Source organism: Symphalangus syndactylus, chromosome 6 (genome assembly GCF_028878055.3).
Source record: "Symphalangus syndactylus isolate Jambi chromosome 6, NHGRI_mSymSyn1-v2.1_pri, whole genome shotgun sequence".
NCBI lineage: Eukaryota > Metazoa > Chordata > Mammalia > Primates > Hylobatidae > Symphalangus > Symphalangus syndactylus.
In genome coordinates this window covers 85,060,106-86,213,538 of record NC_072428.2, presented here as the reverse complement: position 1 = coordinate 86,213,538, position 1,153,433 = coordinate 85,060,106, and the positions used below count along the sequence as shown (strand labels likewise).

Here is a 1,153,433-nt window from a genome sequence, read left to right as displayed (position 1 = left end):
CCTAATGCTCTCAATATAGGGAAGAATTTGTTAACATTCAAAAACACAAAACATTAAAAAATATATTTAAAAAAGACCCTTCTGTTCTACTAGTAAACCTAATTTTTGACTTCTTGAACTGATGGTCATTACATGGGTACATTCACCTTGATATAATTTATTTGCACTTAAGATTTGTTCATTTTTAAAATATATACTTTAGTTGAAAGTTACATTTAAAAATCCTTGTTGACAAAAAAATTAATTACAAAATTCAAAGCAAAGTCACATTCCTCAAGAAGCTATATTCAACATATTCAATTAATAAAAGCTTCAAAATGACATCAAAGAACTGCAAAAAATAAAAAATATATACAAAATAAAAGTTGCTCCTGGAAATTATTGAATGGCCAATAAGCCTATAAAATGATATTTATTTTCAATAACAACTAGGATAATACAAAATATAAAGCAGTTTCACTTCACATTTAAAACATCTGGGTAAAAATTACAATTGTTTACCACCAATTGTTAGTGAGCATAAGGAAAAATAGACAGAAAACTGCTATTTCTAGTCAACAACCATTGTTGTGAACATTTAACAATGTAGAGTGAAGTCGCTACAGCTGCATAGGTGTGAGATCCAGCTGTCGGGGCAGTGTTCACGTAGATTAAAATGTAAGCTGTGCCCCCTGGAGTTGTGTTTGTGGCAGTCCTACATATATATACCTCAAATCAAAAGACATCACAGTTATACTCTATATAATCATTTAAAAAAATCACATGAGCACAAATTTCAAAAAAGTTAATACAGCATTTTATTAGAAAAATTTAATGTATATCATTAGAGAACTGATAAAAAATTGACTAATACTTGTTCACAATGTGAGCTAGCATATAACAACGAAAAAGAATGAACAAAAGAATCTCAGCATATATCCATAGGGAGATCTCAAAAATAATTTTGAGTGAAAAAGCAAATTGTAAAATTCCTACAAAGTGTAAAATACAATATAATATATATTTATGAAAATATGTATTTGCATAGACGATATAAACATAATAGAAAGATAAAGATACATTTAAGACAGTGATTTCTCTTTAAAAAGGAAGGAAAGACATTGAGTGAGAAGAAGTCTTTCAACTGAATGTAAAGTATTTGTTATTGAACAAATATTTGAATCAAACATGGCAATACTTAGCATGTGTTACATTGGAGGGGTGAGGACATGGGTATTTCATATTGTTCTTTGTACTTTTTTACTTTGGAGTATTTCATAATTAAATTACAAATGTATAAAGTTGGAAGTGCTCAATTATAATGTTTTTTACTGAAGGCCAAGCAAGATGAAGATGTGACATTGACCAGTAGCTTTGGACAAGAGCTTGATTTTCAAACTTTAGTGTCCATCATAAACACCTGTAGGACATGCTAGAACACAGATTGCTGGGACCTGGAATTTTTATTAAATAAGCCTAAAAAGATCTCTAGAATGTGCATTTGAACAAGGTCCTCGATGATATTGCTGCTGATCTGTGGACCACACTAAAGAACTACGGGTATAAGTTACAGGTGAACATTGATTAGAGCCTTTTCAGATGGGTTAGTTGAAGAGAAAATATATGGGTAATAATGAACACATTTTTCTGGTAAAACTATCAAAAAATAATGTAATGAAGGTAGAAGGTAATGAAGATAGAAAACCGTGTGGTCATTTCCTTAAATAGAATAGATTTGGAATGTTAGAATCAGAATTCACTTAAGATATTAAAAAGTACAGATACTTACAAATTATACCAATTGCTTAATGTTTGATATGAAATATTACCAAACTGATTTGGATGAATTTTATTGGATCATAATTTGTCCAAAAGGTATTTTGAAATACAGCATAGCACACATATGTGTATATATACATATATATGCATAAATGTATACATGCATATATTTAGAAATTTATATTAGTTTTCAAAATTAAACTGGTATTTGCTATTTTGGAAACTAATACTAAATTGATATTTGATAAGCAATTTAAACAGTCTTTTAAACTGAGACTCAAATTTCAATATCATATTGGTTTCAAATGCTAAAAGAATTTAAGACTTACTTGCATTTAGCTAAATAACTCTCTGTGTTATCTGTATCCTTTGGGGATTAAACATGAATTAGAATTATTCATGGATTTCCATGAAAATCCATTAACGGAAATATAGCCCAGAGAGATTCTCTTACATCTGACATTGCTTAATATGCTCACAGTATTAAATGGATACTCTACAACTAAGGATTAATTCATTATATAGAAGTCACATATGTGAATCTCTCTCTTTTTAATATTATTCTCATGCTTAAAATCTGTCATAATAAAATTAAATAGAATCTATATACCTGTTGATTCCTTTTTAATTGGAATTACAAGGTAATTCTTTAAAGTGACCTTTTGTTAATGAACATTTTTTATCTCTAAAAATTTAGGTTAAGAAGTTACGGTTACTTCTCTTTATCCTTCACAGGTTAAGTCTTCTTACATTATCAAAGAGGCAGTAACTACACAGCCTGAATCTGGTGCCATAGCTATAATTGGCAAAGTGTCAAAATTATCTTGGAGAACTTGTTAAAAATACAGATTTTTAGGTCATATCTCTTTTTCTTATCAATTATAATTCACTGTATGTTGGGAAGGGTCCAGAAGTGTGATTTTCACTCCCATGATCTGCCTACAGAGGAAGCTCAGGGCACCAAGGCACCTTAGGGAAAATGGCAGATGTTTCAAGGAGTCCCTAACCTACACCAAGGGCTCACACTATTTTTCTATTTTTTTCTAATTGCTGAGGTCACGAGAAATACTCACTTTTGCTGATTCTGGAACCTAACATCTTTCCAGCCATGGAAAAAGAAAAATACCTGAGAAGTAAGTGTGACTTGAAAATATTTAACATCAAGCATGACAACACCTGCCCTCATGAAAAATAGTTTTGCCTGTATGTTCCAGCTGTTAACTTTCTTTGAGAAAAGAGTTAAATACGCCTTCTTCCTTTGCCTAAGGCAATACACCTGCATGAACTTTTGTTACCAAAGTGTTGTATCTCTCATGCTTCTAATCTCTTGACAGTTTCACTACTATCATTGCCCCTTCAGGTTTAGTTAGGACACGGCTGATATTCGGCTCTCCTTGTAAACTCTACCAGCTTTAACAGTTTGGGCTTTTCAGGACAAAAGGATGCAAGAAGAAAATGATTACATGGTTCAAAAATGGAATTTTCACTGACTTCTTATTTTAAACATAAGCCTGGAGTAAGCCAAAAGTGTGAGTGCACCTGTGTGGGACTTTCACTCTATGCACATCACAATTCTTCTTATTGTATCATTGTTTTAAAATAATCTGGGTATGTGTTTGTATTCTGTGCTAGTCAAAGACTCCTTAAAATTACAGGATATCTTCAACATTAGAAAGAACAAAGGCAGATTCATCATAAGATTATTATATAATATTTATTGAATGCTTGCTAATATTTTATTTAGCAAACAATTATATAGCACATACTGTGGGCACTTTACAAATGGACTCTCACCTAAACCTTCAGAACAGTCCAATGAGGCAGGTACTATGCTGCTTTATGTGAGTTCAGTTGTTTCTCTCAGCAGTTACCTAAGAAGTAGATTAATATTGTTCCTATTTTATAAACGTAGAGAGGGAAGTTTATATTAATGGTATTAGAATCCATTCCGCTTCTGACCTGCTCTGATTATTTACTTATATATGTGGTCTATATAAATGGTGGAAATTACAATGCAAAGGGATACTAGAACCATATTGGCCCTAGGCAATGAGCTAGGCATACAAAGTTAGGATATTTGTTGAGAGAATGCTTAATGTATCAGAAGAAGAACGACTTGTACTATTAAGCAAAAATTTTACAGATGTATGCCAGCACTGCCCTTTTCTCTGCCTTGGAAATAATGTGGTTTCCTTTTTAACCATGGCATTGTCCTTTGATCTAGCTAGGGAGCCTGGGAACAAAAAAATAAAAAAACACCAGGGAGGAATTCAGCACCTTCACTGGCTGTGTTTGTGTAAACACACAGGAGAAAAACACACCATCAATCAAGGAAAACAGCCCCAGATAAACATGTAACCTGAGGAATATTTTATCTCTTTTAAGTTTATTGACATGAATATTTGTATGTTTGTGCTGCCTCCACAGGTTTGTGATATGACAAAGCCCAGAGCATTCAACTAACTGGAGGGCATCTCCTCACCCCGATTAGGTTGCTATTGTTCTCTGACGCAGCTGACATTTCTAAATGAGTTTTTGTTGGATTAATTATCTTCATACATTGAGACCTTATTGTTCAGTTCTGAGGGCTTTTGTTCAAAAGTTTAAACATAAATAAATAATGTGTCTCCAATTACTGCACTAGAATTGAAGAAATATCCTGAGGGAAGAGTAAAGTAAACTTTATTCTTGAATGCTCTCCCTCTCTACCCCCACCGCCTCTTTTTAAGTTAATCAAAACTTCCATGAATATTATTTCCTATTTTGGAATAAATTATTTTTCCAAAGCAAAATTTGAGAACCAACATTGCAGGCATCTTCATGTGGCATTTTCACTCTCTTTTCAAAATAAATAATGCCTGTACTTTACTGCAGTATTTTAGAGTTTAGTAAAGAGCATAAAGATTATTAGGTAAAATTCCTTTTAATAGCCATATTTTGAGATTTGTTTTCTATGTGTAAGACCAGCTTTCATGGTGATGACTAATTCTCTCTAGTATCCATATCCCCAACTAGCAGAGCATTAGAACATATAAGAAACAAGATTGGCCAGGCGCGATGGCTCACGCCGATAAACCAGCACTTTGGGAGGCCGAGGCGGGCGGATCATGAGGTCAGGAGATCGAGACCATCCTAGCTAACACGGTGAAACCCCGTCTCTACTAAAAACAAACAAACAAACAAAAAAAACAGAAAATATTAGCCGGGCGTGGTGGCGGGCGCCTGTAGTCCCAGCTACTCGGAGAGGCTGAGGCAGGAGAATGGCGTGAACCTGGGAGGCGGAGCTTGCAGTGAACCGAGATTGCGCCACTGCACTCCAGCCTGGGTGACAGAGCAAGACTCCGTCTCAAAAAAAGAAAAAAAGAAACAAGATTTACCACCCTTGACTGTCCACTTTGTATTATAACTTCTTAAATCACTCTATTCATTGTAGCCTCTGCAGTTAAGGGAGTGTGAGGTAAAACAGAGGAAATGAGGTTATTCAGGTTGCCTAAGAACATCTAAGGGTAAATTTGGAAATGATTTTCAAGCACACAGAGACTGTGATCTCTATCTCCCCTGAGGTTAGAAAAGGAAAGAGAAGCCTTAAACCACAGCCTGAGGATTATGTTGGATATATAATCATGGCAGATCAGAAGCGAAAAAGTCTGTAAAATCATCTAGTGTAAACCCTTCTCTTTTCAGAGAGGAGAAAACTGAAACCCACAGAGGGAGGGTCAGTGTGTAAGGTTACATTGTAGATGTTGGAACGAGAATCTGTAGATGGACTTTGCTTAAAGTCTGTGTCTCCTGTCAGAGAAGGTAGTTTGATCTGTGGATGGATTACTGAGAGAGGATGAGTTTTCCTTTTGAGAGTGACAAGATGTTACAAACAATCCAAGGAACAAGTTATCACCTTAATTTTTCCAAGAATCAGCAAAGAACATTTTAAATATTTTTACATGGTCACATTAAAGGTCACATTTCTCCCTGGGTATGAAAATTTGTTTGGATTATTTAATCATTTAGGAAATAGCTTGATCACAGTGTCATATACTGTGCTAAGGAGAACAATATAGTGAATCTGTCCTAAGAAACATGTCGCTTAGTGCAATGACTCCCAAATAATGATACATGGATAGGTGCATGCTTACTTGTGAAAACATTTTAAAAGCCTGGAAAGATAATGTGTTTCATAAAACTAAATTTTTGTCTTTTAAAAAATATGTCATTCTTACCTTTTAAGAATTAAAATATCATTCATTTCATTTATGAAATGATGTTGAGTAAATCTGATATTAGGATTTAAAAAAAATTGCCCTTATTAAAGAAAAAATACTGCTCTATGAAATTTTTAAATCTGGTCTAGTGTGAAAAGACAATTATAATACTGAAAAATAAGCAGTGGTAGAGGTTCCGGCATTGTGGAAGAACACAGGAACATAGTATCAGATCCATCCACTTTTGACAGAAAACAAAACGATATTATGTAAAAGGGCAGTTGGACTCTATCTTATTTAAGTTCTAGGCAAGAGGATGTATGAAGAGAAGCAGCATATGACCCTTTTAATAAAGAGATTTTTGCGGAATAATTGCACAGTAAGTCCATGATTGTATTGGCGACAAGACAGGCTGAAAAATGTACTCTTTGAGCTAGGCATCTAAACATTAGGATTAGTTCTTAAGAATCAATACAAAATACATAATAGGAGGCAATCTTAGTCTTTACTTTAAAATTAAGCAGTGACCCAATTGTGGGAATGAGAGAAAATGCCTATTAGGCTGCTGCATATGTAGGCTGAGAATATTATCTAAAATGAAGATGAGAAACGGGTGAAAAAATGTGTTCCAGGAAGTATTTAGCTAGGACCTGATATCCTCATGTAGAAATAATAATTAAATCTAGTTGTAAGAAAATAAGATGAAAAAAGGTGAGAGATAAATAGAGTTTGGATTACAGATGGCTTTGTAAATTATATCAAGGGTTTTAGAACTTTTTTTTTTAATGGCTTTGGGTATTCATTAAAGGTTTTAGCCAAGTGTGTACTGTGATCTGTTTATGATTTAGAGATAATTTCAGCAGCTTTATAGAAAATGAATTGAAAGGAGTTTAAGACTGGACTCAGAGCAACATGTATTAGACTTTTGCAATAATTCAAATAAGATTTGTCTTCTAAGAGAATAGTGGTAATGGAGTTGGATTGATGTGAGTGGAGCCAAGATATTTAGACAATTGATTTAGTATGTCATAATGAATGATTAGATATAATGGAAAAAAGGAGAGAGGATTGAAAGGTAACACCCTAGTTTTTGTGTTAGATAACTAGGTGCATAGTAGAATAACTCCCTGAAGGAATATAAACAGATTTGTAGGGAAAATTCACTTCATTTTGGACCTACTAAATTTTAGACACCTGCTAGGTAGCCAAGTGAGTATCTCTGGGAGACTATTGTATGTGTTCATCTGGGGCCCAGAATAAGTATTTGTGTTGGGATTGTAGTTTGTCTCTTATCACATGTAGGTACTAGTTGATACCTTGGAGTAGATGATAGTGTGTGCAAAGTAGAAACTGAATGGAGACTGGAACAGAATCCTGAGAAACAACCAATAAAAAAGATGTCTAAAATGGTAATAAAGAAGAATTACCTTGAGTTTACAAAGAAAACTAGCAGACTAAAATATGACATATGACAGAAACAAGAAAATTAGCATTTTAAGAACTAAGTCAGTTCATTGCTTTTACTGCTATGCTGTGGAAATAAGATACAAAGTTCAAACTATCGACTTCACCAAGCAACATTTGGTGATTTGGCAAGCGTAGTTCTCGTAGAGTGTTGTGGTGGAATTCTAACTACAATGGTAATGGGTATGGAAGTGTGGGGAGTGTGGAGACAGGTCTTTCAAGAAGTGTTGTGAAAAGAAAAGCGGAAACATAATGTATAATGACAGTGGCAGAGGCATGGAGTTGAGAGAGGGATTTGGAAGAACTACTAGAAAGAGAGATTGAAATTACAGGAGAAGAATAGTAAACAAAGCAACATTTCTAGAGAAGTGAGAGGAGATAAAATCCAAAGTAAAGGTAGAAGTCTGCTTCTTAGTGAGAAAAAGGGATATCTTTTCTAGTTTAATAAGAAGAAAGAGAAAAACCATTGGATTAAATTCAGATAAACTTGTCATTTGGGGAAGAGTATTGAGAAATTTCTCCTATCATGCTCCCACATTCTTCTCAAAGAAGAGGGTAAGTTTGTGAGATAAAAGGCTTATAACAGAAAAAGTATTTCAGGTACATTTTTTCCTCACACTTTTTATCATGCTATCAGTTGAGATTACATTCACTTGAAAGTTACAGATACCTGGTTGGATTAATGAAATAGAGATTTGTTTTTTTCATGTGTGAAGAGTGACAAGGGTAGAACTTCCAGTACTGGTATTGCTGCTCTTGGAAGTCAACAAATCGTTCTCCACCATCCTTTGCAGATGATTTTTCCTTCTTCTGGTCCAAGATAGCTGTCCAGCATCAGAATAGGCAAAAAAAAAAAAAAAAAAAAGAAAAAGAAAAAGGAAAAAAGGGAAAAGAGATTTAGGGGAATCTATCTTTTTTTTTTTTTTTTTTTTTTTTTTTTTTTTTGAGATGGAGTCTTGCTGTGTCACCCAGGCTGGAGTGCAATGGTGTGATCTTGGCTCACTGCAACCTCCTCCCGGGTTCAAGTGATTCTCCCACCTCAGCCTCCTGAGTAGCTGGGACTACAGGCATGCACCACCATGCCCAGCTAATTTTTGTATTTTTAGTAGAAACGGGGTTTCACCAGGTTGGCCAGGCTTGTCTCAAAGTCCTGACCTCAGGTGATCCACCCACCTCGGCCTCCCAAAGTGCTGGGATTACAGGCGTGAGCCACAGCACCCAGCCTGGAATCTATCATTTTTATCCGTGCTCACTTCTGCTACAAATAAGACTGGGGTTCTGTTAGATTGTGGCAACAAGCAGTAAGAGAGTCTTGTCAGTTATTTAATTTTAAAGTACAATATTTTGAGCGTGGATGAGAGAAAAGGAATGGGGAATGGCAGGAGCTAGCAAAGAAAGTTTACGTATTATTATTATCAGACACTATTAAATTATTTTATTGGAAGTAACTTTTTACTTTTTGTGTTTTTTTTTTCTAAAAAAAACGGAAATATGATTTTTTCCAAGTAAGGGTAGACTATCGAATGCTTCATATTCCACGCATAAAAGAGTTTGAAAATTCAGTTTTGTGTGATTTGGGGTGAAATAAATGTTAGTTCTGGTAGCATTCATAAATTCTCCTTCCTGCTGATGTCTCTTAAAATAAACTGTTAACGTCAGTGTTAATGAGTAGAGGAGTTCCTATTTATTTCCTAGCCTGCACTGAAACAACTGTAGACAATTTCAGAAATCAAAGAATTTCAGTTTAAAACATTACTTCCGAATAATAGAACATAAGTTGATGTAATAAAAAAAAGTCTGTGTGACATATATCTATACATCATAAATTAACAAAAGAAGTAAAGTTTATTTTGTAAGCTAAAATACCCAATTTACTTATAAACAATAAACCAGGAAAGATATTTTCTAAAACTTTACTCTTTAATTATAAAGGCAAAGATTGAACTATGCTTGCCCATAGGCAAAAATGGAATATTCTTTTTTTTTTTTTTTTTTTTTTTTGAGACGGAGTCTCGCTCTGTCGCCCAGGCTACGGTGCAGTGGTGCCATCTCAGCTCACTGCAAGCTCCGCCTCCTGGGTTCACGTAATTCTCCTGCCTCAGCCTCCTGAGTAGCTGGGACTACAGGCACCTACCACCATGCCCGGCTAATTTTTTTGTGTTTTTAGTAGAGACGGGGTTTCACCGCGTTAGCCAGGATGGTCTCGATCTCCTGACCCCGTGATCCGCCTGCTTCGGCCTCCCAAAGTGCTGAGATTACAGGCGTGAGCCACTGCGCCCTGCCGGAATATTCTTTAGACAAGTTGGTGTAACGTTTTACACAAATGTGTGATTTGGGGTGAAATAAATGTTAGTTTTGGTAGCGTTCATAATTTCTCCTTCCTGCTGATGTCTCTTAAAACAAATAGACTGTAAACACAACATCAGTGTTAATGAGTAGAGGAGTTCCTATTTATTTTCACCCTTACAATTAATTTTATGTTCAGATTATATAAAAGGTGTCACTAGTAAATGTCCGAGAAATAAAATACTGATTTTACAGTAGAATGCTTTTCAACTTTGAAGAATTAGGGTTAGGTTTCATATCTAAACAGTGATGAGATCTCTGTTTTTCAGACTTGAAATATGCATATAAATCTTCAATATTTGAGGAACTGTTTAAGTTGCATAACCTTTTAAATTTTATAACTGGAATATGTAATCAAGCCAATCTTCAAATTTTCAACATGCTTATAATCCTATCTAGAGTTATTTAAATTTAGATGCTAACTATTGAGGCCATGCATGGTGGCTCATGCCTGTAATCCCAGCACTTTGAGAGGCCAAGGTGGGTGGATCACCTGAAATCAGGAGTTCGAGACCAGCCTGGCCAACATGGTGAAACCCTGTCTCTACTAATAATACAAAAATTAGCCAGGCGTGGTGGCACGTGCCTGTAACTCCAGCTACTCTGGAGGCTGAGGCAGGGGAGGAATCGCTTGAACCTGGGAGGTGGAGGTTGCAGTGAGCCTAGATCACACCATTGCACTGCAGCCTGGGCAACAACAGCAAAACTTCATCTCAAAAAATAATAAAAAACCAACATAAACAACTATCCATTGGATTTTCCATTTTATGATTGACCGTCTAGATGTGTCTAAATTCCATTTTTATTTTGCTTTGTTTTATTTAATTTTTGTTTGTTTTTAAATTACAATCCGATGTAATCGCAAGTAGGTAACCTAAATTTATTTTAGTGGGATCGCCATATTAAAGTACCTTGATGTAGATATTCGCACTCCATTTTAGCATTAATTGTGTATATTTTATTTAGTCCCAAGAACACTAGTACATTATTTTCTCTTTCAATTTAAGGTAAGTATATATAAACAGGTGTCATCGCTTATGGCATGTATGTGTGTGGGAGGTAAGGGGAGGGAGGGAGGGAGTTTCTCCTCTTATGTTTTGCATTCCATAGTTTTACTATAATACATTGACAATACTGTGTGGCAAGTCTCCAAAATCCAACTTCGATCTCATTTTGTGGGTCATCCAAATTACTCAGAAGGACAAAAACAACAGTGAACAATGAGTCATTTTATTTATAAAAAACTCTGCCTTTGTTTTTAGAACATAGTGGACCTCGTCTTTCCTGCTTAGAAGACAACTGCAGTTTGTAAGTTAGATCTGTGTTTTGTTTCTTCTGTACAATCTAAAAGTTTACAAGTTAATGTCACATGGAAAATCCAGTTTATAATAAAGTTACATGATGTTCATTAATTGTGAAGTGAATAAAATGAATTTCTTAGTAGCAAATTTTGGAGGACAAAAATATATCAAAATATAAGGTTTAATAGACAAATTTCCCCAACATAACTGCTTATTTTCTTTAAGGATGATCTTTTTATAATTTCATTATCTGGTAAACAGTTTGCCTTTGAAAAGTCAAATTTTTGTATAACAGCATACAGAAAATGAAGAACAATATTTAATAGGTAATATATTTACAGAGTTCAAAAATAGTAAACTGTTAAAGAGCTGTACATTGAAAATTCCCCAATTCGTCTGTTTTCTATCTGTATGTTATACACCTCACTCCTATCCGTAACTTCTATTGTTAATTCTTATACATAATTCTTGTTTTTGTCCTTCCTATACATAATTCTTATTTTTGTCCTTCCTTTCTTTAAGCATACACAAATGAACACAAGTATGTATTTTTAATACTCACTTTTTTACATAAAATGTAACATGCATGTTTTGAACACTCATTTTTACACCTTTACAATATATCACGGAGGTCTTTCAGCATCAGTCTCTTCATGGAACTTAATAAAAAGACACTTTTACTGGAGAGGAGTGAAGTTAGAATAACCTCAGAGGCATACATAGCTATAGTACTTAAATCATAAACCCCAGGGCAATAAAATTATGTATTATCTTTGAAATTAAAAAAAGGTAAAATAACAGTAGATTTCACTGATCTATAGTTTTATCACAAAATTTAACATCAATATTAATTCTCCCTAACCAATGATAAATTTATATTTCAAGTGTTATTTTAATTGCACAATAAGTCTAATTAAAAAAGCAGGTAACATTCTCTATTATTTTAAGGAAATTATTTCATATAAAGTAAGATAATGAGAAGGGTCTGTATAGGTACATCATACAGAGTGGGAATCTCTGAACAACTAAAACTAAAATGGGGGGTTACTAAAGTCTAAATATGTTCCCCTCAATTGATGTGTTGGAAGCTTAATCACCAGTGCAACAGTGTGGCAAGGTAGGGCCTGATGGGAGGTGTTTAGGTCATGGAGGCTTCAACCTCATGAATAGATTAATACAGCCATAAAAAGGGCTGGCAGGAGTGGATTCCCTCTCTTCTGCTTTTTGGCCATGTAAGGATACAGCCATTCCTCTTCTCTGGTGGATGTAGTAACAAGGCATCATCTTGGAGCAAGAGATCGAACCTTCTGGTGCCTTGACCTTGGACTTCACACCCTCTAGAACTGTGAGAAATAAATTTATTTTCCTTGTAAGTTACTCTGTCTTTGGTATTCTGTTATAGCTGCACAAAAATTTCAGGAGAAAGAATGAAACTAAATATGGATTAGACCTTTTCAAATATGGATTAGAAACTTTTCAAATTGAAAGAGATAAGCCATTTGAAAGGCCAAATTAAATTAAGACTAAATTAAGATTTAAAAATAACATTTTTATTGTAATATATCAAATTTTAAATTATAGAGGAAAATTATTTACTCAATGATTTTTACTCTAAATGAAGTATTCACTCTAAGAGATGTTATCTTTTTATATATGTATATATATATTTAATTTTTTAATTTTGGTGGTCATGAGGAAAGACTGCTAAAAAATCTTTAGCTTCAAAAGGGAAAAGGACTTACTAAAAATGTTAAAAATAGACTTAGCATGAGACCCAGCAGTTTCAATCATAGGTATATACTTAAAATATTTGAAAACAGGTTCTCAAAAAAAAAAAAATACTTGTACACTCATGTTCATAGCAGCTCTATGAACAATAGCCAAAAGGTGGGAAAAGCCCAAATATTCATCAATGGATAAATGCTTAAACAAATTATGGTACATACATACAATAAAATATTATTCAGCCATAAAAATAAATGTTTATGCAGATACAACAGTGGAAGAACTTCACAAACATTAAGATAAATGAAAGACGTCACACAAAAAAAGGTCACATTATGATTCCATTGATATGACATGTCTGGATAAGGTAAATTCATAGAGACAGAATACAGATTGGTGATTGTCAGAGGCTAAGGGGAGGGGATAAGAGGGAGAAACTGCTTAATGGATACAGAGTTTTATTTTGAAGTGACGAAAATATTTTAAATCTAGATAGATGTGATTGTACAACATTGCATATGTCCTAAATACCACCAAATTGTCCTTCCTGAAATGGTTAACTTTATGTTTTATAAATTTCATCTCAATACATTTAAAAAAATCAATTCTAGAGTCATGGCCAGATGCAAAATAAAACTTATTGAAATTTTTTTTTTCTATTTTCTCTTATTTATTGTAAGCAAAATAACAGGCAACTTAATAAGCAATCTATACGGCTTTATATATTGTCAGGATTTTTTCTTGGGGAGCTATTCCTACCCTGTTTAAAATAACATACTTTACCAATAAGTTGCATAAATACGAATAATATATTTGCAGCAAGATGCTTTTGATTTTAGTACAGTGTATTTTCTCATTTAATATCATGAATATTAGCATTTGACAAATAATGTTAATTTGTAGAGGAAATGCCTTGACTACAGCACATATTCCTATGTGTTTACAAGATGGGTTTTATAACAGTTATGAGAATATTCTTTCATTAAATTTTATATATATGTAATATTTTTAAGTGATATCTGTATTAGTCTGTTTTCACACCACTAATAAAGACATACCTGAGACTGGGCAATTTACAAAAGAGAGAAGTCTAATGAACTTACAGTTCCACATGGCTGGGGAGGCCTCACAATCATGGTGGAAGGCAAGGTGGAACAAGTCACATCTTACATGGATGGCAACAGGCAAAGAGAGAGAGCTTGTGCAAGGGAATTCCTCTTTATAAAACCCTCAGATCTCATGAGACTTATTCACTATCATGAGAACAGCATGAGAAAGACCCACTCCCATGATTCAATTACCTCCAACTGGGTCCCTCCCTTGACACATGGGAATTGTGGGAGTTACAATTCAAGATGAGATTTCAGTGGAGACACAGCCAAACCCTATCAGTATCCTATTTGCATTCATGGAAGGGGAGGAGGAAATAATGGCTTTTAACCTTCTATACACCTGCCATAGTAGCTCCATTTTCACATCTCTGGCCACAAGAATTTTTATGCGAATATCATCTTTTTCCAATTATTAATATTTTCCTAAGCCATTTTTCTTTCATTTTAATAAATTCAGTAAATCTCTTAAAAAAAAAAAAAGAGAAGAAGCCACGCATGATGACTCATGTCTACAATTCCAGTACTTTGGGATGACAAGGCAGGAGGATCACATGAGCCCAGGAGTTCAAAACTAGCATGGGCAACATAGTGAGACCCAATTTCTACAAAATATTTTTAAAAATTAGCCAGGTGTGGTGGTGCTCACCTGTGGTTCTAGTTACCTGGGAGGATCAGACAGGAGGATGGCTTGAGCCCAGGAGTTGGAGGCTGTAGTGAGCCATGTTCTTGCCACTGCATTCCCGCCTGGGTGACAGAATGAGATCCCATCTCTAAAAAGAGTGGATAATAAATCACTTAATTACTAAAGTTACTAAAATCACTGAGTCTAACAATGGTAAACCTCACATTTTATTTTGTAAATTTGGATAAAAGTTTGCTATAGAGATTTACTTATTAAAATTATATACTAGAAATTAAAGTAGATAATTTGGAAAACAAACATGTTGGGAGAGCTGGAAAATAGCTGTCTTTTTCTGTACTCTGGGTGTAAAAGAAGGTTGATGATTTGGGCATTGTGGAGTTTACTTGGTTTCCAACTTAATGTGTGTTGACATTGATGCCCTCCCACAATGTAGAGGACTTTAAATACAAAGCTATAATTTGGATGTCATGTGGTTCAGAGATCTGAAGAAAAATCAGGTTTTACCTCACAAATCCTTAAACTGTAAGGGATTCTGAGAATTCTTATTTTTCATGTCCAGGGAATATAATCAAGCTTAGTTTCTGGGTCTGAATTTTAAAATCTCATATGCGAAGTAAATATTCTTCATAAGAATCAGTTAGGACACGTAAGCTGAGAGAATTTTGTCCAAATTCAGCAACGTTGAATGTCAGGTTCAACGTTTAACATTGAACTAGCTGAGCATGAAAATATACATATATATATTTTGTTTTGTTTTCCTGTAAAGTCTAATACAGGTAAGAAAGTGGTTTGTTGAATGAAGTATTTACTTTGCAAAGTAAATGGTAATTTTTGGCCAAATTTTTCCTTTTAAAAAAAAATTTATGGGCAGATGCCGTGGCTCACACCTCTAATCTTAGCACTTTGGGAGGCCGAGGCAGGTGGATCACTTGAAGTTGGGAGTTCGAGACCAGCCTGGCCAACATGGTGAAACCCCATCTCTACTAAAAATACAAAAATTAGCCGGGTGTAGTGGTGGGTGCCTATAATCCTAGCAACTCGGGAGGCTGAGGCAGGAGAATCGCTTGAACCTGGGAGGCGGAGGTTGCAGTGAGCCGAGATCACGTCAATGTGCTCCAGCCTGAGTTACAGAGTGAGACTCCGTCTCAAAAAAAAAAAAAAAAATTATTTAATCAGCTCATATGGCTTTCTGACTACAAAATGGCATGGATTTTATGTTTATTAGAATAGTTGGTGTATTATTCTAATGTATATACCATGCACAAATTTTATACATACTTAGCTTATATTCTTATGAAAATAGTGTGCACTGTGGAGATAATTTCATTAAGATAAGACTATTGTCATCCCTTTGTGTCTAGAAAAATTTCATGCTATTATTAACCTGTGCTTAAATTTCTATATAGCTTATCTTGACCACAAAAATCTCATTTTATAATTTGTTAATCAACATTGAGTTTTAATTTTTGTTTTAAAATTTTACTTTAAGTTCTGGGATACATGTGCAGAAAGTGCAGGTTTGTTATATAGGTATACATGTGCCATGGTGGTTTGCTGTGCCTATCAGCCCATCATCTTGGTTTTAAGCCCCGCAGGCATTAGGTATTTGTCCTAATGCTCTCCTTCCTCTTGCCCACCTCCCCCAACAGGACCCGGTGTGTGATGTTACCCTCCCTGTTAAGAAGTTCAGTCTTATCTGAAGGTAAAATTCTAGGGATACTGTGTTTATTTATTTATTTTATAATTGTTATTTTTTTTTAGAGACAGAGTCTCACTCTCTCCCCCAGGCTGGAGTGCAGTGGCGTGATCATAGCTCACTGCAATCTCAAACTCCTGGGCTGAAGCGATCCTCTCACCTCAGCCTCCAGAGTAGCTGAAACTACAAGCATGTGCCATCATGTCCAGCTAACTTTACTTTTTATGTAGAAAGGAGGTCTCACTATGCTGCCCAGACTAGTCTTGAACTCCCTGGCCTCAAGCATCCTTCTGCCTTGGCTTCCCAAAATGCTGGGATTACAAGTGTGAGCCACCATGCCAGGCCGTGATACTGTATTTAAACAGGGACTTCTACAGGCTATTGTCACTTAACTGCAAATGAAAAGGGAAGGCAAAGGAGGGAGGGAGGTAGAGAGACAGAGAAATCATAAATATAAATAATTCAAGCACACAGTTTCTCAACCTTAGTATGCTTCTTTTCTCTTACATTGCAGTCTCAGATTTTCCAGCAGACAGTTCTAATCAGAGCACTAAAACCAAATTCTCATGTGTATAATTAAGTTCTATCTATTTTAAATGCCTCTTATGTTGTGGGACCTGACCTGGTCAATGATGTTAGGCTTTCATTTCAGAGGCAAGTCTATTTTCTAAAATGACTTGGAAGTCTGGCCAAGCCATGCAAGCCTTGTTGCTTTTTTGAGGACAACGAAATAAAGCAAAACCAAAAACCTGACAAATAAGAACAACTCAATATAGGCTGTTTTCCTAGAATGATGAGTGTGCTGAATTACAGGACTCATTTTCAAGGAGGAAATCCTGAACAGCATCATCCAATAATAAATATAAAAGTGCAGTGAAGACTATTTGATGAAATGTCTGTATGCTTGCATCAAGTTTTCACAAAGATGTAAACAAAATTTCATAAGTCACATTTCATCTCAGTGTGTTGTGTAACTAGCTGGTATATGCAATTCACTACATCTATTTAAAATGTTTTACTCTTTGCTGTGAGTTAATTTTGCCTCCTATCATATACCACTGTGTTGCTCATGTATTCTTCATGAATTTGTATTCATTACCACCTTTGGTTGCTAAAAGTTGAGGCAAACCAGCATTTCAGCTCACCAATCATGGTCATTATCAATTAGTGCAAGACTGCCCTTGGTTCACTTTACCTTACTTCATTTCATTCATAAGAGAGATAATTTCATTCATAAGAGAGAGAGATCTCATTCATAAGACAGAGATCATTTACCTCAATGATCCCTCTCTTATTCCACTTCCTACATAGGCATTTTCTTTCATATGTTTGCTGTATGTCCTTACACATTTATTATTAGAAAATATGCAGTAATTTCTCTCTCTCTCTCTCTCTCTCTCTCTCTCTCTCCTTTTATTTTTTTAGAGATGTGGTCTTGTTATGTTGCCCAGGCTGGTCTTGAACTCCTAGCCTCAAGAAATACTCTGACTTCAGCCTCTGAAAGTGCTGGGATTACAAGCATTAGCCATTTTTACCTGGCCTGTCCCTTTAACATTTCCATATTTATTTTACTGCTTTATTCATTGAATGCTGTTTTTGAGGTATATTTATGTTTCTGTCATGTATTTAGTTCCTTATACAGCACTTTTTCCTAGTGGGCAACTAACTGTGTTTTACTTTTTCATTTTCCCAATGAATTCCTCTAAGTGCTTCCAACTCCCACAACAATAAACATTGCCTTGAAAAACTTATTGTACAGTCCCCCTGTGAAATCATATGAGAATTTTGCTATCATTTTGCTAGCTCTTAATGTGTTCATCATATATAGTTCGGAATTGCAACAGAACGATGACTGCTATGTATTTCTCTTTCTCCCATTTTTGTGAAGAGGAGCAATTATTGTGACTCTGCTGACCTTGCTCCACTAGGGTATACCGGCAGCATGGGAGGCAGATGGCTTGTAGTTTGTATTTCTCTGGATGGAGAGGAGACGCATCTGGACTTGGTATAGAGACTATCACACATTGTCCAGAGTTACTACGCTTCTAGCTTGATGCTCTGACCAGATGAGACTTTGGGACTGAATGTAGTTTGGCTGAAGGAGGGAGAGTGAGCCAAATGACCAGAAGAGCAAACTGTGGTTACCATTAATTCTGCTCATGAAATGTCTCTGAGTCTCTGCCTTTTGGTCAAATGATAGTGTGGTATCATGTGACAGAGGGGATATCCATCAATTCTGGCTCAACTATAGAACTGTTAGTGTGAGATCTTCCATAATGCTCTTTTTGTCTGTCACAATAACCAGCAATATTACAGATGTAGTTCTCTGTCAGTCTATGTGCAGATATGAGGATCATACCCGGAAAGCCCTCCGCAAGACCCATCATGCGCGTGTAGTATAAGAATAAATCTGTGTTGGTTTAAGTCACTGAGATTTTGAAAATATTTGTTACCAGAGCATAACCCTGCTTGTAACTCATAGGATATGGATACTTAAAGAGGGATCACTGGGTCTTTAGGCATCTGCATATAATTTTGATAAGTTCTTCCAAGAGTACTCTAAATTCTTGATAACACTTGTCTATTATCATCTGTCTAAAATTTGCCATTCTTTAATATGTAAGGGGCAAACATTTTCTGTATTTTCTATTAGGTTGATTCTTAAATACTAAATAGTTTTTAATTTTGTGAATGTATCTTTGCTTTTATTATAATCTCACATTTGCTATTGCTAGTGTAGAGGTGAGTTATTAGTTTTCATAAGTTGGTCTAGTATTGGTGAATATTTCTGGGCATTCTTACTAATTATTTATGGGGGGGTTGTTTCTGTGTAGGTGACCATGCAACAATGACAGTATTATATCTCCCTTCCAATCTATAAACCTGCCATTTTCTTGTCTTGCAATATTAATGAGAAACTCTAATACCATGCTAAACAAATAGCATGGTTACTCAGATCCTGAATTTAATGACTCCCATTTTTTTTTAAATTAAAGTAATAGTTGCTGTTATTTAAGGTAGTTGCCTTGTATTTCTATATTCCATATAATATATATATATATATATATATATATATATATATTTTTTTTTTTTTTTTTTTTTTTTTTTTTGAGACGAAGTCTCACTCTTGTCCCCCAGGCTGGAGTGTGATGGCACGATCTCAGCTCACTGCAACCTCTGCCTCCCGGGTTCAAGCAATTCTCCTGCCTCAGCCCCCCGAGTAGCTGGAATTACAGGTGCCTGCCACCATGCCTGGCTAATTTTTGTATTTTAATTAGAGACGGGGTTTCACCATGTTGGCCAGGCTGGTCTAGAACTCCTGACCTCAGGTGATTTGGCCACCTCAGCCTCCCAAAGTGGTGGGATTACAGGAGTGAGCCACCACGCCCGGCCATTCCTAATATATTTTTAAGCATAAACAGGTGTGGAAGTTTATCAACTGCTTTCCCCCTGCCATTTAATCTTTTAATGTACTCGATTATATCAAATGTTTTAAAAATATTTTTATTTATGGGATAAGCCCTACTTGAAGATAATACATTGTTTTTAATACACTGTTTTACTTAGCTAGTATTTTATTAAGGATTTCTGTATTATGTTTATGAACGAAATTTACCCACCACTTTCTTATGTTTTTAAATAGTTGTGGAATCAGAATTAAATTGGGCCAGGTGCAGTGGCTCACGCCTGTAATCCCAGCACTTTGGGATGCCTGAGGATCACCTGAAGTCAGGAGTTCAAGACCGGCTTGACCAACGAGGCGAAACCACGTCTCTACTAAAAATACAAAAATTAGCTGGGCGTAGTGGTGCAGGCCTGTAATCCCAGCCATTTGCAGGACTGAGGCCAGAGAATTGCTTGAGCCCGGGAGGTGGAGGCTGCAGTGAGCTGAGATCATGCTATTGCACCCCAGCCTGGGTGAGGGAGCGAGAATTAAATTAGACCAAAAGACTATGTTGAATAGCTTTTTTATCCTTTCTGTTTTTCATAATATCATGAATATATTGAAGATCATTTATTCATTAAATGTTTGATAAATGTCATTGGAAAACTGGGGCTTTGGAAAGCTTTTTATAGGTAGATGTTGATTTCTCTTTCCATGTTTTTTAAGACACTGGTCTACTCAATTTTCTTATTTCTTTTTGTGCCGATACTGAACTTATGTTTTCTAGGACCTTATCTACATTATCTAGATTATGGAATTTATTGGCAGATACAGTTGGCCTTTGAACAACACAGGTTTGAGCAGTGCAGGTCCACTTACATGTGAGTTTTCTCAATAAATGCAGTTGGCTCTTTGTATTGGTGCATTCCCAGTTTGCAACCAAATGCAGATCAACAGTAATCACAGAAAGCTAAACCCACCTGTGTGAAGGGCCAATTTTTCCTGTCCTAGTTTTCTGCAGAGCAGACTGTGGGACTTGAGTATGTGTGGATTTTGGCATCTGTGTGGGTCCTGGAACCAATACTCCATGGAAACCTATGAATGTTTGTAATCACTTTTATGTCTTTGAGCATTTTAATTTTTATTATCTAGAGATATTCTCCCTTTTGTAATGTAGCTTGTATTTTTTGATCATCTGCCTTTTCATTTTGATCATTATTGCTGTATATTGTATGTTTTATCTAGTTTTTCAAAGACTTTTGTCATCTCTGTGTGTTGTGCTCCTTTTTTGTGCTCCCTTTTTTAGCCATTTCCTTTTACATTGTTTCTATGACTCTATTTTTATTACTTTCCTTCATAACTTCTTAATTTGAATGCCTAAGAGGTTTTGTTTGTTTTGAGTTTTCTGTTTTCTGACATAAACTTTCATTTTTATTTTTTTTTCCAACTTTAATTTTAGGTTCAGGGGGTAACATGTGCAGGTTTGTTACAAGGCTAAATTGTGTGTCTTAGGGATATGGTTTACAGATTATTTCTTCCCCCAGGTAATAGCATAGTACCTGATGAGTAGTTTTTTGATCCTCACCCTCCTCTTACCCTCCACCCTCAAGTAGGCCTTGGTGTCTAATGCTCCTTTCTTTGTGTTCATGTGTACTCAATGTTTAGCTCCTGCTTTTAAGTGATGCAGTATTTGGTTTTCTATTCCTGCGTAAATTCTCTTAAGATAATAGCCTCCAGCTCCAGCACTATACATGTTACTGCAAAGGACATCATTTTGATCTTTTTTAACTTTTATGATTATAAATTTCACTCCGAGGATTTATATTTATTTAGTTATGTTCTACAATCTCGAGATACAGTTTTTTCTTGACTTATTTTTTTGACGGAGTCTTGCTCTGTTGCCTTGGCTCACTGCAACCTCCACCTCCCGGGTTCAAGTGATTCTCCTGCCTCAGTCTCCAGAGTAGCTGGGATTACAGGTGTGTGCCGCCACGCCCAAATAATTTTTGTGTTTTTAGTAGAGATGGGGTTTCACCATCTTGGCTAGGCTGGTTTCCAACTCTTGACCTCAAATGATCCACCAACCTCAGCCTCCCAAGGTGGTGGGATTTCAGGCATGAGCCACCACAGCAGGCCACTTGGCCATTTTTAGATAAGTATTTTGAATATTATAATTTTCTTTCCTGTAGTTTCCTTTTTAACTGAAAATATATTAGCAGTACTTTATTTTATAATATAATTTAAAAACTATATTAAAATTTATTTTACAAGTATTTATTGAGTGTTTAGTATGTCTAGAATTGGGGAACTTGGTGCACAAAGCAAGCTAATAAATACCAATTTCGTAATACCTATATTCAAATGAGGAAGACAGAAAATAATAAATATCATTATTAAGTTATATAGTATGTTATATGGTGATGAGTGCTACAGAGCAATACAGAGCTGAGAAAGGGTGATTATCAATTGAGGATAAGGCCAGGTGCAGTGGCTCACACCTGTAATCCCAGCACCTTGGAAGGCTGAGGTGGGAGAATCACCTGAGGTCAGGAGTTTGAGACCAGCACTCCAGACTGGGTGACAAAACAAGACTCCATCAAAAAAAAAAAAAAGACAAAGAAAGCTTTCAATTTTAAAGGGAATAGACAAAGTTTAGCCTCATCGAGAAAATAATGTCTGAGCAGACTGAACTTCAAGGAGTGGAATAGAAAGGAGACCCATGGGGGCAGGAATAGAGTGAGGAATAGGGAGAGTTCCTTTTCTATTCCATGACATGGTGGTTGAAATCACCTGACAAGAGGAAGTAAGTGAAGTACTGAGATTGCATGGTGTTTTTTTTTTTTTTTTTTTTGATGGAGTCTTGCTCTGTCACCCAGGCTGGAGTGCAGTGGTGTGATCTCAGCTCATTGCAACCTCTGCCTCCCACGTTCAAACGATTCTCCTGCCTCAGCGTCCTGAGTAGCTGGGACTACAGGCACTCACCACCACGCCTGGCTAATTTTTGTATATACTTTATTTTTTATTTTTTTATTTTTATTTTTTAGTAGGGATGGGGTTTCGCCATGTTGGCCAGGCTGGTCTCAAACTCCTGACTGTAGGTGATCCTCCCACCTCAGCCTCCCAAAGTGCTGGGATTACAGGTGTGAGCCACTGTGCCCAGCTGAGAATGCATGTTTTTAGGAAAACTTTGAAGGTTTGAAATAGTTATTGTAGACAATGAAGAAGGAGGTGACTAGGAACCCCCACATGCATTTCTGTACAGGGTTGAGGGGGAAGCTTGGCTTGAAGTCCACGGGCATCTAGCAAAATCTTTTGACACGTGAAATTTTTCCAAAATAGTGAGTATCTCAAAAAGCATACAACTGGACATCATTAATTGGAGTTTTCCCAGGTGGATGAGGGGAAAGAATAAAGAGGCAATCATTGGCAAGAGATTAAATGAGTTTTTCAATTCGGTTTTATAGAAATTAGTAGTTCTTTGTAGGGAGGCAGAGAATTGTTAGATAATGGAGAAGTCACCTGAAAAATTAAAACATGATATAGGCATGTATGCACATCTGTGAGGTTTTTTTCTGCTAGAGTAAGAAACCCTTTTGCTTCTATTTGTGATGGTGCAGGACTGCATAGTCGGCAAAGGTGACTTAGCAAATAAGTCACTAGGAAGAAATAGGAGTCTCTATTATATTCCTTTGAGGAAAAAGAGGTCTTCTGACTAGTGACTGGTATTTTTGATCTTCAAGGAGTAGCAACCCATTTTGTTGTTGTTGCTAAGAATAGGGTTCAATATGGCTTTTCCAATGGATCATAAAATCCCATCATTCTAGTATAGCACCAGAATGAACTTTTAGGTAGGTCTTTACAGCCTAACAAGGAGACAGAAAGAACACAAATAAAGAGATAGTGGGCTTGGGAAAGAAAAAAGAGAAAGAGCACTGGATGTAGGGAATATGAAGGACTACTGGATCTCTTTTCTGAAAGTGGTCCCATAGGTGTGGCAGAGGGCTAGAGCCCAGGAACTGTGCTAGATCAGATGATTGTCCCCAGGTCTGCAGACAAATCTGTAAGCCAGGTGCTCTATCATTTGAGTAGAAATATGGCCTACCTGCTGTCTTCCTGCCTGCTAGTGCCCAGAAGGTTGAACGTTCTGTCTTAACTCTGAAACGTCACATGCTATGTTGTAATCACATTAGATCACCTACCTGAAATCTTCTAAGATATTATCTCTAAAAGACCATTGTATTAGTTTCTTCTCACGCTGCTAATAAAGACATACCTGAGACTGGGTAATTTATAAAGGAAAGAGGTTTAATGGACTCCCAGTTCCATCTAGCTGGGGAGCCCTCACAATCATGGCAGAAGGCAAAAGAGAAGCAAAGGCACATCTTACATGGTGGCAGGCAAGAGAGCTTGTGTAGGGGAACTCCCCTTTATAAAACCATCAGATCTTATGAGTCTTATTCACTATCATGAGAACAGCATGGGAGAAACCTGGCCACATGATTCAGTTACCTGTCACTGGGTCCCTTCCATGACATGTGGAAATTATGGGAGCTACAGTTCAAGATGAGATTTGGATGGGGACACAGCCAAACCATATCAACCATTAAATACCATTAGTTTCCGTGCTTGTATAGTATATAGATTGAAAAGATCACATCAATATCATGTTGTTTTGGGGATTTTCTCCACTTTTTTGGACCAATAGGTTGAAATATGCCAAAGTTGAAAATGATTAAGCAACTATTTTATTTGGGAAATATGAACTATTAGGTTGTTATGTGAAATACAAAGGAATGTATCTCTTATGTATATGCATAGTTTATTTTTCTTGCTATATCGTACTTACATATGTTAAATACTGCATTGGAGAAAATTCATGCACATGTTTAAATAAAGTAATTCAATACAATAGTCTCAGAAATAAGTATTAATATAGACATTTAATCTTTCAAAATTTATCAATCTTCAACTGTGGATAAGTTAATCATTTGCAGCTGTCACAGGTTGACTTCCACTTCCACTTCAATAGCTACTGTAGTTAAGTTCAACATATGGACTCATAACTTAAAGAATGTTCTTACATAAAGGGCGTTTATGATAAAAAAAATTAAAGCCAAACAGATCAGGCATAAGCTCCAGCACTTGCAGAATTCATTACTCTAGTTTCACAATTTTTAAGTGTTATGATATCATTCAGATTAGTGTTTTAAAGTTATCATTTTTCACTCTTGCAGAAAGAATACCTGTATAATAGGTCTTTCATAAAGTTTGCACTTCTTTCACATAGTCTATTTTTCTGTGTGTGCCGCCAGAATCACTCAAGAAAACTTAAACCTTATTCTCTTACATATACAATAGGACTTGTTGTTGGGTTGTGCTCCTTGGTAAAATACACGATTTCTAGTTTATCTGTTTACTTTATATTTTATATATTAAGGTTTATTTATGGCACATTTTATTTTATTCGCTTAGCAGAAGACTATTTCACACATAGTTCACTTCACTTTTAATCACCTATATTTAGGATCGATTTGTATAGAAACTAATTTTCTGAAACAGAGCAATTATGATTAAGAGTCTCATGCCAGTTACTGATGCTAGTTATTAGTGCTATGATTTAATGTATTTTATTTATATTGTCATTTAAAAATATTGCAGTCATGCAGGCAAATTGTTGATTATTTGTCAAATAAGCACCTAAATGTAATCTTGAGCAGATGTAACATATGCAAAGACATCAAATGATCTCTAAAATAAATCCAAATCCCTTCTATTAAGATACAGCTGTCCTAATGATTTTTGAATTCCCTTTCCTAGAATGCTATAATTGAGATGAAAACTGACATAATTTTAACATGTTCCAATTCTAAAATACAAATTTCCCATTAAATGCAATAATCACTCAGAAATCTAACTAATTAATTCCATCTACTTTGGAATAAAATATCAGGTTTTTTTTTTTTCCTTAAAAAGTCTTATGTAGTACTTTGAATACTATGGTGTTAAAGTGTTAAAATATCTTTAAATTCCTTCATCTTTACATTTGTGAAAAGATACAAAATATTGAAACAAATAGTAGATTGCTTATTCAGCTTTGACTTTATTAATTTGTGATCCAGAATTTTATAGTTTAATTTGTAAATCTTTAATGGGGAAAATGGGAAACCCAGACTTTTCCTGGCATTGATTGAAGTGGACATCATTCTAGTCTCTAAAGAACATATAAAATTACCTTTGGTGTTTTGATCTCAAACACAAAATAGTATTGTACATAATCATTGTGTTGATTCATTTCTTATTTGGGGCTTATTACATGTGCTTTGAGAAAGTATGTTGTTGAAAATGTTTTATACTTATTTACTATAGTGTAAAAAAATTGGTAGGCTTTAGATTAGATTCATTCAAACCCTTCTAAATGGTAATATTCTCGGATTTCAGAGAGTGGTGCTCCTAAATGGAATCTTACTCAATGCATTGAGCAGCAGTGTTTACAATGCCTCAGAAATGAGAATCTGACTGTTCCAAGGGAGACGATCACTGCCATGAAGCTGGTTTTTTTTTTTTTTTTTTTTTTTTTTTTTTTTTTTTTTTTTTTTTTTTTTTGAGACAGAGTTTCGCTCTTGTCACCCAGGCTGGAGTGCAATGGCTCAATCTCGGCTCACTGCAACCTCCACCTCTCAGGTTCAATCCATTCTCCTGCCTCAGCCTCCTGAGTAGCTGGGATTACAGGCACCCGCCACCATGCCGAGCTAATTTTTGTATTTTTAGTAGAGATGGGGTTTCACCATGTTGGGCAGGCTGGTCTCGAACACCTGACCTCAAGTGATCCACCCACCTCGGCCTCCCAAGTTGCTGGGATTACAGGAGTGAGCCGTTGCGCCCGGCGAAGCTGATTCTTTTTTAGCACTGCTAATTTATACAGGCCTTGGTATAAAAAGGTACAGCTGCCAAATCCTTGATCCTCTTATGCTTGCCTACATCAAACTCCATCATCACCAAATTAATATGAAATCCCTAGTAATAACACTCATCTTACAGATTTTTTCTATATGGTAATAGACATAGGGAATTATATTCATTTTCTAGTGCTAGCATAACAAGTTTTTATAAACTGTGTGGTTTAGAACAACTGAAATGTATTCCCTCAAAGTTCAGGAGGTCAGAAGCCCCAAACTAAGATGTCAGCAAGGTTGATTCTTCTGGAGACTCCAAGGGAGAAACTGCGCGGTGCCACTCTCTTAGCTTCTGGTGGCCACCAGCACTTAGCGTAGCTTGGCTTGTGGACTCATCTCTGTCTCAAAGGTCACATCACGTTCTCTCTGTGTCCTTGTGTGCCCCTTTTTGTCTCTTGCAAAGACACTTTCATTGGAGTTAGGGCATATCTTAATCTAGTATGCTGTCATTTGCATCCTTACCTTAATTATATCGCAAAAATCCTATTTGCAGATAAGATCACATTCTGAGGTCCTGGGTGGATATACATTTATGGGAGGGACACTATTCATCCCACTATAGGTATGGAAAAATACGTTGTCCTTGGTAAATACTATTGGGAAATAAGACCCTCTATTTCTAGGTGTCAAGAATATCTAAAACTTTAACTTTTACTATGGATCAAGCATTACCCATTAATGTATTAACTCATTTGATACTCAGAAAACTCCATGAATTAAGTACTGTCTGTTGCCTTCTCCATTTACAGATGGAAAAACTGAAGCACAGAAGGGTTGAAAATGTTTTGACAGTTATTATAGCTGTTAAATGGCAGAGCTACATTTAAATCCAAATATTCTAACACAGAGCTCATGCACTTAACCACTATCATATTCCCAATAAGGAAACAGGACGGGGAAGAAAGGAAAAGCAAACAAACCAACGGTTTGAAGGACTAATATGCCTAGGTGCATGTGTTAGGTAATCTAACTTTAATAATAGACCACTTTTGTAGGTCTTATCAGTATTCCTTATTTTCCTGAATTAAAAAATGATGGTTAAGGAATAGGAATTTTCTCAAGGTTCCATAGCTAGTAACATCCAAGTCCTGTTGCGGCTGCTTTCAAAGCTCACTCTGATTCATCATATGTTATTTTCCTTGTTCCAGGAATGATGGGTTTTAACAACCTTCTCAGAATTTATATGTATATTTCTAGATCAATTAATTTCCCAATTCTCAATGGTGATTTGCTGTGGAATTATTAGAAGTATAAACGTTATTTCCCTTCAAATTTATGAATGATTTAAACATATTTTTTAAAATGTATCTGGTTGTTAAATATCCTACAGAAAATATTATAATGTAATACCACTACTCATAAGTGAGAAATAATTAATATTTTATAGATTGTAGGAAAATACAAATTAATAGAATTAAATGATTTGGAAAAAAATAAATATGTTTCAAATTGGATTATTATGTTACTGTAGCTTTCAAGTATTTAAAATATTTCTAAGGCAAGAAGATATGCATGCTTCAATTATAAGATTTAAAAGTAATGATTTAATTTTGCAGCAGTGTAGAAATGAACATACATTTGGGCCAATTTCTAGTCTCATTCCCATGAACTTAAAATTGGAAATAAGTGCTCATAGATATTTCCGGATTGACTATTTTAGAAACCACATGGAAGTTCTGGAAGGTGAAAAATCTGACTTTTTATAATGAGATTTCATCAGGGAACACTGTCAAATAAAAAATATTCAGCAATATTTTTCTTATAATCTCATGTACCTCATAATTTATAAGAAAAAACTCTATTTTTAAAATTAGTCTGACAAGTTTTTTTCTTACCATGTATTTTATATATAACTGGTATCATTACCACACAGCATATTATGCTATGCATTCTTGGCATTAAAAGACTTTTTATATACTTTGTAGAGAATGACATATTAATAGAAGTGGTGCAATTAATTTGAAGAAATAGCCATTAATTTTGGCTGGAAAAGTTTTTTTTTTTTTTTTTTTTGAGACGGAGTCTCGCTGTGTCGCCCAGGCTCGCTCGGCCTCCCGGGTTCACGCCATTCTCCTGCCTCAGCCTCCCAAGTAGCTGGGACTACAGGTGCCTGCCACCGCGCCTGGCTAATTTTTTTTGTATTTTTAGTAGAGACGGGGTTTCACCGTGGTCTCGATCTCCTAACCTCGTGATCCACCCGCCTCCGCCTCCCAAAGTGGCTGGAAAATTTTTAAAGACTCATGCCAATCACTATAAAATGAAATAAATAAAAATAACAATTTTATTGAAGTTGCAAGAAAGCAAAGTAGAATGGTATATTTATAGTCTCTAGTTTGGACATTTGTAAAATAGTGGAAGTTTGTGTCATATTCTCTTTTTTTTTTTTTTTTTTTTTGAGACAGAGTCTCACTCTGTCGCCCAGGCTGGAGTGCAGTGGCGCGATCTCGGCTCACTGCAAGCTCCGCCTCCCAGGTTCACGCCATTCTCCTGCCTCAGCCTCCTGAGTAGCTGGGACTACAGGCGCCCGCCACTGCGCCCGGCTAATTTTTAGTAGAGACGGGGTTTCACCGTGGTCTCGATCTCCTGACCTCGTGATCCGCCCGCCTCGGCCTCCCAGAGTGCTGGGATTACAGGCTTGAGCCACCGCGCCCGGCCGTGTCATATTCTCTTGAACAAAAAAATACACTTTGTCATTTATTCAATTTGAGATTCAAATGAAATGCTAAAGGTACACACACTATTGTAGTCATTTATGGTAATATTAGAACCGCTGAAAGCCTTTAGGAGAAATTTCTATATACATCATAATTTATTCACTGAAAAGACCCTGATACAATTACAATTCTTCTTCATCTCATGCAATTTAAACTGTCATTTACCATTTCCGAGGGAGAACATTAACACTCTTCAGTAGGAACTAGTGACAAATAGGTAATGGGAAATATACATGGAAAACTTTTCTCAGTGTCACATCAAATAATCATTTATTAATTACTTCAGAATATTTACACCTACTTGTGACAGGTTTTTGCCAGGCAATGGAGGCTCATTGTTTAGTGGAAAAAAGGCACAGTTCCTGCCTGACAGCAGGCATATGGTCACGCAAGGTTAAAAACACGTGGGAGTAGTATTCAAACATTTTTGTTGCCCAAGGATAGCATAAACAAGAAGAGCTAAATAAATAATTCATGGATATGCCAAAGAAAATCCTTTGGCATTTGACTTAGTATGTTACACTAGGCTGTGGGAATGGCTTTTTTTTTCTTTGAGGGTCGAATGAGTGTGTGCATCATAGATCAAGACTATTGCCTTTTAAAAAAAATGTGCATGTTAAAATAAATCAATAATTTAGGGTAGAATATTTGCCTTGCATTATTTTTATCTCCACAATCTTGCTCACTCTGGGTCTACTGACTGCAGATGTACAATTCATACACTATTACACAACCACGTGCAATGTACTGAATACTCCCCCTGACATCCTTCCTTATTAATAATTCACATCAATACTTTAAGAGGCAAGTCTACATTTTAATCCATCTTAGCATCTATCGAAATTCATCTCATGCCTGCATTTCTGTAGCAATCATTTCCTGTACCAATCTTTTGGTTCAAGAGAGGGACTTGCAGTGATGCCTACTATCGGCTCTCTGGAGACAAATTGCTTGGAACAAAAGCTGAGTCTTACTTTGCTGAGTGTTACCTTAAGCAAATAAGATAGATCTTGGTTTCCTGGGAAGAGTAGGTAAGATGAATATTCAGCTCAATGCCTAGAACATTAAAAAGTGTTTAGTAAGCAGCATTTTCTCCTACATTTTATTGCCTATTTTTCTTTCCCTTTTAAATTATGTTGTTTCCATATTTATCCAATAATTCCAAGAAAATTATTTTAAAAAGCCAATAGTGTTAAAAGATTTATGATAACCAGAATAAAACTAGTTCTTTTCTGCCCTCATTCCAACTCACCTACCTCATTCCTCTCACCATTCAGATCACCATTGTGATCTTTGTGACCTATGGCACATATTTGAAAAATTTGGCCAATACAACAGTGAAATCTTTGTCCATAAAACAATGCAGGAATCTCTCATTAATACAAACTGAATCACAACATATGGTCAATATATAACAATATATAATATTTGTAATGAAATAAACCAAAATATAATAAAATCAATAGGTGAAGTGAAACATTTTAAATAACTCTTACCATAGTATCAAAGGTACTATGTAAAGTTCCTACTAATAAAAACAATTTCTCACTTTCCTAAAAAAAAAAAAAAAAAATCATGTTAGAGTTTAAAAATGTGATTGGAATTTTTATTAAGGAGCTCTGGAGCTAACAAAGCCCATCGGAGTTGTTCCAAGTTGGGCTAAGTTTGTGAATTTTCCCACCCCCATATATGGGATGATTGATATACCCCATATCAATCAGTCATTGGATATAGGCAGCTGTGGAAGGAACATAACATTGGGTGAGGTGGTCTGCTGCCGCTGAGGCAATGCTGAAGGACCTGGCAGCTGCACTCAGTCCCCTGATAGCACTCTGCAGCTCTGATAGGTCCCTCTTTGAAAAGAGATACAAGCCAAGCTTCTCTTTGTCTTTTGGGGTAGCTTATGTAATCTTTAAAGAACATTATATTGGTTCAAGAAACACTTTCAGACAATGAGAAATACCTTGGCAAGATCAATTGAACATTTAAGAAGAAATTATTGACAGATAAGTTAATGGATTTTATTCTATGGAAATGTGCTTGTTATTTTTGAGGTCATTATTTGATTTGGGATGCAGATCTTAAAATGAATGACTGTTTTCTACATTATGGCTAGAAATAAATACACCTTGGAAGCCTAGTGATTTGGATTTTTAAACGAATTTAAGAAATTTGTGCGATAAAAAATGAGATTGAGTGTCTGTCTTGACTTCAAGGAATGAATTTTAATTCTAGTTTTTGTTAAATGGTCACTCAAGATTTATAGTTCAACAATTCTTCCACAAGGCCAGCAAAGGCTATTTTGGAGTTCTGTTTCTGCTATTTTCCAAAGGATATTGGAAGGCTTATAGCTACAATCAACTGTATTTTTTTTTTTTTTGGTTCAGTGAATTTGAGACCCATTAATCGTATGATTTTAAAACCAGAATTGAGAATTAAAGAACCTGAAATGAAGTTTGCAAAATGGTGGTCCATGAGCAAAAGCTCTCTGCTGACAAGTTTTGTTTTTCCCACTTATATTCACATACATTATAAATTACTTGCTGTTAAGTTGAATTAGTTGCTCTTCTCCACTCTGGGGAAGAATTATATTTTCCCAACCAAGACATTAGTGTCGGCCATATGACTGTTTTGTCATGTGAAATGTTATTGACATATTTTGGCTTTAACAACCACTGGATACTTTGCCATATTCTCTTTTCTCTGACGCAACTCAGTCAGCCTGGAGTGACTATGACACGGAGCACACAAGCAGCAGAGCTGCAGGTAACCTGTGATAGCCATGTAGGATGGACAAGAAATACATTTTGTTGCTGTAAGCCATTACAATTTTCAAATTGTTTGTTATTACAGCATTATCTCATCTATTCATATGGACTTGCCAACATTTAAAACATGAGAACTATAGCTTCTGGTCTAATGAGAATATCTGATTATTTCACTATTGGATTGTGGTTACTTCTTCAAGTAAGCAGTGTATTCTCTTGTTTGCCAAGGTGCCCACATAGCTTTTAGCTACATATCTGTACCCTATAGAAAAGTGTATTTGCAGCTCTGACCTAAGACTTCCCTTGTCAATTGAACTATTCTATATAAACGTGAATTTAATCTGTATGTGTGCATACAAACACACGTATACACATACACTTAGTCATCACAATATTACTTGAAACTCTCGAAAATTTCTATTAACATTAGAAATAAAAAAATCATGTCTATCACCATTACTATTTAACATTTTATTGGAAATATTAGCCAATTTGCAAAAGAAATAAAAGGATTTTGAGTCAAAATTATTAAAGTTTCCAGGAATGCAACTGTCTGCAAATAAGTTCCAAAAGATTTAGTTATATAACTATTAAACTAGTTATATAGTTTTATATATATATGACAGAGATAACTAATGTCTTATAGAAAGAAATATACCAAAACCCATAGTTTTCTAATCTATTCACATAAATAGTAATACAATATAATAAAAAATAAATTTACAAGAGGAAATATTATGGAGTTCCTTGAAAAATTAAAAGACATTCTCATCAACTAGTTTACATATTTAGTACAACTTTAACCTAAATTCAAACATTATTTTAGAAAATATGATAAAATTATTCTAAAATTCTGCTGGCATACTACTGAGACAATAAAAATGCAGTAACGGCCAGGAAAATTGTGGAGAAATAAAAAATAATGCCATTATAACATATCAAAAAGTTAAAATAATCAAAATAAGTGTGGTAATATATTAAAAGACAGAAAACAGTGAAACAAAAAGGGAGACTCCTGAAAGTGACAGAATTTAGTATGTGTTGCAGATGGGAATTTTTAGAAAATGGGTGAAATTAGTAAGTGTAGTATGATTTTATAAATCTGTAGTTACCTGAGGAAGAAACCATAAAGGTTAGACTGAAATACATAAAGTAAGAAAAATATAAAATTATCAAAATTCTATGACAAAAACATCATAAACACAATTAAAAGAAACATCATAATCTGAAAAAAAGTTTACATAAAAAGTTCATATTTTCAAAGTAAAGAAAGTTCTTATAAATCTATTTTAAAATGCACAGTGCAAAAGAAAAGAGACAACACGAATAATTGCAGTAGTCAAGAATCTTTCTGCATTGACATAAAAAAACCCAATACAAATTAGCTTGAATAGAAAGGGGGCATATTTGTTCATTTAACTGGAAAACCTATGTATAGCTGGATTCAACCGTTTAAGCTATGATATCTGAACTTTTTCTCCATCCCTTAATTCTGTTTTCCTATATGTTGGCTTCATCTTCAGACAAGGTCATTTGCCATGGTGGCAAAGAGACTTCTGGCAGTATACATCCCCCCACCTTTTTTAAAGCTATTCCAAAAGGAAAAGGGCTTTCCATCAGCAAAACATAAAGTAAGCTCTAATTTGCTCTGGTTGGGCCATGTGCCAATCATGGATTAATCACAGAAGTAAAAGATGAGTTCTCTGGACACAGGGAGGGGAGCAAGACACACCAGGGCCTGTCGGGGACAGAGGGCAAGGGGAGGGAGAACATTAGGACAAATGCTAATGCATGTGGGGCTTAAAAACTAGATGGCAGGTTGATAGGTACAGCAAACCACCATGGCACATGTATACCTATGTAACAAACCTGCACATTCTGCACATGTATTCTGGAACTTAAAAAAAAAAAGATGAGTTCTCTGATTGATCAAGCATTGGTAACATGAATCCTTGTATGTGGCATCAGTTCACCCAAGCCAAGTGGCCTGAATGAGCCAGGAAGTCTGACTAATCAAAGAAAATACTCAAAGGATTATAAATCATGCTTACTATAAAGACACATGCACATGTATGTTTATTGTGGCACTATTCACAATAGCAAAGACATGGAACCAACCCAAATGTTCATCAATGATAGACCTGATTAAGAAAATGTGGCACATATACACCATGGAATACTATACAGCCATAAAAAACGATGAGTTCATGTCCTTTGCAGGGACATGGATGAAGCTGGAAACCATCATTCTAAGCAAACTATCACAAGGACAGAAAACCAAACACTGCATGTTCTCACTCATAGGTGAGAATTGAACAATGAGAATACTTGGACACAGGGCAGGAAACATCACACACCTGGGCCTGTCAGGGGGTGGGGGGCTGGGGAAAGGATAGTATTAGGAGAAATACCTAATGTAAATGACGAGTTGATGGGTGCAGCAAACCGTTATGGCACATGTATACCTACGTAACAAACGTGCACATTGTGCACATTTTGCAAATGTACCCTAGAACTTATAGTATTAAAAAAATGTTATCTAGTTCATTGGAAAACAATGGAATATTTCTAATTCAGTACATCAATCTACAGTGCCTCTAATTATTAGAGTTCTACATTATTTTTAGTCAATTTATTTAATGTTTTCTCTCTCATCAAAGCTTTCCTGTCTGCAACAACATAGCTTAAGTATCCGTCATTCTGCAGAACCTTAAAATATTGAATAAAACAATTATTTCTCAAAAAAAAAAATGCAAGTTCTGTTACCAGAAAAGTGAAGGCTAGGCCAGATGACAAAGGACCAGTCCAAGTATGAAAATGAACAAGCATGACAATTTAGTTGATTTTTTTTTCATTTTGATCTATAGTAGAAATAGAAAAAAACTCGATTAAAAATCTGTATTAAAAATAATGAAAGAAGCTCCTTAATGCCCCCATAGTTCCTTGCTGAAGCATACTTGAAGTTTTGTATACAGATGCTCCTAGGCTTATGATGAGATTATGTCACAACAAACACACACTCTATGAAAGATACAGTGAGTCAAAAATGCATGTAATACACCTATCTACTGAACATCATAGCTAGCCTAACCTACCTTAAACACTCATACTATGCTACAGTTGGGTAAAATCACCTGACAACACAGTATACTCTCCAAAGTATACAGTGTACGCTCCAAATCACTTGGCTGACTGGCCCAGCATCACCAGAAAGCATCCTATTGCTTTCTGCCGATAGCTATTGCCTTCACATCATGGTAGTTTGAAAATCATTAAGTAGTACCATTGTAAGTCAGCGATCGTTTGTATGATGCTTCATGTGTGGCAATCTGCCAGTCAGAAGGAGTGAATTTCAGGTCCACTGCCAAATGTATACTATTAGCCTGGTGAAGGAAACACATGAGCATCTGGATTCTAACTGCTAGTGTATAAGGGAATTCTTGCTGCCTTACAATTGCATACTCTGTGCTCTATTTCTTATTGTGTCCCTAGACTATTCTAAAGATGGACTGGACCTGGGCATTAAATGCATGTTATTTAATGTATAGCAAGAGAGAGAAGTAACGAAGAAAAAAACTATAAATAGATGAAAGATGGTCACATGAAACAGTAATAAAATAATTGTGAATTAATGAAATGCTGAAGTATTTTTCCCTTATCAGGTTGCAGTGGTTTCAAAATTTATGCGTTCTAATTGGGTGAGAATGTAGAGAAATAGTCTCCCATATACTGTTCAAGATATTTTAAACTGGTGATATTTCTACAAGGCAATTAGCCATGAATTTATCAAAGTTTTAAAAGTAGTTTTTCCTCAAAACATTAATATTTATTTCACTAAAATATTGCTGTTTACTCTTGGAAAATGTATATTTATAGAAATGTATGTATATAAATGTGTGAATGTTTTAAATGTAAAATGTTTCAGTAATTATTAATTGATGGGAAAAATTAAAAATGTGTGTATATATATATATATATATATATACACACACACACACACACATATATATATACATATAACATTTGGTTAATCTACACTACATTTCCATGACAGAAATGCTACTATTTTCTTAAGTTTGAATCTAAGTATTGCAAATTTTGATTGTAGATATTTAGAGGTCATTTAAGAGAAAAAGTGCTTACCTCTAATTTTACTTAGACTTTTCCTTTCTAAAAGGGATTGGATTTTTGTACTCATAAAATGCATATGTCATTAGTCAATTACCCTCAACATACTTTTAGAAGGGCTACATTATCAAAATTTTAAAGATGTACACTAAAAGGAGTGTATTGTTAGTAGACTTCACATTTTGAAAAAAAGAGCATCTGGGTAATATAACATGGCCTCGTTTATAAATTTATGAGGTGATATTGGAAATATAGTTCATGTTCTGAACCCTAAAATGCTAAAATCACATAGATTTTAATGAAACACATGTATTATATAATATAGTCCATGTATATTATTTGGTACCCACATAATAAGCCTCATATCACTGCTTTTTTCCCACTATATTGAAAAAGGCAAATGTAAATTACATTAACAGCTATTATGGAAATGCTAACTCACAAACCCATAACATTATATAAACACTATGCTAACAGTTCATTTGGCATAAAAATTTTGACAATTAAATGCAGATGATAGCTTAACTTCAGGATAATCAATGAACGGAGACAAATCAGAAACCAAAAAATTAACAGATGCACATAAAATATTCTTTTAGCAGATATTTAAAACTAAAAAGTTGTAAATTTGAGATGAACATTTTCTTTAAAATTGAAGTAAAATCTATATTGGTTTCTATCAAGTGAAGTTTTCCCATTAATTTTTCCAAAACAGAGTGAGCCTGAGAATCTTATGAATCTACATTACATTTTTTTTTTCTTTTTTTTCCTGAAACCTAAAAAGAAAAAAAAGTCCCTTTTGTTTCTAGAAGGCTGGGGCATATCATATCAATTTTAGTCTAAATTACTTATGAAATAATCATTTTTTTTCCAGTCCACGTTTTGGAGACCAGATTATCATTAACCTGGGATAAATGGAGTTTGGAGAATTTTCCTCACTGCACAAATACTGAAATTTTGATCTTCAGATTTAGTTATGATTGTAGGATATGCTGTTATTCCCTGAACAGTCAGGAGGAAATTGTTGGACTGGGTTATTTTTCTAGATGCTGCTTCTAAGTATTAGTCTGCTTCACCTGGTTAATGACCCCGGCATTAACATAACGTTTCCAAATACCACTGCCCATGCCAAGCAAACATGCTTCCCCACCTATTGCTCTCTTCGATCAAAAGCCTACATTTCATTCATTGTTCATTATTCTCTCACATAGTTATGTCTTATTTCAGAGGGTCAGTTGAAGTCCTTTCATTATGGGCCAAATTGTTTCTTTAAAAATTTTTTTGAAGCCATTGGAATTAGCATGTCATCCACTTTTGAATGAAAAACTGAAATAATGTCTACGTTCCAATTTCTAATTCAGGTCCACATGAGACGCCTACTTAAAAAATTATCCTCATTTTTAAAGGCATTATACAGAGTAGGTACAGTGAAGTCCTTGACTGAGAAGCCTCCCATGTAGAACAGTGATTTTTAACCACTATTATTGCTTCTATGCTCCTTCCAAATATAACAGATACTCCTCCTTCTCCATGTTTCCACGTCCTCTAGGGAAGGGCATCTTGGAAATGCCAGGATTACTAGGAAACTGGAGTAGGGCGTATCTGATCATCTACTAATGGTGATATTTATGAAATACTTCTTATTCCCTGGCACTTTGTTAAGCACTTTACATAAACATTGTGTCTTTTAATAAATACAATGCACAAAACAATCTCTTAATGTGAGCACTAATATGAAATCTATTTTTCTAGGAAACTGAGTCTTAGCAAAATTAATTCACCCATGTTGAAAATTAGTGCCTGGTTGGGTCATAATTCATGCTCACAACTGTCTCCAGAGCCACTGCTCTTATCCACTGTATTTCTTCCCTTTGACAGTAACAATATTCTGTGTTCTTGTTGATGCATACAGTGCTATGGAAGAATAGAACAGGGAACCATTTTTTTTCTAAAACAGTGCAGAATAAATTATATATTTAAAAAAGAAAATAATCTTATTTGTGTCATTCACCATGCATCAATTGTTTCCTAATAGCAATGGGATTTGAACGGAATCTTAGGATACTTAGAAATTTAACATATGGAAAAAAAGCCACGGTATTTCAAGATAAAGTTATGCCATGAGGAAAGATGCAGGCATGATTGATGAAGCATAATAGCCGCTGAAGGTAGAAAAATAAATTTTGTTTGTAGTGGGTCATTGTGGTTATTGATTTTTGCTTGCTCTGTCTTTATGAACTTTAGCACTTCACATACGGTGTGGGAGGATGATATATTCACAAATAAAAATTACAATGCAGTTTAATAAGTCTAGAATAAGTGTGCCTAAAATACAAACATGATTACCAAGGTAAGAGGCATTAACTTTTCTTGGTAGGGCAATGTATTGGGTTTTTTTAAATGTGAGGATATTAGAATATTTTTATGTAGAATACAAGGAAAAAGTCTTTCCAAACAGTGGTAACATGAACAAAGACATAATAGTTTGAAGTAAGATTTTAGATGGAGAGAATGCCTAAAATTATCTTATATATTCAGACCATGTGGCATGGTGAGAGAAGACGACTGTCAGATAGGTAGAGTTCTGAGAAACCTGGTGTTCGAGGAAATAGCATCAGATTTGTTTTAGGAAGTGTGGCAGTGTGGAGTTTGTGAAGTGAGAGAGATGTAGAGCAGAGAATCCAATTAGTGGAAGATTAATACAGTAACACAGACTTGAGATAGTGAATCTACCATTAGGAATGGGATTGGAAATATGTGATGCAAAAGTGAGTAAGAGGTACATGGACATGTGATGGGTCATAGGAAGAGAGATTGTTAGGTTATTGGACGACATAAAGGATGAGATGTATAGGAACAGGGTAAGCATCCAGGGTCCTCTTGAAGGGATGTACCCATGGACAGCTCCGGGGAATCTTGTGGGAGTGTGGTAGCCAACTAGTGAGCACTGTGCCTCCCTTGTGCTGAGGCCCATACTATTGCTCTTCCCGCTGGTGTTGAGAGCGCACCTCCCGTCACCTGCAGTTAGCACATTGCTTGCTGACTCTTCAGCATAAGTGAATGCTCTTGAGCATAAGTACATTTTCCAAGACTTTGCTTCATCGTCACTAGAGTTACCCTCATGTAGCCCATCCTTATATTGTTTCAAGACAGTCACAATCCCCAGAAAAATCAGAAGATGAATCCTGGACCCCCCAAATGTATGAAAAGGAAGGCTTGTTTTCAACATCCCACCCAAGTATTATTAAATAAAATCAGTTTGAGTATTTGTCCCTGAACCAAGATAGTGGAGAAGCACTCCTCTATTGAATTCAAATAGGAATGAATCTATTTTGTTTTTAAAAAGGAGAGGATAATAACTCTGTATAGTTTTAATGAAGAACCATTGATACAATATATATGAAAGCAAAGATACTTTGAAGAATTACACTTAGATTTTTGTTATTATCACTCATTTGACAATTATAATCCATGTATTTCTTTTGCTACATTATCTCCAATTAAACTGAAAAGATTTCAGAATGATAGTTAATTTGTGAATTATGCTGAATTATACGTCTTTGTTTCCTATAAGCCTTTTTCATACTGCCTTATATTGTGGGGTTCTCAGTTTGTATTTGTTGACTCGTCATAGGAAACCTTTAAATGTGTTTGGTGGCGAAATATCTTGGAACTTAATATTAAGGAAAATGTGAAGGAAAACTTTTTTAACTGTCACTACTATAAATACTGAGTCATATTATAAAATGTTCAAAGAAAGTCTCTTTGACATTGCCAAAGAAATAAATACAGTGTTAACATAAAATAATTTCTGGTTTCTGAAGAATGACACCTAATTTTAAAATCAAGTTCTAAGTTAAAAGTTAACTTGTTTTAAATTTCTTTCTTGATTAGTCTAAGAGACACCACTTACTGGTAAAGCAAGGGTTCATAAATGGTTTGATCTCATCTCATTGCATTAATTAGAAGGAGGTAGAAGATAATTTTTACAGTTTACTTCAAAACATTTAAAAAGCTCATCAGAAGTCAATTTTCCATTTTTATGAAGAATAAGACAGAAAGAGACATGGATTCAAAATTCCAAGCCCAATGTCTTTTATATAACTAATGATGTGATTTGACTTTGAATGCAATTTAGACTACAAATTTAGTTCTCTACTAATCATTAGTCTTCATTTAAAATATTCTAATTGTGCCTGGGAGAGAAACATGATATAACTGCTTTTTTTCTTTTTCACATACACACATGTGTACCCCCCCAACACACACACACACACAATGCCTAAAAATTCCTATTCATAAAGGGGGAGAATGGAAGACACACAGTAGATCTCTGCTCATTGCAATTCTGAAATCTGACTGGCAAGACATTGTCAACGTCTCCAACCTTGAGCATGGAATGTGTATTAAACTGTCTTAACCTCTATTTCATTTCCTGTATTAAGCCCTAATTCATTTTCCTGTATTAAGCTGTAATTCATTTCCCTAGAAGGAATTATTTCACCCATTTTTCTTCATGGCTCCTCGATCCACCACCCATTTGTAAATTCATTCTAGTCCTTTTTTCTCTTTGGCCACATCTTAAATAAGTGTTAGAGAGAATACCTTCCTCTGAGCTGTGGAATATTCAGGCTGTGCTTCATGCTGGTGGGAAATTGGATTCTCAAGGTTGTTACTATTTACTTACTTGTTTGACAACAAAATTGTCTCAAATCAGGAGAGCTGCTGATTTGTTTCATTCTAATTTTACATGTACCAGTAATCACATACTCAGAGTTCTTTTCCAGATGTGGTTCTCAAATTTCTCTATTTCATTGCTTTTCACCAACTTGCTTACCTGTTACTTTAACAGTAAACACCTATTTGGAAAAATGAGTGGGAAACCATGCCTAAGCTTATTAGTTTCAGCTTTGATTTATTACATTTATTTGAGGCATTTCACTGGATCTTGTTCAATCCTTTTAAAAGTCTGTCGCCAACTGCTAGGAGTCTACAAGCAGCTAGCTTTCCTAACTCTGGAAGGCACAGAATTCAGAACTCTGTTCCCTTTTATTTCAGCTTGCAAAATGGCCACTTTGTTCTTAAACTGACCTCCTCCTTTTGATGGTAGTATTTTGTTAAAGTAGTCCGTAATGTTCAAAATATATTAATTCAGTATAAATATACTAATATACTAATTATACTATTATATTTTTCCAACTACATCCCCTAAAGTTTCCAGATGAATAGGAAATAGGAATAGGAATTGTCTGCTTTCAAGTTACTTATGCAAAAGTTTTATCAAATGTTTGCTTTTGCAAAATATGGTTCATCATCTTTCTAAATTTCACTGTAAGGTTTCAAACTGTCCTTTTCCTGTTCACTAAACATATAATATATGTTTTATGTCTTTGTTACAGCTATAGCTCTCATATAATATTGATTTATGAATTAGGATAAGTTATGCGATGGTTAAAAATAAAGCATGAAATCCTAGTGGCTTAGTAACAACAATATTTATTTCTTGCTCTTGTCAAGATTGTATTGGTCTAGTGTGTATTGGAATTGACACTCTTTGGCAATTGTCGTGGACTGCATGTTCGTGCCCCCTTGCCAAACCCAAACGTTGAAATGCTAACCTCCAATGTGATGGCAAGGCCTTTGGGAAGTGATTGGGTCGTGAGAAAGGAGCCCTCATGAATGGGATTCATGTCTTTATAAAAAGAGGCCAGAAAGCTAGCTCATTCCTTTTCTACCATGTGAGGATACAATGAGAAGTGGGTAGTTTACAACCTGGAGGCAGGTCCTTTCTATAATCCAATGATGTTGGCACCATGATCTCAGATTTCCAGCATCCAGAACTATGATAAATTAATTTTTGTTGATTTTAAGTAACTCAGTCTGTGATATTTTGTTATAGTAGCCTAAACTGATTTAGACAGCAGTTTACCTTCAAGCAAGTACTCAGAAATTCAGTCTCTTTTCAGGTTACAATCCTGGTAATTTAAACTTGTGGCTCCTAAAAAGGATCAAAAAGGGACCCTGGAGACAGACCAGAAAGTACATATATTATTGTCACTCACTTCCATTGATCAGAAGCAAGAAATCTACTCAATCCAGCTGCAAGAATTTGGAGTCATTCTGTGTTTCCCAAAAGAAGAATTTGAGGAACATCTAGGCAGTATGTGGAATATTATCTCCTGCTGTTATTTTTTTCAAAAATATGAAAAGGATCGCAATATATAGTGTGACAAACGCTTATTAAAGATTATCTAATTAATTAAAAAGACCATCCATCTTCACCTCTCACAAACTGTCATTGAAATAATATCACTCTTCCAATTTCCTAAAAATAAAACAACTTTTCCATTATTCCTAGTGACATCAATTTTCATTTTGTGTACTGCACTCTTTCAGCATATCATTATGAACACTTACTTGGCCTTATTGCTTAACAAATTATCTTGCATTTGGGGAAAGAAGATTTCACCTTACTTCTGTAAAACTTCAGAGTTTGCAAGTGGGAAAATTCCTAGGAAAAATGCATGCCTGTTTAAGAATAGATTCCTTAACCCTTAGCTCCTTTTTCTTCATTACAGGGAATAAATAATTTTATAGTGACAGTAATCATTAATTGTTTTGATTTGCCATGACCAAAGCAAGTGCTGGACAGCATTCAGTCCCCAAGGTTTTGAGTAATATGGGAGTATCCTTTGGAAATGATTGCTAGATTTAGTTTGTCTTACTCCCACTAGAGTCTGAGGTCTGGGAAATGCCAGGGATTGAGTCACCAATCAGTCATCATTATAATTTTGAGATCTGAATCTTTGTTACTCCCATAGGACAGTAAAGGTCACCTGTAGAGTATGAATCCTCGTAACTGCAAGTCTGTAAATTACCTTTAGTGTAGGGCCTTAGAGATATTGATGGAAATGGGAGCATCAGTCTGGTTCTAAATCTGTTCAAACTTTCTGGTTTCTGTTGCATATTCTAATTACGATTCAAACTTCTGTATTTTGGCTTGTGGAATGGAATTCCCAAGAATTTCTCAGTTTTCTGGTAGCAATTACTCAATACCAGCAATCCCAAAGTAAGTAAGTCTGCTTACTTGCAAGATCCCAGGTAGATATCTAGGGAATCAGGACTCTCTTGGTGGCACAGGGCAGATCTACCCTAATCTTGATTGCACTGAACTCTTCTCTTTCCAAAGGACTCTTATTTCATTGCTTACTCCTGAGATTGGTGTAAATACATAAACGTGTTTGTGTGTATATATATGTATGTGCGTATGTATGTGCATGTGTGTGTGTACACCATTTTTTCAACAGATTGAAAACCATAGTAAAAGGGTACACTCAACTTTGGTCTCAAATGATTACTTAATCTTAGGCCCTAAATTCCAGAAGATTACTCCCAAACTGTAATAATTATAAACCAAAGAGCTTCTGTGTTTTTCTCAACATGATTAAAAAAACTCCAAAAAATAAATGATTACCAACAAGTATAAATTTTACTGACATTTCTTTTAAAAAATAATAAAGGGAAAGGCCATACCAGTCTGGGCTGGGCCTAAGACAACAATTGCAGACACATTAAGTTTTTCGATGCATGATTAGATGCTTATCAAAAATGAGAAATGATAGGGTTTTTATTTTTCTTATTTTTAAGTGGAAGATTTTATTATTATCATTTTTACTATTTTCACTTCTGGCTTTTTAACTTTTAACTCATGTTACATACTTTAATACATCATTTTACAGTGCAGGTATATGAGACCTGTATTCTGAGACTATGAAAGCTTTTAAACCTAGCTTTACTAGAGATCATAATATACTTAGTGATCTAGAATGTTTCATAAAAATAAAACTCCATATACTTTTATGTTTGCAAAATGCATAGAATTTTTGCAAATTCAATTATGTGCATCAATCTATCTTCTAAGAATTCCTTATCTTGTTAATATAGCAGTCCCTTAGCCTCTGTAGGGGATTGAGTCCAGTACACTTGTGGATACCAAATTTGCAGATACTCAAGTCCCTTACAGAAAAAGGCTTACCATTTGCATATAACCTATGCACTTCCTCTGTGTACTTTTAGTCATCTCTAGATTACTTATAATATCTAACACAGGCGGGTGCGGTGGCTCACACCTGTAATCCCAGCACTTTGGGAGGCCAAGGTGGGCAGATCGTGAGGTCAGGAGTTCAAGACCAGCCTGATCAACATGGTGAAACCCCATCTCTACTAAACATACAAAAATTAGCCAGGCGTGGTGGTGTGTGCCTGTAATCCCAGCTACTCAGGAGGCTGAGGCAGGAGAATTGGTTGAACTCAGGAGGCAGAGGTTGCAGCGAGCCAAAATCGCGCCACTGCACTCCAGCCTGAGTGACAGAGTGAGACTCTGTTTCAAATAATAATAATAATTAATAATAATACCTAATACAATGCCTACACATCACATCATTCAAATGGATTCAGTGAAGTACTCGGTGACAGCAAATTAAAGTATTGTTTTCTGGAACTTAGTGTAATTTTTTTTTTAATATTTTCTATCTGCAGTTGGGTTGAACGCATGAACATGAAACCCACAGATATGGAGGGCCGACTGTATCTGTCTACCCTTCCAGATTTCAAAAAAATAGTGCTGGAGTATCACCATATTTATGGACTATGAAGCCTTTCTGCATCTATGAATGGAATAGTCAATATCAATAGTATGCCATTAAATAAGACCTCCTTCCACACCAATGAACTTAACATTGGCTTCTCTTTAATGCTAGTAAATCAAAACAAAATGAAAGTGATTTTCAACGTTTATATCTTTTTAAAAAATTTTTTAATTTTTTAAATTTTTTTTTATTTTTTATTATACTTTAGGTTTTAGGGTACATGTGCATAATGTGCAGGTTTGTTACATATGTATCCATGTGCCATGTTGTTTTGCTGCACCCATTAACTCGTCATTTAGCATAAGGTATATCTCCTAATGCTGTCCCTCCCCCCTCCCCCCACCCCACAACAGTCCCTGGAGTGTGATGTTCCCCTTCCTGTGTCCATGGGTTCTCATTGTTCAATTCCCACCTATGAGTGAGAACATGTGGTGTTTGGTTTTTTGTCCTTGTGATAGTTTACTGAGAATGATGTTTTCCAGTTTCATCCATGTCCCTACAAAGGACATGAACTCATCATTTTTTATGGCTGCATAGTATTCCATGGTGTATATGTGCCACATTTTCTTAATCCAGTCTATCGTTGTTGGACATTTGGATTGGTTCCAAGTCTTTGCTATTGTGAATAGTGCCGCAATAAACATATGCATGCATGTGTCTTTATAGCAGCATGATTTATAGTCCTTTGGGTATATACCCAGTAATGGGATGGCTGGGTCAAATGGTATTTCTAGTTCTAGATCCCTGAGGAATCGCCACACTGACTTCCACAATGGTTGAACTAGTTTACAGTCCCACCAACAGTGTAAAAGTGTTCCTATTTCTCCACATCCTCTCCAGCACCTGTTGTTTCCTGACTTTTTAATGATGGCCATTCTAACTGGTGTGAGATAGTATCTCACTGTGGTTTTGATTTGCATTTCTCTGATGGCTAGTGATGATGAGCATTTTTTCATGTGTTTTTTGGCTGCATAAATGTCTTCTTTTGAGAAGTGTCTGTTCATGTCCTTCGCCCACTTGTTGATGGGGTTGTTTGTTTTTTTCTTGTAAATTTGTTTGAGTTCATTGTAGATTCTAGATATTAGCCCTTTGTCGGATGAGTAGGTTGCAAAAATTTTCTCCCATTCTGTAGGTTTCCTGTTCACTCTGATGGTAGTTTCTTTTGCTGTGCAGAAGCTCTTTAGTTTAATTAGATCCCATTTGTCAATTTTGGCTTTTGTTCAACGTTTATATCTGTTGCACATTTCTAAGAATACTGATGTCAAAAGCAACATATTTCCTAGAGAAATATCTTTTACTGGGCAAATGTGGGCATGGCATAAGAGTCTATGTTAATATTATTCTTTCAAGTGTTTTTTTTTTGTTTTATTATTATACTTTAAGTTTTAGGGTACATGTGCACAATGTGCAGGTTTGTTACATATGTATCCATGTGCCATGTTGGTGTGCCACAGCCATTAACTGGTCATTTAGCATTAGGTATATCTCCTAATGCTGTCCCTCCCCCCTCCCCCCACCCCACAACAGTCCCCGGAGTGTGATGTTCCCCTTCCTGTGTTTTTAACATATATAAACATGACCTTTTATTGACTCATTTAAGACTCCTAGTGGAAATCTTATAGAACATGTTACAATAACTGATCTTTAGGGATTCAAGTTGGTAATTACTCAACTAAATAAAGTGATTGCTTTTCTAATCTGCTCTTGTAATGTTTAGTTAATATGTTCAGAACAAAGCACATAGTGACACTATTTCTTGTTTCCTTTTTCTTATGAGACTCATAGGACTATCAGTGAATTCCAACAGAGCTATTATAAACTGGACCTTATAAATGCATTATGTTTGAAGTTCTGTGCAAATATCACAAATGTGAAGCAGAGAAAACATTTTAAAATATTATTCTAATATTTCAATAGGCAGAGCAATCTTTAAATACTCTGAGAAAGAGCATGTTTCCTCCATGATTTTAAAAGTATAATGGAAAGCTATGCTTCCCCAATAGGCCAAGAAAGCATAAAATACTCCATTTGGAAACAAAACCATCACAGATACTCTTCTTGCCTATCTGACAGAGAGACACATACTGGAGACTTCAGGTATGAGTACAGAGTGCATATTTCTTTTAATGAATATTCTGGAAATATATCCTCCCTGTCACTGAAGATCCAATATCAAAGTAAAGTTACAAGTTGGGTGAAGCTAAAGAGTTTTGGCTCACATAGCTAAAGTAGAAGTACCCCATAGGGAGGCTGTGAACGTATTCTGACACTCGTTCAGAGGTACAGAAAATAAAATAAAAAGTTTGCTTTGGTAAACTCCAGACATATGGTGACAGAGATAAAACAATATTAGCTTGGTGCAAAATTAATTACTTTTTTTGCCATTACTTTTAATTAAAAAGTAATGAAAAGTAATGGCAAAACCACATTTACTTTTGCAGCAACCTAATAGCAAGCACAGGTAAATATCTATAATTTGACTCCCGAGACAGAGGCATTCACTCAGGATTACTCTGGAAAATCTGGAAAGTTACTATCAGTGTATTCTTTCTCAGTACTACTGGCTGTGGGAGCCTGACTGTCATGTTTCCAGGGCTTTGGGCTCTCTTCTCATATGTGTTTTCATAAGAAATCTCATTTACTCATGTGATTCTTATTACTACATATAAACTCATGGGTTGCAACCTTTCCCACTCTCTGAACTCCAGACTACGCCTTTTTATTGGTGTCTCACAGTACTTCAAAATGAATATGCCTAAAACTGAATTCCTTGTCTTCATGTCTTCATCTTATTAAACACCCCACCACTTGTTCAGCATTCAGCTTTCGGCGTCTTTTATACTACTTAACTAAGGGTAGCAGAGCCATGCATACAGTCACTTATGTACAAATCCTGGAAATAAATTAATGAAGAAAAAAGTCCAAGACTGTAGAATTTTTAAAAAGTGATTGTTTTGGTGTGTGATAAAGATACATTGTATTTATATAAAAGGTGTTCAAAATTTATGGACAGTGCAGAGATTCTAAGATATATGAGACAATCTGTTGACAAATATTAAACTAATGCACTTTAATCCCCACCAAAAACCTGTTTTGGGAAGTTCTCACCCTAATATAAATTCCAATGTTTGCCTCTCCAAAGCAAGGGCTGATGGGCAGTTGACCTCCTTGGCGAGACAGGACTTTAAGCCAGGCTTCTATCTTCAGATAGGATTTTCTAAAGCCTTTCTCTTTTCTTTTAGCATGTGAAGAATCAAGCCCGGAGGGTTCAACTCAAAACTTTCTCCCTTAGTATGGAAAATATACAATTCAGTTTAAGGCTTTCTGTTCTATATTGGCAGGTGGTTATAAAGTGCTTGAAGAAGCCCATTCTGATCACAGAGATTGGTGCAGAAAATAGGAGTGAGACAGAGATGAAGAGAAATATTTAGTATTCACATGCATGCAGCCAAAGTTTGTTCTCTGGGTGTTTATGGGAATATAGTATAAGGTCTAAGATTAAGAACCAGTATTATGTGTGCTTAACATTTGGGGAAAACTGAGAGGGACTTGAATGACCTAACCTTAAGTTGCCTTTCCCACTCCGCTCCTGTGGATAAGGTCCTGTAGCCAAACAACCCTCCTTATCGCAAGGACCAGGCATAGTTCCTGCTTATTTCTGAGTATCTGGCTTCAGTCTTCCTGCCAGATCACCAAATTATTCAAATAAAGCAATCGCACTCTCCCACTGGAGTCTGGTGGCACCTCACCCTCTTGATATTACAAAGCCTGCCTCCCATGACCACTCACAACACCCCCTGTGGCCCTGTGTGGTGTGTAGGATCCTTTTCCCCCAGGCTATGAATATGTGGAACTAATAACCTGCTGTCAATCTCGCCTAGTCAGTTTTGGATATTGTGTATTCAGCCATTCCCATAATCTTAGGAGGATCTCTCATGTACCAAAAGGATGAAGAAGATGGTGGTGGCAGGGCATGGTGGCTCACGCCTAGTAGATCACCAGGTCAGGAATTCGAGACCAGCCTGGCCAATACGGTGAAACGCTGTTTCTTCTAAAAATACAAAAATTAGCTGGGCGTGGTGGTGCACGCCTGTAGTCCCAGCTGCTCGGGAGGCTGAGCCAGGAGAATTGCTTGAACTCGGAAGGTGGAGGTTGCAGTGAGCCAAGATTGGACCACTGCACTCCAGCCTGGGTGATGGAGCAAGACTCCATCTAAAAAAAAAAAAAAAAAAAATATGGTGGTATATTATATATGTCTGGGAATTCCACAAGAATACAGAGTCCTCCCTGTTTTTATTTAGGGTTTTGGAAAGATAATCCTGCACCAAGGAGAAACAAAACATATTAGAGTGAAGTTGGTGGTAAAGTGTGGTGAAACATGAAATCCCTAGGTGACATGCAAGGAAACAAAAGTTCCTCTGCTACCCAATGCCTTGCCCATAGTACAGTTTCAGTATTTAGTACTTATTGATTTAATAATTGAAATACTATATGACATGCTCTAAATAGAAAGGAAAGGAAATGACCAATGTTGCAGATTTAGGAGTTGAATTAGGAGAAAAGACCATAATGGAACGGCTAAAGACAAAAATCAAAGAATCACATGGAGGTTGGTGTTCCGTGATTCACAGGCAAAACCACGTTGGAATGCACTTCTCTACCCTTTTCAGTAACTCACAATACGGTTACTTCCTTTTTTTCCTCAATCTAAAATTCTTTTCTCTTTCTGATATTATCATTGGGAACATAACAAACTTTGCGAGAGGAAAGGAGGCAAAATACTTCTTTGAAAGTATCTCTCTGACTATCTTTAAGGTCTTTCCTTCCCCCTCTTCTCGTCTCTTTACCAACAGCCATGGAAAGCCATTTAGTTGGATTGGTCTTTATCCTCATTTTGCCTGATGGCATTTGTTGGAAACTTTTTTGGTGGGGGTGGGGAGTGTTAATTTTATATTATTATGTGTAAGTTATTGTTCACTATCCACTTTAAATATAATTAGATAACACTTTTTTAAAAGCCAATTCCACCTTTGCTAACTCTTTTTTGTTTTTTTTTTTTTTTGAGACAGGTTCTCACTATGTTGTTCTGGCTGGCCTTGAACTGCTGAGCTCAAAGAATCTCCTCAACTCAGCCTCCAGAGTAACTGGGCCTGCAGGTTTGTCCCACCAGGCCTGGCCTGCTTTGCTAACTTTTAATGTGCTATCAATTCTAGAGAAGTATTACTATATAACAAAATTTAATAATAAATATAGCTTTAAATTTTATTCATCAGAATTTTGAGCATGGTAAGTGTATAGTTATTTTCATATGAATTTAAATATTAGATCATGGAGGAAGGATAAGATCAGGAGAAATAACTAATGGGTACGAGGATTAATACCTGGGTGACAAAATAATCTGTATGGCAAACCCTTGTGACCTGAGTTTACTTATATAACAAACCAATACATGTACCCAAGAACTTAAAATAAAAGTGAAAAAAAGTTAAATCTTTATAAAAATTGGGTGGGGTCAAATTGACAAGAATTTCATAACTATTTTAATATTTTTATAATCTAGGCTATATAATTTTCTAGACTATCCATGGAAGTAAAAGGAATGTCTACTTTTTTTTTTTTTGAGATAGAGTTTTGCTATTGTTGCCCAGACTGAAGTGATCACACAGTGATGTGATCTCGGCTCACTGCAACCTCTGCAGCCAGGGTTGAAACGATTCTCCTGCCTCAGCCTCCCAAATAGCTGGGATTACAGGCACCTGCCACCACACCCAGGTAATTTTTATTTTATTATTATTATTATTATTTTTTTAGTAGAGACCGGGATTCACCATGTTGGCCAGGCTGGTCTCGGACTCCTGAACTCAAGTGATCCACCTGCCTCGGCCCCCCAAAGTGCTGGGATTACAGGCGTGAGCCACTGTGCCTGGCCCCTACATTTCTTAACTTATGTATAGAGAAAAAAATCCTTCAAGCACGACACAGCACACACTCCTGCTGACAAAGTAGATATTTAATTCTCGATCATTTACCAAATTTTTAAATCAAAGTCAGCATTATTTATCCACCTCTTATTAAAGAATTTAGTGTTTGATGAAAATTTGGGGCAATAATTATATTTCTACATATATTATGAAATAAATTCAATGAATATCATTTGTTTTCTCATCAAAAAATGTCAAAATTAGCGTTTTTCTTCGAATAAACTGAAAACAAATGGTTACAGATCCTACCATAACCACATGAGACTGTTTTTTGTACGTATAGTGTTATCCTTTGAGATCCCTAAGTTTCTACAAACCATGTCATATGTACATCAGTGTGTTCTGAAAGGAAACGAAATTAAAAAAAAAAATCCATGGAGTATCTAACTATGCTTCATGTTGAACAATCAGTTAGTACAGTATGTAATTTTTAAAACAGTTGAGTACTTTTCTTAAAAATGTTAACTTTTGAAATTATTATATGTGGAGCCATTTTCAAGCAGAAGCTGACCTTGGCAATTCTCATATGGCCCTGCCCTTGTCTGATTTTTTTAAAAATATAATAGTTATTTTCTTTTTTTTTTTTTTTAATTTTTGAGACAGGGTCTCACTCTATCACCCAGACTGGAGTGCAGTAACACAATCACAGCTCACTGCAACCATGATCTCCTGCACAATCGATCCTCCCGCCTCAGATTCCTGAGTAGCTGCAACTACAGGTGTACGCCACAACATCTGGCTAATTTTTGTATTTTTTATTTATTTGTTTATTTATTTTTTTTTATTTTTTTTTGAGACAGAGTCTCGCTCTGTCGCCCAGGCTGGAGTGCAGTCGCACGATCTCGGCTCACTGCAAGCTCCGCCTCCCAGGTTCACGCCATTCTCCTGCCTCAGCCTCTCCGAGTAGCTGGGACTACAGGCGCCCACCACCACGCCCGGCTAATTTTTTTGTATTTTTTTTAGTAGAGACGGGGTTTCACCGCGGTCTCGATCTCCTGACCTCGTGATCCGCCCGCCTCGGCCTCCCAAAGTGCTGGGCCTACAAGCGTGAGCCACCGCGCCTGGCCTAATTTTTGTATTTTTTAGTAGAGACCAGGTTTTACCATGTTGCCAAGGCTGGTCTCAAGCTCCCGGGCTTAAGTGATCCTCCCACCTCTGCTTTCCAAACTGTTGGATTACAGGTGTGAGCCACCATGCCTGGCCTATAGTAGTTATTTTAGTACCTGTCTAATTCTTTGCAAGCAGGGAATTTTTTATTTGCAAGCAGGGGTTTGTATTCATATTTATTTTCCTGTGCTATGTAATACTCTTCTTGACACACAGTAGCTTCTCAATAAATATTTGTTTGTATTGAATTTGGTTTATCGACATTGCAAGTTTGAAGTTATGATATTTCCAGTTTTCTGTTTCTCATATTGTAGGGGAAACAGAATGGGACTCTCACATTTATCACAATAATCAAGGGACTAATCAACTCTTGTTGCTAAGGGATAACACCTGCTGGACAGACTGGTTAGCTTAAAAATGGAACCAAATATTTTTACAGATATTTTATCTTATGTTTAATAGGAGGATATATATAGAGAAGGCTACTCGCTTTTAGATAATATGTCTTAATAGCACATCACTGTCCTTTTTATGTGATTAATATTAAAATATAAACTGTCATTTTGTACATTATATCGACAGACTCATCAGACTTTTAAAGATTAGTTTATTTTGATATTTGTAGAAAAAATGGAGTCTAGTAGACATTTTCATATTTCAAGTTTTAATTAATTGCTAAGTGCTTTACTTATGAATTTTATAAATATTTTAACTGTTTTATAAATTTTTTAATATGTCATAAAAATTGATTTTTTAAATCTTGACGCTCACATGGTTATTATTTAGATTAAATCAATATTTTTGTTTTTTATATCTAGTGCATATTTTAAAAATATAATTATTCTTGCTACTCCTTTTTTTTTTTTTTTTTTTGAGACGGAGTCTCACTCTGTCACCCAGGCTGGAGTGCAGTGGCGCAATCTCGGCTCACTGCAAGCTCCGCCTCCTGGGTTCATGCCATTCTCCTGCCTCAGCCTCTCCGAGTAGCTGGGACTACAGGCGCCCGCCACCACGCCCGGCTAATTTTTTGTATTTTTAGTAGAGACGGGGTTTCACCGTGGTCTCGATCTCCTGACCTCGTGATCCACCCGCCTCGGCCTCCCAAAGTGCTGGGATTACAAGAGTGAGCCACTGTGCCCAGCCGCTACTCCTTTTTTAAATTCTGATTTTACTAAATACAATATATTTAAATTATATTTAAATCAGGTAAAAAGGTACCTCAAAGTATGGATGGAAGAAACTGAAAACTTTTAGAACACTAAATTAATTGCATATTTATTTGTGACAACAACTGTCTATAATATCATTGGTAGGCATAAAGAATGTCACTAGGGCCTTCCCCCAATGCAGGCCAGAATGACTAATAACTCCCATAAGAAAATGTTTCTGAAAATAATAATTCACTTCTGCAAGGAGCAAAAGTAAAGAAAAACTAAGACTGTATATTCTTGTCTATTTAATTGCCTTTTTTTCTCTTTTTAAGAAGTAGCTGTAAAATCGTGAGTGAGTTTAAGACAACAAGCTAATTTAAGAAGGAAAAAAAAGGCACTTGGATTGAAATACCTTGAAATACCTTGAATCCCCACCAAAAATTTTATTATTTACATTCTTTTTCCTTATTTGGTGACCTTCGGATTTAACTATTATAGTAAAATCCTACAAAAATGGGAAAGTAGCAACAGGAAATTACTACTAAAATCCTTTAAAAGGTAATAGAACCTCTCTCACTTTTTTTTAAAACGTGCAGTATTGTTTGATTTTTCTCATAGCTTTTCTGTTGGTTCTGTGAGGAGTGCTTTTTTTTTTTCCTTCTTCCTTCCCCTTCTTTTTCTTTCATGCTCAAAAGCAGTGTAGCATATGCCAATTTCCACTCCACCTGCCTTCCTACCTGTGGTGATATCAGCCTCCAAGGCTATAGTTGCTTCCATGAACTGTGCTTAGACTGCAGAGACATCGTCTCAGAAGTGCTGATGCCATATTCCATCACTCCTGAAAATACCAGAGAGTTATACTACCACCTTGTGCCATGAGTTTCACCCAGCAAGTTAAGTGAAAGGAACTTTTTGAGATGTTTTTATTTTTTCTTTGATTTCATCTATGCTTAGCCACCAATCAAGAACATGCCATGAAGACTGGACAAGAGGAAATTCTGAGCAGCAGATAAAATTCTTCCACTCACACTAGCCCATGTCCATGGCTTTTTGTTGGGGGTTAGTCTTCCTTCCTGTAGGATAAGTAGACGTTCATAGGAAGCCCAACATTTCTTCTTGCAGACTGAATCCTGGTGGACCCCATGATCACCCTTTGGAGGGTGCTGCGGTGTCTGACTCCTGTGATGGTTAATTTTGTCTGCCAAGTTGGTACAGCTGCTATAAGTAAAATTGTTTAACTTCTGCAGCTAGTAGAATAGAGTGTTTGAAAATGATGTAAATTATCATAAATTTAATGAGTCTTTCTTGATTTTGACTCAATTTGCCTACTGCTCTCTCAAATCAAGATATTCTTTTCCTTTCTCTTGCTCATAACACTTCAGCAAATACACAAGGAGTACCAGACAGTGCCATACAGCTCCACACAGATATCTACTAATCCTCGAAAGTCGTAACTAGCACCGGCATTCTTTCATATTGTTTTAGAAGCAGAAAACCTCAGATCTGTGCAAGGAAATGCAAACATTACTGGACCAGTAGAAATCTAAGTGATGGAAACTCACAATTTTAACATCTGAAATGAGAAAAATCATGGGTCAAGATGGAGGTGGGATGAAGAGTGACCATTTTCTACAGGCAGTTTGATGTTCTAATGAAGATTAATACAAAAAGTATTCATAGTGTGTAGCATACAGGGAACAATGAGAAAAGATCATCTATACTGTCTTTCATGAAGATAATCTTTTACAGTCATTTAATTATTTCAACTTGATACTATTTTCTGAATTGAGAAGCATTGAAAATTTATGTGAAACAGACTGTATTTTTTCTAGTTCATATTATCTATCTGTCTGAAAAAACTACCAAACACTATTTTCTGAAATGATTTATACAAATAGATGTATATACAGTCTTCTTTTAGTGTTTATAAAGTTCTGATTAAAGAATACCTTTTCTTACGTAGGTACCTGGACATAGAACTTAACTAAAAATTATAATCATACATTTTTATGCACTAAATAGCCTAAACAAGAAGTTTATTTCCAGTGCCCCATGCTAAATTACTACAGTAAACTAACACTTGTTAATGAATTCATATGTTCAATTTTTCTTTCAATGTTTTCAAGTTACTGGGGGTGATGGATATTTATGACTATAAATAATTTATCACATTGATATTAAATATTGTTTATGTTACCAAAAATGTAATTTATAATTTCTTACAAAAATTTATTTATAATTACCTACTCACTTTCTTAGAATACTGAATACTGGTTATAAAAGATCTTTTGTCTACTGAAAGGAAACAAATTCAGTATTTACGATAGTATACATTCATGTATGTGAAGACAACACTAAGTGAAGGTGAGAGGATCCAGATTTGGAAAAGCTGAGACAAAGCTGAGTTGTTGTATGTAAGAAATGGAGCAATGTATAGAGATGATTGGTGTGGGATGGTTACTGGACAGAGAAGACTAGAGTCAGTGACCCTGGTGTGGACAGAGGAAAAAAGGGTGGTGGGGTGCTCAGACAGAGGCTGCAATAGAGGATCCCAGAAAGAGAGGTAAAAGGAGACGTTTGGGGGAGGTAAAATGATGTCCATGTGTTGTGTTAAATACCCATTTTATAATTAATGCTTATATAGCACTTATTGTATGCCAGGCCCTATCCAAAGATTTCACATATATTTAGTCATTTTAGTCAGTAGGTGTCAGTCACAATAAACCTATGAGATAGGTAAATTATTTCCATTTTATGGATGAGAAAACTGAGGAGGATGAGGCCAAGGTCACTCAGCAAATAAGCTGAAGAGGCAGGAGTCCAACTTGAGTTCTAGAATTGGCAGGGCTGACCTCGATGCTATTTTGGGTTTGCTTTTGGGAAAAGAAGAAAACTGTGATGTCCTGTTACAGTGCTGGCACATGATGGAAATAGAGGCTGTTTTCTCACCCCAACCATATCTTGGTGTCAAGTACATAATAATACAAAAGAAAGATTCATAGGGCTGCATGCGGTGGCTCACGCCTGTAATCCCAGCACTTTGGGAGGCCGAGGCGGGCGGATCACAAGGTCAGGAGATTGAGACCACAGTGAAACCTCGTCTCTACTAAAAATACAAAAAATTAGCTGGGCGCAGTGGTAGGTGCCTGTAGTCCCAGCTACTCGGGAGGCTGAGGCAGGAGAATGGCGTGAACCCGGGAGGCGGAGCTTGCAGTGAGCCGAGATCGCACCACTGCACTCCAGCCTGGGCAACAGAGCGAGACTCTGTCTCAAAAAAAAAAAAAAAAAAAAAAAAGATTCATAGATGAGCTCTTTGTGTTATACTTAAGAAGTTTAATTCTGTGCCAAATGGCTTGCTGTAACCTAAAAGAAAAAAAGCATTGTTTTTTCTAAATTAACTCTAAACTTGCTTTTGGTTTTATTATGTGATGCCTTGAAAAACTCATAGTGTCTCTTAAACATGCACAGATCTGAGCAGACACCACTTTTAGAGAGAGTCGATTTCAATGTAGAATTAAGATCTGATTCTGCTTGTTGTGTTCCTTTTTATTATTAAATAAGGTTATAGTGGGCCATAAATACATTGGAAACTAATTGGTTTTAGTATCAATTAATTGCTACAATATTTATTTATAATCCATTGCTTTTTTAAGTTTGATCCTTGTGATAGAAATCTGAGATTTTTTTCTTTTATTAAATATTAAACCATAATTAGTTAAGTTTAGTCCACAAACATGTGCTTACCTATACTTCTTGCTTTCCCTGGAGGTAATAAAAACAAATTATAGTCAATTACCTACAATCATTTCTTTCACAAATAAATATCAGAATGTCGAGGCTATGCCCACAGATACTTATTCTGAAAAATTGCTCTCCTAAAAAAATAAAAGTATACGGTAGGATTTGACAGGTTCTAGGGGCTAAGATTCCCGCAATCATTTTTATGTTATTTTTCCTTTTATCATTCTTTCTTCGTCTTCTTTTCTTTTAACTCCCTGGCTAAATATGATATGATTTAGAAAAGTTAATTTATTCTCTTAGGAGACAAACTCTTTCAATACCAATCTGAAGTTCAGTGTCACTCAGTACTGACTAGCACAGGGGAAGGAACTCACTGGGAACACCGTTTTATAAGAAGCTGACTGCTGAATGGAGCTTATGTAATCGGATGGCAGATGTTGTAAGTAAATCATTGGGATGTCTACTCTCAGCCACCTGAGTATTTTTCAGTTGCCACTGAATAGCCATAGATTAATGGAGTGCTGAAAAGTCTGTCGACAATGTCACATGCCTGGAGTGACCAGGCTTTCATCTTTTCTTAGATAAACAAAATAAAGATCAATCATAATATGATTAGCAGTTTAAAGAGACTGCTTTATTTTTTAACTTGAAAAGTAAATGGGTTCTATCCATGTCGAACTTTGTAATGAAAATATCCTATATCCCATAAAAATTTGTTAGCTGTCAGTCTCTTTGTTCAAAATAACAGTTAAATAACAAAGATCTATAAAATGAATTATTTCTTAAAAAGTCAGATTAGTTGCTCAAACTAAATGCATGTGTTGTGTAAGAAAGCAATATATATCTGCAAAATTTAAGCTCTGCTTATAAAAAATAAAGTGTAAAATACAAGCTCTGTTTATAAATTAAAATGACACAGTCCATTCTGTTGATGTTTTTACTTATTCAATGCTCTAAGGGCTTTAGTTGTATTTCCATTATCCAACAGAAAGCACTCCAGGCCTTAGGTGTATTTCCATTATACAACAGAAAGAAATGACATTCTTCCACCTTCTTATGACTATTAGGAGTTTGTTTTCAGTTTTTATAGCTCAAGACACACCTGTGCTGCTACTCATATAAGTTTAATATATTACAGTCATAAAATGCCTCTGATGGTTGGAATTTGGTTCCCAAGAGATTATCTAAATACTAAGTTTCAGAATTTGTTTAGCAGAGGTTGCTGCTGCTCCTTCAGCACCACTCTGCTTGTCCTCTGCTGTTAGCCCCTAGACTTGTTCTAGTGGGATTAGCCTCAAAGGCCCAATAATGACATTAAATTATAGGCCCAGGAGCAGAAAACTGTTTCAGCCATCAAATTTACTTAATATTGGCCTTGCCTCTGTTTAGTGTTATGCTACTCTTGAAGGCTGCCCTACCAATGAGCAATTCCCCCAGAGCCGGGAAGAAATGTCTACTCTTTGGTTAAAAAAAGTCTTTCTATGTTATTTTGTAGTTCTAGTTTCTGCACTGTTATTTGCCCTGGCACAGACCTTCCTTTCAACTCCCTGAAGCACTTCACTTATACATTTCTTACAGCATTTCTCTTACCTTGTCTTGCATTATAGTTACATTTTTACTTATGTTACTGAATTATTAAGTGTTAAGATCATACAGAGAAAACAACATCTCTCACTCTTCTCTCTAACTTTTTGAATACTCATCCCAGAGCATGAATTAAATGTTTGTAACTTTCATTTGACTCTTGCTTTGGTGGCTGAGTGTAATTTTGAGAATTTCCATTTTCAGGTATTCATTCTTTTTGTTGTTCTAACTACATAATTTTTTCTTTTCTTTCTTGATTTTCCCTTTTGCAAAATGATTACCTAATTTCAAGCCTAGTATTTTGTAAAACAGCCTGTTCTAAAAGGTTGTTCTAATGTCCTTCCCAACAGTTTTGTAATAAGCGTGGCTATGTGTCATTGGACAAAGTAAGGAAAATAATGCAGGTTTAATTGAAAAGCAGAATCCAGACGCCTCACAAAAGATGACGAATGAGGGATTCTTCAGTTATGAGGAAGCAAACAGGAGTAGAATTAGCTCCAGAAAGAAGGATCTTGCTGTAGTAGAAAGTTAAGAAGGTTCTGGACATTAATTTGGCTTCCACTTACTAAATAAAGCATAGCAAGTTTAAATATGCCCTCTTTCTCATTTATGAAATGTATGTAGTAATATGTGCCTTAAAAAGTTGCTATAAGGATTAAATCTGATAATATTCATTCAACCCATTTACTGGTGGCTTTATCACATGGCAGGCTTTGGTCAGTGGTTCATTGTCTGAACCGTCTTGATCAGTTATGGGCCAAAAAGTTTCAAATGATATAAGGTCACAGATGATAGTGCAGAAGGGTTACTATCGTAGAGGACCCATAGATCAGAGAACTGAAAATGCTTATCTTGTTTAAAAAATTGCTTAAAGAGCAAGTACTATCTCTGGTCAATATGTATTCATTCTGAAAAAGACTTTTATACTAATTGGGGATTTCCAAAATAGAGCTACAAGAGTGGGACTTGATGTGGTATATGTGTATTGTGGATATTGCAGAAAGAGAATGTCAGAAAAATGAATGCAGAAATGCCTTTCCAACACGATTTTCTGTGATTATACATATACACACATATAATTTACTCTGCATTTTTTTTCCAACAGCAGCAATCTTCCAACTCTTCATACACTAACTGGATGTCCAGCAATTCAATTCAATTCTGACACTAATTATCCAGAATTAGCATAAACTTCACGGGTTAAGGACTCAGTCCCACAAGACTACTCCCAATTCAGATGACAAAGGCAAGTCACAGTCTCCTGTACTTTTGACAAACTGCTTATAAACCAGGGATTCCCATGATCCCATTCTCAGGTTCAACGATTTGTTAGAATAGCTCACAGAACTTAGGAAGGCACTTTACTATTACTGATTTATTGTAAAGGATACAACTCAAGAGCAACCAAATAAAAGAAGTCCATAGGGCAAAACATGCCAGGAGATGTGTGAAGCTTCCATGTCTTCTTTGGGCACACTACCTCCCAGTACCTTGTGTTCATCAATCTAGAAGCTCTCCAAGCCCCGTTGTTTAGGAGTTTTTATAGAAGTTTCATCATGTAGGCATGATTGACTGTTAACTCAATTGCCAGCCCCTCTTTCCTCCTTGGACATTGCAGGGAACGGGGCTAAAAGTTCCAAGTCTCTAATAGAGGTTCAGTCTTTCTAGTGACCATTCAACCCACTTACTGGTGGCTCTATCACATGGCAGGCTTTGGTCAATGGTTCATTATCTGAACCATTGCGATCAGTTATGGGTCAAATATGGGTTCAGCTGATATAGGGTTAGGCCATGCTGAAGTTATAGAGGGATTTGACAACAGTTGGTTCATTAGAACAAAATACTCTTCTATCACCCAGGAAGTTCCACAGGACTTAGGAGCATTATCTCAGGAACCTGACACATAAACAAAATGTATATTTCTTATTATGTCACACCTGCACACATGCACACACACACACACACACATGCATGCATATGTTGTTGTTGGAACAGGTATAACAATACAAATGTGATTGGTACTCATCTTGAATTACAAAGAATAAGAATGTCTAGTCGGATTCATCAGTGAAGAGGTAGAAAAAAGGAAAATTCTTGAGAATTGTACACAGGCACATGTGAAGATCTGAGCTGAAGATAAAATTTGGGAGTAATCATTATATAGATGTAATTTTAAATGATGAGACTTACTGAGATAATTAAGGGAATTAATTCATGTAAAAAATTGAAGATCCAGGAAGTGAGGTCTAGGACATCCCAGCTTTATTTATTTTTTTTAATTTTATTTATTTATTTATTTTTTTAATTATTATACTTTAGATTTTAGGGTACATGTGCACAATGTGCAGGTTTGTTACATATGTATCCATGTGCCATGTTGTTTTGCTGCACCCATTAACTCATTATTTAGCATTAGGTATATCTCCTAATGCTGTCCCCCCCCAAACCCACAACAGTCCCCGGACTGTGATGTTCCCCTTCCTGTGTCCATGTGTTCTCATTGTTCAATTCCCACCTATGAGTGAGAACATGTGGTGTTTGGTTTTTTGTCCTTGCGATAGTTTACTGAGAATGATGTTTTCCAGTTTCATCCATGTCCCTACAAAGGACATGAACTCATCATTTTTTATGGCTGCATAGTATTCCATGGTGTATATGTGCCACATTTTCTTAATCCAGTCTATCGTTGCTGGACATTTGGGTTGGCTCCAAGTCTTTGCTATTGTGAATAGTGCCCCAATAAACATACGTGTGCATGTGTCTTTATAACGGCATGATTTATAATCCTTTGGGTATATACCCAGTAATGGGATGGCTGGGTCAAATGGTATTTCTAGTTCTAGATCCCTGAGGAATCGCCACACTGACTTCCACGATGGTTGAACTAGTTAACAGTCCCACCAACAGTGTAAAAGTGTTCCTATTTCTCCACATCCTCTCCAGCACCTGTTGTTTCCTGACTTTTGAATGATGGCCATTCAAACTGGTGTGAGATGATATCTCACTGTGGTTTTGATTTACATTTCTCTGATGGCCAGTGATGATGAGCATTTCTTCATGTGTTTTTTGGCTGCATAAATGTCTTCTTTTGAGAAGTGTCTGTTCATGTCCTTTGCCCACTTTTTGATGGGGTTGTTTGTTTTTTTCTTGTAAATTTGTTTGAGTTCATTGTAGATTCTAGATATTAGCCCTTTGTCAGATGAGTAGGTTGCAAAAATTTTCTCCCATTCTGTAGGTTGCCTGTTCACTCTGATGGTAGTTTCTTTTGCTGTGCAGAAGCTCTTTAGTTTAATTAGATCCCATTTGTCAATTTTGGCTTTTGTTGCCATTGCTTTTGGTGTTTTAGACATGAAGTCCTTGCCCACGCATATGTCCTGAATTGTATTGCCTAGGTTTGCTTGTAGGGTTTTAATGGTTTTAGTCTAACATTTAAGTCTTTAATCCATCTTGAATTAATTTTTGTATAAGGTGTAAGGAAGGGATCCAGTTTCAGCTTTCTACATATGGCTAGCCAGTTTTCCCAGCACCATTTATTAAATAGGGAATCCTTTCCCCATTTCTTGTTTTTGTCAGGTTTGTCAAAGATCAGATAGTTGTACATATGCAGCATTATTTCTGAGGGCTCTGTTCTGTTCCATTGATCTATGTCTCTGTTGTAGTAACAGTACCATGCTGTTTTGGTTACTGTAGCCTTGTAGTATAGTTTGAAGTCAGGTAGCGTGATGCTTCCAGCTTTGTTCTTTTGGCTTCGGATTGACTTGGTGATGTGGGCTCCTTTTTGGTTCCATATGAACTTTAAAGTAGTTTTTTCCAATTCTGTGAAGAAAGTCATTGGTAGCTTGATGGGGATGGCATTGAATCTATAAATTGCCTTGGGCAGTATGGCCATTTTCACGATATTGATTCTTCCAACCCATGACCATGGAATGTTCTTCCATTTGTTTGTATCCTCTTTTATTTCATTGAGCAGTGGTTTGTAGTTCTCCTTGAAGAGTTCCCTCACATCCCTTGTAAGTTGGATTCCTAGGTATTTTATTCTCTTTGAAGCAATTGTGAATGGGAGTTCACTCATGATTTGGCTCTCTGTTTGTCTGTGATTGGTGTACAAGAATGCTTGTGATTTTTGTACATTGATTTTGTATCCTGAGACTTTGCTGAATTTGCTAATCAGCTTAAGGAGATTTTGGGCTGAGACAATGGGGTTTTCTAGATATACAATCATGTCATCTGCAAACAGGGGCAATTTGACTTCCTCTTTTCCTAATTGAATACCCTTTATTTCCTTCTCCTGCCTGATTGCCCTGGCCAGAACTTCCAACACTATGTTGAATAGGAGTGGTGAGAGAGGGCATCCCTGTCTTGTGCCAGTTTTCAAAGGGAATGCTTCCAGTTTCTGCCCATTCAGTATGATATTGGCTGTGGGTTTGTCATAGATAGCTCTTATTATTTTCAGATACATCCCATCAATACCTAATTTATTGAGAGTTTTTAGCATGAAGGGTTGTTGAATTTTGTCAAAGACCTTTTCTGCATCTATTGAGATAATCATGTGGTTTTTGTCTTTGGTTCAGTTTATATGCTGGATTACATTTATTGATTTGCATATGTTGAACCAGCCTTGCATCCCAGGGATGAAGCCCACTTGATCATGGTGGATAAGCTTTTTGAAGTGCTGCTGGATTCGGTTTGCCAGTATTTTATTGAGGATTCTTGCATCAATGTTCATCAAGGATATTGGTCTAAAATTCTCTTTTTTGGTTATGTCTCTGCCAGGCTTTGGTATCAGGACGATGCTGGCCTCATAAAATGTGTTAGGGAGGATTCCCTCTTTTTCTATCGATTGGAATAGTTTCAGAAGGAATGTTACCAGTTCCTCCTTGTACCTCTGGTAGAATTCAGCTGTGAATCCATCAGGTCCTGGACTCCTTTTGGTTGGTAAGCTATTGATTATTGCCACAATTTCAGAACCTGTTATTGGTCTATTCAGAGATTCAACTTCTTCCTGGTTTAGTCTTGGGAGGGTGTATTTGTCGAGGAATTTATCCATTTCTTCTAGATTTTCTAGTTTATTTGCATAGAGGTGTTTGTAGTATTCTCTGATGGTAGATTGTATTTCTGTGGGATCGGTGGTGATATCCCCTTTTACATTTTTTATTGCATCTATTTGATTCTTCTCTCTTTTCTTCTTTATTAGTCTTGCTAGCGATCTACCAATTTTGTTGATCTTTTCAAAAAACCAGCTCCTGGATTCATTAATTTTTTGAAGGGTTTTTTGTGTCTCTATTTCCTTCAGTTCTGCTCTGATTTTGGTTATTTCTAGCCTTCTGCTAGCTTTTGAATGTGTTTGCTCTTGCTTTTCTAGTTCTTTTAATTGTGATGTTAGGGTGTCAATTTTGGATATTTCCTGCTTTCTCTTGTGAGCACTTAGTGCTATGAATTTCCCTCTACACACTGCTTTGAATGTGTCCCAGAGATTCTGGTATGTTGTGTCTTTGTTCTCGTTGGTTTCAAAGAACATCTTTATTTCTGCCTTCATTTCATTATGTACCCAATAGTCATTCAGGAGCAGGTTGTTCAGTTTCCATGTAGTTGAGCAGTTTTGAGTGAGTTTCTTAATCCTGAGTTCGAGTTTGATTGCACTGTGGTCTGAGAGACAGTTTGTTATAATTTCTGTTCTTTTACATTTGCTGAGGAGAGCTTTACTTCCAACTATGTGGTCAATTTTGGAATAGGTGTGGTGTGGTGCTGAAAAAAATGTATATTCTGTTGATTTGGGGTGGAGTGTTCTGTAGATGTCTATTAGGTCCACTTTGTGCAGAGCTGAGTTCAATTCCTGGATATCCTTGTTAACTTTCTGTCTCGTTGATCTGTCTAATGTTGACAGTGGGATGTTAAAATCTCCCATTATTATTGTGTGGGAGTTTAAGTCCCTTTGTAGGTCACTCAGGTCTTGCTTTATGAATCTGGGTGCTCCTGTATTGGGTGCATATATATTTAGGATAGTTAGTTCTTCTTGTTGAATTGATCCCTTTACCATTATGTAATGGCCTTCTTTGTCTCTTTTGATCTTTGTTGGTTTAAAGTCTATTTTATCAGAGACTAGGATTGCAACCCCTGCCTTTTTTTGTTTTCCATTTGCTTGATAGATCTTCCTCCATCCTTTTATTTTGAGTCTATGTGTGTCTCTGCACGTGAGATGGTTTTCCTGAATACAGCACACTGATGGGTCTTGACTCCTTATCCAGTTTGCCAGTCTGTGTCTTTTAATTGGAGCATTTAGCCCATTTACATTTAAAGTTAATATTGTTATGTGTGAATTTGATCCTGTCATTATGATGATAGTTGGTTATTTTGCTCATTAGTTGATGCAGTTTCTTCCTAGCATCGATGGTCTTTACAATTTGGCATGTTTTTGCAGTGGCTGGTACCGGTTGTTCCTTTCCATGTTTAGTGCTTCCTTCAGGAGCTCTTTTAGGGCAGGCCTGGTGGTGACAAAATCACTCAGCATTTGCTTGTCTGTAAAGTATTTTATTTCTCCTTCACTTATGAAGCTTAGTTTGGCTGGATATGAAATTCTGGGTTGAAAATTCTTTTCTTTAAGAATGTTGAATATTGGCCCCCACTCTCTTCTGGCTTGTAGAGTTTCTGCCGAGATATCAGCTGTTAGTCTGATGGGCTTCCCTTTGTGGGTAACCCGACCTTTCTCTCTGGCTGCCCTTAACATTTTTTCCTTCATTTCAACTTTGGTGAATCTGACAATTATGTGTCTTGGAGTTGCTCTTCTCGAGGAGTATCTTTGTGGCATTCTCTGTATTTCCTGAATCTGAATGTTGGCCTCCCTTGCTAGATTGGGGAAGTTCTCCTGGATAATATCTTGCAGAGTGTTTTCCAACTTGGTTCCATTCTCCCCGTCACTTTCAGGTACACCAATCAGGCGTAGGTTTGGTCTTTTCACATAGTCCCATATTTCTTGGAGGCTTTGTTCATTTCTTTTTATTCTTTTTTCTCTAAACTTCCCTTCTTGTTTCATTTCATTCATTTCATCTTCCATCACTGATACCCTTTCTTCCAGTTGATCGCATCGGCTACCGAGGCTTCTGCAATCTTCTTGTAGTTCTCGATACTTGGCTTTCAGCTCCATCAACTCCTTTAAGCCCTTCTCTGCACTGGTTATTCTAGTTATCCATTCTTCTAATTTTTTTTCAAAGTTTTTAACTTCTTTGCTATTGTTTTGAATTTCCTCCCGTAGCTCGGAGAAGTTTGATTGTCTGAAGCCTTCTTCTCTCAACTCATCAAATTCATTCTCCATCCCGCTTTGCTCCATTGCTGGTGAGGAACTGCGTTCCTTTGGAGGAGGAGAGGTCCTCTGCTTTTTAGAGTTTCCTGTTTTTCTGCTCTGTTTTTTCCCCATCTTTGTTGTTTTATCTACTTTTGGTCTTTGATGATGGTGATGTACAGATGGGGTTTTTGTGTGGATGTCCTTTCCGTTTGTTAGTTTTCCTTCTACCAGACAGGACCCTCAGCTGCAGGTCTGTTGGAGTTTGCTAGAGGTCCACTCCAGACCCTGTTTGGCTGGGTGTCAGCAGGGGTGGCTGCAGAACAGCATATTTTCGTGAGACCGCAAATTCAGCTGTCTGATAGTTCCTCTGGAAGTTTTGTCTCAGAGGAGTACCTGGCCGAGTGAGGTGTCAGTCTGTCCCTACTAGGGGATGCCTCCCAGTTAGGCTGCTCAGGGGTGAGGGACCCACTTTAGGAGGCAGTCTGTCCGTTCTCAGATCTCCAGCTGTGTGCTGGGAGAACCACTACTCTCTTCAAAGCTGTCAGTCAGACAGGGACATTTAAGTCTGTGGAGGTTCCTGTTGACTTTTTGTTTGCCTGTGCCCTGCCCCCAGAGGTGGAGCATAGAGAGGCAGGCAGGCCTCCTTGAGCCGTGGTGGGCTCCACCCAGTTCGAGCTTCCTGGCTGCTTTGTTTACCTAAGCAAGCCTGGGCAATGGCGGGTGCCCCTCCCCCAGCCTCGCTGCTGCCTTGCAGTTTGATCTCAGACTGCTGTGCTAGCGGTCAGTGAGACTCCATGGGCATAGGACCCTCCGAGCCAGGTGCGGGACACAATCTCCTGTTGTGCCATTTTCCAGGCCTGCTGGAAAAGCGCAGTATTAGGGTGGGACTGACCCGATTTTCCAGGTGCTGTCTGTTACCCCTTTCTTTGACTAGGAAAGGGAACTCCCTGACCCCTTGCACTTCCTGAGTGAGGCAATGCCTCGCCCTGCTTCGGCTCGCGCACAGTGCACTGCATCGACTGTCCTGCACCCACTGTTTGGCACTCCCTAGTGAGATGAACCTGGTACCTCAAATGGAAATGCGGAAATCACCTGTCTTCTGTGTTGCTCAGGCTGGGAGCTGTAGACCGGAGCTGTTCCTATTCGGCCATCTTGGCTCCACCGCTTCCTATTCGGCCATCTTGGCTCCACCACCCAGCTTTAAAGAGGATCAGGAACTAGCAAAGGTAAAGACTGGCCAATAGAAACCAAAAAATGTGAATGATTGTATTTTCCTAAATGACTGCAACATTTCTCATTCCACTTGCTCTTCTTACAATGTAACTTTGACACTCATTCCGTGAAGGGGTGAGTCTCTGTTTTCTGCTCTTATACTTGGCAGGGGCTTTGTGGCTGCTCTAAGCAATAGTGTCAGTGGAAGTGATGTTGTGACTTCTGAGGTTAGGTTATAAAAAGGATACAGCTTCTACCAGGCTTCCTCATTTGGGTATGCTTACTGTGGTGAAGTCGGCAACGATAGGGAGGTTGAGGAAGCTCAAACTAGCCCATGTGGAAAAACTTCATGGAGAAACCCATATATAGAGGAACTGAGTTTCCAGGTCAACAGCCAGCATCAACCTTGCAAGTGATTTTTGCTCACAGCACTTTCATTTGCGGTTTCAGACATTTCAGAGTACAACAAAGCCACCTCTGCTGTGCTCTCTCTGAATTCCTGACCCATAGCATCCATAGATGTAATAAATGATTGTTTTACAGCTCTAAGCTTTGGAGTAATTTGTTACCAGTCATAGTAACTGGTACCACAAGTTGGCCATAAGGAGATGCTACCCAGACATCTTAAATTAAAAAAAATTTATGTAAATTAAAAACTTAACTTACACAGAACACAGGATGTGTAGCAATTCTGAATAGTTATTAGTTAATCACTGTTGCAATATTTCTTGAGATCCAAGGAAGGGAAGGAGGCTAACATTAGTAGTTTTCTATTCATTCATTTATTGAATCAACATTGATTAATTCATTCAATATACAAACATACATACACATACACAGATATATATATGTATATATAATATATACATAAATACACACATATCATTGCATGTCTCTAGGCACTTGGGATATTAACAGAGGACAAAACAGACAAAACTATCTGTTCTCATACATGGTGCCCCGGACTAGAAACAGGGAGTAGAAAACAAACAGGTAATATGGAATTTGTCAGATGGATAAAAGTCCTAAGGAAAAAAGTAAAACAAGAAAGAGAAATGAGGATTGCAATGACAGGAGAAAGCGGTAGAGGGTCGTGACGTTAAATAAAGTAGTTAGGGGAAGCCTCTATGAGAGGGCAAACTTTGCAGGGAAAGAGGAAGCCTTGTGTATATCTGTAGGTGGAGAAGATGTGTTCTAGGCACATGGAATGACAATTGAAAAGGTTGAGGGCTGGAACAGGGTGAGCAAAAGGCAGAATAGCAATATATGAAGTCAGAGAGGCAAGGCAGGGCACAGGCAGAAGATGGATGGTTAATAAGTATTAGGCTTTTCTGGGTCTTCTGTATATGCTTTCTTCTTTTCTTTCTCTCTCACTGTTTATCATTTTATACTCTGAGTAACCTGGGATTTATTTGAAGGGTTTTGAGGAGAGTAGCATGGTCTGACTTACATTTTAACATGCCAATTTGGCTGCTGTGTTGAGAATAGATTTGGGTGGAGGGGAGGCAGGAGGAATGTGGAAGAAAGAAGGATCAGTTTGGAGGCTGTTGTGATAATCCGAGGTGCAGCTGATTTTACCTCAGACCAGACAGGCAGCAGTGGAGGTAATGAGAAATGGTTTATGTTTTGAGTGTATTCCAAATTATCTGCACTGGATTAAGTGGGGAATGCGACTAAAAGAGAAGAATCGAATATGATTTCCAACTGTCCTGAACAATGAGAAATATAGAAGCCTACTTATAAGATGAGGAAGACTGTAGGAAAAATAGATTGTGGAGAAAAATATCAGGAATTCATTTCTGGACAAGTTTAACATGCCAATTAGACATTCAAATGGAAAATGGAACAGTCAGAAGTAAGAGTTTAGAAATCAATGGAAAGATCTGAGCTGAAGATAAAATTTGGGAGTAATCAATATATACATGTAATTTTAAAACCATGAGACTTACTGAGATAATTAAGGGAATTAATACATGTAAAAAATTGAAGATCCAGGGAGTGAGGTCTAGGACATTCCAGCTTTAATGAAGATCAGGAACCAGCAAAGGTGAAGACTGGCCAATAGAAACCAAAAAAGTGAAATTCACCAGGGAATTGAAGAAATTGTTGCAAACAAGAGGAGTGATCAACTGTGACAAATGTTTCTGACAGGTGAAGTAAGTTGAAGACTGAGATGGACCATCGGATTTAGTAATGTAGAATCATAACTGACTTTGACAGATGCACTTTTGGTGAGGTTGTGGGGTTTATAGATTAATGGACCTGGGTTAGAGGGAACCTAATAAGTGAGATTAGAAAGAGTAAATGTATTAATAGAAGAATTTGTCCTAAAAGGGGGATTTAAAAGTAGTTTAGCTGGCAGGGAAAATGGAGTTAGAAAGTTTTGATTGTTTTTAAAGATGAGAGAAATAATAGCATATTTGTATACTGAAGATTTTATAATGATAACCTAGTAGATCCAGTAGAAAGGGAGATACAGAAAACATAGGCAATAGAGAAAAGAATTCTAGACCCATGTCCCTGAAGATGGAAAAGCAAAAGGTCCATCATAGACATAAATGGGATTTGTCCTTAGATAGAGATACAGATGGTTGGTCTATGGAGATGGTAGAAAGACAGAGTTAGATGGATGCCAACAGAAAAGGGGTGGATTAGGGATTAAGAGCCTATAGACCTTCCCTTCCTCTGGTTCAACTTTCTCAGTGAGGGAAGCAAGATCTTCATCTGAGAATGGGAATGGGAAGGTGGCACAAGAATTTGTGTAACATAAGTGGATGATTTAATGAACTAAAAAAATGTAGCAGAATTACCGGGCAGGAAAAGGGCCCTCTCTAGGTTGGTAGTCACAAATTTAAAGTGAGATAATTCACCATTATGTAAATTTATTTACTATAATTCTTGATTGTGTGTTTTTCTACAGCCATGTTCAGCTGTGCAGGAACAGCCATGGAGAAAGAAAAGGGTTATATTTAACCAGGCACTTGACTTTTTCCAAACAAGGATGGTAGAACATAAGAAGTGATAGAGTTACAGATTTTCACAAGGAAAGGATTACAATGATTGCCACAGGATTCAAATTGGATTAAATGGCCAGAGAAGCCTTGAAGGGGGCTGAGGGAAATTAAAATAGTAGTAGTATCAATGAGTTGAAGACATCAGTACTTTTGCAGTCAGGAAATCAGAAGAGAACTGGAAAGAGGTAGTGATCAGCGCTGGGGAATGTTTATTATTAAAACTATGGAAAGTGTACCTCTACTGGCAATAAAAGGCCTAAGTCACTATCATGGAAATAAGTGGCTAAGGTAGAATGCAGGAAGAGGTCATTGGAGGAGAAGAGTTGAAGGAACTCCAAAGCCAAAGAACTAAAAGCTTAACCTGCCTGGGTATTAAAACCATCCAGAAATGTAACAGGAGTCATTTTGGCCTGAGTGATGGTAAGCCAGGAATAAAAATCTTCAAGTAATGAGTTATGGTATCCAAGAAGTCACTAGTTTCTAAGGTTCCAGAAAAGAGGTTTGAGTGTTTTTGTATGAAAAGAGAAATTTTTTGTGTGTCTGGGGACAGGGTTGGGGGTAGGGTTCAACAAGTGTGAGAGATAAGCGGAAAGAAAAGGAAAGAGGTTGCAGGTCAAGTGCTGTGTGATGGAAGGGCCAAGAGAACACCCCCACCTGTGGGTTGGCCAACAAGTGTTTCGAAGAACCTAAGTGTCTGATTTGCCTGTGGCTTGCTATCCACTGAATTCTGTGACCGTGTCTCTTATGCTCACCTTTGAAGTAATGTCAACTAGACTCACAAATGTTTTGTGCATATTTTTTAAAAATGTTAATATTATTTTGTGGAATTTTATGAAGTTACTCTCTTCCACATTTTTATCATCAGAGGAGTGAGTAGAGACTAACAGAAAGATGGAAGCGGCCAGGTGAGGTGGCTCACACCTGTAATCCCAGCACTTTGGAATGCCAAGGTGGATGGATCACGAGGTCAGGAGTTCGAGACTAGTCTGCCCAACATGGTGAAATCCCATCTCTATTAAAAAATAAAAAAATTAGCCAGATGTGGTGGCGGATGCCTGTAGTCCCCGCTACTCGGGAGGCTGAGGCAGGAGAATTGCTTTAACCTGGGAGGCAGAGTTTGCAGTGAGCCGAGATCGCACCACTGCACCCCAGCCTGGGTGACAGAGCAAGACTCTGTCTTGGAAAAAATAAATAAATAATAAGATGGAAGAAAGAGGCAGAGGAGGCCAAGAGAATGTAAACCTCCTATAAATTCAGATAAAGTTTGGGGAGTGCTTTGGAGATCCCCAGGTTGCAAATTTGGTGGGCTGTAAGAGGGGAGTTTTAGTCAAGTTTCCTTTACTGTATTAGGAAGCTAGGAGCAGATGTGCCCACCTATCTTTGCTCTATATCTGTATATGCGGTATCCATGTTATAATTTACCTACAGCAGTGTTTTTCAGCTTTCTAAAAAACATTGTCTCCCTGTGAAACCTTTGTGCACAATTTTTTCCTAATTACCGCCACTCTATGAAATTGTAACACCACTGATATAAGGTACAACTGTTTGTGCACTGGGATTTTTTGGAAGGCCGCAGACCATTGTAGGATCTAAGATTTTTCACTCTACCCAAGAACCAATTTTGCCCCTTTGAAGGTGATATTGGTTCCAATGAGCAGTAGAATGTAGGGATATAAATATCTATATGCTGAATTTTTCAGTCTAGTGTTCTTTTTACTAAAATTATATTATCTTGCTCAAGGTAAACTTACTGATTTCTAGAAATATTTATTTTTGGAAAAATGATCTGTCACCTTTCTCAAATCCTGTGCTACAATGCCTTTTTTTTTTCTTCATACCTATGTTCAGTAAGGATTTCCCAGTAGATTTTTCCAAGCAATTTAAGTCCTTATTAGTGTGGCTGATTCATGAACACTTAAGCAGGTTTCCACTTTCCTTGGGGGTCTGGGCACATGTTAAATGGTTTTGTATCATCATGGACTAATCCTTAGTAATAAAACATGATCCCAGAACAGCTGCTTAAATGACTTGGCCTCCTGGTACACATTTCAATTTTTTTAGAACCATAAATCTACAATCATTGGTAGCAAACATTCTCTCCACTCACACCAGATGTGGGTGGAGGAATAGGATGGGGATGAAGAAACTAAAGGTAAATAAAATAATTGTATATTTTTGGTCTTTTGTACAACTTGGATTTCCAAATTCCATGTTCGATGTATCTTACCATACCCCCTTGGTGTCATGAGTTAAGGTAGAAATTTCTATCTGAATGTCATAGCTTACCTTTTATTTTACCAAGTACAGTGACATTGTGCTATATAACCTTACACATTTCTCAGTGTGTGTGTGTGTATAACAGATACAAATATGTTGAGTATATATATATGTGTATATAGATATATATATGTATACATTACAGCTACAAATACACATTTGGAGCTAGAATGTCTACTAATACATACATGTTTAAAATGTTTATACACATGTATGTGTCTATCTATCTATCTATCATCTATCATCTGTCTATCTATCTATAATGTATTAGTTGGCTTAGTCAGCTAGGGCTGCCATAACCAAATACCACACACTAAGTGGCTTAAACAACAGTAATTTATTTTCTCACAGTTTTGAAGGCTGGAAGTCTGAGATTAAGGTGTTGCCAGGTTTGGTGTCACTGGAGGCCTGTCTCCTTGACTAGGAGAGGCACCTTCTCACTATGTCATCACGTGGTCTTTTCTCTGCATGCGTGCATTCCTGGTGTCTCTGTCTCTTTTTGCAAGGACACCAGTCATATTGGCATAGGGACCCACACTAATAACCTCATTTAACCTTAGTTTCCCTCTTAGAGGCTTTCTCGAAACACAGTCACATTGGGGCTTAGTGGTTTAGCATATCAATATTGGGAGGGTACATGGCAGTCCATAACATTTATTTATTTATTTGTTAATTTGTTTGTTTATTTAAGACAATAGCACTTTTAGTGACTATGAGTTTGGTTACAGATGTATCCAATATAGTGACCCTAAAAATGGCAATACAGTAACTTCATACACAGGAACCATGATATCAGTTTGTATCGGGAATGTGCATCTAATTTATAATATGACTTATATTACTAGAGCCATTAGAAAGATGATGCAGTGATATGTACTTAGTAGTTGTCATGTAATTATTATGATTATTTCCAAGACTAGTGATCTCTAAGACAAGGGTAGTTTTTTCCTGACGTAGGCATAGGTCTTAGGAATAAAAGAGGAGGGTGAGAATTGACCAGCTATGCACCTTCTTCTTTAATCTATTGCTTAGCTTCTGCTTAATGAATATTGATGACAACTATACATTTTTCTTGATATGAGCAGGACAATTGAAGTTTAGGAAGCACTATAACTATTTTGGCACTTGAATTTATTTTTCTTTTTAAAAATCAGTATATCCAAAGTAAATAATCTACCCTTCCCCCTGTCTAAAACATTAAATACTTAAAGAAAATATCTGCATGACAGCAATATAAAGTGTTAAGCCAATCCAGATGTTTAGATCTCTTTATATTGGATTTGACTTAAACTAAAACTTCAGTAGCATAAATTTGGCCTCAAACCATAGCTATACATACCATTATATATTGTCCCCCAATTTTGTTTTTACAAAATGGCATCACATTACAAGACATTAAAGGGCAATTTGCCTGTTTTCCCCTGTAAACAACATATTGTACCCATTTGCTTTTCAGGTCAATTTTTTACAGATCTAACTAGTTTTATAAATGTAATAGCTACATAACATGGATATTGTATAATTTATTCAATTTCCCTAATAGTGGTCATTACTGTTTCTAGTTTTTGTCACTCTAAATAATGCTGCAATAAGTACTATTATAATATAGTCTAATTTACTGTTATATTTATTTGTGAAGGTCAGAGCCTTAGAAGTAGGACTGCTTTTTCAAAGCATATGTGTACTTGACAGTTTATTGGAACTGCCAAATATTTTTAGAAAAATCTTTCCACAAACTTCATATACATACACTTACCTCAGCATATTTTTAAGATCATCAGTTTCTTACACCTAATCAACACTTGGTATCATCAATTGTTTTAAATTTGTCCATCTAATTAATAAAAAGTGGTATCAGGTCATGTTGGCATTTTTATTTCCTTGGATTGGATATTATTTCATAGATTTATTGTTCATTTTTACTTTTCTGCTCAGCCTGTTTATTATGAAATCTATTATCCCACTAAATTTAAATGCAGCTTTTATTACACAGTAAATGCATACATATATACATATTTGGAATTGTTTATACACTCTATTCTGTCCCACAAATTCATTTGTGGTGTTCTGGATATGTATGTACATGTGTCTGTCCAATTCTTTTGATCATAGTAACCCAATAGCATAATTTAATGCTTATGATTTAGTACCCTATAATAAAATAGGTTTCCACTGCCAAAATGTAAGAAAAAAGTAATTATCTCATCTGGAAGATTTATTAAAAGTATGGTCATATTATAGCCTTAATTCCTTAGGTACTTACTTTGATGCTCGAGGTCTTCAATGAGGGTAATACGCTCAGGATAAATGGGAAACTCCTTTCCTTCAGTATTTAATATGGTGGTATTGTCAAAACTGCTGCACTTAATTTTACAAATACAATGTTATAAAATGCAATACAAAATAGGTTCATTTAAGCTAAAATATCTTTCGATTATGACAATACATTTCTGCTTAAAAATTTAAATACATTTGTTTAAAACAAATATGTGTATGGCAAAATAAACTTTGAAAATCAAAGATCCATTTCAGCCTAACAGAAAAAGAAGCATTCTTCCTTTCCTATAGAGAGCAGCTGTCATGTTAGAGGCATCTCGTTCTGTTGGGGAATTTGATGATGGCTTTAAAAACCTTGAAGTTTCCAGAGCAATTTAAATATGATCTTTAATGACTTTGGAGTGGATTAGCCCTTGACCTTTCTGTTCCCATGGTATTTTTCTCATCTAGCTTTGACATATGTAAAAGAAAATTGTGCTCTTCAGATCACTTTGAAACTTCCAATTATGTCAAGAGGCTTAACTTGATTTTTGATTGACTTATAATGGCAAGAACTGATCTCCGGAGGGGGTAACAGATGCAAATCAGTGTTCTTTAGGACTCTATTTTGCCAGCTGTAATTTTCTTAATACTAAAAGGAGACATTTAAAAATAATAAATTTGTGATGTGATTTATGTTTATGTAATTTTGGAAAAAAAATATAATTGATTTCCCAAAGAGTGCAAATTAGATTCTTTGGTATGATTGTTGTTCCTATATTATTTCTCATCATTTCCCATTTGCTTTTAAAATCCATATAGAAGGTAATATTTTCATATGAACTTAATCTGGGATAATGTAATAATAAGGTTAAAACCCACTTTCCAAATTGAGTAACTGACAAGAGGAAGCTCTTATAAGCAGAGCTTCAGATACAACTAGAAGAGAGGGTAAACAGATATCTGTATAGAAAGCAAGATGAGATATAGAAGAAGTAGAAAATCTTAAGGTGGTTAAAAGAAACAGCAAAATGACCACTAAAATAGTCTATGCTTTCAGTACAATAATGTCTGTTTTATATAAACATTGCTGTACAGGAAAAAGAGCATTTTACAGAACAGGTAAACTTTAAAAATTAACTTTATAACTTAATTATTTATGTAAATCTATATAGAACAAGAGTCCAGACTAGGAAAAAATAGATAATTCACATTAAGAATGTGGAATTTGAAGGTATTGATGAATAGAATATTTCTGTTCAAATTTATAACTCTCGAATATGATTCTAAATGAATTATTGTAAATGAAGTACAAATGAAAAGAGAGACATTGTCATTCCTGGGAATGAGAAAATTAGATGAAAAAATAAAACCTTTTTTTTAACCAAGTAATAGTCTACCAGCCACGATGTAGTTTTCGTTTTAATTATTGTGTCTTAGTAATATATACCCTTATCTCATTTACAAGATTTACAGTGAAGGTGTTAGACCAGCGCATGGCAATTTGTTTTAGTTAAATTTGTGCATTCATTTAATTTCTTTACAAATTCTTGTTTTTGAAGATAATAAGTGTCATGGGTTGAATTGTGTCTGCAAAAATTCATATGGTGAAGTGCGAACCACAAATATTAATAGAATGTGACCTTATTTGGAAATGAGGTCATTGCAGATGTAATTAAGTTAAGATGAGGTCACACTAGAGTAGAGTGGGCCTCTAATTCAGTATGACTGGTGTCCTGATAAAAGAATGCCATGTGAGGAGAAAGACATACACAGGGAGAATTCTGTGTAGAGATGAAGGCAGAGATTGGGGTGATGTTTCTACAAACCAAGGAACACCAGAAATTGCTAGCAAGCCCCCAGAAGCTAGGGGAGAGGTATGGTATTTGTTCTTCCTCACAGCTCCATGAAAAAAGACAAGGGTGATACCTCGATCTTGGACTTCCAGCTGTCAGAACTGCAAGACAACACATTTCTAGTGTTTACGCAGCTCAGTTTGTAATACTTCGTAACAGCAGATCTAACAAATGAATATAATGAACATCCATTAATCCTTCTAATTTTTTGTGATGAAGTTAAAACTAATAGAATGGAAATAAATAATGACAAATAAACGATAGACATAGAACAGAGAAAGCATGAGTTGTAGTGCCAGCATGAGGGGCAAAGATTAGTAAAACGGAAAATTCAAGTGAAAATTTACCAATATATTTGCAAAAATAGAAAATTAAGCAACTACATGTACTAAATAAGGATCAATGTTATGATCACAATACCTTTGTTCCTGGGCCAATAATTAAAATTGCGTTGATTCTACAAATGGAAAGGTACCATTTCTTACTCTGCTAGTATAATATATAGTTCTTCAGTTCATCCATAATCTGTCTACCTATCTTCAGCTACTCTATTTATTTATTTACTGGTAACAATAAATTCTGCTAAAATTAGCTGTATTTAATATGTTGGATATTGAATACTGATATATTACTTCAGCCTAAGACTTTAGGCTCACAAATAATTAAAGTGTTATGAATAGAGTTCTTTCACCCTGCTAATTTTTCCGTTGGAAGGAAAGAAGGAAGAAAGGAAGGAAGGAAAGAACTTAAGATCTTTTGAAAAATAACTAAAATTTGTTTGAGACCTTTTGGGAAAGGAATAAAATTTAAAAATTATATTCCCAAAGGATCCCCAAAGCATTTTTAAATAAAGCTAAATTTTGAAATTTTTATTGGATTTAGCTAGCTGTGTTCAGATATCAAGGTAGGGGCTGAAACAGTTGCTTCAATTTTCCCAGAGTTGGGGAGAAAAAAAACCTGGAGAGCTAAAAGTTAATACAACTAAACAGTTTATTTAGATTACATCATTACTTTATTAATAATGCCCAAAAGATAGAACCTCCCTCTATATGTCACGCAATGATTACAAAAGTCTCCCACAGGCCAGCTTATACACTGAAATGTTAAGCATCTCTTTTTGCTACTCAAGTTTCTTAGATATATAGCAAGATATAGTATTATACAAGACATATACTTCCACTCAGAAAAGCATGTCTTATTGAACATTACTGTATTATTTATAAATATATTTTAGTTTTATAAAAACGAAGGACAAAAGTATACAAAAACAGCAAAAATATTGAAGTAGCATTTTACCTAAATTAAAGTATACCACATTATGTTTACCTTGAAACTCTTAAGGCTTCACCAAAGAAAGTCAAATAAAATCATACATGTGAAATGAAGTCAAAGCTCTATTTTTGTGTGATTTTGAGCAAATAAAATAATTCTTAGCTTTTTTGGAGAGAAATATTGGGTGGAATGAGTAGTCTGCTGTGCTTTTCTTTTTGATTTTATGGAATTTTTAAAATTACTATTCTATTTGAACTGTTGTTGGAGGAAGTAATGCTGAATTTGTGAGAAGTTTGTTGATTTCAAGGAATATATTTTCTTTCTATAAAACAGGGGTAACCCTTCCCTAACTTAGTGGATGAGGTTGCTATGATGACTCTTAAAATAATGCATACGGTGTTTCTGTGTATGTGTCAAGCCCTATACCAAAACAAGGGATTATTATTTTATATGAAGACGTCTCCAACTGACTAAGTACACTAGGTTTTTCTTTTTCTCTGAATTATGCTTGTACTCTCAGCGACACACACGTTTGTTCATGTTTGAATCCTTTCATTTATTTAACACAGTCAAATTTCAATCTTTAAAAGACTTTTATTTACATTTTTAGAAGATTTATTTGAGCAACATAGAAAACATGACAGAACACTTCACAAGTCACTTTTCACAATAAAATAGGTAATAATAACATATTTTGTAAGCATAAACATACACTCTAATAATGACAGACATGTGAGTATAACATTTATGAGCAGATGAACAGTACTCATAAAAAGATCCAAAAGCAAAATGTATAAACACATATCACTATGGTTGGTAATTGTGTGCAACCAACTTTATAATTGTAGTCGTCTGAAGTATTGTGACAGACAACCTAAATCTTCTTTTTTTCAACTTTAATTTTAGATTCAGGAGGTACGTGTATAGGTTTTTTTTTTTTTTAACCTGGCTATATTGTGTGATGGTGAAGTTTGAGGTACAAATGATCTCATCACCCAGGTACTGAGCATAGTACCCAACAGTTAGTTTTTCAATCCTTGCCCCTTTCTTTGCCTCCTCCCTCTAGCAAACCCCAGTGTATTTTTGCTATCTGTATGTGCTTGAGTACCCAATGTTTAGCTCCCACTTATAAGTGAGGACATGTTGTATTTGCTTTTTCTATTCCTGTCTTAATTCGTTAATGGCCTCCAGTTGCTTCCATGTTGCTACAAAGGATATCAATTCATTCTCTTCTGTGGGTGTGTAGTATTCCATGGTGCATATGTACCATTTTTTAAATCCAATCCACCACTGATGGGCACCTAGGATGATTCCATGTTTTTGGTATTGTGAATAGTGCTGTGACGGACACATGAGTGCATGTGTCTTTTTGGTACTGTAAGTTTTTCAACTTGGTTTTTCCTTTTAAATGTTGTTGTGCCTATTATATGTTCTCTGTGTGTCCTTATAAGGACAGAAAATAAATTTCTATTTTATGTATGTACATGTAAAAATATTATTGTATACGTAATTTAATGTAAATATATGTAGAAGAATATTTATATTACCCAATTTCTTGTTCTTTGCCTATTCTTTTGGTTCAGTATGTACAATTTTTTCTTTCCTTATCCACTTAAAGCTTCTACTCATGTTTTTCACTTGCTTCAAATGTCATTTTTTAGAATTTGCCACATTTATTTAAATACTTCTCTTTCCTCCTAAATTATAATTTCCTGAAAGGCAGGAAGTTATACGATTTCTTTTCCTCTTTATTTTTTATTTTATTTTATTTTATTTTATTTTTATTTTTATTATTATACTTTAGGTTTTAGGGTACATGTGCACAATGTGCAGGATTGTTACATATGTATCCATGTGCCATGTTGATTTCCTGCACCCATTAACTCGTCATTTAGCATTAGGTATATCTCCTAATGCTGTCCCTCCCCCCTGCCCCCACCCCACAACAGTCCCCAGAGCGTGATGTTCCCCTTCCTGTGTCCATGAGTTCTCATTGTTCAATTCCCACCTATGAGTGAGAACATGCGGTGTTTGGTTTTTTGGCCTTGTGATAGTTTACTGAGAATGATGTTTTCCAATTTCATCCATGTCCCTACAAAGGACATGAACTCATTTTATGGCTGCATAGTATTCCATGGTGTATATGTGCCACATTTTCTTAATCCAGTCTATCGTTGTTGGACATTTGGGTTGGTTCCAACTCTTTGCTATTGTGAATAGTGCCACAATACACATACATGTGCATGTGTCTTTATAGCAGCATGATTTATAGTCCTTTGGGTATATACCCAGTAATGGGATGGCTGGGTCAAATGGTATTTCTAGTTCTAGCTCCCTGAGGAATCGCCACACTGACTTCCACAATGGTTGAACTAGTTTACAGTCCCACCAACAGTGTAAAAGTGTTCCTATTTCTCCACATCCTCTCCAGCACCTGTTGTTTCCAGATTTTTTAATGATCTCCATTCTAACTGGTGTGAGATGGTATCTCACTGTGGTTTTGATTTGCATTTCTCTGATGGCCAGTGATGATGAGCATTTTTTCATGTTTTTTTTGGCTGCATAAATGTCTTCTTTTGAGAAGTGTCTGTTCATGTCCTCTGCCCACTTTTTGATAGGGTTGTTTGTTTTTTTCTTGTATGTAAATTTGTTTGAGTTCATTGTAGATTCTGGATATTAGCTGTTTCTCAGATGAGTAGGTTGCAAAAATTTTCTCCCATTCTGTAGGTTGCCTGTTCACTCTGATGGTAGTTTCTTTTGCTGTGCAGAAGCTCTTTAGTTTAATTAGATCCCATTTATCAATTTTGGCTTTTGTTGCCATTGCTTTTGGTGTTTTAGACATGAAGTCCTTGCCCACGCCTATGTCCTGAATGGTATTGCCTAGGTTTTCTTGTAGGATTTTAATGGTTTTAGGTCTAACATATAAGTCTTTAATCCATCTTGAATTAATTTTTTATAAGGTGTAAGGAAGGGATCCAGTTTCAGCTTTCTACATATGGCTAGCCAGTTTTCCCAGCACCATTTATTAAATAGGGAATCCTTTCCCCATTTCTTGTTTTTGTCAGGTTTGTCAAAGATCAGATAGTTGTAGCTATGCGGCATCATTTCTGAGGGCTCTGTTCTGTTCCATTGATCTATGTCTCTGTTGTGGTACCAGTACCATGCTGTTTTGGCTACTGTAGCCTTGTAGTATAGTTTAAAGTCAGGTAGCGTGATGCCTCCAGCTTTGTTCTTTTGGCTTAGGATTGACTTGGAGATGCGGGCTCTTTTTTGGTTCCATATGAACTTTAAAGTAGCTTTTTCCAATTCTGTGAAGAAAGTCACTGGTAGCTTGATGGGGATGGCATTGAATCTATAAATTACCTTGGGCAGTATGGCCATTTTCACGATATTGATTCTTCCAACCCATGAGCATGGAATGCTCTTCCATTTGTTTGTATCCTCTTTTATTTCATTGAGCAGTGGTTTGTAGTTCTCCTTGAAGAGGTCCTTCACATCCCTTGTAAGTTGGATTCCTAGGTATTTTATTCTCTTTGAAGCAATTGTGAATGGGAGTTCACTCATGATTTGGCTCTCTGTTTGTCTGTTATTGGTGTACAAGAATGCTTGTGATTTTTGTACATTAATTTTGTATCCTGAGACTTTGCTGAAGTTGCTAATCAGCTTAAGGAGATTTTGGGCTGAGACAATGGGGTTTTCTAGATATACAATCATATCATCTGCAAACAGGGACAATTTGACTTCCTCTTTTCCTAATTGAATGCCCTTTATTTCCTTCTCCTGCCTGATTGCTCTGGCCAGAACTTCCAGCACTATGTTGAATAGGAGAGGTGAGAGAGGGCATCCCTGCCTTGTGCCAGTTTTCAGAGGGAATGCTTCCAGTTTTTGCCCATTGAGTATGATATTGGCTGTGGGTTTGTCATAGATAGCTCTTATTATTTTGAGATACGTCCCATCAATACCTAATTTATTGAGAGTTTTTAGCATGAAGGGTTGTTGAATTTTGTCAAAGGCCTTTTCTGCATCTATTGAGATAATCATGTGGTTTTTGTCTTTGGTTCTGTTTATATGCTGGATTACATTTATTGATTTGCGTATGTTGAACCAGCCTTGCATCCCAGGGATGAAGCCCACTTGATCATGGTGGATAAGCTTTTTGATGTGCTGCTGGATTCGGTTTGCCAGTATTTTATTGAGGATTTTTGCATCAATGTTCATCAAGGATATTGGTCTGAAATTCTCTTTTTTGGTTATGTCTCTGCCAGGTTTTGGTATCAGGACGATGCTGAAGAAACTATCATCAGAGTGAACAGACAACCTACAGAATGGGAGAAAATTTTTGCAACCTACTCATCTGACAAAGGGCTAATATCCAGAATCTACAATGAACTCAAACAAATTTACAAGAAAAAAACAACCCCATCAAAAAGTGGGCAGAGGACATGAACAGACACTTCTCAAAAGAAGACATTTATGCAGCCAAAAAACACATGAGGAAATGCTCCTCATCACTGGCCATCAGAGAAATGCAAATCAAAACCACAGTGAGATACCATCTCACACCAGTTAGAATGGCCATCGTTAAAAAATCTGGAAACAACAGGTGCTGGAGAGGATGTGGAGAAATAGGAACACTTTTACACTGTTGGTGGGACTGTAAACTAGTTCAACCATTGTGGAAGTCAGTGTGGCGATTCCTCAGGGATCTCGAACTAGAAATACCATTTGACCCAGCCATCCCATTACTGGGTATATACCCAAAGGACTATAAATCATGCTGCTATAAAGACACATGCACACGTATGTTTATTGCGGCACTATTCACAATAGCAAAGAGTTGGAACCAACCCAAATGTCCAACAACGATAGACTGGATTAAGAAAATGTGGCACATATACACCATGGAATACTATGCAGCCATAAAAAATGATGAGTTCGTGTCCTTTGTAGGGACATGGATGAAACTGGAAAACATCATTCTCAGTAAACTATCGCAAGGACAAAAAACCAAACACCGCATGTTCTCACTCATAGGTGGGAATTGAACAATGAGAACTCATGGACACAGGAAGGGGAACATCACGCTCCGGGGACTGTTGTGGGGTGGGGGGAGGGGGGAGGGACAGCATTAGGAGATACACCTAATGCTAAATGACGAGTTAATGGGTGCAGGAAATCAACATGGCACATGGATACATATGTAACAAATCTGCACATTGTGCACATGTACCCTAAAACCCTAAAGTATAATAAAAAAAAAAAAGAAAAAAAGAAAGACAATATTACAACAAATTTAGTTATAGATCTAATGTGTTTTTATTCATGAATGACAGATGGGAGCAGCCTCTATTCTACAAAATTGAATAAGAGCAACCAAAGGGCGAGGCAGAACAGTGAGTTTTGTAGGGTGGAAACAAGAAAAACGAATAAAAAAGAGAGTGATCAGTTAACATCAGGTTAGTTCAAGTTATTTTTTTTTAAAGGTGAAAGTAGAGGGGTCTTCCTTATTACACTAATTCAGGTAGACTGGAGTCTTGTTTTTAGGAAAAACTGGTCTGTTTTAGGATCTATCTGTTTCCTTAAAGTTTGATCATGTGGCATTTAGTAAGAATGACACCATTTTGGTTTCATCTGTTCTGTTGAGTCCTAGTGCAGGAACTCAGTTGAAAACAATGGACCTACAACATGCTACATAATTTATTTATTGGTTTTGTTTGATTTTATAAGTTATTTTTAATAAATGTATGTACTGAATTTTTCACCAGTACGTTTCAAGTGCCTAATGTGGTGCCTCACATAGAGTTGATGCTAAATTTATTTATACATAAATGAATAAATGAATGAGCATATTTTATACATTTTGTATGTGGCCATAGGAATTGCACTGATCAACTCTAAAGTATAGCAACAAAGAGAGTCATGCAATTATAATAGGATTCTTTAATTTTTGAGCCAACATTTTTAGTGTGTTTTTCTCGTGTAATGTTTTGATATGTGTAAATGTTATGTACATTTGAAGCAACATTTGTATTTTCTTTCAGATAGCTATTTTATGTTTTTTTATGATCTTATTCTCTATGCCTGAAATTATTATTAATGCTTAGACAGTAGTAAGAGATAATATGCAATCTGTTACATTATGCTTCCAGCTTGACAGTTTTTTCAGCTCTGAGATTTGCAGTCCTGTACACATTTTGATTTCTTTAAATGACACATTCAACCATTTTTGTCTTTACTCTTTCATATAAAAACTTAAAAATAATTGTCTTAAATTTAAATCTTTTTAAAACTATAAAACTGCTATATCTTTGAAACAAAACCCTAGGTCTTATTTTGATGTGGGTGTGAATAAATATTATACTGATCTCTTCCAGCCTGATGATGAATCTGTAATATGCTCTTATCCCAGCAACTGTTATCACTTTATAACAGATTGGCTATCATATAAATTGGATAATTCCTTAGTCATGATTTTAAATATAATATTTTCTGAAAATCCTGGGTAATCTTGGGTATAAACTGGATAATTTCTTAGTCATCATTTAAAATGTAATCTTTTCTTGGATCTGATTAAAATGTACTTCTGTCAGATATTTATTGTGTGAAAGGAAAACTAATTATAAAAGGGACATTTACAGACAATTTATAAAAGGGGCATTTTATAAACCATTTATAAAAAGGGGAAGTAAGGAGGATGATTTGGTTTGGCTCTGTGTCCCCACTCAAATCCCATGTTGAATTGTGATCCCCATGTGTCAGGGGAGGGGCCTGGTGGGAGGTGATTGAGTCACGGGGCACACTGCCCCCTTGCTGTTCTTGTGATAAGAGTTCTCATGAGATCTGGTTGTTTGTTAAGTGTGTGGCACTTCCTCCTTTTCTCTCTTTCTCCTGCTCCCTTATGAAGATGTGCCTTGCTTCCCAACTGTATCTTCTGCCATTATTGTACATTTTCTGAGGTCTCCTCAGCCGTGTGGTACTGTGAGTTAATTAAACCTCTTTTCTTCTTGAATTACCCAGGCTCAGGTAGTTCTTTATAGCAATGTGAGAACAAACTAATAAAGAGGATTTCACAACTGCTTTCTGGTAATCCACTTTCTACTTATTTAAAATTAGTAGAATTCATAAAATTTATTTTTTGGTGTAGTATGATTTTAGAAGACTCCTGAATAGTTGTTAAAATAATGAATAAATAATGTGTCTTTTTTCTTATGATGTTGTCATTGGTTATTTCAGGTACATATATTAAGAAATAAAACAATTCATTATTTTTATTTTAGAACAGACAAGTAGACAACTCTGATCCCTTAAATTAGGTGAATTGTATATATTTTTCCTCTGATACTAATCCATGCTAACTTTTTCAAATGGAATTGATACAGCTGGCTTTCTGATATCCCTCTAACTTAACTATAAACACTCAAATATATAGTCATTGAATACACTTAAAGAGTAAATACATTGATTCATCTACCATAGGTGCTCAAAATTATTATGTAAGTTAATACATGGTGTTTTATAATTCATATGTGGTAAACCATAAAAAAAAAATACTTGACATAATGCCGAAAACCTAACAGAAAACACCGCACACATAAATAGATGTACAGTCCAAATTTTCCCAAGATATGCTGAATATGATATGAAAGACCAAAATAGATGCCCCTTTACCAACTAAGACAGGTCCTATGGTTAAGAAAACTCAAGTTACCTATAGGTTGAGGGTTCAGGTCTTGGCTGGCATGGTAACTTCCTAAATTCCTATAACTACAAGAAAGAAAAGCTTTCTTGCTCAACTCCCTAACAAGAGAAGCTATCAGATACCCCCAACTCTGACTAAGAACCCAGACTACTAAAACTCTAATTGGACAGAGGACCTACCTTGTGCTCTTTTCTGATAAGCAACTGCAGACCTTAAGACTGTTCAGTCAGCTTATAGAGACCGTGCACAAATGGTCTTTGTGTACTATAGTTCACCTTTTGACCTAAAGAGCCAAATTCCACCCCACTGTAATGCTAAAACCCCACCCCTAGGTGAACAAGGGATGTTTATGTTACATATATGTTTGCACATTTGCAGGACCCCATCGTAAACATGTATAGCTTTCCCCCAAGCATGCTGAATATGTATGACTTTATTGTCTGATATAGGCCCTGTGAGGCATAAAACCCAATCTTCCCTTTCCCTCTTCAAAGAGGAAACACCTTCAGCCCATGGTGGAGACTTTCTTTTCCCAGATTGCAAACTATTATCACCAACAAAGCTCTCCTTTCTACTATTTAGCCATCCTGGTCGTCTTTTGGACAACATGAGTGATGGAAGCCTTATACAAAAGAGCACAAACTGAATGATTCTAATTAGAGGTAGTTTTATAACAGGCAAAATTAATCTATGGTGAGGGAAAATCAGAATAGTGTTTCTGTACTATGAAGTGCAGGCAAAGATGGAGTGGGAAGGGGCATGAGGGAACTTATCCAATGAATGACTATGTTTAAAAGCTATTTATATTACATAGTTGTATGCATTTGTCAAAACTTGTAGAAGGATATAATTAACATTTGTGCATTTAATTGTATATAAATTTTACCTAAAAAAGAACTATAAACAAACATTGAAAATTTTAGTTAACAATATGCATGCTAAAATGTTTATGCTGTCGTGATAGTTCATTTTATGTGTCAACTTGACTGGATTAAGTAATACGTAGAGAGCTGATAAAGCAGTGTTTTTGGGTGTGTCTATGAGGGTGTTTCCAGAGGAGATTAGCGTGTTAGTCATAGGTGGGGAAGATTGCTCTCAATGTGGCCATTTGGTCAGCTGGCGGCCTGGATAGATCAAGCAGGCAAAAAAAAAAAGGCAAAAATTCTTGTCTGTCTCATCTGGAGCTGGACATACTTCTTTTGTCCATGGACATCAGAACTCCAGCCTCTCTGGCCTTTGGACTCCGGGACTTGGACCAGTGGCCCCCTGGGCTCTCATGTCTTTAACCTCAGACTGAGAGTTATACCATCGGCTTTCCAGGTTCTGAGGCTTGTGACTTGAACTGAGCCACAACTGGCATCTGGGTCTCCAGCGTGCAGATGGTCTAGAGTGGGAACTTCTCAGCCTCCATAATCACATGAGCTAATTCTCCTTATAAATTCCCTCTCTCTCTCTCTTTCTGTATCCCATTTTTTCAGTCCCTCTGGAGAATCTTGACTAACACAGGTGTTTACTGTAACCTTTTTTAAACTGACATAAATGTTTGTACATTTTTATAATAAAAAAGGAAAATATTCCTGAGAAAGTGTGGATATTAATATTTCAAATTGTTTTCTCAAAGATTTTTTAGTGAAAGTATGCTTTCCTTATTTTAAATATTTGCAAAATCATATTATTAAAGATTGTAGAAAATTCTATACAAGAGTAGAATCTGATTATATAATTTCAGTTTAGTTATATTTTATATTGAGCTTCTTTAATCTCAATTTGTTAAGCGAATTGATTTGGGATCTTGACTAACATAAAAGAAAAAAATTGCTACAGAGAAAAAATAATTATATTTCTAAAAAAGTTATATTTGTGACTTCTTTATGCCAGAATACTACTGTTAACATATACATTCCTAAAATTTGGTATCTTGAACAAAGTATTTTATAGAATCCATGATTTTCATGTAAGTAGCTGGCTTACAAGTAGAATTCTATTGAATCTCAGGTAAATATTTGCGTACCAATTATGTAAATAGAAAACACTAAATATGAATTTGTTCTGACAGGTCTGACTTGATGCCTTGGCCGCAGTCAAAAAGAATGCATTCGGCTGGGCACGGTGGCTCACGCCTGTAATCCCAACACTTTGGGAGGCTGAGGTGGGCAGATCACGAGGTCAGGAGATCGAGACCATCCTGGCTAACACGGTGAAATCCCGTCTCTACTAAAAATACAAAAAATTAGCCGGGCGTGGTGGCAGGTGCCTGTAGTCCCAGCTACTCGGGAGGCTGAGGCAGGAGAATGGCATGAACCTGGGAGGTGGAGCTTGCAGTGAGCCAAGATGGCGCCACTGCACTCCAGCCTGGGCAAGAGAGCGAGACTCCATCTCAAAAAAAAAAAAAAATGCACTCTATTAAGTTATTGCTTTTTTGCTGGCTTGTTAAAAAGCCAAGGGAAGCATAACTGGACTTATAATCAACTAATCATTTTCCTTTAGAGTGGAAGCAGCATGAACATCAGTAAACTAATGAGTGGGCCTAGGATGATGAGATCGTCAATTTTATGTGTCAACTTGGTTAGGCTATGGTGTCCAGTTATCTGGTCAAATATCAGTCTAGATGTTGTTATGAAAGTATTTTTTAAGACATGATTAACATTTGAATCAGTAGACTTTCCGAGTAAAGCAGATTACACTCCATAATGTCTGTGGGCCTCATCCAATCAGTTGAAGGCTTTAAGAGAAAAGACTGAGGCCACTAGGAGGAAGAATTTTGCTTCTAGACTGTCTTTGTTTTCAAGACTGCAACATAAACTCTTGTTGCAATGTTGGACTTGCAAAATTGGTTGGAATTTTTAATTTTTTTTGAATTTTTTGTAAAAACAAAAACAAAAACAAAAAAATGGGATACATGTGCAGAATGTGCAGGTTTGTTCCACAGGTATACGTATGCCATGGTGGTTTCCTGCACCTGTTGACCTGTCCTCCAAGTTCCCTCCCTTCACCCCCTACCCCCCCAACAGGCCCTGGTGTGTGTTTTTCCCCTCTCTGCGTCCATGTTTTCTCAATATTCAACTCTCATTTATGAGTGAGAACATGTGGTATTTGGTTTTCTGTTCCTATGTTAGTTTGCTGAGGATGATGGCTTCCAGCTTCATCCATGTCCCTGCAAAGGACATGATCTCATTCCTTTTTATGGCTGCACAGTAGTATTCCATGATGTGTATGTACCACAATTTGTTTATCCAGTCTATCACTGATGGACATTTGGGTTGATTCTTTCCTATTGTAAATAATGCTGCAATAAATATACGTGTGCATGTGTCTTTTTCTCTCATCCCTTTTTCTATTATCACAACTCTGCTTTTGACTTCCATCAGCTTTCACCTAGGTTATTTTAGTAGTCATTCTTCCTCTGCCTTTATTCTAGGCTTAAGTCTATCCTCACAGAGCAATGTTGTTTCTCTTATTACTCAGACCTTAGTCACTTTTCTTTTACTACTTATCAGCAGTATTCTATTTCTGTATCCTATGAAGTAGAAATCTTTAGTATGTAATTTTCAACTGAACTAGAAGATAATTTTACCAATTTGTGTTCTAAGTGGCAGCCTAGTATAGAATTAAAGGATGTGGGCTTTGGAATAAGGAAAGAATTTCAATGCTGGCTTTCACTTTTTTGCCTCATCTAAATTAACTGGGTAGGATTCAAAATTTCTGTGTTTCAATTTTCTCATCTCTAAACTACAGATAACAAAAGTCTCTGTACCTCATGCTGTTGAGAGATCTACATTAGGTAATGAGATAGTGAATATAAGGTGCTTATTTCCTATAGTTCTTGAAACACGTAAGCATTCAAGAAAGGCCAGCAGTGATTAAGTTAAATGTATTATTTAATTGGAAATATAGAAAAGGGTATAACCTTATAGAGTAGTTCAACTTTGACCAATTTAAATGTGTGCTTTTATAAGAAGCAACTTCCTTAAGTATGGATATTTACCTTTCTTGGTAACATCTTTAGATGAACAAATATCTGAAATATTTTCCCTATAAACTGATTTTCAAATGATTTGTAACTCACTTCTAATATTCTTACTAGTAACAATAGACTTTAAAAGGTGAAAACGTGTAGTGAATAATTATACTTACTTCTGGTTGAGTCATCCAACAAAATACTAGGTAATTTTATTTATTGTGATGACTTAATAATCAGAAAATATGTCTTTGACTTTGTCATTATATTTATTGAGCATGGACTTTTAAGTAGTTGTTTGAGGACAGTATTTGCATTTATAAAAGGTGATTTTGGTCCTTTTCATGTAAAGTTCTTTTAGGTACACAAAATGCATATAGTTATATGGTTATAAAAATGATCTAAAAAACTATTTTGAAAAACAATCAGGCAATATTCCCTTCCTTCTGTTCCTGAATTTTATTCATTTAGAAACATCAGAATTAAATAACATTGGGTATTAATTTTAGTTAAGAATAATGTTAAAAAATAGGGACAAAATTTATGAAATTAAGTCTGGAACACTTTTATGTAACAGAAAATGCATTTAAATTTGAATTGTGTTACTTGATGTCAAAAATTCTTTTAATTTGACAATGCTATGAAAAACTAGGTGATTCCAAAAAGTAAAATACAGTTGTCCCTCTGTATTCCTGAGGTATCAGTTCCATAACTCAGCCTAGATACCAAAATCCATAGATGGTCAAATTCCTTACATAAAATGGTGCAGTATTTTCATAAAACCTATGCATATCCTCCCATATACTTTAAATCATCCTTAGATTATTTATGATACCTAATAAAATGTAAATGTTGTGTAAATAGTTGTTATGCTATATTGTTTAGGGAATAATGACAAGAAAAAAAGTCTGTGCATGTCCAGTACAGATGCAACCATCCTTTGTTGTTTTTTTTTCACATATTTTTGATCTGCCATTGGTTGAATACATGGATGTGGAACCCAGGGATACAGAAAGTCAACTGAATCCAGTATTCTATAATTAAATATTGGTTTGTTATGGATTCATATTTTAAGAAAATTACACTTCGTTTTCTAACGTGTGTTAATAGCAGTAAGTCACTAATATGTTATAGTTTTTTAATCGCTCGGCATTACTAAAATAAACCAAGTTTATTCATGAACAAACTTCATCTCAATATCTAATTATTTATAGTAAATGAAAATGCATTTTAAAATATGTTGATAGTATAGTTATAAATAACAGTACACTAAGAGTTGTTAATAAATGTTAATTTAAATCTTATCTCTGACATCTCAGATTATTTCATCTAGTTAGCAATTCTGACCTTGTAAAAGCTTTCCAACTATAAAGTTATTGGCCACTTTATTCTATTACTTGCTGTCCTTAAGGTCTTTCATAATTGATGGTTCTGTGTTCTACACAGTATCTAAATTTCATGTTAATTATATACATCGTAAGAAAGCAGATTATCTACAATTTGATGAAGAATTATCTTTCACTTGGGAACAATATCCATAAGCTTTATATACATTAAGTTAATTCAGAATCATATGGTGAGAGGAATTTTTGTTAAATTTCATACTTGTCTCTTTGTATCTCAGAGTGATTTATCAAAGATCACAGCAGCCGATCTACTTAAAATGTTTATTATATTTATATTATACCAGACATTTTACTAGAAGAAAGATCATTTGATTGGTAATTTTTTATTTCCTTGAAAAATGCGAGTAGTGCACCTTTTCATAAATAGTAGGTTGGTGAAGTAATTGTGGTTTTTGCCATTACTTTCAATATTTTATTTATTTATTTTTTAATATTTTTAGTGTGAAAAATCACCAAACTTATAAGTTAAGAATTTCTAAGCAGTGGAAAACATCAATAAGTTACATTCTATATTTTAATATGGGGATAAAATTATGATAAGTAACTATCGTTATCTTATTTATTTATTTATTTTTTGTTGAGACAAAGTTTCACTCTGCCATCCAGGCTGGAGTGCAGTCCTGGAATCTTGGCTCACTGCAACCTCCGCCTCCCAAGTTCAAGAGATCCTCCCACCTCAGCTTCCCAAGTAGCTGGGACTAAAGGCATGCGCCACCATGCCTGGCTAATTTTTGTATTTTGTATATATATATATATACATTTTTTTTTTTTTTTTTTTAGAAGAGATGGGGGTTTCGCCATGTTGGCCAGGCTGGTCTTGAACTCCTGACCTCAAGTGACCTGCCTGCCTTGGCCTCCCAAAGTGCTAGGATTTCTGGCATGAGCCACTGCATCTGGCACAATTACTGTTATTTTTAAGAAATCTAATTCTGTTGCAACATTTAAAGGAATATATTAAAAATGATAGGTTTTAAATTATTATATTTTTAATGCTAAGTAATCACTGAGTTTGCTTCATACAAAATACATTCTGACAATCACCAATAAGTCTTCAAATAACCAGGAAGGTAGAAGCCTACATGGATTAAAATCATGGGGTTTATCAGTATCACTCAATGTTCCCATGTACCAAGTCTGCACATGTACCCCCTATATCTAAAATAAAAGTTGAAATTTAAGAAATAAAAACATGGGGTTTAGAGTCAGACTAACTGGCTTTCTTCAGTTATTGTGTGACCTCTGGCAAGTCTCTTAATATTCCAGAGCCTAATTTTCCTCATTTGTAATGTAGGCGTAGAAAAGCATACCTCCTCATAAGGTGTTCTCAGTTAAATAAGGTATTGTGTTAAGTGTCCAAGACAGTAATCACTCAGTAAACGTGAGTTTCTTCTCCCTATTATTTGACTAAAAAGAAAAAGCAAAAAATAAAAATTTAAAAAGCAACAGGAAGACAAATCACTGAGTATAAGCAATTTTGGATTATTTTATATTCAGTAATACTCCAAACGGAAACTTTATTTCCTATACAACCAAATTTTAATGGTGTTCTTTTCCTGGAACAAGCAAATTCAATTCACTTTGAACAATTCACTTGTTCACAAACAATTAAAATAAGTGCTTAAGCTAATTATTTTGCCTCCAGGCTGAGACTTCCAGGGTATGGCTGGCATATCTCATTATGTAGTTTGTTTCTCCAGTTTTCCCTTTCTAGAAACCACACATCCACAAAACCTATATGTGGTATTCTTATTCAGGCCTGAATTGTATTGGTTCATCTTTTCTCCGCAATTTCTATAACATTCATCATACAAAATGTGGAAGGAGAGCACAGTTCTATCATTATCAATTAGCATTTATATCCTTGGTGTTTTGGAGGTATTAAGTATTGGGTTTTTATTATATACAAAATACATTTGTCTACACTGTTCTGATTTTTGTAGTGTTGAAAAGTTTTAACAATGCGTTTTTAAGCTAAGAGATGCCTTCCTCAAAATCCACCTTCAGGCTCTCTACTCCATCTTGAAGTTAAACTGCAAACAATATTAATGCTCATAAAACAGTAGGCAACGAGGACTCCCACCTCTGCAGTGAGTAGGGGCTCAAACCAGTCCAGGTGCTCTGAACAACTAATTGTATGTGGCTTCCGTAGTGGTCCCAAGTTACCATTTGCTGAATGAACTGAAGCTTTCCCATTATGTCAGCAAGCATTATGTCTGCCTAGGCAATATGAATGAGCTTTCTGTCCTGCTGTCCTGGTTTGCATTTTGGTTTCTTCTCTGAGACTGAGGTCCAGATCATTATCTAATGTGTTCAGACTCTTGAAATCCTACCAAGTTCACCTAAAATCTGATATAGCTTGGATGTTTGTTTCTATGCACATTTCACGTTGAATTGTAATCAGCAATGCTGGAGATGGGGCCTGGTGAGAAGTGTTTGGGTGATGGGGGTGGATCCCTTGTGGCTTGGTGCTGTCTTCAAGATAGTGAGTTCTTTTGAGATCTGGTCGTTTAAAAGTGTGTGGCACCTCCCTCATCCACTCTCTTGCTCCTGCTTTTGTCATGTGACATGCCCGCTCCTCCTTCGTCTTCCACCATGATTGTAAGCTTCCTGAGACCCTCATCAGAAGTGGAGCAGATGTTGGTGCCATACTTGTACAGCCTGCAGAACTGTGAGCCAGTTAAACCTCTTCTCTTTATTATTTTCTCAGTCTCAGATATTTATAGCAATGTAAGCATGGCCTAATATCATACAAAGTCCTAATCCCCAAAGTTGGATTTCCCTCATCGTTTTACTTCTACCCTGCCTGGTGTTCCTTTCAAAAATAGACTACTTGCTGTACTATTATCCTGCCTCTGAGCATCTTGCTACTTATAAATGCCAGCTGCCAAACTATATCCAACAGAGAAATCATTTATCAGGGTCAAGTCTGTTTCCCTATGACTTAGAGCACTGGTTCTTGAATTTGGCTGTACATTGGAATCACCCAGGAAGGTTTATAAACTCTTGATGTCTGGTCTCAGACTCAGACGTTCTCATTAATTTGATATGCACTGTAGCATGCACAGTGGAATATTTTTTATTATACTTGAAGTTCTGGGGTACATGTGCGGAACGTGCAGGTTTGTTACGTAGGTATACACGTGCCATGGTGGTTTGCTGCACCCATCAACCTGTCACCTACGTTAGGTATTTCTCCTAATGCTATCCTTCCCCTACCCCCCCATACCTGGCCAGGCCACGATGTGTGATGTTCCCCTCCCTGTGTCCATGGGTTCTCATTGTTCAACTCCCACACGGTGGAATTTTTAAAAGCTCAGCAGGTGATTCTCATTGGCAGTCAAGACTGAGAACCACGGATTGACTGTGGTAACTCCAGGCCTCCCCTGATGCCTGCCCTAACCGAAGTTATTTCACTATGCCTTAACTACACCTTTTCCTCTTCTACCTACATTTTCTTCTGCCTTTCTTGGAGATCCCGATTGTCTTTGTAGCTGAGTTTATTTGAGTAGTGACAATAGAATTCTGAGGTGTGTGTTGTTGTTGCTGTTATTTTCGTTTGTTTTTGGTAGATTAATTTGTTTTTGAAAGGTTAGATAAATGGCAGAAAGAATCGAATTATTTCAAAGAAGTTGTGACTGACATTTTACTGCTGCTTTTGAGCCAGAAATGAAAAAAAAAAAAAATTCTACCAATTGACAAGTCAAGGACATATAGAGATAAATTTTGGGTTCATTACATTAGCAGTCACCAAAGTAATGTGGAGGAAAGTGTGCAAGATGGTCTGTTGGCATATCAAAAACTATTTGAAATTCTATTTATGTGATTGTTTTGGTAGAAAAATAGAAAAAAATGAAGCTTTAACAATCCATACAGCACATGAATTAATACTGGTGCTCTCGCTTAGTCCTTCATTTACTTGATCACTTGCCTTACAAGTTATGTGAGAAGAAAGCTCTGCAATGGATTATAGCTTTTGTGTGTACAGGTAAATAGGTGTCAATCTGATATGTAACATTATGGAAAATACTCTCACAAGATGCAAATCGCTTAATACCAATCTCTTAGTTCACTGTAGGTTGAAAACTATAGGCTGAAAATGTTAAAAGATAAGAGAATAAAATTATTCTAATTTTGGCTTGTGTAAAAACTATTATGGAAATAACTCCATAATTCAATTTTTATCATTATTTTCATTTAATAATAGCAAAATAGTGAGCAAACTAGGAAATTTTTTAATAGCTGAATTTCTTTCTTGTCACTCAAAAATTATTATTGTGAATTATTTATTGAATACCAATAAATTAATAAATGACTGTTACTTTTGTAAGCATTTTATACACTATCTCAGCATACACATTTGATCCCCAAATATAAAAAGAATCTTTTTTAGTTGAGCACTCTCAACATTTTTGTGAGGTATCCACCTTTCAAGATGAACCCAGAAATTCCTGCCTCCTGGAATTCATGTCCTTTTGTAGTCCCATTTCACTTGTACCAGAGTTGGTCAGGTAACCAGTAGCTCATTGTGGAAATGATGGTATGTCATTTCCATGTTTAGGTTATAAAAGATTGTAGTAGCCAGGCATGGTGGCACATGCTTGTAGTCCCAGCTACTAGGGAGGCTGAGGCAGGAGGATTACTTGAGCCCAGGAGTTCCAGGCTACAGTGAGCCATGGTAGCACCAACACACTCCCAGCCTGAGCACTCTCTCCTATTTCTCGTTCTTTCTCAGATCACTTACATGGGAGGAAGCCAGTTTCTATGTTGTGAGTTGCCCTGTGGACTTATGGAAAGGTCCATGTGGCCAGAAACTGAGGAAGACCTTTAGCCAACAGTCAGAGAGGAATTGAGCCTCTTATTTCAACAGATGGTAAGAAACTGAGGCCTGCCAACAACCACAAGAATGAGCTTGGAAGCTGATCCTTTAGCCTCAGGTAAGCCTTGAAATAATTGCAGCTCAAAAAGACAGGCAGCTGGATTGCAACCTCATGAGAGACCCTGAAGTCTATCTTAACATAATTGCTGGCTTTTCTTTTTTTTTTAAGAAAAATAAAGTGAAAATATATATTAAAAACTTTAAGGAAAATTAATACTTTTATTTCTTGCTCTATATGTCTTTTTTTTTTTTTTTTGCTCAGCTGTATTGGATGTCACATGATTTGGGATCTACTTGATTTGGAAAAGTCACCTAATGTAGTGTTGCTTCTTCCTCTTTTATAAGATGGGACTTATCATGATTATTCTTTACTGAATACTGGCTATTTACTAAGCACCTATCTTATCTTCACAAGAGCCTTTTTGGATCTTGATTATTATCCCCACTTTTTATGTTAAGAAACTGAGGTTTAGTGATTGTTTATCAATATGTGGCTAGTAGGTTGAGATTAAACTCACCTGAGTCTAGCTCCAAATTTCTGTTACAACATACAACTTTCCTTGTTATGCATTTTCTTACTGAGATTTCAAGTGTTTTATTAAGAAAATTGGGCTTTTGAATCAAATTTTGCATTTTCCAAGAATAGAATCCATACTCTCCAGAAGAGGAGAGTGGATGCCTCACTGAAAAAAAAAAAGAGAAAAATAAGAAAATATCAGCCAGATTTTTTAGTGACTAAATCCAAAGTTGACTAAGGTCAAGAAACATCTTGTACTTTTATCTCAGTTGCAATACTTTCTACAAACGTGGTGACTTTTTTCCTAATAATATATAAATGTGGATAGAGGTGTGGAGATTTTCTTCTTTCAGCATGAGAAGGCACATTAATGTCTCTCACATCTACATTATCCCTTAATGTTCATTTTTCACAGCAGCAGGTCTTCGTAGAACAATCACATGGTTGGAGTCAGTCAAATGTGGCTTTGAATCAACAAGTTGGTTATTCTCCCTGAAACTCAATTTCCTCATTTACAAAGTGGAGCTAGTAATGCCAGCATTCGAGATCATTTTGTAGATTAAATGGACATTAAAAAAATAGTAGTGTGTAGAATTAGTAAATATTATGGGTTCACAATTCCGAAATCCAAGTACTTTGAAAATAATAGGTGTGAGTGATATGGGGTAAATAATATGTTTTTCTCTGCAGGCGTTTTGATGAGTTTCATTATGAATTATAGTCCCAGAGTCCAGAGGAAATATGTCACGAGATATGGCATATGCACCATTTAACTGTTTAAAATATTAAAAATCCTTAATTCCAAAAGAAATTTGGCCTAAAAGTTCTGGGAAAAGTATATGGACATATTATTTTTATTATTAATATTGTTAATTAAAATATGGATTAAAACTTCTATGTAAAATAAGAACTTTTATACTTAGTGATAGTATTCATTAAGTTTTACAGTGAACGCTCAAGATTTATATCACAACACTGTGGCTTGAAGTGACAAAATTATCTTCACAAGTGGCAATCGGTAAAATTAATATGACCTTTTGAAAGCTGAAGAAACTGAATTATGAAAGACATATGTAATTTACGTAAAATTAAATTAAAAATTAAGATCGCAGTTGAGATTTGAAATCTTTAATTTACTTTCTTTGTGTTTAGCTCTCTGATTAAGCATCTTTTATTTTCAGCTCAAGTACTTTTGGAAATGATCAGCTTTGCAAAACAATCTTATTGGCAACAACAACAAAAAAAATAGCAGCCTGTATTTCTAAACATATTTTTTCAGATTAAAACAAACTAAAATTTTGCGAGCAATTTTTGCATATAACCTTTATATTTTCCATTTGTTTATATGAATTTGCTCAAGCAGAAATTTTGAAAATACATTATAAGAATATGTGTGATATGTAAGAAAACATGAACACACACGTGAATCTATGTATCTATGCTTGTTAGCCATCTAGTGGCTTTGAAATAAAATTAACAACAAAAGTAGAAATTACTATGTTATCTTAATTAGTACTATGGAATATTTATTGTTTAAATTATATAGCGTGTTCTTAGTTCTCAAACACAATCATTTTGATAAATTTTGAAGTCAAGTTTTATTTACCAAATCCTGCTTTCAGTTTTTTATGAACTCTGCCTGGTCCACTCCTCACTTTCGATTGGCATGAGCAAAGTTTGAAGCACTTGTCTTTTTAATTTATTTTCACTCCTTATGGGCATCTATGCCAGTGGTACACAAAAGTATTGTCCTTTTGTTTGTTAGAAGACTAGCCTTTCTTGCCACAGGATTGCTACAGAATCAAAGAGCCTAAGGCCTTTTTTGTTTCAGTATAAGAGGAATGTAAAATGCAGTCATCATTTGGAGTTTATGTAGTCTCCAATTATCAGACTTCTTCATATAAGAAATCACTTCTCATTTTATAGAGTATCCTATGCACTATGCAACTTCATGTGTTTTATAACATCAAACAGTGAAAGATAAATTAAAATATCAAATGTAAAGAGTGTTTGGATTATTTTCCATTTTGGAATGCTTACTCTTTTGTTGAGTTATTATTAGCCTTGCCTACTTAAGGCCTGTGTAAACTTTTTTATTACCTATTTTGTGGTTTGCTAGATTTTGTGCGAGTGTGTGTGTGTGTTTTTTATAACTTGGTAGGCTTCTTTACATAGAGATGGAAGGAGCTAGAGATACCATGTGATTTATTTAATTTCCTTCAAAGTTTGCCATTCTTTACAGTCGCTGAGTAGCTGTATTAATGTCTATGAAAATGCTGTATTAACACTATGCCACGTGTGTTGAGATGATATAATCTCATTTATTGATGAAATTAATGTATCTTTATATTTAAATAAAGTAGAAAAATATGTGGCAAAATTTTTGTATTTACTACTGAAAGCCAATCTAACAAAAATTATTGTTTTATCATTTCTAACTAGCTTCATAAACTATAGCTGAAGAGGTGTTTATTTCTAAGTTTTTGTTTATTTTCAGCCATTATTTTTGCAAATTCCTAAGGACTAATTACATGTCCAGTCGGGGCATTGCGAACAATTCTCAATCCGTTGAGGAGGGCTCTGGGTCATATTCTTTTTGGGTAGCATTGGTGTGATCAGCTCTGTTTGAACCACATCTCTGCACTTCTACATCTTAACAAGGGAACACAAACTAGGTTCGATTGTAAAAAATTAGATTCTGGAAAAAAAAAACCACTAAAACATTTCCTATTTTGTTCTAACAATTACTATGTATGGGGGGACTCTCTATTTCATTTGCTAATTTTATACTTTATTATCTTCACCCACTGACTTTGGACTCTGCCTCAGAATTATAGTTTTATTAAGTAAGGCAACAGAACTCAACATTTGTTACAGCAAGTTAATGTTGAGTAATAAGTGTTATATTCTTATACATTTTCTAAATGTGCATTTATCAATGTATAGGATTTGTTTACTTCTTCAAATTTTGAGTCATAATATATTCATTTTCTTGGGGTAGCAGCCTAGTATAGAAAGATGTTCCTTGATGATTATTCCAGAATAGAAAGACAATATGTCTTGTATCTTGATAATGTTGTTTTCTTTTTTGTTATTTTCTGAGATGTTACTAGATTAACGATACTAGTTGGAAAACAGATGTTTCATTGTTAAAGTGAAATGAACAGGTGCCTTTCATGAGTAAAATAAAAGGGCTTTCTTTAACATCCTTGTGGATATGATCCTTATTATTTCTTTTTTAAATTACATAATGGGAATGTTAATCTTTATATCTCAGTTAAATTGGTTTTAACTACCTAACACATTTCAAAGTTGGAAAACCTTAACTACTTCTATTAGGAATTTTGTGTTTAAATTACTTAATCCTTTTTACACAGAATTTGCATGTCATTTCTTGAAAGAATACTGCCTGTGAGTTAATTACATGAATTAGATATTTGTGTTCATGGTTTCTTGGCATTCAATCAAATATTTGGCTAGAAGTATTTTGAGGTTTTAGAAAAAAATACATGGGATATAAATTTAAAATATAATGCCTCCATTCAGATAGGGAAGTGCATGGCAAACTCTTACTTTTGCAGATGAACAATAGGATTTAGGACATCAGAATCCTATCCAGAAAAAATAAATAAAAATGTAGAAAGTAATCCTCTTGGATGGTTTCCCCTGCTTCTGTCAAAACGTGAGGCCCTTTATCTAATTACAGGAGCAGAAAAGAATATAGAAGAGAAAAATCTGCAATAAATTCAGAATGTTGTGACAGAAGAGAAATAAAATTTCTATCCACTTGAAAAAAATTGCCACAATTTGAGACATAATTTACTCACTAATTATAGCCAGTTGAAATTACTGGTGACATACTGATTGGCAGAAGGCACATTTACAAGGTGTTCAATGCTATGCACTCCCTCTGAGCTAATTAAACCACCTTCAGACTTTAGCCATGGGCTCCATTTTCAGCAGAAGGATAGATCCAGGCCTCTGTATCTTTTCATTACTCGATGCTCAAATACCTGACTGCAAAGCTGAGCATTGAGATTGACTAGAGTTGGCAGCACCTGTTAAACGTTTCTCACATCTTCTCTCATTTCATAATAGTTTCAGAAATTCTAAGTGTTAGAGTGACATTTGGTGACAGACCATCAGTGCTGTCATCTGGGCATTAAAAAAAATCAACTGATTATTGACTTTAATTAGTTTGTTATTCCTACTCTAATATTAACTGTAATTTGGAATTTAGGAAAAGAGATGGCACCAAACCCTGTTAGTATCCGTCTGTTTTTCTCCTTGGTGAATTTAGTTGTTGATAGCAGTTTTATTATTATAAATATAACATAACTTAAAATGCATGGAAACTATGTGTAATTTAATATAATTATTATTATTTTGCTGATGCCTTGAATAGAAACTTTCATGTTAGATGACATAGTGTTTTTATTTGGGAATCTGAAGACAGTCCCTTAAAAAGGATGCTTGTACAATATTTGGTATTTCTTAGAAAATGTAAAGTAGGAGTACGTAGCATAGAGATGTGTCCACTGAAACAATTTTAGATTTAGACATACCTTAGTTTGAATTCCATTTCTTTCACTTACCAGACAAGCAAATTAATCTGTTTCAATTTCCTTGTCTTTAAAATGGGAACAAAATGTTAGAGGTTGGTTTTGAGGACACATTAGTTGCTATATAGTGCTTACTTCAGTGGCTAGCACATAGTAAGTACTCAATAAGGTTTTTTTTTTTTTTTTTTGAGACAGAGCCTGTGTTACTCAGGCTGGAGTGCAATGGTGTGGTCTCAGGTCACTGCAACCTCCGCCTCCCGGGTTCAAGTGATTCTCCTGCCTCAGCCTCCTGACTAGCTGGGATTACAGGCACCCATTACCATGCTTGGCTAATATTTGTGTTTTTAGTAGAGACGGGGTTTCACCATGTTGGCCAGGTTGGTCTCGAACTCCTGATCTTGTGATCTGACCACCTTGGCCTCTCAAGGTGCTACTATTACAGGCGTGAGCCACTGCTCCCGGCCTCAATAAGGGTTTTTAATGCAATAATGTGATGATATTAAATGTGGTGTAAGCAAATTATACATTCATGATTATAATTATATAATTACATAACAAAGTAATATACTATGTAATATTAAAATGTATATTAAAATATGTCATGATTGCGTTCATTTAAAAGATAATTACAATGTATACTTTATAGTACAATATAATATACTATTAATATATACCATAGTAGTAATACAATATAAAATCATATACAGTATATTTTATATATTAAAGTTGAGTCATTAAAATACAATAATATATACTTAATTGTTATTAGTGAGATTAAATAAATGAGGAAAAGCTGTAAAGTAATATTATTTATCTGATTAGTTTTCTCAATAAATTATATATTTTAAGCTTGTTACATACTAAATACCACATTAATTCAGTGAGTAAAATTAAATTTAACTATTTATCTTTAACTGTTGGGGACCTACATAAGAAATAGGCTATTCAAAATTTAGAGGAACAAAATAAAGTATGTTTTGGAACATTTTTCCTTTAAGCTGAAACTCACGTAAGTCCCAAATGGCCTCCACATAAGTCCCAAATGGCCTCCAGTCTACAATGTCCTCCACAAACCTAGACTCGATGTAGAATGGCAGTTTGTTCTGAGAATGCTAACAGTAATTGTGAACTTAACTTCTCAGAATTGGGGCAAGAAAGTGCAGTTACCATAAGAACAGATGTTCTTTAAGGTGATTTCTATTCTGTGAATCAGAAATTTCCCTTTTCAGCGTTATTCTCTCAATTTATTTCAGCCTTGTCCTTAAACTAGTTTTTAATACTGATTTCATCTTTTCATCTTTTTTTTTTCTTTTCTCTAAACTCAAAAACAAAACTTTAAGCTGGGTACCAAGGTAGTTTCTAATACTGATTTCATCTTTTTTTTTTTTTTTTAACTTTTCTCTAAACTCAAAAACAAAACTTTAAGTTGGGTACCAAACTAGTTTCTAATACTGATTTCATTTTTTTTTTTTTTTTTTTTGTTACTCTTCTCTAAACTCAAAAACAAAACTTTAAGTTGGGTACCAAATACTTCAATATTAAGTAGAGCTGAAATGTGAAGCATTAACCATGAATAAAATAAGACTGTGTTGATCTGAGTTGGCATTGTTTTACTGGTTTGTTGTATTTCTTGGGGGACATTTTCACAAATCTTAGCTTTTGACATGATCGTCTGATCTTTATTGGAAAAAGTTTATATTAGAAATGGAAGAAAATAGAATGTTTTATTCAGAATTTTAAGTAAATGTATAATTTCCTTTTAATTTCTAGTCTAAAAATAGCTTCTCAAAAACAAATTTCTTAAAAAATACAATAGTGATCAAATAGGTATCTGATATTATGGCCTATGATCTAGTTGGCAACTCTTTAACGTGGCTGCTCAGTCTCTATGCCATAGTTTATTGTAAAATGTAGCTTCTTACCTTCAGGAAAATAAGAAAATATTAAAAGGCTACTCCCATGACACTATCACATTCTTGACCGTTACAAGTACCCCCTAAATTTAGATTTAGTCAGAAAAGTGAAAATAGGTAGTTGAAACCATGTGATTAGATGAGATCTCTGCATGAATTAAGGTTTAAAAAGATGAAATTATATTCAAGGAAGAATATTAAGAAATCGCTGAATGTTAAGAATGTCTGTATAAGGAGAGTGTCAGCAATGGGAGAAATTCCACGTAGTTACAAAGCTCTTATCTGGGAGTAGTCTTTAGCATTTTGGCCTGTGCTGTGTCCATGGTAGTGGATCTATCCTACTCAGCCAAAGGAAAGATCATCAGCATAATCAGCAAAGTAGAGAAAGAAACCTCATATTTTCAACAAAGATCAAATGACAGTAATACCAAGCAATGTATACGCCAAAGATTATGCTAAAGAGTCTATGATGTTTGTCATTCAATAAGAAAAATATTTTTCCAAAGTATTGTTTTTAACATTTATATCCTGTAGAATCTATCTTGTAGCAGTCTCTCCCCATCTTCAAACATCTCTAACATGTTGCTCATTAAGGAACAACACTCTTCAAAGTAATAGCATCAGAATACAAATGTAGCATCATTAATATGAATTATCAGTATAAGGTTAAGGTCACTAAAAAGTTAAATATTGCTTAAAAAGTATGTATGTTTTGAGTGTTTGTGAAGTATTAAAAACATAAGCTATATATATATCATATAAATAAGATACATAAAATGACAAAAAAAAACTGTATCACGTAAGTAAGTTAAAACCTTCCAAGCTGTGTAAAAATTTAGAGAATCAATGTGTATTCCAGTTGGGAAATTCCTAAATATACAAAAAAAATAAGCCATCTTACTTTTGGGGTTTTCCAGAGAAACAGATCAATAAGATATAAATAGATAAATAAAAGGACATATATTGTAGGAATTGGCTCTCATATTATTATGAGGTGGAGAAGTCCCACAGTACATTTTATGCAAGCTAGAAACTCAGGAAAGCGGTTGCTTAATTCAGTCCTAGTTTGAAGGCCTGAGAACCAGGAGCTCAAGAAGAGAAAGAGAATTTGCCTTTTTTCTGCCCTTTTTCTACTATCTGGGCCCTTTAAAGATGGATGATGCCTACCCACATTGTTAAAGGTGGATCTTCTTCACTCAGTCTGTTGATTCACATGCTAATCTCTTCTGGAAACACCCTCACAAACACGAACAAAAATAATGTTTTACCAGCCATCTGGGCATCTCTTAACTTTACAGTCAAGTTGACACATAAAATTAACCATCACGGTTACTACAGTTACTATTACAGAAAAATATTTTAATATAGAAATAACTTTTTTTCTTTCACTATTAGGAAATAAAGAGCTAAATAAACACTAAAGAAAAAAGATATGAGAAGGTGGACGCACAGAAGAGTAGATTTATCTATTGTTTTCTCTTCCTGGAAATAACTGACTCACTTGTAATTTTAAATGGATTACTTGTTGGTGACCCCCTTTTAATAATAGGAAGCAATTGTCATAAAATAAAACTAAGTTACAATATGTTGCAATTTTAAAAATTATAACATGTTCATTAAAATACAAAAAGATGAAGATCTATATGGATCTAGATCATCAGGAAGTGTTGGTCAAGATTTTTTGTTGTTGTTGTTGTGGTGAGGTTCTGGGATTTGCCAACACAAATATTCTGAGGAGTTAGAAGATGCATCCTTAAATGGAGAAGGAAGAATGCAGCAGAACTGGAAAGCATTGTATCTAAGGCCCTTTTATTTAACCAGCTATCACAGGGTAATCTTCTTATCTTACTGTAGCATGTGAGCTCTTCTACTAGGAGGTCAGCTGCCACTGATCATACAACATGAAGATTTCAGGCTGATTGTCAAAGTGAATTTTAAAATAAAAAATAATAAAATCACCTCTTCAGGGTTTGATTACCATGAACTCCAATACCTCAGACAATCAATAAAGGCACACGCACACATGAACACACACACAAAATTAGGAAACTTTCAAATATAAAGGCAAAACTTGGATGATCCCAAGAAACCATTCTAGTTTTAGAGCAATACAATATCATGTTCGTAAAGATACTCTAAAACAACAATTAACTAAGTAATTATATTTCAGAAAAGGGCCACAACAAAATGCAAAGAAAAAAACCATAATTCAGATACCTAAAAATTACAGCAAAGAAACCAGACAGTTCTCTGCTTGTGATAATAATGAAATACACTTTATTTTGTACATTGTGATATTCATTAATTTTATTGCATTATATTTACCACACTATACAATATGATTATATTACAATCTTCTTTTTATTTCATTTTTTTGCTTCTTTAATTAAATTTTTAGCTGCTGGGTCACAGGAAACACTAGTATATTCCTTTGTATTTCACAGATGAGTTTAACTCCAGCTATACATGCCAGTACCAAATATATGTCCATTGAATACAACAGCCATAATATGGCTTATTAAGCTATATCTTACAGAAGAAATTAAACAAATACATTTCCCTGATAAAGAAGAAAAAATTTGCATAATTTATTTTAGTAACCAGGGGAGTTTTGTATAAACTAATCAGACAACTTAGGTAACTACAGTTGTTTACATAGCAACAGGTGAGAATGTTTATTTCTAGACAAATATGGCTGAAAATATCTATTTTAATAATAGATTATAATGCCAGTTCTATATGTTAACATTTATATTAAATACTTTATAATAAATATCAACAAAGTTTGCCAAACTTTTAGCAGCATCAAATCATGATGACAATAATTTTTTTTTCAAGGCTCTTTGAAGAGTAAGCATGGCTAATTACACCCTCAAGAATTTTTAACTGATACGAGTCATTATGATAATTTGACAGATAGAAAAATAAAAAGTACAAAAGAGGTACAATAACTCCTGATGTCACCATAGAGGCACTGAAAATACAGAGAATAACATTAGGCCTTTAAATACTGTTTACCATATAAGCAAACTCACATTACCCTTGACAAATGTCTCCTAAAAACTAATCTAATTATTTTTAAATGTTATATGATGAGATTTGTGAATTTTTATTGACTTTGATGAGTACCCCTCACTATTCTATTTCAGCTTTTATGGGAGCTTGAATATTTCAGCTTTAATTTTCTAACACTATTATTTGTGACTGGAAAGCATGGACGATGCTTGTGTTGATCACCTCCAGATCTCCATTAACTAGGATGGTGCCCAGGACACTACAAAACTCAACATACATTCATAGACTTCATATACATTAGCTTCAGTTCCCTGACCCTAACTTTCAAGAAGACTTTTTAAATATTAGTACTATCATTTTCAGTAATATTTTATCTACATGATTTTTAAATTCAGTAGAGCCTAATTCCGTAAGGATTGTCCATGTTTTTGCTGGTACTCTTCTTCCAGCGCTGCTTCTCTGATTCAGCAACTAGTTTTAGATGTTAAGTGCTTAATACAAAATAGGAATAGAAGTTAAGTAAATAAATATTAACTTCAAAGTAATTCATATGTCTCCGTTTCTCTTAGTGTAACAAAATCTTTAATAAAAAGCAGTTGAAGTCTTCTTTTAAATGTGATATGGTTCTTATTCTGTTACTAGAGATGTTTAAAGATTGTATTTTATTATTAACTGAAATGTGCTTATAAGCAAAACATTTTTCTAAATCTACCATAATCAGTAGGGATAAGGATTTTGTAAAGCTGATGTGGCAGTGTCTTATGTCCTCACAAAGTGATCTCACCTCTGCCACGAAAATACATAAATGTACCCTGGAAAGAAAGTCTACTCAGTGTTTCCATGTTATCACAAATAATTTGTTCAGTGTTTACAGTTATTAACACCACTGAAATAGCTGAGGACTAATTAGCTCAGTTTGAAAATGTAAATTCTGTAAGCTTGACACCCATTTTAGAAATTGAATTTTTGTCATCAATAAACTTCCTAGGGATAAGGTACAAAAATGAATTGAACATTTTCCAGGGCACACCTCTAAGTTAGTTATATGATATATTTTCCATTGGTGGAGTTTTGCTTGACTTGCATCACAATCCCTTTTGATAGGATCCCTGTAGCATCAATTAGCATAGTGTGCACCTCGTGTCATTTCAGCTGCCTGCAATATTTAAAAAATAATTTTAAAAGATTAGCACCCTCAAATAAGAAAGGCAGTATAATGTACTGTCTGAAAGAGTGGATTCTGAAATCAGAATACTTGGGCTTAAATCTGCCTCAACCGTGTGTTACCTTGCATAGTGTGTTACCTAATGGCCATTTGCCTCTGTTTTCTTATCTGTAAAATGGAGCCAGTAATAGTATTTGAGTCATTCTGAAGAGTAAATACAAATGAAAGTGTTTAGCCTGGTACATATTAGGTGCTTGATATGGTTTGTCTCTGTGTCGCTACCAAAATCTCATCTTGGATTGTAGTCCCCACGTGTCAAGGGAGGAAGCTGATGGGAGGTGACTGGATTATGGGGGTGGTTTCCCTGATGCTGTTCTCATGATAGTGAGTGAGTCTCACAAGATCTGATGATTTTTTTTCTTTTTTAGATGGAGTCTCGCTCTGTCGCCCAGGCTAGAGTGCAACAGCACAATCTCAGCTCACTGCAACCTACACCTCCAGTGTTCAAGCGATTCTCCTGCCTCAGCCTCCCAAGTAGCTGAGATTACAGGCACTTGCCACCACTCCCGGCTACTTTTTGTATTTTTAGTAGAGATGGGGTTTCACCATTTTGACCAGGCTGGTCTCCAACTCCTGACCTCAGGTGATCTGCCTGTCTAGGCCTCCCAAAGTTCTGGGATTACAGTCATGAGCCACCACGTCCAACACGATGGTTTTAAAAGTGGCAGTTTTTTCTGTGCTTGCACTTCACTTCTCTTGCTTGCAGTCGTGTAAGACGTGCCTGCTTCCTCTTCCGCCATGATTGTAAGTTTCCTGAGGCCTCCCCAGCCACGCAGAACGGTGAGTCAATTAAACTCTTTTTTTTTATAAATTACTCATACTTGGGTATTTATAACAGTGTGAAAATGGATTAATACAGTGCTCAATAAATATTAACTTGTTCTGATGATTAATATAATAATTAATGATGACTCCAATGTACGACATGTATTCATAGATGCTTTCAGTAATCTGGCCTCTCAGTTTGCTGAATACTTCTTCTCTGGTAATCTTGTCCTCAAACGTCTTTCAGACACACTTATAGCGGTACTGAAGTGTTTAATATGGTAAACACATGTGACTATTCTTAATGTAAATGAACAAAATTAAATAAAATTAGAATTTTGTTCCTCAGTTGCACTAGCCACATTTCAAATGCTCATTAACCAGTTGTGGCTAGTAACTATTATATTGGACAGCACAAATACAGAGCATTTCTATTACAACAGAGAATTTTATAGAATAGCACTGCTGTAGACCTTGCATTCAATAATGTTTACTGCTTCCTATCTCAATTCGATGCATTATACTCTTATCATCACTTCCTATCTTTAAGCTCACTTTCTTTTACAATGACTTCAACTAAGTTTTGACTTTATCATTTCCTCTAATTCATCAGTTCTCAAACTTTTTAGTCTCATAAACTCTACACTCCTAAAATTACTGAGGATGCCTAAAAGTTTTTATTTGTGTGAGTAACATCTTTGTTATTTGTTATATTATAAATTTAAAGTGAAAAATTAAAAATAATTTATATGTTAATTAAAATAGCAAAAATAAATTAGTTATATGTTAACAAGAACAACCCATTTTAACATAAAATTTTACATTTGGGAGATTGTTATATTTTCCAAAGCAAAAGCAAATTTAGAGAAAACAGTATTAGCATTGTTTCATATTTTGCAAATCTCTTTAATGTCTGGTTTAAAAGATGGCAGCTGGATTCTCATATTTTCTTTTGCATTAAATCTATTGTGATATCACCCACTATGAGCTGTAAAACTCCACTGCAAAGTCAACAGCAATAAGAGTGACAAAGGCAAATAATATCTTAGTAGTATTATGAAAACTTTGATCTTCTGGATCTCTTGAAAGGATCTTTGAGAACCTCATGACTATACATTGAGGACTACTATTCTAGATCTGACTCTCTTTCAATGTCCTTCACTCCCTCAGATTGTCTGTCCACTTTCTACCCAGCTTAAATACTTTCTCATACATAAAATTAATTTCCTTACATATAATTTTTTGGCATGCCAGCTTGAGAAAGTCACAACCATGGTTAAAAGCTACTTTGTCCTATTCCACAACTGCATCTGCGCAGATGGAAGCAGGAAAAAAGATCACACAAGAATGTGGTCTTATCTCATTTAATGTCCTCTCAGTATTGTGAGGCAGTGATGCTATGCATCACAGACTGTCTATCCCTTACTTTCATCTTTTGCCTCTAACCCCCTATATCTCTTCCCTGTGGTCACTCTCAATGACCGATCTCCCTGAGAAAAGCAAGCATTTAGGAGAGAACTTCCACAGACTCTTTCCATCTTCTATAGATGCTTCCAGCACCTATTTGTTGGTGCGTGATCTCTGATTCTATCCATTACTGTGAAAGAACACTCTGCAGGCATGACTAATCCATCAATTCATGGGAGCATAGTTCCTTTCTTCCTTCATCTAAGCAAGAACCTCTCTCTACGATTTATTTTCTTTCCTCTTTACACTACCAGTGTTTTCTTTTTATCAGATCATTCCCATTATCATATAAACAAACTATTGTTTTCCAATTTAAAAACATATCTTCTTTTGACCCAACTTATAGGAGCTACCATCCCATTTATTAAAAAAAAATTCCAAAAGTCACTTGGAATTACAAAAGTCATTTGGAAGCCCTATTTCAAATACCCCTCTCCAATTCATTTTTAAACACATTCTAATCAAGCTTTCATCCCTGCCTTCCTCAGAATCTGCTTCTGTCAATTTCACCACCAGGTTGATAAAATCTAATGATTTATTTCTGGTTCTCACCTTAATTGTCTTATCAAATTATTTAATATGGTTGATCACCTTTCCTCCTTTGATATACACGTGTTCCTGGGTGTATTAGTCCGTATTCACACTGCTGATAAAGACATACCCAAGATTGGGTGATTTATAAAGAAAAAGAGGTTTCATAAACTCACAGTTCCATGTGGCTGGGGAGGCCTCACAACCATGGTGGAAGGCGAAAGGCATGTCTTACATGGTGGCAAGCAAGAGATAATGAGAGCCAAGTGAAAGGGAAAACTCCTTATAAAACCATCAGATCTCATGAGACTTATTCACTACCACAAGAACAGTATAGGGGAAACCACTCCCATGATTCAATTATCTCCCACCAAGTCCCTCCCACTACACATGGGAATTATGTGACCCACAATTCAAGATGAGATTTGGGTGGGGACACAGCCAAATCATATCTCTAGGCTTCCAGGACATAACTCTCCTATATGCTTTCCTCAGCTTCTGCCATCCTTCTTAGTTTTGGCATACCTAAAGTCCCTTTCTCTTCTCTATGTATACTTGTTGTTTTGTCGACCTCATCCAGGTTTTAATATCACCTCTATACTGCTAACTTCTAAATTAAATTAGAATCCTCAATCCAAAACTTTCCTCCGAACACCAGATTGTATAGCCATATGCCCCCTTGACAGTTTCACTTAGTTGTCAACTCAATATCTTTAATGTGTTCCAAATGAATTACTGATCTCCATTCACAGACTTTCCCATCTCAGTTGATAGGAAATCCACTCTTGACAATGCTCAGACCATAGGCTTTAGAATTAATAGTACCCTTTCTTTTTATCCCTCACCCAGTCTATTATAAAATCCTAGTGACTCTACTAAAACGTGGCTAGTGAGATTGAGGAACTGAATTTTAAATTCTATTTCATTTTAATCAATTTAAATTTAATATTCACCTATAGCTAGTGGTTAAGCATTGGGTAGCACATGCCTAGACTGACCACTAAAATAATAAAGATTAAATCACTATTTGGAAAAAAATAGTTGATAATAGTTTTCAGTACATCCAAAAGAAAGTAGGATAGAAAAGAAGAAATAATATAGACCAGTCAGGACGAAGAGAAAGCAAACAATATTCTTGCATTCTACATTTACTGGTACATTATTTTTGTCTAAAGTAGTGCCTGGCACATTGTAAGCGTTCAGTAGGTATTGAGTAGATACTACTATTAGCTTTTTAAGCCTCCTGTTATTAAACCAAAGATAAAGATTTTGTATGTTTTTGTGTGAATTCTGTTTTATTCTTAATATTTAATCCCTAAAATCAATATTTTATGTCACAACTTAAAAAAAATACCATTATCTTTACACAACGATTATAAAAATGTAAGTTTTTGGTTGCTTAAAGCCCCATGGTAAGTGTCTTCCTAACATACAGTTCTTTGCACTATATTAAAATGTCACCTACATGTAAAAGTGCTTTACTGCTGATGTTTGGAATGGTAGATACATTCAATGAGACAGATAATGTCCTCTCAATAGTTGCACAGAGTCTAAGTTTCTTTATTTAGATGACTCTAGACTCTGGATAGATTATAGATAAACATATTTTCTCCAACAAAAATATCGTTAGTGAAATTTATGTTTTTCATTATTTTGCTAATAAACTTATTACTATTACTTAGAAGAAGTTGTTTCCTGATTTTTCATGGCTTGAGCATGATAAATTTTATTTTAAGGGATTCATACCAAGATAAATGTCATATGCCAAAAAATACCTTTATTGCTTTCAAAACTTAAAAGTCTGTTGACCACCTAAAAGAAAAATTGACAATAACCTAAGAAAGATTCTGTCGTTTCATTCATTAACATAATTAACTCATGGAAATGCTTTTCTTCCTTATGTGCAAGCATTAAGAACTTATTTATATGGGCACATTTACAAATGTCAGGACTATTGAATGGCACAATGTGTATCTTTTACCAAAATAAAAAAATCCTTAATAACAGTTTATAAAGATTCATTGTACAGAGTACATACAGTAATATATATATATAATTTATTAAAGTGTATTTTTTTGTTATGACTTTAAATCAAGCTTAGATTTCCCTTACTATTTCTCACTAAAATTGAATGCTTAAAATCCAGTATTCTGTTGGGAAAACACCTAAAATTAGTATGTTAAAATTCAGCATATTTTCCCAGCAAATTCTGGGAAAAAATATAGTAGAGATACTTTATATATTTTTAAATCTTTTGTAAGGCCTACTCTATTGGGCATCTGGAAAAATGAGAATTCTTCTTGTTATATTAACAATTTATTAGTCTTAATTACAAAATCCCAGTGTGTGTGTGTGTTTATGTATATTACACATATCTATCTCTCTATTTATCTCTCTTTTTCTAACTCTCCTGCAAAATCCACTTTGTAAAGTTAAAAATTCAATCCATGACCTACTTTTTTTATTATATTCAACATCAGATTCACAATTCTGTGAAACAAAATGTAGAATATTCCTCATTGGAGAATAGAAAAATAGAAACCATTTCTCTTGACTTAAATAAATGTAAAGCTCCTTGTAAGTCTCAATGTGGATCAGATCGTCTGAGCTGTAAATTATCCTAAGAAAATAAAGTTAATGTCTGTTGAAACTGAATCATGTTTTACTTTACAACTTGCTTAACTTATTCCTCACATGAGACAAATAAGCAGTCTATTCTCACCTCTTGTTCCTTTATGACATTTTTAAGGATTATTTTTAAAATTCTAATATGTACAAGTTCATAGAAAATTTCACCTTGTCAACCTTATGACATTCAATTCCTGTTTAATGTTTAAAAATTCTTGATGCTTAGCCATAATCTACTGTAATTAATTTCATTCCATTTCTAGAAGAAAATAGGAATAAAAATAACAGCTTCTTCAGTCATGAACAGTAGGAATTTCTGGAATTTGTTGATGTGATGGTGTTGCCAGGCTGACCTAACAATTATAAAGTAGAGTCTTTGCTTATATTGGAGCCTAATCCAGGCAGGTGTAACTCCACTCCCATCCACACGTGTTCATCTACTCACTCTTAAGAAATGCGTCATTTTGGCCTTGTTTAGATTTATATGCATATGCTTCAAAAATAAATTTTAGAGCTCGAATATAACTTTGTTCTTTATAGAAACAAATGAATGTGATGTTAAAATAAGGTTTCACTGAATGACATATACTCATAAGCCTCAGTAGGAATTTACCCAAAATATCAGTATAAATTTTATAAAATATTAGGCTCCTACAACACAGCAAATTAAGTAAACTTAGACTAAAATTTCATATTGTAACCAACATTGACCGAAGCAAATGAGAATAGTCAAGGTGCGTTGGTTAAAACACATCTGCAATTTCACATTCAGCTTTAGATGTCACTTCTAAAGTTCTGTGTACAAATTAGAATTAATTAGAAAACAGTGACAGGGAAAACGAAGTGACTCCAAATGAAATCAATTTATGTATTATTTATATACCTTTCTTCTGTTTTGTCCTAAAATTGTTTTGAGGTAGCTTATACAGATACATGTTAGAGGTAGAAATTCAGATAGAATGAAGAATCAAGAGCAAGAGAAAAACAAAAATGTGCAATGCTTATGTAGTAATGTAAGTTTTAACAACTCCATACAGTATTGTGGATACATGATCTTATTCTAGAGTTTCCTGGCATCCACTTAGAAAACATGATTAAGGACCTGACTCATGTTGTCCTAAAAATAAAATGAAATGCACACAAATTACTGAGGCTCTGTGTTCTGGCCCTAGGCCTGAAAGCAATTATTCACATGGCTCTTTATATTGGGAACACTGAGTAATGTAGAAACAGCGTCCTCAATAACATCCTCTGATAAATAAAATAAGAAGTTCCATATGTTGAGTATGGTGTCTCACAGAATAAGCTCGAGACAAAATACTCTGTGTAAAGAAATCCTCCAAGGAGGTAAAACCATATGATATAAATGCAGTAATTTCTGCACTTTTAACTTAATTGAGATAAAACCTAACTATCAAAACATGGTAGACTTGAGACCAAGTCACCAGGGATTTTGAGGAAACTTTGACGGTGGAGGTAGTGGAGGCAACGGCAAGCTTGTTCAGCACAGCGCTTTTACTGAACAAGCTTGGGGCAGGTGCCCGGGATTTCAACTGTCTATGCAACTTCAGTGAATAATGGAACCCCTCTGTGCTTGTTTGCTTCTTTGTAAAACAGAGATGATGACCATATTTCTATTTCATATAACTGTTGTAAGGACTGAATGCATAAATACAAGTCCAGTCTCAGGAAAAGGGGTCTGGCACATATCAATTGTACAATAAGCCTTAGCTATTACTTTTATCTTTAAATTGAAAGGGGTTAATATAGTACACAAATGAGGATAAGGATTGATTTGTTCCACTCTAAGCAGTGGAAATAGGATCAATTCAGTCGTCCCTCATTCACGGACTTGGTATTTTGGCTTCCCTTATTCGTTAAAATTTATTTATAACCTCAAAATCAATAGTCGAGGAGTTTTGTGGTCATTTGTGGACATGTGCGGAGCAGGAGAAGATTTGAATTACCCTGTAAGAGTCGCCCAGTTCTCAACTGAGAGTAACAAAGTGATGCTCTGCCTTCTTGTTTCAGCTCTCTCACGACAGAATCCTTTTCATATTCCAGTTACTGTGACACTTTCCACACTTTTGTGCTTTTTCTTGGTGATTTTGCTGTTTAAAATGGCCCCTGAGAGTAGTCTGGAAGTGCTGGGTAGTGTCCCTAAGTGCAAGAAGGCTGTGATGTGCCTTTGGAAAGAAGAGCACAGGGAAGAAGGCAAAAAGAATGAAAGTGAGGCGATCGGAGTCAGGAGGTTGAGCTGCTTCAAGAGTTAGTGTGTCTGTAGTTGTGATGTTGAAACATACAATGAATGACCATTTATGCCTGATTCTGTAAAGAGGAAGCAAGCGAGATTCATGTTCAAGGCGTGAATCTAATAGCTGCGAAAAAAATTAAGACAATTATAGAAAACGAGTGTCATTTCTTCAGAGTAAAAATAATGGGGAATTATACAATATTTAAGATTAACACTTGGATTTTATTTATTTTTAAAGTTTGACCAGAACTCTTGCTAGCTGTTGTTGTTGTTTTCATGCTTATCTGACTTCTCAAGTATGTGTATTTATGTCTGTCATGGCAACTTGAATTTACCTAATTTTACATACAGTATCTACAATATGACAAACATCTACGTAACAAGGTCTTCATCAATGAGTTTCTATTTTGTTTAAGAGAACCTGTCATATTTGGCATAGTCATAAAGTCAAACTAAGTTTATTGAGCTTGCTGTAAAACACTTTCTTCTATACTCAGCACTGGTTCTGTTGAGAAGAAAGAATTACCAAATTATATAAATATTGTAGCTCTGCATCTGGTTATATATTCCTAATATCTATTCTCAGCCTAAACAATGCATGCCCACAGATGAGGAGGAGGTTTGCTCAGCCTGTTGTACCTACTTTCTCTACACCTCTGGTCAGGTGGCTTATGGAGAAATCACTGATGCATTTTTTTATAACTCACAATTCCTATGTGGTTGCAAAATTGTTTTCCCAGACTGGCCTGCAGTGGCTTGCCATGAAATGGAATGTTAACAAACAGTAATTGAGGGTCCAGGGTAGGAGAGGCACCTTTTCCCTCTGTGTGTGAGAAGTACATTTACTGGAGTTCCAAGGAAATGTGGACTCACTGTTTACAGCTATTTCTCAAAATTGATTTTTTTTTTCTCTTCTGGCTTTGTAAAAAAAAAAAAAAAGCACATACTTTCGTGGAAACTAATTCATCTCAACTTTGAATCAAGTCTAGTTACTTTTTAATACAAATGTAACAATCATTTAATACAAATGTAATATTCATAGGAGTTAGGAAGCAGAATAATAAAATGTACACATTTTAATTTCATCACTGAACTTTGGACCTAGAATATTGCTAATCTTTTAAAACTGCTTGTGTAAACTTCCCTCTTCCATGCAGTTTTCTCACCACTGATCATTTTCTTTCTTCCTTTTTAAATTTTTATTAAATGATTCTGTTACTTTATTTATGTATACACACCATGTATTTGCCATTACGTTATAGAAATGAGCATGTGCATTCTTCACAACCAAGTGATTCTACTCTTGAATAGATGTGCCAAGATACAGGTACTTAGGTGTTGTAATAGCTAAGGCAGGAGACAACTCACATGTTCTCCAAGAAGACAATATATAAACATACTGTGGGATAGAATATATATACATATATTCATATTCATATCTATGAATATATTATAGATATGAATATATTATAGATATGAATATATATATTCATATTCATATATATTCATATATATTCATATATATGAATATATTATATATGAATATATATATTCATAGATATGAATATATATTCATATTCATATCTATGCATATATTCATAGATATGAATATATATATTCATATCTGTGAATATATATATTCATATCTGTGAATATATATATATTCATATATAGAAAGAGTTAGATTTTGTTTGGTTTTGAGTTCAATAAAGATGTTATCTTGTTGTTTATAATTCATATCTTTCCACAAACATATTTCTAATATTATTCTGTGTTGTTACAAATAGCTATAGTTTATTTAATCCCACTCAATAATTTCAATAATGGCTGTATAATATTCCATCATTTCTATCCCACAATTTGTTCATGTGTTGTCTTCTTGGAGGACATGTGAGTTGTTTCCTGCTTTAGCTACTACAACAACTAAGTGCCTGTATCTTGGCACATCTATTCAAGAGTAGAATCACTTGGTTGTCAGTTGGGAACATCAGGTATCTTAATGTTTGACAATTTCCTGGGAATAAAAGGAACTAGTGACTCATTGCAGTCTCAATTTATACATGTCTGACCGTTATCGTGGGTGAGTAATTTTCCTATGTTTAAGAGTTTTATTGTTTCTTCCTCATTGAAATGCTTATTCCTGATTTGTTTAAATGTGAGCTTTATTTTTCAGAGCATTTATAGTTTCACAGTAAAATTGAGCACAAGGTAAGAGATTTCCCAGTTCCTACACACATGCACAACCTCCCCGCTATCAACATCCTGGCCGTTCGTCAATTTTGTACTGTTCTCTAGCGATTGGCATGATTTTTTTTTTTCTGGACAGTCATCTATTTTCTAGTTTCTGGCTTGTCGTTTCACTGTTTTATGGTGTTTTTTGAAAACCATAACAATTAAAATTCTTAATTCAGGTGTGTAGCTTATCAATCCTTTCTTTTATGGCTCACATTTTTCTGTTTTATTTGTAAAAGTGTATTCCACACAAAAGGCCATGAGGATATCTTCTTACACATTCCTACAAAAGTTTTTCTAGTTTTTCCTTTCACATGTAACACTTTAATTCATCTAAAATGAATTTTTTGTACAATAATATAAGGCTCTAATAGAAGACTTTTTCTATAGTGACGTATAGTCCGTTTAATTAGTATATTAAATTCTCCCACTCAAAGTAGTAGGGCTTTAATAACTTTAATTCTGATCATCTCTTTCTTACGTATGTGCTATAATGTTGCCACAATTTTATTTCTGTCCTTATTTTCAAATCTACATATTAGACACTTTATATACAGATGTTTCATTTATTTATGTGCATAATTTTCAATTTCTTTGCTTTCCATTCTAGCATCTCAAATCTTCATGTTTCGTTTTAATATTTTTTTTTGTAAAGATCATATGAGATGCTATAGGTTATTTCAAAGTGTTTGTTTTCATACTGAGTGAAATGGGGGAGACTTTGGCAGTTTTGGGTAAAGATGAAATGGTCTTACATAAGACTTAAAAGGTTCACACTGGTTGCTCTGTTGTAATAGAGGTACAAATAGAGGTAAGTTGGAAATCAGGAAGGAGGCTATTGTATTATCCAGGAGAGAAATGATGGGAGCTTAAATAAAGTTGGTAAGAGCACAGGGAGGAGTGAATATATTTCAAAGTAGAAGCTATAGGATTAAAATATTATTTTACTATGTTCTTAAAATACCTTTATATAATAAGATATAAAAATAATACCCAAAACCAGTTGGAGAAAAAAATGTAATATTCAACAAATATGTATAGGCTTTCTTTTGGCAGAAAAATATATAGTGGAAAAATTTTTTGCTTTTTCTTTTATTTAGCTGTCCAGAAACTGTAGTCATTCATCATCTCGTGCTCCCAGTCTAACCTATTGTTTTTCTATTGATAATTCTGCTTTATTTTTAAACATATTGTGTTATATTTAATTATAAAATCTGCTTTGAATCATTTTATATTATGGATTGTTTGTTAAATAGCCTTTAGTACTCTGATGTCTTGAAAATTTAATATGTTAGGATGTGACTATGGTTTTTATCATGCCCATGGACTTAAGATTTCACATGTAACTTTAGTTGCTGGGCAAAACTATCTGCCTTGAATAGAAACAATGATAACAATGTGTTTCTGGAATAAATGTGGGTATATTCAGTTTTGGAAAATAGGGAGTTTCCATAGGGAGGTGATTGGATTGGTAAAGGAAAGAAGATAACAGCTTAAGAATAGATCAGCAAGAAGGATAACATTATGACCCGAGTTAAAGTATTCAAACAAAGACACTTCAGTTCCTAAGCTAAGAGAGATTTAAAAAATTAACTCTTGCTATAAACAAGAAGAATGTGATGGTAGTTATACACTGTGTTTGCAAGAGTAGGTTGAATTGCCAGGAGGTGAAATTGAGGTAAAGCATCAACTTTTTCATTCTTTTTAGATTTTTAAAAAGTTTCATTGTTTCTATTAATACTGAGATAGAACATTGTGAACTCTGTGAGCTTAGTTTTAAAATGTAGAGATCCCACATCTTCAAAATCAACCCAATACTAGATAATCATCCATACTTTCAGCACTGGAAACAATAGGAAACCATTTACCAAGACTGTTCTGAAAATGTGGAGTGGGAAGTATCAAATTAGCTGTTAATTCTTAACCAGTGGCTGAGTGAAGAGCTGTAAGGGCAGAAGAGAATGTCACAGGGGTAGAAACAGAATCTTAAGAGCAAGTGAACACAGGTGTAAGGTGAATCTGGTGGCTAATACCAAGTAGCAAAATCAGGAGGGACTGGAAGGGACAAGTGCCATATCATATATATGAGTCAATGATGGAAGTCAAATAATCAAAATGAGTCAGATATTATTACATAACTACAGGCACACAGATATTCAAAGTAAGGGTCCAGGATATTGAACCAAGTGGAAGCCATGGAAAGCTGAAGGTCTATACAATCAAATGTTTTTTTGCTGGCAGATAGGTAGTGTGCTTTGGTTGCCTCTCATTCTTGATTGCAGGTGTTTCTATCTCTGGATTTCAAAATTTCAAGACTTTTGTCTTACACAAGAGTGTGCCAAGTGTAGCTCAAAAATGCTAAATGCCTTGCACATTATAGGTGCTCAATAAATGTTTATTTAATTAAATATTTATTTAATTTAGTTATAGTATAGCATACAAATGAGTTGCACGCTCTCACATAACCAAATAAGAAACATGTGTTATTGCCCAATAGATATTTTATGGGAGGGAAGAAAAAAGAAAGGCAAAAGGAAAGAAAGAGATGTAGAAGAAGAAGGAGAAAGAGGCAGGCAGGAAGGAAGGCAGGCAATAAGAGACTTACATTTTCTAAGTCCGATGTGACAATATTATTCAACAAAGTTTTTACATGGCTTCAAAGAAGATATAAAATATAATTCTGTGGCTGTGAATGTTATAATTTAAAAAGGAATAATTATAATTAATAAAAAAGTAATATTAATAAAAGTAATTATAATTAATAAATTAAAAATGTTATAATTTAAAAATTTTTCAGGATGGAATGCTTTTTGTGGATGAATAGATGGGAGGATAACATGACAACAATTATTTTCAATCCCCAGCTGGAATACATCTATAGAATAATGAGGAAACATGTAGCAGGGTCAGGGAAATCTAAACACCAGTGAAATATACATATATATAATGAGGCAATGTAAGTGTGAATGACTCTTCATATTTCATTTAAAGCAGGTTCACTGTGCACTAGTTACCAATTTGTCTGAGTTTAGTGAGATAGAATACCTACCTACACAACAAATTACATGAGCAGAGTCATTGCTTACAGTTAGTCAGGAAGGGGCAACAGAAGCTTAAGATTCATTGCCAGCTGAGTTCCCCCAAGACCCAGAAAAGTTGCCCAAGGGGGGATGGAATCTTACCTTCATGGTCCCCACACGAACTGCAGCTGAGAGACCCCAGAAGGCAGCCAATCCTGAGCTTTATGCACTGGGGTTGCATGAACCACGGGGGAAAAGCCTTGTAATAAATCCTTTTCTAGAGGGAGGCTGGAACAGAGCATGAGGTATTCCACTGAGGTTCTATCTTAGTATGTTGTATTTCCAGAACATTCTACAATTTTTCGTGAGAACAGGAGAGAAGAGGGAGAACTGGATTGGTTCAAGGCCACCTGGAGGAATTTCCAATGTCTCATGATATAAATTCAAAATTAACTATGCTTAAAAATTGAAATCATCATAAGGCTAGAAGATGAGATGAAAAAATATGTAATCATTAAAATGGAAAGACTTGTTTATGAACCAAAATCCAATTACCACAACAGAAAATATTAATCAAGTATAATTGCATATAAACTCAAACCATGAACAAGAAGAACAACTAAACATAAACTAGTAGATCTAAAGAAGACCCAAGAGAACTACATGGCCCAGTGACCAGAGACCAGAGAAATTTGGATGATTTAGCATATCTAAACGTAGACAGGTAGCAAAGACCAGGTGGAAAATTGTGCTTCCTTTTTTTTTTTTTTTTTTTAGAGACAAAGTCTTGGTCTGTCACTCAAGCTGGAGTGCAGTGGCACAGTCATAGCTCACTGCAGCCTCTAACACCTGGGTGCAAGCAATTCTCCCACATCAGCCTCCCAAGTAGCTGGGATTACAGGCATGTACTGCTACACCTGGCTATTTATTTATTTGTTTGTTTGTTTGTTTGTTTATTTATTTATTTAGGAGAGACGGGGCCTTAATATGTTTCTCAAGCTGGTCTTGAGTTCTTGGCCTCAACCAATCCTCTTGCTTTGGCCTCCCAAAGTGTTGGGATCACAGGGGTGAGTCACTGTGCCTGGGTGTGCTTTCTACTAGGTGCCAGTCAAAAATATGCCCACAAAGATGGGCAGTGTATTAGCCTCCTAGAAGTTAGACTTAAAGCTAGAAATTTGAGGAAGAAAATGCCTGAATTGATCAAGATATCCTAATTTAACTGAGTTAGGCTAAAAGGATTAAGTTTTTGCTCTCAGATAGAATGGGGAATCAATAGTAAATTAAATCTAGCTTTTAATTTTTTTTACATAAGAAACAACATGAATAGCAAAAAGCACCATAAAGAAGGCCAGAATGCAAAAATAGATTACTTAATTTTAGTATATAAAAATTATAATTGTTGCAAATATACTATTATTATATTTGATACAAAGATACAAAACACTGAGAAAAAGCATTTGCAATTGTAGCACAGGAAAAGACCAATCTCCTTAATGTATTTCAGGAGCTCCTAAAAATCAATAAGAATCAGCATGAAAGCTCTTGAAAATCAATAAGAATAAAGACATTCAACCCCCACTTCTCAAAATATAGCCAGAGACTAAACATGGAAAAGGACTTATGAAAATTCACCCAGCCTTATTATATAAATTAAATTCTAATGCCAGTATTTAGCAACACATTTTGTTAATGAATCTGTGGGGAGATAGGTGTTCTCAGATATTTCTGGTGGAAGTGTAATAGGACTTTACAAACACGTTGGACAATTAAAATTATAAATGTATAATAATTTGACCTAGAATTTCATTCTCGAAATTTATTTGCATGTGTGTGAAATGAATATGCTTGCTGCTTTATAATGCAGCATTGTTTATAATAGCATATAACAGGGAGCAATTCCATATCCATTAATGAAAGACCAATGAAATGGAATATGGCATATCAATAAAATGTAACAGTATGAAGCTATGTAAAAAGTCTGAATAAATGTTTTAGGTACTAATATGGAAAAGTTTCTCATGTGAAAATTGTACTACATACCTACCTATACATTTTACATATTTGAACATGTAGATGTATCACCTATTCAATTGCATTTTTAAAAATTAGAGGTTATTATATAATAGCTCTCATATAAAACCAATGAAAATTAGAGAAGTATTCTCTTATTTGAAGATCAGTGAAATAATATGTTTGTTCAATACCTCTTCATTACAAAAAAAATTCCTGCAAATTAAAAAATATTGTGGCACCATTTTTCATCTATCAGAAATGGAAAAATTCAAAATTTGACAATCCACAATGCTGGTGAGGCTGTGAGGAAATGGATACTCTTGTACATAGCCGGTCTGCCAACTCTGCAGCTTTATTCCTACCAATTTTATTTTTTTCTATCAGAGACTATCTCATACTGTAATAGATGAAAATATCAGCTACTTTCTTTCCCAGAAAACACTGCAGCTAACATATGAGCATGGAAACTGGTACAAATAGAACCTAACAGGATAGCTGAGACTCCCTTTTATGTTTTTTTTTTTTTTTTTTTTTTTTTCTAATAGAAAGGAACACACAGAAGGAGACTATTTCTCACTCCATAGGATGCTTTTGATGGTAGGACTGTAGCAACCATATTGGACCATACTGGGACAAGTTAAAAATGCCTTGCATTTCAATTTTGTATTATATGAAATGGTGTGTCTGTAACTTTCAGCCACTTTTAGCTGTCTGATCTGTTATTCGCAGCTGTAAGCATTCTAACTGCTACACAAATTAATCAGAAAGTAGATCAAATGTAAGAAATGGAGCAACTTCAAGTAATTATTATAACTTTTTCACAGGTTAAAAGTAGAAATATAGAGAAATATAAGGATAGAGAAAGATTGCAGGGAGTAAACATCTCTATTTTCTGTAGATGTGTTTTGCCTAGCTTTAGCAATGATATCTTTACTTGTGTGGTTTATGTACATATGGTTTTAATATTTAATCACATGAAATTTGTGGGCATAACAAATGTTGATATAGTTTACTGAAAGAATGCAGAATTCAAGAAAATCACTTCTCAATGAACGATGATGATACTGAGGTGAGTCTCTTTTATATCTTTGTTGATTTTATTTCTTTCAGATGTCAGCACCTCTTTGGGGTTTGGACTCTTAAAAATCGTGATCATTCAGAATAGAATCATACTACTGGTATCTCCTAAGTTATTCAGTGATCAGCTATTGACTTATGAAAATTAAATCCGTCTATGAAACTCCTACAAGATTATTACTCCCTTATTACTACTACCTAGCAAACACAATTTGTTTTTAGGTTTTCAAGTCTATACTTTAAGGTAATATCAGAGTATTTTTTCTCCAAATGAAGTCATATGAACAAGTGGTGGATTGCTAAGGAATTTGTACATAACAAACACATTAATGGAATTTACAAAGAGAAATATAGGTTAAGATTTCTATTAACAATGACAGAATCAATTCAAATCAAAGAGCTGGTTGAGATTATTAACTTACTAGACTATAAATAACTCTAATTTTTTGCTTATATACAGAAGTATATGTTTATTCTCATTTTCAATGAAAGCATTCAGATGCTACTGAAATTGAGAAATTATACCTAAACCAATATCCAATAAACACTATAAAATTTTAAATTTAGGAGATCTAAAGCCTTACTGATTTCATTATTTTGCTAGTACATCTATGTAAATATCATTTTTCTTATATAAACTTATTTTTATACTTACTATGTTGTTATAAATTTCTCCCAAACCTTATAAAATCTAGATGAAATTGCAACTATTCTACTTGCAAGAGAAATGGCATCTAAGAAGTTATAAATCCTCTGCCAGGCTCAGATATAAATCCAGGCAGTTATAAATCCTCTGGCTCACACCTATAATCCCTGCACTTTGGGAGGCTGAGGTGGGTGGATGCCTGATGTCAGAAGATCGAGACCAGCCTGACCAACATGGTGAAACCCCAACTCTACAAAAAATACTAAAATTAGCCTGGCGTGGTGGTGGGTGCCTGTAATCCCAGCTACTTGGGAGGCTGAGGCAGGAGAATCACTTGAACTTGGGAGGCAGAGGTTGCAGAGAGCTGAGATGGTGCCACTGCACTCCAGCCTGGGCAACAGAGTGAGACTCCATCTCAAAACAAAACAAAACAAAAACCAATAATAATAATAATAACAAATCCTCAAAAGTATTTAGGATTTTATTTTGCAGAAATGCATGATTATGTAATATAGAATTTAGTGACTAATAAACACTTGTTAAACATTAAATTCTAAGTTAGCTATTCAAAATGTTTTACTCTATTGTTTATAATGATTTGTCTCCTTTTCTTAAGTATTTTAACTAGTGTGAAATGTATATTGCATCTTCAGCTGGAATAGGAATAAATATGTATAGCAAGCTTGGTTGATTTTCTATGACTTAAGGAAACTGAAATTACACGTTGTTTCCAGGAGTCATCTGAGGATGACAGACATGTTATGAAAGGAAGAAGAAAACAACTAGGGCACAGGAAGAGAGAGCTGAGATTACCTGAGCAATGCATGGTCATATCTGAGGGGGAAAAATAACATAGAAGAATAATGTAGATTCCTTTGAATAATTCTTGGTAATACTGGGGGTGGTGGCCCCCATATTTCATTACATGTCACAGAGCAAAATTTCCTGAAAAAACTCTTGAACATGTCTTACTTATTACAGCTTTTATTTTCTAAAGCAGGTGACATTCATCTTGTTCTCATTCTATTCCTGTCCCCAAGGATTTTTCCTTAGTCTTCGTCTACTGAACATTCCTTTCTTTCCCCTCTCATCCTCTCCTTATTTTTGCTTTTCTATCCTGGGAAGGAAAAAATGGCTCAGCCATGAGTCCAATTTAGACAATGTATTTCTTTTAACGTGGCTCTTGAAAGAGTGTGTACACTTCTTGGGGGATAGGGGAAAATCTCAATGCTTCCTGCTATGTATGTCTTATATATGTCTGAATTATAAGACATGTAAGATACATGTCTTATACATGTCTAATCTATATTGCATGCATACTATGTACCTAACACTGATCTGACAATGATAATTCACAGATACCTACACATACACATGTAAATACATACATGTACATACACACACACACATATATATAATTTCTCAACTAAATTTCTGATTGGCCTATCATTTTATCCATGAATGCTCATGCGCAAGCACAGATTACATGTTTTTCTGTTTGAGGCTGCTTTCCTCTCAAGGATGTTTTGATGAGATATTAAAGTAATTTTGTTGATATTCCACTTGACCATAACCTTCCCACTCACCATATTCTTTTGCCTTCTGTGAGTTTCAACTTGTTTCTGCCTCTTGGACCTTATTGTGGCTCACTTAGGTAAGCCTCCAAAAAGAGTTGAATGCAAAGGTAAAGAATTCCAGAAACGATTTGTTTGAATACCCTTCAAATAAGCTCCTTGCCTCATTCCCAGCTACTCTCATTTTGTGAAGTCCTGTCCATATTCATGATGAGCCTAGTGCCATGTCCTTTCTGTGTGGCTGCATGCCTGCCCAGATAAACTTTCCACCCATGTAAACATATACTGGCTTTAAAATCCTAACGGAGGAAAAAGTCAAAGTTGGTTTTCCAAAACTCTTTCCATTCTTTTTTCAAATTTAACAACGTTTACATAAAAATTTTATATATTTGCTATGTAAAACATGAGGGGTTGAAGCATGTATATACTTGTGGAATGACTAGATCTGGTTAATTAACATATTCATTAACTCGTATATTTATTTTGTGGTGGAAGGAGATCCTGTCAGTTGTGACATTATGGATGAACCCAGAGGACATCATGTTAAATGAAAGAGGCCAGACACAGATAGACAAATATCACATGATCTCACTTATAAGTGGAATATTGAAAAGTTGAACTCATAGAAGCAGAAAGTAGAATGGTGGTTACTGAAGCCCAGGTACAGGATGTCTTGGGGAGATACTGGTCAAAGGATACAAAATTTTAATTAGGTGACAGAAGTAAGTTCAAGTGATCTATTGTACAACATACTGACTACAGTTAATCACATTTATTTTTACTTATGTTCCTCTTTGTTTAAACATAAAACATTCCCTTTTGTCCTATTCTTAGCAATAATAAGGAATAATACATCCTATTTCAATTGTTTCTCTTTTATCTGAAGATCATCAATGTTCATTTTCTGTGTCCTATTTGATTTTATCCCAAACCCTTTCTGTCATTTTAAGGGACAGACTAAGATGTAACTAGCTGCATTTCAGTGTATTCTTGTAATGTGACTTATTGTCTTTCATTTCAAGTTTGCCTACATTTTAGAAGATAAATATCACAGACATTTTTACATCTAATTTTAAGCCACTACTGGTATTCACAAGCATTTAACCAAATCTTTTAACTCATTCTGAAACACCGGCTCCCTTCAGGTATCTTTAAGGAATGTGTGTTCCTAGGCTCTTTCTTTCACCTCCTTATACAAAGCAGTCTTGTGTTCAGGACTAGCAGGGCACCTTAATAGAATAAAGCTTTGTTTCATTTAACCAACAACAACAATAGGCTTCCTCAATGCCAACAGGTGTTTTGCTTCTTCTTTTTTTTTATTTTAAATCACTCATCTACTCCAATTAGCAACATTAGGAAAATATGATATATACTATTTTTGGACTCTAAACTTCTTTATAAGTAAGTCTTTATGGTTCCAGTAGTTCATAGAATAACCATAAAGAAACCTCTTTTATTTACCTGACAAATAATTTTTAAGTAAATTTGCGCAGAGACGTGCATAATTACGGTATTCCTATCATAAGGACTGGTAATACTGCTAATGAGTATAACAATATTCAGCTCTTTCTAATCATTAGCACTAATGGCACTTGAATGGCACGTGCATCTCAGTATGCAAAGCTGCTCAAATGAGTATCATTTTCTGGCAAAATTGCTTAGAGTAAGTCAGCTTCCTTTCCCAAATAACTTTCTTTTAGTGTTAAGGAGGAAAGAACTCATTTGTAGTCATGGAGCATTCCCTGCCAAGTCATTTCCATTTTCTCAAGGTAGAAAAAGGCCCTTAAAACACCATTATGGGTAATGATAGACAAGCAACAACAGAACCATGTCTCAGGCCCATGGGAGTATGGGAAAGAGAGTATCAAAAAAATCAGGAATCATTTAAAACAGCTTTATTTGTGCAATATATATATATGATTATATATATATATACATGTATAAATATATATATGTTTATGTATATATGTATCATGAAGAACATTTTGGATCTAAGTTTGTTCTTTTTACAGTTGGCTGCATGGTTTCCCAATATCAGTTATTCAAGATTCAGTTGTAACTATAATCACCTTAGTCTACTTTTGGAGTTTCTGGTGTCTTACATTGCTCTATTTATTCACATGTCTGTTGGCATAGTTTTGATTATTTAGGCATTATAATATATTTTTATATCTGCTAAATTAGTCTACCCTTTTTGTCCTTCTTTGTCAGCTCACACTCCTCCCCATCTCCCACTACATTATTTTTCTAACGTGAAATTTAGGTCATTAAATAAGGTGATATGAATATTATATATATGTATTAAAATGGATCATTAAATATTTACTTAAAAATCAGTGGATTTCTCTATAATAGTTTCTTCCTCTTTTCTTATGATATGTACTGAATGTTTATGCCCTTTTAAAACTCATATGTTGAACCTAATTCCCAGTGTGATAGTATTTAGACGTGCAACCTTGGAGAGGTAATTAGGACGTGAAGGTAAATCTTGCACAAATGGGATTAGTGTCCTTATGAAAAATGATATCTCTCTTAGTCATGTGAGGAGACAGCAAGAAGGAGGCCTTCTGCAAACCAGGAAGAGGACCCTCACTAGGAATCAAATAAGCTGGAACCTTGATCTTGGATTTCCCAACTTCCAAAAGTGTGAGAAATAATTTTCTCACACTTCTATGCCTTTTAAGTAGCAGTCTGCGATGACTAAGACACTTACCATATGTTATAGTTTATAGGAGGTTTTTACTTTATGTAACCATTTTTTACTTTTAAAAAGGAAAAAAATGCTGAATTTTAGTTGATACATACTGAAGTCATAGAAGCATGAAATTCATTCTGTCATCACGATTTAGAAAAAACATATTTTTGACATTTTTTCTTCTTCTCCTTATATTTTATGTATCTCATCTCAATTCAGAAAACCTAGAATAATTTAAGTAAAAAAAAATACAATTAATTTTTGGTTCCTCTCCAAGGTTTAATGCTTCACAACAAGCCTCTTGAAAATGGAGTTCTCAGTATTTACCATTATAGGGAATATTTGCTAGTTGTGCAGTGCAATAGCTGAGACTCAATAAACGTGCACTGAGTTGATTTATTAGCATCACCAGGTATTTAGAATGTCTTGCCAAACTTTAGCTTGCCAAGCCACTATCTTATCATTTGAAAATTGTCTCACATGAGTTTTGATTTCACTTCCAGATGTGATATAAAAGAACTCTCAATTTCTTCAACCATGTCCCGCCCTTTCATCAGAGATTTTGAGATGGTTCTCCTTCAGCCATGTACATACTCTTAAAATGCATAATGATTCTGTGTTGAAGGGCATCTCTGAAACATTTTATTATCTATTAATTTTATTTTTTAGGGTAATAAAGTAATCTAACAATGTCTGTAAATTATTATAAACCCTCAGAAAGCAGAGACTTGATGTAACAGTAGAATTTTATACTTTATTGTCATATACAGTCAGAAAATCAATGAATAATTTTATGTGACTTTGAAGATTAATATTATTGTAAAGTTAGTTTTCTTTTCTGATCTACTGCCTGTTTAGTGTTTTTTGCTTATGATATACTCAAATTTTAAGCTAAGTATAGAATGTTATGGTATTATTGACCACTAATATGGAGTTGTATAAAAAACTTGAATTAATTTCCCATGTACATTTTCCTTAATTTTTAAATGTATGTGTAACTTAAAGGAAATATTCTAAAACCCACATGGTTTCATTCATTTCTATTTTAATTGTGAAAATGTTCACTCAAAGAACTCTTTGAAGTTCAAGTATATTTTTAATAGCCCATTACAGCCTTTTTATCTTAAAACTAGGATTGCATTTTGCCAAGAATAAACAAAGACAAACACCTCAAGGTTATGGTTCAGCTAGAAATTCCAAAGTATCATGTTATCCTCCATGTGTTCTAAACTTAAAAATTCAAAATAAAGCCTCCTTTCCCTAGCACCAACTGTTAATGGACAGTTGGAATATGGTAAGTGTCCCCTTTTCTTGACTCTATTCATTGACTTTGAGATATCAAATGCGTGATTTGCCTATTTATCAATACTATTTTGTATCAGGGACATTATAATCAATTACTACAAAACAGTCCAACATTTTATTTTGTATACTGACTTAACTGAGGAGAATATGATTTTTTGCTTATTTTAATATACAGCTAATGATGCCTGTTCAAAACTGTCATTTTTATGCTATACATTTTTTAAGTTTAATTTCCATAATATTAAGCTCCAAAGATAAAGAGAGAAAAATCCACTCCAGTAGAAAGGACAGTAAATAAATAGAAAATGTTAAAGATCTAATAGAGTTGAAGAACCTTTTGTAACAAAGCATGACATTTTTAAAAATGATAGATATTTGAAAAATTAATTGCCAATACATCATCAATACATTCGATAAGATACAACATATATATTCATATTTCATTTTCCATTGCTTAATCTATTACCCATACTCTCATTCCTGTACCTCATGAAGATATTTCATTATTTTCCTCTAAATTAGTCCTAAAAGGGCAATGTTAGCACCAGAGCTTGCATGGGTGTGGTTTTTCCTTAGGAGAAATGCACTATATGGCTAGATGTATTGATAGTTAGATGTTATGCCCTCAGCATGTTGAAATGTCAATGTTGTGATAACCATTTCAACTATTCGGTTATGAAGATAGTATAGAAGAGGATAGTATAGAAATAAAATGATATGTTCAAGTTGTTATCCATGGTCATGACAAGCAAATATACATAAAATATGCTCAATGTGAGTACATCTGACAAAAAATTGGGAGACAATGTGAATAGAAAAATCTATTACTTTTTAGGTAATAATAGGTTTGCAACATTACATTATAGCCACAGAATTATGTAATAGATGGAGAACATCAATCATAAACCCTCTATCCTATCTACAAATTTTTAGCAAGAAATTTTTATTCTTCTTGATACTATATGCCCAAGGCTTATAATAAAATTTGGCAACCCTTACCAATGAATATTGGTGGAAAATTTAGTAAGTGAATGTGGCAGACCTCTTATGTAGCATTTTATCATCTACATTTTTCTTTAATGATTTTGAGATAGTCCATTTTATAAGCTGTGCAAAATTGTAATTAGGAAGTGGTACTAATAATGGCAGCTTTTCTAATTATTTTCCTTTATAAGGATGACAAAAATGGTATGCTTTGAAAATAAGTCTAATTTTCTGAAATGTAAAGTAATTATTCTTTCACATATAAAATATGTCTTATTATATAATCCTACATGTATTATCAGAGAAATGGTAAATTATACTATAATATATATTGAGTTTTCTATTAAGTAAAACACAATTGAATGTCTTTTAGCTGATACACCTTTCTTCCCTTCCTGAGTGTAAAATATAACATCTTTATTTTTATTTACAATTTTGTATTTAGTTTCCTCTCTAATATTTTTAGCCTTTCATAATTTATTTTGCAGGGTGTCTTTTTTCCAAGGTAACATAGCAGGGCCTGGCTACCCTACAGAAAGCATTTTTTACGTAGTTAGGAAGTTCCATCAAGTATGGGTTTGACCATACGATGAAAATAGTCCTCCACTTGCACTAGCAGGGTTTTTTTTCCAGAATTTTCTTATCTGTATATTTCTAGTGTACTTGGGCAAAGAGGTGTGAGTAGGGCAAGCGTGTTGCACTGTCTGTGAAACTCTTCTATTAAGCAAAGAAAAAAAATGACTCTGCTGTGAACACTAGTACATATTGGAACTTTCTCAACTACTAACCACCTAGCAGTTTAATGACTGCAGAAGATAGTCCATATGACATTTTGAACTGACAGTCCCAAAGTAGGCTGATTGTCTGATATAAATGGAATGATGTAATCCATCTCAAGATTGAAAGAATGAGACGCAGGCTCATTGTCTGCTATTGAATCAGTTGGAGGATGCTGTATGGAGGTCACTGATTCCTTTGCCATAGTAGTTTCAGCCAATCATAGGGACAAAATCCTGACAAAATTATGTTGAAGTGAGAAGGATTGTAGAGAAAGTGTAGGTGAGTATAGATACATGTTGGGATAAGATTTTCTATAAAGGCTACAGGGAAATGGGCAGAGAAAATGATCCTGTGGGGAATTAATTTTTATGTTTTACAATGTAATCTCTTAGAGTGTATTTATATTTTTATGAAAATGAGCCAGTAGGAAAAATAATGATTTAGGTAAGAGAGAGTGTGTGATTACAGAAACAAAGTCTGGTATGCTAGAGGAGATGAGATACAGTGCAAAGGTAGAGGGAATAGCCACTCATAACAGAGGGAAATTGCATTCCTTAAAGGAGCAGGGAAGTTTGAGCTCCTAGGATCAAGTCCAAAATCCTGATCAACTAGAAGACTTCAAATTATCTTGCCATTATCTTCAGCCTTATGTGTCCTATTCTTTCTTTCACAGTCTCCTCTGCAAAAATGGTAGCCTTCTCTTGGTTCTTTCTATAGTCCCTCTTTGTTCTTCCATCTCAAAATGTACACACACATTATTCTCACTACCTGGACCAGTCTCTCATCCAATTCTACCTCTTTTCTACCCCTTTCTGTTTGTTCAGTTAATGGCAACTTGTGTTTTAAGACTAGACTTAAATATTATTTTCTGAGTGATACCTTTCCGATCCCTAAAGTAGGCTGTGAGCTTTAGTTATGCACATAAATGGCATCCTGTGTTAGCCTACAACATTCATCTCACCCACACTTATTTGCTCTTCTTTCTGCATTGTCAGCTCCATGCGGATAGAGATTGTTTTCCCTTATGACATTTCTGTATCCTATAACAGTTGATATATGATAGATTCTTAAAAATTTTACAGATTGACTGACCATACTTCCTAATTAAATGAAATTCTATCTTTAGTTTTTTTTAGCCTTTAAATCCCTATAGCTCTTTGAAATATGAATTTAGTATAGAGGAAGCTATTACACTGAGGTCTACTGACACTACAATTCAGGTGAGTAAGAAATCACTTAGTAGAAAGCAGGGCAAGGTGGGGATGAAACATGGGCTGTATAAGCTCCATAGTAATTGAAGGGATCAGTAAATATCTAAAGTATCAGCTAAGGATTCAGCATGAAATTGACTTTAATGGAGGGAATAAAGTCACCCTGTTCTCTACAGAAAAAAATACAAATTTCCCCACACTCTGTTTTCAATTCAGTAAAAATAACACTGGTCTTTTCTTTTTTGTTAGCCTGATCATGCTTCAGGCTTATGGCCAGTTTAGAGAAGTTGATTACTGTCAAATATGGTTTGGCAATAGCATTTTCCAGCTTGCTCCCATCAACTGAGTATCTGCTTTATATTTTTTTTTCCAAATTTGTTTTTAGCAGTTGAATGCCAACCAATTTTCCAATGTAAATGTTGTTTTTGTTTTCATTCTGTATTTCTGACATAGCTACCTTTTTCAAATTGTCCTTGAGGAATCATTAAGTGTTCAGTCTATATTTTGTGTATATGACAAATATTTATTGAGAATTTATTGCATTATAGGCATTGTTCTTAGTGGACAGAGTATACATGGCATTTACACCTGACTCAAATTGGTATACAACTAATTACAGAATATAATAGGAGGTGATTGGAACTATTGGAAGATTTTAAGTGGTGTGCTTTTAGGGTACAAATCAAGACATAATAAACTGTCTTGAGAGAACTGAAGAGAACTTATAGAAAACTTTTGATTGGGGCCAATGCTAAAAGTAGTAACTCAACAACATATTCAAGTAGAAATGAAGGTATGATTACCAGCACAGAGGTATCAAGTGTGTTTGGATAAGTGACTTCTCTGGTGTGACAGGAATACTGTGTATCTGGATGAAGAAGAGTAAGGACATGAAGCAAGAAAAGGAAGTTAGAGCCAAATTTCACAGGACGTTGAATGGTTTCTAAAACTTAAAATTTTATTCTGTATGTGATATAGTGTAATTCAGACCTAACTTTTGAAATATAACTAATGTGCATAATTGCTTCAAAATTTGGGAAAGAAGGAGCCCAGTTAGAAAGCAAGAGAGAAAGAGGGCCTGAATTTTGGAGAAAAGAAACTCCCATCCATTTATCAAACTCCTACTGGGTGCCTGGCGATGAGCTGAATGCTTCATAGAAAGTCTGAGCTAAAACTTTCAACACTTTTACGAAGCGGGCATTTGTACTGAGAAGAGCAAGTAATAATAATAGCAATATTTATGTGCTTATTTCTAAGTGCTCTTCATGAATTTTAACTCACTGAATCCTCTCAACAACCCGAATGGAGTCCCGGAGAGAATAACTTACATAAAGTTACATGGTTTGCAAGTGGCAGAACTAGGATACAGATTCAAGGAGCACAGCTCCAGGGCCCTTTCCTTTAACTCTATGTGTTACTGCAGATAAAGAGTCAACATACTGGGCATAAGGCTATTGTTCTTTGTGGGTTAACAGCGGACATCACAGAATCATATGAGATAATGGCAGGAGACGGAGTGGAAAGAGAAATTATGAATCAGGTACTGAGTTCTCTTAAAGTGATTTTTACTTTTGTTACGAATTTGAAAAATAAAATTAGATAACAATATCCAGCATCGTGAGTTAGTAAAGAACATGAACTCTGAAGAGAGAATTCCTGGATTGAGTTCTGGCTTTGCCAGTTGCTGTGTAACCTTCAGGAAGTTAATGAAGTATAACACTTCTTTTCCTATTTTCTTGTATGCATTATTGGTGATATCAAGTATTGGTAAAGTACTTAGAACAATGTCTTCAGTGTACCCAAATTAACACTATATAAATGTTAAATACAGTGAAAATAAAATGTCAACTTAAATCTTAATTATAGCAACTTCAATTTTGTTAGCTAAAAATCTTAATTTAGGGCAAAAGAATAAAAAGTCTGTATTTATGTACAGGCTCCATTAATTTATGACCTGAGGGGGAGTATATCTACATCTAAGAAAATAAATGGGTCATCCAACAAGGGTACTTTTGCTGCTTGTTTGGTTCTGAACTGGTGACTGAACTTCCTGCCTGTCTAAGAGGTTCGATGGAAGTAACTATTCTATAGAAGCGGCTTATTTTCTAGCACAGTAACAGGCATCTGGTGATTTTCTGCAACCATCTTTCATAAGACGAGCTAAATTTTTACTGGATTGGATGTTGAGATTTTATTATACCTATGTAAGTGTGTCTCTTTTTCTTTCTTTTTTTGTCTTACTTAAATGTGACTGCCTAGAGTAGTAGAAGGTTTTGTGAGAAGTGGAAAATTTATTAATTTTTATTTTATAAAATTCCTGAGTTTTTCCTTATTTCAGCATGTTCGGAGAAATACCTATGTGTATGAAATAGCCTGATAGGTTTTAAGTGGAATTTTTGTTCCAGAGATTTTCCCTTATGACTTTGATTCAATGAAATCAGCATCATAATGTCTAAGATCTTAATAACTAATATCAAAATAAGCATATTTCATGGTAAATGCTTGCATTATATTTTAGCAAAACATATATTTTTAGAATCTATTGCAAAAACTAGTACCAATACACTAGATCAAGTATGAAATAATCCTTATTCTGTGTAGAATGTGGTGAAATTTACTAGGGCAGAGCTTGCATGTTTATTTTCACTTATTTGGAATTGTCTTCAATATTATAGATATTTTATTCTTCCCAATGCATTTATCTTCCAAAATAGAGCAGGCTTTGGATTGGCAAATAAATCAGAAAAGAAAACCTTGTGTGAGTCCAGCGAAGTGCTAAAGCAGCTTATAATAGCCCTGAAAGGATGAGGGAAAGGGCGTTTAAAAATCCTCTGGGGATATTTGACAAGCAGCTTCCTTTCATGCTAGAGAAAACTGCTTATATACCTGGGTTTTTTTCTCACATTAGTTTCTGGGTCATGACTCCATCTAACATAAGCTGCTTATGCTTAGCAATTTCCAATTTCCTCTTCAAGGATAAAAACATTATATTTGAACACACATATAGGTTAATAAAAATTCCCTATGCCTTTTATTTAGCAAACAAGATCATATATTAGGCAGAGATAGGATAATAGTTTTAAAATATCCAAAACATAAAGTATTATTCTGATTTGCAATCACCCTTTACAACTAAATCTTAGTGTGAATTGTCACATTGTCTACCATTTAATTAAACCATATTATTTATAGTGAATGAAGTCAATTATTTTTCCATAAATCTTGATATCTTTTTAAAATATTATTTTTTGATAGACTTTTTTTAAACATTCAGTTGTAAGAAAAGCAACATCTGAGAGATAGCTTTTTACTTTTTATTTTATTTATTTTATTTTATTATTTGAGACGGAGTCACTCTGTTGCCCAGGCTGGAGTGGAATGGCAGGATCTCGGCTCACTGCAACCTTTGCCTCCCGGGTTCAAGCGATTCTCCTGCCTCCACCTCTTGAGTAGCCGGGAGTACACGAACGCACCAGCATGCCAGGCTAATTTTTTGTATTTTTAGTAAAGACGGGGTTTCACCATGTTAGCCAAGATGATCTGGATCTTCTCATCTCCTGATCCGCCCGCCTCGGCCTCCAAAGTGCTGGGATTAACAGGCGTAAGCCACCGCACCTGGCCCAGTCTTTACCGTTCTAAGGCGGTTGAATATCAAAGTAGTCCCCGGATTAGAAAAAAAAAAAAAAAAAAAAAAAAAAGCGCTTGGTGGATGAGGCTGCAAACAACAAAAGCTGAGAGAGAGCAAAATTACCTAAGAGAGAACATAGCTCAGGAGGACTCAGCCCAAGATGGTGTTGGAGAAACTCCAAGAAGATTCAAGTCTACAGTCAGAATAAAGGTATTTAAGAGATGTAGCAACTGCTTTGAGGGGTGAAATGTTAGGCAAAACTGATGGTTTAAAAGGATTTTAAAGAAGCTTTGTTTTATATGTGTTCTTTCTCCTCTGTTTTATGAAATCTTCAGAAAAATCTTTATTCCCCCTTAATGTTAAAGTCTTTATTTACCAGTTATAGGTGTATATTTTTTCTCTCATTTGCTTACTAAGGTATTATTTAAAACAATACTATTTATTTATTTTAAGTGTACAGTTTGGTGAATGTAGTTAAGTTATATAATTGTGCAACCATCACCACAAGTGAAAGAGTACGTCACTCTAAAAAGTTTTCTCCTGCGCCTTTCCACCCCATACCCTTCTCTAACCATGGCCCGAGGTCACCGCTGATTCACTTTGTCACTATAATTTGCCTTTTTGAGAATTTCATGTAAATGGGGCATATAGTACATAACCTTAGCACAGGGCTTTTCTATCTTTTAACTACTGACTTTTTCTCTGTGTTTTCCTGTCTTCATCATTGATTTTTACATTTGTATTTATTGTTTCCTTACTTTTGTTTGCATTGTGTTCTAGATTTCTTTAATGTTTAAACTTAGCAACTGAAATGTTTAAGTAATAATGGAAGTAAGCCTAATGAATTTACTTTGAGCTATAATTCTGTGCATTTTCTTTGCATTTTTTTTGTTGTTGTTCGTTTGACAAGAAACTAAGATCTGTGCAATTTTAAATGGAGTATAAGTAACAGTTTTCTGTAGTTCTTTAACTGGGAGTAGCTTTTTGTGATATTGTTAATCATGTGTGGTGTGAATAGGTTTTCATCAAACGCCAAAGAAAAGAAAACCTATGGTGGATGCTGTGTTTACCACTGGGCTTTTCCTTCCGGACCAAAGCTATCATTTCCCCAGCTGCCAGGACTTTTGGCATTGCACTCCTACGTGGAAATTACCTGTGGTCAGGTGCAGCTGCCTCACTTAAACCTAAATACTTTTTTCTGGGACAACCCATAATCAATGATATGAGTCATGAGATAATTATACATGTAGGGAGAGAAAAGGTTAATGATACTTCTTTACCTGAAATGGGGATGGTACTGAAGAACCATGCTAGCCCCAGAGTTCCCCATGGGCTCAGCTGAAGCACTGTAACTGCATTGTAATTCAACTTTTTTCCTTGCCCAGTCCTGCTTTCTTCAGAGCCTTATAGGTGTTGAATAGAGTGTGCTCCCTAATAAATACCCCATACACAAATACCCATCTCAAATTTTATTTCCAGAAAATCTGACCTAAAAGAGCTGGTGCCATGTGTGGCTCTAGGAAACAAACTCTAAAATGCCAATTGGGGATTGAATCACCTACCAGCCAGATGATAACAAAGACCCTATCTCTGATTATCAGTAGTGTATGGGTAGCTCTTGATACTCTGTAGTGATGCAATTATGAAAACTCTCACCTGTGGTAAGTGGGATGGGATACCTGTGGAAGCAATGTATGGGCTAATGAAATTTCTCAAGCCTTTGAGAGATATGGGGAAAGTACCAAGTACTACAAAATTAAATGGTTGTTGGAAGCTATGGATGTGTTAGAGAAACAAACTAAAGGCTGAATGTCAATGATTGCCAATTTAAGGTGAAATGTGAAAGTCAGAATGTTTCTTTGGCTCTCTGTAAAGAGACTTATATTTTGGTTAACAAAGAGTTCTTCCATAATATGAGATTTAATAGCCTGGCAGGGACCCCATGAGACAATGCTCACATACTACTATGATTGCATTTGGAAGTATAGAAAAAGTGATGGGCTAAGCTAAATATAGAAGAAGGGTTCAAAAAGCCCAATGAGGTGTGCATGCTGGAATGGCTATATTAAGTAAGGTTTAAAAAAATCTACCAGTCTATGTTCCACGGGAGGGCCAAAAGGACACTCCATTTTTCAAAGAAATATGTTAGCGAGAGGAAATCAGTATCACTGAGAAGCTCAGCAGTGGTTGCTCTCTGTAGGCCAGGTTCAAAATAGAAAATGCTGATTAGGAACAGGGCTCCCTGAAAGTAATAATGACCCTGAGATAATAGAGGCCAGCTGGCAACATTTAACCATCAGAATTCAGGTGGGAGCAATTACCATAATAGGTTGAAAGGTCTGAATGGCAGTCCATGATTCTGCCCTGTGGAGAACTATTGAAAAAAGAGAACAGTGTTCCCAGGCACAAGATAGTGGGAAAGCAAACTTGAATACTGCGTCAACTATACAGTCAGAATATATCAAAGATGGAAGATGAGGAGGCTGAAGGCAGTCTTTCCAATAAAATGTCACATTCTTATGCCTAGTTCTGAGACTTGAGCCAGCTCTAAAACTGGAATTCACAAGTCCCCATAGGAAGGATCCACAACACCATTGCAAGTGTAAACAGCAATGATAGCCCCGGTGGTTTTCTAAATAAACTTATGACTATTTACTTGGAAACTATGTATAGAGAAGAGGGAAGTAAGAACTTTGGATATAGGACACAAGGTCTGAGTGTATACAGATAACCCAGATCTCAATGTCATCATGGTGCCACTATTAATTAAGGTAGACATGTATAGGAACTTAGTAATAAACTAAATCCTGACCAAGGTCTGGCTTACAGCGTTTTCGCTAGGTCCGCAGATCCACCAAGTGTATTTTTTTTCTTTCTTGTTCCTGAATTTCCCAGATGTTCTGGAAAAACAGAGCGAAGGGTAATCTTTTGAAGGTAGAGATATAAGACCAGCTTTGAGAAGATACCCTGCAAGGATGGGGCACAATTCTCCATGAGAACATGGTATATATTCTATATTAACGAACATTAATGTATACTATTTATTTCAAATAGTAAAATGTATGGGCCCTGGAACCAAAGGACAGAAGTAGCATCACTCCCAGTGACCCAGTTGGGAATCTGTATTCCTCACTCCGTCAATTTTAGGTTCTGTGGGCTTAGAGCAACTGGAGATGATTTTGCATCCCCCAACCCCCTTCCCTCAAGGTACATTTGGCAATGTCTGTAGACATTTTTGGTTGTCACTACTCAAGAGTGATACTGGAAACTAGTGGCTAGAGGCCAGGGAGGCTGCTAAATGTCCTGCGATGTACTAGAGGGCCCACAGCAAAGAGTTACCCAGATTAAAATGCCAGTAGTGCCAAAGTTGGGAAAACCTGATCTGGAGAACACGCTTTCCAGAGGGGAATATGCTCTCACCAGGGGGCAGAGTAAGAGTTTAATTGAACTTTAAGCTATAGTTGCCATCCAATCACTTCAGAATCCTGAGCCCAAAATAATGCATGTAAGTGAAATGATCAACATCCCAGATGGTGTAATTGGTCCTCATCATTAGGAGGCAGTAGGGAAGCTGTCATATCACAGGACAGGGAGGCTCACCCGTAATACTCAGGTGACACAGTGCACCATTAGTTTTGCACTCTCTTGACCAATTTTGATAATAAGTGAAAAAGTGCAGTAGCCATGGCTTGATGCGGGCATAGTGCCTGGGAGCTCAGGGGCATCTCACCAGGTATGCCACATAGAGAAATAGAGGTTCTGTCCATGGGCATGAAGAATCAAAAGGAAGGATATGATGAGTTTTTAGATAAAGAATCAAAAGGAAGGATATGAAGAGTTTTTAGATAAGCTGCATCAACAGAGATTATGATCTGTTCCACTCACCTTCAACTTTTAAGTTTCCTGAGGAAATGAGAAAGCAGAATTTTGCAAAAGTAGTTCCCAGATGGGTTGAACTTACAGTAAGAAGCAAATGGATCTGAGTGGGTGGTAATAGATCTTTTGGTGCACTGTTCATTCAGGACCAAAGTACTTATTCTGCCAGCAGAGAGGCCTTTGGTTGCTGAGATCTCAGAGCTTTATCCCCTCCCAGGAATCCCCCTCACTCATTAATGCAGGAGTGAGAGTTTCCTCTCTGTCAGATTACTCTCAGAGCAAACTATGGGGCAGGTGACCTCTCTTTTGCTATTGCATTACAATTGCATTTGGTCTCTACTACCCAATCCTGCTTTCCTCATATCCTTAGAAGTGTTGTTCCCAAGTGCACACTTTACTATATGTCTGCATAAAAATTTTCATCACAGAGTCTGCTTGCAGGACCCCAAACTTAATCAGAATCAATGAAACAATTCTAACAAGTTGAGATGATGAAAGCATTGTCCTGAAAATCCACATATAAGAGGTATATCTAAAAATTATTTGCTAGATGAAATAGAAACATTTTGAAACCCTTTTTATTAACAATGAATTTTCTGTAAAAATTTTAGTAAGCTGGACAGAGAATTAATGAAATAAAAACAGAATGGAAATCAACTAAAAAAGCAATAGCAAAATCCGTAATATTAATAATACTGAAAGCAAAATTCAACTGCTCTATGCTTAATTGTTGATATCAGTAACTAATGTCAGAAGCTTTGAAAGAAAATAAAACAGGAAGAGATAAGTTTTGTGAGAGAAGATTAAAGATACATGGATAGAATGTGGACACCAAACCACAAATTCTGAGTAACCACAAGAAGATGATCATAATTTTACTTTTAAAATTTGTACAAAAAAATTACTAGAAGATTATGGCTACAAATTAGTGATGAGATGATAGGATTATACCTTTTGTTTTTTCATACTCTCACTTAATAAAATGATATGGAGTAATAGTGAAATGAAAATATTAGTTTATTTTTCAAATTCAAATAGTACTTTGTGTATAAACTATTACACTAATATAATAGTATACAAATAATACTATTTGTATTCAAACAGTACTTGTATATATATTAATAACATGAGGAATAACAGTCTTGCACCAGATATATTTTAAAATAAGCAAAACTGCAAGTACAAAGGAAAAAGAGGAAGGTCTAATTAACACTGCCTAGTGTTAAGATATAATAAAAAGGAACTGGCTGGTTTGTAGTGTAATTTTGACACCACTGGTACTCTCTGTTGGCAAATATTGGAAGAAAATCAGTGAGTAGCAGTTTTCCGTGAGGGGCTAAACAGGGAGCCCAGAACACAACAAAGCCACTGCATCACATGCAGTGATCGGTGATTCAGTGGATGAGTACACTCTCCTGATATGGGCACATGAGGAGTCAACTGTGAGTTTGCTCACCCAGGAAACAGATTCCCCCAGGGGAACAGAGAAAAATCTATGGATAGGGTGTGAGTTGTCTTGGGCTATGAACCTTCAGGACAGGCTTAATAAGTTTAGACTTGCCTTTGCCTTGGCTATCATGCTAGGCTGTCACAGTCCTTGGGGAGAAGGAAGAGAAAGATGGATTTATATGAACTGTTATTTTAAACTGACAACAAAGTAAGCAAACAAAACAACAATTAAAAACAAAAGGGTAGAGAAAGTCACAAAGCATTTTCTACATGCAAATTGAAAAGTAATATTGGTCCAAAGAATAAAATGAAAAGGAAACAATAAACTAGGAACACTGTTTGCATTAAATTTCACAGAGCATGGTTTGAGGGTCTGCTCTGGGTCAGTCAAACCCATGTTAAACTCTCATCTCAATTTAAACTAAGAGTGTGGCTTTGGGCAGGTATATCAGCTTCTCCACGTCTCTGTGTCCTTGTCTGTAGAATAGAGATAATGTGTTGATATCATGGTCTTATTGTGAGAATTAAATATAATGAAAACTGTAAAGGTCTTGGCACAATCCCTGGCCCGTATGTATTATTGTTACTATTATTAAAATAAATGAATACAGATAAACACAAGGATATATATATATATCTTTATATATATATATACACACACACATTAGGGTATGAAAAATAATTTTAAACATAGAAATTCACATGGTTAATATGTATTAAAATGTTGAATATCAGTAGTAAAAGATATGCAATTTAATACTCCTAACTTTTCCTACCAAGTTAGTAAAGTTCAAAAACTGATGGCACAATTTAAATTGCTGCCTCACTGTTAGCAAGGATGAAGTAAAAGAGACATTTCTCTATGGTCCTGCTAGAATTATAAATTGGTGCAACCTCTTTACAACTCTGTTTGACTGTTTAATAATAGCCGTAAAATAATTTGATCAAGTATTTCATCTATTAGAATATACTTTAAAGAATTAAAAAATTAGACCAAGATTGATGCATAAAGGTATTTTTTTTTCTTTTTTTTTTTTTTTATTATACTTTAGGGTTTTAGGGTACATGTGCACAATGTGCGGGTTTGTTACATATGTATCCATGTGCCATGTTGATTTCCTGCACCCATTAACTCGTCATTTAGCATTAGGTGTATCTCCTAATGCTGTCCCTCCCCCCTCCCCCTACCCCACAACAGTCCCCGGAGCGTGATGTTCCCCTTCCTGTGTCCATGAGTTCTCATTGTTCAATTCCCACCTATGAGTGAGAACATGTGGTGTTTGGTTTTTTGTCCTTGCGATAGTTTACTGAGAATGATGTTTTCCAGTTTCATCCATGTCCCTACAAAGGACACGAACTCATCATTTTTATGGCTGCATAGTATTCCATGGTGTATATGTGCCACATTTTCTTAATCCAGTCTAGCGTTGTTGGACATTTGGGTTGGTTCCAACTCTTTGCTATTGTGAATAGTGCCGCAATAAACATACGTGTGCATGTGTCTTTATAGCAGCATGATTTATAATCCTTTGGGTATATACCCAGTAATGGGATGGCTGGGTCAAATGGTATTTCTAGTTCTAGATCCCTGAGGAATCGCCACACTGACTTCCACAATGGTTGAACTAGTTTACAGGTATTTATTACAGTATCATAGGATATTTGAAAAATGTCAGAAACAAATTATCAGTATTACAGATACTGGTTTTTTGTTCGCTTGTTTTGTTTTGCCAGTCTCAGTTTTTAATCGTGGCAGGGCCTCACACACGCGTGCACGCGTACACACACACACACACACAGGCTTCAGATCTTGTTGAAAGCTGCGGTGTCGACACCCTACACATGCTACTCAAACTTGGTGACCTCCTCTTCCAGCAAGTCTGTCCCCACCTTGTCATCCCCTGCCACACACTGAATCTGCAGCTTCCAGATAGCGTAGCCCACGGGCACCAGCTTGGAGCCCGCAGACCACTCCGTCCAGCTAGATGGAGCACACACAGGCCTTCAGCTGGGCCATGTCCGTCTCATCATCCCAAGGCTTGACGTCCCGCAGGATGGAGGACTGGGCCACCAGCGCCGGCTTCTTAACCTTCTTCTCTGCGTACTGCCGCAGCCACTCCTCCCGCAGCCGCACTGCCTCCTTGCCCTCCTCCTCACTGTCGCTGCTAAACAGGTCAATGTCATCGTCCTCGTCGTCCTCTGCTGGTGTGGCAGGCTTCTTGGCCGGGGGTTCCACTTGGCGCGTGGAGGACACGTGCTGGGTCTGCGGGGCTGTGGCTTGGAGACGGCCTGCTGCAGCTCCTGCACCACGCCTCGCAGGCCCTGGTTCTGCACTTCCAGGCTGGTGCTCCGGACGTCGAGCCACTGGGGCAACTGGAGGTCCCGGGGCCTGAGCTCTGGCGGGAGGCGCTGGCCACAGTCCTGTTTAACTGCTCCTAGAATTTCCTTTCTGCATCGTCATGTTTGAATTTGTCGAACCAGATCTTCTCATGTACTAGGCAGTTTGTAGCCGTTTTTCTGACGCCAGCCAAGGACGCGGCAACCAGAGAGGAGGAATAGGCGGGCGCGTGACGCCTGAGGAAAGGGCCAGTATTACAGATATTGTTAATCGAATTGGAAGCCCTCTATATAATGGACTATGACAAGTTTTCATTTACATTAAGAAATTGTGCATGATGGAATTAGCTGCTCTGGGAACTGCCTCAGATCCTAAGCCTGTTCTTAGATGCTATGAAAACACAGAAATGGTTAGAGGTGGGGAAGGACACTTTCAGCCCATCTCTATCATCACAGTGTCCATTGGCTTCTGGAGGCTTGCTCTGAGAAATGCCCTATCTTAGATTAAGAGAATGGCTGAGGGAAAAGGTGTTTTCTGAGTAAGTACTGAATTCTCAGGCAGGCCACTATTTTAGAAGCCTAATTCTGAAGAGTTCTTAATTAGACCAGCTTCTCCCAACGTTTAAGGGGAAAATTAGATATGGGAATAGTTCATTAGAAACTGGACATTGTGGCTTAACCTCTTGAGCCTCTTTACATTGTGTTTCGTAGTTCGTGGTTCATCGCTTTGCTAGCCATCAGACTTAACAGAGGAATTTTTAAAACAGTAGGTTTGTGTGGAGATTCTGATTTAGTAGGTGAGGTACAGAGCCCAAGAATCTGGGTTGTAAGCCAATTTTCTGGTTCCATTCTTTAATAAGCATAGAATCTAGAGCTTGAAAAGGCAGCATGAGTATCACTGTTTGAAAATTAGAATTTCAGGTCACAGCCCAGCCCTTCTAAAACAGAATTTGCATTTTAGTAAGATCCCCAAGTATTTTGTACAAACATTAAAATTGAGAAGCACTATTGCATTAAGTTTGATAAACAATCAGGTTTGTTAACTGATGTGGAAGTTCAGGGAAAGCGTGAGAGTAAGACATCATTGTTTAATATGAGTTGGTTGCACTTACCTCAAAAGTATTTGGTCTGTTAACTGTTTTATCGGAGTGACTAACATATAATTAAATTTCAAGGACTGTTTACAAAACAAAAAAATCTTACATGGAATGAAACTGTTTCATAATAGAGCAATAACTATTGTACATAATTATTTTCTATAGGATATTTATGACCATGATTAGTATGGAAAACGTCAAGATACCCACAGAGCTATGAGAATGAACTAGAATAGAGAAGCTAAGTTACAACACTAACACAAACTACTAGGACATAACTCGAAGCAATGTGTCTTAGTTTTGCTATATTTGGCAGTAGTAGTAGCAACAAAATAAAGGTAGCTGGAGGCTCCTTGTACCACACAAATTTGAAAAGACCAAGAAGCCAAGAGTAACAGACTTTGAGTCTTCAACAATTTATCCCTTTATGGTCTATGCATGTTTATACACTGTTCAAAGGAGCATTTGTCATGCATCCCAAAATTGTACCAAAACAAACTCCATTTTCTACTACAAACAAACAATAAGCAAAAGAAACAGTATGATGGAATCAGTTTTTAAAATCATTTCAATAGAAACAAAATATTGTTATTGCATGATCAAAGCTTGGCATCTTTCAGGAGAATAATTAGTACAGCCAGTCCAGATCTGATAATAATGTCATAAAATCTGACAAATCACAGCTGGAATCCTCCTAGAAGAATGAGGAGAGAGGCTAAGAATCAAATGCTTAAAGATTTTGTTTGCACCATGAAAGGGTTTAGAAATGCAGCTCAGCTGAATTTGGAGTCAATAATTCTTTATTTATATAAAGTGTTCTTGTATTCAAGTTTCTTAATCACTGCTGTCATATGATTGATTTACACAGAGATAATATAATGTTGATTTGATTCTTTACCTCACACCAAAGAATATGCCTTTCTCTAAAGGCAAAGACTATAAATGAATTGTGTGTCCCATTCCTTTATTATTTTATGAGACCAAATTTATTTTAAGCTTCTGAAGAAGCTGCCTTCCTCTGCTTGGCTGGATTCATAGCCATCATTGCAAGTGTTGTGAGAGACTTAAGGAATCATGTTGCCAGCACATTGGCAGAAGATGAGGAACAGAGAAACATGGAAAATATTTTTCAAGAAATTACTTCACCCTAGAAGAAGAGACAAATAGAGACATAGCATGGCTGATTAAGGGATGGTGTAAGTACCACTGTGTACACCATCTATTTTTATACATTTATTAATCACGAGCAAGAAAAACTTCCAAAACATAAACAGTAAAGCAAAGATTTTAGATATGAAATAGTGGCATTAATGTCAAACAGATAAATGAGAAATAGACAATTACAGTAACAATAATTTCATGTTACTTAAAGCCTAACTTTTGAGAGGTTATGCTGTTTTTACAGGAAAGTTATGGCAGCACAGAAAATTGTGGATTTAATTCAGCATAATTTATGATCAGAAACTACTGTGGAATTTTTTTGTTCTAAATTTCTGTAGGGTTTATATAGTTTTAGGTGGATTCCCCTCTGCAGTAACATCAAATATATTTTATTAGTTATACCAACTACCACAGCCTACAGAGAAGCTTGGATATACATACTAAAATAAAATACCCTCTAAAAATATTTGCATAATTTTAGATGCTTTCAAATTATAACTCTACCAGAGATTTTTGGGGTGCCTGCTTTGCTAATTTTTTTTTCCAAGAACCACTGAGTAAAGCTCTGAATTCAGAGAATTTGGTCTCCATTTCATGGCTTTTTGCTTGAGGATTAGACATCTGGTCCAATCAGAGCCAATTAAATTCCTCTAGTTTCTAGTTTACATTTATTTGGTATTACAAGTTGCATCTGGCTGTAATGGCTCTTAAATGTGGAGAGTACCTGGTTTTTGGAGTGCTTCGGTTGCAAAAAAGAGACCAAAGAAGATTTCCAGTGAAAATATAGCTGGAATATGTCATGCACGTGGTTCAATTAGAGCTCCCAAATTCCTGGTTGAGGAATACTCTCCCTTAAGGTCACTGCTAGTGCCACAGCCTTGGCTGCAGGGTCATAAACCCTTTAGAGGTTCCACAGTACTCAATTCCATCATTTAAAAGAAGGTAACAACAACAAAACTAACAAACTATCTTTGTATTGTCGGATTCGTCCCTAAGATTCAAAGTCCCTGTTATGATTTAATTACATATATCATATTTTGAAAAGGAGCACATATATGTAATGTTTTAAATAACTGCTGAGTTGCTCACAGTCTAAACCATATTTTATTATTGCAGTATTTGACGGTCTATTTTAATCATTACATTTATTGCATAATTGTTTATTTCATAATCTAGCATATTATCTTTGCAAATATCTAACTTATGCAATAAATATAATGGTTAAAATAAACTGTCTTAAATACTTCTTCAATGATAAAACATGATTTAGACTGTGAGAGTCAACCCAGCAGTTATTTAAACTCAACTGTTCCAACTTTTCAAAGACTGATCATACTCAGAATATAATCTGAAGTTCTGTATGCGTTTTGCAAGGTCCTATGATCAGACACCTGGATGTCTTTCCAATTGTATTTTCTGACATGTTTCCCCTTGCTCAGATGCGTTGGCAATACCAGGTCACCTGCTATTTTTTAATCACATTAAGCGGCTCTATACTTGGGTCCTTGCTATTGACTGTTCCTGGGACTTTGGTCCCTTGAATAGTCAAATGCTTTCATTCAAGTTTCTCCTTAAATGAAATTTCATCATTAAGTCCTTTCCTAACAGTTCTGTTTATATTAGCATCCCATCTCCATCATTCTCTACCATCTCTCCATCATTCTTTACTTACCTTAATTAATTTTTTCTCTGACTTCTTACAACTTGACATCTTACATACTCAGTTTTGGATTCTTGCCCCAGCACCACACACACACACACATATGCACGTGCGCGTATGCACACACACACACACACACACGCACACACACTGTCCACACTGACAGGAATGTAATTGCATTAGTCCGTTCTCACGCTGCTATAAAAAAACTGTCCAAGACTGGGTAATTTATAAAGGAAACAGGTTTGATTGACTCACAAATCTGCAGGTCTGGGGAGGCCTCAGGAAACTTACAATCATGGCAGAAGGGAAAGGAGAAGCAGGCACCTTCTTAACAGGCTGGCAGGATGGGGTGAGTGCAAGCAGGGGAAATGGCAGATGTTTATAACACCATCAAATCTCATGAGAACTCACTCACTATCACAACAGCATGAGAATAACTGTCCCCATGATTCAATTACCTCCCACCAGATCCCTCCCACGACACATGGGGATTATGGGAAGGAACTACAATTCAAGATGAGATTTGGGTGGGGACACAGTCAAACCATGTCAGTAATGTAAACTCCAATTTAAGGATTCTTTTTTTCATTGTAATATTCCATACACTTTTAAGGATGACTAAATTATGGTATGCACTCAATAAATATGGGTTGAATGAACTAGCAATATGGCAATAGATTACTACAGATGATTTTTTTTCAGGAGGTAATACTCAGGAACTTTCAGCATCCATGTTTCTTGACATTCCAAATCCTTAATTTTACAGTTGAAGAACCTAATGGTAAGAATAATGAATACTGTGCAGCTGGGAGACTGAATGCCTTGATTCTATTTTATGTTTTCAGGTGGGTTTTCTTTTAGATGATAAATCATTTTTAATCCACATATAATGCATATATTTAGAAAAACTACTTATAAATATATAAGTAATTGGCCCTCATCTCTAGGCCTTGTGGTATTTGACTTGTAAATTAGGGTGTAGGGTCATTAAAGATGAAAATAATTTTTTATTGTATTTAGTATCTTTGTATTATCAGAATGTAGCCCCAGTAAAAATACAGAGCAAGATAGTTACTCTAGAAAAAAATCTTGTATGTTGAGAAAATTTGTGTTGCAAAATTTTATCAATTGTCAATGAATGAAAAACTTGAAAAGTTGAAGAATATAAAGAGATTTTGGATAGATGACTTTCAGATATCTTAAAATCTATTTGTGGATGTAAGATATGTATAGGCAAAGGAATTACAGTGCAAGGTAAGAATATGACAAACTAATGGTAGAAGAAACAAGTTAAACTTTGATCGAAGAAGATAGCTTAGAGTCAGGAAAGTCTTTATAGAGGAGGGACAATAGCACCTATATTGGTAATAAAATATGAACATTTTCCTAGATTACCCAAATGAAAAACAATTTAATAAATTAATAGCATATTAATTATTTGAACCTGAAATAGAAAAACAGAATACATAATATGATTAAAGCTTTGTAACCCAACCAAGGTTATATGTAAAACTCTAGGTGACCAATTGGCTACCACAAAAGACGTTATAATTCCTATTTACTCCAGACATAAAGAGTTACTGCTGGAACAGCTTCTTTTCCTTTGAAAAGGAACACATACCTTTAATGTTTTAAATACCTGCTGAGCTGACTATAGCTCACAAGTATAGATAATGTTTATCTTCCTAATGAGCCCAGAAAAGTGATGACATATCAAAATAAAGTGAACAAACAGCCCTTTTTAATGCTTACAATAGTGAATGGGTCTGAGCAATTTGCATTCCAGATCAAACTGAAAAGGAAACTAATCAAAAGCGCCATGGACCAGTGACACAATATGATTTCAGATTTGATCCTTGTTATTCAAAGAATCTGAAAGTCTGTTCGTGTCAAGCTGTATTGCTTTATCTATTTTATTAAAGTCCTTAATGATCATGTGAATAGGGCAGTTGTTTGAGGGACCTGCTTTATTATATATCTACCCGAATCTATTTGCTGTATCATTTCTATGCACATTTTTGTTGTCATCATTTAGAAATGCTGTATTTCTTTTGTCTCTCTTTCCTCTTCTTTGCTCCAGACTTTCCTTTGCTCTAACCATATGCACATTGGAACACAGGCACACACGTACACAGCACAGCAATAGATGCACAAATGACAATTACTTCATTATCCTTATAATTGAAACTAGCCTAAGGTAAGGCTCAGGCTAACCAGTGAGAATCTCTGTAGATACTGAACATAAAGCTTTTCATTGAAATATGAAAAGTTAAAAATGAAATCAAGTGAAGTGGTCTCTGCACACTTCCCTTCACGTTACAAAAAGGGACTCCAAATGAGTAATTTTTACATGAAAGGAATTTTTTTCTTGTCCTTCTTTTACTGTCTCTAATATAATCTTTAATAAATCTGGCTAATATCCCAAAGAACAGACAGTTCAAGAAAATAAACAAGTAGAGCCGGGAGAGAGTAAATCTCTAACAAAGAAATGAGAGATTAAATAAACTTAAATAAAAAGGGAAATGTATAGTAGACTTTTGCCACTTGAAATAGTAAATATCAGTGATATGAAAAATTTGATGTAACTGAATATCTGATTCCCTCACCTATGTGAACAAGTAAGTCATTACTGCATATAACTTTTTATTCCACTGATAAAATGTCCAACTCTTTCTGAAACTTATCCTTTGCTTACTTCTCATTTATAACCCTATGACATGGTTGGAAGTTTTATGACAGATTTTACAATAAAAACTTAAGGAAAGATACGAAGTATTTCCTTGAAAGATAATATAAAAAAATAGAGCTTGTGTCATTAAATTAATATTTAAAAATTATATTCTAATTATCTTATTACAATTAAATTTCATGTTCTAAAATAAAAACTCTAGGTGATTACCATACTTAATTTAAATTAAAAATTGATACTTTATGATAAAAATTTATCTCAGGATTTGTACCCACGGAAAATCTATTGCCTTTATCCTTGAGACAGCAGTTTCCTGCTTTCTCAAAGAAAGACCTTAACATTAATGGATTTCATATGTTGGGTCCTTTCCTGTATGTACACAAGCAGTTAGATGTCCATTTTCCAAAACTATGAAATTATTTCAGTGAGTCTTAGACCATCCCAGAACTAATATTACTCTTTTTCTGACTTTTTTTAAGAAGACTTTGTTGAGATGCATAGGAAGAAGGAAGTCTATTTCTATAGACTCAGTTGAAATTTGAAGCTTTAAAGAAGCAAAATCAATTTCCATCAAATAGAAATAACTTTTGATGACTCTGAGGGGATTTTTTTTGTGTATGTGTGCAAGGAGCAGGATAATTCTAGGGAAAGTTTCAGATTGTGTTAGGAATATCTTCTGGTATTATTCTAACTGTGTTCCCCACATTCAGAAACATTTCTTAAAGATGTTGGCACTGGAAGTAGCAGTGGGATAGGAGTGGAAGTGAGAAAGGAAACCTTGGACTATGAATCTTGCTTCAATGAGAAGAGATCCATTTTATGAACTTCCAATTTTAAGCTTTCCTGTTTTCACTCAAAAATATGTGTCCATTTTGGACCTCTAGAAAGCAGATGCGGATATGGAATTTGGAGTGTAAGATATTGCTTGTGGGAAATATCTGTGAAGGACAGAGGTGAGAATGAGCAAGCATACATGGAATAGAATAACCTTAGTCCTTAGAGAAGTAAATGCCAAAGTGGGAATAAAAATATCCAGATTTCATGTAAGAAACTTGTATGAAAGGAAATAGGAGGCCAAAGAAGGCTTGTATGGCCATAAAACCATGGCACAAGTCTGATTCTAAAGAAAAGAAAAGGAGGGTTGGATGGGAGCCTCTCAGACAGCTGTCTAATCTTTTTTTTTTTTTTTTGAAGAATGATTTTATTATATGTTTATATGTAACATCTTATTTTCTAGTGGATACAATGACCAAGTGCAGGTGCTTTAATGAAATCGAAATAAAGGATTCTTGTTGATGAACAGAAATCATTTTAAGACTTTGGAAGTGCATATTACTTAATTTTCATACCTAAGAGGATAAGAATTGCTTATAAAATCAAAATTTATAAGAGATAAACTATGGAATATTATAAAAGAATTATTGCTATATAAAAATACGTTAAAAGAGATTATTTTCTTCTTTTTTTTCATCTCTCAGTAAGTGACACTCTGGCTCAATATTTTTTTTTTATTTTTTATTTTATTATCATTATACTTTAAGTTTTAGGGTACATGTGCACAACCTGCAGGTTTGTTACATATGTATACATGTGCCATGTTGGTGGGCTGCACCCATTAACTCGTCATTTAGCATTGGGTATATCTCCTAATGCTATCCCTCCCCCCTGCCCCCACCCCACAACAGTCCCCGGAGTGTGATGTTCCCCTTCCTGTGTCCATGTGTTCTCATTGTTCAATTCCCACCTATGAGTGAGAACATGTGGTGTTTGGTTTTTTGTCCTTGTGATAGTTTACTGAGAATGATGGTATACAGTTTCATCCATGTCCCTACAAAGGACATGAACTCATCATTTTTTATGGCTGCATAGTATTCCATGGTGTATATGTGCCACATTTTCTTAATCCAGTCTATTGTTGTTGGACATTTGGGTTGGTTCCAAGTTTTTGCTATTGTGAATAGTGCCGCAGTAAACATAAGTGTGCATGTGTCTTTATAGCAGCATGATTTATAGTCCTTTGGGTATATACCCAGTAATGGGATGGCTGGGTCAAATGGTATTTCTAGTTCTAGATCCCTGAGGAATCGCCACACTGACTTCCACAATGGTTGAACTAGTTTACAGTCCCACCAACAGTGAAAAAGTGTTCCTATTTCTCCACATCCTCTCCAGCACCTGTTGTTTCCTGACTTTTTAATGATGGCCATTCTAACTGGTGTGAGATGGTATCTCATTGTGGTTTTGATTTGCATTTCTCTGATGGCCAGTGATGATGAGCATTTTTTCATGTGTGTTTTGGCTGCATAAATGTCTTCTTTGGAGAAGTGTCTGTTCATGTCCTTTGCCCACTTTTTGATAGGGTTGTTTTTTTCTTGTAAATTTGTTTGAGTTCATTGTAGATTCTGGATATTAGCCCTTTTTCAGATGAGTAGGTTGTGAAAATTTTCTCCCATTTTGTAGGTTGCCTGTTCACTCTGATGGTAGTTTCTTTTGCTGTGCAGAAGGTCTTTAGTTTAATTAGATCCCATTTGTCAATTTTGGCTTTTGTTGCCATTGCTTTTGGTGTTTTAGACATGAAGTCCTTGCCCATGCCTATGTCCTGAATGGTAATGCCTAGGTTTTCTTCTAGGGTTTTTATGGTTTTAGGTCTAACATGTAAGTCTTTAATCCATCTTGAATTAATTTTTGTATAAGGTGTAAGGAAGGGATCCAGTTTCAGCTTTCTATATATGGCTAGCCAGTTTTCCCAGCACCATTTATTAAATAGGGAATCCTTTCCCCATTGCTTGTTTTTGTCAGGTTTGTCAAAGATCAGATAGTTGTACATATGCGGCATTATTTCTGAGGGCTCTGTCATGTTCCATTGATCTATGTCTCTGTTGTAGTACCAGTACCATGCTGTTTTGGTTACTGTAGCCTTGTAGTATAGTTTGAAGTCAGGTAGCATGATGCCTCCAGCTTTGTTCTTTTGGCTTAGGATTGACTTGGTGATGTGGGCTCTTTTTGGGTTCCATATGAACTTTAAAGTAGTTTTTTCCAATTCTGTGAAGAAAGTCATTGGTAGCTTGATGAGGATGGCATTGAATCTATAAATTACCTTGGGCAGTATGGCCATTTTCACGAAATTGATTCTTCCTACCCATGAGCATGGAATGTTCTTCCATTTGTTTGTATCCTCTTTTATTTCATTGAGCAGTGGTTTGTAGTTCTCCTTGAAGAGGTCTTTCACATCCCTTGTAAGTTGGATTCCTAGGTATTTTATTCTCTTTGAAGCAATTGTGAATGGGAGTTCACTCATGATTTGGCTCTCTGTTTGTCTGTTATTGGTGTATAAGAACGCTTGTGATTTTTGCACATTGATTTTGTATGCTGAGACTTTGCTGAAGTTGCTTATCTGCTTAAGGAGATTTTGGGCTGAGACAATGGGGTTTTCTAGATATACAGTCATGTCATCTGCAAACAGGGACAATTTGACTTCCTCTTTTCCTAATTGAATACCCTTTATTTCCTTCTCCTGCCTAATTGCCCTGGCCAGAACTTCCAACACTATGTTGAATAGGAGTGGTGAGAGAGGGCATCCCTGTCTTGTGCCAGTTTTCAAAGGGAACGCTTACAGTTTCTGCCCATTCAGTATGATATTGGCTGTGGGTTTGTCATACATAGCTTTTATTATTTTGAGATATGTTCCATCAATACCTAATTTGTTGAGAGTTTTTAGCATGAAGGGTTGTTGAATTTTGTTAAAGGCCTTTTCTGCATCTATTGAGATAATCATGTGGTTTTTGTCTTTGGTTCTGTTTATATGCTGGATTACATTTATTGATTTGCATATGTTGAACCAGCCTTGCATCCCAGGGATGAAGCGCACTTGATCATGTTGGATAAGCTTTTTGATGTGCTGCTGGATTCGGTTTGCCAGTATTTTATTGAGGATTTTTGCATCAATGTTCATCAAGGATATTGGTCTAAAATTCTCTTTTTTTGTTGTGTCTCTGCCAGGCTTTGGTATCAGGATGATGCTGGCCTCATAAAATGAGTTAGGGAGGATTCCCTCTTTTTCTATTGATTGGAATAGTTTCAGAAGGAATGGTACCAGTTCCTCCTTATACCTCTGGTAGAATTCGGCTGTGAATCCATCAGGTCCTGGACTCTCTGGTTGGTAAGCTATTGATTATTGCCACAATTTCAGAGCCTGTTATTGGTCTATTCAGAGATTCAGCTTCTTCCTGGTTTAGTCTTGGGAGGGTGTATGTATCGAGGAATTTATCCATTTCTTCTAGATTTTCTAGTTTATTTGCATAGAGGTGTTTGTAGTATTATCTGATGGTAGTTTGTATTCCTGTGGGATTGGTGGTGATATCCCCTTTATCATTTTTTATTGTGTCTATTTGATTCTTCTCTCTTTTCTTCTTTATTAGTCTTGCTAGTGGTCTATCAATTTTGTTGATCTTTTCAAAAAACCAGCTCCTGGATTCATTAATTTTTTGAAGGGATTTTTGTGTCTCTATTTCCTTCAGTTCTGCTCTGATTTTAGTTATTTCTAGCCTTCTGCTAGCTTTTGAATGTGTTTGCTCTTGCTTTTCTAGTTCTTTTAATTGTGATGTTAGGGTGTCAATTTTGGATCTTTACTGCTTTCTCTTGTGGGCATTTAGTGCTATGAATTTCCCTCTACACACTGCTTTGAATGTGTCCCAGAGATTCTGGTATGTTGTGTCTTTGTTCTTGTTGGTTTCAAAGAACATCTTTATTTCTGCCTTCAGTTCGTTATGTACCCAGTATTCATTCAGGAGCAGGTTGTTCAGTTTCCATGTAGTTGAGCGGTTTTGAGTGAGTTTCTTCATCCTGAGTTCTAGTTTGATTGCACTGTGGTCTGAGAGAGTTTGTTATAATTTCTGTTCTTTTACATTTGCTGAGGAGAGCTTTACTTCCAACTATGTGGTCAGTTTTGGAATAGGTGTGGTGTGGTGCTGAAAAAAATGTATATTCTGTTGATTTTGGGTGGAGAGTTCTGTAGATGTCTATTAGGTCTGCTTGGTGCAGAGCTGAGTTCAATTCCTGCGTATCCTTGATAGCTTTCTGTCTCGTTGATCTGTCTAGTGTTGACAGTGGGGTGTTAAAGTGTCCCATTATTATTGTGTGGGAGTCTAAGTCTCTTTGTAGGTCACTCAGGACTTGCTTTATGAATCTGGGTGCTCCTGTGTTGGGTGCATATATATTTAGGATAGTTAGCTCTTCTTGTTGAATTGATCCCTTTACCATTATGTCATGGCCTTCTTTGTCTCTTTTGATCTTTGTTGGTTTAAAGTCTATTTTATCAGAGACCGGGACTGCAACCCCTGCCTTTTTTTGTTTTCCATTTGCTTGGTAGATCTTCCTCCATCCTTTTATTTTGAGCCTATGTGTGTCTCTGCACACGAGATGGGTTTCCTGAATACAGCACACTGATGGGTCTTGACTCTTTATCCAATTTGCCAGTCTGTGTCTTTTAATTGGAGCATTTAGTCCATTTACATTTAAAGTTAATGTTGTTATGTATAAATTTGATCCTGTCATTATGATGTTAGCTGGCTATTTTGCTCATTGGTTGATGCAGTTTCTTCCTAGCCTCGATGATCTTTACAATTTGGCATGATTTTGCAGTGGCTGGTACTGGTTGTTCCTTTCTGTGTTTAGTGCTTCCTTCAGGAGCTCTTTTATGGCAGGCCTGGTGTTGACAAAATCTCTCAGCATTTGCTTGTCTGTAAAGTATTTTATTTCTCCTTCACTTATGAAGCTTAGTTTGGCTGGATATGAAATTCTGGGTTGAAAATTCTTTTCTTTAAGAATGTTGAATATTGGCCCCCACTCTCTTCTGGCTTGTAGAGTTTCTGCTGAGAGATCTGCTGTTAGTCTGATGGGCTTCCCTTTGTGGGTAATCCGACCTTTCTCTCTGGCTGCTCTTAACATTTTTTCCTTCATTTCAACTTTGGTGAATCTGACAATTATGTGTCTTGGAGTTGCTCTTCTCGAGGGGTATCTTTGTGGCATCCTCCGTATTTTCTGAATCTGAATGTTGGCCTGCCTTGCTAGATTGGGGAAGTTCTCCTGGATAAGATCCTGCAGAGTGTTTTCCATCTTGGTTCCATTCTCCCCGTCACTTTCAAGTACACCAATCAGATGTAGATTTGTTCTTTTCACATAGTCCCATATTTCTTGGGGGCTTTGTTCGTTTCTTTTTATTCTTTTTTCTCTAAACTTCCCTTCTCACTTCATTTCATTCATTTCATCTTCCATCACTGATACCCTTTCTTCCAGTTGATCGCATCAGCTCCTGAGGCATCTGCATTCTTCACATAGTTCTCGAGCCTTGCCTTTCAGCTCCATCAGCTCCTTTAAGCACTTCTCTGTGTTGGTTATTCTAGTTATACATTCGTCTGAATTTTTTTCAAAGTTTTTAACTTCTTTGCCTTTGCTTTGAATTTCCTCCCATAGCTCAGAGTAGTTTGATCGTCTGAAGCCTTCTTCTCTCAATTCATCAAAGTCATTCTCCGTCCAGCTTTGTTCCATTGCTAGTGAAGAACTGCATTGCTTTGGAGGAGGAGAGGTGCTCTCTTTTTTAGAATTTCCAGTTTTTCTGCTCTGTTTTTTCCCCATCTTTGTGGTTTTATCTACTTTTGCTCTTTGATGATGGTGATGTACAGATGGGTTTTTGGTGTGGATGTCCTTTCTGTTTGTTAGTTTCCCTTCTAACAGATAGGACCCTGAGCTGCAGGTCTGTTGGAGTTTGCTAGAGGTCCACTCCAGACCCTGTTTGCCTGGGTCTCAGCAGCGGAGGCTGCAGAACAGTGGATTTTCATGAAGCACGAATGCTGCTGCCTGATCGTTCCTCTGGAAGTTTTGTCTCAGAGGAGTACCCGGTCTGAGGTGTCAGTCTGAGGTGTCAGTCTGCCCCTACCTGGGGGTGCCTCCCAGTTAGGCTGCTCGGGTTCAGGGGTCAGGGACCCACTTGAGGAGGCAGTCTGCCCATTCTCAGATCTCTAGCTGCTGCTGGGAGAACCACTACTCTCTTCAAAGCTGTCAGACAGGGACATTTAAGTCTGCAGAGGTTACTGCTGTCTTTTTGTTTGTCTGTGCCCTGCCCCCAGAGGTGAAGCCTACAGACGCAGGCAGGCCTCTTTGAGCTGTGGTGGGCTCCACCCAGTTGGAGCTTCCCGACTGCTTTGTTTACCTAAGCAAGCCTGGGCAATGGCGGGCGCCCCTCCCCCAGCCTTGCTGCCACTTTGCAGTTTGATCGCAGACTTCTGTGCTAGCAATCAGTGAGACTCTGTGGGCATAGGACCCTCTGAGCCAGGTGCAGCATATAATCTCTTCGTGTGCCGTTTTTTAAGCCCATCGGAAAAGCGCAGTATTAGGGTGGAAGTGACTTGATTCTCCAGGTGCCATCTGTCACCCCTTTCTTTGACTAGGAAAGGGAACTCCCTGACCCCTTGCACTTCCCAAGTGAGGCAATGCCTCGCCCTGCCTCAGCTCGCACACGGTGCACTGCACCCGCTGTCTTCACTGTCTTGCACCCACTGTCTGGCACTCCCTAGTGATATGAACCTGGTACCTCAGATGGAAATGCAGAAATCATCCGTCTTCTGTGTTGCTCACGCTGGGAGCTGTAGACCAGAGCTGTTCCTATTCGGCCATCTTGCTGTCTAATCTTATAGAGGATCAGCAAGACCTTTCAAAGAATTCTCAAGTTAAGGTTGGCCTTCCAAAGATTCCCATGTCTACCAGGAATAGGGCTGCCTTAGCATCCTTGCTACACTCAGTCCTTTGCAGGGAGCATCGCATGGATAATGGAGTCTAATTACAAACTTGGGCAATGGATGTCTCATCACAAACTTGGCAATTGATGAGAGCTAAATGATGATAACTCATGGACATAAAGAGGGGAATAACAGACACTGGGGCCTTGAGAATGGAGGGTGGGTGGAGGAAGAAGGTCAGAAAAAATTACTATTAAGTACTAAGATTAGTATCTGGGTGAGGAAATAATCTGTACAAAAAAAACCGTGTAACACAAATTTACCTGTATAACAAACCTGCACATGTACCCCTGAACCTGAAATGAAAGCTCAAAAAAAAAAAAAAAAAAAGAAAGATCTTCCTTGAAGAAAGACCTGAGTGGTACACCTTCGTGGCTGCCATAGGATTTCATAGAAAAAACAAGTTTGAAAATGACTTATCTAGTAAATCTCTCATTTTACAGCTTATAAAATTTAGCAACTAAATGAAATGACTTTCTAAAATCACAGTTACTTGTTATGCAGACAAGATTGAAACCAAGATATCTTTATCCTCTACTCAGAATTATTTTTACCATACTTGCGGGCTTTTCCAATATTTACTTATGCAATAAAACCAATTCTGTGGATTTTTGTTATTCTCACCATCAAAGCCTTTAAATAATTACAGGATGAAGAGATATCACAATTTGGACTTGCATTCTAATTAAATTTTTATTTCCCTTCTTTACACATTTTGAAATTGTTAATGAAATTCTCAATCAGACTTTACCTTATAGTCAAGTGTTAAGGATAACATTTTTCAATTAATTTTTAAAAATCAACTGCCATTGATTTGCAAATGAAGAAATAAAGCCATGGTCAGGGGCAAATTGCCTTGTCTGTCTGAACAGCGAGAGACTATGCAGGATGGTGTAACTTATCTAACCAAGAGAGCATCAAAATAAAATATACATGATTTCTTTGCATGTGGTTATTTTCATGCATTTAAAGATGGTTCTGTTGACAAGATTTCTTGCTTTTTGTTAACAACAAGGAAGTCATAAAAATCAAACTGCTGTATGCAGTGGCTCATGCCTATAATTAGCAATTTGGGAGGCCAAAGATGGAGGATTGCTTGAGCCCAGGACTTAGAGACCCCATTCACTACAAAATATACAAATAATTAGCCAGGAGTGCTGGTGTGTGCCTGTAGTCCTAGCTACTGGGGAGGCTGAGGTAGGAGGATCACCTGAGCCTGGGGATGTCGAAGTTGCAGTGAGCCATGATCTCTCCACTGCACTCTAGACTGAATGACATAGTGAGACCTGTATATTTAAAAAAGTAATAATAACTCATTTATCATTCATTGAATAGTACGTGCTCTTAAAACCCTGCTTCTGTAATTTTTAAATTATGACTTTATAGAAGTACTTTATGGTACTTGTTTTTTTGACACTCAAGACAAATAAATGTGATGAATGTTAAACGTTTCATAAAACAAATTTAATAAATAAAGTTAAATGAAAAAGGTAGATTTTAGTGCTGTTATTTCTGTGATATTGGGTCTCTCTAAGAAGTTATAGATTAAGGTTTTTCATATTTTCACCTGTTCTCTTAACTTTTTGAATTGTTGAATAGTATATATGTTATTCATTTCTTAACTTTGCTCTTATGTGTATTCTAGAATAATATTTATAATTTATTGCCAATATAGAAATTATATGAGGACTTCTATGAGGGCTTCTGACTGCATGTTTAGTAATGTCTTTTTCCTCATTGTTTCAGAAGAAAATAGAATGAAACAGACAACAACATAAAATGACACATTAGCTGTATCAGAACTGATTTTTAAAAATCACAATTATATTTTATATTTTAAATTATATTTGATACACAGCTGTGAAATTTGTGGTATTTTTGTATTTTATTTTTAATTGGCACATAATTGTATGGGGTACAATGTGATACATTGTATAATGATCAAATCAGGACATTTAACAAATTGGTCACCTCAAATATTTATCATTTCTTTGTGATAAGAACATTCAGAATTCTCTCTTCTAGCTATTTTAGATTATATAATAAATATTGTTAACTATATTCACCCTGCTGTATAATAGAACACCAGAATGTATACTGTATCAATTGTAACATTGTACCCATTGACCAACCTCTTCTTATCCACTGCCTCCCACCCATCCCAGATTCTGGTAAGGGCTATTCTGTTCTTTACTTCTATGAGACCAACTTTTCTAGATTCCAAATATGTGTGTGATCATGCAGTATTTGTCTTTCTGTGTCTGGCTTATTTCACTTCACATAATGTTCTCCAGGTTCATCCATGTTGTCCCAAGTGATGGGATTTCATTTTTTATTGCTGAATAGCAATAAAATGTGGTATATATACCACAATGGCATATATATAATTTCACTGTGTATATATACCACATTTTCTTTATTCATTCATCTGTTGATAGGCATTTAGGTTGATTTCACTTCTTGGCTATGCTGCAATGAACATGGAAGTGTCGATACTGCGTGACATGCTGATTTCATTTCCTTTAAGTAAATACCTTGTAGTGGAATTGCTGGACCATATGGTAGTTCTATTTTTAATTTTTTTGAGGAAACTCCATGCTATTTTCCAAATGGTAAAAAAAACAATTTTATAAGAGATTATGTATAATGTTTTTTCTTTTGTGAGTTTTGGCTTTACATTCCAAATCATCAAATAGTAACTTTTAATAAAATACTGCGAGCTGTGTTACACATTATAGCTTTACAAAAGAATTTAAGACTCTCTTTTGGTGCACTAAAGGATTAGTCACGATGATCTCAGATCTAACGTGAATTTAGATATCATTCAACACAGTTTATTCCCTGCACATTCCTTTAGAAAATATCCAATAAATTAGCAACCACTTGGGTCAGAAACAACACTTATTGTTAAAGAACACCTTCATTATGTTGACTGTGCCTGTCCGATCTATTGGTCTTATTTATTCTTTGTGAAGCAATTCAAAATTTTTTCATCCCTTTTTCCACATCATAGAACTTGAATATTGAAGAGAATTCCCGTTTCTCTACACTTTTGTCTAAATGTATGCTAATATACCTTTTCTTTTAAATTAAATATCTTGCTTCTGTGGCTTTAAATTCATCCTGAATTTCATTAAGAGCCTAAATAAAGCACATTTGTAAGAATTGGTAGGAGTTTTTATTTCCTTGACTTCTTTACAAACCAAGAATCTTGATGAGAGTCAAAAGAGGTTGGGGAGGTGAGGAGGGGATGGGAATTTAGCTTCTCCAAATCCTTTAGAATCCAGAGAGAAATCTCTGGAGAAATTGCAGTAGAGAAGGCATAGAAGGATAAGCTTTAAAAGTAACAGAATCTGATAATTAGATTTATTTGGGTCATCTCCTTACTATCATCATAATCTACTTTCTCATTTAGTGTTATTACACATCAGGTGAAATAATGAGAACACTTCTGTAGTGAACAAACTGAAAGTCTGTTAAAAAGTGAGAAATTTAAAAAAACAGAAAAAGTCGTTAATTTGTAGCTATTTAAAAAATTAGTTAATATTTGTGCATGTACGCATCCTAGTTTCTATTACGTAAATTTAGAATGCATTATGTAAAGCTTATATAATAGTGAATGGGATTTTACAATTCTAAATGAAAGGTAAAACTAAAACTAGAGTTTTTTCTTTTTAATGTAAATGTTTTACTTATTTTAAATAATATGATGAGACATGTCTAAGTACTACAGAAATTAAATTTAAACTAGCAAATATGAAATCATCTAAAACCCAAGATGTACTTTCAATCATGTTCTCATAACATCCCTTTACAAGATGACTTTTTAAAGTTGTCTTCTAGGAAGCAAATGCATTTGGTTTCAATTGCACAGAAACTTCTGGTGGAGTTATACACATCATTTGCAAACATCTCCATGCACAGAGGCACAATATGGTATTTTACCAAAGTGTATATTGTACATACTGCTCTCAATTTTGTTTTCTGTATGCATGTGTCTTCTCTTGGTGGTATTATTTTAAATCAGTTCATGTGATGATACTGCTATTTGGCACTTCATTCTAGTTAACTGTTAACATTAATTTATATATTTTATTTCACAAAAGTGAAATATTTGCTATGTTATTCTAGGGCCATTATTATTTATACACATTTTACAAATCTCACCAGAACAGCAAGCAACAAAGAAATGCTCAATATGAAGCAAAATTATTTTCTGTATTCTAGCTTTCTACTTTTGTATGCAAAATCACTTCATTCAAAATAACAACTTTGTGCCAAATAAAGTACTGGCCAAGCATCATGGCTCATGCCTGTAATCCCACCACATTGGGAGGCCAAGGCAGGCAGATCACTTGAGGCCAGGAGTTCGAGACCAGCCTGGTCAACATTGTGAAACCCTCTCTCTACTAGAAATATAACAATTAGCCAGGTGTGATGGTGCACACCTGTAATACCAGCTACTCAGGAGGCTGAGGAACAAGAATCGCTTGAGCCTGGGAGGCAGAGGTTGCAGTGAGTCGAGATCATGCCACTGTATTCCAGCCTAAGCAACAGAGTGAGGCTCTGTCAAAAAAAAAAAAAAAAAAAAAAAAAAAAAAAAAAAAAAAAAAAAAAAAGGCTGGGCGCGGTGGCTCAAGCCTGTAATCCCAGTACTTTGGGAGGCCGAGGCGGGCGGATCACGAGGTCAGGAGATCGAGACCATGGTGAAACCGCGTCTCTACTAAAAATACAAAAAATTAGCTGGGCGCAGTGGCGGGCGCCTGTAGTCCCAGCTACTCGAGAGGCTGAGGCGGGAGAATGGCGTGAACCCGGGAGGCAGAGCTTGCAGTGAGTCGAGATTGCGCCACTGCACTCCAGCCTGGGCGACAGAGCAAGACTCCATCTTAAAAAAATAAAAAAAAAAAGTAAAATACTGAAGATTAAAAATGTATATAATGCATTTACTTCTATAGCTGAGCCATGCCATCTATTGTTTTTGTTTTGCTAGATTCCTTCTTAATTTTTTTTCTGAAAATAGTACTCTAGTGAGGCCCCAATCACTAAACTCGATCCCCAATTTTAGAAGTATCCCCAATTTTAACTAAGGCTTGGCCAATAAAAAAGTTTCTTATCGTTCAAACCACAATGATTGACACAGGAATCTGATAAAACCTTGAGCTTTTATACAAAAACATTGAGAAAGAGAAAACATCTTGACTACCTGTGCTGATGTAAGCCTGGATCTGTCAGAGGTCATAGGCTTCAGTGGTATGAAGTAAGTCACAAGGGGGAATGAGTCCAACTTATCGGGTGAGGTTTAGGAGAGAGACAGATGACTGAGAACCTAAAGACATGATTTAAGCTTGGGATTCCCAACTAAAAACACCAGTAAATCCCCTTTTATTGCTTTACCGAGGTTGACTTAATTTCTCTATTTCACAACTTGCAGTGTCTTCACAAATACAGGGTGCAATAATGTAATAGCCTGCAAAGAAGAGTAATGTGCAGTAACTTATTCTAGTGGAAATTAAAGCGTCTAGTAAAATTATAATAAACAGTGACATGTGACATTTTGGTAAAAAAAAAAAATTGACAAGGCAAACCAATGAGAAAGAAGATACTGCATGGAAAAGGGCCTGTGTGTGTTAATTCTAGTTAATTCTCGTGTGAGTGTGTGTGTATATGTTTGTATGGGTATGTACTGACACCTGATGGGGGCAAGGGGAGTGGGATTGCTACATACCCTTAGAGGATCTGTTGAATATCCACCAAATAGTGCTAATGTATTTGTCATTTGGGAAAAAAATTCAAGTCATACACTTACTCAATATGCTATGTGTATGTACATTTACATACTAGATGTCTGTCTACTTGCCAAATTTACATGCTAAAAAGTTATAACAGATGGTGAATAAGTGTCTAAAATTAGATAAATTATTAATGACTTTAGAGATATGAAGGGCATGTTATTCTTAGAAACAATGAAAATAACAAAAATAAATGCATTTTAATATATAAATATTATATTCTATAAATCAGAAAACAAAAATAGTGAATATTACTAAGCAAGAGATAAGACAACTAAAGAAATACAAACAACTAATAACTGTATATAAATATACAGTGTTACCGATAATAAAAAAATATGTCAAATTACAAAAAATTAAAACGAAAAATATATAGTGTGATTAGAAGATAGCATGTTGGCACACACCTATAGTTCCAGCTACTCAGGAGGATGAGGAGGGAGAATTGGTTGAAACCAAGAGTTCAAGGCTGCAGTTCACTATATTTATGCCACTGCACTGCAGCCTGGGTGACATAGTCATATCCAATCTCAAAATAAAATAAAATAAAATAAAATAGAAAATGGCAAAACAGGTAACTTAACAAACACAATTCTGATAAAAGCTTAATTTTGCATCCTTTCTGCAAGAAACTCTGCCCATCTGAGTAAAACTTTTTATATTTTATGGGCTTTTAATGACGCTTCTATGAGTTCTCCTAAAACATGTACTTTTATAATTGTTTTTGCATAGTTATTTAAAATAAGAGAATGTAACTATAATCTTAGTCCTAAAATAGTTAATTCAATTATGTTACCTTCACACAAAGATTTTGAAGCCAATTATTTTTTTAAACACAGATAAATGTAATGTGCAAAAGTAAAGAAAATAAAGTCCCAGCCAGAGCAATCAGGCAAGAGGGAAAAAAAAGTCACCCAAATATGAAAAGAAGAAGACAAACTATCTCTCTTCATTGATCATATTATTTTATACCTAGAAAACCCTAAGGACTCTGCCAAATGGCAACTAGAACTGATAAATGATTTTAGTAAGTTTTCAGGATACTAAATCAATGTAAAAATATCATTAATACTTCTATACACCAATAACATTTAGGTTGAGAGTCAAATCAAGAATGTAGTCTCATTTACAACAGCCACCAATAAAAACGGAAACCAAAAACAAAAACCTAGGACAACTTCTAACCAAAAAGGTGAAATATCACTACAAAGAAAACTACATAACGCTTCTGACAGAAATCAGAGATGAGACACACACACACACACACACACACAAATAAATAAATGAGAAAACATTCCATGCTTATGGATTCAAAGTATCAATGTCATTAAAATGGCCATAATGGCCAAAATAATTTGCAAATTCAATACTACTACTGTCAACCTACCAACATCATTCTTCAACAAATTAAAAAAAGAAAAACTATTCTAAACTTATAGAACCAAAAAAGAACCTGAAGAGCCAAAACTATCCTAAGTAAAAAGAATAAAGCTGGAGGCACCACAGTACTTGACTTCAAACTACACTCTAAGGCTACAGTAACCAAAACAGCATGACACTGGAAAAAAAAAAAAAAAAAGAAAAAAGCAAACACACTGACCAATGGAACAGAATAGAAATCTCAGAAATAAAGCTACATAACTACAACTGTTTTATCTTTGACAAGGCCAGCAAAAAGTCTCATTGAGGATAACTGGTTCCAGGATAACTGGCTAGCCATGTGCCCTTCCTTATACCGTAACTCAAGATGGATTAAAGACTTAAACGTAAAACCCAAAACTGTAAAAACATCAACCTTGGCAAAAAATTTTTGGCTAAATCCCCAAAAGCAATTGCAACAAAACCAAAAATTGACAAGTGGAACTTAAACTAAAGATCTTCTGCACAGCAAAAGAACTCTAAATAGACTAAACGGACAACGTACAGAATGAGAGAAAACATTCACAAACTTTGCACCCAAGAAAGGTCTCATGTTGAAAATCTATAAGGAACTTACACAAATCTACAAGAATAAACAAATACTCCCATTAAAATTGGGCAAGAGACATGAACAGATATATCTCAAAAGAAGACATGCAAACATCCAACAAACATGAGAAATGAGATCAGAGAAATGCAAATCAAAACCACAATGAGACACCATCTCACACCAGTCAGTGTGGCCATAATCCTAAGCCAATTAGTGCAGGAACAGAAAACCAAATATTGCACATTCTCCTTATAAGTGGGAGCTAAACACTGAGCATGGATGGATCTAAACATGGGAAAAATAGACACTGTAGACTCCTACAGGGAGGAAGGGGAGGTGTGAGTGGGGTGAAAAGCTACCTAATGGGTACTATAGTCACTACTGGGGTGCAATATACTTACATAACAAACCTGCACATGTGTCCCCTGTATCCAAAATAAAAATTTAAATTGAAAAAAAGAAAATGGAGAGCATGGAACAAAGCGATATGCTATTGTTATTATTTTGTCAAAGAAAGAAGGAAAAAGGGAGAAGGAAAGAAGGTAGTCAGAAAGAGGGGAGTGAAGGTTTTTCAGAAAATAATTTAAAAAATACTAATTTTTGAAGTGGGGGATGATTACAAGGGATTCACCAGAAAATTAGAATACCTTGGGAAAATTCCTCTAGAAAACAATTAAGAATTTTATTATAACTACTTTTTATTACAGGGATAGAAATACAGTTTCTTATGTGTATATGGAACTGCAACATTCTCAAATACTTGCAGGCATTATTAGGAAGACAGAGTATGAAATCTTTCTACTCATTATTTTAACGGCAACTTTATTTGTCCTACATGGCAAGCCTAGCATGTCATTAAAAATTGAACTTTAAAATAATGAGTAATAGTGGTTGAAAATTGACTGGTAATATTGCAAACAGTTTACAAAAGATGAAAGGATAAAAGGAACTCCTCAATCCCCAAACTACTAAAAAGTCAAATTTCCAAAGCTTTGAAGAAACAGTAGTATAAAGGAACACATGCACAAACTATTTTAAAATATTCTTACATACTTTCACATAAATATATTTAATGTCTAATACATTTCTAGAGATTATGGTTTGACAAAAAAAATAAACAAGGAAGGGACTTTCCTGCCTTTCAATTTTCTTGGATTTGAGCAGAAGGAATGGCAGAGTTTCCTGCTGCTGATTTCACGTATTTCCTCCTCCTATATGTAACTTTTTACTCTCAATCTTTATACTGTGGAACAACTTAAAGCAATTTGAGAAGGCATATGAAAGTTAAAAATCATAAAATGTTAAGTTATCTCCTAAAAGTGTTTAGAATTTTTATGCTAAGCACAAAACAATGCCTGGCAATTTAAAGACAATCTCAACAAATTATACTATGTTAGACAGCCTCTAAAATGGCCCCAGTAATCCACGCCTTGTAGTATTCACAGCCCTGTGCAATTCTCTTCCCTTGAGTTACTTGCTTCTAACCAACAGAATATGGCAATGATGATGGGATGTCACTTATGTGATTATGTTTCTAAAGATTGTGACTTTCAGCAGGCTAGCCATCTCTATTGTTTTCATGGCTTGCATATTGTGATGAAGTAACCTGTCCTGTTGAAAACTGAGGGCAGCCTCCAGCATATAGCCAGGGAGGAATTGAGACCCTCAGTCCAGCACCCTTACAGGAACTGAATACTGCATGAAACCGCAGAGGAAAATGACATTGGAGCCTTCAGATATGACTGCAGACACCACGCCCATATCATTTTTAAAATTGATATATAATGGTTGTACATTACAATTGGGTTTACATGTGATGTTCTGATACTTGAATACAATGTGTATTTTCAAATCAGGATAATTGAGACATTCATCACTCCAAATATTAATTTTTCTGTAGGAAAGATCACAAATATTCTCTTATAGCTATTTTGAAACATACAATAAATACAACAATTTTTTAAGAGATAGGCAGTGTAAAATATGTATACTGTGACATCAAAAATTCAGGATGGGTTGAGGGGAGAAGGGAATTAATGGGCACAGGTGTTTTTTTGTTGGTTTGTTTCCTTTTTTTTTTGTGACCTCACATTTTAATTTCTGTTTTATGGGAAATCATAAAATATAAGATAAGTCATGCCTAGGTTATTGATCCACAGAAACTGTGAGATAATGAATGTGTATTGTTTTAAGCTGCTAAATTAGGGGATAATTTGTTATGGAACAATCAGTAACTAATATACAAAAGCTACTTTCATCATGATGAATTCAAATGCAGAATTAGTGGGGCTAATGAACGTATTTATAGTATTACCTAATGTTAACAAGTGTGTCGAAATACTGAGTTCCAATTGCTTCCATATACTTTAAACAAGTGGAATTTACTGTTTCATAAATGTAACTTACCCAGTTTCATCTATTACTACTGAACTCAAAGAGGAAGAGGAAAGAAATCAAAAGTGAGAGGAATTTTTTTCCAGAATAAAGAGCACTGTACTTATATAATGGGATCGTAGCATTTGGCTAATCATAAATAAGATAATATCCAAAATGTTCCATATCCCTAAAGAGCATTCCCATATATATTGTATTTATTCTGTTTTTACCGTAAATATTTATTGACCACTCACTTTTTATCAGAAATTGTTATAGGTATGTGAACCACAGTGGTAAGCAGTATGTTTTATTTTTCTTACCTTCAGCTATAACCTTAGAGGTTGTAGGTCAATGCAAACTTGAACTCTTGTTCCCTAAATCCACATCCACCACCATCCCTCTGACCATGTGTCCTGTAAGATTTGATCCTTAATGGCTTGAGTTTTAATTTATTACTAAAACTATAGTTAGATATTCATGTATGTTCTTTTAATACTGTTTATCTATAATATTTATTATTAATGAGAGACCATTTCTCTCTTTGTACAGTGTGCCTGCATCAGATAGCTATTCCTCTGGTAAAATGTCTATAGCATCTTCACTGTCACTTATCAAAAATGTTAACTTTTATGTGCATAAAAAGTATTTAATGAAATAAGTAATTTCAGTGCTCAATGTTTTATGATGTTTATAAAACCAAGATATATTCATGAATATAAATTTCAAATTGGTATACACACATATACGTGTATAATGTATTAAATAAATATGGGTGTAGGGCAAAATAAATGTTCAAATATGCGGCCATTTCCCATCTAAATAATGTAATTCAAATGTGATAAGGCAAGAAAGTGAAATTTCCTCCTCATAAAATATATTCCTGATGATTCATATTTCTGTAGCTAGAGCAGACCATGCCATCTGGTATACAAAGTGAATGCTACCACGAACAGTGGGACAACAAACTCAGGAGCCCAGAAACTCATGATTTCAGAATTCAACAGATTTCACTGATACTTATTTGAAGACATTGAAAGTTACAAAAGAATCCTGTGTTTTTTTTTTTTTTTCAGGTAAGGAGTGGAAGGCTATATCTCTCTGTGATAACAAAGGCATAGTGATATTTGTTACTAATCCTTTTCCTTCTCGCTACTCCATCTCACCCCACACGTGGAAATTTATATTCCAAAACCTTGTGCACTAATAAGGTATCTCAGTTATTTGTTCAAGTGATCATCCAGAAACATATCGTCAAATAAAATGCTAGAAACAGTAGAAATAAATTGAACAAAAATAGCGCTTGATCTTTTTGAAGAGAAAATCATAAAAGCAACTAACGACCAAAGGAAGCAGACATCACTGAGAACATCTTATAAGTGTGTGGAAAAAGCCCAGATATAAGTGCTTGGTGTCAATATGATTAATATGTGTAACAAAAGGCTAAGGGACAATAAAAGCTTAATAACAGAATCACATTAACATTCACAGCCTAAATTCAAATCTATGCTTCATTTTTATCCTCTTCCAAACCCAGTTTCACTTCATTGTGAAAACAGGTAATTTTAGTATGCATCTCAAAGGATTATTGTGAATATTACATTAAACAATATAAATAAAACAAAAAGGATAGTTCCTATCACATAGTAAGAACATTAACATTGGAGAATGTTTAATACTGAAAAAGATAACTACAAGAAAGTGCTACATTGAGCTGGAATGACAGCAGTATTAAGTTCACTCTGATTCAATCTTCCACCATTTGTACAGTCTAATTCATTGCCCAGACCCTAGTCTCATAGTCACACCAAATTTCAGGGAGACTGTGAAATGTAATCAAGGTTTAGTTACAAAAAGGAAGAGAAGAATGTATGTTGGAATATGCAACTGTCACTCTCTGACACAAACGTGTTGCCATTTAAGTATAAATTTGAACTGAACCCATTGCTCATTAATAATTATATACTAAATATTCAGCTACTTCTGGAATCTTAATAGCTGATGACTAACTGTAGCATCATGACATATTCCCCTAAAGTTTTCCTTTTGCACTCTTGATCATAACTTAAATAAGGCTGAAATAAGGCAGACACCTGTCTGTTCCACTATCCCCCAATTTTCTCTTTTTTTAATTTTTTAAAATTTTTATTTTTATTTTAAGTTCTGGGGCACATGTGCAGAGTGTGCAGGTTTGTTACATAGGTAAACAAGTGCCCTGGTGATTTGCTGCAACTATCAACCCATCACCTAGGTATTAAGCCCAGCATGCATCAGCTATTTTTCCTAATACTCTCCCTCCCCCCACCCTACCCCCCAACAGGCCTCAGGGTATATTGTTCCTCTCCCTATGTCCATGTGTCATTGTTCAGCTCCCACTTATAAGTGAGAACATATGGTGTTTGGTTTTCTGTTTCTTTGTTAATTTGCTGAGGATAGTGGCTTCCAGCTCCATCCATGTCCCTGCAAAGAACATCATCTTGTTCCTTTTCATGGCTGCACAGTATTCCATAGTATATATGTACCACATTTTTTTAATCCAGTCTATCATTGATGGGTATTTGGGTTGAGTCCATGTCTTTGCTATTGTGAATAGTACTGCAATGAATATACACATGCATGCATCTTTGTAATAGAATGATTTATATTCCTTTGGGTATATATCCATTAATGAGATATATTAATGACCTTTGGGGAATTGCCACACCATTTTCACAATGGTTAAACTAATTTACATTCCCACCAACACTGTAAAAGTATTCCTATTTCTCCGCATCTATTGTTTCTTGACTTTTTAATAATTGGCATTCTGACTAGTGTGAGATGGTATCTCATTGTAGTTTTGATTTGCGTTTCTCTAATGATCAGTGATTGATATAATTTGGCTCTGTGTTCCCACCCAAATCTCATCGTGTAGCTCCCATAATTCCCATGTGTTGTGGGAGGGACCCAGTGGGAGATGACTGAATTAATGGGGCAAGTCTTTCCTGTGCTTTTGTGATAGTGAGTGGGTCTCACGAGATCTAATGGTTTTAAAAACAGGAGTTGCTCTGCACAAACTCTTTTTTTGCCTGCTGCCTTGCATGTAAGATGTGATTTGCTCCTCCTTGCTTTCTGCCCCGATTGCGAGGCCCTCCCTGCCCATGTGGAACTGTAATAATAAGAAAGAGTAATAAACCTCTTTCTTTTGTAAAGTGCCCAGGCTTGGGTATGTCTTTATCAGCAGCATGAAAACAGACTAATAGAGTGATGCTGAACTTTTTTTCTTACGTTTGTTGGCCACATGAATGTCTTTTGAGAAGTGTCTGTTCATGTTCTTTGCCTACTTTTTAATGGAGTCATTTGTTTTTTCTTGTAAATTTGTTTTAGTTCTTTGTAGATTTTGGATATTAGATCTTTGTCAGATGGATAGATTGCAAAAATTTTCTCCCATTCTGTAGGTTGCCTGTTTGCCCTGATGATAGTTTCTTCTGCTGTGTAGAAGCTCTTTAGTTTAATTGGATTCCATTTATCAACTTTTGCTTTTGTTGCAATTGCTTTTGGTGATTTAGTCATGAAATCTTGCCTGTGCCTATATGTTGAATGATTGCCTAGATTTTCTTCTAGCGTTTTTAGACTGAAACAGGAAGAAGTTGAATCCCCGAATAGACCAATAACAAGTTCTGAAATTGAGGTAGTAATAAATAACCTACCAACCAAAAAAAGCCCAGGACCAGATGGATTTACAGTTGAATTCTACCAGAAATACAAAGAGGAGCTAATACCCTTTCTTCTGAAACTATTCCAAATGATGGAAAAGGAGGGACTCCTCCCTAACTCATTCTATGAAGCTAGCATCATCCTGATGCCAAAACCTAACAGAGCTACAACAAAAAAAGAAAACTTCAGACCAATATTCCTGATGAAAATCGATGCAAAAATTCTCAATAGAATACTGGCAAACTGAATACAGCAGTATATCAAAAAGCTTGTCCCACAATCAAGTTGGCTTCATCCATGGGATGCAAGACTGATTTAACACACACAGATCAATAAATGCAATTCATCACACAAATAGATCTAAAGACGAAAACTCATGATTATCTCAATAAATGCAGAAAAGGCCTTCGATAAAATTCAACCTCCCTTCATGTTAAAAACACTCAATAAACTAAGTATTGAAGGAACATACCTCAAAATAATAAGAGCCATTTATGACAAACCCAGAGCCAATATCAACCTGAATGGGCAAAAGCTGTAAGCATTCTCTTTGAAAACCAGCACAAGACAAGGATGTCCTCTATATTAGTCAGGGTTCTCTAGAGGGACAGAAATAATAGGATGGATATAAAGAGGAGTTTATTCGGGAGTATTGACTCACAGGATCACAAGGTACAGTCCCATAATAGGCTGTCTGCAAGCTGAGGAGCAAGAAAGCCAGTCCGAGTCCCAAAGCTGAAGAACTTGGATTCTGATGTTTGAGCTCAGGAAGCACCCAGCATGGGAGAAAGATGTAGGTTGCAGGCTAAGCCAGTCTAGTCTTTTCAGTTTCTTCTGCCTGATTTTATTCTGGCCATGCTGGCAGCTGATTAGATGGTGCCCACCCAGATTAAGGGTGGGTCTGCCTTTCCCAGTTCACTGACTCAAATGTTAATCTCCTTTGGCAACACCCTCACAGACACACCCAGGGGCAATTATCTTGCATTCTTCAATCCAATCAAGTTGACACTCAATTAACCATCACACCTCACTACTCCTATTCAAAATAGTATTGGAAGTTCTGGTCAAGGAAATCAGGCAAGAGAAAGAAATAAAGGGTATTCAAATAAGAAGAGAAGAAGTCAAATTGTCACTGTTTGCAGATGACATGATCCCATATCTAGAAAACCCCATCATCCCAGCCCAAAAGCTTCTTAAGCTGATAAGTAACTTCAGCAAAGTCTCAGGATATCCCCCAATTTTCATCACAAAACACATATACAATCTGCCTTATAATCTAAAGGGAAATAAAGCAAGACTTAGTAGAGAGAGTCGAGAAGTTCACTTCTGAAGTACAGAAAATCTCTAAATTTCTTTCAGCACTCTATAAACTTATTATACATTTTTCTATAAGAATAGCCTTTTTCCTTTGATTGCAGGAAGCATGCCAATCTCCAAATGTCTGTCATATATGCTTCTGGTTAGGAAAAGTTTTCTAAAAAAGTTTTTTTTATTTGTTTTTTGTTGTTTGTTTTTGCTTGTTTTTAAAAAAGGAGACACAAAATAAGAGTTGGGATGAGGGACAGGGAGAGAATGTAGAGAAGGAAGAAATGAATGTGAAGGTGAAGAACACATTCCCACACTTCTCAAGTCTACCTAGGGGTAGCGGACCCTGTGATACCCTCTTTCAAGGAAGCTGCCACTTGCTGTGCCCTGTGTTATAAGGTTGAGTTGCACTTGGAATGCTTGCTTTTAGGAGCTCCTTTGCTTTTTGAGCTTCTATCTAGGTCTGTGTTTGTTGTTTTCCCTGAAGAAATACTTTCTCGGCCGGGCGTGGTGGCTCACACCTGTAATCCCAGCACTTTGGGAGGCCCTGGCAGGTGGATCACGAGGTCAGGAGATAAAGACCATCCTGGCTAACATGGTGAAACTCTGTCTCTACTAAAAATACAAAAAGAAATTAGCCAGGCGTGGTGGCGGGCACCTGTAGTCCCAGCTCCTTGGGAGGCTGAGGCAGGAGAGTGGCATGAACCCGGGAGGCGGAGCTTTCAGTGAGCAGAGATGGCACCACTGCACTCCAGCCTGGGCGACAGAGCAAGACTCCAACTCCAAAAAAAAAAAAAAGGAAAAAGAAAAAGAAAAGAAAAGACCTTTCTCCATGTTCTCTATGTGGTAAAATCTTACTAATCCTCTGAAATACAGTTCGATTTTGGTAGTTATGCCACTCCCATTTATCTGTCCTAAAGCACATGCATATATCGTTGCTACTCATCACCTAGGAGCTTATTAGAAATGCAGATGTTCAGATACATTAATCAGCATCACAAGTGACAGAATCTTCAGATGATTTGTATGTACATTAGACTTTAAGAAGTATTAGTTCCTATTGCCAATCATTTCAATCATTTTATATTTTAAAAATTTATGTACACAGAATATCTGTAATTTTAATGTGAGCAACTATAGGTAAAATATTATAATTTATTTATATTTGAATCAACAGCTTTTAACATTGTATTTGTTCAGTAAGTATACTATGAATAAGTGAAAATAATTTGAAAAGTACCTGTAGCCAAAAAAAAAAAATTACTCAAGAAATGTAAATTTCGAATGTTGATCAATAATTATTACAAATGCTGTTATTAACTATATTCACCATTCTGCTCTCTGCTTCTATGAGTTCAATTTTTTATATTCCACATGTAAGGGAGAACATTTGCCTTTCTGAGTTTGGCTCATTTCACTTAGCATAATGTCTCCAATTCCATCTATGTTGTTGTAAATAACATAATTTCTTCTTCTTTTCAGGCTGAATAGTATTCTACTGTGGATATATACCACATTTTCTTTATCCATTATTTCACTGATGGATAAAACTTAGGTTGATTCTTTAATTGTACATTTCAATATTGCTAAGAAAGTGTATCTCAAATGTTCTCATCACAAAATGTCAAATATTTTGGGTGATAGTTAAGTTGCTTAGCTTGATTTAATACTACATTACACATTGTATTCAAATAACATAATATCACTTTTTACCCCATAAACATATATAATGATAATTTGTCAATATGTAATTTTAAAAGTTAAATATATACTAAAAATAGATAACTAATGATTATATTTTATTAAAATTTTCAAAGCAACTAGTAGTAATATTATTTTTCTTACATTGCTGGTGAACAGAACAAAATGCCACATTATACCCCAATATACACAACTATTATTTGTCAATTTTAAAAAAAAAATTTATTCATCTTAATATATTTATGTAACTTGGAAAATGATATTTTTTGACTTCTCCAGGACAGAACTTGAGAAAAGGAAAACTCTTTGCTAAAAGAACAATTGAGTCATAATTAAGATGTTTATTTCAAAGCCTTCCTTTGTATATGCAGAAAGACATCACTAAGAGTATCATACTTTAGAAATTTTTCTACTATCTTGTTCTTTTAGGCCTGAAAAAGGACACTAAACATAACTCTAAAAAATGAATTAATAATTTTTTGGGAAAAGAGGCAGCTTGTAAGTTATAAGACATCTATTTGCTTCTTTTTCATTTTGTATTAAAATTACATTGTCTTTAAAAATTAATATTTTTTCTCTTGGAAAGGGTGTATGTAAATGTGTGTGTGTGTGTGTGTGTGTGTGTTTGGTTGAACAACTACACTGTGGATGCCTGTAATAATAAATGGGTATGTCTGCATCTCCCATTGGGAGGGAGATCTTTAAATAAAACTGTTTTGAAGGGCTCAAGCCCTTGCTGTACTTTATGGGGTGACTAAGAGCAGCCAGATACCCTAGACTTTGACATTCTGTTTTTCAAACATTATTATGCATGTTTTGTGGAACTCCAGCTCTGGTGTTAGTTTTAAAGGAATATCTCAGAATTAGGGAAATGCACTACCCATGAAATAATGGACTGATTGATGGGCATGGGGTAAGACCAATTCCTCTTGGAAGGAGACTTCTAATTGCGGAGTGAAGAGCAGAATGCTAGAGCTGAAGAGTATGAGGCATGCAGCAGGGAGTCAGCAGTAACAATGCCCATTGAGAGAGTTTAACTTCCCCTTAATCCAGGCACTGCCAACTCAGGTGCCTCCCAGGTGAGGCAGGCAACAGAAATGAATCTAGCTGCCAGGTGGAAGGGTGTCTGCATGTTCAGTGTGAGTGGTAGAAAAATGAGAAAGCACATTTTTGGTTTCAGTGGGTGGCTTAGTTTGCTTGGCTGCTACAACGAATGCCAGAGACAGGGAGGCTGAAACAATAGAAATAGATTTCTCACAGTTCTGGAGACTGGGAAGTCCAAGATTAAGGTCCAAGCCGGTAGAAGATTCAGTTCCTGGTGAGGGCCCATTTCCTGGCTTGTAGGCAGCAACCTTCTTGCTGTGTGCTCACATGGCCTTTTCTCAGGGCAACCACATGAAGAGAGAGGAAGAAAGAGAGACAGATCTTTCTGTTATTCTGTTCTTAAAAGTGCATTATTCCATCCTGAGTGGTCTACACTCATGATCTCATCTTAACCTAATTACCTCCCAAAGGCTTCACATCCAAATACCATTTCAATGGGAGTTAGGACTTCAAAGTATGAATTTCAGGGAGAACATTAAGCATTCAGTCCATAACAGGAGAAATCCATCATTCAGCTCCAGCCTAATGTTGCCACCCACACACATCTACCAGCCGCATGCTCTCTGATAATTATTTTACAAAAATAGTAGAAATCTGGATTTTCCTGTAAATTATATCAAAATAACAGCACATTTTCCAGATCAGCTATATCTCGTAATGGCTGGTTTGTAACCTCCTTTTTGGAGTATGCAAAATGTCTTCTTTCATTAGATGTCAACTTTAAGCTTTCTCCTCTTTTTGGTAATTCTCTTTGAAAAGCAAAGCAAGGATTGAAACAACTAAGTACAGGGGAAATATAGATGATTCGCTATCAACTGGTTTTCCACTATCTGCTGAGTAGCCAACATCTCATTAAATTGGTTGCCTCTAGGAGTTTCAAGGTCTGGGATCACTGTGGAGTGGCAGTAAATAAAAAGGCCTATGGCTTGAAGAATTGATGTTAAAGTGGCTTCTCAAAGGGGTTATGAGTAAAAGGTCCTCTTTCTCACTCTATGTTAACTAGGCAAAGATAGACCTTGGACAGGAGTGGAGGCTGGATGAAGTAGAGGACAGCATTATATTTATGACCTATAGAGGCCTGATTGTCCTCTTACAAATATGAATCCAAACTTCAAAAAGATAATTCAGTGCTCCAAGTAGATTTTATTTGCTTCCTCTTGTAAAAAAAGTTACTTTTATTTTACAGAAAAAAAATGTATGAGGTTTTAATGTCAGGCTGGAGGAAAATTTCAAATTAGTGGTTACGAAAATCAGCAAACAGGGATAATTAAGATACATGTATGAATCATGAACCTTATGGTTTTGAATTGTATATGATAATTCCATTTCCAAAAAAATACTTTCACATCCTGTGGACATTTTCCAAAGGGAAATTTTCTTGTAGATATTTAAAAATATATTACTTATAAATTTTTAGATGGAATATTTAATTTTGGTGAGTAATCCCTGCTGCTAATGATTTTTAGGGTTATTATCATATTGAAAGTTAGAATTACCTAAGTAATAATACAAATCCCCAAAACAGAAAATATAATTATTAGTATCTAATATGCCTTTTTGCTATTTATAATTTTAGAAAGGTAAATTATTTAGAAAGGTAAATTTTAGAGAGGTAAATTTAGAAAGATTAATTTCTCTGAGAATTTATTATAACCAAAAGTTTCAATTAAGATAATGGAAACAAAAAACCCTAATTAAATAAAAGTTTTTCATATATTCAAAATAAGCCAAGATGCAGAAGCAGGAAATCATACGTTTTGAGGTGTACTTTTAAAAGGTTGAGTATTACCAGGTAAAAGGTAGCTTGTCTCATAAAATCAGCAGTTACTTTACATTCTATAATTGGCTATTTTAAGAATTGTATGTGTATGTATGTGCGTATACGTGTATATATATATATGTGTGTGTATATATATATATATATGTATATATATATATATGATGGCCTAAATCACATATCAAAATATAAATTTGATATGAAAACAAGTCAATTTTTCATTCTAATTTTTATTATAAATCACTACCACTTAAACATAGAATTAAATGTAGATTTTGAAAGATCAACTAACATTTAAATTTTTAAACTCAATAGCACAATAGTACTGTGATTTGATTTAAATTATCTTGAAAAATAACCACTGTGAAATTCTAAAGTGTGTTCAATATAGATGATGCATGTGGGCTTTACATATAAGTGGAACCAACTTTGTCTTCTGGGGAAATTGCAACAACTAATGTTACATTTTAAGCAGGACTAGCATTCTCTAATGTTATGTACCCATGCAGGATGTATGTGAGTGTATGTTTTGTCCTGCATTGGAGTTTTTGTTCTCTTTGGGATTCTGATCCAAGCCCTTATTCTCTGTGTTTGACATATGTTCACACACAGGAGTGGAGCATGCTGGGGAAGTCATCTGCTTACACTGAAAAGAAAATATCCTCTGTATTAAGCCCGCAATCAAAAGAATAAATCCAGTAACTGTTGAAAATTCCTTTAAATTTAATAATCATTAATAAGAAATTTCCCAAATTTACTCAATAAAAATAACAATAATATTTTCTCCTTTCACCTACTTATGATTTAATGTTATTTGCTATTTTAAAGTTTGAAATTTACTAAAAATTAAAATATCTCAAAATGTTAGAATTTGTAGTTTATGTCTTATAATCACACATCAATTTTTGTGGCTCTTGAAAAAATGATGTAGGGAATATGTTACCTATTTCAAAAATATACTTCTAAAAGTAGAAAATAACATTTGTAAATAAACTTAATTCATATATCAAAAAGGTAAAGTCACTTTTGAACTTTGATTTCACATCTCATTATAATAAATATAAAAGTAATTCTCAAAAATAAGTTTGTCAAACTCAGTAATTTATAGAGTTCATCATTATAATGTAACTGATAGATTGTACACATTATATAGATGATAATTTGTTGTGCGTGTGCAAACTTTGCCCTGATATCTAGCATTCCCCCAACAACACCTCAAAATTTGAAAATGGGCCGGGCGCGGTGGCTCACGCCTGTAATCCCAGCACTTTGGGAGGCCGAGGCGGGCGGATCACGAGGTCAGGAGATTGAGACCATCCTGGCTAACACGGTGAAACCCCGTCTCTACTAAAAATACAAAAAATTAGCCGGGCGAGGTGGCAGGCGCCTGTAGTACCAGCTACGCGGGAGGCTGAGGCAGGAGAATGGCGTGAACCCCCGGGGGGGGCGGAGCCTGCAGTGAGCCCAGATGGCGCCACTGCACTCCAGCCTGGGTGAAAGAGCGAGACTCCGTCTCAAAAAAGAAAAAAGAAATTTGAAAATGTTCAGTCTTTCATCACCGATGTCAGATCTTCTGCTGAGCATGATAACATCAATGAATTCTCTTAATGTGCTATTATTCTCTGCTTTTCTCCCTTCTGGCTTGTAAGAAACAGGTATGCAGATGCAGAAACACACTCAAAATTTCTAATAACCATTGGTACGTAACCAATGATCCAAGTAATAAGGCTTGAAATTGCTGCTGAGTAAATCCATGCATTGTTTTTTATTGAAAAGAAATGTGAACACTGTAGTATTCTGAGATGGAGTGAATAATAGAAAAATATTTAAAATGTCTGAATTATTACCTTATCAAAATAATATTTAAATCTTTTTTTTCTAGTAACATAACACTGGGGATCAAATAATCTGAGATTTAGGATGAAATGTATAAATACTGGTTGAAAATTTTACTTTTTGATTCAATTTCTAATTCACTCCTCTATGTAAATTATATATTCATCGTGATTTAAATTTTATTTTTATATAGAAGTAGAGGATGTGTGTATATTGTGTGAATGAAGGATATGTATATATATATATATATGCAGAATTGGTCATAGGCTATTAGGCTATTTAAGTGCATTTAACTTTACACATTTCATTTAATGTATATTAAATATTAGGGTATTTATACACTTTAAATTTCCATGTTCTTCATACTGTATTAGTAAAGGTCATTTTGAAAAATTACGGTGGGTTCTACAGTCCACAATGAAAGCTCAAATTTGTTCTTATGAACCGTGAATGTTGTTGTAAACCATCCAAATTTCAGAAAAATACCGATTATTTCTGAATAAAAATCCGAATATAGATGCTTATGGTGAGATTGAGCCTGGATTGCCCTCAATTAAGGACAATTGCGTTTTTTTGTTGTTTTCATTTTACATGTCGTATTGGTACATGGTACATGTACTAATGGTTTTCCAAAGTCCATGTTTTTGGTATCTTATATAATAAATTAATTGTCGGCCGGGCACGCTGGCTCATGCCTGTAATCCCAGCACTTTGGGAGGCCAAGGTGGGCGGATCACGAGGTCAGGAGATCGAGACCATCCTGGCCAACATGGTGAAAACCCATCTCTACTAAAAATATAAAAATTAGCTGGGTGTGGTGGCAGGCACCTGTAATCCCAGCACTTTGGGAGGCCGAGGCGGGCAGATCACGAGGTCAGGAGGTCGAGACCATTTTGGCTAACGCAGTGAAACCCCATCTCTACGAAAAATACAAAAAAATTAGCCGAGCGTGGTGGTGGGTGCCTGTAGTCTCAGTTACTCGGGAAGCTGAGGCAGGAGAATGGTGTGAACCTGGGAGGTGGAGGTTGCAGTGAGCTGAGATGGCGCCACTGCACTCCAGCCTGGGTGACAGAGTGAGACTCTGTCTCAAAAAAAAAAAAAAAAAAAAGTAAATAAAAAAGAAAAGAAACAGAAATTAATTGTCTAACACAAAGCCCTGAAGATATTCTCCTATGTTTTCTTAAAGAATATGTAATTTTTAACTTTCACATTTTCATTATGATATGAGGTAGAAATCTTTTTTTTAAATGGATAACTAATTGTTCTCCCATCATTTATTGAAAAGACCATCATTTCTTTTCTAATTGCAATAGTGCCTTTGTCATAAATCAAGCACCCATCCTTGCACAAATATCCACCCAGCTGTCTTAATTGTTGCTTTAGTATATGTGTTGAAATATGGCTAAGTTCTGCTTTTTTAATTTTCATTTTGAAGTCCGTATTGCCTAATCTAGGTCCTTTGTATTTCTGCATGGTTTTAGAGAGTTTTTCCATTTCCACAAGAAGAAAGCATACTGCGATTTGCATTGTTTTTTCATTGAAGATGTAGATCAATTTGGAAGCACAAGATTGAGTTTTCCAATCCATAAGCAGGAAAATATCTTTATTTACTTATTTTTTAAATTATCTCAGCAATGATCTATCACATTCCTCTCAAAAAGATCTAACACATTTGATTTTTTGATGATGTTATAATTTTTTTTTAATTCTAGTTGACTGTTGACCAGGCATTCAGCAACCTATCTAAATTCACTTTTTATTATTTGTATTTTTATTTTTTGACAAACTCAACAATGCATACTTTATTTCTTTGGTTCTTTTTATTATTATTTCAATAGGGTTTCGGGGAACAGTTGGTGTTTGGTTACATGACTAAGTTTTTTAGTGGCGATTTCTGAGATTTTGATGCACCCGTTGTCCGAGCAGAGTACACAGTATCCAATGTGTATTATTTTATCCCTCAACTCCTTCCCAAACTTTCCCCAGATTCCCCAAAGTCCATTGTATTATTCTTATGCCTTTGCATACTCATAGTTTATCTTCCACTTATGAGTGAGAACATATGATGTTTGGTTTTCCATTCCTGAGTTACTTCACTTAGAATAATGGTCTCCAATTCCATCCAAGTTGCTGAGTAAATTCACTTTTTAATACTAATATTTTTATGTATGTATGTATGTATTTATTTATTTATTTACTGAGACAGAGTTTCACTCTTGTCACCCAGGCTGGAGGGCAGTGCTGCAATCTTGGCTTACTGTAGCCTCCGCCTCCCAGGTTCAAGCGATTCTCTTGCCTCAGCCTCCTGAGTAGCTCGCCTGCCACCACACCTGACTAATTTTTGTATTTTTAGTAGAGACAAGGTTTTGCCATGTTGGCCAGGTTGGTCTCGAACTCCTGGCCTCAGATGATACACCTGCCTTGGCCTGGGATTACAGGCATGAGCCACTGCGCCTGGCCAATACTAGTATTTTTATAGAGTCTTTCGATTGTTGTAGACATACGATGAAAATGATGTTCCTTCCTTTCAATCTTTATAGGTTTACTTATTTTCTTTTTATGGCATTGGATAGGCCCTTTGGTAAAAACTGAAAAGAAGTGATGAGAGTAGATATAATTGTCTGTTTTTCAACTTTAAAAAGAAAGAATTACATATTTCACCTTTTAGAATTATATTAGCTATAGATTTTCTGGTAGATGGCCCTTGATGATTAAATCAATTAAGTTTTTTAATGTCTAGTTTTTTGAGAATATTTATTATAAATATTTGTTGAATTTCATCAAATACCTCTTCTGCTTCTGGAGATGGTCACATATTTTTAACCCCTATTGTTAATGTGGTAATTTATATTGATTGTCTTCGTAATTATAATTAATTTCAAATTTATAAAACAACTCCCTCTGGGACATGGTGAGATATATGTATAATGTGAATATTTTGTTTTTGATTGTTGTTTCTATGTACATGAGAAACGTTACAAATTCCCATTCTTGTAAAGTTCATATCTCACATTGGTATGGTGATTATGCTAGATGCAAGAATGAACTGGGAATTATTTCTTCCTTTCTATTCTCTAGTTTTATAAAACTTATATATTCCTTTAACACTTAGAGAAATTTATCATTGAAGACATATGAGCCTAGACTTTTCTGTATGGGAAGATTTTAAATTATGATTTTAATATTTACAAAGTTATTTCCTAGGTTATAATTTTTATATTTTATCTTCAAGCATAAGTCAGGTTTGGAGCAATAATATGGAATAAGTGTTTAGAAGTGAAACTCAGGCAAATATAAGAACTCCTCAGGTAGTGTGGGAAGGGTATCACTTCATACAGAAATTCAATTAACTAATGTTAGAAGAAATGGAAGGGTGGTGTGGGTTACTTATAAGTTCCATTTAAAATGAGCATGAATTATAATTTAAAAACAGTACACTTTTGTTGAGAAACAGAAAATGTTATGAAATGTTAATAGATTTGAGAAGTATGAGGAAGTTTTTGGTTTATTTTGTGAGATTATTTTTATATCTAAATGTAATTCTCTAAATTCTCCTGTGCCAAAAACCATAATTGTCTATATGTTTTCCTTTCTCACTTCTGTTGATGCACCTCAACAACCTACATATTTCAGAAAGCAGAATGAATTGCTTTGCATTTGGTTTTAATTATGTCCCCTGACTGGCTCAAGTATGTCTGAAAATTAAGGATTTCTCTTTTGAAATAATTGTAACAATTTGTTTAATATCAAAGACATCTAACATAAGTTTGCTTGATTTTTCTTTATAAGAATTCATGCCCTTCTAATTTAAGCTGGCATGAGTGAGAGACAGAGAGAAAAGCATATTTATTCTTTATTTATTGAGTTCCAAATTTTTACCAGGGTCATTGATGAAATCTTTCCATATGCCACTACACAAAATGTTTATTTTAAATTATGTATCTTCCCTGTATATGGTGATATTAACCATCACTTTCCAAAATTAAAGAAAGTAAAGGACAAAAAATAGAGTAATTAATTATATTTGTTTCACTTTCCCCAAAATATGATTAGCCCTTAAGAATATAAAAACATTATTAATAGGACTTGATAAAAAATGATCACAATTATAAACTTCAAAATCAAGCTTTTTTTTCTACTTTTTATATTGCATAATATGGAAAACAGGTTTACAATGCTTACTCTTGAGTTATTCATTTATTGAACAATTTTTTATTAAGCATCTACTATAGTAGGTACTGCATTACGTGTTGATGAACTGAGGATGAGTAAATGGCTAATTAATTATTCTTTGTACTAAAGTAACGTTAGATGCTTATCTTCACAGAGTGTAATTTTTGATTGAGTACAGAATCCTAAATTTTGTATTTTACTATTTAACCTATTAGGAGAATAAAGAATTCTCTTAATAAGAAGAATAATGTTTTAAATATTTTTTGTCTGACACTAGGATTTTTATTGCAATTTAATACAAATACTTCATTATGTACATCATTAAATTATGAGACTAATTTATTTTGTATTTAGTGTTCATTAAGTAGAATATTTTACAAAAATAGTTTTAATAAAAGATTCATCATCTCAACTTAGTAGATAACATTTTACATTTTGCTTAAAACTCTTAACCTGAGTATAGCATAACCCTTAGCAAATGTTAGCAAGTTATTATCAAGTTTTAAAACATATTTAAATGTTGAATTTTTTTCCTATACTTCAAAATTTCACCCCACTAAATTATAAGCTACTTTTATACTGGAAATGTATTTTATTTTCCATTGAATTCCTGACACCAAGCTGAGGTTAGGCATTCAATAAATGTTAATTGAATGAGTTTTAAAGTTTTATAATATCTTTTTCTTATGGAAATAAAAGACAAATTATCATTATTTTGTAGTGTAGACTGAAATGGGCTAAAGTCATCAATCTAAAAACATATTCAACTTTGAAAAAACATAATGGGACATATTTTAATAAAATAACCTGCATACATTTGTATTTAATTACAGTGTGAGTTTTCTCTATTGGGAACACTGAAAATCCCCCAGTTATCTCATCTTTTACTTTCTAGTTATTCTTCTGATCAGAAGCCCAAGGTCATGCTGTGACACCTTCCAGGTTTCAGCTACTGAACAAGGAGACCTGGTTTAGAAAACATCTCAGCAGAGTTAACACCAAAGGGAGCCAATTCTAAGCTTGCCTATTTGTAATAAAAGTCTTACTTGGAGCAAGACATTTTCATTTCTCACTCTTCCTTAGTTAAATATAAAGTCAAACAATCTTCTAACTAGAAAATGGAGATTGCCACACTACTCTTATTTTTTTCTACTCAAGGCAATTTAAATTTCAAGGATTCACGACTCATTTAGGCAAAGACCAGGTAGGGACTTTCAGTGTAGAAAACCCCACACTGAATTTGAGGAATGGAAATACGTAGAAACTGGTCTCACAGACTGGAAAGCTGTCAGGAATTGAACTTAATCTATGTCTTTCAGAGATGACACGTCTCCCATTTGTCTTTGCTTTTGTGCTATACTTTCCTATTTCTGTAAGCAGAATGGCCTTTTCTGTTTCTTTATTGCCATTACATAACTCAAAGCTAAGAGCTATAATCCCAAAGTATATCATTGCTTGACATCCATAATTAGTTGACCATATTCTGTGTTCTTGATTTTTTTAATTTTAATTTTATTTTTATTTTAGAGTAAGAGGGGTACAAATGCTTGTTTGTTACACAGATATATTGCATACTGGTGAGGCTGGACTTCTAGTGTACCCATTACCCAATAGTGAACACTGTATCTAATAGGTGATTTTTTAACCCTTGCTCCCCTCCCAGTTTTTCCTCATTTGCAATCCCCATTTTCTGTTCTTTCCATCTGTATGTGCATATGTACCCATTGCTTAACTCCCACTTATAAGTGAGAACATATGGTATTTGGGTTTTGTTTCTGAATTAGTTCACTTAGGTTAATGACCTTCAGCTCCATCCATGTTGTTGCAAAGGACATAATTTTATTATTTTTCATGGCTGCATAGTATTCCATGGTCTGTCTGTCTATCTATCTATCTGTCTATCTATCTATCTATCTATCTATCTATCTATCTATCTATCTATCTATCATCTAACCATCTGTATGTATGTGTATCTATCTATATGTATTTGTATATGTACTATATATGTATACCACATTTGCTTTATCCAGTGAACCATTTATGGACACTTAGATTGGTTTCATGACTTTGTTATTGTGACTATCTTTTTAATATAATGATTTCTTTTCCTTTGGATATATACCTAGTAGTGGGATTCCTGGGTCAAATTTTTAGTTCTTTGAGAAATCTCCGTATTGTTTTCCATAGAGGTTGAACTAATTTTTATTCCCACCAAAGATGTAGAAACATTCCCTTTTCTCCACATCCATGCCAACATCTGCCACTTGCTTTCTAATAATAGCCATTCTGACTGGTGTAAAATGACATCTTACTGTGCTTTTGATTTGCATTTCTCTGATGATTAGTGATGCTGAGCATTTTTCAGGTGTTTGTTGGCCACTTGTATTTCTTGAGAAATGTCTTTTCATGTCTTTTGCCCAGTTTTTAGTGGGGTTATTTGTTTTTTCCTTGTTGAGTTTTTTTAGTTCCTTGTAGATTCTGGATATTGGTTCTTTTTCAGATGCATAATTTGCAAATATAGTCTTCTAGATTATAGGTTGTCTATTCACTATGTTGCTTATTTCTTTTGGTGTGCAGAAACTTTAGTTTAAGTCCCATTTGTTTATTTTCAGTTTTGTTGCATTTGCTTTTGGGGTTTTTTCATAAATTCTTTGCCTAAGACAACGTCCAGAAGAGTTTTCCCTAGGTTTTCATCTAGGACTTTTGTAGCTTCAGGTCTTACATTTAAGTCTGTTATCCATGTTAATTTTAGAGTATGGTAAGTGATAGGGAACCAGCTTCATTCTTCCACACATTGGCATAGAAGACAATTTTCTCATCACCATTTATCGAATAGGGTATCCTTTCCCATTGCTTATTTTTGTAGTCTCTGTTGAAGATCACTTGGTTGTAGATATGTGGACTTATATCTGTGTTCTATACACTGTTCCATTGATCTATGTGTCCCTTTTTGTACCAGTACCATCCTGTTTTAATTAGTTTAGCCTTGTAGTATAATTTGAATTTGAACAGAGTGATGCCTCCAGAATTGTTCTTTTTGATTAGGATTGCTTTGGCTACTCAAGGTGTTTTTGGTTCCATATGAACTTTAGGTTTATTTTTTCCTGACTGTAAAAAGTTATGTTGGTAATTTGATAGGAATTGTGTTGAATTTGTAAACTTCTTTGGGCAGTGTGGTCATTTTAACAATATCTTTTCTTACAATCCATGAGTATGGAATGGTTTTCCATGTGTTTGTGTCATCTATGATTTCTTTCAGCAGTGCTTTATAGTTCTCCTTTAGAGATCTTTCATCTCCTTGGTTAAATATATACCTAAGTATTTTAATTTTTGGGTGACTATTGTGCTTGAAATTCTTGACAGAAATAAGCTTATTGGCTCAGTTCAGCCCATGCATCCCTCCCTCCACCTGTGGGTTGTATGTGTATCCTAATGTAACCAGTCATGTTCAGGGCTGTGGATTAATGTGGTAACAGATATAAATATTTACACTCTCATCTAGAAAAGACACTCTAAACCCAGAAGCTCTAGATGTGGTAGATGCTGCGGAATGAGCTGTGAATGAGGTAGGTAAATACACTAACATGACGGGTAAAATACTGTATGAATTTAAAGAGAGCAGTTGCCCATGTTTACTGCCTAATGGAATGTAAGTCTGTTTCCTTTCTTTTTGCGTTTTTCTTCTGTTGCTCTGTTTAGAAGCTTTTCGAGATAGGCAACTTTAGCACAACTTTTAAGTGGTTTGGAAATTACTGTTTTTGTTTCTATTATCTGCCTGGACGGTTTCTTTTTCCTTACTCTTCCTTTTTTCCATTCTCAAATACCTGAACCCTACATAATATTGAGATAAAATAATTAAGAAATAATTTAAAAAGCATTTTAAGATGTAATATTTCTAAGTGCTTAGTTAATATGTATACTCTTATCACCAAAATGTTGACAATGATCTTACAAATGGAGGCAGTATAGCATAGTGACCAACAGTTCAGACTTTGGAGTTAGACCATTTGGTTTCTTATATAACTTTTATGATGTCGTACAATATGCTGAATGCATTTAATTTATTATATATACTAGTCATGAACTATCACTGTCAGTACTACTAGTATTATTATTAATACTCTCATTACTTCTATAACTAGTATTATTACTACTAGTCAATTGTCTTTGAAGCTTGTTAGTTCCTTAGAGTTTGCACATTAATGAAACATAATTAATTGTACTCTTGTGGCTTTTCCAACAAGAAGAAGATTTACTATTTTAATCTGAGCCTCATCGATAACCTTCTGTCAACTTTAACTTACTGAATATTTGTTTATTGGGGAAATTGTATCTTCTGAAGAGAGATGCAGACAGAAACACTTACTTCTTTTTTTTTTTTTATACTTTAGGTTTTAAAGTACATGTGCACAATGTGCAGGTTTGTTACATATGTATCCATGTGCCATGTTGGTTTGCTGCACCCATTAACTCGTCATTTAGCATTAGGTATATCTCCTAATGCTGTCCCTCCCCCTCCCCCCACCCCACACCAGTCCCCGGAGTTTGATGTTCCCCTTCCTGTGTCCATGAGTTCTCATTGTTCAATTCCCAACTATGAGTGAGAACATGTGGTGTTTGGTTTTTTATCCTTGCGATAGTTTACTGAGAATGATGTTTTCCAGTTTCATCCATGTCCCTACAAAGGACATGAACTCATCATTTTTTATGGCTGCATAGTATTCCATGGTGTATATGTGCCACATTTTCTTAATCCAGTCTATCGTTGTTGGACATTTGGGTTGGTTCCAAGTCTTTGCTATTGTGAATAGTGCCGCAATAAACATACGTGTGCATGTGTCTTTATAGCAGCATGATTTATAGTCCTTTGGGTATATACCCAGTAATGAGATGGCTGGGTCAAATGGTATTTCTAGTTCCAGATCCCTGAGGAATCGCCACACTGACTTCCACAATGGTTGAACTAGTTTACAGTCCCACCAACAGTGTAAAAGTGTACCTATTTCTCCACATCCTCTCCAGCACCTGTTGTTTCCTGACTTTTTAATGATGGCCATTCTAACTGGTGTGAGATGGTATCTCATTGTGGTTTTGATTTGCATTTCTCTGATGGCCAGTGATGATGAGCATTTTTTCATGTGTTTTTCAGCTGCATAAATGTCTTCTTTTGAGAAGTGTTGGTTCATGTCCTTTGCCCACTTTTTGATGGGGTTGTTTGTTTTTTTCTTGTAAATTTGAGTTCATTGTAGATACTGGATATTAGCCCTTTGTCAGATGAGTAGGTTGCAAAAATTTTCTCCCATTTTGTAGGTTGCCTGTTCACTATGATGGTAGTTTCTTTTGCTGTGCAGAAGGTCTTTAGTTTAATTAGATCCCATTTGTCAATTTTGGCTTTTGTTGCCATTGCTTTTGGTGTTTTAGACATGAAGTCCTTGCCCATGCCTGTGTCCTGAATGGTATTGCCTAGGTTTTCTTCTAGGGTTTTTATGGTTTTAGGTGTAACATTTAAGTCTTTAATCCATCTTGAATTAATTTTTGTATAAGGTGTAAGGAAGGGATCCAGTTTCAGCTTTCTACATATGGCTAGCCAGTTTTCACAGCACCATTTATTAAATAGGGAATCCTTTCCCCATTTCTTGTTTTTGTCAGGTTTGTCAAAGATCAGATAGTTGTAGATATGTGGCATTATTTCTGAGGGCTCTGTTCTGTTCCATTGATCTGTGTCTCTGTTGTGGTACCAGTACCATGCTGTTTTTGGTTACTGTAGCCTTGTAGTATAGTTTGAAGTCAGGTAGCGTGATGCCTCCAGCTTTGTTCTTTTGGCTTAGGATTGACTTGGCGATGCGGGCTCTTTTTTGCTTCCATATGAACTTTAAAGTAGTTTTTTCCAATTCTGTGAAGAAAGTCATTGGTAGCTTGATGGGGATGGCATTGAATCTATAAATTACCTTGGGCAGTATGGTCATTTTCACGATATTGATTCTTCCTACCCATGAGTATGGAATGTTCTTCCATTTGTTTGTATCCTCTTTTATTTCATTGAGTAGTAGTTTGTAGTTCTCCTTGAAGAGGTCCTTCACATTTCTTGTAAGTTGGATTCCTAGGTATTTTATTCTCTTTGAAGCAATTGTGAATGGGAGTTCACTCATGATTTGGCTGTTTGTCTGTGATTGGTGTACAACAATGCTTGTGATTTTTGTACATTGATTTTGTGTCCTGAGACTTTGCTGAAGTTGCTAATCAGCTTAGGGAGATTTTGGGCTGAGACAATGGGGTTTTCTAGATATACAATCATGTCATCTGCAAACAGGGACAATTTCACTTCCTCTTTTCCTAATTGAATACCCTTTATTTCCTTCTCCTGCCTGATTGCTCTGGCCAGAACTTCCAACACTATGTTGAATAGGAGTGGTGAGAGAGGGCATCCCTGTCTTGTGCCAGTTTTCAAAGGGAATGCTTCCAGGTTTGCCCATTCAGTATGATATTGGCTGTGGGTTTGTCATAGATAGCTCTTATTATTTTGAGATATGTCCCATCAATACCTAATTTATTGTGAGTTTTTAGCATGAAGGGTTGTTGAATTTTGTCAAAGGCCTTTTCTGCATCTATTGAGATAATCATGTGGTTTTTGTCCTTGGTTCTGTTTATATGCTGGATTACATTTATTGATTTGCATATGTTGAACCAGCCTTGCATCCCAGGGATGAAGCCCACTTGATCATGGTGTATAAGCTTTTTGATGTGCTGCTGGATTCGGTTTGCCGTATTTTATTGAGGATTTTTGCATCAATGTTCATCAAGGATATTGGTCTGAAATTCTCTTTTTTGGTTGTGTCTCTGCCAGGCTTTGGTATCAGGATGATGCGGGCCTCATAAAATGAGTTAGGGAGGATTCCCTCTTTTTCTATTGATTGGAATAGTTTCAGAAGAAATGGTACCAGTTCCTCCTTGTACCTCTGGTAGAATTTGGCTGTGGATCCATCAGGTCCTGGACTCTGTTTGGTTGGCAAGCTATTGATTATTGTCACAATTTCAGAACCTGTTATTGGTCTATTCAGAGATTCAACTTCTTCCTGATTTAGCCTTGGGAGGGTGTATTTGTCGAGGAATTTATCCATTTCTTCTAGATTTTCTAGTTTATTTGCATAGAGGTGTTTGTATTATTCTCTGATGGTAGATTTTATTTCTGTGGAATCGGTGGTGATAACCCCTTTTTCATTTTTTATTGCATCTATTTGATTCTTCTCTCTTTTCTTCTTTATTAGTCTTGCTAGCAGTCTATCAATTTTGTTGATCTTTTCAAAAAACCAGCTCCTGGATTCATTAATTTTTTGAAGGGTTTCTTGTGTCTCTATTTCCTTCAGTTCCGCTCTGATTTTAGTTATTTCTTGCCTTCTGCTAGCTTTTGCATGTGTTTGCTCTTGCTTTTCTAGTTCTTTTAATTGTGATGTTAGGGTGTCAATTTTGGATCTTTCCTGCTTTCTCTTGTGGGCATTTAGTGCTATGAATTTCCCTCTACACACTGCTTTGAATGTGTCCCAGAGATTCTGGTATGTTGTGTCTTTGTTCTCGCTGGTTTCAAAGAACATCTTTATTTCTGCCTTCATTTCATTATGAACCCAGTAGTCATTCAGGAGCAGGTTGTTCAGTTTCCATGTAGTTGAGTGGTTTTTGAGTGAGTTTCTTAATCCTGAGTTCTAGTTTGATTGCACTGTGGTCTGAGAGACAGTTTGTTATAATTTGTGTTCTTTTACATTTGCTGAGGAGAGCTTTACTTCCAACTATGTGGTCAATTTTGGAATAGGTGAGGTGTGGTGCTGAAAAAAATGTATATCCTGTTAATTTGGGGTGGAGAGTTTTGTAGATGTCTATTAGGTCCACTTTGTGCAGAGCTGAGTTCAATTCCTGGATATCCTTGTTAACTTTCTGTCTCGTTGATCTGTCTAATGTTGACAGTGGGTTGTTAAAGTGTCCCATTATTATTGTGTGGGAGTTTAAGTCCCTTTGTAGGTCACTCAGGACTTGCTTTATGAATCTGGGTGCTCCTGTGTTGGGTGCATATATATTTAGGATAGTTAGCTCTTTTTGTTGACTTGATCCCTTTACCATTATGTAATGGCCTTCTTTGTCTCTTTTGATCTTTGTTGGTTTAAAGTCTATTTTATCAGAGACTAGGATTGCAACCCCTGCCTTTTTTTGTTTTCCATTTGCTTGATAGATCTTCCTCCATCCCTTTATTTTGAGTCTATGTGTGTCTCTGCACGTGAGATGGGTTTCCTGAATACAGCACACTGATGGGTCTTGACTCCTTATCCAGTTTGCCAGTCTGTGTCTGTTAATTGGAGCATTTAGTCCATTTTCATTTAAAGTTAATATTGTTATGTGTGAATTTGATCCTGTCATTATGATGTTAGCTGGTTATTTTGTTCATTAGAGTATGCGGTTTCTTCCTAGCCTCAATGATCTTTACAATTTGGCATAATTTTGCAATGGCTGGTACCAGTTGTTCCTTTCCATGTTTAGTGCTTCCTTCAGGAGCTCTGGTAGGGCAGGCCTAGTGGTGACAAAATCTCTCAGCATTTGCTTGTCTGTAAAATATTTTATTTCTCCTTCATTTATGAAGCTTAGTTTGGTGAGATATGAAATTCTGGGTTGAAAATTCTTTTCTTTAAGAATGTTGAATATTGGCCCCCACTCTCTTCTGGCTTGTAGAGTTTCTGCCGAGAGATCAGCTGTTAGTCTGATGGGCTTTCCTTTGTGGGTAACCCGACCTTTCTCTCTGGCTGCTCTTAACATTTTTTCCTTCATTTCAACTTTGGTGAAGCTGACAATTATGTGTCTTAGAGTTGCTCTTCTCGAGGAGTATCTTTGTGGCGTTCTCTGTATTTCCTGAATCTGAATGTTGACCTGCCTTGCTAGATTGGGGAAGTTCTCCTGGATAAAATCTTGCAGAGTGTTTTCCAACTTGGTTCCATTCTCCCCTTCACTTTCAGGTACACCAATCAGATGTAGATTTGGTCTTTTCACATTGTCCCATATTTCTTGGAGGCTTTGTTCATATCTTTTTATTCTTTTTTCTCTAAACTTCCCTTCTCACTTCATTTCATTCATTTCATCTTCCATCACTGAAACCCTTTCTTCCAGTTGATCGCATCTGCTACTGAGGCTTCTGCAATCTTCACATAGTTCTCAAAACTTGGCTTTCAGCTCCATCAGCTCCTTTAAGCCCTTCTCTGCATTGATTATTCTAGTTATCCATTCGTCTAAGTTTTTTTTCAAAGTTTTTAACTTCCTTGCCACGTTTTGAATTTCCTCCCGTAGCTCAGAGTAGTTTGATCGTCTGAAGCCTTCTTCTCTCAACTCATCAAAGTCATTCTCCGTCCAGCTTTGTTCCGTTGCTGGTGAGGGACTGCATTCCTTTGGAGGAGGAGAGGTGCTCTGCCTTTTAGAGTTTCCAGTTTTTCTGCTCTGTTTTTTCCCCATCTTTGTGGTTTTATCTACTTTTGGTCTTTGATGATGGTGATGTACAGATGGGGTTTTGGTGTGGATGTCCTTTCTGTTTGTTAGTTTTCCTTCTACCAGACAGGACCCTCAGCTGCAGGTCTGTTGGAGTTTGCTAGAGGTCCACTCCAGACCCTGTTTGGCTGGGTGTCAGCAGCGGTGGCTGCAGAACAGCGGATTTTCATGAGACCGCAAATTCAGCTGTCTGATAGTTCCTCTGGAAGTTTTGTCTCAGAGGAGTACCTGGCCGAGTGAGGTGTCAGTCTGTCCCTACTGGGGGGTGCCTCCCATTTAGGCTGCTCAGGGGTCAGGGACCCACGTTAGGTGGCAGTCTGCCCGTTGTCAGATCTCCAGCTGCGTGCTGGGAGAACCACTGCTCTCTTCAAAGGTGTCAGACAGGGACATTTAAGTCTGCAGAGGTTCCTGCTGACTTTTTGTTTTTCTGTGCCCTGCCCCCAGAGGTGGAGCCTACAGAGGCAGGCAAGCCTCCTTGAGCTGTGGTGGGCTCCACCCAGTTCGAGCTTCCTGGCTGCTTTGTTTACCTAAGCAAGCCTGGGCAATGGTGGGCGCCCCTCCCCCAGCCTCGCTGCCACCTTGCAGTTTGATCTCAGACTGCTGTGCTAGCAGTCAGCCAGAATCTCTGGGCATAGGACCCTCCGAGCCAGGTGCGCGACACAATCTCCTGGTGTGCCGTTTTCCAAGCCCATTGGAAAAGCGCAGTATTGGGGTGGGATTGACCTGATTTTCCAGGTGCTGTCTGTTACCCCTTTCTTTGACTACGAAAGGGAACTACCTGACCGCTTGCGCTTCCCGAGTGTGGCAATGCCTTGCCCTGTTTCGGCTCGTGCACAGTGCGCTGCACCAACTGTCCTGCATCGTTTGGCACTCCCTAGTGAGATGAACGTGGTACCTCAAATGGAAATGTAGAAATCACCTGTTTTCCGTGTTGCTCAGGCTGGGAGCTGTAGACCGGAGCTGTTCCTATTCGGCCATCTTGGCTCCACCCCCCAGAAACACTTATTTCTTTATCATATGAAAGTTGTCATTTTTCAGGGCTGCATAATTGCCCTTTAAAATCTTCTCTTCTCATGCTCCACTCTAACCTTGATTGGCACTTTAGAGTACTACTAGATTTTTTAAAGACAAGGAATTTTATTTTCTAGGTTTTACTTTTTATAGCTTTTACTTTTATTTAAATTGTCTTGTTTTCAATGATCTTGTATAAGAAGAATAAAAACCAATAGACTATTTAACATTTCATTTCAGTGAAAATTCTATGCTTTTGCTGATGAATGTTTTACTGTAGTCAAGGAAATGAAGCTTCTTAATGGGCAGCCTTCTGCTATAAATTTTGCTATTATAGGTCAATGTGCATACTAGTTTCTGCATCTTAATGTACCTACCATATTATTAGAGGAAAAAAGTAGAAAAAGAGGATATAAGACTATGTTGAGAAAGAAAGCACACATCAATTTCTTTACAAAACCTTACAGAAAATAGTTGCCTATTTCATAAGAGAAGTGATCATGAGTAAAATATAACTCAAACATGCACATAAATTATAAAGGCAGAACAGCCTTTTTCATTGAGATAATTCACACTGTGGCAACCCTTGATTTGCCACACATCTTGGCACTATGTAAATACTTCTATCATAAGTACAAATCAAGAGGAAGGTCTTTTTTAGATTAGTGGTAAATTTGAGAACACGTGGTGGCTCAATTGCTGGAAAAGAACATTCTCTGGTGCCTTCAATTTTATTTCTGAGAATGGCAATCTTAATACCCACTCACTGAAGCCTTTCCAGGAAAGACTTCTTGAGCATGGCAGCTGGTTTGAAGACATCAAGACATGTAAATGCTTTGGCTGGTCATCCTCAGGAGGAGGATTATGAAACAAATGTATGGGAAAACTTGCGTTTACATGTAACAATTGTAATTCATGTGGACATGGTAGAGATTAGATTTTTCTTTCTCCTTTTTAAAAGCCTAATGATATTTAACTGAAACAACACTGTGTTGCTACAAATAGGTAAAATAAAATTACATCAGTTATAAACATTTGAAACCAAATAGAGGCTTTTTAAAATCCTAACTAAATAATCTTGTATGTTCTCGGTTTGTTTGTTTGATCTTTCTCTCTCTCTTTTTCTTTTTGCTTCTTTCACCAGTAAGACTTGTATTCTGACAAATAGCAAGATTATTGAATATATTGTTGAAGTTACTGAATTAAGTGTTTTGCCCAAAAATAAAAATGAAAACCCAAATCTAGCTGTATTTTTGTTATTTCTGGTTTTGAAGTAGAAATCAAGTTTTGTGGCCGGGCGCGGTGGCTCATGCTTGTAATCCCAGCACTTTGGGAGGCCGAGGCGGGCGGATCGCGAGGTCAGGAGATCGAGACCACGGTGAAACCCCATCTCTACTAAAAATACAAAAAATTAGCCGGGCGTGGTGGCGGGCGCCTGTAGTCCCAGCTACTCAGAGAGTCTGAGGCAGGAGAATGGCGTGAACCCGGGAGGTGGAGCTTGCAGTGAGTCGAGATCGCGCCACTGCACTCCAGCCTGGGTGACAGAGCGAGACTCCGTCTCAAAAAAAAAAAAAAAAAAAAAAAAAAAGAAATCAAGTTTTGTGTTGGAATTGAGTGATTTAAAAACTAATTAGTTGTCTTGATGTCATTGGTTTATTATAAATTACATACTTGTGGCAGGACTGGGCTCACTATACAATAATTTAAAGAGAAATGATAGCTACATAAACTTACTATAATCTGTAAAAAGAGAATTAAATAGCATGTAATTCAACTACATTCATTTGGTCTTCAACTTACTTAAAAAGAAAAGGACATCATACTACCATTTACACTGCTATTCCTGATAGCATATTTCAGACTTTAATTTTTCAGGTTGTTATCAGATAGGAGCTAACATGAACTTGGGACTCATTGGACCAGAAACAGATAGCTAAAAAGAAGAGATATTTTCAAAATCGGGAAATCAAGTTACTAATTCATTGATTCATTTATTCAATGTGTCTTGAGAAAACACTTTGCTAAGTTTTTCTGGGTATTGAGGTTGAGAAAAAGACAAAACAATATACCTTTCTGTAAGCTATTTGAATTATAGATGAAGGAATAATTATTTACATGATTAATATAACTTTATTAACATAAAATTAATGCAGAAATGGATGTGTAAAGACGAGATGGAGTCAACATTTTTAGTAATGAACTGAACCAAAAAGTAGTATCCCCTGTTCTACGTTGCTGTTACAGTATGAGTCTCTATAAAATCTCATTTTAGGCACACAACTAGAAAGAATGCCAGATGGCGGGGTGATTTTTACATCCCATCTCAGGGTCAAAGTTGATGGCCAGATGTAACAGATCTGGAGAAAAGAGTCTAAGCCAGATGGAAAGGGCAGTTTAAACATACACACAAACATAGACACTCTGTATTTTTAAAAGACTAGAAGTCTGCTATTTCTTTAGTAAGTCATAATCATATGTGTATTTTCTAAGTACAATTTTTAAAAGTTAAAGATATTAATATTAAGAAAGCAACTAGTTGTAGACTTACATTGAAAGAAATTATATAACTTGATTTGTTTTGAAAATGTTGTAATATACTAACTTGATATTCAGCCAAGTGATACTGACAGTAAGTCTTGATGTGTTGGCATCTATGACCATGAATCAAACATCTTATTATATTACAATTTTCAGAACAGTTTTCCTCCAAATTCCCATCTCATTTTATCTCTCATAAGGCGACTTAGTCCTTGATTTGCTCTCGGTCTCTTGTGTAAACATGCTTTTCTTAGGTCTATATATCTTTTATTTCCCACTTCTTGTACCAGGCATTCAAGTCAAAACCCTCTGCAATATCCATTCCTCTGCAAGACGTGGTCAGGATATTTGAAGAGCCCTCTGGAAATAAAATAATGAGATCTTAATGACAATTCACATACTTTGAATTCATTAATGGGGTATAAGAAAGTTAAGGAAATCTTCAGGGGCAAACAAAACAAAACGATAAACAAAAGCAACAATAAAAAAAGTGAGCTGAAGGCCGGGTGCGCTGGCTCACGCCTGAAATCCCAGCACTTTGGGAGACCAAGGCAGGCAGATCATGAGGTCAGGAGTTCGAGACCAACCTGACCAACATGGTGAAACCCTGTCTGTACTAAAAATACAAAAATTAGCCAGGCATGGTGATGCATGCCTGTAACCCCAGCTACTCAGGAGGCTGAGGCAGGAGAATCACTTGAACTCAGGAGGCAGAGGTTGCTGTAAGCCAAGGTAGCACCACTGCACTCTAGCCTGGGCAACACAGCAAGAGTCCACCTCAAAAACAAACAAAACAAATGGTGAACTGAAACTAAAATGAGTAAAGACGTTTTTGAATGAATGTTTACATCAATGTATCTGCAATAAGAAATTTCTGTGAGGTATGTTTTTTAAAAATTGGAAATGACCAGAGAAGGAGAACAGTTACAAGAAAGAATAACGAACAAAGAAACAAGTAAATTAAAATGTGTATTGTCTATATAAAATAATAGTATAGTCTAATTTATAGAGTTAAGGAAAAACAGATAAATAGTGGGAGAAATCAAAATTGAAAAAAATCTAAGGACCTTGTATTGTTTGGTAGGGGATGAAGACACTGAATAACTTTAGAAAAATGTTAAGTTAAATATATACATAAGTGATACAATTTCCAAATATTTTTATTCAAAGGGAAAAGATGAAAAAGAAAAAAGGCAGTCATGCCAAAAAAGTAAAATATAAAAAATTTGAAACTTAAGAAAAAACACATTCAAAATGCAAAATAAAAATGGTAGAAATGAATCCTTTGTGTCAGTTGTTGTAATCAATGTATCAGGTTGGTGAAAAAGTAATTGTGGTGTAGTATACATAGAGCAGGATTTTACATCATTATCCTATTATCCCTAATATTGGGCTGCTGCAAAAGTAATTGCAGTGTTTGCCATACTTTTATGGCAAAATGTGCAATTACTTTTGCACCAACCTAATAAATAGGCCAAATTTGACAGGTAGAAAACAGAGGTCATCAGGTGGGATAATGATGTAAAATCCTGCTTTGTGTATACTGTCTGTATATAGATAATATAAAGATGCAGAAAGATATTCAGTGATAAAATTATGTAGTTATTATCCAACTCCAGAATATAGGACACTCTAACAACTATTCACAAGTCTATGGTATGAAAATGGTGCTGGAAGTGAAGGAGAGAGATCAGTTCAAGAGTAAAATGTATGCCTTTTTGCCATTTGTATCTGTATTACATTATATAAGTTTTTTAAAAAATTACGCTATCCTGACCCAGTTGGGAGATCCCAACTAGAGGTCAGCCAGTTCCCTTCCTGAGCAGCTGAATAAGTCCTTACTCCTATCCATTTTCCTTATCAGATTCACACACTTTAGTCAGATACCAGACAATGAGAGACAGCCCCTATGCCCCAGATCTCACAAAATTATTCAACTTAGTCAATCCACAGGGAACAGAGAAACCTAGCTAACTCTGCTTGCCATAAGTAAACTGCCTTTTACAGCTTTAGCTTACTGTTACTCTATCCAAAGTGCAACTCCCAAAGTGGGTCTGCCTGGCAGCCTTCTCTCATTTGGAGCTGTAAGTAACAGAAAAGTTTTGCCTTTCATCTATTCAAGTATTACTATGTTATGGCTCTCCATCAAAAAGATCTTTAAATCTTATAAAACACATAACAACTGTTTAAGTGTGTTTTGTGTTGCCATAACAGAACACCACAGACTGGGTAATTTATAAACAATAGAAACTCTGGAGGCTGTAAAGTCCAAGAACAAGGGGATCACATTTGCTGAAGGCCTTCTTGCTGTGTCATAACATGGCAAAAGGCATCACATGGTGAGAAAATGCACAAGTGAGCAAGAGGGGGCTGAATTTGCTTTTACAACAAACCTACTCACACGATAACTAACCTACTCCTCTGATAATGACATTAATCCATTCATGAGGGCTCTACTCTCATAACCTCACACCTCTTAAAGGTGCCACCTCCCAACACTGTTGCATCAAGAGTTAAGTTTCCAACACATGAACTTCAGGGGTCATATTTAAACCATATCTACAATGCTAACCTTAGAGCTATGGGCATCCACATAAAATAATTAATTCAACATGCATATTCAGGACTCCAAGTAGGAGGCGTTTTGTAGAATTTGGGAACAAAAGACCTTCGTAATGAAAAAGCCTTAACGTGATTGCTCTGGAACAAACAAAGAAAATGTAGCCAGCTACTATTTGTAACTAGCTTTTTAACTTCTTAAAAGAAGCAATCATACCTTATTCCTCATGTGTATGCCTAGCATAATATGAACTTAAAAACAAATACCAATCAGTTGAGTTCAGAAAATATTATATCTTTTTTTTTTAGATTGGGCATTATGGGAGATACCTTTTAGTGTTTCACTATTTTTGTGTGAATGATTTAGTCCAATCTAATTATATTAAGGTAGGCTTAATAGACCCTGAGGTCAAATAACATAGACAATCATTACATTGAGTTCAGACATAAATAGTATTTTGTCATTTTAAACTAAGCTGGCTACAACTAATGTTATTTTTCCGCAGTCTCCAGCATCTGCTGAACTTACTCTATAGGTTGTATTGTCCTTACATTTTGGCAGAAACGTTAAGAGGGAACATATTTTCCTTACTGCCCCTCACACCCTTTGACTGGAAGGTTCCACTACTTTATTTGGACATTTTCCATTATACTTCTTATAGCATCCATATGCTAGCTTTTTGTGCCTATTAATGTTTTCTTTACTCTGGGCACCTTTCCAAACACACTACTTTGAAATATGGAACTTCTTATTTAGTTATATAGCCAATATCTAAAAAACCTCAACTAAGAAAAGATTTCCACCAGCATTTTCGAAGGTGCTGTTAAGATCAATCAATGCAGCCACTCAGTGAGTGTGGAAAAGAGTCTTATATCAGCTCAGGAAATCCACACCATTAAAGCCTCTACCAAACAGAACATATCAGAAGACACAGCATACAAACCACTATAAGGAAAAACTGTAGCCAAACTCAGCAGCAACAGATATAGAATAAATGCACTTATTGACTAACTTCCTTCTGAGGCTGTATTTGTGTTTCTACTTATTGGGTGCAGATTATATTTTCCTGCCAACAGTAAATGCTGTTGATTTAATACATGTGACAGCTCTACACCACATTGTAGCCCCATGAATGCTGGGATGGAATAGAAACATAGACTTCTTTTTCTAAGATACAGAAGGTAACCCACAGAATACACAGATACTTTTGCTCAAGAGAGGCTCATGGCTAAGAGGAACTTGTATATTGTCTTTGAAAAAAAATACAGACATGAAGTAAAAATACATTTTGGATGGGGATAAGCAACGTTGCTTCTTTTCCAGATGTCTGCCTAATTTCCTTGCCAGAAATTTCAAAGATGTGTATAAAATTTTCCTTAAAAATATGCTTACCAACGTTCTGTGAAAGAAAAAGCAAGGCACGTAATGACTTCATCATCTCAGAATGAATCATAATGGACCAGATACTGCATCGTTACTGAGAAAATATGAGTCCAGAGAAAGCAGAGATCAGGGCTCTGGCTACTGGCAGAGCCATGCTGGCTAGCATGAACAGAGGCTTTTGATCCAATTGTAAATTTTCTCCTTTGTGATGGTGAGATTCCATCTCCAGCATTTAGGAGGTAAACATTTTAAAGTAACTGGTAACATCACTCGAAAATCAAATCCCAGAGATGCTGGCTGGAAGCCGAAGAGTTACCCCCGATGTATAAGAAAGTGGTTGCAGCATATAATTAGGTTAATGCTGGACTAGACTTGCTTTTGATGAGTTGGCAACTGTCATGACCGCCTTGCTTTAAGTGGGCTGGTGCCTGGAAGGAAACTATACCTATGGGACTTAGCAGGAGACAAACACCAGAAAGCAATTGAAAAGCTGGAATTCCACAACCTTTTAAATAATGGAATCACAGAACAGAAAGGTCATCTGTTCGGGTTCCTGACATTACATGCGTTTTAAGTTTGAAAGATAAAATTTGATCCAGTCTTCATTTATGTCTCCAAAAGGAGACTCCACCATCTTCTTTGGTAAAGGTTTTAAGGTATAATATATCAAAAACTTCTTCCATATGACTTTTCAAACTCTCTTTGTTGTAGTTAAGTCTCAGTACACTTTTTTCTCATAATATCTTTTTACATACACATATGTGATTCCTTCATATTAACTGTTCCAATATCTGTACATTTTTATTAGTCACGTTCCATACTGTGAAACTGTTAATTTTTCAATGGTTTAAAACTGATTATAATTCCCTTAAAAAAATATTTGATCCAATTCTGATTAACATGGAAAATGTTACACTCTGGTTCTTGGATTTTCTATTAAAGTCTGATTACTTACAAAAATAGCATGTTTGTGGTTATTTGATACTTTAATTGAAAGATACTATGAGGGACACTAAATACACAGTTTGCCCAATGCTAAATGGTTAAATTACTTAAAATCAAATTTGGATGAAAGTGAGAATTAAAAATATCAATATATAGAGTGAATTTCTGGTATATAAGAAAAAAATGCTGGTTTTATATAAAACAAAACAAAATTATTACTCAATTTTATTTTGAAATATATAGAGTTACATGTATATTTAAAGTTTTACACTTTATTGCAGGAGCAAAAACTTTTCAAAAATGTTAACTGCTGTAATGTCCCACCCAGAGTTATATAATAATACTAAAAATACGAAATACATCACTTTCCAACAGCACATTTAATAGAACAGATGATTTTTTTGTGCTCTGTGGAATATAATACAGGGAAATGTTTTTCAGTAACATGTCTTCCAGAAGGAATTTTTAAACCAAAGACTGAAGCTTGAGAAAAATCTCAAGAATACATTATGAAGTTTGAAAATGATTGGCAAAGTATAGCATTCATTTTGACCAGTTTTTTGTTTATAGAAAATGTTAGCCTCTCCTAAGCGAATTAATGCAGGAGCAGAAAACCAAATAATGCATGTTCTGAGTTATAAGGGGGGGCTAAACACTGAGTACACATGGACATAAAGGTGGAAACAGTAGGCACTGTGGACTACTAGATGGGGGAAGATGGGAAGGGATCACCCACTGGGTACTATGCTCACTACCTAAGTGATGAGTCGTTTGTACCCCAGACCTCTGTGACACACAATTTACCCTTGTAACAAACCTGCGCATGTACCCCTTGAACCTAAACTAAAAGTTGAGAAAAATGTTAGCCTCCATAGACAGAAAATTATGAGAAATTTTCCACTTTAATTATTCTCGTAAGTACATGATTCTGAACTTCAATGAGAAAGAACAAAAATTTTGTGGGTACATACTTTGTTCTTGCATTTTTTTGTTCCTTTAAACATTGTATTATTAATCCTGTTGCAAACCAAGTTGACTTGTCAACAATTTTATGTATATCACTTTAGAGTTTGTCCTCCTACTGGATTTTTATGTCTATATTGATATTTTTCTTTTAATTTATCATGAGGGAAATAATTACCAGATAGTTTTAAAGGTGTTTTTTTTTTTTCTTGCAATGATCATGGCCTAAATGAAGTGAAATAACAAAATATTAAGACTTAATGAAAATTAAATACTGTGTAATGTTATAAATTTTAGAATTCAAAACAATTCTACAAAGATTAAAAGTACTAGATACTTAGTTTTTACAGTTTTGTTTTAATATTATTTATGTTATTATAAAAATCTCCCCCCAGGCCAGGCTCAATGGCTCACGCCTGTAATCCCAGCACTTTGGGAGGCCGAGGCAAGTGGATCACGAGGTCAGGAGATCGAGACCATCCTGGCTAACATGGTGAAACCCTGTCTCCACTAAAAAAAAAATACAAAAAATTAGCCAGGCGTTGTGGCGGGCTACAGCCCCAGCTATCGGGAGGCTGAGGCAGGAGAATGGCGTGAACCCAGGAGGCGGAGCTTGCAGTAAGCCGAGATGGCGCTACTGCACTCCAGCCTGGGCGACAGAGTGAGACTCCGTCTCAAAAAAAAAAAAAAAAAATCTACCCGGGTGCCGTGGTATATGTCTGTAATCCCAACTATTCAGGATCCTAAGTTAGGAGGATTGCTTGAGGCCAGGAGTTCAAGGCAGCAGTAGCTATGATTGCACTATTGTGCTCCAGCCTGGGTGGCAGGGGCAGGGCGGGTCCCTAAGGGAGTCTCTCTCTCTTTCTCTCTGTCTCTCTCTCCTGCTCTCTCTTTCTCTCTCTCTCTCTCTATATATATATATAATCCTTTCTAATTGTAAATAAATTATATATAATTAATATATAATTGTATATTTATATATTATTTATATCTATATTTTATATATTATATAAATTATATGTTTATATTATGAAAAGGATATACTTTTCTTAAAATTTCTGTGGCCAAGCTAATATATTTTGTCTTTTAAATTTTTATGGTTTCTTATCTTTTTGAAACATACAATTATATTTATGCATATGGTAGTGTCTTTCACAATCATGATGAGTTATTGTAGCATTTCACATGTTCAGCTATAAAGTATGCTCATATATGTATGTGTTCAGAAAAAACATCTTGAAATAAGGTATTCTCAAATTCTAGCCACATTTAATGAATCATTCCGGGGCTATATGTTAGTCTCTACCAGGCACTTGTACATCCTTTGATGTACAATTTTTTTAAATGAAATAATGTCCCTGCCTGGGTGTGTGTGTGTGTATATTTCATCTTTTCCTTTTTAATTAAAATATAATTTAGTCATTTAAACAATACAATTCACTCATTTAAATTGTAAAATTCCTCAGATTTTAGTATATTCAGAGTTGTGCAGTCATCACCACAATCAATTTTAGAACAATTCATTACTCCTAAAAGAAACTTGACGTGCATTAACAGAGTCTCGATTTCCTCTCAACCGTCTCAGCCCTAGGCTGCTGTATTTTCTGTTTCTATAGCTTTGCCTATTCTAGACATTTCATATAAATGCGGTCATACAATATATGATATTTTGTGAGTGATTTATTTCACTAAGCATAACGCTTTCAGGGCTTTTCTATATTATAACATGCTTCAGTGCTTTACTCTTTTATCTTGCTGAATAATATTCCATTGTATGGAATATTGCATGTTATTCAGTCATCAGTTGGAGGATATTTGCATTGTTTTCACTTTTTGGCTATTATGAGTAATGCTACTATTAATATAAATATTCATGTCAAAGTTTTTGTGTGGACGCCTGTTTTATTTCTCTTAGGTATATACCTAGAAAGGGAATTGGTGAGTCATAGGGAAATTCTATGTATGACATTTTGAATAACTGCCAGATTGTTATTCACAGCAGCTGTACCCTTTTACACTCTCAGCGGCAATGTACAAGTGTTCCCATTTCTCCATACCCTCAAGACTTGCTATCGTATGTCTTTTTGCTTATAGCCCTCATAGTGGGTTTTAAGTGGTATCTCATCATTTTGTGTGTGTGTTTTCCTGTAAACTGATGGCCAATCATGTCGAGCATATTTTCATGTACTTAATGGCCATTTATTTATCTTCTTTGGAGAAATGTCTAAATGTATCCTTTCTTCATTTTTAAATTTGGTTTTTGTCTTTTGGTTATTGTGCTATGTGAGGGCTTTTTTATAAATTTTGAATACAAGCACCATATCAGATATATAATTTGTGAGTATTTTCTACCATTCTGTGTTTTCTTTCCACTTCCTTTGTAAGATCCCTTGATGTACAATTTTTTTAAATTTTGAGAAAATACCTTCTCTTATTTCTTATCCCTTGTGCTTTTAATGTCTTATGTAAGCAACCTTTGCCTATTCCAAAGTCTCAAAAATTTATTCCTACATTTTCATTTAAGAGTTTTACAGTTTAACGCTTACATTTCAGTCTATGATTCATGTTGAGATAGTTTTGCGTATGGTATGATGAAGGCATTCAACCAATTGTTTTACATGTGGATGTCCAATGTCCCAATGCCATATTTTGAAAAGACAATTTTTCTGTTGAATTGTCTTGGCACTGTTGTTGAAAATCAATTGACTGTTAGTGTAGTTGTTTATTTCTAGACTCTAAAACAGATTTCATTGTTCTCTATGTCTAGTCTTATGCCAGTATCACACTGATTACTGTAGCTTTGTAGTAAGCTTTGAAATTAGGAAGTGTGAGTCTTACAACTTTGCATCTCTTTTTCGTAATTATTTGGCTCTTCTGGGTCCCTTGCAGTTCCATGTGAATTTTAGGATCAACCTGCCAATTTCTATAAAGAAGGCAGCTGGGATTCTGATATGAGTAGCTCGCTCACCCTGGGAGTGTCAAGAGGACACAACATTCACTAAAACTTTGAGGAATAGATTTGTGAGGGCAGCCCCGGTATCCATGGAGAACTCTGTGGGCATTCTTCTCTGTAGGTCAGAAATTGTATTGGAATCTGCTGCCCTGAACTGGAAGTATTAAATGCAATGGGGATAATCAGATCCCATGGTGGCAGAGTCCAAGTGGTGTCACTTAATTGCAAAAGAAAGTGATTGTGCTTACTGTAAAGAACAGCAGAGTCAAAGCAGATCAGAATAATCTGTCCCTATAAGTGAAATAGATGAGCATTCTATTAAATTCTCACTCGATCTTTATAGATAAAATAGTTCTAGGTCAAGTAAATAGAAGTCTAATTTCACTTATGAAAGCATAGTTACAGCTTCTTGATCAATTCCCAGACTTGAGTCAGTTTACAGACCTGAAACTCTTTGAATGAAGGGGCGATCAGGTCACCTTGAAGAAAAACCTGGATACACTGCCAAAAATTCATACTGTTACTCTTTCATCAGTTTTCTGCCAAGGAACCTGTAGACTTTTACTAGGATGACTCTGCATTGGGAAAAGAAAATAATCAGACTTTTGGTGTATTATTGGACACTGGCTCAAATTAACACTAATTTTAGAAGACCCAAAACTTTACTACGATCCACTCACCAGTCTTACTAGGGGCTTGGGGAGGACCAGTGATCAAAGGAGTTTTAGCATAGGTCTGTCTTACAGTGGGTCCAGTGAGTCTGTAGATACATCCTCTGGTAATTTTTCAGTTCTGAAATGGATAATAGGAATATATCCTATATTCCTCAGCAACTGGAAGAATCACCACATTTGTTTGCTGACCTGCAAAGTATGGGCTATTATGGTGAGAAACTCCAAGTGGAAGCCACTAGGAGTTGCTGTACCTAGGAAAATAGTAAATGAAAAATAATACTGTATTCCTGGAGAAATTACAGAGATGAGTGCCATTATCAGACAGTTGACAGGTGCAGGGTGGTGATTCTCATCATACTACTATTCAACTCACCTATTTGGCCTATGCAGAAGACAAATGGATTTTGGAGTATGACCATAGGTTATTGCAAATTTACCTAGGCAGTGACTCTAATTACAGCTTTTGTACCAGATGTGGTTTCATTGCTTGAGAAAATTAACCCATCTTCTAGCACCTAGTATGCAACTATTGATCCAGCAATATTTTCTTCTCAATGTCTGCTAGTGAAGACCACTAGAGCAGTTTGCATTCAGGTGGCAGGGCAAGCAATGTACCTGTACTACATTAGGGGTGTATCAGTTCTCTAGTTCTAAATTGTAATTTAGTTCAGAGGGATCTTGACCACCTTCCCCCCAATCCCAAACACAAGATATCACACGAGTCTATTAAATTGATAATATTCTGCTGATTTCGGCCTAGTGAGCACTAAGCAGCAGCTACTCAAGACTAGGTAAGGCATTTTATGTCAGGGGTGGGAAATAAATTGAACAAAATTTCAGGGATCTTCTACCTCAGTGAAATTCTTAGAAGTCCAATGATGTGGGGTGTATAAAGATATCCCTTATATAGTAAAGGATAAGTTGTTGCACCTGGCCCATCCCACAATCAGAAAAGAGTCACAATGCTTAACGGGCCTCTTTGGATTTTAGAGACAACATATTTCTCATGTGAATGTGCTACTCCGGCCCATGTATGAATAATACAAAAGGTGCAAGTTTTGAATAGTCCCCAGAACTAGAGAAGGCTCTGCAACAGTTCTAGGTTGCTGTGGAAACTCTTCTGCCTCCTGGGCCATATGATTGAGCAGATCCAGTGGTGCTTGAAGTGTTAATGGAAGATAGAGATGCTGTTTGGAAACTTCAAGAGGGCTCTCTAGATGAATCAAAGCATAGACCCTTAGGATTGTGGAGCAGCGCCCTAGCCTCCTCTCTGTGGATAACTGTTTTTTTGAGATACAACTTTTGACTTACTTTTGTGCCTAAGAAGAGGGCAGAACCACAGGCAGACTTGATGTGTGTGTGCACACATATATGTGTATATCCTGAGAACCTTCTGTTATGCAGCCTCCACTGACCCCAAGAAGACCATGTTTGCTTCACTAGAGCATAACTCAAATAGAAATGTACTAGACCAAATCTTTGAAAAATAGACCAGAAAGAATGTACAGTTTTAGGCTAAAATACTGAAAAGCATTTAAGTTATATATTTTTAGGCAAAATGTATTTGCCTACAGTCACCAAGACGAAAATGATGATCTTCAAATAATGGAAACTCTATAGAAGATAACAAATTAATTACTGAATATGATTTAATGTTTCGTGATTACTTGGAAAGCATCAAAATGAAAAAAGTAATCAATCTGAAAACCCTTAAGGCGAATTAAAATAATGAAAATATGTACAGAGTAACAATGAAGCAAATAAATAAACTAGAAACCACTTTTTATTCATAGCTATAGATTTTACATCATATGACAAATGCCAATCACTGGCAATTGCTTTGTCTTGCTGTTGCAATAAAAACCTTCAGAGTCAGAGTGATTTTTAAAAAATGTTTTAGCAACAGAAAAGCAGTTCTATGTTACTTTATTTAACACAGCATGATTGTAACCTTCCTTTGGATTTTCAGTCTGCTGTAAGCCAATGTTATTTTTAAGAGCTGCAAAAATTCCATAAAAACATCAGTAAATACACAGAGTATGTGCAACAAGCAGCAATTAACCTCAATGTCATTAAAGAAAAAGCTACCTCCGTGGTACCAGATACTGCTTTGGTATTTTGCCATAATTACAATTTTCCTCTTTGGTTCTTCTTAAACACTCTTAATAATTTAGGTTTTCCTCTAAAAAGAAAGTCAGTTCTTATTGTAAAGCTATGAATATACTTTTGAAGATTTGAAAGCGAAACCAGAACTTAAGCAAAATGCAAAAGTTCATTTAAAAGTTGATAAAGCTTAAGTGCATTATTTTTATTGTAATTAGGAAAGATGGTTAAAAATATTTAATGAAACTAGAGAGAAATTACAGATTATTGACTTGGCTATTTCTGAAGGATACTTTCTTCTGTCATTTAAAATTTATTAAAAAACAGAAAGTTCAGATAAAGCTGAAATATAAAACAAAGTGATACACAATTACAATAGGAGAAATCATTCTCATATCCAGTAGTGAATTGTAACAAAAAATTAGATAAATACTGAAAGTAGTAACTTAAGAAATAGAGATAAATTTTGAGTGTAACATACCAGGGCCTGTTGGGGGGTGGGGGGTGAGTGGAGGGAACTTAAAGGACGGGTCCATAGGTGCAGCAAACCACCATGGCACACGTATACCTATGGAACAAACCTGCACGTTCTGCATGTGTATCCTGTTTTGTTTTGTTTTTTTTTTTTTTAGAAGAAATAAAGAAAAAATTAAAATAAAAAATAAATAAAAATCTTCCCTGTCAAAATTTTGAGTGTAAGTGTTGAATAGCTTCTTTCATTGTATGATAATCAAGTTACTGAAGAGCAATGAATCATATGAACACATCTGAAAATACTGATGGTAAAAATAATATAAAACCCACAATGCACTGCTACAATAAGAATAGGAAATATTCAAGAAGCTGTGATATTCTATGAAATACAGTATTATGATTTATGCAGAGAAGTAACTTCATAGATCCTTTCCCCAATTTGATAACAATCCTAAGAACTTCATGATATTATCTAAGTCATGAGGCAGAAATATTTTCTAAGCTATTAATAACTTAGACATTTTTATTATCTCTATAGAAAATGCTATTACAAATTGTTGTATAATTAAGAGGTAATGAAAAAGTATACAGGTAAAAATGAAAGAAAAAATGTATTATTAAGGTGTATCAGTCAATTAATAAAACTTTTTTATTTTATAATGTTTGTGTCATTTGTAGTTTAAAAAGATGGTTTATTTGTTGTCATTTCATTTCTCATTCTAAATCAATATTTGCTTTCCTTTTTAAGTTTATACATAGTTTATATATAATTTTGTGGGGTTTTTTAGTGAGGGTTTTTACAAATTGTATAATCTTCAGGTTCTATGGAACCTGAGTCTTCACTACTGATGAGGTCAAATTCCTATATCATAAACTTAGAGCATTCTATTGAGAGTAAACAAGACTTTACTGTATGATATTTTGATTTGATATTTATCAAATCAAATATGATTTGATGAATTCTAAGCAGTTTTTTCCTTTCATTAATATACAAAAGATATTTTTAATTCTACTTTTTTTAGTTTTTTTCTCTAAGTGCAATAGTAATAAAAGATTATTTTTCTAACTTATTAATATAAGCTGGATTCCTTCTCTGCTTTTCAGTATGTTGGTACCTCTGTGTGATATGAAACTATCAGAGAAACCTTTTTAACCAAAGATTATGAAATAAATTATTTGTCAGGTTTAAATAATCTGTCCAGCCCTGTCACTGATAAGACTATTTATTAAGTCAATAGAAATGTTACTCACAGTGTTTTTCAATATAAGTAATATTAAAACCTATTTTATCCTTTCAAAGGAAAGGAGTGTCATCTTTACATTTCCAATGTCATAATATGTATTTACAAAATAATCTGTATAATTACACATTATATATGAAAAAATATGTTATCGTATATACCTAGAGTACTAGAAAATGCTTAACTTCCACACGTCTCACTACTATTCTTTTGCAAATATTTGTTGAATGCACATTCTTTTAAAAATCAAAAACATGGGATTAGTTATCTCCTATATTTATTTCTGTCACCAGAGTAAAATACCAAACTTTGTAAATTTGTTGTTCACTTCAAGCAATATCCATTTATTATCTCTCAATTTCATTGGGCCAGAAGTCTAGGCACCATGCAGCTTGGCTGCTTCTCTGCTCTGCGTTGCAGAAGGAACACATCAAGTTGTTGGCAAGACTATTCTTTCATGGAGGATCTAGTGACAAATCCATTCCCAAACTAATTCAGTTTGTTGTCAGAATTCAGTTTGAGTGGCATTGTTTTATATTTTAGCAAGTTTCTATAATATCTGGCAGTAAAAAAGAGCAAGATTCTCCTGTCATCTGTCACATTGCACAGAGAAGGGTGCCTCTGAAAAACTCCACTGTACACCTATGAATGAATGAAGGTGAAAAGGCAAATGATGCATTCGTATTATTAATATATTTTTGACCTTATGAATCCACTGAATGGACTTGGGGTTCCCAAAGGGTCCACAGAAAACACATTGAGACCCACTTTTCTAGTGGAAAAACAGATTAAAAGATTATTTACTGGAGTGACAAGTGAGGAAAAGGGTCATACAAAGTGTTCATTTGTAACTAAGTCTCTAGCTTGTCATGCTATAGAGAGCATCATTCTCAACGTTAAGTTGTCCTTCCCAAGCCAGAGCATAAGAGGAAAGGACAATAATAAATTCCAACATGTATTTTAATTTACTTTAGAATGAATTTAAGAATAAGTAGTTGTGTGAGAAAATGTATCAAGATTTTCTATATCCTTGATCTCTAACAAATTATTCTTGTATTTTTTTGACCTGTAGTTGGAGAGGCCGATGCTCTTAGGTTTTCAAACTATCATTTAGAACCAACTGCTCCTCACTAAAACTCATCATAGCAGGAGCTAGGTTTTCTACTAGCAGCTGGTTTAAGTTGCCACCTTCCTTCTACTTATAATAAATTGTCAATAATTTTGTTTATTTATTTGTTTTTCAACTTTTATTTTTATTTCAGGAGTACATGTGCAAGTTTGTTATATATTAGGTTGGTCCAAAATTAATTGCAGTCTTTGCCATTAAAAATAATGGAAAAATGACAATTACTTTTGCACCAACCTAATAGGTAAACTCATGTCAAGGGGGTTTGTTGTACAGATTATTTCATCACCCAGGTGCTACGTCTAGTGCTCAACAGTATAGGTTTTTTGCTCCACCCTTTCCTCCCACCCTCCATCCTCAAGTAAGTGCCAGTGTCTGTTTCCATGTGTTCTCATCATTTAGCTCCCACTTATAAGTGATAACGTGCAGTAATTTGTTTTCTGTTCCTGTGTTAGTTTGCTAAGGATAATGGCCTCCAGTTCCATCCATGTTCCCACAAAAGACATAATCTCATTATTTTTATGGCTGCGTAGTATTCCATGGTGTATATGCACTACATTTTCTTTATACAATCCATCACTGTTGGGCATTTGGGTGGATTCCTCGTCTTTGCTTCTGTGAATAGTGCTGCAATGGACCCGTGCACATGTATCTCTATAGTAGAATGATTTCTATTCCTCTGATATATACCCAGTAGTGGGATTGCTGGATTGAATGGTAGTTCTGTTTTTAGGTCTTTGAGGAATTGCCACACTGCTTTTCACAATGATTGAACTAATTTATACTCCCAGTAACAGTGTATAAGTGTTCCTTTTTCTCTGCAACCTGGCCAGTGTCTCTTATTTTTTGACATTTTAGTAATAGCCAATGTGACTGATATGAGATGGTATCTCATTGTACTTTTGATTTGCATCTTTCTAACAATCAGTGATATTGAGCTTTTTTTCATATGCTTCTTGGCCGCATGAATAATTTGTTTTAAAAAGCTTATAACCATTTCTCTTTTTCTCTACAAAAACAAAGGAAATACTGAGCAGCTGTATTAGTCCATTCTTATGCTGCTATAAAGATCCTACCTGAGACTGGGTAACTTATACGCAAAGGAAGTTTAATTGACTGACAGTTCTGCAAGGCTGAGGAGGCCTCAGGAAACTTATAATCATGGCAAAAGGAGAAGCAGGCACCTTCTACACAATGTGGCAGGAGAAAGTGTGAGTGTGTGAAAGAGGAACTGACAAATACTTATAAAATCATCAGATCTTGTGAGAACTCACTCACTATCATGAGAACAACATGGGGAAAACTGCCCCCATAATCCAATTCCCTCCACCAGGTCCCTCCCTTGACATATGGGGATTACAGGGATTACAATTAAAGATGAGATTTGGGTGGGGACACAGCCAAACCATGTCAGCAGCTGAACATAATCTTTTAGTGGGTGTGTACTTAAAATAATTTTCTCCATGATTGCTGACAAACTGCTCTCTGGCCTCAGCTCTTTTATTCAGAGTCCTGTTAGAGTATTTAATTCCTGAATATGATTACTTTAATCCTGAGGGGAAAAATGAATAAATGAATGTAATGTTCATATACATTTCATTCATTGGAATGACATTTTTTCATTCACATTACTAGTTGTTAGGCCCTATAATTCACAATTTCTTTTATCTTCACCTATAACAAATGGCCCTGTGAATTATTTGTTTACCTGATGTAACACCAGATTTCTCTAGTTTATTAGCTGGTTTATAAACCAGAAAATTAAGAGTTGTCAGCCGGGCACGGTGGCTCAAGCCTGTAATCCCAGCACTTTGGGAGGCCGAGGCGGGCGGATCACGAGGTCAGGAGATCGACAGGAGATCGAGACCATCCTGGCTAACACGGTGAAACCCCGTCTCTACTAAAAATACAAAAAATTAGCCGGGCGAGGTGGCAGGCGCCTGTAGTCCCAGCTACGCGGGAGGCTGAGGCAGGAGAATGGCGTGAACCCCGGGGGGCGGAGCCTGCAGTGAGCCGAGATCGCGCCACTGCACTCCAGCCTGGGTGACAGAGCGAGACTCCGTCTCAAAAAAAAAAAAAAAAAAAAAAAAAAAAAGGAAGAATTGTCTAGCATGCTTTGTGAATCATTTTAAAAAGTTGATGCTTTTAGAGCAGATGGGAAAAGAGCAACAGATTAGGAAATGTGCACAGAGATACAGCATGTGATGTTGGGCAAAATATGTTTCAAAAATAAAATCAGTTATGCTTTTGGTGTAATAATAAGCTCTTTCCCCATTCATTTTCATTGATTTGTCAGTTATTTGGTTATTTATTAACAGCTCTTGATCTTGGATGCTGGGTCAGGCACTGGGCTGGGCACTGAGAATACATTTGTCAAAACACATACAGTCAGGCCTTGGTAAGTTCACCTTAATCAAGGGCATTTCAAGCTGGTAGCATGCAGCCTAAATCCAGCCTAGAGACATCCAAAACAGTGTGCTTTGTTTTTGTTTTTGATTGTTTTATCACTTAACAAGTTTTATCACTGCCCATAAGCCACAGGTAACTGGCTTCTAAGCCATACTCTAGTTAGCGAAGCAAGCACACCACAGAAAAGGTAGTTTCCTTGAGATGCTTTCATTGTACTGAGGAAGGTGGGCAAACACAAAATTCGTTGGGAAAGGCACTGTAATTTTGTGAGATCATTGTCAAGGGAGATGCTAATTCTTTGGTGGGAGAACGAGTTGGAGAAGATTTTATAGAGGTACCATTTGAGCTAGAATTGTAGCATTTTTGAAAGGCACAAAAGCATCTTCTGAGCAAGGGCTGAGAAACACTGCAGATCATGGTATATTTGGGAGAGTACCAATTATTATAATAAAAGTGGATTTTAGCCTGCACAGGAGGCTGAATAATGGGAAGTGGCCAGATATAAAAGTGAGGGGACTATAGCTTGGAATAATGTCAGTGGATGCAAGGCTATGAAAAAGATGCTAAGAAAAAATGTAAATAGAGAAGTGGTTTCAGATTTGAGCTTCAAGTCAAATAGATCCATGGGTGATTAATATTATGCAATGTAGAAATCAACATCCTGAATATTCCAATAACATTGAAAACTCTTCTACTTAGAGGAAAGACACATAAAGAAAATATAGAACTTGATTTGGTTATAAAGTGTGTTAGTCCACAGCATTAACTACCCAATACAATATGCCCATTGTCAAGCATTAAGCATGAAGAAGGACTGAGAATTATCTATGTTCAGTTTCTTTCTTTTTTTTTCTGAGATGGAGTCTCGCTCTGTCGCCCAGGCTGGAGTGCAATGGCGCAATCTCGGCTCACTGCAAGCTCCGCCTCCCGGGTTCACGCCATTCTCCTGCCTCAGCCTCCCAAGGAGCTGGGACTACAGGCGCCCGCCACCGTACCTGGCTAATTTCTTTTTGTATTTTTAGTAGAGACGGAGTTTCACCGTGTTAGCTAGGATGGTCTCGATCTCCTAACCTCGTGATCCGCCCGCCTCGGCCTCTCAAAGTGCTGGGATTACAGGAGTGAGCCACTGAGCCCGGCCCTGTTCAGTTTCAGTATTACAACCTAACTGCTCATTTGTCTACATAGCTTTTGCTTGAGCAGGAAACTCAGCTATTTAGATTCGGTATACTTTAAAATATTATCACCATTAGGCCTGACCCCGTATGTAGAATCTCCAAATTCCTTAATACAAATACTTTGCATTAAGCTATGTAAGTAAAGTCTCCTACTAAAGGCATATATATGGCACATCATAGAGATAACATAGTGATCTTTTAGATAATGTTTCCAGGATGTAGAATATTTTATAACATTATTATTATTATTATTATTGAGATGAAGTCTCACTCTGTTGCCAGGCTGGAGTGCAGTGGCATGATCTCAGCTCGCGGCAACCCCTGACTCCTGGGTTCAAGCGATTCACCTGCTTCAGCCTCCTGAATAGCTGGGATTACAGGCGCTTGCCACCATGCTTGGCTAATTTTTTTTGTATTTTTAGTAGAGACAGGGTTTCATCATGTTGGCCAAGCTGGTCTCTCACTCCTGACCTCAAGTGATCCACCCACCTCCACCTCCCAAAGTGCTGGGATTACAGGTATGAGCCACAGTGCCCAGCCATAAAAGTATTTAAGTAGTCACTTAGAAAGGCTTTGAGAGTTTGTGGCATTCTTTAAGGATAGATACATATTAAAAATTTAAAATTTGAAATGGATATACATTATTAAAAATTCAAACTAACACTGTTACTCATTTTCACATAAATTGTTTTTAATTAACCATAAAAATTTGTTATAAAGAAGCTTTCTTTAAATCAATTTTTGGCTACCAACAAAATGAAACTCCAAGTTTGTTGCTGTTTGATAATCAAACTAATGGCTGAATATATTTCTGAAATGTTATAAAATGATGTGTAGCTGTTTGTCATTCTATTTTCTTCTCCTACCTGGGAATATGAATGACCTGTTTTTAGACTCTCTTGCAGTAAGATGTTGCCTGTAAATAACTCCTGGCCACAGAATGGCAGTGAAATGATACATGCAACTCAGACCATCTGTGTGATTACATTTCCATCTACAAGCTGGATTTTGACGCCCAAGTTCACCTGAGAGAGCATGAGTTGAAAGTACTACAGCTTCCATAATCTGAGACCCTTTAGGGCTTCCAGGAAAATATGTCCCTTCTCTACTCCTCCCCACTCCTCATCAGCTACACTTCATTAAACTTTACATGGACTAAAGTAAACAAACAAGCAAACAAACACATTTTTATTATGATATGCTACTGAGATTTCAGGAGTTACCTCTTCTAGCAGCTTTCCTTACCCTGCCTTGAACTACTTGTAAAAAACGCTAGAATTGTGGATGTGTTTAGGAGATTGAAGTTGCCCAGGAACAATTTGTAAGCAGCATGTTAAGTCTAACTTTGGGACTAACTTTGACAAGTTCAGGGAATATCGATGATGGAGGCAGTGGGATCTTGTAGGATCTGGAAAAACTTTTTGTTTTCCCCATTGCTCATCTAACTGATAGGATTAGGGAATTCACATGAGTTTTATTTATTTTCTTGTAGTGGAGAGGAGGACTCTGAATTATTATGCATTTGTGAATCCCTCCTACTGGTAATACGGTGGGTTTCCTTTTCTTTGTTGTTTTGCGAAAACTGAAAAATTACTCTGTAAAATTTTAGGTGTGTTGTGTATAGGAATTAGTATTCCAAAATGTCCCTCCAGGTTCTCTTTCTGATTTGAGATTCTAATTTTACACAGTCACGTGTCTTGAATGTTTTAAAAAAGGAACAGCAACAAAGACAACCACCTTTAGTTCACAAAATGTAAATTAAAAGATTAACACTTCCTAGAAATACCGGCATAAATGGCATTTAATAATTAAAGCAAGTTTCCTCTCACTGTTCTCTATCTGATTCCTGTTTGTTCTCTCCATTTTATACACTAAATATGGACTTATTTTAATTGTTTTCTTTTAAAAATTTGTCTTATTCTCACCATAATGCACATCAGAAGAGGCCTTGTACCCTTTTTTATTTTATTCACAGTTGTGTCCTGGGACTTAACCAGAGCAACCGAAGCATAGTAGAAAATTAATAAATATTTGTTAAACACATTAACACACCAGAAAGTATTTTCTTAATATTTGCCACTAGAGGGCATTTTTCTTCTGTCTTAAAATTCTAGTTCTTAAAAGAAAAAGCCTTTTTTTTAAAGCTGAAGGTACTGAGTACCACTTTATTAACTTGTAAAGATAAAATATTTCAACCGTCTCGTTATAAAAGGCATATATTCTTTATGGCACATATTAGCTTAAAATACATAAACATTCATATTCTACAGTAACATCAGCTCAAATTTAAAACATTGCTCTAATATATTCAGGCTTTAAAATTTAGATTAATATATCAGTATTTTAACACATAGACATACACACATATAGGATTATGTAAAATATTTCAATGATGTAAAATAGACATGATGGCCAAACACTATATATTTTGTAGCATTTTAGTTATCTAAAAGCATAATATGAATTTGATAAGAGAGAAGGAGATTTTGATGAAGTTAAAGAATAAAGCCTTTTTCTATAGAAGAGGACAAAACAAAATCACATGGTCACAACACGGCTGTCTTTCAGCTTGAATTGCTGTTTGGGTTTCTCTGGAAGCAGGAGATGGAGTTCCTGCAAAGTGTTCACCAGGGAATACTATTGGGGTCATCCCATGCGGACAGGAGGGTAAGAAAGCAGGACTGGGCCAAGACAAAGGCCAAACTCAAGGTAAGAAGTTGAAGTTGACAGGAATCAACCCTCCAAGAAGTTCTGGAGCTACAATGGCACTTCAGAGGAGTGCCAAATTAAGTCAAACTGGATGGTTTTTATATTCCTGACCCCAGCAGTCATCAGATGTGGGTGGACAGGGGAACTGGAGCACTCAGCTTGCTGCACCTGAGGAATCTCTGAAGAAGCCTGCAACTGAAGTGTGAAGCAGGGAGTCCTTGGAAAGGAGCTCTGGGAAGGGCCTGGCTACAACTATCACAAATTGTGAAAAATTTATGGGAAACGAGGGTTAGGTGGGGGCTGTGGAACTGGCAAGTATATTTAGAAACAGTACATATTGTAGATGGAATAGAATTATTTCAATGTAATAATTTTTTAACGCATGGATGTTTAAATGACATTATTAAAAATTAAAGGTCAGAAATTGAGAAAAAAGTGTAACGTGTCCATGCATAAATGAGGTTTTAAGCAGAAGACGTTATGAAGATAATTTAACATTAATAAAACAATTTTATAATTTTGTTATATTTTTGATATATGCTTGCTCTAATTTAAATGTTAATATTAATGTCCTTGAGTAGAGAACATGGTTTTTTTTTTTTGAGACGGAGTCGCACTTTGTCACCCAGGCTGGAGGGCAGTGGCGCGATTTCGGCTCACTGCAAGCTCCGCCTCCCAGGTACGCCATTCTCCTGCCTCCGCCTCCAGAGTAGCTGGGACTACAGGCGCCCGCCAACATGCCCGGATAATTTTTTTTTTTTGTATTTTTAGTAGAGACGGGGTTTCACCGTGTTAGCCAGGATGATCTCGATCTCCTGACCTCGTGATCTGCCCGCCTCGGCCTCCCAAAGTGCTGGGATTACATGCGTGAGCCACCGCGCCCGGCCAAGAACATGTTTTAACCATCAAGAATTTCCACACTACTTAATAGCTAATTTACCTGAAGGAATTTACAATAAAATATAAATAAATAGTTAGGAAATGAAACAAAAAGACCCTTTCTTCACAGTAAAATTAACTTTACTGTTAATGTTCTCTGTCAAAATACATCCCTTTGTCCTCCTTCTTCCCTTTTCATCCCACTTTACTTTTTAGAGTGCATTTTTACTTCATTTTATGCAACTGGAAGTGGAGTAATATCTTGATGAGGAAATGATATTTTTAGCTATTCTGTAATTCAGCTTCAAAGAAATGAAAATTCTTTGAGCAATAATTTTCTTTCAGAAGAGATTCAAAGCCTTCTGTATGTGCTCAATGTTGTTAACCAGCAGATGGCACTCTTGCTCCTCGGCAGTGAACCTGGAGGCTTTGAAACTTGTCAGGAGTGTGGGTCAAATATCTTCCTTTGAAAGAAGTATAATAAAGAAGGTGCCTTCAGCCTGTATATCTGAACCAATAGAGATTCTTTATGTGCAGGTGCAACTAATCCTTTCAAGATGTAATGAAGCTCAATAAATCTTCTTGCAATATCTTCACTGGTCTTTCAGGCTGATTCTGCTTTTTGTGAGAAGAAAAGTGCAGAACAGCTCAGCACAATACTGTATGTTTAAGCAATAAGGAGACTGACCCATTGTCTCATGTCAAGCTGCCTGGGACGCAATTTCCTTTTTCCTGTTCTCAAAATTAGCTGATGAGAGCAAGTTCCCTAGGTGAGCATAAGTTCCTCATATATTTTTTTTCTTTCTTTCCTGAAGTAGGTGGCCAAAAAACTACACCTTCACTAGCTGTTATTCTCCATTTTATGTGCTGGGAAATTCACTTGAGCTCAAGAAGTTATTTTTCATATCTCCATCACTGCTTCTTATTAATAAAACAAAGTACTTACCTGTTATTCGTTTTCCTTTTAGCCATTTCATAAATTCTGAAACTACCCATTGGAAATATTCAGCACTCTTATTAACATGATCAATAGCATGCAAGTTTGGTGGTTTTTTTGTACAGGTAAATTATTGTTTGTTTACTTAGTTATATCACAAAAGATAACAAACCTTTTGGACAGCATATTCAGTACCAATCATTTCATGTCAGCATTTTTTCTGCCATTTTTTAGGAAATCTCAAATTCTCAGATGTAGTTAGCTAAGAATATTATTGCTAACTGGCTATGTCTATAAGAAATAGTATAAATGATAATGAAATAGGACTTTACATTACTTTTAGTTCAAGAAAATTACAATATCAGTAATATCAATTGATAAGCTATGAGTCTTAGCCCTTCATCACACTCTGTTTGGAAAACCAGCAGTTGCTTCTGAGAGTTGATGAAAAACAAAATGAGAGGAAGGCTGCAATTACTCATGTGACAATTACTTGTATTTGGTGTTGGCGTCATACTCCCTTAATATTCTTCCATTTTTCTACTGTCATTGTATTGATACTAAAACATGCTGCCAAAGACAGGATTAAGAGCTCTGGAAATAGTATGTTGAGCTTACTCCAAGCCATTCCTCTTTATGACTGTATGCTAGTGATAAAGACAGGAGACAGAAATACTGGGTAGAAGAGGGCAGTTCCCCAGCAAAGGCCCCACCCTCAAGCCTGGAAACCCGTGGCCCTAAATGAGAACAGGTATTCCTATTTTCCTGCCCAAAAAGTTGCCTTTTGGCCTGCTATGCCCCCTATCCTGTACCCATATAAAGTCCACATCCCAGGCTCCAGAAGCGGCCAAGCAGATGAAAAGTGCAAATGCAGGACATTTCGAAGGAGAGAAGAGAAGGAGTGTCTGAATGCCGAGAGGAGTTCGTCTGGGGACTATTGGAAAGGAGGTTGGCCACTGGACAGCCAAACTCCAGGGGAAGATCATCTCCCCACTCCATTCCCCTCCCAACTCCCCATCCATTCTGTGGAGAGCCACCTCCACCACTCACTAAAACCCCAGCTTTCACCCTTCTAGTCTGTGTGCGACCTGATTCTTCCTGGATGCTGGACAGGACCTGGGTGCCAAGAGGATTCACTGAGTTGTCTAACACTTAAGCCATCTGTGGATGGCAAGGCTAAAAGAGCGCACTGTAACTCACGCCCACTTGGGCTTCAGGAGGGTCAAACATCCACTCCTAGATGCTGCCATGGGGCTGGAGCCCAAAAGCGCTCCCCTTGGTTCCTGCACCTGCCCGTCTGCGTGCTCACCCTCCCGTAAAGGGTTTGAGCTTGTTCAAACAGAGAGCCACACCCCTGTGGCAAGTCCTGTGAAGGGTGGTCAAGGAACTCTCCCAACTCACTAGTAAACTGAAAAGCCAACAACACAAAATACATTTTCCAGGTAGAAATCAGAGAGAATTTTTTAAATGTTAAATACTGAGTCCACTTCTTGCTTATTTTCAAATTTTCACACATTTTCAAATTGGATTTAGAATTAAAATCTGTATAAATTCCTATGTTACATGAATCTTGAATTCCTTTCTCATCTGTCTCCTACCCTTCTATCCTTAGTCCACTGAGCTTTAGCCTCATTTTGATTCCTTAAATTTGCCACACTTAGGAGTTTTGTTGCCATTTCTTCTATTTTGAGCATTCTTCCTGTTTTTCTTTTTTGTGGCTAGCTCTTTATTTTCATGTGAACCCCAGAATCAATCTCATTCATTGATTTTCTATTATCTAATTATCTTCCTAATTCTTTACCTCCAATGGATCACTGCTGTATTAGTGCTGCCATAACAAATTACCACAAACTAGGTGGTTTACAACAACAGAAATTTATTCTCTCACAGTTTTAGAGGCCAAAAGTCTGAAAGCCATGTGCTGAGAGGGCCATGCTCTGTACAAAGGATCTAGAAGTGAATTCTTCCTGGATTCTTCTGGTTTCTGGTGGCTCCTGGCATTTTTCACCTTTTGGAAGCATAACTAATTCTGCCTCCCTCCAAGCTCACGTGGCCTCTTCTTTAGTGTGCCTCTCTGCGTCCTCTCCTTTTCTGGTAAGGACACCAGTCATTCAATTCAGGGCCTACCCCAATCCAGTATGACCTCTGCAAAAACCCTACTTCCAAATAAGGTCACATTCTGAGGTTTGGGTAGACATGGATTATGGAGGGACACTATTCAACCCACTGTAGTCATTATTTGATATTTTTCTTGATTTATGTATTGTATACTTAATTGTTATCCTTACTTCATCCATGACAACCACCCTGAGACAAGAAACATTATCTACATGCTTATGTGCTATACTGATATATAAGAGAAATTTAACAAATCTTTTTTCTTTTTAATGAAGTGATGGTTCCAATAATCATAGCCTGAAGCTCTCAAACATTTGAATCATATAACTAATTCCTTTTGTCCTGATTTCACGCTAAATAGAAACCTCCCATTGTATGCTTTTCTATCTCATTCACAGTTATGTTTATCATTGCAAATTAGTAAATTATCATTCTGCTTTCCACATTGAATTTTGTACCCTAGATTCAGCATCTCTGAGTACATAAGCTTGGGAAATCTGGCAGATCAGATATCTGAGCATGTGAGGACTAGATAATGGGCATTGTTGAATACAAGATTATTCTACTTTGTGTGGCTTTTTAAACATTAATTTTTAGAATATTTCCTGGAGATACCCTAAACTTATTGAAGCCGCTCTTTATTCAAGTAATAGGCAATAGGCAATGGCAACAGAGGAGAACCAGCAGAGGATAAAGATAATACCATAAATCCTAGAATGCTCTTTCAATTTTATAATAGGCATCATAAATTCAAGCTCTTCCTCTCCTCTATGAGAGTGTGTGTGTGTGTTAAATTCTTGTTATTGATATCCTATCACAGAAGGTTGCATCCTTGGCGGGATATAAATGTCACTTGAGAAGCTTTTAGAAATCCTGATCCTCCAGCAGCACCCTGAACCAATTTTATCATAACACCTAAGGGTGAGACTCAACACTTTTTCAGCACTAAAGTTGAGTTCTCAACACTTTTATTCTTTAAAAATATTTGGCAAATAAAAAATTGAATGTATTCAAAGCCAACGTAAACCTACATATACATTGTCTACCAATCTCCACGGTCAAATTAATTAACATATCCATCACCACAGATAGTTCCGTTTTTAAACAGATTCCCATGCAAAAACTATCTGTTGATAATCACTGTTCATCTAATCTGTTTTCTCTAGTTCAGGTTCTCCTGTTTTATTTTTAATCTTTCCTGGGGCAGATACTTTTAGGGTGTCTTGTGATTCTGTTGAAGTGTTCTTATTGGTAGTTCAGCTTCTCTTTCAGGCGTTTGGTTATTTTAGCTCAGTAAGTCTGTCTGGGGTGGAACACTCAAACTGCGGCTGGCCCTTTTACTACCCACAGTTTTCAGTGATTCTAGCAGACGGGCAAGATTAGCCTTAGATAGAGGCTAACCTGTTCTTCTTTCTTTCATTTTTTCTCAAGCATTCTCAGCTGCCTATGGCCTCATCTTCTGTCTCCGTCCATGGAGTTCTAGCTGGAGACAAACATGAATGCTATAGATTGTACTGGTGGAGAAGTGTGTGTGGTGTGAGACGGCAGAGGAATAGGAAACGGGCTTGGGCTAACAGACTGTTCCTTTTGTGATACCCCAGTTAATTCTAATGTGCGTGCTCCAGCCTCCTCCCACTGCAGGCCTCTGCCATGGAATTTCTGTGGCTTTGCTCCTATCCAGTTTTAAAAATCACACTCTTCCAAAAGTTTGATGAGCTGACTTTCTTCTGCATGATCAAAGTTTTTCCCTTTCCAGTCTATTGGGAATAACTCTGTTTTGATCTTCAGAAACTTTACTTACCACTTCTGAGCATTACCCTACATCTATGCAATGTTTAAAAACATAATTCTTAAAAAATATTTAGTTCTAGGGTTTAATATGAGTGAAGGCGACTGTGGCTTGTCCTCAGTGTGCCTTTTTGTTCAATGCTATGGTGCAATATCAAGTTTTCTACACTTGATACTATACTACGTGTATGTATACACTCACACCCATTTGTCATTCATACTCAAATACAGCACTCTCATTTTAAAATATGTGTTAAAGTCTGACATGTTTCTAATAGTAATGTAATTACAAATCAACCAATTAAACACTGATTGAGTACCTACTACTATGTGTCTTCAACTGTGCTTGCAGCAACAGACATAAAGACAAATCAGATATGTCATTTTTTTCCCAAAAAGCTCACCATCTGAGTTAAGATGCCAGTCAAATTAAAATGTAAAGTATATGCTGTATGGGTATGTAAAACAGAAAGTGCTGGAACAGAGACATATGGGAAGCTTTTCTGAAGATAACAAAAGATAAGTAAAATGGCCTATGCCTTTGAAGGATCAAAATTCAGTATCTGTCATTACTTTTCTGGTTTGTGTGAATTGTCAGTGTCCTTTGCGTTCTTCACCTGAGTTCAGGGAATTTTACTGGGAGGATAGTGGTGCTTTTGTTAAGGCCTCATAATTGGAGTCATCTGACTTCCTATGGTCATGGTTATCTGAGCACTAGAAGCCTCTGTTAGTTTTCCGTTCTTTATACACTTTGACATTGCCTATTTGTCTTGTGAGCTGTGTTAAATTTTTGCTTAAAATGTGTCACTCTCTCTTAGCTCAGTGTCAGACTGACCTGCCTGCTACCATTGTTTCTCTGGTGACTAATCTACATGGCAAGTGCATTTCGTCAATGGTGTTATTGTGTTCTTTTTGCCTGGGGTCACTATATTTGATTTTAGAAAATATCATTTTATTGCTGTTTTTCATACACATTTATCCCATAATAGTTTGAGTAAACTATGTCAATTTATTGGCATTAAAGTGGCTTTTCTTTATCCAGATCTTATTGGAGAAACTTGTGTTCTTTCATGACTAAAATCTTCTGAGAAAAATACATTTTCAAAAATTGTTACAACTTAATTGTATGAAAGTGTTAAGTGGAGGTTTCCTTTTTAATATCGGTTATTTTGATATATTGCATTAGCTGGTGACTGTGAAAAATAGAGAAATTACTCTACATAACATCATTGCAGACTGATGTGTTTTATGACATTTCATATATCTTTCTAAAAATTGTAGTTGATAAACAACAATCAATCCTGATATTATTTTCTGCAATTTTGCACAAATGTTTCAATATTCCTTTGTTTTCCTATTTCATTTTTGCATTTAATATTCTATAAACTTGCTCAGGGCAATAAAAATATTGTATTAATTGGAAAGTACTGACAAATTTGAGGAACTATTGAGAAGTTGTGAATTAAAATATTTACATTGCTAGTTTAACTGCAGGGTCAGCTTTTGCCCAAGTATTTTGGTAGTGGATATCTTTATTATGTGGCTAATTGCAGATACATAACTAGCTGACATTCAGAGTTGAGTTGGTTGGCAGTAAGTAAGAAGCCCAGTCTATTTTATATTTTTCTTTTTAGAGATGTGAGTCTCACTATGTTGCCCAAGCTGGACTCGAACTCCTGGACTCTAGAAAACCTCCAGCCCCAGACTCCCGAGTAGCTGGGACTACAGACATTCATGCCCAATAGAAGCCCACTCTGTTTTAAATGTAATACGTTTTAAATACTTTGGGAAATAATTCACCATTGTTAAAACATAATTTTGTTATATCCTAATGGGAAAGTCTTTTCCTCAATTTTGATTTGACTCTTTTTAAAGTTATTCCTTATTTTTAAAATATTAGGTGCTATAATAATATGTAATTAAGATTAATAGTCTCTCATTTTAAAAGTAGAGGAATTAAAGTTTTTATAAATGTACCTCTCATTTGAAACCACAGTCATTTGGAGAATTCATACAATATCAGTTTTCTCAGTTAACAAAGAATTTGGGAGAATCAATCCAAGTAAGAAAATATAATATTCAACTCCACTGGGATTTCAGAGTTAAGAGATAGTGGTAGAAAAGAGGTGTTGTTAAGAGAATGTTCCTGAATAAGTAGATTGTCTACGTTTTTCCATGTTATTCTGTCCCACTTACTCATTTAGTTTTATATTACTTCCTTTCCCCTATTAACTAGATTTCTCCTTAATCGCCTATGAGAAAGCTAAGAAAGAAAAGCATTTTCTCATGATATTGTTTCTAACAAGGAAGGCCTTGGAGGCTAAAGAAATATTTTTTAGGTGAAGGTTTATTTATTCAATATTTGCAGATGTACTCATTCACTTGTTAATTTTGGTTCTCCATCGGTGAAATATATTATAATTTTGTGATTTATGGTACCTACTTACCTTTTAATAAAAATAGGTGAATTTAAGCAAATGAACTAAACTCATGTATGGAATCTACATATGTCAAACACTTTGACTCTATTCATGTAATTACGACCTCAAATAGCATTAGTTAAGTTTTGCCAACTGACACTGATGGAAACTATCATAGATTTACAATGCATCATTTTTTTCTTTTCCTGAAGGTTTTTCATTTGAAGAAGGACAGATGTTGAGATTCAAACTGAGTGGGACCAGTTCTCAATTAAGTGGTTTCCACTTGATTATATGTTCATGGTATAATATTTGCAAGTGCAAGTTCTTACATGGTTGGGTTAGTTAGCTAAATTTTATGTTATGATAAGATACAGAGGAGTTCGTCTCGTATTAAAGGATTTCTGTGTGTTATGACAGGTTAGAGTACATGCACATTTTCTGGAACATTAGAGGTTCTCAATATTTGTTGACTGAATAAAGTAAGGTGTGTATTATCATCAAAATTTAATTATTAACAATGATAAAAGGAGATGATTATAGCACAAATAGTGGAAATATCAAATTATATAATAATCAGTTTTAGTACTTATAACACATTTTATCCTCTTACTTGATACATCTGCCATTCTGGGTACTTTCACCACTTCAGTTTGTATATTGAAGCCACTTTGAAAAGACTAATTTTCAGCCACAGCTGCAGAACGGCTTGACTATTTTAGCCTGCACACTAATACTGACCTATTACTCATTTTATAAAGCTATCGCCATCACTTGTCAGACTCATTCAAATCATTAGCTGAAATAGCTTACTCCTTTATGTCTTTTGATTCTGATTGATTGTGAATTGTCGATTGTGAATTTCACGACTGTTGAAAGTGAAGAAGGAATAAGATGTCTTTATTCCATCCTTGATTCACTCAGGTGCAGCCATCCCCACTTAGCTGTATCTAACCACCTACCAGAACATCACTAACTCCATGTCTTTAATTTTTCTAACACTTACGATGTGTTGTGCATAAGTTTGTGTTGAAGTGAAGTGATGCTTTCCATGATTTACTATGTGGTAGGAAGTGTGATTTACACATTTAGTACATTGTGTTTTTAAAATCTTTACAGAAACACTGTAGATAACTCTTTTTATTCCCATTTAGCAAAGATGATAAGTAGCTTGTTAGTAAGTAGCAAGGACAGGCTATATCTTTCATTCAAAAAATAACTGTTAAGCACTTACTATGTATAAAGCACTTTGCTTAATGCTAAAGAAAACTGTGGGAAAAACAGATATGCTAGATATATATTTGTTTAATGTTTTATTGTGGGTTTCGCACACTGAACTGTAAAAGCCTTTAGTGTAGGAATTTTGCCTTTTTCTCTTTCACTACTAAATCTTCAGCACTTAGAAACATTTTTAACATAGAGTAGTAGCCCTCATAAAACATTACTGAATGAATGAATCAATGAATGACCAAAATATGTTCTCTTGGAGTGTGACATATTGGTCAGAGGTCTAGACGGGACATTATCTGCAGAAGCAATTCCTTGCACAGGATTCCAAATTCAACTTAAAAATGAGAGGCAATAATTACAATGTATTTTCTATGCTCATTATCTAACCTCATCAATTGAGTTTTGTCAAAGATTAGATAGATTTAAGATTCTGTCAAATTTTTCCAAAATGCAAAAGGAAGAAGGCAAAAAATCAAATAAGGAAAGGAGATTTCACCACTGAAAGTAGGACTTTTAACAGTTGGAAATAACTTCAGTGCGATTTATAAAAAGCTTTTACTTCATGCAAGGAAATCACACAGGAGTAGGTCCCCAGGGAAAATGTCAGGTGCAGGTGCCTAAAATCATGGAGCTTTTAAATTTCTATACTCATTTGGAATCCTGTAATGTTACATTCTTTAAGATAATGATGCATGGAGATGCCTTTCAATTGAAAAATAAAATGTCAAAAACAAAAGCTGCCACGAAATTCAGACAGACATTTTATGATGTGAAAATAGCCTTTGCAAAACCCCCAGATGCTCATATCCTGAGAGGTCTTTACTTGAAAAGTTGACAGACTGTTGATATTTTCCCCTAACGCAAACCCACTCTGAAGACTGAACTCTTCCCAAAGTATATTTTAAAAAGTGAACACACAATTAAAAGTTATGCATTGTATCAGCACAATGTGAAAGAAATGAATAATCTAAACTCCTAGGATCTTTCTACATAAAAGCCAAATAATAATAAAGAAGGGGTTAATAGGAACCAAGTCATAGAAGCTACTAGTAGCAAATTGAAAAGCAGAGAGTTACCAGTATAAAACGTTTGTTCTGGAAATATAAAAAATATTTACACATAAACAAATTTATATAAAAAGTACATTTGTATAAATATTTCAATTATCATAGAGAAAATTTATGTTAACTTCCTACATCATAGAGACAGTGCCATTTAGTATGATCAGCACTGTAAGAGACATTAATCCAGCTGGGCATGGTGGCTCACACCTGTAATCCCAGCACTTTTGGAGGCCCAAGTGGGTGGATCACCTGAGACCAGGAGTTCGAGACAAACCTGGTCAATGTGGTGAAACCCTGTCTCTATTAAAAATACAAAAATTAGCTGGGCATGGTGGCATGCACCTGTAATCCCAGCTATTCAGGAGTGTGAGGCAGGAGAATCACTTGAACCCAGGGGGCAGAGGTTGCAGTGAGCCAAGATCATGCCATTGTACTCCAGCCTGGGCGACAGAGCAAGACTCGGTCTTGAAAAGAAAAAAAAAAGAGACATTAATCCTAGTGTCAAAGCCTTCGACTACGTGCCCATTTCTCTGTGAAATAGGGCTAAGAAGGCTGGATGTACCTGACAGAAGAAAGCAGCTCTTGAATTACTTCTGAAGCTTTTTAATTTAACTATATGTCTGTGAATTGTTGTAGCATGTAAACCTCTTTTTTAAAGATGCTCATCACTTTCTACTATATATTTCAGCATCAACTATCTTATCTCAACTAACAGGTTGTAACCCCCAGAAGTCAGGGTTGTATTTCCTATGCTGAACACACAGTAAGGATTTGATAAATAATTTTTGTCCAGCAAGTAAATGAGATATATCAATATATTTTGGTCTTTCTGAGCCCATTGGCAGTCCTTTCCTCATGCATGTTTGATTAATTTTTTTTATTTTATTTTATTTTTTTTTTGAGACGGAGTCTTGCTCTGTCCCCCAGGCTAGAGTGCAGTGGCACGGTCTCGGCTCACTGCAAGCTCCGCCTCCCGGGTTCACGCCATTCTCCTGCCTCAGCCTCCCGAGTAGCTGGGACTACAGGCACCCGCCAACACGCCCGGCTAATTTTTTTTTTTTTTTTTTTTGGTATTTTTAGTAGAGACGGGGTTTCACCGTGTTAGCCAGGATGGTCTCGATCTCCTGACCTTGTGATCCGCCCGCCTCGGCCTCCCAAAGTGCTGGGATTACAGGCTTGAGCCACCGCGCCTGGCCGTTTGATTCATTTTTACATACTCTAAGCACGTGACAGATGATTGCCTATCATATGCACCTGTTTCTGATTAATAAATCTCTAAATAAATCATCAGATTATGATGATAGTATGGATGTATTATAGGAGACAGCATGATATTTTTAAAAAGTAAACTCCAGCACTTTGGGAGGCCGAGGCGGGTGGATCACGAGGTCAGGAGATCGAGACTATCCTGGCTAACACGGTGAAACTCCATCTCTACTAAAAATACAAAAAATTAGCCGGGCATGGTGGCGGGCGCCTGTAGTCCCAGCTACTCAGGAGGCTGAGGCAGGAGAATGGGGTAAGCCCGGGAGACGGAGGTTGCAGTGAGCCGAGATTGCGCCACTGCACTCTAGCCTGGGGGACAGAGCAAGACTCCGTCTCAAAACAAACAAACTGGTGAACTCAGATTCTAACAATAGTACAAGTGCCTGGGTATCCACAATTATGAGCAGTGATGAACAGGTAGGTCTCTCGTGGAAGGAGAGACTGAAGTAAAGTAAATTTTGCAGGAAAGCAGAAGAGGCAGTAATGTGGTTAATGAGATTTGGGGAAGATCCTTCCTATTCCGGAAATACTTCCCTGTTAGTGTATTACGTTGTAATTCAGGCCGTTTAACATTCCATCATTTACAGCAATTATTTTATGTATGTTATGATGCACAACCTGGAAAATTGTTAGAATCACATTTGAAATCTGTTTGGAACAGTCCTGTGATACTTGTTGCATATCCCAAGGGACTTCCTTGGTTCACCTTCTTTCCTCTGTAATCTATGGAAGGTTTTGAGGAAGAACTTGAAAAAAAAGCTTCTCCTTAAAAAAAAAAAAAAAAAAAAAAAAAAAAAAAAAAAAAAAAATCACTCTAGGAAGAGAATGAGAACAATTGCATTTGGGCACTGTCACCTGAGACAGAAAAAAGTCTGATGCAAAAATCTTCATCTTGCCTGAAATCTCTTCGGGTTGAGTTTAAGTTGAAAATTCTTAAAAGAAATGATTAAGGACATTTAAAAATGTGTGTCGGCTTATTACTACTATTGTTCAATTGTGTGGATCAAACCAGGAACCAGAATATGTAAGACGTAGGAAGGCCAGGGTAGTAGAGGAACTGGAATGGCACCATCGAGTGGCACAAGGAACTGCTGTGGCTTCCGAGCACAGGGGTCTGATGCTGGGTATGTGAGTATCAGCTAAGGCAGGCTCTTAGCTGGGTCTAAAAAAGCAGCAGGAACTGAAGGTGGGTAGTAGCAGGGTCCAAGACAGAACTTGAAAGTCAAGAATTGTAGGAGGAACATACAACTATGAGATGTATATGACATTTTATTTCTCCAAGTTCTCCTTGAGTTTTGTGGGAAAGATGGAAGTTTTGCGTTTCTTACCACTGAAATGTACATCCCTAGTGAAGGAGAAGTTACAATCCATTTTATAAGCCAAAGATGTGTAAAATGCAAAGATGAGGAAGGTGAATGGCTGCTTGCATCATAAGAAGTGTTGCTTTCCAACAGCAATTTTAGCTTTGAATATAAGAATCGTACAAGTGACTTGTTTTTAAATATGAATACATAGATAGGGCTATAATGTGGACATGTTTAAATTAGTTCAAACACACACACACACACACACACAGAGTACATAGGTAAAACAACCCAAGATTTGAGAATCTGTGTTTCCAGCTAAATTAGCTACTCCCTGAACCAACCATTAAGTCATGCCTTTTTTCGGATTAACCCAAACCCCAAAATTATCTTTTCTGTAGCTTCACTGTAGCTATTATCTTGAAAATTCAGATTTCTAAAAGGAAGAACGGTAAAGTTAGTTATCCTTCCATCTTTTCTCCCACTGATCTTCTTACTTCCACTTTTGGGTCATTACTCTGAACGCTCAATCATCTGTAGCTCTTTTGCTTTGACCTGGAGAGACATTCCTCCTCTCTAGAAGTGGTCACAGTGCTCCTGTTCCCACCCTCTGACCTGGCTATGTACTTTGTGGTTCTCTCTTCAGCCCCAAAGAGAAAAGGATGCAGATTCTCCCGGAAAGCGTAGTTCTTCTTCCATGCTGAACAATTTTCCGCCATTTCTCACTAATTAAAACCTTGCCCGTTTTACATAACATTTATGTCATGAGCTACTGGCCCCTACCCTATGGTGGTCAGCACAGGATTTGAGTGGAAGGCATGTGGATTCTCTACCGCATCTGGCCAAGAAAACAGTTCCTAAAGGATCTTGGTCCTAAGTAACTTCCCATAAATATGTGTCAGGACAACACATTTATCAATGCATACCTAAGAGTGGACTGTTTGCTATCACTGGAGATTTGGATTGTAGGATTCTTTGGCACTGGGCTTTGCGTCTAATGATATAGCTGTTAATGCTATATGAAATTTTTATTAAAGGGCTACCTCTTTAGGATAAAAATATAAAAGTATAACTTTTACCATCACATTAAGAAGCCTAACACATAATGATACAGATGAAATGGTTATGTTTTATGAGAGAGATAGTAAACTAGCACTTCTTTGTTAGTGACTTAATTCTGTCCTGTAACAACTGCTCAGTTAGTGCACCGTATCTTCTTTAGAAACTTTCCCGCACCTTACTTTGCCCCCTGATTCCCATTCCCATTGCTCCCAATTTATCCCTTCTCTCCAACAAAAATTTAGGGGCTTATGTTACACATTAGCAAATCAGCAGTATTTTAAGATGATTTACAGAGAGCTTAAGATAAAACTGTACTTTTCAAACTCCATAGCTGGAACCTCCCTTGAGCTTTAATTTAAAGTCCCTGCTTCCTGAAATCTCATTGACATAAAACATTCAGGACTTCAGTTCTAAATGATTTTGTGGAAGTGATTTTTAATAGGCACATAATACTGCTGTTATTTAATAAACTATTTTCATACAAATAATAGTATAGGCACGTTTTTTTAACTTTTCTTAAGGACAGACATTCTATTTGACAGAATGTATGGATCTGTGACAACTGACAGTCCGAAAAGTTCACAGCCTTACACACATAGTGTCTGCTGCTTTGACGTGCAACAGTGAGTACAACACAAAAAAATTATTTCACTCCGTCATGACCCTACTTGAATTTTTCAGGACAGATTATTGGGTGATTTTAACATTATTGCAAAATTTTAATTGTACAATTAATGGTAGACATTGATAAGGGCGGTGAACGGGTAAACTTGCTGAAACCTTTGTAAATATCCTGTGGTAGTTAAACAATGCACACATGGATTTTATTTATGATGATTTTCAATAACCCTGAACTTGGGATCAGTTGGTTTAGTGTAAAAAGCAGTAGTAGACCACCCAGTATGAATTGAAAAATAAATCTTAAAAATATATGGCATGTATGCATGAATGCATTGTTAACGTTGGTTGTATTTTTAAATATTGGCTCTATATATTATTGGGTTTCAGTGGCACCAAAATTTTCTAAGGAAATAGCCTCTGATTACTGTTTTTGCTAAAGTTGCATATTTTAGTTTAAAAGGTCTTTCAGTGGGTAACTTGAGTATTTCTATTTATAGGAAGTATTTAAGTTACTATATTTCCTTCATAGAATACAAATACTATGAAAATTACTGGAAAAAATTTTTGAGAAATCAAACAACTCTCACTGCCGCCAAACTTCATGAAGCCCAATACTGTAATAATTCAGAAAAATGTATACTTTCATTACACTGAAAGCCTAAAAGAAATGAGAAGATAACATTATCTGTAAAGTATTACCATTACATTGCAATGCACTGACTCTCCGAAGGATGTTATTTGTCAGCTGGATAAAAATATTTCTGTAGTTGAGGTGTTGCATATTCTTTTTTTATCAATTTTTTTAATAAGGGATGCCTTACTTTTGAAAAGCTAAATAGGGGCCAGGTGTAGTGGCTCATGCCTATAATCCCAACACTTTGGGAGGCCGAGGCCAGCCGATCACTTGAGTGAAGGAGTTAGAGACCAGCCTGGCCAACATGGTGAAACCCCATCTCTACAAAAACTACAAAAATGAGCTGGGCATGTGGTGGCATTGTCTGTAGTTCCAGCTACTCGTGAGGCTGAGATGGGAGGATCACCAGAGCCCGGGGAGGTTGAGGCTGCAGTCAGCCATGATGGCGCCACTGCACTCCAGCCTGGGTGAGAGACCCTGTCTCAATAATAGTAATAATAATAAGAAGAAGAACAAGGAGAAGAAGAAGAAAATCAGAATAGTAGAAATAGTAGAAATAGAAATTCTCCTACCTCCAATTTACCCTATATCATTGCTGAGTAAATATTACTTAGAACACAAATACTTTCTAATGACTTTCATCACAACAACTCTGAAATATTTAATATTTTCATCAGCACACTAAGTAATTTTAACCTGATGTTTTAGGGCCCTTACATCTTAGTATCTGATCCTCACCCCTAAGGCCAGCAAACCTTGGAAGCAGGTAAGCCTTCTTAGAACTCAGACAGGAGAAAGCCCGAGTGGAGCCACTGAGCCAGTGAAATCTTGACAAATCATTGGGCAAGAACACTCCAAATTTGTGCCCCTGAAAGAGTGAGATAGAAATTTATATGAATCACTCAGTTAAGCAGTGGTTTCCAACCTTTTGGCATCAGGGACTGGTTTTGTGGAAGACAATTTTTCCACAGACGGGGGTGTTGGGAATGATTTTGGGATGAAACTCTTCCACCTCAGATCATCAGGCATTAGTTAGGTTCCGATAAGGAGCGCCCAACCTGGATCCCTGGCATCCACAGTTCTCAGTAGGGTCCGTGCTCCTATGAGAATCCAATGCCACCACTAATCTGACAGGAGATGGAGCTCGGGTGGTAATGCTGGCTCCTCCACCACTCACCTCCTACTGTGCGGCCCATTCCTAACAGGCCATGGACTGGCACCACACTGTGGCCTGGGAGTTAAAAGCACTGGGCTCAAGCACTGTTGTGCACACAAATCACCTGCGAATTGACTAAAATGTTGATTTTGATTATGTAGGTCTCGTGTGGGTCTTTTGTATCCGTATTTCTCATGAACTCCCAGGTGATAGAGATGTCCATATTCCACACTTTGATCACATGTTTTGAGTATGCTGGACTTAGTGGATGGTTACCCATGTTAGACAATCTAAAGAGAGATCAATAGCACATAAGATTAGGATCTGCATAAGGATAAAAAAGGAACAAGACAGTAACCCAAGCATTTGCACTGTTAATAAAAGAGATGATATCTTTGTTCTTTTTATGCTGTTACTTCCTTTTAAAACCAATGCATTTTCTTTCCTTGCTTTTTTGAGCCCCTATTCTCTCTTTCAACCCTCCCAGCATTGAGATTTTTCTGGCTCATTATGTCTTCATTTTCTAAAGTTTTTGAGCACTTTCCAATTCAATCTCTTAATATTGTATTAAATATTTTAGCATCATATGATTAATAAATGAAAGTTGAGTGTATAAACTGAACTGTGTTGTATTCAATGAAAGACATTTAAACATAGGACGACTGCTAAGAAGCACTCAGAAACTTAGATATGCCTAGAACTAGATATGTATAAATGGTGCATCTGTACTCAATGCATAAAAGAAATCTTAGTTCAAATTTTATCTGAAAATTATCCTCAGTGCTATCTACCATGACTATATTTATACGCACTTAGTATAGCCTAATGAGTTTTTTAATTCTCTTTTGAGTTATGGACAGTATAAAATATTTGTGTACAGGCCTTACCCTTTTTCTCCCTTCCAGATTGTCTAAACTCTAATGTATACAAATTGTCTTTTCTGGGGGCCAGCCCAAATGGTCTCTTAAAGTTACTATGAACAAAATGATTGTACTTCAAAGCCTGCACTTTTGTTTCATCTTTTTGTGCTGCTTTTTATCAATTTCCAAGATAGTTAAAGCTTAAAGACGACAATACTTCAAACAAAAGCAATTATTTAAAAAAGATTACCAAATAATTAAAGCCAATCAGTGTTCACACTTTTGAAACTTTTATCCTTTCCTACCAGACCTTGAAGTCCATCAGATTTTGCTGAGGCCTTCATATTAGTGAACATCTGGATCATGTCATAGTTTGGTTTTATTTTTGCCTAACAGTTTCTTTGTGGATTTGCCTCCCACAACACATATGGTTTATTTCTTATGTTTATCCCTAGCTTGGCAGGGTTTTGAGGTGTCACGTCTCTTTTCATCTCTACTTTTTAAAGGGAATTATTTTGCATAAATTATCATCTTTTTAGGTGTGAATTATGGTAGTGGTCTTTTCATGTGTTCTTTAGAGACTATGAATAAATGCCTCTGCTTACATTTTCTTCCTGCGAATTATATATTATTACAATACATAGAATTTTTTCAACAATATATATTTTTTAAGTTTGATTTTATTTTTGAAAGTTCATCAGCACTTGCAATTGCTTAAACTGTGTCTCGAACCTTTTCATATATGAAAACACACTTAATATCATATAGTTTATTTCATTGAGTCTATATAAAAATAATCATTTTGTCTTCTGGAAGATATTTTATTAGATAATGCATAGAAAACTATCTCCTTTTTGAGCTGGAAAATGCTAACTTTGAAAACCGTATATTGAAAGAATTAAACAGGTGATTACTTAGTAAAAAATAATTAGCCAGGCGCGGTGGCTCACACCTGTAATCCCTGCACTTTGGGAGGCCGAGGCAGGTGGATCACGAGGTCAGGAGATCGAGACCATCCTGGCTAACATGGTGAAACCCCATCTCTACTAAAAATACAAAAAATTAGCCGGGCGTGGTGGCGGGCGCCTGTAGTCCCAGCTACTCGGGAGTCTGAGGCAGGAGAATGGCATGAACCTGGGAGGCGGAGCTTGCAGTGAGCCAAGATCTTGCCACTGCACTCCAACCTGGGCAACAGAGCGAGACTCCATCTCAAAAAAAAAAAAAAAAAAAAAAAAATTGACTAATGTACTCTAAAATGCATTCTTAGAGATCATGATGGCAGACAGTAGCCCCAAAATTAGGAATTAAAAGTTAACGTGGTTGGAAATTAAGATAAAAGTGCTGGTATCTTAATGTAGTGTTTTTTTAGTGGATAAAAAGTCAAACATCTGTTATCTTTGATTAGGGGTCATTTAGAATTTCTTTTGCAAATTTTTATGGGCAAAGGTAAGATGTAGAAGAGTGCTCACATGAAAGACATGGCTAAGGGAGATTATTGCTATTTTTTACAACTACTACTTTAAAATGGGAAGCAAGAGAAATTAATGACAGAAAGTAGAGGGCTAAAGATCTACAGAAGGTGGTAATAGATACAATCAAAAACATTTTACTTGGAAATGAGAAAGAACATCATGTTCTCATTATCAGGACGGAAATCAAGAAAAGTGAGTAAATATTAGTGTTAGGAGTAAACATTATATGTCAATGTTAACTATTACCCCAATTCTGTGAATACATTTTCTATCATTTATCTCATATAGATGGAAGAACTGATATAGTAAAATCTTATACATGAGAGAACTGAGGCCCCGAGAAGTAAAAATAAATCAATACTCAAAGACACCACTAAGTACATGAGTATAGCAGGTGTTCAACCCAGGTTTGCAAGTCTCCAAAACCTGTTTTTAACTGTGCTGCTGATTTCCTATTTGATTGTCTCTCCTGTCTTAGTGAAAGAGATGTTCCCTTATTTCTAGGTCAACTCATTCACCATTCTCTTCTTCATCTTCTAAGAGTCTTTGACATCCTTTTTCTCTCTTTCTATACAGCATGGCATCTTAAATTATATTTACAATAACTAGTTATCTTTCTGGAAACACAGGTAGTCGTAAATCATACTTGAATTAGAACTTTATGTCTACCGCTTTTGATCATGTGAATTGAGCAGTTATTCAACCACTCTGTACTTCAGTTTCTTTATTGAAATAATAAGGATAAAATAGGATTTTTTGAGTTGTTATAATTAAAGTAATACAAATAAAGCACTTGATAAAACAGTATGTTATAAACACTTGATATTACTACTATCATTACTAATATGACTACTACGACTATTACTATATCCCTTGTATGACACATCATGTTAAATGTTGTGTTTCCCTCTCTTCAATAGATTGTGAGTTTCTCAAAGTCAAAGGCTAATTCTCACTCACCATAGAAAATCCAAGTACAGTATGTTGTGCCAGATCCTTAGGCTGTGTGTCCTACTTCATATGAAAAGGCCCACGTGATATCATAAAAATATTTAGACGATAATATCTAAAAACACAATTAATATAAAAATACATAGTGAATATAATATCTAAAAACACAATGAATATAAAAAATATAACGTTACTATCACCAGGCAGTAACTTTAGCACTTTAGGATGTATTAATGCTTCTATACTTCTGCTTATGTTTTTATTTAATATTATATTATTGAATTAAAATTAATACAGTGCCATGTATTACAAAGAGTTTCTGCTTTGGGCTTATTGATATAAATTTTATAAATTATATAAATATTTCCTTCTAGAAGTTCAAGAATATTACTTCTCAGTAATGAATATAGAGCTTCCTGATATGACATAATTTTTAGAAACGTTGTCTCAGGACCAAGAGGAACTTAGAAGAAGAAGACCAGTATGGTCACAGTTGCAAATTACATTCCAATCTTCACTGAGGGGAAGAGGACATGCTACCTTTTGAATGATAAGCGATTTTGCCATCTAGAGTACTTGTTGATTTTTTGTTTGTTTTTGTTTTGGATTCTAGAGGGGTCAGGAAGTTAAAGAAGAAACCTAAACAATGTAATGTTTCTAAAGTTAATGACTACATAATTGTTTTAATCAAAATAGAATAATCCTAGGATAAGTATTCTCTTATGTTTTGAGTAAGTATTTAAAGAATTCAATAAACTCCTTGACAGTATTCTTTTCCATATGGATAACAGATTATTTTTGTGGTGCTGTCTAATATTCACTGGGTAATAATTTAAACCACTTTTGAAGCCAAATACAATAAAAATAATTTCAACAGGCATGCTATTAGGGTCAAAAGTTCTGCAAGGAAGAAAATGAGCAATGATTCTGAAATTGGTAGATGGCAACAATGCAAATTGGATACTTAGCTAGACCATTATTCATCAGTATCTAAATTTAAATGGAATATATTGAATGGCATATAAAGACCCAGACTTAAACTGAGTTTTTCACATTTATCAGCAATTTAAAATACTGCATGAGTAAAATACAAATATTTGAGGGCTAATAAAACTATCAATCTTTTTTGAAGGACGAAAATCCCTGAAAATTGTGGTGTATTTAAAAAATTCCTGAAGTGGCTGTTTGATTTTAGATGAAAACTTTGTCTAAAAATGTTTAAGCTTCTCTGGAATTAGTTATCAACAAAACATTAAGAACTGAGCTACACAAATGACATGGATTTTTTACAAATGTATTTACTTGAGATCTAATGCTTCAGTGAGATTTACAAAGAGAGAAGACGGAAGTTGAGACTTCAAATTACCTGAATTGTGATGACATGAACACATCTATAAAAACTTTTGCTTAGGTCCTATATAAATAAACATTGTATATACAAGTATAGTGTTTAGATTAAAAGAAATAAAATCCATTCTTTTGTTATATGAGAAAAAACATGACAGATTAATACAACGGTGGTGTGGGATTGACATATTCAAGATGAAGGTGGGTCTCATTTTTTAAAAAACTTTTTTGGTTTGTTTGTTTAAAATAATAGGAGTCTGCCTATCAACTACATGTGCTGACCACACCTGCAGCATTGCTTGGCCATGAATTAATCCATCTAAGGTATGCCTTGAACAAACGCAGACTTCATATTTTAATGCTATCTTTGCTGAAGTCTTGTTTGTGAGCCACCTTGCTTTTTAGCAAGGCAATGTTGGAACTCGTTGCTGAGTATAATGCTAGTTGAGTGAGGTAAGGCTGTAGGTAGGTGAAATATAACAGAAACTTTCATTTGAACTGAGAGCATAGAGGAGTCTCTGATGAAGTTAGCTTCTTCTAAATATTTATTTGTAGAATTCAGAGTTTCAGCTGACCTGTGGTTGTTTGAACTAGGGAAGAGATTATGAAATACAGATGAGTTTGAAGACGGTTGTGGGAACACTGCCTAGTGCTATGACTTTAGCTGAGTAAAGATAAATGAAGTGAACATTAAGAAGGAAGGTAAAGAGATTGTGGGGTGGAAGTGTAGGAGGCTGAATGCATGACATGACAGTCTATGCCAAGGATGAGAATGTGGGGTACAAACAGAGGACAATAAATCAAAACCCAGGAAAAAGCCAATGCACCATTTTGACTCATAGTAGTGGGACATTTAACTTTTCTTTATGAAACCTGTGTTTTATCTGTTTGAATACTTGTTCTCAGAAAAAGGACTTTTTTTCACACCTCTCCTCCTTTCCCCTTATTTCTTCTACTCACATTGCCATTTCTTTTCTTCATCTAGGCATATCTGACTGATTCACAGCTGGAAAGTCACTTATTCTCTGAAGCACCCCATGATCTCTCTCCACAGGTTAATTCCTCCCTTTTTTTTCCTTTGATCCATACCACTCTTATTGTGAGCTTGTATTTGGCAATTGTCATATCGTAACTTGGTTCTTTTCAACAGTGATTTATTGGGCTCCCTCTTTGTGCCAGGCATCATGCTAGACACTGGGGACAGAGATCAATTAGATACAAATCCTGCCCTCAAGGAGCTCACAGTCTAGAAATGGAGATGGAAACATAAACAAATAAATCACACACTGGGGTAGTGTGACAATAAAAGGTATATACAAGGCACAGGTTTAGCATACAGAAGGTCCCTAGCTTGAACTAGGGATGGGAGGATTAGGAAAGACTTGCTGGATTAGATGATGATAAGTCATCTCGCTCTGTTTCCTTAATTTCATTGTGAGCTCTTTGAGAACAAGGGTTATGTCTTATTCACTTTAGTGTCCTCATCACCTAACATAATACCTAGCACATTGCAGATAGTCAAGATCTATCAGTGGAATTTACTTGAACATGTAGGAAGCTGGTTCTAAAAGTGAAAGTGTCTAGAGGCCCAGTTTTTTAATATTCAAAATCATCTTTTTGTTTGGTTTGGTTCCATCTTTGCCTCTGCCTGTGTGTGCCTCCATGTTTGAAATGATAACAAAGCTGTTTTCCTTGGTTACATTGATTGCGAAACTGTCCTTACTATATGGGCTGCCACATATGCTGATTTTATTCTTTCATTTAGATATTTTCTTAATTTATTAACTTGAAAAAATATGTTCATTTAATTAACTAGTTTAAGAATATTTTTAGAGATGAAACAAACTAATGAGATTTTACAGATTTTTGAAAAATAACGTTTTCTTCTTTATGGAAACATGTATTTGTAAACATTAACAGTGACTTCAAATAATTATTACAAATCAAGTTAAAAGTATAGATGTCTTTGGTGTTAGACCAGTTTAACATGTTATTACACGATGCAGGGATGTTGAATCCTATTTAAGTCTGTCTTTGAAACCATGAAACCTGATACAGTTTCATTAAATTGAATGGAAATTGTGTTTTAAAATGAGCTAATAAAACAAAGATTTTAACATATTATACTAACGGCTCCATATTAATAAAATGCTTGTCTGTGACCTTTAAGATAAGCAATTTCAGTAACAGTCATCTGACATCTTTGTGGATCCTGAATAAAACCAAACTGATTACGAAAATGACACATTATAAAAATTTATCTCTACATTTCCCTTTTAGGTATGACATTAAAAAGAACAATATTTAATTTAAAGGGTATAAAAATTCACATCATCACCATAAATATAGAATCCAGTTTACAGATGACTACAATGAAGAAATCTGTTAGCTAATTATGTAGCAACCTGACTCTGGTTCTCAACATTTTATAAGCTTATGTTCCTTAACACCATATGTTATAGGGAACAGTAAAGACATCTGAATTCAAATATTTTGAAGAAATGTGTATTTAGCAAGTGAATACATGCTAAAAGGAATAATTTACAGCAGCAGTTTCATTACACTTTTCTCTCCAGTTTTTCTAGTTCCCATCTGAAATGCAATGATAAGTACAGATATGGAACATATTTCCTACCTGGCAAAAAACATGTTTATTGAACGGGCACGCATCTTCCGCCCTTAAATAGTACATAAACCACCTTGTTACCTGCGTGGGAAAATCTTGCATTTTAGGATGATGTTGAATACATTGAAATGGAGTACCTATAGAAAGTTTTATTTTACACTGTTCTTCCTCTTTTTCTCCCAAATCATTTACATCTTTTTTTTGCCTAACGTGTAAGTAGCAAAAATATTAAACACATACCGTTGAAAATTACTAAATAATACATAAAATGAAGTGTGCATTTACATGCATTTACATTTTACATTTGATATCAACTGGGCCATAATGTCTCTGCTGTGATGCATCTTTTTCATACTTTAAGACTGCTGTTGTAATTTTTGTAAGGTCACATGAGTCTCTCAAAGAGTTTCATCTCTGATGATTCATGCATATGACAAAGTCTATTTAAAGCTGAATTATTTAATGGGCCAATAATTCATTTTCGTGCAAACTGCCCCCTCTCAATACACATGGGCAGAGATTATGACTGTAATGAGTTATCTGCAAGTTATATCTACAATTCTCTTTGAAAACTTAGACCTGATGGTATCTAAAGACATGCCTGTAGATTTGTTTGTGTAACTTTTAATTGAAGTCGAGACTCTTTTCTATTGTCACTTCATAACGCTAAACAAAATGCATTCAAATTCTGAAAGGCTTCTATAAATTTATCATATAATCTCTATCCCTTCAAATCCTTTATTTTTGAGGATGAATAATAAGATATTTCTGCTATTGCAAATAAATTTATTTCAGCTGCAAATTTAGAATGAAACAACACTGAATGTTAGTACAGTTTAGATACTTTATGAAAATAAAAGAATGATCTATTTTTTGGAGCACTCTTTGTTCTTCGACTTATATTTCAAACACTATTTTCTGTACAGTGGTGTGTCCTTCAAATAATTTAACAATTCAGCTTCCATTTGAGGATATACAGTACTTCCAAAAGCAACACCGTATTAGTCAATGGAGCCTAAAATTGAATGTAGATTTTTTTAGGCTTTTGTTTGAAACAAGTGGCAACAACTTGTTTATTCAAGGCAATCATTAAAACTGAAACATGAGCTTCCATCTGTGAAATATTTCAGCTGATAGGAAATAAAAATTCACTGTAGTCTGAGGTGAGAAATTGATGCTGAGTTAATTAGAATCCAAAGACAGCTAGAGTTAGAATTTCAATGTTGCTTCATTAATTACTAATGAGATGTTTTCTTTGCATTTTTGTGCATGATGAGGAACCTGGGGGAGGAGTCCTGAATAGGTGAGTGCAGTGCAAAAGAAACCACAGTATAATGCTGAAAGTTTCAAATATCTCGAAGTCAGTGATTCTCAATGAATCGTCTTAGGACAATGAAGGAAGCAAATCTTGAATTTTAGTCTTTTACCTTATTTTGTAAGTTGTTGCAGGAAACAAAGAGTTTTACATTGTTTAAATGTGGGTTGCATCCTGGAAAATACTTTGTAGAAAAGTCCCTCCCATTGACACGAAAAGTGTCATGTGTTTCTTGTACAAATAGTTGTCTTAAATAAGGAAAGGTAAGAGGCACCTGATACAGATGTAAATGATTGGAAACTTTGCCTTTAATATGTTGCTCTGAATAGTTATTAATCTCTCTCTCTTAAAAAAATTGACACGATATAATTCTTAGTAGAATCGTAAGAGAGATCTTCGTCTCAAATATCATGCAGGGATTCAAGCACAGAATTAAGACACATTTTCTATTAACAGTAATATTAAGACAATGCTTATTATTTTCATGAAATATGCAGTTCCTTTTCCCTTCATGGATTCATTATAGTAAAATGCACTTAAAAATCAATTTGTTTCTTCCTTTTTTCCTGCTTAAATGTTCTGTTTTTTTTTTCTAAGAACATTATGCAAGTAAAAATTAATTTAGATAATGCTTAAAGAAGGGGAGGTATGAACAGCTTCCATTTGTTTGATTTTCTCAGAGAAATAAAGCATAATTTATATCCTGGTTTTAGAGATTCACTCTTAATGATGTATATGTGTTTCTAGAACAATGTCATCTATCCCTCTTATAGAATTGAAAATAAAATGTCCAAAGAAAGCAGCACACCATTGGAATTTTTAAAACAAAAACTATATAGCACAATAATTGTAAGACAAATCCTACTCTAGCTTAGAAAACCACTAATTTTTACTGCATATTTTTCATGGTACATTTAAATTATAGTTTTAATAAAATACATCTTTAGATCAAAGCTGAAAGAAGACATCAGTAGTAGATCAGTGTATTCCATTTTTCTTCTGGATGATGGATGGCTTATGTTTTCTTTTTTTTTTTTTTAATATTTCCACAGAACATTTCATTCAGTATCGTTTTACTCATTTTACTCCTCAAGTACATACAAACATGAGGGCCGGTAGACAAAATATATCCTTGAATCCAACCACGTTTTGGAATATTCATCAGCTTAGTAAATCCATGCAGTTCATTTTAAACTTTTAGTTCAATACAATGGCTTTGCTGATGCAGTTTTTCTCCTTTAGATGGCAATATGGCAAATGACATTTTTATTTCTCAGGTAAAGAAGAAAGACAAACCTGTACAGTGAAATCTCATAGGAAACAAGTCTGCTAAAGTGAACATCTGCATTCACCTGTGTTCTCTGTTAGGTGTTGGTATTAGGAAAAAAAGCCTATTAGGAAAGTTACTCATGGATTTAATTTATAATTGGTGGAACTCAGCTGAATTTCCCACCATTGTAAACATCCACATAATGCCATGAAAAAAGTTCATGTATATTGCATTTTTTTTTTCCAGTTATTGTCTAGGCAAGTTTCTACTTGTTTGAGGTTTCTAGAGGTAATGCAGCTCAGACACTCCTGGGTGCCCTCTCAAATTCGTGGGTCCTCCTGTTTCTACCTTTCTTATTTTCCTGTAAGTGCTTCCATTTGTTACTGTTCCCTGGAGTATGTCCTGGCCTTTGTCGACGTTGTTTTCGGTCCCTTTTCCAAACTTGTTCACAGAACTCATCCATCGTGTTGAGATTGGGGTGGTTGATGAGCTGCATGAAGTCTCTGTACCAGACCTTCTGGCTAGGTGTCATGCTATTGGACATTTCTTTGGTCTTAGAGCCATCTCCATCATCATCTTTATGAAGAAGTTCTTCCAGATGCTCTGTGTCAATGACTTCCAGGGTCACCTTAAGAAGAGTTTGTATGAACCCATGTTCCACCGCATGGCAGAGGTAATTGCCTGAATCCTTCTGTTGTAGACTACGCAGCAGAAGGCCTTGATCTGTCCTGATGATATGATCATCCACTCTGATCTAGCAGGTTAAAAAAAAAGGCAGTGTAAAATATACATATTTTAAAGAAATATAAGCTCTGAAAATCTGTGTCTGTAAAACCTTAGATTATGTGTTGAGGCACATTTTAACAGTTAATAAAATTTTTAATTTAAGAGAAGTGATAGCATTTTCCCATTAGGAGAATTATAATATCTGTCAGTTGTTTTTAAGATGTATTGGAAAGTATTGGTTATATTACTGTTTTAATAGAATTTCTTATAATAATTTAAAATATTCAAGGTAACTGGAGGAAAGAGCAAAGATACTTTATACATTTGAAAGTAGGTATATAAATATAGGATAAAGTTAACATTAAATATTGAAATTAGAACTACAGAACCATGATACTAGAAAGATATGGGGCATTAGAATGAATTTATAATAAGATTTCCAAAAATGAAATTTAAAAAAATAGAAGTTGAACAAGCAGAAAATTTCATGCTTACTAATTATTTCATTTAGTTGGTCTTGAATGAGAATATATATGAGACCATATTTTTGAATATTTGTAACCTCATTTTTATTTTGAATACAGTTTACAAGAGAGGCCTCAAGAAGCCTCACCTGGTAATGCATAAAATCAATCTTGCATTTTATGATGGGATTATGTAGTTTTAAGACTAATTAAAATGTCAAAAGATAATGGAAGAGTTTTTACCTCTGACATCATATTATGTTTGTGAAATTGTCTGCATACAATACATTTTATTAATCAACTCAATAGTCTGTTTATACTTATTTAAGGCTGTTAAAAAGTTTTAAAGGCTCAGAGTGCTCACTAAGATTTTCTGTATACAATTCTTTACTGTTATGGAGTTATAAATGGATCAAATGAGCAGGGAGATCTGCCTCATCCTGCATCAATAGTTGATATCAGAGCTTATAGTGCAGCCTTAAATCCATCACCCTACATCTACCACTATCTTTTCCCAACCTCCCTTCCCCATTTAAGGAGGAAGGTAATGGATAAAGAAAAACAGATTTTGATAACATAATTAATTGAACAAAATTTAAAATTAGCAGGAGGTTTTGTTTATTTGTGCACAAATATAAATAATACAATTTCTTTGTAGATAAACACAGTAAGAAATAAGAGGAGTCTAATATGGGCAGAAACTCTTACCAGGTTACCTATGTTTCTCTAATTCATAGTACAAAGTCTGTCACATCATCAGTCTGCACTAAATACTTGTTTAATGAATGAGTGATTGATTGGTTCAGAAGAGGATAAGCATTCTCAGTGCTTTTTCATTCCTCAAGTGAAAAATACAAGGATTATTTAACAGTATATCTTAGATATAAATGATCCAGTCAGTTTCATTCCTGTACCTCTTCTTTTCGTTCTTCATTTCGCCTCTGGAATTGCCAATAGACCAGCGCTCTCTGTGACTTCGGACTGCATTCCAAAAATGTGCTACTATTCTCTACACCATAGATGATTCGCTCTTCAGGGCTGTGGCCGTGGTGATTATCTGGCCAGTGATGAGAAAATGAAATGAGAAAATATTAGAGAAGTAATTTCAACTTTCCAAAGTTTTTATTTGGAAATTCAGGAGACAAGTTATTGCCAAGTTGGAAGTTGTTTCACATTGATTGAGGATGACAGAAATGTCAATGATGTAAGGTTTCAGAGCCCAAATGCCTACCTAAATTGACTAATCATTTTGGTATGGGTTATATAAAACATAGACGGAGATTTGTCTACCAGAAAATGGCATTACATTTACAAAATCAGTCGTGTGTAGCATAACTATACGTCTTTTTATGTCATGATAAATACTCTACAGGAAATTATTTTCACTGCAAAACTCCGTGCTGTGCTTGGACTAATGGGGCCAGTTTGTATTATATTATTCTGTAACACAAAAAGTTATTGGAATAAGTTTTTGGAGACAAGGATGTATTTCAGAGAAATTATTTTGCCTGTGTGTTTATTTTTTATCTGTAAAATTAAATTTGCCAACTGATATTTATCTAGCAATTTACAGAAAGTAGAGTGCAGGAAGTTTATACTATCCACCAATAATTCCTAAATAATCTACAAGTTTGTTCTGAAGATCAATTGGTGTGAAAAGTTAGGGATGGCTTTGAAAAACAGATGCATAGTTATAATGCAATGTGGTTTCAATTGTTCTTATTTTAAAATGACACATCTTTTATTATTTTCTGGAATTAGGCTATGGAATAAGGCAAAAGTACATAAAAAAATGCAGCAAAAAGAAAACCTGTTTCCTGATTAAGTTTCTATTATTTTACCCTTTATGTAACCTCCTCCAATGTGGTAAATGAAACACAGTTCAGATCAAAAGTACAACACAGGGAGTCCAGGTAAAACTCATTTAGAGAACAAAACTCCTTCTTATCTTGCATAATCCTGTTTCCATTATGACATCCTGTACAATCTGAAACTCATTAAATTAATTTAGAAAATAATAAATATGTTTTACATGCACAGAAAGCTGACAGTGTAGACAGATGAAAAATTTTTGCTCTCTACTTCAAACTCAGCTAGATTTTTAATTTAAAAAATGTTTTCCCCTTTTTTTGTCATCACTTTGACAGTTTTACTCTTGTCCTAATCAACTGAATACTTTTGACTGTCATAGCTGATATGATTTGCTCTCATTAGGTTTAAAGCCTTCAAAAATGCTACTCCCATGCAATCCCTGTACAAGGCCTGTGTCTATCATCTCCTACTCTCATCATACCCTACCTACTTCATTCCACCTTCTACCTTCAATTGCTGTCTCCAGGGGTGTCAACCTCAGTGCCTGTTTCTCAAATGCCCTAGGTGTGAAACAAGACTCTTCCAATATTGGGAACTATCTGTCTCTTATTGAAAAGATCAATGCCCTGAAAATAGGAAAATAAATCAGAAATGATTGCAATGTAAAGAAATAATATTTAACTGATTCCAAGTCATATTTTGAAAAACATTGGATATGCATATCTTCATGTGCCAATATCTACATTGTATATATAGGCTGTTTTTTTTTCCCCTCTGAGATTATTAGTGCGTCTTGAATTGAATGCATATGGAACATATTGCTATACTTGTTTGTAAGATAGCTGCTTCCTGGGATACAGGTGAATTTAATTGCTATGGCCAACAGGGGCTTGAAAATCTGTAATTCAGGAGCTACCTGAATAATTAGAATGCATTGTCACAGAAGTTAATGCTATTTACATTGAATGCATTTTTTTTCTAACTGTTCCGTGGTTTAAACTTTTTTGTATTTTTGTGTGTGTGTGTGTGTGTGTATTTTTAGTAGAGACAGGGTTTCGCCATTTTAGCCAGAATGGTCTCGATCTCCTGACCTCGTGATCCGCCCCCCTCGGCCTCCCAAAGTGCTGGGATTACAGGCGTGAGCCACCACACCCGGCTACCAATGGGTACATTAAAAAAAAATCACTTATTGTCTTCTTTCTAACTAATTTAATCATTCTAGTTGGTCCACAGAGATAATTTTCTGGTAATCTTTCTTGTAGTTCTAGGTAACTGCTCAGCTTTCATTTCCTTTCTCAACAGCCATGTCTCCTAGGTCTATTTTCCCAGGTAGAAATTTATAATTGTAACTGACTTGTCTCTTGCATAATCTGCTAAAGCTACTAAAGAAAACTATGGTATAAGTTATTACTCTCAAACATAGAACTTCATATAAATCCTTCAATACATTAATTGACTCAGATAAGAGGAGCCACGTAACTAGTATAATGGAAAATAAGTGTTTCAATACCAATGTAACACCAATGGGTGTATAGATAGATAGATAGATAGATAGATAGATAGATAGATAGATAGATTAGATAGATAGATAGATAGATAGATATTTTTTTTTTTCTTTTCAGACGGAGTCTTACTCTGTGGTGCGATCTCGGCTCACTGCAAGCTCCGCCTCCCGGGTTCACGCCATTCTCCTGCCTCAGCCTCCCAAGCAGCTGGGACTACAGGCACCTGCCACCACGCCCAGCTAGTTTTTTGTATTTTTAATAGAGACAGGGTCTCAACGTGTTAGCCAGGATGGTCTCGATCTCCTGACCTCGTGATCCGCCCCCCTCGGCCTCCCAAAGTGCTGGGATTACAGGCGTGAGCCACTGCGCCCGGCCACCAATGGGTACATTTAAAAAAAATCACTTAGTTGTCTTCTTTCTAACTAAGTTAATCATTCTAGTTGGTCCACAGAGATAATTTTCTGGTAATCTTTCTTGTAGTTCTAGGTAACTGCTCAGCTTTCATTTCCTCTTCAAGACATCCTCTGGCGGTGGCAAGCTTTTTCCAATGTACCAGAAAACATATAAAAATAGTTCTTTCAATAGAAAATATTTTCTTATATTAAAAAAGTATTTCATTTGATCTGCTACTTCTTCATAGTGGAATATAGACTATAGACTATAGTCTTATAGACTATAAGATGGTGTTTGATTTAGCAATTATGATAACAAATTGTTTTTAGTTTAATATAGTAATATTTCACGCTCTTCAAGAAACATTCTGATATTCAGGTACTTTCTCATCTAAATAAGGCAACAACCACAATTGGTTAATTTGGTTTATGAGCTTGGTGCCCTTAGTAAGTTTGCTTTGATAACTACTCTTGCCAGTACCTCAAAGTCTCATTATTTCCCAAGTTTAGCCTTTCTTTCCCCTTTTTGTCCAACAAAAAGAAACAGAATCATCCAGCTAGTGATCGGTGAGGCTAAAAGCCCTGTCATGTTAACTATCAATCACGATCAAGATACAGTGATACTATTGTATTTCTTTGTTTTAAGATTCTCCTATTTTATGTTTTGTTAGGTTCTGTTGCGATCAGCAATAATTATTAAAAGTAATTTTTTTTGAGATGGAGTTTCCCTCTTGTTGCCTAGGCTGGAGTGCAATGGTGTGATCTCGGCTCACGGCAACCTCCGCCTCCCAGGTTAAAGCGATTCTCCTTCCTCAGACTCCCTAGTAGCTGAGATTACAGGCATGTGCCACCATGCCCAGCTAATTTTGTATTTTTAGTAGAGACGGGGTTTCTCCATGTTGGTCAGGCTGGTCTCGAACTCCTGACCTCAGGTAATCCACCTGCCTCGGCCTCCCAAAGTGCTGGGATTACAGGCATGAGCCACCGCGCCCGGCCAAAAGTAAATTTTTATTGGATACAGTTATTTCTATTAAGTCTTCTGCCCCAGGATGTTTCTACCATCAGCAACTTCTGACTTAGGAACAGAACTTTTATTTAAAATGGCCTCAGCCAAGCACCCATTTGGGTGTTCAGAAGTAAAAAATTTTCTGTTAAGGGTGTTCAGAAGTAAAAAATTTTCTGTTAATTTCCCCTAACCTGACATCTTATAAACAGATACCTAATCAATATTTTAAAATAATAATTAGAAGGCATTCAATAAATATCCTTTCCATTTCCTGACTGTTCTACTGCAACAACTTGCATAAATTTTGTACAAAATAGGAAACATTAGAAATCCATTAATAATATGTTCTATCTCCCTCCAGCCCCCTTCTCTCCCCAGCTCCAGAAAAAAGTACAAACAGAAATAATATTTCGGTTCCTATCTTATAACCTTATTAAGTTCTTCACTTTTTCTTGGGATGTCAAACATACTATCAATTTTGCTGGGCATGGTGGCTCACGCCTGTAATCCCAGCACTTTGGAAGGCCAAGGTGGACGGATCACTTGAGGTCTAGGGTTCAAGACCAGCCTGGCCGACATGGTGAAACCCCATTTCTACAAAAATACAAAAAAATTAGCCGGGCATAATGGCAGGTACCTACAATCCCAGCTACTCTGGAGGCTGAGGCAGGAGAAGGGCTTGAACCCAGGAAGCAGAGGTTGCAGTGAGCCAAGATCGCCCCATTGCACTCTAGCCTGGGTGATAGAGCAAGACTCAGTCTCAAAAAAAAAAAAACAAAAAAAAAAAACCATTTTAAAAATTTTGTTTTGTTTATAATTGACACATACTATATGTACATATTTATAGGGTACAGTGTGATGTTTCCATCCATGTATACATTGTATAATGATCAAATCAGGGTAATTACATTTATCGTTTCTTTGTGGTGACATGTAAAATCCTCTAGCTATTTTGAAATATATACTACTTTATTATTTGCTATAGTCCCCCTACTGCATGCTACCAATTTGATTCTTCATTAAAGCAAACAGCCATACATATAAATGGCAGTACAGTATAGCTGTACCCTAGGTACTTTTCAGAGAGTGTAATATTTAATTCATGGTTACCCAATATAAACAAAAACTCAACTGAGGAAATATTGATGAGTACATATTTTCTGAAAGATATGAAATCTTATATATTGAGGATAAGAGTGATATAAAATCTTCTTCTTGATTAAACCAGTTGATCTGAGCAGTTTACAAGGAACACACCATGCTAATCACATCAGACAATTGATTTTATTAAATTGGTTTTGGCAGGGTGTTCCCACCCTATGCTGAGTGAGACCTTTGCCAATTCTCCCTTATTCACTGTATTGATGTCACCATATTTTTGATATGATATTGATTGCATTGCAGTGTTTATGTTTACCTTTGGGAAATTTTTCTTTCTGGTTTTACTTTCTAGAAATTATTGAGATTCTCGTGAACAACAGATTCTTTTATTTTTAAATGAACTTTGTGATCATACTTCCATCTACATTGACTGAAAAAAAGCAGTTAGACAAACGTATGTCTTACCCTTATAACTTCCCGGAAAATATTCTTGCTGCATGTCGCATATCCGTCTTTGTTCTCTCTCAGTCTACTTGCTCTATGTGTGTGACATTGTTGTTATTTTTACCTTATCTTTATTTTTACCAAACAATTGCAACTCATCTTTTATATATTAGATAGGTCATTTAGCAATTTTAGACAGTGAATATTTTTATAACCCTTTTCTTTCTTTGTTTCGTTTTCTTTTTTTTTTTTTTGGAGAGTCTCACTCTCTCACCCAGGCTGGGGTGCAGTGGCACGATCTCGGCTCACTGCAACCTCTGCCTCCCAGGTTCAAGCAATTCTCCTGCCTTAGTCTCCAGAGTAGCTGGGATTACGGGTGCTTGCCACCACATCTGGCTAATTTTTATATTTTTAGTAGAGATAGGGTTTTACCATGTTGGCCAGGCTGGTCTCGAACACCTGATCTCAGGTGATCCTCCTGCCTCAGCCTCCCAAGGTGCTGGGATTACAGGCATGAGCCACTGCACCAGGCTTTTATAACCCTTTCTATTGTTCTTAAAATATACTTGTACAAAAATCTCAGCACAATATCTGGGCACAGCAATAGTCATACACATGTCAGGTGACATCATTATTATTGCTGTTATGATAGTTTCAACTGCTAATTAAATCTTAAAATCCTTTATTGAGAATCCAAATGAAGACAAATTACACTCTTCAGTGTGATTCCTACTCCCCTACAGCCATCAAAGAAAATATTCTCTTTTATATTGCCAAAAAATAATCTCTTTTTAGTTATCTCCTTAGAGTATGTGTAGTTATATTTGTTACAATTATTTTTAATCTGGTTGATTCCCCTCGTCCACCACACTGTGTATTCGTAATCCTAAATGCTTAGCTGATGTTTGCTAAATGGCAAATCCAGGTAACACATTGAATTTAAAACCTGAAATCCCATGTAACTTTGACATCCTCAAGACATAGAGTTATCATAATTATATAAAAGAAATGAATAAAAGTTTAATCAATCAAAAAGGAAATAGGGTTTATAACCCTGATTATGATGGAATACTTTATTGAACTGCTGGAGGATGTAAGCATTTCAAATATTCTAAATTTGTTAAGTTTAATAATGTTATAAAAATTGACTTGAGGGTGGGAGATAATGATGACTAATCATGTCTATTCCAAAATCAAAAATTCCAAATAGGGAATAATAAGAAGAGAAAGAGAGCTGAGAAGTATATGAGTATCTTCTCACATCTCCAAGGATACCTATGTCACTAAAGGATGTCATGTAATAGATAATTTATAATTTTGTGGGCTTCCGGAAAGAAAGCAATCTCACTTTAAATCATTTTTAAATAAATTTCACACTTAGAAAGCAACTGTTTTGAATACAAACTTTTGTCATGAAAATTGCTAGTAGAAAAGAAGGGTATCCTTGTTAAATTGGCATAATGATTCCCCATGGGTTCAACCATCTGAATGGTTAGAACAAAATAATTGAGAGCAACACAACATGAAAATTATTTTAAAAGCACCACAGTGTGTTTGGATAACACAATGTTTCAATATGTTGCAGCTGTTAATGACAAGAAATAATGTTTTTAAGGAAGCAATCTTCAATTAATCATTTCCTCTTTTAGTGCGATAATTTATGAAAATGAAATGAAGCTAATAAACCAGAAAGAATGGGAGGAAAGAAAATAGTTAAATAAATTGCTTCCTTTTGTAACAACAAAAAAGTCATGATATCCATCATTTGACCAGAAATATCATGTTGCTAAAGGCCTTATTTAGCATTTGATTCTCTTCCAATATAGCAGAAACAGAAGGCATCACATTTCAGCTTTCTATTTATTCACTCTCCATTTTAACCCCATAAATGTCTCGCAAGATTGAAATGTTAATAATGCAGCCATCTTAGGAAATTTGATGTTATGTAGAGAAGACAGAGATGGATGAGGTTGTGAACCATATTCAATTTTGATTTGTTATCAATTTTGATGTTCTGCTTTATTATAAGTTTAATTTGTAAATAATAAATGTAAAACTAAAACATAATTTAGGAGATGGGTAAATGAATGCCAATTATTTTACATATTTAGGTTATTTAGCAAATACAGTTAGTTGCTGTACCACATAAAGAGAAATAAAATTCCCGTTGCTTTCATTATAATTTTAGTATTTCTCTCAATAATACTCAGTGTCAAGGTCAAGAACAGGAGGAAAGGAAATGTTGCCCATAAACTCTTGGTGACACAGAATACTGTAGCAATGCCTAACTTAAAGTATAAACAGTATTACTTAGATTTTTCTCATTGGATTCTACGTGATTTTCTGCAGAAATACAATAGATGCTCTATCAGTAGAAAAGACTAATTTAACTTCAAGTGGCTGGAAAACATTTCAAAGATGAGTTAATATCTCTTGAAAAGACAAACTATTTAAAAATCTGTAAAATGAAACCAAAAAATTCATTCATTCTTAACATTCTTGTGTATTTTGAACCTGAGTGTTAAGATGGCTAACAGACAGGCGTTGTGTTTCATGCCTGTAACCCCAGCACTTTGGGAGACTGATGAGGGTGGATCACCTGAGGTCAGGAGTTCGAGACCAGCCTGACCAACATGATCAAACTCCATCTCCACTAAAAAAAGGAAAATACAAAATTAGCCAGGCATGGTAGTGCATGCCTGTAATCCCAGCTACTTGAGAGGCTGAAGCAGGAGAATTGCCTGAACCCGGGAGGCAGAGGTTGCATTTTGCAGAGATCGTGCTATTGCACTCCAGCTTGGGCAATAAGAGCAAAACTCCATCAAACAAACAATTTAATAATATCATATATTGTAGTGCAAATAAAACAATGTCTACAGTATATACTGAAGTATATAAAGTGATTTTGTTTACTTTTTGAGGTAGTGCCTAGTACAATGTTTTTCCAATGTCTAGTATGAGATTTTCACCAATAGATTCTATATAAATATTCAATGTGTGTTTGCAGGCATGTATGTGTACATGTACCAATAAATGAATGCATGAATGTGTAGTTAAGAACATGTATGTGTGCTTAACCCATTTACTAGAAATAGGATCAATAAATATGAAGTTAGTGGATGTAACTTGCCAAGTACAAAAAGACAATGAAACCTTAAAGAAAATTTAAACTTGTAATTTTTCAACTGGCTAAAATTTTAATTTTAAACTACTTTGTTTTATGCCTTAAATTAAGATGTCTTTGGTGCTGAGAAGTAATTATTAATCAGGATAGCATTTAGAATTTTACAGTTTAAGTAGTTTCTAATCTTTCCTGATCCATAGATTCCTGAATATTTGAACTTAAAATTGACTAGTCTGCGTGTGTATGTGTGTGTACATATATAAGTGTGTGTCTGTATATGTGTATATATGTGTATGGACGTATATATATATATATACACACAAGTATATATATACACATATACATAGATATAGGTATGAATATATATACAAATGGTTAAACAGTCATAGGGCCAATATATTTTATTATTCATAAATGTTTTTTGGGGTAGAGTCACCAGTATCTTACTTTCAGAGATGATTAATTTGAAATATGATAATAAAATTTATGTGTTAAGAAGTTAACTTTGAAGCCACTTGAATAGTTACGTTGAACACTGTACTTGATATCTTGTGATGCCATGGGTAATATGCTTAGTATAGGGCAGGCTGAAACTCATTTACTTAAAAACCAATACCAATATAAAGATATTTACTGTAATATTTAGTTTATATTGAACATCTGGTATGTTTTATTTTCATGATTTTATAGCAAATGCATTACAAAAGAAAGCACAAATAATCTCTATGCCAGAGCAAAATTACCATAGGAATGTTTACTTTAAAAAATCAGGAAACATGGACTTTAATGTTTCATTTACTTTTCCCCAAGAGATATGATGGGAGATGGAAAACACCCATTTGCTGAAGCAGAAACCTTCCATAAACAATAATGAAAATACCATCCTGTATTTTAATGATATGTGATCCTTATAACTTTTGGAATAAAAAAATGCAGCAAGCTTTTAAAAAATCTCAGTTTGTAACAGTTAAATTGTAGGTGTATGAACAGGTGATCTCTGATGACATACTTAAAGACTTCAATGGAGAATAATGATATGCAAGCTATTTCAAACCTCTTATTCATGTTATCTGTGCATTTGCCTTGCACACATATAATATGAATAATTAGACTTTTTTCCTAAGCAGAAGACAAGTATCATGATGACTGATTATCTCCAGTGAAAATATTCAAAAGGGGTTTATAAAAATCATAGAAGGTAATACTGCAAGTATTTGATTCTAAGATGCACACTTCTTTATACTTTAATATCTCTGATATCAGAATGTGTCTTAAAATTGTTCTTGATCTGAGCTGAAGTTGCTTTCTTCTAGGAGAAATTCTTTCTTACTTCTGCCAGACATGTGGGATCCTACTGATATGATACCTCTTTAAATTAAGTCTCTGTCTGAAATTTGGGTCCATTCTGTTTATGTGAATTCAGAAAGTAAATCTTCATAAATACCACCTTGTAGTTCAGTAGTATTTTTTAATCTCTTTCTAACCAGACATGATTATGATTGAAACAGAAAATTTTCCTTGCTACTATCATCTGAATAAGAGTTTATTTCTCCTTTAGTCTAGTCCTGAGTCATTTGGTGTCCCAGTTTGATGCTGGGATCATCTAATAAACTGACCATCTTCAGCAGTTTTTTTTTTTTCTTAAAAGTACATAAAGAATGGTGTATTTTATATTATGTCATCTGAGACTTGATGAAATTTGATAATTTATTAAAGGTAGGGATTATTTTTAAGGCTGACATCATGCTCATCTATCAAATATTGAGACCTCTTGGGGCTAAATGCTCAGATTCATCACTGGAAGAGGCTAAGGCACAGACTATAATAGCACTGCTACAAAATACTAAATTTACAGTTCTGCAGATCATAAAGATGGCATTGCCAAAGACATTTTATAAAATTTTGGAATGATTCTGATGCCAACCAAGATATAAATTGAGATGGACAGTTGTGGAGATAAGAAGATTGAATTCTGTGGACATGTTACTGTGAGATGCCAAGAAGGTAATGTGTGCATGCAAAACTGTTAGAAAGTGAAATTCAATGATGCCATTCAACTAGAAGATAGGACATAAAATATTTCAAAGATTCAGAAACCTAACATGATTGATGGTACAGTTAAAAAAAAAAAATTGGTGTCGTTTTTTTTTTTTCCTTTCTGGACATGTAAATCATAATATGGCCCACTCTTAGTGAGAAAGAAAGTGGGAAGTAGTTTATAGGTAAATTGCCTTCGTCAGTCATTTTCTTGAGTACAAAGTCAGATGAGCTCCAATTTTGTACACAGCAATTATTTTAGGGAAGGGAACAGATTGGAAACAACCTGAGATTTCTCTTTAGCTTCCTGTATGAGGTGTGAGTGGGAAGACAAGAGTTGCCAGCACACATATATTAAGATTTGATACTAAAATCTCCCTTAGGTGACCAGCCACCAGCGACAGAGGAGCGTATCCTGGGATCAAGAGGAGGTGTAGCTGGATTTTTCTGTTTCACCTGGCCTAGTTCACCACTTGGAAGGGAGCAGAGTGCCAAGTGAGTGTTAAATGTTTCATCTAAAGTGAAATTTCTTCCACCTTAATTCTGAGTTACTTTGTATATAGTCTATTAAAACCTCTGGATGTGTAAACTATAGAGTGTTACAGAATATGTTTACCATTACAGCTGGAACTGATCATCCTGAAGCGTACAATTCGGCTTCATGTTGCTTACCAGCTTTCTGTGAAAACATCTCATATTTTTATGCTTCCACATGAGCACATATATTTTATTCAATGTGAGAATTAATATTAGCAAGACAACATACATAATTTAATAAGGCTGGGCTCCGGATTTTTGCCTATTTTACTTTCAAATACTGACGTCAACTATTCCAAAATAATCACTGATTCCTAATGGTAAGACTCAGCCTGGCCAAATGGGAATGCCTGCCTTAGTTTCCAAATATTTGAAATTTAGTGTAATCTAAAGTGTATATGGTTTATATATGGTTTATGTGTGGTCATTATCAAAACAAGCAGACAAGGGGAAAAGAGGCATTCAAAAAGGAATATTTTATTGCTGCAGGGCTTGTTGGGCTAGTTTACCCTTTCCTCTCAGATATCACAAACATCTAGAGTTGTTTACCACAACCCTCCCCCAAAAGACCCTGTAACATTGAACAGTAGCAATTTCTCTTCTCTCTCCAGTATGCATTCTGATGTAAGAATCAGGAGAGAAATTTATTTACACTCACTTTACTTCTTACTTCTTATAGCTAAGCCATTCCATATGCCAAATTTTAATAGTCTTTAACCACTCTAATGTTATCAAAATACATCTTTAATATCTGAAACACTCTCCAAACCCCAGTCATTCAATGGTTAACAATATTTATGTATCCACAGTCTTACTTTTCATAAAAATTCCTTTGGTCAGTTTTTCCCCATATATATTTACACTCATAACTCTAGCATGAATATAATTTTGAAATACTAACTGAATCTATAAAGGGATCACTAAACAAATGAATATGCCATTAAGATTATATATGCATATAATCTCTAAAAATTTTCAAAACACAGCATAGTGTCCTACACATGATGGCATATAATCAATATATATTATTTAATTAATTCATAATGATGTTTCCTAAGAGAGATCTTATTTTTGAATATAATGGTGTTAATAATAACAATGTATGACATAAGGTATTTTTTACAAAAATCAATAAGTGCTATTAGTTCAAACCTCTACTGAAAAACAAAAGTAATAAGTATCTAGATTATAACTTGAAATTTTTAGATCAGTCATTCAACAAATATTTGTTACCTACAATACTCATAATGTTGTATCGATATAAACCTAGAAATATGCAACGAGCAAAATAATGTTTCATTTTGACATGGAGATTAAAGTCTGATTGGTTCAGTCACATTCTCTTGATTCTTTTACTTCCAATAATTATCATTAACTCTCCACATATAGGCAAATAGATTATTTAGTGTAATGAATTAATATTTCAAAATACTACATTGCTGGAATGGTGCTGATCATAATTCAGTATTTTTCCATGAAATAGATTAATGAAAGACTAGCAAATATTTTAGGATTCGATTGAAATATGCTATTTGAAAAAATTTAAAGGAGAGAGTTCAATAAATGCACCATGCTAATGCAGGGACAGTCATAACATTTACTCCAGTTTTGTGGTCTCTTTCTTATTTATAGTAAAGATAATCACAGATAGGAAAGTCCCTGGTGAGAAAATTTGCAAGCAAAGTGGTTCCGAAACACTGGCTTCATTCATGGTTACCCGTCTCCTGGTAGTAGGATTCCCCAAACAATCCCGTGAGCATTTGTAAATCAAATACCAGCCCGTCCAGCTTATGCCAAAGGGGGATCTGAATCGTAGAAAGTAAGTTTTGGAATGTATGCTGGGGTTCTATGTGTGGTAATGTTTTATTAAAATCCATAAACATGAATATTCCACACATAAAATTAGTAAATCAAAGAAAAGTCAACTGATAAATATTAACTACTTTTAGAATGGCATCAAAAAAATGAATAGAATAATTATGTTAAGTGACAATGTTTACGTTATACATTTCAGCCATTTTTAACTTTCATTAGCAGTATTGTCATTGATAAGTTTCCCCAGCAGAGGGAAGCATAACCTCATTATTATTTCCATAATACTATGGCTTAATGTTTGAATTATGGAAAGTGGGGCATCACTACAATTTTACTCCATTTTAAGTGAAGGTTGGTTGATGTTTCTGCATTTACTAAGCAACTTTGACATTAAATAGGCTTTGACATCTTTTAGGAAGCAAAAAATGAATTTGGTACAAAATGCCCAGTGTAAGGGAATACCCTACTAGTAATTCAGTGTAAAGATATCCACATTATCTTCTGCTTGACTAGGATACCCAATAATGATATATTAGGTTTATATCATGAGCATATAAATGAATCATTTGTAAGGCATATTTTAAGACTGTAGTTTTTTCTTTGGTATATTTTAATGTACATTTCCATTGCCTACTCATCTCAGGTTGCTACTATATACAAAATGAAGTACTTAAACATGGCTTCTTAAAACACCAAAAGCAATGGCAACAAAAGCCAAAATCGACAAATGGGATCTCATTAAACTAAAGAGCTTCTGCACAGCAAAAGAAACTATCATCAGAGTGAACAGGCAACCTACACAATGGGAGAAAATTTTTGCAACCTACTCATCTGACAAAGGGCTAATATCCAGAATCTACAATGAACTCAAACAAATTTACAAGAAAAAAACAAACAACCCCATCAAAAAGTGGGCAGAGGACATGAACAGACACTTCTCAAAAGAAGACATTTATGCAGCCAAAAAACACATGAAGAAATGCTCATCATCACTGGCCATCAGAGAAATGCAAATCAAAACCACAGTGAGATACCATCTCACACCAGTTAGAATGGCCATCATTAAAAAATCAGGAAACAACAGGTGCTGGAGAGGATGTGGAGAAATAGGAACACTTTTACACTGTTGGTGGGACTGTAAACTAGTTCAACCATTGTGGAAGTCAGTGTGGCGATTCCTCAGGGATCTAGAACTAGAAATACCATTTGACCCAGCCATCCCATTACTGGGTATATACCCAAAGGACTATAAATCATCCTGCTATAAAGACACATGCACACGTATGTTTATTGCGGCACTATTCACAATAGCAAAGAGTTGGAACCAACCCAAATGTCCAACAACGCTAGACTGGATTAAGAAAATGTGGCACATATACACCATGGAATACTATGCAGCCATAAAAAATGATGAGTTCGTGTCCTTTGTAGGGACATGGATGAAACTGGAAAACATCATTCTCAGTAAACTATCACAAGGACAAAAAACCAAACACCGCATGTTCTCACTCATAGGTGGGAATTGAACAATGAGAACTCATGGACACAGGAAGGGGAACATCACGCTCCGGGGACTGTTGTGGGGTGGGGGGAGGGGGGAGGGACAGCATTAGGAGATACACCTAATGCTAAGTGACGAGTTAGTTAATGGGTGCAGGAAATCAACATGGCACATGGATACATATGTAACAAACCTGCACATTGTGCACATGTACCCTAAAACCCTAAAGTATAATAAAAAAAAAAAAAAAGTTGAGCTTTAAACCTTGTAAGCATCTAAAATTTTGAATTTATCATCATAATAAAACATAATTTATGATAATAAAATATAATTCAGTGCCTTGTGTTCTTTAGGATTTTCTTTCTGCAAGATTTTATTTCTCTTCGGCTGCATTTCTTTCAGTATTCTGAGAGAGATGCATACATTGCATGCATATGTGTGAATATGCATTATTATGATTTTAGCCTGGTCTTAGCAGGTTGAAAGATGAAAAATGTGACTTACCATGGTGTAAGTCTGAACAGTGAGTCAGTGGGTCTCCATTTCTTATATCTTGTCGTCTTGTGCGTCTGAAACAATTACATTTAAAAGGTGTTATTGTATCCTTATTTTTCCCTTCTAGGAATTTGTCATAAGAATGAAGAGAAATAATATATATATATATATATATCATAGACGCTAGTAACTTACAGGAACAGATGAATGTACATCTACAAGATTTTTTTAAGAAACAAACAGTTCATTATACCTTTAAGAGCAGTCTCTAAGATGATCAAAATGGGAAACAAGATCCAAATTTACTAACAACATGTTAAAAGTCTTTAAAATAGTGATAACAGAGAATTCATGGCTTTTTCACTACCAGATGTCAGTCAATAACAATCTAATATCTAGAAACTCAAGGCCTAACTAACTTCTGTGGGAAAAGCACAAAATTTAAAATAATAATCCATTTTTTCAATAAAGGGTATTAAACTTTTTTCTGATTATTAATGAAGGAATAAGCTTGAAAACTATAATTTACATGAATGTTCTCTTTCTCTAAATGCTTATACATAATTCTTTAAATAGACTTTTGCTAAATTTTATAATATTAAGACTAGAAATTCTATTTTTAAGCTAGTTTTAAAATTTCTTTTCTTGGTTGTTATATCAACCTATCCTTTTTTCTTTTTTTTTGAGACAGAATCTTGCTCTGTTGCCCAGGCTGGAGTGCAGTGGCACAATCTCGGCTCACTGCAATCTCTGCCTCCTGGGTTCACGCCATTCTCCTGCCTCAACCTCCTGAGTAGCTGGGACTACAGGCACCCGCCGCCACACCCGGCTAATTTTTTGTATTTTTAGTGGAGACGGGGTTTCACAGTGTTAGCCAGGATGGTCTCGATCTCCTGAACTCGTGATCCGCCCTCGGCCTCCCAAAGTGCTGGGATTACAGGCGTGAGCCACTGCGCCTGGCCATATCAACCTATTCTTTATTAAAACAGTTTATTTTATGATCATACGGCTATGATTGCAAACCAATTTACCTGTGAAGTGAATAAAAGCAACAATAAATGTTGAACTTAAGAGCAAGGCCTCCTCTTGCCAGAGGAATGAGAGAGAATAAATGAACTTACATTTAAGAGAAAGGCAAAGTTTGCTTTATAAAAATCAAACGATTTCTTCTACATTCTACCCCCAGATCACATGTGAGCTGCAGCACGTTGTGGGTATCCTTTTTCTACATTTTGCTAATGGTTGCCTGGGAAGGAGGAGGTAGGCTCTAGTCATTGTGGTGCAACAAAGATGTGAAGTTCCAGGAAGAGGCTAAAAATGGAGACTGGCTATGTGTAACAGACTGGAAAAGATTGGGGGACACTTGCCCAACTGTTTGCTGCTGCTATTTTAATGGGTATTGTCTTGCTGCAAAATTAGTTACCATCCCTAAAAAGAGCTCTCACAAAGGCCATTGAGAATTGCGAATATGGAATTTGTTACTGTATTCATAAATTTAGAAGTCTAAAGTATTTATAAATTTCTATTTGTAGAATTAGTGAAACTGTCAAACAGATGTTGCACATTTCAAAATTGAGCCAACAAGAGAACTTGTGAAACACGAACTACAAAGCATTTGGGAAGGCATTTTTCACTGCCATTTAAGCTTTTGAAAAATGCCATCACAAAGAATATAAATCATGAGGCTTCTAAACATCCTTTTTAAAGACAGCGTGTCACTCATGAAATTGGATTAAGTAAAATCTGTAAGGCATAACAAAAATGTGCTAATGAAAATTCCTTCAATCTTGAATTGTAGGTATACAATAAATACTTTTCAAATATGTAATAACATATAGGTTTTAACTTATTATAGATGTGTTGATGATTTTTTTATCTCTTATTAAGAAAAGCTTAAAATTCAAATAGGTTACTAAATTAGATAATATTATAAACTTTCACATGAAGAAGAAATAATATTTTAGTTCAAACACGAATTCCACTTTTTTTTTTTTTTTTTCGAGACAGAGTCTTGCTCTGTCACCCAGGCTGGAGTGCAGTGATGCAATCTCAGCTCAGTGCAACCTCTGCCTCCTGGGTTCAAGCAATTCTTCTGCCTCAGCCTCCCAAATAGCTGGAATTACAGGCTCCCGCCACCACACATGGCTAATTGTTGTATTTTTAGTAGAGATGGGATTTCACCATGCTGGCCAGGCTGGTCTGAAACTCCTGACATCGTGACCCGCCCGCCTTGGCCTCCCAAAGTGCTGGGATTACAAGTGTGAGCCACGGCGTCGGGCTGAATTCCACATTTGTAAGTAAGATAAAAGCCACCTAGAGTTAAATGTTTTTGAGAAGCATTAACTTTTAATCTTAAAAAATTTAATTTTATTGCTGTAAAGACTGCATATTGCTATTCCTTAAATTACCTACGGTTTCTTTAATGAACAGACATTATCTCCACAATAAGTTTTATTTTAAATTTGAAATTTCAACAAAATGAATGGTTATATAAAAGTAATACAAACATGTTACCTGAATTCTGAATGTTGAAGGTTTAATAATTATATCTCTTATATGATATAATACTGCATATACATTTAATATTATTAACAGGATACTGTGTTTTAATCCTTTGGACTGCTTATATAACACACTAAATTGTAGATGATTTTACACTCGGTCAATATCTAAAGTGTGTAATCAAAAGATTTAAGTAAGCATTAGGGCCATTTCTTTGCTCAAATATTTTACCAAATATTCAAACTGATACAAATGTTGTAGGACATAGCTATGAAAATCTACATTCATAGCTTCTTTGAAAAAAAATAGCTATAATAAACAATAAAGAAATCAAATTATATTGCTTCTAAAATGCAGAGGTTTCATAAAGCTGGTTTCCACTTTTTGTTTCAATAGGTTGATATACATGCTGTTAATCTTTGGGCTGATATTAACAAGTATTGTATGTTAATTTCATCCACTATTCTCATTTCCTAAACCCTGCTAAATATTGATAGAGAAAGACATCCTTCAGTGAGTAGTAAAGGATATGTTTTTCAAAGGGCTATTTTGTCAAATGAGGAAAGAGTTATCTTAGCAACTTTTATTCAAGCATGTCCAAAAAAATACTTTTAAGTATTATCAAGAGTATGTTTAAGAGATATATATGTATATATATGCCGGTGCGGCGGCACATGACTGTAATCCCTCTCAAAGGCCAAGGCGGGAGGATCACGAGGTCAGGAGATCGAGACCATCCTGGCCAACATGGTAAAACCCTGTCTCTACTAAAAATACAAAAATTAGCTGGGCGTGGTGGTGCATGCCTGTAGTCCCAGCTACTCAGGAGGGTGAGACAGGAGAATCACTTGAACCTGGGAGGCAGAGGTTGCAGTGGGCCGAGATTGTGCCACTGCACTCCAGCCTGGTGACAGAGCCAGACTCCATCTAAAAAAAATACAATAAAAAAAAATATATATACACACACACATATATACATATATATACACATACATATATATTGCATATGCACAGATAGATATTACATGGTTTTATGTTTCAAGTTCAAACAATGCAAATGCAAGGTGATGCTATAATAATATGATAACACTTAAATTTTCTTGAAACAAATAGACATATTTTGGGATGTTAATCAAAATTACATATATCACATATTAAAATGTAATATTTTCAAAACTAGAAATAAATTCTTCTAGACTTTTTATAATTAGGCCCCTGTGTACTACCTAAGACTCTAAAGGAAAATAAATTCCTTTCTCTGATCATTTTCTCTTCATCCAGAGACATAAATTGTCTTATTAAAGTTTAAAAAATGAGACAGAATGTTGCTGGATAGAAATAGAAGAACATGTTTGGAAAACAGAGTATTTTGGTCTAAAGGGACAAGATTCAGTCTAGATTCTGTTCATGACTTTCTCTGTGACTTTTTTTCTGATTGTTTTAACTATTTGAAGAGAAGAGAAAAAACAAAACAAAACAATCCCCTCCATCTGCTCCCAAATCTTTTTATTCATTAGAAAAATTTGATGCACTTATTTGAAGAAAGCTATTTCAAACTTGGAATCAGATAGGATAACTAGCAAACATTTCATTTATTTTGAATATTTTTCCTACCTCTTTGCAGTGGGAAAATAGCGAGAACATGCAGAACCATCCCAAGCACAGTAAGGGTCTCGGGCGAGGCAACACTCAGCACAGGCTTTCCCGTAAATATCACACCGGTGTAAAGGGAGCTGGGCAACCCCAGCCGTTGAACCAATATATAGTTGTTGCTGTGGAAAGAGTTTACTGCTGTGACAAAAACTATCTTGTCTTTCAAATCTCTTTTTCTCTTAAAAAAGAGTTTATTTATATATAACTTCTCAGAGATAAATTAAGGGTTAAAAAAAATCATCCCTTTATTGATAATTTCTTTAAAGGCCTTCTAGACAAGATGGCAGTTTAAAATGGAGCAAGAGCAAGTTCTAAATATTTGACTGAAACAAGTGTCTTTTATTAAGTGTAAAACAAAGGGAAGATGAAGACAGTAATACACCAACCAATGTAATGTTCAAAGCTACAAGTTTTGTTCTTTGCAAGTTTGCTTTTTTACCTTTACTGTTTATAATACTCATATACCAAAATGTCTTTATTACCATGTATTCCAGATCGGCCAGAGGCAGGAACCATTGCTTCTGACTTCTCAGTACCCTATTGTATTGCCTGTGATGGAGTGTGCCCTTTCCTATGATAGGAGAAGGGGCAAAATTTTGGTGCTTACATTTGAAAAAACTTTGGGCTCAACACCAAGAACTGTCTTGCCGTTGCATTACCTCCAGGAAGATTACTTTTAAAAAGACTACTAAATTACTACCCTTCAAAACATCTTTGAAAAGAGGAACTAAGTACACTCTGGTGCAGTCTGCCAAACCAAAAGCTGAGGTGTTGTGGAAAAAGCATAGGGTTGAGCATGAAGGTACCTGGATTCTAGGTCTCGCTGCCCATTAACACCCTGTGTGATCTTGAGCTATTCATATAATTTTTCTAAGAATTAACTTCCTTATTAAAATGAGCATGTTTAACAGTTCTTTAAAGTATGCATTCAGATAAACATTCTACAATGCATTTGTTCTCAATGAAATTGGTGTTATTGAAAGAGCCAGAATATGGAAGATTAAAAAAATTGTTTTTCTACTAATTCAGGATTTCAGTACAACTTTTAAAATGCCTTTAACAAAGTTGAGCCAATGTAGCATATTAGCTGCAAATTTATTTAAACACAAAATGAAATAAAATTATTTTGCAATTTCTCCACATTTACTGTTATTGGCAACATAGCTCTCTTTTCTTGCACTAGAGGATTCAATAATTATAGTAAGCCTTAAGTAAAATTTACATAAATACTGAAACATGTCATGTTTTCATACATTGAAAAGACATCAAAAGTGTATTTTAGTTTCTCTAGTATATAAATAAAAGTTTTAGAAAAGTCAGTCTCTGAACAATGATATGCTTTTTTAATACTACACATTTTCTAATAGTTAACAATGAATATAAATGAAATTGCATTTCCAAAGGCTTCCATGTATAAACTGCATGTATAAATAACCAGATAAATTGAATGCAGACTGAAGTACCTATAAGAATCTAAGAAAATATTAAGGTTATAAGGAGTGTTTACATAGAAAATAGTTCTCTGCTTAAATCTCACCAACTAACTTATACCTTATTACAAGCAAAGTAAATAAGAGGAAATGTAATACAATAAAATCTAAACCATTGTGGAAACATTTATCTTCATTAATATTATATTATTATTTCATTTCACTAAATGGAAAAAATGAAATTATAGCATATATTACTAAGTGCTCAATTTTTTGCTATATTCAACTTTTATTATAGTATTGAATTTTGCTATAAACCAGGACAAATTAAGAAATGATAGTTAAATTCTTTGGGAAAAATAGATTAAGTATTGTTAAGCTTTCCTTCCCCCTTTCTCTTTCTTTCTCTTTATTTTCTTTTTTTCTTTCTTTCCTTCTTTCTTTCTCTCTCTCTTCTTTCTTTTCTTTTTCTTTCACAGCCTCCTTTTTTAAAATGAACTTAGACACTATTGAATGTAAGCAATTTCAATATATGGATGTGTCAATCCATATATTGTGTTTGCAACTATTTTGAAAAGCTGCTCATCAAGTTAGTCCTACAATCAAAAGATCTCTATGTTTGGCCAATAACTTCTAAGAAGCATGAGCAAAATGTATATTTATAGATTTTTTTAAGAATATGACATTTAAGTAGGAAAAGTGTTATTACCTAAGTAACAATATCTAATTATGTCATATTCCTTTAGGGGAAAAACAGAGAAATAGTATGTGGAAAGAATAGCAAACCAAAATATGGCAGCTGAAATTATTATGATGAAAACCTAAAGTGTAATAAAATGCCAAAAGTAGCTATAAATCAATGTCATGTTCATTTTACCATAATTTTGCAGTATTATTAATGAAGTGCAAAAATAATTATGCTATCCAAATGAAATATAGGGTAAGCCTTTAGGCACCATTAAGCAGAATCCAGTCACTAGTAAGTAACCTGATGTGCTTTTTCTGCCCAGTTTAACATCACTACAGGCTTTCTCACTATCCTCCTTAACAAAGTGTGGGGTATAGCAGGAGATGGGTTCATTTATCCAGAAAATTACTTGCAACACTACTTGTCCCTCTTGAAACTACTATCTCACTTTAAAAATGCCCATAAGCATGAATGAAATTGCGTCATATCTGAACAAAATCAAATCATTTCTTCCAGTAATGGAGAATAAAGGAAAAAGACACTTTCTTCCCTCATGGTATTTTAAATTGATAGATTGTTTTTCTTTGTCAGTAAAATGTTGGATTAATATGTAATTTTTAAAGTAGCTTTAAAAATGTAAAACAGAAAGAAATGGTTTACAAAAATAGACATGGAGTTAGTGTAATTAAGACTGGCAATGAGGCCTAGCAGAGAATAAATAAATAATTTTAAAAATCATTACAGGAAAGAATATCCCAGTCTAACTTCCATCCTGGAAATCCCCAGATTTCTTTGCCAACTTCTAACAATTTTTAGATTACAAGAACAGGTGAACACATACTTATGCAGTGTAAGATAACAGTATCAGGTCAATCATATCTGCACTCTGGGTTGCTCTAAATATCTTGGAGATTATCAGTCTATTTTGATATATCTGTGTGGGGAAAGGATACAAACTGAATATTACTGGCAGAGTAATTTAGTGTCTTGTTCAAGGGATAAAGTATGGTCAGAGAGAAAACATGTAAACAGTTCAGAAATAAGTTTTGCCAAATGATTCTCATTTTACAATTTTGTATGTAAGTTTTTACTCCAGTAAGTGAGGCATACCCTACTTCATTCTGGATTTTTCTGCTTCTTTTTCTGCCTTTTTTTTTTTTTTGAAGTTACCATTGATATACTGGACAGAAGAAAGTCTAGGTAACATTTATAGAGAAAATATAATTTATTAGACATTAAAACTATATTTGTTTACACATATTACACAGTATTTAGAAGCAATTGACTTTTCTGAAGTGTCTTGCCAAAGCATTCATTTGATGTGAATAGAAAGACTATTAACATGCTGCCCTTAACCTTTGAATTCATGAAGTTTTAGTACTTATTTGGCAGTGATCTATTTTTTTGTTTTCCTTTGATATTTAGCCAAAGTTAAACACACATTTTGTTTTCTCTAGCATACAATACTACTGGAAAAGTAAAATTAACTTTTAAGTCAAGGTCCTCCAAACACATATAGCCAATGAATAATTTTACTAGCCTCTAAAAATGCATTTTTGTTTATATTTGCAAGGTAAGAATAAATTATAATTTTTTTTAATATCCTGAAATATCACAATGCTATTTCAGGGTATACACATATATACATAATCAGAAAAGATGAAAATTATTATTGAGTATTGAGTAAATTATATTAAAATGACCAAAATACACTGTATGTAAAAATTTATAACAAATAATGATCCAGAAAATATGTTTATAGAACACAGATGAGATTGATCAAAAACATGAGGGCAATGAAAACTATCTTCAGTTTCTAATCTACTAGCTTATTGTAAGAATGATATTTATTTTCTCCTGTATTTTTGTATAATTGCTAACAAATCCGTGAAATTTGATAAATAAAGATATATCTATTTGAAACACAAGAATTAACAAAATATTGGATATCCAATGGTAATACATAATGATAGTACCTGCTTAGTGGAAAGCTCCATTGCTGAAATAGCAGTCGGTTCCTAAAGGAGAAAAAGAAATATGTGAGGTGTTTGGTCAATTAGAACAGCCAGGTATTAGTTAATTAACTCAAGGCACTGCCATTAGTTTTGAGAGAGAGAGAACTTCAGTTTCCACGAGAAGCAATGTGATTGGGAAATAAGACACATAAAGAAACTGCATAGATAAGGGTCAAATATGTGGAGCAGGGAATAAGATTGTGTCAATGTCATACAGTCTACATACCTGTAGTTGATCAAGTTGGGGTTATTGCTTGCTACAATATAAGGGAAAACATGAGCCTGCACAGTGAGAGGGTGTTGGAAAAAACACGCTTTGGACTTGTGTTAGGTGATTGGGGGAGGGCTCAAAGAAGTAGAGCTTTGTTCTACATTGGATGTGGTCAAAAAGCAGGGGTAATTCTATGGTTAAGTATCTTCAGAAATCATTTGGGAGGGAAGAACATAGTAAGGCTAAAGCTATGACTGGCGAAAAAGTAGCAATAACACGTGATAAGCAGGGTAGGGGATATATGGTCATTTTTGTGGTTTGGACAATGTTCATGTTTTTGTCTGTGTTTGGACATGATTACAAAATGGTTTTGCTTTTATCTTGATTCATCATGGTCTCAGAGTGGTCTTTTCTGATGTTGGTATTTTGTGAAAATTGTTCTGTTCAACTGGAGAACGCTGCCTTAGCTGAGAGTGCCAGCCTCATTCCTAACAATACCAATGACAGCTGATGAGAGTGGGCCACTTTCCAGCTGACAAGGACTACAAGAGCTCAGGTGGGATGAGATTACTTCATTATTATGAAAAACACAGTTTCATGTGCGAGGACCTACACTCAGGTCTTTGCCAGAGAATATAATCTCTTTAATGTCTATTAACAGGTTAACATAGAGAAGTAATAACTAGGTAAGTAACACTCACCAATGCACTTCATTAAGTGTTCTATCTGGGGCTTATCACGAATGCGTATAGGCTTGCATAAATAAATTGTGTTCTTTGATGTAGGCAGACTACCAAAGCCTACATAACTGAACACATGAGTTTACATCCTTTAGGTTCACGGTCAATGAACTGTGCTGCAGGCTGTATCTTTCATTCAAGACAAACATGATGAGAAGACAAAGACTGCTTGTGGGTTTCTCAGGGGTCTGATAAGAAAGGGGCTTAGGTGGAACGAAGGATCTTAAAAGACCTCACTGTGTAGGTGACTGAAGCTACTAAATTAAGTGTGAAGAGTTGGACTCTGGAGCCAACGTGCCTGGACTCAAATTATGATTCAAATCTGGCCAGAAATGCAGTACTAGGCAAAGTGTGTAAACTTTTTGTAATTCAGTTTTCTCATTTGAAAGTTAGATGGTACCTCTTATAGGGTTGGTGAGAAGACTGAATGAATTAATACATGTAAAACACATTACAAATGTGCTTGGTATACAGTGTTTATTCAAATCTCTCCTCCCTCTCTTCCTCTCTCATCTCTCTCTTTCACACACACACACACACACCCCCACCTGCACACACACATACACTTCCATCTCATTTCCTTGCTTTGGTTTTTATCTTTAGTGCTTATTACTGGTTATATACATGTATATTTATGCACATATTATCTAATAAATATATTAATAATATACCTTAATAATCAATAAATTTTATATAGATACATGTAATTTATTTTTTGTCCTGTGAGTTTCTTCACACGTCCCAAAGCAGAATCTGAGATAAAATCTTGTTAGCAGGTTTGGGGCAAGAGTAAAAAATTGAGGATTGAGAAGAAGGTGGAAAAAATCAATTAAAAAGTGTATTATGGAAGTCAATACTGAGAAAAAAAATCTGAGGATAGTTGACAATGACTCTCCAAATTGTCCACTGAGGTTTGTACCAAGAAAAGTACTTATTCATTCCATTCCTTTTTGGATGCTCTCAAGGGGTTAAATCTCCCACAGCCCCAGCTGTGACTCTTGCTTGTCTTTTGGCCTGCTGGGGCATAAAGAAAAAGATTCCTCATAGGAATCAGAAGTGAGGTGAAAGGATGTGAGGAGGCAGCTGAGGCATCTCACGTGTCTTTCCAATTGCCTGTCCCCCTCAATTTGGGACAGAGATTTTGGCTGTTTATTTCACAGCCATAGCCCTAGCACCTGGAATTAGGCCTGGTATTTACAAGTTCTTAATACATATTTGCATGAATGAATAAATGAATGAACGAATTCTTTACCAATGTTCCTCTTTCTCTCCTCTCTTCAACTTACCCCACTGTACTCTCTTTCTTCCATTTAATTTAAGATAAAGATAGCCCTCTTATTAAGTCTTTCTTTGTTTCTTATAGCTTAACTGGAATTTCTTCAAAAATAATTTAGAATAGTCTACACTCACTGCTTTTGCTTGCTCATCTTTCATCCAATGCCTTCCCTGCTCAACCCACTGAGTCTAGCTTTTATTCTAGAGAGGTGGCCTACTATTTTCAGAAGCAGAAATCACCAATGAACTGTGTATTGCTGATAGGACACTTTTCTGTATCCATAACTATTATTAGACTTTGTTTTATATGTTACTATTGACCACTCATTTTTTCTTGACTGCTTCCTCTAATAAACTCCATTATGTCTTGGAATTCTTTATTAATTATTCCTTAATGACCTTTATCACAGTCTTCTTCTCATCCTCCAGCCACTCCTAACATATTTACCATTCCTTACCTACTCCTTTCTACTCTCCTTTGGATGCTATTTTTCTTCCTTAGTAAGCTCTTGTGGTTTTTTTGTTGTTGTTTGTTTGTTTTTTGAGAGGGAGTCTTGCTCTGTCGTCCAGGCTGGAGTGCAGTGGCGTGATCTCAGCTCACTGCAAGCTCTGCCCCCCGGGTTCATGCCATTCTCCTGCCTCAGCCTCCCAAGTAGCTGGGACTACAGGCGCCCGCCACCAAGCCTGGCTAATTTTTTTGTATTTTTAGTAGAGAGGGGGTTTCACCGTGTGTTAGCCAGGATGGTCTCAATCTCCTGACCTCGTGATCTGCCCACTTCGACCTCCCAACTCTTGTGGTTTTAATTACTATGTGCTGTAGAACTGCAAATCTCTACTTCAAACCGTGATGGCTGAGCTGAGAACAGGATTTTCATAACAAATTTAAGACAATCTAGGCCAGGCGCGGTGGCTCACGCTTGTAATCTCAGCACTTTGGGAGGCCGAGGCGGGAGGATCACGAGGTCAGGAGATCGAGACCACGGTGAAACCCCGTCTCTACTAAAAAAAATATAAAAAAATTAGCCGGGCATGTTGGCGGGCACCTGTAGTCCCAGCTACTTGGAGAGGCTGAGGCAGGAGAATGGCGTGAACCTGGGAGGTGGAGCTTGCAGTGAGCCGAGATCGCGCCACTGCACTCCAGCCTGCGTGACAGAGCAAGACTCTATCTCAAAAAAAAAAAAAAAAAAAACAAATTTAAGACAATCTGCCTGAGACACAAATGAAACAAATGATTTAGGAGGTACATTAATGTAATGGTATAATTTAGAGATTTTCCATAGTTTCCAATTTTTATAGCTTAAATGAATTATATTAATTAAATATAATTTTACACAAAAATTATCAATCATAAAGACAATTATGATGAAAGGAATGTCTAACAACTTTTTCTATGCAGAGATATAATCTTTAGAATTTAGTAGCCACAAATCTCAAAAACTAAGAGCACAACACATCATGGATATTCAGCTTTTTTTTTTAGATGGAGTCTCGCTGTCCCCCAGGCTGGAGTGCAGTGGTGCGATCTTGGCTCACTGCAGGCTCCGCCCCCCGGATATTCAGCTTTAAAAAAAAAAGTTGAAGACTGTATTTAGGTTTGTACAACACTGGAATCAATGACCAAAACAAATTTTAGAAGAGTAAGGAAAATTTTCCAGAGATATTTCTTTCATTCCAACAATTTCACATGAAAAATAGTTAGGTGGTTATTAAGGAGCTTATTTCATGAAGGTTTTTATGACAAAGTTTACAATCAAAATTCAAAGAAAGTGTTTCTTAGGCAGAGAAAGATTACCAGCTAATGTAATTGAAGTGAAATTAGCTAGCTCTAAATAATTTCAAAAATGAAGCTGATTAATATTTATAATTTCATGTTCCTTAATAATACAAAAAAAATCTATAAGGTAGATAAAAATTATTTCATATATGAATGGTGAAACATAAACCCTAGTACATAACAGACTCCACTGTGTCATATTAAGATTTTAACATTCTTAAGATCCTAGAATCCATTAATTAAAGGAAACTTATTTATTATTTAGACCAGGAAATTAATAACAGTTTGGAATAAAATGCACTATATGCTGCCTGTGGTTGAATATTAATAGACAATATATTAAGATGACATTCATTTAAATAAGCTATGGGGATTTTTTCTGAGAAATAGCGGGTAGTGAATATGACTTCCATTTAAAACAGATATAGCTTCATAAGCATGTTTTCATGAAACTGGTTTCAACTGCATTTAATTGGTGTTCGAGTAAAAATAAAATTAAAACTTAGCATCTTTTCAAGGCTTTCTATGTTCCAATTTACAATTTTTTTCAGATATTTTAAACTAGTCCTTATTAAACTTTCTCACTTGCAAAGCTTTTCAACCTGCTGATCCCAGGAGATTCTGACATAGCCTATTGGATGCTCAACACAAGGACACTTTTTTAGAATGAGTTTATAGACTAGGTTAGGAAAGTATCAATTATGTTTTCATTTGAACAAAAATTAAACTCATTTGTCTGCTCAGCTGTTCATGGAATATTGCATAAATTGGGTTTAAAATGCATGTGTTATCAACGTAACTGCCTTACAATTCCTTACATTCAATAGAACTATAAATAAAGCCCACTGTCCTAAGAGCACTGCAACTTGTTGTAGCATTTCAGTCTCAAAACTAAACCCTCTTTGATTGTACTGGAAAGAAAATCCCAAACTGACTAGTTAAACTAAAAATCAGCGTAAGTTAGGCTTTTATATCTTTTATTTTTATAAAACAAAGTATATGTATGGAATTTTCAAGCATTTTAAAAAGAGATTTTCATTTGTTTAACTAGTTAACAATAGCTACCATTTACTAGTAATCTTTTTTTTTTTTTTTTTTTTTTTGAGATGGAGTCTCCCCCTGTCACCCAGGCTGGAGTGCAGTGGTGTGATCTCAGCTCACTGAAACCTCCATCTCCCAGGTTCAAGTGATTCTCCTGCCTCAGCCTCCTGAGTAGCTGGGATTACAGGCATGCGCCACCACTCCAGGCTAATTTTTGTATTTTTAGTAGAGACGGGGTTTCACCACGTTAGTCAGGCTGGTCTCAAACTCCTGACTTTGTGATCCACCTACCTGGGCCTCCCAAAGTGCTGGGATTAGAGGCGTGAGCCACCACGCCCAGCCTTTACTAGTAACCTTAATTTTAAACCAAAACACTTTTTAAAAGTATTTATAATCACAGTCTTTACTGTGAGAAGAAGAAATTGAGGCTCAATTGACTTTAACTAACGTGTTCAGAATCACATAATAAATACAATTGAAGTTCAGGTTTATGATTGCAAATCATTTTTGGAATTAGGCTTGTTTCTTAGTACTTTAATGTCAAATTTGGGGTATTTTATAGCAAATCAAAGTCATTTCTAGAGTCCTATACCAATGCCAGTTTTATTTCACCTCTTATTACCTATTAAAAATTTTACTCTAAAATGAAACTTTTTATTACTAAGGAATATTTTTCTTTCTATACTCTGATTGAGATTTGATTTCACCCCAAATAAAAGTATATTGGATGTAACTGAAACCACTGGAATGTGTATGATTAGTCAGGGTGTTTTCCTGAAACCAACCTCAAGATAGAAATGGGTGTAGCACTGGTTTTAATTCATGTATTTATATGAGGTTTGATTATTCATTCTGTCAAGGACACATAATGAACATGGCCTCATGAAGATGATAATATGGTAAAATTAACTGGTTGGGTAACATTAAATGTCTTTAATAAAATCCAAGAATATCAGATACTACCATGACCCTAAATCTTCACCTTTTCTATTTACCTTGTCAAACTATCCCTGACCTTTTTTATAGTATTTTATTTTAAATGGATTGACTTACATGGCTCGAATAGAAACAAACTGTAAAATTTCTCTGCTTATTTCACTGTATATAGCTATGGCTTTAATGTGTTGTGGGTTTTTTTTCCCTTCCCACTGTAAAATTAAACAAAGTTTGACAGTGAAATATTCCAATTGCTAGACCACAATACATGTATGAACTTTGCCTGATAGAATAGAATGTTGAAAGTAAATATTTCTCTAAACTCTGCCCAAATATGTTTTGTCTACTTGAGTGCCAAAGAAATAATAATGACAATAATGCATAGCAGAGAATATGGAAGAGAATTGAAATAGTTTTCTATCAAAGGAATATTGTTCACGCACAATCTTTTTCCAAAATTGTAAAGTCCTAAACAAGCATTTCCATGCCAGCACAATATTATTTATTTACATTTAATTGTTACAGATCGATAATGAAACGTTTTCTTTTTTTTTTTTTTTTTTTTTGAGATGGAATCTCCATCACCAGGGCTGGAGTGCAGTGGCGCGATCTTGGCTCACTGCAACCTCCGTCTCCCTGGTTCAAGTGATTATCGTGCCTCAGTCTCCTGAGGAGCTGGGATTACAGGCACCCGCCACTACACCCAGGTAATTTTTTGCATTTTTAGTAGAGACAGGGTTTCACCATCTTGGCCAGGCTGGTCTCAAACTCCTGACCTCGTGATTCACCCACCTCAGCCTCCTAAAGTGCTGGAATTACAGGCATGAGCCACTGCACAATATCTTAAATGCTACACAAATGTCATCTAATAGCTATCACAGGTATAAGTCGGTTATGTATTTCTCTGGAAACCGCAAAATGCTAAAAAAAAAACATCTAATAGATATTAAGTACTCTTACCATCATGTATAGGTTGATGACAGAGATACATTCTGAGAAATGCATCATTACGTGATTTTGTCATTGTGCGAAAAATCATAAAGTACACTTACCTACTACCTAGGCTAGATGATACAGTCTGTTGGTCCTAGGATAAGAACCTGTATAGCATGCTACTATACTGACTATTTTAGGCAATCATAACACAATAGTAAGTATTTGTGTATCTAAACATAGAAAAGGTACAATAAAAGTATGGTAGACAATGGAATAGAACAGAGCCCTCAGAATTGATGCCGCATAGCTACAACTATCTGATCTTCGACAAACCTGACAAAAACAAGAAATGGGGAAAGGATTCCCTATTTAATAAATGGTGCTGGGAAAACTGGCTAGCCATATGTAGAAAGCTGCAACTGGATCCCTTCCTTACACCTTATACAAAAATTAATTCAAGATGGATTAAAGACTTATATGTTAGACCTAAAACCATTAAAATCCTACAAGAAAACCTAGGCAATACCATTGAGGACATAGGCGTGGGCAAGGACTTCATGTCTAAAACACCAAAAGCAATGGCAACAAAAGCCAAAATCGACAAATGGGATCTCATTAAACTAAAGAGCTTCTGCACAGCAAAAGAAACTACCATCAGAGTGAACAGACAACCTACAGAATGGGAGAAAATTTTTGCAACCTACTCATCTGACAAAGGGCTAATATCCAGAATCTACAATGAACTCAAACAAATTTACAAGAAAAAAACAACCCCATCAAAAAGTGGGCAGAGGACATGAACAGACACTTCTCAAAAGAAGACATTTATGCAGCCAAAAAACACATGAAGAAATGCTCATCATCCCTGGCCATCAGAGAAATGCAAATCAAAACCACAGTGAGATACCATCTCACACCAGTTAGAATGGCCATCATTAAAAAATCTGGAAACAACAGGTGCTGGAGAGGATGTGGAGAAATAGGAACACTTTTACACTGTTGGTGGGACTGTAAACTAGTTCAACCATTGTGGAAGTCAGTGTGGTGATTCCTCAGGGATCTAGAACTAGAAATACCATTTGACCCAGCCATCCCATTACTGGGTATATACCCAAAGGACTATAAATCATGCTGCTATAAAGACACATGCACACGTATGTTTATTGCGGCACTATTCACAATAGCAAAGAGTTGGAACCAACCCAAATGTCCAAAAACGATAGACTGGATTAAGAAAATGTGGCACATATACACCATGGAATACTATGCAGCCATAAAAAATGATGAGTTCGTGTCCTTTGTAGGGACATGGATGAAACTGGAAAACATCATTCTCAGTAAACTATTGCAAGGACAAAAAACCAAACACCGCATGTTCTCACTCATAGGTGGGAATTGAACAATGAGAACTCATGGACACAGGAAGGGGAACATCACACTCTGGGGACTGTTGTGGGGTAGGGGGAGGGGGGAGGGACAGCATTAGGAGATACACCTAATGCTAAATGACGAGTTAATGGGTGCAGGAAATCAACATGGCACATGGATACATATGTAACAAACCTGCACATTGTGCACATGTACCCTAAAACCCTAAAGTATAATAAAAAAAAAAAGTATGGTAGAAAAGATTTTTAAATGGTACACCTGTGTAGGGCATTTATCATGAATGGAGCTTGCAGGACTGGCCGTTGCTTTGGTCAAGTCAGTGAGTGCTGAGTGAATGTGAAGGCCTAGGACATTGCTATACACTACTGCAGACATTATAGTCACCATACACTTTGGCTACACTAAATTTTTTTAAAGTATTTTTCTTTCTTCAGCAATACATTAATGTTAGCTTTCTGTAAATATTTTACAATATAAACTATTGAATTTTTAAAACTTTTTGATGCTTTTGTAAAAACACTTAGCTTAACACACATATTGTACACCTGTCCCAACATGTTTTCTTTCCTTACATTCTTGTACTATAAATTATTATTATATTTAAAATTTATTATTATTTTACTTTTTAAACTCCTTTTGTTAAAAATGAAGACACAAACACATACACTAGCCTAGGCCTACACAGGGTAAGGATCATCAATATCTGTGTCTTTCACCTCCATATCTTGTCCTACTGGAAGGACTTCAGGGTCAATAGCACATATATTTGATATCTCTGTATTATAGGAGATAACACACTATCTTCTACGATAACAATGCTACCTTCTGGAATACCTCCTGAAGGATCTGCCAGAGGATGTTTTATAAGTAATTTTTTATAAGTAGAAGGAGCACAATATAAAATAACAACAGAAAGTAAAGTATTGAAAATGTTAGGCAATAGGAAATTTTAGGCCCATTATAATCTTACGGGACCACTGTCATATGTGGGATTTATTCTTGTCCATAATGTTGTTATGCAGCGCATGACTATACTCGCAAGATTGTTGGTTTCCAAAGTCTCATAATTTTGTTAAAAGTCATTTAGCAGGTCAGTTTAAATTAACATCTTTTTAAATTAAAATTCTTATTAATGTACTAAACAACATAGCTAAGATGTGAAATATAAACTTAAAATCCCTGGAGATATAAATAATAAAAATTCACGAAAACACAATATCACTGCAAAATTATGCACATTCTAATTCATAATATCAGAAAATAATTAAATAATAAAAAAGAACCCTATTTTTATAATGTCATGATATGATACAATTCTACAAAGTAAAACGTAGAATGTATTAATAGAAATTTATTAATAGAAAATTAAGTCCTAGAAACTGAGATGGATAACACATCAGAGTCTTTGCGCTGCATGAAGTCACAGACCATTTTTATAGTGTTCATCTCTGTATCACCAGAATTTAGCATTGTGCCAGGACTCTCATATCTACTAATATACATTTCTTTACAGTGGAAAATAGTTAATGAACCCTGTTTTAAAAATGTATTATAACTGAAAGGAAATATGCAAAGGGACTATGACAAATGCAAAAGTAAGAGATTCTGGAAATTAGAAAGTCTTAAGATAACAATATTTTAGTGTCTCCTGTAACTTCATTTGCAACAGTAGTGGCAAAATTAGTCTCCAAATATATGTTGGTAAAGATTTTCTACTGGAGAATAATATGGTGCAGAATCAGGATGATAACTTGTGACTGTTCCTAGGTTATCTTTCTCATACTTGGGCACCTCACTTTAAGCATGGTCTCCTTGAGGAAGGCCTTAAATTCTTTAATTTCTTGTATTTCATTTTTTCATCAATACTAATGCATTCAGTAATTTAATAAATGTTGGTTTCAAAGACATTTTAGATTTTGGAGATACAACAATAAAGACAAGACAGCAATTTATATATCCACCCCTGAGTGCCCGTATAGTTTTCTAAATCTAAACATACTCTATAGTGGCCAACAGAGTCCATTTGGATAGTTGTTAGCTGTTGTTGTTTTTAATTTCTAGGATAAAGTACCAATGTGTTTGTTCATTGGAGTAATCTGTGGGACATGGTGATTGATAAGGATTAGTCATCACTCTATACCAGACTGATAAATTAGATCACATTGATACTTTAGCATACAAATTATTTTAAACAAATAAGGCTAATGTGCCTGATTTTAAAAATCCTAATAGAATTATGATTGTTTTATTATTTTGAAGACTTAAACCAAGGATTAGTAGGAAAGGCTACTGGGAATGTAGCTCATTTTCAGTTTAGTTGAACTAAAATAATAAAATTATATTAACAATGACATTTTGAGCTAAGTGCCTGTTACTGTCTTTGATGCATTACCTATAGTGTTTCTAATTCTTCCAGTGTCCTGGTGAAATAGGTATTATGCTCATTGTTTTACTGATGGTTTAAGTGTTCCAAATGGATTTGTCATGTAGATATGACTGTAGAGCCTAAACCCTTTCCAGTAGAACATTGTGTGGTTTGTTATCACAAAACATCTATGCTACAGTTCACCAGTTGTTTCAATGTTAATTATAATGCCAATTGAATGAATATATATTAGGAGCTTTCCATATTATACCTCATTTTTTCTTTAAAATACTGTTGAAGAGTGAGGAATAACATTGTATATAGGTATGAAATTGTTGGGGTAAGACATCTTGGGAAAACTGCTTACCATTAAAATATAGAATCAACTGAAAATTTGAATCCAGCACATTCATTTTATAGGTAAACTACCACAGACACCTGAAGACTAAATGAGATCATTTGAAGTTGTCAGACTACATGCAATATTTTCTCATTTTTCTGTCTACCAACTTCTTCTAATACACGTTTTTTTTTTTTTTTTTTTTGCAGTTATAAATGTTTCAATAGATGTTTGCTCTATTCTTTTATCAAAAAATTCAAATAACATTTACAGGCATGTATTTTTCTGTCATATGTCATTAATCATTTCAAGGTGTGCTTCAATTTAAACTATTTCTATTAGCTGACTTCCCAAAAGGAACAACAGACACGTGGTATATGTTAGACTACTTTAGTTCTCCTCTTTCCCTTCACCCCATGTCCTGCTGCTTCCACCCAACCCCCCTCTCACCCGTACCCTCGTTCCTCCAACCCTATACAAACCCCTTGGGCCATCTGTGATTCAGGATAAAGGGACAAATACATGTAGATTTCTTAAGCATGCAGACTAGGAATCTATAACAAATTTACTGTCAGTGATATAAACCTCTCAAATTTTCTTTTGCTAACAAACGATTTCCTTAAGAAAATATAAAATAATTCATACATAAGCTAAAAATTGACTGAAATGTCTTCACTATTCTGTCATTCCGAATATATTTCCTTTAGTACATTCATGGAAGTTACATATCATTTCAGTTATACTATCATGTGTAAAATAGATTTTAGGAGTGGGGACGAGTTTGTTCATTGAGGTAACTTAAATAATATAAAATGTAAATAATATATTTTATCATTGAGAAAACAAAATATGAGCCAAAAATATATTTCTTTACATTTTTAGATTTAACTAGCTTTGAAAGTTTCAAGGTTTATTTTGACTAGTGTCTGGCTTTCTAATTGACAAGCTAATTAGAAGGGTATGTATGCTAGACTACTTGTCCATACCAAGTTCACTGTGCAGCTGTCCTGGGGGAAAGACGTACAACTGAACTTGTTGACACTTGAAATTAAGCAGCACTCACCCGAAAAACTGTCATTTCTTCCAGCAGAACCTCTTCTAAATCATACCAAGTCTCCTTAGGAATTGAAACTACTTTAAGAACGGTCCCAACATCTTTGAAAGAAAGTGGGGAGAAGACCACAAGTTAAGTAGATCTGAACAGAGTTTAGTGTTAATGAATAAAATATGTATTTGTCAGACAAAGAACTTTGATATCAGTCTTCCTTTTAATTTATTTTTTGGTCAAAACATGAGTAAAATATATATTCAAATGCATTGCATGCAATTAGACAAAGTATAAACTATAAAGACAACCTTGGAATATAAAAGATTGAATTTTTAGAAATATATTTAGCCTTGAAGGTTTTATCATGAGACTGCATACATTTTTAAAAATATAATAATTATTACAGAGATTGCCTGGGTTGGATCAATTCTTTTCATTATTTCTAAAAATATCTCCTTAATTGCCTGGTGTCTCAGAAACAAAACCTAAAAATAATGTCAGTTTGTCATGACAGGTTCTTCCACTTTTATTACAAAATCAGGGTACTACTATGAAGACTAAATATAAATGAAAAATGCAAGGAATGTTGTCAAGCAAGGGAAGTAGTCAGAGCTTCAGAGCCCTGGCTGCTCTTCTTGTCATCTAAAAGTCTTTAGTACTTAGAAGTTCCTAATGGTGGCTTAATGGCCATTATGTGATGAATGACAATAACCCGATTTCTCAAAGTAAACACCTAGGATTACTTATTACTGTGGTTTTTCAAAAATGCACACTTTCGTTAATCTATTTTAGTGCATTAAGGAAATTTAACAATCAGAAGCCAAAAGCATAAAAATATTGAATACATTTTATAGAGTTTTCAAACCTTGTTTTTCTCATTTGCATTGTTAAAAGAGACAACTTGTTTTAATGACAAGAGTTGTCACTCTTACTCTAAGTTGGGCTTAAAAGTTATTAATTTTCCAGTATTACAGATATGTTCCTATTCCTTGATGGAATGAGGAACGGGGGCTTATTAAATTCAAAAATTTTACTCTTCAACCTTCTAGTTCTGACTAAACTTGATCAAATCTAGTTAGCCTCAATTGGTTCCTTTTAATCAAGTTCAACAAAGTTGTTGTGAAGAAAATCTTGTCAACAAAGAATGAATTATATGAGAAAAATAATTCATCGATAACTGTTTTTGGAGAACCAACATGATATGTTATATGAGATCAAGAAAGGTTGCTAATTTATCCCTTGTAAAGTTAAACCAAACAAAGTACACTTTTAAGAAGATCCTTCTATATTTATAGTACCTTAAACTACTCGTAACACTAAAGATTAAAGGTAAATTAGGTTAATCTACTCAGTGCTTCAGATCATGTCTCCGGTACCCAAACACAACTTTATCTCTTTTCCAGATCAAGTTTTACTGAGCAGTATTTCAAACAATTTCACACAAATTGAATCAGATTACTCAACTAGGATCAATATACTATGATGTGCAACTTAGTTAAAAGATAAAATTACTGTAATCAGTTTACTTTGCTGACAGATGACCCTGGTCTGTACTGACCGATAGCCATCCACATCATCAGACATTCAACACACTCATGAAATTGGTGCCTTTAAAGACAGCTTGCGTCCAAGAGGAATTAAAAGCTCATGATTAAGTTTATTTCGTCAAATACCCGGAAGCAAGCTTTGTTGCTTTGACGGTGAGTGAGAGACTTCTTAATACATTTAAGCCAGAGGTGAAGAAAAAGGCAAGTGTGACATGACTGAACAAACTTAATTCCTCTGCAAAGAAATTCAACTATAATTTGATGTTAAATGATAAACTAATATTTATCCGAGAGAAATACTATTTCTTATATGTTCTAAGGATATTTATAACCAGAAATTGATACTTGTAATTCATTGACTTTTATGAAACCCTGGGTCTGCTTGGGATTCTTTTATTTGGTAGAGAAACTCTCTCTCATAAAAGTAGACTTTAATATATTGCTCAGAATCTGACACTGTTACACCTGATAACATAAGTATTTCACAATTTTGTTATAAAACTTTAAGTCTTTAAAGCAGTTACTATATGGTTGCCATTCCCCTGTAGTTAATGCAATTTTTTTTTCTGTTTCTCACTAAGGGAAAATAAATGTTATTATACAAGGTTTCAGTGGAGCACTCACTCTGTTTCCCATTGATTTATGTCAGTTAACAGTGTTAATGGAGACTAGAAATTTATTACCTTGGAATCTGACCCTAAGTAGCAAGTATCAGATTTGTAACTGGGACTTTCAAAAATAATATTACTATTAAAAAGAGCAGGGAAAAAATAAAATATCATAATAACAATGGAATTCATTCTGAAAATATACCTGAAAAAGTCTGTTTCTAATTCTGGAATTAGTAAAAGTGAATTGTTAAATGTCCATAGAAATGTATCTAAGAATTACTTGAATCAATTATGTTGTTTTTCTAATGAATTTTTTTCTTTTCATTGTATGAAGAAACACTGAAAAAATTTTATTGCTGACATTTATTTACTAGAGGATGTTCGCCTTATCGTAATTTTAAAGTTCAGATAATTTTGCAATAATATTCTGGAACTATTATTGAATATCTTGGGAATTTAAGGCAGGATTTGAGTAATATATCTTTGTTCTAAAAAGCCACTGGCCAGAAAAGTTATGATGCATTTATAAACATTGATTGCTTACCTAATCATTAGCTTTACCTGATTAAACTTATCAACTTTTCACTGAAAAAGGAATTTATTTTAAATTAGTATGTCTCAACTTGTCAGAAAACATAATAAATATGTAATGGAAGAATATTCACATTATTTAGTCGTTTATTAAAACTGAATTATACCTTGAAAGTAACTATAGAAACTGGCCTCAGTTCTTAGTGTACATTTGACCCTTGAACAACATGGGTTTGAACTGTGTGGGTCCACTTATATACAAATTTTCATCTGCTCCTACCACCCTTGGGAGAGCAATGCCAACTCTTACGCTTCCTTCTCTTTAGCCTACTCAACAGGAAGACAAGGGTGATCCAGTTCCACTTAATGAACATTAAATGTATTTTCTCTTCCCTATAATTTTCAGAACACTTCCTTTTCTCTAGCTTGTTTTATTGTAGGAATATAATATCTAATACATATGGCATACAACGTATGAAGCTAATCAACTGTTTATCTTATAGGTAAGGCTTCTAGTCAACAGTAGGTTATTAGTAGTTAAGTTTTGGGGAAATCAAAAGTTACATGTGGATTTTCAATTGCACAGAGGGTTGGCATTCCAACCCCTGAGATGTTCAAAGATCAACTTTACTTAATCAGTTAAACATAGTGTTCTGGAAAAAAGTTTACAGCTGAAATTAAACAATTTACCTGTTCCGATAAACATAACATCATACTGTCCATCTTCTGCATCCACTCGGTCTACGACAATTTGTGTAAATTGATAATTTACATCCGTTTTGATCACTATCGGGCGATTGTTCATAGGAAACACTGGATTGTACATGGCTGGATGACTTCTTGCAAAAGTTATAACATCATCAGGAAGGTCCTTTGTAGAGTCAAAACCACCAAATGTTTTGCTGGGACACTATTAAGATAAAGAGAAGATTATCTTTTGATTAAAATCTAATAAACATAATTATAAATTATACAATAACACATGGCCTCAATGGTTCTACTTAAAATAGTAGTGCAGGCCAGGTATGGTAGCTCACACCTCTAATCCTAGCACTTTGAGAGGCCGATGCGGGTGGATCACTTGAGGCCAGGAGTTCCAGACCAGCCTGGCCCAACATGGTGAAACCCCATCTCTACTAAAAATACAAAAATTAGCTGGGTGTGATGGTGCACGCCTGTAGTCCCAGCTACTTGGGAAGCTGAGGCAGGAGAATTGCTTGAACCCGGGAGGCGGAGGTTGCAGTGAACTGAGATCACGCCACTGCACTGCAGCCTAAGCAATAGAACAATAATCTGTCTCAAAAATAAAGAGTAGTGCAATATATAGTATATATTTCCCAAATACATCTTAATTCTCAGGGAGATTTAGTTATGTCACTAATTCTTAGGCAAAATTACAAATGCATGTAATGAATTCAATGAACTTGAGAAGTTTGGTACCTCTATTAGTGCCACAAGCGTGAGTGTTATTAGTAAAATAAGTGAAGTATTTGACATAATGAATGGAATATACTACAACTAAATGCAATTAATCTTTGGATTAGAGACGCTCAGAATAATTTTATTGAATACATTTAATTTTTTACTATGGCATCATGCTAAAATACAAATTCTCTTTTCAAACTGAAAAACATAAACTATTCTTTATTGTTTTGTTTCTAACATAATGCTAAAAAAGTACCATCAAGATATGTAATAAATAAAATAATCCCAGAGTTAAGGAGAAGTGTTATTCAAAGTGTTTAGCAACCTGCATTGCACAAAAAGTGACCAATCAGAATGCACATCATGACCAAGCAGAAGAGATAATGGCCCCAGCAGCCAGAAAGATGCACGGTTTTGCACTGGCATAAACTCATCTCTGGATGTAAACACCCTATGTAAGACAATACAACAAAAATGACAAAGTAAGATTTCACCGTCTCCTTTCACTATATTTATTGATGCCGTGCAAGCATTTATAGAGTACAATATCTCCAATCTCTTGCTTTTAGTCTTACACTTAAATAATTTCTACCATTTAATGTAAAAGCTTGGAAGCTAAAATGTAATTATGAGAGATTCTTGATCTTACAAGAAGCTTAGAATGAGAAATCAATTGTCTTTGCCACTAGCTTGAAAAATATTAATAATTCATGAGACATAAAATGAATGTGTTTTGAAATGGGAGGAGTATATATAAATACACACATATATGTCTATGTATATGTATATACATACACAATAATACAACAATAAACAGTTAAGGAATGTAAGGTTGTATTTCTTGTTTTGTATGTAAATTATAAAATTAAGGTTATAGAAATATCAAATATTTATGTAAAAACCTGGAGGACACAATAAAATGTATTTTCATGAGACTGAAAATTATTTCTGCACTTCTCTACTACCATGTAAAAATAGTTTGCAAAAATTTAGAAATGTGTGATCAAAAATTAAGATGAGATTTAATAATTTTAGATTTATATCTTATACTGAATTTAAGCACTGACATCTGTAAAGAACATGTTTTTAAATGTGAAATTTCATTCAGTCATGGAAAATCTTTGTCTTGCTTTAATTTATAATCTTGAAATCCTTTTTTCTACATTACAGTATACATTTAATATCTGTCTGTAGCTGCATTGTTTTTTGACCTTTGGCAGAAATATATTCATTTCACATTTTAAACACCTAAGCTACTTACAGTTCCCGGCCGTGGATAGGGGACTCTTCCTTGATAAGGCACCCATTGATAGTTGGGTCCATCCCTGTGGGCATATGGACCAAGGAACACCCTTCTCACATCACTCATGCTATACATACACACAGCTGATCCCTTGAAAATGTTACTGAACAAGACAGCAAGAATAAAAACAGATGTTCATCTTTATACAGTGGTAAGAGAAATATTGATACTGAGTTCTTACATTTTAGATATTATTTATTAAAATATGAATATAAATTCTTAGCAATAATGTTTGGGATTTTTCTAGTCACATGTATGCATTTAACAATACACAAAAGAACAAAAAATTTGATTTCTTAAAAATAGAAGGCATAGGTGAAAATGGCTTTATTACTCATGGAATAGATGCCTTCATATGAAACATAGAGTACTAAATTTTGATAGGAAAAACAAATACATATAAACTATAAATGCATATGTAATTTTAATATCATGGGGAAATGTTTAAAAATGTTGGTTAAGTCTCAAGCATTATTACTGAAACCAGGAAACTTTTAAATTAGCAAGAATGTTTAAGAACTCACTTTGTAGGCTGAAACTAGTACAAAAAATAGTGTCAAATGATGTGCCACATTATATTATTTTTAAATTCCCAAAAGTATTAGATCAAGCAGGAAGTTGATTCTTGTGAAGACACTTAAAATCAGCTCTTTCTAACACAGAAAATAATTACGTTAGTAGCTATTTCACTCAGTTAAAGTGGAGAATTACAGCAATTATATTCATCATTTCACTAAACAAAAATTTTGTTTGCTAAACAAAAAAATCAGATAGACTGGAAGTAAGCCACTGAATTGCCACAATTTTCCGTTTTATGGCCGGGCGCAGTGGCTCAAGCCTGTAATCCCAGCACTTTGGGAGGCCAAGGCAGGCGGATCACAAGGTCAGAAGATCGAGACCATCCTGGCTAACACGGTGAAACCCCGTCTCTACTAAAAATACAAAAAAATTAGCCAGGTGTGGTGGCAGGCGCCTGTAGTCCCAGCTACTCAGGAGGCCGAGGAAGGAGAATGGTGTGAGCCCGGGAGGCAGAGCTTGCAGGGAGCCGAGATCGCACCACTGCACTCCAGCCTGGGAGACAGAGAAAGACTCCGTCTCAAAAAAAAAAAAAAAAAAAATTTCCATTTTATTAGGCTTATAGAAATGTGGCTTGAGTAATGTATTTATACAAAGATATTAAACAGTTATGCACATTTAAAATATAGAATGCTTGTCTTTTAACCAAACTTTCCCCCTTGAAAATTACATATAAATCAGACCAAATGAACAACATGTGCTTGCAACAGTTTATTATTGGAAACTACTGCATATAGACAGCGTTTCAGAGACTGCAAGCTTCATGAGGGAAGAGACCATGCCTGGCTTCTTTTCGGCTACATCAATTACATATCACATGGCATTTCAGAGAGTAAACCTCAATAAATTCTTATAGAATTTAATAACATTTTCATAGCAGAACAAATAGCAAATTAGTGCATACTTCATACAGCACACTTTGTAATGTTTGGGTTATCTATCCTCTTTCCATTGTTCTTTACTTTGCTTATCTTTGATTAAATCAGCTATCATTGAAATACTTAAGGAGTATGATATGTAGTTATTAAGACTCACTCACATACAAATATCCATTCTATTGACATAAAGAGGTGAAATTATTTTATCTCTAGATCTCAAAAGGTGGTCCCTAGACAAACAACATGGGCATCACCTGGGTACTTATTTGAACTGCATATTCTTAGGTCCCATTTAATTTCTATTGAGTCAGAAACTCTGGAGGCAAGGCCTAGGAATCTGAATTTTATCATGCTCTCTAGGAGATTCTGATGCACACTCAAATTTGAGCCACTGCACTAAGCAATGAGGAAACAGAAGAAATTGATTCATATTTGTGTGAGTCTCTCAAGTTCTATAGCTTAGTCATTCTGTTTTTTTTTCCAAAGGGAAGAAATATTATTTAGGTATGCAGAACTGCAAATAGTTTTAGGAATATGGATTTCTTAATTTTTATGTGATTTTTAAAAATTATTGAGTAAAAACGTCCAAGCAATTTGTAATGGCTTTAATAGTTACAGAATAAAACAGTGTTGGACATCGCAGTTAATCATTTTCTGTACTATCAAAGTTACCTGCAGTACTTTTCCTGACTTTTGATTTTAAATTATTTTTCTTTTAACATTTCATCCATGTCCCAATGCATATCCTTCTTTATATGCATGTAAATGTACATGTGCTTCTTTCAACAACCCCAGGTAATGTGAACTTTTTACCGAATGTAATAGTCTGGAGGGAAATAATCTCTGTTTAATTGACAGCAACAGACTTAGGGAGGATGAGAAATAGAAAAGGGAGAAGGATGAGGAAAGAGGGAAGGAGGCAAGAGGAAGAGAAAGAGAGGAAGTAGAAGGGGAAGGAAGAAGGGAAGGAGCCAGTGGAGAAAGAGCAGGAAAAGCAGGGCAGGGATAAAAGGACAAGGAAATTAAGTTTGAGTTTGACACTGGTTACAAAAAAAACAAAAACAAACAAAAAAAAAACCCAGATATAATGCTGTAATGCTAAAGGTTTTTGTTTGTTTTTATTATGTGCTATAATGCTGAAGATTTTTGTTTGTTTTTATTATGTCTTTTTATGTGGTTATAATGTAACCCTAGTGCTGTAATCCTGAAGGTTTTTGTTTATTTTGTGTCTTTTTACACGATTATTTTAAAATCTGGGTTACAAGGTAGATAATAAAAAACTAAATGGAGTCTCAGAAAAAAAAAGTAGATTTTTTTACAAAGAGAATCTATTTACTGACTTAAAAAACTTTAAAACTATTTACACTACGTAATTAATCTTCAATTGTTGTATTAATAATTTTTCACACAATCTTAGCTAAAAGGTTGAGAAGTGATGATTGTATTAATAATTTTTTAAATTACCTAAAAGCAATTAAAACATTTCTTTTGTAAACAATCAACTTTCTCCAGACATATACATTTCTAGTTTAGTTCTAGGGTTAAAGGCTTAAAGACCACAGGAAAGTGTAGCAAATATCCCATCTGTGGAATAGACATACTGGGAAGAACCATGGACTGTTTTGACATTTCTAGATGTATTTTGTCCCCAGATTCCCATGCTAATCATCTGGTCAAAGATAGGACTTTCAGTGGAATTGCCGATGGGCTTTTCTCTTATCTAATTCATTAGCAATTGACTAAAGTGACAGAGAGATCAAGAGATAGAGAATTGTTTCCATTATATTTTCAACAAATTTTAGATTAATTTTTCCATCCTTAATTTATATCCCTACAAACTCTTCCCAAAACTCAGACTTCCATCTCTATAATATTTTACATTATATTCAAAGGTTTAAAGTCAAAGATATGCATAAGATGACATAAACATTTCAAACTGTTTCACCATTACACATTCACATCATTACAATGATGATTTTTTTCTAAAATTGATTTAAAAAACAAACATCTACATAGATCATAACTTCTTTCAGTCACCCAAGAATACACAATAGCTCAAAGGTTAAAGCAAAACGTGTCTTTCAAAAATATACTTTCGCAAATTATGAGTACTTGGATACCACCTAAATAACATGAAGTTTCTATAAGGTAGTTAAAATGTTATTTACCTGGAAGTCGTAAACACTCCATATACAATTGGATTTTTAGGATCTTTAAAGTTCATTAGGAATACATCCTCTGTTTAAAAACAAAATTGGAGAAAGTTGCTTTTTTATGGAATGGCAAAGTCTGAACAAATATTCTCTATACATAAACACTAGCTTCTTACGCAGTTCATCAAAATGAGTGTCAATGCCATTTGGACCTGGCACTGAGCAAATCAGACGAGCTTTGAGGAATGTTGTCCATTTATTCACCAGACTTCTGTGCCCTCCAAAGTCATTCTGAAAGAAGGGAACACCAGTGTTAGGCACTGTTAATGAAAATGATAATTTCAAGTATTTCTATTTTCTTCATATCTTCAAACATAAAATAGTTTCTCATGTTTTAAAAGTTCTTAATCATTTTAAATGACCAGATATAGGTAACTATCACTTATTGTTACATTTGTGGTCAAATCATTCCCTCAAGCTTTTTTGAATTTTTAAGAGATATTTACTGTGAGTAGTCCCTTTATTTATTCAAGGGATTACTTATAAAGTCAATTCATGTTCATGTACAGATCAATGGATAAAGAAATTGCGGTCCATTTACATAATGGTCTACAATTCAGCCTTAAAAAAAAGGAAATCAATTAGATAAGAGGAAGAAGCAGTTTTTTCTTTGAGATATGTTGCACAACGTGGTATCATAAATAATAATGTATTATACATTTCAAAATCACAGTAAGAGAGTAAATTTCAAATGCTCTCACCACAAAAAATAAGCATTTGAGGTGATGGGTGTTTTAATCAGTTGATTTAATTATTCCACATTATATTCATAAATCATAACATTGCTTTGTACTCTTAAATTTATATAATCATAATTGTCAATTTACAGTTTAAAAATAAAAATCAAGAAGAAGGAAATCTTGTCATTTGAGACAACATGAATAAACCGGGGGACATTATGTTAACAGAAATAAGACAAGCACGGAAAGACAAATATCACATGACCTCACTTATATGTGGAATATAAGAAGCTGAACTCACAGATGCAGAGAGTAGAATGGTGGTTACCAGGGACTTTGGGGGAGGGATGAAGAGATTTGGTCCAAGATGTAAAATTTCACTTAGGAGAAATAAGTTTAAGAGATCTATTGTACAACACCATGACTTTAATTAATAACAATGAATTATATTATTGAAAATTGTGAAAAGAGATTTTAAGTCTTCTCACCACGAAGAATTATAAGTATGTGAGATAATGCATATTAATTGGCATGATCTAGCCATTTCACAATGCATACACATTTTAAAATATCATATTGCACACAGTAAGTATATACAATTTTTATTGTCTATTAAAACAAATGATAGAATCTTTAAAAATCACTTAACCTTCCTTTCTACTCTGCAATGAATGGATTCGTTTTGTTTTGGTATAATGCTCTCTCTCCTACCTACTATGTGTTGAGATCTTACCTACATAGGCTGGTTCACAGCCAGAGCTTGTACACAGTAGGCATTCAGTGAGCATTTAACAAATGGATGATAAATATACGCCTTAAATACCCATAGAAAAATAGATAGCAAACAAAAGCATGCTAGCATCAAATACTTTATAAGCTGAAGGAGTTGAAGCAATTTATATTTTACAAACAGCACTTTGAGAAAATATTTGAATAACCCTTAATAAAGGAAACTCATTCCAGAGAAAACATTTTGAAAGTCTTCTCACCTTGAAGAAAACTGATTTAACCTAAGCATAGTAATCAATTCTATTATTGAGGTATGTGTTTACTAGAAACTATAGTTTTCAAAAATGATATTTATGTACATATATTGAGAGAACATGTTCCTTTAAAGTAAAATTGATTTCTATTTTGTTTATATACTTTTATACACCTTAAAGATTTTTTTTTAAGCCTTGAAACTAGTGCTTTTAAATATGATATGTATTTTGTGGAGAAAAAAGTCTCATCTACTTCACATGTTATTTGTATGTTTTCAAGTATTGAAAACTTTTAATTTTTCAGTAATTGAATATACTAGAGATAATAATTAGATCATATTGGGGTAACAGGTCACACATAGAAATAAACAGATTTTTTAAATTTCAGGATGCTTTCTTCAAAAGATAGAATTAAATTTTAAGACAATCATTGAATGTGGCCTTATGATTTTCTTTATTTGAAGGGTGCTTCAATATATACTAACAGTTAACTTTTTCATATTGCATGAATACTGCACTATGTACCATAGAGGGAAACAAATGGAACTATTATATTTTCACACTGATGATACTAATTAATGTGTGTTTATTGAGCAATGTTTATTCTATGTATCTAACAGTATAATGCAATATTACATTTGACATTATGCCACACAAGAAGTGAAATACCTCAGATAGGTAAAGCTCACAGCTTCAAAACTGTGTTTGTGTGTGTGTGTATATGTGTACATAGGATGCTACAATCAGTTTGTAAAAACGAGCTTTCATGTTTTTCTTTCTTAAATGAATACTTCACAACTTCCAACAACAAATATTTATTCAAAACTTACAAGGTAGGTGGGGTGCAGTGGTTCACACCTTTAATCCCAGCACTTTGGGAGGCCGAGGGGGGGCTGATCACCTGAGATCAGGAGTTCAAGACCAGCCTGGCCAACGTGGTGAAACCCCGTCTCTACTAAAAATACAAAACTTAGCTAGGCATGATGGCAGGTGCCTGTAATCCCAGCTACTTGGGAGGCTAAGGTGGGAGAATCATTTGAACCAGGGAGGCGGAGTTTGCAGTGAGCTGACATTGCATCACTGCACTCCAGCCTAGGGGACAGAGCAAGACTCTGTCTCAAAACAAAACAAAAACTAAAAAACTTACAAGGTATAGAGAACTGTGCTAGGACTGAAACAACATAAATTATCTTCTCCAAGGTAAAATAAAATCATTTTGTTACTCTAGAATTTCAAACAGATATTATGTAATGTAATTGTGAAATAATGCCAGTTACCTCACAACCTGTACCTGCATATTTGACTGCGAAGAGTTACTCATAACCAACTATAATATTCAATCATTATTTACCATTTATTTGTTACATCAGTCAAGCTTTAGCTATAATTTTTATTGTATATGCACACAGGTAGGAAATTTTAAAAAGCAAAGCTGTTATGGGAAAATGACATCCTTCTCATTTTTTTTTCTTTACCTCACCTTGCATATCTGACCTATTCTAGCATGAGTAGCTTTTCCAGAGTGTTCTCCATCTATCGCATTTTCACGGAAGAAAAAGTATACTTTGTCATCTTCAGGATTGTCACTCTCTGAGATGAGGTGGGCACTAATGAACTTTGGATCTGAGAGACAAATTATAGCATATATATTAATTCACAGCTTAATAAATACCATTCTGAACAGTCCATTTTTACTTTTTCTTAACTCTTAATTGATATATTTCAAGAAACGTATCTTTCCTTTGTTCATTTTGTAGGTACATATTAACTGTTCTTCATGAATTATAAAGTATCTTACAAAATACCTTATATCTCTAGAAAAATTTATTTATTTTGTTCTGAAGGTTAGGAGTAGGTGCAGAAAAAAGTCTTTAGGGTGATCATACATTGCAGATGCATTACTGGATATTAAAATATTTTGCAAACTATACTATCAAATATTACTTATTGCTGTTACCATAGTTATTCTTTCTTTTAAGCATAAGAATTTAAATCAAAATACTAATTGGTCTAATTGAGTTTTCAGCAAAGACTGGGTGGGCAGGGAAAAGTGAAATCCATATAAAACAAAATAAATCCTCTCCTGTCATTCCCCTTTCCTGTAAATGGCAGTGTCATTCCACTAGATACACAGGAAAAAACCCTGGCCACCCTTGAATTCTCCCTTTCTCTCATACCCAACATTCTATCTATCAGCATATCCCTATTTATCACCATTTCTTACCACATTCTTCAATATCACCTTCCTTCAGGAAACTATTGCCAATCTGAATTATTAAAATAGATTGCTAACTAGTTTCTTAGTTTCTACCTTACCAACCTTTGTCTCCACACGACAGCCAGAATGAACCTCTGCTGTCTCACTCCTTCTCCAAACTCTCCAATATCTTAATTGGATTTATTGTCTGGTATGATACATCTCCCAAACTATTTATTGATTAATCTATCCATTTATCTATCTAATCTTCCTTGCTTATTGTCTGTCTCCCCCGCCACCCAATGAAATATACATTTCATGAGAATAAGGATTTGTCGTATTTTTTTTGATATGGTGAACCTAGAGCTTAAAACGTGATAGGCAGTCATGAATATCTGTGCAATGAGAAAAGAAAAGAAAAATGGTGAAGGGAGAGGACTGTCTAGGTTATGCAGAATGTATATCAGCAATACTTAGAGCTCCACTTCAAAAAGTACTTTTGAATGTTCTTGGGTCGATATGCCTGTGCCTCTCAAACTATATAAAATATGTAATAGATTCATAGGTTTAAGACGCTATGTGCGACGAAGCTAAGTGTACCTCACTGAAGGCACTTAGGATACTGCAGACAATTATATTCTTACAATAATCTACCTTTATCCCTTAGTGTATTATTTTATCCAGGTAACAATGAAATATACACGTACAGGTCAGCACCATTCTTAAGAGACCAGGAAGAGATCAGAACTTGAAACTAGCTTTATCCACATATAATCCAAGTTATTTAGTCCTGATCTTCACACCTGTGAATAATCATCATTATCATGTGTCCTATGCTTGTAACCTTTTAACATTTGCTCTGGGACCATGCATTCAAGTATATTTCACAAGGCCACACTTTACTATCCTTTTCAGGGAAATTATACAGATTCTGGAAATAACATGAAACATATGAAATATTACCTGTTCATATTTAAAGCTCAGTGTGCCAGTGAACAAGAATAGGACAATAGTAGTTTTAAAGTAGAATTGCTTAGCACCAGCTTTTTAAAAAGATCCGTACAATAATGCAATACTCTAACCTGGATAACTGTTGCAAAGCTTTCTTTTGTTCAAAAATTTCTACTTGTTTATATTCATACATATATATATGTAAATATGCATATATGAGGAGTATGTATTCTCATGATGAATGGTGAGCAGAATAATTAATGTGACATGTTAGGAATTACTGTCACAAACTAAAGAATTACTATCACATTGGTAAAGTTAGGCTCCAGAAATGTGTGCGTGTGTGTGTTTGTGTGTGAGCACAGATGTAACAGAAACCTGGCCCGGCGCGGTGGCTCACGCCTGCCATCCCTGCACTTTGGGAGGCTGAGGTGGGTGGATCACAAGGTCAGGAGATCGAGACCATCCTGGCTAACACGGTGAAACCCCGTCTCTACTAAAAATACAAAAAATTAGCGGAGCGTGGTGGTGGGCTTCTGTAGTCCCAGCTACTTGGGAGGCTGAGGCAGGAGAATGGCATGAACTCGGGAGGCGAAGCTTGCAGTGAGCCGAGATTGTGCCACTGCATTCCAGCCTGGGCAACAGAGCGAGACTCCGTCTCAAAAAAAAAAAAAAAAAAAAAAAAAAAAAAAAAAAAAAAAAAAGAAACCTGTGTGTGCAGTGATTTAATTTAGTCACTTGTAGCTTCTGTGTCCTTTAACAAGACTCTTCCCTCTCTGAGCTCAGATGCATAATTTTCAAATTATGTTTATTTCAAACCGAGTTACTTCAGACTGAGACCTATTCAGCTTGTCTGTCATAAATAGTTCATACAAAAACAAATATTTTAAGCCTAAGACATGTGAAACAAATTTGTAAAATGTTAACAAATATACTATATTAACATCGTTATGATGATACTGAAAGGAAGCCTCCATCACATGGTAAGTTTGAGGATATTATAACCCAAATGCAGAATAAAAATGAAAACAATCATACATTCTTCTGCTTTAATCCTGGAACAATGGAGGGAGAAGTTGGTCTACTATTACCTCCCAAATTAGTGTAGTTGTTCATACAAACACTTGAATAACTTAAAGAACTCTAAGTAATTAAATTCAGTTGCCTGTTATTAGATCATAAATATGTGCAAGACACCATGTAGAAAAGAGAATCCATAATATATAATCCTTGTTCTCAGAAAGCCACAGTCTAACAAAAGCCATGTTAAAAGCATGAAAATGACAACAAAGTAAACAATATTTTACATGTATAGATTCTTATGTTCTTTTGGTGTTTGGGCATGAGTGAACGTGTCATTGAGCACTGCACTGACCTCTCTAAAATATGTGAGGCTAATTATTATCTTACAAATGTGGACACTAGTGGGAAATAACTCAAGCAAATTATCAAGTATATTCATTGCTGAAAGGACCTTCAATCTTAGTGTCTTCTTCAGTATATGATAACTACAGATGTGGGGATTTTTGCATGTGAATTAATAATCTCATCTAGTTTCAGGTACAGCCAAAAAATAGAAGTATGCACAGAAAATGAAAACCAAATTCATTAACACAGAAAATGAGAATATCCAAGAAAAACACTGTCAATTTAACATAACTTGTGTTCAAGAAATTTAGGTTATATCTCAGACTTGAAAAACAATCATTCTCATTTCCAAATAAAACAGGCCTTGATTTTGGCTGATCTAACAATTTAAAAGTAGCCATTCTTCTAATGTTTCACATTTAGAAAATCTGCTTTTTGGTCAAAACCTCTGCTCACCACACATTTTCTACTTCTTGAGTCCCACAAACGTTGCCTTCCCCTTCCTTGTTATGTTTTGTCCTCTTAGCCCTCTCTCTTATTCTCTAAGTGTATTCATCCTCTCGCCGATGAATCACCTCTTTATTCAATCCAAACCTTCAAATCAGTCATTCCAACTGTCTTCCCTATTATCTAGGATTTCTTGGCTGCTGGAATCTCCACTGTACCAGCTTTATAAATCCCCAGATTTTTTTCCCTTTGTCCTTACACTTAAGCAAGGGTTTAAAACCCCATGTACTCATAGTAAATATATCTGCTATAAATTGAAGCTATTTTTCCTAAACAAGAACCCTAGTGCTGCTAAGAAATTGTTTTATTTTCTTCTAAGATCACTATAGATTTATTATCAGCAACTGTTTTAAAGCACCCTGCTCTTCCTCAAATCGACAAATACACATCTTTAATTTATTCTCTCAAGATGGTGGTGTTACCTGCTGTACTGATAGGACCAAAGCCATTTAGTAATAACTCCCTCCTTTTCCTTCCTTCACCTCCGAATTTCTCTTCCTTTCAGGGAAGAATGATCTTTTCTCATTTTTAAGTCTAAGGTCTCTCATTGTGTGCTCTCAATCCAATATTCTACAAACTATTGCTCAAATAACTTTATTCTTCATGCAATCACTTACCATTTATATTTTCATTTATAAAATAAGTGTTAAGCACCTACTGTATACTCTGGATTGTGGAAGATTAGGGCATATTAAGGTAAAATGTTTTTTGTCTACATTGTAGTTATTCTCTTCAAGGGAATTCTGATAATTAAACTGAACAATTGTTAAACTGCACAGAAAGAACAAAAATAAGAGCTTAGAAAAAAATGCCATGGGAGATAGGGCATTGAAGGAATACACCAGAAAGAATCTGCATAAGTCTTAGTCAGAAGATATGACATATACTTCAAGATCTGAAGAATAACCAGAAACATCTCAGGTGAAGGAATGCATTTGCAAAATCACAGAAACAACGGAGAAAGTTGTACACATAGACGGTAGTCAAGAAAAAGGGAGGTGGTCAGAAATGATGACAGAAAGTTAAGCAGAGACCAGAATATGCAGGAAGTCATGTTCAGAAATATATCTGGCCTACTGGCTCTGGACAAAGCCACTGAAGTGTTCTAGACCTAGTAATGACATTGTCAGGAGTATATTTTCAGAGGATCACTCTGGCTGCTGCAGAGAAAAACAAAACAAACAAACAAACAAAAAACAACAACAAAAAACAATTGCAGTGAGGCCAAAATGAAGGCAGGAAGACCAGTTTGGTGGCTGGTCTTCCAGACAAATGAGAAAGGACAGTGACCTGGATATGGATGGGGTAGTGAGGATAGAGAAAGGAGACATGCAGAGGTCAATTGAAAATAGAATTGATGAATTATGCTCATTAATAATATGTCGAATGTAAGAAATAGTGAGAAAAATCATAAAAAAGAAACTTCTGATTTGAATAATTGCTTGTAGAGGAGTTACTAAGAGAGCATGTGAGCAAGGGAAGATTTGAGAGATGGAAGGAGGACAAGCTCTGTTTAGTGCGTCTTTAGAGTGAGAGCCTTGTGAAGACCCACAGGTCATGAATAAAAAAGCTTAGGAAGGAAATGTGAACTAGAGTTGAAGTTATCTGAAACTGAGCCAATGGAGTGATTAGGAGTGTACAGAGTAAAAAGAAAAAAAAAAAGAGAGAGGAGAGAACCTAAGACCTGGAGAAAGGTGAGGAAACGTAGAAAGGATTCTCACAAGTGGGGAGTTGCAGAAAGGAAGGAAGGTGATATAGTTCTTCCTTAGATTTTTATTCTTTCCCTTTTTAATGACTCTCTTTAAATACAAATATGTATTTTAAAATTTTTTTATCCTGAAAATAAATTCCCACAGACGCTGTATGCTGTAGAGTCTCATAATTCCTTGCATTCATTCATTAAACCAGAGGACTTTTTCAATGGGTACACATATATCCTGCCGTTTTGCATGCTTCACTACTATTGTATTGATAATCAACCGGAACTATCAAGTAAAAAAATAGATTTGTATACTTATCCTGCTTTAGTTGTCTTAAGACATTGGCACAATACAATTTCACATGTTTCTAATATTTCCATTGCTTTTTCTGGCTTCTTTTGGCTTTTCTGACTCTGAACCTGAATTGTAAGCTATCTAAACTTCACTATTTCATTCATGACTTCTCTTTCCCTTTTTCTAAATTTTTATATATATTCTTAAATTTTTCTTTAGGCGTCCTTTATTTTCTTTTACTTCTATAAATGAAGTCATCACCTAGTGTTTCTTTCACTATTTCAATATTGTTAATGATTTTTTTCTTTTATTTTTTTTTTGAGATGGAGTCTCACTCTGTTGCCCAGGCTGGAGTGCACTGGCATGATATAGGCCCACTGCAACCTCCACCACCCAGGTTCAAGTGATTCTCCTGCCTCAGCCTCCCAAGTAGTTGGGATTACAGGCGATGCCACCACACCTAGCTGATTTTTGTATTTTTAGTAGAGATAGGGTTTCACCATGTTGACAAGGCTGGTCTTGAACTCCTAACCCCAGGTGATCCACCTACCTTGGCTTCCCAAAGTGCTGGATTACAGGCGTGAGCCACTGTGCCCGGCTGTTAATGATCTTATATTTACTTATTTCCCTTCGAGAACTTATATATTTTTATAGCTTCGACTTCATCAAGCTATGTCAACTTTCCTATTTCTTTTTTTAGACCCAATGCTGCATTTCAAAATTCTGGATAAAAATTTCTATCTAGATATCTCACTAAAACTTTAATTTATCATACTTATTTCTTAATTTTATAAGAAATATCTTAAGTAATTTCTTAAGTTTATAAGTTTCTTACTTACAAACTTTCCTCTTGAAACTGCTTCTGCTCCTACCTTTTTCATTTTGGTAAATCTCATCAAAATAAAATGTTATTTTACCTTAAAATTTTCCATCTCTTGCAGGACTTCTTTTTCAGTGCTCTAAATTTAATACCACAAGTATTTATATGGTTTTCATTTTCTTTTCTTGTTTTATAATCTTAATGTTGCCAGTATAATTCGTGTCATTATTTTACAGTAATATTTTAGAATAATATAACTGGTCTTCCACCTGCATTATCTATTTCCTCTAAGCCCCCCATACAGTGTACAAAAATAAATATGAATGCATTTATACATTTTCCAGAAGAGATTTCAGGTTTCATAGATTTGAGAAATTAACACAATTTAAGACATACAAACCAAAAAGACAAAACTGATGTACTGACGTTACTCTGTCAGGACAAAGGCTGAAAGTATCTACCACATGGATCAATATATATACCTGAGGTAGGTCACGATTTTGGCTCCCAAGTTTTTTAGCACGATAGGGAAATAGAAAACCCTGTTACATTATTCACAGTGTTCCTAATATGCATTAACTAACCTTGATATATATTTCCACCAGAACTGACCACAGACTCTCATTAGGAATCCTTTAATTAAACTGTTTATCATTCTACAACACCTTATCTACTATCTTTATAAACTTGTTGTTCATATGACATGGAAAGAATATTTGCTTCTACTTATTTTATAACATTTAATTCTTTTTATAATATCTGCATTTTCATATTTGTCTTAGGCATTTGTCCTATATTTCTCCCTCTCTCGCCTTCAGCTTCTATATATAACAATGTTTTCCAGTAAGCTTATTTTTAATCTTTCCCACTGCAACTATCCACATGTAGGCCCTTATCTGTTCTCTCCTGGCAGTCACATTCACTCTGTTTTTTCCCTGCCTCCGGCCTTACCATCTCCAAACCACGTTGTATGGTCTATTGCCTTTTAACACACAAACCTTTCCCTGGCATCTGGTGCATATTCCACAATTAGAATCTATAAAACTCTATCTTAATCACTTGTTTCCCTCCATCTTCTTGTAAACTAATATCCCTATTTTTTTCTTTTTCTTTCTTGCTAAGCATAAATCCTGAAACAGTGCATAATTCCCAAATGACTCAATGAATGAATTAATACATAAATGAATCTCTGGAACTAAAAATGGGTAGGTTCTTTTGAAAGAAGGAATTACATTTTCTTGTTTTTTGGCATGGTTTACAAGTTTTTTGGATGAGTCGAGCTCATCATAGACTGGAAAATGTTTAGGTTGTCAGTTAAAGAAATGCTTACACATGCTTCTTTAAATTTGCTACTATTTCTGCAAGATATTATACAATGGCAGGTTTTCAAAATGCTTTTTTGAAATTTTATGAATGTTCTTTTAACCTAGAAGAAGCTGTTCTTTTCTTTGCATTAGATAATTAATGCATTAAAATTTTCTATTTGCAATTCTTCAGAATTAGATTTTGTCAATAGGATTAAAATAATAGAAAACATGTCTCTCCATTTTATGTAGCTAAGAACAATGCGTATGTTGGAGATCAGAGATTCCCATTGTCCTGTGAAACTACAAGAAATTCAATAACTTGCCTTGTCATCAAAAACTCCCTACGGAAAAGGTTTACCAATATCTATTCAGATTGACCTACTTTATTAATTCCCCTTGGTAACCTAAGAAAGTTCATGATATTCACAAAGGAAGCAATTCTATGTCTAGTCACTCCCATTAAATGACAAGCAGAAATGAAAAACTCAGATCAAATAATTAGATTTTCTTTTTAAACCTGTGTCCTGTGGCCCATTAAAGTAGAGAATACCTATTTTCAGCCTGCAGATAGAAATTATTGATTTCAATGCGGCCACTGAAACTAATTGACACAAATACAGATCTTTAATAATGTATACAGCGACGCTATCTTTCCACATGAAAATGTTATCTACTCTGTTCACAAAATGCCATCTAACAATAGTGTAAGAAAATATTTTTGAAATTAATTTGAAAAGATTTCTTGCTTTGTGAAGCAGAAAGTCATTGTGAATGTATATTAAAAGCTGAACATCAAAAGGAAGTGGCAATATCCATTTTAGCAAGATGAAAGTGCACTAATCTCACTGCCATAAAACTGCAGTGTAAACACTATGAAAGGTAAATAGAATTGAGAAGGATTCTTGCATCTGCATAGCTTAAGTGGTATGCCTTTGGGGAAGAAACTTTGTATTTGCAGATACCACGGCAATTTTGCAATGTCCTCAGCACATAGTGGAAGCTGAACAAACAATCACATTTACTAATCTTGGGCCAATGCTATCATGTGAAGCATGGAATCTTTAGTCATGATAACAGCAATAAACGCTGAGTAAATACACCACTCTTCACTCTTTCCCCTTTATCTCCTTTACTACTCCCTTGACATTCTTCCATACCTCATCCCACAGATGGCATTTCTTGCAAAATTCACGTTTGGGCACCACCTGCCACTTGTAACAGTACCACTCTGTTGAAATATTTTTAGCAGCTGCAAATTAAACTGTCCTTCAGGTGCAATCTTACACTTAATGAAAATGACACCTTGGCACAGGACACGCAGCTGCACTTATGATTCATTTGGCAGCTTGAGCTTATTTAAATAATGAATGCATTTTGCTGCTCTCAGCATTAGAATCAGACTGAATGTCTAGTACAGCAACATTTTGACCAGCATTTGGCTGGACTTATCCCTTCCACCAACAAGCCCCCCAAAGGACAAGAACAAAAATATTTTTTCTGAGAATGAATCAAAAGTACAGAATGATTAATTAAGGCATTTGGGGTATCTGTAAATTTAAAAGTTGGGATACATATTGGTTTTCTAGGACATAAATTATATAAATTTCATTTGTAAAAAGGGTGGAATTAATATTTATAAACTCTCTCGCACAAGTGCTGCAAGGCCTAGTTAATTTCACACCATGAACCACTCAGCCAGTCCTGTTGTAAAACACAGCAGAGGGTGCCGAGCAGGGAAGGAGGAACATACAACCCCACTGCAAAAAATGACAGAAATCCCCTCTGAATCAATAGGAACATCATCTATGAAAGGAAAAAACAAAGCTTTAAAATGTAGATAGTGCCGGGCGCGGTGGCTCACGCCTGTAATCCCAGCACTTTGGGAGGCCGAGGCTGGTGGATCACGAGGTCAGGAGATCGATACCATCCTGGCTAACATGGTGAAACCCTGTCTCTACTAAAAATACAAAAAAATTAGCCGGGCGTGGTGGTGGGACCTGTAGTCCCAGCTACTTGGGAGGCTGAGGCAGGAGAATGGCGTGAACCCGGGAGGCGGAGCTTGCAGTGAGCCGAGATTGTGACACTGCACTCCAGCCTGGGCGACAGAGGGAGACTCTATCTCAAAAAAAAAAAAAAATTTAGATAGTTCACAGAAATATACATACACATTCTTTTCTTCACACTTTAAAGGAGGTCCCACTGACATTATAACTATGAAGGAAAACTCTTTCAGAAAGCAACATAAAAAGAAGCAAGTTGGGAGGTGGAGCCAAGATGGCCGAATAGGAACAGCTCCGGTCTACAGCTCCCAGCCTGAGCGACGCAGAAGACGGGGGATTTCTGCATTTCCATCTGAGGTACCGGGTTCATCTCACTAGGGAGTGCCAAACAGTGGGTGCAGGACAGTTGGTGCAGAGCACCGTGTGCAAGCCGAAGCAGGGTGAAGCATTGCCTCACTTGGGAAGTGCAAGGGGTCAGGGAGTTCCCTTTCCTAGTCAAAGAAAGGGGTAAGAGACGCACCTGGAAAATCGGGTCACTCCCACCCTAATACTGCGCTTTTCCAACGGGCTTGGAAAATGGCACACCAGGAGATTGTGTCCTGCACCTGGCTCGGAGGGTCCTACGCCCATGGAGTCTCGCTGATTGCTAGCACAGCAGTCTGAGATCAAACTGCAAGGAGGCAGCGACGCTGGGAGAGGGGCGCCTGCCATTGCCCAGGCTTGATTAGGTAAACAAAGCAGCCAGGAAGCTCGAACTAGGTGGAGCCCACCACAGCTCAAGGAGGCCTGCCTGCCTCTGTAGGCTCCACCTCTGGGGGCAGCGCACAGACAAACAAAAAGACAGCAGTAACCTCTGCAGACTTAAATGTCCCTGTCTGACAGCTTTGAAGAGAGCAGTGGTTCTGCCAGCACACAGTTGGAAATCTGAGAATGGGCAGACTGCCTCCTAAAGTGGGCCCCTGACCGCTGAGCAGCCTAACTGGGAGGCACTCCCCAGTAGGGACAGACTGACACTTCACTCGGCCGGGTACTCCTCTGAGACAAAACTTCCAGAGGAACTATCAGACAGCTGAATTTGCAGTCTCACGAAAATCTGCTGTTCTGCAGCCACCGCTGCTGACACCCAGCAAAACAGGGTCTGGAGTGGACTTCTAGCAAACTCCAACAGACCTGCAGCTGAGGGTCCTGTCTGGTAGAAGGAAAACCAACAAACAGAAAGGACACCCACACCAAAAACCATCTGTACATCACCATCATCAAAGACCAAAAGTAGAAAAACCTACAAAAATGGGGAGAAAACAGAGCAGAAAAACTGGAAACTCTAAAAAGCAGAGCACCTCTCCTCCTCCAAAGGAACGCAGTTCCTCACCAGCAACGGAACAAAGCTGGACGGAGAATGACTTTGACGAGTTGAGAGAAGAAGGCTTCAGACGATCATACTACTTCGAGCTACGGGAGGAAATTCAAACCAATGGCAAAGAAGTTAAAAGCTTTGAAAAAAAAAACAGATGAATGTATAACTAAAATAACCAATGCAGAGAAGGGCTTAAAGGAGCTGATGGAGCTGAAAGCCAAGTTTCCAGAACTACGTAAAGATTGCAGAAGCCTCGGCAGCCGATGGGATCAACTGGAAGAAAGGGTATCAGTGATGGAACATGAAATGAATGAAATGAAGTGAGAAGGGAAGTTTAGAGAAAAAAGAATAAAAAGAAACAAACAAAGCCTCCAAGAAATATGGGACTATGTGAAAAGACCAAACCTACGCCTGATTGGTGTACCTGAAAATGACGAGGAAAATGGAACCAAGTTGGAAAACACTCTGCAAGATATTATCCAGGAGAACTTCCCCAATCTAGCAAGGCAGGCCAACATTCAGATTCAGAAAATACAGAGAACGCCACAAAGATACTCCTCGAGAAGAGCAACTCCAAGACACATAATTGTCAGATTCACCAAAGTTGAAATGAAGGAAAAAATGTTAAGGGCGGCCAGAGAGAAAGGTCAGGTTACCCACAAAGGGAAGCTCATCAAACTAACAGCTGATCTCTTGGCAGAAACTCCACAAGCCAGAAGAGAGTGGGGGCCGATATTCAACATTCTTAAAGAATTTTCAACCCAGAATTTCATATCCAGCCAAACTAAGCTTCACAAGTGAAGGAGAAATAAAGTACTTTACAGACAAGCAAATGCTGAGTGATTTTGTCACCACCAGGCCTGCCCTAAAAGAGCTCCTGAAGGAAGCACTAAACATGGAAAGGAACAACCGGTACCAGCCACTGCAAAAACATGCCAAACTGTAAAGACCATCGAGGCTACGAAGAAACTGCTTCAACTAATGAGCAAAATAACCAACTAACATCACAATGACAGGATCAAATTCACACATAACAATATTAACTTTAAATGTAAATGGGCTGAATGCTCCAGTGAAAAGACACAGACTGGCAAATTGGATAAGGAGTCAAGACCCATCAGTGTGCTATATTCAGGAAACCCATCTCACATGCAGAGACACACATAGACTCAAAATAAAGGGATGGAGGAAGATCTATCAAGCAAATGGAAAACAAAGGCAGGGGTTGCAATCCTAGTCTCTGATAAAATAGACTTTAAACCAACAAAGATCAAAAGAGACAAAGAAGGCCATTACATAATGGTAAAGGGATCAATTCAACAAGAAGAGCTAACTATCCTAAATATATATGCACCCAATAAAGGAGCACCCAGATTCATAAAGCAAGTCCTCAGTGACCTACAAAGGGACTTAAACTCCCACACAATAATAATGGGACACTTTAACACCCCACTGTCAACATTAGACAGATCAACCAGACAGAAAGTTAACAAGGATACCCAGGAATTGAACTCAGCTCTGCACCAAGCAGACCTAATAGACATCTACAGAACTCTCCACCCAAAATCAACAGAATATACATTTTTTTCAGCACCACACCACACCTATTCCAAAACTGACCACATAGTTGGAAGTAAAGCTCTCCTCAGCAAATGTAAAAGAACAGAAATTATAACAAACTGTCTCTCAGACCACAGTGCAATCAAACTAGAACTCAGGATTAAGAAACTCACTCAAAACCACTCAACTACATGGAAACTGAACAACCTGCTCCTGAATGACTACTGGGTACATAATGAAATGAAGGCAGAAATAAAGATGTTCTTTGAAACCATTGAGAACAAAGATACAACATACCAGAATCTCTGGGACACGTTCAAAGCAGTGTGTAGAGGGAAATTTATAGCACTAAATGCCCACAAGAGAAAGCAGGAAAGATCCAAAATTGAAACCCTAACATCACAATTAAAAGAACTAGAAAAGCAAGAGCAAACACATTCAAAAGCTAGCAGAAGGCAAGAAATAACTAAAATCAGAGCAGAACTGAAGGAAATAGAGACACAAAAAACCCTTCAAAAAATTAATGAATCCAGGAGCTGGTTTTTCGAAAAGATCAACAAAATTGACAGACTGCTAGCAAGACTAATAAAGAAAAGAGAGAAGAATCAAATAGATGCAATAAAAAATGATAAAGGGGATATAACCACTGATCCCACAGAAATACAATCTACCATCAGAGACTACTACAAACACCTCTACGCAAATACATTAGAAAATCTAGAAGAAATGGATAAATTCCTCCACAAATACACCCTCCCAAGACTAAACCAAGAAGTTGAATCTCTGAATAGACCAATAACAGGCTCTGAAATTGTGGCAATAATCAATAGCTTACCAACCAAAAAAGAGTCCAGGACCTCATGGATTCACAGCCAAATTCTACCAGAGGTACAAGGAGGAACTGGTACCATTCCTTCTGAAACTATTCCAATCGATGGAAAAAGAGGGAATCCTCCCTAACACATTTTATGAGGCCAGCATCATCCTGATACCAAAGCCTGGCAGAGACACAACCAAAAAAGAGAATTTCAGACCAATATCCTTGATGAACATTGATGCAATGTTCAGGATGTAAACAATGTTCAGGATATAAAGGATACAAAATGTACAAAAATCACAAGCCTTCTTGTACACCAATCACAGACCGAGAACCAAATCATGAGTGAACTCCCATTCACAATTGCTTCAAAGAGAATAAAATACCTAGGAATCCAACTTACAAGGGATGTGAAGGACCTCTTCAAGGAGAACTACAAACCACTGATCAATGAAATAAAAGAGTATACAAACAAATGGAAGAACATTCCATACTCATGGGTTGGAAGAATCAATATTGTGAAAATGGCCATACTGCCCAAGGTAATTTATAGATTCAATGCCATCCCCATCAAGCTACCAATGACTTTCTTCACAGAATTGGAAAAAACTACTTTAAAGTTCATATGGAACCAAAAAAGGGCCCGCATCACCAAGTCAATCCTAAGCCAAAAGAACAAAGCTAGAGGCATCACGCTACCTGACTTCAAACTATACTACAAGGCTACAGTAACCAAAACAGCATAGTACTGGTACCACAACAGAGACAGAGATCAATGGAATGGAACAGAGTCCTCAGAAATAATGCCACATATCTACAACTATCTGATCTTTGACAAACCTGACAAAAACAAGAAATGGGAAAAGGATTTCCTATTTAATAAATGGTGCTGGGAAAACTGACTAGCCATATGTAGAAAGCTGAAACTGGATCCCTTCCTTACACCTTATACAAAAATTAATTCAAGATAGATTAAAGACTTACATGTTAGACCTAAAACCATAAAAACTCTAAAAGAAAACCCAGACAATACCATTCAGGACGTAGGCGTGGGCAAGGACTTCATGTCTAAAACACCAAAAGCAATGGCAACAAAAGCCAAAATTGACAAATGGGATCTAATTAAACTAAAGAGCTTCTGCACAGCAAAAGAAACTGCCATCAGAGTGAACAGGCAACCTACAAAATGGGAGAAAATTTTTGCCACCTACTCATCTGACAAAGGGCTAATATCCAGAATCTACAATGAACTCAAACAAATTTACAAGAAAAAAACAACCCCATCAAAAAGTGGGCAAAGGACATGAACAGACACTTCTCAAAAGAAGACATTTATGCAGCCAAAACACACATGAAAAAATGCTCATCATCACTGGCCATCAGAGAAATGCAAATCAAAACCACAATGAGATACCATCTCACACCAGTTAGAATGGCAATCATTAAAAAGTCAGGAAACAACAGGTGCTGGAGAGGATGTGGAGAAACAGGAACACTTTTACACTGTTGGTGGGACTGTAAACTAGCTCAACCATTGTGGAAGTCATTATGGCGATTCCTTAGGGATCTAGAACTAGAAATACCATTTGACCCAGCCATCTCATTACTCTGTATATACCCAAAGGACTATAAATCATGCTGCTATAAAGTCACATGCACACGTATGTTTATTGCGGCACTATTCACAATAGCAAAGACTTGGAACCAATCCAAATGTCCAACAACGATAGACTGGATTAAGAAAATGTGGTACATATACACCATGGAATACTATGCAGCCTTAAAAAATGATGAGTTCATGTCCTTTGTAGGGACATGGATGAAACTGGAAACCATCATTCTGAGTAAACTATCTCAAGGACAAAAAATCAAACACTGCATGTTCTCACTCATAGGTGGGAATTGAATGATGAGAACACATCGACACAGGAAGGGGAACATCACACTCCGGGGACTGTTGTGGGGTGGGGGGAGGGGGGAGGGACAGCATTAGGAGATATACCTAATGCTAAATGACGAGTTAATGGGTGCAGTACACCAACATGGCACATGGTTACATATGTAACAAACCTGCACATTGTGCACGTGTACCCTAAAACTTACAGTATAATAAGAATAATAAAAAAAAAGAAGCAAGTTTTTCCTTCACTGTACTTATATAAAAACTGTTCTGTGATAGGATTAAGAGAAAATGGGTAGAAATTAGGCTAACCCCAGTCACTAGATTTGTTACTTCAAAAATATCAAGTTGGCCGGGTGCGGTGGCTCACGCCTGTAATCCCAGCACCATGGGGAGGCCGAGGCGGCTGAATCAATAGAGGCCAGTACGTTGAGACCAGCCTGGTCAACATTATGAAACCTCGTCTCTAAAAATACAAAAAAAATTAGACAGGTATGGTGGCACACACCTATAATCCCAGCTACTTGGGAGGCTGAGGCACGAGAATTGCTTGAACCCAGGAGGCGGAGGTTGCTTTGTGCTGAGATCGCACCACTGCACTCTAGCCTGGGCAACAGAGGAGACTGTCCCTCCACACCCCACACCCCCCACAATAAAAGAAAAAAGAAAAAAATATCAACTAGCCTCAGTTACTTTACTATCAGAAAGTACATATCTTTGAGGAGTGTTGGGAGAATTAATTAGGGAATACATATACATCTATCTATCTGCCAATGACAAGCATATTATTGGTCTTCAAAATTGCTAGCTGTTATTATTTTACAACATAGTTTTTAAAACTTTGTGAAATATTGTATAAAAATATATGTTTAAAAGTTAACGGTAACATAAGATCAGGCACAGTGGCTCATGTCTGTAATCCCAGCACTTTAGGAGGCCGAGGCAGGCGGATCACTTGAGGTGAGGAGTTCGAGACCAGCCTGGCCAATATGGTGAAACTCCGTCTCTGCTAAAACACAAAAAGTAGCCAGGCATGGTGGTGGGCGCCTGTGGACCCAGTTACTTGGGAGGCTGAGGCAAGAGAATCTCTTGAACTCAGGAGGTGGAGGTTGCAGTGAGCCAAGATGGTGCCACTGCACTCCAGCCTGGGTGACAAAGTGAGACTCTGTCTTTAAATGAATGAATGAATGAATGAATGAATGAATAAATAAATAAATATAAATAATGGTAACATAAACTTAGATTACCAGTGGAAGCAAGTTGATAGCTGATAAGGATTCTAAAAACCTGTTAAAGACAACTAAGATGAACAAAGACTAATTATAAATTATGTAAATTATAAAACTATATTAATATTTCCAATATCACAGCCTCAGGCTTCAAAATATTTACAAAGAAACTAGCTTGGAAATTGGTAATGGGGAATAATTATGACCAGATGACTGCCAGCACACCAGGATGGCAGCCACAGTGACTGGTTTCTTTCCTTTTAAGCTATGCCACAACATACAGAAAACAAAAGCCCCAAAGAATCAATAGACCATGAATGGGAACTTTCAGCACATTAAGAATGCAGGGAATGCAACATAAGGTCATCTCACATTCTTAGCTAACAGCCTAAGCAGAGGAGATATATCATTTTTGGCTGTGGAATAGAAAAACTTCTGGCTGCCAAGGAACAGGCCTGGAAAAACTTCTGATGCTAGCTGGCTAGGAAACTGTGAATAGCCTTTGGGATAGTTTAACCCCAAGAAAAGTTCAAGATAAGTCACATCAGGAGAGAGAGAAGGGCTGATTAGAATGAAAGATAAACACAGAAGGCAAGTGAAAATAATAGGTACTGTTTATTGCACCTTTTCCTTCTGTACTATCTGCATTATCTAATCCACACATACCCCAGAAAGAAATCCTGGGATTAAGACCCAGCGAATGTTCAAGGTACAAACTAGTAACTGGCAGAGCCAGGGCATAACAAGAGCCGAGTTCCTTCTACTGTCTCAAGCTACATGGAGTGTTTGCACCTATGTAATTTGCAATATGTCTCTAAGTTGCACGTACTTCTACACTATTTGGTTATTTGATTTACTATTTTAATATACTTTTTAATCATTAATCAAGAGAATAGTGGGAAAGCTTGCTACCTTCTACCACTACAAAATGAGGCTATTTGAACTAAATGCTCATAACCAAAAGCAATGGTTCGTAGTTTTCCTCATAAAGGCAAATGACCGAAGAAGAAGTGAAAGGCTTTGGGATATTGGACTTACAAGCATAAATACATGAAGTCATCATGAACATCATTGTGGTGTGGAGTGCCCTCAACTCTGTATCTTAAGGCAAATTAGGTACCTTCTATCTCTTATTCAACCCTGCCTTTGAGGGGAAAATGTTTTTCCACTTTCATCTTTTCAGTTTTATCTCCCATATCTATTTAACTGGCAATTACTACCAATTCTCTACTAATAATTTTTAGAATATTTTTCCCTTATTTATTTGTTTTCTATTTAAAGTCTTCTCATCTCTCTCCTAAAGTATTGATGTGACCTCTCGAATGAGTCCCCTACTTTGAACTACCATGCAACCCAGCAAAACCATTACTAGGTATATACCAAGAGGAATATAAATCATTGTACCATAAAGACACATGCACACGAATGTTTTTTTGTAGCACTGTTCACAATAGCAAAGACATGGAATCAACCTAAATGCCCATCAATGACAGACTGAATTAAAAAATGTAATTAGTACATGTACACCATGGAATACTATGCAGCCATAAAAAAGAATGAGATCGTGTCTTTTGTAGGAACATGGATGGGGCCAGAGGCTCTTATCCTTAGCAAACTAACACAGGAACAGAAAACCAAACACTGCATGTTCTCACTTATAAGAGGCAGCTAAATGGTAACCACTTATGAACACAAAGAAGGGAACAACAGACACTGGACTCTACTTGAGGGTGGAGGGTCGGAAAAGGGAGAGGAGCAGAAAAAAATAACTATTGGGTACTAGGCTCAATACCTGAGTGATGAAATAATCTGTACAACAAATCCCTGTGACACGAGTTTGCCTATACAGCTAACCTTCACATGTACCCCCAAACCTAAAACAAAAGTTAAAAAAAAGAAACTGCAAGCAAAATTATGTGTGTGTACCTATAAAAAATGGACCACTGCTTTAAATAATCTTCTTCCAAATCAATATTTTACAATATTTACAAGGTATATCTCTAAATATACACAATTTTTAATGGTTTTTCATTGACCAAGCAAATTCAGATGCCTTTAAAAGACATGCAATGTCTCTGCTACCTAGCCCCTGGATATACCGAATTCTAGGCTTGCTCCCAGTTGAATTTCCTTGTATCCTCCTATCTTACCACTTGGGATTCCCACAACTTTTATTCTTACTTTATTCATGACAATTCCTTTAACAAGAATCATGACAATTTTTCAAGACCATTTTCAAATATATTTCACAAGTCCTTTCTCTAAATTTGTCAGGTGGAAATTTCTCTTCTGCATTTTTATAATACAGTATTTTGTTTGATTTTCAATGAGTTACGGGCCAACCAGCACTAGTTTATTCTTTAGAGCAATACAAATCTGGGTTTCTATTTCACTAAGTTGTTTGTTTGTTTGTTTTTAGTTAGAGTTTGCCATTCATGTTTGAATCCTCTGTAGTTCCTAACAATGTATTACACTTTAGGATACTTGGTTACTCGAACTCAAACAGACACTATTATATATACTTACATAATTGGCGTATGGTTTATAAACTGCCTTCATGGAGATGATGGCAGTGTTAAGAAGCTGTCACAGTATCCAGTTTAGCTCCACCACTTAGTTACTGTGTGACCATGAGCAAGTTAACATCTCTGTCTTGAGTTCTCACTCATAAAGTGAGAATTTGGAGACATTATAAAGATAATAGAGCTCATACACCTGGACTTAGAACAACATACTATTGTGAAATATCTATCTTTATTGTTATCCCATGGTTGATTACTTCTGCTTCATTATTAAGAAATGTGTTTACCACCAAAAATCATTTTCTAAAAGTGTGTCATTGACGTCATCAAAATACAAGTATTCTTTCTGCAAATTGAAGTGGAAGACATATCATTATTAATCACGTAAGAAGGGTGTACTGATGTCCGAAGCTACTTTGCCTTAATAAAAAGAAAGATGATTGATGAATGGAGAGAGGAGTGATTGGAGAGATACATGATACATTGTAGTAAGTTGTAAATTTATAGAATCTAGGTGGAAGACAAAGGTTTATAGCTGTAAAATTATTTTAACTTTCCTGTATTTGAAATTTTTCATATCAAAATATTAGAAAAATACTTTTATGCTTCCCAAAAATAAAAAAGTAGCATTTGTTTTTAACATTCAGCAAAGGTGAACTTAGATGAATATAAGGATTAAGGCAAAACTAAGAAAATACAATATGTAAATACAATAATTATAATGGGTGATAAATGATATCATTTAGTTTCTTTTACTAGTACTGTCATTATCCTAATGGTTCACACTTATCCTTAAACTGGAACAAAATCAACAAAGTATGTTGTTTTTACTTAAACATTATGGTCTTTAACATTTTATAATTCAATGGAAAATTTTTTATAATGTAACTGGCTATATGCTATAGAATTACTTTTGAAAATTAAATGCATGATAAAGTTTGTTTGTTTTATTTATTTATTTAGAGATGCAGTCTCACTCTGTTGCCCAGGCTGGAGTGCAGTGGCACGATCTCAGCTGACTGAAACCTCTGCCACCGGGGTTCACGTGATTCTCCTGCCTCAGCCTCCCGAGTAGCTGGGACTACAGGCATGTGCCATCACCTCCTGCTAATTTTTATTTTTATTTTTTTGTATTTTTAGTAGAGACGGGGTTTCTTTTTTTTTTTTTTTTTCTTTTTTTTTTTGAGACGGAGTCTCGCTCTGTCGCCCAGGCTGGAGTGCAGTGGCGCGATCTCCGTTCACTGCAAGCTCCGCCTCCCGGGTTCACGCCATTCTCCCACCTCAGCCTCCCGAGTAGCTGGGACTACAGGCGCCCGCCACCTCGCCCGGCTAATTTTTTGTATTTTTAGTAGAGATGGGGTTTCACCGTGGTCTCGATCTCCTGACCTCGTGATCCGCCCGCCTCGGCCTCCCAAAGTGCTGGGATTACAAGCGTGAGCCACCGTGCCCGGCTGAGATGGGGTTTCACCATGTCAGCCAGGATGGTCTCAATCTCCTGACCTCATGATCTGCCCACCTCGGCCTCCCAAAGTGCTGGGATTACAGATGAGAGCCACTGCGCCTGACTATAAGGTTTATTTTCTAAGACAATTAATTGTGTCACCTTTCAACTTTGTATTTCTATATTATTGATTGATTGATTCCCATCCTGATATCTTAGAATAACTTTTCTACCATGGTGAATGAATGCCTCAAATTGAATTGCAGGAATATAGTGCTGAGCACAAAACATGTTTCAAGGAAAGTGCTGGGCATATTAATCTAATTTAGACTAAATGGATATATCAAAGTTTATATAACTTTTTTGTTATTTTATATCATGATTTGATAATTATTATCTACTAAATTGTGACCTATGCTTAAACTCTTTTATCTTGTAAGTATGTGGTGTTTTCTAATGACTGTTTAAGAGACAATTCTTCAATATTTCAATGTGGAATGACATAATTATGAGCCTTTAAAAAAGATTTTTACAGTGCTTTTTGTCCATTGCAGATTGCGAAAGTTGCATATAGTATCTTGTTATTTACAAGTTCACTACAAATAATGATTTAGAGGTTTGTATCTTATAATGTTAAATATGGATTTGAAGGATTTCAATGTGTTTTGATTAATCTAGCTACTTTAACTATAATGTTTATAGGCATTTCTATAATATTTGGTTATTTATTCCCTCTTAACTGCAGGAAGCTGCCATATTTACAGATGCTTCTTTGCATTAGGTCTTCGATAAATAAATTCATAGTGTAAATGTATTCATCCATCATCATCAACTGTCCTTTCATAATTTACATTATGCTTTTGAATTACATTAGGTATAAACCTAGTGTGTGATTAGATTAGATGCTCTTGTCATTTGAGAATATCTGATATAATTTGATTCAGTAAATAATCTCTAGGAGCAATTTTTTTTATTATCTCGTAAGGTTACACATTTGTACACATATCCCTTCCACATACACACACACACAATTTTAGAAAGCAGTAATTTGGATATTGACCTTGATTACATTTAAAGACATGAAGACAAAACAGATGTTTTTAATGAGTTTCTATAAAATTGAAAAGATTTGGAGGAAAAAATGATTATCTTTTTACATTGTCAACGCAAGACATGTCAATATAAAAGAAAATTAAGTGGAATATAAATAAAAACACACTTCTCTTTAAAAACAAAATTATCCTCTCAGTGTGGCTCATGTTCAAGAAGTAATTAAAACATTTTTCTACAATGCAATTAAAAACAACTTTTGAACTTGGATGAAGTCAACCAAGGCAGCAAACCTTCATATCCTACAGCGAAATAATATAGAACTTTCTATTTAGAAAGCCTTTGCTCTGTCATAGCAAGTAATTTATATGATTTTACTTAATCAATGACTTCACACTAAAACCTTCTCTTTAAAGGGAAAATTGGTAGTGATTCAAGAAACATGGTATTTCCTAACCTACCTCATTTTTAAATTAGAGCACGTTTTTCTTCCCTTTGCCAGGAAGTTCATCAAGTTTTTAGACAGTATGCTTACTCTGCTTTATTAAATGAGATGAAACAAGTACATTTAAGTGTGTGTGATTTATTTTTTTAAAAGTTTCAGTGCTTCAGCAGGAGCTAAAAAAAAATTGAACACACCAAAAAGATATAGTACAGGCATGATTAAAATCTCTCTGAGAAAGAAGAAAAATATACCAATTCTTCCTTTCAACTCTTTCTGCAATCCACAGTCATATCTCACTCATTGGTTATGTTTAAAATAAGGAGTCTAGATAAGTTTAAGATGCATCTCATATACACATATATGTTTTTCAAAGAACAATTATAATAACAGATTCCTTGAATAATGTATTTTTATCCATTAAGAACTTTAATTGGGATTCAACCCTTTCTTCATTATGTTAAGAACATTTTCTTCTTCTCCTAGCTAACATATTTAAATTCATCAGAAAAACAATGATTTTATCTAATTTTTAACACTGTACTGGGGAAAGCACGTATTTCATTTTAAATAATAAGTTAATGAACTGAGCTAAGAAAATTCTTTAATAGGATTGTATAATTTTATTTGGAATATTTGGATATTCACAAATATATTTGCTTCTAGTTTTACTTTTTAATCCAGTTTTTTTTTTTTTTTTTTTTTTGAGATGGAATCTTGCTCTGTCACCAGGCTGGAGTGCAGTGGTGCCATCTCGGCTCACTACAACCTCCGCCTCACGGATTCAAGCAATTCTCATGCCTGAGCCTCCGGAGTAGCTGGGACTACAGGTGTGTGCCACCATGCCTCGCTAGTTTTTTGTATTCTAGTAGAGACAAGGTTTCACCATATTGGCCAGGATGGTCTCGATCTGCTGACCTTGTGATCCACCTGCCTCGGCCTCCCAAATTGCTGGGATTACAGGTGTAAGCCACCGTATCTGGCCCTGTCCAGTATTTTTATTGGTGATATTACAACCTCATGTAAGTTGGATGACTTGAAAGTCTTTTTCATCTTTGTCTATGCTCTAAAACGTTTTTTAAAGGTTTCATATAATTTTCTTACCCACATATTCTATACATGAGTCAAAGATAAACTGATTGACAATAAACATGGTCAAAAACCAAACAAACAAAACCACTAAGCAATGGAAAAACAAAAGCAAATACGTAATAATAACAATGTTTTTTGTATTAAAGTGTCCTGGCCGGGTGCGGTAGCTCATGCCTGTAATCCCAGCACTTTGGGAGGCTGAGGTGAGTGGATCACCTGAGGTCGGGAGTTCGAGACTAGCCTGACCAACATGGAGAAACCCCGTCTCTACTAAAAATACAAAAAAATCAGCCGGGTGTGGTGGTGCATGCCTGTAATCTCAGCTACTCGGGAGGCTGAGGCAGGAGAACTGCTTGAACCTAGGAGGTGGAGGTTGTGGTTAGCTGAGATTGCAGCATTGCACTCCAGCCTGGGCAACAAGAGTGAAACTCCATCTCAAAAAAACAAAAAATAAAGTGTCCTAAAATACAAGCAGATACTTAATTTATGCTTACTTTCTTTCCTCTGAAAAATAGGTCAGAATCTACAGATAAAAACATTGGTATTTGTGAATTCCAGTAACTGCTTTATTCAAAATAAAAAAAATTGTCAAATAATCATAAAACTTACTTTGTCAAAAATTGTTGAATACAAAACATTTACACAGTGAAATAAAAAGTTAATTTTATGCAAAATGGAGAAAGTTTGTTTTGATGGCCACCTGTTTCCTAGGGCATGCTAGGAGTTCAAGTGCTCATTAGAGGATGGCATTGGCAGCGTGGCTTGTCCTCCAAGTTGCCCCTGATTAGTCCCTAGGGGTCTAGTGAAAGGGAGATATCGTCTATAAGAATGTGGCCTGATTCTTAAAATAAAATAATGAGTTAGGGACCAGGAAAGATTTAGGTCAATTTTTATTTGACACAGACCATGGCAACTTTTTAATAATATGAATGTGATTATAGATAGAACCTAATTATACTGATTGCTACACAAGAGGAGCTTCAGCACTTCTATTATTTCATGGTCAAAAAATGTTCTCAAAAACACCAGAAATTCAGGATCTCTACAAAGAAGAATAACATGTTTAACTGCAATATAATTAGCAGTTTCTATGGCTTTTGTTCATAAGAGACAATAATAGTTTTGATTCTTGAAAATGCCTAATTATATGAAGAAGGAAATTCAAGGCAGAAAAGCAGATAATTTATAGCATAATTTTCTAAGTAATTAGAATTCGTGCAAAACAATTCTTATCACACATTCTGTTTAATCTGAAAGATCTTATTATCCTTTAAGAAATAAGAATTCAAATTTAACATTAACTACCATGTTTTTTGAACTTTTCTAATCATAATATACTGAAAATAAATAATTATTATTTATTTGTTTAGTATCCTATCTTGGTGAACTAAATAGTACAAAAGTTGTTATATTTACATGAATTTGAAGAGTTCTTTTTATATTGGGGAAGTGATATTTTATTTCTATAAATCATATCACATAGCTATAATTTAAAGTTTAAGGTTATGACATAAAATTTAAAGTTGTAACATAAGTTGTATAATTTGTGGTTTCATATTTGAGTTTTAAGTTGTTTTGCACTAAAAATCTTCCTTGTTTTTCTTTACTGAGAGCTTCTGACAAAAAGATGTTTACAGGCAAAAAAATTGCAAATTACTACATATCGTAAATACTATTGGCTGATTTATAACTCTATTTATTATTTAAAATACACCATTAGTCTTTGTGTGGTTCCAGTTAAAGACAGTTAATTCATAATAACCTCTTCTGAAAACAACTGTTTTAAACCACTGTACTTTGAGACTTTTCTTGAAACCCAAAAGTCACGACCTCTACTACATATTTTTAAAATTCTTAATATGTAATTATGGAAAATTTTTAGGCTATCATAAAGAGCATTTTTTTTAAAAAAAGAAAAATTTAAAAGCAAAAATTTGTAATAGTGCTAGCAGCTGTATTAATCTGACACTGTCTCAGTGAAATGGTTCGAGCAGTGTTAGATGGGCTTTCATTGTTGCTTGAAAATCCAACGTACCTGTTCAAAGAATACACTTAGCCTATGTTTTTATCTTCTCAGCTAAAATGGAATAAGCCACTAATTTGAGATGGACAAAGAATTTAGCCCTCTTAAATCGCCAAATTTGAATTAGATCACAAATGAGCAGTAAAATTGAATCTAAATAATAACACATCTGCCCTGTCATACACATTATTTTGTGCTAAAAGTAGGAATATAAAATAATCTATTCAGGTAGAAGGGAACAAAAACCACTTTTATGTCACTTCCAATAATCAAAAGTATAATATACTTTGGTAGTTGAGTCCTTCTCAAATTTTAATGTGGGCTCTTGATAGGTACAGATTCTCATTCAATAGAACTGGGTGGGCCCTAAGAATCCACATTTTGAACAAGATCCCATGGATGCACATCCTTTTAGTTCAAGGGCCACACACATAGTAGCAAGGGTCTATACAAGCTAAGTTTTCACTGATTTTAACTATGTATAAATAACACAAATCTTTGGTTTGTGAACTACGGTATGATAGAATCCTTCAACTTTGGCAATTTTTTGTTTTTATTTTATTTTATTTTTTCCTAGGCAGAGTTTCACTCTGTCATCTAGGCTGGAGTTCCCTGGCGTGATCTCAGCTCACTGTCACTTTCACTTCCCAGGTTCAAGTGATTCTCCTGCCTCAGCCTCCCAAGTAGCTGGGACCATAGGCACATATTACCACACCTGGCTGATTTTCGTATTTTTAGTAGAGACAGGGTCTCATCATGTTGGCTAGGCTGGTCTCGAACCACTGATCTCAAGGGATCCGCCTGCCTCGGCCTCCCAAATTACTGAGATTACAGGCATGAGCCACTGCGCCTGGCCTGGTATGCTCTTTTATCTTATCTTGGAACAGTATATATCTGACTCGACAAACATTCCTTACATATAAATATTTTGCAAATTGCAGAAATATGTAAATTTTTAACATGATAAAATTAATTTCATAAAATTAACGGTAAAATTAATCTCAGTTATCACTAAATATCAGTTTACAACTAACTTTTTGCAGATTACTTAATTTGATTATCTACAGTTTGGAAGTGATCTTGTAGATAGCACTTTGAAGATAATAAAATACAATACAAATATAGGCTCTCTGTTGTTCATGATTATTTCAAATATTTACTTCTGTAAGACTGCCAATTTTTCAAATATTGCTTTTAATGATAAACTTTCAAATACTCAGTGTAATAACACCAATGTCACGACACCTACAATTTGGTGGGTACAGTTCTAAATTGCTGCTTATGACTATAATGAAGTATTATTGGTCTTTGTTCAGTGCAGGCAGTCCATTAATCCTATTTCCTGTTTTTTTGTTTGTTTGTTTGTTTTTTTTCCCTGGAGTGCTCATATGGAGTTGTTTGTGTAGGTACCTCATCAAGACTCGTAAAGGTTTTTCTAAACTAATCTGATACATCCAACTTTCTTTTGAATAAGCACATGGTTCCTCTCATTTTATTTTATTAGCACAGTTTCCAATATCTTTATAAATTAAATTTAAGTTAGGTTTACTTTCTAGTGGAACTACTATTTTCTACCTTTTCTCATAAAATAACTATTAGAAAAGACCTAGAGTCATTATTCCTGGACAATGCTGAGTTTTCTATAATTAGATATTAATTAGAATAAAATTATTAGACCATCTATAAGACATGTTACACATATATTTATTAGTTAAAAACAACAAAGAAAATATATTTCCCCATCTTTTGAAAAATACGCCTCCAGATCTTACTGAGACCAATGAAAATGCTCAGAGATTTTATGTAAATAGAAAGGCAATTTAAAAAATATGCCAACAAACACAATTTACACATTTATAGAGTAAAAACCAAAGAAATTGGGAAATGACTGCGTTTTATTTCTTTAATCATAAAATAGGAAGGCAGTAAAATTACTGGTATGTAAAAATTCTCTAGCAAATAACGTGTTAAATATTTATTGTCCATATTGTAAGAATATTATGTTTTTCATTAAGATAAAAAAATTACTTAAGAAAATTTTTCAGACCATGTATTTTTTAAGTTCCTATTTATTCATTCCTTTAAATAATCAAAGAAAAAAATCTTAAAGCGAAACAAAACCCCTTACCTCTGAGAAAAATGTCTGGATCAAGAACCATGATTATTCCTATTAATTAACATTTTACGTGTGGCTTTTAAAGTGAAGAGACTAGCTGAAGAGACCTTATTTTACTGTGATGATAGTCCAGGGTGTCAGTTATCAAGCTTCTACTGAATAGAAAAGAATACTGTTTCTGGTTTCTCCCCACTCTCTGATTACTTCTTTCTAAACACCAATCTATTTTTCATCTCATTATTTTTTCTATGATTCCTGTTCACAATTTACTTATAGTTAGGGACATTTGTCACTGAGATAACATAATTTAAAAATCTACAATCATATAATCTAGAAATAATATACAGTTTTTCTGGTTCCAACTGATTCCCGTCCTTTTCTTCAAAACTTAAAACAATAATTTCCAATTTCTTGTTGTTTTGGACTCTCTTGTACACATGCTTTCTAAGAGAAGACTGGATATATTTAGACAAAGGAATGCCTGGCTCATAAGTTGTCATGTCCTGCTTTCATTTTATAGTGAAATCTCCAGTCTGTAGTTGTGATACTAGATTGAGAGCCTGAAAATCAATGGGATCCAAAAATTTGTTTAATCTAAAGGAAGATGGATAGTAACTCCTCCCTTACTCTATGGGTTAAACGATGGTTTTGAGCTATAAAGACATTTTGGAAATATATGAATATGATCCTATAGATGTATTAAGACTTCTAGGGTTTTTCATTAGATAAAAAGTACTATAGTTTTATCCTGGAAGCCAGGGTTTTCACTTAATTTTGTTTCTTATAACAGTTCCTTGAACCTAGTGGATGCTATTTGCATGTAAAAAAAATGGAAGTTACCAAAGTATATATTGGTAGCTACCAAATGTAGTTCATACACTTTGTTATTATCAGTGATTCTAGGAGGACTTATATCAGTAGCAGGGAAATGAGAAGAGAATAACATTCTGTGTAACTGGGGTGATTTAGAAACCTAAATTTTCTACAGGTAAATAGAAACATTGTTGAATGAGAAGAGAAGAGACCAGACTTGAGAATATAAAAATATTTACTGAAAATCAAAATTTTAAAAAGAAACAAATTGATAAACAGTAACTGAAATGAATAGTTTTATCTCTGTAGGAAAATACCTAGTCTTAACTTCTCATTAATAATGTAGCTATTTTACCTCTATCATATTATATTACATAGTATCTTAATTGTTTTTAGGGACAACCATATGGTCAGATATAAAATGGTAATCTGAGTATTCTTAGGAATTAATATATGTTCCAGTAACATTTTTTAATGTTTTGAGCCTATAAAAAAGTCCTTAAGTATGTATCACCTGTAACTTGCATTATAAAATTGAGAGTTAAGCCTTTGGATAGGAGACTTTATGGTAAAGTTTTGGGATATTTATTTCAGTTTGTTGATGTCATTGATTTTATTAAGATGATACACGTTTTTATAATCAAGTAATGACAAAAATCTCATCAGGAAATTATTATTAACCATTAGGAATTATTTTCTTTTTTCCCTTTCTTCCTTCCTCTCCTTCAACATTCTTTGCAAATTCCTTCCAAACAGCTAAGTTTTTTTTTCTTTTTTTCAATTTTGTTTTATCTTAAGGATTACCTATTTTCCTACCCTAGAGAATATGTAATAATTCCAATTAAACAATGAGAATAGCAACACCAGTTTTCCATAAATACCCTTACAAATGTATGGGAAAGCTCTCTGTGATCTCAAAGCCCCGGCATCTTTTGTTTATTTGTTGTTGTTGTTGTTTGAGACATGGTCTGGCTCTGTCACCTAGGCTCGAGTGCAGTGGCATGATCATGGCTCACTGCAGCCTTGACCTCCCAGGATCAGGTGATCCTCCCACCTCAGCCTCCCAAGTAACTGGGACTACAGGTGCATGCCACCATTCCTGCCTAATTTTTAAATTATTTGTAGAGATTATTATTTGGATTTATAATAATTCAGACAAATTTGTAAACACATTGAAAAGTTACATTTTTGATGAGTGTCTTATGCTATTAGCCTATGTTAAATCCAACAATAATTAAAATTTAGCAAATCTTCAAGCAAAGTAATAAAAACCATACTTCTAATGACAAAACCGCACTCATATTAGTTTATAAAATTACTACTAGAAACAAATTATGATTCATTTTAAAAGTATATTTTTGAATAGATTTTTAAAATAATAACAGTAACAAATATATAACGGTATACAACTTAAAATGCAAAATGTATGTGATAATAAGAAAGTACCATAGGAAACTGATATATGGCTGAGAACAAGGACTTTGATATTCTCTTGTCTAATTTCTTTAGTCACGTAGTAACCCATATATTTCTACCTTGAAAATGTTTAAGGCCATCTACATACACATCTTCCTTACCAGTATTATTGGGGAAACATTTTTAAAGACCCTTTACCTGAATAATATTTTTAGTTGATATATGAAGCTTAGAACATTTTTCATGCCTTTTTGTCATGTGTAAGTAACTTAGCAATAGGATGTCACTAATATGAGAAAAATGCTTTTTCTTTTTATGGAAGCAGAGTCGATTTATTTTCATCAAAATGAGCAGACACCATTAGGCAAGAATTCCTGTATGTATAGATTCAGTCTAAGGAAAGGACATAGATCACTATCATTTCATCTGGTCTTGTTTTCCCTACACCACTTTGATTGCTATCCTAGAAATATGTGGCTGCACAGTTTAATGAGACTGTGCATTTTACTACATTTTTAGCAACTCGGTATATTTATGTATTTTAATTGTTCCATTCATTAAAATTCTTACACAATATTAGGGCAACATCAATTGAATTTTTTTATTTTTGTAGTAGTTATTTTTCCAAATGCATCACATAAATTAATTCATAGGTGATTCTCATAGCAATCAAATGAGAGAGAAACTGCAGTTATTCTCATTTGAAAAGGAGAAATTGATCACAGAGAGCTTACACTAGATCACAAAGAGATCTCTTTACAGTTGCCGAAGTCAGACAGTAGGTCTCCAGAAACTCCATGCTGTTAACAATAATCCCAAAGATTATAGTTGATGACCCCTCATGAAAAATTTAAATGTTAAACTGTGATGTAGCAGGAGAGTCATAAATGCAGTTAATGTCTTCTTAACCATTTTATTGAAAAACATTTAATGGAGAATTAACCTAATTATTTAAGTTTATTAAGTTATAAGTATTGTACTTACTAGAGATAAATTAACACGTACAGAAACACATTTCATTACAATTTAGCCTTGGCTATTGTCTATAATTTCATTGTTTCATCTTCTAATTTTGTAAAACACAATGTGCTTTATGATTTTAATACTAAAGCTAAAACTACTACTAGAAACACATTACATATTCATGATGTACTAATTTCCCCATATAATGATAGTAGCTATCAATTAAAACATAACCAAATAGCTTGACAACATTTTAAGGAAGACAAGCATAAATTTCAGAGTTGTTTGTTGTATCAATTTACTAAATGTGTATTGTCTACTTTGCATAGAGGTGTATATAGGTAACAGTAGCAGCAATCAGTTAACATGAGCATTTACTATATTATCAGATATTGTTCTAATTGCCCTATATACACTGTCTCATGCATTCTCAGAAAAACAGTATGAGATATTACTATTAACCCTTTCTTACAAACCATAAATGTGTGGCAAATATAAATAACTTAAATGACTCCCAAAGTCACGTAAGTAACAAATGGAGGACCTGGGATACAAACTGAGGCAGATTAACTTTAGGGCCCATGAAGAGATTAATTGGTTTCTTATTTTATATTTCTTAGGGTAAGAGGCTGGATGTTAGGCCCTGTGATAACTACAAACATATATCTATCTGGTCTTGGGGTTCAAAGGTGGAAACACTTAAAATCCCGTGGGCAAATGGTAAGGCTATATGAAAAAGATAGCAAATTTGAGGGCCACCAGCTCTATTTGATTTGAGTATGGTAGAGTTTCATATTGGAGAGGTCACTTAGGATTACATGATAAAAGACTTGACAGGCAGCAGAATCTGGATTCAATTTGCTTGTAAATTGAGAGACATAAATGATTTTTGAATGGGAGAGTATTGTGATAGTAATCAGTGCTGTATTTAGGGAGAAATCTATCAGTTATATCTAAAAATAAATGTATATATGGCTTAAAGTGTTATGCAATCTTATAAAATTAAGTATAATCAATAACTTTATTAAAAAAAATTTTAATAAAAAAATTGCATCCAGAATTTGTGCTAAGCCTGCAGACACAATTTCTAGGTATAATTATCTATACTTATATTTGTAAAAATAAATATGAGAAAATATATTCTCATAAGTCAACATTTCCCTCTGTCTCAGTATTCATTTTTTAGGGCATCTGAGAATTATATCTTATATAATAGTAGAGTAGATATATGAACACATATTTTATCAACATGGAAAGGCAGGTTATTTTGGAACTTTAAAAAATTTAAATATTGTATGACCTTTTGAGATATTGCCATTAATATCTTCCACTGTGAAAGTTTCTGAAATCTTCTATTCTGAAAGTATTTGCATCAAACCTACACTGAATATTTCATAATACTGTAAACCCATTCCTTTCACTCAGAGTGATTAGGGTATAACAAGTGGCTTTTTTTTTTTTTTTTCTGGTCAAAACTATCCATGCCATTAAAATTCAATGGCATTGCTTCCCATCATTCAGCTTGATCTGGGTAAAATCCTTTAATTCCCCAGCCCCTGCTGTTGGGGAGCTCTAGGCTCATCACACTTAACCTCTGCCTGGGCTTCTCAGAATAGAATTTGTTTCACCCCATTCATAGCTTCAATAGTTGAGCAAGCCACACGCAAGTGCACACTGGTCTTTTACCCTGAGCACACTAATCTGATTGTTTTTCCACTCTACAAACTCTGGGTCAACAATCAAGCTGCCGCCAGAAACTAATTAATTTGCAAACAGGCTTCTGTTTTCACAGAGGGAAAGCTTTTGAGAGCCATGTCAGGGAGGCCAGTCACACCATGGTTACATGCATTGTCATGGCATCCACTTCTCTTGGTAAATCTCTTGCTTGATGTCACTGCACACAGGAACCCAGATTACCCAGTCAGCAGTAAATCCCTATTGAGGCCCACCAAGCTTTGAATGTAGTGACTCTAGAAGAGGAAATTGGTATAGACAGGCTGTGTATTCATTAAACTGATGGTGAGACAAGAGAGAAAAAAATAAAAAAACAAGAGGAAAAAGGAAGCTGCCTTTGATATAAAGAATTGTCCAATATATTGTCTCATGTTTTGATCAACTTTCATTTAAAAAGCAGGATTACCTTGAGAAAATATAATAATGCTTCTAAATCTTAGATTTCTACTCTCATCAGCTGTTAATTTCAAATTAAGAAATTCAAAATTTTCTGCCTATATGCCACATCTGAGAGTTGTACATTTTAGCCCAACATTAAAAAAAATTCAAATGGCAAATTTGAACAATTTTATTCAGGTCGCTTTTCTTAGAAGCCTGGAAAAAATAAAACCAGTTTTCAAATATATTGCCATTAATGAGTTAATTTTTATTCCAAAGCTTTATTCATATTTCCTCATTAGTAATTTCAAAAAACTCGCTAAAAGTCATTATGTTCCTTAGACAAAAAGTGACAGAGAAAGTATGTCCTTGATAAAGGATATCAAGTGATGGTATATTTTGGTAACTTTTAGCTCTTTATGAAAAAAAGATGTATGTAGTGATTTGATTAAATGTATTATTATTTAGAGAGTAGAATAATTTCATGGTATATATTTATTGTTTAAAAAGATACATTTATAATGGCTGTGTATTATTTGTTAGGATGAAAATGTTTCTGAGTAATAGATTCCTGAGAAAACAAAACTTAACTACTAAGTTGTGTTTAGGTATAGACATAACTATTATTCTAAAGTTTCTATATTCAAATTTTCAGCATAATTTCAAGAAAATAACCTTAAGTATTCTCATTTTATTTCTGTGACTTTATACATTGATACTCCAGAATTGCTTGCTAATGCATACACTACTTACTCATAGAATACATAATTGAAACGTTTTAAAATACTGCATTCTTGTTTTCTTCTTTCATTGACTATAAAAACTAAGAGGAACTTTGTTGTTGCCGTTGTTTTAACTGAATGATCACTCAGCTTCTCTAACACTCATCTGCTCAAATAACCATAAAACAGGCTTATAGAGGGCTTTTTCCCCAAAGGTCAGCAAAATATTACTAACTTGCTTAAGCCAAAGAAATAATCAAAAATGGCATAATCGTAAGTCTGACATTATGCAAAACTAGATGATCTGTTTTAGTTATTAAAGAAAATGCAATTGGATACTCGGACGTTTTTTATGTCTCCAAAGATAGTAAGATTGAAATAGTGTATAAAAAGAGCTGTACAAGTGATTTGAGATCGGGTATCTGGTAACGTGTAATGTTAACTTGTGTATTCATAGTTTATTTGCAGTCATATGTTTCGTCACTGGGTCTAGTTTTCTAAAAGCGCATGTTGTGGAGAAATTTGAATCTTAAGAGAGTACGAAATATCCTAGTACATGACCACAGAGGAAGCTATGCTGATTCCAATAAGGGCAGGCCATCAGGGTATGAATATTACAAGTGAGAGGAAGTGGAGTGATGACTTGCATACCATTTCAATTACAGAAAAAGAGCAAGTGAGTTAGTCTATCTACAGGCACGATCCTTTTAGGAAATTCCACTAAAAGAAAACAGGTCTTTCTGAAATGAGTGGGAAGGCGTCACACTCCAGGCATTGTAATTTGGTCTGTTTGTGTTTCCCAGGCCTTGGGATCCATGTGGTTTCATATATTAAACCCGACTTTGGCTGCCCTTTCACCCTGACTCAAATATAATCACTCACAGAGTGAGTCAGGCCAAGCTTCCTAAGCGTGCTCCACCCAAAAGAAGTGGGATAAAGGATACCCAGATAATTAGCATTTATTAAGTGCTTACTACGTACCAAGAACTTGCTCAGTGCTTTTTATACATTATTATGTGATCATTTTTCCACAACAACTATAGGAGATAGGTAGTACCTCTGTTCATTTTATTAATGCAAGGGCCAAAGTAAAGTGAAACCCTGCCTCATTCTAAACATAGTCTTTCTTCCAAATCATATATCATCCCACTATTACTCCAAGACATAAACAATATTGGAAAACAGTCTCCATCAAATAAGAAAAATAAATGTGGGCTAGTAATCTAACTGCTCTAATGAATGGTTAATATGGACAATAATTAGGTAGTAGTATTTTCATACTAAGGGTTAAGATATCATTATGATAACAGCAGCATAAACTTATTTGTTTCCTTACTATAAATATACACAAAACAATTCTACTTTATTTCCACATTAAGCTGAAATTGGAATTGAAATTTGAAATCGTATAATACTGACAGAATTTATGTAGTACAAGAAAAAAATACTGGATTTTGGTACATCATGCCAAACCCCTAGCAGTATATTTTCTGAAATAAAAAATTGTTATAACATTTAGAAACTCTAAATTAGGGTTTATCGCAACTAATGAAGATGTTTTAAGAACGTTATTACATGTTAAAACGTAAAATACACAACAGATTCCATTGTCTGAAGTTTCTTAATCTGAAAGTGTTATTCATTCCTAAATTTTCCTGCTAAAACTGAATTTAAACATTTATTGGCATTATCATATGAAAGTAGTGAAATTCCATTTTAAAAAATCAAGATATTTCAAGTTCCAATTTTAGACAACTGTTTTGTTGTTTGCTTTTCCTTACCAGGAACAAAAATTATAAGTCATCTAAAATAGGTGAACTGATTCTTCCAAAAGAGTTGAACTGATTTGAGAAAAATAAAGTCCTATGGTGAAATTAATTTTAATAATCCTGAAGACCCTTAAAAAACACTTTGCAAAGCAATGTGTTAATTCTGGAACATGAATGATTGTGTAGTCTATGCTGATGCCTCAAAACTCATTTATTTTATGCATGAATGTGTAAATATTAGGTTTTCAATTTTATTCTGTAATGGTATTTAATTTCACTAGGCTTGTGATTCAGAGTCCCTTGGTTCTATCCCAAACATATCTGTATCTTCCATCTTGCAGCAGTTCTGCTTTTTGCACCCTGTCAGATGTAACCTTTGTGCTAATTTGGAAAAATCAGTTCTCACGTTTAGTGCTGAGAGACTGATAACTGAATTCTCAAATGAACTACACATTTTCAGAGATGAAGTACAGAGCTGTGGACAATGACTGTGTTTTCCCACAGTGTAAATTCTTCAGACTCAGCTGTCAACATGTGAGTGTGCAGCATAAAAGCAGCTTTAACTTGATGACTTTTTTTCTCCAAGGCCATAAAAATGAAATGGATACTATACTCTCCTTTATGTTATTCCATCTTCTAGTGAGATTTTGTTTCTCGTGGACAGAGAAAGCCTGTATGCCCTTTAGGGTACTTAGTAGATCAAAGTCTTCTTTCTAAATAGAAAAAGAAACATTTTCCCTCCCACACAAATATTTCAGTTTGCGAACTAACCAGATAGCAATGTTGAGGTTTTTTTCCTACTAATTTTGCCTCTGCACACATCCTAGGTCTAATAATTTATATTGGATACTCTAGAATATTCTCCTGGGTTTTTGGAGTTCTGCATATGCTCTTCTCTTCATCTCAGCACCTTTTCATTTCCCTGGTGAGGCATCACATTTCTCACATGGTCACCCAGGTACCGTGAGACCCCATCTACCCCTGGTGGCAGAGGAACATTTGACTACATGTCTAATCTCCTTTGATTACCACAGTGTTTGTATGCAATCATCAATTATGTTAGGCATCATTAGCATTTTAAACAATGAAGAAGTGATGCCAAATTTAGAGAAAACTTGGGAGAGCAAGAAATAAGGGAAGCTAAGAGAAGAGATTTAAAAAGAATGGGCTAGTTAATGGTAAATACTGCAGGAGACATTGTCAAAGTAGAGATTAATAAAAAGTAATAGAAAATCATTAGTGTCCTTTGGAGGAATAATTTCATGGAAGTAATTATTGGATGAATGCCAGGTTTAAAGTAATGGTAGTGAAACATTGAGGAAACAAGTCCTAACCAGGCTATGAACTTAGATATATTGGGACTTTGTGGCATACCATGAGAGAACAGTTTTGCATGAGATAAGTAAGATTTCAGCTTGGGGGAAGAAATCAGTGCTGAAAAAGGGATAAAGATAGCAAAGGATATGTAAATTGGCTAAATTAACCAAAGAACATCAATGCCATTAAAAGCCAAGGCTGAAGGGTCAAATGTGGAGGCAGGGAGCGTGTCTTTGTCACTACTACATGGAAAATTATAGGACATTCAGAAATGCTGTCACAGGAGGGAAGAGATGCTGATTGAGGTAATTTGAGGTATGTTTTATGTTTTGAGTAGTCACTTTGAAGTATAGGATCGATCAGAACAAAGGTTGTCACACAACTCATGGTCTCTTGGAATTTCAATGAGGTCTAGAGGTAGACCTGTGACTTTTCTCTAATAACTAATGGAAGACAAAAGGGATGAACTAAATTTTGGGGTTCCTGGAATAAGGCAGGGAAACCAAGTGTGGCAGAAGTTCATAGAATGAGATATTCAGTCATCTTACTGAGAACATGACTATAAACCATAAGCCTCTTTCTTATTAATGAATTATGTAAAACCAGGAAAAATTTCATGCTTCATTCTTATGAATGAGTTATGTACAAGCAGGAAAAAATTCATGGAGGGATAATTGGAGATTGGGTGGCTTTATTTTTTAAGATTGAAGGTAGGTATAAATATAGATAATTAAGTAACGATAAAAACAACCATGATTAATATAGTAGGGACCTTTATAAAAATTTTTGGTGAATTTGTAAATGACTAACCAAAAAAAAAAAAAAAAAGAACTCTAGGTAGAAGGATATAAAAGAATTGCTTAGTTAAAATTTTGAATAAGAGTAGTATTTATTTATTTTAGGTATATGCATTTTGTACATTTTCTGCTATGCCAAAATTATTTTCTATACTAAAAAGAAAAGAGAGTAATAGTAATAAATAATAATAAGCATCTACTTGATCAAGTAGTTAAGTCAGTGCCTGAAGTTCAGAAAACCGGGTTTCTGTTCTAAACATTCTTGTACTAGATTAGATAATAATCCTAACCTATAAAATGGGAGAGGGGTTTTAGGATGATTAAGATTAAATGTGAATCAAATGAAATTATGATTTAAAAGACCTTTGAAATTTTGAAAAGACTATTAATATGTTATTCACACTGCAATAACATTCAATTTTTGACATTCACTAGTATATAAGATGATGTTTTCAAGGAAACAATAAGAGATGTAAAGGAAAAAAAAACTACTACACTGTAAGATTTGTTGTGGTGTCCCCATAAGACAGAATTGGTAAGTCATCTTATCTTTTTCCATTTCCTCCCTTCCGTAGCTCCGATCCAGATCTTTCTTTCCGTAGCTAACTACTGAGAAACTTCAACGTTGGCACTAAATGAATCTTTTCCTGAATATTTAATCTCTCTTTTCTTTCTTTGCCAAACTTTCTCACACCCACCATCATGAGGTCACCACCATTAGCTTAACTGCACAATAAATTTCAAGTAATATTGCATGTACTGTAAAAGAGTTCTCCAGTAACTTAATATAGTTACACATGTTACATGTCTATGTTCTTTCATAAACCACCTACCATTGAGCCACCTGGAATCATGCTGCTCTGTCCTGATTGGGTGGTGGTGCCCAAGAGTTCGGAAGATAGCAAAGTCTCGCCCCATAAAATCAGCTGCAGTTCCAGAGTATAATTCTCCATCTGTGTTGTGACAAAACCACATACACATTCTTTAATTCAATTAAGGCAAAAACAAAACAAAACAAACAAACAAAATGCAAGTTTCATGTTGTGACCATGCTAAGAAGAAAACTGAAATGCTCTCTGCATCATTATGCAGTTACTTATTTTTTATCCTTATTGAAGGATATGTCCTTATTGAAGGAAGTATTTTGTCAAATACTTATTCAATGATTTAGTGTATGACTACTTATCTAGTACTAAGAAAATCTGAATAAAGTCTGATTCAGTGAATCTTGCTAAAACATAAAATTTTATTATTTTCTACTATGACCACTGACAAACGCACAAAATGGAAACTACATTTATCATATCACTTGCTTTTATATGTGTAAAGTTACTATGGTTCTAATATCCTTATAACGTAGGTAAGGTATCATTATAAAATCTTATTCATAGCTTTTATTCTAATGGCAATTAGATCTTTTATAGACTTCTTTCTCAGTGGGATCTGAATTAATGAGATTTTGCTATGATTTAGAACTAACTAATATTTTTCTTGCCAGAATTCTTTTCTTACTTTTTTTTTTTAATACATCTAGTGGGAGAAGTGTTTTTATTTGTTATAAGCTATCAACCAGTCCAAAAATAAGTCAACCACATGGCCTCATATATAGCAGAAATGTGTTTTAAGAGGAAGGAATTTTGACAAACCCAGATCATATTCACTCCAATGCAAGATTCCATCACTTTTTGACTCATTACTACTTAAATTGAATTAACTCTAGGTCAGAGTTTAATAATGGAGGAATCATAACCAGACGGTAAAGAATAGAAGGGAAAAGACAAGAGGGGGGTAAAAGAGAAGTTAATATTTACGGAATTTCCCTCTGTGTTTGTCAGGCAGTTGGCACTGGCTTGACACTTTCAAGTTATCTCATTTAGTTCTATTAACAATCTCATAATGTAAATAATGTTATCCCTATTTTACAGCTCGAGAAACTCAAGGTTGCTCAGCTAATGGCAAGTCAAGGTGAAGGTTCAAACTCAGGTCTGTTTAATCCCAAGCCTTCTACCCTAAACCATACCACCTTTCAATAAACCAAAGTTTGTAAAAATTACTCTTTCTTTCTTGGAAACAGAAAGGACCTTGTATTATCTCTTCCAGAAAACATGTAATTGTCTTTCTACATACAGTGAATTATTGGAAAACAAAACAACAAAAGTTATACAATTTCCTTCAAATAATCCATGACAATTACAGTATATCTTAATATTATCTTGTTGATCGAATAGGTTAATGTTTATTTGTTGATTTGGAAAATATGCAGATAATAAAGAGGGCAAAGATAAATTATAACTTAAGCATTTGTGTAACATTACCATATGTTCACATACCTAATTCTTACTTGCAAAGAAGGGCTTTGCAATGTAAAATTGATATTCATAGTGGCCCAAACCAAAGCAATTCCTTTGGTAGAACCTTTGTCTCGCTTATATGTCTGAATAGACTTGACTTTGGAGACCCTCCAGAACAGTGGAGAATAGCTACACAGAGAAAGTCACTGAGCAACATAAACATATTATTACTCCAAACATCCATAGATATGAATCTTATCTTGAAAACTGAGTTTAAAAATTTGATCTTTCATTTTGGATTGTTGTGACTCAAGATAAATAAAAATGATGGTTAGATAATATATTGAATATAAATTATTAGTAAGTGAATTGTTCTCGCAAGTCATCCTAAATTGTCACAGCATGGTGTCTTTGGGATTCAAAAGCACTTTATACTCTCTTCACTTAAATATCAAGTGTAAATCTGACTTGCTCTCACTAAAATATGCCTTTATTTTTAGAAATAGCCCTTTTCTGAAAATGCAAAAATGTTATGATAATCTATGTATAAATTTCAAAGCCACCTTGAAATACATAAATGCCTATTGTCTCCTTAATATTAACCAATATTCAAGCACCTTGACATTTTTATTAAGGGTAATATCTAATTTTTTCCCAAAATATTAGCAAATAGATTATGTATTTTTAAACATCAGGTGAATAGTTATTGGTCTGAGTGAATAAGAGGGTCTCAGTTAAAAGTGTATTGTCAAAACATCATAAAACGGTCATGCAAATTTCAAACATTTTCTTTTTTTTTTTTTTTTTTTTTTTTTCCTTTTTACTTCTTTTTTTTTTTTTTTATTATACTTTAGGGTTTTAGGGTACATGTGCACAATGTGCAGTTTTGTTACATATGTATCCATGTGCCATGTTGATTTCCTGCACCCATTAACTCGTCATTTAGCATTATCAAACATTTTCATGATGGAACACCTGTGAGAAGATACCTTGTCTCTTCTTTCCTTAAAAAAATCAAAAAAATTAAATTACTGGTTGAACCTCTTTGCCTCTAAACCAGTTAAAAAACTAAAAATAGAATAATTTAAAAAATGAAAACTGAGCAATTTAATATCAAGATTCAGTCAGACCATGCCAACAGGAAGTTTAATAGGAAATATTAGAGTAAATAATGTAATTAATCAATCATTCTTGTCATTTAGCTTTCTTTAGGGTAAGAAAATCCATAATTATGATGTTTATTATATTTAAAGTCTATTCAAGAAGCAGTTGAAATAGTAAAATCAACAACTAAAACCTATTACTTGGATAGAAAAGGTGTTTGTCTCTCTCTTGCATTTGGTTGTTTTATAACATTTTTTATCCAACCTCATATTAGAAAGACAAAAATCAATGCAAATTAATGTAAAGGCAGAAATAATATTTTATTTCTCTGTTCACAAAAGGTAAGAAGGTCCTTCAGAAAAAGTAGAAGAGGTATTCAGTAAAAGAGCTACTCCATTTATCACTAAAGGAGAATTAAACAAGTGACTTATAAACCAAAATAAGTATGTAGTTTAGGCACCAGTTGCCTCCAGCTATAGGAAATTACCTCCCATATGAATATTATTTTTGGCAAGAGTTAGATGATTTTATTGAACTGGAGGGTACCAGATGATTAAGTGGCCATGAAGGGCACATTCCCATCTTGTCCATGCTCAATGTCAGTAACTGTTTAGTTGCACCAGGCCTTAGATCAGATTTCCTGGTGAGAGTTCTATGGGGAGTCTTATCAATGATGATTGCTCTAGATAAGGTATGACATCTTTGCTGTTTTGCCCAAAAACATAGGCAGTAGTATATTCTACCTTCTCTTATTTCTCATTAAGCAGAAATGTAATATCAACCCAGAGTATATGCCATTTAATAAACTTGAACATTTACATTCTGTGGCTTTGTGAAATAACTAAAGATATCTGACTATAAGAAATTTACAGGCTGACTCTCTTTTCAGACTCAGCCCGCCTGTACCCAGGTGAAATAAACAACCATGTTGCTCACACAAAGCCTGTTTGGTTGTCTCTTCACACAGATGCGCATGAAATTCGGTGCCGTGACTCAGAGCGGGGGACCTCCCTTGGGAGATCAATCCCCTGTCCTCCTGTTCTTTGCTCCATGAGAAAGATCCACCTACGACCTCAGATTCCTCAGACCGACCAGCCCAAGAAACATCTCACCAATTTAAAATCCAGTAAGTGGCCTCTTTTTACTCTCTTCTCCAACCTCCCTCACTATCCCTCTCTTTCTCTTTCAATCTTGGTGCCACACTTCAATCTCTCCCTTCTTTTAATTTCAATTCCTTTCATTTTCTGGTAGAGACAAAGGAGACAGTTTTTATCTGTGGACCCAAAACTCCGGTGCCAGTCACAGACTGGGAAGGCAGCCTTCCCTTGGTGTTTAATCATTGCAGGGATGCCTCTCTGATTATTCACCCACGTTTCGGAGGTGTCAGACCATGCAAGGACACCTGCCTTGGTCCTTCACCCTTAGCGGCAAGTCCCACTTTTCTGGGGAAGGGGCAAGTACCCCAACCCCTTCTCTCTGTGTCTCTACCCCTTCTCCGCCTTTCTGGGGGGCAAGAAACCCCCAACCCCTTCTCCTTCACCCTGAGCAGCAAGTCCCACTTTTCTAGAGGATGGGCAAGTACCCCAACCTCATATCTCTGCGCCCCAATCCCTTATTTCCACACCCCAACCTCTTATATCTCTGCGCCCCAATCCCTTATTTCTGCACCCCAACCTATCTCTGCACCCCAATCCCTTATTTCCATGCCCCAATCTCTTATATCTCTATGCCCCAATCCCTTATTTCCACGCCCCGACCTCTTATCTCTGCGCACCAACCCCTTATATCCGTGCCCCAACCGCTTTCCTGCTTTTCTGGAAGATAAGAACCCCCGAACCCCTTCCCTCTGTGTCTCTACTCTCTCTTTTCTCTAGGCTTGCTTCCTTCACTGTGGGCAAACTTCCACTCTCTATTCCTCCTCCTTCTCCCTTAGCCGTGTTCTCAAAAACTTAAAACCTCTTCAACTCACACCTGACCTAAAACTTAAATGCCTTATTTTCTTCTGCAACGCTGCTTGACCCCAATACAAACTCGATAGTAGTTCCAAATAGCCAGAAAACGGCACTTTCAATTTTTCCATCCTGCAAGATCTAAATAATTCTTGTCGTAAAATGGGCAAACGGTCTGAGGTGTCTGACGTCCAGGCATTCTTTTACACATCGGCCCCTTCCTAGTCTCTGTGCCCAATGAAGCTCGTCCCAAATCTTCCTTCTTTCTCCCTCCTTCCTGTCCCCTCAGTCCCAACCCCAAGCGTCGCTGAGTCTTTCTAATCTTCCTTTTCTATAGACCCATCTGACCTCTCCCCTCCTCACCAGGCCGAGCTAGGTCCCAATTCTTCCTCAGCGTCTGCTCCTCCACCCTATAATCCTTTTATCACCTCCTCTCCTCACACCGGGTCTGGCTTACAGTTTTGTTCTGTGACTAGCCCTCCCCCACCTGCCCAGCAATTTACTCTTAAAAAGGTGGCTAGAGCTAAAGGCATAGTTAAGGTTAATGCTCCTTTTTCTTTATCCCAAATCAGATAGCGTTTAGGCTCTTTTTCAAATATAAAAATCCAGCCCAGTTCATGACTCGTTTGGCAGCAACCCTGAGAACTTTACAGCCCTAGACCCTAAAAGGTCAAAAGGCCGTCTTATTCTCAAAATACATTTTATTACCCAATCTGCTCCCGACATTAAATAAAACTCCAAAAATTAAATTCCGGCCCTGAAACCCTACAACAGGATTTAATTAACCTTGCCTTCAAGGTGTACAATAATAGAAAAAAGTTGCAATTCCTTGCCTCCACTGTGAAACAAACCCCAGCCACATCTCCAGCACACAAGAACTTCCAAACGTCTGAACCGCAGTGGCCAGGCGCTTGTCCAGAACCTCCTCCCCCAGGAGCTTGCTACAAGTGCCAGAAATCTGACCACCAGGCCAAGGATTGCCTGCAGCCCAGGATTCCTCCTAAGCCATGTCCCATCTGTGCAGGACCTCTATGGAAATCGGACTGTTCAACTCACCTGGCAGCCACTGCCAGAGCCCCTGGAACTCTGGCCCAAGGCTCTCTGACTGACTCCTTCTCAGCTTAGCGGCTGAAGACTGACGCTGCCCGATCACCTCAGAAGCCCAGTAGACCATCACCGACGCCGAGCTTCCGGTAACTCTCACAGTAGAAGGTAAGTCCGTCCCCTTAGTCAAAACGGAGGCTACCCACTCCACATTACTTTCTTTTCAAGGGCCTGTTTCCCTTGCCTCCATAACTGTTGTGGGTATTGACAGCCAGGCTTCTAAACCCCTGAAAACTCCCCCACTCTGGTGCCAATTTGGACAACACTCTTTTGTGCACTCTTTTTTATTTATCCCCACCTGCCCAGTTCCCTCATTAGGCCGAGATATTTTAACTAAATTATCTGCTTCCCTGACTATTCCTGGACTACAGCCGCATCTCATTGCCGCCCTCCTCCCCAACCCAAAGCCTCCTTCACGTCTTCCTCTCGTATCCCCCCACCTTAACCCACAAGTATGGGACATCTCTACTCCTTCCCTGGCAACCGATCACATACCCGTTACCATCCCATTAAAACCTAATCACCCTTACCCCGCTCAACGCCAATATCCCATCCCACAGCACGCTTTAAAAGGATTAAAGCCTGTTATCACTCGTCTGCCACAGCATGGGCTTCTAAAACCTATAACTCTCCTTACAATTCCCCTGTTTTACCTGTCCAAAAACTGGACAAGTCTTACAGATTAGTTCAGGATCTGCGCCTTATCAACCAAATTGTTTTGCCTATCCATCCTGTGGTGCCCAACCCATCCACTCTTTTGTCCTCAATACCTTCCTCCACAACTCACTATTCCGTTCTCGATCTTAAAGATGCTTTTTTCACTATTCCCCTGCACCCCTCGTCCCAGCCTCTCTTTGCTTTCACTTAGACTGACCCTGACACCCATTAGGCTCAGCAAATTACCTGGGCTGTACTGCTGCAAGGCTTCACAGACAGCTCCCATTACTTCAGTCAAGCCCAAATTTTATCCTCATCTGTTACCTATCTCAGCATAATTCTCATAAAAACACACGTGCTCTCCCTGCTGATCGTGTCCAATTAATCTCCCAAACCTCAATCCCTTACAAAACAACAACTCTTTTCCTTCCTAGGCATGGTTAGTGCGGTCAGAATTCTTACACAAGAGCCAGGACTGCACCCTGTAGCCTTTTTGTCCAAACAACTTGACCTTACTGTTTTAGCCTAGCCCTTATGTCTGTGTGCAGCGGCTGCCACTGTTTTAATACTTTTAGAGGCCCAAAAAATCACAAACTATGCTCAACTCACTCTCTACAGCTCTCATAATTTCCAAAATCTGTTTTCTTACTCACACCTGATACATATACTTTCTGCTCCCTGGCTCCTTCAGCTGTACTCACTCTTCGTTAAGTCTCCACAATTACCATTGTTCCTGCCCCGGACTTCAATCTGGCCTCCCACATTATTCCAGATACCACACCTGACCCTCATGACTACATCTCTCTGATCCACCTGACGTTCACCCCATTTCCCCACATTTCCTTCTTCCCTGTTTCTCACCCTGATCACACTTAGTTTATTGATGGCAGTTCCACCAGGCCTAATCGCCACACACCAGCAAAGGCAGGCTATGCTATAGTACAAGCCACTAGCCCCCCTCTTAGAACCTCTCATTTCCTTTCCATCGTGGAAATCTATCCTCAAAGAAATAACTTCTCAGTGTTCCATCTGCTATTCTACTACTCCTCATGGATTATTCAGGCCCCCTCCCTTCCCTACACACCAAGCTCAAGGATTTGCCCCCACCCAGGACCAGCAAATTAGCTTTACTCAACATGCTCCGAGTAAGATAACTAAAATACCTCTTAGTCTAGGTAGACACTTTCACTGGATAAGTAGAGTCCTTTCCTACAGGGTCTGAGAAGGCCACCGCAGTCACTTCTTCCCTTCTGTCAGACATAATTCCTCAGTTTAGCCTTCTCACCTCTATACAGTCTGATAACTGACCAGCCTTTATTAGTCAAATCAGCCAAGCATTTTTTCAGGCTCTTAGTATTCAGTGACAGACTAATGGTCTATTAAAAACACACCTCACCAAGCTCAGCCACCAACTTAAAAAGGACTGGACAATACTTTTACCACTTTCACTTCTCAGAATTCAGGCCTGTCCTCCGAATGCTACAAGGTACAGCCCATTTAAGCTCCTTTATAGATGCTCCTTTTTATTAGGCCCCAGTCTCATTCCAGACACTGTACCAACTTAGAATGTGCCCGAAAAAATCTTGTCATCCCTACTATTTTCTGTCTAGTCATACTCCTATTCTCTATTCTCAACTACTCACACATGCCCTGCTCTTGTTTACACTGCCGGTTTACACTGTTTCTCCAAGCCATCACAGCTGATATCTCCTCGTGCTATCCCCAAACTGCCACTCTTAGCTCTTGAAGTAAATAAATAATCTTTGCTGGCAGGACTATGCTGAATCTCCTTAGGCACTCTCTAATCAGATGTCCTAGATCCTCCCAATTCTTAGACCTTTAATACCTGTTTTTCTCCTTCTCTTATTCCATTTAGTTTCTCAATTCATCCAAAACCCTATGCAGGCCATCATCAATCATTCTATACGACAAATGTTTCTTCTAACATCCCCACAATGTCACCCCTTACCACAAAATCTTCCTTCAGCTTAATCTCTCCCACTCAAGGTTCCCACGCCACCCCTAATCCCGCTCGAAGCAGCCCTGAGAAAGATCGCCCATTCTCTCTCTCCATACCACCCCCCAAAAATTTTTGCCGCCCCAACACTTCAACACTATTTTATTTTTCTTATTAATATAAGAAGGCAGGAATGTCAGGCCTCTGAGCCCAAGCCAAGCCATCGCATCCTCTGTGACTTGCACGTATACGCCCAGATGTCCTGAAGTAACTGAAGAATCACAAAAGAAGTGAAAAGGCCCTGCCGTGCCTTAACTGATGACATTCCACCACAAAAGAAGTGTAAATGGCTGGTCCTTGCCTTAAGTGATGACATTACCTTGTGAAAGTCCTTTTCCTGGCTCATCCTGGCTCAAAAAGCTCCCCCACTGAGCACCTAGCGACCCCCACTCCTGCCCGCCAGAGAGCAAACCCCCTTTGACTGTAATTTTCCTTTACCTACCCAAATCCTATAAAACGGCCCCACCCCTATCTCCCTTCCCTGACTCTCTTTTCAGACTCAGCCGGCCTGCACTCAGGTGAAATAAACAGCCATGTTGCTCAAATAAAAAAAAAAGAAAAAGAAAAAAATTTACAGTACCTCCGTTGGCTTATTTTGGAGAACGGATATATTTTTTAAAAACTTCTTTTGTGGTTTCTAGGCCACTTATGAAGTTATCAAATTATATGTTGATTCTTAAGCATAGTGTTAATTTGACAATTTTCTGATCCTAATATGTCTTATTGAAAATCTGAAGTAGTGTATTAGTTAAATGTTATTCTGCAATTATTCAAGTGGCATGATAACTGAGATACATACTTTAGAGCTGTTCGCACATACTAAGCCAATTGTGAAAGAAATAAACATTTGTCCAATTTTATTAAATTGATGGTAGAATCATATATCTAGAAATTATTATCTACATTAAAAGGTGGTTGTGAATACTATACCCTACAAGATCTTTAAGCCTCTCTAAAAAAATACCACATGGGCAGTTTAACATTTCAAAAATAATATATTGAACTAAGACAAATTTGTGCTGACAAATGTAAACTATCATCCAGAAACTGTCAAACACAAAAGTTGCTCTTTGAGTATACGACCATTCTTTCTTAACTGGAAGCTTTCTTAACTCTCTTCACAGGAGAGCATACTTTACTGAGATGAACAAAAACAGTTTTGTGAACTGCATTTCTATTATGGCTTAGTTGCCTGAGAAGTATGTATTAAAAACAAAAGTTCATATATACTCTAGACTTTCTGCTCAAAACTCAAAATGAAGTAAAAATGTGGCTTAGATCAGTGAATGTATTGGGTTACAATTCCTAAGAAGGGTGTGGTGAGGAGAAACAGAAGGTGGAAACAAAACCACATTTCCTGATGAAATTGCAGCATTACTAACACAGGTGAAAAGTGTGACATGGATGTGAGCAAAATATCAAACAAATTTAAACACCAAGCCATTATGTTGTTAACACCTTAAGTAAATTCCACTCACAGAGTACCAAAGAAATTAGAAACAGAAGGGGGAAGAAAAAAAAAGAAAATATCCCCTCTATCTCTCACACACAGACACACACACACACACACACACACACACACACACACACGCAGAGCACGGATGAAATCCATGGATGAAAGAAAAATTTTACACTATTATATTTATTGGGCACATTCTCTATATCAATAAATATAATATGTTGGCTTCATTACTTATGTTGTTCTTTTAAAATTAAAAATTTTCAACAGTTTCTATGTCTACATGGTATAAAATTGAAAATGTAAAATTTATAAGGTACCAAATCTCCCTCCCAGCCTTTCTACAGGCAACTACTGCTGCAAGTTTGCTTATTTTATCTTTGCATATATTCCAGAATTACACAAGCACTGAAAATAATAGTATGCTATTACATTGTCTCATTTCTCACAACACACTAGTGAAAGTAATACTGCCATACCATTTCATGTACAAGGAAACTGAGGCTCAGAGAGCTTCAAATAATTTTTTCAATTGTATCTGATTAACTTAGAGAGTTCCTTATTTGCTCTAATATCAAGTGAGAGCATTTTGTAATGTCAAATTATGCTCTTTCCTGAGACAAGATAGCATTTTGACTTGAGGATATAACCTTAGCTAAAAGTCTCAGACCTTTGAAATAGGTCTCAATAATACCTCTTAGGGATGGAATATTTCTAAATTATTAGTGCTTCATTGCCCGGAGAAGATTTCAATGAAAAAATAAAATTGCTCTCAAGTTGACTACTCTTTCACATCATGAAAATGTGAGATAGTACTTAATTAGTGTTGGAAAATACTGAGGCTTATCCTTGTGCTATGTTCACACCTGGCATTTATTATTAGCAAGTGAGTAATTGCTATCTTTGATAAAAGATTTTTTAAAAATATTCATAAAAAAAATTTGCAGGTGGATGAAATAAGAAAGAGTAAAAACAAATAAGGCCAGGCGCTGTGGCTCACACCTGTAATCCCAGCACTTTGGGAGGCTGAGGTGGGTGGATCACCTGAGGTCAGAAGTTCGAGACCAGCCTGACCAACATGGTGAAACCTTGTCTCTCCTAAAAATACAAAAATTAGCCAGGCCTGATGGCACATGCCTGTAGTCTAACCTACTTAGGAGGCTGAGGCAGGAGAATTGCTTGAACCCGGGAGACGGAGGTTGCAGTTAGCTGAGATCATGCCACTGCACTCCAGCCTGGGTGACAGAGCAAGAAAAAAATAAATAAATAAATAAATAAATAAAGACTAGAGCAAATTCATCTTGACAAAATGATCACTTTTAAAGGAGATTGCAAAATTAACTTTACTATGTTGGTTTGAAAAACTTAGGACATGTTCTTGGATTTGAGGACTTCATTCAGTAGCTTTGCATTGCTCAAGAGAGAATCCATATTCTCAACAGTCCTCAGCTTAAAAACCCATGGCATTTTGGAAAGAAGTCATATTAAACCTTGCTAGTTTTTGTAAACTAAAAATTTTAAGCTGTCATCTGGTTTTAAAGTTTACTACTGTTTGAAACTACTTCTTTCCTAGTGGGATTGGTGGTATAAAAAATATTTGCTGCCAAGATCCATCTAGCCAGTTTACAGATGGTTTGAGCCCAACCTGAAATTTTATCTCCCAGTATTGGGGAAGGAAGAAGCCTGGAACCACCTTAAAATTTCTATCTTATTTGTACCAATGAGGAAGGTGTATCCAAAAGCTTTTGGGAACATAGGTTTTCCCAATGGCCATTTTCTGAGATACAAAGTACAACCTGTATATTTCTGAGACAGCTGTTACCCTTGTATGTAAAAGAGTTTGGGAAGTGCTGTAGAAAATATTTATGTTAAAAAGCTCCATTAAACTAGTGAGCATTCTTTTCAGAGCAGTATGAGAGAAAATGCCAATGAAAACCCAACAAGGGGAACTAAATGTACCATAAGAGGAAGAATTTATAGCACAGTTATAAAGCAAGCAAATAACTTCAACACAGAGAGTTTCCGCTCTTGAATTAAAATGGCGTTTCAGGTATTTTGAAGGATTTTGCCAGGTATAACATGGCCTGTTTCTTTTTCTGTATCTTGCTATTCAATGAATTCAGAAGTTAATTTATTTGGTCTTGTCAATAAGCACTACATACCTCTGAAAATTACTAAATTATTTTACCATATTGGATAGGTTAGGTCTGCACTTCCATCTGAAAGTTCTTTTTCTGAAACACCTATTGTTCTTTCTAGCCACGTCCTCTTCTTGACTCACTGAACTTTGCTCATTCTCTCTGCCTTTTCATAAACCTACATAACTTTTTCAAAGATACTCAAATATAAAACTAAAACTGTGGAGTTTCATTTTCTTTGTGGACTTTGGGTGGTTGCATACCATATGAACTATGTAATACCTACTTGTCATCATTCTTTCTCAGCGGAATATTAAAATAAATAATCAAGCAAGCCCCTATTGAGAAACATACCATGAAGTAAAGCTGCTTTGGGCACACTTGAGCATACTGCTTTTTAAGGAATATCTATCCTTTTTTCAGTGTGCAATTTGAATAAGCATAGGCTGTAAGTTCATACAAAATATGACTCCTACCCTTTGTTTAAAACAACGTTCAAATTTCAGCATGTATTTTTGAGGAAGCCATCCACAAATAATCACTAGGCCAACCGTGAATAGGAAAATTATAAGTGTGCTGGTATGCTGCCTTCCTTCAGGTCTTAAACTTTTGTTAAAATGCTGCATAAATGCATGAAATGGACTGAAAGTGTTCACATTTGAAAAGCAACAGAGGAGATAATTCATGCCACAATGGATTTCTTCTTAATAGAATAAGGATCAGTGAAACATGGTGATAAAAGAAAACACTAGAAAATACAGAAAAAATGTATATATATCTTCATGGTTAATATGGCAGTCAATATGACTAGAATTTATTTTTCTGAGTAGAAAAAAATTATAAGAAGAGAAACATGGAAAATTTTATAAACTTATGACACATCAGATAACCTAAATTTAATTTTTTAATCAAGATTTATTATTTAAAATTTAATTAGAAATTTTAGATTTGAAAAGTTTCATTTTGTTGTGCTATTAAATAATTCTTTTGCATATTGCATAGAAAAGGAAAACAAAAGGTACATAATTTCTACACAATTATGTAGAAAAATATGTTCAAGAACAGAATCATGACCCAGAGTTTTTTATGTTTTAGGTTGTTGGTATGCTCAAAATTTACAAAATAAAAAAGAAAGAAAAAAATGATAAAAGAAAGAGAAAATAAAAAATTTAAAAATTGCTTCATGATTTGCCACTTTTTGTTTGTGTATTTAGTTAACTCCAGTCCAGAGGTAGTTAAGAGTCTGGAAAAAATTCTTTATTTTTCAATACAGACTAAAGTTTTATCTTATTTGTATCTACTTCTATTATTTTGAACTATAAGAATTCCCCACTTATCAGCAATGCTTAATGAAAAGAGGAGAAAACTAGAAAAGACGATGGTTACAGAAAAAGGTAGAGGACGTCACATCAAATATTTTGTTAGATTTTCCAAAAAAGAAGAGCTAATTTCATAAAAGGTGAATATAGAATGTATCTTCCCTTAGCCTGTATATGTAATATGATATTAGGATGAGCCAGCACAAGGTAACACAATGGGTCTCTGCCAACTATACCAAGTGGGGATGCATAGTAATTGAGAGGCCATTTTAAGATCCTATTCCATTTCCATTAAAAAGAATCAGACTAGTTGGTACAATAAGCAAAATAGCATTTAGTGTTTCTTCTTCATTTTCAAACATTTGAATATATCACAACTAATGTCCTTCTAAAACAATTATTATTTCATAATGGAAAATCTTGGTAGATAAAAAAGAACATGCAACCTGTTTGTTATCTATAGAAAACTCACTATTTGATTGTTGACTACGCACCTATTAAAAGGGATGCTGTCAGCAGCTTAGGGTCATATGGACTCTTCCCACGGCCGTTTTCAAAATGTGAGTTCTCCAGCTTAAAAATATTGTCCTGTAGATTTAAAAAAGAAAGAGAAAAGGGTTTCCTTTATATATAAAAAGGAGTGTTTTCAACACATCAGTTAATCAGAGAGATGTCAAGTATTCATGTCCAACACAAGAGTTATTTTTATTTGTTCAAACTTCTGAGATGGCAAAATAAATCAAGTGTATTGAAAATAGGTAATACTAGCCAAATATCTACTTAGTTTAATGATATTTAGTAGCAGTTAGCACTTTGCAAGTAATAATGTGTAAATGAACTATAAAGAACAGGATGTGTCATGATAAGAGGAGAGTGATTATTTTATCACACAGGTATGTTAAAATCTATCATAATGGCTTTTGAGGAAAGAATGTTAAACTTAAATAAAATGACTCATTTCCTTCCTTTGTAGAAAAGAAAAATAGCAATTCATTATGTTAGTTGTCTAGAATAAATTACACAATCTTGTCTGTATGTACTTTCCGGAAGACATGCTAAATAGCCATCAAATTTATTTTCCCCACTATGTCCTTTGTGCATCTTTGGTGGCTACATGCTTCTTGTGTATTTTTAAGTTACATCAGCAGCAGGTGAAGTGCCTGAAATGCTTCATTCACTTCTCTAAGAGGGAAATATCCCAGGTTAGGAGAGCAGTGTGCCTGGAGGTGGTGTCATTGGAGTAACAAGCACATTATTACCACAGGAAAGCCTGCTCTGTTGGGTCCCTAAGTACTCAGAAACAGGAATGAATTTTTGACTACCTATAAAAAATATACACATGTCTCAAGGTAGAATATGTGCAGGAAAGCATGACATCAAAAATCTCGAAAAGGAGATAACGAATTCATGCTTGAGACCCTGTTGTCAGAATGTGTCTACCTACAGCACTCTATATGTGACAGTGGAGTAAATCTGGGGACATTTCTGAGCATTCTTTTAAGAACCAAGTGCTCTGGGAATTAATTAGATAAGAATATGTATGCTTTTTCCAGTAGCACATTAAGTTGTCCACAGACTGAAATAAAATAGCTTTTTATTTTTTGGCAATTTCTCTACTATTCACATAAAAGTATTTTCTACCATCTTGGTATAGTAAATGGTGTCCATTTTATGATCAATAAGGATCAATTTGTTTAACATTTAATATTTCTGATGGAACTAATGGCAGGGTTTCAAATTATTACTCTTAAAACTCATTTGAATTAAGGACGAAAGTTAAAAAAAAGGAAGAAATTCCAAGTGTTCTGTTTTTATTACTGTGAATGAGAATTACCAATTCTATTCTTCTTTCTTTGCATTTATTCTGTATTTGGCAATTAGCTGTCCTGTACCAATGATATTTCTTTAGCTTAGTTCTAAAATCTATACTGTGAAATAATTTATGGGCTTTCACAGACCTGTACTAAATTATAGTGGAAAAAGCAATGAGCCAGGCACCAGGCTTAGCTCTGGTTTTCTGGTCACTGTTTCATATCTGTAAGCCTCTGGTCCTAAAATATCAGCACATATAAGGATATTTAACCTCACAAGTTAATTGGGAGGGTTAAATAATTTATTTAAAACATTTTAAAAGCAGCAAAATTTTAAAGATGCTATTTATTTCTATTCTATTAATAATGTTAGTATTACCAGTATAGCAAAATAATATGGAAATTAACACAGGTTATTGCCACTATTTTCAACTTTCCTAACATAATGTCAAAGAAATATTACATTGAGACATTTATATAAATCACTAAATTCCAAACTTTTTCACAAATATGAATTTATCATAGGCATTTAAATATTAAAATTATATGAAATGACATATTTTATTTAAAAACTTAGAAGAATCATTAAAGAAATACCCAGATATATGTGTATTTTGGTGAGAAATTAGGAAATAGTAAAAAGGAAACATAATAAAAGACCTATACTCTATTGTCACAATTCATACAAAATATTAAAATTCGTATATATGACTATATGTTACAGATTAAAAGAAGCAGCAGAACGAAGAGGTAGTGTGGTAGAAATTATTGTTATAAATATTGTTATATTTTCTTGTACTCAATAAGACATTTTACACTACTGATACATACAGATGCTCTATCTCCTCAAAGCATAAGATACTTTATGTCTGGGATCATATGTCCAAGTTAATCACACAATGCCAAGGTAGATGAGAAGTGCTTCCAATTTCATGCAGTATTTGATTTACAAGGTAAAGGATTAGACCTCATAGGAAGAGAGGTTAAGCATGTCAGTTATGGTTCAAGAGAAGATGAAAAACTATCCTTCGTCATGGTGTCAGGTAATGTGTTCAAAGCTGGCATCCCTTTCCTTTCCTCTTCTTTGTTCAACCCTATAAATAAATACTAAGTTAGTCACCTCTTTTACTGATACATAATATGTTTCCTTTTAATGGAACTCCTACCCAAGTTTCTGGGAATCTACTATGTAAATCTTCTATATTCTTACACAATTCCATAGAGAATAAATTGAATTTCCTTTCCAGTCTAGTGAGATGGGGATCTGAAATAAATATAATTTGATTTTTGGATAGGGAGATAAAATGACATTTCTTACACATGTTTGTAGTGTAAAATTCATGCCCATTACATGTAATAATGGGCTTTAAGGATGTTGAAATCAGGCAGAACTGGGTGTTATCTCTGGCTGTGCCTTTTATTGGCTCTGTGCCTCAAGCAAGTTACTACACCCTTCTGAAACTCAGACTCCTGTAATAAGCAGATAAGAAAATCTCATAGTTGAAGTGAAGAATTCTTGTTATAATGTCTACAAAATACTTAGTATGCCCTTGAAACAGATTTATTAATTTCCCTTAACCATTGTTTATAGTTGTTACAGTAAACTTATTCTGTTCCACTATGATCAAAATATCTTATGTCACAGTAGAAATGCCAGCCTATATTTTTATCAGACAAAATTATAAAGCATGTTTGAAATATCTGTAAATATTTTGACCTTTCACAATGCATTGAAAATTCTTTCTTATAGGTAGATGAGAAGATATTTGAAAAGGTTTCATGAAAAATCATTTAAATTAGAAAAAGTACATTATTTTTCTAATATGAGACATTCTTTCAAAAGGAATATAACTGCCAATTCATTAAAATATTTTGTTAAAAATCTCTAAAAGTTACAACATTATTACATAGAATGCATGTGAAAATCATCAATTAAAACAATGTTCTCTTTAATATATCTGATAAATTTAACGTCATTGATATAAAGAGACACTAATATTGCTGTTTCTGTTATCTAATGAGCAAGACCTTAATTTAGATGTGTGAAGGTATTGAATTATCATGAACGAACAGTGTTAATATAATTGCATATTAACACCCTATGTTATCATATGAAAAATATCACATAGACCACTATCTGGCTTTACTTGGAAGGACTTTCAAAATCTGATTGCTACCCAGTGGATTTCTGTTTTGGAAGAGTGTAAAATAGATCGCATATGCAAGTAATAAGACTGAAAATCCTAAGACCAATGTACACAATTAAACTGCATAACTTAAATGTCTTACATGGGCTGAAAGAGTTTTCACTGTAGAAATACATGTATAAAACTTTAGCTACACGGATTCTAATTGCTTTAGCAGATGCTATGAGCATATCATATAAGTTATTGTGCTATATTTTATTACATGATTGCATCAGTTTTCAACGACTGTTTTTAGCTTTCAAGACCACTCTCTCCCCTTTGTCTTTTGGATTTCCTGAATGTTATTAGACTGTGGTGAGGTAAAGCATTAGAGAAAATAATAACTGTGCTAATGTCTAATCCAAAGTCTTATAAATTATAAACCATTGGTGACTTCATGGCAATAAATTTCCTAAATCTCAATCTTGTCCAAGTCATAAATTTAGGTAACAAAGTTGTAATCTTAGTTGTTGTGTTTAATGATTAAAACGTAAATGATGTTTGTAACAGAAAAAGAAAGGAAAGGAAACCTTTATATATGTGATAAGATGAATATTTTAGGTGGGAAACTGCATAAAATTATGCAAAAACTAATAGTTGGATGGTATTGAAAGAATGTATATTATTTTTCAAATGGCATTTTCTGCCTTTTTGTTTCTCGCAAAAGACACTTTGTATACCAGTTATGCTAAATTATTGAATATTCCCCTGGTCATGCCATCCTTTTCTCATCTCTGCCTGAGACCCCTTCCTTCTGCTCTCACTCATCCTCAGTCCCCAGCCTGAGGGTGACCTTCTTTTCCTTTGAGATTAAATTCAAAAGTCACTTCCTGGAAGTCTTCAGAGATTCCTGCTGATATAATTAGTTAGTCTTCCTTTGCACATACTTGAATTAACAATAGTATACAGGCAATAACTATATGGGGTGAAACTACTGGCTTCAGCAAATAAAGAGTGTAATAAGATCTCAAAGGAAATATTGTGACATATTGCACTTTGACCAAAAGAGATCCTTCTGCAGATCAAATTTATCCATAATTTACTTTTCCTTAAAAGGCAACTTTAGATATACACTGTGCAATACTACAGTCACACGTTGCATGTAGTTATTTAATTTAAACTAATCAAAAGGAAAAACTCCATTCGTCAGCTTCATGAGTCACATTTCAAGATGTTAATAGTCACATACGGCTAGTGCTTCCATAATGGAAAAAGGCAAACGTAGAACATTTCCACTGAACGACACGTGTCCAAATTCTGAATCCTATGCCCTTAACAGCACACAATATAGAGTCAGCAGTCAGAGGATCTCCAGGAAGAGAAATTTTGACACCAGATCACAATCATAGTAGAAAAAGTCCATGAGATCTACAAGGAGGGATCACACTGAAAACATTAGTTTAGTTTTTGGGTTAATTCTTTTTTAGGCCAGGAGTTACGCGAAGTGGTATTTAATGGCAGGACAGATGAACAAATACTCACTCTATTTTTCCTGTATGTCATTCTTCATGTACTTGGAGTCACTTTTCCCTAATCTAAGCAGGTACAAATTTTACCTATTATGTAAAGATTAGGACATGATACACAGTACATTAAATGTCCATTTATTTTCTCCAGCAGAGAAAAATGTTTTCTCTCTGGAACTTGCATAGCAATCTATCCATATCTTTCTTCTGTTATTTTCTTTAAACTTCAAACTTGATATTCGGTGATGCATGTATTCCTTTTTTTTATTAGTTTTTTTAAATGTAAGGGACAAATCTAACTATATTTCTTTCAAACATAAATATAGAGCTTTGCACTGAGTTAAAGCTCATAAAAGAATCAGTGAATGAGTGAAAAAATTAGTAACTGGTTGGAAGAGACTGTGGAAAAACTACATACAGGGAGTAGCAAAGACACATCCCAGGAACTAATAATTTCACCTTCAGGAGCTGATAAGTTAAGGATCTGACACAGATGTGAACACAATTGTGTAGGAGATGTTAGCCTACAAAATTCAAACATTACCAAGTTTTAAAGTGAATTTTGGGAAACATGATACTCTTTAACGTCTTGGTGGTATGTGTGTTATTATTAATATATTATTGATGCTTACAGACTTCAAATATTAGTCTACTTTTGTTATAAAAGATTAAAAAATAAAACCTATAGTTTAAAGTCCCTTTATCTTTATAATCTTGTTCCTCCTTAATTTTCACTGGGCCTTGTAATTCTTCACCTGATTTTTATATTAAGCTTATCAATAAATATTACCCCTCTCAAAAGGGTCAGCCTCACTGATAGGCAAAATTATCAGATTATTTCTTGGTGGAACATAAACTTATTTCTGATTAATGTAATGTCTCTCCTGTGTATCCCATCATTCCAGTAGTTTCTTTCCTGACTGTTTTTGCTCAATAGGAATTACTGCAGGCAGCTCTGGGACGTAGGCAAGCAGAGAAGGAAACTGGAGAAGCTGCTTGGGTTTGTGAAATGTAATTTTCTGTTTACAGAAATATATAATTTATTTTTGATATGTTCACCATTGTATTTATTTTCGAGACTTTATTAATTTATGTAAGTCTTTGAAGCACTAATATAAATATTAATGATTCAGTAGATACATGTTAAGCTGTTACTATGTAAGGTTAATATAGGTATTTGGAATATGGAGGTGAAAGATCTAGTTGTGAATCTCAAGGAGTATACCACTAAAGTATACCAAAAATTATATAAGAATAATACATTACAGACACTATTACAGTTTATAAATTATTTGTTAGCTATTTTCATTTAACATTTAAGTGTTAACATTGCCTTAAAACTTCAGGTATATATGATTTCACTTAATCTTCATGGCAACCATACTATTATTATAATATCTGCTTTGCAGACGACAAAATTGAGACATTCTGCATATAACATCAAATCACAAAGCTAATAATGGAGGGAATAAGAATTAGATTACATCTTTTTCCAAAAACATGGTTTTAACCACTATATAAAAATGCAAGATTCACAAACATAATATCATTTACACTAAATAACACACTAAAGTAGTAGAAACAATTTTATTTTAGTATATTTATAATACACTAAAACTATTTTATTTTAGAGTATTCATAACACACTAAAATAGTAGAAACTGGAAACCATCGGAGTTCAGTGTGAGTCAAGTGAATGTTCTGTTTTAGTATATAAATAATAGCTTTATTTGATTGAGTCCTTCAAAATATATTTTGTAGAAAGACGTGTGTATATGGGTGTGGGTGTGTGTGTCTGTGTGGACTGGATGTGAGTGTAGGAGGCCAGTAGAATCCAGAGAGAGAGGGCAGAGGAAAGCAGGGAGACAGATTATTCTATCTAGAGAAAATAGCACCAGCAAAATTTCCAAAGAAAATAAATATAATTCATACTTGAAGAATAACATAAAGTTGAGTTTGAACAATGAGGAATATATACATATATTAAAAGATGAAGCTGGAAAATAAATGTGGGGACCAAACTGTGGAGAGTTTTCTATGCCAAAATAAGCAATTTAGTCTGTATTCAGAAGGTGCCAGTGACACAGTGATAATTTTAGTTGCAGAACAATAGCATCAAAGAGGTGCAATACGATGATGAATCTGACAGGGATGATTTAGAGACACAAAAGCCTGGTAGCAGGCAAAGAACGATTTGCCATAGCTTGGGAAGGGAAGAATTAGGTCTTTTTATGCATTATGGCTGTTTACAGGAATTTTAAGTGTTGTATGCTGCAACTTGGTCAAGTCACTTAGTTTCTTTAACTCATGTTTCTCAACATCTGTTGCATCAGAATCCTCTTTGATGTTCCAACAAAGCTATGGCTTAAAAAAAGCTAAAAAAAAGCTAAAAAAAAAAATGAAACAAATCATACATATGTTTTATCAGCAATCTTAAAAATTTATGGACTTTATGTAGTCATGGTAAGGCAAAAGTCTTTCCACTTCTAACACATTGTAATTTTAAGGTCATATCACTCTGAACATCTACATTTACATCTGCTTTTATTCTTTGTCTCCATCCTTGTAAATAAATACAGAGATTATCCAGATTCTTAAAATCTCTTTTCCTTTGCACTGCCTACATACTATTATATGGAATTCACTTATTTTTATAAATTAAATTATTGAACCTCAGCCCTCATTCTTCTGCTAATCAAACTGCTTAAACTTGGTTTCCTGGCCTGTATGAAATTTCCTTACTTTCCATAGTTATTTCAAAATTGCAAGCTATTAAGAGTCCTTGGATCTTCAAAAGAATATGAAAGCAATTACTAATTATAAGCTTCATAAAATTAGCCTGTCAGAAGTAGTTATTTAACAATATACATTGTGGGAAGATGCAAAGAAATGTAACCCTGATCTCTGTCACTAAGTGATGAGGAATTTAAAATATAAACTCACATGAAAAAAGAAAGTATAATTTTCTGCCTTGTTTATAATGTATTAACCCTACCTTAGATTTAACTATGATTTACAGCCATATTCCATTAGAATTTCACCTTTCCCTTCAATAAAGCAAACAATAAATTGCTGCAAATAAGTTACTATTATTAATTGAAAGGAGAACTTCAGTGAAAGATAAAAGTTTAAGGAAGACGTGTACCTATAAGGAAATTTAGGTCTGAGTATATTAACTTTTTTATATTAATTGTTTTGAGTAGTTTTAGATGTATAATAATTATAATATTTAGTTTTAAATCTAAAATGTAGTTGTTAACTAAAATATTTTGAATCATTAATTATTGTTATTATGCTTACTCAAATAACAACCACTATTTTTTCAAAAACTCTACACTTTAGGAAAAAAATCTCAGCAACTACAACTACAAAGCAACTATAACTGTTTAATAATTGTTCTGACAAAAATGCATTTTACATATTTAATGGTAAAATTATTCCAGTTATATAAATATAGTCCAGTTTAATATTCATGTATAATCCGTATGATTGATCTTTAGTTATATCTAGACTAGAATTCTTTTTACTGATTAAAGCCTCTGTTTCTAGAGAATCTCTACTAGAATCTAAAATAGAAGGAAAGATAATATTTATTACTGAGCTAGACAACATTCCCAGAAAGTTTATCTACAGACTGAATCCAAGTAGGAATGCTTTCCCTCTGCCCTCATTGACTTCAACTTTTTTTTTTTTTTTTTTTGAGACGGAGTTTTGCTGTTGCCCAGGCTGAAGTGCAATAATGTGATCTTGGCTCACTGTAACCTCCACCTCCCGGGTTCAAGTGATTCTCCTGCCTCAGCCTCCCGAGTAGCTGGGATTACAGGCACCTGCCACCATGCCAGGCTAATTTTTTGTGTTTTTAGTAGAGCCGGCCAAGTTGGTCTTGAACTCCTGACCTCAGGTGATCCACCCACCTTGGCCTCCCACAGTGCTGGGATTACAGGCATGAGCCACTGCGCTTGGCCTTTTTTTTTTTTTTTTTTTTTGAGACAGAGTCTAGCTCTGTCACCAAGGCTGGAGTGCAGTGGTGCAGTCTTGGCTCACTGCAAACTTTGCCTCCTAGATTCAAGTGATTCTGCTGCCTCAGCCTCCCAAGTAGCTGGGATTACAGGCATGTGCCATTGCCCCACTAATTTTTGTAGTTTCAGTAGAGAAGGTGTTTCACCATATTGGCCAGGCTGGTCTCGAACTCTTAGCCTCAAGTGATCTGCCCACCTCAGCCTCTCAAAGTGCTGGGATTACAGGAAGGAGCCACTGTGCCTGGCCATTGACTTTGACTTCTATTGTATCCATTCAAGCACTTCTCTATTGTAGCAGAAATCTTATCTTTGATATTGGTCTCCAGGCATTATATGGCTTTTCTGTGACTAAGAATTTCCCCATTACTTTACCTTCAAGGTGCATGTAGTAAAAATATTATGGTTTATCGATTATGAAATCTAGATTCTGTGCCTCATTGTAAAATTATTGATTGCATATTCTAAAAGAAGTTTTAAAAATATCTTTGAAGGCCGGGCGCGGTGGCTCACGCTTGTAATCCCAGCACTTTGGGAGGCCGAGGCGGGCAGATCATGAGGTCAGGAGATCGAGACCACGGTGAAACCCCATCTCTACTAAAAAATACAAAAAATTAGCCGGGCGTGGTGACGGGCGCCTGTAGTCCCAGCTACTCAGAGAGGCTGAGGCAGGAGAATGGCGTGAACCCGAGAGGCGGAGCTTGCAATGAGCCGAGATTGCGCCACTGCACTCCAGCCTGGGCGACAGAGCGAGACTCCGACTCAAAAAAAAAAAAAAAAAAAAAAAAAATCTTTGAAGTGTCAATATTCTTATCTATGAAATGGAAATCCTCTACCGATTCCAGGATTAAATGAAATAAAAATGTGTATTAACATAAGGAAGCATATGTAAAACCTATAGAAATTTAGTTAATTATAATTTATTACCACAGATACACTTATGGTACACTTATGGTATATCTTTGTTATGATAGATAGCATGTGAATAATTCATTTTCTAGGATAATTATTGCTAATAACTGTTAGTCAGCTATTAGCCAAGAACAATCTTTTAAGTGCTTTGTAGGTATTTACTTTTTTATCCTCATAATGCCCCTTGAAATACATGGTGTGATTGTTCCACTTTTGTAGATAAAGTAGCAAAGAGACAGAAACAAAGTAAAGTAACGATTAATTTCACACAGCTGGTTTGTAGCAAAACCACATAACCTATTTCCAGAAACAGTAGTTAGTGGAGAGATCATAAAAACCTGATTTTTTTTTGTACTTGATTTACTCAACTATGCTACTTTATTGATACACTTCAGACATAAAGAGCTGTTATACCATATATACTGTCTCTTAATATGCCTTTGCAGTTCCTGTAGTTCAAGCATATATTAGATCCCGAAGTCACCTGAACTGAATTGACCATGACAGATACTGGTGTATTTAACATGGTCTTCATGTTATACTATTAACATAGTAAAGGTAAATAGAATGAATTAACATATTTTCTACTTCATTTGCAAAAATATATAAAGTCACCTTGTTTCTAAGTTTGTGAAAAGTTAGTATCATGTTACCCATTCCCATTCTAATAACAATATGTACATGCACAGAGCCCTTAGAGTTGGATTAAATAGGATTTGCCCTCTTAAATTTAAGGGACCTGAATTCATCTGGGTTCCCCCAAAAAACTTTGGGGCCATAATTCATCTGCTTTTTGTCATCATTAAAATTAATGGTAGAAACCAAGGAAAACAGAAAGCATGTGTGTTCAGACTTCATGTAGATTATCTTTTTAATAGGAGCTTAATTTGAGTTTATGCAGATATCATATGCCTGCCATGGTATAATTATTCAGCTTTGAATGCCTGTTAACTCCCTGGATATATAACAATGAAAGGGAAAATTCTATCTTGGCTAGAATGAGAAAGTCCAGAACATGAACAATTTACTCTACAACATTTTGCCCCAGTGAGACCTGGTAAAGTAAGCTGAGTCAGAAAGCAAATCAATGGTCTACAAAAAGTAAAGTAATAGAACAATTGACTTGATTTCTCCATATGTGCATTTTAAGTCTTCTATATTCAAAACACCGTTATTTTTATTTGTGATCTCATAATTTCTTAAAGCATCAATGTTTTTAGTTCCAAATTGTGAAAGTAAAGCTATTTTTTTTTACCACTTCTTTTTATAAACGTGTTTGTCAAATCCATGATTAGATATCACTGGGAAATTTTATCAACCTAAATGTAAATATGTCAACAGAAAGGAGCATATGTCCTGTAAAAAGAATTGGTATCTAGTCATATGGTTTCTTTACATTTCAAAATTTTTTTCAGAGATGCCATCTGGGAAGTGACGAGGCCAAAGGGATTAACATTTTATTTATACCAAACTTTGTTTCAGCAAAGACTTGTCATTCAAGTGCTGTCATAATGGTATGATGTAACTATATGATTTTCTTTTAGCAAATTAGTGAAGACTTCAAAAATAATTGTTATTTTGACAAAGTTATTCTGGGAAAGAGACAATTCTGTCAATTCTTAGCGATAATGCACATTTTAGAGAATAATTTGGGAATTTGGAAGATCCTTAAAAATGTCCATAAAATTTAACTTGATTATTTTACTGTAAATGTATCTTTATGAAAAGAAAAGAAAAAAAATCAAAGCAAGAAGTTCATCATGGTGAACTCAGTATTTAAGATATTGAAAAATTTTAATGCCAGTTGGGGGAATGGCAAAGTATTGCCTAGCTATGTAATTGATTATGAGATAGGTGTTAAAAATAGATGTTTAATAACTCTACTATTTCATTGTGGAAGCAACATGAAATGTTGTGACAACTATTTAAGATATGTGGAGAAACACTTTGAAGAAAATGCATTAAAATATTAAGTCTTTAACATATGGAATTTGGGAATTTATTCTATTTTATAAATGTTTTTCTCTATTTTAAGTACTTTTTACAATGACCATACAAGACATGTATTACAATAAGTAGGATCCCTGTATCCCATTATGTAAGTCCTTAAACTGACAGTGCATGGAGTGAATCTAGCCCAGAGACATGCTTTATTTACTTGACACAGAGTTGTGAAATCTTGAATTTGAAGGCCTTTTCATGAAACCTAAGGGCTTTTCAAGGGAGAATTTAGTGTTTCAATTACTCCCTATTATTTTGCATTTTAAAAAAATCTATTACTATGTTTCTATATTTTTTATATCACCTGCATGAGCACTGTAGACATTTGAGTTTGCAACCCCTCTAAACCATTGTAACTCATTTGATCTCCAAAACTATACTGCATTTATCTTCTAAATACTTGCCATTCTTTAGCTTTACTTCAAATAGCGAAGTTTTCAGAGGGTTGTGGTCTTGCTCTCCTATCTCATGGTGGAGGTACTATATAGTTTAGCAATTAATCATGGTTGGACAAGGAAGTTAATGGAAACTTCAAAGTGATTTGAAACTCTAGTTTAATTGTCATAGTATCATAAATCCCCATAGCTTTTCACTCATTGCTTTATTATTATATATATGTAATTATGTAATATATATGTACCCACATACTGCTATTTAACAGTATGTCTCTGTTTTATTTAGAAAAAGAAAACCCTGACTGTTTCAAATATTTATGTCTAAATTAAGTGTTGAATTGTAGGGATATATATTTAATGATTGCAAAATAGAGGCAGGGCGGTTCTTAGTTATGTAGATATTAAGTGACTTCTTTTGCTATCAACTTAATCACCATAGAGATTCTCTGTATTACCAGTTGAATAGACTTTTAGGTCATTATTTATAATCCACTATAATTAATACTTGAATTATTTATAAATAATTTCTCTCACTGGTAAAAATTTTTGTCTAGAGATCAAGACATCTTTGCATCAAATAAACAATAATTACATTATCTAGAATGAATCAGGCATTTAATTTGTTCTTTTAACTACAATGTTTGATGTTAAAAATTATACTGTAGGCTTAAAATTACCATTCATATTTATTGGACATTTATCATTCCAAATTATATTTTCATTTGGAGAAAACATATTAAATCTTTATTATAAATTATTTTGAGTAGTTGAAATTTTGATTAATATCTGACTCAGCTTAAAATTTGCAACTTATAATTCTTTAAAAAATATACTTTACTCTCTGTGATTAAGAACTTTTAAAGTTTACATGTGGGGACAATATTAACACATACAAAAATATGAAAATAGTAAAAATAATTAATTACTGTAAGCTATGACATAGACTCCAACATAATTTGTGTTACATTTGTTCAAATTAAAACAATGCAAGAGGTTTAAATAAGTTGAAGAAAGAATGCACATAATTCATATCTATATATGAGATCACTGCATATATATGTAATACATGTTTATTATCTATGTAGCTAGATCTAGATATGGATCTATCTTTAGAAGAATGATCCAACCTGAAGAATGGACTGATGGGGGCATGATAGGCAAGAAAAATTGGACAAATTTATGTTTTCTAGCTGTCTAGGCACTATTGAATTAAAAAAACTGGAAAAAATTTCCCAAGCTTGTAGGGCCGGGCGCGGTGGCTCACGCCTGTAATCCCAGCACTTTGGAAGGCCAAGGAGGGTGGATCACGAGGTCAGGAGACTGAAACCACCCTGGCGAACACGGTGAAACCCCGTCTCTACTAAAAATACAAAAAAATTATCCGGGCGTGTTGGTGGGTGCTTGTAGTCCCAGCTACTCGGGAGGTTGAGGCAGGAGAATGGCATGAACCCGGGAGGCGGAGCTTGCAGTGAGCCTAGATCGCGCCACTGCACTGTACGCCTGGGCGACAAAGCGAGACTCCGTCTCTTAAAAAAAAAAAAAAAAAAGATTCCCCAAACTTGTGTGTTATCAATGTCGATGAATAATACAAACAATCATAGCCTCTAAAAACTATGCAAGCAAATAAATAAACTGAATGGAAATATGCAGATATTAAAACATTACTTTGGACTTATTACATCCATATATGCACATGTACATACAAATGTACAAATAGATTCTATATATATTTTATCTCATATATTTAAGTAACAAATATGCATATGACTTAATGTTACATGTTATATTTATAATCTCTTACCTATGCTCTTTTGTTTACAAATATTTAAACGTCTAGATACACACAAAACTACAATGTATATTTTTGAAGTTAAGAATAAACATTTAATTATCAGATTAACTAGAAGTTTCCCTGTTTTAATTTTAATTTCTGCTCTCCTCCTTATTTTTATTTTTATTTTTTATAACACTACAGGGAACAAGGTTAAGGGGGGTTTGCCCCAAAGTGGTAGAAGAAAAGGACTTAAAAATGAATTTTACCTTTTGAGTACCTTCTCTGTCTGACTCACGGTTTTGCTTTAATGTCGTTCTCTTCTAAGTTGTATCATCCTAGTGATCTATTGTATTGACATGTCCTTGAGTACACAGAAGCAAGAGGTATATGATTTTGAAAGAGAACATATTATATGTGTTTCATTCATTTCCAATTGTAAACTATCTGAGCTATGTTCTATCTACAGAGCTACACGGCAAGAATGAGCAGCAGGAAGTGGGAAGTGGAAAGTCGAAAGAACTTAATTTGCTATTAACAGATCATAAGAAAGGAGTGCAAAAGACAATGAAAAAGGCATTGGATACATTGTGAAGTAGTAACTCCTGAGAAGTTAAGGTAATTTCTAATATTATAATTCCAGAAATTCTTTATTACTAAATAAAACAAAAGCTACTTGGAAAATAAATATATTTTAAGTCATCTTTATTTATGATCATGTATAAAGACACTATTCCTTACTTTAAAAAGAAAAGGTTATATTTTGTTAAACTTGAAATAATTTAGTCCCAAGGTCCTTTTAAAGGGTTGGTTAAGAAAAACCTAGAAGCATGTTGAATTGGAATATCTACAAGCAAAGTCAAAGATGCTATTAGCTTTCGAGTTCAAATAATATATATAAATTACTGCTATTATTCAAACTCAAAAACAGTCAGTAGAAAAACTACATTTTGGCTTTGGCAAAATTAAAATATTGCAGATGTCATCCTCTCAGAGCCATCATCTACACCTAAAAATGCACATATTCAAATCTTGTCTCCTTTTTACAGGGTCACTTAAATAATGTATGATGACAATTGATAGTGATATTCTTACCTGTATTATAATAATTATAATAAAAATAGAAGTTTCATTCTTTAAATTTTATGTCAGAATTTGAGTCATTGGACATTTGTCTTCACAGTAATAAATAACAACATTTTAAAAACTTAGATTGTCAAAATGTAAACAAGGCCCGAATTTGATTGAAAACTGATTAAAATTTTTTGGTAAATAAACCAATGTATGATAAGATTTCCTATCTTTAAATTTATATTAAAGGGCATTAAATGATGGGCATCTGATATGAGATGGTTTATTTGTACATATGCACACATACACACACACACATATATTTGTACTTTACTATATACTATTATTATATCGAATACTAATTTGAAACCATATTTCTTTTTTATTTTTTCTTTTTAATTATTGTGGATACATAATAGTTGTACACATTATGGGGTAAATATGATGTTTTGATGCAAGTACACAATGTGTAATGATAAATCAGGGTAATTGGGATATCTATCACCTTAGGCATTCATCATTTTTTTGTGTGTTAGGAACACTCCAATTCTACCCTATCAGTTGTTTTGAAATATACAAACTAAAGTCCTCCTATTGCGCTATCCATCACTAAATCTTCTTCCTTTTACTTAATTGTATTTTTGTTCCCATTAACCATTCCCTCTTCATATCTACCTCCCGACTATTCTTCCTAGCCTCTGGTAACCATCACCAGATTTCTTTTAAAATTTGCTATATAATTGTATATCAATTCAAATAATACCAAAATAATGACTGACTCAGATAAGTAATAACCATGACTTTTAAGTAATACTTTTTTATCTTAACATTTTATATAATCCATCCAAATATATAAAAACACTAAAGTTCAGAGAAATTAAGTGACTATTCAATATCAAGATTCAAAGTTTTCAAATCTTTCCAACTAAATAATTTGGCTCTTTCATGGTAACCTCTGTGGGTTACTGTTATATTTATTATAATTTCATAGTTAATTATATAAAAGGCATGATTCCATTCACAATAACAGCTAAATCTCAAGTGTCACTACTAATTATATTATGTTTCTTTTTGCTGACCTGTTTCAAGTCCAAATTTCTGCTTGGCTGAGCATCACTGATCACACAAGCAGTGGCCAAAAGTAGGTCTAAAAAGCACTAATCATCTCGGTGCAATTTCAGCTGGTCATATGTGTTTAATGCCTTTTGATTTTTGAGTTTAATATGGAAGAACCATTTATAATATTTCTACAGTTCTCTATTCTTTTCAAGTTGCTAAGAATTATTTATTTACTTATTTTCCTAATAATGCTTTCAAAAAACTGATTATAAAGGCCAGTGACTACCTGGCTATTGTTTTTACTTTGTCTTTGAAATTATTTTGAATGGTCAAATAGTTATAACAAAAAATCATATTTATATTTTATTTGAAAGTAATTATAAAATTAGCAGGGGTGATAAAAATTACACAGTAGGAAAAATATGTCTAACTAGTGAATTGTAATTCTATTCAAGTAGTATTACAAATTTTCATTCAGAAACGTTTGAAAATATAAAGGAGACCTGTCAGTTTGTTCGACAGAGACTGTAAATTGAGAATAAATGTAAAAAAAAAAAAAATAGGTAAAATCATTTACAGTGTAATCTGGTCACTCCAATATTCCATAACATAAATCATAAAATAATTCCTATTCTGTTTTGTTTAGAATGCCTAATGGCTAATTTGAAATTGCAAGTATTTGGGGGGAAAACGAATATAGTATATTAAATGGTTAGCAAAATAAATGTGGTTATTCTATATGACATAAAAAATTCTTTTAAAAAACGCAAAGCACTTTTTTATAGAGCTTCTTATTTTGTGGTTTTAAAAAATCAGCATTCCTGGAATTTGACCTTAATTTCCCATCATTTAAATGTATGTTCCCTGATATGATATGTATTGGAAAGCTAGCTCTTGTTTATTTGAAGACACTGAAATATTGCTGATTCCAAGATAGTATGTGTAGGAAAAAATGGAAAACTTAGCTTTGCAGTTGATTACTAAAGAGCCACAACAATACCTATTTGCCTAAAATATCCTGTTGCTTAAGTCAAAATCTCTGACCCTGAACAAAATAAGGTAGGGATCTAATCACAATGGTAAGAGAATTATTTTTTTTCTTTATACATACATTTAGAAAGGGATCTCTTTCAAATAAAGAGGACATCTATGTAATGTAATACCTACCAAAGCGGATTTCTCAAGGAATGTTAAGAATAAGGGTCAAACATAAACATGTGTCAATATTAGTGAGGGTGGATGCTTCACTTGGAATGAGATTTTTTTTTTTTCTAACTGCATCAATGGACTGCATTGAAGTTTAGGAGGAGCAAAGGGAGGATGAGTGGGGGTGTCATAGGAAATGAGAACATAGATGTAGGAGGATATCGTATTACACAGGGATTTGAAACTGACCATAAAATCGTAGACACTATTCTGGGAGAAAAAAAAAAAGTAAACTAGTGGGCTGGATGAGAGCAGTGAGTAAACACATATGAAAGTGAAAAACTGTAGTAAGACCAGGAGAAGAGAAATAATGATAGGAACTGAACTGAGGAATATCCTGAATCATACACTAAACTGTGGCACAACTGTAAATTTAAATTTTTTTTTTTTTGCAAATAAAAATGTCTATTGACATTTAACACGGAAAAAATGATTAGAAACATGGAATTAATTTGTTGAACTATTTATATCATAAAATTAATTTCCTCTAAAACACGCTTTATTTTATCCTAATTTTTTGGTATCTTTCTTAACCTTTTAAAGTAAATGAAGGCAGCATTCTCCTCTAAACTTTTCTATCTTCCTTTTCCTTTTAAAAATAAATGAAGCAAAATGGAAAAGATGCATATGCATGGGTTGTCAGAAAGAAAAGTCTTGTTGTTAGTCAGAAGCTCTGACATACCCTCTTTTTTGGAAGAGGGATGTACAACTGAACCTTAAATATATTGTCAACCCAGACTGTTTGGCTCCCACAATTTTCTTTTCGCCATTGTTGGACACGTTGTAAGAGTTTCAGCTTCCAAAGATATGTAGCCACACAGAATCAGGGAAGGGGCCAGAATAATGCTATTTTTCTTGCTCTTCTTCCCCTGTTGCTATTTTTTTTTTTTTTTTTTTTTGAGACGGAGTCTCGCTGTCGCCCAGGCTGGAGTGCAGTGGCGCAATCTCGGCTCACTGCAAGCTCCGCCTCCCGGGTTCATGCCATTCTCCTGCCTCAGCCTCTCCGAGTAGCTGGGACCACAGGCGGCCGCCACCACGCCCGGCTAATTTTTTGTATTTTTAGTAGAGACGGGGTTTCACCGTGGTCTCGATCTCCTGACCTCGTGATCCGCCGGCCTCGGCCTCCCAAAGTGCTGGGATTACAAGCGTGAGCCACCGCGCCCCGCCCCTGTTGCTATTATAAATTCTCTATGAGTGCTCTGTGTGATAAAGTCACAGAGCCAGAGCATATATGTCAAAGGCAGAAAGCCTGCTGCTGATGTGGCTACTACAATCACTACTACTGCTGTCAACCTTTGCCAGCACTCTCCCTGGTACATGCATTAAACCACAGCAGCACAAATTGAGAACACAGGAAGATGCTGGGTCCTATGCTGGTTCCTACAACAGTCTCTAGAATTAGCATACCTGGCTTTGAGTCCAGAATCTGCTGCTCTGTAGTTGTGTAATCATGACCTTAATCTCCTTAAGGCTGTTTGTTCCTATGTGATGATAACATATACACTCTTTGCTATTATTATTTTTAATATTTCATATTATATTATATTTATATATAATATATATTATATATAATGTATATTAATATATTATATTTATGTATAATATATAATGTATATTAATATATTATATTTATATATAATATATAATGTATATTATGTTATATTTATATAATACATAATGTATATTAATATATTATATTTATATATAATACATAATGTATATTAATATATTATATTATATATAATACATAATGTATATTAGTATATTATATTTATATATAATATATAATGTATATTAATATATTTATATATGATACATAATGTATATTAATATATTTTATTTATATATAATATATAATGTATATTAATATATTGATATATTGATATATATTAATATATTGATATATTGATATATATTAATATATTGATATATTGATATATATTAATATATTAATATATTGATATATAAATATATTATATTTATATATAATATATAATGTATATTAATATATTAATATATAAATATATTATATTTATATAATATAATATATTATATATTTATATATAATATATTAATATTATCTATATCTATATAATATCTATAGCTAATATATATTATCTAGATATTATATAGATATATTTATAGATAATATATATTAATATATTATATTTATAGATAATATAGATTAATATATTTATAGATAATATAGATTAACATATTATATTTATGGATAATATAGATTAATATATTTATAATCCTCACAATCCTCACAAAAATAAAGAAAATAACTTGTGCTCAAGAGGGCACAACTCACATATATATGTATATATATGGAACATATATATGTATACATATATATGTGTATATATGTATTTTTTTTTCCACACTCACCGTTCAAGTATTGGCTGTGATTACATAAACTAGATTTTTGCCCAGTTTTCTGATAGACTTCTTTGGTGCTCTATCCTTCTTTATCCAATTACTTCATCACATACTCCACTAAACTTTATAATGCATGTTTTCATCATGTTAAGTAGCTACTCAGTAATTCTCAGCAGCTCTCTCTTTTCATATACGTGATTTTCTTTCAGGAGTCTTCATAATTTGGCTTAATCTGGATCATCAAATTTGTCTTTCTACTATTTCGTAATATTCAAAATGATTTGTAAAGAACATTCTCTTTATTATGCAACAAAGATGGTACATTTGCTATTAATTTTGTCTTTTTTGTTGTATTATTCTTAATGAAAATATTTACGTTGTTGCATCCATTTATCCAAATCTTTCCAGGCCATTATCAGTAGCTTATCATAGTTACTGTATTAAGAGGTTAGTACTCACAAGGATCTGAGTTCAAATCAAAGCTCTGTGATTCCTTAGAAAGTGTGATTTTGTGTTATTTAACATTTTAATTCTCATTTTTCTCATATAAAATGCAAAAAGTCCCATCTGCCTGTTTAGAATGTTATAGGAATTACACAAAACTTAATTGGCATAGTGTGTAGACATGGAGTCATTCATTTCTACAGTATTTGTTGTGATCATACTTCATGCCAGGGGCTAGGGTTCTACAGCTGGATAAGACAGATCCAGCATTAGTCCTCTGGTGCTTACTGTATTGTAGGGAAGATCGGCATTAAACATAAGCTTTCACAATATTCATGTAATTTTAATGAACATTCCTACAAGGATAATATCATATGAAAATAGATGATGCTGATTTAACTTGGTTGAGGACTGGAAATGAAATAGAGATGGCTTCCCTAGCGGACATCTAAGTAGAGATGTGGGGGACTAAACAGAAGTTATGCCAAAATGTGTTTCAGTGTAACTCAATGTGCAGTAGTTGATTATTGTTATATTGGCATTGCTGTTACTACTACCTTCTTGAATCCTTTTCTGAACACTTCATTCCCATGAACTTCTGTTCTCTGAAAACCTATTGCACAGCATTTTATTCTTTTACTATTGTTGGCCTTCCTCTGTGTTTTTGCATTTTGTTTTACTCTTATTCCACTTTGCCTTGCAGTGTTCTTCTCATTTGCTGAAATGATCCTATTCTTGTTTTGACTCTTTTTGGAACTAGCTCAAATACTCTTAGGCACAATTAAATATCCCTGTTTTCGGGATCTCGTAGCACTTTGTAAGTAACTGTATTATACCAGTCATTGCTCTATGTTACATTTATTTTTCCCCCAAATATGTAGTTCTGAGGGCGGGAAACATGTTAAATTTATCTTTTCATTATAAATCCACATGTTGTCATCACAAAATGAGAACAAAAAAGTGTTTATTGAAAGTATGCTTGCCAGGCGCAGTGGCTCATGCCTGTAATCCCAGCACTGTGGGAGGCTGAGGCGGGCGGATCACAAGGTCGGGAGATCGAGACCATCCTGGCTAACACGGTGAAACCCCATCTCTACTAAAAATACAAAAATTAGCTGGGCATGGTGGCGGGTGCCTGTAGTCCCAACTACTCGGGAAGCTGTGGCAGGAGAATCGCTTGAACCTGAGAGGCAGAGGTTGCAGTGAGCCAAGATCGCACCATTGCACTCCAGCCCGGGCTACACAGTGAGACTCCGTTTCCAAAAAAAAAAAAAAGGAAAGTATGCTTGACAGCTATGCTAGTTTTATGTCTCTAAGTAAATTCTAAAAGTTACTTAAGGGGAAGATTCCTGTCTTAATTCAATTTTATTTATCATTATCATAATATTGTAAAAATGGTATTATGTGTGTGTCTATATGCTGGTTGATTGGGAATACATTTTTGACATCTATTTAAATATGATAGAATCATTAATTAACATTTGACAATAAAATTTGACATATTCAGAAAACAATATGAAATGCATGATTCTATTTATTTTTCCACCTTCCTGCCTAACATTAAAACTACAAAAATAGGCCGGGCGCGGTGGCTCACGCTTGTAATCCCAGCACTTTGGGAGGCCGAGGCGGGCGGATCATGAGGTCAGGAGATCCAGACCACGGTGAAACCCCGTCTCTACTAAAAATACAAAAAATTAGCCGGGCGTGGTGGCGGGCGCCTGTAGTCCCAGCTACTCGGAGAGGCTGAGGCAGGAAAATGGCGTGAACCCGGGAGGCGGAGCTTGCAGTGAGCCGAGATCGCGCCACTGCACTCCAGCCTGGGCGGCAGAGCGAGACTCCGTCTCAAAAAAAAAAAAAAGACTACAAGAATATAAAATAGTAGTTGGAGAATTTAAAAATGCATAGGGTGCAATTTGATCTAGTTGATGTTTAAGTTACTTGCAACAATGATTAATACATGAAAGTATTCCTTTGTGAGTGAGAAGGCTCCTTTGTTGCTCAGGATGTTCTTTCATGTTAATATTTTTTTTTCAGGATTTTAAACAGTGAGGGAGGGGGTTTTATTTGTTCAAAAAAGCAAAGTTATTTTCTTAACTTTTTAGAGCTTACAGTAAGAGTAAAAAAAAAAAAGGCATTGAAGTAATAATTCTCCTAAGACACAATAATGAGTCAATTTAGAGCTGTTAGGAAGAAGAATGCCATTTGGTGAAAACGTATATGTAAACACTCATCTTGAGCACTACTTTGCAGCATATTGTCAGAGGAGTAGTGCAAAATACTTCCCTTTAAAGAAGAATAGAAATCTCAAAATCTCAGTTTAGCCATAACCGTTCTGTTTAGTAGTCTGTTTGCAGGAGAATATATGCTGTTGTATACGCACATATAATGCAACTAGTATAACTGGCACTGATTTTGCCATTTTTAAAATGAATGAAGTCCTATGCAAATACAAATACGTCAACAAGAGTAAGAATTTTCAACTACATAGGTAACAATCTACAAAATTTGTCAATTATTACCATATGGATAAATATCGTATGGTAAATGTTATTTCATAGATAAAAAACAAGGAGTGTTAAAATTATTGATTTTAATGTAATTATGGGTTTGGAGTCAACCATATAACAGTCTGTAGCCTTCAGTTATTTGACTGAAAACATACACATCTAAATTACATAAATTTATGCTATAATTGCAAATTGTCTAAACATCTAATAAAAAATATAGTCATTCCTTCAAAGCGATTACTAGTATTTGGATAGTAAATCATTATAGGGCTTCTTTTATAAATTGATTGCTTTTTTATAATTATACAATTCTAAAGGATTTTTATCTATATACACATTTGGTAAATATATGTATACAGATAAACAACTTACAGACACGTACTGTGTATCACTTTATATACCTAGATTTATTAACTGAAAAGGAAGGCTTTTGTGCTATCAGGCTAAATTTTAAAGGTTATGAACTCTGCTGAAGATGCAATATTGATTTGTAAACTTGATACATTTAATAACTACATAGAGACTAAAGTAGGACATTTACAAAATTCATTCTTAGAAAAATATGTTTTAAAATATTATTATCATATGATGGATGATTTGAAGTTAGATCTATTTTGTTATAGAAAATAAATTTGAAAAATTATGCTCATGAAAATTTTAAAGATTTCGAAGTTTAATCCCATATAGTCTCTGAGTAACAAAATAAGACAAAATATTATACAAGATAGTTTTCATTTTTTATGTTGCAGTGGAGGAGTAATTTTATGCAGTCCCCAGATTTAAAGTTTGATTTGGAAAGAAGTTGGTAAGAACTTTTGAGTAAAACTATGTGGATTTAGGTACTAGGTAAGTGAGTTTTAATATTACATAGGAAAGATCAGCATGTGTATTTAATAAAAAGATGAGAACTTGTCAATGAGAGAACTAATGACTGCTAGATACACTCCCTCCTTTCTATTTCTGAAACCTCTTTATGTATTGAGCCTAAAATAATGGACAGGCAATACAATGTTTGCAGACGATTTGTCTAAAACTGTGCAAGAATAGCCTACTACATGGGAATAGCATGTTCTCTCTGCAAGAAGGAAAGAGTCAACCTAAATGCAAAGAAAACGAAACACAAGACCCACGTTGAACAAATAATGCAAACAAGCATTAAAGCTTATGTGTGGAAGAAATGAAAATAAATAAAAGGGGGAACCAAATGTATGCTTTTAACTAAGAAATTTTCTTTCTTTTAAAAACAAGAATATTATTTAATATTGATAATTTTAAAGTCATAATTATGTTGACACTGGTATCTATATTTATTTATTGAAATTAATAAATATTATCAAGTATGTAAAATATTCCAGATACTACATTGTAGAAAATTGTGTAGGTTGGCCGGGCGTAGTGGCTCATGCCTGTAATCCTAGCACTTTGAGAGGCCGAGGCAGGTGGATCTCTTGAGGCCAGGAGTTCGAGACCAGCCTAGCCAACATGGTGAAATTCCATCTCTGCTAAAAATACAAAAATTAGCCAGGGTGGTGGCTCATGCTTGTAATCCCAGCTACTCAGGAGGCTGAGGCCAGAGAATCACTTGAACCCAGGAGGCGGAGTTTGCAGTGAGCTGAAATCACGAGATCATGCCATTTAACTGTAGCCTAAGGAACAGAGTGAGACTCCAACTTGAAAGAAAGAAAGTAAGAAAGAAAGAGAAAGAAAGAAAGAAGAAAGAAAAGAAGGAAGGAAGGAAGGAAAGAAAGAAAGAAGGAAAGAAAGAAAGAAAGAAAGAGAGAGAATGGAAGGAAGGAAGGAGAAAGGGAGGGAGAGAGAGAGAGAAAGGAAGGAAGGAAGGAAGCAAGGAAAGGAAGGAAGGAAATTGTGTAGGTTAATATAAAGAATATTCTTTTACACAAAATATTTTATATTTCACATCTAACATAAAAAGTAAACGCCAAACTAAAATAGCACACACCTTATCAGGGCATGCTGGGTTAAGAATGTGGGTGGAGATTCAGAATGATAAATATTTACTGTCACAATCAGAAGCTATTCAGCTGAGTGCTTTACTAGTTTACCTACATTTGATCACAGTATTCCTTTGAGATAAAACAATATAATTAAAATTCGGTCTAACACTGTGGATAATCCAAAGTGGTTCCTAAAAATTCAATCAGGATTTGAGAAAACTGCTTTAATTTAGCTCCAATTTTTAGAAAATATCTTCATACTTTTCTCAAGATGAATATCCAGAAACTTAATGATGTATTAATAACCATGAGTGAAGAGTTTAAATAGAGTCATTTTGATGATAATGTTCTTTTTCTAACCTGCAAAGCATAGAATTCTGAGATGCTGTATTTAGAATCTAAATCAGTAAGTTATGAACAGATGAAATTCCATAATATTAAAATGTTATATTTTTTCCTAATAGATATGCAGGTTGTATTTTTATATAAGTCTACACACTACACTAAATTCTGAATTCTAGGCAGAGTACCCTAAGAATACTCCATTAGTATCAGAGTATCAGAATACTCTGGAGTATTAATTAATCAATGTTATACATGTGCCAAATGAATACATGCTGTTCACATAGAGTTTTTAAAAGGCATTTTTTTAAACGCTCCCTCTAAACCTTCTCAACCTTTGAAATACCTGATTGTTAAGCAGGTTATGTCATATACTGCCAGTTGAAATCTTGATGGAGGAAGATAAAAGGCAATTTTTTACCCAAATAAAATTTACCATTATCCTCAGAGAGCTTTAATTTGAAACTCAAACAGTGGAGCATAGTTTTCTTGTAGTGCCACTTTCAGTGATTATCTTTTGAATGTCCACGTGTACATACGAATGCCTTTGTTTCTACTTGTCTCCTTTGCACTGTCACTTTAAAACTCCCACTTCCTTCCAGTGTGGGGAAGAAAGCTGCCGCTGAACATCACAACACTTTTCATATTTATTGCTTCCTGTGTGTCAGTTTCCAGGAATAAAATGTAAACTTTAACATAAACATGCTTTTTTCAATGTGATAAATGAGTGAAAAGATCTCCACAAAACTTTTGTGTCATACCTAATTCAGAATATCGAAGTTTGCAGACAAAGAATTTCTACTCTATTTTAAGCAAAGGGCATGAAATAAAAGTTAACAGATATTATCATCTGACAAATTCCAGTATTAGCCAGATTGGTTTTACCAAAATAGATCTTGAGGTATATTTCTTACTTCTTCCTTCCCTCCATGCCTCTTTCTTCCCTCCTTTAATTCTGAATGTACATAACCTCCAACTATTTCTTTGCTAACTTACTACATAAGGACTCTAACAGAAAATAACTTTTACTTGCACTTCTGTGTAAATGTTATTATGAAGAATTCATTTAAATTTATTTTCTGTTAGGTCATAGGTATACAAGGGATAAGACAATTGTATAATACCAACCAAAAAAAATCAAATGTTTTAAAATTACAGGATAATATTTGTTAATCAATATAGATTATTCCTGACATATATTTGATGTATGTCAAATATAGAAAATGACTCGTATTGAAATATGGAGATACTACACTTTATTTTTGAGAGACTCCTTTGGTGTTATTTATCTAAGAATTCAAACTGGCTGGGGACATTTCTTTCATGTTCTAATTCTAATTTGCACCATGTAACTTTTTGCACAAGATAAACACAAAAATAACTAACATTTGAGAGATGAAGAAATGGTCTTCAACAGTTCAGAGAGTTTATGTGATGTGACTCCTACATGCAGATATATATCCTACTTCAAAGTCTTTAAGTACTATTACAGCACTTACCACAATATGTGTATGTCACAATATGTGTATGTATTTACTCATCTGACTTTTTGCTGTGTTGCCATGAGAGCATATATAATGGTAGACTACAATACAAGTCAGTGGAACTTGTTCTGAAGAAGTAATGCATGAATTGAGATCAGAAGGATGAGATGGATTTATTAAAGCAAATATCCAAGAGAAGATCTATCCATGCAACAAAAACAATAAATGCAGTGTCCTAGGAGAAGAGATGAGGAATGAAAAGGAACTGAAAGAACAAGACATACAATGTAGTATATATATATATATACACATTATAAAATACTATGCAGGCTTAAAAAGGAATGAGATCATGTTCTTTGCAGGGACATGACTGGAGCTGGAAGCCATAATCCTCAGCAAACTAACACAGGAACAGAAAACCAGACACTGCATGTTCTCATTTATAAGTGGGAGTTGAACAATGAGAATACATGGACACAGGGAGGGGAACAACACACATTGGTGCCTTTGGGGAGTTGGAAGGAGAGCATCAGGAAAAATAGCGAATGCACGCTGGGCTTAATACTTAGGTGATAGGTGCAGCAAACCACCATGGCACATGTTTACCATGTAACAAACCTGCACATGCATCCTAGAACTTAAAAAAAAAAAAAAAGAAAAAGAAAGGATGCCAAGGTGGGAGGCACCAGGAACCAAAGCCCAATTTCTACAATTGCTAGGAAAAAAGGTAGGCAAAGGAATGTCTGTAAACAGAGGCTACCAGGCTACCATTTGCCTTTTTTGAAGTTTGTTCTGGCTTTGATGTGGAAGTCTGACTGCATAGGGTAAGTCAGGCCAGCGAGGGGAGACGTGGAGAGAGTGGGATTTCAATTAAGATTGTTATTTCATGAAAAGGAACCATATGCCTTGGTGACGTTTACACTTCTGGTCTGCTGCCCAGGAGAAAAGTCCACTTAGTTCATTACATACAGGCACCATCTTTGAGGCAAACGTCCTTCTTTCTATATTTTTAAATTACTTTCTCCCTACATCTAAGATCTTAAGTTTTTGCCTTTTTTTTTTTTTTTGCCCATGTTATACTTTCACTGATCTTAAACAGACTCTGCTTTCCTGAACTTAAAGTACATATATTTTCAATGCTTTCTTTTTACCTTATTATTTTAAAGAAATTAAGGCCAATTCAAGGTTAAGGCTCCGCTGGCATTATTTTATCTATTTGTATTCTAGAGCATTCATATGCATATAACGATGGGTGTTCTTATGAAAGAATGTCGCATATGTGCATGTCATCTGCTAGATATAAGATTGGGAACTGCAGTTATGGCATTCAAAATCTTGGAAAATCCTATGTTACATGATAGTGGAATCTATGTTTCTAACATCATAATATGACACCAATTCTAAAATTAAAAAAAACCACCACTGCTAACAACTAAAACATACTTTGCAACACAAAAACTCACAAACCTGAAAGTACATCAAATTTATTAATTGCCCATTGAAATATTTTTGCTTTGAGTATTTGCTGTAGTTGAGAGATGGACAATGCCCAGGTAAATATATCTGTATATAGAACGGATCCACTTCAAAGGAATCACCTTTCCCACAGCAGACATTTATTTCCTTAAGTGGAAAACTGATAGAAGCCTACATTTACAGATATATATCCAAGCAGTCTAACATTAATTATATTGTTTATATAACACCTTCATAGTATTGTCTAAGATGTTGTCACCCACCATGAGTAAACATACACACACACACACACGCACAAACACAATATATAGTGTATATAGGTAATTTATTTATAATTTATATAAATAAATATACTGTGGATCTCTCTATATATTGCATCATATATATTGCATTATATATAATATATATTGCATTATATATAAATATGTTTATATATATTATTATATAGCATATATAGCATTATATGTATATAATGCATTTATATATTGCATATAATGCATTTATATATGCATTTATATATTGCATATAATGCATTTATATATTGTATTTATATAATGTATTTATATATGTATATAATGCATTTATATATTGTATATAATGCATTTATATATTGCATTATATATATTGCATTTTATATATATATATTCCCATTGAAAACATTTGTACGGATTTTTACCTACTTTAAACATAAATCTAACTGCATTTATTTCAATATTTTTTTCTATGTCAGACTTTATCTCTTTGGACTAGTAAGGTCTGAGGCTATAAATAACTTGGGTTATGCATTTTGTCTGTTTTTTTCATGCCCTATGTCTTATGTCAACTAGTCTCCATTCTGTTCACTAAGCCTTTATTGTAACAGATGTTGTTTTTTTTTTCTTTTCCTCTTTCATGTTATCCATGGGAGATCAAAGCATTTAGTCATTTTTGTCCACTGAATGCAGAGGTGTGTGTGTGTGAAATTTTGCATGATTCCTGTGTTCAGGTTGCTTCTCTAATGTTTCCAATTATTTTGTTTGATAATGTTTGATATGTGCTGACTGCTTCAACCGATAGAAATCATCTTAAATCCAACTACTTTTATGAGAATAAAAGTTCCTAAAGTATTGAAGCAATATTAAGATTTTGTCTACTTTGATGAGGCAGTTGATTCATTTTCAATAAGTAATACTATTTTTATAAAAGATATCATAAACATTTTCCCTGAAATTACATAATATAGTTTATAATTAGACAATTTATGCATGAAGAGGTAAAAGACAACTATATCTTAACAATAATTATTGAATGTTACTAATAAGCATTCAATTTATTTTAATTTTTGAATACAAAACGTTATAAACATCTTGAGGTACATGGAAAATTGTGGCTTTCATTCCCTTTTAAACATTTGGCAGTGAGAGTGAAGGCAATGTAACATAATGGAAAAGACTGAATTAGCTGTCAAGAGAATTGAGCTTAACTTCAGCTCTTACCACTAAGCAGCCAAGAGATTTAAAGATACTTTTTAACTAATTCGAGTTTAAATTTTCTATATTATAATGTGAAGGATAGGAACTAGAGAAGCTGTACGGTAACTGAAAGCTATAGTATTTTATAAACATATTTTTTAGGAAGAATTTCACGGAAATTTTGGCCACAGCTTTTCTTTGGACATGTGTTTTTCTCAAAGTAAAATACCATATATTGTTGAGTTTTGTGTTCAGTATAGCATTAAGCATAAGTAGTTATGAGTATATAAAAATTTCCAAATGAGTTTTTTTGCACTAAAATATTCCAGATGAAAATTATTTTCTTAGAAGCATTAGTTGAAAATAACTTCATTTTTGTCTTAGGATATTATTAAATTTTTTAGACTTCTCTAAATACAAGGTAGAAAAGTGAATAGGATAAAATTTTTTGTCATTTATGTGTCAAACACATAATTTCATTTTGTCTTTTCATTTCACCTCAAGCTGATTTTAATTCACAGACAGGAAATTACTGATTGCCTCTGACGCACCTTATAAAGCTGGTACACAAGTCACTTCTATTTTTCTGGATTTTCATATGATAAAAATTGAGATATTTTCCTTACATTTGCTTACACATACATTTTTCCCATTCTTCTGTTAGATAAATTATTATACATTTCTAGAAAATAAAATATGTTTACATATGTCTAAGATACTGTGCAATTTTAACATGAATTTTAAAATGTTTCCATATTGCAGTTAGAAAAGTTTGATCTGGTGTCAAGGTAGTACCTAGGAATGCTATCTAGCATGACAAGAATAAGGATTCTTAAGGGCAAAGGTTACAATTGTCCCCAAGATTGAGGCCAGCAAAGGGCAAGTCAATGTGGGACACCAAGCATCCATCTGTTCCAGGTGAAGCAATTTAAATATGAGGTAAGACAGTTATTAAATGCCAACAAAAGATAAATCAGAAGACGAATTTGCCAGGAGAAAAGCACTTAAAAGGATCTTGAACCCTGGCACGTATACAAAACCGCATTTGCAACACAAGAAAAATACAGACTTTTAAGCCTCTGTATAAAGATTTGTGCTAATCTCAAGTGAGGAAACTGATTGAAACAGAAAGTAGTTTAATATCTGTTCATCAGTAATCTGTGTTCTTTAATGTACATGCATAGTGAATAGATAAGTATTTTTTAATCACAACAAACATACAGGGGCATAAAAATGCTGGTTTAAGAGACTGGTTTAATGTCATTTCAGTGGCAGCGAAAGGCACACAATGAATCAGTGGCAGACTTGCGAATTGATTTTAGATCCCATTAGACTCGCTTTTTAACTGCTCAGCAATTCCTGGGATTGCTTTCAGGGACCAAAGATACACAATGGAATTAAAATGGCAGACTGGAACATAAAGATAAAATGAAAATGGAAAGTAGTCAATGGATGTGGTTTGATTTCTGATAATTTGAAAAAATATTCTTTTTCATCTATAAAGGTATAAATCTTAAAGCTGTATTTGGGTAGTATTGCCAAATATTCTATCATTTTTACAGAAGTAGATTTTAAATTACTAAAGAATAATACCAAAATATGCAAGGATAAAAATAATTGCATTCAATGAAAGTTGAATACCTATGGCATTCGATTTTTTCGCGCAATGATTAAAGGATGAACCTTCACATAAAGATATATTTCTCCAAATACATTTGTTCCTGCTGGAATTTCCAAAGATTCATAAGTACAAAATTAGAGCAAAACATAGCCTTTGGAAAAAAAAAAGTAATATTTCAATATTCTTACAGCTAGGGATAGCTTGAAAAGGCCCATTTACATTAGAAATAATAGAGTATGACCATCTTCTGATATTTAATAATAATTTATGCTATATAAAATTAAGTATTTGCTGATTCTTAGAGTATAATTGGTTGATAATATACTGGTATTCAGACTTTTCTGTGTATTTGAAATATTACATGATCAAAATATTAGGAAAAAGTAAAAGGACATGCTTCATTGCTAAACTTACTTTGAGAGTTGGAAAACATTTATTTTTATTTTTATTTTAAGTACTCTATTTCAAAATATTTTTTATTAATGCTACAAATCCTAACTTTTTCCTTTCGGTAAAAAATATAGCTATATTTTTCTTTGATTGTAAAACAAGTTACTGCTCTTCTTCTTGTCCAGGTAGAAGTAAGAGTAGGTGGGTTTTATTTATCTTTGCTCAATCCCTAGAATTTCTACAGAGAGAATTAGTGGTAACAGAATAACTGTTTTGTGGGGTATCCTAGCACTAGTTTTATTAAAACACAACTCCCAGTTTATATTATTACCATAATCTTTTAAAGGACTCTGTGAGTTTGCCACTGCCAAGGAATTTTACCAAGGTGACATACACTATTTCAGCATGAAGAATTTAATGCTACTTTCAAGAAGGTTCTTGATAATGCAAATTGTATTGGATTTAACTTGAAATTCAAAGTTTTGAGTGTTTAGAACTAAGTATTAATAAGCACATCATATAGCATAATCTCAATGGGGTATAATATTGATGCCATTAGAAAGGCCATTTGTTATGATGGGTATGAGGACAGATGATTTACTGGCTGTGTGATGTTATGTAACATGTTGAACCTCCCTGAGCCTTAGTTTCCTCAACTGAGAAACAGAGATAATGCTTCTTTCACAGAATTATTAAAATTAAATTATAATTTTGATAAAGCTATCAACCACGCCAACAATAATAGCCTCTAATAGTAATGAAAGTAATAACAACAATCATGGGCAATAGTTATAGCAGAAGATAAATTGAATAGAATAACCAGAGATTAATTAGGAATTGCATTTTCATTAAAAATTCACATAATTATTATAAGCTATAATGTAGTAAAGAAGTATAAATAAAGCATGGCTTAGTGATTCTTGATGTTAAAATTTACTGTTTCTAAGTGTTATATATTAAATCTTGTTTCTTTCTGTTTAGTTGCTTTTTGTTTTTTGAATTTTTTTTAAAGAAAAGTGCATTTGAATTACTTTCACATATACATTCCCCAAAATGCATTTTCTTTATTTACGAGTATGGAGAACTCTCCTTTGTGATATGCTATCAATGCAAAATTCACATAACTTTGCCTATAGTAGCTTAATGTTTTATGCACAAAATAAATGCAGCTTAACGCAGCTGATTTATAAGCTCAGGAGTTAAAATTAAATGTTTATGAACCACAATATGCTATAAAACAAGTTTGACTAATTCACAAAAGAATCGTAAACCCTTTTTTTTAATGAGGAGTTTAAACAGTGTCATCACCTCAGTTATATTTCGTCTAATGGCTTATGAGATCTATTATTTAGATATCTTGATGTTTTCATTTGAGAATTGTAATTTTACGCAGCATCTTTCACTCAGTATCAGAATAGGGTCTTATGTCACTACTGAACTTTTGCTATAGCCTCAAAAGAGGATGTTATGTATATGTCTATTAATTTTTCTCCCATATTTATGCCAGAAATATGTTTCAAAGTGAATCATGGCAATAGTGGTTTTGTCTGGCTGAAAACTTGCATGGTTCTTGACTAGCTTCCCTAAACTGAACTTGATCCTAACTTTCTCATCTCCTTTTTTTGAAAAGCAGTAAACTCTTTGCACACTAGGCTATTTGCCATTTCCCTGTTGGACTACAATCATTTATGTTTTTCTCCTTCCATTCTCTGTTTCTATAGCCTATCTTCCAAATCTATCAATATCTCATCCATTTCCAAATTCCAGTTCGAATAAGATGGCCTTTGTTTAGCTCATCAAGTGTTCCCTTATTTACACTCATCACTTTGTCCAAACGAGGTGTGCACTAAGTATTTCTGAAGTGTAAATCCAGGAGAAAAAAATCACTCTGACATAGTCCTCTAAACCAGAACTAATCATTTTACTTTTCTTCTCCTATTGTATGGTGCTGGAATTTCCTTTTAAAGATGCAGGTTCTGGATTCAGACATGAACTACTGAATAGCATGTTTGCCTCGGGTCTATTACAAAACAATCACGAAAAACCTTACTTTTCTCATTAGTAAAATTAGGATACTGAGAGTAGCTACCTCATCAGATTTTGTGATAATTAAGTAAAGTAATACTTTTAAAGTACAGGATATATATTCACCATTCAATCAATATTAGTTATTGGGAGTATGATTTGTACTATTGCAGATGTCTTTACCAACACTGAAGTTAGATTTTTGTTTCTATGTGAGCCCTTTGAGGGAAGATATTTGTGTTTGTATTCCTTACAATTAATATTAGAAAATTAAGAAAAATTATTCCTAGGTTTTTATTAAAGCCATTCTTATCACTACTGAATCATTCATGTGAATACAAATTGCTTCCAAGGTCTTCTGGGCATTGTTAATTGCAGTTGAGCAGTATTGTAGCCTCAAATCTGAAGAAACATAGATATGAATGTTAAGCCTCCATTATTTTCTAGTACTCTCTCAGATATATCTAATAAAACCTTTATTGCAGAAGGTTTGCTCATGATGCTTTTCTTTTTCACCTCAGTGCTGTTCTCATTACCTCATGCTGATTCTCATCCATGTCCCTGCTATTTCTATTTCCCCAGCTCTCATCCTGTAGGAGAATCATGGTGCAATGCTGAGATTGAACACAAAGATACAGCTAACTAATCAGACTGCTTCCCCATGGTACCCTATGATGTCATTTTTTTTTCTTTACAGTGCAATTGCATTTATATCAGTACAAACACATCTTAGCAATTTAGATTATGATATATCTTCTGACTTGTTATAATTGCATGTGTATGCTTTTACAGCAAGACTGTTAGATCCATAAGGTTAGGTCCTTTCCATATAAAAAGCTTTCATGAAATATCATGGATAACAAGAGGGGTTCCATAACTTTGGATACAAACAAAGCTATGACATCATTATCCTCCTTTTCACTGTTCCAGAGTAATGGTTATTAATTTTATCTTCTCTTGGAAACAAGGATTCTCTCCACATATTTGTATATTGGTGAATGTCAACTGACATTACGCAATATTTGAAGCTTTCACCATAAAATGATCTGAAAATTTACCATTATGTTAAAACCACTGTGCAACTATAACACAATGGTTTTCTCCTCCCACTCTCTTGAAGTTCAATTGTGCAACATGTCAGGTTTGCTGGGTTATACTCCAGTTAGTTCTAACCGCTAGATTTCATTCAGTTTTGGTGACAATGATGTTTTTAAGGGGGTAAATGTAAAACAGTTTAAATAATATTATCATAAGCAACAATATTGGATTTCAACTATCAGATATTAATTTTTACGCAAATGCTCATGTAGGTATGATGATCACCTGTCATTCTGAATTCTATCTTTGCTTTACCTTGTAGGACTGAGCTGTCCTATATGGGAGCTACTAGCCAAATGAAACTATTGAACATGTGAAATGAGACTAGCCTAAATTTAGTTGAGCTATAAGTCTCATAAAAACTCTAAATTTCAAAGGCAGTACAAAAATAATGTCAAAGTTATTAATAATTTTATATTGATTATATATTTAAATAATATTTTTGATACATTTAGTTAAAATAAATATATTACAAATAATCTCACCTGTGGTTATTTTTATTCCTTTTAATATAGCTACTAGAAAAACTAAAATTACATATGCAGCTAGCATTATACTGCCTTTGAACAGGGGTGTTCTAGAAAACCCTAACTTTGGTAGACTCTAATGGAAATTACAAAAATGAAGTTTTAAACAAGGGTGCTAGTCTAAGCCCTATCACCAATAAACTGTGTGAATTTGTGTTAGTGATATCAACTCATATGACTTATTTCAAGATGCTAATTTAGGATAAAAGTGTGACTATAAAAGTGTGCTTTTCTACTTATCTGCCTTAAGAGAGTTTCTTGACTTATTTTTTACAAATCATGGTAATGTTTCTATTATGAAATATGAGTTTTGGTCCTTTTTTTAAACCACAAGCTATCTGGCTTTGGCTGTGGAAGACAATGATCTACACGTACTAACTGGATGAGACATTAATCCAGTAAGGAAAGCAGCAGTATTAAAGCTATGCAGACCAAATGTGCTAAGTCTGGAGCAGCAGAGAGCCATCGGGACCCATAGACCAGGGCTATAAAATTAGGGCAAGGAGAGTATCCTCTGGTGTGAACACAGAGAAGGAGATTGCATTATCTCTCTCTCTTTTTTTTTTTTTTTAACAGAGTCTCACTCTTGTTGCCCAGTAGTGTGATCTTGGCTCACCGCAACCTCTGCCTCCCAGGTTCAAGCAAGTAATTCTCCTGCCTCAGCCACCAGAGTAGCTGGGATTACAGATGCCCGCCACCACACCTGGCTATTTTTTGTATTTTTAGTAGAGATAGAGTTTCACCATGTTGGTCAGGCTGGTTTCGAACTCCTGACCTCAAATGATCTGCCCACCTCAGCTTCCCAAAGTGCTGGGATTACAGGCGTGAGTCACTGTGCCCGGCCTACACTATTTTTTTAAAAACACTTGTAAGGTGTCTCTAGCATTCAGTCAGAGTTACCACATATTGTATGGTGGTTTTTTTGACAGTAACTAAGTATATGCTCTTTATATTTAAAATTAAGTACCAACAAAATTGGAAAAGAAATCCAATTAAAATTAGTTATAGCAATGCAACATGACAATGACATTGCTATGTATACTGAAAAGTAAATACAATTTTGCAGTGTGAACATAGTCCTAGTATCCAGAAGCTACAGTCATTACGGTTGGCAAATACACTTTCATGTGCTCTGGGATGATTTAATTCTCTCACCATTTTTCTCTATTTCAACCACAGCAAAATCTTCCTTCATACCATGCACTCTGGCCTTACTTTGGCCCTTAGTTGGCAGAATATAGCATTTGCATATCGAGTCAGGCTTTGTTTCTTTCTTATTAGCCCAATACAATTAAAGGAGCATTTTTGGCATTTAAATAATCATAAGCTTCAAGCAAATGAGGGCACTAAAATTTTAAATTAAAAAAAATTATGACTGTGGGATAGCCATCCAAATAATTAGAATGTGCTTATATCATTTTTTCACATTATTATCAGAATAAATCATCACAGTTAAAAACAAGACTGAGAGATAACTCACTGATGTCCATTTATTAGAAACACATTGCAAGAGGGGATGAAGGTATTCTGATTTCAGGAAATTCAGTCTAAGTTTGTTATGCTACTTTTCTTATATTTAAAAAAAAATAACAAATTTACTCCTTGTTTCTCATCTGCAGATTCAAGTTGTGTTTCCATTCTTAAACTTTGGTTTTAAAATGAAGTTATTTACACAAGGAGACAAAGAGGTAAAAAGTGAAAATAAAAATAAAACATAGAACTAGAGTTGAGAGGTAAAAGAAGGATCATGAAGCCTGGAGAATGAAAGAGAAGATGAAAAAGTACCAAACAGGTGAACAGGCAATGGGATTTAGTGTTATTCTTCATGTTTTTGTAAATTTAATATTTATAACAAATAAATGGAAGCTTTTATGAATAGAAATTTCCTCTTAAAGTCGATTATATGGGAAATATGTGTAAGGGAATCAATAAAAAGAGGACCCATATATGAGAAAGAGTAAGTAGGAGATAAATAACTCCAGTGACTGTCTCAGCCCAGTAAATGTAAGAGCTTTGATCTGAACTAGGTATTAGTATACAAGGAATAGGAAAACATGTTTATGGTTAATATTAACTGTATACGATGTAGTCCTTATCTGCATTGATTTCTGGTGAATAAAGAAGTCATTTAAAAATCAGATACTAGGCCAGGCGCGGTGGCTCACGCTTGTAATCCCAGCACTTTGGGAGGCCGAGGCGGGCGGATCACGAGGTCAGGAGATCGAGACCACGGTGAAACCCCATCTCTACTAAAAAATACAAAAAATTAGCCAGGTGTGGTGGTGGGCGCCTGTAGTCCCAGCTACTCGGAGAGGCTGAGGCAGGAGAATGGCGTGAACCCAGGAGGCAGAGCTTGCAGTGAGCCGAGATTGCGCCACTGCACTCCAGCCTGGGCAACAGAGCGAGACTCCGTTTCAAAAAAAAAAAAAAAGAAAATCAGATACTATAGTGCTCACTTCGGCAGCACACATACTAAAAAATAAAGTACTATAGATACTATATTATTTTAATAGGTGATTGGGAATGGCATTATTGTACCAATATGGCCTTATAAAAACTGTTTAAATTTGTCCAAATACTTTACCTGGCAATAGGTATGCTATATGTGCTAAAACACAAAACTAAATATCCTTCAAGGCAAGAATTTAATGCTAACATTTCCATTTCTATCTGTCACTGTTTTTAGGGGAAAAAAAGCTGTCAAGTATTATCAGTAAAAACCTTTACAATTGAACATACAAGAGGTACAGGATAAATGAATGTTAGTCTCATAACTATTGTGTTTATATATCAAATATTCAGGGAAATCAAGTCAAAATATAAAATGCTCAGTTGAAATGTTTTAATTAAGGGTGTGAAGGATGTTCATTTGGATTTTGGTATCTATTTTTTTTAGCACTTTGAAATTTTTTTATTGTTTCAAATTATGACTTAGGTCACTTTACTCCCTCACTTAAGCACTAGTTCTATTAATTTTGAGAAATAGTCTTACTGATAGTATTTAGAATTTATAACTTTAACAGTCCAAGCAAAAATACACTAGTGAGTTGTTATCTCAGAATTTATTAACTGCAAAGCTTCTCCTCAAGTACAAAGAGCAGATCATTTTAAAATTTAATTTTGAATATAAATGATGGTACTTTATTAAGCATAGTAACTTGTACAAGTCTATCTTCCAACATGATTCAAGTATTGAAAGATTAGGAAAGAAAAACCTAGAAACCACTATGGACTTAACTCTAATCACATTTGGCTCAGGTCCGTAGTGCAAATGAGGGATACGCTGCATCTGATGGAGACAATGAACAGTTGAGTTGCCAATGAATCTCGACTTTTCTCACTGAGGCTAGCATGCTACAAAATAAATATAGACTCCAATGTAAGATCTCAGACAGACAATCCACCTACCCAAAAGCAACTCCTTGTTGTTTTCCCAAGATATCTGAATTTCTCAGCTCCAGTACCAACTCGTAGAAATAAACTTGCTCTTCATTGGACTACATAGTATAATAAATTGAAAGAAGAAACTCAACTAGAATGGGTTAGATTAGATGTATAAATTAGTCGACAGAGCATTACCTAGTACTTAAATAACATTTTGGACTGGGGGACTGTTACTAAGAGGATTGATTCAAAGTTTTGCATCAGAGCACACTCCTATTTCTAGTGGAAGGAAAGAACCAGACAAAACATTTTATTTCATATATAGATATATTGGTTGTCATTGTGGAAATGACCTTAGAGATAGCCATTAAGCCTCATTGCATTTCTTAATGTCCCTTTGGTTCTATCATAAATCTCAATCACGACATTATGAGAGTATTTATGGAGTTAATACAATTCAGCTCTCATCTGGGCCTGCCTTATTTTTTTATTTTTTATTTTATTTTTTTTAGATTTCCTGCCAGTAAGTAGAAAAGACCCATTGGAATTTGAGAAAACATCCTGAGATGTCTTCGAAAATCTGTACTTCTCCTAAATTCATACTTTGTTTTATTAACAGATGTAAATTTGAAGGGGAAATACCATATACTGTAAGCCATTTGGGAATATTCTGCCTCTCAAGGATGACTCACGTTTTTCATTTCAATGGCATTGATGCTGAGAGCTTAAACTCCAAACTCATCTGTACTCCAACTCTAAATCATTTTTTCCATGAACTCTGCAAGCATTTTATGATAAACACACACATGTGTATGACGTATGTGACCTCACTGGCAGTTTTCTGCAGTGTCAAGTGTTATTGGAAGATACCCAAGAATTGATTGACACATATCTTACAGAACTGGAGTTAATTAATAGGTCTACCAATTCCCAAATGGACCACAGGAAAGAGAAAATCTGTTTAAGACAGCAATCAATGACATACTGTGTGTAGTCAGGAGGCATTCATGATACAGCTAAAGTAGATTTTGGAATACGCTATTCAGGAGTGTAAATACAGTCAGGTGACACATAACACTTTGGTTAATGATGAATGGCATGTAGGATGGTAAGCCCCTAGGATTATAATGGATCTAAAAAATTCTTATTGCATAGTGACCTCATAGCCATTGGAAAGCCTTGTCTCTGTTTACATATGTTTAGATGAACAAATACTTATTATTATGCTACATATTGCCTACAATATTTAGTACAGTAACATGCTGTACAGGTTTATAGCCTTAGGAACAATAGGCTCCACCATATAGCCTAGGTATATAGTAGGCTATCCCATCTAGGTTGGTGTAAGTACACTGTATGATTTTTGCACAACAGTAAAATAGCCTAAGGACATATTTCTCAGATTCTCTGTTGTTAAATGACGCATGACTGTATTGCTATTAAAATGCCTGAAGAGTAAAAGAGGTCTATTTTCATAACTAGAAGATGAAACTGAAGGTTATTTTGCAAACGGTTGTATTATTACTTTAAAGGAACTATTAATTTCCTCCTATAAGATCCAAAGCTATTAAATAAGGAAGTAAGCCCTGATTTCCTTCAAAGTGATGTTTTTACTTCTGGGACATTCTGCCATATAAGATGATAAGTCTATAATGTCATTTTCTGACAATGGAGTTTCAACATTCTTGAAAACCGAATGTAAGATGATAAGTTGTTTTAAAGGAAGAACACTGCAAAGAAAAAACTGAATGTTTAAATTTCCACAAAAGTCTTAATAAAAGCAACAAATGATGTCTTTTTTTCTGTGATAAAATTATTTATAATATGTCTAGACAAAATTTTAAAAGGAGATTCGTCTTTCATTATTTCACATTGCATGGGGCAGGTAATAGCAAAGTACACACACAACATCTAAACTAGAATTTAGGAGAAAAATAGGTCCTTTATCTGAAAAGTTGTCCTTGAGAACAAAAGTTGATATATTCAAACTCTATGAGAGTTTATGAACTCTAAGCCAATAATTCTGGCCTCTGTTTCAATTGCTATTTTATTTCTCACTCTCCCGATCTTTCTATTACTGTCTTCTCCTGATAGTATGAAGTATACACTGTCTCTTTTTTTCAACTTCACCAACAGCGTAACAGTTTAAATCCAAAGGTAGTGTTTCAAGTATAATATAGATGAATTTAAAGCAGATTCTCTCTTAAGGCAGCTTAAGCATTGAAAATTAAATTTAATGTAATCTAGACAAGCTATATTGATAATATCTTTTCCAGAATTTCATAGATTGACTGTCTAGACTGCTTCAAATTCCCCAGGTAATTGCATAATCATCTTACTTCTGATCCCCTAAAGAGTCTGGAACAGTATTTCACAATCTATAGTTATCATGCAAATCAAAATCACTGAGCTTCTGAAGGAGGACCTCTCTCAAAGGCTGTGAGTTTCAGAGTCTCAGGAAAATACTTGCATTTCAATCTCCCACCTCAGAATGCTCAGACGGGAAGCTTTATATATTGGCTATTTGGGTAGAGGAAATCCTGGTAAATGGCCTGGCTCCAGAACCTGTACCTCTTCATTTCCCCAGCTGCCCACCCATAGAGCAGCAATGAGTAGTTGATGAGTGGAAGAGGAAATAGACTGTTAACTCTATTAAAATCTCAACTTCAAAAATCAACATTTCAGGAAAATGATAAAAATGCAAGAATAGCTTATGGCATTTTAATTTAAATGACCATCAACATCGTGTAAGCCTCACATTTAAAAAGGGGAAGTTAAGAGAGGTGCAGAATCACCCGGCAGCCATGAGAACCCAGTGCCATAATTTACAATCTCTGATGAAGTGAGAAACATTTAAGAGGGCAAAGTGACAATTGCTAGCAAGCAAAACAGCAACACAGCTTTTAGGCTGTGATGCAGATTTAAAATGTAAAAATACAAAATGCAAGGTATAGTCTTGCATTTTAAAATATTTATAGTTTCTAATATTAATTGACTTTTTTCAGCCACCATTATCCATTAGACAATGTTTAACTTTCACAACTGTATGAGGTACAGACCATTTTCCTTACAAATTTCTAGCTTAGAAACTTAGATACAGAGGAGGTAAATAATTTGCACCAGATTAAGCAGCTAGTACCAAGCTGAGGTTGAATGCAAGTCCTGCAGTCTGAGGCTAGAGGATATGCTTTTAACAATGATGGGATTAAAATTCCTTGAGTTTCTACAGGGGAAAAAAAAAAAAAGGCAATGGGTCATACTGTGCTAGGAGCAGTGGAAGGCAGTTAGAGGTAATAAGTCAACCTTGCATTTAAAATATACATACACTGAGAATCAAAAGATTGTTTTTAGTTTGTGTTGCATGTTATGAGGCAGAGTCTCAGAGAAGTTAAATAATATTTCCAGTGCTCCACAGCTAGTAAGTTGTAGAGCAAGATCTGAAGCTAGATGTGACACCAAAGTCCAGGTCCTTTCTGCTAATTTGTGCTAAAGGTTCAGCATTCCTGCTGGGCACGGTGGCTCACGCCTGTAATCCGAGCACTTTGGGAGGCTGAGGTGGGTGGATTGCCTGAGCTCAGGAGTTCGAGACCAGCCTGAGCAACATGGTGAAACCCTGTCTCTACTAAAATACAAAAAAATAGCCGGGCATGTCGGCTTGCACCTGTGATCCCAGCTACTTGGGAGGTTGAGACAGGAGAATTGCTTGAACCTGGGAGGCAGAGGTTGCAGTGAGCCGAGATTGTGCCACTGCACTCTAGCCTGGGCAACAGAGTAAGACTCCATACTCACACACACACACACACAAAGGTCAGCATTTCTGATTCCATTGCCAATCATGTAGAGCATAATTCCTGACGCATGTAAAAAGTGCAATATCATGCGGAGGGAGTTCTCTAGAGCTACCTTCAGAATATAGAAAAGTGAGACAATCACCTTGGGCCCAAGTTTTAGGACAACTGATGTATTACAATAGGAACTGGTTGAGAAGACAGCAGAAAGACAGTGACTAAATCAGGTGCTAAAACAAATTACGTGTACAAAGTCTCCAGCACCATGTGCATAAATTTATCCCTAATTTAATCAATGTAGAACAAGCAACTTCACTAGAGTTGCCTGTCCTAAAGTTACTTTTTACTTAAAATTCTTCAGTCTGTCAGCATAAATACTATACATATGGATTTATAAAAAAGAGAAGAAGGAAGGATGTGGTTGGGGAAATAGGATGATGAGGAGTGACTGGCAACTGGTGAGATCTTGGGAATGTGTCTTCCCTGGTTCATCAAGAAGAAAAAATAATTGTGTTTAGTCTGGAAACCGCATAATCGCTAAAGGTGCTTTCTTATACAAAGAAGATATAACACAAACTGTTTTGATTTCTAATTCATTTGAGTCAAAAGACATATTTGTATCACTTTGGGACACTTTATGAAATTTAGGGAGAGAGTCTAAAATTTAAGTTATAAAGAACTACCAGGTCAATTTTATTTTATCTTTAGGATATCAGAAATATTTCAAGAATAAGTCCTTTATTTGTTGAGTATTTCTGAATTCCAGTTTTGAAGAAAATTCTGTCACCAATGATTTTCTCACAACGTGAACACTTTTGTTCCTCTTAGGATTTTGTGCCAAAAATTACAAGAGGGTTTATAATTGAAGGCTATTGATAAGCCAAATTCACCAAACTGCTTTCAACGTTAGCAACTTTTTCTTTATCTTGATGTTTACTTAAATGTACATAATTTCCTCACTAAAACATCTTTACAAGGAGTAGACAGATTTTCTTAAAAAACGTATTTTTTTTCTTTTCCATACCACCAAATTAACAACCAAAAATACACAATCAAATCTTAGCCAAGCAAGAATACAAATGTGAATAATGTGAGTCAAACTTGAGATCAGATCATTGTGCAAATGTATGGTATCCTATCTTAATCCCTAGGCAGAAGAAAACAACTGGGTGGCAGACACTTCTGGCTGAGGACGGAAATGGAGGAGAAGGCTGGCAATATACAAATGAAGGAGAAAACACCACACATTCAGCCTGCTGACATCTGCTGCACATGCAAAATGGATTGGACTCTGTAATCCAGGGTGAAAACAAATGCTTTCTTCCTTCCTTCCTCCTGCTCCCTAGTTTTCGTTGAGTGATGTTCTCATTCTTTTTGCATTCACAGATTAAAATTAATAACAGCATCTGAATTTGAAGTAGGTCCCACTGAATAGTGAACCAGAAGCAAAATGAACTGAAGAAATTAGTAATGAAGCATTTTGAATAGAAAGGGGTCATGGACAAATACAATTTTTTAAAAGCCAGCTTTACCTCAGGATGATGTCCAATTTCAATGTAGGTGCAAATTGGATGAAAAGCCCCCGTTCCACAGGCGTACAAGTGAGTCTGATTATATGCCTTAAGTACCTTGATGAAATTAGCACATTCTTTCTGTAAGACAAAAGGAAAACCAAAGAGTTTCAGCAATCAGCATGACTGAGGTATCCTCTAGGGTGCTAGGCATGCTCGAACAGATTTGTCTTTTTTTTTTTTTTTTTTTTTTTGGCATCCCTTTCACAACATCTTAAGGACTTATTTATTATTCTATTGTTTTGCTTATATTATAATATGCATTAAAATATAGAGTTTTTTACTCTGGTGAGAACAATTATTTTATGCCCTTCCATCAGTCTTTCATTAAAACTACTTTTAAGTTATTTATACAAAAGTGGAAAAAAAATTTAGACAATCAATAATCACAGGTGATTTTTCCAGAAATGAGGAGAGCACCAAATTACTTGATTAACTAATGAATTAATCAAACAAAATGATGGCGAAAATTTACTTGCAAAAATCAGTTTTCAGTTCCATTTTAGGAAAAGAAAACAAAAACATAATATAATATGACCCTCTAATAAACATAAAGTTTAAACATCATTAGTAACCCATTTTGGAAATATCCAAATGAGTATTCACATGGTAAATAATAAAAACCGCATTCAAAATGATTTTGTTAAAAGCTATAGACTTTCTTATCTACTTTTTTTTCTATAAACATTTGGAATTAAGAACCAAATATGTAACTATAAATGCAGTTAAGGATCAAGCGTGGACAACAGTACAAGCAAGGCAGGCACACATGACAGGACTGGGTTGTTCCTGGCACTTCTAAGTGTGTCACACTCCCAAAGTCATTCTCTATGACTTGCTACTTTTCAAGCGAAAGCTCAGAGTGCTTTATGTAGTCAGTTGGAGCTTACAACTGAGGTGGTAAAATTATTTGAGTACATTTCCAAATGACAACTGTATTCTATATTTGAGGCTGATTATTTTTATCTTAATTCCATTGCCCCCATAAAATAAGGATCAGGCAACCAAATTTAAGCAGATTAATTGATATTTAAATTCAAACGATTGCTGTCTATTATCACTTATTTTTCTAGGATGAAACTTGATGATGACCCTAAAATACATTGCCCTAAACATGAGTGTGGCCTATTTAAAGTAAAATTCGAAAGTTTCTAGTTATGACTCCTCTCTCATGCTTTCCTAACACATGCTGAGTACTTTGGGGGTAACTAAAATAAACATAATTTCTTCCACTGTTTTGCTACACAGATCCTAAGTCTTTCTTTTGTCTGGTAAGACATTACAATGTATAAAATTACTCTCTGAAATAAATTGATCTTGCAAGTTGTTATGAGGAAAAATTTCCTAGCTTAAAAGGTATGTGGATCTCATCCATGTTTCACTTTAAATAGGGTACCTCTCAGGTAAAACTATGAAACAGATATAACTTAACTTCCACTACTCTTAGCAACAAGCTCTCCATTCTGTAAGAGTCTCTCCTCTTTCCCCAAGAGAATAGGGCATGAAGGTTTGGGCAGAGGAAAGAGGTTGTAGAAAGGGAAACATCTGATAAACTCATTTACAAACCAGGCATTCATGAGCCTTTCCCAAAGGATTTATTTGTGTTCTTAAAAAAAATTCAGTCATTTGCAAAGAAGCCATTTTCAGGAAAATGTTTACTTTGAAACACGTAGGTGGCCACATACTCTGCCTTTATATAAAGATAATCATCTCTGATTGTGGGCTCAATATTATAGTATTCAAGATTAGAAATAACCAGTTCCAGCACCATATGCTGAAACCAGGAAATTGGCTGTGTACATATTGGTAAGCAAACAGATATTCTAATAAATAATAGTGGTAGACCCAGATGGATGTCTTTTTCATTCTAGAAAAGAACAGGATTTCAGTTTGCATGCCATGCCTTTAAAGATATGCAGGCAATTTTTTCCACAAACCCCAATTTTTTAGTCCTATCAGTATCACCTAAGTGCCTCCTTAGAAATATGACAGTGAACTTACTTCTCCATAATAAAAAAGGAAAAACATATTTTACCAGTAAGAAGACTTGTGAACAAAACAAACATTCATGTCACCTCTGCAACTGTTATGAATCATAATGTCACAGAATTTGTGGGCTCTTTATCTCTTATAGATTGAATCACTGATTAGCAATTTATAGTGACTACATCTGTCCTTCCAAGGAAACTAGCAGATTGTAATTAATGACTGAAAAACTCTCAGGGTTCTCGCTAACTATGATATTGGGCTCCATTGAATATCATAATTTTAATTTGTTCTCTATTAACTACTAAAGAGGAACCACTATAATATGACAATTCCCCTACAGAGCTGTTGGAACAAAATCAATCACAGGACCATAGCTGTGAAACCTGGCAAAGGGTTCTACCTAGAATGCTGATAACAGGAATCTGTCTGTGTTACAAAGCAACTAGACCCACCCTATTGGCCTAAGGCCTGGAATGATTCCCTTCATTTCCCCCACTGAACTCTCCCAGTTGGCAGCAGGTTGTACTGTTACCATGTCCTGGGGGCAAGCTCAATATTATTTTGGAAGTGAAGGTTGATGCAAATAGAATGGAGAGAAATTTCTTGGGCTTAGAGGATATAAAGATGCTTGAAATGAAACAAAGGAATGGAAGGAAATACTTTCAAATTTGGTTAAAAATAGCTGAGAGGAGACTCATCAGAAACAATGGAGGAGGAAAGTGCATTAAAAGAACTGGACAGAGAAGAAGCAAAAACTTGACAGAGACATTGTTAGTAAGGATTTGTTCTTAACAGAAAACCTACATAAAAGAGTATCAATCCTGTCATTCATTTGCCTTCGTTCTCTAGCTTGTTGCTGCCAAGGTTTTCGAGTGTTCCAAAACAGGATATTCATTTTATTTGGAAGCAGCTCGGACATTCCTCTAAAAAAGAAGGAAGCGTGGCAGAAAAAGGAAACACACTTCACACATTTCTGCTCTAGGGAGACAGAAGAAGAGTGTTTCTGACCTTTTCTTGAACGATGACGATTCTTAAAACTCAGAATGTAATGTACTTTTTGGCCTTAAACTACTGCATTGCTTTGCTCAGCACTGGAGGATTTACAATGTAATAAAGAGAGTGGAATCAGTTCAAAATGAATTCATTTTTCAAGCCTTGATCCTTTTTGGAATTTAAGTTGATGAACACAGACAAGTTTAGCAACAAGTTGGCAGTTGGCTTCCCAAGAGTCAGGCAACCATATTGACCTCTTATTTTACTGAAATGTTCTCCAGAACAACAGTGTTATAGATTGTTAGTTAGAAATAAAAGTAAGGGTAGTTATAAAACAGTAAAATCCAAGGCCACACCTGAGGAGTAATGATTCATCACCCTTAGTGACAAACCACTTACCCTTATTTTTTTAAGGGCCTCTTGTCTTTTCAGATCAAATGGATAGAGGAATTATGTATAAAGATATTACCTGGAGAAATAAATCCCCTAGAAAAAGATACAGGAGCCAAAAGCACAGTGATTCAAAAACAAACATTGCAGATATGAAGCACTGATTAGACTGTGTTACACAGACTTCTCCTGGACGGTTACAAAAATAAAGTCCATCCATCTGTCAAAACAACTGCTCCATGCATGAAAATTAAAACAGAATTGAGGTGTTTTTAACTAACTTCCGATAATTATACTTTCTACAAAAGAATATGATTTACCTCCAATTCCAATTACCTCCTTGCATGTTCTTAAATTCTGGATGGAGCAGTTAAATTTTACTCTAAGCAAGCGAAGAGAAAAGGAGAGAAGACTTGTGAACATGAACAATCTCTATTCAAATATATTCAGTTCATGATTAAATCAAACAACTTGTTCTGGCTCAACTATAAATCAGTCCAAAATGAATGGGTAGCATATAACATTGACTCAGGTCAGTGAGAATTCATGTAAAAAGAAGAAAAAATAATGCTTCTATCCCATCGATAGTTTATGTAGAAATATTTTGGTGCATAATCTAGCAGCTGGGAAAGCAAAGGAAACCTTTTCCTATCATGATGGGTGGATACATTTCTGCCTGAAAACCCATTAATAAGCTTAATTCCTGAAGTTAATCTGTTGACTTTCTTTTTCTCTGGTCAATTTATTTGGCAAGCTAGCTGAATACTGGAATCTTCGTGCCAAAGCAGTAATCCATGAGATTGTTCCTGTCACTCACTTTATCCCTTCCCCTGTTTAAGCTTTTCCGCACTTATCTGGCAATAATGTTTAGTCTTTTTTTTTTTTCTTTTAACATTGTGCTATTACAGCTGTAATCCGATCATCCATAATTGTGTCTAATACTCCACTATTCACTAAAGGAGGTTAGAAATCTCTTCTCCAAAGAGGCTTATCTAATAAAACTAAAATATAAACCATGTTATAATTATAATATTAGCCTTCTAATGTTGAATTTGTGACTTGGAATTTTTCAACATTCGTCTTTTTAAGTAATGAGTAGACAGTTCTGTCCATTTTGGGAGGCATTTTTACCTTCAGTATTTAGAATATGCCATAATAAAACGAATTGAATTTTCCACATCAATGCTTTTATATTTTTTAGAGATTTGAAATAATTCTGACTCAACTAACACAACAAAGTTACCATTATTATATAGCCAGTTATTTTGGTATGTAAGCATATTCATATTAATTGAACTATATCACCATTAAACCTATGATAACTGAAAAACAACTTTTAAAGTGGCTTGAATTATATGATTAAACTAAATGAAGACTCTCTGTACAAGGATCCCAAATTATTTTACTTAAATGCTCATTGCAGTTAAGTGCCCAATTTGACTGCTCTTTCCCCTCCAGATTGACTATTTGTTTTGAAGTTCTAGAAATATTGGTCAAGAGTCTATAAACATTTTTCTTTCAAATTACTTGAAACCTTCAAACATGTTCAAAATGATTATATACATAGGCACTATAGACCATGCTATTAGCAAAAGCTGACCGCTGTGATTTTCTTTTATTTAAAGGAGTTCAAAAAATTCACTTTGAAATTCTGTGTGGACCATAGAAGCTTATGATATCTATTTTTAGGCTTATGTTTTCTTTTATATTATACTATCACTCTGATTCATCAGGATGTGTGCCATTCATTTGCATGATTTGATTGTGGTCCATTATATGTACCTAGCATAACCTTTCTTCATCTCATATTGCAATAAATGCAGACAATTAAAAATATTCTGGGAAATCTACATAAATATGTTTCCTACCGAACCAGGAAAATTACGAAGTACTAACAATCTTCACCCTGATTTCAAAAATGATATTCTGTGGTTTCCAATTTTATGCAAGGTGCAGAATATTTAGCGTTCATGCCTTAATGCAACCAAGTCATTAGTTTACATGAAGTAAGGAGAGTTACAATGTAAAGGAATTTATTGTGGACAAAATTATTTGGCATATTTAATTCAAACATTCATGCCTTTACCATAATAGAAATCATTACACATAAAAGAGAGATGAACTGCATCTTTAATTGCACGTGAGATGTAGCCTTAGGGAAAGAGAAAAACTGAGCCCATATTTTAGAGGAATGCTTGATTTCATTCACATCTACCTCCTTTCTACCCCGTCTTGCCTGACATCAAAAATTAATTTTTGTTGGAGTCTTTAATGTCCAAAGTACTAAAGTCTGTTTTATAGTTATAATATAAAATATTATCTTAATATATCTTATAATAATTGAAGACCTTAATCAAGTTTAGTGATTGTGACATAGACACTGATGTATCACTTATTCAAATGCAAGTGCCTGTGGCATATTTCACATGTATACTCTTTTCCTTTTCTTTCTTTTTTTCACGACCAAGTTTAGTTGCTTTAAAAGGAGATTAAAAAGTAGAACATTCGGAAAGAAAGAAATTTTACAATACAAAAAGGTTTGAAAAGAAGTCAAATGCCCATAGGGTAAATGAAATATCAAACCAGAGTTGTGAGACTCTGTTATAAGCTGAACTCCATTTTCTCAAAATTTATACCTTGAAGCTCTAATCTCTACCATCTGGGAATATCACTCTATTTGGGGATTAGGGTCTTTAAGGAGGTGACCAAGTTAAAATGAGGCCCTTAGCGTAGACCCTAATCCAAACTGGCTGGTGTCTTTATAAGAAGAAGAAACTTGGACACATAAGGAGACATCAGGGGCATGAGTGCACAGAGGAAGGGCCATGTGAAGAGGCAGCAAGAGGACAGTCACCTGAAAGCCAAGGAGAGGAGGCTCAGAGGAATTCAACCCTGCTTACATTTTGAACTTGGACTTCTACCCTCCAGAACTAAAACATAAATTTCTGCTGTTTTGGCCACCCAGTCTGTGCCACTTCATTATGGTAGCCTTAATGGAGTAATACAAACATTAAAAAGAAAGTGGGTAATTGGAGGCAACCTGATGCTTGGTCAAAAGATACTTAAATTTACCATTGCTTAAAATATTTTCACCATCAGAACATCTATGGTAACAGAATTTTGACACCTGTCAGCCAACTTTGGATCTTCTGCTTTGTACAGAATTAGATATTAAAAAGGAAATTTTACAAATTTCATTTTTTTCTGGCACAATTTTACTATTTCTTCAAATATCGTCCATATATCATAATCTTCCCAAATATGCACATATATGTGGATATTTGTATGCAAACCGTATGTATATATCAACTTGTAGAAATAATTTATGCACACATTTAAATTTCAGAAATTTGGAATTTTTAAACTTATTTATGTTTATTGATACATAGTAAAGATATTACTTATTGAAGGACAATTACATTTGAAAAGGCATTCTCAAAAACTTTAAGAAAAAACATGTAGGGCAAAATGAACAATTTCATAATGGTAAAACAGAAATGGGGGTAGTTACTTGTATCTCAGTCTTACAATTTAGAGCAGGGGTCCCCAACCCCCAGGCAGGCTGGTACCAGTCAGAGGCCTGTTAAGAACAGGCTGCACAGCAGGAGGTGAGCAGCAGGCCGGCCAGCACTACTGCCTGAGGTCCACCTTCTGTCTGATCAGCTGCCGCCTTAGATTCTCATAGGAGCGTGAACACTTTTATGAACTGCGCATACAAGGGATCTAGGCTGAGGTCTCCTTGTGAGAATCTAATTAATATCTGATGATCTTTGGTGGAACAGTTTCGTCACAAAACCATCCCCTTTTTGGCCCGTGGAAAAATTGCCTTCCACGAAACCAGTCCCCGGTGCCAAAAAGATTGGGGAACCACTGCTTTAAAGTCAGTTAGACATGGGTTAAAATTACTCAGGCATTTTCCATTTGCTGTGTGACTGTAACAAAGTTACTTAGAATCTCTGAGCCTGAGTCTCCTCAACTAAAAATGAGATTAATGATATATTCATGTAAATTACTTAACATAATGACTAGCACTTATTAATTGATAGGTAACTGGTTATCCAATTCTTAAAATAATTAAACTTCACTATTGTTTGGATATTTCTATGACTGCTTAACTCTCACACTCTTCTACATATTATGCCATTTCACAAATTATGACAAGAGCTCCATTATGAATAGTTCATTCTTTATAAGGATGTAGTTTAAGCCTATACTTGGCGCTAAACAGAGATAGATTTAACAAAATTGGTTTTGAGTATTACTCTATGCCCATTTCTGCTACCAAGGGCAATTGCATTTTGTTCAATAGAATTTCTATGAAATCCTAGTCCTCTGGCAGTGAAGACTTATAAATTATAATCACTCTTGTTATCAAAGCAGTAAAATTGCCATGATTCATTGTCTCAATACAACAGCAAATACAGCATGCGTTAGTCAATAGCTGTGGCCGAATTGTACTGTGCCAACTGAAATAAGCTGGAAAAATATTTCCTCAAATTCCCTTTTCTATAGGTTGGTTTAGGCTGGCTATCAACAAAATCTGCATGAGATTTGGGAGGTATAAATTAAGCTGCAACCATTACACTCCCCAGGTTGTTCTGATCTGCTGGCCACGTTGTTAGTGTGGGGCAGTACCTGGGCCTCCAGGTCCTCTGGCTTCCACCAAATCTCATTTGCTAGTTTCTACAAGACTGAGTCCTGGTACTTGTATAGCTCCATGACAAAAGGCATCAGTTTCTTCTTTAAGTCACCCAAATCGACCCAAAGAAAGTTAGAGGTAGTAAAAGACACAATGGTCCTAGTTTGTGCTTGTGGGTCTCAGTTGTCCTTGCTCTTCCTACTTCATGTCCGGCTTTTCTTCTATAAACATGAACGACTGTAGTTACCTACAACAACTTCACGCCCACTACCTGTCTCAGGCAGTAGCCTTGCATAGAATTCTTCACCAGCTCTCATGATTGCATAGGGTCTAATTCCCATAATAAACCTTTTTCCATAGCAATCACACAGTTGGTCTCTGATAAAACCATGATGAAAGGATGTATCTTACAGCCATAGACTAGCTCATTGTGATATGTAATATAAAGGGAACATAAATTTGGCCTATTTAAAAATACACACATGCTTGTTGTAAGAACTAATGACTAAAGGTCATGAGTTAACAATTTTATTTACTTGTAAATATGAATGATTTCTGCTTTTTAAGTGCATATTAAATTATATAATCAATAAGTTATATTAATTTTGGTATCATTTCAAGCACAATACTAAAAAACCTATCTTTTAGCATGGAATACATATGGAATAAACACATGCACACATGTATGCATACATAATAGTTACATTTAACACCATGTATAGCATGGATAGTACAGTATATTTTGCACCTAATTTGAATGGAATAGTGAGAAGCTTCAGGAATTTTCTGCTCTTAAAGCCAAAGGCCAAAATTCTGCATCTCTAGAAATAGTGTCAAGTTTTCAGAGCTACCATAATTTTGCAGTCTGTTTTCCTTGCTACCAACTAAAAAGGCTAAAAGGAAGTAGATGTATATTAAAATTAAATGGCAGAACTTTGGGAAAGTTTCATGATGTCCTGTGGACATAAGAAGCTGATGATTTTTATTGTTATTGCACAAATGATTTTTATGTTTCTAAGTCAAGTAAAAGGAAAATGGTCAAAAGTTGGTGATGGACTATTTGTCTTGAGACATAGCAGGTCTTAGTAAAATATTATCAGAGTCCATGTTAAATACAAGATATGATGGACAGTGTACTCTCAGAAATGAGTAGAAATCCACTTATGAAGATTATCAAACACATATAGAAGAATACTAAACACAAGTATTAGAAACTATGTGTCAGTGGGACTTGGATCAACTTGCTAAATATGAGGTAAGAAGATATTGGCCAAAATCTTTTTTCCTGAAGGAACTGCTCAAATCATAATAAACCTTCTAGAGTATAAAATACTTACTGTACTCTAAAAGTATGTACACTGATGCATGGATGAATTATAGTGTCCAGCCAAATCTAAATAATAATTTGTTAACCAATGCCAAATATTTTATCTTCATTTCAGCCACTTAAGGACGCAATTGAAATTTCCACTAAAAAAGGAACACAAATCAAAATCTCCAAATCTTCTGAAAGATTTTTATAAAATATCTCTATTTCAAATGCTAGCCTTACTTTACAAAAAAAAAATTAAAATGCATTTAAATTTTAATCCTGACCCTAAAAGATTTCCAAAAATGTAAGTTTATCTGTATGAGACTTGGTTCATGGCAATTCGAACATAATTAATACCAACCTATTTGGCTGTATTAGTAAAATGTATTAATTCAAAATATGAATACTACCTAATTTCTGAAATAAACTTAATGGCAAAGTTTTATTTGCCATATATATTTTACCTTATATGCAAAATTTGCTTGTTTAATTACTTGAAAAGAAATATGGACTTATAACCAAATATGAGTCACTTAAACGAGTTAATATACTAAATGCATTTAGACCAATACCAGGTATAAAGCAAGCTCTCCATAAGTGTTGGATATTATTATACTGCTTCTGAAGGCTACAGTTAAACTGTAATTATTCAGTTCAGCGTACCAGGTATTTACCCACAAACAGATATATACGTACACAGGTACATACCTATGAAAATCTATGCTCATAAGATAAGGCATTTACTGGCATTCATCAAAAATCAGTTATCTGTACAACTGAAGTGCCATCAAAATTCTTGATGAAAATCATATTTAAAATGGATAAACTGACCATATTCTTTCATTTGTAAGATTATGCAGTGTCCACATAAAATTGTAATCGATATTTTCAAAAATTATAAAGGGTCTGGGGTTTTACCCTATTTGTAAGATAACAAGTTAGCCTACCAGGCTTTCATGAATACTAACAAAAGATTTGTGACTCAGGGTTCAGAGGTAAAGGACTTTATTACTCACAAAAATAGTACTAGCCAGAGTATTAGAATTTCTTGTGCTATTTCCACTGGGCATTGGGAAGAGGGTCAGGTAATACCTATACATGTGGTGAGTTGCATTACAGGAGAGGAAATCTGGATGAGAAAACCTAAATATTTTATAATAGGTATAGCATGCTGACCTTTAGATATTGATGGAGATGTTATGTTTATTGCACCGGACAGTGAGCATATCTGCCCTTTGCTCCAGAGGGAGACACTCTCTGTTTCCCAAGACCACTTGCAAACCAGCCTTCTACTTCAGAGGAAGACACTATCGTAACTGTATAAACAGCTTTTTCTTTTTTTAAACTTAATAAAACAATTTTTTCATTATACTTTAAGTTCTAGGGTATATGTGCACAATGTGCAGGTTTGTTACATATGTCTACATGTGCCATGTTGGTGTGCTGCACCGTTAACTGGTCATTTACAATTAAGTATATCTCCTAATGCTATCCCTCCCCGCTCCCCAACCCCACGACAGGCCCCAGTGTGTGATGTTTTCCCATCCTGTGTCCAAGTGTTCTCATTGTTCAGTTCCCACCTATGAGTGAGAACATGCAGTCTTTGGTTTTCTGTCCTTGCGATAGTTTGCTCAGAATGATGGTTTCCAGCTTCATCCATGTCCCTAGAAAGGACATGAACTCATCCTTTTTCATGGCTGCATAGTATTCCATGGTGTATATGTGCCACATTTCCTTAATCTAGTCTATCATTGATGGATATTTGGGTTGGTTCCAACTCTTTGATATTGTGAATAGTGCCTCAATAAACATACATGTGCATGTGTCTTTATAGCAGCATGATTTATAATCCTTTGGGTATATACCCAGTAATGACATGGCTGGGTCAAATGGTATTTCTAGTTCTAGATCCTTGAGGAATCGCCACACTGACTTCCACAATGGTTGAACTAGTTTACAGTCCCACCAACAGTGTAAAAGTGTACCTATTTCTCCACACCTACCCATCTGACAAAGGGCTAATATCCAAAATCTAAAAAGAACTTAAATTTACAAGAAAAAAGTCAAACAACCCCATCAAAAAGTGGGCAAAGGATATGAACAGACACTTCTTAAAGGAAGACGTTTATGTAGCCAACAGACACATGAAAAAACACTCATCATCACTGGCCATCAGAGAAATGCAAATCAAAACCACAATGAGATACCATCTCACACCAGTTAGAATGACGATCATTAAAAAGTCATAAAGAGCTTTTTTAAAAAAGCGTGCAAAAAGGTAGTCAGGGCCTCTACTCATAAGATGTGAGATGTGTGAAGACCCATGAAAAACTATATTCCAACAATTATACATGAGGATTTTGAAATTTAATGTAATTTTATTATTTGATAGCCTCCCAAATTAGAAGGTAATTCTAATTATCCACTTAATACAGCTTTATTATGTCTCGATATGCCTAAAATAAAATTTAAAAAATTAAAAGTTCATGTCAAATTTGACCTTTGAAAAAATAATGAAATGTAAGGGATGACATAGGCATTTTGGAATGCACTGTAACTTTAGATGCATGTGCAGCTTTGAATTCTCAATTGCATTCACTTAGCAAAAATTAGTGCTATTGAGGTCCTGCAATTTGAGCTACAGTAAACATGATAGACATTATAATATATCATATCATTAAGAGGAGTAACAACTAAGGGACAAATATATAAAAATAAATCCCTCAAGAATTTTAAAAAGTCTCAAAGTTCAGGTGCGTGATACAACACTTTGAAATGTATCCAAGAATCAGAATGTTATGAGAGTCTGCTTTTTTGTTCCTCTCAGATGGTTGAAATTTTGATTTCCAATGATGTTCAAAATATTTCTAACAGTCATACGGTTGCCATTTGGTTTTATTGAAATTTAGTGCAAAGAGAGATGGTTTAGTAGGATAAACAAAGAAGATTCAGAGAGCTATTGATTCAAAACAGATTCTTTTACCAGCTTAGAATGTATTCAGCTTTCATTTGCAAAACAGGGTCAATGAAGTTAATCCATCAATAGAAATGTTAATGTGTATAACAAACTGAATTTTAAGCACTAGAAAAATACCGAAAATGGGAGTAAAGGTGAATAACAGCAGCCAGAATACAGGTATCTCGACTGCATTTATTTCCCTATCCAGGGTCTCTGTCCAATAGTATTATATACTGCATTATATATATATATATTTCAAATAACAGCTCTCAAGTAACAGCAATGGAAAAATTCATGAGCATTTCACTACTCTAATGCTAAAAATGCCATAGCAATTTGAAGGTTTAGAATCTACAATACCAAAAAAGACATATTAATATGATGATTTGTTTTATATCCTGTACATTCAGTTCTACAAGAGAAAATTAAATTTAGATGAATATCAGAAATGTCATCACCAGCACATGCATGTACATGCATGCACAGGTGCACACACACACTCTATATAGAAAAAATATATAAATATATAGAAAAGCAATATTAAAAGAACAGTAAGTTATCAGATAAAAATATATATTTATATATATCAGATAAAATATATATATTTAAAATATACAATTTATTTCTTATTGTTTAATATATATATTATCTGATAACCTTATATATATATTTATCTGATAACCTGATATACATATATGAGAGACAGAGAGAGAGAGAGCAAGAGAGTATAACTATGTGCCTGAGGCTACGGGTTTCCTCTTTAACAACAAAGTCCATTCTTTGTGGAACAGTTGCTTGAATTATAGCTGTTGATTTAATATATGTGTTTGGTGCAAAACTGGGCAGAGAGTAATGATGAGTTATATTATCCCAGCTGCATGAGAGAATGCGGAGAGGTTTCACTTTTCTGTATGATACCATACTCAGTGACACAGAAACTATGCAGGTTCAATCCAGTGGCATGTCCTGGCTTCTGGTTTACTGTGTTGCCATAGCCACAGGAATGAGCTTTTCTTTAACTAGGAATAAGAATGGCCCACTCTAAAAGTGCGTAAGATTAGCCAGTGTCTTGACCCGTCTTTTCCTATTGTAGCCTTCTATCTGAATCTGATGCTGCAGAGACAGCACTTTACCCAGTGTGACTTGTTTAAAGGCACTTCATTTCCAGTGGACTTCACAAGGAAATCAGTAGGAAATGGTAAGCGCAGGCTCCAGAAATCAGGGATAACAAGTAAGGAGGTTGTTTGTTTACTTTACTATAAATGTTCAGGTCAGTTCCTATTTTGGTTACAATTCTGTCTTGGAGCCCTGATGGCTGCCACAGCCACTCACATCCATTCTTGTGGTTTTCAGTATTACACGAGCCCTTTGAAAGGAATTATTGTCCATAAGTCAGAGCTGACTATTATTTACCCAAGACACAGCGCAGAATTTCCATCAAACTGTCCTTGTGTCACTTTGCAGATCAGGTGTCAAATGAAAGAAAAAGCCGCTTTCTTCTTAATATTTATTTCTTATTGTTTATTTAAATTATTGTTAAAAATAATAATGCTATTTATTTTCTTATGTTTATTAAGGAGAGGATGTTACAAATCCCAGGGATCCATCCAATAGCTATTTCTAAAATCATATATTAAGAAAGAAATGCAAAAATTGCATCTGTAAATTAAAATTCAAAAATAACCAATGAATGCCATGAATCATCTTGAAGTGCACAAAATATGTAAACTGAGGCATTACTTAAATGAGGTTAACTGAAAATTAAAATAAATTTTAATAAAATTATAAATGAATAAAATATATCTTGCATAAAATATGTATGAGAAGCAATATTAAAGGATCTATAAGGGTTATCAGCAAAATAGTATGAAATACATTTTAACGTTGAGTAGAGCTGGAAGAAAAATATATTTCTCCTTGAAATAAAATATATAAAAACTTCTGTTTTCCTTTCACTATATAAATCTTAATGGAGAAAATTCAAAATCTTGAATTGATTTAATGCAGAATATGAAGAAATACCAAAGCACAAATATTTTATAATGTTACAATTAATTAATTAACTGATTTTTGAAAACATTAGTAAGGCAATGTTATCACACCATTGCACTTTTAAAAATGTGTTTCTCTCTATGCACTTCTATCATAATGATTCATATTTTTCCAGAATCTTTATTACAAGGTGCTGTGAAATGATCTGGTGTCACTCTATCAGATTCAGCAAACTCCATGTCTTAGATCCTTTTAATTAAGTTCCATAAAATTCATAAACATTTTTAGTAAGTGTGGGAAATGCAATGAAGTTGCCTTTCTTCTTTGAAAGTGTTCTTGACCAGCCTGGCCAACATGGCGAAACCCTGTCTCTACTAAAAATACACGAATTAGCCGGGTGTGATGGTGGGCACCTGTAATCCCAGCTACTAAGGTGGCTGATGCAGGTGAATCTCTAAAGTCATGATTAAGTGATTAAATTATCCTCCACAGGGCCTTGTGGATCTTTAGTTTATTGTGGCTGCTGAGCTAACTACATCTGGGCTAACTGCAAGAATCCCTTAGTTTTTTGTATTAATAACAGGGAGAGAGAGGCAAAGATAGAGAGGGAGAGAGAGGAGAAAGTTCCATAAAAGATGTGGGAAATGCCTTGAGGTGAATAATTTTAGAAATCACAAACACAAATTAAATCTGCTATCTCAGCCATTGAATGAGTTGATCCAATTATGAAATCAAATATGCTTGACTGGGTTGATTCAGTCGTGAAATCAAATAAAGCTTCAGTTTGTATTATAATATGCAGATAATGTGTAAGATAACTAGATAAGCATGATTATTACCTTCAATTTTCAGACCAAATCCAATTCAGAACAATGAAACACTGCAGTGGTCATAACCATTAAGGAGTATTGAATTAATTTCATTAACAATGTTTTCACTTAGAAATTGTCCATACTACTCTATTACATATACTAATAATGGCAATAATGACTAACATTTTATTTATATTGTTAGTTATTAATATCTCAGTTATGTAATATTTTGCATGGGTTCCTTTGAGCCTTACAGAAATTCTGTGAGTTATTATTTTAGTTTACTTTTTTTTGAAACAGAGTCTCACTCTGTCACCCAGGCTGGAGTTCAGCCTGATCATGGCTCACTGAAACCTGCACTTCCCGGGTTCAAGCGATTCTCCTGCCTCAACCTCCCCAGTAACTGAGACCACGGGCATGTGCCACCACGCCTGGCTAATTTTTGTATTTTTAGTAAAGACAGGGCTTCACCATGTTGGCCAGGCTGGCCTCGAACTTCTGACCTCAAGTGATCTATCCTCTTCAGCCTCTCAAAGTGTTGGGATTATAGGCATGGGTTACCGTGCCCAGATGAGTTGATTATCATCATACTTACACTGTTGATGAGCCAGAAAAGGTAATATATTGTTCAAATCTATTACTTATCATCTGTGTGTATATGGGCAAATTCAAATCCAAATATTCCAGTTGATATCAAAACATCATCAGGGACACTGAAATTTTTATCTCAATGTCTAGAATAGTACCCAAAACATCCATACATTTTTGAATGTAAAGATTTTTAATGAAGAATCTGAATCATTATATTTCCTGATTAAGCATGGGAAATCATTCTATTTTCTGATCAAGATCAAGAAAATGGGAGTAACTATATCTGCCTCATAAAACTATTGTTAAAACTACATTTACTAAATGCTAGTTATCATAGTAATTAGTAGAGGAGAGATTCGATTTTAATAGAAAGGGAGAAGTTTGCATTTCCAAAGGTAATAGCTGTATATAGGTAAATTAGCCATTTCTATTCATCCTCAGGTATTATCTCACTGAATATTTTAATGTAATTTGTTAATGGTAAAATGTAGCTTTTTGATGTTAATAGATTTTTGTTTGTTCAATTATACTTTTAGCCTTATATTATTGCAGTTTTTTCTACTTTTCAAATAATTTTCACAAAAACTATTAGAGTTGTTTCTCACGGTGATATATGTGTTGTCTCACTTAATAGATGAGAAGCTAAAGCCCAAAGAAAGTTAGCATACTTGCTCAGTACATTCATGAGTCAGTAGGGGTATCAGCACAAAATTCTCAACCTCTCTGGGTTCTTACTTCATTGTGCTTTCTATTTACTCCTTTCCAAAACTTTCAAATTATGCATCATTTAGGGATAGTATAAAATTTGATAGAAGAACACACTTTTTTTTTTTTTGATCCACTGTTACATAACCAGAAAAACGTTTGCTCTACTATGAAGGTGTAAAGGGACTCTCAGTTGACAGATTCTCTCCTTACCTAACTCTAGTCAGACTCCCCTGAACTCTCTTCACAAGAAGGCCCTGACTTTCCGATTTCCATGTTCTCTGCTTGGTCCAGTTTTCACAAGAATCCTGTTGAGTCAGTTTACAGAAATTCTCCCACCATTGATATGTGTGATCAAATTCCTACCCCACTGCCCTGCCTCACTGTCAATATCTTATCACCCTGGCCTGCCTTCAGTAATAATCCTGTCTAATCAATTTATCCACAATTCCCATTACTCCGATGTTTCCTCTTGGCAATTTTCCACCCACTGACTCCTACTTTGCTTCTTAGCTATAAATTTCCACTTATCCTTGTATTCGGCATATTCTGTATTAAGCTCAATCTCTTACCTCCATTACAAAACTTCATTGTAGCAGTTCCCCTGAATAAAGTCTGCCTTACCGTCTTTAATACGTGTCATGAATATTTTAACATAATAACTATATATTTAATATATAATTTTCAAGGATGAATTTCACATGTTTGCTAATGTACAGGTATTAAGGATGGGGGATACCTGTGCTTTGTGATCCTTTATCTAACTTCCTTCACCTATAGGCAACATTGCTGCTAGATTGAGTCAGTCTTTTCCCAGGAACTCAGATTCCAGTTCTAAATTCTCCTAAACATACACATCATTGTAGGCAGCTGTAACAAATCAATCAAGTTGTCCCTTGAAAATATCTATGTATCTATACACACATGTACAGTTTGATTTATGTCTTCAGGCAACACACAGAATAAATTTATTCTAAATCCTAATGCTTTTAAATACAGATAAAACTTTTAAACATATTGCTTTGTATTTTAAACATCCCAAAATATCTGTTAAATGTAAAATTATATAAAATTATATATTTTTAAAATTCTGTAATTCATTTGAATTAATTTATTTAAATGATTATAACTACATTTCATGGTCTGTGCAAATACTGGGCTATTCCTCAAACCAGTCACCCACTTAATTTTCCTGACAGTTTACTTTACAAAAAACGGCCTCTATCTTTTTACAATGATAAAACCATTGTAGGGATTGCTTACTATTCATCTTTCACTCCAGAGTGCCTAAGACAATTCCTATTGCATGATCCTTTTTCAACCCATATTTATTTAAAAGATGAGGAAGGAAAGGAGAGAGGAAGAAAGAAAGGATGAAAGGAAAGAAAAAAGATGGAGAAGGAAAAGGAAAAGGAAAGAAAAGAGATAAAAGGAGAAAAAAATGGGAAGAAGAAAAGATAGGTAATTTAATTATGACTCAGAAAGAGAAACATTTCGTATCATTTCAAGAAGAATTCAAGAGGAATTAACGTGAAAATCAACCTGTGGAAAGAAATTGACTTATTGAATATCAGTATGTATGCTACAAAATCACATTTTGTTAATCATTTTTTGCATGTATAAATAACCAAAGAGACCATATTTTTACTTTAAGGAATATTCTTATTTTTACATGCATTCTATACATAAATCTGTCAGTGTTCCAAAATTGAATACTATCATTTTATTTCTCAAGGGTGATTAAGTTTAAAAGTAAAATGTGGTGCTTCACAGAACACTAAACAAAAATAGATGACAGAGTAATAAATTACTTATGTAATTACTACAGGTCGAGCATCCCTAATTCAAAATCCTGAAATCTACAGTACTCCCAAATCTGAAATTTTTTGAGCACCCACATGACCCACTAGTGGAAAATTCCACACCTCATCTCATGTGATTAGTCACATTCAAAATGCAGACACACAGCACAGTTTTTTTCAGCATCCCCGAGGGAAAAATAAAATTACCTTTAGGCTATGGGTATACTATGTATATGAAACATAAATAAATTCTGCTTGGGTTCTATCCTAAAGATATCTTATTATATATATGAAAAGATTCTAACCCCTTCCCCACACACACACACACACAAAAAACAGACATTTGAAACACTTTTGTCCCAAGCATTTTGAATGAAGGATACTCAACATGTATAATAATTTAGTAGGTTAATGCTTACCAGGATGTCTTTTCCAGCCCACTTGCATTCATCTCTTCTGGTGTAAGATACTGGCCACACAATCTAAGGACAGAGTAAACATTGTTTTATGTCAACTAAGTTATCTAAGAGATCCAATATCATATAGTCTTTTAGATGACATTGGGGCAACTGAAATAAAGAAAGTTCCATAAAGACTGTTTCAGGAACCTTTCACAAGAATCCTGTTGAGTCAGTTTACAGAAATTCTCCCACCGTTGATATGTGTGATCAAATTCCTACCCCTCTGCCCTGCCTCACTGACAATATCTTATCACCCTGGCCTGCCTTCAGTAATAATCCTGTCTAATCAATTTATCCACAATTCCCATTACTCCGATTACTCCCATTATTCTAGTAGCGCCAGTTAATTGGTGTGAACATAAGTCATTGATTCTCCATCTACCCAGTAGCCTTTGCTATATATAAAAGTTGAGCAAGAGAGAAACTAATGTAGACAATAGATCGAAGCAGTGTAGTGTGTCAAGAACTAGCACACAGATTGGGAGAGGGAGATCTTGAGAGGATGTGAGAATTTAGTGAAGAGAAGTAGAAACTGGCATAGAATATGGCTCAGATTCTTCTACATTAGTCTTTATCATGAAATAGTGATTTTGCAGTTTTAACATTTGGGTGCTTTGGATACATTTCCCTGAAACAAATCTCAGCATGGCATTTTAGAATAAGTAACTGAAAGGATTAAAAAAATACTTAGAATGGAAACTTCTCTTTTTTCTCCTCTTTACTATTTTTTTTTTTTTTGGAAAGGGAAAATATTTAAAAGTAAGTAACATGGTGTATGTTACAGAAATAAAGGTAGATTGAAGAAGCAAATAGATAGCTCTAAAAGACAATCACCCTCTCTAATGTGGGCTAAAAGACTGGTTGAGAAACAATTATTTGTGTGTTTTTTTTTTGTTTGTTTGTTTTTTGAGACGGAGTCTCGCTCTGTCACCCAGGCTGGAGTGCAGTGGCGCGATCTCGGCTCACTGCAAGCTCCGCCTCCCGGGTTCACGCCATTCTCCTGCCTCAGCCTCTCTGAGTAGCTGGGACTACAGGCGCCCGCCACCACGCCCGGCTAATTTTTTTTTGTATTTTTAGTAGAGATGGCTTTTATCCCTCATATTTAGTCTTCATCCTTCCAAAACGTCCCATATTGTGTGAATACAGTGACAGTAGTGGATGAACCATGATATTAGTGATGGCTTGGAGGACAGTGGATTCATCCCCCCAACAATATTAATCCAAATACTCTCATTTGATTTTAATATAAAATCCCCTGAGCCATTCCAATGACTCCTATCTGTATAGGGGCAGAACAGTTTGTTTTTATTCATTTTTCCTTTCTAGTAATATTATGAATAGTTAATTTCAGTGGGAAAAAAGTCATATATAAAAAAACAGAAATGATGGCACTTAATCATTCGTGTCTGCTGGAAAGCTTTTAGTCTAAAATGACTGATTATCATTCATTTGGGAACCTCTAGATAATTCAATATAAATGATCATCAACTTGGGCAAAGGCTATGATATTCAGTCTGGAGAATTACAAAGCAAAACAAAACACATTTACAAACAAGGATTTGGCACATATTGAAGTAGTATGATGACTTGATAAATGCATTTCAGGTCCATGTCAAAACAATATGCCCTAAAAATTATTGGATAGGCATTCATTTTTAACATTAAGTTCTAAATTTGAGTATTCTTTCTATCTTATGTGCTTTCCTTTTCACATTTGCCTGTGTATGTAAATTAAAATCATAGCTGACTTGTTCCACAGGCTTTTACAAAGTAGTCACATAAAAACATTCAAGAATTCAAGATGAGTAAATGTATCATTCTTATAATTAACATTACTCTGACTGCTGAATTTCTAGAATGATTGCTGGGCAATCCCAGCAGTTGAGTCTTCACATTGGAGATGGAAAGGCAAGGAGATCTATTTTTATTTAAAGTTTATAATGTAAGAGGATAAAACATAACTTTTCTCTAGGGCATAACAGTAATAATATATAACTGTTAAGATTTACTGACTTTCACATTCAGCTTTCCAGCTAAATTGTGCTGAAATCACTGATTGTTAAAACATACATATGTTTAAAAACAAAAGTTACAATATAAAAATATATATATTTAAAAAGACAAGTTGTTTTCTCATAGTTTCCTAGCTCTTGTTGCTTAATTGCTGAGACAGTATCAACCTCATTTTATGATTCTCTGTGATTCTTTTATCTAAGAAATATTTATAAACAATAATTTGTATAATATTCATGCTAAAAATTCTTAGACTTAAAAGGGTCTTTTAAGTTTCCAGAGTTCCAGGGTTAATAGTAATAATAATAGCAATTAAAAGTTTATAAATCTGACATGAGTAAAATAAATTTTGATGTAGAAATGTTCTTTTGGAGAGCAATTTAATGAGGATAAGTATAAGCCAGTGGAACAAAAGTAAATGTATGTTTAATAGTCTTTTAAGTATTCATTTCCATAAAGAGTAATTACTAACTTTTGGATGGATTTGTTTAACTGTTGGTGGTTGAAATTCTCTTTTTATTCTTTGCTCACAAATTTCTCAGTTAACTATCTAAATTTCTTATTCTCATTTTCAAAGTGCTTCATAATCTATTTTGTACTTTTTCATCCTTATGCCTCTACACTTCCACTCATGGCAGGCCCATTTACACATGTTATGTAATAAGCATTTATGCTTTAAAGAGATCATACCCTTTTATCAAAGCCAAGAATCTTTCCACAGTTCTTCCAAACCTGAACATGTGTTTTTGCCTCTAAGAGGGATTTGCCTAGTATTTACCCATAAGATTACTATTTTATCCTTACTGTTAACCTTGTAAGGTCATCAAGAATTATTAATAACAAACCATAAATCTCCTGTAGTGTTCATCACAACAATAGGTGCTTAGAAGAAAGCTATTTGAACATTACATATACATAGGTTAAAAGGAATATTAAAACACCCCAAATATATGTATAAACAGATTTATTTATTTATTTATTTATTTATTTATTTATTTATTTATTTATTTATTTTGCGACAGGGTCTCACTCTATTGCCCAGGCTGGAATGCAGTGGTATGATCACTGCTCACTGCAGCCTTGACCTCCAGGGCAATGATTGTCCTGCCTCAGCCTTTAGGCTAGCTGTGACTACAGGCATGTGCCACCATGCCCAGCTTATTTGTGTATTTTATTTATTTATTTATTTTGTAGCGACAGGGTTTCACTATGTTGCACAGGCTGGTCTCAAACTCCTAGGCTCCAGCAATCAGGCCTTGGCCTCCCAACCTGCTGGGATTACAGGTGTGAACCACCATACACAGCTGATATAAATTCTTAAGTAAATTGGGTTCATTCGTATGAACAATGTGATATAATTAAAAATAATCTGTTTGTAATAGGATGTTTTTAAAATTAGAAATATACCCTTTATTATTAGTAGAATGATTTTAAACTCAAAGGCAAGTGCTATAACAAGAAGATCACGATTTTGGACAAATCATTTACCTTGTAATTCATTACTTTAAAATAGTTTATTTTAAGTACATTTGGTAAAAGATACTGTGATATATTCTGAGTGTACAAATGGCTGTAGAATTTTTCTTAGCTATAAGATTTTTATTTTATAATTTGATTATTTTCAGTTTTAGAAATAATTGAATAGTTTAACCATATTCAGAATATATAGTCACAGAAAAATGTTAAATAAGTTAAATATATAATCTTAGGTATTCTATGCTCATAAAGCTATCTATCTGTAGATATATACAAACATGAATATCACAAAATGATAAATTATTATAAATACCTACAATTTTAACTGATAAAATTTCCTAAAATCAATATATCTAATTTTTCTTAGTCGACTTAGTGTGTTTTTTTTTTTTTTTTTTGAGACAGAGTTTTGCTCTTATCACCCACACTGGAGTGCAATGGCATGATCTCGGCTCACTGCAACCTCTGCCTCCCAGGTTCAAGCCAGTATCTTGCCTCAGCCTCCCAAGTAGCTGGGATCACAGGCACCCATTACCACACCCAGCTAATTTTTGTATTTTTAGTAGAGATAGGTTTCACCATGTTGGCCAGGCTGGTCTTGAACTCCTGACGTCAGGTGATCCACCCGCCTTGGCCTCCTGAAGTGCTGGGATTACAGACATGAGCCACCGCACCAGACCTATTTTGTGCTCATTTTATAAAGAATGGTTTTCTTTTGGTAAAATGACAACAAAAATCTGCTAATTTTATGATACTTTCAAAAGACTAAGATAAATATTTATCATTTCAGAAAAACAAATGAATAACCAGTATTTTTAGACAATAGATAACAGGCATTTATTCCTATCATCTGAGGGGGCTTTGAAATCAATCGAATTGAAAAATCAAAATAGAAATACCCAAAGTGATTTTTAAAGTTGGCATATCACAATTCTAAAATACATCATAACTGTATTACCATTTTATATGACTCTATATATAATGAATCAAATTTCTTTATGCTGTGGTCAGATTTTTCGTGTTTAGGTAATGGGAGAAAAGAAAATGTCTTAGGTTTATGCTATACTCTATTAAAAATGTAAATCAGCTTTGAATTTAAAACTGCATTTTATCCCAAAAGCAACCCTCTCCAACCAGAATAAAAGCTTTTAAAAATTCCGTCACTTCTTAAAAATTATCATCAAATCTGTTATTGGTTGTGAGTAGTTGGGGTATACCAGTTCAAAGCCCTCAATGTTAAGAAGTAAAACTAATACAAATAGAAACAGACAGGGATGTATTCCAAAATGAATATTCTACTATTACCTTTATGAAAGTTACTGCATAAAGACCTTTATTCTTCAGATAATTATTATCAGAAATATTGACTGTGATAAAATGGTTCACTTAGACATAATACATGTAGACTTAGCACAATTTTCACTAATTTGTCAATCTATGTTTATATCTGTTAAACTGTAGAGCTTATAAAAGGCCGGGCATGGTGGCTCACACCTGTAATCCCAGCACTTTGGGAGGCCAAGGCGGGCAGATCACTAGATCAGGAGATCAAGACCATCCTGGCTAACACAGTGAAACCTCATCTCTACTAAAAAAAGAAAAAAATGCAAAACATTAGCCGGGCGTGGTGGCAGGCACCTGTAGTCCCAGCTACTTAGGAGGCTGAGACAGGAGAAAGGTGTGAACCCGGGAGGCAGAGCTTGCAGTGAGCCAAGATCACGCACTCCAGCCTGGGCGACAGAGCGAGACTCCGTCTCAAAAAACAACAACAACAACAAAAATATAGCTTATTAATGAAATAAGCCAGAAATATTATAAAGAATAAAGATAGAACTTATATCCTGCTGATGTCTGCATGACCACATTTTAAAAAATCTGATACTTTGATCTCCTAGATCAGGGTTTGGCAAACTTTTTGTTTAAAAGGCCAGATAGTAAATCACTTTTGTAGACCAGTTGATACCCTTTGTAACTACTGAATTCTGCTGTTGTGGCACAAAAACAGACATAGGCAATATGTAAATGAATGGGAGTGCTTGTATTTCAATAAAACTTTATTTACAAACACTGATAGCATGCCAAATTAGGCATGTGGGTAATGGATAGATGAACTCTTCATTTTCTGGAAATACAGAGAAATATAAATTTATACCTACACACATATAAATAGTTCATGAAGTCAGTATCATGTAATTGCTGCGATGGTTCAAGTATTTACTTTTATGCAGGAAAAATAGATATGAAAGGATAAGCTGAAGTTCATATTTCTTATAATAATTGCTGCAAATACTGTGGTTTCATCCTTGATATTTTTTGATTTATTGCATCCATTGATTCATTATTGTCATTTTTATTTGCATCAGAAAAGACAAAATATTAATTCAAAACAATTTTCTGTCAGTAATCGTGCTTTTAAATAGCTAGAGAATTATCTATAACTTGAGATGCTTCAAAATAACTATAGTGCATATATTAGAATACTGATACCTTTTGAAAATCCTTGATATTAACCAGGTTGAATGAAAATATGTGATCCTTTGCTCCAACATACAGCCTACTCCGTTCCTCATCCAAAAGGAAGGTATGATAACTGGAGCTGTTGGCCAAGCCATTGAAAGTGATCACATTGTTGGATTCCAACATTTCTGCAAGGTAACAAAGCAAAACATTGGGTATTAATGTGAAGCACTATATAAGCATAGACTGTTGGTACATGGTAACCTGACTATATTGACTGCTGTAGTTATCAATCAGTGCTTATTCTTCAGGGTACTAAGAAATATATTGGAACCAAAACGTGTGCATTTTACTTTTTCTTTTTTTTTTTTTTTTTTTGAGATGGAGTTTTGCTCTTGTTGCCCAGGTTGGAGTGCAATGGCGGCATCTCGGTTCACCACAACCTCTGCCTCCTGAGTTCAAGCGATTCTCCCACCTCAGCCTCCCGAGTAGCTGGGATTACAGGCATTCACCACCATGCCCGGCTAATTTTTCTGTTTTTAGTAGAGATGGGGTTTCTCCATGTTGGTCAGGCTGGCTTTGAACTCCTGACCTCAAGTGATCCTCCCGCCTCGGCCTCCCTAGGTGCTGGGATTACAGGCGTGAGCCACTGTGCCTGGCCTGCATTTTATTAAAATGGGAGTTATATTCCTATTTGCTGGTTTCATACTTAATATGGTGCAGTCCTAAAGAAGAGAGGAAGTGAAATAACTTGTCTATACAAACTGATCTGGCAGAATTTATTTGCATGTAGTAATGGATTAGAATGACCAATATTGTATATAAATGTATTTAATTTTACAAAAACTTTTTAAAAGTGGTTTCATTTGTTCCAAGCCATTAGCTAGAAGGATAAGCACAGAAGCTAACAGAATAGGAATGTGGGGGAAACATCCAGTTTAACTTCTTAGGTTCCTTGAGGCCTCTTTTATTTGAAATACTTTAATATGTCTTTTTGATCATTAAATCATTCACTGTACTGCCTAAATTCTTTCAAGCATTTTGGAGCTGATATATAGAGAGAAACTGAGCTGAGGCTTTCATGAAAACATGAATTAAATTAATTTTACCATCTGACTTCAATTTTTCATTTGTTTTTGCTCTCTAATTTGCTTCTGCTGTGAAGAGGCAAATACTAAACAATATACCTATACTTTAGTGACAGGAACACTTTCAGATTAAAAATAACATTAAATATAAGTCCACTTTTGTGTTAGGAAGGTAATTAATTGTTGGCTTCTTAAAAATGTTTTGCTCAATGCACGCACACATGCAGACACACACCCCCCACCCCCATGGGATAGAATTTTTGAGGATTCTCCAAAACTGTATGTCCTGAATCAGTGCTTTAGATTTTTCAGGTGCACACTTAGTAGGAAATTTTCATCAGCATCCACAGAATGTAGAATGCAATGTGCCTTCCGAAGAGAGAAAGCTGCAATGTAGACCTGTCCTCTGTTCCAGCTGTTAACATCAGGAAACATATATTAGCCATGTGATCGATTGCCTTGCTTTAACTATTTGTCCTACTGACCTCTTCATTTTATCATTTTATCATCAAAAATATAATTTCAACACAGGATAAAATTCATACTCTTTAACTTAGCACTAAAGGTCAGGTCACTATCATTTAAGTTTAGACCCTATCCCAGTACTTCTCATGTCCTCTACCATGCGGGAAACCATGCACTGTGCTCATTCACTCCTTGGCCTTTGTTGCTATTTTTCCTGACTCCAACAGCTACAGAATAGATCCACGCTTAAAGCTAGTTCAAATGCAACTGCCAAGAAATTCTCAGAGAGCTTCCTGCTACATTTTGCTTGAATTACTCTTATAACCTGCATCCCGCTGTCAATTATTGCAATCTTATCTACCAGAATGAACATTCCTTCAGGAAATATATAATTAATAGCTCATCATGCCTAACTCACATTTTTTTTCATATTACCAGGTCAACAACGTAAAATGGAATATCTATCTTTTTATATATTTACCTATCCTATAGACAAAAATCGTTAACAAATTGTTAAAAGATACTTTTCTCATTTCTTCATGAGAAATAGTATAATACCACACTGGCCTTACTCCCTACCCCACCCCACTTTCCACACACACACACAAAAGAAGAAGGGGAGGAAGGAAGGGAGGGAGGGAAGGAAGGAGGGAAGAAGGAAGGAAGGAAGGAAGGAAGGAAGGAAGGAAGGAAGGAAGGAAGGAAGGAAGGAAGGAAGGAAGGAAAAGGGTTTTTAATTCTTGTGAATCACAGCTGAAATAAATTAGAGCTGTTAGTCTCCAGAGAGGAGGGACAGAAAATCCACTACATAATATCTGAATTGAAATGGCATTCATTGGCTGGACACGGTGGCTCATGCCTGTAATCTCAGCACTTTGGTAGACCAAGGCGGGTGGATCACGAGGTCAGGAGTTCAAGACCAAACTGGCCAACATGGTGAAACCCTGTCTCCACTAAAAATACAAAAAAATAAGCCAGGCTTGATGGCAGGTGCCTGTAATCCCAGCTACTCGGGAGGCTGAGGCAAGAGAATTGCTTGAACCCGGGAGGTAGAGGTTGCAGTGAGCTGAGATCACACCACTGCACTCCAGCCTGGGTGACAGAGCAACATTCAGTCTCAAAAACAAAAAGAAAAAAAGAAATGGCATTCATTTCATTGGCATCCAAAAGATTACAAATGATCAATGCTACGCTAACCAGAGTCAATAAAAGACTGAAATTTCAGGCACTCTGAGTTGTGTGAGGATGGAAACGGGCTGCTGCCAGAGGCACGGGCTCTGTCACTGGATATGTTCAGGCCCTGATTGAATGGTCATTCAAAGAGATCTGTTTATCAAACGATGCCCTTCATCCTTACTTCCAATTCTAAGATCTATAATTCTACCTTAGTTTCAGAGAGGCCAAACTTAAAAAAAAAAAAAAAAAAAAAGCCCACAAACTAAAAAAAAAAAAAAAAAAAAAAAAAGCCATCTCCCCCTAAACCAAAAAAATTACATAGAGATATTAAGCAATGAAAGGGCCATGTAAGAGACACAAGAATGGATTTTAATTGCAAATGCATAGAAACTACATAAGGGATCTCTAAGCATTAATTGGAAGAAGTTGTAAGAAAATAAATACTATAGCTACAGATTTTGGAGTTATACGGTTATAAGTAAGAACACAAGCATCACCACAGTACTTATTTTTTAGGTGTGCAAACTAGGACAAGTTCCTTAAACTCCCTGGCCCCAAGTTTTATAGAAGATGGGATGAATAATGTATCTTTTAAGAGTTAATGTATCTTTTAAGAGTTACTGAGGTGAAATTAGATAATACCTATAAAAAGACTAGAACAAGCATTTCCTAGTAAGCACTCAATTAAATATTTCCTGTTTGTATAAGTAGAGGTTAAATATTTGTAGGTTGATCTTCTTGACCAGATGTAGCAAATTACAGTCCAGATGGAGTAGACTGAAAACTGTATATATATTTTTTCTTTTTAACCTATATTACTAAGTGTCCTAACTTGTAAACATCAGTAATTCTGTATGATGGAGGGAAAATAAGAATAGCAATATGTTCTTTGATTTACACTAATATTAAATGTAATGGCATTTTAAGAACAATGAAGTATTTCTTCTTGTTTTCCAGTTTATGTATTCTCAATTCTAAATAATAAAAGGAATAACTTTCTATATCACAGTTCCAAACAATGAAAATATTTTCCCAATTGAAAAATATGTTCCAGGATGAATTCTGTGAATTAGTTTGGACAGAATTATTGGTTCCTACGTACAGACAACTTACGGAAGTTTTTGGTGGCTTATGTATGAAATCGTCATGAAAACAAACCACAGTTTTAAAGTGTTACTTCTCAACAGTTTGATTTTTTAAAAAAAGACTATACTTTCCTGGCATATGTGTTAGCAGCTATTTTCCATTGCTTTCAAATGTGCTTAATTTTGTCTCATTATTCCTTTCACTCCAAATCCTTTAGATGTTCCTCTCCAACACGAGCTTTTTATATTGCTTTATAACTTAGAGAAGAGTCTTAAAAACTAATGTCAGTGAACAATACAAATTCTGGATTGCTTAGGTTATATCACCACTTTCCAGTGTGAGATTAAATAGAAATTGGGTGAAATTTTATTCAATAGATTAAATAGAAAAGTGGGTTAAAATCAGACACTTTTTTTTTCCAAATCTAGTTCTCAGATTCTTCAGTATTCTGTTTTCCTTAGTTAAATGCATAACTTTGATTCTCCTAGATGGAGAGACAATTAGCTGCATCCGATATTAAATAACTTCGAATGTACTCCTTCAGAATTTTAAGTCTTTCTTTTGTTTCAGTTATGTATCTTACAATGACATAAACTTCTATGGGAACTCTAGTAAAATTCAGTAATGTGAGATGTGTGGTATTCTTCCACCTTCTTACATCTTGCCTATGCTCATATTCAGTTAAACAACAATTGTTGTTTTTAAAAAACAAGCTAAGTTTCTATAAAATTAATTTGACTATGTGAATCTGAATAGGCTAAAGCTTTTAAAGGCATTAATTCTCTTTGAGTGTAATTGTTTTTCTCTGGTTGAGAGATTACTTCAACTTGTACATGCTGTGTCGAACTATAAGAGAAGTAAATGTAGGATTGTAATTAAAGATGCCATTTCAGAACACTCTTTAATAAAGTATGTATTCTTAAATTTGGAAGGTGACTAAAGAAGCATTCTGCTCACTCCAGATTCACCAAAGGATTTAGTGTATTTATGAGTTGCTTAATGACAAAATGGAAAACATACTGACTGTAAAACCAGACAGAGACATGCAGTTTGTGCTCAGTAAGTGCTAATTATTGTCACCATTCTTACTATTATATAAGACAATGAAGACGACAAGCTTTAGTGTATGTATAGCTTGCGAGGCAGAAAAAATCAACTTAAATAATTTCAAGTAGTAGTGTTGTCAATTATAAATAAATTGTACTCTCTTGTGATGTAGTTTCACAAAGTAGAGGAGTCTCATGAAATTCAAGACTCTTATATGTAAAGTCCATTTGATAGATTTCTTATATGTAAAGTCCATTTGATAGATTTCTATTTAAGAGTATGTTACAAAAGAATAAATTATAAATTATAATTGATCTATAATATGCTACCCATTAATCGTGGGAGAAAAACCATATTTTATAATGAGTCAATTCTAATTTTTATTCTATTTATTTATCTATAAATGTTCATATTTACTTGCCCCCCCAAGTAATCATAATCTCTAATGTATATTTACTTTTAAAAAGAAGCATTTGAAGAGAGAAATTGATGGCAATCACTATCAGTCCCGTATTTGAGATATTAAAGGTTATTTTATAAACTAGTGTTCTTCTTATGCATGTGTTTTGTTAAATGGAAAGAAAAAAGACACTTACATCAAAATCATGCATGATGATTGGGAACACTTACACAAAAATAATAAATGATGATTCACCCCTACATAACAAGACTGTATGTTTCCTGTTGTGTTCTGATTTTCTTTAAGATGAACACAGATTTACAAAGATGGTTACATTATAATGACTGCATCAGATTCTCAAAAAGGCAATGAAATTAATACAGATTTCTGGTTTGCAAAAGTGCCCAGAACTAGATTTCTTATAGTGGGAGGAAGAACTCCTGTATATTTGACCTTCAAATCCAGACAATATCCGCCCTGTTCTTTATATTTCTGACTTCTGTTATATTTCTCTGTCTCTCTTTTTCCCTTCTAAGTTTTGTAACATGAAAGGTAATAGGACCCCACCAGTTGCTGGACTCAAATGAATTGCCTGTATTCATTGATGGCTTTAGGCTTATGTCCTTTTTCCATGACTTGAACTTTGTCCTTTTCATAGAACAGTCAAAGAACCCATTGAAAGTAGTCAAAGGCTGGGTCTATATGATGCCAAAACATTTTGGCTAAATGATGACCACATCTAGATATTTGTAAATATTGGAAAGTTCAGTAAGGTCCAACAGTTTCAGACCCTATATTTTAGTACTTCCTGGATTTGATTTTCAATTTCATGAACCAAAAAAGTTCCAGAATAGAGGCTGAAATGAAAGTTCACAGCTTTTTCTTGCACTATAAGAACAAAAAAACAACAGCAAGGACTATTTGCTATCATTGTCATTTCATTAGAAAAAAGGGGGGGGGAGCCATTTTATTTTATGAACAAAATGATCAAAATGAGCAAAAACATGAACAATGAATAATCTTCAGAGATAAATAAATTTGCATAATGGAAAAATTCAATTTATTTTCTTTATTTCACCAAGGACTAGTTTTTAACACTTTATTACACGCAAGATTAGGACCTTTTTCACAGACTGACGTTTGGCAAGTACTGCTCTAAGGTAACTGTGTGGAGGATAAATTCTACTCCTACTATTTCTGGTCAGTGCATCTTGTCATTGTGTAGATGGGGCCAAAACCAATGGGCATCTATACGCTTTTATTTATTTGGTGATGCTGAGTATATTCTCTTATTCTACAATGTTTGCTTAAAATATGCATCAAGCTTACACATCCTGATCTGTTACTAACTTTCACCTTGACTAGTCTCTCCAGCCTGTGCCAGAGGCCACAGCAGTCTATGAAACACAGCTCTACCACCTTTTCCTAGGAAATGTTTCCAAGCTCTTCTTCCAACTTGTCCCTTTGTATTTGTTGATGTTCTGTACTCTAATGTCTCTATCCACTGAATTTATGCCAGGATTCTCCTCTGCCAGATGCTTATTTTTAGTTAATATGAATAATTGTTTTTACTTGTATAGACTTTCTTTTTTTTTTTAACTTGTATTTTAAGTTTAGGCTACATGTGCAGGATGTGCAGGTTTGTTACATAGGTAAACGCATGTCATGGAGGTTGGTTGTACAGATTATTTCATCACCCATGTATTAAACCTAGTACCTATTAGTTACATATCTTGCTTCTCCCCTTCCTCCCACCCTCCACCCTTCAATAAGCCTCTCTGTGTGTGTTTGTTGTTCCCCTCTATGTGTCCATGTGTTCTCATCATTGAGCTCGCACTTATAACTGAGAACATGCAGTATTTGGTTTTCTGTTCCTGCATTAGTTTGCTAAGGATAATGCCCTCCAACTCCATCCATGTCCCTGCAAAGGACATGGTCTCATTTTTTATGGGTGCATAGTATTCCATGATGTATATATACTGAATCAAAGAACAAGATGCATGTATTTGAGCTTTGGACAACTTATAAACGTTCATTCTCAGCCCAAGCCCAGCTCCCATACTTCTAGACCCCACATAAGACACAAGTGTCCTAGGCCATGTTGTCAGGGAGAGATACTATATTTTTCCTCAAATAAGCTTATAAAGCTTCAAGGGCAGAACTATCTATTATATGAATTTATTTTTCATTTCGTATAATGTGAAAAATATTTATGTAAAGTAAGTTGTTCATAATCTAATTTTATGATTCAGATTGTTATCACTTAACGGTCATTCACCTACTAAGTCAACAAAAACACATCTAGTCCATATTATGTATAACACATAGACCTTGGCTAAACACTATGTGGAGTATTAAGAATAATAAAAACCTTCATGGAAAAGTAGACAAATACCTTTAGAAAAGCAAAACCTAAATCTGTAACAGCAACAACAAAAAAAGGCTAACTATAGTTAAGGAAGTTAATAGGAGTTCATTCCCATTTTTTTCTCATGAGGAAATTGACTCAGGCTATCAGGAATATCCTAGGTCACGGAGCTAGTATGATGTAGAGTTAAGATAACTATTTCCATCTGACATCAAAGGTCTAGGTCTTTCTGCTTTTCTCCATAATCACTTCTAAGGAGGATATATTTTGGAAAATACTAAGAACTGATTTTGGAAAAGTTTTTTACCTCTCACTCTCATATAATTTGCTTTAGCTAACAGCTCTTGCATATTTATATTATTTTATTTGCTCTGTACTTAGTCTTTTTACACAGTAATAACTTGGTGGCTAATCTTATCTACAACTATGGCTTTCATCACTAGCAGTATTTTGACATGTCTCAAATACATATCTTCCAAGAGATATTTCCCTCCAAAGTCCAAACAAAGGCTTACTAGAAACCTCTATTTAGATATTGTACAAACATCTCAGAGTCTGCATGACTTAAACAGAATTCACTTCTTTTTCTTCTTTCCATTACTGACATCATCGCCTTTCTGTGTGTTTTAAGTTTGTTGTAAGTATCAATCATCACAGACCCATGCAAGCCAGACCCTTCTTCATCATTCACTGATCTGATCCATCGCTACAGTTTTGCTTAACACAATAACTTGTCCTGTATTTTCTTTTGCTTACATACTCACTGCCACTGTCCTAATTTAACTCCCCATAATGTCTTCCCTGGATTACAGTAATCATCTTCTTACAGAACTTCCTTTCCAGGTTTACACCAACAAACCATGTTATATACTGCCCCCAGAGTAAACTTTCTACAAAACACATGCACTTTCTACTGGTGAAAGATGACAGAGTAAAACCATGTGTACTCTATCCTCTTCCTTTGACTTTCATGAAAAGAAAAAAAGATGAAAAGTTAAGAGGAAAATGTACATATTAAATGAAGAAATAACACCAAAGTGATATCAAATTATTAAGGAAATATTTCAAATATAGTGAAACTTGAAACATTTTGATATAAAATGCTGAGATCTGGCATATCTCTCCATATATTTCAAGTAGGATAGAATTAATAAGCAAAGGTTAACAAATCATAGAGCTTGCATCCATAGATGCTTTTATTACAGAAACAAGCTCTAGGAGTCTACACGACTGTAAGATTATTGGAACATGTCCATAAAGAGTGGAGGTGCAGACCGAACACAGTGGCTCAAGCCTGTAATCCCAGCACTTTTGGAGGTCAAGGTAGGAGGATCGCTTGAGACCAGGAGTTCCAGACCAGCCTCTGCAACATAGCGAGATCCCATCTCTACTTAAAAAGAAAGTTGCCGTGCCTGCTTCAGGCTGAGCAGGGAGGATGGTTTGAGCCCAGGAATTCAAGTTTGGTGTGAGCTGTGATTACAGTGTGAGACCCTGTCTAAAAAAAAAGAAAAGAAAAAGAAAAAGCAGAGGTATAGGTAAAGTATAAAGGCATGGTCATCATCATTACTATCAACATTTCAACTAACATGGGCAAGCCAAGCTAGGTACTGTCCTAATCTCTCTCTCTCTCTCTCTCTCTCTCACACACACACACACACACACACACACACAATTTATTGTGTATGCATTATCCTTCTTCTAAAGGATATCACTGTAGGTAAATTAGTATGAGGGCAGAAGTGAAAGGTGTAAATACCAGACTATCCCACAGGGTGTTTCTGATGGGGCTTCATGAGAAACACACCAATCACACCAGTCAAGATATGAAAAAATAATAATAATAATAAATAAAGTGAGGTGTGTTCACAGAAGAAAATATATTAAAGATCACAGAGTGTGCTTAAAGTCAAAACAACAAAAATCATAGGCTGCAAATTCCTCCAGCTCATTTCCTCATTGTCAGAAGGAGGAAATAAGTTCACTAAAATGTAAATGAAGAGCATAGGAAAGAAGAGGAGTTGGCACAAGAAATAGAGGCTTAATTCTGGTTGCAAAAGTTACAAACTAATAATAAAATCTAATTTTTTGAAAGAGATGAATTGATTAATATGATAATAGAAATGAAAGATAAGGAAATAACACATAAAGATAGATTGAATCTACAGATTGAAAAGTCTCTTACGGAAGTAATAATTAATAGAACTTACTAAATAAAGAATACATTTGGAATTTATGTGGAAAATTGAGTCATGTACAAGGGAATATATCAGGTGGGCCTCATACTTGTTCAAAACAGCATTATTTGCCCCTAAACAGAGAAGCAATTGGCACAAATAACCAAGTGAAAACATCTGTGACTCAGCAATTTGTCTTTCAAATGAGAGAGGCATCACCAGTCATTCTCAAACAAGTGAATTTTAAGGAAATAGAGCAGACCTTCAAGAAACTATAACAATAACGACTTCTTAATAATGAAATTCATTCAAACAAGGCGTGACTCAAAATCAAAACAGAACAGATATTACATCACTTGCCTCCTTAAAACCTGGCTAGAGATTTTCGTTATCTATGAGATTTGGGCTCTTTATATTTTACACACTCATTTGTTTTCTCCTTCACCAACAGAGTGTGCGTAAGTGTATATGCATATGTGTTTACCCCTATATACAGCAATACATAAATATGTGTTTTATTTACATACACAAACAAGAATATTTCCAGTTAGCTCAATGACATGCCATCTATAGTCTCACAGATTAGAACGCTCTTTATCTCCCCAATGCTTTTCATCATCCACCCTCACCTGCTTAGGTAAATTTATTCACCTTTCAAGACCCAAGTCAACCTTCTCTTGTGAATTCTTGACCTTCTAAGGGACAATGCATCATGCTTTCCTTTATGAAGCATAGTGCCCTGTACATACATAGATTAATCACTGTTTTATCTCCTTAGCTCCCCTTCTAGACTTAAAATATGCTGCCTTTACTTATTTTTGCATGTCTAGCCCTAGAACCTACTCCTGGCATATACCTAGTACTGACACACAGAAGCAAGTGACTCAATATATACAATTTGAACCACATTTTTTTTAATGCAACAAAAATTTAGAAAGAGTAAATATAAAAATATCTAAGAAAAAGCAAATGTGGCAATATAAATTTTATGTCAGGATATACATTAGCTTTGCTAATTAAGTTATAAATTATGTTCAAATGACTATTAAAATTATACCATTTAAACCTTATTTATAAACTGGCTATCAAATAACAATTAAATGGCTAATATTTTTTCATTCTATGTGCTCAGCACTGTTGTGGTTGTTTTACATACAATAATCACATGAATAAATTTCTTGAGAGTTCTGTTTTGCCAGCAGCATTAAACACAAAATCTACTGAAACAGCGAAGTAACTTGTTCTTTATATTTAATTTCTCTCAATTTTGGTATACCCTTCAAGTCACCGACATACAAATTAATGAGAAGACCTTTCAAAAATGTAATGCTTTTATTAAAACAAAGCACAGACCTACACCCGACACCTTTACCTTAGTACGGTCTCACTAACAGCAGTTGCAGTCGCTAATCTTGTTTTGCTATCTCATTTTATGCCTGTTTCTGTAAGTTTCCACAATTTACTCTTCTAAATCTGTCTTGCTGCCTCCTGCGTCCAGTGATTTTCCCCTTTCTTGTGCTTCAAGCTACAGTTAGAAGCTATCTCTCCCATCAAAGACTTGAGAATTAGCAGACATCTATCCTCCGACGGATGCCTCACTGTGCTTTCATTATAACACACAGTCATAAATTAATTGCATGCCACTTTTCTGCATGAGTATTAGAGTACACACATTAGTTCTCTTAGATGTAAAGGTTAGCACAATGCCATATGGGTCACATTATACGTGGAGGAAATGGTTAACTAGATAATCAATCATTAAATTAAAGTTCTAGAAGGATCTTTCGACTGTCTGACGTCTGACTACTTGCATTTAGAAAAGAGCATACATGACTTCACCATTAACAGTTGCAGTGGTCAGATTTAAATATGGGTCTCCTGGCTCTACATTCGATGATCTTTCTAAATAATTTCCTGGAAAAATTGTGACTTTAATATTTCTCCATATTTTTTGCTCTCTGGTCCCTGATATTGATAGTAGCCTTTTGCACAGGAATGTAGGCAAAAAATAAAAGTTGCAAACAATTTACAAAATAACTAATGAGCAATATTAATTTTTACTTCTTGAGGGAATAACAGGAGCTTAAATGTAATGACTGCATAAAACAATTAAGTGTCATAATGTGGACAAAAATGGATAATTCAAATGTGCATTGCCATCGGTCACTCGTTTTTGTGTGAGATGATTAGTCAGTAAAAATTTGGAATTAAAGTGTAGATTCTTCTTTTAAAATTCCCATTGGTTTTATTTAATGCTTTGAGTGATGGGCTAGTAATCTAGAAATTAAAACTTTGTTTTTGATTCTGCCTTATGTTTTAATTATTTATGAGACTCCTCTACAGGCAGGTCTCTGTTATCAGTCAGTCCACTGATAAGTGTTCATTAAATACCTATGAGTGGTAAGCATTGTATTATCATTAGCAAAGTGAAAAAGAGGAGGCTTCTCTGTTTCATACAGTTGAAATACTAATTTTTCAGGCAGTCTTTCTCAATTATTTACTGTAACACAGCACATGTTTCAGAGTGTTCTTCAAATAACCATATTTCACATGGCTACAAGAAAGCATGTGTTTTTTAAAAAAAGAAAGCACATGTTTTCTGACATTTACAAATTATATATACTACATTTTCCAGTAACAAAACAGTGGAAAATATTCACATATGGAGAAATAAATAGTGATAAACCACTTTGTCACCCATTACCTGTTGCATATGTCTACTATAAGGCATTTTTAAAACTACTAAAGAATGGTTTATTTAAATTGTTCTAATGCTGAGCAAAATGAGTGTTTTTGGAGAAAGAAACTTAGTATTTCATCCAGGATATTTCTATCACTTCCATCCCAAGATACATTTTGGGGAGGAAAAAAGTCTTCCTTATTCACTGACAAAAACTGATCTGTATGAGTGTAAATATACTGGAGAACGTATTCCTATTAGTGTTCATGGATGTCCCTTTTATATGTGAGGCAAGCATCTATTTCATTCCCAGAGTGAGAAGAAAGAGAGCTCAGGAGATCACATAGACATACTCAAGGATCAATCAAGTGAGCAGATGAGAGAGACATGCTTGTGTGGCTGGTGGTAGGAATTACCTAAACCCTAGATTTGTCTGACAACAGGTGCTTAGTAAATACTCATTGAATGAATGAGTAAATGGATTACTGAATAGTTGGATAAAGTAGATATGTTTATGAATGTGCAATAGTGCATATAGGTTAGATAGCTCATAATTTATCATGCTGCTCTTACTAGCTTTACTGTCTTCATTCTTTACAACAAGCCTGGTGCTATAAGCAAATGCAATTTAAATTTGTCATTTTAAAAAATAGTTGTTTAACCCCATCAAAAAGTGGGTGAAGGATATGAACAGACACTTCTCAAAAGAAGACATTTATGCAGCCAAAACACACATGAAAAAATGCTCATCATCACTGGCCATCAGAGAAATGCAAATCAAAACCACAATGAGATACCATCTCACACCAGTTAGAATGGCCATCATTAAAAAGTCAGGAAACAACAGGTGCTGGAGAGGATGTGGAGAAATAGGAACACTTTTACACTGTTGGTGGGACTGTAAACTAGTTCAACCATTGTGGAAGTCAGTGTGGCGATTCCTCAGGGATCTAGAACTAGAAATACCAGTTGACCCAGCCATCCCATTACTGGGTATATACCCAAAGGATTACAAATCATGCTGCTATAAAGACACACGCACACGTATGTTTATTGTGGCACAATTCACAATAGCATAGACTTGGAACCAACCCAAATGTCCAACAACAATAGACTGGATTAAGAAAATGTGGCACATATACACCATGGAATACTATGCAGCCATAAAAAATGATGAGTTCATGTCCTTTGTAGGGACATGGATGAAACTGGAAACCATCATTCTCAGCAAACTATCACAAGGACAAAAAACCAAACACCACATGTTCTCACTCATAGGTGGGAATTGAACAATGAGAACACATGGACACAGGAAGGGGAACATCACACTCTGGGGACTGTTGTGGGGTGGGGGGAGGGGGGAGGGATAGCATTAGGAGATATACCTAATGCTAAATGATGAGTTAATGGGTGCAGCACACCAACGTGGCACATGTATACATATGTAACAAACCTGCACATTGTGCACATGTACCCTAAAACTTAAAGTATAATAATAATAAAATTTAAAAAAAAAAGTTGTTTACTTCAGAAGTTATTTTTTTCTCTCTCTTTTTCTTACTCTCACTCTCTTTTTTCCTTCCTTTTTTTTTTTTTTTTTTTTTGAGACAGTGTCTCACTCTGTCACCCAAGCCGGAGTGCAGTAGCATGATCTTGCCTCGCTGCAACCTCTGCCTCCTGGGTTCAAGGGATTCTCATACCTCGGCCTCCTGAGTAGCTGATATTACAGGCATGAGCCAACATGCCTGGTTAATTTTTGTATTGTTTTTAGTAGCGACGGGGTTTTGCCATGTTGGCCAGGCTGGTCTCAAACTCCTGACCTCAGGTTATCTACTCACCTTGGCCTCCCAAAGTGCTGGGATTACAGGCATGAGCCACTGTGCCCCGGCCCCTTTTTTCTTTTCTTTTCTTTCCTTTTTTTTTAAAAGAGGCTTGTAGAGACCATTGATACGGCATTCCTAGCTATGTCCTGCACCTTTATCTAGAATAAATACATTTTGATTATAAAGGCTTCTGGCTTCCCCATAAAAGGATTTTGTTTGAATCAGAGCTCTGTGCAGAGGGATGGAAGGAGATGGGAGAGCTATATGTTGAAAACCAACGAATTCAAAGAATTTCTAATGAACAGCATACAACGTAGTCTGGGTACACTGTAATCTTAGTCACAATAATGTCCTATTTATGACAGCACACTATAAATCTGTCTTCCCCAATAGTGTGCTTTAATTTTGGAGTGGACACATTTTGGAGTTTATGAAGTCAGATACCCTAATGAAATTTGTACATAACAATTCACTGATATATTATAACTTTTCTAAGTTGATCCTTGAACAACATGGGTTTAAACTGTATGCTTCCACTTACATTTGTATTTTCTTCTACCTCTGCCACCCCTAACACAGCAAGGTGAATCCCTCCTCTTCCTGATCCTCCTCCAGCTACTCCACAAGAAGACGCTAAGGATGAAAGCCGTTTATGATGATCCACTTCCACTTGAAGAGTAAATATTTTTTCTTCCTAATAATTTTCTTAATAGTGTTTTCTTTTCTCTAGCTTACTTCATTAGAAGAATATAGTGTATATAGTACATAGAACATACAAAATATGTGTTAATTGACTTGTGTTATGGTAAGGTTTCTGGTCAACAGAAGGCTGTTAGTAGTTAAGTTTTTGGATAGTCAAAAGTTATATGCAGATTTTTGACTGCACAAAGGGTCAATTTTTCTAACCCCCACTTTGTTCAAGAGTTAACTGTATATACAAATAAAAAGAAGGAAAAATTGGATTATCATGTAGATAAGTTGGACAAGATTAAGTTCTCCTATATCCAGCTCTCCCCAAGTAATTATTTAGCAAAAACTATTTGAAAGTATTAATTCTAGAATTTATTTTGATGGCACAGAAAAAAATAAATAACAACTTAAGGATTTTATCTTAATTGGCAAATGAGAAAAGATTAAATTCTTCCATTTTGTTCCCAAATACTTTCTTGCTATTAATGTAATTGTCTACAATTGGGTCATATTTAGAAATGTTCTAAGATTGAAGTTAAATATTATGTGAGCCAGGTTTGGTTTAAGACCCCTAAGGACAACTCATGATTCCCTTGAATGAAGCTAAAATTCCAGCTTGTTTGTTGAAAATCCCTGCTCTCCCAGGACCCATTAAATCAAGCACACCTCTGGGTTGGAAAGGACAATAGACGAAAGATTTTCTAGACCAATGCAGGACACACAACATTAATCCTCACAATGTCAAATGTCAAATTCAGAACCAGATTTACCTCTTAAAGATTGGGCAAAAATATAGCATAAGCTAATTTCTCATTAAACTTCCTTTTCTACTTCATCACAAAACGTGATTGTGTATCACTGACAAAAGCAAAACAAAAACAAAACACTGCTAACAATGTTAAAATTACAAGTCATAAACATTGTTTAGAGTGAAATATGATCTCTATTTAATCCCTGCTGGCCACAACATTCATTGAAAATGAGACACTAGCATTAGTTTGAAGGCAGAGAATAACAAAGGTAAAATTTGCCTTTCCACATGAAGTGTTATTGCTATTAAATTTTAATAAACCTTCATGGCAATTCAATGTGAGCGACCAGAAGAGTCATGTAACTTTACTAAGGTTGCAGATTTCTTAATTCTTTCATTTTCCTGATATTTATTTTGCATGTAAAGAGTTTAAAAATGAGTGTCTTTGTCAATCACATCTTTATAACAATATTGTCATTAATCAGTTTTGGATTGAATAGTTGAAAATAGTTTTATGTATTTAAAATTGAAACATTATTTGAGGATAACTGGTAGCAATTAATTTTTAACTTTACCCTCAAATTAATAAATTGTTATGAAAATAATTACCTATGTACATCTGCCTCACAAAATTGCTTTAGAAGCTGAGATTATGTACTTGGCTGTGTCTCTAAGTGGCAATATATTTTCATAAAATTTCCAAGATTTTAAAAATGTATTTTATTTTTATATTTCCTATAAGAGAATTATGTAAAGCAGGCATTTGTTTTTATTAGCTTAAATGTTATTGCATTGAAACGTAAAAAAGTTGTAAAAAGTAGCAGAATTATAAAATTGAGAAAAAATTCTAGCTTTTCCCAATTATAACTGTTATTTTATCATTTCTAAGTACTCAAGGTGGAAAAATGACTTCCACTTAAAAATACCTCTACTTAAAAAATCAAGAAATTAGTTTAAAAGTTCATAGCTGAGTTTGTTTGATGATCTTAATGACTTTCACCTCATTTAGTAAATCAGAATCTAAAAAATGCTACACCCTCCTTTTGATAAGCTCTGGAGTTTATCAGCCCTGCTTTGCCACTTCATTAGCTGTCAAGAACCAGTAAGTGATATTGCTATGAAAGTCTTGATTCAGGTAGTTGAAAATGCTCTTGTTGCAAAAGTACCAATTATCAACAGACTTGAAGTTAAAAGAGGGTCTATCAGGAGAGGCCTGTCATCCACATACATACAGTTGGTTATCATCTTTGTAGACATCAAAGAAAAAGGGAGCATTTGAACTATCAGTAGTTCACTTATAACATTCAGAGGAAAGGACACACACTGATTTAATATACACTGCAGCAGAGTTATTACTGACCTTAGAAATCTTACCTCATGATCATGTGATGGTAAGTAAATGAGAATAAAAGGTGAATTTTTTCCCCCAAAGGAAACAGCATAAAATATGAAAAGATGCATGTTTTAATCTCTATGTTTAAGTAGTTTCTTAAATTTAGCCTTACACTATTTAATGGTGAATCTTTCCTTAAATGTATTTTTGTTATTTAAACGACTCTGCCATGAATTTCCCCTTTAATACAGATATACCATTTGAGGTCTAAAATGTTACTTTAATAAAATTTACTTTTAATTATAAAGACTTTTATTTCCACTCTTGCTTCTATTACACTTCTCTACAGTTAAGCATAATATTAAACAAGAAAAGCATGTTGATATAAAATCTTGAATAGTTCAAATAAAACTTAAAAATATTTTCTATTTACATAACACTATTTACATATTAAGAACAATTCACCCGTTTCTTTGCTTGAAGAAAGCAAACATACATATTAATGAATGAATCCTTTATGGAGACGTTCCATAAAACACTAGTTCCTTTTGATGTTCAATGGAATAAAGGGTTCCATGAGAAAATGAAATCATGAGAACACTACATATTTTGTTATATTAATTTCAAATAAATATATTAAATATTTTGGGAGGTCTAGTTGTCAAGACATTTTCTTATAGAAATCTTATTAAACCAAATGTCTCTCAACTTTGTATGAGATAGAACCATTTTTTATACATAGCGTAACTTAATTTTCAAGGAATATTTAGAAAGATACTATAATATTAATAATAAACCTTGATTATTAAAAATACAATACAACTTATGAGTAAAGCTAGGATGCCAAAATATTTGGGGGAAAATAATCTGGTGGAAACTGGTTAAAAATCATAGACATTTCTTAGGCTAATTATTTTGAAAAGTCAATACAGATAAGTTTCTTTAACATAAATAGAACATAAAGACAGGTGATGACGCTGGGCGCGATGGCTCACGCCTGTAATCCCAGCAATTTGGGAGGCCCAGGCAGGCGGATCACAAGGTCAGGAGTTTGAGACCAGCCTGACCAACATGTTGAAACCCCGTCTCTACTAAAAATACAAAAATTAGCCGGGCGTGGTGGTGGGCGCCTGTAATCCCAGCTACTCAGGAGGGTGAGGCAGAAGAATCTCTTGAACCTGGGAGGTGGAGGTTGCAGTGAGCCAAGATCACGCCACTGCACTCCAGCCTGGGCGACAGAGCAAGACTTAGTCTCAGGGAAAAAAAAGACAGGTGATGACATTAGTGCAACAAATATTTTAGATCTAATTCAGATGAATTTATTAATTCATATTGTCTAAATAAGAAATCTGGATGGTTTCCTAGAATTTCAGTCATATGCCTAGAATTGAAAAAATATATATAACATGTCACTTTATATTTGCTGTAAATTTTAAGAGACAATATTTTTAGAAAATATATTTATATCAATATATTTTTGGGCAAGCCTTTCTGTTATTGGTTTATTTCGAGGCCAATTATATTTTCATGCTGAAGCAGCATGTCTAAAGTGCTTGGGTCCAAATGTCCACCTCGCTTTGAGAGCTGTGGAATCCTTAAAATGACAGTAGCTAATTTAATTCCATTTGTGTGCAAGATACTGCATTTTACAAAAGCAGCTGTTTTTCATGGACTAAGTCCAGGTTTTCTCCTCAGGATATGAACCAGTGACCTCATACTTCCAACTCAAGACCTGTCTATCAGCACTCTTTCCCATGAAGATTTTCATGACGCAGGATTCTTCCTATGATTGAATCAGCATATCCAGGACCACATAAAATAGTCTCTTTTAATTAGGCTCAGATGTGCACATCTCACACTGAATTTTTATATTTTTAAAATTTACTCCAACTCTCTGGGAGAGTTGTGGTCTATTTTAGCTTCCATCAAACTCTATACTTCACTAGTCCACCGCTTCCACATTTTGAGACGTCAGTGTGCTTTGGGCAGGTAGGCTTCCTTCTTCCCAAACAACTTGGCAAAATCATTTGACCTCAAATAGGCCATCTTTTCCACTTTAGGAATTTCTCTTCGTTGGATTATAAATTGTGTCAACTTTTGCCAAACATTGCCTTAAGTGGTTACCAAATGCAGTGTTCTTGGCTTGCATTACTGGTTTCTGCTTTACACTCATTATCTTAATTTAATCATGTAGGAGAGGATAAGGAAGATTAAAGTCAAAATGTTTTCTTACTCTAACTTTTCCAATAAAACAGAATTTAAAGTATGTATTCCGTTTGCTGGTAAGAGCTGCTGAGATTTTTTTAAAGTTATGTTAATAATTTTTTCCTTGCATTTATATCAACGTAATATAACTTTCAGATTCAAACATATTTAGTTTGACTGTAGGGTAAAAGAAGATTCAGAAAGCTCAGTTTTTGCTCAGAATATCTTATTTAACCCTATGATAGATTTATGACAGAACTAATGGCAAGATACTGTGTCTTTCTCTGACTCTGTTTGACCACATATAAAATACCTGTCTCTAAATATTTTTCAAGCAAACTTTAAAAAGTATGATGTAATGTCTGAATAGCTTTAAAGCCCTTTTTCTGAGTTAAAATGATTCCAATTTTTTAAAGTTTCTATACAGTTTTTTATAATTAGGGTTTTGTAAATTATAACATGTCATATTTTGTTTTTACCTTTTTCATATCATGCTTTAAAATCAAAGGTTACTGGTGTTTACATGACACATCAGAAAAAAAGAAAGAAATTATGGTGTTTATACTTTCTTACTTCTTAGGGTGTGTATCTGACTAAAGTATAGCATTTTTTACTTATAGCTATGACAACAACTTGGTTATTTAGACTCAGTCAAATTTGAAGTCTCCACTGGTGAACCTTATATGACAAAAGTAATCTTTCAAATATTATCCATGACAGTTAATCATGAACCTCTGAAAGTGTGACATTTTATAAATGTTATTGTTAGAGCTATGATAGCATTCTCAACTTGCTAGCATTTCCAATATAATCTATTAGAAAAAATGATTTAGATTGTTGTTTCATAATTAAGTAGGCCCCAGAAATGATTGTTTTATCACTTCCTTTAATATTCATTGACTGGATTCTGTATGAAGAAATTATTTGTAAAATATACATTCCGATTCTACATATGTGGCATGTTTCTGTGGGAAAGTTTGTATGCATGCGAGTCTGTATACAGTGAAGATACACATGTCAAAAAGACATGAAATGTATGTGGGAAGATTATGTTTTTTTACCAGCTGTGTGTTTTAGCCATAAGATTTTTTTCTCTATATATTTATTTGAACGAAAGTCAAAGTCCTCTAGCCTGACCCATAAAATGTTAATCCTTTCAAGAACATTTCAATTTCTTTTGTTAAAGGAACTCTGTATAACATTATCAATCCCAGAGCTGGTTTTACAATACATTATTATCAAATTCTTACTTGTAACTAAACTTTTCACCTGCAATATCATGGCCATGCTTGAAATGTCTATTATTCATGCCACACTGATTTAAAATACATGTATAGAATTTGTTTTGTCTTTAAATTCCTGAAAAATTGGCAATTAGCCATGTAATTTTCAACCTTGGTACATTTTGATCAAGCGATTAAATGCTTTATGCAATTTTCACATTATCTGGAATATATGCATGAGTAAAAATGCACTCTTTTAAATGGCAGTAGATGAAATGCTGATTATTAACATGCCTTTGAGTATTAAAGTCTGCTAATTTTCCTTCACACTGGTACTTCTGCTTTTCCAAACTTCTCATAACAATACAATGTGTGTGTTTACAGCAACAATGCAGGTATAACTACTAGCTTTAAACCATTTTTCCATGCTGTAAAATTACTACATCCTTTGAAATACCATCCTTCATTGTTGAGAGATGAATAACATCTGTAGGCATCTCAAAAGCCTTGAGTTCACAGTCTTTTGAATACTAATTTGAGAATTCACACGCACGGTTTTGTTATTATCGTTGATGACCACAACACTGTTTAAAATCTATTAATGTTAAGGGGACGCTGGAGAGCAGATCTGCTGGGAAAACATTAAAAGGTGGGTGTTGTGTTCTTATCTACTTTGTGTGTATATGAAAATAGTGCTGGAGCATACGGCTAGTTCAAGCGATTTTAATATTCTGACTAAGGTATCTTCAACATTTTAACTATGAGAGAATTGATAGAAAACCAGTCGTAATTATCCAAATTTGGAAAGTCGTTGTTAACTCCATCCTTAGAATACATCTCAATCTTACACACATCTTTCACTTGCCACCACTACTGCCCTAGTTCAAGACACTCTTCTTTTCTCCTTGGACTCATGCAACAGAATTCTAAATAGGCTTCATGATTTGACTACAGCATTCAATGTATTCCACTCAGAACTATCAGGCGTATATCCTTAAATATAGGTCATATCATACAATTCCCTTGCGTAAACTTCCTACCGTGTTTCCCTTTACATGTGGGATAGAAATCGCAACATTTAAATGTTCCTCAAGTCCCTGCCATAGTAGAGCCAGTATCTAATTAATTCCTCCCTCTTTTCTTACACTTAGAGATAAGGTTCTTTTCTGTCGTAGGTCTTTAGCTGATGCTATAACTTGGGTCTGGAATCTTCCAATCCTCTATACCTTTTCTTCCCTTTGCTACATTGAACCTTGTGTTTAATTTAACAGCTAATTCTTTTTTTTTTTTTTTTTTGAGATGGAGTCTCATTCTGTTGCCCAGGCTGGAGTGCAGTGGCGTGATCTCGGCTCACTGCAACCTCCGCCTCCCAGGTTCAAGTGATTCTCCTGCCTCAGCCTCCTCGGTATCTGTGACTACAGGCGCCTACCACCACACCCGGCTAATTGTTGTATTGTTAATAGATTCGGGGTTTCACCATATTGGCCAGGCTGGTCTTGAACTCCTGACCTCATGATCCACCTGCCTCAGCCTCCCAAAGTGCTGGGATTATAGGCGTGAGCCACTGCACCTGGCCAACAGTTACTTCTTTATTGATGCCTTACTTGATGTGACAACAAAAATTAAACCTCCCTGTTAGATTTTTTTATGAGGGCTTATTTGCTTCAGAGCATTTGTCATAAGATGAAATTCTATATACTACGTACTTTTCCCATAATTTTGTGCACTGCCCCTCTTCCCAACTAGATGATAAGTGTCATTTGGGTAGTGCCATGTATGTTTGTGCTTCCTTGCAGAGCCTGTACCTAACACAGTCCCTAGCACACTGTCAGTGCTCAGAAGAAATTAATTAAATGAAATTTGGATTAAAAATTATTGATACAATTTTTATTGCTAATAATTCTCACATTGACACTTGCAAATTGTTGTGATGCTTTGAATTTTAATTTCTTTCTAGAATTTTTATCATTAAAATATACACAAGATAATAGCAAAGAAAGTTTGTAGATTTTCTTTAAAAAATAATGCATATTAGTTTCTGTAGATGACAAGCATCTCCTGAATTTACATAATAGGTCACAGCTCAGCCCTAAATTAAATTTTACAGACCATGTTTTAAAGCTGGCATCTATGAAAGTAGGCAACTAATAAAAAAAAAAAAAACTTCATGTTACTTGCTGGACCTGATAAATTCATGACTTCACATTATCGTTAACTCAGAAGGTTTAATGTTTTACAAATTTTTTTAAAGAAAGGGACTGCATATTCTGTCTGCCTTCCCCTCTTTGTAGAAACTCAGAACTATCTGCCACTGTACATAGTACATAGTGAACAGCCACTTTAAATTGTTTACCAAGGTCTTAAAGGTAAAATATTCATAAAATTATAATTCAGATTTTAGTGCTTAATACAATTATGATGATACTAAAAGATTGTTTCTACATCTACAGAGGCATTTCATTCTAACTGTTACAACTCGCAAGAACAGCAATTTAAAAAAAAATATCTTTTTCCGTACCTTTTTATTTTTAAGTAATTTAAAAAGAAGTAGAGTGATGTTTTTGGAAGCACTGATCTTTACAAATGTATTTCTCTCCAGGAAATATTACACATAAATCCTGTCAAATAGCTAAACAAGTTAGATGCAAAACTCCTACATAAAGCTCTGTCATTCTACCCTTGCCTTACTTCCAAGAGAGCTAACATAGTAATTGTGGGGGAAATAAAATTAGAACACCACCTCTTCACACCAGTAGAGAAAAGCTTTCCAACATTAAGGCAATTTGCAGTTGGCGAAGCATGCTACTTAATGATACTATAATTCAATCACAGAATAAACCATCAAAAAATATAGTTAGGTCCTTCGCTCTTGATGCAGTCTCAGGATTAATGCTTCTTGTAATTTGAGGACTGGAAATATCCAATTTTGCCATTAGTTTTAGAAAATGACTTATGTGCTAACTGGGTGTGAACTATTGTGTTCTAATGAGCTTAATATGAGTTTCATAATTTGTGCATTTTGCTGTTAAAAAGCCAGAAAAGAAAACAAAACAAAATACTGAAACCAGTGTGAACAAGAGTTACACGATGGAAGGCATCAGTTTTCACACCAGAAGGAATAAAAACAGGCAAAAAGACCATAAGTTGATCCTCAAAATATGATTGATTTTAAGCCTTATGAGATAATTGTGAGGTCTTAAAGTCTAAGGTATCAAAAACTCAGAGTGAATACATATTCTTAGGAATTATAATGATTCCACATTTATCCTTACTGACAGAATTGCACCAAATATTGGTACTGAAATGTTTACTATAGACTATTTAGTGAGATCAAAAAAAAACTATCAGTCTATCTATCTATCTATCTATCTATCTATCTATCTATCTATCTATCATCTATCTATCTGTTAGTTCGTTCTAACCTATGCCAAGTGTTCTATCATACCCTTTATATATATTAATCTTAAAATAACTCCATAGCCTGACCAACATGGTGAAACCCCGTCTCTAAAAAAAATACAAAAATTAGCTGGATGCAGTGGCACATGACTGTAGTCCCACCTACTCAGGAGGCTGGGGCAGGAGAACCACTTGAACCCAAGAAGCGGAGGTTGCAGTGAGCCGAGATCGCACCACTGCACTCCAGCCTGGGTGACAGAGTGAGACTCCATCTCAAGACAAATAAATAAATAAAAACAAAAATATTCCATAGGGGGTCAGGTGCAGTGGCTCATGCCTGTAATCCCAGCACTTTGGGAGGCCGAAGCGGGTGGATCACTTGAGGTAGGAGTTCGAGATCAGCCTGGCCAGCATGGTGAAACCCTGTCTCTACTAATAATACAAAAAAATTACTTGGGGGTGGTGGCATGTGCCTGTAATCCCAGCTACTTGGGAGGCTGAGGCAGGAGAACTGCTTGAACCCGGGAGAAGGAGGTTGCAGTGAGCCGAGATCCCGCCGTTGCACTGCAGCCTGGGCAACAAGAGTGAAACTGCATCTCAAAAAATAAATAAATAAAATAAAATAATTCCATAGGGTAGGTAGTATTATTTCTACTTTATTGATAGGAAGACAGGACCCTTATCACAACTGCACTTTCTGTGAGCCTCAACAGACATGGTCACCAGAATTAGGATGAAAGGTTGTTGTTGCACGGGTAGAAGAGGATAATACTTTTTATTTAAGAATTTTAAAATTTAGGCAGGGCGTGGTGTCTCATGCCTGTAATCCCAGCACTTTGGGAGGTGGAGGTGGGCGGATCACAAGGTTAGGAGATGGAGACCATCCTGGCTAACACAGTGAAACCCTGTCTCTACTAATAATGCAAAAATTAGCCAGGCGTTGTGGCGTGTGCCTGTAATCCCAGCTACTCAAGAGGCTGAGGCAGGAGAATCACTTGAACCCGGGAGGTGGAGGTTGCAGTTAGCCAAGATCGCGCCATTGCACTCCAGCTTGGGCAACAAGAGTGAAACTCCATCTCAAAAGAAAAAAAAACAAACTGATTTTAAAATTTAATCTAGAAATTAACATGTAAAAACACAATCCTTAGACTGCAAAGCACTGTCTACAGCACAAATCATCCCTGACACCCTCATGGGACATCAGGAGTTCTGGCTCTTCTACATTAGAAAAATCGGTATTAGAAGGGTTTCACACTACCAAACTACAAAACTAGTTGGCAAGCTCACGAAATAGTGGCTAGAAGTGATGTGTGAAATGATTTCATTGTACAGTGTCTTTCCCTGCTTTTGGACATTGTAGGAATGCCTTGATTTATGGAGAGAACTGCTAGATCTTTATGGTCTAATTTTGGAACTGGTACAGAGCAGACATAGGAGGGGTTCATTCATATATAAAAATATTTGCATGTAGTATTTACTAAAGAACAAAAGCAAATATATGTTTAAAGTGTGAGAGGCTGACTGTAAGAAGAGATGATATGAGTATATTCTATTTTTAAAATATTCTAGAAAAACTAATATTTAAATTCATTTAATACTATTAATGTTTCATTTTTCTAGCACCTTGATATGAGCTTATTATTAAAAACAATACTGACAATATATCAGAAAACTGCTTGGCTCTGCAGTAATTTTAATCCTGACCCTAATTCCCAATCCTGCTTAAGTATACGATATTTAACATATGGTCTTATTGGATTTACTAAAAATAAAATGTTTATATTTTGAGTTTGATGTTACTGGGCAAGAATATTTAGCTTCATACAGTGCCTGTTGAATAAGATAAGTATATGTTTTGATAATTTATTTTTATATCACTGTGCAGAAGAAGCTCTTGTATGTTTGGAATTTGTTCCAAAATGCCATTTATTATGTCTATTTTTTTCTCTGATAAAAAAAGAGTCGCTACAGAAACACTTGGATGTTATTATGCTCTGTGAGTGGCTAGCAGAGTTGATCCTGTGTGTACATAATAGTAGGATTTTACAAATGTAAATGTGCAAAGGGTGAGGAAGGGTGGGGAGAGAAGAGAAAAGCAGCATGACCAGCTAGAGTCAAACCTGGGATCCGGGCTTGGCTAAATTTCAGGAATTGGACCTGGGGCCCCCTCATTTGCTTTAGGGCCTGGGAAGGGAGAGACAAGAGAGAGGAACTGCATAACAACCCTCAGGAATAAAAACTGAAGGATGATTCTGATTCTAAGTATAGCAATGATATTAATTTGTCTTTTGGCTCATATCTTCAAATTTTTTTTTTAGAAAAAAATAGATATGATTTGCTTAAAACACTTTTCAAAACACAAGTAGCAGCTTAACTCCCTTTATTGTAGAATGTTGAACAGGCTGGGAAGGAGTCATTACCGTTAACTTGCCCATAAACAACCAGAGAGCTTGGGCACCTCAGGTTCTTAGAAGCAATACCTTGCTGAGAAGCTCTATAAAACTTAGCAAAGCTGTAGCTATGTCCACCCAGTACTACTAGGCCCAAGGAGAGTAGAGAGGCACAATTAAGCAATAGTATTATCTGTGCAATAGTTCATGCTAGCTGCATTAGATTTGTTTCATGAAATAGACTCTGGAAACTTTGATAAGTACCTAGGGAGAGAGCTACTACATGGAGGTTAGGATCTTGCATTAGGAATTTTATACCAAAGTCAAGAAAACAAAAGTGATTAATCAGTGCACTTGCTGGTAAGTCAAGAAACTCAAATTCTGGGTACTCTGCAAGATAAATACCACTAACTTTTATTTTATAGGTAAACAAAAGTAGGCTATTAGTGGTAAAATAATTTGTCAAAATCCACATAATAAATTGCTGGAGCTAAAATTTGATTTAAAATTGTTGATTCTAAAATCCAAGCTCTTTCCAGTATTCATATGCTTTGTATAATATTATAGTTCCAATAAATTATACTTAAAGGTATAAATGTATCATTTTAAGCGATATGTATGTGTGTGTGAATGGGTGTACACAGGTATGTGTACTTTTTAAAACACACTTTTAAAAAGCATCATAGTGAGCGAAGGTAGATGGTAACAGCAAATATATAGTAAGAGGCCAAAAAAAAGGAATCGACTGTCCTTATGTTATATGAATATTTGTAGATCTGCCTATAATTTTCAAAAAGGGCAAAGTCAAAATGATAAACTCTGATGACTCAAAATTCAGCTTAAATAATGTGCACATTCCGATATCAACAATGCATAGAAATACCTTGAACAAAATGATATAATAAAATATGAGATTGGAAGAAAGCAGTATCCCTCGATATATTGTTTTATATGTATTTTTACATGTTAAACAATAAAATAAATGGTATAAATAAATATTTTTTCTATATCCCTACATTTTATGAATTCAGGTTGACCAATATTTGGGAGAAATCTTATATGTAAATTCTTGATCCCCTTCCAATTAAATCATTTTTTTCCATTGGCCAATATTTAGGCTTTTCAGATAAATCACATTCACATGAGAAAATGGCAATTGATTTCACACAGTATTATTATTTTTTTTTTTTTAAGACGGAGTTTTGCTCTTGCTGCCCAGGCTGGAGTGCAATGGGTCAATCTCTGCTCACCGCAACCTCTGCCTCCTGGGTTCAAGTGATTCTCCTGCCTCAGCCTCCCAAGCAGCTGGGATTACAGGCATGTGCCACCACGCCCAGCTAATTTTGTATTTTTAGTAGAGACAGGGTTTCTCCATGTTGGTCAGGCTGGTCTCGAACTCCCGAACTCAGGTGATCCGCCCACCTCGGCCTCTGAAAGTTCTGGGATTACAGACGTGGGCCACCGCACCCAGCCACACAGTACTATTTTTACCATATATGTTTCATCATAAAACCAAAGGTAGATAATTATTTTTAAAATACTTGAATAAATCTTGGGAACCATTTTCTGTAACTCTACTAATTTATCACTAAATGCATTGCCATGACTTATCCTAAATTGTTACTAAAATAGAAAGATGTTTCTAATACAAATTTTGGAATAAATTTGATATTTTTAGTCTCCAAAATTTTTTATATAATTATGAAAAATTAGAGTTGTAGTTAAATACTACTCAGTGGCTGAGTAAACATTTCTTTATCATGTTTCTTTATAATTCCCTGGTTGATAATGGGATAAGATTATCTCATTGGATAAGATTGTATATTTGGATAATCTTGTGTATTTGTGATGACAATACTCTGATAACAGCAACAACTGCTTTGACTTATGGAATGTTTATACAGGCCACGCAGACCCATATAAACACATTTAGTCCTAGCAATACCCTATGAGGTAGATATTATTATTATTTCCAGTTTACAGTGAGAAAATGTATGTTATGTATAATTTGCATGTAGTAAATCACTTGAGAACAGAACATGGACAGCTTGGCTTAAGAATACTCTTGTCTGTTGTACCCCACTGTCTATATACCCTGAAACAGTGAATCAGAAAATAGTTCTTAACTCTTAACACATTCCTTATTACCAATGTATTAGTCCCAGGTGAAAAGAATCTGCATTTTAATATAATCATATAAAGAGCTCACCAAGGAAAATTATTAACATGTGTATTTTAGAATATGCTCTAGCGCTACCTTAGAAAAATTTCAAAGTACTGTAAACCCAGCATTTTGGGAGGTCCAAGTGGTTGGATCCCTTGAGCTCAGGCATTCAAGACAATCCTGAGCAACATGGCAAAACCCCGTCACTACAAAAAATACAAAAATTAGCCAGGCATAGTGGCACGTGCCTGTAGTCTCAGCTACTTGGGAGGCTGAAGTGGCAGAGCAGCTTGAGCCTGGGAGTTGGAGGTTGAGTGAGCCGTGATTGCGCCATTGCACTCCGGCCTGGGTGTCAGAGTGAGTCCTCGTCTCAAAATAAATAAATAAATAAATAAATAAATAAATAAATAAATAAAATCTCTCTGCTGTGACAAGAACTCATCAACATCTCATCAAGAAATGCAGCTCTTCTCTCATCCTCTTTTAAAAGTAGACTAATATTTTGAAAGAAATTTGGGCAACAATATATATTTTTAGAAATAGCTAAATTAAAAATCATTATAACTATGTAATTATATGGGGCATTTAGGTAACACCTGATGCCAATGAGTTAAAAAGCAAGGATTTATTGAGTACTTAATATGTTGGAAGAGAAAATTTTTTTCTGTTCTAGTGAAAAAAAAAACTACATATGGTGGGCACATGAGTTCACTTGTAGCATAGCTGGTTATATATACTAGTACCTTCTTTTTTTGAGACAGAGTCTCACTGTCACTCAGGCTGCAGTGCAGTGGCATGATCTCGCCTCACTGCAACCTCTGCCTCCTAGGTACAAGTGAGTCTCCTGACTCAGCCTCCCGAGTAGCTGAGATTACAGGTGTGGGCCAACATACCGGCTAATTTTTGTATTTTTAGTAGAGACAGGGTTTCACCATGTTGATGGACCTGGTCTGGAACTCCTGACCTCAAGTGATCTGCCCACCTCTGCCTCCCAAAGTGCTGGAATTACAGGAGTGAGCCACCGCTCCCGGCCTACCAATACCTTCTTAATAAGATCCTTGTCAACTTACAATTCAGCTTGTATTTACACTAAACATGAGTATATCTAATATGTGAAAATATAAAATGTGGAGGGTGTGAAGCAGTAAGATAAGAAAAATGAGATAGAGCCAGGTGAGGTGGTTCATGCCTACAATCCCAGCACTTTGGGAGGTCAAGGCAGGAGTATCACCCGAGCATAGTAGTTTGAAACCAGATTGGACAACATACGGAGACACTCTCTGTTGAAAAAGTAAAATAAATATTAGCTGGGTATGGTGGTGAACTCCTGTAGTCTCAGCTTCTGGGGAGGCTGAGGTGGGAGGATCACTTGAGCCCAGGAAGTCCAGGCTATAATGTTAGCAGTGATTGCATTGCTGCACTCCAGCCTGGGTGACAGAGTGGGACCCTGTTAAAAAAAAAAAAAAAAAAAAAAGGCCGGGTGCAGTGGCTCACGCCTGTAATCCCAGCACTTTGGGAAGCTGAGGCAGGCGGATCAGGAGGCCAAGAGATTGAGACCATCCTGGCCAACATAGTGAAACCCCGTCTCTACTAAAAATACAAAATTGGCCAGGCGTGGTGGTGTATGCCTGTAATCCCAGCTACTCGGGAGCCTAAGCAGGAGAACTGCTTGAACCCAGCAGGTGGAGGTTGCAGTGAGCTGAGATTGTGCCATCTCACTCCAGCCTGGGCAACAAGAGCAACACTCAGTCAAAAAAAAAAAAAAATTGCGGGGGAGGGGGTGGGCAGGTGTCTCACGCCTGTAATCCCAGCCCTTTGGGAGGCAGAGGTGGGTGGATCATGAGGTCAGGAGTTCAAGATCAGCCTGGCCAAGATGGTGAAACCCCGTCTCTACTAAAAATAGAAAAAAAAACATTAGCTGGGTGTGGTGGCAGGCGCCTGTAATCCCAGCTACTCGGGAGGCTGAGGCAGGAGAATCGCTTGAACTCGGAGGGCAGAGGCTGCAGTGAGCCGAGATTGCACCACTGCACTCCTGCCTGGGCGACAGAGTGAGACTCTGTCTCAAAAAAAAAAAAAAAAGAAGATGAGGTGGGTAGCAGCAATGTTGAATTAATAATGGACAATGTATTCTATATAAATTTGTGCCTATCTTGCTAGAAAAGTGTCTATCATATAGTGAATGTTGAATACTTGCTGAATGAATGAACAAATACTGCAAAAACAGTTCAGATTTGCTTGATCACGCATTCAAATGACAGACCAGAATTATGTAATAATAAAAAGATAGGCATATCCCCAAAATATAGTACATCTTGTAGGACATGGCAAAAATATACATTTATCCAGAAGATGAAGAGGAATCATTGCAGAGGAAAAAATAAATAGAAGGGACCTAATGAGGATTTCAGGATTGAACTCTAGAAAGGTCACATGTGGTTCTCAAGCTGCCTTCGGGGCATGTGGTTGATATGTGTAGGTGGCAGTTGAATAAAGCTTGAAGTCATACAAATTCTTACTATATATCACAGCCACAGCCTTCCTCTGAATAATAGAAACAGTAGTTCCTGCATGTGTTCATGCAACCACAATTTAAAGGATTAGCTATCTCTGGCTAAGCCACAGTCTCTATTCTATATACCTCTGACATGGCCTGGTATCAGAACTCTTTTCAGTAGTAGGAACATTTTGTTGTTGAATCCTATCTGAAAAGATTAAATTAAATCTCTTAGGGAGTTTGAATAATAGAGATACAGAGAGTTGAGTATGGCAAACATCCAGACACATAGAGAGATGATTGTAAGAACTCATGACAATAAACGTCACAAAAAGCAGAAACTATGAGGTGGGGTAGAGTGCAGAAGAATTGGTAAGTGGTGTTAATAGAATAAGACAGAGGAAAATTATAATTGTCTGGTACAGGCTTTTCTATGTTAGACAGATACACAGTTTGAGAATTCCCAATTTCTTCATTTTTCTAGTTCAGCTTAATGTCACTCCAAGAGAATAGGATAAAAGTTAGCATAATATCCCCTCTAAAATACAAATGTAAGAAACAAGAGCCGTAATATTGAGACTAATTTGATGTAATAGCTTGATTTTGTAAAGGATTCATGATCATGTCCATCTTTGAAAGCTAAAAATGAATGGCAGTATCGAAGTGGATCATAGATAAAACCAATTAAGTTATTAGAAGAAATTAGTGTTTAGAGTTCCTCTGTTTTGTTTAATCATATTTACTATTTTCATTCTATAGATTATAAAACCATATCTCACTCAGTAAGTGAGGTATTACCTATGAAGAAATAAGGCACCATATTTTAAGGTAAAAGATAATTTATACGCAAGTGAAATAATACTCTGGAATTCCATGTTTCAGGCTGATACTCAATTACAAAACACTGCTTCTGAAAAAGCACAATGAAAAATAAAGAGGTAGCAAGACAAAATAATGTGCCTCTTGGGTTATTTCCTATATTCTCATGATTTCTGCAAAAATCAAACTAAATTAATGGGTATAGTCTCCCTCTTTAAACTTGTTTAATTTATGATGCATTTATAAACTCTTTTGTTCTGTTTGCAGCCCACATGCTGAGATAACAATTTATTTTCTATTGTTTTAACTTCTAACACTTTAATATTTTGGATTTGCCAAAAGATAAATGTATATAGGTCTCTTTACATGAAAAACAGCTAGGTTTCTGTACTGTTGGTTGTTTCATTAAATAAAAATAGCAGTAATATTACAAATATACACAGAATTACTAAAAGGAAGATAATTTCTACAAATATAACTGGCAGCAGAAATCGATGTATTTTCCAAATTAAAATAGCATGTTTATTCAACCTAGAGAGAAATAAATGATGCCTATCTAGTTATGAAAATTATACTTGATTTTAATCAACTTATGCCATTTTATAAGCAAATTAGATGATTACTAGAAAGGCATATTATTTCAGAATCTGATGAGAACTAATTGACACCTCACATAATACCTACCAGTTCAGAACATATGAGGTTTTTTTCATTTGCATTAATATTTTAATGTAAACTTTTACAATTATCTTCATTATCTAAATTTATCAGATAATAGTTTAAATTTCTTTTCTACTTGTCTCTAATATATAACTTTATGTTCTTGAGGGTTCAAGTTTGTATTGAATTATATAATACTAGAACAGTGAACATACATTAATGTCACCTGACAAGCTTAAAAAATGTTGAGGCTAATGTAATTCATCCTGAATTGAGGTCAGGAGCCAGTATTTTATTTTTTAACAATCTCACCAGGTGATTTTAATGCATATAAAGTGTTTCAAATTCTATATTGTCCCCAAATATACTAATCATTCTGATGAAAATAACGTCTATTGTAAATTATATTTCTATTTAATAAAAACATTTCCCAAAAAAAGAGTTTCTTTATTATTTATGAAAATAATGAAATATGATCAAATGTTTTAAAAACCAAAAATGAATGGGCCATAAACCTATCTCTGCCACAAGTATTCAAGAGTGAAAGCCTAAGTTAAAATTTCATAATTAATAAAATACATTGGCTTATAAGATGTCTAATGTAATATGACATACTATTGTAAAATTTGAATATTGTAGATAATCATTTATGTATTTAAATAAATGCTCTTCACTATAAGTTTTGTTTACTGAAGCAATATATAAGTGGTAGTGAAGGATTTTTAAATTAATTACAATAAGTTCACTGTATTTCCATATAAATTATTATCTAATACTTACATATAATATTATTATATATAATTATTATATATAATAATATATCATTTCTATTGTTCAGATATTGAAACTTAGATACATAATATTAAGATGGAATAATTTTTCCAGAAGTTTCTTCTTGGCTTTAAAAAACAAAATACCATTTCTTTGTTGTTAGATCACCATAGGTGGTCTACAATTAATCAATCACAAAAAGAATGATGCTTTGTTTGGAAGTAAGATTAAATAATGCAATTACGAATTGCAATGAGATTAGCTTATTAAGGCACATGATAAAGTCAATTTAAAAAATAAGACACTATTTGTTACAAATGACCATAACTGGTAACAATTCCTTTGCATAAATCTTCAAGGTTTTTTAGCAGAAAGAATATTACTCTCCTCATTAAATAGCTTCATACTTAACAAATATTAAAACCCAAAGCTCCTCTTCTAGTCTATATTTAACAACAGCATGCCCTCATCAACTGAGAATTCTAGCAGGAAAAGTAAAAATTTTAATAAGAAAAATGAAAAGAAATGACAAACATTAAGTGTCACCAAGCACACTGCAATTTCAGTTTTCAGTTTGCAAAGATGAATGATACTTCAGGGGAAAATAGCTTTGTTAGTACAGTCCTGATTTAAGTTATGGAAGATGAACACAGCCTGGCGCTCTCAGTTACAATGACTCATTATCTTCTAATGATAAAAAATTTTAAACATGCATTGCTTTATATTTTTCCCATATTTTTATTTATAAAAGCCTTAACATTTCATTTAGAAAGTAAAAGTTACTTTTGTAATACACAAAATTAAAATGTATATGATGTGCAGCTACTGCAATTTCTCAAGGTGCTTGATTCCACATGGCAGTGACTTCATAATGAGATGAGTCTTTTTCAGTGGTGCTATTTATGCTAATAACTCTACACTTTAGCAAATACTTTAACTATTTGGTTTATTTAGAAAATGCTATTGCAAATTTTATCTATTATTTGCTATATTTATATTTGTAACAATCATATGAGATAAATTTTATATGTGTGCATAAAACTTTATATGGAAAGAGTTTTCAAATGGAATAAAACAACTGAAAATTATTTTAGGGTGTTTTGAATAAAGTAATTAACTTGTTTTATTTAGATAATTATATATTAAAATCTCTGAGAATGTTTTCAGATTTTTCTTGCATTTAAAATTTTAATTATTGGATTTGTACAATTGATCCCCATGAAAAGCTCTTGCTGCATAAAGGGATTTCCAAGTTGGAAATAGACAGTGTGTGGCTTTATGTTTGCCAAGTGTTGCCATCTTAAAATCTTGACTGTTGAAACAATAACATTTTGGCTGCTTTTATAACACTCATTTAATGTTTACAGTTTAGTAAACGTGCATTTTTATAAACAGAGGGCTTACCTAATTAAACTGGACTGTGTAAGAACTAGGTCAATGTATTATGAACAAAATAATCCCAATATGGTTGGGTTATGGAACAGCTCAATTTTGCTCATTGAGTTCTATCGATTTTTGGCAGAGAGAAAAGAAGGAAAGAACAGATGGTGAAAGAAAGAAATTGAGCTGCTGGTGATGGAATACACTATCACACTGAATTATAAAGAATAGTGCTCTAATCCCCTGAATAGTTATTTCAATTAGAGTACAAAATTAACACATACTGCTTATTTCTGAAGCAACATAATATTTTAAACAAAATGAACATACATTTAAGTTTCATGTTGTGATGAACCAGTGTTAAAATATGACATCATACAAAGTAGGAAGGTTGCTTTGTGCAATTAGATTAATGAAAACAATAAATTGTATTTCCCTCTTTGGGTTGGAGAGTGGAGAAAGATTTGCACTTCTTCACTGGCGATTTCAGTGTTCAAATCAGAGGGACTTACAACACTCAGAAATAGGTGAAGCTTCTCTATATATGTTAATTACCCGTAACTATGTGAATTAACACTTTGCCCTGACAAAGATTGGAAAGTGTTCTACCTTCAAATAAACAAAAATCACTAAAAAATTAATCTATTTCAAAATAATAACATAAAGGTCTCAATTTAGAATAGTATGCAAATTAAGTTTCTATAGCCATTGGTATCAATTCAAATGTTTTTTCATGTAAGTTTCGATAAATAATATCTTAAACAGCTTAGCTGTAGTTTCATGTAAGATTTGTAAAACCTAAAATTATGCAAATATAAAAATATTAATCAAGAAATTATAATTCTCATACTTGAACTGCTTTGATTAAAAAAAACATATTAAGGAAGGACCAAATTGTTTTAATGCTAAATATTTTAAACTTTTTTTTACTAAAACTTATATTTTATTCTGCTTAAATTGAAGCGTAATTATTTTACGTCTTTTGCATTTGCTGTGTCATGAGAATAACAATTCAAACCATATCAGGCTGCTTCAAATAAGGGTCAAAAAGAGAAACAACCATTAACTTATATGTTCAAGTGGTAGCAGAAGAAAGCTTCCTCAAAATCAAAAGCAAGAATTAACTCTACTTTTTTCAAATCCCACATTCTTTTTAAGTTTTGAAACAGAATTTGTCTATAATTTGTGAGTTAACTGATATATTCATTTTACACATCTCTATGTTTTTAGTCATTAGTATTAAATAGACCTTTGCTCTCTAAAAGAGCAAAATGAAAAGCTCAGCCATTTTCAAGTGTCATTTACTTAGCCATATGCACACTATGTGCCACATATATATAATAAATATTTTTGACACTCTAGGTCAAGAGGCAACATTGAAAATATTGTGTGTATATATATGTATATACACACACACATATATATATTATATATCTATATATAAAACAAGAGGGAACACATTGCCCTACATCTTTTATTGACAAAATTTGAAGCTTTATTTATGGAACTGAAGTTTGAATTTCATATAATTTTCATGTTACAAAATATTCTTCTTTTGATTTTGCTTTCAGCCACTTTTTCTTTTCTTTTTTTCTATTTTGAGACAGAGTCTCGCTCTGTCACCCAGGCTAGAGTGCAGTGGGCTATCTAGGCTCACTTCAAGCTCTGCCTCCTGGGTTCACGCCATTCTCCTGCCTCAGCCTCCCAAGTAGTTGGGACTACAGGCATCCGCCACCACGCCCGGCTCATATTTTGTATTTTTTTTTTAGTGGAGACGGGGTTTCACTGTGTTAGCCAGGATGGTCTCAATCTCCTGACCTAGTGATCCGCCCTCCTTGGCCTCCCAAAATGCTGGGATTACAGGCTTGGGCCACCGCACCCAGCCTGCTTTCAGCCACTTAAAAGTGTAAAAACTCTTCTTAGCTTGCCTGCTGTCTGAAAACAGGCAGCAGGCTGGATTTAGCCCACAGACTATGATTTACCAACCTCTCAGTTCATCTATTGTTTTATTTTTGTTTTGGAAAATAGTGAAGACGGCCGGGCGCGGTGGCTCACGCTTGTAATCCCAGCACTTTGGGAGGCCGAGGCGGGCGGATCACGACGTCAGGAGATCGAGACCACGGTGAAACCCCGTCTCTACTAAAAATACAAAAAAATTAGCCGGGCGTGGTGGCGGGCGCCTGTAGTCCCAGCTACTCGGAGAGGCTGAGGCAGGAGAATGGCGTGAACCCGGGAGGCGGAGCTTGCAGTGAGCCAAGATTAAGCCACTGCACTCCAGCCTGGGTGAAAAAGCGAGACTCCGTCTCAAAAAAAAAAAAAAAAAAAGAAAGAAAATATTGAAGTTCTAGAAAAAACATTAATTTCTTTTCCTGACTTATTACAGGTCACTTAACCTGAGATTTTTGTTTCTGAGATATGTACCTGGGAAAGATTTGGGAAAATATTAATCCATTCAATGACAGAATTCTAAATCATCTTGTGTTTCTGCCCACAAGGTAAAGGGTAAGTTTTTGTTTCTGCCAACACTTTATGACCATATTTTTAGAGGAAAATTATAGTAGGGAGCGATAACTTTTTGAAGCAAAAGCATAGTTATTACTTAATATTTTACTTATTATGTATGCTCCAAGTTTCTCTCTTGTGGGCCTGTCTTTTGTCATATCATTTTTAAAGTATCCTTCCCTAATCATTAAAAATAGTGAGAATCTTCTATTGAACCCTCTGAATTATCTTGAAAAGTTTTGGCCAGGCGCAGTGGCTCACGTCTGTAATCCCAGCACTTTGGGAGGCCGAGGTGGGTGAATCACCTGAGGTCAGGATTTCAAGACTAGCCTGGCCCACATGGTGAAACCCTGTCTCTACTAAAAAGATACAAAAAATTAGCCAGGCATGGTGGCGCATGCCTTTAATCTCAGCTACTCAGGAAGCTGAGACAGGAGAATCGCTTGAACCCGGGAGGCGAAGGTTGCAGTAAGCCGAGATCGCGCCGTTGCACTCCAGCCTGGGCAATAAGAGTGAAACTCTGTCTCAAAAAAAAAAAAAAATTTACAAAAATTGTTGTTTAACTTTTTAGAAAGATGTATTTGATTAGAAACCGAATACATTTCTACACAATGGAGAAACCCAGCACGACTCAAGGTTTCTACTCAGCTACCCCATACTGCCATACACCAAGTGGTAGAGCAGGGCTTCCCAATCCCCCTGCCACAGATGGGTACCAGCCCATGGCCGATTGGGAACTGGGCCGCACAGCAGGAAGTGAGCAGCCGGAGGGCAAGCATTACTGCCTGAGCTCTGCTTCCTGTCAGATCAGCGGGGGCATTAGATTCTCACAGGAGCGAGAACCCTATTGTGAACTGCACATGTGAGGGACCTAGGTTGCATGCTCCTTACGAGAATCTAATGCATGATGATCTGAGGTGGAGCTGAGCCGGTGATGCTAGCGCTGGGGAGCAGTTGCTAATAAAGATTAACATTAGCACTGAGGTGTGACTGCACAGAGACCATAATAAATCAATTGCTTGCAGGCTCATATTGAAACCCTATCAGTGAGTGGCAAGTGACAAATAAGCTGCATCTGGTGGCAGGCTTTATAGCGGCAAGTGAGTTGAAAAAAAAAGTGCACAGTAAATGTAATGTATTTGAATCATCCCAAAACCGTTCCCCCCCACCAGCCAATCCCAGTCTGTGGACATATTATCTTCCATGAAATGGGTCCCTGGTGCCAAAAAGGTTGGGGACCACTGTGGTACAGGACAAGAAAAAACTTTGGAAATTTTACATGAAGAAGGTCCAAGTTGCCAGCAATGCTGGAGTAATATTTGGATTGAAGGAAGGAACTTATGGTTTAAATAGTGAAATGTGTGAAGCATAGACATTTTTCCTTATTTCAGTCTCAACCAGCAATCATTTAGGAGTTTCACTTCAGCTTTGCATAAAATTTTCATTAAGTCTATAATATAATGGGTTATATACTGAAACAACTTATGCATCCACAAAAATCAGAAGCTAGAACTATTTACTTTTGCAACAGTTACTATTTACTATGTTATTTCAGTAAACTTAATTATGTAATGGTATATGATTATGTACTACTGGAGAGCTATACATTATAATTCAACTCAAAAACAATGAAAGTTTTTATCCAAATCATGTATTAAATAAAGAGATAGAATAAATGAACATATAGATTATAATTAGTATTCTTGTAGTTCTAATTGTTCATCTTTATGTAGTCAATACGCTTAGAAGAAAGCTTTCACTTTTTCTGAAGATTTTAGGTGTTGTTCTGTGTTTTCAGTGAGGAAAAGAAAAAAAATTATTGTTAAATTCTTGGAAACATAATATTCTCTAAAATGTTTAGCATCTCAAATCTAATAGCAGTAATTTATGGCCAGAATTTTTAGGGCTCTGATTTGACTGTTAATTTTTTAATCCTTTTTTTTTGTTTTTTTGTTTTTTTTTTACTGTAATGAGTATGCGTAATTGAACTCTTGCAGCCTTTGAACGAGAATCTCTTCCACCTGTCCGGAATCACATATCTTCAGCCAGATCAGTGATTAAAAGTAAGTAAGGGGTTTGGTGTCCAACAGACATGGAGATTCTAGCTTTTTTACTACTGCTTGTTCTACTTTGAGACTTGGTTTCCTTATCTGTAAAATGATAGAAAATGCCTACTGTCTGGGTTTGCCATGATGATTACGTGGGATAGTTTACATAAATTCATAGAATCATTTCTGGCCAATAATGAATATCCATTAAATGGGAATTATTAATATTATTTTTAACATCACCATTATTTACTGTAACACAAACATAGGAATTATATTTTTAAATTAACATTAAAAACAATTGTTTTAAAGCTAACCTTATTTCAAAATGCAGTATGTATGAACATTACGAAAGACTGATCTCAAGCTGGCACCTGACTATGTTACCTAGTCCCATGGGGCATCCTGAGTGTCAGCTTCCCTTGTAGGGTTCACCACCAGGAGGTATACAGCAAGTAGTAATCAGTAGTCTGTATCATTTAAGACACTGGTTCTAGGGTTGGAAAGGGGAATTTTCTTGTAAACAAGTTCCGTTTCCTTCTTTCAGAGTCATCTGGATGTCTGGAAGGTAGAGTATGAAACAGACAAATGGTTTTTGTTATCTAAATGACAACTGATGAATGTTTTGGTTGGAAACCTATAGCAACCTTTTTTTTTTCTCTGTCTGTTATCACATCCATTATTTTGAATAAAACAAACTGGTAAATAGTACATCAGTTGTAGATATGTACTATTAAAAGCCGGGTACGTGAATCCTAAATGTCTGGAAGTAGGTACAGGAGCAGACTCTGTGAACCTTCCTTGCCCCACAAAAGAATGCTCTGAAGTTTTATAGCACCTTTTATTTATGGTCACAGTGATCCACCAACACTAACAAGCATTAAATTTTCACAGCACTCCTATCACTTTATTTGGCATGGGAAATTGTTAGTATACTATGGCCTAAACATGCAAATTCTGAATTAAAATGTTCAATGTTTATCTTCCTTAAGAACAATTATGTCTATTTAGTGGTTTCCCTTTTTAATAATAACAATAATCTTGTTTCCTGGGGTTTATAAACTGTTTAAGATGCAGTTCTCCCATTTCAGTTGACAGAAATCATGGTACAAAACATACATTATGAGGCTATTCTGTGGTATGTTGTAAATTGCCAAAGCAATTTAAGTGAAGGTCCCAATTAGTATAAATAGTAAGAACTTTGAAGAAAAGGACCAGCAAGTCAAAAAATTAGTATCCAGACTGGAATGAAGATCAGAGGGGTGTAAATATGTTTTCTATTGGGATTTCTCCCACAAATGGCTCATTTTCCTTGTATTTAATGGAAAACATACCACGAGTTTGATGTAAAACCTATCAGAAATTATTTATTATCTTCTAAGATGTATGAGCATATTTATTTATGAAAGATGGTATGGAACATCACTAGGGTGCCAGATTAATGCCTATGAGTCTGTAACAGTGGCTTAAAAATCCCAAGGATAATAGTTTAAAGGATCAGTATTTGTAGACCAAGTGAATAGTTTAACATCTAAAACTTAAGAGTGGTGTTTAAGAATGTAAACACATTTTTTAAGCATTTAATCCAACTTTTGGACCTGAAAGGGAGCAATTCCTGACATACCCTGTTCAATCACATTTCCAAGTCACTCTGACAATGTTAGTTTGTGAAGTGGAAGCAATGACTTTGACAAAAGTAAGTACTTCCAACAATTCAGTCTAGTCATTTTTTCCTAATAGAATGCACTAAAGTTTAGGGTGTGCAACATGCAATTGCAGTAGTGAAGATAACTGACTATGGAAACTGGAAAAATATCACCATTTAAGCCTTCTTCCACTGTTGCATAACAATGTCTAGCCCTGAGCCATAAAATTAGACTACTTTAGTGGTGCTGTCAAGTTTCTTGGCAGTATTTTTGGAATAGTCTTCTATTATTAGGAACACCTAGGGAAAATGTTGAGAAAATGCCTTCAAAAAGTGAAAAGGACATGATGAAGCATGTTCATTCAAATAAAGCTCATGTGTCTACGTGAATCACTTAAGTAAAAATAGTTGAAAGAATAAACCCATAACCCAGTGGAATGCCTTTAGAACTGTTATATCAGAAGAGAGAATGAGAAAAAGATACAGCATTTACTGTATGTAGCTGGTATGGCTCATGAAGTTTATTTTGATCTGTCAAATATCAGAAGGCACATTATAATAAACCAACATAAACATAGGTTACTTGTATTTGGTTTACCTCAGTAGGCCATGCATTCATTCTCCTATGTGGTTATAATATAAAGTTATCACCTCTGTTCTTTACCTACAGCCTCTGTCCATTATTGTTAAACAAGGTAAAACACTCTGTTTTCCTGGGCTAAGAGAAACTACATATTCCTGAGCACAACTTCAATAATAAATGAGACTTAATGAAATGATGGGAACATGTTATTCAGAAATAATGATAAATTATTTTTTATAAGTTTTGTTCCATGCATATTTATTATGCTCACTTTTTATAAAGTATATTGAGAAAAAAACCCTAGTAATTTTTATCCAACAATTAAATATCCTCTACAAAAGTATAAATAATTTTGTAAGTTGGAGTTGTTTCCCCTCTAAAATGAATGAGAGATGTAAGAAGAGACAAAAGTATTAACTGATTTACTTTTAAGGAAAGTTTCTCTTCCCGAATTCCACCTCACAACATCTTTTCTTTTCTCTGGATTCCACTCTTCTGATTTGATTTACTTCCATCCCTTTAAGTGTCATGATAAACTTCTGGATATAACATTGTATTAAACAACTGTATTTTTAGCTGCAACTACTGGAATATCTTGTCATCTTGTTCTTTCAACTCTCTCCTAATGTATACAACTTGGCTTAGTCACTCTTCATCAATCTTTTCAGAAGATTAAGAGAATAATAGAAAGTCACACACAACAATTACTATGTAATTCATCAAATGTAGCCACACTGAATGAAATTATTCATTCAACTGAATGGTTAATACAATGCAGGGAAAAAGCAAACAAATTATCTTTTCCTCTCCAAACATAGCTTGTGTATTTACCTAATTGCCCACACCATTATCTCAACTCTTGAATTATCTTACTTGTCTTGTTCTTTCGATCCACAGCTCTTATCTAATTCCTTTGTAAATAAGGCCTCTTTTGCTTTTTTATAACACTTATTGTCTATTCAGCACTTTGATCACTTGACCTGATACTTCATATTGTGAGTCATTCTTACATTTTCTATCAATGTATAATATTCACTGAGCCTTTACCATGCCAAGCCCTTTGCTGAGTGCTCTGTGTGTCTCATCCATACACATTTTTAACAGGCACTGTCCAAGTCTCATGTAATCTACACAACAATCCAAAACAGGTAGATCTTTTATTATTATCCCTATCTTACAAATAAATATTAAGTTTTAGTGGGTTATATTGTCCAAGGTCACACAGAAAATTAGTGTCAGACTTGAGCTCAAATCTCTCTGATTCCTAAAACCAAGCTGTTAATTACTATACTGATTACAACTAAATGTAGTTCTTAGTGCCTTGCTAATGTACCCAAATATATCATTTAAATATAATAATTATTGCAATTTTATAAATTATTTAATTATTTCCATTGGAAACTAAAGTGAAAGAGGGAACAGACAATTACTGACTACCTCTTTTGTGACATCCTTTGTTTGCTCATAGAAGTTACTTGCCCATGATTATTCAATTAGTACCTGAACTTATCTGATACAATTTTCTTACAAATGTCTTGGCAAAGTAAAATACTGAACATTTAATCAGATGCTGTTGACACTTTCTCTTTTGCTTTTCATTCATTCTACTTCCTTCAGCTAGAATGTTCTCCATTCTTTCCCACCCCTCCATGTCTGCCAAACAGTTCTTTGGTTCCTACTTCAAATACTTCTTTTCACATACTTTCCTAATTTCTTGACCCACTGTGATATCAAATTTTCTCAACACTCACAGTTCTTTATTGGTATATATAACACATTTTCCCCATAAAGTGTGTTTTGACATACTTGCCTACCTTTCCCATTGAACGTAAGCTCTTTGGTGCAGAGCAGATCATACTTATCTATACATATCCTATAATTAATAGTGCACTACCTTGACTATTATATTAGCACTTATTAGAAGAACGATCAAAGATTATACAGAGTAATTGATCACTGACATACTTGGAATTTCAAAATTGGCTCCCATTGTCTTATTATCTGCCACTCCATTCCATATGAGGTTAAATTAATTTGCTGTTTCTCAGATACACAGTATACATTAATGCCTCAAGTCTCCAGACAGTGTGCTTTTACTAGAAAGCCATTCTCCATTTTTTTCTTGCAAAACTTTTCTCATCTATATAGATTCAGCTTAATTTTCTCTCCCTGTAAAACATATTGTCCTCATACTCAATAGCATATCATAGAATAATTAACAAATCATTGTCACCTCTGAACTTTATAGCATTTGTTTTACATCTGAATGACAGACCAATTTGCTTTGTCATTGTGTGGTGTATTTTCTCCACCACTATGTTGTGAGGTCTTGAGAACAGAGGATAATCCTATGTGTCTTTCTACTCCTAGTAATTATTACAATGATTGCTGCACAATCATACTTAATAAATCTTTGTTCATTTGAAATTGATTTAAAAGTTTTAAAAGAACATTTTCTAGATGAGAAAGAGAACAATAAGTATTGAAGCAAGAGTGTAACATTATGAAGACAAACATCAAGAGTAATCAGAGTTACCCCGGAACCCTATACCAAATTGTAACAACAACAACATACAAACACTCACATATTTGAGTTTTCTCTCTTCTGGCAACTTTCATATCTAGTATGTTTAGTCAATGCATCTCTGCTTAACTGTTCTTTTTTTTTTTTTTTTTTTTTTTTTGAGATCGAATTTCGCTCTTGTTGCCCAGGTTGGGGTGCAATGGAGCAATCTCGGCTCACCGCAACCTCTGCCTCTCGGGTTCAAGCAATTCTGCTGCCTCAGCCTCCCTACTAGCTGGGATTACAGGCATGTGCCACCATGCCCGGTTAATTTTGTATTTTTAGTAGAGACAGGGTTTCTCCATATTGGTCAGGCTGGTCTCAAACTCCTGACCACAGGTGATCCACCCACCTCAGCCTCCCACAGTGCTGGGATTACAGGCATGAGCCACCGTGCCCGGCCTGCTTAGCTGTTCTATTCCTGGTCATTCTCTTTCACCTTCCTTCCCTCTACCATTGCTGCATGAAATGAACTCCAAATGGCAATTGGCATTTATCTAGTAGACTATAGAATTAATTCTATTTTTGAAAATTTTGTATTTTTTTTAAAAATTAACCTGACGAGGCTGGATGTGGAGGCTCACGCCAGTAATCCCAGCTCTTTGGGAGGCCAAGGCAGGTGGATCAACTGAGGTCAGGAGTTCGAGACCAACCTGGCCAACATGGTGAAACTCCATCTCTACTAAAAATACAAAAATTAGCTGGGTGTGGTGGCACAAACGAGTAATCCCAGCTACTTGGGAGGCTGAGGTAGGAGAATCACTTGAACCCAGGAGGCTGAGGTTGCAGTGAGCCGAGATTGTGCCACTGCACTCCAGCCTGGGCAACAGAGCAAGACTTCATCTCAAAAAATAAAAAATAAAAATAAAAATAAAGAAAAATAAATTAACCTGATGATACACTAAATCCTAAGTAATCCAAGCTATATTGAAGACTGAAGGTCTTTCTGCACAGACTGTCTTTTATTTCTGTTCCAGTTTCTTACCTGGCTTACTAAATGAAGGATGCATGTTGACTCAAGGTGTGGAAGCTATTTCCTTTTTTGAAATATTATCAGTTTTATTTAGATATTCATTATAATGATTCACTTATTGGTTCCCTTAAGTAAATACGTTAAAATAAGAAAAGTTTTATTTCTAGTTTTTATAAGAAAATTGGGAGTACAGCTGGGCCCAGTGGCTCACGCTTGTAATCCCAGCACTTTGGGAGGCCGAGGAGGGCGGATCACAAGGTCAGGAGATCGAGACCACGGTGAAACCCCGTCTCTACTAAAAAAATACAAAAAAATTAGCCGGGCGTGGTGGCGGGTGCCTGTAGTCCCAGCTACTCGGAGAGGCTGAGGCAGGAGAATGGCGTGAACCCGTGAGGCGGAGCTTGCAGTGAGCCGAGATCGCGCCACTGCACTCCAGCCTGGGCGACAGAGCGAGACTTTGTCTCAAAAAAAAAAAAAAAAAAAAAGGAGAAAGAAAATTGGGAGTACAATACACTTGATTTCAGTCTAACAAAATATGACCTCATGCTTTTTCTTCCATTGAAAAGTTGATAAGGTAATGGCTAAATATTTGTCTGTGATTTCTTTTCTTTTGCCCCCTTTTCTTTCCCTCCTCAAATTTTGTATATGTGTGCATGATGTCTAGTAACAGTACTTTGAATTTGCGTTGTTTTAATATCTGGGTTTACATATAGCAGATGATAAAAATATTTTATCATTTATTTTTATTATATCTATTTCCTTTTCAAGGAGATATGATTCAGGTTTACATGGTCAAAATTTATATAATGTTACAAATATATATATATATATATACACACTACACACACATATACATGAGTAGAAAGACTATATGACAGGAAAAAATTGATACCATGCTAAAAGAAAAAGAAGGGGATTTTTTTAAAAAATAAAAGTTAAGTGTAGTCAGTCTAAAATGCTACTCATGGCAAAAGTAGTTTTTCAGAGATAGACTGATGTAATTATGTCTAACTATGGCTACTTACATTTTAACAATTACTTAAGGAAAAAAAATTTGCCTTTGAGTATTGTATCCTAAAAATAATGTAACAGCACAAAGGCTGAGGTTGTAGAACTATAATTTATATTTATTGGACTTTACTAAGAAAACACTAGTAGTTTTACAAATTCATCACTGATTATTTTTACATTTAAGTTGCTATTTTTAAAAAGTTGTTCTTTGTGATGTGGTTACAATTTATAACCATAGACAGTCTAAGTTTTTAAGCTAAAACTATACCTCACCTTCACATATCATTTACATATACTGATTGCTTCCACATGTCTGGCATAAGGTAAAATAGTTTATGAGCATTGTAGTACAGCTAAAGCCACAATGAAATAAAATTATTCTTTGTCTAGAGAGTACCTCAGAAACTTAGTCAGGTTGGTGCATAAGTGTTTTCCAAAAGAATTCTGTCTTCCAGAAAAACTCTATAAAATCTGACTATGGTTAGTGTCACCTCCTTTTCTAATGACGTCTAGATTTCTCAGTCTGGTTTCCAAGTATCTTCTGTTAGACAAAAGCCCCTTTAAGTTGCTCTCAACATGTTCTTCATTCTATTTACTGCATTCAGACTGCAAGTTTGTTTTCTTGAGTGACTGAATATCCTCTTTCCTGCAAATGGGTTATTTGCAGTCACAGGTGGTTCACAGAATTAGTCAGCTAGACTCAGACTTTATATCTACAAGGTTTCATTCAGACTTGGAGACATATTAAATAGAAATATTGTGTTAATCCCTATGTGGATTCAATATTTCTTAAGTTGTCATGAAGGATGTTGTGTCTTCATGGACCAAGTCATAATAAAATAATATTCAAGGCAACCATTACGCCATTTTAGAGGATATGTTGTAAGTACAGAAGCAAATAAAACTAGTCATTTCCTGGTTATTTTTACTGAATATTAAATGACTGACTTTAGTTCATGTTGAAAACACAAATTGGAACTTACAGTCTGAGATGCAGCCAATCCTTTCCTGAAGAAACAGGTGCTTCCTTGCTCAGCCTGCCTCAGTAAGTACTCAGATCCAGAAGAACTAATAATCAGGTCTCCTTTCATCCTCATCATTAACTCCATGTACACACTCATATGATTCCAGTGAAATTACACTTAAAACAATTACAAAAATTACATTGAATTTATGCTTAACACACTTAAAACTGTGTTAAGCAACAGGTCTACAGTTAAGACATTTAGCTTCACCTAAAGGTAGGTGAAAGACTGAAAAACCTAAAGTTAGGTTCATTTTTTTCATCAGTTGTTTACTTGAAACATTACCATTTAACAAAGCCTCCTCATATATTCATTGACTAGCAGATGTTGACAAATTTCATGTTTTAAGACATTCATGCTATTATGCTACATTTCTTTGAAAGACACACACTACACATAAAATAGTTGTGATTTAGTTTTCATTATTACTTTTAATATAATCTCCAAAGCAAGTAACAGCTAGAGAATACACACAAGTAAATCACTATAAAGGAGCAAAGCACTGTAATCCAAAACCTAGGCATTACTAATCTGCCTCAAGGAATTAGTAGTTATTGAATATCTTCTATGTGTCAAGCACTGGTTGGGCACTTTACACCTGTATTTACATTGTCTGTATAACAGCTTCTGAGTGGTAGCTATTCTATCCATATTAAGGAAGAGGAAACTGAAACTGAAAAATAAAATACCATGCTGCAGTCCTCACACCTAGAAAGCGTCAGAGCCTATTCAATGTTTTTGTCACTAGAATGTTCCTTTTGTCCTTGTGAAATTTTTTTTTCAGTAGCTATGTATGAAAACTCCATTAATTTTCAATAGGCCAACAAGTAGGTACTTGGATACTATAAGCAGAGTATGACCTATCATTCAACAAGTAATAACAATGCATATTATCAAATATATTTTTAATTTGAATACATGAAATTTTAAATTGAATATATGAAAAAATACTTTCTGACACCTGTGAAATTACTTAGCAAGGCAGATCAGTGTCTGCTTTGCCCACTCATGCTTCATCAGACCGAAATGAATTTTCAACAGGCCAACAACTAGGTACTTGGATACTATGAGCAGAGTATGACCTATCATTCAATAATAAGTAATAATAATGCATATTATCAAATATATTTTTAAATTTAATATAAGCTATCATTTTGCACATTCCAAGAAAGTAAAATTTTACCTTTTTGGAAATATGAAAACACAATAACTCTGGCACAATAGAGACATTCAGCCATGATCTCCTTCTATAAAGAACACTAAATGGTATAAAATATATGGTACGATATGAACAAAAGAGCATTCATTTGTGTGAAAGTGTCCATAGGGTGTGTTATGTGTGATACAGCTCAGTATTATAGACTGAGATTTGTATGAAAGAAATAAATTACTATACCATTACTAATTTCACTTCCTTACATGGAATCTGCTTAAAATAGACTAAACAGATTCTCTCAGTATCAATGTGCTGATGTTTATATAGTTGTGAACAGAAGTATTGTCACAGAGGAGATAGTTTTTCCCTACTTGACAGCTAAAGAGAAAGGCCAATCAGATAAGTATTAATTTAGGTCTGAAGAACCACAAATGGGCAAAGCAGACATTGATCTGCCTTGCTAAGTAATTTCACAGGCGTCAGAATGTTTTTTTAAAAAAAATCATTTGGTCTCATTTTGTTATGTTAGATGTTAAAGTTGTCTGGAAGAAGGCTTAAATGACAGAAAAGAGGTCTGTATATTAGAATGTGCAAAGGAAACCTTAATTCTGTACTGACTAGGCACCTTGGGAAGTAAAAGAAGTCTGAGACTGTATTGAACACGGGGATCATGTGGTGAAAGTAAGAAACTCTGTAGCTCTGGGCCAGTGCGGGAGAGCCTAGCTTGAGATTGATCTGCTAAAAACAAAAGGTTTCATTTTTGAGGCTTGGAAAGTTTTCCCACATCCCAAAACGAGAATTAACAGGATTTTGTTTTTGAAAGGATAGCCTTAAATGAGATTTATTTGGAGAAGTCAAAAGATACAGATTGAAGTACTACCAGATAAAAAGGTGGGGGTGTGGGTAGGGAGAGAAATCCTTTTTTTTCGCCATATATTTCAAACCTGGAAAGATAGAAGGCAATTATATTGGGGGAATCTGTGTGCTGATCAGACCCTGCACCCAGCATAACTTTCACTCTGGAGCTTGAAGAAACAGAACAGAAACATTACGTGCACACCTTTAGAGGCAAGACAAGTATTAAGGTCCAGAGCCAATATAATGAGAAGGCTTAGTGGAAGGGTGGCAGAAAGGAGACTCTTGGCAACTTTTTAAAGTACCAGTGCCCGGAAGAGAGCAGAGAACTTGGTTAGACAGCAACGTTGAACAATGGAACGTGCCCTGGGAAGGTCAACCACAAATGACAGGTCACAGCCAATCATGAACTGCTTAAGACCTGACACAAAGCAAAGGGAGAGTCTGTCTCTCAAGGCCAGTGTCCAAATCCTTTATTCTTGTGCTCTAATAACTGGTGTTTTAATTTCAGTAATTCCCAATTAAATGTAAAAAAATTAGAAAAATAACAGTATATGACTTTTCTTGTACTTCAGTATTATGGATATACACAACACACACATATACTAAATATAAACCCATGAATTTATGTATTTCTTTATCTATATACAATTCTTCAAAGTACAAGGAATTATAACATTTTGAACAAAATTCCAGAAGTGACCGTTTTCTGTGTTGCCGGGTACTATGAACCTACAACGTTGTCTAATATATATTATCAAATATTCCCAGACTTGTTGTGAAGACTTTATTCACAACTTGTTGTTGAATTAAAGAAATAATAAGGGGCTGGGTGCGGTGACTCATGCCTGTAATCCCAGCACTTTGGGAGGCCAAGGCAGGCAGATCATCTGAGGTCAGGAGTTTGAGACCAGCCTGGACAACATGGTGAAACACTGTCTCTACTAAAAAAAATAAATAAATAAATACATAAATAAAAATACAAAATTAGCCAGGCATGGTGATACATGCCCATAATCCCAGCTACTCAGGAGGCTGAGGCAAGAGAATCACTCAAATCTGGGAGGTGGAGGTTACAGTGAGCAGAGATCATGCTGTTGCACTCCAGCCTGGGTGACAAGAGAGAAACTCTGGCAGGAAAAAAAAAAAAAAAAAAAAAAAAAAAAGGAAAGAAATAATAAGAGTTAATTCGAAAAACATGAAAAAACCATCATTATAAATCATTTTATGTTATAGTTTTAAAAACTGATAATAAAAGTGTTTTCTACATCAGATAACCAAAATCAACCTTCTTTTCTTTTTTCCTTTGGTAAAAAATAACCCTGCGTCTGTATTTTATAGATAAATTCCAAAAAAGAAATAGAGAAGCCCAACTGACTGACCACTCTAGAAGGTCCTCACAAGTATGTATCACTTGTCCCTCCTGATCTCACTGTCAGTCAAACATAGACAACCACGTATCAACTCTATGAAGTTCCTAGCCTGCTATGCTGCAGCTCTAAGTCATATAAGTTATTCTAAACATATTGCTGTTTTCCTAAAAGAAAAACAAATCCAAAGAAATAGTTTCTGATACAGTAGTCACCACTCTTCTCTACTTTTACCTTCTCATATTTGTCCTATCATTCTAGGCCCACCTTCTTTGTGTCTTATTTTAAAAAGCCACCCTAAAATCTTTAGGTAGATATGATATCGCCTTCCTCAAAAATTCTACAATATTCACTTTATGTATCCAATAATCTATTCATAAAGAACTCTGACAGATGAGTTATGTGGCTTTATGTGTCTATTTTATACATAGAACTCAAGTAAGAAATAAATAATGGTGCTTTTGTAAATAAAGTTTGCAGAACTTATGAAAACGTACTTTCATTTAAGCTAGTTCTTAAGGGATAATAACAACAGAACAGCGTTGATTCTCTTGAAATTCAAATTTGAAGGTTAAAACAAAACAAAATTTCTGACCCATATTATGAAGATTCATAAGCACTTTGACAGCTTGATTTGACCTCAGGTGTAAACAACTTTGTTTTAGCTATGCCCAAATACATTTCTAAGAGTTTGGATTACACATTAATCATTTTTCAATACCACTTAATAACTATGAGTTGTACATAATAACAGTGCTGTTAGTAGTTGTCCCATTATCCTTTCCTGGCAATATTTCTACTATGTCACAATAACTATATATATTTTTTTTAAAAAAAAGAATTTTCCAACGAACATGGCAAGTTCATTTTATTCTAAATACCAATCTATAGATCTATATATAAGTGGCCTAAGGAAATTAGCCTACTATCCTCTCCCACCCTCTCAATCAGGATCTTAAACAAAGAATTCAGCATATATTTTTCATGTTCACACTTTAGCAAAAATTCCCATGGTATTTCCTATCACATCTACTCTCTTCAGTAAGTCTGAGGATGGAAGTGGATCATACTCTGAGGCTGTGGAACGCAAGGCCAAGGGAAGAAAAAGGATGACTTGGAGATGTAGCTTAGGGAGCAATGAGCAAATGTTGCTCTTGACAAGCGTAGGAGGGGAAGCAAGAAAGGCTCTGAATTGCTAAATCTCAGCAAGCTGTCAGAGAGCCAAGTCTGGATTCTCCTAAAAGTATGGACAATGAAAAAGAACCAATTGAAATTACTCAAGGATTACACTTACAACTTCGTTTGGTAGAACTGATTTGATCTACACAAACATTCAGATACAATGAGACTGAGAATGGGATACTTTCACTTATCTTTAGCTACTACTTGGTTTTAGAGTAGAAACCTCACTTTCTTTTCTGGCTGTATATACTGTGAACTGATAAGAGGATAAGGAAAATCAGGGTTTTTGCCCAAAGGAATGCAATAATTCCTCAGCCTGGTTCCTGATTCCTAGAGCCTTCCAACGTATTTATTGTATGTTTCCTATCTCTTAGCTGCAGACTAACAAATATGACCTGGATACTTTCTGATTCAGTTCTGGAATAGGCGTGGTTCAGAAGGAGATACTGTTTATGGAGATAGTATTACTCTCACAATCCTTTGTGCACTCTTAAATGCCTTGACTGATATCCTCCTGCCCTAGCACCTAACACTAAACTCACTTTCTCTACTATATATTATAATGCACAATTCACTTATAATGAATTGATTTATTGTAAATTTTCATTCTTATTATTTCCAAAAATAATTTTGTTTTATTAACAGGCATATTATTTGTTAATTTTTAAAAGGTGTGCCAAATAAAGCACAAAAACATTCAACAATGAATAATTCTGTGCTAGCCATTGAGAATATAAAGATGAAAAATAATACATACTCAGCTTTAAGAAACTCAGAATCTGGCACAAGAAGATGATTCACATAAGCAGTTTCACAGACTAAATGAGTCAATTGACATATTCAATAGAATGAAACTTCATTTGGCTTGCTGATGAAGACTCCAGTGGGTCATGTTATATTTTATCTAAAGACATGTTTATGATTGCTGCAACACTTTAAGTTACTCTAAGTTTTGGTCAACATAGTTTCCCACGCCGCATTTCTCCAAGCAAGGGAAACCTAGAAATGCAGGTTTAATGACTCATTCAGGAGATGACAAGATTCCTTAAAATGTGTGGTTCCTTTAAATTTTACCCTAAGCTTGTAAAAACTACCAAGACCAAACTATGCTTCATATTTATCAACAGAATTTTATTTTTGCTTATCTTCATTCCCCAATTCAAGTATAAATTGTATATTTTCTTATCCTGGGTTTGACAGACTCCAGCTTTGTTACTGTTTGGAAATAGTGTGTGGATTGCCTATTTATACTGATGTTTATGTCTTGGCAATAGTGGGAGATAGTAGCTGGAGACATTCATACTTATTTGTGTGAGAAAGAATTTATTGATTCTTCTATATGTTTAATTAAGATAAAAATGTTAAAGAACCTACAAATTAAAAGGAGTCAATCTTTTAAAAATATACCAAATGCCATTTTCTTAACATTATTTTACCTTTTCAACTACCTACTCTCCAACTACAAATGGTTGTAATAATGTGCCACAGGCAGGCTACTTCATTCTTGGTAAGCACATATTATATAATATATGATATTTAATATATAGAGGCACATGAATCTCTGCTTCCATCATTCTAATTGTTTAGTACCACTGTTTCATTCACTATTTCGTTTTACATTTTACAGATTAATTTCACATATCAAGTCTTATTTAAGTTAAAATATATGTATTTGCTTTTTACTTAGAAATATTTAGTTTTTCAGGATCAAAATGTACCAATAAATGCATGCAAAGAGCACATCAATACCTTTAGCAAATTTAATTTTAACTAATTCTTCTGTTTTGTGAATGTTAAATTTCATGACTATTATGCTAATTTTTCCAAACTTGGTCTGCACGCCTTATTCTGTGCATATCTACCCTAGTAGCCTACCCATTTCCAGATTAATGAAAGAGCTGTCACAAATTGCTAGTGCCACCTATTAGTGGAAGCATAGAACTGCAAATCATGATAATTCCTTTATATAGTGCCTTAGAAATCATGAGGGGTAAAAGCCATCCCAAGATTCACACTTGTTCTAATGTATGTTTACAACTGTTGGTCTTTTTAAAATAAACCTTCACTACATGTGCAAAACTTATTTCAATACTGTCATGAGTTTTGGAGATTTTACCTCTGTAACTTTGTAGCAATGAATTATTTATCACATATTACTTTTTCATAAAGGTTTGACAAAAGCAATGTCTTAGTCGATTAATATGTAACTCTGTAATATCATGACTTTGTAAAAAAAAGTTGTTGGATAATGATCAATTCAAAATTTATATCACCATTGGTCATTTTGGAAGATTTTGTAAAAATCAGATTAAACATTATTCAAAATAATCCTGACTTTAGATTTTGAAATTCTTCAAAAGTTGTGAAGGTGTGGTATTTTGACTTCTGGAGCTATGATACAAAGGTGTGTCACTGGAGTTAAAATAAGAAAAATTGGGATAATTTAAAATACACAATTTCTTACAGGCAACTTAAAATTCATGATAACTTTAAAATGCAGGTTTCTTAAAATGCAAACCTGAGAACATGATAGAAAATTTAATGCCCTATACAATTATGTATTCACATTAAGCATAAGAGCCTCCATAACAACAATTTAACATTAATTTTTATTACTAGGAACATATGCAATCATATTAATTAATTCTAATTAAATGTATTCCTGAAAGATCCTTGAAATACATTAAATCTTTACTATAGAATTTAAGTATAATTGACCTCAAATTATAATATATGATTTATATAATAATTAAAATCAGAAAATAAAGGAAAATTAGATATCACAGATCAATATAGCTGTTTAGTTTGCTAATATTTTAGTAAACTATGTATTTCATGTCACTGACAATAGTAGAACTCTAGAAATCATTCATATGAAGAGAAAAAAACCCTAAAAAGTTAGAATTGGGAAAATTATCTATTCAGTATTCATATTTATTTAAGTTGTTAATGACTGAATATCATTATTAAAGCTGGTGAGTTAGAGGCTTACGTGAATTTGTTTTGTGGTCTCAGTTATTTTCTTGATTGCTAAAGTCTACACTGTATAAATTCTTTCAAAGGCCAATCTGGTTGGCAGCTTTAAGCAGAGAATCCACAAATTGGAGATTTTTACAAGCCCTCATCTGATCTGACCAGCACTGAATCACAAGATGTGTGACTGAGTGTTTTATTTTATGTTCATTTTACATTATTTTCCCAGGGTATACTTGTTGAATAGACAAATAAAAAGTTCTAGTTTTCAGTGTGTTTAAATTCAAGATTTCAGCATCAAAATATGATTTATAAGGTTAATAGAATTTGAGAAGAAAAGGTCATCCAAAGTCCTGGTGACAAATATACAGTGAGTAGTTGAGAAAAGTCATTGCAAATAATTGATAACTTCTTTGCGCTATGCATGTGTGTATGTATGTGTGTGAGTGTGTGGGTGTGTCTTCCCCCCACAACTCCCACATATGTTTCCTAAAAACCTTCCATTTTAGCTGTGAGCAGATTTTTAGGGTAAGACTAACTCTATCTTATACTATTATGTGAATGTTCAAGACATCCATGAAAACTTTTCATGGGACACAAAAGACAACACCTACTCTATTATTTTACATATATATATATATATATATATACACGTATATATAATTTAAAATATCAATGTCATTTCAAACCAACAATTTACGAAGAATTGTATTGTGATTCACAACTTGTAGATTGTTGAGGTTATTTTCACAATTATAAAATCAAGTTATTTTCTGAATTATAAAATTATAAAATGAAGTTATATTTCCTATGTATTGAAATATATGTATATGTATACCTGTGTGTACACATAAATGTATTGGTATACACACACACACACAAATACTGCTCTGGTGAAAGTAAAGAAAATCTTAAAGGAAAGACAAAAAGTTTAATTAGAAAATCATTCATATTAATTAATTTTTGAACTAATTGTAATTTATTGAACAAAAAGTAAAGAACTTTTGCAAATTTTACTTCAGAAATTTTAACTAAATAAAATGATCTTCTCTTGTCACAAATATACATATGAGAATTTTTATTTAATTGATAACCTCAATCTTATAATAACACCTTGACTGAAAAAAAAAAAAACAACTTTAGAAAATAGAAAAAAGAAAGCCTTCAGAATGTCTACCACTTTTTAAAGTGCTATTTACTAAGTCCTTCCTATGAAGTTAAGGTTAAAATCATTGATTTAACCTTTGGATTCACAGGATCACCATCACATTGAGACTTGCATGTGTCTTTGATTTCTACCAAAACTGAAGCACACGGTGTCCTGAAATAGCCCATTACATTGGATGATGGAACATTTGTCATTTGTTTAAAACACAAACCCTAATTATTTTCTTGTGATTCATGCAGGTTTTTCTGAAGACTTCATTGTATCACATATCCCAAATGGAAGATTATATGATTTTCCTGTATTTCATGAGAAAAGTGAAATTTGACTAGTTTTGTAGAAGAAATAAACATTTATGCATGGACCACTTTTTAAAAGAAGGATTTTACCATTTAGCTATATTACATATATTTAAAAAAGACAAAAGTATTTCTGAGTAAATGTTTCTTAAGGATAATTTCTATGTAACTGCTGAGATTTACAGAGTTCTCACATTTTCTTCCCCCATAAGGATTCTAAATCAGATTGGTTCAGAGGAAAAGCCAGCATACCCCATTTTTCTAATATTATCACTTTCTCCAGATGGTCCTGAACACATCTATTCAATTCCTTTTTCCTAGAAAGTAAAGAGGTATCTTATTAGATATGTACACCCGCTACAAAGGCCACCTTCCTGTTTTTACTTCTTTTTAACATATCAAGTCTCTTTCATCTCCTACCAGGCAAAAATGATAAGTAGAAAGTAAGCACAGTGATTGCCTGAAACTTCATCTTGGCAACCTGAGCAATGAGAGAGTTAATGGTGGATCTTTGAAAACAAGTGACCATGGGAAATTAAGGTTGGCAGGGATTTAACTCTTCATGAATCATGCTGGAATATTTTTAAGGGCAATGCAGTGGATGTTTTAACTGTGTTTGACATCTAATTAAGGAGAAACAAGAAGTAGCTTTAAAAAAATCTCTATTATACTTTAGAAACAAAGTACTGGCAATTGGCTACCACATACTTGCTTTGGCCAAACAAACATACATGTAGAGACAAAAAGGTAATGACAGATTAATAAAATAACAGAAAAAAATTTCCTCAGGCCATTCCTTTTATTCTTCTTCCTGTTGTTCATTTCACAGTTTATTTTACCAAATTATTAAGCTCTAGGTGTATCAGTGGAATTGTTATGTAGCTGTAAAGCAGTTTTTTACTTAAAGGAAAGCAGAATAATTCTAATAGATGCCACCACTAAAACGAGGCTTATAAAGGCAGTATCAAATATATACACCTTGCTAATATATACTGCTTGCTTCATCAGATAGGTTTAAGGCATATGTGCGCAACAAAGGATATTCAAATTAAATGTGATCTTTTTAATGTACAGAAAGAACAAGTGCTTCCTCTGTCATGGAGAGTAACCTATTATCATGGAAATAAAATTCTTGCAAAATAAAAAAGTTTAATTCCCTATTTTTATTTTATTTTAAAATGTATTTAGCACTTAGATATATTCAAACCTAGTAGATTTTTAAAATATATTTCATGATTTTAAACTTGTTAAACTAAAAGTATTACAAATAGCCAGTCACATCTTTGAGAACTAAAGTTGCATGTAAAACTTACTCATAGGGAGCATAAACTTGGATAAAGTGGACCATCAACTTAGACTTATTTGATGTCACCTTGTCAAGGAGTGAAAACAGAAAGCAAAACTGACAAAAACACAGACACCAGAATATCATATACTGTGGAAATAATTTAAAGATAGTTACTAAATTAAGTAAATAATGCTATATGATTTTTTAAAACTTACATAAGTACAATTGCACTTCTGTTTGTTGATGTTTAAGTCTCTATTCCCAACTTGATACTCAGGAAAACATTACACCAAAAAGTAAATAGATATTCTAATTCAATGCATTTTATCTAACGAGCACTAAGTCCAAAGAAACACATTACTAGGTATTTAATTTTCTAATTCAAAGTGTGAAAATTACATCTCTTTCTGATTTGAGATCCTCATTCACACTAGGGCATTCAGAAAAAGATGTTCCCCATCTTATGAGAATTAAAGAATATATTTTGTGGCATAAGAGCAAGGTACAGTAGACAGACATCTCTACCAATACATTCAATAATTTTTATTTTAACTTATAGGCTAAAAAATAAGCTTCATTAGAGCTTCTCACTGCTCCACCCCCAATTTTAGAAATCTGAGAATCATAAGAAATCAACACCTTAGGGAGTAAAACTACTTGAGTTAAAGCAGTTTAATCTTCAACTCCATTTTAATAATACCTGAGTTATAGAAAGATTTACTGCCACTAAATGTATGTATATCATTTTGGGATCTACTTTAGCATTACTTTATACATCATCTATCTATAAGATCTATCTAAGCAAATGTAGAACAAATATAAAAAAATCCTCAATAAAAATAAGCACATACATTAAATTGTAACCACATAAAGCACTAGTGATAAAGCTCTTTTTTCTCTCTTAAATTTATACTTTTCAAAAGAGAAGTTTACACAACTACCTATGCAAGTAGACAGTAATGCATCTGCAGTTCTCACTAAAATACATATAGAATTAAATAACATAATATTTCAAAGACTTTAGCTTTACACAATTAGCCAAATACAGTCTTTTGTACAATCATAACACACTGTGGAAAAACTAGTCTGTTCCATCCAGTTTATGTTCTCTTGGCAAACCATGATCTACTGCTTATGTTAAGCATCTGATTGTCAGATTTGAACAAACTGAATATTCATGATGACGATTAACCATTTCATGTCTAAAACTAAGAAAATGCAATTCATCATAGTAATTATAGGTAAGGCATGCACATCTACAAAGAGACCATTTTTGCATTTCTATTTTTAAGAAAATATTTTAATAGAATTAAAGTCGGAAAAATTAACAGGCATAAGATAGGATAATAAGATATACAGATCAGCGTGTACCAGGCATACAGCTCTTTTCAGCAAATGTGATTAAATGTTCTTTGTTTGCATTTAAATTGTCATATATCAAACAGAAGACATGCTTTTTACAAAAAGGTTTAAAGCACCTCAGGAAGATACACATAATCACGTCGGTTTACCAGGTTAAACTAAAGGTTTGATGATTTGGGGTTGGGAGGGAGTTCAAGGAATTAAGGTGGGGGGGCGGTTATTACAAAGCTAACCAAATAAAAGAAAAATAAGATTTACCTTTGTAGGATAATTTCAGCCTTGGCACATTGTTCTTCCCATTCTGATAGTTTGCTCTTGCTGTAAGTAATACTCCCCAGAAAAGACAGACAATCCTAGTTAACCAGCCCATGCTGCAGACGCTGTAGGTCCCTTTGCTGCTTTAGTCTTCCTTCCTGTATTGTGCGGCCAGAGAAGTTCAAACAATCTGGAAACTGGAGGTAACAGGTGATTTAGGTCAGTTTCATTCATAAATGCAGACAATCAAGACCTCATGGCAACACTAACACCTCTTCTTCTGTAACAGTCACTGAAGCACAGAAACTTCAAACCCTCCAAAAAGAAAAAAAAAAAAAAAATTCCGAGCCAGGCACCGGATAATGAGGCACAACTGTTGTGTGGAAAGAAAAAAAAAAAAAAATTAACAAGGTCTGCTGCAGTGGTGCTTAAGAAGGAGTTCCTTTTATCTAAGCTCCTCTGATAGCCGGTGGCAGTCTCTAATCCTGCTCCCTGCTTCATTCGGCTCTGGGGAAGCAGAATGAAAGGGAAACAGAGAGAGAGAGAGAGAGAGAGAGAGAGGGAGAGAGAGAGAGAAACCGTGAGCAGCGCGGACTTTTCCTGTACGCATGTAGGGGGAGATGACACAAGATCCCACAGACAGGTTTCCCCAACACTCACTAGACTGGCTGACAATGGGAGAACAGGCGAGCTCAACCCACTCCCCTTCCCTCCTGTCACACAACACATGCAAAAAACATCTCGTAGAGATTAGAGCCGGGAGCAGAGCCCTCCGGCGTGCCTGTGAAAGGCATGTAGCTATAAATTTACTTCCCAAGGCAAGCGTTGTTTTATAGCCATTTTTGGGTGCAATTTTGATTTTAAAAATCTGAATTCTGCTACCTACAAAATTTACAATTCATGCTCATTATACAATCCTGCTGAACTTGTGCATTGTGTGTGTGTGTGTGTGTGTCTATATATCCTCATCAATACAACTTTAACCACTGAAGGTTTTAAAGCCTTGTTAGAGATCATTCCCTCCTCCCAACAAACCCCCTGGGCTCAACCACCCCCTTCTCTGTCCCACTGCAATTTCAGGGAAGAAATTCCTAGTAAAGCCCATTCCAACAATCAGTTCAAGACAAATATAGGTCCTTTGAGAATTATAAATTACAACAGGGGATTCTCAAAAGGATACTCAGAATTTAAAAACATCTATGGTTTTCCAGCTTCTGGAATGCTCTGGCTAACATTTTTAATGCATCACATCTCATTAATTAAAGACACTTCCCTAGTTTTGGTTTAAAGGGCAGCGGAAGATGACAAAGTTCACAAAAGTCCCTGCTGAGTGTCAAGGAGTAACATGAAAAGAATATCTCTGTGTCTTCATGAGCTGCTGAAGGGTTACTAAATTTTCTGTGGGACGTATAGGCATGTATTCAGGCAGTCATACAAACACCATTAGTTCCTTCTGAAACAAGTAGTTGGCTGCGGCCTCTCAATTTTCTCTCTTATTTTTCCTTCAGTTTTCCTCAAAGCTGATATTTTTACAAGAATCTTTAGGGGATGTATAAAAAAGTTAACAGGGCAGAACTTTCTCTCCTTTATTCCCCCAAATGATTCTGCCCTACCCCCTCCTACCACCACTCCCCACCCCCCACCTCCAGATACAGCACTTGGAATCCAGAGACTCAACTTCAATAGTATGGAAACTTCTTGGCTGAAAGAGGAGAGTGAGTCTCACAATTAGAAACAGAAACACCTAATGAAAGTCGCTTAGTATTCTTAAGAAAATGATCTAAGCATTGTCACTACAGCTTTCATTACTTAATGTCTACAGACCAATAGAAAAAGCACAGCGCTCTCTCTCTCTCTCTCTTTCTCTCTCTCTCTCTCTCCCCCTCTCTGCCTTTGGATGTGTGGCTTGTGTTAATGTAGGCGGAGAAGGAGGAAGAGGAGGATTTAAAGAGGGGGAGAATGGGGAAAAGGGAGGAGGAATTCTCTCTCTACTTCAATAGATTGACTTATCAAACAGATCTTATTGTATTTGTCAGTTTCCGCAAGCCTATTGATCAGCCAGTATTGTTAGAAAATAAAATCCAAAAATAATGTTGATTTTACTGATTCCCACACTTGTTATCCTAGGCACTTTTCACGCTCTAGGCAATGGATTAAGGCTACAAATGACAAGAGGCTTGTCTGTCTTCCATGGATTACTCTCTATAGACATTCATTCCGCAGAGGAATTCATGTCGCTTTGGGATTATTTCAAGGATTGGACTAATGAATTATCCCATTGAAATCTCACATATAATTAGTTTAAATGCTTTAAGTAGTTTTACCATTTTATTAGTGTATATTTTATATGTCTTAAAATATATTTATATTTTTACTCGTTTTCTAGAATAGAAGAGCAAGTTTATTTTGTCAAAACTAAACAGGATAATAAAATTTATAAGTGTATCCATTTCACCGTGTAATGTCTAATCCTAAAACATTTTGATATGCTCCAGATAAAACAAAAGGCTGTAAGTAAATTTAGATTAAAGAGGGTCAAAAATGGCTCCATGGGGGAAGAAAAACATAAAATTTGGATTTTGAACCACAAAATCAGGACAAAGTTATTTCATTTCATAAAATGAATAATTTAAATTAATGTTGATGCTTGGAAGTTGGTAGTACAGACACCTCCACATACACACTATTTTTTATAAACTATGATATGATTATTTATATTTGATATTTTTCTTATCCTCCAAATTATGATCTTCCTGTTTTTCCAGATGTTTAAAAGTTTCATAGGTTTGCATTTATATTTGCTTTTCTGCAGATTTTTTATTTAAGAAATGTAAAATTAGTATATTCTTCAGGCAAACTAACTGTCCTAGACTGATTAAATTATAAAATACTAGAACTGTGCGGCCACACACAGATAATTCAAATGTTAAATAAAAAATGAAAGAAGAAAGTAAATGCCTGAAAAATACTCACAAAAGCCTTTGGAATATTATATTTCTACTGCCTTCTTATTCGACTTTGCTCAGAGTTGAATAAAATTGTGTTTAACTTTTTTTTTTAATATCCCCAAATACCTGAGGATAATCAAACTTCAACTTATTTCTCAACTAAAGTAGAAGCAAGGTATGGGTGGACCTGGATGGGCGGTGTCAGAATCTATCGGAATCTGGCTGCATGTGTACAATGCAGATTTTAATCCACTCCTCCAAAGATCACTCTTTTTTTTTTGAGACGGAGTCTTGCTCCGTCCCCGAGGCTGGAGTGCAGTGGTGCGATCTCGGCTCACTGCAACCTCCGCCTCCCGGGTTCAAGCAATTCTCCTGTCTCAGCCTCCCGAGTGGCTGGGACTACAGGCACACGCCGCCACGCCCAGCTAAGTTTTTGTATTTTAGTAGAGACGGAGTTTCACTGTGCTGCCCAGGCTGTTCTCAAACTCCTGAACTCAGGCAATCCCCCGGCCTCGGTCTCCCATAGTGCTAGGATTACAGGCGTGAGCCCCCGGGCCCGGCCAGATCACTCCTTACTCTGAGAATCTGTAGCCTAAATTCTGAAATTAGAAAACTTGCTGTATTTGACACCATAACCATTGATTTTATTTTACTGTATCACTGACTACTTTTTAAAAGTCACAAATATTATATTGGCCTTTTTTTTTTTTTTTTTTTTGGAGACAGAGTTTTGCTCTTGTTGCCCAGGCTGGAGTGCAGTGGCGTGATCTCGACTCACCGCAACCTCCACCTCCCGGTTTCAAGTGATTCTCCTGCCTCAGCCTCCCGAGTAGCTGGGATTACAGGCACCTGCCACCACACCTGGCTAATTGTATTTTTAGTAGAGACAGGGTTTCACCATGTTGGTCAGGCTGGCCAGGTTGGTCTCAAACTCCTGAACTCAAATGATCCACCCACCTCAGCCTCCCAAAGTGCTGGGATTACAGGCATGAGCCACTGTGCCCAGCCTTATATTGGCCTTTTAACATTGAATTTTATTTAAGGTATAAGTGAAATATTCTTATTTATTTCTTCCCTTAAGTAGCCTATTTTCAATTATTTTCTAACCCACAATTTACATCGTGTACTATATGTAACTGTATTTGTAACTGAGTGTCTAATATGTTCTAACAATTCGAGCTTTCAAATATGATTAACTTCAGCCATGGAGTTAAATTTCAGCAGGTGCTTAATAGGATGATCATGCTGTTGTATACTTTTCTGTCAAATAAATCAGTAGTTTTTAACCTCACCTCCCTCTGTACTGAGAAAGAGTGCTAAAATTTTTGACAGTGGCAACTTTCTGGATGGTGTGCTTGATTTTCTAGAGGAACAATACTTCCCATTTCACAACAGGTTAGTTAACTTGTTTTTCAGTAAAGACCTCTGTAGTCACAGAAGATACATATTAAGTATTTACACATTGGCTATGTATTTTTTATCTTTTCATGTATTGGATGAAACCAATGTGTATAATTTTAAAATGTTCACCTCTATATTTTGCTATTATTGAAACAAATTTGGATAGTAATAAACACTGTAATTTAAGAGCAGCACTGTTTCCTAATTTGTGAGATAGCTGTCTAAGTACTTTCCTTGGTTATACATACCCTGAATCTCTCTGTGAATGCTTAGGTAGAAATACCAGCTGTATTTGTCCAGAAAAGAATACAAGGAGAAGGCCGGGCACGGTGGCTCACGCTTGTAATCCCAGCACTTTGGGAGGCCAATGCGGGCGGATTACGAGGTCAGGAGATCGAGACCACGGTGAAACCCCGTCTCTACTAAAAAATACAAAAAATTAGCCGGGCGTGGTGGCGGGCGCCTGTAGTCCCAGCTACTCGGAGAGGCTGAGGCAGGAGAATGGCGTGAACCCGGGAGGCGGAGCTTGCAGTGAGCCGAGATCGCGCCACTGCACTCCAGCCTGGGCGACAGAGTGAGACTCCGTCTCAAAAAAAAAAAAAAAAAAAAAAAAAAAGAATACAAGGAGAAACTGTGTTTTAGATGTATTTCAAAGATTTAGTGGACAAAATGTACCCGAAGTTATGGTGCACTTGATTAAATAATCTCACCTCTTTCTGCAATTCACCTTCCATACCCATTTTATTGTGATCAGATACAGGAAATCCCCGAAAGTGTGCCACCCTCAGAAGCAGATGACCTCTTTAAAGGAAATTACTAAGTTAAGAATTTTTAAATTAGTTAGTTAATCTGTTCTTCTAAGAAATAACACCAAAGAGAAAACCAGTACTAAAAACACAAATTTTAGTATTCTTGGCAAGGTGTTTTTCAATTGAGACATGTAAAAAACATATTGTTTTTCAATCAACATCGGTTATTTCCATTTTTTTTTCCTTCAAGGAATGCTTCATTAGTATTTGAGAAAGGCTTACAATCAACAGAATTTCAGCAAATGTCATACTCAAACATTTGCCTTGCTCTGACTTCTGATGTTGGAAATTCATTTTTAATGAAGGTTTTTCTATACAAGAAATTTGAACCTTTCTTTTTTCCAAAAAAGAATTCTGTGGGTGAAAAAATTATTTAGACGATCAGAAGACACTATTAATTGGAGAAACTAAATAGTTGATGTATTATTCATTCTAGCCAAAAATGATAGTAATGTAGGAACTACTGTAGTTGTTGCTGGAAACTGGGGGTGGCAGGTTAAAAGCAATGTTTAAGAAATTAAGTTAAACTTTTTAGAATCTGACCCTTATGAATGCTTTCAGTATAAGCAACATGTGAAAGCATGAGTTGAGAGAAGGAATTGATAAAATGCAAAGAGAATTCAATCTGTAGGGAAGCATTAACTCTTCCCTCTCCCTTTGACTCTCCCACCCCGCCATGCCCTGACCCATTCTCATCATGAATAGTGATTTCAGTAAAAGAAGTTCTTCCTTCCCCTGAACTGAATTTGTAACAGTTTGGAAAAAAAAAAAGTTTTGTGTTTTCCTGTTTTCTTTTGCAACATTAATGTTTATGATACTTTAAGGTAAATAGGGACTCAGAACACAAAAATATTCCTTGTTTTTCAAATGAATTGATGTGATGTCTTAACATTAAAACAATACAGAAGGAGACCAGAAACTGTTCAAATAGTCATTAATGATGGTGGTAGAGTTGAGGAAAATCCTAGACAATATAGGTTATCAGAAATTACTGGGAAAGTCTTCTAGTGGTAAACTGTCTTTTCCCTGAGAGTTTCAATAATGGAGCCAGTAGGTGAATTTTATTAGGTTGGTAAGTTTGAGTGGGGGATGAAAGAGAGTGACAAGAGAAGGGATGCATAAAATTTCATAAGTTATGGTTAGTATCCCACTTGCCAAATGTAGCTAAAATCTGGTTATAGAAATGATTTATCACTTCTATGGTCTCTCTTTTCTTTTGTCTTCTTAAATTCAACACATTTTTAACATTTCAGAATGTTTTAAAGTGGCATTTTCTCTTTGCCATTTCTATCTGCTTAAGGGTCTTGTCATCACTACAGCTACTTTGTGAGATTATCTGAAGAATGAATGCAGTGTTCCTGAATATTAATATATTAAAAGCAGTGAAACACTGAAAATACCTGTTTTTTTTCCTTTTTTTTTTTTTTTTTTTTTTTAAGTGAGAGTCTCCACCTCAACTCAAATGGAACAAGAAAGTTTTCAAGTAAGACAAAAATCCCATTGTTAATACTGATCAGTACAGGCTAGGCAGTGAGGAGGAAAAAATGAGGCATCTGTGGAATACAAATGAAATGAGCAGGTTGGCTATTGGGTGTTTCAGGATATTAAGTTATTAGCTATTTGCTTTCAGTAAAGGCATATCACACACATTTTCACTGAATAAATAAATAAGTAGGTCTACACCAAATAAATAAAGTGAAGAGACTAAGCAATATGGTTTAAAGGATTACTTTACATCTGACTCACGCAAAGCAGATGCATAGAGTTCCCCTTTGTTATCCACTGAAAAAGAATGTTGCACCTCAGATGTAAGTTTATTACAATCTCTATGGCCTAGGAAGAGGACTTTTTTCTTTGTTTTAAATGTTTTTAATGAGCTTGAAGCTGGTAAGGATAAAGAACAGGAATGCTGAAACCTAGAATTAAAGCTCCTTAAAAGGGTTTATTATAATGGCAAAATCAACTGTTTGGTAAACGGTGATTCAAAATCTACAGTGCATTCTGCTTTTTAAGGGCACAGATTTCTGTAAGTTGCAATAGTTAGAAAAAAAATGACTTCAATTATTTTTATTCCATATTGTCTCAAGTGCAAAACATCATTCGATCCAGTTTATGCTTCTTTCCCCGCCCCCCAATGTGTAGAGTAGCATTATATTCCAGGTTTAATTTCACTGCCTTGGCTACAAAAGCAGCTGTCACCTTATGGAGGAGATTAGAAAATGCCTTGTTTATTAGTTAACAATGTTTTTATTGTTGACAATAATGTGTTTTTAAAAACCCCATTTTTTTCTTAGAGCATATCCATAGAACTAATCTCTTTGACAATCAATCAATATAAATTCATTTTCCTTTTCCTGTTGTATCAAGGAGAACAGAAATAACATCCAATATGTCTAACTTTGAATCTTCTTAAATTACAGATTCAAGTTGAAAAAGTTTGACTTGAGGACTTAAGTGACAATATGAGTATTCCTTTGGTTGATTTTTTAAAGTTGATACATAACTTTGGTGACTTAAAGCACTTTAAAGATCCCCAAACATCTAATTAAACTTTATAATCTTCCTTTTGAGACAAAAACGATGTTCGCCCAGTGCAATTGTGTTCTCACATACACTTTGCCATCTCAACTAAAGCTTTATCAGTGAACTGTCACAATGTGCTGATTATACATGAGGAAAACAAATTAACTTATTTTTTAACCTATGATTTAAAACAATGAGTGTAGTTCTCATTGTGTAACTTTGTTGAAATTATATTTGATATTTTTGATAGAATTGTACACATGGCAACTATAGTTTGCAATATACTGAATTCTAGAAAAATGCTAACAGAGTGAATGTAACGTGTTCTCACTACAAAAGTGATAACTATGGGAGGAAATGCATATGCTAATTAGCTAGATTAAGTCATTCCACATTGCATGCATGCTTTAAAACAATATGTCCTACGCAGTTAATACCTCCAATTTTATTGTCAATTTTAAAAATAATAAATAATAATCTGATATTTTAGTGGTCTAATTTCATCTATTAAATATTCACTGCACATTTATTGATGCTGTGAAGCCTCTTTCTGTTCTGTTAAATCAAAATTGCAATCACTTATGGAAATAGGAAAACTGAAATTGAACAAACTGAGTTAATGTGGTAGGCTCTTTCTTGGGCTGTTGACATGACTTGGTAGGTGCTTGCCACAGTGTGCAATCCAGCACACTTAATTTGTTTCCAGAGAAATAATTTTAAATATACTCTTTCTCTACTCTCAAAACTGGTAACCACTGAAAACATTTTGCTTATCACATATCTTGTATTGTTTCCTTTATATTTATCCATTCATTCAACAAGATTTTGGGGTATGTTTAGGTGCCAGTCTTTGTGACTTACAAAACTAATCACAGGTTATTTTTTTAGGATAGAGATGTATATTCCTAGTCATGAATGTCCTAATGCCCATTTATCTCTTTTTTCCCTGCCCCAAGTTATATAAACCATCTATAAATCTTTCTGTATCTATTTTGGCATAATGTGCTTAATTTTTTAATACATCTATACTGTTATTTCATTAATTCCTGTGTTGTTTTTCATCCCTTCTAGTAATATCTTCTCTATTCTTCTAGAAGACTCTAGCTGATGACAGATTGTCTACATATTTTGTTGGATTACTCATGATTAAGGGCTATTGTATTCCCCTAAGCTAATCTGCCTACAGTTTGCATTAGGGACTCAGTATATAGGATTACTTTACATATGTTTGAAAAAGCCTTGCATAATACATCACAATATTTTGCAAGTATTCTAGGAGCTCCTTCTTCCTATGTTTCTACGGTGTTGAGTGCATTTATCTATTATAGTTCTTATTGCTTTGTATCACATTTCCTCAGTGGACTCTAAATTCAAAGGGAAGAGAAGCCTTTTTTTTCTTATTTTATTTTTAATGCTCAGCATAGAATTTGGCACAGAGTAAAGCCTATCCTATTAATTAATGGATTAATTAACTAGTCAAGGGAAATGTATACTAATTAAAATATTATGTTCAGAAATCTCCTAGTTTTAACAGTTTTGCAGAAATTATTTCTTTGTGTGTGTGTGTATATATATATATATATATATATATATAATTTTTTTTTTTTTTTTTCTGAGGCAGAGTTTCACTCTTGTTGCCCAGGCTGGAGTGCAATGGCACAATCTTGGCTCACTGCAACCTCTGTCTCCCAGGTTTAGGTAATTCTCCTGCCTCAGCCTCCCAAGTAGCAGGGATTACAGGTGTGTGCCACCACACTTAACTAATTTTTTAAATTTTAGTAGGGACGGGGTTTCGCTATGTTAGTCAGTCTGGTCTCAAACTCCTGACCTCAGGTGATCCAACCGCCCCAGCCTCCCAAAGTGCTGGCTGGGATTACAGGGGTGAGCCACAACACCCGGCCTCTTTGTAGATATAATTGCACTAGTTGTTCATGCTTTTATGTTAAGCATGTATTGGAGTGTAGGCCATGGCATTAGAGAGAATTCTAAAATGCTGCTAAAATAACTACATTATAGTTCACAAAACAAAATATGTTTAGTTTCTCCTTCAAAACATAGAAAATTTCATTGTTATTAACTTTTATACAATTATATATCTCTTTTGAGATTAAAGACTCCTCCAGATTTACTATAGCTGGCAGACTATCACAGTATGTTACTCATATAGATAATAATCAAAATGAGTATTCTACAGTGTTTCTAAATGTGTAGTGTTTCCCAATGGTAATATTCTATTTTTTTAATTTAAAAATTAAGAATGATGGCCATGAAACTCTTAAGAAATAAAGCACCACAATTGTGAAAATTCATGTATTGTATAAGACAAAACATCTGGATTTAAGTCATAAGATCATAATTTGTAGCAATATAATATAAATATCAGTTTCTTTGTCTAGAAGGCAGTTGATCACCCCCTTCTCCCATCATGGCTGTCAAATGGAATATATTTTTTTATTGCCAAATACAAGAACATCCAGGGTCCCACATCCCCTGATACTGTGGAGTCAGATTTTGCAGTCACAGAGTTTGGGTAAGCTTCTGGGCATCAGAATTGAACATGGGGCATGAGGATATCATGTAGATACTGGGGAGAAAAATTAGTGATTCCCAAATGCCCTTTAGGAGACAGAGGAGGCAACTTCTTGAGAACCACTTGCCATAGGTACCACAAAGGCTAAATGAAAGACAGGAGGATCTAGGCTCTTATTAATTTTATCCAATTAATTTTGAAAAGTTGCCCTTTAAGTATTACATGATACATTTTAAATGTGCTAAATTTACATATCAAATGCAGTAGGTTTGACCATGAAGAATCAGATCATGTGTATTAAAATGTGAAGATTGGAGAGGGCAGTAGTAAGCAGAGACACCATGACTTAGACTAACAAGTATGAGGTTGCCTTTGCTAATCAGCCCGGCAACTGTAGGCAGCTGCAAATTGAAAGAGAGCAACATTTCACCACTTCACAAATTGCTGGTGACTCACTTGGCCAGATGTGCATCTGAGATCCTCCATCCTTTGTGGCTTGCACAGAAAGAATAGTATCTTTTATGGTAAATCAAGCCTTAAATTATTAGAAGACCCATTACTAGTACTAAATCCTCAACATGTGAGTGAGTTTTAATAACCTAAGTTACAAACTGCATGAGTTAGTGAGTATTTATATTTCAGAGCAAATTATTTTCCCAGATAAGTGTTATAGTTAACTTTAGGAAGCAGAGAAGTTAAGGTCAACAGGTGAAACACCTGTACAATTATTATGGGAATATCTCCTGCTACTATTTATATTTCAAGTCATTACATCTCATAGGTCAATAGCACTCTTTACTATTTTAACTACTCAACAAGTTTTGTTTCATGCTGTTTTCAGAACACTAGGGAATCCTGATTGGGTGGTAAATAAGTTAATTTTCCATTCTGGTGGAATTTTTACTATAATAGTTTCAACAGGAACATTCTCTCTTTACTTTTGGTATCATTGTTAAAATACCTTGGCAAAAACATGACAATGATTACAGTTATGCAACTATCTTTTAACAGTTTCTCAGATCTGCAAATAGACACCCACAAAAATATCATTTAAATTCATAAGATGAATTCTTACAGATATCTAAATTTATAAAATAATTCATGTCCATATTTATTTTTTCATAATAATTTCCAGAAGTCTAGAAACAGTATAAAGTTAAGCATGAAAATATAATTGCCACAACCTGAATAGAATTACAATTCCTATGCATAAGTGTCAATCCATGGCAAAATTCCTAGATTTATAGTAGTGGTGTGATATATTCAGTAGACTTTAAAGAATCATGTTTTATAACACTATCCAGAATTTTGAAAGTTTATTCCTATTGTAGTCCCTCAAAAACACCATTTCAAATGTATTCAACAGTACTTTCAAATGTGAATTCAATAAATGTGGAAAGCCACTTAGTCTCTTACTAAATTGAGTCTATCAGAAAGTGGTTCGAATGTCACTAATTATTTTATAGGAATAAGCATGTTGTAGCTTTAAACAAACTTAAGCTTCAGTCTACTTTAAAACTAGAGTGCCAGGATGAAAATAAAAATCCTTCTTTTAGAAATAGAGATGATTGAGTTACATTTAACAAGATGCAGGATGTGGCACTTCAGCTATCTAACAGTGACGGGCTGTTTGCAACCCCAGCAGCTAGATCATATTTCCTTTCCCTCATACAATTTCAGAATAATTTCATAAAAATTACATGATTGACACTATGGCATTCTTCCCATTCTGATTTATTTAAATGTTAATACCTCCATAATAAATATATACTTTAAAAGCATTAAGAAAGAAAGTAAAATAAGCCAATTTTACTCTGGTGAATTTTTAAAATCTTAGTTTATTGTAGAAACCAAGATGGCATTTTTTTTTTTTTTTTTTTTTTTGAGACAGAGTCTTGCTCTGTCACCCAGGCTGGAGTGCAGTGGCATGATCTTGGCTCACTGCAATCTCCGCCTCCGGGGTTCATGGCATTCTCCTGCCTCAGCCTCCCGAGTAGCTGGGACTACAGGTGCCTGCCACCAAGCCCAGCTAACTTTTTCTATTTTTTAGTAGAGACAGGGTTTCAACATGTTAGCCAGGATGGTCGCGATCTCCTGACCTCGTGATCCACCCTCCTTGGCCTCCCAAAGTGCTGGGATTACAGGCATGAGCCACTGCATCTGGCCTTCCAAGATGGCATGTTAGTCTAAATAAAATTTAGATTTATTGATTTCTCTGATTGCTGTTACTTACCTATTAAATGGTCTCGAACTCCTGACCTCAGGTGATCCAACCAGCCCAGCCTCCCCAGGTGGATACTATTAAATGGGTACTTTCTATTAAATGGGTATTTTCTATAGTTCTTTCTCATTCAACTGCATAAATAAGTGACAGGATATGGCAAAAAAAAAAATGAGTAAGATATTTTTCTATGTTTTGTATCATAGCAATTATATATTATAGTAAATATCCCTTTCTGTAACTCATTCTATCTCTACTTTGATTACCCACCTTTAAATATTCAATTATTTACAAAGTCTTGCAAAATTATTTATCCTAATTATAGGCACCCAAACAGTGATTATCACTATTAGTTAAATCTCTATACATACAGGTGTTTGGGCATGTTTACATGTATTCAACCTGTCAGTAAAGTGCATATTTCATGAATATATTCGTCTTGTAGCACTGCTTTAATTGAGAGACCTCTTCAGTGGTGAGGCTCTTATGGCCTATTTCCTGTGAGGTTCCTAGTAACATTCCTTTCACACAATGGGTCCTCAATAAATGTAAGTGAATTACTTCCTGACTATTGTCATGGTTCCTGGGAGATGCAGGGTGGGGCTGATAGCAAGAGACAAAGCTGGCTGTCAAGACTGTTATTTAGATGAACAGTCAAAGTAGGATTTAAAACAAATTCTGAAGGTTTTCAGAACTCTGCCCATTCTATCAAATCCTGATTCAAATGATTCTATATATTCCATAACCCACTAAGATCAATTTGAAAAACAAACCAGAATTAGAAAACTGGTTAAAGACCATTTTCTTACTTAAAATATAATTGCTTAAAAGGCCTATGTTAAGAAACTCTGTTTAACCGAAGAAATTGCTGTGTTCTGTTTTGGGATGTGTAGAAGAGTAGTTTGTTTTAGGGTAATGAAATATGCTTAAATAATAGAATTTCATTAGGTATAGGTTTGACAAAAATGGCTTTCATTTTGCCAAGTTCTCTGACCCATAAGCTGAAAATCAGGCACGATAAAATTTAAGAGGTCAAGTCCTCTTCCTGTGGACATAGGTGTAGGAAAAATGTGCCTTCCTTTTCCTAGGAGGTTGGTGGGGCTGTTGCTATGGGAGGCAGGTTTCCCTGCAATTGCGCTGCAATAAAGAAAGACTGCTGTGAGAGAATGAGGCTGTGTGTGGAATGAGGACCCTAAAACAGTGAGACAGTGAGGAGGTTGCAGTTATGTGGATGTTTTTCTTCCTAAGATTATAAGGCATTTCAGTCTTGTGTATTTTATATATGTGTATATGCACACATGCACATGTATACATACCTACACACATATGTATACATATTTATGTATAAATGTATACGTGTATATACTTATATATACATGCATGCCTACATTATATACACACAGATACATATTTAATGTAATTCAAAATAGTTATTAAACTTTTGTACCAGGTTATATACTAAAATGTTCAGAATGGAAAGACAAGCCTGGGGCCGTGGCTCATGCCTGTAATCTCAGCACTTTGGGAGGCCAAGGAGGGCGGATCATGAGGTCGGGAGATAGAGACCATCCTGGCTAACGTGGTGAAACCCCATCTCTACTAAAAATACAAAAAAGTAGCTGGGCGTAGTGGCAGGCGCCTGTAATCCCAGCTACTCGGGAGGCTGAGGCAGGAGAATGGCGTGAACCCGGGAGGCGGAGCTTGCAGTGAGCCGAGATCGTGCCACTGCACTCTAGCTTGGGTGACAAAGACTCCGTCTCAAAAAAAAAAAAAAAAAAAAAAAAAAAAGAACGGAAAGACAAATGAATACATTCTCTGCCATCAAAAATTTGCAATTAAATGAGGGAGGCAATGTAAGACTAGCCTTTTAGAAATATACAGCAACAATCTACATGTCATTCAACTATAAACTTTAAAACATGGATAAAAGATAATTACTCTTATCTTTTAAAAAGTATTTAGTTAAGCTGAGATAGTTTCCAATGATGTGTCATAAAGTAATTCTCTTCTCTACTGAATGATACAAACTCATGAGCGATTTCTGGCATCTTAAGTCTAAGTGGAACAGTTGGCTTTGACCCATTTCCTTATTCCAAAGAATTACTCTCAGATTTCAGTCTTGCAAAAAGTGATGAAGGCTAGTTTCAGAAATCAGATTCAGAATACAGCAAACTACAGGTTTCTTATTACTGCATTATACATGGATCTAAAGGCGAACACTGTCACCTGAGTCTCATTACCAGCATTGGATACTGTGTATATGTAATGCTCTAGAAATTATATTCAACTAAATAGAACGTTATTTTATAACAAACGGACTAGTGGCCTATTTACACCTTAATTCAATTTTAAATATTTGTGACTAACACTTGCATTTTAGAATCTTATTGTTCCTGCAAGAATTTTATTTCATGTATGCTATGGAAGAAACATCACTTTCCATACGTTCATTTTGTTACATATACCTGCATAGAATCTGGAATGAAACTACAAAGCAGAGAAGAACATTGTGTAACCACTTCTTAATGATTCAGTTAATTTTAGAGCTAAGCCTTTTATATTACTCAGTGGTCCAAGTAGGAATGACAACAAAATGATTCTATTATTTAATCACTCCATGTAGTAGGCTGTGTATGTGTGTATATTTGTGCATGTGTTTGTGTGAGTGTAGGCTCAGGTTTAGGCCAAATGCATAGATTATATTATTAAATAACAAATAAAGAGGCAGTACAGTATGATGAGGGAAACCCAACCTGAGTCCTATTTCCAGTTTGGGCACTAACCAATTATGTGTTGAGTTAATGAATTTCTTGGGGGCTCTATATCCTTTTCTATACATGAATGAGATGGATTAGATAAATTCCACCTTCTGTTCCTTCTTGTGCTGAAAATAATATATCCAAAAGTGTATTTCAAAACAATAGTATAAAATGTATCACTTAAATTACTGGCAACATTTAATTATTTGGGTTAGGAGTAAGAATTTAATGGTTCATATTTCTCCATGTAAAACCGTAATTTTAGTTGGAGAATAAAATGTAATGGCTGTTATATAATACTCTGCCATTCAAACTATTCAACAATAACTATGATAGCCCCAATAACAACATATTAATTTATTAAATAAAAATATTCATAATATACTTCCTACACTAGACTCTGAAGTAAGAACCTGGGATAAAGTCATTTACATGCTTCTGACATTAAAAGTAATTGGTTGGCTGGGCGCGGTGGCTCACGCTTGTAATCCCAGCACTTTGGGAGGCCGAGGCGGGTGGATCACGAGGTCAGGAGATCGAGATCACATCACGGTGAAACCCCGTCTCTACTAAAAATACAAAAAATTAGCCGGGCGTGGTGGCAGGTGCCTGTAGTCCCAGCTACTCGGAGAGGCTGAGGCAGTGAACCCGGGAGGCGGAGCTTGCAGTGAGCCGAGATAGCGCCACTGCACTCCAGCCTGGGTGACAGAGCGAGACTCTGTCTCCAAAAAAAAAAAAAAAGAAAACGGAATATGGTTGCAGTGTGGAGTGATGTGTTTACTAGGAACAAACCTGGAGCTAGGAAGGCTATGTAGGTTTTTTTCTTTTTTCTTTTTTTAGACAAGGTATTTATTATTTATACCACTGAAACTAGTCCTGTAAGAACAATATACCCCATGTTTCTTTAAAAGGATTAATTCCTTTCAAATACAAGAACTGCATAAAGCAATAATGTCAACACAAAACAGTGGTAACATTACATATCTGCAGGCTTAAGCATTGCAAATAATATATATTTTTTAATTTTATGGCTAGATATTTTTACTAAGTGTTAGCACTTAGACAAGATATATCTGGAACAGAACAAAAACTTTTTGTTCATGCTTTTTACGAATGAATCAGTGATATGTCCCTTTTAAAAATTTGTTGCCTTTAACTGCTTTTATGACAATGGTTTTAGGCAGATTCTACTTAGCCACCAAAAGGAGACTCATTCTCGTTCTCTAGTTTTTATTCTTCAGTCTATGTAGGTTTTTAATGGAATAGTCTATACCAGAGATGACTAAACCCCAAATCATAGCAACTGAATATGAAGAGAGAAGGCACATTAGGTTTGTATAAAGGAGGCAAATATGCTAGCCTTGGTGAAAGGTTGCATAAAGAGGAGGATAAAGAAGTGGGATTTTAAAACATTTCTCGGCCGGGTGTGGTGACTCACACCTGTAATCCCAGCACTTTGGGAGGCCAAGGCAGGTGGATCATCTGAGGTCAGGAGTTCGAGACCAGCCTGGCCAACATGGTGAAACACTGTCTCTACTAAAAATACAAAAAAAAAAAAATTAATCGGGCATGCTGTTGCATGCCTGTAGTCCCAGCCACTCGGGAGGCTCAGGCAGGGGAACTGCTTGGAACCCAGAAGGTGGAGGTTGCATTGAGCTGGGACTGCACCATTGCACTGCAACCTGGGCAACAAGAATGAAACTCCATCTAAAAAAAAAAAAAATTCTCATAATTCCTGTTATTTTGGTACAGATAAATGGAGACATTAACTGAGACCAGCAAGAAAAGGTGTGAATATGCCTGAGGAGACAGAAGGCAGTTGAATTTTGAACTTGCTGATTTTGAGAAGAGTAACAAGTTTGTATTTTAGGTATTCATAAGCATTTGGGAATCAATTTAAAGCTCACATGCCAGAGACAAAAATTGGTCTATATGTGGGATTCAAGATCAATGTAAAGATAAAAAGTAGGCTGAGGATGGAACTCTGCATTGTGGTGAGGAACAGGTAAAAGAGTGTACCTTTAGCTAGAATAATGAAACAACCAACCCGGGAAGAACCGGGGAAAGTAATGTCATGCACATCCGTGTAGAAACTGTTAGAACAGTCAGCCAAATATGGAAGATGAATATTCGGGAGCTGAGCATTGCATGTACTATTTGAAGGAGTTAGGTGGAAAATATAGGTGCCCCATGAAGAACAGAGGTTGTAGTGGAAAAGGAAACCACATTGCAGTTTGTTTGGGAGACCAAATTACAAGAGAAATAATTGACTAATACTTATCTGATTTTGACTAATCAGTGCTCTCTCCTCAAATATAAAAAGATTTAAAATTATTTCCTGTCCTAGAAGTTTGAATTCACAATGAAAGTGAAAATATTTACTCTAAAAACAAAAATTATTTAGAACACACAGTTTTTTATTTGTCATCACCATATTGGGGAAATTAATTCTCTTTTCTCTTAAATGATTCAATTTCATTTACTTCTCCATTTCCCCACCAAGTGTCTTCACAGTCCTCTAACAGAAATTGATTCACTGATCACAATGTAATATTATGCCCTTAGCTTTGTTTTAGGTTGCTATAACAAATGATCTTATGAAGAATACTCTTACAATGTCTGCAAAACCACTATTCATTATACTAGTCAACATCTCAAATAATGACACACATGATAAATTTCTCCCAGAATTTAGTGCTAGAAAGTGTTTCCTCTGACGAAGAACTGATATACTTATTTTTATCAGTAAATTACAATGTATTTCCTTTTTAACCTTAGTGGATAGGAAGTTTAAAATGAAACAGTGTGGTGTGGAAACCAGCTTTTTCACATTTCTTAGTTGGTAGCTGGAGTATATATTTTCCTTTCTTTTATGACTTTTCTTGTTCTGTAATAGTTTAATTGTTTATACATATCTGCATAGGTGTGTTTATCAAAGTCATCATCAAGTTTTATTAAAAATAAGTAGTACATTACAGCAATAAAAATATTAGTAATATATTATTTGGTTCACATTTTATTTCAGTCTCTCTTCCTTATTTCTTAATTTTATTTTATTTTTTTTTTTAGATGGAGTTTCACTCTTGTTGCCCAGGCTAGAGTGCTGTGGCACTAACTTGGCTCATCACAACCTCCACCTACCAGGTTCAAGGGATTCTCCTGCCTCAGCCTCCCGAGTAGCTGGGATTACAGGCATGTGTCACCATGCCCGGCTAATTTTGTATTTTTAATAGAGATGGGGTTTCTCCATGTTGGTCAGGCTGGTCTTGAACTCCCGACCTCAGGTGATCCACCCGCCTCGGCCTCCCAAAGTGCTGGGATTACAGGCGTGAGCCACGGCGCCCAGCCTGTTTCTTAATTTTTTTTAAAGACAAGTCTTGCTCTGTCATGCAGGATGGAATGTAGTGGAGTGCAATAGTAGCTCACTGCAGCCTCAGACTCCTGGGCTCAATGGATCCTCCTGCCTCAGCGTCCCAAGTATCTTGGACTACAGGCATGTACAACCACAGTCAGCTAATTTTTTATTTTTAAATATTTTGTATAGATGAGGTCTCACTTTGCTGCCCAGATTGGTCTTGAACTCCTGGCTCCCAAGTGATCCTCCATCCTTGGTTTCTTAAGGTGCTGGGATTATAGGCATAAGCCACTGTACCTGACCTTTTCTTTATTTTTGAAGCTCCTATTTCCCTACCACGCAAACATTGGCATAATAATAATTTGTGTAGTACCACTTTAATTAAAGATAAATCTTTCTCTACTTGAGTTTTTTTATCAGTTATTTTCTTCCTTTTTCATATATTTAATTCCAAGAAAAGAGACGCAAAAGAACTTAATACTGGCTTAAAAAGCATTATTTATTAATTTAATATGCTTGTCTTAATTTTTAATTACATAATTTTTGGGCCTAGTACCAAATAGTACTTTCATTTCTAAAAAGGGAGATTGTCCCAGCACTATCCTGGAAATAGAGGCATTGGGCTATGGCCCTCAACACGATATCCAAGTGTGTTACTAACTTACTTTTACTTGCTCCAAGTGGTCTGCTTATAAGAAGAGAATATGATAGTTATGAAAATATGTGCATTGTGGTTTTGTGACATTTATGTTTCTTATTGTACCTTAAGAATAAACATTGCAATTGATTTCATGATAATAACATGCATCAGTTTTCAATGCCCACAATAAGCCAGACATTGGACTATGAATAGATACTTTTTTGTACAATAAGTTTAATCTCACAACAGTATGCCGCAATATATTAAAAAAAATTATCCCCATATTACCAATGACCAAACTAAGCCTGGGCAAATTAAGTAATTTTATGTCTGACAACAAAGCTCCTATTGCATTTTTTGTTAACATTTCCTCTATACAGTTGCAACTCAGTTGGACTTACGTTGTATGTCTTCTTAGATAATATAATACCAACATTATCTATATAAAGGATTATATTTTTTCAAATTCATCTGCCTTGTGAAATTGGGACAAATATTCTACCAGCACTGTTATTCTTTAAATTACATTTATTAGAATGATATGGATTCTTATACTCACAAAACATGATGAGGAAACATATTATTCCAACTTCCTGTACACAGGGAACAGTTGAATTATATACAATGTCTATCTTCTCACCTCAGAAGAGTTCCTAGGATAGAAGCCCTAAGCTCTGCATTCTTACACATAAATAATCAAAGGCCAAAAGCTGCTGTTCCCCCGACATGCTCTCTAATTGCTACAGCTCTTTCCTGTATCTACTTAAAGCTTACTTTTTTTTTGGCGGCGGGGGGAACAGAGTCTCGCACTGTCGCCCAGGCTGGAGTGCAGTGGTGCGATTTGGGCTCACTGCAACCTCCACCTCCCGAGTTCAAGCAATTCTCCTGCCTCAGCCTCCTGAGTAGCTGGGATTATAGGCGCCTGCCACCATGCCCGGCTAATTTTTTGTATTTTTAGTAGAGACAGGGTTTCACCATGTTCACCAGGCCGGTTTCGAACTCCTGACCTCGTGATTTGTCTGCCTTGGATTCCCAAAGTGTTGGGATTACAGGTGTGAGCCACTGCACCTGGCCCTTATTTATTTTATTTATTTATTTATTTTTTGGACCTGGAGTTTTACTCTTGTTGCCCAGGCTGGAGTGCAATGGCGTGATCTTGGCTCACTGCAACCTCCCCCTCCTGGGTTCAAGCAATTCTCCTGCCTCAGCCTCCTGAGTAGCTGGAATTATAGGCGCCTGCTACCACACCCAGCTAATTTTTTTGTATTTTTCATAAAGATGGGGTTTCACCACGTTGGCCAGGCTGGTCTTGAATTCCTGACCTTAGGTGATCCGCCCCCCTTGGCCTCCCAAAGTGCTGGGATTACAGGCATGAGCCTCTGCACCCGGCCTAAATCTTACTCATTTTGAATAAGATTGTTCTCTCCCTGACAACTCAGTTTTAACCTGTAACTCTTTTTTCCTGTCCCCTAGCTCTATTTTCCCCCGTAGCCCTTATTGCCATCTGCCTTACTTGTTTTTGTGGATTCTATTAACCTCCTCTATTAGAAAGTACTCTCTACACCACGTCTGTTTTATTCCATATTCCTAGCATTTGGAATTGTGCCTGGGACATAGTAGGTACCACTAAATAGTTATTGGATGAATAAATTCATAGCATACCCAGTATAACTGTGGAAAATTAATGAACTCATTTTTCATTCACTCTGAAACAAATATTATTTTTCTAGGTCGTGGAAAATATGTAATCTTTTATAAAAGGGCAAAGAAAGGATTGCAGTGTTAGTTAAAAGTGTATATGTGTACATATACCCACACACACACACACACACACACACACACAATTACCTCAAAATGAGAAATGAACTGTTAAACATTAATATTCATTTATTGAACAAATAGCTATTAAGGATGATCTTTTTGTCTTTTATTGAAAAGTGACTCCTCTGGTAGTAAAAAATAATCTATCCTTCAGATTTTTTTTATTGACGGAGCCTTGCTCTGTTGCCAGGTTGGAGTGCAGTGGCACGATCTCAGCTCACTGCCACTATCTCAGCTCACTGCCACCATCTCTGCTCACTGCCACCTCTGCCTCCTGGGTTCAAGCGATTCTCCTGCCTCAGCCTCCCGAGTAGCTGGGACTACAGGTGCTCACCACCACGCCTGGCTAATTTTTGTATTTTTAGTAGAGACGGGGTTTTACCATGTTGGCCAGGATGTTCTCGGTCTCCTGACCTCATGACCCGCCTGCCTTGGCCTCCCAAAGTGCTGGGATTACAGGCGTGAAGTATCTCACCTGGCCTCAGATTTTCTTATAGATAAAAGCAGTTGGAAGAGTAGCTCATTGCATTAGGATATTAAGAATCTATGGTGAATATTTTTTAAAGCATTTTTTCAAACCTGATCCTTTCTCCAGCTCGAATTTTACTGATATTTTTTAGATCGATTAAAACAGCACAGAAGAGTAACCTCAAGTTATGTCACTGAAAATAAGAAAGAAATTGTGTAACAGTCATGCCTCTGAGTCATGTTAGGCAGAATGACAAATGGACAATGATACACATAATGACATGGGAGTCTCTGGCTTTGTACAGACGTCCATAAATATTTTGCACATGCTTGGAATACATGGACGTCCAGTTGACAGACTCTCCAAGAAAATTCTAAAATTAGATACTAGATCTAAATTGGTCTCAAGAATTTAATAAAAAGGAATGTCCTCAGAGGCTTTTAGGTCATCACACAAAGGGGTCTTCATTATGCTTTATTTAGCATTGCGCCTTGCAAGCCATTTTGGAAAAATTGAGTCAAAAGAGCTGAATATTAAGACATTGATTCACTTTCCCCCCATATTGCAATCAATTTGAATAGCAGCGGATATGCGATTCATGTTAATTGTGCCAAAACAGCAGCAGCATGAATGTTAAATTATTCAGCATGTTCACAAACTGTCACATGGAGCAAATAGCCAACTATTCAAAATAATTGCAAAAAGATTGGCACAGCTGTAATGTGTTTTCAGTGTGTATTTTATATCCTCCTGAAACCAATAGTTAATGCAGAAAGGAATGCCTCTCTTTGATAGACTTAGATGGGAATTTAAATTTCATTCATAAGTGTTTCAAGCAAAAATTAATTAATTCATCTGTACTATAATTTCCTCCTCTCTAAAAAAGTAAAAATATCAAAATATTTCCAGGATAGAAGAAATCAGCAATAGAAAGTGAATCCTCAAAGATATGTTGATGATGCATTGAGAGGTCCTTTGTCTCCTATGGTTAAAAGGAAACAGTCATTATTTCTAAATTGCAGCCCTGTCTATTTTTATGCTAAGAAATACACTTGACCCTATATAAAAAATTTGTTTCCATTCTAAATGTTATGTTATAATATGGCTTACTAAATCTACCATGTGCTGTGGTGTTTAAATGTGCTACATTTTGAAAAGATGAAGGGAAAAGATGGGGTATGGGGAGGGAAGCACAGAAGAATAGGAGGGCAGAAATAAGGAAGAAGTAAAACAACTCGAGGTTTAAAAACTTTAAAATATCTTTCTCAGATCTCTTGAGGCAAGAGTTCAAGAGTTCAAGACTTCATTGAGCTATGATCCTGCCAGGGCACGCTAGCCTGAGTGGCAGAGTGAGACTCTGTCTCTTAAAAAAAAAAAATTATCCTCAGGCTGCTCAGGCTGGGTACCATCGCTCATACCTGTAACCCAGCATTTTGGGAGGCAGAGGCAGGAAAATCACTTGAGGCCAGCAGTTTAAAATCAGCTTGGGTGGGCAACAAAGTAAGATGCCATCTCTACAAAAAATTTAAAAACCGTATTAGCTAGTGTGTTGGTACGCACCTGTAGTCCCAGCTACTTGGGAAGCTAAGGCCTCAGGTTAGGAAAAAAAAAAAAATTCTCTCATACAAGGTTAATTGACTTTTATCTTTATTTCAAAATATCTTGGTGATATTTTTTGTATAATTTAATTCTTACTTGAGAAAAAAATCTTAAATGTTACATTTGTATAATAGAATTTCAGATAAATTGTATATTTTGTTTCTAAATTGTTTATATTCAAAATCCTAATAATTTGAAATATTGTGGTATGATTCCTTGATCTGCATATTGAAGATCTTTGGTCCTTATTGATGGGATTTTTTAATACTAATAATGATTTAGAAATTTAAGATGTTTTATTATATAAAAAGAGTTTTGCCCCAACAACTAAGTTGCATATAGTACTTCAATCTGAAAAGCTAAATAAAGAGAATTGGAATTCTTAGACTTCCCATGAATTACATGATCTTATCTTCTGCATTCAGATAGATTAAGGATCATTGTTTCATAATCCCTAGTTTTCTTGCTTCCTAATAGAAAATTATGTATATAAGACATAAAAATAATTTAGGTAGAATTGCTTAGAAACATCAAACTGAATATCAAAAACCCCAAATCTGGTCATTATTTTTTGGCCTCAATTCAATTTGATATTCAATTTGAATTTTTGCTATTCAGTTGGCCTTCATTAAATAATGGAGATGAGTGACATTTTTTCTTAAAAATAAATAATGCATTGGTGATAGGTAGGGATTTCAACTGTGTGTGGTAATATAAATGACACATTTAGAATGACCTTATCTTCCTATAACTTGTCCCTTTAATTTTTCCTAACTTAGAGGAGACGACTCTACTCTGGGTGGTGAAGACATACAATATTCTATATTTAACCTCCCCATCATATTACTCTATGACTTCCTATGTTCAGTTGTGTTGAAATCATGCCTACCTGTCTTTGGCAGGATCCCAACAGGAAATTGACAACTCAATCCTACTCAAAACAGGAAACTTTGAATAAGGTTCATTTATTTACTAAGGAAATATTTCAAAAAATATTGGTATGGAGGATCCACAAAGCACTCACTACTACTCTCAAGGAGACTGACTCTACATAATCCTTTCCCTCTGACTTCTGGTAACAGCTCCACATCACCAACAGAAGACTGATAAACCAGTGAGAATACTATGTGACAAAAAACATCTTCAATAAAAATTAACAGGACCTTTACTAAAGATACTTAATTATTTATTCTTATATCTAATAATTTTATATTCTCACCTCACTTCCAAATAAAATGAATATGTGCAGCCTGTCAAAGGATTGGAAGTCTTTTCAGATGTCTGACAGAAGATCTTTAGAACTACTCCTTAGTATGGTATAAGGCAGGAGAACATATCTAAATGGATGCAGATCTATAGAGATCCTATTAAGGCTTTAAGTATAACTAAGTACGCACAAAAATAGTCAGATAACTAGCTATAGAACTTTCTGAGGAAGTCTGGCCTCATCATGTATAGTCATAACTCAGAGATATTGCAGGTTAGATTCCAGACCACCCCAATAAAGTGAATATCACCATAAAGTGAGTCATGCAATTTTTGTTTGTTTGTTTCCCAGCACATACAAAAGTGATGTGTCAACTATACTGCAGTCTATTAAGTTTGCAAGCATTACATCTAAACAAACAAGGTCCACACCTTAATTTTAAAATACTTTATTGCTAAAAATTGCTAAGAGTCATCTCAGCCTTCAGCAGCTAAAATCTGTTGTTTAGTCTAGTTACCTTCACTAATTATCTTAGCTGTATCTTCTGGATGACTTGTTGCAGTTTCTCCATCAGCACTTGCTGCTTCAAGTTGCACTTTTATGTTATGAAAATGGCTTCTTTTTTAAACCACATGAACCAACCCCTGCTAGCTTTTTTCTGGTGAAGGGTCTTGACTTAATGTTGATGGCTGCTGACTGATCAGGGTGGCAGTTGCTGAATTTTGGGGTGGCTGTAGCAATTTCTTAAACTAAGACAACAATGAAGTTCACCGTATCGATTGTCTCTCCCTTTCATGAAAAATTTCTCAATAGTATGTGATGCTGCTTGAGAGCATTTTAGCCCAGTGGAATTTCTTTCAAAATGTCTCAAAACCTGCCACTGCATTATCAACAAAGTTTATTAATATTCTAAATATTTTGTTATTTCAACAATGTTCACGGCATCTTCAGCAGGAGTAGAATCTATTTTGAGAAACCACCTTCTTTCTTCATAGGAAGGAAATCTTCATCCATAAAAGTTTCATTATGAGATTGCAGGAATTCAGTTACATCTTTAGGCTCCATTTTTACTTCCAGTTCTCTTGATAATTTCACCACATCTGCAATTATTTCCTCCATGAAGTCTTAAAATCCTCAAAGTCATCCATGAGGATTGGAATCGACTTCTTCCAAACTTCTGTTAATGTGGATATTTTGACCTCACCCCATGAATTGTGAACGTTCTTCATGGCAACTAGAATGAATCATTTCCAGGTTTTGGATTTACTTTGACCAGATCCATCAGAGGAGTCACTATCAATGGCAGATATAGCCTTATGAAATGTATTTCTTAACTAACAAGACTTGAAATTCAAAATTACTCCTTGATCCCTGAGCTACAGAATAAATGTCATATTATGAGGCATGAAAACAACATTAATCTCCTTGCACATCTCCATCAAAGCTGTTGGGTAATGAAGTGCATTGTCAGTGAGCAATAATATGCTGAAAGGAATCTTGTTTTCCTGAGCAGTAGGTCTCAACAAAGAGCTTAAAATATTCGGTAACCCATGCTCTAATCAGATGTGCTGTCACACCGACTTCATCGTTCCGTATGCAGCGCACAGGCAGAGTAGATTTAGCATGATTCTTAAAGGCCCCAGGATCTTCAGAGTGGTAAGTGAACATTGCCCTCAAGTTGAAATCACCAGCTATATTAGCTTCTAAAAAGAGAGTTGGTCTGTGCTTTCAAATGTTGAAACCAGGTATTGACTTCTCCCTAGCTATCAAAATCTTGGATGGCATCTTCTTCCAATAGAAAGCTGTTTCATCTACTATGAAAATCTGTTTAGTGTAGTCACCTTCATCAATTACTTAGGTACATCTTCTGAATAACTTGTTGCAACTTCTGCATCAGCACTTCCTGCTTCACCTTGCACTTTTATTTTATGGAGACGGCTTCTTTTCAAGACTTCATGAACCAAATTCTGCTGGCTTCAAACTTTTCTTCTGTAGCTTCTGCACCTCTCTCAGCCTTCATAGAATTGAAGAGAGTTAGGACCTTGCTTTGGATTAGACTTTGGCTTAAGAAAATGTATCTGGTTTGATCTTCCATCCAGACCACTAACATTTGCTCCATATCAGCAATAAAGCTGTTTTACCTTCTTATCATTTGTGTGTTCACAGGAGTAGCACTTTTGAATTTGCTTCAAGAACTTCTTTGCATTCATAACTTAGCTAGCTTTTTGGTACAAAAGGCCTATCTCAGCTTTCAACCTGCCTTTGTCACTAAGCAAAATCATTTTCTAGCTTTTGATATAAAGTGAATGAAGTGCAACTATTCCCTTCATTTGAACTCTTAGAGGCCAATGTAGAATTATCAATTGGCCTAATTTAAATACTGAAATTATTGTTCTAAAACAAAATATTAGGAAGACCCTAGGAGAGGGTGAGAGATGAGGAAATGGCCAGTGAGTAGAGCCATGAGAACACACACAGCATTTGTTGATTAAGTTTTCTGTCTTATATAGGCATAGTTTGTGGCATCCCAAAACAATTATAATAGTAACATCAAGGGTCAGTAATCACAGATCACCATAACAAATATAATAATCTAAAAGTTTGAAATATTGCAAGAATTACCAAAATGTGATACAGACATGAAGAGAGCACATGCTGTTGAAAAAGTGGCGTCAATAGACTTTTTCTATGCAGGTTTGCCAAAAACCTTCAATTTGTAAAAAAACACAGTATCTGGGAAGTGCAGTTAAGTGAAGTATAATAAAACAAGGTATGCCCATATATCAATACCTAATGCTCTGTCATATGATTCTCTACAGTATTACTTACCAATATAATCTAGTCATTGCTTCCAAAATTCATTTTTATACCTCTGAGAGACTTCTCAAGATAGCAACATATGTGCCAAGGGAAAAAAACTTTTTCATTGATTATCATCTTACACCCTATGCTATTAAATGAAAAAATGATCTAACAATATTTGAATTAAAATATAAAGGGAATTAAATTTCAAATTCTATATCTGTGACACTGAGTATAACCTCTAAATTATAAATATCATGTCCTATCTTCAGGTATTCTTACACTTATGAATAAAGCAGAAGTGCATAGTCACCAATGATAAATACCTAGATGCAAGGCAGGTTACCATGACTTTTCTCAAACACATTAAAATAATAATATGGAGTACAGGACAAGCAGGAATAGCTATAAGCAGGCTAATCCATCATTTGTAATATTGTAAGCAGATAAGATATAAAACAGCTGGGCGCGGTGGCTCAAGCCTGTAATCCCAGCACTTTGGGAGGCCGAGGCGGGCGGATCACGAGGTCAGGAGATTGAGACCATCCTGGCTATCACGGTGAAACCCCATCTCTACTAAAAATACAAAAAATTAGCCGGGCGTGGTGGCGGGCGCCTGTAGTCCCAGCTACTTGGAGAGGCTGAGGCAGGAGAATGGCGTGAACCCGGGAGGCGGAGCTTGCAGTGAGCCGAGATCGCGCCACTGCACTCCAGCCTGCGGGACAGAGCAAGACTCCGTCTCAAAAAAAAAAAAAAAAGATATCAAACAGTGACATTTAAAATTTCATATTTCCTTAGCAATTGGCATAACTGTATGCTTGGAAATGACACTTCCTAACAAAGCAGCCTATGAAGAATTAGTTTTATTTTTGTTCTAAAGCTTAATATTAATTGTAAACATATGGTAGATTTTCCCTAAGAAAAATGCATATATTTTACATAAAAAACAATTTTTTTAATTGCAATAAACTTGGCTTTAATATAGAAATGTTTATTGATCCTAAGTAAATATTTTCAGCCTTATTCATTTACCCATTAAATCATTATTCAAGCACATAATGCCAATAATGTTGCCAAGCTGTTCAAGGGCAATGGTTCTCAAAATTTGCTATGTTGGTATCACTAGGGAAGCTTTTGCAAAATACAAATACATAGAAACTTTCTCATTCAGGATCCAAAGATGTAGAACATAATTATCTGTTCTCAATAAGTTCTTCAGATGATTTCTATGCCAGAAACAGATTAAACAAATTAAAATGCTTCTCAATATAAAATCTTATAACAGAATTATTTCTGGACACATTATATAGGTACAACAAATATTGTATAGCAGGTTCCTTGGGCATGGTAACTTACAAAACAGATGTGGACTGAGAAAAGATTTTCACCTTCATTAAAACTTTGAGGACTAAAGACAGGCAAGGGAAGATCTTTGGTAAAAGTCATGCTAACAATAAGAAAAGTGCCAGAGTCAGGCTGGGCGCGGTGGCCCAGCACTTTGGGAGGCCGAGGCGGGCGGATCCCAAGGTCAGGAGATCAAGACCACGGTGAAACCCCGTCTCTACTAAAAATACAAAAAATTAGCCGGGCGTGGTGGCAGGCGCCTGTAGTCCCAGCTACTCGGAGAGGCTGAGGCAGGAGAATGGCGTGAACCCGGGAGGCGGAGCTTGCAGTGAGCCGAGATTGCGCCACTGCACTCCAGCCTGGGCGACAGAGCGAGATTCCGTCTCAAAAAAAAAAAAAGAAAAGCGCCAGAGTCTCACCAAACTTTAGTTAATGTTTCACGAAGAAGAAATAGGGTAGGAAGAAAAACAATCATAGTAGTAAGTAAAGCTGCTTTGTTACCTGTCTCCATATAGGGGTGTGTATGTATGTTTGCATGTGTGTATGCATGTAAATGTGTGCGTGCATGTATATACATATACACACATATTTGCCCAACACGTTACATTATCTGTAATATTGTCTGTGATCAATGAAGAGGTTAAGCCACTGACAAAGTTCAAATCTTACTGATAGAATCTCTTTTTAATATCATGATTCTTTAATGTTTTAGAAAATAACAAACTTACTTGATGAGATCGCATATAATTACATACACAAAAAGCTAAAATTTAAGCTACTTACGTTTCAAAATTCAACTCAATATACAGTGTGTTTCTGTATGTAAGACTTAACCAGTTAGAATGGGGATTCTAAAAACCATAGAAAACAGGCTCTGAGGAGGAATACTTTATACGTATTTGAAAAACTAAGGCTTTAACATATGAAACCAATATAGGAAATAAAGATAATAAAATTAACATGACATGTAGAGAATTCCAGATATCATGAACTTTAGGAAAGATAAGATGATACCATAGTTTAGAAATAAAATGGAAATCTTAACTGAACCCAGTTGCAGAGTTCACCAGTAGAAAACCTTACAGCTTATATTACAGACTTCTATTGAAATAAATGTCCAGGCATACAAAAGGATAATTACAAGAAGAAAATCTTGCCAAAAGCAAGGACCAATATGAAAATAAAAGTGCATGGCCAAGGAATTTCTTTAAAAAGCTTCTATAGAAATGTATATTTAAAAAGGGGTTAATAGTATAATTTATTGAAATTGTACATTATTAGATGTTAAGAACAAACAAGATGAATTATAATTTTCTCACACATTTTCCCCATCTTTAATTTAATCATTCATTTGCCTTGGATTCTACATGTCCTATTTCATACTAATTTAAAGGTGATTAATTTATACCAAAGGATAGAGGAGAGCATAAAAGTGACCTATATAAGAGATGACACTCATAAATCAATTATTGGTGTTTCATTTTTTATCTGAAGGTTTAACTCAAAAGACATTGGCTTTGCATATAATTTAAGTTTTTCACTTTGTAAATTACAGAAAAGCTCAAATATTACAGTGTTAATTGTGTTCTCTGTATGACAGAAAGGAATTTTAGAGATGATCTTCACAACTCAAATTTTCTCGATGTAATTATTTATAAGAAATTGTCTGGTAAACACACCAAAGGGTAAGAGGTCACTTAATTTTTTGCTCTATTTATGTTTTAAAAAAACAGACAACATCATGATGAATGAGTATTGACCCAGAGCTAAAACATTCCCAGGAAAATATACATTATGAACTATACACAAGCCATTAAACAAGACAAAGTCCATTCCATTTTAGTTTCTTTCTAGGCAGTGTGAGGAAGGAGAGAGATTTAAGACACCTTGAGCACCCTTTCGAGTGCCACTAATGAAATAAATAGTATTTGTTGTCACATCACCCACTGGGAAGTAGGTGTGACTTCATGCTTTTTCATTTGTCACTCTCCAGTTGAATAACGGTTCTTTTATAGACAGACATTTTCACCATAGCTGGTAACTCCACATAGAAGTTAACTGATTCATTGGTTTTTCCCTAGAATCTGTGGATCCTTGGGATAACAAGCCATCAATACTACATATTATTAGGTCCAACCCCTGCTATGAAAATAAGATGATCCTGCTTTATAGCCCCCCCAGTATATGTAATGGAACTCTATGTCATTAGAAGGAGCAAAGTTGAGGAAGAAATGAATTACAAAGTATAGAATGAGAATAAGTTTCTTGTAGGTCTAACAGGAAATACTTTAAAATAGTATTTTTGTGTTTCACAGAAAAGTTAAATTTATTTTTCTAATTAGTTATACATCAGTGACTTCTAATTCTATGTCTCATGATTCTCAGACTTAATACAATTTTAGAAAAGTATTGCACATAGTGTAAAGAGAGATGAACCATGATCAAGAGATCTAAGTTTGTGGTCACTGCTCTGTAGAATATGAACAGCATGTAATTCAATAATTAAACATTTTATCATATTGCACACATTGTGCTTGACCTTGATATGCCAGAGATTGTTTCTTATGGGGAAAAGATGACACATCCAAAGTTGTGGCAAGAAATTAAAAATCCCCAAACCAGTTTATCTATTCAGAGAAAGCAAGATTATTGCTTTTGAGTGACCCATATGAAAGTAATGAAGTAGGTCTTGGAGGTTTATTGATCTGCCATTAGTGGAATATCTCTTTCACAAGCAACAAAGAATGAATGCAGAAGAGGTGTCTGGCCCTCTTTGAAAAGTGAGGAGGCTCCGTTTATAAACTAAAGAAGTTGTTTTTAATATCTTAAATCTTGTGCAACATATTCAATGTGTTTGCCTGCATCAATCACCCTGAGGGCCAAATGTAAATTCCTAGGTCATCTCACAGAGGCAACACAAAGACACTCACACAGTATGTGCTCTACCTTGTGGAGAAGCATGCAAGAAAGCTGAGTGTAGGATGTGGACATAATAGTATAAAAGAATTCTAGGCAGCTAGAGTGGGATAGTAGGAAGTGGAAAGAAAGTGAAAAGAATAAGATAACATGCTGTCTACTTTACAAGCAGTTGCACGAAGATTAATGGGCAAATTTCAGAGAAGCACTTAAACAGTTGTGGATGCCAAGTTTAAACATTATTATTTATTAGTTGGCTATGTGGTAAATTTCCCCTGAGAGCACAAGTGAAAGCCATATAAAAATGTATCTTCTTATTCAATTTCAATATGCATATTGCATATATGGTAGATTTTAATTGTGTAAGAGCGTTTGGAAAGATAGTAAATCATCTTGAAGTAAGTCTAAGAAAAAAATTATATTTTTCCAAATATGTAAGCATGATCAGTATTCCAGGGATGAAGAATCAGAAATTAACCATTAAACAAGACATTCTGTCCCTAGAGAACAAGATTCAGGACAGAGAACATAAATTCAGAATGGTGTTGTTGGGAACAGAAAAGGTGTCAGAAATCACACATTTTGCCATGGACTCTCCTATAAGAAAGTCTTAAAATAAAATGTCTTTAAATGCATAAGTAGAACCCATAAAGCTTTACAAAAACAAAAAAACAGAGGCTTAGAGAACCCAGACTTTCAAGTGTTCTGGAGAAATTCTGAAGCACTTCGAAAATTTGTCTACAATAAAATTATAAGGCATAGCAAAAAAGAATAAGTGTTCATGCAGTAAAAATCATATCTATAACTTTTTCAATGTCGTTTGTTGCCCACGAGAGTAACGAAGAGTTTAAAATATATTATCACTATTTAAAATAAGTGCGATTTTTAAAGTGCCACATTGTAGGTGGGCAAAAATTTATAGCCAATATTGTAGTCAAAATATCATATTCCAATTAAAAGCCAAAGAGCCAAATATTTACATTCTTTCTGTATTTTCTATTCACATAGCTATGTTCTATTATAAATATCTGATACTCACTCCACAGTAACCAATATCTGAAGTTTAAAAAGCAAGATAATTTTGGTATACAGTTTTCAAAAACATCTAGTGAAATGACATATTATTCTATTCCTAATGGCTGTGGCATTTTGGAAATGAAGATTTATAGTCAGTTATCATTGCCTATAATTATAGAGATGCCATTAAAAACCCTCTGTGCATTAAATATGCCTCACTGATTCAACCCTCATTATTTAACGCTTGAGGATTTTTCTTTGTAGGATAGAGAGACAATAGAAATGAGAGCAGCTATCCTGTACAAGGTTAATTTGTGAATGATAAATGAATGGTTTAAAATGAACTGCATGGGTTACAGTTTAAACAGGTTTTGGCAGAAAACCAGTTTTCTCTATTGGAGGTATCTATCTATCTATATCTATCTATCTATCTATCTATCCATCTAGCTAGCTATCTATATCTATATAGATATCTATAGATAGATAGATAGATGATAGATAGACAGATAGATAGATAGATATTAAGAAGATTCAACAGCCAACAGCACAGGAGAAATATAATTGACTACTGTAGGAAGCCTTTCTTGAGACAGATTAAAGAGTTTATCAAGATATTTTTCAATCTCAAAGCAGCCAAGATTTGTGATCCTAACTTCAAACCAGCAAGCATTCATTTGCTACCTCATTTCTTGAAACAACAGCAAAACTAAAAATACATTATTTTTGCTTTAAATAAGTGTGTCTCGTGTGCCAGTTGAAAAAACAAAATGCATTTCAATGAAATAGCTGCCTGGAAAAGTCATTCTATCCATCTTCTCAATTTATTCAATTGAACTCTGGTAAATCAAAGCCACTTTCTTACTATATTATTTCTCTTGAAAATAGGAGTTCTACAGCCATGAGTGTTTTCCCAATAATTCTGAGTAGGCATCCTTACAGGCATTCTACTTCAAGGTATTAGTCCTGATGCCTGGGGTGTGGTGAGATTGGAGGTGTATTATTTCTTTTCTATGTAGGACCACCTGTGTGATGTGATTTGAATGGAACTGAAATACCCAGCTTATGCAAAATAACTCCCCCATCAGACTATCACAGAAACTAACCCTTCTTTGCCAGTTTGAAATTCTCATTGCCAAGTAATTTTCTCCTCTTTCCCTAGCTACTGAAAGCTGGTAGATGATGTAACTCATGTAAGTTTCTATGTGTGTGTGTGTGTGTGTGTGTGTGTGTGTGTCAGGGAGGGGGGGGCAGGTAGTAGCTGCATGGGAATGGTAAGAAAAGGAAACAGATAATGAGATTAAAAAAATGATTAAAACATGAAATGTGCCTTTAATACTTTGATAAATTCTTCTGTTCTATTAATATGGAGGGCAAGATATGGGTTGGGTTGGCTGGGTGCAGAGATGTGGCAACATAGATGTGCTCTAAAAATGGGTGATGAAGCCAGAGTACAACGAGCTAGGATGAGATGGTTGGGCCTGGAATAAATGGAGGACTAAGCAATGGGCAAATTGGGAACTATGAAGTAAAGGAAACATTTCACTAATGAGAAAATAGAAATAATCTTAACCAAGATTGAATCAAAATTAGGTGGACCTTAAGGAGGCTACAAATACCGTACCCCATCACGCAAATATTCTGTACTTATTTAGCTTTCATTGATTGGGTCTACTAAGAAACTGATTTTCTTTAAATGAAATGTTACCTCATTATAAACATTAAAAATAGACTATATATATGCTGAGTATTTTCTATTTGCCCACCCAAAACCTTTCTATCTTGTTTATCTTCTGTGTCCACAAAATGATTCACAGCAAAGGTAAAAATTCATGTATATATAGGCCGGGCATGGTGGCTCACGCTTGTAATCCCAGCACTTTGGGAGGCCGAGGTGGGCGGATCACGAGGTCAGGAGATCGAGATCACGGTGAAACCCCCTCTCTACTAAAAATACAAAAAAATTAGCCGGGCGTGGTGGCGGGCGCCTGTAGTTCCAGCTACTCGGAGAGGCTGAGGCAGGAGAATGGCGTGAACCCGGGAGGCGGAGCTTGCAGTGAGCCGAGATTGCGCCACTGCACTCCAGCCTGGGTGACAGAGCCAGACTCCGTCTCAAAAAAAAAAAAAAAAAATTCATTTATATATACTTCAAAATATCATGTTATACATGGTAAATACATAAAAATTTATCTGTCAATTTAAACGAATACATTTAGAAAAGAAAAAAAAACACCAATTGAGTCTGATGTTTTCTGGGTTCCATTTGGGGTTTGCCAATGGGGATTAACAGCAGGAGATCAGAATGAGTGAGAAAGGGAATGAAAGCAAGTTAAGTACCATGTTCATTTGCCAGGATTCCTCCCTGCAGGATTTCATTGGCTGACTGCATCCTTCTTGTTTGTTTTTCCAAGTTCTGAAAACACTTCTTCCCTTCCACTCCTTTGAGTCCTATGGTTGATCATGGTGCCTTCTACTGAAGACCTGTAATACCTCATTATCCCTTGAAATTTCCCTAAACCCCACCAATATCTTTCTAAATTGTACCTTTATTAAACTTTCCTCAAATTAACCATTTTTAGAGTGCCAGCTGTTTTCTTCCAGAATTCTGATTTATTTTTCTTACTTTTACACTAATTTGAGATTGTCTTTCATATCTCCTTTTTGGTTTTTTGCCACTTGTAACTACCAGCAGAGGCACTCACACTAAAAGTGGCTGATTAAACATGGATATAGTTTTACAAGGTTGCTTTAAAATTGTGGACTAAATTTGGCAAAATAAAAATTTTTTTTATTATGTTATTCTCAAGTCTCTTTTTGAGCAGTAGTATTTTCCGTTGATAATAAAACCAAATAATTCAGACATTCATTCACCATGAACAATTAAAAAGCATTTTTAAAAGTTTAATATAACTCAAAATTGCAAATTAAACTCATTAGGCCCCCTCTTAGTAGTAAATTTTATTTCATACATAGAGTGAGTGACACAGCACTTACTAGAATCTCGTAGATAAACATACACTTTTTCCTTCGAGTTTCACTATCAATCTATTTAACCTCGGATTATTATTTAACCTTGGATTGCTGATTAAGCACAACATGCCATCTGGCAGAATTTGCTTTTCCAGACAAGTTATTTTAAAAATATTTCTTAGTTTCTGGGGACTACTATAATGAAATCTTGTGGCCTCTATAGTTTTTCAGTGTCTTCAAGTCCTATATTTCTATATCAATGTTAGTTCTTTTTTTTGTTTGTTTTTTGAGAAGGAGTCTCGCTCTGTCGCCCAGGCTGGAGTGCAGTGGCGCAATCTCGGCTCACTGCAAGCTCCGCCTCCTGGATTCACGCCATTCTCCTGCCTCAGCCTCTCCGAGTAGCTGGGACTACAGGCGCCCGCCACCACGCCCGGCTAATTTTTTTGTATTTTTAGTAGAGACGGGGTTTCACCGTGGTCTCGATCTCCTGACCTCGTGATCCGCCCGCCTCGGCCTCCCAAAGTGCTGGGATTACAGGCGTGAGCCACCGCGCCTGGCTCAATGTTAGTTCTTAATGAAAGGTTTTCTGTAGAGTAGAAACAAAATAATGAAATTTAATTTTGATTTTTGTAATGGGACACTATTAATTTCTGGACTCTCTATCCAGAGAACAGTTATATTAATCCCTTTCTCTATTATCTCTGGTATACCTCCCCACTTTCATCTTTCCTTGGTTCTTTTCTTTCGAGTCAACAATCGTGCCCAATTTCCTGACCTTATGGAACGAAAAAGAAAAACAACTGTAGTAAAGAACAACTTCCTTGTCCTCATATGTCCCCCTTTTGCTTTGTATCAATCTCTACTTCCCTTTACCGCCAACCTTCTCAGATGACAAATTAACTGGGACTGACTCTGATCTTACCCCCGTTTACTCAGTTCTCTTCAGTCAACAGAATGCCCTAAGTAAGTCATTAATGATCTTCTAATTATCTAGTTTTCATCTTATTTCAAATCTCTGGCATTTGACATTCTTAACCAATTGAAATTCCTAAAATGCCACCTCCTTCCTTTTTTATGATATGGCCTTCACTCAACTCTTACTTCACAGATCTATAACTCCCATCATGATCTTTGTTAATTGAGTCACTCTCTGTCTTCCTGTACTCACTTTTTATGGAGGTTTCATCCCTGCTCTTTTCTCTTTTCAGTCTAACAACTTTTAAAAATTATATTTTACCTCATTATCATGACTTCAACTAGGGCATATATTCTGATATTTTTTAAATCAATGTCTGTAGCCTATAACTCTCCTTCAAACTTCAAAACTGCTATTTCTAACTACTTTGGAGTGAGGTCCACATAAACAGCCTCAGCTGAGCTCAACTTTAACAGGGACAAGTTCAATTTAATATTATCCTAAAGAAAGCACTCCTCTTTTATTTGTACTTTCTCTTATGCACATAACTTTGAAATCCCAAGTCAATAATGTGCTTTCAGTTATGTTAGCTCATGCGTCTCCTAGGTTTTATTTTGTTGTTAACCTAATCACCATATCTTTTTTGATTCTACTGTCTAACCATGTCTTGTCTGGTTCGGCTCTTATGTTTGTTGTCATCAGCTTGGTTTGATGTCTCAACTTCTCTTGATTACAGTTTTGCAATAATGTCCTCAAGCTTGTAATCTTGATTACACAGTTATCTAATTTAAATGAAAATTGTTTATATTACTCTATTACACAATGTTTTTAATGCCTTCTCTTTCTTTGTCATTATTTTAAAAAATGTTTTTTATACTTTCATAATCAAGCTCCTGTTGTTATTTCTAACTTTATCTTCTAGCACTTCCCTGTTAGCAGTCTGTCCCAGTTATTCCAACAGCATTTACAGTTTACCCCGCAATCTTAGAGTATCACAGTAAGGTCTGTATGCACAATCATTTGGGCTGTAACGCTATACTACTATGTTTCTGATTGGAGTATCCTTGTTATACTTCAAAAAATTTCCTCATCTGATGCTTCTTCCCTGGGGTGATTCCTAAATCTCATAAACAGAAGGAATCACACCAACTTTGGAGTATCTACATATATTTATCTGCACATATCTCACTATACTGAAATGTTTCATTTACACATGGGTTTCAAGTTATCCTGTGGCCTTCTGACTGTAGAGTGTGTGCCTTTGTTACTTTAATTCCTCAGTTCCTAGCACAGAGCCTGGATCATAGTAAGCAGTCAATACATATGTGTCTACCCACAGGGGATAAGTGTAGGAGGGAGAAGGAGTACATGACAATCTCATAGTTGTCTATCATGTAGGCCAGGAATCAGAATCCATGAGGTTAGACGGAGAGAAACTGTGAGTCACCATCCAGTGGAAGAAGATCAGAAGGAAAAGAAGTTCTTTGAACATAATTTTTCTGGGAGTGGAAAGTATAAACAAGGTGGTAACAGCATTCTACAACTAAAATAAAATGAGACTGTATGTTCCTCATTTAATTTTTAAGGAGAGACCTATTACACTACTTAAAAGCCAGTTAACATAGAGCACCAGATAACCATGGGAAAGCTGCTGATGTGGTACAGTGACAGAAAGAGTCTTGGGAAGTTTGAGAAAAATTTGAGGCCAGAAGGGACTGGAAAAACTAATCCTGTAAAATAAATTAGCACCCTGAGGACATCCTTTGGCTGATCTTTACTAAGCAAGAGTGTGTTTTAGTAAGCTGAGTGTAAAAAGACAGCAGACAAAGCCAAGGCCAATGTCAGGTTGGGTAGGAAGCCACTTCAAAGCCAGAAGAATAGCTCTTCCACTTTGGGAAACAGAAAAATAACTTCCCCAGAGAGCATACATGGAATGCTTAGCCTTGATTCTTAAATTTGATTCTTAGAGTAGAAGGAGAGACAGACAGAGTAAATAAAAACAAAGGTATATGTGTGTGTGTGTGTGTGTATATATGTAAATATATGTTTGTATATGTATGCATGTGTGTGTGTTTATATATATATACACACATATACATACACACACCCAAGATGTATCAATGTTTAAATAATAATTCAAAGAAAGCCAGTATAGCCTTATTAATATCTGTCAAAATTCTCTTTAAGTTATAAGGTATCACTTATGAGAAAGAGGTTCACTAAATATGACAAAGCATTTAATTCCATCGATTATATATATATTTATATGTATATTTATATTTTGTTATATAAATATATATATATTTAATTTTCTTGCAACTAATGTCATATTTTGAAAATATAAAAGGAAAAACGTCCAGTTTTCCTAACAGAAATTGACAGGCTCATGACTAGAATAACAGATTTTAATATATCTTTGTGATAGATTGTTTAATATCTCTCTCTCTCTCTCCCTCTCTGTCACACACACACACACACATCAGTAAAGATACAAAAGATTTAAACAACAAAACTAACAAGCTTGTACCCAACAACTGAAGAATATAACTATCCCTTTGTAAATAAGAGCCATACTATCCTTTTGGTTTTAATTATATTTCTTTTCACATATTCTTTTCTTCATTTTAACCACAGCATATAAGAAAACACTGTATTCAATATCACATAACTTGTCTGAGACAAGTTTAAGACGTTTTCCTTCTAATTTTCTTACAAAACTAACTTGGTGTTTCTATTTTCATTCATTTTCTTGAAATGCCTCCAAGTTCTCTTTCAATGCAAAAGAATGCTTTACACAAACACAGATTGCTATTTCACAAATATTTTGTCATCTTTGCTCTTCTAGGTGCTTTCCCTTCTCAGCATCACCTCAAAGATTCTTTCCATGAGTCTGAGCCAAGTGTCAGCTCTTCCCTTAGTGGATAGCTTACATAGTGTTTGATGTCAACAAGTCCCTTCTTCGGATGTATTGAGCAGTGAAGGATTAATTTAATAAAGAACGTTGCTTTACCCCTAGGAAAATGACGAGTCATTAAGGTGGAATTGGTCTTTGGAGTTATTCCACTTTTTGAGGTATTTCAACTATTTGTAGACTTTCCATTACCCATCGCCTGACTTAATGCATTAACTTATAATTTCTCAATCATGCAATATTTTCTTCATTTTAATTTATTTTTGCCCCTTTTATGTAGTTAATACATTCATTGGTTGAGATCAAAACTTTTCTTGCATACATGTATTGTCTTGGGTAAAATTTATGTTCCGTTGAATGCTCTAGCAGAGCAGAAACACTGATAAACATTTTAAACCCCCAATTCACCTCTTTAATAGTTGTGTGATTTGGCTACTTATATAACCTCACTGTTCTTTGTTTTCTTTTATACTCCCCTTAAAAAGAAGCAAGGCAAATAGCATTTACTTAATAAAGTTGTTGTGAGGATTAAATGAATGTAGACTATCTGCTACAGGATATTCTGTGTCGTATAATAAAATTTCACTGGAAAATTCACAATTATGCCATTTTTACACATAATGAGAAATGAAAATTGTTTATTTTCAATGAATATAATTTACATTAATACAGGAATTTTAATTTAAAGATAATAGAAAAGTGAGTCAACATTTTTAAAAAGCCTTGAGAAAGATTTCAACCATGTAATGATATATTCAATAATGCCATAGTGCTGTCTCATTCCCTGAACACTTACTGTTAACTGAGTAGATTCTTCCTACTGTTTTCAATTCAGTTTGACTAAATCAAGGGAAAAAATACTTTGAAAGCAATATCTTTACTGTATTTACTGAGTGGCCAATGTCTGGCATATTTTGCCATGCAAAGACATAGCAGTGCTTTTGGTGAAGCATAGAGCCCTGGTAGAAATGCAACATTAACTGGCTCCTCAAATGCCTGAGATAAATAGAATTAATAATATATGTACAATATTTTGACTACCATGTGAATCTAACCGATGCTCTATACTAAAAAAAAAAAAAGGCTTATTTTTATAAAGTATCTTAGAACCACAATTAGTGGTTATTAATTATAATAATGAATAAATATTTGTTCATTTGTTTATTATAATGATAACCTCAAAACCATAATACAATATAAGATGTCAATAGGAACCTGCATAAAAAATACATTGTTTTAAGGGGGATGGGGGCGGTGTTAGTGATGGCCATTATATCATTTGTTCTCATTCTCTACTTCTAAACTGGAATTGCTTCTAGCTAAATTCTGGATCTTTTAAAGACTTTAAAAATCCTACAATCTAATCTTTTCCTAGAATAAAGTCCCCACTTTCTCACCTGAACCAAAACCTGACCTTACTCTGGTGGTGCTATTTACCCTAAAACCCTTCCACACTCATGCTCATGAAGAGGCTAGTGTTCTCCTAATCCTCGCTGCCACGTTGAGACCATTGCCCTGGTATCATTTATCAGTAACTTTTCTACTTTTGACACACATGCTATTCAGTTATGCTGCCTTCTTTACATTGATTTGTCTTTATCTCTCTACTACATGGGGTTCTTCTCTTTTCCTCATTGATCTAAGTCTGCTGTGATCACAATATTCTTTGATTACCCTTCTTGCTCTGGTTCTTAACATTCAAATTGAGGAGGCTTTGAACCATACCCTTGTTGCGCTTGGGCGTCTTCAACTCCAAAGACCTCAATTTTTATTTTACCCGTATGTTTCTCTTGACTTTTTCTATTCTTATAAGTTTTATCCCCTCCATTCCAGCCCTGACACTCACTGCAGACTTATTCCTTTTACATTTAATAGCAGGCAGTTTCATTATTTATTTTATATATCTGTAGATTTACTAATTACTCATTCTGACCTTCTGCCTGCCATGTGTGTGTGCCATTTCAATTTTCACATCTAGGGTAATCTTTTGTAGTTTCGTTACTGAGTACTGAGCATCGTTGGAGAAGGTCAAATAACAAAGGTAATTTTATCTATTACAGATGAACTATAACTAATATCAGTTAATATCCCAATGCTGTCTTCCTGCGTTTTTACTCTGCATGTGGCATAAGGGGAAACTTTTACATCAACTTGCCTAGAGCGCAACTTCATGGATACGTTCTGAAGGGGCATTTGGTAATATATAGGAAAATGATTTAAAAATAAATTCTTTAAAACAGGAAGGCCATTATTAGCAAATTATCCAAAGACAAATATCAGATGTGTGTACAAATATGTATTTTTTCAGTTGTTCATAATGAACTTGTTAAATAAACTATGTAAGTTTAGTAGACTAGTATGCATTCATTAATTGCATATTATATTAATAATGAGAAGATATTTTTCTGTATTACTAAGTGAAATGAAAGATAAACTGGTATTATACATATGATTATATACATGACTTTATATTTAATATATGCAATCATTTGTAAGTATCTTGTATGTGAGTAATTGTATGTATTTTGTAGTTTGGAAAAATGTTAGCTGGATTATCAATAATTATTGATTTCTGGTATTGAAATTTTGATTACTTTTGATATTATTGTTTCTTCTATATTTCTTTATTTTCTTCTCCACATTTTCAATATTACTTGAAATACCTGCATGAATAAATATTATTAGAATAAGAAAACGCTATTAGAATAGTAAACGCTATTAATTTTTTTAAAAAGTCGTTTGGGTATAATTGTCTTAATTCTTAATTCCTCTTCACCATTTTGTGTCCAAACAAACTAGAATCTACTTTCCTCACTCTAACTATTCTACTAAAATGGTTCTCATAAAGACCAATTATCAATGAGCTTATTATCCAACCCAAGTACCCTCTATTCTTGGGCAACAAAGAGAACTCTAACATGGTCGAGTACACTGTCTTCATGAAAACATAGCTACTTTAGACCATACTTTATGCCATTGCATCTCAAGCTCTTTCACCAGTTTATTTTCCTTCACTTGGCCCCTAAGAACAGATGTTTCCTAAGGCCCCATGTTTAGGGTGCATTCCTTTTCACCCTACACACTTTTAACTCATCTATTTTCCTCCCACAACTTAAAATATCAACCTCACTGGATGATTCTCAAATCATTATCAAAACATCAAAGGCACATGCTTAATTGGCTACTGTTTACTGCACAAAACAAGCCTGATGTCACCTCAAATTGCATAGGTGCAAATTAGAATTCATTTGTTTCTCTTCCAAACTTTCCCCTATGCCTTCAATTCTCCTGTGCACCACCGGCCACTCTCCTTTGCTTGGGTTAAAAATTTCATTTTTCTTGAACTTCCTCTTCCTCCTGTCTTTTAGCTAGTCACCACATCTGTATTGATTATGTGCCTATCACATATTTGTCAGTGGGCGAATGAAGTAAAGTTTCAGATGAGGTGTTATTTCCTTTATGCTCCCAGTTATACTAGCCTAATTTGGACATTAATCACTTCTATCCTAGATATCCAATATAACCTCCTAACAGAAGTTTCTAACTCTCCCTTCAGTTATACAGTCATCAGTATTAATTCGCTAAAATTCTGAATATGATTGCCTCTCTTTGCAAGAGAAAATGAACATTACTAAAACATTAGCTTGGCATTTCAGGCCCTTCTTCCAAGATGTTATTGCAATCTTCCTGTTTAACTTCCTTTTCCATGCATAGTTTATCTTTATCTCGCAAATACTCTATTAGTCACTAATGACTAATCCCATTCTCCTAAGAGCAAGACTTTTCCATCTATGATATTAATTTGATATAGAAAAAGAGTTTGAAATTCACTTGGAATACAGGTAATTATTGATTTTTCCCTACCCTCTTGATTGTTTTGCCTCAGTCTATCAAAACCAATTCAAGTGTGTTATCTTTCAATACCTTGAACAAATTTCTCTTCCCCTGTCTTTTATGGAGTGCACATCTGAGGTAGAAAGTACTTCAGTTAATTCTATATGTGAGTCACCTTCATGATTGTGAATACCCTCAAAGCAGAGGTCTTAAAAAGGATAGATTGTGTTAATTACCTGGAAAAAAATGGCAGTAACTGATATACCTACAGCAATATCATATATATTCTATTTAAAATAAATTTAACTGTGTTAGGAAGGGAAGGAAGTTAAACTTGCATTCTAAAATTTAAAAAGACCAAATAAATCGGGAAAAGCAATGCCTGACATTAATAGTGAAAATATATTTTTAAAATAATTAACACCTGAATCATAATTAGCAACTAAGTGTAGGAAGAAACTGATGATGCTGAAAACAAAATGTGTTTAATTTATCCCAGAGTTAAGGAAAAGACAAACATATGTAGGTAAGTGAATTTCTGAGCACCAACTTCTTAGCAACCAAAGTCTAACTTACCAAATTTAAGATTAAGATTTGAGATAGTTTATATCAACAGGTAAATTTCATTATTAAGCAATTAGTCACTCATTATCTTACTCAAACTTATTACTCATTAAGTTAATACAACATACAAGACACAGTATTAAAGAAAATGTCTTTAAGAAGTTCATAATCAAGAAAAAAGAAGAAGAAGGAAGAGAAGAAGGGAAGAAGATGCGAGGTATGGGAGGACAGACAAAAGTAATATTAAATGCTTACAACATACCACCCGTTTTTCTTTCTTTCTTTTTTTTTTTTTTTTTTGAGACGGAGTCTTGCTCTGTTGCCCAGGCTGGAGTGCAGTGGCGCGATCTCGGCTCACTGCAAGCTCCGCCTCCCGGGTTCACGCCATTCTCCTGCCTCAGCCTCTCCAAGTAGCTGGGACTACAGGCGCCCGCCACCATGCCTGGCTAATTTTTTGTATTTTTAGTAGAGACGGGGTTTCACCGTGGTCTGGATCTCCTGACCTCGTGATCTGCCCGCCTCGGCCTCCCAAATTGCTGGGATTACAAGCGTGAGCCACCGCTCCCGGCCCATACCACCCATTTTTCTAAGTGGTTTACATTATCGTCTCTTATACTGTGACAAGATAGATACTATTATTGTCTTTATTATATAGATAAGGGAACTGATGCATGATGTGACCAAATAACTTCTTAACATGAATCACCCAGCAAAGGGTGATTCATGAAATCACTGAGTTTCATGAGTGATTCATGAAATCTGAGCTGAGTTTCAATTGCAGAACATATACATCCCGCTCGGTAGTTTATGCCTTTAGTCACTATGGTTTACTATAGTTAACATACTGTGCTGAGACCCAGATGCAACCAATTAATAGGAACATACTTCAGGAATGCCTTTAAAAAATTCTGTGAGAATGCAGATTAGTGTGGGAATTCCTGTTGACTGAAGTCCTAACAGCAAACTTAACCATAAAAAGAAGACAGTACTATCATAGGCCACCATCTCTATGGAGGAATAGCAAGGCTGTACTGGAAGTACTAAGGAAGCCAGATTTGGTGGAGTATGGGTGTTTTGGGGAACAGTAGATGAGAGTGCCCCAGAGGGATATTCAATTTTTTTTTTTTTTCTTTAGATGGAGTCTCTGTCACCCAGACTGGAGTGCAGTGTGATCTTGGCTCACAGCAACCTCTGCCTCCCAGGTTCAAGGGATCCTCCTGCCTGAGCCTCCCAGGTATCTAGGATTACAGGTGCCCACCACCACACCCGGCTAATTTTTGTATTTTTAGTAGAGACAAGATTTCACCAAGTTGGCCAGGCTGGCCTTGAACTCCTGACCTCAGGTGATCCGCCTGCCTCAGCCTCCCAAAGTGCTGGGATTACAGGAGTGAGCCACCGTGCCTGGCGGAATAACCAATTTTCAACTGAACTTGAGTACAGGACAGTGAATAATCTATAGTAGGCACAGTGAAAGTCTATACCACTTAATTTTTATTAATGTATTTAAATTGGCTTCCTCCAAACTTGTGGTTTAAAGAATGGAGTGAGGAGAAATAATAGCTTATGAATAAATTACTGATAATCACTCATACATAATATTAACTTAATTTTTACAAGTAAATATAGAGATGGAAGAAAGCCTTTCTGCAATAGTTCTGTTTTCTAAAACAATTTTAAATAATTCATTCCATATACAAAACTGTTTGCAAAAGTGCACATGTAGGCATCTCTCTCTTTCAACTGTATCATGAAAACTACAATATTTTTTTTTTTTTTTTTTGAGACGGAGTCATGCTCTGTTGCCCAGGCTGGAGTATGGTGGCATGATCTCAGCTCACCACAATCTCCACTTCCCTGGTTCAAGCAATTCCCCTGCCTCAGCCTCTCGAGTAGCTGGGACTACAGGAGCACGCCATCACAGCTGGCTAATTTTTTTATGGTTTTAGTAGAGGCAGGGTTTCACCATGTTAGCCAGACGGGTCTCGAACTCCTGACCTCAGGCAATCCGCACGCCTTGGCCTCTCAAAGTACTGGGATTACAGGCCTGAGCCACCACGGCTAGCCAAAAGCTACAATGATTTAAAGCCATGTAGCAAACCCAAAAACTTAAAGAATGTAGACCAAAAATAATTATATCATAATGCTAATATTAAAATAAGTTTTTAAAAATAAAAATAATACATTAACATATTTCAGAATAGTCTGCAACATTTCATGATTGTGCAACTGTGAATATTTGCTTTAGGTAAAACCAAGCATTTAAAAAATTAATAGTTTTTTAGTTATCTACTTATTCAAAAGTTTAATTCTCATAAGGAAATTATTTTTTGATTTGTGAAACATTAGGCGTTTTACCTAAAACAATCAAGCAAAGGCTTTTGTTGAAAATAAATTTAATATTTTGCCCATGGGCAATTGTACTCACTAAATACTCTGTAAGTAATCCACTTTTTGTGGCCAAGTGGCATACTCATTTGACACCCAAATATGAAAGAGAAATGGAAGACATGGGTAATAAATAATGTTTTAGAAATACTGGAACTGTTACTTGAGGGAATAATTACAGAACAATTTTTGAGAGTCTTGTATAATGAATGCATTTTTAAAGCATCTGGTTATCTTTCTGACTAAAAATGCAGTGCCAATTATATTTTATAGGTAGCAATTTCTTTTTATAGTTTAGAAATTGGATCGTAAAAAAACAACTGTAATTTTTCTAACATATTTTTAAGAATAAAATGATCTGATACACTAAATTAGAGGACCTAGGACTTAAAGATAAACCACATGCTAATTTTTACCATCTTTGGAGACGATCTTAATGAAACTGATTTTGTGAATGTTATAGATGCATACACATTTATTACTGTCACTGTGAGTCTAGTCAAAGAATATTCTGATTTGAAATAAAGAGGTCATAAAAAATTTACCTGTCCCAAATAAATATTAAGGTGTGATGCAGTATGGCAGATTATTTTCTATTATTTCATTGGTCTGACTAATGTTAGAAGAATGTTTTAATTAAAAGCAATATATATAGCCGGGCGCGGTGGCTCACGCCTGTAATCCCAGCACTTTGGGAGGCCAAGACGGGTGGATCACGAGGTCAGGAGATCGAGACCATCTTGGCTAACACGGTGAAACCCCGTTTCTACTAAAAATACAAAAAATTAGCCGGGCATGTTGGTGGGCGCCTGTAGTCCCAGCTACTCGGGAGGCTGAGGCAGGAGAATGGCGTGAACCCAGGAGGTGGAGCTTGCAGTGAGCCGAGATCGTGCCACTGCACTCCAACCTGGGGGACACAGCAAGACTCCGTCTCAAAAAAAAAAAAAAAAAAGCAATATATATAACTATAATGCCACAGTATCCTATAAATTTTTAAGTGTTTCAAATTACCAATTTATACCCAAGTTGGTCTGTAGGATCCCAAAAGAAATTATACTACTTGTAAATATTTTAAAACTAAGACCAAAACTAGTCTAATATAGTATATTCAAATGGAGAGTAAAGAAAAGATGGGAGAGAGATTTATAAGAAGTCTTAAAAATACATAAGCAAATATTTAACTTGTTATACATAATTTTTAAAAGAAGATTTTAGTAGGTTGAATAACGGCCACTCAAAGATCTTTAATGCCTGGAACCTGTGAAGTTTTGCAGATATGATTAAGTTAAGGATCTTGAGATAAAGAAATTTCTTGTTATCCCTGTTTGGGCCCTAAATGTCATCACAAATGTCCTTATAAGAGAGAGGGCGGGGGGATTGGGCATATACCCAGAAAGCCAAGGCCATGGAAGATGGAAGTAGAAAGAAAGATTTGAAGATGTTACATTGCTGACTTGAGGAAAGGGCCACAAGCGAGGGAAGATAAATTCAGAAACTGGAAAAGGCAAGGAAGAGATTCTCCCTTAGAGCCTCGCGAAGAAGCATGGGATGGCTAACACATTGATTGCATCCAGTGGTACTAATGCTGAACATGTGCAGAGTGGGCAGGTTTGTTACATAGGTATACACGTACCATGGTGGTTTGCTGCACTCATCAACCTGTCATCTACATTAGGTGTTTCTCCTAATGCTAGCACCCTCTAGCCCACCACCCCCTGACAGGCCCCTGTGTGTGATGTCCCCCTCCCTGGGTCCATGTGTTCTCATTGTCCAACTCCCACTTATGAGTGAGAACATGCTGTGTTTGGTTTACTGTTCCTGTGTTAGTTTGCTGAGAATAATGGTTTCTAGCTTCATCCATGTCCCTTCAAAGAACATGAATTCATCCTTTTTTATGGCTGCATAGTATTCCATGGTCTATGTGTGCCACATTTTCTTTATCCAGTCTATCGTTGATGGGTGTTTGGGTTGGTTCCAAGTCTTTGCTATTGTGAACAGTGCTGCAATAAACATACATGTGCTTGTGCCTTTATAGTAGAATGATTTATAATCCTTTGCTTATATACCCAGTAATGGGGTTGCTGGGTCAAATGGTATTTCTGGTTCTACATCCTTGAGGAATCGCCATACTGTCTTCCAAAATGGTTGAACTAATTTACACCACCAACAGTGTAAAAGCATTCCTATTTCTCTACATCTTCTCCAGCATCTGTTGTTTCCTGACTTTTTAATAATCACCATTCTAACAGCATGAGATTGTATCTCATTATGGTTTTGATTTGCATTTCTCCAATGACCAGTGATGATGAGCTTTTTTTCATATGTTTATTGACCACATAAATGTCTTCTTTTGAGAAGTGTCTGTTAATATCCTTGGCTCACTTTTTGATGGAGTTGTTTATTTGTTTCTTGTAAATTTGTTTAAGTTCCTTGTAGATTTTGGATATTAAGGCTTTGTCAGATGGATAGATCACAAAAATTTTCTCCTATTCTGTAGGTTGCCTGCTCACTCTGACGACAGTTTTTTTTGTTTGTTTGTGTTTTGTTTGTTTGTTTGCTGTGCAGAAGCTCTTTAGTTTAATTAGATCCCGTTTGTCCATTTTGGCTATTGTTCCCATTGCTTTTAGTATTTTAGTCATGAAGTCTTTGCCCATGCCTATGACCTGAATGGTATTGCCTAGGTTTTCTTCTAGGGTTTTTATGGTTTCAGGTCTTACGTTTAAGTCTTTAATCCATCTTGAGTTAATTTTTGTATAAGGTGTAAGGTAGGCGTTCATTTTCAGTTTTCTGCATATGGCTAGCCAGTTTTCCCAAAAGCATTTATTAAATAGGGAATCTTTTCTCCATTACTTGTTTTTGTCAGGTTTATCAAAGATCAGGTGGTTGTAGATGTGTGGCATTATTTCTGAGGCCTCTCTCCTGTTCCATTGGTCTATATATCTGTTTTGGTACCAATACCATGCTGTTTTGGTACCAATACCATGCTGTTTTGGTTACTGTGGCCTTGTAGTATAGTTTCAAGTCAGGTAGCATGATGCCTCCAGCTTTGTTCTTTTTGCTTAGGATTGTCTTGGCTATACGGGCTCTTTTTTGGTTTCGGATGAAATTTAAAGTAGTTTTTTTCTAATTCTGTTAAGAAAGTCAATGGTAGCTTGATAGGGATAGTATTGAATCTATACATGTGTTTGGGCAGTATGGCCGTTTTCACGATATTGGTTCTTTCTGTCTATGAGCATGGAATGTTTTTCCATTTGTTTGTGTCCTCTCTTATTTCCTTGAGCAGAGGTTTGTAATTCTCCTTGAAAAGGTCCTTCACATCCCTTGTGAGTTATATTCCTGGTATTTAATTATCTTTGTAGCAATTGTGAATGGGAGTTCACTCATGATTTGGCTCTTTGTCTATTATTGGTATAGGAATGCTTGTGATTTTTGCACACTGACTTTGTATCCTGAGACTTTGCTGAAGTTGCTTATTTGCTTAAGGTGATTTTGGGCTGGACGATGGGGTTTTCTAAATATACAATTATGTCATCTGCAAACAGAGACAATTTGACTTCTTCTCTTTCTACTTGAATATCCCTTGAATACCCTATGTTTCTTTCTCTTGCCTGATTGCCCTGGCCAGAACTTCCAATACTATGTTGAATAGGAGTGGTAAGAGAGGGAATCCTTGTCTTGGGCTGATATTCAAAGGGAATGCTTCCAGCTTTTGCCCATTCAGAATGATATGGGCTATGGGTTTGTCATAAATAGCTCTTATTATTTTGAGATATGTTCTATCAATACCTAGTTTATTGAGAGTTTTTAGCCTGAAGGGGTGTTGAATTTTATTCAAGGCCTTTTCTGCATCTATTGAGATAATTGTGTGGTTTTTGTCATTGGTTCTGTTTATGTGATGGATTATGTTTATTGATTGGATTATGTTTATTGATTTGTGTATGTTGAAGCAGGCTTGCATCCCAGGGATGAAGCCAACTTGATCGTGGTGAATAAGCTTTTTGATGTGCTGCTGGATTCGGTTAGTATTTTATTGAAGATTTTCATATCGATGTTCATCAGGGATATTGGCCTGAAATTTTCTTTTTTTGTTGTGTCTCTGCCAGGTTTTGGTATCAGGATGATGCTGGCCTCATAAAATGAGTTAAGGAGGAGTCCCTCTTTTTCTATTGTTTGGAATAGTTTCACAATGAATGGTACCAGCTACACTTTGTACCTCTGGTAGAATTCGGCTGTGAATCTGTCTGGTCCTGGGACTTTTTGTTCGTAGGCTATTAATTACTGCCTGTTTCAGAACTTGTTATTGGTCCATTCAAGTATTTGACTTCTTCCTGGTTTAGTCGTGGGTGGGTGTATTTGTCCAGGAATTTATCCATTTCTTCTAGACTTTCTAGTTTATTTGCGTAGAGGTGTTTATAGTATTCTTTGATGATAGTTTGTATTTCTGTGGGATCAGTGGTGATCTCCCCTTTATCATTTTTTATTGTGTCTATTTGATCCTTCTCTCTTTTCTTCTTTATTAGTCTGTCTAGTGGTCTACCTATTTTGTTAATCTTTGCAGAAAACCAGCTCCTGGATTCACTGATTTTTTTTGTGAAGGGTTTTTCGTGTCTCTATCTCCTTCAGTTCTGCTCTGATTGTAGTTACTTCTTGTCTTCTGCTAGCTTTTGAATTTGTTTGCTCTTGCTTCTCTAGTTCTTTTAATTGTGATGTTAGGCTTTCGGTTTTAGATCTTTCCTGCTTTCTCCTGTGGGCATTTAGTGTTATAAATTTCCCTCTAAACACTGCTTTAGCTGTGTCCCAGAGATTCCGGCACTTTGTGTCTTTGTTGTCATTGGTTTCAAAGAACTTATTTATTTCTGTCTTAATTTCTTTATTTACCCAGTAGCCACTCAGGAGCAGGTTGCTCAGTTTCCACGTAGTTGTGTGGTTTTGAGTGAGTTTCTTAATCTTGAGTTCTAATTTGTTTACACTGTGGTCTGAGAGACTGTTACGATTTCCGTTCTTTTGCATTTGCTGAGGAGTGTTTTACTTCCAATAATGTAGTCAATTTTAGAATAAATGTGATGTGGTGCTGAGAAGAATGTATATTTTGTTGATTTGGGGTGGAGAGTTCTGTAGCTGTCTATAGGTCCCCTTGGTCCAGAGCTGAGTTCAAGTCCTGAATATCCTTGTTAATTTTCTGTCTCATTGACCTAATATTGACAGTAGGGTGTTAAAGTCTCCCACTATTATTGTGTGGGAGACTAAGTCTCCTTGTAGGTCTCTAAGAACTTGCTTTATGAGTCTGGGTGCTCCTGTATTGGGTGCATATATGTTTGGGATAGTTAGGTCTTCTTGTTGCATTGATCCCTTTACCACTATGTAATGCCCGTCTTTGTCTTTTTTGTTCTTTGTTGGTTTAAAGTCTGTTTTATCAGACTAGGATTGCAACCCCTGCAGTTTTTGCTTTCCATTTTCTTGGTAAATATTCCTCCATCCCTTTATTTTGAGTCTATGTGTGTCTTTGCACACGAGATGAGTTTCTTAAATACAGCACACAGAAACGACTTAACTCTTTATCCAATTTCCAGTCTGTGTCTTTTAATTGGGGCATTTAGCATGTTTACATTTAAGGTTAATATTATGTGTGAATTTAATCTTGTCGTCATTATGCTAGCTGGTTATTTTGCCCATTAGTTGATGCAGTTCCTTCATAGCCTCAATAGTCTTTACAATTTTGTGTTTTTTTAGTGGCTGGTACTGGTTTTTCTTTTCCATATTTAGTGCTTCCTTCAGGAGCTCTTGTAAGGCAGGCCTGGTGGTGATTTTCTTCTCTCAGCATTTGCTAGTCTGTAAAGGATTGTATTTCTCCTTTGTTTATGAAGCTTAGTTTGGCTAGATATGAAATTCCGGGTTGAAAATTCTTTGCTTTAAGAATGTTGAATATTGGCCCTCACTTGCTTCTGGATCCTAGGGTTTCTGCAGAGAGATCCACTGTTAGTCTGATGGGCTTCCCTTTATGGGTAACCCGACCTTTCTCTCTGGCTGCCGTTACCATTTTTTCCTTCATTTCATCCTTGGTGAATCTGATGATTACGTGTCTGGAGGTTGCTCTTCTCGAGGAATATCTTTGTGGTGTTCGCTATATTTCTTGAATTTGAATGTTGGCCTGTATTGCTAGGTTAGGGAAGTTCTCCTGGATAATATCCTTAAGAGTGTTTTCCAACTTGGTTCCATTCTCCCCATCAGTTTCAGGTACACCAATCAAATACAGGTTTGATCTTTTCACATAATCCCATATTTCTTGGAGGCTTTGTTCGTTCCTTTTCATTCTTTTTTCTCTAGTCTTGTCTTCACACTTTACTTCATTAAGTTGATATTCAATCTCTGAGATCCTTTCTTCCACTTGATCGATTTGGCTATTGATACTTGTGTATGCTTCATGAAGTTCTTGTGCTGTGTTTTTGGGCTCCATCAGGTCATTTATGTTCTTCTCTAAACTGGTTATTCTAGTTAGCAATTCCTCTAACCGTTTTTCAAGTTTCTTAGCTTCCTTGGATTGGGTTAGAACATGCTTCTTTAGCTCGGAGGAGTTTGTTATTACCCACCTTCTGTTTGTTAGTTTTCCTTCTAACAGTCAGGCCCCTCTGCTGCAGGTCTGCTAGAGTTTGCTGGAAGTCCTCCAGACCCTGTTTGCCTGGGTAGCACCAGTGGAGGCTGCAGAACAGCAAAGATTGCTGCTTGTTCCTTCCTCTGGAAGCTTTGTCCCAGAAGGACACCCACAAGATGCCAGCCGGAGCTCTACCATGCGAGGTGTCTGTCGATCCCTGCTGGGAGGTATCTCTCAGTCAGGAGCCATGGGGGTCAGGGATCCACTTGAGGAGGCAGTCCGTCCCTTAGCAGAGCTCAAGCACTGTGCTGGGAGATCCGCTGCTTTCTTCAGAGCCGGCAGGCAGGAACGTTTGAGTCAGCTACAGATGTGCCCACAGCCGCCCCTTCCCCCAGGTACTCTGTCCCAGGGAGATGGGAGTTTTATCTGTAAGCCCCTGACTGGGGCTGCTGCCTTTCTTTCAGAAATGCCCTTCCCGGGGAGGAGGAATCTAGAGAGGCAGTCTGGCTACAGTGGGCTTTGTGGCAGAGCGGTGGGCTCCGCCTAGTCTGAACTTCCTGGTGGCTTTGTTTACACTCAGTTGGAAATGCAGAAATCATCCGCCTTCTGCGTTGGTCTTGCTGGGAGCTGCTGATGGGAGCTGTTTCTATTAGGCCATCTTGCCCAGGAATACAATTTCATTGTTTTAAGTCACTAAATTTGTAGTAATTTGTTACAGCAGCACCAGAAAATTAAAATAAGGACTTTCCAAGCATAAAACCAGTGGAAAAATGGTTTAAAAATGCACTTGACAACATAGAATCTTAAACTTACGTATGTCAAAAATAAAATGAAATATAAACTGTTCATATGGTTTTGCTAAAAACATTAAAAAGGTTTAATAATTTCAATATATAAAAAATGAGTAACACCCCCACATTAAAATAAGGCAGAGGTTATATATAGTGACACAATCTCTGAAATAAGAAATTCAAGAGATAAAATATACATGTATATTATATATCCAAAATGAAAAGCAATCATATAAATGCAAATGAACTAATAATTGCTACTAACTTGTCAAAATTCTCAAACTCTCTTTTTTTTTTTCAGTATAGATGAGGGTATAAAATTTAAATACTAGCATCCTCTTCTCATGGGAGGACAAACTATATCATCCTAGAAAATAGCTTGGTATGTATACATGTACAATGAACTATAAGTGTGTGCTTTTGGCTCTGTAATTTAATTTTTAAAAATTAGTCTTAAGGGAGTCATCAGAATGATTTATACAAGGTTATTTTTCACAGAGCTATTTATAGTAGAAAATGACTGAAATAAAAGCAGAGCTTAACAATATGAGAATACATTTATAATTATTGCAAAATGATACAATGTAATACAAAGGGATGACATGATTATAAATCATGGTTTTTAAGTGTCATTAATGACATCAAAAATGTTTTTAGTGGTGAAATCTAAAAGCCTAAGAAAAAAGTAAAATATCAGATTGATATTTGATATCAGTATATAAAAATTTGTGGCAGTAAAACAAACCAAGAAGAATATGAGAAGGTACATTAAAAAAGCAAGCACAGAAAGACTTATCCAATTTTTATAATAGCTAATTCTGCATGGCAGTTATGTAGGTGAATTAGTTTTCTTATTTTTAATCTCTAGTGGTTTTATCATGAAGTTTTATTAGCTTTACAATTTTTTAAAATATAACTACTTCAACTTCACAGAATATGTATAGCACACATCCATGTATTCAGCATCAAGATTAACATATTGTCATATTTGGTTCTAGTCTATCATATTTTCTAGTTTTTAGAAAAATTGAAAAAATAACAATATAAAAAGTAGGCTCCCTCTCTGTCTGTTTCTAGTTAACAGTTATCATAAAGTTGGTATGGATAACATATGTAATTGGGAAAAATGATATTAAAATTTTAAAGAAAATAAAACCTTTGGTTAAGAAGGGTTAAGCCAATAAAGAGTAACACAACTTCCCAATATTTACAGCAAAACATTTTGACTGGCCAGGTAGACAAAGGAAGAAGAAGAAAAGGAAATTATCTGCAAGATGTAGAATAAATAGCTGTTTCTGCTTCTAAAATTCATTTAATAAACTCAATGATCCACTGGAGAGTGCATAAACCATAGTAACTCCCCTTACCCCAGTGACCACCCACCGCCTGGTAGCTGTTGGTAGTTGTCCAGAAGAGAGTACAAGAGTATTGCTGCCCTGAAAGTATGAGTCTTAGAAGAACTTAAAAAACTACAGACAGTGATGACTCAGTGTTTAGAAGGTAAAATATGTGATAAGTTTAAATTATTTCTTCAAGGTCCTTTAAGCATGATTTACCTTCTGGATTACATCTGCATGATTTGACTACCTAGGCTCTTTTATAGTTTATATTTTATGTTTATATTTTCAGCATGAATAATTCTGCTTTGTGTTGGGCAGTATAAAGAAGTCATTCCCTTGTCACCATCCAATAAATAAATGCATACATAAACAAGTAATCATTCATACGATCTACCTTTGTTGCTTCAGTATAAAAACTGGCATATGTGGTCTCCTTTCCAGTAAATGACAAACATAATGAATGCTTAAAAAATATATTTAAAGATAGTTTTCCCACATTGATATTGTCCCTCAATTCTCTGCTTTCTCTTCAAATAACTTTTATCTTGTCCTTTAAAATGGCTGTTAATAATTTATTCGAGGGAAAATTATTGAAATGGATTTTTTTTAAGGTACTTCAAATTCTTGACCATGCCACTCTGACAAATTAAGCACAAGTACTTTCTGCAGCCCTCCTGTGCATGTGCTGTATGCCTGGCATGCAAATACTTCACAGCAAAAGGGAACTGGGAAAAAACCTTTTGCTTGGAGGCTGTGGCATGTGGTCCAGCAAATAATTTCATCATAAACTGAGCATTCACATGTCTTTTTGTGAGAGTCAGCAGATACACATTTATGTTCCTCTACAATATGTGTCTATTCTGCCTAGTGATAAAAACTGCTTTTTTTTAGCTCTATTATCTATGAGTTAAAATATTTTTTTCAGATACATGTTTCAATAAACAGCACGTCAGTGATTGTTTATAGTGTTAAAAGGTTTTCTCTAAGCATATCACCTAAAACAACTCCACTCTTTGATCTCTCTCTCTGTGTTCCTCCCTCCCTCCCTCCCTCTCTCTCTTTTTAAAATTACACAGTGTGTTTTAGGAGGGTCTCTGCCTAGGAGAAACTACAAAAACGTTCCTTAAGACATAATAGCCCAGCGTTCCCACTATGAGGGAGTGTGAGGCTTCAAGGAACAGGAAACGTACTGCTCCTCAGAGACTGCTTCTTCCCTCATGGCATGATCTGGGTCAATGGAAGGCTACATTTGACTAGATGTCTATGAACAAGTTCTAACCTCATGAGGAATGAGAGTCATGGGAGTATCTAGGCTTGGCAAATCATATGCAATATTTCATGCAGTTCAACTTTTCGCTTCCCTGTTTCAGAAGAATAAAGTGCTTCTCTGAACTCTGCTGGATCGCCAGTCCTCTGGCTTCTCAAGTGAGGCATGTTCCTGCCTTAGCTACTGTATCTGGAGATGCCCAGAATCTAAAGTATCTCTTAAAGGGTCATTCTTCAAACCCACCCCTCTACTTGTGTTTACCCACACTGAAACACTTTTAGATTAACTTCAAGTAGATAGTATTTGTTCTGAGAATAGCAATTAAGACCAAGATGGAAAGGAAATTAGTAAGGAGGAGATTCATGCTGGTCACAGTCTCTCTCTGTCTGTCTGTCAGTCTATCTATCTATCTATCTATCTATCTATCTATCTATCTATCATCTATCTATCTACATATATGTAGATACATATATATAGATATATACATATTTAACTTCTTTTTGCCAATATATGCAGGTAAAATAAACACATCTGGCTTTCCTGTTCCCCATGATGATGGGTTAAGATATATTTTTCATATACACAAGTTTCAGTAAATAGTATGTCAACTATTGTTTACAGTGCTAAAAATGTATTCATTAGGAATGCCACCTGTTTTTAAAGAGATAAAACCAAATACTATATGATACTTAAAAGAACCATGATTCCAGGTCTTATGTCATGTAATATGTGGAATTAGCAGTGCATCTGAGTCTGGTTCCAACTCTTAAAACACTAAATATGTCATCTTGGGCAAGTTACATCATCTTCCTGATATTCCTTTCTAAAAAAAAAAAAAAAATTGTCAAGTACCTCTCTGCCTTATACAATTATTTCAGAAGTCAAGTGAGATAAAAAATATGAAAATTATTTACATAAAATAAAATAGGCTGTGCTTGCATAATGCCCTAAGGAAGGGGAAGCAGTTGCATCCTGTTTTTTTTTTTTTTTTTTACTCTGAGACTGGTATTCTTTCTAAGTGACTATGCTCAAACATATGAAATATTATTACCACTTTTCAACAAGCCTGATTTCTTTCTCTCTAATCCAAAATTATAGACTTCCGAAGTCTTCAGACATCATATTGCAAAGAGAAAATCTTATAATCAGTTACTTGCTGGAGATATACAAACTAAACTGGTGTGTGATTTCTTTTGAAAAATTAATGTATAGAAACATATAATTAGGCATAAAACACAATTTCTTATGTATCACTTTATTACTTAGAGATATATAAAAATTTACATTTTGGTTACATTAATAATATTTTTTTTCATCTGTGGTTTAAAACCAAACCAAAAAAAGAAAAAAAAAAGTAACATTTAACTGTTTAATTGCTTCCATTTTGTTTGGGAAACTTAACCTCAATTTAACCTTTGTGGCTACTGTGCAAGTCAAAATCAAATGACTTTGACGATCTCAGTCCCAGAATAATAAACTCACTGGGGGCTTTAAACCTCTTTACCTTTAGCAGGGGGAGCTGAGCAGTCTTCAACTTGTTTGTGTTCATTGATTGATAATGAGCAGTTTCTCTGTCTAAATCTGTGTGGGACCATGTGAGGTCTGCTTTAGCCTGCTGGGAGTTGAGAAGAGGGAGGGGCAATCACAGTGTGTTTAAAAAATTGGTCTAAGGATGACATTTGGGAGGCAAATGTTTTGGCCACAAGCCAGTGTAATTTTTTTTAATGCTAAGACAAGCTTGGCACTTTACATTTTAATTTTAATCTGTTTTCATAATTCAATATAAATTGACACAACACTATTTCTATGTAATGGAAAGTTTCTTCAAGTGGTTACCTCTATCAATAGGTTATTTTTAAAATACAGTTATGGAATTTTATTCTGATTTCATCATTTGCTTAAAAAAATCTATTAGGCCTCAACTCTTACTTGTCAATTATTAAATACCAGTTTCTTACTTTTGTTTTCTATTCAATTTGACAAAGTATGCATATGTCCAGGACGTAGATAATTGCCTCGAGTCAATTTTTTCTTATTAAATGGAGATGAGACAGTAGTGATGAAATTCATAGAGCTTACTCTTACTAAGGGTTTCTCTTATCTTTAAAATTTCAAAGTATAAATGGCTTCAAATATAACCATAGCATTTTTGCCATTTATGTAACAAAAGAAAGGTATGTCAAATTTCAATATATCTATGGTTTAATGACACCATTGATTTCTTTGTTCTATGCGACTGACTAACTTTAATGATATCAACATTCTGGTTCAATATCGTGTTTTCAGGAGCATTGGTTAAAATGAAAAATGTCATTTGTTGATCCAAGGTACTATGTTTTGGAAATGATCAGGAGAGCAGCTGGGCTGGAATTTCTGATTGAGAAATTCCAGCAGGTTAGGAGCCAGGAGAGCTGATTTACCTGATTGTTAGCCAAGAGTGTGCTTCCAAGTGGACAGGAGGACTTGAAGCCGGTACACATGGTCAGAAGAACTAACTTCAGCGTAAGCAGCAAGTTCTCATTTATTCTTAAGTGAGGACATCTATGCTAAAGTGAAGATGGACAGATTGTCTTTGAGCCAGAAGGCTGACTCAAGAAAACTATATTCCTTTATATCTTGAAAGGCTATTCATGGAGTGGGTGTCCCACAGAAACCATGCTACACAGTTAGTGACCGCCCTAGCACTCTTTACATAAAACTTATTATTATGTGACTCATCCAGCCTCACCACATACTGAGCTTCTCCTAAGCAGCAAAAGCAGTTTGTTTTATCCTGAGAGTGACTGGTAGGATTTCCTGGGTCACTGAATCTGTAGAATTCTTACAAAATTTAGAAGCTCTTTTCTGATTAACCTAGAACAAGAGAACCTAGACCTTCTTTTCCTATTCATGTGAGCTACTGATTAGAGAATGAGGATTAATATAATCAAGAATGTGATTCAGAGTTCACAAAATAAGAAAACAATTGCAGCCTTTCGGCCAGAACTGCCATCTTCCAGTAATCCACCAAAATGACAAACACAAAGGGAAAGAGGAGAGGCACCCGATATATGTTCTCTAGGCCTTTTAGAAAACATGGAGTTGTTCCTTTGGCCACGTATATGCGAATCTATAAGAAAGGTGATATTGTAGACATCAAGGGAATGGGTACTGTTCAAAAAGGAATGCCCCACAAGTGTTACCATGGCAAAACTGGAAGAGTCTACGATGTTACCCAGCATGCTGTTGGCATTGTAAACAAACAAGTTAAGGGCAAGATTCTTGCCAAGAGAATTAATGTGCGTATTGAGCACATTAAGCACTCTAAGAGCCGAGATAGCTTCCTGAAACGCGTGAAGAAAAATGATCAGAAAAAGAAAGAAGCCAAAGAGAAAGGTACCTGGGTTCAACTAAAGCACCAGCCTGCTCCACCCAGAGAAGCACACTTTGTGAGAACCAATGGGAAGGAGCATGAGCTGCTGGAACCTATTCCCTGTGAATTCATGGCATAATAGGTGTTAAAAAAAATAAATAAATAAAGGACCTCTGGGCTGAAAAAAAAAAAAGAAAACAATTGCAGAGAACATATACTTACTGAGACTAGATAATTTGGAGGGGGAATTATTCTTATAATATATAAAACCACAAGAATAATATGGCTTTTAAAATGTCTTATAATTCCAAAAAAGTAATTCTACCTGAGGTCAAAATGATGTAAATTTGAATACTCATCTGAATCCAGCAATGGACTCTTCTGAGTAACTGCTAGAGTGGATAGAAAGTACATCCTCCCAGCAATCCTTTTCCCTGAATGTCACTGTTCCCTGCAGAGACTTTGGTAAGCGTTCAGGAGGAGTAAGATCAGTGTTAGACCACTTAATTGTTACCTGGTGGGCATCATTCTATGGTATTGCTGAAGTGTAGCATCACATAATTTAAGAGTCAGCTATGGGGAAATAGGATTGGCAGTCACTTATGAAAGAAGAAAGATGAGAAAACAATTCATAGTCAAATAGAAGAGTACTGACCTCTATATAAAGACAAACCATGCAATAACACAGAAAGAAAGAATTTTTCCAGTTATAGTATTGAGTCTGCTATAGCACACACAACAAAATGGGCTACATGTAACAGAGCCATTGTTGAAAGTAAAGTCTCCTTCATCAGTTATGAACCTGTCATAAAAATTACTGCTTACCTAAGATATTTTCCCAATGCTTGAAAGACATTTATCATTTATTGAAAACCAAATTTCCCCATATATAAATCAGGAAAACAAATTGTTACCTATACAGTAATTCAGGATAACATGAATATTAAGAGCTTCTGCTATATAGTGAAGAATAAAAATATATGGATGATATAAAACATGTTATTTCACTCATCTATTTACAGAAATTGTATCTATAAAATTATCTATTTTAAAATGGGAAGTGTAAATTTTAATAAAGTTTCTAAGAGAACTTGGATCTAAAGGCTTTGTGGATGTATATTTTTGTGCTGAATTTACTTATCTTTATTTTTATTTTATTTTTTTGAGACAGAGTCTCACTCTGTCACCCAGGCTGGAGTGCAGTGGCAAGATATCAGCTCACTGCAACCACCACCTCCTGGGTTCAAGCGATTCTCCTGCCTCAGCCTCCCGAGTAGCTGGGACTACAGGCGTGTGCCACCACACTGGCTAATTTTTGTATTTTTAGTAGAGACAGGGTTTCACCATGTTGGCTAGGCTGGTCTCAAACTCCTGATCTCAAGTGATCCCCCTGCCTCAGCCTCCCAAAGTGCTGAGATTACAAGCATGAGCCACGGAGCCCAATCCTAAAGTTACTTAGAATCACGCTTTCTACAAAGGCCTGGTTAAGAGCTATATAACTTTTTATAACATTAATTAAATCACACAGTAAGTATTTCCTGGGCATCTACGTTGAAAACTTTGGAAATACATGAGTAGCAAGACAGATCTAGCTTCAGCTTATACAGATTCACTAGCCTGGTGGAGAGTCCAAAAAAACAAAAAACCAAAAAAACAAACAAACAAAAATTATGCTAAGGGGCACAATATGTCTGTTAGATTAAGTGACCCAGTTACTTGCTATTTGTAACTTTAATGAGGTCAGTTTTGTAGAGATAAAATGTGTACAACATATGGATATATATTTTATGTTATATATTTATGTATATATAGTATCCATTATGTTAGATATGGATGTATATTGTATGTATTCCATATATATGCATATAATTTACATGCTTTATATTTAATACAGGGGGTGCAAAGTTGGGGTGGCTCTCTCTCATCTGATGGTTAATATTTTCTCCATTGCAGTAAGAAGTTAAATTATATCTTGGAAGAGGCCGGGCGCGGTGGCTCACGCTTGTAATCCCAGCACTTTGGGAGGTCGAGGCGGGCGGATCACGAGGTCAGGAGATCGAGACCACGGTGAAACCCCGTCTCTACTGAAAACACACACAAAAAAATTAGCCGGGCGTGGTGGCGGGCGCCTGTAGTCCCAGCTACTCGGAGAGGCTGAGGCAGGAGAATGGCGTGAACCCGGGAGGCGGAGCTTGCAGTGAGCCGAGATTGCGCCACTGCACTCCAGCCTGGGTGACAGAGCGAGACTCCGTCTCAAAAAAAAAAAAAAAAAAAAAAAAAAAAAAAAAAATTATATCTTGGAAGGAGGGATAGAGGAGGGCAAATGCTGTAAGAGAGAAAGATAAAGGTACCTTGAAATGATTTCTGTGGAGAATTGCAGAGAGGGAGTTGACACAACTGAGAATCTCTGGGCAGCATTAGGACCTGGTTGCTGCTGGTCATCATGAATGTGTACCATTACCAACTTTCATTGTTCTGTGATTTTCTCCAGTAGTTCTGGTGGAAGCATGGAGATGCTAGACTAGTACAAATGATCCCAAATTGGGGTTTGGCAGAAAGATGCAAGAGCTTGATTAACTTACATAAATAAAATATTAACATGATAGTGAATTACAAGGAGGATAGAAAGGAAATGACAAAAATGATAACAATTGAGAAAATAGAGAGATCAAGCTATCAAATGTGTGAATGAGACAAAATCTTGAACTGCTCTCCTCAAACATCTGAAAGAGAGAACTGGAAAGAAGGAGGCTGTGAGAGATTTAGTCATCTCAGTCTTTTATTCTAAACTTCTCATGATGACAACAAGGGCCAGAAGTGACTATTGGGATTTGGTTACTGAGGTTTAATCAAGTGGAGATGAGGTCAAGGAACTGAAAGGGCAGGTTGTCATCTGAGCAAAAATAAAGACATTAAATTTCCTTAAGATAGCTATAGGTTTTGCATGGGGAAAACGAAACAAAAAAAAAAACTTGAGTTGGGTTGCTAAAGTTTTCAGCAAATTACAGGAAATGATTTGAATGTGAGTGAAACTCACTAGAAAGCAGAATGAAGAGATAGATAGAGCTGAGTGCTATGGTCTAAAAGTATATGTGTTTGTACCCAAGTTGATCTGCATTGGCTTAGAAAATTCCCTGATAATTAAAATCAGAGGACAATGACCCATAATATTCCAATGGGAATTCTAAATATTGTACATTTCACAAAAATCCTTAGTTCTTGACATCTCTTCTTTAAAAATTTAAGCAGTTTTACTATAGTATGATGATTATAAAGTACATATATTTTAACTGCCAACTGGCACATACTTACAAAATGGACTTTCTATGTAATCACCACCCAGTCAAGACATAGAATTGCCTATAACCCTTGCTTTGTACACCTAATCATTATCCATACTCTGACTTTTATAATCATGGATTGGTTTTGTCTATTTTGTCTGCTTTTATAAACTGCTTGACCTATTTGATGGCGTACACATATGAACCAAAAGACATTTATATGAAGTTATTGAAGTATTATTTGCAATTGACTTCCTCAAATTTTAATGAAATAAAATTTGGCATGTACTTCATTTAAGAAGAATGTGAGTCTTTTCAAGTTCTAGTTTTTGACTGCTGGCGAAAATGTTCAAGTGAAAAGCAGACAGAAGTAAGATGAGGCTCCAAAGCTTTGGAAGTAGAAAGTAGATTGTCATCGTGGAGTGAAGCACTTGGGGACATTACGTACCTGGCTATATGTATGAGTCCTTGTTCATGGGCAGGTCTTGGTTCAAAGGTGAATTTATCAAAAACACCATAGCAAACAGAAATATCAGTTAATTTGTTATCGAGCACTGATCACAATACAGGCATTCTTTTAATAGCTGTGTATATATTATCTCTGTTATCTTCACAGCCATTCTGTAAATTTGCTATTCTCTACTTCCATTTTATATCTCTCTAAACTGAAACATAAATAATTGAGATAGTCTTCATCCAGGATTTCCATCCAGACTATCTCCCGCAAAGGCAACACTCTTTCATAGCCAGACTCCTTTCAAACCAAACATTTACCCCTTCACAAAGATTGTAGAATTCCAACTGGAAATGGACAGGAACACATCTGTTACCCCATAGCAACTCTGTTGAAATCTGAAACCTGAAGAATTACTCAAATGGATAGTCTTTGGTGAGTATTTCTGGAGTCTACATTCTCCCTTGTCTTTGGCCTAACCTAGAAAACTTCAGGGGTGGATCTCTCCTGTGTTCTTGTCATATTTCCATTGATTGCAAAAGTCTTATGGTTTTATGCTAAGGTCACATTCATTATCAGCCTCATTATGAGAGCTGATTGGTAAAGAGAAAAATGGCATATAGATTAGTAGGCATACCAAAATCACTTCCAAAAATAAAAACAGAAACACTTGGCACTGATTTTTTTTCTGATCCTTTAAATTGCCAACTGATAAAATAGGCAAGACTTTTAAAATTTTAATGTCCTCTTCATTATGATAGCAGATAAAACAGTCCTGCTTCTATCACTTTTTAATTCAGCTTTATTGAATATCTACAGATTTATAATCCTTTCCCCAAGCACAAGAATAAAATGTAATATATAATTAGCATCTGGAGTTTTTTGAAGATGATGTGATTGACGAAGGTGACAGAGATCATGTAAAGGTGTCAATAGCACTTAAGTCTCTGTATGTTTGATTGTGTGCATTTACAGTCCCATACCTGCTTAAATACATACAAAATGCAGAGAAGAATATGAACATGACTATCTTCTACAAGAAACGACACGCTACAGTAGGTGGAAAAGTGTTGCTTTAACATATTTAGTAGTCAATAAGTGGTATGGGAATTTGTGAAGTGAATGTAGCACATATAGATGCACTATATGTCCTATGATACTTAAAGTTACATCATTATTTAAAAGTAATGATTTGTCTCTAACACATTTATCTTTGAACAAGGGAAATATATTCTTAAAACTCTATTGAAGTGCATTACAACTGCTCTGAGACTCAGAGATCCTTTGGACATTTTTAACGCCATTATTTCAATCATTATTTTATCTAAAAATATTGTTTAAAAAAAGGCAAATAAGGAAAACAAAAGCCTAGTGAATTTTAGCATCTGTCTGAAAGTAGTCTAGTAAACCACTGTAATAAAAATGATGTGATATACTGAGTTTGCTGAACAAAGGGCACTTACAACACACTCCAGGGTAGCAATGAAGGGGTTACTGTTTATCATAATGTACAACGGGATGGAAAACGCATACTGGCTTTCAAGTTCAAAGGGCTTGAAGAAACTTTGGTAACTTTATCCCCTTTAGTCACAAACTGTGAGACGACATATGGTTAACATCCTTGTTTGGTGTTATTTTTAAACTTGTTTATGAGACATAAATACAAAGTATTCTAAACCCTATAATGACTTTTGTCTCTGAGTGGAAACTTGATTGTGATCGCCAAGCATTACTTCTTACAGTTTGACTATCTGATGAATTTTCTCTTCACTGGTAAAGCAATAATGGATGCTGGAGAAACCAGAATCTAAAAGGCTAATATATTATATTGTTGCTCTTCTTTTTTTTTCTCTTTTGAGTTTTCTCACGGCATAGGTATTCCAGACATAGACAGCTTCAATGGTTGAAAAGGGGATTTAGAGAACTGTCAAAAAACATTTGGAGAAAGAGAGTGTCTCCACAATGTTCCATGAATCAAATGGTAACAAGGGAATATTATTTTCTGACTAACTTAATTTCTGACTCTATAGCAGCTAAAGGTTTGGTCCTCCTAAATCACACAAGATTTTTTTTAAAGAAAAGAAAAGCCAAAGGAAGTAATAAATGTCAAACTCTCATCAAAAACAGGCTGGGCACTTTAATTTTTTTTTTTTATTTTAGTCTTCACTGGAGTTCTTTGAACTTGTAAAAAGTAACCCATCTGCAGTTCAGATCTACTGTAAAACTGGTTTACCATGCTACCTGTTTTAAAACTTACATTTTTTTCCCCAGGAGATTAGGAAACTGGGACCATAATACATTATTAAATATAGGCATCTATTCCCTTTAATTTTCTTTGGTATATATTTAGAATCCCATACACTGTAATCAGGTAACATTTAAAGTATTAAGATGCATAAACATGTGGATACTAGCTATAACACTGAAGTCATTTGTTTTAGGACAAGAATGTGTACCTGCTCTGAAACATTAATCCCCACAGAGGATGGCCAGAGCCTCCCAGTAGAAATTAAACAGTGCCTGCTGTGATTTTCTCTCATCTGATTCATCAACTATGTGTGTATTGGCTCTCTTTAAATGAAACTGAAAAGCAATAAAGACCCAGAATGAAACTTCATAAAGACACTACTTTTTTTCTAGTGCTTAATTGTGGCAAAAAGTATTTGTGTTTTTATTCATAAAATGTAAAGAAAATGGTTTAGATGGAATGAATACCATGACACAAACAACTTAAACTAGTGAGACAAAACATGTGGACCAAAATCATATAATATGATTAACATTTTATTTCTATATTAGACATATAAACAGAATGGTATTTTGTTTCTTGTGTTTCTTACTTTTTCTGTGACAAATGTTATTGCAAATACTCGTGTGACATATCTAATATAAGACAGAACAATGTCTCATTTAAAGCTCTGAGATACAGGTCATTGTCTTCGTGTTCAAAGACTCGTTCTCCCCTTTCTTCTAGCAACACTGCCTCACACAGGGTCAGCACATTACTGGTTCCCCTTTCTTCATCATATGGATTCACATCCAGCATTTCATTGACTTAGGGTGTTTCTTTTTGGGGGTCAATGGGTAGAGGAGATATGTGGCTTTCAAGCAATCCTTCTGATATAAGCTCATATTTCCAAAGGTCAGATGCTGCTATTGCTTAGTTTGTAACTGTTATTACTTTGACCTCACTTCCTATGTATAATAGGTATTCATGGATGGATGTTTAGTATTGTAATGTTTCTACTGAACTCTTGGGGAATTCTTTCCCACCATATAAAAGTTCAAGGGAAAGAGAAAATGTGACATAGTAATCCAAAGAAACATTTATATGCTGTATTTTGAGAAGATAATTCTACCCAATTTGATATTATGCTCTCATCCTTGTGGGAAAAAAAATGGGGACAGTCACTTTGGTTTTTGCAGGATTTTACACATTTTCAGACTAGCAAAAATATCCCCTATGTTTCATTTTTTGATATCTGAGAGTTGAATAATATTTTAAATGCTTCTGGTCACAATGAATATTTGCTTAGTGTGCTTTTCACAGAATTCTAGAAACAGCTGGTCAATTTTTATTTATTAATTAGTGCTGCTTTACTGCTCCATGAGATAATGAGTAAATGGTGCAATCAAAATTATAGCCCAAGATTCCTCACTTCTAGTCATAAATTCCAACCACAAAACCTCATTCTTCTTTTTAAGGTACTGCTGTAGGAAACTTGTCTTATTCCAAAGCCAACACTCTAGGGATTATCTAAACCAGAAGGGATGATTTTTTTTTTTTTCCCTTTCTGAGCTGTGGCCTTACCATCTGCTGTATTTCCCTTGTTTCACAAAACTGGTTTCTGTGACCAAGAAACTTAAGTTCCAGCAAGGAAATAGGATATCTTATGCTGGTCTTTTAGTTTAGAGAACAGTATGTTTCAACAACCTCAATGTTGAGATACCTGTATTTTACATATTTTCATATAATTTAGTTTTTCAAATAATATAATAAAGCACTTGAACATTAAAAAATCCACATGTATTTTAAACTAGTCAATAATAATTTTCAGCAACTTTTCACTTAGTTTACACTAAAGATGATAGGTTATATGGGATACTATTTTTCTATTAGTTCTATGCAACACACAATTTATGAAGAGAGTGTTGTTTCTTCTATACTTGGTCTGAGTAGTATGCCACCTCCAGGATAAAGTATGACCAAAGAGATGAGTATGCTTTTTTCCTCTTTCATATCTCCACCCACTTCATTCTGAGAACAGAAATTGGTTCCCTAAAGCTGTGCAAGATTAACTTCTCAGGTGGAAGTTATGTAAGATTTATATATTTGTCCATGAGGTGTGGGGAATTGGGGGGGAAATGAGGGAGGGGTTTGGATAAAGAGTTACTTGAATATACAACTGAGAAAAAAAGGAAAACATGAAAATAAATAATTATTATGCAATTTTCCTGCAATAAATCCTAGGTACTTATTTTAGAAGAAAATAAAGGAATATTTATGGTACTGGAAAAAAAAGGGGAATCTTCCCTTGCTAAGATTAAATGTTGCCCAGGAGGAGATATAGATGTCATTAATGAAAACCTTGGGTAGGAGAAAAATTAAAGCAAGCTGCAAGTGAAGAGCTAAGTGATTAGTGCAGTTAAAAAAACAAACAAACAAAAATAACACACACACAAATAAAAAAGAAAGAAAAAAAAAAGCAAGCAAGTAGAGTACTTGGCATAAAATGGCATAAAATGAAGGCAAGCCCCTGGCTGTTCTCTGGAGAAAGGGAGTGGTCTAGAGCACAGCTCATTGTAGATGCCAATACACAGCAAAACTTTTGATGCTTCATGTCAGGTACCTACAGTTGTTTTCTTTTTTAATTTTTTATTTTTTATTTTTATTTTTATTTTATTTTATTATTATACTTTAGGTTTTAGGGTACATGTGCACAATGTGCAGGTTTGTTACATATGTATCCATGTGCTGTGTTGGTTTGCTGCACCCATCAACTCATCATTTAGCATTAGGTATATCTCCTAATGCTGTCCCTTCCCCCTCCCCTTACAGCTGTTTTCAAAGACATTTTCTCATATACTTTGTTGTATCTACAACAAACAGAATGATGCTTAGCATTTAGTTGGTAGTAAATAAATACTTGTTGAGTGAACACGTAAATGAATAAATGAGGGAATTAATAAAATATGAGAATAACTGAATCATTTAAGTGTGGTATATCTTTAAGAGCTTCATAGAACAAAATAAGTAAAACATTACTCTCTCCATAATACTAGGTCACTTTATGTCAAATAAATAATGTGTACTAGGCACCATAATAGGTATACTACTGATGGCAGTGACAACCCATCTGGAGCTGCCATTGCAAGGACGCCAGCTGCAGGGGGAGAGGTGCAGCTATTTACTATAGAGGTCTAGCGGGAGCCAGGAACAGGTGAGAGCCCCACCCGCCACCAAGTTGGTGGGGTAGGAGCCCACACTCCCAAGTTCAGTCACAGATGCCCAGACACAGCTCCAGACCCCAGTATCCCTGCACTCTCCAGGCACCAGGAAGCCCTTTGCCCCTGAAGGCTCGAAAGTGCCTGCTCCCACTGTCTGGCCTCTCCCCACTCCCAGCGCCCACTCCAATTTTGGACCAGAGTTGTAGCCAACCCCAGGTGCTGTCACAACCCAGTTGGATGTGAGTGCTCTCAGGGGTGGCTCTGACATGCTAGCCCCTGCTGCCTTGGCTCCCTCTGGACTTTGTGCACAAATGAGCATGGGAAGGAGGCCAAGGGGGGACTGAGGGAGGCTTGGCATAGGCCTTCAGGCAACCCTCTGCATGAACAGCCTGTGTGTCCTGGATGATATGTTGATGGCAGCAGAAGGCAGACAGGTTTAGGGGCAGAAAGGGGTGTATCCTCAATGAAATCCCACCGTCAAGCCAGGGACTTCCTGAAGCCTGGGGCCCAGACTGTCCATTCCAGGTGGAATCTGTGGCCAGGAGTGAGAACTTATGGTGCTTTGTCTGGGCCCCCCATGGCTGTCCATGGACCAATCAACATGCATTTCCTCCCTTTTGAAGCCCATAAACACCCCAGACTCAGCCCAACTGACACAGACATCGGGACTACCAACTGTGAGAAGGAGATACCCAATCTAGGTCGCTTCAACTCATTGGGATGACCTGGCTGTGGAAAGGAGTTACTCACTCAAGGTATTCTTTCTGATAAGAGCTGGAGACCCATCAGGACTACCTGTCTGCGGATAGGAGCTACCCACTTCGAGTCTGTGGAGACCTGTCCTGTCACTCAGTAACACTCCTCTCTACCTGGCTCACCCTCCAGCTGTCTGCATACCTCATTCTTCCTGGATGCTGAATGAGAACTCAGGACTCGCTGAATGGCAGGACTGAAAGAGCTATAACACAAATAGGCTGAAAAACCCCCTTGCTGAACACATTGTGGGTGATGAGAAGGAAAAAAAAGCTGTGGCCCTTTAGGGATCTCAGATCTAGGGGCTCCCTGAGCCAGGCTGTAATATGTTATTTGGGGCTCTGTGATTTTTGGCATCTCCATGCTTTCAGGAGCCACCACATTCCCCTCATCCAGACATGGGTGCCCACAGCAGAAGCCATTTGAGGTGCATCTGATCCAGCTGCAGGCTTGCACAGAGCCAGCACCTGTGCCAGTGCCTGGAGCTGCCCACCTTGCCACACCAGCTGGCATGCTTGGCTGTGCACAGAGACCAGATCCAATGCTCACTCACTCATGCACACCTTGCTGCTCTCCGCCTGGCTCGCCCTTGGCAGGCATGGTATCCAGGCTGGCTGTGCAAGCTGAGCACAGCCTGCCATGCCAAGTGGGTGGAACAAGCCCAGTGGGCCCGAGCAAAACCCAGGCAAAGGTGCCACCAGTAACAGAGGTTTCAGCTGGAAAAGTGACACCATAAGGATCTTGTGACACTACTAATATTTATAACACTTATAGTCATTCTTTAAAGTGAATATTATTATCTTTTTCCTTAGAGAGGAAATCCTCTTTTAGCAGACCTGCAGGACCCTTTTGAAGCAAAAGCATGTGCAAAAGCAAGATTATATATTGTGAACTTGTTTGTGAAGACTTTGTATGCTTACATTGAAGATTATCCCTAAGTTTAATGACACTTTTTTTTTTTTTTTATCATATTACTGCTTTATATCAATGGAGAAACCATAGCAGGTGTACTTTTAACTGATGGACAGCATACTTTTTAGACTTGCCTCTATTTTCAAGGTTTTTTTTTTTTTGAGACAGAGTTTTGCTCTTTTTGCCCAGGATGGAGTGCAATGGTACAAGCCCGGCTCATTGTAACCGCCACCTCCCAGGTCCAAGTGATCCTCCTCTGTCAGCTTCCCAAGTAGCTGGGATTACAGGTGCCTGCCACCATGCCCAGCTGATTTTTGTATTTTTACTAGAGACAGGGTTTTGTAATATTGGTCAGGCTGGTCTTGAACTCCTGACCTCAGGTGATCTACCTGTCTTGGCCTCCCAAAGGCTGGGATTACAGGTGTAAGCCGCCATGCCTGGCCAATGTATTTTCGATCATACTAATATATTTATTCAATGAAACTTATTCAACATTTTAAAAAAGATGGAAACTCTTTTGCCTTAAATTACTTTCTATGAGAAGAAGAGCTAAGGAAATCTATATCCATATTCACATCTACTTCTATATCTGTAAACGTATAGATATATGAGTGACAAAAAAGCTTTCTTAGAAATATAATCAGTAGAAGCACTTAAACTAGTTTTTGTTAACCAATTCTGGGTAGACTAGTCTAATGTTTGGCAAATACCTAAAAAAATTTTCCTGTTCATAGTCTATCAGTCTTACATGTCAGATGAATATTTCAGGAAGAGTAGACTAAGAACTTGTATAGCCTCTGCCAGGCTTTATTCAGAGTATCAGGATCAAGCTCAGCAAAAGAACAGATATTTCATGGATGACCCATGGAAGAGGAAAACATGTGGTTTGTTTTTGGAAGAAGTGGAAGGTTTGGCTTTAAGAAGATGTAATGTTGGGTATAACATATAAATTTATGTCTTCTTAAATGTGACATAATTTTAAAAATAAATTATGACATTTATATACTTTCCCAAATGGGACTTTTTCATTTACTTATAGGATCTTCCCTCTATATTATTTTTTTGGGCAAAATATTTTCCCACTTCCTTAATTTTTTAGATGTATCCCAAAATTCTAAAATATGTTGCGTTATATGGATATGTGATGGAATTTGTGGTCTTATTCAATCTTGCGGACAAAGAGCAGGCATGTGTAGGTGGAATACTTGAGGTCTGGAAGTCCCAGTAACTCCCACTTGGAAAATTGCGTAGGTAGTGCAGAACACAAGGTCAGACTTCATTGCCTCAGAGCAAAAAAATCTGTCTTTTACAGTGTGTAACTTTAATATTGGCAACAAGAGCTATGGTATTTTTTCTTAGCTTGTCTTTGCATTATTTTTAGTTTCCCCATTGAGATATTTTACACTGTATATAACTCTGTGTCTAAGAAATGGGTTTAATAAAAGTACCTAATGCACAGTGTTGTTGTAAAGATTAACTCAGTTTATATACATAAATCATTAACAACATGTCTGGCACATAGTCAATGCCATATAAGCATTTGCTATTATTATTCCCTCTCTCTTTCTTCTTACTGACACCTCTGCCTATTGCATTTAAAAGTTATCTCTGAAAATGATGTTCCATGCTCATTACTTCCTGTATCAGTTTTTGGAGTATTTGAATGGAGATCTGTTCTATATCGTTATGGTGCTTAGTAAAGATGGAGTACATGTTAGGTATACATGATAATCATATAATCATAGCCATGACTCTTGGTCTTCAAAGGAAATAATGCATTCCAACCTAAATTATAGTAACTGTTAGTAAAACTTTTCTTTATAGAGTTACAACAGAGATTTGAATAGCGGCAACACAGTGTATTCTGGCATATTTCAAACTGGTATGTAAAATATAACATACACTAACTTATTTTTAAATGTAAGTTGTAAATAAATTATGAAACAGTCAGCATTATCACTACTGCAACCACAAACAGACATTAATAATTGACCCTCCACTACTGTTTATGATAGTATATATATTTTTATTTTTTTGAGTTCAGTCTTTTTTATTTTAATCAAATAGTGAATATTTTAAATGTTTATAAGTCTGTCTTCCTTCCAATACAAGTTTAGAAATCTTTCTCAGCTATTTGCATAGATGGAATACTTTAGAAAATTTAACCTGATGATTCCAGAATGTGTTAGGAAAGAATGTAAATATTTGACAAAAATAAATAGTAACCTAAAACAAACTACTTGGGGGGCCTATAACAACAATGTGGATAATTCTTTTCCTGGTTCTTTTTAATTTTCCTGAATATTTATGCATTGGGCTTCTGGCTAAGGATGGCAGCAGAATAGCCAAGAGTCTATAACAAAAATTACTTCTGCGGTTTTTTTCTGGCTGCTGTGACGGCAATAAATTCAGGGATACCAGATATATTAAGATAACGTATTTTCATTAGCTTTCTAACCCAATTGTGGATCCATGTGGTTCAGATGAAATGCATTCATGTACGCAGATCTGAAATGCTCATCATAACCAAACTGAAATCAATGCCCTGGAGCATTATTCATCATGAGAATGAGCCACATTCATGCCTAGATTAACAAAATCCAGTTTGTAATTTGGGTGGGTAGGGGGAGGGTTTGGAAGGTCTTTATTAGACTGCTCAGAGCTGACTTGAGCCAGGGCTGACTTGAGCCAGGGCAGACTCAGTCTTCTATCTTTGTTCTGCAGTGAAAATTTAGGTACCAAGTCACTGTCTCCTGTAAGTAATCCTGGGTCATAGCATCTCAATGTCGACAAGTTTGTTTCCAGATTCTAATAAGATTTGAAGTTGTCTAAACTTGTGTCCCTATTTTCTGAACCAGGTTTCTTATGTGTTCTCCACTTTGAGTTTCTCTCCCAGTCATCAGTCTGCTTATCCATTTCCCTAGTACACTAAGGCTCTACCAATAGCACTACCAATAGCACCCACTTCCCAACCCAGAGTACCCCACTTCGAAGATGAAGGCTTCACTTGAGTCTTGTTTAGAATTTTCAAAACGTTATGTGGAACTTAGACAGTTAAGAACTCCCCAGGAACGAAGACTAATAAATGGCAAAGCTGAGTATATTATTACACGTAATGATATTCATTTCATTCTAAAGCCTGTGAACTTCTAAGCTATTACTTTTGATTTAGCTTTTGTCTTTTTATCCCCATGAATATAAAGAGTGCAGTAGCAGGATCTCTGCACCCAATTCCAGAATGGAGCACAGCAACCCCTGGAACTGCTCCTTAAATGCTGTTGGATGCCTGATCTTGAAGTAATATTTAACCTGAATCCACTGTAACTGCATTTTGCTTTCTTTAAATATAATATACATGAGATATATATTATATATTTTAAATATAATATACATGAGATATGTATTATATATTTTAAATATAATATACATGAGATATATATTATATATTCTAAATATAATATACATGAGATATGTATTATATATTTTAAATATAATATACATGAGATATGTATTATATATTTTAAATATAATATACATGAGATATGTATTATATATTCTAAATATAATATACATGAGATATGTATTATATATTTTAAATATAATATACATGAGATATATATTATATATTTTAAATATAATATACATGAGATATGTATTATATATTTTAAATATAATATACATGAGATATATATTATATATTTTAAATATATTATATAATATAAATATATTATATATAAAATAAATATATATCATATATATCAAATAATATATATAATATAATATTATGTATTATATATATATTTAAGACATATATATATTTGAGAGCTATAATACCCCATTAACCAATATTTTGAATGAACTGGAACTAAATATTTCATTCCTATTTGTCTACCATGCCTGCCTGAAAAATTTGAAAATCTCCTTTGATAGTAGTTCTGTCTACACTCCTAGGCCCAGCCTAGTAGACTAATCTAGTAACAGGTCTCATCCCTGCCACCTCTCCCACTGTCCCCCACAATTCTGAACACTTTGCCTTCTGTGAGCAAACAGTCTTGCTTAGATGAAGCCAAACTATGGGTGAAAGCACAGAAAATATAACTATATATTGGCTACTTGTTATAATTACTGAGAAACAATGTTAGAAAATTTTTAGGATTATGACATGAATGACTTCTTAAATCCTAAAGAATATGAATATAATTTAGTAATAAATAAGATTCCACAGACTATTTGGATAGGTCAGAGTAACATTTTAGAGCAATTTTTCTAGCTGGGCATATTAGCTCACATCTGTAATCCCAACACTTTGGGAGGCCAAGGTGGGCAGATTACCTGAGGTCAGGAGTTCGAGACCAGCCTGGCCAACATGGCAAAACCCCGTCTTTACTAAAAATACAAAAAAATTAGCCAGGGATAGTGGTGCACTCCTGTAATCCCAGTTACTCAGGAGGCTGAGGCAGGAGAATTGCTGGAACTCAGGAGGTGGAGGTTGCAGTGAGTCAAGATCATGCCACTGCACTCCAGCCTGGAGTGAGATTCAGTCTCAAAAAAAAAAAGAAAAAGAAAATTTTTTCTAATTGTATCACGGTAGCAGAATAAACAAAAGGCCATTTCAGCAATACAGAGTATAGGTGAGAATGGCTATAAGAGAGTGACTGCAAATTGAGAGGCTTTTTTGTGGGTCTGTAACTATCCAATATCAAATCATTATTCTTGGGCAAATTTGGAGAGGCAGATTTTGAGTTAACAAAAATGTAAAAAAAAGAAGACTCATGAGTCATCCAGAGAGAAAGGTGTACTACTTAAAACTGCAATGAAATGGAAGGCCAAATATAACTCAAAAAAATTAAAAACATAATTGAAAAGAAACATAAGGTGCCAACTGGCACATAAATGGAAGGAAATTGCTTTAGCTGGTGAGTGAGAAAATAGAAATGATGAATTAGCTGAGGTTTGGACACCACAGGACTTGCTAGTATGTTTCAAGAATGTTATGAATATTACGCACAAGAGCTTATTGAGAATATTTACAACCTTAAGTATAATATAAGCATTACCTAATCATTGGTGTATCTATCAAATTACAGTTACAGATTATTTATCATTATTATAGATACAATAGAGATTATAAGTGAAATATAGTCAAATTTATGAAAATCGTTTTATATTCTCTAGCTTTATTTTTTTAATACTTTGCATTAAAATATATAAAATCAATTTCACTTATTTTAGCAAGGGTACATATATGATACCATCCTTTGAAATACATACACGTTACTAAGTACACAAGTTGAACATCTCAAATCCAAAAATCCCAAATCGAAAATTCTCCAAAATTCAAAACTTAAGTGACAAAATGAACTCAAAGGAAATGTTTATTGGAGCATTTCATATTTTTCGATTTGAGACGCTAAACCAGTATAATACAAATATTCCAAAATTTTAAAAAGTCTAAAATCCAAAACACTTCTAGTCCGAAGCATTTCAGAGAAGGAATACTCAACCTGAATTACCAAAATAATATGTTGCCATCCTTTGAAATACGTACACATTACTAAGTACACAGGTTAAACATCCCAAATCAAAAAATCCCAAATCCAAAATTCTCCAAAATTCAAAACTTAAGGGACAAAATGAACTCAAAGGAAATGTTTATTGGAGCATTTCATATTTTTTGATTTGAGATGCTAAACCAGTATAATACAAATATTTCAAAATTTAAAAAAGTCTAAAATCCAAAACACTTCTGGTCCCAAGTATTTCAGATAAGGAATACGCAACCTGAATTACCAAAATAATATGTTTTCATGACTCTCTTACCCTTATCCATCTTTCTTACACATGCATGTACACACGAGCACAATTAACAACTTCTCAATGGAGGAATTGCTAAAACATGTTAAAAATTCCCAGAACGTATTACTTTTGCCTGATAATAAGTAAATTTGTTAGTAAATAGTATTAAACTATGTCCCTTACAATACCCAGCAAAGTATAAATATGATTTGTAAACAACATTTCATGGGTCTTTAAAAATGTAATTTTTTTCTATAAATATCTGTGCACATGTAGGCCTATACTTGAAAATATATACATTTTTATTTGCAAGTTTTGATAAAAATGAAGACGTGTGTCACAATTAACAAGATGATTTTGTGGCTGTGTCTGCAAACAGTAGACTGAAAGCTAAAATAAAAGTGATTTCATGGTCATTTACATGTCTAAAATATTAATAAAATCACCAACCATTCTTCAACACACACATGTGCAAACACATACACATAGACTACTTAATCAAATTGAATCAACGTTATATTTTATATATAGCTATGAAGTTCAAGTTGTAATTTTAAAGCATCAAAACTTTATTCTTTTCTAAATATTTATAAATGCTTGCTTGTATTTCTTATGATTAACAGCCAGCTTGGTATGTTAATTTCTACTTCTGTTTGTATCCTGTCTGATTTTCTTATAGAAATAAATATGCAAAGTTTATTTGAATTACATTAGGGAAGCTATGAAAATGGAACTCATAGCTGTATAACTATATTACTTTATTCCTATTATCTAACTACTATTGAAGGGACTAATTGGATCAAGTAGACATAGCACTCAATTTGCTTCTGGTGGGGGCTGCATGTCATTAAACAATGGATACGGTACCTTTTCCTTATGGCCATGGTGATTTTCCTGTAAGACGGAAGGGGCACAAAACTGAGCAAAGCAGAGATTTTTCCTGAGAGACATAAGTGTGTGTATGCGTCTGTGTGTGTGTGTGCGCGCGTATGTGTGTGTGTGTGTGCAGGTGCTCTGAGAGAGAGAACTCTGCCTTTCCTGCTTTTCCCTTTGGAGTCCCAAGGTAGGATGAGGCTAGTTGTGACACTTTCCTTCTCACCTCCAGCTTGGTAAAACACATGGTCTGCAGTAGAGAAGAGTAAAGTTCACTTGGGCCCAGATGAAAATGAGAGGGGAAGGCTCTGTGAAATATCTGAGTGCCTACTTCAGTAGAGCCTGAAGCTAACCCTGTTCCTGTCCTTCCTAGTATTTTCCCTTTTTCTTTAGGATAAATTGGGTTGGCTTTGTGTAACTTCAATCCACAGTATTTCCTTGACGTTCCTAGCAGGAGAGGGACTCACCCTCAGGGTTACGAACAATTTACAGTCCTCTGTTACACCACCCTTCCTTTCCTCTCTAGATAGAATGTCAGAATGGAAGCAAGGAGGTTATTATTACAGGCTTAACCTAAATGTGTTCTGATTTACTTTAAAGAAAATCATTTGCAAACTTTGCTCCTTTAACAAATATCAGATTACTGGAAATTCACCTCCCAACTAATCATGACCCATCAGTGTCTCCACACCTCTCTTGAGAATTGCAACTCCAGCTCAAGGAAAATGAATGGTTTTAATTTGCTCCTCATACATGAACCTGATCAATGAGCAATTTCACAGTGACTCCTTCTCCTGCTAGCAAAATGGACTTTACTGTACAACTAGAAGAAGGCTTTCGTTACTCTTACTACTCCTTGCATCTTTCCTTTCTTCATTCTTTCTTCTTTTTATATTCTCTCTCTCTCAGAAATTATTTCTCCTTTCTCCCATCACTGTGGATCAATAAATAGCCTGAATTTGTTATTAGTAGAATTTTTTTTCTGTTTATATCTCATATGTATACTGTATTGTTTAGTAATTTTCATCATCCTATACAACTGGAGCACTCTGTTGCTTCCATAGTTTATCTGATTTGGTTTAATTTATTGGAGTTAAAATGCTAATTATTTGATAAATAAACTTTAAATATATTTTAACAAAACCTATAAAAATGTGAAACATGGCTTTGAAGTAGCTTATTCTTGGACACACTACCCATGTCAGTAATCTTTATGAACCCTGACAAAAATTGGGCCATGTGAACTGATGGAGATGGGAATTACATGAGGTTAGCCTTCTAGCATCACAGAAATTTTAGAGCTTATAGGGACCTAGGAGATAATGCAGTCAAACTCTCCAATTTTAAGGATAATTAAATTTAAATCAAGAAAGGGTAGGGGAATTGTATAAGATAAAACAGCTAATTGATGGCAGAGCCCAGATGAAAATTGGGGTCACCTATCTCACAAGTCAAACATCTTGCTTCTGCAACATGATCTATATTAGTCTAATGTTAAAGAAATAAACATTACTGTATTATTATATTGTATTGTTATTATTATTTAGGTTTGCAAAAGCAACCCTCCACTTAGAGCGTCATTTTCTAAATAATGTTGGTTGTTTCATATTCCATTAACATTTACCTCTGCGACATAGATTACTTTTAGGTAAAATATTTAATTTAGTGTTTTTGGCATATGTATGTTTTTTTAACCAACTTGCATAAAATATATAAACACATTACAGTAATCATTTTAGAACAAAAAGTAATTATTTAAAAGAAGCTTAATTTAACTTCTGAAGATGAAAATAAAGAAAGCAATTTCTTTACAATGAAGTCACATTTTCTCAAAACAAAAAATGCTTTTCTCCTCTACAAAATTTGTTGAGCAAGTGTGGTTTAAAGCAGGAGTATTTAAATGGAGAATATGATTTGGTATCCCCTGAGGTAAGATCAGTTTTCAAAGGATTAAGCTTGGGAATTTTCTCAAATGATTTACCTGCTAATCTGGTAGGCCATGAGAGCCAGAATGGCACTACGTTTTGCTTTATTTTTCAGCCTGGGTGGGCTTAATTTTGGGAATAACGTAGAGAAATTTGTGCTTGGAATAATGGAAAACAAAAACTGAAACATCTGTGTGTCAAGTACACACATCTGTATGGTTTGCAGAATATCTGTGAAACACACTACATCTCAGACCTTTATTTACCTACTGAGCAAGAAAATACAAGTGAAGGGAGTGAATGAAGTTGAAGATGACAAGATGAATAAATAAATCTATCTCCTTAGTTACTCTCAGCAAGTACCTCTTACTGTTAGTTTTGTTGTTTATCAGCTTTGGGCAATAATGTCTTTTTCTTTCTCTCTCTATATATATGCATATATATATATTCTATATATACATATTATTCATATATATGCATATATATTATTCATATATATCATATATATTCTATTCATATATATGATATATATGAATATATATAATATATATGCATATTTTATTATTTGCTTAGCTTTCTTAATAAATCTCAGGAATACATTAGGAATAAGTGTTACTGGTTTTAAGAATAAAAGCACTTGCAAGTATTAGATTTCAAAACAATTTAACAACATTTCTAAAAATAGAAGCACAATATATAGGCAGCAATTGTGCTTCACAAGTTCTAACAGTAGGGCAATTTCTATAAAATGGAACTTCCAGGTAGATTACTTCTTTTAATCCTCTGATTCTACCTGGTTCACCTATTGAATGGGTTGACATTTTTTCAGATTAGTAGTACTCAGTTTTACTGTTTCTATTATTGATTTATATCCAGAATCAATTTGCTATTATGGGACAAATTTAAGAATAAATAAATTTTGTAAGAAATATATAAGGACTATATATTGTGGACAATATCATATTTCTAATCACAATCTGATTTCTTCTTTCCTCTCTCTTTTTTCTATTTATTTTTATCTACGTCCTCTGATGTGTACTCATTTTAATGTTCATATTTTTTGAGACGAAGTCTCACTCTGTCACCCAGGCCGGAGTGAAGATGCGTAATAATAGCTCACTGCAGGTTCAAACTCCTGGGCTCATGCAATCCTCCCACCTCAGCTTTCCACGTAGCTGGGACTACAGGTGTGTTCCACTACACCCAACTTGAGATGTGCTAATTTTAAAGACACAAGTACACACATTTAAAGAGACTAAGATAATGGACCAACAAAATGAAAGTGGCTCTGTAGTTTTCAACTTCAGAATAGCTTCCCTCAGGTCACGATTACAATATCTGGACAACCACATTCACTAAATCTTTAATAGAAACACAAATGTAAATAAAGAGAAAATGAAATTATCAGCCTTATAGAGCCATGTTATCTGGTTTCTGACAACTGTTATAAACCCGTTGTATCAAGCGTCTAGGTAATTCTGACACTTGAATACTAACAAGACAATCCTAAGCAATCCTACATAAGCCACTAACTCTCTTTTATGTTGCAGCCATGATTCCTTTTTTAACCTTAGCAACCAAAGATGCAAGATGAGGAAATGGAGTGGGCACAGATCTGTCAGCACTTTTCAAAGGTCATGCCCCACTGAAATCTAGTCAGAAAAGTCATCCTCAGAAATTCCAGAAAGCACAGTATCAACAATGTAAATATAACAATTGTAATAAAAAGCTTCTCCTAGTTCACCTTTGTCTTTGATATAAAATAATACTTTATACTTCATAGGATTTCTCTCAGTTACTAAATGCAAGCACTGAGTCTGTTTACTTGCCACCGTCTGTTTTTCTCACCATCCTATAAGCTCCTTATAGCAGATACTATGTGTGTCCTGCGGATAGATATACTCAGAGCGTCTAGCGCCTTGCCTGGCACAGCTTGCATACTTGATGTAATGAATGGAAAAAATAACTAAAATGAAATATGAGCTTTATAAAAGTAATATCATAGATTATATCAATAGGGTCATTATAATTAATTGCAGGAAAAGATTGAAAAACAAAGAAAATTTAGAATCTATGAAAAAGAGCAAGATATATTGGGAACTGGGGTAATTTCATGTGCACCTGCTGCTGATTTTGTAGACTTTGGAATCTGTTTCAGTGACAATCAAGGACATAAAACTTTCAGATGCTTGCCTCTCTAATAGGTTTACCCAATAATTATTTATTTATTGTTACATAATGGACTATTCATATCCATTCTGATCAATAATTAATACCAGATTTAACTGAGTATTAACAGCAATGAAGCAATAGAAAAAAATTTGTTTTTCTATTCAAATACATTAAATGATTATGGCCAAAGGAACCTAGTTCTGAGGAACTAGGCAACAAAATAAGATTATATTGGTAATAGCATCTAGGACCTTCTTAAATACTATTTTATTTCACCAATTCTATTGGCTCTATTTTACTCTTCAAGCTTTTATTGATTATAAATGAGACTAGATTACAAAGTCCAGTGCAAAAAGAGATTTTCCCACACTTCCACCAAGTTAACCTTAGTATAGGCAGGTCAGGTTATGCCATTATCTCTGAGCATCTGGAAAACTGTACTATTTGGTCCCTAGGCATCGCCAAGCAAATCTTTAGGGACTTTTCTATTTTTCCAGCTCAGCTTTTTTCCATCTTAAGAAATAAATAATAATCATGAGTTGAAATGTAAACGCAATTATTTACATTGGTATATTTTATCATCCCAATAGCAAAAATGATGATTTCCTACATTATACTTTTGAGAGTATATCCATCTTCTTTTAAAAATGTGCATCTTGCTTAAAATAAATACGGATTTGTGCATACTAACCTTTATCAAATCAGAGGTTTAATGCTCAGGAATGTTTCAATATTATTTGTCAGGTTCCTACTAAAGCAGGTCTTTTGCTGATACATTAATGTAAGCATGAAAATAACACCGCTCTTTCAGATGTAGAGGAATGCCCAAATAACTAAGCAATGAAAATACAAATTTATCTAAAATATTTTGAAAAAATTGTACAATACTATCTTTGATATTCTTTAAACTTAGGTATTCATGTCAAGGCCAACCACATGCTAGGAATAGAAATATATCAGCAACATTCCTCTAGCCCCGAATTTCCGTAATATTTTCTGTGGGACACTAGTCTCCTAGAATATTAATAGATTGTATTCAAACTAAAAGTTCTTTAGTTTAAGAAGCATAATTAATGATGGAATAAACAAAGGTAAACAGCTAGACTAACTACTGCCAGGAAATCTAAGACATTTTAGCGCATGAATGCATAAAGTGAATTTTACTTAGGACAGTAATAGAGCACACACGTTTTCCTACATTTACTTGAATATGGCACATTTTCCCCAAAGCATATTAGAAAGGCTAGTGTTCCAACGAACACACTTTGAGAAATGTTGTCCCACCCAAACCATCATTATGTGAAAAATACTAACATCTGTTGTAGGCAGTGTTGAGGGTGCTGAGGGAGCAATTGCATGGTGATTAGACATTCTGTGGTTTAATATATATACATCCAATGTAAACTTTTGACATTCCTTGTCAAATGCTTGTTATATTTTTGTAGGCTCTGTGTCCTGCTCTATTTTTTTCTTTACTATTAGAGTCATGTATAACAAACAATCCTACGTTTCTTTTATTTCCATATTACAGGGTTATTTAATTGCTGATTCAGTACATCCCTCTTCAAATGATTTGTCTGTCTCATTATGGGTCATTCAAATTTTGTAGTGCATTCTCCAAAATTTGTTAATCTTACTCTTTTCAGTTTAAATAAAAAATTATATTTACATGGAATGGAAAAGTACATCTATGTAAGTTTTATTTTCTTGATATAGAATTTTGGAGTTTCAAAATATTTTCAGAAATTACATAAGAATCCATTTATTTAGAGTTTGGCCCATTTTTAACCATTTAAAATTTATCTTTTGCTGTTTCTGCTTAAAGATAAAATTTCTATTTCCAGCATACATGTAACTTCCCAGGTGAACCGAAAGTGGATGATCCACTTTGTAGTTTGCAAAGGGGCCTCTATGGTCTCACAGGCCACTCTAACTTGACTTGTTGCCTCCTGTTCTTCTGCCTTTCCTTTGGTCAGTAAACAATCCACCATGCAGGAAAGGCCCCTGAAATTCCTAACAATTATTTCTCCCTCTTCCCACAATTAAGGGAGTAGAGAGAAGAAAGAGAGTAGAGAAAAGTACACAGCCCTGCTTAGACTGTCACTTTGCATCAGTCTGAGAGGGAACACATTCCCAAGCTGAAAGGGGTTGCCCGGAACAATTAAGCATGGGCTAAGGGTGAAACTGGGAAACATTCCAGCTTCTCAGAAGTCAAGTCTTCATTGTGTGATCTTCAAAATAACAGAAAATAAATAAATAGTTCTCTACTAGAATGCATGTTCATTCATTCTAAAATTATGTAAATGTACTCTACTGTACTTATAAATTATATGTATTATAAAATACCCAAAAGATACATTTTTTGTGCATGTGATAAGCAGGGTGATCAAAAGATTTATTTTCCAAACAAGGCTGGCCTTCTTTTGAAAGCAAAAGGAGGTGTTTTAATACTTATATTGAGACAACTCAAAGCAATTGGAACTCCCTAGGCAAACCTGGACATAAAAATGCCTAGCACAGATTAAATTTAAAATATTAAAAATATTTTACTAATTATAATGGCTTTATATTATCATTAGATTATATCTGTAGGTATGATCCTTACTTGGAGCTAAGTCCACCATGAACTATAGGGGTGTTAATCTACATTTCCAGCAGATATTTTGATAATTTTACTACAAGTTTCACTCTGCCACTTAATAAGTCTGATCATACTATTATTATTTTTTACATATAATTCAGACTGAGAATGACTTTCTGTAAGGATTGAAAGGGTTAGCTCTGCATTTGTTTTCTTATGTATTTGCAAAAATATTTTATAGCCTCCATTTTGTGAGAGTTAGTTTAATCAATGCTAGGAAATATAATAATGACATCCATACATCCACTTACCAGACATAGATAAGAGATGATATATACTCTCTCACTTTTGTGGAACTTTAAGTCTTACCTCAGGCTACCAGATATTAATGACATGAGACAATCTGATATTTGGACCAAATAAAAGCATCAATGTCAATACAATATCAAATATTTGTAAACTGTAATTCACTTTGTACTTTTAGGACAAAATTAATATACTTTATTGTTCTAATCCAATCTTCTTGAAGATCAATAGCATTTATATTGTATACCACCTGGGATGCACACACCTGACATTACAGCTGAGTCACCTGGACCTGTGCTTCTCTGATATGTACATATAGTCACCTGGAGAACTTGAGAAAATACAGATCTAATTTTGTTGATCTAGGGTGCAGCCAGGATTCTGCATTCCTAGAAAGTTCTCAGGGGTTGCTGGTCTAGGGATCACATTTTGAGTACCAAGAATCCTAGCCTTGTGCTCTTTAATATAATAATCATTAGCCACATGTGCCTACTGAACATTTGAAATGTTTCTAGTTGAGAATTACTGTAAATGTAAAATGCATACCAAATTTCAAAAACTTAGGTAGGGCAAAAAAGGAATGTAAAATATTTCATTAATAATTATAATTTTTGATTACATGTTGAAATAATTTTATTTTTATGATATATAAATATTTAGTGTAGCATATAGATACATTAATTTAAATATGACTCCTAGAAATTTAAAATTATTTACATGGCTCATATTATATTTTTATCAGATGTTGCTGCTTAAAACTACAAAATATTGTCCTGGTCATGTAAAGTGGTAGTGAAATAACTCACTATGTGCCTCAATTGATCTTCTCAGACTTGCCTTTTTCCACTCTCTGTCCCATGCCCTAAGTTCCAGCTATATGTTACTTGATTCACCCAACATCTATTCTTTAATTCTTTTGTTTATTCAATAACTATTTATTGAGTGCCTACACTGAACCAGGCAAAACTAGTAGGTACTGTATGCACTGGGGTGTAACACTGAAAAAAGATGAACATGAACCAAGTCTCACTGAACATACGAGCTCTAATTCTTCTCATTTCATAAAAGAAAAAATTCCTTTTAACCCTTACTGTCTCTTTTTCTTGAAGTCACTCACTGGCTCCTTAATCTGTACTTCTATAGTGTTTTGTCTGTTTCATAAAAAACATTGCCTTATAATTGATATATATAGCATATGTTTTTCTTCAAATAGGTTGTTAAATAAGTCTTTGATGGCATGATTTAATTATATCTTTCATTCTAGTACAATTTCCAGCACACAGTAGGTACTTAATAAACCAATTTTTGAATGGATTATTTCACAAATAAGATGGTACAATTTTAAAACAATTTAATTTCAAAAAGCACTGATTATTTTAACTTGATTTCCATTTGACATGGTTCATTCCAGCCCTTCTTTTGTTGTTACAAATATTTTATATAGTAATATACTATCAAGTTCAGCTGGTTTAAAATCAATTCAACAAAATTTGGTCTATGCCTGCCTAGTGCTCTTATTATACTTTAAGCATTTCATTTAGTCTTTCTGAATACTGATCTCATTAACAAAATGGATTTTTAATTCCTGCTACACGTTTTGCTGAAAAGATTGAAAGATTCAATTTATGAAATTGTTCCTAGATCATGGCAGTCCCTCAATAAATACGAAACTTAAATAGTTCAGACTTAGTCATTTTATTTCCTTTTTATTAACTAAATGTAAAATAATGTTTTGTGGGTAAAGCATTAGGCCACTTATGAGTTCCAAGTCAAATTTATGGCTTTACATGTACCTAAATGTGCTGCTTTGCCAAGTAGTTTCATTTCCCTCTATATCAATTATTTTACATGTAAGATAAGATTGGACAAAATGGCATCCCTCTCATGTCTACAGTTGTATGAGTCTTTGAAGATGATGATGAAGTCTTTTTTGAAAATCAGCAATAACAAAGGCCTTTTAATCTTTTCCTTCCCTCCTTTCTTTTTCTCTCCAGTTGCAAACATTATTAGGCATGCATGAGTGATAGTAGGTTAAAATTGGGAGTATTGGTATAAAATCATGGTTTAATATATAGATATAATGATAGATATAGATAGAGACGTATGTGTGTGAATACATATACTTCCTAGTTCTGTCCACCTGAAGGGCCCGTGAATAGCAAAATTCACAAAATAATGAGCACATCTACTACTGAAATTTTGGTTGCTACATACTTTCAACTGAAAGAAATCAGTGCTTCTTAAAAAATGGGCTGTGACTGAGAAGAACCTGAAATATTGTGTTGTGCCAGATAGATAGTAATGAAATACTCAAAGAATGATGTTGTGTTAGTCCATTCTTGCATTGCCATGAAGAAATACCTCAGACAGGGCAATTTATAAAGAGAAGAGGTTTAATTGGCTCATGGCTCCACAGGCTGTCCAGGAAGCATATCGCAGACATCTGCTTCAGGGGAGGCCTCAGGAAACTTACAATTATGGTGGAAGGTAAAGGAGAAGCAGTGTCTTGAGGCTGCAGCAGAGCAATGGGGACCTAGGCCTGGCTCACAAAAGCATTCTTTCCTTCTAGGCTTCAAGACCTCTGATGGGACTGGCTGCTGCACAGGTCTCTGAAATGCCTTGGAGGCCTTTTTCCCATTGTCTTGGATATTAGTACTTGGCTTCTTTTGTTATGCAAATTGCTCTAGCAAGTGGTAGCTACACAGCCTGCATGAATTCCTCTCCCCTAAAAGCTTTTTCTTTCTCTGCCACATGGCCAGGCTGCAAATTCTTCAAATTTTTATACTCTGCTTCTTTTATAAATATAAGTTTCAACTTAAAGTCATTAATTTCCTCCTGCATATGAGTATTGGTTGTTAGGAGCAGCCAAGTGACATCCTAAATGCTTTGTTCCTTAGAAATTTATTCCAACAGATATCCTAAATAATCAGTCTCAAGTTCAAAGTTTCACAGATCCCCAGGGCAGGGGTACAATATAGCCAAGTTTTTTGCTGAAGCATAACAAAAGTGACCTTTGCTCCAGCTCTCAAAAAGTTTCTGTTTTCTGTCTGAGACCTCCTCAGCCTAGACTTCACTCTTCATATCACTATCAGCATCTGGGTTACAACAATTTAATGAGTCTGTTAGAAGTTCCAAACTTTCCCTTCTCTTCCCTGTCTTCTTCTGAGCCCTCTACCCTCTTTCAACTTCTGCCTGTTACCAATTCCAAAGCTGCGTTCACATTTTCAGGTATCTTTAAAGCAACGCCCCATTCCTTGGTACCAATTTTCTGTATTAGAACGTTCTTATTGCTATAAAGAAATGTCTGATGTGGGTAATTTATAAAGAAAAGATGTTTAATTGGCTCATTGTTCTTCAGGCTGTACAAGAAGCATAGAGACATCTGCTCAGCTTCTGGGGAGGTCTCAGGAAACTTACAATCATGGTGGAGAGCAAAGGAAGGGCAGGCAGAGCACATGGTGAAAACAGGATAAAATGAGAATGTTGGGGAGGTGCCTCACTTTTAAACAATCAGATCTTATGAAAACTTACTTGCTATCATGAGCACAACATCAAAGGGATGGTGCCAAACCATTCATGAGAAATCCATCCCCAGTATGCAATCACCTCACACCAAACTTCACCACCATCATTGGGGATTACATTTCAACACGAGATTTGGGTGGGACACATATCCAAACCATATCACATGTCAAAATGATTAAGGATCTAGCTTAAGGGACTTCCACTGATCAAATCTGAGATGATAATAGTAATTATTATAATACTGTAAGTAAAATAGGTGTTCATTAGTTCACACTGATATAAACAAATGAATAAATGAATGAGAAGGTGAATCTTTTACTTAGAATGCCAACTAATAAATGCATTAAAATAAATGTGAAAATAACAATTTAACAATCATCATAGTAATAATTAGGCAAAATTATCAACTGTTTATAAAATAAATGGATAAAATGTGATTAAGAATGGGATATGTATTTAGTTTCAAAGTATCTTTCTTCAAAGTACTTACAGATTGCAAAGGAAAAAAGAAATGTAACTTTCTAGTGGAGGAACCTGGCATGACCAGGTTACTTGGTCACTTAAGATAACTTGATTAAGATAATCTAATATCACCAAAAATGGAACACATCAATATTATATACTAACAAATAGGATGTAATAAGAAGGACATAGCATCACTCTTGTACTTTCCTACCCAAAATGCATAAAGTAGATACAACCTTGGAGAAATACTGGAAAATCCCACATTGAGGAACATTCTACAAAATCAATACCCTATAATCTTAAAAAAAAAATGTCAAGATTGTAGAAGTTAAGGAAAGACTAAGGAAATGCTCTTATTGAAGGACATGAGAGAGACATGGCTACTGATTTCAAGTGACCATCCTGGATTGGATTCAGCTGGAGTAATTGCCTGGGACAATGGGCAAAATTGAATTTGGGGCAAAGGTTATGTGGGAGTTCGTTTTACTACTGCAATTTTTCAGTAAGTTTGAATGCTTTCCAAATAAAAATAATTGTCATAAGAAGACATAAATAAAGCCAACAAAAGGTTTTCTAATATGAAATAATAGACTATATGTGAAAACTTCTTGAAGTTAGTCAAATACCTAATAGTGGAAGCCAGTGTACTCACTAGGAATGTGTGATATTGGCTGGATCCGTGGTCTCCATTGTTAACATTTTTCTTTTTTGTCTCTTGACAAGTAATGACATATTCATATATTTGTATTTTTACTTATTTATTTATTTTTGACATACGGTCTCACTTACCGCTCAGGCTGGAGTGCAGTGGTGTGACCACATCTCACTGCAGCTTCGAACTCCAGGGCTTATGTGATCCACCCACCTCAGCTTTCTGAGTATCTGGGACCAAAGGCACATGCCACCATGCCTGGCTGATTATTGTATTTTTTTGGAGAGAGGAGGTTTCATATGTTGCCTTGGCTTGTCTCAAACTCCTGGGCTCAAGCAATCCTCCACCCTGGCCTCCCAAAGTCCTGGGATTACAGATGTGAGACACCGCACCCAGTCTCTTATTTTGAATAAAAGTTATTTCAGTCGTAGTTCGGCCTCTCAGTCGATTTAGATGTTACTCTTTCTATATGTCCACAGCATGCTTTATATACCTTTATTAGCACCAATCACAGTGTCTCCTAAGCTAAACTATAAGATCTGTGATGGCAGGAAGCTTGTTGTAAAAGACCACTGTACCACAGCAATTTATTTCAGAATTAAAGTTACACCATGCTCATGTTGTGAGTTACGTATCATTTATCAATATGCAAGTAATCCTTTGTTCCGTTACATCTCTTTATTCTTTAAAATGTCTGTATAGTGGCCGGGCATGGTAGCTCATGCCTGAAATCCCAGCTCTTTGGGAGGTAGAGGTGGGCATGTCACCTAAGTTCAGGAGTTCAAGACCAGCCTGGTCAACATGGTGAAACCCCACCTCTACTAAAAATACAAAAATTAGCTGAGCATAGTGGTGCACGCCTGTAATCCCAGCTACTGGGGAGGCTGAGGCAGAAGAATTCCTTGAACCTGGGAGGCGGAGGTTGCAGTGAGCCGAGATCGCCACTGCACTCCAGCCTGGGTGACAAAGTGAGACTCGGTGTCAAAAATAAATAAATAAAGAAATAGGCTGTATAGAAATAATAATATAAAAATTGCATTGGTATTTTTCACAATAGCAAATTTTAAGCATTTGATCTTTCACATAGTATATCATTGAATTTAGTTTTATTTATTTTTTGCCCTAAATGACAGAATGAATCTTTTAATAGGGAATGTTCCCACTTGCTATTATAAACGATATACATCTTTGTCCTTTTCTTTAATGCCATGGCTCCTTGCTATCTCCTTTACTTTTGTTATATGGGTTATGTATAATTTGATTTTGAATTCACTGCTGTGTTAGAAACTGGGTGCCACATTTAGATTTGCCAGCCATTGCTCTTGAATTTTGAAAAGCAGTTTTAAAACCATTAGTATTTTTTTTTAGTTGTGAGTGAAGGTTGATCTCTAGGATAACCCGTTTCTGATGGAAGATTCTGCCTCCTTACTTCTCAGTTACTATCATAATGAGGGTTGGATTGAGGAGGTTGGGAGCGGAATAGAGATTATCCACAGAGGAGGTCTGTGGTGCTGAAAGAAAGGCCAGCCTTATGATAACCACTTGAAGACAAGAAACAGCAGCCTGGGGATACTGCCTACATGACCCATGGTAGATTCAAGGATTTACATGGAAACTGGGTGGAAGGTAATCAACATGTGGAGTTAGTGTGTTGACAATCATGTGAACATCACCCAGGGATTATACTTGGATAGGATTAGATAGGGATGACCCTGTCTACTTTCCACAAAAAAAGGGATAAGCAGTTTAGTTAATGATAGCCTGGGTTTCTTTCATTAAAACTGTATTTTTCTCAGTTTATTCCAACTTGAAATCATTATCAATTTCTTATAGATTTTGATATTAGACAGTATAGTGTGGTGTTCAAAAGAACAGACTCTGTAGCTACATTCAGCAGGTTCAAATCCCATCTCTGTTGCTCATTGGCTGTGTAATCTTGAGTGTTTTACTCAGCTTCCCTATCTCAATGTCTTCAGCTATAAAATGGGGGAATATGTGGATAGCCATAAAATATTTGAAAAGAGAAACTGAGTCAATATTTATGGCAATACTTGGTTGGCATAGCTAGAATTCAACAAATGTTCGTCATTATTAAAGTGTGTTTTGATAGTGTTGAGATGTTTTCTTTTTCTTCTGTATCTTCATGGATATTTAAAAGAACAGAGAAATTGCTGTTTGTCTGCTACCCAGAAGCCATGCTGAAATGGAATTTCTTGATCGTCCATTTTAAATGCTATTTTCCATAATATTCAGAATCACCTGAGCCCTTAACCGCACCAACCTTGCACTGACAAAGATGATGTATATAGAAATTCCACCATCTGTGCGTATGTCACAGCATCATCCTTTTTGGAATAAATCCACAACTATTAATTAGCTCCACAGTAAATTCATGATTTTTAGTCACTGCTGGATCCTCAAAGCTGGTTTACAGTTAAAAAAAAAAATATTCCTAGTTTCCTAGTTGACTCCTTGTTGCACTTCCTTTTGTGGCTGTTATAAAATAATTTCATTCTCCTTGACCTTGCCAATAATTTATTCAACTTCCAGAACAGCTAACCTCCAAAAGCTTTGTAAAGAAACCCATTTTTTATGTTAGCAATTAAATTAGTATGTATTCTAAGCATCCTCATATTTTTTAGCAACATCATAATTTATTAAAATGTTTTTATCTTTACTGTTTCCCCCATTTATTAACAAACATAATTGTCTTTCCTATCCTAAAACATCTTCTAATTTGTGAAGTTTGTAAGCTTCTCTCATTCTAACAGCCTTCTCTAAGTCATTAGATAACATTAAGCCAGTGATTTCTAAAGAAAAAATATTTTCATTTCTATATAGTATCTATTAACAGCTGTGCTCTGTCACACTTTCCCTAAGAAAACTCCACCAAAACTAAACAAAAACTTCCATGATAAAATAAATTTTGGGGCCGGGCGCAGTGGCTTATGCCTGTAATCCCAGCACTTTGGGAGGCCAAGGCGGGTGGATGACTTTAGGGCAGGAGTTTGAAACCAGCCTGGCCAACATGGTGAAACCCCGTCTCTACATAAAAATTAGCCAGGTGTGGTGGCAGGCACCTGTAATCCCAGCTACTTGGGAGGCTGAGGCAGGAGAATCGCTTGAACCTGGAAGGCGGAGGTTGCAGTGAGCAGAGATCACACCGCTGCACTCTAGCCTGGGCAATAGAGTGAGACTCCATCTTAAAAAAAACATTTTTTTTTAAAGTAATGAAAAAAATTATCTAAATTTTATTTACAGAAAAATAAGCATTTTAACAGGTTAATATAAGTTGTTAATCTTTAAGAATTGTGTGTGTGTGTGTGTGTGTGTGTGTGGTGGGGCGGGGAGTTTAAAGGTTATGAACAGTAAGAGGAAGCTTGGCTTCCAAACTTACTAGAACACTTAAATCTCAGCACACCCAACATCATACCATTCTAGAAGCAGTATACCAATGAACACATACTAACCATTTCCAGAATGCATGGAAAGCAGATACATCAATACATGCATGTGTTAAACTATGGGTTGGAACTTCTAAAGTAATGTAGCAAGTCAAATGTCATCAAACCTACACTCATTTTTCTCCTCAATGTTTCTGTTCAACTATTACTGTTAATGTTACACATCATTAGGCTTAAAATCTGAGAAAAACACTCAAAATAATATTTGATTCTTTTCCAGTGCTCTAATTTACTAAGTGAAACATAAAGAGGACCAAAAAAATGCGTTATCAATGAAAATGGAATTACAGAAATAGAGATATTTTATGGAAGAATGTATAGAAGTTGGCAACCGATTGCATGTGGCAGAAAAAAAAGAGGCTATTAACAAAAATGACATAACAGAAACAAAGTATCAAACTAGCTGCTTATTAGATATATATGCCGGGTTTTTTTCCACATAATTCACATAGTAAGAGTGTTGTTAAACTAATAATAAATAAAATAATAAGAGACTTGGAATTTATTAGTTTAAAAGTAAACGCTATATATACCACTGATTCACTGGTCTTAGTTTAATTTTGCATATGGAAACATAACTTCTTAAATTCCAGTTACAAAGATTGTCAGAATTTTAAAAATGCCACTTTCTTTCATTGTGCAAACATACCTTGCATTTTTTAAGAATAAAAAAATTAAATTTATTCCTTAAATTTTTTTCGTGCATACTGGACAATCAATTATTTAAGATTTACGTGCTTTGGATATGTTGGTTCCAGAATTGCTGACAATGCTAGATTGGGGAGGCAATAAATGCTAAGTCGCATACAAAAGATTTGAATGAAGCTGCTATGGTTATTAACAACATGTCTGAAAATGACCTTTTAGATTTGTTTTTAAATTTAGATAGTTGTATGATACAAGGAAATCAGATGACTAATTTATATTTAATTTTATATTTAAAGGAAATTTGAGCATTTACATTCTCTTTTAAAGTAAATGCTATGTGTATCTGTCTCTGAGCAGGTCTTTGCTTCAAACTTTCGGCTGACACTAGTTGGTAAAAACAGCAAAGTGACTACCTACTAAAGGAATGTTCAATCTAATTCTCCTGACAGTCAAAGGATACGATTATCATTTTCTAAGTATCATATTATTTTTGTTCAATCACTATGATTCAGGAACAATCTTCAAAGTTGACTTTGAAATACTGAAACAAAGACAAAATAGGAAACACAGCCCTAAATCTGTCCTAGTTAACAGTATTACCATATAAGTTCATCAGAATCTCCTCCCTGAATTTTGGGGTGAGATCAGACAAGGCTAGGGAGATGGCCAAATGTAGAATGGTAAAATGCTTCGTCTCCTAGAACTCATCAAAATGAAAAGAAAACTTGACCTTCAGTTTCAGTGTCCCTTTCTGTAAAGAGTATTGAGCACTTTAAATAGCATACTGAATTCCAGTTAGGAATTGTGTCTTATGAACTGAATGATTTTTCTTTTCAAAGGTATTGATGACAAGGGTCATGAAGGAGGAGAATGTGCTTATTTTTTCAACTCACTGTCAAATCTCTTCCCCAGTTTTCTAGATTATGTTCCTTTTTTTGATTGATGGACCTATTAAATTTCTGGGAATAAAAGCCAAACACACACATCATACAGAGGTTTGCTTTAGGCACACAAATTCAAGTTCTGTTTAACACAGTGGGGTCACCAAACATCTAGTAAAGCCTTTGCCAATGTTTGTGTTTTCTTGCAATTAGATGAAAATCAAAGCCATGTGGACACCAACAGGGAAAACAGCAGGTCTCAATGTGTGTTTGGCAGTGCACATTCTCCACTTCTCTTGTATTCTTTTATTTTTTTTTGACAATGTAACCAAAGCTTTATTTTATTTTATTATTTGTGTTGTGGTGGTGGTGGTCTCAAACATTTTTCTCCCATTTTACTTATATTGTTTATCTACAGTTCCCAGGTGGCTTCAGAAAAGAAAATCAAACTTCTCTCTGTAATAAGTCTACTTCCCTTACTGTTTAAATACAGAAGACAATATAGCAGGTGCCTGAAAACCTGTGGGAAGACATTAAACAAAAGGCAAATATAAAGAATTTTTGACTTTATGCTCTACCAAAGGTTTTTCCAGGAAATGAAAGCAATACAGGCATAACAAAAGTATATAAGAAAAAAAATATGTGCACATATACACGCAAACATCCATGCGAAATTTAATTTTTAAAACATGCAGTTATGGCAGTAGGAATTAATAAATCCCTATTTATTTAATAGAAAACTTATTATATTTCTTTTTTAACTAAATATTACAATGTAAACGCTGGTGATGCCAACAATTGTGACTAATATAAATTCAAACATAAGAAATCTTTATTACTTTTAAATTTTCTCAGAGTTTCATTTAATGTTTTGTTTGTTTTACCTTTGGTTCTCATAAGGGAAGTTGAATATAAAGAAATAGTTGGCAAGGCTTGGTGGCTCATGCCTCTAATCCCAGCACTTTGGAAGACCTAAGTGGGTGGATCGCTTGAGCTCAGGAGACCAGCCTGGGCAACATAGTGAAACCTAGTCTCCAGAAAAAACACAAACATTAGTGGGCATGGTGGTGTGGACCCATAACCCAGCTACTGGGGAGGCTGAGGTGGGAAGATCACCTGAGTTGGGGCTGTCCAGGCTGCAGTGAGCCGTGATTGTGCAACTGCACTGTAGAGCCTGCGTAACAGAATCAGACCCCAACTCCAAAAAAAAAAAAAAAAAGAACAAGAAGAAAGAAATAAGAACTATTTCCTTTCCTTTGGTAACAAAAACATAGCCCTCAAATTCAATGTATAAACCGTAAGGATTAAAATTCCACTGAAGTCTTGACAGGTTCAATTTTGTTAAAAAATTTTAAAATTCACCTTCTCTTTCTATCTCAACTTTAAAAAATACTTATTAGTGGACTTTTTAATCTAAGGGAAGAAAAATTAAATCGATATGAGGCATCTCAATGTATCTGTAATGACTTTGATTTGATATTCATCCAAACTAAATTCTTTCATTCACATATTGAGTTCACATTGAATTTAGTGGCAGAAAGTGAAAGAATGTAGAACAGATCGAGAGCAATATAGATAAAGGAAGGAGTGGGCATAGAATTTCATTGTGAAATATGATGCCATCCTCTAAAAATTATTTCAAGAATTGCTGAAAATGTTGTATCTAAAATGGTAGACTTTGATAAACAATGAATATAAATATGAGTCTCTAGAAAAGAAAATAGTATTTAAAGCTCTCTGATTTATTGCCTTTAGTTTGATGGATTCATGTTTTATTAGATAATGATAGCTAATTATTTTTTGACAAAAATTATGTTAATACTTTATCTGATTCATCCTCAGAATGGCTCTTTAAAGATATAGGGCTCAGAATATGAGTAAAAGTTCAGAGAAATAGAAGACAAGGCAGCTGAATTCAAAGGTAGTTCACTTTCCCCACCAAAAAAAAAATCCCTTTCCATCCACGCCCTGATTCAGAGCTCTTATTCTTCAAGAATATGTTATATTGTTTTAGGACCTTAGCAAGGTTTTGTATGTTTCAACTTTTTAATTGCAAGGAACTATATTTGCATTATTTAAAAATGCCATAATCATGTATTTCCAAGGATCTAAATATTTGATGTCATTTATATCACCAATAATCTACATTTAATATTTAAAATAAATAATTTGTGTTGCATAGAATAATATGTAATGTTTAAAATCTATATTTATTTTTTATAACATGCACACAGAACAAGGAATTCCTTTATGTGTTTGACTCACTACATACCCACATTAATTAAATAATTCAATTTTTAAGAATGACTAACTCCAGCTACATACCAAGGACCATACTAGGTTCTGCTTCATATCATAGTCAGGCTATTTTTATCTCTTGATGAAAGTAAAAAATAAAGTTTGCATTACCTTAGTTTATTATTAACTAAACTTGTCACGTTCTCTTAATTTTTCATTCCAAATCATCTGAAGCCTAGAATCATAGCATTTTGGTTGTTTCAATATGAATTTTTCCAGCTTTATTGAGGTATAATTGACAAACAAAAGATGTATATATTGAAGATGTACAATGTAATTATAAAATAATTACCACAATCAAGGTAATTAACACATTCTTCAGCTTACCAAAAAACATCACTCCCATTTTTTTTGTTAATTTTTCCTTACTCTTTTTTTTTTTTGAGACGGAGTCTCGCTCTGTCGCCCAGGCTGGAGTGCAGTGGCGCAATCTCGGCTCACTGCAAGCTCCGCCTCCCGGGTTCACGCCATTCTCCTGCCTCAGCCTCTCCGAGTAGCTGGGACTACAGGCGCCCGCCACTACGCCCGGCTAATTTTTTGTATTTTTAGAAGAGACGGGGTTTCACCGTGGTCTCGATCTCCTGACCTCGTGATCCGCCCGCCTCGGCCTCCCAAAGTGCTGGGATTACAAGCGTGAGCCACCGCGCCCGGCCAATTTTTCCTTACTCTTAAGGCAATTAAAAAAATTTTTAGTGTATTCCATTTGCTTTGAATGTAAAGTATTTCTGTTTTTCAGTAATTCCAAAAGAGCATATATTTCAGAAGTCTTTCTAATTGGAAGAATGGATTGTGACAAACTGTAAACCTCAGTCACCAATCTAACAGATGATGTTACTTCTCAAATAATACAAATTTTCACTTTACTAAACTTCCATATCACTTGATTCAATTTGTTTAATTTTTTTCCCTATCTATATATTCCTTTACCTTGAAAAGTGGATAAAACTACTTTTTCAGATTTATGATTATGTGTATTACTTGGAGGAAAATGTATATGAAGTGAAATTAGCACCACCAGTATTCTGTTCAGTGTACCATTGTGTAGACCAGCCATGCCAAGCACTCAAAGGTTGTTTGTTTGCAACTGATTTGCCATAGTATCTGAAAACTCAGCATGTAATTTTGTGGTTTGCATTAGCAAGTTCTTATAAGACAATGAGAAGGAATATTTGACTAGTTAATTTTTAAACTCATAAAAATATACAAAAATAATAATAACAGGTTTCAATGCTGGGTTTAGAAAAATGGTAACAAAAGAGAAATTTTCCTTTTATATTCCAGTATCTCTCCGAGAATCATCACTGCACCACATGTAAATAAAATGTGAAGTCTAATTTTCCCATGCTTCAGGAAATAGATACTTCCATATTTATTGCTTAAAAATTTAACGAATCTTAAAATGTTTATATACGTAATCTTTCTTTTTTATTTTATATTTTTTGAGGCAGTGTCTCATTATATTGCCAAGGCTGGATTTGAACTCCTGGGCTCAGAGGATCTTTCTATGTCAGCTTCCCTAGTAGCTGGGGTTACAGGTGTGGCCCACCATGCCCAGCTAATCTTTAAACAAATTTAAAGTAGATTTTTCTAAAAAATATTGAATGTTTAAATGAATTAAATTTATGCTACCCAATTACACAAATAAGTGGCACCCATAAAGTAATTTACATCATTTTAAAATAGTCAGAACGTAAGATATTTAATCTATTCAATGCATTTTATAAATGAACACAATGAGGTCACAGAAGTTCAAAGACCATTTGGGAGGCCAAGGCGGATGGATCACTTGAGGTCAGGAGTTCAAGACCAGCCTGGCCAACATGGTGAAATCCCGTCTCTACTAAAAACATAGAAATTAGCCAGACCTGGAGGTGCACGCCTGTAGTCCCAGCTACTCGGGAGGCTGAGGAAGGAGAACTGCTTCAACCCGGGAGGTGGAGTTTGCAGTGAGCTGAGATTGCACCACTGCACTCTAGCCTGGGCAACAGAGCAAGACTCCATCAAAACAAACAAACAAACAAACAAAACAAAACAAACAAAAAAAACATGCCTGTCTGTGTGTTCTCTGAACTTGGCTTATATATTGTTTGGTAGGAATGTGAATTGATACAGCCATTTTAGAAAAGAGTATGAGGTTCCACTAAAAAACTGTATAATCCAGCAATCCCACTACTGGGTATATATCCAAAAGAAAGGAAATCAGTAAGCTAAAGAGCTTACACACTCCTCCCGTGTTTATTGGAGCACTATTTGCAATAGCCAAGAAATGGAAAAACCTATTTGTCCTTCCATAAATGAATGGATAAAGAAAATGTGGTATATACACATCCAGTGAAGTACTATTCGCTGTTAAAAAAAAATGTAATCTTTTCATTTGCAGTAACTTGGATGAGCCTGGAGGACATTATGTTAAGTGAAATAAGCCAGGCACAGAATGACAAATACTACATTTTCACTCATATGTGGGAGCTAAAAGAGGTGACCTCATAGAAGTAGAGAGTAGAATAGTGATTGCCAAACTGGAAAGGGTAGGTGGGAGGACAGGATAGGGAGTGGTTCATTAATGGGTACAAAACTACGATTAGATAGGAGCAATAGGTTCCTGTGTTCCATAGCACAGCACGGTGACCACAGTTAACAATAATTTACTGTATATTTCAAAATAGCTAGGAAAGAGGATTTTGACTGTTCCCAACATAAATGATAACTGTTTGAGGTGATGAATATGCCAATTGTCTTCATTTGATCACTGCACACGATATACAAGTATAAAAATACCATACTATAACCCATAAATATGTACAATTATTATCAATAAAAAATTAAAAATAAAGATAGATGCACAAACACAAAATAAATGCAATTAAAACCACAATGAGACACTACTTCACAAAAACTAGGATGGCAATAATAAAAAATATATAATGACAAATGTTAGCAAGGATATTGAGAACTTGGAACCCATGCATGTTGCTGGTGAGAATGTAAAATGATTTTAGCTGCTGTGGAAAACAGTGTGGCTGTTCCTCAAAAAGTTATACATAGTGTTACCATGTGATCTAGCAATTCCACTTGTAGATATGTACCAACGACAAATGAAAACATGTCCATGTAAAAACTTATACATGAATATTCATAGTACTACTCACAATATCCAAAAAGAAGAAAAAATCTAAATGGCCATTGATTGATAAGTGGTGTATAAATTGTGGCATATCCATTCAAAGGGATATTATTTGGCAATAAAGAGGAGTGAAGTAACGATACATGCTAAAATTGAATGAACTTTGAAAACATGCTAAGTGAAAAGTCACAAAAGAACATAAATTATATAATTTCATTGATATGTTGATAGGCAAATCGATACAGGCAAGAATTTGATTAGTGCTTGCTTAGGGTTAGAAGTGGGAGAGAATGGGGTGTAACAGCTAGTGGTTTCTTTTAGGGAAGACGAAAAAAATTCCATTATTAGATTGTGATGATAATTATACCACCTTGTAAATGTACACGGCATTGTATAATTAAAATTGGTGAATTTTATGGTATGTAAATTATACATCAATAAAGCTGTTTTTACAACCAAAAACCAAACCAAACCAACCAAACAAAAAAACTGTGTCCTTGGCTCATCTAGAATCCGAGGACCTCTTCTTTGATCTTAAATACCCTTGAAAAAGGGTTACCTTTTGTATTGCTTTCCATGTTATACTCTTTCCATTTTTAGATTTTACACATTTAAAAGTTTTTTTTTTCCTATTTATCTTAACGGTGTCTAAGGAGCCATAATATTCTGAGTACTAGCCAGGGGAATCCACACAGCTAAAGCTTCACCTTCCTTTCACATGACAGCCTTCAAATTGTCTCGTTTCCCAAATTCCTACAGCAACCCCCACAACTCCCATGGCATGGTAAGTCCTCTCACCAGAATAGGAGTTCTCATCTGAAGTAAGCCCTTTTAAAAATTAACTATTCATTTGAAATCTGAACATGCTTTTATGGAGTATTACATGGGTCTATTGCTACTGTTGTTTCATGTACTAAACTTCAAGTAAATGTTACCTCTACTGGACCACTTCATTCAGAGATGAACATTTAACTGTGGATTAGATGACTGTACCCTCTTGAAAAGATTTTACATGAGCAGATCGAGAAATAATTTGGAACAGAAAACCCTTTTCTTTGCCCCTAAAATCTTAAAGCATTATTTGTCTAATCATTGTATTGTATTTTTTTTACTTTGAAAAGGTCAGGTACCTAAATGAGAGCTAACATTTCTGATAAGATTGCTGATTAACTGTAAACCTATGTTGATATTCCATTAAAAACTGGACTGTAAAGAGTTAGATTGTATACCACATATTGTTCCTGCTGGTACCAAGGAATCAATCAAAAATTATTCTCAATAAACTCCTTTCTGTGTGTTATATTACCTTGGAATGTTGTTTGTAGCATCTCATTATTTATCGTATTATACTTAATGAACTATAAGATAAAAATTTTAGATAATAAATTTTTAGATAAATAATGTTTTAAGCAATATTACTTAGTATTTCTTTGTGTAAAGCGTAAAACAGAATTTATTATTTGCATGATATAGATTTGCATTTCAAATTACTTATCTGTTCTTAATATATTTTACCCATTATTCCAACATATAATATTTGCACATAGCCAGTACAGAAATCTTGGGATCATAAGACTAAGGATTATCAGTGGTGTATCTTACATTCAATTTTTATTTTAAATTTATTTTACTGAATTCCTTTTCCTTCTCCATTGCCAATTAATTTTCATGACCTATCAGAAAAACGTAAAAAATTATGTAATGCTGTCTCTTCCATTAAAAAATAATATCTTTCATAAAACATTGAACATTTCCATTTGGAAATTTGCATTACCATGTTCTTTCAAGTTACAAAGGCCGGTAGTATTATCCCCTAAAATTTTTAAAATAAGAAAGGGCCATCCAGAAACATAATAGAAGATGATTTTCTCCCCATAAGTTGTTTAGTCTTTATTACTAGGCTAACATTACTGACATCTGACACTGGCCATTCCTCAGTTCAAAAGTGAAAAGCTTCTTAGAAAGCAAAACCGCTCCTCCATTTTAATTCTCTAAAGGGTTTATTCCTTTGGGTAAAATAGTCATGTGGAGCACCTGTGGTGCAAGTGCCAAAGAAATATCAAGCAAAACCCAGCCACAGCTGTGCTGTAATCATTGAAGTGTGCCCAGTGCATAATGGCACATTAGGTAGGCATTGATCTCTGCCAGTTTACAAGGTCTCTTACAGAATTAGGCAGACTTTTTCACTGAAACCCATGGAGCAGAAATTGCTACTTCTAAGCTAATCCATTTTCAAATTACCAACCAATTGTGACTGATGACCTCACTACAAATCCGCTTATCTACCTCTAACCACTCAACAAGCAAGGGAGAATAAATCATTATTTTCCTCTATTTTCAAATCTTTACAAAAGAAAACTCTTCTTGCCATTCTTAATCACCTTCAATGCCACTGCAGCTGTGAAGATAAGCATGCTAAATGTTAAATGCTGCCTAATTGTCAGTGCTTATTTGTAAGGAAAATGAGAAGGTAGAATGTCTACTTACTATGGTACATGGTTTTATTAAGATTTAGTTTAAAAATTTCTGCTAAGCATTATTATTAATTTCATGTATTTATTAAAAATACTTTATTCAGAATTGAGTGATATTGAATACTTGACTAAAAAAAAAACTATTACCACATTATGCAACCATTTCTTGGTGTAAACTCTGGGTCTAGTTTAATCACCTGAGTAGATAAAACTCAAAACATGTAAGAGAAGAGCCTTTATTCTGAAAATAGAAGCAATCCTCAATACTTAAGTTAACTGAAGCTAGTATTATGTAAAAATCTGTAGGAGGTAGAAAATGCACAAATTGGGATTGGCCAAAACCTATTCCTAAACTCTTCCCAACAAACTTTACCACAGAGGGTAACATTAGTGACATTATGGTCCACAAAACTTGATAGTTTCAAGAATGTGTAAAGAAGGAATGTAATAAAGTGATGCTGACTTGCATTTCTATTAGAAATTATATTTCATTTTACATTTCAAAGGCCTTAGGACATATTTTAAATCAATATTTTAACATATATTTTATAGGTTATTTATGTTGTGAAAAACATATTGCCCTACTCTCTGAAAGTTTTTCATGTTGACTATGTAGATGAGGCCTAAATGGTAAATATATTAATGTATGTATAAGAAATTAATTTACATGTTTATTGCATTACATTATATAGAAGTAGAAATTTAAAAACAATTCTAGCAAAATTGTAGAATTTCTGTTTACAAATTCATTGGACAAAGCACTAGCTATAAAAACTTAATTTTTGCAGGGTGATGGATAAGGAAGAAAAATAATTATTTCTATGTCTATACCTAAAGCACATTTTTAAAAATGTTTCTAACTTGAACATAATTAAAATTCAAAGATCTGTACCAACCATTGCTGTGACGCATCAGCCTAGCTGTTTTATCTGTACTCTATGCCATGGACTGACATAATTACCTATTCAGAGCCAGTTAGCAACACTTTGTTTTGTTGAAAGAATAGCTTCTCAATGGAGTTGGAATTGCTTTCTCATATTTGCCTTTTGATTGATATAACTATGTCAGAGTTTCTTTCTGAACATGAGTCAATAATTTTTTTTGTATTTGGCATGTAGACTAGGGCAAGTCATTTGTACAGCAAGACAATATTATCTACTCCAACCTACCTACTAACAGACATGGGAAATGGTATCAAATTAATTTTCAGATGCAAAAATATAACAATTATATATTTTGTTAAAAATCTTAATTTTAAAAACAACATTAAATTCTTAACTATCTATACTAGTGGATGGGGAGAAGTCACAGTTCCATAAATTATAAACACTAGTAATACAAAAATATTTCAAGTTCATTCCTCTCATTATTTTACAGCCTTTCTTTATGTTTTTGTCACAATTAATATTTTCAAGCAAAATCTTAATAGGTTTCCCTAAATTAGCCAAAATATAAGAATCTGTGTAAGGGGAAAAATTAACAACAATCCATATATGAACTTCATTTCTTATGCTACAGGTTTCCAAGGTTAACAACAGCCTTTTCCATATCCTTCTTCACATAGATGAAAAGATGTATACTTATATATCACACACAATGAGTTTGTTTAAAAAACACTATTTCAGTGTCACAATAAAAACACTGTTTAGCAAAAATGGCTTTTTCACAAAACATGTCAAAAGAAAGCCTCCAGTCAAATGTATGGATCTGACAAACACTTTTAATCAAGGTAAAATATTCAATAATATGGATCAAAACCACATACCTAACTTTTCCCCAATGATGAACATTTTGTATATTTTTGGAGGGTTTTTTACTTCTCTCCTTGTTTATTTGTCTTGCTAGTTAGTTATTATTTTATTAAGATTATACATGTTTATCTTAGTAGATATTCCTTTTCATGAATTAATAGCAATTTTGGATTTTTACAAGCCATGAGCATCCCTACTTCCTGGCACCATAGGAAAAACTGATTGGCTTCCCCACTTTTAATTTTCACTGACCTGAAGGAAGGAAAACAGCATCTCATTACTGCTGTAGTTGGCAGTTTCCTATAAGTAAGCTTTAGAACCTTTCATATGTTTGCTGCATATTTTAGCCTGGTTTGCGATAATCCCTTATTTATATAATTTGCCCAGTTTTATATTAGGTTATTTCTCCATATTTATCACCATAATAAAATAAATTAAATTCCTATATTCTTCTCATGGGAGTTACATGAAGGCTAAATGAAGACTGAGAAGTGGGCACTCTGCCATTTTAGCACTTAACATATTTCATTGAAAATTTTACAATATTGCTCTCATGATGGCATATTTTGATTGTAGGACATATATTTTTACTCCTCTTTTGCTCCAGTAATTTATAATAATATTTGTAATCCTCTAAATGTTCAGAAAATAAAGGTTGAACTGGTAAAATGGTGAGAATACTTCTTCAATCAAACTGTCAGATACTTTGATCAAGCTGTGAGTGAAGGAATCACATCCCATACATATGTGTCCCCCCACAGGAAGTTGTTGAGAAAATACTTCTGAGTTAATTGTAATTGGTTGCTCAATCTTGAAATCTTTTTCCTAACCTTCCCAATTCCTCCCTGGAGGTAACAATAGGTCAGCTTCAAGTTTAAATCTGTGAGTGGAGAATGCTGGGGGCCCTTCTTTCCTGCTGCTCTCTGTAGAACCTTTATATAGCAAAAAGTTTTTAATGTTAATTTTTCTTAGTTTCCTTACTTTTAGTATTATGTTCATTCCATCCAAACTTGGCAATTGAAGACTGTGTGGAATTTCAACTAACACATCTCAGATGTGCATGATCTCAGCCTGTGGGATATAAAAGGATTTGATTTAGAAGGTACCTCTGTCCAACTTTGTAGTCTAGACTAGCAATTGGTCTAGAATATTTCTGTAAGACAATGGTCTCTTGGTTCAAAATAGACATTAATCAAAATGCTGACAGTATCATTTTGTTGTTAAATGAGTGACATTAGATTCATTTTTTTTTTTTTTTTGGATATCCTTGCATTAAGCCAACCAGGCTGTAGAGGTAAAGATTTCCATCATTCACAAAATGTGAATGTTGCAATTTATCTTTTGCTTGGGGCAAAATTTTTCAAAAGAATACATTTTTAAATTTGGAAAATATCTGAAATGAAATCCACATGTTTGCAGTCAGAAAACTGTCTTCGTAGGTCTCAAAATTAGGTTTCCATAACTAGACTTTCTATCGACTGTGTGATTTGGGACAAAGCAGCCTGCCTTTATTTTCTCAATTCTTTCGTCCTTATACTTAAATAAATTATGCAGAACAACCTATAAAATCTATTCCAAGTCTAATTTTGTTGTCTTTGGTTTAAAAAAGAAGCAACTAATAAGTTAACAAATTTGTAACTATGCCCTCTAATATTCAAGCCAAAGTTTAAAAAATGATTTTTTTTTTCAACTACATTTTGTGCCTCTTCTTGGTGGCACTTTACTCTCAGTTATAATAAAATACTTTCATTATGATTCTGAAAATAAATAAACCAATATATTGAGGGTAATGATTGTAAAAGCTTTTGATAACATATTACCATGTCTGGATTTGGTAACTCAAGTTATATCTATACATCCACAATTCAAAGCCACTTAATAATACACTACTCATATTGGGTTAGAAGCAGCAAGAAATCATGAAAATGATTCAGCAAAATACATCATATTTAGATGCAAGCTTATTTAATCACACAATCAAGTTACTAATTGAGCAACTACAAGAGATAAAACAGTACATAGAGAATTAAAATTCTTGATTTAAGAGAAAAATGTAATATATAGAAGACCTGTCTTAAGAAACAAGTATACTCCCACTTCAGCTACTCGAGTAGCTGGGATTACTATAAAATATGAACGTATTTTTTTTTTTGTGGTGGTGCCATTTAGCTAAGATATGAAGGTTTGTATAGCGTTAGCTAGATTAGAGGATGAGATTAAAATTAGGCATTTTGACAGACCAATCATATGATGTAATTCTATCAAAATTGCCACTTCACATGTGTACCCTCTTTGTAATCATAAATTTGAGCAACACACTTATCTACTAGTTTAGAAATTACATGAGATTCATGGTAAGAGGTGGAAGGATGTTTGTTTTACATATTATCCAGTAATAAAAATTTAAATTCCTCATTCCATCAGGTCTCATTGCTTTCTTGAATGAAGCTGTAGCAGAGTGGCAAGCCTAGGTAGCAAGTTAGAGTAGTGTTGCTTTAGAGGGGCTTCTTTACCATTTAAAAAAGAAATTTGGGATGTTATTTAAATTTATTGTAAAACTGCAATTGATTTTTTTCTAATGGTATAAACAACTAGAATCTAGATGTCCTGAAACATTTTTATGATTGCATATGCTTTTATTTTACTCATCTTTGTACCTCCATACTCTTTGTGATAGCTTTTAAACCAATATCCAAGGGAAATTTCATATTGTGAGTAGCAAATTCTACAAGATGTTAAGGCAACAATCTTTTTAAATGTCATTAGTATTTTATAAAAAAAATGTTTTTATGGCAAAATTCCAATCAAAATGTCACACATTGATGAAATGATATTTAAAAGTTGAAAACCACTTCAAATTATGTCAATTTTGTCATAGTATTCAGTAAGATGGCTTTCTAAAAACAGTTTGATATTCTTTTCTGAGATTTATTTTTATTTTTATTTTTGGGATGGAGTTTCGATCTTGTTGCCCAGGCTGGAGTACAATGGCACGATCTCAGCTCACTGCAACCTCCGCCTCCCAGGTTCAAGCGATTCTCCTGCCTCAGCCCGCTGAGTAGCTGGGATTACAGGCATGCGCCACCATGCCTGGCTAACTTTGTATTTTTAGTAGAGACGGAGTTTCACTATGTTGGTCAGGCTGGTCTTGAACTCCTGACCTCAGGTGATCTGCCAGCCTCGGCCTCCCAAAGTGCTGGGATTACAGGTGTGAGCCACCGTGCCCAGCTGAGTTTTTAATCACACTTGGTAAAGCAGTACTTAAAATATAGACAGTTCAGTAATTTTATCTGAACTTCTCTGATCTTCTGATTGAAAAATAATTCCATAATTTGATCTTAATTTTTTTGACTTCACAATTTTAGAAACCAAACAGAATTGTCCTAACGAAGAAAGCTTAAGGGCACTTACAAACACATATTTAGAATAAAATGAGATAAAATTCCCTAAAACTTTGAGGGTCTACTTTTCAACTCTTGTAGTATAGATGAAAATAAATTGTTCCAGAATACCAGTCAAAATAACTAATCTACATAGATCTTTGTGCAATGATCTACAAGTCTCAATTTTGTTAATATCCTATTGCTCTATAATTATTTCTTTACCTTTGTTATTATAAGTTCTAGCTAACTGTTGGTTACATTTCCACTAAGGAAGAGGGAGTGGGACAGTTTTCAGAGCAACTGTCTCAGACCTCAGGCAAATTCCCAGTGACTGTGGGTAGCACTCCTAGACATAAATTGTTGCAAAGTCCAGTTGTAGCTCAACAGGGATATAGTTTTAATGAAACCCAGATGAGCTGCAACTGTATTTCAGTCTATACTCCCACTTCAGCTCTAGTCAATTACCTATGGTAATAGGAGGACAGAAATAACATGAGTAATGAAATCTGCAGATAATCCCAAAGCATCATTTTAGCCAATAATTCCCAAACTCTCCTGTATTAAACCTCTTACTAAAACTTCTTAGCATGTATTAAAATGGACAGATGTGAATCTTTGTCTCTTCCTGTGGTAAAGATGTCAATAAGTTATAAAATGATCCTAAAAATATGGCCATAAAGGAGGGAGAACTGATTGATCACTGGTACTGTAGATATTTATTTTTGAGAAACTCAGGAAATTATTTCTTCTGCCTATCAAACCTATGGAAACATATTGCCATCATTGATAATAACATTTGAGTTAAATAAACCTATGAAAATTATGTAATTATTTATTAAGAACATAATATGAATTCTAATGAAACCAGACAGATTAAGCACAAAAGTCAATCTCCCCTCCCATTCTTTACCCCAGGAAAGGCATAGTAGAGAATTAAAACAAATAAACAAACAAATACATTCATCCATTAAGACAAGGAGGAAAGATGAAAGTGACCACCTCAACATAAGATTTCAAGGAACTGGGGGAATAATGGATTCACATAAAGTTTATTAATTTAGCAAATGGGAGTTAGAGACCTCTCAGGATAAGCAAGCCCATCCACTCTAAGGAAACTGGGAGATAATCAGCACTAACGGCATACTCTACCAGAAGAAGAGATGAGGAGGCAACAGTTCCCTATACCTTGTTCCAAAAATATCAGTAATCAGCAGCTATTTCTCCTTTGCCAACTATTGAAGAAACTGAAAAGCACTGAAGAACTTTCTACATATTATCTGTGATGGTTAATATTGAGGGTTAATTTGATTGGCTTAAAGAATGCAAAGTATTATTCCTGGGTGTTTCTGTGAGGGTGTTGCCAAAGGAGATTAACATTTGAGTCAGTGGACTGGGAAAAGCAGACTCATCCTCAACCTGGGTGGGCACCATCCAGTAAGCTGCCAACAAAACTAGAATAAAGCAGGCAGGAGACGATGGAAGAGCAGACTTGGTGAGTCTTCCGGCCTTGATCTTTCTAATGGGCTAGATGTTTCCTGCCCTTGAACATCAGACTCCAAGTTCTTCAGCTTTTGGACTCTTGGACTTACTCAGTGGTTTGCCAGGGGCTCTTGGGCATTCAGCTACAGACTGAAGGCTGCACTGTCGGCTTCCCTACTTTTGAGGTTTTGGAACTCAAACTAATCCACCACTGGCTTCCTTGCTTCTTAACTTGCAGAACTTGCAGACAGCCTATTGTGGGGCTTTACCTTGTGATCCTGTGAGTCAATTCTTTTTAATAAACTCTCTTTCATAAAGATATAAAACAGCATATATATATCTATATATCTCCTACTAGTTCTGTCCCTCTAGAGAGCCCTGTCTAATCATTTGGTAGTCCAGAGTAAAAAGACAGATGCACTTATTGGTCAATATAAACAGCAGTCTAATAATCCACAAAACACCCTCTAACTTCTTCCATACCCAGTCTAACTCCCACCCAACAGAGTACTTTCAAAAATGGCTTGATTTCTCACTTATAAATACCAATGGACAGCTTAGAATTACTTGACCATGAGGAAAGCTGATAATATAAATAATGAACAAAACCCTCCAAAATCTCTAATATAAAGAGAACTTGGAGGAAATAATGAGGAACGTGAAGACCATGTCAAATCAAAACTATAAATGATATTATCTAGCAGTAAGAAAATACATTTAATCTATTAAAAACAAACAAGCAAACAAATCACAATTGTAATCCCAGCACTTTGGGAGGCCGAGGGGGGTGGATCACCCGAGGTCAGGAGTTTGAGACCAGCCTGGCCAACATGGTGAAACCTCGTCTCTACTAAAAACACAAAAAAATTAACCCGGCATGGTGGCTCATGCCTGTAATCCCAGCTACTTGGCAGGCTGAGGCAGGAGAATTGCTTGAACTAGGGAGGCAGAGGTTGCGGTGAGCCAAGATCATGACATTGCACTCCAGCCTGGGCGACAAGAGCGAGACTCCTCAGTCACAATAAAAAAAGAAAGAAAGAAAAAGAAACTTACGAATTAAAACTATGATAACTGAAATAAGAAGTTTAGTAGAAGTGTTGGAAGATAAAGCCAAGAAAAGTTTTCATAAAGGAGAAAATAAAATAGAAAAAAATAAAATTAGTGGATCAATTAAAGAAGTCAAATATCATATTTTTAGGACCAACAGACTAGAGGGAAGAATATATATGCATATATTTCATATATATATACATTTCATACACATCTTGATGTAAACACACAGAAAATTTCCCATAACTGAAGGGAATGAGTTTTCAGGTGGAAAGCGTGTACTGAATCCTTAGTATAATGAAAATAAAATAAAGCAAATCCCAAAAGGCATAACATAATTACACTTGAAAATATCAGTGATAAAAATAAAATCCTAAAAGCTTTTTATTTTGGTAGGGGCTACATGTTACAAAGAAACAGAAATCAGAATATATTAAATGTTCAACAGCAGTATTACACATATGAATTAAAATGAAGACACAAATAATAAGCATGAGAATGCTGGAATGACTATATGAATGGCAGCTAAAATAGACATAAAAGCAAAAACATTATCAAATACAAAAATAAAAGGCAGATGATAACAATAGTCGATTTATAAGTCTAAAAAAGAATTACATAGTACAAAAACTACTTGACTGAATTGAAGGAAGAGAAGGAACATTGCATAGTTATTAAAAGAGATTTTATTTAAAAAAAAGAACCAAAAATATTAATGAAATCTTGGTGCATCTAAATAATGCTTTGAAGCATCTTAACCTAATTGATATTTTTAGAGGATATAGTCATTAACTGAAAAGTACACAATGTGAGTGGACCAGTCACTTAGTTCAACATATTCTGGGCCTTAAAACAACTCTGAATAGATTTAAATTAATTCTATCAGAGTATGTTCTCTGACCATAGATTTAGAAATTAATAGTAAAAATATATCCAGAGAAACATTATTTTATGGATTAAAAAAATTCAATAAAAATTTCAGGAGATGTTTTTCCTGCAGGGGAGGGGAGTTAAATGGATCAAAAACAGATTATAAACTTTGAAAACTACAAGAATAAAACTCTTAGAAGAAAACATCAGAGAAAATTTTTTAACCTTGGGGTAAGCAAAGGCTTCTTAGATAGTACTCAATAGCACAAGCGAAAAAATAAGAAGAAAAACATATTGTACTTCATCAATAATAAAATTTTTGCTTTTCAAAAGAAGCTGAAAAAGAAAATCATAGAATGGTAGAAAATATTCACAAAACACACACACACATGCATGTATCAAAGAATTTGTCTTCAGAGGACATAAAGTGCTCCTATAATTCAATAATAATAATAAGGCCAGAAAGCCAATGAAAAAGATGAGCAAAAGTTTCGAATAGGTACTTAAGGAAAGAAGACATGTAGATGGTAAATACACAAATTAAAATATGCACAATATCATCAGTTATCAGACATATGCAAATTAAAGACCTATTCGGATACCACCACATACACATTAAAGATTCATAACATGAAGTTTTGCTAGGATGTAGAGCAGGGGTCAGCAATTTTTTTGTTTTAAGGGCTGAATAGTAAATATCCGATGCTTTGAAGGTCATAAGGTCTCTTTCACAATTACTCAATTCTGCCTATGAAAGCAGCTCGTTCATAAACGAATGTGCCTGTGTTCCCATATACTTCTATTCACAAATAAACCCGAATTTGGCTTAAGTACTATAGTTTGCAGAGCCCTGATGCGGACTGACAGGAACTCTCACATGCTGCTCAGGGAAATGTCAAATGGTACAACCGTTTTGGAAAACTGTCATTTCTTCAAAGTTAAACATACACCTACCAAATGTCCCTGATTTTCCAATCCATGTATTTTTCAAACTAAATGAAAACACATATTCGTACAAAGACTTGTATACAAATACTCATAGGAAAGCAATTCACAAAGGACAAAAGATGGAAACAACTATATATCCATCAAGTGAATGAATAACCAAATGTAGTATATCCATATAGTATATCCATTCAATGGACTACCATTCAGTAATAAAAAAATCAACTACTAATACACATAAGTCATAGATAAATGTATAAATTATTTGCTAAGTGAAAAAGTATACACTTACATTTATATACTTATTTATATGAAATACAAATTAATGCATAGTGTCAAAAAAGGAAAGAGGAAGAATTTTTCCTGGGTGATAAAAATATTCTAGATTTTGCTTGTGATAATGGTTTAAAGGATATACACTTCATTAAAACCCAAGAAATCTGAGCCTGTTAAAATAGACGAAGTTTGTTTCATCTAAATTATTCCTCAATACAGTTAATGAAGAAAAATAAATGTGTAGAGAGGACTCCGCCAAAACATTTTTACATGCCTTAAGGAGTTTTATGCAGAGTGTTTTGCCTTTCATACATGTATCAACAAATATTTAGCTAGCCATAAAATCCCCTTCCCCAAACAGAGTGGTTCTCTGAAGTGCTATATTAGATGTGTATTTTAAAAATTACTCAATCTTCCTTGCTCCTTTAATTTTACTCATTGACAGACTTTTATTGGTAGAACAGGGGGTCACACATTTGTTTTGTTCACAAAAACAAAAATTGCTGCTTATGACAATGATAATGAATAATGGAAATAATGGAAACTATCAAAAGATTCCCAAAATAAATGAAAAAGGAAGTTTAGTAAAAGGACTATCTTGAGAGCCAGATCTTACTACATAAGGGAAACAAATGTGGAATTAGAGTTGGGGTTTGGGGATCTTGGTTTCCGTAATTTGTATTCATCTTTGCCCCAATTTCTTAATGTAAACACTGAGATGATTTTTCTAAGTTCCTTCTGGCTCAGAAATTCTGTAGACCTAAAAACATTTAGTACAGATTATCAAAGAAAAAGAAAAAGAGAAGAAGAGTTTGAGGAAAGAAGAACTAATTAGCCAGCAAAATAAATAAATAAACAATGACTTGTGCTAACATGCAATGAAGTTTTTCAAAGAGGTGGGTGACATTCCACACCTACTCATAGCCATGCCAATCCCCACCCTCACTGGGTGCAGAGGAGGTTAGGCATGTATGCTAGATTCTCTCAGGGGCAAAACCAAGCCTCTAAGCACTCTTTATGACCCTGTGGGCACTGACACTTGAGTCAAGGCCGTGAGGTAAGAGCTTGCTACTTGACCAGGTCACTAAGGTTGCTTGTTACTAAAACTAAATGTGAACTCAATTGCAGCATAATTTTCTTAGTATGCCCAAGCCATCTCTTTTTTTAAAAAAATGTCTAGGAATTTTTAAATAGGGAAAACATGTTCTAGTTCCTTCAAACATCTTGTAAGTGGTTAGAAAACAGACTGAGATATAAATATGGTATAAGCTAAGACAACTTATTTGAAAATCAAAATTAAGTAACAATTAGTAACAGCTAAAATAATAGGTGAACATATTGACTATTCATTTGAAAAAAAAAGGTATTAATTTGTTAAATACAAATAGTCCTCGACCTGGCACTGGTTCAATTTAAAAATTTTTCGACTTCACAATGATGCAGAAGTGATAGACATTCAATAGAAAATGTACTTGGAATACCCATGCAACCATTCTGTTTTTCACTTTCAGTACAATATTCAATAAATTACATGAGATATTCAACATTGTATTATAAAATAGCTTTTGTGTTAGATAATTTTGTCTGACTTCAGGCTAATATAAGTGTCTGAGCATATTTAATGTAGTTTAGGCTGTGCTGCCATGTTTGGCAGGTTAGCTGTATTAAATGCGTTTTCAACTTACTATATTTTCAATTATGTGTGGGTTTATCAGAATGTAACCCCATTGTAAGTTTGGGAGCATCCATCCTAACATTTTCTAGAGAATTTCAAATGCTCTTAATGGTTCTGTTTTAACTCTATTCACTGGCCATATTTCTATACCAAAGGTTCTTGTTCTTTCTTTCACTCACTCACTGAAGTAATATTGTCTGTCCCTTTAAACTGGTGGGTGGAGGCAGGCATAAGGAAGAAAAAAATTGGGGTTCATAAAGCATTCAAAAGAAGCTCCTCATGGATGAAGGTGTTTAAAAACCAGAAACATGGGCAGAAATGCTTTAATTTACAAAATAGATGTATTTCTGAAAAATGTGTGAAGTAAACATTCAATTATATAATATATTGAAGCAGAAAGCTCTGAAGTATAGTGGGAGAAGGCACAGAATCAGAAGTCATGTTCTAGTTTCTAATACTGGCTCTGCTTCATTAGCCTCATCCAAGTCACTTATTCTCTCTGAACCTGTTTCCTCATCCAAAACATATGGGTAATTTTCTATCTGCTCCAAGTACTTCACCAGATTATGAGGATCGATCAATCAATAATACAATTTTTGAAAAGTGTTATAATAAATAATTACTTGCCAAATAAAGAATGCTTTTCAAAAAAAGAAGAAAAATATTTTTCACTTCAAAAAGCTTACAATCTTAAAAAGAAAAATAAGACTTTTACTCAAACAATCATTAAAAAAGTAGAATGCTTTTACAAATAAGATGAATATAGTTTCAAAACTAATCACAGAAAAGAAAAACTATTCCAAAATTCAATTTATAAAATATTTCAAAATATTTAGATAAGTTAAACAAATAAAATTAAGTACTGCTGGCACTAATGTATCAATGAGAAAATGAAATAAGGTAGAATAATTTTCTCAAAGTCAAATAGTGATACAGCTTGGAATTCCGGTACTATCTGAGTCTATAGTGCAATTTCATATGCGATCATCTCCCTACAAACCAGATCAAACTTATTCAATGATCATATAAAAATAAACGCATTTAAACTTAAAATAGCAAATTATATACTACTGTTGATCTTAGCATTCTGGTTTTTATCTATTTCCTTGTTATCCACATATTTTCAACTTCACTTTTAGCTAATGTGGAATTTTATTTACTTTCTACTTTTTAAATAAATGCTTGAAATCTTTATTATGAGATTGCTAGTAAGGCATTTGTATATATTTAATCTAGAATTTGTTTAGAATCAAACATATATGGAGCCATGTTGAGGGAATAGTCAACAATGGCAGAGCTATTCTCAGATTTGGGAGAGGAAATAAATGTATCATGGATCCTGCTATGTAGGCATTGCTTAAGCAAATAAGTTATTTACTGACAGAATTAGACAAGAAAAATATATTGTCTATGCTTTTAAATAATTATTTATATCAGCTATTTCAAAACTCATTTGATATGTTAACCATTCTTTTTCAGGTTACTTCCAGTAAAAAAAAAAAAAAAAAAAAGCAAAAAGAATAGATAAAATGAAGGTCTGATAGCCCCCAATTTGAGATGACCAGATATTTTCCAACCAATTGATATTTATGTATCCTAGCTTATATGTGTGTTACCCAAAACTTAGAATCATAAATTAAGTTCCGCACATAGTTCTATTAGATGCAATATCTGGAAGTAAAATTTCATCAGGTTTTAGTCATATTTGCTAAATATTTTATGAATTTTCATTGGTTGACTTCTATCCACGATCCTGTTTCAATTCAATGTGTATATTGTCAATTGCATTCAGTGATTTAAGACTCATCCATATGAGCTCTTGATGTTTTTCTAAATTAATTTTTAAGAACTGGCTTGATTCCAAATAAACATTAAAAGACAATGGTGGTAATGACAGCGACACCAGCTCTATGTATAACTTTGGCCTTTATAAATTTGAAACAGATTTTAATTAGTACCCAGGAAATTCGTCTCATGAATCTTGCCTCCTTTACTGGTGAACTTGGAAGCAATTGTAACTGAAGGAGCAGAGGTTTATTATTTACTGAAAAAGGAAGCAAGTGTTTAGTCTTTGTGTGTATGATGCACTCATGAAAAATAACATCCAGGAAATTAGTATTATGGAAGTCTGAAAATTATTCTAGCCAAATAATGAATATATACACATACATATTAATTCATATATGTATATATACACATATTAATTTATATATACATGTGTGTATATATGTATGCATAAATGTACATGTATGTATTAGAGAAGTGGCACTACAAGTCATTTTTGAGGTTTTTAGTGCTCTACCAATTCTAAAGATATGAGGTATATTCCCCATAAAAGAATCAAATATCCATACCAACTTGATATGAGCTCTAACAATTTCAACATACTTCTTAAATCAGTAAATTTTTGCCTTATATGATAAAATATATAGCATTATATATTTTTCATAAATTTTTTACTTTTATTGGTACTAATATGAATAACCTAGAGAAAAATGTATTTGTTCACATTAAATGGGTATAATCATCCAGTTAAATCAAAAGGAACCCAATAAAATTGTGAATTCTTCAGATTTACTAAAAAAAAAAAAAAAATCAAAACAAAATTGACAAATGAATTTTATTCTACTCAAAGGTCCATAAGAAAAAAAGAAACATATTTAAAGTCAGTGTTATTTTCTCTTAACAGTCCCATACGATATAGATCTTCAAGAATATGTTTTCATTTCTTTGTTCATTGTAGCCATTCCTTTCAATAGCAACATATGTAACCATGGTGGAATGGTAAACTTAATGTTGCCAAATTTTCTTCCTACTTTATATAATGAAATGAATCCTGAGAAACCTTTATGGTTGAAAAGCATTAAAATAAGTAATACAGTATGTATACATTCAGATTTCCTGACTGTATTTTACTTTACAGGTGATATTTCAATCTCACATGTGAGGTCAAAATTAAGATGGTGTAACACATTATAAACTGACTTCTCCACCCTGAGTATGGCACTCAGCCTTTGAATGGGTTCTGGATGATAGTAACCATATGTGGGCCAAGAAATGTAGAAGGGGCAGGTTAGCCAAAGGATTTTTGTGGATAGCAATATGCTCACATTCCAGCTATCTCTGCTCTGTGGCTCATGGGGAACATCACAAACCCAGTGAAATTCCCAAGTATGGAGTTTTTTTTTTTTTTTTAAACCAAAATGGTAGCAGTCCACTTCTTAACATTTTGAATGGCAATTCCTACAAACTGATTTTTATTTTAAATGTTGGAGCCCTCTCATCTACCCAAATAATTCTACAGAAGACTATATAAACAAAAAAAGAAAGTGCTCTTAATTTTTAAAAATTATCTTATAAATTATACGCCACAGAAGTGCAGTAGTAACTAAATTTTCACTAAAACTGAACATGCCAATGTGTATAAGTTTAATTGTCTTACCTTCTTTTAGGAAAAATTCTTAATTCCTGAGATACAACGTGTTCAGTCCAACTTGTTATTGTAAGTACCTGGACACTTTAAATACCCTATAAAAATAAACAAGTTTATTCTTAAAATTTAATATAAATCAAACAATTACCAATCAATTAATATATGTTCCACTTAATTAAGAGTCAGTTTAAATTTCTTCAGACAACCCCTCTATCTTGTGTGGGATAATGTAATGTATGAAGGTAAAGGAATTATGGAAGGCAGGTACTGAATTTGGCAAACATTTTACTCTGGCTTATCCAAACAAATGACAATTTGTAATCACTAATCGGATTTGATGTACTTTGAAAAAATTCATTATTTAGGCTCTGGCTCTATTAAAGAATAACTGATTTATCTGAGAATTAGGTAAAACACTAACATGCTCTATTGATTTGCCCATAATACTATGATGTCATTAACATTTTTCACCACTGATGATGAAAGGCTCACACTGACAACCCAGCTAAGCAGTAATTTCATGGCACTGTTAGTAAGTAACCGGATTTCACTTTAACAAAAGCTTTTCCTTTTTTTCTGGATAAAGGAAATATACCAAATATTTAAAGTAAATAGAAATTTTAAATAACAATTTTTCAAACATGAAATTTAAAACGTGCTTTGGAAAATTTCATTATACCAAAAGAGATGCTTTGTAACATTAATTGTACACATTTCATAATTGAATAAATGATGTAAATAACTTAGAAAAGAAAATAAAGACAATTCAAAGCTGGGCCAAAGATTTAATATATTTGAAAAAAAAGTAAAATTTGGTGAAAACAAAAAAAGTATGCAGTGGAGATTCATTAGCTAAGTTGTTAAACTTATTAAACATTTTAATCTATTGAAGTAAAAAAATTAAAAGATACAGGTTTTAAAGTAGTATTTCTTTCCAATCTTTGTTTTTTTCTTACTGTACTGTTTTGAGAACTATAGAATGTTTCTGTATTACCATATATTTAAAAACTAGAATATATTACCCTATATGCATTTTTCGGCAGACATTTACTGGATCCCTTACTGTGTGGTAGGATTAGATAAAATTTAGTGAATTATTTTAAGCAAAGAATTTATGCTAGCTGTATAGGTAAGTTATCGGAAAATGGTACCCCAAATGTATATACAAGCATTTAAACCTCAAATGTCAAAACCATACCAAACATCCCTTGGATACATGCATCATGAGTTGGTGAAATTATTTGAAGCTAGTGATTAGATGGAAAACAAGTTCTTTGTGGGAGAGGAGTCAATCAACTGAGAAACTGGAATTTTTGAAGACTCATCTGGGTGGATATTGGAATTGCCATAATATATGACAAGAATGGAGTTGAAGAGAGTGACAGTGAACTACAGCTAAAATCTTAACAGAAGACAGGAAGGGGCCAGAGGTTGGTGGAAGACTTCTCTAAGGGGTAGTAGCAGAGTAGCAGAGAATATCTACTGATGTCTGGAGAACATAGCTAGGAGATTTTAGGGAGGAGAAATGGTACTGATCAGGAAGCAGCACTGAGGAGCAAAGACCATTATCCCAATCCCAATCTCAGTACTTAAGTGGAGTATGAGAGAAATATCACTTTTTTTTTTTTTTTTTAGATGGAGTTTCACCCTTGTCACCCAGGCTGGAGTGCAATGGCGCCGTCTCAGCTCACTGCAACCTCCACCTCCCGGGTTCAAGCAATTCTCCTGCCTCAGTCTCCCAAGTAGCTGGGATTACAGGCGCCTGCCACCACACCCGGCTAACTTTTGTGTTTTTAGTATAGACGGGGTTTCACCATGTTGGCCATGCTGGTCTTGAACTCCTGACCTTAGGTGATCGGCCTGCCTCGGCCTTCCAAAGTGCTGGGATTACAGGCGTGAGCTACCACGCCTGGCCAAAATATCCACCTTTTAAAAGCCAGTGTGTGATGCAGAGTCATCAGGCTTCATTTGGGGTGATGATAAGGGGGAAATATACAAAAGTGAAAGATAAAAGGGCTTTGTTGTTGAGTTCCAGAGAGGATAGTGAAAGAGTATCCAGAGACAGAGAAAATCAAATGATGAGGATTCGAGTCTTAGGGATCAGGAATGACTGTGTTCCTTCTGGTGACTGACATAAAATGAGAAAATGAACATGATGAGTTAAGTCCTAATTTTTCCTAAGCAGAAAATAGTGATGAGGCTATGAAGGTCAGTGGGAGCAGAGAGATGGTTGTAAGGTCATATCAGTAGTGTTCAGATTGTTCAGGTGTCCACTTAACTCTTGATGATGGACCTCTCTGACCCAGCAAAGGGTGTGTAAATTCCTCTGGACTTCTACTGATGGACCCTTCTAGGCTAGCAATGGGTCAGCCTTTCTCCCTTGACCCTAACCAGCAGTGGCCTGTAGAACATATACCATTTGTGGGCTTCTTTCTGACATACACAGTGTTATGAAATAATAGGATAGAAGGAATTCTAGTATTCATTTGCTTTGAATGGTCAGGGCAGTCTTCTGTATTGGTAACATTTTACCTGAGACCTGAAGGAAGACTATGCTGATATTTTGATCAAGTGTTTTCTAAATCGACGGAGCAATGAATACAAAGACCCTGAGGCAAGATCATGCATTGACTATTCCAGAAACAGCAATAAAGTCAGCAAGCAATGAGTAAGAGAAGGGTGATGAGAGAAATATGAAGATGTAGAATAAAATATGCTTATAACTATAAACCAAATTTAAATGATAAGAAAATAAACTACAAATATTGGCAAGATCTGTAAAATACAATTCCTATTTTTAAAAAGTGCATTGATCAAAACATTGTAGAAAACATACATAAGCTACATTAAAAATAATTAAAATAGCCTAATTACACAATGGAGGTTTTAACTATTTCAGGTATCTCTATTCCACATTGACTCAATGCAGTCATCACGCTGGTTGAAAATATCACTCTAACACACAGAATATTGTTGAATTCAATAGTATAATGATAATTAGAATATACATGTCTGACAAGAAAAAATATACATCTTCTCTAATAATGTAGAGAATCTACTTGTACAAATGAGTTTTTCACCTATCTTTGGGGAAATTATGTGAGCCAGGCAGGTACCGGCAGATACAAAATAACTGATCCAACCTGACAATTTTTTTTTCTTTAATTCACACCATATAATTTTTGTTTAAAAAAATCTGTCAAAAGAGGTTCCATTAGTGTCAGGTGAAGATTCCTAACAAGCATACTTTTCACTTGTTCTAAAATGATAGTAACAAGTAAAACTTAAATGGGAAACTCCTATTACAAATAGATGATAATTCTTTATCTTATCTATTTCTTTTCTTTGATCCTGGTGTTCTCCTGGAAATTCTAAAGGAGTTGTGACTTTGACAAATCCGATGTCTGCTAGTTCTTACAGGGCCGTACTAAGAACAAATAAAACATTATACTTTCTGCTGTACTTGTTTTCATTAAGCCATGATTTACTAGCAGTTATAACTGCAACTTACACTGATCATTTTCTTTTAAAATAACATAGTGAAATTATTGGAAAGATTTAAAGCTGTCATTAATATTGCTAAAAAGTTCATTACAAATTTAAAATATTTCCCTTTTTCTTCTCTCCATCCATCTCGCCTTCCACTTGTCTCTCATGAGAGGGTGGGAAGATGAGATAATTTGGACAATAGATACAAATAAATTAAAAACAAATCAATTAAGGTTTAATTTCATTTACATGCAGACTTCCAAGTGATTTTTATTAGAATTAGTAGATGTAATATATATATATATTTCTAATGGCTTGAAGTTGTTACACTGAATAGTGAATGCATACTAAAATTATGCTAATTTAAGTAATTTCAAACAATCTTATCTTTAAACATGCAATTTCAATATTTTATTAATAATCTGAAAATACTTATTAAACATACTATATCAGGCAAGGTTTTAGGTGCAAAATTAAATTAGACATACAACCAAAATATAAACTTCTGGCTGGCCGGGACTTGTTTTTTAGTTGCTTCCATATCCTCAGTGAATAGAACAGTGTCCTTCAGGGAGTTGCATTCAAAAGTATCTAACAAATATACACTTTATGTGAATGTCTCTATTAGAATAAATGTATGTATTTGAGTAAATGAAGGAATGTGCTCCCATCTCCTTTCCTGTGTTTTACAGAGGGAGTCACACAAATAAGTTAGTACATTGCAGTATGTGATGAGTATAATGATGGCCATATATACTGAATGCCTAGCAAATGTAGAAGTAATAATCTAAATCAGATTACAGGGTTTTTTGTGCTCCTAAGTCTATGAAGAGAAGATTAAAGATGAATGGTAAAGATTTATAGTACACACTTCAGGGGTTGATGTATACATTAGGCACCATAGAACATTGCTCAGGGAAGGCAAGTACACTTTTCCAGTACCCAGAAAAATATTTAAATTGTGAAAAATGTTTTAGTTTCTATGAAAAGAGATATGCAAATTCAAAACTAAGAAATTTTAACTAAACGTCTATTAATTTACCTCTCAAACTTATCAGTTGCTCAATTGAAATCTTTTCATAGTTAAGATTTTCTCCCTTTGCAAGTATCTCTCAATATGCATAATATTTTTTAAGATTACAGACAACTGTAATGAAGTGAAAACACACGTTTATGAAGTGCTTTCCAATTTTGCAAATATGAAAACCCATAATGCTTAATATTGGGCAAAGGTAAATTTTCATATATTTAAAATATTATGGGGTGACGCCACCAAAACAAAGAAATGACACCTAGGACATCAGAGGACCTACAATACCTCTGTATCATCTCGTCTTATACTGCCTCTGACACAGGCTGAAAATAAATGTAATTGGTCATGAATGTGTATGGCATCTATCTTTTAAGTAAGCAACCTCTAAACCTAATTTTTTATTGATGGTCTCTAGAGTAGAAACCTGAAACTCAAAATTTCATCATTGTTATTTTTCAGTGAGATCATAAAGAATATACAAATAGAAAATTAACATATGTGTCCTTCATTTAAGATTCTTTAGGAAAATTGCTGCCTTAAATAAAGTTCTTAGTGCCTTTTTCAGCAGACTTTACATCAGCCTGGACAAATTTCTTGGGACAGTTTTGGTTCATGAAAAGGTCATGAAGAAAGGCCCAGTGGTAAAAGATCATTCCTGAAGGCTTTTAAAAAAATTACACTTAAACAATATTTCCCTTAGAAAATAAACGGAAATTCTATAAACTATCATACAACTAAAATAACCTGGAGCTTAAATGTTTGAGTTTATCCATATATTAAGATCTTGTAAACTTTCATACATACGTATTTTATAATATATACACATTATTTACATGTATATATCTTATGAAACATACAGCATTAAATACAAAATATATATTCACAACATATATGCATATGTACACATTTGTGTGCTTGTACACACACACGTGTACACACACACTCTTTGGAGAATCTTTATTAGTTGATTTGTATATGCTTTGCTGTCATTTTAATTAGGTAACCTTTGAATCTAAATCACCCAAGTGCCCAAGTGTTCAGTACGACCAACGTTTCTGGAGTCCCTATTTCATTCAGAAGATATTTTGATGTTGTTATATATATATGTATATATATACACACACATATGTATGTACACACACATATATGTTACATATTATATGTAACATATATTATACATGTGTATGTAGATGTGTATGTATATTATATATGTAGGTATATATACACATATATGTGTATATATATGTATAATATATAATATAATTGTTTTCATTAAGCCATGATTTACTAGCAGTTAGAACTGCAACTTACATTGGTCATTATTTTCTTTTAAAATAACATAGTGAAATTATTGGAAAGACTTAAAGCTGTCATTAATATTGCTAGAAAAGTTCATTCCAAATTTAAAATATTTCCCTCTCTTTCTCTTCTCTCCATCCATCTCGCCTTCCATTTTTCTCTCATGAGAAGGTGGTAAGATATATATGTGTATATATATATATATAAAAAATTATAGGTGACTCCTGATAAGAGAGTCTTTCTTGGCTACAGTTATGAGCCTTGGTACAATCACTATTTTGGAACCTTCCTAATGTTTGCACTGTCTCCTGTTCTAAAATTATTTGCAGTATGGTTTTATTATTATTCTCTTTGCAATATTATGTATAAAATATTTCTCTTTAATCACACTATCCACTTGACTCTAATTACTTCATGCATTGGTATTTGTCATTACTTTTTGAGAATATCAGCTTGATGATTATAAATGCTTATTTTTTTCTGAAGTTCTGTTGTCATCCTAAGCCACAGAATCCAGTTTTGAAAGTAAAACAGCTAAAATCATAGGAAGAGTAAAATTATGCTTCTATAAGCCCTCTCACGTAAGCTATTTGTTTTGTAATTCTGTGAAAATAAAAATATTGACTCATAGTTCTTTGGGAATAAATCAAGTTGATTACTTAGTTTCCTCCTCTGTGGTCTTAATCATTTTAACAATAGGCTTTCATTCTTTACATTATCTGATAGGAAACTGGTATTTTTTTCTTCTTCAGTTGGATGGCACCATATACAGTTTTACACTTAAGGTAATAGATAAAACTGTGCTCGTTGAATGAATTTATGATAGCAAGGTCTTGAAGTGTATGCCCAAATGTGACTTATGATGAGTGAAATGGGATTTTCATTTTACAAATATAATACTCAACATTTTTACCCTTCCTATGTGTGTATGATAGCTTCTCAAGTTCATTCTAAAATTGGTCTATATCCTAGACATTTTAATAGTCTGATATCTATAAAATCCTCTCAGAATTCAGTCAGTGAGTCTACCTAGTTTTGCAATTAGATAAAGAGATAAAATTTTAATTAAGGCAGAGATTGTCATAAGCAATGATTTAGTTCTTTGGTAATATCAGAGACATAAACATTACAAACAGACATCTGTGCAATAGGATTAGACTTGCCACACCACTGATTTTATACTTAGTCATATGACTTATGTAGTGTAATGGGACATGACTGCAAGTAACCTGTGCCACATCTGAGCAGAAGCTTTAAGATCCAGCTCATTGTTCTGCTCTTGCTCTTTTCTTTCTGCCATAAGACTAGTATGTCTCAGATTGGGGTTGGTTCTTTATTTTAGAATGATGGTGCAGAGCCAAAGCTGTCCATGATAGACATATAATGTGTGCGATATATAAACTTTGTTGTAATAAGCTATATAGATGTTGAGATCATTTGTTACCATAGTCCGACTTATTCTAGACTCACTGAACTATGCAATAGAAAGTGCACAGATGCAAAAGGTGTATAGAAGATAGCATATCAGAGACAATAGTCACTTTTGCTCAATCAAGCAATGCTTGTTTTAGACAAGATTGATTTTATACTGTGTCTGCCTTAGTACAGCAAGAATTTGAGGAAATTGCCAGCTAAGACTTGATTAGAAAGTCATTTTTTCAAGTAAAAGCTGGTTTTCTTTAAATATAAATGGGAGGAAAACAATGAAAAACTAATGAGGAAAGTAATTTGATTTGTTTTAATCTCATAATAAATCCAACATAGCACTATAAAATCATGAAGAATAAATAACAAATTAACTGAAAATATTATCTGGAGAAGCTTTTGTTTTGCTACGAATGATTTTCTATTCACTGTTCTAGCTGGTGGAATGAGATCAACAAGTCAATCATTTCCAGAAGGGTAATTAACCTTACCAATATCAAATTCCAAAAGATTAAACATTGTATCAAGTAGAAATTTAAAGATTATAAATGTAATCAGTAAATTTGTCAGATCACTGAACAGGTATGATATGAAATAGCAGACGATTAGGCTGGAGAGGACATGAAATATTCTCCTCCAGATTTTTTTAACTTTCGAAAATCTTAGTTTCATTAATGACATTACAACTGCAGGCACAAACCCCATGAGGGAAAGACCACAACATATAAGAGTCTACACATTTTGTATTTCTCCTTGGATGACCGACACAATAACAATACACAGGATTTTGAGCTCTATTTTAAAAATAGCAGGTATGATTATTAAGTCATATAATCATTGCATAGAAACAAATAAAAAATCATCTAGATGGTCTCTGGTTAAAAACAGACTTCAAATAGTTTATCTCTTCCTAAACTAATTATTTAAGAAATCTTTGGTGACTTAAATCTTTCTCAGATTTCATCCTTTCTTAAAAAAAAAGATGAAACTGACAAATGCAATAAACTACATATACTTGTTCTAAATAATTAAATTTAGCAAATGTTTCAGTAGATATATGGTTAAGAATTTCTGGGGCGGGGCAGCAAAAAAATTCTTCATAAAATTTTATACAAAAACTTATTTCAACTACATTCAAATAGATTACTACGATAACTATGTTTTATATTAAGATTTTTGATGCTATTTAATTTTAACTACAAATTCACTCAATAATCTGATTATTAATCTAAATATATGCATTGGATACAATTGTAGGGCTTACTCTTTTTCACATTTTATGATTTTAGGTATTTTTTGTATTACTAATACATATTTTTTGTTTTTAAAATTTTGTCTTTCTTCCTCTAATTTTCTTTTCTTTTCTCTTTTGTTATTTAGAAAATGAATGAGAGCAGTGGTGCACATCTGTAGTCCCAGCTACTCATGAAGTTGAGGCAGGAGGATTTCTGGTGCCCGGAAGTTCACTTGAAGGCCAGCCTGCACAATATAGGAAGACTCCATTTAAAAAAAAAAAAAAAGGCTCCCTGTTTTCAAACTAAACTTCATTTATCGTCTTTTATCATTTTAATTTGAGAGAAGTTAACTGTGATAAAATTGCTCAAATCAGAAAGACCACTGGTTAATTTATTATGTATAATTTTTAACTTGCAGCATAACTATTGTAACCAAATTAAATCCAAAGTAAGCATCAATATAAAGAGTTACTTGGAAATAAATTAGTTAATATTTTCAAGTAATGATACTTTAAAATCCTTAAAATGAAAAAAAAGAGTTATTTCACAATGCACAGAACAAATGTACATAAAGTAAAAATTCACTTACAAACATACAAAAAACTCCTTAGTTTTTGGATCATACATAGTATATTACCACCCTATGAAGTCCACCATTAACAAGATAAAAGAGGTGCTCTAAGTCTATATATTAAAATTATGCTTGGAAGCATTAAGAGAGTAGATAGAGGTAAAAAGAGAAAGAGAGAGAGATTTACCATTTAGGAGTTCCTGTGAATCTTCTCTCCTGTTACTTGATGATATTTTTATAAAGTGGATTTTTTTATCTTCCATAATTACATTCTATTATTTTATTTTAAAGCTATAATCCAGAAGCAGACTTTTTTTTTCCAAAACTGTTAGTGGTCAAAGAAAATAAAGGACAAGGAGAGGTTGCGGAGTGCCCACAATCAAGCCGATTAAACTGCAGGATCTGTGGTTTGTCAAAAACCTTTTTGCTGCCTCACATTTTCTAAAAATGGAAAAGGTGAAGCTTTCACAAGTAGCAGGCTCCAAATAAACCAGTACGCCCAGCACAAAGCTTGTGATAACAGCAAAAACTTTTTTTTTTCACACATTAGGAAATTCTACTATTAACTGGTACCCATCATCATAATAGGGCACTTCTCCATATTAATGTGAGATTCGGCTTATGGACCCTAAAAACTCTTTCTATCCCTCAGGCTACATTTGTCCCAAAGAAGCATAATCACAATGTAGCCTTGAGGGACTTTTATACAAAACTTACAGGAGTATACAGATTCTTTCCTTCGAAGGGAAAAATACAAAACAAAACTGGGTCACTAATGGTGATTGTTAGTACAGTAAAACTAAGAACACTCCTTTACTTTTTCTCCTTCATTTTATTTTCTGTTTCACTCTCTAATTTTCTAGAGATAGAAGTACTGTGTGTAGAGAATAAAATATGGACTATATGATAGTCACACATGATGCTATGTATCAGTGACAGCATACTCTATCAAAATTCATTTATGTCTGTCCGTCACCCTATCTAGGTGTTGAAGTAATAGTCTAAGGCTTTTTATACGTGTGTGGAATAGAGCTTTATCATAAGATAGCTTTCTTCTTTTTATATTTTAACTTATATTTTTACAAAACCTTTCCTTACCTAAATATCACTATTTCTCAGCTTAAAATATTAAAAACAAATATAACACGATTTTATTGATATTACTCTTCATTTTTCCAGGTGTCTGCTTTTCCTATTCTAAAATTTGTGGTATATTTCACATTCACCATACTTGACTATTCCTTGTCGCAACATATTTCATCAGCTATTGTGGTTGCTGAGTTGCCAATGAATTATTTAACTGAAATAACTGTTCTCTGGTGGACAGCATTTCTTAGGAAAAACTCCATGAAAATGAAACTACTTTAGGAAGTCTTGAAAATGCAAAACAGTATTAAAAATATCTGATTTCTAGGTAATCTTTGGAAAAAATATGATTTAAGGTATATTTGTTTCTTAAAATTCATCTAGAGACAATTTGTGTATTGTTATGCCATAAAAATAGCGTGAATAATAAAATAAGCAAAAGAAACAAACAAAAAAAGAGAGTTGTCCATAAAATGTTTTTAGGTCATATCTAGGCCTCCATTTTTTATCCATTAAAATGAATAAACAATAACAAATTCTTAGGCATTTAGTACAATATTGTTCTTTTTTAACATTTAAAATAAAAGAAAAACATGCACTTAAAAATAAAAATATACATTTTTATATTTAGTACCATGATGGCTTTAGCTATTACATGTTAATACCAAATTGATAATCACCAACTAACTGTTAATAATGATGATTTGTGATGACAATTTTGAAACACAGTTTAAATAAGGAAACCATTAAACGTTCTGTATTTACAACTTGTGTGAATAAATGATTTCTTGGTTTTATACTCGAGATTGATAGAATAGAGCTGATGGATCAGTGGGCATAAAAAGCCTTTCCTGTACACTTACATTGCTCAATAATATTTTTCAACAGCCACTCTTATCTTGTGACTTGGGTGATAATATGCAATCCCATCATACCCAGATTATACATTTAGTTATGGTCTTGGGAATGCATTGCTCAATGTATTTATGTGAATGGCTATCACAAATGATATAAACTCATCAGATAATGCAAATAAACAAGGCTAATGAAACAGTAACCTTAATTTCAAGGGACTTATTGTCTCCTAATATACTACATAGATGTTGATTAGTTTAGCAATTTGTCATGCATCAGTCACCAAGGCGCAGAGGTAAGAATAACAGCAGCTACTATTACTGGACATTTATTATAATTCAAGGCCTGTTCAAAGCACCTAATACCTATTGGTTATTTTAATACTTACAACATTTCAGTGAGTTTGTTATTTTAAATTCACTGTACAGGTAAGAAAATGGAGGGAGAGAAAGCTCAATGAATTTGGATAACCAGTGACAATATTAGAAAATTATTCGACCTGATTGAAAAGATTCAGATCTTAATTAGGAGGTTCTGTGGCCTTTGCATCAATGTTGTGATCGGCAATATTTAGAGGGAAAAGGAAAGCTGGAAGAGTCAATAGACCAGAGTGCTCAGCTCACTGATGCTAGGCTCCAAGAAAGGGCAATTTTTGTAAAAAATACAAATGCATTTTTGTTGAGTAAGTCTGGTGCACCAAACGGGAAGGGGGCAGGGGGTAAGGAGGTAGATTATATCAAGGATTTGCTTCAGTGGCATAGTAATTTCCTTAACTTCATCAGCAAAAGTTACTAAGGATCCCAAGGCTTATTACCCAGGAGATTCACAGACCACCAAGAATTCCACGCAAAATTCACTTGCTAGATGAACTTTCATTGGAAATTTTCTTAAGTAACATTTAACTAAAGATTGGCATTTCCTTCATTTATAAAAATAGATAACAAACCACAGTGGTATTAGCAATATTTGTGACATTATCACCAAAATATGTTGCAGATATTTTCATATCACAATATACTTCTTTTGTAAGTCTTAAAATCTCATTTATACTCATCACTTTTTAAAAGTTGTGTTATTAACAGGTCTTTAGATCCTCTTATTTAATCATTTAAATGAAAAGCACATGTATTACTAAATCACAAATTTGTATTTTTCTATATTTTTATAATTTTCACAATATAATGGATTTTCCTTGTTAACACTATATATTTTATATTATGCATTTAAAAATCACCATTCTAAGAAGTGTTTCAGAGAATTCACCACACTGCCAAAGACAGGAAAATAAATGATTTCTTGTTGCTAAACCCAAAGTAGGAGTCCAACTGATAGCAAGGACTTCAGGTGAATCACTTCTCTGTTACCATATCTGACACTGTCACACTTCTGTTTCTTATTTTCTGGGCCCACACTATGATTATGATAATGGAAGCACTGACACCCTTGGCCACACATCAAGATAATTTGGTAATAAATGTAATATGTTTAGTCTTAATAATACCTTACAGGGTATATACATTACAATCTCCTTCCTTCCGTAAGAAAATAATTTTTTGTCTCTGGGTATTATAGTTTATTACCTTTTTTGTCCATCTTAAATTAATCATCTATGTATAGCCTTTTTGCTTACTCTATTAGGATATAGTTAAAATAATATGTTTCTTCCAGTACAATGAAAAAGTTACGTTTCAGCAGGAATTCCTCCAAAGAATTTCTAAAAGTTTATTTAAAAAAATCTAAGTAGTTGTTTCTTATGCTAGCCTAATCATATATTTTATATTGCTAGCATCAACTAATAATATTATTGAATGCATGTAGCTGGAAATGTAAAATTATTTATAAAAAGTAAAAGTGAAATACAATTTCATTTGCAAAAATAAGCAAACAGTTTAAGGTATCTTTGTTAGGTCATTTTGTTCATAGAAGGGAAGTTTGTAATGTACTTGAGAAATAAATTAAGTATGATTTCTTTTTCTGCACATGGGTTTATTTCACAGTAAAAATATAAACTAAGTATAATTGTTGAATTGCGATTATTATACAATGTGGAGTGTCATGATGTAGTGAGAGAGTAGATTTGAAATCACATGAAATTTCTCCAGATTACTTGCTGTGTTATACTAGTGCAGGTTGTCTAATCTCTCTGTGCCTTCCTTCTTTCTTTAGTAAAATGAGTATAATTGTGATTTTCATGCAGAATTATCGTGGAGATGAAATGATAAGGTATATAAAAATGTTTGACTCACTGGTGTGTTAAATACATAGTGGCCATCAATATTGGCAAATTACTTCATAGTAGTCCAATATGTATTTAGCTGAATTTTATTCTTCATTGTTGACTTTAGGAAAGAGTTCTTATAGGATAATAACAAGTTTGATTACAATCACAGTTTTCTAAATTTTAGTTTACCTCGAAAAAATCAAGTGATTTGGACACAATGTACGGAGGAGAACACATAGTTTGTAAAACTAAATCCAGTTGATAATTCTAATCCCATGTCATAATCATTAGTTCTCTATTTTGGTTAACTCTATCATTACAGATTTAACTCAACAAATATTTATTCATGAAAATTGCTCTTTATTGTATGTTTTTCCAAGTTACATTTACATGATTTGTGAAACAAAATGAACTATAATTATCACTAAAATTAAAATGTTAGGATACTACTTTATGAAAGTGCAATAGAGACCAAATATAACACAATCTCTCTCCACAGTAAAATCAGCAATAAGCATAAGAAAGTGAAATACACATGATCTAAGACCAGACTGCCTGGGTTGATATAATTGCTCTGCAACTAACCAGTTATGTGACCTTAGTTTAATTGTATGTAAAATGATGCTAATACATAGCAATACTATGTACTAGTCTATTTTCATATTGCTATGAAGAAATACCAGTGGCTCACGCCTGTCATCACAGCACTTTGGGAGGCCAAAGCAGGCAGATCACAAGGTCAGGAGATCCAGACCATCCTGGCTAACACAGTGAAACCCTGTCTCTACTAAAAATACAAAAAATTAGCCAGGCTTCGTGGTGCATGCCCCTAGTCTCAGCTACTCAGTAGGCTGAGGCAGGTGAATTGTGTGAACCCAGGAAGGGGAGGCTGCAGTGAGCCGAGCAGTGCCACTGCACTCCAGCCTGGCCGACAGAGCGAGACTACGGGAAAAAAAAAAAAAAAAAAAAGAAGAAGAAGAAGGAAATATCTGAGACTGCTGAGACTGCATAATTTATAAAGAAAAGAGGTTTAATTGATTCATAGACTCACAGTACCGCATGGCTGGGGAGGACTCGGAAAATTTGTCATGGTGGAAATCACCTCATCACAGGGTGGCAGGATGGAGAATGAATGGAAGTAGGGGAAATGTCCAACACTTATAAAATCATCAGATCTCATGAGAACTCACTCACCATCATGAGAACAGCATGGGGGAAACTCCCCCCATGATTCCATTACCTCCCACCAGGTTCTGCTCTTGACATATGGAGATTATGAGAGTTACAATTCAAAGTGAGATTTGGGTGGGGACACAGAGCCAAACCATATCATACTACTTACTCCATAGTGTTGTGAGAATTAAATGAATTAATACTTGTAGAACAAATGTCTGTCACAAGCATCTCACAATAAAATACACTTATTTTCTCACTGTTATCATCATTCATATTTTAATTATGGATATGGCTTGGCTGTGTCCCCAACCAAATCTCACCCTGAATTGTAATAATCCCCATGTGTCAAGGGCAGGGCCAGGTGGAGATAATTGAATCATGGGGGCAGTTTCCCCCGTGCTGTTCTCTGGTAGTAGTGAATAAGTTTCACAAGATCTGATGGCTTTATAAATGGGAGTTCCCTGCACAAGCTCTCTCTCTTGCCTCCTGCCATATAAGATGTCCCTTTGCTCTTCCTTCATCTTCTGCCATGATTGTGAGGCCTCCCCGGCCATGTGGAACTGCAAGTCATTTAAACTTCCTTCCTTTATAAATTATAAGTCTCAGGTGTGTCTTCATTAGCAGTGTGAGAACAGACTAATACAATTATTTTAAAGAAAATGTAACTTTTTAGAAAGATACAAAAATATTATTTGAGGATTTAAAAAATGTGAAATCACATCAGTCATGTTTAAAGTCCATACAGGCTTCCTGAAGGACTTTGCATTTGAGAAGAGGGGCTTTCATTTCCAATACTGAGGGAGAATAGCATGGCAGGTATGTGTGTATTCAGTAGAGCCACACTGCCTAGATTGGAAACTTGATTCTACCACTGCATTCACTGGACAAAATTTGGCAAACAACCGCAACTGTGGCCTTCACTTTTTAACCTGTAAATTGAGGAAAATAATAGTATACCCCTTGTCAGTTTATAATGAAGATTAAATCACTATTTAAATGAACATGATCAAATACTATGATTAAATGCATAATAAATGCTCCATAAGTATTAACAACAATGCTTTCTTTAACGTTCTCTGAAGATTAGCTACCGATAGATTGACTTTAATTAAACTAATTGTGCATTTTGTTCTATAGTGTAATATTTATGTCAATCAAAAGTATCAATATTCAAGAGTACTTGATTTCCTCTTCAAAAGATGCAATTCACTGTGGTAGGGTTGCTAAAGTTTGCTAATATTCATGTTAGCAAAGCTCTTAATCTACGTGTTTTTTGTCACTAATCACTACATAATCAAGTGTGCCACATATGACAGACAGACCACCTTCGGCTAAAGCAGAACGTAAGAACAATTCCTTTCTTATAAAGAAAACACTTCTCTGATGAAGAGAAATCATGTCATTTCCTGAGTGGAAGTTCACAAGGGGGTACTTGCAATGTACAAAGAGTGAAAAACAAGTAAATTTTGAGTGGAAACATAGGGAAAACCCTGAAGAAATAGTATAAAATTTAAAAAAAATGCTTCCATGCTAAATATGACCCCTTCTTACAATGAACTATAGTTCTTTAAAAATGGAAAGCTTATTCTCTGATTATATTCTGTCATAAATCATATAGACAGATGTGCGCCTTAGTCATGCATCATGGTTGATTACCATCATTCAAGGTTTATGCAACACAGGCTAAGAATTTTATTTTTTAATTTAGAATTTAATTTTCTGATATTATAACAGACAGAAAGTAATATACCATGATTTTTTCTTCGTTGTAGTACATCTGCACAATAGAAATATTTACATCAAACATCTTTCTTTGTGACTTTAAAATCATATATAAATCTGTTTATTCTCTTCTAGAGAGTAGCATATTTTAGTTTTTAAATGTGGTTTACAATAAAGTGTTTGAAAGTTTGTAATTATGTATTACCTTTCCTAGCTGTTAAAATAAATGGCAAATCAACACAATGTCAAAACGTGTAAATAAATAAAATTATCTGATGAACTAGTGTTTATCAGTGTGATGGCAGAGCCAATTTAAATTTTTGGCACAAAGTCAAGGATTTTCAAAAATTACAGTGTGTGTGAAGACCTTTCAAATATTGTTGAGCTACAGCAGCCTGACTTAGGTGGGTGGGATAAATCCATAGGATGGTTTCCTTCAAAAGCAAACTCTATAGGACCAGAGTAATCTATTGGAGCTTCATTCAAATCTTGTTCATTAGTGCAAGTCAGAACTGTTACACAGAGAAGATTAACATAAGATTACTCAATATTTCTATTAGATAGAGTCCAGATTTGACATTGGTCATGGATATAAAGTTAATGCTGAATTGGCTTCGGAATTCCAACTCATAGTTATCTGCCAGCTCCAATGAATGAACAAAAACTAGATTGTCATAAAGCAAAAAGAAAAGAACATATGGCTGAAACAAAACAAATGCTGTTTTGGCTGATAGATAGCAAAATGGTAATTATATATACATTGGCAATCATATTTTATTAAATTAGAATTCTAGATAACAAAATATGTAATTTTTTAACTTTAACAAGAAAATTCAAAATAATTTCTGAATTTATTTTTCAAGGAGACTTCAATTTATTATGAAGCACATGGTCTTAAAAATCATTTTCTATTCTTGTGAAAAATACATACCAAAATAAGCTTAGCTGAATAGACTACAATATATAGGTAAAAATGGAAAAAAAGACCGGACTAGAGTATAATCATTAATCATAAAAATGACTTCATTCTTTCAACATTCAACAAATACTTATTGATTGACAAAATATATAAGGCATGTGTGGCATTGTAGAAAACACTATAATTCGGTAGATGCAATCCACTCCATCCCTCAAAGACCTTACGTTCAAAAGGAAAGACAAAAAGATACTTTATAAAATATGAAGCATGAAAACAAGTGGTATATCTAACAGAATAAATGCTATATATACCATAACTTATGTTTGTCTTTTCAAATAATAGACCTACAGACCTGTCACAATGGAGAACGTATCTATCTATCTATCTATCTATCTATCTATCTATCTATCTATCTATTTTTAAATAATAATTTAATTGGGTCAAGTATGGAGCAGAGTTCTGAACTCTGAAGTTAAGGCAATGGATACATGAAGTTTCTGCTCCTATAAAACTAACATTCAAGTGAGAAGAAATAATCAACAAATCAATCAAACAATCAAATTATGATTTTAAAAAATACTACCGAAGTGAGGCAAAAAAGAGAGTGATGAGAGGTGCTGTTTTAGATCAGACGGTCAGGGAGAACTTCTCTGGAAAGGTCACATTTGCACAAAGATCTGAATAAAGACAGAAAATTTGCCACAGGATATCTGAATCTGAGACAGAAGAGACTCAAAGTATACAGGGGGAAGTATTCTAGGAGTAGCAAGGAAGGTCGTGTGGCTGCAGTGGTCCAAGCTAGGGGACAGGTGGCAGAGGAGATCAGCGATATATGAGGGAGTATAACCACGAAGAGTCTTGTAGACCATCAAGGAATAGGCAGGCCATGAGGAACCTTGTATTTGCAAGGTTTTGAGCAGAGGAGTGATAGGATTTGCCCCATTTTATTTTAGATAATAAAATATTTAATTATCCGGTAAAGATTGAATATATTCAAGGAATACAATGATGTTATTCAATATACATATACATTGTTTGATGATTATCACAAATTAACACATCCATCACCACTCATGCTGTAATTTAAATCACCAGAACTTGTTCATCTTGTAAGAGAACATCTGTATCCTCTGGCCAACATCTCCCCATTTCCCCACCCCCAACACTAGTATCCACTGTTCTGCTCTCAGCTTCTATGAGTTTACCTTTTCAGATTCCACATGTAACTGAGATTATACAGTATTTGTCTTTCTCTGTCAGGCTTATTTCACTTATCATGATGTCTTTCAGGTTCATCCATGTTATAAAAATTGGCAAGATGCTCTTCTTCTTTCTGGCTAAATAATATCCTTCTGTGATCTGGCATACTTCAAAAGAACCACTCTGGCAACATGGTGGAGTATGGACTATAGAGCTACCTGTGCAAGCATGGAGATAATTTAGAGAGCTTTTACAATAGTTTGGAGGAAAGATGCATGTTGGTTGCTTATGCAAGGGCATTCATAGTGATAATCATTAAATAAGTATTTCTGATCAAATTCTAAATTGATTAATTCTATAGTATAAGGAGACAAATATAAACCAAAGTTAAGTGTTCTATGAAGCATAAACAATAAATATTTTCTTGAATTATTTGCTTTTGACTGATTTGGGTTTCTGGACATATAACTAAAACCTATGGGTAAATCACAGTTTCACTGTGGAGTTACAGAAAAGATACAGAGTAATTAATTTTATTTTGTAAAATTTCCTTGTAAAAAATTGAATTTATAAGTGATATGTATTTAATAAATATTTTATGCATATTTATTTGATGATTATTTTTATTTAGTTTTGTGAAAATTTATGTGGCATAAAAATTTATTCTTGTGTTGAAAATAGTCTAGAAGGCTGTTACAGGCACAATATCATAGACCTGTTTTTAAAATGATAGTTTGTCTGACAAAAACAAACAATAGGGAAAAGACTCCCTATTCAATAATGGTGCTGGGATAGCTGACTAGCCATATGCAGTAGACTGAAGCTGGACCTCTTCCTTACATCATATACAAAAATTAACTCGAGATGGAATAAAGACTTAAATGTAAACTGCAAAACTATAAAAATCCTGGAAGATAACCTAGGTAATATCATCATGAACATAGGCATAAGCAAAGATTTCATGGCAAAGAAACCAAAAGCAATCACAACAAAAGCAAAAATTGACAAATGGGATCTAATTAAACTTACGAGCTTCTGCACAGCAAAAGAAACTAATAAACAACCTACAAAATACTTGCAAACTATGCACCTAACAAAAGTCTAATATCCAGCATATATAAGGAACTTAAATTTATAGGAGAAAATAATAGGTTATCTGAAATATGCAAAACCTTTTGATGAGTTTATCGCTACTCTTAATAGATTCACAACATTTTCAGAGAGGTGAACATTTGCATATGAGAGAATTGCAAAAGATCTTTCAAAATAAAATACATAAAATAACTTAATTCTAGGCCATTAGGTATGTTCAATGACAGTCAGAAAGCAGGTAGTCAGTTTTCATTGGAATAATCAGGAGGCACTTCATGTAAAATAAAGTAGTCATGATGGGGGAAAGGGTGAAAAAAATGCTAGGAAGGAAAGGAGAAAGAGAGAAAGGGAGGTAGTGGGAGAAAGAAAAGCAGGTAGGCAAAGGTAGTGGGAAATAATGAACCATTGATATATGCCAAGAATTATACTAGGATTTTTTCACATATAGCAAGGTACTATCAAAGAGCATGTGTAATCTCTAACAGAGAATGCATGAGAGCATGAAAAATTATTCTTGATTTTTATAAGATCTCTCAGGATATTGTATATGAGATCTTTAAAAAAATCTATAAAATTATGAATTGTACATTTTAAACAACTTTTTTTACAGAATGTTTAATTTTTCAAAGTAGCATTATTTTAAACTAGCTCCAATTTTATAACTTTCACCACTGCTAGCTAATGCAAGTAATGTGGCATTTCATCAGAGATTTCAAGCATAAAAGCATGCAAATGACGCAAGCTTCAATATAGAAAAGCAGCTATGGAACATGGTCTCTTTGATAAATGGATAATCATAAGGCTGTTTTCCTTTTTGCTAGATTTTTTAGCCAGAGTTAAAATGTAAACTAGGATTAATGGCAACAATGTAATGTAATATTTGCATATATTTTCCACACAATTAATCAAACAGAAAGATAATTTATAGTAATTCTAACTTATTGGGATAATGGTTAGATTATGATTTTGAGTTTATGAATTAAATCTTTATAAGTGCTTCCATTTAACTTTTAATAATCAATTTTGTTGGGTTGCATATAATTTCTTTTGTACAAATAAGTGTGTTTGTAAATTATTTTTTAAAAGCCAGTGTAATCTTTAGGAATACTACTCAGAAAAACCAAAATGAATGAGGACTGGAAATAAGAGAAGTCAGTTATTATTTATGGCAGACCTATTTGGGAAAAACCATTTAAGCGTTCTCATCTTTATATTTCATAATACTCATTTGCATTGCTACAATACCATTTGATAAACATATGTAAACATGAACGACCTCTTTAACACCATGTCCTAGAGAAAGTTCTGACATAACATAAATGTTCAGTTCTTGAAAGAAACAGTCAAAGAAAATGAAAGAGCAGGAGATAGAGGGGAAGAGAGACAAAATAGACAGTAATTTTTAGAATAAGAAGCTTCTCATATGAGAAAAATATCTTTGAAAAATGCAATGTTGCTTGTAATGCATAAAATATTTGAAGGTTTCTCTTTTGATGAGATAGACTCTTATGTATGTTGAATCAGTTGATTATAACTGATCTATTTCAACAACCTATGGTAAATTTATACAGAATGAAAATATCTTTTATTGTATTGACTTTTATTCATTTTGACTAATTTCCTTCCTTTGTTCATTCAACAAATATTTTCTAAGGATTTGGGGCCTCTACAAGTCACTACTAGAAACACAGTTGTGAATGAAATGCAGTCTCAGCAGAAAAGGAATTCAAATTCCCACAGAAGGGAAAGGCATACAAATACATGATGGAAAGAAATGCAAAAATTTAACTGAATCACACACAGAGTTATACAAAGTCTCTGGGAAATAATTTCAACTTCCTCTCACATGTAATTTCCTAATGGAGGTCATTTTCAGCCTGGAACTTTTTATTCATTTATTTATTTTTGTTATACTTTAAGTTCTGGGATACATGTGCAGAACGTGCAGGTTTGTTACATAGGTGTACATGTGCCATGGTGGTTTGCTGCACCCATCAACCCGTCATCTACGTTAAAACCTGGAACTTTTAAGAAAAAAAAACCTGACTGCATCAAGCAAATGGGGATGTCGTGAAGGGGGTAAGAGAAATCAATGACATTTTGGCAGAGGTAACATTATGTATAATGGCATGAAGGCAGTAAAACATTGAGTGTTCAAGACATTACATGTAATTTTCTGTTTCAAACCAGACATTATAATGAAACAAGTAGATAAAAGATGAGTTTTGAGATGTTGTCATGCAGCCATGTCCAACCCTTTGAATGTGAGAACCTTTTTGCTTAAATGTGGTGGTGGATATCACCACATTATGCCTGTTCATTTATTTTATTTTATTTTATTTTATATTTTATTTTATTTTATTTTATTTTATTTTATTTTATTTTATGTTTTTCAGCTCATCGGCTATTGTTAGTGTTAAGGTATTTTATGTGTGGTCTAAGACAATTCTTCCTCCAATGTGGCCCACGGAAGCCAAAAGACTGCACATGTGTGGTCATGGCAAAAGATTTGAGGAAGACTGTAATCAAAGAAGAAACATATGCATATCAAAATTTTAGGAAGGACACTCTCCCAGAGACCTAGAAGAAAGACTGAACAATTAGATCATGTGACTATTATAATATCCAAGTGAACAACAATGAGATTCTAAAATAAGATGGAGGCCGTAGTTTTGTTTACCATTATATTTTCTAATTGAAAATTAAAATAAACATTTAGTACAAAATAAGAGGGAACACAGTGTATAATTTCAAAAGCTGTGTTATTTTATACTACATACTTTCACTTCTCTTTGTGCTTTCACATGGGGTCTCTCTGGCCTTGAAATAAATTGCAGTCCCACACTGCAAAATTTTATGGTATTATTTTTCTGGGCAACTTAGGGCTTGTAACTGCTGGTTTAATTGATGTGTTCCACTATAAGATTAATTCAATAATAGTGATTTTTGGCCAGTCATAATAATCCATATCAGATGCCCCACACTTTTACCTAATAAGCAAAGATGAAGGCATAATCTAGAAGACAGATTCTCATAACCAATAACATAAGTAAAATAAAAGCAAGGCCAGTTCTGTGCAATTTATTTTAAGGCATCATTGGCTTATACTTAGCAGAAATAAATATTTTATATCCTGGATATATGTCTCATTGCTCATTTTTACCTGTATAACAAACCTGCACATGTACCCCCGAACTTAAAATAAGGGTTAATTTTAAAAAATAGATCGGATTATTAAGTATTTTCATAGTACATTTCAAAAGTGAAGTTGATAATTATCTCAAAAATAAAGTATGGGTGAGGAAAATGACTTTTTAAATGTACCTCCTGAACAATTAGGAATTCTAATATCAAACTTTGAAACAATTTTAAAAAGTAACAAATTATCATATGCACTTAAGTAATAAGATCTACTGACTTAAATGTTTCCAATGAAGTTCATGTGTTTAGATGAATATCATAGTAAACATTTGGAAGATATCAGTGGCAGAGATGGTGAGGACATAAAGTAGGAAGGCACATGTACATTTTCATCTGTCTTATCACTGGAAGGGTATTACCTAGTTTATTTTTCCTTTACCACCCAAAATAGTCATCTACAATTGACTTTCTATCACTTTTTTTCCCCTGTGGCACATGGGATATGGTAGTGATTTTTTATTTATTTTTTTTCATGCTTAAATGACTAGGTATTTTAGAATTCTACAAGCACTTTTTTTAAAAAAATAATTCAACTCCTCCATGAAGCATATGCTAATGACTGCAATGGTCCTTCTCTCATATTCTGAGATAAGAATGGTTTGGATTTTATTAAATCAAAGAGGATGAAAAGTATAGAAATGGATGTTTTTTATCTATCTGTTTGATATGCATATCTGAGGGTAGCTAGCCAAGGCATCCAAGACATAAACCAATGGTTCCATGCCATGGAAAGAAAGGAAAGAATCATACACTGTTAGGTTTTATAGATCAAAGTCAGTATCCCAGGTTTTATATTTGAATATCATGACCTGTGTGGAAATGTACTGAATGAAGTTTCAAGTAGTCAATACCTGTGACAGATATGGTTTTCTTTTTTGAACTATTGATTGCTTTTCTGAGTAATCTCCAAATCCCACTTTGAAGCCGTTCAATCTGGATCACAAAAATACATCAAGAACTTTAGGGTATCAAAAAACAGAAGTATCTAAGATGACTAAGAAATTTGCCAGGAGTATTTGGAAGAATTTTTGGCTTTCTTCCAAAGATCTTTTAGCTTAAAATCAAGCCTTAATATTTTATGACAAGAGCCTTCTAACTTAAACAAAGTCTGTTAAGTTTCTGCTTTTAATCCCAACCCACAATTTTATAATAAAGTTTGAAAATGAAAAACTCAGGTGATTCTAGTTACATTAACTGTTTCAAATTCACTTAATTTTTAAGTTGTTTTCATTGCCCCTTCTCTACAATGCATTGAAATTGTTCTTTATTACTAGCTGTTTGTGGTTTTATATGCTTCTAACTAATCATTGTTCATTATACCAAGAGAATCAGATTTCCAACTATGGTTTGATGTCATTGTGTATATACAGGACATCCACAGGTGCCTGGAAGGCCATAAAGAAAAAGAAGGAAACCAGCCAAGACTAAAGTTTCACAGATCCAGATGTGGCTGCTGCTGCTGTTTGGGAAAAAAAAAATAACACATTTTTGACCTTGGCATTTCGGCATTACAGCTGGCAAGTAATAAGAGAGAATGAAGTCTGTGTGCATGCGTGCGTGTGTGCATGCTCCTTTTGTGGCAGAAAAGGGTAAAATGGAAGGCAGGAAAGTCCAATCTGCTGGAGTAAAATAGAAATGTGGATGAGAGCCTGTTCAACCCCACTGGCAATGAGGTATTTCCCTTTTATTAATGAAATGTTCTGGCACAGTGGAAAAATATAATTTGCATGAATGAGCACATCAATCTAAAAAAGTAAAAGTCCTGACTCCTAGTCATTTCTTTCAGCTTATTCATAAAATTATCATAAGCAGGATTCAGTTGTCTTCCTCTTAAGTTACTTATTTTTTTACAATTATTCAGCCATATATATCCTTCAGAGAGAGTTCCAGCAAAGGATCTGGAGATTACACAGGTCATTGAATCATGTGATATGTTAATATCAAGTGGCTCATAGCAGATGTTCCTATCAGGATATTACAAATAAACCCAAAATTCTAAGTCCCAACGACTCATTTCCAGAAAAAAATAATATATTTGCTTAATATTAAAATGTCATCAATGTGATTGTAAATTATTATTAATTATTTTTCATGCATATGTAATCTACCTCTTTTTATTTTTCACAGTGCCCATCACTGGATACACCACCAATGAAAAGAGATGTTCTTAATTCTAGTCTATGAAGTCTCGGACAGTAGTCTGCAGAAATCTAAATGGCAAGACAAGTTAATATCTGTTCATTCTTTACTGTAAGTCTACACTTACAGTAGAAAATTGAGAAAAGACAATTTAAAATCGTCCTAATCTGAAGAAACTAATCCTTGTTTTTTTTTCAGTGGCAATTTAGTGTGGTAGTTAAAAGAACATAGCTTTAACATGTGGCTGTGACATCAATCCAAGGCACTGATGAATTGAAATGTATGTGTGTGTATACTCACACACACATGCATGTATAAATCTGTGCTTTATTTAAAAAGCACAGAAGAAAAAATAATTTATTAGATCTTACCCGAGTAAATATTTACAGTTCTTGACTATATTAAAACATTGAGTACCTTTATTAAGTTTGCTACACTGAAATATGTTATTATTTACATGTCTTGACTCACTACACACATATTATCAAGGTAATGACTTAACATTTCAGAGTTATGAATCATTTTATCATTTAGGATAAGAAAGAGAAATAATGCAATCTCATTCTATAAAAAATCAAGATTCCAGCTAAGACTGGTATCTTTAGTAATATCAGGACTTGACTTAGGGAGTCACTTTATTAGTTCTTTAGTTACCTCTATTGATACTATTTTTGTGAAATTGCTGGTCATGATGGAGCATGTCTTATATAAGATGTGAAAAATGACAATTGTAACTTTGTACTTTTTGTGTCAAATTAGAAATAGCTTTTAAAACTTGCTGTCTTCCAAAATCCTCAGTTGAAGCACCTCTCAAGATTTTCATCACAAAAAAACTTTGAGACCTCCCTTGATGCTCCCTAAGTTGGTGTTTTCACCTCCGCTAGATTGTGCAAAATGCAACACAAGGAAGAAAGTATCCTCCATTGGCTAGTATTCCAACTCAGTAACACTCTAACTTGACCATGATGATATCGAAGATTTTCTACAACACTGACTCTAGAGTCTTTAGCCTCATCATTTACTTCTTTACCATAATGCTTAGCACACACAGAAGAAACTAAAACAAGCAAAGAAACAACACGATGACGTGAGGAGAGTGACTTTAGTTAATAGAATGATACGAAGGAGTACTTAATTAATATTTCAAAATTTCAAACTGTTCTAGCTTGCCAGGATATACTCTACTTTCCAAAGAAAAATTGAAATGCAGAAAAATACAGTTCTAAGACAAGAAAGTAAGAACATAATCTGATAAATGTGCTAATTTTGAAATATTTTAAGGAAGGACATTTTCAAAGGTGTACTGCCTATGAGCACTGACACATTTCTCTTTTGTTTTCAGCTTGTGACTTTTATCCAAGACATATGCTATACATACAAAGTGACTAAGTATCTGTTATAATTTAAATGAATTCTAAGCCTTGGGGCATCAGGAAAGTTATTTTTAAATTTTAAAGGGAAATTACTTTTGAATTTGCCATACTACATTGTGTTCCATTGCCAGAAATTTAATCTGAATGCACTGAAAAGAAGAGATGTAGTTTTCACTTTCTGAATTGTGCTATATCCTATATTTAACAGATTTTGTCATATACTTAAAGTCCACCAAATGTACTGAAAAGTAATAGTATATATCCATGTTTTATTTTCTTACAATTGACTAAATACTAAAAACAATAGTTTTTTTCTTAAAAGTTAATCATCTAAAATGCAATAAGTCGATCACAAACTAAACTTTGATCATTGCTAGTTTAAGTTCTGTGTACATAATTCCAAATCTCCGAATTGATCTTTTTAAGAGTAAATATTATGGAATAGAAGTTTATTTTCCATTTATATACTTGCTATTCTACAAATTTTGTTTTCATAAATATATTAATAAATTTTATGTAATGAAGATTTCAGAGTAATGAAAATATTTTTATAACTAACTTCTAATGTTAATCTCTATGTTCATAATCTATAATTTACCTCATGAATTTCAATCTAATTTCATGTAAGCTGAGATGAGATTTTATGGATGAGAAACGTTTCCAGAAAACTAGTCTACTTACAATGTATAATTACATAAATAATAAAAATATTTTATTAAACTAATGGCTTGTAATAAAATAATTTTAGCGCTCCATCCTTCTCCTTATTTCTTGCACTCTTCCTCCACCCGTTCCCTCACTTTTCCTCCTTGCTTCCCGTCTTGCTCTTCCTTGGTCCTGGGCCTCGCTTCTCACCACCTCTGTCTTACTTCCCTATTTCTCCCCCAACCTGCTGCCTTCTGGTCACCCCCATCTTCTTTTCCCTAACCTCAATCCTCCCTTTCACTACCTCCCCTTCCACTTGCCCCCGCTGCTTCTTCCCTCCTGTCTTGATCCACTTTTCACCCCTCCGTCTTCTCTCTTGTTTCCCTCTCACTCACACCCCCTGCCTTCCCACCACTGCCACCCTCCCCTCCTGGTCCTGCTCCCTGGCTCTTCCTCTGGCCCTGTCTCCTCAATTTCCCCCCAAGTCCCACCCTTCATTTTCTACTTAGACTGACCCCTCATTTTCTACTTAGACTCATGCCCTCAAAAAAAAAATAATAATTTCATCTTGACATTTTGCGTAAAAATCTTTCTAAAATGTGGTACAATTTCTAATATGCTGTATATATTTTCTACTATAAATACTTTAATATTTCCTTACTGATAAAAATTCAACCTTAAAATTTTCAATTTTTTGAATCTATTCTGTAAGACAGGGAGGATAAATTCTCTAAATTACTAGAACTTCCTATTGATTTTTGTATTTTCCTCTACTATTAATTTATTATGAATATTGGTTGCAAATAGACTTATAAAATAGATATAATGGTACATAATTTCAATTGGTCTTGGTATAATAATGGACTACACTACTTTTATAATAAAAAACATGAGTTTTACAAATTTTGCACCTTTATTCCTCAGATATTTTGTATTTATATTTTGAGTATGAAGGGTTATTCCCTGATAAAAAATATATTTTTACATTAGCAAATATAGGTTATAGTTGTGGAAGATAATAATTTATTAGTCCAACTAAGAAATTGCGATGTGTGTGTGAGAAAGTGGGAGTGAGAGAGAAATCTATCTTAATATCTATCATATACACACACTATATTTAGTTTTTGCTGAAAAGTGAAGATTATGCAGTTCACATTTTCTTTGGGAATTCGATCATGTTATTTTTAAATGACAGACATTTATGAACTATGGAACAGGCATCTAAGCTAATAAATTATAATTAACAATAAGAATGAACGTATGACCCTAAAGAGTGAATATACTAACTAATTTTGTTTACTGACATTATCTCAAATTTCAGAAGTGGTCTAAAGAAGCCCTGGCTATTTGAAATATAATGTGGGCTACATATTTAATTTTAAATTTCCTAGCAGTCACATTAAAAAAAATAAAAGGTGAAAGGAACTTTAATAGTAGATTTTATTTTACTTAATATACTAAAGTATTATTTCAGTGTGTAATAATTTAAAATTTATTGAGTTATTTTACGTGTTTTTTTCTTATTGCGTCTTCAAAATCTATACATTTCAACTCAGATTAGCCCAGTTTAAGAATTCAGATGCCACACGTGGCTACTTGGTATTTATAATATTGGACAACACAGGTCTAGAGTGTAGCTAAAATCCAGTAACAGCATGATCTTCTTTAAAAAATATCAGAGCACCTTCTTCCTAGACACCATATTTAGAAGAATATAAGCAGGCAACTGTCACATTTAAATATTACAATGACTATAGAAACAAACCTTCTATGAGTGCAATTAAGAGGAAACTTTTCAAAACAGAGGAGGTAATTAAGTAGAAAATGTGTGGTTAAATCCACACAAAAAATGTTGGATGGAAAGATCCTTTTCTAAACCGAAGAACACCAAACATAAAAGGAGAGGGGAGGGGCGGAAACTTAGCATAGGCAAAAATTACCATATTTACTGAATAGAAGGCCAGTTTGGCTCTGGAAAACTTCTTCTTTTTTCCCCCCAGAGAGAATGGCCACACGCCAATAGATACAGGCCTAAAATAGAGTATATACTATGGTAACCATAGTAATGAGTAGATGGAACTAAAAAAAGCTGGTCTTGGGTGAGCAGATGTTCAGTCAAAGCAAGAATGAAAACATGAACTGCATTTCACAACCTCCATTTTATCTACATACAGTAGGACAGTGTTCTAGGAGCCTGTGGGAGAAATGTGCTGAAGGAGGAGGAACCAGAATGCCAGGAATGTCTTGTTATCAGTACAGGCACACAAACCTAGGTTCCAATAGAAGAATTCATCAGAAAGAAACATCCCCAAGTAGGGCTATGAGAGATTGATACATATTCCAATTACATATATATCTTCATGCATGCACGTACACTTTACTAAGTAAAGTAGCATGTCTTGTAATGTTGTAAAATAGTCGTCTAGGTTGAAGTATGAAAAAATTATGTACTATTTCTCAATTTCCTTCAGGAAGTCTAACTTAAATATAATTTTTCTAAGAATAACATGGTTATCTATATCATGCCAACACCTTCCCTAGACTTGAAGTTATTTTTGCCTCAGAACTAGATCAGTGTTGTGGTTAGGAAGGAATATTATGCAGATTGCCTAGGTTTGAATCCTGGCTTACCAGATGACTTTGGACAAGTAGCTTAAACTCCTTAAGACTCAGTTAACTCATCTGCAAAACAGAATTAAATAGTGTCAATTCATAGCATTGATATGAGGATTAACATGAAGAAATTAGGAGTGTCTGGCACACATCATTAATAAATTTTAGTTATTTTTAACAATAATTCATTGTTATTTTTATGCCATATGCCAATAAATTCCCAAAGACCTGGCAAGAAAAATGTTGAAACTATGTTTTACTGTGCCTAGCACATTTTTGTTGATGCATGTGTAATATATACATAAATGCACAAAAAATGCATAGAGATACATATCCACATATACTTCTATATTTTCCATCCCTTAAATCGGGCATCTTACGAGAATATAATAAAGTCATACTCAAAGAAGACAGGTAGTTCTCATCTTCCAATGTGCTATTTGGCTAACAACCATCATTGCATTCATCTGGCAGTGTTTCAAAACATATCCCAAGCCGCAGAAGACTACTGAGCCAGAGGAGCATTGAGTCATAATTAGCTCAAGATTAAAGTTCACCAAGGAATGGATTCAAATTCAATTTAACATAAAAAGGCTTTGGAGGGAGGGATCATTGTGTTGAGATCTCAATGAAGCAAGCTTGCATTCTTGATTATTGGAAACTCCTTGATAAAGAATCTCCCTAGATCCTTAAATGCTTTGTGCAGCTGGGGTTTGAGGTCATACTTTTCACTCCACTTGGTGTGGGAAAGAGAGTTGGCACATGTTCATCTTGATCTACATGTAGCCCCAAAGCATTCTCAAAGAAAGAACAAAAGCATACATAATTGCCTTGCCAGAAATGTTTCTCAACAATAAATTTCAGAAAGCAGTGCTATATCTAGGAAGAGAACATTTCAAATACAAGTTGAATGATAAACCCTACTGGTCAGGGACAGAAAGTCTTATCAAAGGTCTGACAAAAGCTTTATGTTATCCAAAGTTTAACAAAAGCCTACACATAAAGATTTTTATCATAATGTTATACATACTTATACATATATATATACACACATATCTCTATACACATATACCTGTATAAGTATGTGCATATACTGAGTATATGTGTATATATATATCATAAAATATGTGTATATATATGCATATATACATATAAATAAAATAGTGGAAAATGTTCCATATATCCCAATAATGGGTCAGCACATATGAAATGAATATGAATTATGTTCTTATGTAATACAGAAGAAAAAAAGAAACCTATTAAGATAACTAGAGTAATGCAAATCTGTGTGCTTCCATATCATTTTAACTATAACTAAAGTGTAGGTTGAGGAGGAAGTTAAACCATAAATTAAATAATTGTTTAGAATTAAATTCCTCCCAAATTTTTGCATCATCCCACTCTTGCATTAGGATAGACAATAAGAGTTGATTATTAAAATGGTAATACTCTTAATGTTTTATAATTGAAATTTATGATGCCCAAGAGCTTAAAGAAATGTTAAAGTTACCCTCAGACTTTACTTATAATAGTCCAGGATTATTCCTCTGCAGCTAAGAATAAATATTTGAAGAAATAGGAAGTTTGGCACAGAGATTAGGCATAAATGAATATAATGGTACTAAAATGACAGAGATGTGGATTTAGAAAAGCTTGCAACCATAAAAGATCAAAAATCTTTAAATTCCAGTTCTATCTTCACATGGGCCTTCTCAATAATGTTCATTCGACTGAAAAAATTCAGAAGCTGGAAGAATAAAAGACCAATTTGCCAATGTAGTTTTCTAACATTCCTTAAAAGAAGAGGGACAAAGTTTTAAAGTATTAAGTGAACTTGTTTTAATCACTGATGGGGACAAGAGAACTGCATGGCCAAATCTAGTTTTGAAAAATTGGAACAAAAACGTGTTTTAGGTTATTTTCATCAGATGTGAGGTTTTACTTGAATTTGCTCTTTGTTTTTACATGTTATAGCTCAGATGTCTGTGGTAGGTTCCATTCTCCAATTTGGTACATATATATATATCCCATATATTGCATCTGTAGTAATAATTTAGTGCCAGGAATTGCTTTAGGCTTTTCAGGAATTAACTGTTCAAATGGTGTGCCCTTGGAAAATTACAAATCAGAGCATGGGCACTAACTGAATCAGTGTAATTGCCCTCTATTTGGTGTGAGTTTGTATGTTGAAAAAATATATAATCCTAACAAAAGTAGATGAATTGGGGACTAATAGAGGCACAATAAGGGAGATCAGACTCTCTTTGCAAGGTCAATTAGAGACTGCTTGTGCAATTTCCCTCCTGTCTAATGGTCTTAATATGACCACATATTCTTATTATTGCTAGAAAGTTATTGAACATATGTAATCTGTGTATCTGCCTTTGTGGGTCCTTTCAATATTTCTGTTCAAGGCAGCTGCACTTGAAGCTTAAGGGTTTGCAGCTGTTGGAAGCTATATCAGGAACGTGAGGGTTTGGCACTCATTTTCATAGTTCCTACTGTGTAGAAGTTTGGCAAGAACTGTGGAAAGGGTATGGTGACTTAAAGAATGTTTGTAAAACTTTCCCCCATCATTGTGGTTCTGAGCACATGAAGTATGGAGTTGAAGAATATAAGGGTGGTTATTTTGATTGGGGCATTTGGGTTCCATTTATACAATTAACTATAAGGGCAAAACATTCTGAGATTCTGCTTAAATTTCGTTTTATCCTTGATAAGTACAGTAAGAAGAATTCTGTGAAGTAGAGCTAAATGATGTTTCATTTTCTCAATTCCAAAAACAGTTTTCAAAGTTTTAACATGATCATACATACATATAGCATCTTTAAGGAACATATTAATGATGATAATCCTAAAAAAATTTTCAAGCTCATAAAACCATTTTATTCACATACTGGGGAAAAATTATAATCCTCAAATCATCACATAGAAGATTTGAAGTCACTTTAGAAAAAAAAGAGTCATGGAGGATTAAAAAACATCACTTTAGAAAGAAAATGTAATGAATTTTTAGCTTTGCCCAAAAAGGATATTTTGTAAAATTACCATACTGTGACATAGTGATATTTATCACGAGATTATTTAACTCCTATAAAGAAAAAGAAATAGTTAATATATTTTTACAATTTCTGAACATGAAATTATTATAAACTATGAATCTCAATGCTCTTAAGAGGAAATTTGAGAAGGTGACATTTTCCTGGGTAGATTTTAAAATAATATGTTAGAATAGATTAATAATTCAAAGATATCTCTATTTCTTGATTGATTATAGCATGTAATTAAAAGATATTTTTCAACTCTAGTAATTTTGAATTTAGTTTAGCCATAGAATCATACTAAATTCAGAATGAATTTATCTAGATGGATATAGATATAAATACTTTGGGAATATTTGTGTCAGGTTAACTATGCTATTAATAAATTTGTAATTGTTTCAACATTTCTGATGAAAATGGCCCATCAAAAGCCTTGGCGCAGTGGCTCATGCCTGTAATCCCAGCACTTTGGGAGGCCGAGGCAGGAGGATCACCTGAGATCAGGAGTTCAAGACCAGCCTGGCCAACATGATGAAACCCCATCTCTGCTAAAAATACAAAAAATTAGCTGGGAGTGGTGGTATACGCCTGTAATCCCAGCTACTCAGGAGGCTGGGGCAGGAGAATCGCTTGAACCCAGGAGGTGGAGGTTGCAGTGAGCCGAGATCGCACCACTGCACTCCAGCCTGGGCAATAAGAGTGAAACTCCATCTCGGAAAAAAAAAAAAATGCATCAAAATAACTATATGTCCATCAAATACATCAAAGTATGCATATATACTTTTTAATACATATACTCTGAGGCATTTATTTACATATTTGATATATTTATATTTTTGGAGAAAATATTTACATTTCTCACTGAATTTATAATGATGCATAAAAACAAATTAGTAATTAGTAATAATCCTCCATAAAAATATTTGGTATGTGAAAGAGAAATTACAATTCTTCCGATAGGCTTAATCTTGGTGATGGTTATATTTCCATGTACAAAGCAAAATAAAGAAAAACAGATAAATGGATTCCTCAAAATTAGCTTTTCAAGCATATCAGTGGAATAATTTAACAAGTAAAGTTTCTGCTACATTTCATGTAGACATGATTTGCCACAACATCAACCATGTGGTATGCACATACTCTGTACTCTCCCTTGTTCATGCTGTTAGCATAAGAATGTATCCAACTAAGAAATTCATCTAGTACCACTTATTAAGCATTTCTTATCTGTGAAATATTAGAGATTTAAATATTGTTTCCAAGTCGTTCTCTGTATGTCTGTTTTATCAATCTTCAAAGAATATTTCAGAGTAAGATTAGGTTTTCCACCTTTTAGAAAATACCATTAAACTCCAAGTCATTAAGATAATTTTTTTCTAAATTAAAAAATAAATCACAAGCAAGTTGTCAACATTCTGATTCTTACACTAGTTCATAAATCTAGTGGCCTGAAACCTAGGAGTCATTATTTCTCCTTTATTCTTTTCTATCTCACATTCATTCCATCAGCAGGTCCTGTGGCTAATACTTTTTGAATAGTTCTTGATTCCCTTTTTGTCTCTATTTCTGCCCTGACAGTATCTATCTAAGCCTTCAGCCTTCGTCATCTCAAACCTGGATGACTGAAATAGCCTCTTTATTATCACATTCACTGTAGTTGTCCTTTAATGTAGTCTCCACACTGCTTTCTGCTAAAGTGATTTTTAAAGTTACAAATCTAGTCATGTTAGCTACATACCCCAGGATGTTCCCCCTTTCAGACTTTGAAATCAGCACTATGACTGCAGAGACCACCTTTTTTAACTAAAAACTTCTGGTGCTGCTTTTAGGAGTTTATGCCCCTCACACTTTAGAATCTTTACCCATCCTGCCTTCTCACCTCCAAACCAATTACTTTCTACTCATTCTTCACATGTCATCTCAACTCAGTGATGCCTTTCCTAAATTATCAAGTCAGATTCATTTGTTCCTTGTCACTATTTTTTTTTTTTTTTGACAGTTTCGCCCTTGTTGCCCAGGCTGGAGTACAATGGCACGATCTTGGCTCACTGCAAATTTCGCCTCCTAGATTCAAGTGATTCTCCTGCCTCAGCCTCCTGAATAACTGGGATTACAGGCATGCACCACCATGCCTGGCTAATTTGGTATTTTTAGTAGAGACGGGGTTTTTCCATGTTGGTCAGGCTGATCTCGAACTCCCGACCTCAGGTGATCTGCCTCCCTTGGCCTCCCAAAGTGCTGGGATTACATGTGTGAGCCGCCACGCTTGCCACTATAGAAGCTTTTTACTTTACTATTAAAGGTTACAATCATATTTTTGTGATTGTTTAACATCTACACGATGAAGGCCATGAACACAAGAACCTCTATGTTCAAATGAATTAAATGAAAATTGAAGAAATTAAAAATAATTCAGAAGGGATATAGGCCTTCTAATTATATTTTTCAAGTAAATGAACATTTCAGGGAAAATAAGAGATCTACAAATGCAGGAGTAAAGAGAACCTTATACTCACGTGTGCATGTGTGTGTGTGCGTACAAATTTTTCAATAGATTCGCTTCAGTTGTAAATTTTCCACATCTCTTGAACAAACACACTATTTGCTATGGTTGGCAATTATGTGTATAAATAATTAGTTGCTAATATTGTTCTTAAAATTGAGGAATAAACATTGAGCTATGAGAATGCAAAGGAAGAAAATAATAATTCTACCTGTAGACAGTGGGTAAGGAATTAAAGAGATGAGGGATTTTGTGTCAGGCCTTGAATGGTGACAAAAATTTCAGCAAGCACATGAATGGCAAAGAACACTATAGGCAGTGCAAACTATGTGAGCAAAATTCTGGCCTCCTGATTGTGCTCGATGTATTTTTGAAATTTTAAGCAGTTACTTATGAGTGAATAATACAAATAACGAGTATTTAATGAGCATTTACCAAGCATGCTTTGAAATGTACACTTTCATTTAATTCTCACAAGCATATCATATAGGCACTACTGTTACCACTAAAATTCATAGACCAGAGTGTTCCAGATGCTCAAACTAAGAATTAGAGCATTTTAGTAAATTTTGCATGAATGAATAGCAAAGGAATACATACATCTGAACTCAGATGCCCACAAACTTGACCATCAGACTATAATTACTCTTGAGGAGTAGAGGCAGAAAGGGGTGAAACTGGAATTATAAATGGTAGTTGAATTGTGAGTGTATTGGATTCCATGTACAGGAGTTTAAACTTTGTCCTGTTGGCAACTGAAAACACTGGAATTTCTACTCATAGGGTGATTATAATCCAACATAATTTTTAGAAATATTTGTAGGATGGACCATATGGAAAATTAATGAATGCAAATTGATTAAATTGTCTATGACTGCATTAAATTGCATATAACAGAGCTAGGCAGCTAGAAAACTTAAAGGAAATTTAATTCAGCCAGTTTCTAAAACTAAATACTGAGTGATTATGGAATCCTACTTCAAATTCTGCCAAATGCTGACTCTCTAAGGGAAATGTGTCTGATGAGGATAAACTGGCTTTGAGAAATAGCTGAGGTTCTATGAGACAGCCAAGTGGAGATGTCAATATAAAATTAGCAATATGGATGGGGAGAGGAGATCTAACTCATGATACAAATAGAAAAATTGTGGCTGGGCGCAGGGGCTCATTCCTGTAGTCTCAGCACCTTGGAAGGCTGATGGGAGAGGAGAGGATCACTCGAGCTCAGGTGTTTAAAACAAGCCTGAGGAACATAATAAGACTTCATTTCTACGAAAAACAAAACAAAACAAACAAACAAAAACAGTCACGTGTGGTGGCATGCACCTGTATTCCTAGCTACTCAGGAGACTGAGATGGGAGGATCACTTGATCCCAGGAGATTGAGGCTTTGCCGTGAGCTATTATCACGCCACTGCACTCCAGTCTGGGCAATTGAGTGACACCTTGTCTCAGGGAAAAAAAAAAAAAAAAAGAAAATTCGTAATATTCATATAGACATTATTTAAAGAAAGAAGTAATCTGACTTTACAAAAATACATTAATACTTATGCAAAATATTTATTATATCAGAATATGGTTATTCCTGGCACTGCAATTTGTTCAAATGGAAACGTTTGTCCGTATACTCAGTACGGATTTTTGACAATACTTTCAATATTATGAAGATAAACATTAGTGTTTCCAGCTAATGTTGCATAACAAGTAAGGGCCAGATTTACTCTTCCACTTAAACAAACAGAAAAACAAACACAAAGTACACACACAAAAAATGGTTGACAGGCATTAAACAGAAGGTAGAGCAGAGCTGTGATCTCTCAGAGAAGAGCAATTAAGAAGGTGAGCCCTACAATTGCACCAACATGTTGCATGGGAACGGTATCCAGAGTGCAGTGCAGAGAAGGAGAGAAGACCCAAGAATTGAACAAAATTTTTACTGAGTTGAGGATATAGAACTAAGTTCCAAAAGGCCAATGCAGCTAGACTTTGATGGTTAGAGTCATGGAAAAGAGAGAGATGCACATTTGCTGGTTAGAGTCACGGAAAAGAGAGAGATGCACAGGGCAAGAAAGAGGCCTCTGTCTGTTTGTAGTGTGCTCTGTCCTCAAGTCTTTGGCTGACCACTGATCTACTCAGGCGTGAGAGTAGACTACAAAAGGAAGGAGAAAGAACTATTTTAAAAAGGAATAGGCAGAAAAATATCTGGAGCTCAAGGATTACAGTTCATGTTTCCATTATCTAGAGTGGGAAGCCTTCTTAGCACATGCAGCATTAAGTAGAATCCTTAGATTTACTCAAAATTCAAAACATCACTTTGAGAAATATGGTTAGGGAAACAATAAAGCAAGGCACACACTGAAATAAAATATTTTGAAAACACATACTGGAAAAACACTTTTATCCAGAATACGTAAAGAACATCTACAACACATTAATAATAATACTATTTAAACAGTATCTAAAATATTTAAATAGACACTATACCAAAGAATATACAGGTACACCTCAAAAATATGGAGAGTTCAGTTCCAAACCAATGCAATAGAGCAAATATCTCAATAGAGCAAATATCTCAATAAAGCAAGTCACAGGAGCTTTTTGTTTTCCCAGTGCATATAAAAGTTATGTTTATACTATACTGTATATTAAGTGTGCAATAGCATTATGTCCAAAAAAAGAACATACTTTAATTTAAAAATATCGTATTATTTAAAAATGCTAGCAATCATTTGAGCCTTAAGTGAGTCATAATCTTTTTGTTGGTAGGAGGTCTTGCCTTGATGTTGACAGCTACTGACTCATTAAGGTGGTGGTCGCTAAAGGTTGAGATGGCTGGAGAAGTTACTGAAAATAAGAAAACGATAAAATTTGCCACATTGATTGGCTCTTTCATTCACAAAAAATTTCTCTGTGCCGTGCAAAGCTGTTTGATAGCATTTTACACACAGTAGAACTTCTTTGAAAATTGGAGTCAATCCTTTCAAATCCTGCCACTGCTTTAGCAACTAAATATATGTAATATTCTAAATCCTTTGTCATTTTTACAATGATCACAGCATTGTCACCAGGAGTAGATTTATACTCAAGAAACCACTTTCTTATACACCCATAAGAAGCAACTCCTTATCCATTGGAGTTTTAACATGAGATTGCAATAATTTAGACACAACTTCAGGCTCTACTTCTAATTCTAGTTCTCTTGTTATTTGCACCACATATGCCATGACTTGCTCCACGGAAGCTTTCAACACTTCAAAGTGATCCATGAGGGTTGGCATCAATTTCTTCCAAACTCCAGCTAATGATATTTTAACCTCCTCCCATGAACTACAAATGTTCTTAATGACATGTAAAATTGTGAATCCTTTCTAAGCCAGGCATCGACATTTCTCCAGCTATTAAAGTCCTAGGCATCTTCTTCCATTAGACAGTTGTTTCATCCGCATTGAAAATCTGTTGTTTATTGTAGTTACCTTTGTCAGTGATCTTAGCTAGACATGGATAACTTGCTGCAGCTTTTACATCAGCATTTGCTGCTTCACTTTACACTTGTAAGTTACGGAGATGGCATCTTTTCTGAAATCTCGTAAACCAACCTCTACTAGCTTTAAACATTTCTTCTTCAGCCTCCTCATCTCTCTCAGCCTTTATAGAATTGAAGAGAGTTAGGGCCTTGCTCTGGATTAGGATTTGGTTTAAGGAATATTGTTGCTGGTTTGATCTTCTATCTAGACCACGAAAAATGTCTCCTTATTAGCAATTAGTCTGTTTTGCTTTCTTATCATTTGTGTATTCTCTAGAGTAGCACTTTAATTTCCTTCCAGAACTTTTAATTTGCATTCACAACTTGGCTAACTGCTTGGTGCAAGAAGCCTTGCTTTTGGCCTACCTTGGCGTTTTAAATTATTTATAGCTTTTTATTTAAAGTGAAAGATGTGTGACTCTTCCACTTGAACACTTAGAGGCCATCGTCAGGCTATTCATTGGCCTAATATCAATACTGTTGTGTCTCAGGGAATAAGGAGGTCTGAGGAAAGGGACAGACATCGATAAATGGCCGGTCGGTGGAGCAGTCAGAATACACCAACATTTATCTATTAACTTTGCTGTCTTATATGGGCATAGTTTGTGATGTCCCAAAACAACTACAATAGTAACATCAAAGATTACTGATCACAGATCAACATAACAACTATAATAATAGGGAAAAACTTTAAAATAATTCAAGAATTACCAAAGTGTGACACAGAGACATGAAGTGAGAACATGGTGATGGGAAAATGGTGCCAAACATTGCTTAATGCAGGGTTGCCAGAAACCTTTGGTTTGTAGAAAAGGCGATTATCTGCCACTTGCATAAAGAACAATAAAAGGAATAATTCCCATATAGCAATGGCAAATGAGCATATGAAAAGAAGCTCACCATCATTACTCATGAGAGAAATAAAAATGAAAACAAAATGAGCTACTAATACACTATGGATAACACTAAAATGCTAATAACACCAAGTGTTTATGAAGATGTGAAATTTACCTGTATTATTTGTGAAAATACAAAATTGTATAACTGCTTTGGAAAACAATTCAGCAGTTTTCCCATAAAGGTAAACACAGATTGCCTCATACCCAGGGAATCTCAGTGCTAGATATTTATCCAAAAGAAATGAAAACATGCATTTCCATAAAGACTTGTACTCAACTTTATTCTTAATAAACAAAAAAAGGCAGCTTTATTCTTAGTAGGAAGTAACTGAAAAACAAAACAAATTTCCATCAACTGATGAATAAACAAATTATGATATATTCATGAAATGAGGCACTACTTAGCAACAATAAAAACAGCTTACATGCAACAAGAATGATTCTTCAAAGCTTTTTTTTTTTTTTTGTGACGAGACAGAGTCTCGTTCTGTTGCCAGGCTGGAGTGCAGTGGCGCGATCTCAGCTCATTGCAACCTCTGCCTCCCGGGTCCAAGTAATTCTCCTGCCTCAGCCTCCTGAGCAGCTGGAACTACAGGTGTGCACCACCACGCCTGGCTAATTTTTGTATTTTTAGTAGAGACGGGGTTTCACCATGTTGGCCAGGATGGTCTCGATCTCTTGACCTCGTGATCCACCCACCTCGGCCTCCCAAAGTGCTGGAATTACAGGCGTGAGCCACCGTGCCCAGCTCTTCAAAGCTTTTTTTTTTTAGTAAAAGAAGCCAGCTACAACAGAATATTCTCTATGATCCCATTCTTGTGACGTTCTAGAAAATGCAAAGTTTTAGATTCATACAGCAGATGAGTGGCAAGCAGTAGCCAGAGATGAGATGAGGAAAGCGACTGCAAAAGGTATAAGGCAACTTTCAGAGTGATGGACATATTCCAGGACATGATTGTATTGGTGCATAGATGATCATCTAAACCCATCAAAACTCATTAAATCGTACATTTGAAGTTGGTAAATTTTATTATATGTTTAAAACATTAATGCGAGTGTTGATTAGTAGAAGCGGGTGAGTGGGGGGACAGGGAATGTATGGGGACTCTGCATTTTCTGCTCAATTTCACTGTGAACCTAAAAGTACTCCAAAAAATGTCTCTTTTAAAAAAGCCAATAAAAAATGCTGCTGAATATTAAATTTCACTTATCAAAAAACTTAATGTGGCTTTGCTAAAATCTTAATACCTTAATATTACAAAGGAAATAGATAAATAACATTTATAGGATTTTTAATTAATTAAGCATTGTTTAAGTAGAAGTAATATATATGAGAAAATACTAAATATCTGTTAATATGTAGCCAAAGTTAAGATTAGTTTTCCCTCAGTAGATTACAATATGTGAACTCTGTTAGCATTAGCTAACATTTCTGTTTACCTCTTTGGTTTAGGAAATTATTTTTGTAAAAATTATTATTTAGTATTTCTGAAGGTATGTTCTAAAGTTTATAATTGATTTTTTTTTTCAGAAGAGAAACAAATCATTAAAACATAAGAAGGAATATAGTAGTTATAGAGTTGGGTAAAAGCCAGACCCCTAAAGTACATACTGTATGTTTCCATTTACATGAATTTCAAGAAAAGGACAAAATATAGTGATAAAAGTCAGAATCTCGGTTCTATTTGTGGGGCTAGTGTCTGGAGACTGGCATGAAAGAATCTCTGGAGCTTCCATAAATGTTCTGTATTTTGGCCAGGTGCAGTGGCTCACGCCTGTAATCCTAGCACTTGGGAGGCCAAGGGAGGCTGATCATGAGGTCAGGAGTTTGAGACCAGCCTGGCCAACATGGTGAAACCCTGTCTCTACTAAAAATACAAAAAATTAGCCAGGCGAGGTAGCAGGTGCCTGTGATCCCAGCTACTCAGCAGACTGAGGCAGGAGAATCGCTTGAACCCGGGCGGCGGAGGTTGAAGTGAGCCAGCACTGCCTCACTGCACTCCAGCCTGGGCAACGGAGTGAGACTCCGTCTCAAAAAAAAAAGTTCTAATTTTTATTTCAGTAGTGGTTACTTGGATATGTGTGTGTGTACATGTGTGAGTTTCAAGTTGTGTAATTCATCAAGTTGTATAAGAATTGTTCACTTAGTCCATGTATTTTGTACTTAATTTTTGAAGCACTTTTTTCTGTATGGGAGTTACATGATCTATTCATTTTTTGTCTGAAAATCATTAATTGCCCCTGGCTTCCTGTTCTTCATTTCTTCCCTTGGTAATACACTTCCACGTATGTTATGGGTTCAACTCTGCCATCTTTTTTCCTCCCTCCACTCCTTTCATCTTTCTTTCCTCTCTCCTATCTTTTCCTTAACAAATATTTTGGAAAACCTACAATATCCTCAAATATGGTAGGTACTAGGGATTCAAATGAATTGCTGAAATGGGTATTGTCCTGCTCTCATGGAGATTAAGTTCTAGGAAAAGAGACTTAATAGTTTTCAGAAAACTCAAATAAATCGAGAAATGATAAATTGTGCTAAAGATAATATCGGGTTGTGAGCAAGGCAATAAGTTCACAGATGGTTTTCCTGAATAAGTGAGCATAGGTGGATGAAGAGGGGAGGAAGACACTGGCTGCACAGCATACATGTGGACAGACACTGTGACCAGAGGAAAACGTCAATATAAAAGAATAATGTTCCCCCACTTCAACTGGCTTCACCAAAACAGTACTCTCTCTGTTTATCTATGGCCTCCATATAAATTATTCCACCTGTATATTTTTCAAACCTAATCTTAACTGATAAGAGTATTAAACCTTATTGTTAGCTTGTCTTAGAATAAGTTATAGGTCTTTTTTCCACTTTTTCAGTATAATCTCTAGACTTTCTCATATATATCTATGACTTCAATGAATAAGTCTTCAAAGATTTGTCCCAATTCTAACTCTAGCCCAGATTTTCCCTTTGCGCTCCACATTTATATATCTATCTACCTTCTTGATGTCTCCAGGGTATATAAATATATCCGAATTGGAAAAAACATCCTCTCTGCTCCAAATTCCCCCAAATTGACCTATTTACTAGTGTTCCCTATTTTGGTATCATGTCTGTTCTGACACAAAGCCAGAAACCTAAAATTTAACCTGGACATCTCTTTATTCTTTATGTTCCACATCAATATATTTCCATGACCTTTCAGATAACGTCTATTGTTTAGATTGATTAAATGTTTCTCATACCAATTCATATTTCTTATTTGTATTTTCATTATCTTTGTTCATTCTACATCTCCTCCTTTATTGTGCCCCAACACACTTCCCAATAACTTCTCATGGTGCCTGATACATGATAAGGCCTGGATAGGTACTTTGCAGAGGCTAGGGAATGGGATAGTCGTTTCCTTTTAATCATATATAAAGCAGAAAATTTTCACTGAAAACATAGTACATTTATAATATTTCTAATTGAATAAAAGTTTTATATGTTTAGTAAGTTCATTTTTATTAAAACTGATTTATTTATACAATTTGACATGCATTCTGTGGAAATGATAGGCCAATGACCCAAATTACATCTGCACAGATATTGTTACTGGGGTAATTGCATTCCATATTTTCTTGTCTGTGAAGATGTGTTTACTAGTAAAAATGGATATATTCATCTTTGTTTCTCATTTACCTTGTTTAAAAATATAATGTCTGCTATATATCACATTAACTTCTAAATTTATAATTCTTAGCAAGCATCATTAATGCTGCTTAAACCAAAGAATGATCAGAGCACAACTGTCTCAACTAACGTCTAAATCCTTAAATACTATATGGTTGCTATTTTATTTCCATAACTTGTATTTCTCAATTGTCTTTATCTCTCATTTATTATTTCCAAAGGTTCTTCATGTAACCTTTGAAACATAGTTAACATGATTGGTCCTGACACTTGGTGTCCTTGAAGAGTTGCTTCTGATTGCAAAGTGTAAAAGTAAGGTGAGTTGTGTATATTTTGTGATTCTCCTTGAAGATTAGATTATTTTCAAGACAGACTATTCATAGTATAAACACAAAGTTATATAAACTTAGGGAAACACACATGCATGCAGATGTACACATGCATACACACACACACACACACTCCCTAAAATAACACACTAGAACATATTTTTGAGATACGCATCAGAAGCTTGTAGAGGGCAAAAATTCATTCATCGTGCTTACATAAAGTCAATGCCGACATTTCTAATGATTTACGTGGCTCTCAGTACTCCTTCCCGTCTTTTCCATCATAACACCCTTTTCCTCTTTTACAGATGGACTTGATGTTTGCTTGGTTTCCTCCAAGGATGTCACACCTTACGTAAGCCTTTGAAAAACATTAACTACAATTTGTCTTTACCAAATATTACATTAGAATTTAAGGGCTTTTTGATCTTTAACTTATCATGATAACTTTTGCCTCCATATTCCAGAAAATGTAAACAGAATTTTGAAAATTTGACCGTCCATATGGCAAAGGATTCATAACCAGAATATATAAGGAGCTTAAAACATTCAATAGGAAAAAAATCAAATAATCAAATTAAAAAATGGATGAATATCTGAATAGATATTTTTCAAAAGAAGATATAAAAATGGTAAACGTGTATATGAAAAAGTACTCAACGTTATTGATCATCAGAGAAACGAAAATCAAAACTAAAACAGGATATCATCTCACTCTAGTTAAAATGGCTATCCGAAAAGCAAATAATAAAAAATGTCAGCAAGGATGTGGAGTAAAGGGAACCCTTGTACACTGTTGGTGGGAATGTAAATTAGTACAGCCACTATGGAGTACAATATTATGGAGGTTCCTCAAAAAACTAAAAATAGGACTACTGTATGATCCAACAATCCCACTGCGAGGTATATACCTGAAAGAAAGGAAATCAGTATATCAAAGGGATATCTGCATTCCCATCTTTGTTGCAGCACTATTCATAATAGCTAAGGTTTGGAATCAACCTAATTGCTCATCAGCAGATGAATGGATAAAGAAAATGTAGTATATATACACGATGTACTATGCAGCCATAAAAAAAAAAAAGGTGAGATCCTGTCATTTGCAACAACATGGATGGAACTGGAGGGCCTTTTGTTAAGTGAAATAAACCAGGCACAGAAAGACAAACTTTGCATGTTTTTACTCACTTGTAGGAGCTAAAAATTAAAACAATTGAGATAAAGAGTTAAAGAGGTGAATGACAGTTACCAGAGGCTGGAAAGGTTAGTGGAAAGTGGGACAAGTGGGGATGGTTAATTGGTACACAAATATAGTTAGATAATATGAATAAGATCTTGTATTTAATAGCACAACAGGGTGATTATGGTCAAATATAGTTTATGATACTTTTAAAAATAACAAAAAGAGTATAATTGGAATGTTTATATCACAAAGAGAGGATAAATGCTTGAGGTCATAGATACCCCATTTACCTTGATGTGATTATTATACATTGTATGTTGGTATCAAAATATCTCATGTACCCCATAAGTATAGGCACCTAATATATACCCATAAAAATAAAAATAAAATAAAAATGAAAATTTGTCCAAATTTTTAAAGTAGAACTATTTCTAAAATGAAGCAATAAACTATTTGCCCATATAGTCAGTATAGTGAGGGCCAAGACTGAACATGAGCTGTGAGGCATCTTAAGGGCAGTGGAATGTCTCAGGTACTTCATTAAGTAACATGGATATGGTGTAGGGGAAAAGAAAGATACAGTTTCTTAACAATATACTGTTGTATTCTAAAAAATTCCAAGACTATCAGAAAGTAAGTAGACTGGAGTTAGATGGCCACATCAGTTATTAATCATTCATTACCTCCACAAGTATTTATTGAGATCAAATAAAGAAACTGATCTGTCATGTATGAAAAGGTATGAATAAGAATGTTTGGATTGGCAAAGATAAGTGTCAAATTAATCTATACTAACTATTTACAGCCACCCCTTGGTATCCATGAGGGATTGGTTCAGGACTTCCAAGAATAACAAAGTCCACAGAAGCTCAAGTCACAGATATAAAATGGCATAACATTTGCATACAACTTATGCACATTCTCCAATATATTTTAAATAATCACTACTTATAATACCCAATATAATGTAAATGTTATGTAAATAGTTTTTACATCATATTGTTTAGAAAATAATGACAAGAAAAATGTCTGTACAAGTTCAATGCAGACACAACCATCCAATTTTTTGGTCCCTAAGTATTTTTGATTCATGATCGGTTGAATCCATGGATGCAGAACCCATAGATAGGGAGGGCTACTGTACTCTCTCTATATATTTTATATATTCATATATACATAAATATGTACATCCATACACACACATCTTCCTTTCTCTTTTATTATAATAGAGGTGTTTTTGAAATTGGGTTATTAATTTTAATGTTTCTCAGAATATCTTGAAATAAAAAAAAGAATGTGATTCAGAAATAACAAATTTTAACATAAGGGACCCTGCTCTATGAAATAAATTATTTCAGGGTATACTTTCCAGATGCATCATCTATTTTTGTGATCATAAATATCATATTTTATATAGCAGATATAAAGGTTCAGATGGGTAAAGCATAGTTCAATGTCTATGAGTAAATTAATACAAAATATGAAGAAAAAGTGTTTCATTTTCTTTGTCATATTACAATAGGCACAGACATGCCATGCTATTTACAGAATCTGAAATCAAATTCTCAAATTTTCCTTTTATTCCGTAGTATATTTTGGGGGGAGGATAAGGAAGCATTGGATAATCACAACGTTAAAATATGGTAAAACATGGAATTTAACATAAAAAGTAATTTTGTCCATGAGCTTTTAGGTTTACATTTTTTGTCGATTTTATCTTCTTTTTAAACTGTATGTTACATTACAAATACTGAAATTGCATCATTAAATCACATTTTTTCTTCTTTTATATGTCAGTTACCTATTGAGAACAGATGTTATCTCTACACATTAATGCTTACTCTGAAGTCATATACCGTAAGCTTAATGTACTGAAAAAAGAAAGAAATAAAAAGTCATCATATTTTAGCTGAAAATAAAGTTTCATCAAAATGATATTATAAACATGTAAAATTAAAGCAAAAAATAAAATGACCTAATAACACATCTACAGATTTATTGGACATTAAGAGATATACTAAAATGTATTGACAATGTATTTCCCTCAGTATGAAATCTCTGCTTATTATCTGCTTGATCTACACAGTTAAGACAACTCAGAACAAATTTCTGTTCAACTCAAGTGATGTTAGTTTTTAAAGTGGTAAAATGGCTCTGCATCTACTCTTAATAAAAAAAGTCTTATTTTCTTTTTTATACAACAGATACGGTGTTTTCAAATAAATTTTACTAGTAATTGTAAGATGGTATGAATCTGTATTATTTTTACCCACTCAATTTTTACTTCCCCTTCCATTTCTTTTCCTATACCCCCATTCCCTTAAGTTGCAAGTATTTTGAATAGCTTATTTCAGGAGAATTTTCAAAAGAAAAAATATGTAGTTAAATAACAGTAAATAAGTGCTCTACTTTATCTTAAGTCATATGCACAATGGGTTTTATTCTGCCAAACACAGATAGAGAAAAAAATAGTACTGCAGAAATTTTTCTGCCTTTGGGGTGGAGGAAAGTACCTATTCTGTCAATTATTTCACTTTTTTTCATGATGGTCCGAGAAAGAATTTAATGCTTTTTTTAGATGTGAATTACAAATGTCATATTTTCTGAGTCCATGTGTTATGCATGCCCCACACGCAGAACAAATAATTGTATAATTGGTGTTTTTAGGAACATGGAAGAGATAAGTATACTTAAGTCACTAAATTCGGGTCATTTCTGCAAAAATGATATGAAAATATGGTATCATTCTTCATATTATAATAGATTTTATTCACCCAACTAAGTCATAAAATCAGTTTTTCTCCTATTTCAACTTCTTCAGAATGGAATACAGCATCTGCATACCAGACCTTCATGACTGGCTGAGAACACAGATTATTTCCAGTTAAGATTCTCTGGGAAATTAAGTATAGAGAATGGAATTCTCTAAATCAGAATGTTCATAATATGAGAGCAAAAACTGCTTTGACCAGAAACCAAGTCTCTAGTGTTTCACAAGTTTAGTTTAACAAAAAAAAAACTGCTTTTGAAACCCTGAGCTCTGCTCAATTTCTCAGCTGTTTTCTAGCATACTATGATTTCATTCATTCAATAAACTAGAAATGAAGGCCATATTAAAGTACAGATATACCTTTCCTCTGACCAAAATAATGTTCCTCCTCTAAGCCTTGGACTATCACTGTGATTTTGTATTACTTACAATAATACATCTATAACATATTATAGACCCACTGAGTCTTTAGTTATGTAGGAAAAATTCACCATCAACACAGGAAATACACAAACACATAATTGTATCCTTTAGTAAAATTTCAACTGCACAGAGAAAGAAGAAACTGCACAGAGAAAGAAATTTAGACCTTTCTTAAGGTCTAAATTTATGCAATTAATATTGACAAGAGTGAGAAGAGGTTGATACTGTAATAATGGGATAATCAGAACCTGCATAACTCTTTTACAAAAAACCCCCTGATTTATCAACTCAACAACTAACTTCTATATTACTCTCATCAGTAATTTCTCAGTCTAATCTATTTTTATAATCTGATCAAGGGCCCATATCATATTGTTCCCACTTGGAAAAAATTATGTTTGCTCAATTCAGACAATCAAACCGAAGGAAAAACTGAAGGAAATTAAAAAATATATAAGCCCAAGTTAATGTTGTAATAAAAGACCAAGAAGAAAAGATCTATTTGTAAGTGCTTGAGAATGTAATTTCTTAACACATATTCCTTGGCCAATAAAATGTGAATGAACATGTTGATCCGATGAGCCCGTGGCCTTCATAATGCTATTTTTGGAAACAAATGGAAATATTGTATATTGAAAGGAAATAACTTGGAAAAATTCTCCAGAAACTGCTTTAACAAGAAATAGAAATGTTATACTAATCTTGGCTACATGTCTAACTCATGAATTGTATTTTACAGACTTCATTTATCCATAGTGCACAATAAATAGTACAGATATTTGAATATTAAAAGTATTGTTTTCCTTCTGAAAATTATTTTAGTGTTTTATTTTGAAAATTATTTTGAATTTTTTTGGAAAATTACTGTAATGGGTAGGGATTTGGATTATATTAATATTATAGTATATGCAACACACTGATTTTAATTTTCCCTTATTAAAAGGTAATTTAGTGGTTATGACAGCTAATTATTTATTATAACTCTATGCAAAATAATTTTACTTTTTTTAAAGTATATCCAATAATGAAATCCAAAATTACGCTTCATTAACTCATTCTAATTTCAAGAGTATAAATAGCACTCTACTTTTTAACGTATTGTATATTATAAGAAAATGGTGTGGACCTTACAAGTCAAATTTACCTACATATTTAAATGCAAAAGATTCTGAAATTTGTTTCTTTAATTATAAGCAGCGATTTAGTAGTGGCCTATCAAATAAATAGAAATTGAATTCCATAAAGTAAAACTGAATCATTATGAAATCCAAAGCTTTACAATATTAATTTTAGTAAGAAAATACGCAGTTTGAACAGCCTGTGATATTGTTGTTTTTTTAATATAAAGTAAACTTGGTACATGCTAAGAAGTCTATAAAAGGATTTCAGTTCGGTCATTAAGTTTTGACAATTAATTTTGAATTGCTCTCCATTTAAGTAAATATAAATATACCTCCATTTAAGTAAACATGAATACAAATACAGAAAAAAATAACAACATTATGAATCGTGGTTTAAAAATGATAAAATAATTTAGTTTTGATAAGCCTGTACAATGATATTTAAGTTTTTACTATTTTGAAAATATGCTAGGTTCTAAAATTCCACTTAGACGCGACGTGCTGCAAGTTAAAAAAAGTCGCTAGGCAACCTTTAATGACCACACAAAGCAGCTATAGTACCAATATTGATTAAGTCCATCTGAGCACCACACACACTAAATAATTTGGAACCTTTTTCTCTAATTTATGTTGATAAACTAATTTCTTTTTTTTTCTATTTCTTCTTTATATATATATATATATTTATTATACTTTAAGTTCTAGGGTACATGTGCACAACATGCAGGCTTGTTACATATGTATACATGTGTCACGTTGGTGTGCTGCACCCATTAACTTGTCATTTACATTAGGTATATCTCCTAATGCTATCCTTCCCCCTTCCCCCCACCCCACAACAGGCCCTGGCATGTGATGTTCTCCTTCCTGTGTCCAAGTGTTCTCATTGTTCATTTCCCACCTGAGTGAGAACATGCGGTGTTTGGTTTTTTGTCCTTGTGATAGTTTTCTGAGAATGATGGTTTCCAGCTTCATCCATGTCCCTACAAAGGACATGAACTCATCCTTTTTTATGGCTGCATAGTATTCCATGGTGTATATGTGCCACATTTTCTTTATCCAGTCTATCATTGTTGGACACTTGGGTTGGTCCCAAGTCTTTGCTATTGTGAATAGTGCCGCAATAAACATAAGTGTGCATGTGTCTTTATAGCAGCATGATTTATAATCCTTTGGGTATATGCCCAGTAATGGGATGGCTGGGTCAAATGGTATTTCTAGTTCTAGATCCCTGAGGAATCGCCACACTGACTTCCACAATGGTTGAACTAGTTTACAGTCCCACCAACAGTGTAAAAGTGTTCCTATTTCTCCACATCCTCTCCAGCACCTGTTGTTTCCTGACTTTTTAATGATGGCCATTCTAACTGGTGTGAGATGGTATCTCATTGTGGTTTTGATTTGCATTTCTCTGATGGCCAGTGATGATGGGCATTTTTTCATGTGTCTGTTGTCTTCTTTTGAGAAGTGTCTGTTCATATCCTTCACCCACTTGTTGATGGGGTTGTTTGTTTTTTTCTTGTAAATTTGTTTGAGTTCTTCATAGATTCTGGATATTAGCCCTTTGTCAGATGAGTAGATTGCAAAAATTTTCTCCCATTCTGTAGGTTGCCTGTTCACTCTGATAGTTGTTTCTTTTGCTGTGCAGAAGCTCTTTAGTTTAATTAGATCCCATTTGTCAATTTTGGCTTTTGTTGCCATTGCTTTTGGTGTTTTAGACATGAAGTCTAAATGTGTCCTGAATGGTATTGCCTAGGTTTTCTTCCAGGGTTTTTATGGTTTTAGGTCTAACATGTAAGTCTTTAATCCATCTTGAATTAATTTTTGTATAAGGTGTAAGGAAGGGATCCAGTTTCAGCTTTCTACATATGGCTAGCCAATTTTCCCAGCACCATTTATTACATAGGGAATCCCTTCCCCATTGCTTGTTTTTGTCAGGTTTGTCAAAGATTAGATAGTTGTAGATGTGTGGTATTATTTCTGAGGGCTCTGTTCTGTTCCATTGGTCTATATCTCTGTTTTGGTAAAAGTACCATGGTGTTTTGGTTATGGTAGCCTTGTAGTATAGTTTGAAGTCAGGTAGGATCATGCCTCCAGCTTTGTTCTTTTGGCTTAGGATTGACTTGGCAATGCGGGCTCTTTTTTGGTTCCATATGAACTTTAAAGTAGTTTTTTCCAATTCTGTGAAGAAAGCCATTGGTAGCTTGTGGGGATGGCATTGAATCTATAAATTACCTTGGGCAGTATGGCCATTTTCACAATATTGATTCTTCCTATCCATGAGCATGGAATGTTCTTCCATTTGTTTGTGTCCTCTTTTACTTCGTTGAGCAGTGGTTTGTAGTTCTCCTTGAAGAGGTCCTTCACATCCCTTGTAAGTTGGATTCCTAGGTATTTTATTCTCTTTGAAGCAATTGTGAATGGGAGTTCACTCATGATTTGGCTCTCTGTTTGTCTGTTATTGGTGTGTAAGAATGCTTGTGATTTATGCACATTGATTTTGTATCCTGAGACTTTGCTGAAGTTGCTAATCAGCTTAAGGAGATTTTGGGCTGAGACGACGGGGTTTTCTAGATATACAACAATGTCATCTGCAAACAGGGACAGTTTGACTTCCTCTTTTCCTAGTTGAATACCCTTTATTTCTTTCTCCTGCCTGTTTGCCCTTGCCAGAACTTCCAACACTATGTTGAATAGGAGTGGCGAGAGAGGGCATCCTTGTCTTGTGCCAGTTTTCAAAGGGAATGCTTCCAGTTTTCGCCCATTCAGTATGATATTGGCTGCGGGTTTGTCATAAATAGCTATTATTTTGAGATACATCCCATCAATACCTAATTTATTGAGAGTTTTTAGCATGAAGAGTTGTTGAATTTTGTAGAAGGCCTTTTCTGCATCTATTGAGATAATCATGTGGTTTTTGTCTTTGGTTCTGTTTATATGCTGGATTATGTTTCTTGATTTGTGTATGTTGAATCAGCCTTGCATCTTAGGGATGAAGCCCACTTGATCATGGTGGATAAGCTTTTTGATGTGCTGCTGGATTTGGTTTGCCAGTATTTTATTGAGGATTTTCGCATCGATATTCATCAGGGATATTGGTCTAAAATTCTCTTTTTTTGTTGTGTCTCTGCCAGGCTTTGGTATCAGGATGATGCTGGCCTCATAAAATGAGTTAGGGAGGATTCCTTCTTTTTCTATTGATTGGAATAGTTTCAGAAGGAATGGTACCAGCTCCTCCTTGTACCTCTGGTAGAATTCGGCTGTGAATCCATCTGGTCCTGGACTTTTTTTGGTTGGTAATCTATTAATTATTGCCTCAATTTCAGAGCCTGTTATTGGTCTATTCAGAGATTCAACTTCTTCCTGGTTTAATCTTGGGAGGGTGTATGTATTGAGGAATTTATCCATTTCTTCTAGATTTTCTAGTTTATTTGCATAGAGGTGTTTATAGTATTCTCTGATGGTAGTTTGTATTTCTGTGGAATCATGGTGGTATCCCCTTTATCATTTTTTATTGCATCTATTTGATTCTTTTCTGTTTTCTTCTTTATTAGTCTTGCTAGCGGTCTGTCAATTTTGTTGATCTTTTCAAAAAACCAACTCCTGGATTCATTGATTTTTTGAAGGGTTTTTTTGTGTCTCTATCTCCTTCAGTTCTGCTCTGATCTTAGTTATTTCTTGCCTTCTGCTAGCTTTTGAATGTGTTTGCTCTTGCTTCTCTAGTTCTTTTAATTGTGATGTTAGGGTGTCAATTTTAGATCTTTCCTGCTTTCTCTTGTGAGGATTTAGTGCTATAAATTTCCCCCTACACACTGCTTTAAATGTGTCCCAGAGATTCTGGTATGTTGTGTCTTTGTTCTGGTTGGTTTCAAAGAACATCTTTATTTCTGCCTTCATTTCGTTATGTACCCAGTAGTCATTCAGGAGCAGGTTGTTCAGTTTCCATGTAGTTGAGTGGTTTTGAGTGAGTTTCTTAATCCTGAGTTCTAGTTTGATTGCACTGTGGTCTGAGATACAGTTTGTGAAACTAATTTCTAAACAAACAACTTCAAAATCCTTTCTTTGCTAGATCTGGAAGGTGTTACATTTAAGCAGATTATAGTTTTAAAAGTATTAGCACATTTTTTACTTACCCAAAGCCTTGTAGCATGTCAAGATGAGTCTAGAATACAATCTATTATACAGGTTACTTCTAATGTGCAGAGTATTCTTAAATTAGCTCAGTGTCAAAGGGGAATAGAGTAAACCATACATTTTGCCAGCTATCCCTACTAACAGCAATTTTTTTAAATCTCCTTTTTTTTTTTTTTTTTTTTTTTGAGATAGTGTCTGTGTCACCCAGGCTGCAATGCAATGTCATGATCTTGGCTCACTGCAACCTCTGCCTCCCCAGGTTCAAGTGCAAAGCCTACAAATTTAAACAACACTCTACAAATCTACTTTCAGGAATTAAAATTAAGATTTAAAATGTACAGCTAAAAACGTTATTTTAAAAACTATGTTATCAAGAATTCAAAATTAGTTTAATATGCAATTTTCCATTTTTTTCTGTTGAATACTTGAAAATGTTTTACAACTTCAAATGCTTACTATAAATTTTATTGTGAGAGATAAGATTTTAACAGACTTCATTGCCTTTGGGAAAAATAAGCTAGTTTACACAACTTCCAGAAGGGAACAATGGCTGAGTTTCACTGGAGATTCTGATCCAAAGATGAACATGTTCTCATGAAGTGCTGAGAATATTTCTAAGAAGTACAGCTAAGAAACTTCAATAAGTTTTAAGATTTGTAAGACTTATGTTGAATGGAAGAAATGATGCAAAATAGAAACCAGTTATTATAATATTCCTGAACAAGGGAAAGAAAGAAATAAAGGAAAAATAAGAAAACTGAAATAAAAATGGAAAACAGAAAGCTATTGCAAGGTAGAGGAAATTCTAGTATTCAGCTATGGAGAAAAGTTTATAATGCAAATCAATATATCTATTCTTATCGAGCATGGGAGTTAGATTTTCTAAATATGAAACAATATTCTATTGAAAGAAAATGGATAGATGGACACCATTAGGGAGAATGAGTAATATAAAGTAAGAGTCAAGGGAAGTCTCTTAATTACTAATGATACCCTAATTACAATGAATCTTATGACATAGACAAGGAACTTAAGCCTTCTGGAAAAGTACATTGAACAAGGGGAATTTTAAAAAGTCTATTGCAAATTCATATAAATACTAATGACATAATCAAAAGGGTCAGAGAAGCATCTTTACGGGTTGGCCAGGGAAGTTAACTGAAGGACTCTGTAGAGGAGACAGTGTCCTTCATTTTCATTACTTCCTGTGTAAAGGATCCTAGAAGAGAGAACCTCAGGGTGAACTCGGCTCTAGGCTCTCTCTTATTCTATTTCTATGATAGTTTTATGAATTCTTGAAAACAGATTATAGCTTTCAGTTGTTTTTCTTTGGTTTTTAAAATTACTCTAAGTATAGATATTAATGTTCCTCATATAGTTTTGTATGGTATATTTAGTGGTTAAGAAAGAGAGGTCTGAAGACAATCTCTCTAAGATAAGCAGTCTTCCTTCATGACTGAAAAATTGGATGATCTTGGCCAGTTGTGGTGGCTCACAACTGTTGTAAACTTGAGAACAGGAGTTTGAGACCAAACTGGGCAATGTACTGAGACCCCCATGCTAAATAAATACATAAGTAAATAACCTTGAATAAATTCTTAATTTCTCCCAGATTCCATTGCCATATTTACAAAGCAGCAAAAATAACAGTAACAACATCACAGTGGTGTTGAGATAACTAAAGGTAATAATTCTCAATTTCAACCATACAATAAATGTTCAACGATTGTTAATTTTATTATCATTATTCAGGGTTTTTATAGTTTCATCGTCAATATTGGAAGACATTTTTGGAAACCTGTCTAAAAACATCAGAGAGACTCAGCACACTATTTGCTAGAGTTGAATAGCAATGAATGATGGTGAACAAAGGCAAATATGTCACTGTGAAATCATTATTGTACTTTGTAATCTTATCCTTCAATTATGGCTTCTTGTAAAACTTTACAACTTTAACTTTGATATGGTTTAGAACATATGAAATCCCTTTCTATATTTATAGTAGAATAAGTATTGTTAACTATTTGTGTTTACATAATTACATGGAACTCTAGCATTTTTACTGATAATTTTATGGTAACATCCATTTTCTAATGTTAAGGATGTATGTAAGAGTATGGGAAGGCAGAATAAAGATAAAAATGTAATTCAAATAATAAACACAAAGTAATTGTCATAACATATAGGACTATGGGCTACTCCAGAGTAGGACTGAGTAGACTCTATCTAGAGTCCTCCTCTATGTCTGCAAAAAGCAGTGTTCATTCATTGATCCAAGTTTGGAAATATGCTACAGATTTAATGGATGAAGAAAAAATGGGGAAGTTACAAAGTAAACAGTGGTATGGGAGTACATTACTGTACAACTAGCTACAGCAGGAAATAGATGATATGCCCTGACCCAGCTCACCATGCTGTCTCAGAAGCTAAAGTAGCAAGGAAAGAGTTAGTCTACGGACATCTGCTGAAATTCTCTTTCAGCAAAATCACATCATCTGACAAATTCCTGACACACCTTATTGAAAATTCCATCCATCAAAGATAAAGGAAATGAATTATTTGGAGAACAGCTATTCTGGACCTAATTCCAAACCAACAAAGAACTGATTCATTAAGTGAGAGAAATAGAAATCCTGAGAGAAAACAGTTCAGTGATCTAAAGTTTCATGACAGTTGAGGAGATAGAGACTAGATTGTCACTGCTTTTTCACTCTCGGACATTCAAAAATACATAGCCAGGTGCTTTTGCATTAAAGATAAGTGCTATTATTTTTGGTGCATGTTCTTTCAATTTTTCACCCCAGTTCTTTAAAAACAAAAGTTTTAACAGCTTTCTTTAGATCTATATCTATCTATAAGATATCTATACACATTTAATTGACCTAAGACTTTTAATTTTGTATTTTTTGCCTTCAATTTTATAACACAAACATGTTTCCACTTAATTACGTGGAATTGGCCTATTGTGAATGGCTTCAGTACAATAAACTTTATGGTTTAGACAAATTGTGATTGTAACTTTCACAACTATTCTGCTCCTCTTCTATAGCAGCTGTGCTGTTTTTGTGATATTGTTATTAATTCCAGCTCCCTGTATAGTCCTGATTGGTCTAGGCCAATCTTTCTCATAGTGTGATCTAGGGAACTCTAAGCTTCCTTAAGAACTTTTCAGGGGCTCTGCAAGGTCAACATTACTTTTAAAATAATATTAGGATATAAGCTGTTTCTTCCCCTCTCATTCTCTGGTGAGTGTACTGTGCAGTTTTCCAGAGGCTGCAGATGAGTGCCATCACCACAGATTGAAAGCAGATGCAGGTATGAGAACCCATCTATTTAGCCAGATGTTATGGAGATGTTCAAAAATAATGAAACAATGGTACTTGCTCACTAATTCATTTTGTTTTGAAAATATATCTTCATTAAAATATGTATTGGTTAACATTTATTTATTATAGTTGTTAAATGACATAATAAATATATATTATAAAATATCTGTTTTAATTTCCAGTACAGTAAATACTGATAAACATAAACAAAACCTTTTAGGATCCTCAGTGATTTTTTAAGAATGTAACTAGATTCTGAAACCAATAAGTTTCATATATTGACATAATCCTTTGTCATATTCCCCTAAAACATTCCCTGAAAACACCTTGTACATTGGCCTTAAAGAAAGAAAATAGAGACACAAATATATAAAATGATTTTTTCAAATAAAACTTTTAATTCTGTGTTATTAAGTATTTACTTCTTAATTCCATTTCATCATTCAAGCTTAGAAATCCATCACCCTTCTGGATTACAGCTGTATTTATTTATTTTTTTTAAAATTTAAAAAATCATTTGAATTTTTACATTTAATTATTTCAGCCACAAAAAGTGTATTGTTATATTGCACAATAAACTAAATATTTATTACCCAGAATGTATTTTGTTATGTGACATGGGAGCCTAAGCATTTATTGTACTTCCAAATAGCAAAAACCAATTTTCTACTTGCATTACTATGCTGTCACTTTATTTCAGTTAATTATAGATTAGAGGCAAAAATTATTTTATAAGAAAAGGGGAAAAGTAATCAAAAGTAACATTTGGAACTAAAAGAAGTTAGTAAATTCAGAATAAACTGTGAAGGTCAGGCAGGCCCTGAGGCCATAGAAAGACTGAGGAGTGAGAGAAAAAAGAACAAGAGAAAAAAAAAAAAAAAAAGAAGTGGAACTGTAGAATTGTTTGCATTCTTGTAACCACAAGAATGAGAGCAGTTAAAAACGCAGAATGCATCTGACCAAATAAAGCTACAATTCTTGATCAAAACTGCATGGTGCATTAACTCTATTCCCAGCTGCCCAGCAATAGGACCCTGTCTTACCATTACCTTGTGGTTATGGCACTACAAAGGGAATAAAAATATATGACAATTAAATAATAATCATTAGGAATAGTAACATAGGAGATAGAGTCAATTCAATCCTGTAGGCAGAATTGAGGGGTGTTTGGGTGGGGTTTATGCCACAGGAAAATAAATGATGTTGTGACAAGGAGAAATAGTTACAAAAGCCTACATGCCAGAGAAAACATTATCTTACCTAGTTTACTCAAGTACTCATGTTTGGAAAGAAATATCGTATATATTAAAAGTTTGGAACCAATAAAAGATGTTCTTTTGGTGCCTTTATGGTTCAGAATAGTCTAGGTATAAGTGCTTTGTTTGAGCTCTCTCTCTGCATTTATTTTATAATGCCCACTATATGCTTGAAATAGAGGCTGAAAGCATATTACTTGTTCAGCGTCACAGAGCTCATAGGTATTAATGCAGGATTCAAACCCTCATCTCTCTTTGTCTCCAAAATTAATTCCCTAAATGAGTTCTTCACTTTTGCGAAGACTTCTTTCTCAGAGTAAATATGACTGTATCTTATACTGTATTATTATTATTTTTTCCACTGATCTGCTTGTTTAAACTGGTAACCACATTTTTAATATGCTGACTTCTAGTTATTTATTATTCATCATACTAACACTTTTATATTGTTCCTTTTTTTTGCTGCAACAACTTCAAAATCACTTTGATGTTAGTCTTAAGTGAATTTTTACGTTTAACATATTTCTACTTACAACCAAATCTAGACACAATCTGATATTGAGAACTGCATGAACATCACAAGATAATTATTCTAAGAGATTGTGAATAGATAACACATCTACAATAAGTAACATGAGTTTAACTAATATTTAAATATTTTATCTTGAGTAAGTTAAATTATCAAATTTAAATTATATCATAATTTACATTTGAGTAATTATAACATGGTTATAAAAACAAAAACAAAAAAAGTGGAGACACTACTCTTTAACTAAATGATTTAAATATCACATTTGTCAATAAGGAAGAACAAAGGCGTTTGTACTATCTCTTAAAAGCTTGCATTGAACCTGTCACAGACAGACACATTATTATTTTTATAAAAGACTCTTGACCTGTCTATATGTCAAAGACCTCCTTCTCCATTAATTTTTTACTTCACTTTACCCCCTCTGATTTAATTTTACGTTAGCCATCATAGTACATTTGCTTCAGAAATGAAAATTTACATCATCGTATATTTACTGTGAACCTAGTAGTAGGTTCCACAGACCTGAAGTAGGCCCATGAAATACATTTTCAACTAAAGCAGAAATATACCATCCCATTATAAAGCTGACAGTGTAGGGGAGAAACTAAAGCATTAAACAAATAATTACAATTGTAATAAGTGGTACAGTAATATAATATTAAAATGGTATATTATGATGACATGATCAGTATTCATTTACTAAAACAGTAAATTACTCCTTTTTATCAATCTGCTATAATCAAGTTTCTAAGCAAACCACTGTAGTGGAAAATGGATTCTTGCTATCTAATTCTCACTTCATCCTCTGTGACTCCGTGCTACACTCAAGCATACTACAACCATACTTTACACTCAATCAAGCAAGAACATGGAACACATACTCTTTCTGCCTTAATAGGTGAGCACTCCAAGGCAGAATTACTTAAGTCTTCCCAAGAGATTCACTTAGTTCATCCATAAACAACAACTGAGAAAAGGCCTTTCTGTGCAATAAAAATCCACATGTCATTTTCTGAGGTTTAAAGTGGTAGGCATACTAGCGGTAAATTGCTATTCCAACACTAACCATATAAAAAAGATAATTCAGATCTAGCTACTTGGTTAAGCAGGATTTTTTTTCTTGTGCTTTCACTTGATTCTATAGGCAGATACCTGAGAGCTTGTTCCAGTAATTCAACGTTCTAAACAATTTGCATACACTAAAATGCCTTTAATCTTAAAAAAAAAAACAACTTAATTTTTGAATAAATTGAGGTGCAGAGAATTTAAGCAACATGTTCAGGGGCTTGACCATTTATATATGACATATGTCTATGAATCTGATTCATAGACAGTTAAATTAATGTCCTCAAGTAAGGGTCAGCAAGGCCCCTCTAGGAATTGGGACTAGAGTAGAAGTAAGAAAGACATTTTCTAATAAAAAATAAATGTATAGGTGAGATGTGGAATTACCAATTGTGAATATATGTTCACAATGTAGTTTAATTACTTAATTTTTCATCTTAAAGAAAGAGGCAAACAAATGCTACTTGATTTAATTCAGGTTATATGCCATTGCCTTAAAAGGAAGTATTATTAAAGTAGGCCAGTGGATCCTCAAAAATAATCTACATAATTTGTTTATGTCTTTAAGAATCGTAAATATATTTAAAGAGCTAATGTATGTGCATATTTAAAATACCCCTTCTTAAGAAAAAAATCGCCAAACAATAGTTTTGCCAAATATTTCTGTTGATATTCAAAGGACAGATTTGCTACAGATGATCAGAAAAGATGGTGATCTAGTATAGCTCCACACAGCTCTTTCAGTTACTTCAGAGAAAGAAGACTGGATGTGAGTTGAGGCTTAACAAGAGCCTAAGATTTTGATAGGACTTGCAGAGGGAAAACATTTCAGACAGGAATAATGGAATGAAAAAGGCAGATAGGTGAGAAAGCAAGACTTGCATTTGGAATAATGAGTAGACCTATATATATATAGGTAGAGGCAGATCCAGTTGAAAATAAAGATGGAAATGAAACTATGAAAATATCTCAAAAAGTAAGCTAAAGAAACTGCATTGAATTCTTTGGAGTGTCATAAAATTTCCCTTAGTCAAATCTACAATTCTGTTTATTTAAAAGAACCTTGAAGAAATCTTAGGTTTATAAAATACTGGACTTTCTGATGAACACATTCAGTAAATACATAATAATTGTATAAATATTCTATGCTAATTACTAAATATAGAAACATCACAAAAGTAGAAGTAATGCTTTCAAGGATGTTGTGATTTGAGTACATAAGTGAGCACAATGTGTTATAGGTGCTACAGAAATTAAATTTATAACATAAAATATTTAAGCTTATTTATAGATAACCCATGGTATTTCTAAAAATAGGTTATAAGCTTCAAAAATTCGATTTGTCTTTACAACTTTAAAAACAGTCTGCAGATTCATTCACCATAATGCTAGTAAATCTTGCTTAACAAAACAGTGAGCTTCTGAAAAGAACTCAGTTTTTTTTATGAAATTTAATCCTTTATCTTGTATGCAATCCAACAGAAAGTGACCCGCATGTCACAACCACTTATGGATATAAATCATTGTCATCTTCGATGAGTTGTAATTAAATACATGTTATTTATCTTTGTAATGAGGTTTACAAGGATAAAGATAATTTTAAAAGCAAGGTAGTTACTTTATGCATCACTAAAAAATTACATCAGTAGGTCAGAATTTTGGTTTGGCTTTATAGTTTTATGTTATTGCTTTAATGTACTGTATAATGTATTTATACAGTACAGATATAGTATATACATATAAAGATACTGGCCACATAATGACCAAAGTAAGATAAATTTAAAGTAAAAGATGAACAAAAATAAGCATCTTATCTAAATGACTAATAGTTTCTAACAATTATTATTATAATTTACATATAAAATGCATGTTAATTCTATATAAGTAATATATACAATTTATCTCACCTTGATTATTATATAGCAAGTGTGTATGTATACAGATATACATATACACACATATACAATATATAGACATACATATACACTATATATATCTAGCATAAATACATATGCAAAAACACATATATAGGCTATATAATAACAAGTGTAAGATAAAGTTATACATAACTTGTATACATTTGTGTATGCACAAGTCACTGGATTTTATATCAATCATGAATCTTCAGTATAGATTTTCCATCAAATATATATCCAGCCCAAAAACTGCAGATATCACTAGAGCACAATGTTAATTCATCTCATTGGGAATTAGCATATTGATGTTTTCACTGGAAACAATAAACTCATGTTGCCAAAACTGAATCCCAGTGGAAATCAAAAATATAGAGATAGACAGATAAAATACAGAAACCTATATCTGGAGTCCAGGCAAAACTTCAAACCAACTTATAGCCAGACATTTTATGAATTTGGGATGTCTGGAATCTTTCTTATAAATATGTATTTTAATATCCTGTGTTCTGTATGGACTTATCCCTAATACACCAAAGGGCATTATTATCTTTCTTTGGAACCAAGCAGAAGAATCATTTTTAGTCATTCCAAAGTTAATAATGAGCTGTTGAAAGTGACTTTTGGAATTCAACATACTTTTCTTTTCCATCAGTTTTGTAACTTCAAGTGACAAGAACAAAGGCGATAATGTTTATCATTATTTCATAAATAGAAACTGAAATGTAGCTTCTTTAAGAGAGTTGCCATGAAGTGGCAGACTTGGTACAAAAGAAGAATCTAGTCTTCAGATGTTTATATTGAATAGTCTTTTTAAGAAATACATTCAACACCCAAATTTCTGCAGACCAGAAAAGACAACATATTCTTAATCTAGTTAATTGTAAATGTTAATTCATTTATTCAAAATAGATTAGTTGAGCATCTAGTATATTTCAGGTGAAAATCTAGGTATTGTTTATAAAATGGTGAACAAAACAAAGACTCACAGGTATGCCATTTTAGAAAGAGGTGACAGGTATTAAATATATTATATATGTAATAAAAATAACATCTAATTGTATTAGTAATTGGTAAATTAATATTTTTATATGAATGAAAATTAGTAATATAAATATTACTAATTTTTTTCAGATAATGGTGAGATAATTATCAACTGAGATGATTCAGAGATGCAGCTAGGTAGAGGCTGGACCTATTATTTAAAGGATGTATAAGCTTTTGTCAAGATGGAAAGTCATACCAAATAGGAAAGGAAGCTGTAAAAACAAAGGTAAGGATGTAGACTGCTTTTGGAATTATGGATTGAATGAATAGGTTAATCTGATTGAAGCACAAAATTTTAATGGGCATAAGTAGAAAAAAACCTTAAAGAGATACAATGGGACCAGATTCTTGAGAACTCGGAACAGCAATCTTAGGAACTAGTAACTTATTCTGCAGACAAAGGAAGCAATTTCTGGCTTTGAGTATAGGCATAAACTGATAAAAGAAGTTGTGTTTAAGAATTTATAGGGATTTAATGTGATAATATATGTGAGTCACAATCCATAAAATTTGTTTCCACACTGCACCACGCATGTTTCATAGCTCCAGAGCCTCATTAGAGAATGAGCAATGTGTGTACACATAGGCCAATACCTTATATTTTAGCATAAGTTTCCTTCCAGATTTGTATAGTTTAGCAGACACCTCTTAAGATAAAATATAAGATATCTATGGAAATCATGAATAATTTATAATTTTGTGTAAAAGATTTGATAGGCCTCAAATGCAATTAAAAAGAAAAGGTTAGAAACATCTTGGTTGCTCTGTTGAATTCCCACTTTAACCATGTGCCAATTCTAGTTTTTCTTATTGTCTCAAAGCCATGCCAATTTATAAATATTTACCTTTTCAAGGCATTACATTTAATACACATTATTTTGTTTAGACCTCAAATATACCTTTATAACGTATATTTGTATTCTCATTTTATAGGGAAGGAAATAAAATTCATAGGGATGAAGTTGTAAGATGTAAATTTTCTTTAGGGACAAAAATAAGGAGACATACAATGGTAATTACATAAACCACAAGTTAATATAGCATGTTCTAAGGCAGAAGAAAATATCCTCAGTTTCCCCAAGTTTTTCCATACTAACAACAGCTACAGATGAAACTACTAATTCATTTATTTGAAATAGATTAGTTGAGTATCTAGTATACCATACAGAACATATAACCATATAGAACATGAGAATGGATGATGGAGGGAGACGAAGGAGGTAAATAGGTAGGTATATAGATAGGTAATATGTATATCTACCCTATCTAACATATATACATAGATGTACATACATCTAGGTTAGAAGCACTGGGTCACATCAGTAGTTATTGACAGAAACTCCTTCCAGTAATATTAGGTTGGTGCAAATAGTTTTACGGTGTTTTTTTATTATCTTGTTCCTTCAGAAACTTTTTACAGAATCAAATATGCCTTTCTGTACCAGCATGTTGATGTTTACTAGTGAACAACATATAACATGGCTCAGAGATTTTAATTTATGTCATATAGTATGGGGAAAGTAGACAGTTGAGGCATTTAAAACAATAAAATTAGAACAGTAATCATAATAACATCTAGAATTAGCAATTATCTTTAGTTTCTACCCAGATGCAGAATACTTGAGTTTTTTAAAAAGCAGTTTTCTAACACAAAATTTTGAATTTTTACGTAAATTTGGAAGAGCATTTAGGTCTTAATTGTTCAGACTATAGCATCAACTCATAATTAAGATATAAGAAAATAAAATATTAAATCATGGAACATAATTATATCCATCTCATTACTTATATCAAGACAAGCCCTATATCTCATAGAAGTTGAGAAACAATATTATATATATTTGAATTTGAAAAAATCAATAAACACCTGATTGGATTTTTCACTTTGCTTTTAGGTTGTTATTTTGAAGATGTTGGCTTTAAGAATATAAAGATGTTAATCTCCTTAAAACTTTTTCGGTTCCACTTAAAGTCAAACACCAAGCAAAGAGTCATATGCCTTTTAAAGATGAAGGGTTTCCTCGCACTTACCTGCTAAAGGGCCTCTTCTTGATGAATAATTCCCTTTGTTATGTTAGACTGTCCCATGGATCGTTTTTTTTAAATATTCTGGAAAGCAAAGCAAACAAATAATTTATAAAGTTTGAACTTTGATGCAAATTTGAACCTTCTTAGTAAACTGGTTTAATAAACAAAAAAGTACACTTCTGTCCTATTGCCAGCAGACTCTTCCATGACACCTTGGAAACATTACTGATCCCGTCTCTCAGGCATCGTTAACCTCTTTGTTCTCTCATCACTAGGCACTCAGAGCACTATTATCTCCCTCACTTCTTCCCAAATTGGATTCTCAGAGATTATTTCCACTATTTGTGTGTGTAAATTTGGCTCATGTCTTCTCACCCTCTGTTTAGCTGCCTTATCTTTTTAGACAAAATCTGTTCACCCTCTTAACTGCTTTGGACATTTCCGGCTATCTTCTTTCACACTCTGGGGCTGTGACTCCCTCCTTTAATTTCCGGTTAACTCACTGTGAGTGAGTGATAGTCAACTTAGCATCTGGTTACAGAGCAATCAAGCTATTTTTCTTACAATTATTCTCAAATGCTTTTAAACTTAAAGGCTTAGTGTTTTGGCACAAGTTGAATAGGAATTCTGGATTCTACAGTTTTCATGCTTATGTGACACAGCAGCCACAGATTTGGAGGCCGTGTCAAGAGGTTGAGTGGGTGGATACAATGGTGACTAGTTTAATGAGTCACTCCTTGAGAGTTTTAGTGCTGAAAACTGCATTCAGAGAAATACACAAGTGGTTCTCAAAGGACGTAGGCAAAATCATTTCATAGGTACAAATCACCTGACCAGAAATTAAAACATCTGCAGCATGCCCTCCTGTCTCAGGAAATCAAAAAACTTCACAGTACCCCATGACCAAATAATTAAAAATATAGGTTAGTTTTTAAGTTTAGAACCAGAATATCTTTTCAAGTAAAAACTCAGTTGCTTTGGTGCTAGCCTGTATTACTGGCACCACTTCTCACTTCCGTCTTACCTCCATGCTTTTTGCCACATGAGTTTGCCATTCTTCCCTCAAAGGGGAACAGCCTATTTCCCCACTCTTTGGCTATGAGTTTCATCATGAGACTTGCTTTTGCAAATAGAATGATGTAAAAGTGACAACATGCCAGCTCCAAAAGCTGAGTCCTCAAGATATGTTGTATGTTTCCATTTGCTCTCTTGTCCTTTTGCCATCACAATAAAATGTACATACCTGGGCTAACCCACTGGTTTCAAAAGAATAATGAAAAATATATGGAATGGAGAAGCCCTTGCTAAGTTGCCCCAGCAAGCCCAGACTAAGTAAGTGTCCCCAGTCAACCTGTAGAAACTAGAGTGAGCTCACACATCTGATAACTCCAGTGGACCAAGCTGATGGTTTCTTTAAGGCCACCAAATTTCCTGTAGTTTTTTATTCCATAATAGCTCTTCAATAGATGTTGAATAGAATCATTTTTGAAATAAGCACAGAAATCAGTTACCTACAAGCTTGCCCAAATTCCTACTTCATCAGAGTTACATGGACATATTTTCAACTAGGCATCTCTTAGGAAATGTCCGCAATCATTATTAACAAAAAGCAAATAGGGTCAGTAACTTTTTACTATGGACTAAAATAACAGATATTTTCTGAAATAATATGAGATCAGCCTGACTTACCCCAAAGTAAATTTATATTTTTTATCACACAGTAATTTATGAATAAAAGTAATTTATAAAATCATGCCTTTGAAATGTTGGCAAAGCTCTAAATTTGTTCCTGAATTTCCAAATGCAGATAGTACATCACGGTGGTTAAGAAAAGAATTGCAATAATACAACAAAGGATATAAGTCCAAATGTGCTATATATATATATATATTTGTCCTTGGAAAATAACTAAGATTTTCTGAGCTTCAGATTTTTATTGCAGAGGAAGTTAATAATAATAACATTCAATTTTCATATAATGCATACATAGTACTTTGTCTAGTGTCTGGAAAATAAAAGTGAGCACTAACATTTTCCAAGAAAGTTTAAGTTACATTCGTTAACATTAGTATTTGCTATTTTGTATTATATATTTTTAACAAGTAGTTGTTGAAAATATGGCATGAGATGAGTTTGGCTTTAGGTGACAAGAAGATTAGCAAGGAAGTCCTCAAGTTTGAAGAAAGGGCCCAGCTAAAAGAGTCATTGAAAAAGCATGGTCAAGAAGGCCTGGTCATGAGATCACGGGAGAGGAATGGATCTCAGGCAGCATCTCATGGGCAGAAGTCCAGAGGAGAAAACAATGTAAATAGAGAATGAAACTCATGCAAACTTTAAGACACTGCATGTCAGTGAGAACAAAAGTTGGTAATTGATTTGTGAAAGCCAGTATGTATCAAAAATGTGAATGTGTGTATCCTTTACCCAACAATTCCATTCAAAGAATTCTTTAAAATAATAGCAATAAATATGTGTGCAAAGATATTTATACCCAAATATGTTCACTGATGCACTGTTGATAATAGTGGAAGTAGAAAACTTGCATGTCCATCGAAAAACATATTTAAGTCAATTATTGAATATGAACACTGTACCCATTAAGATACATATATGAAACACATATATTTCATACACTTACATTTTATGAATTGATGTGTGTGTGTGTATGTGCATACACAAGTACAATGAAATGTTTAAAAGGACGATGACCATCTAGTTTAAAACTGTCTCTGGTTTACAGGTGTTGTGCTTATATTATCATCTTTATAGTGATCTGTATTTATAGTTAAGCTAAAATAATAATCTAAAATTGTTCTGATCACAAAAATATAACAGTAAACCATTTAAGGTATTTCTAAAAGTATTCTTTTAAGAGAGAAGAGTTAGATGTAAAAATGGAAAAGCAAGCTTCTAATAATATAATCGGCCTAGTGGATTAATAACTTTGTATGGTTGATGCTAGGTATATTTGGTAGAAGTAATTGTTTTTAAAGTATATGATTGCCAGTATATAGGGAATCAGAGGCTTAACTGTGCTTGTGAGATATATGTAACTGGATCGGCCACTCTGCCATAGCCTCTGCATGTGACAGAACCCTGTGCACTATGACTCATTATCTGCAATCCTAGGGAGGAGACATGTATGTTTGAAGCATAAATTGATACTTTAAAGAGACTGTTTCAGGGAATAAGTAATATTTTATTTTATTTTTTATTTTTTTGAGACTGAGTCTCACTCTGTCACTCAGGCTAGAGTACAGTGGCACCATCTAGGCTCACAGCAACCTCCGCCTCCTTGGTTCACGCTATTCTCCTGCCTTAGCCTCCTGAGTAGCTGGGATTACAGGCATCCGCCAACACACCCAGCTAATTTTTGTATTTTTAGTAGAGATGAGGTTTCACCATGTTGGCCAGGCTGGTCTCGAACTCCTGACCTCAGGTGATCCACCCACCTCGGCCTCCCAAAGTGCTGGACTTACAGACATGAGCCTTAGCGCCTGGCTGGAAAAAGTAATATTATTGAGGGCATTGAGTGCACCAAGTACCAAGCTCCATTCATTGTACATGTATGCCACCTTATTTGTCTTTCTAATAACCTTATGTGATGACCGCTGTCATTCACTAAAATCTTCTTCAGTACCAGGGTTGAACAGAGTGCTTTGGGGAATTATTTCATTTGATCCATACCCCAATCCAATGTGGTAGGTATTCTTTCTTTTATTAAAACTTATTCTTATTTTTATTTGACACATAATAATTATACTTATTTATGGGGTACTGTATGATATTTTAATGCAAGGATACCATGTGTGATAATCAAATTAGGTTAATTAGTATATTAATCACCTCAAACATTTATCATTTCTTAGTGTTGGGAATATTGAAAATTCTATCTTCTAGCTATTTGAAAATACACCAAAAAAAGTTAACTGTAGTCACTATAGTGTTGTTAACTACTGAACACTAGAAATTATTTCTTATATGTAGTTTCAGTTTTGTACCTGTTAACCTGTCTCTTCCTATCCCCAATCTGCTCTACACTTCCCAGCCTCTAGGAAATACTACTCTACCCTCTGCTTTTATGAGATCAACTTTTTCGCTCCCACAGATGAGATAAAACATGTAGTATTTACTTTTCTGTGCCTGACTTATTTCACTTAACATAATGACCTCCAGTTCCATCCATGTCCTTACATGAATGATAGTATTTCATTCTTTTTATGGCTGAATAATACTCCACTGGGTATATATTAACAGACCAGTTTTTTATTCATTCATCCACTGATGGACACTTGGGCTGATTCCATATCTAGGCTATTGTGAATAGTGTGGTAATAAACAGGGATGCAGATATCTTTTTGACATACTGATTTCCTTTGGATATACACCCAGCAGTGGGATTGCTGGATCATAAGGTAATTCTATTTTTAGTTTTGTTGAGGAACTTCCACACTGTTTTTTATGGTTGTGCTAATTTACATTCCATCAACAGTGTACAAGAAGTGTCCACATCTTCAACGGCATTTGTTACTCTTTCTCTTTTTGATATATACATTTTAACAGGTTTAAGATGACTTCTCATTCTGGTTTTGATTTGCATTTCTCTGATGATTAGCAATGTTAAGCGTTTGTTTATATATTTTTATGATGTTTGTTTGTCTTCTTTTGAGAAATGTCATTTCAGATTATTTGCATATTTTAAATCAGATTTATATTTATTTATTTATGTTGTTCTTGAGTTGTTTGACTTTTTTGTATATTATGGCTGATAATCCCTTATCAGATGAATAGTTTGGAAATACTTTCTTTTATTCTTTAGGCTGTTGCTTAACTTTATTGTTTCCTTTGCTATGCAGAAGCTTTTCAGTTTGATATAATCTTATTTGTCTATTTCTGCTTTGGTTGCTTGTATTTTTGAGATCTCCATAAAATCTTTGTGCAGATCAGTATTCTGAAGCATTTCCCCTATGTTTTCTTCTAATAGTTTCATAGTTTCAGATCTTATATTTAAGTCTTTAATTCATTTAAAGCTGATCTTGGAATATGGTCAGAGAAAGGGGTCTAGTTTCATCTTTCTGCTTGTGGATATCTATTTTTCCTAGCACAACTTATTAAGGACACTGTCCTTTCCTCAATTAATGCTCTTAGTGCCTTTGTTGATAATAGCTCTTCAACACACATTGGATAGAATAATTTCTCCAATAAGCACAGAAATCAGTTACTTACAAGCTTGCTAATGTTGATAATCAGTTGGCTGTAAATATATGGTTTTATTTCTGGGTTCTCTATTCCGTTCCATTGGTCTATGTGTCTGTTTTTATGCCAGCACTATGCTGTTTGGGTTACTATAGCTTTGTAGTAAATTTTGAAGTCAGGTAGTGTGGTGCCTCCAGCTTTGTTCTTTTTGCTCAGGATTGCTTTGGTTATGTCAATGTCTTTTGTGATATTCTTAGTTTGTAAATAAAGAATAAGGGACCCTGTTTGAAACTAAGTAACTTGCCTGAAGTTGTACAATATTAAGTGGCTGGAATTTGAATCTTTACAGTTTGATAGATAACAAGCTTAGATTTTTATTCACTGATCTCTGCTACCCATCATCAGAGAAATAATTTTTTATGTGGAGGTGTCCCAGGGAGAGGTGTCCATCATTGGTTCAAAGTGGAAAACCAGTTGAACTTCAGCTGTGACTCAACAGATGGTCTAATTTATTCTGGAGGACCTCCATGATATTGGTTCAAAGTGGAAAACCAGTTGAACTTCAGCTGTGACTCAACAGATGGTCTAATTTATTCTGGAGGACCTCCATGTTATTGGTGGTGAATCTTTCAGCTACTGCTGATCAAAAGCTATTTACCTGAATATAACCATGTCTCCAATAATGCGTGGTGCTATCCTAAGGGGTATAATTTATACTTGTCCCCTCGGGTTCATCTGATCACCTATCCCAAAGCCCTTCCCCATTGGCCAGAAGAGGGTTCCTCTCTTTAAAAACTTTCCAGTGATGGTCATTTCAATCTCACACAGTGGTGAGAACAGATTATCTTAGGCAATAATGAATAAAATCTCATTTTCCAATATTTCTGGGTAAATGAAGTTATCTATAATGTAATTCTATGATCAATATAATTTTATTAATATTCAAAAGAAATCTAAAATTTCTTCAGTTTATAAATAAGCCAAAGAATATATATACAGTGGCACTATTTACAATAGCAAAGACTTGGAACCAACCCAAATGCCCATCAATGATAGCCTGGATAATGAAAATGTGGCAATATACACCATGGAATATTATGCAGTCATAAAAAAGAATGAGTTAATGTCCTTTGCAGGGACATGGGCGAAGCTGGAAACCATCATTCTCTGAAAACTAACACAGGAACAGAAAACCAAACACCACATGTTCTTGCTCATAAGTGGGAGTTGAACAAGGAGAACACATGGACACAGGGAGGGAACATCACACACAGGGGCCTTTCAGGGTGTTGGGGGCAAGGGGACAGATAGCATTAGGAGAAATACCTAATGTGGATGATGGGCTGATGGGTGCAGCAAACCACCATGGCACATGTATATCCATATAACAAACCTGCACGTTCTGCACATGTATCCCAGAACTTAAAATATAATTTAAAAAAAAGAATATATATATACAGTGAATTTAGACATGAGCATACTTTTTATATAACTTAGACTATACTCATTTAAAAACTCAAAATGTAAACTGGAAGATTTATGTGGATCTACATTTATTATTTGCTTTTTTCTGATCCATAGAAAAATTAAGATCCATGACTATATATATATATTTATATATATATATATATATATATATATATTTTTTTTTTTTTTTTTTTTTGAGATGGAGTCTTGCTCTGTTGCCCAGGCTGGAGTGCAGTGGCACGATCTTGGCTCACTGTAAGCTCCGCCTCCCAGGTTCATGCCATTCTCCTGCCTCAGCCTCCTGAGTAGCTGGGACTACAGGCACCCGCCACCATGCCTGGCTAATTTTTTGTATTTCTAGTAGAGATGGGGTTTCACCATGTTAGCCAGGATAGTCTCGATCTCCTGACCTCGTGATCCACCTGCCTCGGCCTCCAAAGTGCTGGGATTACAGGCATGAGCCACCGCGCCCAGCCATGAAAATAGTTTTAATTATCTATTCTAAGTTTTAATGAAATGGGGGAAGCCTTAAGTTTTTTCACAACTTTATAAGTTAGTTTGTAATTCATGGAGTTAATTTATAGCTCTATGGTTAATATCTCCAAAGCTTATCTAACACAAGTGAGCACATATATACAAGATGAAGTATATGTTTATGAGGAAAAAGTCTTGACATCAAGGATAAACATTCCTCGGACTGAATTGTCCCCATTGACCAAATTCAAGAATAAAATTCCAAAGAATTGAGGAAACTACCCATGAGAGACTCTGTTCAACAGGCACATTATTGAATTCATCTACAAAACATATGAACATAATTCTATTTATAAGAACAAAGCTTCAATTTCAGGAAGTGATCAGGTTTAGAAAAATATCCCCGAAATCACCCACTTATTTCATAACTAGAATGAAATGAGAAGACTGAAGCTGGGAAAAAAAAAAGAAAAGAAAAACAACAAAACTGGCCGGGTGTGGTGGCTCACGCCTGTAATCTCAGCACTTTGGGAGGCCGAGGCGGGCGGACCACGAGGTCAGGAGATCGAGACCATCCTGGCTAACGCGGTGAAACCCCGTCTCTACTAAAAAAATACAAAAAATTAGCCAGGCGTGGTGGTGGGCGCCTGTAGTCCCAGCTACTCGGGAGGCTGAGGCAGGAAAATGGCGTGAACCCGGGAGGCGGACCTGGCAGTGAGCTGAGATAGTGCCACTGCACTCCGGCCTGGGCAAAACAGCGAGATTTTGTCTCAAAAAAAAAAAAGAAAAGAAAAAAAGAAAAACAACAAAACTAAAGCTCCATATTCATCAAAATTAATATGGTAAACCCATGTCATTTTTGTAACCAATAAACTTCAAAGTACTGGTGGCTTTTTCCTTCATATGTTACTGCTTACAGCATTTTTCAATTAGGGACAATTTGCTACAAGCAAGGCAAAAACACTGGCAGTATGACTCACACACAATGGCTAAAGATATAATTAGATTTGTTTGGCATCTAATTTGGGGCTATTTTAATTCGAATATTAAAAACGTAAATGAAAGTTATGTTTTGGAGTGAGATTGAGTTTAACATATTGGACTTTGGAAATCTTATTTCTATGAACTACATGGCAATATGAGAAATTCCGTGGCAGGTTTTGTGTGCATTCAAAAAGAGTTCAGCATATGTTCCCAAATAAATGAGACTTATTTTCTGCAATATATTTTAATTATTTACATCATAACAAAGTATCATAAAAATGGCCCAGTAAATGAAAATAAAGAGCTATTTTCCTGGATTGAAGAAAAGAGATTTGAATGATTAATGCTGTTGCTTTAAATGCTTTTAGATCAATAAAAATGTACATTATCCCAGGTGTACTGGAAAACTCCAAGGAAGGATAAACATGAATAATTCCTATGATACGTTCACAATCTAGTTTGATAGCATAATTGAAATGAACAAAATCTTCATGCACAACAATTCAGTAGAACTATCATACAAGTTCTTTTGTGTGATATGGGTTACAGGAAAACTCTGAGTACTATTCAGAGGAGGTGATGGTTTTCTCAAATGGAATTTACGAGCACATCTTGGGTAGGTAGTGGAAGGGTGAGGACACTTTGATGTAGATTATGAATAAATTCAAGAAAAGGGAATGGATTTAGCATAGATATTAGGTTTCTATTGATGTTACGAAAAATTAACAGAAAGTTAAAAAGTTAGCGGCTGAAAGCAACATAAATTTATTACATTACAGTTCTATAGGTCAGAAGTCTGCAACTTTAAACTAAAATCAAGGAGTCAGCAGGGCTGAGTTCCTCACTGGAGATCCTAGTGGAGAATCCATTTCACTTTTATTTCCAGTTTCCAAAGGCCTCTCTCTGGTCCATGCACAAAAACCCTTAACTTTCAGAGTCAGCAACAGGGAGTTGAATCTTTCAAATGCAGTCATCTCCCTTTGACCACTGCTGGGAAAGATTCTCTGCTTAAGGAACTCATGTGATTAGACAGGATTTACCTGGATAATGTAGCATAATCTCTCCATCTCAAAGGACTTTACCTTAATCAAACCAGCAAAACTCCTTTTGCCATGTAAGGCAACGTATTTACAGCTTCTGAGATTAGAACATGGACATCTCTGGGAACCATTATTATTGCCTACCAAGTCCTACATATAGGATGGAATAATTTTCCTTTCTTTCATTCGTAGAGTTTTCTACATTTTTAAATATTGCCCTTTACACTTTATATTAAGCTAAACTCTACTTATTAAAGAGAGGGTGATTCTAATTTGGGTGTGGTGATGGGAGGAATGGTCATGGTGGGGAGAAAAATAAAGACCCTGCTTTTAATTGTTTTCTGATTTGTAGCAAGTCAGTCACGGTGTTAGCCTAAAAAATTTAAGCCCATTTTCATAAGAGTATTCTAACTTGAAACTCCAACCTCATCCATATAATAATACACATTGACCTTGTTGGTCATGGTTTACAGATGGGAAAACAGGTGGACTGCTCTTGTTTTGTCCCCAGTCATCCAAATTACTTCAAGAATGAGGACTAATGTCTTCTGCAAAACAGTCTAACTCAGAATCTCTGGCGTTCAGACATCAAAACATACAGAAACCTAAATGTTTAACAAATTACTAAAGTACTCGATTTCTTCCCATCACCCTCTCTCCTACCCCTTTGGTCACACCTCCACACAAAATTCCACTATTTGATCTATCTGGGCTACATTTGGGCTCATCCTTCTATATGCTGTGGTATGTAAAGCCAATCCTGTCCAATATGGCCTAGTCTTTTTTGTCCAAGCCCAAATCTTGATAGAAGAGACTAAGAACATATTCCTAACATGCAATAGTTTTGTCTTGAACCTCAGTAGCAAATACAGTTTGTTGGATATTTTGAGGTCATTCTATGAAGAATCTTAAATTTGGGGCAGAGAATTTTGCCTTGATGAAGTAATTCATCAAGAATAAGAAAGTTTGAGGACTTCGTTGATATTTTTAAACATTTACTTAAGTATGCATCTAAAAGAACAAGAATTGAATAGTTGAGGATAACAGCCCAGGTGTGAGGTTTGCGCAGTAGTTGAGGCAATCAAGATTATCACAATTTCAAGAAGGACTGGCTTCATTCAGAAAGTTGTAAAAATTTTTAAAGTGGCACTTCTCCTTTCAAAATACATATGCCATTTTTTCTTTTCTTTTTGTGATGGAGTCTTGCTCTGTCGCCCAGGCTAGAGTGCAGTGGCATGATCTCAGTTCACTGCAAACTCTGCCTCCTGGATTCAAACAATTCTCCTGCCTCAGCCTCCCTAGTAGCTGGGATTACAGGTGTCTGCCACCACTGCCAGCTAATTTTTGTATTTTAGTAGACATGGGGTTTCACCATGTTGGCCAAGATGGTCTCAAACTCCTGATCTCAAGCAATCCACCTACCTCGGCCTCCCAAACTGCTGGGGTTACAGGCATGAGCCACTGTGCCAGGCCTCATATGCTATTTTTATGTAAATGATATATTTTAGATACTAGTTTTTTACGTATGTGTCTGTGGGTGCCTACATGAAAAAAAATCAGAGATTGAATTAGTGATAATTTTACCATTTTAGATCCTGTTTGAAATTCAAATCACGATCAGTTTTTAAAGTTGTGTATGAATTGGCCTGGCACAGTGGCTCATGCCTGTAATCCCAGGGCTCTGGGAGGCCAAGGTGGGCAGACCATGAGGTCAGGAGATCGAGGCCCTCCTTGCTAACACTGTGAAACCCTGTCTCTACTAAAAAAAAAAAAAAAAAAAAAAAGTTAGCCAGGTGTGGTGGTGCGTGCTTGTATTTCCAGGTACTCGGGAGGCTGAGACAGGAGAATGGCTTGAACCTGGGTGGCGGAGCTTGTAGTGAGCCGAGATCACACCACTGCACTCCAGCCTGGGTGACAGAGCGAGACTCCATCTCCAAAACAAAACAAAAGTTGTGTATGGATTTCCCATATCATAAAACTAACTTGTATTTGGAAAATGGATTCTATCGCGAGGACAAAAAACCGAACACCGCATGTTCTCACTCATAGGTGGGAATTGAACAATGAGAACTCATGGACACAGGAAGGGGAACATCACACTCTGGGGACTGTTGTGGGGTAGAGGGAGGGGGGAGGGACAGCTTTAGGAGATATACCTAATGCTAAATGACGAGTTAATGGGTGCAGCAAAACAACATGGCACATGGATACATATGTAACAAACCTGCACATTGTGCACATGTACCCTAAAACCTAAAGTACAATAATAAAAAAAAAAAAAAAAGAAAATAGATTCTAGATTACGGTAAATATAAAACTGGATTTTTTTCCTTATAATAGGTATGTGTAAAGGTAACTGGAATCACTTACCGGAATAACTCTCAAACATTTATGTCATTATTCATTTTTAAAAAATTCTATCTAAAGTTTTAGCCTAAGAAGATATGAATAAAAAAGAAACAACAAAGAAACCTTCTTCTACATTGCAAGCTATTAATTTTAGTAATGAAATAAATTTTAATAAATTTAATAATGAACTGGAGAAAACCAAGTTACTTTGTAATACATATTTAAGAAACTGAAAAATAATGAATGATAGAAGTGTACTAAGCCAATGAACTTCTGTACTAAAGAATATTACATAATTTCGATAAGTATAATAGAATATTCCAACTAATAACTAACTTTATCAGATAGAATATTAAAAAATGGAGGTATTGATTATGAAAACAAAGTATAAAAACTGTTATCTTTAAATACAAAGGAACTTCCAAAGTACAGTAAATCTGAAAAAAAATTCCAGTTTACTTGCAACAGGATACTGCAATATTAACTTTTTCTTAAATTCACTTTCAACATTTTACTTCAAAATTACAGCTATAGCAAATTTACACAATTGAAAGTGAGAATTTAATCACTGATACAGATAATTCCAGCCCTTCGCTAACCTAAGAAGTCATCTAATTATAATTTATTCAAAGGAGCTATTACTGTGATCAAATAGAACAGATTGCCATCCAAATTTCTATGGTGTAAAAGGTATTTTAACCAGTTCATAGAACAAGAAAGTGGAAAAATATCCAATAAGTTATTTCTTCTGTATTATTCAATGCATTTGTGGAAGTTTGTTACTACTATGAACAAGATTAAAAGATCTCTACATCTAAACCAGTCATAATGAGAAATTTGGAGAGAAAACTTTCAGAAATTACCTCCTTACTTACCTTACATATTAAGTTCTTTACACTTAAAAAATACACTTGTAAGCATTTAATGTTAGACATGATCATGAATTATTTAAGAGACAGGTATCTCCTTTTTCCTGAGCCTCGCAGAGATTTGGCTAAACACAAGTTCACTGCCTTCCATGTCAGTCAATTCAGAATATTTGGAAACCTCATTAATCATTTGTTGGACGGTACTTCTAGGATACGACTGCCTCAGTTACAAAGAGGGACACATGAAAGTTAACAAGTCCTTTAAATAACTCATTGGTTCCTTGTTCCATTTATTTTTGCGAAGATATTAGAGCAGGGATCACTTTTCTATGACATTGGGAAATTAAAATAATAATCATCTGCAGTTGTCATATTATTTTGATTTTGTTAAATGTGTTACATTTTATTTTAGGTCTATGTATTAGAGCATCCTAAACATAGAAACTAATTCTACTATTGTGGCTTCTGAAGAGTAGGAAAGAGTCAGATTTCTAAAAATTATCATATGTAAGAACAGAAATAAACATATAAATCTGTTAAAAATATTAGTCAAATTTTTCATTCTGACAGAAAGCAGAATTGTCTAACCATAATTTCCATTAAATATGATAACAGAGTATGTTAGTCATGAAAGGTTTTTTTATGTAGTAATCTAAAAAATCTCAGAGACTGAATACAACAAAGGTTTATTTCTCATTCCTACAAGTGCACTGTACACTGTGGATTCCCATGACATCCCCAGGCCAGTATCCTGTGTGCAGTACACAGTGATTCAGGCAGCTTCAATCATGTGACTATGTCGTCTCTTGTCCTAACTTGGCAACAACTTAGAACAAGAGAGATATTGAAGAAATAAAAATGGGCCAAACTTTCCTCCCTTGAAATTTACACTCATGTTCACCATTCTTGAGTACGACTAGTTCTTGGCCCTTCCTAACCTCTGGAGCAAGGAAATGTAGAAGAATAATGTAATATTTAGGTAGTATTATTTGCAGTTGAAAATTGCAGATGAAACAGTCTGCAATTCATCTACAAAGAAACACTCTTAACTACTATCTACATGAGACAATTCAAAGGATTAATCCAGTCCCATCTCCAAGATCACCCACAACATTGGCTGAGATGTGAGAGCTTCTATATCAGGTTCAGATGTCACTACTTTTGATTAAGACATATAAACTAAAAAGTCAAGTGAAGGGAACATCCACAAAACACACACACACACACACACACTCAATTAAAATGGGGGAACAGACACAGAACAGATACCATTAGGAAAGGGGAAGAGTGAGAGGCATGTAGAAGTCACTAGTCCATAGACGTTTTGGTTCTAGCGAGGAGGCATTGTGAGGGGTGCTGAGCTGGTGAGGAGTGCTCCTCCACCTAGCCTAGATTTGTCTTTTGGGAAGCCTTGAGTCCATGGTTGTGTGTGCCTCCTAGCTCCAACTTTAAGGATGCATTTCCTTGCCCATTATACTTGTACCCATCAGAAGTGGGTTTTGGGGAATGTCCTCTACTTGGAGTCCAAGGAGTTTTCCCAGTTAACTTCCTGCTCATGGAAACATTTAAATCTGTAACAATCTTTTGTTAATGTGTGATCCAAACTCATCGTTTCATTGCTAGTACAACTTTCAAACACTCAGTAAGCTTTAATTTAAATCTTCATTATGAACCTGGAACATACCCAGCTCTTTCTATCTTCTCCATCTCTATTCTTTTATTTCATTATTCATTCTCTCAATATAATAGGGTTACTAGAAAGTTGTTTGAATTTCCCAGAAGGGCCACACTCTTAATCTGATCTTTGCTCTGAGTTGTTATACCAAATTATTGAGTACCATGTCCGTAACCTACTTTTTGCTTTGATGCGGTTTAATCAATTGGAAATACATTACCAGACACTTATCTGTAAAGACCTTTTCACTCTTACCATTTTTTAGGCCTATGAAACAACTATTTTTCCAACACTGAAAAGCTCTGCATTGGATTCTTCTCACCTCTTATAATTCTACTTGCAAACTAGCCAAATCTATTCTGAGCCCATTTCTTTCTTATTATATATTGCCAAATACAGTTAATAGCAACTCACAAACATGAACATTCTGCTTTTAAACCAAAGTCAAATATTTGTCAAGTACATGATCTGCTGCTCACATTGTTCTAAGATTTTTTATTGTATGAAATGTGTCTCCATTTTTCCAAAGTCACTAATATCAGTTCTCTCTCTGTTTGCTCACTGTGGGATCACTCAATTGATACCAAATATATTGTGTTTATTAAAATAACATCTCACTTCTGGTACTAATTTCTACAAAAACCAAGATAAGCTGGGTTAGTTAGAAACAAAAAATGCCCATATCTCAGTGCTTAATGCAACAAAGGCATATTTCTGATTCATTCCCAATCTGCTACATATTTGGGCACCTCTTTGGGCACTGTTCTTGCAGCAACTCTGTAATCCATAATCCATGCTGTTTCGGTGTTTTGGATACACAACACAAGGCCTCCTAGTAACCACAGCAGGGAGGGAGAGAGACTGAAACATGGTGCCTGAGATTTCACTATTTTAGGCCTGCAAGGAGGCACATGATGCTTCCTCCCACACTTTATTCTCCAAAATAGCCATATGGTTTAAAATAATTGTAAGGGTATCTAAGAATGTAGGGGAGAAAAATGGAATATTGTTTTATTCTGTGCCACAAGAGAGAACACCCTCCCATATATAATTTTGCCTAAATATTTGTAAAAATAGTACTGTAATGTATTTACCTATTTTAAGATAGTAAATAACACTATCAAATAAAAAACAGGCAGTATATTCCAATACTTAAGAGTGCAGGTTCATTTATAAAGTCAATTATGGGCCTGTAATCCCAGCACTTTGGGAGGCCGAGGTGAGTGGATCACTTGAGGTCAGGAGTTCAACAGCAGCCTGGCCAACATGGCGAAACCCTGTCTCTACTAAAAATATAAAAATTATCCAGGCATGGTGGCATTTGCCTGTAATCCCAGCTACTAGGGAGGCTGAGAAAGGAGAAATTGAACCCTGGAGGCAGAGGTTGCAGTGAGCCTAGATCGCACCACTGCACTCCAGCCTGGGGGACAGAGCAATGCTCCGTCTCAAAAAAAGAAAATAATAATAATAATATTGTCAATTATAGCTTATTAGCTGTGTGATTTGGGGCCCAGAGAGGTTAAACGAGATAATTTGTATAAACTACCAGACATCTATTCTGTATTTGGTGGATATTAACTTTAATTTGGAAATGCACACTATTTGCATTTTCTCTTCTTTTACATAAATACTATTGATCTTTAATCCACAGTTTTCTGCTGTATTAAGAATACATTTTAGTAAAACCTTGCCAGAAAAATCTTCTTTTACCACTGCAATAAATAAATAAATAAATAAATAAAGCCACACTTTTGTTTGAAAACTTCAAATTTAATTGGGTTTCCTAGAATTATTTTAAATGCTCTGAAAATTGAAACACATGGTGTGACATCATTCTAAGAAAACTATTAAATTAGCAGAAAAGGGACGGTGAAGGAGAGGTGAAAAGGTTAGAAGAAGGACAGATTAAATTTAATGGCTCACAATATTTAATTTTGTTTTGGACAAAAACCTAACAGTAATTATGGTTAATTAATAGACACAGATGCCTTCAACATCTTATTTTAATACTTGACAATTCAAGATTTCCTGCTTGATCTCTTTTCATTGGAAACTGGTTAAATAATACAGATACAGATAATTCTGCTCTAATCAGAAAATGGGTTTTGACTTTGAATCTGATCCACAGTCTGGCTCTTTTATAGCCATCCTGACTTCTAAAGAAACAGAGCTCTTTAAAAACAGAAACTGTTAGAATGTAGACATGGTTGACATATTAAAATTCTACATTTGTTTGATCTTACTAAACAATTTGAATTTATATCAACAGAAAGAAAGCTCCCAGCTGCCACAACAGGCATGTTTACAATCATTTTAATGATACCATTAGATGTTGCTCTTCGGGGCTTGCTAGTCCAGGCTGTTATATAAAAACCATGTGAGATAAGTTTACCACCTGTGCACAATGGAAATAACCTATTCAGATGAACCATTCTAAACACAGATATAGGATAGAAGTCAACTCATTTCCTATATTAAAATATTGCCTTCAAAAAAGATGCTTAAGGCAGAGAAATACCTGTCCTCTAAACCTATATAAATACACACACACAATAAACAGACTTTTCCTAATCACAAAACATTTGAACTTCAATGCCTTTGGAAAAGTTTCATAGTTGACAGGTGAGTACTTAGCTCATATAAGAAACATGAGCTTAAGCTTTTGCAAGACATTTACCTGGTTCTTAAGCCATTTTGGATTCTGATACTCTCGGGGAAGTTGGTAGTTAAGTAACCATAACCATAACCTTTTATCTTTCTCTTTAAAGAGGGGTGGAAATTGCTGTATGCTTTTTGAAGACTCAAAGAATTGTAGGTTAATTCCTCCTGAATGCATACCGTTTTAAACCACATGTTCTGTCATTTTTTAGCCTAGGGATTATATGAGTATTCTGTTCATTACACTTAATACCATTATTGAATAAATTCTTTTAAAAATTTTTCTTTTTTTGTTTTGTTTTTTTTTTTGAGACAGAGTCTCTCTCTGTCGCCCGGGCTGGAGCGCAGTGGCGCAATCTCGGCTCACTGCAAGCTCCGCCTCCCGGGTTCACGCCATTCTCCTGCCTCAGCCTCCGAGTAGCTGGGACTACAGGCGCCCACCGCCGCGCCCGGCTAATTTTTTGTATTTTTTAGTAGAGACGGGGTTTCACCGTGGTCTCGATCTCCTGACCTCGTGATCCGCCCGCCTCGGCCTCCCAAAGTGCTGGGATTACAAGCGTGAGCCACCGCGTTTCAATTTTCACTCTCTTGACTTGCACATACTTTCTATATTTCCAGACAACAAGGCTGCTATTACCAGAATTTGTAGTGATATTTTATTCAATTATATATGAATGTGGAATACAAAGGAAAACTGATTATACTTTTTTTAACATGTTTTCTATGTGCCAGAAATTATACTTAGCCCCAGGAACAGAAATATAAATAATAGAAGCATAAATATGTTTCTAGTAGTTTGTAGGTTATTAGAGGAGATATGATATTTAAGGGACCTTCAGTTTCTTAAAACAAGCCCAGCAGCATTTCTCCTGAAATGTTGTATGATTCTAGGAAAAATTCCTGATTTCCTTAGCTGCTCTCAAGAGCTGTGTAGAAACAAAGCTTCATTAGTATGATTCTAAGTGATTATAAACAAAAGTGTGACATTTAATTGGAATACTTGCTTACTGTAATGATCATATGTAGCAATCTAGAGTATCGAAATCAAAAGCTGTCCTTGATTATTACAAAGGAACAAATTACAATAAGCAAATTACAAAAAGGAGACATTTTGAGGGGGAAAATAAGTAAAAGGGCCTTATTTCTATGCCTCAGGTTGTGAAAATTTGAAATACTTGTAGGAGAGTTCTTTGCAAGGAAAGCTTTTTCTGTCAGACACAAAATCAAATGAAGAAAAGCATGGTGGGAATTTTCTGGATTAGATAAAAATGGAGTCAAAGTTTATTTAAGCTTTGACCGTCTAGATATATTGGAGTCATCCCACTCATGAAAAATTGCTAAAGTGAGTCTACTCTTTCTGTGCTTCTCCCCATGTCAATGTGATGTGATCTCTGATTTCTCTATCAACTATTTACAGGAAGGAAGATTATTTTGTGAGTCTGAAGTATGTAATGATGCACCCTGAGAGTGCATTTGGCTTTCCTGTCTATACAGCTTTTATGGTTTCATTTCCCCTTTTTGATTTTCAAGTATGTAATTGCGTAACTGAACAGTATACACCTGGTTTCTGAGTAGTGCAGTCCACGCTGGTAGGGAAACAATTCACAAATTTCTAGTCTTGGTAACATTAATATGTCAAATTTAAAAAACCTGTACAGAGATCCTAAACATACCTGCTAAATACAGATTGGGGATATCCTTCCTATATATAATATAGGATTCATTGTTTTAATTAAGTAATTATAGTTAGAAGCTTTAAAGTAGTCATTGTTGTAGGGAAAGACATTAATTATGTACTTGAATGAAAATGTATTTCACTTATATTCCAGCTGCCATACACCAACAACAATTTTCTTTAAAAAGTTTATAAAATCATACAGGACTAGAATGAAGGAGTGTTTACGTTTTAAACCGAACAGATACAATTGTAATCATCTAAAACTTTTTTTAAACCAAAATTAGACAGAAAGAGACAGATAAGTGATAGCCTGCAAAATATTTAAAATATATTCAAGGACACTCAAAACTTTATGTATTTGGACACTGCCTACGCAAGCTGAGTTGAAAAGAAAGCTATCTAATTTCTTAACACTTTTGTCAGTCTTATTTCCACGTGATGACATATTAAACTCAGTTTGTTATGATTGTTTTTTACCAAAATAACAGCCACAAGTATCCTCTGCATAAAGTAAAAACTAAATAAATATGCAATAAATACATGATTGTGTTTTGGGACACTTTATATTCATAAACCAAGTGCTACCACTGGTTGCCTTGAATGTTCCATTGAGACTTGTAAAATTTCTTTCCAATCCCAATGGCATTATGGTAGGAACCCTCCTGCACATCTGGCAGTGCCAAATTTTTTTTTTTTTATTGAAAAAGCTTGTGATATTCAAGAATTATTATTACTATTATCATTATAGCAGCTGGGAACCATTGCTGGGTCAATTTCAATGTCTTTTAGAATATTAACCACTTTACTATGATAAATAAAAAATAGCATTTCTGGTCATAAATATAATTTGTGAGAACATTATCTAGATTTTCTTTTGTTTTCTGTTTTTTCCCTGAAGTGCTACTGTGCTGCTTGATTCAGTGTATATGGTAATTTTAATGTCACACTTGTCATTCTAATACAGTCATAAAATCATGTGTAAGATTCTCAAGCCCTCAGTAAGTGACAATAAGTACTGTTAACAGAACAACTGAATTGGGTTGATACACGTACCTCTAAATGTAGTAGTGCTTGATAATAGGATAAAAAGGAGCAAGAAACCAACTATTCTTGCCTTCCAGAGACCCTTATTAAGATTTGGTGAAATACTTTCTCGAACTGTTACCTGAATCATTTTGGGATATAGATAATGTGCTAAAAATAGAGGCTGAACTGCTGGTGAATGAGGAGTTAAAAATCAGAATGGTGGCCTGTGTTTGGTTACTTTTTGAGGCTTTCAGGGGCAATAGTTAAAAGAGAATCATAAAGTTAGACCCGAAATGGTCAGTTTGAAAACAAAGAGAAAAGTACACATGGTTTTGTTAACACAGGCCCTCTCTGCCTATAGCTTGCAATCCAGGGTTACTAAGGGTCCACCTTCAAAACTTAGAGCTTGGCAGGGTTAAAAAAGTCAACTTTTTGTTTGCGAAGTTGAAGCTTGTATAAATGCTGGCATGGAAACATCAGCCTTATTAGGAGGATTCAAGTGACGTGAACTCCTCAGCACCTTTCATAGGACAAACCTTCTAGCAAAGACTCAATTATAAGCCATGCCTACATATCCTAGCTTAAATATGTGTCAGCAGTTGATGTAGGCTATAGATACAGGAGTACAAAATTGATTAAAGGCAAATAGACAAGAACCTAGTAAAATCTGAGAGAAATACACTAGCAACAAAATACTAAATCTGGCTAGGAAACATATGTGGAAATCCCTGAGCCTCCATGCTTGCATCAATGTGAAGAGGGATGCTAACAAGGTGGATCCTACGGAAGAAGTCTCTTCCCCAGTAACCAGTTTAGATGTAGATGGGAAGGAAAACAGATAGAAAAATACCTCCCTCAGTGATAGAAGTAAATATTTTGTAACAGCAGGAACAGACAGATTGCCTACTCTGGAAATGTACTTCACTTTCAGGACAGGATTTTCTGCTGTTATTATCTAGCAGGGTAAGATATGTGCTCTCAATAGCATTTATTGTGTGTTTGCAATGATTCACTTGAAAAACGTTTTAAAAATTTACCCATTGACAGGCCAGGCATGGTGGCTCACACCTGTGATCTTAGCACTTTGGGAGGTCAAGGTGGGAAGATTGCTGAGTCCAGGAGTTCAAGACCACCTTGAGCAACATGGCAAAACCACCTTCTCTACAAAAAAATACAAACATTAGCTGGGTGTGATGGTGTATGCCTGTAGTCCCAGCTAATTGGGAAGCTGAGGTGGGAGGATCACTTGAGTCTGGGAGGTAGCCATGAGAGTGCCAATATACTCCAGCCTGAGAAACAGAGTGAAACCTTGTCTCAAAAAAAAAAAAAAAAGTCTATTGAAAAATTTTAGTTTTATATGTTTATCAAGTATAAAGTAACATTATAATTTTTGAATACAATGTGGAATTATTAAATCAAGCTAACCTTTCCATCACCCCAAATATTTGACATTTTTGTGATGAGAACATTTGAAATTTACTCTTTTAGTGACATTGAAATGTACAATATTAAATTAGAGGTATTCATCATGCTGTGTAATAGATCTAAAACAAACAAATTTATTCTAATTGATGTTTTACACCTTTGATTATCATCTCCCTATTATTTCCACCCCACCAATCTCTCCTTTCGTGAATTTAATTATTTTAGATTCCACATATAAGTGAGAAACTTGTGATATTTGTCTTGTTGTTTGGCTTATTTCACTTAGTATAATGTTCTGCAATTCTATTCACGTTGTTGCAAGTGATAAGGTATCTTCCTTCGTTTAGGCTGTATAGTATTCCATTGGGGATATATACCACATTTTCTTTATCTGTTCACCTAGTGATGGTCATCTAGATTGATTCCATAACTTGGCTATTGTGAATAGTGCTGCAATAAACATGGATGTGCAAACATCTATTAGACATACTGATTTTACATCTTTTGAGTGAAAACACAGAAGTGGCATTGCTGGTAATTGAATTTTTAGTGCTTTTTGGCAAACTTCATACAGTTTTCCATAATGCTTTTCCTATACTTTCTCATCAACAGCATCCACATCCTTGCTGACACTTATTAACATTCATCTTTTTAATAATAACTATTTTAACAGAATGTGAGGTGTTAAATCTTTGTCGTTTTAATTTGCATCTTCTTAATGATTAGGTATGTCAAGCATCTTTTCTTGAATCTGTTAGCCATTTGCATGTCTTCTTTTGAGAAATGTCTATGTAGGTCCTTTATTCATTTCTTAATCAGATTATTTGTTTTCAGTCTATAGAGTTGTTTGAGCTCCTTATATATTTTGGATACTAATTCCTTATCAGATGTATGACTTGCAAATATTTTCTACCAATCCTTAGGTTGTCTTTTTAACACTGTTAGTTGTTTCCTTTGCTATGCAGAATCATTTTATTTGGATATAATCCGATTTGTCTATTTTTGCTTTTGTTGCCTATGCTTTGGGGGTCAAATCTAAAAACTCATTGCTCAGAGCATTATTGTATAGTTTTTGCCCCTATGTTTTCTTCTAGACATTTTAAAGTTTCATGTTTTATGTTTAAGTATTTAATCAATTTTGAGTGGATTTGTGTATATGGTGTGAGATAAGGGTCCAATTTCATTCCTTTGCATAAGGATATCCAGTTTGCCCAATACCATTTATTGAAGAGTCTTTTTTCCATTGTTTATTCTTGAGAACTTTGTTGAAAATCAATTGACTATAAATGTGTGGAATCCCAAAAATCTGTAATAGCCAAAGCAATCATGAGCAAAAAAGAACAAAACCGGAGGCATCACACTACCTGATTTCAAACTATAGTGCAAAGCATTAGTAATCACAATAGCATGGTACTAGCATAAAAGTAGACACACTGGGTAATGGAACAGAATAGAGAGCAGAGAAATGAACCCATGCATCTATGGTCAACCATTCACTTTTAAAATTACAAATTAAGTTATGGTGTTTCTTCTCCACGATTGTATTAGTTGTGCTGTTCAAGGAAAATGTCTTCTGTTTTAACCACAAATCTCTAAAACATGAGTTGTCATGTCTGTTTTATCAGAGAGTAATACATGCTATTTAGATAATCTTAGAAAGGGTGCCATATTTGATAAACAGATGAGCCCTTGGGGTGGTCCCCCTTGGTAAAGAGGTATGTATCTTCCAAGAAAAATGAGTAAGATTGTTGAAGAGCCAATGGTGGAACTACTGTGGGTACCATTAGTTTGTTTCCACAATTCATTCCTAACTTTCTTGCCCCAAGACAATTCACAGAACAGCTCATTTCGTAGTCTCTCTTGAAGCTAGAAATTGTCATGTTGCCCAATTCTGGCCAAAGTAATCAAAGAAGAATTTTGCTGAGGACTTGTTCAAATATAATTTGCTGAGAAGAAATAAGCATAAGAAAAGAGCTGGCTGGTGTCACTTTTTCTCTTGGGTTTCTGCCTTAAAAATGTGATTTCTACAGCTATGGAAACTATTTATCGCAATATGCAAGAAGGATTAGGAAAAATAGCAGATAAAGAATTAGAAATAAAATAGGTATGCTTGTAGTTTTAATTGCTGATTTATCCATAATACAATCATCCTTTTGCTGCCTTTTAAGATAAACAATAAATAACATTATAGTGAAAATTTGTTACTTGCAGTTTAGAGTATTTTAAACTTCTATGTGTTGATTGACCATTAATTAATAAACTTTACCTCAATGTACACCATATGATTTAGAAAATAAGAACTTGTAGACTGTCACGTTGGGAGAGATTTTTATGTAGAATCAATGAGTCATAGCATTCTGTGCATTGTTTGCTAGTCTTTAAAGAATAGCTGAGGTAAAACTGGGATGTGATTTGTAAAGTACAATTTCTAGAATCCCAGCTGTCTATAGAAGATGGAGGCTCATTTCATATGTTATATCTAAACATTAAGTTGCCTTCTGCATCAGTTCTAGCAAAGGGCCCAGTATCAGTATGAGAGTCATAGTTGATGGCTGATTGGAGCAACAAATAAATGTTTTAAAACTAAAACCTACAGATTTAATAGATGAAAAGCAATATTCATATACAAGAACATAAGAAAGCATATGTTATTGAAGTTTTAAAAATGATACAAATAGAATTTTCATTGCCAGCAATTAGTAGAAAAAACTGCAATGGATCTTCTGTTGAAATACTAATAAAAGAGCTACATAAAATGTAACAAATATATTTTTAAATGCCTTTCTGAAGTGGAAATAAATTAAAGCATTCACAAAGGTTAAAAACAGTGAAAGTGCAATCTAGGAATGAGATGTACTCAAAGGTTAACTTTTACCCTTTGTTAAGGCACCAAGTCCATGGGATCTTAAGTTTCCATTTTGATGGCTATTCGGAGTATAGAAGACATAAGATAAAGCCTTGGGCACGCTTAAAGTAAGGGATAAGATAGGAGATTGGTCCATAACGCTGAGTTTCCAAAAGATTACACCTAAAATAAACCCACAGCAGAAGGAATGGTAAATAAAATTTCTTATGTCACTAGTATTGTATGAGGAGGAAAAAATTATCCTTCGAGAACTTATTACCATAACATAGTTTTCACGTAGACTTGATCCTCAGCTTTGTAGAACTCATTTGGTGGGAGTCCCCAGGCAACTAACTAAACTAACTAAATAACTAAATGTAAAATCTACGCTAAAAAATGTTAACTGCAATTCAGAATTCTTATGCATAGATACAAATCAAGAAACCCACAGGAAAAAAGAAAAAGTACCATGAGTGAAAACTAGCAGAAGTATACTTTCAGAGACATCATATGCTAACTATCTTAGAAAATAATTTAAATAAACATGTTGTATATATTTCAGGAAAGTTTAAACAGTTTAAACATTTGAATGAGGATTGATATGGTTTGGTTCTGTGTCCCCACCCAAATCTCACCTTGAATTGAAATAATCCCTATATGTCAAGGGCAGGACCTGGTGGAGATAATTGAATCATGGGGGTGGTTTCCCCCCTGCTCTTCTCAAGATAGTGTGTGAGTTCTAATGAGTTCTGATGGTTTTATAGAGGGCCTTTTTCCCTGTTTGCTTGGCACTTCTTCCTGCTGCCCTTTGAAGAAGGTGCCTTTCTTCCCTTTCACCTTCTGCCATGATTGTAAGTTTCCTGAGGCCTTCCCAGCCATGCAGTACTGTGAGTCAATTAAACCTCTTTTCTTTATGTTACCCAGTCTTGATATTTCTTCATAGCAGCATGAGAACAGACTAATACAAGGATCAAGAAAGGTAAAAAATGTATGCACAGATTTAGAAAGAAATCTAGTGGCAGTTTTAGAAATGGAATTAGTACCTGAAGGAAACAATTCATTGCATTAAAGCAGAATCAAGAACTGGAAGACAAACTAAAGAAAATATTCATGAGATAATTCACAAATAGTTAAAAATATCAAATACTGGTTATAAGACATAGAAAGTGAACTAAGGAAGGCTGAATTAAGTTTAATTAAAATTTTAAAAAGAAAGACTAGCAGGAAAAGGTGAAAGGCAATAATTGAAAACTAAATATACTTATGAATTTTGAGATATAATTATGAATTATGAAATTGTGAATATAATATACAGAATAAATGTAAAATATTCAACATTTTATCCTGGAAAAAGATCAATAAATCAGCAACAGGGTCAATACAAATAAATTCTGAACAAAATATATTATAATACTATAATATGCAATATAATAATAGTACTATAATAGTAACTATAGTAGTATAGTAATGTAGAAAGGTAATAAAGCCTCAGTGACAAAGAGAATGTTTTAGAAGGGGCAAGAAAAGATAGATCTTTTGTAATGATATGACAATAGGCTGGTATCTCAGCAGCAACAATGGAAGACAGAAGGCACTGTAATAATAAGTTCAATATGTTGAAAGAAAATACCTTATAAATTTACAATTTCATTGTAAGAACTACTATCTTTCAATAACCAAGTTGAAAGAAAATATTTGTTTTCAGGCAAAAGAACAAAAATGTAAAGAAATTGATTCCAACTGACCCATTGAACAAACCTCCAAAGATAGTAATAGCTGTAGTTGGAAACGATTTCTGCTTGAAGCTTTAACATATAAGTAGATAAGAAAAATAATGTTTTTTTCTAACTGTATAATCTTTATTTTACTTTCTTATCTCAAAAAAATCACCTAGGACCCATACTCTCATCCTCAGTTTCCTTATCAAGGCAGTATTGACTTCATTAGGTTTATAATATGGATAAATTCTTAGCAAGAAAATTAGTAGATAATAAACATTTGGCATATGTTACACATAATTCTGATGATGTCTTTGTATCAATATCCAATGTAGGCTAACAAAGGTATGTGTTTATTTTTGTTCTGTACCAATCAGAACATAAATGGCAACATGAAAATTTATGGCAAAGAAAGTACAAAAATAAAATCTCGATTTACATTTCCATGTTTATAATGAAAGTTGTGAAAGGCATACAAAATCACAATGTTGAAAATTCGAAATTTCAAAAACCTAAGGTTATCGTGTATGATTATGATGTCAAATAATAATCTACTTTATCATGTCTATGACTTTAATTGTCTGGTTCTGATTAAAGTTGTAATCTCTGGAGAAAAATATGTGAAAAGTAGCAGTCAACTGCTCAATAAACATTTATTAAAAATTTATTTTACATAAAATTTATCTTTTGGTGGATAATTGTGAACATTCAATGTTTCTCAAATCTGTGCATTGCCAAAACAAAACAAAACAAAAACCAATATATGTAATAAGCATTTTATATATATATATAAAATATATAATATATATTTTACATATATAACATATACATAGTATGTATTATATATAACATGTATACAATACATATTACATATATTACGTATAACATATATACACATAGTGTGCATAGTATAGTTTTTTTTAACTTTTATTTTAAGCTCAGAAGTACAAGTGCAGGTTTGTTAACATAGGTAAACTTGCATCGTGGGAGTTTTTACAGTTCCTAGCATTTCTGTGAAAATACGTTGTGAACTTTGCCAACGTAATCTCCACAAATTTCCTCTCTTTTTACAGATACATAGGGACAGGTAACTTTGAACACTTAATGTGGCACCATGAAGAGGAGTCAGACAAAACCTTCTAGGTAAGTAGTTTTGAAAAGTTTAGTCTACCTGTGGACTTTAGTTTCCTTATATGTTTTGACATAATAGAATGATATGCCATTTCTGGGAGAGTGACAAATAGGCCATGGGGTTTTATGATAATTAAATAAGATAAATCATGCAAAGTGTGTAAAAATGGGCATGACACATAGTAGACCAAAATATTACTTCCCCTTTGCACCTGTATGCCATGCATCGTGCTAGATGATTTATTTCTTATTTGATTTGCTTTTTCTAATGACCAGAGAAGTCTGATTTTAAAGAGTGAAGATAAGAAAATTAACCAAACAATCAAAACACATTTTGATTGACATCCCTTTTTCAATGCAATTTCCTCAACTTTCAAATATAAATATTCTAACTGCTTCCTCATTCTCCTATCCAACAGGTCTTTTAAGACACCAGAACTAATTTTCATTCCACCTCTCATTATTGAAACTAATAGTAGCTACCATTTATTGTGTGTATGCAATTTCTCAGAACCTATATGAAGAGCTTTATACCATTTAATTTAAATAAATATCTGGTGCCTTTTTATTAGTTTGTGTCCTGATTAATATTATTGTAGCATGTGACATTCATGACAATTTGTGTCTTAGAAAAGTGTTTTTCCTGATTCAGAGGTATTGCACACTTCAAACACATCACCCTCCTTTCTCAGTTCCTGACTGAAGCCGTTAAAAATCAAACTTAAGGCCTAGTATTCCTAGTATTTGGGAAGCTGAGGCAGAAGAACCGCTTGAGGCCAGGAGTTTGACACTAGTCTGGGCAGTATAGCAAGACTCTGTCGCTACGATTTTTTTTTTTTTGCAACATAGCAAGACTCTGTCTCTACAGAATTTTTTTTGTTTTAATTAGCCAAACCTGGTGGCATGTGCCTGTAGTACTAGCTACTCAGGAGGCTGAGGAAGGAGGATCACTAGAGCCCAGGAGTTTAAGGCTGCAACGAGGTATGATTGTGCCACTGAACTCCAGCCTGGGCAAGAGAGTGAGACTGTTTCTTAAAAAAATAAAATAAAATAACTAAATTAAAATTAAAAACACAGTTATATTGAGGCTACGGAGCAAGATGGCCTAGTAGAACCCTCCAGCAATTGTACCCCCCTTGCAGAAACATAAACTTGAACAACAATGCGTGCAACAAGAAAGCACCTTTGTAAGAAATAAAACATCATTTGAGAGAGCACAGTACCTGGTCTTAGCATAATGACAAGAAAATATGCATTGAATAGGATTGGAAGAACAGTCTTGAACAGCCTATACCACACCTCCTCCAACCCCAGGGAGCACAGTCTGAAAAGACAATCTGTGTGCTTGGGGAGGAAAAGCAAGGGGAGTGTGGGATTATGCATTGGAACTCAGTGCCACCCTGTCACTATGCAACACAACAGAGGAAAAATTTCTGCCATTGCCCACAGAGGGAGCATTTAGAATAGCCCTGGACGTGAGGGGAATCCATTGTCCTGGCAGAAGGAATGTGAGTCCCAACCGTCTTTACCACTGGCTGACTAAAGTGACCTTGAGCCTTGAATAAATTTCAGTGACAACTAAACCATCCTGACTGCAGTCCTTGAATGAGCCCTGGTGCCACACTGCTCAGAGGCTGTGGGCCCAGGGTTCAACCCAGCATGACACTAGCTGCAGTGGCTATGGGAGAGCCTATGCCACCCCTCCCCCAATGCCAGACAGTGCACTGTAGACAAAGACTCCTTCAATTTGGATGAAAGAGTAAAGAATACAGAGGACTTTGTCTTCCAACTGAATATCAGCCCAACCACATTAAAATAAAGTACCAAGGAGAATCCCAAAGCCCCCAATTCCAGGTCATTATTACTAGGTCATTGCTTCTAGACCCACTGTGAGCCAGAAAGAAATCTACTTCTCTGGTAGGATGGACCAAGTCTAGCAGGATTCACCACTAGGTGCTGGTTAAAATGGCCTCTGGCCTTGAATAAACATTGGTGGCAGTCACACAATAGCAGCCATGGGCCTTTGGCAAGCTACAGTAATGTGCTGGTCTGGGAGACTCTGGGCTTCACGTGCAAGCTGGTATAATGCCAGCTGCAGCAGCCATGGAATTGCTAACATCACCCCTCCCCCAACTCCAGGCATCTTAGCATAGAGAGAGGCTCTTTCTACTAGAATAAAGAGAAGGAAGAGAGCAAGGGACTTTCTCTGGGAACCTAGGGAAATCTCCCTCGTCTTCCTTATGCCCATCAGGGCTGGGTATTTAGGAGTCTGCAAGAGTTGCAGCATATTGGGCTTAGTGTGCCATGTAGTGTGAAAATGGCTGCAGTGACCACAGGCTTACGGAACTCAAAACTCAGTCCCCTTTGAATTCTTGGAAGGCCTCTGAAGAGGGACAGTTACAAACAAGACCAGACCGTGAAGACAAGAATAAATAGTCTTCAATGCCCAGACATCAATGGATGTCCACAAGCATCAAGGACGTCCAGGAAGATATGATCATACCAAAGGGAATAAATAAGGCACCAGTGACTAACCCTGAAGGACAGAGACATGTGATCCCTTAGCCAGAGAATATAAAATAGCTGTTTTGAGGAAGCTCAATGAATTTCAAGAAAACAGATGGAAGGAATCCATAAATTTATCAGATAAATTTAACAAAGAAATTGAAATAATTTAAAAAATCAAACAAATTTTGGAGCCACAAAATAACAATTAACAAAACTGAAAAATGCATTAGAGTGTCTCAACAGCAGAACTGATCAAATGGAGGAAAGAATTAGTGAGCTCAAAGTCAGGCTACTTGAAAGTTACATAGAGGAGAAAAAAGACAAAAGAGTGAAGAATGTTTACAAGATCCAGAAAATAGACTCAAAGGGGCAAATCTGAGACTTATCGGCCTTAAAGAAGAAGTAAAGGTAAAAATAGGGGTAGAAAGTTTATTCAAAGAAATGACAACTGAGATCTTTCCAAATCTAGATGAAGACATATTCTTTGAAGTCATGTGATCATTTTAATAAATGCCACAAAAGCATTCAATAACATTCAACATCCTTTCATGACCAAAGCTCTCAACAAACTGGGTTTAGACGAAATACCTCAAATCAATATAGGTCATATGTGAAAAACCCATGGCTAGCATCACACTGAATTGGGAAAAACTGAAAGCTTTTCCTGTAAGAACTGGAACAAGAAAATGTTTCCTATTTTCACCAATTTTATTAAATATAGTACTAGAAGTCCTAGCAAGAGCAACTGGACAAGAGAAAGTAATAAAGTGCATTAGAAATTAGGAAGGAAGAAGTCAAATTTTCCTTGCAGATGACATTATCTTATACTTACAGAAACCTAAGGATTCTGCAAAAAGACTGTTACAACTGACAAATTCAGTAAGATTGCAGGATACAAAATCAAAATACAAAAACCAGCAGCATTTCTATATGCCAATAGTGAACAATTTGAAAAAGAAATCAAGAAAACAATTCCATTTAAAATAGCTACAGAAAATACCCAGGAATAAATTTAACTGAAACATTGAGAGATCTCTACAATGAAAGTGATAAAACGCTAATGAAAGAAATTGAAGATGACACAAACAATGGAAAAATATTCCATTTTCATGGATTGAAAGAATTGTGTTAAAATGTTGATGATACCAAATGCAGTCTATAGATTCAATGAAATCTCTACCAAAATACCAATGATCTTGTTCACAGAAATAGAAAAAAAAAAAAAACACTAAAATTTGCATGGAACTACAGAAGATCCTGACATAGTCACAGCAATTCTTGGCAAAGAGAATAAAGCTGGGGGCATCACTTCACCTGACTTCAGAATATACTGCAAAGCTATAGTAATGAAAACAGCATGATACTAGCATAAAAGCAGACACATAGACCAATGGAACAGAATGGGGGACCAAGAAACAAATACACACATTTAAAGCCAAATGATTTTTCAGAAATGCACCAAGAACATATGTTGGATAATGGAGAGTGTCTGTAATAAATGGTGCTAATAAAACTGGATATCCATATGCAGACAAATGAAACTAGACCCCTTTATCTATCATCATATAAAAAATCAACTCTGGGTTAAAGATAAACTGAAGACCTGAAACTATGAAACTATTAGAAGAAAACAGGGAAATGCTTCACGACGCTGTTCTGGGCAAAGATTGTTTGAGCACCTCACAATCACACACAATCAAAGCAAAAATTGGCAAATGGGATTACATCAAACTAAAAGCTTCTGCACAGCAAAGGAAACAATCAAGAAAGTGAAGAGACAACCTCTTGGGAGAAAATATTTGTGAACTATCCACCCAACAAAGAGTTAATTGCCAGAATATATAAGGAAGACAAACCATTGTGTAGCAAACAAACAAACAAAACAAAACAAAACAAAATCTAATTTAAGAATAAAAAAGTCCCGGATAGACATTTCTTAAAATTGACATGACAGCTGGGTATATGGAAAAATGCTCAACATCATTCATACCTGATTATCAGGAAAATGCAAATAAAATATCATCTCATCCTAGTTAGAATGCTATTAACAAAAATACAAAACATAACAATTGCTGGCAACAGTGTGGAGAAAGTGGGGAACACTTGTACACTGTTGGTGGGACTATAAATTAGTACAGCCATTATGGAAAGTAATATGGACATTCCTCAAAAAACTATAATTAGAACTACCATATAATTCATCAATCCCCCAGCTGGGTATGTATCCCAAAGAAAGGAAATCAGTATATCAAAGAGATAAATTCGCTCCCATGTTTAGTGCAGCACTATTTATAACCAAGATACAGAATCAACCTAAGTGTCCATCAATGGATGTATAAAGATAATGTGGTGTATGTACATGATGGAATATTATTCAGCCACAAAAAATATTATTATTAATGGATGAATAAATAAAGATAATGTGGTATATATAGATGATGGAATATTACCCAGCCACAAAAAGAATAATATTCTATTACTTTCAGTAACATAGATAGAAGTAGAGGGCATTATATTAAGTGAAATAGACAAGGTATAGAAAGACAAATATCACATGTTCTCATTCATGTCTGGGGGCTAAAACAATTGACCTTATGGAAATAGTGACTACAATGTTGGCGAGTCCAGGAAGGGTAGTGGGGTAGAGAGTTGAAGACAGATTGGTTTACAAAAATACAGTTGGGAGCGTGAGCAACACAGAAGACTGGTGATTTCAGCATTTCCAACTGAGGTGCCAGGTTCATCTCACTGGGGAGTGCTGGACAATGGGTTCAGGACAGTGGGTGCAGTGCACTGTGCCTGAGCCGAAGCAGGGCAAGGCATCACCTCACCTAGGAAGCGCAAGGGGTCAGGGAATTCCCTTTCCTAGTCAAAGAAAGGGGTGACAGACGGCACCTGGAAAATTGGGTCACTCCCACCCTAATACTGTGCTTTTCCAATGGGCTTAACAAATGGCACACCAGGAGATTATATCCCGCACCTGGCTCGGAGGGTCCTATGCCCATGGAGCCTTGCTCATTGCTAGCACAGCAGTCTGAGATCAAACTGCAAGGAAGCAGCGAGGCTGGGGGAGGGGTGCCCGCCATTGCCCAGGCTTGAGTAGGTAAACAAAGCAGCTGGGAAGCTCAAACTGGGTGGAGCCCACCACAGCTCAAGGAGGCCTGCCTGCCTCTGTAGGCTCCACCTCTGGGGGCAGGGCACAGACAAACCAAAGACAGCAATAACCTCTGCAGACTTAAATGTTCCTGTCTGACAGCTTTGAAGAGAGTACTAGTTCTCCCAGCACGCAGCTTGAGATCTGAGAATGGGCAGACTGCCTCCTCAAGTGAGTCCCTGACCCCCTAGTAGCCTAACTGAGAGGCACCCCCAGTAGGGGCAGACTGACACCTCACACAGCCGGGTACTCATCTGAGACAAAACTTACAGAGGAACGATCAGGCAGCAGCATATGTGGTTAACCAATATCCACTGTTCTGCAGCCACCACTGCTGATACCCAGGCAAAGAGGGTCAGGAATGGACCTCCAGTAAACTCCAACAGATCTGCAGCTGAGGGTCCTGCCTTTTAGAAGGAAAACTAACAAACAGAAAGGACATCCACAGCAAAAATCCATCTGTAGGTTACCATCATCAAAGACCAAAGGTAGATAAAACCACAAAGATGGGGAAAAAACAGAGCAGAAAAACCGGAAACTCTAAAAATCCGAGCGCCTCTCCTCCTCCAAAGGAACGCAGCTCCTCACCAGCAACAGAACAAAGCTGGACGGAGAATGACTTTGACGAGTTGAGAGAAGAAGGCTTCAGAAGATCAATCTACTCTGAGCTGAAGGAGGAAGTTCGAACCAATGGCAAAGAAGTTAAAAACTTTGAAAAAAAAAAATAGACGAATGCATAAGTAGAATAACCAACGCAGAGAAATCCTTAAAGGACCTGATGGAGCTGAAAACCACGGCACGAGAACTACGTGACGAATGCCCAAGCCTCAGTAACTGATGCGATCAATTGGAAGAAAGGGTATCAGCGATGGAAGACGAAATGAATGAAATGAAGCGAGAAGAGAAGTTTAAAGAAAAAACAATAAAAAGAAACAAACAAAGCCTCCAAGAAATATGGGACTATGTGAAAAGACCAAATCTATGTCTAACTGGTGAACCTGAAAGTGACAGGGAGAATGGAACCAAGTGGAAAACACTCTGCAGGATATTATCCAGGAGAACTTCCCCAATCTAGCAAGGCAGGCCAACATTCAAATTCAGGAAATACAAAGAACTCCACAAAGACACTCTTCAAGAAGAGCAACTCCAAGACACAAAATTGTCAGGTTCACTAAAGTAGAAATGAAGGAAAAAATGTTAAGGGCAGCCAGAGAGAAAGGTCAGGTTACCCACAAAGGGAAGCCCATCAGACTAACAGCTGATCTCTTGGCAGAAACTCTACAAGCCAGAAGAGAGTGGGGGCCAATATAACATTCTTAAAGACAAGAATTTTCAACCCAGAATTTCATATCCAGCCAAACTAAGTTTCATAAGTGAAGGAGAAATAAAATACTTTACAGACAAGCAAATGCTGAGAGATTTTGTCAACACCAGGCCTGCCCTAAAAGAGCTCCTGAAGGAAGCACTATACATGGAATGGAACAACCAGTACCAGCCACTGCAAAAACATGCCAAATTCTAAAGACCATCAAGGCTAGGAAGAAACTGCATCAACTAAAGAGCAAAATAACCAGCTAACGTCATAATGACAAGATCAATAACACACATAACAATACTAACCTTAAATGTAAATGGACTAAATGCTCCAATTAAAAGGCACAGACTGGCAAATTGGATAAAGAGTCAAGACCCATCAGTGTGCCATATTCAGGAAACCCATCTCACATGCAGAGACACACATAGGTGCAAAATAAAGGGATGGAGGAAGATCTACCAAGCAAATGGAAAACAAAAAAAGGCAGGGGTTGCAATCCTAGTCTCAGATAAAACAGACTTTAAACCAACAAAGATGAAAAGAGACAAAGAAGGCCATTACATAAAGGTAAAGGGATCAATTCAACAAGAAGAAGTAACTATCCTAAATATATATGCACCCAATACAGGAGCACCCAGATTCATAAAGCAAGTCCTTAGTGACCTACAAAGAGACTTAGAGTCCCACACAATAATAATGGGAGACTTTAACACCCCACTGTCAACATTAGACAGATTAACGAGACAGAAAGTTAACAAGGATATCCAGGAATTGAACTCAGCTCTGCACCAAGCAGACCTAATAGACATCTACAGAACTCTCCACCCCAAATCAACAGAATATACATTTTTTTCAGCACCACACCACACCTATTCCAAAATTGACCACATAGTTGGAAGTAAAGCACTCCTCAGCAAATGTAAAAGAACACAAATTATAACACACTGTCTCTCAGACCACAGTGCAATCAAACTAGAACTCAGGATTAGGAAACTCAAAACCGCTCAACTACACGGAAACTGAACAACCTGCTCTTGAATGACTACTGGGTACATAACAAAATGAAGGCAGAAATAAAGATGTTCTTTGAAACCAACGAGAACAAAGACACAACATGCCAGCATCTCTGGGACACATTCAAAGCAGTGTGTAGAGGGAAATTTATAGCACTAAATCCCCACAAGAGAAAGCAGGAAAGATCCAAAATTGACACCCTAACATCACAATTAAAAGAACTAGAGAAGCAAGAGCAAACACATTCAAAAGCTAGCAGAAGGCAAGAAATAACTAAAATCAGAGCAGAACTGAAGGAAATAGAGACACAAAAAACCCTTAAAAAAATTAATGAATCCAGGAGATGGTTTTTTGAAAAGATCAACAAAATTGATAGACCGCTAGAAAGACTAATAAAGAAGAAAAGAGAGAAGAATCAAATAGATGCAATAAAAAATGATAAAGGGGATATCACCACCGATCCCACAGAAATACAAACTACCATCAGAGAATACTACAAACAAGTCTAGGCAAACAAACTAGAAAATCTAGAAGAAATGGATAAATTCCTCGACACATACACCCTCCCAAGACTAAACCAGGAAGAAGTTAAATCTCTGAATAGACCAATAACAGGCTCCGAAATTGAGGCCATAATTAATAGCTTACCACCCAAAAAAAGTCTAGGACCAGATGGATTCACAGCTGAATTCTACCAGAGGTACAAAGAGGAGCTGGTACCATTCCTTCTGAAACTATTCCAATCAATAGAAAAAGAGGGAATCCTCCCTAACTCATTTTATGAGGCCAGCATCATCCTGATACCAAAGCCTGGCAGAGACACAACAAAAAAAGAGAATTTTTGACCAATATCCTTGATGAACATTGCTGCAAAAATCCTCCATAAAATACTGGCAAACCGAATCCAGCAACACATCAAAAAGCTTATCCACCATGATCAAGTGGGCTTCATCCCTGGGATGCAAGGCTGGTTCAACATATAAAAATCAATAAACATAATCCAGCATATAAAAAGAACCAAAGACAAAAACCACATGATGACCTCAATAGATGCAGAAAAGGCCTTTGACAAAATTCAACAACCCTTCATGCTAAAAACTCTCAATAAATTAGGTATTGATGGGACGTATCTCAAAATAATAAGATCTATCTATGACAAAACCAAAGCCAATATCATACAGAATGGGCAAAAACTGGAAGCATTCCCTTTGAAAACTGGCACAAGATAGGGATGCCCTCTCTCACTACTCCTATTCAACACAGTGTTGGAAGTTCTGGCCAGGGCAATCAGGCAGGAGAAGGAAATAAAGGGCATTCAATTAGGAAAAGAGGAAGTCAAATTGTCCCTGTTTGCAGATGACATGATTGTATATCTAGAAAACCCCATCGTCTCAGCCCAAAATCTCCTTAAGCTGATAAGCAACTTCAGCAAAGTCTCAGGATACAAAATCAATGTGCAAAAATCACAAGCATTCTTATACACCAATAACAGACAAACAGAGAGCCAAATCATGAGTGAACTCCCATTCACAATTGCTTCAAAGAGAATAAAATACCTAGGAATCCAACTTACAAGGGATGTAAAGGACCTCTTCAAGGAGAACTACAAACCACTGATCAATGAAATAAAAGAGGATACAAACAAATGGAAGAACATTCCATGCTCATGGGTAGGAAGAATCAATATTGTGAAAATGGCCATACTGCCCAAGGTAATTTATAGATTCGATGCCATCCCCATCAAGCTACCAATGACTTTCTTCACAGAATTGGAAAAAACTACTTTAAAGTGCATATGGAACCAAAAAAGAGCCCACATTGCCAAGTCAATCCTAAGCTAAAAGAACAAAGCTGGAGGCATCACCCTATCTGACTTCAAACTATACTACAAGGCTACAGTAAACAAAACAGCATGGTACTGGTACCAAAACAGAGATATAGACCAATGGAACAGAACAGAGCCCTCAGAAATAATGCCACCTATCTACAACTATCTGATCTTTGATAAACCTGACAAAAACAAGCAATGGGGAAGGGATTCCCTATTTAATAAATGTTGCTGGGAAAACTGGCTAGCCATATGTAGAAAGCTGAAACTGGATCCCTTCCTTACACTTTGTACAAAAATTAATTCAAGATGGATTAAAGACTTACATGTTAGACCCAAAACCATAAAAACCCTAGAAGAAAACCTAGGCAATAGCATTCAGGACATCAGCATGGGCAAGGACTTCATGTCTAAAACACTAAAAGCAATGGCAACAAAAGCCAAAATTGACAAATGGGATCTAATTAAACTAAAGAGCTTCTGCACAGCAAAAGAAATCACCATCAGAGTGAACAGGCAACCTACAGAATGGGAGAAAATTTTTGCAATCTACTCATCTGACAAAGGGCTAATATCCAGAATCTACAATGAACTCAAACAAATTTACAAGAAAAAAACAAACAACGCCATCAAAAAGTGGGCAAAGGATATGAACAGACACTTCTCAAAAGAAGACATTTATGCAGCCAAAACAAACATGAAAACATGCTCGTCATCACTGGCCATCAGAGAAATGCAAATCAAAACCACAATGAGATAGCATCTCACACCAGTTAGAATGGCCATCATTAAAAAGTCAGGAAACAACAGGTGCTGGAGAGGATGTAGAGAAATAGGAACACTTTTACACTGTTGGTGGGACTGTAAACTAGTTCAACCATTGTGGAAGTCAGTGTGGTGATTCCTCAGGGATCTAGAACTAGAAATACCATTTGACCCAGCCATCCCATTAGTGGGTATATACCCAAAGGATTATAAATCATGCTGCTATAAAGACACATGCACATGTATGTTTATTGCGGCACTATTCACAATAGGAAAGACTTGGAATCAACCCAAATGTCCAATAATGATAGAATGGATTAAGAAAATGTGGCACATATACACCGTGGAATACTATGCAGCCATAAAAAAGGATGAGTTCATGTCCTTTGTAGGGATATGGATGAAGCTGGAAACCATCATTCTCAGCAAACTATCACAAGGACAAAAAAACCAAACACCACGTGTTCTCACTCATAGGTGGGAATTGAACAATGAGAACACATGGACACAGGAAGGGAAACATCACACACTGGGGACTGTTGTGGGGTGGGGGTAGGGGTGAGGGATAGCATTAGGAGTTATACCTAATGCTAAATGATGAGTTATTGGGTGCAGCACACCAATATGGCACATGTATACATATATAACAAACCTGCACGTTGTGCACATGTACCCTAAAACTTAAAGTATAATAATAAAAAAATATGTATATACATATTCAAATGTAAAAAAATACAGTTAGATAGAAGGATAAGTTCTATTGTTTGATAGCACAATAGGACACTGTCATTAAAAATAATTTATTGTACATTTCAAAATATCTAGAAGAATTGGAATGTTCCCAACAAAAATAAATGATACATCTTTGAGGTGATGGATATTTTAATTACCTTAATTTGATTATTATACTTATACCTTGGATGCTTGTATCAAAATACCACATGTACCCCATAAATATATACAACTATTACGAATCAATTTTTTAAAATATAATTATAATTATATAACAATCTAGTGTTCTATTTTACTTCTGTATTCCTCTAAAATTTGTCATACTGCCACATTATAGATACAAATCCCAATTGCATCTTTCACATTAGCCCTTTTTGTGTTACTTCCTTGGCATTTTACAACTGCCCAAATGTTTTTAGATCAAGACATAAGGGGGAAAGAAACTTTTACATTATTACATTTAACTTAGTATTTACCTGTGATTCATAGCTGAGGTTTACTTACTTCTCTGAAACATATTTAACCATCCATAGATACAAAATAGCTATTGTGTAAATTCTTCTCGTATTAAAAGAAAAAAAACTAGTTTGTGTTTGATTTAGTAGTTCCCAAATGAGAATAATAATGCAAACGTGTTTTCTCGATCACTGACTTTCTTGGACCAAATAAGTTAGATAAGAAAAACTAAGCTATGGCATATGATTTCTGGAAACAGTTATTGTTGAAACAAGTTAATTTAGAAAGAAGTTATAAAACTTATGTACAAATTTTATTTATTAGATAATTATGCATTGGTTTCCAAGTTTCTCCTATTGTGAGGTATAAAATACAGAAATATGAATTTTACTAAAATAAATGTAAATTTTACTTACTCCTTTCTTAATAGCTTTCATTTTTCTTGTTTGGAAAAATGATTCATAAGGATCACATAGGGAGTAGCACTGGTTATACTATAATTTTAAAGAAAATTTTTCCATGGAGAAAGACAAAATTGAGTTGAAAATACAAGACTGTTAATACAAGACTACTGATTCCTGTATAAGAATCAACAAAAGTAAACTCATTGTTTCATCTTATGTTATATAACTGTCTACTCTTAAAGAAAAACACAAATTAACACAATCATTTATACTTTCTATACAATAATATACCTGTATTATTTTATATATTTACCTTTATATTTATAAATATACACAATATATTTTTCATTTGTAAGAATTGACTGCACTTGTTCATCAGGGGGTCATTTTCTTCTATAATTTTCAAGATAAAAGACATTCTTTTAAGGTCAGCCTCATGCCTACATGGCTATGTTTTATACTATTAAGCAAGCAACCTGGATTTAATTCCCAACCCAGATTGCACACTCCCCAGACTACTTTGTTCAACACCTGTAAAGAAGAAAATTACTTATGTTACATGAAAGCACCTATTTTAGTTTTAAGGAGAGGTGCTAGTTTCCAATAAAGGAATAGAATGTATTTTTCTTTGTTTTCTGTTGGAAATGTAGTAGTTGTGGCCTTTCAGCAGAATATGTCAAGCCACCCCACAAAGAGTTCCTTTCCCAGTGTATTTATGGCTGCGTGCACCACCACATGTTTTTCGCATAAAGAAAAGAAAAATGCAGGTATTAGAGATTCTAATTATATGTTTCTACAAACTGAATTAACACGGAAATGTCAAATTGCTTGGGGGAGCATTTAACCCTGTACCTCTAGAGCATTCCAAAGTATTTGTGTTTCTATACACTTAGACTCTTAAAAGCTATTTGACCGTTTTCTCAGGGTATCTGCACCTAAGAGACTAACTAGCTTTATGCTGACACAGTGACAACTATTAGATAGAACTTACTTCAGGTTTTTGTTGTTGCTGTTGTCGGGGGATTGTAACTTTTTATTCCACTCCAAATCTGAAGGTTTAAGATAGAGGAATATAAACTTTCAGGAGGTCAGTGTATTAGCAGATGTTTATATTGTCTCTGTGTTTGTGTATCTGTGTGTGGGTGTATGTTTATGAGACAGAGGGCAAGAAAATCCAGCTAACTGTATCTTAGAAGCATCAACGGAGAGGTAGAGAGATAGCATTCTTCTCCCACCCGGTAATACTTGATTTCTGGACTAGGAAAAAAATTGGTAGCGGTCTGCTTGGGATTTTTTATAATATTACAAAATGGCTATGATTATTAATTTATGTTTTACAAATAACCACATTAATGGATAAAGTAGAAAGCACAGTCATTGGAGCACAAACTTGAACAGGAATAATAGGACATTTTATTGTCAGGAGGGATTTATCTCTCAGGGATTCTAGAATGCTGGATTTCCTTTGCTTACCGTGAATTATTGATTCTATGTCCTGTTACTTCCATTATGGTGTTTCCAAAATATCAGCCTAACCACTCTTTTGTATTAAACCTATTTCAAAAATAATAGACTACTAATATAATTGCATCAGTTTCTTAAAATATTGACATTGGGGTATAATTATATATATATATATTCATATTCTAGTATTATAGAAAAATAACCGAAAAAATGCTGTGGCCTCAAATATATTAACTATCTACATTTCAAAATCTGTGTAAACGTTTTATTGAAAAATTGTTAGGCTTTTCCTTATGTATGCTGAGAAATTTTTTGGTATTTTTTATTTTCTCCTGGCAACATGAAACAGCTGGATTAAAACAACAGTTTAGATTCAGGTTTGTTTTCTTTCTTTTTTCTTTCAAGAAGAGGTCATGGACCACCTGTAAACTGGATCTTGATGGATTAAATAAAAGTTGTAAAATCGAATCCTGGTAATAAAGTAGGTTCTATAAAATAGACACCTTGTATCTCTCTCCATTATTCCATTCTTTGTGGTTCTTCCTTGATTCTAATGTGCACTTATTTTAACATACATAATTCCTACAAATTCTACAACAGTTCTTGCTTTCTTTCCTAAGACACCTATAGTGACTTTTCTTATTGTGCTGGGCAAACTTTGAACTCCTAGATGCCATTTATGACAGCTCAAAACGAATGCCTTGATAAGGCTACAAAGCAAAGTGGTGGTTTGAAAAGCCTATTGATGAAAGGTTGGCAGGGAGGCTGTGCTAACCACATACAAGGATCATGCATGAGGCTACAGGAGGTCACAGGTTTTTAAGGAGCATGGATCAAGCAGGGTCAGATTGGTTACAGCCAATTGCACAGCACATTCTTTTCCATTCATCCCAAGCTGAATCTCTAATTATGACCTACACGATCAGCGACGAAGCATTAAAAAGTGGAACTGTATTGTTCCATGGTGAGTGCTTAGCAAAAAAGCTGGAATTTGATACTTAGTCACAGTTTGCAAACAATGTGGTTGAACCACCTGAGGGGTCACATTTTTACATTCTGAGGCAATTTATTAGTAATGGTACCTGTCAGTCAAAAATCCCCCTAAAGCTCTTTCATTACTAGCCATGACTTTGATACAGAAATGGTTCAAAGTAATAGGCAAATAAAACAAGAGCTAGATCATTTACAAAGAAGAATCACCACATTCCCTTTATCCTTTCCTGATGAGCAATCTTTGTAGTTGAGCTCTAAGTGGTATAAAGATTATACTGGATGGGCTATTTTGAAAGCAAGCCTTTTTATTTGTCAATGAGGGATTGTTAAAGCTTCTAAACTATTTCCATGATTTCTTCCATTTTAACTGAAAATACAAACAGAAGCAAACACTATGGTTGAGACACTGCAACAACATTTCTCCCAGCTATAGTTTTTTGGATAGGAATGACTCAAGTTTACAAAGCTGGTATAAATTTGAAAAGAGTCCTGCATAAAGATGTTTCACAACTTCCTTCCAAAACACACACACACACACGCACACACACACACACACATTCATACACAAATTTCTTTTTCAAGACAAATTTAAAGAATTCAACAAAAATTACTTTTCTATTTTTGGAAGGAAATACCACCTTTCATCAACAGATGCAACATTTTAGTAGTTTTAATTTTTCTATACATGCTTCTGGAAAGATTACTGTTATACATTTCTTTTTTCATCTACTCACTTCTATGTAGGAACTTACCCTTCATAACTGATGCAGTTATGACATCACAGGATGTATTATATGTGTAGAATAATAGTTCTATTGCCAAAGCCTCTCTAAGTGAAGGTTTTTTAACAATGAAAGTCACATTCTTAAAGATTTTATAGGGTCCATTTTAAAGCAATAAACAAAGATTTAAAATAAGAAGTAGAACATACTGTAGAAAGCAGGCCGAGTGTGGTGCCTCATACCTGTAATCTCAGCACTTTAGGAGGCTGAGTCAGGAGGCTTGAGCCCAGAAGTTTGAGACCAGCCGAGGCAACATGGCAAAACCCTGTCTCTACAAAAAACACAAAAGTTAGCTAGGTGTGATGGCGTGTGCCTGTAGTCCCAGCTACTCAGGAGGCTGAGGTGGGAAGACCACCTGAGTCTGGGAAATTGAGGCTGTGGTGAGCTGTGATCATGCCATTGCACGCTAGCCTGGGTGACAGGGTGTCAGAGTGAGACCCTGTGTCCAAAACAAATAAACAAACAAACAAAAAAACACAAAACTTAGTAGTAGTAGTAGAAATAAAAAAGAAATCAATCAATTGAAATTGCGTATGTAGAGAGAAAAAACTTGAAAGCAGTCTAGATTTTATTCTATTTCTTTGTTTTATACTAGTCATTTTAAAAAAAGAAACAATAAATAATGGGATGTGTAGGAAAAATATAACGTAATGAAATAACTAAGATTTACAAATCATTTTTACATGCCAGGACATATAATCTGCGATTTAGATGTAGTACCTCAATTAATCCTCAAAACAGTCCTATGCATCATTTGCCTCTCTAAAGCCTTATGAAGTATGTATTGTTATTCCAAATTTAGAAGACAGAAAAATTAGGTTCAAGGTCACATATACTTCTTCACTCTAAATTTCTGATTACTCTATTAACTGATACTTTATTAATCTTATAATGATATTTGTGGCTTAACCACTGCACCAACTTGAGCAACTTGATTCCAGTTTAAAAAGTAAATTATATATTTGTTTTCTTGTTTCATATTAAAAATAGTTTTCTAATCAATGTTCACCATTATTGTTTGAAATCTGGAAGCTATGCACCTGTGTATGAACATCTATGCATGTATCTTTTGATCCCACTCTTAAACTCCCCTAACCATTTCCATTGCCCATAAACATTAACATTTTAGGGTGAAAAATTTGGTTGTGTAAACATTAATGTAATAATTAACTCAAGCAAAAGTCATCAGGACATGATAAATAATTGGCTAAAAGTAAAAAAAATAAAACAGTATCGTTATGTAGCCTCAAAGCAACACCCCATAGATGGCTTGATAAATACGTGCAATGAAATGAAACTTTACAACAGAAATTCCCACAGAAATCACCTTCACCAACTGGCTGAATCTGGTATCTTCTAAAAAGACACAAACGGTCATTACGTGATTCTAATATAATAGGAAGTACACAACATCACCTGTAGTATTCTTGTCAAAGTTGTTTAACCTTAGTGTAATCATGAATAAACATTCAAAAACACTCAGATGGTGGGACATTCTATCAGAAAATTTGGCTCTATTATTAAAAGAAAAAATGTCAATATCATGAAAAACAAAAAAAAAGGCAAAACGAAGAAAGTGTAATTTCACATTAAACTAAAAAGACAGGTAACCAATTAAAATGCAGAATCATTGTTTGAATCCTGCATCAAAATAATCAAATAAATAAATGAATCAGCAAAGAACTATTGAGACAATGGAGAAATTCAAATAAACACTGTATGTTAGATAACATTATTGTTAAAGTTTGATTTACAGAAATTTAAAAACCATGAAGAACAAATAAAAAATAAATACATCTAAAATATTTATCTAGCTCACATCACTTAATAAGGGAACCAGTAAGATATTAACCAATCCAAAGACTATATGAAGGGTTAGGTTTCTATAAGGCAAATTAATAAAGGGATATTAAGATAATATTGCTGGGTTAGATATAAAACTAGAGTAATAAACTGTAGCTGTAGAGCTGTTGTTTCAAACAGATAGAAATCATTTGCATCTGTATAAACAGAAATCTACCAGGTGACCTCTGTTATTTCATAAATCTGTGTTAAAAATATCTGTTTCATAAATTTCATAAATCTGTTATAAAATACATCAGTCAATAGAAAATTTACCAAAATTGTAAGCCTAGAACTAATAGGTACACCAAAGGATATCTAGTAATCTCTTTCACTTATTAACAAGTATCAGAATTTGTTTTTTCTTAATATTAATATATCAAAGTTAAAGTTCTTGTGTGAAGGAACAGAACTTCCATTTTTGTAGAACACTGTCCTAGCTTTTAAAAATTACATGCAGAAAAATTTTGAGATTGTATTTCACAATTATTGTCATATTGCTTTCAAATGGATCTGATAAAGATACCGCTTGGGGAAGGCAGAAAGTAAATTTGGCAAAACTATTTATACCTGATGAATCTAGATAACGGGTATGGAAGTGTTAATTTGCTAATCTTCCAACTCCTCTTCAGGTTTGGAATTTTTTAAATTAATCATTTCAGGACATCAATAGTGAAATATGTAGCATGTTTTGGCATTTTTTCTTATATGTATTTTAAGGTAATATCAATTTGCTTCTATATGTGTCCTGATTTTTCAGTCATAGAAAAACCATAGCCCTTAGGACGTAGCTTTGCAGTGACAGGGTTTTTGTACATTTTTTTTTTTTTTTTTTTAGCAACTTTCAAATATCATAATTGCTACTTGCAAGCTGTGTATCATTGGGAAACTTAATTACACTCTGTGTTATGTTAGGGATATGGCACCAAAATTATCAATCATATATTTAATACTCAATAAATTCTGTTAATAGTATTAAATTTTATTTCTTTAGTAAGTAGACCAGTAATCTCCATTTAGTTAAATAGACTCCAAAGATTCTTATAAAGCATAATGTGGGACTAATTTTAAAAGCCTCTAAAAGTATTGATATGGTTTGGCTATGTCTCCACTCAAATCTCAACTTTAATTGTATCTCCCAGAATTTCCATGTGTTGTCAGAGGAACACAGGGGGTGGTAATTGAATCATGGGAGCCAGTCTTTCCAGTGCTATTCTCGTGATAATGAATAAGTCTCATGAGATCTGATGGGTTTATCAAGGATTTCCACTTTTGCTTCTTCCTCATTTTCTCTTGCTACCACCATGTAAGAAGTGCCTTTCACCCCCCACCATGATTCTGAGGCCTCCCCAGCCATGTGGAACTGTAAGTCCAATTAAACTTCTTTTTCTTCCTAGTCTCGTGTATGTGTGTATCAGCAGTGTGAAAATGGACTAATACAAGTATATACATGTAATGTCGACTTGCTTATACTGCACTCACTTACCAAAACATACAATATCTTTTGGTATTGGCTGGGCATTTACGAGCTCATTTTATTGGTGCTGATTATCCCTTGCTGATCAGCATCCATAAAATGCAGTTGTATTCACAAACATTTAGCTTAAAAACAAAAAGGTTTGAAGTTGAAAAAACTCTTTCAAACATGAATCTTGGGTTTCATATTGACTTAAGTGAATAAAGGTAGGAGTTATCTCAATTTTTAGTTGGAAACCAGATTGGAAAAATTAAAGTTACAGAAACTTCAGATTTCAAAAAATCGTTGTTCTCAAGTGTTCTCACTTTTATTTGAAATTGGACAGATATGATTTACAGTATTTGGAGAAAAACTTGGAGCAAAAGACAAACTTTCAGAAGAATAAAATGATCCAGACACTATTTTTTAATCCAGATGGAGTTGCAGCTATAATATAGCAGACTTCCAGAGATAATTAAAAATTCATTTCTTTGCTTGTTCATTAAGAATCCCACAGTACTTGAAATTTTAAAAACTGTTTTTAAACTTTAAACTTTGTTTGATTAGTGTACCTGACCATAGTGTTTTTTAAATTTAGGTTCTGTACTAAATGGTTTGATTTGGCTGCATTTACAATAATACTTAATTCCAGTTCAGAGCAATCTTGCTCCAACCATGAACAAAGGGTACATTACTATATTGTGATTTAATACTTTATTACAAGTAAATAGTACAAAATTATTTCAGACATTCTGTGCATATTACGAGACTCACTACAGAATGTAAATGTAAAGTCAATATAGAGAGCTACAGTGTTGTTTGGTCCAGAACTGTTAACTTGATGAAAACCTTCCTTTAGCATTTGAATCAATGTATAGTATTAAATTAATTTGATTGATGAATAGTATAGCGTAAAATGTTTATTTACATGATAGAAGGCAGAGACATTCACTTTAAAGGTTCTGAAAAAATAAACTGATAAACATGTATAAATGTAAATATATTTCTTCACCAAAAATTTATGACGAGTTTGTTTCCATATAACATCAATGATAAACTTATTCTCACAAAAAATTTCTGTTTATAGTTTTAAATTTTTTCGTGATTTTACCTAATACTATGGAAAACATATTTATTGCTTGAATTTAATTATGCAAATTATAATAACAAATTACTAATTTTAGAAATGACTTTTTCTTTTTATTTTATTATATATTGCTGTTAATACTCAGTTATTCCTTAACATCATCTTAGACATGAAGGATATAGTAACCTAATCCAAATTAGTTCATAAGCAAAAAAGCTGAAGTAGTTATTTTTTTCATGGGGGTTGGATGAGTGGATAGAGGACTCTTCATAAATTTAAATTGCAGGTGTAATGGTTCAGAATTATGACTGAACACTGAATGTATGTATTTAACATTATATAGATAGCAATTACTAAGTACCAAACACTAGTCTAATTATTAAGCTAACATTACTTATTTCTCATACCAACCCTTCTAGGAATAATGACAGTGTTTAGGGATTTTCACATATAATTGATGTGATTGTTAATATTAGGCGTCAACTTGACTGGATTGAGGGATGCCTAGGTGGCTGGTAAAGTTTTGTTTCTGAGTGTGTCTGTGAGGGTGTTACCAGAGAAGAATGAAATTTGAGTCAGTGGACTGGGAGAGGGAGACCCACAGTTCCAATCTGTTCTCATGCTGGTAATAAAGACATACCCAAGACTGGGCAATTTATAAAGGAAAGAGGTTTAATTGACTCACAGTTCCACCTGACTGGAAGGCTTCATAATGATGACAGATGAATGAGGAGCAAAGTCACATCTGGCATGGTGGCAGGCAAAAAGAGAGCATGTGCAGGGGAACTCCACTTTATAAAACCACAGATCTCGTGAGACTTATTCACTACTATGAGAACAGAAAGGGAAAGACCCACTTCCATGATTCCATTATCTCCCACAAGGTCCCACCCACAACATGTGGGAATTATGGGAGCTACAATCAAGATGAGATTTGAGTGCGGACACAGCCTAACCATATCACCCACACTCAATGTGGGCATCCTCCAATTTGCTGCCAGTTTGACTAAAACAAAGCAGGATGAAGAAGAGGGATAAGCAGGTTGCTGAGTCCTCTCTTTTTCTGTCTTCCCATGCCTTCCTCTCCTCCTGCCCTTGGACATCATATTCTGGGTTCTTAAGCTTTAGTACTCTGGCACTAGTACCAGTAGCCTCTGGGGAGCTCTTGAGCTTCTAGCCTCAGACTGAGGGCTGCACTGTCAACTTCCCTGGTTTTCAGGCTTTGGGACTTGGACTGAGCCCTTCTGCTGGTTTCTCTCTTTCCCCGCTTTGAAGATGGACTATCCTGGGACATGGCCTTGTAACTGTGAATCGATTCTCTTTAATAAAATCTTACATATATATATATATACACACACACACACACACATACACATATATATGTACACACACACATATATATACACACACACATACATATATATACATACATACATATCTTATTAGTTCTTTCCCTCTGGAGAATGCTAATATAATGGAAAGGATGTGTGTCACCCTCAATTCTAAATAACCAGTGTGAAATTTTTTCTCGACTATTTGAAGAGGCAATTATTTAGATGTAGTCTGTATCCCTAAGTGACTAAGTAGGGCCCCTTTGTGACAATCAATACAAACATGTCAAGAACATGAAAGAAGCAAATTTGTTTTAAGCTACTGAGATTTGGGAAGTTTTTGTTATAGAAGCACAACGTAGTATATCTTAAATGATACAACTATGTATTGTTATTATCTCCATTGTATACATAAGGGACAGGAAAAGCAGAGCTTTCAGCAAAATTAGAACTCTTTCAGGGTGGAAAAGCAATGGGTATACTTCAAAACATTGTAAGGCAAACATAATCCCACAGCTGCATGAGACCAAAAAAAAAAAAAAGTTGAGACCTAAAATAGACTGCCTAAAGCCTAGGAGGAAAAGCTTGGGGGAGAGTTTCCTTGGGAAGGTTTGACATTCAAAAGTGCCTATGTACACTGGAGGATTTAGAAAGCCACATACAAGTTCAGAGTGGAATGTATGCTCAGCAAAAGACTTGAGAAGATCATAAGCTTTCAAATCTGGGTGATCTCTATCTGAGAAGTGCATAACTAAATTGAAAATTTCACTAGGGTATTCAACAGCAGATTTGGGAAGTGTAATCGGAAATAAAGGCTATGGCAGTATTGTTAACAGCCTGATTAAGTATTGAAGGAATGTTCCAGAACAGATGCAATCTACAAAAACTGCTTTTTTGTTTGTTTATTCATGTATTGCCTCCAGCATTCAAGGAAATTTCTGCCAAGATACTAGCTGAACACACGCTGAAGGAACTGACAGTTAAATGACCATACGTGACACTGAATACAATCTTTGCAAAAACAAGAAAAGTTACTAAACATATTCTTACAGTCAAAGATAGTGAGTTCTGGGGAAGAAGGAGAATCTTATTCCCAGAATTTTCATAGGATTCAAATATTCAGATTTGGATAAAATAGTCACATGACATACAAAGAAACAGGAAACTATGTCTCATTCACAGGAAAAAAAAAAACAAGTGACAGATACCATCCCTGAGGAATCTCTGACATTATGTTTATAATATAAATAGTTTAAATAAACTGTCTTAAATATTCTCAAAGAACTATTAGAAACTACAGACCAAGAACTGAGGGAAACCAGGAAAACCATGGATGTACAAATAGACACAAAAATATATTAAAAAGAAAAAATTAGACATTATGGAACTTAAAATTACAATAACTGAAATAAAAAATTTACTAGAGTGTTCAATAGGAGATTTGAATAGTCAGAAGAAAATAACAGCAGACTTGAAGATAGGTCAATTAAAATTATCCAGTCTGAAAAACAGAAAGAATAATAAAGTGAACCAAGTGACCTGTAGGATGAAAAAATATATGAAGAATAATGGCAAAAACTTTTCATATTTGATAAAAGACATAAATCTCCACATTCAAGAGGTTCAACAAATTCTAACTAGGATAACCACAAAAAGATCCATTCTGAGAAACATTACAAACATATCGTTGAAAGTCTATGAGAAGATGAGAATTTTGAAAGCAGCAAGAGAAAGAAACTCATCATGTGCAAAAAATCATTAAGCTGATTTTTTATATAAAACCCTGGAGGCCATATTTAGTGGAGTGACATATTTAAAGTGCTAAAAGAAGAAAGTCAAACAAAAAATTTATATCCAGCAAAAGTATCCTTCAAAAAATCAAGGAGAAATTAAGACATCTCCACATAAAAGTTGTGAGAGCTTACCCTCAATAGATGTGTTCAGAAGAAATGCTAATGGGAGTTCTTCAAGTTTAAGCAAAGGGACACTAGACAATAACTTGAAGAGATACAAGAAAATAGACCTCCAGTAAAGGTAACTGTAGAAGTAAATATAATTTGACTTCCTCTCTTCCTATTTGAATACTCTTTATTTCTTTCTCTTGCCTGATTGCCCTGGCCAGAACTTCCAATATTATGTTGAATAGGAGTGGTGAGAGAGGGTATTGTTGTCTTGTGCCGGTTTTCAAAGGGAATACTTCCAGCTTTTGCTCATTCAGTATGATATTGGCTGCTGGTTTGTCATAAATAGCTCTTATTATTTTGAGATACTTTCCACCAATACCTAGTTTATAGAGAGTTTTTAGCATGAAGGGGTGTTGAATTTTATCGAAGGCCTTTTCTGCATCTATTGAGATAATCATGTGGTTTTTGTCATTGGTTCTGTTTATCTGATGGATTACATTTACTTATTTGCGTACGTTGAACCAGCCTTGCATCCCAGGGATGAAGCCGACTTGATTGTGGTAGATAAGCTTTTTGATGTGCTGCTGGATTTTTTGCCAGTATTTTATTGAGGATTTTTGCATCAATGTTCTTCAGGGATATTGGCCTGACATTTTCTTTTTTTGTTGTGTCTCTGCCAGGTGTTGGCATCAGGATGATGCTGGCCTCATAAACTGAGTTAGAGAGGAATCCTTTTTCATTATTGTTTGTAATAGTTTCACAGTGAATGGTACCTGCTCCTCTTTGTGGCTCTGGTAGAATTCGGCTGTGAATCGGTCTGGTCCTAGGCTTTTTTTTGGTTGGTAGGTCATTAATTACTGCCTCAATTTCAGAACTTCTTATTGGTCTATTCAGGGATTAGACTTCTTCCTGATTTAGTCTTGGGAGGGTGTATGTGTCCAGGAATTTATCCATTTCTTCTAGATTTTCTAGTTGATTTGCCTAGAGGTGTTTATAGCATTCTGGGATGGTAGTTTGTATTTCTGTGGGATCAGTGGTGATATTCCCTTTATCAATTTTTATTGTGTCTATTTGATTCTTCTCTCTTTTATTCTTTATTAGTCTGGCTATCCATCTATCTATTTTGTTAATCTTTTCAAAAAACCAGGTCCTAGATTCATTGATTTTTTTTAAAGGGTTTTCGTGTCTCTATCTTCTTCAGTTCTGCTCTGATCTTAGTTATTTCTTTACTGCTAGCTTTTGAATTTGTTTGCTCTTGCTTCTTTAGTTCTTTTAATTGTGATGTTAGGGTTTCGGTTTCAGATCTTTCCTGCTCTCTCCTGTGGGTATTTAGTGCTATAAATTACCCTCTAAACACCGCTTTAGCTGTGACCCAGAGATTCTGGTACATTATGTCTTTGTTCTCATTGGTTTCAAAGAACTTATTTATTTCTGCCTTAATTTTGTTATGTACCCAGTAGTCATTCAGGAGCAGGTTGGTCAGTTTCCATCAATTGGTATCAGTAAAAACTAGAATGTTACAAATTTAGAATATCAATTGTAATCCCTATAGGGACCAAAGAAATGTATCTGTAAAGTACCAGCATGCAAACTCAGTTTAATTCCCCAGTCTATACTTTTAACCATGTTGTGCCACTTCTTACTGTAAAAGGAGATTTGAATCATTCACACATTCATTGAGCAAATATGTATTTTGACCATCCAGTGATTAATATTGTAATAGATTCTGGCATTATAATGCTCAATAAAATATTAAATGTAGCTTCCAATAGATAATAGTTTTACCACTGTACAATATTTATTGTAACAATAGAAAAATATACAAAAATCAAAACATTTTCTATCAAATAAGTACAATGTAAAAGAAGACATGTTTGTAGTTCTGGTACCATGAGAATACTATGGAAAGACTTGTAAGTATTAGACTCTAATATGAATTTGTTACTAGGTTAATGTTTGTAAGTTTCAAGTGGTCTCTCCACCTCTTTTACCTCAATTCCTGTCCTTCTTCCACTGCAGTCCCACTGATATTCTTGTCATGTCTTAAAAATACTGGGCATATTTCTGCCTTGAGACCTTTGATTTGCTATTCTTTCAACACAAACTCAGTCACCGCACATAACCTGGAGGCTCCTCCCTCATGTATTTCACTTAACCAAAGAGGTCTTCTGTAGCCACCCTGAAAAAATGAATTGCATTCCTTCCCAGACACTTCCTATTGCAATTTATTTCCTATCTCTGTAATTATTTTTTGTCAAAATAGTTATATCATCTATATTTATATTTAAACCTATATCTGTCTATATGTTCATTTGTTCATTTTGTTTCCCCAAATGAATATAAGCTTCAGGACAGCAAACATTTTATCTGTTTTATTCCCTAGTTCGTAGAAAATGTATTTCTTTTTTTTTTTTTTCTAAAAATATTTGCCAACTATACATCCAACAAAGGAATAACATCCAGAATCTACAAGAAACTCAAACAAATCAGCAAGAAAAAAATAATAATTTCATCAAAAAGTGGGCAAATGACATAAATAGACATTTCTCAAATGAAGATATACAAATATTTAAAAAAATACTCAACATCACTAATCATCAGGGGAATGCAAATTAAAACCACAATGAGATAACACCTTACCCTTGCAAGAATGGCCATTATTAAAAAATCAAAAACAATATACATTGGCGTGTATGTGGTGAAAATGTGGTATATGTTATATAACATATAACATATTATATAAATATAAACATATAACTATATATATATATATATATGCCTGGTTGTTAAAACTTTATATAATTGTAATGAAGATTCAATATGAAAAAACATTTTGATGTAATCCCAGCACTTTGGGACGCTGAGGTGTGCAGATCACAAGGTCAGGAGTTCGAGACGAGCCTGGCCAATATGGTGAAACCCTGTCTCTACTAAAAATACAATATATCATATATATATAATATATAATGTTTATATAACACACACACACACACACACCCTGGAATACTACTCAGTCTTCAAAACAACAGAATAATGTCTTTTGCAGCAACTTGGATGGAGTGAGAGACCAGTATTCTAAGTGAAGTAACTCAGAAATGGAAAACTAAATACTGTAAATTCTCACTTATATGTGGGAGCTAAGCTATGGGTATACAAAGGCATACAGAGTGGTATAATACACTTAGACTCAGAAAGGGAAGGGTGGGAGGGGAGTGAGGAATAAAAAACTACATATTGGGTAAAATGCCCACTGCTCAGGTGATGGGAGCACTAAAATTCCAGACTTCATCACTATACCATTCATCCATGTAATCAAGAAACACATACCCTAAAAAGCTATTGAAATATAGATAGATAGATAGATAGATAGATAGATATAGATAGATAGATAGATAGATAGATAGATAGATAGATAGATAGACAGATAGACAAATGCCTTGAAAGAAATAAAAATATATCTGTAATTCCTGGAAAAAGTCAGGTTCTAAGTATTTGTTGATTGATATGGTCGATGAACCACAATCAATATTATGTAATTTATATTTCACAGAGAATGTAACAGAATGAAACTAACATTGCACAAATTATGTAGCGATAAGATTAAGAGAGATTTCAATTTTCCCTGATTCTGTTCTTCTGCCTTGAGGTAAAGCAGTTTGTTTTACAACTTATAAGAAGAAAATGGTCTAGCATCACATTTCTCTACTCCTATCATTAATTCATGAAATCATAGGATTCTTCCAAATTTATCTTAAATATCTCCTAATGAGTTTTAATCTTTTTTCTTTTCACTATTAGCTGAGAAAATCTTGTAAGTATATCCGTTGTAATAGCTTTTGAGACATAAGAACGTTATAACTTCTACCACCAATATTTACCTTTTCAGAATAAATATTTTAGCTTTATTTCTGTTTCATATTCAGACTTATAAATTTTTCTTAATCTCCTTTGGAAGGTGATAACTTCAGTGTTGGTACATATGCTATTCTGCATTTCAAAAAATTTTGTAACACAGTAAAGTAAAATGTTAGCAAATTAACATATTACCATATTTATGTACATTCTCTCTAATCAAGAGCCAGAGGACTGACCCTTGACGTGGGGACATGCATAATGAATGCACAGAGATTGCAGAGTGAGGGTTATAACTATCGAGTAAAGAAGAAAATAATGTTAACCCAATTCTGGGATGTTAAGTTATTCAACTATTATAATAAATACCATCCCTTTTGTCTATATTTCCTAGAGGCAGTTAAACAGAACCTGGAGAAATTCTCTGAGATTCACTATGCTCACCTGTCTGGACCCTCCAACCATCCCCCACAATGAAGAGAGATATCTATGAATTATTTTTTGCCTATACTATCACTTCAAAATAAAAAAATTAAAAAAGCAACAGCCTAGGAATTACGAAGGCTTGAAACAAATGCGTGGTTGTTAAAACTTTATATAATTGTAATGAAGATTTGACATGAAAAAACATTTTGATGTAATCCCAGCACTTTGGGAGGCTGAGGTGGGTAGATCATAATGTCAGGAGTTTGACACCAGCCTGGCCAATATGGTGAAACCCCGTCTCTACTAAAAATACAAAAATTAGCTGGGCATGGTTGCAGGAGCCTGTAGTCCCAGGTACTCGGGAGACTGAGGCAGAATTGCTTGAACCCAGGAGGCGGAGGTTGCAGTGAGCCAAGATGGCCCCAGCACCGCTGCACTCCAGCCTGGGAGACAGAGTGAGACTCTGTCTCAAAAAAAAAAAAAAAAATTCACTCATATGTAACAATTAATAGTTTTTTATGTATTGCCTTTTTAGATGCTGTGAATAAGAGCTACATGGTCCATTCATACTGAATGGGGAATAATAAATACAAATAAACCTGGTCATTTGTGCTGATAAACCACAGATAAACTATCTTTGATAGCAAGTACATAAAAAATTATGAGAAAAATACATAGGTGATAATTGCAGTGTATTACTACTTCCCATTGTAGTAGGTCTGTATCTGAGAATCAATGTAGAGTGATTCAGAGTTTATAAATTCTGAAGTAATGAATATTGTATTTAGCTTCTTTGATGTCATCTTTAAAAGTCCTAATATGAAAAGAGCTCAACAAATAGTTAATTTCTATTACTTTAAAAACTCAATAATGAGAATATTTTAGTCTCCAGAGCATATGCTACCAATGCAAATTAGAGAACTTTGATTACAATATCAGATTCAATAATGCTTTTCTATAGAGATCTGTATGCTCATAGATAATAAAGCAACTTATTTTGCATGGAAGTCAAGTTCCTGCTTTGAAATGAATTTGATATGCTTGTCTTATTTGTGTGAAAGCTTTGAGAATATCTCTTTAGCAATTATTGTAAATGTAAAATAAAAGTATGACATATAAATATAAATTCTCCTTAAAGGTAGTAAAAAACAAGCACGATATTTTATATTACTAATAAAGTAATATTTCATAATCACATCAAATTTCATATTTATACATGGTTTCAAACATAACAGCTATCCATCATATATAATTTACCTCTTAAAAAATATTCGTACTACATTCATTCTACTCTAGTTATTCATAAACAAGCTGTTTTTTGTATATTTTAAAAATTCCTTTGAATATTGTCCTATTTGAGACTTTTGAAAATATTTCTTCTCTATTTTGCTTATATCTCAAACACTTCATAATTTAGAATTATCTGTGAATTCCATTAGTATAAAAATTTGTTGTCATATTTTTGAGTTTAACAATGCAATTTTCATTAAGTACTTTCCACCAAAACTGTATAATTTATCAGTTAAAAAGAAAAACATAATAAAACTTGATCAATACAAGTCAGATACTGTCCCTATAAACAATTTTATAAATACAAAACAATGACTATCAAATGTAAGTAACTTATCTGGGATTAAATTCTTTGGCAAATAGAATGTAAGTTATTTAATGGGAGGGAGAAAGGAACAGTATAAGTGTTCTCATCTTTATTCCATGGGAATCAAAAATATCTGTAAGAAGCTACTTTTCATTTTCACCAAATTTTAGGAGGCTCAAAGCAAGAAGGGACCTATGATGAAGTTCAATGGTGAAGTGGAAAACCAGAGCTGCTTGTTGGGAGGTTCACGTTCCAACACAAAAGGAAGTCATGAGGAATCCAAGAGGAGAGAAACAGTGGTTTAAACCAATTTGAAGATAATTCAGGCTGAGATCAATTAGCATAATTTAGTTACTAGTTGAGAATATCTACTTTATTTATGCCTACATCAAATAATGTCACATTAATTTACATTTTACCTACTAAGTATATCTGCTTGATACTAAAAAACATTTCTGTACTTTTCCACCAACTTTCTTACCTATACAGATACTTCAAAATTGAACTAGTAGGACATCTTCAATTTTCCTAACAACAGTTTTGTTCATTTGTAACCATAGTGTGAACAAGAGATCACTAAGTTGTTTGATAGTTTCAACTATTTTAGATATAAAAGTTGAAAGTGAATATATCAAATTAACAGAAAAAAACTATGCAATATATTATGTAACATGGTTAAATTTTGACTTTTGCATTAGTAAAATACTGAGTTTGTTATATATATATATATATATATATATATATATATATATATAGGGAGAGAGAGGTTAAAATCGTATCTAGTGTATCTGATTACATGTTATCATTCAACTTTTTCCTGCCCTGGTCATCCTACACCCTTCTCCTAAAAATAGAAAGATAGAACCTCAGCATTTTAGGCAGGGGTAGGAGAGGATAGAGGGCAGATCTCTTATCCAAGGGTGTTCTGTCAGGTAAGACACACAAAAGAAAGACGTGGTAAAGAAAGAATAGACAGTTGAAATACTTACATAATCTTAGTTTTATTTACTGTAAGGAATAACGTTGGGAGGAAGAAAATGAGGCAGGAAAATGGATATGAAACCTTTCCTTCTGATGGCATCTTTAACAAGAATACCAACATGTTAATCATCATAAAAATTCCGCAGGCACTGTAATATGCTACCTAGGACCTTTATGCTGTTGCAAAAGTGACTTTCGAGTTGGAGAAACAGAAAGAGAAAATACACATTAATCTTCAAACTAAGTAAATATCTCACTCAAAATGTTGAGTAGTGTAGGTTTGTTTCTTTGTCAATCTAAATGAAATGTAAACCCAATCGGGGCAGCTATGTCTTTGACAATCTTTATATTTCATTAAAATATAGCACAATTTTCTTTCATTTGTCTTCTATTTTTAAATAATATTCTCTCAGTGTACTAATTATGACACATGTTCAGAAGAAAACATACATATTTCAACAGCCTTTAGTTATTGAGAGATTAAAATGAAATGTACATAATTTATAGCACGCAAAAGTAAATTTTAAAAATTCAGACATACTTATTAACCAAATATAGTTAACTAAATAATACACTTTCTAAGCAGGGAGACATATTGCATAAGAACTATTAAATTCTCATAACACTTAAAAAACCAATAGTAAACCTTTGTTGACAAACATGGTTGTTAAAGAATAAAGATAGGTAAAATTTCATGTAGAATGGACAAAAATAAAAATTATTGCAAACTCATAAGGATCTAAAATGGTCAGTTTAGACATGTACTTTTCAAATTAGATTATTCAATCACATCAATGTGAAAAATAGGTAATAACTGTAACACTTTGTATGTAGGAAAGCTAAGTGCGTTTAAATTTGCCTTTTCTGTCCATGAATATTGGAAGGGCAATTTTGTTTCCATGACTGTGATTCATTGACATCTAATTCATCAAATAAGGCTTTATGAGTGCTATTTGATGTTTAAGGGATCTCATGAGTCTATTAGCCTTTTAAAGCCCTTCTTCTTTGAACCAGGAAGCTATGCTTTGCCAAGCTTAGAATATAATTAGTTTTCCAAAAAGCATATGCTCATGCTTAAGAATCAGATATTACTAGATTTGAATTGAACTCAATGACTAAAGCATTTTTTGTCATCTCCTCAGGATAATATGAGAAGAAAATAGAGTATGTTCTAAAGAAGTTACAGAAAATTAAAAATCAGAGTTTTTGTTTAGCAAGGCTACCTAGAATTGATAACATTTAAAAAAATAATTTGATCTAAGAATTATTGAAAAATAGATAAAGCCAGCTTCAATAATTAGTAACAAAAGGGTGAGTTGTGAGATTCAATTAATTTAACAAGCATATATCGACATTTACATTACAAACATTCAAAGACTTAAGGGCACCCTGCCTTCAAAGAGTTTACAGTTGAGTACTAGAGGACTATATGTAAAGAAATAATTACTATACATTATAATAAGTGAATTAACAGAACTACCCCCACTGAACACAGAAGAAAAAATGACTTTCTCCCTCTGGTGAGTTTAGGGCAGATTATATAAAATGAAATATATTTGTAGTTGACTATTAATGATAACGGAAGTTTTACACATAGGCAAAGAAGGCAGACTGAATTATTGACCCCCAAAATACCATCAGAAGTATATTTTTTCCGATAGTAAGTGAGGCAGAGTGTTTTCTCTTTACTCTAATAATAATAGATAAGAAAAATCCACCCTATCTGTCATTTATAAAACCTTGCACAAAGCCTAAAAATGACAAAAGCCATTGAATGTTTTAATGTAGAAGTGACAGGACAAGATATGTGTTGCAGAGAGAAAATCAGAATCAGCATATGTAGATAAATATTCCATTTCCAGTAGTGCCACCAATGTGCTATAAATCATTTTTTTTCTGCTTCACTATCTATTTTTCTCTTTATTCTCTTGTTTCTCTTCAGTACTACAATTATTTTTATTATTTCAACATTTATTTTAGAATCAGAGGGTGCATGTGCATGTTTGGTACATTGGTATATTGCAAGATGCTGAGGTTTGAAATAGGAATGATCCCATCACCCAAGTAGTGAGTGTAATACTCAATAGTTTTTCAACCCTTGACATCTCCCTCCCTCCTCTTTCTAGTAGTCTCCAGTGTCTATCGTTGCCATCTTTATTTCCATGAGTAGCCAATATTTAGCACCCACTTATAAGCCAGAACACATGGTATTTTGTTTTCTGTTCCTGCATTAATTCACTTAGGATAATTGTCTCCAGCTTCATCTCTGTTGCTGCAAAAAGACATAATTTCATTTTTTTTGGTTGCATAGTATTTCAGGGTGCATATGTGCCATATTTACTTTATCCAATCCACCACTGATAGACATCTAGGTTGATTCCATATCTTTGCTATTATGGATAATGCTGTGATGAACATACAGATGTGTATTTTTTTTTTTTTGTAGAACAACTTATTTTCTTTAGGGCATATACCTAGTAACAGGATTGCTGGGTTGAATGGTAGTTCTGCTTTAAGTTATTTGAAAAATTATCAAACTGTTTTCCACAATGGCTGAACTAATTTACATTTCCTACTACAGTGTATAATGCTTTCCTTCCTCTCCATAGCTTCTCTATCACCTGTTATTTGACTTTATTATTATTATTATTATACTTTAAGTTCTGGGGTACATGTGCAGAATGTGCAGGTTTGTTACATAGGTATACATGTGCCATGGTGGTTTGTTGCACCCATCAACCCATCATTACATTAGGTATTCCTCCTAATGCTATCCCTCCCCTAGCCCCTGACCCCTCGACAGACCCCAGTGTGTGATGTTCCCCTCCCTGTGTCCATGTGTTCTCACTGATCAACTTCCACTTATGAGTGAGAACATGCAGTGTTTGGTTTTCTGTTCTTGTGTTAGTTTGCTGAGAATGATGGTTTCCAGCGTCATCCATGTCCCTGCAAAAGACATGAACTCATCCTTTTTTATGGCTACTTAGTATTCCATGGTTATATGTGCCATATTTTCTTAATCCAGTTTATCATTGATGGGCATTTGGGTTGGTTCCAAGTCTTTGCTATTGTGAACAGTGCCTCAGTAAACATATGTGTGCCTGTGTCTTTATAGTAGAATGATTTATAATGCTTTTGGGTATATACCCAGTAATGGTATTGCTGGGTCAAATGGTATTTCTAGTTCTAAATCCTTGAGGAATTGCCATACTGTCTTCCACAATGGTTGAACTAATTTACACTCCCATCAACAGTGTAAAAGTGTTCATATTTCTCCACATCCTCTCCAGCATCTGTTGTTTTCTGACTTTTTAATGATCATCATTCTAACTGGCATGAGATGGTATCTCATTGTGGGTTTGATTTGCATTTCTCTAATGAGCAGTGACGATCAGCTTTCTTTCAGGTTAGTTGGCTGCATAAATGCCTTCTTTTGAGAAGTGTCTGTTCATATTCTTCACTACCTTTTTGGTGGGTTTGTGTTTTTTTTTTTGTAAATTTGTGTAAGTTCTTTGTAGATGCTGGATATTAGCCCTTTGTCGGATGGATAGATTGCAAAAACTCTCTCCCTTTCTGTAGGTTGCCTGTTCACTCTGATGATAGTTTCTTTTGCTATGCAGAAGAACTTTAGTTTAATCAGATCCCATTTGTCTTGACTTTTTAATAGTAGTCATTCTGATTACTGTAAGGTGGTATCTTGTGGATTTGATTTACATTTCTCAGATAATTAGTGATGTGGATCATTTTTTCTTGTTTATTGGCTGTCTTCTTTTGAGAAGTGTCTGTTCATCTATGCACACAAACTAGAAAATATAGAGGAAATGGCTAACTTCCTGGAAACACACAAACTCCTAAGATTAAATCAGGAAGAAATTGAAACCCTAAATAGACCAATATTGAGTTCCAAAATTGAATCAGTAGTAAAAAATCTACCAACCAAAAAAGGCCCTGGACAAAATGGATTCACAGCAAAATTCTACTAGACATATAAAAAGAGCTGGCACCAATTCTACTGAAATGATTCCTAAAACCTGAGAAGGAAGGACTCCTCCCTAACTCATTCTAGTAAGCCAGAACCACCCTGATACCAAAACCTGGTAAAGGCACAACAAAAAGAAAACTACAGGCCAATATCCCTAATGAGGACAGACGTAAAAATCCTGAACAAAATAGTAGCAAATCAAATCCAGCAGCATGTCAAAGAGTTATTTTACTGTGATCAAGTAGGTTTCATTCCTGGGATGTAAGGTTGATTCAAATTACTCAAATAAACAAATGCGATTCATCACATAAACATAATTAATGACAAAATGCTATATGATCATCTCAATAAATGCAGAAAATCCTTCAATAAAATCCAACATCCCAACATGATAAAAGCCCTCAACAAGCTAAGAATTGAAGGAATATATGTCAAAATATTAAGAGCCATTTATGATGAATGCACAGCCAACATAATGAACAGGCAAAAACTGGAAACATTCCCCTTGAGAAGTGGAACAAGACAAGGATGCTCACTCCCACCACTGCTATTTAACATAGTACTGAAAGTTCTAGTTAGAGCAATCAGGCAAGACAAATAAATAAAAGGCATCCAAATAAAAAATGTAGTCAAACTATATCTCCTTGCTGACTACATCATTGTATACCTAGAAATCCGGAAACACTCTGCCAAAAGGCTGGAAACTAATAAACAACTTCGGTAAAGTTTCAGGATACAAAATTAACATACAAAAATCAGTAGCATTTTTATGCACCAATAATATTCAAGCTGACAGCTAAAGCGTGTGATCCCATGTACAACAGCTACACACACACACACACACACACACTACCCGGGAACACATCTGTCCAAAGAAGTGAAAGATCTCTACAAGGAGGCCGGGCGCAGTGGCTCACGCCTGTAATCCCAGCACTTTGGGAGGCTGAGGCGGGCGGATCACGAGGTCAGGAGATCGAAACAATCCTGGCCAACATGGTGAAACCTTGTCTCTACTAAAAATACAAAAATTAGCTGGGTATAGTGGTGCGTGCCTATAGTCCCAGCTACTCGAGTGGTTGAGGCAGGAGATTCCCTTGAACCTGGGAGGTGGAAGTTGCAGTGAGCCAAGTTTGGGCCAATGCCCTCCAGCCTGGCGACAGAGAGAAATTCTGTCAAAACAAAGAAACAAACAAACAAAAACACCTCTACAAGGAGAATTACAAAACACTGATGAAAGAAATAATAGATGACACAAATGGGAAAACATTCCATGCTCACAGACTAGAAGAATTAATACCACTGAAATGTCCATACCACCCAAAGCAATCTACAGATTAAATACTATTTCTATCAAACTACCAATGTCATTTTTTCACAGAATTAGAAAGCACTATTGTAAAATTCACATGGAATCAAAAAAGAGCCCAAATAGCCAGAGCAATCCTAAGAAAAACAAAACAAATCAAAGCTGGAGGCATCACATTACCCTACTTTAAACTGTGCTGTAAGGCTACAGTATCCGAAACAGCATGGTACTGGTATAAAAACAGACACATAGATTAATGGAACCGAATAGGGAACTCAGAAACAGAACTGCACACCTAAAACCATCTGATGTTCAACAAAGTCAACAAAAATAAGCAATGGGGAAACAACTTCCTATTCAATAAATGGTGTTGGGATAAGTGGCTACCTATATGCAGAATATTGAAACTGGACCCCTACTTTTTACCATATACACAGATTAACTCAACCTGGATTAAAAATTTAAATGGAAGACATTAAACTATAAGAATCCTAGAAGAAAACCTAGGAAACACCATTCTGGACTTTGCCCTTGGGAAAGAATTTATGACTAAGTCCTCAAAAGTAATTCTAACAAAAACAAAAATTGATGAGTGGTACCTAATTAAACCAAAGAGATTCTGCACAGCAGAATAAACTATCAACAGTGCAAACAGACAACCTACACAATGGAAGAAAATATTTTCAAGCTATTCATCCAACAAAGATCTAATGTCCACAATCTATAAGGAACTTAAGCAATTCAATAAGGAAAAGTATTTTCTAAGCTAATGCAATATGCATAACATTTTACTCGGCCAAAGTCTTTCTTTTATTCTTTGTAAAACACTGAAACTTTACAAGATTGATGTCTAAACTTATTTTGGGCTTCTCAGATATAAGTTCAAATTTCTTTGTGTTATAATATGATTTTTAAAATTATATTTATGTTTGCTTTGATACTGACAGTAAATTTGTGTTTGTGTTATTTTCTCATAAAACAATCTATAAGATCATGTTTTGGTGGTAAGTCTGAACATAGATTGCTTGTAGAATGCTTCTCTTATGCAAACGTGGAAAAAGTAAATACATTCACAATTTATAGAGACTAGATTTAAGCCACAGTTTCCTTCATAAATTACTTATCCTATGTTTCCTGAAGGTGTAAACATTAAATTTTAAGTGCATGTGAAAACAATGAAAAATTACTTTTTTCATGAAAAGTGTTTTCATTCACCTTCCTCAAACAGTCTTAAACTGCCATTTATGTTAAATACCAATAATTCAATTCCATGACAGGAACACAGACAAAACAGAATTGCCGGGACTGCCACCTAAAACAGCTTCTCAACTCTATGTATTTTTGATGTATCATCCTTCTGAATAAAAGATCACAAGGGGTTTTTACAATAAGCTCTCTGGATTGTTGAGGTGATTTTTAAAGGGTTAAACAATGAATGATCTATGGTAATTCAAAGGAAAGTATATTTTAACGGCTAAAGGTTCCTAGAGATCAGTTACAATAAAAAAGGAATAATGGGATGAACTGAAGTAGACAGAAATGGAAGGTGGAATTTGGTGTCATGTGAGCTAGTAATTAGTTTTATTGCTAGTATTTAAAGTCACTCCCCGCTTTGGCCACTCTCCCTTGAATGTTTATTTCCAGTTAATAGTCCGGCATGAACATCAATTACTTAAACTGATATTGTTAAGATAGTCTTAATAGCTCATAAGATTGAATACATTTTCCCTTTTTTGTTTTATTAGAGCATATTTTATTTGAAAACATTATAAATTTAATTTAAAACATAATCTCATGCCTTCATATCATTGACTTTCTAATGCTGGCTTTTTTTTTTTTAAGTAAAAGAGGAAAAAGCTGCTTTAAAGAAAAACATTTAAGGAAAGATTTTGAAAATCGGGATATCCATTTTGATACGTGAGAACAGAGTATTCCAGAGAAAATTTCAAACTGGGAAGGCCAATAAGAAATTATCTTGAAAGGTGCAGTCATCAGATTGACAGAATGAATGCAAATATTTAATAGAACATCAGAACACTGTAATATGTAAATCTTCCAAAATATTTGCCAAAATCAGTAGTATATAGATGCTACTTTTCAGAAACAATTCATATAAACTATAATGCAGTCCAGTTTTATTGTTTCCTCAGGCCAATATGGCACTAATTACTCCCCTACAAGCCTCAGCTGATTTTTTAAAAAACTTAAAACAAGTTTTCTTTTTACAGAACATGAAAGTTGCTGGCTAAAAAGATAAAGAACAAAAGAAAGTCTTTGTGAACCAAGCAATCTATCCAGAAAAGAGCTAGAGAAAAATTTGTAAGAATTACATATTTTCAAAAATTTCCTAAGACTTTAGGGGGTATACTTTATTAATTATAAGGAGGTTAAATACTATTCTCTCAGCAGTCAACAATGATGTATTTGCTGTCTGTCTACTATTGGCATAAAATAGACCAGAATGACTTGGATACAAATACTGTACACAAGTTTACAGTGTTTTAAAAATGATTTTATATGTATTTATGTATGTGTGCAGGCATAAATTATAAAATAAAAACAGCCAGAGAAAGATGGCCCTATGACATTTTGTATTAGCCTCAATCAATTCAGTTAACTTTTCCTACCACTTCAAGGAACCAGGCTAATGTGTTACAATGGAATCCATAGAAGACCAATACAATAATTTTAGTATGTGTGCTACAGTAAGTATGGTAGTCACATAGCTAAATTTCACTAATCTATGAACCGTAATGAGCTAGATAACATTTCTCTAGGCAGGATGTTGGGGCTAATGTGAAGTATGAGCTACTTCATTATGTGAATTATCACAGATTGCCAAAAACCATCGGGAAGTCGTGCCTTTCAAACTAAAACTTGAAAAGCAAGAACATTTTCCCCATGATCTGAGTAAGGACAAGGACTTGATATCTTAAAGACTTCTGTATGGTAAGTAATAAGATGGTACCCACCACATAGAAACAACCAAGAGTTTGACAGATCAAATAATATCATCAGGGAAATGACTTGAATTTTGAGGTTTCACAGTCCTTGGAAGCCCATAATCTATGTATTACAATAAAATATATATTTTTTAATTTTCTTATTTCAGCTTATAACAGATTTAATTAATGTTACTTCTTTATTTCAGTTAATTACTTTTAAACATGTAATAAGGCAATAACCTAAAAGTATCAATGTGTCTCAACTGTGCAAAAGAGACTAAAGGAAAGGGCATTTACTTCATGGACTGTTGTGTCAGAGGGGCCTGAGCAGGTTGATACAGCAGTAGCAAAATTAAAAGAGTATCAACTTCTACATACATTGATTACTCTGCTAAATCTAGTATGGAATTAGAATAATACACATTAACTACCTCTACTTCTTGGGATGTTGTGATTTAAGAACTTACAAATAAGAGACTGGCAAATGGCTTTTCTTCTTTCTGGTTTGTATCTATTAGAACATAGGTAAGAATTTAGAGAGGGAGAATATGCACATAGCCTCCCACTTTAAGCCCAGGAAGAATTTTCTATGACAGGATGTAGAAAGTACAAGGAAGCATGAAAGGGTTAGGACAAGTGAAATTTCATGAGTCTACATGGATAAATTTTACCTTACTTTCCTGCCTGCCTTAAATCTTGGTTGTATTTCAAAAAGTAAAACTACTGTGTTATTTTAGATTACTGACTGCAATGCTAGTTTTATTTACAGTGTTTCCATTAAGCATAAGCAAGGCAGCAGTTCTGATTATTTTATTTTGACAGAACAAATATGTGTGCTATGTAAATTTCTGGATTATGTCTGATATTAAAACAAAGCCATATAAATAGATATTTCTGATGAGACTTTTCAAACAGTGACTGTCAAAGGTTAGCCACCCACTAAGAAGATTTAGATTAAGGCTATAAAAAGCTTGCTTAAGGAATTATTCACTGTTAGAAAGTGGAAAAGAAATTAAATCTGTAAACACAAAAGAAATGGGTGAAATGATAGTACATGTATAGTACATGTGAGAATTTATGACAATGTTATCAATGCTCTAAGATTAATAAAATAGAAACGAGGCAAATGGAATACATAACGAATTATTAAACCAGGAATATATGTATTTTTAAATGATGAAAATTTAAAGATGAATAAAATCAGGTTAAAAATTTAATAAACTCAGGATATGCAAGATGGATTTAATTGATATATTCAAATATTTATGAGTACCTACCATGTATTAGGCACTAGACTTGATAAGGTGATATAGAAGTAAACAAATATGCATGACAATTACATTTAGAACAGAGGAAATAAGTAAGTGAGAAGGTACTTTGTTGAAAAGCAATACATCAACAGAAGATTCTGGGGAAATGGCAGCATGTAAAGCACTAGGAATCTGTCTCCTTACCTAGACAACAATTACAATGGCACAATCTGTCTGATGTAACTATTTTTGGAAATCTGGAGTCAGTTGATGGTTTACATCTTTCAGGGGAAGACTTGCATGGGAAACTGTGATTAATTTTGATTATTTTCAGCTCTTAGCACAAAAGTAGCTACCAATCTTCCACACCTCAGCACCATGTCAAGCAGCTGTCCATATGTTCCTGGTGCAGCTTGAACACAGCTTGTGGAAGCCAGGGTAGGTAAAATGGGTCTTGCTTTCCAAATGTCATAATCTGTGCTCTGATCTCTGATTGTTTCTTCTGATCATAGAGGTACAGACATTGTTGTGAGCTCTGGCTGAAGTGACTTTTAGGGGACTTAAAGGGCCAACAAATCCTCCGCCTTTCTTTTTTTCTTTTTGTTTTGAGCACCAGACATTGAAGACTAGAACATCAAAAAGCAACTGCATATTCATGGGATAATAGAATGGCAACATGCATGCCCAGGGGAAGGCACCAACAGAGAAGTCTTGAGAAGACCGTAAGTTTATACCTCAGTTTGGTCCTCAGCACAGAGACAGCTTACAACAATCAAAGAAAGAAACAAACAACAAAAAAGGGCAGCAAATCCTGGAAAGGCAGGGAATCTCTTTTCTAGTTATGTTATTAGATTCAAATGTCCACTTTTCAACAAAAATTCACAACGCACACAAAGAAACAGGAAAGTATGGCCGACTTAAAAATAAATAAATAGGCCAGGTGCGGTGGCACATGCCTGTAATCTGAGCACTTCGGGAGGCTGAGGTGGGCAGATCACCTGAGGTCGGGAGTTCGAGACCAGCCTGACCAACATGGCGAAACCTCATCTCTACTAAAAATACAAAATTATCTGGGCGTCCGGGTGCATGCCTGTAATCCCAGCTACTCAAGAGGCTGAGGCAGGAGAATCACTTGAACCCGGGAGGTGGAGGTTGCGGTGAGCCGAGATCGCGCTATTGCACTCCAGCCTGGGCAACAAGAGCAAAACTCCATCTCAAAAAAATAATAAAAATAAAAATAAAAATAAAAAAATAAAACAAATAAACAGAAACTGACCGTGAAAAGATCTTATAACAGACCTACTAGACACTTTACAACAGATCTATCTTAAGTATGCTCAAAAAACTAAAAGAAGATGTTAGGAAAGTCAAGAAATGATGTATGAGCAAAATGGAAACATCAATAAAGAGACAGAAACTGTAAAACAAAACCAAAAAGAAATTCTGGAGCTTCAAAATATAGTAACAGAAATGAAAAAAAAATACTAGAGAGATTAAAAGTGTGATTTTAGCAGGCAAAATAAAGAATTAGTGAACTTGAGGATAAGACATTAGAAATTTTTTGGTATAAGGCACTGACAGAAAAAAAAAATTAAAAACTGAACAATGCCTTAGAGACCTATAGAACACCATCAGGCAGACCAACATACAGAAGAGAAGAGGGAAAGAAAGCATCACAGAAAATGTTCCAAGAAAAGATGGCAAAAACTTCCCAAGTTTAGTGAATGATTAAAGAAATGTCAATGAAATTCAGATGTGATGAATTTAAAGAGACGCACATGGAGGTATATTATAGTTAAACTGTTGAAAACCAAATAAAAGAGAGAATTTTAAAATAAGTAAAATAGATGTGACTGGTCCTATACAAGACATCCTCAGTTAGATCATCAGCAAATTTCTTATTAAAAGCTTTGGACACCAGAGACAATGGGCTAAATTCAAAATGCAAAAAACAAACAAAACAAAACAAAACAAATCTCAGGGAGAAATTAAAACATTCCCAGATAAACAAAAGTTGATGGAGTTTGCTACCAACAGACATGCTCTGCAAGAAATGCTGAAGAGACTCACAGGTTGAAATGAAAGAACACTAGATAGTAACTCAAAGACACATGAAGAAATAGAGATCTCAGTAAAGATAAATACACGGGCAATTATAAAATATAGTATTGTAGTGATGGTGTGTAACTCCTTTTAGTTTTTGACAAGTTGTAGAAGACTAATAAATTACAAAATTATGTATTTGCCTAAAACTAATGTCATTGCAACTTTGGTTTGTAAACCCAAATTTTGTTTTCTACCTAATTTAAGAGACTAGTGTATTATAAAATTATTAGTTTCAGTTTTGAACACATAATTTTGTATAAAGATGTTAATTTTTAACATCCAAAACTAAATGGGATGGGGACAAGCCTCTTAAACAAGCAGAGAGTTTGTATTTTATTGAAGTTATGATGGTATAAATTCAAACTGGAGTACTATAATTTTATAAGATTAAAGATGATTCCTATTATAACAATACAGAAATTAGCTAAAGAATAAACACAATAAGCAATGAGGGAAAAAATCTGGAAGTTCTACTGCAAAAAAATCAACTAAACACCAAAGAAAATATAGGAAGTGAGAACAAAAAAAGGTATGTCATATAAAAAACAAATAGTAAAATAGCAGAAATCTTTCCTTATCAGTAATTACCTTAAATTTAAGTGGACTAAATGCTCCAGTCAAAATTAAAAGAGAGCAGAATGGATTAAACAAGCAAATGAACATGAGCCGACCATATATTGTCTATGAGACTCATTTTACATCCAAAGATGAAAATGGGTTGAAGAGAAAGATTATAAAAGGATATTCCTTGAAAATACTAATAAAAAGACAGCAGCAGTTGGATTTAATAATATCAGACAAAATGTACTAAGACAAAAAGCTCACAAGACATAATGAAGAATATTATGTTGATGAAAGTTTCAATAAAACATAAATCTATAACAATTATAAACATGTATACAACCAACAGGAGGCCATCAAAATATATGAAGCAAAAATTGAAAAAATTGAAGGGAAAAATAGACAATTATATGATAATTGTTGGAGACTTCAATACACCCCTACCAATAATGAATAGAGCAATCAGACAGAAGTATGCAAATAGAGGATTTAAACAACACAATAAATGAATTAGATCTAACAGACTTATGTAGAACACGATATCCAACACTATCCAACAATAGCAGCACATACATTCTTAAGTGCACATGAAATAATTTCAGGATATATCATACATTAGGCAACAAATTACACCTCAGAATATTTTAAAAGATAGATCACACAAAGAACAAGGGAACTTCAAAAAGTTCATAACATGGAATTAAAAGATACAAATTAAAAACATACACTTTATTTCTCAAATAAATTCCATCAAGGTCAAGACACTTTTTTATGTAAATATTAGCGATTTCGTCCATTCCTAAAGAACTGAAGGTCCTGTGAATCTAACCATGTCAATGGTTAAATTGACATTTTTTTTTACATTATTAATGGAACAAAGATCAATGCCCTTTACAGAATTTTTGAGAGTAGGAAACAAAAAGTGTCAGAAGGAGCAAATCAGGACTGTAAGGTGAATGACTCATGATTTCCCATTGAAACTCTCATGAAATTGCTCTTCTTTCTTAAGAGGAATAAGCAGGAACATCGTCATAGGGAAGAAAGACTCTCAGGTGAAGCTTTCCTGGTTGTTTTCCTGCTAAAAACTTTGCCTAACTTTCTCAAAACACTCTTATAATAAGCAGGTGTTACAGATATTCTCTGGCCTTCCAGAAAGTCAACAAGCAAAATTCCTTGAGCATTCCAAAAAATTTTTGCAATGATCTTTGCTCTAGACCAGTCTACTTTTGCTTTGACTGGACCCACCTCTTGGTAGCCATTTTGATTGTGCTTTGTCTTTTTTTTTTTTTTTTTTTTTTTTGAGATAGAGTCTCACTCTGTTGCCCGAGCTGGAATGCAGTGGTGTGATCTTGGCTCCCTTCAACCTCCACCTCCTGGGTTCAAGCGATTCTCCTGCCTAAGACTCCTGAGTAGCTGGGATTACAGGCACCTGCCAGCATGCCTAGCTAATTTTTGTATTTTAGTAGAGATGGGGTTTCACCATGTTGGCCAGGCTGGTCTCAAATTCCTGACCTCAAGTGATCTGCCCAGCTTGGCCTCCCAAATTGCTAGAATCACAGGTGTGAGCCACCACACCCGGCCTGATTGTGCTTTTCTTCAGAATCATACTGGTAAAGATATGTTTTATTTTCTACGAAAATTCTTTGAAGAAATCATACAGGATCTTAATCCCACTTGTTCAAATTTTTTATTAAAAGCTTTTCTTGTCTCTGCAGTTTATCTGGGTGCAAAAAAATGTGTCACCCATTGAGTGAAAAGTGCTCAACTTTAATTTTTCAGTCAAAAACAAGTGAGAAGTCTTTGGTACTGGTCATATTTCTACTGTTAATCATTGGTCTTCAATTAGGGCACAAAAAATTAATATTTTTCTTTACAAATTAAATTAAATGAGCCACTGCTGTGGGCTTCATCTTCAACATAGTCTTGTACATACTTACAAAATGATTTTCTTTTTTCTTTTCTTTTTTTTTTTTTTTTTTTTTTTGAGACGGAGTCTGGCTCTGTCTCCCAGGCTGGAGTGCAGTGACACGATCTCGGCTCACTGCAAGCTCCGCCTCCCGGGTTCACGCCATTCTCCTGCCTCAGCCTCCTGAGTAGCTGGGACTACGGGCACCCGCCACCATGCCTGGCTAATTTTTTGTATTTTTAGTAGGGATGGGGTTTCACCGTGTTAGCCAGGATGGTCTCAATCTCCTGACCTTGTGATCCGACTGCCTCAGCATCCCAAAGTGCTGGGATTACAGGTGTGAGTACAGTGATTTTCTTATTTGTAAACTGCTCATTTCCTGGGGCGTTGTTCAAAAACTTTTCATACAGCATCAGTGATTTCATCTTTCTTTCACCCAAGCTTCTCCACAAATTAGATGTTTGTTCTTGCTTCAATTTTAGGAGGATTCATGTTGCTCTGATAGAGGCTCTTTTAAAACTGATATCTTCTTCTGAGTGCCTCAAACTAGATCCTGTTTTGACATAACAAATTAATATAATATTTTCTGATGCAAATAAATTTTGAAATCCACATTTAGTTTTTAAATAATATGCATTTTCCATGAACATTCTGAAGTCCCATATATCTTCTCGGACCACAATGGGATGGTATTAGAAATCAATAATGAGGCCAGTTGAGGTGGCTCTCTCCTGTAATCCCAGCACTTTGGGAGGCTGAGGCGGGTGGATCATGAGTTCAGGAGATCGAGACCATCCTGGCTAACATGTGAAACCCTGTCTTTGCTAAAAAGTACAACAAAAATTAGCTGGGCCTGGTGGTGTGCGCCTGTAGTCCCAGCTACTGGCGAGGTTGAGGCAGGAGAATGGCGTGAACCCAGGAAGCAGAGCTTGTAGTGAACCGAGAGCGTGCCACTGCACCCCAGCCTGGGTGACAGAGCAAGACTCCATCTCAAACACACAAACAAACAAACAAACAAAAAATCAATAATGAAAGGAAAACTTGAAAGTTCACAAACTTATGGAAAGTAAATAATACACTCTTAAACAACCAATGGATCAAAGAAGAAATCACAAAGGAAACTGGAAAATACTTAGAGATTAAACCAAAAATACTATAAGCTGAAACTCATGGTGCATAGTGATAACAGTGCTAAGGAGGAAATTTATAGTTATAAATGCTTATCATAAAAATCAAGAAAGATCTCAAAGCAACACCTAACTTCACAACTTGTAGATCTAGGAAAAAATACAGAAAAAAGAAGAAAATAATAAAGATTAGAGAAGATGAAAACAAAATAGAAAAGATAAAAAAAAAATGAAGAAAAGCAACAAGACCAAAAGTTTGTCCTTTTAAAATATCAACAAAATGGACACACCTTTAACTATATGTAGTAGGAAAAAATGAGAGAAGACTCAAATTACTAAAATCAGAAAGGAGTGTGGGAATATTATTACTAATTCTACAGAGATAAAGTTGATGAGAAGAGGTCACTATAAGCAACTGCATGCTGATAAATTGAGTAACTTAGATGAATTGGACATACTCCTAGAAACAAAAATCTACCAAGACTAAATCTTGAAGAAATAGAAATTTGAATACAATACCTACTATGGAGATTAAATCAATATTCAAACATCTCTTGATAAAGAAAAGCATCAGATCTGATATCTTCACCAATGAATTCTACCAAATATTTAAAGAACACAAATCTTTCTCAAATTTTCCAAAAAATTAAATAACATTCTATGCAGCCAGTGTTATCTTGATACCAAAGCCAGCCAGAGACACTACAAGAAAACGAAAAACTAATGTCCCTGATGAATATTGATGCAAACATTCTCAACAAAATACTAGCAAACTGAATTCAGCAGTATATTAAAAGGATTATACACCACAACAAAGAGGAATTTATTCTTGGAATGAAAAAAATGGTTCAACATAAGAAAAAATAATCTTGTAATACACATAGAGTAAAGGAAAAAAAAGTCATCTTAAGATGTACAAAAAGCATTTGACAAAATTTAACATTACTTCATGATAAAAACACTCAACAAACTAAGAATATGAGGAAATTACCTCAACATAGAGGCCATATATGAAAGCACACAGTGAATATCATAGTTGGTGAAAGATTGAAAACTTTTCTCCTAATATCGGGAATAAGGCTAAGATACTGCTTGCACCACTGATGATAGTGGTGGCCCATTTGGAGCAGCTGCTGCAAGGATGCCAGTTGCAGTTGGGGAGGCACAGCCAGGGTTATGTGCTCCGTGGAGCTGGCGGGAGTCAGGAACAGGTGGGAGCCCCACCTGCTTCCAAGTTGGTGGGGCAGGAGCCTCCCACTCCTGGGTGCAGCTGCAGCTGCCCAGCCACAGCTGGGCACCCAGGCACCCCCGCACTCTCAGGGCCTGGGAAAACCCCTGCTCCTGCAGGCTTGGAAGTGCTTGCTCCCACTACGTGGCCTCGCTCGGCTCCAGGTGCCTGCTCTGATTTCAAAGCAAAGTTGAAGCCAGCCCGGGCGCCATCACGACCTGCCCAGGTGTGCACACATTTGGGGTGGTGCTGACATGCCAGCCCCCTGCCGCTTCGATGCCCTCTGGTCTTTGAGTGCTGACGAGTATGGGAGGGGGGACCAATGGGAGGCTGAGGGCAGCTTCGCATGGGCCTGCAGGCACCCTTTGGGACAAACAGCCCAGACACTGTGGACAATATGATTGATGGTAACAGGAGGCAGATAGGCTCCTGGGCAGAGAGACGGTCCTGGTGAAGCCCCACCTTCAAGCCGGGATGGCCTGAAGCCTTGGGGCCAGGCAGTCAGTTCCTGGTGGAGTCCCCCACACAGAGTGAGAACTTGTTCTTTTTCCTGGCCTGCCCATGGCCGCCCATGGACCAGTCAACATGCACTTCCTCCCTTCTGATTCCATAAAACTCCCCGAACTCAGCCAGACTCAAACAGACGTCAGAACTACCAGCTTCAGTTAGGAGATACCCACTTCGGGTTTCCTGGACTCATTAGGATGATCTGCCTGTGGAAAGGAGCTACCCACTTCTGGTCTCCTAAGAGCTGTTCTGTGGCTCAATGAACCTTCTCTCCACCTTGCTCACCCTCCAGTTGTCTGCATACCTCATTCTTCCTGGACATGGGATTGAAAGAGCTGTAACACAAACAGGTTTGAAACGTCTACCCCAATGCCTCCTTGCCACGTTGCGGGCTATGAGGAGAGAAGTGCTGCAGGCCTTCAGGGAGCCCAGATCTAGGGTTACCCTTTTTGGGGCTCTGCAGTTCTTGCCATCTCCAAGTTTCCAGGTGCCACCACGGTCCCCTAGTCCAGACACAGTTGCCCACGGCAGAATCTGCATGTGGTGCATCTGGTCCAGCCACACAGCCTCACACAGAGCTGGCACCTGGATTTGCCCACCCTGCTGGAGCAGCTGGTGTGCCGGTGTGCCTGGCTGTGGTGTGTCAGACCCGGCATTCACTTGGCTATACACCCCTCGCCGCTCCCTGCCTGACTCGCCCTTGGCAGGTGTGGGATCTGGGCCAGTACTGTGAGCCGTGCACAGCCTGCCAGGTCGAGTTGGAGGAACGAGCCCAGCAGGCATGAGCAAAACTCAGGCAAAGGCGCCACCAGTCACAGAGGTTTCTGGCGGGCAAAGTGTCACCCCAATTATCCCGTGAAACTCCTTCTATTTCACACAGTATTAGAAGTTGTAGTAAGAGCAACTGGGCAAGAAGAAAGAAAATCCAAGTTGAAAAAGAAGAAGTTAAAATCATCTCTCTTTGCAGCTGATATCTTATATATAGAAAACGCTAAAAATTTCACAAAAAATTATTAGAACAAATGAATTCATTAAAGTAGCAGGATATAAAGACAACACTTTAAAAATTAGTTGTATTTCTATACGCTAAGAGTGACTAATATGAAAAGGAGATGAAGAAAGCAATTTCATGTACAATAGCATCAAAAACAAAAACAAAATTAAAATCAGGAATTAATTTAACAAGGAAGCCAAAGAATTATACAAGAGAAACTACAAAACATTTCTACAATGAACATTAAAAAAAGTAAAGAAATGGAAAGATTTAATTTTCATGATTGGAAGAATTAATAATGTTAATATGTCAGTACTACACAAAGTGATTTACAAATTCCATGCAATTTCTTTGAAAATTCCATTTTTATAGAAAAGAAAAAAAAATCTAACATGTACATGAAAGCACAAAAAAGCTCCAATACCCAAAACAATCTTGAAGAAGAATACAAGTCTGGGGGCATCACACTTCCTGATTACAAAATGTAGTACAAAACTACAATAATCAAAATAATCCGGTTTTGGTGTAAATATATATAAACAAATAGAGTAAAAAAAAGACTCATGAAATATACTCTCACATATGTGGCCAAAAGTACTTCAACAAAATTGCCAAGACCATTCAAGGGAGAAAAGACAGTATTTTCAACAAATGGTGCCTGGAAAACTGCATATGCAAAAGAATAAACTTGGACCTTCACCTAACACCATATACAAAAATTACTTTAAAATGGATCCATGGTCTAAAGTAAGACCTAAAACTATAAAATACTTAGAGAAAACATAGGGCAAAAGTGTCACAACATTTATTTGTGAATTATAGCTAAAGCAGGAGTTTGAATGAAATGTATAAAGAGAAAGTATGAAATCACTTATCTAAGCAGCCATCTTTAGGAAGCTATAAAAAAGAGAAAATTACCTACAAACTAAGTACAAATCAATAAAATGAAAACTGACAAACATAGAGAAAAATCAACAAATTGTTAAACCTCTAATTAGACTAACCAAGAAGAAGAAAAAACAAAGAGAAAACACAAATTGCAAACAACAGGACTGAAAGACACACCACTACAGATCATATACATATAAAAAGATTAATAAGAGGATATAGTAAACATTGTCATTCAATTAAAGTAATTGAATTTATTATAAAATCCTTCCCACACAGAAAACTCCCAGCCTAGATGGCTATACCAGTAAATTGTGTCATACAATGAGGGAGAAAATAATATACTCAAATATACATTGAGTATATTAATAAATATACTCAAATATACCTTATAGAAACTTTTTCATTACATAGCAATTCCCCATTTCCCCCTCCCCACATCCTCTGGCAATCATCATTCCACTGTCTGCTTCTGTGAGTTTGACTATTCTAGACATCTCATGTTAAGTGGAACCATGCAATATTTTTCATTTTGTGGCTGAATTATTTCACTTAGCATAATATCCTCAAAGTCCATCCATGTTGTTGAAATGGCAGGATTTCCTTGTTTTTAAAAGCTAAATAATATTTCATTGCATCTATTACAACACTTCCTTTATCCATTCATCCATCCACATACATTTGAGTTGTTTCCACATCTTGTCTATTGTGAATAATGTTGCAATGAACATGGAAGTGCAAATATCTCTTCCAGATTCTGACTTCAATTATTTTGGATAAATATCCAAAAGTTGGATTGCAGGGTCATAAGGTAGTTTTGTATTTAATTTTTTTGAGAAACCTCCATAATTCCATAGCAGCACCTTTCACATTCCCACTAACAGTGTACAAGGGTCCAATTTCTCTACATTCTCTCCAACACTTCTCTCTTTCTCTCTCTCTCTTTTGATAACAGACAACTGCAGGAGTATAGGGCCCGAGATGGTCTTGGATGACCAAGCTCTTCCACTCTTGCATACAATTCTTGGGCAGAATATACCAAGAATGCCACATTCTGAGATGAAAAGGAACTTTCTGGAAAAACCTGGGCTGTGTCCTTATTCCTCCCAGAACAGGACTTTCTGCAACTCTTGACCTCAGTACATGAATGTGTTCAGGCTATAAAACCCAGAGCTTAGTGCTTTGAAGAACACTCATCTGTGATGCAATGTGTGGCACATGTAGACAAGACTCCATCCATTCTGGAAAGCTTTCCTAAACTGTGGAGGACTAGCTTGCCATTGATTACAGAATTCATTTATTCTTGCTGCCTATTTGTCAGTAGTAAATTTACTTCGTCTGAATTGTGGGAGGGTTCTGTCTCATTGTACTAGACCTAAAAAATTTACAACATCCTAGCAGGTGTAAAATATCTCATTGTGCTTTTGATTTGCATTTCCCTAATTAGTGATGTTGAACATCTTTTCATAAACTAGATTATTTATTTGTCCTCTTTGTAGGAATATCTATTCCTCTGTCAGTTTCTTAAATTAGATTATTTGTTTACTGCTACTGAGTTGTTAGAGTCCTTCTATGTTTTGGATATTAACCCCTTAGCAAATATATAGTCTGCCAAGATTTTTCTCCTTTTCTATAGTTTGCCTTGTCACTCTGTTAATTGTTTGCTTTGCTTTGTAGAAGCTTTTTAATTTGATGTAATTCCAAGTCTGTGTTTGCTTTTGTTGCTTGTGCTTTCAGTGTCATAGCCAAGAAATCACTGCCCATACCCATATCATAAAACTTTCCCTTATGTTTTCTTCTAGGAGTTTTAGAATTTCATTTCTTAGATTTAAGTTTTTAGTCCATTTTGAGTTGAATTTTTGTGTGTGATATAAGATAGGTTCTATTTCATTGTTTTTCATGTGGTTATCCAGTTTTCTCAGCATCATCTCTTAAGAAAAAAAATATGTGTACACATAACATTTCTTCTAACCCTATATAGATACTTTTTTCCTTTCCTCTTGGGTCATATTTAAAGTCATTTCCACCAGTATTCAAGGTCATAGGGAAAAGTCTCCGTTGTCAGTTTTGAATCATTCTGGAACAAATTTTGTCCAGCTATCACAAATAACTCCTAAATTGATTAAAGATGTTTATAGCCCTAAAATATTGTTGAAAAGCAAAACTACATGGTTAACCTGAGATTTTGATTACTCTTACAGATGACAGTGATGAGTTTTACAGAGTATGACAATAGATAGAAATTTGCCTCATAGATGCATGAATATTTGTGGAGAAGGAACTAAGCTCTCTTGTTTATAAAGGCTCTACAAACTTTGAAATCCAGAACTACTTTACAAATTGACATGGTTTGAAAAGTTACAGTAAATTTATCACAGAAAATATGCCTTGGCAGAACTTCTGTTGGAAAATCACCAATGACGCAGTTTAATGTTGAGTTCATGTTTCATTGGACATTTTATTGCAAATAGGAACATAGTTCCCATTTTTAAAGGTGTGTTATCCCTCTAAATTCCCCCCTTTTAAGTTAGTTTGATGACGTTGGAATCCAGTATTTTTGTTTTTAACTCTGTAGTCCACATAACCTTTTTTAGTATCATTATATTTTCCACAAATAAAGGAACAATCACATGGGTTAAATTTGCAATCTTTATTCTCCTACTCTTAATCTATAAGTGAATTTAGTAGCAAATATTTAATTGGTTGTTTTTCAATTATATTTTTAAAATTATATTTCTATCTTTACTTGTTACTTATTTAAATATAGCTTTAACATCCATTTTTTTACACACCTGACAATAGCCTGAATAAAACCATTCAAATAAGGATCACACATTTGTCCTATTACTTTTTAAGGCTTTAAAGTTCAGTGTTTGGCAAAACGGAATTATCACTTAATAAATATACTCAAAGTTATTATTTTAAGGCAATATTTTTTAAAAAATAGCCAGTACTAAGTAATTGAATTTAAATATGAACCTACTTAGATGTTATTTTGGATGAGTGATGTGCCATAAGGTTTCCTTTATGAACAATAGCAAGGCCATGGGCACCTTAGTGGAGAATGAATCCTATTGTTTGAGAGTTGACATTGCCAGCAAAACAGATAGGTATCATACAGTTTGTGAGTACAATATGGCCATTTAAGAGAATTTCGTTATTCCCAGAAACATTCACCAAGATAATATATGGTCGCATGATCGATAATACAAATATGGTATGCTTCTTTTCCAAACCTATATGTTCCTTTTTTATCGGCTCTCAGCATGAAATTTTAATACTGTTATGTTACTACATATAAAATATAGTTTTAAAAGAGTTTAAAAGCCAGAATATGTAGTTAGACACTCACAGGACAACTATGTATTTTGCCACAGGCACACCTCCATAGGGTGCTGCTGATGAAAGACTGCACACAGCAACAATTCACCTAGCTGTTTTCCTTCTAGCAAGCCTATGACGGATGCAAAGTTCATCTGTCATTGAACAGAGGTGTCATTTTTCCATTTGTTTTGCAACTTGTCTGAACTTGATGCACTGGGTCACTTGTCACTCTGTGTGACCATTTGTGCAAGCAAACAAGGGCCTTTTTTTGGGGGAAGTAAATATACACTGTCAAGAGTCTTTCCCCTTCTTGTTAACATTGGAAGTTTGCATGGTAACATCCTATAGATTTGTAGCAGGTCATTTTTACTAGTAATAGCTTTAAAATTTTCTAGGTTAACCTACTCCAAAACCTTCCAGTGTTTCGTCTCAATTTATCAAGCGCAAAGGAATCCGGAGGAAAAAAAATAGTCGTATCTTTATACACATCGAATACCTGCTGCTAAGCAAATTCAACAGTGACAAACGTGGAAAGAGAGATCCTCTGAATCTAATTTCAAGGAGTATTATGGTTCATGAGACTTTGTTTCTATTGAGTGACAGTGAGAATGCATCCTGATTCACACAGTGAAATGCTACTTTCTTCTGAGTAAAGTCAAGAAATGGCATATAATGGAGTCACCAGAGAGACACATTCCCTGTCTCTACTTAAAGTCTACATTGTCTGTATTAAATATTCTATGGTGTACATTATCTCAGTAATAAGTACCCTGTAACTTATCAAGAATAGCTGTCTGCCTTTCTTTGCAAAAAAACTTGTGTAAAATTGTTTGCTAATTTGCAGAGGACAGCTGTTGTTCAAATATCACTTCAATAAATAAAATCTGACTTGATTAGATGATTTAATTCTAGTTACACTTTTTTTCTAGAAAAGAAAGTAATACCTAAACTTATTGATACTCATTGATATACTATTGCAAGATAAAGAAAACTACTACATCAAAAAATGAAGTAGGTGGGCTTATAAATTGTTCTTAACAGAGCAATAAAAATGTATCCACAATACATGTGCTACAATTATTTAAAGTACATGGAGATGTAATTTGTTAAAATATTTGCCTCAGTTCTTTAGCTTGCATATATTCAAAGTGTTAAGGCATCTGAACTCTTTTCTTTAAAATGTAAAAATGTAAAAGAACTATGGAGTCTTGCTGCAATTTGGGGAATATTTTATCTCTTTTGCCGTTTTTTATTCCTATTTTGTAATGGCTTTTTAAAAATTACCTATGGAAGATGTCAAGCTGTGTAATACTAATACTTTAATGTGTTTATTCTGTGAAACAGTAAGACATACATCAGACACAGATAAGTCATTTCTTGGCCTTGACCAAAGAGTTACTAACATTAAGGTAACAGCTTAGTTACTTTTTTCATGCACTTTCTTTCCACCTGTGTATAGGTGGAAAATAACTGGTTACTCCACCTGAGTAACCAGTTATTTGACACTGGCAAGTCTGAGGATTCACAGTACCAATTATTATAGTAATTCGAATGTTACTAAAACAGTAACTTTAAATATAATTTTAAAATTCATGACAACAATAGCATGAATATGGTAAACGGTATAGTACAATTACAGTGAAAAATAAAAAACATTTTCAGTGAGACATTGTATATTCATGTAACACAAATGATGTCTTGGGCTATGTACAAAATATGGATAGAAAAACACCCAAAATCAAAACAAAAACAAAAACCCTCATTCATATTGTTCAACAAAAACTATTTGACTCTGATTTTTCCTGCCATCTGGTGGCAAGATCAAAACTTAGGCAATATATATTTAATCATATTAAATCTTTTTACAACTGTCAAACAAAGTACATTCAAATTAATTTTATATGAACCCAGTAAGAGACTGAATAAGTCTAGTAATTTCATGTACAATCTAAATATAATAGTTATTTTAATTATATTAACAAGTAGCACCTCAAGGTTTAATGTAACCTTTAAAACTACACGATAAATACAATAAAAATGAAACTCTCTTAAATAAACCTGAATGTGTAGCTAGGTCACATTGGTAGGTCAATAGTTCTCATTTTATGACACCGAATAATTATTACAAATTAAGTAGATAGTATTATAATATATTAATTCTTTCTATCAGAAAGTGAAATTTGGTTAACATCTGAAAGATAGTTTTTCAACAAGAATATGACAGAAATATGAATTCTCTTATTTTTAATTTTTTATGAAGCTGAGGGATGGGGAGGAATAGCTCTTTCTAAAAAAGGTTAAAAATAAAACAGGTAGTTTAAGATTAAAATAATTATAGTTTCACATAAACATTGTATAAGTTAAATACTTTCAACGCATTCTTTTCAAATATGACTTCAATGTTTATTTTACAAAGTGCATTTATAAACTACTTCAATATTTTCCATCCCATTGAACAATAATATTTAAAAGGCTGTATGTTAAACTAATATTTCTAAATGTTCAATATATGTTTGATTAATAAAAATATTTTATAACCTCTTTACAATAGCTTAGAAGGTATGAGATAGTAACATATATTACATGTTAATTTCAGGAAGGCAAGCTGAGTTAGTGATATCAACAGTTGGCAAACTCAGTTCTTCATTTGAAGACTTTTTTTTCAGAGTGATAATTTCTATAATTTCAATGTGAATATTTCTTATAGTTTGGTCTGAAGCTTATTAGAAATACAGTTGTGAACAATTAAGAGTATTCTTAAGTTTAGAACTAAGTGATAAGAATTTTCTTAAATTCATAACTCTAAACCACTTTAAAAGTTACAAATGTTTCCAAATTTCAAGAAATAAACATGTGTTTCATTTTATATATGGGAGAGGGAAAAAATTAGAAAAAGATGTAACCAGCGTAGTAACCAAAAAATACTCTAAATTTCATGCTAATGAATATCTTTTCTTACCTAGTTGGCAATAGGCAATAGCTGAAATAGCTTGTGAGACAGCTGAATAGTTGATTCATGAAGGTCATATGGATACATATTCTGTCTACACAGCATAAACTGAAATGGAAATTTGGCAGCTACCCAATTTATGTGATCCTTGGCAATTCAGGCCTTAAAGTAGATTTAACACTTGCGAATGAGATGACTAAAAGGAAGGATGTTTGAGATGATATTCTAAATTATTTCATGCACTTCACAACTTAAGATCTCCTATGAGAAAAAATATTAACAAAAGAAAATATCCTCCTTTTTTAAATCCCCTGTGCTTATAAAGATATGCTTATAAAAATAAATTAGATATTCCAACATATAGGATGCTTCAAATCAAGTTGATTTGGGGAGTAGGCGGTGGATAAAGTCTTAATATGGTAAAATCTATTGTTCCGTGTTGAAGGCCCAAAGAATAATCTAATTCATAGTACTCTTGGAATTCTAAATCAATACAGGAGTCATTCATCAAATTTTTAGCATTTATATATCAGACACCCTGATTAAGAGATTTTAAAAGCACCATCTTTTAACCATTTAACTTTGAATGGGCCAGATATCAAATGATAATCATTCTACCATATAAAACTAGACGTCTGACATTAATCTAATAGAAAGACTTACATTTTGTAAATATTTATTATTGAATAATCATTAATATATTGATTTAGGTAACTGCATACCTAGATTTAGGTAACTATAACATACAGTAAAGCCTTTAGAAAATAATTTCATTGGTAAATTGTTCAGTTGAAAAACAAAGTTGTCATTTTTAAAAATAAAACAAAGAACCATGTTATATTTGGCTTTATTTACATTTAATATCTAAAATGCTACTTCAGTGCTTTGTAGGGGTACATAAACACAAGACAAACATATATCCATTTGTAGAATATGTTAAAAAGACTCTTACAACTTTTGAGAAATTTTGTAAGTTAAATTTTCTTATATCCACTATGATGATAAATAAAATAACTGAGGCTAATGGACCCTAAGTTACTTGCTAATGTCAGCTAATAAGTGATAAAGCTAGGATACTCCAATTCAGGTTTTCAGATAGCAAGCATACTGCTTATATAAATATACCTGCATTTTGGTATCAAAAATAAGTAGACCCCAGTCTCAAATTTCCCAATGACATAACTGGTACCATTGAAAAAATATCTGGTAAGATTGTTGCTAGCGTGGAATGAAGTGTTAGGATGAGTGGATGAACAGGAAAAAATGGCAGTTTTCTAGTTTCTCCTGAGTCAGTTATTCTACAAGCACAAATATACTCTTATTCATGTATGCCAATACATTCTATATTTCATCACTATCCAAGTCAATTTTACAAATTTCAGTTTTGCAGCTCCTGTGCTCTCTCATGAGTAATCAAAATCTACATGCAGAGCAAACTCCTTGGAAATTGCTAATATTAGGTAAGGGGCTGAGGTCAATGGTGAAAGATTTGATATTTAGAAGAGGATGATTTGCCTTTACATTTTTTTTAGTAACTATGAAAATTCAAAAATAGCACTTATGTTATAAAATTAAAGTAATTTAAATTTAAAGAACTTTTAATCGAATTGATGTTTTTGCCCAATGAATCCTTTGAAAATGGAACTAGAAAATATTTTGTTTAGATGAGGTATTTCTGACAGATTAAAAAACAATCTCAAATGTTCCTGTTTAATCAACTGTTACATTTACTGAATGTAACATGATGTAATTAACCTCTGATTATCCATTTGAAGTGTTCTGACTTGAGAATACAAATATACCTAGTTATAAATAAGGGAAAATACATTTCTAACTATTCTTAATTCCTTCTCAAATATATTGGTCAACCAATCATTAGAGATAGATAATTATTAGACAATTCACTTTTGTTATGTAGTTATGGAAACAAGTATATACATCATACGTTAACTGATGTATGGGAAATTAACAAACAGATAGATAAACAAATAAGTGTATTAACTGATGTAAATGAAATGAAGAAAGTCACCTTGGTAAGTGACCAGGGTCTAAGTATACCTGACTTTTAGTCTTAGTACTTCCACTGACCCATTATGCAGTCTTAGGTAAGACTTTATGTTCACAACCTGTTTCTTCAATTGTGTTGATGTTACATTAAGCTCTGTTTGAGGATGACATAATTCAAATTTTATGAATAATTACCCTAGTCACAGAAGCATTATATGCACAGGAAGATTCTGAGTTTGTGATACGGCATGCCTCATGTTTATACGCAATGCTTCACATTTATATCAAGGGAGTGAGTTTCCTTCTGTAGTTTTTTCATAAAAAGAATACATTTTAGCTGTTAATTTAACATGCACACCAGCTTTTATTTGTGCCTTTCTTTAAACAAAGGAAATTCATGTTCAAAAACATCTTCATTTAACTTTAGTATTATTCAACATATTATTGCCATATTAATTCAGAGAAAAAAATTATCAATTTTAAGTATTGTAGCTATTTAAATCTTAAAAAAATTTGATAGGAGGTATATTTTATTTTTGAATTTTGATTTCATTTTCTAATGTACTCCAGTGGAATTATTTATTTTCAACTTACAGACTTTGTACACCTGAAACTTAGATTTCTGACTTTTTGCCTTCCCTTTCTTTGAAGAAAGATCCTTTAGGCTGTCAGGTTTGTTACTAGAATCCTCCCACCTCTCTGCCTTGTCATTACCAGAAATCACTTTTGCTTATTGCTATATCACAGTTGATCATATTTTGGTGGTACATGTGATATTTTGATACATATATACAATGTTTAAGGATTAAATCAGGGTAATGGGATATCCATCACTTCAAATATTTATTTTTTCTTTGTTTTGAGAACATTCTGATTCTTCCAGTACTTTCAAATATATAATGAGTTATTGTTAACTATAGCTTCCCTACTTTACTATTGAATACTAGAACTTATTCCTTTTATTTAACCATATTTTTGTACTCATTAGCCAAATCCTCTTCATTCTCCTCTCCTGCTACCCTTCTCAGCCTCTGAAAATTATTTTTTGACTCACCATCTCCCAGCTCTTAATAAAATTCATTTGTGTCTGTAGCAATAATATCATCACCCTCCCAGCACTTGCTTTTTAATTTTATATATGTATAATTTTGTTCTTACTCTATAAATATCCCCTAAGGACCCACTACTTTTCCAACATGTGACTTACTGTCATGTTGCAGAGAGCTGATGTGGTATTAGGAAAAAAAGGCCATGTAAGATGATAAATGAGTTGCAGTTAAAAACACATACACATATTTCTAAACACTTTCTCAAAGTTTGAAAAGGAGAGAATGTAGCTACTGAAATATTAAAAGTAAAAAGGATTCACACTAGATCTTTTGATACAAAATAAATTATCCACAGAATGCTGATTATTACACTTTGTGTTTGATTTCCTGTAATACACCAAAAGTAGTAATGATGACTTGCACTTATTTACAATTCTCTCTAAAGAACTTAAGATATTTTCCAAACAATAACTTGTAATCTTTGTAGCAGGTAAACAGTAAATGCTATTAATGTTAGTAGAGATGAAATATACTAGATATTCAAATCAATAGTGTGAAGAAAATCAATAACAGAGGAATTGAAAGAAATACAGGATCTGAATCACAAATTTCCTAAAGATTGCCTTGACAGCCTAAAAAGTGATTTTTGCATTCATTAAAGGTTTTATGATTTCTTCCAGATAACTTTAATAATCTTAAGGAATAAATTTTTCTCCAAATTAATTTTGATTTAATTAATAAAATAGTTAACCCCGGCAGAGATTGGTGGCTCACACCTGAAATCCCAGAATTCTGGGAGGCCAAGGCAGGTGGGTCACTTGAGCTCAGGAGTTTGAGAACAGCCTGGGCAACATGGAAAAACCCTGTCAATACAAAAATTCAAAAATTTGCCAGACAGGGTGTTGCACACCTGTAGTTCCAGGTACTCAGAAGTCTGAGATGGGAAGATCACTTGAGTCTGGGAGGTCAAGGCTGCTGTGAGCTGAGATAGCATCACTGCACTGCAGCCCAGGAGATACAGTGAGATGTTGTCTCAAAACAATCAAACAAACAAAAAAACCTAATTCTTATTACATATAACTTTTCAGAGACATTAGGCAGGATTTCATCAACTCAGTCAATAATGTTATTACTTCTACTTTTCAAAATGTTAAGAATTCTTGGTGTAGAATGTTTTAAACCAATGTAAAGAAATTATTATAATCCTGGATGCATCTTTCTGATAGATTGTCTAATCCTGCAAACAAGAAAATAAATCAATGGGATAAAAGTTTGACTCTGTTTTCCTAACATATTCAGGAACTAGTCATATAGTGCCCATCTTTGTGTCAGGACTTATGTTTTTGGGCATTTTTCCAAAAATATAATGAAGCATGTGGAGCTGTAATTTGCAAATCAATTCTCAGAAAAAAAAACAGTGAGAAGAATAATATTAATAATCACTTTAGACGATTTTCATGCAACTTAAAGGTTATTATGTATTTTTTTACCATTTAGTCATGAAGAAAATAATATAAACTTGTTTACTCCTTAAATCTTACCACTTGATAAAATCAAGTTAAATGATTATTCACAATTTAAAGGTATAATAGCCTTTGCACAGTTCCCAGTCCACTGATTGTCTATAACCTGGAAACCATCAATTTGAATTATAATATACTTTCCTATTTGATCAGTGTTTTACATGTTAACCAAAACTTTATTATATGCTATGCAGTTTAAGATACACAAAGCTCTGTGGATAGACAGAGATTTGTCCCTATTCAAAAACAAGGAAGCTGAGGCTCAAAAAGCAAGTCGAAGGAGCCTGGGCTTCAGCTTCCTGGGTTCAGGTGTTATTTTGTGACTACCTGCGACTGGCACCTGAATACTCCAAAGTGCAAATTTAGTCACATAGCTTCATTAAGATGCCTATACTCATACACAGAGATTGCCTTACATTTCAAACCAAGATAATTCCCAAAACATGCAGTTGAACAGCAGGGTTATTTATTCCAATACTTTTAAAATACTTTCCTTTCTTTAAAATTATTTATCAGCCCAAATAGAAGCTTAAAATTCATAGGGTATAAGGAATGTTACTTATTAAAAAAAGGGTGATGTGCTTCAAATAAACTTCATCCTAAATGCCATGTAATAGACAGGATCCTCTATACATGGAATGTAAAATGAATTGCCGATTAAATACCTTGATAAATGTTCTTAGTAAGCAGTCTGCAGCTGCCTTATGTTTCAGTCATTTACATCCTTAATTCAAACAGAGTGAAAATTCAGTGATATCCAATGAACGTCCTGCTGTGTCCCTCCAGGAAGGACACAATACCACAGTATAAAGACAGGTTGTAACTTTTTCAAAATTATAATGTTGCCCCTTGAAAAGAACACATTTTTGGTGGGTAATTTTCCATCATGAATATGTATTTTTGATGCATAAATACTTGGAAAGATTTTTTTTTTTTACAGCTGTCTTCCCCTCTTTTAAATAAGACAAACTTCGATGCATAATTTAGGAGACTTATGCATGAAGAGATAATATTTTGTGCATTATAATCAAGCAAAGGCCATGAACAAACAATGGAGATGTCTGCCATTACTACCTTCCTTTAAATTATGTACAAACCTTTTGGGACCTAAACAATGACATTCAGACAAGGGTTAAATCCACTTTAGAATACATAATCTATTACTGTTCAGCTAATTCATATACTATTAGGGTATATTTGATTCATACAGAAAAAAAACTAAAGCACATTGACAAAGTGGATTTGTTTCATGCTCATGTACAACAAATTTAAGATTTATTCTATTCTTCTCTGAATCTTATTTCTCATTTAATTCTACATTGCTCAATTCTTTTAAAATTTATGTTAACTATCTTGGGCATAAAGACTAGTGTTTCAGTAGTAGGATTTGGAGGTTTTAGGAAGATTCTACTGCCTAGCCATATTATCAAAATGATGTGATATTCAGTCTTTTGAACATCTCTTTTGATATTGAACTATCTCAAAGTCTCTTTTTGATATTTTTAAGCATTGGTGATAGCCAATATATTAACAATTTCTCTCTCTTCGTGAATATATAATGTCTCATACAAGACTAGCACCTTAAAATTTATAAAGCATTTTCCCATACAGCATTAAGCATCGACATGTTATTTATTGGATGAGTTTTTTTTCTTATAAAAATATACATTACTGAAGCATTCTAAGGAATTAAAAAAAGATATATGGCCTGGTTCTCAGCGAATATTACATTTTCAGGATATCATTACTGCAATATTTTATAGGATAGCATATAATCTAGGGGGCCGAAATTAATCAAGTAACAAGAAATGACAAAATTTTACATATAACAACTGTGACTTCTGGAGTCTTCCCAAGGAATTTTATGTAAAGAAGCCAACATGTTCCTGAAAGAATGTGAGGAACTAATTTTCCATGATCACTGATACTGACACTAGCTCCACAGGATCATTACAGACTCTTATTTTTGAAATTAGAATAGCTATGGTCTGTGCTTTGGTCTGGCTGGTTTCCTTTCAATCACATTTATTCTTCCTCACAGTCTGGCACTCTTAATTAGTCATGTTCCTTAGAGCTTTATTTTGAGTGGATCTGTAATAACAAAGGCCTGTTCTAAAGAAGAAAGTAGGCATCATGTGTGAATGCCTACTCTAGTAGAAAAGTTCACCTTTTTAGCATGTAACCAAACTGGACCCACAGTAAAGGAGATGAGAGGGGTTTAGTGAAAAATTGTCGAGAAAGAATATATACATAGCTATAGCTATAGTGATAGATAGATAGATAGATAGATAGATAGCAGTTGGTCAACTCACAAGGTCTCAAAATATCTATGATGGAAATCCTCATCCCTTTCCAGGGAGAAACGTGTCTGAGTCCTTCCACCAAGGCCTTGATTACTTATATTTTCAAATGTCCTCTGTTTAGTAGCCCTTCCTCTTATAGTTAGAAATTTCTTCCATCTTAATAAATTTCTTCTCATTACCATAGTCTCTACACATTTTCACTTAATGTTTTACTTCTTTTGAATAACCACCAAAGTATTGAATCAGCAGTTCAACTGTTTTTCATTTTTTCATTATCTCCCTTTCCTCAGCACTCAGAATCTACATTCTGTGTGCATTATTCCAAGGCAACAATTGCTCAAAGATTTACCAGACACCTCTTCATAGTCAAAGCTTATAATTATTTTAGATTTTTGTAACTCTTTCTTTCTTTCTTTTTTTGTTTGAGATGGAGTCTCGCTCTGTCGCCCAGGCTGGAGTGCAGTGGCGCGATCTCGGCTCACTGCAAGCTCCGCCTCCTGGGTTCAGGCCATTCTCCTGCCTCAGCCTCCGGAGTAGCTGGGACTACAGGCGCCCGCCACCACGCCCGGCTAATTTTTTGTATTTTTAGTAGAGACGGGGTTTCACCGTGTTAGCCAGGATACTCCCAATCTCCTGACCTCGTGATCCGCCCACCTCGGCCTCCCAGAGTGCTGGGATTACAGGCGTGAGCCACCACGCCCGGCGTTTTTTTGTTACTATTTAACTTTGAAAGCTTAGGCTCCATTGACCCTTATTCCTTAAAACTCACTTCTGAAGCTTCTTATTGCATTCTTGTCAGTGTTAGAATTTGCTGAGGTTTCATCCTTGGATTTCTGTTTGGAATGACTTTTCTTCTCCCTGTTAAACACCTGAGCAACTTCTGAGAATCATCTAACATTGAACCTATATAAAACAATCCTGCCGTCCCTCCCTCCGTCCCTCCCACTTTTCCTCCCTCCTTCCCTTCCTTCCTTTTCCCATAAAACATGTAACTTTATTCCTAACATATAATACAATATAATTACATATTTTTTCCTCTATATATTTTGTATGCCACTGTTATTCTTCTAGGGACATTGTCAGTACCTGATATACAGTGAACACTCAGCATTAATGAATAAAGCATGAATGGATTAATTAATTAATGGTAGGTCCTGGGCATGGCTGATGATCTAAAAATGTTACTCATACTTTGACATAATTTTCAATTCAAATACTCATATTCCTAGTTTTCCTCATCTTTAAACTCAAAAAAATTTAACTCGAATTCCTTTTAAGCTCAGGAGAGACAGACAACAGAAATTAACACAAATAACAGCTTTCCTTTATTGAACTCTTAATTTTACAACAACCCTGACAATAAAGTAATGCTAGCCATATTTTTTCATCCTAAGCAATGTTAAAAATGTCATGTAACTGAGTTTGCGTCACAGATGAGTTGCAGAACACAAAGTGGAACTCAAGTATTTCATCCCAAAATTGTTCATTAAGTTATAATGAAGTGAAGATGTAAGAGAAGGTTGCTTTGAGGAGCTGACATTTAAGCTGAGCTCTGAAGAATGAAGAGCATGCCTGGGAAGATATGGAGAAAGAACGTTCTAGGCAGAAAATAGAACCAATACAATGACCTAAATTAAAATAGCGTGTTTAATAGGTTTAAGAATGAAGAAGTAAATGAAAGAATGAAAGAACTCCTGGAGTGAAATAATGACAGAGGTAGGCAAGAAATACATCATTTGGAACTTTAAATTTCATGGTACAAATTTACATTTTCCTCCAATTGCCATAGAAATCCATAAAAAGGTTTTAAGCTGAATAGTAATATGATCTGTATTTTGTTTTCAAAAGATCATTGTAATCGATGCATAGAAATTAGCTTAGAGAGAACAGATATCAAAGACGGGGAACTTAGGAATAACCAAGAAATATATGAAAGTCATATTTAGTTGGTTTTGGAAGACAGAGGTATGAGAAAATAAACTTTTCATAATATAGTTGGTATCTTTTTAATTTTCTGAATCAGGAGCATGTATTCCTATGAATGTAATCAAGATATGTTTAAAGTAGGAAGAATTGTTTCAAGGCCACGTGACTATACAGAAGTTTTTCTCTGGAAACAGGGACCTATGTGAGGAGTAAACATAAAGACTCAGAGACTGTCACATAAAAGCCATCTCCTCTATGGCCCCAAAAGATAAAAAGACTTCAGGATAAAAAGTCCTGAAGATTTTACTCTACCATTATTGAATTCTATAATTATATATAAATGTGTCCGGATTTCATGCAACATTAAGCAAATAACCTAAATTTTTCTAGTATCAGTTTCATGTATATTAATTAGGAAGATTATATATAACCAGTATTTTCTAATTGATCCTGGGAGTCCTAAATATTCTGTGGGAATAGCAGGATCTTCAAACTGGATAAGGATTGACTGTATTGGCAAGGATCCTCATCCATACCCCAATCGAATAACTCATTTTTTTAATCTTGTATATGTTAGACATATAATATCTCATTTGAATGAGGGTAAAGAACATTGAAAACCAACTGCTAAATTATCTCTGAGGTTACTTTCAGATACAATGTTATGTAGATCTATTTTTGACTTTCTTTTCTGATTTTTTATATTTATTCATATGTGTTCTTCTGTATGCTATTACCACATACATAAAGATTTCCACTTTGTATTTCTAATATAGTCTTGCTTTCTAAATGTGGATGATTATTTCTAACTAAAAATGTTCATCTGAAACTCTCAAAAATATCCCAAACTCAACATACAACAAATAAAATACTTGATTTCTCTTTATTTAATTTTTATTACATAAGCCAGAGATCCAGAAAAGTCATTCTATATTTTTCATTTGCCTCATTTCAGTGTACATCCTTGGGCCCTATATTCTACCTCCTAAATATCTACCAAATCTACTCTACTCATTTTGACTACTTATTGCCTTCATTACAAGCATCAACATTTCTTTGGAGGGTATTAAATAGCTTCCTGAAGAGCTTCTTGCCTCTAATTTCCTCCTCTTCCCCAATACATTTATCCCAAAACTATCTTCTGTATGAAGCTGATCATTTTTATTTCCTTATAATGGCTTCACAATTTATCCAGGACACATTTCATAGCTTGACATAGCTGACACTTCAGGTATTCATCACTCACTCCATGCCAATCACATTTTCGTTGTTTTAATGCAAATGCAGTATTTGCAACAAGTTAGTCTGTGACATAATCAAAATGCAACTTAGTTTTTGTCTCCAACTACTTTTCTTTTTTGTTGTTGTTAGGTTTTTTGTTTGTTTGCTTTTGTTTGAGACGGAGTTTTGCTCTTGTCGCCCAGGCTGGAGTGCAGTGGTGGATCTCAGCTCACTGCAACCTCCACCTCCCTGGTTCAAGCGATTCTCCTGCCTTAGCCTCCTGAGTAGCTGGGATTACAGGCGCCGGCCACCACACCCGGCTAATTTTTGTATTTTTAGTAGAGACAGGGTTTCACCACGTTGGCCAGGCTGGTCTCGAACTCCTGACCTCAGGTGATCCACCCGCCTCAGCCTCCCAAAGTGCTGAGATTACAGGTGTGAGCCGCCGCACCCGGCCTCCAACTAATTTTCAAAAACATTTTTATATGAAGATAATATTTCCTTATCTATGGAAGCAAATTCTAGCAGGCCTATGAATTCTCTGCTCTTTCTTAAGTAAGAGATAGCTCTATGATCACTAAAAACAGAAAACACAGCCTCAATTTTGTATTAGCATATAAATCTCCATCCAAGATGAACCTGACTTACCATCAGATCTTCTCCCATATGCCTGCACAGGCCAACCTCAGGCTGGAAGATTAGATGGTACCCTGGACTTGGAAGAAGCTAGAAGTCGATTGTTTCTACTGGGGTGACTTTTTTTTTCTACTAGGGACTCACTTTGTGAGTGAGTCCCTAGCTGGGATCCTCTCCTACCTGTAGTTCCCCTTTGTGAGCTTGAGGTGATAGAGGTAGCACCACTTTATCCCTCACTTTAATAAGAATAGATGCCTACAGGTTGGCAACTACTCTTTTCAAAGAAAGTTCTTCATAAACTTTCCTACTCAGTCTTCTCTCTCAGCCCATAAATAGTTACAAACTGGATTATTAGTGTTCAGAAATTTCCCTCATACATCTGCATGTGATGATTCAGTATGCCAATTTTAAATTTAACTTTTTCAGGATTTTGGTATTTAGTTGAAGTTTCGATATCAGTATGCATGATCTGATTTACTCTTTAGCACAACCCCATAAGAGAAAAAAAATCTAATCATCTTAATGCACTTGTGGAAACTGAGGTTAAGATGAATTAAATATATTTTCCTAAGTTGTAGACTTCATAAATGACTAAAGTAGAAATCAATTCCAGGGCCGGGCACGGTGGCTCATGCCTGTAATCCCAGCACTTTGGAAGGCCGAGGCGAGTGGATCACGAGGTCAGGAGATTGAGACCATCCTGGCTAACATGGTAAAACCCCATCTCTACTAAAAATACAAAAAATTAGCTGGGTATGTTGGTACACACCTGTAGTCTCAGCTACTTGGGAGGCTGAGACAGGAGAATTGCTTGAACCTGGGAGGTGGAGATTGCAGAGTGCTGCAGGTGCGCCACCGCACTGCATTCCAGCCTGGGCGACAGAGCGAGACTCCGTCTTAAAAAAAAAAATCAATTCCAGGCACTGGACTCTGAGTCCATGACCCTAAACACTGAACTACGACTTCCTATCCAATTTCTTTTATGATCTTGCCTGTCTACTTTTAAAGCTACTTTCCCGTTTTCAATGCATCCCAACATCATTGATATTCTGAGAACTCTTTTCATTTACTAACCTTTCCTCACCTCCTGCCTTCACACAGACCATTTTCTCTACCAGAAACTGCCTTCCTTTTTTTTTTTTCTTTGATAGAAAATACCTAATGAATTCTTGTTCAAGACAGCTTTCTTAATCTCACCAAAAGACTCAAAGCATTTCCTTCAACATGCCTGTGTACAACATTATTATAGTATTTTTATATTTTCTAATACTCTGTTTACATTTCTGTCTTGCCTGCTTTAACTCTGGGCCCAAGGCAGAGACTGTTTTTATTTATCAAGCCCTACCAAGAAAAATGTTTGTTGAATGAATAAGTGATAGACTATATGTAGGCTCCCACTAATGAGATTAAATGCTGCTAAAAATTCTACAGAGTAAATCGTTGGAAATAGTCTAATCCAATGAACTCATTGAAGAGTCTGGAAAACTTAAAACCAGGGAGGAAAAGTTACTTATTGGTAGCATCCAATACTGTATTTTTAAATTGGAACACTCTCTTCCCCCCACATTTTGGGATATTTTGAATTTCTTATTTGTGCAAAGTTTTCATTGTGCAAAATCATGTGGCACAATGCCAGTATGCAGAGCCCTTTTCCCCAATTTCCTAAGACCTAGCAGATGTGACCAGGCTGTGCCAGGACCACCTGGGACTCATTCCTAAGTGGTAAGACGGTCTTATTTATGTAGTGGTTATAACTACAATCCATAGCAGGTGCCCAGTTTACTGCATTTAAGGTCATTACAAAAGCACTTTGCAAGATGTGCTATATGCCATAAAGTTTTGATCTTTTTTTTAAACATTTCTGTCACACTAGTCACACCAACAATGTTAACTTGGACTGCTCCTTCTCCTTGTTATCAACTATTAAAGTCAATGGTTTTTGATATCTATAACTTTTACCACGAGTCCTCTTTAGAGCTAATGTATAAATTGTGAAGAGTAAACTAAGGAACTCATGTTAATATCAGTCAAGAAGAATGAATTAAAAATAGGTGTGATATAAAGAGATTTCTTACCTTCACGTTCAGTATAAATTGGTGCTAAACGATCTGATTTCCAGGTTTTTCTAATAAAGATTTATAAGTATTAGATTTATATCAAGAATAGTTTTTCTTTTTTTTCTCTTTTTTTTTTTTTTTTTTTTGAGACGGAGTCTCGCTTTTTCACCCAGGCTGGAGTGCAGTGGCTCAATCTCGGCTCACTGCAAGCTCCGCCTCCCGGGTTCACGCCATTCTCCTGCCTCAGCCTCACCGAGTAGCTGGGACTACAGGCGCCCGCCACCACGCCCAGCTAATTTTTTGTATTTTTAGTAGAGACGGGGTTTCACCGTGGTCTCGATCTCCTGACCTCGTGATCCGCCCGCCCCGGCCTCCCAAAGTGCTGGGATTACAACCGTGAGCCACCGCGCCTGGCCCTATTTTCTTATTTTTTTTAGAAAAATGATTCTCTTTAGTAAAATACTCTTATTTCATAACAGCTAGGTCAATCTTAGTGTTAAATTTTAGTTTTCAAGTTTTGCTTGTGGTTATATAGGTAACTATATATAGTAAAAGCATAGGTGATTTTCTCTTTTTTTAGTTATTTCAGGAAATGTAAATAAAATGGTGAAAATGTAAAGAAAATTTTTGATCTGCTGAGGATGGAAAATTGATGATTCCATTTATAAAATAAGAATAGGCTGAACTGAAAAGCATGCCTAAAAGTACTGTCCATGTTTTATGTTTTGATATTTTTTAATAATAAACTGTCTATTCCTTTCTAGGAAAGAGAATGTGTGCTTATGCATATGAATAGCTAAATGATGTAATATTACTTCCTGTCTTTGGGAGACCTTCGCTCTTGTTAGTACTGCTATCCCATTCAACTGTAACCCTGTATAAGCTTTAAAGAATGTTTTTAGACATGGACCTTCACCTTCCAGTGATTTCATCCAGATATAGTTTCCATAAGTTTTACTGGTTTAAACAGAAGAAAAGAGTAGACCATCTGAACAAAATAAAATATCACCATTAAATTGGTTTTTGTAGCTTAAGGTATAATGTAATGATATTTTTCCAGCAGCTGCTTTCACTTGGATTTAAAGTTTAGAGAAAGCTTTGCATCTGATACAAAATAATAAAGTGCAGGTTGAGTTACTTCCTTCTTTTGTGTTCCAAAACATAAGGAATATTTTTGTGCTTTTTCCATGGTGACTTAAGATCATTAAGTTTTTTTTTTTGTTAACCTAAATCATTGTCCACATGCGCTTAATGAAGTATATGTAAAAAATGCTTTTGAAGAAAGTAAAATCATTCTTCTAATGAATATAAGAGTGACATGGATCAATTTCTATTATTTCTCACATACAATTTACTTTTCTTTACAAAATGGTTTAATTACTAATGTAAAATGAGATGTCTTCATGATAAATCTATTGCAATTGCCAAGTGGTAAGGAGTTCTTACGTATAATAAGAGTAATGAATTTTAGTTCCAAATCATGTTGATAGTTTGTTCTATTCATGAAGAATATAAATGTTAGAAAAGTGTAAAAATGTAATATAATATAAAATAATGGTTATGTGGTATTAGATTTTTTAATTGTTAATGAAATGAAAAGGATAAATTGAAACAAAAACATTAAATATTCTAAACAAAAATTAATTTGGAAATGCTTTTATCAGTTCTATCATTAGTACAGGGAATGTGTATTTGCCAATTACTAAATTTATTAGTAGATAATCTAACAAAGAATGAAAAGGAGAGAAAACTTGTTAGGAGATTTCTTAAGTGCTTGGGATTCTACTATACTTATAATTTTAAAGAATTCATAAATCCTCTTTTGTTTCCATTATCAGAAGTTTCAAGGTCAGAAATAAATAAAGAGAAGTGTTTTCCTTCAAAACAATATTCTTAATAAACCTCATTTTTATTTTCTATTAATTTGGCCAAATTTATCTTCCTAATCAAGAATATATTTTATTCTCGATTTGAACTAAGCTGTGTGATGAAGCATTTCTGGAGACATATATGATCCTGTGAACAGAAGAAGACGGTAACAGTTGTAAAACATTGCTAAAACAAACAAATTGATAAAACAAATTCTGGAAGGTGAGAAGATGGGAGAGTACAGACTATGCCTTTGTGGATGGGTCTTACCTTTGCTATGCCCTAGTGGTTTAACTTAAAGCATAATGAATATAAGACTATGACTGTCATTTGATGCTAAAAACGTAAGGCTCATATATAGATCATGGCTAATAGTTACTTACTTATGGTACATAGCAAGGTTTATACACAGGAATCCCAGAACTCTTCTCCAATTATCTTTTTCTTTTTAAACACTTCTATTTTAGCAGTAGTCCTTAGCATTAGCTCTAGAAGAATACTCTAAAAGAATAAAAGCAGGCCCAGCTCAACCTCATCCCCATTCAACCATTAGGCTGCCTAAGATTTTAATTCTTTCTCCTTATAGACTGTACTTGACATCTTTTTTTAAATAATTGGATTTCACATGTAAAGCTATTTGGGTCAGAGGGAAAAATAGATTATGATTCTCTACTGGCTTGCAACCAGTAAAGATGGGAACACTGAGAGTAGACAGGAAAAAAAGAGAGATGTGCCTATTTTAATAGGCTTTCCAAAAAGCAAATACACTGAAATGGGGAATTAGGATATTTTAATTATGTATTTCAGTAAAAACTTTGAGGTTCATAACCAGAAATACACAAATAGACTGCTTTTTGAAGCTGTTAAACACAGACTAAGTCATTTCCCCCCATCTTCTGTAATGTTTCTTTTCTGTCCTGGATCATAAGTATTAATGCTTATGAGTGGCCTTGCAGGTGAACTGGTACAAACTATGCTGTTGGTTCCCACACCTCCAACAGTTTTTCTTCTTAGCAATCAGAGTGACTGCTTGACTCAATATCATTTTAAAAGGCTGACAATTTTTCTGATTCATCATATTTATATTTCACTTATTAAACAGACACATAAAGCTTTAAAAGGACGTAAGGACATCTCTAAAGGAGATATTTAAGTATCTTTTTTCGGTGCAAGATTTTTAATGAAATGTTGCTTAATGTAATACATCTTGTCTTTCTATGGCATAAATAAACACATCTATGGGAGAAGAATCAAAAGACCTTGAAATTTACAGTGATGTTAAAAAAGCAAACCTTAGATTTGTGAGACAATAATACCAGGTTTTTGAGGGATAAAAATAGAAATTGTGTTAGCAACCCATCCCAATGGCTTTATATCCTCATGAGAGAAAGAGAGAATGAAAGCGTTATGAAATCTAGACCTGGAATTGCTAGAGTGCAACAAAATCCCCAATTCCCCCAACCAAAAAGAAACAGTCTAAACCATCCATATTTCTATGCATATTTTTCCTGGTTTCTAGGGAAACATACTTTTATACATAAGGCTGGCTGGGGAAATCTTTTTTTAGATCCCTTATTCCAATACAAATTTGCTGCTTCTAATTGTAAAAAGCACATTAGGATCAGTGGATCTTCAAATCATCTGACTTTCAGGTTTTTTTTTCTTTTGGTATCTTAGGTTAATGCCCATGATTATTATTAATTGCATTGACCTGACACTGATCGCTAACCAAATTTAATACAGTTTTAAGAGACTAACTCAATGAATAAATAGTACATATCTCTGAGGATTACTTAGCCTAAAATGAGTGTCCAGTCTATAATAAAATATTTATATATATGGCTGTAATAGAAAAGAAGGCATGTGTGAGTGTATGTGATTACATGTCCATATAAGTAAAAGAGAAAAATGATAATATTGTTCGTGAACTGAGGAAAAGTTAGGTTAGAGTCAAGAGCTACAATGACAAACATGAGTTATATCTTCCCACCTCCCCACTCGAACACACGCGTCAGAAATATGCAGAAATTTTGAGGAAGACTTTGGTCTTTTGTGGGATGTGGGTTGGGACAAGGAGGAGCTGAGGTAAAGATGTAGATCTTAAATTGCAAGGAGAGCTTAACTAACATCTTCATTATTAGACAAATAGTCTAAAACGCATTAATGCTTCGTATTGTATTATGTGTATTGTATTTGTATCACGAAGCTCCCAATGTTTGTTCCATTTTTCAATCTGTATTTTGCATGTCTTTTTTTTCTGTTTTTCAGCTAAAACATGTCACCACTTTCTATCAGATACAATGTTCAATGTTTGTCAAATTTCAAAATACCTTCAAATATTTTAGAGCTAAATAAAATCTTCTGTTAAAAGTAAACTTATATGCCACATAGGATCATATTAGAGGAACTCAATCAGAAAACAATATCCTGCTCTTAAACTGTTAGCATTACATAATTTACGATATTGTTTCAGAAGAACATAATCCCACTAAACCAATTCTATCGACAGAATCACATCAATAGCTTATGTTAGGGAAAAATAAAATTCAAACAAAAGGAAACATTGACATTTAAGAAGTAGTATTACCTCCCAAAGTGGCAGATGATATAATTAACAACAGCTTTTAATACTGCTATTAGTTTAGAGAGATCGTCATGTGACAGCATTAGTGGCAGTAAAAACGATACTGTATATTCGGTGTTCCAAAACTCGATTTTGGAATTAGGTCTAGGTCTTAATTACAGCTCTGCCACTAAATCTAGATAAGAAACTCTACAATTTACTTAGTCTCTTTGGAATACCATATATAAAATTGCTTCAGAGAAGTATTGTTTGGGCTTAATGGGAAAAAAAGAAATGGTGTGTGTGTGTGTGTGTGTGTGTGTGTGTGAAACCTACATACTTCTTAAGCATTAGTTTCCTTCTTTGTTATTTCCTCTGAAGGTTTTATTATAAATTTTTGTGTTTAGTCACTTTTTTATTCTCTATAACTTTACAATGAATAAAATTATTCACAGGAACAAAGAATTGGGAAATATTAAAATGTCATCTATAGATAAATCTTATATACTTTATACTTTTGTATTATTAGTATCATTAGTATTATTATTTGCAATTGACTCTCACTCTGTTGCCCAGGCTGGAGTGCAGTGGCGCATTCTCGGCTCATTGCAACCTCTGCCTCCCTGGTTCAAGAGATTCTCTTGCCTCCTGAGTAGCTGGGATTACAGGTGTGTACCACCACGCCTGGCTAATTTTTGTATTTTTATTAGAGACAGGGTTTCACCATATTAGCCAGGCTGGACTCCAACTCCTGACTTCCAGTTATCCACCCTCCTTGGCCTCCCAAAGTGTTGGGATTACAGGCATGAGCCACACCCCTCCTGGCCTAAATATTTTAATTTCTATGGAATAGTTAAATATAAATATCTGATTAATCAGACTGCACAGAAACTAACAAAAACATTTTAAATAATGATTAGGAGCATCAAAATTATAGAAATAATACTAAACATTGGTTCTAAGAGTAAAATTTTACATTAAGAACATTAAAAAGACAAATATTAACAACACCGTGCTGAGTCAGGAATGAGTTATCGTTCTGTTTTCCATACCTTTATTGAGCAAAAAACCAGATCCCTGAACCGCACATTAGTCAGGATCTTGTTGGAGATCTGAATCAGTTCCAAACCCTCCATGGCTGTGTGTTTTCTATCACTGCAACAATGGCTTTCGGTCTCATCTACTAAGAAGTGGGAGAATCCTAACTCTTTCAATTTTCTTATCTCTCAGCCTTGGAAATAAGTTTCTTTCTGTTTTATCTGACTATAACACAATACTACAAAATTATATGATTAGAGAAAAGAAAACAGCTAAACCTGAACTTTGCTAGAGAAAAGTCTATTATTTTAAATGAGAAGACAAATAAAAAGATGCAAATTGTATTTCAAAAACAGGATTACATAGAAACTTCACCTAGGACAAGGCTTCTTGTGTAGTGAAGATAAACTTTGAAACAAGTGAATTTGAGGCTTGTTCCTAAGACAGGTTGTTTCCCAGATAGGAAAATGACTGTATGAGAAATTCTGTTCCCCTACGCAGATTGTGTGGTTCCCTTCTTTGACAGTATGTTGAGGACTGCTCCTTTTTTCTCTCTCTCTCCCAGAGTAACATTTGAAATCATTTTGAAATACTTATGACTACTCCTCTTTGTAGCAGCTTTTACACTTGACACTGTTTCCTCTAGGTAGGTGTAATGAGGAAGATGACTCTTTTTCCCCATCGGGAGTGTAAGAGCTGGTGGGTCCAGAGCCCAAAGAAGGGAGCTGAGTTATTACTACTTGACAGTTATATAGAGTGCTTCCTCTGCAGACTGTGAGGCACATCATAAGCTGTTAATTAATAGCCGGTATTCTTCAATACATCCCTAGAGATGAGAGCTGCTGCTGATGATCCTGACACCCTTGCTTCTACCTGAGAAAAAATAAGCCCCATCCACAGTAAAAATGGAGAGAAAATACAAAGGACCAGTAGGAATAAATGTTTATATTTAGTCAGAAGAATTGTCTCTCTATTTTAGGGGATCAGAGAGCTTTGGAGAAACGTTAGAGGTTTAAAAAAAAAGTGAAGAGAAACTATAAAGAGAGAAAACTATTTAAAGGCCTAAGAAAAGAGAAGGAAATAGGATGAAGAAAAAACAGTGAAACATCTGTGACATCATTCTTCTTACCTAAGGCCTCAGATGGGCTGGAGGCGCCAGAGTTCTTGCTCCCCCTTCTCCCCTCACCCCCAAGAGTGCCGGGTCCCAGGAGTGCAGGGGCTGGGAAAGAGGGGAGTGGTACAGCCCGTGTCATACTCCCTGGTGAATGTGCTTTTTTTTTTTTTTAACTGTACATATTCAACCTGAAATTTCCTAGCAATAATGGATTGTTAGAGAGAGAGTCTGTTTTTGTAGTTGGTTTGTTTTTTTCTGCCTGCTTATATGTTTGTTTGTTCATTCTGTGTCAGGGTGTCTGTGAATGTGATGAGTGCTTGTGCTGTTCCTTGTCATTGCTTTTGGAGTGGTGGTGGTTTGTTTGGTTGCTGTTTTAAGGTTAAAAAATTCATAGGAAACAGACAGAATTTCCTTAAATTTTTAGCATTTGAGAAAATCTCAAGTGAGAAAAGCAGCCATACAGATGTTAGAGCAGACTTTATTGGGGTAGGTTTTACACGCTCACCTAAATCTTTTACATAAAAATATGCTCACAAAATGAATTTCAAGGGCAGACTTTTAAAAAGAAAATTCACATAACATGCAACCTGGTGGTTTAGTTGGCAAGTCGGATGTGCCCCTATTTGCTTTACTTTTTTTTCCAATATAGTGTTAGTAACTAGTGCTGAGCAAATAATTTGTTAACTTAACAGATGATGAGTACAGGAATATGGGTTTACTTACAGAACTCCGGATTACCTGTGGCACTTGTTTCTGCTTTCATCCCGAGACACTTGGATCAAAGCAGACTATTCCCTATAGAATAGTCTCAACCTTTGAAGTTCTCCCTAAAATGTTTCAGCATTATTTTTTTGGACCGGTTTTGTTGTCATGGTAGACTTAATCTTTAGTTTTCACATGAATCTAGATTTAAGATACATCTTAGTAAAACATATAAATAAAGCCAGTTTTGCAGGACAGATACAATATGCATGATGCTAGTTTTCAATTTCCATAAAAGTTTTATATTTCCTTAGAACTTAGAGTTAAGGTAAAGAAAGTTGTTTAAAAATTTTTTTTGGCTGGGCGCGGTGGCTCACGCCTGTAGTCCCAGCACTTTGGGAGGCCGAGGCGGGTGGATCATGAGGTCAGGAGTTCGAGACCAGCCTGACCAATGTGGTGAAACCCCATCTCTACAAAAATTCAAAGAAGGCCGGGCGCGGTGGCTCACGCTTGTAATCCCAGCACTTTGGGAGGCCGAGGCGGGCAGATCACGAGGTCAGGAGATCGAGACCACAGTGAAACCCCGTCTCTACTAAAAATACAAAAAATTAGCCGGGCGTGGCGGCGGACGCCTGTAGTCCCAGCTATTCGGAGAGGCTGAGGCAGGAGAATGGCGTGAACCCAGGAGGCAGAGCTTGCAGTGAGCCGAGATTGTGCCACTGCACTCCAGCCTGGGTGACAGAGCAAGACTCCGTCTCAAAAAAAAAAAAAAAAAAAAAAAAAATTCAAAGAAAATTAGTCGGGTGTGGTGGCGTGCACCTGTAATCCCAGCTACTCAGGAGAGCTGAGGCAGGAGAATCACTTCACCCCGGGAGGTGGAGGTTGCAGTGAGCCAAGATCGCACCACTACCCTCCAGCCTGGGTGACAGAGTGAGACTCCATCTCAAAAAAAAAAAAAAAAAAAAAGAAAAAAATCTTTTTTTCTCAGTGTGTCTTAGTTGTCATCTAAATGTAGAGCCAACCATGTAGAGTCAGCAAAATAATGCAGTAGAGTAGTAACACTTGAAGTTAGTTTCATTAAATTAGACTGACAGTGCTTAATTGAAACAACATTCAACAAATAGCATGAATGCCTACAACATTGTAGGCATTCAAGTGCCTAAAAAATATATAAAATTCTATCATTTATAAATACTGAATATATTGTGTTGCTATTAACTAGAAAAATAAGATATTAAAATCTTGTATTCCTTAGATGTAATAATTAAAATGGATAAATTAACCAAAAAGTGATAAAGTAGAAAAAAAGAGTTAGAAAACAACACACAAATTATTGATTCCAGATTCTTTACATTGTAGCTGAAAATCTAATGCAAGAAACAAACTTGTACAATATCAATACTTTGCTCTTCACTGTGCTGACATTAAGTTGACTATTTCTTGTAACTTAGAGACATAACTACCATTATTAATAATTCTTAGCCATGTTCTGAAGGAAAAAATAATAAGATAACATTTTGATCAGTTTTCCAGTATTTAATTAACCTCTTTTATAACACTTAACACTTGTGCTAAAGGAAAGAGACTTATCTTACTTCTAGTCGTTCCTCTGTAAAGTAAAAAGCAAAGTGGTAGAGTATATGCCATGTGTTTGTAAAAAAAACAAAAAGACTTCAAAAACACATCCTTCACATGTTTACATCACTATTTCAACAATTAAAATGACTGAAAATAGGCAGGGTGCTGTGGCTCATGCCTGTAATCCCAGCACTTTGGGGTCCGAGGTGGGAGGATCACAAGATCAGGAGTTCAAGACCAGCCTGTCCAATATGGTGAAACTCCATCTCTACTAAAAATACAAAAAAATTAGCCGGGCATGGTGGAGGGCGCCTGTAGTCGCAGCTACTCGGAGAGGCTGAGACAGAAGAGTCGCTTGAACCTGGGAGACAGAAGTTGCAGTGAGTCGAGATCACAGCACTGTACTCCAGCCTGGGCTACAGAGTGAGACTCTGTCTCAAAAAAAAAAAAAAAAAAAAAAAAAAAAAAAAAGACTCAAAATATTCTTTGCATAAAATGGTTCCTCAAGCAATGTTGTTTAAGTAAATAAAATGTGTATATTGGAGAAGACATTCTGAAAAGATAGAAATTTACTCCCACTTATTTGCTCAGATTCTCAGCTAAATTTGCTTGTTTTTTCATCATCTTGTGTGAAAAGAAGGCCTGTGTATAGTGATATAACTAAGATATATTTCCATATCTTTAGAGGTGTTGGGGTGTGAGATCTACAAAATAAAGAATGAAACAGTGAATTAATATCCTCTTAGCATATGTCTATCTCTGAGAGCATCCTCTTGGTCATGAATGACTGCATGGTAAAAATGTTCAGTGAGTGAAATAAATATAGGCTGGCAATTTCTGTGAAAGTTATTGATTTATTGATTTTCAAAACACATGGTCAGTGTTGGCATTTGATTTGCCTTTATGGAGTTCATTCTGCCTGGACTTTCTTTTGCCAAATCACCCTCATTATCACCTTCCTCCTATGTTAGGTAACTGTAAAATTCCAAATGAACAGCTAAGCAGCCTGGTGTTGAGGTAACATCTTTTTAGAGTTGAAGTCATCATGTTACACTGGTTTGTTATTCCAGTGAGATTTCACATTCGTTAAAATATACTTTGAAATTTAGTGGTAAGAGAGACCCTCCCCTGCCCTCAGTTGCTCACACCTTCTAGTGTCAGTTCCCTGCGGGACTTGGAGCAAAACTGAGCACTCTGGCAAAGCTAAAAATAATCAGTCCATTAGTATCAAGTTGCTTTCCTGAATATACCAAGGTGTTCTTTCTACCTCCCCATCCCCAGCCATCCTCCCACACTCTACCTGACCTCACCCTAAGATGTATTATGTTCAGAATACAATGGGAACTTCCCTGACTTACTGTTTTCACCCCAAGGATTAGTCATAAAACATAATTGCATATAAAATTACACACAAAACTTTTTGCAACTTTGTAATGTTATTTTACTCAATTCATACTTAGTAAATATAGGTCTTGGTGAAAATAAAACCATGATTAAAAATACAATAAATTGGAATATATTAACATGAAATTTTGTTTCTTTCCAATAATGTATAATTATTATTTCATATGGTCTTCGTGAAACACCCAAAAGAGAAAATATAGATTTTGTAGACTACAAAGGATTATTTTAAAAGGTAATATTTCAATATAATTAGTTAGATTTATGGGACAAGAATATTAAAAAAAACAAATCTAAAGTGTTATGTTTAAAGAAAGGAATTTCATTTATTCTTTTTCTCTGTTATAATTTGACATTAGTTAGAAAATATCAAGCAGTTTCTATTCTTAAAATTATTAGTTAATTCCACATGTCTGGAATTAACAATAATTAAATCTTTTTAGCAATAGCTATAGAAAATATTATTTATTTTTTATAAATTTTCTAAGTTAAATAGAAGGTGATATGACACGCTTGTGATTATCAACCTTAAATACAATCATACTTATAAAAGCATCCTCTAGTCCTTCTCTTGTCAAATATATACTAATGTGCTCCTCAAAATAATTTCCCAATTTCTTATCTTTCTTTGGACATCTGGAAAATACATTAGTAACTATAAAACAATTAGGTCAAGTGTTCTTTTTCAAAATATAATTTTTACAGCTATCCACAGAACAATAAAGACATTCTACTAAGATTATTTTTCATGGTAAAAAATGCATCGAGTAGGGTCTGCTTTGGGGGATTGTAAGGGGAGAAACCTGGGGTGCTTTAAGGTTAATGGACAGTGATTAAGGTTAATGGCTAAGTGCTTAAGGTTAAGTGCTATATTTACATAGCTGTCAATTCCTTAAAAAAAAGTCTTTATGTCTATCAATCAGTTCTAGCTAATAGCCAATTAAACAGCAAATGGGGGATAGAGACATAGGTAAAGACCCTTTAACCTGCATTTATAGGGTGGAATGGTCAACTTTCAATCAAGAAGTACTTATTGAACACCTATTTTGTCATGGCTGTGTTGCACACAAAAACGTAGACATCATGGCCCCTGTGTTAAAAATGCTTAGTATCTAGCAGAGAATAGAACTAGGTATGGAAATACATCAGTATGGGCAGTTATCAAATAAATGACACAGATGAGACATGCTATAGAATTCAGAGAAGGTAAAGATACTATGTAGCTCAAGATTTCAGAAAATCATGAATTTTCTGAAAATAAACCTTAAAATTAATGTTTGTCAAAGAGCTATATTTTATTCTTTTAAAAAATACAATCCTAAATAATGTGAACATACGTCAATGACATGATGCGCCATACGTACTGTTCTGCATTAAGCTGACATCAACAATTTAACAACAATACTAATAAATAAGAAGCTCAATAGTTAGGAATATGCATATGTTCCTCTTTTTTACACACAAAATATCAAGATCAATTTAAAGCAGCAGCAACAGCAACAACACAGATAGCCAAAGCAAAGCTAGGTTAGTGCATTAACTCTGAATCCAATGCAAACTTTCTTAAGCGAGGCAAACCAGAAAAGTTTAAGTTAATATGACGGTCTAAAGTATCCAGCAGTTATTTAAGGCATACTACGTCACTAACCCTTAAATGACAACATGATTAATTAGATAAAGAAGTTTACTAAAACAAGATTAATGTTCATTTCTACAAAAAAACACTGAGAACAGTGCATCATAGATGGAATAGCCTCACTTTCACTCAATTAGCAACATTCAGGCAGGGCTCTGGGGTGTTTTGTTTGCTTGTTTGTTTTTTTAACTTTTTTCACTCTCCCTGAATTTCCAACTGCAAGATTGGATTTTGATTGCAGAAGGAAGGTATACTAGGAATGGAGAATGCGAAGGTAAGGGACTGAAGAGAAACACCTGGAATGGAGCAGAAGTGAAATATAGTAACAAAAACATTAAAAGTAAGTTTTAAAACTGCTCGTAGGGCATCTTTCCATTCAGTAATTTTCTTCCATTAGCTGATTTCAAAATGTTTAGAGCATGAGCATAAAACAGACAAAGATAAATGAGTACCAGAAATTCATAGTGAATTTTAATACATCCGGATCTTCTGACAGCCAGAGTGCTGGTTGTGCCCAGGGTCGGCCTGAGCAGAAGATTAGAGCTCTAAGGCAAGACTGAAGGGCCCCTCAGCTCCTCGACCTGAAATTCATCTCTTTTTGAATTTTTCTGAAACTGAATAATTATCTGTTTTTGAATTGGAGGTGTCCTCATTTTAAAATGTAACTACCCCCAAAGTGTTAGAACTTTATCAGTTTAAGGATGTCCTATCAAACTGTATTTTCAACATACTGTGTCTATGTTTAATAATCTTTGCTCCCATAACGTAGCAGTGAGTATTAAATAGGATGAGTGTTTTGACTTAGGAATTAGTGGGAAAGTGGGTAGCATACCAAAAAAAAAATAATAATAAAATAAAATAAAGACTTTAATAGCATAGAGCTTTATGAATTGGAAACACTGATGTTGGCAGAAGTTCAGTATTGGGAAAAATTAAAGTTAGAAAGAAGCCTATGGCATGAGGGTGACTGTTTTTGAAAGAAGGGTAGAGAAGTTACCCTGATTTTGGAAAAGTGTGAGGAGAGAGTGTCAAAGATAAAGCTGATGACTCTTGAAATTTGCTAAGGAGCAATCCTGTTCTTTGTATTTTCTAGCTCCAAAGGCTTCTAAGTAAAGAAAGATACAACCTAATGGTGGGGTTGATCAATGAAAAGATATGAGGGCAAATCTAAATCTTCAGGGATCCACTGGTCTTTTAAATATTTACTACCCTCACCTTTTGTATGTGTCTCATTATTAATGGCTTCTGCTGCACAGGGTGGGACCAAACCTAATTAAAAATGATCATTATTTCAAAGCTCTTTTAGGGTAACTCTGAGATGTTTTCCTACAGGAAATAAACCCAAAAAATGCTTTAAGTATATTATTCATCCAAATTGAAAGAGCCAGCTACAACTGATGTTGAAATCCACTATCTGTTAAATAAGAAATGCAGTGTTTAATAGAAAAAAGATCTAGCATAAACTTTATATATCTCTGATATTTCCCCAAAATTTATATCTTTGATTTCAAAAGGAATATGAAATAATTGCAATACTTTTTTAAGTAATGCTAAATATGGTTTCTTATGTTTTTCCTTATTACACATAATTCAAGATAAATGAAGTTCACTCTTTTCAGCTAATTACATTGCACCATCTTCATTTTATTACAGTTTCTATAGCTTGACAGAATAAAATGTTACCTTTAATAGAAAACGCAAATTATTATCTATTTAAAGTGGAAGAAATGAATTTTAATTATTTAATTTGTGATAAGCACTCAAAAGAAGACAGCAAAGTTAACTAAAATAATCAATGCCCTCATTTTTCAATATTCAAGTAATGAGAATATTTACTCAAGAGTAGTTTATTAATTTAGTCATGATTGACTGTAAGTCATTAAAAAGCATCGTAAAAGTAAGATTTGTTTAAATTAGTACATATCTTTTTAAGAGTAATATAGCTTCTACCTAAAGTTTATTTTTAAAACCTTGTTTTATGTCTTAATGTTGATTGATGTTAACTTATCATAAATGAAATTATATATATAGGCATTTGAAAAATTAGGCATAAAATCAAACTCATCTATTTCAAACTTCTCATTTTACAAGTTAAAATACTGAGGTAGTGTTCTTCATGTTATTAATGTAAGAAGTGTGTAAGTGCTATTAATGTTACTTGTCCAAGCTCATGTTTATTTTGACTTTACTACAGTAGAATCTCTGAACTTTTGGTTAATTCTCTACTTATCATAAATAAATAGCAAACCTTAGATTTAGGAATAGATATCTAATATCTATTCCTAAACAGTAAATTAGTAGACTCAATTTCATTCAACATATATTTAGTGTTCATTAATGGTTATTCTTTTGAATTTTTAGTTGTGCTTTTAAAATCTAATCAATAGCATTGGCAATAACATAGTAAATGCACCTAAAATATTCTGAGACTGTTCAACCCAGGGCCCTTCCTAAAAAAACAGTTGGAGTCAGTCTTTAAACACTGATGATCATAGTGGTAGGAATTTACAAGGTGTTATTTGTCCATTACACTGCTTCCCTATAGAACAGCCCAAGTACCCAGCACATTCACATTTTTCCCTTAAGGCATGCTTACCTCATGTGTGGCCTATATATGGCATTATTGTTGTGGCCACGACTGCTGTTAGATGCCTGCATCCTGTTATAGCCTCTTCCCACTGTTAAAGATAGTGCTGCATAACTAGTATCCTGAGTTTTGGTAGAAAATCCCTGCTTTTCTTATGTGAAACCTTATTTATTTCAAAAAGTTACATGATAGACTCAAAATTCTAGTTTTTTTTGGAGTGTAGTCTCAAACTTTCTTAGTCTTATCTGAAAGACAAAATACTCGTGGAATGTTTAATTAACAAATCTAATCTCCTTCAGCCCTTTGAAATGTTTACTTGTAGGTGTGGTTTTTAAAGTTTACAGAAGGGACAGAAATACATAAAATGTTTTGGAAGAAAATCAAAACTATAAATAATGAGAGCTCTATCTGCAATAACTATAACCATAAACTAAAGCACAGGATTGCATTTGTAGACATAATGAGAATAGGCCATGCTAGTCCTTAAAATTAATTTTCTCAAACTCCATGTTAACTACCCGTGGATAAAGAGCTAACAACAAAATTTTCACTTCATGGTAATTTGACCTTTTGTTAACTATCTAGTTCCATTCCCCTTGAAAAGGATAAAAATTGGAATGTCAACCACATTACTAGGAAAATTTACCTATAGGAAAAATGACCCTTAACTGCTACAATGAATCAGGACTAAGACAATTGTAAATACCTGATAGTAACCCTAACCTTGGGTATCCCTGAATATGGTGATGATTTTCACTGGGCAGGCCCCTTGCAAGAATCCTAGAAGCTGTGACTCTCTTGTTATAAAAGATATCATTTTTTATAGAGAAGGAGGCTTTCAAGCCAGGAATTTCCCTCACTTGTCACATTTTGACCTTGCCTGCTAGCACCTGAGTTGTTGGGCTACTTAAGGACTGCCTGAATTTGTGCCTCAGTGGTGCTTTGCTGGTGGTCCATGGTTCATTCTTGTTCTATCTTCTGAGTAGGGTAGCGTCAGATGCAGCCAATTGTGGTTTTTTGAGTCTAGTTGTTAAGGAAAGTTTTCAAAGACTGGGTGGGGAATATACAACCCATATCATACTAATTTAAAAAACATCTGGGTCAGGCACGATGGCTCACGCCTGTAATCCCAGCACTTTGGGAGGCTCAGGTGGGCAGATCACCTGAGTTCAGGAGTTCAAGACCACCTGGATAACATGGTGAAACCTCGTTTCTACTAAAAAAAAAATACAAAAAATCAGCCAGGTGTGGTGGTGCGTGCCTGTAATCCCAATTACTCAGGAGGCTGAGGCAGGAGAACCACTTAAACCCAGGAGAAGGAGGTTGCAGCGAGCTGAGATTGTGCCACTGTACTCCAGAACAAGAGCGAAACTCTGTCTCAAAAAAAAAAAAAAAAAAAAAAAAAGAAAAAAGAAAATCTGGGTTTTGTCACAGTCAAAAAGGAAAATTCATAATTTCCAAAATGGACTAGTTAAAAAAAAACAGTGTTGATAATAATATAGTACTAAAAATATTATAATCTACCCAGAAGACCACTCTGTAAGGCTGTGGGTAGCTTTAACACAGTTTAAAGTTACACATTAAATAATAAAAAAATGTAGTGTTCCTATAGCAGCAGAGAATAGCAAGTGGTTAACCTAAATATTCAAAACATTGAAAGACTGAATAAAACAGGAAACAAATATTTTAAATGCATACATTTTTCTTGTTGGTGAATATAAAAATTTGTGATAAGAGCTTTTATTTAAAATTATATAGTTATTTAAACAAAATAAAAATTCTTCTTAATTTAACAAACCTATCACTGTGGAATATCTAATAGGAATCCTATCAAGTAACTTATGCATGCACATATTCACTTGTTCACTTTCACACACACACACACACACACACACACAGAGCAAGTTTTTATCACATTGTAACACTGAAATTAATAAATATACCATAACATAGGATGTAAAGACTTTATGTAAAAATATAGCATTTCCGACTGGTGACATCATCTTTAACATTATATCCTCATAAAAGTGCCAAAGTAGAATATATTCCAAAGAACGGCATTACTTGTTTCTTGAATCAAAATATGATGGCAATACTGATGCTCTTAAGACACTTATGACTCAAATAAAGTATGAATGCTCATCCTTAAGGATCATAATATATTGAAGTAGTACAAGTCTCTAAATTCCAGTCCAAAGGAATGGAACTATAATACAAACAGTTTCTATTGCAACCTGCACTGCATGTTGGCATCTTGGCATGTTTGTACACATTTACTGCTTTTATAATTGGATTAGTCATCTGAATAGATTTCTGTATGCTTAATCTTCTTTAGAAAGTCAAGAAAATAGAACACATTGCTCATTTGTAAAATGGAAATGGCAAATCTACCTTTATTTGTTAATATAAAGATTACATAAGATAATGTAAGCCACATGACACATAGTAGTTACTGCAGTAACGTTCCTTTTCCATATTTATTAACATATTTTTTAATAGTTTAAATAAAATGTAAATGTTTGCACATAAACTAACAGTACTCAAATTTTCATGTATTTGGCCACAGTATTGGATGTGATAAAATATACTTCTATCATTATTTAAGAAGTGAAAAAAATCAAAGATTTTTCGTACTATTTCATGGGGTAGCTGAGAGCAAACATGAAAATACATGTTAATATTTTATGTAATTTTTTTTTTTTTGAAAAAATGGGTCTTACTCTGTCACCCAGGCTGGAGTGCAGTGGGGCGATCATAGTTGATTACAGCCTCGACCTCCTGAGGTCAAGCAATTCTCCTGCCTCAGCCTCCTGAGTAGCTGGGACTACAGGCACACACCACCCCTAATATTTGTATTTGCCTTTTGTAGAGGTGGAGTTTTGCCATATTGCCCAGGCTAGTCATGAACTCCTGGGCTCTAGCAATCCTCCTACCTAGGCCTCCAAATGTGCTGAGACTGCAAGTGTGATTTACTGCTTCCGCTTTATGTGAATTTCAGACATCCTTACCAGTACTAACAATATTCTCTTCTTTACCATGCTTCAAACCAATATTAGCTGTGATTGAATGGGTAAACCAAACTTAATTCAAAGGTTCAGTATTGTAGGGCTTACTTTCAAGTAATAAAGATTTGGGGCTCCCATTGTTAACTTTGTTTCATTTCTGAAATTGTTGAAAACTGGGGTAGAGAAGAGGTTCATTTAGAAATAGTGTTAATCAAATGAGTCCTTCATCAAGTTTACAAATTGGGAAAAGGTTTGATAAGTGTTTTCTTGGCCAGAGAAAGAAATTTTGATTTTTGGTGAAATGGAAATTAGACTTAGAAAAATGTTTAACGATTAGGTATCATTACAACATATTTTAATCTAAAGAGGAAAATAGGCATTATGGTTTATATGATATAAAACAAATTACAGGCTGGGCACGGTGGCTCACGCCTGTAATCCCAGCACTTTGGGAGGCTGAGGCAGGCAGATCATGAGGTCAGACGTTCAAGACAATCCTGGCCAACATGGTGAAACCCTGTCTCCATTAAAAATACAAAAATTAGCTGGGTGTGGTGGCACGTGCCTGTAATCTCAGATACTTGGGAGGCTGAGGAAGGAGAATCACTTGAACCAGAGAGTTGCAGGTTGCAGTGAGCCAAGATCGTGCCATTGCATTCCAGCCTGGCAACAGGGCGAGATTCTGTCTCAAAATACAAAAACAAAAACAAATACAAAAACCAAATTACATCAAAGATTTATTCCTACACCACATCTAAAATATTTTACAAGTCTACCAAGCGTATTACATGAAACATCATATATACGGCTTGTGCATGCTCCTATGTTCTTTTCTTTCTTATAACTTCTCAGAATTCCCTATAGTACTTTACAAATAGTTTTGCAAAGTTTATTCACAAGTATTCACACAAATGTTGCATGATGGATACTCTGTACATTTTGAAAACAAGGCAGTGATTGTCACAAAGAGGACCCGAGCCCCATGTTTTTACTTAATGCTCACTCTTCTCTTTATAGAGAATTTTGGATTTGTGAGTTAGTCAAGTATAATTATAAACACAGAAATGCATTGCATAGTTAATAGCGTTTAATTTATTTCAGGAAAATAAGTTTGAGAGTGACCAAAAATATTATTTGTCAGAAAAACATGATTATGTAGCATGTAAAATTCAAGCATATTAGTGCATCTCACCAGAAAAAATAAGATTAAATCCTCAAGCTTTTAATAGAAGTACAGATAGAATACTGACGATTCCTGTCTCTTTCATACAAATTTGAAATGCACAATATTAAGTAATAAAACAAAAGTGAAGTTACTACTAATTAGATGCCTCTTTGATTTCTTGCTTTAGACATACCTGCAGCTAACTTCTACTGTGAACATATAGCAATGATAATATTAAAAATTTATACCCATGCTTAAAAAAATGGGTATTTTAATGGGCCTCAAATGAAAAGAAATGTTTAATATTAAGCAGGGCTAGAAATGAAAAAATATTAGATTTTGGCTGCCTGCAAATCCAGACCCAGGTGGCCAGGAGTCTAACTCATGTAGGGAAACTGGGACCAAGAGCCGCCGCCCCCTCCCCCCCACTCCATGCAAAGGGAAGACCATGAGTTGGGTTGATTGTTGTGACTGCGGGCTGGAACTTCAGGTTGTTTGAAACCGTGGAAGTGAGCAGAGACTTCTACCCAGATCTGGATAGAAGTGTCCACCAGCAATGTCTAGGTCTGCAGTGTTCCCAGTATTTCCCTGGAACATGAGCCAGAAGCAATTAGCATAAGAATTAATTCTAGACTGGTTCTCTGGTGAAAAGCTTGTAATGTCAAGTAAGAACAGAAAGAGGGAAACACTTTTCCACTTAAGATGAACCTACAAATAAAAATAGTTACTAGATAATTCAAAAAAGATTTATGAGGATAAGATTAACTTCAAGAAGTTAACCTGTGGATCTCTTTGACTAATGATAGTGATAGAGGAAGTCTTTGGCCACTGTTTTTAAGTAATCATCAATCCTCAAGGTATTTAGAGCTTTCAGATCCTGTCACCACAGATTAATTTTTCCAGGATCTTGAGATTAGTTTTTAAAAACCATTTTTTCTCTTTAAAAAAAAAACAAGAATAGTCTATGACTTTATAAATGCTGATCATATTTAAATATCTTTTATACAAACCAAAGGAAAAATGAGAATTAAAGGAACATTTATTTCTACCTACTGTTTTGTAGAAAATGAGTTGGGGTTGCTCAGGTTTGAAGGAATTTCCTTGTGTTCATTCCATTTGTCTTGCATAAGTCTGCTTGTGTTTCTAAAAGTAAACTATGTGTTGGTTTAATAATTATAATAATATGGACTGTTAAAAATAAAATGAAATCTCTCTTTAAAATGAATTTCCTGTGTTTATATGGGAAAGGATAAACCTATAATATTAAAAATATGAGATATAAGGTTTTTTTGTCATAAATATTTTGTTTTTATTTTCTTCACAAAGAATCTCAATCATAGTGATGAATGTCTGTCTTGAGAAGAATGTTTTCCACTAGAGAGACATACCACATACGTAGGTTCTAGGAAATTATATTTTAAATGAAATATTACAAAGAGGTGTTTTCCAGGCTATGTTTCTTCATATACACACACACACACACACACACACACACACATACATACATATATACATACTCCCCACAGATAAGAAGAAAATTCAATTGGCATTCTATCTTTCAAAAAACAAATATCCAGATAGTCCTATTGAATAACTGAGGCCTAAAAGTCTTTGAAAGTGCTTGACAGCTCATTTTTTTTTCACTGCCTTGCAGGCGGGAATGTGTTTAGGTGACTCTCATTGAAAGACTATTGTGATTAGAGTGATCTCTGTTTGTCAGTCAGCCAGACATCGCTGGGTTGGAAATACCCTGAGGAGACAAACTTTCCAGAGGCCCACTATTAACAGGTGTGGACATGTGAAATGAGTGAGAGTTGCAGGGTCAGCTCTTCCTCACATGTCAGAAATATAACTGCAACTCCTTCACCTATAGTCAAACCTCTGAAAATAGTGGGGTAAAGTATTGAGATATGTAACCCGAAGTGAGATCATACTCCTTGATTGACAACCAACTATTTATGCTTTATTTGATTGGGCATTCCATCAAATTCATTTTGGAATTTCTTTCTAAATTCAAGTAGTCCCGATAAGATGGTCAGAGATAAAGCTAACTTTCCACTAATAACGAAGTCACCTATTAGAGAGGTAGTACAGTCCGGTGGTTGGGGTAGCATTTTCCCTCAAGCAAAGTTAATTCGAACCCAAGTTACACTATTTACTACCTTCATTCACACTGCTATGAAGAGATACCGGAGACAGGATAATTTAAAAAGAAAAGAGGTTTAATTGACTCACAGTTCCACACGGCTGAGGAGGCCTCAGGAAGCTTACAATAATGGCAGAAGGCACCTTTTCACAGGGTAGCAGGAGACAGAATGAGTGCTGAGCAAAGAAGGAAGCCTCTCGTCAAACCATCAGATCTCGTGAGAACTCACTCACTATCAGGAGAGCAGCACGGGGGAAACCGCCCCCATGATTCAATTATCTCCACCTGGTACCGCCCTTGACACATGGGGATTATTACAATTCATGGAGAGACTTGGGTGGGAACACAGAGCCAAACCATATCACAATCTGCACGTCACTAACCCTTAACCACTCCGTTTTCACATTCGTAAATGGGAATAGGAACACTGTCTACTTCATTGGACTGTAAGGATTAAATAAATCATGGCATGTTTAGAGCAGTTTCGAGGAATTTATTTTGTGAGAGCCCACTAATGTTATTCATTAGAACTCGGAAGTAGTTGGCTTCCAACTCAGAGCAAAAAAAATGGAATCTTGAATAATGGAATACTGGGAAGACGTAGCTGTGGCCATTGACAAAATGTGACACATCTAGGAAGCACTGTGCCCATTTTACAGAGTTACTAGATTTTTCTCTTCCTTGAGTGGCTGTTGAAAGCTCCTCTTGTGCGATATTGGCGTTCAAAATTGAACTCCTTTTTTCTACACTTTCAATCTTGATGTCTAATATAATTCCTTCACTGTAAGTGAACATGAAGTTAATAAGTTATATAAGTGTTGATATGTGGTTAAAAAAGAAAATTTATTAGAAAGAGAATATCCCTTAGAATAAGTTGATATATCCTACGTCTTCTAAAAATTTTCCTCTAAGCATATAGCAATTTTCATATGTAATAAATATAGTATATATACTTATATTGTTTGTATTCTTTAATTACTTATATTGCAATCTTATTTGAAAACATGTATAGATAAAGCCACAGGGACACAAAATGCATAATACATGAAAAAATTTTAAACATATTTAAGGACCACTTAATTTATTCATTGCCTTAATTTTATAGGATATTTATTAACAAATTATAATTCCAGTAAAAAGAATTATCTTAAAAAATGTAAGTTGGATATAATCACAATGCTTTTCCAGCAAAAAAAAAAAAAAAAAAAATTTAACTGGAAAGACTATAACACCACCACCATTATAAGTCTTCTTTAAGGTTGTCACTAGGATTAAAATTACTGTATTCATCCTCGCTCAGCTATATTCATCAATGATTTTTCACCATTAGTGAAAAATCATTATCTTTATGAGTTACGTGTTTATATTCACTTGCTAGCACATAGCTAGTGTTTAAGCATAATAAGCCTAGGTTAAAAAATCAGACCTTTTTTCCACTCTACCTTTATCCATACAGTGCCTTTTAAAAGTTCATTAAATTAACTGAAACTTAGGCAAAGGCTATATATTCCATTTCGATAAAGAGTAAAATTTTCATTCACCAATTATTAGCTTGATGGATTTTTTCACTTAGTTGTTATTTTTTCTTTACTAAACCGAATATACTGTTGTGTTGCTGTCATATAAAAGCAACCACAATGCATTAAAAATGTGCAATATAATACTACTTGATTTTTATTACACTTTGAAAAGCAAATGGAGTAAATCAAGAAGAAACAAACCTAAATGCCGTGTTGAAGTGAGGTCCAGCCTTTGAAATCAGCTTCCTATTAATCACAGTGCTGACCTTTTCATTAAGGGGCACTTGTTGAAGTCATTGACACGGTTAGGGCATTCATATGTGTGAACTGTACTCTATGGCATTCATGTGCTGGGGAAGGCATAGTGAAATTAGAATCTCTCCCTGTAGGGGGTAGACATTGACCGCTATTCAATGCCAACGATTGTCGGTTAAAGTATTTCATGAAGAATGACTGTGAAACTCCGTTTACTCCACCATCAGTAATGTCAAATGCAATTCTTAAAGAAATATATTTAACTAGAAGTAATTAATTAAACCTCTCATAGCAGCAACTTTATCCAAGCTAAATCATTTCTGAATATACACAAAGGAGTCATCAGGATTCTACCGTCATGGCTTTTAAATCATCATTTTCAATGATGTCCATCTATAATAGTTAGAAAATAAAAACAAAACATTGGCCGATGGGGAATCATTTAAACAGTGCAATACTGTTTTGTCTAATTTTGCCTGTCTATCTACTCTACATATGTGCATTGCCTTTTGAAATGACAATGTCTTCCAGACTAATTTTTCAAATTAATAATGGTTAAATTTAAAAAAATCAACTCAAATGACTATTAATAGATAAGAAATGCAGAAAGTTTTTCTTGCATTCTCTTTAATCTGATCAGCTTTGTGCAATGTTTGATGGATTAATTCAGAAATCATTAATAACTTGAATCTTTGGTAGGGCATATGTTCTATGTGTTTATTTCTTACATGAAGCATCATACATTTGAGCAGCAAACACATTCTTTTACATTGGCTGACATTCCACCTGAAAGTCCACCACAGTTAGCCTGTTAACACAATTCAGAATATATGGTAGAGTAGTAAAAAGATTCCCCACAGCCAAGTAAAAATCAGAGTAGGGGGCTCAAGGAACAAGGCTGTACTTAGATCAAATCTGAACTTCAAGTTCAAACATAGTTTAATGGTGAATCCAAAGTTGTAAATGCAAAATAAACGCAATGTGAAGACTGCTTTAAACCAAGCATGAAAGACTAAAAAGTCAAAGTTGAGATTTCGTACATCTGGTTTTAATATATCTTATGTTATTAGACAAATGACCTTTTGTTTTGTTTTGTTTGTTTTAAAAATTCACTATCATTGTCATTGCTGCTACAACCTAATACTCTTAGAGTTTTTAGTGTCACTTCTCTAGTAAGAGATCAAGCTATAGAACAGATTTGTTAGGCAAAAATTATAAGCGAATTCCTCACATTAATGTATGAAGAGTAACATAGCAGTATAGTTATGCATAAAAGTGAAATCCATTTTCAAGAAGGGTATGTGCTTTAAAGATTTTTTTGTGTGTTCTCGAAACTGACAAAACACTTGCAACCATCATTTTTGACAGTAATAAAGGACATTTCACCCAGAAGCAGCAGTTAATACGCCAAAATACAGGATTGAATTAACAGTATTATTAGCACCACATTTCAGTTCCGAGACCTTCTGAATGAGGAGTCACTTCAGGAGCATTTAAGTATTAATGACAGTGCCAGGGCATTGTGCAAAATGAAACTGGAGAAATTAATGGGGTTATGAACATAAGCTTTGTCCTAGTTCACTTTTGCACGGTCTTTAGAGGATTCCCTGGGAGTAAACACCCTTAATTCCCAAGTAAAAGAAAGAAAGATAATTTTTTCCACTTACTGCATTTGTTGTCCTTTGTCCATGCGTTGAAGTGAAAGGGCTGTTCTGTTCTTACCTAGCTCCAGGTTGCCCTCCAGATTAGGCACAAATGTGAGCGGCAAGAAGCATTTTCACTTTGTAACTGTACCAGGAGCAGCCCATCACACTGATGCTAGAGAGCCCGTCAGGACACAGCACTAAACTTCAGCACGAGAGCACAGAATCTATTACCCCTGAGGCTCTACCATTTCACCTACACCTGGGCGGATCTATCAGGCTTCATCTCTATTAGAGCTATTTGACTCTGTGGTTTAAAAGGGAGGAGAAAAAAAAAAAAAAAGGAGGCTTGCCTTTGTCACACTTGTTTCCTATTAAAGAGCCTTACGGTGGATTGAGTAATTGTGTACGAAGGTAGTCTGGCTGGCAGATGTGTGCAGCCCCAGTGGAGCACTAGATTCAAGGCAGATGGGTTGTACCAGGGCGCAAACAACATTGAGAGAGAGAGAGGCGTGATTAAAACAGCAGGCCTCTGTTTTATAGTGCTGGAAGTGGGGTAGCATTAAAACTCCTAGGAGACAGAGTTCCCTAAATGGTATTGCTCTGTAGCAAAGAAAACAATAAATTCAATAAAAAAGAAAGATTCTCAAACTACAACAGTTATAGAGATATTTTTAATAATCACTTTAACTATTAATGAGGGGCTAAATAATGCACCCTTCCCCCAATACCCTAACTGAACTTAATTAAAACTACTCAATCATGGGTCATAGTGGGTTATTGATAGTGTTAATGTGATGGATTTGAAACAGATCCCTCATTCTGCTGCATAAGCCAAGTTATCTTTTTAATCTGAATTAAATTGCTTTAAGGAGATTTACACTGTCAGGCAGATTGACATTCTGCAATTGGACATTTATTTTAATGTTCTTGAAGCCAATTTTTATGGAAAATGTCCTCATCTAGGTATTTCTCTATATTACTTATTATCTCAGGCACCTTAACCCATGAAAACTTCAGGGTTTTCTGTGTCACCACTCTTTTTCACAAGAAAAAAAATGCATAAGTAATCAGAATGAGTATAATTAACTTCCAAAAATCAGGCTGTTGGATGTATTTTCCTGTGTTGCTGAGAGCTATTTTCCTGTGTTAAACTGTGTGCGACTACGATTGTTAATCATGATGATGATGGTAATTGAACAGTTGCTATGTGACAAACTATGTAAAGAGCGTTACACACATCATCTCTTTTGAGTCCTACAAGGACACTCTAAGGTCAATATTACTATTATTATCACTTTTTTTTTCTTTTTAACAAATGAGGGAGTCTCTGAGAGGTTACTGTACCCAAGGTCATGGTTTTGTTATGGTTGGAAGCAGGATTCAATTTGATTTACCTCTAGAATTCTCACTCTTCCCCATATCAGACAGTCTCCATGAAGAATAATTTTTATCCAGCACAGAATCAAATGATTATCATTGATTTATTTTATAAGAAAATAAAAAATAAACTCCTATTTATATGGATAATTATAGTTTAGAAGTAGATACTCTAACTTCATGTGCCCAAACAGGTAGTAGAAATATAGTCTAGTCTACTGATAAAAGTGTAGGCTCACAATAGAGGGACCCATCAAGTTAAGAATTACCTAAGCACTTATATTTTTAAAATAGTTTATTAGAACTTTTTTATAATGAAAATCTCTTGAGCAAATGTTTCTTTAATATCCCTAATTCCTTTGTAGCAAACTTGAAGAAATAAGTACAGGATTAAACAGTAAAAATTATCAATCAATTTTCCATGTTTCCATAAGTTGTCCAAAATTCATTCATTGTTTGATCAAAAATTTATATTATCCTTTTCAGATTTTACCATTTCTCTGTAAATAATTACTTTATTCTAACAGAAGCTTATCTTACTCATCAGTAAAATAATATAATTTAGCAGAATAAAAAGAAAAAACCTCATTTCACTCCTGGAAACAAAAAAGACAAGAAAATAATTATTTTAAAAAGTATGTTAAACTTCAATAAAAACTGTATTTAAATTATGAGACTAACATTTATTGAAAATTATAAAAGTTAAACAACAATAGATAAGTCTGATTTTTAAATAATTGCATTGTCTTATGCTGTATGGCAGATCACATTAGCATACATATCTTTTGTCCTCTGATTTTGGATATTTATAATAATCACACTAAACAATTAGAAAAGTGTTCTCTCTGGTATTCCATCTAAAAAAAGGAATAAGAACAAACAAGCTTCAAAATGCAAAACCATTTTTAAGGGAAATATTAAAAGTTTATAAAGGAGAATATTAATGTATGGGAAAAATGGGGATAGGATACCAAGGAAAAGACAGATGGAAGCAAAGAACAGAGATAACAACCCAAGAAAAAAATAAACAGATTGTGATTTCAGTGTACCCCAAGGGGCCAATGCAATTTGAAGAGGTCTAAATGGTTCATAAATATCATTTGTATATAGCTGTGGTATGAGAAGAGGGTCTCTTTAACAATGTCTGGTTATTTTAGAGAGTGTTTGTGTATAAGTGCGTGTATGTAGATGTGATTTTCATATCCTAAAGACATTACGATCATGTGTTGATATTCAGGTTTCAGAAATCATACCACTGGATAAGCACAAAATTACCTGTAGAAATATTATATGGGAGAGCAATTTATAATAACTTTCTTTAATTGGATTTAAGTAAATTAGGTTGAAGTTTCTGGCTATCCGAACTCTCTGTAATTAAATTTAGCATTTTCAGATTTCAAAAATTTTCATTGTAAAAAAAAAACAAAACTTCTGCATTTTCTTGGTTTCACATAATTTGCCATGAAGACTTTCATTGTGATTTTTTTTTTCTATCTTAGTTGAAAATGAAACATATTGGAAACATCCCAAGAAAAAAATATGCTGGGGAGTTTCCAGTCTAACTTTTATACTGAAGTTTGGATAAGATCTAGAGAAGCATACAGTTTCTTTGTTTTGATTTATATCTAGGTTTTTTTCCCAACCCATCCTACAAGTCTATTCACAAGGGGGTCCTCTTTAACAAATACTCTCTAATTTATGAACTAATGATTCAGTGCTTGCTAGTTTTTCTTTTACCTGTAGGAAGGCAAAAATCAAAATTTCCCCAACACACGTCTAGCTGGCCACATCATTCTTGATTTGGACCTGCCTTCAATTGTGTATGTTTATTCCCATTCTATTAACTCACAAATTCCCCTTTAGTTTTACTAATGGAGACTACGGCAGTGGTTGTGGTGTCTGTGAAGTTGTTATTAATAAGATTCTTTTAACAAACTTCAATATGGTCTGTCATTTCCAATTAAATATCAAAATAGTTTGCTGAAATGATGTAGAAATATTTCTCCTTAATAAATATGTTCAACTATTTATGATATGTCATTGAAACAAAAATTTAGGGCTCTTTTAATAATCTGGTTTAAGACTTGATTCTCTTTTAAACGTGTGTCTTGCTTTGATCAAGCTTTTGAAGTCCAAATGGTAAATAATTTTAGTTCCAAGCCACTTATTTCTGAATTTAAGATAATGGAAAAACAGCATGATGATCCCTAGTATCAAATTGGCATTTCTGAAAACAGTGCTTCAGCTCCTAAATGTAAACACACTTGATATAAATTCCTTTAAAAAAAGTTTCTGCTGGGCGTGGTGGCTCACACCTGTAATCCCAACACTTTGGGAGGGCAAGGCGGGTGGATCACCTTAGGTGGGGAGTTCGAGACCAGCCTGACGAACATGGAGAAACCCCATCTCTACTAAAGATACAAAATTAACCAGGCGTGGTGGTGCATGCCTGTAATCCCAGCTACTCGAGAGGCTGAGGCAGGAGAATCACTTGAACCCAGGAGGCAGAGGTTGTGGTGAGCCGAGATCACGCCATTGCACTCCAGCCTGGGCAACAAGAGAGAAACTCTGTCTCAAAAAAAAAAAAAAAATCTTTCCATATTTTTATACTTTTTCACTCCACAGTTTCAATTTTGTGCCTCATTAATGCAAGGATATAAAACATATGGAGTTCCTTAAAGCACAGGGTTCTCTGTCCCTTTTACAGATATATCTTCTTCCCAATGTGGTTTATTGGAGTGAGATTATATGTAAGGTGAAGATAAAACAGAGTTTTGTGTTTTTGCTGATTCATCAGCTTTAGAAAATGGGACTGAAATGTTACTTTATGTTGTTGTTGATTCACCAACTCTAAAATATATCATGCAATGGGCAGAGAAAGTAAAAATTTAGGTACCAGACCATTAATATTATATTAATATGATGATATTACATTAATAGGATAAGCTGTCAATAGAAAAAGATTGGATAGGATTGTAGAAAAAGATATATTTCTATGAGCAGATCTGATAAAACTGTACAAAGATTTGCCAGTTGGATGTGAATAATCAAGAATTCAACAAATATTTGGGGTAACTCCTTTTATGAGACTAGGCATGATTTACATAATTTTATGATATGAAAATATTTCCAATATTGGTTCTCTTCTCCTATTAGGATGGTGCAAGAGTAATCATGGTTTTTGTTATTAAAAAGTAAGAAGATTTTTACAATCTAATATTAGATCCTAAATATCATCCTAAAAAATAATCCGGCCAAGGTAAGAACATTCTCTCCAAAAATTTTATTACAATAAAAATGCTAGTGATCTAGGAGGGGGATAAAATGCACCAAATTAAATATTTTTAAAACTTATTATTTTATTTTATTTTTATTATTTTATTTTTATTTTTATTTTTATTGTTTTTGAGACAGAGTCTCGCTCTGTCACCCAGGCCAGAGTGCAGTGGCACAATCTCGGCTCACTGCAAGCTCCGCCTCCCGGGCTCACGCCATTCTCCTGCCTCAGCCTCACCGAGTAGCTGGGACTACAGGCGCCCGCCACCACGCCCGGCTAATTTTTTGTATTTTTAGTAGAGACGGGGTTTCACCGTGGTCTCGATCTCCTGACCTCATGATCCGCCCGCCTCGGCCTCCCAAAGTGCTGGGATTACAAGCGTGAGCCACCGTACCCGGCAAAACTTATTATTTATTCTCTATATTAGTTTAGGACATTAGCTAATGATAGTCTGGTGTAGTATACTTTTCAAAGGACAAGCTGCATCAGGGAATAATTACTTTGGGGAATATGAATAGTATGGGTTGTCAAAAGTGGTACAGGTGGTGTGATCAAAAAGGCTCTAGGTTGAAGTCCTCAAAACCATAAATCCCCATGAAGTGACCAAGCCAAGGAAAGTTATTATTTAAAAAAGATACATTTGGGTGAGTTCAAAATTAGGCAACTTTTGGGGGTGGGGGACAGAGGGATAGAGGACAATTTAAAGGAATGAGGTCTCAAAAAAGTTCTGCCAACTTTACAATTTGCCTTGGCCAACACTGGGAAATATGTAAGATAACTGGAGACAATTTGTGAGCCAGTTAATCAAAACACTAAAACTCTTGCATAAAAATTATTATTTTACCATGTTTTCAAGATTTGCCAGACAATTTTTAATTTAGCTATCACTGATACATAACAAGGCCTAATGTCTGACCTCAACATTTACAAACTATTGGGGATGAGAATATACACACAAAACAAATTAAATAATATTTCATTTCAAGAATGATATATACAGCAAATTTAATAAAAAGTCAGAAAATGTAAGTTCAATATGGATTGCATGAATTCATAAGTACTCAAGGACGTTGGTTCAGAAATGATGACAAAAGTTGTCTCTGTCATATAGAAGGTTTAATTTGGGGAATCATGAATAAATGTGGGAAGGGCAAGATTGTGTAGAACAAAGTAACACTGTTAGAAGTTTTCTGGTAAGTGTCTGGCATGATAAATATCATGTTTGGGAAAGATTAATTGGAAGGGATTAGCAAAATGCAAGACCGCCTTTGAGGCTGCTGCAATAACTCAGGCACTGACCTACTTTACTGATTTGATCATCACTTTTCCCTCAGCATAAAAGTATCCCTGCAGACCGATACACTCTAGTCCTTGTAGCATTCCATTCTCATTTCTACTCCCATGTTTATGCCACGTGCTTGTAGTTCACTGGAAAGGATAGGATTTAAAAACAGTCTTTGACCCAAATCCTGATTCCACCACTTAATAGTAATTTAACTTCCCTAATCCTATTCGATAAATGGAATTGCAACACTTACTTTTGAAGTTGAGCTGTGATGAGGTCTCTAAACTGGAACTTTATAAAATGAATTAAATAGAAGCTTGAGGTAGTTAATTAATGTCTTTATATCTCCAATTTCTAATATGATGACTAGATTCTAGTATAGATGTCCAAAATATTTTTTTCAAATATTTGTGTATCATAATATTTTTCATAGTATTTCTCAAAAATGCAAAAAAACTTACCAAGTTTAATTTTGTAGAATTACCAAATGGATGGTTAATGATAATGACATTAGAAACAAACTAACAAAAAAAGTCTTATATTCAAGAGAAATTTCAAAGCTAAAAGCAACAATACTTGATAACAAATTAGAGACGAAGGAGGCTGAGTCAAAATTGATTTCACAAATAACAGAAAATTACAATGGATTAAACAAGACCGCTGTTTATTTCATGTTTCTTTCTTGTTCAAGTAAGAGAAGTCCACCAGTAGCATTCCAAGTCTTGTAGGGCATCATGTCTCAAAACATAAGAGATCCACTATCTTCTTTGTTTCTGCCCTGCCATTTCCATCTAATGGATGTAATTTTCAAGGTAAGAAAAAAAAATAGCTGCTGGAATTCTGGTCATTGGTTTTGTGGTGACCAAAAGTTTGGTGGAGAGGATAAAAACAAGCCCATACCAGGTGTTAAAGGGCCAATCCAAAATGCTCCACATATAAACTTTTGTTTATATAATGTTGGCTTCACTAGCGGTAAGGAAGGTTGATAATGTAGTTGTGTTAACTACTTGAAATGTAAATCAGAAATATATTACTGAGAAGTACAGCTAAATACTTTGGAGAGGAAACTAAAAGTCTCTCCTTTACTAATTAAAATGAAGATCAGTATTTGGGAGAAGTAGAAATATTTGGAGGAGGAACTATTTTAAGTTGGAATTTATTGACTTTAAATATGAGTGGATCTTGTAATCCTAGCATTTTGGGAGGCCAAGGAGGGCAGATCATTTGAGCCCAGGAGTTCGAGATCAGCCTGGGAAACATGGTGAAACCCCATTTCTCAAAAAAAAAAAATACAAAAATTGGCTGGGCATGGTGGCATGTGGCTATAGCCCCAACTACTCCAGGGAGCTGAGGCAGGAGGATCACTTGAGTCCCAGAGGCAGAGGTTGCAGTGAGCTGGGATGACTATTGATTGTGTCTTTTGATGCACAAGTGTTTGAAATTTTGATGTAGTCCAGTTTACCTCCTTTTTTCTTTTGTTGCCTATGCTTTGGGTGTCATAGCCAAAAAATCATTGCCAGATCCAATAATATGACGATTTTCCTCTGTTTTCTTCCAAGAGTTTTATTGTTGTAGCTCTTACATTTGTGTTTTTAATCTATTTTTTATTAATTTTGGTATATGGCATAAGGTAATAGTTCAAATCATTCTTTTGAATGTGGATATACAGTTTTACCAACACCATTTATGGAAAAAACAGCCTTTTCCTCATTGAATGGTCTTGTCAACCTTGTTAAAAATCACTTCACCATATATGTGAGGGTTTATTTTTGGGCTCTGTATTCTGCTCCATTGGTGTGTATGTCCATTTTTATGCCACCATACAGCCTTCTGATTACAGTAGCTTTGCAGTAAGTTGTTTTTTTTTTTTTTTTTTTTTGAGACGGAGTCTCGCTCTGTCGCCCAGGCTGGAGTGCAGTGGTGCAATCTCGGCTCACTGCAAGCTCCGCCTCCCAGGTTCACGCCATTCTCCTGCCTCAGCCTTCCGAGTAGGGACTGCAGGCGCCTGCCACCACGCCCGGCTAATTTTTTTTTGTATTTTTTTTTAGTAGAGACGGGGTTTCACCGTGGTTTCGATCTCCTGACCTCGTGATCTGCCCGCCTCGGCCTCCCAAAGTGCTGGGATTATAAGCGTGAGCCACTGCGCCCGGCCTGCAGTAAGTTTTAAAATCAGAAAGTATGAGACTTCTAACTTTGTGTTTTGTGATTTTTTTTCAAGATTGTTTTGCTAATTTGTGGTTTTTTGAGACTGCATATACATTTTTGGAAAGATTTTTCTATCTTTGCAAAATCATAATTGAAATTTTGACAGAGATTACACTGAATCTATAGATCACATTGGGTAATATTGAACTCAACAATATGAAGTCTTCCAGCCCATAAACATGGGATATCTTTTTATTTTTTATGTGTCTTTAGTATCTTTCAGCAACTTTTTAAAGTTTGCAGTGTACACATATTTTGCCTCGTGGGTTAGATTTATTCCTAAGTATTTTACTCTTTTTGATACTGTTTGTAATAGTATGCTTTCACATTGCTGACAAAGACATACCTGAGACTGAGTAATTTATCAAGAAAATGAGGTTTAATGGACTCACAGTTCCACGTGGCTGGAGAGGCCTCACAATCATGACGAAAGGTGAAAGGGACATCTTACATGGCAGCAGGCAAGAGAGAATGAGAACCAAGAGAAAGGGTTTTCCCCTTATAAAACCTTCTGATCTCACGAGACATATTCACTACCATGAGAACAGTAGGGAGGAAACCGTCCCCACGATTCAATTATTTCCCACTGGGTCCCTCCCAAAACACATGGGAATTATGAGAGCTAAAATTCAAGATGAGATTTGGGTGGATACAAAGCTGAATCATATCACTGTTGTAAATTAAATTGAAAAACTGTTTAGTATTTCTAAGAGTAATTATTACAGAAGATTTGAAGTATCTGATATTCTCTGTTCTACCAAGCTCAATACCTCTTCTATCCCTCCAGAATCTATACTGATCATAAATTTGGTTTTTATAATTTTAAAAGGTAATAGTATTAATTTGCATTAATAGTATTCCCTGGGTTTTAAAGTTTACTTTTTAAAACCCAACATTACAGATTCATGTTAATATAAATAGAGTTAATTATTTTAACAATGGTGACAAAGTTTATCATGTGACTCATACAATATTTTTAGTAAGTAAACAGTTTCATCTATCTTCTTTTGGTTGTTTTTGCTTTATTTATTTATTTACATTTATTTTGTATTCTAGATTCAGGGATTACATGCACAGGTTTGTTACATGGCTGTTTTTTGTATAATATTTCTTTCTTGATAAATTTTTAAAAAAATATTTACTTTTAAAAATCAACACAAATTATATATATTTATTATGTGCAACATGATGTTTTGAAATACGTACACATTGTAAAATGGCCAAATTAAGCTAATTAACACATGCATTATTACATACACTTACTTTTTTTGTAGTGAGAACACTTAAAATCTGTTACCAATTTTAAAGACAGTACATTGTTACTAACTATAGTCACTATGTTGTAAAACAGATCTCTTGAACTTATTCCTCCTAACTTAAATTTGTATCCTTTGCTGAACATCTCTTCAACCACACTCCACCCCACCCCTAGCACTTGTTAACCATCATTTTACTCTGTACTTTTATAAGGTCAACTCTTTAGATTTTGCATATAAGTGAGACCATGGTATATTTGTGTTTCTGTGCCTGGCTTCTTACATTTAGCATAATGTCCTCCAAGATTATCCATATTTTCGTAAAATGACAGGATTTCCTTCTTTTTTGAAGCCAAATAGTATTCCATTATGTATATATATCATTTTTTTGTTCATTCATTAATGAACACATAGATTGATTTTATATCTTAGCTATTTTTAGTAATATTGTAATAAACCAGGGAGTGTAGATATCTCTTCAACACACTGATTTTATTTCCTTTAAATATATATCTAGCAGTGGGATTACTGGAATATGGTAGTTCTATTTTTGTTTTTTAAAGAAACTTTCACACTGTTTACCTAATCATTATGCTAATTTATACTTCCCCTATAGTGTGCAATGATTTTCTTTTCTCCACATCCTCACCAGCATTACTTATCTTTCACCTTGTTAATAACAGTCATTGTAACAGATGTGAAGTAATATCTCATTGTGGTTTTAATTTGCACTTCTCTGACGATTAGTGATGTTGAACATTTTTTCATATACCTGTTGACCATTTTTATGGCTTCTTTTGAGAAATAGAAGACATTTGGGTCCTTTGCCCATTCTTTTAAATGGTTTGTCTCCTTTCAAACTATAAACTATTGAGTTGCTTGAGTTTCTTATATGTTTTGGATATTAACACCTTAACAGATATGTGGTTTGCAAACATTTTCTTTCATTCTATCGGTTGTCTCTTTACTTAGTTGTTTACTGAGCAGAAGCTTTTCAGTTTGATAAAGTCTCAGAATTCAGAACGTAAATTTACTTGGAAATAGGGTTTTTGCAGATATAATTTAGTTAAGGACTGTGGAAAGAGATTATTCTCTATTTAGGATTACCTCTAGATTCAATGACTGGTATTCTTATAGGAGAAAAAGCTGCAGAGACACACAGAGGAATGTGCCATGTGATGATGAAGGCAAAGATTGCTCTATGTGCCAAGGAACAGGCAGTATTCCTGGCAACAACCAGAAACGAAGAATTATGGAACAGATTCTCGCTCAGAGCCTCCAGAAGTAACCAACTCTGCCAACTCCTTAATTTTGGACTTCTGGTCTCCAGAATTGTGAGAGAATAAATTTTTGTTGTTTTTAGTGATGAAGTTTGCTGTAATTTGTTATACCAGCCCTAGGAAACTAATGCATTACTTTAGAAATGTTAATTCATTTATCTCTCATAATAACTGTGTGAATTAGTTCCTACTCTTATCCAATTTTATAGATGAGGAAATAAAGCTACAATATACTAAATAATTTACCAAAAGTTACACAGCTGGGAAGTGGTGGAGACAGATGGTAAAATACAAATTACTAGAAACATGCCACATTACCTCTTAATCTGGGCTAATTTAGTAATTATGAGCATTCAAATGCACATAGCTAGCTTGACTTGCTAGCATTGACCACCAGAATGATTACTAAATCTTTACTTTCTATCTTGTAAGTGTTAGAAAAGGATGGTTAACTGTATTTCCATACGTCAAGAATATTTCTATAAGTTTCTATATAAAAACATTTTCTACCACCAAGATTTAAAACTTGTCACCATGATTTAGTAGAAGTTTACCATAGCACATTTTGATTATACTTATTTGGACATTGCTTTTTAAAGAGCACTAAAGGAATCTGAAAAACTAAAGCAAATGTTAAAAATCCTTTAGGCAGGAAGTATCAGAGGAGTGAAAGCTGGTTTTCATTGTTCAAATAATCATTTTACAATACTTCAACATTTCACAGTGGCATGTTACATGTGTCATTTTATTTATGTGATGGGAAAGTACAAGGAAGTACAACTTATTTAGTAAATCCAGATTTTGGTAGAGCAATAATCAAGAATAAAATCTTATTATATTATGTCCAATCATAAATTAGCAAATTTTTCTAACTCATTTAAACACAGCTAACTCTTCCTAACTTTCTAACCAATCTAAACTCATCCAAGTTTTCTCAAGTCTTTATTTTAGCAATACTATGTTTATATTAAAAAAAAAGAATCACTTGTTGATACTTTAGATTAGCCATATATATATATGAGTTTCTTTTCTTTGTGGGTTTTTTTTTTTTTTTCATGAAGTCTCGCTTTGTCGCCTATGCTGGAATTCAGTGGCATGATCCTGGCTCACTGCAACCTCCGCCTCCCAGGTTCAAGCAATTCTCCTGCCTCAGCCTCCCCAGTAGCTGGGATTATAGGTGTGCACCACCACTCCCGGGTAATTTTTGTATTTTTAGTAGAGACGGGGTTTCACCATGTTGGTCAGGTTGGTCTCGAACTCCTGACCTTGAGATCCGCCCTCTTCAGCTTCCCAAAGTGCTAAGATTACAGGCGTGAGCCACTGTGCCCAGCCTCTTTTTATTTTTTATCTTTTAAATTTTCTCTTTTTTAAATTATATTTTTCTTTTAAATTTTCGATTGTGTAAGTTCTTTCTTGATAATTAGAGTTTTTACAATCTTTTAGACTTTTAAACATTGATTGACTATTTCATATATGTTAAATATAATTAGGGTTTATGGAATTGTAAAATATATTTTGTACCTTGTCGTTGCTTAATGAAGGAAAGTAATTTCATCCAAAAATGAATTCTTTAAATTTAGAAATAACCTCATATAATTTTATATATCCTTCTACTTCCCCTCATTAATTAATCTTTAATCACTGTCAAAAATTGCCTATTATGCCCCGAAAGCACAGTGCTTAACAGGTGCTATGTAAACCTAGCATTTCTGTAAGTTTTTCTTATTCTCTCTCATTTTTCATTTCCCTGTACACATTTGTAAAACAGGAAAATGAAGTTAGAAATGTATATCTTTATGTGCCTATGCTGACAAACAAATAATTCTTCAACAGTTTTTCATTGAGAATCTACTATATACAAGGCATTATACTAGATGCAGTGGGTAAATAAAACATTATTAATACTGTTTAGATTAGACAAACTGCAGTTAAATTATTAGTAAATAGTTTTAAAATATTGCCCTTTGGCTTTTTGAAATTACAAAAACATGTTAGGTAATGTTTTTAAAGGTTCTTTTGTATTCTCTTATAGTGGCGTTGATTGTCAATGATGCCAAGAGCAATCTCCTTTTTTAATTTTTTTTTTCAGTCAGTAAAGCCCATCTACAAATATAAATTGTGTTCAAAACTACTCTACATGGGAATGCTTCAAACTACTAGTGACTTGTGGATTGGTAAAGATAAGCAAATTGATAAAATAATAATGATAGTAATCCTGCTAATGAAAGCATATTATAAGTTGCCAGCAAATGTTGTTTTAAATTATGTTAGTGATTATGGAGACACTGTGTTGGTAACCGTGCTTGCTCATCAGAATACATGTGTGAACTGAGCTTTAAGCACTGGAGAGTAAATGTTAACAAGGAGAAGGCCCTGAATACCACATTGAGTGTTTTATTTTATTTCGAGTGTCAATTGAACGGCACTTGTGGATCCTCAGAATGGGAATCATGAAACATTATATTTGACAAAATATTTCCATCTGAGAGCTTCACAAGAGTTTAGAGACAAGAATGCCATCATTTGAAAAAAAATTTTTTTTTTCAGTAGTTTGGCTACAGGTAGTGATGACTTGAGCTGAGGCTCTAACTGTAATAACAGAGCAAAGAATAATTCCAGAAAATAGTATGATGAGCTGCATTTGGTAATTACTCAAACACAGGGGAAAGAGAATAACAGATACAAATGAGACTTGAAAACAAATACAGAGTATTCTGTGACAAAACAAGAGTGATCAACTATCTTTCTAATCACAATGTTTACGAAAGGCCACATTGCAAAGTTGACTACACAAACCAAGAATATAATTCTCCATACACAAAAGATATTTAATTTCTAAACAGTATGATCCACTGTTCTGCATATTTTTAGTGTGGCAGAAGACAAAGTGCTTTTCCTGAAAATTTTAAGTGAATTCGTTTTTTTTCTGCTCTGTTATTTTATGCCAACAATAGTCAGTAGGTTGAATGGCCATCCATACCCAGAGAAATGTTACTGATGAATTAGTGTCAGCCCAGGGAGACATAACAAGTGATGTTTTGAAGGGGTCACCTTTACATTGAGGGCTGCTTAAGTGTTTCTTCAATGACCTGGAAAATGAAATAGAAAATAGGCTCATCAAATTTGTAGATGAGTTCAATCTCCTGAAGAGAATAAGGACAGAACGACTCATGGAAGATGGATTCAGTATTCAAAATGAACTTGGCAAATTGGAAAGGCAGTGAGAGATGAACTGAACAAAGTTCAAAGAGGTCAGATTCAAGTTAGTGCAATACAGACAAAGATCCAATGTCAAAAGATACACAACAATATATTTGTACTAATGGGGGAAAGGTGATTTAGAATAGTGTTTGAAATATTCTCTTTAGTGATGCCATGCCAAAAAAGAGTGGGGAATGGTACCTGTAATGGCAGCCTGGCACAGAAAAAACAAATTCACCACATTCTAAAACTTTCTTTGGTAATTACCTAGGGGCTCAAATCCTCACAAAGATTTTCTATGTAACAGTTCAGCAATAGATATTTACTGGATGGATTCATCTGTGTTGTTTTTGTTGTTTTAATGCTACATCACAAACATTTGCTGCATACATTTGTTATGTAGCATTAAAACTATATTTAATGTAGCTAATAAGTATAAATAAGTATAGTTCAAAAAATTGGGATCAAGTAAAGAACAACCTATGCTTGCAAAAAAAAGATTTTGTGTATTTTGAATATTTTTCTTAATCACATTGTTTACAATATTAAGTTATTCAACAACCAGTCAAGAAATGATAGTTAAGTAATAACCATGTGTGGTACTCAGTTAAGTACTGGTATGTGGCTGTGGAATAAGCAATAGAATCTCTGACCTCAGTGAGCCCATATCTAGGGCAGGAGTCAGCAAACTGTAAAAGGCCAGATAGTAAATACCTTAGACTTTTGTTGGCCATATGGTATCTGTTGCAATGAGTCAACTCTGCTGTTGTAGCACAAAACCAGCCACATACAATACACAAATAAAGAGGTATGGCTGTGTTCCAATAGACATTTCTTTATACAAAATAGGCAGTAGGGCAAATTTGGCCCACGGGTCTCAGTTTGCCAACCCCTGTTCCAGGGGATAAGATAGGCATTAAACAAGTAAAAACTTGATATAAACACAAATAGAGTGTCATGTGATAAAATACTGAGAGATGGGCATGAAGACTATTTTAGGGTGGGTGGTTTGGAAAGGTTTTACTGAAGAAGTGACATTTCAGATGAGACATGAAGAATGTTCATGGTTTGTCAATCCACACTGCGACAAAGGCTGTGGAGCAGAATGACATTTGTGCAGATGATGCCCTAAGAAAGGCCAGGCAGCAACAGATAAAGGGCCTGTTCTAAGTAAGAGGAAGGAGATGGTAAAAAAGAAAAAGTAGCTACCATCCAGACAGAGCATTACATTCAAATGGAATGAGGCAGTTTAAAAAATAACTGTACACACATAAATGAGGCAGAGAATTTCAGATCATGAAAAGTGCTACAGAGAAAATGAAACAAGTTCATATGATAGTATGATTTGGTAGCAAGGGATGTATGAGCATGACACATTTGACCTGAAAATAAAGAAGAATACAGCTTTGAAAACACCTGAAGGGAGGGAGTTCCAGCCTGAGGAAACAGTAAACGACAAGGCTCAAAGATGAAAGTAAGCTTAGCATGATATAGGGCCAGAAAAAAGGCTGAGGTGGACACAGCATCTTTTGCAAATGGTAACATTCACTGTGATGTACAAGATTGAGAAAGGAGCAGAACTAGAAAGAAATATCATAAATTCTCTTTTGGTTTTGTCGAGTTTTCATTGATTCATAAGCATCTAAACCAAGATCTTCAATATGCAGTTGGATACATGAGCCCAGGGCCCAGAGGTAAGAAAACGGCTAGGGCTGGAAGTATAAATTTGGGAAAATGTCAATGTCTTTGGGTGTAGTGAGTTATGAAGACTCTGGCATAAGAAATTAGAAAGGTAAGCAGAGTCATATCATGTAGGTCCTTGCATGCCATATGTTAACCAGGTTATATTTTATTCCAAAAGTACTGAGAAGAAATCGCATGGATTTTTAAACAGGGGAGTGACGTGATTCGGTTTATAAGAGGTTGTCATTATTTGTGGATTCCCTATTTGTGAATTTGTCTACCCATACCCAATAAATATATACTCACAGCATTTGTATGGTCACTAGCCAACATAGGTAGCAAAAATTTGAGTCTCCAGATGCCCATGTGCCCAGCTGAGGCTGAACAAGGTGATGTTCTGCTTTCTTGTTTCAGTTCTCATACTATGTAAGTTTTCTTTTTGTGGTCTATTTAGTGCCACATTTCCCTCATGCTTATGCTTTTTGTTGCTGATTTTGTGATTTAAAATCGTCTCCAGCCATAGTGCTGACGTGCTGTCTAGTGTTCCTAAGTGCAAGATGTCTGTGATGTGCCTTAAGGGACAGATACCTGTGTTAGATAAGCTTTATACAACTATGAATTATGGTGCTGTTGGTCCTGAGGTTCAAAGTTAATGAATCAATGCGATATATTAAATAAAGTGTCTTTAACAGAAACATACTTAAAACAAGATTATGTATTGACTGGTTGATAAAAATTTTGCAGCCAGCAAATTTACAGGAACCTAATCTTGTGTTTCCCCAAGGAGCAATGGTTCCATATTCGCTGATTCAGTGTTTGCAGCAACGTTTGCAGCAGCTTCCTAAAACATAACTACCTTTAATAAAGAGGATTGACTGAATATCTCAAAAAGACTACACTGAATTACATAATGAAACAGTTGGGTTTATTATAAGGAAGCTTTTCCTGTAGTTTTGTAAAACATTGGCAGAACTTCTTTAGGGAACAAGAAAGAAAAGTAATTTCTTTTTCAAATGGCTGTGTTTAAAAAAAAAATCAACCAGTAATTGGAGAAATTTTAGCACACAGATTATGCATACCTGCTGGGTTATTTTATCTGTCATTAAGTAAAATGTAAAGTGCAGTTTTACTTGGCTTTTCCTGCCCTGGCCTTGAAATCAATAAATACAATTATATAAATGCGTGAAACTAAAGCCAAGGGCTTAACACAGTGCATGATGAATACTCTTTCCTCCAGTAAGTGTTAGCTGCTGTTGCTGATGCTGTTTCCAATGCCCTATACAGAAATGCCCTATTTCTAACCCTGAGATGGTATTCCCAAGGGACAAAGGTGGCAACCCTAGCAGATTAACCAAGATATGTTCCCTAAAGGTAGTCATGACCAAGACAGTCTCTGCTCATGCTTGTTGTTTCAGCCAGTATCCCATTCTGTTGGTGGTCCCTTTGTTGGTACAGAAAATTATTTGCTCATGCTATGCAGAGATGTTTCAAATATAAAAATATGAAATATGGATTTAGTGGTGGAGCAGCTGCCATTTAGCCTCAGAGTCAGTTAGACAAGGGGCTAGGGATTGAGGAGTGTTCTAGGCCAGTGTGTTCTAATCAGGAACAGAATAGGAGGTGGCTGTCTTAGGGTCAAAGAGAGATGTTGGAGCTAAAAGCCACAAGAACAGGAAGTTTTCAGAGAAGGATTTTGGCAGTGATGGAGCAGAAAATACGTTTACAATAGCACCACGGGGAAAAGGAAGTAACAGGAATGCTGTAGAAAGTTGAATTTGGAGAGAGTTATCAAATCACAAAATGTAAAAAGCAAATTTTTAAAAATGTGAAAAAAACATAGTCATAGATATATAATGGAAACAGAAAGGATTACATAAATGTAAACATAAAATGTTGATTTTATTCTTGACTTTATTTCTTCAGTTCTCTTTATTTCCTGCCATTCTCTAGTTTTCATTCATGAACTAAATTTTATTTCAGAAACCCACTGTTTAATACCTAAGTTCACAGTGATCTATTCCATCCTCCTTGCATCACACATCTAGTCCCTTTGCTCACCTAAGTTCTTCCTTCTCAATGTCTTATTTTTCCCCAATCCCTCCTGCTCACACTCTTGCCTGAACTATGTCAGCCACCCTCACTTTGCCTCGTCGCTGATATCTCTAAAGTCATGACTTACAGACATTTTTTAAAAAGTAAATTAAAGATTTTCTAAAAATTTGTTTTAGTTTTCTCTTTCATCTTTATATCTATCTGTTGAATATTGTACTAATCTCTTTATCATTCTGTAATCCTGTTTTCACTCTCAATCAACTCCTATTCTCTGTTCTCATCTATGTTAGTTTTTTTTCTTTCTCTGTTTTTTCTTTCCTTTTTCTTTGTTTCAATTGGTCAAATAAAGTATAATTTTAATGTTTCTTCTTTTTTTCTTATGTTCCAAATTTTAAGTGAATTGTTTATTTTCTTTAAAAAATAAAGTTTACTATAATATTATTCTTTACTAAGAAGTCTTGCTGTGTGTGTGTTCTCCTGTCCAACTCTCCTCCTGCATCTAAAGCCACTATTTACTAACTTGTACCCAATCCAGAACCTTGTTTCAGTTTCTCCCTAGAGCAAGCTCTTGCTAATTTCAAGGGTTGTCAATTCACAATTTCCTCCTCTTTGAATAGCTTTTCCTAGTCTTCATTACTCCTAGTAGTTTCTTAGCTTAAATGTCACTTCCTCAAATAGGTCTGCCCTGACCAGACCAATCAATAGATATTCACTGATTACTGTGATCATTAATATTGTCAACCTGATTGGATGCAAAATATTGTTCTTCCGTGTGTGCCAAAGAAGATTAACATTTGAATCAGTGGACTAGGAGAGGCAGACCCACTCTCAATCTGGGTGGGCACCATCAAATCAGTTGCCAGCACAGCTAGGATAAAATCAGGCAGAGGAAGGTGGATGGGCTAGACTGGCCTGAGTCTCCTACATTCATCTTTCTTCCATGCTGGATGCTTCCTGCCTTTGGACACCAAACGCCAAGTTTTTCAGATTTTGGACTCTGGGACTTATACCATCGGTTTGCCAGGGGCCCTCAGACCTTCAACCACATACTGAAGGCTGGACTGTTGGCTTCCCTGCTTTTGAGATTTTGGGACTCGGACTGGCTTCCTTGTTTTTCAGCTTACAGACAGCCTACTGTGAGATTTCACCTTGTGATTGTGTGAGTCAATACTCTTTACTAAACTCCCCTTTATATATACACCTATACTGTTAGTTATGTCCCTCTAGAGAACCCTGACTAATACAATTACTTATTACACAGCAGAATTTGTCCTAGACAATGGGAATACAGCAGTGAGTAAAACAGACAAAAATCTCTGCCCTCATGGAGTTTAAAAGGTAGTGGGAAGACAGACAAGAAAGCAAGACGTAAAATCCTGTTATGACAGATTGTCTGAATCACAGGAAAAATGCAGAGGGAAAGGAAATGAGAAAGACCGGTGTGTTTGGGGGTTGTACGTTTCAAAATGTTCTTCAGGGAAGGCCTCTGTGAAAAATTAGTTCTTTACTAAAGACTCAAGAATGTGAAGGCTTGTGCCACATGGAAATATGTGTAAGAGTATGGCAGGCTGAAGAAATGTGAAGTCCAAAGGCACTGAGGAGGAAAAAGCTAGGAAATGCAAATAGCTGGAGCCTGCTGAGCAAGGGCAAGTGCAGCAGAAGATGAGGCCAGGCAGGCAACTGGGCACCAGGCTGGGATGACCTTAGGCTCTAACCCTGATTGAGATGAGAAGCCATGGACACATTAAGCAGAGTGACATGTTCTGTATTACATTTGAACCACATTACTCTGGTAGCTAGGTTGAGACTGAGACTATACTGAGGCAGAGTAAAAGTAGTCTAAAGGAGCACTTCTTAACCCCCATAAAGTGCATTATTATGTATTCAATTTTATATTCATTTATTTAGCATCATCTCTCTCATCCGTTGAAATATATGCACCATGAGGACCAGAACAAAGTTTTGTTGACAATATCTCTTTTCCCAACAGGTGTTGAGCCTGAGTTTTTGGACACATAGTAGGTACTGAATAAATAATTGCTGTTGAAAACATTAAACAATACTATGATGCATGATTTCCACCTTAGAAATGGGGAAACGGCGTTTCTGGGAAGTTAGATTGCCCAGGAAAGTGGGATAATGGGAACTGAATTTTTTCCAAATACAAAGTCAAATGTTTTAAATAAATGCAATACTCTGTTAACATTTTATATATTTTTCTATAAATATTGTAATCAGTACTCGAGTTATAAATTAACAGGACACATTAAAATTCAAGTAACTCTTTTTGATTGCCACTTTAACTAGAAAGATTCACACTTCTTATTATACCTTAACATTGCATTTCCCAATACTATTCATGGAGTGTTAGTCCATTATATGAACTACATATATAAGGAAGACAAAGGAAAAAAAAAAGCAATCTTCCCTCTTCCTTCCACAATGATGGAATACGTTTCAAAAACAACTGTGCTTTTTGTTTATGGCAGCATGAAGACCTCTAGGGATTTGAATCTTTACAGTATATCTTGGACTCAGCGAAGGTAGAATAGAATCACATTTCCAGGAGGTTACCTAATATCATAAAAGGCTTTTGCTAAATCTCAAGTGATCTGCAGTAACATTTTACTGCTCTGTTGCTATAGCTTTCCACATGTAAGTTTATATAAGCTGTCTGAGAGTCTTCAAAAGTGAACTTCGATGGACAATCCATCATTAGTATATCTTTCCCATTAAAAGAAAAAAAATGGTTAACGTATTTCACTAATGATGCTCAAAATTCTGAGATTTTTTTTTTTTTTTTGAGACGGAGTCTCGCTCTGTCACCCAGGCTGGGGGTGCAGTGGCGCGATCTCGGCTTACAGCAAGCTCCGCCTCCCGGGTTCACGCCATTCTCCTGCCTCAGCCTCTCCGAGTAGCTGGGACTACAGGCGCCCGCCACTACGCCCGGCTAATTTTTTTGTATTTTTAGTAGAGACGGGGTTTCACCGTGGTCTCGATCTCCTGACCTCGTGATCCACCCGCCTCGGCCTCCCAAAGTGCTGGGATTACAAGCGTGAGCCACCGCGCCCGGCCCCGATTTTTTTTTCTATCTTAAAAAAAAGTCATTCCAAACTAGGCTAAATTAATCTGTTTTTTAAAAGTAATTTTTACACACAAAATTTTTCAATAATATATTTATGTGTCTAAAGCGAAACATAAATTGAGCAGTCTTTTAAATGGAAAAGTGGGAAGATGTGATAACATAAATTCCAGGAAATTTACTCTTTGAATCTGGAACCTCATAAAAATGATACAATCTTATCCAGAATATTCATGTGTTCCTATGTTTCAAACATGTGCTTTGAAGGAGGAAAATAGGAATGGTGGAAAGAAATGCTTTCTCCTAACATCAAAGATTTCTTCTTCAGAGTCTTGAAACTACCACAAATACAAGCTAACCTCAAACTAAGAAATTAACCTATATGATACAGTCTGCCTTGTGAGCAAGGCACACAAGATTTTATTATGATGTTTCTTTAATTTAGAACATTGGTTACCAGTCAGATACAAGTTTCAGGAGAATAATATGCAGTAAGAATTGTTTATAATTTCTTTTCTTTATCTTCTGCTCAAGAACATATTAGAAACTGTAAATGAGACCCTGATAATACAAATTTCATTTTAGCAAACCTTATTTTCCACCTATAACACACTGAAGCTCTGTAATATACCAGCTAGTCAATTTTGGCAATTCAACTAACTATAAATTGAACTAACAATTAAATTAATCTAGATCTTTATAATTTTATGGCAAACATTCAGATAGTTAATTGCATATTTCAAATTAAATGTATATTTTCTCGGAACACACTTTTAGGTTTATTTTAAAGTTTATAAAGTGGCCATTTCAGACTTTTGGAGTTTATTTTTCCTGTTTAAAAATTAGTCAGAATAAATGAAGCATACAGTAGGAATTCTCCTGGAAACATATAGTTCAAAAAGCCCTGCAGAGCCTTTCTTTGTTGCCTACAAGGTTTCCCCCAATTAAATATTCTATCAGTGCTGTGGGCATACCAGTATTTTTATAGCTTCTGATATCCGAGATCTGGTATCTGCTTCTGTCATAGTTCTATTTATTTCTTCTGTATGCCTCGCCACTTAGGAAGAAAACATATTTTATGAAAAATACTTTTCTTCTACCCTTGGGAGCCCCAGAGAAAGAAGCACAAGGTTGGGATGGCCTGTAACATATTGTTTATGGAAGTATCCAACAAGCAACGTTTCGTATGTCTACATATGGTGCAAGTCTTATTTTAATTCGGCCCTTGGGACTTCAATCCAATAATGCTGCCAAAATATACTCTTCTAAGTTCAGTGATAATAGAGTCTGAAGACAGCACACTTCCAAGCTTTCCAGCTTATAGGTGGCTTAATTTTTCTACATATTTTATACATATGCATAGTAAAACATATGTAAATAGTATTTGTGACTTTATTTTATGCTTAAGCCTGAACTCTAATGTGGTAAGTCAATGTCTGTTTACTTTTACTAATAGAATTATGTCTTTACTATTTTGGTGTATTTTTCTTTTGTTTACAGTGCAACCAAATACATGTGACATCTGTTAGGTGCTTGAATTTTTTCAAACACAGGTACACTTTTTTTTTTTTGTAACTCGAATGCTTACTTTACAAAGTGAAATATGGAATATCCAAACACGTTGTAATATCCCATCAGAACTGTTGCTTTTTCTGGATCTGTTTCAGGGTTTTTGGCCCAAGCATAGAAAGGTGTCCACTGATTTTACAAGCCAAGCCTGACATATGTTTTTTACAGAACTCTAGAATGGAGTAAAGAAAATTCTTCATATTTAGGTAACAACAATGCCTTGGGGAAGAACAAGTGTGCTCACTAAGTCTGTATTACACTTAATGCTCTGGCCTCTGTGTCAAGGCTTCATTTTGTGTTTTTTTTTCTAGATTAGAGTGTTAATTATTACTACAAGTATATCACGTATTCGTCTTTAAACCTTGAATGATTGTGAACAGAGAAGCAGCCTAGGTTAACATAGCTCCCATTAAAATGCAAACTATGTACAGAGTTTTTTTTTTCTTCTCACTGCCACATAATCAAAGGAAGGACAGCAAAACAACTATAAATGGCTTTGCAGTATTTTTTTTCTTAATGCCTTTAGTTTATTTCTGGGCTTAAACTAGGTAAACAGTCAAAATCATATTCCCTAAACTTGTCACTTATTATTAAAAGCCTAAATAAGCCAGATGAAATAAAGATTGTTTTTATTTACAAAACATTTAGCTTCTCAGTCTAAATCTAATAGTATTGAAACATTTTAATTCAAATATATTGGATGTAATTTTATTGCAAACTAACACAACTATTCATATAGCTCAAATAAGACAGTATTTAAACAAAGCCACATCTGTAGACTGAGTAATGGCAAATTCAATATTCTTTGCTTTATAGTTACAGCCTAAAATAGTTTATCTAGGCACTCACCATTAATGTCAGTAATTCATTTCTGAAAATCAGAAGTTCTGTGTGAAAATAACTACTGGAAGTCCATTTCATATTGTATCAATGGGAGAAATTATAATGCATTGCATGTCAATCACTAATCTTAAACCAATTATTTAATATGAGTATGTATAAGTAACAAACTACCACATTAGAATGTTAAATGTTTTAAAACATTAGTTCCTGATGATCAAAAGAATAATATGTGCCGTTTAAAAGAAGCAGTAAGTGCAGTACACTGTGTGGTTTGCACTTCTTACCATCAGCATTTATTTTTGATAAAGCATGTCAAATGCAATATAATAAACATATTTAGAAAAAAATGCAGTTATACAAAATATAATGAAATTATCTAAAAATATAGAATGACAAATGAAAACTAGGGGATTGTTCTGGTTATCTCTTAATGCCTAATATTATCAACACTTACAGTTCTGTGGGCTGACTGGACTCTGCAGGATCCTTCTAGCTTAGGGTTTTTCACGTGGTGACAGTCAGATGGAAGCTGGCATTGTAGTTATCTAAAGGTGCAGCTGGATTGGATGTCCAAGATTGTTCATGTACACAGCTGGCAGTTGATACTAGCTGTTGCCCAGGATCTGGAGCCGTCTAGCAGAGCACCTACACCTGATCTTCTCACGGTATGGTGACTAACTTCATATAGGAAACATTCCAAGAACAAGCATTTCAAGACGTCCAAGCAGAATCTGCAAGTCTTCTTATTTAGCTTCAGAAGTCCCAGAACATTATTTCTGTTGCATTCTCTTAGTGACAAGTTTATTTTAAGATCAGCTCAGATTTAAAGAGAAGGAGATTTAGATTCTACCTCTTGGTGTCAGATGCAGCATAAGCATGTGCATATAAGGAAGGAAAATAATTTATAGTGAGCATATTTGAAGATTGTCCACCACAGAAATTAGCAAACTACAACTTCCAGGCAAAATCTGTCTTACCACCTGGGTTTTTAAATACAGCTTTATCGTAACAGTGCCACACTCATTAGTTTACATATTGTCTATGTCTGTGCTCACTATATAAGGGCAGAGTTGAGTAATTGTGACAGAGAACATATGTCCCACAAAGTCTAAGGTACTATTAGACAAAGGTTGCTGAACCCTTCTTTAACAGCAATTTTCTGGAGCAAACAGTTATTAGCTGAGGTAGAGACTTGAAGCTTTAAGAAAAGTTCAGAAATAAGGTGGGAAAGAGAAGTAGATCAGTGTCACTGGATGTGAAAGATGATGGTGTGGATAAGCCAGGTGAAAAAGGGAGAATTTTAGGTAAACTATTAAGACTCAGAGGCTCTACCTTAGATTTTTCATTATTTTGGTGTTCCTATTGACATTCCAAAGCAAAAAGATCTTGAAATACTTTTAGTGGATTTAGCAAAGTCTTTTGAATTTTAAAACCAATACAAAATGCAGCTTTACTCATGTTCTTATTTGTGTGTGTGTGTGTGTGTGTGTGTTTGGAATTATGTGAATGGCGTTATAAAGGACATCAGACCATTTTAAAAGAAAGGACACTCATGATACATTCAAAGACAATGCTTATTGTTGAATAATCCACATTTCTTCAAGCTAATGGTGTCTTGCGTTTTGATTGACTACTGTTTTAGGTTTTTTTACACCATGGTCTTCTTCAGACTAGGTGAAACCTAAAAGCTTTTCAGTTATTTCTTTGATCTCTTCTAATCTAGTTACTATTGCAAGAGAAAAACTTTTCCTTTTGGCACTATCTTTTGAAAGCTTTTGAAATTAACCACAATTGCAGGATCTGTTTCTTCGATATACTGTTCATCATTCATGGAGAAACTCTTTGCCATGCCTTATCAATGATTTCTAAAACCTTTTTATGTAAAAGCATTTCCAAAGGCCTTTCAGTGAATCTTTTTGATTGGCAGTCACACTGTAGACCACATATTGTTTGCACAGGGAAATAAGCACAAGAAACTATAAAGGAGGCAATACTGTACTACTGTACATTCACAGTACGTACATTCACATCCTGCGAATGAATACTGTACATTCACAGGATGCATTAGAGAGGTCCTGTTTGGGAGAAGGAAAGCCACCTGAATGTTGTCACTACATATTACAACACTGTGTGGTTGTCTAGGAATATTGTCAATAATGTGTAAAGCCTTCTTTTTTTTTTTTTTTTGAGAAGGAGTCTCGCTCTTTCGCCCAGGCCAGAGTGCAGTGGCGCTATCTTGGCTCACTGCAAGCTCCGCCTCCCAGGTTCACGCCATTCTCCTGCCTCAGCTGGGACTACAGGCGCCTGCAACCACACCCGGCTAATTTTTTGTATTTTTAGTAGAGACGGGGTTTCACCGTGTTAGCCAGGATGGTCTCGATTTCCTGACCTCGTGATCCGCCCGCCTCGGCCTCCCAAAGTGCTGGGATTACAGGCGTGAGCCAACGCGCCCAGCCAATGTGTAAAGCCTTCTTTGTGAGGTTTTATTTGGCTGTTTCTCCTTCAGGAAACACAGTTATTAGCATTGTATGTAATTTACAAAAACTTTCTCATTAACTAGTGTTGATACTGAAACTCCAGACAAATGATAATTTTTTTGAACATTTTTTGAGGGCACGGAGATTTACAAAATGATCATTAGAAAAGGTTGAAACTTAACTCCCAGCAATGAAGTTAATCTCTTCTGGAGGCTTTGTGATCCAATGCATTCTTCTTCTATAGTAAAATAAATGCTGAGAAAGACATACACTTTCAAAACTAAAATTTGTTTTGCCTATAATTTTTTACGTTGAATGATTGCTCACTTGTATAGACTCCTTTATCAATACTTTTTTAAAATTAGATGGTAATGAGATGTTCACCTCACTGTGAGCTATAGCTGCCTCCCCTGTTGTCTTGATATTGTTGAATATGGCTTAAATGTACAGCAAACCTCAGGGCTTCCTCCTTTATTAATTATCCTTCTCTACGACATTCTTCCCCTTAAGCTTCTCAGACGTGTTCACAGTCTCCCAGATCAACATAGTACAGAAAAAAGTGTCTTGATCACTTTGGCTTAACATCTACTTTTCCAGGTTTATTCTAAGCTTTCTTAACATAGAACAGTGTATTATTTCCCCCACCGCACGTATTGCTACCAAAGTGCTTTATGGCTTTCATTTTTTTTTTCACTGCTTATTATGATAGTACACAAGGTGATGATTAAATAGTGCAGTATGCACATGATGTCTTTGGTGGGCTGGCTGTCCATTGTCAAAACACCATTAACTTCATTTTCTCTTCTATTGTAATCATCCCTCATACTCTTTCCTAACTTTTTCATGCTTTTTTTAAAAAACTTTTCCAAACTTATGAAGATATTTTATAACATGAGACAAAAATAAAGCCTACATATAAGTATACATTATAAAAAGAAGTTTAGGACATTGTATAGCTGAGGAAAAATAGTTACACTAAGTGTGATCCTGTGATGAACCTCTTGGTGCTAGCAACATTTGATATTAACATCCCTTTTATTAGCACTCAAAATACCTTTTAAAATATCATGTGATTTTGCTGTTTTACTGTTAGATTTCAAATGTAACATGAGAAATTACTTCCACATAATTTTGTAAAAATATTTCAGTTTGGAAATTTATACACCCACACACATGCACACACACATACACCCCCCCCAAAATGACCCTCCAAACTTAATATACACATATTTTATATATACATCTATGTGTAATATCTATATGTATAAACTTTGAACTTAAATTAAGCTTATATTATATGTAAACTTTAAAAATTGTATATAAACATGTGCCCACATATATGTTTACATATGTAATTAAACATATACATACATGTATATACATGTATGTATATATAATTTTTTTCTTCAACAAGCATCAGTTGAAAAACCTATTACTGACATATTCTTATATCCTAAGAAATTTTGATATTAAAAACTAGACGGTATTTCAATAAGATTTACTACATATATGCCTACATAATTTTTGTTAACAAAGGAAATGTTTATGAAAAATGACAATTTATGAAAGTATATATAACCTTTATTTACTTTATTTGAGATACATTACTTTCTCTTCATTAGATATTAACATTTGTTGCACTCACTAAAATAATCTTTAAAAAATTATTAAAGAGACAGTGGGCGGTTCCAAGATGGCCGAATAGGAACAGCTCCAGTCTACTGCTCCCAGTGTGAGCGATGCAAAAGACAGGTGATTTCTGCATTTCCAACTGAAGTACCAGGTTCATCTCACTGGGGCTTGTCAGAAGTGGGTGCAGGAGAGTGGGTGCAGTGCACCAAGCGTGAGCCGAAGCAGGGTGAGGCATTGCCTCACCCAGGAAGTGCAAGGGGTCAGGGAATTCCCTTTCATAGCCAAGCAAAGCTGTGACAGACGGCACCTGGAAAATCAGGTCATTCCTACCCTAATACTGCACTTTTCCAATGGTTTTAGCAAACGGCACACCAGGAGATTATATCCTGTGCCTGGCTTGAAGGATCCCATGCCCAGGGAGCCTCACTCATTGCTAGCACATCAGTCTGAGATCGAACTGCAAGGTGGCAGCGAGGCTGGGGGATGGGTGCCCACCATAGCTGAGGCTTGAGTAGGTAAACAAAGTGGCTGGGAAGCTTGAACTGGGTGGAGCCCACCGCAGCTCAAGGAGGCCTGCCTGCCTCTGTCCACCCCACCTCTGGGGGCAGGGCATAGCCCAACAAAAGGCAGCAGAAACCTCTGCAGACTTAAATGTCCCTGTCTGACAGCTTTGAAGAGAGTAGTGGTTCTCCCAGCACGGAGTTTGAGATCTGAGAATGGACAGACTGCCTCCTCAAGTGGGTCCCTGACCCCCGAGTAGCCTGTCTGGGAGGCAACCCCCAGTAGGGGCAGACTGACACCTCACACGGCTGGGTACCCCTCTGAGACAAAACCTCCAGTCCAGAGGAACAATCAGACAGCAAAATTTGCTGTTCAGCAATGTTCACTGTTCTGCAGACTCCGCTGCTGATACCCAGGCAAACCGGGTCTGCAGTAGACCTCCAGCAAACTCCAACAGACCCACAGCTGAGTGTCCTGACTGTTAAAAGGATAACTAACAAACAGAAAGCACATCCACACCAAAACCCCATCTGTACGTCACCATCATCAAAGACGAAAGGTAGATAAAACCACAAAGATGGGGAAAAAACAGAACAGAAAAACTGAAAATTCTAAAAATCAGAGAACCTATCCTCCTCCAAAGGAACGCAGCTCCTCACCAGCAACAGAACAAAGCTGGATGGAGAATGACTTTGACGAGTTGAGAGAAGTCTTCAGACGATCAAACTCCTCCAAGCTAAAGGAGGAAGTTCGAACCCATCACAAAGAAGTTAAAAACTTTGAAAAAAGATTAGATGAATGGCTAACTGGAATAACCAATGCAGAGAAGTCCTTACAGGGCCTGACGGAGCTGAAAACCATGGCACGAGAACTATGTGACAAATGCAAAAGCTTCAGTAGCCAATTCGATCAACTGGAAGAAGGGATATCAGTAATGGAAGATCAAATGAATGAAATGAAGTGAAAAGGGAAGTTTAGAGAAAAAAGAATAAAAAGAAATGAACAAAGCCTCCAAGAAATATGGCACTATGTGAAAAGACCAAATCTATGTCTGATTGGTATACCTCAAAGTGATGGGGAGAATGGAACCAAGTTGGAAAACACTCTGCAAGATATTATCCAGGAGAACTTTCCCAACCTAGCAAGGCAGGCCAACATTCAAATTCAGGAAATACAGAGAACGCCACGAAGATACTTCTCGAGAAGAGCAACTCCAAGACACATAATTGTCAGATTCACCAAAGTTGAAATGAAGGAAAAAATGTTAAAGGCAGCCACAGAGAAAGGTCGGGTAACCCACAAAGGGAAGCCCATCAGACTAGCAGCTGATCTCTCGGCAGAAACTCTACAAGCCAGAAGAGAGTGGGGGCTAATATTCAACATTCTTAAAGAAAAGAATTTTCAACCCAGAATTTCATATCCAGCCAAACTAAGCTTCATAAGTGAAGGAGAAATAAAATCCTTTACAGACAAGCAAATGCTGAGAGATTTTGTCACCACCAGGCCTGCCCTACAAGAGCTCCTGAAGGAAGCACTAAACACGGAAAGGAACAACTGGTACCAGCCACTGCAAAAACATGCCAAATTGTAAAGACCATCGATGCTAGGAAGAAACTGCATCAACTAACGAGCAAAATAACCAGATAACATCATAATGACAGGATCAAAGTCACACATAAAAATATTAACCTTAAATGTAAATGGGCTAAATGCTCCAATTAAAAGACACAGTCTGGCAAATTGGATAAAGAGTCAAGATAAAGTGTGCTGTATTCAGGAAACCCATTTGACGTGCATAGACACACATAGGCTCAAAATAAAGGGATGGAGGAAGACCTACCAAGCAAATGGAAAACGAAAAAAGGCAAGGGTTGCAATCCTAGTCTCTGACAAAACAGACTTTAAACCAACAAAGACCAAAAGAGACAAAGAAGGCCATTACAAAATGGTAAAGGGATCACTTCAACAAGAAGAGCTAACTATCCTAAATATATATGCCCCCAATACAGGAGCATCCAGATTCATAAAGCAAGTCCTTAGAGACCTACAAAGGGACTTAGACTCCCACACAATAATAATGGGAGACTTTAACAGCCCACTGTCAACATTACACAGATCAACCAGACAGAAAGTTAACAACGATATCCAAGAATTGAAATCAGCTCTGCACCAGGCGGACCTAATAGACATCTACAGAACTCTACACCCCAAATCAACAGATTATACATTCTTCTCAGCACCACACTGCACCTATTCCAAAATTGACCACATAGTTGGAAGTAAAGCACTCCTCAGCAAATGTAAAAGAACAGAAATTATAAGAAACGGTCTCTCAGACGACATGCATTCAAAATAGAACTCAGGATTAAGAAACTCACTCAAAACCTCTCAACTATGTGGAAACTGAACAACCTGCTCCTGAATGACTACTGGGTACATAACGAAATGAAGGCAGAAATAAAGATGTTCTTTGAAACCAATGAGAACAAAGACACAACATACCAGAATCTCTGGGACACATTTAAAGCAGTGTGTGGAGGGAAATTTATAGCACTAAATGCCCACAAGAGAAAGCAGGAAATATCTAAAATGGATACCCTAACATCACAATTAAAAGAACTAGAGAAGCCAGAGCAAACACATTCAAAAGCTAGCAGAAGGCAAGAAATAACTAAGATCAGAGCAGAACTGAAGGAGATAGAGACACAAAAAACCCTTCAAAAAATCAATGAATCCAGGAGCTGGTTTTTTGAAAAGATCAACAAAATTGGTAGACCGCTAGCAAGACTAATAAAGAAGAAAAGAGAGAAGAATCAAATAGACGCAACAAAAAATGATAAAGGGGATATCATCACCGATCCCACAGAAATGCAAACTACTGTCAAAGAATACTATAAACACCTCCAGGCAAATAAACTAGAAAATATAGAAGAAATGCATAAATTCCTCAAAACATACACCCTCCCAAGACTAAATCAGGAAGCAGTTGAATCTCTGAATAGACCAATAACAAGCTCTGAAATTGAGGCCATAATTAATAGCTTATCAACCAAAAAAAGTCCAGGACCAGATGGATTCACAGCCAAATTCTACCAGAGGTACAAGGAGGAGCTGGTACCATTCCTTCTGAAACTATTCCAAACAATAGAAAAAGAGGGAATCCTCCCTAACTCATTTTATGAGGCCAGCATCATCCTGATACCAAAGCCTGGCAGAGACACAACAAAAAAAAGAGAATTTTAGACCAATATCCCTGATGAACATCGATGCAAAAATCCTCAATAAAATACTGGCAAACCAAATCCAGCAGCACATCAAAAAGCTTATCCACCATGACCAAGTGGGCTTCATCCCTGGGATGCAAGGCTGGTTCAACATATGCAAATCAATAAATGTAATCCAGCATATAATCAGAACCAAAGACAAAAACCACATGATTATCTCAATAGATGCAGAAAAGGTCTTCGACAAAATTCAACAGCCCTTCATGCTAAAAACTCTCAATTAATTAGGTATTGATGGGACATATCTCAAAATAATAAGAGCTATTTATGACAAACCCACAGCCAATATCATACTGAATGGGCAAAAACTGGAAGCATTCCCTTTGAAAACTGGCACAAGACGGATGCTCTCTCTCACCACGCCTATTCAACATAGTGTTGGAAGTTCTGGCCAGGGCAATCAGGCAGGACAAAGAAATAAAGGGTGTTCAATTAGGAAAAGAGGAAGTCAAATTGTCCCTGTTTGCAGATGACATGATTGTATATCTAGAAAACCCCATCGTCTCAGCCCAAAATCTCTTTAAGCTGATAAGCAACTTCAGCAAATTCTCAGGATACAAAATCAATGTGAAAAAATCACAAGCATTCTTATACATCAGTAACAGACAAACAGAGAGCCAAATCATGAGTGTACTCCCATTCACAATTGCTTCAAAGAGAATAAAATACCTAGGAATCCAATTTACAAGGGATGTGAAGGACCTCTTCAAGGAGAACTACAAACCACTGCTCAATGAAATAAAAGAAGACACAAGCAAATGGAGGAACATTCCATGCTCATGGATAGGAAGAATGGTGTTTTATCGTGATAATGGCCATACTGCCCAAGGTAATTTAGAGATTCAATGCCATCTCCATCAAGCTACCAGTGACTTTCTTCACAGAATTGGAAAAAACTACTTTAAAGTTCATATGGAACCAAAAAAGAGCCTGCATCGCCAAGTCAATCCTAAGCGAAAAGAACAAAGCTGGAGGCATGATGCCACCTGACTTCAAACTATACTACAAGGCTACAGTATCCAAAACAGCATGGTACTGGTACCAAAACAGAGATATAGACCAATGGAACAGAACAGAGCCCTCAGTAATAGTACCACACATCTACAACTATCTGATCTTTGACAAACCTGACAAAAACAAGAAATGGGGAAAGAATTCCCTATGTAATAAATGGTGCTGGGAAAACTGGCTAGCCACATGTAGAAAGTTGAAACTGGATCCCTTCCTTACACCTTATACAAAAATTAATTCAAGATGTATTAGACTTAAATGTTAGACCTAAAACCTTAAAAACCCTAGAAGAAAACCTGGGCAATACCATTCAGGACATAGGCATGGGCAAGGACTTCATGTCTAAAACACCAAAAGCAATGGCAACAAAAGCCAAAATTGACAAATGGGATCTGATTAAACTAAAGAGCTTCTGCACAGCAAAAGAAACTACCATCAGAGTGAACAGGCAACCTACAGAATGGGAGAAAACTTTTGCAATCTACCCATCTGACAAAGGCTAATATCCAGAGTCTACAAAGAACTCAAACAAATTTACAAGAAAGAAACAACCCCATCAAAAAGTGGACAAAGGATATGAACAGACACTTCTCAAAAGAAGACATTTGCCGGGCGCGGTGGCTCACGCTTGTAATCCCAGCACTTTGGGAGGCCGAGGCGGGCAGATCACGAGGTCAGGAGATCGAGACCACGGTGAAACCCCGTCTCTACTAAAAATACAAAAAAATTAGCTGGGCGTGGTGGCGGGCGCCTGTAGTCCCAGCTACTCGGAGAGGCTGAGGCAGGAGAATGGCGTGAACCCGGGAGGCGGAGCTTGCAGTGAGCCGAGATGGCGCCACTGCACTCCAGCCTGGGCGACAGAGCGAGACTCTGTCTCAAAAAAAAAAAAAAAAAAAAAAAAAAGAAGACATTTATGCAGCCAAAACACACATGAAAAAATGCTCATCATCACTGGCCATCAGAGAAATGCAAATCAAAACCACAATGAGATAGCATCTCACACCAGTTAGAATGGCCATCATTAAAAAGTCAGGGAACAACAGGTGCTGGAGAGGATGTGGAGAAATAGGAACACTTTTACACTGTTGGTGGGACTGTAGACTAGTTCAACCATTGTGGAAGACAGTGTGGAGTTTCCTCAGGGATCTAGAACTAGAAACACCATTTGACCCAGCCATCCCATTACTGAATATATACCCAAAGGAATATAAATCATGCTACTATAAAGACACATGCACACATATGTTTATTGCAGCCCTACTCACAATAGCAAAGACTTGGAACCAACTCAAATGTCCAACAATGATAGACTGGATTAAGAAAATGTGGCACATATGAACCATGGAATACTATGCAGCCATAAAAAAGGATGAGTTCATGTCCTTTGTAGGGACATGGATGAAGCTGGAAACCATCATTCTCAGCAAACTATTGCAAGGACAAAAAACCAAACACCGCTTATTCTCACTCATTGGTGGGAATTGAACAATGAGAACACATGGACACAGGAAGGGCAACGTCACACACTGGGGCCTCTTGTGGGGTGGGGAGAGGAGGGAGGGATAGCATTAGGAGATATACCTAATGTAAATGACGAGTTAATGGGTGTAGCACACCAACATGGCACATGTATACATATGTAACAAACCTGCACATTGTGTACATGTACCCTAGAACTTAAAGTATAATAAAAATATATATATAAATTATTGAAAAGACATATCCTTTATTATACATAGAAGGAAAAACATATGTATAAATGCACCTAATTGTGCCGGTAATATCAGAGACTGAAAGTCAAAAAAATCAGAGTACGTTTCTTCTTTTTGTCAATCAAGTATTTTAACAGAAACTGTTGTAAATACCACTACCTGTCCATCAAATTCCATTTTTTTTTTCTTTCTGTGGAATAGAATTAGAGCCAAGCACATGACTGGACTCCATTCCTCATCCTCCCTGAAGGTGAATATGGCCACATTACTAAGTTTCTCCAATGTTACAAAAATCGAGGCTTCTGATAAGGGCATATGTGCCCATTCCACTCTGACTTTCTGCTTTGTCTCTCTGGAAGTGGCAGGTGACAGGGGTCACAGAAAAGGGTGGAGCCCAAAATTCCCTGTATTACCATGTGAAAGACAGCTGCCTACCAACAAGGAATGTCTATTTTGGGTCATTATGTGAACAATAAATAAATTCCTGCTGTGTTTATGTCATTAAGCATTTTGGGTTCTGGTTGTTACTGCAGTTTAGCTTACCCTTACTATTACGGAAGTAATTGAATACATTGAAATTTTCGTGCAAAAACAACAACGATTTGTAAATATTTTGCTTTTTCATTAAGAAAGTAAGAATTTAAAAATTCAGTCATTAAAAACATTAAGCATGTAGAGTTTTAAGTTTGTTATAAACTCTAAATGTGCTAACTCTTTATATTTTTATTTTGGCTACTTAGCTGGGAATATTAGCTATATGGTATGGTGATTACATTTTCTATCACTTTTAATTTTATTTTATACTTTTTTTCTGTTTATAGTTTCCCTCACAGAAACTGTAAAACTCTTCAGGGTCATATCATGTATGTTTTATAAATGGCCCATCCCACCTAGTATATACTAGTTACATGGTAGGTTCATAGCAGATGCGATAAATAAAATTGAGAACTTTGGTTTTTTTATCATTATTTCTTCTCATATATACCAGTCTTTGCCCATAAGGTAATTCTATGAAAAAGGATAATGATGTTTATCTCAGGCATTAAAGCAAAAATGCACAGTTTTCATATGTTTGTTACATTGTAAATGAAGATACTAATATATTTTTAAAAATTAGTTACAACACTAGTTTATCTTGGGAGTTGCTTTGAGATATTTAATATTTTTCCCTCTGATAGTTAACATAAAAGTTACAAAAGAAACAAGTGTGAATCTCAGTGATCTCACACATTGTGTTATTTTAAATTACCTTATTAACAGGTCATCACTATATAATTAAATCAAAATGAATGTGAACAATATTATATTAGTATAATAACATTAAATTCTAATTTTTTCAGCACAATATTTCAAAAATAAGCTACTTTGAAAATAAAGCAGTTACAAATAAATTGAATAGGTTTCAAATAATTTCCATTTAGGCAACTTTTCATTCTAACCGTAAATAGTATAAACATGCAAGCACAGGCTTTGAATGCATATAGATGAAAATGAAATACTTACTTTTAAATAACCCAGCCTAATCACAATATTGAAAATAGTGATATATCATCAACCATTGAAACTGCAGTAAAACATTTTAGTATTCTGGATTTATTTTATTTTTCATAAACTACTTCGCCAGTGTTAATAATAATTATTACCTGGACAAAACAGGATCCATATTATTTATTACTTTTTATGTGGTTAAATAACCAATTGAATCAACACATTGTGAAATATAAACTGAATCATGTGCCTTTTTCCTCAGAGTTCTTATTTCATTCGTGGTTAACATCATCTTTTTTTTTTTTTTTTACTTGTTTTAAGGCTACAATTAGAAACATGCTTATATAATCAAACACCGCCTAGTGTATTGTGTAACTATAAATAAACAATAATTCTTAGTTCTTTCCTTATGTCATCACACACTGCATTTGATTATTAATAATATTAATAACTTAACATCATCGTTTATACAAACTTGCTCTTTTGCTGTGTCATTTTTAGTGTCAGTGCTGGCATCCTGTTGAGTCAAATGGAAGAACATGCACAGTGATGTCTTAAAAACAAATCAACAAAACTTAGAAAGAAACGACAAGAAACAGCTAGACAATTTGCCAAACATTCAGATGCCAAGAATTCTTTACAGCAATCCAGCTCTCTCTTTTAGTAGAATAAAATATGCAGGAGTAGGGACATTAGTCTTTTGAAATACTTTTCACCACATGTAGTAGTTATGCTAGCAATTTTTGTTAAAGTTAATGAAAAATCTATTACAGACCCTAGGCCCTATCACAGATACGCTGTTCTTGGATCCCTCTCTCAGGCCAGTAGGGCTGCCGTACTAGCTGGCACGCTCTTTGGAGAAGTTTTGTGGAATTTGAGATGGTAATTCTTCGTGTAGGTAATGCAAGCAAAGCCTATGTTACCAGAGAACTAGGAAATATGAAAATTTGTCATTTATTCATTTTTTTCTGTTTCTTCCCAAAATCATGAAAATAATGTATTATTTAATTTGCTATGCATATTACTTTACTACTTTATGCCTTTTACTTTCTAGTTTCTACAATCATATGAAAATATTCTAGGACTTTATATTTAGAGCTTTCATCTTACAGATTCTTTCTTATACATAAAGAAATTTACATTGCCCTCAGGTTTACCCTAACACAATTTGCAAGTATGATTGGGGTAGGGAGAAAGGTAACAAGTGTTCACCTTAAATTTACTCAGGTTAAAGAAAAAAAATTACACACAATGAGGGCCAAGAAAAAGACATTGATTGATGTGACAATGTTTTTTTTCTTTTTTTATTGACAATGTAGTCTGCTGTAAAAAGAGATTGGGATTTTTTTCCATTATATTTGAGGTATTGCCTTATATTAGAATTATTAAAATCCCCGTAGTTAATGGTGTAAGTTATATACTAGGTCTGGAAAACAAGCATCATAATTTTTCAAAAATACAAAATTAGGGTAGACTTTACAGTCTTTGTGGAAATTAAGTCTAAGTGGTTAGAGTCACTGAGTTGTCACTTTCATAAGGAAGGCTGAAAATAGGGCGGACAACCTCTCCTCAAATGACTGCATCTCCACCACGTTTAATGTGTTCCAAATCCTGTAAGTTTTTCCATTCTTTTCTAACTATAAAAGTCTATAAACTAATTATGAGCATGGTTGAGAAAATCTAAACAGAGAGTAATATTTAAATGTTTATTATAAAAAGTAATCATACACAATTCAATACACAGCTAGCAGCTATTAACATGATTATTTAACTTACAATAATAGATTTTTACATACTCTTCTTACCTTTTTTATAACACTATGAACACCCCAAAAATGAGTTACACTGCTTGTATGCATGTAACTTAGTAGGCTGTTTACAAAGAACAGTGGTTTCCAACATTGGCAAAATACGTATTTTTGGTTGGCCCCCAATTTTTATAGCTAAGAATGAATATAAAGGAACTTAGTGAATGAAGTAAGTGATCAGGATTTAAGGAATTAGCAATAAGGATTTCATCACAGCATTATTTAATGATATGAAAACGTTGATAATAGCCTAAAAGTAAATAAGTTAAATGAAGAGTAAAGTATTATTTGGTCACTAAAATGATATTTTACATATTTCATTATGTATGTGTAAAGATAGTCACATAGTATCAGGCAAATTTAAGCTTAAAAATAATGTGTGGAATATCAGCTTACTTTTTATAAAATTCACATGGATATAAAAATTTCTAATTTTTATATCTAATTGTTAATTCTACCTTAACACTCAGTAGATGTTAAAGTATTTTGCAGTTAATTACCAAGCAGTTCTCGTTCCCAGCAAATAATAATAATAATAATAATAATAATAATTCAGAAAAAGAGTGAAGTAAATGTGCAATATGTTACAACTAAGTTTTATAACAGAGAGTTATTTCTAGTATTAGATGTCTGATCGTTACTTTTTAAAATCAACTTTGTATACAACAATGAAAAGAATTTTGAAACTAAATGTAGCTCAAAGAATACCTCTTTCTTGGTTTTGCTCCATTGATCATAGTTTCCTTATTAAACATAGGAAGTTGTGCTTGGAGTTGCCTTAAATTGTGTCATGTCAATCAAATTGAGTTTAGGAGGAAAATGTTTTGAAATACTAAAATAAATGGAAATAAAACCTTAAAGAGTCCTCTTTATGCACTGTGTATTATCCTCCTGATAATACCACAGAGCTTATGCCAAACTCTGCAGACCTGCTCCAGAGGTACATCTAGCCCACAGTGTGTGAGCAGTGAAGTTTGGCCACTCTTAGAGTTTGAGCAGATACACTTTGGAAGTTCAGTGAATCATTTCCGCCAATGTGGAAATGTCAGTAGCTGAAATCTTAGTAAAAACAATAAGTAGTCTGAAATACTAAACTCACATGAAAATTTGTTTTCACTTTAAACATCTTTTTGGCTTTTTGTACATTGAATACAGGTCATATCAGTTGCCTATATACTTGTAGATTTAAAAAAAAAAGATGTCAGCACTGTAAACTATAATTGTGATCAACATATATGATGGGTATAGTTGCTTTTTCTTTTTGAAAGCAGACAGTGTTTATTCCAGGTTACAAAAATAATCACAGCAAACACCTTAGTTCATCCTTCTAAAGCTTTTGATCTGGTCTTCCCTGTTGTCAGCATCTCCACCTTCTACAAAATGAATGGTCTTTTTCTTTATTGAACATCCTGGAGAGGATGATTTGAAGGGCCACAGGGAGTTATCTGCTTCTTTGAAGCATTTTCTAACAGTATAGATCTCATGAATGAAGTACTCCATGCTGATGATGCCGTATTTACCAAGAGATCGACCAAAGTGTTAACTGTCAAGGCAATTCACTTCTTATGGATTTTGCCATAATCATGCTTATAGATTAGTTCATTTACTGACTTCAGGTTCGGGTACTCCCATGCAAAATATGGTTCTACAACTCTCAGCATGTTAATTGAAGCCTCGTTGAGGTTAAAAATTTCCTTTCAAGACCTGATGAAGGCAAAGAAGCTGGAATACCTTTTGGACCTTTGGACTCACACCATTAATACCTGTGATCCTGATGACAAATGCCAATTTGGGTTCCGCAGGTACATAGAAGTTGTCAGTTTTTCTTGCCATCCTATCCAATCAAATTATCAGTTCTATACATTTGCCTATATTCTTTGGAACAGTGCTTCATTTTTTCATAGATAAGCTTCCTCCTTGCCTTCAGAAGCATCTTTTGGGTTAAACTTCTTTCTGAGGCATTTGATCTTCAGGTCTGCAAAATTCCTTCACCTTTTCTTAAGGGTTTCTGGCACAGCAGGAACCTTCTTCTTCGCTTTGACATCTTTCTTGATTCCAGCCAGAAAAGAGTGGTTGGTTTTTCCATTTAAGAAGTTGTCATTTTTTCAAAGCATTGAATTAAGTATTTCCATGGTGGTAAGAAATGCAGAGAGGGCCTGAAAGTTCACTGACGAGGCAAAAAGTTGACAATTGTTTGTGGGCAAGCATCTTTTTCTTAAATATAAAGTATGAGTTAAAGAAATGAGCAAAAGATGTAGGTGAGCCAGATGGATATAACTTTCATTGTATGTTTTTCTCACACCTGTATAAAATATTGTTCTAGTTCAAAGTATTGGTGTGAATATTCAAGTCCCACTCAAGCCACCCCAGAATGTTAAGATTAATAATGCATGTCAAATAAGAAAAGCAAACATTATGCATCCAGGTGTAAATGTTATTTGTCTTGTTTCTAGCTTTGCTGAGTATATTTTTTCTTCTCTCTGCCTATTAACTTTTTTTTTTTTTACAGGAAGCAATCTTTTATTCCATTGGTGAGCTGTGTTTCTAATCTTTTACTCCACGCAGAATAGCACCATTAAGGAAACTTAACTTTCTTTTCTTTTTTTGAGATATAGTTTTTTTTTTTTTTTTTTTAAGCCACAGGTTTAATGTGCTGCCCTTGACCTGAGAAGAAAATCTTGGATTTGTCTTTAGAGAAGGGATTTTGCTATGCCCCACAGTGTTTATGACCAAAGCACATATTTGCTTCCTTCGTCACTGCTGTGAGGTTATCATGTGCAACTGGGTTAAACAAATGAAAATACATTCCTATCACACACCCACCTCTGAGTCCAGATAAAAACAAAAGAACGGGACCATAAATGTCATCATTAGCTTGATTTCATATATATGTACATATATTAAATGTGTGTTTGGTATGTACATATTTGACAATGAGTTGAAAAATATTCTACTATCATCTTTAATAGCTCTTATGTAAGCAAAATGTGGCATGAAGTGATGTGATCCAGAACTCTGAGTAATCCCAGCCACAGTTTACTAGGATTTTCAGTAGTTATTGGGGCCTATGAATGTGTGTAGCTTTTCTTTAAGTCCTTCTGAAAACAGGTCTGTCCTTGAGGTGTCAGATTAACACTCCACTCAGAAGACAAATTGTTCGTGGGCACACTGGACATATGAGAGCCATTAGAGAGTGTGCTCTGCATTCTTGAAAAATGAAAAATTCTAGGCAACATTACATCTTATAAATGCAAGATGTTTATTATTACAGTAACAGCAATAAATGTTTAGAAACTGGAGAGGGCTCACAATGGTCCTGAATAGGAACATACGCCTGCCTATCAAGTTCATTGGAAGCGGAGCCATTCCTTTTTGGCATTAAGCAAAGGGTCTGGAAGCTATTATGCATTTAGGCTTCTATGAGTATTTAATTATATCAATAGGAGAACACAATTTCTGTTGTGTGTATAGTGCTGAATGTCTCCATTTATTCATGTTACTGTGCGTGATAGATGAGTTTAAACCAGATGCTGTAACTTTCTTGTTATTTGGCCAAATTATTTAGATCATATTCTTTGAAAATTCAGAAAATACCCTCCTGAACATCATTAAGGAAACTTCACCCATGGAATCTGTTTACAGACTTTTCTAAGGACACTATACAAATTAACACACACACACACACACACACACACAACTGTGTATAAACATTTCCACCCCTTGATGTAAACTAATATATACTACTATATTGCTCTTACCTTTGTGCACTTTTCCAGGTCTGTCATTTCTACCTTTCAATGATGCTTGCTTGAATGTGTGATGACTACTGTTTATTTTATATTTGCCACTGCACACTCAGACATTATCTAATGATGCAATCCAACGTTTTTTGTACGGCAGTTTTCTTTTTATATGACTGCAGTTAAGATATGGGCTCTGGTCCTCTTCTCCTGTTTTTGATAAAGGTGGTTTTACATTTAGAGTATAACATCTTCTAAAGAAACCCATTCCTATTTTGAATAAGAGAAATACATTTTACATGTAAACTAACACTTTGCCTAGCACCTAGAATAATCAATAACTTACACATAGTAAGGACACAAAAAATATATATCAATTGAATGGCTGATGAATGAGCTTATGAAAGCCTCCAAACAAAAGAAAAAACAATAAACATACAACTATTTCCTAAGTAGTCATTTTCTACAATGAAGTATTTCTTTTATTTTTATTTTTTAAATTGACAGGTACAATGTCATGCATTTACCATATACAACATGATGTTTTCATGTATAAATCCATAGGAAGTAATGCATTTGTTAATTAGCTATATTGAACCATTACTATGTAGTTCTGATTTAAGTAAGGTTTTTGTTCTTGAATTGTTCTATTGGCCTGTTGGCTTGGGAGGAACCAGTGTTGGGATTTGGAATTTATAATTCCATTTTTTATACTTCATTCAAGCTTCTGGATCATTACTACCCGATAGGTAATGCTAGTCATTATTTTTTAGGCATGTGCTGTGCCCACATATTTCTTATCTTTTTTGTGGCTTCAAATACATGATCTATTTGCTCCATTCGCAGTTCCTTATTACTCCATGACAGACTCCATGACACAGAGTATCTTGGGAGACTGAAAACAACAAGCTCTGAAGTCAGATTTAGCAATAGCAATAAGTTACCTCATTTCTAAAATAAGAATAATTGTATTACTTGGGTAATTACTTTGAAAAATACAGAAATAATGAATATAAAGTAGCTACCAATATGAATATTATAAATTAGATTCCCTCATTAGGTAAGCTACCAGTAAAATATCTCCTAGAAAACAATCATCTGAATGGGTCGTCTTTGGGCTCTGAATGGGTATAATTTTGTCATGGTGCACACAATATTACTCATCCCTGGCAACTGGTTAAAAAAAAAGTGAGTCCAAATAATTTAAATAGCAAAATAGCTACTAAAACTGAAATTCAATAAAAAGTAAATGCGAAAAGGATAAATCAATATAAAAACATCATATTCGTGTTTTCATTCTTGTTTTTTTCCTCTTCCAATGCATTAAAGTTAAAATTCTGAATCTAGTATAACAGCATCAATGACAAATTTAAATGTGCAAGTCAGAGGCAGTTGGGGGAGTCAAAAAAGTTAAATAAGACTAACAAAAAAAGGAAATCTTAAAAAAGTTAAATGGTAAGACATTATACTTACTGTCAAGACATGGCAAATACCAGTTTTCAAATTCAAGAACATTTTCTACATGGGTGGCATGAAACACAGGAGAAGAAGGTAATTTGCCAGTGTTATAAGGGTAAGACCATGTGTGAAAAAAATGAATAAAACAGAAGAATAAAGGAGAATAACAAACCTAGGTCATTACTATTGGGTTGGGAACCAGATGATGAAGAGTCCAAATGCAGCATAATTGTGCATTTAAACTATGAAAAGGTGTAATTCCTTTAATATGTTTATATGTATTTTTTTTCTCTTGCTAACTTTTTCCTTCCCTGCATGACAGTGCTAGGACATAGATTGAAGACATGGTGGGGGCAGGGGGTGGAAATTAAAACCAAACAAAATAACCCTCTTGTTATTTAGTAATCCCTCCTTCTGTGGTATTCTAGGAATTCAGATAACTCATTAACAGCTATCTTTTATTTACAGTGCCTCAAGCAAGAGGAGTACTTTCTTTTTAAATGTTTATGGTAGAAGAACATCAAGTATAGTTGTCAACAGACATCTTAATATTACTGGTTGTGCCTGTGCTTCCAAAGCATGGACTTGATAGCTCCAATATTGTAATCTAAATTTCCTGGTAAGAATTTTGTTATTTCATTACTTGTTTACGGTAAAACTAAGTCTTGGAACTTTTTAATAGCTCTGACACCTTATTTCTGATAAAACAAATATACTTTAATTTCTTGGCTTGTCTTAATTTGGTTTAGTTTGCAACTAATTCCATGACTTAAACATGCATGATTAATACTAAACACCATGAGAATATCAAATAATATTTGTTACAGTAGTAGGAGTGGGAGCAGAATGAGGAATAGCGTCAGTGACTAACATTATTTGTTTTCAAATTCCAGATTTTGTTCTATGTACTCCAAATGTATCATCTAATCCTGAGTAAATGCCCATTTTAAAGATGAAATAACAGAAGTTTTAAAACCTTATGTAATTTGCCCAATGTCACCCAGCAAGTAAGTGGCAAAGTCAGATTGGATATTAATACTTTTACCTATTAAGATATATAAATTATTTTTTCTCTTATTAAGCTTATAACTTAGTTAAGATAATTATTTCCTCTATTGAAAATAAAACAGTCTCTTGGAAACTGTTTTTGAATATTTTCTATTTAGTTGTTATTCATAGGCCCTGGAGTTCATTAGCTCAGGACTATGACACAAAATCATGTTTGTTGTTTTTTTTTTTTTTTTTTTTTTTGGCCTATGACAATTTTATAGTACTACACAAGAGGGGAGTTTAATGCTGCTTTCCTGTCATCCAAAATATCAACTTCTACTTCTTTTGCCACTTGCTAATGGAGCTGAAACTCAGCAGGGCTTGCTTGATAATGGAGCATTCTACAATGAATGCATCACATGCTGCCTGTCCCCAGAGCGGGCTGTCTTTAGGTAGTGCTACTACTGCTGCTTCTACTTTAGAATACTGTGCTGTTGTTGACTACTTTGTCAGGTTCATGGAGAAAGACCGTACAATCATGCATGGGAGTGAGATTTTCCTTGGGAAGTCATTAATTACAGCCAGGAATACTGTAAGTATCTGACTTGAGGTGAGGAGGAATATACTCTATCTAAATCCAATGGGAGGCTGAGCCTACATTCTGAGGTATGTAGAGTTCTGGATCTCTGCCAATAATGGAGTAAGCCAGCATAACCAGCGAGAAACAAATAGACCAGGAGTGGGCAATAGGAGTGAGCAGTAATACCAAGATTCAATATTTAATGAGAGGTGGCAATACAATAAATCAATCCTGCTTAAGACTATTTTCCAAAGAGATTACTGGGTGTTCTTTCCATGAAGTGTGGTGTGATGCTTAATTGACCCTCTACGGGTTATCTGATTCAATCAGAGTTTGGTTTCCTATTGAAAAATAGCCAAAAACCCTCACCTTCAATATAAAACACTCTCCACCTTCAGCCAGGTAGTTTCAGGTAGTAGATGATAATGGGATGGAGAGAAGCAAAGTCTCAAAAAATTCTGGATCAAAGATTTATGTTCACAACAGAACCTAATAATACGGGTTCATTTTTGAATGCAGAGTAAGAAGTTGTGGTTGATCAACTAGAGGGTCCATAAAAACATATACGTTATAAAAGTAGACTTCCATCCAAGAAACAGAAATATATACATCACACCATTTCCTGAACATTAGGAATCCATTTTTGAAAATTCAGAGGTTCTGCATGAAAATACTAACTGGGGGCCTATATTAGTTTCATGTGGCTGCTGTAACAAATTACCACAAACTGGGTGGCTTAGAACAACAGAAATTTATTCTCCCAGAGTTCTGCAGGCCAGAAATCTGAAATCAGTATCGCTGTACCTGAAACAAGGTGTTAGCATCATTGCACTCTCTGGAGGCTCTACAGGATAATCCATTTATTGTCTTTTCCAGTTTCTGGTTGCTATCAGCATTCCTTGGCTGGTGACCATATAATCCAACCTCTGTCTCCCTGTACACAGCCTTCTCCTCTCTATGCATGTTGAATTTACCTCTGCCTCACTTTTATAAAGATTCATGTAATTGCCTTTAGGGTCCACTCAGATAATTCAGAATAACCTCCTCATCTCCAGGCCATTAACTTAATCATATCTACAAAGACCTTTTTTCCAAATAGCAAAACATTTAAAAGTTACAGAAATTAGGATTTATTATAGTATCTAGGGAATATTATTCAGCCTAATACAGAATGTATTTTCTATTAAGTTGGAAAAATGATAATAGGCTACATGTTAAACCAAGACTCTCAGGCGATACCATGTAACTAAAACATGGTAAAACACTTTCGTGTAAGAAATATACTACCATGTAAATATATAAAATACGTACTTAAAATGCTACTTCCTGACCATTATCTTATGAATATAGTTATTAAAATGGAGTTTTATTGTTTATGTGTGTGTTTATACTCTACTAGGAGAGCGTAAACCAGGAATATATTCTGTGGGGCATGCCTGTAATGAGAATGTTGTTTTCTGAGAATTGCCTATAGATGTGTCATAATGACCCACATGATAAATGGGAAAGAAACAGTTGCTCCTTAGAGAGAAAGAATGAACAGATGATCAATGTGACAAGATTGTAGGTTTTACATCCACCAAGATGTATTTGGGAGTCTTTAAACCGTTAAGAAAAAAAAAAAAAATTAAAGTCCAACGGCGGGAGAGTCAGTCCTAAAACTGATCTGCCTTTCACTCAACCCAAATAACACTTCTCAATTGTGTGTGTGTGTGTGTGTGTGTGTGTGTTGTGCTGTGCTTTGATTTGGTTTGTTTTTTACTCTAGGACTCTAACAATTTTGACTTTCTGATCCTGGAAGATAGACAATTCAAAATACATCCAGAATTTATTCAATTTACTTCATTTCTACTACTACCACTCTGGTCTAAGCTATCACCTTTTGCCTCAATTTCTCTAATCATCTTTTAACCAGTCTCCTTTATTCCACTCTTGCTTCTCTGCAATTCATTTCCCACACAGTGGTCATTTAAACAGGTAAATCAGATTATTTCAGTTTACCAGTTGCAAGCCCTCTAATTTTGGGATCTAATCCAAAGTTGTACTGTGATGCTGGGTGATGTGCCCCCAGCTCACCTCATCTCCTACCACTCCTTTCCTCTCTCGCTAGCCACATTAGCCTTCCTTCTGTTCATCATTAACTATGCTGAGCTTATCTCCACTTTCAGAGCTTGCTGTGTCCTGAGCTGGAAGGTAATTAATTCCTGCATAAAATACACCACTGTTTGGAATCATGCAAGTCTCAGCTGATCTTGAGACAGCCCTGCCATGTCGGTCCAATCTAAAGCAGCCTCTGAACCCCAGTCACTTGTGAATGCCTTCCTCTGCTTTATTTTTTTCCAGGGAATCATCATCCTAAGAATTGATCTTATTTATTCACTTGCTTATAGTTAGTAAGCACCACAAAACAGTTACTGCTCTGTTTATAGGGATGAGAATAGTTTCACTTGCAAATTTGCTTTTAAGAAGAGAATTCTTTCTGTCTTGGTTTTAAACACCAACTCATTAGTCTGTGTATACTGCTGGGCTAAGGCATTTCTTAAGGACAAAACTTAGGCACAAGGCCACACTGCAAGTATATATGTGGTTTCTTTAGAATATCAAATCCTAAGGTGTGTCAATATTCAGAGTCTGCTGAAATTGTTCCAGGGACTTAACTGGTACATCAAAAATGGGTTTTAGGATGCCTAAATATTTATCTTTTAGTTTTGGAGTCTGTTGTGTGAGATCTAGGATGTCTCAGGAGAGTGTCATGACAATCCTCTTGTGTTTACCCAAGTATGCAATGTAAACAACAAATGAATCATTTTCTGAGTTGCCATGACATTTAAGGAATGTTGAGAAGTACTGCACAGGCACGGCTAAATCCTTGCTGTGCCCTTCATAAATACCTATGCCTTTCCTGGTAGAGAAGACATGCTCCAGTGCTCTCCTGACCCTTGTCTTGGTCCATTCGTGTTGCTGAAACAGAATATCATGGACCAGATAGCTTATAAACAACAGAAATAGATTTCTCCCTTTTCTAAGTCTAAGATCAAAGAGCCAGCAGGTCTGGTGTCTGGTGAGGGTTTGTTTACTGGTTTATTGATGGTGCCTTCTTAGTCCTCACATAAAGTCACCTTGCAAACAAGCTGAGGGATCTTACTACATTTATGAGGGCTCTGTCTTCATGACCCAAATACTTCCCAAAGGCCCCACCTACCAATATCATCTCCTTAGTGGATAGGATTTTAATGTATCAATTTGGTGGCGACACACACTTTCAGACCACAGCACTCCTCAAAGTCCTGGACTTTGGGTAAACCAGATGGAAGTTGTCATCATGTTTAACAAAAATTGCAATAATGGTACAGTGCCTGCTACAATTTATATAGTCTTTGAATATTGTTGTTGGCATTAATAGTGAATTTTTATAAATAAAAATAAATAATTTTATTGGTTTCAGGTTGATGAAACCAAACAGAAGAGTCAGTAAACCCCATTTGATAAAGGAAAACATACAGGAAATTTTAAAACAAGCAAAACAAAAATATAAGCAAAAACAAAAACAAAAAAACAAAGTTTAAAACAAATTATAAGTGGTATTTATTTTTTCTGTATGTCATGCCAGAAACATATATATTGGTGCCACAGATTCTTTTAGGTTGCCCAGGATGTTAAAGTTACCTTGTCCTTTTTGTTCTAAGTATCAACTAGGTTGAAACACCATTTCACATCCCAGCTCCCGTCAACATGCCTTGGGTTTAGTAAGGGGCTTGAACTTTGTGCCTGATCATATGTGGTCCCTATTTATTGCTTCTCAGCAAACTCTTCATCTCCCTCAAGTATTTCTACATATGGCTGTTTCTGTCTTTCCTCTCAGGTCACCCAAATCAGTCCCTCTTTCACCCAGCTGTTGTGTAGGAGACTTCTACTAAAGATTGAGGAGTAACGGAAACATAGTTGGTATACAAGAAATAGTGCTGCATCAATGAGCAGCACATAATTTAAATTGGTACATTAGACAGCCTTCTTTAATAAAAAAGTAAGGTCAGTTCCACAACTGAAAAAATATTATTTTCACTTCTGGGGCCATCTCTGAATTCTCAATATCCCAGGCACCTGTATATTACTTCATAGAAAATTACAAATTACACATTTCTTTACATTTTCTTTATTATTATTATTATTACCATTATTATTTTTTGAGATGGAGTTTCACTATTGTTGCCCAGGCTGGAATGCATTGGCACGATCTGGGCTCACTGCAACATCTGCCTCCTGGGTTCAAGCGATTCTCCTGCCTTAGCCTCCTGAGTAGCTGGGATTACAGGCATGCACCACCATGCCCAGCTAATTTTGTATTGTTAGTAGAGATGGGGCTTCTCCATGTTGTTCAGACTGGTCTCGAACTCTTGACCTCAGGTGATCCCTCCCAAAATGCTGGGATTACAGGCGTGAGCCATCGCGCCAGGCCTCCTCTTTACATTTTCATTTTCAGCCAGCTTTTCTAGTCTAGGCACTTACCTAAAACTGCTTTTTCACAAATTGAAGACCCATCAAGGTAATCCTCCGATCAGTTCTTACAAATTAAACTTTTTCTGCCCTCTCTCTAAGATTTGTAATTATTTAATATATTTGATAGTAGATCTTGTAAGAGCTGTAATGCTACATGAGTCTTCATAATATAAACCAAGGTGTTTTTTTTTTCCATTATCTTAAATTAGTAGGAAAAAGGATTGGGTCTGAATTTAGTAACCAGATCCTAGTTAACATTTAAAACCTAGAGGCCGTGTTTATATACATTGGCAGAAAACAAGGCCAATAAACAAGCCCGGTATGACTGCTCTGGAATAGTTTCTTCTTTCCCACTGAGCTGAGACATAGGAAAACTCTATAGTAACTGGAATCAAGAACCAAATTGGGCAGTGATTAAGATAAACACACTTTGGCTCAGCCAACAGTTGAATTGATAAATGTCCACTTCAAGCCAAGCTGTTTTCATATTCCTTATGAAAACATCTGGGTGGCGGGAGGTGGAGTTTGCAGTCAGCCGAGATCTTGCCAATGCACTCTAGCCTGGGCGACAGACCAAAGCTCTGACTCAGAAAAAAAAAAAAAAAAAAAATCTATATCTATATCTATATCTATATACATATATATGCATATATATGTATATATAGATAGATAGATATTTATATACATATAAATATATAATTATATATAATATATAAAATTATATAATTATATATAAATATATAATTATATAATTATATATAATATATAATTATATTATATATAATATATAATTATATATATTATATATAAATATATAATTATATATGTTATATAAATAAAAATCTATCTATCTATCTATCTATCTATCTATATATATATATATATCTGGGTGGTACAGAGAGGTGAATCTTAGCCTAAAGAGGGTTGGCCTGGAAGACTTAAGAATACAAATATCAAATGAGTAGTGCCTTTAACAAATATGGGAATTTATAGGGTGGTTTTCCAAGTGAAGGAAACCATACCCTTAAATGCATTTCCTTTTCTGTTCTCGAGTTTCTCAATGGTAGAGCTACTCAATCCTCCATGCCTTATATTTCACATGTTAGTCTAATAACCTCAACTGGGAATGTTAGAGAGGTTAGACACAAGTTTAACATTGGGTACAGGACTTACATATCAGTAAAAAGACCAATTCTGTGGTTCTCTGACTTTTAAATTTCACTTAGTACATTTCAAAAATAAGTATTAATTCATTATAGCTACTAAGTTTTGTAATTTGGGTAAGTGAAAAGTTAAAAAATAACAACAAAATGACCTCTACATATAATCATTTCACAAATGAAAGGGTATTTTAACACCAGAAAGGGTAGAAAAGCTTCTTAGACAAATAATTAAAAAGTCCTTAAATGAAATAAATGTAGCTTTGTAAAAATTTTTAAATATTATGTTCTAGTTTTCATTTGGCCCAGACCCAAGATGAATTATTCACAGACTGACTCCAAAGTGCAAGCAAGTGATTGGGAATATTGGAATAACTCTTTTATTTTATTTTTGTCACCACTTTTCTCACTATAATTACCTGGTAGAAACTTGCATCTTCAAGCACATAGGTTCGCATAACTTCTAAGTCTCCTTCTGGTTTTCATTTGTTTATAACTTTAAACCACTACTGACTTTAAAGTGTTCAGCATAAAACCCAATTTGTGCTTTTATTCATTTACAACAGATGGGGTCAGAGTGAAAAGAAGGGCAGGTTATAGCTTCCCTTTTTTGTAGCCCCCTTTATTAAAATCACTTGCAGCATTTTTATAAGGTTCACACTTTTCTCTAAGATGTAATTTGTATAAAGGATACTTTATTTAGAACTGTTTAGTAAGTAGTAAACCTGGGGCCTCAAAGTCTCTATAAAAAACTTATGGCCAAAATGACCTTCATCTACATCACAATACAGAAACCTAATAATTTTTCAAACATGCAGAAGCCTTAAGCAGAATGAAATTCCAATAACATATGCTACAACTGATGACAATGAATGCAGCCAATCCTAAAAGAACCAAGAGCTATTGTTTACCAGGGTGAGAAACAAGATGAAAAAGACTTACTACTCTTTTTGACTGAAAAGATATTGTTAGTCAGTCTGCCAAAGGACTGGTACTTAAAATTCGTTTTAGACTTACAACTACGGGGATATTAGTAACTATTACTGATAACACACACACACATGCACACACACACCCTTTATATATTTCTAATTCCAATTTTAATTTGAAAGGGATAGGCAAGAAGCAGGCCATGAAACTGAAGGGCAAGACATGACAGGCATAAACAAGTTAATGAGTAATTTTAATAAAGAAAAATGTATTGAAAGAAGGAAATTGTTAGAAAGGGAAGCACATCTGCATCTTCCAGAATATGTCATTTCTTTCTTAGCATGTGTGTCACTAGACCATGTAAAATTCCTGTCAGCTATCCTCATACTTTGCAATTTAGCTTACAATATACAGGATAGACTATGGTAATAAATTGTGTTGGTCTAATAAGGTAATGTGTGAGCTGGATCGCTGAGTATGTCTTTATAGTAACAAGTATATAAAAAGTACTTTTAAAAATCACTTAGCAATGATGAAGTTCTTTTCACCATTTACATAAAATTGCAAAATGTATTTTCTATTTTACACAGAAAAGTACAAGCAGATATAAAATTCCATGTGCATCACCAGTTATGCCCCATAGAAAATATTATTTGCATGACTAAAAATAAGTATAGCATTAAGTGGCATTTGGTAGAAGATAAACTAACTTCAAGAAAATCACAGCCTTTCAGCAAAGAGTGGTTTGAGAAATTTTACATATTTAAAATTATAAAATAATAAATAATTAAGGCTTCAGTTTTGACTGAATTTGATTGATAATATTTCTCTTAAATGTTCTTTTTGTTTAATACAAAGGATTTATATTCTCAGATATAATGAAAGAAAAGGGGAATAATTTTAATGATTATAATAATGTTTTACATTTATGTAAAAGAGAAATACCACTGACTCTAGTATAGAAAAAAATTGAGAAAAACTGAATTTATGTTTTATTTTTTAAATAAAATAAATTTCTACTATTATTGAGATAGTAAATATACATTGTAGAAAATAAACGCAGCAACAAAATTAATATTTTCCCAATCGAAAGCAGAACTAGTATATTGAATTTTGGATCTTTTTATATGTATTTACATTTTTTTCTTTTTCTGATCTTATCTTACATTCTCTTGTGACCTGTTTTTTTTTTTACCAGCATCTATTTTCATTTCTCTATTTCTGTAAAATTATAACTTTTTAATACATAATTTACATTTAAATTATCTTAATGGACTCCAAAATGTTCAAATCAGTGGCTAGTTCCAGACAAAATATAGTTTCTGCTTCTAATGTTTCTTAATCTTCTTTCCTCTTTATTAGATGTTTCTTAAACCTCTTAATTTAGGATGTTTTTCTACTGTCTCTTCTTAAAAATATTTTAACACTGAGAATTTCTAACATTTATAAAATAGGAGAATAGGATGACTCCCTGTGTACTCATCAGCTAATTTCAACATATGTTTAACTCAAGCCAATCCTTTATTCCCAAAGACATACTTGCTGTCCCTGCATAAAACAAAACTAAATTATTTGCAGTAAATCCTAGTCTTAATATTATCATATCATTTTCCTTTTTTTTTTTTTTTGAGATGGAGTTAATGGCACAATCTTGGCTCACCACAATCTCCGCCTCCCAGGTTCAAGCAATTCTCTTGCCTCAGCCTCCTGAGTAGCTGTGATTACAGGCATGTGCTGTCACGCTCAGCTAATTTTGTATTTTTAATAGAGACGAGGTTTCTCCATGTTGATCAGGCTGGTCTCAAACTCCTGACCTCAGGTGATCCCCCTGCCTCGGCCTCCCAAAGTTCAGGGATTACAGGCATGAGCCTCCGCGCGTGGCCTCATATCACTTTATCTGTAAAACTCCAGTTATATCTCTGTAAGACAGGTGCTCTTTTAGGGAATAGAATGATGGTCACTAGAGGCTGGGACAGGTAGTGCAGGGGGTTGAGGGATGAAGGCATATGGTTAGTGGAAACAAAATGTACTTAGATAAAAGGAATAAGAAATAGTGTTTGGTATCACAGTAGGATGACTAGTTAGAAATAATGTATGTATATTTCAAAATAACTAAAACAGTGGAATTAAAATGTTCCTAACACAAAGAAACGGCAAATGCTTGAGGTAATCAATACTCTGATTACCTTGATTTGACCTATACCTTGTATGCTAATATCAAATTATCACATGTATGCCATAAATATGTACAATTATTTATTCATAAAAATTAAAATTAAAAAATTTATAAACAACAATAAAGCAAAAAGGTGCTCTTTTAAAAATATAACATAATAACATCAATATACATACTATGTATATGTAAATATGTGGATATGGGTTTTTTAAGTATCTAAAAGGACGTGTACATGTACACACACATTTCCTGTACATGTGTTTGTATGTGTAATTACATGTGTCAGAATAAAAGTATTAATATAATGAATAACATAGTAGACTAAAAATATCTATTGAATACAGTGTATTAATATTTTTAAAATTGTTTTTGTCCTTGTGCTGTATGTATAGGGGTGTACAGTCAAATTATTATGTTTTAAAGGCATTTGGAATAATTTCACTATGTGTGGCTTTATCATCATTTCAATACATAGTTTAATTTGCTTCACTTTGTTTCAGGTTTTAGGAATTGCTATTTTTTCCCCACTTAAAATATTTTTTAGAATTATGCAAAACATTTACATGGATAGAGAATAAAAATCTACAAAACAAAGTACAGTCGGAGAAGTCCAACTCTTATTTCTTTCCCTCTAATCCTTGTCTCTCCTTTTCCCATAGGTATCTGTATATATGTATATATATATATATATATATATATATATATATATGCATTTTTTTTTTTTAAAGAGAGTCTCACTCTGTCGCCCAGGTTGGTATGCAGCAGCTCGATCTCGCCTCACTGCAACCTCTGCCTCCCGGGCTCAAGTGATTCACCTGCCTCAGCCTCCCGAGTAGCTGGGATTACAGGTGCACGCCAACACACCCAACTAATTTTTGCATTTTTAGTAGAGACGGGGTTTCACCACGTTGGCCAGGCTTGTTTTGAACTCCTGACCTCAGGTGATCCACCTGTCTCGGACTCCCAAAGTGCTGGGATTACAGGTGTGAGCCACCACACCCGGTCGTCGTCTGTATATTTTCTAAATTTAAAATTATTTTCCAGCTTTTAACATACCTATATACATATGCATATATTAACCTAGTCAATACATGTTGCCTATATCCTAACATTTTGCTATTTATATATAATATCCTGCATATGTTGTCTCTTTCTTAGATAAACGATTACGTATTATACCCATTTTTCTTGAACTTGCTTTCTATATCTAACTATATATTGGAGAAAACTTCTTCGTAGTTTATTGAGGTATTCTTTTTGTCATTTTAGTATTATCTAGATATCTATTGTGTTACTATACTGTGTTTATTCAACCAACTCCCGTATCATACTAATGCGCATTTGTTTTTTCCCAGTTCTTACAATTCAGATATTGCAGCATAAGTGGCATTGTACATATTGTTCTCTGTTTCATATTTTTGTCAGTATATATCTTTGGGACATGTTCTTCAAAGTGGGATTGCTGGGTCACAAGACAAAAGCACAAATGTTGCTAGACTTTATTAAATTTCCCTTCAAAGTGGTTTTGAACATTCTGCATTTTCATCATCAACGTATGAGACTGTTTTATTCATCCTTATCCACAGAGGACATTGTCAGACTTCTGGATTTTAGCCAATTCAATATGTGAGAAATTGGATCACAAAGTATTTTAATTTGCAGTTTTCTTATTATGAACAAAGCAGAACATTTTTTCATATCTTTAAAGGCATTTATATTTTCATTCTTTGTGACCTATCTGTATATTTTGCCTATTTTCTATAGTGTTGAGGCTTTTTTTATTTTTAGAAGATATTAATATGTCTCATATATACTACCTTTTTTTGTTGTGTGCATTACATATTTCCAATTTCTCATTTGCCTTTTACACTTTGATTTTTTTTGCATTTACAAATTTTTATATGAACAAATTTATCAATATTGTCTACTGTTTTGTCTATAAATTGTAATAGTTTGAACAATTTTCTCCATTCTAGATGCACAGTGAAATTAGCCTATGTTTTTACCTAGCACTGGTATATAGTTTTTTAATTTTAGATTTTAATCCATTTAAAATTTATTCTGGCATAATAGGTAAGAACTGGAACAAAACTTATTTATTTTTTCTTACATGGCTACTTCATCACAAGATCTTAATTATTAAAAACTAGTATATTTTACTCACTGACTTGAAGTCTCATCTTTGTCTTATACCAAATTTATATTCACAAGTTGGGCTATTTCTGGAATATCTATTATAGGGTACCAGTTTTAATCATATGAACTTGTTGAAGTTAATGAAGCAGCTGTCCAGAAGAATGTCCTGCCTCTTGGGTTTGTCTGCTTGCTTCCTTTTGAGATATTTTACTTTATTTCTTATTTTGCTAGAAGTTAAATATAAAAAGCTTTATAAAATCAAATGAAGCATTTTTGACTAGAATAAAAACTGATAAAATTATATCCTTCCTAGTACATCATAGCAGAATTTATGTAATATCAGTTTGACCCACCATTAATGGTACTATAATTTGTCACTAAACAAGTCAACACAGATCATCTCTCTGTCATACAATTTTCCTTGAAATTTGTAGAAATAAAACTTATAATACATCAAAATTTAGTTAATTTTAATTAATTAAACCTTATTTATAATTTAAAAATAAAATTTATCAATGAATTATTTAATATAGATTGACATACTTTATAAAAATAATACTCAAACTAAAATAAAAAATTGAAAACGTGTTATGGCAGCTAGAATTATAGTTGCCTAATTTTTAAAAAATTATCTGTAGTTTTCTGTTTTCATCTACTTTTATTTTTAAAATTATGTTAATACTTATATTGTTATTAAGTTAAGGATCTAAACTTGCCTTAATAATGATACAAGTATTAAGACTTATTATATCAAATCATGCCAAATCATCATATAATCAGTAGACATTTTAATGACGAATGATTTAAATAATTTTTCTTTTTACTTGTTACCTTATTCTAGGCAGACAAAGCAAATTGCTAAAAAAAGAGATCACATTCAACAAAAATATGTGAACAATTTTTTAAACTGAAAATTGTAAACTATAAGTTTCAAAAATATTTTTGTATTCAATTTTACTAGAATAATTGAGTATATATAGTACATGTTTTGATAAATAATTTTTAAACAATTTTTTTCACCTTTTAATGAGAGCATGGGTATTTCCCCTCATTATTTTATGCATGCATGGGTTAATATGACTTGTTTCTAAAATCATGCAAGATGCAGCCTTAATTGTTTTCCCTTTTTTATTTTCAGAAGTGTCAGCAGTTACTAACTTTTTTCGTATTTCGAATAAATAAATAGATGGGAATACAAGGAATTCTACCATAGATGTATCACTTAGTTATCTAAATCCCTTCTGTATTGTATACAAAAACTGTATTGTGATCATTTACCAAACATTAATTTTAATGATTTATTAACTGACAACCCTATTTGACCATCTTTCAATTCTGTTGAAAGCAAATATTGGAAAGCACTTGAATTGTAAAAACATTTGTTACCCAATCAGCAAAGTCATGGACATCCTTAATTTTGGGGAAGTCTAAAAATTGACATGACCAAGATCTGTCCAATGTCTTAGTTTTCATACCTGTGTTAGAAGTTAAAGGATGCTTCTTAGGCAACAGCAAATTTCATTTTTTTTTGTTTTGTTTTGTTTAGTAGTACAAAGTAAGTGAGAATGAATTATGGCAGGGAGTTGGTCACAAAGTGTGGGAACTGACAGAACATCTTTACAGCAAGTGTCTTCTCAGGCAAATAGATTTTGCAAATAGTAACTATGAAAGTGAGAATATGATCTGGAAAGTGATTGCCTAAAAATTGTCCATGTCAGCTTCTCCCTTGGTAAGTATGTATTCCAGAGTACACATGTCTCTCAGTTTGAAGAACACTTTCCATAGGTTCCCACAAAGTCACGTGCGGTGCCTTTCAAAAGGAAAGAAATGTTGATAGAGGAGATGCTGATAAGTTTCAATAAGCTAATTCAGGAGCCAGCACTTCAAGTTTGTTTAGATCATCGTGGGTTTAAAAATATATATATTCTGGAACCCTGTGTTGTCTCTTTCCTTAGAAGACTCTAAAAGTAGTCAACTGGAATCTGTTTCTCCTTTGCATTAATCAGCTTGTGTTAATCAGCTCAGTTAGAAACTCTGCCTATTCGCAAGGACAGAGGGCTTTCTGTATCCTGGGTTCTTGCCTTAGTGTACTGGAAAAATCGGATCACACATGATCTTGGAGAATGAGGGCAAAGTTCTGTTGACTGGAAGTAGCTCTCAGTAGCTCTCATTGAGTTGAATGGGGAGGACAGCAGGGGATGGAGTGGGAAGTTGGAAGAGAGCCGCCCAGCGGCCAGACTCTCCTTTTGCAGAATTCCCCTCGGCGTCCGCGTCGTTCGGCTATGGATGGCCTTCCAGGATCTGACGATGTGTTCTGTCAGTGTGTTCCTCTCGACATGTAGCCGCTTGTGTCTGTGACCACTAGGATCTTGGGGTTTTTATAGGCACAGGATGGGGGTATGGCGGGCCAGGATGGTCTTGGAAAACGCAACATTTGGGCATGAAAACAGGAGTGACTGTCCTCACCTAGGTCCATGGGTACAGACTCGAGGGTGGAGCTCTAGCCAGGGACCCACCCTTCTCTACCTAGCACTTCCCTGCCCATCTGCAGTATCATGTAATACATACTTACACACAGTTACACATTATGAAAGTACATAAAAATTCGACCTAATATTTGGTATGGTTTTTGACAAGAGGAATTGTAGCCTTCTCTGTGAACAATTACTATTATTACCAACTTAGATTACTTAAAAGGTAATCAGGAAAGCATTGGTAGTAAAACGACATACACATGTTAAAGTACTTAAAATGTTGTATAGGATGAGATATGGTAAATTGGACAGAGATGACAAAATGAATGGAAAATGGCATGTAGGCTAAGCATGATAATAATGTGTCTTATTCAATTCTACGATTTAATGATATTTTGATTTAAGGTTAGATAGAATCCAAATCTCTGAAATTTTAGATTATTAGCAAATGTAAATTATTTTTTATTTTTCCCCAAAAAACTGAATTAAGTTACTTATAGTGTATTAAATGGGGCCATTTGTACATTCAATAGCTCTATTTAATCAGAAACACTCAAACTGTATCCTTGAAAATATATACGAGTGTAAATAATAGTGGAAAATGCACTTGGCAAGGTATCTTTGGATCTTGCCAAACCCCAGACATCTTAGAAATGCTTGAAGACGTTATAATGAACAAAACATACTACCAGTTCACTGAACCTTGGCGATATGTTTCAGGAAAGCAGACAAAATACCAAATATGTTATCATGCTTTCACTTAACCAAAGCCATCCTTTTGCATTTGAATTTTACTAAAGACTCATCCCATTTTTAATTCAGCTCTGAGATGAATTAGTGTGATTAAACCAATGGCAGATTCCAATAAAACTTTTCATCAGTTGCTTATAATAATCTCTGAAATGGAATTGGGCATATATGCTTTGAAGACTTTCACAAAAGGACACAACAGCATTTAATGAGTTGTCTAAATTTTATATTGGGGAATGAATTTCCTAGCAGTGGTACATGGAAGTTTTTGCATTAGAAAAATGTTAGTAAAAACACACACCATACGCTCCTGTTGCAGGAACTTTCAGAGCCTTATTATGTCTCGTAATAGACACACAGCAGTACAAATTCTTACTTTTACCTTGTATGCTGTCTATTCTTCATGTCAAATGTGTACAAAATGAGTTCCCCTTCTACTGATCCAAGACTATTTTCTTCTTCCTTTTATTACCTGAAGTCTACTTCTATGTTATCATTCTTTTAGATGAATTGAAATTGAACACATATTTTATGTAGTACATCAAATCCAGCATAGCTTATTTATATATGAATTATTTTGCTTCTACTAAGAGAACAATCCACAATCCATCCTACATTATATATTATATGAAGTGGGTTAACAAAGAGGGGATACTAGAATATATGAAAACTACTGGGTGAATGTTCTGTTTTTAGTTTGCTGCTTCCATCTGGATGCATCTAAACCGAGCTAAGAGAAACTTTCTTTGATTGCATTATGAAGAATTACTAAAAGATTTCTGACATTCAGGTGAGAGGGCAGAAGAGACCAAGAGGCATGTAAAACTAGCAGCATGCAGCTCATTCTGATTTAGAAATATCCAAAAGGCCCGGCCACCAGTGGAAAAACCACTGGAATGCCAAGAGTGCAAATGTTTTAAGAAGACAAGAATTCTAATTAGTCTGGATGGGAAACTCAGCATGATGTTCGATAGCTGGTTTGATGTTTAGAGTCATTACACTGAACTGTGTCGGTAGGATTATACAATACTATTGTGATAATACAAATGTTAAATAAACCACCTACCTCAGAAATTTCTAAACAGAACTTTACAGTTTTTGTAGCAAATAAAAAAAATCGTAGTATTTTTCTTTGTTAGATTTCCTAATGAATTTAGCAGTCTTTACACTTAGCAGGAAATCTGGACTGATCATTTGAGGCCTGTTTTCTTTATACATTTTGGAGTACGGGTTTGCTTTTGGACACCTAATAAATCATGATCCAACATCTAAGAGAGACTTATTGCTATATTGTGAAATCAAGGGAAGAAAAAAAAACAGTGTAAATACTTGGAATATCTTGCTATGTTCTTTGACATATAGGACAGTAATGAACCAAAAAGCAAAATTCTCTAGCAATGATATGTTAGTGTCCTAGTCTTATTATGTGGAGTTAGTAATGGTTTTGTGTTTGAAAATGTTAAGCCTTACCTTGTTTGTAGTTCACCAAGGAATACGACCATATGTGATGCTTTTCCTATTTCAGGCAGTGCCCCCACTGCTGGATAGATTGCTGTTGACAGCTTTTGACCAGAGGGAGCCATTAGATTTTGCTGGCTAGCGAACAATTACAGCTTTGATATGAGTTGGAAGGCAAAGATTAAAAGGAATACCAATGCCCAAAAATATGCTAGGCCTGTGTGGTCACTAGTCCCTTCTTGTGCATATGCAAAATTGTTTAGATGTACAAACTAACAAAAGACAAAACCAAAAAAAGCCAAACTTTTTAGGATTCGAACAAAGGTCATCTGAATGGTGAAAGATCCCTTTAAGAACAGTAGAAACTTCATACCATTATAAAGAATTCAAAAGTTTCATTTAAAGATAACAAATACCTTTCAAATGATGCTATTAGTAAGGTAGGTTTAAAAATAATTTTTATATTTGGAAATGTGCTGCTTTTATTTCTAGCAGTGTAGTCTTAGGGGAGCAGTTATATCTTATATATTATGGTGCAATAGTGCATTTAAACTGACTAGGCATATGGGTCAATGAATGCTGTCAAACAATAATATAAAAAGATTGTTCATATTATTTGGACATTGCTGAGCATAAGCTAAATCCATAGTTTGTTAGTTTGAAAACATTGCTTGGAATAGAAAAAGAGACAGGAACTATGGCAAATTTAGTATTTCATAGATCCTGATATTATAAGAAAAATCAACTTAAACATTTTTATAGGTAAAGCCTGTCTTCCTTTGGCAGAAAAGAACCTTACTTAGATTCTAAAGGGAATCTTACAGAGCAAAGATAAAAATACTAACTTTTTTTGTGTGTGGAGTGTTCTGTGCTCTGAGATTTTCAAAAATTGGAAGTAAATAGTAACCTATGAGTTCAATTTTAAAAAAGTAAAAGCTTTTGATGTCCTAAGACAAATGCAACCTTACAATCTTTTACTGTGGTAAAGTGAGATATATTACTCCTTATAAAATTCTATAGATTTGATAATTTGTCATAGTACTACTACATCACTTAATTTTTGTTTTGTTTTTACCTGCATGAATATTAGCATCATGTCTCCTCTGGTTATTTTCATCAATATCTATAAGTATAAAGTAGAAACTGATGTATTAAACATAACATATTTAGGTTGACTAAAGTATGAAAACTGATATGGTTTGGATGTTTGCACCCTCAAAATCTCATGTTGAAATGTGACCTCCAATGTTGGAGGTGGACCTGGTGGGATGTGTTTGGATCATGAAAGTGGATTTCTCATAAATGACTTGGTGCCATGCTTGTGGTAACAAGTGAGTTCTCGCTCTATTAGTTCAAGCAAGAGCTAGTTGTTTAAAAGAGTCTGGCACCTGTTTCCCCGTTCTCTTGCTCTCTCTCTCACCATGTGGCAGGTCTGCTCCCCCTTCACCTTCTACCATGAGGAGAAGTTTCCTGAGGGCTCACCAGAAGCTGAGCAAATGCTGGTGTCATGTTAGTACAACCTGTAGAATCATGAGCCATATCTCTTACATTTATAAATTACCCGGGCTCAGGTATTCATTATAACAATGCAAAACATATTAGCACAATAGTTAAAAATGCATAGTTTTATCATTTTATGTTGTTTTCAAATACAGGCATCTTGTATAAATACAGACCTGCCTTACTTTTGAACAAATCCATATACTAAATTTTTTCCCTCTCATTGCCTCTTACAAGATTTCTGAAACAACTTTAGTCTGTTTTAATGTGTTTGCTACCCTCTTCAGTTAAGACCAATAATCTGGCTTTTGGAAATGAAAATATGATTATCGTACAATAGCCATGATTACACCAAAAAAAAGTCTTTTTTGGATCCAAAATTACTATTAAATAACCTGCGTAGGTGAGAGAGATGACTTTCTTTACAATAATATGGAGCCAAATAAGAATCACTTCCTACTCTATGTCTGAAAGATTGCCTTAATGGACAGTCTTCCTCCAAATTTTGGGTTTATGAAAGGTCTGGCTGTCTGGCATGTAGAACTACAAGTAGATAATTGAATTCTCATTTTGCTTATTTTCCGAAGTATGCCATTTTTTTCCACTTTGCTTGTATTTCTATATCTGTTAATGGAGGATGACAATACTTAGCACATGAGTTGTTATGAGGCTCCTAAATTGCTTTGTGCACTGTCTGACATACAATAAGTGCTCAAAAACTTAGCTAATTCTATAACTGTAATAGTTTTTACCTACTTTTAGAGCACAGAGTCTTTGTCATGCCATTAAAAGAGCAAATGATTGATTTAAAAATCAATTAATCTGTGGACAGGTTATGAAAAATATGTTGATTAAAAAAGTCTTGAAAGATATTTATCTTCTTGGATATCACCTAATTGCAAGTCTTTATCTTTTCTCAATTAAAAAAAAACATAAAAATTTCAAATCTCAGCCAGGCACGGTGGCTCACTCCTGTAATCCCAGCACTTTGAGAGGCCGAGGTGGGAGGATCACCTGAGGTCAGGAGTTCGAGACCAGCTTTGCCAACATGGTGAAACCCCATCTCTGCTAAAAACACAAAAATTAGCCATGCGTGGTGGTGTATGCCTGTAGTCTCAGCTACTCAGGAGGCTGAGGCAGGAGAATTGCTTGAACCCAGGAGGCAGAGGTTGCAGGGAGCTGAGATCAAGCCCCTGCATACTGCAGCCTGGGCAACAGAGCAAGACTCTGTTCAAAAAAAAAAAAAAAAAAAAATGCAAATCTCTACCATGTAGATATTACAAGTAAAAAATCATTAATATTTTTCAAAAGAACCAATAGAGGCTTACAGTAGCTAATAGCTTATCCAATCTCTAATATAATATGCACATTTAAAAAATTCTGATAAATGAATTAATATATATTTGAAAGAATCAAAATTAATTGAAACAACACAAAGAAAGCGCTCAAATTTTATAAATGAATGAATGAAGAAGTAAACATTTTTATGTTAAAGAATACTGAAAGAGGAAGTAAGCTATACATTACATTGTACTGCTAGATATATTTTGATCATTTCTTGGTTTTGTATCTGTCTCGGGTGTTTACACATATCTCTCTATGTTGGTGACTTGACTTTCTTCATTCTTCTCCCCCTTACTTCAACCTTTTCCTTTTCAGTTTTCTTTGTCTCTCTACATTTGCTTAAGTGAGAAGGCTTAGTGTCACCCTTCAAAAGCCTCCTCTTCACTCTCCATATGCAGTCTGTCACAAAGATATGGGAGTGCTGGGAAGGAAAGAGCATAGTCCGTTTAAATGATATGGAAGGTGGGAAGAAAAGTGCTGGATAGAGAAAGGCGGGTCCTTGGCTAGGGTTCCACCCCCATGGACTTCTGTGAGGATAGGTATTTGCTGCTCAAATGTTGCATTTCCCCAGATCCTGCCATACCCCCATCCTGGGCCTATAAAAACCCGAGACCCTAGCATGCACAGAGGTGGCCAGATGTCAAGAGAAGCACATCAGCTGAAGAAGACGCAAGCAGCTGGTTGTGGAGAGGAGCACACCAGGGGAGGAGCACACCAGGGGAGGAGCACGCCAAGGGAGGAGCACACCAACAGATGCCAGAACTCAGGCAGGCCATTCACCAGTGGAACAACACAGAGTTCGGCTGGAGTGGTCGGAGAAGAGTCAGGCCAAGCCTGACTCCAGGGGAAAACCATCTCCCTTCTGGCCCTCGGATCTGCTGAGAGCTACTTCTGCTCAATAAAACGTTGCACTCATTCTCTAAACCAACATGTGATCTGATTCTGCCAGTACACTAAGGCAAGAAACCCGTGTATACAGGAATCCTTCTGTCCTTGTGATAAGGAAGGGAGTCTAATTGAGCTGGTTAACACAAGTTGCCTATAGATGGCAACTAAGAGAGCACCCTGTTACACACACCCACTGGGGCTTCAGGAGCTGTAAACATTCACCCCTAGACACTGCCGTGACTTCCGATCCCCACAGTCTGATGTCTGTATGCTCCCCTGAAGGTTTCAGCAGCAGGGCACTGAAGAAGCAAGCCACACATCCCCACCACACACCCTACGAGGGGGACAAGGGAACCTTTCCCATTTCAATGATTCCACTTCAAACTATATCTTAGATTGGTCTACATTCTTCTGCCTACACTACTATCGTTTCTTTCCTGAAGAACAACAACCACCTTCAACTTAGTATCTCCTAGACTCTTTTTACTTCCTTTAATCTACTCTTCCCATAATCTAATGCAATCTTAAAATATAAACTTGTTTTCTGCATTTCCCTTCTTAAAATCATTTGATTGATTTCTTATGGTGTGTGAATAAATTGAATATTCCTTGCTATGGTGACCTTCTCTCAGGCCCATATCATCTTTCACTGTACTCAAGCCAAAGTGGCTTTTTTTCTATTTCTAGAAATGTTCAAACTCTTTTTGTTATCAGAGCTTTAATATCTGCCCTTTCTTTGCCTCGAATGCTATTTTCCCAACTGTGCCTCAGGAAATATCTATCTAAATAAAAAGTCCGAGTTTTAAAAGCTCAAGTGTTCGAGAGAACTATCCTAATCTAACAATGTAAGTTATATTCTTTCTGTTACTCTGCTTTACAGACTCACTGTTATTTTGCCTGGTAGACTCAATGTGTTTATTTTTTCTTAGGACCTATTTACTGTTTTTTCTATTTGTTTTCCTATGAAATTGATCAAACAGAAAAGTACAGGCCATTAAGAATACACAATAGTGTTCCTGCCACTGAGATTTAATCTTATATACACTGCCCAATTTTCTTAAATACATTGCAATAAAAAGTTACCAACATCAGCATTTCCAGAAGGCATGTTTGTTTTCACCCTTTCTGGCAATGTATGGAGCTGTTATACTCTCCTAATCCTTGATAACACTAGCAACTCTCATGAGAAGTAAATGAAGTCTCCTAGTTTTAAATTGTTTACTGATTGCTATTTTCTTAGGGAACTTTCCCCCTGCTTAAATATCCTTATTCTTTTGTGACTTGCCTTCATAATTATCTATTTTCTTCTTGAGTTGTACCACCCTCTCACACCACCATTATCAGCTTATGGGAGATTTTTATATGTTCAGCATCTTATCATTTGTTTATAATATATGTTGCAAATATTTGTTCCTAGTGTGTGTGTATTTAATTCGATTTACTTTTTTTGTTTTACAGCGTCTTTAGTTACACAGGGATAGTTCATTGTAGTGTAATAAAATTATCATTTTTTAAATTATGGAATTTAAACATTACAAAGAAGGATTGGATCACTCTTAGGGGTAGAAAGGAATGAAAAATTGCTTTTAGGACTTCTAAATCTGAAATTCAAATATGAAGATGTGGCACTGTGGGGAATGTGAGGCTGCAACACAGGAAGGACCCATGGGACTGAGAGGAAGGAGAAGCTCAAAGAGGAAGAAAAGAGGCACAAGCTGAGAGAATGTAGCAACCTGTGAACTTCTAAGGCTGCAACTTTGTCAGCATTGCAGTAGTTTAGGGAAGGAGTATGAAAAGAGTATAGAGTGGGTATTGAGATCTAAGAGATAGTGCTAGAAGGATTAAGTGATGATTTTTCAGGGCTAACGCAAAGCTAAGAACTGGAGACAGGTTTGAGAAAAATGTTTTTAATATGAGCTCAAGGCCCCCAAATGAGTGAAGAGAAAAAGGAAAATGGGCAGAGAAAAGTGTGTATGCAATATGTATCCCAATAGATCATTCTGTGCTTGCTGTTTTCTCAAGACTGGATGATCAATGTCTTGCATCCAGTCAATGTCTGGTTGAGTATGACCAAAATATGAATGAAGTCCCTGTCATGCCTCAGTTATTTTGCACACCATAGATCATACATGCTTTCACTATAATTCCCCACTCATGGCACAGTTCCACTCAATTGTGAGAAAACCCCTCAGTTCCCAGCTTCTCCCTAGGGAGGAAGCTGGACCGTGCATTAAACATTCCACCTTTTTCAGCTATTTGTTGAGGAACTGGCTTTTTGTATCATCTGTCTAGGGGCACTGACAGAACCCAGCATACACCAAACATCTCAGGGCTACTGTGAACAAAGGCAGTGGTTTGACCTAGTATGTGGACATTCACCACAAATCATCTCACTAACTGCATACAGTAAGTGGTTAGAGAAAAGCCTCAGCTCATAGCTTTTCACTGGAAAGAAAATAGTTGAACCACAAATCCAAGGTTCCAAATTTTTCAGGAGCTGCTCAAGAGTCTGGTTTCTGTCTTGCTTTTCTTGGAGTGCTGACAGAATCAATCACAGTCTAGAAGCCTGATGGTCACTGAAAATAAATATTATTTTTTAAAATTTCTTGTTTCTTTAATTTGAATATTTTATTGTTAAAAAATTCATTTATATTGAAATAGAGATAAAAATAAATGCATAAAGTTACAAAATACAGACAGAAAATTTCCCTTCCAACCATCTCCAGCCTCTTACTTGTAGGTTCTGTTTCTTAATAGCAACTACTTTTTACTGTTTTGTTTTTAGTTATTCTGGCTGTTTCTTTCATAAATTTAAATTATATGTTCTCGCTGTATTTTTGAATAATCTATGCTAAATAGTGTCTTCATTTTTGTTAAAAAATTAAAAATTATTTTACTTTTAACATTATGTCACCTCTGAAACCTCTTTTCATTGTTGGAAATATTTTTACTTTTACCTTTTTATAGATTATGTTTACTTTTTAATTGACACACAATTGTACCTATTTATGGGGTTTAAACAAGCACAAAAGCAACCTCCATCAACCCCCTCCCCTGCCTAGGGAATAGTGAATGAGTGAAAAAACCTTATATTCTATCTTCTCCCCAGGGAAGTAAAGAGTTGGAAGATGAACCCAGTGATCTAACTCTCTGGGTTCTATATGAGAGAATGGCTTCTATCTCTGCTATCTTGGAGCAGTGGTAGGATCTGTTGTACTCTAGACACCTGAGGGTGGCTGGGAACTACGATAGCAGTATGGGCTACCACAAAGGTTTGGGAGATCAATAGAAAATCTGGCCAAACTGATTGAAGAAGGTCTTTTTCTGCACAAGGCAAGTATGTGAAGACTGAATGAAGTGTTTTTTTTTTTTTTTTCAAATGTGTAGATCATACCAACGTACAAAGTAAAGGAAATGAAGAAACAAGAAAACACAATTCAAATAAAGCAACAAGATGAAACTCCAGAAACCAACCCTAATAAAACAGATAAATATAAATTAACTGACAGAAAACATGCAATCACCATTATAAAATGTTTAATGAGTTCAGGTGAACAATACAAGAAAAATAGAAGAAGTTCAACAAGCAGATAGAAAATTTTTAGAAGAACAAAACTGAAATCTTGAAGCTGAAGAATATAATAACTGAAATAAAAATGTAATATAGAAGTTTCAGCAGCAGACTAGAGCAATCAGAAGAAATAATCAACAAACTCAAAGACAGGTCATTTGGTGGCTCATGCCTGTAATCCCAGCACTTTGGGAGGCTGAGGTGAGTGGATCATGAGGTCAGGAGATCGAGACCGTCCTGGCTAATACGGTGAAACCCCATCTCTACTAAAAATACAAAAAATTAGCCGGGCGTGGTGGCAGGCGCCTGTAGTCCCAGCTACTTGGGAGGCTGAGGCAGGAGAATGGGGTGAACCTGGGAGGCGGAGGTTACAGTGAGCCGAGATCACGCCACTGCACTCCAGCCTAGGTGACAGAGCGAGACTCCATCTAAAAAATAAACAAATAAATAAATAAAGACTGGTCATTTGAAATTATACAGTGAGAGTTGCAAAAAGAAAAAGAAATGAAAAATAGTGAAAAAAGCTTAAGGGGCTTATGGGAAAACATTAAGCAGATCAATAAATGCATTATGGAAATTTCAAAAAGACGAGAGAGAGAGAAAGAACCATAAAGTTTACTCAAAGAAATAATGGCTGAAAACTTCCAAAATCTGGGGAAGAAACTGGAAATCCAAATGCAGAAAGCTCAAAGGATTCTAAATAAGATGCACCAAAAAATAAAAACACGCCAAGACACATTAAAATCAAATTGTCAAATTCAAAGAAAATTCCAAAATCAGAAAGAGAAAGGAAACTTTCACATACAAAGAATCTCTATAAGACTAACAGCAGATTTTTACCTTTCAGGCCAGTAGTTAGAAGGATGATATATTCAAAGTGCTGAAAGAAACGAAAAAACTGACAACCAAGAATATTACACTCATTAAAACTACCTTTCAAAATTGAGAGAAACAAAGATTTTCCCAGGCAAACAAAATCTGAATAATTTTATTACCACTATATCTGCCTTAGAAGAAGTACTAAAGGGATTTTTTTCAAGTTGAAATGAAAGGATGCTAAACCATAACATGACAGTATGTGAAAGTATAAAACTAATTGGTAAAGGTAAATATATAGACATATATAAAATGCTGTAATAGCAGTGGATAAATAACTTTTTATTCTAGTATAAAAGCTAAAAACAAAAAGTATTAAAAATGACTGTAAGTAAAAATATGTTAATAGATACACAATATAAATTGGTTGAAATTGTGACAAAAATAACAAAGTGTGGGAAAGGGAGAAATAAATATGTAGAGTTTTTGTATGCAATTGAAGTTAAGCTGTTATCAGCTTAAAATGACTCATATAACTATAAGGAATTTTATTTAAATCTCATTGTAACCACAAAGAAAAATATATATATATAAATCACACAACACAAAAGAGAACGTAAACAAAGCATATCAATAAAAAATCTACTAAAGACAAAGGAATACCACACAAACGGAAGAGTGACAGAACAAAAAACAAAACTTCATAGAAAGCAATTAACAAGATGGCAAGAGCAAATTATTTTCTAATCAATAATTACTTTAAATGTAAATGGATTAAAGTACTCAAACTAGAAGCATTGAGGGTTTGAATTAATCAGAAATAAATATGATCAATCCATATACTATCTACAAGAAATTCACTTTATGTTTAATGATACACAGTGACTGAAAGTAAAGAAATGGAAAAGATACTCCATGCAAATGATTGCCAAAAGATAGCAGAAGTGGCTAGACTTAGATCAGGCAAAATACACGTTAAGTAGAGGACCTTCACAAGAGATAAACAAGCACACTATATAAGGATACAAGAGTAAAATTGTCTGAAAGATATACATATATATAATTATGGTGTTGCATATGTGTGTGTGTGTGTGTACTCAACATCAGAACATATAAATATATAAAGCAATCATTGACAGACCTGAAGGAAGAAATTGACTGCAGTGTAATAATGGGAGACCAGAAACAGCAAACATGAACAAAAGTATCGATAGATAAATCTACCAAACATATAAAGAGCACTCCACCCAACAGTAGCATATATATTGAGTAGAGTATGCATTCTTCTCAAGCGTACATAAAACATTTCTCAGGACAGATCACATTTTACGCCACAAAAGAATCTTAACAAATCGAAGAAGATTGAAATCCTACTGATTATGTTTTCCAATCACAATGGAAGAAAACTAGAAATCAACAGCAGTAGGACAACTGGAAAATACACAAACATGTGGAAACTAAACAACACAATTTGAACAACCAATGAGTCAAAGAAGTAATCAAAATAGAAAATAGAAAATATCTTGAGACAAATGAAAAAAGCACAACATAGAAAACTTATGGGATGCAGCAAAGGCTGTGTATACTAAGGAAAATTTATAGTGATAAAACACTAACATTAAAAAAAGAAGAACACAAATAAACAAATTAACTTTAAACCTCAAGGAACTGGAAAAAAACAGCCTAAACCCAAATTTAGCATAAAAAGGAAATAATAAAGATTAGAGCAAAATATATGAAGAATACAAAAACGATAGGAAAAAATCAACAAAACTAAGGGGTTTTTTAATGAAGTATTTATCTTTTCAAAGCTAAACAAAACCTGTAGCTAGACGAAGAAAAAAAGAGAAGATTTAAATAAATAATCAGAAATAAAAAAGGAGACATTGAAACTGATGCCATGAGAATAAAAAGGACAATGAGAGAATATTACCATTGTATACTTTCTGAATAACCTAGAAAAAATGAATCAAACCCTAGAAAGATATAGCTTACCAAGATTAAGTCAAGAAGAAATAGATAACTTCACTGATGAAATAAACTAGATTTAAAGAAAAATTAATGCTGGGTCTTCCCAAACTCTTCCAAAATATTGAAGAGGAGGGAACACTCCCAAACTCATTTTATGAGACCAATATTACCCTGATAACCCAGCAAGACAATGACACAATAAGAAAAGAAAACTGCAGGTCAATATCTCTGATGGATATAGAATTTAAAATCCATAACAAAATACTAGCAAACTGCATCCAACAGCACACTAAAATGTTCATACACCACAATAATGTAGGTGTTATTTCTAGGATGCAAAGATGATTCAACATATAAATATCAATATAATATGCCACATTAAAAGAATGAAGAATATAAATTACATGATCATCTTAATATATGCACAGAAAGCATTTGAAAAATTCAACACAGTTTCACGATAAAATCTCAGCAAATTAGGTATAGAAAGAAATTACTTTAACATAATAAAATCATACAAGAAAAGTCCATGGCTAACATCACATTCTATGTGAAAAACTGAAAACCTTCCTTTTAAATTCAAGAATGAGGCAAATATGCCTATTCTTGACATTCTACTATAATAATAAATGTCCTAGCAAGAGCAATTAGACAAGAGAAGGAAATAAAAGTCCTCAGAAAGAGAAAAAAGAAGTAAAATTGTCCCTGTTTGTGGATGACCTGATCTCACATGTTGAAAATCCCGAAGACTCCAACCAAAAACCAAGAATGAAAAAATATTTTAGAATGAACAAATAAAACAATAAAATTGAAGGATACAAAATCAAGATACAAAAATAAGTTTTTTATAGTAAGTGTTTGTGTTTTTATGCATTAGCAACAAAATATCTGAAAAGGAGATTACCAAAACAATCCCATCTAAAAATGCATTTAAAAATACTTAGGAATAACCTTAACTAAGGAGATGAAAAATCCTGTGTAATGAAAAGTATAAAACATCAATGAAACAAAGAAGACACAAGTTGAAATACATCCTGCACTTATCAATTGTCAAGCATGATGTTTTTAAAATATCCATACCAAAATAATCTACAGATTCAATGCAATCCCCATACAATTTGCAGTTGTTGTCTTCACAGCAGTAGAAAATTGCTTAAAATTTATATGGAAGCCCCAAAGACCCCAAATAGCCAAAACAATCTTGAGAAAGAATAAAGCTAGAGGCATCACACTTCTTAATTCGAAAGTATAGTACAGGTCTACACTAATTGAAACAGTATGGTACTAGCATAAATATAGACATATATAGATCAATAGAGCAGAATACAGAGCCCAGAAATACATCCATACATTTATGGCCAACAGATCTTTGACAAGGGTAATAAAAATATAAAATGGGAAATGATAATTTCTTTAACAAATAGTATTGGGAAAACAACATCCAAATGTAGAAACGATTAATTTGAACCCTTATCTTACATCATATGCAAAAAAGCAAACTCAAAATAAATTAAGGCCTTAAATTTAAGGCCTGAAACTGTAATAGTAAGAGAAGAAAACACGGAGAATAAGCTTCATGACATTGGTCTTGGCAGTGATTTCATAAATATGACACCAAAGGCACAGACAGCAAAAACAAAAATGAACAAATGGGATTACATCTAACTAAAAGCTTGTGTGCAGCAAAGATAATAAGCAACAAAATGAAAAGGCAACCTATCAAATGGGAGAAAATATTTGCAAACCAGATATCCAATGAGATTAATTTACAAAATAAAAAAGGGATTTCTAAAATTCAAAGTAAAATCATATCAACAAAAACAAACCTACTAATCCTATTTTAAAAATTGGCTAAGGATTTGAATAGACATTTCTCCAAAGTAGTCATACCAATGGCCAGCAGGCCTATGAAAAGATGCTTAACATCACTAATCATCAGGGAAATGCAAATAAAAACCACAATACAAGTTATCACTCCACACATGTTGATATGGTTAATATTAAATAATAATAATAATAATAATAATAACAAATCTTGGCAGTTAAGAAATTGAACTCCTGTGAACTGTCGGTAACGTGTAAAATGGTGCAGCTCTTATGGAAAACAATATGAGATTTTTTCAAAAAATTTTAAAAAAGAACTACCATATAATCTAGCAATTCTACTTCTAGGTATTTATCCAAAAGAACTTAAGTTAGGATCTTAACAAGATAATGTATTCTCATGTTCATTACACCATTATTCACAATAGTCACAGTGTGGAAACAACTTTAATGTCTATCAGCAGGATAGGTGGATAAAGAAAACGTGATATATAAATACAATGGAATATTTTCAGCCTTAAGAAAGAATTTTTGCCAATGTGACAGTGTGGATGAACCTTGAGTATCTTATGCTAAGTAAAATAAGCCAGACACAGAGAGGCACATTCCACTAATATGAAGTATCTGAAATAGTCAAATTATTAGAAACAGAAAATAGCATAATTGTTGCCAGTGTCTGGGTAGATAGAGTGACATGGGAAGTTGCTAATCCATTGGTATGAAGTTTCAGGAATGCAAATATGTCAGTTTTAGAGATCTGTTGCTATATATTGTGCCTGTAGTTAACAATACTGTTGTTGGACACTTAAACATTTCTTATGAGGGTAGATCCCATGTTAAGTGGTCTCACAACTATGAAAACTATAAATAAATAAATAAATAAATAAATAAATAAATAAATAAGAGTAGGAGAACTATTTTCTAACTGTCTTACAATGTGCAAGGATCCTCTCTCTGGGACAATACTTAATTTTGTCAGTCAGGTCAGAGAGTGTCAGTTCCATTCCTTTATCAATGAGTTCAGAGTAAACACTTTCAGCCTGTCTGGAATATGAAAGTAGCTGAAAATGTAGAGATTAATTGTCCACTCTCTGTGAAAAGAACAGAGTCGCAGAATTTTGGGATTACTATTAATACAGGTTAAATTGTAATCATGGTTCAAAGCTCTCACCTTCCTCAATATGCGGGAAATCGGGAGCAGTATTCTTTGGGTACGTTAGAGTAGAGCAATAATTCAAAGACCTGTTATATAACTAGAGAGCTTAGACAAGTATGTGTTGTATGTATGATAGTTGATTTCTAGTTTTTACATGCATCAAATAATTGACAAAGTGTTCTACATTCCACTGCACATAAATTTCCTCGCACAGTCTATTGATTTATTTTTTTTCGACGAGTAATGATTGAATGTACTATGTTCCAGAAATACGCTGAGGTTACAAAACCTCAGAAATAGTCTGAGGTTACAAAAACATGTTAGATGTAGTGCTTGTCCACAAGGAATATTTGAATAAGGGATATAGGCATGTAATTCATAATTATAGTGTTATAAGTGCCTATGATTAGAGTATGGAATGGGTGGTATGGAATTACATAGAAGGGGTATCTAAATAAGGTGAGGGATTAAAAAAATTTTTGAAGAGATGAACTATTTCAGTTACACATAAAAAAGAAGAGAATAATGAGAAAGATATAATATAAAAGTTCATAAAGCTATTAAGTAGGGGGATTAATAACCATTGAGGGAGAAAAAATTGTGCTTTAATATATCACTAAGTCTAAGTCATAAAGCAATTATATTTTATATGAATTTTGTTAATTTTGATCATTAAAAAGTGATCTGTCTAATTTTTGTGGCAGGGCTGCTCATTGTCCCACAATATACATTATCTTTTTTATCAGTAAGGGAGCTAGGCCTAGTATAAAGCTGGCAGCTAAGATTGGTCTATAATTAATGATTAAGTTCTAGTCCATAGGATATAAACAGGAGCAATGTCCTTAAAAAACAGTAACATATCCTTCTCTATCCCTTCCTTCTTACAGGTGGTGAGAATACAGCCATGTTGGCTGGAGGTGGAACAGTCTTTTTGGACAGTGCTGTAATAATTGCAAGTTGAAGATGGCAGAGAAAAACACAGAGGAGCCCAAGTCCCTGCTGGCCCCATGGACCAGCATCCCACCCCCACCCATGGATTAGCTATCCTGGGCTCTTTTTTTTTTTTAATTGGAGAAAGAAACAAATATGCATATCAGAGTTTTCTATTACTCAGAGCCAAACGATCATAATGAATACAGTTTTATTCTTACAACCCTCAGTTAAAAAATATTTTGTAAATGAATGACAAAGTTAAGTAGAATAACAGTTAACATTTCTAGATCACCTCTGGTGGTCTAACACTTTACTTAGGTATATGTATCTCATCTAAGTCTCTCAGCATCCCTTGAGGTAGGCCTTATTATTAGCTGCTCCAATATACAGGGGTGAAGGCTCAAGGTCAAAGAGTTAGTGAAGAGATCAATCAGGATTTGAACCAGGCAGTTGAAATCGAGTGTTTCGCTCTTCCTGTCTTGCATATTCTGCCTTCCCTAACTAGACACAAACTAAGAAAAACAAAACAACTGATTTTTTTTCTGAAATCATGAAGACAAAATTAATAAATTCATTGAGTTTTCAATATATATTTTCTGTCTTTTTCACTAGGCATGCAAACTGCAATATGTTTCAAAAAACAAAGCTATCTGAAAGTAATACATTTTAGATATACATGTTCTAGGAATCATGTTCATGAACTTAAGATAGAAAAAGATGAAATCTCAACAGCATACAAAAACATAAACTTCTGAAAATATAAATTAACGACTTTTTAAATTACTTTTAAATAGACAGACATCCCATTCATATAACTGTACCATTCCTATATGTTTTCAACTGATGTATGACTTCTCCTATTAATAAGTCAGCAGGCAATGAGAGCAGGAACTTTTTCCTGTAAAATATAGATGGTCATATAATTTCCAGTCTGGACCGGACTTAGAGAAAACCTAATTCAATCTGTTTAATTTATCAATAAAAAAACTATTAGAGAATTAGAAGAACTACATGTTGTAGCAACTTAATTACAGTTTGAATTGTATTTAGATCTAGTTCTAATTGTAAATCTAGTAACAGTTTCACTACATCTCATGTATGAAAAGAATCTTCTGCCTCCATTTGATGGAAAAGTACGCAATCTGCTTAAGATATTTACAGGCTAAATATCCCTGTATAGATTGAGGGTTTCATGGTGTCTATTATTTGTTTTAATTAATTATTTATTTATTTATTTTTATTTATAGAGATGGGATTTTGCTATGTTACCTAGGCTGGGCTCAAACTCCTGGCCTCAGTGATCCTCTTTCCACAGTTTCCCAAAACACTGGGATTATAGACATGAGCCACTATGCCCGGCCAAGGTGTCTATTATTTGATAGTAGATATAATATTATTTGAAAGTAATAGTAGTTTATTGTACTCAATGTATCAGCCAGGCAAAAGTTTCTAGTCTGGAGATGGTTATTTGTAGATTTATAAACCACTGAAATTGCATAGCAAAATATTTACCTGTAATCGTACATTGTTCTGAGGGATAAGTACATAGTTTTTGTTAGATATTCAAAGCATTGAATAATTGAAAAACATTGAGAGAAGTGCCCATTTCAAATGTCCTGATTATCTGCTGAAGCATTCTTTTTTCTCACCACTTCATTCACAATTATTTGCTATTATTTTTTTTTTCTGCCATAATTTAGAAAGTGAGACATAATCCAGATAAAAGGAAAAAAAGGATGTCCATAATTGCTCTGGGACAATTGCCCCATTAAGGAAAACAGTAAAACAAACAAAAACAAAGCACAAAATGTGAATGGCTTAGATGAAATAGTTGCAATGAGAAGGCAGCAGTGTGAGTATTCATTGCCATCATAGAACATACAGGTAATTCTGAGAATGAGACAGAAGAGAAATGTTCCTTGAATAAGCTCCCTTCTTATCTTTCAGCAAAAAAAAAAAAGTGAACTGGTTTTTAAATATCACACCGTTTATGAAAATGGATCATGAAACACATTTGACTTCACAGGTATTTCACATTAACTTATTCTTTAGGTATGGTGACGGCTGAAAGATAGAAATGAAATAATTGTTCATGAGACTGTCAAAAACACCAATCATGCAGCACATCTCACACTCTTAACTAAGAACATTCGGCTCAGTTAGGAGTCTCCATCTAAAAAGAGTTTAATATAAAGTAAACATGGCGAATGAATTCTCCTCCTTCCTTTGGAGAGGTCACGTTTGAAGTTCACCAGCAATGCAAGATGGGAAAGCATGGCTTGTGCTCACCTGCTAAGAGTTCAACAGAGAGCTTGTGCAATCAATGCCTGGTGTTTAATGGGCAGCAGTGAATTTATTTATTTAGCACTGAAACTCTAACAAGCTAATAAGCCATTTATTAATTTGTGTTAGTTTGGGCACCATAGAACTGCCCTAACTTGAAAACAACCACCCTCCCAAGATATGCGAAAATTCTCAGGCAAAATAGTAGCATGCATCGCTTTGGAAAATCAAGTTTACCCGGCGGGTTTTGTTGTGCTCTTCTCAGCATGGTTCTTAGTATCTAAAGTGCCACCACATGTTGTAACAATAAAGCTATTCCTTATCAATCAGACCAAGTTGACAACCAACAAATGCTGCTATGAGTTGTTGTAGGCTGGATTACAATCCTCTCCTTGGTAACCCATCAGTGTGTGTCTAATAAGCAGTGTTCAATAATGTTCAGGGTAGTAAACTTACGTAGAAACACTTAGAAATTAAAACAAAAACAGTAACAAAACAAACAAAACAAGAAAGAAAGGCTATGTGTGGAGAAACATTTCCAGAAACAACTAATTGTAAAAGTACACAGTTTCCACAAGGGGAAAAATACACCCTTTTTTAAAGACTTGAAAAATTCTAGACAACACTATGTTTTTTATTAAAACCTAACCTTACAAGTAACACTGAACTATTCTTAAAGATGGATGGGCATTCATCACCCTCCTTTTTGATGGAAGGTGTTGATACATTTTTGGTGGTAGCTTAGCTACATCCTTCTTTAACTCTTTCAGAAGTTTTAGATGAAGACCATTTGAACATAGTGATTTATGGCCACTTGATTTCTCATATTTTTTCAATCAGGTCTTTGTTTTGATTTCTCTGACAGTTCTCCACCTTCTTTCTTTGTATAAAGTAATTCCAGAGTAGATACTTCTTCATCATCCTGGAAAGCAGGCCAAGCACAAAGCATCCATTCAGTCTCTTTGTATTTTTTGCTATCTCTTTGGAATGTTTCATTCCCAACATCGTCTAATAGGTCAATATAATCTTCAGTGGATTTTGCGTTTCTGATATACTTGTCACTTGTCTGAAGGGAATTCTTTTATTATGTACTTGGGAATGACTTTTGATTTTTTGTTAACATTATCCCTAAAGATCAGTATTGTGGTCTCTGATCACTTCTCCTCCATCTTTTCCAAACTCAAACATTTAACCTTCGTATTTACTTTTGTCAGTGTTCACAGATCTCTGATAATGTATCCTTAGTCAGGGTATATGGTATTTCTATGTATTTAAGTTTCCTACCTTTTTCCTTTTAGACCTTTCTAACTAATCTCCTTGTTGTTGTTTTTCTTAAACTTATCAAAATTTGAGTATCCATATGTGTCCCTTTGATGTAAAGTTTTCTATGAAAATGTCAAATGTGATTATGTCATCACTACTGCTAATTTTTTAAATTTATCATCTTTTACCTTAGACTGATGAGTCAAAAGTCGCAGAAGCTATACCAACACTCTAATTTCCTAAATGATGTGCTTGTAAAAAAATGTATTTAACCCACAGTGATACAAGTTTCATGACTTAACTACAATGTACAAATCTTGTTATTTTTATGCCACCTTTTAAAATGTGCCACTCATGTCAAAATAGCCAGAACAAGTTTCTCTGTCTACCAACCCTGTCCCCAGACCTGCCACTGCTATCCCATGCTGTATATAACATGCCTTTGCTGTAATGCAAAGCTTATGTCTTGTATTTTAATATGATAAATCAATCACAATGAAACATAGGTTTCTTATTAACATATGTCAATCACTCTTTGGTACTCCACCAACACTTATGTATAGTAACCATAGTTTATCCTTCTTTGTATAAATAAAACAATGTGTCTCTCTCACTTTTCTAACCATTTCAATGTAATGCCTAGTGTCAGACAAATCAAACTAAGCAGTGGTGAACCTATTCTTACTCCTTCCAGATTGAATAAATCTAATCAAATAGTTTTGTATCACCACAGATTCTCTTTTGGAAGCAACCATGAAAGAATTGCCAAATTCCTGGATTAACTGAAAAACATACAAATATTTCAGCAAAATCTTACAGTGACTTTGTAAAAAATCATAAACCCAGTATATACTTTGCTGTTACTAGGGACATTTGTTCTGAACTTAGACTATTTTATAATAATTTATTTCTTTTATATGGATTATTCAGATTGCCAGATCACTTGCAGACCTCATTGTCAATATTTCCCAAGTGCCCACCGTTTACAGAAAACACACCTGGCTCTGTATCCATCTGGTAATATTTGCACTTAAATTCAGATTCAGAGTATCCTATCCCCGGAGGGAACTCAGGCCTTTCACAAGATAAACAGGCTTCAGACAAATGTTATGGATGGATTGTATATCTCCGAGATTCACATATTGAAGTCCTAACCCCAAAAGTACCTTGAAATGTGGTCTTATTTGGAAATAGGGTCATTACAGATGTAACTAGTTAAATTGAGGTTATACTACAGTAGGGTAGGCCCCAAAACCATATGACAGGTATCCTTATAAAAAGGAAATATTTGGACAGAGAAACACACACACAGAGAATTCTATGTGAATATTGGTGTTAAAATGCTACAAGCCAATGAACAACCAGAAGCTAGGAAAAAGGGTTGGAACTGATCTTCCCATATCCTTACAGGGAATACAGCCCTGTCAAAAACTTGATCTCAGACTTTTGGCCTCCAGAACTGTGAAACAATTCCATTTCAGTTGTTTAAGCCACCCAGTTGGTGATATTTTGTTATGGACTTTTTAGCAAAATAATGCAACAAAATTCAGTATCGTTAATCAATATCAAATAATGAATCAGGTGAATAATGAATGATGGGCAGAGAAAAGAGAAATTAATACAATTTTGAAGGATTGTTATTTTATATAATCCTGAAGGGTAAATTTTTTCTATAATTGCTGGTTAATTATCAGCTTGTTCTTCAGAACCCGCATAGCACTTGTTTCATATGTATGTTAATAGTGCTTTTCACATGGTTATGATCATTTATCTTCAGATCTGTCTTTGTCATCATCTCAAAATCGAAGCCTGGGACCACGTGTAGCTTCTTCACCTCAGAATCCCATAATGGTACATGACACATAGTACACGTTCATTAAATGTCTTCAAAAAACGATGAGACTATCTTTGCTATCATATTTAGAATTTTAGCTAGATTGTTATTTAAGTAAGATTTTTACTCAAAATAGTAATAAACGAGACATACAAAACAGTTCAAGACTGGACTCTCACCATATCTTTTTTCAACATGATTACTATAAGCGAGATATATTGTTTTTTAAAAGGGTTTTAGAAGACCAAATTTACTGATGATATAGTGGACTGAAAAGTAAGAGTGAAGAGACAGAAAGCAGTCCCTGGCCTCTGAACTAGATTTCTGTTTGTAGATTCGTAGTTGTTGTCTGTTTCTCAGAACTTAGTATTAAGACAAGGCATAAAAATATTGCCATGTGTTAACCTCTATTATAGACCCAGCTTGTCCTGCTAGGCCAGGGATGGAAGTATGCAAGCTGAAACACACATCTTAATGTGAACCAGACTTGGTGGGGGATTCATCACTGTATCTTGCCAGGTATTCAAGCCTTCCAGATATTCTGCGTCTTTTGATGATCTGCCTATAAATTCTTTCAGTCTCAGAGACTGAGCCCAATATTTCTTCTCCTCCTCCTACCTCTGACCTCCGCGGTGTCTCATCTGCATTGTACAGTCTGACACAAGCTACCATGGTTTTGTCTCACTTTCATTTTGCTGCATCTGTTTCACTGCATAACCCAGATAATTGTGTTTCCAAGCATAGCCTGGAAATCTGATTTCTGTTCCTGATAGATAATTCAGTTTTATTTTTCTGACTCCGTGTCTTAACCCATTAAGAAATATCCAAGACATAGCAGTTAATCACAAGTGTGGAAGCATAGATTTCTGATTTCTGTCCCCAGATGTATGTGAAGTGGCCCTGCATTTGATCTTGAAAGATGTGTTCCCCAGGTAACTGCTATGAACAAGAGCTACTATTGGTGGGCTCCTGTATTTTAATCAAAGGGGAAGAAATAAAGCATTTACAAACACTATTTCTCAATCTCATTAGTTCAAAACATATTTGGTATATTTATGCAGTATTGCTGATTAAGTTTGCTTTGTACTGAAACTATTTATTGTAGATTCTTACTGATTTTCAACAATCTTCCATGAGATTTAAGTTACTAAGAAAAATTTGTAAGTTTTCTCTCACTGTCATTATATTCCATCTCAAAAACATTTGATATAAATACAATGGAGATTTAAAAATATTTGATACTACCACAATGGAGATTGGAAGTTGAAGGACCCCAGATTAAATGAAGCTTAAAGTTGTCTGTTGGGCTGATAAAATGTTTTTAAGGTTTATTTGTCAACAAGATTTAAAGGCAGTATATTTCCACCCACCTCCCTTCATGTAAAACAAAAACAAAACTAAATTCTGAATCTCCAACTGATGTTGAAAAAAAAATGAAAGATCTGGCAACATAATAGTTACATTTCCACATGACTGAAATTGACTCTGATATGGTATTGTTTAGTTTGCCAGAATCCCCACTTCTCCCTCTTATCCCTACCAAACTTACTTCATTCATAAGAGATAGCTGCTGGCTCCTGTATTAATTTAAATAACCTGTAAATTGCCCAAGCTGTTGATGTTTTATGGAAATGATTTCAGTAGTATTAATTCTACATCTTACTGAAAAAATGTTTTTCAATAGAATTGTGTTTATTGTTGGGTGTAACTTGCCCATAAACTGACCCACTTGGTACAGATACATATGTCCCAAGTGATAGCTTTTCTTAGAAAGCAGAACTTTGATCTTGTGTATATAGGCTTTTTGTTCAATACGGAAAACCATCAATTACATTATGTTGTTTGGTACCAAAAATGCTTTGATCTTTTTTAAGGGTATTTATTACAAAGGAAAGCAGGGTGAGAACCCTCTGACAGACATGAGGCCATGAGGCTTTATATGAAAACCTCACGCATCTGTGACTGACTGGCATAAAACCATGGGTATAACATGCTTCAGATCTGATCCACCTCACCTTTCTGGATTTGATTTTTAGCTTTTCTACTCACTAGGTATGTATTTGTGGAAAAATCCCAATCTTCCTGGGCCTGAATTTTTAAATTTGTCACATTATTTCTTTTTTTCATATATTTTTTAAAATTTTTATTTTAGGTTTGGGGGTACATGTGAAGGTTTGTTACATACATAAACACATGTCTTGGGGGTTGTTGTACATATTATTACATCACCCAGGTATTAAGCTCAGTACCCAATAGTTATCTTTTCTGCTCCTCTCCCGCCTCCCATCCTCCCACCTCAAGTAGATCCCAGTGTCTGTTGTTCCCTTATTTGTGTTCTCAAGTTCTTATCATTATTTCTAAGATTCCAAATATGATCTCTAAAAATCCACTGAATTCCTTAGAAAATTTCAATAAGACTCCATAGCATTTTGAAAGTTCTCATTCTAATTAGCACATTAGAAATTCATGGCCACAACTCAAACGTTTTACAGTAAAACCATTTTGCAAATTAACCTAAAGTTGCTGAACTCATTGGTCTATGGGTAGTATATTGAGTTTTTTTTTTAAGCTTCATATTTTCGTCACAGTATGTTAAATTTCAGATGGAATTTCACCCTAGAATCTATTCCAACTGTTAAAGGTTTTGAATGTATTAAATTGCAATTCAACTCTCTGACACCTCCCCACTTTCTGTTTCATCTTGAAAATAGGCTCTACCTCTCCCCTGAGTATTAGAAGTCTGAAAAGAAGAGCTGTCTCCATGAAGATGGGCCAAATGCCCTCCCTCCTGTGGCTGATTGTGCTACATCATCCCAACATGATAAACCAGAAATCTTAGAGTGAGTTTAACTTCCTATCCCTCCCTGATCCTGCAACACCCAACTAGTCATGTAATTTGTGCGTTACTTATACCCATCCCCTAGCCAACCTGTTGAGGTTTTGTAACAAACTCTTTGCCCAAGGCCTGTCCCCTTAAAAATCTGTGACAGTATTTTCAAACTGGTATTTCTGCAACATGGGCTTAACTATTTCTTTCTTTTTCATAAAACCATTGTCCTCTTTTTCACAGCATAGTGAAGTCAGCATGTGATGGTCATAAGAACACAAGACTTGGGGAAGGTGAAAAGCCAGGGTTTATATTGATGCTCTCCATTGTTAGCTATATACTCACAGAAAGTAGCTGACAATGTTTGAAAGGCAGGTATTAAAAACATTACTTCAGGGGAAAGAGGTATATAGGTTTTACATGTCACCACAGAAGGCAAAGCTAGGATTTCCTGATAGATATGATAGGAGTATATATTTTCCATGTAATACACTGAAGAATCTTCACTGAAGCAACTTCAAAATGAAATTTAGTGTTTTATGACACACAGTTTCTCCATGTTTAAATGTATTTTAGTAGAGAAAATGTGACTACAAGTTAAAGAAAGAAATGCATGTATCAGATGAGAAAGGGAGGTTGCATGAGGAAGCAGCAAAAGATGTTTCCAATCTGAGATTTTCAAATTCTCTGGTTTTAGTTTAATTGAATTGGCTTAAATTAAATTCTCATTCAAGTATATTTTATACTTGAATTTCAAGACTATATTCATTTATAGAAACAAAGTTTACTAAATAAATGTAAAACTTCTTTATCAAAAGGATATATACTATAAAATAACTTTCAAACTTAATTTGTGTAGAATTTGTACTTGGATTTAGGGATGTATGAACCAATATTATGTTTAATCCTTTAGTGGTTAACTTGAGAAAATTTTAATACATTTCTTGGGGAATCTATACGCATGTACAAACACTACAGATTTTGTGATAATTCTGTACAACTATCTGTTGCTCTACTTTTCTCATTGTTCCCAAATACTGAAAAATTCAAAACATTGTATTTTCTTTGAAATGAATAGATTATTTATCAAAGAAATTACACTATTAATCTTAGAGTTTCTATAGTGATTCAAACATCATTTACAGTTATTTCATTTATATTTATTTCCATTTACATTTACATATACTTTAAGAGAGTTTTCTTTTGAAATATATTTTTTTCAGAATCTAAACAATTTTTGTACTTGAAAAAATTTGTTGTTGTTGTTTTGAAATAATGTTTTTGTTTCATTTAGGCCTAAATGTAAGGAGATAAATTGCTACAAACGCTAATGGTCTTTTTTATGATGTGAATACCTGTCCCTGTGATTGAGACCACCAACCAATTTCCTATAAACCATCAAGTAACATCATGTGTTAACAATTTTCGGTCACTTTTAATCTGGTTTGGATTCAAAATGGTAAAACAGAGGTGAAAGGTCGGATTTAAAAAAAAAAAAAGAAATTCTCCTGGGCTAACCAGCCTTTTGAATTTTCTGAATTTAAGTTAATTATATCATTAGAATTTAATGAAATTATCAACATGTTCACCTTCATTTCACAGTAACACTTCCCTGTTCAGATTAGAATCAATCTTTTAATGTTTATCTAGGTGTTGATAAAGAGAACTACAGAGGACCTAGTGCTTTTTTAATGCACTTCATTATTAGATTTTGAAGTGAGACTATAATTTAAGATTTGGTGAGGGAAATGCTTTTTTTAATGGTAAATGAACAATATTTTTGTTATGTTCTTTTGGAATTTACATTTAAAATTTACTCACTGGTTAAATATTCATCTCAATGCTGCAGTGCTAATTTTTGACCTGAGTGTTATTATATTTTTATCAGTTACTTATTTGTAAAATTAAGAAAATATTTAATATTAAGTAGTTTAATAAAATGACTACTATTTCTTTTAACCAATATAAATATAAGATAAATATGTATTCTAAACTTTCATATATGGATAACCTTTTGAACTTAGATTCCAAAAAGTGAGGATGAATTTATAACTACATTACAGGTTTCATACTTCACATATTATTAGTGTTTTTAGATTATCTTACCAAAATAGATGATTCTGTGAAGGCCTTAATGGCTCCAGCTTAACTTCATGAACTTAGTCACTTTAAAAAAAATTTTTTTAAATTTTTAGTCACATTTTTATTGTTGTATGTTGCTCTCTCTTGTCATTTTAAAATTTATTTATTAAATAACAGAAAAGTTTAGATAAATATTAATGGAATGTGACATAAAAGTGATAAAGATGAAAGATAACAGTATTTGTAACATTTGTTTCTTTTTCAGATGATACTAAATGAAGTAATTGATTACAGGGATATAAATTTCAAAAAGAAGTATTAAATAGGCTCTTGGATTTTTGACAATCTATTTAATAACAGTAATGAAATATGAACACATTTTTAAAAAATTTTAAATGGCAGTTTGATAAAAAATGCATTGGTAAAGAGACTATACAAATCAGAATACACCTCAAAAGAAGGACAACCATAAGTATTTCATGATTTAATAAAAATATAAGTTGAAATACTTAAATTTTAAAATTAAAAACAACTAATAATCAACTATGATCGATGGTGATCATTCTCTTCTACTAAGATGATAAAGGTGACCTTTATAGGTTTTATAGCTGTTAAATATTTGTGTGTTTGGCATTTTTTTCTCTTCAAAAAATCCTTTAACACTCAAAGTTGTATTTATAATTTTATCCTTGTTTTATCTTAAAGAGGATAAAAACATTTTTTAAGCTTTGGGCTCCACAAAACTTAGATCATCTCCTTTGTTCAAAGTAATACTGTTTAAGAAATATTTAAAATTCACTCAGATGATGAATGGTTTAAATTTCTAAACAAGAAGGGGGAATTACAATCTCTTTGGCTTTCTTTTACATTCTTCCTCCCCTTCCATTTTCATCTCTGTGCAATGCTAAGTTGTCTAGTGCAAAGCCTTCTCTAACCGTGCAATCAGAAAAAGGTTTGCATATGTGGAATGAGAAAGTTCATAAATACTAACAAAATGTCTCAGCCCAATTTTTGAGATAAGAGATTCTTATGATAGTCATTATTTCCCATTTATTTTATTCCTTCAATGACACATTGTTTATCAATATAACTAACTTGAAACACAATTTCAACTCTGCCAACTGACTTTTGCTTTGGAAGATAAATTAATCTGTAATTAACAGAAAATCCAATATAAGTGTGTCTTAAGCAATAGAAAAGTTTATATCCTTCTGAATTAATTGTAAGCACTCTAACACTGGTCTGAAGCCCCACATTATCAGGAATGCCAGCTCTTTCTCCTTTGCTGATCTGTTGATCACAATATACAGTTTCTACATCATTTTCTAAGGCAGCTCCTCAAGTAAATGCCTGAAGTAAGAAAAAACATGGTAGTAACAGATTCTTCCTTTAAGACACTTCCCGGATATTCCACAAGGCACTTCTACTTATAGGTCATTGGTCAGAATCATGTTACATGGAAAATGAATTATTTATTCTGAGTGTCCCGGAGCATAGCTAATCTCCAGGGGTTATATAAGATGTCCATGCCGTATAAACTACGTTATGTTTGTAACTACCATTTTCCAGTTCATTATCTTCATTGTGGCTATCTAATAACTTGAAAGTACCCTGCTCAATTCTCGTTACTGCACAGTTTCTATTTGTATAGAAATGAATAAATTATTGGTGTCATTCACAGCCACTATTTTTAGTTGTCATTCTTAGAGAGTATAATTTAAGATAGGAAGTTAGTAGTTCTTTTTAACTTTTTTCCCTTACGGCCATTCTTAGGAGATGAGCCTAAGAGCGCACAGTTCTCCTAATGCAAATGTAATATTGTATTGGAATATTATGTATCATAATATTCTTATTACTAAAAAAGAAATATTATTTCACATCACCTGAAATCCTAAGAAATAAAATAAGAAAATAAATAATTTAATAGGACATCTCAAAATTAGATATATCAAAAATAAGATAAGTAAGTAAAGGAAGAATACTTAGTTAATAAACTAGGGAAGAAGTAAATCACCAAAGGTGCTTGAAGTTTCAGATAATAGCAAGGAAAGCAAAATGCAAGGGGAAAAAGTGAAACAATTATGTTCGTATTATGTTTTTACTAAATGGGAAAAGAATGAAGCCAATAATATAGTTAAAAAGGGGGAGGAGGTGAATAACTTTAATGGCTAAACAATACATATTCATGAAAAACATAGAAGGGGACAGGAAAGTAATGTAATTTTATGCACCAGTTCTTTATTTTAAAAATAGATATGGTAGGCCTACTATATTCCAAGTTGTATTCTAGACTCTGGAAATAAAAGAGTGTATAAGACAAAGTCTGCGACTTCAAGATTTTATATTTTAGGAGTGATAAAGGCAATAAAAAATAAACAAATATAAAATTAAGTGATGTCAGTTAATTATTAGTATGGTGAGGAAAATAAAATAGCATAACGAGACACAGAATGATTTACAGAAGGTAAAATGGCAGGCAATTACAGAAAGTGGAAGGGCAGGGCACAGAGTGGTTTACAGAAAGTGGTAACTATTTTGAAATTACAGTCTGAGAATGCCTTTCTGAAGATGCTATATTGGAGCAGAGCAAAATTGTGACAACCAGATTCTTGGAGAAAAATGCTCCAGTCAAAGGAAATGTCTCAACTTGCACCCAGGTTCTGAAATTTGAAGACAGATAAGGCTCTAAAAGAATTGCGCTTAAGTTTATTACAGATCTCATCATCCAGGAGTAAACATTACTTTGAACATGTTACAAAGACACAGAATGAGAGGAATAATATGATGTTGCCATCATTTATAAAAGGCTGAAGATTGTGAAGCAAATTATTAACCCTAGAAACAATGCTGAAATGCACAAAAATCAACTGATAACTTAGTTTCCTAGATTTTACTCTTTTAGGTAATTAGTAATGGTACATTTAAATTAAAAAAAGAAATGAAACAGGATTAACGTTCTTTGTCATATTTTGAAGGGACTCAATATCCCTCCACCTCTTCCATGTTGAAAAATAATAAACCAAATTGCTCCTGTCCTAGAAAAATAGACATACAACTAAAATAAAATGACATTAATATGTACTTGATGCAATTATACCAATTATTACATGTTACTAGAAAACCACAGAACAGGGGTTTCTAACTCACCCCAGAGAACGTTCAGTGAAGCCATCAGTGATTGTTATTTGATCAATGGTGCGTTGCTGCAGTTTTCAGGCAAAATATGAGTAGCATAACAGAATTAGGGATGAACAAAAGAAGTGACTGGAGAAATATCCAGGTGGGAAATTTTTTGATTAGCTAGCAAGAGTTAAGGAAATGGACAAATCAATCATGACTCCCAAAATTTGAATGTAGAGCTACTAATTTAGATGGGCCCTACAAGACTAGGACAACATAGAGAAGAGGAGATGGGAAATCAGTTAAGCATACCACCCAAGGCCTATTCTATTAGTGCTGAATTTAATTACCTGGCGTAACTAGATAAGTAAGGGACCAAGGGGAGAAGAATTAATTTATATGCCCCATCTCCTCTGAGTTGCTATTTAGGTTATTAGAAAAGCACATAGTAGGGGTTCCTAACCCCTAGTGTACATCATTTTATATACTAAAAGGTTTTGAAGCTGTTACTTCCTTGTATTTCCTCTCTCTTGGTATTTACTCAATGATGACAATTATGATTTCACATGAGACTAAGAAATAATGGGATAATATTATGCTTTTATTCTAATAAAAGATATACAGTGGCAGTTGAATACAGAAATCTGAAAATCAAGGTAAATTTTGGAAATTATCAGCATACGGGTTGGGGTGAAATCATAAAAGTAGATGAAATAACACAGAGAGAGTATAAAGAGCAAAAAAGAAATTTAACTTGGAGAAAGGGACTCACAAATAAAATTCAGAACCAACAGTAACAGAAGGATAAGGCAAATCACATGTATTCAATAATTCAATCAATTATATAATCCTGCAGTTCCTAGACAATAAATCAACAATGTCAGATTCTATTTAAGTCAGGCACTTTTAGTTAATGCTTTGACACGAATTGTTATTTGGTCACTCCAAGTAAAATTCAAATGCTCTAACTGCTAATATTTTGCTTATAGGAGTACTTGAGTACTCTGAAAAGCATATTGACACATTTTAACTATAAATTAGTAAAAACAATTATGTAAATATTTACTTAAAAGCCCTATCATTGGTTGTATTTACAAGAACACCTTTTGGTTACAAGTCACAAAAACTCAATAAATAGTAGAATATGTTGGCTCAGAAACATAAAAATTCAGGGTCATTTAGGTGTAGCTGGATCCAAGAACTCAATAAAATAATCAAATATCAGATAACCTTCCTCTTTTTATGCTCTGTCTCTGCTCAATTTTACTTTCTAATGGTTTCATGCTCAAGAAGTTTGTCTCCTGGTCGTCATCAGATATAGTTTGGATTATACTTAACAACTAGCAATGCCAGAGAAAAGTGCATACCATCCCCTTCCCAAGATTTATATCAATCTTTGGAAGATAAAGTCACTGAAGCTTTTTCTTTCATATGCACCATAAAATTCAGGAAGTGAAGCCAGGTGATTATAGACTCTACCAAGTGAAAGAAAGAGCTGTCCTCCTTAAGGAAAAAGATGCAAAGAAAAGGATGCCAGGAAGATAAAAACAACAAATATCAACTTCAAGAGTCAGTATTTGAAAGATATTGTGATCTATCAAAGTATGTATTTTTTTCCGTATAAGGAAACATAGTGTTCTTTCACTCCTAACTATGATTGAGAATAGTTCATAGTCCAAATCAAAATAATTAACTATTATTATAATCTTTCTTCAGCAGACATACATAGAAATGAATACTTCTAATGAAGGATATGATTTGCTCTGTTTTGGGTTTGTTAACTATTTGTTTAACTTGTGCTGTCAGAAGTACTATAAATCTATCTTGGATAATTGTATGTGTCTTTTTCTTTTGCTTGATACCCTTAAATGTCACTAGAGACTATCTTTTCTCCATGAATGATTAATTTTAAAAAATTATACATTTAGATTGAAAGATGTGGAAATAGATAAAATATCAGGAAATCCACCCAGGAATGAAAGCCCAAAATAACACACCTGAAAAAGTAAAGAGTATAACAGTTATGCCAATGGAATATCAATTTAAAACATAAATAATTATAATCTTGATTGACTATTTCTAAAGCATTTTTACATACGCATATGAAAGGAATGCTAAATTGCATTTTTTCTGAAAGCTTCTCATCTATGGTTTAAGAAAAGATTTACATATTTTACATAAAAATAAATTTTGCTGCTGCATTCATTAATCATTCAGCAGCTATTTGATAGCACCTGTGGCATGCCAATCACTGTTCTCGATTTTGAAGATAGAGAAGAGTACCTACCTTTAGACTTTGCAAAATTAAGAGTTTAAACAATTACGATTTGGGTATAAGATATAAGGAGAAAAAACAATCGAGAATGACTTCCAGGCCTTTGGCCCTGACACATTGTGTGAATAGTGATTCTATTCAGTGAGATGGGGAGGAAAAGCAGACTGGGATGATATGTGTGGGGGAGGGCAGTTACGTTTTGGACGCAGTTTAACATGCCTATTATAGCACCAAATGAAAGCATGAATTAGACAATTGGATACAGAGGTTTCTGTTTGAGAAAGAAGTTCAGCCTGGAGACAAATATTTGGAAGTAAAAAATGGAGAGATGTTAACCAAGGCCATCAGACAAAATGAGATTCTGTAGGGAGAGAAAAAATTAGAGAAGAAAGGGCCAATGATATCCTTGAGGTGCTTGATAATTTAGAGCTATGGAAAAATGCAGGAGTCAGCTACAAAGATAAAGAAAGTGATGTAGGAATACAGAGCCAAATAAAGAAAGGATTTCAAGATAGATGCAATTGAGTTAACAGTTGCTAAGAAATCAAAAAGGTGAGGACTGAGAACTTGGCAAGATGGTGATTACTAGTAACTTCAATAGGACAAATTTCAATGGGGTTGTTGAAATAAAGAAAAAATTAAGTTCAGGAAATTTATAAGGGGAGAAGTAATAATTGCTTCAAAGACTGTTGTTATAAAGAGAAGTAGAATAATAGGGTGGCAACTAGAGAATGAGACAAAGCTTTTAAAACATGGATCGTATTATGATGGGAATTATACAGTAGAGAGTGAAAAACTGATTATATAGGGAAACAAGATGGCTATTTTAGGGAACAAAACCTTGAGAAGTTTAATGAATTGGACCTAGCAAAGCTGTGGAGGAATTAGTCTTCAATACAAGAAGTGACATTTCATCCATATGTTCAGGAAGGAAAATCTTATGTACAAATATAGACACAAGTGGTTTTGTAGATTTTCTTCCTTCCCATCAGGGATACAATAAGCAAGAGCATTAGTGAGACCCAGGGATGGAGAAAGTTGTTGACAATTTGAAGAGAGAGGAAAAGATGCAAAGTAGTCCAGGAGACTGGAAGAGCAATGCTGGAGACCATGAAGGGTTACACTATCAGAGAACGTTCTGGGAGAATGAGTGTGATGGTGCATGATATGTTTAGACAGCAACCACAGGGCATGATCCTGATCCTATCAAGTAAACAACTGATACTGGGCTGCAGGGCATAGTCTACATCGTAGGTTAGGGAATATGTTTTTGACTTGATAGGAGTTTGTTGGTAGAAAGTTTTGCAATTTGTAATATGCTGAAAAAAAAGAGCTATAGACAAATAGGTATAAAACCATTTAATCTCACTGGTAAATAAGGAAATGCAAATTACAAAAATCATAAAATACCATTTTATATTTTGAAATTTGCTAAAAATTAAAATACCATAATATAAAGTCTCACAAGGATTACATTCCCTGCTGGTAGAAACATAGTTATACCCAATCACTTTCAGATCACTTCATCAATATCAAGTAAAGTTGAAGGTGCCCAAATTTACGTGGGAATATACCTGAGAGACTCTTGTCAACTTCATTAACATACACAGGTAATTACAATAAAAATAAATGTATATTGGTAGGAAAATGGGACAGTAAATTATGTTATTGTTATAAGTTAGAGTGTTCCGGAGAAAAAAAAATGAATGAATGAGCTATATGGACCAATATAAAGTGAAATAAGAGGGAAGATAAATATTTCAGTGTTGGAGAAAGTTGGCTTATAGAATTGTTGGTGGGAAGATAATGATATTTCCGTCCTTTTGTTGTCTTAATGAATTGAAAGATGAGATTAGAAGCTTAAATAGGATGGAGGAAAGAAGAGAAATTTGGAGACTTGAAAAAAAGGAAAACCGTACAGTAGTCTTCAGAAAAAGAAATGAAGAAAATTCACTAGAGAAATCTAGCAATCATAAGCAGAGTTACAATTACTACAGCTTTCATCATTTCAATAGCAATAATCATTTCAGCAATATAGCTGAAATTTATTTGTATCTACAAGGTTATGCTGCGAGACCAGAATGATCTAAAGTTTCCAGGGGCAATTAGCTGAACATTTTTAAAAAGGGTGGACGTGAGGAGGCTAAATTTACCTGAGCCTTGAAGATGCTTGTGCAATTGCAGATATCTTAAAGGATGATACAGAATCTTACAGAAGCATTTTACCAGGGAGCACCTAATTGGACTTGACTCGCGAGACCATTTTATATATAGCCTCATAAACTTAGTAAAATATTGTTTATCATAATTAATATTCATTTAAAAAGAAGTCTTGATTTAGCAAAATTCGGCCATGTTAAAAATAACCATTATAAGTACAAGGATCTAGTAATATACTTACCAGCGTTCAGCCATTGAATCAAAGAGGTTTGAAATACTATTGAACATGTTTCTTGCAAATACAAGTTGTTGTACAGTTCTTGCAATTATGAGAGGTATTTCAATATAAAATCCCTGGAATAAGATGGAATATATTTTCTAAAGCAACTTTAAATTTCAGAGAGATATAAATAACAGTATATCACATAGTAGTTTTTCCAAGTATGTGCTCTTAAATTTAGTTATTTCCTGTTATTTTATTTCCTGGGAGTAATTTTTAAAGTAGAATTGGTTAAGGTTTTAGCCTTCATTATTTCCTAATACATATCTATATGGAAAAAGTATTCAAGGTGTTGTTATTTATAGAAGGGATTATTTTGCATTGTATTAACAAGAAAGGATTGTATCCAGCTGAATATTAGTATCTTTCTTCAGTTTCCAGGAGTGATTTGAATTCCTAGTCTCAGATATAATCTTAAAGAAATTCCTGAAATGGAAACTCTGTTCTGACTATTCCATATTTGGCATCAATTTTATTATTAAGCTATTAATACAGAGTGCTTCAAACACTCATCTCCAGATTATTTAGTTTAAGCAATTCAAGTGAACTACAAATATATAAATTTATTTTTCAATGCTTGTTGGAATGATAATTTGGGGGATAAAAATGTCAATTGACTGACAAATGGGATCTAATTAAACTAAACAGCTTCTGCACAGCAAAAGAAACTACCATCAGAGTGAACAGGCAGCCTACAGAATGGGAGAAAATTTTTGCCATCTACTCATCTGATGAAGGGCTAATATCCAGAATCTACAAAGAACTCAAACAAATTTACAAGAAAAAAACAAACAACCCTATCAAAAAGTGGGCAAAGGATATGAACAGACACTTCTCAAAAGAAGATATTTATGCAGCCAACAGACACATGAAAAAATGCTCATCATCACTGGCCATCAGAGAAATGCAAATCAAAACCACAATGAGATACCATCTCACACCAGTTAGAATGGTGATCATTAAAAAGTCAGGAAACAACAGGTGCTGGAGAGGATGTGGAGAAATAGGAACACTTTTACACTGTTGGTGGGACTGTAAACTAGTTCAACCATTGTGGAAGACAGTGTGCCGATTCCTCAAGGTTCTAGAACTAGAAATACCATTTGACCCAGCCATCCCATTACTGGGTATATACCCAAAGGATTATAAATCATGCTGCTATAAAGACACATGCACACATATGTTTATTGCAGCACTATTCACAATAGCAAAGACTTGGAACCAACCCAAATGTCCATCAGTGATAGACTGGATTAAGAAAATGTGGCACATATACACCATGGAATACTATGAAGCCATAAAAAAGGATGAGTTCATGTCCTTTGTAGGGACATGGATGAAACTGGAAACCATCATTCTCAGCAAACTATCACAAGGACAAAAAAACTAAACACCTCATGTTCTAACTCATAGGTGGGAATTGAACAATGAGAACACATGGACACAGGAAGGGGAACATCACACACTGGGGCCTGCCATGGGGTGGGGGAAGGGGAGATGGATAGCATTAGGAGATATACCTAGTGTAAATGACGAGTTAATGGGTGCAGCACTCCAACAAGGCACATGTATACATATGTAACAAACCTGCACGTTGTGCACATGTACCCTAGAACTTAAAGTATATATATATAAAAACCAAATATATATATATATATAAAATATCAATTGAAAGCATTCAGCCACTATAATCTTATTTAATAGTATCTTTCAGGCAAGGTAATATGCATCAATGGCACAGATAACTTTTAGACTAATTTGATCATTTACAAAGAACTACCCTCTTTATGAACAACTTACCTTGAAGAAGAAGGACTGGGGAGCAAACATTTTAGGATTTACAGATCAAATGATCTGTGCATCAAGTACTCAAGTATTCAGCTCTGTTGTTGTAGTGTGAAGGCAGTCATAGATAATTTGTAAATGAATAGCTGTGACTGTGTTTCGATAAAACTTTATTTACAAGAACAAGGTGCAAGCCAGATATGGTATCTGGCTGTAGTTTGCTTACTCCTAGATTGGATCAATTCTATATAAATAAAATCCATTTACTCAAAGTTATGTATTATTAGTAAATATCTGGCATATGCCACTAATGAAGTAGAAGGGATTTTCCAAGAAAAAGATTAATAAAATACTGACGTAATAAGACAAATTGTACTGACATAAGAAAAATCGTTTTTGTATGTAACCTTAAGATATATAAACACAATAGTTGATGCTTTCTTTCTGTCTTCTTCTACTAAACTTTCCCTCTAAACTCTCCAATGTTGCTTTTAAACACATTCTGTATTGGTCAAACACATTTTCTTAAAGTTTCCAGTAAGTAACAGAGTGCATGTTAAAATCCACATCTTTGTATTTCAATTTGGTTTATTATTGTCAAATTTAAACAAAGAGTCATCTGTCTAACTCTTAAAGACAGGAGTTTACAAATATTAATGTTACTGCAAGTGGAGAGCTATTTACCCACTACTCCAATGGAATTGTCATTCTGCCAGAATGCCTCACGGGTATCTATTAAAACTCCAGTACACGGAACACTGAGCCCCTCCAAAGATCTAAAATTTTCAGGGCTTCGCAGTGTTTTAATGATGTATCTCTATAAACTCAGATTTTTTTTTTCCTGAGTTTGAACTGTTTTATCTCATCTCTCTAAAAATAGATGCAAACCCCATTTTAAGTGCTGAATTTAACATTTTTAAAAGTTTAATTTACCAGAATGTTTAAGATTCGAAATGAATGATGACATAATTCTGTAGCTTTGTATTTTTCATCTATTTTCCCTCTTGCTTATTCTATTTCATTCTATTTCACATACATATGTACTATATATAGAGATATAGTAATTTTGTTCATTATTCTGTGTAATTTTCAAACAAATAATTAGAAATAAAATTAATACTAATTTTTATGTACTTTACTAATGTCTGTAAGTTAAATTCTGATATATGGACTCCTATAATGTTTTGTAATTTGTTATATTGTTAATTGGGTGGCAATTTCAGTTAAATAACTTTTTTCTAGGCTAAATCTATAGTGGCTAGAGTAGAAAGAGTATAGAAAAATATATAATCTATAAATGGTTATTAGAGAAAGATTTCTGAAATATAATTTTCTTTTTCAGGTACCACATCCTAATTCTTATGAAAATCTACATACCACTGACAATCTTTGCAGTAAGCATGCAGAAATATGTAAACTGCTCTTACTGAAGAAATCTGAAAGCATAATTTTTGTGACAATAATAACTGCGTGAGAAATAAAAGCATTAATTTTCAGTGTTTACAGTTCACCATCTATTAATTCATTTTCACTCTTTAAACAAAGAAGGCCTAAAGGGAAAGCACAGTATTAACATATTAGGAGACTTGAGGTGTATACAATTGTTTTATAAGATTTAAGGATTCTTTTGACGGCAGAACACAACACAGTTGCATTCAGGTAGATTAAAGGCAGAGTTCTTTGTTATTTATAGCTCCAAACAAGAGAAGGCTGACACTCAAGGCCAGACAAGGAGTTGTACCTAGGGCCAGGGTGGCAGCAAGCTGAAGTTTAGAGGGTAATTTATGTGGGGCAAGTGGGGTGACACTAGCTAGATGTCAGGAGCTCTCTGTGGACTAATTTGACTAACTTCATGGGCTCTGAGCATAGGTGCTGTCCCAGCTAGCTGGTGCATGTGCCCTGGGCAATTAAGGTAGGTTTAGATGGTCCTAGAGTCTGAGAATTATAAAAAAAGAGATGTTGGAGGTGTGGACTTAGCTGCTCAAGAAAAGAAACTGTCAGCCTCTAGTTAAGGCCTCAAAACTTGGTAAAGACAGCATTTAAAACAAAAACCAAACCACGTTACGATTGACCCCTTTGTGTCTTGACATCAGTTTTAACATAAATTATTTGGGGTATCTGAATGGTCTAAATAGTAGAATCTTCCAGTAGGTACTCCATACATTGCCCCAAACTCTGCAGAAAATATTTTATTATGACAGTAAAAAGGAAGAAAACAAGTAGAAGTACAAGGAATCTTTATAGGTTTCCCTTAAAGGAAGTTTCTCATTTATAGAGTATTACCTAGAAAAACAAATCTGAAATATCTGAGGTGTCTAAGAGTATCTTTGAGGTGTTATAAGGTATGTTAAAAGTATGAATTAATTTGTATGCCAATAATATCTCGGTGTATTCCTGAGTCAAGGCGACAAGTCCAGTAGTTACATTGTAAAGGGCATGAACTAATATTCAGTAAGGTACATGCAAAGTTAAGAGTAATCAAGGTGAAAGGGACAGTCATGGTGCTCATGGTCTGAGATGTAGTATGGGGGGTCATGGTGGAAAGCTGGAGTGGGGTTTAAGAGAAGGAGCTGTGGAGTGGGAAATTCTCTCTTCATGGGGCCGAGGAGTGGACTGATATGAGGCAGTTAGTTCCTGGAAAAAGTAGTAATCTTGATCAACTTTTAGAATGGCACAGATAGTAGTAATGGCTACAAGATTTCCCTTTAGGCTTGAGAGTGTAGGAATGCATGTTTTGGAAGAGTGCGGGGATTGATTATGGGCTAAGGAAACAGTGAGCTCAGAGAATACAATAGAATCTGAAATAGTGGAGGAAGAAAAGCAATAAATGTCCCGTCTCCAATTTGTCTGCATCTTAGGAGTGGCAGTCCATTGCTGAGGCAGTGTTCTCAGTGTACAGGATGAAGTCTTCTCCGGCAGCAAGCTCCCGGGCTGAGAAGATGTTATCTAGGCTGTGGAACTGCGGTATCTTTCTCAAACTGATAACGACTCAGGCCTTGTGGATCACATTTTTGTGGTTCTATAGTATAACGAGTCTGAACCACCAATGAAATTTGAAGGAAAATTTTGACCTGGGAGCTTGACTTGAAAATATCTTTTAAGTCAAGGGGCCTTTGGGTACAGATGATGCCAGCATCTCAGATATGGTAGTAATTGGAGCACAGTGCCAAACCTGTCTGGCACAATTAAAGTGCCAATTATTGGTGACTGAATCTAAAGGCCCCTAACGCTCCATGTTTTTCCCAGATAGATGAGGAGAAGGTTTTCATACAAATATATTTTAAATCATATGGCCTGATTTTGGTTCACGTGGTTAATATGGTGTTAAGTTGCTTGCCAATTAAAATACCTGTGGCTATGAGTAGAGCTGCAACATTAGCCTGTAGGCAGGCCCTCCAATTTCACCAATTACTATGCATCCTTTGCATCAGACAGGGTTTGGAAAATGCTACTGTAAAATATGGCACCTTGGCATTTGACAAAAGAGCAGAAGCAGGCCCTAGAATCTAGGAAGAATCCCCCTAGCTATCCTGAAGCAGGCCATAAAACCCAGCTTGTCTTTCCCTTAAAATAGATTATAATACTCTCATTCCAGAGGGGTCTTCCTTCTACCCAGAGAGGGGAAAAACATCCTTAACCCTGAAGACACAAAGACACAGAGAAGAATCTGAACACCAGGCCTTGATGAATTTCCTCCCCGATTTATTACCATTACTTCATACCCTTTTTCATCCAATTATCTACTTCATCCACAACGATCTACTTATTCTTCAGACTTACCATAATGTGTACAGAGTTTACCTCATTTTTCTGAGTCTTTATTTTCTGAGGACTTTCATGTAACATAAAGCATATTAAATAAATGTTTATGCTTGATCTTGTTAGTTTTTTTTTTTTAATCACTTTTTCTTCCTTCCACATCAGTTGTTGGTTTGTTTGGTGAAGGACAAGCTGGTGAGGCCTTTGGGCTTCATTAGCCAAATTCAATATTTGCCATATTTGGTTAAAACAATGATCTGGAAAGTTTAAGTCTGTGTATCACAAGCCAATGAAAGTACCCAAACTGAGAGTGACCAGACTAATAGCCTATGGAATGGTGTGCAGTTAGATTTGACAGAGTTTTGCTGCTTGATGTCACTTTTCCTCTGTCATATGTTATTAGCGAGGAGGGTTGGTCTGGTTTTATCATTACGAAATATGGTGTTAATTCCATTATTATCTCTGAAGATAATTTTAATTTACTAAGTTGAGTTTTTTGTTTTCCTTCTGTGTAGTCTACACTGTAGGATTGGCCCTGGAGCACTAATTTTAATTTTATGGAGGGATGAGAAGGAGAACCCAGATTAATTATCCACCCCTTATAATCCAAATATTGAGGAAAGTATTTAGTGTGGTGGCAATTCAAGTTCAATTGGGTCCTATACTACATAGGCCGGTGTCTGGTCTGTGAGACAATCTATAGCTAATGGTTCTCAGGAGAGTATGTGTTGTCCCTATGGCTTCCAGGCCTTATGAGCCAGAGTTACAACTGAAAATGTGTAAAGGAAAGAGCAGACATTATTGAGAGAACTCATAAATAAAGAGTCTTCATATATACGGCGGTGAAACATATCACTCATTATATATAGGAATGGGCAAAAGATAGGATTTTAAAAGTTGTATAAGGTGTAAAGTAGGCCAATGGGCCTTCATTAAGATAGATGAAAGTCTGGGGCATGATATGGACCCATTTATAAGTCTATTTGTCATTTCACAACTTAAATATAAGTTCTCTGAGGAGCCCATTAGGTCTCTCAATTAAACCCTCGGTCTGAGGCCTATAGTGAAGATGTAATTTCCATTGAATGCCTTTTCTAAAAGCCATTATTGGGTATTCTGAGATGTGAGATGTATGCATTAGTAATGTCTGGAACTTTGAAGGGAATAAAAAACGTCCTGGTGAGGCTTTATGTTGTTGTTTTAGTATATGTGAAGATACACGAGGACTTGATTTATAGTTTGGATTTCTGTGAGGCAAAATATCTCAGAACTCTTTATCCTGAAGAGAACAGCTCAGGAAATGGCCCAAGAATTTGCAAAAATGTGCAGATGGGGTCATTTGTTGGCTAGGGCATTCAGTGCTAAAATGACTTTCTAAAGTTTGGCCAATTGTCCTGCCCATTATTAAGGAATTCTTGGTTAACTATGGAAAGCAGCAACATTCTACTAAGCTTCACCACATATAATGGTTGTAATGCCATATGTTCAGTCTATGCAATCCCACAGCTATTCACTCAGTTAATCTCACTTAATTTATAGGTAGCCAAGGAGCTAGGCATCCAGCAACATGACATCTGGCAAGGAACTGAAGACAGACAAGGCCATTCTCTCCTGCAAGAGGAATATGCTAGAGGGCTCAGGTTCAGGTACATCCTGTACCAAGGACTACTCACTAGCCGTGCTGAACTTGTAGGATATTACTTCCATGATCCAGGTCATAATGGGCAGTATGGTATGCAGGGCCACAGGCTTAGGGCCTTCAAGAGCTTCAATTTCCAACAGATTCCAACATGTGGCCAGAAATTGCCACTCTAATGGTGGATGGCTGAGAATAAAAGTTTCTTGCACTGGAAGCCCATGGGCAATTTATGTCCATCATAGCTGGTTCAGAGACACCATGAGGCATGAGAGAACACTATTAAAGCTTCCACAGTGAGGAAGCCTTTGAGGATACTAACAGGAATGTCTGTTGATTTTAATTTAGACAAAAAGATGTACTCATATTTCCATTAAATGTGTGTCAAACAAATCTACTCAGGAGAAAGTGTCATACTTGTGTTCCTGGAGAAAGTTGGATGCAACTAAGATCTTATCTGCAAAGACGGCATGCAAAGACAAATCTGTTGAGATATCCCATGCATAGGCCAGGGGATATTATAATACCTTCAAAGGTGAAGGCAGACTGCAGCTGAGATACTGTTGAAATAAGCACCAAACAGAACATAGTCATCTAATGTACAATAGAAAAATATTTACCAGTTGCTAATTTGACAAAGTTATTAATTTCAGTAATACTGAATTTTGGCTAGGGGGGCCTTAATGGATAGGACCTGAGCATTAAGATTGCAGTAAGACATTGTAATGTACTATTCATTTTTTCTAGGTATAAGAATAGGCAAAACTGAACCCCACACTTCCTGGACATAAATCGTGATGCAGTGAGACCCTCTCCACTCCACACCCAGGCAGATCTCCAGGTATTCAGAGCATAAGATCACCTGGATCAGCAGCCTAAGCTGTCCTGCCCTTCCTGTGAAGAGATCCTGGTTCAGGGCGTGGCGTGGCACAGGGGGGGAGCAGGCTCTTTGCTACATGCCCAGGAAGATCTCCATGCATTCAGAACACCTGTCTGCCTGGTTCACCAACCTAAGTCACCTCCACTCCTGTGCAGAGATCTTGCTGCAGGGGAACCCTCTTCACTCCACACCCAGGCAGGTCTTCAAGTATTTAGAGCACCCACTCACCTGGTTCAGCAAGCTGACCTGTCCCAACTTTCCCATGCAGAAATACTGATGCAGAAAGGCATTCTCTGCTTAATACCCCGTCAGATCTCCAGACATTCAGAGCACCCACTCATCTGGTTTGGCAGTCTAAGCCACTCCACTCCTCCTGAACGTTGATTGGTACAGCAAGGCCCTATCTGCTCCACACCCAGGCAGATCTCCAGACATTCAGAAAACCTCCTGGCCTGGTTCAACAGCCTGAATGGCCCCACCAGTCCTGTGTAGACATCTTGGTGCAGTAGGTCCCTCTCTGCTCCATGCCCAGGGAGATCTCCAGGCATCTGGAATGCCCACTCTCCAGGATTAGAAATTTAATATATCCTCATCTTCTTGCAGAGAACTTGAGCCCAAGGAGGTTTCTCAGCTCCATGCATAGACATACTTCTGGGTGCTTGGTGGCCACCCACTGGCTTTTCCTTCTGCACAGGTATTTGTGCCTGCCATGGGAGATCTTTAGGAGGACCTGCCAGATCTGGCTCTACCCATCATGGCCCTCACACCCTCAGAGCTGAACAGACGGCTCAGACCGCTGTGCATTATATGAATAAGCCCATTCTCTGAGATAATAGAGAGCTTATTCCAGTAAGCAGGGATCAAGTGTACACTCAACCATATAAGCTGCAGCCAGCTATTACCTGTACATGCTTTTTATTGGCTCATGCATTGAACTTCCCAGCCCAATATAATACCTGCTAAAAGAATTGCATAGTGCTATAGAAGCAACACCAAAAGACCCTACTTAGCGTTCTCTAGAGTTGCACCCTCTAGGGAGTGGGAAAGAAAAAAAAATATTACAGGAAAAGGGAGAAAAAGGAAAAAAAAATCTACCTGCACAAAAAGCAATTTAACAAATTAGAAGTGTGTCAGCATTTCCAGCTGACAAGGAACCAGTGCAAAACTTCTGGCACCATGAAAAATCTGAACGGTGTGATACCACAAAAGGGTCATAGTAGCTCTCCAGCAATGGTTCCTAAGCAAAACAGAAATTCGGAAATGACAGAGAAATAATTCAAAGCATGATTTGCAAGGAAGTTCAAGGAGATACAAAACAAAGATGAAAGTCAACACAAAGAAACTTTTTATTATTATTATTATACTTTAAGTTCTAGAGTACATTTGCACAATGTGCAGGTTTGTTACATATGTATACACGTGCCATGTTGGTGTGCTGCACGCATTAACTCATCACTTACGTTAGGTATATCTCCTAATGCTATCCCTCCCCCTTCCCCTACCCCATGACTGGCCCTGGTGTGTGATGTTCCCCTTCCTGTGTCCAAGTATTCTCATTGTTCAATTCCTACCTGTCAGTGAGAACATGCAGTGCTTGGCTTTTTGGCCTTGCAGTAGTCTGCTGAGAATGATGGTTTCCAGCTTCATCCATGTCCCTACAAAGGACATGAACTCATCCTTTTTTATGGCTGCATAGTATTCCATGGTGCATATGTGCCACATTTTCTTAATGCAGTCTATCATTGATGGACATTTGGGTTGGTTCCAAGTCTTTGCTATTGTGAATAGTGCCACAATAAACATACGTATGCATGTGCCTTTATAGCAGCATGATTTATAATCCTTTGGGTATGTACCCAGTAATGAGATGGCTGGGTCAAATGGTATTTCTAGCTCTAGATCCCTGAGGAATCGCCACACTGTCTTCCACAATGGTTGAACTTGTTTACAGTCCCACCAACAGTGTAAATGTGTTCCTATTTCTCCACATCCTCTCCAGCACCTGTTGTTTCCTGACTTTTTAATGATCGCCATTCTAACTGCTGTGAGATGGTATCTCATGGTGGTTTTGATTTGCATTTCTCTGATGGCCAGTGATGATAAGCATTTTTTCATGGTCAACACAAAGAAACTTCTAAAGCAATCCATTAAATGAAGGAACAGATAAACATCTTAAAAAGAAATTATTCAGAACTTCTAAAATTGCAAGCTTACTTAAGGAACTTCAAAATACAACTGAAAGCTTTGTTAATAGACTGGACCATGCAGAAGAAATAATTTGAGACATTGAAGACTGATTTTTGAGCTAACTCAGTCATATAAAAATAAAGTAAAAATAATTTTAAAAAGTGAACAAAGTCTTCGACAAATATGAGATTATGTAGAGCAATCAAACCTACAAATTATTGACATTCTTGAGAGAAAAGAAGAAAAAGAAAATTAAAAAATATTTGAGGAAATAATTTAATAAAATTTCTGTAATTTTGTTAGAGTGGTAAACTTCCAGATACTAGAAATCCAGAGACTAGGAATCCAGAGAATACCTGCAAGATACTATACAAACAAACATCACAAAGGCATATAGTCATCAGACTGTCCAAGGTCAACAATAAAGAAAAAATCTTAAAGGCAGCTAGATAAAAAGTTAGGATCATATACAAAGGGAATCCTGTCAGGCTAACAGCAGACTTCTCACAAGAAACATTACAAGCCAGGAGAGATCATGGGCCTATTTTCAGCATTCTTGAAGCAAAGAAATTGCAACCAATATTTCATATAACAAAAATGAGATTTGTAAGCAAAGGAGAAATAAATTCCAAATTACTAAGATAATGTATTACCGTTGGATCAGCCTTATGCAAGATCCTTAAGAAAGTTTTAAACATGCAAATGAAATAAAGATACCCACTACCCCAAAACAAACTTAAGCACATAGCCCACAGACCCTGTGAAGCAACCATACAATGGAAATTACAAAGTAAACAGCTAACAACTACATGACGGAGTCAAATCCTCTCATGACAATATTAACTTTGAATAAAAGTGGTCTAAATGCCCCACTTAAAGGGCATAGAGTGGCAAGTTAAATTAAAAAAATTTTTAAAAAGACCTATCAGTCTGCTGTCTTCAAGAGACCCATCTCACACATAATGAAACTCATAGGCACTAAGTAAAGGATTGAAGAAAGTTTTACCACAAAAATGGGAAACAAACAAATAAACAAAAAGCAGGGGTGACTATACTTAGATAAAAGAAAACTTTAAATCAAAAGTAAAAAAGAACAAAGAATGGCATTAAATAATGATAAAGTGTTAAATTCAACTAAATATTTATGCATCAAAAATTGGAGCACCCAGATTCTTTAAAAAAGTACTATCTATTTTGTTAATCTTTTCAAAAAACCAGTTCCTGGGTTCATTGATTTTTTTGAAGGGTTTCTCGTTTCTCTATCTCCTTTAGTTCTGCCCTGATTTTAGTTATTTCTTGTCTTGTGATAGCTTTTGGGTGTGTTTGCTCTTGCTTCTCTAGTTCTTTTAATTGAGATGTTAGGGTGTCGATTTTAGATCTTTCCTGCTTTCTCCTGTGGGCATTTAGTGCTATAAATTTCCCTCTAAACAGTACTTTAGCTGTGTTCCAGAGATTCTGGTACGTTGCGTCTTTGTTTTCATTGGTTTCAAAGAACTTATTTATTTCTGCCTGAATTTCGTTATTTACCCAGTAGTCATTCAGGAGCAGGCTGTTCAGTTTCCATGTAATTGTATGGTTTTCAGTGAGTTTCTTAACCCTGAGTTCTAATTTGATGGCACTGTGGTCTGAGAGACTGTTTGTTATGGTTTCCATTCTTTTGCATTTGCTAAGGAGTATTTTACTTCCAATTATGTGGTCAAGTTTAGAATAAGTGGCTATGTGGTGCTGAGAAGAATGTATATCCTGTTGATCTGGGGCAGAGCCAAAATTAAAAAATAGATCTAATTAAACTAAAGTGTTTCTGCACAGCAAAAGAAACTATCATCAGAGTGAACAGGTAACCTACAAAATGAGAAACAATTTTCGCAATCTATCCATCGAAAGAGGGCTAATATCCAAAATCTACAAGAAACTTAAACAAATTTACAAAAGAAAAACAAACAACTCCATCAAAAAGTGGGCAAAGGATATGAACAGACACTTTTCAAAAGAAGACATTTATGTGGCCAACAAACAGATGAAAAAAAAGCTCATCATCACTGGTCATTAAAATAAATGCATATCACAACCACAATGAGATACCATCTCACTCCAGTTAGAATAGCTATTATTAAAAAGTCAGGAAACAACAGATGTGGAGAGGATGTGGAGAAATAAAAATGCTTTTACACTGTTGGTGGGAGTGTAAATTAATTCAACCATTATGGAAGACAGTGTGGTGATTCCTCAAGGATCTAGAATCAGAAATACCATTTGACCCAGCAATCTCATTACTGGGTATATACCCAAAGGATTATAAATCATTCTATGATAAAAACACATGCACACGTATGTTTATTGCAGCACTATTCACAATAGCAAAGACTTGGAACCAACCCAAATGCCCGTCAATGATAGACTGGATAAAGAAAATATGGCACATATACACCACAGAATACCATGCAGCCATAATAAAGAATTAGTTCATGTCCTTTGCAGGAACATAGGTGAAGCTGGAAACTATAATTCTCAGGAAACTAACACAGGAACAGGAAATCAATTACCACATGTTCTCACTCATAAGTGGGAGTTGAACAAGGAGAACACATGGACACAGGGAGGGGAACATCACACACTGGGGCGTGTCGGGGGTCGGGGGGCTAGGGGCAGGATAGCATTAGGAGAAAAACCTAATGTAGATGATGGGTTGATGGGTACACCAAACCACCATGGCACGTGTATACAAACCTGCAGGTTCTGCACATGTATCTCAGAACTTAAAGTGTAATAAAAAAAAGAACTATTAAAAAAAAAGAAAACAAGTGCTGCTAGATCTATGAAAATACTTTGACAGACAAACAATAATAGTGAGGAACTTTGAAACCCCAATGTCAGCCTTAGACTGATAATCTAGGCAGAAAACTGAAAAAGCAATTCTGGACTTAAACTCGACACTTGACCAATTAGACCTAATAGATAGCTATCAAAAAACTGCAATGACCAATGACATAATATGTATTTTTCTTCTCTGAAAATGGAACTTGCTCCATGATTGATTCAACCATATCCTTGACTATAAAACAAGTCTCAATACATTCAAAAAAATCCAAATCATGCCAACCACACCCTTGGGCCACAGAGGAACAAATATAGAAATAGCTAGAAGATCTCCCCAAATCACAGAATTACATGGCATTGATCAACTCGCTTTTGAATGACTTTTGAGTAAACAAGAATAATAAGGCAGAAATCAAAATATTATTTGAAGTAAATGAAAATGGAGACACAAGATACTAAAATATCTGGGTTGCAGCAAAAACAATGTTGAGAGAAAAGTTTATAGCATTTTATACCTACCCAAAAAGTTAGGAAGACCTCCGATTAACAATCTAACACCACTCCCAGAGGAACTGGAAAAACAAGAAAGAGGAAAAGAAAAAAAAACAAGCTACCAGAAAAAAAAGGAATAACTGAAATTAACACAGAATTGAATGAAATCAGACCCAAAAATCCATACAAAGAATCGACAAAACCAAAATTTGGTACTTTGAAAGGATAAACAGATTTTTATCTTGTATATCAAGATATTTTATCTTTTATATATTTTATCTTGTATATCAGTGTATATCCTCTGAAAGGATATACACTGCTATATTCATTTACAGACAGAAAAAGAGAAAAGATTGAAATAAGCACAATCAGAAATGACAAAGAACACATTACCACTGACCACCCCCCCAAAAAAAGATCCTCTAAGTATATTACGAACACCTTTGCCCATACAAACTAGAAAATATAGAGAAAATGGATGAATTCCTGGAAACAGAATTTCCCAAGGTTAAATCAGGGAAAAATAGAAGTCCTGAACAGACCAATTTCACATTCTAAAATTGAGTAAGTGTAAACACCCTACCAACTAAAAAAAAGTTCTGGGCCAGATGGATTCACAACTGAATTCTGCCAGACATACAAAGAAGACATGGTACTAATTCTACAGAAACTATTCCAAAAAATCGAGGAGGAGGGACTTCTTCCTAATTCATTCTGTGAAGTCAACATTATCTTGATACTAAAACCTGGCAAAGCACAACAAAGAAAGAAAACTATAGGCCAATAACCCTGATGGACATGAATGCAAAAATCCTCAACAAAGTTCTAGCAAACTGAATCCAACAGTACATCAAAAATTTCAATCATCATGATCAAACACACTTCATTCCTGGGATGCAAGGTTGTTTCAACATATGCAAATCAATACATGTGATGGACCATACAAACAATTAAAACAAAAGCCATATGATCATCTTAATAGATGCAGAAAAAGCTTTCAGTAAAATCCAACATCCTTTTCATATGGTTTGGATCTGTGTCCCTGCCCAAAGCTCATGTCAAATTGTATTCTTCATTGTTGGAAATGGGGTCTGGTGAGAGGTGATTGGATCGTGGGGGTGGTTTCTAATGGGTTAGCACCATCCCCCTAATGCAGTCTTGTGATAGAGTTCTCATGAGATCTGGCTGTTTAAAAGTGTGTGGCACCTCCCAGCTCTATCTCTCTTCCTCCTGCTTCGGCCACGTGAAGTGTCAGCTTCCCCTTCACCTTCTGCCATGATTGAAGCCAAACAGATGCTGCGATGCTTCCTGTACAGCCTGAAAAACCATGAACCAATTAAACTTGTCTTCTTCATAAATTTTTCAGTCTCAGGTATTTCTTCATAGCTATGTGAGAACAGATTAATGCACCTTGACAATAAAAACCCTCAACAAATTAGACATCAAAGGAACACACCTCAAAATAATAACAGCCATCTATGACAATCCCAAAGCTAACATCACACTGAATAGGCAAAGTCTGGAAGCATTCTTGAGAACTGGAAAAAGTTCAATATAGTAGTGAAAGTTCTAACAAGAGAAATAAGGCAAAAGAAAAAAGTAAAAGGCACCCAAATAGAAAAAGAATAAGTCAAATTATTTCTCTTCACTGATGATATAATTCAATAACTAAAAATCCCTAAAGAGACTGCCTCAAGGCCCTTGGAACAGATAAAGCACTTTGGGAAAGTTTCAGGGTACAAAATCAATGTACAAATATCAGTAGCATTTTTATATGCCAATAATGTTCAAACTGAGACTCACATCAAGAATGCTATCCCATTTACAACAGACATACAAAAAAGTAGATACCTAAGAATACATCTAACCAAGGTGACAAATGATCTTTATAAGGAAAATTAGAAAACACTACTGAAAGATATCATAGAGGACACAAATAAATGGAAAAAACTTTCCATGCTCATGGATTGGAAGAATCAATATCATTAAAATGGCGATATTTTCCAGAGGCATCTACAGATTCAATGCTATTCCTGTCAAACTACAAATGTCTTTTTTTTTTTTTTTTTTTTTTTGAGACGGAGTCTCACTCTGTCCCCCAGGCTGGAGTGCAGTGGCGCGATCTCGGCTCACTGCAAGCTCCGCCTCCCGGGTTCACGCCATTCTCCTGCCTCAGCCTCTCCGAGCAGCTGGGACTACAGGCGCCCGCCACCACGCCCGGCTAATTTTTTGTATTTTCAGTAGAGATGGGGTTTCACTGTGGTCTCGATCTCCTGACCTCGTGATCCGCCCGCCTCGGCCTCCCAAAGTGCTAGGATTACAAGCGTGAGCCACTGCGCCCGGCCTACAAATGTCATTTTTTACAGAAATAGAAAAAAAAACTATTCTAAAATTTTATGGAATCCAAACAGCCTAAATAGCGAAAGCAATTCTAAGCAACAAGAACAAAGCTGGAGGCATCACGTTATCTAACTTCAAAGTGTACTATAAGGCTACAGCAATCAAAACAGAATGGTACTGGTACAAAAACGGACACATAGACCAGTGGAACAGAATAGAGAATCCAAAAACAAGACTTTATTCCCAAAGCCATCTGATCTTCGACAAATTTGACAAAAATAAGCAATGCAGAAAGAACTCCCTATTCAATAAATGGTACTGAGACAGCTGGCTAACCATATTTAAAAAAAATGAAACTGGACCCTAACCTTTCATTATATACAAAATTAACTCAAGATGGATTAAAGAGTTAAATGTAAAAATTCAAACTATAAGAATCCTAGACAAAAACCCAGGAAACACCATTCTGGACATCAGCCCTAAGAAATAATTTATGATTAAGTCTTTAAAAGCAATTGCAATGAAAAGAAAAAGTGACAAGTAGAAACTAATTAAACTAAAGAGCTTCTGCATAGTGAAAGAAATGATCAACAGAGTAAACATATAAGCTACAAAGAGGGAGAAAATATTCACAAACTACATACCTGGCAAAGGTCTAATATTCAGACTCTATAAAGAACTTAAGCAATTGAATAAGGAAAAATCAAATAACATATTAAAAAGTTGGCAATACATGAACAGACGCTTCTGAAGACATACAAGCAACTAACAGACATGAAAAAATGCTCAATATCACTATTCATCAGAGAAATGAAAATCAAATTCACAATGAAATACCATCTCACTCAGTCAGAATGGATATTATTAAAGCATCAAAGAACACAGCCATTGGTGAGGCTACGGGTGAAAGGGAACATTTTATTCCCACACTGTTGGTGGGAATAGAAATTAATCTGGCTATTGTGAAAAGCAGTTGATGATTTCTCAAAGAACCTAAAAAAGAACCACCATTCTACCCAGCAATCCCATTATTGGATTTATATCCCAAAGAAAACAAATCATTCTACCTAAAGACATATGCATTCACATATTCATTGTAGCACTATTCACGATAGCAAAAGCATGGAATCAACCTAGGTGTCCATCACCAGTGGACTGGGTAAAGAAAATATGGTGCATGTACACCATGGGGTGTTACATAGCCATAAAGAAGGATGAAATTATGTCCTTTGCAGCAACGTGGATGCAGCTGGAGGCCATTGTCCAAAGTGAATTAATGCAGGAACAGAAAACCAAATACTGCATGTTATCTCTTATCAGCGGGAGGTAAATATTGGGTACTCAGGGACTTAAAGACAACAACAATGGAAACTAGGGACTATTAAAGAGTTGAGGTAGGGAGGGAGGGAGGTAAGTATTAAAAAACTTTTGGGTACTATGCTTAGTACCTAGGTGACAGGATACTTTCTACCCCAAACCTCAGCATCATACAATATACCCATTTAAGTAACCTGCATGTGTACCTTGTAAATCTAAAATAAAAGTTGATAAATAAATAAATAAATGAATAAAGAATAAAGAATAGGCAAAACTGTCAAATGGAAAAGCTAATTAAGACTTATATAGTAAGTTTTGATTCTTTAAATTCCTATTTTACTTACATTAGGTCATATTAACTATTTTAACTGGAATCCATAAGTAATATTTTGTCATGCCAATTTGTAAAAGTTCCAAAGATTTAATTCAATTTTAATTTATTAGTCATTGTATCAGTGATTCTATGCCCACTATGAGATATTTTAGGACACTGGGTACTATTATCTTGGGAAATTTAGGCACGGCTACAATTAAAGTGAGGTATACCTACATTTCCTCCATTTTATATTTAGTTATTTTCCTAAGATTTTAGAAGTTAACATGTTTATATTCAGTGGGACTCCAGATATAACTGTAATTTGAGCTCCAGAATGAAGTCCACAAATCTTTGCCAATTAGTGCATTATAGTAAAAGTTAAGTTAATTAAGAACTGATGTTACAGAAAAATAAAAGCCTATCAGCACCTTTTTAAATATGCTTCTTATATGAATTATTTTTTCTAAACTTTGTATTTCCAAATGGGTCAAACTGTCCACCATTGTTTCACTTTGATAATAAATCGCTCTCCCTCTCTAACACACACACACACACACACACACACACACACACACACACCCCTTTCCTCCTTGTATTTAAGTTTCCTTCTTTCTTTGGTGTTATCGTTGTTGATTTTTTGCACTGGATATATTTTGATGTCATCTCCTTGCAGTAGTTATAACATATATATTATATATAATATAAATTATATTTTATGTATATAAATTATATATAATTTATATATTACATATATTATATTATATACTATTATATATTTATATATAGTAAATATAAAATATATAAAATTATATATAATATATAATTTATATATGTGTGTGTATATATTATATATATATAATTTTTTTTCTCTAGAAAATTTCCAATTAGTATTGTCAGGGTTAGGAATCTCCTCCACGGTAAGGGTTGTATGTTTTAAAGACCCTGGGCCTGGCTTACGTTTTGATTGAACTAATCCTTTTGTTGTGGCAAAAGGTACAGAGTATTTTCCCTTGCAACCCTGATAATTAGGCTACTATTCAACACAGCCATAAGTAGGATAGTTGTATAACAGAAAAGCACTAGGTCTCAGAGTGCAAAGATGGTTGGATTGAAACCACCCTGTAATGTAACTCTGAATTTTCTCTTTGATATGGTATATTAGTCAGGGTTCCCTAGAGGGACTGAACTAAAAGGATAGATACATATACACAAAGGGGAGTTTAGTAAGTATTAACTTACATGATCACAAGGTCCCATAATAGGCTGTCTTCAAGTTTGAGGGGCAGAGAGAGCCATTCCGTGTCTCAAAAGTGAAGAACTTGGAGTCCGATGTTTGAGGGCTGGAAGCATCCAGCACAGGAGAAAGATGTAGGCTGGTAGGCTATGCCAGCCTTGCCTTTTCACTTTTTTCTGCCTGTTTGTATTTGCTGGCAGCTGATTAGATTGCACACACCAGATTAAGGGTGGGTCTGCCTTCCCAGCCCACTGATTCAAATGTTAATCTCCTTTGGCAACACCCTCACAGACACACCCAAGATCGATACTTTTCATCCTTCAATTCGATCAAGTTGACACTCAGTATTAACCACCACATATGGCTCTGCTTTTTCTTTTCACACTGTCCACTCTATTCCTAATCCCCTCCCCACTTATTTCCCTTCTTTTGGGTTTCTAGCTGTGTGAAGCTATCATTCTGTTTTTGTCATCTTTCGGTGATTTATAATGTGGGCCTTCGGGTGTTTACAGAAGAGGACAGGAGTCTTGGTGACTTGCCTTTTGGCGGCTGATATGGCCTGGATACTTGTCCCCTCCAAATCTCATGCTGAAATATAATTCCCAGCGTTGGAGGTGGGACCTGGTGGGAGGTGAGTGGATCATGGGTTCAGATCCCTCATGGTTTAACACCATCCTCTTGGTGATAAGTTAGTTCTCACTCAGTGAGATCATGTGAAATCTACTTGTTTAAAAGTGTGTGGCACCTCCCACTCTCTCCCTTGCTCCTGCTCTCACCATGTGACATTCCTGGTCCTGCTTTGCCTTCCACCATGAGTGAAAGCTCCCTGAAGCCTCAGCAGTAGCTGAGCAGATACTGATGCCGTGCTTCCTGTGCAGCCTGCAGAACTGTTAGCCAATTTAACCTATTTTCTTAATAAATTATCCAGCCTTGGATATTTCTTTATAGCAATGCAAAAATGGCTTAATACAGTGGCCATTTCTTTTTTCAGAATTTCTCAGTAAGTCCCTCTTGGAGGCATCTGGGTTTGTATTTCAGAGAGCTCTAGCAGCCTATCCTTGAGACAGTTAACTCCCTGGTCCAAATTTAGTCTTTTCTCATGTTGATATGAAGCAGAATTTAATAAGACCCAAGTACACTAGCTAAGTGTTCGACACTTAGTAATTGAGTCACTTTGGCTGGTGTTTTGCAGGCCCCAGGAATAAAGTATGTATTCCCTTACCCCTTTGAATTAACCATTAGCCCCCATGGTTGAATCTACAATATCCCTGGAGGTCTGGGAAATGTGAAGTCTTCTGGTGTCAGCAGCAGTGTATGAAGCAACAAAGAAGGCCATCAAGTCAGCTACCCCCACTTGAGCAACACTGACATCAAGATCAGGATGCCATTTAAATTATTAATTGTATTATGATTATTCTAATATATTATAATGTACACTATGTATAATAGTAAAACATAATGTAATAATTATTAGTAGCACTATATTATAATATACTATTATAATATTTTATTGATAACTAATTATGATTAAAGTTATGATTATGCATCCATGTAACTATACTAAATACCATTATATTGTACAATTTTTAAAAAGCAAAGTGGCTATATTAATACCAAATGAAATAGATTTAAGGATAAGGAACTCTACCAGAGACTAAGAGAGATATTACCTAATGATAAATGTGACAACCCATAAAGAAATCATAGTAATCCTAAGTGTGTACATAACATATAACAAATCAGAAAATTATGTGAAGCAAAAACTGATAGAAATGAGAGGAGAGACAGACAAATCCACAAAGATAGTTGGAGAAGTCAATACCCTCTTCTCAACAATTGACAGAACAACTAAAAAGATCAACAACGATACAGAAGAATTCAACAATGTCATTATCCAACAGTATCAAATAGACTTTAATGGGACAATTCACCCATCAACATCAGAACACCCATTCTTTTCATGCATCCACAAAATACATAATGATATAGACCATATCCTGGGACATAAGACAAATCTCAACAATTTAAAGAACTAAAATCATAGAAAGTTTCTTTTCTGACCACAATAGAATCAAACTAGAAAGGAATAACAATTTGTTCCTAAAAACCATGTAAATAAATGGAAATATTTTCTGATATTTTTGCTACCCAAATCCATCATTATTTTTAGGTGTTCATCTTCAAAATGAATAGGATGTTCCTCTAGATAAGACAAATATATACTAAAAATCACAGACTTGTATCCAAATCTCACATAGAGCTCTTAGAGGCTGTGTTATATTGAATAAGTTATTTATTATTTCTCGCAGATAGTACAAAAATGAAGATATCTACATTCCAAAGTTGTGCCAAATTAATTAAATAATCTCTGTAAATGTAAAGTATAATACTTTGATCCTACCAAGTAATATAATAAATATTGTTTCTTCCTCATTCTACAAGCTATGGCTTCTTAGAGATGGCAGACACAATATTGAGAAATGATGTTTTCAGCTAAAATACAACCTTGGAAAAATATTTTCTAGATTTTGTTATTGCTTTTATTATTATATTACCAAATATATGATGTGCAATATAAGAACTGTGGAAATATGTCCAAAGTTATGAAACTACTTAGTTTTACAATAAGAAAATGAATAAACAAGGGTTTTTAGGCATTATTTTTATTTAAAGTATGTTAACATTGTGTAAAACAGAATTTTAAAGGTGTAGAAGCTACCATTTGCTTATCTCTCATCAGTTTAATTCTAAACATCCTTTCTTTCATTCATCTGTTTAGAGATAATAAAGGGAAAAATAGTAAGCCAAGTGAGACATATGTTGTTAATGGAATTACTTCTTTTCAAGATTGTATACATGTAATTCTGAAATAAAGTTCAACAAGCACTACACAAAGTAAAAATAAAATCGTGAAGATGATTTTGGGAAATGTGCTTTTGAAATTTAAGAAGAGAAAGAACAAGCTTATATCTGTATAGTTAAAGTTCAAAAAAAGCTCTATAATGTAAGTTCTATTTCTGATAGTTTTATACTAATGAACAGCATTTTAGAAGACAAAGATGCAGAGAGCATTCTAGATGATGTCAATATTATAAAGAAAGCCAAATTCAGAGTGTGAGCATGTCCTGGCATAATAAGTACACCAGTTTGACAGAACAGAGGTTATTGGCATTGGAATAGTGAATGACATTCTGAAGAGAATCTGGTATTACTCAAATTTATTGGATTATTTTGTGCAAATACATCCTTCTTCTATTTTTAAAAATCTGCTTATAGTGGGCTAGTATTGTGTTTAATAATATAAACTTGAAAATATGAAAGATGGTTGACTAGATGCAGTTAGTATGTGCCTCTTCCACAGAGAGGAACCAGAATAGTAAGTATATATTCACATTTCAGATAGTTTAGGAGAAAATGCCTGGATTCACTAGAGAAGAAACAGGAAGCACCAGGAGTAAGTAGAGGATCCAAGGCAGGTTGCCTGGTTGCCATGACAGGCTCCTGCACACGGGAAAACAGTAAGAGAGAAACCCTCTAGGCTCAGATTTTATAATCACGGCTATGAGAGAAAATTTTGATCCACTAAGGACTTCAGCCTGACATACAGAGCTGCCTAAAGATTGCAGAGAGACTTTACTCCAGAAGGGGCACCCAAAATAGAATCTTACAGGCATCTGGGCCTAGTTTATCCTCAGCTGGCTGCCATTTTGAGAGTATAGATACAGGGGATCTACAAACATGGCTGCTGCCACTGTACTGCGGAGGAGGAGGGGGAAACCAGGTGCTCCCATGCACTGCAGGAGGGTCCTTACCACCCTACTGTGGACTGATACTAAGATTGAGATATGAGTGAAGTGCACTCCCCAGAGTTTCTTGCCTATGCTACTTGCTTTGAAGTGACCCTGCCCTCTCTGGTTTGAGGCTATTTTGAGAGTTTAAAGCTGCATTGCACTCCACGGCCTCCTGGCCAAGTTAAGGCTGATGTAGCTGTAGCTGCCACCTGGACAAGGAGTGGCAGGGAACCAGGCTATCCTAACCAAGCAGAAATTCTGGAGCTAAAAAATTCACTGAAGGAAATACAAGGCACATTCAAATGCTTCAATAATTGACTATACCAAACACATACACATACACACATCCTCCCCCCGTCGCCAAAAAAAAAAAAAAGAAAAAAATGTAAAACTTGAACAGGTATTTTGAAATAATACAGTCAGACAAAAATAAGAAAAAAAAAGAATGTAAAAGAATAAACAAGGCCTTCAAGATGTCTGGGACTACATAAAGCAACTGACCTTATGATTATTGGTATTCCCAAAGAGGAAGAGAGATCATGAGGTTTAGAAAACATGTTAAAGGGAATAATCAATGAAAACTTCCTATGTCTAGCAAGAGAGTCAGACATTCAGACACAGGAGGCCCAGAAATCCCTGGGAAAAGACGTTGCAAAAAGGACTTCACTATGGCATATTATGTTCAGAATGCCTAAAGTCAAAGTGAAAGAAATAACTTTAAAATTAGCAAGAGAAAAGCATCTAAATACCTATGAAGGAAACACCATCAGGCTAACAGATTTTTCAGCAGAAACATTACAGGTCAGAAGAGACATTTTTAAAGTGCTGAAAGCAAGCAAGCAAGCAAACAAACAAACCTGTCAGCCAAAAGTTTTATATCCGGCCAAAGAAGCTTAATAAATGAAGGAGAAAAAAAAGTTTTTTCCTAAAGAAGCTAATAATAAGGGAATCTATCACTCAAGACCAGTCCTACAGGAAGTTCTGGAAAGGATCTTAAACATGGAAATTAAAGGTAGACATTCACCATTGTAAAAACACATGGTAATATAAAACTCACCGCTCTTATTAAACCAATCGCACAAAGGCAAAAGAGAAAGGAATCACACTGACAACACAATGGAATCTCATCAAATCACAAAGACAAAAATAATAAGACAATGAATTTATTTTAAAAACTTGAAAACAACAATATGACAGGAACAAAACCTTACATATCAATATTAACTTTAAATATAAACAGATTAAATATTCTACTTAGAAGATACAGATTGGTAGAATGGATACAGCCATGATCAAACTATCTGCTGCCTACAAGAAACTCACCTTACCCATAAAGACACATATAGACTTTTTTTAATATCAGATAAAATAGTAAATAAGCCAACTGATCTTCAACAAAACATACAGAAACATAAATTGGGGAAAGGATACCCTATTCAATAAATGGTGCTGGCAAAACTGACAAGCCACGTGTGGAAGAATGAAACTGGGTGCTCATCTCTCACCTTCTACAAAAATCAATGCAAGATAGATCAAAGACTTAAATCTAAGACATGAAATCATAAAATGTCTAGACAATAATATCAGAAAAACTCTTCTAGATATTGGCTTAGGTAAATAATTCATGATTAAGACCTCCCAAAGCAAATGCAACAAAAACAAAAATAATAAAAGGGACCTAATTAAACTAAAAAGCTTCTGCACGGCAAAAGAAATAATAGACAACCCACAGAGTAGGAAAAAAATATAATAATAGTAGAGGACTGTAAATTATGTTGTATTTGATATGTCTTTCAAATACCTTAAACAAAGAATGGAAATGCTTTGTATTTCTTTTTGACCAAACAGTGATTCTAGAATGTATACCACTCTATGGTAAGTCATTTTAATCTGTTTGTCTAGACACGTGAAACCAAAATGTTTAACAAGAAAATAAACTTGGAGTGCTGACAGCTTGTCATCAATAAACTGGGAAGCATTGGTAAGATACATTTTGATGAGGAGATGTGTTAGGGATAAGATGTCAAGTATAGGGCAGTTCCAGAAAGTCCTCCACGTGGTCTCTAGGAAATTTGGAATTGTCACACAGAGACAGAAGAACAAACAGCCAGTGTTAACAAACGCTACAAGTTAAATGCAACTCATTTGGCAAACTTGCCTATAACAATGCTTATCTATAAACAGTTTTAGTGTCATGTCAAATAATGTGTTAAAAATTTAAATTTTAAGTAAAGTTTATTAAACAAATATTAACTGGTTCTTTGGTTTTCACACTGTTTTAAATGGAAAGCATAATAATTTCCTTAGGAAATTTCTGGGAGTCCTTTTGGAAGAGAAAACTGTGGAAGAATATTTGTTCATTTTAATGTTCATCACTTAAGAGTAGGTTTCTGAGAGTAGATTGTGAGAAACAATAGAGTAGGGTTTCCGAAAACCTAGAAATATTTAGAAAAGCAGTTATGTAAAATACATGAATAGCCAGGTGCAGTGACTCACACCTGTAATGCCAGTACTTTGGGAGGATGTGACAGGAGAATTGCATGAGGCCAGGAGTTCAAGATCAGCTTGGCCAACATAGCAAGACCTTATATTTATAAAATGTAAAATAAAAATAAATATATAAAAAATAAATAAAATATATGAATAGACAAATATTTAAGAACACATACCCATTCCTACATATATCTTATATCAGTAATATGTTAATATATTTGTAATATATATAAAATAAGTAAAGAATACAAATTACTTTTAGTTGAAGAAAAATGATGTCATATGTATAACAAATGTGTGCACACACACATATTCATGCACTTAAAAACTAACATTCTAACCAATTTCTGAAAACCTGTAAACATTTTGAATGCAGATTAATTTCAGGATTATTAGCTAGAGTTTTCATGATCAAGTCTTCGTTTAGGAATTGCCTATGGATTAAGAAATATATAATGGAGCTTATTTTCTCCAACACACTAAGAGTCTTTCCAATTAAGCTATTTGTTTGTAAAATCAAAATGGAATGACATTCATTTCCTGTAGTGAAGGTTTAGTTCCCCTAAAAGCTGCCAATGACTTTTCTCACATTCAAGTGTGGTTGGTCTAATTTTTACTTTACCAATGCATTCAAATTATTAAGATCTGGTTAGACTTTTGGTTGGCAACAAGAATGACTGAGAATCAAGATTAAAAAATCATGTATATCTATACTTAAATAATTTCTTCTTACTGTTTCTTCTGGTTATTCTTCTACTCACTATTCTTCAGGAAATTGTAAAATTAAATACCTTGAATCACAACAAAATGTGTTTCAGTGTGCAATCTTTACAAACAGATTTTCCCAAATTTATGCTGATTGCATTGCATAGATTGCTTCAAAATTAAATCAAATTTATAAAATCTAGGAAAACTAAAATTACTAAAAAGCTTTAGAAAAATTAATAAATGAAACATTCTCTTGAAAGTTTGACATAGGTTAGGAGACAGACATGTTTTGAGAACTTTTGGAGAAGTATCTAACAACTACTTCTAAGACTAAGTTGTATATATAGAAAGAAATGTTTGTAATGCTCATTCTCATTATCCTTCAGATAAAGAATGACTAATGGGAATGTAATATTTTCTATATATTTCTATTGGCATATTCTATATTTCCCCTTATTATACTCTCATTCTCTAGTCCTGTTTAACTAACAATTTCATCTTTGATTGCTTTTTCAGTATTTTCCGAAAGAAATTTTTTTTTATTAAATCATCAGAAAACCATTAAAACGGGCAAGAATAGTGCAGTGAATAAGTAACATAAACCCTAGAATACTACCTGTGCTGAATGTTAGACAAAAGATAAACAAGTAGCATTTGTCAGAGGCCAAGTGCATGAGAATAAAAAGGACAGTTTTTAAAGAGGTCAATAATTTTCCTTTTGTTTAGAGAGCCTATTCATCTCTAATATAGGTTATTGCCCTTTGGGTGGACCCTTGACCAAGATGGGTTAACTTCATTTTCTCTCCTAGAAACTTAAAATGAATTGGCACAACCCGTGTATTTGGGATTCTAGATCACCATTTGGGGGTGATCATTATGTGTGTGTCATTTATCATCTGCAAAATGATTAATAAAACATATTTAAAAGAGAAGCAGAGACCAAAACCATTGGAAAAACTAGAAAGAAAAAAAATGCTTTGGTTTCTGCATTCTATTTGTCTTAGTCCATTTGGGCTGCTATACTAAAGTGCCATAAACTGGGCTTTGGAGGTAAAAGTTTAAAAACACAGGCCATATTGAACTCACAATTCTTGTTAATAGAAAAAGAGGAATTTGGAGCTCCAGGGAAAAATCCAATGAAAAATGGTTGTCAAAGAGGAACAAATAGGTAAAGGTTAAAGATTGCAGAAAAATTAAAAGAGCCAAGAAAGATATTGTGGATGGAGGTGCAGTTTAAAGAAATTTTCAATACAAGAAATTTCAAAAAGAAATTGTAAATTTGTTTTGTAGTGCAATATAATATCCCCTCTCTCCCCTAGCACTTCATCACTATCTATTAAGCTAATTATCTTTTTTGTGTCTGTGTGAGGGAGATTATATATTTGTTTTTGTGTGTGTCTGAGGGAAGGCAATGAAAAAGAGGTGGGATTTCAGGTTCATGTTAATATGGTAACTTCCTTAAAGGAATCAGTCAGTTGGAGCCCTGAGAGTGTTATTTGTTTCCTTCCCCCACCTCTCCATCCAAGAAATTCTTGGAAACTTTGGGGGAACCGTTTAGACATCTTCAGATCTTACAAGTGAGGAGTTTGATGTAACTTTTCCTGGATTTGGAAAAGTAGAGTTTTTGAGTTTATATCTGGGTTGCATTAATATTAAGCCTCCTTTTTACCTGAAATGTTTTTTGACTGAGCTCTGTTTTTTTAAACAAGACAAGTCCACTTCATTGAAGAACTTGAGTAGTCACCTGGAATTGTAACAAGTGTTAGCTCTGATTTTAACCAGATGATCTCAAGTGCAAAGGATACATGAGGAATTCAGATTAATAATTATGACACAGTGTGATAAATGCCATAATAGTAGAAGCATGCAACGTTATAACAGTAAAGAGAAGACACAAGTACTTATGAGATGCAGTAGTTCAGAAATGTTACAGGAAAGGGGATCCATAATTAAATCTGGATTGGTAATTTTAAGATTAGACAACTGACTGTGAAAAATGAGTAAATGGCACAGAGATATAAAAGAACTTAAAAACATTTAAGATATAAGTATTTTTATGTATTATATAATAACTTAATATAAGGTATTAAATGATTTGGTTTCGATTGAACACCAACTGTGTTTGTTTCTAATTGATTTTATGTAGCTTAAATAAGGAAGATTCTGAAGGCAAATGGAAAAGAAAATTAAATGGATATATTTAAATCCTGTCAAAGGCAAGTTTATGATGAGAAAATCCACTTTGGTGGCAGTATGCAGTATTTATCATCTGGACAATAGATACTATGGGGTAAGGAGACAAGTTGGGAACTGTTTATAGAAGAAAGGATAAGTTTTAGGGTCATATAGAAGGCAAAATTAATACAACCTAGTATTGGTGGCTAAATATGTGAGTATAAACATAATTAGCAAATGATGGAATGGGGTAAGACTGCTGGATGAAACTCCAAGGCTTCTGTCTTGGGTGACTGGTCTCATGACATTGCTTTCAATGAGATAGAAACTAGGGTCAATTTATGCTATATTCCTTCTATGAATATTCAAGAGATATAATACATATATAATAAAATAATTCTGAAGATCAAGACAGCCAAAGACATTTGTGAATCAAAAGCAGACAAGCAGTAGTCAAAACCATAAACAAGAATAAAATTTTATCAGAGCACATAGTTTGAGAAGAAAATAAGGATTGCCAGAAAACTAATACTGGTGAGGGGGAAGAAAACAAAAGGAGTTAGAACCAAGTTAACAATAGAAAGCCAAAGATAATTGACACGGTGGTCAAAGAAGTTGAGGGCTAAAGAAGAGCAAGGCCTGCAACTGATTAAAGATATAAAAGTGTCAAACAGATTTAATAATTAATTAAAGAAATTGACAAATGGCTTTTTAGAGCTTCCTATTGGCTTACTCGATTGATGCAAACCTCTGCAGACAGAATGGTAGCTCAGAGGCCAAGTCTTTATATTTGTGGGTGTTACTGTCCAATGACATAGACAAATAATGAATAAATCAACAGACAAAGATTATGATTTAAGTGGCAAGAGATGGTCTCTTTCGAGTTGATATTATTTGAATTAGTATTTTAGCTTAGAAATGATAAGCTAGGATAAGAAGGAGCTAACCAGGAAGAAAAATCATGCCAGGAGGAGGAAAAAGTGTGGTTAAAAGGTTTCAGACAGGAAAGAGGATGGCATGTTTTCAGAAACATGAATAGAACCCACACAGTTGAAGTGATGAGGTGAGAGGAGTAAGCACATCCAAGTCATGTTTGTTTTAAGCTTGGAGAGAGATGAACTTGGGACATTTTCTGAAAAAAATTAAGAACAGTACTTACGCTGAGGTAGAAATCTGTTAAGACTCAAAGGTTTTGTAATAAACTAGGAAAAATGTATACGTTCTATTAAAAGAATTGACAATGAAACAATTACTCTTACTTTGGAGTATGAATTTTTCTGATGTGCATTTCAACACCTTCCCCTAGTTCTTCTCTGTGAAAAAATTTTTCAAAGTATATGAATCTGGTATGACCTACACTAGAAACTGCCTACCTGCCAGAAGGCAGGTGAATGGCGCAAAGTGAACACACTGAAGTGCTTCCCTGCTATTTTTCATTAAGTATATCGCATCTTCAGGGATAACCAAAGGAATAATTGCCTACCTCATGGAGAAGCTTTTCAGAAGAATGAAATTAACACTGAGAGCAGCACAGACAGACAGAAGATGTAGAGAGTTCTTAGGATTTTCAAGTCTTTGCGGACAGTCATCAATTAGACCTCTGGCCTTCTCGAAGTTTACCCATGTGAGCTAGCAACTTCATCTTTTCATCTTTTTGTTTGTTTAAACCATTTTTAGTTTCACCCTTTTGAAATAATATTGTGCTGACTCATATGATAATTAAATTGGCTGCAGGTGGTCTCTTTCAAATCAATATTGAGTTGATCTAAGTTGTTATTTTAGTTTAGAAATGAAAGATAAGAAGGAGCTAACCAGGAAGAAAAATCATGTCAGGAAAATCATGCCCCAAAAATCATGCCATTTATCTAGCATGGTTTGAAAAAAGGGAAAAAGTTACTTGGGAACAATCACATAAAGCTCAGAATAATCAAATATGATGGGGATAATAATACTGTTTTAGTTGCATAATTTGCTTTGTAGAACATTGCTGTTATTATAGCTGCAATAGAAAGAAAATAAGAGTCTACAGTCAGCTTTGACATTCAGAGTGAGAACAAACAGCAGAGATGAGCAGAGAATCAGCCATGGACAAGCCTTATCTTCCCCAGGGCCATGAGAACTAGAACTCTTCCCCTCACAAACATGCATTTCAGAAGGAGAGGAGGGGAAAACAGTCGCTTAGGGACTGGAACTTTACATTGACTGAAAGCTTAACTGAGACGGACTAAGTTACTCCTATTGGTAAGTTTATGGATTTCTAATAAAATGTGGGAGGTTTATGAGAAAAATTAGAACAATTATAAAAAATACAGTTTTTAAACTGTACATCTTTATTGTCCATGTGAGTGTAAATGTATGATCCTTCCAGACTAGCAATAAAAGGGGGAAAAAACCCAGATAACTTTATTAAAGAATTACCAATGAGGTGCTCAAGTTAATATATATTTAATAATGTCCAGCTGTTAGCCAGATTCCCCCACCATTATTACCCACCTGCTGGCAGAAAGTTTTTATTATTTTTAATTAAAAAATTATCTTTTCATCCCTACTCCTGAAATAAACATGCCATCACATGACAACTCATTTTATCAAGAGTTTATAACGTTCATAAATGGATATGCTTTGATCTGGCAGGTCCCCTATCTCTAGTAAAATCTCACATTCATTTTTATTAAGTACCTTTGTGACATAGCTTTTTATTACTGCTGTGAAATAAAAATCTGGGCATCATTCAGGTTCAAGGTCACTTCTGTAAGAGAGGCAAAGTGCAGGACTTGACAAGCTTATGAAAATTATAAGAGGGATTAATAGTATCAAGGGATCATTAAGGTCTCTATGATTGTACAAAGACTATAAAGTTCCCGTGCCTAATAGTTAGAGATTATCTCAGTTTCTTGCTTTCTTTTTTTCTTCTAAAAATGTGCTCCCCAAAAGATGACCATTTAGAATACTAGTTATATATATATCCACTGAAAATGCATTATTTCTTTCTCTTATGTAAACTGTATTTAGACAAAATTTAATTGTTTATTATTTAGGAAAAAATAAAGCTTTTATTCAATATAAGAATTTCATGGAAATTGACTTTATAAGTTAATTTTTGTGTTTCAAACAATGTCAGTTTGTTAATACTTATGTTTCAGCACATTTAAAACTTGATGCTACAGAGCATTTTGTGGTACTTCTAGAACTCTTATGGCTAGATGTTCCAGAGGAGAGAAGTGGAATAAAATAGAAAAACTAAAAATGGCATGCTAACGGGGAAGGGCTAATTATCTACCTTTCCTGTCTAAGTAAAGTTAAATAACACTATGAAGAGAAATTCTGAACATCACAAAGAACATAAGAGCTTTCTGGTATGTTTTATTAGGGACATCCTGAAAGTTCTTTTATGCTGCATTTAAATTCAAAAGATAAAAATCACAGCAACAATTCAGGGTTAAATTTGAGTTCAAAGTTTAAAGTGCACGTTAAGAATGCCCACGATTAAAAATAAGTTGCAAATTGTTTGATAACTATAATTTTCTCCTCATTTTTGTTCTGTTAGTGAATTATATCACCAGATAAGCAATTTAAGATGCTTGAGTAAATATTCATTGTATTTACAAAAGAAAATCACATAGAGCAATAACACTCATCTTTATTTACTCTCTTTTATTCACAATGGATAAACAAATATGCCTGAACAATATTTTCAGGTAGAATTGACAAGTAGATGAAAAAATAAGTCAGTTTAAATACTAGAGTTCATTAGGACTGCAAGCTTTTCTAAATCTGTATTGTGTTATTATAATCATACACTTAGAATAATTTAGTTATGATTTTATTAATATATAGTGTTTTACTCATTCACAAATAAAACTTAAAGCATAATAATAATAAAATTAAAAAAAAGAAATTGCAGAACATTTGGAAAGACTTTAAATACTTATAAATACTTAACACTTTTTTAGTATTTAAAAAAATACTAAAGACTCCCTCTTCCCAAGAAATACATTTCTGGAAAGTCAAATTAAATCAATATTGTAAGTAAAGACAAAATGAAAACGTATTCTATGTAAATCTATCTTTCCTTATGATTATAATTCATATGTAGATAGGAACATTCCCAATGATTAGAGGCTGATGGCTGAAGTTTAATTCAAAGCTGTAATACCATGATTTGCATAGTTTAATTGACTGATGTAAAATAATAATATTTAGGACTCTTTTCTGAATATGTTCTACATATGAAATACATTACAAATTGAACTGCTGTCAGTTCTCCTTCCGGATTGGCTGGGACCATTATTACAGTCCATCAACTCACCATCAGACCATTACTTGCTCAGCAGTGTTCCCTGAGGACTTGCATTGCTCACTTTGAACATATTGCTTTAATAAGGAGAATTATTTCAGAAAGCTTGAGTTATCTCAGGCCCTGGAAGAAGCACTTCAGAACCTGACAAAGGGGTTTCTGTAGTAAATGGCTTTGGAGATCAAAGAGTAAAATGTATATTTGACTTCATTTACATAAAAACATCCAGCACAGCATTTTAGAAATTAACACAAATTTGATATAACACGAAATGATATATGACTAAATTCTTCCATTTCTAGGATTCCAGATGTGTTTTTTATGTTGGTTGATTTACTTTTTGATTAGTTGTTAGAACGTAAGACATCTGTTGCCATTGTACAGTGTAGAATATTTTAATGGTATTACTAAATGCCATGCATCTATCAGTGCCTAATCATGTGTCTAGTGCTAAAGCAACTCCCTGGGTAGGCTTTTCTAACAGATGTGGAACACTAGACTGCTGACCATGAAATTCTTCCAAAACAGTACTTATGAAAAGCAACTTCTTAGTATTAAATTTAGGTAGCAAAAAAAGTGCTAAAACTCTACAAATATAATTCAGCAAGTCTCATAATTTTATTTGATTTTTTATTGTTGCAGCTGTAATGGCATATGTTTTCTGTAGTTGCACTGTATGTTTAAGAAACTTAATTTCATTATTATTGATTACATCAGATTTTTCTGTTTTCTCTGAAGCTCAGGCAAGTAAGTCATAGTATGCCTAGTGTCTAGTAACTAATCAAGGTGGAACTAATGCAAATCAGACACTGATTAGAAAGATAATCACATAGTTATCTCCAAATAAACTGTATGTACTCTTCTTTATTCCTGCTTTATTATCTAATTTTTACGGAATGTATGTCTGCTGAGAGGATTTACAGTGTTTATGGCCAATCCAGGCTTTATTTTCTTTAACTATTGATAAGAAAGGCTACGAAAAGATAATGACAGGATGAACAACTAGCTACCTGGTAAATTTCAGAAATCAATAAAAGATCACAGTTCAAAAGTAATTTCAGTGATATATTGCCAGGCGATTTTATTTTACATATGTAGAATTCTAATGATAAATAGAATTCTGTGCTTATTTAGGTCATAAATACTATCATTATGCAAATCTTATTAAAAGGAAGACAAAAACGTATTCTCTCTGCACTGATGCCCAGCTAGACCTAAAGCAGTAATGACTGATCCTTTCAAACTGTTACGGGAATAAGTCAAAGTTAGAATTTTGTTTCTAAACTCTTTGTACATTATATGCACATAAGTAGGTATCACTTTAGATAAAGTATGAGATATCTCCTGGCCAAAGGAAATAAAAACATGGTAAAACAAAAACAAAAACAAAAACAGTGTAGGGATTCGTTGTCTTCATGAATCTTTGAAGTCAAATAGAAGAATGCTCAAGTTATGACTTTGCCATTACCTAGCTATGTGATCTTCAGCAAGTTAAATAGCCTATTTTTGTCTCTGTTTCTTAAAGAAATGTGGAAATAGAGATGACAACTTGGTAATAATTGTGAGAATTAAATATCATGTACTTCATGTTTCCCATATAAAGTTCATGCATACCAAGTTCAATAAGCCTTAGTTATTATTATATTGTTTATTATTATTACACTATTATTTTTATTCTCTCTGATAATTATATGGAGTTATCACTCTGAGCAAAAATGTCCTGTAAAGGAACAAAACAGATGCTTAATTCTCACTGAAAATAAATTCTCACTCAACATCAATTATGGTCAAAAGAAATATTTGTTGTCACTCTGTAACTGTTTAATGGAAAGAATGGGAACCTCATCTAAGTGTTCAATCCATTCTGCCACATGGGGGCATATTTTGTGCTTAATTTATTCTGATGTATCAACAGGAGGCAGATTATTATGGCCTAATAGAAATAAGACCTCTGTAAGTAATATTAAATTAATCAGAATGCACAATAAAAGTAGAGGCATTCATTTCTATACTAATTTCTAAGATGTATACTGCATCTCCAGTCAACATGTCTATTTCATGTAGAAATAAGGAGGAAATACAAAGGCATACTTCAGGGCGTCTTTAAGACACTTACTTGGTAAGTTTCTACCAACTACTCCCACATAGCACATGAACTGAACTGTGTCACACATGCACTTTATCTTTAAGGTAGACCAAGATGCAGAGTTTTTGTTGTTATTGTTGTTGTTATTGTTTTGTTTAGTTTATTTTTCACTGGGTGGTGTGCCACTCCCAATCAAACTGAAGTCCTGTTTTCAAGGAAGAAGGATAAACTAAATATTAGGTAGACAACAATCACTCCTTGTCACAGCAGGGTACACAATAGTTAACAAAATGTGATTAAGGCAAACATCAGTTCTATAACATGGGAAATCACAAGAAGGAAAGAAGAAAAGAGGCATAACTCTTGGAGATCACAAGTTTCAATACTCGTTGAAAAGAAAAGTAACTCAGGAAGCAGTTCAGATCTTAATCAGAATCTGAACTTGATATAATAATTAAAGTTCTTATTTTAATTCTATTTACCAAAAAAAAAAAAAGACTGAAGTAATGCATGTCAAACCCTTAGAAAATCCAAGAAAGCTCCAAACAGAAAGGAAAAATATTTAATATAATCATAACCTCAATGCAAGGACCAAAGTTAAGATTTTTACTAATATGTACATTTTTTAGTTATGTATTATATTTACACATATACATACAGTTTATAAATATAATTCTTTACCTATTTTATCTTCATTAAAAAATAAATTTAAAAACCTTCTACATTATTATTTTGTATTATTTTAATGTTACAGTATAGGCAATTTGAAAGTAACAGAAGATATATTGCTCCTTTATAGGAGGATATAATTGCTTATTATAAAGTTCTGTTGTAAAGAAGATCACAATCATGAGCTAAGTGACTTAGTGAGATTATAATGCAAGAATTTCAGTAGGGATTTTCATTTAAAAATTCAGGGATTCTCTATTGTTTTGGTTTTTCCAATATTATTTATGAACTCTAGACTTTCAAAACAGACACACACACACACACACACACACACACAGATATGTACATACATATAGTAAAGGAAAACAAAACACATTATCATAACCCAACTTTTTATTGCTTCCCAAATTATCTTCTCTCATAATGTGTACCCATTGAAACCACAATATTTTCAGCTACCACGACTTAAGTCAGAACCTGTGAAGAGGACTGTATCCGAATGGAATGTGCTCCACCTGCTAGAGTTGAATCCAGCTCATCCACGGATATTTAGAAACCTGGATTATCTTTTGTGCTGTTTTTTAATCTATAAAATGGGGGCAATAATTTTTTTGTCTGATTGGACGATTTGGAGAATTTAATGAGATGGCATGTTAAGAATTTAGAACACTGTCCATTATTACCCATTCTATTTTGGTCATATATTGGCCTATTATTTCTACCTCTGTATTAATTACATGCATTTCAAACTCTTTGTTCTCACTATAATTAATCATAATCACTTCTTTATTATCTTGCATTCCAACCACTCTCAACTTCCAATTTCTCCTTTTTAAATTTAATTTACTTTAATTTTTTTTTTTTTTTTTTTTTTTTTTGAGACAGAGTTTCTCTCTGTCACTCTGTCGCCCAGGCTGGAGTGTAACGGCATGATTTCAGCTCACTGCAACCTCTGCCTCCCGGGTTCAAGCAATTCTTCTCCCTCAGCCTCCCGAGAACCTGGGATTATAGGCACCTGCCACCACGCCCAGCTAATTTTAGTAAAGATGGGGATTCACCATGTTGGCCAGGCTGGTCTCGAACTCCTGACCTCAGGTGATCCACCTCCTCAACCTCCCAAAGAGCTGGGATTACAGGCATGAGCCACCAGGCTGGCTGGATTAATTTTCTTAAAGCAAACCTCTGGTACACTTCTGCTGCTGCTCAAAAGTTGGTGGCAATTCCTCATCAATAATCAGTGAGAGGCTGACATTCAACATCCTCCACAATCTGGCTCAAACTCACTATCCACCTTTTTGTCTCTTTACTTCACTTTTTCATTCATAGAGTACAGCCATAATAATATTTTCTCTAAACCTTCCTATCTTTCCCCACTGGATATACTTTCCTTACATTTTCACATATTTTAATCTTACCTGTTCTTCTAGATTCCACTAAAAATACATTTTTCCATAAAATGTAGGCTTTTATTGTCTTCCTGTCATAAGCAATTTCTCCTGGCGTTGAAATCCTCTAGAGTTTTATTTGCATCTCTTATGAGTCAGTGCTTTTTACATTTGTCTGCGAGTTATAGAATCCATTTATGACTTCTACATATTTTAAAAATTTAAGATTTTTTGAAGTGAAATTATGTATTTTTTCCTGTCTCCATAGCATCCGAGTTTATATAGAGGGGATAGTTGATGAAATGTAATTGGCCCAATTAAGTAAAAAATACTCTTTTAAGTATTCCTAAAATTACAAGACTGATAAAATTGGAAAAGGTGCGGTAATATTACTTCAGATTCTAACACTCCATTCTATGATTTTATGAATGTCTCCTACAATTTTTAAGAAATGAGTAGACTGATGGAATTTTACAGCTAATTAGAGATTTTAGGAATCACATATTCCAACTTCCTCTTGTAACTGATGAAGCTTCTGAGGTTTAGAAATGTTAAGGAACTTGCAAACACAACATTTTTATTGGCAAGAAGAAGCTAGAACCTGGAATCTTACTTTGTGACAGGCAGTCTAGTAAACTTTCCACTATTTGTCAGCCTTAATTTGCTGTATGGTCCAACCTAGAGTTGGGTGTTTAATGAAATGACTTCTGTTGATTTCTTTTCAACTTTGAGATATATTTTACATATTATAATTTAAATTATACAACTCAATAAATTTTCAGTAAATTTATTGAATTATGAATGAAATTATACATTATGTGGTCTCTTGTGACGGACTTATTTTACTTACCATAATATGTTTGAGTTTCATTGGTATTGTAACATTTATCAGTAGCTTGTTCATTTTTAATGCTGACTGGTATTCTGTTGTATGGATATATAACACTTTGTTTCTTCATCAGTTGATAAGCATTTAGTTTGTTTCTAATTTTGGCTATTTGAATAATACTTCTATGAATAATTTATGTGCAGATCTTTTGTGTGGATGTCTACCTTACTATCCACCTTTATGTCTCTTTCCTTCACTTTTTCATTCATAGGGTATAGCCATAATAATGTTTCCTCTAAATTTATCTATCTTTTCACATACTTCTCCCCGCTGGATATACTTTCCTCACATTTTTCACATATTTTAATTTTACCTGTTCTTCTAGATTCCACTAAAAATACGTTTTAGATACGTAAGAACAAAATATAATAGGTTTTATAGTATATTTACATTTAATGTTTAAGAAACTGCCAACTGCTTTGCAAAGTGGCTGTACAATTTTACCTGCCTATCAGCATTATAGGAGGTTTCCTGTGTCTCTGATCCTCAACATTTGCTATTATCTGTCTTTATTATAGCTAAAATAGTGGATGTGTTTTCTTATTGTGATTTTAATTTGCACTTCCCTAATGACTAATGATGTTGAACATCTTACATTCTTACACATAAATATACCCACACATACATACATATACATATACACACGTGCATTAAATATATGTATGTATGGGTGTCTGTATGAGTATGTGTGTGTGTGTGTGTGTATCAGTGTGTGTGTATTCTCTTTGGTGAGTTGCCTATTCAAATATTTGCCTAATTGAAAGTCTCCAAGATTTTTTCCTGTTGTCATCTAAAAAAGTTTATGTTTTTCGTTCTTAGATGTAGCTTTATGAAATATTTACAGTCTACTTTTTGTGTGTGGTATGAGGCAAAGGTCTAAGTTAATCTTTTTTTGTGAATTGCTTTGGTACCTGTTTTGAAAAACAATTGACCATAAATGTTAGAATTTATTTCCGAACTCTTAGTTTTAGTCTATTAATCTACCCCTGTTTATTCTTGTGACAATACCACACAGATCTGATAAATATAACTTTTAATAAGTTTTGAAATTGGAAAATGAAAGTTCTTTGACTTTGTTCTTTTTCAAAATTGTTTTGGCGATTTTAGGTCTTCTAGATATTCTACAATTTAGAATCAACATCAGTTTCTGCCAAAAAAAAAAAAAAAAACTGCTGGAACTTTGTTAAGATTTATATCAAATCCATTAATTACTCTGGGGAGAATTATCATCTTAGCAATATTAAGTTTTCCAATTCATGAACAGAGAATATATTTCCACTTATATGGCTCACTTTTAATGTCTTTCAAGAAAGTTTTATAAATTTCAGTGTACTATTCTTGGACTTCTTTTGTTAAATTTATTTCTGAGTATTATATTTTATTTTATTTATTTATATTTTCTTTAGAGACAGAGTCTCACTCTGTTGCCCAGGCTGGAGTGCAGTGGAGCAATCAAATCTCACTATAACCTTGAAGTTCTGGGCTCAAACAATCTTCCCACAACAACCTCACAACCTCCTGAGTAGCTAAGAATACAGGCACATGCCACCACACCCAGCTATTTTTTATCAATTTTTTTTTCATTGTTTTTCTTTTCTTCTCCTTCTCTTTCTCCTCCTCTTCCTCCTCCTTCTTCTTCTTCCTCTTCCTCTTTTTTTTTTTTACTCTTTTTGTGGCGATGGGATCTTTCTATGTTGCTCAGGCTGGTTTTGAACTCCTGGCCTCAAGTCATCCTTCCACCTCGGCCTCCCAAACCTCTGGGGCTATAAGTGTGAGGCACTGTACCAAGCCTAAATATTTCATTCTTTTTCATAACAATGTGAATAAAATTTTCTTCTTGATTTTATTTTTGGGTTGTTCATTGCTTATATATTAAAATGCAATTCATTTTAGATATATCAATCTTGTATCACATAATCTTCCTTAAGTTGTTTATTTTTTCTAATACATTTGAAGAGGATTCCTTAGGGATTTTTTTTTGTATACAGGATCATATCATGATGCGTAAAGACAGTTTTACTTATTTTTTTCTAGTCTAGATACCTTTTATTTCTTCTTCGGTTTTATTCCTCAGAACATCCGCAACAATGTTAAATGAAGTGATGAGAGTAGACATCCTTGAAACTGTTCAGATCTTAGAAGGAAAGCTTAATTTTATTACTAATTATAATGTTAGCTATAGGGTGTTTATTATGTGGCCTTTACTAGGTTAAATATACTGAGTTTTTATTATAAATGGGTGTTGGTTTTCATCAATTCCTTTTCTACATATTGAGATGATTATTTTGATATAAACGTCCGTATATATACACACAAAACATCTATATATATACACACGTGTGTGTGTGTGTGTGTGTGTTAAAGCACTTTATATTCTTAGGATACATCCCATGAAGTCATAGTATATAAATTTTTATATGTTGTGGACTTGGTTTACTAATACTTTGTTGTCCTAAATAGCTTCTGAAAAGATTACTCAAATGTTTTTCTTTGAATGACTGTATGTTTCTAACATAAATTGTAGACTAGATATGCTACTTGAACTATTTGCTGATAAAGAAGAGATTACCTTATGCTTTTAATTATAATGCAGTATGGTGACAATAAGGGGAAACAAACTTCCAACACCAATTTAAATACCTCTGGGGAATTTCATGGCATACTCATTATTAGTCCAAAACTACTGCCATCAGAGAGCTGGTGAGACAAAGAATAGGGATTTCCCATTTCATCTAACTCAATTTCAAGCCCCAACCCCTTGCTTCTGAACTCTCTCCAACTCTTTTGGGTATGTTAATCCTCATCTTTGATCAAACTACATCTTTGACTTTTTTTGTCATCTTTCATTTCATTCATTCTGGCAACCACCTTCTGGGTATATTTTGTTTCCTTTGTCTGCTAGTTTTAGCATCTCTAAGTCTGTCCTTAATTCTACTAGACCTACTGAGTCTTCCTTTTTAACTTTTAAATTCTGAGTTATTGGAGAATGTCTCTATATGATGTTGGCCAGCATCCTTGTGAATTCACATGGCTTATCCGCACCCCACTTCCCCTGAATTGAAGCTGTCTTTGTGATTTGTCACATAGAATATGACAGAATTAATATTGTTCAAATTTCAGATTCTAAGACTTAAGAGGTGTTACAGATTCCACTCTTGTTCCTTTGGAACACTGAAAAAATACAGACTGGAGGATAAGAGGTCATGTGAGTGTGACCTAGGACAACTCAGCTCACAGCCAACACCAACTGCTAACATGTGAGGCCATGTTAGAGCCTCCAACCCAGTCAAGCCTTCAGATAACTGCAGCTCCATGAGCAATCCTAGATGACACAAGCAGAAGAAATGCCTGAACAGCCAATCCACAGAATTATGAGGAACAATATATTTATTATTCTTTTAAGTCACTATAGATTGGGATAGTGTGCCACAAAGTTATAGATAACTAATATACAAATGATCAAGGTACTTCATCTACCACCCTTTTTTTTTGACTTACCACAGTCACTTTCATTAATATTTGTACATATTTTTAAAACAAAAAAAATTTCTTTTACTATGAAAATTCTCTTTGAGTTTAGACAGATTTAATTTTAAGAATTATTTCTAATATCAATGAGTCCTAGTAAATTATTGATATTCAACCTACAACTTCCGTCATGTACATATTTGTTCTGCCAATATATAACCATACAAACCCCCTCCTGACTCATCCAGTAGACTGAATATCTCCTTTTTCTACACTGTGTATCTACTTTGTATATGCTTCTATAGTTTTATTGTTCACTCTCTACTGTAACTTTATGAGTTTACTTGTCTATCTCAATTTTTTGACTGTGTACTTCTTGTGGTAAGGGACTGTGTTTTGTCAACCTAGGTATCCTAGATATCCACACTTTTCTGGCACAAATCCAGAACTCAGTAAATATTTAATGAAATAATGAATGGATTAATGATGGATTGTTAGAGCCAGTGATGGATGAAGAAATGACTAAATGAGTAGCTTATTTAAAAATATTTCTTTAATTTGTTAGTTCCTTTCCATTCTTACTTGTAACATCTCTAGAGTTCTAACATATTTTTCTTGTGTCTTTATGTGTGTTTCGCTTTCTTCCCCAAATAGATTTTAATGTCTTGGGTGGTGAGACTATAACTGATACTATGGTATATATCTTGTAGATAAGTGATTTTCTACTATGACTACTTGTTGTCACAAGTATTTGATTGTTTTATTCTTAATTTCTCTACCTAATTCTCATAGAGATATATGAAAGTTTACATTCTCATAGTTAAATATTTTTGGTTTTGAAAATTTAATGACAACTGGCATTACTGGAAACATCACAGCTTGGTACAGAAAAAGGCAGGAACTCTCAACACTAGGGACTATTAAAATTATTGTTGGCTAAGACACCTAAATGCAAATCTTAATTACAATAAGTAGTCCCCCATCTCCATTCATCAGTGCTATCAAAGCTTTAACTTTTAAGTAAAAAATCTAGTACATGTCTTGTTTCTGTTATTTGGTAAATTCAGTTGTTGAAAACATGATAGTTATTTCTGGTCCAAGGATGCCCTACCCTAGCCAGAAAATATGTTTCTTTTGTGAAGGGATTCATCCCTTGTATTAAAAAACAAGTTCAGAACATGTCCTCATTATCAAGAGTCAACAGCATCAATGTTACATGAAAATAGTAATGAACATTATTCTTATTTAGATATTTTTAATTTTATAGACTAAGATAAACGTATTTTTTTCTCAAACTAAGCTTTCTATACTACTGATTGGCCAGTACATTACATAGAGGGTTACATACGCATATATAGACATACATAGATATATACAATATATATGTTATATATGTATCTTCTGGAGAGGGAGTTGCTTGTGGATGTTTGGTATACAATACTAATGAAGTCCTTTAAGACTTTCTGTCTTTTAATCACTTAATATTATATATTTTGTATATTATGAAATTTTACTTGTGAGACTAGTTCCATAATTAACAATTCCAATTATTTTACTTCTGACTGCTGTTTTATTGCTCTGGTAGAGACAAACGGTAATTAGAATAATTATTGCATTTATTACATGTAGTCTCTTGAGATTTATAATAAATTTTCCAAAAGTCTAATGAGAAAACAAGAATGCAGTGTTCTTTCTATAATAATTGGTAGCAATTTTTTTCTTAAGTAATTTTGATTATTTTAAGAAATTCTTTATGCTATTTTTTTCAAAGTTGTAATCTAACAAATATTTTGAAGAAAAATAAATAGTACACAATCATCTGACTCCTGCATAAAAGATGTGAATTTGATTATTTTGAACAATGGGTATTGATTGTTAGGAAAAAGTGGGTTATAGCTTGACTAGACCCAACTGAAAGGATGCAAAACTACTTCAGAGTTTTCCCAAAGCAATTACTTCACCCAGTTACCTTTTGTCATCTTATGTTAAGTACTGATTGTCCTTTTATGGTTAAGAAACATTTGACTGGATTCACAAAAGCTTTAATGAATCCAAAAGAAGTCGGAAAATAATTGCCGCTTTTAAAATCTTCTGATTTAAGGCAACAGCATCTTTGTAGTCAATCTACAAACTGAATTACATTCAACCTAATGCACTACTATTTATTTATACAGATATGCTCTAATGTGATTAAGTATTCGAACAAAAATAGAAGACTAGCAAAGGAATCTATCTGAACAATGACATTTAAAGAAACAGCCACGTTGTTAATTACAAAAGATATAATATACAAATGACATGTCTTCAGGATTTTTTTAAACAGAAAGGAAATGTGGACTTGTAAAGATATAAAACTTTTCATTAATTGAATGGTCAAATCGTTATTGAAAATTTCTAGCATAATAAAAATTATAAAATGCTAGGATATTTTACATTTTATGGAACAATCAATCAGCTTTGTGGAAAACTCTATAATACGCTAACATGTTTTTTAAACATTAATAAGAAATGTATATGCTCTTTCCTGCAGTGGACTTTAGTATAAATCAAATTACCATGGGATTAGTAGTCACTACTTCTTATTCTTAGCTTATTGAGTGATGCTGCTCTCCCTCAACAGATATTCCGTCCCCTAAAATCCTTTATCTGCATAGATCAGACCCTCTAAGTTTGAATAACAAACAAAAATGCATGGAGATGAATTCTACAGATGTCAAGGAACAAAAATTTACAATAAAATATATTGTTAGGATCACTATAGAATGCAATTTTATATTTAGAGTTTTTGCCAGTTTCAGTATATGTGTATCTGATGCTAGGGTGCTTCAAAAATTATGGTGGTTAAGATGTCTTAGTTGGTCCCAAGGAGGATAAGAGTTAGCAGAGTTGCTTGAATTTATATCTCCTGTTCTAATGTTCCATTTTCTCCCTAGAGATCAAGCACATATTTTTCTTATTAAAGAAGTTTTGGGAGAGTAGATCATCATATTCCTGTCAAGATCACCCTTTGTCATGAGTCAAAATCATCTAGCTAATCTCTCATGATTTGCTTTGAGCACACTGGTTCACTAGAAAAGATCTTTACATTAATTTTAAACCTCAATATTTCTTCTCTCAATAGAAAAACTTTGAGAAACATTAAAAATGAGTATGTTCTGGTGATATGGAATGAATTTGCAATATAAGAAAGGAGACTTCTTATGATGTGTGTTTTCTTCAATCAAAAAATGGCATTAGAAATATTCATAATTCACTGCCAACTTTAATATTAAATGCTAAAACCATGAAATTTTCAATGAACTTAACCTGATCCTGTGGCTCTATTGACATAAGACAGGTTAGAGGCTATTAGTCATTAAGAATTTACCATGATGATTACATTCTTGTAACATAAATTTAGAGTAAAATCATCATGCTCACTTCATACCTTGTTTTCCAGAAAAGGAAGTTAAAGAGCACATATACATACACTGTAACCCAATATGTGAAACATTAGGGAGTTTTGAGAAATTCCTTTTTTCCCCAAGTGTGTTCTCTTATTTTATATGTCTGAAAAGACTTGCAAGACTAAGAGCTGTGATGAAAGCATCCAAGATTTCTTAGAAAAAAAAGAATCAGTGTAAGAAGGAGGAAAACAATATAGTGATCTATAAGAAGCATCACCTTCTTAAAAGAGTCTAAAACCCAATGTCTCATGTATTTTCAGTTGTAACAATATTTTTCTAATTATTAGGAATTAGAAAGGAAGCTATAATAATTGCAGCTATTGTGGAATAAAAACAAATGTTTGTGTACATCGTTTATAACTGCAAATATTTATACAATTTTAGTATCACTTATTGTGAAATTAGTATAATGTTATTTAGATTTTTTGTGAATTATTTTTATTCATAATAATAGTATTTTAGCATTTCTATAAACTATTCGATCCAAATCAAAGCTCTGTAAAATTATTATTCGTAGTTATGATATAGAAATTTTTCAGAGATAAAAATCTTATGTTGGTTTCCTTTAACACATTTATTTATTTTTTTCTGAAAGCCACTCCTAATAAGATCGGCCACATAATTGAGTCTTTGGCTCTCAAAATGTATTGTTGTTACCTAGCACAGTACCTATTACACATTTATGGCTATTTGGTGAGTGAATAAGTGACTACTATCTTGAAACTAAGCAATATCTCAGTATTCTTAAAATTTTTTTAAATGTAAATCTCTTAAAGGTTCAGGTTCATATAAAGGAATACTCATATACTTCCAATATTTTATCTAAACCTAAGGAAAAACAACATCATAGAAATTCTAAAATAATTTAAAAAAACTATAGGATAATTTTTTGGGTGAGGTGGGGCACTAAATTATGCATTTAATGCAAGAGACATCGGTCTTTATAGTTTGCAGAAAGAATCAGACAAATGAATTGGATAATGAATTATATAAGTGATGTCAGAGTCCCAAGAAACAGAAAAAAATGAACCAAACATCCTATGTTAAATCTAATGAAAGCCATAAACTAGAGCCTAATTATTCTTGGGTATCAGACAGATTGATTTCAGCATGTCTTTACTTTTCCCAATTTCCTTGATCAATGACACTCATTTTTGTTAAAGCAGTTTTCCTTTTATTTTCTGACTACTTTTTACATCTCACTAATATATTTTCATGCACATAACTCTGACATTAAAAGGCATATTCTATTTTTGTAATTAGTATTCTATTATTAATTAATATTGTTTTAGAATTAGAAAACAAAAATGTTTTATTTTCATCTTATTTTTAGGTACAATTTTATTACTATAATTTAAAATAATATTTTATCAGGAAACAAATAATACATGTAAAAGTTGTTTCAAAGCAAGCAAATGGATGAATTACTTAGAAAGTTTTTTCCCTGTGTACCTTTCATTAGAGTGAGACATAATTGCAATACTGATTTTATACCAGCAACAGATTTTTATTGATTAAACTATCATGTTGTATCGAGTTAAAAAAATAATCAGTCTCACAATATATTCTCATCTCTCTAGAAGCCTGTAATTTAAGGAAATGTTAGTATGCCCATTAGCTGAAACATGGAGAATCCTAAACCTTTTAATAATTGAATAGATAGAATTCAACCATTCCACGTAAGGGAGCTCCAGAATTATCTGTCCCAACATTTACAATGTGACTGACAATGTAAAAAGTAAAAATGTCTCCAAATTATACTATCGCCCTTACATCAGAGAAAAAAAACTCTTTCTGGTTTTTCTTTGAAAACTTAAGTAGCTACCAAATTTTTGCATGTCAAAATTGAATCGAATTTTTCTATTTTTATTCAGAAATAGATTTTTATGATTTTTACTTTAAATAAAAACAAAAGTAGATTAAATAATTAATAACCCAAAGTGGCATTAAAGTATGGAGAAGACTGATTGCTTCTTAATCACAAATTCCAGGGAATATTTGAAACAAATGACAAATGTACATAAATAAGAGACCATTCCAACTTAAACATGAACTCTGAGTGTCATCCCACAATCAGTTCATTCTTTTGCATAGTTAATAGAAATGTTTTAAAATATGTGAAAACAAAATTCAACATTCAGAAAAGCAGCAAAATGGATAATATTAACTACACTTTTTTCCACAAGTTTCTCTGTGTGCATATTATGCATATTAGAGGTTGTGTCATTTGTTTATTCTATCAGAGTAAGAATATATTAGCCTATTTCTGGATTTTGAATTCACAACAGCCCATCCATTTATATCAGTGCCTTAATTTTTCTGGGAAATCTCTTTCATTACACTTACTAGAGTTTTCCTCTATCCTAGAACTATAGCTTCCTAGCAGACAAAGTTATTAACCTCTGTGGCTTACCTCACTACAATTGGGAAAACTTTTCCCATCTCATCACAGCCATGTTCCTATTTGTGCACAAAAGTAATTTGCAGTTCTATGGATCTGCTGAGAGGGGCTCACTAAAATGTCTCAGATACTTCCCTTGAATAATATTAAATGTCTCAAAATGCACACAAATAAAACTCTAGAGTACAGTCAAATTTTATCCAACCATGAATTTGATATGTTAAACTTACTATAAATTTGTTGGAAGTTAGCTTAGGGATAAGTCTCATTCCTTCTAAAGTATAAGCTATTATATATTGAATATCAGTCATTGTGCTATGCATTTTACATGCAGTTTCATTTATTCCTCCCATTAATTCTAAGAGTCAGGGCCCATCATTTTCTCTGCCTTGCATATGAAGAAACTGAAGGTCAGAGAATAATTAACTTACTAAAACTTAATGGCAAAGCAGAAAATCATACTCTAATTGTATGTCTTCAAAGTTCTAGTTGAGGTCTTTATACATGTCTGTTTTTGTTTTAGAAAAACCTTTTTGAGAGGTAACTTATATATATATGAAAACATCCATATGAAATTTACATGTAGATGTCTTTTTTCTAAGGCATAAACCTTTACAATCACCAGTACAAATCAAGATAAAAATGTTCATTTTTCCAAGAAATTATTTTATTCACCTTTTCAGTCAATTGCCCCCTTATTTTGAGCCACAAATAACCACTGATCTGCTTCTCATCATGATACTTTGGTGCTTTGTGGTTATATTACATGGAATCTGAAATTATGAAATTCCTGTGTCTGTTTCTATTCCTCAACATAATGTTTTTAATATTCATTCATGCCATTGTGTATATCACTCTATATTGTACAGATTGTAAATTGTTTATACCAGCTATCGTATAAATCAGTGAAATTTATTTCTATAGCTGATTGTACTCCTTGGTCTATCTATCTAATCTATCTATCTATCTATCTATCTATCTATCTATCTATCTATCTATCATCATCTAATCTATCATCTATCTAATCTACCTTATACCAAAATTTACTTAGCCATTCATCAGTGGATGGACATTTGAGGTGTTTCTAGGTTTTGGCTCTTATGCATAAAACTTCAATGAACATTTGATTTGTTTCAAGTCTTTGTGTGGATGTATGCATTTGTTTTTCTTAAGAAAATACCTAAGTATAGAGTTGAGTCATTAGATAATTGCATTTCTAACTTTATAAGACACTACACTAATTTGTAACTTTCATTTCCCTAATGGCAAATGATGTTGAGTATCTTTCCACATAATTGTCAGCCAACTGTATTGCATTTCTTCCTTGGTAAAGTTGTGTTCTTTTTTTTTTTTTTTTTTGTCAAAATGTTAATTGGATAGTTTTTCTTTTTACTACTAAATTGCAAGTGTTCCATATTTTTAAAATAATTTTATATCATGTGAATGTCTTTATTCCTCACCATTATTTTCTCCCAGTTTGTGAATTTATGGTTCTCTCAAAAACAGAAGTTTTTAATTTTGATAAAGTATGTTTTCTTTTTCTCCTATGATTTGTGCATTTTGTGTCCTAAGATATGTTTGCCTATTCCACATTGTGAAGGTTTTTTTCCCCTCCATTTTCTTCTAGAAATTTTAAAACTTCAGCCATACATTTAGACCTACCGACCACTTCAAGTCAATTTTTTATTCTTTTTAACTGATATAAGCTAAGGATCAAAGGTTTTTTTTTTTTTTTTTTTCATATGGCTATCCAGTTTATTCAGCACTGTTGAAAGGACTCTTGTTGAAAATCAGTTGACCAATAACCTTTCTATGACTGGCAGGGCAGTAGGTTTGTTTAGACCTGCATCACCACAAACATGTGAGTAATGTGTAACCTACTGCCCTGCCGGTTGCATAAAAGTATAGCACATACAGTAATAGACAGTACATAATATATAATAATAATAATAATAAAAAACATCTTGTTACTGGTTTATTTATTATATTATACTTTTTGTCATTATGTTAGAGTGCACTTCTACTTATAAAAATAAATGAACTGTAAGACAGCCTCAGGCAGGTCCTTTAGGAGGTATTCCAGAAGGCATTGTTCTCATAGGAGATGACAGCTCCATGTGTGTTATTGCCCTTGAAGACCGTCCAGTAGGACAAGATGTGGAGGAGAAAGAAATACTGATGATCCTGACCCTTTGTAGACCTAATGTCTGGGTTTGCATCTTAGTTTTTTAAGAAAAAGATTTAAAAAGTAAAATAAATAAATAAATAAAATAGAAAAAGCTTATAAAAATAAGCATATAAAGAAAACCATATTTTATACAGCAATGCAAAATGTATTTTAATTTGTGTTATTACAAAATTAAAAAAGTTAAAAAATTAAGTTTCTAAACTAAACTGTTATAGTAAGCTCCAACAAATTTATTATTGTAGAAAAAAATATTTTGAATTAACTTAGTATATCCTAAGATGATAGTGTTTATAAAGTATACAGTAGTATACAGTAATCTCCTAGGCCTTCACATTCGCTCACCACTCACTGACTCACCCAAAGCAACTTCCAGTCCTACAAGTTCCATTCATGGTAAGTGTCCTATAGAGGTGTACCCTTTTTTTAACTTTTAGAGCACATTTTTACTGTACCTTTTCATGATACACAAATATTAACATTGTCTTACAATTGCCTACAGTGCTCAGTACAATAACATATTGTACAGGTTTGTAGCCTAGGAGCAGTAGGCTATACAATATAGCCTATGTGTGTAGTAGGCTAGACCATCTAGGTTTGTGTAAGTATACTCTATTATGCTCACAAGGTGACAAAATCACCTAATGACACATTTATCAAAATATATCCCTGTTGTTAAGCAATATGTGACTGTGCATATATATGCACATACATATACACAAATACATAAACATTATATCCATATTTATATCTATATACCGAGAGACTTATTTTAAGGAACTGGTTCATACAATTGCAAGGCTGGCAAGTTCAAATTCTATAGGGTAGTCTGGCACACTGAAGACATAGGGAAGGGTTGAACTAGGGAAGTGTTGATGCAGCAGTTCAAGTCTTAAGGCAATCTGCTGGCAGAATTTCCTCTTTTTTTTGAGAGAGATCAGCTTTTTCCTATACACATTTTCAACTGACTGAATGAGGCTTATTCACATTATGGAGGGTAATCTGCTTTACTCAAAGTCTACCGATTTAAATATTAATCTCATTGTATTAGGCCATTTTTGCATTGCTAAATCTCACTACCTGAGACTGTGCAATTTGTAAGAAAAGCAGATTAATTGGCTTATGGTTCTGCAGGGAATACAAGCATGGCACCATCAGCCTTCCACTTCCGGGGTGGCCTCAGGGAGCTTTTATTTATGGTGGAAGGCAAAGCAGGAGCAGGTACTTCACATGGCAAAAGCAGGAGCAAGAGATAGAGAGAGAGAGAGAAAGTGAGAGAGATTATGTATATAACATATATAATATTTGTACATATTTATGGGGTACATGTGATATTTTGTTACATGTATAGGGTATGTAATGATCAAGACTAGGTATTCATGGCATATCTCACCTTGAGTATTTCTCATTTCTATGTAGTGGTGATATGGTTTGGCTTTGTGTCCCCATCCAAATTTCATCTTCCCATAATTCCAACATGTTGTGGGAGGGACCCTGTGGGAGACAACTGAATCCTGAGGGTGGGTCTTTCCCATGCTGTTCTTGGAATAGTAAATAAGTCTCATGGGATCCAATGGTTTTAAAAACAGGGGTTTGCCTGCACACACTGTCTCTCTTTGCCTGCTGCCATCCATGTAAGATGTGAGTTGCTTCTCCTTGCTTTCCACCATTATTGTGAGGCTTCCCCAGTCACATGGAACTATAAGTCCATTAAACCTGTTTCTTTTGTAAATTGCCCAGTCTTGGGTATGTCTTTATCAGCAGCATGAAAATGGACCAATACAGTAAATTGGTACCAGTAGGGTGGGACATTGCTGAAAAGATACCCAAAAATGTGGAAGCAACTTTGGAACTGGGTAACAGGCAGAGGTTGGAACGGTTTGGAGGGCTCAGAAGAAGATAGAAAAATGTGGAAACGTTTGGAACTTCCTACAGACTTGTTGAATGCCTTTGCCCAAAAGCCTGATATTGATATGGACAATAAGGTCCAGGCTGAGGTGGTCTCATTAGAAATGAGAAAAATGGGAACTGGAACAAAAGTGACTCTTGTTATGTTTTAGCAAGGAGACTGGTGGTAGTTAGCCCCTGCCCTAGAGATTTGTGGAACTTTGAACTTTAGAGAGATGATTTAGGGTATCTGACAGAAGAAATTTCTAAGCAGCAAAGGATTTGAGCAATAACTTGGCTGCTGTTAAAAGTATTCAGTTTTATAAGGCAAGCAGAAAATAAAAGTTTGGAAAATTTGCAGCCTGACAATGTAACAGAAAAGAAAATTCCATTTTCTGAGGAGAAATTCAAGCCTGCCGCAGAAATTTGCATAAGTAACAGGAAGATGAATGTTAATCCCTAAGACAATGGGGAAAACGTCTCCAGGGCATGTCAGAGGTCTTCATGGCAGCTCCTCCTATCACAGGCTTGGAGGTCTAGGAGGAAAAAATGGTTTTGTAGGCAGGGTCTATGGTCCCCGTACTATGTGCAGTCCAGGGACTTGGTGCCTGGAGTCCTGGCCGCTCCAGCCATGACAAAAATGGGTGAAGGTACAGCTCAGGATGTTGCTTTAGATGATGCAAGCCCTAAGCCTTGGCAGCTTCCACATGATGTTGAGCCCATGGGTGCACAGAAATCAAGAATTGAGGTTTGGGAACCTCTGCCTAGATTTCAGAAGATGTATGGAAATGTCTGGATACCCAGGCAAAAGTTTGCTTCAGCGGAGGAGCCCTCATGGAGAATCTCTGCTAGGGCAATACAGAAGGAAAATGTGAAGTGGGAGCCCCTACACAGAGTCTCTACTGTGGCACTGCCTAGTGAAGCTGTGAGAAGAGGGTTACCATCCTCCAGACTCCAGAATGGTAGATCCACCGGCAACCTGCACTATGCACCTGGAAAAGCTGCAGATACTCAGCACCAGCCCATGACATGAGCCAGAAGAGGGGGCTATACCCTGCAAAGCCCCAGGGGCGGTGCTACCCAAGGCCATGGGAGCCCACTTCTTGCATCAGTGTGACCTGGATGTGAGACACGGAGTCAAAGGAGATTATTTCGGAGCTTTAAGATTTGACTGCCCTGCTGGATTTTGGACTTGCATGGGTCCTGTAGCCCCTTTGTTTTGGCTAATTTTTCCCATTTGGAACATCTGTATTTACCCAATGCCTGTACACCCAGTGTATCTAGGAAGTAACTAACTTGCTTTTGATGTTTCAGGCTCATAGGCAGAAGGGACTCATCTTTTCTCAGATGAGACTTTGGACTGTGGACTTCTGAGTTAATGCTGAAATGAGTTGAGACTTTGGGGGACTGCTGGGAAGGCTTGATTGATTGGCTTTGAAATGTGAAGAAATGAGATTTGGGAGGGGCCAGGTGTGGAATAATCTGGTTTGGCTCTCTGTCCCCATCCAAATCTCATTTTGTAGCTCCCATAATTCTCAGGTGTTGTGAGAGGAACCCGGGGGGAGGTAATTGAATCACGGGGGTGAGTCTTTCTCTTGATGTTCTCATGATAGTGAATAAGTCTCATGAGATCTGATGGTTTTAAAATGGGAGTTTCCCTATACAAGCTCGCTCTCTTTGCCTGCTGCCATCCATGTAAGAAGTGACTTGCTTCCCCTTGCCTTACATCATGATTGTGAGGCCTCTCCAGCCACGTGGAACTGTAAATCCATTAAACCTCTCTTGTAAATTGCCCAGTCTCATGTATGTCTTTATCAGCAACATGAAAACGGACTAATACAGTTGGGAACACTTCAAGTCCTCTCTCTTAGCTATTTTTAAATATCCAATACATTGTTGTTAACTATAGTCACTCTGCTATTCAACATTAGATCTTATTTCTTCTACCTAACTGTATGTTTGTATACATTAATCAACCTCACTTCATCCTGCCCATCTCAACCCACATACCCTTCCCAGCCTCTAGCATCTATCATTATGCCAACTTTTTGGCTCACACATATGATGACTGAGAATGTGGAATATTTGTCTTTTTGTGCTGGTCTAATTTCACTTAATGACCTCCAGCAACCATGCTGCTGTAACTGACACGATTTCATTCTTTTTTATGGCCAAATTGCATTCCATTGTGTATATATGCCACATTATCTTTATTCATTTGTCTGTTGATGGACACTTAGGTTGACTTCCTATCTTTGCTATTGTGAATAGCACCACAATAGATATAGAAAGGCATGTATCTTTTTTATATAATACCTTTTTGCCCTCTGGATAAATACCCAGCAGCAGGATTGCTGGATCATATGGTAGTTCCATTTTTAGCTTTTTTGAGATATCTTTATACTGTCTTCCATAGTGGCTGCACGAACTTACATTCTCACCAACAATATATAAGAGTTCACCTTTGTCTGCATTTCTACCAGCATCTGATTTTTTTTTTTTTTTGGTCAATTAATAGTAGCCATTCTAACTAGGGTAAGATAATCTGTCATAGTGGTTTTGATTTGCATTTCCATGATGATTAGTGACATTGAACATTTTTTATATACTTGGCCATTTGTATGTCTTTTGGAAAATGTCTATTCATGTCCTTTGCCCAATTTTTCATGGGATTTTTTTTTTTTTTACTGTTGAACTGTTTGAGTTCCTTATATATTCTGGATATTAGTTCCATGTCAGATAGTTTGAAAATATTTTCCACCATTCTGCGAGTCATCTCTTCACTCTGTTGATTGTTTTCTTTGCTGCACAAAAGCTTTTAAGTTTAATATACTCACATTTTTATATTTTTGTCTTTGCTGTCTCTGCTTTTGATGTGTTAGCTTAGGCAAATATACTAAAGTGTTCCCCTACGTTTTTTTCTAATATTTTTATAGTTACAGGTATTTTATTTAAGCCTTTAATCCATATTGAAATAGGTTTTTTATTGGCTTAGTGATAGGCATCCAGTTTCATTCTTCTGCATATGAATATCCAATTTCCCCAGCACCATTTATTGAAGAGGTCATTCTTTCCCTGATGCATGTTCTTGGCACTTTTGTCAAAAAGCAGTTGGTGTAAATACATGGATTTATGTCTGAGTTTTCTATTCTGTTCTATTGGTCCCTGTGTCTGTTTTTATAGCAATACCATGCCGTTTTGGTTACTATAACCTTGTAATATATTTTGAGGTCAGTTAGTGTGATGGCTTCAGATTTGCTCTTTATGCCTAGGGTTGCTTTGGCCATTTGGGCTCTTTTTGGATTTTATATGAATTTTAAGATTATTTTTTCTATTTTTGTGAAAAATGACATTGATATTTTGATAGAGATTGTACTAAATCTATAGATTGCACTGAATGTATAGATTGCTTTGGGTAGTATGGTCATTGTAACTATGTTAATTCATCTGAGTCATAAACATGGAATGTTTTTCCATTTGTTTTCTCTTCAGTGTCTTTCATCAGAGTTTTGTATTATTATTTTTGGTAGAGGTATTTTACATCATTGGTTAAATTTATTCTTTGGTATTATTATTTTCAGTCCATATGTATCTTTTTAGGGGAGATGATTTTCTTATAGGCAGCATATATTTGAGACTTTAAAAAAATCCACTAGCTGGACTGTATCTTTTAAGTGGAAAATTTAATTTGTTTACATTTGAGATTATTATTGATGTGTGAGGCTTATGACTGTCATTTTGTTAAGGTTACTGATTTTTTGTATATCCTTTGTTCCTATCTTTCTTATTGTTTATCATTGTGATTTGGTAATTTTTGGTAGAGATAACATTTGCATACTTTGTTTCTCATTTGTGTATTTGCTTTACCAGTGCATATTATATTTTTGTGTCTTTTTATAATGGTAGATATTGTTTTTTACACTTCTAAATGTAGAATGTCCTTAAGAATTTTTGGGGGGCTAGTCTAGGTGTGATGAATTCCCTCAGCTTTTGCTTGTCTGTGGGAGACTTAATTTCTCTTTCTTTATGAGCATAATATTTCTGGATACAGCATCTCTGACTAACAATTTTTTTTCTAGCACTTTAAAAGTATCATTCAATTTTCTCCTGACCTCTAAGTTTTCTGCTGAGAAATCTGGTGTTAGTCTGATGGGGGTTGCCTTATAAGTGATTAGACACTTTTTTCTTGCTATTTTCAGAAATCTGTCCTTGTCTTTGATTTTGATAGCTTAACTGTAATGTGCCATGAAGAAGATATTTTTGCATTGTATCTGTTTAAGGATCATTGTGCTTCTTTTCTGTGGAAGTCTAAATCTTTTGCTAGACTTGAAAAGGTTTCAGCTATTATTTTGTTAAATAGATTTTTTATCATTTCATTTTCTTATGACCTTCTTGGATGCCTTTTTTTTTTTTTTTTTTGTAATGGAATATCATTCTGTCACACAGGCTGGAGCACAGTGGTGTTATCTCAGTTCATGGCAACCTTTGCCTCCTGGGTTCAAGTGATTCTCCTGCCTCAGCCTCCTGAGTATCTGGGATAACAGGTGTGCACAACCATGCCCAAGCTAGTTTTGTATTTTGTGTAGTTTCACCACATTGGCCAGGCTGGTCTTGAACTCCTGACCTCAGGTGATCTGCCTGCCTTGGCCTCCCAAAGTGCTGGGATTACAAGCCTGAGCCACCACACCTGGCCCCCCAAAATTTGCATGTATGATTACTTTATGGTGTCCCATATGTCACAAAAGCTTTGTTCATTTAAAAAAAAATTTATTTTTTGTCTGACTGGATTATTTCATATGACTTGCCTTCAACTTTGGAAATTCCTTCTTCTGCTTGATCTAGTTTATTGTTTAAACATTTGAATGTATTTTTTATTTATTCAATGAATTATTCAGTTTCAGAATTTTTGTTTGGTTCTTTTTTAATGATATCTATATCTTTGGTAAATTACTCATTCATATCCTGGATTGTTTTTTCTGGTTCCTTTGTATTGTTTTTCAGAGCTTTCTAAGCTTACTTATATCCCTATTTTGAATTTTTTTATCTGGGATTTATAATTTTTTTTCATTGGAATCTATTGTTGGAGAATTATTGTCTTCCTTTGAAGGTGTCATTTTCTTGGTTTTTCATGTTTCTTATGTACTTACAATGATATGTTTCCATCTGATGTAACAGTCACTTCTTCCAGTTTTTTGAATTTGCTTTCATTTAGTGGAATTTTTCCTGAAGGTGTACTTACGATGTTGTTTAGGTAGGCCACTTTAGCTTTGATTCTAGATGCATGTAGTAGTGTAGACTTCATATGATTTCTTCAGTTGTAAACAGTGTCATTAATGTCTGTTATTTCTTCAGTGGCTTAGGTTGCATTTGTTAGTGGATGCTACAGTATGGTTTTGATGGGGACATGAATGTCTGGTAAGCCAGTCCTCGGGCCCCAGTGGGGGCAACAGTAGCACAAGCATTTTTGTCCTTGGGCCCCAAAGTGGCATATGCTGGCACCATTGTTGGCATGTTCAGGAAGACAGATTCTTGGGCCTCCAGGTGGCTTTCTTGGGTGCAGCAATGCCAGCAGTAGGTCATCCAGGTGGGTGGGCTCTTGGGTCCCTGGGCTTCAGCATGATGTGGATGATGGAAGTAGCAGTGACAAAACAATCCTCTGGCTCCCCAGGTGGTCTGCTTTGGTCTTGACAGTGGCTCAATCAGCTGGATGGGTCAATCCCCATGCCCACTCATGGAATGGGTGGGTGGGTGCCAGCTGTGATGATAGTGTCAGGTTAAGTGGGCCTATCTTCATGCCTCCAGAAGGAGAGCTCTGGTGCCAATGGTGGTGGATAAGGCAGGGGATCCCCAAGTCCTTGGATGACATGTTTGGCCACTAGGATGAAGTATGGAGCTGGGCCAAGCAGGCCTGTTCTCGGGTCCTTTAGTGGTGTGTGGGGGTGTTGGCTGTAGTAGGCAGGAACAGGGTGATCCCTAGGACCTCAGTAGAATACTCGAGTAGGGGTGAGGGGCAACAGCAGTGCACTATGGCTCTGCTCCGGGGGGTAGGAGGTCATTGCCAATGGCTCACATCTTGGGCCTGTTTGCAGCAGCCAGCAGTGCCTCCAGCCTGTGTGTGTGTGTGGGATATCAGTGGGGCTCCAGGGCTGGCTTGGCCCCCAGGACTGGATGCAGTCTGGTGAGGACTGGGCTCTCAAAATGGTACCTTGCTGTATCTGCTTAGGGCTTGAAATATGTGAGACATAGTGTGACCCCCACATTCCTGGAGCACCACCACTGCATGGTTTCTAGATGGCTTTCTATGTTAGTCTCAGGACCTGAAAGGATCAAAGGGCTCTCTTGTGGCTAGAATTACAGGAGTTATATCCGTTTTCTTAAAGAACTTCTTTCATTTCATTTAATTTGGAATCCAGTCATATATATGCTTAAGATTATCTAACCATTCACTTCTTCTATCACCTAGAAGCATTTATTTCCCTTATTCATAAGGTACAAGGAGAGATTTTTGACAATTACTATGGCCTATGTCTTCAGCAATCATTTGATCTAAAATCTAATAATACAGTTAAAAAAAAAGGAAATGACACTTGTTTGACATGACTAGCTTCTAGTAAATTCATGCTGACTGCCAACATTCTCAACATTCCTAAGCCTAACTGTGTCATGTGCTAAGAAACCAGTCAAAAATTCCTTGGTGAGCTATGTAGTTTTGAGCTTTACTCATTTCCTCTATTTGAAAATTAAGATATTTACTTCTCTGCTTATTTCTCATTAATAATAAATTCTGAAACATTATCAGCAGTGGTTTTACTAACATAATTACAATTACTTTTGGCCTAAAATATAATTTTCTGGGCCTAGAATAGTTGAGTGTTTTTAATTAAAGAGCTCATGATAACTACTTTTTACCCATTATAAAACATCTGAGCTTTTAAAATGCATAAAGATTAATGTAATGATATCTTACATTAGTAGGCATTAGGAAGCAAAGCAGACATTGTCCTCACCCTCACAAAACCCACAGTTCAGTAAGAGAAAAATATAAAAATATTCACATAAACTATGTGAAATAAGAAATGTGAAACGTCTTAAGAAAGAACAATCAAATAGTGTTGAAAAGGCAGGAGAATCTAACTGAATTTGGGATGCCACAGAAGGCTTATCATAGGGAGGTTTTAAAAATGGTAGCAATAAACTAGCAAGGTAGGCAGTAAAGATAAGAAGGCTAGCATTCTAAACAGAGAGAACAGACAGCATGTGCAGAGGAGCTTTAAAAAAAAAATAAAAAAACAGGCTTACTTAAAGCCTTAGTGTTGTATATCCAAAAATATTTCTTATTAATTGCCTTTTCTTACTTTTCATTTATAATAGAAAGGAAGGTTATTTCTCTTTCCTAATGTGTATCTAGACCTTAGAAAAAAGTCTCACATGGTGCACATGCAGTAAATATTTGTTAACTGCCTCAATGAATAAAAGAATGTTATTCATCAGTCAAAATTATCACCCACTTTTAGTGCAGTTACATATTTATTCTTAGTTTGTTGTTCAGTGTTCTTTATCACTTGGTACATTTCACCTTTTCTTCATAGTCAAAAATTTACTTTTATGTCTTAAGTCAAACGTTCATCCACAAATTCCTTTCTCATGCTCTACTCTGGTTTAATCTTTCTTCTCTCGCATTCCTGTCATATCATAATATGTGCTATGTTATTAATATTTAGTATCTTACCATATGCAACCGTTATTGCGATTTACTTGTTTGAGTTTTGTTCATCTATGTACATATATTTGTTTTTAAATATAGCTACCTTCAAAGTGGTCAAGTTTATAGTCTCCCCTAAAATATTTCCAGGTTCATATCCTAACACTGTGATTCTTGAAGGCAATGAGTGCCACATATGTGTTTCAATCTTCTCTCATGTTTCAGTTAGCAATGTGCTCAATACATTAATATGTTCATGTATTTAAAAAATTCTTTCTTGTTAACTTGTTGAAACATTATTATTACCTGACATTTATGAAGGTTGTATTGAGAAATTGGATTCAAAATGAAATAAGAGCAGTGAGGATTAAAGGAGTCTATAGGTACTAGAAATCAAAGCACACAAATAATCGAATTCAAAGAAATCAGACATCAAGTAAGCTAGTGGGGTAGAGAGTAGATAAGAAATTAAAAGAACAAACAAGACAAATCACAGTAAAATAAATGTTGCTTCTGATTCCACAGCTGATGAGGCATGTTTGTTGGGGTCTCGTGAGTGGTTAGCAGTGGAGCAGGAAAATACTATACCTTAATTTAGTACCTACTAAATGTCCCTTACTTCTCTTACTTTACATATTAAATGTCATTTAATTCTCACAAATCCAATGAAATATGTATTGTTATCCCCATTTTATAAATAAATGATTTTAAAGAATATTGGTAAATTTGGATGATATATGTAAATGTATATTCTCCTAAAGAAAAGTCTTAACTATAACTAACTTTTCTTGGTCTAAGTTTTCAATGTGGTTTATATTAAACAGTACAATGTGGTAGGTGAAGTTTGCCATTTTGTTGTTTTTTTCTTATTATCTGGTAGTACATGTTGAAATTTGTTTATATTAAAAGTTGAATTGCTAAACATTAGGCATTTTATGTGTGCAATGCGTTTTATGCATGTTCAGATATTAATAATAAGCTCTCTGCAATTATTAGAATATCATTAATTCAGCCAAACGCTGTGAGAAGATTTAAAAGTCTCTATTATTTATTTGTTCATTTTTGATATAATTCTTGATCTTTATTTGGAGCAAGATCTTGGTAATACCTTGTAAAGTGCTCCTTTGACTGCCTTTTTTGTTTCGTTTCATTTTGTTTTAATCTGAGTTTCTTAATTTACTTAAGAATCTATCAACTTTACCAGCAGATCATTCTTGATTTATTTTTTATTTATTCTCTAAGTTTTTACTAAAGCATATAGCGCATATTTTTGATACCAAATTCTTATCAAAAGCATATTTGTAAGATAAAACATTTGTGGAAGTTTGCATAAAGAATATGCAATCTATTCATAAGCCTAAGAAAAGTTTTCTTATGAGTTCTCTTTATTCCCATGTGTATATGTATGTATGTGTGTGTGTGCATAAAAGTGGAAGATTTTACATTAAAATTAAGGCTTCTCTGAAAAACAAAATCTGGCTGCCTGACAATCACATTTCTACAAGACAATGCCAAGATTAAGCTGAGAATGGCCCTCCAGTTTTCTACAGTTTTCTCCTATCCTCTTAGCCCATAAGACCCATTATCTAACCGGCCTGGCCTCTAACGGTCATGTGGGTTTACAAGTTCTGAACTAAGACTTTGGAGAACTGTATGCTTAATCAACATTGTTTTCATCCCCTAAAGATTGATTTTATTAAACTATACTTGGGTGGTATACCTGTATTTTATACCAAGTATTGCTTGTGCAAAACAGTTATATATAATTCCACATGGAAAGTGCAAAAATTGATTATCAACTATCATCCACTGTGTCCTTTTCCCCCTACACAATAGGTTAAAACAAACAAACACAAAACAAAACAAAATAACAACAAAACTATTCTTTTTTGTGCAGTTGGCAGTAAATCACAGGGATTAAGGGGCCTGGCTCTAAAAGCAGACTGTCTGCACCTGAATCCCTGCTTTAACACTTACTACTCTGTAATTTTAGAAGTTGTTGAACCTTTCTCTGCCTCAACTTCTGCATCAGAAAAAAATCTGAAGGTGAATAATTATAATAAGATAATTAAGGTAATTTTAAAGAGTAAGTAAATTAACACTTGTAAGTAACAAACTAACAGTAAGCAAATCCACATCTGTAAATAAATTAATCAAGGGCCAGACACACAGTTAAGACTCAATAAATGTTAGCTATTATAACTTATATTACAAAAAATTAACAAAGCTGAAAAATAAGTCCAATCACAAGCCATATATTCTTTCAATCCTAAGTAGTATTGAAGACACTAAGGGATTTTTCTAGGGAAATGTATTTTGTTCAAATTTTGTTCAAAATTAAAGATTGCATATTATGTAAAATTTGCTAATTTTTGTTCAGTAGAAATTAAATTATTTCTGCCCGGTAGCACAGATAATATCAAAACTTTAATATCTATAGGATATTAAACAGTTTTGTCTCTAACACAAGAGACTTACAATATTGAATTATAGTTAATCATATCAATTTCTATTTTTATGTGTGTGTATAAATATATATATATATTTCTCAAATGACCTTTAGCTCTTTGAGCTAATTTTAATATCTTACTAATATCCTCTTGTAATAAGTTGAAAAAAATTCCCTAATACATGTTTATTTTGTATTTGTGTCATATCACTATTTTACCTCTTTTAACATTTACTTTAATGCCTATTATGCTCCCTTCTTGGTTTTGTCTCCTAAGAAGCTCCATACCCAGTTTATGACAAGTATACAACTCTAATCCTGGCTTCAGTATATGATTCTACCCTTAATAGCTAAGACATTTTACCTATATCATCGTAACACTATATAATTCTATCAATCACCTTAAATAAGTTTTAATGAGGCATACTGTACATTGCCCTAGAATCAATCCAATAAACAAAACAATTTACACTTTTTATAATCATTTCCTATCTGCATCACGTTTCATCATCTTCTCTTATGACTGTCTTGAAAATTGAAACCATATCTTGTTTTAATTTATTTTCTTATTTTCTTCTTATTAAACAAAACAATAAATATTTTAATAATCATAATATTTAAGAAACATTCACAGAATGTAATGGGAACAAGAGAATGCACATACTTAAAGTTGTGTTTAAGATACTACTAGGAAAATATCTCACAACCATGGAAGCTTCCATTTCCCTAAGGAAGAGTTTTTCATGGAGAGAGATGCACCTTTTCACATAACAAATCAATTGAATAATATTTTACACAGATGTATTACATTTGCCATTGAACAAATCAATACCACTGACTATTTTACAGCACTGGATCCTGACACACACAAAAATTTCCTGACACACCTTAACTCACCCAGCAGGCATACTGTAAATCTGAAAACATAATTCACTGTAAAATTAAAATGTTAAAAAATCGTCTATATTAAAATAATCAGATTGAATGCTTTTCAGCGAATAGAGTAGGTAGTACCCATCTGCGGGGAATACTGAAGGAGATAACAGTGATGAAAACCTGACAACAACCTGACACATGAAAGGAAATTCCCACTATGATGAGAGAAGTGAAAGTCACATCTGTTATTAACATTAAACAGAAATAAAGCCACTCAATAAAAAGTGGTACAAGGAAATGCAAACAAAATTGCAATTTTGATTTTGCCTTTTTAAAATGCCAGAATTTTCTGTTAATAGAATAACTATTGAAGAAATATGATATGTGTAAGACTATTAGCAATTTTATAGAGTTCTCAATAAGACAGCTGGTAATAGTCAACACTACCTTTATGTAACTATAAAAAAATCTTTATATTTGATAAGATATTTATATTAATTTTAGAATTATGAAGAGATTAGATGCTTAAGCAGTTCAAATTTTTATAATTAGCAGATCAGATTATTTTTTCATATTTTGTGGGTACCATCGGTTTATAAAGCAGTAGTTGCTCTACAGAATATACAGGCTATGCCACTTTACTGCAATTTTAGTTTAGCTATTCAAACATACAGAACTCAGCTGGGAAAAGAAATTATCGCCCTTACTCTCCACTCTCACTGTTAAATGTAAATTCAACCTTGGGCATTTCTATGGCTCTAAAATATTTGCAATTTCTTGTGAATGGATTCCAACCATATACCAAAATATCTGTTTCTAAGAGCATATAGACCACATATATTTGACATTACCTATCAACCGGCATCTTCTCCAGAACAATTATTTACCACGGTTACTCTTTTGTATCTAAACTTTGATCCTGCACCATGTATGATGGTGTACATTAATGTGGACAGAATTATTCCTTTAGCTTTCCTGAGGAGACATATGTTTTCACATCAAAAAATCTTGTGATTTCAGTTTGAGGGAAGATTGAGTGCCACTACCATTTATTTAAATGACTAATCATGCGTGAAATTGTAGAGATTATGATTATGAGGATACAGTTCTAAAAACTGCATCATATAACAACACAGAGACTGTTAGTGAATGCTAATTAAATGATCAACTGAAAAGGTCACTAATTCTGTTCAGAAAATAAAAACCCTAGAATGTTTGAAGAAATGGATTTTCTCTTTTACGTTTGGCCATCATCATCCATATACTATAGCATGCTAATGATTTTGTTGCATATGGATGTTCCTTATTCCCTGATTGAGCTGTGGCTTTTCTAAAATAGGATAAAAGTAAAAGATGGGGGCCATGACTTTACTTTTTACTTCTTCAGCTTTTTAGAAGATGTCTTTTTTCTAGTGAGTAGGTTTAGATAAGATTAAGAGGAATTTGAATTTCTCCCTTAAAAGCTAGAGGTGGTCCCTACAGCTAAAGTTCCATCAGTTGAAAAACTTTGATTTGTGTGAACTTGAGATGCTCAATGAAAATTAGAATTTCTGCTGGACAGTAAGGGGTACCTTCAATGACGGAATGATACTTAGATGAAGAAAACGTACTGCAAAAGTAAAAACTAAAGGAATGAAGAAATAATTCTAAAAATCTTAACTCTTCAACTTTTAGCTCTTCCTTAAAATTGACTAGAACCTCGTTATCTCAGTTATTTGTCCTTTTGATTGTTGATCACTGAGGAGGGAAAGGGAGGCATGAGGATTATGACAACAATGTAAACTTAGGACACTCCTTAATAAAATTCAGAATTGTTAAAATGGAATTGAGCAAGCAAAATATAGGAATGATTTTGAGCACCACACAGATCTTTATTTGAATTGCTGCTTTGCCAAATTCTCCTTAGGGTAATGAGGGGAAAAATAATTAATATTTATAAATCTTAATTCCTTCCTCTCTAAAATAATGATAAAAATAATAATGCTTATTTCACTAGATTGCTAAAAGTAGTTAGTGACATAAAACATGTAAAGCTCCTAACACATTGCAGGCATTTAGTAAATAGTAACAATTACAGTGGTAGTAATAGTAATATCTTTAGACGTGAAAAAACATAAGACATAAGTGACAGAAAAATTATGTAAACATTAATTGTAGGTAACCAGATATTACCTCAGAAAATTATTACTATAGTTAAAGATGAATTGTGATTAAAGAAAGAAATTTAACTGAAGTTGGTCAGCCCATTATCTATACTGCAGTGTTGAATATTAATCCTGTTTAATGAACAGGACACCTTTACCTATAGATTTAATTATACAGTCTGTCTCATGGATACACTTCTGAAATGTTGATAGACACATCTGGCTATTGTAACATATAACACATATTTTATATACACACACATACACACATATAACACACATATTGCACTATTGACCACCGTATTTTGATTGCATGTTCAATGAGCAGTTCTCTAATTATTATTTGGTATTATATGTATTTTGCCTACCAAGGTAGAATGTGCTTGTCAGTAAGCCTGATAAATAGTTGTTATTAACTAATGAACTAGGCTGTCTTATGCATCAACTGCCATAAATTTGGTTAATATTATATTAGCTCGATTTATTGAGTCTGATCATTCTGAATCACCCTCTTTGAAATCACCCTGACAATGTGACCTTATCCAATAAAAAGTTAGCATAAGCAACAATTTTAACTTCCAGGAAGTTTTAGGAACATATGTATAAATTGTTACCTTCTCTTTGCCTGCTTTAATGATTATGGAAGCATGTACAAAGATGGAGTTTCTATCACTGTGCATGCCTGAATGATTACAATGAGGCTTTAGACCTTCTTCCCCCTGCAGTTCCTTGGTCATATAACAGAGTAAGCAGTTTGAATTCAACCCCTGATATGTGGGGTTACCTGCTACTGCAACATAATCTACCTCATTCTAAATGATATAATAGCTAATTGCACACTTTTGAGAAACTGTATTATAGTATTGTAGTAGTTAAGACTTTTTTTTAACCTAAACATTAAATGATGTGTTCTCATATCATTTTTTGTTCCCTTTCTGTTACTCTTCTGAAGTATGGGAATCCATAAGTAACTGAAAAAAAGTATTGTTTTGTTCCATTAAACTACCTTGACCATAAATGTCAATATTGTAAAAGCTCTATTAATGGAAATATACAGCTCTGTACCTCATACTCAAGTATTTTGAGGGATATGTTGTTCCTGATGTAGAGGGAGATGAAATTTTATTCTTTAGAAAGATTTTCTACAAGTAGACATTCCTAGGCTTATCACTAATTCTTGTTCACCTAAGTGTAAAGCCAATTATCTAGTTTAGTTCAAATTCATTTAACACTTATTATGTTCTTTATATTACTCTTAGTGTTTTTATTTATTATTCTACTTAATCATTGCTATAACCCTATAAGCTACTGCTATGTTATTGTACAGAGAGAAAAATTAGGGATACAAAAGTTCAAAATATGTCCCTGGGTATGAAAACAGAAGGTGATCGAGCAGCTGCCTCTTAGCTCTCTTGTATTATCAAAAACATTTGATCAGCTCATTAATTGACATTCTAACATTATCATTAACTGAGCATTTGTCCACTGTATTTTAACATGTGTTTTTGGTCTAATGGTTTTCTTAGTAATTAGGAAGTAAAAATACCAAACATCTCAAAATTGCAAAATCTAATGCATTTTTTTATGTTCAACCATGATTAATTATATTTTAATAAATATAATGTATGTTTAAACACACACTCCCACCACAGAGATAAAAAAAGAGTATAGGACAGAAAGAGCAATGTGTGTGTATCTTCTGTGTGTATATCTTAGGTCTCCAAATTGAGGTTTACATAAAAAACCTAGCCAGTAGGCACAGTAGTTTGTTGGACAGAAATATCAGCTGTTGAGCTATTCTGCTCTTTGGTGCATTGCAGTAAAGCTGCTGATGTGATAATTTATTAGCAGCATGTTGCCTTTCACTAAAGACAATACCTGTAAAATCAAAGGTAGGTGAGGAGTATTATTCATTTTGAATTTAGTATTCAGCACAAAGCACATTTTTCTATTGGTGTGCTGTGTAAAGGGAAGATAAACATATCAAGAGTTGAAATGAACTGGCAGAAAACAAGTGGAACAGAATGTTAGTAGAATGTTTGTTCACGGATGTCATAAAAATAGATTAATACATTCATAAATAATAAGCACACAAAATTTTAATATTAAAAATTAAAACTTACGAAGAATTGAAAAGGACTAGCAGAAAACAAGTAGAACATAATGTTAACAGAATGTTTCTTCCTGAATGACATGAAAATTAATTAATATGTCCATAAATAATAAGAACCCAATCAAATTTTAATATTGACCAAATAAAATAGCTGAGATAGAGTTTCCATAGACATAGGAAATTTTTTGTTTTTCCAAAACAAAAATTACCCTTTAAGGTAACAAAAATTTTGTTTTTTCAAATGAAAATTCCCCTTTTAGGTTGCCCAAGGAATGATAATATACGTTTTAATATAAAACTTGATTTTGTTGTTAATTTGGAACAAGCTATAACGATTATTTTGCATAAAGTATTTCATATTTTTTTCTGTTTTCTTCTAACATACACTTAATCAGCTATTGCCTGAATGATACTGTGTAACAGATCATTCAGCATTGTCTGCCATATATATCTATATGGGAAATTGTCTATATATTTTTACTATAAATTAAAGCAATCCTATTTTAATTTTCTTAGAATATAACAGTGAAGATTAAAATGAATTGGTTAGACTTGTCAATCACTAATTTAAATAGCTTAAAAATTCTTAAGAAATGTCTTTCTTAATAAAAAATTGTGCATATATTAATACCTTACCTCTTTCCTAAAAGACTTGAGGCAGTAGTGGAATACTTCTTATAATAAAGGGATTTTTTTTAGTCAACAAAAATTATAGCAGGCTGTTGGAACTACTATATGAGCTTCTTAATTTAAATAACTCAGGATACAAGGAATAAAAATTAGAGACCCACATGAGTGAAATATAAGATCTGAACTTCCTGAATGATTCACTTAGGGCAATAACAGGCTATCAATAAAAAGCTATGAACTCTCTCAACCATACGTAAAAAAATAAATAAATAAAATTTTGGACACACAGCTAAATCTCATGTTGCAAATTGTTTTTATATCCATGCTTAAATATTAAGTTCTAAAGAGAATACCCAAGAGAACTGTGGAAAAGGGCTGGTGAACTAGGGACAAAAAAATGCATGGAATGCCTGGAAAGAGCTTATTTTACTAAGCTATGAAGTAACTAAAAATGGCAAGAGAATGGTTGGAGTACTCTAATTTCTGGGCCCTAAGCCTGTTCTTTAGGAACAATCTGTGTGCATTTGTTTATTCTAAAATGCTAAAATTCCTGACTCAAAGCTTATACAATGAATCTCATTCTGGAAATCATTCCAGCAACTGCAAGAATCAAATGTTGTGAAGAAAAAACTAAGATGAATGGGAAATTATATCCAAAGCATCTGCTCTCAGTGTTGCTCTGATTGGACACAAAGGCATGAACAAGTCATGCAAAAGCTTAGTTCTCACAGAAAACCATGCAAGTTGGGTGCCTTTTTGCCAAAAAAGAAGAGTAATGTACTAAATTTTAAAATGGTCAGTAAATTAAAGAGAATCTTACAGATGATGTGATACTAAAACATCTGTGCATTTTAGGTTTTATATCTTGTGCACATTAAATTTTAAACAGGGCGATCACGGAACGTATATCAGTTATTGCCACAGAGTGCTAAGTAAAAACAACACAGTAACATACAACAACACATGTTTATTTAGCCCACAAGGCTGGGGGCCTGTTACAGGTTGGTGATCTAGGCTGGGCTAGGCTGGGTAACTTAGCTCTGCTCCATGTGTTTCTTGTTCTCCTTTTGGGATTGATGGATCAGCCTGGATATATTCTTCTCATCTGGATAGCAGAGGTGCAAAAGGGAAGATTTAATATTACAAATTTTTTTCAAGCAGAAACAATCTATATAACATCCATTGGCAATTCACATGGCAAAGGCTAAAAGTCAAGGGAGCTAGCGGGGATTGTAGGTAAGTACACAGCACTTGTGCAGGTGGGATGGGGGAATGCATGTTTCTAATCTGTAATATACCATAGAAATCCCTTCTGAAAATAGCTCATTTAAACAAAGAACAATGGAACTAAGGAAGCAGAAAGCTGTGCTTATATTGGAAAAACAGCATTACTGGAAGAAGTAACACCAAAGAGCAAACATACAGAGTTGGGAACACGACATTGATGTATCCAGGAGCTAGAACAGCTTGACTGCAAAGCATAGTATAGAAGAGTCACAGAGGCTAAAGAAGACTAGGCTGTGTATGACATTTTGTCCATTGTAAGTTGTTTGATATTGATTCTGAAATGAGTAGTTTCTGAAAACTTTTGTATGGAATAACAGTTTCCTTCCAAATGATCACCATAACAGCTCTTTCAAGAACAAAATTTTGAAAGCATAGCTGACACCAGCAAGACAAGGTCAGAGGCTAATGCAGAAATTTAACTAAAGGGATAATGAAAGAAAGAGTGAATAGAGTGCAATTTGGTATATTTTGTCATTCTTCTCATCTACAAATATTTATTGATTACCTACTATGTGCCAGACACTTTATCTAGCTTATATCTAGAGAATAGATTATGAAGAAATGTAGAATTTGCTAATGAATTAGATATAGGAGTAGGAAAAAGGAGTTAAAGACATTAGCAAGGGCTTTGGCCTGAGCAACTAGGGTGGATGGAGTTGGAGAGTCTCTGGGAGGAAAAGGTTCAGGTACAAAGAATAGGTGTCCACATTTTCTCATGCTGAATTAATGCTAACTACCCAAGGAGAGATATCCTTGGGTAGTTTAGAGATCAGGAGAGAGGCCTGGGCTAGAGATATAAATTTGGAGCCATCAGCCTGTAAATGCATTTAAAGCCACGAGAGTAGATGAGATCAGTAAGGAGTGAATGTACAGAGAGAAGATATAATTACAAACTAAAATCTAGTACATTCAAGCACTGAAAATCAGGAAGATGAGGAGAAACTCTGAAAACAAAATGATAATTAGCTAACTGAATAGAAGAAAAATCAGAAAATACATTGTTCCAGAAGAAAAGTAAAAAGAGTTATTCAAGGAAGAAGAAGAAGTCAACTATAACAAACAGAGAAATGTCATGATTTAGGAGAGGGAAAGGAGCCTCCAGATTTGGTGAGGTGTCAGATCAAGCAGCTTAACTGTGTACAGCTGCTGCACCAAATCTGGAGTTTCGTTTATATCCTAAATCTTGGGCTTGTGTGTTTTAACAAGAAAAGATTTTCACTCACAACGCAAGAAAAAATGAAAAACATTGTATTGAACCTGCATTTTTTAAGCTGAAAGTAAAATAAAAATTAATCATAAGAAGAGAATATGGGCTGGGCATGGTGGCCTATACCAGTAATGCCAGTACTTTGGGAGGCCAAGGCAGGAACATCACTTGAAGTCAGGAGTTTGAGACCAGTGAGGTACTGGGTAATACAGTGAGGTACTGTCTAATAACAACAAAATATTAGCTTGGTGTGGTGACATGTGCCTATAGTCCCAGCTAGTCAGGAGGCTGAGGCAGAAGGATTGCTTGAGCACAGGAGTTCAAGCCTGCAGTGAGCTACGATTGTGCCAATGCACTCTGGCATGGGAGACAGAGCAAGATCCCATCTCAAAAAACTTAAATTTTTTTATGTTAAAAATTTTTTAAAAGAGAAATATGAAAGCGATATCAGACTGAAATATTCTATGTATTTAACTCAAGTTTAAAGCTTTCCTTGCTTCCTTTTGCATAAATGACAGCAGAAAAAAGGAGTTAAGTAATGACAGCCAGTCAATCAAAGAACAAAGGACATTTTTTCACTACATAACACACATCCTTCCACGTGACCCGTGAAAAATAGAAATAGACCATATACTGAGTATGTAAGACAAGCTCAGAGAAGATTTAATGAAAGGAGGTAGCAGGAAAAAAGATGAGTAGAAATTGAAACCAGCTCTTTGAGGTGGTAGCTTTTGAGCCTCTCTAATACAGTCCTCTTTTGTGTTACGTGGTACACATGAGGAGGTCATTTTTTTTATAAGGCTGATGTGTCTAATGATAATAAGTAAAGATGAGCTGGAACTGAAATCTGTAACATGACTTCTGACAAAGAGTGCCAAAACACACATGGGAGATCCAATCTGAGTAGCTAAAAAATAACAGATCCCATATATGGACTTATACTTGATCTTCAAGCTCTCCAAATCCCACTGAAGATACTTATGTCATGGAGGATTATTCTACATATTAATTTATTAAGTCATGAAGGATAATTTTATTTATTATTCTGCCTTAATCTGATTTCTGCTGAGCACACTGAAGATATATATGTTAAATATTTTATTGTCACCAAAAAGTATTAGCAGTATTGCCTTTGATGAAACTGCTTAAACTGAGAACCAGTTTAAGATTACTTTTAAAAATATGCACTATTTCATTTAGTAATTCTATTTTTTGGGTGCTATCATCTAGAAGCACATGGAAATACATGTTCATTTGTACTATGGAAACAAGTTAGGTTTTAAGAAATCATCTTTAAGGCAGAAAAATCTAAAGAAAATAACTTTGAATAGTTAATCCAAATATAGTAATTGTATATACTGCTCCTTTTTAACTCTAATTATGATCTTAAACATAGATGGCTCAGTAGAATGGTTAAATTTCATCAACTACCCAAATAACTATTTATAGTAAGTAGCTGTAGAGAATATGAAAATGGTATGCTGTAGAGAATATTGGAAATAACTTTTTGAGGAATCAGGTTTACAGTTGGTAAATCTGAGCTAAAGTCATTAGTGTTGCTATTGAGTGATGCTTATGATATTTAAAATTTTTGTCAGTGCTTCCATAGTAATATCTTAAATTAATCATACTAAGAAATGCCAAGAATGTCTGCTGTATCTATGATGGTATACTGTGTGTAAAATTAGATATTTAATTTTGGCTAGTATGGTTGCAGATAGGTTTGACAACCTCTTCAATATCTTTTGAGACTGGAACGTCAATTCTTCAAATTTTGTCTGAGGCCTGGAGCCCTCTGTTATTAATAAACAAGTACAGAAGATCACAGCCTGCTCAGGCTGAGATATTTTAAAGTCTAAAATAGCTTTTTTTGTACAATATGAAGAATTATGTGTTAAATGAAATCAGTCCCTGTACAGCATATTTAACACACCAGATTTTTGCTCAGTTTCTAAAACAAAAGTTGTCACCCATAAACAAAAGCATGTGATGTGTCCCCAAACAGCTCATTCAACGTCCTTATTACAATTCTCGCTTAGCTTATATTCAGTTCAATAAACATTTGAGTGACTATTTTATGCCAGGCATCAGAAACGCTTTCAACGAATTTATAGTCTAGGGAAGAAGACTGAAAACAAAATGAGAAATTTCAATAGTGAAAAGTGCTAAGTTAGAGGTTTGCTAGCTCTAGGTTAGAACCCAGAAAAGTGTTAAGTTAGAGGGTAGCTAGCTCTAGGTTAGAACCTAGAGGATTGACATTTAGCCTCTGGTTTATACTCTAAATGAGTAGGCTCTGAAATCTAGACTACCAATGAGGGAAAAAGGTAAATAAACTTATATTTAAGCATCCATTTTTCAAGATGGATTGAATGTTAGAAAAAAAATTTGAATTTTATTCACATTAAGGCTGACAACTTTTTAAACACACATGAGAAAAGTTGTCTTATAATTTTGTGACTGTTTATATTTTTGTGGATAACTATATTAAAGATGAATACATTATGTAATAACTGCTCATAAAAAGATGCTTTAAAAATAAAGATAAGAAGTGTTTATATATAACAAAGGAAAGGACAACACAGAAATTAGAATTTTTTTTCTACAGTTTCAATCAGCTATATTTATTTCAAATGGAAATTTAGATCGTCTTTTTCATGGGTTTAATAAAAACACAAACTAATGTAAATTCTTTATATCTTTAATAATGTCCAAAGTTAGCATTCTTTTTGTTTCATAAAACTTGCAGGTAAATAATGCTGCTTGTATTCTTTTAAGAATTTATACATAAATTAGATAACAGAAGACGTAGTGATTTAGGATAAAATAATGGGTTTTAAGGACACTAGAGAAAAGTACCTTGAACATTAATTAAAAATGTGTTTCTTTCTAGGTTGGGTGCAGTGGCTTAGGCCTGTAATCCCAGCACTTTGGGAGGCCGAGGCGAGCAGATCACGAGGTCAGGAAATCGAGACCATCCTGGCTAACAAGGTAAAAGCCCGTCTCTACTAAAAATACAAAAAGTAGCCAGGCGTGGTGACAGGTGCCTGTAGTCCCAGCTACTCGGGAGGCTGAGGCAGGAGAATGGCGTGAACCCAGGAGGAGGAGCTTGCAGTGAGCCGAGATTGTGCCAATGCACTCCAGCCTGGGTGACAGAGTGAGAGTCTGTCTCAAAAAAAAAAAAAAAAAAAAAAAAAAAGTGGTTCTTTCTTAAATGAATGAAGAAAGAAAACTTCGGAGGATTGCAACAACAAATAGAGTCTATGATGTTGGAAGTTAGAAAAACTTATTAAGGAAATAACCTAGAATATTATTTTTCTACCTGATTAAATATATTCCACTATTCATGATGATAATTAGAAATATTTAATGTCAACAAACATATCTACACTCTTATTTATATTTTCTACAAGTGCTTTTCAAAAACAGCCAAGTAAGAGAGAACACTAAAACCATAAGCTCAAGAAGGAAATGGGAAATAGGCTAAAAGGCATTAACTTTTTGGACACATAGTGCCTTGGCTTCCACACTGTTTTGAAGTCTTCCAAGCTGTGCAGCTAATATTGTTAGATGTAAGGTTTTAAATATAACTCCACTTTTTAACAAGACCATTTGTAAAAAATGTCAATTATCCCCTTTCCCATCATGTTGTCTGTGTGATTTGTAATAGATTCTAAAGGTATTTATTGAGAAACATAGCTCAATCTAATATGACACTTTTATGAATATATATGACTGCATGACCCCCTAGAGTAGTTCAGTATTTTATTCTTTAAATTTAAATTTTCAATATATTAACATATTGCTTTTTAGCACTTATTGTTAATAGTCATGTCCTCTGAGAAAGAGTAGAAAAAGTGTAAACAAACAACCCTTATAGCATTTAGCATGATTAACTTTTTAATTTTTAGATTTAATAGCACCTTTATAAAATGCTTGCAATAATTACTTAAAAACTTAATTTTTCTTGGGAAGTTACTGAGATATTACACATTATATTGAACAATATGACATTATATATTGTAAAATCTGTTTGATTTTGATATACTGAAAAGAAATACAAGAAGGTTCCAATTAAACCATAATGAAAGCCTGTAACATCATCAGTGTTAAAATCTTGATTCCAAAGATAGTTTTAAGAGAAGTTAATTCTAGATTTGATGAAACACAGCCATAATCAAAGCAATTATAGCTACTTAAATACATGTCAAAGATTGGTTAATTTCCTCTTCTTTCTGCATTATATTTCCTGCTCATCATTGCAATTGGTTATAGTCATGTGACTGAGTTCCTGACTGAGGGCAGCAGTAGTAATATATTACATTTAAGGGTCTAGTTCCAAAGATCTCCCCTATGCAATCAATCATCCATATTCTTCCCCTTCTGCCTGCTGAATGTGAACACTCAGGAAAGCTTGGAAGTCATGTGTGGAAGACTGTAAAAAATTGGAACTCCATATGACAGCATGAAACAGAACACTCTGTCCCCTAGCCAACCGGAAGAGCAGTATGGGATTGCTGCTTGAAAGAGAATACACTTCTCATTGAGTTAAGTTACTGGATTTAGGGATTCATTTACTGCAATAGTTATCATCCTAGTTAATATAATTTTCCATATAATATAATTATTCCTTATGTTCGCACCCTGTGGACATAAAGCACCTTACTAGTATAATACATATTCTGAAAATGTAAGATTCAATTTTAAGAGTAAAAAGCAGGGGCTGTTCAGCTCCTTCTCAAAGTGCTAATGAACAAATAACAGAATTGGAGAAATGTCAAGAAATACCTATTAATAGCTATTGCATGCAAAATAAGGCACTAGTTGCTGCAAGAGTACAAACTATATCTAGGGAAATGCAAAGCCCAACTGCAATTATAATGTAGCCTACTTAAGTATGCATAAAATGATTAAGAAACAAGAGCAACAAACGAAAGACCTTAAGCCATTATAGCTAGAGAGAATATTTGTCAGAGTGTTATATAAAGAATTACAGAGAAATATCTATTAAAGTTAGAGAAGGAAATAGAGTGAAAGAGAGAGAGACTGGGAGAAATCACATTTTGGGAGAAATAGAGACTTCACACTCTCTTGTTAGATTTTGTGAATTATAAATATATGTAACTTTGCTTAATCTATATAATATGCTCATAAATTCATTCTTTCATGAAGTACAATATTAATATCTTATAGGAAACATAGACTTCATTGAGCAGTTTGCTGCCATTGAGAAAAATAATTAAAATATTTTCAATGAAGAGAAAGAGCATTCACAATGTATTACAAATAGCTTCCTACCACTACCACAGAGATGGACAGGCATTCCTCAATAGCTTAGTGGTCAATTTTGGGCAGTTTGAAATACAAAGGTTAATCTCATTAGATTTCTTGAAATTAAAAACTGGGAGTAAGAAGAGAGATGTTATTAGTGAAGTTTAGGGAATATATAAAACATTGAAACTCAAGAGTTTCTGCAATTTGTGTTTCAAAAAATCGGATGTGACCTATCATATATCTATGTAATATATGGATATCAGCCACAATATGCTAAGTTATACTATGGTAACAAACAACCCCTAAATTTCGAATACTCAAAACAACAAAGGTTTATTTCTGGTTCACACCATGACACACCCCTTCCTTTCACCAATCCCTGCCTCAATTGGCTGCATTTTTAGTTTTGTATCATCATTGTCTTCCCCAGGGAAGAAGCTACTCTCTGGAACTGTGGCAGAAGGCAAGTGTGGCAATTCAGAGGATGGTTCGTAAAGCTTCCTTTGGAAGTGATACACGTATCACTTTTACTCGTATTTCATCAGCCTGAACTTGTTACATGTCCCTACTCAGTCACGGGATGCCAAAAAGTAGAATACTACCTGTCACATGCGTGAAAAGTAAAGATGAAAATGTTTACTTTGCAGCATTAATAAAAACTGCGTGAATCAACATAGGTCACAAAATGGGATGAATGTGGCATATGTACTAGACTACTTAAGGAGAATTTTGACAGGAATGGAAGCAGAGATATTTCCTTTATACTACATTGTTAGGATTTTTACCAATTTCTTCATGTTGATTATAAGAGTATTGGAATTACAGCCATTAAAAAGTCATCTAGTTAGAGCTGTAAATTAATGATCGATAATACAGATAGACATACAAAAACACATATTTCAACTGCAAATTTAATAACAGACAAGTTATTAAAGGGCATGGTTTTGATCACTTTTAATTTAATCCTTTTTGTTTTAACTGATAAAGTTGCAAGAGGAAGTTGCTAACTTCAGCTGTCTAGATGCTATGGCATTCCCTGGTCAGTTTCAGCCAAGGCTCTGGATTTCAAAGTCAGTAAATTATAATAACTGAATAAGGCAGGAACAGTTTCTGCTATGATTTTGTGTAAATTCCATTTAACGGTGCAAAATATGCTAGTGTCAAATGCATTTAAAATTATACAAAGATACCCAGTATAGTATGTTGCTTAAGAACGTTTATCCTGGAGTAATTCTGGCTGCGAACAAACTTACGTGCCATTATTTATTACCTATATTATCTAGATAAAGCTGAGGTTAAGGTTTATAATAGTACCCCTTAAGAGAGTTGTTGTTAGGATTAAATGAAGCAAATCATGAAAAACGTTAGCACAGTACTTGGCACATTGCAAGAACGTGAACGCCAACAAGAGCAACAAAAGTAACTAATGTCTAGAATTTGGTGTTACCTCTCCAGACCGCAGACTTTACTCATCTGTTCTTCAACCATGCTGAATTACTGATATTACTATCCAGAAAGGCAAGGCGGTGTGTACTCAAGGTTGGTAAAAAGCAAGAGAAAAGATCTCACTTGTGGTACCTTTTGAAAAGCCACCTGCAGGAGCCCAACACTGTTTTTTTCTAAATGGTATGGCTTTCCCCCACATCCCTTTCCTCTTTCTGAATAAAATTTCTCCATCCGCACTTGCAAATTCAGGAATCATCTCTGAACTAGTACATGTGAATATATATATATATATTTTTAAGTCTTCCTAGAATGTATCCCCTTCTGTCTGGTGTGTAGGCTGACTGCCTAACAGCCTGGCTAGCTCTTCTTAAATGTATGTTTTTTCTTCCATTCTTACTAGTTTATCCCCATGTTCCAGAAAGAAAAACATAACACAGCGAAGCTAGTTGGGTGATTTGACGGGTGATAGCAGAGCATGGTCTGAAATGATTGCAAAATTACTTGTGAAGTCCCATTTGATCACATAATTTCATTCTGGACAAATGAAAGATTCATATTAATAACTATGTGAGAAAATTGGCCACTTCTGTACTTCTATCAGTCATTCACGCTAAAATCCCTATGTCTGCACTCCATGGAGAACAAGAGTTGGACACATATTACGGGTAATCTGAAACAGCCCCATCTCCCCAGCTTCTTGCCATGCCCCCTCAATCTCCAACACTTGTTAGCTCCTTGAAAGTTTGAACTTCTTTACTCAAAATAGAGCAGCACTTCTCATTATATAACATTTATAACCTCCAGTTTTTAATACTGCTGCTCTGATTCTTACAGCTGACGACCTTGTGTTGGACTTACTTGAGAATGTTTCAACTTGTCCATTCTGTTCCTATCTAGTTGAGAAACATGCTTTTCAAACTGCAATATGATACACACATATTTGTTGTTATTTATTAATAATGTTTACTCTAAATTATGACAGTATTTTTATGTGTCTGATTTTCATTCTTTGAAGGATCTAGAAATTCAGATATTTCTGCCTCAGAAAACAAAGGCATGAAATGATCTTATGCTCTACAAAAGACAAGATAATTAGAGGTGAAAGTGGAGAAGAATCTAAGAAGTCTACCAATAAACCATGTGGTCTTTGGCACATAAAAGTATCATCCTTAAAGATTTAGGAATAAAGACAATTTGTATACAAATTATCTCCTGCCACACACCATACCTTTAGATTTTCATTCAGGATGTCTGAATAGAAAATTCCTTTGATGATATATTTATATAAAAAACATTTCCATCTAATTTAATGCACTTTCTATAATCTCTGAATTTGAGAATTTAAGGATAAGTTAGACTTAAAAAATTAAAGAATAAAGTTACATGAGTGGGCTCATATTGGTGATCTGGAATCTTGCAAATAAGATTTCCTTTCTATTATTGCTCATGATCGATGTGCCTCAATATCCCTTTTAGTAAAATTCTGCTTAAAAGATATTTTTGATCCTCTGTTTCATGTTTAAATTAAATTCATTAGCAGCTGTCAACCTCCAAGGAAAAATGTCAACACTAATCTAGACAACATCTGAAGGTGTCAGCTTTCCTTCATTTATCTCCTGTCCCCAGAAGGTACAGAGCCATCAAATGAAAAACTCCAGGTAATGACTGCATTTGTCGTTTGTTAAATGTGATTAGAATGCAGCTGCACAGGCATGAATGTTGTTTCAAGCTGCCAATGATACCTGCCTTTACTTTTTTAAAGAAATAAAATAATAAATATTACAAGCCTTACCATTACTGTAGGTCTGTACATGACAGTTCACTTAGTTTGTTTTTGTACATCATGATACTGTGTTTGTTTCCTTGCATCTGTCACAGGAGGCACATTCCTTTGTTACCTACTACTCCTTTTTAGCTTTTCCAATTCACAAACTAGGTCATATAAGTAATCAATAATTTTAATTCCATTTTCTTCAGCTTATAAGAGAAACCTTAGTAAAGTGTTAAATGTCTCTGTGCATAAATTCATCCGTATCTTTGAGAATAGGAGTATTGCTTAACCTTGAAGCTTTATTAGAGTATTTTTAAAATGATGTAACTGAAGTGACATCTTTAAAAACAGAGGGTTTAGGAAATTTTCCATTTTAATTATTCATGTTACCAGAATGTGATGTGGCTTATTATATATGTATAACAAGGCTATCCATTTATATTTTTGAGATACTTTCAGAAGAAAAGAAAATTAATCAAAAGCCAAGAAATATTTTCAGTATAATTTCATGAATTAATGCTGTTTTGAAAATTTTGGGCAGCAAAGAATAATGCTGTGTTTTTATATATATCAAGTGGCAGTGATAGAAAAGCTGAAAGAAAGGTGATATGTGTTTATTAAATTTCAATTAGTATTCATTTACTAAGTTTCTACAGTAATAAGTCATTGAATTTCAGAGCAAAAGGAAGTATTTGAAATTATTTTGCTTATTGTTTTTGATGTACACATGATTCTATTCAGGCCTTGAAAGGTTAAATTATTTGGTTCAAATCCATTAGCTAATTTTAGCAAAATCTAAACTAAAATTCAGACGTTCTCCCAGTAGTCTAGTATTATTTGTCCAGTATTATTTCCTATCAGCTTTTGTATTACTGCTGCTATTTCTATTATTTTTGATAGATGTAGCTAATATCATTGAATGTAAGCAAAATACTAGACCCTTTGCTAAGCACTTTAATTGGATCCTCAGACTGAGGTAACTTCTATTATTACTCTTATTTTCAGATTGGGAAACTGAGCCTCAAAGCTATCAAGTAACTTTTTCAAAGTCATTTGGATAAGTGGCAGAATATTCCCCCATTTAAAATGGCTTTTTCATGGTATCTAATGTTCTTGTTTTAGTAATTTGGTAACATGCAGAGAGCTGGAGTGGCTATATCAAACTGTACAAATGAAAAGGCCAAGTTTTCAAGAAGATGACTTATCTAAAATCATCAGTTTAGTAAACTGCAAATACATGAGTTCTCCCAACGTCTCTGGCACCTGGCCCCTTGCTATTTGTGTTATATCATATTATGGTGTTTTAAGTTTATTAGATGTTATGAGATAAGAATAAGTTGTCACGTTCTTAATGTGCTAATGCTGTGGCACAGAGCTAATTAAGTTTTAAATGTCAGTTAAATTGTAATTACTTAAAAATATCGGTTTAAGAAGAAATTAAAGGTAAATATTAATTCAAAACAATGTACAATAGAAACATTTAAACAATATATGTAAGATGAAAATACAGGTTAACCTTGTTCAAATGAAGAACAGATCTGAGCTGTTATTTTAAAATCTCCAGAGGTGTATTTCTTTTGATATTTGTGATAAAACAATCAATTCTTACCACAGAAAATGCAGCTTGGTCAGGCACAATGGCTCATGCCTATAATCCTAGCATTTTGGGAGGCTGAGGTGGGAGAATTGCTTAAGGTCAGGAGTTTAAAAAAATCCAGCTAAACTCACAATAGAATGTTAATGATTTTTTTAAATTGTGCAAAAAAAATATATATAGGGATTGGCTCAAAGTGCTTTTTTATGGTCTTAAATAAAACTCAAAGAAGTTGTGAAACATTTCTGAATAAAAATTAGCATGACATTATCTAATCATAAAATATTAAAACAAGGAGAGGCTTTGTTTTAGTTGATAAAACTAAAACTCAGAAGAGTTATTATCTTAGCCCAAGGTGCAGAAGAAAAATAGCAGAATGCAGGTTAGAATAGAATTCTGTTCAGAGTTCTTTAAATGACATTTTGTTCTATTTTCTGTAAAAAAGTAGACGCATAGATATAATTAAAATCAAGAGTCTCACAAAACAAAATGATAATCATTAAACCTTTTAAATTAGATTGCTCATATTTAAATTTTCTTCAGATTCACAAGATCTATTTTTTTAATAGAAAACGTTTATGAATTAGGTCATAAAATGTGAAATTGGTCCACAGATTTATTTGCTTTTTCTAAAGATCAGAATACTATAGATTCAGCATAATACCTAATAGAACAGTAAAAATCATTTTTTTGTAAAAATTGGCAAACTGATTCTAAAACCCATATGGAAATTCAGAGGATCTAGGACAGTAAAAATGATTTTGAAAGGAAAAACGCAGGTAGAGGAATTAGACTATCTGATTTCAAAACATAATATAAACTACAAAAGCAATGGGGATATTGGCTACGGATGGGCATGTAGATCCATGAAACAGAATTGCGATTTCAGAAACGAATTCTTACATTTGAGGTCATTTGTTTTTTTAACAAAGATGCCAAAAACCCTCAATGCAGAGAAGGTCGGCTTTTATACCAACTAGTGCTTGAAGAATTGAAGCTGCATACGCACATATTTCACATCGACATTTACTTCACTCCTTACAGAAAAACGAAGTAAAGCTGATTTGTAGACCTAAATTTAAGAGCTAAAACTATGAAACTACTACTAAAAACGTAGAAAAGAAAATTTTTGTCACTTTGGGTTATGCAACCAGTCCTTGCATACAACAATAAAGGCATAATCTACAGAAGAAAAACTTGATAAATAACACTTTTTCAAAAGTCAAACCTTAAAAAGACTTTAAAAAAAAAAACATGAAAATGAAAACAATGAGAAAAAATTTCAACTTATATATAAAATGCATTTAAAAAAATCTCTTACAACTCAATAATAAGAAAATAAATGGGTATTTTAAAAATAGATAAAAGACAGACATTCCATCAAAGAAGACACATGAATGGCTACTAAGAACATGAAAAGGTGCACAACATCGTTAGTCATTAGTAAAATGAAGATTCAAACCACAGTAAAATATCGCTACATACTGACTTGAATGACTATAATCAAGAGGCAGAAAATGGCAGGTGTTGGTGAGGAGAAGAAATCGCAGAACAAATTTGGAAAAACAGTTTGATCATTTCTTCAAGAGTTAAATATGAATACTCACATGACACAGCAATCCCACTCCTAGGAATGTACCATGATAAATGAAGAACACATCCATGCAAAGATCTGTAAATGAATGTTCATAGCAGTTTAGTATCATAGCCAAAAATGGAAACAATCTAAATTTCTATCACCTGCTGAAAGAATAAGCAGATGTGGTATGTCTACACAATGGTACGCTACCCAACAATAAAAAAGAACAAAAGACCAAAAAATGCTACATCATGGATAAGCCTCAAAAACATTATGCTAAATAAAAGAAGTGAGATGCAAAAGACTATGTAATATATGATTGCTTTCATATGAAATGGACAGTAAAGGCAAATTTATAGGGGTAAAGAATGAATCAGAAATTGCCCTGAGGCTAGGAATAAAAAAAAATGGATTGATAGCAAACAGGCTCAAGGGAAGTTTTTGGAAAGATGACAATGTTCTAAAATTGAATTGCAGGGATACATGCACAATTCTATACATTAACTAAAAGTCATTGAATAGTATACTTACAATGAATAGATTTTATGATGTGTATATTGTATCTCAATAAAGTAAAATGTCAGTTAAATTTCTAATTAAAACTGTAATGTTCATAAAGAAAGAATATTATGCAAATAAGAACTTCATTTATTCTGAAGTGATGATTTATATCAGTATGTTTTTATCTGGGGGTGTAGGCAGTGTTTTTAAGCAAGGGCGATGATGAGAAGGGAATAGTACTAGATGATGACACTGACATTGTAATGAATTGTAAGATGCTTTTTCTAACTTTCCCCTTGTATAGCTGTGCACATTGTCATCTACACATTCTTGTTATATAAGAAGACAAGTACAGGTCAAGGGATGTCACTTTATATTTTTAAACAGGAGTGCCAAGAAGGGTAACCTTTGCACAGACATTTGAACTTGTTCTTGCCAAATAAGTCAATCAAGATAAGATTATTATTTTAGTAGATGTATATCAGTATATTTAAAGAAAAGAAAAGCTGTTGCAATGCCATACTAATAAATCAGTTTTTAAAAATTTACTGACATGTAAAGGTTTATGCTTATTTGACATTTTCGTTATTGTGCAATGACTCACAGAATGTTTGATATGTACATTATTAGCTCTATATACTAGAGAAAAGATAATTTAAAATATAGACATGAAGTCTAAGACTTTAGATATTAAATACCATATTGTATGGAAATAAAATAGAAAAATAACATTTGCTTTGCCTCCAAACTATTTTAACAAAATTACTTTAGATTAAAATTCCATTGTTTAAAAAACTAGGAAAGAGAATTTAAAAGGATACAGTCTAAAATTAATGCAATAAAAATAGAAATACAGTCATGTGCCACAAAATGACATTTTGGTCAATGACAGATCAATATTATAACAGCGGTCCCACAAGACAATGATGCCATATTTTTACTGTACCTTTTATATGTTTAGATACACAAATACTTACCATTGTGTTACTGTTACCTACATTATTCAGTTCAGTATCATGCTGTACATGTTTGTAACCTAAGAGCAATAAGCTGTACCATACAGCAACATATGCAGTGGGCTATATCATCTAGATTTATGTAAGTATACTCAATGATGTTTGCACAATGATGAAATCACTTAAGGATGCATTTCTCAGAACATATTCCTGTCATTAAGTAACATATGGCTGTATACTAAAAAGAAAAATAAGTTCTAAAAGCTTGTTCTTCACAAACACCGGTAAGACAGATACAGAAAGTCATCTCTGAGATCTGATTACAGCAACAGAGAGAAAAAATACATACAAAATAAAAAATACCTAAACATAGATAAACTTTAAAAAGTTAAGAGACTAATGCATGTCACTATTGCAATGAATCTAAAACACAAGAAAAACATATGACTTTGTAGCAAAGTAGAAATTACCAAAGTTGACCGAATAGAAAGTGAAAGACTTCAAGAGAGCAATTACTAAAGAAGGCATGAGGAATAAGTAAAAGCACTATCACTGGGAAAAAAAGGCATTAAGACCAAAGGTCTTACAAATCCAGGATCTTTAAAAGTACAGATAATTCAAATGTATTGAAGCTTTCCCAGGCTTGATAAAAAGATGGAGAGCTTCTCATTTTATTATAACATAAATATGATTTTTATAATAAAACATGACATACTATACCAAGAAGGCAATTATAGTCCAATATTACTAATGAATATGTATGTAAGACTCAGATTTTTGTAAACTATGTTTAAAGTTGTGAAGTAGCACAAACGTTTTCACATCAAAAGAAGTGATAATTAAGAACAGAAAAGATTGATTATCCAATCTAGTCTGAGATAAGCCCTAAAACAAAGAGCATTTATTAATGACTATTAATTTGTACTTTTCAGTTTCCAAGTAAAGGAAATATTTCATAGCATTGGGATAAAGTAAGATCAGAAAAAAAATTAAGATAAAAATCTGTGGCATTCTAATAATGCAATCATCTTAAACATAATTTCTCTAGCCCTCAGGAACTCAGGTACTGAAAACTTTTTGATAAATAAAAAACATCTCTGATAAGGTGTTGATTTTCTCTTACTCAGTTGAGATCAGACACGATTCGGCAAAGTGTCTCTGAACTACCTTAACTGTTTCTTTCTTCCTTTAAACACCCATGATCTCCTTTAACCTCATTTTCTCCATCAAACCTAGAACTCACATACTATCAGTCAATTATGCATTTACCAAAAGCACAGTAACCAATACCTGGCTCTTTATCCAAGGATATTTGCATTCTATTTTTTTATGTCTTGAGTATCTCTTCAATGGTATGGAATGAACAACTATGTCTATTGAGGTAAGAATATGTTCAAATACCAGGAAGCCAGAAAGGAGAGAATTGCCTGAGGGAAGATTTTCATTTTCTTCTTAAAAAAATCTCTAAATTACACTTCCCAATTAAGATCAAACTTGTAGTTACAACGTCTTTAGTACCTTTCATGTGGTTTAGTGTTTGGGGTATAGAAGAAGAGGAGAAAAGGCAATAAAAATGAAGATTGATTTTAATACCCTCCTATTTTTCTAAGTAGGAAAAGTAGCCAAACCTGTTTTGGAATGTAGAGTCCTTTTGTCAGTAAAGAGCAAGAGCAAATCTAGGGCCTTAAATCTCTCTGTTCTTCAGTCTACCCATAGTCCATGTGAGAGACACTGGGAATACAAATATAAGATACCGGTTCTTGTGGAATTACAGTAAATTTAAACTATTAAATTTGCCCTTGTGGAATTTACAGTCCAGTAAAGGAGACAGGCATTTAAATATAAGTGGTAGTCATTTTCATAGAAGCATAAACTCAAAATGCTATGAGAAGACAAAAGAAGGGTGCTATGTATCACGTTGGTAGGTGAAGAAAGGGAAAAAGTTTTGGAGGAGAATATAGTTGAGTTGAACCTTGAAGGAAGGGGAGGATTTAGGTCTGTGGAGAGGGTGTATTACAACATGGACAAAGGCACACGTCCAAAGAGGAAGTCAAACAGCATCTGACTGAAGACTGGCCCTGCTCTCTTGTTCTGTGCCTTGCGTTACTTACTGTTACATACATAGAATCCTTGCTTTTAAAGAATGTGGTTCTGTACTGTGTGGTTTTATTCCATTAGCATAAAATTCAGGCCAGAACAGCAGTGGTGTGTGTAGGGAAGGTTGCCTGTTCACGAAAAGATGCCTTCTGCTTTAGAGGGTATATGCTTTTAAAAGGATTTGGAAATAGTCCAATTTTTTTTTTTTTTTTCGGTGACTCTGTTGTCTGCATAGTGAATTAGGGAAGACAGTGCTGGTCCTGCTAGATTTTATCTTAATCTTCACATAGATCCTTTTATTACTTAATGTTCTTCAGCAATGGACCAGAAAGAGATGCCAGAGTGTCTGTTTTTTTCCTTGCTTTGCTTTTTTTTGGAGTGCTCATATGTGCAATAGATTTACAAACAGCAGGTTTTAATCTATCTCTTTGAAAGAATGACTTTAAAATGAACTGTGCTTTGTGCTTTTAATTTAGACATACTACCTGCCAGAGTGACCTAATATTTATGTTTGTGTGTGCGTATGTATATACATATTAAGTTGGTGCAAAAGTAATTGCAGTCTTTGCCATTACTTTTAATTAAAAGTAAATTAAATGGCAGTCTTTGCCATTACATTAAAAGTAATGGCAAAGACTGCAATTACTTTTGCACCAACCTAATATTTACAACTAAATATATATGAATGTTTATGTATGTATAAATATATATAATGTATATAATATACATGTTTATAAATGTATGTAATATAAATATATATTTAAATTAGCAGAAAATTAGCATTATATCTATTTATGATCGACAAACCTCTGCAGGTGTGATCTCAAAAGCCTCTTTTTATTTCTCAGCTTTGATAGGAATCCATATTATAAAAGGGATCACCTCAGGGGTGCTAGGTAAAGGTGGCTGTACCCGCTAAATATATATAAAATATGGACCTGATTTACAGGTGGAGAACTGCAGGAACGTTCTATAGAGTTAAAGTTTGAGTTTTAGATACGGGTTAAATATGAAGGTCTGTTCCAGGCTCTTGTGTTTTAAAAGAAACCCTTGCCATCTCAAATATCTGTCAATAAATCATTGCAACTGGAAACTGAGCCACCAAATTTAATTTGAAATAGACTTCTGATGACTTAACAATTTGCCTGTATAGAATAATGATAATATACTAAGCTCTGCCTGAAATAACGGGTAAATGCTTGTGTCTTTTTTGTACTTTTTTTCCCCAAGTGGGCTGTATATTTTTACACAAATTTTCCTCTTTTTAAAATGTCAGCACATAGCTACAGGATAGATTGTGGACTTTAGTAACATACTGGGTTCTTTAGGGTTTGCTTCGTATAATTTCTTCTTTTCCCTTTTGTACTTTACATACTTAACACTCACATGCTAATATTAGCACCAATGCCTGAGGCCTAAATAGCAATAATTGCTGGATGACATACTGGCTTCTATTTAAGTTGACAACTCAATAACTTGACATATGCATTACATCTCTATTACACTGGAATCTAAATGACACTTTATAAAGCATTTCTTTTATATTTAGTTCACTGACTGATCAGACTGGAGCTTGTGCTCATCATGTGTCTGTTAAAGACTAGTGAATGTGTCATTATTTCTGAGTCCTTGCCAGTGATAGATAATGCAATCACAGAAAGCTGTATTTACAGAGAAATGTTGGGGTTGTGATAATATTATCTTGTTTTTTCAACAAGTAAGAGTCAAAGATATTTTTATAGTTTTTTTCATATACATACTAGAAAAAGTCTTTCTAAGTATAAAATTCCATACTTAAGCAGTCAACCTGAGATATAAAGTATAACTTTTATAAGTCCATTTTATTTTTTAAAACAAAAAATAAAAGATGTTCAATAAACAAATCTACATTACAAATTACTAATTTTGGGTTTTAGCCATTTTGTTATGGCAGTATTTCAGTTGGCAACATGTAAAGCATAATAATTATAAAATACCTCTACTATTGGTCTCAAAATCTCACACAATCTGGAATGTTTCAATTCATCTTAAGGTATAATATAAATAGTGTGTAAAATATGAATGCTGTTTCTTCCCTTCCATACTTTATTCTGCTTCCCCTCCTGCCCGTTTGCTCTCCCCTTTCTTGTTCTCCTGTGTCAGCTCTACCCCCCTCTCCTTTACATAACTCTCTTCTTTTCTCTTCCAAGAGACATTAGTCAGTGATAGTAATGATGGCAGGCATAGGGGTTTATGCAGAGTGAGAAGTGAATATGGCCAGAGGTGGCCAGTAATAGTAGCCACTGTGATTGCCTGTCAAGAGAATTGTTGAAGGCAGCCTGACAGTTTGGGGAGATTAGCCACACATAGGGGATTTAGCAAATATGTAAATATGTAAAGAATAATAAGAGCCAAGTTTCTCACTCACAGAATAAAGGTACAAATGTTGGAGAGCTTTGGCATTAAAAAACTCCATTAATAATGAACACACACAGTGGGTTCATTTGACTTCTCGACTTTTAAATTCCATTCTCCGGAAAAGAGGACTGGAGACAAGGGAAATAGCTGATTTCAGAGCTGGGCCAGAAAAAGTATAATATGCATCAGGAACATCTTGTTGTGCCAATAAGGAATCTCTCAAAGAAAAATAAGAGTATAATAAAAGAATTCAGAAGCCAGTTTTGTGTGGGGAGGTCCCAGTGGCCAAATAGATGATGATCTAACCATTTAATTAGATAATGATACTAATAGTCTATAGCCCATTGAATACAAGAGGAATCAATGAGTCCACACTGGTAATTTAGGTAAAAATAGTTTTACCAGTTAAATATATATGAAAGAGAACCTGATTCACAGCTGGAGACTGCAGGATAAAACAAGTGAATGGATAAATAAATCAGAAGTGATACATGTAGAAATAATTTTTTTAAAATCACAATGTGACATCCTAGCCATAATTAATTCACACAAGATACATTAATAACTGCTAAAACTAGAGTGTGGCAGTGGGATGAGGAATTGCATATTTACATAGCTTCAAGTTGCCTCTGCCAAAAATACTTATTTATTATGAAGAAAAAATACAGAAACGTGGCTGTCACCATCTTAAATATGTGAACAAAGTTAACACAAGTATTAGGCAAAAAAAATTATGTGTTACCTGGTAGGATGCAATAAAAAACACATATGCACAGTATCATTTCTGTGATATTCCTGCCCCAAATGTATAACCTGGGTCTACTCATGAGAAAACATCACAGAAACCCGAATGGAAAAATAGTCTACAAAATGACAAGTCTTGTAATCTTGAAAAATATGAAGGTCATTACATGAAGGAAAGATTGAGGAAGGTTCTAAAATGAAGAAATTTAGAACAATATGACGACTGGGTACACATATGATTCTAGGTTGGTTGCCGTTATAAAGGACATGAAAGAGTTGAAACTTTAAAAAGTTTATGGGTACATGCAGGAGTGTGTTGAACTTTTCTTGCACTATTCCTGCTACTTTTCAATAGGTTTGAAATGATTTCAAAACCTAATTAACGCTTTTAAAGTGAAAAGGATATATTTATTTGCATTTCTAAATGCTTTTTAAAAACAATAACTTTATTGAAGCATAATTAATATATAAAAACTGCAAATATTCAATGAGTTTAGATATATGCATATATCCATGAAACCATCACCACAATCAAGGAGGTAAACATATCTGTCACCTTTAAAAGTTTCCTCTTGCCCCCCCACCGTTATTTGCTAAGAACAATTCACATGATATCTACGCTTTTAGCACATTTTTAAATGCAAAATACTGTATTGTTAAATATAAACGCTTTTTTGAGAAGTCTTTTTTTCTTTTTCTTTAACCTATTTTATTTGCTTGACATGCAATTTGTGTTTTGCCTAATTTCCAGCATATGCTCACATAAAAACTTCCCATGACATACTAATAGAGATATAAGATCAGCAACTATGGGAGGAGTGCTTTTGAACTTCCCTTTTATTTCCTTTGACCTGGACACCTGCATCCGGGATGGTATCATGCTAAGTTCGTCATGACAGTTTAATAGGAAATGGCAATCTTATCAAACTTCCTGGAACTCTCTTTACTAAGGAAAACATGGACAAACCCCACTTAAGCAAAGTTTCTCTTCAGAGTGCTTCTCTCAGTGTCCTCCAAAAGTGAATTTGTTAACAGATAACCTAAAGGGATGTTAGTTTCATGGCAGAAGGCAACAGCATATCCATATTTATTAACTGCCCTTCAAACACAGTGGCAATTTCCCATGAGACTGTGCCCTTATAAACAACATAATATAATGTCTAACGCTTCACATAAGACATGTCATTAACTGTAGAGCTATCTATCATGTGGCTTGCCTCATTGTATTCATTTATTTCTTTATTTTTTATTTTTTGCTGATGCCAAATGAACACAGAATTTCCCAGAAGGAAATAAATGGAACATCACAAAGAATAAATGCACAAGATGCACAAGGCAGTTCATGTGCCTCATAGAAAGTAAGAAGAAAGCTGGATCAGGTCAAGGAGAAAAACAAGGCTGAAGGGCACAGTGGAGCTGAATATTGGAAAAAGGCTGATGGGAATTTGGAAGTGTATATGAATGAATGACCAAAGCAGATCAGATGACACACTTGGCTATTCTGACAGTCTAAAACTGACCATTAAAACAGCCAAAAAAAAAAGTTGAAAATTATCAAAATGAATCTAAATGACAGGTGTCAAAAGACTGTCAGTGTTCCCTAAAAGGTCTGTGGAAATATGTTTTCATTATGTTAAATTCACATCAATTTCACATATATATGAGTACCCACTACTTCCAAAACAATGTTGGAGATAATGAAGGGTATACAAGAATGAATATGGTATAATCTCTGACATCAGAAAGCTGAAAATCTATGAGATGGCATTACCACAGTCTGGAGTACAACATGGTGTATTGAGTTAGCGCTGCCAATTTTTGGAACAAAATGTCTCTGAAAGGACAATGCAGAAAGCCATGGTAAAACTTGATTATGCATGTACATGTTTGCAGAAGAAGAGAAGATGTAAAAGATCCTGTAGGTGTCACAGGTTAAGTGGAAGTAGGCTACAGAGGGCTCCCATTGTAGGGTGAAAATGACTCTATAGTGGGGCTGTGCAGTATTATTAAGCTTGTTCCTGAGAAGTCCAAAAGCAACTATGGAGTCACAGGCTGTGAGGAAAATGAAAGAGAACTACACAAGGAGGAGAAAGTAGGAGGAACAGAGAAAATACACCTGACCTCCTTCAATTTTTGCCTAAACCCAGCCTTAATCGTCCATCTGTTGTGTTAAAACTTATATTACTAATAAGGAAAAGAGGAACTCCTCACATTGTCCCTCACACTCCTTTTTTGTATACACCCCCCAAACCGTTACTGCATAAAAAAGATTCTGTTGTTAATGCCTTCTACTACTATGAATTTTGAGGAAGTTTCTCTTAAAATTTTAAATAAAATAATTTTGAATTTATTTTCTAATATTTCAAACGCATTAAAATATGATTAAAAACTATAAGGCATAAAAACAGTTTTCATTAAAATCCTGATTCTTATAGGGATTATTTAGAACATTCTGCATTCTACCTGGGCAAAAGATTGTTTTCCCTTTCTGATAAGGGATTAAGGGATAAGAAAATCTGTCCTACATTGTCTGCAAATAAGCCCTCTTGCTCAAAGTTCAAAATCACCTTGAAAGAGACTTGCTTACAAAAAAATATAAACATATGGAATTTCCAGTGCTGTGCTTTACTTAATCTGTTTGAACAGAAAAATAACAACATAGAGCAGGAAATATATTTTTTTCTTGTTATTTGAAATGATTTTTTTTATTTTGTTTTACTGCTTGGTCTGGGCATTTGGTTTATTAACTGTAACTCTTAAAAGCAGAGATAATTTTTGGAAAATATGAACCAGAGAGAGAAATGTAATGAAAACAAAATTAAATAAACCTTTCAAGTGCCAAAAAGAACAACAAACCCAACAGAGGTTATTTTTAAAAATACAACCGTAATATCCTGAATTTGGTCATAACCTAGAATGTACACAATCCTCCTGTTGAGTTAGTGAGGACAAATTTAACTTTAGGAATTCTCTGGGGAAAAAGAAATTGTTCATTCAAGGAATACTCCAGTTAATGTTTATTCCTTACCCTTTCCTTACCCTAAAGTCATCCATTTTTCCATTGCTTTGAAGCAGCTTATAAATTATTAGTAGTAATAACTACCATTGTTGAGTGATAATTAATCTGGCATCCTGTGAATGAATTTATTACATGTGAATTACCACAGTATATCTTCAACCAGGCTCAAATGCACATGTGTATATCATCTGTGAGAAATTTTTTGATCAACTCCAGAATAGTGTAAAACAGTTTGGGAAAGAGTAGCTTTCAAAAAGACTATTTTATGGAAATTGAACAAATTATCTCTAATTTTAGCAATGCTAATTTCACACATTTCTTTATTGAAACTTTGAGGTAACTACACGGTTTTTAGATTATAATATTTTTCATTGACTATATATATATAATATGGATAGACTATACAATAATTATTCATTAAAAATCAGCTTCCAATATACTTCCTATTTTTAATTATTATTATTTTTAGAGACAGTGTCTTGCTCTGTTGCCCAGCCTAGTATACAATAGCATGATCATACCTTATTGCAGCCTTGAACTCCTGGACTCCAGTGATCCTCCCACCTCAGCCTCCCAAGTAGCTAGGACTGCAGGCATGTGCCACCACATCTAGATGATTAATTTTTTGTTTAATAGAGACAGGATCTCACTATGTTGCTCAGGCTTGTCTCAAACTCCTCGCCTCAAGCAATCCTCCCACCTTGGCCTCCCAAAGTGCTGGCATTACAGGCATGAGCCACCATCCCTGCCCTCTACTAAATTTTCTATACTCTCTCATGTGTTTTATACTTTGTCATCATAATTGAGTATGGCATAAAAGAAAAATAAATATATGTAAAAGCTTTGGAACTTTGTTAATTGTTTACATACTTTTTAAAGAGTTCTATGTTGGCTATTTTATTAAACATATACCTAAATATTTGTATCTTAGAAATGTCTAATACTATATGCCTAATATGTCTAAATATTATTATGTATGTGCATATGTGTATATAAATTCCTTTATAATATTAAATATATTGCTCCATTGTCTAATAGCTTCTAGTTTTGCTGCAGATAAGTCAGAAGCTATGCTGACTCTTGATTCTCTTCATGTATGTTATTTTTTCCCTTTATGGAGGTATATAGAATTATCTATTTGTTCTCATCTGTTTCAGAATTTTACAATGATGTACACTGGTGAAAGCATATTTTCATTTACTGTGTTGGTATTTGATGTGGACTTTTAATCTGGAAACATGTCCTTCAGTTATTGAAAATTCTTGAAATATTTATTTGATGATTTTTCTTTCTCTATTTTTATCGATTCCTTTGTTATGGAACTCTCATTAGTTGGATGTAGAACCTTTAGAAATAATCCACTTATTCTATTTTTTTATCTGTATGTTCCTTTTCAATATTATTCTGTGTTTTATTCATAGTTTTTTATTTCTTTTGGGAAAGGCAGTTTAATTGATGCAGTCTTTCAACCCCCACTTGGCCAGATAAGGGTGGATTTTTTCTGGCAAGAGATAAACAGTGCTCATAGCTTGGGCTGGGCTTATTGCCTTGTGTGGGAATATCTTTATCTGTTTCAAATTCAATGTGCACTCCTTTGATTTGTTTAAGAACATGTGTCAGTGACTGCCAGGTACACCAATAGCTTTCTGTATTTCCTACTCCATGGGTGAGAGGTTGAGATGCTTCTACTGTGGCACAAAGTGGGTTCTGTGCAGCTACATCATCCATCTTCACTGCGGAATGGATCCACCAGCCATGGGAGACTAACCTATTGGCACAGGCCTGAGCTTGTGCACTCTTCCTCTACTTTTGTTGTGAAGTAGATGCTGTACCACTTGAGCCTAGTGTGTGTGTTGTCTGTTCACAGTGAACTTGAATCATTCACTTGTTCTTCCCTGGATGGCACACACTTATCTGCCTTGTATTCTGGCTGCACATCCTGGCCACCCAGGGAATAGTGAAGCAATATCTCCTTAAGAATATTCATTTTATATATGTGAAATTTACCTTTCCCTGCATACTTTGTTTTCTTCAAGTGTTTTTGTTGTTGCTTGTTTTGCTCATTAAATTCCATATTGGGTGATTTCATCACGTTTGTTAATCATTGGTTTTCTGCTTATATATAAGAGTAGGGGATCAAGATGCCGTTCAGAAACTCTGAGCACATGAGTGTGGGTGGTCAACTGTGAGTTTCATTGAAGAGTGGAAAGTTTTCACTGAAAAACCAACAACTATAACAAAATATTTATGTTTTGCCTTTTGATTTGGTCAAATTCTGCAAAGACTTCTCTGTCTTCTGCCTGGAGCCAAGATTCTGAGAGCCAAGGAAGAAATGAAGCAGGGGGCTGTGGGCATGTCAGTATTTCAAATAAATATACACACTTGTGCCTAGTACCTTAATACCTGGAGTATCTGGTATACCCCAGTTTAGGGATCCTCTTCTTTATTCTCTCCAGAGAAAAAGCCTCCATTGTTCTGTCAAGATTCAACTACCACCTGGCTACTTATAGTAGTATAAAAGATTCAGGGGTTTATGTGTTTTTTAAGCAGACTTTTAATCAATTCTTCCTCTCCTAACACCCTTTCCTCATTCAACTCATTTCCAGAGATACCAGGTTATATAGCATATGAAATGTTCCTAATTTAAATGTCAGTTTTGAAAGTACAGCCAAAATCAGCAAACAGATCAAAAAACAAAACAAATCCCTTCCCCATGCAATCTGAAGTAAAGAGCAGAGAAAGGCAAAATTACTATTTAGAAGTAAAAAAAAAAAAAAAAAAATACAGTAGCCCCTGGCATCCAGGATCTGGACTGATACAGCCAGGCTGTGCAATTCACAAAAATAATCTCACTGAATACCATCTTCAAATAAGTGTCATTCTGAGTCCACTATAAATTGAAACAAAACAAGTCCAGTTCATAATTTTGTCTACATCCTGACAAAAACAGAAAAGTCATTGTGCCGACTGCAAAATACCAAACACCTCCCCTTTTTGGCTACAAGGATGATTGCTCACTATTCTTTAATAATCAGCTTTATACTTATTCTAATCTTCTCTACCTATAAATAAAATGTGTTAAAATACCAGTTATGAAATTGCTCCACTTTCTCACAGGATCCAACATAGAGCAACTCTCCTCCACCACTCCACCACTGCTGCTTCCTTAAACCCTTCCCCAAATCACTCAACCAAGCCCTCAAAATGCTATAATAGATTCTTTCTAACACCTTCTTACTGAGACACCTTATGATTACCCATTGTGATGGTTAATTTTATGCATCAACTTGGCTAGATGCCCAGTTACTCAGCCAAACACCGGTTTAGATATTGTTGTGAAGGTGTTTTTTAAAGATATGATTAAAATTTAAATTAGTAGGCTTTGAGTAAAGCAGATTACTTGCTGTAATGTAGGTGAACATCATTCCATGGTATTTGTTCTTCCCATGGCAAGGTGTGGGACGCCCAATGTGTTTAATCATACAGTGTTTTTAGTGGTCTTTTGTTGAAGAACACTGATACCGTTCTTCCCTGTTTGTGTTCTTTCATGTAACCAAAAAGAGAATAAAAAGATACTCTGCATCTCCATTCAACAAAATAATCTGAGAAATCAGGAAATTTTTTTCTCTTCATTTTTAATTTACTCTTTCATATAAAGAGAATGCTGAATATTTTAAAGTAATATATAACTTGTGTTTTACATAATTATTGAAGAGTTTAAACTTACTTGAAGCAACAAATCAATTAAAAATGTATCATTTTAAAGAAGGTTGTGTGCTAAATATGGGTGAATTTCTGTTCGTAAACTACACATTATGTATCTTGATCTTGTCAAGCCTAATAAAAATACTGTTAAGCAGTTAAATGGTTAAAGCATACGAACAATGTTAAAAGTATCTCCCTGAGAATTACAGATTTCTCTTCAAGATCAGTGCTTCTTTCTCTTAAAACATCAGCAACATTACAGGAATTGCACATCTTGCTGAATTCTGTTTCATGTACTTCCTATGTCCTGGGCATCATTTTTTTCCCCATTTATTTCTACTTCCTGTACACAGAATTTGGACAATTTGTAATTTTTCCAGTCATTCATTGCACTTTTAAAAATGTTACGAGAATCTTGAGTGTTAAGGCTTGTGACGAAAATCAATCCTAATGGGAAATTGGTGAGTTCATTTACAATCAGGAAACCATTAAGGAAATTACATGTTTCAAGAAATCCCATTTGGTCATACGTTAGTGACTAGTCCAGTGATTAAATCACCCTTTACGTAACTATCACAAAAAATAACCACTTGCTTTCATATACTCATGGACCACTGCCACCGTACCCCAGGCTATAATCTTATCAGCCCTTGCAAACAGATCAGGTCAGATATGATATACATTTGGATGGAAACATTCCAAGAAAAACCCAGGTGTTACAGGAAGTGATATGGGTGATACAGTAGGTGGTGATCTTTCCTCTGAGTCATTTCTGGACCAATTACCCAGCATGAGGCAAGGGAACAGTGGTGTGTGATGGCCTGTCACAAAACCAAGTTCTCCATGGTGCAGTTTCTTACACTCAAATAAAACATTTTTACAAACTGCCAATTTATTGTGTCTCTCAAGCAAATTTGTACATAAAGGTCTTGCATTTTTGTCTATTCTTTTCCTATCAAATAAGAATTATTAAACCGTTGTCAATTTAAATAATTTCAGCTCTGAATACTACTAAGGCTGTTAAAAGATCCTTAGGAATCGTTTGACTCAGACCTTAATTCTGTTTTTCTTTTCTTTTTTTTTTTTTTCAATGGAGTTTTGCTCCTTTCACCCAGGCTGGCCGGAGTGCAATGGCCTGATGTTGGCTCACTGCAACCTCCATCTCCCCGGTTCGAGTGATTCTCCTGCTTCAGCCTCCCGAGTAGCTGGGATTACAGGTGCCTGCCACCATGCCCAGATAATTTTTGTAATTTTAGCAGAGATAGGGTTTCACCAAGTTGGCCAGGCTGGTGTCGAATTCCTGACCTCAGGTGACCACCCGCCTCAGCTTCCCAAAGTGCTGGGAGTACAGGCATGAGCCACCACTCCCTGCTCCAAACCTTAATTCTGTAACTAAATAGGAGAACATTAACATGAGTGGTAGCATTGGGACTTGGACCAGGTTTTCCGACATCTAATTCAGCTATGTTTTCTCACTGCTGCTTCTCCTCTATTTCACACTTACTTCTTTAATCTTAACAATTTATTTCATTTTAATTCCAAACAGGTTATATGATAGTCCATTGGTGACTAAATAGCACACTGTTAAGTTTTTCAACATAAAAGACTACTAGAATATTGCTTTTTTCCTTGTTTTTTTCTTTGCAGTTAATCAACCCATAACAAATTTAACCCAGACTTTTTGGGGCAAACTTTAGATTTTCAATAAAATCACCAATGATTTCCAGTCATTATGAATTTCATAGAAAAAATATAGCTTTTAAAATTTAATCTTTGTAGCCTTACTTATTGAATCATTATATTCTTTTAAGGAAAATTTGTAGTAAGTTAGCTTTAACATTGATAGTTCTATTAAGAAACACTTGGGGTGGAGCCAAGATGGCCAAATAGGAACAGCTTCAGTCTACAGCTCCCAGCGTGAGCGGCATGGAAGACCGGTGATTTCTGCATTTCTGTTTGAGGTACCGGGTTCATCTCACTAGGGAGTGCCAAACAGTGGGTGCAGGACAGTCGGTGCAGCGCACTGTGCACGAGCCAAAGCAGGGCGAGGCATTGCCTCACTTGGGAAGTGCAAGGGGTCAGGGAGTTCTCTTTCCTAGTCAAAGAAAGGGGTAACAGACAGCACTTGGAAAATCGGGTCAGTCCCACCCTATTACTGTGCTTTTCCAACGGGCCTGGAAAACGGCACACCAGGAGATTGTGTCCTGCACCTGGCTCAGAGGGTCCTATGCCCACAGAGTCTCACTGATTGCTAGCACAGCAGTCTGAGATCAAACTGCAAGGTGGCAGTGAGGCTGGTGGAGGGGCGCCCAGCATTGCCCAGGCTTGCTTAGGTAAAGAAAGCAGCCAGGAAGCTCAAACTGGGTGGAGCCCACCACAGCTCAAGGAGGCCTGCCTGCCTCTGTAGGCTCCACCTCTGGGGGCAGGGCACAGACAAACAAAAATTCAGCAGGAACCTCTGCAGACTTTAATGTCCCTGTCTGACTGACAGCTTTGAAGAGAGTAGTGGTTCTCCCAGCACGCAGCTGGAGAACTGAGAATGGACAGACTGCCTCCTAAAGTGGGTCCCTGACCCCTGAGCAGCCTAACTGGGGGGAACCCCACAGTAGGGACAGACTGACACCTCACTCGGCCAGGTACTCCTCTGAGACTAAACTTCCAGAGGAACTATCAGACAGCTGAATTTGTGGTCTCACGAAAATCCACTGTTCTGCAGCCACTGCTGCTGACACCCAGCTAAACAGGGTCTCAAGTGGACCTCTAGCAGACTCCAACAGACCTGCAGCTGAGGGTCCTGTCTGGTAGAAGGAAAACTAACAAATAGAAAGGACATCCACACCAAAAACCCATCTGCACATAACCATCATCAAAGTCCAAAAGTAGATAAAACCACAAAGATGGGGAAAAAACAGAGCAGAAAAACTGGAAATTCTAAAAAGCAGAGCACCTCTCCTCCTCAAAAGGAATGCAGTTCCTCAACAGCAACGGAACAAAGCTGGATGGAGAATGACTTTGACGAGTTGAGAGAAGAAGGCTTCAGACGATCAAACTACTCCGAGCTATGGGAGGAAATTCAAAACAATAGCAAAGAAGTTAAAAACTTTGAAAAAAAATTAAATGAATGGATAACTAGAATAACCAATGGAGAGAAGGGCTTAAAGGAGCTGATGGAGCTGAAAACCAAGTATCGAGAACGATGCGAAGATTGCAGAAGCCTCGGTAGCCGAAGCGATCAACTGGAAGAAAGGGTATCACTGATGGAAGATGAAATGAATGAAATGAAGCAAGAAGGGAAGTTTAGAGAAAAAAGAATAAAAAGAAAGGAACAAAGCCTCCAAGAAATTTGGGACTATGTGAAAAGACCAAACCTACATCTGATTGGTGTACCTGAAAATGACGGGGAGAATGGAACCAAGTTGGAAAACACTCTGCAAGATATTATCCAGGAGAACTTCCCCAATCTAGCAAGGCAGGCCAACATTCAGATTCAGGAAATACAGAGAACGCCACAAAGATACTCCTCGAGAAGAGCAACTCCAAGGCACATAATTGTCAGATTCACCAAAGTTGAAATGAAGGAAAAAATTTTAAGGGCAGCCAGAGAGAAAGGTCAGGTTACCCACAAAGGGAAGCCCATCAGACTAACAGCTGATCTCTCGGCAGAAACTCTACAAGCCAGAAGAGAGTGGGGGCCGATATTCGACATTCTTAAAGAAAAGAATTTTCAACCCAGAATTTCATATCCAGCCAAACTAAGCTTCATAAGTGAAGGAGAAATAAAATACTTTACAGACAAGCAAATGCTGAGTGATTTTGTCACCACCAGGCCTGCCCTAAAAGAGCTCCTGAAGGAAGCACTAAACATGGAAAGGAACAACCAGTACCAGCCACTGCAAAAACATGCCAAATTGTAAAGACCATCGAGGCTAGGAAGAAACTGCATCAACTAATGAGCAAAATAACCAACTAACATCATAATCACAGGGTCAAATTCATACATAACAATATTAACTTTAAATGTAAATGGGCTAAATGCTCCAATTAAAAGACACAGATTGGCAAACTGGATAAGGAGTCAAGACCCATCAGTGTGCTGTATTCAGGAAACCCATCTCATGTGCAGAGACACACATAGACTCAAAATAAAGGGATGGAGGAAGATCTATCAAGCAAATGGAAAACAAAGGCAGGGGTTGCAATCCTAGTCTCTGATAAAATAGACTTTAAACCAACAAAGATCAAAAGAGACAAAGAAGGCCATTACATAATGGTAAAGGGATCAATTCAACAAGAAGAGCTAACTATCCTAAATATATATGCACCCAACACAGGAGCACCCAGATTTATAAAGCAAGTCCTGAGTGACCTACAAAGGGACTTAAACTCCCACGCAATAATAATGGGAGATTTTAACACCCCACTGTCAACATTAGACAGATCCACGAGACAGAAAGTTAACAAGGATATCCAGGAATTGAACTCAGCTCTGCACAAAGTGGACCTAATAGACATCTACAGAACTCTCCACCCCAAATCAACAGAATATACTTTTTTTTCAGCACCACACCACACCTATACCAAAATTGACCACATAGTTGGAAGTAAAGCTCTCCTCAGCAAATGTAAAAGAACAGAAATTATAACAAACTGTCTTTCAGACCACAGTGCAATCAAAATAGAACTCAGGATTAAGAAACTCACTCAAAACCGCTCGACTACATGGAAACTGAACAATCTGCTCCTGAATGACTACTGGGTATATAACGAAATGAAGGCAGAAATAAAGATGTTCTTTGAAACCAACCAGAACAAAGAAACAACATACCAGAATCTCTGGGACACATTCAAAGCAGTGTGTAGAGGGAAATTTATAGCACTAAATGCCCACAAGAGAAAGCAGGAGAGATCCAAAATTGACACCCTAACATCACAATTAAAAGAACTAGAAAAGCAAGAGCAAACACATTCAAAAGCTAGCAGAAGGCTAGAAATAACTGAAATCAGAGCAGAACTGAAGGAAATAGAGACACAAAAAACCCTTCAAAAAATTAATGAATCCAGGAGCTGGTTTTTCGAAAAGATCAACAAAATTGATAGACCACTAGCAAGACTAATAAAGAAGAAAAGAGAGAAGAATCAAATAGATGCAATAAAAAATGAAAAAGGGGTTATCACCACCGATCCCACAGAAATACAATGTACCATCAGAGAATACTACAAACATCTCTATGCAAATAAACTAGAAAATCTAGAAGAAATGGATAAATTCCTCGACAAATACACCCTCCCAAGACTAAACCAGGAAGAAGTTGAATCTCTGAATAGACCAATAACAGGCTCTGAAATTGTGGCAATAATCAACAGCTTACCAAACAAAAAGAGTCCAGGACCTGATGGATTCACAGCTGAATTCTACCAGAGGTACAAGAAGGAACTAGTACCATTCCTTCTGAAACTATTCCAATCGATAGAAAAAGAGGGAATCCTCCCTAACACATTTTATGAGGCCAGCATCGTCCTGATACCAAAGTCTGGCAGAGACATAACCAAAAAAGAGAATTTCAGACCAATATCCTTGATGAACATTGATGCAAAAATCCTCAATAAAATACTGGCAAACCGAATCCAGCAGCACATCAAAAAGCTTATACACCATGATCAAGTGGGCTTCATCCCTGGGATGCAAGGGTGGTTCAACATACACAAATCAATAAATGTAATCCAGCATATAAACAGAACCAAAGACAAAAACCACATGATTATCTCAATAGATGCAGAAAAGGCCTTTGACAAAATTCAACAACCCTTCATGCTAAAAACTCTCAATAAATTAGGTATTGATCGGACGTATCTCAAAATAATAAGAGCTATCTATGACAAACCCACAGCCAATATCATACTGAATGGGCAAAACCTGGAAGCATTCCCTTTGAAAACTGGCACAAGACAGGGATGCCCTCTCTCACCGCTCCTATTCAACATAGTGCTGGAAGTTCTGGCCAGAGCAATCAGGCAGGAGAAGGAAATAAAGGGTATTCAATTAGGAAAAGAGGAAGTCAAATTGTCCCTGTTTGCAGATGACATGATTGTATATCTAGAAAACCCCATTGTCTCAGCCCAAAATCTCCTTAAGCTGATTAGCAACTTCAGCAAAGTCTCAGGATACAAAATCAATGTACAAAAATCACAAGCATTCTTGTACACCAATCACAGACAAACAGAGAGCCAAATCATGAGTGAACTCCCATTCACAATTACTTCAAAGAGAATAAAATACCTAGGAATCCAACTTACAAGGGATGGGAAGGACCTCTTCAAGGAGAACTACAAACCACTGCTCAATTAAATAAAAGAGGATACAAACAAATGGAAGAACATTCCATGCTCATGGGTTGGAAGAATCAATATTGTGAAAATGGCCATACTGCCCAAGGTAATTTATAGATTCAATGCCATCCCCATCAAGCTACCAATGACTTTCTTCACAGAATTGGAAAAAACTACTTTAAAGTTCATATGGATCCAAAAAACAGCCTGCATCGCCAAGTCAATCCTAAGCCAAAAGAACAAAGCTGGAGGCATCACGCTACCTGACTTCAAACTATACTACAAGGCTACAGTAACCAAAACAACATGGTACTGGTACCACAACAGAGACATAGATCAATGGAACAGAACACAGCCCTCAGAAATAATGCTGCATATCTACAACTATCTGATCTTAGACAGCCCTGACAAAAACAAGCAATGGGGAAAGGATTCCCTATTTAATAAATGGTGCTGGGAAAACTGGCTAGCCATATGTAGAAAGCTGAAACTGGATCCCTTCCTTACACCTTATACAAAAATTAATTCAAGATGGATTAAAGACTTAAATGTTAGACCTAAAACCATTAAAACCCTACAAGAAAACCTAGGCATTACCATTCAGGACATAGGCGTGTGCAAGGACTTCATGTCTAAAACACCAAAAGCAATGGCAACAAAAGCCAAAATTGACAAATGGGATCTAATTAAACTAAAGACCTTCTGCACAGCAAAAGAAACTACCAGAGTGAACAGGCAACCTACACAATGGGAGAAAATTTTTGCAACCTACTCATCTGACAAAGGGCTAATATCCAGAATCTACAATGAACTCAAACAAATTTACAAGAAGAAAACAAACAACCCCATCAAAAAGTGAGCAAAGGACATGAACAGACACTTCTCAAAAGAAGACATTTATGCAGCCAAAAAACACATGCAAAAATGCTCATCATCACTGGCCATCAGAAAAATGCAAATCAACACCACAGTGAGATACCATCTCACACCAGTTAGAATGGCCATCATTAAAAAGTCAGGAAACAACAGGTGCTGGAGAGGATGTGGAGAAATAGGAACACTTTTACACTGTTGGTAGGACTGAAAACTAGTTCAAGCATTGTGGAAGTCAGTGTGGTGATTCCTCAGGGATCTAGAACTAGAAATACCATTTGACCCAGCCATCCCATTACTGCATATATACCCAAAGGACTATAAATCATGCTGCTATAAAGACACATGCACACGTATGTTTATTGTGGCACTATTCACAATAGCAAAGACTTGGAACCAACCCAAATGTCCAACAATGATAGATTGGATTAAGAAAATGTGGCACATATACACCATGGAGTACTATGCAGCCATAAAAAATGATAAGTTCATGTCGTTTGTAGGGACATGGATGAAACTGGAAAACATCATTCTCAGTAAACTATCGCAAGGACAAAAAACCAAACACCACATGTTCTCACTCATAGGTGGGAATTGAACAATGAGAACTCATGGACACAGGAAGGGGAACATCACACTCCGGGGACTGTTGTGGGGTGGGGGGAGGGGGGAGGGACAGCATTAGGAGATATACCTAATGCTAAATTACGAGTTAATGGGTGCAGCAAAACAACATGGCACATGGATACATATGTAACAAACCTGCACATTGTACACATGTACCCTAAAACCTAAAGTATAGTAATAAAAAAAATTAAATTAAATTAAAAAAAGAAAATGTCAGATTAAACACTTTCTCTGAAGTTTAAAACAATTTAGATTACTATGGTCAACATGGTCAGGTGGCAATTTTAGTATTTTAAAAATTGGAAAAAATAATAAAATCTTTGAACACAAATAATTTACAAAGTAACCACTGGATAATATTCGCAGGTATTGGTAGCACATTAAGTAATAAGCTTGATGATGCTTCTCTCTCTTAGACACCCCAAAATGGAAATCTCCAAACTACTGTGAAACCACTTTTGTCTGGCTAATCCTCGATCTCATCCTAGATGAGACTTGGATGTCTAACCCTTCTTTGTGCAAACTTCAACCAATCCTTACCTTCTGAGCTTTACAGCAGTCCTTCATTTTAAAAAAGCCATTTGGCTTCCAATTTTGAAAACTTTCAGGGTTTTGAAGAAAAATTAGGGAAGTTTTGATTGCTAACCTCCTCCCTTATTAATTGAAGAAGGATCTAAAATTTTATCAAAATCTTGTGGTAAATCAGCTTGCCCATGAAAATTTAATCAGCAATGAAAGGAACCTGGAACCAGCCTTTAAAACCTAGCCAGGTATTTTTCCCCAACAACCTCTCAAGACCACTAGCTACTTACTAATAGTTTTGATGACATTTCTTAAGCAGTATTTACATAGCACCTAGAAGGTTAAAAAAAAAAAGACGATAGGTTTAGATTATACAAGATAATAGATCCAGATTACTATAAAAGTTATATCCTCTGTTAACAAGGTTATTTTTCTCTAGCATGCCACCTTTCAGATAAACATAAAAACGATTTCATCAATATTATTTATTAAACTTTCATTTACTATGGCAAGAGGACAACATGTGAAATACACAAATACAAAGCAAATTAAGTACGCATGGTTTTTGCCTTCCAGAATCTGAACTGAGAACCCATTATATACACTTTTCTATAGCCTATGAAAGGTAAAATTTGCATATTAAAAATTCTAGATATTATTGTAGTGGGTGTTAATTAGGTGGAGGAAACTCAGCACTTAAATCATAACTCTTGTTTGACTCAGCAAAAATGGAATGTTGCAGCTTTGTAATCTGATAGACCACAGTAAAAAATTGATATTATACCAGTTAGTATTTTTTCAATCTGGAAAATGATGGTGATAATAAAAGACATGCATAATTATGGAAATTATGAAAACATATATTCTGTGCCTAATGTTTCCTGGTATATACCAGGTACTTTTAAAATGTAAAGTGTTGTTTTTTTTAGCAAGTAACTCTTATGCAAGCATTGTGCCTCAGGCCCTGTGTCATGCTCTGGATAAAATGAGGAATAAAAACAACAGGATCTGTAACTAGAGGGAGCTCCAGCAATGAAATTCATTTTATTATTATTTTTTAAATTTCCCACTTGTATTTTAGGTTTTGTGCTGAGAATATTATAGTGAATAAAGAAATCTGGGTCCTTATTCTTGTGGAGAGATAATAAATGTAAAATTATCAAACTATAACAATAAATTCAAATAAAAGCCCAGAATACAAAGAGGGAACTTGATACTAGGGTTTAGGGAAAGGATTCCTTGGAAAGGACATTTATACAGAATCTGTGGGGGAAAGGTTAGGAGGCTGTAGGTAAGGGAAGGAGTTGTCAAAGCAATTCTGGAAGAAGAATCAGTATAGACAATGCGAGTAAAGTTCTACTAAGGGAAAGTATATGTTGTTTCACAGAAAAAGCATTAGTATTAGTACACTGGAGTGGAGAAGGAGAATGGCTTAAGATGAAGATGGAGAGGGAACAAGGGCCAGGTCAGGTAGAAAAATGTAGACTGTGTAAGCATTTTTAAATTTTATTCTTCAAATAATGGATAGCCTTTAAAGGACTGTTACAGAAAGTTGACATGATATGATTTAAATAGTAAGATTACCATGGCTGCTTAGGGAAAAATAAATTCAAGGAAAAGTTGATGTAGGCAGACACGGTGGGAGATTATTGGAATGCTTCAGGCAACATAGGTAATTCAGAATTTTTAATGACAGCTAGAATAAAATAAACATTATGAATTGGCACAGAAATCGTATCTAGGTCTAAAAGAAAGGTGCATCACCTTGCTCTACAATGATGAGGCATTTTGACTAAATTGGGTTTGAAGGGATTACATTTAGTTATGGGTTTTGTCTAGATTCTATGAATATTATGTAGTAGGTATTAGTTGAATACCCTTTCCCCCTTTCTATTTAAGATCACGGTCTCAATATCTTCTTGGGGAATTTTCTCACTCTGTGTGAAGTCATAGTTAGACTTTGATCAGAATGTCTTGCTCTTCTCTAATTAAGGGATAGGACAGCTGATCTATTTCTCCAGATTTTGAAACTTTAGGAGGCTCAGCAAAAGGGGGAGAAAGTTTGGCTGCTAATTATTTACAGAAGTTACTGCCTGATGAAACTATCAATTAGCTTCCTCCACTTGGAACCTTGATTCTACTCCAGTTCCCGTTCCTTCAAAATTGGTTACTCATTATTCTCCTTAAGTGTCTGAACTGTTTCACATGTTTACAATAAATTCTTATTTTGCTAACACCAGCTAGGCACTGTTACTGTTAATTTCAATCAAAGTGACGCAGCAGATATGCACTAAGTGATGAGTAACACGCAGAAGAAACTGGAGGACCTCCAGGAAGAAGCTCTTGCAGTGCTTCTTAACCTGTTGTTAATGTGAGAGTGCCACAGGTCTTCTTTCTCTAAAATTTCATATATGCACAAACACATGATACCTTGCATGCAATTTCAGGGAGTTCATGAACCCCCCGAATTCATTCCCTAGAACCCCCTAGGTGTCAGTGAAGCCCAAATTAGGAACACTTGTCTAAATACACAATTCTCTCCTCAAAATAGTTAAGTACTGCAATATCCTTCACATTTAGTTTAATTCTGAACTCCTCTTCAAAAAGTTGGTGATGTAGAATATGAAAGAAGACACCAGACAACAAATGAATGAAAATACAATAGCTTTAGGAGTATACATCTTAACGTCAAAGGAGAGTTTTTTTTAAAATTACATTTGACAATTTCACCTGAAAAGAAATGATCCATGTTGCTTCTAATGATACCAAGGCCTCAATAACATGAAAAGTTGAATCTACTTAGAAATCACATACAAAAGAATGGTTGTTTGTAGGGATCTCTCTATAAATATTCTCTTATATTCCAAATTGGAAATTTTGAGTATAAATGTATTTTTGGTACCATGGTAAGTATCAATGAAGAAAAATACCTAAGTGAACATTTTAGTTTTTTTCTAAACAGTCTATTTTCTTTTTTGCTCAAAATTGGTACTCAGCAATTCATTAGTTATCGATTAGAGAATTTTCTAATTTCTTGGTACTGTCATACTATTACCATTGATGTACATTTGAGATACTAGATGCTTTATAAAAGCTTTTCAAAATGAGCATTTTATAAAATAAAATAAGTGGCATTAATTTGGAGAACTAGGAAAAATAAAAGGAGAATTTTTTACTATGGAAGAAAATTAGAGAAATCATTGAGTCCAGCAAAATATAGGTGGCAATAATTGTTTTACTGACTTAATTTAGAGAAAGTTTTCTTACCATTCTGCCTGTCGAGAACAAATCCAAATTGATAACTGCCAACTATAGATTTTCAGCAACATTTTATTATTGAAAGTATTTACTAAAATTGCTTTGAACAAAATAAGAAAAAAGGAAGATCTCTTAAAGCTTTAATTGTGTAGTTAAACATCAAATCTACTTGAGTTATACAAATACACATAGACATATAAAATATGTATTAATTAGGTATATTTATATTTGCATATATTCAAATTAAATTCATTTTATATGAACAGTTCTGCAACAGAGCTAGGCATCACCATGTGTTTAAAATGCATCACATTTTTTGAAGATTATGAATATTGTCAATGTTGTAATTCTATCACATACTTAAAATAAATATGTGAAATGCATTTCATTAGACACACAACATATGCAGCCGATGGAAAATAAAGATTGTTTCCGTATGGGGCTTCATATTCTGACTGCCTTCAAAAAGATAACTGAAACATAATAGATTAAGATCATTTTACAGCCTGGATAGTAGCATTTGGATTTGGAACAGAAAAAAAAAATACCTGCTTATTAAAGTGGCTACAGTACAGCCACTGCAGTTTACACAAGGAGTCCTAAAGCTTTGATGCCCAAGCTTGTGTACTCACTGTTTGAAACAATTAAATGAAACTTAGGTTAATTATCTCTCAGTCTGTGTAATGCAGACATGACAGAGCTTCTAAAAAAAAAAAAAAAAAAGATGTTGCTGATCAGGGTGATGATCTGCAGCTTATCAGAAAACATCTAAGATTCATTTTCTTTTTATAGTTAAACTGAACTCTTTTCCAGAGATTCATGATCTTGCAAATTAGCCCCTCCAGACGCCGGGAAAAGCTTGTAAAGATTTTTTTTTTCTCTTCACCTGCTTCAATTGAAAATGAGAAACAAGTGTGAAAGTGCTTTAATATTACAAATGTGAAAATCAGGACTTTGATCAAGAAGAAACTCTAATCAAGATACACAGAACTGAAACACAGTTAAAGGTATAATCTTTTATTTGGAGCAGATCTTGGATTGAATATAAAGTTTTACATAAAGTCTAAGAACATGATAGACTATGAAAGAGAACATATTTAATCTGTAGGCAATAGGCAAGTGTTTTTAACAGTTCTTCTCTAATAATTCTTTATTCTGTTGTTCTAAAGGGAAAGCCCTATCATTTTTGCAATGGATATACGTTCCATATTTCATGAAGCTCTATATTTCCATTCTGCTGTCTTTAATCATAGACATGGTTTCAGCTCTAGTCTGGGATTTCAGGAAATTGCAGAAGTAATTGTCATCACAGACACAGCTTAACTTCTAGTGTGGTGATGACATAACAATTTGCCCAAGGCCAAACCAGACAGAAAAGTCTTTTATAAAATGATAGAGTGGTTTATTCCACAGCTTGAAAATTCACTGTAATAATATTAGGGAATGTTAATTAGAAATTTAGTTTAGATTGAGCTTTGAAACCTTAATGCTATTGATTGCATGGGAAATATTCAACATTATGATAATGAATAAGTTATACAACACCCTTTCTTACACATAGGAATTTAATTTAGTTTTTAGGGAAAGCAGATGTTACATGGCCAAGAAATGAAGAGAAAGTAGAGATAAAACCAAGAAAGTGAAAATAATATCTAAATACTCATGTATGGCTATATTCATATTTGGAAGTCAAGGGGACTTGTTTCAATTACTATTTGCTGCTCTATAGTTATAAAATTGTGATAAGTTTATTAGCTTTGGGTTTTCAACAGTATCAAAATTGCAAGATTTTTGTGTGCGAAAATGACATTAAAGGAAAAAATAGGATTGTGAGCTATTTCGTATAACACCACCTATTAGAATCACAGTAAATGATAGCTATTGCATTTTTCTAGAACTGTATTATGCAGATCTTTCAGACATGTTTATATTTGGCAGAATTTAGAGCCCTGAGACCAATAAAATTGAAAGTGAACAAGATCTAAAATGCAATTTCTTAGGAAGAAGTGCTTGTTTATAATGTATAATCAACAACCTAATAGTTTCAGGGATGAGAAAACTGTGTCCTTTGAACTGGAATTAATTCTGCTTTTCATCATGTACTCCAGCCCTTTCTTTTCGCTTCATTGTCCTAACTCCTGTATTTATTTCAATGCACACTTTGAAAACCTTAATAACGTTTATTTTAAACCAAGCTGCATAGATTAAAACAAACATGCAAACAACTGGGGAGAATGCTCATCAAAATCTTACATTAGTCAGAAATTAAATATCACAGAAAAAAGTATACAAGGGTGATGATTGGTGAAAGTTGGCACTTACAAAAAGTAATGTCCACTAAAAAGATCTTGAAATCTGAAGGTTTATAGCCTTCAAAAAAAGTTTGGAATGTAATTTACTTCACCTTCTTGCTTACATAGAACCTTCTCTAAACAAGTTCAGATATATGGCAATCTGCTTTGCTTTTTAAAGAGTTCCAAGTTCTGAAATTCCACCAACTCACTAGGTAATTAATTGTATCTTATTGTAAATTTGTTAAATGCCTATGCTTAAGGGGCAATATGGTTGTTTTGTAAATGTGGCAATCTGAATAAAAAATTGAGGCCTACCAAATTACACTGCTGTGCAGGAAATTAATAAGCATTTATAAATCAGTTATGAAATATATATTCTTTATATTTAGGAAGTACTAGTTGGTTGATTGCATTGGGGGTAAGCTATAGGAAGGTGTCATATAAGACACAAAGTTTCTGCTGTAAATTTAGATGAGTAGCCTGTTAGGATGTTTCCACCATGAGTTCAGTTTTGAACACACTGTTTGTGAAATACCATTCAAGAAGAGGTGTTCCCTATGCAGTGGTATACTCACTAGGTAACTAATTATATCTTATTATAAATTTGTTATATCTGAAACGTAGAATAGAAAGAGGCCTGTGCTGATAATAGAATCTTGGAAGTGATCAGCAGGTAAACAGCATTTAAAGTCATTGAAGTTAGTTGGTTCACATAAGTAAAGAGCGAAAATGATTAACAAAGGTGTGAGCTCTGAGCTAACAGACTCCTGAAAGCAAAAAATAATGAAAAGGATCTGGGAGAAAGGTAGAAATAAAACTGGAGTGTTTAGTATCTGGGAGGGATAGGAGGAGAATTATCCAAAACAGAATAGTCAACCGTGTTGGAGGCAGTTAAGAAGCAAGGAAAGTAGTGACCGAGTTTCCATTAGAAATAATTGGTAAACATATCAAGATCATTTTTATGCAAAAGTTTGGGGTCTGGGGCAGGAAGGAGTTGAAATGGTTTGAGAAGAGAATGGGAGGTAAAAGGAGGAGAAAATCTAATACTACAGGAATGACTTCAGTGAAGAAGAAGAAGAAGAACAATATGGTTTGGATATTTGTCCCCCAAAGTCCCATGTTGAAATGTAATCCCCAATGTTGGAGGTGGGGCCTGGTCAGAGGTGTTTGGGTCATGGGGGGATCCCTCATGGTTTGGTGCTGTCCTTGCCATAGTGAGTGAGTTCTCATGAGATCTGTTTGTTTAAAAGTGAGTGGCACCTCACCACCCCCATTCTCCCTCCTTCTCCACTCCTGCCATGTGACACACCTGCTCCCCCTTCACCTCCCATCATGATTGTAAGCATCCTGAGGTCTCACCAGAAAAAAATAGTGGCACTATGTTTTGCATACAGCCTGCAGAACCTTGAGTCAATTAAATCTCTTTGCTTATAAATTACCCAGCCTCAGGTATATGTTATAGCTATGCAAAAACAACCTGATAAAGAGATTATTTTTCATGAGGAAAGAGGGGAACAACAGATAGAGTGAAAAACTGGGAGGTGATATGAACCCAAGGAAACTTGAGGAAATGGCTTTGATAGGAGGAGCATTTTTTTTTCATGATTTAAAATTATCAGCTGAGAATGTCAGTGGTAGATGGAGCATCTCAGAAACTGGAAAAAAGAAGTGGCTAGAAAAATATTAAGATATCTTGCAAGTATTGAGGACTCTGTTGGGGTCCAAAAACATAATAATATGTTTACATTCATGTTATTATGAAGGTTATTCAGTTTTCCCTAGCTGTATTCTGATGGCATGAAGAAAGCGAATGCTTTGATGTAGAGTTTTGGGAATTCGGGTTTAATCCAGCCTAATCAGGTCTTTGCATATAGTGAATCCAAGCATTATAGTGAAGTGAATATAGCAAGAAACTGATGGGTAGGAAAAACTGGACAGGTCAAGCATTTGTAAGAATGAATGAGGTGGAAAATTATTAACAGTGGAAAAAGTTGTTTGAACAATTAAAGTTTGTGGACGGTGAGTGGGTTTATGTGTAAATATATATTTACATAATTGGAATTATCCTCAACATAGTGTTTGCAACTTGTCACTAAAAAGTCTTTGTACATATATTACTGGCTGAAAGATTCTACCATGTGAATATATTTAACCATCCCCCCCTTTGTAGTTCTTCCCAGGTTTTGCTATCCTAAATAATGCTGTGATAAATATTCTTGTACATAAATTTAAGAGCCACTAAGAAACAAAAAGACAATTGTTTTTGTTCTCAGTAAACCAATGCTTTACTTTCCAATATTCAAATTTCTAGGCAAAGGAATATAAGAATAATTCAATGGAATCAACATGAAATCCTGGTAGACTTCCACTTAAATATTAATTTTTGCAATACTGACACCTTTGGTGTGGTAGCATTTTCAATTTGCATATTTTTCTTTAAAAAATTATTTTCAAAAATTCATGATTAAAACTCGCTTTTGAAGTTTGAAAAAAGATACATTGAAAGTTGCCTGTAGTACTTGGTTCAGGATCTAACTCTAAAAATATTAGTTAAAATTAAAATTTTAGAGTGCTTTAATGGTAATCTATTTTAATTACTTCAGTTTAAGATTATAAAGTTGTTGCTTAGAGAAATGATTCCTTTTTCTAGTCACATAATGATTTCCTTAAAGAGACTAAATATTAAAGATAATATTTTTTGAAAAAGGCACAATTAAGATCCTTAAAAATATTAAATAAAATGTGTCAAAATGATACTTAACTCATTAAACGTTAAGGAATCAGTAAGATGTTATCACTGGTTCAAAGAACCATACATATAATAAGACTATTAGGAATGGTGGAATACATTTATTCAATAGATGACAAACTGTGAAACCTGGCCAATATACACATAATACGATAATCAACTGAAACTCCGCCAGATGGTTTACATTTCTAAGGACAATAGTAATTTGCATTACTTTAAATGTTCTATAACTTAATAGAGCTGTAAAATAGTCCAAAGACAATGAAACGCATAGGTAACCAGAAATTGTGCTAGCTGGTCAGGACACCCAATCATTTTTTCTTTTTTATTTATAAGTATTTTGCAATTATCTAGCATCTCCCATTTCCCATTTATTAATAGAAAACAATGATTATTATTTATTACATGATAAAACTGGTCTCATTATGGTTGGCAGGATTATTTAGGAAGATGCTGCAAAAATGTTACTTTACCATGTGGTACTCTCGTAGTTTGCTTAGCAAATCTAAAGATACACAGTCTTAAAAAGTTACTGAGGTCATAGGAATAATACTGTCTAGATGTTTCATAATGAAAAATCTCAGGTGAAACTTTGAAAAGTCTCTCTTAATTGCTATTCAGAGTATAGGAAACCAAACCCTACAAACTCTCCACAATTAGATTCCACTTGTGGTATTTAATAATTTGGGTAAATTCCTCTCTTCACAAGATCCCACAAATTTACTTAGGTGCCTGAACCCACTAAGTCTGGAAACAGATATTTCCCTGGAAGAACTTTGTAGGCATTGGCTTCAGGAGTGAAACCACCTTCATTCTGTAACAGTGGCTTCTCATACCATTTTATTTTGTATGTTCTATTTTTTTAATTGGCAAGTAAAAAATATATTCATGATGTACACATAACGTTTTGATACATGTATACATTGTGGAATGTCTAACTCAAGCTATTTAACATGTGCATTACCCCATGTACTTATTATTTTTTGTAGTGAGAACACTTGAAATCCACATTCTTAGCCATCTTCAAGAATAAAATATATTGTTATTAATCATAGTCACCATGATGTACAATAAATATCTTGAACTTACTCCTCCTGTCTATCTGAAATTTTGTATACTTTGACCAACATCTTCCCAATTCCCTCAATTCCCAGCCTCTGGTAACCAGCATTTGACTCTCCATTTCTATAAGTTCAACATTTTTTACCCTCTACAAATAATTGGATTATGTGGCATTTGTCTTTCTGTGTCTGGCTTATTTCACTTAACATAATGTCTTTCATGTTTTTGCAAATGACAGGATTTTCTTCTTTTGTATAGCAAAATTGTATTCCGTTTATATACATCACATTTGCTTTATCCATTCATTTGTTCATGAATTCACTTAGAGTGAATCTATATCTTGGCTATTGGGAATAAAGTTGTAATGAACATAGAAGTGTAGGTATCTCTTCAACACAATTATTTCATTTCCTTTAGATACATATATATCTAGTGGTGGGATTGATGCATTACATTGTTGTCCTATTTTTAATTATCTGAGGAACTTCTATCCTGTTTCCCTTAGTGGCTTGGCTAATTTACATTTCTACCAATAATATGCAATAATTTAAATGTCTCCACCTCCTCTCCGACACCTATCTTTCTTTTATGATTATAGTCATCCTAACAAGCATGAGATGATATCACTTTTTTTTTTTTTTTTGAGACACCGTTTTGCCCTTGCCCAGGCTGGAGTGCAGTGTGGTGATCTCGGCTCAACACAACCTCTGCCTCCTAGGTTCAAGTAATTCTTCCACGTCAGCCTCCCGAGTAGCTGGGATTACAGGTGCATGCCACCACACCCAGCTAAATTTTTGTATTTTTGGTAGAGACAAGGTTTCACCATGCTGGCCAGGCTGGTCTCGAACTCCTGACCTCAGATGATCCACCAGCCTTGGCCTCCCAAAGTGCTGGGATTACAGGCATGAGTTGTCGAATCCAGCCCACATTGTTTTTAATTTGCAATTCCCTGATGATTATGACGTTGAACATTTTTTAATACACCTATCAGGCTTTTGTATGTCTTCCGCTGGGAAATAGGTTCTCTAACTACTTTTTAATTCTTGCTATTGAGGTGTCTGAGTTCCTTCTATACCAGATAATAACCTCTTATCAGATGTATGGTTTGTAAATATTTTCTCCCATTCCATAGGTTGTCCAATCATTCTGATGGTTGTTTTCTTTACTATGCAGAAGCTTTTTAGTTAGATGTAATACAATTTGTCTATTTTTGTCTTGTTATCTGTGCTTTTGGGTCATATTTAAATAATCTTTGCTGAGAGCAGCGCCATGAAAATTTCCCCCTATGTTTTCTTTTAGAAGCTTTACAGTTCCTGGTCTTATACTTGAGTCTTTAATTCATAATTCATTTTAAGTACATTTTTATCCTTGGTATGCAAATAGGGTCTAATTTCATTCTTCTCCATGTGGATATCCAGTTTTCCCAGCACCATTTATTGAAGAGACTCTTTTCCTTATTGTGTGTTCTTGGTACCTTTGTCAAAATTTAGTTGAATGCAATTGCATGGAATAACTTCTGGGCTTTCTATTCTTTTCCATTGGTTTATCCGTTTTTATGCACTGTGCTGTTTTAATTACTATAGCTTTGCAGCATATTTTAAGGTCAGAAAATGGGATGCCTCCAACTATTTTCCTTATGCTCAATATTACTTTGGCTATTAGGGTCTTTTGTGGTTCCATACAAATTTTAGAATTGTTTTTTCTATTTCTGTGAAAAAAAAAATCACTGGAATTTTTATAGGGATTGCATGAAATCTGTAGATCACTTTGAGTAGTATAAACATTGTCATAATATTAATCCTTCCAGTCCATTAACACGGGATATCTTTCCATTTACCTGTGACTTTTTATATTTATTTTATTAATATGTTATAGTTTTCAGTGCCATGTGTTTTACCACTTTGGTTAAATTTATCCAAATATTTTACTTTTTGTAGCTATTGTAAATGAGATTGCTTTCTTGATTTGTTTTTCAGATAGTCCATTGTTTGTGTATAGAAATATGGTAGATTTTTGCATGTATGTTTGTAATCTGAATCTTTACATATAAATATATATTTATATACACATATTGGCATATATAGGCATATATATAATATATAAATATATACATATGTTTATAATGGCTTTATTAATAATTCCCCAAACAGAAAGCAGCCAAGATGTCCTACAAAAGGTAACTACCAACAAACTGTGTTATATCTGTCCTATCCAATATTATTTAGTGCCAAAAATATTGAGCTATTAAGCTACAAGAGGATGTCAAAAATCTTTTTTTAATAATTTCAAATTGTATTTTAGATTCAGGGGGCACACATGCAGGTTTGTCACATGAGTATATTGTATGATGCTGAGAATTGGGGTAAGATTGATCCTGTTACTCAGGTACTAAGCATAGTACACAACAGTTTTACAGCCTTTGACCCTCTTCTTCCCTGCCCCGTATTAGTCCCCAGTTTCTATTTTTTCATAGTCTAGCATGTGGACACTCACAGATGGTCATAGCTCTGAGGTCAGGGCACATGCAGGGTTGCGAGACATAGTGGCTCCTTTTTTGAAGGGGCAGAAGAGTAGCTACTATGTGAGGTAGAAGAGTGTATAGCCATGTGTGTACTTGAGTTCCTCCTTAGGATTGGCTATTGGTCACCTCGGTGGCAAGCAATGCTGGTATCCTCTATGAAAACAGGCTACTTGGGACTGCAATGTTTCCCAAGTGTGGTTAATATCGATAACCTTCACCTTTCTTCTTTGCTCCTTGCTATCTCCTGCTCTCTGAGGTATGCCAATCTTACCAAGAACCCTACTATGTAGATGTTATCAATATGTTTGCTCTACTGTGTTGTTCCAGATTCCTTATGGGCCTTTGAGCCCTCTTTGAGCTATTCTGTTTTATGAATTGCTGTATGTATTTGTTTGTAGGGCGATGAGGCTGGTATATTCTACTCCACTATCTTGGTGACATCAGAGTCAGATCTTTTTAAATAAATGGGCATTATACTAATCAATTTGCTCAGAAAACATCCTGACTAAAAGGAGAATAGATTCTTATTAACCTAATTGCCATGAAAAGTAACAAAACTTAGAGTTTCTGAATTGTGTGGGAATCAGTGAGAATCTGATATTATTTAAAATGTTTTATTGTACAAAAACAGAGCTTCTGAATTGTTAATAAAAGTGTGATAAGGCAGACAAAATTATTTTTCATAGAACCAGAAAATAGAACACTAAATCAAAGTCAACATGGCTACAAGGAACTAACTACAATAAATTCCATTTATGAGTTAATTCATACTATGTAATTAATTCTTGTTCTGAAGCATCTTGGTTCAATAGTTTGTTTTTATAAAAGCTGTCTGCTTCTAGATAAAAAGGAGCCTTGAAATTCTGACTCAGTCCACTGGTATAATGTGAAAGTTATCTAAGTGTTGCAAGCTCAGAAACCTGTACCCACAGAGACCCACTGAAGCTTATACCTAAACACATATTTTTATAGTACCAAAGTTTAAATCACTGGCTATAGTCCTTTCCCATGAGGATCTGACACTGTAATTTTTTTTTTTTTTTTGTGAGAGACACAAACTGTTGTGTAGCATATATGCAGAACTTTCAAGCAAGCATCAGAGTTAAATTAAAACCATCTGTAGATAACAAGAATTTAATGAATAGTACAAATTTATTACTGTTAATTTTAAAATATGGAGTGCCTGATGAGGGATCATAATAAGAATAATGCAATCAACAAGAAAATTTGTTTTCTTCTGTGGCATGCACAACAAAGATACCAAAGCCATTCCAAAAAAAATTAGACAAAATGTCTCTAAGAATAATGATGAAGTATATTTTCAAAGACCTCATTGAATTTTATATCTGATGTATTAAAATTGATGAGTATAAATTTGATGGAAAAACTATATATTGAGATATGTAATATTCTGAAACATAACTTTTAAATATATCAAGAATATCAGAGAGAGACTCAGTAAGACTAGAGTAGGCCTAGCCACCTGTATTTTTATAAAACTTCATGGGTAAGTGTGATGCACATCCCCAGTGACCTAGAAGGTGCAAAATTCAAACAGAAGAAGTTGAGTTGTGGTTAGTAAATATTTTATATAACTGACATTTTGATTGATAACACCGTACTATTATTTCTTTTTTTTTTTTTTTTTGAGGCGGAGTCTCGCTCTGTCGCCCAGGCTGGAGTGCAGTGGCGCGATCTCGGCTCACTGCAAGCTCCGCCTCCCGAGTTCACGCCATTCTCCTGCCTCAGCCTCTCCGGGTAGCTGGGACTACAGGCGCCGGCCACCACGCCCGGCTAATTTTTTTTGTATTTTTAGTAGAGACGGGGTTTCACCGTAGTCTCGATCTGCTGACCTTGTGATCCGCCCGCCTCAGCCTCCCAAATTGCTGGGATTACAAGCAAAGCACTGCTAGGACTCTAATAAATACAGGAAAAAAACAGACTATCTTGGACTTGATTTTGATCAGTGTGTTATCTGTGGATAAATACACATGATGGAGAGCATGGGCATTTAAATATGTCTAGATATTTCTCAAAAAAATACAATTTCAAAAGTATTCATATTAACAATATTTTACCTATATACATTTGACCTAAAGCCAAAAATACTTATTAATAATATTTTACCTATATAAACTTAACCTAAAGCAGGCTGACTGTCTTCATATTCGGGAACTCTTCCATGGCAACCCTTAAAATGATAATATATCAAACACCCTAATTATTTCAACTATGTCTCTTTCTATAATATGAAAGAATAAAATACTTTATGATTTTCCTGTTTTAAGCATGAAACATATTTAAAATTTTATTTTACTTTTAAAAAATTTAGGATCCAATTTTGGAAGGCAAAATGAAGTTTTCAGAGTGTGTTTAAACTCAATAACTGTATGTATTTGTTTGTTTATCAAGTGCCAGAAAAACAATGCTTTGTTATGTATTTAAGTAAATGACAATAAAATAGTTTAAAATAGACACGTAAGTTATCAGGATTGTAAAGAAATTAACTATTTTATAAATGAAGGAGGAACATTTGTTCTCTTAAAAAAAATGAATGTAATAAAATCAACAAAGACTGCATAAAATTACCCTGGTAAACCACAGAACCTTTGCTATCTAGGTTTACATATGACATAAGGAAAAGCCTTTTATATTATAAGCAAGCTCATTAATTACTAAACCAAAGGAAAAAATCAAAATCAAGAAAATTTTTCTAAGATTTTAACCTATTTTATAGATTATTCTAAAACTTCTATCTAATAAAAAGCTAAATAAAATGTATTAAATAAATCATTTAAAATAGGTAATGTATTTATTATTTAATAGAAGAGACCTGGCCCTGACAAGCAGCATGCTGTTTCTTCTCCCAGAATTTATTTTTTACAATAATGTGAAAATTATACGTACCTCAGAGATGAAAGATTACATTCAAGAATTAAATATGTTCAGCTCTGAAAATTGTTGGATGAATGAGTAATTATTGCTATAATTAACAATGTGATTCAATAACATAGCTATTTTGTATAGCTATAAATAGTTTTTATTTACTCATGTATTGCTTTACTAAATAATAGATGGCTTTAAAAAGTCAATTTACTAAAGGAAAACAGATACAGTTTTAATCTATAAAGTTCCTATCTTCACGAAATCTGTCCAAGTTAAATCACAACTACTCAGCCATATCCTACATTCTTCAAATTGATGGGGCTGGGTGCAGAGGCTCATGCCTGCAATCCCAGCACTTTGGGAGTCTGAGGTGAAAGGATCACTTGAGGCCAGGAGTTGGAGACCAGCCTGGACAAGAAAGTGAGATTCTATCTCTACAAAAAATAAGTAAAAAAACCACTAATCATACCACTATACTCCAGCCTGGGAAACAGAGCAACACCCTGTCTATTAAAAAAAAAAAAAAAAAAACACAAAAACTAAAATTAATGGCATAGGAACGACATGGAAGATTATATTACCTCATTTTCATTAGTCATTGTATAACTTTTTTTTAGAGTGTTCAAATTTATTCATTTATATTGACAGATAAAATTGTACTCATTTTGTAGAGCATAATGTTCCGAAATATATATGCATTGTGGAATAGCTAAATCTAGCTAATTAACATATGCATTACCTTACATAATTATCATTTTGTGGTGAGGACACTTAGTATCCACTGTCTTATTATTTTTCAAGAATACAATATATCATTTGGTAACTTCTTTGTAGTACAACATAATACTTTTCTGATTTTAAAATACCAAGAGGATGTTAGTTTGCATTCCTTGTTTTCTTATTTCTCTCATTTTCTAAGGAGATTGAAGTAAAAGATAAAGGGATTATTTTCTAAACAGAATCAATTCACCCATTTATTTGGAAGATAGAATATAAAAATGCAATAACTGTTCAATCAGTATAAGCCTTAAAAAAACCTCAGAATTTTAAAAGACCTTGAGATTACTGGATTTAATGACTTTCAGTTACACCTGGAGGATGAGCAAATAGAGGGTCATCAACCATTACATTCCAATATGTTAATAAGCACAATTATTGATTTTTGAAACATGTTTTCATCACAGTGTAGAGGTGTAGAGCACCATATATTTTTCCAGCTTTGTTAAAGTATGACTGACAAATTGAAATTGTAAATATTTAAGGTATACAATGTGTTTTGATATAAGTGTACATTGTGAAATGAATACCACAATCAAGCTAATTAACATATCCATCACCTCACATAGTTACTTTTTAATTTTTTGGTTGAGAACATTTTAGACCTACTCTCTTGGCCAATTCCAAGTAAAAAATACACTATTATTAGCTATAGTCACCATGCTATACATTACATCTCCAGAATTTATTTATCCTGCATAATTGAAACTTTATATGCTTTGACCGACATCATACATTTTTTATTATATGATTCATAACTAAAACTGGATACTTTGGAAACTATATCTTTCTTGAAACATGACTCTGAACAAAGTCTTAAATTGAAAGCAATTGTGCCTTTCATGTTTATGAATCCACACCTTTTTTATTCAATAATTTGTTCATCACTGTTTTTTAAATTTTATATTTCATAAACAATAATTTTCATAGAGGGGCTGTGATTCAGGTTGTCTGAATCACTGTGCAGCTGTGTGAGGACAGAGACATAAGCACTAGTGTCAGATTATATAGGAAACATATTGAACTCTGGTGTGATCATCCAAAAATTTAGACAGAAACCACTGAACAAGAAACACTTTGAATTTTGATTAAAATTTATATCCAGGAATGTTTATGATTTTGTGTCAGTCTATCTTTACAGTGTAAGGAAATATTAGAATTGTTTAATCAAATAAGAAATAAGAAAATGTAATTACCATAAACAAAAACATAAAGCAGACACCACAGTACCTGGCCAAAAGCAAGTGCTTAAGGATTGATAGAGGTATTATTGTTATCCCCTTTAATTAATGTCCTAAAAATGCCTGAATAGTTGAATCCTATATAGACCAAGGAAGAAGATGGGAAACGTATACCATGGCAACAGCTCTGTGTTGAATTTGGATGCCTCTTCACACTTGAAATGCTTGGTGGAAAGCATGACTCATGACACACTAATTTGTATGGCTCATAAAGCAGATTATACCCCTCCAAAATAAAAACTTCCTTTTAACTAATATGTGATGAAATATGTTCAAGAAATTTGAAAAAAAAGCCATATTAATTAAATCTAAAGGTAGGATTTTGTAATGTATGAATCAAAAAGTAAAAACTGTGAGGCAGAGAAATGTACCTTTCATTAATGTTTTAGTCAGGGTTCTTTAGAAAGACAGAAACAATAACATACATACACGTAGGGAGAGAAAAATAAATATATGAGAAGGAAATTCTTAAGGGAACTAGCTCACTTGATTATGGAGACTAAGTCTTGTAACAGGCCATTTACAAGCTGGAGAACCAGGGAAGCCAGTAGCACGACTCAGACCAAGTCCTAAAGTCCTAGGGCATGGAGGCTGCTGGTCAAAGTCCCAGAGTCCAAAAGCCAAACAATCTGGAATTCCGATATCTGAGGGCAGAAGAAATGGGTCCCAGCTTCAAAAGAAACAGAGCAAGAACTTACCCTTCATTTGCCCTTTTGTTCATCCAGACTTGATTACTTAGTGCCTGCCCAGATTGAGGATGGATCCCACTCAGCCGGGCTTAAGTGCCAGTTTCCTCCAGAAACACCCTCATAGACACACTTGGGGCAACCTAATTATTTTAATCAAATGCCAAGTCATCTGGGTTTCCTTTTCAGCAGAGAGCATAAGCTCAGTGCCTACTGAGGCATGGAGAATAATTAATGCAATTATTGAGAATAAATAATGCTTCACCAGCTACCTGCTTATCCCTTAATTCAGTCAAACTGACACCCCAAATTACCCATCACAATGAACAAATATTAATAGTGGTTTTACATGTCTAAGTATCTACCACTTGGAACACTATGCTGTGCTAAGGTCTTCAAACATCCAAATGTAGGTATATTTGAAAAACAAAAATTAATAATTATTTAATAGAATATAAATATACTATAGACTAACAATGTACATTTTTGACTATACAATTGTATAAAGTGCTTAATAGCAGACAATCATGTGTTTTCTTTCCTCCGAATTATAATGATTTATTTATCCCCTCTTAGAGATTTACCCTCAATCTTGTTGATATACTTTTCTATATTCCAAATGTTATTGCTGCAACATTATCATAGATAACTTTAATGATTACTAAAGTGGATGTTACAAATAATTAAGATAAAGTAATACAATTCATTTTCCAATATGTGTGATAATTATTTATGGCTAAATATTGTTGGTTCATTGGAAATATTATCAATCTAGGCAGAGGGAACTAAGAATTTCCTCTTATGGGTTCTACTAATTTCCACAAAATATTTTCACCACATTCAAAGCAATTCTGGAAGGAGGAAACAGTCCTGTTCACTGATGGTAAATAACTCAAGTAATTATCAAATGATTGTGTGGCAAGCCCAAACTACATTTTGCAAAGTATTTAGTTTCCTCTTTTATGCATATATTTATAGCTATAAATAAAGAGAGTTTATCCATATGTTTCTGATTCATTTACATTTAACTCGTCAAAATGTTGTTTTAAAGAGCATACAAAATTAAGCAGATTTTTAAGTCTACATTTATTTTTGAGAACTAGGAAGACAGAGTTTGCTAGCTATAAATTAATTCAAGAAAATATAAATATTGGCGGCTTGGCATAAGACAGTTTCTCTTCTTGGAATTTCCAATAATTAGATAAATTATTTTTCCTTTTGTTCTTGAAAGCTAACCCACTGAATTCTTTCAGAAGGCTGAAATTAGACTGTACTTCATAAGAAATCTTAAACCTGAAGCATTTAGGCTGATCCCAAAGTAGGTATAATTAAGAAATAAAGGTATTAATTTCCATGGTTGATTTAAGAGTATACTACCTTCATTATTATTATTTTTAGTTTTAAACCTCTTATTTCTTTATTTATATAGAAAATAACAAATACAATAAAAACACAGTTATGTGTTCTTAAGACTTGGCTAATTTGTAAATTTTCTTCTCCACGTTTTAATTCTTAGAAGGAGGTTAGCTCCTACTCTATCTGCTGTTACAATTTTATACAAGAATATATGGACCCCACTTAAGAACTTTATTATAAACTTTTTTCTTATTGAAATGATAACTTTTGTGCTCTAAGTATATTGTAATTTTCTGAGGAACAAAATATGGAAATTAGATCTGAAATGCCTATGCAATTGGAATTATTAGAAAGAGAGTTATCTACAAATAATTCAAATTTTTTCACTTGCCTTTCTTGGTAAATGAATATAAAATGCACTAATATTGTTAGGTTTCCTTTTGAGTTTAAATATTAAATATAAAATTATAAAGACAGTGTTCAGCAGTGTAACTATTATCATTATGGCTTTTCAAATTTTTAGTGGTATCAGTATTATTTGATTACCAATTAAAATTATTCTATAGCACTTAAAGAAAAAAAAACCTAAAGAAGTTTATATATGGGCCGGGCACGGTGGCTCACACTTGTAATCCCAGCACTTTGGGAGGCCAAGGCGGGCGGATCACGAGGTCAGGAGATCGAGACCATGGTGAAACCCCGTCTCTACTAAAAATACAAAAAATTAGCCGGGCGTGGTGGCGGGCGCCTGTAGTCCCAGCTACTCGGAGAGGCTGAGGCAGGAGAATGGCGTGAACCCGGGAGGCGGAGCTTGCAGTGAGCCGAGACCGCGCCACTGCACTCCAAAATATACCAGTTACTGAGTACAGGTAATAAGTATCATCAATGGCATTGTCATCAATCATAATTATTCATGATATTTTTGATTGGCTTTAATATTTAATATGAATTTTATCATAGTTTATTCCATTGCTGTCATATTCATTAATTATTATTATATAGAATGTTTAATAAAGAACAGTGGTCATGAAATTCATTTTCAATTGGTAGAAGAAAATATATTTGTTATGTATCTGTATTCAGTTAGGATTTAGATAATATATCATTAATGTTGTCAAATTCATTGGGATCCCCGTCATGTCTGTGTTAGTTTCCTTGGCCTGGCTTAATGAATTACCACAAACACGATGCCTTAAAAAACAGAAATGTATTATGTTGCAATTATAGAGTCCAGAAGTCTGAAATCATGTTGTCAGCAGGGCCACGCTCCCTCCAGAGGCATTAGAGGAGAATCCTTCCCTGCATCTTCCAGCTTCTAGTGTCTCCAAGTGCTCCTTGGCTTGGGTTTTCATGACTCGGATCTCTGCCTTGGTCTTAGCATAGCCTTCTTCCCTGTGTGTCTTCCTTTTCTGTCTGTCTAATCTCCTTCTGCTTCATTCTCATAATAGCTGTCACTGGTTTTAGGGAACACCCAGGTGATCTAGCATGATTTAATTTGAGATCACTAAGTTAATTGTATCTATAAAGATCCCCCCACCGCCCACCCCAGTAAGGTCTTCACAGGCTCTAGGAGTGAGGCCATGAACATATCTTTTCGAGGAGACACTATTCAACTCACTACCTGTCAGTAGATGAGTGCAATAGATTAACACTTCTCTGGCTAGTGCAGAAATCAGAGAGATGAAATGCAACACTAGCCTGGCTTTTTGGCAACCGCTACCACTGTGTAAATCAGGATCCAATTAAGACAGAGAAACCTCACTGTAACTTGAATGGGAAAAAGCTAATATACTGAATTAGTTATTATAACAGGATATATGAATAATGAAGAGATTAGTAAGAGTTAGACAACTCTAATGAATACTGGAATAGCAGCTGTAAAGGAGAAAGCATTACTTTTGTATTTGAGGCAGGGCAAAAGAGAACCCTTCCCTGTCAGGGCCGAGATCTGAATTTTGTTATAGAGGGCATTGCTGTGATCACTGAAGGACAGAGAAATTGCTGTGGTACCAGGCATATTGGCAGAACCTGTTAGAGAGCTGCCTTTTAGCATGCCAGAAAAAGCCATTCATAAATAAGTGCTATACTAGAGAGGCTCCAGTATGAAGCTACTGACTACTAGAGAGGTTTCAGATACCATGTTCTGTAGGAGCTGAGTACTGGGGAAGCCATCTGTACTACAGGAGCTGGCTGCTGGGAACTTGTATGCAAGAACTATCCAACGAAACAACCCAGAACCAGGAAGAAAAACTCGTTCCTTCTGCCATTTCTCTTAAGCATCCTCTACTGGCAAAGCATAGCAGAGTGCCAGCTGGTAAAAAAAAAAAAAAAAAACAAGTTTAAATGGATTACCTGTGTTTTCATAGAGCAAGCAATGAAGGGTGGGTTTAGATCTGAGAGGCAAAAGATTGATAAATGACAAATATTTGGAGAATAAAACTTGAATGAAACATGGTGTCTCATGCCTGTAATTCCAACATTTTGAGAGGCTGAAGTGGGAGGATCACTTGGCGCCAGGAGTTTGAGACCAGCCTGACCAATATGGTGAGACCCTATTTCTATAAAAAACAAATTTAAAAATTAGCCGAGCATGATGATTTACACCTGTAATCCCAGCTACCTAAGAGACTGAGGTGGGAGGATCACTTGAGCCCCAGGAGTTCAAGTCTGTAGTGAATCATGATCATGCCACTGCACTCCAGCCTGAGAGAGTGAGACCCTATCTCAAAAAGAAAAAAAAAAAAAAATTAAAAACAGGATACTTGAGAATATAATTGGGAAAACTAAATTTATGAAAGTCAATCATGTTTTATGTATAGGTGAAGAATTGATGGTGTGCATGGCATTTTCACAATTGAATCCTCTTGGTGAGTTCATGACAAATGTATGAAATTTTTTACATGTCTTTTTCTCTTACAAGACATTCAGCTCATCATTTCTCATGAATTATTTCTCTTACATTTTCAATGTCTTATTTCAGACCTCCAACTACTTTTCTATATTTCTGCAATATAAATAAGTTTTTAAATTTATAGTCTTAAATTATAACCTACCTAGCCATTTTCCCTATGTCTTCTGATGCCAAAACGATGAGGAAATATGAGAACTATTTTATAAAATGAAGTCAAAAAAGAAACTTCACGAAGCAAATACAACATGAAGAAAGACCTACAGGAAAGATTCAACTTGCAAACTCTTGAATTAAACTGGTTGTATAAAATGTAGTGCTGTGCAGAAATAAGCATTTAAAATTCTCACAAATAACTGGACAAAATGGTCTAATTGTTACTATGTTTTGTTATGTGAAACCTAAAAAACTACAACCATAAGCCTAAATTTACTTATTCATATTTTTAAGTGCATATTGTAAAGTCTTAATTAAGTTGAAAACACATATTCATTAAAATGATTATGACACAGTTTCTGCCATAGTCTGGAGGTAAGAAAAACAGAACATTTTATTTTTTACACATTAGCTATATATCAAAAAACAGTAATAATTAAATAAACCCCTTGTGGCTGAAAATGACTCACTTATAAATTTTTCTTTTAAATATTACTTTGCTGAATATACCAAAAATGGTGACAGTTGACACTTTGCATGTGAGTAGAATTTTGGGTGTAAGCATTGATTTGTTAGGAAATAATCAGTTTCACTTGGCTTTCTAAGTAGTCTTCAGTGACCTTTAGTCAGCCAGATGGATTTGAGCACCAAGATGCTTTTCCATTTCATGGGATAATGAGCAGTTAGTTAAATGAGCTATAAAGTACATAGTAATTGTGCCAGAACAAATTTGATTCTTTAATGATTTTGATATAGCCAAAGAATTCATCATTTTCCCTCTTATTCCACTCAATTTAATGTTTCCTTTGTTAGTTCAAGAAAGAAATTTAACAATCATGATCAAAGATAAATTATTTTTTCTAATTTTTAAAAAACTTTGTGAACATTGCTGCACTGGACCCATCTGGAGACCTAAAGAGTGGAATATTCCAAGGCACAGTCATATCCCTTTAGCTTTATGCAAATCTAATAGAACTATGATATCCAGTATCCTGACCACTATTCATATATGGCTATTTTAATTTAAACTAAATAAAGCATAAAATATAAAATACGATTCCTCATTTGTACTAGATGCATTTCAAGTGCTTAGTAGATATATATTATCTGGCCATTACTGTATTGAATTATGTTATATTAGATTCAACTTACAAACTCTTCAATTAAACTAGTTGTATAAAATGTAGTACTGTGCAAGAATAATCATTTAAAATTCTCACAAATAACTGGACAAAATGGTCTAATTATTACTATGTTTTGATAATGTGAAACCTAAAAATTTACAACCATAAGCCTAAATTTACTTACTCATATTTTTAAATGCACACTGTAAAGTGTTAATTAAGTTGCAAACACACTCATTAAAAGATGAATATGACAGTTTCATTATATTAACATTAATATATTACTATAATGGCTATCATAGTTAACACTGCAGATTTAAATATTTTCAATAGCATAAAAATTTCTATTGGACAAGTATATTAAATCATGTTTTCATTAGTTTTTATGCTTTTCCACCTATTGGAATTATTTTTTAAAACAAAACATTGGCCAAAAAATGAACTTTGTGTTGGTATTCTGTAAGCAATATGAGTATCATATTAATGTAATGTTTTCTAAACAAGATGATAGTGATTTTTTTATGACACATCATTTTACCTGTTTTTGAAAGGGTGTATTAATGCAGAAATTGTAACAATTAAGATATAATAATTATGATGAACAGAGTGTGAGAGTGAAATTTTTGTGATAATTTTTAACTTAAAAGCATTGAGTATCCTGTAATCCCAGCAATTTGGGAGCCTGAAGCGGGAGAATCACTTGAGTCCTAAAAGTTCCAGGCCAGCCTGGGCAACATCGTGAGACACTCATTTCTATTAAAAATAAATAAATAAATGATAAAAAATATAAAAAAAGTGAAATATAAAAATAATGATCACTTTTTGGTTTGGTCTGTCTTCCAATACCCTGTTTGGAAGTTTACCAAGTTTGAAGAATAAGAAAAAAAATTGTAACACAGAAAGCCAGGGATTATACAAACTCCTGGTTCCATTATGAACTGGGTATTTGTTGTTTTATAATATTTCTATTAAAATTGATATACATAGGACAAAGACTTACACATGACTTATCTTTATTACTCTGGATCATGAATCCCAGATTAAAACCTAATATGTCTGGCTAAACTGTTTGAAGGATTTGTTTTTTTTTTTTTTTTCCTTAAAGGAAGGCCTAAATTCTAAGAGCAGGCTTCAAATTGCCTACATTGATGCTTCCCATCTAAAGACACATACAAATTTTGAATCTTATAATTTCTTTGTGCATTGAATTGTGTTACCCAAAAAAAGATATGTTAAAGTTCTAAACACCAGAACCGATGAATGTGACCTTATTTGGAAATGGGATCTTTGTAGAGGTAACCAAATTAAGATGAGATCATACTATCTCAGTCTGGGCTCTAAGTCGAATGACTGCTGTCTTTAAAAGAGGGTACTTTGGACACAGGCAGATCAGACGTACAGAGGTAAGATAGCTATGACAGGACAGAAGCAGAAATTGGAGTTAAGCTGCCACAAGCCAAGGGACATCAAGAATTGCTGCCAACCACCAGACACTAAATGAGACATGGTAGCATTGTTTCTCAAAGCCTTTGGAGGGAACAAGACTCCGCCAACACCTTAATTGCAGACATCTAGCCTCCAGGAGTGTGAGAAAATCAATTTCTACTGTTTTAAGCTACCCAGTTTGTTGTATTAATAATTTGTTATGGCAGCCCTAGGAAACTAGTGCACAGTCTGGTAGTTTACAAAGACTATACCACTGAGAAGCCAACGTGAAAGCCTAAAAGCCACACGGTTTGGCCCATAGAAAGCTTACTACCTATGGAACATGCTTAATTAGTGCTATTTCTTTGATCAGGCCTAGCATCCCTCCTTGTCCTTGGTTGTGATGTAAGGTGATGTACTTGTCTCTGTTGATGGTCATTATCAGAAACTATAGCAATGTAATAAATTCAGTGAATAATAAGAATCTGAATTAAATGAATTAAGTTGACCTGAATTAATATCATCTCGATATCTTTATTCTTTCCATTTATCTATTGCATCACAAATTTTGAAGCATTTTGATTTACAATTTTATTTCATCTTCACAAACACTATATGAAGCTGGAGAGATAGAACACGCAAAAGAAAGTAGTCTGCTCATTTCTTGAGGACAGAACTGCCATTTTATACTGAATATTTTCAATGAAAGATGCTATGTGGAAAGAAGATGATGTTTTTAACTGAATCTCCATTTCCCAGATAGAAGAGAAGCTAAGTCTAGAGTGGTAGATGTGAATTTGAACTGTGCCTGCCTGTGAATCTCTTTCTTTCTTTTTTTTTTTTTCCACACTTCATCTGTGAGTAGAGGTGGTTCATTCACTATGAATAGGCTATTTCTGCCATGAGTTCATAGACGTTAAATGCATTTAACCTTTTCTTTAATAATTTTCAAATTATGTCTAAATTTACTGATTCAATATATGGGAAACAGATCCACTAATTTGGGAAATTAAAAAAGATATTTAAGCACAATATATCCAGATTTCTTTTAAAATAAGCCACCCGCATAGGGAAGATAGGAGAGGAACTAAATTTTCTCATTGGTTTGCTTTTATAAATTTCTAGAACAGAGATTACTATCCATGGTACATTTGGCCAAAGAAAATTCAAAACTGAGCAAAATAAAAGTCCCTTTGGTGATTAAGATAACAATATTCAGTGGTACAAAAAGGGTATTAAGAAGTACAACAATTTTCGCAAGAAGAGCAAGAATTAGTATTCTGGGCAGATTTGCCACCCAGAGTGTTCATCAGAATATGATCAAATAATTCACATTTTTGTTTATTTGCCTGAAGGAGCTTACCCACCCTAAAAGCAATCTTACAAAAAGCATAAGTGCATATTCTATGCAATATAACTTCATATGAAACTGAAGCAAAGTGATCTCATGCAACACTGGATGTCAAATGGTGGGCTTTCTCTATATATAAAATAAATAGAAACAGAAATAGATGAAAAACAGCTGGAGTTCAGAATTATATGGAGTCCATATTTCCATGCACCTTTAGGTGCGATGTTATTTTGACTAAATGTTAGTATCCTCGAGGAACTTTCAGGTGCTTTGACTAATAAGTAGCTCCAGAGCCATCATAAAACAATGCACCAGGAAAAAATGTGCTCCACCCTAAAGCTAAGTGCCCGAAATTCAAACAGTTTATTATGCCCAGAATGACTTACAAATAAAACATAAGTTCAGTTTTATAAGGCGACATAAAAGATTGTTACATAAGAGGCAAACTGGTCTAGAAAGCTTTATTGCCCCCATAATTTATTATGGAATTAATCCATTGCGTGTTTGCACCAGGTCAGCTCGCTGAAGGGAACCTGCATCTTATCGAAATCAGATTGAGAGGTACAAATTGAGAATCCCTAATGGAATACTAAGCAGACTTCAAAAAGCCAAGCATATGGACTGTGTTATAGTTCCTGAATGGTTTCACTTGAGTCATAAAGTTAACCCCCGCCTCTCCCCAAAAAAGCAGGGCTATTTTTCCTACCAGCCTGTGAATAATCTATAAAAAAAATATTTTTTTGTGAAAATACAAAAGCAAGTTATTTTGTTTCAAAATAAAAATTTCTTCAGAATGAGCTCTTGCTTTTCGATTCTTTTGGTTCCTTACTATCAGAATTCTGAAAATATATTTGAATATCTCATTGTAAAATATGATAATTATATGAGCTAATACCTAAGTTAATTAGCTCAATTTAGCCATTCTACAATGTATACATATTTCAAAACATCATATTGTACACAGTGAATATGTATATATAATTTTTAATTAGTAATTAAAATTTAAACAATATATATATTTGCACAAAAATGTCAGAGGAAGTATGATAGGACATTTATTATTAGATGCTTAGGAAGATATCAATTACTTATTAAGATAAAACAGTTTTATCCATCAGGACTTACTGACTGCAAACCTAAGGTGACATTTTATGGAAGACTTGCTGACTGCAAAGTATCAGAACATCACATATTTAAATGATGCTCTTTTTAACAAAAAGTGGCATTATACATTAGTCAAAATATCAGGTTAGTGAGTCAGAAAAACTGAATTTGGATACTTCATCACTTATTAATCATTTAAGCTATTATAAAATTCATTTATCTTCAACTCTAAATTAGGGAAAATAATAACTACAAGCTTTCTGAAGGTTAAATGTCTTTGAGAGGGTCAAATGAGATTCAGTTTGTGAAAATATTTACATCTGTAAATTATATTAACCTATAAGGCATTTTTATTAATAGATCTACTTAATCCATGAATAAATGATTCATGTAGCAATGTTTAATACCATTTTAAACTTTCTAAAAGAAAGCATAAATCTTTAGTTAACAATGGTATCTTTTTCATACTTCAATAATACCTAAAATATGTCATTAATACATTAAGTGAATCACTTCCTTCCATAAATATGTGTGATATACATACACAAAAGCAAACATATATTTCCACATATATGTTAACTTTACATTTATAGGTACCAGTAAAATCTAGAAATTGTGTCTATAAAAACTATAGAAAAGATATGTGTATATAATAGCCAAATCTCCCCTATCAATTTTTTTTCCTAAAAGTGAGTATAAAATAAATATATTTCTACTTAAAGCATTTTTTTCTTAAGTGTTTTGTTTTATTTTTGGATATCTTTATACATATTATGAATAAGAGGACAGGATGACAGTATTAAGATAAAGCACCATGTTTCAAGGCATTAAGATAAGGTAAGAGGGGAAGGTGTTTTCCTTTACTCTCAGGTTTACATCCTACTTTATCTTTGATACCCATCTCTTTATCTTTTTCTTTGTCAGTATTTTACTGACAATAAATTTTGGTAGCTTTAACTTTCTTTTAACAATAATTTTTACTTATGTTGATTTATAAAAAAAGAGCTTAGCCTTCAATCATACCATGAAGTATTTTATGTCTTTAGAGACTTGAAAGCCCAGCAATTTATTTTTCTCTGTCTCCTATGTGCTACTGCAAGCCTGGAATTTGACCCATAACTTCAACTAAAGACCCCATTCACCTATCACTTTTCAAAATGTTTAACCAAACACTCTTAACTAGTCAAAAGTCAGCGATAGGAGAGCCTCCTACTGTGCATCTTCAGTGTGGCGTGGCTCATTGACAGCTGGAGAGACGGCTCTTGTTAAGCATATTTGATGTGCCCTGGTTTATGTCTCCTCTGTTTTACTGGAAAAGCCTTCAACAGGTCACTGGCTGGGCCTTCACAGCTGAGCACTAAAGATGAGAAGTGTAAATGATGATTAAGTGCGGGCACGACTCTCAGATTTCCAGAGTCCCAGCCTCACAGGTGTTCATATTGCAGCTGGAACTAAGGTCTCATTTTATCAGAAGCTGAGTATCTACTTAAATTGTGGGAAGTGTAAGGTATTGACTAAAAGGCAGTGGTTTTGCTGATCGATGCTGATGTAGAGAAAGCTGGTAAGTTAACAAAATGTTTTAGAGAAAAATCTTCTGGAGCCAGTGAAGTATAAAGGAAAATAATGGCATACAGTCTGAGACAAATGAATTAACACTAATATATCAATAGTACATTGAGCAGTATAAAGAATTACACCAAGATGATGAAGAATATGAATGCCTTGTTAGGTGATTTAGACAACTGAGGGTATTTCACTTGTAATAAACTTGTGATGGCTATTTTCAAATATTTAGAAGGGCTGTCTATAGAAGAGTGATATAATTGTGTGAGTGTGTGGGGGGTGGGGGCGGGGGGTGTGTGTGCCTGATTCCAGAGGGCAGAATGTGGGCTACAGAGTGAAGATAATATGGCCCCGGATTCAGTTCAAAATAAGAAAGAACTTCCCAGCCACTTGGACCGTACACAAATGGAAGTTGGAGGTTATAAAGTCTCCATTATTGAAGTGTAAAAGTGAAAGTTGTGACTATTTTGTATGGTGGTTGGAGTGGCAATTCCTACATTGGATATAATTATGGATTAAATGAAATATGTGATACTTGGATGCTAATATTTAACAATTCTAATAGTAAATGTCATTTGAGTACACAGAGGAAACGTATTTTAGGCCAAATCCTAGGGTCTTTAGTAAATAACAAAGAGTATAGTTTTGGGAGTTACCAGGAGTTAAATCCTAGTATCTATATATTGGTCACTTGAGAAAATCATTTAAATGCTATTATAGCTTTCTCATATCTAAGTGAAAAATGATATCAAATTGTAACAGTGGGGATTAAATTACTGGAAAGTTTATTACATTACAAGGACAGTGTCTAGCATAAAATAAACATTTAATGAAAGCTACCTAGCAGTATTACTTTCATCTAATATGTTTCAGTATGTCATATGACTGTCAGTGTACCACTACACATGACATTTTACTCATGTAGCTGGTGCATGTGTGTGTGTGTGTGTGTGTGTGTGTGAGAGAGAGAGAGCTGGATCGCCTCCCTTTCTCTTTCCTCCACCATTAAATGCAAGCTCTGGTTATGCTACACTGGCATCATGGTAACAGTCTAATCTCCCACTCCCAATTTGGTTTGAACTTTTCTCTCAAATTACGTATTAGGTTCAATAATGCAATGCTCTTTTCAAATCTCCCTAGTTGATTCATCCTTTGAATATGAAAAATCACTAAACATATACTAAATCATTATATTAGTTTGAAGATTAAACCCAATTATTTAATAACAGAAGTATGGATTTTTCTGGTATTTGCCGTTAACAATAGAACCTCTACTTTTGTTGCAACATTAGCTGGTCTTTTCCATTCCGCTAAATAGGCATGTTTGCCTCTTTGCCATTAATCCTCTGCTTGATGCCTTGAAGTTCTTACCTACACCATTCAGCTACTATGAGAACTGCCTTCTTTATTCACTCAGCCTAACCTCTCACTCTAATAATACTTTCTGCAGAACATGTTTACCAAGATGCCTTTCCAGATAAACACCAACCGCAGACCACCCTGCTCATAAGTTGATGCATATCTTGTTTTACTGAATTTATGTCTGCTGGTTAAGTATCTGCATAGTTTTCCCCAGAAACTTTTAATGTATACTCTATTTTCTCTATAATTCTTATTATTGGGTAACGCATGCAATAAACACTATACACATAGCTGAGACTAAGTCTCTTAAATATTCACTGACCTTTTATTTGTGAGAAGTACTGAATTTTACAATTCATGATAGGATTACAAAATTTGAATCTATAAAAGCAAAGCAATTATGAATAAAGGAAGTGGTTAAAGAAAATTTGATAATGTCTGAGAATGTAACAAAATATTAACTTATAAATATATGCATGTGTGTGTCTGCGAAGAAGGAGATTGTTCATATTACACAGATAGAATATATATTCTTTATAAACACGCGTTTTTAGGTCTTTCTTAGGTAAATAAAAAATAAAAGTTATTACAAACATGTTATATATAGTGTTTGATGGTAAAGTAACTCCTGTCTAAAGAAAATAATTGTCTTTTCTATTTTAAACTAAATTTTGTTATAGCTCCTGGCACCTGATTTTTTTTTAAGTCCAGGGAAATTTATTTTTTAGATAATGTTTAAGTCGGGAAAATTTGAGATGAATATAAAACATTGTCCAGGAAGAATTACTATAATTAGTAGAAAGTATGTGTACAAGAAATACTGTGGTAGACAGAGTAATAGCTCCCCAAAGATGTTCACATCCTAATCTTTTGGACTTGTGCTTATGTTACCTTGCATTGAAGAAGAGTCTTTGCAGATGTGACCAAATTAAGGAACTTGAAATGGATAGATTAGCCTGTATTATCCAGGTGGTCCAATGCAATTGAAGAGTTCTTAGAAGAGTTAGAGAAGGAGATGGGAAGATGAAAGCAGGGAGTCAGAGGATGTGATTTAGATTTAAAAATGCTATTCTGCTGGCTTTGAAGATGGGGAAGGGGGTCATAAGCCAATGAATGCAACCAGCTTCTAGAAGCAAAAATGGAAAGGAAATTGATTTTCCCCTAGAACCTCCAGAAGGAATGCATCTCTGTTGACAGCTTGATTTTGGCCTAGTAAAACCAATTTTAAACTTCTGACTTCTGGAATAGTAAGAAAAGAAATTTCTGTTGTTTTAAGCCACTAAGTTTATGATAACTTACAACAGCATCAATGGGAAAGTATTACAGATGCTAGCTAAAGATTTTGTTGTGATGATTAGCTCCTGTACATAAGTTTAGAAATGAGTCGACCTAAAATTATGATTCGGTGGTGAAATTTGCCTTATGAAGAAATTGTCAGGAACGCAGGAAAAAAAAAAAAAAAAAAACAAGATGAAGAGCCTGTAATCCCAGCACTTTGGGAGGCCGAGGCGGGCGGATCACAGGGACAGGATGTTAGACCATCCTGGCTAACACAGTGAAACCCCGTCTCTACTAAAAATACAAAAAAATTAGTCGGACGTGGTGGCGGGTGCCTGTAGTCCCAGCTACTCTGGAGGCTGAGGCAGGAGAATGGCGTGAACCCAGGAGGCGGAGCTTGCAGTGAGCCAAGATGGAGCCACTGCACTCTAGCCTGGGGGACAGAGCGAGACTCCGTCTCAAAAAAAGATGAAGCAAGAAATTGTGTTTCTTCTTCATTTATATAAGTCTGCCTTTGCAAGCTGTAGCAATGGCTGGCTTCATAAACATGTGACCTGTCCAGTCGTACAGCACCCAAACTTGTGTAAAAGGCCATATGCTTGTGTAAATGCTCTGTTGTCATTTTTAAAACTCTAAACAATTCTTGAATTAGGCAACTTGAATTTTCATTTTGAAATGGCCCTGCAAATTATGTGATTAATCCTGGCAGTAGTCTTACTGTTTTACAGTAATGTTAGTACAATATTCGCTCAGAAAGACAAGAATTATAAGTTACAACAAAAAAGAATTACAAGGAAAAGAACAAGGAGAAAAAGAAGAAAAACAAATAAATGAAACATCACTATAAAATATTCTGTATATATAACCTCTCTCCCCTTCCAAATCTTTATACAGCATTTATGTAACCAATAATTACGATAGTTCAGTCATGGTCACCTTCTAGGTAGTGGAGTTCAGAAAATAAAATGTATTTCTGGACTTTCATTTCAATATGCCTGTACTGAAATACACAATATTGTGATATAGTTAAAGTACTCCAGAAAAAACCACTGTAGAATGATTGTATAGCAAGTAGAATTACATATTTTCAAGGATACAAGATGCCATCATAGGAAAATAATTACAAAATTTGAATTATTGGAAAATCCATAAAAAACAATCACAATAAAATAAAATCAGTAAAGAAAGTTAAACCTGATGATATTTGTGTAAGATAAGTAACTATACATTACAGAACCACATATCATCAAAAAAAAAAGTTCCATAACTGACTTCACCCTATCATTATATAAAAGATTCCTGATTCCTGAAATCCTAAGCCAGACTTAAATCCTAACTATTAACAATGAAAGACTATTGCCCATTAGCCTTTCCTTTCTGGAACCTATGTTAATCCAAATAAAATATTTAAATCAGCTGGTCAAGCAAAGATTCTAAATATGGCATAGCAATTTATAAATTATATATATATATAATTCAAATATATATATTTGAATGTATATTCAAAAATATATGCAAAACTATTGTTTCATTTGTTATATAATTAGGAAAACAAATAATGCATAAGTTAAGCTAATAAGGAAAAATATTCCTTTAGAATATATACTGGAAAGTTGCATAAGTAATAGCTGCTTTATTTTAGGGGAAAGGGTATAAAACAGAAATCCCAACAGTACAACTTGTTAATATTTAAAACCAACTTTACTGACATAATTAATAAAGCCCATTTGCAAGACTATCAAATTAAAGGAAAATAATCGTATTTGGCTGAACCCAAAACAAAGCCGATACTTCAAAATATTGCCTAAAATAGTATTTGAATTGAAAAATCATTGAATTGAGGAAAAAAGGTCTGTGTTTGATTGCCAGGTGTCTTTCTGTGTTACCTTGAATGGTCATTTTTTTTCTCTAACTTTTTATTTTCTCATCTACAAATGAGAAGTCTAGACCAAATCATTTCTAAGGTGTTTTCCAACTCAGCTCAAAATCACTTCAGCAGAAATTTCCCAAAGAGAAAGTTGTTGCTTCTATGACTGGCTGAAGGATAATAAACCATGGGAGTGAAGACCTTGCTTTTCAAATTCTATCACCTCTTAAGAATAAATTTAAATGTTTCTTAAGTCCATAAATGATCTAAGGAAATACTCTAAAATATAAGTTCCATAGACATATCTGTTGTGTCAATAATTTAGACTCATGCACAAATCTGACTTATCTTATTAAGTAAAGAGTTGCTATTCAGTTAAAGATAATTTTCTGTTAAAATTTAAGAATAGTTTAGTTGTTTCACTTTCCATACTAATATAGCCTTAGTTTAACAACCAACATCATGTGTTATCAGAAGTCTAATGTCAAACTGACAGTCAGATTATTTATTTTTCTAACCACAGGCAGGAAGGATGTTTCTAAATGAATTATTTATAACCCCATCTTGAATAAAATGTCTTATCATTTTCCTATTTAAAACAACTCTTATAAAAGTGTTTATTTGAATTTAAGAAGCAGTTTACAATTTCCTACTAAATAAAGCCCACGTATTTTAGCCTGTCATTCAAGAGCCTACACAACCTGGCGCCAATCTATCTTTAGAACTTTATCACCTACTACCTAGTTTGACACATCCCAAATTTCTAAAACAATTAACTTGCTAAATATGTTTTGTGTTTTTCTGCTTACCTTCTTTGTTCAAGCTACTCCTCTTGCCATAGATACCTTCCAAGTTGTCTTTGCATTTCCAGGTCTAATCTACTTCAGGTCTAAGATTTAGTGCTGAGTCATTAATAAAAACATTCCAGAGCTAGAGCTTGCCTACATATCCATCTGCCCTTACCACATCAGTGTCAGAAATAATCTCAATTTTTTTTTACAATTCTAAGATAATCTCTTCAAAATATCCTTAAGATTATTTAGCACATCCAAATATTTATTTTAAAAATGTTGTACATGTTTAGCTCTCTGATGAGGTTGAAAGCTTCCTGAGACAAGCAATCATAATTTTAGCTGTTTTATTCTCATGTCATCAAGTATTTCTTAGTTTGAGAATATGCACACTTGCAAAATAATACATGAATGAGTATATAGCTTGTAAAAAGAATGGAGGGGGTCCTGTTGCTTTAATTCTATAATAACAATATTATAGGGTGAAGTGGATAGTCTTTCAACATCATGGTTCTATTATAACTGCTTGTAGAGTCTTAAATTATTCAGTATAACTGTTTTTAATTTTTAGGATGTCCTGAGAAGATTTCATATGAAAGTAAGAAATAACCAGGTAAAACACTACTTTTTGAAATTCTTACAATCCTAGAAGACAAGTCATTACTCTTTAGTTCCCCTTTCCCCAGACTTTTCCCAAGGCTATAATAATGTTTTATTATTTATATATAGATTTATATTTTCAAAGCACTTTAGAGCCATTAATTTGTAAAGCCAAACAACATACAGTAGAACAAGGTGAGTGTGATTAAATGCATTTGACAGATAAGAAAACAGCAGTAATGCCAAAGTGGTCTTTTCACAGCCAGTGGCAATCTGGAGTTTCCTTGAGTACAAAAACTGTAATTTGTCCCCTGTAAAAATAACCAAAACAGTAGACCTGATTTTATTTATTTTATTTTCAATCCTTCATTTTCATAGTTAGGAGCAAATTTGTGCTATTGATCTTTACTTCAAATACATGACTAATTGTAAGGTAAAGTTTTCAAATTTCTTTATTATAACTGTGGAGTAAAAGTACCATTCTGTTTTTAGTTTAGATATGTGAAAATACTATAATCAAGCAGGTTAATTCTTTAAACATCACTTAAAAAGTAACAGTAGCTGGATTAATCAAATGAAATCTATAACTCCATTTTATGGTATTGGTCATTTGTATTGAGTTGAAAACAATTTTTCCAAAAAACATCTGATCTTTTTAACTCTAAAATTAAGAACAAATACATATGTAGATGATAAAAATATCACATATAAGATGCATTTATCTTTAGAGATACAAATCTTTGCCAAAGATAACTTTTCCTGTCAGAGTTCCAGGTCCCCACTTGTCAATGCAAAATTGATTTCAAAGTAGATTTTCTCCTTTTATGTTCAAGGTTGTGATTTGGGGTAATATGATGATAAATTATTTAAATTCATTTTCTCTCTACTCCTGTACCAAACAAATCTCCAAAGAAATGGTCTGTCCCTAGTCAGGGTCTCAGGAATGTAGTGTTATTTTATCCCAGTGGGGATGAGAGTTTTTCACCTTTATTTACAGCTGGCATTTTTATGCTTTTGACTCACACCGCCACTTTCTCACTGTGAAACTATTTGTATTTCCTGAGAGAGGTTAAGATAATTTACTATTGCTGAACATATTTTTTGCTTACATTGATGCAAAGAATTAGACACATGACTCCTGTTAGCGTCAATTCTAATGATCCATAATGTAAAAATCAGGACCTTGTATAAAAAGCATCGGCTTCCTTTGATTTAAAACCAAAAAGCAGGGCGGGGCCAAGATGGCTGACTAGAACTCTTGGCATTCAGAGGCTCCCATTGGAAAAACAAACAAACAAACAAACAAACAAACATAATAAGCATTCACCGGCAACCAAGGTATCCAGATTCTCTCATCAAAATTGACTAGAAGGCTGGCATGATCCACAGAGAGAAGGAAGAGCAGTGTGGTGCGGTTGCCCGCCTGAGAGCCACAGGGAGAAGGGGAACCCCCTCCCCCCAGCCAAAGGGGGCAGTGAGTAAGCAGGCTACCCAGCCAGGGAAACTGTGCTTTTTCCATGGAACTATGCAACCCATGGATGAGAATATGCCACTTGCAAACCCAAGCCACCAGGACCTAGCATCCCAACCCCAGATGCACAGATTCTTACAGCCTCTCAGCTGGAATCTGCTTAAGCCTACTGAACTCCTGGGGAAGGGGTAACCAGCACCGTCTGTGGCTGCCTGCTGTCTAAGCCTAAGCTGTTTGAGCTCCCGCAGGGAGGGGCAGCACTGGGACTCACAACTGCATAACATGCTAAGCTCCCTGGGCGGCGGAAGGGTGGCACCCATTTCTATAGCTCCAGGCTGCAAGACTTGTCCCCACAGCCCAACACACCAGCTGTGGCCAGAGTGCCTCTTCAGGCCTAACCCCGACCCATCCTTCCTCAGTGGTGGAGGAGGGGTTTCCCTGCAGCATCTCCAATAACTCCAGCCAGAGGCTCAGAGACAGAATTTGGATCTCCCTGGGCCTGAGGCCCTAGGGGAAGAGTGGCCACAGTCTGTGGACCAGCAGACTTAGCCTCTCCTCCTGGTAGTTCTGAGGAATCCGGACAGCCCAGACAAGTGAGCTTCCCCTCACCGAAACACAACCTCTCTACCAAGGGACAAAGTGCTTCATTAAACAGGTCCGGCTCCCCATGCCACCCAACTGGTTGAGACCCTCTAACAGGAGTTGTCAGACACCCTATCCAACAGGGGTTGTTGAACATTCCTACTGGCATCAGGTTGGTGCCCCTTGAGGTCAGAGTTTCCAGAAGAAAGAGCAGGTACCCATCTTTGCTGCTCTCCAGCCTCCTTGAATGACATCTCCCAGCACGGGAGTGAATCAGATGAATAAGGACTGAAGTGAATGCCCAGCTAACTGCAGCAGCCCTACGGAAGAGGGGCCGGACTACTGAAAGAAAAACAAACAAGCAGAAAGTGGCAATAGCATCATCAACAACAACAACAAAAACCCCATCCAAGGGTTAGCAGCCTCAAAGGCTGAAAATAGACAAACTCACAAAGATGACAAAGAATCAATGAAAAAATGCTAAAAACCCAAAAACCCAAAGTGCCTCTTCTCCTCCATGATCACAGCATCTCTCCATCTAGAGCAGGGAACTGGACGGAGGATCAGATGGACAAATAAACAGAAGTAGGCTTCAGAAGGCAGGTAATAAAAAACCATAATGAGCCAAAGGAGCATGTTCTAACCCAATGCAAAGAAGCTAAGAACCTAGATAAAAGGTTATAAGAATTGTTAACTAGAGTAACCAGTTTAGACAGGAACATGAAATACCTGATGGAACTGAAAAACACAGCACAAGAACTTTGTGAAGCATACACAAGTATCAAAAGCCAAATCAACCAAGTGGAAGAAAGGATATCAGAATTTGAAGACCACCTTACTGAAATAAGACATGCAGACAAGAATAGAGAAAAAAGAATGAAAAGGAATGAACAAAGCCTCCAAGAAATATGGGACTTCATAAAAAGACTGAACCTATAATTGATTAGAGTTATCAGAAGTAGACAGGGAAAACGGAAACAAGCTGGAAAACACACATCAGGATATTATCCAGGAGAAATTCCCCAACCTATCAAGATAGGCCCACATGGAAATTCAAGAAATACAGAGAACACCATGAAGATACTCCACAAGAAGGTCAACCCCAAGACACATAATCATCAGATTCTCCAAGGTTGAAATGAAGGAAAAACTGTTAAGGGCAGCCAGACAGAAAGACTAGGTCACCTAAAAAGGGAAGCCCATCAGACTAACAGTGGACCTCTCAGCAGAAATTCTACAAGGCAGAAGAGATTAGGGACCAATATTCAGCATTCTTGAAGAAAAGAATTTTCAACCCAGAATTTCATATCCAGCCAAACTAAGCCTCATAAGCAAAGAAGAAATAAAATCCTTTCCAGACAAGCAAATGCTGAGGGATTCTGTTACCACCAGGCCTGCCCCGCAAGAGCTCCTGAAAGAAGCACTAAATATGGAAAGGAACAACTGGTACCAGTAACTGCAAAAACACACCAAAATATAAAGACCAATGACACTATGAAGGAATTGGTAGTGCATCAACTACTGTGCAAAATAAGCAAATAGCATCATGATGAGAGGATCAAATTTACACATAACAATATTAACCTTAAATGTAAATGAGCTAAATGTCCCAATTAAAAGACACAGACTGGCAAATTGGATAAGGAGTCAAGACCCATCAGTGTGCTGTATTCAGGAGACCTATCTTATGTGCAAAGACACACACAGGCTCAAAATAAAAGGATGGAGAAATATTTACCAAGCAAATGGAGAGCAAAAAAAAGCAGGGATTGCAATCCTAGTCTCCAACAAAACAGAGTTTAAACCAACAAAAATCAAAAAAGACAAAGAAGGGCATTACAAAATGTTAAAGGGAACAATTCAACAAGAAGAGCCAACTATTCTAAATATATATGCACCCAATACAGGAGTACCCAGATTCATAAAACAAGTTGTTAGAGACCTGCAAAGAGACTTAGACTCCCACACCATAATAGTGGGGGACTTTAACATCCCACTGACAATATTAGACAGATCAACGAGACAGAAAATTAACAAGGATATTCAGGACTTGAACTCACCTCTGGATCAAGTGGACCTGGTAGATGTCTACAGAACTCTCTATCCCAAATCAACAGAATATACGTTCTTCTCAGTGTCACATGGCACTTATTCTAAAATTGACCATATAATTGGAAGTAAAACACACCTCAGCAAATGCAAAAGAACTGTAATCATAACAAACAGTCTCTTGGGCCACAGTGCAATCAAATTAGAACTCAGGATTAAGAAACTCACTAAAACCACACAATTTTGTGGAAATTGAACAACCTGCTCCTGAATGACTCCTGGGTAAATAATGAATTTAAGGCAGAAATCAAGAAGTTCTTTGAAACCAATGAAAATAAGGAGAAAATGTACCAGAATCTCTGGGACACAGCTAAAGCAGTTTTTTTTTTTTTTTTTTTTCCTGAGATGGGGTCTTGCTCTGTTGCCCAGAGCTGGAGTGCAATGGCGTGATCTTTGCTCACTGCAACCTCCACCTCCTGGGTTCAAGTGATTCTCCTGGCTCAGCCTCCCAAGTAGCTAGGATTACAGGCATGTGCCACCATGCCCAGCTAGTATGTATTTTTAGCAGAAATGGGGTTTCACCATGTTGGCCAGGCTGGTCTCGAAGTCCTGACCTTGTGATCTGCCTGACTTGGTGTCTCAAAACACTGGGATTACAGGCATGAGCCACCATGACTAGCCTAAAGCATTCTTAAGAGGGAAATTTATAGCACTAAATGCCCACATCAGAAAACTAGAAAGATCACAAATTGACACCCTAGCATCACAATTAAAAGAGCTAGAGAGTCAAGAGCAAGCTAATCCAAAAGCTAGCAGAAGAAAAGAAATAATTAAGGTCAGAGAAGAATTGAAGGAGATGGAGAAGCAAAAAACCTTCCAAAAAAAAATCAATGAATCCAGGAACTGTTTTTTTGAAAAAATTAACAAAATAGGTAGACCACTAGCTAGACTAATAAAGGAGAAGAGAGAGAAGAATGAAATAAACACAATAAAAAATAATAAAGCAGATATCACAACTGACCCCACAGAAATAGAAACTACCATGAGAGAATACTATAAACAGCTCTGCACAAATAAACTAAAAAATCTAGAAGAAATGGATAAATTCCTGGATGCATACACCCTACCACGACTAAACCAGGAAGAAGTTGAATTCCTGAATAAACCAATAACAAGCTCTGAAATTGAGGCAGTAATAGCCTACCAACCAAAAAATGGCCAGGACCAAATGGATTCACAGCTGAATTCTACCAGAAATACAAAGGGGAGCTGGTACCATTCCTTCTGAAACTATTCCAAACAATTGAAAAGGAGGGACTTCATTTTATGAAGCCACCATCATCTTGATATCAAAAGTGAGAAGAGACACAACAAAAAAAAGGAAACTTCAGGCCAATATCCCTGATGGATATAGATGCAAAAGTCATTATTAAAATACTGGCAAACTAAATCCAGCAGCACATCAAAAAGCTTATCCACCACAATCAAATCGGCTTCATTCCTGGGATGCAAGGCTGATTCAACATATGCAAATTAATAAATGTAATCCATCACATAAACAGAACCAATGACAAAAACCACGATTATCAAAATAAAAGCAGAAAAGGCCTTTGATAAAATTCAACATCTCTTCATGTTGAAAACCCTCAATAAACTACATATTGATGGAACATATCTCAAAATAGTAAGAGCTATTTATGACACACCCACAGCCAATATCATACTGAATGGGCAAAAGCTGGAAGCACTGCCTTTGAAAATCGGCACAAGAAAAGTATGCCCTCTCTCACCACTCCTATTCAACACTGTGTTGGAAGTTCTGGCCAGGGCCATCAGACAAGAAAAAGAAAGAAAGGGTATTCAAATAGGAAGAGAGGAAGTCAAGTTGTTTCTGTTTGCATATAACGTGATTGTATATGTAGAAAACCCCATCGTCTCAGCCCAAAAACTCAAGCTGATAAGCAATTTCAGCAAAGTCTTAGGATACAAAATCAATGGGCAAAAATCACAAGCATTCCTATATGCCAATAATAGAGAGCCAAATCATGAGTGAACTCCCATTCACAATTGCTACAAAGAGAATAAAATACCTAGGAATCCAACTTACAAGGGATGTGAAGGACCTCTTCAAGGAGAACTACAAATCACTGCTCAAGGAAATAAGAGAGGACACAAACAAATGGAAAAACATTCCATGCACATGGATAGAAAGAATCAATATCATGAAAATGGCCATTCTGCCCAAAGTAATATACAGATTCAATGCTATTCCCATCAAACTACCATTGATTTTCTTCACTGACTTAGAAAAGATTACTTTAAATTTCATATGGAACCAAGAAAGAGCCTGTATAGTCAAGACAATCCTAAGCAAAAAGAACAAAGCTGGAGGCATTATGCTGCCTGACTTCAAACTATAATATAATGCTACAGTAACCAAAACAGCATGGTATTGGTACCAAAACAGATATATATAGACCAATGGAACAGAACAGAGGCCTCAGAAATAACACTACACATTTACAACCATCTGATCTTTGACAAACCTAACAAAAACAAGCAAAGGGGAAAGATTTCCAACAAATGGTGTTGGGAAAACTGGCTACTCATATGCAGAAAACTGAAACTGGACCCCTTCCTTACACCTTATACAAAAGTTAACTCAAGATGGATTAAAGACTTAAATGTTAGACGTAAAAACATAAAAACCCTAGAAGAAAACCTAGGCAATACCATTCAGGATATAGGCATGGGCAAGGACTTCATGTCTAAAACACCAAAAGCAATGGCAACAAAAGCCAAAATTGACAAATGGGATCGAATTAAATTAAAGAGCTTCTGCACTGCAAAAGAAACTATTATCAGAATGAACAGGCAACCTACAGAATGGGAGAAAATTTTTGCAATCTATCCATCTGACAATGGGCTAATACCCAGAATCTACGAGGAACTTAAGCAAATTACAAGAAAAAAAAAAAAAAACTCCATCAAAAAGTGGGCAAAAGATATGAACAGACACTTCTCAAAATAAGACATTTATGTGGCCAAGAAACATACGATAAAAAGTTTATCCTCACTGGTCACTAGAGAAATGAAAATCAAAACCATGATGAGATACCATCTCATGCCAGTTAGGATGGCGATCATTAAAAAGTCAGGAAACAACAGATGCTGAAGAGGATGTGGAGAAATGGGAATGTTTTTACACTGTTGGTGGGAGTATAAATTAGTTCAGCCGTTGTGGAAGACAGTGTGGCCATTCCTCAAGGATCTAGAACCAGAAATACCATTTGACCTAGCAATCTTATTACTGGGTATATACCCAAAGGATTATAAATCATTCTACTATAAAGACACATGCACACGTATGTTTATTGCAGCACTATTCACAACACCAAAGACTTGGAACCAACCCAAATGCCCATCAATGATAGACTGGATAAAGAAAATGTAGCACATATACACCATGGAATACTAACTATGCAGCCATAAAAAGAATGAAATCATGTCCTTTGCAGGGACATGGATGAGGCTGGAAGCCATCATTCTCAGCAAACTAACACAAGAAGAGAACACCAAACACTGCATGTTCTCACTCATAAGTGAGAGTTGAACATTTTGAACACATGGACACAGGGAGGGGAACATTACACACCAGGGTCTGTCAGGGGGTCGGGGTAAGGGGAGGGATAGCATCAGGAGAAATACCTAGTGTAGATGATGGGCTGATGGGTGCAGCAAACCACCATGGTACATATTTACCTATGTAACAAACCTGCACGTTATGCACATGTATTCCAGAACCTAAAGTCTAATTTAAAAAAAAGAATGAGGATGACATCTATAAACTGATATGGATTGGCTTCCAAGATATAGTGTTAAATGTAAAAAGCAAAGTGTAAGAAACTGTTTATGGTATGGAACATTTTGTGCAAGAAAGAAGAGGGAATAAGGAAATATATATTTCTCTGCACAACTGTACAAAAAGTAACTTAGGAAAGGAAACCCAGAAACTATGATATTGGTTCCATACAGGAGTTGGAGGAAAGGGAGGGACTAAAGTTGCAGATAGCAAGATAAAGTCACTTTTGTGAGACCCAAGCAAACTGGGGCCAGGAAAACACAAAGAAGGACAGCTCATGCTTGCACATCTGAGATAAGGACTATTTCAAGGACTTTCTAAAATAACCCCATAAGAAATTCCTTCATCTTTTACACATTTCATACTTTTCATGATCTACATTTTACATGTATGCACATATTTCTAGGGCTAGGTTTATCACTAGACATTATTTAGGACTGCAGCAATTCTGATAAGATGCTCTCAAAAGAACACTTGCCTAGCAACAGCATCTCTACCAATGAACTGGTGCTAATTCTAGCTTTAAGCATCAAGAACCAATGAACTCTGTCTCCAAGCAGCTTACATAACTTCTCTTTGCCAGTAAAAATTTTCCTTTACCTTTGGCTTGATGTCCCTATGGCTTGCTATAGCTGTGCTTCCCAGATTATAATCCTTTTTGCTTACTCTCGAATAAACTCATCATGTTAGAATAAAAAAATGTAGATAGCTTAAAAATACTGTATTGCTAAAAAATTCTAACAGTCACCTGAGCCTTCAGTGAGTCATAATATTTTTGCTGGTGGAGGGTCTTGCCTATATGTTGATGACTGCTGAGTGATAAAGTAGTGGCTGCTGAAGGTTGGGGTAACTGGTAATTTTAATAAATAAGACAACAGGAAGTATGCCATCTTGATTGACTCTTAATTTCATGAAAGATTCCTCTGTAACATGTGATGCTGTTTGATAGCATTTTGTTCACAGTAGAACTTCTTTCAATATTGGAATCAATCCTCTCAAGCCCAACAGGCTTAATAAAGCAACAGGCTTGATAAAGCAACAGCTGCTTTATCAACTACATTTATGAACTATTCTAAATATCCTTTGTTGTCCTTTCAACAATGTTCACAGCATCTTACCCAGAGTAGATTCCATCTCAAGAAACAATTTTCTTTGCTCATCTATAAGAAGCAACTCTTCATTCATTCAAGTTTCATCATGTGATTGTAGCAATTCAGTCACATCTTCAAGCTCCACTTCTAACTCCAGCTTTCTTGCTATTTCTATGGTATTTGCAATTACTTCCTCCACTGAAGGTTTAAACCCCTCAACATCATCCATGAGGGTTGGAATCAACTTCTTCCACACTGTCACTAATGTTGATATTTTAGCTGTCTTTCATGAATTACAAATGTTCTTAATGGCATCTAGAATGGTGAATCCTTTCCAAAGGGTTTTTTATTTAATTTGCCCAGATCCATCAGAATAATCACTATCTATGGCAGCTATAGCCTTACAAAACATATTTCTTAAGTAGTAAGACTTGAAAAGTCAAAGTTTCTCCTTGATTTATGGGCTGCAGAATAGATGTTGTGTTAGCAGGTATAAAAACACAGAAATCTCCTTGTATATCTCCATCAGAGCTCTTGGGTGACCAGGTGCTTAGGCAATGAGAAGTAGTAATATTTTGAAAGGAGATTTCTTTTTTTGTCTTTTTGTGTTTTGTTGTTTCTGTTTTGTTTTGTTTTGTTTTTTCCCTGAGCAGTAGTACTCAACAGTGGGCTTGAAAAATCCAGGAAACCATACTGTAAACAGATGTGGTGTCATTTAGGCTTTATTGTTGCATTTTTAGAGTACAGGCAGAGTAGATTTACCATAACTCTTAAGGAACCTAGGATTTTTGGAATGGTAAATAAGGATTGGTTTTAAGTTAAAGTCACCAGCTGCATTAGCCCCTAACAAGACAGCCTGTCCTTTGAAGTTTGAAGCCCGACATTGCCTTCTAACTATGAAAGTCCTAGATGGCATCTTCTTTTAATAGAAGGTTGTTTTGTAAAACTCTGTTGTTTAGTGTATTTACCTCCATCAGTGGTCTTAGCTAGATCTTCTGGATTACTTGCTGCAGTTTTACATCAGCATTTCTGCTTCACCTTGTACTTTTACATTGTGGCAATGGGTTCTTTCCCTTAAACTCATGAACCAATTCTGCTAGCTTCAAATTTCTTTTCTGCAGCTTCCTCACCTCTCTTAGACTTTATAGAATTTGAAAAGTTGAAGAAAAGTTAAGGTCTTACTCTAGATGAGGTGTTGGCTTAGGGGAATGTTGTGGCTTGTTTGATCTTCTATTCAGACCACGACAACTTTCTCCCTATTAGCAATAAGTTTTGTGTTAGGCCATTCTTGTGTTTCTATAAAGGAATATCTGAGGCTGGATATTTATAAAGAAAAGGGATTTAACTGGCTCAGCGTTCTGCAGGCTGTACAAGTATGGCACCAGCATCTGCTTCTGGTGAGGGCCTCAGGAAGCTTCCAATCATAGCAGAAGCCATGGCGAGCCAGCATATTACATTGCGAGAGTGGGAGCAAGGGAAAAAAAAGGGAGAGGTCCCAGACTTTTAAACAACCAAGTCCTGTATGAACTCACTGAGCAATAACTCACAAGGGAATGGTGTTAAACCATTTATGAGGGATTTACTCCCATGATCCAGCCATCTCCCACCAGGCCCCACCTTCAATACTGGAAATCACATTTCAGCATGAGATTTGGAGAGGTCAAACATCCAAATTGCTTATCATTCATATGTTCACTGGAGTAGCACTTTTAATTTCCTTCAAAAACTTTTCCTTTGTGTTCACAACTTGGCCAACTGGCTGGTACAAGAGGCCTAGCTTTCAGCCTATCTTGGCTTTTGACATGCCTTCTTCACTAAGCTTAACTAGTTCTAGCTTCTGACTTAAAGAGAGAGACTTGTGACTCTTCCTTCCACTTAAACTCTTAGAGGCCATGGTAGGGTTATTATTTATCCTAATTTCAATATTGTTGTGTCTCAGGGAACAGAGAGTCCTGAGGAGAAGGGGGAATGGCCTATGGGTGGAGCAGTCAGAACACACACGACATTTATTGATTAATTTTGCTATCTTATATTGGCGTGGTCCATGGTTTATGGTAGTACAAAACAATTAAAATAGTAACATTAATTATCACCTGGCACAGATCACCATAACACAGTAATAATGAAAATACTTGAATATTGCAAGAATTACCAAAATGTGGCCGGGCGCGGTGGCTCACGCTTGTAATCCCAGCACTTTGGGAGGCCGAGGTGGGCGGATCACGAGGTCAGGAGATCAAGACCACGGTGAAACCTCGTCTCTACTAAAAATACAAAAAATTAGCTGGGCGTGGTGGTGGGCGCCTGTAGTCCCAGCTACTCGGAGAGGCTGAGGCAGGAGAATGGCGTGAACCAGGGAGGCGGAGCTTGCAGTGAGCCGAGATCGCGCCACTGCACTCCAGCCTGGGTGACAGAGCGAGACTCCGTCTCAAAAAAAAAAAAAAAGAATTACCAAAATGTGACAAAGAGACACCAAGTGAGCATATGCTGTTGGAAAAATGGTGCTGATAGACTTAGTCAATGTAGGTTTGCCACAACCCTTCAACTAGTAGAAAATGCAGTATCTGCAAAGCATAAGAAAGTGAAAGGCAATGAACAAGGTATACCTGCACCTGCTGCTTTGCTACACACCTGTGCCCTGGCTCTGGAACTCCTAGAATCTTTGAGAACTCAGGTGTTCAACACTTTCTCCTCTCTGATACCGTGCATTAAACTTGTGCTTGCATAAAAACAAACAAACAAAAAATTAAAGATCTTCTGCACAGCAAAAGAAATTATCATCAGAGTGAACAGGCAACCTACAGAATGGGAGAAATTTTTTGCAATCTATCCATCTGACAAATGTCTAATGCCCAGAATGTACAAGGAACTTAAACATATTTACAAGAAAAAAAAATTCCATCAAAAAGTGGGCAAAGGATATGAACAGACACTTCTCAAAAGAAGACATTTGCACAGCTAACAAACACATGAAAGAAAGCTCAGCATCTCTGACCATCAGGGAAATGCAAATCAAAACCACAATGAGATACCATCTCATGCTGGTCAGAATGGTGATTACTAAAAAATCAGGAAAAAATAGATGCTGGGAGGCTTTGGAGAAGTAGGAAAGCTTTTACACTGTTGGCGGGAATGTAAATTAGTTCAACCATTGTGGAAGACAGTATGGCGATTCCTCAAAGATCTATAACCCCATATACCATTTGACCTAGTAATCCTGAGTATTACTGAGTATATACCCAAAGGGTTATAAATCATTCTACTGTAAAGACTCATGCACACGTATGTTTACAGCAGCACTCTTTACAATACCAAAGACTTGGAACCAATCCACATGCCCATCAATGATTGACTGGATAAAGAAAATGTGGGGTACATATACATCATGGAATACTATGCAGCCATAAAAAGGAATGAGATCATGTCCTTTGCAGGGACATGAGTGAAGCTGGAAGCCATCATTCTTAGCAAACACAGGAATAGAAAACCAAATACCGCATGTTCTCACTCATAAGTGGGGGTTGAACGTTGAGAACACATGGACACAAGGAGGGGAACAACACACACCAGGGCCTGTTGGGGGATGGGGAGTGAGGGGAGGGAACTTAAAGGATGGGTCAGTAGGTGCAGCAAACTACCATGGCACACATATACCTATGGAACAAAGCTGCCCGTCCTGCACATGGATCCCATTTTTTTTGAATGTTTGTTTTGCTTTTTTGTTTTTTTTTGTTGTTGTTTTTTTTTAAGATATAAAGAAAAAAATGGAAAAAAAATGTTTGCATATGCTCATATACTCAGGTGCTGATTCACACACACAACACAAGTGGGGATTCAGGAATTTGGGCAGAAGATAGAGCCAATCCATGTAATTTTGGTACCAAATGATCATCTTTATCAAGCGAGACCAGAATTGGATACTGAACCCATACATTTTAACCCTTCTGTTAATTCTCCTTTCAAATTTATTATGTACATCTAACAAAAAATGTTTATAAGAAATCGCCATAAGAATATGTAGATTTGATCCAAATTGTTCATATCCTTCAAGCAAAATTCTTCCTTGCAATTCCACACTTTTTTTTGTTAATATGACTTGAGTCATATTTCATATATGCAAAAGAGTTACCAATACTTAGAGCACTATCGCGGACCTAGGGTGCCTAAGAAAACAGCTTCCTCTAAAATGACTGATACCGGCACCTCTGTGTAAAACCATAAGACTCATCCACCAAAGCAACCAGCACAGGTTAAACTTTTAATGCCTTCAATCTACTCTCCTTTCAAGTATCTTGAGGGAAGTAAGAGTGTAAGGGTCAAATATACATCTGAGTTTAATTATAGGACACTGTATTGGGATACCTCTGAGACCTTTTTTCTTTCAAGTAACAGCATATGTTATTCTTAAAGGTGAAAAGGTTATTTTCTCCCTCCACATCACTGGAAATCCAGACTTCTTACTGCATTTAGATACTTTGATGTTTTCATTGAGTTGGAGTTACTAAAGAAATTGATTTAAGAGAGACTTCTGTTTTAGCAACATGATTTCTTTAAATAGCAAAATAATTGGCAACTGGTTGGCTCAAATAAAGTCTTTAAAAAGAGACACAAAGGGATGTCTATTTTTCCAATCTTTACAATGTTAGTACAATCCTCCGTAAGTCTGTCTCTAATATATTAAAGAAAGTAAAGTTAATGAACACAGATGAAAATTCACTTTCTTCAGTGGATGTATGAATATATATACATGCATATACGTATGTATAAAGTAGAATGGGAAGTGTATGAACTACACAGATCTCTTTGAAATTGCATATGCTGCTTAGTGACTTTAGTGTTTGTTTAACATCTGCTTTCATTACATAGTAAAATCCATGAGGCACTAATCACTAAAGATTACCTCTAGGTAAAGTAATAATAACACTCTGACCTATCCAGTTAGTGTTTCCATTTGCTTATACCATATGGTGATTTTTAAAAATGCAAGGTGGAAATGAAACAGCATCTGGAGAGCATTCTTTCCGCATCCCAACTATACCCTTCTTCCATCACCTAAGCACCAAAGTGCATTGTGTTGAAGTTTAAATATACCCAATCATTTCTTTTTGTTGACTGTCTACAGTGTGAAGGCTTAAGACATAGATTTATTTTCAAGTGAATTCTAAAGTACATGGTAAGTGGCTCTAAATAAAATAAGCTACTAAAATAGAAGCTATTTCTCATCCTATTCCTACAATGACCAGACAAGTTCCAATAGCTAATTTTGAAACAAAATACTATAAAAGTCTGTAAAAAGAGACACAAAGGAATGCCTGTTTTTCCAGTCTTTAAAATCATAGTACAATCCTCTATAATTCTGTCTCTAAAATGTTAAAGAAAGTTAAATAAATGGACAGAGATGAAAATTCACTGTCTGAAGTGTATACATCATGTATATGCATGTGTATATATATGTGTATACACATATATATATAGTGTAGAATGTATGTAAGTAGAATTAGATTTAATGTACCTTTTAGTATTTTTATTTTTCTTTTTAATAAAGTTTTAGTTTAGAATAGTTTCAGATTTACAGAAAAGTTACAAAGATAGTAGAGTTTTTATGTATCTCATATTCAGTTTCTCCTATTATTTATATCTTAATTATGGAATATGTCTTACAATTAATGAACCAATATTGATATGTTATTATTAACTAAAGTGCATATTTTTTTCTAATTTTCATAGTTTTTAACCTAATGTCCCCTTTTTTTTTCATTTCAGAATCTCATCTAGGATACCATATTGGATTTAGTTAGCATGTCTCTTTAGGCGCCTCTTGGCTGTGACAGTTTCTTAGACTGTTTTCTTGGTTTTGATAACTTTGACAGTAGTGTTCAGTACTGCTTAGATATTTTGTAGAATATACCTCAATTGCAATTTGTTTCATAGTCTTTTGATGACTAGACTGGGGTTATAGTTTCGAGAGGAAAGACAACAGGGTTAAATTGTCATTCCTACCAAATCATATCAAGAGTACATCTTATCAATACCACTTATCACTGTTGATCTTCACCTTGATCACCTACAAGGCTGAGGAGGTGTCTGTCAGTTTTCTGCACTGTAAAGTTACTCTTCCCAGCCCTTTCCATTTGTACTTTTTGGGAGGAAGTTATCACATATCACACTTAAGGAGTAGGGAGTTATGTTCTAGCTCCCTACTGAGGGCAGAATATTTACATAAAATATTTGGAATTCCTTTATATGGAAGATTATTTTAATTCTCATTTCTTTATTTCTTCAGTCATTACATTATATCAGTATGGTCACATAGATATTAATTTTATACTTTAAATTATAATCCAACCATTTTTCTTGTTTTGGCTACTGTTAGTTTTTTAAGTATCTTCTGTATCCCTTTGACATATACCCTGTGTGTATACGTCACTGCTATGTTTGTTGGGACTACAAGATGCTCCATCAGGATCATCTTGAGTATGTTCTTCCCCTTAAATCAGACATTAATCCAGGAATCCCTGGTTTCTTTTATTGGAATATGGTAACACACAAAAAAAATGGCACTAGGCGAGGTTTTGGTTTTGGTGAGGAAATTTAGATACATATATAATGGAATCTTAAGTAATCTACACACTAACTCCTTTTTTGTTGTTTATATTTAAGGAAGCTATTCTACTTTACCTCTAGTTTAAAAGTGATACATCAGAAGTTGTATTATCTGTTTCATTAAACATATGGTATTGACAAGATAAAGATGGAGAACAATTTTCGATATCACAACCTATGCAAATTAACATGCTTTTATGACCATTTTAATTTTCAGTCATGACTTTTTTTAGTTTATTGCTATCATGGAAATGAAACTTTCTGATTTATGTGAGGAAAAGCAAAAATTAATTTTTAAAATGTTTCATGATTGATGATCCTAAATTGAAACTACTTTGAAATTTTGAATAATAATATAACCATTAAGAAACTGCAAGTCATTTTTAGGGTATGTTATAAATATTTTATCATTTCAAGTCATCATTTTCATGCCTACATGTTTCTAGAAGTAAATTGCCATTGACATCACCATTGTTATCAATGCTATACAGAAATTCTACTGAGAAATGGAAAAACATTTTATTTACTGTTCAGCACAGTTGGAAGACAAGAAAATAATTATATACAGAGAAAAACTCATCTAGCACGAACTACATCTTTGTGTCACCCCAAAATTCATAGTATGAAATCTTAAGCCCCAGTGTGATGATATTAGGAGTTGAGTCCATTGAGAGGTTTTTAGATCATGAGGGTAAAGCCCTCATGAATGAGATCAGTGCCCTTATAAAAGAAACTCTGAGGCCAGGTGCAGTGGCTCATCGGTGCCCTTATAAAAGAGACTCAGGCCAGGTGCAGTGGCTCACGCCTGTAATTCCAGCACTTGGGGAGGCGGAGGTGGGCAGATCACAAGGTCAGGAGATCGAGACCATCCTGGCCAACATGGTGAAACCCCCTCTCTACTAAAAATACAAAAATTAGCTGGGCATAGTGGTGCGTGTCTGTAATCCCAGCTACTCGGGAGGCTGAGTCAGGAGAATCGCTTGAACCAGGAGTCAGAAGTTGCAGTGAGCTGAGATCACGCCAGCCACTGCACTCCAGCCTGCGCTCAAAAAAAAAAAAAAAAAAAAAAAACTGAAAAGTTTGCTGGCCCTCCTTCCACCATGAAAGGACACAAAGAAAGGTTGGAAGTTTGTAAACTGAAAGAGGACCCTCAGCAGAACCCAGCCATGCTGGCACCCTTATCCCAAACTTCCAGCCTCCGGAACCTGGGAAATTTTTGTTTGTAAGCCACCCGGTTTATGGTATTCTGTTACAGAAGCCGAACCGACTGAGGTATCATTTTTTTTTTCAACAAAGCCTACTCCATAAGCATCCTGATTGCCAACCATACCTAATTTACCATTTCTAATCTCTTTTTAAAATGAATAATAATTAAATTTCCCTCTCACATAGAACTGCAAGTGGTGGGCTGACATTATTTTGTAAAATCCTGTGTAAAGTGCATTTTGCATTTAAGTAGAAGGTCTTCTGAATTACTTAACATATTCTGTTTTTCCCTAGCTCTAATGTTGTTATTATTAAATTAGGAAGCATTTTAAAATAACTCAGAGATTTATATTTTGCTTAGATCTTTTCTATCATCTTTTATTATATGATCCTAATGTCTACGCGGTTATTGAATATTTTTATAGAGACATTTTTTTCCATATGAAGAAACAAAAGCTGAGAGTTACTAAGTAGTTTCCTTAGGACTTTAAGTAGTATTAGTGATAATTTTAAATTAGTGATAATTTTAGAACCCCTTTGAAAGCCCCCCAAGAGTTCCTCTCTTGGGAGAAATAGTAACATGTCTGTACCAGGACATATAGCAGTCTTTGGATGTGAGAAAAGGGAAAAATTTCCTCTGCTCCCAGAGTTAACACAGGAAGACTGAAGGGGTGGCAGATTCTGGCCAGCATGAAACTTAGACTGGAAGGTACTCAAGGTTTGCTCAGACTGAAGTGCTAGCAGAAGGTGGCAGGCAGAAGGAGAGAGTGGCTCTGTATATATAAACTGAAAATGGTTCTGTAGCTAAAATAGGTTTTAAAGTGGAATTCTAGGGCATAGATAAATGAAGCATTAGCATAAGGCATTTTTACCCTCCTTTTGGAGAAATCACAGCCTAATTACCACAGTGGTACACTAAGTCACAAAAATGTTTTTGTTCTGTAGTTAGAGCCACCCAAACACCACATCACCAGTCATTAGTGATGGCTCATGTTTAGGTCCAAATTATCTAGTGATGTGACAAGAACCACATAAACTGAGCTAGATCATCTGCTTTACAACAGATATTTGTGCTATACACTGATAATATAAAATTTCCTATGCTTAAAGAATGTCTCTGACATCGAATTAATGTGTCCATTATCTCTCAAAGGTATGATAAAGTTCCTTGCATAAGAATCTGTATTAATGTAAAACTTTATCCTTCAAGACAATTTCATTTAAAGGGTGAATAAAGCAGAAAGTGAAGATCAAAACTTCAGTTTACCCCAAGTAGACCTCAGTTCATGTAGATAGATGATAGATAGATAAGATAGATAGATAGATAGATAAATAGATAGATAGATAGATAGATAGATAGATAGATAGATTTGATGATGTAGTTTGAACTTGATACAGTTTTTCTTCTCTCACTGAAATCTTTTCTTCACTGTACCACTTTTAAATCTAGCAACAATTGTACATTCCAAAGGAAATTTTTTTCAGAAGTCATATAAGTAATAATTCTAATGTCCCTATTGCTACTATTATTATGCATTCTATCAAAAGGGTAACATTAATATTAATCCAACACTGGAGAAAGTAACTTGAACTATTTTATTAAAGGTGACAATCATCAGTTTGTCTTCTCATTAAATATGAAAACTGTGGTAGCAGTGCCATTTTATATTGGCAAATTTAAAAATGAATCTCTTAAAATAATTTTTATTTGCAGAATCTCTTTCACATCCTTTCAACAACAAATATACCAAAAACATACAGGTGTTGAGCATCACATTAAGCAAGGCCAAGAACATAAAGATAAATGAGGCACTGTAATTACTCACAAGGAGATTCCAAACTAAGGCATGAGAAGATGGAAATAAATCACAAGGGTGAATGCAGCTTTTATAAAAAGACAAAGGCATGGAGGCAAAGCTCAGGATTTGAATCCAGAACACTGTGAAGTACAAGTCTTACCAATCATTAGCTTTTTATTTATTCAGTGCAATCACCCAGGGTACTGAATTTTAGTTTACCCTTCTGCAAAATGGGCTTTTATGTGGAATCAAAGGAATACTTTTTATATAGCCCAATATAACTTGAAAAATACTGCAAAATACAAGCTGATAGGTTTTGAAGGATAGACGGTAACTCTATTCACTTATTAATGATAAGAAATGTATTATATCTGCACAAGTGTGCATTAATTTGCTAAGAAAGTGGTAGTGGAGGTTCGAAGACTTACACCTGCAGAAAACAAGAAAGAAGATACTTCCAGAGTAGAAAACAGTGCGGAAAAGGCAGGGAGATTGTAAAATGTAGACTGTGTCCGGGAACATAGCATGATTGTATTCAGCCAGAGAATGTGGACCACAAATACAGGGTTAGTGGAAAACCACTTGAAAAGATAGGCTCGGGTCATGATGCTAGGGCCTTACGTACATGATGAAATAATCTCAATGAAATTTTAAATAGGCAACAAGGAAATGGTTTATGAAATAGTGACACAATCTATTCTGAATAGAAGGAAGACAAAACTAACAGCAACATTAAGGATGGATTGGAGTTCAGAGAAAACAGGGTGGAAGAAGATTACAATCATGTGAGTGATGTTGAACGACAGTAGGAACAGTGTGAATGGTACAGCCACTGAGTGAGAGACCCTGATGACTCTGAATTCCAATTATTAGTGAAGGCCTCACTCCAAACAACTAGACCTATTTATTTAACCACCAAATATAAATTTCCAACTTTTGATCTTAATAGTATCTCAAATTCAACAAATATATCTTTTTTCATTCTCTAAATGTGTTTTTTCCTCCTTATAACCGCTGTTTCACCCCTAGATTTATTCATTCAATTGTCTCCACAAATGTTGAAGCCAGAATTTCCTATTTTGGCTAAAGACATCTGCAATGCACCCAGCTTCCTTCATAAGAAACACTGAATGAGATATTCCTTATGTTTCACATCCAGTAATTCACCGTGTCTTGTCCCTTCCTTCTTGTAAATATCTTTGCCATCTGAACTCTCCTTTTCCCTGTAGGCCACTGCCTTGAATTTGACTTTTGTCATTTCTGTTCTACATTATTGCAAATGTTTTCCTGCCCCCCAGACTTCTTACATCTTTCTCTTTCTAATTCATTAAGATACAGTTTAAAATAGTAAATTTTACCCCTTTTAAAGGGGGTATAGTTCAATGGTTTTACAAATTTATATAGCTATATTGCCACCTCAGAAAATATAGTATATTGCCATTAGTCTTCATACTCAATTGTGTAATGCCCTCCTCTTAGCCTCTCCCCTGGCATTATCTGTTTTAAATATGTTACATAATAATGCACTTTGCATTGCTGTCAGAATGCTTTTTCTAAAATAAAAATCTCTTTGCTGAAAGACTTCAGTGAGTGACTTCCCATTACATTAATGGTCTATGCATTAGCATGTCTGCTAAGACTCTTCATGATCTGATACCATGCATCTCTCCTGTCTCATATTTACCCTTGTCCATCATGTACAACCTCTTCAGTCCTTTCATGCTTTTTAAAATATTGAGTTTTTGTTAATTTTGGCCTTTAAACTATATCTCTTTTTTATTAATTTTATTTTATTAAAAAACAGTAGTTGCTCCATACAACATTAACCTACCATAGTCTGCCTTTAAATAAAACTATACTGTATCTTAATTTACATGAGCATTATTCTTCTTTCTCTCTTCTTGTTGTTTGCATTATTATTGTCATATAATTTATTTTTTACATGTATTAGAAAGCTTATAGGAAAAATTATTATTCTTTGAATATTTATCCTTTAAAAATAATTGTAAATGAATTATTTTATGATCACATATATCTAGTACTATTTCTTGTTCTGTGTAGTTGTGAATTTCAATCTGATGTCATTCTCCTTCAGCCCCAAATATCATTTTTATATTTCTTGTAGTACAAGCCAGCTGCTGACAATTTTTTTCATCTTTGCTTGAATTAAAATATCTATTTGGCATTCAATTTTTGAAATTTTTTTCCAGATATAAAATTTTAGGGTTTTTTTCCCCCTTATTTATTTAACGGTGTCACTTCACTATTTTGGGGGTTTTGTGTGTGTGTGTGTGTTTGTGTTTTCTGTTGTTAGTTTGCTTTGCATTGTTTCTGATGGGAAGGCAGCAGTAATTTTTTTAGTGTATATAAGGTGTTCTTTCTTCTGGTGGCATTTAATATTGCCACTTTATGGTTACTTTTCCAAAATGTGAGTATAATGTGCTTTGGATTTGATTTATTTTATTATCCTGCCTGTGTTTTGTTGTGCTCCTTGGATCTGTGCATTTATATTTTTTATTCAATTTGGAAAACTCTTAGCTAGTATTTTTTAAATATTGCTTTTGCTTCCACCTCTCCTATTTTTTGGACTCCAATTATACTAATAATATTTATATTAGACTAGTCATATATATTGTCTCATTATTTATGGAGGATTAATTCTTTCTTTTCTTTCTCTCTCTCTCTTTTTTCTTTTTTGAGAACTTGGTCTTGTTCTGTCACCCAGGCTGGAATACACTGGTGTGATTAGGGCTCACTGAAGCCTCAGCTGATCCTCCCACCTCAGCCTCCTGAGTAGCTGGGACTACAGGCCCCCACCAACGCTCCTGGATAATTTTTGTGTTTTTAGTAGAGATAGGTTTTTGCCATGTTGGCCAGGCTTGTCTTGAACTCCTGACCTCAAGTGGTCTGCCTACGTCTGCCTCCCAAAGTCCTGGGATTACAGGCATGAGCCACTGTGCCTGGCCTCCTTCTCCTCTTTTCCAGACTTTGTTTACTTTTCTCTCTGTGCTTCAGTTTGGATATTTTCTATTTTCCTTCCATACAGTTCACAGACCTTTCTTTATAATCCGTTGCAAACTCTTTCTAGGGTTTCTTTTATTTATTTATTTTTGCATGTAAGATATTGCATATTTAGAATCTGAAAGCTCCATTTGATTCGTTTTAACAGTTTCCATTTCTTTCTTCATTGAATGTAAATATTCTTTACAAACCTTGAACACATTTAAAATAGTTCTGTGGACCTTTCTCTAATTTCATCATCTCTGTCACTTTTGGGTCTATTTGTATTCTTTTTTCTTTCTTCTGGTTATGAGACAAAGCTTTTTGTCCTTTGCATACCTTTTTCTTTTTTTAATCATAGGATGAGCATTGTAAAGGTAGAATTGTTGAGAGTCTCCCTGTTGTTGTTTCCCTTAATAAGGGTTTACCTTTGTTCCAGCAGGCAGTTAATTTACTTGAAGAGCAGCCAATCATTTTAATAGTTTGCTTTTTATGATTTTAGGGTGTGCTCAGCACAGTTGTTACAGATAGTTTAACCCTACCACTAATATAGGGTATGTAATGGATGTCTGGTGTTCAAAGAGGTCTTTACATTTGAGCCAGTGTGTACCCTTTCATTCTTAGACCCATGAAAGCTCTGGTAGTTATTCATATTATAACTCCCAGTAGTCACTTTTTGCTAGTCATTATGAAGTCTCACCCTACAGATGCATTACTTAGTATTGAGCAAAATCTTCTAGGGGATCAAGAAAATTATGTAGCTCTTTCTTTGAAATGCTCTCTTCCTTCTGGTATTCAGATTGCAAACTCCAGCTGTCCATCCTCTGTGAACTCTTAATTTTTCTCTCCTCAGCTCAGCAATTATGTTGTTATTTGTTTTCAAATATCGTTCTGTTTTATGGTTTGGAAAGCATCTCCAGGAAGAAACGTAGAGTAATTTTAGAACTTATATGGCTTATTTTTCTATTCTTAGGGATCACACTCTTGGAATACTTTGTCCAGTATCAGAATATCATATACTCTCTCATTGGTGCTTTTGAAAAACAGAAATTAAAAATTTCCATATAGTCTAATTAATCAGTTTTTCCTTTTTCGTACTTCAAAGTAATAAAGATATTATCTTATTTTCTTCTTAAAATTTTTTGTTGTGCTATCTTTCACATTTAGATTTGCAATGGAATTGATTAGCGGATTGATGTGATGTAGGGTTCAGTTTTACATTTGTTTATCAAAATAATCCAACACTATTTATTGAAAAGACAACCAGTTTCCCCATGGAACTACAGTATTTTCTTTGTTACAAATTAGATGGTGATCTGTAAAAGTATTTTTCTTGACTCTATATTCTGTTTCATTCTTTAGTACACCTAATGTTGCTTCAAAACCACGTCTTAAATATTATTGCTAAATAATAAGTGTTCATATTGGTAATAGAAATCTCCTATATTTGTTCTTTCCAAATTTTTTTCTTTTTGCATTTCAGTACCTTTTAAATTTTGGTATAAATTTTAGAATCAGCTTGTTATTTATGCAAATATATCCTGCTGGGCTTTTTTATTAGGATTGTATTATATCTCTTTATATATTATGAGGGTATATATATATATATATATGTGTATTATATATATATATGTGTATTACATATATATAAATTTGGAGAGGATTTATATCTATGCAATATTAAGAATTCGATCTATATTTTGTTTGTTTGTTTTTGAGACAGGGACTTGCTCTGTCACCCACCCTGGAGTGTAGTGGCATGATCATTGCTCATGGCAGCCTCAATTCCCCTAGGCTCAAGTGGTCCCCCCACCTCAGCCTCCTGGGTAGCTGAAACCACAGGTGTATGCCACCACACCTGGCTAGTTTCTAATTTTTTGGTTTTTTTGAGACAGGGTCTCACTATTTTGCCTAGGCTTAAGTGGTCCTCCCACCTTGGCCTCCCGAAGTGCTGTGATTACAGGTGTGAGCCCTTGTGCCTGGTCTCTCTCAATCTATTAATATGTATTTTCAACCTTTTATTTAGATCTTAAAATTCTCTCAATAATGCTTTGTAGTGTCTAGAGGTTTTTCACTATTTTATTAGATTTATTCCTAAAATGAATGTTTCTTATGTTTTTGTGAATAGCATTGTTTATTCATTTCATTTTTCATTTTGTATACTGATACTAAATATAAGAATTTTGATAACTGCACAGTGAATACAGCAATCAAGATGAATTATCTATAACTATATGTAATAAAGTGGATGAATCTCACAAATGTATTAGTAAACAAGAGAAGATAGACAAAACAACGAATCCGGTATGATTATACTTACAAGAAGTACAAAAAGAGGTGATACAAATCTCTGCTGTTAAATGTCAGGCTAGTGATTACATTTGGGGCATCATCACTATAAACTTCAAATGAGATTACGAACTGACAATGTCCTATTCCTTTATTGGAATGCTGGTTACATGGATGTTTTCAGTAAGTGGTAAGTCAGGAAGCTGTACAATTATGTGCATATTTTTGTATATTTTTGGTGAAAAGTACACAAAATTAAAGGAGCAGAGATTAATCTAGCTTCCAATTTACTTTTACTACTTACCATACTTAATGTTTTAAAACTTATGTGCTACATAGAGAATAAAAATGGGAAGAATCAATGATGGGGGTGGGGAGAGGTATAAACCTTGGGGATGGCTTTGCATGATTTGTACACTCTATATTTCTCAGAAATGCCCAACCTATGACATCTTTCCTTGTTTCGTTTCGAAACAGCTGGCTGTAGTTGACTTCCTTCTAAATTACAAATATTTTTTGACTACTAAGTCTCTAGGGAGAAGCTGGGATGGGAGCTTCACTGAAAACATATTTGCTTTGCCAGTGACAGTCACGCAAAGCCAGAGTAGGGGTGGGAGACAAGGCACTGCTTAGCGGTGACAACAGCTGTTAAGCAGAGGCAACACATAAGGGAACATAGGTCAAACTTTATGGAAAAATGTTAACACATTAAATTCCAGTTTTATCTTAGGCACTGGGATGGCTTGTACCCTGTTGGGTATGGTATTTACTTGCTAGTAGTTGCCATTAAAAGCATGCTAAATAGCCATGTGATAAGCATTAGAGAATTTCATGTTTCAGAACTGCATTTTTTTTCTCAGATTAAAAAAAGCACAAAATAATGTAACTGTATTTTGTTCTATATATTTATTTATGGCCTGCTCTTAGTGGATATATGAAATGAATCGCATTATGACAAACCCACGTGTTTAATAATGAAAAAGCCTTCCAGCAATCTCTCAAGGATTTCAATCAGTTTTTTTTTTATAAGAATGTTTTTCTGTATCTTCAGGTTTGATCCATATGCATATAGTGAGGATACAGAATTCATCTAAATAACCACACTACATGTCTACATCAATTTTAGCTCTGTTTTTAATGAATTTTCAGACTTGCTAACAGATCTTAACAAAATTATGGCCAAACAAAATAAATATAATTTCCCTCTCCAATTATAGCCTTAAGAGCTTATGCTAACTCTAAGTAAAAATGTACTAATGTCTAACTTGCACTCTTTTAAATTAAGTAGAAATTCTTAGCAGAAAAAAAGCTATCTAAAATAATCCAACTTTATTTAACCTCTGTGATTAAGAGAGCAAAATACATTTCGGACACAGGTATTCTTAGACATCTGGATTTGAGGGGTTTTTTTTTTTGTTGTTGTTGTTTTTTGAGATGGCGTCTCACTCTGTCACCCAGGCTGGAGTGCAATGGCACAATCTGGGCTCACTGCAAGCTCCACTTCCCAGGTTCACACCATTCTCCTGCTTCAGCCTCCCGACTAGCTGAGAATACAAGCGCCCACCACCACGCCCAGCTAAGTTTTTGTATTTTTAGTAGAGACAGCGTTTCACCATGTTAGCCAGGATGGTCTTGATCTCCTGACCTCATGATCTGCCCACCTCGGCCTCCCAAAGTGCTGGGATTACAGGCATGAGCCATGGTGCCCAGCTGGATTTGAGATTTTTAAATATAAATTAACAAAGAAACATACAACTACATTTGAAAGCTGTCCTTGAACTCAGTCTAATCATTTTACACTTAGTTAAGAATTTATGCTTGGAACAATCTTTAGTAACAGTTTTTAATCTGCCTAGTTTCTTTCTAGTTCTGTAATAAATATTAATTCCATAGTAAGTAATCATAATTCCATGATTCTATGTTCATCTTTCTATGTGTTATCATAAAGTTATGTTTAATAGTGCTATTGATTCACCATTGTAATGGCTGGTAAGAATTTTTGTAACTATATTCCTTAATGTTACACATCCAAAACATTTAGTGTTCTGATTTAATGTTACACTGCTACAATGTTATTAAGTCATATCCATAAGTCAGAAAGGAATAACTACTTAATTGTTACTGTTACCCAATAATTATTACATATATGATTCTAGCACCAGTTTTAATTACTTCTATTCTTTTATAGGAAAAACATTTTGAGTACATTAAATTAATTTTCAGGACAGACATCAGCAAGGTGGTGGAATATGACTTTCAGCATTTATTCGCTTACAGAAACATCAGTCAAAACAACTATCCATGTGCAAAAGGATCTTCATAAAAACTAAGGAAACCAGGTGAGAGATCACAGTACCTGAATGTAGCACAGAAATATTAAAAGACACATGGAAGAGGGTAGGAAGGACTGTCAGTTTTACATTACCTGCAACATCCCTTTCCCAACCCCAGGAAGTACAGTATGGAGAAATACCCTCAACTTAGGGGAAGGAGAGGAAAGTGAGTACTGGACTTTGCCCTGGACTCCAAAACCAGGCCTGCCCCAGTAAAATTCACTGCCAGAAAGGTCCCTACAGCCCCAGATCCCAGGCTAGCACCTGAAGATTGAACCTCCAAGCCTGCCTTGGCACAAGGTGGGATCCCACAGCCTCAGACTCTAGGCCTGCCCAGTAGACTTGGCCTCTGGACCTGTCCCGATGTGGGGACTCAACTGGCACTGGATTGGGCCCAAAGCCCAACGTCACTGGGGCCCACCCAGTTGCCCTGGGCTTTGGGCCCATCCCAGTGCCAATTGAATCCCTGAAGACTGAGGCCCCAGGCCTGCCAGGTTGGCCCCAGAGCCAAGCCAGCCCTGGTGGTCCTAGGCTTCAGATTGCCCTCAACCCCAGACTACCTCAACTCCAAGGTACCAAGCTTCAGGCGCACCTCAGCACAAGCCAAGCCCCGCAGCCCTATTCATCAGGTCAGCACTTATAGACCCAGTTTCTAAGCCAGCCCCTGCAGATACAAGCTCTAGGTCTGCACAGCCCCAAGTGATCCCCTGTGGTCCTAGGCTCCAGGCCCACCAGAAATTTCAGAACAGCCCAGAATCAGGTCACTCCACATAGCCCAGAAATCAGTCCTGCCCCAGCTCCAGGTTAACTCTCTTGGCCTCAGAAACCCATGGACAAAAGGCCTTCCTGTACTAGGCTAGTCCCCATAACCCTACCCTTCAGTCTGGCCTCTGTGGCCCCACACTTCCCCAGACCCAGGTTCCGTACCTGCTCAGCAGATCAAGGCTCATCCCAGTAGACTCCAGCATTGGACAAACCTCCGTAAACCCAAAACCCATGATGGTCCCTGTGGACTCATTTTGCAGGCCAACCTTCACAATTCAGGCCAGCCCTTGTGTAACTAGCCTTTAAGTCAGCACCTTTATACCCATCCTCCAGGCTAGCTCAAGCAAACCCAGGATCCAGTTGAGTCCCCCAGGCTCCAGGCAAGCCCTGTAGCTTCAGGACGGTCCTGTGGACTCAGGATCTAGTCCATTCCAGCACATGCCTAGCCCCTGCTGACTCAGGCTCATGTCCCATCCCAATACTAGGTCAGCTCCTGTGAGGCCAGGCTTCATGCTGGCTTCCACAGATACAGGCTCCAGGTCTGCCATCATGGACCCAGCCCTAGGAACACCATATGGACTCAGTCCACATGTCCATACCAGTAGATCCAGGATCCACACCTAACTCTGTGTACACTAGCTCTGGTCCTACTCACCTGCTGACTCATGTACCAGGCTAGCCTTCCTGATGACTGCAGCAGCAAGCCTGCCCATGGACCACCCCAGACAGCCTGCTTAGGATCTCTAGAAGAGCTGCTTATGTAAGACATTAAGACATTCTCAAACAAAGCCAGTCTTCGAGGACTAGAATAAATCCTTAATTCTTCCAATACACAGACATTAACGTAAAGCAACAGGAAACAAGGAAAGTCGAATAGACATAGCACTCCCCAAAGAATATAATAGTCTCCTAGTAGTTCATCCAAAGATACAAACTGCCTGACAAATAATTCAAAATAACTCATTAAAGAAATGCTCACTAAACTTCCATAGGATACAGGGTAACAATTCAATGGAATCAGGAAAACAATAAATTACCAAAAAGAGATATTTACCAAATTATCAAAATTACCAAATTACAAAATTACCAAGAGATATTTAACAGAGAGGTTGAAATTTTAAAACAAACAAACAAACAACAACAACAACAACAAAAATCAAACAGAATTTCTGGGGCAGAAAATTAGAGTGAATGAAATAAAAATCACCAGAGAAAACATCAGTAACAGAATTGACCAAACAGAAAAAATGTTTATACATGAATTTCAAGACAAGTTATTTGAAAATATACAGTCAGAAGAGAAAAAAATAAAACAAAAAGGAATAAAGAAATTTATTTTTAGAAATTTTTTAGGACTTATGGAAAAATATTCAAAGGACAAATTTTCAAGTTGTAAGAGTTCAAGGAGGAGAGAAGAAACAAAGGGGTAGAAATCTTTAAAACTTTTTTTAAAGAAGCAATAGCATACATTCTCCAAATCCGAAGCAACATAAATATCCAGGTACAAGGAGGCGGAGGGCTCCAATCAAATTCAATCCAAACAAGACTACACCAAGATATATTAATTGAACTGTCAAAAATTAAAGATAAAGAGAGGATCCTGGAAATATAAAGAGAAAAGAACTAATTCAGATATAAGGGACTTTCAATAAGACTGTCAGCTAATTCTTCGGCAAAAGCCCCACAGACCAGAAGACAGTGGCATGACATACTCAAAGTACTGAGGGAAAATACTGACAATAAAGAGTATGTGGCAAAAGCTGTCCTTCAGAAATGAAGAAGATATAAAGAGTTTTCCAGAGGAACAAAATCTGAGTGTTCATCATTATCAGATCTGTCTCACAGGAAATGCTAAAGGGAATTCTTCTTGATTAAAGTAAAAGACTCTAATAACAGGAAAACGTGAAAGTTTAAAACTCACTGGTAAAAGTAAGTGCACAGTCAAATAATGAATAATAATTCAGAATAATCCAATGCTGTAATGATGGTATGTAAATCACTTAAATTTTTAATGTGAAGGTTAAAAGACAAAACTATTAAAAGTAATAATAGCTACAATATTTGTTAAGGGACACACAATATAATAAGATGTAAATTATGACATAAAATCATATAATGGGGGATGGAGTAAAAGTATAGACCTATTGTATGTGATAAAAATTAAGTTATTATTGGCTTAATATATTATTGGTTGTTACAACTATAAGGTGTTTTATGTAAGCCTCATGGTAACCCCAAAGCAAAAACCTATAGTAGATACACAGCAGTTAAAATTAAGAATTCAAAACACACCACTAAAGAAAATCATCTAATCACAAAGGAAGACAGCAAGATTTCTAAAAAAGAGAAAAGAATCTGTAAAACTATCAGAAATTAATTAACAAAATGACAGTAGTAAGGTCTTACTCATTAATAATTACCTTGAAAATAAATTGATTAAATTTTCCATCAGAAAGTATAGCGTTGCTGAATATATAAAAAAAAAGACCCAACAATAAGTTGAGACTCACTTCATCTTTAAGAGCAAATATGGACTAAAAGGCAAAGAATGGAAAAAGATTTCCCATGCAAACAGAAACAAAAAGAGACAGCAGTACCCATGCTTATGCCAGATAAAATAAGTTTTAAGTCAAAAATATTAAAAAAAAAGATACAGAAGGTCATTGTATAATGATAAAGGAGTCAGTTCAGCACAATGATATAACAATTATAAATACATATATATACCCAATTATCAGGGCATGTAAATATATAAATCAAATATTAATAGATGTGGAGAAATAGATTGTCATGTAACAATAGTCAGGAACTTCAATAACCTGTTTTCAGCAATGGACAGATCATCCAAACAGAAAATCAATCAGGAAACATTGGACTTAAACTACACTTTAGTTCAAGTGGACCTCACAGACATACACAGAATATTTCACCCTATAGCAGTAAAACATACATTCTTCTCAAGCACACATGAAACATTCTCCAGGATAGATTATATGTTAGGCTACAAAAAAAAAACTAAAAAAATTTAAGAAAGTTGAATTATATTGAGTAATTTTTCTTGTTTTTTTTTTTTTTTTTTTTTTTTTTTTTTTGAGACGGAGTCTTTCTCTGTCACCCAGGCTGGAGTGCAGTGGCGTGATCTCGGCTCACTGCAACCTCCACCTCCTGGGTTCACGCCATTCTCCTGCCTCAGCCTCCCAAGTAGCTGGGACTACAGGCACCCGCCAACACGCCCGGCTAATTTTTTGTATTTTTAGTAGAGACGGGGTTTCACCGTGTTAGCCAGGATGGTCTCGATCTCCTGACCTTGTGATCCGTCCGCCTCGGCCTCCCAAAGTGCTGGGATTACAGGCTTGAGCCACCGCGCCCAGCCTTATATTGAGTAATTTTTCTTACCACAATAGAACAAAACTAGAAATCTGTAACAGAAGAAATTTTAGAAAATTCACATTGAAATCAAACAATATAAACAATCCATGGGTCAAAGAAAAAAATAAAAGGGAAATTAAAAAATATCCTGAAACTAGCAAAAATGAAAATAAAATATACAAAAATTTATAAAATGCAGAAAAGACATCTCTACGAGGGAAGTTTAAAGCAATAAATGCATACACCAAAAAAGAATAAAATGTTAAATAAATAATATTATACCTCAAGAAACTAGAGAAAGAAAACAAAGCCCAACGTTAGTGGAGGGATAAAAAATAATAAAGAGCAGAACAGAAATAAATGAAATAGAAAATAACCAACAAAACTAAGACGAACCTTTAGCTAGACTAAGGAAAAAAAAGACTCAAATAAATAAAATAATAAATTAAAGCAGAGATATTACAGCTGATACCACATTAACATAAGAGATAATAAGAGACTATTATGAACAACTGTATGCCAACTAATTGGATAACCTAAAAGAAATGGATAAGTTTTTAGACACATAGGACCTACCAGGATGAAATCATAAAGAAATAAATAATCTGAATAAGCCAATAAAGAATAAGGCAATTGAATCATTTATAAAAACTCTCCCATCAAAGAAAAGGCCAGGACCTGATGGCTTCACTGCTGAATTTTATCAAACATTTGAAGAAAAAATAATTCCAATCTTTCTCAAGTGTTTGCAAAAAATTAAAGATCAGAGAAAACTGAACCCGGGAGGCTGAGCTTGCAGTGAGCCGAGATCGTGCCACTGCACTCCAGCCTGGGTAACAGAGTGAGACTCCATCTCAAAAAATAAATAAATAAATAAATAAATAAATAAATAAATAAATAAAAATTTAAAAAAAGAAAAAGAAAAGGAAATTATAGGCCAATATCCCTGATCAATATAGAGACAAAAAATCCTCAACAAAACGCTAGCGACTCTAATTCAACAGCAAATTTAAAGAATCATTCTCCATGACCAATTAGAATTTATGTTAGGAATGCAAGGGTAGTTCAGCACACACAAATCTATAAATGAGACACAACAGAATAAAGGGACAACCCATGTAATGGGAGAAAATATATACAAACCATTCATCTGATAAGAGATTAATATCCCAAATCTATAATGAATTAAAACAACTCAATGGCAAGAAAACAAATAACACGATTAATAACCCAGTGAGCAAATACGTGCATAGACATTTCTCGTAGAAAAATGTAACAGTGTCCAACGGGTATGTGAATAAATGCCCAACATCACTAATCATCAGGTAAATGCAGATTGAAACCACAATGAAATATTACCTCACACCTGTTAGGATTAGTCTTACTAAAAATTTGAAAGATAAGTATTGATGGGAATATGGAGAAAAAGGATTCCTTTCACATGATTTGTGGGGATGTAAATTAGTACGGGCGTTATGGAAATCAATGTGAACGTTCCTCAAAAACTTAAAAATAGAACAACCATTTGATCCATCCATCTCACTACTGGGTATATATTAAAAGGAAATGAAATTGGTATTTTGAAGAGATATCTGAATTCCCATGATCATTACAGTGTTACTGACAATAGCCAAGATGTAGAATCAACCTACATGTCCACCAAAGCATGAATAAAGAAATGTGGTGTATATATATATATATATATATATACATACATACATACATACACATATTCTAGAAAATATATATATATATACTAGAAAAAAATATATATATACTACTGTGTATACACACACACACAGTAGAATATTCTTCAGTCCTAGAAAAGAAAAAAATCCTGTCATATGTGACAATATAAATTAACCTGGCGGACTTTATGTTGAATGAAATAAGCAAGGCGCAGAAACATGAACACTGCATGATCTCACATATGTAGAATCTAAGGAAGCTGAACTCTGAGATGTAAGAGTAGAATGGTGGTTAGCAGGGAATGGGGTGGAACAGGGACGATTGAGAAGATGTTAGTCAAAAGGTATGAAATGTGTCAGGCAGGAGGAATAATTTTAAGAGATGTGCTGTACAATATGGTGATTCTAGTTAATAATATGTTGTCTTCTTGAAAATTGCCAAGAGAGTAGATTTTAAGTATTTTCACCACAAACAAATAAGTATTTGAAGTATTGCACATATTAATTATTTCAATTTAGCCATTCCACAATGAAAATATATTTCAAGACTTCATCTTGTACATAAATACACACAATTTTTATTTTTCACCTAAAAATAATAAATTAATTTAAAAAATAAAATAAAACTTTTTTAAATTTTACAACTCTATCAAGGATAACTTGCTGTGAAATGATTAAAAATTGAATAATAGAGTGATGAGAATTTTAAAATATAAATTCCATGTATTTTAAAATAATGAAAGTCCATATGACAAAATTTTACACTGGTGTAAATACAGGTGAGATTTTTCTGGAGAACAAATACAAACACAAATAGCAAGATATACATCTGCCTTTTTTTTGTCCTCTTTGCACATTGCAATTAAAAGCTCAGTATGGCAAGCAAGAATAATAATAAAGGCTAAGGTATCAGCTCAAATAATGAGCGGTTTTTCCAGTTTTGTCATTTTCTGTGAAGTCATAATACTTTAATAGCTGTGAATTGTCACTGCTGAAAAATCATCTAGAACACCTGCTCAACAGATACTTTGTAAAGCAAGCCAAATCAATTACACCAGATTGAATCAAATTGTACCACTTTTAGTTTTAAAGAGAAAATAACTCTCTATATATACATAGTTCTGTAATCTTGTATGTTAATATGGCTTGTCTTTAGTGAGCAAAGAAGTTTAAACTCTCAAAAAATTATTTTAACTAGAACTCCAGGTCCAAAATCAAAATAATAATATTCTTAAGGAAAGGTAAAGCTTTTCATTTTCATTGATTCTTACTATGTAGGAATTATTTTATATTTTATCTATTGATCCTCACAAAAGGGAGATATGTCAGGGTGAATTCCATCCCATCTCAAGAAAGCCAACTCACAACATGTACTAATAAATGCCAGCTCAGACAAATGCAGCTTCAGTACAAAGTAGAACTTTCAGATTTGAAAGAAGTAACTTTTCTAGTGAGTAGTCAATAAGATTTCATTCAAGAAATCAACTCTCTATTTGATATATTGATTAAAGAAGAGGCTAAGAATTCAAACTCTTATTTCCTTAAACGGCATGAGTGTCTTTGCCTTATCCTAACCCATTCTGATGATGTCCCCTTTTATCTTCCTCTTCTATTATTCCATGTAGAGGAAATGACTTAGTCTCATTGGGACACATTAAAATTGATCTAAAAAATGTATCTATATATCAGGAGAAAACCAATTAAGAGGATGAAATATTTTTAATTTACAGCTGCTTATAAATAGCCCAGGTTAAAAGAAAATACAGAAATAGAAAGCAGCTCATCACCACTGATTTCCTTTAACCTATTAAATCTAAGAGGCATGTAGAAGTGCATTTGTAAGTTCCATATAATTAATATTTTTGGGTTTTTATTGCTAGTATTTTTAATATAAATAAAGAATGTAGCCTCTAATTTTAAAAACTTTAATCAACATTTTAAAAATTAGTTTTATTTACTACCAGATGCATTATTATTCTTATAAATATCTGCAAACATAAAGTCTATAGTTGCATGATGAAAATTGACCTTTTCACATATCTCCATTTAATTGAGTTTGTTAATTATTTAGTGCTGATATCATGAAATATTTAGGAGACAAAAGTTATAAAAATGTGCAACATTATCCAATATAATAAATATATTATGTTGACTTAGAGGCCTACATTATTTATTTAATAACATCTACATTCTTAAGTTTTGTGTTTTTCACAGGAGTTAAATAAAGTCCTTAAGGACATATGCAATTCACAAGTAAACCTGAGTGCAATCTCAATTAAATATAAAGTAAGTGCAATTTTAGATGAAATTGCTATATTTCTACCTCCAAATCTTTAGAAAATTTAGTCATGCAATGCTTTCATTCTGACATTCATTGAGATACATGCTTTATAATGTATTTATCTGATCCATGGCCTGGTGTTAGTAGTCCTCATAATGGTGCATTTAAACAAGATGTGTTTTGCGCATAGGGCTATTATGCCAGAGTGTTAATTGGAACGACTACCTTTTCAGATTTTTCTAGATAATATATACATTTATAAATACTTTAGTAATTGTTTGACCTAGAAATGACAATGTGAATACTTGAGTGTAGAACTCTGAAACCTGTAATAAAATGTTCCAGCAATATAGAGAAAAGCACGAGAATAAGGAATTGATCTGAGTTCAATTCCTTAGCCGCTCAAATTCCTTGCTAGCACTCATGGATCCAGCAAGCTGATGTGTGTCATCTGGTTGATACTCATTTTTTAGAGCTGCAGAGCTTCTTTAGAGATTTCTTTCTCTGTTTGTTGAATCTTATTCTGGTTTGGAAGTTCCACAACCTCAAATGTTTGGAAGATAAATGGTCTGTGTCCTAAGGGAAGATGTTGTAGCATCAGAGACCTCCAGTCTCCTGCAGGAACACCAAGAAGAAGGTTTCCTGTACCTTATCTTTTTACCCCTCCCTAGTTCTCACAAGTATAGAGGACTTGGCACATCCATCAAGCTTCATGGGTATCAGGGAGACCACTTTTAAACTCACAAGAGACTTAAGTGGGCCTAACCCATGAGCACCCATGAACCTACCACATTCTGATCCTCATCTCGGGGCTGTTCAATACTGGTGTCTAGACTCCTGAATAGCCCCCCCAGGACTCCAAGAAAGCCAAAGGCTTCACTTCCACTCCACTGCCTGACAGCTCTAGTAGCTGCTTGACTGTAAAGAAGCACATAGATTGGAGTTAGCAGTAGAGGGAAAGCAGAAGGTGTCCCAAAAGACATCCCCAGAAATCTCTCTTGATTAATTTTAGAATAGTTTTTAACATAATTGATTTATTATAAATCTGTACATTTTGTTGATCATAATAAAACCATCACAAACCAAGTTCAGATCATAAATCACAACCTTTAAAGAGCTCTTGAAATACGTTTTCTAATTTTTGAATTAGACACAAGGCTATCCAATAGATGAGCTTACAGCAATTACAATAAATTGATTTACGATTACTAAATGAAAAGTACTAATGATTGAAGAAAGATGGACCTTTTTGAATACAAAGAAATGTTTGATTAAAGTATTTATCTCCAAGTAAAAGGGGTACAAGAAACCAAAGAGATCATTTTATTTAGCAGGTGCAGGCAAGCTCTGTGTACAGAAGACCACATCTTGACCTTGAACAATACTTAGCATATGTGCCAGCAAGAGGCTGCAGCACACCCTGAGCGACCACAACCAGATGCAGCTGAGGCAAGGATTCAATTATGGAGAAAAGAGAATTGATCTGTAAAGGCCTTTTAGGTGTTAGCAAGCAAAGCATTATTTGCTGCTTTTAAATTTGCAAGGTAATTGAATTTAGTATGCACTACAGAGCCCGAAGGAGGGTCTATGCTTAAATTATTTGTGCCAAAGGGGAAATTGTAATTAAAATATTTTGAACATTATGGAGGTGAGAGAAAGAAACCACAAATAAGACCCCCTTACTGTGGCTGCCTCCATTGTAAATTGTGAAGCTGCATAAGAACACATAAAATGCTATTCTCTGAAAGATAAAGATATAGGCATGCATAAATTGATATTTTCTCCTAAGAGAGAAAATGAATGGTGCCAAGTTTTTCTCAACTCAACCTTAGTTCTCAGTGGATTTTGGACAACTGTCATAAACAATCGAACAGCCTGGTAAGACTAAACACAAGAATGTGCTCCGTATCTACATTGCTTCATTCAAAGTCCGTGTAACTTGTATTATGATCTTTGGCAATGCTTTTAGGAACAGAACATAATTTGACCAGCTATAACTGCTATTCATATAAGGATTGGCAAATCTAACCTCAGTAAGCAGGGGTCAGTACTGTGATAATCTTGTATGTCCTATAAAATTTTTGACTCTTAAATAGTAAGGCTCAAAAGAGATTTGGAGTTGAACAAATATAATTTCTGAGTACCTGAAGGAACTACACTTGCTTGAGTTAGAGACAGCCCAGGTTGCTACTAAAATAATTCCAATGTATATAAAATAAGACCCTAATTTGTGGGTTTCAGCTTGTTAAGGATTGAATTATGTTCACCCCAGAATTTATATTTATAACCACCAATACCTCTGACTGTGACCATAAAGGGTCTTTACAGGTATGATTAAGTTAAAATGAGGTCATTAAGGTTGGTCCTAATCTAAAACGAGTGGTATCCTTATAAGAAGAGGAAATTTGGACATAGACATGTACGGAGGGAAGAGGATGTGAAAACAAGGTAGAAGAGTGCTATCTATAAGCCATACAGAGAGAACTGGTACAGAGTCCTCCTCCATGTGCTTTAGAAGGAACCAACTCTTCTATCACTTTGAAACGAGTTTGTCAAAAATTCTGTGAAAAGTATATTTGGTCATTTTTGCCTTCCTTTCTACCAAAGTAGAGGGACAAATTAAATAAGTTTTCCCTCTCTGCAAACTTAAAGTTTCCCTCCGATAGGTTGTTTCATGGTGTAATAGTCAGGTCTGGCTGCCATAACAAAATGTCATAGACTGGGTGATTTAAACAACAGAGACCTGTTTTTCCAAGTTCTGGATGCTAAAAGTCTGAGATCGGTGTGCCAGCATAGTCTGGTTTGGTGAGGGATCTTTTCCTGGCCTATAGAAAGCTGCCTTCTCACAGTGTCCTCACATGGCAGAGACAGAGTGTGCTTCTTCTTACAAGGGCGCTACTAATTCCTTCATGAGGTCTCCAACCTTATGACGTGATGTAAACCTAATTATCTCCCAAAGGCCCCATCTCCAAATACCATCATATTGGGGATTAGCGCTTCAACATATAAGTTTGGGTGGTGGGGCATACAATTCAGTCATAGCAGATGGCCTCCACTGAAGGGGGCTGGAGGGTAGTAAGACCATTCGGATACCCAGCTATATCTTTCCAGGAACATTCTTGTCATTTAGGTTTTCCATCTCTTGACTCTTGTTATTTTCTCAATTGTTTCAGAAATTAGGTAGCCTAAAAGTGGGAATGCTGGATCATATGGTTGTTTTATGATTTTAATTTCTTGAGGGACCCCCATACTGTTTCCCATAGTGGCTGCAGTAATTTACATTCCAACAATAGTGCACAAGGAGAATATGGGTGCTATTTATTGGGCCCCTCAAGGTGTCCAGGAAAGTACAACCTAATTTTAGATTGGATTGATGAAAAGGAGACTGAGCTCTGCTTTGAAGTTAATGAAAGTTTTAATGATAATCACAAATTCCAATTTCTTTTTCAAACTGCCAAAATCAATTTTTTTTTCTACCTTGTCCATTTTCCTGAGACACTGCCCAGTTCCCTGAGACATTAACGAGGCCTTGATAAACATCATATTTAAGAATATCACCCAGATTAACTTGGCCCTAGAGTTGTTTTCACTTCCAAGACTTTCTTTTGATGTGTATTGTACCAGGAACAGATGAACAAACCACATTTGGGATTGTTAAACTATTTCTTAAAATATTTTTCAAATTTTTAAAAACCAAAATGCATCCTCATAAACACTTTTCCCATTAAAGCAATGTGTGTTGTAGAGAAAATTCTTTCCATATGGTTCTGATTCGTTTACACTTAACTCATCAAAAAGCTGTTTAGGAAAAAAAAATACTTGATTGCCTAGGAAACTGTTTTGATCTTTTTATTTTAAAAACAGAGTAAGTTATCCAGAGTAAACAAAATTTAAACTGGACAGTTGATATCTGAATTCCATTTTGGTGTTCTAAGCTTCAGTGTTCTACACTCAAGCATTCACATTGCCATATCTAGGCCAAACAATTACTACAGTATCTATAAATGTGTATTGCTCTCTAGAAAAATACGAAGATGTAGTTGTTGTCCCATATACCGCTGGTATAATAACCTATTCTGAAAATATAACTCAGTTAAAACACAATATAACGAAGATTACTAAAACCAGGTCCCAGATTAAATAAGTGCATTACTAAAACATGTGTTTCAAAGAATATTGGAATAAAAATATTGATAGTGCTAAACTCTATAGGGATTTGGAGATAAAATCAACAATTTAATATGAAGTTATACTTATTTTATACTTGAAATTGAGCTCAGGTTTACCAGTGATTAATAGAGTATGTCCTTAAGGGCTGTTCTTAACTCTTGAAACAACTCATAACTTGGGAATGTGAATGTTATTGAATCAGAAATGGGTCTTACCAATAAACTTTGAAAGATAATAAAAACTGATATTGAAGTGTACCTCCAAAATTATTGATTTTTAACACATTTTGGAAGGTTAATATATTCTAACCACAGAGGACACATTTCAGCTTTACTACCTTGCGAGTTATCACAGAAATGCACATTAGCATCACTATAATATTTTACGGAAGGCACAAATTAGAATGAGATGTTGAAAAATGTTTTAATATTTAATCACAATTAAATAAGGCCATGAGTATCTAACTTCAAACTTTTAGATATAAATTGAATCAATTCAGGTATCGATTATATGCAAATGGAAACAATTTGCAATATTCAGATGATTAACATGGTATAGGCATACTACTAGTGGGATATTAACTTTTTTTTAATAATCAGATTATGTAGGGAATAGAGAAGTTCTTCTTCAAAGTTGCCTAAGTCCATAAAAGGTGTATCATTCCCTGGTTAAATGTTTGAATGTGCATATTCTAAGGTGGCTCCAACATATTCCAGCCAGTTGACATAAGGCTAAATGAGTCCCGGATCCGGATGCATGACATTCTTTATTTGGGAACCCCTCTGACCTCTTATCACTAATTTCCTCTTTCTTTGTCCTCTTTTCCGTTCTCCCTATTTAGGAAAGCTTAAGATTTTTAGACAATCGAGTTAAGTTTAGAGTGTGAGGTCCCATCCCAGCCAATGGGAACTGGACACAGCCATAGAGGATTGCATCAGGATGTAAGAGTTATAAATGTCCTTGTTTCCTTTGTTTGGTGTGCTCTCATTACTAGACAGCTGACGAGTGCACCCTTTCTGCAAAGTAAACTACCCTTGCTGAAGAATCCTTTGTCTCAATGTTGATCTTTCGTGACATCGAACACCGTGCCCAACAGGTTATTAATCATTATATTCCTCCAGATTATTTGTACCAATAGATTAACAACATCCAAAGATGTGAAATCGAAATTAATAAAGAAAAATTATCTCCTCAGCAGAGTATGGTCAGTTATTTTCTGTAAAACATGTATATAAATAAACATCTGCCTTCTAACAGATTTCTTTTGTAAAATCATACTAAATAATTATGACAGTCACTTTGAATGTCTATATATCTTCAATCAAAATTGTCTTGCCTTTTAGAAATGCTGTCTTAGTCTTTTACACAGGAAAACTGAGAATCAGAGCAGTAATGTAACTTTTGAAGCTAATACAAAACTAGGTTTGCCTTGAATCCAAGTCTGGATTGTTCTAATGAATAAGTTCTTCGCAGTATAATGCTATTTTCCTCAAATCTCTTAATTAGAGTCTGAGATAATTTTCTCTTTGACAGGGACTGCTGCATATTTTTACAAGTTATTCATGGCTAAAATTCAGTAACACGCATAACTTTGTAAGTTTTTTTTCTTTAAAGGCATAGTTTCACAGTTACTTATTATTAATATATAACAAAAATTGACAAAATACAGCTCATAAGTAAAAATCTATCTTTCCACCTATTTTTTGTACAGCTTGGGAAATAAGAATGGTTTTAATATTTTTAAATGACTAAAAAAAGTAAGAATAACATTTCATGATGTGAAAGTTATATGAAATTTGAATTTCAATATCTGTAAATAATGTTTTATTGGAACACAGCCACACTCATTTGCTCATTGTCCATGGCTGCTTCTGTGCTACAATGACAAAATTAAGTAATTTCCATAATGACTGTATGGCCTGGAAAACCTAAAATATTTATGACCTGGCCCATTACAGAAACATTTTCTGATCCTTGATATATAATAATATATTAATAGTATATGCAATGTACCATTTAAATAATATGATCAACATTTTAATAATATGAGCCAAGTTTTTTAAAAAATTAAATGGTAAAAATAAACTTGGAATAAATTGGAACAAACGGTAATTAAGCCAAAATATAATTACATATAGGTCTTTAAGACAACGTGATATTATACGTTATTTAAATTTGTTATTCTATATGCTACCTTATATTTAAACAACTTTTGATTCCTAAGTGTTATTATGTGACATCATCGGTAGAGTGGCTAGCTTCACAGAGAAAACTACTAATTTGGATATTCAAAAAGTGAAAGTACCTTCGATTCTCTAAGAAGAATTATTTGCACATATGTGAAAAAGTTGTAAGAAAAGAAAGTCGTCCTTAATAAGATTTAAAATTATCCATATGTTACATCTTTTGAAATTGTCCCACAGTTCTTGGATGCTCTATTCTTTCCTGTTTTTCATACGTTTTTCTCTTTGCATGTCAGTTTTGCAGGTTCCTATCGACCTAACTTGAAGTTCACTCATTCTTTTCTCAGCATGCTGAGTTTACTGATGGCTCCATGAAGGGTATTTTTTTGTTTTTATTACAGAGTCTTGATATCTAGTATTTTCTTTGATTTATTCTTAGAATTTTCATCCCCCTACATATATTGCCTGTGTGTTCTTGCATAATGTCTACTCTTTCCATGAAAACCCTTAAAATATTAGTCAATATTATTCAAAATTCTTGGTCTGATGATGCCAACATCTGTATCCATCTGAATCTGGTTTTGATGCTTACTTTGTTACTTCAGACTGTGTTTTCCTTGTCTTTTCCCTTGTCTTGTAATTTGCTGTTGAAAACACTGTAGAATATATTGGCCAATAAGAACTAGGGTAAATTGGCCTTTAATATGAGGTTTTTGTTAATCTGGCTAAGGCTTAGGGTGTGTTTGATGTTTGTTGTAGCTGTAGATGGCACAGACTTCAAGTCTCTCTAGTGTCCTTGTTTCTGTCTCTTGTTCTGTCTTTGGACTTCCCTAAGTACTTCCTAGAAAGTGTCTATATTTTGCAGCTCTTTCAACTGTACTCCTCTGTTACTACACTAGTGTCCTGTTGGTGTGCTGGTAAGGTGTGGGAGAGGAAAATATCCTGTAATGTTATGATTATGTCTCTGTCTTTTAGTTGCTCTCTGTCATGGGACTGTGACATTCACAAGTGTTTTCTAGCTTCACCTACCCCCTGGGGGGAAACAGAAAAGCTAGCTAGGGCTGGAGTTAGAGATATGTCCTTTCCCCAGATGGGATAAAGCTCTGGGAAAGTCTCCTGCAGAGTAGGCCTTGTTTATTAGAGAATACTGTGGGCATATTTCACAATGATTACTCTTCCCCTTCTTTTGGCAGAGCCAAGAGAAGAATCTTTTGTGGCTCTTCACTATAAGAAAACAGCAGGGTTCCTAAAGGTAAATCCATAAAAGTATGTTCTCCACTCTCAGACTGCAGGTCTAGATATGTCTCACTCTCAAGTTCATTCACTCTCAGCTTTTAGGAAATGATCAAAATTGCAATTTGAATGTTACCACCAGTGGTGACTTCAATGGCTTCGGCTCCAAGTAAGCAGACCCTCTGTGACTCTGTATTAACCTACCTCTGCAGATTTTGGAGTGGCAGTTTGCCCTGCAAATTCAGTACTCTTATACGTCCAAGAAGAACCATTGATTTTCAGTTTGTTTAGATTTTTCTTGTTGTAAGGATGGGAGTGACCACTTCTAAGCTTTTTACATCTTGGAGGTGAAACTAGAACTGATTTATTTTTAGTAATGGATAAACTAAATTGTCCATACTGATCTAATTTACTGAGTCTCCTCAGCTAGATTAATATAATTCTTCATTCTTCTTCAAAATGTAAGCATTTTTAGAACATTAAAATCAAAAAGAGGATAAATTATCTTCTTTCTAATTCAGTTTCAAGATGTGTAAAACAGGAGTGTGTCTTGCTGTGCCCTTTTAAGTACAGTCATGCTCCTCATAGTGATGCGGAGGCCAATGACAGGCCACATATATGATGAAGCTCCCATAGATTATACTGTATTTTCACTGTAGCTTTTCTATTTTAGGTATAAAAATTATTGCCACTGTGTTACAATTGCCTAATGTATCAGTAAAGTAACATACTGTGCAGATTTGTAGCCTCAGAGCAATAGGCTGTACCATATAGCATGGGTGTGTAGTAGATATAACATCTAGGTTTGTATAAGTATGCTCTGATATTTGCACAATAACAAAATTGTCAAAGGAGTATTTCTCAGAATATATTCCTATTGTTAAGTGACACATGACTGTATTTTAAAATATCTCAATGAATTTTATATAATCAGAATAAATGACCTATAACACTTGCAAAGGAAAATAATTTTTTCAAAAAGGTAACTTGATTTATCAAATGTGCTCAGTGAGAAAAAATCTCTGCATTTATTTCACTTTTGTAGCCAAGAGCAAGTTTAACAGTATTTTAAATTTCTTCCACATTCTCCTGAATGTCAAAAGAAGTGCAAATAATAGCTTATAGCAAGTCTATAAATCCTCTCTTTCTGTCCATTGCTTTCTTATTCATCCGCAATTCTTCACTCTATCTCAACTTTGCTTTGACTTAAATAAGCCTCTCTTAACCAAATCATACAGTATCAGGTTCTGGCCTTTATTCCTCTTCCAATTCCTTCTTTTGCTTTACATCTCATTTATACCTTAGTCCTGTCTAGTACTTTTAATTTTCCAGTAAAAATACTTTTACTTTCTTATTTCTATTTCCTTCAGTTCTTAGGGTAACAGGAAACAGAATGAAGATTCATACATTATATATGTTGGTCTCCAATGCATAATTATAGAGATTTTTCCCAAAAAACTATTGCTTCATTTACCAAATCATTACATTCTGTAAGGAAGTCAATTATCTTCCTTAAATAACAGCAACACAATTTTAAAACTATGAATCAGCAAATAATATTACAGTGATAATACCAGAAGTTCCATAATATAATAAATTCACAGTTCAAATTGACCATACTAATTTATACCATGGTAAGTCAAATCACCTAGTTAACTGGGATACATTTCAAAGACCTCAGCCTATCAGGCCTTCAAAAAGAATATAGCTCAACTAAGACCATTATAGAAACTGATTTATTATTACAGTCAAATGGGAAAACAGGAAAATATGTCTTGCATTTTAAAATATGACATTGACAATGAATGTATTCTTTGTTTATCTTATACCTTTTACTCTGGCTTTCTAGACCTATATCACCTGATGTCCCCAACTATAGGCTCATACACTCCCAATTTCTTCTATATTCCCTGATAAAAACAAAATATTTTACAATTGCCTCAGATTTGTTGGAATCCACCTGCCTCTATCCCAATTTCTATAATGTCTCTACTCTAATTCCTTTCAAAATTCAGTGAGCCCTAAAGGTGCCCCTTCAACAGACTTTGAATGCATTCTACACTTGTCCAACTCCGAAGATTGAGTTTCTGCTTACCCTTTCTTCCCACTGTACCACTGATTACATTACTACCCCATTTTCTACAGGCCTGGACTCTTTTCCTGATATACTACCAGTATTTGAATCCTTAGCACCCTGCTTGACTTTGGCCAGTTACTTTTTCTGGAAATAGAAATGCTGGATTTCTGTCTATTTACTCTGACCCATCAATGGATGAACCCAAGTTCCTGAAATTCCATCATCCTTTCAGCTATGACTGAAATTATGTCCACATTGCTCTTTTTGTTGCACTCACTGGCCTTAGGCAAAGTTCTTTTAGTGTCAGAGATAAATCTGGATCAAGTTCATAAATATAATTTGATTCTACCCCAACTACAAAACAAAAACAAAAACAAAACAAACACCCTATAATCACTTTCATTGCCTTCTTTACTTTCTTTATGAACATTTAGCTTTGTTTTCACTTTCTCTTATCCAAAGCATATGGATTATCTTCAAACATTATGGTCAATAATGTGCACTTCATATTTTCATCACCTAGTTTGACCTTGCACAGCTTGTTATTAGGACTCTGTTAAAACTTCAGTTTAGAGAATTAATATCTAAAAGGTTATTATGTTTAGAGCATTCTATCATTTAATCTGTCTAGGTGTTCTAAATTCTATTTCTCAAGCAAGTTATATGACCTGAAAGCTATGTACCTGGAAGTCATTAGTTCTCCTTGCAACTAAAACACCTTCTATAATATGTATTTTAGTGTTATGTTCTGAGGTTTTATTGGAAGTCCATATAGATACTAACCATAAAAACAATGTTTTGTATATGCTTTAAAAGCATTCCTTCGATTTATTTCAACTAACAATTACTGGATGGCTAACAAAAACTGGATACCACTTAAGGCACCAGTGATACAAAATAGATAAATAAGTCTATTTCTCCACCTTCAACGTATTTATAGCCAGAGAATTGGCAAAGGATTGTATACAAACTAATAGGCATGTTTCATAATCTCCATTTAATAATGTTTTATATGATAAATAATTTTATTAAATTAATAATTTATCATTAAATACATATTTTAAATTAGAAAATCTTTTCTCTCATTAAATAATAGACATATACACTTTCTACCATAGATTAGCTATTAGAAGGATAGAATTTTATTGTAAACCCATACTAAGAAATTTATTAGCTTCAGTAATAGGAAGGTTTGAGTTCCTCTTCATATTCATTTTCTCATATTATATGTATAGCCTTATTATATGTATGGTAAAATACATTATTTCTTAATCATTACAAGCAAAAATAAGTGCATTTTTAAAATACATACTCACAACTTTAATATCAGTTTATATAGTCTGTTATAATAAAATGTTGATAACTCATCTTATTAATAGTATACCTAAAAATTAATCAAACTCATCATTTAATAGTAGTCCACAATGGTACTTTTCAATTTAGCCATTTTTTTTCTTTTTTTCATGTAGGAAATGTTTAGGTAAATATACTTTGTAAACTAACTGCATAATAAAGTGCCCCAGGTTTGTCATCATAGATTCAGATTCATATTTAATTATAGTCACTATACTTTTTAAAAATTCACATAGTCAACCAGTATCCAGGAAATAAAAACATACTGAAACAAACTGTGGAAAATTCTTGACTCATGAAAATTTTAACTATGTCAGTTAGCTATTTGATAACTATTATCAAAGATTTATGCTTCTGTTCACTCATTCTTTAAATAAGCATTATGTTGATATCCTAAAGCTATTTTATAATCATCGAAGTATAAGTGCGCATAATGTTGAAAAAAATGAGCAAAAGTTTTACTTTTCATCCCGATACTCAAACTTATTTGATGTATAAAAAATTAAAAATTTGTCCCTACAGACTTTCTGAATGGTAGAAGAAAAGAGGTTAAGAAGCAATTTATAGCTAACTCTCTTGAGGAGAGTATAATGAAGAACCAAGGAATATTTAAAATTTGGGATATATTTAATAATGCATTCCTTTTGTATTTTAACATACTTAAATAGTACAAGAGTATTTTGCTTACTTTATGCTAAAATGCAAATGCTATTTATTACTCTTAAGAGAAAATTGTGTGAGCTTTAAAAAAATGGGGACTAATTATTGCATTTATTCATTTTATTATAGGATTTATTTACTTACTTGCTATAATTAATTCTTTAGATATCACCGAGCTTTAGGAGAGAAAGTATTATGTTATAATATATGGTAAGATTATATGGTAATTATAAAGCCTAGGAATTGACCTAATTTATCAACTATAAAAATTATTGTCTATCCACTGGAAATACATATTTCCACAAATAGTTATGTTATATAAGTATATTAACTGACATGGAAAGAGTCACAATATGTGGTTAAATGATAAAAAGCAGACTACAAAACATGTATACAATATGAGATTTTTTATTTGCACAAAAAGTATATATGAATAAATCTAGAGCAGTTGATATATCCAGAAACACATTCATAGAGTCACCTACCATGCTAGTTTAAATGTAATCCTAATCACTAACTCAAACTTGCTGAATAATTATCTTATGGCTGGAGTTTAGCAAATTTTATCCTAACTAGCTTTTCTATATTTCATACTCACTATACTTTCACAACTACTAGTCTAGGAATGAAGGTCATAAACATGAAAAAAGTATGTAACTTTTTATTTCTAATTAAATAGATGTGTAAGAGTAACAACATTGAATTCCTGCATATTTATGCCAATTTTAGCTATTTTTCCTTCCTAATTATTCAATTCCTAGGAAGCCCAGAGATGATGTACTAATATATTTTAAAAGTAAAAAGTGGGTTGAAGAAAAGTTGTAAAATACATACAAATACATTGACCTGTAAGTGAAGCTAATCTAACAAACATGTCATATCAGTCTTCTTTTTAACTCTAAAATATTTGTGTATAGGCTATATTTCTGCCACTCATCTCTCTTTCTCTCTCTGTCTCTCTCTCTCACACACATACACACACAATTATTTTCACTTCCTTACTTTATGTCATTATATCAATTTTCCATGGAGAGAGGCTGATAGCTTTACAATAGCTTCCCTTGCACATGAAGTCAGGAAATTAAATGAAGATTTTTAATTGCAAAAAACTATCAGATCTCTTATATTACAACTTAGCCATTTTCCCTAACAACAAGTATCAATGACCTCTCTGCTTAATGAAAATTAATTGCTATTCCGCCTTAACAATTACATTGTGATCAATCAAATATATAAAACCTGCAAGGGTCATTTGCTTTAATTCTACTGCAAGCCATTAAATCTCCAGCAGATGATAACCTTTAACTTATTCACATATTAGGAAATTTTAATGGCAATTCTAGATGTCACTATTTATATAAAAAGTTATACATCAAATTGCCTTTTCTTAGCTCAATTAAAGTGGTTTGTCTCTACTGATATAAGACATTTCCAATCTACCAGAGAAGGATAGAATTTTATTGTAAACCCATAGAAAGAAATTTATTAGCTTCAGTAATAGGAAGGTTTGAGTTCCTCTTCATATTCATTTTCTCATATTGTATGTATAGCCTTATTATATGTATGGTAAAATACATTATTTTATCATTATGCATCAAAAAATACATTATTATCAGAGCTAAAACACTTACATTTTTTTATTCACATTACCAACAATAAGAAAAATGAATGTTGGTGTGCTGTCAAGCTAGTATCAAATAAAAAATGATAGTTGAATATGAGAAACATTTCCATAAAAACATGTATCTTTTAAAAATATATTATTTACTTCAAAGAACAAGAAGAGAAGATACGAGTTTATACCCATCAGAAAGGCAAAAATGCAAAAAGATGGATAATACTATCAGAAAGAATGTGAAGAGATGGAGGTCAATTGTGTTTTGTACGTGACAATCTAGACAGTATGGCCAATCTAGAAAGTCCTCTATTTCCAGCAGCTCTAGGGTATGAACTATATATGCTCTATTTCCAGCAGCACTATATATGAACAAATGATCTCACTCCTGAATACATATCCAAGAGAAGTATTACAAAGTCCATACAAAGTGAGGGGTACCAAAAAATGGATGCTGAGCCACTGTTTGTGTCAGCACGAAGTTTGGGAGCAATTTGTTTTCATCATTGGGAGAATGGATAAGTAAATGATTAAAGAAAAAGAATAAAATATGAGCCTTTAGACTGTGAAATATTAAGACTATTTACAATACTATCTAAGAAAAATGTTATTTATTAATTGACTTATTGTTATGCATATTATCACTTTTTTATTGATCTTATTTTTGAGTCAACTCTGTTTCACATTAAACTGAGGAATCCTACCGAAAGGTTGATTTTTCCCTTTTGAGTTGTTTTACTCACTTTGAGACTTATTACTATGTCTTACATACTTCCTGTGCTTGCTCATGTGAAAGAATTTGCTGATTTTTTTCCCTTTAATTTGGTGTATATTCTATTTCTTCTATCCATCCAGGGGGTCAAGATTAAGGCCAACACTCTTCATAACTTCCTTGATTCTATCCCTAAAGACATTTCTTTTCTTTGAACTTCTATAGCGCTACTAGCCTACATTACATCTAATATTACTCTTATTACAACAGCTTTATGTCATTAATTAGTTAGTCCTCTACTAGACTTCTGATGACTGAGAGCCGATCTCATGTTGTCCATGCCCCTTACTTTTCTTGGCATATGGCTGAACACATTATGAATATTTAAGAAATGCCTCTTCACTCATGACCAAATATGTTTGAGCCAGGCACTGTTCTATTTGCTATAGATATTTCAGTTAGTAGAATAAAAATGTATTCCCTCTTAAGCTTGTATTTCAGAGGCAAGGAGAGAGGAAATAGGTTTGGCAAAGTGTTCTATCAGATATTCTTTAATAGCTATAAAGACCCCCAACTGGCAATTGTAATCTATGCCTATGCAGGCAAGTGATGGAGAGGAAAAATACAAAGTAGTAAAGGAAGTTTTAGCTTTGGAATCTGTGTCAAGATATGGCAAAGAAATTAAGGAAAGGGCTTGGACTTCTCTTCTTCCCTAATAGCTCCAGTGAACAGGCCCCTGAAAAAATAAAAGCCATGGCTTGCTGAAGCCCTATAATCTCTCATTACCTTATTGATGCCTAAAATTTCTTTTTTGTGGAAACTAAGTTTTTTATTTCACAGTTAGAAGTAAAAACTTAAAAGTCAAAATCTGGTTGATGTTTTTCATTGAAAAAATTTACATTAAGTATGAAGTAGCAACCATTTAATTGTTCTGTGTAAATAACAACAGTGACTTTACAATGTGTCTTTCAAACCATAACACTTTAAAGCAAAGGGGGACCCTACTAATAATCATGGCAGGACAATATGGATAAACAGACTCTTCCAGGCTAATTAGGATAAAATATCTTCTAAAATAACAATAGTTACTTTCCTGTTTTGTGACTTGCAAGAAGAAAACCTATATCCCAACTGTTAGAATGAAGACAGAATCTCTACTCCATCCAGAAATGACGTGGACATACAGAAAATGAAACATACGTTGAGATATGGACTTGTGACAGCTCTTCAATTGTTGAGAAAAAGAGAAGTCATGCATTAAGATATTTTAGCCATGTATGATTAAAATGCATGCAGCACAGTGGCTCAAGATTTCCATAAAATGAGTTTTATTCCCAAGGATGTGTTAATCAAGCTGTCATTGATTGATTACTTATTAGGAAATCTCTTGGCAACAGGTGTGTAACAAACTTAGATGATGTGAGACAAACCACTTATCTCCTAAAAAAGTCTATATTCCTAATATTTCTTAACTACTGTAAAACATCTTTGATATTTTTCCTGTTTTTAAGATTAAAAAATGATTGATAGTAAGTATTGATTTAACACTGAATTAGAATTTATTTTGCCCCTGTCTATTACTATAGCACTGTGCACATATGAAGTACTTACTTCAACCACATTGTAATTATTATTTCTTGACACATATCTCTGTTGCTAGGATAGATAAATGGGTTTCTGTTTTATTTATCTCTGTTTTCACAGCTTCTAACTTTCTTTTACTTTATTGAGATATAATTGACAAACAAAGTTGTATATATTTAAGTTGTATAATGTGAATATTTGATACAATAACATACGGGGGAATGACTGCCACAATTGAATTAGTTAACGCATCCATCACCTCACATAGTTACTTTTTTATTTGTGGTAAAAACATTGAAGATCTAATCTCTTAGCAAACTGCAAGTACACAATATTTGTATTATTAACTATAGTCACCATTTTGTACATTAAATCCCTAGAACTTATCCATCTTATAATTCAAAGATTATACTCTTTGACCAAAACTCCCCATTTCCCCCAACTCCTCAGCTCCTAGCAACCAACCTTCTACTGCTTCTATAAGTTTGACAAATTTTAGATTCCACATATGTCAGATCACACAGTATTTATATTTCTCTGACTTATTTCACTAAACATAATGCCCTCCAGTTTTCTCTATGTTGTAAAATGGCAGGATTTCTTTCATTTTTTTTGGTAGAATCACATTCTACTTTGTGTGCATATAGACACACACACACACACACATAGAGCACATTTTCTTCATTCATCACTGACAGGCACATGTGTTGGCTATTGTGAGTACAGCTACAGTGAATGTGGGAGTGCACATATCTCTTCAAGATACAGCTTTCTTAACCTTCAAATACATACTCAGAACTAAGATTTCTGTGTCATATGTGATGTGATTTAGATGTGTCACCACCAAATCTCATGTTGAAATGTGATTCCCCAATGCTGGAGGTGGGGCCAAGTGGGAGGTATTTGGGTCATGTGGGAGGAAACTCCATGAATGGCTTGGTGCCCTCCTAACAGTAATGAGTGTTCTCACTCTGTTAGTTCAAGAGAGAGCTGGGTTGTTTAAAGGAGCCTAGTACCTCTCCCTTTCTCTCTTGCTTCCTCTCTCACCATGAGCACACCTGCTCCCTCTTCACCTTCTGTGATGAATAAAAGCTTCCTGAGGTCTTACAAGAGGCTAAGCAGATGCCGGTCCAATGCTGGTACAGTCCGAAGAACTGTGAACCAAATAAATCTCTTTTCTCTATAAATTACTGTGTTTTGGTCTATGTACCAAAAACACAGCCACCACTTCTGTAGTGCAGAAACTACAGAACTTGCATGAAGAAATAGAAAAATGCTAAAAAACAGATATTTAACATATAATTTTCAATCCAATTCAGGCCATGTGGATAAAAGTGGAGTAAGTACATAGGGGTCTTAGATATGCATTCCCGTGTCTTTATGATAGAATTATTTATTTTTCTACTGTCTCAGGTATCCCTTTCTAGCAATGCAAAATGGAGTAAGACAATATGGCAGTTCTATTTTTCATTTTCTTAGGAACCTCCACACTGTTTTCCATAATGGCCATACCAATTTATGTACTCACCAACACTGCTCAAGGGTTCACTTTTCTTCACATCTTCACAACAGTTATCTTTTGGTTTTGTAATAATAAACAAGTGTGAGGTAATATCTCATTGTAGTTTTAATTTCAGCATCTAATTTAAAAAACAATGTACTGCAATCTATCCATCTGACAGAGGGCTGATATCCAGAATCTACAAAGAACTTAAACAAATTTACAGGAAAAAAACAAACAACCCCATCAAAAAGTGGGTGAAGGATATGTCTGTCTTCTCAAAAGAAGACATTTATGTGGCCAACAAACATATGAAAAAAAGCTCATCATCACTGGCCATTAGAGAAATGCAAATCAAAACCACAATGAAATACCATCTCATGCCAGTTAGAATGACAATCATTAAAAAGTCAGGAAGCAACAGATGCTGGAGAGGATCTGGAGAAATAGGAACACTTTTAAACTGTTGGTGGGAGTGTAAATTAGTTCAGCCATTTTGGAAGACCATGTGGTGATTCCTCAAGGATCTAGAACTAGAAATGCCATTTGACCCAGCAATACCATTATTGGATATATAGCCAAAGGATTACAAATCATTCTACTGTAAAGACACATGCACACGTATGTTCACAATAGCACGGTTCACAATAGCAAAGTCTTGGAATCAACCCAAATGCCCATCAGTGATAGACTGAATAAAGAAAATGTGGCACATATGCACCATGGAATACTATGCAGCCATAGAAAAAGATGAGATTATGTCCTTTGCAGGGACATGGATGGAGCTGGAAACCATCATTCTCAGCAAACTAACACAAGAACAGAAAACCAAACACCACATGTTCTCACTCTTAAGTGGGAGTTGAACAATGAGAACACATGGTCACAGTAAGGGGAACATCACATGCTGGGACCTGTTGGGGGATGGGGAGATAGGGGAGGGATAGCATTAGGAGTAACACCTAACGTAGATGTCTGGTTGATGGGTACAGCAAAGCACCACAGCACGTGTATACCTATGTAACAAACCTGCACGCTCTGCACATGTACCCCAGAACTTAAAGTATAAAAAAAAAAAAAAAGAAGAAAGAAAGAAAAAATAAACAACATACTAAGAGGAACTAAGGAAATACGCAGAAAGAAATACTGCAAGTTTTATAAAAGCTGAAATAAAAATAAAATAAAATAATAAGCTTGAATTGTATAAGGAAATATGAATAGACAACACATTTATTAAAATAATGAGAAGACAAAAATCTATTTGTCTAATAGACCAATGGAACTAAATAGAGAGCCCAGAAATAATGCCACAGACCTATAACAAAGTCAATAAAAGCAAGCAATCAGAAAAGAACTTCCTATTCAATAAATGGTGTTGGGATAACTGGCAAGCCATATGCAGAAGGTTGAAATTGAACCACTTCCTTACACGATATACAAAATTCACATCAAGATTGATTGCAGACTTAAATGTAAGACCTAAAGCTTTAAAGGGTTTTTATAAACCCCAAAAGATAAACTAGGAAATACCATTCTGGAAATAGGCCTTAGCAATGATTTTATGATAAAGAAACTGAAAGCAATTGCAACAAAAGCAAAAATTGACAAATGGGACCTAATTAAACTACAGAGCTTTTGTACTACAAAAGAAACTACCAAAAGAATAAACAGACAACCTATAGAATGGGAGAAAAGTTTTGCAAACTTTGCATCCAGAAAAGGTCTACTATCCAGAATCTATACAGAACTTAAAAAATAAACTAACAAGCAAAAAACAACCCCACTGAAAAGTGGGCAAAGGACATGAACAGACTATTCAAAAGAAACATACACTCATCCAACAAGCACATGAATAAATGCTCAACTTTAATTAATTTTAGAGAAATTCAAATGAAGAAATTAGTGTTTGATGTGCTACTGGATTTGATTTGCTAGTATTTTGTTGAGGACTGTTGCCTCTATGTTCATCAAAGATAATGGCCTGAAGTTTGTTGTTGTTGTGTCTTTGCCAGGTTTTAGCATCAGAATGAGGGGCTCTAAATCTTGAAACAAATCCTTCAAATACACCAAAATAGAACATCTTTAAGCACAAATTTCACAGGACCTATACAAAAATAACACAATGAAAAAGAAAGGTATTCAGCAACAAATAGCACAATGAATAGAATAGTACCTCACATCTCAGTACTAATGTTGAATGTAAATGGCCTAAATGCACCACTTAAAAGATACAGAATGGCAGAATGGATAAGAATTCACCAACCAAGTTTCTGCTGTCTTCAGGAGATGCATGTAACACATAAGGACTCACATAAATATAAGGTAAAGAGGTGGAAAAAGATATTCCATGCAAATGGACACAAAAAGTGAGCAGGAGTAGCTATTCTCATATCAGATAAAACAAACTTTAAAGCAGCAGCAGTTGAAAATGACAAAGAGGGACATTATACAATGATAAAAAGATTAGTCCAATAGGAAAATATCACTTCATTCAGGCAGTGACAACAGAATCTGTGCTTGCTTGCCCATGCCATTAGTCACAGCAGTGTGGTGAGATACACATGTGTCAACTGAAGCAGGGTAACAATGTCAATGGGGCTGTGGCATTCTTGGATGTGCTTGTGGCAGCAGCATAGTGGTGGTGGGGCACTGGTAGGGACAGTGTTGCTGGCACCTGTGCTTGCATTAGTTCCAGTGGTGCTGGTGGCATGCATGGGGTGCTGGTTTGCATGGGGCTGCCAGCCCCCCTACACATTTGCACTGGCAGCAGTGGTGGCCCTAGGGGGCAGGGTTGCTGGTATTCATGCACAAGTTCACACCAGTGATTGTGACATGGCCAGGTGCCCTCACATCAGCAGACGGGGAGCAGCAGGGTGTGCTTGGCTGGCAGCAGTGACACACACAGTAGAGTATGTGTGCTGCAGGGGAAGGGGAGATGAAGTCTGCCCATGGGAATTCTGGCAAAGCAGTGGGCTGGGGAGGTGGCTGTGGGCAAGTACATACCAGCAAAGCAACATAGGGGAGGCTGCAGTAGGGGAAGAGTGCTGATGGGCTGGTGCATGTCGGCAGGGGCCAATCTGCAGGAGCTCTCCAATGGTCAGGCATGGTCTGCCAGTAAAGGAGCTATAATGAGGGTCCTTCAGAAACACCCTGGTTGGGCCCCCGAGGCTGTGCTGCAAGCAGCTGTAGCCAGGCTGGGGTCCTGGGAGAGGCCAGCAGAGAGGAGGGCCACTCAGATCAGACTGGCCCTGCCTCATGGGCAAGACCTCCCTGCTCCATCCAGGTCTGATAGTCACTAAGGCTAGTCTCCTAGAAGAGCGTTCTTATCTTCGAGGGAGGGATGGGCATTTCTGGCCATGCTCCACTGCAGATGTTTCCACACTAAGCCCTCTGAGCTCTGCACAGGCTGAAGTCCTGCCCTATCAACTCTCTAAGCAGTTCTCCCTGCCAACTCAAGTGTCCATTATATTGTGAGGTCTCCTGCTGCCAGGATTCTGGAGGTCCATGGCAAAGGTGAGCTACTCCTTGCCTGTCCAACTCACCCCTTCCCTAGGAGTCACTGAGGGCCAGGAACAAGTCCCAATGCTCAGTAGCCCCTGCAGTGTTCCCAGATTCCTCCCCATTCAACTCAACATTTATGTCCTCACTCCATCGACTCTCAGTGCCTTCCCTTGAAAGATCTGCTGGGGGTGTGCCAGTCTCCCAATCTCCCTTTCTCTCTGTGGAAGATGTCCCTCCTGGCTGCATCTATCCTGTGATCTGCCAATTGAAAATTTATAAACTTTATTTTACACCTTTTGTGTAAAAGGGAAAATACACAATAAAATTGCAGAATTTCTAAAAATTAATGAAAAATCAAAACAGTGCATAAGAGAAAGTATGAAATAAAATTAAACAACTCTATGAATTTAAGGTTATGAGTTTTCTTGTGCTAACAAAAAAAATGAAAGAATGAAAATAAATTTCTTTTGTGACCCATTACATTATGGAAAAAGAAATAAGGTTAACGAAGAGAAAACTATAGAATAATATATCATGAAACAGATGCAAAACTCTGTAATAAAATATTTACAAATTGAAGCCACCGATCTATAAAAAAGATAATATATCATGACCAAATGGGTTTATTGCAGAAATTCTACGCTGGCTTAACATTTGAAAATCAGTCGATGTCATTCAATGTATTGACAAAATAACAAAAACGAATATATAATTAACCCAGTAGATTAAAAAAAAGCGGGAAAATTCCACATTCATTTATAAAGGCTTTTTGTGTAAGATCTGAAGCAAGGTTAGAATTTCACTATCAGCACATGCCCAACATTGTTCTACATTCCTAACAGGTAAAAGAGTTGAGAGAAAAAAGATATATAAAGGAACAAAAATTTAGGGAGAAAAAAGCAAAAGTGGCTATTTACAGATGACATAATTTTTTTCATAATTTTTTTAAGTTCAGTGTTCAACAAAAAGCTAGTAAAAATAATGTCGATTTAGCATAATTGCGGGATACAAGATCAATATGCAAAAATAAATTGTATTACTAAATTAGAATTGCTAAACTATTAGAATAAAAAATTTGAAAATATAATTTTAAAAATAATTCTATTTATGATAGTATTCAAATTTTGAAAATAATAAAGATAAATATAACAAAATATGTGTAAGACCTATGCTATGAAAATTACAAAACATTACAGGAAAATTAGCCGAAATAATTGATATGATGTATAATTGTTAATGGAATGGAAGACTAAATGCTTAAGATACTGTTTTTCCCCAAATTGATTACAGATTCTAGAAGATCCCAAACATAATCTCAGTGCGTGCTTACCTAAATTGACAATATAAATCTGAAATGTATATGGAAAAATAAAGGATTAAGAATCGCTAAAACACCTTTGAAAAATATATGAGGATGGTCTCTGATTTCTTACGATAAAACTACAATCATCAAAACAGTGTTTCACTGGCATAAGATTAGATCTATTAATAAAGGAATCCAAATAGAAAGTCCAGAAATAAACTGATATGCGGTCAGTATGTTTTTGATATGGGTACCAAAGTAATTCAACTGGATGAATACTTTTTTAAAAAAAAAAAAAAAAAAAGATACTAAAACAACCCACTATACCTAGGGGATAATTAACGTTGTCCCTTTCTGACTGACACCATTGCAAAAATTAACTTGAAATATATACATACCTAAATAGAAGCACCTGTGTACATGTGTGTATGTGTGTATATAGTGAGATAAAGCAAATATGACAAAATGTAAATGTTAAAATGGGTGAATTCAGGAAAAGCTATAAAGGATAGTCATATATTATCTTTCAACTGCTTTGTAGCTTTATATTTTTCAAAGTAAAAAATTTTAAGAAACATTTCTGAGGCAAATATGGAAAAAATTAACTTTCGTTCAAACTGGTTGCTTGATACAAGATGGCCTATCATTCTCTATTCAGTATGTATTTGAAAGATTTTAACATTAAAAATAAAATTATTAAACTAATATAAATATTATATAGCTAATTTTATTAACTTTATTTTACAATTAAATACTGCATTCATGAAGAGACTGATTATCTTATAAGTACTTAGTGTTCAAAATGTAGCTTAAGTTAATTACCTTGTGTTTTGCTATAAGGATATATATTAATAGCTTGTTTATATACAACTTCATAAATAGGTCACACTCCATAAACTTCAAACAGGTCTAAGTGGCTGTAACTTCTTATAACCATGAATGTACTGAGAAGAAAACTTCAGCAGGTTCAAAATGAAGAGAGTCCTTGATCCCTATTTAGATTCTGAGATTATTATATCAGATTAAATTCCATGACACTTGAGAATAAACGTTCTACTGCAATCTTGCCAGAGATAAAGCCAGTAAAAATTTGTCTAGTTTCATTTTAATCCCAAAGCAATACCTTTCTTCTTTGCTGTTATTGTCATTCATCTCAGAAACTCAGAGTGTTTTACAAAAGACACAGTAATATTATCCATTACAAAGAAAAGAGAAAGGAGGTGGCAATGGACTTAATCCATTTCAGAGCGTCACCCAGGGCCTGAAGGAGTGGCTAGGGAATTGAGCAATCTAAACTTCTCAGAAGTGGTGCAAAGTTACATTCACTCAAATACAATGCCTGTTCTGGGTTAGTATTCATGTTTCAGTAAAGTTTCTCTTAAGTTAATTTTTCTACAAAGCCGAATACAAATCAGCGTTGAACAAAGGTATTACGGCTTTCAAAAGTGGGCTTTTAAACATTGATAGGAGCACTGTGATAATGATGTTGTAGTGCACTTTAAGGGAAAAGATGTGTGGGAAAAATACAAAGAAAAAAAAAGCAGTGTGCAGTAATCTGCAAATCAAAGTCTGCCCCTTAGAAATAATTATTATGTTTCAGGAACTGAAGATGAACAGAAAGCTCCAAAGTATGTCATTTGTATACTGAGACATTTGAAACCTTTTACATGGGTCATCTGCAATGGTAAAGGGGAGTGTTTCTAAAATTTCTTTGTTCAGAATTCAAAGGAAATTTCTCCACAGAAGCCATATTATTCATGATGTTTTTTAGGCTAGGTTTCAGAGCAAGACCACAAAAACCTCCTGTGTTCCAAATGGACCTAAAATGTGGTATACATAACCCTTTACTTTTTCCCTTGCCACTGGAACAAATACATAGTCGCTCTGAGGCTTTCTTAGACCTTGCTTGCAGGAAATGATGGAAAGCCACACATGGTAAAATAATACCATGCCCTATATAAGCTGGTCACTGGGGTCAGAATGTGACTTTATGTCAGAAATACCTGCCGTGAGGTGGGGAGGCTAAATGTATCAGGCCCACTTCCCAAGCGGACCCGTTTTCTGGGTAAAGGTTCTCACAAAAACGTAGGAAGGTTAACCTAAGGAGACTCTGGAAAAAGCCACGGATGTGACATTAGTATCTTCATCTCCTGCAAGTCCAAACTCCATATGATATCATATGACTCATAGGGTGTTATCTTGTATTTCTAAGTGTTCTTATCATTGATACTTTATTATCAATAACAATCGTAAATTATTAATAATGATTAACCATTGGTGAAATGTCTTAAGTATTATGTTTAATTAATAATGTACAATGTTTTATTCATAATACTAGCTACATTTTACTGAGTACATATATATATAAAGCACTTAATTCACTTTATCCCTCATACTCATAACAGTGCTGAAAAACAGATCACATTATCCCCAAAGCACAGAGGAGGAAACTGATGTTTAGGGATATTAAAACTACACTTTGAGTTATTCAGCTCTAAACTGGTAGAGTCATGCTTTCAATTTAACTCCTCTTGCTTTAACTACTACATATATTAATTAATTTATTCAAGAAATGTTTTAACTTTAAGAGGCAACTGTGCTGTAGGGGATTTTGTCCAGCCAGTAGTAAAGGGGAGTGATTCAAAAGGAGAGCTAGGAGAAGAACAAAACGGAGAAGTATAGGATGAAGGAAGAGAAGTAACAGGATAAAGGCTAATAGGTTTGAATAGTAATTTAGGGGATCAAATAAGAGATAATCTTAAGCTTATATGGGTGTATGTATGTATATACAGCCTCTTTCATTTCATGATGATAAATCCCATCCCAAATATTATAGATTTTTACATTTGATTCCATTTGCTTTAAACAATAAATCCACCTATTGGACAGGGTACCAACCAGGAAAATGTGATACTGTGTATGTTTCCCTATTTCAGGTTTTAGAATATGTGAAGACAATGTTGCTAGTCATGGAAATATAGAGTGCTATAAAAATAATAACTTTATGTGAAGTAAAAAGTTAAACTTTTGACAAAAATGGGACATAAGTGAAAATATTCTATGTGGGACATTTTAACTTTTTTCAACTTCTAATCAGTGATGGCAGTACACAAATGGCAACTACATAAGGAAGAAAAAAAATCTGCCAGTACCTAAGTATATTTAGGAAAATCTGTGACTGAGGAATATGTGCTGGTTTGGAGAAAACAGAAAAAATATAGTCTTCTATTACATGAGATGACAGTACTTCAGAAATAAAACTCTATCCCTGCTCATAAAACTAGGGATATGAATATTTTCTGTCCACTTGCCAGTTGCTAAAAGTAATCTGGTGAATACTCATGGAAAATTAGGAGTTCTCTAGGATTCTCAGTCACAATATGAATACCACATCTCTAATATTTGTTGGCACTACGACATTTCTGAACTCTTGTTTTAAGAGCGCTCAAATGAAAAACACTTGTCTGTCTAGTAGCATGTTTTCCCAGGTATGCTGATTTGAGCTCCAGCTAAGTGAATGTTTATTACCAGCATGCTCTCCTTGCCCATCCAAGCCTTTATGTCAGTGGCATTTCCAACATAAAAGTTATATATGTATAAATCTGTTGAAGTTCAAGAGAATCAATATACACACTTTTTCCTGTCTGAGTTCTGAAACAATCAAGGTGGGCAGAGATAGGAAAAAAAAAAGAGGGAAATAAAAATATCAGCTTCACCACTGATGGAGAAAATATAGACTGCAGCTTATGTGGATTATATCCTAATCCTTAAGTGTTGACGTCCTCATCTTCACCCAAGAATCAGGCAGACTCATCTGTACAGTTACAGGTAGAGCTGCAGAGCCACAGGTCTCCCCCTGTAGGCTTTATACCTCCAAGCCTACCTACCACATGGTCAGGAACAGACCCAGGCTCCTGCTCTACACTGAGAGGTGGATCCCAATATGACATGACATGAGGACAAAAAGGATTAACAAACAAAGCAATCCCAGTTTCTAGTTCCAGAGTCACCTGTCACTTGCATCATTTCTTGCCTCCTGGGAAGGCATGAATGGGGGTAGAGAGAGATCAGGAGGGTTATCCTAATGGATATTCCTCCAGATGGAAGAAAACAACAAGACTAGGCATGACTATTTCCTCAAACAAAAGCAACATGAGTAGTATAAAATTACACACATAGTATGGCTCATCAATGCATGAAAAATTAGAAACTTTCCATCATTCAGAAAACATTTACTGAGTGTCTGCCTTATGACGAGCACCGTGCTAGCAACTGAAGTACAAAGCACATAAAACATGATGTCAAATCACAGTTTATATTCTTTAACTGTGCAATGTATCCAACACAAATATTCAAAAGATAATTAAAAAAATAATGTGAGGTATTCAGAACAAATTAGAGATCTACATTAGAATATTAGAACCTTTGAATATTATTTAAATTATGAATGATACTCAAGATGACACCTAAATCATTTTATAGAAAAAACATGGCCATAAAAAACAATAAGCTGCTTTAAATTCAACCAACTTCAATAATTCGATTATTTGGCATTCTACATTCTCAATACTTTAAGGACAAAACTTCAAAACTTTTGTATTTACAATAATTTGCATTTTTTTTCTTTTTACCTCCCAGACAAGTGATGCCTCCCTATTAATGCCTAGCCTCCATTTATTTATCATAAATACTATAAGAGCTCTGTAAAAGTAAAGAATAGTATTTTGTTTCATTTTCTTCCAAAGATGGACTTCATTAAAACATGATTTGTTGGGTCTTTGCCAGGCAACTGAGATAAAGATAAAATAATATAACAAGAACCTTCTGGTTCTTTCAGTAACCAGCACCAATCACTGGGATTATGCTAAATTTCATGCTATAGCAGGTCATATTTTATCAAGGTTCCACTGCATTTACAGTGAACAATAGACCACTATGTAAATCACTTTATTATAACCTTCAAGGTAGTTCTTTAGGCCTGGAGACCTTCTCCACAAAACTTTTAATATAAAGGTTGACAATATTATTTATTAAAACAGCAAAACAAATTATTTTCATGGAACCTCTAAAAGTATACATTCTTAAAAAATATTACGTTATATAAAGAAATATTTGCACATAATAATATAAATAAAAATAGCTAATATCTATTCAGTGCTGTCTCATGGCTACCAGGTTTAAGAGACTTACATATATTATTTCAAATATTAACTTCGCCATAGCACTATGAAATAGATACTATTGTCTCTGTTTCACACAGGAAGAAACTGGAATATAAAGGAAACAAAATATTACTGAAAACTCAAACGTCTAAATAATTTCTCAAAAATCACAGTTAATTAGTATGAGCAATCCTGGAGATGAACTAGGGTCTGAAGAACTCTAGACCTACACTCTTAAAATATCCTGCCTCTAATATTTCAACCAAATGACAGAGTATGTATCGATATAAAATCTACATAAAGTTTATCACATGCTGTTAAATGACAATAAAATAATATTTTATATAAATCAATATAATATATAATGTATTCATTTAATATATTATCTATCCATATATATGTGTAAATACATTACAGGCACCTTTACTTTGTTTATAGGTATTATTGCAGATGGATTTAAAACCTTCACTCTCCCTATAGATATTTAGGTACTCAGATTATGCTAAACGCCTACTTCTCTCTTATAAATTCAAACCACAAAATAAAAGCAAATTATCTCAACTATTTATACCAGTGATGCCAAAATATACCTGAAAGAAATCATAATTATATAAACACATTTGATAAGTCTGATATAACATTATACATACACACACGTTTTTTTTTTTTGTAACGTGACTGGTGAAATAAATAGATTAAAACCTTACCATGAAGTTGAATCTGAAGGAGCTGGAATGTAATGTAAAATGTAAATTATATGTTCCTTCAAAATATAAATTATAAAACAAAATGAGCAGTATTTTTTTGTTCATTTCAAATCCTCTACTGAAAAATGGAAAAACTGGGTTTTTTGGGCTTACAGTAGCTCCCAGTCTTTAGTGGGTGTCAGAATCACTTGAAGGACTTGTTAAGCTAGATTGCTGGATCCCACCCCCAGGTTTCTTATCCAATGGTCTAGATGGGGTCTAAGAATTTATATGCCTCACTTGTTCCCAAGTGATGCACATACTGGTTCAGGGATCACACTTTGAGAAACACACTTGAGAATCTGAAAGACATAAAGTCTCTTACCCTCATCTGTAGCAGACCAAATCTCTGAGAATCAACTGCTTTGCGAGGATGTGAGCAGGGAAGGGGTATGCCCACCGGCAAGTAGTTAAAATAAATTGTTCCTAAGACTCAGAAAACATTAGAATCACCTGAGGAGGTTTTAAAACTCCTGTTGCTCAGGCCCTATCCCAGACCAATTCAATTAGAATCACTGGGTGTAGGATTCAGACATTAGTAACGCTAAAGCATCCCAGGTGATTCCAATGCAGTCAAATTTAAGAATAACCTATGAGAAGAATCCAGCAACTCTGCTCATGCCCAGTGGTGGCAAGCAACAGCTTCCATATTACAGATCTCAAGGACGTTGAGATTAGAAGTAGTGTATATTCTCAATCTTAGGTAAGTCACTGCATTTTGTTTTCTTATCAAATGCATAAAATTTTAAAGCTGTTTATAACTTTAAATCAATACTTACATGATTTAGCTTTATATATACGCTTAAATACTATTTATGATACAATTATATTTCCTCTCAGTAATCTCTTTTCCTTTCTCTCTTTTTCCTAACTTTTGCATTTGTCTTAGCTCTTCAAACATACTCCAGACTTATGATGTTCCATATACCAGGGTAATACAATGGATAAACGGAAAGCTGTACACAATCATTAAGCATACTTAATCCAGTGCTCTAGATTAGGGACTTGAATTTTGGGTTCATGCTTGTTAGCTTTATGACCTTGAGTAAAGTCTTCCAACTTTTGATCTGTAGAAAGAAGCTAATGACAGTACCTGCTGCCTAGAATAATTGTGTGAATTAAATGAAATAATGCCAGGAGGTATTTAACAAATAGGAAGGGCTCAAATATAAGCTGTTTCATTATATTTCTTTTCTCTTTTAAATTGGTATGTCATTTACTTTGGTTACAAAAAATAAAAACTCAATAGTTTTATCTGAAATCTATGACTAAAATATTTGTTTGTTGCATGTGTACTTTTTTTTTTAACAATTATAGACAAAAACTCATGTTGCTGCCTTTAACAGAATTAAATAAATATGGCAATTAAAGTGGGTAGGATTTTGGTTAAGAAACACTGGAGTCAGCTGACAAAGGAAAATCAGTTGTAGAGAGATAGAAGGGGAAGTTTTCTGAATAGAATGTAAGAAATTTTGTAAAATTCAGTTCCCAGTCTACTCCCGATGCTTATTAATGAAATCTTTTTAATGAATTAATCATTTGCATTTTATGCTTCTATACTTTGGGCTAGAAATCACTAAATTTAAACATATAGCTTTAAATAGACTCTACATTTTTTCAATTATATGTTTAGCATTTATTTTTGTAGCTAAGTGAAGTTCTTTTACATACCAAAACATGGTAATATACAATGATTTTTACATGATTGATCTCATTGAAAAACATATATATCAGCCAGGTGCAGTGGCTCACGCCTGTAATTCCAGCACTTTGGGAGGCCAAGGTGGGTGGATCACCTGAGGTCAGCAGTTCAAGGCTAGCCTGGCCAACATGGCGAAACCATGTCTCCAATAAAAATACAAAAATTAGCCGGGCATGGTGGTTTATGCCTGTGGTCCCAGATACTAGGGAGGATGAGGCAGCAGAATCAGTTGAACCTGGGAGGTGGAGGTTGCAGAAGTAATTTCCTCACATATCTTTTTCCTACATGTTTTATACAATTAACTCATATTTGATAATGTATTTTTAAAATGTTCGAGTATTATCTCTTAAAAATAATTTTCCCCTGCTTCAGATAATATAAATATTAATGTCTTTTATTTTTAATCAGGCAATTTATATAAATAAAGGCATGACTTCTCTAATAATTATTTATTATCATTTTACAGTAATGTTGGTTTTTGTTACAACTTTATAAATAAAATAAAAATTAACAAGTGACTGAAGTGAATAATATGAGTATCCAATATATTTTATTGAATTACTACTATGAATAAGGTATTGTAAAAGCAATGAATAATTATGGTGGGATAACTTAAAACCAAGAGTTGGTAAACTCACCATAAAAGGGGAGATAGTAATTACAGGCAGTCTCTGTGTCATTCTTTTTCTTCTTCTTTTAAACAAACATTTATGAACAACAAAACTTTTCTTGACTTGAAAACTATACCAAAATGGGCTGTGAACTGGATTTGGCTTCTGGGCTGTATTTTGTCAGTCCCTAACCAAAAACACTTTTAGAGTCTTTTACCATTAATGTCAGTGTGGTTTTTGAACCAATATTTGAATATTGTCAGAAAATCTTCAACGACATTTAGAGAACATTCATGAAAGTGACCAGTAATTGAAAAAATGGTTAGAAATCAACATAATTCATACAAAATTGTGGACACACAATGATTCAATAACACCGAGTTGCACAATAGCGACACTACCAGAACAAACTTAAAAAAAAAAAAACCTAAAATAGAGACAGCTGTGCATGATTTACTTCAGTTTTAGTCATAAAATTCGGTATTGTGTGCCAGGAATCTGAATTATGAAGCAAGGAATAAAAAGGCACAGATTTCTTGTAATGAAGTGTTACCCACAGAAAGGAAAAATGAATGCAAATTTTACTTATATTTGAATAAGGACAATTGTCAGTAACATAGGGTGCAATTATTTGTTCATGAATCCATGTGCACAAATATATACATAGTTTTATTTTTTAAAACATTCACAATGACTTCTATTTTCATGCAAAAATATTTCTTATATCCTCAAAATATACATCTTCAGAATATAAGCTTTATTATTTGGAATATATTAAGTTACACTGTATAAATACAACATAAACATAATTTAGGTAGTTGATAGTATTTCATTAATGATGTTCTGGCTGAACCAGTTAAAAATTGCTTTGCAAAACTTTAGAAAACTTTTGTTATTTTTATTCCTTGGAAGACTTTTGAAAAAGCAATTATATGACTGTGTGTGTGTGTGTGTGTATATATATGTATGTGTGTCTATATATACACACATACATGTATATATATATGTATGTGTGTATACATATATATACACATATATGTATGCGGATATACATATACATCTATATATACACACACACACACACACACATGCACATATATTTAAGTAGCAATTCATATATTTTAAGAATCACAGGGTTTTAAATAGGATACTTTCCTAAAAGACTATCTTTACTTTTGCCTGGAAGCTTTCATAGTCATTATCAGTCTTCTATCCCGGGGAGAGGAAAAAAAAAGGAAAAACCTAAAAACTGTACTAGAAGAACCATTTCAAGACCAATTTATTTTACTGCCTGCATACTGATTTTGCAGAATTATTTGGGAAATGAAGCAGAAGGAAGCTGCTGAGAAAGCACAGTAGAAATCCATCAAGAGAAAAAAATTTATAGAAACTAAATCACACCATCTTGGTATATTACAGAATGCTGTGAAGCAGTATGAAAATGACTATGTCTCAATTGAAAAAAAAAGCCAGAGGTATACACCTACAACTTATGAAAGACAGTTTATATTATACACACATAAATAATATACATATAATGTTTATATTACAGTGAATTATATTATTAAGTATATATATATATCAATGTAAAATGTATACCAAAATACATATATGAAGATTGCTATTTCCTGCCTTTGAAAAATGTTCTAAGCAACTTAGCTCAGTTTTCATGTTGTGTAATTAGAGAAATTCATCTTATTGCTAGTTAAAATGTGATCAGTGACCACGGTTTAGTGTTTGAGACTCACTAAATGTTCCACTGAGACTCCAGGGACAGCCATTGTGGGTCAGTTAGAGCATTACGAAAGAAGGGAAAACAGTTGAAAGGATTGCTATAATAGAAATACGCAAGAAAGACATTGAAGGCCTAAGAAATGTAGTGGTAAATTTTACCTATTGGGTAGTAAAACTTTTCAATAAAAGATAATGTTAGAGAATAATTTTTTAAAATTAGTAGCTGTTTCTTAGACATGATAAAAGGAGAAATTGAAGATGGATTGTGGTTTAGAAGTGTCAGAGGATTATTAATATATTTGACTAGTAGGAAATACTATCACAAGAACAGAAAACCAGATACCGCATGTTCTTACTCATAAGTGGGAGTTGAACAATGAGAACACATGGACACAAGGAGGGCAATACCACACACTGGGGGTGAGAGGCTAGGAGAGGGATAGCATTAGGAGAAATACCTAATGTAGGTGACAGGTTGATGGGTGCAGCAAATCACCATGGTATGTGTATACCTAACAAACCTGCACATTCTGCACATGTACCCCAGAACTTAAAGTATAATTGTTAAAAAAGAAATTAAAGAAATGTTAAACTGTAAAGAGATATAGAGTTTTTTACTTGTTCTAATATTTTTTACTTCTAATAACAAAGTGGCAGAAATCCAGTAAATATAACTTGTATTAGAAAAGAGCAAAGACATTAAAATATTAAAAAGCTGTCATTAAACTTTACTAAGAGAACCACAATAAAGACATTTGAATTACTTATTTCTGCTTTTAATCTGCTGTAATAAAATTTATTTTGAAGTAGGATATTTACCTGAAAGTATCTAAAAATTTATTCAATGATGAAATGTAGCATAACTCAGAGGATGTTTGCAAAATGTATTTCAAAACTAAAATATATTTAATCAATATTATATAAATTACCTCATGGAAGGGTGAGAAAAGTTTCTCCTGTTTATAGTAACATACAAATTAATTACATATAAAAAGTTATCATGGCCAACAAAGCAAAATCCCTCATGATGACAACTCAGATATCTGATAAAGAAAAGTCCATTACTTTTATTTTCTGATGTAAGCATGTATTCATTGCTTATGCTCCATTTAGGTCGAGGCTAAAACCTATTCAGCTGACAGTAGGGGGGGAATAAGTTTGAGATGAAAGTTCCTTATCTATCATATTGAAAAAATAATGTATGTTATTAAAATGGACTTCTTACTGATATTTTTACTTATACAGAAAACAAGGATTTAGGCTAGGTGCAATGGCTCATACCTGTAATCCCAACACTTTGAGAGGCCGAGGCAGGAGGATCACCTGAGCCCAGGAGTTTGAGACTAGCCTAGGAAAAATGCTGAGACCTTGTCTCTACAAAAAAAAGAAAAACCCAGTTGTGGTGGCACACAGCTGTGACCCAGCTACTCAGGAGGCTGGAGCTGTGTTCATTATCAGTGCATTCCAGCCTGTAGCAACAGAGCAAGACTCTGTCTCAAAAACAAAAGAAAAATTTAAAAACAAACAAAAATAATAATAAGGTTTTGATGTTACGAATTATTTCACATAGCACATGACCATCAATGAAAGAAATGTTAGAAGGATAATCATTTCTTAAACTAATATTCTCAAATACTAAACTCTCGGGTTTTGCTTTATTTAAAACAGAATGAATTTGTTTGGTTCAATACTATCATCTCAAACTTAACTAAAATGGCAGGCTTCCAGAAATAGTCTACTTTATTTACTATTAGTATCTGCAGAATATGGGGATAATAGTGATAAATTTATTTGATAATTGATCATAAGGCATTTTTCAAGAATTGTACAAGATAACAAGGTTGATATTTGCTTTATCTTCAAAATTATGTTTAATATGCTGAGCAGCCAGGAACTGGTTATATGTATGCCATCGCACGTTTTTTTCAACTACCAGGAAGTGTTGTGCAGAATCTTTCCAACAACACAAGAGTATATACATCAATTAGAAACAGAAATGCTCTTGTGTTCCATAGGAGCAAAATATTAAGAAGTGTTCATGTATTTTACATTAAGCATTTATGCTTTTTATATACTATGTTTCGGCCTTTCAAACTTATAAGGCTGTATTAAAATTATTCCTTTATGTGTACCATTAGAAATAAAAACTATGACATGAAGATAATTCTTCTTTTGTATATCAAGAAATTTATTTTCTTTTGATAAAATGTATATAAAACTGACAACACATATCTGGTATTGAAATACTGTCACTTTATTTCTGAATCAACTCCTATCAAAGGGTCTGTTTTTTTCAAATTGAAGAACTATTACATGAAAATGGAAACTGAATATGTTTTATTTTTTTCAACTTTACAGATTCAGGGGGTGGATGTGCAAGTTTGTTACATGTGTATATTGTGTGATGCTGAGGATACGATTGATCCCATCACCCAGGTACTGAGCATAGTACCCAATAGTAAGTTTCTTAACCCTTGCCCTTCTCCCTCCCTCCTCACTGTAGTAGTCCCCAGTGTCTATTGTTGCAATTTTATGTTCCTGAGAAACCAGAAATGTGGGTTTAGCTCCCACTTAAGCGAGAGTATATATAGTATTTGGTTCCCGCGTTAATTCACTTATGATAATTAGGCCTGCAGCTGCATCCATGTTGCTGAAAAGGACATGATTTTATTCTTTTTATGGCTGTGTAGCATTTCATGGTGTATATGTACTGCATTTTCTTCATCCAGTACACCACTGAGGGACATCTAGGTTGATTCCATATCTGCTATTGTGAATAGTGCTGTGATGAACGTATGAGTGCATGGGTCTCCTTGGTAGAACAACTTGTTTTCTTTTCGATACATACCCAGTGATTGCTTTGCTAGGTTGAATGGTAGTTCCGTTTTAACTTTTTGAGAAATCGCTAAACTACTTTCCACAGTGGCTGAACTAATTTACATTCCAATCAACAGACCATAAGTGTTCTCTTTTCTCCATAGCCTCACCAACATGTGTTGTGTTTTGATTTTTTAGTAATAGCCATTCTGACTGGTATGAGGTGATATTTCATTGTGGTTTGATTTGCATTTATCTGATTTTTAGTGATATTTAGCATTTTTTTCAGGTTGGTTGGTTGCTTATATGTCTTCTTTTGATAAAAGTCTGTTCATGTCTTTTGCCCATTTTCTAATGAAGTTATTTGGTTTTTGCTTCTACAATTGTTTAAATTGCATATAGATTCTGGATATTAGACCATTTTTCAGATGTAAAATTTGCAAATATTTTCTCACATTCTGTAGGTTATCTTTTAACTCTGCTGGTAGTTTCTTCTGCTGTGCAGAAACTCTTTAGTTTAACTAGGTCTCACTTGTCCATTTTCATTTTTGTTGCAATTGCTTTTGAGGACTTAGTCATAAATTCTTTCCTGAAGCCAATATCCAGAATGGTGTTTTCTAACTTTCTTCCAGGATTCTTATAGTTTGAGGTCTTACATTAAAATTTTTTACCTATGTTGAGTTAATTTTTGTATATGGTGAAAGATGGGAGTCTAATTTCATTCCTCTGCAATGGCTAGCCAGCTAATCCAGCACCATTTATTGAAAAGGGAGTAGTTTCCCCATTGCTTGTTTTGTCAATTGTCAAAGATCAGATGGCTGTAGGTGTGTGGCTTTATTTCTGGGTTCTCTAATCTGTTCCTTTTGTCATGTGTCTGTTTTTCCACCAGTATCATGTGATTTTGGTTACAACAGGTTTATGGTATAGTTTGAAGTAGGGTCATGTGATACCTCTAGCTTTGTTCTTTTTGCTTAGGATTTCCTTGGTTATTGGATTCTTCTGTGGTTCCATGTGAATTTTAGAATAGTTTTTTTTTCTAGTTCTGTGAAGAATGTCATTGGTAGTTTGATAAAACCTATAAATTGTTTTAGGCAGTATTGCCATTTTAACAATACTAATTCTTCCAATCTCGAGCATGTAATGTTTTCCATTTGTTTGAGTCATCTATGATATCTTTTAGCAGTTTTTTCTAGTTCTCCTATTAGAGATTTTTCACCTCCTTGGTTAGATGTATTCCTGGGTATTTTATATTTTTTGTGGCTATTGTAAATGGGATTGCATTCTTGATTTGGCTCTCACCTTGATCACTATTGGTGTATAGAAATGCCACTGATTTTTGTACATTGATTTTGTATCTTGAAGCTTTACTGAAGTCATTGATCAGTTCCAGGAGTCTTTTCATGGAGTCTTAGAGTTCTCTAGTTATAGAAACGTATCAGTCAGCAGAGATAGTTTGACCTCTTCTTTTTCTGTTTTGATGCCTTTTATTTCTTTCTCTTGCCTAATTGCTCTGGCTAGCACTTCCAGTACTATGTTGAATAAGGATGGTGAGAGTGGGCATCCTTGTCGTCTTCCAGTTCTCAAGGGGAATGTTTCCAGCTTTTGCCCATTCAGCAAATGTTAGCTGTGGGTTTGTCATAGATGGCTCTCATTATTTTGAGGTATGATTCTTCAATGCCTAGTTTGCTGAGGGTTTTTATTATACTGGGATGTGTCATTTTATCAAAAGCTTTTTCTGTGTCTGTTGAGATGATCATATGGCTTTGGTTTTTTATTATGTTTGTGTGTTGAATCATTTTTTATTTGTGCATGTCAAACCAACTTTGCATCCCAGGAATGAAGCCAATTTGATTATAGTGTATTATTATTATTATTATTATTGGTATGCTGTTGGATTCAGTTTGGTAGCATTTTATTGAGAATTTTTGCATCTATGTTCATCAGGGATATTGGCCTATATTTTTTTCTTTTTGTCATATCATTGCCAGGCATTGGTATCAATGTGATGCTGGCTTTGTAAAATGAGTTAGGGAAGAGTCCCGCCTCTTGGAATTTTTGGAAAAGTTTCAATAGAATTGGTACCAAACCTTCATTGTATGTCTGGTAGAATTTAGCTGTGGATCCATCTGATCCAGGGCTTTTTAGGGTTGGTAAGTTTTTTATTACTGATTTGATTTCAGAACATGATATTGGTCTGCTCAGGGTTTCAATTTCTTCCTTATTCAATCTTGGGAGATTGTGTTGCCAGAAATTTATTCATTTCCTTTAGATTTTCTAGTTTTGTATGTCTAGAGGTATTCATAATAGTCTTTGAAGATGTTTTATATTTCTATGGGATTGGTTGTAATGTACCTGTGTCCTTCTGATTGTGCTTATTTGGATCTTTTCCCTTTTTTTATTTGCTAATCTAGCTAGTGGTCTATTAATCATACTTATCATTTGAAAGAACTAACTTTTGATTTCACCGATTCTTTTGGGTCTCAATTTCATTCAGTTCCGCTGATTTTAGTTATTTTCTTCTGCTAGCTTGGGGATTAGTTTGTTCTTCTTTCTCTATTTCCACTAGGTGTGATGTTAGATCATTAATTTAAGATCTTTCTAAGTTTGGGGTAGGCATTTGGCACTATAAACTTTCCTCTTAATAATGCTTTTGCTCCATCCCAGAGATTTTGGTATGCTGTGTCTCTGTTTACACTTAAGTCACATATTTTTTTTGATTTCTGCCTTAAAATCATTGTTTATCCAAAAGTCATTCAGGAGAAAGCTGTTTAATTTGGATATTACTGTGTGATTTTGAGAGATCTTCTTGGTATAGATTTCTATTTTTATTCTGCTGTGTCCCAAGAGTATGAATGGTATGGTTTTAAGGGTTTTTTTTTAAGTTTATTAAAACTTGCTTTATGAGTGAGCATGTGGTTAATCTTGCAGTATGTTCTGTGTGCAGACGACAGGTTGCACACCTGTCTGTAGTTGATAGGTAGAGTACAGCATATCTGTAGTTGATAGGTGGAGTACAGCGTATGTTTTAAATATCATGAATTCACCTTTTTGTTTACAGTTAGCCCCAATTTATTTTTGAATGAAGAAAAAGATGTGATAAACTGCATTTTCAACTGATACATTCTTCAGAGTTTACATCCTCTTAACATTGTCCACTAAATTGTCATTTTACAATTTATAGAAAGTATGCAATCACTTTTATCTCAGAGATAAAAATGATAAGCTAAGTAAAAAATAACACTTTCTTAATGGTATATCACAACACATGAAACATATTTGGCCTTCTCTTACAAATTATAAATTAGATTTTCATAAAACTTATAATAGTCATTATAAATACATATCATAGTTGCTCTAATATTCTCAAATGTAATAATTACTGTTGAAACTAAGAAGTGTATAATGGGATAATTTATTTGGTATCTTGCTTGTTTTTTGAAAGATTATGGTTTTATACTTGGAAATGTGTCAAAAATTAATTTGGCCAAGAATAAAATACCCAGAAGTATTTGGTAAATAATAATAAGTAAAAAATTTTAGAATATATGTATTTCAAAATTATCGTAAGTACTTTTTCTATGTAAAATTATACAATCAGGACTTATTTTTAATTATCTCATTCCTATTGTTTTTATGTCCTTTATTATGGAGCCACCCAACAGAGACATATTTAGAGGCACTGATCTCAGTTGTTTCTTTTCCAAAATATAAAGTTAATATTTGCTCTAAAGGAACTATGTAGGGACTGTTTAAGCCAACTGTTCCCCCAAAGTCTTTCCATGTTGTTTTACCATAATTGTGTAACTAAAGAGTGTTGCATTTTATTACCAGAATAAAATGTAAGATTGCGGGTAAGACTTGCCCTTTGGCCAGAATTTTAGTTATTGCCCCAATAATTCTAACAAACCGCTTTGCAAAGGTCATTTACTTATCAATCACTCATATCCTAACAGGTCTGAACTTCTATAGGCTGCAGTCTGCCTGATCCTCAGCAGGAAACTTCTGCTTCAGGCTGCAGTAATGCAGCAGCCCTTCTTTTGCTGCCTAGCTGTTAGTTGGCTCTGCTCCACATGACTCTCATCCTCTTCCTCATATCAGCGGGCTAGCCAGCACATGTGATAGGGTTTGAGTATTTGTCCCTTCCAAATCTCATGTTGAAATGTGCTTCCTAACATTGGAACTGAGGCTGAATAGGAGATGTTTTGGTCATAGGGTTGGATTTCTCATGAATGGCTCTGCATCCTCCTCTTAGTAATGAGTAATTTCCCACTCTAAGTTCATGTGTGATCTAGTTGTTTAAAAAAGACTCTGGAAGCTCCCTGCTTCACTCTTTTGTTCCCTCTTTCATCATGTGACATGTGACCATGAAGTTTCCGTTTCACCTTCCACCATGAATAAAAGCTTTCTGAGGGTTTCATCAGAAGCTGAGCAAATGCTGGTGCCATGCTTGTATGGCCTACAGAACCATAAGTCAAATAAATCTCTTTTCTTAATAAATTACCCAATCTCAGGTATTTCTTTATAGCAACACAAAATGAAGTATCACAGCATGTTTACCACAAGTAATAACAGAACTACAAGAAGGTATGAACTGCTGCACAACTGCTTTTAAAGCCCCTACTTGCATCATGACTATTTCTATTCTTGTGGCTAAAACAAAACACATGGCTGAGCCTACAGTCAAGGGTCAGAGAAGTACACTCTCCCCTTAGTAAAAGAATTGGGAAGTTATGTAACAAAGGGCATGAATACAGGTAGGCAAGAATAATTGGGTTAATATAATAATGCAACATACCAGAATAGTATTGGCAGACATTGTCTCAGCATATATTTAAATTCAGCTGTAATTTTAAAGACATCTCTTCTTTATCATTAAGACATAGACATGACAAATATATTTATCAAAACATACAGGTACCCTTCATTAAAAATAATCCCTAAAATTAAAAATGAAAGCCATTGCAAATGATAAAATATTTGAGTACATTTAGTATCATACAGTATTTTAAAATGAATGAAGATATGCATTTTATTTTAATCATCTTATACATAGTTTTTAAGGTATACATTAGAAAATGATTGCCTCAATAATGTCTTAACATTTATTATTTGACTTGGTAAAAATTAGAATTCCTGGTCTCTGAACCCACCTTCTATTAAAATAAGACTAACTCATATTTCTTTTTTCCACTCTCATTTTATGAATAGTAAAGTCGTGTTTCCAATTTATCTTTTTCCCCTGGATTTAAGTGATCTGTAACTTCTATTTACGTCAGTGTTTCTGAAACTGTTACATATTAGAATCACTCAAGAAGCTTTAGAAAAACACTGATAACCAGGACATAACCCTAGAAGCTTTAGAAAACACTCATGCCCAGGACACAACCCTAGAAATTCTGATTTAATTGGATTAGGTGGGACTTACACATCATTATTCTTTAATAATCTCCTAGGTTATTCTAACAGCCATGATAGAGAACCCAATGATTTACCATCAAATTTAGTGTGTATAACTCTATAAATCTTTTGGCAGCAAATAAACAACAATGTCAACAAGAGCCGCCAAATTAAAGAAAGCTGATGTAATATATTGTGTGTCTCAATAGACTAGCGTGGTTTTGGGTTCAATTTTAGCAAAGATTCCAATGCTGTCCCAAGCCCCCACCTCTCTTGATTCTTCCCGCTGGGTACTATTCTTTGTCTAGCTTTCCACCCACGGTTACAAAATAACTGCAGGCAACTCTTGTGGTGAGGCCACATCCCTCTCCATTTATATTCAACATAAAAAGGACATCTTTTTCCACCAGTTATGGAAGAAAACATTGTGCTTTATTTAAATCATATGTCCTTCCCTAAGTCAATCACTGTGGTCAAAAAGATGAACTCATGCCTTTTGATTCAGGCCTAAATCATAAGTCATATCCAAAAGCTAGGAGTAAAAATAGCCTCCTCTTAAACAATGGTGAACAAAATTTGGCATTCTGATTCCAAAAGATAAAATTATAGGAAATTATCAAAGAACAGAAATCAGTCAATTTTTATATTTGCATGTGTAATTTAATGCCATAGAGCATGTATCTGTTGTGTTATGCAGTTTACATTATACAAATACATCATTCTAAATTATAAAAATCATAGTATTAGAATATGTAACAATTGCAAATTACTACAACACCAAAGTCTTTGCACTAAGTATTCAATATAATAAAAGGAAGTCAAATAAAATCAGTTTGCCTTTCTTGGCAGTAAAATATATTTATTCAGTAAATTTACTTTAAAAAGAAAAAATGTTCTTTGAAACTATTTCCTGTTTTTGCCAATTACTATTTATAGCTGGTACAATATGAAGTCTAAACTAGTCTCTACATGACTACTGATAGACTGTTGTAACTGAATTCCCAAAGTAGAGGTAATCTAGGAAATGAAATCAGAGCTTGGCATGCTCCTAATGTTTAATAATATTAAAATTTGAAGCTTTCCAATTATTTTACCACATGAATCTAAATTATAAAATTATGGATATAACCAGTTATAAATTCCCAACCATGATTTCAAGAGAATGTTAATATAAATAATCAGGATATGTGTATTCCACAAATTGATAGATCTCATTGTTCTCAACTTAAAATCATCATAAGATCACTTTTATAAGATTATATTAATTGGTCTAATTCAGGCTTCATTCACAAAGGTCTAAAAAAGTTATTTATTGTTTTTATGTAAGTTTAGCTATATATTAAAGTGGAAGATTTTCTTATAAAATGCCTAGGTATATTTTGCTTATGGTCAACTTAAGTTAGAATAATCTTTTCAGTTAGGATATGAAAATGTTGTTTCTTCCTTTACAAACGGTAGCACTAGAAAATGATAGGTAGGTGGTATCATGTTGTACGAATTTGACAGACTTCTGAATATTTTTAAATTAATCACTTTAAAATTAAACTTATCTATTTCATAATTTAAATAACTTTAAAAGAAGTCACTTGCTTTGAACTTTTAAATAAGATATAAATCCGTAATTATATTTCTGAATAACTTAATTAAAAATGGATATCAAGTTTCTTTTTCTAATCAAAGGTTTAAAATTTTAATGAGTATTTATTAAAATGCTAAACAGTTTGAGAATTCTGAAAAACTGTACAAATAGTAATTAAATGTAAGATGAAAAATCAAATGTATTATAAGACCAAAATAAGACTCTAAGATGATGAAGTTGAAGAGAAAAAAGTGAGACAGTGAGAGAGAAAGGGAAGACAAGATTGGGAGAGAGAGAGCCTGAGTGAAAGTAGCAGGTCATGGTAGAAAATATAGAACATAGGTTCTTAATGAGAACACATGGACACAGGAAAGAGAACATCACACACCAGAGCCTGTTGTGGGGTGGGGAGAGGGGGAGAGATAGCATTAGGAGATATACCTAATGCAAATGATGAGTTAATGGGTGCAGCACGCCGACATGGCACATGTATACATATATAACAAACCTGCACGTTGTGCACATGTACCCTAAAACATAAGGTATAATAATAAAAAAAAAGAACATAGGTTCTTATACATTTTAAAATTTCATAGGGAGAGATTTTACAAACTGTTTAGAACTTCCAAAATCTAACTTCAACTACATACAACTTTATGCTATTCTCTCAAAATCTGACAATTAGACTTATTAAAAGATCTGAGAATATGATTATTAATGGTGTTCATTCACTCAACACATATTTATTGAGTCCTCTGTGCCAGGGATTCTTCTAGGCACTGAGGATAGTATTGAAAATATAAAATAAAACCATAAAATATATCTTACTGCCTGGAATGTATGTGTGTGTGTGTACATATATGCATATACACACACACACACACACACACACACGTGTATATATGTATATATGCATAATGTGTATATATGTATATACGCATATATATGTGTGTATATATATATATGCATATATATATATATACACATATATAAAATATCTCACCTCCTGGAGTGAAAGAGTCAGAAAAAATAAAATTAAATTAAGTAAATTCTTAGGTTAGAGGTGACAAGTATAAGAGAAAAAGTTAAATATTAGGTGGGAATAAAAAGTGTTGGAAATTGAGTGAGTGACCTAATTTATTGAGAGTTTTTAGCATGAAGCGTTCTTGAATTTTGTCAAAGGCCTTTTCTGCATCTATTGAGATAATCATGTGGTTTTTGTCTTTGGCTCTGTTTATATGCTGGATTACATTTATTGATTTGCGTATGTTGAACCATCCTCACATCCCAGGGATGAAGCCCACTTGATCATGGTGGGTAAGCTTTTTGATGTGCTGCTGGATTCGGTTTGCCAGTATTTTATTGAGGATTTTTGCATCAATGTTCATCAAGGATATTGGTCTAAAATGCTCTTTTTTGGTTATGTCTCTGCCAGGCTTTGGTATCAGGACGATGCTGGCCTCATAAAATGTGTTAGGGAGGATTCCCTCTTTTTCTATCGATTGGAATAGTTTCAGAAGGAATGGTACCAGTTCCTCCTTGTACCTCTGGTGGAATTCAGCTGTGAATCCATTAGGTCCTGGACTCTTTTTGGTTGGTAAGCTATTGATTATTGCCACAATTTCAGAACCTGTTATTGGTCTATTCAGAGATTCAACTTCTTCCTGATTTAGTCTTGGGAGGGTGTATTTGTTGAGGAATTTATCCATCTCTTCTAGATTTTCTAGTTTATTTGCATAGAGGTGTTTGTAGTATTCTCTGATGGTAGATTGTATTTCTGTGGGATCGGTGGTGATATTCCCTTTTTCATTTTTTATTGCATCTATTTGATTCTTCTCTATTTTCTTCTTTATTAGTCTTGCTAGCGGTCTATCAATTTTGTTGATCTTTTCAAAAAACCAGCTCCTGGAGTCATTAATTTTTTGAAGGGTTTTTTGTGTCTCTATTTCCTTCAGTTCTGCTCTGATTTTAGTTATTTCTAGCCTTCTGCTAGCTTTTGAATGTGTTTGCTCTTGCTTTTCTAGTTCTTTTAATTGTGATGTTGGGGTGTCAATTTTGGATCTTTCCTGCTTTCTCTTGTGAGCATTTATTGCTATAAATTTCCCTCTACACACTGCTTTGAATGTGTCCCAGAGATTCTGGTATGTTGTGTCTTTGTTCTGGTTGGTTTCAAAGAACATCTTTATTTCTGCCTTCATTTCATTATGTACCCAGTAGTCATTCAGGAGCAGGTTGTTCAGTTTCCATGTAGTCGAGCAGTTTTGAGTGAGTTTCTTAATCCTGAGTTCTAGTTTGATTGCACTGTGATCTGAGAGACAGTTTGTTATAATTTCTGTTCTTTTACATTTGCTGAGGAGAGCTTTGCTTCCAACTATGTGGTCAATTTTGGAATAGGTTTAGTGTGGTGCTGAAAAAAATGTATATTCTGTTGATTTGGGGTGGAGAGGTCTGTAGATGTCTATTAGGTCCACTTTGTTTAGAGCTGAGTTCAATTCCTGGATATCCTTGTTAACTTTCTGTCTCATTGATCTGTCTAATGTTGACAGTGGGGTGTTAAAATCTCCCATTATTATTGTGTGGGAGTTTAAGTCCCTTTGTAGGTCACTCAGGACTTGCTTTATGAATCTGGGTGCTCCTGTGTTGGGTGCATATATACTTTGGATAGTTATTTCTTCTTATTGAATTGATCCCTTTACCATTATATAATGGCCTTCTTTGTCTCTTTTGATCTTTGTTGGTTTAAAGTCCATTTTATCAGAGACTAGGATTGTAACCCCTGCCTTTTTTTGTTTTCCATTTGCTTGATAGATCTTCCTCCATCCCTTTATTTTGAGTCTATGTGTGTCTCTGCATGTGAGATGGGTTTCCTGAATACAGCACACTGATGGGTCTTGACTCCTTATCCAATTTGTCAGTCTGTGTCTTTTAATTGGAGCATTTAGCCCATTTACATTTAAAGTTAATATTGTTATGTGTGAATTTGATCCTGTCATTATGATGTTAGTTGGTTATTTTGCTCATTAGTTGATGCAGTTTCTTCCTAGCCTCGATGGTCTTTACAATTTGGCATGTTTTTGCGGTGGCTGGTACTGGTTGTTCCTTTCCATGTTTAGTGCTTCCTTCAGGAGCTCCTTTAGGGCAGGCCTGGTGGTGACAAAATCACTCAGCATTTGCTTGTCTGTAAAGTATTTTATTTCTCCTTCACTTATGAAGCTTAGTTTGGCTGGATATGAAATTCTGGGTTGAAAATTCTTTTCTTTAAGAATGTTGAATATCGGCCCCCACTCTCTTCTGGCTTGTAGAGATTCTGCCCCGAGATCAGTTAGTTTGATGGTCTTCCCTTTGTGGGTAACCCGGCCTTTCTCTCTGGCCACCCTTAACATTTTTTCCTTCATTTCAGCTTTGGTGAATCTGACAATTATGTGTCTTGGCGTTGCTCTTCTCGAGGAGTATCTTTGTGGTGTTCTCTGTATTTCCTGAATCTGAATGTTGGCCTGCCTTGCTAGATTGGGGAAGTTCTCCTGGATAATATCTTGCAGAGTGTTTTCCAACTTGGTTCCATTCTCCCCATCATTTTCAGGTACACCAATCAGACGTAGGTTTGGTCTTTTCACATAGTCCCATGTTTCTTGGAGGCTTTGTTCGTTTCTTTTTATTCTTTTTTCTCTAAACTTCCCTTCTCGCTTTATTTCATTCATTTCATCTTCCATCACTGATACCCTTTCTTCCAGTTGATCGCATCGGCTATCGAGGCTTCTGCAATCTTCATGTAGTTCTTCAAACTTGGCTTTCAGCTCCACCAGCTCCTTTAAGCACTTCTCTGCATTGGTTATTCTAGTTATCCATTCATCTAATTTTTTTTCAAAGTTTTTAACTTCTTTGCTATTGTTTTGAATTTCCTCCCATAGCTTGGAGTAGTTTGATCGTCTGAAGCCTTCTTCTCTCAACTCGTCAAAGTCATTCTCCGTCCAGCTTTGTTCCATTGCTGGTGAGGAACTGCATTCCTTTCGAGGAGGAGAGGTGCTCTGCTTTTTAGAATTTACAGTTTTTCTGCTCTGTTTTTTCCCCATCTTTGTGGTTTTATCTACTTTTGGTCTTTGATGATGCTGATGTACAGATGGGTTTTTGGTGTGGATGTCCTTTCTGTTTGTTAGTTTTCCTTCTACCAGACAGGACCCTCAGCTGCAGGTCTGTTGGAGTCTGCTAGAGGTCCACTACAGACCCTGTTTGGCTGGGTGTCAGCAGTGGTGGCTGTAGAACAGTGGATTTTCATGAGACTGCAAATTCAGCTTTCTGATAGTTCCTCTGGAAGTTTTGTCTCAGAGGAGTACCTGGCCGAGTGAGGTGTCAGTCTGTCCCTACTGGGAGGTGCCTCCCAGTTAGGCTGCTCGGGGGTCAGGGACCCACTTTAGGAGGCAGTCTGCCCGTTCTCAGATCTCCAGGTGTGTGCTGGGAGAACCACTACCCTCTTCAAAGCTGTCAGACAGGGACATTTAAGTCTCCAGAGGTTCCTGCTGAATTTTTGTTTGTCTGTGCCCTGCCCCCAGAGGTGGAGTCTACAGAGGCAGGCAGGCCTCCTTGAGCTGTGGTGGGCTCCACCCAGTTCGAGCTTCCTGGCTGCTTTGTTTACCTAAGCAAGCCTGGGCAATGCTGGGCGCCCCTCCCCCAGCCTTGCTGCCACCTTGCAGTTTGATCTCAGACTGCTGTGCTAGCAATCAGCGAGACTCCGTGGGCATAGGACCCTCGAAGCCAGGAGCGGGACACAATCTCCTGGTGTGCCGTTTTCCAAGCCCGTTGGAAAAGCGCAGTATTAGGGTGGGACTGACCGAATTTTCCAGGTGCCGTCTGTTACACCTTTCTTTGACTAGGAAAGGGAACTCCCTGACCCCTTGCACTTCCCGAGTGAGGCAATGCCTCGCCCTGCTTTGGCTCACGCACAGTGCGCTGCACCGACTGTCCTGCACCCACTGTTTGGCACTCCCTAGTGAGATGAACCCGGTACCTCAAACGGAAATGCAGAAATCACCCGTCTTCTGTGTCGCTCAACGCTGGGAGCTGTAGACCGGAGCTGTTCCTATTTGGCCATCTTTGCTCCACCCCTCTTTTTTTTTTTTTTTTTTTTTTGAGAGGGAGTCTCACTCTGTCACCCAGGCTGGAGTGCAGTGGCGAGATCTCGGCTCACTGTAAGCTCCACCTCCTGGGTTCATGCCATTCTCCTGCCTCAGCCTCCCGAATAGCTGGAATTACAGGCACCTGCCACCACGCCCAGCTAATTTTTTTGTATTTTTAGTAGAGACGGGGATTCATCGTGTTAGCCAGGATGGTCTCGGTCTCCTGACCTCATGATCCGCCCACCTTGGCCTCCCAAAGTGCTGGGATTACAGGCTTGAGCCACCGTGCCTGGCCCTGCTGGCACTTTGATATTGGAATTCCAGCCTCCAGAACTGTGAGAAATAAAGGTCTCATGTTTAAGCCACCCAGTCTGTGATAATCTTCTTATGCCGGCCCAAGTGACTTAGACAAATATCAAACAGAGCGTCCAGCATGCTACATCATTCCAGTGGGAGGAGTGGGCCTGGTGTGTTTATGTTTGTGAAATAAGAAGACACTTCGGATTAGTTATGAGGGGGCTGACAAGGAGAGCTGTAGGAGGTTACTTCAGAGAGGTACTGGGGGCGTGATCATGTAGGTCCTTGTAGATCACAGAAAGAGATTAGCTTTCACCCTGAGTGAAATAAGACAACAAGGACGGTTTGCAGCAGAGCAGTACATTTTTAAGTATTTAGTAGAATTGTCTAATGAAAATACCTGGACCAAAGATCTCTTTTTGGGTAACTTTATTTTTTTTTCTTTTTTCTTTTGAGACAGGATCTTAGTCTGTCAACCAGGCTGGAGTGCAGTGGGACAATCACAGCTCACTGCAGCCTCAATCTCCTGAGTCAGGTGATCCTCCCTCCTTAGCCTCCTGAGTAGCTGGGACTACAGGTGCATGCCACCACACCTGGCTAAATTTTTGTATTTTTTTGGTAGAAATGGAATTTTCACCATGTTGCCCGGCTAGTCTCAAACTCCTGGGCTCAAGTGATCCACCCACCTCAGTCTTTCAAAGTGTTGGGATTATAGGCATGAGCCACTGAGCCTGGCCTGGGTGATTTTCAATTACAAATTTAATATTCTTAATAGCTACAGGGTTATTTAAACTACCCATTTTATATTAGGTGAGTTGTAGTTTATATTTTTTGAAGAATTTGTTCATTTTATCTAAGTTGTTCCATTTATGTGTATAAAGTTTTTCACATTCACTTATCACTTGGTTGTCTAATTTCTTTGTAATGATACACCCTCATTTTGTTCCTGAGACTGGTATTTATGGCCTCTCTCCTTTCCACCCTGTTTACCTTGCTAGAGTTTTGTCAATTGTATTGCTCTTTTCAAAGAGCCAGGCTTTCTTTCACTGATTATCTCCATTTTTTTCTGTTGTCAATTTCATTTATTTCTGCTATTATTTTCAGTATTTCTTTCCTTTTTCTTGATTTAGATTTATTGTGCTCTCTTTCTAGTTTCTTGAGCTGGAAGCTAAAATTATTATTTGGAACTTTTTCTCTTTTCTAATGAAGTTATTTTTTGCTAGAAAATTTCCATTCAGCACGATTTGAGCTGCATCCCATAGATTTTTGTATATTGTGTTTTCATTTTTATCCTGTTCGATATGTTGAAAATTTCCTGTGAGACTTTCTTTGTGTTCCATGGGTTTTTATAAGTGTGTTGATTAATTTCTAAGTGCTTGGAATCTTTTTAAATTTTTTTTTGTTAAAAGTTTCCAGATTGATCACATTTTGGCCAGATAATATACCCTCTATGATTTTCATTCTTTTGAATTTGTTGAAGTTTGTTTTATATCCCAGGATTTGATGCATGTTGGTATATATTCCATCAGCCTTTGAAAAGAGTATGCATGTCCCATTGTTCTTGGTTGGAGTATTCTATATATATTGATTAGATCCTGTTGGCTGATAGTGGTGTTGAATTCTTCTATTCTTTCAGTCTCCAAAAATAATTTTGGAATTGTCTTACTTTTCAGTTTATACTTCACTTATTTTTCATCTTTGTTGTTGAGTGCACACACATTTAGAATTGCTATGTCATTTAGGTGAATTGATTATCATTACATAATGTTCCTTTCCATTCCTGATAAATCTCTTTGTACTAACATCTGCTTTATTATTAATATTAATACAGCTAATATTAATAATATTAATACAGCTAATAATAATATTAATACAGCTAATATTAATCATATTAATATAGCTACTCTTGCTTCCCTCTTAATATTTATGTTGTATATTTTTTTAATCTTTTTACTTTAAAACTGTATATGTAATTTTATTTAAAGTGAATTTCTTACAGACAGTATACAGTTGGATCAGTTATTTTAATCCATTCCTCCAATCTCTGTCTTTTATTAGTATATTTGAACCATTTAAATTCAATGTGATATTGAAAAATTGAAGCTTAATTCTGCATTTATATTGTTTTCTGTTTGTTCTTTCTTTTTCACTTCTCTGTTTCCTTCTCCTTCTTTACTGTGTGTTACTTAAACATATTGTGAAAGTCCATTTTGAGAGATTTATAGTGTTTTAAAGTGTATCAGTTTATAAGTTTTGTTGTTGTTGTTGCTGCTGCTGCTGCTGCTGCTGCTTTAGCTATTATATTTATGTATTAATCTGTTCTCATGCTTCTGATACAGACATACCTGAGACTGGGAAATTTACAAAAGAAGGAGGTTTATTGGACTTACAGTTCCACATGGGTGGAGAGACCTCACAATTATGGTAGAAGGTGAAAGCACATCTCACATGGCATCAGACAAGAGAAGAGAGCTCGTGCAGGAAAACTTCCATTTTAAAACCATCAGTTCTCGTGAGACTTATTCAGTATCACAAGAGCAGCACAAGAAAGACCCGCCCCCATGATTCAATTACCTCCTACCAGGTTCCTCTCACAACACAAGGGAACTGTGGGAGTTACAATTCCAGATGAGATTTGGGTGAGAACACAACCTAACCACATCAATTATGTACACATAACTTATCAAAATCTACTGGTGAGTACATTTTACCAGTTTAATTGAAGTATAAAACCCTTGTCTCAGGCCTGGCACAGTGGCTAATGCCTATAATCCCAGCACTTTGGAAACCAAAGGTGGGTTAATCACTTGAGGTCAGGAGTTTGAGACTAGCCTGGCCAACATGGCAAAACCCTATCTCTACTAAAAATACAAAAATTAGCTGGGCATGTGGCTCATGCCTGTAATCCCAGCTACTCAGGAGGCTGAGGCATGAGAATCACTTGAACCTGGAAGGCAGAGACTGCAGTGAGCTGAGATCCCACCACTGCACTCCAGCCTGGGTGACAGAGTGAGACCTTTGTCAAAACAAACAAACAAACAAAACTGTCTCCCTTTATGTCCCATATTTTCTCTCCTCCATTTATAATATATATGTCACAAATATTTTTTTCTACATACATTGAGAATCACAATTGATGGTTTATAATTATTGCCTCAAACATGAACATAATTTATAAAGCTCAAGAGGAGAAGAAAAACTGTATTTAGCCATATGTTTACTCTTTTTGTATTCTTCTTCCTTCCTGATTTTCCCAGATTCCTTCTTTTATCCCTTCATTTCTGATTGGAGAAATTTTGTTAACTCTTATTTTAGGGTAGCTCTGCTACCATAAAACAGGGCTGCTGTCTTACTCTTGCCAGGTGAGGTGGAAGCACAGGTTCTGCATTTAGCCTCCATTGACACCTGAGATGGGGAAAGGGATCCTCATTATTCAGAGTTAAAGTTCTGACTCCCCCAGAGGTCTCCTCTGACACTATGTGTGTGTGTGTTGTATATGTGAAGGGATGATCTTGTTACTGCTGTATGATGGCGGGTGTCCTGATTCACCACTGGGCTCCTTTGATACCACTCTGGTAAGTAGTGGGGAGGGATGGCTTGTCAATACTGGGTAGTGGTAAAAGTTTATGCTCTCCACATAGCCTCTACTGTTATTATGGGGTGGGTATGTATGTGTTGGGGGATGCAGGAGGAGGATGAAATACCTGGCATCCCACTTCACCTTCTCTAATATCACCCTGGTGAAGGTGCTCCCTACTTGGCCTTTGCTGGCAGGGGTAGATGTGGGGCTACAGTTTTTTTGATGGTCTTGGGTGGCAGTATATTCCATACTGTTTGCTCCTTCCGTGATCCTTTTGCTAGAGAAAGTAGGCTTTGCTTGGGCTGTTTGTTTGTTTGTTCTGTCTCTATCTGTTGGTGTTTCTAAGTTACCTCTTTCTCTAGTATCCAGGCTGGGATATATAAAGTCAAAGAAAACCCAGGAAAATTACCACCACATTTTTTCTTGGGTCTTGAAATTCTTAGCTGGTTTGCCTTCTTCTGTCTACTGTTAAGAAACTTAAGTTTCTTTTACATTTAATGTCTAGAAATTTTAGTTGTATTTAGTGGTAAGAATAGGAAAAAGTATATCTTCCCCAAAACAAAAGTCTTGACTTAACCATTATTCTGATTACTGTCTTCTGAATGGGAACAAAGTTTAGAATCGGGCAGAATAGTTAGGACATTATTGCTGTTATTCAGGAGACTTATGTCAGCATAGTAACTTTGAAAATAATGAGTTGTGATTAGATTCTGGATATATTGTTAAAATAGTGGCACAAATATTTGATGTATTAGATGCAGAGTGAGGGAAAAAGAGAGCTATGAAGTATGACTCTAAAATTTTGGTCTAAGCAACTGAAACAATGGACTTACCCTAAACTGAAATAAGGAAGAGTGTGGGTAGGCGAAATCTGAAGAGAACAGAAGACCAGAAGTATGGTTTTCACATAACATAGTGATTTATATTAAACATCGAATGCATAGCCAGTTGGAGATGTGATCCAGATTTTGGTGGAGAGGCCTGGGATAGACACGTAAATTTGAGAATCATCATGTTACTTAAGACCCTGAGAGCAAAGATAACTAAGGGAAAGACAGAGCTAGGGAACAGAATGAAAGACCAAGTCTTAGGGCTCTGCCATATTAAAAGGTCTTGGAGAAGAAGAGAAATAGGCAAAAAATAATTGGCCAGAAAGGTAAAGGAAAATCAGAGTGTGGCATCTTGAAAGCAAGAAAATATGTCAAAAAGAATGGGGAGGTCAACAGTAATAGAATGTTTCTGATAGGTCAAATGAGAGGAGAAGAGAGATCTCTAATTGGATTTCTATCTTATCTTTTCAGGATGCTATTGAAAAAATACCTTAAACTGGGTAATTTATAAATAGCAGAAACTTATTTCTCTCACTGTTCTGGAGCCTGGAAAGTCCAAAATCATAGTGCCAGCAGATTGTGTCTGGTGAGGCCCCATTCCTCATAGATGGTGCCTTGTTGATACGTTCTCACATGGCAGAAGGGACCAGGAGGCTCCCTCAAACCTCTTTATAAGGGAATTAATCCCATTCATAAGGGCGGAGCCCTCACAGTCAAATCACTTCCTAAAGGCCCCATATTTGAATATCACTTTGGGTATTAGGTTCCAACATATGAATTTGGCGAGGATACCAATATTCAGATCCTAGAAAGTTATTATTATATAATAATAGATACATTAGTTTGTTATTGTTTCCATACAAATTATTACAAACTGAGTGGTATAAAACAGGAGAAATGTATTGTTTTCACAGTCCTGCCGGCAAGATATCTGATATCAAGGTGTCAGCAGGGCTGCACTCCTCCAGAGGCTCTAAGAGAGAATCTTTTCCTTCTCTCTTCCAGGAAAAGGCCGGTAGGGATCCTGGCAATCTTTGGCTTGTGGCCTTAAAATACCAGTTTCTACCTTCCCCTCAGTGTATGGTCTAACTTCCCTTTTCCTGTCTCTAATAGACACTTGTGGAATTCAGATCCTAAACAGATAATTCAGGATAACTTCCTCATCTCAATATCCTTAACTTAGTCATGTTTTCAAAAACTTCACAACATAAGGTAACATTCAAAGGTTTGATGGATTAGGATATTGGGTATATATTAATATTTAGGTGCTATTATTAATTTCCCATAATGGATAGAACACATATACTAAATTCGTATTATTGTATCAGGACATTAAATGAGTCAATTCCTCAATTTTCTCAGAATTCCAGCTAAAAGGCAATGCTGAGGCCAATAGTAATAAGGACCCTTTGTGGAGCTTGAAACAAGAACACAAAATGAGCCTTACTATGCTTTTGTGGCATATCTCACTGCTGGCCTATATGAAAGATGCCGAGAGGCCTTGCAGAGATACTTGAGAGATAATGTAGAGGAGAATCTTTTTGTGGCATTTCTCTTACTATGGACAAATGAGGGAAGAAGAAAAAAATAGTTAAAGAAGTTAGAAAGGTAGTTGCCAGAAAAAAAAAAAATACTTTAGCTGAATACTTGGAGGAATACAGAAACTAAAAGGCCCAGAGTTGTCAAGAGGCCGCAGCAGAGAGTGTCAAAGATTAACATGTGTCTCCTTGGGCCAGGATATCCTTTGATAGAGCTGGAGGTTATCAGCATGACAAGGTTAAGAAGGAGAAAATTGCCTAAAATGTACAAATCCTCTTGTGTGCCAAATGGACACATGAGACTGTAGCCTGGTTCAAACTATTCTGAACAAACACAATCTGAAAGAATTGGCTGCTTCTTGGACTATGTGGATCCCCACCGGATGTACTTGAAAACACCAGGACTGGTAATGGAAGAACCTATGAGAGATCACACAGGGAGTGCAGCAGCTGCACCAGAAAAGGAGAAACTAACAACTAGAATCCAAAAACACGAGAAGGTAAAGCTGTCTCTTCCTCACATCCTTCTCTTCCTGCCCATCTCACTGTCCTTGGAAAACCAAAAGCAGCAGAATGAGTTGTGGAACATAAGGAGATAAACGAGTAAAAGAACCTACAAGGTGCACCATCCTCACAGCTGAAATACAAAGGACTCCAACCTGAGCTGCAGTTAATTTGTTGTAAGATGGACATTTTTATTTAGATATAATAGTACTGGACTTTTTAATAAATAAAAATTATGCTGCTGGTACCTGGAAGTACCTGAAGACTTACGAGAACCATTGAATAAAAAGAGAGATTCTAGGCTGTTGCTACAGGGAAATATTAAAATGAAAATAACAAAAAGATTTATTTTTATTTTTATTTTTGCTTTTTAAGTTCTGGGACACATGCGCAGCATGTGCTGGTTTGTTACTTGGGTAAATGTGTGCCATGATGGTTTGCTGCACCTATCAACCCATCACCTAGGTATAAACCCAGCGTGCATTAGCTCTTCTTCCTAATACTCTCCCCACCACCCCTCCCCTGATAATTGTACTCTTCAAGTTCAGATTTTTTTTTTAATAAATGGGTACATAGTAGTAACAGATCAGGCTTTTAATATGTAAAAAATGCACTCTCTCTCGATTTCACCATTAAATCAATCAGTGCATTGATTTAGTGCATCAAGACATGTATAAACTATCTTAACAATTTTGGATCGCTTCTTATCATGACCATGCCCTCTCTCCATCCCTTTCTGCCTCATGCTGGCACTAAAGAATGCCAGTCTCTTATTTTACAAAAGAAAGCTGATATGGATGATCTTCCTCCACAGCAAAGAAAATATACAGAACACATTTCTCTGTGCACCAAATTGTCCTCAACTCACTACATATTTTCAGTGTATGTCAAAATGAAAGTGCCAAAACTGCCCTAATGGAACTATGAATACAACTAAAAAGAAATAAATAAACCTAATTTTTCCCATTCAAAACTGAAGCAACAAATCTCAGAGTATTTTTTTTTTATTTTGGAAAAGAATGGAATCTCTACAGTGGAAATACAGAATCTGCAGCCCAAATATTTTGTTGGGTAGAGCAGTGCATGAAAGGAATCTCTGACAACATACAGAAAAAAAAAAAAAAATTAAGAGTATCTTGATGTGCAGACACTAGCAATCAAAATAAGCTTCACTGGTGATTTGTGTGATTTGGGGAATGCAGCTGCCCATCCCACCAGCTAACCCAGAAAAGGTAACCCAGCTGTTTCTAGTGAAGAACCACAACAATGGGAATTCTGTTCTCTGGGAGACATGAGGATTAGCTGGTGATGATCCGGATTGTGTGCAGGACCACACACAACTCACTTCAAACAAACCCAAAGCGCAGCATTTGTGTGCCATGATACTTTTAAAAATCTGAACTAATCTCTTAATGTAATGCACCATTGATAAAATAATTCTAAATAGAGCAGTACTACTGCATATTATTTTTAGAAATATGACTTCAAAAATGTTCACTAGTTTCTGAGCTATTTAAATAGCTGCCTATTTTATCTTAATTCATAGTAAAAGATTTTGACTTTTTCCCCCGAACACGTGTTTAGAAGTAAACATTTATAGGAACAAGACTGACTCCATTGACACCACTCCCAATTCATTCATTATAATTCATTCATTATGTGGTCAGCCTTCCTTTGAATATACACGTTTCCTTCCTATTTTTATTTAAGCAAATAAAATTTGGTTCTATTTTAATTAACAATAAGACTTTTTAAGAAACAAAAGTTTTTTTTTTTTTTTTAATAGAACCAAAGGTCTCAATATAAAAATAGAAAACTATCATTGCCAAAAAGGAAACAAGGCTGATCTTTGGCTTGTTTTACACCTGCTTAAAGTATTTTCATAGTTCATTATTACCCATAGAAGAAAGTCCAAACTCTTCTAGAGCATAAAACTTTTCATTCCCTCATTTCATCTTCAGCCACATCTCTGGCTGCTCCCTATTTTACCCCTGTAGTAAGTAGCATTTCAGTTTTCCAAAATTTTCATTTTTTAAATTCCTCTGTGGCTTGTCAAATGCAATGTCCTCTGCCAGTAATAAAGGCCTCTCTGCCAACTCCAATCAACCTAGAAAACTTCTGCTCATTTTTTAAAGATCCAGTTCAAATTTTACTTTATTAGGTAAATCTTTCTTGAGCAGTTTTGTGCAGAAATCCTGTACCATCCCTCGTGCTTTGACATATTCTTATAATAGTTCAATCACATTGTATTACAACAGGGTGATTATGGGTAAGTATCTCATTTGAGGATTTCTACTTCTTCAAAGACAAGGTCTTTTATATTAATATCTATGTTTTTAAGGCCCAATATGTTGATTGTTTAGAATATAGTAGACATTAGATAAATATTCCTTGGAGTTTTAAAACAATTAATGTGTCAATGAGTTGATTTTTCATGTCTTGGTTCTAGAAATAGAGTGCTACCTCTCAGACAGCCTGCCCAACCCTGCCCTCATGATCAGGACTTGGAAATAGAAGAGGGACAAGTCTTTTGGTTGACTTAGCCCTTAACCAGGAGTGGAAAGCTAAGCTAAAATGAATTCCTCCAAAGTATCTTCCTGTTCTACTGTCCACATCTTGTAAAACGGTCCTATTTTTAAAAATGTAAACAGTTAAGCCATTACCCAATACTCATGTTGAGAGACAGGGAGAGGGAGAGAGAGATTTAGCTAGAGACCACTGTAAATTGTATATAAATAATGCAAAGGTATGCTATTACTGGACCTTTTTGTTTCCAGGCCCTTATCCCATTCAAGCAAATGCTACATTTCCATTTAACATTCAAAATGATACAGAGCTATCTACAGAAACATGCCTCCCATACACATCTAATTCCGTATTCTAAAGTAACTAGGATTGTCAATTTAGTATGTGTCCTTCCACATATTTTTCATTTGGTATGTATGTGTGTTTGGGGTGTTCTGTTTATTTATGATATTGAGTTTCAATATCACTATGCATCTTTCTTTTCCAGCTTTCACTTTTTTCTTCTTTTTGTAGTTTTTACTAATGTCTGAAACATGTCAGGACTAGAATTCCTAGTAGGTATTATATGTTTGAAAACTTTCTTCCTCCGTCATTAAACACTAATTGTGACATATTTGGCCCCACCTTGAAGCCCTTCAGTCAACTAGAAAATCAAATAGGATTATAATCCCTTCACTTTAAAGAATGCCATTTCACACAATAAAAACTTGCAACACCCAGACAAGTCTGATTAGGTTCTCTCTCCCTCTCTCCCTCTCTCTTTGCTTCTGTCCCTTCTGTGCAGAGACCAGGGTTTAACATGTAAACTCCAACAAATTGTATTTTGTAAGTTGTCGGTACCAAATAAATAGTTGTCAAAATGAATGAATGAATTTCTCACTACATTCATCCTGTTCCAGCTTTCTTTACAGATTGCAAAATCAACGGTGTTCTGTGGATCTATATTATATTCCTTTGATGATCATCAATGCTTAAAATATTATCTAAAGAACTCCATATTAATACAATGCAAATCCAGATATATTATATATATATAATAAATTTATGTTTTACTGTGAAATTTTGTCAAGAATAACTTTATGAATGTTTTTATTTGATACAAAGTTAAAAATAATAATTAGGAGAAACATTTCCATTGACCTAGTACCATCACTACCACTATTGATCTGTAAGTACTTGGACTAGGTCAATAAAAATTTTTCTTGACTTAAACAGAAATAGGCAGACTTGAAAGATGTTTATCTTCAGTTTTTATTCTGTCTCTTCATTTTTCCTTATCATTATACTCTCATCTGTGTTCTTCCTTTCTTTACATCTATTTTGTTTTCTTACCACTATTTATACTCTCAAATGCTCTATTTTGCTTTTCTAACCATTCCGCTTCCAAGTGTTTTTATCCCTCCCCAAATATGTAAATGATTTTTTAAATATTAACACTATTCTGTCAAAAAAATCTGTAGTATTTTCTATTTTTTTAATGTGTATCTACATCTTTGTAATCCAGCTGAAGGTGGTGGTAGAACATATGAAGAGATTTAATCATTTTTTAAGTCATTTCAGATGGACAACAGAGACTCAGAGGATGAGGATGTGGAGTGGATGACAAGAAATTAGTTAATGAGTACAGTGCACATTATTCAGGTGATGGATACCCTAAGAGCCCTGAATTAACCATGATGTAATCTATGCATGTAACAAAATTGCACATGTACCCCCACAAATATATACACATAAAAAAAAGAAAGAAATCATTTTATAGCTGAGGAAACTCAGACCTCAAAAGCCAAATATCTCATTTACGATAGCAGCTAATAAAAGCAGATTCTAAACTAGAAATATGTCTACTGATATTGTCTTTTTTTTTCCCACTGTAATTCAACATCTTTCAAATAAAGCCAGCATTTTTCTATGACCACTTAGTTTGGTACCATGAGTTAAGTTTGCATTAATATTAAATGTTTATTATATACAAAGAATCAATTCATATCATTTCATTAAAAGTAGACTATATGGGTAATGGTTCTGTTCTTTATGTTTCTTGTAAGAAATATATGGTCTGTGATATTGACACTTTTACATTTAATAAAATAACCAGATATTTAAGAACTTTAATTAATATTTTCAACTACCAGCAAACATGTCTGTAATACAGTTTCTAAATTATGCCCACAAAATAATACTGGTTCTTATTAAACAAGAAGAAAAGTAATGGGATACTTTAAATATGTTCTCATAACCTGCAATGGAAAGAAACACACACATACACTAACAGCTTTAAGTAAATTCTCACAGGTTCACTAAAAGTCTTTTTAGTATCTAAAGCCCCAAACATTGGAACAAAATAGAAGGCAACTATAAAAGTAGATAATATTTATTATAATGACAACTGGCAGTATTGATATTAAATAAATATTGTAAATAATCTGAAAGTAATGGTTTATTTTATCATCTACTATACTGACTAGTATGTTGAAGATTTTCTTCTAATTTTTCCAATAGGATGACATAATCACCCCTTTTATAAAAATACTCCTATGTTTTCATGACCTCTACTCTAAAATTACCTCCGTTTCCCAGAATGCTTTCCAAGGCTGTTGGCTTTTTAGAAAGAAAGGGATGTTACAGTTGTAAAATTTTGATAAGAACTTGATTTCAACATTAAAACCTTAGACTAGGTTGCTTCACTTTCTAAGATTTTTAACACAGACACACGTACAAATATATATATATATAAATATCTGTTGAATGAATAAATGAATTTCTCACTACATTCGTCCTGCTCCAGCTTTCCTTACAAATTACAAAATCCATGGTGTTCTGATGGATCTATATTTTCTTCTTTTGATGATGGTCAATGCTTAAAATATTATCTAAAGAACTTCATATTAATATCATACAAAGCCATACGAGTGTATGTATGAGTGTATATGTGTATGTAGATATATATATATCCACATGTGTGTGCATGTGTGTGTGTGCGCATGTGTGACATTAGCAGTAGCAATTCCCATAGCCTTTCTAGTTATTCTCACTGGGCCCATGCCCTTTTGCTTGCCAAACCAAAGCACCAAAGATTTTAGCAGCATAAACTACAAACATAGTTTATGTTACAAGCTACCCTCTGACTCACTGAGAAATAATAACAGCATTCCCAAATATTTAGGAAACAGTCTTAAAAAATAAGTAGGTTGTCTCCAGGGCCTTAGGGAAAGCACTATATAATGAGATAAATAAGAGTGTGCGAAGGGATGGCATCTATAAAATATCCTATTAATAAAATAAAAAATACAAATTAAATATCCTTTTATCTTATCTATGGAAATTATGACATAAAGGCTGCACCATAGTGCTCATGTGGTAATTGTAATTTACTGGCAAGTTAGCTTTTCTTAAGTTCTTAGTATGTGAGGTCTGTTCATAGGTGCAAAATGCAACACCTATTAGATTTAGTGGCAGAGACTGATCATATGAAGATATTGCCCAGAATTAGCTAAAGTCTTATGGTGTTCATTCTGATTTTTTCCAGCAGTCAAAATAACTAGAAAAAAATATGACTGCTAATTTTGGGAAGTGGCAGTAATATTTTTATATAGGGAAATTCTTTTCAATAATATTTTCTGTTAGTGACACCTTGAAAATAATAGAGTATAATTATTTTAAAGTGTTTATACATGTGCAATATATACGTCTATATGCATAGACTCTCAAAAAGGGATCCTGGTTCACAATCACTTACTTATTCTTTTTTTTTTCTTGAGACGGAGTCTCACTCTGTCGCCCAGGCTGGAGTGCAGTGGCGCGATCTCGGCTCACTGCAAGTTCCGCCTCCCAGGTTCACGCCATTCTCCTGCCTCAGCCTCTCCGAGTAGCTGGGACTACAGGTGCCCGCCACCACGCCCGGCTAATTTTTTGTATTTTTAGTAGAGACGTGGTTTCACCGTGGTCTCGATCTCCTGACCTCGTGATCTGCCAGCCTCGGCCTCCCAAAGTGCTGGGATTACAAGCGTAAGCCACCACGTCGGCCCAATCACTTAATTATTCTTAAAGGCTAACCACAAACATCTTTTTCCCCATTAAACTATTTCTATTGAATTAAAACAATTTTGATTACCTGCCAATCTTTGGCTGAATGAAATAGATTTGGAAGTGGCTCATGGCTTACTTTATAAAAGGTGTGTAGTCATACATTATTTACTGTGGGATACCTCATAGATACCTATTTAAATTCTTGATTATTCAAAAAAATTTCATATTTCTTGAGTACTTTAGGAGGCATTCAAAAGTGATTTTTAAATGCATTATAAAAACCAATTAAACACATAATGTTTATAGATCTGGGAGAAAAGTACTGGACATGTAATCTTCAATTAGTATAACCAGTAAAGTCTTCAATGCCAAGCCAGCAAGCCACCATTTCCTTCTGCTGTAGTCTGCGAGGTTCTTTCCTTCCTTCCTTCCTTCCTTCCTTCCTTCCTTCCTTCCTTTTTTTCTTTCTCTTCTCTCCTTCCTTCCTTCCCTTTTTCTTTCTTTTCTTTTTCTTTCTCTCTTTCTTTCTTCCTTTCTCTTTCTTTCTTTTCTTTTCTTTCTTTCTTTTTCTTTCTTTCTTCCTTTCTTTCTTTTTCTTTTTCTTTCCTTCTCCCTCCCCTTCCCTCCCCTCCCCTCCCCTCCCCTGCCCTTCCCTCCTCTCTCTCTCTCTTTTCTTTCTCTTTCTTTCTTTCTCTTTCTTTCTTTCTCTCTCTCTTCCTCTCTCTCTTTCTTTCTCCTTTTTTTTTTTTTTTGACAGGATATTCCTATGTCACCCAGGCTGGAATACAGTGGCGACATCACAGCTCACTGTAGCCCAGAATTCCCAGTAGCTGGGACTCTAGGAGCGCACAACCACACCCAGCTTGCTCGTTTTTTTCTGTCACCTCCTCAGTGCTTTACACTTCTGCAGCAACTGTTTCGACCTTGCCCTTTACCTTTTAAATCACAGCATGCACGTAGGTATACTAGTAAGGACCACTAAAATTCAGAATTGTTTTATGCTTTAAAAAACTGAAATAATTTACATGCTATGTAAGCATAGGTTTAGCATATGGATATTTTATATTAATGAGTTCCCAGAAAACTATGTCAAGAAATGTTTGCCAGAATGAGGAAATATGCAAGGGGATAAAATACAATATATATTACAATATAATTTATTTTACAATAATATATATTTAACCCTGTGCAGACATTCAGTTGTCTTTTTCTAATTGAAACGTAATAAAATCTTGCCACTACCCTACAAGATATTTTGATAGAGATTTCTTGAAATTTATCAGTTGTGTGGTTTTTTAATAGATTCAAAAGAGTTTCATTGTTGTATATATTTATTTGAGCATTTTATAATATGGAGTACAAAATATCTACCAAATACCCCAAAACTCTTTTCAAATTAATAAAAATAACATAATCAATTTTTTATACAATATAGTACAGCCAAATATTTTTGAAAACATTTTTTAAAGATGAGAGTGGGTAAGCTAGTAGTTCTGAGCAAGTTAAATGTCTTTATTAAGTTATTTGGCAAAGCTCCCTCAACAATTTGACAAACTTGAATAGTTCAATGCTCATCAAATTAAAGTTTATACCCTTTAAGAATGGGACTTGGTACTTGTTTTCTGGAAAGCTGCTAAATTTGGGATTAGCAGGAGGAATTTTCATTTATTGGAATGTATTTTGAAAACTGACTGCATATATTACATACCATCTGCAATTCATTATACTGCTAGTAATAGCTACCACTTAGTTTTTTCTACCTGTGGATCAGAATGTTAATTTATCATCTGGGATTGTCTCATTTTATTTGCACGATTCCCAATAAGGAAATTTTACATGAGAAAACTCTCTTTCACATATGAGAAAACTGACCTTCAGATGGAATACATATGCTCAAGATCACATCTTGATTGACAACAAAGGGAAGTGATCACAAGTCTCATGAAACCCCAGTAATAGTGATTATCAGAAGAAAAACATGAGTAAAAGCATTAAGGCAACTAAAAAACACTGAACAAAAAAAAAAAGGCAGAAATATGTGATATTTATAGAACATGAGAAGAATAGAATTGATTCAATTCCAATAATTCAATTATTAATTCTCAATATTAATGAGAGAAGATTCCATCAGAAGAGGGATGTTGGTGTCTCCTTTCTGGTCCTTGTTTAGTCGTCTCTTCAGTGCAACTGTATGGTCCTCACGATGAAAACTATATATTTATACTGCAGTTTCCATTCATGTAAGGTTATAAATATTAGTTAAATGACTTAGATATTCACAGGATAAACCCTTCTTATCTGAGGTTCTAAAATATTTAACCTAGCTAGAATTTTTGAGCTTATAAAAATAAAAGCTATTATTAAACTTTTGCATAGAAAATGATAATGAATTCTCTGGCTTATCAAATGCAGAATCATAATTACTAAAAATCATCACTCTAGAAGTCCAAAGGTATGATAATTATCCCTTTGTCAAAGGAATTATACAATTGCTAAGATGTGAACATGTCTTTTATATTCCACTGCGCAATATCTGGATTTCTATATTACTCTTAGGGACCCTGAATGTGCTTTAGAAAAAAAAAAACTAAAAATATTTATCCTTTCATTTCTTATTGTGACTCTATTTCTAAAGAGAAAACTAACAAATTCTTAATATCTAGGGTCTTAGAAGAAGCCAATTACTCTTTTGAAAATTTTGTTTTACATGTAGAGGAGTTTCTTATTTTGTCACCAATTCTAGATGACAATAATTACTAAACCATTAGGCAGAAGCTACTGGAAATGTTATACAGTAGTAATTACACAGATATCCTTAAATTTACTTATCTATAACCAATTTCTATTACTCTATTATGAATTACTTTCTCAGACCACCAAAGTCATTCCACATATATTTCACTCAGCAATGGCTTTTCAACAATGATTAGCCCATATGTGCCATGCTTGGTTAAGCATTCCTTTCCATTTCTGTTCTTCATATTTTGGCAACTAACCTTAACTCCTTGACATGTGCAATTTACAATCAGAACTACCTCAAATAAGCTGTTTCATTTAACATTAATGAAGAATGATGAAATTCAAGAAGTATAAAAACATCTCAGACTCATTCTTTCTGTTTTCAGAAAACTATCAAAATACCAGCATGTGGTGTGATTATAATTTTTCTACTGCCATAATTGAAATTAACTCCCAAACAATAACAATCTCCAGACAGAAACATCAAGGCTAAAAGAAATCCTAACATTGATACATAATGTTTTCCATACTGGATGGTAAAGCAGTTAAAATCAGTGCTACAATGTTAGTGCTTGCATTCTACTTTTATGCAATAGATAAATTATTACTTGTTTTGAACTTTAATGATATACTTTGTTGTTTTTCTTGAATATCTACAATAGAAATGCCAATAAATTTGTGAATTTTTATCTGAACCCATTCATACTACAGGTAAAATACTCACATACACACAAACATGCACTCATGCACATGAATGAAAACTATTCTATTAAAAGACAGAGAGAAAGAGAGTGAGGACACAAACCACACTTATAGCTGAAATTCTGAAATAATATACTATACATAAAAATTAAATAAAACCTCATTTCCATGCATTTCAAACACAATTATTGCATCTGATTTGGAAAAATTTGAACATTGACAGAGAAATCAATTTCCTCCCACCAGGTCCATCCTACATTTGGAGATTATGGGAACTACAAATAAAGAAGAGATTTTGGTGGGGACACAGTCAAACCAAAGTGGCTGACCTAAGTTACTTTGGAAATGAATGAAATCTGTAAAACTAAAGGCAAAAAATAAAAGAAAAAAAAGATTACATAAGCACCAAACTATAATTCATAAAGTTGTTTCCCATAGTGATGTGGGTTAGAAATTCTGAAACTATTATATATGTATACTGGAATTACACAATTAAATACATGGATGGCAGATGGTAAAAACTGGATTTTCATTTTTGGAGTGGGAGGTTATAAGTTAAACAAAGAAAAGAGGCTAGAATGATCCATGTAGTAAGGGATCAGAGTTGGACACAGCATGAGCTCATGTTTAGCTTAATATAGATACAGAGGGTTGCGTACAGAAATATTTATGGGTATGCAAATCTACATGGGTTAGTATGCACACAAACATTTTCTTGCTCTGTCATCTGAAAAGGCCTAGGAGCAATGACATCCAGTAGCGACAAGCATATCCAGTGACCAGATAGTTGTTTCTAATACTATTCTTCAATAAAAGCAACAAAGGCTCTTAAAGAAATTGTAACCAAACTTAGGTTCACCTGCTCAACATTCAAAAAGCCAGACACGTAAGAATCAAGGTTTAGGGGAGGAAAACAAGTTTATTTAGGTGATAGCAGCTTGGGGGATGGCCAGATTCAAGTTTCAAAAAGCCATTTCAAATTTTCAGACTGCCTAAAGGGGTTTTAAGGAAAGGTGACATGGAAACTATGTGCAAGAGTGATGTGAGGTAAAGTCTGCCTGTTGTTTTCTGATGGCTGCTTTGGGTAATGGACCATCCAGAGGCCTGGCTGATATAAACTCTATGGGAGTCAGGTTATGAATTAACTGGGCACCAATTTCTTCTTGCAAGGGAGAAAATTTCAACCACCATCTCCACTTGGTTCCTGGATTGTTTCAAGGTTGGGCTTTGAAATTCTCAAGCAAACAGGTAATTAGATGTATGTGTAGATAAAAAGCAAGAGAAGGGTTACTTTTAGGGTAAACTAGCAAACTAGCTGTACTGGTTACACACTGGCTAAATAATAATAATAATAATAATAATAATAATAACTTTAAGGTGGAGAAACCTAACAAAAATTGGTTTAGCCAGATGATCAAGGTCAATGCCAACAGTGATAAGTCATGTTGACTGTATGTACCCTTAATATGATGTGGCAAAAGTGGCATTTTTCCTCTGTGGCCTTCCTCCCAAGGATCTATAACCCCAATCAGTCTGTTATTGGAAAGGGGTTCCATTCCAGATCCCAAGAGAGGGTTCTTGGATCTCCTGCAAGAAAGAATTCAAGGCGAATCTATATAGTAAAGTGAAAGCAAGTTTGTTAAGAAAATAAAGAATAAACAATGGCTACTCCATAGGCAGAGCAGTGGCATGAGCTGCCCAACTAAGGATACTTATTGCCACTTCTTGATTATATGCTAAACAAGGAGTGGATTATCTATGTGTTTTCCAGGAAAGGGGTGGGCAATTCCCAGAACTGAGGGTTCCTCTCATTTTTAGAGCATATAGGGCAACTTCCTAATGTTACCATAGCATGTAAACTGTCTTGGTGCTGGTGGGATTGTCTTTTAGCATGCTAATGAATTATAATTCATGTAGAATGAGCAACTAGAATGACCAGAGGTTACTTTCATCGCCATCTTGGTTTGGGTGGGATTTGGCCAGCTTCCTTACCACATGCTATTTTATCAGCTAGGTCTTTATGACCTATATCTTGTGCAGACCTCCTGTCTCATTCTGTGACTAAGAACACCTAACTTCCGGGGAATGCAGCCCAGTAGATCTCAGCCTTATTTTACCCAGCCTCTATACAACATGGAGTCACTCTGGTTTAAACGCCTCTGACCATCAGAAAAACATCAGACAAATTCTAATTGAAGGGCATTCTACAAAATATATAACTAGTAATCCTCAGAACTATCAAGGTTTTCAAAAACAAGGAAAGCCTGATAAACTGTCACTGCCAAGAAGAACCTAAAGAAACATGAAAACATGACTCCAACATGTGAAGTCCTGGATAGAATCCTGGCACAGAAAAAGGACAGTAGATTAAAACTAAGTGAAATATGAATAAATAATGGGATTTGTTTAATAATACTCTATCAGTAACAGTGCATTGATTATAACAAATGTAGCACACTAATAATGCAAATGTTAGTAATGGGGGTGGAGGTGGGGACCGGGTGCAGCATGAAGGAAATTAAAATATTTTACCCCAAAATATTTCCCTTTAACATATTTTGAAATGGCTGCCACTTGGCACACAAACAGAAGCAGCCTTGCAAAGCAGTCTTTTGTGGGGAAAGTTTGCATCTGTGGAGAATCTTCATTAATGCAGCCATTCCTCCTCCCCTTTCTATGCCTTTCCAGGTCCAGGAGAGATTGAGAGTCTGACACCTTTAAAAGTCTGAGAAGAAACATTTTCCATATATTATCTCTGAGGAAGCCTTCATCCACATAACAAGGTCCACCTTTGCTAGCCAAGCCTTTTCTCCCTCCACCCTTCCCATAACCTGTTTTACTACAGTCTAAGCCCTTATTCTTTCCAGAACCTCAAAATGGTATATAAACTTTTATAACGCATTAGGAAATTGGATGTTTATTCTGAAGCCTCTTGTGTACACAAATTAAATAAATTTGTGTGCCTTTTATTCTATTCATCAATGTGCCTCATGTCAGTGATTTTCAGCAAACCTTTACGGGTCCAAGGGCCAATGGCCCCCAGACAAGTATCCGAGAATTCTCTATACTATCTCTTCAGTTTTTCTGTAAATCTAAAACTGTTCTATAAAATGTCAGGCCTCTGAGCCAAAGTTCAGCCATTATAACCTCTGTGACCTGCACACACACATCCAGGTACCCTGCAGGAGCCAAGAAGTCTGGAGCAGCCAAAAAACCACAAAGTAAAACAGCAGTTCCTCCCTTAACTGATTAACCAAAATTACAACATTTTATCATTGTGACTTGTCCCTGCCCTACCTTAGCTGATCAGTCAACTTTATGACATTCTTCTTCTGGACAGTAAGTCTTATGATCTCCCCACCATGTGCCTTGTGACCCCCTCCTCCTCTAACACTAGATAGCCACCTTTTGCTGTAATTTTCCATTACCTATCCAACTCCTATAAAACAACCCCTTCCCCATCTCCCTTCTCTGACTCTCTTTTGGGACTCAGTCCACTTGCACCCAAGTGAATAAAAAGTTTTATTGCTCACACAAACCCTGTTTGGTGCTCCCTTCACATGGACGCGCTTGACATTAGAAAATAAAGTTTATTTTTAAAATAGTAGCATTTGAGTATAAGCCTGATGGCATTCAAGGAGACAGTCATGCCTACATTTGGCAGTAAGAATATTCCAAGAAGAGGAAGCAAATACAAAGAGGAACAGGCTTGATGTATGTATTCACATATGAGTTAACAGAAAGAGGTCAGCATTGAGTGGGGTATACCCAGGGGAGAGTAATGAGAGATGCCATCAGGGTGGTAATTGGGGTGGCTAGGTAATGAAGGACTTTATAAATCATGATGAGGCTCTTGGATTTTATTCTGAAATAGGAAGCAATTGGGAAGTTTCCACAAAACAAGTTATGTGATTATACTTAATTTTAACAGGACAATTGCAATTTGTGTCATGTGATTAGTCTTGGGATTCCAATTCTGAGATGACTGCATGGGCTCCTACCAGCCAGACCTCACACAATTAACATCCCTAAATTTGAGAGAGAGAAAAAAAAAGCAATAAAAAACTCTGAAGGCTTTGGAGCATGAATAAAATTACGAACTTTCTGAAGAAGTGTAAACACTTGTCAAAAGGGACAGAAAAGGGTGAGTTACCTCCTTTTGTGGCTTTGAGACAGGAATAATACAGGGCCAATAAGACCCTGAAAAACAGGATGTTGGCCCAGCCAGATAGGACAAAATATACAAAACAGGGTGCTGGATTTGGCCTCAGTTTCACCTACGACCTTGTTGTATGCTCATTACAATACTAAATCACACACCCATCAGCTCCATGACATTTCCAAGAACACTCATATTTGGTGTAAAAACAGATGACACCATGGTTCTGAGAAACCTTCACCTTTTTTCTTCCAGAAATCTTCATGAATATTCCACCCCTTGGTTAAAGAAACCAGTAAAGAAAGAAGCCCCAAGCCCCACTGCAAGCGACTCACTCTTTTGAGTTTGCCCACACTGCCTTTTCTTGAGTGTGTACTTTTTGCTTTGCAATAAATCTTCATACTTTCACTATTTTCTGACTTGTCCTTGAGTTCCTTCTGACAATGGTGTCAAGAGCCTAGACACTGGCCAGGGTGGAGGTTATGCTGGCATTTGGGGACCTCCCCTAGCCCACTGGTATCAGCTTAAAGCTAGGTGCTATGAGAGAAAAAAAAATCCATACATATTCTTGCTAGATGAAAGAACTTGAGGATAGAGTTCAGGGAAAATATGGCCACTGAATAGTGTGAGAGTCTTCCTGAAAAGATCAGCTCCAATGCTAGCCAACCATAAATTCTATATATAAACTGTGCCTGAATCTATCCTTGATCCCTGAGCAATACAAGTATAAGGCAGACTGCAAAGACATCAGTCAAATTGATGGTGTTTGCAGTTTGAGCCCATGTAAGTTAATTTCTTGCTAAAGTAAAATTACCAACTCCATTTGAAGGAATCCAACAGAATTCAAAGTTATGAATATAAAACAATCTCAATGTCTCAGATACAATGCAAAACTACTCAACATATAAAGAGCCAAGAAGATGTGTCCCAGTATCAAGAGACAAGCCTCAGATGTTGGAATTAGCAAAGGAGTCTTTCAAGTAGCTATTTTAATTACACTGAATGAAGAAAAAAAGTATGCTTCTATGAATGAAAATATTTAAAATATTAGCAGAGAAATGAAACCTATGAAAAAGAACCAAATGGAAATGTGAGAATGAAAAAGTAAAATATATGAAATCAGTGAAGATACAGATTATCTGAACAACTGTAGCATACACTTTAATCTATTGTTACTTGTAGAAAATTAAATTCATCAATCACAGAATATACATTGTTTTCAAGTGAATTTATTCACCAAGATAGACCATATCCTGGGCCATAAAACTAGTCTCAATAAAATGTAAAAGCATTTTAATATAAAGAGTATATTGTCTGGACACAATTAAGTTAGAAATCAGTAACAGTAAAATATCTAGAAAATATCAAATATATAAAATTAAATAATATGCTTCCAATTAAGTCATGTCAAAATACTACAAAAGCAATTCGAAAATACTTTGAGCTGAATGATAAGAATTTCACATGTCAAAAATCTGTGGGAGATTACATGAATAATGTTTAGCAGGAAATTTGTAGCTTTAAATGTTTGTATTAAAAGAGAAGGTTAGGCCGGTTGCGGTGGCTCACGCCTGTAATCCCAGCACTTTGGGAGGCCGAGGTGGGTGGATCACAAGGTCAAGAGATTGAAACCATCCTGACCAACATGGTGAAACCCCGTCTCTACTAAAAATACAAAAATTAGCTGGGCACGGTGGTGCACACCTATAATCTCAGCTACTCGGGAGGCTGAGGCAGGAGAATTGCTTGAACCTGGGAGGCAGAGGTTGCAGTGAGCCGAGATCGGGCCACTGCACTCCAGCCTGGGTGACAGGGCAAGACTCTGTTAAAAAGAAATAAATAAATAAAATAAAATAAAAAAAAGATTAATCTGAAAGGGTAGAGAATAGGAGACTCAGGAATAAGGAGACCAATCTGAAGACTTTACAATAATCTAGGCTAGATGCTTATGCTTTGGGAAGGTAATATAACAATGGAGGTAGTAAGTGATGGTTGAATGAGAATCCAGGGATAAATGTTAAAGGTAGATCTAACACGACTGGTTTATTTGATGTGGGGTGAGAGGGATCATGAGGTATGATGGTATGACTCCAAGTGTTTTGCCCTCACATGTAAGTGTGTATGTTAAATGAACCCTCCATAAAATGTAGAATAAAGACATATCTTTAAAATAATTGTGAATGTGGCTAATGACTTAGTTAACCAACCCAAAATCTGATTGATTTTAAGGACAGAATTGTCATTAGCCAATATGGAGAGGATTGTGGCTGAAGCAGCCCTGAGGAAAAGCAGCAGTTCCTTCTTGGACAGGCCCAGTTGGAGATGCCTGTTTGACAGTTATGTGGAGATGGCAAGTAGTCAGTTGGACATATGAGTCTGGGGATAGAACTACCAAGGTTGTCAATTTTGGAATTATCAGCCCACACATTGTAGTGTAAGTCAAGAGATTACATAATATCAGAAAGAGAGGATTGAAATAGGATTTTTGGGGGATTTTCTTTAATATATAAAAAGGAACATGCCAAGCAAGTTGGCTCACTCACGCCTGTAATTACAATACTTTGGGAGGCTGAGATGAGAAGATCGCTTGAGGCCAGGAGCTTGAGCCCTCCAGCCTGATCAACAGAAGAAGATCCCATCTCTACAAAAAACAAAACAAAACAAAACAAAACAAAAACAAACAAAAAACAGTCATAGTGGTGTGCACTATAGTCCCAGACACTGAGGAAGACACAGCAGGAGGATTGCTTGAGCCAAGAAGCTAGAGGTTGCAGTGAGCTGTCATGATAACACTGCACTCCCGCCTGGAAAACAGAGGGAGACCTTGTCTCAAACAAACAAACAAACACACAAAACAAAACCAAAACATATTGGGCCTTCAATGTTTACCAGATTAGGGAGAGAAAGAGGAAAAGAGGAACCAGAAAAGAAAGCTGAAGAGGGAGCAACCAGAGATACGGGAGGAAAACCAAAAGAATGGCATCCAAGTGAGCAAAGTCTTTCAAGGAGGAGGGTGTGATCAACACTCTCACCTTTATTTATTTGAAGTTGGAATTTTTAGGTATTAATAAATATGTGATTAAAATTAGAGTAAATGAAAGCAGAAGTACATAGTAAAAGTATATAGATTTTAAGCCTATACAACTATGGGGCTCCAAAGAAGCAATTTGGTTAAATTTGGATTAAAAATGCAATTAAGCTAGTAATGAATGGAAGCAAAAGGTTTAAATATTTTTACACTTTTAAAATTTTAATTTAGAAATAATTTTAAACTTACAAGAAATTGCAAACCAAACAATAGTATGAGGAACAATTGATTAACCTTTACTCAGATCTGCCTGTTAATATTTGATATTATATTCTTCATGATACTCTGTGTGTATATGGGTAAATATAGTATAGAGGAAGTGAATAAAACTATATCTATTTTTTATTTGATGGAATTAACTGAATAAATATACAAATAATTACTGTAAATTATAAGGATTTTAAAACTACTTATATTTTTGGCATACTTTTTAATTAACATGTTCTAAGAATTGATAAAAATGAGCATTGAAAAAGAAATTGTTCAGATTTTTTCAAACTTTCTTTTTTTAAAAAAAATCAATATTATTTTCACCATGATCAGAAATATAAAAATTTGGGTGACCTGATTTTGCTGGGATAATAAAAACAGAAGTTTTTCTATCACAGCACATTTTTTTTCTTTTCATAAATCTCTTCTTTTCATCATATGTGGAGAAAAGGAGTAGTTAGGTGTTACATGATTTTAAAATGTCATTTTCTAGGTATTCCTAAGTCAACTACAATGATTAGGAATCTAGAATCTCATAAACTTTAAAATATAATAGTTTTAGTAAATTAGTGAAAAATCATCTCATGCTTTTGCTTTCTATTCTGGCATGCGACCACCTAAAACTAATAGTGAAAAAAAAAAAAAGAAAAACACCTGTTCAAATGTTTTTAGATTCATATTTTCATAACAATTTTGATGACATAATCTTGTTCTACAATTAAATACAAGGCTAAATATGTCTTACAATTGACCAGTTATTTGGCACTAATATGTAACCATAAATATTACCATTCTAATAAACTTTTCACACTATACTTATCCCATTTCTAAAGTAATTATTTGATTTTTAAAAGTGCATATACAAAGTGTACACATATGTATATATATGTGACACATACAACATCAACTGTAAAACTGAAAATTATTCAAATATGAGCTTCTTTTTGAAAATCTTAATTTCATAAAAAACTGTTTCAAATCTGTATTTCTTTTTGAATATAGCCTTAGTCTTAACATTTCTATCCCAGAACAAAGTATTATGTCAAATTGTATTACAAAATAAGTTTTTGCAATGAAGTCCTACAAATAATTTCAAGTTTTGCCTAACTTCTATTCCCCATAGCCCTCAACCCCACCTAGACTGTAACTGTAAATCATACAATTATTTAAAACAAGTTGCAATTCAAGGGGAATACATTATTCAAAAGAGTACATTTAAAGTAATTTTCTAGAATCTCGTGGAATAAGGTTAGCTGGATAAATCACGTGTCTATATTTAGCTTAGATTAAATTTTAAACAATTTTTTCTAACAATAGCTGTTACAGAACTTATAGTAAAAGAGGCATCTCACAGTATTCATGCAAAGGTATCTCATTTGCTCTGCCTGAATTGTGCTTGGGGTCCTGTTTAACATTTTAAAATAAGTGAGATTCATCACCCATGGTCTAACTCTCCTTCTCAGGATGAATCCCCTCCAGCCATCTCAGCATTTCTAAGTGGCTTCAATCTGCATTTAACAGGTTTCTCATTTAGAAATGGAAGTATGAGAGCTATTATTGTGTTCACAATATAAAGGCTAATTATAATATATGATTATATTGATTATATCCTACAATGATTTTAAAGCCCCAAATATAAAAAGCCTGTCCTTTTAGAGCATCATCTTAATTAAGCATATTCTGTTGCCTTTATAAAACTCTTCATAAAATTCTGTTGCCTCGTCTAAGAAACACAATAGCATAACTCTGGATGCTACTCAAATATTATTGCCATCTGTAAAGTTAAATAGTGACTTGAAAGTCAGATCAAGGCTGGGCACGGTGGCTCACGCCTGTAATCCCAGCACTTTGGGAGGCTGAGGCGGGCGGATCACGAGGTCAGGAGATCGAGACCATCCTGGCTAACACGGTGAAACCTGTCTCTACTAAAAATACAAAAAAATAGCCGGGTGTGGTGGCAGGCGCCTGTAGTCCCAGCTACTCAGGAGGCTGAGGCAGGAGAATGGCGTGAACCCGGGAGGCGGAGCTTGCAGTGAGCTGAGATTGCTCCACTGCACTCCAGCCTGGGTGACAGAGCAAAATTCCGTCTCAAAAAAATATATATATATATAAATAAAAATAAAGTCAGATCAATTTTATTATAATATATAATTCTACAAAAATATCAGTCTGGAAGAATAAGCTTTATTTTTTAATTCATAAATTAGATAATGCTTCTACAAGGGCAAAAAGTTATATTGCTCTTAAGTTTACAAACTTTTGAATTATTAAAATATAGCTTAAAATACTGTTGAAGGACAAAAAGAAAGTTTTTTGATTTTACTACAAAAGTAGAGTAGGGAAATCACTGTTTTTCTAATCAGGCTAAAAGGCACAGCAGGGACAATAATTCAGGCAAGAGAGTTTATCTGAAGGAAAGGCTCCCTGATTAGAGCACTAGTGATAAATCAACCACACCATGTTCTCCAGTGGAGCACCCTGTTTGAGCCACTCCAACAAATGGAAACCCCATTAGGCTTGAAGTGCTAGTGAATGGTACAGTGAAAGGGAATTTAGTAATCTACAGAGGTTAAGGTGTATGCAAATATTTCATTTCTTTTTTCTTAAGCTTTTTAAAATAGCTTCTTCCTGGAAGTTTTCAACAAAGGATTTAAAGTTTATTCAAACACACCACAGTATTTGATTTTAAATATTTAGAAAGTTATTGTTTTTAATATAGGTGATTGGCAGTACAAATCCTCATGCTTTGAACAGTTTTTTTCAACAGAACCCAAATGATCTTCTAACAGGAAATGTAAAATTTATCCTGGAAAAACTTTTTGCTCGGCTCAAAAAAAAGTCAGGCCATCCCTACACATTTAAATGAAAGTTAAAAATCAGGAAATTAACCAGTTAGTTATCGCACCATTTCTCTGGAGGACTCTATTTTTTTTTCCCCAAACCTTCTTGACAAATTGTTTTATTTTGTATACACATGGCCAAGGAAGAAAAAAATGAGAAAAAACAAAAAGCTTTCTTTTTGTCACTTTGAGGTAGATTTTGTAAGAAACAAGGAGATGTATCTCAATTTATAGCCGTTTTTATTATGAAATAAAGATGAAAATGACTCACTTAATTTTGATATTATAATAAAATGCTTGATATTGGCAATTGAGTTATTTTTCCCTAACAAAATTGTGTTTTAACTTCTCACCGATTTATAGCTATCCATCAAGAATGAAGTCAAACGGTCAAATGTAGTGTTGCAGAGGAGATGCCCCTAAAAGAGGGTCTGATGTAAGACCCTCCGCCCTCAACCATCTCTTCATCTACCTAATGCAGAACCCAAAATTTCCATCATCGGCCTCACTCCTGACTCATGTCCTTAATGATACATGTATGATTTAATTCAGAAAAGACAGAAGTGCTCAGGGTGAAATAAATGCTTGATAGAAATGTGGTTACTGTATTTATATATAAGTAAAGCTTTAAAAACTGTTGAAGTAAGACAGGAAATGAGAAAAGTTAATTTAGGGAAAGATGTATGCATAGGCAGCTCCTGGTCCATCAAAGACAGAATGAGAAAATTGGACACTGAAAATGAAAATGGCAGGGTTATTAGAGGAGAAAATTTACATTGGAGATAAACTTTTCCTTCTTCAAAATGGCTGCAGTTTGCTTTTCACTGTATGAAGTAACAGTGAATTCATGACTGAATATAAATGAAAGTCCATTAGAAAGAACTAACAGTGACTTACTACAGACTATACTCCCCTATGATGGAAGCTTTGAACATAATTTCTTTTTTTTTTCCAGCCTATCACTACAATCTTGTCATTCAGTTATCAATTTTGTTATTAAACAAGTTAGAAAATTAAAATCCAGAAACATTAAAACTTTAAATTTTTCACTTAGTAGGAGCAGATGCAGATCTTTCTGACTCCAAAGCCCATATATACATTTTAATATAATATGAAAATAGGCAACTGACTGCAGTGGATATATCAGTTTCTTCTTGCCCTGCATTAATTCTGTCATCTGATAATTGCAACTTAATTTTCTTTTAATGAATCCACCTCCTCATGCATGAGTTTTTGCAGCACTTGTAGCATTCTCTAGCGTCCCTGAGTCAAGGTTGTGGTGTAAGGAGGGACACCACAGTGAGTGAGTGGTAACGTAACAAGGCAAAAATGTTGTCCTAGTTTGCATGCTAAATTGGATAATAAATTCTAGTGTGAGAAGAAACTCAAGATAATTGTCAGCGATGAGTAGGACTTAGAAGCCAAGCCAGTCTCAATGGTAACAAGGAGTACATGCAATAGTCTCTTCTAGAAGTTGTCCCTGCCTTGCTAGCGATCTTTCTAGGTTGTTTAGTTTCTAGGTCTATTAGGGAAGTTCATGAAATACATGCTTATTGGATGGATAGTATCACAATCCCTACAAGGATTTTGGGCTCAGTTAGTGGTGTAAATCTCCCTAGAGGCGGAGCAAGACAGTGAAGTGCATAACAGAACAGGCTTTGAAATCAGTCTTTGAACTGGTTTCATGATGGGATAAAATTTGGGGGATATTTTTCTTAGGAAGTGATAAGTATATTTTATATGCATACAGAAGAGAGGGAGTGAATATTTGTGGCCAAGTTTGAGCAGCATCCTATCTTATATTATCATTTGTAATTATTTGCTCTTATCTTCCCTGTGAGAGGTTTATCCATTTCCACTCATTGCCATGTGCTTGCCATGACTTTCCATAGAAAAAAATATTTTTTGTGAGCACCATTGAAAGGCTGTGCATGAGAATTGCTTTGGTCAATAAAATGTGAGTGTAACTGATGTATATCTGGTTTTGATCAGGTTTTAAGATTCATTGGTTGATGTTTCTGCTAGATCTCTTGTTTTTGTTGTTGTTTTTCTCCTTTGTTACTAAAACAATATGTCCCAAATAGAAGTATATCTCTCAGCTTGAATTCTGAAATGAAGGCACATGAAGTAGAGCCTCACAAAACCCCCTGAAATTGCAGTCAAATATAACTCAAATGTAACTCACATGGACATAACCAACTTGGAGGAATTTTACAAAAATTAGGTTATGATTTTCAGCAAAAATGCTGCTGGTAATTTATATGTAGGAATAAAAAATTCCATAGAATAAAATGAAGAATGATCCTCAGCTCATTTTTGGCAGTAGCATGTATATAAGTCATCAGATAATAAACCAATAAAATATATGAGTAGAATTTCTTAAATTTCAAAGGATTATTATTTTATGACTTATCAAATTCTTATGAAAGCCTCAAAAGAGTTATTATAGATTGTTCTCCATTTTTCGTATACATGAATGGACTTACTTTCCCCTTGTTCTTCATGGATAAAATTTCTGGGAATTAGGAGGTCTTAGAATGCATGGGAATAACATTTTTAGCTGCCTGTTTTATTAGTATAGGTAATAGGTCACCATAATGATGCCACCAATGAAGAATAAATATATATTGACTGGGTTTGTATTCACAAAATACTGGTTTATATTTAAGAAAGATTTTTCAACTGTTTGCATAAACTTCCTGAAAAGTCTTTTCTAAAGATCTAATTGGCCAATTTTTCTCAAATTTTATGAAATCCAAAGAGCACACTTTGAATAGCATGGTTACAGATAACAGGTTAAAAAAAAGCATGTTACATCAATTAAAGTTCTGCATCAACCAGAAAAATAATATATCCAATTTCAGGTTGTAATGACCGTCAAGGAGGTAGATAATGTAAAGTAGAGAATAAAAACAACGAACAAAAACTGTAAATTTACCCTTCCTTCTTTTGTCAGAAAAATGGTATATCTACAAAATTTAACATGTCCATTCAAAGACAAATCTGAGAGCCATATGTAAATTTTTTTTTAATAAATTGTAGAAAAATTGTTCTTCATAAAAATATGGAATTGATAATTTTTAAGTAAAATCCACATGAATAAATGGCTACATTTTATTCTCTTGACTACACTTGGGTAATGTAACACAGAGAACAAAATACATTTTATGTACAAGTTTCACAAAACAAAAACTCAACAACTCAACAATTTTTTTCTCCCCTTTCAATGATATGAATGTTCTAGCTAAAACTGACTCATGGCTCAAATCATTTAGCTAATTCTTTACACTTCTAATTTTTTCAGTAGTGCTTTTTTGACTACTGAAGACCAATATGCTTAGCTACACTTTCAACCCTCTGTGATCATCTATCCTTGATTTCCAGCAGAAGTGTGTTTACCATGAAGTGAATGAACCTTGGTTGCAGATCCCATCAGACCGTGGTCGCACGTCCCCTTCTGTGGTCCTAAGGAGGAGCTCTTGTTTTGTGTTCACCTGATCATATATTACTTATAAGATGCACAAAATTCAGATATTTTAATGACCATTGGTTCAGGCACTGTCTCCTTCCACACTGACTCTCATCCATCTCACTTCCACTCAATTTCAATGTCAGTTAAGAAGTGGCTAAAGACATTTTCTTCTTTCAATATTGCATTCTTCTTTTAAAGAGGTCCCAAAATTATGTAAGACCATTGCTCCATGAAATCTGAACTTTACTTCTGATCTCCATCCATAGCTGCAATTATTTCTGCATTTCAGCCAAATTGAGATAATGATCTTTGAATAAAACCTATCTCTTTGCTTTTATACAGATAAATTCCAGTATTGTCTAAGATCCAAATCAAAAGTTATATTCCACTTCGAATATATTCACCATACCCCAAATTAAGATAAAAATGTCCTTCTTGGAAATTTTCCCTATACCCCTCCATATTAGTTCCTTCATAGATTTTGTCTAATGTACAATATTATGTATCCTCTGAAGAAAATATTTTAGCATAATTAATTAGGTCATTCTTCATAGCACCATAGAGTGTGATTATTAAGAAAATAAGTTAATATAAGAAGAGGACTAGGCCGGGCGCGGTGGCTCACGCCTGTAATCCCAGCACTTTGGGAGGCCGAGATGGGCAGATCACGAGGTCAGGAGATCGAGACCATCTTGGCTAACACAGTGAAACCCCGTTTCTACTAAAAATACAAAAAAAAATTAGCCGGGCATGTTGGCGGGCGCCTGTAGTCCCAGCTACTCGGGAGGCCGAGGCAGGAGAATGGCGTGAACCCAAGAGGCGGAGCTTGAAGTGAGCCGAGATCGCGCCACTGCACTCCAACCTGGGGGACACAGCGAGACTCCGTCTCAAAAAATAAATAAATAAATAAATAAATAAATAAAAAATAAGAGGACTATATACTGAGCCTGGGACACTCCAATGTTAAAAAGTCATGAACGAAAATCTTCCTAGAGTAAAAACACCCTAGAGTAACTGACATGTTACTTACTCAATAAATATTTGCTTAAAAAATCAAAACAACAAATCTATTTTTATTGGCTTGATTTTGCCAACAACTTGAGGTACTTGGAAAATCTCTCCTTAGCTGAGCCTCTTGATGAGAGTTCAGCCAGCCGATATCTTGAGAGAGAACCCAGTTAAAACATAGTGGACTTTACCTACAGAACATGGCTATTTGTGGTAATTTGTTACATAACACTATATAGAAGAGTAATATACATTATTTCACAAAGCAGCCCAATTCGACATAGTTTATTACTCTCTCATCAATCATACACTTATTTTCCATTTGGTTTCTACCAAATTCCCTTGATCTTCTTTCCACTTCCCTAGCTATTTCTTCTTAAACCACTTGAATGAATCTTCCTTAGTGTCCTAGGCTCAGTATATAGTCCTCTTCACATATTAACTTATTTCCTTAATAATCACACTCAGTTTCATATTTTAAAAAAGTACTCTGTCTACAGTAGTGGCTCCCCAAGATTTATCTCTAGCCTAAACATTGCTTTTTAACACTAGCCTTATATCCAACAACCTTCTTAACAATCCTAATAGTTGTCTCAGACTCAACCAAGAACTGCACTCAGGGTCTTTTTGCACTAACCCACAGTTTTTCCTGCTTCATCGTTGGTCCATTTTTCCAGGTGCTTGGGTAGAAAATTTTGAAGTCCTCCTTGATTCCTATCTTCTCCAAGCCCAGTATATAAGCAAATGTTATTACCTCCACATTCAACATATATATATATATATATATATACACATATATATATATATATACACATATATATATATATATACACATATATATATACACACATATATATACACATATATATATAGACTATATATTTCTCATTGTCTCCACTGTGACCCCTTTTCCATGGATACTGTATCAACTTCCTAATGCAGTCTATGCTTCTGTCCTGTCCTCTTCATAGCCTATTTTCAAAACAGCATCTCCAATAATTCTTTCAAAAGGAAGTTGGATTATGCTACTCATATGCTGAAACCATTCAGCAGTTCCCAATTCTATCCAAAAGCCAAAGTCTTTACAATGGCACACAGTATGCTTGCTAAGTGGCAATCATGGTCTGAGTGAAGTTACACATAAAAATATTTAAGGGCACCAATCTTAATGGTTGTGTAATTTTCTCAACAAATTAATAATAAAATAGCAGATTAGACTATTTTGTTATTGATCTGCGATTGGGATTTTGCAGGAACATTGAAGAAAAGCAAAGGAATGCAGAAATTGAAATCAGCAACAAAAGAGAAGGAATAAATGTGCTGAGTTCTAGTTGGATTAGAGAGTCAGGAGGAATTAAATTGTGCAGGAAGGCTGGGTGCAGTGGCTCATGCCTGTAATCCCAGTCCTTTAAGAGGCCTAGGTGGGAGGATTGCTTTTGGGCCTAGGAGTTTGAGACCAGCCTGGGAAATAGAGTGAGACTCTGTCTCTACAAAAAATAAAAAACAAATACAAAAATTAGTCAGGCGTAGTGGTGCATGCCTATGGTCCCAGTTACTTGGGAAGCTGAGGTGGGAGTATTGCTCGAGCTTGGGAGATTGAGGCTGCAGTGAGCTGTGATTCTGCCACTGCATACTAGCCTGCATGACAGAGTGTGACCCTGTCTAAAAAAAAGAAAAAAATGTGAAAGAACCCAAAAGTCAAGGATGGCGCAAGAAGGAGGAGTGGATAAGTAGTACATGAAGGAAAGGGAGAAACATGATAAAGAAATGAGATTTTCAGTTATAATATTTTAGAGTCATTAAGGGACAGGATATGCTATTATGAGTAGGATTTGAAGTAGTTGTAATTGGGCCATTATAAATCTAATTATATTGAGTTTCGAGCTACAGTTAACTTTCTAGTGGTAATCTGGGATTTAGCTATCATATTTCTATACCTGCTAACTTCATACAAAAAAAGAAAACATTAAATTGTTGAAGCCTGACAAGTAGTAATAACCATTGGTGAGCTCCCAAAATAAAATATATGCTAAGCAGGACACTTTTTTTTGTTAGTTTTATATTTGCTATTTTCAGTTTTCTTTTTCTTTTTTTTTTTTTTTTTGAAACAGAGTCCCACTCTGTCACCCAGGCTGGAGTGCAGTGGCATGATCTTGGGTCACTGCAGCCTGCCCATCCCGGGTTCAAGTGATTCTCCTGCCTCAGCCTCTCGTAGCTGGGATTACAGATGCCCACCACCACGCCCAACTAATTTTTGTATTTTTAGTAGAGACGGGGTTTCATCAGGTTGGCCAGGCTGGTCTCAAACTCCTGACCTCAAGTGATCCACCCGCCTCAGCCTCCCGAAGTGCTGGGATTACAGGCATAAGCCACCACGCCCAGGCTCAGTTTTACTTTTCTTGGCCAACAAGATGACTTGAGCATCCAGATGTAAGTGGATAGAAAGACAAGAGTAGAGGAGCAAAGAGAGAATGAAGGGAAAGGTAACAGGTTTAAAGAGCACTGACAGACCAGCATAGCATTCAGCGCCCAGCACAGCCTCTGCTGGGGGAACTTAAGTAGAACCATCTAGAGTGGAGAGAAGCCATATAAGATGTCCGGGTTTCTATTAATATTATTTTTAATTGGCAAGTCATAATGCGTATGTTTTTGAGATACAATGTGATGTTCTGATAAATGTATACAATGTATCAAATGTTTAAATCAAGCTAATCAACGTGTCCATCACCTCATTACCCATTTTTGTGGTGAGACATTTAAAAGTTACTCTCAGCAATTTTGAAATATGTAATACATTATCATTAACTGTGGTCACCCTGATGTGCAACAGATCTCAAAAACGTTTTCCTCCTGTCTAGCTGAAATTTTGTACTCTTTGACCAACATCTCCCCATTAATATGTTGTTTTTATATATGCAGATTAAAGTCTAGGATAATGTTATTTTATTACTCAAGTGTCTTTTCAGGGCTAGAGTTGTCTTCTGAAAAAAGAAAATCCAATCTGCCCAGTTCATGATCATGTGGAATATTTCTAAAGGCCTGACCACCAGCACATCTGTCCTCTTGCTGGCTTTTAGATCAGTAGACCACAGTGTAATAAATCCTTCAAGACTAAAGCATGCCGGGTTAATCTACGGCAATGCAGTGTGTCACCATAGAATATAAGTTTACTAACATATTATAGGCCTCTTTAGAGGTTAAGGAAAACTGGATTCCTTCAAGTCATCATCCAGAGGAAGATTAATCCTTGGTGCAGTAGAACTTACATGACTGCACTTTTCTTAATCATAATCAGGAACACTCAAGTTTAGTTTTATCATGCTTTCATGTTTTCCAGTTTCAAAAGGCTCACATGATAACAGGTCAGTCAACTTATCTTTTTAATCTTTTGTCACATATTTGAATAAAATAGCTCCCAGAGTAACTTCTTCAAAAGCAAAGCATTTTATTTCAAAAACTTGAATAAATCATAAAATTCAGTGACCCTTGTTTGAAAAGTGCGTGTTAATGATAAATTTTGATATTGTTAATGAGCCCCCTTTTAAGTTCTAGAAGTTTTAGTCAGAAACTTATTTTCCTTCCAGAGTTGGATTAGATACAGTCTATATGTGTGAAACATTCTGATGAAGTCGGTTACTAAAAACATAAAGTTGGTAATAAATTAACTGTACAGTAATAAGAGTATTTTATTTTGATAGAATAGTGGTATAAGAAATTCTGTAGTATATAACAAATCAATAAAAAAGTCACTATAGATGATTTAATATGTACTAAATTTAAAATTTGACTTACTGTGCTTTCTTTTGTTTTTTTTTTTAAATTTCTATGGTAGTCGTGAAAATGATTTTATCGGAGCATGAAAAGAAAAATACTTACAATCTTTCCCAAAGATACATGTGCAAAATATTCTGTAGTAATCAGAAATTATAACATAAAGGATTTAATCAAACTACAGTACTAGTAGTTTAGCATTCACCAAACAAGTGGACTTTGATTTTTAACTATCTGATCAGCAAATTTGAAACTGAAAAATTCAAGAAAAAAGAATAAGAAGACCACATAACTCTACAAAGTCAGAGAACTGTTCACCAGAGTGTGAGAAGCTTCCCTACAGTATCCTGCTATGCTGATTCTATAGTAGTAGTTTACAAGCTCTCTTTTATTTTTAATTTTTTAAAAAAATTTTAGATACACATCCATATAAATGGCTCATGCCTAATGTTTAAATAACAATAATAAAGCACTCATCTATGTTCCTATCAGAGTTTAAGAAATGATAGCAATGGTTTAAAGCCTCAGTTACTCCTTCACAAATGCACCTTCAGCTCTCTCCCAACTTGTATACTAACTTTGCATGTATAACCCTCTTGCTTTTCTTTACATACAATAGTCTTAGCAGCCAAGTGCAGTGGCCCATGCCTGTAATCCCAGCATTTGGGGAGGTCGAGGCAGGTAGATGTCTTGAGCCCAGAAGTTCCAGAACAGCCTGGCCAACATGACAAATCTCTGTCTCTACAAAATATGAAAAATTCACTGGGTGTGGTGGCACACTCCTACAGCGTCAGCTAGGCAGAAGGCTGAGATGGGAGGATCACCTAAGCCTGACTGAGAAGGTCAAGGCTGCAGTTAGTTGACATGGTGCCACTGCACTCCACTCTGGGTAACAGAGCAAGACTCTGTCTCAAAAACAAACAAACAAACAAAACAAAACAAACAGTAGCCTTAGCAATTTGCAATGTGAAATGTATTGTATCACAGAAGGTATACAACATATATGTTATAAAATTTATATATGTGTGTTTATAATTGTAAGCAATATACACATGCTGTTTACATAAATAAAATAATACATATTTACACACAATTAAGCACTGAAATTATTTAGAAATAAGGAAATAAACTCAGAAAGGCTAAGTATAATAACCTAATTATATTTATCTAATATTAAAAGAGGACTTGAACCCAATTCTTCCGAAACTAAATCCGGGGCTCTTTCCAAAAATTTAATGATATGTGTGTGTAGGTTATCTTGGTAAATAAATACTTGATAAAATTTCACTAAAAATTCATTGATTGTTAATATAAATTTTTGCATTATAAAACACAACATAGTGTTACATGTCTATGCAAATTTTTTTTTCTTTCAGACTGTGAAGAATGCTTGGTACCTCTTCACATATCTTAATTTAGGCACCTCTTCCCACAAATCCAAAGATCCCCTCAAATTCCTTGACCTTAAAGTAGGGAACATGATTAGTTTAGAGTCTAATCACTTCAGTTTTGATTACTCTGTATTATAATGCAGTAGTTAATTTGCTCTATTTATAAAAGAAATCAATCCTTTGAGAAGACAATCTCTTTATAGTAATATTCATACTGGAATGTCAAATTCTGTTTCACATGTGAGATGTTATCTTTCCAAAAAACCATATGAATGCATAAATCAGAAAATCTCACACCTAACCAAGAAAAGAGACTATGATCATATTTCTGCTTAGTGCTCTCAGGAGATCTTCCATTCTGCTCTGGGAAAAACACTAGGTCTCCTTATTATTGGATACTTTCTGTAGTGCAATATTCTCTTATAACAGGCAGTCACAAGACAATAAAGAAAATAAAGATATTTGAACAATTAATATATAGTAATACTATGCTGACCAGAATTAGAGAAAGTGGGAAGATAGCCTCCAGAAAGAAAAACTATTTTATGAATAAACAAGTGAGGTATAATGAAATTATTACCTAGGCTATATGCATACATGCAAATTTTAGAATTATGCAAATACACACTCATGTTTACTAAACCTAAGGCTATTGTTTTACTGATCTGATCTGAATTATCTGTGAATTTGCCTTAGTCCACACTGTGCTGATTTCATTGTTACACATTATCTTGGAAGGGCCATATAGCAGGTCATGTTAATGTTCTGCTCTTAATTCCTCAACGCATCTAGTTCATCTATTGCTGCTTTAATAAGGTTTATAGGTTTCCATTAAGCTGACAGCTTCTCTCTTAAGTACCTTTGTCTCTTATCTCTTCCTGAGGATTTTCTTCAACACCAGGAAACCTTGATAACACCTCCACAAGCAACCTTAAGCCAATGGCGTTGTGATGTTGTTAGTGGATAAATGCCTTCTTTTTCCTTCCCCTTCCTCACCTTAGTGGGGTGATTCTAAGACACATTCCACATGGGTTTTTGCAGAGTCACCAGCAGGGCTGAGGTCCATTACCCTCAATAGTAACCCAATCACTAACACTCTCCTTATCTTATTTCTCTTGCAGGTTTTACATTCTTGTTTTCCACTATAATGCATCCCAGGTGGATCTTGCTCTTAATAATCTACCTGCAATCAAACCCCTGTATTACAGTGTGCTTTTGTGGAACTCAGACTAAGATATTATTCTCATTGTGGTTGCCATCATCATCATCATCATCATTTTCATCTTCATTTTCATAAGAAACACGAATTAAGTACGTCCTATGTGCCAAACACGGTTCTAACTACTTGAGATTTATTAACACATTTAATCTTCTCTAAAATTTTTTGAAATAGCTATTATTGTCATTCTTAGTTTAAAGATAAGAAAACCAAAGCAAAATACAAAACAATTAAATATATAGCCAAAGCTGTGACACCAGAATTTGCACTCAACCAATGTGGTATACAAATTAAAGCTTTACTTTCCTTGTAGGTATATCTGCATAGTTTGTAAGATGATCTAAAACCATGGCTTTTTTCTTAAAACATGTTGATGCATACATTTTTGTCAATCTTCACAGCTAGACTCACTTTGGTCTTCACTCAAGGGAACCCAAACAGACATTTCTGCTGTACCTTTCCAACACTTCAAGTTCATGTGTGCACGAACCCTATAAGACCTGGGGATGACAGGTGTTTCCTGAGATGATCAGTCACATTTCATATATTGCTCTGATAAGCAGATCACTCAACAAAGAAAGCCCAACTTGAATATGTTTTAAGATCCTAGTTTCAAAAATGTATAATAAAACACCAGGTAGGCCTTGATAGGTCGCATATGCTTCTCATTTGGTAAATTTATTAAAATAGCCCATTTTGGAAAGTAAGGCCATGGCAGAAATTGATTATTTTCTATTCTCAGCTAAGCTTTTGACTTCATGAACAGCATCAGGGATGAAGTGTACATTTAGTAAGTAACATGTAGTTTACTAATGACTCAGTATTTATGTATTTAGCAGTATTAAAATATTGCATTAACATGTATCATAATACATACAAATCTGTATATATTTGTGTGCAGATATAATTATTCTAACTGTAAGAATATATTTAATGCCTTTGCCTTTCTTCCTGACTCTCCCTGTGAATGCTGGCTTTTGAAAGCCATTAAAAAACAAAAATCAAAAAACGAAAATAAAAAACCACTACATTTTGAAAATGTTAAGATGAGAACTAGATTCATTGAAAGGGTACAGATTCTGATATTGCTCAGGGCACAAAAAAATGAAGTTTTGAAATTAAACAAACTAAAGAAGTAAAAATGTGTCATGGTTTGAGGTATTAAGACATTGATGTTCACGTGTATATTTGGTGGTTTATTCAATGCCAAAATGAATGTTCACTGTCAGGGAGATTCTTCAAGTGATATATAACCGTTGGCTTAGTTTTTTGCTCTGTAAACATTATAATTCTCCCAGATGGGAAAATGTGCTAAAGTATATATTTCCACATATCTAAGTCTGTATTTTTTCCTTTGAATACCAAATATTTTAAGAATTTATATGTATCACAGAGATAGGTGACTTAAGAGTGTTAAAAAATAGATCACTTATTCCATATATTCTGCATCTTCCAACAAATGGAATATTTTTAGTAGATAACATCTAAATTATTATCTCTCAGATGATCAACACTTCATAATAGGTGGCTAGACACATATATATTTAAAACATGAAGTTCTACATCTAGAAAAAAATATTTTGACACTTTTATGCATTTACTTTTTATAATCAATATTTATAACAATTTATATAAAGTGATGTAAATTACTCCATGGATGTCATGTGCCTTTATTTGTATATTTATATATAATAGAATTGATATATAAATGTATTATCTCCATTAGTCTCTTTCAGTGCCACTATTTGTTTTGATTTATATGGTAAAGATAAAAAAGATTATTTATTTTACTTGATAATTTATCCTATTGAATATTTATATTTTAATCTTAAATTGATGGATATTGACATCTTGAACTGCTTCCCACCTGCATTATAACATCTTTTTGTTTTTTTCTAATATAATGATCTAGCTCCAGAATTTGCCATGATGTAAAATGAATCCCTTGGTATCTTCAGGGGATTAGTTCCAGAACACCCTTGCTACCAAAATCTGCAGATGCTCCAGTCCTTTACACGGAATGGTGTAATATTTACATATGATCTAAATATATTCTCCCATATACAACTGATGCTTGAACAACGTGGGTTTGAACTGCATGGGTCCATAGATTTTCTTCTACCTCTGCCACACAAGAGACAGCAAGACCAACCCCTCCTCTTCCTCCTCCTCAGCTTATTTAACCTGAAGATGAACAGGATAAAGTTTTATGACACTCCGCTTCTGCTTTATGAATAGTAAATATATTTTCTCTTCTTTATGATTTTCTTAAGGAGCATTTTATTTTTTCCAGCTTACTTTATTGTAAGAATATAGTATATAATACATATACAAAATATGTTGATCAATTGTTCATGTAATTGGTAAGGCTTCTGGTCGACAGTAGGCTATTAGTAGTTAGGTTTGGGGGAGCCAAAAGTTATATGCAGGTTTTTGACTGCCCAAGGATCAGCACCTCTAACTTCCACTTTATTCAAGGGTCAACTGTACATTAAGCCATCTCTAGATTACTTATAATATCTCATATAGTGTAAAGGCTATGTAAATTGTTATTCTACTGTTTAGGGAATAATGACAAGAAAAAAAGTCTGTGTATGTTCAATACAGACAAAACTATTTTTTTCTTCTGAAATTTCTCAATCCACAATTGGTTGAATCTGCAAGTATGAAATCCACAGATAGGACGGGCTGACTGTACTTAAAACAGGAGATATCTTCCATAACATAATCTAACCAAAACTTACAGTATGTGGTACATCAAATTATCTCCTATCAAAATTAAATATGATGTTGAAATTACAAAACCATCCTGTCAATAAGAAAAATTAGGTTCAAATCAATACCAGCAGTTAAAAAACTATGTTTAAAGCCAAGATATTAAATAGGATATGCTAGCAATAAGTGGCAATATTTACATATTTCTTACTTTGCTTGCATTGGATTCAAGTTTTAAATAAAACTATTTTTGTCAAAAAATGTAACATTTAGAGATGCTTATTTTGTAATGCGTATGTGTTTTATTGACACTTTTCTAAAATTATACAGAATTGCACTTAGAATGCAAACATTTTAAGTTAAAAATTTTCCAAAAGGCAAAAGAGATTAGATGATTAAAATCAAAAAGAAAAGTGATTATTACTTTTATAAATGTGTTTATTACCCATAATGGAAAAGCTCATTATACGTCTGTATTATTATCTATGAACTTATCTAACTCCAGCAATTATTCTGTAGCTATCAATTTATTGCTCTAAATTATAATTTATTATGAAGGGGGTAAAGCTGGCTTACTGTCCTCTGGGTTTCTAATTTAAACCTATGAAAAAGTGTGCCCAGTCAGACTGGAAATAACATCATAAAAAAGCAAAAACACAACTTTATTATTATTATTATTTTCTCTTCCTCCCTCCCTCCCTCCCTTCTTCCCTTCCTTCCTTCCTTCCTTTTTTCGAGACGGAGTCCTGCTCTGTCATCTAGACTGGAGGGCAGAGGCAAGATTTCAGCTTACTACCTCTGCAACCTCTGCATCCCAGATTCAAGCGATTCTCCTGTCTCAGCCTCCCGAGTAGCTGGGATTACAGGCGCCCACCACCATACCCAGCTAATTTTTGTACTTTTTGTACAGACAGGGTTTCACCAAGTTGGCCAGGCTGTTCTCGAACTCCTGACCTCAAGTGATCTGCCCACCTCAGCCTCCCAAAGTGCTGGGATTACAGGCATGAACCACCACACCTGGCCAACTTGGTGTTTTTTTGTTTTTTGTTTTTTTCTAAATTGCAAGCTGTAGAGTGTAAGGCCTAGACTTTTTTAAATCCCCCCTTAGTGAATAGAGCAGTATTTATGCTAGGTTCAATTACAGAGTAGTCCAACATATTGTAATACACACAGGTCTCTATTAATATGTAATTGGTGATTTTAGTTTTAAACACATGAGTGTTTTAGCTTTGAGAACATGAGTTCTCCAATACATTTGGAATATTTATAGAGAATTTTTATTTAAATTTATTATCCATGATGTTTCTACTTCTCCCTTGTTTATTTTATATACAGGAACAAAACTCTACTCAAACTCACAGAAATAGTACAGTTCATGACTTCAGTTGCAAGGCTATTCATCACTTGCACTATATTTTGTAGTTTAAAAATTGCATAGTAAGCATCAAATATTGGGTACTTTATTTTAGGCACTGCTGAAAAATAATGCTGAAAACTGATTAATATTTCACTTAATATTTCTATTTTATTATTTGTTTTCAATTTGATTTATATTTATAAACCTAAAAACAGGTATTATAAATAGTTGGTGCTGGATTTGTTTATAAGGTCATTTATCTTTCAAAAAGCATAATTCTGTACAATATAAGCTACTTAAGTTGTAATGATATAAGCTATTTAAATTGTAATTATCTAATATTTCTATTCAAAAAGAAGTTATCTTAGGGAAGAAACTGATGTTTAATAGCAAGCTATAATGCAGTATGAAAAATGCTGTAATACAAATGCCAATATCTAAATTTAATAAAAATGAGTCAAATTTACTGAAACTCATAAAAGCATGTAGGAAGAGAAATGTAAGGAAAATACCAGAAAGTTATGCAAAATAATGTAAGTAATTTTTAAAAAGAAATTATATATTCAATACACTTTTAATGAAGATATGTATTTGCCACCTATAAGACTCTCTAGAAATACTTCTTTGCCACTCATATCATTTCTGAAGCTAATTTCCAAATTTAAGCTGAGCCTTGTTAGATTTTCTTTCTTACAATCCCCCTAAGAAAAACCATGTAAACCTTTTAGGCAAGACTTACATATATAATTTTGTATTTAAATTTCTAATTTTGAGAACTTTAAGTTTAAAACATGTTTTGCTTTGAAGAAGTCATCTGTTTCTATTGTGTATGTGTCATGTAAATTTTAATTCTTTACATTATCAGAATGTTTGCATTGGAAATAATTAGGGCCTACGAAATGGAGAGCTGAAAGATGGAAAACTTGGCAGTGTGCTGATTGCCACAAAATGCTCAAGTTATTTTCAAATGCTTTGCATACAGAAATATTTTCAAGAAAACTTGCAAACAATTTGTCTTTAAACTGTGCCAATCTGCAACATGTAGGAAAAAAAAGAAATGTAGTAAATATGATCCCTTAAACCCTCTGTGGCTATTGAACACTATCAATGAGTCCACAAACTAAAAACTTAGCTCAGGCAACATTTTCTGTTGACTTTATTTTACCCAGTCCTAATTAAATACAGTTCTATGTTAGTTTCTTGTGTTCCAAACTAATGTGTATTCATATTCTACTCTTAAGATAAAGTGTTTCAGAATATTAGAATATTAAAGGTAGTTAACAGTGAAAGAAGGTTGCAAAAAAAGAAGAAACTTTCAAAATATGTAGCCTTACCACATATAAAAAATGTAGTCATATTTTTTCCTATGGATCTTTTAGTAGAATGAGCTTTTTACGGTTTATAAAAGTATAAATTTTTCAAAAAATTAAATCAAAATTAAAAAAAAAAAACTTACCTGTATGGTTTCAATCAGTGTACTCTAGACTTATAGAAAGTCTCTGGTGTTCCAGAAATACTATGAAAGCTACTTCTTTGAAGTGGGAAATCATATTTCTATAGCAATAAATCAAACTTGAACTTTAAGTGTTAAATTCACTACACCACTTAGAACTTAATACACTGTTTCCCTAACCTAACTAAAATTTGAATTTGAATTGAATAATAAGTAGAAGTGTATGGATTTTTAAATACCATTTTCAGAAACATACATTAGGGAGTGTAAAACCCATAAATATTGCTTAGATGTCTCCAATAGAGTAAGTGTGTATTAATAGGTAATATAACACATATATAGGGTAACGTAAATATGGCAAAACATGCTTAACGAATAAACAAAATTGAGCATTTTATGGATAAATCATGTCAAATGATTTACCCCACACAAACATGGTGGCAATTAATCAGAGATGGAATAATGCTCTAGGAGAAAGAGTATAATTTAACAATATAAATTGTCACTCTGTTATTACTTATAACCCTTTCTCATTGTTTTAATGCCATTTACTTAATTCTCTTTGTGTGATTTCTCTCATCCAACCTACATGTTCCAATTTCTTTTTTTTTTTTTTTTTTATTATACTTTATGGTTTTAGGGTACATGTGCACAATGTGCAGGTTTGTTACATATGTATCCATGTGCCATGTTGATTTCCTGCACCCATTAACTCGTCATTTAGCATTAGGTGTATCTCCTAATGCTGTCCCTCCCCCCTCCCCCCACCCCACAACAGTCCCCGGAGCGTGATGTTCCCCTTCCTGTGTCCATGAGTTCTCATTCTTCAATTCCCACCTATGAGTGAGAACATGCGGTGTTTGGTTTTTTGGCCTTGCGATAGTTTACTGAGAATGATGTTTTCCAGTTTCATCCATGTCCCTACAAAGGACACGAACTCATCATTTTTTATGGCTGCATAGTATTCCATGGTGTATATGTGCCACATTTTCTTAATCCAGTCTATCGTTGTTGGACATTTGGGTTGGTTCCAACTCTTTGCTATTGTGAATAGTGCCGCAATAAACATATGTGTGCATGTGTCTTTATAGCAGCATGATTTATAGTCCTTTGGGTATATACCCAGTAATGGGATGGCTGGGTCAAATGGTATTTCTAGTTCTAGATCCCTGAGGAATCGCCACACTGACTTCCACAATGGTTGAACTAGTTTACAGTCCCACCAACAGTGTAAAAGTGTTCCTATTTCTCCACATCCTCTCCAGCACCTGTTGTTTCCTGATTTTTTTAATGATGGCCATTCTAACTGGTGTGAGATGGTATCTCACTGTGGTTTTGATTTGCATTTCTCTGATGGCCAGTGATGAGGAGCATTTCTTCATGTGTTTTTTGGCTGCATAAATGTCTTCTTTCGAGAAGTGTCTGTTCATGTCCTCTGCCCACTTTTTGATGGGGTTGTTTGTTTTTTTCTTGTAAATTTGTTTGAGTTCATTGTAGATTCTGGATATTAGCCCTTTGTCAGATGAGTAGGTTGCAAAAATTTTCTCCCATTGTGTAGGTTGCCTGTTCACTTTGATGATAGTTTCTTTCGCTGTGCAGAAGCTCTTTAGTTTAATGAGATCCCATTTGTCGATTTTGGCTTTTGTTGCCATTGCTTTTGGTGTTTTAGACATGAAGTCCTTGCCCACGCCTATGTCCTGAATGGTATTGCCTAGGTTTTCTTGTAGGATTTTAATGGTTTTAGGTCTAACATATAAGTCTTTAATCCATCTTGAATTAATTTTTGTATAAGTTGTAAGGAAGGGATCCAGTTGCAGCTTTCTACATATGGCTAGCCAGTTTTCCCAGCACCATTTATTAAATAGGGAATTCTTTCCCCATTTCTTGTTTTTGTCAGGTTTGTCAAAGATCAGATAGTTGTAGCTATGCAGCATCATTTCTGAGGGCTCTGTTCTGTTCCATTGATCTATGTCTCTGTTGTGGTACCAGTACCATGCTGTTTTGGTTACTGTAGCCTTGCAGTATAGTTTAAAGTCAGGTAGCGTGATGCCTCCAGCTTTGTTCTTTTGGCTTAGGATTGACTTGGCGATGCGGGCTCTTTTTTGGTTCCATATGAACTTTAAAGTAGTTTTTTCCAATTCTGTGAAGAAAGTCATTGGTAGCTTGATGGGGATGGCATTGAATCTATAAATTACCTTGGGCAGTATGGCCATTTTCACGATATTGATTCTTCCAACCCATGAGCATGGAATGTTCTTCCATTTGTTTGTATCCTCTTTTATTTCATTGAGCAGTGGTTTGTAGTTCTCCTTGAAGAGGTCCTTCACATCCCTTGTAAGTTGGATTCCTAGGTATTTTATTCTCTTTGAAGCAATTGTGAATGGGAGTTCACTCATGATTTGGCTCTCTGTTTGTCTGTTATTGGTGTACAAGAATGCTTGTGATTTTTGTACATTAATTTTGTATCCTGAGACTTTGCTGAAGTTGCTAATCAGCTTAAGGAGATTTTGGGCTGAGACAATGGGGTTTTCTAGATATACAATCATGTCATCTGCAAACAGGGACAATTTGACTTCCTCCTTTCCTAATTGAATACCCTTTATTTCCTTCTCCTGCCTGATTGCTCTGGCCAGAACTTCCAGCACTATGTTGAATAGGAGCAGTGAGAGAGGGCATCCCTGTCTTGTGCCAGTTTTCAGAGGGAATGCTTCCAGTTTCTGCCCATTCAGTATGATATTGGCTGTGGGTTTGTTGTAGATAGCTCTTATTATTTTGAGATACGTCCCATCAATACCTAATTTATTGAGAGTTTTTAGCATGAAGGGTTGTTGAATTTTGTCAAAGGCCTTTTCTGCATCTATTGAGATAATCATGTGGTTTTTGTCTTTGGTTCTGTTTATATGCTGGATTACATTTATTGATTTGCGTATGTTGAACCAGCCTTGCATCCCAGGGATGAAGCCCACTTGATCATGGTGGATAAGCTTTTTGATGTGCTGCTGGATTCGGTTTGCCAGTATTTTATTGAGGATTTTTGCATCAATGTTCATCAAGGATATTGGTCTGAAATTCTCTTTTTTGGTTATGTCTCTGCCAGGTTTTGGTATCAGGACGATGCTGGCTTCGTAAAATGTGTTTCATAGTCAATGCAGAACTTTGATCACTCTCTTCTTAATATACTCCAACCCATGTTTACTGAACATTACACATATCATGGACTTTACTAGGATTTGTGAATGTCACCCCATTACTGAAGCAATTACAATATAGCTGTGGAAAGAGATAGAAGTTTAATGTTTTGTAGTCATTGTTATGATAAATGTGTACAGAGAATGATGGGGGAGGTTGTTCTTGGGGAGTTAATAAGCTGAATAATGAAAAGTATATAAAAGCTAGAAGAATAAAAAGGACTGATAGATGAATATTTACACTGGAGGAAACATTTGTAAAGGCATGGGGCTATGAAAAATTATTCAGTAGAGCAAACGTTTGATACATGAGTCACAATTAAGTGGTTATTGAAAAGGATAGGCATAAAATGATGAGAAGGTTTTAGGATAAAGACTTGTAGACAATTAAGCTTACTGGAAAAATATCAGGATTCTATGACTGATTAGAGGTGAATGTGAGAGAATAAAATTCTGAAATAAGGACTCAAGTTTTGAGATTGTTTTTGAATATGACAAACTGAGATAAAGACTATGGAATAGGAAAGATTGTGTAGAAAGATGGATATTTTGAGTGTCGGTGGCTTATGGGATATCTGATTAGAGGTACCCAGAAACAATAAGGCATATAATTCAGAAACTCTACAATCATGTTTATGTACAGTCATACATATATATGTGATAGAGTAGTGGACAAATCACAGAGAAACCATGCATGCATAAAAGAGTGTATGGAAGAAAGAGACCTGGATTGCAGCACTGTTTAAAGTCTGAGAACTGAACGAGAGACCAGCAGAGGATTGTTCCCTTGATTATAGAGTGGAAATTATTAAGAAGGAAGAAGATGTAAACAGTGCAAAATACATCTGTGATAGCTAGCAAGATAATTGAAGAGTGTTAATAGGATATTATTGGTAAACTGTAGAAGTTTCAGAATTTGGGAGGCATTTCAGAAAAAAATAATAATAATTAAACAACAACAACAACAACAACAACAAAAAAACAGACAAGCCAGATAAGGGTGAGCTGAGGTGTGGATAAAAAAATGAAGAAAAAATACTGAGTATAGACCAAAACAAATTTTGGCTGAAAGGAAGAGTGAAAATGAGAAGCTGCTCAAACTGAAAAGGAAACTCTCCCCATCCCAAAGTTTTGTTGTTTTTTTCCAACTTCTCTTTTTCTCTTTCTGTCTTTTATAAAAAGTTCTCATACCCTTTGCTCTGTTGATCATAATCAATTTCACACTAGAAACTGAAATTCTTAAAATCATTCATAGGTCTAGAAGTACTCTAGGAAAAAGTAAGTTACCCATTTGTAATTTAAGGGAAATCTTATCCAGTTAACAAACAAAAACACAGAACTACTTTTCTTAATACTGGGGTTTTGTTACATAGAGGACTTTATTATGTTTAAGAAATGGCTCAAAATGTTCCACATGTGAAGCTTCCATTCTATTTCCATTGCACATGTTAAAGCCTGTTTTTTGAGATGGAGTTTCACTCGTCACCCAGGCTGGAGTGCAATGGTGCAATCTTGGCTCACTGCAACCTCCACCTTCCGGGTTCAAGCGACTCTCCTGCCTCAGCCTCATGAGTAAGTTGGGATTACAGGTGTCCACCACCATGCCCAGCTAATTTTTATTTTTATTTTTTTTGTATTTTTAGTAAGGACAGGGTTTCACCATGTTGGTCAAGGCTGGTCTCAATCACCTGACTTCAGGCAGGTGATCTGCCTGCCTTGGCCTCCCAATGTGCTGGGATTACGGCTCACTTTGGGAGGTGAGGTGTTTTATTTATTTATTTTTTTTCCCACAGCATCTTATTTATTTTCTTCAGATTCGGTTTTTCATGTGTGAATGTAATATAAAGATGAGGAGTCCATTTTGCAACCTAAAAACATTCACTTATTATAACTATATTAAAACTTAAATAAACTACAGAAAAAAATGAGAGAAACATGTACATTTATGGAACTGCATGTCAGTCAGGCCAGTTCCCTGCAGAGGGAATTCCCAGCATGACCTCATTCATCTATGAGGACACCGAGCAGTCCCTGTTTAGACACACACTTTCATCTACTGCTCCAGCATGGTCAGCCCTCCGCTTCTTGATGGTTTCCTTCTGCTATGAATGTGTATGTCCAGTTGTCTGCTTCCTAGAGCAGACATTTACCTTCCTTGTCCACAAGCCATGGGCAAATGACTGATTTGATCCATTCTTCGGGGAGGGTTTCCTGGTGGCCCTCTTCCGTCATCATATCTGGAATCAGATGAGTTTCCATAGCTCCTTTTTTTATGCCTTTTTGAAAGTCATCTTAGGAAATAGTCACCAGAGAATGCCCCCAATACAAAAAGAAAAACACAAAATTGATTGCAAAATGCAAATGGAATATTCAGCAAGCATTCAAAAAAATGGTATCTGGAATTCTTGGAACTATCAGCAAGTATTTATGATGTAATAATTCACGCAGTTGCATCCTTTCCAGATATGCACTCTCTGCCACATGTATGCATGTATTATACATGCAATTTGAACAATTTATTATTTAGACCAGGTTTTACACAATAATTCAATATTCATTGCCCTATTCTTTTTGAGTCTATGGTTTCAGACATGAGTTTTCTTAATTCCCAGAGGAAAGAATCATATGAAGATACAAAGTAGCTAAGAAACTAGACTGTACTTTCATTATATTCTATAAATATCAGTAAGAGCATGCCAAAATAAAACCATATAGAGAGAAGTTGGCAACAAAAAGAAAAATTGCATATGTATCTGAGCTTTGACTCAGAAGTTCCACTTCCTATTTTCATATTTTGCTCAGGAAAAAAATATAGAAGTATTCATGACAAGCCTATTCATATCCACACTAGTGTAAATGTAGATGAAAAAAGAAAAAAAGAAGAAACCAAGAGTTGCTAATATAAACTATGAAACATGCACACCATAAAGTATGTAAAACTATAAATGGAATGAAAAAAAATCTCTGTATATTGCCATGAAAGGATCTCCAGAATATATTGCTAAGAGAAAATAACAAAGTAGAGGAAATTATATATACTTTTCCAGTGTTTACCAAGGAAGAGAGAGGGGAATGATATGGTTTGGCTCTGTGTCCCCAACCAAATCTCATGTTGAATTGCAGTTCCCAATATTGGGGGAGGGACCTGGTGGGAGGTGATTGGACCATGGGGGTGGATTTCCCCCTTGCTGTTCTCATGATAGTGAGTGAGTTCTCACAAGATCTGGTTGTCTAAAAGTATATAGCACTTCCCCCTTTGCTTTCTCTCTCTGCCTGGCTACCACAGGAAGATGTGCGTCCTTCCCCTTTGCCCTTTCACCATGAGTGTAAGTTTCCTGAGGCCTCCCAGCCATGCTTCCTGTACAGCCTGCAGAACTGTGAATCAATTAAACCTCTTTTCTTCATAAATTACTCAGTCTCAAGTAGTTCTTTAAGCCAGTGTGAGAACAGACTAGTACAGGGGAGAATTGATTTAAATATACATCAGAATGTATATGATTTGTGTTTATACACATGTGTGCACACACATACACTATACATATTTGTGTGGGCATATTTTCTTACATTTCAAAGGGGAAAAACCATATATTTCAAATATTTACTTATAAAAGGAGAAAGAGAAAATCAGGTGGAATGTGTTTGGAACAACACTTAGGTTTCTCTGAATATATCTTGTTTTGTACCATATGACTTTAGAAACATGCAAATATTTTGCTTAATTATAAAATAAAATTCAATATATAAAAGGCAATTTTTAAAAAAGCAAAATACAACAAATCAATTTGTGTATTAATTTGATGGACTATTTCAGGTAAGTTTAAAATCCAACAATTTGACTTTACATCCCCAGTGGACTACTTTCTTTTATCCTCTAATAGAAAAAAAGAAGGTTACCAAAGAAAAACAAAAACTTTTCCTGTAGTTATATGTTTGGTAATGTTATTGGTACTTTGAGGCTATTCACTTTGCACTGAGGGATAATGCAAAAGAAAAAAATTACACTGATATGTCATGAGAACTGGAAATTTTACGATGACAGAAAAAAAGACATAGAAGTAGAAAAGTGCAGTGAAGTAAAACTCTGAAATTAACATGGACATATCAGAATAGTCTCAGATGTAACTTAAGAAAAAAAAATGCTTTCCCTAGCTCTGTCCACTGAAAAGGCTAAGAAACAAGAATGAATCTTATAGTAAAACATAGTAAGCTTACCTGTGCCCAGGTCACCATTATCTTTGCTTTTTTCTTTGTTTGTTCATTCTTTTTTTGCTGTGTAACAAATTGCTACAAATGGCACCACTTAAACTATCACAAATTCACTATCCCCAAATTTCCATGGGCCCAAAGTCTGGCATATTGTATTTAGATTATCTGCTCCGTTCATAAAGCTAAAATGAAGGGGTCCCTGACTGCCTCTCATCTGGAGTCTCAGTAAGGTAAATATCTGCTGCTAAGCTCCATAGGTTGTTAGTAAAATTCAGTTCCTTGCATTCATAGGATCCAGGTCTCTGCTCTCTTCATTGGCTATACACTGGTGTAAGTACCCAGGGAATGTCTCAGACCCTCGCATGAGTGTGAGAATCTCTCACGTCGCATCTCCCTTATGTCAAATTCTTCTTATGCTTTGAATTTCTCTTTTGTCCATTTCTGCAACCAAATGGAGAAAACTCTTTGCGTGTAAAGGACTTGCATGACTAGGTTAGACACACCTGGACAATTTCACTATCTTAAGGTCAACTGCACCAGATAATAAAACCTAATCATCCGAGTAAAACATTGTCTTCACAGTCCTGGGGTTTATGCAGAGAGGGTACATGGGGTGGAAGGTGGGAGTGAATCTTGGAGAACATCTTAGAATCCTGTTTATCACAATCATTATGCCCATCTTCCACCTTAAGGTACCAGGATATGCTAAACAAATTGCTCACTCCAAGTCTATAAGAGTGAATGTACTAGATGAGTCTGTAATATCTTGTTAAATGAGAATCAAGAAAGCTTTCAAATTATACTAGTTATCAAAATTGAGGAATCAGCTCTAAAAAGCTCCTGCTACCCAAAGATGAGGCAAACTGTGGATCTATAAGAATAATTACAATGGGTTGAATCATACCAAATATACGTGCAATGTGTTTGCCAGATAGCAAAGTCAGAGGGAACAGTCCTCCACAGGACTGCCTTCACTCCAGAAACCAGCTGAAATTTCAGAGGTCAGCAGTTTCATACTTAATTTTGACCAGCCAGCTACAAATCTGTGTGTTCTCATTACCACTCTCACATGTTGGAAAGACTGACAAAACTTACAAAGATGCTATCCTTATGATTACAGTTTCATTCACAGGATAGAAATCAAAACCGGACAAATGGAGACAAGCATAGATGAAGTCTGGCAGTGTTCCAAACAAGAAGTTTCTGCCATCCTTAAGGTCTCAACCTCCTAGGACATCAGTGTGTGACAATAAGTAGATTATTGTCAAATACAGAAGCTCACCTCAGTTTTTATTGGAGTTCAATCACATACTGCCCATGTGCCTTACCTTTTTAATCTGCAACCCCTCTTGGAGGTTAATGTTAATAGTGTTAGTCTCCAGAATACTGGTGTGTTTCAAATATCCCATCATATCTCATATTGTTAGACTACCTGGTGGTCAAAGAACCCAGCAAAAAAGACACTCCTCTCAGGCAGGAAATTTTAGGGGCTTGGAGATCAGCTCCCAGTAGCTGAAGGCAAAAAGCAGACATCTCTTTCAGTAAATTCTTCACTAAACAATATGATAATCCATTAATTCATAACAATGCTTAAAAATAATGGCACACACAATGGTCAAACTTGAAGGATGTTGTGGAAACAATTCATGATTTTTTAAAATAATAAGTAATTGAAAAGAATTAAGCATGTATTTTCCCTTTCCTATGTGACCTGTAACTCTGAGTAGCAAATTGGTCTATGCTATCATATTAATGTTATCTAATAAAGATAATATTATAATATCATCATTCCTAATGAATTGATAGATGAAGCCCATGATTTTCAGTGGCTTCTAACATCACAGAAAGAGAAACAAGGAGACATTATATGCCTCTTGATGAAGGTACACAGAAAGTGTGTACTTTCAAAGTACACTTTTCCAAAGTACACTTGGAAATAAAATCTAACTATTAATTTGCAGGAGATACATAGAGATGAAAATATTAAATAACACTATAGAGATGCAATACTCCAAATTCAGAGTATAAAATTGCAACAGAAAATATCACCTGCTATTTAAAAAAAAAAAGAAATAAAAAAGAAAGACGGAATAGGAATCTATAGGTTAAAAAGAATTTAGAGACATATCATCAAGTACAAAGGAGACATTAATTGTATTCTGACATAAATACTGTAGAAAGTAAGGAAACATTTGTGACAACTTGATGGCTATTTGGTAATATTGAAGTAATTATTGATATCCTTGTTTGGGGTGTGATAACGCTATTGTGATTTCATCTGGTGGAAATGAGAATATCTTTTCAAATGCTTATTACAATACAGAAAAAATGATATAATGTCTGCAATTTACTTTTATATAATGAAGAGTGGGCAGAGGTATATCTGAAATGACATTGGGGAAGAGTTGATATTTGTGTCATAAGCTGTATGATGAGGTATTAGCGTTCATTGTACTCTTTTATATATTTTATCCTGCCTTTGAAATTTTTCATAATAAGAAATTCAAAAGTTTGAAATTAAAAATGTATGTCAATTGATTGGAACTTATCCAAATTAGAGCCAATTGGTATAAAAGTAAACACGATAGAAATAGATTGGAAGAAGAATTCAACTCTGTGACAGCAATCAGGAGAAAATACAAAGAAAATCTTATTCCTTTCTAGTTAGGCTAAACTAATTTACCTCTAACATAAATTTGCTTATTCTTGAATAAAGTTAAGTGATTTCATTCAAACAATACGTTATTGATTGCATTTTTCTAAACCTGCTCTAAATTTAGCAAAAACAATTTCTATTTACATATAGATTTGATAATGAATCTTGTTACTTATCAATAGGGTAGAATATTTTTCCTCTTTGAATTAATAAATTTGTGTTATAATCTTCAGTGCAAATTATTAACTTCACAGATACTTCAAATTGTTTTAAATATATATTAAATAGGAAAACTTTAGATATTTAGAAAAGCAGTACAGAGCATCTTCACATTTCCAAAATTTATGATGGGTTTTGAGTGTATGTATGTGTGTTATTTTTGAAGATTATAACTTAATTATAAATAATATTTGTATTATTTGGAAATTTTATGTATCAATCTCCAGAATGGTAAAAAAACACAAAACATTAATCTTTGCCAAATATAATGAATGTAAGTAAAAACACACTTAGGTACTTTATTAACTCAGCTTCCAAAATGGTTACAGAAAACAGATGTTGTTTCAATCTAACATGAAAGTATCATTTTGTCATGATTACAAATAGTATTCTACATAGGTCTCTATTATAGCTAAGCACAAGAGTTTTTATTTAAATTATTATTTTAAACTGTATAGTTTTCTTTCTTTGATAAAAAAGACTACTATTTTCAATTAGTATGTAGAAAGCTGGTAGAAAGATATTACCAATATTTGCCTTTCTGCAAGATGACCTTATATTGTAGTTGAGGGGTGGAAAGTAAGCAAAAAAATGCCTTAAGAGAATGAAGAGTTGTCACTGAAAAAGGATTGCCATTCCTATAGGAAATTTGTCACCTTAGGTGTGATTTCAAAGTAGGGGACACAGTAATTTCTCTTTCATTGAGACATAGAAACACAAAGAGTTTTTAAGACAGTATAGAAGAAATTTAAAGAAAGAAATATAGACACATTAGTACTTTTTTAAAACAAGTATGTTCCTGTAAGAATCAGTCTCTATTAATATGGCTCAATAGATGCTTACTATTTATATAGATTTATTGTAGATCTTTCTACTTCTGTTGGCATATTGTTGAATCATTTTACATAAAGTTTTTAATTTGTCCTAATTAATATTTTTTTAAAAAATACGCAACTATTTCATACTAGACACTAATTTCTCAAAGATTTGTAATATTTAACTGCTTATTAACTACCCTGATTTCAAAATTTTAGCATATTTAAGAATAATATTTTTCACAGAAGTATATTATTTCTTCATTGTGGTGATCTAGGTTTTATTGATCCTGAAGCATTTTGTAGATAGATAGATAGATAGATAGATAGATAGATAGATAGATATTTGTGGGGAATACATATATATATATATATATATATATATGTAAATTAGTGAGGGCAAATTGGAGTCAAATTATAATTAAAAAAATAGGAAGGCCTCAGGACACTTACAATCATAGCAGAAGGCAAAGGGGAATCAAGGCACCTTCTTTACAAGGTGGTACGAAGGAAAATGAACACAGGAGGAACTAATGAACACTTATAAAACAATCAGGTCTTGTGAGAACTCACTCACTATCCCAAGAACAACATGGGGGAAACTGCCTCCATGATTCAATTACCTCCACTTCGTCTCTCCCTTGACATGTGGGGATTATGGGGATTATAATTCAAGATGAGACTTGGGTGGAGACACAAAGCCTAACCCTATTATTCTGCCCCAGCCCCTCCCAAATCTCATGTCCCTTTCACATTTCAAAACAAATCATGCCTTCCCAAAAGTCCCCCAAAGTCTTAATTCATTTCAGCATTAACACAAAACTCCAAGTCCAAAGTCTCATCTGAGACAAGGCAAGCCCCTTCTACCTAGGAGCCTGTAGAATCAAAAGCAAGTTAGTTACTTCCAAAATACAATGGGAGTACAGACATTGGGTAAAATGTTCCTGTTCCAAATGGGAAAAATTAGCCAAAACAAAATTGCTACAGTCGCATGCAAGCCCGAAATCCTGCCAAAATACAGCAAGATTCACCTTTATTTCAGTTCCCAACAAGTTTCTCATCTCCCTCTGAGACCACCTCATCCTGGACTTCATTGTCCATACCACTATCAGCATTTTGGTCAAAGCCATTCAACAAGTCTCTAGGAAGTTCCAAGCTTTCCCACATCTTCCTGTCTTCTGATCCCTCCAAGTCTCTAGGAATTTCCAAACTTTCTCACATCTTCTTGTCTTCTGAGCCCTCCAAACTGTTCCAACCTCTCCTTATTACCCAGTTCCAAAGTCGCTTCCACATTTTGGGGTATCTTTATGGCAGTACCCCACTCTCTGCCATACAAATGTACTACGTTAGTCCATTCTCTCACTGCTATAAAGACATACCCAAGACTGGGTAATTTATAAAGAGGTTTAATTGAATCACAGTTCCTCATGGCTGGGAAGGCCTCATGAAACTTACAGTCATGGTGGAAGACAAAGAGGAAGCAAGGCAGTAGGAAGGAGATGAACACAGGAGGACCTATCAAACACTTATAAGACCATCGGATCTTGTGAGAAGTCATTCATTATCACAATAACAACATAGGGAAAACTGCCTCCATGATCCAATTACCTCCAGTTGGTTTCTCCCTTGAGAAGTGGGGATTATGGAGGTTATAATTCACAATAAGATTTGGATAGGAACACAAAGCCTAACCAAATCAGGCCTTAAGGACTTTTGTTCTCTTGAAGCACTGAAGTTGATTATACCCTGAACCAAATAAGTATAACAAAACTTCAAATGAGTTCAATGTTATATACAGTAAATATATCATTAAAATAGACTACAATCAGTGCCCCAAAAGCAAGAATCTAAGAATGTTATGGGAGTGCAGTTCAGGTGGAGCTTCCTGGAAGAAATAAATAACAGACCTCCACTTGATGATGAGCAGTTATTATCCTGTCAAATGTGTGTGTGCTGTGTGGAGATCTGGGGAACTGGAGATTCACTGAGATACAGAGGTGGAGGTGGAAGGGAAAGAAAAGGCAGTGTGAAGGGTATATGCACAAAGGGCTCTGGATTCAGGGAATACCACTTGTAACTGTAGGGCTGAAACATGAAGTTCAGGAGGGAAAGCATATCATGCCTTCACTGGAGGGGAAGAAAGCTGCTATTCTAAGCTCATGATTTTACATCCCTTAAAGGCCATGAATAATTAATGAGTGGCTTTAAGTAAGGGAATAATATAATTGGGACTACATTGTTAAAACTCAGTGTAACTCCGTGGTGTTTTTTTTTGTTTGTTTGTTTTCTGAAGAATGTAATATGATTGTAAAAGTGAAAACAGGGCCACAGTATAGTAATAGAATGTTTAGAGTTCTCAAGTCCTAGTAACACACCCACATTCAGTTTCAAATCTTGTGAAGTTTTAGCACTTTAACTCCACGAAATACACAGAGAGAGATTGGAAACTTAGGGAGCAATAATCTTATATGCAGGGAACCCTGTGAAAACAATACCTGAAGAAAGAATAAATCACAAGAACAAACATTTAACTCACAAATAACCAATACTGATCTTTTAAGTACTCTTCCTCCTTTTTATTTGAAATCTCTCTGAAATAGACATTTGATGCCAAATTTTCCAGCTGGAGACCATATCCACAGGTGATTCCTTGGATTTAACTTAATCTAATCTTTTCACAACGTGATATTTTCTATCTCTTTTCATACTGAAATTGTCTTTATGACAGTAAAATAAATCTGACCTAAACAGCTCCATCTTGCTTTTGAGACAGAGTCTCACTCTGTCACCCAGGCTGGAGTGCAGTGGCACAACCTCGGCTCACGGCTCACTGCATCCTACACCTCCTGGGTTCAAGCGAGTCTCCTGCCTCAGCCTCCAGACTAGCTTAGATTACAGGCGCCTGCCACCATGCCCGGATAATTTTTGTATTTTTAGTAGAGACTGGTTTTTGCCATGTTGGCCAGGCTGGTCTCAAACTCCTGATCTCCAGTGATCCGCCCACCTCAGCTTCCCAAAGTGCTGGGATTACAGGTGTGAGACACTGCACCTGGCCTAGTCAATCTTGCCTTTAACCTCCAAACTACCCTTAGTCATTTCTAGGCACAAGCCAAGCTAACTTTGGGAGAAATTTAATTTATAGTTTGTTGTATGATAATAGCCCTTTCTAAAACTAAACCACCTTTGTAAAACTAATGAAAAGAGGGTGAGAGGGGGCCAAATTCTTCTAAGATATAGGTGTAGTGAAATGATTACCAGCCATTATTCCAGAAGCCACAAGTTTTGCAACTTTACTCATTACTCCTGTAAATAGCATAACTATTGTAGAACCTAAGATTGGCCTTTTGAGATGTTCTTTCAGTATTTTTTTTTTTTTCATTTCTGATGACCACATGGCTCCATCTGGACCAGCGAATCCTCTGTGGCCCCCACCCAGGAGAGGACTCACACAGTAGGACTGTTTTCCATACCCTATGATTGTATCCCCAACCAATCAGCAGTACCCATTTCCTAGCTCCCTGTCTGCCAAACTATCCTTAACAAACAATAGTCTTTGAATTTGGGGAGAGGCTGATGGGTAATAATAAAACCCCAGTCTCCCACTCAGCTGGCTCTACATATATTAAACTCTTCTGTATTGCAATTCCCCTGTTTTGGTAAATTGACTCTACCTGGGCAGCAGGCAAAATGAACCCAGTGGGTGGTTACAATAACCTTTTCTTCATATGCCACTGTGTAGACAAATATTTCTCCCTTATGTTATCATGAATAACAAAATTTACATGGTTTCCATACACCCCACACACACACACACACACACAACAAATAAGTAAATTCACTTAATACTCTTCTATTTCTTTCTACTTAGTGCCAAATTTCATCAGAATGTCTCACAGCTATGCTGTATACATCTTAGTCTCTTACAATCTGACTTTCACTCCCGTTATCCATTGGAAGTTGGTGAAAAAAAAATTAGGTATAATCCTCCTTTATTTTCCTGTCACATAGGATGCTCATATTTGAAAACTTCAAATCACCTATAACTTTTTAATATACCTCTCATTTAATTGATCATATATGGACTATTTCTTCAGAGCTACCCTCTTGTGATAAAATCTCATAGCTGTTATAAGGGCCTCCTCAAAGTCATCCCTTGTAATTTGCCTGGATGTCAGACAGAAACATTGGTGAGAATAGTTGATTCTTGGTGAGAATGGGGTTACCTAAGTGATTACCTAAGAAAGGTGTGAGTGAAGACCTCTTCCCCTGGGCATTTTGGCCAGTGAAGGAGAATGGGACCAGAACTCCCAGGAATTAAATTGCTTTCTGGATAAGCGCCCATTGAAATAGTTTTGTTGAAAAATAATTGAATTTGATTATATGGCAATTCTCTGTAGAATAAAAAGTGAGGAGTGTGTGTGTGTGTGTGTGTGTGTGTATATATATATAATTTTTGCTCACATTAAACAACCTACTTCTCTTCCTCTTCCTTCTTCTGCTCTCAGTCACTCTTATGGTTTAGTTTCTGATGTCTCTAGGAGATGTTTATTTGTCTGTGAGGTCAATTAATTCCATTATTCCATTAATATTTTCTTATTCTTTAAAGATTTTCTTGGAGATCAGAGAAAAGGCTTTGCAGCTACGATGATAAGATTTCATAAAGCTTCCCAAACTGCCTGAATCAAGCACTGCAAATCATCCAAACTTCCCAAAAGAATTAAAAAATAGGAATGCAGAGAAATTTGGAATCAAGGTATTTATGCTAATTGATACCAGAATCAACATTCAATAATTTGCAATGCAACACTTTCTTATAACAGAAGAACAGAAGAATTGCTAGTACATTTGTTATGGTTTAAGGCTAAATTAGGGACTTCTACACTGTGCCCCTTCCGTCTCCAAACATTACCAACCCAAATTTCTTAACAGGAGATTAAACTTGCTACTCCTATGTGTTCCAAAACTCAAGATGCTCTTAGCCTGATGCTGCTACTGATACTGACCTTTCTAAGTTTTTGGCTTCAAAGATTCAACAAAAATACATGATCTCTGCCACATGGCTTGCTTTCTAAATCTTGCTGTTTTTTTAGTTTCTTTATTTTTTAATTTAATTCTCAGAGCCTTGTTTAACATCACCTGTGGTTGTCTTACCAGGAATTACACCCAAGTATCTTGATGAAAACCAGTAATGGGCACATGTGAATACAGGAGATTATTTCTTAAATTATTCTTCACAGCCATAGCTGGAAGAAGGCAAAAGTGGTCAGAGGCCTTGTTGCCAGGACCACCTAGTAGATGTATACCGTTCTTTGCTTGTGTACTGCAGAGAGAGGGCAGCACACTGGTGTTGCCTTTGAACCATAGTAAGATAGCTTATTAGGGAAGAGTTATCACTATACTTAACCAGTTCACTAACTCCTATTTGACAAAAATGATAGGGAAACATGTAGGAGTAGGGGAGAGGAGAGACAAGCAGTCAACTACTTGTAGATGTTTCACAGCCTGTGTTCTGTATTAGACTATGTATACAATTAGGTTAATGAAATTGCCATTTTTGTTGGTCAAAGTATATTGAATATTGGCATTTTCATGTGATTCGAACTCAAGTGATCACAATTGGTTTCTGTCTGTAGGAATGATGAATGAAATGTGAGGATGAGTAGGAAACTATCCAGAGAGACTCTAGCTGGCTAGAAGATGTGACCTAGTGCACCCACTCACAGCCAAAGATTAATTCTGTATTCTTAATAGGGACCAGAGAATGTTCTCCTGGCTACATTGTTGTAACATTTAAAGATTATTTTGAAAGGCAGAACCCTTTGTTACCTACAGCTCTTAAGAGAGAAGGCTGCCAGGCAGGGCCATACCCAAGAATAGGGTTGTTCCCAGAGATACGGAAGCAGCAAGCTGGAGCTGTAGAGGTGGCTTATGTAAAGCAAGTATAATTGGCTAGGTTTTGTGAGTGTAGATTGGCTGATTTGAATAACATTCTGCACACCAAGGCATAAAACTGTCTCTAGATGTCTCGTACCTGGCCACAGGATGATTAGGGCAGGTAGGTGTGTAGTGGCCCAAAATAGGAGAGTCAGATAAGAAAAATGGCTGAGCATATATTTAATTGGCTGCTCAAGAAGGAAAACTGATTGGTCCCTAGTCAGGACCTAAAAACTGGGTCAAAACAGCATTTTTAGAAAATCAAAACTCAACACTATTGATTGTTGTTTCGACCTCAGTTTTGAGCTTGATTATCTGGGGTATTTGAGCAGCCCTTGTAGTAGAGAAGACTTTTAGAGGATCAGGCTTAAGTTGTCTTAAACGGCATAGTAAACATGTTTATTCTGAGAGTAAAAAGGTGGAAAGCAAGTAGAGGAATAAAGCATTCTTGTAGGTCAGCCAGTAACCAAGTTTCCCATTTACATGGCCTTAGCCAAGGAAACAAGTCTGAAATTTTGGAGGTGTCTAACAATATATTGGTGGAGATTAAAAGTGCACTAAAAGTGTGAGTTACTTTTTTTTTTTTTTGAGATGGAGTCTCACTCATCACCCAGGCTGGAGTGCAGTGGTGCAATCTCGGCTCACTGCAAGCTCCGCCTCCCGGGTTCACGCCATTCTCCTGCCTCAGCCTCCCAAGTAGCTGGGACTACAGGTGCCCGCCACCAAGTCTGGCTAATTTTTTGTATTTTTAGTAGAGATGGGGTTTCACCGTGTTAGCCAGGATGGTCTCGATCTCCTAACCTCATGATTCACCCGGCTTGGCCTCCCAAAGTGCTGGGATTACAGGCATGAGCCACCACACCTGGCCACTTTTTTTTTTTTTTTTTTTGACAATAATATCCTGGCATATTCTTGGGGGTCAAAGTGGCAGGTCTAGCAGTTACATTATTGGAGTGTATTAACTGATGGTTTAGTAAGGTGTATGTAAAGATTAATGGTATATGTTTTATAGCTAAGGGGAGGGTGTAGTTCTTTGCTCATAGTCAGAGACAAAGCATGGGAAGTGTTGTGGAAAGCTGGATGGGATTAAGAGATGGCACCTGGAAGTGAAATCTCCTCTTCCTAGAAGTGCGTTACCAATATGCGATAGTTGCCTCTTGGGGAAAGTAATAATCTCCATTCATTTTTAGAACAGTGCAGATAGTGGAGCCCCTACCAGATTTCTCTCCAACAATGGAAGTATAATGGTGTACACCAGGTCATTGGTTGAGCAAACAGAGCTCCCTAATATCAGCGGAATAAAAACAACACATGTTCCCTGTCCAACTTGTCAGTGCTTTAGGAGAGACTGCCCATGGGCATTGCTGGGGCATTAGTCTCAGTGTTCAGAGTAAAGTTGCCTCTGACACAAGTCTTGGGTTGGAACAACGTCATTGAGGTGATTTCATCTCTAGAAGTGAGCTTCTGGGCTCGGACAATATTGTCTGACATGTGGGACTGCAGTATATTTCCCAAGTGTACACCACTCAGGTGAACATGAGTACAACATTGGGCTTGAGAGCTAGACCTGCACCTGGAAAGATGAAACTCCCATAATGCAACGAAGTACTAGAACCTGTCTGGCAAGAGAGTCATCTCAATTAAATGCAGCCAGATCTAAAATCTCCCAACAGTTTAAGGTTTTCCCAGATGGGTGATGAAAGAGGTTTTGCTGCATATAGGTCTTAAATTATACGGCCTGATTTGGGTCTGTGTGGTTAATAGAATGTTATATTGCTTGCCAATTAAAACATCCAAAGATACTGCTGGAGCTCCAGTATTATCCTGTAGGCAGACCCTCCAGTTTAGCCGATTACTATGGTCTCCTCCTTTCTTCAGCTGTCAATGTGGTTGATGAGGGCAAGTTAGCAAGGTGTTTATGATAAAGGGCTTGTGTTAGCCACAGCTGAGCTTTTAAACCTCAGCATTTGTCCTGTTTGGTTGAAACAATGAGTTACTTGGAAGGTTTGAGCTTCCAGATTGCAAGCCAATGAAAGCACTCAGACCAATACTAACAAGAACAATAGTCAACAGGTTGGTGTGCAATTGTACTTGACAGGCTTTTGTTATTTGATGGTGATTTTTCTCCAGCATATATTATTACCAAGGAGGGGTTTTCTGGTGTTATTATTATGGGATCATGTGTTGATTCTATTATTATCTTCAAATGTGATTTTATTTACTGAGTTAATTTTTTAATCTCCATTTTTGGCAGCCCATATTGTGTGTGGGGTTTTCCCAGATAGGTGATGAGAAGGGTTTTGCTGCAGATAGATCCTGTGTGTGTGTTAGGCCATTCTTTTTTATTTTTTTGAGATGGAGTCTCGCTCTATTGCCCAGGCTGGAGTGCAATGGAGCAATCTCAGCTCACTGAAACCTCCACCTTCCAGGTTCAAGTGACTCTCCTGTCTCAGCCTTCCGAGTAGCTGGGGTTACAGGTGTGTGCCACCACGCCTGGCTAATTTTTGCATTTTTAGTAGAGACGGGGTTTCTCCATGTTGGTTAGGCTGGTCTCAAACTCCTGTCCTCAAGTGATCCACCCGTCTCGGCCTCCCAAAGTGTTGGGATTACACGCATGAGCCACCGTGCACGCCCAGGCCAGGCAATTCTCGCATTGCTATAAATAAATACCTGAGACTGGGTAATTTATTAAAAAAAAAAAAAAAAAAAACAGAGAAGGTCGGGTGCAGTGGCTCATGCCTGTAATCCCACACTTTTGGAGGCCGAGGCAGGCAGATCACCTGAGGTCAGAAGTTCGAGACCAGCCTGGCCAACATGGCGAAACCCCGCCTCTACTAAAAATACAAAAATTATCTGGGCATGGTGGCACTCATCTGTAATCCCAGCTACTCAGGAGGCTGAGGCAGGAGAATTGCTTGAAGCTGTGAGGTGGAGATATCAGTGAGCCGAGATGGCACCATTGCACTCCAGCCTTGCTCCAGCAGAGCAAGACTCCGTCTCAAAAAATACAAAAAAAAAAAAAAAATGAAAGAAAAGAGAGAGAGAGATTTAATTGGCTCACAAGTTCTGCATGCAGGCTTTACAGGAAGCAAGGTTCTTGCATATGTTTGGTTTCTAGGGAGGCCTCAGGAGGCTTACACTCATGGCAGAAGGTGAATGGGGAGCAGGCACATGACATAGCAAAAACAGGAATAAACGAGAGAGTGTGGGAAGGGAGGTGCCACACACTTTTGAATGACCAGATCTCTCAAGAACTCACTACCATGAAGACAGCAGCAAGCCATGAGGGCCCATGATCCAAACACCTCCCACCAGGCCCCACCTTTAGCATTAAAGATTACAATTCAACATGAGATTTGAGGAGGAACAAATAGCCAAACTATATCACTGCAATACTAATTTCAATTTACTAAATTAAATTAGATCAACAGAGGGACAGTCCAGATTATCCTCTTCTTAACCTGAATATTGACGAAGATTATTTGGGTGGTAGAAATGCAACCTCAAATGATTCCCCTAACAAATGAGCAGGTTCCTAGCACGTGAGATAATTTGTGATTAATGAGGCCTGGAAGAATATATGCCCTTTATTTGGCCTCTGGCACTTATGGGAAGAGGGTAAGATTAAAAAGTCATTAAGATATGGGGAGGCATTATTAAAGGGCCTAGTATGTAAAGAGTCTTTACATGGAAGTTAGACATATTCTATTTTAAATATATTAAAAAGACATGAAAAGGTTTTTTGAGGTTTGTTGTTGTTGTTTGTTTTGAGTTGGTGTGAGGTATTTGTTGGCTAAGCGGTCTTGAGAAAGATTAAGGTCTGGGGCAAAACAAAGACCCATTTAGATCTCCACTTACCATTTCATAACTTAAATAGACATCATTTGAGGAGATCAATTGGACTGTCAACTAAACCAGCTGCCTGGCACCTATCAGGGAAATGAAAGTTTTAGTGAAAGTCTTTCAAAAGCCCAGCACTGTGTACTTTGAGAAGTGAAATATGTGTCTTGGTCATGATCGGTAATGTCTCCAACTCTAAAGGGAATAAAGAGTGTCCTGGTAAGACCTTGTGTTGTGACTTTAGTATATGTAGTGATATGTCTGATATTGATTTATATTTTGGGTTTCTGTAAGACAGGAGATTTCCATAAAGGGGACAACTCTTAGGCAATGGCCCAAGAGTTTCTAAAAATGTGCAGATGAGGTATTTGCTGATCAGTACATCCAGTCCTACAATGACTGTCTGAAGTTTGGTCACTTGTGTCCGGTCCTTTATAGAGACATCCTAGTTAAGAGATAGAAAGCAGCAATATGCCACTCACCTCTTTCACCAATGATGCTGGAAATAACATCTGTACAGTCTACAATTCCTGTGGCTTTTCATTCAGTTAATTCCAAGGGAGTCCCAGGTACAGGTAACCAAGGGTCCTTTATGGGGGATGACCTCTCCCAGCACCCTCTATTGCACCCGGCAATAGACTGAGGACAGAGAGGTCTCCCCTCCTACAGGTGGAATATACCAGAGGGGCCCAGGTTTGGCTCCACCTTGTATCAAGGGGGCCTCAGTAGCAGTGTAGAGCTTATGGTGTGTTACTTTCATTGCTGAAGGCATAATGGGCAGCTGGATATGAAGAGTCACAGACTCAGGATATATGAAAGGCTCTGTTTCCAGAAGAGTACAGAAAGCAGCCAGTAATTTTCATTCTAATGATATATAGGCTGGACCAAGAAGGGCAATATTTTGCTATCAGAAGCCTATGGGTAACTTATAGCTATCATAGGTTGTTCAAAGACCTATTAAGAGGCACAAGAATAAGTTACTAAAGCCTCTACAATAATTCACCTTGGGGTGCATTTATTCTTTCCAGGTTTAATAAAAGGTATAATTGGGCTATGAAACAAAGAAACAGTGGGCACAATTACCTCTGGTGAGGTCTTATGTAGTAAGTTTTAATCCTTGAGAGCCCTGTTTTAACTTACATTGGACCATTTTAACTATTTTAACTGGGGACTTATGGGATTCCATTTCATCCAGCCAATTTCCAAGTGCCAAAAATGTATTTTCCATTTTTTGCTCATTGCATCAGTGTATCTATGCTCACCATGAAATAGTTTAGGGTTATGAGTACTGTAACAATGGGGAATTTAGGCAAGAGGATAGTTAAAATGAAGCATATCTATTTTTCCACTATTTTATATTTAGTTATTTTGCTAAAATTATAGAGGATATTTTGTGTAAATTTAGCGGAATCCCTTGGTAAAACTATATTTGAGACCCAGTATTAGGTCTATGAAGCTCTGTGAGTTCAACTGATGTCTTTTAGCAAATGTTAAAGTTATATTAGAACCTGTGTTGTAGATATACAAAATCCAATCAGTGCCCGTTTAACTCTTTTGTTATGTAATTTTTACAAATAAACTGAATTTCCAGCTGGGTAAGATTTTGGACCTTTATTTTAATTTAATAAGACATTTGTATGTATTTTTTACTTCTTCCCTTTGTATCTTGTTTTTGAAATATTTTTTAAACTTTCTTTTTTTGTTTGTTTGTTTGTTTTGGGCTTCTAGCCACCCAAAGCTATGATTTTTAGTTTTTGTCTCTGTCTGATAGCTCATAGTGCCAATCTTCTATGCAGTTACAGGAAAAGGGTTGGGGACCAGGTCCTGTGACCTGTCTCCTGGGTAGCCATCTCTAGTTCCAAGGCTTCTCAGTCCGCCTCTGAGGATCAGGGTCTGCACTTAAGAGTGCTATAGCAGCCTCTCCTTGGATAGCTTCCTTGTCTGAAATTTCAGTCTCTTCACATGTAGATATACAATGGCAGTTACTAAGGCCTGAACACAGTGGCTAAGGCCTGAACACAGTGGCTAGGGTTCTTGCATTAGATAAGCAACTAGATAACTTCAATAGATGGAGAGTAGGGGAGGGTGCAGGGATGAAATATTTGTCATTCCTTGCCCCCTTTGAATTAAATAACAGAGTGCTGGCCTCCAATGGTGAAACCTACAATACCCCTGAGGTATGGGGAGCAGGAAAATCATGCTCATCCAGCAAGTTAATGCAGGAGCAAAGAAAACAGATAGGTTGAAAATTAAGTATCTATAGTTTTAATAAAAAATATGTCAGAGAGAGCTTGCTTTGGTTTTCTCATGGATGATATGGATCTATTGAATTTACATAAGGCAGCGATTATCATGCATTGGAAAATTCCACCAAAGGTAAGAAATAACATGTCTTCTTTGGTAGATTTTTAAGACTTAGAAATCTGGTTTAACTGTGATTAACAATTAGTCAATTCATTATTTGTTCACTATATTGACAGTTATATTTTCCCAATCATCTCTATTATTCATGTGAAACCCCAATTTCTTAATAATAGTAATAATAATGGTAATAACAATTTACAATTATGGAGTGTTTACTCTAAGCCAAGACCTAGGCTGTTTTGTAACCCTTATTTCCTTTCCTCATATAGCAAAACCCCTTCACATCCAAGCTGACATTCTCTTCAAATAAGTAACTTAGAATTGGCACAATACTAGATATGTTACACATATGTTCCTTAAGTGAGAGTACAATGAGTCTGGACCCTATTATTTCTTTAAATTTTAGAGCTAAAGTCCATTTTTCGTCAAGATTCTCCGAGTCATTTTTTTTTCAACTGCATTTGCAGACTGAGATCCTGAACAAAGTTTAGCAGAATAAAGTGATCATGGCCAGAATTAAAGGTAAATTCTTGTGAAAAAAATCTCAAGTGTAGGTCAACTGCCCCAGAGTCTCGCTCTTATAATTGCCTCTGTCTGAGACCCATCAAGTACAATCACTCTCCATGAGAGTAGAGGATGCCTTGCTTACTTCCTTTATCTCCTGCCTCAATTATCAGGACTTCCCTCACAATTCCATCTAACATAGCTCCTTCTGTCTCTCCCCAACAACTTTTCACTCTTTTTTTTTAATTTTTTTTTTATTTTTTATTATACTTTAAGTTCTAGGGTACATGTGCACAACGTGCAGGTTTGTTACATATGAATACATGTGCCATGTTGGTGTGCTGCACCCATTAACTTGTCATTTACATTAGGTATATCTCCTAATGCTATCCCTCCCCACTACCCCTACCCTACAACAGGCCCCAGTGCATGATGTTCCCCTTCCTGTGTCCAAGTGTTCACTCTTTACCATCTCACCTTGCTCTATTTTTCTTCAGAGTACTTTTATTAACTGACATATTTTGTAATTATTATTTATTACCTAACTCACTTTTCAAGAATATCCCCAGCACTTAGAACAATGACTGTTATATAGTAGGTGCTTTATAAACGTTTATTAACTATATTAATCAAAAACATATTTTGAACATTCTTAAAACACATTGTTTTGTACTTATATAAAACACTGCTCCAGCTACTCGGGAGGCTGAGGCAGGAGAATGGCGTGAACCCGGGAGGCGGAGCTTGCAGTGAGCCGAGATCGCGCCACTGCACTCCAGCCTGGGGGACAGAGAAAGACTCCGTCTCAAAAAAAAAAAAAAAAAAAAACACTGCTAACAAATTTACAGAACTTAAATAAATACAGTAAACTCCTACCAGTGTTAGAACTTTCCGTACATTTCCTTAGAAAAAAACTTAATGAAAAATTATTTATTATAACTGGTTTATCTTTTAACTTGCTAAACAGCTTAATAAAACTACTTCTAGTTGTCTGACCTTCCTAAATGTAGAAACCATGGCAAGAGTTTCCAAAGTCCTGTGGGAAATTGTTTGAATAGTTTTCCCCAGGCAGTAGATTTAATAAATAAAAAATGCTAAGATGTAGAAATCTTGTTTGAACATAGCAATTATTTTCTATTAATTAATTGTCTTCATAGTAGTTAGTACAAATTCCTGCAATAATTACAATTGTAATAGGAATGCAAATTCCCGACTGCATTTTATTGATATTATCTCAACTGAGATACTCTGAAGAAAACCAAGTAGTAGTTTGAACTTTTAGGTTGTGTTTTGATTTTATATCAGATCTCCCAATTTAAAAAGCTAGTCACCTGTCAAACAAACCATATTTTGTCACTTTGTCCAAAATATAGACATCTCATTTCTAGAGAATACAGTGTGTTTTCTAACAAACTTATTTAAAAGTTAAGTACATTTATAAAATTATAATTGAAAACAAGGAAAATATTTTAAGATAAATTAATGACGTATTTATCCTATTAGGTTTAACTTAACTTTTAAGTTACCAGAAATTCAAATATTCTTTATATACTGAAATAATAACACAGTTAATTAAATACATATAAAATTTTAAAAGCAAGAATATTACCTTCTTTCTCTCTCTCTCTCTCACACACACATGCACACACAGACACCAACACAGACACACACATCATAATGTTTGACCGGAGAATACAAGCAAAATTTGAGGTCAAGTGCACAGCAGCAGAATTAATTTACAAGATAAAAACTAGGCATAAAGATAAGTACAGCTACATGTATAAGAAAATAGAATTATTCCCAATGTCTTAAAATAGCTTTAGAAATGGAAACAGCTATTTATGGGGAAACAAAGGGGATGTAACCAAGAACCTTCTAGAGACCAGACACATGAGTAACATAATAGTCCAAATCCACTCTTGATTTTTATCAAGAGACCACATATTCATAGAGTTCAGCCTCTTTCAACATGGTTGCCAGGAATTCTATACTGCCACACTGCTTTAATAGAGTTAATATACACACGCACACACACACACGCACATGTGTGCATGCGCACATGCATCTTTGGTTGAGTTCTAAAGATAGACTCTTAAATTCAAGACTTCTTATATTCTGCAAGTCATAGGATAATGATAGCCCCATATTTACTTAAACCCAATGAAAGTCATGACATATATGCCTTTGAGTTTTAATATCTGTTTCTCCTCTTAAATTATGAGAGTGAAGTGTTAGTGACCTGTTTATATCACAAAGCCAATAAAGTAAAAAGTAAAACTCCTTGTTTTTATCTTTAAATGAAAACTCAGTAAGTTTGTTGAACAGAAATACTAAAAAGTTAGATGCATTGCTTATTTGCATCTTAGTTCTCCCACAAAAATTATTTTAATTGAATTTCAAATATTATTTTTGCTTATTTTAGGAAAATTATTTTTGTGTTTCAGAATTAGCTTCACTAAAGACTGAAAATACAAATCTCAAACATAAAGCACAACATAATTGTTTTTAAAAATGCAAATTAATATAATGCAAGAAAAAGGGATGCACGCATACATTTAATGTCAGCCTCATATACAGCTTGACTGACAGTTTTAATTCTCAAGAGACTCTGCCTACTGTGAATATATTCCTTCAGCATTTCTATTTAGAGATATGTAGGATATAAAGATTAACATTGAGATGTATTTCAAAATGATTGAACTGCTCAACAATTTGTTGAAATACAAGGTAAACCAATTACAATTTATTTCTGAATTCATTTATAATATTTTATTCAAATAATTTAATATTTGGTTGAATGTAAGAATGTTATTTTTAATCAACCACTTAATTTCCACAGACAGAATAACCTTGTAAATGTCACTGAGTACTTTTATATGTAAGTAACAGTTCAGATGTAATGCCAACATCAAATAAAGATTTTCCATATTGCCAAATAAAAGTCATTATCTGAAACAGAAACTGGGGAAATTTTTGAAATATTATCTCATTAACCAACATTGGCCTACAAAATGATGGCAGTAGAAATGCAGCCTACAATAATAATAAGAGTATTGTGTGTGTGTGTGTGTGTGTTTCTATAAATCTAATTTTATGCTTTCATTGGCTTCATGAGGGCATGGAGAGGGCAAAAATGTCTCCACCGAGAAGTAGGACATGAGAATAAGATTTCACTTTGGCAGTTAAATTCTAAATTCAGCACAGCATACGTAAGATCAGAGATACACAAATATATGAGAACAGAATCACTTGCCAGCAAGAAGAACTTGACAGTAAATGGATCAATAAATTACCTGCTAAGTTTAAAAATGTGCCAACTGGAAAAAAAATTGTCAGAAATGTATACAAAGAAAAAAGGAGGCATTTTGGCAGCAGTCATCCATCATTAAGCAAGGAAGAGATTGCCTTGAACCAATAACCGAACCCTCATATGGAATAAAAAGTAAATCTATTGAGAAAATGGATACATTTGGTGTTTCAGCCTGTGGGCAGTAAATATTCAAATGATATAACTACTGCTCGGCTATATCCCAGACTCTCTAGCACCAGTTCTGGTTCTGTACTCAACCAGCAATCTTCTGATAATGGTCTTCGCATGTAGCTTGCCTAAAGGAAATGTGCTATGGCAGTTATATTTCTATTGTAAGAAAATAAATTGGCATTGTAACTTATATGTCACTTTTGATTTTAATCAATATGAGATAGCCTTTTCAAGCCTGATCAACTTGATACTGTTGAACTATACCAAGAATTTGTCCTTATAAAGCAGAAGACCAGGTCACCCTATCCTACACTATGTTTAAATAAACATGGTAAATATCCTTTTGCAATGTCTCTCTTTGGCAAACTTGTGATCCCTTTTTCACAATATCTTTAAGAACAAATCTACAAATACTATTGCAGTATACTACACATAATTATAAACTTCTAAGTAAGTATATTTTCTAATTTTATAAAATATTTATAAATGTTCTTTGTAATTCCATTATAGACCATATTACAGACAAAAATGTTGTTATATTTCTTCTTCCCCTTACTAGAAATTAAAATTTTCTTACTCTGATTTAAATATGTAATTTTATTAAGACTTTTTAAAGTATGCATAGATGTGAAGAAATTTGCATATTTTCTAATTCCTTCTTAATAGAACTCTACTTATTATGATACTAAGGTATCTATCATTTGGGAATTCTGCTCCTATTATTTATTTCAAGATTTTACTTCAAGCACTTGCATTCCAAAAGGACATACAGATGAATTATATCTAGGCTTCACATAATTGTCTCTGAATAATGCTTGAATTCGTTCTTAATCAAAAGCAGGAATCTTTCCATGTAAAGGTTGAATCCTGTTAAATAAAGACTGAATTTTGTAGTATCCGAACGCTAGCCCCACTACACATGATAATGACTATTTATGATATTTGCTAGTAATTTAAAATCCTTCAATTAGTAGATAGTGAGATAAATGTTTAAATGAGCCTTTAATACCTTTATGCTTGTACCTCTGGGTTCAGGTTTCCTACTCAGACTCCACTTTCAACTAATTCAATAATTAAATGTTTAATATAAAATAATCATTGAATAATAAAATCAACACCTTATACATTCGGAATGATGTGGGTCATTCATTCATACATTTATTCCATAAGTACTATGTCTAATTGATGGACGCTGATAAATCAGATTACAAACTGGTAACAGAGGTACCTCAATGCACAGAGAATATATACACATAGAACAATAAGACACATAAAAGTAGGTATTTGCTTTAGATAATTATTTGATTTTAATTCAATTGAAATATTTGGTTGAATATTTACTTCATGCTAAAAACATGCTAGATGAAAACTGTGCAGAGTTGTAGAAGAAAGGATTAAAGAAGACACAATTCAAAACAGAACTTAAGCATGCTTTTATGAATACATATACCATGAAGCTGGAAGCCATCATTCTCAGCAAACCAACACAGGAACAAAAAACCAAACACCACATGTTCTCACTCATAAGTGAGAGTTGAAAAATGAGAACACATAGACACAGGGAGGGTAACATCACACACTGGGGCCTGTCAGGGGGAGGGGGGCAAGGGGAGAGAGAGCATTAGGACTAATACCTAATGCATGTGAGGCTTAAAACCTAGATGATGGGTTGATAGGTGCAGCAAACCACCATGGCACATGTATACCTATGTAACAAACCTGCTCATTTTGCACATGTATCCAGAACTTAAATATATATATATATATATATATATTTATACACAGAATAATATATATATATATATATATACACAGAATTATATATATATATACACACACACACACAGAAATTTGGAGATAGGACAGACTGAAAAGACTAACTCTCTTTAGCAAATATGGAAAGGGTCATGATGAAAGAAAATGGAATTTAGGGGAAAACATCATAGAAACAATTTGAATCTTAAAAAATACCTGGATTGTCAACAAACAGTGGCATTCCAAGCCAAGGCAACAGCATATGCAAAGGCACAGAAGTTCACAAGTTCAGGCTTTTTATTCTGGAATAGCACTCTGCTTAATGTGCTTGTGGTGGTATTTAATGGAGGATGGTATCTAAAGATATTGCTGTAAAGATGATTTAGGTAAGAATCGTTTAATTCAGGCATTATCATTCAACAACTGCCACATGATAGTCACTCTGACTGGCACTGGAAGTACAGAGAGAATAATTCTACCTACCTTATAGAATTGCTGCGTGAATTAAGTTATTTGATATTCTTAGAGCATTTAATTCAGTGTTTGATTTTTAGTGGAAGCTTCTTGTAGAACTGTTAGCTTCTTGTAGAACTCAAAAGTAGAGCTGAAGCTAAAAAAATACAGATTTCTGAAGTCACATGAATATGTATGCTTGTTTCAGCCATGGCAGTTTAGAAGAGACGGCTCAAGATGAAGACCTGACATAAGAACACAAGCTGTCCACACTAACATCCTCAATGCACAGAGAAAATAGTGAAAAATAGGCTTATTTTAAAAAGCATTCAGCTAAGTCAGATTAAAAGGAGAGACTGGAATCTCACAGGCCATGGAAGATGAGAGTGTCAAAATGGAGTGTTTGTCCATCCTTATCACATTCTTAGAGGAGTGGCAGAGTAATTGAACTGAAAAGAAGTCAATAAGGTTTTGGCTTCCAATGACAAACACTGTTCCTAACAAGTGAAAATAAGGAAGAAGTCAGATTTTAATGGGATGAC

At 34.9% G+C, this 1,153,433-nt stretch overlaps 2 protein-coding genes and 1 pseudogene across 7 annotated transcripts; 1 reads left to right on the top strand and 2 right to left on the bottom strand.

Annotated features, from left to right (window-relative positions):
* Positions 1 to 142,679: 142,679 nt before the first annotated feature.
* On the bottom strand, positions 142,680 to 147,182 carry LOC129485399 (elongation factor 1-delta-like; annotated as a pseudogene).
* A 92,925-nt stretch (positions 147,183 to 240,107) lies between these two features.
* Positions 240,108 to 770,687, bottom strand: SEMA3A (semaphorin 3A). Of its 6 annotated transcripts, none has more exons than XM_063642072.1 (22): positions 770,596 to 770,687; positions 767,243 to 767,329; positions 652,131 to 652,208; positions 588,080 to 588,165; positions 575,941 to 576,030; positions 471,903 to 472,096; positions 413,089 to 413,246; positions 407,071 to 407,133; positions 388,429 to 388,548; positions 344,620 to 344,713; positions 330,921 to 331,040; positions 292,969 to 293,111; positions 289,942 to 290,056; positions 289,781 to 289,850; positions 286,117 to 286,261; positions 284,121 to 284,340; positions 280,757 to 280,848; positions 268,648 to 268,689; positions 264,515 to 264,672; positions 260,408 to 260,472; positions 245,544 to 245,686; positions 240,108 to 244,193 (listed from the first exon to the last, which is right to left on the bottom strand). In XM_063642072.1, exons 6-22 carry the CDS (start codon positions 472,012 to 472,014, stop codon positions 243,738 to 243,740), a joined length of 2,316 nt encoding a protein of 771 aa, XP_063498142.1. In that variant the 5' UTR covers positions 472,015 to 472,096; positions 575,941 to 576,030; positions 588,080 to 588,165; positions 652,131 to 652,208; positions 767,243 to 767,329; positions 770,596 to 770,687; the 3' UTR covers positions 240,108 to 243,737. The 6 variants fall into 6 exon arrangements, with proteins under 6 accessions (XP_063498142.1, XP_063498141.1, XP_055139353.1 ...); XM_063642071.1 differs by lacking the exon at positions 770,596 to 770,687 and adding an exon at positions 606,307 to 606,519 and having other exon boundaries at positions 767,243 to 767,296; XM_055283378.2 differs by lacking the exons at positions 767,243 to 767,329; positions 770,596 to 770,687 and adding an exon at positions 652,303 to 652,523 and having other exon boundaries at positions 588,080 to 588,154.
* Positions 530,813 to 531,377, top strand: LOC129484804 (large ribosomal subunit protein eL21-like). The gene has a single exon (XM_055283381.2). It carries the CDS (start codon positions 530,836 to 530,838, stop codon positions 531,313 to 531,315), a length of 480 nt encoding a protein of 159 aa, XP_055139356.1. The 5' UTR covers positions 530,813 to 530,835; the 3' UTR covers positions 531,316 to 531,377.
* Positions 770,688 to 1,153,433: the final 382,746 nt, after the last annotated feature.

Coding starts and splice junctions, on each gene's coding strand:
- LOC129484804 (XM_055283381.2), top strand. CDS start 530,836: ATGACAAACACAAAGGGAAAGAGGAGAGGCACCCGATATATGTTCTCT.
- SEMA3A (XM_063642072.1), bottom strand. CDS start 472,014: ATGGGCTGGTTAACTAGGATTGTCTGTCTTTTCTGGGGAGTATTACTT. Junction 344,714..388,428: donor AAATTGGACATCATCCTGAG/GTAAAGCTGGCT, acceptor TTAAATCTACAG/GACAATATTTTTAAGCTGGA. Junction 264,673..268,647: donor TGGAGCTTTCCACTAAGCAG/GTACTATCATTA, acceptor CTCTTTCCACAG/CAACAACTATATATTGGTTC.